The sequence below is a fragment of the Pelophylax lessonae genome (assembly GCF_965119305.1).
Source record: "Pelophylax lessonae genome assembly, chromosome: 1".
Classification (NCBI taxonomy): Eukaryota; Metazoa; Chordata; class Amphibia; order Anura; family Ranidae; genus Pelophylax; species Pelophylax lessonae.
Genome location: NC_138768.1, coordinates 740,923,379 through 742,015,515, shown reverse-complemented (window position 1 = coordinate 742,015,515; position 1,092,137 = coordinate 740,923,379). Strand labels below are relative to the sequence as shown.

General features: G+C 42.7%; 2 protein-coding genes across 2 annotated transcripts; one reads left to right on the top strand and one right to left on the bottom strand.

Moving 5' to 3' along the window:
- The first annotated feature begins 137,353 nt into the window (after positions 1-137,353).
- On the top strand, positions 137,354-141,458 carry RASL11B (RAS like family 11 member B). The gene is made up of 4 exons (XM_082272626.1): positions 137,354-137,624; positions 138,431-138,487; positions 138,635-138,711; positions 140,474-141,458. The coding sequence occupies exons 1-4, from the start codon at positions 137,489-137,491 to the stop codon at positions 140,939-140,941; spliced, it is 738 nt and encodes a 245-aa protein (XP_082128752.1). The 5' UTR covers positions 137,354-137,488; the 3' UTR covers positions 140,942-141,458.
- A 31,144-nt stretch (positions 141,459-172,602) lies between these two features.
- SCFD2 (sec1 family domain containing 2) lies at positions 172,603-1,048,860 on the bottom strand. The gene is made up of 10 exons (XM_082272617.1): positions 1,048,040-1,048,860; positions 1,025,637-1,025,805; positions 967,126-967,253; positions 902,935-903,110; positions 699,601-699,850; positions 324,295-324,440; positions 243,855-243,989; positions 197,323-197,442; positions 174,081-174,743; positions 172,603-172,657 (listed from the first exon to the last, which is right to left on the bottom strand). Exons 1-9 carry the CDS (start codon positions 1,048,824-1,048,826, stop codon positions 174,651-174,653), a joined length of 2,004 nt encoding a protein of 667 aa, XP_082128743.1. The 5' UTR covers positions 1,048,827-1,048,860; the 3' UTR covers positions 172,603-172,657; positions 174,081-174,650.
- Positions 1,048,861-1,092,137: the final 43,277 nt, after the last annotated feature.

The window sequence follows — 1,092,137 nt, the reverse complement described above, 5'->3', positions numbered from 1 at the left end:
AAGTGAAGGGAAATCTCCTGCAATGATATAACACTGTTACATGTTCTAGTTATGTAGCAAACTTAAGAATATACAAAGCAAACATCTTTTTTTTTCCATTTTGGCAAAATCATGGATTAATTAAAAAACTATCTTTGTTTGTCCCGTGGCTTGCAGGAAAAACATTTTGCCTTGATTCCACCATCCACACAGACAGGGGAAACCCTCCTGCGGAGCCATTGTGTTCACCCGGTGCTGCCCCTGCCAGGAAAACACAGTGATTATTGCTAGTGGCTACAAGAGATGCTAGCGATAAGTGTGTGTAAAATCTGACAGACTGGTTGTACGTTGTCCTCCAGGTGATCGACCAATCAACTTGGGTACCTTCAGCCTGGCCATACACAGTTTAAATCTGCATCTCAAATGAAGCAATCCCAGTTACATATAACACTCCATAAAGGAGAATTGAGGGGCTTATCAGGTCTGCGTCAAAAATTAACAGCCACACCCAATCAGACAGCTCGTGTTAAAAGGGACCTGAAAAGCAATCTGCATGGCTTGCTTTTCCAAGCATTGGCTAGTTTAGTGAGCCTGGACTAATAACAGTCACTGTAATGCTACCCATACTGCTGTCCTTTTAACATGGTGACAAAAGTTGATACCTATGCTACATGTGTGTAAAGTTACTTGCACCCTGCTAAATGGACAGCAATAAGGTTGTAAATACAGTGACTGCCTGTCCCCCCCTGATGGCGGCCCTGGGTGTGTCATGAAAGGCCAATTGAGAAAATGGCTATATCATGTAGAGGAAATCACCAGTGTGGGGCAACCTATGTCATGGAGGTAGATTTGGACATCGATGTATATGTATCACCAGAAATGGAATTCTTTGTTCTACAATATCTCAAAGACGACCTAGCATGTTATTTGAAGACTGTACTATTTTGGACATACTTGGACTCAAACATACACTGCTCTTTCCACAGCTCCTCCTCCTCTGGGGGTATGATAAAGTTTATACGCATCTTCACCAAAAGCACAAGATGATGTGTCGTCTCCGGATGAGGCTGCAGCGGAGATTCATGTTCCTGCCTGAGATAGTGGATCTGCAGCGGGCCTGGAGTGATGCCAAAAGGCGCTCACCCAGGCTCCTGCTAAAGGCTGTGGAGCAAATCTCCGGTAAGTAAAAATATACATTACATGTGACCAGATAGGTTACAATTTTTTGGGTAGGTGGACATGTGTTTAGCTATGCAACAACACTAATACCAACACCCCCCCCCCCTCCCTCTCGCTCCTACCTTTCCTACCTCCATCAAGTGTCTCTTCACAACCTTTAATACTACTATGTACATTCGTATTTTTTATGTTTCTTTTTTTTCTTCTGCTTCTAGCCAAAGCGGACGGCCGGCACCCTCTTGTGCTTTTGGTGAAGAAGGGGAGGAGGAGGACGGCCACACTCCAATATGCATTCAGAGGCAGCGAGCCATTTGAGCAACTGCAAATTGTGGATCGTAAGTAGAAAATAAAAATGTTAGAAATTTCTAATCTCTAATCACATTTTACAGAGCCCCCTTTACATCGGAGTCTCCAGACTTACTACACTGTAAGAGGGAAGTGTGAAGACTCTGATATAAGGAGAGTTTGGGAACCATTATTTGAGGGGGGAAGCTGGGGACTCTGGTGTAAAAGGGAACTCTGTGGTCCCCAAAGCTCCCCCATACATCTGAGCTTACAGAGACCCTCTTACACTTCCCTTCCTCAGTCCACCACAGTCAAGGGCACAACAAGTCCCACTGCAGAAGGCTACCTGCTTGGACTTGTAATCCTCTCTGTAGGGGAATGAGGAAATACTGCCTGCTATGCTAAGACTTGTAGTGCCCTCTGTTAGGGACTAAGGATTCCTCAGTCCTCAACATTAGTGTTGAGCGAACACGGACTGTATTATTCGTGTTCGTACCGAATAATTGGATTTTTTGTACCCGAACACGGACACGGACACTTTACTGTATGTTCGGGTAAAAATCCGTGTTCGGTCGTTTTATTTCCGGGTTTTGCATGCTTTGGCGCTCTTTTCATGGCGGGCTTTCAACAGCCAATCAACAATCGTTTAACTGGTGTGCCTTAAGCCATGCCTGCAAATGTCTCAGTAGCTGTGATTGGCCGTCTGAAGCATGTGACCAAGTCTTTATAAGTTCGAGGCAGCCGCAGCGGCGTCATTATGCTGCTTAGATTCAGGGACAGAGCACACATCAACGTGCTGGCTGCTGATTAGGGAAAGATAGGCAGGAAAAAACCATTTGTGTCCGGATAGAATTGAGGGACAGGTCGGAGTGTTTAGGCAGGGCGAGTTGTAGGCATTTTAGGGATAGAGTCTGCTGAATTATATAGGGTCAGTGTCTTCTACAAACTACAATCGATATTGCTGTGTGGGGGGTGGGGTCTGCACTCAATCCTGATCTACGATCTCTTCTCAATCCTGTTAGGGACAGAGTCTGCTGAATTTTAGGGAAACTGTGTTCTACAAACTACAATCGATATTGCTGTGTGGTGTGGGATTGGAGATAGGCAGGTGTCAGTGATCCACATCCATTTTTCTGTGTGTGAGCTGCAGTGAACACAATCTTTTTGGGCTGCAGTGAACACAATCTTTTTGGGCTGCAGTGAACACAATCTTTTTGGGCTGCAGTGAACACAATCTTTTTGGGCTGCAGTGAACACAATCTTTTTGGGCTGCAGTGAACACAATCTTTTTGGGGTGCAGTGAACAAAATCTTTTTGGGGTGCAGTGAACACAATCCTTTTTGGTGTGCAGTGAACACAATCTTTGTGGGGTGCAGTGAACAAAATCCTTTGTGGGGTGCAGTGAACACAATCTTTTTGGGGTGCAGTGAACAAAATCCTTTTTGGGGTGCAGTGAACAACATCCTTTTTGGGGTGCAGTGAACACAATCTTTTTGGGGTGCAGTGAACAAAATCCTTTGTGGGGTGCAGTGAACACAATCTTTTTGGGGTGCAGTGAACACAATCTTTTTGGGGTGGAGTGAACAACATCCTTTTTGGGGTGCAGTGAACAAAATCCTTTTTGGGGTGCAGTGAACAAAATCATTTTTGGGGTGCAGTGAACACAATCTTTTTGGGGTGCAGTGAACACAATCTTTGTGGGGTGCAGTGAACACAATCTTTTTGGGGTGGAGTGAACAACATCCTTTTTGGGGTGCAGTGAACAACATCCTTTTTGGGGTGCAGTGAACACAATCTTTTTGGGGTGCAGTGAACACAATCTTTGTGGGGTACAGTGAACAGAATCTTTGTGGGGTGCAGTGAACACAATCTTTGGGGGGTACAGTGAACACAATCTTTGTGAGGTGCAGTGAACACAATCTTTGTGGGGTGCAGTGAACACAATCATTGTGGGGTGCAGTGAACTCAATCTTTGTGGGGTACAGTGAACACAATCTCATACTGAAGGTTTGAGGGTGCTGCCTGTTCCATACTCCCCCTACTCCTCATCTAGCCTTTTAGGGGTACAAACAATAGTAATTGGGGTCTAGTGTGGTTGTGTACGTGTGATATACATACACTTTTTTGGGATCATATTTTCTATTCCGCTATTTAATCAAAAACCTTTGGGCATCAGTTAAATTGGGGGATAGTCTGTGTTGGTACGTGTGAGAGAGATCCACCTTTCCAAGTTGTTGGGGTTCATCTCATACTTCTGAAGGTTTGAGGGTGCTGCCTGTTCCATACTCCCCCTACTCCTAGCCTTTTAGGGGTACAAACAATAGTAATTGGGGCCTAGTGTGGTTGTGTACGTGTGATATACATACACTTTTTTGGGATCATATTTTCTATTCCGCTATTTAATCAAAAACCTTTGGGGATCAGTTAAATTGGGGGATAGTCTGTGTTGGTACGTGTGAGAGAGATCCACCTTTCCAAGTTGTTGGGGTTCATCTCATACTTCTGAAGGTTTGAGGGTGCTGCCTGTTCCATACCCCCCCCTACTCCTAGCCTTTTAGGGGTACAAACAATAGTAATTGGGGCCTAGTGTGGTTGTGTACGTGTGATATACATACACTTTTTTGGGATCATATTTTCTATTCCGCTATTTAATCAAAAACCTTTGGGGATCAGTTAAATTGGGGGATAGTCTGTGTTGGTACGTGTGAGAGAGATCCACCTTTCCAAGTTGTTGGGGTTCATCTCATACTTCTGAAGGTTTGAGGGTGCTGCCTGTTCCATACTCCCCCTACTCCTAGCCTTTTAGGGGTACAAACAATAGTAATTGGGGCCTAGTGTGGTTGTGTACGTGTGATATACATACACTTTTTTGGGATCATATTTTCTATTCCGCTATTTAATCAAAAACCTTTGGGGATCAGTTAAATTGGGGGATAGTCTGTGTTGGTACGTGTGAGAGAGATCCACCTTTCCAAGTTGTTGGGGTTCATCTCATACTTCTGAAGGTTTGAGGGTGCTGCCTGTTCCATACTCCCCCTACTCCTAGCCTTTTAGGGGTACAAACAATAGTAATTGGGGCCTAGTGTGGTTGTGTACGTGTGATATACATACACTTTTTTGGGATCATATTTTCTATTCCGCTATTTAATCAAAAACCTTTGGGGATCAGTTAAATTGGGGGATAGTCTGTGTTGGTACGTGTGAGAGAGATCCACCTTTCCAAGTTGTTGAGGTTCATCTCATACTTCTGAAGGTTTGAGGGTGCTGCCTGTTCCATACTCCCCCTACTCCTAGCCTTTTAGGGGTACAAACAATAGTAATTGGGGCCTAGTGTGGTTGTGTACGTGTGATATACATACACTTTTTTGGGATCATATTTTCTATTCCGCTATTTAATCAAAAACCTTTGGGGATCAGTTAAATTGGGGGATAGTCTGTGTTGGTACGTGTGAGAGAGATCCACCTTTCCAAGTTGTTGGGGTTCATCTCATACTTCTGAAGGTTTGAGGGTGCTGCCTGTTCCATACTCCCCCTACTCCTAGCCTTTTAGGGGTACAAACAATAGTAATTGGGGCCTAGTGTGGTTGTGTACGTGTGATATACATACACTTTTTTGGGATCATATTTTCTATTCCGCTATTTAATCAAAAACCTTTGGGGATCAGTTAAATTGGGGGATAGTCTGTGTTGGTACGTGTGAGAGAGATCCACCTTTCCAAGTTGTTGGGGTTCATCTCATACTTCTGAAGGTTTGAGGGTGCTGCCTGTTCCATACTCCCCCTACTCCTAGCCTTTTAGGGGTACAAACAATAGTAATTGGGGCCTAGTGTGGTTGTGTACGTGTGATATACATACACTTTTTTGGGATCATATTTTCTATTCCGCTATTTAATCAAAAACCTTTGGGGATCAGTTAAATTGGGGGATAGTCTGTGTTGGTACGTGTGAGAGAGATCCACCTTTCCAAGTTGTTGGGGTTCATCTCATACTTCTGAAGGTTTGAGGGTGCTGCCTGTTCCATACTCCCCCTACTCCTAGCCTTTTAGGGGTACAAACAATAGTAATTGGGGCCTAGTGTGGTTGTGTACGTGTGATATACATACACTTTTTTGGGATCATATTTTCTATTCCGCTATTTAATCAAAAACCTTTGGGGATCAGTTAAATTGGGGGATAGTCTGTGTTGGTACGTGTGAGAGAGATCCACCTTTCCAAGTTGTTGGGGTTCATCTCATACTTCTGAAGGTTTGAGGGTGCTGCCTGTTCCATACTCCCCCTACTCCTAGCCTTTTAGGGGTACAAACAATAGTAATTGGGGCCTAGTGTGGTTGTGTACGTGTGATATACATACACTTTTTTGGGATCATATTTTCTATTCCGCTATTTAATCAAAAACCTTTGGGGATCAGTTAAATTGGGGGATAGTCTGTGTTGGTACGTGTGAGAGAGATCCACCTTTCCAAGTTGTTGGGGTTCATCTCATACTTCTGAAGGTTTGAGGGTGCTGCCTGTTCCATACCCCCCCTACTCCTAGCCTTTTAGGGGTACAAACAATAGTAATTGGGGCCTAGTGTGGTTGTGTACGTGTGATATACATACACTTTTTTGGGATCATATTTTCTATTCCGCTATTTAATCAAAAACCTTTGGGGATCAGTTAAATTGGGGGATAGTCTGTGTTGGTACGTGTGAGAGAGATCCACCTTTCCAAGTTGTTGGGGTTCATCTCATACTTCTGAAGGTTTGAGGGTGCTGCCTGTTCCATACTCCCCCTACTCCTAGCCTTTTAGGGGTACAAACAATAGTAATTGGGGCCTAGTGTGGTTGTGTACGTGTGATATACATACACTTTTTTGGGATCATATTTTCTATTCCGCTATTTAATCAAAAACCTTTGGGGATCAGTTAAATTGGGGGATAGTCTGTGTTGGTACGTGTGAGAGAGATCCACCTTTCCAAGTTGTTGGGGTTCATCTCATACTTCTGAAGGTTTGAGGGTGCTGCCTGTTCCATACCCCCCCTACTCCTAGCCTTTTAGGGGTACAAACAATAGTAATTGGGGCCTAGTGTGGTTGTGTACGTGTGATATACATACACTTTTTTGGGATCATATTTTCTATTCCGCTATTTAATCAAAAACCTTTGGGGATCAGTTAAATTGGGGGATAGTCTGTGTTGGTACGTGTGAGAGAGATCCACCTTTCCAAGTTGTTGGGGTTCATCTCATACTTCTGAAGGTTTGAGGGTGCTGCCTGTTCCATACTCCCCCTACTCCTAGCCTTTTAGGGGTACAAACAATAGTAATTGGGGCCTAGTGTGGTTGTGTACGTGTGATATACATACACTTTTTTGGGATCATATTTTCTATTCCGCTATTTAATCAAAAACCTTTGGGGATCAGTTAAATTGGGGGATAGTCTGTGTTGGTACGTGTGAGAGAGATCCACCTTTCCAAGTTGTTGGGGTTCATCTCATACTTCTGAAGGTTTGAGGGTGCTGCCTGTTCCATACTCCCCCTACTCCTAGCCTTTTAGGGGTACAAACAATAGTAATTGGGGCCTAGTGTGGTTGTGTACGTGTGATATACATACACTTTTTTGGGATCATATTTTCTATTCCGCTATTTAATCAAAAACCTTTGGGGATCAGTTAAATTGGGGGATAGTCTGTGTTGGTACGTGTGAGAGAGATCCACCTTTCCAAGTTGTTGGGGTTCATCTCATACTTCTGAAGGTTTGAGGGTGCTGCCTGTTCCATACTCCCCCTACTCCTAGCCTTTTAGGGGTACAAACAATAGTAATTGGGGCCTAGTGTGGTTGTGTACGTGTGATATACATACACTTTTTTGGGATCATATTTTCTATTCCGCTATTTAATCAAAAACCTTTGGGGATCAGTTAAATTGGGGGATAGTCTGTGTTGGTACGTGTGAGAGAGATCCACCTTTCCAAGTTGTTGGGGTTCATCTCATACTTCTGAAGGTTTGAGGGTGCTGCCTGTTCCATACTCCCCCTACTCCTAGCCTTTTAGGGGTACAAACAATAGTAATTGGGGCCTAGTGTGGTTGTGTACGTGTGATATACATACACGATCATATTTTCTATTCCGCTATTTAATCAAAAACCTTTGGGGATCAGTTAAATTGGGGGATAGTCTGTGTTGGTACGTGTGAGAGAGATCCACCTTTCCAAGTTGTTGGGGTTCATCTCATACTTCTGAAGGTTTGAGGGTGCTGCCTGTTCCATACCCCCCCTACTCCTAGCCTTTTAGGGGTACAAACAATAGTAATTGGGGCCTAGTGTGGTTGTGTACGTGTGATATACATACACTTTTTTGGGATCATATTTTCTATTCCGCTATTTAATCAAAAACCTTTGGGGATCAGTTAAATTGGGGGATAGTCTGTGTTGGTACGTGTGAGAGAGATCCACCTTTCCAAGTTGTTGGGGTTCATCTCATACTTCTGAAGGTTTGAGGGTGCTGCCTGTTCCATACTCCCCCTACTCCTAGCCTTTTAGGGGTACAAACAATAGTAATTGGGGCCTAGTGTGGTTGTGTACGTGTGATATACATACACTTTTTTGCGTATCAGTGGATCATATTTTCTATTCCGCTATTTAATCAAAAACCTTTGGGGATCAGTTAAATTGGGGGATAGTCTGTGTTGGTACGTGTGAGAGAGATCCACCTTTCCAAGTTGTTGGGGTTCATCTCATACTTCTGAAGGTTTGAGGGTGCTGCCTGTTCCATACCCCCCCTACTCCTAGCCTTTTAGGGGTACAAACAATAGTAATTGGGGCCTAGTGTGGTTGTGTACGTGTGATATACATACACTTTTTTGGGATCATATTTTCTATTCCGCTATTTAATCAAAAACCTTTGGGGATCAGTTAAATTGGGGGATAGTCTGTGTTGGTACGTGTGAGAGAGATCCACCTTTCCAAGTTGTTGGGGTTCATCTCATACTTCTGAAGGTTTGAGGGTGCTGCCTGTTCCATACTCCCCCTACTCCTAGCCTTTTAGGGGTACAAACAATAGTAATTGGGGCCTAGTGTGGTTGTGTACGTGTGATATACATACACTTTTTTGGGATCATATTTTCTATTCCGCTATTTAATCAAAAACCTTTGGGGATCAGTTAAATTGGGGGATAGTCTGTGTTGGTACGTGTGAGAGAGATCCACCTTTCCAAGTTGTTGGGGTTCATCTCATACTTCTGAAGGTTTGAGGGTGCTGCCTGTTCCATACCCCCCCTACTCCTAGCCTTTTAGGGGTACAAACAATAGTAATTGGGGCCTAGTGTGGTTGTGTACGTGTGATATACATACACTTTTTTGGGATCATATTTTCTATTCCGCTATTTAATCAAAAACCTTTGGGGATCAGTTAAATTGGGGGATAGTCTGTGTTGGTACGTGTGAGAGAGATCCACCTTTCCAAGTTGTTGGGGTTCATCTCATACTTCTGAAGGTTTGAGGGTGCTGCCTGTTCCATACTCCCCCTACTCCTAGCCTTTTAGGGGTACAAACAATAGTAATTGGGGCCTAGTGTGGTTGTGTACGTGTGATATACATACACTTTTTTGGGATCATATTTTCTATTCCGCTATTTAATCAAAAACCTTTGGGGATCAGTTAAATTGGGGGATAGTCTGTGTTGGTACGTGTGAGAGAGATCCACCTTTCCAAGTTGTTGGGGTTCATCTCATACTTCTGAAGGTTTGAGGGTGCTGCCTGTTCCATACCCCCCCTACTCCTAGCCTTTTAGGGGTACAAACAATAGTAATTGGGGCCTAGTGTGGTTGTGTACGTGTGATATACATACACTTTTTTGGGATCATATTTTCTATTCCGCTATTTAATCAAAAACCTTTGGGGATCAGTTAAATTGGGGGATAGTCTGTGTTGGTACGTGTGAGAGAGATCCACCTTTCCAAGTTGTTGGGGTTCATCTCATACTTCTGAAGGTTTGAGGGTGCTGCCTGTTCCATACTCCCCCTACTCCTAGCCTTTTAGGGGTACAAACAATAGTAATTGGGGCCTAGTGTGGTTGTGTACGTGTGATATACATACACTTTTTTGGGATCATATTTTCTATTCCGCTATTTAATCAAAAACCTTTGGGGATCAGTTAAATTGGGGGATAGTCTGTGTTGGTACGTGTGAGAGAGATCCACCTTTCCAAGTTGTTGGGGTTCATCTCATACTTCTGAAGGTTTGAGGGTGCTGCCTGTTCCATACTCCCCCTACTCCTAGCCTTTTAGGGGTACAAACAATAGTAATTGGGGCCTAGTGTGGTTGTGTACGTGTGATATACATACACTTTTTTGGGATCATATTTTCTATTCCGCTATTTAATCAAAAACCTTTGGGGATCAGTTAAATTGGGGGATAGTCTGTGTTGGTACGTGTGAGAGAGATCCACCTTTCCAAGTTGTTGAGGTTCATCTCATACTTCTGAAGGTTTGAGGGTGCTGCCTGTTCCATACTCCCCCTACTCCTAGCCTTTTAGGGGTACAAACAATAGTAATTGGGGCCTAGTGTGGTTGTGTACGTGTGATATACATACACTTTTTTGGGATCATATTTTCTATTCCGCTATTTAATCAAAAACCTTTGGGGATCAGTTAAATTGGGGGATAGTCTGTGTTGGTACGTGTGAGAGAGATCCACCTTTCCAAGTTGTTGGGGTTCATCTCATACTTCTGAAGGTTTGAGGGTGCTGCCTGTTCCATACTCCCCCTACTCCTAGCCTTTTAGGGGTACAAACAATAGTAATTGGGGCCTAGTGTGGTTGTGTACGTGTGATATACATACACTTTTTTGGGATCATATTTTCTATTCCGCTATTTAATCAAAAACCTTTGGGGATCAGTTAAATTGGGGGATAGTCTGTGTTGGTACGTGTGAGAGAGATCCACCTTTCCAAGTTGTTGGGGTTCATCTCATACTTCTGAAGGTTTGAGGGTGCTGCCTGTTCCATACTCCCCCTACTCCTAGCCTTTTAGGGGTACAAACAATAGTAATTGGGGCCTAGTGTGGTTGTGTACGTGTGATATACATACACTTTTTTGGGATCATATTTTCTATTCCGCTATTTAATCAAAAACCTTTGGGGATCAGTTAAATTGGGGGATAGTCTGTGTTGGTACGTGTGAGAGAGATCCACCTTTCCAAGTTGTTGGGGTTCATCTCATACTTCTGAAGGTTTGAGGGTGCTGCCTGTTCCATACTCCCCCTACTCCTAGCCTTTTAGGGGTACAAACAATAGTAATTGGGGCCTAGTGTGGTTGTGTACGTGTGATATACATACACTTTTTTGGGATCATATTTTCTATTCCGCTATTTAATCAAAAACCTTTGGGGATCAGTTAAATTGGGGGATAGTCTGTGTTGGTACGTGTGAGAGAGATCCACCTTTCCAAGTTGTTGGGGTTCATCTCATACTTCTGAAGGTTTGAGGGTGCTGCCTGTTCCATACTCCCCCTACTCCTAGCCTTTTAGGGGTACAAACAATAGTAATTGGGGCCTAGTGTGGTTGTGTACGTGTGATATACATACACTTTTTTGGGATCATATTTTCTATTCCGCTATTTAATCAAAAACCTTTGGGGATCAGTTAAATTGGGGGATAGTCTGTGTTGGTACGTGTGAGAGAGATCCACCTTTCCAAGTTGTTGGGGTTCATCTCATACTTCTGAAGGTTTGAGGGTGCTGCCTGTTCCATACCCCCCCTACTCCTAGCCTTTTAGGGGTACAAACAATAGTAATTGGGGCCTAGTGTGGTTGTGTACGTGTGATATACATACACTTTTTTGGGATCATATTTTCTATTCCGCTATTTAATCAAAAACCTTTGGGGATCAGTTAAATTGGGGGATAGTCTGTGTTGGTACGTGTGAGAGAGATCCACCTTTCCAAGTTGTTGGGGTTCATCTCATACTTCTGAAGGTTTGAGGGTGCTGCCTGTTCCATACTCCCCCTACTCCTAGCCTTTTAGGGGTACAAACAATAGTAATTGGGGCCTAGTGTGGTTGTGTACGTGTGATATACATACACTTTTTTGGGATCATATTTTCTATTCCGCTATTTAATCAAAAACCTTTGGGGATCAGTTAAATTGGGGGATAGTCTGTGTTGGTACGTGTGAGAGAGATCCACCTTTCCAAGTTGTTGGGGTTCATCTCATACTTCTGAAGGTTTGAGGGTGCTGCCTGTTCCATACCCCCCCTACTCCTAGCCTTTTAGGGGTACAAACAATAGTAATTGGGGCCTAGTGTGGTTGTGTACGTGTGATATACATACACTTTTTTGGGATCATATTTTCTATTCCGCTATTTAATCAAAAACCTTTGGGGATCAGTTAAATTGGGGGATAGTCTGTGTTGGTACGTGTGAGAGAGATCCACCTTTCCAAGTTGTTGGGGTTCATCTCATACTTCTGAAGGTTTGAGGGTGCTGCCTGTTCCATACTCCCCCTACTCCTAGCCTTTTAGGGGTACAAACAATAGTAATTGGGGCCTAGTGTGGTTGTGTACGTGTGATATACATACACTTTTTTGGGATCATATTTTCTATTCCGCTATTTAATCAAAAACCTTTGGGGATCAGTTAAATTGGGGGATAGTCTGTGTTGGTACGTGTGAGAGAGATCCACCTTTCCAAGTTGTTGGGGTTCATCTCATACTTCTGAAGGTTTGAGGGTGCTGCCTGTTCCATACTCCCCCTACTCCTAGCCTTTTAGGGGTACAAACAATAGTAATTGGGGCCTAGTGTGGTTGTGTACGTGTGATATACATACACTTTTTTGGGATCATATTTTCTATTCCGCTATTTAATCAAAAACCTTTGGGGATCAGTTAAATTGGGGGATAGTCTGTGTTGGTACGTGTGAGAGAGATCCACCTTTCCAAGTTGTTGGGGTTCATCTCATACTTCTGAAGGTTTGAGGGTGCTGCCTGTTCCATACTCCCCCTACTCCTAGCCTTTTAGGGGTACAAACAATAGTAATTGGGGCCTAGTGTGGTTGTGTACGTGTGATATACATACACTTTTTTGGGATCATATTTTCTATTCCGCTATTTAATCAAAAACCTTTGGGGATCAGTTAAATTGGGGGATAGTCTGTGTTGGTACGTGTGAGAGAGATCCACCTTTCCAAGTTGTTGGGGTTCATCTCATACTTCTGAAGGTTTGAGGGTGCTGCCTGTTCCATACTCCCCCTACTCCTAGCCTTTTAGGGGTACAAACAATAGTAATTGGGGCCTAGTGTGGTTGTGTACGTGTGATATACATACACTTTTTTGGGATCATATTTTCTATTCCGCTATTTAATCAAAAACCTTTGGGGATCAGTTAAATTGGGGGATAGTCTGTGTTGGTACGTGTGAGAGAGATCCACCTTTCCAAGTTGTTGGGGTTCATCTCATACTTCTGAAGGTTTGAGGGTGCTGCCTGTTCCATACCCCCCCTACTCCTAGCCTTTTAGGGGTACAAACAATAGTAATTGGGGCCTAGTGTGGTTGTGTACGTGTGATATACATACACTTTTTTGGGATCATATTTTCTATTCCGCTATTTAATCAAAAACCTTTGGGGATCAGTTAAATTGGGGGATAGTCTGTGTTGGTACGTGTGAGAGAGATCCACCTTTCCAAGTTGTTGGGGTTCATCTCATACTTCTGAAGGTTTGAGGGTGCTGCCTGTTCCATACTCCCCCTACTCCTAGCCTTTTAGGGGTACAAACAATAGTAATTGGGGCCTAGTGTGGTTGTGTACGTGTGATATACATACACTTTTTTGGGATCATATTTTCTATTCCGCTATTTAATCAAAAACCTTTGGGGATCAGTTAAATTGGGGGATAGTCTGTGTTGGTACGTGTGAGAGAGATCCACCTTTCCAAGTTGTTGGGGTTCATCTCATACTTCTGAAGGTTTGAGGGTGCTGCCTGTTCCATACCCCCCCTACTCCTAGCCTTTTAGGGGTACAAACAATAGTAATTGGGGCCTAGTGTGGTTGTGTACGTGTGATATACATACACTTTTTTGGGATCATATTTTCTATTCCGCTATTTAATCAAAAACCTTTGGGGATCAGTTAAATTGGGGGATAGTCTGTGTTGGTACGTGTGAGAGAGATCCACCTTTCCAAGTTGTTGGGGTTCATCTCATACTTCTGAAGGTTTGAGGGTGCTGCCTGTTCCATACTCCCCCTACTCCTAGCCTTTTAGGGGTACAAACAATAGTAATTGGGGCCTAGTGTGGTTGTGTACGTGTGATATACATACACTTTTTTGGGATCATATTTTCTATTCCGCTATTTAATCAAAAACCTTTGGGGATCAGTTAAATTGGGGGATAGTCTGTGTTGGTACGTGTGAGAGAGATCCACCTTTCCAAGTTGTTGGGGTTCATCTCATACTTCTGAAGGTTTGAGGGTGCTGCCTGTTCCATACCCCCCCTACTCCTAGCCTTTTAGGGGTACAAACAATAGTAATTGGGGCCTAGTGTGGTTGTGTACGTGTGATATACATACACTTTTTTGGGATCATATTTTCTATTCCGCTATTTAATCAAAAACCTTTGGGGATCAGTTAAATTGGGGGATAGTCTGTGTTGGTACGTGTGAGAGAGATCCACCTTTCCAAGTTGTTGGGGTTCATCTCATACTTCTGAAGGTTTGAGGGTGCTGCCTGTTCCATACTCCCCCTACTCCTAGCCTTTTAGGGGTACAAACAATAGTAATTGGGGCCTAGTGTGGTTGTGTACGTGTGATATACATACACTTTTTTGGGATCATATTTTCTATTCCGCTATTTAATCAAAAACCTTTGGGGATCAGTTAAATTGGGGGATAGTCTGTGTTGGTACGTGTGAGAGAGATCCACCTTTCCAAGTTGTTGGGGTTCATCTCATACTTCTGAAGGTTTGAGGGTGCTGCCTGTTCCATACTCCCCCTACTCCTAGCCTTTTAGGGGTACAAACAATAGTAATTGGGGCCTAGTGTGGTTGTGTACGTGTGATATACATACACTTTTTTGGGATCATATTTTCTATTCCGCTATTTAATCAAAAACCTTTGGGGATCAGTTAAATTGGGGGATAGTCTGTGTTGGTACGTGTGAGAGAGATCCACCTTTCCAAGTTGTTGGGGTTCATCTCATACTTCTGAAGGTTTGAGGGTGCTGCCTGTTCCATACCCCCCCTACTCCTAGCCTTTTAGGGGTACAAACAATAGTAATTGGGGCCTAGTGTGGTTGTGTACGTGTGATATACATACACTTTTTTGGGATCATATTTTCTATTCCGCTATTTAATCAAAAACCTTTGGGGATCAGTTAAATTGGGGGATAGTCTGTGTTGGTACGTGTGAGAGAGATCCACCTTTCCAAGTTGTTGGGGTTCATCTCATACTTCTGAAGGTTTGAGGGTGCTGCCTGTTCCATACTCCCCCTACTCCTAGCCTTTTAGGGGTACAAACAATAGTAATTGGGGCCTAGTGTGGTTGTGTACGTGTGATATACATACACTTTTTTGGGATCATATTTTCTATTCCGCTATTTAATCAAAAACCTTTGGGGATCAGTTAAATTGGGGGATAGTCTGTGTTGGTACGTGTGAGAGAGATCCACCTTTCCAAGTTGTTGGGGTTCATCTCATACTTCTGAAGGTTTGAGGGTGCTGCCTGTTCCATACCCCCCCTACTCCTCATCTAGCCTTTTAGGGGTACAAACAATAGTAATTGGGGCCTAGTGTGGTTGTGTACGTGCGAGATACATACACTTTTTTTGATCATATTTCCTATTCCGCTATTCAATAAAAACCTTTGAGGATCAATTGAATTGCGGGATAGTCTGTGTCGTTACGTGTGAGAGAGATCCACCTTTCCAAGTTGTTGGGGTTCATCTCATACTTCTGAAGGTTTGAGGGTGCTGCCTGTTCCATACCCCCCCTACTCCTCATCTAGCCTTTTAGGGGTACAAACAATAGTAATTGGGGCCTAGTGTGGTTGTGTACGTGCGAGATACATACACTTTTTTTGATCATATTTCCTATTCCGCTATTCAATAAAAACCTTTGAGGATCAATTGAATTGCGGGATAGTCTGTGTCGGTACGTGTGAGAGAGATCCACCTTTCCAAGTTGTTGGGGTTCATCTCATACTTCTGAAGGTTTGAGGGTGCTGCCTGTTCCATACTCCCCCTACTCCTCATCTAGCCTTTTAGGGGTACAAACAATAGTAATTGGGGCCTAGTGTGGTTGTGTACGTGTGATATACATACACTTTTTTTGGATCATATTTTCTATTCCGCTATTCAATAAAAACCTTTCTAGGGCAAGATCTTAAATTACAGAAATATGAGGAGACCGTCAAATAAGGGCCGTGGCCTGGGTCGTGGTGCTGCTGGTAGAGCTCCTGTTGCAAGGAGAGGACATGGTCGATCTGTGCCAGCTACACGCACAAGTGAAACACCTTCCTCAAGTGTGAGTAGGCGACAGAACCTGCATCAGTATTTGGTAGGGCATCAAACGCCCCTAGAAGTGATGAGGCCAGAACAAGTTGAGGCGATAGTAGATTGGTTTGCTGCTGACAGTGCCTCCAGTTCCTTCACATTGTCTCCCACCCAGTCTACTGCAGAAAGGTCAGAGTTGGCACCTGCAGCCAATGTCCAACCGTCTTTCACCTCACCCCCTTGCAAATCAGGCCAGCAGTCTGAGCCCCAAGCCATACAGCAGTCTCTTATTCTTTTTGAGGACTCTGTCAGCAGGGTTTCCCAGGGCCATCCACCTAGCCCTGCCCCAGAAGTGGAAGAGATTGAGTGCAGCGATGCCCAACCACTTATTTCTCAAGATGAGTACATGCAAGGATCATCGCAGCACGTCTCCGATGATGACGAAACGCAGGTGCCAACTGCTGCGGCGTTCAGCATTGTGGAGACCGACAAGGAGGGCAGGGGTGAAGACTGGGTGGAAGATGATGTGGAGGACGATGAGGTCCTCGACCCCACATGGAATGAACGTCATGCAGGTGAACTGAGTAGTTTGGAGGAAGAGGCGGTGGTCGCACAGAGCCACCAGCACAGCAGAAGAGGGAGCAGGGTGCAGAAGCGGAGCGGCCGTGCCCTAGACACTACGCCCGCTACTGCCCAACGCAGCAAGGGAACGAGCGCACCAAAGTCAGCTCAAAGGAGTTCTCTAGCGTGGAAGTTCTTTAGAAAATGTGCTGATGACAGGACACGAGTGGTTTGCACCCTGTGCAATCAGAGCTTGAAGCGAGGCATGAACCTTCTCAACCTGAGCACAACCTGCATGATCAGGCATCTAAGTGCAAAGCACGAGCTGCAGTGGAGTACACACCTTCAAAACCAAGAAACGTCTCTGGCTCATCCTGCTTCCTCTTCTGCTGCAGTCTCGGCCGCTCCAGCCACATCTGTAGTGATACCGGCACCTGCCACCCCGCAAACAGACGATCTGTCAGCAACACCACCACCTGGGTCACCAACAACCATCTCCACAATGTCCCGTGGAAGCGTTCAGCTTTCCATCTCCCAAACACTTGAGAGGAAGAGGAAGTACCCCCCTACCCACCCGCGATCCCTGGCCCTGAATGCCAGCATTTCAAAATTATTGGCCTTTGAAATGCTGTCATTCCGTCTGGTGGAGACGCACAGTTTTAAAAACCTTATGTCGGTGGCTGTCCCACAGTACGTCGTGCCCAGCCGCCACTACTTTTCCAGGCAAGCCATCCCTTCCCTGCACAACCAAGTGGGGGAAAAAATCAGGTGTGCACTGCGCAACGCCATCTGTGCCAAGGTCCACCTAACTACGGATACGTGGACCAGTAAGCACGGTCAGGGGCGTTATATCTCCCTAACGGCACACTGGGTAAATGCAGTGGCGGATGGGCCTGAGGCGGATAGCAATTTGGCGCATGTCCTTCCACCACCGAGGATTGCAGGGCGCTTCAGTTTGCCTCCTGTTCCTAACTCCTCCTACTCCGCTTCCTCATCCTCTACCGCCTCCTCATCCGGACAGCGTAACACCTTCACCACCAACTTCAGCACGGCCAGGGGTAAACGACAGCAGGCAGTTTTACAACTTGCCTGTTTGGGGGACAAACCACACACCGCGCAGGAGTTGTGGAGGAGCATGGAACAGCAGACAAATGAGTGGTTGCTGCCAGCGAGCCTCAAGCCCGGCCTGGTGGTGTGCGATAACGGGCGAAATCTCATAGCAGCTCTGGGCCTAGCCGGTTTGACGCACATCCCTTGCCTGGCGCATGTGCTGAATTTGGTGGTGCAGAGGTTCCTTAAAAACTACCCCGATATGTCAGAGCTGCTGCAGAAAGTGCGGGCCGTTTGTGCGCACTTTCGGCGTTCTCACCCTGCTGCTGCTCGCCTGGCAGCGCTGCAGCGTAACTTCGGCCTTCCCGCTCACCGCCTCATATGTGACGTGCCCACAAGGTGGAACTCCACCTTGCACATGCTGGAAAGACTGTGCGAGCAGCAGCAGGCCATAGTGGAGTTTCAGCTGCAGCACGCACGCGTGAGTCGCTCTGCGGAACAGCACCACTTCACCACCAATAACTGGGCCTCCATGCGAGACCTGTGTGCCTTGTTGCGCTGTTTTGAGTACTCCACCAACATGGCCAGTGGCAATGACGCCGTTCTCAGCTTAACTATCCCACTTCTATGCCTCCTTGAAAAAACAATTCGGGCGATGATGGAAGAGGATGTGGCACAGGATGAGGAGGAGGAGGAGGATGAAGAGGTAACATTTCCAAGGCTTTCAGGGCAGTCATTCGCAAGGGGCTCCGAGGGTGGGTTCCTGCACACGCAAACGCCAGGGACGCAATTGTCCAGCAGGGGCACAGTTCTGGAGGATGAGGAGGATGAGGAGGAGGAGGAGCTGGAGGAGGAGATGGAACCATGTTCACAGCAGGGTGGCACCCAGGCCAGCTCATGGCCATCACTGGTGCGTGGCTGGGGGGATACAGAGGACACGGACCATACACCTCCCACAGAGGACAGCCTTTCGTTGCCTCTGGGCAGCCTGGCACACATGAGCGATTACATGCTGCAGTGTCTCCACAACGACCGCCGAGTTGCCCACATTCTAACTTGTGCTGATTACTGGGTGGCCACGCTGCTGGATCCCCGTTACAAGGACAACGTACCGTCCTTAATTCACTCACTGGAGCGCGATCGCAAGATGCGCGAGTACAAGCGCACGCTGGTAGACGCCATGCTGCTGGCATTCCCATCTGACAGCGGGGCCACAGTGGAAGCACAAGGCAGAGGAGGAGGAGGAGGAGGTCGCCAACGCAACCAGGGCACCGCCAGCACCTCAGAAGGCAGGGTTAGCATGGCCGAAATGTGGAAAAGCTTTGTCAGAACGCCACAACAAACAGCAGCACCAGCAGCTCAGATGGAACGTCTTAGCAGGAGGCAGCATTTTACCAACATGGTGGAGCAGTATGTGTGCACACGCCTACATGTAGTGAATGACGGGTCTGCCCCCTTCAACTTCTGGGTCTCCAAATTGGGCACATGGCCTGAGCTTGCCCTTTACGCCTTGGAGGTGCTGGCGTGCCCTGCAGCCAGTGTATTATCTGAACGGGTATTTAGCACGGCTGGGGGCGTTATAACAGACAAGCGCAGCCGCCTGTCCAGAGACAATGTGGACAAGCTCACGTTCATTAAAATGAACCAGGCATGGATCCCACGGGACTTTTCCGTACCTTGTGCAGAATAGCAATGGATACCGACCTTACCCACCCATTGTTCCATTTTTGCTCTTTCTCACTCTTTTGGGGTGTACCCTCATTTAAAATTTGTGAAAAGAAGCAGTGTTGGCTACCTCGTCCTCCTCCTCAGGGCCAGATTAATGTAGGGGCTATTGGAGCTGCAGCTCCAGGCCCCTACCTTTTATATAGGCCCCGGGTTGGCCATATTCACTGTTACCGCTCTTCTGTCACTTGTAAACACAGAAGTCTGGCTTCTATGCTCGCTTCCCCAGGCAGCACCCTCAGAACCTCCCCACACAGCGTGAAGGCCGGACAAGGAGGGACAGTTGGCGATGCATGGATGTGTTTATGGGCTTCAGAGACAGCATCCCATGTTGAATTAGGCATGCATGGCTGCACCCTTCCTCCTCTGGGTGCATGGCAAGGCACGGCCCTAAGGCCCTTCAAAATCCTCAGCACCAAGCCCATGATGCTGTTAATCCGGCCCTGGTCCTCCTCCACCGCCGCTTCCACCTACACCGCCCATAGGTGTGCGCAGCCTATTGCATTAAGGTGTGCACCCCAAAGTTGAAATACACATGCATGTGTTTGCCAGCAGGGAGAGTAATGTATCGGGGCCATGTACCTGTAGGCAAGGAGAAATAGAGCAGAGCAGGTCCCAGGGAGATCTTTCCCATCTCCTCACTGGCAATGCTATGTGCCCTAGGTGATTAGGGTGTGCCCAGGCACACCCAGCACACCCTGTGCGCACGCCTATGTCACCGCCACATCCACCACCACCTCAACCTCCCTCCTACTCCATATGGGCCTCGTCCTTCAGAGATGAAGAAGAACATTGTTTTATTTTTCTGTTTTTTTTTGTTGTTTTAAGTTATTTCCCTATCCACATTTGTTTGCAGAGCACTTGCCATGCTCTTAATTACGTTTTGCTGCCATTTGCAGCACTCTAGCCCTTTCCTTTGGTGTTTTAGAGCCATTTTAGTGCCTTAAAGTTCGGGTCCCCATTGACTTCAATGGGGTTCGGTGTCCGGGAAAAGTTCGGTAAAAGTCCGGGACACGGACCCGGACTTTTTTTTAAAGTTCGGCCGAACCCGTCGAACACGGACATCTAGGTGTCCGCTCAACCCTACTCAACATTCTAGGGCACTATAAGTCTCAGCATAGTGGGCTGTCATACCTCAGTCCCTCACAGCTCGGGGCAAAAACAACACAGTTAAACATCTAAAGGACAACTCCAAACAAAACTACCAATAATGGACAGAGTCCATATGCTCTATAATGTCAAAGACCCGCTACCACTCACCTTCCACCTCTGGTGCTGTCATTGTGTAGGGCAAAGGGCTCCATCTACACCATGTTTGGCTTTCAGGTCAGATAGGCAGGACTTGCTCAGCTCCACTCTCTTCCTTGGCAATTGACTCTGGCGTCATTGTGGATCTTTCCTCCTCTAGAAAACACCCAGGGGCCCTCTCCTTGTCCCCCAGCCACCCAGGGCCTTCTTCTCCTCCTCCTCCACCAACCATTTTCAGACTCTTCCAACTTCCCTTGGGCAACTCAACCCCTTTGCATAGTGGACACAACAAATCTATGACCAGCCTGCAAAATATCAAGTCTGGGCCTGGTTACCTGTATGTTCCGGGTCCAGGGCGGAGCTCTCCTCCCAGAGCAACAAATGATGATAGCAGAGTGAGTTGACCGGCCAGTCACTTCCTACTGGTGCAGGTACACACCTACCGATTCCTCCACATCTTAGGATAACATGATCAGACGGCCAATCCCCAGTCAGAGAAGGAGGAGTAAGTGTCAGCGGACAACAGACACCTGGCAGATGCAGTGAAGGGACTGCAGCACACTGCTGCAACTTTTTGATCCGAGGATTGAAAGCAATCTTTTACTTGGGAGATTTCCCTGACTGCGCCCTTCGAAATGTTGGTGCTCCGCCACTGGCCGCAAGGCCCCTGTAGGTGTGAGGCCTTAGGCGCCCGCTTAATTTGCATGGTGCCCTCCTGTTTTAAAACATGGTCAATGCATCTCATTGGTGTAAGTGCACTTCTATGTTCTGAATTGTAGGGGCATTGAGTATGGTGCTAGCATGATGAGAGGTTACTGCCTATTTGTGTCCATAAATAATATATAATGTTTTTCTTTTATTTTAGAAACCAGTGATCAGGATGTGGAGGCTCAGCCTTCTCAGGCCCCCTGTAAGTAATGTGGATGTGCTGGTGTGTTGTGTATTAGGTCGAACTTGGAGGAATGATTGTTTGTTTTGTTTTCTTTTGTGGTTGATGTAACTTCAGCAAGAGAGGAGCCTCAGGCAGGGCCAAGTCGCCTGGATCCGGGCCAGGAACACATTGGTGCCCAAGAAGAGGCCAATTGGTCTCAACCGGATGAGGACCTGGGCTCTCCTCAAATGGGAAGTAAGTATTCTACATGTGTTTGTGTGTTCAATGTGTCCTGGGAAATCTAAGGGCTGTAATATATATATTTTGCCATTGGGGTTATGTAGCAGATGACATTGAGGATGTTAGTTGTGGAGGACTGGGGAAGAGGGGCCGCTGCTTACCCAGTCCAAAGTAACTACTACCTTCAATGTTTCCCAACTACTTTCTGTGTGCCTTTATCAAATAGCTTTGGTTCAAGGATTGTATTTGTGTCTTTGTGTTTCTAGGAGATACGACGCCATCCCCCCATGAAGGGACACCATCCCCCCATGTAGGGTCTCCCCCATCCTCCCCCACTCCAGGCTCCCCTGAACTAGTCTGTAAGTACCTAAAATTAGATTCTCACATGAATTGTGTGTGCTAGGATGATGTGTATCTAGGATAATCTAAGTTGGAGTCTAAGCAAGTGTAGTTTTGCTATATGTGACAGGAAGGTTGGTCATGAAACACTCTTGCTTAACCTTCATGTTTGAAAGGTGGTTTTGGGCAGCTTTACAGGACATGTTATCTTTTGTAAGTTATCTCAAGCCACCCTATTCTAAATTGGTGTTAGTTTCTCTACATTGGAAATGGTGTGCTTTGTACTTGTAAATTTTTTGTGGACATTGTAATTTAATCATGTCCTGATTTAGTCAACACTGAAAATGTGTGTTTGTCAATCTTTCATAAATACTCTTCCTCGGTAATGTACCACATTCCAGTTCACAATTTGTGTTCTTTTTGTGCAGTTTCTCCCGAGCCAGCCACGCCATCAACTTCGGGGGCCCAAAAAAAAACTGATGATGGTAAGTTGTGTGCTTTTCCAGTAATGTGTCTACTTAGTAAGTGGAGAAATGCTAACTGTGTATGTCCCCGCTCAGGCTTCAAGTTGCTCTAAAGGCAGCAGGTTCTTTATGTGAATGCATTCTATGCATTAGTATTCCAAGTGATAGGTGTGCATATTCCCCCTAAGACTTACTGGGACCATTTTTTACTGTCCAAATTTTTGCACTAATACTTGTCTGGAACAGACTCCCCCTCCTCCTTAACTGAGGTGACAGCATGCCAATATTGCCTCCTGATGCTGTCACTCCTAATCATTGAGACCATCGGAAGGGAGGGGGGCAAGGCTGGCTCACAGCCTAGTGCCTGAACAGGCACAGGGTGCTTGGCTTCATCTCATGTGCCTCCATAGCAAGCTGCCTGCTGTGGGGTCAACCAACAGGAGGGAGGTGCCTAGAGGTGTGTACAGGGGCCATGTAAAAAGGAGGATTGTTATTTCTCTTGTCCCCAAAAACCTAGAGAGTGTAAGTCTAACCTGATTAGTTTTCCACAGCCCTCCCAAAATGATATGTTTCCAACACTTAGAACAGGCAGGGCTGAGGCACAAAAAACATCCGAAAAACACAATCAGCACAAAAGCAGGGAGTACGTATCCTTAACGCTACAAGCTTCACCCAGTAGAATGACGCTTACACTGTACAAATCTGCATCACCACCATATCAAAGTCTAAATAAAACTTTCAGGGAAATGTGGAGGGGTAATGAGTGGGTGTTAGAGCGTTTTCATGACTGCCTAACCTACAGTTAGCGTGAGTCCATTTGTTGATAAACTTTTTCTTCTCTCTTAACACAGCTGGGATGGCGGAAAGGAGATCAGGGGAGCAGACACATCTGCTCCGTCCAGAACTGGCCCTCCGAATTCCAAAGGGTAAGTCTCTACTATGTGTCAGGTTCAATCTATAGACAGTAAGAGGGAGAGAGAACGCTACACAAACTCCAATGGTGATAGAGATAAATGTGTGCACATGTATCGTGTTGACCAATTGAACCCAAAACACCTTACATTCTTCTAAATGATTGCTTGTGTTGACATGAAGAAAAGCCTTTTACTTAGCTTTGGTGGAACTGCTACTAACATTCCAAGCCATCTTATGTAACCTTTTGAACAATTTGCTGTGAAAGTTTGAGTTTAAGGTTTACACCAGCAATTTAGCATATTTGCTTCAGAGTGTTGATAAAAGCCAACCAATAGACTCCTAAGCATATTTGTTGAGGCACATTAATTACAATCGTTGTTTGGATCATTTTGCATAAAACTAATTGTCATGTCTTTTTCTACCCAGGACACACCCACCTCACCTATGAGGTCCTTTTGGAATATGTAACATGGTGCATAGACCGAATATTAGTTTTGGAAGACACTTATGGGGCGGATCCAGCCCCTCAGGAGCCATTTGTCAGGAATGTCTCACCCTTAAAAAGATTTTAGTTTTTATTTTTTAATTTGTTTGGTTAATTTTCCAATGTTTTTTAAATGGCACATTTCGACATTCTAAAAAAAAATATAAAAATTAAAAACCCTTTTTTTTGGGACCAAAAAAAATAAAAAAAACAAAAAAAACCCTCGTTTTTGGGACCAAAAAAAATAAAAACAAAAAAAACCCTCGTTTTTGGGACCAAAAAAAATAAAAACAAAAAAAACCCTCGTTTTTGGGACCAAAAAAAATATAAAAATTAAAAACCCTTTTTTTTGGGACCAAAAAAATTACAAAAAACAAAAAAAACCCTCGTTTTTGGGACCAAAAAAAATTACAAAAAACAAAAAAAACCCTCGTTTTTGGGACCAAAAAAAAAAAAAAAAACAAAAAAAACCCTTGTTTTTGGGACCAAAAAAAATAAAAAAAAACAAAAAAAACCAAAAAAAACCCTTGTTTTTGGGACCAAAAAAAATAAAAAAAACAAAAAAAACCCTCGTTTTTGGGACCAAAAAAAATAAAAAAATTAAAAAAGCCTTGTTTTTGGCAAACAAAAAAACCACAAATGTTTACAAAAAAGCCTTGTTGTTTTTATGGCAACCGACAAAACCACAAATGTTTACAAAAAAGCCTTGTTGTTTGTGGCAACCGAAAAAACCACAAATGTTTACAAAAAAGCCTTGTTGTTTTTATGGCAAACGACAAAACCACAAATGTTTACAAAAAAGAATTGTTTTTGTGAAAACCTTCAAAAAAATGATGTCAAAACATAAAAAATGTTTAAAATGTTTATCTAAATTAAATTTAAGTATGTTGCTCTTTGCAACACAAATGTTACATTGGCAATTTAGTTCATTCTATTATATATTGTAATATATTTTTTGTACGCTACAGTTGGTAGACACCCACATGTGTTATTAAAACATTTATTTTATTACCCAAGTTTTCTTTTTGGTGTACACATCGAATGTCTTTTGTGTTGTATTTGTTTAGTTGAGTGGTGTGGTCTGTAATTGTTAGTATGTTGGCTTTGGTTTATGTTAGCCTTGAGACTTGTTTTGAAGCTACATTTGAAGGGAGACCTTTTCTTGGGTCGTTATGTGAACATTGAGTTATCTAAATTTACATGAAATCATATGTTTGGAGATAGAGAAGCACGTGTGTATAAATGCCTACATTAACCAGGGCCATTACTTGGCCACCAACACTCCTAAAAAACCAAAGAGCAAACACAAACTAATCATTTTGCATAAAATTTTATTTCATCCCCAAAAGAAGCACTATAATAAATCATATTGTGCCACCCTCAAATTAAAAAAAAAAATGGCCCAACAAATTGGCCAATGTAACAATCATTAACAAAACTAAACCAAATTAAACAAAAAAACAAAAAATCAAGTTGGTGGTGGTGCCTGAAGCAGTGTGGTGAGCACTGTTAAGTTTCCTGCCATCAAATGGTGGGCCAATAGTTCCATCTGGTCTGGGGTTAGCTGTAGAGTTGTTAGCTGTAGAGATCTTGTGTCTGAGGCTGCTGATGATGCAGGGTGTTGAACCTTGGAAATGTCCCAGACAGAAGATGTTGTGCCAATAGTCTCATCTGCTCTGGGGTCAGCCTAAGAATTTGGGCAACGTGTGCCATTAACATGAGATGGGATCGTTGCTGCTCCAAGGCTATTTGATGCTGCTGGTGGTGCAAGGGTTGTGAAGATGTGTGGGGAGTGGTGGTTGATTGGTTGTTGTGGTCCACGGTGCGGGGGCAAACGACATGTCGCATTGGTGACAAAAAAGAAGAACGGCCTGGGGAGGAGTGAAGTGATAAAGGTGTGGAGGGAATGTAGTCAGGTGGAAGGGGTACTGTGGAACCAGTGCGCATTGAGGTTGTGCAGGAGGATTGCTCATTGAGGGGTGTGGGAGTCCGAACGGAGTGTGAAGTGCTAGGAGTGGCTACAGGAGGAATTGTCCCATCCCCAGCTGCCTGACAAGTGGCCAACACTGGCATTACCCTCCCACTACCACAACCTGCAGTGGCAGGTGAGTGAGATGTTTGGGAGGGCTCTGCCAATGGGGCATCTTCAGATCCAAACAGGCATTGGCGTGTGGCCAGCACCTGAGTGTCAACACTTTGCCGATCCCGTTGATGCTGGTCTGCTAAACTTACCAAGCTGTTACGCATATCCTGTTGAACCTGTAACATATCCTGGTGAACCTGTACCATTGTTGCTACAGATTCCTGTATGAGCCCGAGCAGACGTACTGCCTCAGTAGATTGCTGAGTACGCCTCCTTAACTCATTTTGGACCTGATACTCATCAAGCAGCCTCTCGGCTACATCCAGCATAGATGGACGAAGTTGGGTAGGTGACAATCCCTCTGCATCTAAGGCTACCTGAAAGCAGAAGAAATAGACCAAATCATTATCAAACATCAGGACTAAATATTTCAGATTAGTTTGACAACTTAACACCCCAAGCAGAACGTTGAAAAGTTTGATGTGCTTCTAATGAGTACTTGTTCATTGTAAGATTATCCAAGCTAGCAACACTTCTGATAATGGGTACATATTATATTGGTAGGACTAATATGACAAAGGCAAAAAAGATTCAACATGAAGGTGTTCCCAATTAACCCTGGTGTGGTAGGTTGTTTATGCTTTTGGTAAATCTGTTACTACACCAATGACTTTATACATCTACGTATGTTGTCTAAAATCTTGCCATCAATTGGCTAGAGGACAACCCAACCAAACGATACCCATGAATTTGGACCTGGAAAATCAAAGACGGGCCGGACTTTAAAGATCCTGGATGTTTTTGGAACATTAGTGGCACACCAAATTATAACATAATTCCCTGATGTTCAAGATAGAACTCTTGTTGTGCTGGTGCATCGTCAGAATGTCATAGCACTAATTTAACACACACAATGTAAGCCACATCTAGTCCAAAATCAATGCTACCATTGAAATGTTACATGTGCACCTTGTTCCCTTATATCACATACCACAGCACTGGATGCAGAATCGTCGCCAGCTCCTGATCCAACTCCAGCTGCAACGTCAAGAGGTGCCTGATGTTCTTTGAAAAAAAAAAAAAAATGTTTAGTACATAACCTTAGTCAGTAATGATTATGGCCAGATTGCCCTCCTAGCTTCATGAATGAAGCATTGAGGCCAAACATTCAAAAGTGCTTTCCTGGGCTCATAGGACACTTGCTAAACCCTCCCAAAGGTTAAGAAGGCTTGGTCTGCCTACTAATGACGGCACCCATTAATGCTGTCAACTGTGTTTTGCAGGGTAAACATCTAAAAGGCAACACTCTTTCATAAGAAAAAACATGTGTGTTAATGGGGTTAATAAGATTCCAAAAAACATTATTTGGCTAGACATACCAACACCTTCCTCCAGGCCTAGCTGCACTGGGTGTGTTCCCTGCTGCGGATCTTCTGTAAAGGACATAGCAATATGAGCTATCTTGGAAAAAAAAAAACATCTACATTGTTTGGCACAGTATGATATTGGACCTACCAGGAGGAGGGTCAGCACTGATGTCAACACCTGTGAGTCCGTCTGGTTCGCCAAGCTGCATGGGCTGTGGAGGGGCTGAGATCCGTGCTACAGATGAACAAATTGCAGGTTGGGGAAAACAAAAAAAGGACAATTGGAAGGGCAAGTATCACATTCTATTAATGTCACACATAGGATAGTAGTTAATCTTTTCCAAACAACTCACACAATTGACATCCAAGATAATATCCTACCTCGGTGCAAAGCATCCGAATCTAAGTCCTCTCTGGTAAAGATGGTATCAGGTCCTATGATGTTCAAGAAAGGTAATTGATAATCCCAGAGAGAACTTCGTGCACGTTCATCCAGCCGACCTTGTCGGTCATAAAGACCCTCCGCAGCCCATGCAATTAGCTTCTTCCGAACGGACCCACAGATGTCGTTGACCTTCTTCCGCACACTGTCACGGTGGCGAGGTGCTTCACCCAGTGCATTTACAGCATCCCGGATTTCATCCCACAATCTGTTCTTCTCTGTTACTGAGTAAGACGCGGCCCTGGTCCCATGTATCGCCTGATATCTGGCCATATAGGCGTGGACCAGGGCACAGCACTGATTGTGGGTGAAACGGGGAAGCCGGGGTAATGTGGACAAGCTGACTCTGGTGGACGGACCCGCTCCAGGACTACTGTCAGAAGAGCCAGCTTGTCCACTTGGTGTGTTACCACCTCCCCCGGCTTCCTCCTCCGGGATGGGGATGGTGGACTCCCTCATGGATACAGCTGGAGCCTCCCTCACACCAGAGCCAGACGATCTGCCCACCCTGCCCCCCCTGGCCACCCTGGCCACCCTGCCCCTTCTCATCCTTCCAGTGGGTGGGGCCATGGGAGCACGAGGTGGGCAGAGAATCTGGCTGTCCAGCAGCAGCAAAGAGCCCCAAACTCCTAAATCTGAAATGACAAAAGAGAAAACAGAAAAAACAGGATTTGCAGATTGCTCTTCATATACAGTATAATTAGTGAACAGTTACAGAACACACTTACCTAATGGCACAAACAGACTTGGTGGTGGTGGTGGTGGTGGTGGTAGTAGTGGGCAAAGAGCAGAAGAGGCTGCAAAGAAATGGAAAAAAAAAACACATAAGAAAACGCATATGGGTACAAATCACACGAGGCCCTCCAAACACTTACCTAATGGCACAAACACGGTGGTGGTGGTGGTGGCAAAAAAAGCAGAAGAGGTTGCAAAGAAATTTAAAAAATAAAATAAGAAAACGCATATGGGTACAAATCACACGAGGCCCTCCAAACACTTACCTAATGGCACAAACACGGTGGTGGTGGTGGTGGTGGTGGTGGTGGTGGTGGCAAAGAGCAGAAGAGGCTGCAAAGAAATGGAAAAAAAAAACACATAAGAAAACGCATATGGGTACAAATCACACGAGGCCCTCCAAACACTTACCTAATGGCACAAACACGGTGGTGGTGGTGGTGGCAAAAAAAGCAGAAGAGGTTGCAAAGAAATTTAAAAAATAAAATAAGAAAACGCATATGGGTACAAATCACACGAGGCCCTCCAAACACTTACCTAATGGCACAAACATGGTGGTGGTGGTGGTGGTGGCAAAGAGCAGAAGAGGCTGCAAAGAAATAGAAAAAAAAACACATAAGAAAACGCATATGGGTACAAATCACACGAGGCCCTCCAAACACTTACCTAATGGAACAAACACGGTGGTGGTGGTGGTGGTGGTGGTGGTGGTGGCAAAAAAAGCAGAAGAGGCTGCAAAGAAATAGAAAAAAAAAAACACATAAGAAAACGCATATGGGTACAAATCACACGAGGCCCTCCAAACACTTACCTAATGGCACAAACACGGTGGTGGTGGTGGTGGTGGTGGCAAAAAAAACAGAAGAGGCTGCAAAGAAATGGAAAAAAAAAAACACATAAGAAAACGCATATGGGTACAAATCACACGAGGCCCTCCAAACACTTACCTAATGGCACAAACACGGTGGTGGTGGTGGCAAAAAAAGCAGAAGAGGCTGCAAAGAAATGGAAAAAAAAACACATAAGAAAACGCATATGGGTACAAATCACACGAGGCCCTCCAAACACTTACCTAATGGCACAAACACGGTGGTGGTGGTGGTGGCAAAAAAAACAGAAGAGGCTGCAAAGAAATAGAAAAAAAAAACACATAAGAAAACGCATATGGGTACAAATCACACGAGGCCCTCCAAACACTTACCTAATGGCACAAACACGGTGGTGGTGGTGGTGGTGGTGGTGGCAAAAAAAGCAGAAGAGGTTGCAAAGAAATTTAAAAAATAAAATAAGAAAACGCATATGGGTACAAATCACACGAGGCCCTCCAAACACTTACCTAATGGCACAAACACGGTGGTGGTGGTGGCAAAAAAAGCAGAAGAGGCTGCAAAGAAATGGAAAAAAAAAACACATAAGAAAACGCATATGGGTACAAATCACACGAGGCCCTCCAAACACTTACCTAATGGCACAAACACGGTGGTGGTGGTGGCAAAAAAAAAGAAGAGGCTGCAAAGAAATAGAAAAAAAAAACACATAAGAAAACGCATATGGGTACAAATCACACGAGGCCCTCCAAACACTTACCTAATGGCACAAACACGGTGGTGGTGGCAAAAAAAGCAGAAGAGGCTGCAAAGAAATGGAAAAAAAAAACACATAAGAAAACGCATATGGGTACAAATCACACGAGGCCCTCCAAACACTTACCTAATGGCACAAACACGGTGGTGGTGGTGGCAAAAAAAGCAGAAGAGGCTGCAAAGAAATGGAAAAAAAAACACATAAGAAAACGCATATGGGTACAAATCACACGAGGCCCTCCAAACACTTACCTAATGGCACAAACACGGTGGTGGTGGTGGCAAAAAAAACAGAAGAGGCTGCAAAGAAATAGAAAAAAAAAACACATAAGAAAACGCATATGGGTACAAATCACACGAGGCCCTCCAAACACTTACCTAATGGCACAAACACGGTGGTGGTGGTGGTGGTGGTGGTGGCAAAAAAAGCAGAAGAGGTTGCAAAGAAATTTAAAAAATAAAATAAGAAAACGCATATGGGTACAAATCACACGAGGCCCTCCAAACACTTACCTAATGGCACAAACACGGTGGTGGTGGTGGCAAAAAAAGCAGAAGAGGCTGCAAAGAAATGGAAAAAAAAAACACATAAGAAAACGCATATGGGTACAAATCACACGAGGCCCTCCAAACACTTACCTAATGGCACAAACACGGTGGTGGTGGTGGCAAAAAAAACAGAAGAGGCTGCAAAGAAATAGAAAAAAAAAACACATAAGAAAACGCATATGGGTACAAATCACACGAGGCCCTCCAAACACTTACCTAATGGCACAAACACGGTGGTGGTGGCAAAAAAAGCAGAAGAGGCTGCAAAGAAATGGAAAAAAAAAACACATAAGAAAACGCATATGGGTACAAATCACACAAGGCCCTCCAAACACTTACCTAATGGCACAAACAGACTTGGTGGAGGGGGGGTGGTGTAATCCTTTATAGGCAAAAGGAGGCTGCAAACATTAAACATACATGAGAAATCGCATGACCTACATACGTGCACATAATAAATTACAGTTATCAGGAAAGCAAAAATGGTGTCTTTGGAAGCTGGGAAGGTAAGGGGGCAGGTTTAGATGCCAAATCTAGACTGCACACCTTTAACAAACATGAGAAAACACATGTCCAAACCACATGCACATGGGGCCAACTGCCAATGATTAAAAGACACTTGAGGGGTTCCCAAGCTATTGTGGGTTGGAGGGGATTCACCATAGACAACTTAAGCACACCCAAGATAAGTACAAATTCTCTCCTTCCTTTTTTTTGGGAGAGAGAGATACAATTGTCTTACCTCCAGATAATGTAGGTTGTGGGTCACAGGGTCTTGCTAGCACATAAGAAACATCGATCTATAACATCCAGCAGCCATATTGGCCATGTGCTCCTTTTATAGCTGGCTCACAGGTGTGATAATTAGCGGCCGTTTCTATATATATCTGCGCATTCGCGAATTTGCGCGTTCAAAATGGAGGACGATATCCCAGACGCATTAGATGGTGCAATGCTGGCATTTATCGGTGCCTTGTTTGAGGAGGCCCTGGCACAGGAGGCAGCAGAAGGTGGGGAAGCTGCAGCAGCAGCAGCAGCACCTCCAGCAGCAGCACCTCCAGTCCGTGTGCCCTTACCTCGCCAGCCACGCATTTTTGCTCCAAGGATCTATTTGGACAAGCTGCGGGATTCTGATGTCAGGAGGAAGTTCCGGCTCGAGCGAGGAACTATTCTACACCTCTACCAGCTCATAGCAGAGAAAATTGACCCGGACACACAGCGCGGCCATGCGGTGCCCGGCATGGCCAGATTGCTGGCCACTTTGTATATTTTAGGGCGTGGCAGCTTCCAAGCCACTTCGGGAAGTATCATGGGCATTAGCCAGCCCACAGTTTCAAGGGTGTTCATGTTGGTCATTAATGCCATAGTGGATATAGTGCCCAATTTTATCCACTGGCCACAGAATGAAAATGAGTGGAATGAAGTCAAGTTGGGTTTCTACCTGCGGGCACACATGCCGCAAATCCTAGGGGCAATCGATGGCACCCACATAGCCATTAGGCCCCCAAGGAGCCACGAAAGTGAGTACCGGAACCGCAAGCAGTACCACTCCGTGAACGTCCAATTAGTGTGTGACGCCAAACAGCGCATCATGAGTGTCAACACTGGTCACCCAGGGTCGTGCCATGATTCCAGTATGTTAAGAACAAGTACTCTGTACGAGGTGTTTGAAAGTGGACAAATGCCCGAAGGGTGGCTTATTGGTAAAGTATTTTGTTTTAACAACATAAACTGTAAGATTACATAGACATAGGAATAAGCTACATCGGTGTACACCCTGATTTAAGCAAAGCCTACCTAAAATGGATGTGTTAGGAGTTGTCAGGCTGTTCACACACAACCAGATCAGCAGCTTAGCAGCTCACAAAAGAAAGATTTGCAAAGTTGTCTTTGAGTCCAATGAAGGTGGTTAACCAATGTGTAAATGGTGTCCTCTAGCCACCCAAAGAAAACCTACAAATGATTCCAATGGTATTGCCATATCCCCAAAGTACTTTGCATAAGTGAGTCAATATTGGTTTCCTCACTCTAGTTGCAGATATATTCCAGAAGTAAGACCTAGGCTAATGTAATAGGAACAAAATAGGGGCCAAGTTGGAACTTGCAAGAGAAACCCACCACTTTGTGTGTCCTTTTTCCCATTTGTATTAGTGATTTAGGCAGTTAGACAGAGTTGAGATGTTTCATATGATTTTTTGCAAACAGACGAGCAGGTTGTTTAGTAAAATGCCTAATTGTCTCCCATTTTGAGGAGTCATCTAAAGTCACATGATAGGAAGAACTAATGTATATTTTTCTTATTTTTCAGGGGATGCTGGTTACCCGCAGCTGACGTGGCTGATGGCTCCAATCAGGTACCCCCAGGGCCCAGCAGAGAGGAATTACAACAGGGCCTTGCGGAGAAGCCGGAGTATCATTGAGTTGACCATAGGTCTTCTCAAGTCCCGGTTTCTCTGCTTGGCCCGGCCTGGGGGTGAACTCCTGTACTCTCCTACAAAGGCTTCCAAGATCATCCTGGCGTGCTGCGTGTTGCACAACATGTGCGTTGCCCGGGATGATTCTTGGGAGCTGACGGAGGAGAGGGAGCCAGAGGTCCGTCAGCCGGCGGCCCCCAGGCGGCGGAGCACCGCTGCCAGGTATGGCCACCCGGAATACCCTGGTTGCTAGCCACTTTACATGTAAGTACTGTAACCGGTCAAGATAGGGCATGTGTATTAATTAGCTAGTTAGCAGAGGTGCCACTCACAGGGAGACAGAGGGTGATTATCATCTGCCAATGACACTTGCCATTGTAGATAAAGTGTAGTCAACATTGGTAAAATTGTGTTACTTGAGCAAAAACATGCACCTCTAACCATAAACATGTTGGTATTGTGAATAGTGTAAAGGGCTGAGAAGAGCTGGCAGGTGTTTATTTGTGTCTATGCCACCTGTGTAGTTATTGATAACATGAACGGCTGCTTGGTATCTTATGGTGTTGTAATTTTCCAGAACATCAACATCTTGGAATCATGGCACGTACCATGGGAAGCCTGTGGTGATGGGCTGTCTGGCGTCACAGGTGTGTATTCAAATGTTTACATTAATGATTTCTGGTTTGTGTAAGTTGGCATAAAATGTGTTATTTCACTCGTGATGTCGAAATTAAATGAAGTTCAGAATGAAGCAAACAGGCATTAAGATGTGATTTTCATAATGAAATGTCTTATCCTTTGTTTTATTTTTCCAGGAGTGGTACTGCTTGCGGGTGTAGGTGGTAGAAACCCACCTTGATGGACTCCACTCATTTTCTTTTGTGGTCAGTGGATATTTGGTAAGGCACATGGCCAATGACCAACATGAACACCCTGGAACTTCGAAAGTGGCTTGGAAGCTGACCAGCAACCTTGCCATGCCTGTCCCCTATGAGCTGGTAGAGGTGCAGAATGGATTCTGAACTCTGCCTGAAGTTGTGGAAGACATCAGAATCCCGTAGCCATGGAGCAAAGATCGTGGTCTGGCGCTGTAAAGGCACACGGACTGGAGAGTGACAATATTATTTTGCTGCATCCCTCCTTCTGCTGTCATTCTCAAATAAATAAAGACTTTAGAATTGAACATGTGTTTTTTTTGTTTTGTGTGGGTGCCTACAGACAAAAGGGCCATCCACACTGTAAGATTTAGAGAAGACTTTATCCTTCAGATTGACATTTTCTATGTAGTGCAAGGGCCTGCCTGATTGCATCCAAATTGAAAGTGTTGAGGTTTGAGCTTATATTATATGGTTTGGTTAAGTCTACAGGAAAAAGTCTAGACAAATTGTTAGTGTATGGCCCATTAAGCTGCCAAGGCCGGAGTTTTGCACTTTGCATGCTGCTTGTACTGGTGATGTGAGGGGTTGTAATGTAGAGTAGGGATGTGACAGTGTTGTGTTGAGGTGTGAGGCAAATGTAGTGTTGGACTATGAGGGTCTGTGTTGTTGAAATATGGAGAGAGTCCAATATCAGACACCTATGTTTATTGGTCAAGAAATTGTAAGAACCATGGTAAATATGTAAAGAATTGCATCTCGATAAAACTAGGACCACACTCATAAAATCAAAATTGTGTTGTTTCCATTGATGTGCTTGAAATTTGGGTAGGACAACCCCCCCCCCCAAATTCAAGATAGTTAAAAAAAACTGTTAAAAAAAATGAGAGTGAAAAGAGATCCCAAGTGTAGTGATGTGATTTGAACCCATGACGTTGTTAACTGCAGTGAAGTTGCAAAGCACTTAGCTATTGTGCAGAATAAAGCTGTATGGTGGAAAAAAAGGAGTGTGTTAAGGCTAAAAAGCACATATAGCTAAAGAACTAAACATTGTATGGAATGTGGGAAGAAGACCATGGTAAAATTGTGAGGTTTCATCTTGCCCTGAAGTAGGGTAGGGGTTTGGTCACTTGCCTTTGGTACTTTCCATCATAAGATCGATTCGACACACAGACAAGATCAGAAAAACACTTAAAATGGTGTAAGCTTGCAAGCGCTTCTGAGTGTAACATTATTTAGCAATATATATGATGTAATCCGTTACATTTTAGCAATATAAACAAAAAAAGAAAATAAAAAAAGTAGGTGGAGATGGTAAGCCTCGAACCTACAGCAGAGGGAGATGAATTACAGACGTGTGATGTGTGCACTAATCCACTAGCCCACATCGCTATGTGAAACTGCTATAAGCACGAAGACATAAGTTTGCGAATTGGCGAAGCCGCGATCGTAAGTGAATCCCGCTGACGGCGGAATTCATTATTGCTGTTTCACTAGCCAATTCGCCGCAGCGCCAGTTAATTGATTTGAACGCGGCGAAACTGAAACACGTCATAGATGTTTGAAGCTGCAGTTTCTTTAAATCCGGCCCCCCGATCCCAAAAGGATTCCGTATACGGCTTTAAATCTTTTACTTTCTGTTGAGTTTTTGGGTTATAGAACTGTAGAAAACCAATACTTGGTTCCCAGAAATAAAATCAGGTCAATCACCCAGTTAAGGGGTAACCTCAGTTTCGGGGGAAAAAAATATATATATAGTTTATACAATTGCTACACAAGACATTATATAATTGAATGTTATTCAAAATTACCTTTCCTTTTCAATCCGCAATAACTCAAAAAATAATTTATTTCAGTAAAAATTCAATGCAGTATGGCCATTGATGTACAAAACACTTTCAAAAATGTAACTTCCTGCTTGTGTGATTGGCTCACTGATTTTTCCACATGTCTGCACCAAAAAATTCATTTTTGGTGAGATATGCCCCAAGGGTTATTCACTTCTAAATAGAATGCAAACTCTGCAACTTTTCGTATCAGGACTCTGAAAGTGCATCAGCACATGATAACAATCCCGTCACTCTTAATCCCGGTTCACACTGGTGCGATGCACGAAACCCTGAGATTCAGTGCCGGTTCCCACAGGGCACCAGAATTACACAGTGGTTCACACGGAGATCTCCGAATCACTGAGGGGGGTCAATGTAAAGTTAATGACACCCCCAGATTGGTTTGCAGATCGCAGTGCGAATTGTGAAATGGTGCAGAAATCAGATGTGAACACCCATGGGATCCGATTTCATTGTGAACCAAAAAAGGGTCCTGCACCATTTTGGTGCGAATGCGATGCGATTTCAGCCATACAGTTTGTATGGCTGAAATCTAATTGCACAGACATTGCTTGTGATCTGCACAACAATGTGGTGCGAATCACATGCGGTGTTTGGCATCGCTCTAGTGTAAACCGGAACTTATTAAAAAATCAGTATACAAAGGCATTGTTTCACAAAGAGTGATTGCTTCAGAGCAGAAACAGGTAGGAATCTGCAACAAAGTTTGTTTAAATCCTTGCATTACTCATTGATCACCCAGAGTGGATTTTTTTTTTTTTATCAACAGATGCAGACCTTCTCTTAAAAGAGGAAGTAAAGCCTGGGGAAAAAATTCTCTTTTTGGTTACCTACAAAGTAAATGTATAATGTGCTAGTATGCACTGCATTCTAGCACATTATGTGACACTTACCTGCAAACGAAGCCTGCGTTGTCCCCGCTTGAGGCCGCATCCATCTTCACCGTCTTCCTTCTGGGTCTGCAGACTCCGGCTGTGCTACTGGCCAGAGCCACTTGATGTCACTCCCGCGAATGTGCCGTGCCGTTTCTTCAGAGCGCATGTGCCAATGACGTCATCGGCTGCATGCAATGTAAATATCTCCTAAACGGTGCAAGTTTAGGAGATACAGTGCATTGCGAAAGTATTCGGCCCCCTTGAACTTTGCGACCTTTTGCCACATTTCAGGCTTTATACATAAAGATATAAAACTGTAATTTTTTGTGAAGAATCAACAACAAGTGGGACACAATCATGAAGTGGAACGAAATTTATTGGATATTTCAAACTTTGTTAACAAATAAAAAAACTGAAAAATTGGGCGTGCAAATTATTCAGCCCCTTTACTTTCAGTGCAGCAAACTCTCTCCAGAAGTTCAGTGAGGATCTCTGAATGATCCAATGTTGACCTAAATGACTAATGATGATAAATAGAATCCACCTGTGTGTAATCAAGTCTTCGTATAAATGCACCTGCACTGTGATAGTCTCAGAGGTCCGTTTAAAGCGCAGAGAGCATCATGAAGAACAAGGAACACACCAGGCAGGTCCGAGATACTGTTGTGGAAAAGTTAAAGCCGGATTTGGATGCAAAAAGATTTCCCAAGCTTTAAACATCCCAAGGAGCACTGTGCAAGTGATAATATTGAAATGGAAGGAGTATCAGACCACTGCAAATCTACGAAGACCTGGCCGTCCCTCTAAACTTTCAGCTCATACAAGGAGAAGACTGATCAGAGATGCAGCCAAGAGGCCCATGATCACTCTGGATGAACTGCAGAGATCTACAGCTGAGGTGGGAGACTCTGTCCATAGGACAACAATCAGTCGTATACTGCACAAATCTGGCCTTTATGGAAGAGTGACAAGAAGAAAGCCATTTCTTAAAGATATCCATAAAAAGTGTAGTTTAAAGTTTGCCACAAGCCACCTGGGAGACACACCAAACATGTGGAAGAAGGTGCTCTGGTCAGATGAAACCAAAATCGAACTTTTTGGTAACAATGCAAAACGTTATGTTTGGCGTAAAAGCAACACAGCTCATCACCCTGAACACACCATCCCCACTGTCAAACATGGTGGTGGCAGCATCATGGTTTGGGCCTGCTTTTCTTCAGCAGGGACAGGGAAGATGGTTAAAATTGATGGGAAGATGGATGGAGCCAAATACAGGACCATTCTGGAAGAAAACCTGATGGAGTCTGCAAAAGACCTGAGACTGGGACGGAGATTTGTCTTCCAACAAGACAATGATCCAAAACCTAAAGCAAAATCTACAATGGAATGGTTCACAAATAAACATACCCAGGTGTTAGAATGGCCAAGTCAAAGTCCAGACCTGAATCCAATCGAGAATCTGTGGAAAGAACTGAAAACTGCTGTTCACAAACGCTCTCCATCCAACCTCACTGAGCCCGAGCTGTTTTGCAAGGAGGAATGGGCAAAAATTTCAGTCTCTCGATGTGCAAAACCGATAGAGACATACCTCAAGCGACTTACAGCTGTAATCGCAGCAAAAGGTGGCGCTACAAAGTATTAACTTAAGGGGACTGAATAATTTTGCACGCCCAATTTTTCAGTTTTTTATTTGTTAAAAAAGTTTGAAATATCTAATAAATTTCGTTCCACTTCATGATTGTGTCCCACTTGTTGTTGATTCTTCACAAAAAATTACAGTTTTATATCTTTATGCTTGAAGCCTGAAATGTGGCAAAAGGTTGCAAAGTTCAAGGGGGCCGAATACTTTCACAATGCACTGTATTTACAGTACCTATAGGTAAGTCTTGTTATAGGCTTACCTATAGGTACAAACAGTACCCAGGGCCAGGGGTTTACAACCTCTTTAAATGTATATGTTGGATTAAACTGAAATTATATCAGAGAAAAAAAAAACACACGTGACTGCACCTACCTAACAGTCATGAGACGGTTACTCTGCTCTGTGCTATGGTCTGTCACTCAAGTCAGTGACAGAATAAAATTAATTACACTTATTATTTCTCATACACAAGTTGTGTTCTCTATAACGCACTCTTCCCTGGCAGTGATGTGACATGTCAATGTGAAGTATTGCTAAAAATTACCTTATTACATAACTAATTCAGCTAAATTTAATCATTCCACATATAAACTGTACAATGCACATGGATGTTACAGCTGATGATACCATTGATTGTTGAGGGTGTGATTCATCTTCATTAATGAAAACCATCAAGAATTGTAACAATCTGAATCCCTGCTCCTAAAACTAAACTCTGGGCAGAAATAAAACACAAATGAAAGCAGCTCATATAGACTATATTACCAAAAGTATTGGGACACCTGCCTTTACAAGCACATGAATTTTAATGGCATCCCAGTCTTAAGCCCCGTACACACGATCAGATTATCGAACGATCTATCGCCCGTTTTTTGTGGCATGCTAGTCTGATGTGGAAAGTTAAGAGGTTATTTTCATACGAATTTTCCCATACGACAGAATTCTACTTCAGAAGTGATGTCATGTGTTGTATGTGTTCTTTCGTCTCTGAGCATGCCTAGTCTTGCTCTTAAGATTTTTTTCCGTCGAAATCTGTACTAATGAGACAAAAATCGGACGTTGTTTTGACGGATGACAAAAATTTTATAGCCTGCACATCAGGATTTTGTCAGCCGAAAAGTCAGAGTTGGCTGTCGTAAGCACCATACTAACAATCCGAAAATCGACAGTTCGTTGTCGGACGAATTTTCCCTTCAGATTTTCTTATCGTGTGTACGGGCCTTTAGTCTGTAGGGTTCAATGTGAAGTTATGTTGGCCCACCCTTTACAGCTATAACAGCTTCAACTCTTCTGGGAAAGCTGTCCACAAGTTTTTATTTTTTATAAAAGTGCGACAGTTCTAAAAAAAATATATATATATATATATATTTTCTAAATTTCTGCTATAAAACACAGCCAATTAAACAAAAATACATTTTTTTCATCATTTTAGGTTAATATGTATGCTGCCACATATTTTTGGTTTAAAAATCCCAATAAGTGTATATTGATTGGTTTGCGCAAAAGTTATTGCTTCTACAAACTAGGGTATGATTTATGGCATTTTTATTTATTTATTTATTTATTTATTTTTTACTAGTAATGGCATCGATCAGCGATTTTTAGCAGAACTGCGACATTGCGGTGGACAGATCGGAAACCTAACTGACACTTTTGAGGGGACCAGTGACATCACTACAGTAATCAGTGCTAAAAATATACACTGGCAGGGAAGGGGTTAACACTAGGGGCGCTCAAAGGGTAACGTGTGTCCCTAGGGGTGCTTTCCAACTGTGTGGGGGATGGACTCATTAGATGAACACAGAGATCCGTGTTCCTAAATAGCAGGAGCAGCCCTGCTTCTAAATCTTTAAACCCTTAGTTTGGAGAGACAGTGCTCCAATCTGGACTACAAATAATAATAAGATCTGCCAGCACAGTACAGACAGTGTTAATCATGGTAACCATTAAGGCAGGCCATAGACTGTGCAAATGTTTTTCCTGCAACCATAGCACAATTCCCCCATCAACACAGACAGTGTTAATAGTGTACCCCCTCCTGCTGAGAAATGATCATTCTCCTGGTGGGGGGAGCCGTCCCCACCAGGAGAAGACAGTGATTATTGCTAGTGACTATAGGAGCCGTTAGTGAAAATCACAAGTAAATCCAGCAGGCGTTTGTACCCAAATTAATCGATCAACTTGGTACATTCAGCCTGCCCATACACGGTTCGAATCTTGGCCAGTTCATGCTGATTTGAGCCGTCTTGAGCCTAAAATTAGCAATGAGCCAGTAGAAATTAGTTCACAATTTTGAATAGAAATTCTGAAAAGTCATTCATTAGAGCATTTTATCTTGCCATCATTGAGTCAACTAGTTTTGTTTGAAAGCCCTTAAAATTTCCTCCAGACCTGCCACTTGAATGGGATCCCAGACATGGTAAACAGGTTTATTTTGTGCTTTTGTACACTTTTTTCAGGACAAAAACTACATTCACAGTTAGAATTTTCATTGTTCAAGAAAAATGTTTCAATCTGCTCCTTTGAATTTTCTTGGCACTTGAAAAATATAATCTATTTGACCCCACCATTAGAAAATTGAACAAATGTTCCCATAAGGAAAATTTTCCAACAAAATTCTACAGGTATAGCTGGCTTAACTTTCCAGCCCCCTCATAAGTATTACAGAGAAAGAAAAAGGTAAGCAGGAGTTTTCAGAAAGAGCCTTTTTTCAAAGGTAAGCAGCAATTTTTTTTCAAAAAAATTTGTTCTAAACCCAGGGCCGAGCATCACAGGCCTGATCTAGAGGATTTTGGTGGCGGGTTTGATTTTTCGGGGGGGGGGGGGGGGGTCCTGGATTATTAATCCACTTGTCCTGTATGCTACATTAAAATTTTCTCTACAGCCCCGACTGCTTTAACCACCACTTGTGCCTAGGCACTTCTTCCCTCACCATCCACGGTGCCTGGGAGCCTGTCCCTCACTAACTGCTGTGCCTGCAGCCCCCCCCCCTTACCACCCACCGCACCTTCAGCCCCCTTCCCTTACCACCCACCATGCCTGGGTCCCTTTCTCTTACCATCTTCTGTGCCTGTAGCTCTTCTAGCCTTACCACCCCCTGCACCTGCAGCCCTCTTCCCTCACCACCCACCATGCCTGGGTCCCCCATCCATTACCATCCACCACGCCTAGGCCCACTTTCCCTCACCACCCACCAAACCTGCAGCTCCTTTCCCTCACCATCCACCATCTATCTACCATGTCTGCACCTTTCTTCCATTACCAACCATCAAGACTGCAGCTCCCTTCAACACTGCACTGCACATACTCCCTCCTTTTTTACCACCACAGCTGGGCAACCACTTTACTACCATATCTGTACTAGTCACAAGGATGCATGTTGCATAGCAATGAATGGAACCCCTAGTCCCATTATTGGAGCAATAATTCCATTGCACAGAGCAGGTAAGTATAGACATGTTTGTTATGTATTTATTTATTGATTTTACCTTACAATGTCTTTAAGTTCTGCTATGTGAATTGAAACATTTAACAAATATAAAGTAGGTGTTATCCCAATTGGTTTCAAAAGTGGACATGCACTTAAAATATAGAGTTTATAACTGACACTCTGGCAGGTGATGCTGGAAACAGGTAAAACTGCCAACTAACAAAGCCTTTTGTGTAATTCTGACAGCAGCTTTGTCACTCAATAGATTTTTTATTATCTGTTATTAGCACTGAATTTAGGCAAGATAAAGGACCATCTTATATACTGACACTCAACTTGACTCTTCTAACAGGTAATGAGTGCAAATAAATAATATGAATATAAATGACCATTATTAGGTAACACTGCGCTAAAGTAATTGTAGCAGGTTTTCCAGGCATTGGGCCTGATGTGGGTCTGCCATTGTTACCGGTTACCTCTCCAGTCCATGTGAACTGCGACCCTAGGTGTGAGAACTGAGACATTGACACCTCCGGCATCTTTGTTTGGTTGTTTTATTGTATTTTTAGGGGATGGGAAAAGGGAATGAGTGGGATACTCCTTTGGCTGGACTATGTACAATTCTGGGACTTTATAGGAAAAATGCCCATCAGCGCTGTCTTGACGCCAGCCAACGCTTACTGGTGCTTTGAACACACTGTATCTCTGAAAGCTGTGCTTGAACTCTGACTTTAGTCCAAAAGGTCCAGGACTGTAGAATACTGTACTTCTAACAAGACTTGCACTCAAAATCCACTGACTACTCCCTCCTGCCTTGCACTGGCTTGAGGTAGCTTGTTGTGAATTCCTGTATGGCTGCAACTCTTAACTGATGCACTACACACTGTGCACTGACTCTTCAGGGCCCAAACTGCAGGTGCCCCCTTTAACTCTTCAGGGTCCCCTGACTAGGTACCCCCTCTGTCACTTCAGGGTCCTCAACCTAGGCACCTCCTTTACAGCTAGCTGACACTTGGATCCTAGAACCTTTTCCGGAGTGGTCCCCACTGACACTGTGCAGACCCCCAGGGGCAATCCTCAGTAATCACGACCTATGTAGGCTTTCCTGGGACTGGACCCCTCTTTCTCTCTGCTGGCTCTCAGCACACCGGATCCCCGCAGCTCAACTCAGCATCCTCTGGATTCTCAGACAGCACCCAGAGACATCCACTTCCTCTAACAGGAGGAGAGACAGATGTTCTCTCCCTCCTGGGACTCTGCTCCCACCAAAGATGCTCAGTCACACACTCCCCTCAGATTTATACCCACTCCCAGAATCCTTTGCAGCAGAATCTGCCTTCTGGGGTATTTACAAGCCTGAATGTGTCCCTGATTGGATTTCCTCCAATGCCCTATGAGAAGCCTCTCACAGAGCCAGTGGGGAGACTCCCCTCTCAGCAGGCACACCTGGAAGCCATGAAACCCTAACCAAAAAACAATCATGGCCCTGCTGTTAGACAGACAAGGCCCACTGTGCATTTACCTAGCACCTACTTTTAGGGTGCTACACCCACCCCACACCAAAATGAGTCAGGTCCCTCTGACTCTTAGGCAGCCGCCTCCTGTCAAAACTCCGCCAAAAAAACAGGAGTATCCCACAAACCTGGAAAGGGGGAAAAGGGAAAAACAAATTTACAAATAAATTACTGTAAAAAAATAGATCTTTACACTCTGCTGTACACATTTTTACAAACAATTTAAGGTGCATGAAAACTAATGCACCCCCACCAAATAAACTCACAGGGAGCAACAAAGAAAAATACAATGCAATCATCCTGACTGTCTATCTCTAAGGTGATCCCACCTGGAAAGAGAAAAGAAAGCAAAAGTTAGTCAACTGCATACACATAGGAAATGCAAGCCTAACTATCTAAACAGTTGAATGGAAAGATCCTCCTTCCTAGCTGCAAGGTAACCCTTTCCACTCCTTCCCTGACTGTCTCTGCCAACCAGTGTCTTGACACGCCAGGGTCCTCTCCCTTCTGGAAGAGCTTGTCCCCTAACACTAGCTGTCTAGACAGAGTCCCTCTGTTGAAGTGAGGCACAACGCCCTCTGCTGCTGTTCTTCCAAGCACTTCAATAAGGAAACAGGGCAGGTCACAGTCTTTTATGACCTACAGTCCTGCTGTGTCAGGGAAACCATCACAGGGGTCCTGCAGGGCACCCCCCCCCCACCAAAGTTCTTCGACACACTTGAACTTTGTAGCAACATCTTCATCTGTCAAGACTGTGGATGACGTCCCACACAGCCATTTGTAATCCACAAAAGATCCTGGCCCGATGGCCCAAGGGATCTGGCACAACAAACAATTTCCCAAAAGACCTGGGCCCAATGGTCCTAAAAGGTCTGCAACTGCAACACTTGATTTCCAAAAGACCCTGGCCCGATGGCCCAAGTGGTCTGGTTTTAAACTTTAAACACTTACAACTTTACTTCAGCATTGTATCATTTTAAAGTCTCCTTGGTCATTTGTGGTAGCCAGCCGGCCACACAGTTTGTTGGTTTGTCTTTTGTTCTGAAAGCTTCTTTGAAAAGGAATATCTGCAGTCCTCATATGTAATACTCAGGGTGAGGCACTTGAACATATTCCCCCTGCTCATTCTTGACCTGGATGGACCAAGCGTGTCTTGACCCATCAGGGCGGCGGACCTCCACTCTGTCTATATAGATGGACTGCCCATAATACCATTGAGTCTTGACTTTGTGGAATTTCTCCTTAAGCCCCTCTCCCAGAGAGTCTCTGTAGCGCTTTGGGACAAACAAGAAATCCCAAATAAGTTTGTCGCACCAGCAACCCCTTGACTTCTCCACCATTATCATGACCTCCCTTGGTGCGTAAGGGTAATCATAGCCATACTCCAGGGCAACCTTCTTCTGCATCCACCGTTGCATGCTGGACAACTGGGGAAGAGTTCTCCTGTTACCTCTCCCTGGTGGAGAAAGTGGAGTATATACCCTCTGTATCATTTCCTCAAAGGCCATATTTTGGTCTCTGACCTTAGCAATGTTCCCTGGAGGGGTGAGATCTGATACCCTGGTGACGTAGGCATCGCAGAATCCCAATTTTTAGGCAAGTTCCCCCCTTTCTATAGCTTCCTTGGCTTCCTGGTCTAAAGGCACAGTCACTTTAGGACCTGGGGAGCTGCTCCCAGCTTCTGACCCCATTCCCATTCAGTTTTATCGATTAGTCCATCATCCATTTTTTCGTCCAGTGGTCCATACCACATGTAAAAGGATGAGGAATCAACTCTTACTGGACATCTCTCACCTTCGCTGCTTGTGCTAGATGGTGACGCCTGGATAACTGCTAGCTTAACAGACTGCGGGACATTAATGGGAGCGGATCCAGCTATGGCTGTTGGGGTAGGTTTCTCTGGCCACTCTCCAACTGTCTGGGTAGACACGGATCCCCTCCCTATGGAGCTCTGCGACCGAGCCCCCTTCCCGCAGATTGCAGGCTCACCGACCGCTGGCAGGGCCTCCAGCTGCATCATGAGTCTGAACATGCCCCTCCCGGTTCCGTGGAGGAACTGTGACTAGTTCCCAGTCACCTCCTGAGTGAGGCCTGTCTCTCACATAACGGTGAGCTTCCTAGGGCGGCCCTCACTCTTCTCTGCCCTGAGCAGCAGATCACCGCATTGCCCACATTGAAACCACGCCTGCACCCACAAAGTAACAGTGGCACACTTAGGACATACCACTCCCATGAACTCTCGGTTGCCTCTGGTGCACAGCATGAGTCCGTGTCCGGTACCATCCAGATACCGGTATCCCAGATTAGAGGGGGATCGGGCTGGTGGATCTTCTCCTGGCTCAGCTTTGCTGGATCTTCGCCCATGGCGGCAGTAATAGCTGAAACACTCTTCGCTCCTCTCATGAGCTACATGTCTCTCTCTCCTACACCCGGAGGGGATATTAATAGGGTCCTCTGAGTCACTACTGATTGGCCGGATGTTGCCGCTGTCTCCACCCTTTCGCCATATTGGGCAATGACTGCTCCTGCTGGGTAGATCTGCATGTGGTGCGCTTTCCTGCGCAGTACTGTAACTCTTCCCCCGCCATGCTTCTTCACTGCAAGCCTCTGGGAAATAGCTGCTAAGCGGACCATGTCACTTGCTAGACATGCATCCACCCATCTCAATTGCACTAGGGCCACAACTGCGCCTTCCTCTACTGAAGGCAGCTGTCCCTCCTTGCTCGGCAAGAGTAGCATCCCGCTGTTTGTCACACGGCCGATACTTCTCTTCTTTGCCACCCACATGCAATCCTCATCTTCCATACTGGCTCCGGGATTAGCCCCACCACCCCTCTCGGCATGGCCGACTACGATCCCCACAGTATCGGTGCAGCAACTATAGAGAATAAATGTCCCACTGTCAAATGCACGGTCAACATCCTTCCATATGGCATGCACAACTACCAGGCCCCTGTCACCTCTTTCCCCATGCCCCCGGCCTCCATCTTCACTGTCCTCTCCAGGACCTCTGGCAGCCTCTTCTCTGTCCACCCCGGGACTCCTGATGCCATCTTCACTGCTCATGATTGGATGGCGACCATTCAGGGGTATTCCCTTTATCGCAGAGATAGAGAAGGTAAAAAAGGGGGAGGGGTATGTCTGTATATTAACAGTGTACAGGTAAATATGAGGAATGATATTAATTATGGAGCTAAGGACGAGGCAGAATCCCTATGGGTAGAGCTTCAAAGGGAAGGCACGGTGGGGAAGGTAATATTGGGCGTATGCTATAGGCCCCCCAACCAGAGGGAGGAGGGGGAGGCGGACCTCATTTTACAGATAGGATTGGCAGCAAGGATGGGAAATGTCATTATAATGGGAGACTTTAATTATCCTGATATAGACTGGGCAGAAGGAACCGCACACTCAGCCAAGGCTAGGCAGTTCCTAAATGTTTTTCAGGATAATTTAATGGGTCAGATGGTGAATGCACCGACGAGAAACAATGCGGTACTTGACCTACTGATTACCAACAATACAGACCTGCTCACGGATATAGAAATACGGGGCAACTTAGGAAACAGTGACCATAGGTCAATAAGTTTCAGTATTAATTACAGTTATAGGAAGCAGAGGGGTAATATAAGGACGCTGAATTTCAAAAGAGCCAATTTCCCAAAACTGCGCTCGCTGCTAGAAACTATCAATTGGGATAGAACCCTGGGAACAAAGAACACGGAGGAAAAATGGGAGTGCTTCAAGAGCATACTTAACAAGGGGATTGACCAGTGCATTCCAAAGGGAAATAAATGTAAAAGAGCAAAATTAAACCCTGGGTGGCTAAACTCCAACATAAAAATGCATATTAGTGCTAAAGAAAAGGCCTTCAAAAAATACAAGACTGAGGGGTCATTGGCAGCATTTAAGCATTACAAAGAGTGTAATAAGAAATGTAAAAACGAAATCAGGGCGGCTAAAATAGAACACGAGAGACATATAGCGGAGGAGAGTAAAAAGAACCCCAAGAAGTTCTTTAAGTATATAAACAGTGAGAAAGCGAGGCCAGAACACATTGGCCCCATAAAAGATGACAAAGGAAATATGGCCACTGAGGACAGAGTAAAGGCGGAAGTGTTAAATCATTTCTTCTCTTCAGTCTTCACAAAAGAATCGGGGGGGCTACACGAACCTAGCTTGTAAGGCCGAACTAAACAACACACCTCAGGAAGTGCCGCCATGGCTAACAGAAGATAGACTTAGAACTAAACTAGAGAAACTTAACATAAATAAATCACCGGGACCGGATGGCTTGCACCCGAGGGTTCTTAAAGAGCTCAGCCAGGTGATTGCCAGACCATTTTTCTTGATCTTTAAGGATAGTTTACAGACGGGTATGGTGCCAGCTGATTGGAAAAAAGCCAACATGGTACCAATATTTAAAAAGGGGCCGAGGTGTATCCCGGGTAACTATAGGCTGGTCAGCCTAACATCTGTAGTCTGCAAGATTTTGGAGGGAATGTTAAGGGACCACATACAAGACTTTAGTAATGAAAACTGTATTATTAGTAGTAATCAGCATGGATTTATGAAAAATCGTTCTTGCCAAACCAATCTATTAACCTTCTACAATGAAGTGAGCTGCCACCTAGATAAAGGAAAGCCTGTGGATGTGGTGTATCTGGACTTTGCAAAGGCCTTTGACACCGTTCCCCACAAACGCTTACTGTACAAACTAAGGAAGGTAGGTATGGACCATAAGGTGAGTACCTGGATAGAGAACTGGCTCCAGGGGAGAGTCAGGAGGGTGATGATTAATGGGGAGTACTCGGATTGGGCGGGTGTGGAAAGTGGGGTCCCCCAGGGTTCTGTCCTGGGACCAATCCTGTTTAATTTATTCATAAATGATCTAGAGGAGGGGATATCTAGTACAATCTCAGTATTTGCGGATGATACTAAACTAAGCTTGCCAATATCTTCTATGCGGGATGTGGAAACCTTGCAAGCGGACCTGAACAAAATAACGGGGTGGGCAACTACATGGCAGATGAGGTTTAATGTTGAAAAATGTAAAGTAATGCACTTGGGGGCCAGAAACCAGAAAGCAAGCTACTCACTAGGGGGGAACCTCTGGGTGAGTCTAGGATGGAAAAAGACTTGGGGGTACTGGTAGACAACAGGCTTGGCAGTGGCATGCAATTCCAAGCCACTGCAAGCAAAGCCAACAGAATACTGGGATATATAAAAAAGGGGATTCACTCCAGAAATAAAGAGATTATTCTCCCTCTCTACAAGACTCTGGTCCGGCCACATCTGGAGTATGCTATCCAGTTCTGGGCACCGGTCCTCAGGAAGGATGTGCTGGAATTGGAAAGAGTCCAGAGAAGGGCAACAAAAATAATTAGGGGAATGGAGAACATCAGCTATGAGGAAAGACTTCAAGCACTGAACCTATTCTCTCTGGAGAAGAGACGATTGAGGGGGGATATGATATCAATGTACAAATACTGTACTGGCGACCCTAGCATGAGGAACAAACTATTCAGAGTAAGGGAATACAATAAGACACGTGGCCACTCACTAAAACTAGAGGAAAGGCGCTTTAACCTTAAAATGCGTAAGGGGTTCTTCACTGTAAGAGCGGTAAGGATGTGGAATTCTCTTCCACAAGCAGTCGTATCAGCAGGAAGCATTGATAGTTTCAAAAAACTATTAGATGGGCACCTTAGAGACCACAACATACAGGGGTATACAATGTACGGTTAAAAGCAAACACACACACACATCATAGGTTGAACTGGATGGACTGATGTCTTTTTTCAACCTCACTAACTATGTAACTATATATGTAACTGCCCACCCTGGAACTTCCTACTGTTAAGCAGTTACAGCATTCATACACGTTGACACTTTTGCCTCCTGCTCTCCATTTTCTGATAGCAGAGTACATTCCATAGTCCATATGAAAAGTCTTCATTACATTACAATTTTTCTTAGAACATTTGCGTTGCCACAAGCACCCTTCCATGTGGGCTTCCAACTTCCTCCCACTCTCCCTGCCTCCAACAGCTGCAGTCTCACACCCGGCTTGGTGTTTGAATAACAGTTCTGGACACAAAAATTGATTTTTTGGACGTTTCTTTTTGCCGTTGCCAAGGGCAACTGGCCCAGTAACTAATGGCAAAATCCTGGACGAGCCCCCAAATGTAGCAGGTTTTCCAGATATTGGGCCTGATGTGGGTCTGCCATTGTTACCGGTTACCTCTCCAGCCCATGTGAGCTGCGACCCTGGGTGTGAGAACTGAGACATTGACAACTCCGGCATCTTTGTTTGGTTGTTTTATTGTATTTTTAGAGGATGGGAGAAGGGAATGTGTGCGATACTCCTTTGGCTGGACTATGTACAATTCTGGGACTTTATAGGAAAAATGCCCATCAGCGCTGTCTTGACCCAAGCCAATGCTAGCCATTGCTTACTGGCGCTTTGAACACACTGTATCTCTGAAAGCTGTGCTGGAACTCCGACTTTAGTCCAAAAGATCCAGGACTGTAGAATACTGGACTTCTAACAAGACTTGCACTCAAAAGTCACTGACTCCACCCCCCTGCCTTGTACTGGCTTGAGGTAGCTTGTTGTGAATTCCTGTATGGCTGCAACTCTTAACTGATGCACTACACACTGTGCACTGACTCTTCAGGGCCCAAACTTCAGGTGCCCCGTTTAACTCTTCAGGGTCCCCTGACTAGGTACCCCCTCTGTCACTTCAGGGTCCTCAACCCAGGCACCCCACTTTACAGCTAGCTGACACTTGGATCCTAGAACCTTCTCCGGAGTGGTCCCCACTGACACTAGGCAGACCCCCAGGGGCAATCCTCAGTACTCACAACCTGTGTAGGCTTTCCTGGGACTGGACCCCTCTTTCTCTCCGCTGGTTCTCGGCACACCGGATCCCCGCAGCTCAACTCAGCATCCTCTGGATTCTCAGACAGCACCCAGAGACATCCACGTCCTCTAACAGGAGGAGAGACAGCCATTCTCTCCCTCCTGGGACTCTGCTCCCACCAAAGACGCTCAGTCACGCACTCCCCTCAGAATTATACCCACTCCCAGAATCCTTTGCAGCAGAATCTGCCTTCTGGGGAAGTTACAAGCCTGAATGTGTCCCTAATTGGGTTTCCTCCAATGCCCTATGAGAAGCCTCTCACAGAGCCAGTGGGGAGACTCCCCTCTCAGCAGGCACACCTGGAAGCCATGAAACCCTAACCAAAAAACAATCATGGCCCTGCTGTTAGGCAGACAAGGCCCACTATGCATTTACCTAGCACCTACTTGTAGGGTGCTACATAATCATTCAAGAGTTGAGATTCACATCACTATAAGGGTTCATTTACACTGGCATCACCCTTTGAATAGTGAACCTGCACCACTGCGCCACAACTGCATGCATTTCATGTGGTTGCAGCCCTATTCATTTGAATAAGTAATGTTTTGGGGGGTACTGCCTTAAATAAGACTAGAGGATACACACCCCCATCTGATGCCTTTACAGCTTAAGGGGGAAGGATTGGTGATGTGGCAAAAAACGCAACTATTTAGGACATAGGAGATAGGCAAACCCGGAAGTGCTTTTTCTGTCTTTGGAGGATATACAATCGCTGCCATGCCCATTTTCATATATTGAAATGTGAGTTACTACATTTATTCATTAGAAAAACTTTTTACAATATTACACTATATGGAGCCTTCTGTCCCCACATATCGATCTTCCTGAACTGTAGACAACAGGATCTCCCTACCATATCCAGGAGTCCCCCCAGTATCACTAGTGGATTTATTACATACGGTTACCTTACAGCAGTAAGGTAAGGGTGTAGTGCACCCGGAAGAGTGATCCTATTCCTTGTTTAACTATCTGGTATTGGAGCCTATTTTTATACCATTGAGTGTTCACCACTATTTGTTTGGATTTTACTACACCAATCACAAAGGATGGACTTTCTCTGAAATGTTTTAAATTATTTATTTTTCAGCATTCACAGATTGTTTACTACTGTTTTATCACACATTCTTCATGCACATTAATTTATTCATATTTATTAATGAAAAGTATTTATTGACTTATTTAATTAATTTATTTATTTATATTAGGATTTTTTTCACAATTCTAGTGCACATTCCAATTTTTTGCACTGTCACGCACTGTCTATAGATATTGTTGTTTATTGAATTTATTACTGAAAGGAATCGATCACGGAAAGGAATTTAGTTCATTTAATGGATTTATTTATTTATATAAGTGTAGCACCCTACAAGGTAGGTGCTAGGTAAAAGCATAATGGGCTTTGGCTGCCTAACAGCAGGGCCATGATTTTCAACTGGGCTGTCATGTCTCCCAGGTGTGGTTGCTGAGAGGGGAGTCTACCCACTGGCTCCATGAGAGGATTCTCATTGGGCAGTGGAGTAAACCCAATCAGTGGCCCATTCAGGCTTGTATCTCACCCAGAAGGCAGATTCTGCCGCAGAGAATTCTGGGAGTGGGTATAAGTTTGAGGGGAACGCATGACGCAGCGTCCTTGGCAGGAAGGAAAATCCCAGGAGGGAGAGTACGGCTGTCTCTCCTCCTGTCAGAAGGATCGGGTGTCTCGGGTGGCTGCCTGAGAATCCAGGAGGGAGAGCTGAGCTGAACTGCAGAGAGGATCCGGTGTGCCAAGGACCAGCAGAGGAAGAGGGGTTCAGTTCCAGGAAAGCCTTCCAAGGTTGTGAGTACTGTGAACTGTCCCTGGGGGTCTGCCTAGTGTAGAGGGGACCACTTCGGTGAAGGTCCCAGGGATCCAGGAGCCTGCAAGTGTCTAGGGGGTTTCCTAGTGAGAGGACCCTGAAGTGTCAAGGGGGTTGCCTAGTGAGAGGACCCTGAAGTGTTAAGGGGGTTGCCTAGTGAGAGGACCCTGGAAGTGTAGAGGGGGCGCCAATGGTTGGGCCCTGAAGAGTCAAGTGTACAGTGTTAAGAGTTGCAGCAGCACAAGCAGTTACAAGGAGCTACCTCAGTCAGTGAAGGGCTGGAGGGAGTCATACGCAGGACTTTTGAGCTAGACAGAGTGTCAAGAGTCAAGGATTATTACAGTCCTGGATCTTCTGAGTTAACCAAGGAGTTAAAGTAAAATTTTCAGCACTTTCAGCAGAACAGTATTTCAGGTGCCAGGGAGCGTTGGTCGGCATTCAGCTGGCGTCAGGACAGCGCTAACAGGCATTTTTTTCTACAAAGTGTCCCAGTTAAACCTAGTTGAGCCAGAGGAGTATCCCACTCATTCCCTTCTCCCATCCCCATTATAAAATAAACAAAACAAACTAAAGATGCCAGAATGGTCAAAAATCTTAGCTCTCACACTTGGGTTTTCAACTTAAATGTGTTGGAAGTGTTTCCGGTAACAATGGCAGACCCACATCAGGCCCAGTGCCTGGAAATATTTCTACATAAGGAATTTATTTATTTTCATCACATCTTTAAAGCACATTTTAAACTTATCCTACACACCACTACGTTTTTAGAGTTATACACTGTTTTGTAAATATTCACAGTATATTTATGCTGTCCAATTGACCTAGAAATAATTTCTGATATTTCAGATTATTCAAAACACTGTCCTTGATCAGCGCAGCTTCACACTTCTATATTTTATTTCATTTCATTCAGCTTTTGTAAGGCTGATCAGATAGCTGCAGCTATCATTAGGTTCACATTATCTTATTGGATAACGCAGGGCTCTCCCACATTTTAAAAACACAATTCAGCCATGTGTTTTTACTGCACCCCCCTATCCCAACTGCAAGTGTAAGCAAGGACTAAAATGCCCATGAGTGGCTGATTTTTTTTTACTTGCTTGATAATCACATTTGTATTTGATGGTAAGGATGGAGATGCAAAATGAAAGTTTAGCTAAATCCTGGCAAAGCTGAAATTTATAGGTCACCAAAAATGCCTTAGTATTATACTTAAAGTGGTTATAAAAGTAAAGGGTTATTTTCCCTATTGCATTCTATCTGGCTTGAGCCCCAGGACTTGCATGTTATTCTTTGACAGTTCAGTAAGTCTCTAGTATCTGTGCCAGTCAGCATGTCCCTAATAACAAAAAGATACCTTAAGAAAGCTATGCATGGATTGAAATTTGGCTGGATCAGCAGGAGCTGCAACCATCTTGTGGCACATATTTTTGTATTTTTCTTTGCTCATAACAACTACATTGCCTCCTTTGTCAGATGGCTTGATGATAATTGTGTCGTTATTTTTGAGTTCTTGAAGAGGCCCAGGACCATCTACCTTCTTTTAAGCCAATCGGTCGGTCCTGCACCCTCCACTATCCCCCTTGGGATTTTTTGGCTTTCTTCCGTGTCGGCGGCCGCAGGGGCACGTCCGCACGGCTACAAGGGATGCCGCATCTGCCGCGTGCAGACGCATCTCACGTCAGACCACGGACACCGCCCATAGGCGTCACACAGCGCATCACTGCGCATGTGCGACAGCCTTTAAAAGGCCGGGGAACACCTCCAGATCCTCAGTCTCTCCCGGATCGCAGGAGGACAGGACCTGGAGGCAACATGCTGCAACACCATACCAATACCCTCTACAAAACGTAAGCATGGACTTGAAAAGATGTACCAACATCTCTCCATCAAGTCCTTACTTTTCAAACCTTCAGTACTGCATTCAAGGATGTTTATTTATTTTTACCTCAAACCATCCTTTACTTTACTATGCATCTTTCTTATATACCTTGCACCTCAGATGACTCCCATCAATGTGCAAACACCACAGATGATCTCCATCAATGTGGAAAGTTATACACTATAGCCACATTGAACTACATTGGACCAGAAAACACGTGGCCCAAGAAGTAATTATTATTATTATATTTTTATACTACTTTTCACCAACAACTCTTCAGGTTGTTTCACTTGTGGCTCCAACTACAACTATACCGCACTTTTCTCACCCAATACAGCATTGTTCCTGCAGCTCCTGGAAAAAGTCTGGGAAAGCAATACTCCAGAAAGTGGACAAAAAATATGTATGTTTATCTACTATTCTATATATAACTTAAACTTGAGCAAATATATGCTACTATTTCTGACAATTCATTGTACTTATTCCTAGAATCGGTAACATCCTTGATAAAGGCCGCTACTAGGCCGAAACATGTTGGAATACCGATCAGGCCCCTCTCTGCAACCATCTTCCCATTCTTTGATATGAGGAACAGCAGAGCAGGACCATCTACCTTTCTTGTCTAAGTCACTATTTTCACGTGTAACCACACCTACTACTCTTTTCTCTTCACTATCACAATGGGACTTTACCCATTAATTCACTCAAATCTCTGTATATAATTATACATGCGAATAAATTTTATACAAATTGTACTACTACTGTTTACTCGTTTTACTCCTGCCCTTAAAATCCCATACTTGACCTGAGGCACCACAAATCGACAAACTATACTCTCGGGATGGTGGCAGAAACTATTTCTTTCCCTTCCAGCTAAGATCCAAAAAAACATTTCTTCAACTAATACCCCGGATGGATAACACATCCACAGCCTCACGGATCTCTGGAAATACTTATTATCTTACAAACTCATTTTATGGTCGCTAAGCAGCAATAGCACCAAACCTACTATTCCCAGGCAAACATAGCTTGCGCTGTGGTACTATCCACAGTCTCAGCAAAGCCCTGTTGATTGCCTGTTTCTTAAAGCAACATCCTCCTTTTACTCAGCGAGGATGACCGAAGAAGAAGGAGAAAAAGATGTGGGGGACCTGGTTGGTGATGAATGGGAGACTCTTATGTCAGGCATCCACACCAGCTTCAAAGCCAAAGAACAAACAGAATCCGACATCTTGGCATTATTCCGAACATTACAAAAACACTTGGAGAGGAAGTCGGCACTACACTGGCACATTAAAACATTTGAACGCTATATTAGCGAGAAGATCAACCCGGTGGGATTAAGAATCCAAAATTTTTCCCACTATGGAAAATGTCACAACTCAACTTAAGAAAGAATGGGAAAACCAACTTAATGAGTGTTCTAGGAACTTAATGATTCTTCTACAAGAAGAATATCTGAGACAAATAAAAACCCTAGATCTTGACATCAAAAAAACCTATGAACAACTGGCCCCTCTCAAAAAAGCTCAACTATACAGTGAACAGGAAAACAAACTTAAATCACACCTGGAAGAATATGGAAAGGACATCCTACGGAAAAAAGAAAGAAAATACTGGCGGGACAAGAATGCTTTCGCCCAAAGCAGAGCTTACAAATGGACAAATCAACGAACCAACCGCAGAACCCAATATGGCAGACCTTCAGATAAAACAGGACAACATTATTATTCATCAGACTCATCCTCATACAATTCCGGCCCTGACTATCATAGAAATAGAAGAGGACCACCTCCCAAACAACAAGAACCGCAACGTAGAACAGATGAGGAAAACACTCAGGAAAATGAACCCCATTTTCAAGGCACCAATATGGCATATGAACAAGCCACACAATCAGGGAACACAGACCAACCTCCCAAAGCGTACAACATGTTTACACGATCAAAGGTCGACCAGAAACAACAGAGTGTTTTTTTAGGGAAAACGAACCCCAAACCCCCCAGGAAACACCAATCGGAGAAGAAACAGGAGGAAGAAAAACGGTAATAAACCTATCATCCCACATACTAACCAAGGAACAAAATGAAGTGCTATCTCTAGGCCTTTCCTTTTGTCCCAATACATGCCTAGATAAGTTTGAAACCATTAAAGATGTCAACTTATTTGCCAGAAACCTACTACTCAAAACTCTTTATCACAAACAACCCCAACCACAAGCCACACCTACACTCACAGCGGCTGAATTCAGAGCCATCCGGGACCTCAACCTACTACTCCAAGAAAGTGACCTAGATGACTGGGATGATCCCAGTGAACCAGACCAAGACTCTGACAATGAGGAACCAGAAGCAACTACAGATATACCTACTTTCAAAAAGAAATCAAATAAATTCCCTTCCTTTAACACCAACCCAGCAATCGCACTGTTTGTGCGACAAACCACAAAAGACATAGAAGCAATCAGAGAGAAAAAACATATGTCTAACCTGACCAACAAACAAAAACGAGCTCTTCAAGAACTCAAAAATAACGACACAATTATCATCAAGCCATCTGACAAAGGAGGCAATGTAGTTGTTATGAGCAAAGAAAAATACAAAAATATGTGCCACACAATACTCTCTAACACCAAATGTTACAAACAGATTGCCCCAATTATGATCAAATCATATGATCAAATCTTCTACACCAAAGTGGATAATGCATTCCGGGAAGGTACCATTTCCCAGAACCTATGGGAATATATAAGGACACCACACCCCAAAACTCCGACATTATATGCACTACCCAAACTGCATAAAAACATGGATGACCCACCTGGAAGACCAATTATATCCGGGAATGGAAGCATCTCAGAGTCCATGAGTAAAGTCATTGACCGATACTTACGTCCTCATGTCAAAGACCTGCCTTCTTATACTCAAGACACACTTCATCTTCTCAGGATACTTAATGACATCACCATACCAGAAGAAACCTACCTAATCACGATTGACGTGGAATCTCTATACAACAACATACCTCACACCAAAGGAATACAAATCATCGAAAAAACACTTCGCTGCCACAATCAACGTGATCAAAAATTCAACCTGTTCATTACAGACATGCTACAATACATACTCAATTACAATGTCTTCACATTTGGTGGCAATTACTACATCCAAACGTGCGGGGTTGCGATGGGAACCAGCTGCGCGCCCTCATACGCCAATATTTACTTAGGCTCATGGGAGCAAGATTTTCTATCAAGCGAAGTAAACACCATCTATACTGACAAGATTCTCATATGGCAAAGATATATTGACGATATATTGATTATTTGGAACGGACCAGAACACATGATACTTGAGTTATTAACCAAGATGAATCAAAACGATTATAATATGTTTTTCACAATGTCATACAACAAACACCAAATATCGTTTCTTGATACCCTAATATATAAAGACCCCACAGGAAAAATCTCCACCACCCTCTATAGAAAGGAGACAGCAGGCAATTCCATTCTTCATGCCTCAAGCTTTCATCCACAACCCCTCATTCACTCCATACCCTACAGCCAATACCTCAGAATCAAGAGAAATTGTAATGATCCAGCCAACTTCAAATTGGAAGCTGATGCACTCACTTCCCGATTCCTAGAAAGAGGCTACACCAAAACCTCTCTACGCAAGGCATACAATCGGGCCAACAACAAAGATAGAGAAATGCTTCTCTTCAAAAACAAGCAATCCAACAAAACTGGAATTGATACTCGCATCATCATCAGATTCACCAACGAACACCAGGAAATTAGAAACATCTTTACTAAGAATTGGCCTATCCTTATGGAAGAACCCAGCACCTCAAAGTTCTTACCACACCACCCACCTATTACCTTCAGGAAAGCAGGTTCCCTCCAACAACAACTGGTACGTAGTGAATTCCAGGAAGGATCAAAAAGAGACCCATGCAAAAACAAAGGCACCTTTCCATGCGGAGACTGCGCTCAATGCCCTGTCATCCGCCAAATAACCAATACTATCTTACCGAATGGAGAACCATTTCAACCCAAGCACTTTTGCAACTGCAAAACCAAAGGAATAATATACATGATGACTTGCGAATGCGGGTCCTTCTACATAGGAAAGACCCGACAGGAATTTGGGAAGAGGGTCAACCAACACCTCCAAACTATGCACATTGGCAATTTCTATGTGCCTTTAGGCAGACACGTAAGGGACAAGCACAACTACAAAATGCCCAAAATTAACTTCATGGCCCTGGACAGGATCCACATCCCACTACGTGGGGGGGACTGGAACAAAACGTTATTACAACTAGAAATGCGCTGGATTACTCTTCTCAAGGCCACCATCCCACCAGGGCTAAATGAAGCCCAAAGTTATCGTCCATTTCTCCCAGGCTTCTTTTCCGGCAAAAAAGACTAAATTCATACCAAATCCACCTCCATTTAGACCAACCTACAATTGGCCATTTTCTGGCCATCCTACTCCCCAATACATGCTGAAAACATGATACTGGGATACCTGACCATAGAATACCCTCCCTACTCGGACCCTATCCAGACCGTCTCACATCCCCTCTCCCTTCATGATTATTATTGCTGCAACTCTATATATATCAATATATATTATATCTTGTTTATTTAATTAATCCTCTTCATATGTACTTAATTGGTATTTACACGTCTGTACATATACTGCCATGACACTGTTCATCCACTTCCTTTGCTTATTTCCTGCACTCCAGGAACTCCCGGCACGGAAAGCCCCGATTCCCCTTTTGGATCGGGGCATTTTTAAGCCAATCGGTCTGTCCTGCACCCTCCACTATCCCCCTTGGGATTTTTTGGCTTTCTTCCGTGTCGGCGGCCGCAGGGGCACGTCCGCACGGCTACAAGGGATGCCGCATCTGCCGCGTGCAGACGCATCTCACGTCAGACCACGGACACCGCCCATAGGCGTCACACAGCGCATCACTGCGCATGTGCGACAGCCTTTAAAAGGCCGGGGAACACCTCCAGATCCTCAGTCTCTCCCGGATCGCAGGAGGACAGGACCTGGAGGCAACATGCTGCAACACCATACCAATACCTTCTACAAAACGTAAGCATGGACTTGAAAAGATGTACCAACATCTCTCCATCAAGTCCTTACTTTTCAGACCTTCAGTACTGCATTCAAGGATGTTTATTTATTTTTACCTCAAACCATCCTTTACTTTACTATGCATCTTTCTTATATACCTTGCACCTCAGATGACTCCCATCAATGTGCAAACACCACAGATGATCTCCATCAATGTGGAAAGTTATACACTATAGCCACATTGAACTACATTGGACCAGAAAACACGTGGCCCAAGAAGTAATTATTATTATTATATTTTTATACTACTTTTCACCAACAACTCTTCAGGTTGTTTCACTTGTGGCTCCAACTACAACTATACCGCACTTTTCTCACCCAATACAGCATTGTTCCTGCAGCTCCTGGAAAAAGTCTGGGAAAGCAATACTCCAGAAAGTGGACAAAAAATATGTATGTTTATCTACTATTCTATATATAACTTAAACTTGAGCAAATATATGCTACTATTTCTGACAATTCATTGTACTTATTCCTAGAATCGGTAACATCCTTGATAAAGGCCGCTACTAGGCCGAAACATGTTGGAATACCGATCAGGCCCCTCTCTGCAACCATCTTCCCATTCTTTGATATGAGGAACAGCAGAGCAGGACCATCTACCTTTCTTGTCTAAGTCACTATTTTCACGTGTAACCACACCTACTACTCTTTTCTCTTCACTATCACAATGGGACTTTACCCATTAATTCACTCAAATCTCTGTATATAATTATACATGCGAATAAATTTTATACAAATTGTACTACTACTGTTTACTCGTTTTACTCCTGCCCTTAAAATCCCATACTTGACCTGAGGCACCACAAATCGACAAACTATACTCTCGGGATGGTGGCAGAAACTATTTCTTTCCCTTCCAGCTAAGATCCAAAAAAACATTTCTTCAACTAAAGGAATATTTGTAAAATTTGTACTTACCCTTATGACCCATCCAATGTTTGTAGCCTGCCTTTCCAATCACTGTTGCCCTCCGTGCACCTGAGCCAAAAGTATATGACGGTAGCTTAGAAACTGTAGATTGTTACCTGATATGGCAAGAAACACCCAGATCAAGCAAACTGGTATCTAATCTTTATGGGCACCCGATCTGATAGCCAATCAAAATTCATTTTTCACTAATTGCAAGATGCAGAAACTTGGTTTGCTGTTATAAGATACTTCACATTAATAATGTCGTTAGTATTTTTTTCGGTTTTTATACATTTTACTGAAAATAATTTTTATAGACCATACACCGAGCAACAAAGTAACTTCAAACATATGGAAGTACATATATTATATTATACACAGGCAAAATCCAGGTGCAGGCACATTGCTGTTAGTATTTCATTGAGTAAAGCCATTATTTGTGATTAGTTTCATGAAGCATGTTACATACAGAACAGTTATGTACTGTTTTTAGCATACGCATTACAATGCACGTGCCAGCACTTGTGTACAACAACATTCAGGCATCAGGATCTCTAGGTAATTGGCATACACTGCAATCATAATGTGAAACCATTAAGGCCTGTCTTTTTCTAAGTTCGCCTGATGTTGTCAGGCGTTTGTGGATAACAGCTGGATGGTTTTTTCCTGTTTTCGGAACTGGTCAATTATCGATGTTCCTTTTGATTGAGTAAACTGATGAAACCATTTAGAGATTTAATTGCAAATTAGGCAATTTAATGGATGTTTTACCTTCTTATGTGCTCGACACAAGCACATTTTTATTTTGCATTTGTTTGTTTAAATAATGAAGGATTAAACATGGAACAAAAAGACAAGGTGGCATCACTATGAATCGAGGGGGCCCATAGCAAAATTTAAATGGGCCACTCAACTAACTCTCTGTACCAGTGTCAACAGTAGTGTCAATTGTGACAATGCATGTCATTAGGCTTAACACAATATATTCCTTAATTAAGGACAGGCAGCAGAAGAGCTGTCAGCATAGCCCATACTAGGAATGGGCTGCCGTTTTTTTTCTTGTATGCGTGTTTGACAAATGACCAAACTAAATAGATGCTTGGCCAGGCTGGAACTCTGGCTTCAGCAGGAAGTGAAATATTTAGAAGCGCTGTAACTACCACTGCTAAATTTGACAGCTTCCTCCCCAGGCTGATTGTTAGGGAGCCAGCAGCCACCGACATCATCACAACCAGGACTTATCCCTGCCCAACCCAATCAGCTGTTGGCTGGGGATTTGGGGATTCCTGGCTGATAGTTGGATGTAAACAAGTAGAACAGGATTTTGTAAAGAAAGATACTGTGTAGCCCCCCCCCCCCCCCCAAGATTCATACCAGACACTTCAGGTTTATTATAGATCTTAAAGGGGACCCCACACAAAAAGAAGCAAAAACTAGCTGTGGAGTCTCCTCCCGAATTCTTTAACAGACCATTACTTGATGACATGAGGGGACCAGTATTTGGGTCCCTCTTATTTCTAAAGGTGCTTACAAATTCTGATAAGCTTGCATATCCCCACAATCTCTGGGCCAGTGTTGTAGGGAAAAGGTCCTTGTTGTCATCAAAAGAGGGACAAGTTGCTTTGCCAAGGGGCTTCCCCCTGACAAAGTACCAATCACAGTATTCCCAATGCACATGTTCCTGAAGAAAGCAATTGGTGTGTTGGTGGGTGCTGCAGTGACCACTGTCTGGGAACCATAGACACTCAAAGGAATGTCAACAGCACACGAAGTTTTCCTTTAAATAGGTCAAAGCTTATTAAAGGGTCACATGGTACACTCAAAGGCAAAGGTTCAGAACAATGTACTGCCCTTTCATCAACCAAGTTCTGCCACAGTATCCTCCCTATCTTGAGAGCATGAGGCCTGGTATGGTTCAAAAAGGAGGGGGCTGTGCGCTTGTTTGCTTCCTTCCGTGACATACCAGGAATGATGGGCTTCTAAGTAAGGAGCAGTCTCTGTTATCATTAACTATGGGCAGTAAGGAGTTAAACTTGGTTGTTCTGCTTACAGTCCTGGTACACAAAAATCCAGTCCAGTATACCTGGTGGTCTGGTTTCCTCAGTTACCCAGGACCTGGTGACTCACTGGTTCACTTACGGCAACGGGCCCTTCCCACTCTAGTCCTAGCTCTGCAAACAACCACTCAGTGGCTCAATTTCACTGGTGCTATGCACAGGATCCAGCAACAGGTCCATGTCACTTAGCTTCCTCCTGCAAAAGACCCAGTTTTTTCTACCAAAGCCCGAGAAAAGTCCACTCTCTCCCCCTCTGTGTGCAGGGGTATTTGGGTATTGTAGTCCAAGTCCCATTGCCTCCATTGTGCAGTGCTCCTTGAAGAACTACTTATCCCATGATCCTCAGCAGCTGCACAGCAAGTCCCCACTGCCGCTGTTGATCAAACATTTTGCTTTGTCCCTGCTAAACCCGGAAGTCCAGAGTAAGACTGACCTCACCTCCACACTAACAATGGAACGCACGCCAGACCGCTGCCACGCTACAAGGGAAGCTTAAGTGAGCAACCGGAAACTGCAGATCCTGTACTCCCAACCCTAATAAGATCCGGTAGCAACCAATGTCCATTGCCCTGTGCCAGGCGGGCACAACAATATGTAAGCAGCCAATTTTTATCATTTATTTCATTTCATAATAAAAACAGTATTATACTATTTTTTGGCTTTATATGTGTCTCCCTGCATATGGGCTATATACTCATCTATATGAGAAAACAATTGGAGGAGTGAGGAGAAGGAGAATTTTATCTTTATATTATCCTTTGATACCAAACAAATAACTAATGAGGAATGAAGGTGTCCTAATGGTCTTATCCACCTGTATAATAGGATTAAAGGTGTTTGAGGTCTGTGTGACCTAGTGATTTCTGGTAAGAGGCATTGATTACCACCTTTTCTCACTGGAGCACCTGATCCATAGGAAATTAACCCCTGCACCATTTTTGCATGAACTTTTTGGATCACAGTTCACCATTATAACACCATTGAAGCATTATTTTATAATTTATTTATTTACCATTGGAGCATTATTTTATTATTTATTCATTTATTCATTCAAGGACCATTGTATTTCTATTTAATTTATTGAAAGTTTCAAATTTTTAAAGTGCCAAGAAGCACAGCGCTATTGAAAAATACTTGTATGAATTATATTTATTTTTTATATAGAATTTTTTGCACTCTTTAGCACTTTAAGCAATTATATTTAAATAATTATTATTTATTGATTGCACTGCTGTAATACTGAGAAAAGTATATATGTTTAATCAGCACCTATTTCATAGGTAACATTCTCAGCAATTTTGCACAGAAAAGCTAGCACTTTATTTTGAACAATCACAGTATCATTTGTACACTAGCACTAAGCACTCTAACCCCTAATCCAGTGTAAATAATATATCTATACCAGTGCCTTTTTTACTTTTCTATCTATCATATCCATTGTGCAGTGCTCCTTGAAGAACTACTTATCCCATGATCCTCAGCAGCTGCACAGCAAGTCCCCACTGCCGCTGTTGATCAAACATTTTGCTTTGGTTACACACAGCCGCTCCGATCCCCAGTCCAGTGGCTGTGGGGTGGAGGTAGAAACAGCCCACAGCCTACACAGTCACTCTGTAAACACAGAGTCCAGCGATTCTCCAGCCATCAACACGGCAACACGGTGGGGTGAAAGGACAATGGTGGGGGGGTGGGAGGAGCGGGCACAGGAGAGCAAGCCCGCTCCTTAGCCATATTCAACATTTTATATTAAAACAAAATGATTATTGCTCTTGCAAACAATTACTCTGTAACCCAGTTTTTTTATTGTAGAATTACAATCTGCAGCTGTTCTATAAGGTTTTATCAACGGAGAAATGCTAGAATTTCTGACTGCATTAAAGTGATTGTAAACAAGGACCCTGTAAAACAACCTATTCAGTTTAAAATAGAAATGAAAGGCAAAACATTTGTGTATAGATATAACACAAACATTAGAAATTCCTTTTTTCCCTTTTTTATAAGTGATCACATATTCTCTGTCCTCAGCTGCATAAGGCCCCTTTTACACGATCGGCCTGATGATGTCCACCTGTCTGTTTTTCAGGCGGACCTGATCTGGCCCCCCATTCTCCTCTATGGGGAGGCGGATGTCAGCGGACATGTGTTCGCTGAAACCCGTCTGGCATCCAACAAGATCCGCTGAAAACAGACAGATGGTGATACGTTTGCCATCCATCCAGCGGGTTAGATCAGATGGGATTGGATGAAAATGGACATGCTGTCCGCTTTCATCCGTTCTCCCCATAGAGTAGAGCAGGACTCTGACAGGTCCATCTCTGCACAGTGAGCAGAGACGGACCTGTGATCCGCCTGCTAAGTGGGGATCAATGTTGCAAACCCGGCTGAACTAGCAGAGTCTCCTAAGCAGATCCACCCCATGAGAAAGGGGCCTTAGAGCTGGGGGGGGGGGGAGGGGGAGAAGCAGCAGCACAATGAGCTTCCCAGTGAATGGCTGTGCGGAGGGGGCGTGTCAGGACAAGTCTGATCATTGGAGGAGAGCAGGCTGAGTTCCCAGCATAGCTGGAGAACTAACCACTGTGTGCTCTCCTGCTTAGTGTGGTCAGTTTTTAACAACAAAGCAAGGGGACTAGCAGGAACACCAGGGATTTTACACAAAGGGAGCAAAACAAAGAACAGGAGACTTTCTCATACAAGTACACGGTACAGCGGGCACATATCAGAAATATGAATTGTTGGGGTAACAATAACAAAGGCTTTAGGCACACAGGAATAATTCTGAAGCAGAAATTCTAAGGGCAAAGAATCTACACTGCTAGGACAGCTAAGCAGAGTGGGAGGGTTTGTGGTGCATAGGTTAGTGGGGGGGGGGGGGAGTGCAGCTGTGAGCAGAAAGGGGGTTGGGGTGCGCAACTTCTCCCAAAAAGCTCACCCCCAAAAGGACTACAGGAAGTAGGGCAGTGTATACATATAGGAAATAGTGTGCACACAGAGGGGTTGTAGCATAAAAAGGGAGTGGGAATAGTTACTAAGCCATGCCCAATATTTAGCATAATTTAACCAAACCCACTTATACCACAGCTCGCTATCCGTGTTTCGTGTTTGCTGTCTTCCTAATGTGTCCCTTATTCTCAAGTCCAAAAGTTGGGAGATATGCTGGCACACCAACATGCTGCTTAAACAAGAGTGAGCCTGGAAAGGATCACTTTGTTTGACAAGGGTGCCATAAAGTGCAGATATACTGTGCATACTTGCAAAAAGCATTTGATGAGCCAAAATGTGGCATTTTCTTTGGTGGTTTATTTCCGCTTTAACTTTTATTATAACTTGTTGAGGCAATGTCATTAAAGAATAATATGTCTAATACTTAAACCCACTCGCTAAAGTCTTATACAAGCATTCTTACTTTAATAAAATTTCAAAAGTAATTTTCAACATTTTAAATCTGTAGCTTTCAATATAATAATCCTTAAATTAAGGTCCTTTTTCAGGCATTTTCTGTTATATGGTGACAAGGCTCTGTAACTGTGTTGTCATCCTGTTATGCTGCCTTCTAAAGCAGTCTACAAATGGTAATTTCAACACATAGTGTTATGCTCAAGCATGGTCCACCACTGTGGTCGCCTTCGGGAAACTTGCTCTGAGGAAGCTTCAGTCCAAACATCAGCTAAACTTATCCATTCTAGTTTCCAAGCACTCTTCTACTGTTAGGAATGAAGAGCTCACAAATTTGAGGACAGATGAGTTACTACAGCCTAATCCTCTTTCAATCCACTTGCAGTTGATTCAACTATTACTTTCTCTGTCTTCATCAACCTCAGCAACACCCTCTTCCCTTGCTGTTGCTTCAAAACTGCTACCTGCTGGCATTAACTGGCATAGGACCTCTGCCTAGCCTGGCTTTACTTAATCTGGCACTCTGGCCTGAGTAATTACTTTGTATCTATCTATTACCAGAAGGATTTCTATAATAAAAAGAGTGTATATGTAGCATACATTAGGGGTCCTGTAAACCCTCATTATCTTATTCAATTAAAAGGTAGGGAAACCAAAAAATTGCTCTCTTTTTTGGTCTATTACAATTAAAAGCATTTTGTTATTTCTGTTAATAATAATCAAAAACTGTGAAAAAATACACATTGATCCTGCCAGAAATTTGGGCTGATAACTTTCTGTGCTTTTGCTGCATACAGTATTAGTTATATTGTTTCCAGCTACTTGGAGGGTTGGAGTTAGAGACACTTTAAAGTAGAACTACTGTATAGGAATTTTTTTTTTTTAATTTTAGATAGCGTAAGCGAGGGTTATAACCTTGATCAGATTTTTTTTTGCCATTTAAGTCCCATTGTGGAGATATCCATTCACTTCCTGTTCCATAGCCAAAAAGGAAGTGAGAGGAAATCCCTGCAAATTAGGGGAATTCCTTGGGGACCCCCAGGTCACCAGAACTAGTGTCCACATCAAAAGATTTCCCCTCCATTACTTTGCTGGGGACAACCAAATACTTGAGGATTTTCTTTTACTTTTACTTTCAATGATAATGGTAAAAAGGACAAATGGAGAATCTCTCTAATGGAGGCACAGACAGCAATACAAACTGACAGGTGTTCTTATCTTTCCTGACAGACTCCATGGCAGCATACGTTTCGGTAGGCCCCGCCTCCTCTCCTACCTCATAGGACCCCACTCCCATAAATCTTTGCTCCCTTTCAGCATCAGTGTTCTTTTTTCGTCCTCCTCATACATACGGTGTTATGTTCCTACTATTTTCAAGTCCTATACCTTGAAGCAGATTGGGTCGTGGAGACTCCGATAAGCCCTGGCTATTAGCAGGGTATGGAGGGGGCAATGGAAGAGACCCTCAGCAGGATCGTTGTGGTCTGGCCGAGAGAGCCCTGCTGCCGCGGGTGGCCTAATTTTGCCAGAAGACACAGTCCGGTGATGTGCCTCTGGGACCCTTCTCTGCTTGGGCAGGGTGGTAAGCCCTGTGATGGGACCTTTTTCTTTTATTTTCACTTTTCCTGTGTATGCTTGTATGCTAATCTTGTTATTTGGCTGTTTTTACTCACTATTTGCGGCTTCTCACTTGTTTCATTCCGCCTTATTGTCCGTTTTTGTGTCTGTCCGGTGGCTCCCGGTCCCGCCACAGCCGCGATTGCGGCCGCTGCTTCCGGGTTGCGCGGCTCTTCTGCGCATGCGCAGTTGCTGCCGGTCACTGGACTCGGTGCGCATGCGCGGGGGTGACGCGTGACGTCACTCGCGCATGCGCAGTAGCGATCGGCGGCCGCGAGGCGGCGTATTTAAACTCCTTAGTTTATCAGAGCTGGTGGGAAGGTCGGCACGTCATACAGCCTCCCCCAGCTCTGACTGGCATTTTTGAAGGTATGATTCTATCTTTTTAAGGGTGTTTTTGGCAATGTTTTATCTTGGGGTTAAAGACTAAGCTATATATGTATCCTTTTACTCAGCTGTGAAGAGTTTCTTCGCCCATCTGTTTTAGCGATTATGGACACATCTCCGCCCCCTAGTGGCCAGCCCGCTCATACCAGGTATGTGCTGGGCATTTAGGGGGGGGAGGGAAGCTTTGTGTGTTTCTCTCTGTTATATCGCTGCATGTGTCTGTCTCCAGCTCTTCCAGGTCTGACCACCAGCCTAGCGCACGCAGCGAAGACAGACATTCAAAGTCGCATCACCGGCACTCCTCGTCTAGGTCCAGGCGCAGTTCCCCCCATAATAGGGGACGTGATGGCAAATCTTCTGGTTCCACACATCATGGCCGTTCAGAACACCCGCATGGGAATAAATGCTGGGGTTGAAGTACCATAGTAACTGACGGCTCTTCTCTGTGTAAACCCTGTTATACCCAAGCCACGGGTGAAAGGGAGAAGTCGGATCATCATATTGAGGAGGTGGTGCGCAGAGTCCTCAAAGACTCTTTGGCTGAGTTACAAAAGCCAAGTACTTCTGCAGGACCATCCTGCTCTCCGGAAAGAGATCTTTTGGTTCAAGATCCTTTTGAATCCTCTCAACCCAGCCATCCTTCTATCCTTCCGTCAGAGTCCGAATCTGATACAGATGACTCCGGTTCAGGATTTGAGTTCGGCCTTGTCTCCCCTCTAGTGAAGGCGGTGAGAGAAGCCCTTGAATGGGAAGATCCGGCTGTCTCCTCCCCAAAACAACGAAAATATTTCAAGCAGCTATGTAAAGAGCGCTTGGACTTTCCATTTTTAGGGGAGTTAGGAGACATAATTACGGAAGAGTGGAGCAAAGTGGAAAGGAAGAATTCTCTGACCACAAAAATGGCGAAGTTGTATCCATTCAAACAAGAAAAGGTGAAGTACCTGGAATCTTCCCCAAGTGTGGATGCAGCTGTAATGCGTTTGGTCAAGCATGTCACCCTTCCAATGGAGGATACAGCCTCTTTTAGGGATCCGTTGGACAGGAAGATCGACGCTGATCTTAAACGAGCGTATCTTTCGGCCGGCATGGCCTGTAAGCCAGCTTTGGCTTTGGCTACAATTTCAAAGGCCATGGAAGTCTGGATTAATGCCCTTGAGGGCACGCTTGGAGGAGTTTCGGAAGAAGTGCTCCAGAGCTCCCCAATCCGGGAGCTGAAGATGGCTGCGGGTTTTCTGGGGGAGGCGTCTCTAGACACCATTCGCCTTTTGGCTCGAGTTATGCTGGCTTCGGTTACGGCTAAACGCGCCCTTTGGCTTAGGCCTTGGGTGGCTGATGCTGCTTCCAAACAGGTATGGTGCCGAATTCCCTTTGAGGGTTCTTCCCTCTTTGGGAACAAATTGGATGCAGCCATAACTCGGGCCACGGGTGGAAAGTCTGGGTTCCTCCCTCAGGATAAACGTCCAGGCGCTCAGAAGCGCTCTTTTCCGAGAAGACAAACTACCAATCGTGCCAGGGAAGCTCGCAGCTACAGACCAGGCAAGTCCTACGGAAGAGGTTGGAAGTCAAGGCAATCCACCTTCCAGAAAGGCTCTAAAGGCTCTTCGTCTGGTGACCGGGAGGCCACCAAATCCTTTTGAGGTTGGGCCCGTCAAGGCCTTCCCGGTAGGGGCCAGGTTGCTCCAATTTCGGGAGGTCTGGGCGGCCTCGATCCAGGATCCCTGGGTGTTAAACATCGTGTCTCAGGGACATTCGTGGGCGTTCGACAACGTTCCCAAACCCAGGTTTGTCGCAACCTCACTTCCTCCTTCGGCAGAAAAAAAGAAGATTCTTCTTGCCTACGTGGACTCCTTACTGATTCAGCGAGCTGTTGTGCCAGTTCCTGAGGCAGAACGAGGTTTGGGAATCTATTCACCTCTGTTTCTCGTCCAGAAGAAGAACGGCACCTGGCGTCCGGTAATAGACCTCACATATCTCAACAGGTCTATCCATCAAGAAAGGTTCAAAATGGAGTCCCTAGTCACCATACAACATTCGATTCTCCCAGGAGATTGGTTGGCATCGATCGACCTAAAAGACGCGTACTTCCACGTTCCTGTGGCAAAAGAGTACCATCAGTTCCTCCAGTTTGCTGTGGGTCATGCTCACATGCAATTTACGTGTCTTCCCTTCGGGCTCTCAACTTCGCCTCGCACGTTCTCGAAGACCTTGCTGGCAGTTGTGGCTCTCATCAGGACCAGAGGCATCAGATTGCATCATTATCTGGACGATCTCCTCCTTCTGTCCCAAGACAGGCGTCAGTTACTCTTACATCTGGAGCAAGTGACATCTACGCTTCAGGAATTCGGTTGGATTCTGAATCTAGAAAAGAGCCATCTGGTGCCTACACAGTCACTGGTGTTTCTTGGGGCACTGTTCAACACGGTGAAGTGCACCATTTCCCTGCCAGAAGAGAAAATTCCTGTTGTCCAGAGCAGGGTGTCTCACGCTCTCGCTGCCTCTCGTCTCACTGCTCGTCAGTGTCTGAAGGTAGTAGGGACGCTCGTAGCCACCTCGCCCATGGTGAAGTGGGCTATGTGAAAGCTGAGACCCTTCCAGAAGGGGTTTCTCCAACAGTGGACGTCGGAGAATTTGTCACAAGTAATTCACCTGACCCCATTCATGAGGGGATGCCTTCCCTGGTGGTTACGCCGTACAAATCTGACCAACTGCCACTCAATCGCTCCAATTTCCTGGATAACGATAACCTCCGATGCCAGCAGTACCGGTTGGGGAGCCCACTGTCTGACCGAAGTGGCACAAGGCAGATGGAACTTCCCAGGTCACGGAGTGGTGTCCAACATTCTAGAACTACGAGCTGCCCTCAAAGCACTCCAGGCCTTTCACCATCTAACACAGGGGGCTTCGGTGCTGTTAAGGATGGACAACACCACGGCAGTGGCTTATGTCAAGAGGCAGGGAGGAACACGCAGTATGTCTCTCCTCCAAGAAACAGAGCCGATCATGACATGGGCTCAGCATCACCTGGCCAATCTTTCAGCGGTCTTTGTCCCGGGAGTGTTGAATGTGGAGGCAGACTTCCTATCCCGTTTCCAACTAGACAACAACGAGTGGTCCCTCCATCAGGAGGTGTTCAATTGGGTGCTGTCCCTGGGGATTTCGCCGGAAGTGGATTTGTTCGCGAGTCCACGCAACAAGAAGCTTCGGAAGTACTACACGAGATTCAGAGATCCTCGAGCTTTCGGAGTGGATGCCCTCACGGACAGGTGGAACTTCCAGTCTGCTTATGCTTTTCCACCAGTACCAATAGTACTCCAATTCCTGCGGAGACTGAAGATGGAGGAAGTAGAGATCGTGGCAATAATTCCCTTCTGGACCAACAGGCCATGGTTTCCCCTGCTGTCCCTTCTCAGCTTCAGGGATCCAATCCCTCTACCTCTCAGGTCGGACCTTCTATCTCAGGGTCCTACTCTGCACCCATGCCCTGCACGGTTGCACCTCAGGGCTTGGTTTTTGAGAGGGGGAGGTTGGAAGCTCTCGGATGTCCAGAAGAGGTGATTCCGACTCTCATGAGTTCAAGAAGACCTAGCACCAACAGGGTATATGAAAGGATATGGACCAGGTTCATGAGTCATCAGGCCCAGAGGTCAGGTCCAGTAGGTACTCCTACTGTTCAGCAGATTTTAAGTTTTTTGCAATCTGGTCTGGATCTGTCCCTCTCGGTTAGTTCTCTCCGGGTGCAAGTATCCGCCATTTCAGCCTTCACCGGAATTCAGTGGGCAAGTCATCATCTGATTCAGCAATTTTTTAAGGGAGCAGTCAGGCTTAGGCCTCAGAGAAGGCCGAGATTTCCAAAATGGGATCTTCCATTAGTTTTGGACCTTTTTTCTTCGAAGGATGTTGCTCCCATGTCTATCAAGGAGCTTACGTTGAAGACAGCATTTTTGGTGGCCATTACCTCTGCTAAGAGGGTCTCCGAGATACACAATTTGGGTCACAAAGAGCCTTTTTTGACCTTTTTTCAAGACAGGGTGGTCCTTATCCCTATGCTGGGGTCAAATCCAAAAGTGACCTCTGTCTTCCACGAAAATGCTGAGATAGTTCTTCCCACCTTCAGAACTGATGAGAATTCTTCAGTCCATCCTCTAGACGTGGGCAACACTCTTAGTCAATATTTGGAGGCCACATCCTCCTTCCGCCAATCGGATTTCCTTTTCGTTCTGCTACGTGGCAAAAAGAAAGGAATGCGTGCATCTTCAAGAGCAGTGGCTGCGTGGATCGTTCAGGCTATCCAATGGGCGTATAGAGCGAAGGGCTTGGCTCCTCCAGAGGCGATTACAGCTCACTCTACAAGAAGCGTTGCTACGTCTTGGGCAGCTTCCAAGCACGTCGCACCTGACGTGATCTGCAAGGCAGCATCCTGGTCATCTGTTAATACTTTTCTTTCCCATTATTGTTTTGAGCCTGCTGCTTTATCTTCCGTTAATTTTGGCGTTCAAGTCTTGTCAGTTGACAGTGCCAATTAAAGTTTTCTTTGTTCAGCATCTTCCCACCCGGGAGTGTATAGCGAGTTATTTCCCAAACGTATGCTGCCATGGAGTCTGTCAGGAAAACGGAAAATTGATATCAAATACTTACCGTAATTTTCCTTTCCTGATGGACTCCATGGCAGCAGGAGTCCCCTCCCAATTCCTGAGTAGGCTAGTTACAGAACACTGATGCTGAAAGGGAGCAAAGATTTATGGGAGTGGGGTCCTATGAGGTAGGAGAGGAGACGGGGCCTACCCAAACGTATGCTGCCATGGAGTCCATCAGGAAAGGAAAATTACGGTAAGTATTTGATATCAATTTTCTGTTATCTCTACTCTATCCCAAAAAAAAAAAAACGTTTTGCCTTTAGTTATACTTTAAAGCCTAGTTAAAGTATCAGACCTATTTTCTGTTTGAAATCTTGCATCTTAAAACATGTGTGGATTTTTAAACAATTGTCACTGTCACACCTTCAAATATTTTCTGTCTTAGTGGAAATGCGCTTCCTACTCTTCCATTTCAGTACTCAGTGCTGGAATAGTCTAATAACTGCTACATCCCACGTTCAGAATTGTACCGCAGTAGAAGAGAGGTGACATGTCTAACCAGGTTTATTAGATTACAGTTTAATGGCTAGTGCCTATTGGACTGCGCAGTCATATTTAGAGTAAGGCATTATAAAGGAAAGGTGGTTATAAAACTATAAAAATAGAGGTTGCTAGTACTATGTCTATCTGTCTGGATATTTATATCTGTTAATTCAACTGGGTTTCAATATTGGACTATAGTGTGGGACAGTATGTTATGTTTTTTTTTTATAAATCTGTTGTGTGTAGCAAAACTTCTATAAAGGGAACCAGTTTAATATCCCCTATCACTGGTATCACACGCCTGCCTTTCTGCAGGGAGGTGCATGCAACACTCAGAGACAGTGGTCTCCATTCACAGAACTAGATCACATGCAATCCTGAAAATATCAGTTCAGTACTGCTTTGTGTGCTATTTACCACATTAAGCAAAAGCGCTCAGTAAATATAGCATAAAACAGAAGTAAAAGTAAATTCCCCAAAAAAAAAAAAAAAAAAATGCATTCGGTAAATAAGAATTAGTCCTGGCATGCAATATTTAAGGAACCGGCAGTCATCGGCATCCTTAACAACCAGTAAACAACCTGGTTGTTAAGGAGCGGGCGGCTGCCACGGGATACAGTCCGTTGTTTGGTTATTTATTTCATGTTTTGGCGCGGTTTTAATGGCGCGGTTTCAACAGCTGCAGGGCAGCCAATCAACAAGCGTTTAACTAGTGTGCCCTACTAATGGCATTGCTGTGATTGGCCAGTGCAGCATGTGACCCAGCCTCTATATAAGCTGGAGTCATGTAGCGCCGCAGGTTACTCTGCTCTAACTACTGTAGGGAGAGGTTCCTGATGCTGCTGAGGGAGAGATAGGAGATTATTGTAGAGGCAGGCTGGAGATTGCTTTCCGGGAAAGAATAGGAGAATCTTCTTTAATCAGACAGCGATCTACATCGATTTTATTGTGTAGGGGTGCAGTGCACGATCTTTTTGCCCTGACCTGAGCCCAGTGAGGAGGAGGGAGAAAAAAAAACTTTTATCAGTATGTTAGGTTGGCGGCATGCAGCGGCAATGTAATGCAAGCTCAGTGCATATGTGTCTGCTTAATCTGGATTTAAAAAACATTTTGTCCTTCATATTTTACTGTGACATACAGTGTTTAGACACTGCTGTTCTAATCTGCTATTCAAAAAGCGCCAATTTAAGGGGAAAATAATTATTTTTCAGTTTTTAGGGAAAAATAATTTTTCAGTTTTTCATTCAAATGGGTTTTTATTCAATAGAGGAATAGAACAACAACAGTATCCAACCTGTTAGGTGGGCGGCGTGCGGCGTGTAGCGGCCATGTAATATAAGCTCAGTGCATATGTATCTGCTTAATCTGGATTAAAAAAAAAAAAAAAATGTTTTTTTCCGTCATATTTTACTGTGACATACAGCGTTTAGATACTGCTGTTCTAATCTGCTATTCAAAAATCACCAATTTAAAGGGAAATTTTTTTTTCCATTTTTTCCTTTATACGTTACTGTGAGATAAAGCCTTTGGACACTGCTGTGTTCTAATCTGCTCTTCAAAAATCACCAATTAAAAAGGGAAAAATAACAATTTTTCATTCATACGTTACTGTGAGATACACCCTTTGGTTACCGTTGTTCTATTCCGCTATTCAATAAACATCCATTTAGGGGGAAAAAAAATTGCGGCCTAGTCTGCATATTTTACTGTGAGATACACCCGTTGGATATTGTTGTTCTATTCTGCTTTTCAATAAAAACCCATTTAGGGAAAAAAAATTAAATTGCGGCCTAGTCTGCATATGTTACTGTGAGATACACCCGTTGTATACTGTTGTTCTATTCCGCTATTCAATAAACTCCCATTTAGGGAAAAAAAATTAAATTGCGGCCTAGTCTGCATATGTTACTGTGAGATACACCCGTTGGATACTGTTGTTCTATTCCGCTTTTCAATAAAAACCCATTTAGGGAAAAAAAAATTAATTGCGGCCTAGTCTGCATATGTTACTGTGAGATACACCCGTTGTATACTGTTGTTCTATTCCGCTATTCAATAAACACCCATTTAGGGAAAAAATATTAAATTGCGGCCTAGTCTGTATCTGTACGTGTGAGATACACGCTTTTAGATACTGTTGTTCTATTCTGCTATTCAATAAACACCCATTTAGGGGAAAGAAAGATATTAAATTGGGGCTTAGTCTGTATCTGTACGTGTGAGATACACCCTTTTAGATACTGTTGTTCTATTCTGCTATTCAATAAACACCCATTTAGGGAAAAGAAAGACATTAACCACTTGCCGACTGCCGCAAGACTATTTACTGCGGCGGTCAGCCTCTACTGGGCAAAGCGACATAGGACTCCGTCGCTCGCCCACAAGCCTCTAGGGGGCGAGCACGCACCGCCGGAGGGGCGCGCTCCCGCCCCCGCTCATTTACTAACAATCCCGCGCGAGTGACCGGCGGCTCCGATGGCCACTCGCGATCTCCCGCTGAAGAGGGAGAAAGGCAGGCCGCTAATGTAAACAAAGCCGCCTGTCATTCTCCCTGGTGTAACTGCAGAGACTGTATGATCCTGCTATGTAGGATTGCATGTCTCTGTGGTTACATCACAAGCCACGCCCCCCCCACAGTTAGAATCACGCCCCTAGGGATACATTTAACCCACTGTTTACCAATAAAGTTAACCCCTTCCCTGCCAGTGTCATTTTTACAGTAACAGTGCATATTTATAGCACTGATTACTGTAGTAATGTCACTGGTACCCCCAATAGTGTCAAAAATGTCAGTCAAGGGTCTGATCTGTCCGCCGCAATGTCGCAGTCCTGAAAAAAAAAAAACGCAGATCGCCGCTATTACTAGTTTAAAAAAAAACAATAAAAATGACATAGTAGTTAGTAAACGCAATAACTTTTGCGCAAACCAATCAAAATACTCTTTTTGCAATTTTTTTTCACCAAAAATATGTAGCAGAAAACAAATTGGCCTAAAATGTTAAAAAAATTTGATTTTTACATTTTTTTGGGGGGGAATTTTTTATAAAAAAATGTGAAAAATATTGTTATTTTTTCAAAATTGTCGCTCTTTTTTTGTTTATAGCGCAAAAAGTAAAAATCGCACAGGTGATCAAATACCACCAAAAGAAAGCTCTGTTTGTGGGAAAAAAGGATGCCAATTTCATTTGGGTACAGCATCGCAGGACCGTGCAATTGTCTGTTAAAATCACGCAGTGCCGAATCGCAAAATAGGCCCTGGTCTTTGAGCAGCCAAATCCTCCGGGGCTTAAGTGGTTAAATTGTGGCTTAGTCTGTATCTATACGTATGAGATACACCATTTTAGATACTGTTGTTCTATTCTGCTATTCAATAAACACCCATTTAGTGGGAAATTAATAATTTTGCAGCGTTTGCTGATTATGTTACTGTGAGATACACCCTTTAAATTTGTTTGACGCATCTCCTTCCACCACCGAGGATTGCAGGGCGCTTCAGTTTGCCTCCTGTTGCTAGCTCCTCCTACTCCGCTTTCTCATCCTCTATGCCTCCGCATCCGGAGCAGTGATCATTTCCAAGGCTTTCAGGGCAATCATTCACAAGTGGCTCAGAGGGTGGGTTCCTGCACCCACAAACGCCAGGTACACAATTGTCTGCGAAGTACACAGTTCTGGAGGATGACGAGGTGGAGGATGAGGAGGAGGAGATGGAGGAGGAGGAACCATGTTCACAGCAGGGTGGCACCCAGATAACAGATAACAACAGAAACTACACTTGATCTTAGCCAAAAGGTCGAGGAGCGATGCTGGTGGAATTCCCACCTGACAGTGGGGGCACAGTGGAAGGCAAAGGCAGAGGAGGAGGAGGAGGTCGCCAACGCAGCTAGGGCACCTCCAGCACCTCAGAAGGCAGGGTTAGCATGTATGAAATGTGGAAAAGCTTTATCGGCACACCACAACAACCAGGACCGTGGTACCAGGACTCAGACTATCACCCGGTGGGTGCATAAAAAAGTGCACACCAAAAAAGTGAAACACAAAAAGTGCACAAAAGTGCACAGGGTGTACACATGGTCCCTGATCCTGATCCCCGGGGCGCAAGGCTCCTGACAGGGACTGGGGTACTTACACTGGCTAAACAGACCACCCCAAGTACTAGGTGGGGCTCTCCCAAAGAGAGACCACATGAGAGAGGGCGAACCAAGCCAGAAGGCCATATCCACCCCCTCCCGAGACTTTCAGGGACAGGCCCAAGGACCTACACCCTACTAATCACGATGTGCAAAATAGAGTGTACCGCCACAATACATACACACAACATATAAAAGTGGGGAAAGGGATAGTGGAGAAGTGCAAGGTTAGTGCCACGTTGCAATACTATGGCAGGCCCTTCGGCCAGGAATAAAAAATTCCTCTGGTCCTAACTCCTGACCAAAAGGCCTGGCCCAAGAGGCAGGTGTGAAAAACGTGTGTAGGAAGTGCAGTGTCCTTGGTGCCATACTCATAGTGTTGCCATCCACCGTGAATTATGGCACCCCTGGACTGCCACTCCAGGGGCACATACACCACAGGCTTTTCAGAATGCCGGTCCCTGGAAAGACCAGTGCAGTCCCGTCCCTACCAGAAGGCCTCAGAACTTAGACAGCTTTGGGAGAGCCCGGCCCACAACCAGGGACACATACCTTTTCCAAGGCCAGACTCAACCCAGAAGGGGGAAAAAAACCCTGCCGCCATCACCGTTCCTTGCCATATACCATATACAGTTCCTTACCGTTCCTTACGTACTATACGTACTATACACGTACTGAATGACTGGTCTGCCCCCTTCAACTTCTGGGTCTCCAAATTGGGCACATGGCCTGAGCTTGCCCTTTACGCCTTGGAGGTGCTGGCCTGCCCTGCAGCCAGTGTATTATCTGAACGTGTATTTAGCACGGCTGGGGGCGTTATCACAGACAAGCGCAGCCGCCTGTCCAGAGCCAATGTGGACAAGCTCCCGTTCATTAAAATGAACCAGGCATGGATTCCACAGGACTTGTCCGTACCTTGTGCAGAGCAGACATGTATACCGGCCTTACCCAGCCATTGTTGTATTTTTGATCTTTCTCACTCTTTTGGGGTGTACCCTAATTTAAAAAGAAATTTCAAATTAAAAACAAAAACCAGTGTTGGCTACCTCGTCCTCCTGCACCGCCGCTTCCACCTACACCGCCACATCCACCGCCACCTCAACCTCCTACTCGATATGGGCCTCGTCCTCCTAGATCAAGATGATTATTTTTTATTTTTATGTTTATGTTATTTTAAGTTATTTCCCTATCCACATTTGTTTGCAGAGCACTTGCCATGCTCTTAAGAAGATTTTGCTGCCATTTGCAGCCCTCTAGCCCTTTCTAAAAGAGCCATTTTAGTGCTCAAATGTTCGGGTCACCATTGACTTCAATGGGGTTCGGGATCAGGGTAAAGTTCGGGTTAAGTTCGGGTCACAAACCTGGACTTTTTCTTCAAGTTCGGCCGAACCTGCCGAACCCGGACATCCAGGTGTTCGCTCAACTCTACTTATAATGGCTAATGTGTCTAATGGCTTTTTTTACACTACACTTTTTATTTTTTGGTGAATGAGTAGGGGTACTATGTACCCTATACTCATTCACATAGGAGGGGGGGCAGGATCTGGGGGGCCCCCTTGTTAAAGGGGGCTTCCAGATTACCAATAAGCCGCCAGGCCGCAGACCCCCCAACCACTGGCCAGGGTTGTGGAGAAGAGGCCCTTGTCCCCTCCCTTTCCTGACCTGTCAGGCTGTATGCTCGGATAAGGGTCTGGTATAAACCTTGGGGGGACCCCACTCCTTTTTTCTTTTATTGCCGGCATTCTTTTTTTTACATTTAGCTGTCAGTGGGAAAACCCGCTGACAGCTAAAGGGTCAACGGTTGTTAAGGACGCGGTGGCCCGCTTCCCACCCCTGGGGACTGGGGCCTCTTCCCCGCAACTCTTGACGGTGGTTGTTTTGGACTGCGGGTGGGGGGGCTTATTGGAATTTGGAAGCCCCCAGCTCCCACCCCCATGTGAATGAGTGTGGGGTACCCCTACCCATCCACCAAAAAAAAGGTAAAAGTGAGTAAAGACAGTACACCAGTTTTTGACAATTCCTTTATTAAAAAATAAATGTCCCCCGCTGTAGATCTATCGTCAATCACGCCACCCACCGCACTGCTGACTCAAGAAAAGAAAAAAAAACCTCCAGCCCCGTCTAGGGCTCCCGCAATTTGTCTGCTCCGCCGTGTGACAGATCTTAAATAACTAAAGGGCGGGGCCACCAGGTGGCACCACCCCCCTGAGACATCATTGCCCGAGGGCATGCAGGGGTTGGTGATGTCACAAGGGGGGCGGTGCCACCCAGCAATGTCCCTGGGTTGCCTTGCCCCTCAAGTATTTAAGAGCTGTCACACAGTGGAGCAGACAGACAATGGGAGCGTTTTTCTGGGGCGGAGGTTTTTTCTTTTTTTGATGGGCGACACGATTGATGATGGCTCTACTTTGGGGGATATATATATATATATATATATATATATATATATATATTTTATAAATAAATAAATTGTCATAACTGGTCTACTGTCTTTATTCGCTTTTTACACTTTTTGGTGAATGGGTAGGGGTACTACCCCACACTCATTCACGTTGTGGGGGGGCAGGATCTGGGGGGCTTCCAGATTTCAATAACCCCCCTGTCCGCAGATCCCCACAACCATTATCCAGTATCCCTGTGTTCATCTGTGACAGAACGGCGGTTTGCCTTGTTTACTAGGGAGACCACCGTTCTGTCTCTATGGGGAGCGATCGCGGGTGGCTGGCGGACATCGCGTCCACCAAACATGCTGATTGGCTCCCCTCTGGCCCGAGCACCACCACTGACTATTGCACAGGTACGTCATTTTGCGCAATAGAGCCGACCTGCTGCAGTATATGTGTAGAGGCTGGTTTGCAAGTGGTTAAAGGCAGGTATTTTTTTTAAAATAACAAGCATGTCATACTTACTTGCTCTGTGAAGTGGTTTAGCACAGAGCAGCCCCGATCTTCCTGCTTGCTATGGGGGCACCCGAGCAGTCTCACTCCCAAGCCGCTACTCTGTGTGTCTATTCACACATAGAGCATGGCTCAGCCCCGCCCAGCCCCCGCTCCCTCCACATTGGCTCACTGGCTTTGATTGCCAGTAATGGGAGCCAATGGCTCCCGCTGCTGCCTCAGCCAATGAGGAGAAGGAGACCTGGGAGCAGCTGGTCTTTTGCACATTGTTGGATCGAGATGGGGCACAGATAAGTATTATGGGGGGGCTGTGGGCGCTGCTGCACACATATGGTTTTTTACCTTCATGCTTAGAATGCATGAAGGCATAAATCTGACCTTTACAACCACTTTAACTGCCCCCTGCTTCCCCTCTCTTTATCCCACCCTATTGTTTTATTGTGTTCTCCTAAAAAAAAGAATACTCACCTGCCCAACAGATTCCGCATAATCCTGCTGTGATCCACTGTTTAAGCGTCAGAGCATTCATCCCATGCTTCCATTCAGGTTCTCTTCAGCAGGCTGCATTTTCTGGGTTCAGGCAGCCAGGCCCCTGATAGCGTGGCAGCTCTGCCATCCTGGCTACTTTGTGAATTGGCTTCCACAGCCTCCTGGGATGTGTGATAGGGTTATCCCAGGGCTATTGGAGAAGGACAAGTCAGTCTAACCAAAGCCATAATGGGGGGGGGGGGCAGGGCCACCATACAAAAAAAAAAAAACAAGAACTGCCCACTTTCCCCCCAAAAAACAGCTATTATTGTGAAGGTGGGGAAGGAGGAAGAGACTGCCAGTTATTTTGAAGAGTAAAGTTCCACTTTAATACTTGCCATCATACCTGTTGTAACCTACATTTTAAAGTTGTCTATCAATCAAATATGTATTCAGTGATCTCGTGTATGAGAGCCAAATGACAGACACTTCACTGTATTGTACCCCTAAATGTGTTCCAATAAATCTAAACTTTTGTCATGTGCAACTCCCCTGCTTTGATCAATGCCATAGTTTGCTTTGTATTCATTTAATTTAGTTATTATTCCCTTTATTGCATTAGTTCACAGCACCTTTTGATGGAGGTCACATTATGTATCAGCCATTGCGTACCTATTTGAACTTCGCTTTACTCTGTCATTTGCCTTTTCATTGAGGAACCTAATGAGAGGTGTTTTTAGTTTTCTCTTTGGCAATGATTCTTATAATTTGCAGAAAATAACGATAATTTTAACGCTAATGGAATTATAAATGACTAAGCGAATCTGCCTTTCATTATCCTTGTTAAATGACTGCCCTTAAAGCCATTAGCAATGAAAAAATGCTGACTTGTATTTAGCATCTGCCAAGAACAACACTTTAATTTATTCATTAGATACCAGGTTTGAAAATTAACACTCCATTATTCTGTTTTATACTCAGAGAAGTAGCATACTTGGGGTTTCTGCTATTTGTTTATACATGTTTTTCTGAAATGTCAAGAAAGTGGTTCTTATTTAAATTTAAATTTTGCACATTTTGTCATGTTACAACCAAAAAGGTAAATGTATTTTATTGGGATTTTATGTGATATAGACTAACACAAAGTGGCACATAATTGTGAAGTGGAAGGAAAATTATAAATGGTTTCAAATTTTTTTTACAAATAAATATTTGCATTTATATTCAGCCCCCTTTTACTCTGATACCTCTAACTAAAATCTAGTGGAACCAATTGCCTTAAGAAGTCACCTAATTAGTAAAGTCTGTGTGTAATTTAAAGAGGAGCTCCAGCCACCTATCAAAAAAATAAAAGTCAGCAGCTACAAAAAGTGCAGCTGCTGACTTTTAAAAAACAGCCACTCAACTGTCCCAGGATCCAGCGGTGCACTCAGCCTAGCCGCCTTCGTCTTCTGTCCTCCCTTGGCGGCGCCTGCATTTTCACTAAGGGCACCCAGCTGTGACAGCTTGCGGCTTTACAGCCGGGTGCCCACTGCGCATGCTCGAGTCATGCTGCGCATTGTGAATGATGAATGCAGTCTTCTAGGACTTGTCAGTGTCCCAGAAGACTGCAGGGGGGAAGGAGGAAGGAGAACTTCTGTTGCCGAGCACCGCAGCGTTCGAAATGGAAGTGGGAAGCAGGTACCTGTCAAAATTGGGTACCTGCTCCCCGCTCCTCAAAAGTGCCAATTGTGCAAGAGTAGTAGGGGACGAGTCCTTAAAGCAGGACTTCCCCATTTGGGTGGAGTTCCGCTTTAATCTCAGTATACATACAGCTGTTCTGTGAAGCCCTCAGAGGCTTGTTAGAGAACCTTAGTGAACAAAAAGCATCATGAAGGCCAAGGAACACACCAGACAGGTCAGGGATAAAGTTATGAGGAAGTTCAAAGCAGGGTTAGGTTATAAAAAAATATCCCAAGCTCTGAACATCTCACGGAGCACTGTTCAAATTCATCATTGGAAAATAGAAAGAGTATGGCACAACTGCAAACTTAACAAGATATTGCCATTTACCTAAACTGACAGGCTGGGCAAGGAAAGCATTAATAAGAGAAGCAGCCAAGAGGCCCATGATAACTCTGGAGAAGCTGCAGAGATTCACAGCTCAGGTGGGAGCATCTGTCCACAGGAGTGGACTCCCCAAAATTGGCCTTTATGGAAGAGTAGCAAGAAGAAAGCCATTGTTAAAAGAAAGCCATAAGAAGTCCCATTTGCAGTTCGCAAGAAGCCAAGTGGGGGACATAGCAAACATCTGAAAGAAGGTGCTCTGGTCAGATGAGACCAAAATTTTACTTTTTGGCCTAAAAGCAAAATGCTATGTGTGGCGGAAAACTAACACTGCACATTGCCCTGAACACACCACCCCCCTGTGAAACATGGTGGTGGCAGCATTATCTTGTGGGGATGCTTTTCTTCAGGAGGGACAGGGAAGCTGGTCAGAGTTGATGAGAAGATGGATGAAGTCAAATACAGGGCAATCTTAGAAGAAAACCTGTAAGAGAGTCTGAAAAAGACTTGAGACTGGGGTGGAGGTTCATCTTCCAGCAGGACAACGATCCTAAACATACAGCCAGACATACAATAGAATAGTTTAGATCAAAGCATATTCATGTGCTAGAATGATCCATTCAAAGCTCAGACCTAAATCCAATTGAGAATCTCTGGCAAGACTTGAAAATTGCTGTTTACAGATGCTTTCCATCCAATCTGACAGAGCTTGAGCTATTTTGCAAAGCTGAATGGGCAAAACTTTAACTCTGTTGATTTGCAAAGCTGGTAAAGTTATACCGGAAAAGACTTGCAGCTTTAATTGCAGAGGAAGGTGGTTCTACAAAGAATGAACTCGGGGGGAGGGGGGGGGGGGGATGGTGAATACAAATTTTGATAACCATTTATCATTTTCCTGTAACAAATTTGGCCCACTTTGTGTTGGTCTATCACATAAAACCCCAATAAAATACATTTACATTTTTGGTTGTAACATGACAAAATCTGGAACGTTTCAAATGGTATGAATACTTTTTCAAGGCATTGTAAAGTCTTAGTCCAGCCAGGACTGTATTTACCACAATGGCACTTGTAGGCCAGTGCTTAGGAAGATGGGGTTGGAAGAAGCAGCTATAAGCATCAAACCTTACATACTGTTATGAGTTTTTTCCTTCAGGCTCATTCGCATGGGCACTTAGCACCATACAACGTGAAAAGCCCTTTGTTTACTTTTCTGTCCTAGCACTGTGCTGTGTGCAGGCAGCCCATTATAATGAATGAATATGCTTTGATGGACTCACCTGCACAGCTGAGTTTGACAGGTGCATTCAAGGCTGTGCACCCATCCTTGAGTACCTGTCGAAATTGGCTGTGCGTGAGTTTGCTGTGCATGAGTCTGTACAGCTAATGCATGTCCATTCACTAATTTAGGTAGCTCAACGCCAGGACAGTACAGTAAACAAAGGGCTCTTCATGATGTATGGGGCTGAGAATAAGCCCTTATTTTATTTTGTTTCTCTTCTGTACATCCTTGGACATTCATGGATCTAGCAAATTAACTGTAGGGGGAAATGTGTGCAGGAGATGTTGAGAAAAGTCAGCATTACTATGTCCACAATTCCCTCCATAGCTGGCGCTATCCTCTCAAGTGAGAAAAAATTCAGTTCCTCTAAACTTTCCTCATAGCTGAGCTCCTCCATGCCTGTTATCATTTTGACTGCCCTTCTCTGCACTTTCTCCAGTTTCCTGATATTCTTTTGGAGAATCGGTGCCCAAACCTGAACTGCATATTCCAGATGAGGTCTTACTAATGATTTGTACAGGGGCAAAATTATACCTCTCTCTCTGGAGTCCATGCCTCTCTTAATACAAGAAAGGACTTTGCTTGCTTTGGAAACCAAAGCTTGGCATTGCATGCTATTATTAAGGTTATGATTTACCAGAACACCCAGATCTTTCTCCACCATTGATTCCCCCACTTGTACTCCCCTTAGTATGTATGATGCATGCATATTCCTAGCCCCCAACATTTATAAACATTAAACGTCATTTGCCACAAAGTTGCCCAATTAAACATTGCATTGAGGTCGGCTTGTAAATTGGAGACATCCTGTAAGGAAGTTATTCCACTGCATAGCTTGGTGTCATCTGCAAAGACTGAAATGGTACTTTTAATCCCAGACCCAATATAATTTAAAAACATATTAAAAAGGGTAAGGGTCCCAAAACTGAACCTTGGGGTACACCACTGATAACCTTAGACCTTTCAGAGTAAAAATCATTAAAGAGGAAGTAAAGCCTGATAAAAATGTTTTCATTTTGGTTACCTACAAATTAAGTGCGTAATGTGCAAGTATGCAACGCATACTAGCACGTAATGTGACCTTTACCTGCGAATGAAGCCCGCATCGCCCCCGCTGGGCTTCGTCCATCTGCATTTCGGGTCTGCGGACTCCGGCTGTGCTACTGGCCGAAACCGCGTGATGTCACTCCCGCGCATGGCGCCAGTCATGGCACAGGGCTCTGAAGAAACGGCATGGGTGGCTGTTCCTTCAGAGCACATGCGCTGATGACGTCATCGGCTGCATGCAATTTAAATATCTCCTAAATGGTGCAAGTTTAGAAGATATTTCCAATATCTATAGGTAAGCCTTGTTATAGGCTTACCTATAGGTACAAACAGTACAGGGGGTATACAACCTCTTTAACAACTACTCTCTGAATTCTGTCTTTTAGTCAGTTTTCTATCCATTTACAAACTGTTCTTTCCAAGCCTGTAGACTCTTCCTTACACATTAGCCCTGTGTGGGGAAGTGTATCATGCGCTTTTGTAAAATCCAAGTATACTACATCCACTGCCACCCCTCTGTCCAAGGTTTTACTTACCGTCTCATATAAAGAAATCAGGTTTGTTTGACTTGTGTCTTTCATGAATCCATGCTTTCTGTTGCTTAAAATGTTTTTTCCAGCAACAACTCATCTATGTGGTCTTTTATTAAACTCTCCAGTATCTTCCCGACTATAGAAGTTAAACTAACAGGTCTATAGTTACTTGGTAAAGACTTTGATCCCTTTTTAAATATAGGCACCACATTGGCCCTACGTCAATCCAGTGGTGCTATTCCAGTCATTAAAGAATCCCTAAAAATTAGAAACAAAAGCTTTGAAATTACAAAGCTCAATTCTTTTAGAATTTGTGGGTGGATGCAATTTGGTCTAGGGGCTTTATTCCCATTTATTCTGTCTAAATATTTCTGGACCATATGACTTTTGAGCCATAGTGGATCACTTGGGGCTGTGCCAATACTATCCCCATTATGGACATGAGCTCCCCCATGCTCTTTCTATACACAGAGCTGAAGAAATATTTAATACATTTGCCTTCTCTTTGTCCCCAGTCACCCACTCTAGATTATTTTGTAAAGGGCCTACATGCTCAGACCTAACCTTTTTACTATTAATATATTGAAGAGTTTTTTGGGGTTTGTCCTACTATCTTTTTAAATCTGTCGTTCTTTTAAATTTTTGCATCCTTGATTTCCTATTTACATATTCTGTTATATTCTTTGTAACATTTAAACGATGATAGTTTTCCTTCATTTTTATACTTTTAAAAGCTCTTTTCTTATTATTTATAGCTTTTTTAACTTTTGCTGTGAGCCACATAGGTTTTATTTTTAGCCTTTTAAACGTATTGTCCATGAGAATATACTTCACAAACAGTCTTTTTGAAGAATTCCCATTTCTGTTCATCGATGCCAGAATTCCCTCCCAGCCTAGGTCTTGGAGAGCAGCCCTCAGCCTTGGAAAATTTGCTCTCTTAAAGTTAAGTGTATTAATATTACAAGTATGAGCTTGTTGCTTACAACTAACATTAAATTAAATCATATTATGGTCACTGCTACCCAGATGTTCTTTTATATAAATATTGGTATTAAGCTCTGCATAGTTTGAGATTACCAGGTCCAGTAGAGCATCATTCCTAGTCGGGCCTCAATAAAATGGACCATAAAATTGTCTTGTAATAGGTTTATAAATGTTTGCCCTTTAACTGTTCCAGCAGTGTCATTACTCCAGTTAATATCCGCGTAGTTAAAATCCCCCATTATTTTCACTGTCCCTGCCCTTGCAGCAGTGGCGGCCAGTCTATTGAGGGCGCAGGGGCGCCGGACGCATGGAGCTTAATGGGTTTTTTTTTTAAATCACCTGATTAGAGCCAGAGGCTCTAATAGGGTGATGCAAAGGGTGGAGCCGGGACGCAGAGCAGTGTGCCCCGAGTCCACTCATTGTGTGACAATAGCGAATGAAAATTCGCTATTGCCACACCGATCCTCCTCCTGGCCAATCAGGAAGCGCGTCCGATACACGCTTCCTGATTGGCCGCAAGGCAAACCCCATGCCATTGGCCGAGGAGGAGGCGGGAGCGGGAGGACCCAAGGAGACGCGCTGCCAGGACTGATGAGAAGCCGACACCGGGACACTGATGAGAAGCCGCCCGCCACCGCTGCTGCTCCAGCTAAGTAAGGGGGGCACGCACGCTGATCTCTGCATTGGGGGCATGTATGCTGGTCACTGCATTGGGGGCACTCACGCTGATCTCTGCATTGGGGGCATGTATGCGTGTGACTGCATTGAAGGGGGCACGCACGCTGATCTCTGCATTGGGGGCATGTATGCTGGTCACTGCATTGAAGGGGGCACGCACGCTGATCTCTGCATTGGGGGCATGTATGCTGGTCACTGCATTGGGGGCACGCATGCTGATCTCTGCATTGGGAGCATGTATGCTGGTCACTGCATTGAAGGGGGCACGCACGCTGATTTCTGCATTGGGGGCATGTATGCTGGTCACTGCATTGGGGGCACGCACGCTGATCTCTGCATTGGGGGAATGTATGCTGGTCACTGCATTGGGGGCACGCACGCTGATCTCTGCATTGGGGGAATGTATGCTGGTCACTGCATTGAAGGGGGGCACGCACGCTGATCTCTGCATTGGGGGCATGTATACTGGTCACTGCATTGGGGGCATGTACGCTGGTCACTGCATTGAAGGGGGCATGTACGCTGGTCACTGCATTGGGGGCATGTACACTGGTCACTGCATTGAAGGGGGCATGTACGCTGGTCTATGCATTGAAAGGGGGCATGTATGCTGGTCACTGCATTGAAAGGGGGCATGTATGCTGCTCACTGCATTGAAAGGGGGCATGCTGGTCACTGTGCATTGAAAGGGGGCACACTGGTCACTGTGCATTGAGAGGGGGCACGCTGGTCACTGTGCATTGAAAGGGGGCACGCTGGTCACTGTGCATTGAAAGGGGGCACGCTGGTCATTGTGCATTGAGAGGGGGCACGCTGGTCACTGTGCATTGAAAGGGGGCACGCTGGTCACTGTGCATTGAAAGGGGGCACACTGGTCACTCTGCATTGAAAGGGGGCACGTTGGTCTCTCTGCATTGAAAGGGGGCACACTATACCTTATTTACTGAAGGCCCCTTTCACACTTTTGCGACCTCAAAGTCACGCAATTTTTTACAGCGTTTTTTGCCGCAAAGCAATGCCTATTACATTTTTCTGTTTGGGCCCCCCCAAAAAATTTTGAGCACCAGCCGCCACTGCCATGCAGCCCTTTCTATCTTTGCAAGTAGCTGAGTCTCCACCTCCTCATTAACACTGGGAGATCCATAACAAACCCCAATGACAACCTTTGTAGTACGCACAACCATGTGCAGTTCCACCCATAATGCTTCAGACTCATCACACTCTCTATCAACTAGGTCCTTATTCACACTCACTTTCAGATCACTTCCCACATAGAGACAGACACCACCACCCCTCCAATTTACCCTGTCTTTACCGAAAGAGAACATAGCCCAGGATATAAATAGCCCAGTCATGTGAATAATGAAGCCAAGATTCAGCAAAACCAATTAAACCAAAGCTTCTAACTCACCTATTGTGCTTGGCAGACTTCTGGCATTGGTGAACAAACACTCTAATTCATTGTCACATTTTGCACACTTATTTTGCATATTTTTTATTTTAGTACACATAGTACCATTTCCAATGGTTGTTTAAAACTTCCAGGGAGGCAGGGAGAAGCATTTATGACAGAAAATACATATAGGGAGAGATTTACTAAAACTGGTGCACTCAGAATCTGGTGAAGCTCTGCATGGTAGCCAATCAGCTTCTTACTTCAGCTTGTTCAATTAAGCTTTGACTGGAAAACCTGGAAACTGATTGGTTTCTATGCAGAACTGCACCAGATTTTGCACGCTCCAATTTTAGTAACCCCCCCCCCCCCCCATAGTCTCAAATGTCAATAAAACCTACCTGTCTGCGTTTTTGTAAAAAAAAATTGCTTACTTTTGCCTTACAATTTAATCTTTTAAGTAATCCCTTGTATTGCACTACGTGGATTTTGCCTTTGGCTCACTGTTTTATGTAATAATAACTGTATTTGGTTAGTAAATGTATACCACGTATAATGATATATTAATGTATTTAATTAATCTTTTTTTCAATGTGTTAACCTAAAATGATAGCTCTCATTAATCATTAAATCCAAAATAAATGTGAAAAATTAAACACCCACTAGTAGCTTATGTATGTATACAATGTTCATCTAAAGATGGGTTTGCTGCTGTTACTAGGGCATAAACCTCAAACTACAGAAAGCACTACTCACAGCCTTACTTCTTTAACCGCTTGCCGACCGCCGCAAGTAGATATACTGCGGCGGTCAGCCCCTCACAGGCAAAGTGACATATATATACGTCACTAGCCTGTGAGGCTCTGGGGAGCGAGCGCGTGCCGCTGGCGGCGCGCTCCTGCTCCCGCGCAGTCACGGACCCCCCCGCACGTGTGACCGGTGGACCCGATGTCCGCCGGTCACTCTGCGATCGTCGGGGGAGAGGGAGAAAGGCAGGCAGCTTGTGTAAACAAGCTGCCTGTCATTCTCCCCTGTGTAGAAACACTGATTATACGGTTCTACTATGTAGGACCGTTGATCAGTGTTCCTACAGCTCAAGCCACAGCCAATCACAGCTAGAATCACGCCCCTAGGGACATACACAGCCCCTCCCTCTCAAATAAAGTTAACCCCTTCACTGCCAGTGTAATTTTACAGTAACAGTGCATATATATAGCACTGATTACTGTAGAAATGTCACTGGTAACCCCAAAAGTGTCAAAAATGTCAGTCAAGGGTCCGATCTGTCCGCCCCAATGTCGCAGTACCGCAAAAAAAAATCGCAGATCGCCGCCATTACGCGTTAAAAAAAAACAAAAAAAATGACAAAAATCTTTCCCTTTGTTAGTAAACGCGATAACTTTTGCGCAAACCAATCAAAATACGCTTTTTGCGATTTTTTTTTACCAAACATTTGTAGCATAAAACAAATTGGCCGAAAATGTTAAAAAATCTAGATTTTTACTTTTTTTTGGGGGGGAATTTCATATAAAAAAATGTGAAAAATATTGTTATTTTTGCAAAATTTACGCTATTTTTTTGTTTATAGCGCGTGATCAAAAAAATCGCACAGGTGATCAAATACCACCAAAAGAAAGCTCTGTTTGTGGGAAAAAAAGGACGTCAAATTCTTTTAGGTACAGCGTCACACGACCGCGCAATTGTCCGTTAAAGTCACGCAGTGCCGAATCGCAAAATACCCCCTGGTCTTTTAGCAGCCAAATCCTCCGGGGCTTAAGTGGTTAAGTTATTATGTCTAGCTTATATCAATTCATGTGTACTCACAAAACTACTTTAAATGCTTCATCCAATACTATTACTCCTTCAAACATGCATTTATCATATTGATGCAACATTTAAAGTAATGTTGTGGTAACACATGAATTGATATAAGACATAATAACTTAAAGGGGTAGCGCTGTAAGTAGTGTTTTCTATAAATTAACTCTGATTGCTGCAGTATATTGACCGATATAAAATAAACCCATACATTTCATAATAACACCAAGCAGGTAAACAAAGCATTCCCAACATTGACAAACAGATGGAATATGACACAGAGAACTGCAATCCTGCTCATATACTGGTTTTTTTTTTTTTTTCTTTTTCAGCAGACGCTGGCTACACCTGTCTGGAAAGTGTTGTAAAATTGCACACAAAGCCATAAATACTTGGTAATATATAGAAACACCCTGCCACCCAAACACACCCACAAGAGATGAGCATGTAAAACCAACACTAGAAGTCTATTCATTTGTAAAAATCAGTCCCAGCCTTCTGGATCCAGTAAACCTAGACATGTTAACACATGCACAGATGGAAGGGAAGATCTTGAGAAAAACATTCTATACATAAAAGACGCCTCTGTAAAATAGACTGAAGTGCTCTGTAAGCTGTCTCTGTGTGTTCAGCTGGTTTCATTGGCAGGCAGAGAAAGTAGAATATGTTTTGTTTTGTACAGTATACAGGTGATTGGTGTACACATTTACTACTTTTATTTATTAGTTCGTTTATTTAGTTTTATGTTACCCATACTCAGACTTTATCTTTGTTACCTGATGAATTTAATGTTTTAGAAATATCCCAGTGTAGCTGAGAATATCATGTGATTTCCAAACAGGATTTTACATTTTTTAATGATTGCTGGATCATGGCGACTCATTTGTAACTATTTCCTTATAGAACATGGTTCCTTAGCCACCGTTACATGTTCCCTAGCTTGTTCTTGGATCAGCTTCAAGGAATACCACTCTACATACTTTACATCAGCCTTTCTCAATATTTTTAACCTAGAGCAATGGTCTCCAAACTGTGGCCCACTGGCTAGATGTGGCCCTTTGCTTACCTTTATCTGACCCTTGGGGCATCATTCCTACCATTGATAGAAGGCACTATTTTTCCTACTCACACCAATGATAAGGCAACAAAACTTTCAATGACACCAACAGTGGTGCATAACTTCTTAAATTGACACCAATGATGAGGTACTATTCCTCTAATTGATACCAATGAAAGGGCACTATTCCTCCCACTGACACCAAAGATGGGGTACTGTTCCTCCCACTGACACCAATGGTGAGGCACTACTCCTTCCACTAATACTAATGACGGGGCACTATGTCTGTTCCTTCTGACCATAGACGTTATGTACTTTTTACTCCCACTGACCACCAAGCCTGAGGCATTGTTACTCTCACTGAAATAGAAGCATTTTCTACTCACACTGGTTACAGTCCCCCCCCCCCCCCTTAAATCTGAAGGACTATAAACTGGTCATTTGTGTAGAAATTGTGGAGACCCCTGCCCTAGAGAGGCCCTAGGAACAATTTTTAGGTCTTGGAGAATCCATGCTAAAACCAATTTGTTTGGGGGTCAGTGGGAAAAATACCCCTAGCATTGGTGGTCAAAAGAAAGTTCTACAGTAGTATTTAGATTGCCATTACTAAAGATCACTAGTGTCATGCCTCATTGTGACAAGTGGCGTTGGCCATGGAGGCTATGCAGGCATTATAGGAGAGGTCAATCAACCACAGCTCAAGGAACCCAAATCAATCTCTGGAGGAACCTTAGGGTTCCACAGAACTGGATTAGAATGGCTGGTCTGCATAGACTACAAGTTCATTGTTTTTGAAAACAATAATGCGTTAACTAAATACGCTCTAGAAAATATATTTTTAGCATCTAAAAAACATAAGGGATCTGTTAGAAACATCTACATGCATTTTGAGGGCAATGTCCGAAATGCATATACTGTATATACAGGGGTCCTCTATATTACCTAACATGCACTAGAACAATTTGGGATAACATCTGAAGCATATAATCTATTACTGTTGAGGACACTTTATTTCAAGAACCCAATCTGAACTTTATGAGCTTGGCCTATACACACACACCAAATCTAAGAGATGCAGACATTTTGCTGCTGCAGTTCATTTGTAAGTGTTCAGGGAATTTAAAAATTATTGGACATTGTAGCTTAACAAAGGGTTTGATAAGAGGGTAATTATCCATAGGGTAATTTTTGCATGTTAAGGAAAACCTATAATGAAATATGTAGAACATGTATAGAGATAAGAAAATATTACTTTTTTCTGTCTTTAGTTTTTGGTTTTCTTGTTCCAGGTCTGTAAAGCTGGATACACACTATACAACTTTTGTTGTTAGATTTCCTTTAGATTTACCTTCAACTATGTAGTGCAAGGGCCTGCCTAATTGCATACAAATTAAAAGTGTTTAGCTTTGACCTCATATTAGATGGTTTTGGAAAATCTAAAGGAAAAAAACTAAAGACAATTGTATAATGTGTATGGCCCATTACACAGAAATACTGAAGCCAGGCAGAACCCTGATTTTCAGAATGGGTTGAACAATGGCAGCTCAAATATTACTTTCACAATAGGTGTACATTAAAAAGGTAGCCCTTCCTAGAAAAAAAAATCTAATTCTGTAACAACATACAAAGATGCCTGCCTTCACATTACTTTATCTGTACACTTTCTTATATTTTGAACTGAGGCCCAGGTGTGTCACCTTACACTAGTACCTAAATAGTTAAAGCTTAACTCAGAGAATCATCTTTATTGCTTATTTAGGCTCCATGTCTACTATAAGCTAAAAAAAATGGTAGAAAAACGCTGGATGAAAAACACTCATAATAGCGGTTTTGTGCCAGCTTTAACCACTTACCCAGAAATTTTTGTCCTTTTTTCCACACAAATAGAGCTTTCCTTTGGTGGTATTTAATCACCACTGGGTTTTTTATTTTTTGCGCTATAAATGAAAAAAGACTGAAAATTTGGTAAAAATGCATTTTCTTTGTTTCAGTTATACAGTTTTGCAATTGAGTAATTTTTCCTCATAAATTTTGGCCAAAAGTTATACTGCTACATATCTTTGGTAAATATAACCCAAATAAGTATATATTATTTGATCTTTGTGACGGTTATAGAGTCTACAAGCTATAGTGCCAATCATTGAAAATTGATTACACCTGAAGTACTGATGGCCTATCTTATTTCATGAGACACTAATAAGCCAGGAAAGTACAAATACCCCCCAAATTACCCCTTTTTGGAAAGTAGACATTCTAATGTATTTATTAAGTGGCATGGTGAGTTTTTTTAAGTTGTAATTTATTCCCACAATTCTTCACAAAATTGTCATATTACCAAGTTATTTCTCACACACACTGTAAAGACATACTTGCAACTACACCCCAAAATACATTCTGTTACTCTCCTTCATATGGCGATACCAAGTGTGAGACTTTTACACAGCCTGGCCACATACAGAGGCCCAACATACAAGTAGCACCTCCAGGAGTTCTAAAAGCATAAATTATACATATGATGTGGCATGGATGAGTATTGATGAGACACGGATGAGCAATGATATGGCATGAATGAGGCACAGATGAGCACTGATGTGGCATAGATGTGGCACAGATAAGCACTGATGTGGCATGGATGAGCACTGATGTGGCACGGATGTGGCATGGATGAGCACTATTGTGGCATGGATGAGCACTGATGTGGCATGGATGAGCATTGATCTGGCATGAATGGGCACGGATGAGGCATGGATGTGGCATGGATGAGGCACAGATGGGCATAAATGAGACATGAATGAGCACAGATGGGCATGAATGAGGCACGGATAAGGCTCAGATGGGCATGAATGATGCATGGATAAGGTACAGGTGTGCATGAATGAGGCACAGATGGACATGAATGAGACACAGATGAGGCACAGATAGGCATGATTGAGGCACAGATAAGGCACAGATGGGCATGAATAAGGCACAGCTGGGCATGAATAAGGCACACATGGGACACAGATGGGCATGAATGAGGCACAGATGAGGCACAGATGTGCATGAATGAGACACGGATAGGCATGAATGAGGCACAGATGGGCGTGGATGTGGCTCAGATGGGCAAGAGTGAGGCATGGGTGGGGCATTGATAGGCATGAATGAGGCACGGATGGGCATGAATGAGGCACGGGTGGGAATGAATGAGAAATAAATGAGGCACGGATGAGGCATGGATGGGCACTGTTGCAGTCTCCCTCCTCTCCTCACACGCTGTACTGATCAGTGTGTACAGTGTGCGAGGAGAGGAGAGAGCTGAACCGGACATGCGCTGGTTTGTTGACAAATGACCACTCCATCATTGGACGTAGCGATAACGTGGTAAAGGGGCTGCTGTCACTGGCCCTTTACCACGATCCGTAATGCGCCGGGTCCGGTGAACCCGGCGAGCGCCGACACTTCTGTGTGCGCGCTCCTGGGGGCGCGTGGGAAACAAGATTCTGAACGGAGCCTTTGTACGTCCTCCCAGAATAAGCCAACCAAGCTGTAGCCGTCATTCAGCTATGGTCCGGTCGGCAAGTGGTTAAGCAGCCATTAGGAGCATTCAGCGTTTTTTTCTGCCAGCAAAACACTGCTCCCAGAAGATGAAACTTCAAAAATGCTTCTAGACTAAAATAGTGTGTATTGACACATGGAATGAAAAAGGGGTCTCAATATGAGCCCACTTGCTTGGGATTGTGGCCACCCCCATTATTGTATCAGTTATATAGTTAGGTTTAATGTTGTGAGTTAACAGGAAAAGAAAAAGGGTTACTGTGATTTTAAGTTAGGGAGCAGGGATTAGCCAATAGGAGAGTAGGGAATTATGCAGGAAGCCGGGGGAGGCTATATAAAGGCAGGGTGCTGTAGGATTTCCCCTTTTGCAGCCGAAGAGCTAGTTAGTGTGGAATAGGTTCTTGGGCACGTACAATGGTCAGTCTTTCTTTCAGATGGATTTCATTTTTTCTCTGGATTCTTACTTGTTTACAGATGCGGCGGGCTCAAAGGGCTTTGCGGTGATTTGGAAGACACATTGGTATTGCGCAGCTTGGCCGGAGACATGGAAGAGTGAAGGCGCGACAAGAAATGTGGTTCTGTTGGAGCTTTTCCCGATTCTGGTGGCTATTCAACTTTGGGGGGAGCATTTCACTAACAGACGAATTTTGGTAGAAAAAGACAACAAAGGAGTTCTCTTTGCGGTGAATTGCCTCTCTTCCAGATCTTTATTGGTGGCAGGTTGTTTTTCTATGTTTGAAATTTAATATCTGGCTCAAAGCTAAATACACTCCAGGGGCACTGAACAACTTAGCTGAAGCGTTATCTCGGTTTCACATGGACCGTTTTCGCCATCTGTTGCCGGAAGCAGACGAGAAGGGTATCGGATGTCCAGACCATTTGTGGGAAATAGTCGGAATCTAGTAGCGAAGGCGATCGAAAGATCAGTGGCCCCAAAAAACGTGGCCAAGTTATTCAGCTGCCTGGAGGAGTTGGTTGTCGTTTATGGACTCGAGAGGTCTTGATTGCGGCAGTTCGTCCGAGGCGACTATTTAGGAATTTCTAGCTTCTCTGATGCAGCTGCATTTTTCATATAGTCATTTGAGAAAAACGCTACCGGGTGTTTCTTTTTTCTGCCATTTGCAAGATTTGCCGGCATGCACACAATTTTTTTTCAGTCAAACAGGTGCTAAAAGGTTATATGAGGGAGGCTTTTGTTGCAGACGATAGGAGACCTATCTCTATCGAGCTGCTAATCAGTATTTGCGAGGCAACGTCAGAAGTGTGTTACTCGAGTTTTGAAGCCCTGCTCTTCAAGACGGCATTCGTGCTGGCTTTCTTAGGGGCTTTGCGCATTTCTGAACTTTTGCCGGCATCAAAGAAGGTTGGTGATGGTGTTTTATACGAACACATGGTGATGTGTCAAGAGGAGGTTCATATTTGGATCAGGCGTTTGAAAACGGACACTCTGGGAAGGGGTGTATGGATCATTTTGAAGGCTCAGGTTAATAAAATGGTGTGCCCATGAGTGGTAGTTCAGCAATTCTTGGAGGTTAGACCCACGGGAGGAGGCCATTTTCTGATTCACCAAGATTCAATCCCCCTTACAAAGTATCAGTATGATTACGTGCTACACTGGTTTCTTAAACGGCTAGGTTTACAGAAGCTTGTTTACTTCCCACTCCTTTAGTATAGGAGCAGCGTCAGAGGCGGCCAGGAGGGGTTTTTCAGAGTCGGCCATTAAAGATATGGGGAGGTGGAAGTCAAACTGTTTAGAATTGTATGTAAGGCCTAATCTGTTTGTTTAAATCCTTCAGGTTTCCAGCGTATAGTTTGGATTCTGGGACATTTGTTTATTTATTGGGCGCGTAAAAGAGCGGCTCAACGTTGGTATTCTACAAATTTATCTTTGCATCCGGAATCCTTTAAGGTGTATTGGAAAGGGGTTAGAGGCCTCCAATGGCATCAACTTTAATTTTATCTAGCTAGGTTATATCAGGTTTGGCCTCCTCCATCAATTTTGCTGGTTCATGTAGGAGGTAACGATTTAGGGAATGTTAGGACATTAGATTTATTATTCATGATCAAGAGAGATTTACATTTCTTCACTCTTACTTCCCCTGGTACACTTATAATTTTTTCGGAAATTATCCCTCGTCTTCTGAGGCTGTCCTTGTCTCAGAGGAAGGTTATGGAGAAGATGAGAAAAAGGATAAACAGGGCTATGGAAAAGTATATGCCTACGGTAGGTGCCTTGTCATACCGACACGTAGATTTGGAAGGTGGAATTCAGGGATTGTACAGGCAAGATGGCATTCACCTTTCAGATGTAGGTCTCGATATCTTCAATTTGGGACTGCAGTGTGGAACTGAAATGGCCGCGATGGTGGGGCAGGGCCGCTCTTGATGCTCTAGCCCGGCTGGTGGGGACGTTGTATTTTCTATGCTAATTGAGATTACTGAAAAAGGAGGCTTAATATGAGCCCACTTGCTTGGGATTGTGGCCATCCTCATTATTGTATCAGTTATATAGTTAGGTTTAATGTTAGAGTTGTGAGGTAACAGGAAAAGAAAAAGGGTTACTGTGGCTTTAAGTTAGGGAGCAGAGATTAGCCATATATAAGGGCAGGGTGGTCTAGGATTCCCCCTTTTGCAGCCGAAGAGAACCAGCTGAAGAGCTCCCCCCCCCCCCCGCCGAGCATTCTTAATGTGGTGGGTCACCCTGGATTTTTAGGGGGGACATTGTATTTTCTATGTTAATTAAGATTACTGTTGCTCGAGTTCTGAAAACTAAGCAATTACAACTGTTTTGCTTTTCATAAAAGTGGTTTTATATGATCAAATAAAAATGATTGTGATGTGTTTTCGTATATATTAAACCAATAAAGAGTGCCGCAGCCTTTCTTTGCCAAAAAACTGTGAGTCTATTTTGCATTATTCTATTGTTTAAGACTGGAGTGTTGGTTGGGCGGAGAGTGTGGCCTACAATCTCAAACTATTTGCTTCTAGAAGAAAAAAAAAAACGCTCAAGTGCTGTTTTTTAAGCTAGTGTGCATAGAGCCTAACAGTGGTCCAGCTTGGCACAAATATGCATATCTCATGTGAAGCTAAAAATCACTATAATAGTCAATACTACTACAGTGATAGCCACAATCTTCTAGATCCCTTGTGAGCAGCTTCCCTTCTGCATACTGAAAGCAGGGGCTGGCTCACTCAGCACTGCACCCTTCACAGAATGCCTTATATTTGTTTCAGTTATTACAAGGCATTCTCTGATTGAATGAGGTGGAGATCCTGGTGTCACCGTCCCTCATCCCCACCTTGTCCAATTAGAGAACGCCTTGGAGTTCAGCTTTAAATAGTACAGAGGTGATAACATTAGTTTAAAGTAGTTGCTGGGGCAATCACTACGGGCCTATATGATAAATCCATTGACATTCATCCCTGTTCCCTTAAGGAGTTCACAGTCTAATTTCCTAATGCTCTCATAAACACTAGGAGCAGTTATAAGAGTAAGCTAAATAACCTCCAGACATTACAAAACCAGGACATGCAAAAAGAAACTATCTTAACATGGAAAAACTGTAAGGACTTGTGTCTCTGGCACTCCTAGAAGGGTACACATATGCATGTGGCCACATGCAATCCATGCACTTGGTGTGGACACACACCAGTCCACTGTTGGACAGCAGACTAGAATCGTGAGCTCTCTGAACCTTTTTCACAGTTACATACCTGTTGTTACACTATTGCCTTGTCAGTGCTTAGTGTGGTTCTGACCTCACTCCTGCCCCTTGGCCTCGCAGCTATACCTATTGTTGGGTACCTCAGCTGGCCACAAGGAAGTTTATTCTATCCTTACCACCCCTGCTCTGCCTCCCCGAAGCCTGCCTGTTTGATTTAAGCAGACCAGTTTTGGTAAACTTTAACTACTTCTCCATACCTGAATTCCAATGTACTTGTAAACTGGGATCATTGTAAGTGAGTTTAGTATGTTTATGTATACAATTGGACAGAATGACATATTTAGATGGTCAAATTGTGCCAGCATTCCTGGCCATCTTCTAATGTCTATAGCCTACTTTCGCCTATAGAAAAACCTTGGACTTTCCATAGTATTTGCTATCAGAAGCATTAAACAGTTTCACTAAAATATGCAGTTGTACAAGCTAATCACAAATGTACTATTTTTGGGTGCCTATTGGGAAGATGAGGGTGTCTCACTCACTGTAGAACAGGCATGTCCAACCTGCGGCCAGGGGGCCACATGCGGCCTGGAACCGCAGGCAATGAGGCCCACTGCCCCCTGACAATTTTTTTTCTGCTGGGGAGGAAGGAAGTCGAGTCGGGGGCACGGCCACAGCGGCTTCCAACTAATGGTAGGCAGAGGCTGCCTCGGAGGGGGGGGGGGGAGAGGGGGGTGGACGAGCATGTGCAGTGTTTGACTCCTACCACCATGACCACTTCAAATCACTGAAGTGGTCATGGTGGTTAGAGTGTTCCTTTAATATCTTTTAGAAGAAGTAAACCTCTGTATACTGTTTCCATTTCATTTGATCATCCTCTAGTTGTGTTAAATTAGAGTGGGGGGCGCAGCGGCGCGGGAAGGGAGCAGCGGCATTTTATTACTTATATACCTTAACTATAGTATATATCTTATATGCGGCCCGAGAAAATTTCTCTACACTCAATGTGGCCCAGAGAAGCCAAAAGGTTGGACACCCATGCTGTAGAACATCCTCTATCCACATGAAAAGCTGGGTGCATCAGTCTGTGCAATCCCCACATGTATGACCGTAGTAAAACCTGAAACTACAGCAAGTCAAACAAAAAGCTGTATAGCAGTTAAAGCTTACAATAATGCTTACACATGCTTAGTTGAAAAATGAAGGCAGCTGTGTATGGCCACCCATAATTTTTATTAGGATTAACCAAACATCAATAATGTTTAAGAACATATCATCCCTCAGCGTCAAGACTTACAAATAACCAGATTTGTCAATCTTAACATTTATATCCATATTTATGAATTTTATTAAGAGCTATATTATACAAACCATGTTGTTATTCAGGTTTACTGGCCCCTGAACATTTCATGAGAAAGCCCGCAGTCTACATTCCTGTGCAGTGTGAGAAACTTTCCTTTCACACCTTTATCTCAGACAAATGTTATTTCCAGCGCTGGTGACTACATACGTAGGTGAGGAGTTTAAACACCTTACTACAGAAAGCAAGTTGTGAGGTGTGAGCAGCCATTAAATCCGCACAATGCTCTAGCAATGCAGTGCAGCGTACATGAACATTTTAAATTTATGCTGCCATTAAAAGGTGAGGCCTAGCACCACATCCGCCTTTGAAATGGTGAGCTTTCACAGAATTTCCATGCATAAGTCACCTATATAGTAACATTATTGTAATGTAGAAAGGATGTAATAAATAAATGTATATTAATCCCTCAGTGGCCTACAAGGAAAACAGTAAGACCTCTGACAAGTCTTTTTACTGAATGCATTCTTCTTACCAGAAACTGCAGTGAATGATTTCCCTTTACAGTAAAATTTCCTGTTCCTTCCTCATGATAAAAGAACATTGTAGAGGGAACAGAGGGTCAGGTTGGGGGATCTAGAGGGATTTTTTTGGTGAGTGATACTGCCCGCACACATGCACAATCTATTAGTATAAACCTTTACAATAGTCCTTATGACTATCTCTTTGTGTGTGTTCATGTGTAATGATATTCCTATATCTTAGAGATGTAGAAATCAGATATGCAATGCGGGAATTTTTAACCGATGATCAAGTCAAGGCATGCCTATGCCTATCTTGTATTTTAATGATAATTTTCATATGCCTGAACAATAGACATGCTTAAAGTACACAGACTCTGCCTTACAGAGCACATTTTAGCTACACCCTGCCAAAACTTTGGGATTACAAAAAGCATCTTGGCAGAAAATACTAGAAAATAAAATGTACAAAGCCATTTACAGTAAGCAGCTGCTAACTGGAGTAGTTAACCACTTGCCTACAGTGCACTTTCACCCCCTTCCTGCCCAGGCCAATTTTCAGCTTTCAGCGCTCTCACGCTTTGAATGACAATTGCGCGGTCATGCTACACTGCACCCATATGACATTTTTATCATTTTTTTCACACAAATAGAGCTTTCTTTTGGTGGTATTTAATCACCTCTGGGTTTTTTATTTCTTACAAAAAAAAAAGAAAAAAAAGACAGAAAATTTTGAAAAAAAAAGTTTTTCTTATTTTCTGTGAGTAAATTTTGAAAATAAATACATTTTTCTCCTTCACTGATGTGCGCTGATGAGGCGGGACTGATGGGCACTGATGAGGTGGAATTATGGGCAATGATGAGGTGGCACGTATGGGCACTAATGAGGTGGCACTAATGAGGAGGTACTAATATGCCGCACTGATGAGCACAGATAGGTGCCACTGATAGGCGGCACTGATGAGCACTGATAGGTGGCACTGATGAGCACTGATAGGTGGCAATAATTAAAACAAAGGTGACCAGCGCTATGGATTAATAAGGTGAATGCAGAAACAGACGGTGTGAGCTGCCAACAACCAAACCCAACAAGTTGGGTTGGAAATAAAATAGTGCAAGTGGGGTTGTGAACGGCGCTACCGTTTTTCAAGAAATAGCAATATTATATTTGCTTAGCGTGAATGGTGATACCACTTAATGTGTGCCGTGAATAAATAGATAAATAAATTTTAAAGTGCAATCTTATAAAATGCTGTATAAAAATATTGTGTAAAAATCAATAAAAATAGATTATATAAATGCCTTGTATCTTAAATTATTGGTGATAAAGTGCATAAGTGCGAGTGCAAAGAAAGGAGAGACACAAGGCTGAAATAAATTAGTGAATTTTATTTAAAAAAAGACCAGGTGGAACATATATCTATCCTCACTATGAACCAAAGGTGATGGTGTTTAGTGAAGAGAAAAGAAGTAAAAGCTGCTGTGAGCAAACGAAAAAAATGTATACTGAAATTAATAGGTGTAAGATGAATAGGATAAATGAATTAATGTGATGAATTTGGGTTGCAACAACCTGCGTGACCGCTAGGTGTCGCACCCTGCTATATGACCTGATATCAGTTGCAGGAGGGTACCGTATATCTGGGTTCCGCTGTCCCCTCTGACTTCCTGGTGGGTCTGCGTGATTCCTCAGAAAGAAGAAAGGAGACCCCTAGGTATCATATCCAAACAACATGATAAAAAAGTGTAGAGACTCACAGGGAGATTCGAGGCTGTCCGCGATCAGTGTAGTATGGCCGGGAAGCTTCCGCGTTCCACGGCTCTGGCTCCGGGTGCCGGAAATGACGTTAGACGTCGCTGACTCCGCCCTACCGGTTTCGTCACAAGACGTCTACTAGGAGCGGCGTCAACAACCTGGCTTCCCGGCTGTTAAATAGCGTTCCATCACCTAGCAACAACACGGCCTCCCCCGCCGCCATATTGGTGCTGACAAATGAGGCCGGACGGGGGCCATCTTTTGCCCCCATGCAATGCCTGCCTATTTGTCATTTAGGAGTGCTTACGCTATTCACTCATCATTTCGTAGACAGCCTGTATGGATCACGATATTCAACAAATAAAAAGCAGTGTTTAAACTTTATTGGTGATATATAAAATAGGTTAAAAATTCCTCAAAAAATTCCTTTGTTATATAAAAATCTAATTTATGAAAAAAATCTAATTTATGAAAAAAACCACGGTAGGTACTGGTTATGGAGAGCTTATAGTTTATTTGTGTGAATATATTAAAAACTACAGAATTTGGTTAAAAAATTAAAAAAAAATTTTTTAAAAAAAATTTTTGTTAAAAAATACCGGATACTTTACTTGTAAAAGGAAAAAAAGGAAAAAAGGAAAAAAAGGAAAAAGAAGGGGGTTCCCATTTTGTTGTAGGGAATAGATTGCAACAAGAGAAACAACAACCCCTGAGCAATTAGGTTGCTTCGTCCCAAATCTTATTCCCTATTCTCAACTGATGTTGGATGAGAAGGTTTGGGAAAAAATATGTGAAAAACATTTCGATGGGTATAACATAGATGAATATTTATCACACCGATATATAATTCTGTGGAAGGTAGCGTATGTGGATTACATACAAATGTGACGCACTCCCACATTATCCATGTACCCAATAACTTTTGAATGGAGAAAAAAACTTTGGGGAACCAAAGGGTTCACTATATCTGGAAGTTACTTTTCCGAGTATTAGCCAGTTAGATTGGCTATATGTGTCAAAATAAGGAAAGGATGTGGATGAGAAGGCTTATTATAAATTATCTAAAAAGGTGAAATTTATAAGCAGGGATTATTAATAAATAAAATATTATTGATATTTTAGTATCTGCACATGGGTTAATTAAATTTGCCTTAGAGTAGCTAGGACGATGATATTTTAAATAGGCCTTGTTATAGCACCGGATTTTTTGGTGCAGGAAGGGTTTTTTTGAATGTGGTTTGAAGCATATCAATGGAAAGACTAGTTAGTTTCAGAATTTTATATCTTTTAGTTAAAAAACACCAGAAAATAAAAATGGAAATAATTGTATTGGTCGATTTGAAAAAATAATTTAAAAAATGATTAAAAATTATATCAAAAAACTAGGATATTTGTGTAAAATTGGTGTATGTAAACCTATAAAATTCCATATGATTATTTTAAAATAAAGAAAGATAAGGAAAAAAAGAAAAAATGTTTGGAACTTTAAAAGAATGAATGTTTGGAACTTTAAAAGAATAAAAAACCTTATACGTCTGTTATAAAACAATTCAGATCTATATCAACATTCAGTCCGTCAGGGCGGAGGGATCTCATTAAAAAAATCCACTTGGTTTCGTTTCTGGATACCATTCTTCTCTTGTTTCCTCCTCTCCAGTCCCCTTTTATCTTATCTATACCATAGAACACCAATCCAGAAGGATCCTTAGAGTGTTTTTCCTTAAAGTGTCTGGATAAGTTGTGTTTCTCGAAACCCTTTTTTATGTTTTTTATGTGTTCCCTGATCCTGACAAACAGGGGTCGGGTGGTTCTTCCTATGTATTGCATGTGACATGGACATTCAATGACGTAGGTCACATGGGTGCTATTACAAGTAATGGTGTCTTTTATTTTGTATTCGACCCCCGTGGTGTGAGATCTGAAATTGTTGGTTCGCCTGGGCTGGGTTAGATTGTTTCTACAAGGTAAGCATGTTCTACACCTAAAAAAACCATTTATACTCGTGGGTAGAGAGATGGTTTTTGGTGGGTTAACCACATTATGTACTATCTTGTCCTTTAATGTGGGTGCCCTTCTATATACAAAGGAGGGTCTGTTTGGTAAAATCTTCTTAAGTTTTCGGTCCGCTGTAAGAATGGGCCAATACTTTTTGAAGATTTTTTCTACTTCCTTGTGTTGTCTATTAAAACCTGTAATAAATGCGAACTCCTGTTTGTTTTGTCTCTCTTTCTTAGGATTTTCTTTGATCAGATCTTTTCTGTCCATATTCCTTATTATTCTTTTCAGATGTTCCAAATTTTTCTTTTTGTATCCCTTTTCCATGAATCTTTGGATGAGCATGTCTGCTTGAATGTTAAAGTCTTGGACATTGCTACAATTTCTCCTTATCCGCAGTAATTGTCCCTTAGGGATGTTCCCTAGCCATTGTGGATGGTGACAGCTCCTAATAGGGATGTATCCATTTTTATCGGTTTTTTTAAAAAAGGTTTTGCTAGCCAGTCTTCCATCTTGTTTAAACAGTTCTAAGTCTAAAAATGAAATCTTTTGTTTTTCCCAATTGCCAGTAAAAGTAATCCCATAGGCATTGCTACTGATTTCATCAAAAAAACTTTGTAATGAGTCCAGACTCCCTCTCCAAATTAAAAAAATATCATCAATATATCTCTGATAGTATTTGAGGTTGGGTCGTTCTATACTAAAAACTTGCTCTTCTTCCCACTTTTGCATAAATATATTTGCAACGCTGGGGGCATACTTAGCCCCCATAGCTACTCCTTTCGTTTGTGCATAGAATCTTCCCTTGTGCCAAAAATAATTGGATTCCATGGCCATTTTTAGACCTTCTAAAATAAAGTGCACTTGTGCGTTTTTAAAATTAGTTTCTTTAAAAAGTGCCCATTCAACACTATCCAGGCCGTCTTGTTGTGCTATGTTGGTGTAAAGGGAGTTGACATCAATTGTTACTAAGAAATCTTCGTCCGTAATTTCTAAATTTTGGATGTCCGACAGTAATTGTTTGCTGTCCCTTAAATAGGACCTCCCTTTTGGCACCAGTGGTTGCAAAAACTTGTCAAGATATTCTCCCAGCCGGGAGTGGACTGAGTTTATGCCACTTACTATTGGGCGACCTGGTGGTTTCTCTTCGTTTTTATGTATCTTAGGTAAATAATATATTATGGGCGACCTTGCTGATTCTATTTGTAAATATTTGGCCTCTTTACCGTTCAATATTCCCAAATCCTTTCCTTTTTTAATGTACGTCCTCAAATCCTTTGCGAACTTGATTTTTGGGTCTTTGGAAAGTTTCTTGTAAGTATCCTCTGCGCTCAAGAGGTGTTCAAGTTCTTCCTCATAGTCTTTCAAATTCAATATAACTAGGCCACCCCCTTTGTCCGCGGGTCTTATAACTATTCCCTTTTTCTTCTCAAGTTTCCGGATTGTGTCCCATATATCTTTTTCTTTCTTATTTTTGATTTTTAGGGCTCTGATTTCTTCCTCCACCATTCTTTTAAAAACTTCCAGGTTTTCATTGTGTGGATTCTTAGGATTGAAAACTGATTTATTTTTGAGTGATGTGTGTGTAAACTCTCTATTGTTTGGAGGGGGCTCATTGCTTTTCTTGATTTCGAAGAATTTCTTAATGTTTAACTTCCTTATATATTTTTGGAGGTCTATGTATGCTTCGAATTTGTCCAAATTCTTATCTGGTGCATACTTTAGGCCCAAATCCAGAAGTTTTAATTCGTCTTTGTCAAAGATTGCATTGCTCAGATTGAAGATTCCTTTTCCTAGTATTGCCTTCTTCTTTTTCTTTGTCCCCCCTCGTTTGCCCCTTGGTTTCCGTTTCTTGTATCTTCGTAATGCCTGGGGGGTTCTTCTCTCCTGCGAGGGTCGAAGTACCCTGGTCCGGGAGGCCCTCTGTAGTTCTCCTGTTGTGGGCCTCTTTCCTCGGCTCTCCAATTTACGTGGTGATCCCCTTGTGGTCTGTGTGTTCCTCTGAAGCCTCCTTGTTGATTCTCTCATCTCCATGGTTGTTGCCAACCCTGGTTCCTCCAGTTGCCTTGTTGTCCTTGGGGTCCCCTGCCACCTCTCGGGGGTCTTCCCCTGTTCCCTCTGGGAAAAAAACCCCTTCTTTGTGGGGGACCTCTGTTATCATAATACTCATCCTGGTAGTGATATAGAGGAGAAAATCTGTTGTATGTATCTATTCTGTTGTAAGAGGAAATTGGTGTCCTGTCGGCTCCTGGGTTTCCCACGTGAGTGTTTTCCCTACGGTCATTATATGTTGGTCGTGGTTCAAAAAATCTTTCTCCATTGTTTCTTTCTCCATTGGCTGGTGTTATAGGAGTTCTGGGGGTCCTGGGTGTTCCGACCTCCATCCAAGAATCATCTTCATCTTCATCTCCCATTTCCGATGGTTCTCTGGAGTCTACACCCACAGGATCCACACTTGTACCTTGTCCATTGTATGTTTCATCCGATTGCCATTTATACACATCCCTATTCCTGTAGTCCAAAATGTCCCTTTTGTATTTCTTTAATTTTTTGGCTTGTATTGTCTTATCATATTTTTGTATGGCCTCCTGAAGTGCCTTCTCCTTATTTTTATATTCTAATGTGTCCGCATAGGGGACTAGTTGTTCTTTTAATGTTATAATGGCACTTTCTATCTTTTTAAGTTTAAATTGTCTCCTTTTTATAATCATGAGAAGCAGTTCCTTTTCACATTTATTGAAAAATGCATACCATTGATCCAGTAGGACTGGATCGGCAATGTGGTCATTGGGGGATATGTCCCACCTCAGCCTCCTTGGTGCTATATTTTCTTTGGTGTATTTTTCCAAGGATACTATGTCCCACCAGACCCGTAGTTGCTTCTCCATGTTATGCTTCAATTGTTTAAAGGAACCCTCCATATCCTGTCTCTGTATAATAATGTCCTGGTCAAAAATTTCTTCTACATTCACTGTTCTGGACGTCATATATTTAAAGATTTCCATTATGCAGCTAGGTCTAGGTGATACCACTAAGTGGTTACACAAGAGATAATTAAAACAAAGGTGACACTGATGAGCACTGATAGGTGGCACTGATGAGCACTGATAGGTGGCATTGCTGGGCACTGAGAGGTGGCACTGCTGGGCACTGAGAGGTGGCACTGATGGGTGGCACTGATGGGCACTGAGAGGCGGCACTGATGGACACTGATGGGTGGCACTGATGGGCACTGATGGGTGGCACTGATGAGCACTGATGGGCGGCACTGATGAGCACTGATGGGCAGCACCATCAGTGCCCACACTCAGTGCCCATAGTGCTGCTAGTCAGTGCCCATCAGTGCCTAGATGAGCAGGCACTGATGGGCACTGACTGGCAGCACTATGGACACTGATTGTGGGCACTGATGGGGGCACTGTGTGCACTGATGGTGGGCAGTTATGGCATTTTATTTCCCTCTTGTGTAATTAGGGCACTGGTGATCAGTGCCCTGATTACATTTCTCTGTGTCCCCTAACCGCTGATCGGCTCTCCTCTTCCTCACACGCAGTCTCTGTGTAAGAAAGAGAGTTGGCAATGAGAGATGATCTCATATGTTTACATTTGAGATCATCTCTCATTGGATTTTCCGATCGTGTGGCAAATGGCCGCTGTGATTGGCCATTCACCACGATCTGTGATTGGCTATGTCCAAGGGACACGGCCGACACAGATTTTCCCCGATGCGCGCGGGGAGCCTGTTACTGGTAGGCCGTTTAAAGACGGCCTCCCGGAAATTAGAGCCCGCGCTGTAGCCGTCTTTCGGCTATAGCGCGGGCGGGAACTGGTTAAAGTGTTACTAAACCCAGGACCCTGCATTCACTATATCTGGTCTCCCACAGTACACAGCACATGGAAATACAATTATTTTAGTAAATATAAACTGCTAAATACCTTTTGTCATCAGCAGTATACAGCAGTCTTGTGACTTCTATCAGTGTCAGGCCAAGAATAATTAAAGTTTGTAGGAGTAGTTTTCATTCTTCTCTGACTGTCCTATGAGGCTGCAGGACCCCTGACCCTCTGTCTGGACAGTGCTGATTGCTCCCATGCTGGTCACATGCACCACCCCCCCCCCAAAAAAAACACACCACACTGAGCATGTGCAGAGTTCCACCAAGGCTCTGTACTATCGGCAAATGGATTGGGGATAGTAAAAGAAGGGAAGGATCTTTTTATGCAGAAGATTAACCCCATAGGTTCCACAGTGAGTATAACACACATGCTTAACTGCATATAAATATATAAATAATAGTGTAGCGCAGTCCAGTATTACAATAAATTATGACAAATTAAAGTAAATCCTTAAAAAGCCACAAACATCATTATAAAATCATATGGTAGTAAAAAAGTTCATAGGTGAAGATATAGATGGTAAGAAAAACACACAGTCCACTGGTGATCCGGTGAAATAAATAATATGTGTGACTTGAGTGCTCATAAAATCCCATCACCCGGCATTCTCTGCCTCTCACCTCCAGAACTTGACCCCACAGGGTCTAAAAGCATGAATCAATCTCCACGATGATCAGCCAAAACGATATCAATAGGACCAGAAAAATACCTCCAGCATAACGATATCTCAAAGTCACAGAGGATACTCTTTCCCAATAAGCTCCAAAACATATGGATAAAAGAGGAAACAATCTAGTGCTCTCTGTTGCAGAAATAACATTTTATTGCTCAAAAAATGGTATTGCACTTACATTGTGTCCCGGTTCAATGGGCATGTAAATAGCAGAGCATGCAGCGTGCTGTGAGGTGTCTGGCTTCCGTGTTGTATGGCCGACGGACCGAGTGACCAATCCCCCGTACGCGTTACGTCTGGTGGGCGTAGACTTCTTCAGCGGGGAATGATGTTTGTGGCTTTTTAAGGATTTACTTTAATTTGTCATAATTTATTGTAATACTGGACTGCGCTACACTATTATTTATATATGTATTGAGGGTGTTGGATTACACTTGAGTGTTAGCTGCTGGTCTAAGTCTATATTCATTCAGCGCTGAATCTTCTATTATTTTTGTTTAACTGCATATAAAGACTGATTTTACTGTTGTGGGTTTAGTAACACTTTAAGTATAATTGCATCATTGGGTGTAAAGTCATAAAGGAAAAATAATTGCTACAGGCAAGGCCAGATTTCCAACTCTAAAGCCTGTAGACACACAGCCTTGGGTACCCAATGCTATATTTATCACTGTTTCTATTGTTAGTGTGGCAAAACTCCTGGCAGATAACTATGCATTCTACTAATACTGTTATATGCTGGAGTCTACTAGTAGCAGACTTGAAGAAATTGTAGAAAATCAGGGTTGTAAGCAATGGTATTCAGATAGGTCTACTGTCACATCTTCATTTGGTATTCACTAAGCATACTTACCAACTTTTTGAGATGGGAATGAGGGACACCCATTAGAGAAAGTATGTAGATATAGAATACACCCTTTGTCACACCCCCTTAAAAAAAAAAAAGATTGGTTAAAGTGCTTTTTTTACCACTACTATTCTTTTATACTGTCTTTTGACATTTACAAATGCAGCAATTTAGAAACTGGATGAAAGTTTTAGCACTGGGAAAAACTTTTTGAAGGATACATAGTGCATTTTATATAGAACTATTTAGATCAAACCAAAAGGAGGGACAAATGAGGAGGAAATAGGGACAGAGGGACTTTGTTCCAAATTAGGGACAGTCCCTCGAAATCAGGGACAGTTGGGAGCTATGACTAAGCACTTCTATTGGTAAGCTGTCAGTAACATGCTTGCTATTGGGCATATGCCTACCAGTAGTTGCATAGTGTTGGTGATCCTTTCATTCACAAATTAAAAAGGATCTGCTTTACTGACTATTCTGAATTCAGAATGACATTGAAGATGAAATTACTTTCAGGCTAAGTGTAGACTTGCATCTAAACTGTTGTGGTTCTGAAAAGCTAATCAGAGGCATTTGACAGGCAGTGAGGAGACAATATGGTGTCTCCTCACCACCTGTTGTTTTAACCTCAAAATTGCTTCAGAAATGCACTGCCATCTGAATTGCATGCAGTTAGTGTGCATCTGCCTCACTTCCCTATTCACTTGAATGGGTCATATTCGGGGACAGTACTAGCCACTGAACGTAATAGTTCTTGCCAGAGCATGAAGTATCACGACTGCGGCATATGCTGCCTGTGTAGCTAAGAGGGGGGGGGGGGTTGGGTAGTCATAAAAGCTAGTCATAAAACCCCCCCCCACACCTCTGGGCCCCTTTACATTACACAGCACCCCCCACACCTCTGGACTCCTTTTGCATTACACAGCCCCCCACACACACCTCTGGATCCCTTCACATTACACAGACACCCCCCCCCCACCTCTGGACCCCTTTTGCATTTCACACCCCCCCCCCCCCGGAGTTGTACAGAGTGCAAGGTTCAGGAATGCATTATGTACAGAGTGCAAGGTTCAGGAATGCGTTACATACAGAGTGCAAGGTTCAGGAATATATTACGTACAGAGTGCAAGGTTCAGGAGTGCTTGTATGGGATGCAAGGTTCAGGAGTGCGTTGTACAGCGTGCAAGGTTCAGGAGTACGATATACAGGGTGCAAGGTTCAGGAGTGCGTTGTACGGGATGCAAAGTTCAGGAGTGCGTTGTATGGGGTGCAAGGTTCAGGAGTGTGTTGCACTGGGTGCAAAGTTTAATAGTGCGTTGTACGGGGTGCAAGGTTCAGGAGTGCGTTGTATGGGATGCAAGGTTCCGGAGTGCATTGTATCGGGTGCAAGGTTCAGGAGTGCGTTGTACGGGGTGCAAGGTTCAGGAATGCATTGTACGGGGTGCAAGGTTCAGGAATTAGTTAAACTGCAAAGAAACCAATTAGTTAAACATCCCACACTTATCTTAAAATCTTGATTAGCAGCATACAGGAGCTGAGGGAAGAATGGAGGCATCAGATGGAGCATAAATGAGTGCAGCCGAGCAGGACATGCAGAAGTGTAACATCTATCCAAGACAGCCAGGGATTGATGGGCAAGCCGGGGGCAGCCGCAATGAGAGTGATTGGAACTGTCAAATTAAAGCAGTGATGCCGAGGCCGATATGCAGGGCTCTGCCCCTTTGTTCCTCACCGCATTTCCGGCGTGTATACATTGCTGGCTGGAGAGGAAGGTGGTAGGGCCGGGCCAGTTGTAACTACTGTATGAGCATCCACAGTGGTGTATAATTCAGGTTTATTATACACTGCTGTGGATGCACATACAGTAGTTACAATTGGTCCCACCCCCTGCCACCTTTCTCCCCGGCCAGCAGCTGATTGCCTATAAAGTAAATGGGACAAAGGGGTGGAGCCCCGCATATCAGCCCCACTCCCCCCCGACATCAGTGCTTCATTTTGACAGCTCCACTTACTCTAATTGCGGCTGCCCCCGGCTTGCCCACCAATCACTGATCGCTGAATAGATGTTACACTTCTGAGGTATTTAGCCCTGAGTTTCTGGCCAACCCCAGGCCTTGGGACTAATAATTTTAAATAAGCAATACAAGACCCGGGGCTTTTTGGGGGCCCATTCGGGGCTATAGCCCCGGTCAGCCCCTTCCTCCCGACGCCACTGCCAATGCTCTCTGCTTAGAGCGGATCCGATAACTGAGCAATCAGCAGTCTCTGATCGATTGGTTCTCGGTGTAGAGGGGGTGCAAGACAGATGCAGTATTGGATCGATGCTGCATCCACCTATGTGAGTATGTATATATACAAATCTCGCATTTCTGTTTAAAGACAATATTCTGCATTCTAATGAAGCTGTGGTAGATATGGCAACCCTACAAGGTTAGCTAAAATATAAATACTTCTTGTTATGACATATATTTTGGCAATTCATTTTGTGTTTGTGCGTGCATGTGTGCACATGTGTGCGTGCATGAACTATCTACAACAGGGCTCAAAATTTAAAGTCCTGAGCTACTAGCCAGGCCTTAAGAGTTACTCGCCACCAGTTGCCCCACCCAACCCTTACCCTGGCCCGCCTATAATTCCACCCCTAAACATGCCCTCTTAAATTATCTCATTAAATGACACTGTTGAATGAATGCAGAATGAAGTTCCAAAAATAAATATTAACAACAACTTTAACAATATTAACATAAAGCATATTTCATTGATCTGACTGTGATAAATAAAAAAGGATAAAATATGATTGGCTACTATAGGCACTGTTCACATCATTACAGCCTTGTTAAGTAAATATGCGTTACATACAGAGTGCAGGATTGAGAAGTGCGCTACATACAGACTTTAGGGTTGAGAGGTGTGCTACGCTAGGTGACTAGGAAGAAGTGACACCTTTTTCCTGGGTTTGCACCGATGCCCATCCTTAAGACTCCACTCAATCCCACTACAAAATATAGAATGAAATGTAAAAAATGGTTTAAAAAAGCACATAAAAAGGGAATACTAAATTAAAAATGAATTCAAATATCTTATCCCCAAGGTTACCAATTATATACCAGAATCCAAAAATAAATAAAAATCAGTCCTCCCCAACAGGTAGGCCTATTATAAGTGGAATTAATTCCATATTCTCTAGGCTGGGAGAGTATTTGGATAGTTATCTTCAACCATTGGCCCAATCCTACCCAGCATTCCTGCACGATAGTAAACAACTTATCAATATATTGGAAGAACTGACTTTGGAAGATGATATCCTACTTGCCACTGAGGATGTAGAGTCTCTCTACATGAACATTGACCAGGGCGATGCGTTCCAAGCAGTACAATGGACCCTTAAATAGAAATCCCCACTCAAGATGGAGCAGCAAAAGCTACTAGGGGAAATGCTGGATCTAGCCATGAGTAGCAATTACTCCTGGCATGATAGAACATACTTCTGGCAACATAAAGGAGTTGCAATGGGAGCTAAATATGCACCCAACGCGGCAAACATTTTCCTCAATAAGTGGGAATATGAAGAAATTTTTGGAAAAACCGAGAGGACCTACTACTCTACAAAAAATATATAGATGACATGTTCATCGTATGGAAAGGGACCGAAGGGGACCTCCAAAAATATTTGGAGGATATTAATGTTAATGCTTATAACATTATATTTTCAGGGACCTGGGATAAAAATGATGTTAATTTTTTGGACTTGACAGTATATAAGAAAGGAAATAAACTTTACAACAAAACATTTTTTAATCCAACCGACTGCAATGGGTATATCCCTACACATAGTTTCCACCACCCTAGGTGGATAAAGGGGATACCCAAAAGGCAACTAATGAGAATCTGGCGTAATTGTAAAGAAGCTACAGAATTTAATCATCAGGCTAATGTGCTTATCAATAGGTTTCTGGATAATTGATATAGGGAACAGGAATTAATGGATGTTAACAAGAAGTTGAAAATATGGATAGAACCCTACTATTGAAGGACAAGAATAAGGGAGAAGGAAATCATAATATGGCCTATTTTACCCATTATTAAAGAAACCACAAAGAGTTGGAAGGGATAATCAGTAAACATTGGCCTATTCTCTTACGTGAAAATGATTCAGTGAAGTTGCTGCCTCCTAAATCTCGCTTTGTGTACCGTAGGGCACCCAATTTGAGGGATAAATTGGTGAAAAATGTACCCGACCCCCCAAAGTCGTTGGGTATGTTTTTGGATCACCATGGTTTCTTTATGTGCGGGGGGTGTAAACCCTGCCATACGGTAAAGGATAGAATAAGAAAAAGTTTATCCTTTAAATCTAACACTACACAAAAAGAATATTCAATAAAAAAATGAATTGTCATAGTACACGTCACATACTTGCTAGCTTGTCTGTGTGGCCTACAGTATGTGGGCCGTACCACACGCAAGTTGATGGTAAGAAAAGGGAAACACCTTAATAATATTAAAAAGGGCTTTAGGAAGCACAGTGTCTCCGACCATTTTAGACTAAAGCACAATAGGAACCCCAGCCTTCACACTTTTTGAGCAATAGAAAAGATAGATAACAGTTGGAGAGGAAAGGATATGCGCAAGGCAGCCTCACAGAATGAGACATGGTGGATATATGAGCATGGTACACTCCAACCCCAGGGTATGAACATAGATATGGATATCAATTGTTTCATATCCAATTACTGATCATATCTATATATTCTTGTAACAGGCATATTTTTTCTGGACCTAGGGTGAGTTATGGCCCGTATGAGGGTAAAATGTTTGAGCACCTTAAATATATTGTATACTGTTTTATTTTCACCTTTTTGTAACAGGTCAACCTTTCTGGACCTATCAGTCATGACCCGTAGGAGGGTATAATTTTGGAATATTAAAATCCACTCCATGTATATTTATAAATTAAAGATTTTTTTACTAATATATATAAATATAACTTTTTATATAGTATAGAGATAGCACGTATACTTTTAATATATTTTCAACATTGATATTAATATATAATATATCTTTTAATTTTAATAATAATTTAATTTTTTATTAATAATGGCTGTAATTTTAATGAACCGATTAAATGTATAAAGAATAGGGAATGGGATATAGCATAAGGACTGTATATAGCAGTAATGTAACCAATTATTATGCATTTATACTAACCTATCAGTCCTTTTGGAAGAGATAACTCATTTTATAAAAGGTTCCCCGATGGGTGAATAAATGGTCAGGATGAGCCGATGAATATTGAGGGTTAATTACTGATAGGACACTATCAGAAAGGTTCATCTGATTTGATGTATGATTGTAAGAAGAAGGAGCGTTTTGGAGGCGGGCTTTGTCACCCTGCATATATGTTCCAGTGCTTAGGGACATACTTTCAGCTTCCGATGACGTCAGTTTTATGACAAAACGCGTCAAGCTGACACGTACGTTGCTATGTTTTGCGCCTCAGTCCGGAACGCATGCCGGAGTAGGCTCTTCCGGTGTGCCGCGACTCTCCTGTGTAGTGTGGGAAGCCGCTCAGGAGTTTGGTTTTTAACTTTGCGAGTTTATTTGCTGGATTGTATATATTTTTTATTTGCCCTATTGGGGTCAAATTTAATAAAACTGCCAAATTTATTAATACTACACCATGAGGAGAATATCTTTCTTTATGTCCATGGTTCCTGAGATCCATGTTTGAAAGCAGCCAGTGTATGGACAAGACCCTCTGGGAGGTTACATCAAGCATCTCATTGAGATCAAGGAGATCTTGCAGGCATATTTGGACCTCTACTTGCCACATGGTAAGAGGGGTCAACATCATTTGGTGAGTGTGCATTTCTGCCATTTTTCACAACACGGAAGGTGTCACCATCATTGCCAGTTAGAAGAATTTGCACTCTGCACTTTTGCACTTCATATCCTTTTTTGCAGGAGTGTTTTCAGAAGGTGGAAGAGTGAAAGGAATCTGCACAGTGTTTAATGTTGGACTTTTTTTAATGGGGACTGTTTTTGCAGAATTTTTTAAGATTTATTTATGTTCATACACATATTTTTGTATTTGCACTGAGCACTTTAAGAATATCATTACTATCATAAGTGGTAGTTTACACTGTATGACATTTGATGCAACATTTATGTTTTGAACAAGCGCTGTTGATCACATAATTTTGCAATAATTTTTTATCCACTCACACCTGCGTGTTTTGTAAACGCATACAAAATTGGGTATTTCTGCATGTATTTATAAAATATGCTAAAACCCATCACGTTTGCTGCGCCATTTGTTGTTAATGGCATCCCAAACACCACAAGCTGGCATGTTTTTCTGTGTGCAAAAATGTGAAAGCACTGTAAAATGAGTGGTGTAAAAAAAAAAAAAACTCAATGCAGAAAAAACTCAATGAGCTACTTTGCCCTATGTAGCTCATAAAATGAATAGGCTGCCCTATGCATGTTGTGCGTAAAATGCTAGGTGTAAATGGGGCCTAATAGCAACCATTCAGAAGCCAGTACAGTTGATATGGCTACTGCACTGAGTGGCTAGGCCCAACTGCCTGTACATCTTCACACTACAGAGACAAGAACATGAACACTCAGTGCAGTATTCCTAGTAACCAAACAGAGCCTGCCTTACATTGGTGTGGTCTCAGTGATCTGAGTTCTGATAGGCTGCTCTGAGTGGGCTGCACTGAGCTCCACTTCTTATTTGAATAAGGTAGGTAGGAGTGTGAGTCAGTAAGTTAGCAGCCTGCGCCCACTGTCCCTATACACTGCCTGCCTGTGCAAATTAAAACACTCGGACTTGTCTCTCTCACTCTGATGGTCTCCCCGACCTCTCATTTCAAACTTCTACACATTAGGCTGTTACTCGAAGTCTGCGCTCTCCCTGCCGACTCTTCTTCCTCGTCCTTGCTGCCCTGGGACACGCATCTTCTCTGACGCCTAAAATTCAGCATGTCAGTGAGAAGAGAATCCATGGGGCTGTGCTGGAAACCACACTTCTCAGTGTGCAGCGTGGCTTACAGAGCCCTCCATAGAGATGACTGGGGAGGCGGCTCGTGCGGCTTGTCTAAAGCCGAGCAGACCCGCCCCCCACCGTAGCCGAGCGGAGCGGATCCGCCACCACCTGAGCCAAGCTGGAACACTCACCCTCAATTAAATTCCACTCGCCAAATGCGAGCAAGCGAGTGAAAATTTAGAGGGCTGATCTACAATTTATTAAAACTGGAGTAGAAGGTTGGGATGATGCCCATTACAGCCAATCATGTGCAATCTTTTATTGGAGACATAAAGCAAGGAATCTGGCTGCTATGGGCATTGTTCACATTTTTGCTTCTGTTTCCTCTGATCCAGTTTTTGTAAATCCTCTCCAGAAGGTGCTTACACCTCCATGTATTCACGAAGAAGATGATTTATTCTGACAAAGAGGAAATTTCTTCTGTTCTGAGATGTTGAGTTGTCAGGGAATCACCTGTACGCTCTGTAGACAGTCAGCTGGGAGCCTGCTAGAAAACACCTCAGGTCAGGGCTTATACGGTAATTAATCACAGACAGGGGACCGTCATAGTGACAAGAGTGTGGGAAGATGAGGTAGCCTGTATAGACATGTCTGGGAGCTTACTGGCAGCAGACAAAACAGGGGGCGTAGATATTTCTACAGATCTGACAGCAGTAAGCTGTTTTCAAAGGGACTGAGATAGCCCATGTGTCTTTTATGTATTAGAAATGATCCTTCATGTCATCTGTCACTGGTGAATATATACTTCATTTTCATCTTGGGGTCAGGTAAATTTCTAAATTCAAATTTAAAGTATATAAGGATGTAGAATGAAAGGTGTAGCTAGAAATTACAGCGCCCCATGCCAAATTTTTGTGGGGCCCCTTAGAGTAGAGTTAAAGAAAGAAAGAAAGGTATAAGAGTGCACAATTATCAACTCCACAAAAAGTTGAATTGTTACATAGTTACATAGTTAGTGAGGCTGAAAAAAGACACAAGTCCATCCAGTTCAACCTATGTGTGTGTGTTTGCTTTTAACCGTACATTGTATACCCCTGTATGTTGTGGTCTTTAAGGTGTCCATCCAATAGTTTTTTGAAACTATCAATGCTCCCCGCTGATACGACTGCTTGCGGAAGAGAATTCCACATCCTTACCGCTCTTACAGTGAAGAACCCCTTACGCGCTTTAAGGTTAAACCGCCTTTCCTCTAGTTTTAGTGAGTGGCCACGTGTCTTATTGTATTCCCTTACTCTAAATAGTTTGTTCCTTATGCTAGGGTCGCCAGTACAGTATTTGTACATTGATATCATATCCCCCCTCAAGCGTCTCTTCTCCAGAGAGAATAGGTTCAGTGCTTGTAGTCTTTCCTCATAGCCGATGTCCTCCATTCCCCTAATTATTTTTGTTGCCCTTCTCTGGACTTTCTCCAGTTCCAGCACATCCTTCCTGAGGACCGGTGCCCAGAACTGGACAGCATACTCCAGATGTGGCCGGACCAGAGTCTTGTAGAGTGGAAGAATAATCTCTTTATTTCTGGAGTGAATCCCCTTTTTTATACAACCCAGTATTCTGTTGGCTTTGCTTGCAGCGGCTTGGCATTGCATGCCACTTCCAAGCCTGTTGTCTACCAGTACCCCCAGGTCCCTTTCCATCCTAGACTCACCCAGAGGTTCCCCCCCTAGTGAGTAGCTTGCTTTCTGGTTTCTGGCCCCCAAGTGCATTACTTTACATTTTTCTACATTAAATCTCATCTGCCATGTAGTTGCCCACCCCGTTATTTTGTTCAGGTCTGCTTGCAAGATTTCCACATCCTGCATAGAAGATATTGGCATGCCTAATTTAGTATCATCTGCAAATACTGAGATTGTACTAGATATCCCCTCCTCTAGATAATTTATGAATAAATTAAACAGGATTGGTCCCAGGACAGAACCCTGGGGGACCCCACTTTCCACACCCGCCCAATCCGAGTACTCCCCATTAATCACCACCCTCTGTACTCTCCCCTGGAGCCAGTTCTCTATCCAGGTACTCACCTTATGGTCCATACCTACCTTCCTTAGTTTGTACAGTAAGCGTTTGTGGGGAACGGTGTCAAAGGCCTTTGCAAAGTCCAGATACACCACATCCACAGGCTTACCTTTATCTAAGTGGCAGCTCACTTCATCGTAGAAGGTTAATAGATTGGTTTGGCATGAACGATTTTTCATGAATCCATGCTGATTACTACTTATAATACCGTTTTCATTACTAAAGTCTTGTATGTGGTCCCTTATCATCCCCTCCAAAATTTTGCAGACTACAGATGTTAGGCTGACCGGCCTATAGTTACCCGGGATATATCTCGGCCCCTTTTTAAATATTGGTACCACGTTGGCTTTTTTCCAATCAGCTGGCACCATACCTGTCTGTAAACTATCCTTAAAGATCAAGAATAATGGTCTGGCAATCACCTGACTGAGCTCATTTAGAACCCTTGGGTGCAAGCCATCCGGTCCCGGGGATTTATTTATGTTAAGTTTCTCTAGTTTAGCTCTAAGTCTATCCTCTGTTAGCCATGGCGGCACTTCCTGAGGTGTATTATTTAGTTCGGCCTTACAAGCGGGGTTCGTGTAGCCCCCCCGATTCCTTTGTGAAGACTGAAGAAAAGAAATTATTTAACACTTCCGCCTTTTCTCTGTCCTCAGTGGCCATTTTTCCTTTATCATCTTTTAAGGGGCCAATGTGTTCTGGCCTCGCTTTCTTACTGTTTATATACTTAAAGAATTTCTTGGGGTTCTTTTTACTCTCCTCCGCTATATGTCTCTCGTGTTCTATTTTAGCCGCCCTGATTTCATCTTTACATTTCTTATTACACTCTTTGTAATGCTTAAATGCTGCCAATGACCCCTCAGTCTTGTATTTTTTGAAGGCCTTTTCTTTAGCTCTAATATACATTTTTATGTTGGAGTTTAGCCACCCAGGGTTTAGTTTTGCTCTTTTAAATTTATTTCCCTGTGGAATGCACTGGCCCACCCCCTTGTTAAGTATGCTCTTGAAGCACTCCCATTTTTCCTCCGTGTTCTTTGTTCCCAGGGTTCTATCCCATTTGATATTTTCTAGCAGCGAGCACAGTTTAGGGAAATTGGCTCTTTTGAAATTCAGTGTCCTTATATTACCCTTGTGTTTCCTATTACTGTAATTAATACTGAAACCAATTGACCTATGGTCACTGTTCCCTAAGTTGTCCCGTATTTCTATATCCGTGAGCAGGTCTGTATTGTTGGTAATCAGTAGGTCAAGTACCGCATTGTTTCTTGTCGGTGCATTCACCATCTGACCCATGAAATTGTCCTGCAAAACATTTAGGAACTGCCGAGCCTTGGCTGAATGCGCGGTTCCTTCTGCCCAGTCTATATCAAGATAATTAAAGTCCCCCATTATAATGACATTTCACACCCTTGCTGCCAATCCTATCTGTAACATGAGGTCCACCTCACCCTCCTCCCTCTGGTTTGGGGGCCTATAGCATACGCCCAATATTACCTTCCCCACCGTGCCTTTCCTTTGAAGCTCTACCCATAGGGATTCTGCCTCGTCCATAGCTCCATTATTAATATCATCCCTCATATTTACCTGTATACTGTTCTTAATATACAAACATACCCCTCCCCCTTTTTTACCCTCTCTATCTCTGCGATAAAGGGAATACCCCTGAATGGTCGCCATCCAGTCATGAGAGCTGTCAAACCAAGTCTCAGTTATCCCCACAAAATCTAAGTCCTCCTCAAACATCAGCAGCTCCAGCTCTCCCATCTTGTTGGCCAGGCTTCTGGCATTGGTATATAAGCCTCGTAATTTTGATGTTTTTAGGCTGCTCTCTTGATTTTTCCCCGTACCCACCCTGGGTATAGGGGCTCCGAACACCCTACCGCTAATGCCCCCATTTCTGCCCTCTGAAACTTGCTTTCCACTGGCTAATTCTACATCTGTACCCTCCCCCCCATTCCCTAGTTTAAAAGCCCCTCTAACTTTTTGGCCATCCTCTCACCCAGTACGGCTGCACCCACCCCATTTTAGGTGCAATCCGTCCCTACCAAAGAGCCGGTGACCGACTGAGAAGTCGGCCCAGTTCTCCAGGAACCCGAAACCCTCCTTACTACACCAGCTCCTCAGCCACTCGTTAACTTCCCTAATCTCCCGCTGCCTCTCTGGTGTGGCTCGAGGTACCGGTAGTATTTCGGAAAATACTACCTTGGAGGTCCTAGTCCTCAACTTAGCGCCTAAGTCCCTGAAATCGTTTAGGACTCTCCGTCTTCCTCTGCCTATGTCATTGGTACCCACGTGTACCATGACAGCTGGGTCTTCCCCAGCCCCACCCAATAATCTGTTCACCCGATCCGCGATGTGCCGAACCCGAGCGCCCGGCAAACAACAGACTGTTCGGCGCACACGGTCTATGTCACAGATTACACTATCTGTCCTTCTAATAATTGAGTCCCCTACCACCAGCACCTGTCTTTCCTTTCCCTTTCTCCCGGCCTCACTGGAGGAGTTCGTCCCCTGGCAGCTAGGGGCGTCGCTCTGCTCCAGCAATGCTGGTCCCTGACTGGTTTCCCCAACATCACACAACGGGGCGTATCTATTGGGGTGCTCCAGCCCAGGATCAGCCTCCTTGACTGAATTGATGTCTGAGTGCACAATTAGAACCCCCAAAATAGGCTGCATTGGAACAACACAAAATTAGAAGAACCCCCTTTACCAAATAAGCCACAGTGGCAAGTCAATACTTACCTTTGTCCACATGCAGTATCTCCAATCTTCTCCCAATGTCAAAGCTGGATATTTAGAGTAGTCATTGGGAGATCGCTCTACCAAGGTCCTTCTAGAACACAGTAACAGGGGAGAAAGGGATGTTGGCAAGCACAAGGCAGCAGAATGAGATGAGCAGTGAAGCAGGCAAACCAACAATCCTGGACCCGGAAGGACAGTTCATCCTCATGCTCTGGACCAGACAACCTTCAGCTCTAGGCCCCATGGCACCGATATGGCCACCAACTGTATGGCTTTTAGTGATTTTTAGATAAAAATGTCCTTTTCACAGCAATTTTCGCGTATGTCCTCAGTACAGGAAAGACACTGGTAGAGGGAATCCGAGCCAATGGCAGTAGCTCATAGTGCTGCATTTCACTGTATCGTCTAAGAACTGTGTTGGGTAGGTACAGCATAGTGTGGCAAGCATAAAACACACAGAGTCCCGATTTGCAAAGAACATTGTGTTGTAACAGTCAAGTCGACAGTATAAACAGGCCCAGCAGGAAGCTCACCTGACCGAGGCCACTTATAACTGAGCATATAATCAGCAAACAGAAGACTCCTAGATACCAACAGCATCTGTCATGGGGAGTGAAGTGCAGCTTGGCCTGTCCGACTAAAAAGGGAGGCTTCCTGAAGAGGTAGATGTAGGTCCGGCTCTCTCCCTACTCCACTGGAGCCTTCTCTTTTCGCTTCCACTGTCCCTGGCAGGCGAGGTACCTGTCCCTATCCTGTTCACTCACCAAACGTGCGCCAAGCCCGGGAGCCAGGGTCTTAAATAGACTCTGGCGGACCCAAGATGGCCAACATAGTGACATGGGGTGCTGCCATCTAATGGGATAGCTGCCTCCCTGTGACCAAGGAAACCATAGAGGAACCAAGTTCCTTCCGGCTTATCCCCTATCTGCTTTGCCACTACAGTCGAGTTGCAGTGGAGAATAAAGACTGCACCTGCCTACAACTGTACATACTGCAAACTTGATCTCCCTACCCTGAATAAATGGTAACCTAAAAAACACATTTATCATGAATTTTAATGGAAATCTATAGACATTTTTTATATGAGACAGAAAAACACAGACAAAAAAATCACAATAAAACTAGCTTCAAATAATGTTTGAAATGAAAATCAGTCAGTCCTGAGTTTTATACTTAGGTTTTCTTAAAAATATGCAAATCTATTCGGGAGTTACAATCAATTATATCAATTCTCTGCTTTTTGTGATGCCCACCAGCACTTGTACACTATAGTATATACTTTAAAGTAATGTATTACGTAGAATGAGGAGCCAGCAGTTAAAATGTGGGCACTTAGCTTTTTTTCTCAAACACCTTTTTATAACTGAAAGGTTGTTATGATTAAAGCCAGCGAAGAGTGCCAAATCTTAAAATAGTAAGGATGAGGAGAGGAAAAAATACAAATCTTTAGCGTAATTTTGTAATAAAGAACAAAACTATTAAAATAGCAGAATTGAATCACTAGTTTGGAATTGTACTGAGGATGGGATGGGGGGGGGGGGCGGGGGAGATAACATAAGCTGTCCCAAGCGTGCCAGGAATAACAATCGTTATTAGGTACAATGCAGCACTGTTGTAGGTCTGCATATCATTTTTCTCAAAAAAGGTAGGCACCATTCATCTAGAGAAGTATAATCAGTCTGAGGGGTAAGCAAAAGAGATGGCCACCTTGAACACTTTAGAAGGGGGGGGGGGGCAAAAAAGAACAGGACCTGCAACCTATCCTGATGAAGTAGTTTAAAGCTCATGGGGGGTGTCTCCATGAGTTGTATAAATAGGGCAGCCACTTGTCTATCTCAAAAAGCACTCCCAATGATGGCATCTTTGAAAAGGTTGAAAAGGAATTATGTACATGGTCTGCAGAGCCCCACAGTCTCTTCACTGGGGTTGGGTAGCACAGTTAGCATACAGCGACCACCCTACGCTAGCTTTTTTTCCTTTCCTGACCTCCAACATGGGGCGTGTTTTGCTCTCCTTGACCATTCTTTTCTACCACTGACCAGGCAATTTTTTCTCTCATTGACCATGGACATTTGTCATCTTTTCTTCCTGCTGACCAATAATATATGGGGCACTATGACATGTACTACTGACCACTGCATTCTATACATATTGGGGTTGATTTTCTAAAACTAGAGAGTACAAAATCTGGTGCAGCTCTGCATGGTAGCCAATCAGCTTCTAACTTCAGCTTGTTCAATTAAGCTTTGATTAAGAAAAAAAAAACTGGAAGCGGATTGGTTTCTATGCAGAGCTCCGTCAGATTTTGCACTCTCCAGTTTTAGTAAATCAACCCCATAGTGTTCTAGATAACAGAGTGCTCAGCGCTATACAGTACATTAAATTAGCCAAAGTGCTTATTATATCAACAGTTGATTTTTGCAATGTAGTTTCAAACTATTTTATTCAAGGTCTCCTTTATTGCTCCCAGACCAATTGTTAGCCCTTTGTCCATGTTCTGTTTTATTTTTAAGATGATCCTTTATTCTTTATGTGTGTCTATAAAATGCTTACTTGTGGTACGGTGGTTCAGGAGTATTTTGTGGGTACAAGGACTGCGGAATGTGTGCAGTGTGGACTATGAGTAGGTTTAGGGCTCTTTCACACGGGCGGTCCGATCAGATCCGCCTGTCAGTTTTTTAGGCGGATCTGATCGGATCCTCCATGCAGCTCTATGGGGCAGCGGGTGTCAGCGGAGGTGACCTCCGCTGACACCCGCTGCCCTCCGCATCCGATCCTGTGCTGAAATCTGGACGGATGGAAACCCTATTTTTCCATCCGTTCAGTAATCGGAGCGGAGCGGATCTGATGAGAGCGGACAAGCGGTCCGCTCTCCTCCGATCCCCCATAGAGGGCAGCGGGTGCTGAGACACCTCCCTCTCCGCTCTGCAAGCGGAGACGGAGCTGTCATCCGCCCGGCTCAGCGGGGATCGCGGATCGATCCCCGCTGAGCAACACGGATCCGCCTGCGGAGGCGGACCGTGTGAAAGAGCCCTAAGACTAAATTTATTGTGTTCCTTTAAGCCTACCCTATATCTAGCGCAGTTTAGCCACACCCATTTTTCACAGCGGTGCTCTGCATGTGCCACGTTACCTTCTTTACAGGTTGTCATTCTTTCTCCACTTCAGATGTTAGGAGGTATGTTCAAGAATAATAACACTGCTATAGGTTTAAAAAGTACAGTATTTGCTTTAAGAACTAAAGTGTAACAGAAACATGGGAGGCCTTGCTTTATGACCTATAGGTGAATCAAGTCCTCAGTGTTGTATGTGTAAAGGTGTAAAGCGAGTTTATTTAGACTGACCCATATAGAACAAGAAGTGCCTAGCAGCAAAATAGCTGAAAGTAAGAAATCAAGAGGTCATCAGGGTGCACATAACATGTCACAAATGGTGATAAAGTAGTTAGTCAAACACAAGGATGATAGTCTCCCTACAGCTGATCTATAAACCCCAGATGACCACCATGCAAGTCTAACAGTTTACCACGAAATGCAATATTTCATAAAGAAATACACTAAGCGTTGTGCAATACGCAGTTATCTAAAGGAACCAAAAAACACACTGACTTGCTGAAGTCAAACCAGTGAAGGATAATGACAGATTGCATTTGGTGGATTACAGTACTTTGCATTGTGCTTTGATTTTTGACTATTTTTAACATTGCTTTCAGTATAAACAACAGGTCTCAGTGTCTAAAATAAGAACTGTAAGTATTACCCTATATCGTCCAACCAAAACAACTCAGGCACTATGCTCCCTTGGAGGAGATTAAAGTAGAAGGACTCAATGAGTTCTTGGTAAGGTAGAGGGAGAAGAGACAAGGTCATGTAGTTTGTTTGTGTGTGTCAGAATGATGGTTATTTATGTATATCAGGAGGCCAATATTTTGCGATAGTCCTAAGTACACTAGAGAACATTGTGTTGTCATATTTGTGTTTCTTTTTCCATGTGAACTCGGAAAAGACTCCATATAAGGTCTTGTGTTCCTTTTTCTCATTTGTTCCTCCATTTCAAGCTGCCCCATAGTTTCCCAACAGTTTGGGTATGCACTCCTGACTTGGGTTGATAAAGGGGTACTTAGGATTGACCCTGAAGTAGTTGAATCCTCTCTACATGTAGTTCCCTGGAGCAGTATGCAATCCATAAATCAGGACTGAGAGTGGATCCAACTTTAATGTTCTCAGTTATAAGATGTAGAAGAGTACTCAGGGACAGGGACCAGTTGTAGACTTAAAGGAAGAAGCATTCCTTAGCTCCCTGAAAATTATGTGAGTGTGGTTAAAGGGAATATTTAACAATACAGGTAAGAAATATCTTCTCACAGAAGGTTGAGGCTGACTCCAACATCGAAACATCTGATTTCTTGCCGGTTCTAGGGGCGGGGGCTCATCGTTGGCAGATTTCACGCCACCCAGTCAGAAAAGGGGAGCGGAAACCCATTACAAGACCATTCTAAATTGTACCTACCTGTCAGATAATACCAGCGGAGGCTCCTGGGTAGTAGAAAAGTACCCTTTATGAATTTGTTTCATGTTTCAGAACTATCTAAGGAACTATTGTAAATCTTTTATGAATTGGGTGTATTAATTCCATATATAGCCATGTGTAACAAAGCCTTTTATTTATTTACATTTTCATTTATTATCATTATTTTCCTTAGTTTACTTCTTCAGGTTTCATTGAAATAAATAAAAAACATTTTTATGCTCCTTTCACACAGGCTGATCCATCTGTCGGTTTTTCAGGCGGACCTAATCGGTTGCTCCATGCAGCCCTATGGAGCAGCGGATGTCAGCGGAGACATCTCCGCTGACACCCGCTGCTATCAGATCAAATCATCCTGTCCGTGAAATCCAGACGGATGGAAACTCTATTTTCGGATCGGATAGGATCGGATGAGAACAAACAGGCGTTCCTCCCATAGAGGAGAGCGGGGATCTGACAGCTCCGTCTCTGCACACAGAGCGGAGACAGAGCTGTCATCCCCCTGCTCAGCGGGGATCGGCGGATCAATCCCCCGCTGAGCAAAACGGACTCTGTCGGGCACACTGCCTGTGTGAAAGGAGCCTAATGTATACAGTATCTCAAAAAAAGTGAGTATACCCCTCACATTTTTGTAAATATTTTATTATATCTTTTCATGTGACAACACTGAAGAAATTACACATTCTACAATGTAAAGTAGTGACTGTACAACTTGTATAACTGTATATATTGTCTAAACAACAAAAGTGAGTACAAATTGCGTCCAAAGTGTCAATTTTTTGTGCGGCCACCATTATTTTCCAGCACTGCCTTAACCCTCTTGGTTGCCACTGGAGTCCTCTTCTACTCCTCCATGACAACATCACGGAGCTGGTGGATGTTAGAGCCCTTGCGCTCCTCCACCTTCCATTTGAGGATGGCCCACAGATGCTCAATAGGGTTTAGGTCTGGAGACTTGCTTGGCCAGTCCATCACCTTTACCCTCAGGCTACTTTAGCAAGGCAGTGGTTGTCTTGGAGGTGTGTTTGGGGTCGTTATCATGTTGGAATACTGCCCTGTGACCCAGTCTCCGAAGGGAGGGGATCATGCTCTGCTTCAGTATGTCACAGTACATGTTGGCATTCATGGGTCCCTCAATAAACTGCAGCACTCATGCAGCCCCAGACCATGGCACTCCCACCACCATGTTTGACTGTAGGCAAGACACACTTGTCTTTGTACTCCTCACCTGGTTGCCGCCACACATGCTTCATGAACAACATCTGAATCAAATAAGTTTATCTTGGTCTCATCAGATCACAGGACATGGTTCCGATAATCCATGTCCTTAGTCTGCTTGTCTTCAGCAAACCGTTTGCGGTCTTTCTTGTGCATCATCTTTAGAAGAGGCTTCCTTCTGGGATGACAGGCATGCAGACCAATTTGATGCAGTGTGCGGCATATGATCTGAACACTGACAGGCTGACCCCCCACCCCTTCAACCTCTGAAGCAATGCTGGCAGCACTTATACGTCTATTTCCCAAAGACAACCTCTGGATATGACACTGAGCACGTGCACTCAACTTCTTTGGTTGACCATGGCAAGGCCTGTTCTGAGTGGAAACTGTCCTGTTAAACCGCTGTATGGTCTTGGCAATCTTCTTATAGCCTAGGCCAGGGGTATTGAATTAAAATTCATGGAGGTCCGAATAGTAAAACATTTTTCCAGCAGAGATCCAATTCGCATTTTTTTGTGCTATGACTCAAATTATTTACATCACCGCCCAGGTTTGAAGGAACCACAGCCCATTCATTTGAATGGACTGCTGTGCCTGCGTTTTCATAGAAACTCCATAGTGCATTTGTACTATGCATTTTCCATGTGCGGGAAACCGCACCTTGTATTTCAGTGCGTTTAAGAGCCAATGGTACTGTTATACCTGAAGGGTTAGCTGCTTGTCCCACTTCACATCTTCCCCACCACAGCACTGCCCCCCTTCACATATCATCTCCACAGCATTACCCCTTTCACTTCCCCCACACAGCACTGTCCCCCTTTACATCACCACCCCCACACACAGTACTGTCTCCCTTCATATATCATCCCCACAGCACTGCCCCCTTCACATCCCCCCACAGCACTGCCCCCTTCACATCCCCCAAAGCACTGCCCCTTTCACATCCCCCCCCCCCACAGCACTGTCCCCTTCACATACCCCACACAACATTGTCCCCCTACACGTCACCCCTACAACACTGCCCCTTTAACATCCCCCTCATAGCACTGCCCCTTCACATATCCCCCACCACAAAATTGTCTCCCTTCACATGTCATCCCCACGGCACTTCCCCTTTCATATCCCCCCCCCCCCACAGCACTGCCCCTTCACATATCCCCCACAACATTGTCCCCCTTCACATGTCACCCCTACAACACTGCCCCTTTCACACCCCCCCACAGCAGTGCCCCCTTCACATCCCCCCCACAGAACTGCCCCCTTCACATCCCCTCCCCCACAGCACTGCCCCTTCACATACCCCCCCACAGCACTGCCCCTTTACTTACCCCCCCCATAGCAGTGCCCCCTTCACATCCCTCCCCCCCACAGCACTGCCCCCATCACACCCCCCCCCCCCCCTCCACAGCACTGCCCCTGTACATGACCCTGCTCCCCATCCTTCACAAGTTCACAGCCATGTCCTTTCCTCCCTTCACTCTCCTACCTTACACAGAGCGGAGAGGAGGAGGCTGGACAATCCTGAACTGAAGGCAGAGGCACAGCAGCACTAGATGGGGCGTGGGAGCTGCCGGATAAACCTTTCAGATTAGCAAGCTGGTGATTGGTTGCTAGGACCACCTCCTAGCAGCCAATCACCTCCTGGTTAATGTGAAAAGTTCATTCAGGCAGCTGCCTCTCTCCATGCAATGCTGGTCCCGCCCCCAGTCCAGAATTGTCCCACCTCCCACCGTCCGCTCTGCTCTGCTAAGGACAATGGCAGAGGCTTGGGGACAAAAGTGTCAGCTAAATGGTGCGGTCACGGCAGTCCAGATAGAGCAGTAGCTCGGGCCGGACACGGACAGTGGGCCACCATTTAGTGATGCCCGGCTTAGGCCATCTTTATGTAGAGCAACACTTCTTTTCTCAGAGAGAAAAGAAAAGATCCTCGGATAGTTCTTTGCCATAAGGTGCCATGTTAAACTTCCAGTGACCAGTATGAGAGAGTGAGAGCGATAACACCAAATTTAACACACCTGCTCCCCATTCACACCTGAGACCTTGTAACACTAACGAGTCACATGACACCGGGGAGGGAAAATGGCTAATTGGGCCCAATTTGGACAAGTCTTGGCAATCTTCTTATAGCCTAGGCCATCTTTATGTAGAGCAACAATTCTTTTTTTCAGATCCTCAGAGAGTTCTTTGCCATGAGGTGCCATGATGAACTTCCAGTGACCAGTATGAGAGAGTGAGAGCAACAACACCAAATTTAACACACCTGCTCCCCATTGACACCTGAGACCTTGTAACACTAACGAGCCACATGACACCGGAGAGGGAAAATGGCTAATTGGGCCCAATTTGGACGGGTCTTGGCAATCTTCTTATAGCCTAGGCCATCTTTATGTAGAGCAACAATTCTTTTTTCAGATCCTCAGAGAGTTCTGGGCCTAATTTGGGCATTTTCACTTAGGGGTGTACTCACTTTTGTTGCCAGCGGTTTAGACATTAATGGCTGTGTGTTGAGTTATTTTGAGGGGACAGCAAATTTACACTGTTATACAAGCTGTACACTCACTACTTTACATTGTAGCAAAGTGTCATTTCTTCAGTGTTGTTACATAAAAAGATATAATAAAATCTTTACAAAAATGTGAGGGGTGTACTCACTTTTGTGAGATACTGTATATAAAAGTACAGTGGGTATCAAAAAATGCAGATTCCTAAACTCACAAAAAAGCAGAACATTTAGATGTGGTGATGGAGGTACGACGGGGCAAGGAAGTTAGTTAGAAATGAGTCAAAGCAATAGAGCAGAGGTGAGAAATAAAGCCTCACAGAAAACAGCAGGCAATGGCCTCCCCCTATCACTTCACTTTAACCACTTGCCGTCTGCCGCATGACTATTTACGTCGGCAGTCAGCCCCTCACAGGCAGAGTAACGTAGATCTAGGTCGCTAGCCTGTGAGGGTTTTGGGAGCGAGCGTGCGCCGCCGGAGGCGCGCTCCCGCTCCTGAGCGGTCACTGACCCCCCCACGCGTGTACCCGGTGGACCCGATGTCCGCCGGGCACTCGCGATCATCCGTGACAGCGGGAGAAAGGCAGGCGGCTAGTGTAAACAAAGCCGCCTGTCAGTTCTCCCTGTGTAAGAATGATGATCAAACGGTTCTACTATGTAGGACCGTTGATCATTGTTCTTACACATCAAGCCACAGCCAATCACAGTTAGAAGCACGCCCCTAGGACACACTTAACCCCTCCCTCTCCAATACAGTTAACTCCTTCACTGCCAGTGTCATTTTTACAGTAACAGTGCATATATATAGCACTGATTACTGTAGTAATGTCACTGGTAACCCCAAAAGTGTCAAAAATGTCAGTCAAGTGTCCGATCTGTCCGCCGCAATCTAGCAGTCCCGCAAAAAAAAAAAAAAATCGCAGATCGCCGCCATTACGCGCTAAAAAAAAAACAACAAAAATGACAAAAATCTTTCCCTTTGTTAGTAAACGCAATAACTTTTGCGCAAACCAATCAAAATACGCTTTTTGCAATTTTTTTTTACCAAACGTTAAAAAATTTTGATTTTTACATTTTTTTGGGGGCGGGGAATTTCAAATAAAAAAATGTGAAAAATATTGTTATTTTTGCAAAATTGACGCTCTTTTTTTGTTTATAGCGCATGATCAAAAAAATCACACAGGTGATCAAATACCACCAAAAGAAAGCTCTGTTTGTGGGAAAAAAAGGACGCCAAATTCGTTTAGGTACAGCGTCGCACGACCGCGCAATTGTCCGTTAAAGTCACGCAGTGCCGAATTGCAAAATAGGCCCTGGTCAGGAAGGGGGTAAAATCTTCCGGGGCTTAAGTGGTTAACAGAGCACTGAGAAGGCTTCTCTCTGTCCCTCTGATGGAGCACATTTCATCCACAAGGTGGAACGTGCTGTTTTCCTGCCTGCAAAGCATGGCAGACTTGGAATCTGAAAAAGGAATTTCTGACTGATGAATGTGTACAGAGGGAAGCAGCTTGCCAAGTGAATTTCATGCAAACACATGGAGGCCTGCCAGCAATAAACAGCTAGGGCGGCACACAGCTGAGAGGAGAAGTGTCAGTGAAAAGTGAACATTTTATCCCTCTAGTGGCAGCGGGGGAGACTTCTCCTCACATCTCCTCACTTCTTTGCAGCTTGACAGGGAAACTTTGTGTGCAACATATGGGTTGTATTCGAATTGACATAAACAAGAGTACTGTGATGTCCTCTGGGCTGAAATAAGCAAGCATTGTATTACAATAAACATAAATGATTATTTATTATGCTTTAAAGGTGACTGAACTGAAAATATGTCACTTGGAAACCAGAACAAGCCTGTCACATTCAGGTGACCAAGGATCATGATAATCCACTTAGTATCCAGTCTGCACGTTCAACCAGATTCATGAAGGGAGATTTTGCAGCATTGCAACAGCAGTGTGAGAGATTTCCTTTTCTCCTGGCTCTCCTCATGGAAGGAAATACTAGATCTCTGACTGAAAACCATGGAGTTCGGTCTTCCCATCATTTTATCAGTCTAGTATTTGATAAATGACCATTCAATGATTCCCAGAGATTGTGGTTATTCTTTATATTTGCTATCTGTTCTAGCAGCCCAGGACACCATCGGCATGAAGTTTGCATGTTCTTCCTGTACATGTTGCACATATGCTAAAAGTATGATCAATAATTCCAATGTGCACAGGGAGAGGGTCGGGTGAAACCAGAAGTGTTTTTAATGAAAAGTTTTTGCAATGACATAAAGCATGACTTTCAGTCTGATAGACAGGATATAACTGCTATTCTGTCCCTACAGAATATATATATATATATATATATCATCCTCATATACAGGAATAACGTCCTTATAGAAAATAATAAATAATTTAACATGTGCTGATATGTAATTAATCATTCTACACCACCGTGGTCTAATAGTACAATCTAATATTATATATAAAAAAACACACTATGATAATCACATTCCCGGTATACTGGCCGCCATGAGACGCATCAGTGTGATCCACTAACGTTTGTGCAATGCGTTATTTAATCACACAGTAGCGACAGCAGCCTTTACTGATCACAGGGATATAAATTAAATCAATCTCATCCTGTTTATAGCCCTAAATATGCTCCCTCCTAAAACATAAAAGAAAGGAGGCGCAAGCACCTAGTGCATTACCCTTGGACACCGTCTAATGATTTATTGAATGCCAAAAACATACTTACAAACATGAAGATTAAAATCACATAAAACAAGTTCCTCATACCTTCAATGACATAAAGCATGACCTTCAGTCTGATAGACAGGAAAGCAACTGTTATTCTGTTCCCACCAGAAACAAAGGTCTGTCTTTTTGGTTCCCCCTACTATATTAGCAGTGTTCCATTAAAATGTATATACTCTGCCATTCAGGCTTTTAACTCAATGCTGCCCTCTACTGGTGCTTTAATAGAAATGCCATGAGTTTTACTTTCTCTATGAACAGAACTATAATCCTGGACTGCTGGAGCTGGAAATGTGATACTTATTAGTTTGCTTTTTATGGGGTACCTAATTTTTGGCATCCCTTACACATATGTGGGTCTCCTCTGGGTACTCTGGCTCCTTCCCACACTCCAAAGACATGTTGGCAGGGTAACTTGCTACTGTATAGATCGGAGTTTCTCAACTAGGGTTCCTCCAGAGATTGCTAGGGGTGCCTTAAGCAATGACCCATTTTTACCTCTCAGATAAGTTACAGTGTCTGGCCAGCTTTAGATTGTAATCTCCTTGGGAGCAGGGACTGATGTGAATGTACAGTATATAAAGTGCTGTGTAAATTGTTAGCACTAAATAAACACCTGTAATATTAATTATATATTCCAGGGAAGGTGTAAAGAGTATAGCTGTGCCGTAACCCATTGCAGCCAATAATAAATCACTTTGTTGGTGCTAATGCTGGACACAGATGAGTGTGGAATGTCAATAAATTTCTGTTCGTAACGTGTGATGTCACAACTCCTTTAGAAGAAATGGCGCACCCCACATTTTCTATGAAAGATTAGCGTCATGAGAATAAATTGGACATCTTTTGAATGAACAATGAATCTCCTCCTGCTATTCAGGTCTATGAGGAGAGGAGATTAATGGACAATACTTTCCATTATAGATTGTCAGCTCTCATGATCAGGATCCTCCTATCTTATTGAATCGTACTGTAACTGCTCTGTCTCCCTTTTTATCATAATTATAAATGATATAGGTTCTGGGATTAAAAGTACCATTTCAGTCTTTGCAGATGACACCAAGCTTTGCCGTGGAACAACTTTTTTACAGGATGTCTCCAATTTATAAGCTGATCTCAAGGCACTTTTTCATTGGGCAACTATGTGGCAAATGAGGTTTAATGTTGATAAATGTAAATTTATGCACTTGGGGGCTAATGCCCCGTACACACGTGCAGATTATCTGAAGACTTTTGTCTGCAGACTTACCAAAACTATATAATATGAGGTCAAACGTAAACACCTTCAATTTGTATGCAATCTGGCAGGCCCTTGCACTACATAGAAAAGGTAAATCTGAAGACAAAAGTCTTCAGATAATCTGCACGTGTGTACGGGGCATAAGAATATGCATGCATCATACATACTAGGTGGAGTGTAACTGGAGAAATCCATAGTGGAGAAGGATCTGGGTGTTCTGGTCGATCATAAGCTTAATAATAGCATGCAATGCCAAGCTGCGCTTTCAAAAACAAGAAAAGTCCTTTCTTGAATTAACAGAGGCATGGGCTCCAGAGAGAGAGATATCATTTTGCCCCTATACAAATCATTAGTAAGACCTCATCTGGAATATGCAGTTCAGTTTTGGGCACCAGTTCTCAAAAAGGATATCAGGGAACTCGAGAAAGTGCAGAGAAGAGCAACCAAACTGATAAGAGGCATGGAGGAGCTCAGCTATGAGAAAAGATTAGAGGAAATTAATTTATTCTCTCTTGAGAAGAGGAGATTAAAGGAGTTGTAAATTCAGAAGGTTTTTTATCTTAATGCATTCTATACATTAAGATAAAAAGCCTTCTGTGTGCAGCAGCCGCCCCAGCACCCCCTAATACTTACCTGAGCCCCCTCAGAATCCAGTGATGTCCTCAAATCCCTCGGCCGTCCTGAACTCTCAGCTCAGTAGATTGTTTTACAAAGAGTTGGATGTATTCCTAAATGCACAAAATGTAAATGGCATTAATATGTAGAGGTAATAATGACAGGTGTAGTTGATCCAGGGAATATTCGATTGCATCCTGGGGGATCAGGAACAATTTTTTCCCCCCACTGGAGCAAACTGGATCATGCATTACTGGAGTTTTTTTGTTGCCATCCCTGTATCAACTATGGTTATAGGATTGTGTATATTGAGGTTTTCTATTTGTGTGAGAGTGTTCTTTTTTATTTGGTTGAACTACTAGATGGACAACTAGTGTCTTTTTTCAACTATGTAACTTTTGTAAAGCACTGTGACATGACGACACACACAGGTTGGGCTGGATAGACCAGTGTCTTTATTAAATTTTACTGACTATATAACTATATGTAACAGCTATATAAATCCTGTATAATAAAAATAATGACTATAAGATAAATTACAGCAGGGGATCAAACAACACCCAATCACAGAACTGCAAATATATAGTGCAAAATGTTCAGTCACAAGATATTACCTGTGCAACAGTGTGATCACCTGTTCGATTGGTCACCCTTTCTTTATTGCCAACAATACACAGGACAAGAGGATTCCCAGTATTGTCTATGGGGCTCATTCATGTATACTGTATGTAACATGCTTCTGCATCACTTTTAAAAAGGCGCAGGTGCTTCTTTTGGTGGGATAAAGTGCATTTTTGGCCCTGAAGACTTTAAGGAAAGTGCCTGAAAATGCACAAAGAACACAAACAAACGTCGGAGGCACAAACTGATGTCCAGTGAAATGTGACTGGTTGGTTCATGACAGCAAGTGTCCAGTTTTTTGTATCCCACAATTCCCAGACTGTACATAATGGGGGGTGCAATCAGCTTACATACATCCCTGTCCTGTATTACCTCCACTCACATTAAACACAACATACATTTATGGTGTCACCCTCCTCCCCATAGCACAGATCACACTCATGGTGTCACCCTCCTCCCCAAAGTACAGATCACACTCATGGTGTCACCCTCCTCCCCATAGTACAGATCACACTCAAGGTGTCACCCTCCTCCCCATAGTACAGATCACACTCATGGTGTCACCCTCCTCCCCATAGTACAGATCACACTCATGGTGTCACCCTCCTTCCCATAGTACAGATCTCACTCATGGTGTCACCCTCCTCCCCATAGTACAGATCTCACTCATGGTGTCACCCTCCTCCCCATAGTACAGATCACACTCATGGTGTCACCCTCCTCCCCATAGTACAGATCACACTCATGGTGTCACCCTCCTCCCCATAGTACAGATCACACTCATGGTGTCACCCTCCTCCCCATAGTACAGATCTCACTCATGGTGTCACCCTCCTCCCCATAGTACAGATCTCACTCATGGTGTCACCCTCCTCTCCATAGTACAGATCACACTCATGGTGTCACCCTCCTCCCCATAGTACAGATCTCACTCATGGTGTCACCCTCCTCCCCATAGCACAGATCACACTCATGGTGTCACCCTCCTCCCCATAGCACAGATCACACTCATGGTGTCACCCTCCTCCCCATAGCACAGATCACACTCATGGTGTCACCCTCCTCCCCATAGTACAGATCTCACTCATGGTGTCACCCTCCTCCCCATAGTACAGATCTCACTCATGGTGTCACCCTCCTCCCCGTACTACAGATCTCACTCATGGTGTCACCCTCCTCCCCATAGCACAGATCACACTCATGGTGTCACCCTCCTCCCCATAGTACAGATCACACTCATGGTGTCACCCTCCTCCCCATAGTACAGATCACACTCATGGTGCCACCCTCCTCCCCATAGTACAGATCTCACTCATGGTGTCACCCTCCTCCCCATACTACAGATCTCACTCATGGTGTCACCCTCCTCCCCATAGTACAGATCACACTCATGGTGTCACCCTCCTCTCCATAGTACAGATCACACTCATGGTGTCACCCTCCTCCCCATAGTACAGATCTCACTCATGGTGTCACCCTCCTCCCCATACTACAGATCTCACTCATGGTGTCACCCTCCTCCCCATAGCACAGATCACACTCATGGTGTCACCCTCCTCCCCATAGTACAGATCACACTTATGGTGTCTCCCTCCTCCCCATAGTACAGATCACACTCATGGTGTCACCCTCCTCCCCATAGTACAGATCTCACTCATGGTGTCACCCTCCTCTCCATAGTACAGATCTCACTCATGGTGTCACCCTCCTCCCCATAGCACAGATCACACTCATGGTGTCACCCTCCTCTCCATAGCACAGATCACACTCATGGTGTCACCCTCCTCTCCATAGCACAGATCACACTCATGGTGTCACCCTCCTCTCCATAGTACAGATCACACTCATGGTGCCACCCTCCTCCCCATAGTACAGATCACACTCATGGTGTCACCCTCCTCCCCATAGTACAGATCACACTCATGGTGTCACCCTCCTCTCCATAGTACAGATCACACTCATGGTGTCACCCTCCTCCCCATAGTACAGATCTCACTCATGGTGTCACCCTCCTCCCCATACTACAGATCTCACTCATGGTGTCACCCTCCTCCCCATAGCACAGATCACACTCATGGTGTCACCCTCCTCCCCATAGTACAGATCACACTCATGGTGTCTCCCTCCTCCCCATAGTACAGATCACACTCATGGTGTCACCCTCCTCCCCATAGTACAGATCTCACTCATGGTGTCACCCTCCTCTCCATAGTACAGATCTCACTCATGGTGTCACCCTCCTCCCCATAGCACAGATCACACTCATGGTGTCACCCTCCTCTCCATAGCACAGATCACACTCATGGTGTCACCCTCCTCTCCATAGCACAGATCACACTCATGGTGTCACCCTCCTCTCCATAGTACAGATCTCACTCATGGTGTCACCCTCCTCCCCATAGCACAGATCACACTCATGGTGTCACCCTCCTCTCCATAGCACAGATCACACTCATGGTGTCACCCTCCTCTCCATAGCACAGATCACACTCATGGTGTCACCCTCCTCTCCATAGTACAGATCACACTCATGGTGCCACCCTCCTCCCCATAGTACAGATCACACTCATGGTGTCACCCTCCTCCCCATAGTACAGATCACACTCATGGTGTCACCCTCCTCCCCATAGTACAGATCACACTCATGGTGTCACCCTCCTCCCCATAGTACAGATCACACTCATGGTGTCACCCTCCTCCCCATAGTACAGATCACACTCATGGTGTCACCCTCCTCCCCATAGTACAGATCACACTCATGGTGTCACCCTCCTCCCCATAGTACAGATCTCACTCATGGATCTGGCAGCTGCATGGTGTGTGTAGATAATTGGTTACAGTGATTGAAGGACAATACCCGATGAAAGGCTGCTGGGTGTGTTGAGGGCAGTCATGCTGTGATCAGGAATACCAGCATTGTACACAGCCATGTCCCCCACACACTGTGCATGTCAATATTACACAACAACACACGCATACCCAGGAAAGGGGCGGGCCAGGCGAGCTGCGGGAGCCGGTGATTGGCTGTCAGGATAGAAGAGGAGCGGTCCTGCTGCTGCCTGCGCTGGAACAAAACAGCCGTGTGTGCGGTGTATAGATCAGATGAACCAGCAGCTGGGAGGAGGATTACAGGAGAGGAGAGGAGGGCTGGAAGGGATCATAGGGACACGGTCAGCACACACAACCATCCCATCCACATACAGCACCAGTCTGTACAAAGCTGCACCCTTCTTCCATCTCTGCAACATTCCACTACTAGAGACTGGCAGGATGCGTCTCATCCAGAACATGTGCACTATAAGCGAGTGCCCACCGGCTGCCAGCACCGACTCGGCGGGCACCAGCAATGGCAGCAGCAGAGTCATCAAGATCGCTGTGATTGGGGGCAGTGGAGTGGGCAAGACAGGTGAGTCACTGCCATCATTTCTATCTCCTTCTCTCCCCCTCTCCAATATAGATAGGAAATCAAATCCTCAGATATCTCTTACTGCTATAGATAAATAGTAAAACGAAATTGCATATATATATATATGTGTGTGTGTGTGTGTGTGTGTGTGTGTATATATATACATATGCATGTCCTTTTTTTAAAATAGTATTATTTTTATTAAAAACTATAATATATTAATATCATAATATAAATGTAAATATATTTAAAAATATATATATATATATATATATATATATATATATATATATAAACACACACATACAGTAATTATTATTATAGATTTTTTATTTATTTTTTTTCAATCTGACATCACCCCTTCTATGATTGTGTGCCAGCACATACTGTACATAACCTAGAAAACCATTTCATGAATGAAATAGCCATTTCAGCAGAATTGATCAATGACTCCTATTATTATTATAATACTGAGCACATTCAGAATGCATTCTTCAGCAATACTAAATATAAGATCACTCAGTTCTACCCAGCATGAAGGCGATTTGTCCGGTAATTGCCTAGATGATCACATAGGTTATACTCATTTCAGTATAATTGTTCGACGTTAATGGTCGTTTCTGTCCGAGTGCCCCGCTAATTGTGGCAGTGACTGCGCGGGGGTATTGTCATGTAAAACAATGGCTGTATGGAGAGACACCACCTGCAGCTCGCCCACTTATAAAAGGAATCTGTTGATGGGGGAGTGGGGGGTGAAAGCAGCGTTTTACAATCAGCTTACCATTCTCTTGTTTCTTTTCTTGCAGCTTTGGTGGTCAGATTTCTTACCAAGCGCTTTATTGGCGACTACGAAAGAAATGCAGGTAAGGACTGTGCATTTATGGATTGACTCGCTGTTGTTAGCATAATGATGAGAAGATAGAGTGCATGCGTACATATGTCTGACAGCTCTGTATTTCCCTCCCATCCATTGCGCCCTTTCCTAATGAACTGTGCCTTTGTTTTCTTAGGAAACCTGTACAGCCGACAAGTGCAGATCGATGGAATGAATCTCGCCATCCAGGTGCAGGACACACCAGGTGTTCAGGTAAATCCACTTTCTGATCTCCTATGTCACTGTCCCTGCTAATCCCTCAGCTGTTTATGGGGCAGAAACATGTAATTAGTTCCATCAGTCACTTAGGTGTTTATTTACTAAGGCTCTATGTACACGGGACGTTGTTAAAAGTCCCTTTGAATGCTGGAATTTTTAGGACGTTTGAAACGTCCGTTAGGTCGCGTTTAGCGGGCGTTTGCGTTTAGAACCGTTCCTAGTGGTCAAAAAAATTATTCCCCTTTAAAATGGAAAAATGCGAACGCTAAACGTGGGTCATCGCATTCGGACGCGTTTGTGCGTTTGAAACGCTGGGAAACACACGTTCGAACGCAAATAATTGCGTTCTAAAAAAAGTCCCTGAACGCAACTGCCTGCAAATGACTGTAAACGACCTGGTGTACATGGACAGATAAGATAACATGGAGCTGCGTTCAGGGGCTTCTGAAAAAAACGCCCAACTGCTCCTAAACGGCCATTTCCAACGTCCCGTGTACATGGAGCCTAAAACTGGAGAGGGAAAAATCTGGTGAAGCTCTGCATAGAAACCAGTCAGCTTCCATTTCTTTTTAATCAAAGCCGAAGTTAGAAGCTCATTAGGTATGGTGCAGAGCTGCACCGGATTTTACCATCAACCCTACAGTGTCAAAGTTTTGGTGGAATATGGTTGGCTTGGTTGCTATTCTATTGTTTTAGTAGAACAAATAAAAGAGAGCTTTATTAGCTTTAGGCTGCATTCACATGTCAGCGTATGGATCGCGGGCAGAATCGCCGCGATTCCACCCGCGATCCGGAGATTGTTGCAAATCGCGGGACGCCTGTGCGTTGCCCGTGATTTGCAATAGCACCCCAAACGCTTAGCGATGTTGCCGTGATTTCCACCTGCCGAATCGCGGTAACATCGCGCAAAAAAATCGCGGGACGCAATACGCTCCAAAGAAGCTCTTGTACTTTTTTGGGCGTAATGCGTCCCGCGATTTTTTTTGTGCGATGTTACCGCGATTCGGCAGGCGGAAATCGCGGCAACATCGCTCAGCGTTTGGGGTGCTATTGCAAATCACGGGCAACGCACAGGCGTCTCCAGCGATTTGCAATAATCTCCGGATCTCGGGCGGAATCGCGGCGATTCTGCCCGCGATCCATACGCTGACATGTGAATACAGCCTTAGTGCTACAGTGGATTGCTGAGCTGTGTGCTAGATGTCCTAAGAAAACAGTTCACGAGATCCAAGCCTCTGCGTGAGAGTACTATAGGTGACTCGGTGAACTCTTGAACTGAATCCAACTGATGTAAATGGTCTGGAACTGGGGACACGTATAGGCTGATTTCTTTGCCATTCTGTCTAGTCCTCCCAGGGTGGCTGTGTGCGCTTGCAGAAATTTGTCTAGTTCCAGCAGTTGAGAATGGGCAGCTGTCCAGATGTAACTGCTTCCAGCTTATATCTTCTTACTTTCCAGACTCACTGTCTAGCCAGCTCATTTCCCTTCCTGCCCCACTACAAAGTCTTTCTCTCTCTCTTTGCTGTACATTCCTCCTGAGAGTAGAAAACTGGGCTGTATCTGATTCCAGATTCTGCAGCTGCATCAACATACATTGGGTTAGGAGGGTGAAGGAGTAGACAGATTGATATTGCATACATCTTCTACAGAACTTAAGTACTTTTGGAAATGGTGTCTCCGTGGCACATAAGAAAAGCTGTTTTCTCTCAATTGTTTTACCAGGTCACCTTATTTTATCTTTTTTTTCCTTCTCCAGATACATGAGCAAAGCCTGGAGTGTAACGAGCAGCTTAACAGATCTATCAGATGGGCAGATGCTGTTGTCATTGTCTTCTCAATCACAGACTGTAAGAGCTATGAACTTATTAGCCACCTTCACCAGTTGGTGCGTCAGCTCCATCCTGACAACAGAGTCCCTGTTGTTATTGTGGCCAACAAAGCGGACTTGCTGCACCTCAAGCAGGTGGAACCACAGCACGGACTACAGCTAGCCAACATGCTGGGCTGCACATTTTACGAAGTCAGCGTCAGCGAGAACTATATTGACGTTTACAACGCCTTTCAGGTCCTCTGTAAAGAGATCAGCAAGCACCAGGCCACGAGTACACCGGAGAAAAGGAAAAACTCTCTCATCCCACGGCCAAAGTCTCCAAACATGCAGGACTTGAAAAGACGCTTTAAACAAGTCCTGTCTGCCAAAGTGAGGACTGCTACATCTGTCTGAAGAATGTCTGCGGCAGCTGTTGTTTTTGTTCTTCCAGAGAATAAAAGAGAGTTTGTGAAGGTGCTAACATGGATTAACTTTGACATTGCTGGCTGGGAGGCAGCACAGACATAAGGAGAGAGGGTGTTAAAGTGGCATGGATGAGCCAAGCTGAACAATGGATTAAGTGGCATATGGACATTATTGAAAACATTTCAGGAAGATGATTGGTGGATACCTGAAATGTGGGATGAAATGCAATGAACATTTTGTGGACTCATAAATGGGATTCACACTAAATACTTTTGGAGTGGGAAAACATCCCCCTTTTTTACTTTGAATTTTACCACAGTGTAAATGTCATACCTGTATTCGTATACAAATTGCTGTGTTCATTGGATGAATATAGCAATGTCCATGTCAATAGGAAGATATTCTGTCTGGCAGTGGCAATATGACAGTGGACAGATGTGGCTTTGACTCATAATATACCTCCTATAAGTAGGGTGTATTTATGTGGCACCACATGTAGAGTCTTCACAGCAGTCTGTCTGTATGGCATTGTGTAAATGTGCTTTGTATCTGCACTTTCCTTCCCTGTGGTAAAAGACATGTTCTGGGGGCTTACATCTTCAGACACTAGGGGGCACTATGATACATTTTACTACAGGAGATACATGGCTGATGAACCATCTGTGTCTCTGAGTTAGCCAATGAAGATCAAGGTTGAGGCTGACCGATTTATGAATTGCACTTTAAAAGCCATTTGTGCTTTTGCTTTGTAAATTGTAACTTATTTATTTTTGTGTACAATAAATGCCCACAGGGCTAACTTTTTAACCAATGTTTCCTTAATTTTTTTATTGTTAACTTTGAATGATTATTGATTAAGAGGTGAAACTGAAATTCATATTTACATATGATGCCAGCAACTTATTGCATATATAAAAAAGATACATAATATATTGAAAAAATCTACAAGATAGTGAATATAATGCCCTACTTAACAATATGATGAGTTAAAAATAACATGACTAGCACAGGATCTTCAGACGTTTTGTAACATTCTGGAATCCCAAATATTACTCAGCATATCTGAGCAAAGATTATAACCATCTGTCTAAAAGCTACCAGGGGTTTTATACAAGAACAATCAACAGCTGTCTGTTGAAGTAACACTAATAAAACGTCATTTCTGGTGAGTTTTTTACGGTTTACTGCAATTTATGCAATTTTTTTCCCTTTGTGAACAAAGTATCTTCAGGCACAGAATATAACTAACTAACTATATATATATATATATATATATATATATATATATAGGTATATAATATAACTAACATTATATACATACCAAAAGTGTAATTTGTGAATAACTGTTGATAGCTTTGACCTTCATATATGTTCTGCTATGGTTACTGGGTTTCCTCAGGACTGGAACATAGGATAGGCTCTATTACCAATGTCAGTAACCCAAGACATGATAAGCACATGGCCGAACTGAAACTTTTGCAGCATATGTAGCATTTTATATTTTGTCGTAAGTGGTGAGGAACAAATTTGTTTGAGGACTCTAGGCAATGCTCAGGTCAAGGGTCCCTTCTTTTTAAAATATATTTAGGCTTGGGTCTCAGATCAGATCACCCCTAGCATAATACACTATAAAGCCACCTATATACTGTATTTTCCAGCGTATAAGACGACCCCCCTAATTTTCAAGTTAAAACATAGGTTTTGGGCTATACTCGCCATATAAGACTACCCCCCTTCCGAAGCAAGGCAACACCATTGAAAAACATCAGATTTCTCATAGCTCTCCAAGGTACCCCAAGTACTGTAATACATGTAATCTCTCATAATATCTCCAAGGTACCCTAAATATAAATATTACCAGTAGATGTAATCTCAAGACGCTGGCTGTGTGGGAATCCTGTACCGGTATACCGTATGTAACGTAGCTTCGGCTACATACAGTATACCACGCTGAGCCAATCACAGTGAGCGATGTATTCTATTATTGAATGCAAAGCCTGCTCGGATTGTCGGAGTCAGAGAGGCGGGCTGATGTTACTCCGCCAATCCGAGCAGGCTTTGCATTCAATAATAGAATACATCGCTCTCCCTGATTGGCTCAGCGCGGTACACTGTATGTAGCCGAAGCTACGGTACATCCGGTGTACCGGTACAGTATTCCCGCACAGCCAGCGTCTTGAGAGATTACATCTACCGGTAATACTTATACTTAGGTTACCTTGGAGATATTATACTCGGCGTATAAGACGACCCCCCATTTTTGTCTTATACGCCAGAAAATACAGTACTTTAGAGGTGGTCTATCATCCATCAGAGTAAACTGTAGAATATTTCATAAGGCTGTACGCTTAAAGTCAGAAACAAATTTATGTTCATGGAGGTGGGAAGAGGTTGAAGTGTGAGTCGAGTCAGGGAATCAAGCCTTTAACGCATTTGACCATAGTCTGTGCTATCCAGTTATTTATCTATCCTGACAAATCTCACTGACAAATAAAGTTGCATAATGATCACACATTAAATAGACAACATTACACCAGATTTTCTGTCCTGCCTGAATGATAAGTCAGGACAGTGGTCCCAGATCATGTACTTTCAAAAACTGGTCAGGAATGGCAAAATCCTACTGACATGTTTTCTTTCTGGAACCATTTGTATTTTTGAGCTTGAGGTATCTAATCTTGCATAAAAGCACCTTTAGTATAGGTGAGGTAAGGTGATCAAGGCTCACTAGGGTACAGTTTCACATTAAATAACCCCTCACTTCAACAGAGTTTCTTTTTCTCTTATCAGTGATTCATTAAAAGTTTCCTAGTCTAGGACAGAAAGGATTGAAGCACATTCCAGAAGTCCATCCTCCAGTTACAGCGTAAAACCTGTCACAGGAAAGATAAATCTAGGGCACCACTGAGCATTCTTATTTGTCCATCAGGCTCGCCAGCTGTGTATCTGTTATCAAAAAGTCTACTAAGAAAATGAGACAGTGCATTCCCAACACTTCTTCATATATGGCTTCCATGTTGGTCCTATTTTTGTCTGGTGTGCACAAGGACCAAGGAATGTCAAATACCCGGTACACTACATATTTGTAAGTATATGTACATACAGTAAACTAAGCTCAGCCAATGTATGTCCTTTTTTTTCTTTGGGGGGGGGTAATACATTCAAGAAGAAGAAAAGACTTCTGTGAGCTTACAGTGTCTCTGTTGGGGAGATTTGATTTTTTTTTTTTTTTTTGTCCCTGTGACAAGTGACAACATAAATAATGTGGTTGCCACTGGAACAGTAAGGGCTCTTTCACACGGGCAGCCAGGGAACAGTAAAAACAGGTGGTTGAGCCATGGCTTTACTGTCCACCTAAATGTTATCAATACAGCTGTACACCCATTTAAGTCGATGGGAGTGTGCAGCTACTGCAAGCCAAATGCTTGGCTCTCAGTTGTGGTGTCGTATTTTAATAAAAAATCCTTCTTGGGGGTTAACAAAAAAAAAAAAAAACACAGACATTCAAGGAGGTGGCTGGATCACCTTCTGAACACCTGGAAGCTGCTGCTATGCCGTGGTCCACCATGGACCAGAGGGTGGTAGGCACTGCCAGCCATGTGAAAGACCCCTTAGATACAGATAGTAATAGCAAGCTGACAGTAGTTCTAACCCTTCCCATATTTCAATTATAAAGCCTATTATTGTAGTCTGCCTAGTGCTGGATTTTGGCCGAGGCCTAGGGCGGCACTTTGCAGGGGGGCAGCAAAAAAGCTGCCCCCCTCCACCTGAGACTCTTTTGGCCACTCGTTGCTAGAACCACCTCTCCCACCCCCTCTCCTCTCTCACTCACTCACCCCTCTCCTCTCTCTCTCACTCACTCACCCCCCTCTCTCTCTCTCACTCCCCCTCTCACTCACCCCCCTCTCTCTCTCTCACCCCTCCTTTCTCTCTCACCTCTTTCTCTCTCACCCACCTCTCTCTTTCTCTCTCACCCTCCTCTCTCTCAACCCCTCCTCTCTCATCCCCGTCTATCTCACCCCCTCCCTCTCTCTCTCTCTCACCCGCTCTCTTTCTCTCTCATCCCCCTCTCTTTTATCCCTCCCCCTCTCTCTCTCACTCTCCCTTTCACCCCCCCCCACTCTCTCTCTCTCTCATCCCCCCTCTCTCATTCCCCCTCTTTCTCCCTCTCTCTCTCTCACGCCCCCTCTCTTTCATCCCCCTCTCTCTCATCCCCCTCTCTCTCCCTCCCTCACCCACACCCCCTCTCTTTCATCCCCCTCTCTCTCATCCCCCTCTCTCTCCCACCCCCTCTCACCCCCCCTCTCGTGAGATCTCAGGGGTTCATGCTGAGACTTGGAGTCCTTCAATTTTGGAGGGAGTCACATCTGTTAAAAAGGAAGGAGTGGGGCAAATTTGCATAGGATGGGGAAGGGGGCGCCCAATTTTAGTCTTGCCTAGGGCAGCACAAAACCAAAATACACCACTGAGTCTGCCCCATTAGGAACATGTGCCTAAAAAAAAAACAAAAAACTGACGGAGGTACGATCTTACCTAACTATACAAAAAAAAAAGTCGGTCTTTAACAGAGCAGATGATCGTACCTTAAAACAAGCTTCATTTGCAGAAGAAAAGTGCACAGTCCATACTTTGTTAATGAATTAGTCAATATTTGGTGAGGCATGCTTTCTGTGTGCTCATTTGTACACGAGTAGGGAGAGCTGTATAGCTGCCTCTTTGTGGTGGGTGTGGAATGCAGACATATCATTTAGCCATTATACAGTACACTATGATTAATGGGAACATTAAATATCCAGTAATCAATACTGTGCAGAATGCACTTTAGGGCTTTCATGGTAACATCTGTGAAGCAGGTGATCTCCTCCATGTGGTTGTAGAAGGCCTGGCACATCTTCAGAGTTCATGCATGCAATAGAGTTTAGCTTTTCTTTCTCTTTGATCAACTCACACTAAAATGATCAAAATGTTGCTTTAAAAAGTTACACTTATCCACATCACATTGTCTGGCAGGTTTATAACACAAAGCACAAGGTATGGTAGAGACAGCTACACTTACAGACAATAGAGGCAGTGAAGCTAAATCTACAGACGGATTAACTAGAATACGGATTCTCGTTTCCTAGAGCACCAAACTACATTAACCAACTTATTTTGATCTATCTGTGACAATTTTACATTACTAATAAAATACCATTAAAACATTTAGTTTTACTTAAACACTGTATTATATACAATTAATTTTTTTCTTTTAGAAAATGCTGTTTTTCCCTTTTTTTAAACCTTTCACCCACTTCTTGTCTCCATGCACTAAATCCAGCGTAAACTGCACATCGTGACTCTTGACCATCTTCCTAAGAGTGATAACATTGGAGCACGCCGTCACAATGAGCGTAAACATGGCCGCATGTGACAGAGTATCAAAACAGAAGAGTAATTGGGAGACAGGGACAGTGTTGTCACCATATAACAGGAAGTGTTTGAACAAGGACCATTATGGCAGGATCTCCAGGTATCATTTTAATGAAAGCTGCAGATTTATACTTTTATTACAAGGCAAATAATATATGTAATTTAGTGTAGCTAGTGTTGTTTACATTTAATTGGTTTTGATTTATAATATTGAAGACATTTTGCAAATTATTCAAGCCACTGCTTCAATTCTAGTGACTGTCAGGAAGCTACCCCAGGATTTACATCCACACAGGAGGTATAGACACATTAATGGCCTATCGAGGATTCCAGTATAATCATTGGTAGGTTCGATTTCCAAAAAGCTTCTGGAAGAGATGGACCAATCAATTCGGCCAACCAAGATAGCCAAAGACCGGCGCCAAGAAGAAGCTGGGGACAAGGTGCAAACGCTGATGAGGCACCTTGCGTACATTGTCCGTTGGGACTAAAGCCTCGTACACATGCATCAATAGTTGGCCGACCGATCGGCCGTCTTTTGTCCAGTGTTGTTGTGTTGGTTGAAATGTGCTCTAGACTGCACACAAATTTTCTCGGCCAACAAAAACCAACTTCAGAAGTGATGTCATGTGCTGGTCAACTTTCCGTGTGTTTTTTCTTCTCTGAGCATGCCCAGTCTTGCTCATCTGATTTTTGTCTGCCGAAATCTGTACTGACTGACGGAAAATCGGCCGTTCTGTTGACGGCCAACAAAAATTTTATAGCCTGCACACCAGATTTTGTCGGTTGAGAAAAGTCGGAGTCGGTTGTCGGAAGCATCATACTAACAAGCCGAAAATCGGCCAATCGGACGTTGGCCGAAAATTCACTGCCAACTATCGATGCGTGTGTACGAGGCATTAGATAAGTATTGCAGACTTTAAATCCACTTTAATTGTCAGCACCACCAGATCCCACCCCATCTTTTTATCCCTGGTAGAGTTTTAAAGGAAGTGGCTCAGGTAAACTATTATAATAGCGGAAGAGCTTTAGAATGTGAGCATACATATACTGAAATGTCAATAACAGAATCCAGGCAATTTTTCCTGATCTAATCCCAATCAGATGAAAGATCAGCAATGCATCTATATGGGTTGAATGCTAGCCACTAGATGGAGCTGGCTTCAGATCAGGCAGACCTGTATTTCTACACAGAAGTCAAAGTGATAAGAAAGTGATAACTTTCCCTCAGCATGTATTTAAGCATAACATTTACGAGAAATAAAAAACAGAAAAGGTAAAAGAAAGTGCAAATTCATCCAAAGCTCATTCATAAAACATTCATTTTTGTGTCTGGCTCTTCTGCTTACTATCCTATACAGCTAGACCTAAAGTGGACCTTCACTCCTAAAATAAGTTTCTCTTGTTTGCTTTCTCCCCTCTCCCTGTTAGAGAATAAAAACAAGCATATTTTTTGTTAGTGGAGCAAGCACTATCTTCTCATTGAAACTTGCTCCCACTTCCTCTTCGTTCACCTTGGCGAGGATGATGCAGCCCCTGGTGCCTACAGTCTCCTGGGATACATGTCACACATCCTGGGATGCTACAGGACCAGCCTCTCGGCAGACCGCCATCTTGTGCATGTGCAACATTAGGGGCCAGTTGAGTAGGTAGTCACAGCCTGCTCCTGAATGAAAGATAGCAGTGCAGAAGAACAGAATCCCTGTGAAAAATCAGAATTATTTTGAAGTACGGAATTCTTAAAAGTCCACTAGTACAACATTTGTAGCTGATAACGTTTTTTTTCATAAAGGCCAGGTGAAGTTCCTTTTCAATTCTTTCCATTAAAACCTTTTGGGCTGATCATTTGCCCCACAGATATCCATTGAGCATGCAATCTTACCAAAGTGTCAAGTACAGGACATCAGGGGTCTAGTATACTGTATATGGATCTACATCATACTAGTCTTGGGGTTCAAGTGTAACAAAGAGGACTTAATGCTGAAAGCTGTGAAAGCTCAAAAAAGCCAAACAGAGGACTAGTCATTAGCATTATCTTTAGGCTTCCTGCAACTGATTTATTTCCCCTATTAACCACTTAAGCCCCGGAGGATTTGGCTGCTAAAGGACCAGGGGTTTTTTTGCGATTTTTTACTGCGTGACTTTAACGGACAATTGCGCGGTCGTGCGACGCTGTACCTAAACGAATTTGACGTCCTTTTTTTCCCACAAACAGAGCTTTCTTTTGGTGGTATTTGATCACCTGTGCAATTTTTTGATCACGCGCTATAAACAAAAAAAGAGCGTAAATTTTGCAAAAATAACAATATTTTTCACATTTTTTTATATGAAATTCCCCAAAAAAAAAAGTAAAAATCAAAATTTTTTAACATTTTTCGGCCAATTTGTTTTATGCTACCTATGTTTGGTAAAAAAAATCGCAAAAAGCGTATTTTGATTGGTTTGCGCAAAAGTTATCGCGTTTACTAACAAAGGGAAAGATTTCTGTCATTTTTGGTGTTTTTTTTTTAACGCGTAATGGCGGCGATCTGCGATTTTTTTTTCGGTACTGCGACATTGCGGCGGACAGATCGGACCCTTGACTGACATTTTTGACACTTTTGGGGTTACCAGTGACATTACTGCAGTAATCAGTGCTATACATATGCACTGTTACTGCAAAAATGACACTGGCAGGGAAGGGGTTAACTTTATTGGACAGGGAGGGGTTAAGTGTGTCCTAGGGGCGTGCTTCTAACTGTGTAGGGACATTCCTATTGGTGTAAAAGCAAAGATCCACCGTTCTACATAGTAGAACGGACAGATCTTCACTTTTACACAGGGAGAACTGACAGGCAGCTTGTTTACACAAGCTGCTCTGTCTTTCTCCCTCCACAGGAGCGATCGCAGTGTGACTGGCGGACATCGAGTCCGCCGGTCACACGCACTGACTTGCCTGTGAACGAGCCGCGGCGGGCGCGCGCCTTGGCGGGCGCGCGCCCGCCCGCGATAGGCTCGCAAGTCAGTGACAGGCGAGTGACGTACCGATACGTCACTCTGCCTGGCCGGGGCTGACCGCCGCAGTATATAGTCGTGCGGCGGTCGGCAACCGGTTAATGACTTACTATGTCGTTTTCTACACTGCATCTCTGGTTGGCAGTGTTAATTTATTTGATGAAAATATTTTCGTCAATGAAATAAACACTATTTTAGTCATCTAAAATACGACTAAAACTATAGCCCGTACACATGCGTCGAAAATTGGCAGGGAATTTTCGTCCAACGTCCGATCTGCCGATTTTCGGCTTGTTAGTATGATGCTTCCGACAACCGACTCCGACTTTTCGGCTGAAAAAAATCTGGCATGCAGGCTATAAAATTTTTGTCCGCTGTCAAAACACGGCCGATTTTCGTGCAGTCAGTACAGATTTTGACAAGGAAAAATCTTATGAGCAAGTCTAGGCATGCTCAGAGAAGAAAGAACACAAAGAAAGCAAACCAACACATGACATCACTTCTGAAGCAGATTTTTGTTGGGCGAGAAAATTCGTGTGCAGTCTAGGCACATTCCAACCAACAAAACACAACTCTGGACAAAAGACGGACGATCGGTCGGCCGATAATCGTTGCGTGTGTACGGGCTTAAAACAATTCAGATGGCTAAAATATGACTAAAACTAAAATGATATTTTATTCAAAAGACTGACTAAAACTTAATCAAAATTTGACATCTAAATTAACACTGGTTATATATCACAAAAGCTAAATCTGTGTCTGTAGTGCATGTTCAACCCTAATACTATAAATAATAACATGTTGTTAGATTTTTACTCCAGGAATATATAATGAGTTTGGAAATTCTAGAGAAATGCTTAAATAATATATTAAAATTTAACTAAACCTATTAGCTTTTAGCCGACTAAAATGTACTGGAGATTTTAGTCAACTAAAGTACGACTAAAACAACTCAGATGACTAAAATACGACAAACTAAAGTGACATTTTAGTCAAAAGACTAAAACTAAATTGAAATTTGATGTCAAAATTAACACTGCTGGTTGGGTAGAAAGTATTTAGATGCCTAACAAGTAGGGAATTTTTTGGGTCAAATTTGTACTAGAGTAAGGTTGGGAGGTTAAGGTTAGCACTAGGCATAAGAAATGTATTTGTGGTTTCTTCCGGATAAAAGTTAATTTTAGGAGAGAGAGAGATTAAGATTAAGTGTTGGGGTTTGAAATAGGATTAAGTTGCTGGGCTAGGGAGAACTCAAGCAGTAAAAGATAAATTTTACATAAGGCTAAGATGAGATATATATGTTGGGGCTGATACGTGTCAGAGCATATTGTGTTGCAGCACAGATTTGTGCCGCAGGAAGATTTACAATTGATTTACAAAAGTTTTTTTGTATTGCCTGGATTGAGAAAAAGCAAGAGTTGCCCTACATCATGTTGTAGTGTTTTAAGACATGGGGGTTTATTAACTAAAGGAGTAGAGGGTATTCACTTAGCAGCAATTCTATCCTAGTAAAAAAAAACAAAAACAAATTTTTATACATTTTGCTCACACAATTGGGTATTTAGGCCCAGTTCAAACTTGTGTGGGCTATGTTCTGTAGGTAGGGCCCTCATTAATATCAATGGGTTGCCCTACCCGCAGAAACATGGGGAAAGAAGTCCCGAATCCTGTTTAAAAATTGTGTTACACGGAATCTATGGGCGTTTTGTCGATGCATGACTCTCACACATCTGTTTACTGCTTCCCATCCGGCCAAGGTACATAAACAACCGAACAGAAGCAGAACCAATGCAGGTGAACATACCCGTACGTCCTCTCACATTGCACACTCTCTAGGGGTGGGATCGGTGACCCCCTGTGTCCATCAGAGCCGATCACTGATCGTTGTACTGGGCTGCAGTGAGCAGCCCTGGTACCATGTGATCGTTGTGACTAATCACAGTGATTTATTCTGGTCCTGAGCGGTTTCCACATGCAGCTGTGTCTGCCCCATATTGATACTACATGTCCACTTCCTCTTGTTCAAATTTTTTATTAAAGTTTATCAGAGAAAACAAAGGAATGAACAGAAACTGCCATACAATGGGATACAGTAAATAGTAACGCATGTAATGGTGCGTATGGTAGAACAATAATAGCAAGCAAGCGTAAATTATTTAAACGATTCCAGAAATAAAGAATATAAAGGTATAGAGTATTGTCTAGCATCCTCTGGCACCACATATGGGAACAAACTGTGCCATATGGGGAAGGCAATACAACCAACCTTAGGTTTGCTCATTCAAATATTTTTATTAAGTACATTTCCATGTACATAGCAATACATATGACAAGAGTCGTGTCAAATCAGGAAAATTTGGATAACCTATTATCAACTTATTTAGACATTAGTAACAGTCAAAAACAAAAATGAGGAAGCTAGTTCCAATTGGGTAGCACTTATGTGATCAAGAGGGTAAGCCCCTATAGTGGAAATTATATTGAAACTAGGCTGTTAAAGTAGTCTATAGAAAAAAGGGGTAGAGGGGAATCAAAACTATTTGGTATCTTGCCCGAGATACTGTACTGGTATATTGCTTAGCAGGATGGAGGAAGGGGAATGAAGGGGGGGGGAGGGGGGGTGTTGGAAACAGAGGTAGCTGAATAGACCTGGGAAGAGACAGAAAAGAAGGGGAAAAGAGCAGGGGGAGGAGGTCAAAAGAAATAGGCGAGACCCCAGAGAGGACCCTGACTTGTATGTCCTATAGAACCTATAGGTCATGGTAGGAGGAGTGAGTCATCGAAGTCAGGGGGTAAGAAGTGAGTAATCCATGGTCTCCATAGTTTTTCGAAGGAGTGAACTTTGTCCAGGATGACTGCCCTCTATCTTGGCATGAACTATTGCTTGAGTGATTCTGTTTTTCATCGCCAAGATACTAAAAGAGGGAGATTTCCAAGCTTTTGCTATGGTCTGCTTGGCTGCTGTGGTGATAAAAAAAAAAGGATTTTGAATTGGCGGTGGGTAACTGCCAAGGGTTTGTTGTTCAGGAGAGCTATTGCGGGGCCAGGGGTTAATGGCTTCTCAAATAATGTTGAGAGGATCTTGAACACTTCGGGCCAGAACGTTTGTACTGTGGGGCATTCCCACCAGATGTGCACATGTGCCTGGTGTATTACAGCCATGAAAACATAGTGGGGAATACTGGGAAAGAAATTTTGAATTCCTGGCGGGGACCAGATACCATCTGGTAAGCACTTTGTAGTTGGTTTCCAGAGCTATGATGTTAGGAGAGGCAGATTTAGTTGCCTACCATATATGTGCCCAGCTGGCTGGATCAAGGGTTAGGTTGAGGTCAGTTTCCCACTTGTTTATGTATGTTGGTGGTGGGGACGTTGAGTGTATAAAAGAGAAGGGGTTAGAGGTCTGAGATTAGACAACGTCTAGGGGGGTCCTTTTTGCAGGCTTGTTCAAAAGTGGTGAAGTGGGGAGCAGAAGAGTCGGGTGGCTTGTAGGTAGAAAACAAGTGCTTGATCTGCAAGTACCTAAAAATTTATGTTAAAGGTAGACCATGGGTTTCACGCAAAACTGGAAAAGGCATGACGGAGCCATTAGTGAAAGGTGATGAGCCCATAGTAACCCAGCCTGAGAGCAGACCGAGAAGGAAGATGGGAAAGACCAAGCTGATAGAAGGAGGGATTGTGGCTAAATGATAGAAGGGGGTTGTGGGGAGATTGTAAGTGGAATTGAAGCTTAAGTCTGTCCCAAATAGATAGGCTGTGTTTGGTGACAGGGTTAGAGATGTTGCGTCTTTGCGAGGGTGCTAGCCAGAGAAGGTTGGCCACAGAGAGGGGGGGGGGGGGGTCACAGGTTACAGATTTGATTGCCATCCATAGGGGTGTTTGTTAAGTGGTTTGGTACTTAGATAGTTGTGCAAGCTGCGCTGCATAATATTATTTAGCAAAGTTGGGTACAATGAGGCCTATTTTGGGGGGGTGGGGGGAATGGACATCTTGAGTACCGGTATAATGGCAGGAATGACCACTTGGACATAAGGGAGGAAAGGTGTGATAGAATAGGTGGGTAATTCGCTGAGAAGAGATCTAAAGGGTTAGATGTAAATTTGATGCCAAGGTATGTTATATGCAAGGTGGCCCAGGGGAATGGGTGAATTTCACTGAGCTGGGACTTCAGGGATTGTGGAAGGGAAATGTTCAGGGCTGTCAATTTTTGTGGGTTGATGTGTAGGCCAGATAGCTGTCCAAATCGAGAGAGTATGACAAGTAGGTTTGGGAAGGAGGTTGGGGAGGGGGGGGGGTAAGGAAGATTAGAACATCATCAGCGAAAAGCATGGTTTATGTTGGTGTCCCCCGAGTTCTAAGCCTCGGATGTTTGGGTTGGAGCAGTTTAGGAGAGCAAGAGGCTCCATTTCTAGGGTGAAGAGGAGGGGAGAAAGAGGAAAGCCATGCTGGGTGCCTCGTTCAATAGGGAAAGGGTTTGAAAGGAAGCCATAGTTGGAAATATAGGCTTTGGGGTTCTGGTATAGGGCCGATACCCACTGTAAAAAGTGGGCACCAAACCCCCATGTGAGAAATAACTTCGTAAAATTACAACTTTGTGAAAAAAATATTTTTTTTTAATTTTCCAAAAAATGATGACAACATATTACAACTTTAAAAACTCACATGCCTCTTACCAAATGCCTTGGATTGTCTACTTTCCAAAAATGGGTCATTTGGGGGTATTTGTACCGTCCTGGCATTTTAGGGCCTCAAGAAATGAGATAGACCATCAGTACATCAGGAGTAATCTATTTTCAAATATATATATATATATATATATATATACACACACCATAGTTTGTAGACTCTATAACTTTCTATAACAGACTAAAAAAATGTACACAGATTTAGGATATTTGTTTTACCAAAGAAATGTAGCAGAATACATTTTGATCTAAATTTATGAAGAAAGATTACTTATTTGTATAACTTTATAACAGAAATCAATAAAAAAAAAATGTATTTTTAAAATGTTTGGCCTTTATTAATTAAGATAGCAATAGATAAAGAAACCCAGTGGTGATTAAATACCACCAAAAGAATCTCTCTCAAAAAAAATGATATTTTAATTTGGGTACAGTGTTACATGTCTGAGTAATTGTCATTCAAAGTGTGACAGTGCTGAAAGTTGAAAAATGGCCTGGACTGGAAGGGGGTGAAGTGTCCGGACGGCTGTGCATTTCTCTTGCATGTCAGGAACGCACATGATTGTGTGTGCGTTTCCATCACAAAACAGTGTGCCTTAACGTGAACACAGATTTATATTATTACGAACATTCACCTATTGAAGTGCACAGTTGGTAAATCAAACGCTTTGTGTTTAAAGTCAAATGTGCTGTAGTCTACTTTTGGATTTTTTTCTTCTCTGCCACCCTGTGTTACAGTGTGTGTATATGTTTGTGTGTATATTTATACATAGAAAAGCACTTAATGCACACATAATTCATATTTATGAATACTTCTCTAACATTAATATTTATGTAACATTCATATAAAAAATACAGGTTCAAAACGTTTTGGCAACATTTTAGCTTTGACATGTACAGACAACATTGTGCTATCTCTTCTAGTTAAACTATGGTCGGGATATTAAACTGATTGTTTTTTGACATTTTTGGCAGACAGATATTGTTAAGATCCTCTGCAAATTTGTCTCTTGGGATCTTTGTGGCTCCTAGGTTAATTACTATTACAGAATCAGTGGATAGGCTTCTAAAAATGTAGCCAAACTTTCCAAAGCTGGCACACACGTGTGTCCTATGATGGATCAGAATGTATCTGCTGCTGCTTTCCAGCAGAACATATCTGGCAGTACCACGTATGAAAGTGTTCTGTACTCTGGAGGTTATGTCTCCTGGCAGAGGAACCCCTATGCAGAGCCCAGACTTAAACAAAATAGACCTGAAGTTTCTTTTCATCCCTTCAGTTTGTTAGGTTGAAGGATCCTTACAATGCCATTGAGTGATATTTAAGCTGTGTATTTAATGCACTCCACTGAACCAATGCAACTTATACCCAGTTAGGAACTAAAAATATTCCTAACACAATAATGAAGACTGTCATCGGGACACACTAGAAGAACTTAATGGAGCCTGCCACCCCTCAACATGCCACCTTTCCATTGAAATCTGTGGGGTCCTTTGCATTTCACGCCCATAACAGTATATTTTGCCAGTACTGGCCAGTGGCCTTATAAAATGATCGACCCCTCTAATAGAAGCACCTTACATTGGCGATTGATGTAAATTTTCCTGCTACAATGGTGGTCAGTGGAACAAAGACTCAGCTAATGCATAAGCCTTTTTATCAATGGTAATTTACCTAAGGGAGGGCTTGATATTTTTTAATGGTCCTATTGCTAGCTCTCACTCTGCTGAGTGATGTCAACTCATCTAGGGATTTTGTATACACAGAGATTAATTCACTCAGGAACAGCCTGTGTGTGGAATCCAACAGAGCCTCGGGGCAAGGAGCTAATTCAGCAGGTTCAGCTGAGCAGATACATAGAGCTATGCAGGGCTATTTTCCCATCCCCTCTGAGAAACTCCCCACCCCCAATTTTAGGTCCCATAGCAGCCATGTGGTCTGCTATAAACATTGCCCACCAGTGATGCCGTCCCTTACTGCCTCTTCAAAAAAATGCCATTTACCTGGCTTTCATGCTGCTTTATGTTGAAGATGAATTCAAGGTATGGATATTTTATAAAAACAAAACCAGAGAAATTCCCAGCTCAACTTACCGACCAGCCTGCAAACAACCAAATTGTCCTGTCTAACGGTATTTGTTAAAAACTTTTTGCAAACATTTGCAAATACATGCGTAAGCTACAGAGCCCCATCAAGGCACCCCAGTATTATCTTCAGTCCTAACTCTACATTTTGAGAGCCTCCACAGTGGAAGCACATGCATTATAATTGATAGGCAGAGGGCAGGTGAGCCTGGTGGGAGCCCACCCCTGCCTAAAGGCACAGGGGCGTAATAAACACCCAGCATAAAGGACCATGGCAGCAAAAGTGTCCAGTGTGTCCCCCCACCAATATTTCAACAGTACAAACAAATGGTCTATGCCCACACCTATTACTGGCCTTGTTTTTGCAAATGTGTGCAGATTAAAACCCTGCTTTTAACGTATACTGTTAGACAGGATAATTTGGTTGTTTGCAGGTTGGTCGGTAAGTTTCTCTGTTTTTGTTTTACATGCGTTGCCCTTCCATGCGCTCCTTGCTGCAAAGGCCAGTTATAGGTGAGGGCAGTGGCTATTTGTTTGTACTATGGAAGTTTTATACAAAACGACATTGGTACAGTTTGGACAAATGTAACTATGCATACATAATACCTGGCCAATGCCCCTGGAAGCTGGAAATCACTGAAGTAGACACCACTAATCCAGTGATCTCCACGTGCTTCTGAGTTCTGTGCTAAGCGGCTAGGCATTGTTAACACAGGAGTCTGGCTGCTCAGCTTGGGCACTATTCAGAGAATGCTTTGCTCTCTGGTTGGACAAGGTGGAGAGGCGGGGCGGGGATGTTACAAATCAGGTGCTCTGACTTTTCCCTGACCTCACTGGCTGCGTGCTTGTTCTAGGCTAAGTAGTAAAGCCAGGGGTATTAAGTTTATTAGTATATTTTCAAAGGAGGCTAGTATGGCAGCATGTGTATCTTTCATTATATAGGTCTCCTTCAAATCTGCACAGTTTAAAGGCATTTTTAATTATTTGTCAGGCAGGTGACCACATATGCACCGTGCCTGGTGTCTTTGGTTTTGTTGGAGCTGTTAAAATTTAAGCAGTGTGTGCATACTGGATTTGTATATACATCAGACAGTAATGGCATGGAATGGGAAATACTGGGGGCCCTCTATATATGAAGAGAATCCTTTCACTTCTAAGTAGCTTTAGTCTTGGGAACTATTATATGTCTGTAATACATAATAGACAAGAAATGTAAAAATTCGATCCAGATTATTGTAAGCATACTTGACAGACACATACAAAGAATATGACGATGTAGAAAAACATGGCCTGTGTGACATGTTAACACCTCCTTGTCACATGCTTGACGTTTGCAAAGGTGATACATTAATACAGCTGTCTGCATAAATTCTACCTGTGTTGACCTTTAGCAAGTAAATTCACGTCTGTCAGGCAATTATGCCCCAATGAAAACAAGAGCACAATGCTGTTCTTTTCTTCTTCTCACCCAGGGGGGTCAAAAAGGTCAAAAATCTGCTGTTTCAGCATATACACATCTTTTCATGTCAACTGAGTATTAAACCATGGCACACTCCTATGTCACCACCATAAAAGCCAAGCTGTAGGAACCTATAATAGGACTTTTGTGTCCTAACATCTTTTGGTGTGATGGTTCCCAATAAATCCGTCTGCCAGTACTGTTGCTTTCAGAACGCATGTTTGACTTGTCCCTTGTTTAGCTTTAAAGGATGCAGCTGGAAAATGTTTAACGTTTTTGATGGCAGGTATGAAAGAGTGTCAGAATTGTGGCAAATAACTTCAGTAATACCGTACAATAAAATTATCCTACCCAGTAATAAAGATGATTTAATTGTGTAAATATTTTGTTTGCAGGGATTTCAAATAAAGTGTTTTTTTCTTAAAACATATTATAGCTTAATTTTATGACATTTATATTAGAACACTTCAAGTTAATAAATTTAATTCAAGCATAAAAATACTACATTTAAAGGACAAGTGTACTTCTATCACACATTCTTTTTTAGGGTCAGAAACCCCCCTGCAAGCACCTTTTTCAAGTGCCATACCTACATGTCCTCATTTCACAGAGCTTTTGAATGCACTGAAAAGCTCTGCTCTTCCTCCACGAGTCCGCAATCTACATTTACAGTGGTGATGAAAAGTTTGGGCACCCCAGGTAAAGATTTGTATTAATGTGCATAAAGAAGCCAAGGAAAGATGGAAAAATCTCCAAAAGGCATCAACTTACAGATTAGACATTCTTATAATATGTCAACAAAAGTTAGATATTATTTCCATCATTGAAACTTTCAAAATTACAGAAAACAAAAAAATGGCGTCTGCAAAAGTTTGGGCACCCTGCAGAATTTATAGCATGCACTGCCCCCTTTGCAAGGCTGAGACCTGCCAGTGTCATGGATTGTTCTCAATCATCATCTGGGAAGACCAGGTGATGTCAATCTCAAAGGTTTTAAATGCCCAGACTCATCTGACCTTGCCCCAACAATCAGCACCATGGGATCTTCTAAGCAGTTGTCTAGAAAACTGAAACTGAAAATAGTTGACGCTCACAAAGCTGGAGAAAGCTATAAGAAGATAGAAAAGTAATCAGAAGAAAACCTCTTCTACGTCCTCACCACAAAAATCAGCATTTGAACTTTGCAAATGAACATATAGACAAGACTAATGCATTTTGGAAACAAGTTCTGTGGACCGATGAGGTTAAAATTGAACTTTTTGGCCGGAATGAGCAAAGGTACGTTTGGAGAAGAAGGGTCATAGAATTTAATGAAAAAAACCTCTGTCCAACTGTTAAGCATGGGGGTGGATCAATCATGCTTTGGGGTTGTATTGCAGCCAGTGGCACAGGGAACATCTTACGAGTAGAAGGAAAAATGGATTCAATAATATTTCAGCAAATTTTGGATGGTAACTTGATGCCATCTGTGAAAAAGCTGAAGTTAAAGAGAGGATGGCTTCTACAAATGGATAATGATCCTAAATACACCTCGAAATCCACGGGGGATTACATCAAGAGACGTAAACGGAAGGTTTTGCCATGGCCTTCACAATCTCCTGACCTCAACATAATTGAAAATCTATGGATAGACCTTAAAAGAGCAGTGCGTGACAGACAGCCCAGAAATCTCAAAGAACTGGAAGACTTTTGTAAGGAAGAATGGGCAAAGATACCTCAAACAAGAATTGAAAGACTCTTGGCTGGCTACAAAAAGCGTTTACAAGCTGTGATACTTGCCAAAGGGGGCAGTACAAGATATTAACTCTGCAGGGGGTCCAAACTTTTGCAGACGCCATTTTTTTTGTTTTCTGTTATTTTGAAAGTGTAATTGATGGAAATAAAATCTAACTTTTGTTGACATATTATAAGAATGTCTTATCTGAAATTTGATGCCTTTTGGATATTTTTCCATCTTTCCTTGGCTTCTTTATGCACAATACAAATTTTTACCTGGGGTTCCCAAACTTTCGATCACCACTGTATTCCTATAGAAAGCTGTAATTCGCCTGGATGGCCATGCAAGGCCAAACAACAGGTGCTCATATAGACTTCCCACTTGCTACCCGATCACGAGACGGCTGTGTTCAATCACATCTGTCAGTCCCCCATCACATCTGTACCAGTGCACAAAACATCTGTCAGCCCCCCATCACATCTGTACCAGTGTACAAAACATCTGTCAGTCCCCCATCACATCTGCCCCAGTGCACAAAACATCTGTCAGTCTCCCATCACATCTGTATCAGTGCACAAAACATCTGTCAGTCTCCCATCACATCTGTATCAGTGCACAAAACATCTGTCAGTCCCCCATCACATCTGTACCAGTGCACAAAACATCTGTCAGTCCCCATCACACCTGCACCAGTGCACAAAACATCTGTCAGTCTCCCATCACATCTGTACCAGTGCACAAAACATCTGTCAGTCCCCCATTACACCTGCACCAGTGCACAAAACATCTGTCATTCCCCCATCACATCTGTACCAGTGTACAAAAACATCTGTCAGTCTCCCATCACATCTGTACCAGTGTACAAAAACATCTGTCAGTCTCCCATCACATCTGTACCAGTGCAAAAAACATCTGTCAGTCCCCATCACATCTGCACCAATGCACAAAACATCTGTAAGTCTCCCATCACATCTGTACCAGTTAACAAAACATCTGTCAGTCCCCCATCACATCTGTACCAGTGCACAAAACATCTGTCTCCCATCACATCTGTACCAGTGCACAAAACATCTGTCTCCCATCACATCTGTACCAGTGCACAAAACATCTGTCAGTCCCCCATCACATCGGTACCAGCGCACAAAACATCTGCAATAGTGCACCATTGTGACATCAACATCTGTCAGTGTCTGCCGGTGGCTGATCAACATCTGTCAGTGTACCAGTGTCCCACCAATAAATAAATAAATCATTGAGTAACTTTAAACTGGTAACCAATAAAGGCTTATAAAGCCTCGCCTCTGGAGATTTCCAAATACTGAAGTTTGGCGCCATTTTTACTAGCATGCGCAATTTTAAAGTGTGATATGTGTGCTATCTATTTAGCCATATTTTATATTTTACCGAAAATGTGGGCATTATATTGTCTGTGTGCATTGAAATTTATTAAAATGTATTTATGCATTAGTGTGTAAAATTGCTTTCCAAAAAACTGCTGCGCAAAATACCGTGTGACAAACATTTTCAAAACCAACCATTTTATTCTCCAGGGCCTCTGCTACAAAATATGTCATTTTCTAGCAAAGATACAGATTTTTACTTGTAAACAAAAAGGGTCAGAAGGAGGACTGGTCTTAAAGTGGATTATGGCTGAAGGTGCTATTTGGATGTTGTGCTTATCTATGTGGCCAGGCTATGAAAAAGTCTCTTCAAGGTTCTTCAGATCCTTCTAGGCTCTGAAGAAGAGGCAAAGCCTCGAAACGCGTAAGAATTTATAGCTCCAGGGGACATTATACCCTTGGATCTCGATGCTGAGAACTGCGTACCTCGTTTGATATACTTTTATCAAGAACTCGTTTGTGAGTATTATAACCTTTCTTTTTAATAAACCTTCCAAAGGATAATGCACTAGGCCGGTGCGCCCCTTGTGTTTGCTTGTCATTTTCTATGAAAAAGTCTCACATGTGTGGTATCGCTATATTTAGGAGGAGTAGCAGAATGTGTTTTGGGGTGTAGTTGCAAGTATGGCAATGCCGCGTGTGAGAAATAAATTAATATGACATTTTTGTGAAAAAAATAAATAATTTCCTTATTATCCAAAGATCTTTGGGAAAAAAATTACAACTTTAAAAAACTCGCCATGCCTCCTACTATATACCCTGGACTATCCAAAAAAAGGGGTAACTTGGGGGGTATTTGTACTGTCTTGACATGTTAGGGCATCTAGAAATGAGATAGGCCATCAGTACATCAGGTGTGTTGAATTTCCAGTGATTGGTACCATAGATTCTAGACTCTATAACTTTCACACAGACCAAACTATATACACTGATTTGGGTTATTTTTTTACCAAAGAAATGTAGCCGCATACATTTTAGTCAACATTTTTGAAGAGAAATTACTTATTTGCAAAATTGTATAACAGAAACAAAGAAAAACGCATTTTATTTTCAAAAGTTTTGGTCTTTTATTATTTGTAGCGCAAAAAAAAAAAAAAAAAGCCCAGTGGTGAATAAATACCACCAAAAGAAAGCTCTATTTGTGTGAGAAAATTTAATTTGGGTATAGTATTACATGACCGCGTAATTGTCATTCAAATTGTAAGAGCGCTGAAAGTTGAAAATTGGCCTGGGAAGGAAGGGGGTCAAAGTGCCCAGTATTGAGGTGGTTAAGAATAGCCACCCCCCCTTTTTCAAGGGACCAAAAGTAATTGGACAATTGAATGAAAAGCTGTGGCCCGGTGTGGGCTACTCCTTTGTTATTTCTTCATCAATTAAGCAGGTAAAAGGTCCGGAGTTGATTCTAAGTGTGGTATTTGCATTTGGAATCTATTGCTGTGAACCTACATCATGCGTTCAAAGGAGCTGTCCATGCAAGTGAAACAAACCATTGTAAGGCTTCAAAAATGAAACAAATTTATCTGAGAAATAGCAGCAACATTAGGAGTGGCCAAATCAACAGTTTGGTACATCCTGAGGAAAGAACGTTCTGCTTTGCTCAACAACAAAAAAAGGCCTGGATGTCCACGGAAGACAACAGTGGTTGATGATCGCAGGATCCTCTCTATGGTAAAGAAAAACCCATTCACAACATCCAGACAAGTGAAGGGCACTCTCCAGGAGGTGGGCGTATCATTGTCAAAGTCTACAATCAAGAGAAGACTTCATGAGGGAAATCAACTGTGTTTACTCTTTTTAAATCATAATGACAACAGAAACTACCCAAATGACCCTGATCAAAAGTTTACATACCCCAGTTCTTACTACTGTGTACTGCCCCCTTTAACATCAATGACAGCTTGAAGTATTTTGTGGTATTTGTGGATGAGGCTCTTTATCTTCTCAGATGGTAATGCTGCCCATTCTTCCTGGCAAAAAGCCTCCAGTTCCTGTAAATTCTTGGGCTGTCTTGCATGGTCAACTTGGTGTTTAGGATCATCGTCATGTTGGAATGTCCAAGTACATCCCATGCTCAGCTTCCGGGCTGATGAATGCAAATTTTCCTCCAGTATTTTTTGATAACATACTGCATTCATCTTGCCATCAATTCTGACCAAATTTCCTGTGCCTTTGTAGCTCATACATTTCCAAAACATTAGCGATCCACCTCCGTATTTCACAGTTGGAATGGTGTACATTTCATCATAGGCCTTGTTGACTCCTCTCCAAATTCAACATTTATGTTTGTGGTCAAAAAGCTCAATTTTTAGGTCTCATTACTCCAAATGACTTTGTGTCAGGTTTGAGGCTTGTCTCTGTGCCGTTTGGCGTATTGTAAGCGGGATACTTTGTGGCATTTGCGTAGTAATGCTTTTCTTCTGGAGACTCGACCATGCAGCCCATCTTTCCTCAAGTGCTTCCTTATTGTGCATCTTGAAACAGCCACACCACATGATTTCAGGGAGTCCTGTATTTCACCTGAAGTTAGATGTGGGTTTTTCTTTGCATCCCAAACAATTTTCCTGGCAGTTGGGGCTGAAATTTTAGTTTGTCTAACTGACCGTGATTTGGTTTCAACAGAACCCCTCATTTTCCACTTCTTGATTAGAGTTTGAACTCTGCTGATTGTCATTCTAAATTCCTTGGATATCTTTTCATATCCCTTTCCTGTTTTATACAGTTCAACTACCCTTTTCCGCAGATCCTTGGACAATTATTTTGCTTTCCCCATGAATCAGAATCCAGTGCAGCACTGGATGAAAGATTCAAGGGTCTGTCAGGAGTCCAGAAACTCATTGACCTTTTATACACACACACTAATTACAAGCGAACAGATCACAGGTGAGGATGGTTACCTTTAATAGCCTTTCAAACCCCTTTGTGTCAACTTGTGTGCATGTTCTCAGGCCAAAATCACCAGGGTATGTAAACTTTTGATCAGGGTAATTTGGGTAGTTTCTGTTGTCATTATGATTTAAAAAGAGTAAACAAAGTTGATTGATAATAAATGGCTTCAGCCAAACACTAACTATGAGTGAAAGAAAAAATGTTTTTTCACATACCTCATGCACTCTGCGGTGTTATCATTCATATTCCCGAAAAAATCATTCATATTCCCGGAAAAATGGCCAAGAAATCAAATTCTGCCAAGGCATGTAAATCTATGAGCACAACTGTAACTTCTTAAGTTGAATTCTGTCGTACAAGAATTTTTCGTACGTTGAGTAACCTCTTCACTTTCTATATGAGACTAGCATGCAACAAAAAATGGACGAAAATTTGTCCGATAATCTGATCGTGTGTACAAGGCTTTACAGTAGGGAAGAGTTAGAAGAATGCTGAGTCAGTTGAAAATACTAGCTGCCTGACTGTTATGCCAATCCGGTGGTTTCAACTAATTCAGAATAAGTCTGCATATCAGAAGTTCCAGCTTCACTGTGAGGGTCTGGACCAGAAAGGACCCAGTGACAGCCTACATTATTGCTCAATACACATTTCCATTACCATGTATTGTTTCACATAAAATTCTCTACAAGGAACACAGGTGAAAGCTGTTATGCCGTACTAGCAAAATCGTGTCTGTTTGGTAAATGGGTTGAATACTGAAGGACATGTCACTGCAGTGGTGGAGAGCAGAGAAGTGGGCTTTAGAACAGTGGTGGCAAGCGCTGAGGTATGTGAAAAAACTGTTTTTCTGTGGCAGCAAGGGCAGAGGTGGGTGCTGGTAAAGTGGAGACTGAAGTGGGGCATGTGGAAAGGGTGGTGAGATCAGGGGTTTGGGTGGGGGGGGGGGTCACTGGTTGGAGTGGGTTTGGTGTACAGGTGTTTGTGTAGGTGGAAGAGCAAAGTAGTTTGGGGGTCAGCAAAGGTGCAGTGGAAGGGGGGGGGGGGTTCAGTCATAGTGGTAAAAGGCGGATGTAGGCACAGTGGTGAAAATGAGTGGGGGAATGCTAGCATGGTGATGAGTGGCACCTCTGCAAGTAGCTGTGAGCTTTAACTCCTGATGCAGTCCTCTGGACCAACAGCAGAGGTTGGGCAGGAGGTTGGCGGTGTGAGCTGACAGGGCCAGAAATTAGAAGGCCATGTGACATTGCAACACAGACCCACCTGCTGCTGGAGCCATTCTGGATAGGCTTCTCACTGAGTATGGCTGTTGTGGATGGTGCTGGTCTAAATGAATGGTTGATGCATGTGTAGTAGTAACACAATGTCACTACTATGCATGTCCCAGGCTCTACACTATGTTAAGAATAGTACTGGCATCTACTGGTAGTGCTGCTAATCATTAATCTGCAGGGTTCTTCTTCTGAACCAGCAATCAGCTCCCAGCATAGGAGGTCTACCATCACTAGTAACTAGTGTCATATGATCCAGTGAAGAGAGCCACAAAGAACTTATTAGTGATGTGCCTGAAGCGGATTGCTGATGTGTTGGGCCTGATAGAGGAGATCAGCAGCACCATAAATAAATACTGGGTCTGGGTTGGTTTCTGATCCATGTGCAGAAGATCCCCATAGAGATCTATTGGGTTCTACTGCACACCCACAGGCATCAGGACATGGAAGACGTGCCATGCAAAGGTAAGCATTACGGTAAAACATTGTGGACTACTTACAAGAACATTTCAAGTATATTTTTGAGAAAGGAAGGATGCACAGTTGGAGGGAGTGAGGGTTTTTTTTTTCAGAAAATGCTGTTTGAAAGTTTCCTGACTTTGTAAGTAATAATTAATCATAAGATAATTATATATGTTTTTTTCCAATGTATTGCAAGATGATACTTTTAATAGCAAAAGCATCTAACTTATTAAACTATAAACAGCTTTAAACATCTGCTAAGATCTCAAACATGTTTTAAGACAGCTGCGATTTAATAAACTGGACGTTTCTTAAAATATAAGCGCACATATTCCCTGTCATTTTGGGAAGCCCCTTTCTAAGTCCTCATTGTCCAAACATCACACGGCCAGCAATGTAAATCAAAATACCAAAAATCCTCCTTTACACTATGCTGTTCCATTGAGTGTTCTACTGCAACCTAGTTGACTTTGAACCTCCCAGTATATATATATATAATGTAGTCTTAACGTCTCTACCTTGGCATTCTGAAAACAATTCACACCTTCAATCATGTAAATCGAAGGACTAACACCTATGAAGTCTTTCTGACACGTAGGATAGGATTATGTATCTAGAACAAGGTGATTCCACAACTTTCACACTTCCTAAACTGCTTGTAACAATAACCTCTGCCTTTCCATAGTGATTGGATTAAGGTTTCTGTGCTACCTGTGTGACTGTAAATGATGTGGTGTTTTCCTTAAACTCATTAGAACTGAAGAAGTGGCTTGAAACAGCTACAAAATATCTTCAACATTACAGAGCAAGTCCAGTCGAATATAATTAACTATTTCTAGATATACCATGCCCTGGATAAATGAGAACCTTAACAGACACATTAACCACTTGCCGACCGGGCCATAACCAAATGACAGCTACAGCGCAGTTGACTTATTATGGGAGGGAGTACAAGGACGTCCTAACAGAATTGCCAGGGCGCCCCACACGGAAGTGTCCGACAAAGTAATCAGTTGTCAACAAACCGGCGCATGTCCTGTTCAGTTTTCTCCTCTCCTCGCACGCTGTACACACAGATCGGTACAGAGTGCGATGAGAGGTGGGAGACCGCAGCACTGCTCACCCATGCCTCATTTGTGCCTCAATCATGCCCATCTGTGCCTCAATCATGCCTCATTCGTGCTCATCCTTGTCACATCTATGCCTCATCTGTGCCCACCCATGCCACATCTGTGCCACATTAGTACTCATTCATGCCACATCTGTGCCACATTAGTGCTCATCCATGCCACATCAGTGCTCATCTGTGTCACATCTATGCCACATCAGTGCTCATCCGTGTCACATCTTTGCCACATCAGTGCTCATCCGTGTCACATCTATGCCACATCCATGCCACATTAGTGCTCATCCGTGCCTCATCAGTGCTCACCCATGCCACTACAGTGCCTATCAGTGCTTTACAGTGCCTCACAAAAGTGTAATGGGTAGTCAAGAAATTAGATTTGTAATTGTATGTCCCTAGAGCACCTGACGGTGCTCCCTCAATGTTGGGCCTCTGTATGTGGCTAGGCTGTGTAAAAGTCTCCCACGTGGTATCGCAATACTCATGAGAATAGCAGAATGTATTTTGGGGTGTAATTTTTGCTATGTACATGCTATGTGTTAGAAATATCTTATAAATGGACAACTTTGTGTAAAAAAAAATGTCTTTTCATTTTCTTTCCATATTTTGCATAAACTTGTGGAAAAAAATGACATGTTCAAAAGACTCATAATGCCTCCTGGATTATGTGTTAGGGTGTTTTTTTTTTTTTTTTTTTTCAAAATAGTCCTGGTGCTCCAGGGCCTTCAAAAGTGTGATAGGTAGTCAAGAAATGATATGTGTAATTTATGCTCCTAGAATGCCTGGAGGTGCTACTTGCATGTTGGGCCTCTGGTATGTGGCCAGACTGTGAAAAAGTCTCACACATGGTATCGCCATACTGGGGTGTAGTTGCAAGTATGCCTATACAGTGTTTGAGAAATAACTTGGTAATATGACAATTTTGTGAAAAAAAATCTTCATTTTGCAAAGAATTGTGGGAAAAAATATAAAACTTCAGAAAACTCGCCATGTCTCCTAATAAATACCTTGGAATTTAAACTTTCCCAAAAGAGGTAATTTGGGGGGGGGGGGATTTGTACTTTCCTGGCTTGTTAATGTCAGTACATCAGGTGTGATTTTCAACGATTGGCACCATAGCTTGTAGACTCTATAACCTTCACAAATACCAAATAATATATACTTATTTGGGTTATTTTTTTTTTTTTTTTACCAAAGATATGTAGCAGTATATCGTTTGGCCAAAATGTATTAAGAAAAATTTATAAATTTGCAAACTTTTATAACCAAAACTTTTACAAAATGTGTTCTATTTTCATTTATATCACAAAAAAACAAAAAACAAAAAGCCCAGTGGTGAATAAATACCACCAAAATAAAGCTTGATTTGTGTGAAAAAAGGGCAAAAATTCTATACGGGTACAGTGTTGCATGACTAAAGCCTCGTACACACGCAACGATTATCGGCCGACCGATCGTCCGACTTTTGTCCAAGTTGTGTTTTGTTGGTTGGAATGTGCCTAGACTGCACACGAATTTTCTCGGCCAACAGAATTATACTTCAGAAGTGATGTCATGTGTTGGTTTGTTTTCTTTGTGTTTTTTCTTCACTGAGCATGCCCAGACTTGCTCATCAGATTTTTCCCTGTCGAAATCTGTACTGACTGCACGAAAATCGGCCATTGTGTTGACGGCCAACAAAAATTTTATAGTCTGCACACCAGATTTTTTCAACCGAAAAGTCGGAGTTGGTTGTCGGAAGCATCATACTAACAAGCCGAAAATCGACAGATCGGATGTTGGCTGAAAATTAGCTGCCAATTTTAGACACGTGTGTACGGGGCTTTAGTATTTATCATTCAAAATGTGAGAGCACTAAAAGCTGAAAATTGGCCTGGATAGGAAGGGGGTATAAGTGCCCAATGAGTAAGTGGTTAATGTGTGTTGCAATAAGGCAGCAATTTCCTAAAATACAGAAATACGGCTGCCAATCCATGGTAATAGGAAAAAACAGACGTGTACCTTTTTAAAAAAAAATTTGTATGTAGTGCAGTGTTTCTCAACTCCGGTCCTCAGGGCACACTAACAGGCCAGGTTTGCAAGAAAACTGAAATACATCACAGGTGATATCATTTGCTACTCAGTGATTGCAGTATTCTAGTCTGCATCTCCCCAAGGTAATACTTAAATTCTGGACTGTTAGTGTGCCCTGAGGACCGGAGTTGAGAAACACTGAGGTAGTGCACCACAATGCACGGCACGCATGCATTGTGGTGCACTGGTATGAGTCTTTTGGCACCTGCTGCACTTGTACATTGGGGTGCCATTCTAAAGGAATGACACTACAATACAGGAATCTAAGACTCCATTTTTATTCTTCTTTTAACATAAATGATAGGATAGGCTGTCTTACAACAGTAGAGCAGCTCAGAAGCTAATAGTATTGTTTCCATTGATGATTCTTCACACAATGAAACACCACATTATTATGCCTGCATTGCAACTGAGCAATCACCTATCTCGTTATAGGCAGCTCTGCACCCCCCCTAAGTGTTACACGTACACATCAGCACCTATGTTTTTCCTCTTCCTCTCCATTATTTTTCATAGTTATTTTCCTCTTTCCACTGTCTTCCTAGAAAATGTGTTAAAACTATTTTATTCAACTCAGAATATTGGCAGTACAGCCTAACAACAAAGCTGCCTAATGAAATGCAGACAACACGCTACATGCCTTTCTTGTTATAAAATACTGTAACTATTGACTTGTGTCCCATTTGTAAACAAAGAAACAAGAATTTAAAAATTGCAATGAATTCCAAAGAAATATGCGTGATGTATTATTTCTCTTTAACGGATTAAGAAAACAAAGTTGATTATACAGTGATGATGTCACTAGTAAAAGAGAAGGAATGCAAATAATGACAACCAAGTGTAGATCAGGGACGACATTCAACACCAGCATCTTTACCTTCACACGAAAAGAAACAAAGTATTTCATGTATAAGAATGGAAGAAAGGAAAAGGGAAGGTATTACGTATTGTAAGAAACCACACCCTTGTATCAGTTTTTTTTTTTAAGCTCAAAAGTTGAAAGCTTCAGTCTGGTTGTCATAGAGGATGCCTTCACTTTTTTAACCACCAGTTTTATGAACGATTACCAATGGAAGTAAGAAAATGGAGATGACGTGGCTACCACCTTTTCTGGAACAGGGGAACTTCTCAATGAATCTCCATCTGTAAAATTTTTGTGGCTTTGAAAGAAGAAGCTGTATATGCACAATATACTGTGTGTGTATATATATATATATATATATATATATATACATATATATATATATATATATATATATATATATATATATATATATATATACATATATATATATATATATATATATATATATATATATATATGGGTTGATGAATTTATTGAATATTATGTTGAGGATCATTTTGTTATTAGAAAATCAACTCATATACAAAAAGTCAAAGTCTATGAAAATAGAGCTATGAAGGGGGTCTGAATCCAAGACCACAGTGTAACAAGGCTACGGTGCTCATCTCCAAGCCACCATACTACCAACTACTGTATGTCCTACTCTACATCACTGTGCACTATATACAGTATATGTAGGAAGGAAAGATAATGGATCTTGGTTGGAGAAAAGTTTACTAAAGTTGTATAAGTATATTTCCAAATATAATAATTACAACCATGGAAGTAATTACAGCCATAGGAACCTATGAGGTTTTCCCCTCCTAAGGAATAAAAATGAAAAACGTCTAGAGGTGCAATGATGTAGAATTCCATCTAAAGCCTATCTAGACTTAAATGCCTCCTCCCAACATCTATAGTAACCTGTGTAAAAAAAAAAGATGTATATATACACACCCATTCTCAGCATGTTTTACTCCAGTCTTGTGACCCCTGTTGTCAGCCAATAGCTGGGAAAGGTGGAAGCGGTGATGTCACCCATAGGCTCCTGTGGTGCAGTTGTTGTCGGCGATCCCTCCTCTCCCCTACAGCTGCTGCTGGCTGACACAGGAGAGCTGGATCATGTGACTGAACTATAAAAGTATGTGCATATATGCTATCTTACACAGGTTAGTTCGTTATTAGTCTTAGGAGAGGGGGTGCATTTTTAGGACTAGTTAGGCTCTCGCTGGAATTCAAATGCCAGCACCATCTGACAGTTTTAACAGATTATAGAAAGGAATGCATTTTAGGCCACCTACCACTAATAGGGTCTCCAGAAAGGTTGCTATGGGGTGCTGTGAATTTCTTGTTATACCTCTGATGGCAATGTTTAATGTTACCTCTGAACTGAGCTGCTCAAGGGTTGAGCTTAATTTGCCTACAAGATCAAACACAGCTGGAGAGAGTTGCAGTCTTCATCAGACCATGGTTAGAAAATCCTGTTCAGTGGTAGTTTTTTTTTCTCTTAAAGCGGAGTTCCGGCCACGAAAATGTTTTTTCAATAAAAATACCCCCCGTGACAGTCAGGGCTAGTACATTCCACAATGGATAGCCTCTGTACTGTCCCGGGTCACACTTACCTTTTAGAAGAAATACTTACCTTGAAAATTTCTTCTCCAGCGCTGCCATCTCGGATGTGGGCAGCTGAAGCCAGCGCGTCCTCTTCTGCGTCCTCTTCCATGTCCTCTTCTCCCAGAATGCGCCTGCACCGGTCCAGCTCGTCACTTCCGGTGCAGGCGTGTCATCCCTCCATAGCTTCTGGGCATGCCCAGAAGCTGTTTAGCAGGGAATGACGCGCCCGCACTGGAACTGACGAGCGGGGCCAGTGCAGACGCATTGATTCCTGGGAGCGATGACGTTCAGCTCCCAGGAATCAATGCAAAGAGGAAGTGACGGCGCGGGCCGCGGCCGCAGAGGGAGGAAGTGGAAGAAGGTGAGTATATTTTTCTTCAATAACAAGGTAAGTAAACAAAAAAAAAATCGTAACTATCCATTTATTTTTCAGGTGACCAAAAGCAAGCGGATGGGCCAAAATTGATTTTGTGGCCGGAACTCCGCTTTAAATGTAACAGGAACTTTCAGGATAAAGTGTTCCCAGCATTGGATCGTTGCTGTTATATATTTTTATATACTCCAGTGATTATTATTAGTCTGCAAGTAATAAAATTCAAAAAGCTATGAGCAATAGCTGTTCCTTTAAGCAGCTACAGATACAGACCATATTACTATGCAGAGGCATCAAACGCCAAGGTCTTACTGTACTTACCTTGCATCTACTAGAACAGCTTCTCATGTATTATTATTCCCTTCACATACATGCTTATTACCTAATGAAAGAGCCAACACATACAAGCCAAATGATTTTTATTATCAGAACTTGCTACCATCAGGGAAGAGAAAATAATGAGCAATGTGTTAAAGCGTAATTCAAGAAAAGGAGAGATAATGTACTGTATATTAACTGGCAGCTAAAGAATCTTAGTCATTACACCTACAGAAAATTAACTGATCCCCAGCTGAGGATCTACAAGTTTCAGTGTGCCACACCAGATGTAGCTTGGAGGGGTATAATGGGACTTGTAAGTCTTCAAGGGATGAAGCAATACCTGTTTGTAGGTGGCTACAAACTTTAGTCCATTGATAGTCATTAATCCTGACCACCAACTCAGTATAGCTTAATGAGAACTTGTACTGCATGCAAGAAATATGAACTAAAGCCTTGTGCACACGAGCCAAATGTCAAGTAACATTGGCCGGTTCAATAAAAACCAGCTGACATTCGGCACGTGTGTATGGCAGCCCGGCCAACAGAAGCCAGCCATTCGGCTGTCATCTGTCAGATGTGCATGCTGGAAAACCAGCAGCCGACGAGCTCCTGATCAGCACTCTCAGCCAATGGCTGGAGTGTTCTGGCGTAGGGCCATCCCCCTGTCAAAACACAACAGCTCAGCAGGGGGAGAGCACTGTACTAACATTGGATTGTGTGTACACTAGGCCAAACCAAACCATAAGGCGCCACAGCATACCTCTAGCCTGATAGTTCACCTCAATGAAAGTCACCAAAGCCCCCTGGAGAAAACAGGCACACCCAACTCAAAAAGCAGTGTTGAGTGCCTTTAAGCTAATTTCCAGGCAGATACAAAAGACACAAGTTAATGCAGCTTTGTATTTACTTGTTACATCATAATAGTATTTAAAAAAAATGTAACAGTGTAGGTACCTCAATATGACTCAATATCAGCCTCGTGCAGTCCCTGAACAGAAAAGCTCAGCCTGAGGGAATGAAAAATTGCACAAGAACCTGATCAGTTGTGCTGCAATGCAATGGGCATGCTGATGGGAGGAGACAGCAGAGTGGTAGATGATCTGATGCTTTTCCTCTCCATTCCCAGTAACAGGTTGAGGGTGGGTATGAGACCTTTAAGTGTTACTTAACTGCAGAAGATTAAAAATCGATTTTCTGCCCTTACAGACAAGGATATAATGTGTTGCAGGACTGTGTAAATCTCAGAAACGGATGGACATAAATACAATTCCTTTCATAAGTAAGGCATTGTATGTATTTCATTTGTGTCTTTAGCGGTTTGTCTGTAGTTTAGCTTTAACAGTATATAACCCCAGCCCCAGGAATTGCCATGCGGGAGGTGTCTAGAACTATGCACATATCAATTTACAGAAAGCCGGTGGTATTTTCTATGTGTATCCAATCCTAATTTATATTTCTTGCATGCAGTATTGAGTTAGACACAGACATTAGACCATAGCCAGTCATGTTGGCACAATTTAAAATGACACTAAGCTTTGGTTTGAAAAAGAAAACATTCTCAGGGCCCTTTCACACGGGCGTTCCGCATGTCCGTATATCATCCTATTTTTTTGCGGGTGATATACGGACATAATGTATGTCAATGGCATTGCGGATGTCAGTGGATGACCATCTGCTGACATCCGATTTTCTTCCTTTCAGTTCTGTTCCGTTTTTTGGAACGGAACAGAACCCTATTTTTGTTCCGTTTAAAAAACGGAACGGATGCAAAATCGACATACATTATGTCCGTATATCATCCGCAAACGGATGGGATGATATGCGGACATACGGAGTGGATGACACAAGTGTCATCCGTTCCGTGAAAAAAAAAAAAAAAGTGCCGGAGCGGATGGAAATGCGGTCCGCTCCGTGTGAAAGAACCCTAAGTATTTTGAACTCAAAAAAGTTCCCTCTATTGCTCTCAGCCTCCTCAAGGCCTCCAAGCCTCCTATTTTTGTTGTTCCTTTGATCCGGCTTCCTCTTAGAGGATGACTTTGTTCCTTCTATATGGTCCCACTGTATGTAGGAATGTAGCCATCCTCTCTTGCTCACTCCTGAGATGGACTATGTACTATGGGATTTGAGGAGCAGTTAACAAGGGCAACTAATGTGTGCCTGTTCCAAGCAAATGGAAGTCAGAGGGGAAAGGAGAGGTTCATGGAGGATGTTACATGGAGGCAGAAAAACACAGTAAGAAACAATTTCATGAAAAATACATTACAGTGCCATTAAGTAGTGGATGCATATGGATTAAGGATACAGATAAAGTTTAGTGTCACTTTAACCTAGGAAAACATTACACAATGATCTGCATAGACAGTACTGCCCCATCAGCTGAGCATACATGTTCATACATTAAGCAGTCACACCTACCCTTCCTTTCCCTCTGGCATAAGCTTATCACAGCCTAATCACATGGAAAAACAAACTGGTCATGAAAATGAATAACTTCCTGAGAATGTCTGTTCATGCGGCCACAGACATTACTATAGGCCCCAATGCTATGAAATCTGACAGTCACTTAATGTCTGTGGCTCGCTTTATGAATGACATTCTTGTCTCAGTGGAACAATAGACTATCAGGGTAAAGGATGTCTGGCTTCTGAGTTCTACTTAATCCGAAGCCAACCACAGAATATAGGTAGACAACGTACTGCACAACTGCAATAGGGTAGGTCAACCATCTTTTAATATCTACCATAAAACATGTGCAGAGATGACAGAGATAATAAGGAATGGGATACTAACAAGGCACATTTGCAGACCATTTTTTTCTCCCAGCAATTTCCTGAACAAATATACACGTTTAGGGAATACAAATAAACTGATTGAAAACTCTGGAGCTCTGGAACGTGTTTTAAACATTAGACAATCAGAGTAAAACTTGATGTGATTTTAACCCGGGATCATCACTCAACTGATGAAAGAAAAAAAGACAATCAGATGCCGGTATCTGGATGTAGACGATCTGCTGCAAACAGCAGTTCAAGAATGTCAGAAGGCTTCAGAAGTCTTGTGGACAGCACAACCACCTACAAAAAAATAAATAAAACATTGTAAGAGAAGAAAAAAGATTGGTTTCTTTCATCTGTCTGTGTAAGATGTGCTGCATCATAATGAAAACGTGTGGATTTGATTTATATTGAGCAAGCTGTCAAGCTTAACAGATTTAACCGTTAAAAAGTTTCACCAAGTTTCCCTGCACTGACAGAGCAGCTAATATGCAATTAAACAATTTAAAGAATTTATTTTTACATTGGTAATGGCTAACCTTCCTCAGGCTCTGGGGAAGAGGCTAAGCCTCAAAACGCGTTAGCCATTACAAATTCAAGGGACAACTTTCCCTCGGATCCAATTACCGAGGACTGCGTTCCTTATGTGATATGCTTTTAGCCAAGAACTCGTTTGTGAGTATTTTTAATCTTTTTACTTTTAAATAAACCAAAGGATAATGCACTAGGCCTGTGCGCCCCTGTGTTTGTTTGTTGGAGGACTCTTAACATCTGATGGTGGGGGGGGCTCTTGACATTTGATAAAAGGGGGGGTGCTTTGAACATATACTTTTACAGATACAGCTGGCCCTTTGAGGGCAACTAAATGTCAATGTGGCCCACGATTAAATTGAGTTTGACACCCCTTGTCTTTTAGGATTTTTTTTTTTATTGCTGATTAACTTGGGATGGGCTGTTGGGTAATATGGGATACTCCAGCTTCATCAAATATATGCAGGACAGTTCACTTCGCTAAATCTCTCTAAGCAGTCTCTAGGCCGGAACAATTACAGGTGGCAGAGACTGATTTCCCTTCTTAGAAGCTATCCCATGCAGGAATACTATTGACTTGTCCAACCAGGGGAATGCAGGACACAGTCACTAGAACCCTGAGTTCAGGTCAGTACTTGCAATGTCACAGGATCACTGGATGCCTCCTTTCAGTATCCACTAGACACTCTTTAGTGAGCCCTCTAGACCAGGTTCCCAAGTGAGGAATCCCTTGACTAAGACCAAAAAGGGATCCTAAGATCCCCACCCCCCCAGCTTTACCACAGCTGGGACCTTGATGAATCACTGCTGGAATCAAGATAGCTGCTGCAGGTGGAAGTAGCCACTCCCACTCAGATGGGGGGGGGGTTCCCTGTAGCAAGGAGGGAGCACCTTCTAGGCAAAACTCCCCAGGGATTGGCTGAAGCACAATACATATTCAGGCTGAGATTTGCCTTGCTCTATGTTACAGAAGCCTCTAGAAGACAGGGAAAAGCAATCAAACCTAGTCTGTGAGATCCAGAGCAGCCAGAAGCATTTAACAACTGCTCCACTGATTACAGAGGAGCCAAAAGAACTACATATTCCTATGTCCTAGCAACCTAACTAGAAGGCTGCTACACAAAATCAAATTTCCGCACAAGTACCAAGTTGTGAGGACAGCATAGAAGTATAGTCTATTGATCAATTTGTTGAACTGTATCTTTCTTGTTACTCTTGTAGAATATTTTTACTGATGGGTTTTTATTTCTTTTATACACTACTATTGCTGTATAGTTCATTATTAAACTTAAAGTGTGTGTATATATATTTGTTTAGTTTTGGATTGAGTATGGAGCAGGTAAATCCACTGTCAGTTTATTTTTTGTCGTCTGTGTCCTATTGGGGATATTTCCCTTTACTTCCTATCATGGGGACATTTAGAAATGTTATTCAAAGTGAGGGGAATTCTTTTCTTAGACAGATGTCTCCAGAACACATCTCCTTTCTACGATTTTGTCTCTATTCCTGTTAGAGGAACAACTGAAAAATGTTGCTTTTCCCATAATTTTCTATTTTATTGACAAATCGCCAACAGAACAAAGAGAGAGGCTGAATCTCCCCCAGCGGGACACAAATAGCAATAAAAACTTAACTGGGTTTCTAACCCATTCCGTAGTTATCCATAACCATAATCACCTAAGAAATAAACATTTATTCAATGAGAAGTATAGTGTCTCTAAAAGTTGAATGGGATCATATTACATGGAATATTCAATACAAACTTAGTTGAGTCCTCTAGTAAGTAAGCGAGTTGCCTAAATATGCAATATAGCTGCATAGATTACTGTTTGGCAGCACCCAGCATTCTGCCCAGACTCGGGGGAAATAGGAAATAAATCCTTTTATAAGCAGGAACATATTTTCTTTGCCATGTGTGCTAGTCTCTCTCCCCATTGTGATCCCCCCTCACAGTAATACTTTACACTGTCCAACAGTATCACCCCATACCTAAAACAGTTGGGTGGCAGCTTTAGACTTTAGCTCTTCTTCAATGGCACGGGTAGCAGAACTAATCAAAATGAATTGGCGCCCCAACACACACAAAAGGTGCCTGTGATTTCAGCCTACATTGTCCATTTTGGAAAAAGAAATGCAAGGTTTACTTCCAAACCAGCAGAATCACACACGAAGCTGATGTTGCAGCACTAGGGGGTAAGATTTGGAAATAAAGTGTTCACCGCTGTGGTGTCTGTGGATGATCATTTTAGGAAAACCTGCATGCCAATGAGACACAGTGCCTTTATTTGGGAATTAGGGTATCTATTAGTCCATTTCTATGGCGGAGCAGACCCTCGGTACTGAACTGCTAAGAGGTACAAATGACTCTTGTACCAGGTTATATACCCTTTTCCTATTTTGTGGCCACATACATTCATGGGCCTAATGACAAGCACAGCCCAGTTTATAGATGGCTTACACATTACAATACTCCGCTGCTATTGTATTTTATGTAATCACTACTTGGGTACCATCAAACTCAAGTGTATCATATATTGTATGTATTAAGGCAAGGTCTTTTCATCACTTCTCCGTTCTAATAATATTCTCACAGTTTTCATTGATTGCATTAAACATCAAAAAAGCTTCATACAAGAAAGCTTTATCTGCAATGCCATTCTCTTTGGAAATGCCATTTATCTGCAATGCCATTCGGCTTTGAAAGTGTACATAACAACTTGACAACAGACATTCGTGACTGAGTTGCTGTGTCTAACACATTGCCAGAAAATCTGGAAACTGCTGCACTTACCTGACTGTATTCTTTAGAGCTATGGGAATAGGAAGATGGAGGGTGATTTTGAACTCCACAAATATACTTATCTGGCAGCTGACAAAAGGACATTGGTAGCATTATACTTAGTGACAATTTATGCGGTTTCACGCAGAGCTGTCTATCCAACATTTCCTTATACATTTTTTACTAAATAAGTCTATTGTGACATCCATAAGGAGTGGTAAATACTATTACTATATCAAACAGGTTCATAAACATGTTACTTAAAAGACAAGTACACCTTATTAAAAACTGTAGCCCTACAAATCATTGTACGTGACACCAAAGGGACATATTTATACATGTGGTGGCTCATTTTTCAGAAGTATTCGACAGGCAGCTCAGAGGTTATATGTCACCTCCTCAATGCTTGTGTTAACCAATAAAAGCCCACTGCATTGCACTGCAGCTCTGTGCATTACATGCTGTTGCAGTGCTACCCTATTCATGTTCATATTTTTTTACTCTGCTAATGTAATTCATATACATTCGTTATGTTTTTTACCTGTATGTATGGACCAATAAATGGGATATCTCCCCCCCCCCCCCCCCATGCCTTGTCGTGTCTCTCATTCAAAGTCCCAACCTTCTTTTATGCTCATTGAACCAGGATGGAGGCGCACGACAGATCCCATCGTGCCTCTCATTTAAAGTCCCAAACTTCCCCCTCCTCTTTATGCTATTCACTTTTATACAGTAGGTCATGTTCGATGGTGGTACTGCCTGCCGAATGTGATTTGTTGATTCTCAAAGGAAGGCTTCTGGAGGACAGAAAGCACCAAATTGAGGTCCTACGGCAGCAACGGAGCCTGCACTGGGGGAACCAAATGTTGGACACCCTGAAGAAAGGTACGCACCAGGGAGTGTGTGGCCAAAGGTCGTTGGAAGAAGACCGCTAAAGCTGACACCTGGCCCTTGATATTACTCAAGGCCAATTTCTGTTCACATACATTTTGCCACAAAGTGACCATGTGCACTAACATTGTCATGGTAGTTGTGTCTCAGTGGTCCAAGTGGGGGGATATATGGTTCAGTTCTTGTTTGTTGCAGCTGTTAGTTTGCCAGGAGAAAGAATCACCTACACATGAAGGTAACTGGAAAGAACAGATTTGGGATAAATCATAGCAATCAAGAGTATTGACTATTATGCCCCATACAAGCCTTGCAGTGCGAGGCAGAATTTTCTTCAATGAAGCTACAAAGTTACATTTATTGTTTTTGTAGGATGTTCAATCACGTTTCTGCGATTTTCCATGAAACCATGATTACCCTCCTAAGTGGTCAAAGAAATAGCGCTCTGTGCCCCAGTGCCATCGGCAGCCTAGATGAATAAGCACCCCTAGTAGGGCCTGTCTCATCTCCATTGTACAGGAGTGGAGAAATCTTAGTACAGCCCCAAGGAGATATAGCATGGAACAAAACAAATGAATGAATTGACAGCAATCTAGAGATTCAGATTAAGGGTTAGATAGAACAGAATTACTTGAGAAGGACCATTGAGAGACCACACCTATTTCACAGCATGTCCTAGCTGAGCAAAGCTGAACCTGTAAAGAAAGGTTCATCTTTCAGGAAACAGGAGTTTACAGTAATCACCAAGTAGCTCTTCCTATTCCAGCAATTAAAATAAGGAGTAGATAACAAAAACCTGATAGCCACCTGTGAAGCGAGAACAATAGAGGGAGCCAGGGCACTATCAGAGGGGAAGTGCTCTGCTGTATCTAATTGGGAATTTTATGCCAAATGTAAATTTTTTTAATTGGCTGCTTTGTCACATTGTAAAATGATACGAGATCTTCCAGCTGAATGTTGCTAAATTTATTGCAACTCAAAGCACTTTTAAATAAATAATACTTTTGGATAGAGCGAGGGAGATTTTACTGCTGTCCCTGTCCCCACTGGAGAAATCTATTTTTCCATGTTTGTCCTGTGACCAATAAAACTAATTCCAAAATGACTGTAAATCCATAATGTTAAAGTTTTTACAAAAACTGGTGGGGAGAATACTGCTTCCAATTGAGACAACGGCTCCAGTGACTAAAATAGTATTTCCCTTCACTTTGGAGAGATTTCTTCTCAGTTTCTGTTCTGTCTCTGGAAAGTGAGTAAATTTGGGTGAGAAAATCTCATAAAAAAGACAGGATTTTACGCATTTCTTGCTCTATCTGAAATTTAAAAAAAACACTTAGAATGCTAGCATTTTCACAAGGACGTAACCAGGGATCCTCAAACTACGGCCCTCCAGTTGTTGTGGAACTACACATCCCATGATGCATTGTAAAACTCTGACATACACAGACATGACTAGGCATGATGGGAATTGTAGTTTCTGAACAACTGGAGGGCCATAGTTTGAAGACCCCTGACGTAAACAATGGCAAGGCAACATATTTGTGTCACAACAGGGAATTCCTTTAAAATCAACAGGGGAAGTAGGTGCCAAAAGTTAACCAGACCCTGTGTAAGGGGGGGGGGGGGGCAGCCTCTAATATAGTGGATAGTCATAAAGTAAAAAGTCCATATACATTTAAAGTCCATAGGACAAAAATGGGATAATCCAACAACAATAAGGAGGTCATAAGACATGATGTCCAAGCAGCGGGGCAGGCTTTATCATGGGAGCAGAAGCAGGCTCTAAATAGGCCAGGCAGAGAAGAAAAAGCACCTCTAAGTGCAGACAATTAACACATTTTATTAGTACAATAAGTAACAAGGGGCAACTCACATAGAGTGAAATAAAATAGGCTCATCAGGGATTTCATCGATTGATGTCCGTAATGTGGACCACTTCCGAGAGGGAGAAGCGGTGGTGCCTAGATGAATAAGGCGCTATACATTTGTGCCGAGTCAGGGCACAGTCAAACGTGACTGCAATATATATTTTTTTGCTATTTTAAAGTCTGTTGCAATAAAAATACTACACTATAGTACTCTCAATTTGATTTATTGTGGTTATATCCTTTGGAGAGAGGATGACATATATAGAAAAATACTGGAAGATATGAAGGTGAGGCTGTGATTGATTTGGAGGTGTTGCCAAATATCCCAAAGCGCTTACGGACCTTTATTAATTTAAAGGTCACTGGAGTGAAGGTGACAGTGAGTGCACACTGCTCACAGTGATGGTGGCATTTGGTGTTTGTTTCTGGATGATCACTCACCAGAATATAAGAACAGATTTGATGGTGTAGGTAGGACATACCACAATTATTTTTGGACTCTTTATCTTTGAACATTTTAGTTGAATACATCAAATGTATGTTAATTAGGGTATATTAGCCCCATTTCCTATTTTTGTTTAATGTTTTATAGTGTTTCGCTATAAGGAAGGCAGCTTTATTGTTTGTATCACAGGGAAGCAGGCGCCTTTGAATGTTTACTATAAGGTATAGGTGTTACACCAATACATAGCAGTCCAAAAGTGTTTATCTCAACATCAAAATAAAGAAAGCAAACCAACTGCTTTTGGGGGTTTCAAAATACCATTTCTTTCAGGCCTCAAAGTTCTGGTTAAAATGTGATTAAATTGGATAAAAATGGACTCAAATGGGTTAAAAAAAAGTTTAAAAGTAGAATTACAGGCCTCGACAGATGATTGCTACAGCCAGCCTTGTTTTAGGCTGCAGCAATAGGCTGCCAAACCTGTTTATACTGGTGTGGTGCTCTTCTGCACTTCCTGGATTTCAACTGAAGAGCACTGTAGAGGTTCCTACACATGTACGACCTGCCTATTCTGAAATACTGTACTGCACACAATAGACTCTGGATTCCACAACTTTTACCTATACCTTCCAGGTTTCTTGTTGATAACTGTCCCCTCCCTTCCTGTCCCCTGGGGAGATTCATCCTTTCTATTTTTCCTGGTGACCATTGTCCAAATACACAATTTTACCAGTGTTATTGGAAAAGGAGTACAGGGGAAATCTTCTGATGAGAATACCTTTTTCAGTGACAACTGTCTAAGGTAGCGCAGCGAAGACTTTTTATTTATTTATTTTTTTTGCTCAACCAGCGAGTTGAATGAAAAAAAAAGATTAAAAAATGACTCGATACCTCCATATACACATTTGAAGTGGATGGAGAGAGTCCTCCTACTGTGCCTTTGTATTGTGATGCAGGGGGGAGTCTTAGGACAGGGAATACACTGATCAGCACTGCCCACTATGAGTGGTTGAACAGAAGTTGATCATCAACCCTGCCCATAAATGGATCGAAATTTGCCCAGTTCAGCAGTGACTGGCTGAATTTCAATCAATGCATGGCAAGCTTAAAGCGGAGTTCCGGCCACAAAAAAAATTTCAATAAACATACCCCCGGGACAGTCAGGGCTAGTACATTCCACAATGGCTAGCCTCTGATCTGTCCTGGTTTGCACTTACCTGCAAGAATACTCACTTTTAAAATTTCTTTTCCAGCGTTGCCATCAATCAATTGTTACGGCACCGGCCCCGCTCGTCTCTTCCGATGCAGCGCCGCATTCCTCCACAGCTTCTGGGCATGTCCAGAAGCTGTTTAGCAGGGAATGCGGCATCGCACTGGAAGTGACGAGCGGGGCCGGTGCCGTCACATTGATTCCTGGGAGCGATGACGTTCAGCTCCCAGGAATCATTGCAAACCGGAAGTGATGGCGCAGGCCGCGGCCGCCGAGGGAGGAAGTGGAAGAAAGGTGAGTATTTCTTTCTACAATAACAAGGTAAGAAAAAAAAAATCATAACTATCCATTTTCAGGTGAAGAAAAGCAAGCGGATGGTCACAAAATCGATTTTCCCCACTTTGAACAGATTTCCTCTTAGGCCCCTTTCACACATGCTGTCCGTTTTTCATCCATCCGTTGACGGATGAAAAACGGACATCAATGCATCTCTATGTAAAAACGGATGACAACTGATGATCATCAGTTAACATCCGTTTTCATCCACTTCCGTCAATGTCCGTTTTTTTGAACGGATGAATGCCCTATTTTTCATCCGTCAAAAAAACGGATCGGACGAAAAACGGATGACAACGGATGAAAAACTGATGTCAACTGATGACAACGGATGAAAAACTGATGTCAACTGATGACAACGGATGAAAAACGGATGAAAAACGGATAACAACTGATGAAAAACGGATGAAAAACGGATAAGGCCCCTTTCACACATACAGTCCGTTCAGTTCATCAGTTCAGTCACGTCAAATGTATCAGTTTTTCATCCGTTTTTCATCAGTTTTTCATCCGTTTTTCGTCAGTTGTCATCAGTTTTTCATCCGTTTTTCGTCAGTTGTTATCCGTTTTTCATCCGTTTTTCATCAGTTGTTATCCGTTTTTCATCCGTTTTTCATCCGTTGTCATCAGTTGACATCAGTTTTTCATCCGTTGTCATCAGTTGACATCAGTTTTTCATCCGTTGTCATCCGTTTTTCGTCCGATCCGTTTTTTTGACGGATGAAAAATAGGGCATTCATCCGTTCAAAAAAACGGACATTGACGGAAGTGGATGAAAACGGATGTTAACTGATGATCATCAGTTGTCATCCGTTTTTACATAGAGATGCATTGATGTCCGTTTTTCATCCGTCAACGGATGGATGAAAAACGGACAAACGGACAGCATGTGTGAAAGGGGCCTAACAACTGACGAAAAACGGATGAAAAACTGATGACAACTGACGAAAAACGGATGAAAAACTGATGAAAAACGGATGAAAAACTGATACATTTGACGTGACTGAACTGATGAACTGAACGGACTGTATGTGTGAAAGGGGCCTAAGACTTGTGTCTCCAGGACAGAAAGTGAAGGGGAATCTGCCTAATGGGAAACAGCCAGCATAAAAAAAACCGGACAGGGTTTTAATCATCCCTTACTCCAACCCCAACCTAAAAAAGAATAAAATGTTTGGCTTTAAATACATTAACCCAGTTAAAAATGTAAGTAACAGAGTAAGTAAATTTTATCGTAATAAATTTAATAGTTCCATATACATACAATAGAACCACTGAGTTCAACAAATGTTTGCTATGCTGAACTGAACTATGGAACCTCAACCAACAAACTTAACTGGTTTACACTACGTCAGTGAAACTCCAATTACCTCCCCTAATTCAGCAATTATTAACCCCCCACTATGTTGCTCCTAAGTGAGGAATGCATGCAAACATCATTAAGATTTCCATTAACCCTGTAATTACCATATACATTTTTTTAAAAGAGCCATAGCAGTGCATGCTTTTCATGCGATGTTGTAGAGTTAATAGACCAGCATTCTTCATTAGAAAGTGACCTGTCACCTAGGTCAACCTGAAGCTGGTAATCTGCCAGGAGTGTCACTGCTGTCAAAATTTAATGCATTCTAGAAAGTCAGCCAACATTCCATACGAATAGTTTTAAAACATCCCTCTAACTAATGATGTTATTTTAGGGCATCATTAAAAAAATTTTTTTTTTTTAAGAAGCTGCACCAGTCCCATCTATCAATACGCAACAATTGAGCTGCCGATGAAAACAGCAAGAGCATTTTTGGTGTTCTATTTGAAAGCGATGAAAGAGATGAGAAATAGGTAAAAGGATCTGAAATCAGCAGAATGAAAAAGAAGTCTTTCACTTAGTGCAGCTATTGACAGAGCACAATGCTCAACTGAGCACTAAAGTGGGCAGAAAATAATTCTTAACACTTTCACCACTGACAAGCCTAAGCCTCTTAACAAACTGGTCAAAACAACAAGCTATTGTGATCAGCAGAGACAATGAGAATGGTCACTCCAAGCTTGATTTTGGTAGTATTACTGGGCAGGTCTAACAGAAGGATTTAAAATAGGCCACAGCTGCAAATTAACCATAGGCCTAAGGCAGAAAGTCTACTAAAAGCAGCAAACAGCTAAAATACACACTATATTACCAAAAGTATTGCCTTTCCACACACGTGAACTTTAATGGCATCCCAGTCTGAGTCCGTAGGGTTCAATATTGAGTGGGCCCACCCTCTGCAGCTATAACCGCTTCAACTCTTCTAGGAAGGATGTCTACAAGGTTTAGGAGTGTGTCTATAGGAATGTTTGACCATTCTTCCAGGAAGCACATTTGTGAGGTCAGGCACTGATGTTGTAGAGAAGGCCTGGCTCGCAGTCTCTGCTCTAATTCATCCCAAAGGTGTTCTATCGGGTTGAGGTCAGGACTCTGTGTACGGGCCAGTCAAGTTTCTCCACCCCAAACTCGCTCATCCATGTCTTTATGGACCTTGCTTTGTGCACTGGTGCACAGTCATGTTAGAACAGGAAAGGGCCATCCCCAAACTGTTCCCACAAAGTTGGGAGCATGAAATTGTCCAAGAAGAGGCCAAGCCCAATCCTTGAAAAACAACCCCACACCATAATCACCCCTCCACCAAATGATTTGGACCAGTGCACAAAGCAAGGTCCATAAAGACATAAATGAGCGAGTTTGGGGTGAAGGAACTTAAATGGCCTGCACAGAGTCCTGCCCTGAACTTGATAGAACACCTTTGGAATGAATTAGAGCTGAGACTGCAAGCCAGGCATTCTCTACAACATCAGTGCCTGAGCTCACAAATGCTTTCCTGGAAGAATGATCAAACATTCCCATAGATACACTCCTAAACCTTATAGACAGCCTTCCCAGACGAATTGAAGTAGTTATACCTGCAAAGGGTGGGCCAACTCACTGTTGAACCCTACAAACTAAGATTGGGACACCATTAAAGTTCATGTGCGTGTAAAAGCAGGTGTGCCAATACTTTTGGTAATATAGTGTATATAAGAACATGTTTTACCAGCCAAAAGGGTTGGTAATTAAAGCGGAGTTCCGGTCTCGGGGGTCAATTTGAGCTGAAAATACCCCCGGGACAGTCAGGGCTAGTACATTCCATAATGGAGAGCCTCTGAACTGTCCCGGGTCCCACTTACATGTAAGAAGAAATACTTACCTTGAAATTTTCTTCTCCAGCGCTGCCATCTCAGGTGTCGGCAGCTGAAGCCGCAGCGTCCCTCTTCATGTCCTCTTCCGTGACGTCGGAGTCCCACAATTCACTGCACCGGCCCCGCTCGTCACTTCTGGTGCAGGCATGGCATCCCTGCACAGCTTCTGGGCATGCCCAGAAGCTGTTTAGCAGTGAATGCTGCGCCTGCAGCAGAACTGACGAGCGGGGCCGGTGCCGGCGCATTGATTCCGCGGAGCGATGACGTTCAGCTCCCAGGAATCATCGCAAACCGGAAGTGACGGCGCGGGCCGCGCCCGCAGAGGGAGGAAGTGGAAGGAAGGTGAGTATATTTTCTTCTATAATAAGGTAAGTGACCAGAAAAAAAAAACACCAGTATCCATTTCTTTTTCAGGTTCCCCTTAGCAAGCGGATTTTATAAATTTTGTGGCCGTAACTCCGCTTTTAAGTGGTTGTAAAGCCTCCTCCACAATAAACTCCCATGATATGTTCTCTTATGGGGCAATAGTAATGGCAGTGTGTTTTTTTTTTTCAGCAATAAAATCTCTAAATACCTTTTCCCATCAGTGCTTCTGTGCAGTCACATGGTTTTCTCAGGTCTTACTCCCTTGCAGAGAATCCAGTGGGAGGGGCTTCCTCTGCTGTTTGTGTCAGTTTCAAGAGGGGAGGGAAGGGGAGGGGAGGGGCTCCACACAGACCATGGAAATGACAGGAAGGGAGGGGTAGAGAGGGAGATACAGATGCTGCAGAGAGCAGGATGATGGAAAGTCAGTTTACTGACAGGTACACTGGAACAGGCAGGATCAAACAGGTATTATACTATATGGCAAAGGATAAATAATATTGCAAAAAATTATTAGCACAAAAATAATGAAGGAAGGAAGGATTAAAGGAAGGGAGGATCGATCTAAACATGCAAGGGTCAAAGGAAGGAAGGATGGATCGAATGAAGGATCAATTGATCCAAGGAAGAACTGGTTGAAAGAAGGATCAGTTGATCAATCGCAGGAAGGATTGATCAATCACAGAAAGAGCAATTGCAGGAAGGATCTGCTGATCGATCGCAGAAAGGATCGGTCGGCCGATGGATCACAGAAAGGATCGGTCGGCTGATCGATCACAGAAAGGGTCGGTCGGCCGATCGATCACAGAAAGGATCAGTCGGCAGATCGATCACAGAAAGGATCAGTCGGCCGATCGCAGAAAGGATCGGTCGGCCGATCGCAGAAAGGATCGGTCGGCCGATCGCAGAAAGGATCGGTCGGCCGATCGCAGAAAGGATCGGTCGGCCGATCGATCTCAGAAAGCATTGAACAATCAATTGCAGGAAGGAGAGAGGGAGATACAGATGCTGTAGAGAGCAGGATGATAAAAAGTCAGTTTACTGACAGGTACACTGGAACAGGCAGGATCAACCGGGTATTATACTATATGGAAAAGGATAAATAACATTGCAAAAAATGATTAGCACAACAAAAATGAAGGAAGGAAGGATCGATCTAAATTTGCAAGGGTCGAAGGAAGGAAGGATGGTCGAAATGAAGTGTCAATTGATCCAAGGAAGAACTGTTCAAAAGAAGGATCATTTGTTTAATCGCAGGAAGGATCGATCAATCACAGAAAGACCAATTGCAGGAGAGATTGGCTGATTGATCGGAGAAAGGATCGGTCAGCCGATCGATCGCAGAAAGGATTGGTCAGCTGATCGATCGCAGAAAGCATAGAAAGATTGATCGCAGGAAGCTTCGGTCAATTGATCCCAGGAAGCATCTGTTGATTGATCGCAGGACGTATGGGGGTGACATCACTTCCGCCTTATACCCATGGGAGTTCCAGAACTTCTCCTTCATCCCCTATGAGCACCTCCAGCAGCCATGGTTTGCTATCATCTGCGGGACGGGGAGACTGCAGATATGGATTTGACTAGATATTTACTTTGTGAGTTGTTATAACATTTTAATAAACTGGAGCGGTGGGGGAAATCACATGCAATTCGGACAGGAATTGCACTGCATTCCTGTTCAAATCACATGCGATTCTTTGCAGTGCAGTGCGACAATACTTTTACATGGACGCAAATCGCACCCCAAAGTATCGGTACTCGGTATTGGCGAAAGCTTGGCCAAAAGTATCGGCACTCACCGTTAAAAAAAATGCTGCATTCCTAATGCAACCAATTTACCACTGACAGGGGTGCTTACAACGATCAACTTTTCCTCATTTATTGTCCAGTCAGCATGCTGTAGTGGGGAGGTGGTTCTGCTGTATACCTTAAAGCGGAGTTCCGGCCTATTTTGCAACTTTAGTGATTCCTGGAGTGCTCGCTATGCTGATCAACAATTGGGCATTTTCAATTTTTTTCGGGGTCCCTTACCTTATTTTCAGGGCATTTTTGATTGTACTTCCTCCTTTTCCCCCCTCTGTGGCCGCGGCCACCAAAATCACTTCCGCCTTTGCATTGCATCTGGGAGCTGTTTGTCATCACTCCCAGGAGGCTGGAATCAGGAAGAACTCCCAGAACACTCCCTGGAATCAGGAAGAAGGACACAGCAGATTACACTGCGGCTTCAGATGCCCACATCCAAGATGGCCGCGCTCAGACAGTGTTTTTAAAAGTAAGATTTTGACTAAAATCCAATACTGTACACCTTGGAAGTATGAGAATAGCGGTTCTGTAACGGGCGATGGATTAGTATTATAGGGGTATTTTTAGTTAAAAAAGGTATTTGAGGCTGGAACTCCGCTTTAAGTCTAGCAGGGGAATTGGTGTCACCTACTGAATTCTGGCAGAGTTGTACACAGTTCAAAAAAGTGGCCAGACAGAGTTACAAATACTTTGGCAGCTAAGGCAGTTCACTGGGAGTTTAATCAGCAGGACTGAAGGAATAATTATTTTATGTTAATATAAACATTCTCAGACTATACTGGGACTTTGTTGTCCTTTTATCTGGTTGAAAGGTAAAATAACCCATGGATAGCAGTCCTATACTTCTTATTGTAAACTTTTCTAATGAAGTGACAGCTAGAACTGAACTGGTTGCTAGCTAATTTGCCATTTTCACTTTCCATTTCTAATTTTGGGTTATAGAGATCATTGTTTATTGAATAATAATATTCTAAACTTAGCCCTAAAATCACAGTAATGGTGCCACACATTAGCAGTATTTTATGCACACCTCATTCCAGTGCATATGAAGCCACAGGACCTAAAAGTGCATAAATAATGCATTCATAAAAACGCTTCCCCAGACAGCACTGCATAACATCATGTTTCCTAAAATATAATAATGTTTCTTAAAAGGAAAAACACCAGTGGCATGCAGGAAAGTTAAAAATAGTACAAAAAGGAGAAAACAACTAGATGTACAGTATGCTTTTACAATTCAGGAATCGCTACATTTATTTCATGCCACTTCCTACATCATTTTGTCAGAACTATATTGGGAAAATATTGGCTTTAGTAGCTTTCTGCGCTATTTATAGGCTGTGGCAACCTGTGCCCAATGATGGACCCGCCAAAGAGATAGTTCAGGATTTGCTCATATTTATTAATTGCATTTTTTTTTTATACTGTTATTATAACTATGCAATCTCTCTCTATTGCATTCCCATAAACAGTATGGTTTATACTTATTAAAGCAGGCTTTGGAAATGAATAGGGACTGAAACATTTGAACTGTTTTGTAGTTTTGGATAGAACTTAGAAAGGTTTGAACTTCTGTCAGTTCTTTTTGTTCACTGCATCTGGTTAGCATTCCACCCTTCTCTTCATTAGTCCTGATGATCATTATCAATGAGACAGGAAGTTAGAGAAAATCCACAATTTTGGCTGGTCACTGAAACAGGAATAGAGGGGAAATCTGTTCTGGTGACACCTGTCTAAGAGGAGATTTACCTCACTTCCTCTCATTTACCTGATGTGTCTACAGTACAGGAAGATAAGGCAAATCTCCACAATGGGACTACATAACAAAGAAACCCTGACAGGGGTTCATCCATTCCCTATTCAATCCAAAACAACGAAAAAATATTTTTGGCTTAAGATACACTTTAAACTATAACTAAAGGTACAACAAATTTGTCCTATGCCCCATTATTGAGCCCCACAAATGCAAACATCTAGGTTTTTGGAGAAGCGTTGCTTGATGTGCATATATTTCTGTTATCCTTGGCCTTTTGGATCAGTAGACAGCATCAGCGATTTGGAGAGTACCACTGATGTTCCCTGCAGCCTGTACAGTCTCTGTACACTTTAGTAGAAACATATAAAGCCATTGTAAAAGTATTTTTTTTTTTTTTTTTAAATAACAAACATGTCTATAATTACCGGCTGTGTTTAATAGAATTGCAAAGAGTGATTGTGAACCTCCTCTTCTCGGGTTCCCCGCTGGCGCTCCTGGCCCCTCCTCTCTGTCCAGTGCCCCCTGAGCTCCTCAGCTGCGTCCATTGGCAAATACTCGGCCCCGAGTACTCGGCTCCGGTCACTGGTTTTGATTGACAGCAACTGGGAACCAATGGCTCCCGATGTCCCAGCAAAGCCAGTAAAGGGGAGTAAAGGGAGAGAAGCGCTTCAGATGTGCACAGTGCAGGATTCACTGAGGGGAAGTAAAAGGGGAAGCGAGGGGCTAAAATCAATGTCTAAACATTTTTTACCTTAATGCAAGCAATGCATTAAGGTAAAAAAAGTTTAGGCTTTAATAGAAGAAACACCAGCAGGGCACTCACTATATATATTTGGCATCATTGAAGGTGGAGAGCTTGGAGGATCTAAGGCTGGTCTGCATCTGAGCCCAGACCCCACAGATGCCCAGTACAGTTTAGCACTTGTGTGTATTAGGCTAGTTCTAATATAGAATATTCCCACAGATAAAACTAAGGACTACTCAAAGATTCAAACAAGAGACATCTAGAATTTCTCATGCGGTACTGGTGGCTTATAAATGAAATCTTCTTGGCATGACCAATTTTGCCAAGTAAAATAATAATAAAAAAAAAAACTTCTCTGAGTCTGAACATGATTTTTCTCTCACATATTTCTGCAATGTTATTAGACAATTTTAATCTGCTGGGCTGCATCACTACACCTTTTAGGGCTCGTTTACACTTGCTTCAAAATATGGAATTGGACACGCTATTCTAAAGCTATTCTAAAGCACTCTCAACGCCAATCAAAGCACCTGTCACTAAATAAAATGGTTATCTTACAGTTCTGTTAACACGTTTGCTTTGCTTCAAAAATGTGGTAGGCACTTTAATGTGTGTTAAAGTTAAAGCAAGTGTAAATAAGCCCTTACTCTATAAGGGCAAATTAACACTTGCTTCGAATTAAACACACATTATAAAGCCTACCGCTTCAACATGCTTTTGAGCTAGTTTACACTTGCCTCAAAACAAGGCTTCGTTAAAGCTCTCTGAACACAAATCAAAGCACCTGTCACTAAATAAAATGGTTAGATTACAGTCCTGTTTACACTTTGCTTTGGCTTTGCTTTAAAAAGTATATCCCATGTCGCTTTAGCGGTGCTTCAAATTGTGTTCAAAGCCTCCATAGATGAAAGATTATGGTCACCTTGGTTGGATACCCCTGGCCTCAGTCCACGGGAACTTGTACAGACGTGGCTTCTGCAGTGTCCTATCTTTATAAATTATATAGGGTCTGGGATTAAAAGTACCATTTCAGGCTTTGCAGATGACACCAACCTATGCAGTAGAATAACTTCTTTACAGGATGTCTCTAATTTACAAGCCGACCTCAAGGCACTGTTTCATTGGGCAACTATGTGGCAAATGAGGTTTAATGTTGATAAATGTAAAGTTATGCACTTGGGGGCTAAGACTATGCATGCATCATACACACTAGGGGGAGTAGAACTGGGGGAATCCATAGTGGAGAAGGATCTGGGTGTTCTGGTAGATCATAAGCTTAATAATAGCATGCAATGCCAAGCTGCGGTTTCCAAAGCAAGCAAAGTCCTTTTTTGTAAAAGCATAGACTCCAGATAGGGAGATATCATTTTGCCCCTGTACAAATAATTAGTAAAACCTCATCTGGAATATGCAGTTCAGTTTTGGGCACCAGTTCTCAAAAAGGATATCGGGGAACTGGAGAAAGTGCAGAGAAGAGCAACCAAACTAATAAGAGGCATGGAGGACCTCGGCTATGAGAAAAGATTAGAGGAACTGAATTTATTCTCCCTTGAGGAGATTAAGGGGAGAAATGATCAACATGTATAAATACATAAGGGGTTCATATAGTGACCTTGGTGTTGAGTTATTCACTTTAAGGCTATCACAGAGGACAAGGGGGCACTCTTTACATCTAGAAGAAAAGAGATTTTGTCTCCAAATATGGAAAGGTTTCTTCACTGTAAGAGCTGTGGAAATGTGGAATAGACTCCCTCCAGAGGTGCTTCTGTTCAGCTCAGTAGATTGCTTTAAAAAAGACCTAGATTCTTTCTTATGTGTACATAATATAACTGGGCACTAATATTTATAGGTAAAGTAGATGCAGGGAATATCTGATTGCCTCTCGGGGATCAGGAAGGATTTTTTTCCCCTGCTGTAACAAATTGGATCATGCATTGCTGGGGTTTTTCACCTTCCTCTGGATCAACTGTGGGTATAGGATTGTGTATATGGGATTGTATGGTTGTGTTTTCTTTTTTGTTTTTTATTGGTTGAGCTAGATGGACTTGTGTCTTTTTTCATTCTGACTTACTATGTAACTATGGTCACCCAACATGATCCCTATATGGTCTTAAACATGCCAAGTGGCTGGTTATTTCGGTCTGACTAAAAGGTTAGGCCCAGTTTACACTTAACTGCGGGATGTTATTATTGTACTCCTTGATGATATATTGTCTTTTTCTATATGTCAATACTCAGTGTAATACTGGGGTAGAAAGTATTGTGTTTTTCCCTTACAATTTTTTGTATTGTTCTGAAATGCTACTGGACTGTGTTTGTTTGCTCTTAACCTTGTCCTTTTTATATGCAATAAAGAACCTGTTTGATTAAAAAAAATAAAAAAGCCTCCACAGAAGTCTATGACAAAGCTTGCTTGACGCACCACAGAAGCATCATCGAAACACCGAAAAACATCAAAAACACATCAAAAAAGCTTCTTGAAGCGGTGGGCACTTTAATGTGTGTTGAAACCAAAATTAGCTCTTTTTGATGTGTTTTTGATGCCTCTGCAATGCTTCGGTGGTGCTTCAATGATGCTTTGGTGGTGCTTTTTTCAAGTTTTAATTAAGTTTGGCAGGTGCCTTGTGTGTGTGTTGATATATCATAACTTCAATTTCTCCAAAACAAAGCAAAGGTAAAGCTGCAGGTGCTTCAAGTGAGCTTTGCCATAGACTTCTATGGAGGCTTTGAAGACACTTTGAAGCACCACTAAAGCGACATGGGGTATAATTTTTTAAGCAAAGCAAACACAACGTGTAAAAAGGACTGTAAGCTAACCATTTTTTTAGCGTTAGGGGTTTTGACTGGTGTTCAGAGAGCTTTAACAAAGCGTGTCCGAAGCCATGTTTTGAAGCAAGTGTAAATGAGCCCTTAAAGTTACCTTTGGCATAGTTTTTTTAAGCACATAATACTTAAACTGTAGGTGCTTTAGAGGAGTTAGGGCCGCACATAATACCCTGAAAGGATAGTATGTGGATCACCATTCCTGAGGATCATCATTGTCAAAATTTGTAAGAATCATCTAAAACTGATGGACTTGTGTCTGTTTTTATATTTGCTAACTATGCAGCTATCTTCATTACTTCAAACTTCCTGCATTCATGATAAAGCTAATGGGGTTTCATATCTTAAACCAGACTTAACAGCATTAAAATATATCTAGTTCATTCCATTAGACATGATGATAGGAAATACAGACCCAGCTGACAGACAAAAATGGCTTTACTAAAGCTGATTTTTACTTCCAGAGTACATATCATGATACCGACTGGTAGATGTGTTAAAGTGTCATTTGCAAATGTGGATAAGCCACCATCTTTATAAACACCTTCCATCAGTAGGATTAAGGAAAAAGAGCTAACAGTTCTATTTTTATTCAACTCAGACAAGTTGATCTTTAAATTAGTAGTTTGAGAACTATATTTTGCTAGAAATTCTATGGAATAAAACAAAATCCAGCTTCTAATCCTATCAGAGGTCGGAGGATTTACACTCCCCCATCAGTAAATGTCCATTGCAGTGATTAACATAGTCGAGCGGATTATGGATGGTTTGCCAGGGAACGTGATCACATTTACAGCTCAATAAACTATTGCTCTTTACACTTTTGTATCTTAAAAACCAAACCTAATAATACTCCTACCTTACAGCTATCATTGTAATCTTATATTTCACAACCTTTTCCTTCAAAGACATCCTAGGAGGAGGATCATGAGTGACATTTTCAAATAAAGCAGACATATGTAAATAAAGCAAATCAAGATAATAGAGCTGATTTATGAAAGCAGAAGCAAATGCGGAGTTGTTTTCAACTTTCTTACAAGGAATTTTATTGGATGTTAAACGCAACAGTGCCACTTTGGTTTTATTTGATTATTTTGTGTCCTATTTCATAAATTATTGCCCCAATAAGTTCCTCAATAATCTGGTAGTTACATTTCAGGTTTATAAAGTATTTCAGATTCCCTATTTTTTAAAAGAAAAGTAAAAATATTGACTTGTTACTCTCAATCTTTGCATTTAAAAATGCACATATTATGTTTGGCTCCTCAGCATATACAGTATCTCACAAAAGTGAGTACAACCCTCACATTTTTGTAAATATTTTATTCTCTCTTAAATTTGGTGTTATCGCTCTCACTCCCTCATACTGGTCACTGGAAGTTCAACATGGCACCTCATGGCAAAGAACTCTCTGAGGATTTGAAAAAAAGAATGTTGCTCCACATAAAGATGGCCTAGGCTATAAGAAGATTGCCAAGACCCTGAAACTGAGATGCAGCACAGTGGCCAAGACCATAAAGCGGTTTAACAGGCAGGTTCCATTCAGAACAGGCCTCGCCAGGATGTTTGAGTGCACATGCTCAGCTTCAGATTCAGAGGTTGTCTTTGGGAAATAGACATATGAGTGCTGCCAGCATTACTGTAGAGGTTGAAGGGGTGGGAGGTCAGCCTGTCAGTGCTCAGACCATACGTCGCACACTGCAACAAATTTGTCTGCATGCCTTTCCCAGAAGGAAGCCTATTTAAAAGATGATGCATGAGAAAGCCCGCAGTTTGCTGAGGACAAGCAGACTAAGAACATGGATTAGTGGAACCATGTATTGTGGTCTGATAAGATCAAGATAAACCTATTTGGTACAGATGGTGTCAAGCGTTTGTGGAGGCAACCAGGTGAGGAGTACAAAGACAAGTGTGTCTTGCCTACAGTCAAACATGGTGGTGGGGGTGCCATGGTCTGGGGCTGCATGAGTGCTGCCAACACTGGGGAGCTACAGTTCATTAAGGGAACCATGAATGCCAATATGTACTGTGACATACTGAAGCAGAGCATGATCCCCTCCCTTTGGAGACTGGGCCGCAGGGCAGTATTCCAACATGATAACAACCCCAAACACACCTCAAAGAGGACCACTGCCTTGCTAAAGAAGCTGAAGGTAAACGTGAAGGACTGGCCAAGCATGTCTCCAGACCTAAACCCTATTGAGCATCTGTGGGGCATCCAGAAGGTGGAGGAGTGCAATGTCTGTAACATCCACCAGTTCCGCAATGTCGTCATGGAGGAGTGGAAGAGGACACCAGTGGCAACCTGTGAAGCTCTGGTGAACTCCATGTCCAAGAGGGAAAAATAATAGTGACCACACAAAATATTGACACTTTGGGCCCAATTTGAACATTTTCAATTAGGGGTGTACTCACTTTTGTTGCCAGCTGTTTAGACATTTATGGCTGTGTGTGGAGTTATTTTGAGGGGACAACAAAGTTCACTGTTATAAAACCTCTCCACTCTCTACTCTACATTGTAGCAAAGTTGTCACATGAAAAGATATAAATAAATAAATATTAAAAAAAATGTGAGGGTGTACTTACATTTGTGAGATACTGTATATTGGACTCAAATGTGCTTTTTCTTCTGAGTTATGTTGCACTGTGACTAATACAGTATTTGCTCTGGTACAAGGTTTTCAACCAGAAGTATGTTTATGGAGAGTGCACAGAACTGTGTGTCCTAATGCATCCCTGCAAGTGCTACACTATGTTAACAAAAGTATTGGGACACCTGCCTTTACAAGCACATGAACTTTAATGGCATCCCAGTCTTAGTACATAGGGTTTAATATTGAGTCTTCCCAGAAGCATTGAAGCTGTTAAAGCTGCAAAGGGTGGGCCAACCCAATATTGAACCGTACAGACTGGGATGCCATTAAAATGAATGTGCGTGTAAAGTCAAGCATCCCAATACTTTTGGTAATATAGTGTATGTTAAGCTGTGGCAAGTTAACATAAAAAAAAATGGGGTGTCTAAAAAGATCAGCAATAAGAAGAAAGATTTTTTTCTGGAGTTTATATAGACTTAAAAGAAGCACTAAAACTACACAGTAAGCATACTGGTGTGAGTGGTGACCAAAAAAGAAAGTTTTTTCTCCATTGGATTAAAGTTTGTGGTAAAAAGCTGTGAGTAAAATGATGCTCATCTTTGGAACTCCAATATTTGATGGTGCAGTGCACATTTTAGCTAGGGATCTCTTATCCCATTTCACCAGAGAACCTGTCACTAATCTAGGGAATTAAAGCAAAGCAAAGAAAAAGAATGTAGCTATAGATGTTATATGCGCTTTTACAATGAAAAGTTGAGACTGACCCTATCCCTTCCAACCCCTTTTATTAATATAATGGACAGCCTCAAAAATTAAGAAGTGACAGTGGACAGGGCCAACCTTCACTTTTATCAACAAATGCTAATTTTGATGTCCAGGATCAAGACAGGTGTGCTTAATGTAATATGGCTCTGTACACATTTTCTTTATTGAGCTCAGGACTGTAAAATCATTTTTAAATAATATTCAAAGTATTTTTTTTTTTTTTTTGGTCAGCTAGTTGGTTATTGCTAATATATTGTGTTCTTCTTTCAAAGCCAACAAATGACACTTTAGTTCCCTTTTGATAAGTCTGTCTGTTTTAGCTGTCAGCTTTTTGTTTAAGGAACTCAGTAGCTCTAGCTGAATGTGTCATCAGACTGAGTCATTCCTGATGATAAGAATGAAGCCTTCAGAGAGGAAGATTCTACTCTGCTGTCTCTTTGACTAACCTCTGAAAATCCTTTGTCATGTATTAAATGTGTATTGGTAAAATTCTATATGCTAGAGAAATGAAGCAAAACAAATGTACATCAGTTTACAAAACTTCAAAGGGAATACTTTGACATACAAAAATATTTCCAGAGGAACCTTGTGGTACTCATTATAAGTGTATATGTAAATGCAAGTATAGCTTTGCTAACATTATACCCCCATTAACCTTCAAATAAAAAATAAATACAGTAAATAAAAGTTCAAAGTGATCTGACACCATCTGTAGCAGCATTTGTGTTCAGTCAAGAGATTTTTGTGGAAATTGCTATATTAGTACCTGGACACCTGGCTTGAGAGTTGATACAAGATCTTTAACCATTCGGACTTCTGAGACAGTGACTCCACCAATAACAAACAGGATAAGAAGAGGGGAGTCCGCTGGATGTGGACGGCTCACCTGGAAATACAAAAATAAATATCGGTTTTGTATTTACGTCAATATTAGAAATTTCCTTTACTATTTTTGCCTTCACAAAAAATTTAACTATGCTGGATATGGTTAGGAAGAGTACATACATTAAGCAATGCATTGCTTACCAATCCATCCACTGGTGTACAGTGGAATACAAGTCTCTGCAAATAGTTACTTTTATTACATGAGGTAGACTGGCATATTTACAATGGACAGCTAAGGCCAGCCATACATGGTTCGAATCTCGGCCAGTTCCTGCTGAACCATCCGAGAGTCAAACCGTTAATGGACAGGCCGAATGTACCAAGTTAAAGGATGAAGATATGTTGTTGTCATAATGGTGGTGTGGAGAAGCCATAAGGAGGACACAAAAGGATGACACCAAATGCTGTAGGCAGGGTTGGATTAATAGTTCTATCTTCTATACCATTTGTCTTGTGCTAGCCTTCCTCCTGCCCCAAATGACTGGCTATCATCAGTATCACACTAGCCAGATCAGGCACCATCTCAATACAAGGCATAATGAGACTAGGGGCAGAGAGGCTGAAAGAGACAGTGGACCCACTCTACATCAGTACACCTAGTATAGTAGGCACAATGGACACCCTATTCCACTAGCAGTTGTGTTCTAGGTGTACTAACCCAGACAAGGTGAACTGAGAGTACAAAATACAACCAACAAAAATGTGCAAGCTATGCAGAGACATATATAATAGCATCCTATTTGGACTGCACCAGTAGTCTGAGCAGTAGTCTGAAACCTTTTATCACACATGGAAATAGGTCACCGAGAATCACCAAAATGGTGTGTGGGTGGCTGTGTGCCACTACTGTCAATAATCTTGTCCTAGGCCACAGCTAGTGTTAGCTATAGAGAAATCCAGTTAGGGAAAGGAATAAACCTGTGCTATGTATGTATGTCTTCACTATTGGATAGAAATAATATTAGTGAAAAAAATATTATAAAAAAATGATAATAGAAAATCTGCTGCCTCATAGTGAACAAATTTAACCACAGCACAAGCCCAATATCAATAACCCTCACCTCAATACCAACGTGCCTAAATAACACAATTGTACTTGTGTGCAACAATTAATAATGTGGCCAGTGAAAGTCCTCAGTACTGTTCAGAAAAAAGTGCTTCCGTGCCAAAGTGCTGAAAATATCTAAAATGACATGCAGTGCTCAGTGTTCCACTCTCCAACAGCGCTTGCACTTACCAGATAATGTGGACCCCTTAGCCATATAGCATGTAGCTTGTTCTGGTAAGTGTAAAATGGATCACTTCTTATACGTCCTTACAAGACTATGACTCATGGATGGGAAAAAGAAGGTCCAAAATAGTGTAAGATGTTCTTTTTGTTTTAAAACTCAACTTAACTATAACTTAGATCAAATTAGCATGCCTGTTGCATACTACCCACAGCGCTTGCAATACTAATAATCAGATCGATAAATTCCTTAAAAAGTGCTAGTGCAAAAAATATTAAGTACAACAAAAATTTTAAAAATTCCAAAAATTCTTAACATAGGTGTACAAAGTGCATAGACATATATGCTACTCTGTGAAGTCTGTAAACATATTAAAGTGCATGAACATATAAAGTGCTTTGTGAAACTCAGAAGATAGGGACAGCAAGCAGTCTGCCAGATTCCTTCCCAGTGGATGGAGGGTTAATAGATGGAAGAAATACCCCAAAGTGTCAATAGGTAGGTAGATTTCCAACTCACCAGAGGTAGTTGATCTTATTGCTGTACAGCATCTAAGATCAAAGTAAACTTATGTGGTCACCATGACCAAGAAGGCTTATCCACAAGGAAAAAACGATCCTGCCAGTTCCTTGTTCAATGGATCCAACCGGTAAATTTACCATAAAACAAAAAGAAAGGACTCCTCATAGTGAATTCCATAAGCTTTATTGCCCAGTAATTGGGCTATAAAATGTCTGGGTTCACAGGTAAAGATAAGATATAAAAAAAGACTCCTTTCCCTGTCCAGTTCCCCGTTCAGCTGCGGAAGCTAGAAGCTGGGGATGGAACGCAGCAAGTAAGCAGCGTGCGTTCCAGGCTACGTCAAATGAGGTCACCACATGCGTTCTAATCATGCGCGTTTCATCACCAACAATGATGTCTTCAGAGATTATATGTTCATGCACTTTAATACATTTTTGGACTTCACTGAGTAGCATATATGTCTATGCACTTTATGCACCTATGTTAAGAATTTTTGGAATTTATTCATTTTTTGGGACTTATTTATTTTTTGCACTAGCACTTTTTAAGGAATGTATTTATTGATCTGATTATTAGTATTGCAAGCGCTGTGGGTAGTATGCAATAGGCATGCTAATTTGATCTCATGCTAAACTTTTTTCCATAGCAGCTGCTCTTCATTATTTATTAATTTGCACGTAGCACAATTGTGCACTTTACTGGTGTGAGTAATATATTTTTTCTGCACTACCACTTTATATCATATTGATTTCATATTATAGTATTGCAAGCGCTGTGGATAGTGTACAATAGGCATGCTAACGGTACCAATAATACATTTACAGTATTGCAGAGATCAATAAACATTAATCCAAATGTATGTGAGGGCAGATATATCGTAAAGACTAGTCCGGAAATGGCACTGTGTCCTTACTCCGCGTGCGTTCAAACTTTCGTGCCACGGCCAGCTGGACGTGACGACACTGAGAGAACGGAATCTGCATCGACTCCTCCCACAGTACAGTCTCAAAGAATGTTAGCTATAGAGAAACCCAATCCCTGGCTGTAACAAAGTTGATCGACTTAGTTGGGAGTAGGGTTAGCCATTACTACTTTTTTCTTGTAATCTCTAGCTGCCTGTAAGATGTAAATGGTAGTTTAGTTGGCACTTTTGGCTGCTTGAGGAAAGACTTGTCCCATGGAAATGGCACAGGAATACACCTATATCCAAAATATGAAGACAGGTATGCATCGCCCAAAGCTAAGGAATTGGAAAACATTTTGCAAGGGTGGCACACTGTGCTGCTATAGTGAGCTGGTACACCAATGAAACTATGACAGTTGTGTGTAATGAAACAACAGCACATAACCTCACATCGGGGGTGACACAAGTTTAGCATTATATAGAATCTTTGCAACCACTACTCCCAGGCAGTTATTGTATGTATCATCTTATATAGTATGGTGTCATCTTATTGGCAAAAATACACTGCCATCTTTAAAAAAAAAAAAAAAAAGTCACAGCAGCTTACAGAACTGATGATCATTAAAAAAAAAAAAGAGCACCATGTGTTTCTCCTAACGTTGTTGAGAGTATGATCATTATAGTATTTTTTTATGATTTGGGAAAATACTGTAAAGCATAGCAAAGCAAAACTAGCAATTGTATTTAGGAGCCAATCCGTTTTCTGCTTTCATTTTCCAGCCCTCTAGAAAACAAAACAAGGAATCTTCTGATAATAAATTATTGTAAAGCTTGATTGTCCTTTATTAAAATAGTAAATATGTTATACTAAGTAGCTCCGTGCAATAGTTTTGCACAGAGCAGCCCCAAACCTCCTTTTCTGGGGTTCCCTGTTGGTGCTCTTGGCTCCTCCTCCTTCCGAGTGCCCCCATAGCAAGCCACTTGCTATAGGGGCACTCATGCAGACTCGATCTCAAGCTGAGATGTGCGTGTCTATTGAAACACACAGCGTGGCTCAGCCCTTCCCCCTGCCCACAGGATTTGATTGACAGCAACAGGTGCCAATAGCTTCCGCTGCAGTCTCTGAGAGAGGAGAGTGAGAAAGCAGTGCTACTGCTCTTGAGCACAGAGCTGGATCGAGAATGCATTAAGGTAAAAAACCTCCTGCCTTTACAACCACTTTAAAGGAAGCACAGCTTGACAGCAATAATTTCTTCACTGCGTTATTGGAACTGAAAGACCTAGAATGAAACCAGGTGTTTTTTAATGACCTTTCAGGCAGAAAGATTTTGATTTATGAGTAACTGTCAAGGGCCAGGTTTTCTTTATCCTATAGGTATAGTATAGAGAGCTGGTCTCTGTTGGCCTTTTCATAAATCATCTAGGAATTAGGTATTATCTATTCAGGCGAAGAAAATAACTTGTCCTACTGTTTTCACTAGTGATAAATGACAAGGGATAATTGTTACTTTGGAAAGCATGTGGGCGAGGTCAAGAAGTTGGTACCAGATGTGAAAGAACAGCACACAGAGACCCAAAAAAATACTCACACAATTATTATTTGGTTAAGGTAAATAAGTGGGGTACAGTGTCAAAGTACTTGACTTAACAGCTCCAAGAAATATGAAAAACCAGGAGCACAATATCACAAGAACACGGTTGCAAAAGCTCCAAGCAATGTTAGCATCACATCATCAAGACTCCAGCAGATAAGGAATTGTTACTTTGAAAGGCTTATGTGACTGGAGCAGCATCTGAGTAGAAAGGAGGCTACAGGCAAGTGGCAGAGTACTGACAATTAGCAGATTTGGGCTCTAAATCACAGCACAGGAGTCCGGATATTACCAGTGCTGGCAGCGATGTCCCTATTCTGTCCCTTCTGGTCAGAAACCTCTCCCTAGGCTAAATGAGGTGTCTTTATCCAGCATAGATCCTGTCTCTACACTATCCAATTTGCAACTGCGTGCCAACTTTAGTGGGGCACTGCGATTTATTAGCATTGCCTTCACTAAAGATGGCCGCTGGGGTCACCCAATGTTGCAGTAACAAATTGGACCAATGCTCTCCTGATGACACCTATGGAGACTGCAGAGGAACAATGTTCCTCTCATCTCCCATTCTCTCTGTACAGCGGTCAGCAAGACAGCACCACCTACAGAGGGGAGGGTAAACTGCACCTGCCTACAAGCAGACAAATAAAAAGCCAAGAATGAAAGGCCCACAACTGGAAATCATACATTGTCTTAAGCCCGTTTCATTTGTGATTTTTGTCATAGAAGTTTGGTTTTAGGACAAAAAAAAAAACCCTTGGTGAGGTGCTCTTGTCAATGTATTTTGTGCAAAGAAAGCTATTGATACACTTTTTAGTAGCTTTACTGCATTAATGCTGACATCTCCCTTTCAGATATTTCAGATGTTTTTAAAACTGAAGATTATAATGCCTTGATTTGCAAAGTGTGCACTGAGATGCATAATAGTTCCATTCAAAAAAAGAGGAACTATGGCCGCCTATTAGGAGAAATTACATATATTCACTGAAGACTTGTAAGTGGATGCTTCACTCACTGGGCTATTTAAATATCATTTGGCCTTTGCTGACTGAAAAAGCTCACATGCAATCAGCATGCTTTGGCATTGTGGGCCCCATTTACACAACGTGTAGCTGCTCAGAATGTAAAGCTCAACAAAACTGACTTACTGAAGTATGGAGAATGACTACAGAGGCTTACAGATCACTGGACATAACTACTGGTTCCATGGATGCCTCACAATTTTGTGAAAATTTTAGGAGAAATTAATTTCAGCATCAAGCTTAAAGTATATCTTCTGTGAATGTCAAAAAGATGGCTGTTAGGTTACTCAAAAATAGATCTTGTTTAACCAAGCCAATCAACGTCTAGATTAAAAGAAATTAGGATGTTCAATGAGACGATGTTTATGTTGTTTTCATAATGTTAGCGTGGCTTGCTTTGTTTTTCTCTTCCTGTAATCAGCAGGAAACTTCTGAGGTTATGTAGCTTAACACATCTACTTTAGATTCAACAGGAGCTCAAATGCATAATATGGGAGAAAGAAAATATTTATGATGATGATGGATTACAAACAGTTTGCAGCCTCTTGTGAAGTCTCTACAAGTCTGGACTAAGAGCCAAAGGGCAGAAAAATGGTCAAGGTAGTCCCCGGTAAGGGCTTACGGCACATTTGCAAAAATGTGAGAGCTGGCACAGGTCAAGGCAAGAAACTTAGTAGACCTAACATTTACAATACAGTTCTTAAATCCTCTTAAACTCATAAACCTCCCTACCAAACAAAATGACCGAATACACTTTCCAGTAAGCTTCAGTACAAAAACTTAAAATTTAAATTCCTCATTTCATTCACACAAACTAAAACAATCATTTTATGTTAGTATCAGTTATGTGAAATCATATAAGCTTGAAGAGCCACACATGGATTAAACAAGTATTGTTTGGGCACCTACAAGAATATACAGTGCTGTGAAAAAGTATTTGCCCCCTCCTGATTTTTTATTTTTTTGTAGATTTGTCACACTTAAAGCATTTAGATTCTTTAGAGGCAAAGTGAAGCACCCTAAATGATCTCAAAAAGCAACACACTGACATGTATTAGTCTGGAAAGGGCTCCAGACTGAGCTCTGTTGTCTCTGCATCCATTGGCAGCCACCCTGCAACTTCCATCTTGAGGCTCCCCCCCCCACCCCCCGCTTATATGGTTCAGTGATGTCCATTTCACCATCCATGCTGGCGTACCATCAATGTACAGAGGTAGGTTTTTAGCCAAATCTTTTAACTATAGTTTAATTGATGCAATAAATCTTTTGTTACCAACATTTTTGGAAGCAATTCTAATCCACCCCATTCACCCCTTTACCATCATTTACAATTGTGCTATTTTTGTCCATTATTGCATAGCACTACTAGTATTTTTTGTGTCCATTTCTCCAGTGGATTGTGTGCAGCATGGGACTGTGTTTTATGCTCTCTCCACATTCCCAGCACAAGTGATTCAGCGCCTTGATCTTATGTCTGTTTTTATATGTTAATTGATGTTACAATCACTTTATCTTGATGTATATTTGTGATGTATATGAGCTGGATTTTCACAGGTCAATTAAGCTCTAATGCCATTGGGGATCACAGGTCATACATTTAATTGAATTTAATACAGGTTTCATACCAATTTTATGGAAATTGTACTATGAATAAACTTTTGTACTTTTTTTAAACATTTTTAGTGCTTACTTTCTTTACCTAGGGTTATAGGTGGAAACCTTGAAATTCCTTTTTTTCTGCCATATTGTTTTGTACTCTGTTTTGGATGTTTTGCCACACTAGTAATTTGCACTTCACTATGGTCTATAAGCTGAAGTTAGAAGCTCATTGACTACCATGCACAGCTGCACCAAATTTTGCACTCTCCAGTATTAGTAAATCAACCCCAGAGTTTACTTAACCAGTGATTTCCTTTGACATACCCTTAAAACCTGTTAGACTGTGTCTGTCACTCATTCTGTGTCTCCACTCTATCCTTACCTAATCCTTGTTTGAGCAAAAATGTATAAGGATATCTGTCTGTTTTGGGGATATGCAGTGCCCACCAATATTTCCTATGAGCTCAAAGTATCCAATTTGGGATTCAACCTTTTGTTCCAGAATTCTGTGTTTGGGCTAAAGCATTTGGCTTCTATACAGTACCCTAAACACAATAGGCTAGGTGGAACTTTAAGTGAGACCCCAGCAGGTAGTGCCCGGCGTCTCCATCCCTATATCAAGAAAAAAATGAGTTTGAAGGATTATAAGAGGTGCATGAAAGTCAGCCAGCCCCCAGTCTGATGTACTCACCCTCCAGTCTGTCACCAACCAAGTAGACCTGTCTCTTGATACAAAGAACAGGGGTTTAGTTGACACACATTTGCAAACGCATGTGTAAGCTGCAGAGCCACTTCACGGCACCCTGTTTTATCTGCAGTCCTAACACTCCTAATTTAGTGTCTCCACACTGGAAGCACTGCTAATGGATGGATGAGGGAACAGGTGGGAGGGAGACAGCCCAACCTCCCCCAACCCACCCTCATCCATGACTGGTCTGTTGTCTAAAAACTCAAATAACTAAGTTGTAACGATGGTACAAACTGGAAAGGACCAGCTGAGAAGCATTACACCTCCTACTTGGTTGGTGACAGACTGGGGGCTGGCTGACTTTCATGCACCTCTTATAATCCTTCAACCTCATTTTTTTCTATACAGTACCCTTGATCCTGATTTTGTATTTTAGCTTGTCTTCTGAACATCAATTCTGTCTTGCCCTTCATTGTGCTTCTATGCTGTTGTCTTAATTTCTTCCTCTGCTTCGACTGCCACAGAACCATTACCTTGTTCACTTTCTCTGTTTGGACCTCCTTCTGAGTTTTCTAGCCTTGGGTCTATTAAACATTTTTTTTCCACCTACCTTCTGCCTCTGTCCAATGCCTGTTTGCATGAGTGAACCTATGGGGCTTCAGGGGCTACTACGGGTGGAAGAGCTCGCTTAGAACATGACATCCCTTCCTAGATACCAGGTAATCCTTGTGTATGTGTTATTGTGATTTCCTGTATTTGACCTTTGTCTCTGTTGACTACCTACTCAGATTCTTGGCCTGGTAAATGGCTTGTGAAAGCAGTCTCCCTACTCTAACTGCCCTCTTGGCTGTCCTGAAACTCACTACATGCATAGCTGAACTGAACAATGCCATCCACATTGCCATTGTTAATTTGTTTTCTTTGCAGTATTTTTGTATAACCAAAAAATTAATGTGAATTTTTTTTTATCAATCGGTAAACTATTTGGCACTTGCTATTTTCTCTAAGCCTATGCTCTTGTTCCATATAGCTTTTCAAATCCATTTAACAGTTTAGTCAACTAGAAATATATTTCTACATAGTAAACAGAAAAATTAAAAATACTCATTTCCATATCATGATGATAATATATTATCACACAACAAAAAAATAAGGTTAATTCTGAACTAAACACTGCACAATTATTTAAAATTCATGTGCAGATAGTTACTATTTTTCTGTCATCACTAACCATTGATCATTAGAATCTGATCGTGGCTATGTGGCAACTATCCCAGATACCAATCCTTTTTACTGAGAACACTGCCATCTGTAATAGTCAGGACTTTATAACTTAGAAATATTCCTGGGCAATGAATTTTAGTGTAATAATCTGAAATAAACTGCTATCTTGTTACAGTTGTGGCTCTTTCCTATTCTCCTTAGCTACGTAGCCAGGTCCATAAATATTGGGACATCGACTCAATTCTAATCTTTTTGGCTTTATACACCACCACTATGGATTTGAAATGAAACAAACAAGATGTGCTTTAACTGCAGAATTTCAGCTTTAATTTGAGGGTATTTACATCCAAATCAGGTGAAAGGTGTAGGAATTATAACAGTGTGTATATGTGCCTCCCACTTTTTAAGGGACCAAAAGTAATGGGACAATTGGCTGCTCAACTGTTCCATTGCCAGGCGTGTGTTATTCCCTCATTATCCCATTTACAAGGAGCAGATAAAAGGTTCAGAGTTCATTTCAAGTGTGCTATTTGCATTTGGAATCTGTTGCTGTCAACTCTCAATATGAGATCCAAAGAGCTGTCACTATCAGTGAAGCAAGCCATCATTAGGCTGAATAAACAAAAACTCATCAGGGAGATAGCAAAAATATTAGGTGTGGCCAAATCAACTGTTTGAAACATCCTTAAAAAGAAAAAACGCATCGGTGAGCTCATCAACACCAAAAGACCCGGAAGACCACGGAAAACAACTGTGGTGGATGACCGAAGAATTCTTTCCCTGGTGAAGAAAACACCCTTCACAACAGTTGGCCAGATCAAGAACACTCTCCAGGAGGTAGGTGTATGTGTGTCAAAGTCAAAAATCAAGAGAAGACTTCACCAGAGTGAATACAGAGGGTTCACCACAAGATGTAAACCATTGGTTAGCCTCAAAAACAGGAAGGCCAGATTAGAGTTTGCCAAACAACATAAAAAAAAGCCTTCACAGTTCTGGAACAACATCCTATGGACAGATGAGACCAAGATCAACTTGTACCAGAGTGATGGGAAGAGAAGAGTATGGAGAAGGATAGGAACTGCTCATGATCCAAAGTATACCACCTCATCAATGAAGCATGGTGGTGGTAGTGTCATGGCGTGGGCATGTATGGCTGCCAATGGAAATGGTTCTCTTGTATTTATTGATGATGTGACTGCTGACAAAAGCATCAGGATAAATTCTGAAGTGCTTCATGCAATATTATCTGTTCATATTCAGCCAAATGCTTCAGAACTCATTGGACGGCGCTTCACAGTTCAGATTGACAATGATCCAAAGCATACCGCGAAAGCAACCAAAGAGCTTTTTAAGGGAAAGAAGTGTAATGTCATGCAATGGCCAAGTCAATCACCTGACCTCAATCCGATTGAGCATGCATTTCACTTGCTGAAGACAAAACTGAAGGGAAAATGCCCCAAGAACAAGCAGGAACTGAAGACAGCTGCAGTAGGGGCCTGGCAGAGCATCACTAGGGATGAAACCCAGCGGCTGGTGATGTCGATGCGTTCCAGACTTCAGGCTGTAATTGACTGCAAAGAATTTGCAACCAAGTATTAACCACTTTAGGACCGGAGGATTTTCCTGCTTTACGTCCAGGCCACTTTTTGCAATTCGGCACTGTGCGACTTTAACTGACAATTGCGCGATCATGCAACGCCGTACCCAAACAAAATTTATGTTCTTTTTTTCCTACAAACAGAGCTTTCTTTTGGTGGTATTTGATCACCTCTGCGCTTTTCATTTTTTTTTTGCGATATTAATAAAAATGCGACAATTTTGAAAAAATAACAATAATTTTCTACTTTGACAGTTAAAAAATATCCAATATATTAAATTTTTGTCATATATTTAGGCCAAAATGTATTTAGCTACATGTCTTTGACAAAAAAATTCTCAATGAGTGTATTTTTAACCGCTTTAAGACCGGAAGATTTTACCCCATTCCTGACCAGGCCATATTTGAGCTTTCTTTTGGTGGTATTTGATCACCTGTGCGATTTTTACTTTTTGTGCCATAAACAAAAATAGCGACAATTTTGAAAATATAACAATATTTTTCAGATTTTTTATATGAAATTCCCTCCCAAAAAATTTAAAAATCAAACATTTTTATTGCCACACAAACTATCAACATTGTTCAAAATGTAACTGCTGGTGGATACCTCACATAAAAGAAACCTGCCTAGATGTTGTGAAATCAAATTCCCATTATATAAAGCCAAACATTTATGTATTAAAGGTGTTGTAAAGTCAGAAGGTTTTTTTATCTTAATGCATTCTATCCATTAAGATAAAAAGCCTTCTGTGTGCAGCAGCACCCCCTCAGCTCCCCAATACTTACCTGAGCCCCCTCTCCCCTCTGAGACACAGCAGCAGCGCCACTGACTCCCCCTGCTGTCAATCAAACTCAGCCAATCTGTAAAGAGAGGGGGCAGGGCCAAACAGCAGCTCTGTGTCTGAATGGATACACAGAGCTGTAGCTCAGCTCGGGTGCCCCCGTAGCAAGCTGCTTGCTGTGGGGGGCACTCAACAGGAGGGAGGGGCCAGGAGTTCCAGCAAGGGTCCCAAGAAGAGGAGGATCTGGGTAAGTAAGTATAACATGTTTGTTATTTTAATAGCAAAAAAAATGAAACATTACAATAACTTTAACAGCTGGTATTCCTGTATAACCACAATTAATAATGCTCAGAATCTACGTAAAGAAATAGTTGTGTTTTTTTGTGACTCTTTTTGTAGCTCTTGATATAGGGATTCCTTCAAACAAGTTTATGATCGTAACATGGTGCTGAGCGTGACGCAGGGTGCTGAGAGTGACTGTGTGTAAATTGGAGTAGCTATGGTGCCAGGAGAGCTTGAAGTAGTATAGAGTATCAACAGCAAGTCTTTCCTTATTATCTCCACTGGAGTAGTGGGCAACATGTCCAACAGGATTGGTGATGTCACCCAGTGCACTACCTGCTCCATGCATGAGTTGCTTGATGAGCCATTTGAGGGTGAATACTGCTGTGCGAGATGTGAGCGAGTTGTTTATCTGGAAGCCCAGATCCTGGATCTGGAAAATAAGGTGGCAACACTGAGAAGCATCACAACCTGGAAAGGATCTTGGACATTACCCAGCAGGTGCTGACGGGGGCCAGTGTAGAGGAGGGTGGGGATATGGAGGCACAGGAGCCAGAGGTAGGTAGCCTGGTGACAGGAGGAGGGGTAGAGGGAAGAGTGCTAGAGAGGCTATTCCTGAGTTGTTACACCCCAACAAAAATGCCAATTGCATGATGTTAGGGATATCAGCTCAGGGGCGGCAGTGCTAGAGCAGGCCCCCTCCCCTAGCTGCCAGGGGAATGACTGCTCCGGTAAGGAGGGGGCAGGGATAAAGGCATGGTTAGGCAGGTACTGGTAGTAGAGGACTCATTTATTAGGAGGACAGTAAGGGCAATCTGTCACAAAGACCGTGGTCACAGAATGGTATGATATTTACCAGATGTTTGGGTTCGGCACATTGCGAATCGGATAGACAGATTATTGGATGGGGCTGGGGAGGACCCAGCTGTCATGGTACACATTGGCACCAATGACAAAGTTAGAGGAAGGTGGAGAGTTAATAACAATTTTTTTCAGGAACCTAGGGATTAGATTGAAGAGAAGGACCTCTAAGGTGGTATTCCCAGAAATACTACCTGTGCCTCGAGCCAAACCAGAGAGGCAGAAGGAGCTTAGGGAACTGAACAAGTGGCTGAGGAACTGATGTAGTAAGTAGGGGTTTGGGTTCCTGGAGAACTGGGCTGATGTCTTAGTCAGTTACCGGCTCTTTAGTACGGATGGGCTTCACCTTAATAGGGAGGGTGTAGCTCTTTTGGGAAGAAAGATGGCCATGCAATTGGAGGGGCTTTTAAACTAATTGTTGGGGGGGGGGTTCAGAGGAAGCAATAGCTGGCAGTGATCAAAGGACAGAAGGTAATTTTGGAGTCAGTAGTGATAATTTAGCCTTAACACCTAATCACGGGGTGAATGAGTTGATAAATCAAAAAAGAGGCATGATAAAACATAAGGAGAAAATAAAATGCACCCATACAATACACAAATGCCAGGAGCCTAGCTAATGAAATGGAGGAACTGGAGCTGCTATTACAGGAGGAGGACTTAGACTTTGTGAGAATAACAATTACAATGCGATTAGAGGAGAAGCTTTTTAACCTCACGCAAAGCAGGGGGTTCTTTACTGTTAGGGCTAAAGGATTGTGGAATTCTCTACCACAAAAGGTAGTTTCTGCGGGAAGTATGGTTGCTTTCAAAAGACTCATGGACGTACATCTCAAGGATCAGAACATTCAGGGGTATGAGAGATGATTACGGCCAAACACACCTACACAGGTTGAACTGGATGGACTATTGTCTTTTTTCAACCTCAACTACTATGTAACTACTATGTAACTATGTAACAGAAACTTGGTTTGACAGCTCACACATGGCTGGCTAATATTGAGGGTTATTCCTTGTATCAGAAGGACAGGGAAGATAGAAGAGGGAGATGAGTGTGTCTATATATCAAAAATGATTTAAGGGTGGTAGAGAAGCGTGACAATTATAATTGGGACAAGGAGGGAGGTGGTCCGTATGTGGGTGGAACTTCAAAGAGAAGAAGTAGTAAGTGGGAAATTAATAGTGGGGGTATTTTACAGGCCCCCCAACCTGAAGGAGGGGAGGAGCTGGCCCTTCTATCACAGTTAGAAATGGCAGCGAGGCAGGAAAATGTCACCAAAATGGGGGACTTCAACTATCTCCATATTGACTAGACAAATGGGAAGCAGCACACTCATTAAAGGCCCGTCATTTCTTAAATGTGTTATAGGACAACTTTGTGTCCAAATTGGTTCCCCAACTAGAAAGTATGCATTGCTATTTGCTAGATCTATTATTTAAAAATGATCGAATCTGATCTCAGATGTAGAAATACGGAACAACTTGGGATCTAGCAATCACAGGATGATCACTTTTAGCATAAATCATAGGAAAAGGGGGCACAAGGGTAGCACAAGAGCACTACATTTCAAACGAGCATACTTTTCTGAACTGTGCTCAATGCTACACGACATCAATTGGGATCAAATCCTAGAAACATTGCACACGGAAGAAAAATGGGAATGCTTTAGGAACACATTAAACAAAGGTATCACACAGTCCATTCCAATGGGCAATAAATATAGACGACTGAAGGTTAAACCTGGGTGGCTAAACCAGAATGTAAAAAGTTTCATTAAAGAGAAAAACATTGCCTTTAAAAAATATAAAGGGGATGGGTCTTTGTTAGCATTCCAACACTACAGGGAATGCAATAAGAAGTGAAGGAATTAAATCAGGGCACCAAAAAAAGATTACGAGAGACACATAGTGGGGGAGAGTGAAAAAAATCCCAAGAAATTTTTGAGATATATTAACAGTAAAAAAGCAAGATCAGAGCACATTGCCCACCTAAAAGATGATGAAGGGAGGATGGTTACAGATGACACAGAGAAGGCAACTGTACTAAATGCTTTCTTCAGTTTTTACACAGGAAAAGGAGGGGTATACCGACCACGACTATTGCTAGTAACACATCACAGGACATACAATGGTGGCTAACAGAGTCCGGAGTCTAGAAAAGACTATAAAACTTACCACAAATAAATCGCCAGGACCAGATGGTTTAAACCCAAGAGTCCTCAAGGAACTCAAGTCAGGTTATAGCTAGACCATTAGTCCTAATCTTTGTGGACAGCATACTGACTGGAATTAAATCAGCTGATTGGAGAAAAGCCAATGTGGTACCAATATTTAAAAAAAGGACATATTCCTGGAAACTACAGGCCAGTCAGTCTAACATCAATAGTAGGTAAATCATTGGAGGGGATATAATAAGGAACTATATCCAAGAATTTGTTGAAGAAAACAGTATCATTAGTAGTATTCAGCATGGGTTTATGAAGGGTCGTTCCTGACCAATCTGTTAAAATTCTATGAGGAAGTGAGATGCCATCTAGATGGGGGAGGCCTTTGGATGTGGTATAACTGGATTTTGCAAAAGCATTTGATATGGTTCCCTATAAATGCTTGATCTACAAACTAAGGTCTGTAGGTATGGACCATAGTATTTGTTACAGGGGCGTGTCCAAAGGGTGGTGATAAATAATGTGTACTAAGACTGGTCTGGAGTGCTAAGTGGGGTTCCCCAAGGCTCAGTCTTGGCACAAAATGTGTTTAATTTATTTATAAAAGATATAGAGGTTTGGATAAATAGCTCAATCTCAGTTTTTGGATGACACAAAAATAAGCAGGGAAATAACTTCACATCAGGATATAGAAATTTTACAAAAAGACGTAAACAAAATAATGGGTTGGCAACTACATGGCAAATGAGGTTTAATGTGGAGAAATGTAAAGTATTGCACTTGGAGACTAAAAACAAACACAAATTACTCACTAGAGGGAGAATCAAGGATAAAGAAAGATCTGGGGGTCCTTGTAGAAGACAGACTGAACAATAGCATGCAATGACAAGCTGCAGCTACCAAATCTGGCAGAATATTAGCATGCATAAGTGCCGGGTCACACTTGTGCAAAGCGGGAAGGCTGCGAATTCGCAGCCTGTTCCCGCATCGCAAACGCACATCTGGCAGTTCACACTGCCATATGCGATACGCTGGGGGTGTCAATGAAATGTTAACGACACCCCCAGTTTGATCGCATATCGCAGTGCGATCTGACAGTTCGCACAGGATCGGATCGCACAAGTGTGAACTACTGTGCGATCCGATCCTGATGCGGCTAAAAAAATGCCTCATGTGCGACTATTGTGCGGGTGTAGTGCGAATTTAGCCATACAAAGTGTATGGCTGAATTCGCACTGCACATCCGATCGCATGTAATGAAGGAGCAGTGCGCTCCGATATTACATGCGATCACCGCACACGCGGAAGTGTGAACCGGCACTCAAAAAGCTAATATACTCCAGAGATAAAATTATAATCCTGCCACTTTATAAAACTCTGGCTAGGCCACACCTGGAGTATTCCGTCCAGTTCTGGTCACCAGTCCTCAGGCTATGTCGTGGCCAACCTAGTGCGTAGCTTCGGTCTGCACGTGCTCGATGGCTGAGCTGGGGGGACCACTGCATCTAGAATATCCAGCCCTTCACCCAGCCCGGCAGTTGATTATAGATTTCCCAAGAGAAAAAACTAAAAAATATGTAAGGAAGGAGAAAACATTGCTAGTACCAGAGATCCTAGCCGGGAGCCTATGTTCTTACTCCTGACTAGACAAATTAAAACTGATTACCTAGAGCAGGGAAGGGGTTATATACCAAGCTGAGGACGGCCCATGGGTGTTTTTGTTCTGTCTAGTCCTAGTCTTGGAGGAGGTAATATAACCCAATAGTTATGATTTATGGAGCGCTGTGTCCGTCCATGAACTAAAGAGAAATTTAAGTATTCAAAGTTATTATCTCTGAGTGGAAGGGTATGCCATTTCATTATTAACAAAAAAAAAATCATGCAGACATAGCAAATGGCATAAACCTAACTATAACAATGTAACCATTCATGAGTCTAATCTTTAAGTTATTTTTTGGTAAGCAATAATTTTCCATATGGCAATGCCAAGCAAACAAGGCAGATCTATCTCTAATCTAATCTCTCTCTATTACTAATTACTTTCTTCTCAAAAAACATAGAATGGACATATATTTAAGAAGGTTAAATTCAAATGCTCTCTTTGGTGCCTGCCACTGCCAGCCAACACTTCTGTGGCCATATTCTCCCAATGGGGAAATCCATATTACCTACACTGTGGACAAGTACCACCAGCAGCCCCACAGCTTGAGTAACAATACAATAATGTAGCATATGACCATCCACACAAGGCACAGTCCTCTCGCCTCACTTATATTTGCTCAATCATCACTGCTTTAACAACTTATGTAATGAACACACTCTGCTTCCCCATCCAAATGGAGTCTGTGGGCACCAGTGTACACTGCTAGTACAGTCAAACACGTTAATTTGGTAGATAAGTATTGCAAAACACATTTTGCAAAAAATAAAAAATCTGGAACATCCAGTGCTTATTAAACACAGACAAGTTGTAGGCCAAAGACAGAAAATAACAAAAGTATAGAAAGTAAAGTGGCGGAAATCCAAATCTGGTACATAGCTGCAGATGGGGGCATTTGAACCATATTCTTTTTAGCAGCTGGAATAATTATAACAGTGATTAGCATTAAGCTCCTCCCACTGATTAAACGTATGCTAATAAGGACCATGTGCTGACCTAGAGTGCCTTAGTCCTAGTACATTATGTACTAGCAGAATGGCTGAAATTTGGTGCTATTTCTTTTTTGAAAAGCAGCAAAAATGTTAAAAGTACAGACCATATAAACACACATTCCTTCCATAAAGTACTGAACGCAGAAATGATTCTGTTTTTTCATTTTTTTTTAAATTCTTTCTGCATTTCATTGCCAGAGGTCCAAATTGCCTTATAAAATGATACACGCATAACAATGAAAAAAGTGTTACATAACAATAAAAGAGGTGCATTGTGTCTTAGATACCAAGTTCACTCTAAGTTGATGTTTCATATATGGGAAAATGCTTGAGGTTTGAATAACACGCTTGCTTCTTCTACGTATCACAGCAGTTAGGTCAGTATATGCAGAGACTATGGAAGTGAGGTCTGCCTATCAGGGTCTATAGTAGGACTGAATTTACCATTATGGCATTCCAGGGCCAGTGACTATGGCAGCAAGGTCTATCAGGTACTATGGCAGTGAGGCATGTCTACCAAGGACCGTGGAAGTGAGGTCTATCTATCAGGGACTATATCAGTGAAGTCTATCTATGAAGGACTATGGCATTGAGGTCTATCTATCAGAGCTCTGGCAGTGATATCTGTCGATCAGGGACAATGACAGCAAGATCTGTCTATCAGGGATTATGGAACTGAGATCTGTCCATCAATGACCCTGGCAGTGAAATCTGTTTATCAGTGACTATAGCAATGAGCTCTACTTATCAGGAACAATAAGTGAGGTCTGTCTATCAGAGCTATGTAAGAACAATAACCCTATACTATAAGGGCACTAACAAAGAAGAAATATATGATGTAAAATCATTAAAAAGTTATACATTTATTGATACAAAATGTTTAAAAAGCATCCTGGAATTAAGGTCCCAGAATACTTATAATTTACAGCAATATAATATATATATATATATATATATATATATATATATATATATATATATATATATATATATATATAGAGTATCTCACAAAAGTGTGTACACCCCTCACATTTCTGTAAATATTTTACTATATCTTTTCATGGGACAACACTGAAGAAATGACACTTTGCTACAATGTAAAGTAGTGAGTGTACAGCTTGTATAACAGTGTAAATGTGCTGTTCCCTCAAAATAACTCAACACACAGCTGTTAATGTCTAAACTGCTGGTAACAAAAGTGAGTACACCTCTAAGTGAAAATGTCCAAATTGGGCCCAATTAGCCATTTTCCCTCCCTGGTGTTATGTGACTCGCTAACTTACAAGGTCTCAGGTGTGAATGGGGAGCAGGTGTGTTACATTTGGTGTTATCACTCTCACTCTCTCATACTGGTCACTGGAAGTTCAACATGGCACCTCATTGCAAAGAACTCTCTGAGGATCTGAGAAAAAAAGAACTGTTGCTCTTCATAAAGATGGCCTAGGCTATAAGAAGATTGTCAAGATCCTGAAACTGAGTTGCAGCACGGTGGCCAAGACCATACAACGGTTTAACAGGGCAGGTTCCGCTCAGAACAGGCCTCGCCGTGGTCGACCAAAGTGGTTGAGTGCACGTGCTCAACTTCATACCCAGAGGTTGTCTTTGGAAAATAGATGTATGAGTGCTGCCAGCATTGCTGCAGAGCTTGAAGGGGTGGGGGGGACAGCCTGTCAGTGCTCAGACCATACACCGCACACTGCATTAAATTGGTCTGCATGGCTGTCATCCCAGAAGGAAGCCTCTTCTAAAGATGATGCACAAGAAAGCCCACAAACAGTTTGCTGAAGACAAGCAGACTAGGGACATGGATTACTGGAACCATGTCCTGTGGTCTGATGAGACCAAGATAAACTTATTTGGTTCAGATGGTGTCAAACGTGTGTGGCGGCAACCAGGTGAGGAGTACGAAGACAAGGGAGTCTTGCCTGAAGTCAAGCATGGTGGTGGGAGTGTCATGGTCTGGGGCTGCATGAGTGCTGCCAGCACTGGGGAGCTACAGTTCATTGAGGGAACCATGAATGACAACATGTACTGTGACATACTGAAGCAGAGCATGATTCCCTCTCTTCGAAGACTGGGCCACAGGGCAGTATTCTAACATGATAATGACCCCGAACACACCTCCAAGACGACCACTGCCTTGCTAAAGAAGCTGAAGGTAAAGGTAGTGGACTGGCTAAGCATGTCTCCAGACCTAAACCCTAATGAGTTTCTGTGGGGTATCCTCAAACAGAAGGTGGAGGAGCACAAGGTCTCTAACATCCACCAGCTCTGTGATGTCATCATGGAGGAGTGGAAGAGGACTCCAGTGGCAACCTGTGAAGTTCTGGTTAACTCCATGCCCAAGAGGGTTAAGGCAGTGCTGGAAAATAATGGTGGGCACACAAAATATTGACACTTTGGGCCCGATTTGGACATTTTCACTTAGTGGTGTACTCACTTTTGTTGCCAGCGGTTTAGACATTAATAGCTGTGTGTTGAGTTATTTTGAGGGGACAGCAAATTTACACTGTTATACAAGCTATACCCATGGCAACAAGGTCTGTCTATCAGGGACTTTGGCAGTGAGCTTCATTAATCAATAAATATGATGGCAGTAAAATAGGATTTGTACTTAGCGTAAAATAACTCAATTCATTGATGGACACAATGCTTCATAAATCATAACTATGGGTTATAATATTGCCTCCTCCAGGAGTAGGACTAGGCAGAACAAACAAAAAACCTAGCTATGCCCATGGGCCATCCTCAGCTGGTATATAACCCCCCTCTCTGCTCTAGGTAATCAGTTTAGTAGCAAGCAGTATTAGAAGTATCAGAACTACATAGAGGGGTGGGTGCGGTGTCTGGCGATGAACTCAGAGAAATGGATTTTAGGGTAAGTACAAAAATCCCATTTTCTCTTACGCTCATCGACTGACACAGCGCTCCATAAATCATAACTATCAGGATGTCCAAAATCAGTGCCAAAAGAAAAAGGCTAAAGCTAAGAGCCCTTAACCAGGACACAGGAGCCTTAACCGGGTTACAGGAGCCCCATCTGAAAAATAAAAGTTTAAAGAAAAACACCCCTCAAGAGGGAACAGCCCCTCTTAAACAGCAGCCTACAAAATTTTGCGGCCAAAAGAAGCATTCGCAAATGCCAAAGTATCTACCTTATATAATTTTGTGAAGGTATGCACTGACAACCAAGTGGCTGCTTTGCAAACTTGCAATATTTGTGCCTGATGATGGAAGGACCAAGAAGTACTCACCGCCCGAGTAGAATGCACCATGAAAGGGAAAGGTGGAACCTGACCTTTAATGGAGAAGGCCTGAGACACTGTCTGCCTGATCTATCTGGAGATGGTAGCCAAAGAAGCGGCAGGCCCTTTCCTTGGTCCGTCCGTAACCACAATAAGTATTCAGTAGCTGCCAGATACACCCAAATCGCACAAGTCACATCGAAAGTGTGCAGAGCAAATTCCCTGGGATGAGCCAGCTTGGGACACAAGGAAGGCAACACAATGTTCTTATTTAAATGGAAGTCAGAGACAACTTTGGGCAGGAATGATGGACAGGGAAGAATAACCACTTTATCTCTATGGGCCACTAAATAGGGACTGTGACAGGATAATGCTGTCAATTCTGATACCCTGCATGGCGAGGTAATAGCCACCAAGAATGTCACCATCTGGGATAATTGTAGGCAAGGGAATCTCCCCAATATTCTCAAATGGAGGTTTCTGGAGGACTAAATTTAAACCCCATGGCGGCAAAAGAGACCGTACAGGTGGAGCCACATGTCGAACCCCCTGAATGAAGGTACGATCTAAAGAGTGCATGGCTAGGGGTCGCTGAAAGAAGATTTCCACGTATGATGGCATATCTTGCTGGAAGACGACTTCCTCGCCTTCACCATAGTAGGGATCACTGATCCAGACAGACCTCTATCCCTCAGTACCTGACTTTCAATAGCTAAGCCATTAAAACCAGAGACTGTAAAGCAGGAGGGTAGATTAGCCCTTGAGACAGCTGGTCTTCTCTGAGAGAAAGCCCCCAAGGGAGGTTTATGGCCACTAGACTGATTGAAAGATCCTCACCCATAAATCCTCTCAGGAATTGCGGAAGAAGCCTGAGCCGAGGATGATACTGGCCTTACTGTTGACCTTGGGCGGCTGCGATGTTGGCCAGAGGAACCCATGATCTCGCCACGAACCTCGGTATCCTCCTGTAGAGTCGAACCTGCTAAAGGAGCTGCATGTAGGACTGTGCAAAAAGAACTTGAAAGTCTTGAAAGTGGATACCACCAGACTCAGAACCTGTATGCAAAATGGGAGAGAAAACTATCTGTGTGACAGCAGCCGGTAAATCACAGCCTGTGGTTTCTGAAGTTTGTCCAGAGGAAGGACCACCCTGATCAGAATTAGATTCAGAATCAGACCTAGTTAAATTAATTCCCTGTACAGGGATAGGGGGAACCTTAGGTAGTTCGGACATTAGCTGAACCATCACCATTACCTGAAGGAGACTCAGTACCTAAAAAACCTGAAAGGACAAGCTTTGTCCGCCTTTCTGGGTACCCCTAAAAGAGTCATTTTGTGGATCCCCTTGATGCCCATGAAGGAGGTCCACGAGGCCAAAAACCAGCGAAGATGTACCCCCCACCCCAATATGGGGTGAGGGCAGATCTTCATGCTGAAGAGGGGTCTTGTCTGTGGGTCTGGAGAAGCTAACTCTAGTCTTACCAGACCAAGGATGCTTGGAGCCTCCTGGGGAAGATTTGAAAGATCTTTTTTCCCTTATTCTCTGTCCCCGAAGCACAAAATAATTTTCTATGGGTGAAGAAGAGGAGAGCCCTCATCTGCGACAGGGCTCATTCCCTTTCCTAGACTATGGCAGGAAGGTGCTCTTCCCCTTCCCCGTGATACCCTTAATGATGTCATCCAGGGTAGCCCCAAACAGACGATCGACTTGAAAGAGCAGATCAATGAGAACTTTCTTAGAGGCTTGGTCTGTGGACCAATTCTTAAGCCACAGCACGCGCCTAATCACCACCGCTGTAACAGAAAGTTTGGACAGCACAGGAGCTGTATCCAAAGCTGCATCACAAATAAACTGCAGCCCATGAAACAACTGGTCCCCTAAATCAACATAGGCAGCGGGAACCTGCTTACTCCCCAGGCCCTTGTGCAAAAGCTTCGCCCATTCAGTTATGGTCTAAGACACCAGGGCTGAGGCAAAGACTGGCCGCAATGTCGAACCAGCTAGAGTAAACATGCTGCATGCCACAGTCTCTGCTTTCCTGTCAGCCGGGTCCTTAAAGGACGGATATTCCTCTACTGGGATCATGGTAGCTTTTTTCAATCTGGAAACAGTAGGGTCCACCACTGGTGGACTAGTCCATTTTTTTAAAAGTGACTCCTCAAAAGCGTAACGTACCCACAAAGGGTAATTTTGGTTGTTCCCATAACTTACAGGAAAACCTGTCAAAAAAGGCAAACGAGGAAACACCTTTGGAGTGCGAGGTGACTTATGTGTACCAAACGACACAGCCATGTCCCTGGCTACATTAGCCGTATCCTTCATTTTAAAAGTGTCACGCACTGCAGTGATAAGTGCGTCTACCTGCGCTTTTTAATTCGCTGCTGCGACCATGGAAGAATCATCCTCACTATCGGATGGATCTGGGGGTGTGATATTAAGCCCCCCTGGACGGGCCGAGTCCACGGCGGCATCAGGCTCAGAATCAGATGAGATAGAACTGAGCAGGGAAAGGCGGGGGACGCTTCCTCCTGGGCCTTTGCCCACACGCCACTTCCACCTGGGAAATTAAGGACTGCAGGACCACCCTCCGTGCCACCATGGTAAGCAGGGGTTCCTAATTATCCGTCACCTCCATGAGGGGGTCAGTGGGGGAGATGTGGCTCTGAGGCTCCATAAGGAAAGGAAGACCTTGCAGTACAAAAACCTTTCCATTCAGGGAGGAGAGAAGCCCTATAATAGGGTTTGGAGAGGAGAGGAGAGGAGGAAATTTAACAATTTCCTTACAGCTGCCAGCATACCTATATTGAATCATTTTGAGGTTCAGGGTCTTACAGGACACCTGAAAAACATATACTTGGACAGGACTAATCGATATGGATCTAAATATGAGCACATTTATGTGGGCTAACCTTAGTTCCACATTTATATGATACCCAATATATGTTTCTATCTGGCTATAAACAACTAATTGTCCATCCTCCTTCTCTACCTGCTGCAAACCGCCCCTCCCATGTGAAATCAATACAGTTGATCATCTTTTCTTTTCTGGGGCATAACATTTATGCTAGTACCCTTAAAAAAATCTCTTTCTTTTTGAGACTCTTGTCACTTTGTCCATCTGTGGACTTGATTTGGGGTCCGATATATCAAGACGGTAATCTAGCCCACTATAGGGCTTTTTTTGTAGCCCAGTGGATTTTTTCTTTGTAATTATCTCTACTGAGTTATATGTGAGGCATACCTTGCTACTGCCAGATTTCCTCTGATAGGTATCTATTTTGAGCAAATTCTACATGATTCTACAAAAAATATATTTTCTTACCGTATCCTCTATGTCCGCCCGGGAGGCATTTGCTGCACTATTTGAGCAGATCTATTCTGATATAAACCGGTCCTGAAGAAGCACGCTACGAAATGCGTAGACCCATTGATCAGACTTACCTCTGTAATAGTCAAGTATCTTTCTACAGTCCAAACCATTTGTTCTTAGAACACAGTTTGGTCTAGGGACTGTTTGGGATATTGTTTTTAGTTGTTTGTCTTTTTTCTATATATATGTTTATTGAGTGAGGATTGTTTTTGCCTTTTTTCTGTCACTCTTTTTTTTAATTTTCATTCTGTCACTCTTTTAATATTATCTTCTATGTAATAAAATTATAATTTTTTATCAATTGTGAGTCGCTTTGGTTCATTCTACTATGTGCCTCCGAAAGTCCACGTTTTTTGTGAAATGATGGTTTGGTTTTTCCAACCATACACTTCCCAACTTTTTTCTCAATGTTATTATTTGGATGACGGCACTTGTTGGGTAGTTCATTTCTTTTCTATATGGCAGTGAGGTCTATTGAACAGGAACTATGGCAGTGAGGTCTATTTATCAGGAACTATGGAATTGAGGTCTATTTATCAGGAACTATGGCAGTGAAGTCTATTTATCAGAAATTATGGCAGTGAGAACCATATGTTATGGACTATGGCAATGAGATCTGTCTATCACAGAATATGGCAATATATCTTTCTATCAGTTATGGCCATGGGTGTAACAATAGGTATAGCAACCCACATACTGTAGCTGCTATGGAACTTAGGGGTGGAAGGAGCCCCATTTAGAGGGCTCTTGGGGTACATTTTAGCAATAAAAATCTTTGAGTACGTGAAGATAACACAAATCCAGTTCTGTAATAAGGATTGCAGAGGTTGCTGTTGACACTGACCCTGTACGTCTTGTGACATTTCCAACCAAAAACAGCTGTCAGATGCACACAGGAGATTTTATAATGGTTCTTGCTAGTCACAGATCTCCCTTTGCCGGCTTTGTAGTAAGGAGAATGTGTTAAGCCGTCTTAGAAGTGTACATTTATTACCCTCAAAGATTCTGGTCATCCCAGGCCAGCAATAAACTTATTCCTAACATACTCTTTCTGTAACAAATCCCAGAGTTTCTCCTTGGGAAAAAACTGACAAGACAGCTTTCTGTATTTATTAAAAAAAAGCTACAGTTTAAAAAGGTTTGTAGTAGGCCCCTTTCACACTTGTGCGACTTCAAAGTCGCACGATTTTGCCGCGACTTTTTGCCGCGATTTTGATGCGAGTTTGACTGGGCTTATAATGTCTCCTCCTCAAAACGCATCAAAATCGTGCCAAAAGTAGAGCAGGGACTACTTTGAAGTCGGTGCGACTTCAAGTCGCACAGATATGGATGTGGCTCATTGGAAATAATGGAGAACGACTTGTCATGCGATTTTGCAGTCCCAAATCGCATGACAAGTCGCACAAGTGTGAAAGGGGCCTAAGGCTACATTCACATTGGCAAAATGACTGCAGGCAATCGCTGGCTGTGCAGAAAGCTGCGAACAGATGCAACCCACGACCTGTCCTTATAGTGAACGGGGCAGAAGGAACGAGTAATCGCGTGCAGGAATACTAGCAATTATAACATAACATAAAATATTGTGACGGTCCAAATGTATTGCTCCTATGACTTCTTTTTTGTTTGTTTTTTCAGCGTTGGTAGTACTGATGGGCCCTGGCATCTGAGATACTGAAAAAGACTGGCTGGAATGTGAAGGGTAAAAGTTATAAGTTATGATGCACCCCCTGTTCTCTGACAACTTCTGTCCACAGCTATGGTCCCTAAGAATAAGAACACTAGGAAGGATGCCAGAGGTCCCAATAAAAAGTTTGCTATGGGCCCTATGATCTGTAACTACAACCCAGGTTATGGCAGTAAGGTCTATAAATCAGGGCAATGGCATTGAGAACTGCCTATGAAAGATTAGAGATGTGAGAATATGACACCGTCCTACTGCTAGAGGTATGGGTGCAAACAGAACCTAAAACTAGAAAATCTTTATCCCGGGCTAACATTTCTCCTCTACTGGACATCCAACTACACTTTTCCCATTTCTCTTTCCCATTTTAAAGACATCTTTGGTGTACAAGTACTGTTAGTAATATTTGCAAGAAGCATAGTTACAAGTTTCTTAAAAAAACAGCAATAACATGCAAAGTGCAATACCCAAAAAATCAATCAGAGCAATGCCAGAATGAACAAAATAAATAAAAAATGATGGAAATTGTAAGTATAACACCAAGTGGCCGCTGTCACTGGAACAATGTTTTCACTACACTTAATCCAATGCACAAAACTCAAATACAGCGCTGCACAATATCTTACGTTTCATACAGACATGTGGTTTATATGGTTTAATTACACAATATTTTTGTTTTGATTAGCACTGGATTATATAATATACTATTGTTGACATTTAGTTTTTATCACACCTATTGGCGCTGTATTTGAGTTTTATTGAAAGTGCAATAACCCCTAACAACCATTCAGAGTTTAGGCCGATACAGTCAGATGAGTAAAAGTTGCATTCTGTTACGGTGTTTTGCCTGAATATGGCTAATAATAATTGTGATTAGAAACAGAGTATGCTAATATGGAAATGTTTGTGAGACCAAGATGACTTGTAGATTCATTGCAGCTCAAGAGCCATACATTGACTGACTGTGTACGTGACAGAGATCCCGCGGCATACGTGTATGAGAGTAGCTAAGAATTTAGATGCATAGAACATATTTACTATTTCAGGAAAAGCTGACAGAATAATGTTATTATGGTTTCACATTACCCACTTATGGGATTTTATGTGTAAATGCATACCGTCATCAAAAACATAGTATGTTTGATGTTTAATTAAATGACTGCAAGCTGCTCAAGCAAAGTGAACTGCCAAATTATCTTCTCATCCGTGTAGTGCTACCTGTACCTGAGGAAAAATGCTTCTCTGTCAAACCGATATCACCAATGAAATTCTCATTACTGCCACTGAAAAACGTGGGTGGGTAAACATCTGACAAGCATATACAAGCTACAGGTTGCCTTAACTACTCAATAACTGGAGCCACTGATTACAATTTATATAATTATTATATATATATATATATATATATATATATATATATATATATATATATATATATATATATATATTGTTATATTATATTATATTTATATAATATTGTATATCCTTTTTCTGCGTATTGTTTTGGCAGCCATTTTGTGAGGTTATCTGATATTTACTGTGCAGCCAATCAGTACACTACAGAACAGTTATGTGCCTGCTTCCCTTTGAATGACAAGATTGTTTTTGTTAAATGGCTGCCCAATGTAAGCCAATAATTAGAATGCAGAAAAAGAAGAATGTTACAGCATAATCAGTCAATCTCATATTGCTTAAAGAGGTTGTAAACCCCAAGCACTGTTTGTACCTATAGGTAAGCCTATAACAAGGCTTACCTATAGGTTATGTAAATAGCTCCTAAACTTGCACAGTTGACTTGCACCGATGACGTCATTGACGCATGCGCTCTGAAGAAACGGCCGCCTGTGCCTTTTCTTCAGAGCCCTGAGCAGCAGCACGTGCGGTAGTGACGTCACGTGGCTCCGGCCAGTAGCACAGCCGGAGTCCACAGACCCGGAAGGAAGGCGGGTGAAGATGGATGCGGCCCCAAGCGAGGGTGACACAGGCTTAGTTTGCAGGTAAGTGTCACATAATGTGCTAGTATGCGTTTATGTGCTAGTATGCATTTAATTTGCAGGTAACCAAAAATAAAAAAAATTTCCCAGGCTTCACTTCCTCTTTAATTGTTTAGCTATGCTAAATATGTTTTATTTTGGTCCTATGTTTAGGTTCATCTAGTGACTTACCTTCAGGAACCTATGGTTTCTTGCCATTTGGCTCAGTTCATTAAGCTGTAATAATTATAATTTTCCTCAATGAGAGCTGAAATAATGGTTATCATGGCATATGTTGTTTGGTGAATTGAGCCAATAATCCAAAAAAATACTTGTAGGTCATTTTATTTACCATCTAAAGGTAGGGTCCCACTAGTGTTTTCTACCAAAGGTAGGTAATAAGATCTTCCCTTGATAGGTACATGTGTAAATGGTTCAGTATCCTAAATAGACAGTGAATATTTTATTCACCAGTCATATAACACCACAACTTCATGCCCTTCTCATTTATTTGTGCTGGTGCCTAAGATAGATACATTTTAGGGGTGAAATTGGTGGAATGACTCCAGAAATCTATACCCTGAGGCTGGGTTCACACACATGCGGAATTGGATGCGTTTTTAAGCGCATCCAATTTGCATACCATGTGAATGGGACTGCCTTTTAATGGACACATTAAAGTGGAGTTCCACCCATTTTAGTAACTTTAGATGTACGTAATCCCCTTTAAAACTACTTTTACCAGTGGAAACTTTTTTTTTTGCTAGGAAATACCTTATTTTCTTCTTTATTCATCCTCTCCTCACTTCCGGGTCCGGCCGCCGATCGGCGATGACGTCATTCGGCGATTCGCAAGGGCTGCTGGGATGTACAGGTCCCTCTCAAAAAATTTGCATATTGTGATAAAGTTCATTATTTTCTGTAATGTACTGATAAACATTAGACTTTCATATATTTTAGATTCATTACACACAACTGAAGTAGTGCAAGCCTTTTTTTGTTTTAATATTGATGATTTTGGCATACAGCTCTTGAAAAACCAAAATTCCTATCTCAAAAAATTAGCATATCATGAAAAGGTTCTCTAAACGAGCTATTAACCTAATCATCTGAATCAACTAATTAACTCTAAACACCTGCAAAAGATTCCTGAGGCTTTTAAAAACTCCCAGCCTGGTTCATTACTCAAAACCGCAATCATGGGTAAGACTGCCGACCAGAAGGCCATCATTGACACCCTCAAGCAAGAGGGTAAGACACAGAAAGAAATTTCTGAACGAATGGGCTGTTCCCAGAGTGCTGTATCAAGGCACCTCAGTGGGAAGTCTGTGGGAAGGAAAAAGTGTGGCAGAAAACACTGCACAACGAGAAAAGGTGACCAGACCCTGAGAAAGATTGTGGAGAAGGACCGATTCCAGACCTTGGGGGACCTGCGGAAGCAGTGGACTGAGTCTGGAGTAGAAACATCTAGAGCCACCGTGTACAGGAAATGGGCTACAGGTGCCGCATTCCCCAGGTCAAGCCACTTTTGAACCAGAAACAGCGGCAGAAGCGCCTGACCTAGGCTACAGAGAAGCAGCACTGGACTGTTGCTCAGTGGTCCAAAGTACTTTTTTCAGATGAAAGGAAATTTTGCATGTCATTCGGAAATCAAGGTGCCAGAGTCTGGAGGAAGACTGGGGAGAGGGAAATGCCAAAATGCCTGAAGTCCAGTGTCAAGTACCCACAGTCAGTGATGGTCTGGGGTGCCATGTCAGCTGCTGGTGTTGGTCCACTGTGTTTTATCAAGGGCAGGGTCAATACAGCTAGCTATCAGGAGATTTTGGAGCACTTCATGCTTCCATCTGCTGAAAAGCTTTATGGAGATGAAGATTTAATTTTTCAGCACGACCTGGCACCTGCTCACAGTGCCAAAACCACTGGTAAATGGTTTACTGACCATGGTATTACTGTGCTCAATTGGCCTGCCAACTCTCCTGACCTGAACCCCATAGAGAATCTGTGGGATGTTGTGAAGAGAAAGTTGAGAGACGCAAGACCCAACACTCTGGATGAGCTCAAGGCCGCTATCGAAGCATCCTGGGCCTCCATAACACCTCAGCAGTGCCACAGGCTGATTGTCTCCATGCCACGCCGCATTGACTTTTTTTGTATTAAAAACACTTTTTTTTTATTGGTCGGATGAAATATGCTGATTTTTTGAGATAGGAATTTTGGTTTTTCATGAGCTGTATGCCAAAATCATCAATATTAAAACAATAAAACGCTTGCACTACTTCAGTTGTGTGTAATGAATCTAAAATATATGAAAGTCTAATGTTTATCAGTACATTACAGAAAATAATGAACTTTATCACAATATGCAAATTTTTTGAGAGGGACCTGTATCTCATGGGATGAAATCTCGCATTATTACACAGGTGTCCTGAGCTGTACTGTATGTATTGGATTGAGGCCGTGCTCTGCCCCGCCTCCGCCCGCCTCCTCTCAGTGAGCTCAGTGAGGATATAATGCTTTCAGTCCTCGCTCACTGAGAGGAGGCGGGGTGGAGGCGGAGCAAAGGCGGGGCGAAGCACGGCCACAATCCAATACATACGAGTACAGCTCAGGACTCCTGTGTAATAATGCGAGATTTCATCCCATGAGATACATCCCAGCAGCCCTTGCAAATCGCCGAATGACGTAATCGCCGATTGGCGGCCGGACCCGGAAGTGAGGAGAGGATGAATAAAGAAGAAAATAAGGTATTTCCTAGCAAAAAAATAAAAAAAAAGTTTCTATTGGTAAAAGTAGTTTTAAAGGGGATTACATACATCTATGTAATCCAAGTTTTTAAAAATGGGTGGAACTTCACTTTAAGCAGGTGGCTGCTGTGTAGTTTTTAACCACTTTACCACCGGAGGATTTTGCTGTCTTCCGTCCAGGCCACTTTTTGCGATTTGGCACTGTGCGACTTCAACTAACAATTGCGCGGTCGTGCGACGCCGTACCCAAACAAAATTTACGTCCTTTTTTTCCCACAAACAGAGCTTTCTTTTGGTGGTATTTGATCACCTGTGCGATTTTTACTTTTTGCGCTATAAACAAAAAAAGAGCGTTTATTTTGAAAAAATAACAATATTTTTAACATTTTTTTATATGAAATTCCCCCCAAAAAAGATGTAAAAACCAATTTTTTAAAAATTTTTTGGCTAATTTGTTTTCTGCTACCTATGTTTGGTAAAAAAAATCGCAATAAGCGTATTTTGATTGGTTTGCGCAAAAGTTATTGCGTTTACTAACAAAGGGAAAGATTTCTGTCATTTTTGGTGGTTTTTTTTTAACGCGTAATGGCGGCGATCTGCGATTTTTTTTGTGGGACTGCGACATTGCGGCGGACAGATCGGACCCTTGACTGACATTTTTGACACTTTTGGGGGTACCAGTGACATTACTGCAGTAATCAGTGCTATATATATGCACTGTTACTGTAAAAATGACACTGGCAGGGAAGGGGTTAATTTTATTGGAGAGGGAGGGGTTAATGTATGCCTGGTGCTTACTGACGTGTAGGGGGGGAGGTGACTGAGTGAGTCATGGACAGATCGGATGTCCAGCTATGCTGAACAGTCCGATCTGTCACTCCCTGTCACTATGGAGATCCGTCCGCTTGTGTTTACACAGGCGGGCGGATCTCCACACTAGATCCCCGGCGATCGGGGCAGAGCAGCGGCGATCGCCGCTGCTCCTCCCCTGGCCCGACTCCCGCTGTGAATGAAAACAGCGGGAGCGAGCCTCCGGCGGCGCGCAAGCGCCGCCCAGAAGGGGGAGTGTCTGACGACGTTAATACTACGTCGTCAGACGATAACGAACCACTCTGCCGCAGTAGTATTACCGTGAGCAGACGTAAAGTGGTTAAAAAGGTCCTTTGCGTTTCTGGGTCTGGTTCAGGTGAGAATTCAGGTAAAAATTTGAACTTGTGTCCGATTAATCTGGGAGTAGTTGGAAAGCCTTTGCTTCTGTTCATGAGATATATTGTTTTGACTGGATAAATATGTGTCTAGAGTTGTGTTCAATGCATTTGCGTTTGACCTGGCATTGTGCAATTGAAGGATCGTCAGCTCCAGTGTTGATCTCCTTGGTGTGGTTTTTTAAAGAAAACCACTGGTGTCAGGATAAGAAATTACAGAGTATATTACTGTCATACGTACCTGTAAAAGATGGGAAAGATATATTGTTCCTTTACTCACATATAACCTCTGAGCTGTACTGTGTGCCTTTGTGCTGAAGCTTTGTTTGTTATATTAATAGTCGCCTGTCTGTCTGATTTTTGCCTTTGTACTGTTTATAAAACAAAAAAAATAATATTAAAAAAAAAAAATGTTGGCACCTGAAGCGGTGAACAGAAACGCACCAGACTCCGGACTGCAAACTGAAACCGCATATGTGTGAACCCAGCCTGAAAATAAAATCCACTCAAACCCATTGCATAGTTGTAGCTTAATTAGGTGAAGCCATTTGCAAAATTGACAGTAAAAAGTTTTTCTACATTTTCCTTACTTTCCTACATAGGGAACAATTAGTAGCCAGTAAAAGACATGACAAAATAATTAGAGCTCACTCCCTCCACTGCAAAAAACTTACTGGCAGTTCACTTATTCAGGATTAGCAGGGTAATCTCCCATTACATTGTGGTGCCGATATGTTATGGTATGGCATAATAGTAAGAAGTGGAGAAGATCTATCTATACTTGTGCAGCTGTACCTAGATGCTAGGAACGTGCATATGTGAATATAAACGTTTAACTGCTGCTATTTTAAATAATGCTTAAATTGTTTTTTTTTTTTTTAGTAATTTTTGGATTTACCATGTTTGCACAGAACATATGATTTTGGAACATAGAGGTCACACAGCTAGCTGTGTTTTTCTTCAGGAATCGTTTACGGTTAAAAAAAAAAAAAAAGTAGAAGCCCTAATTTTCCTTTCAGTCAAAACAAGTCTGTGTGGAAAACGGATTCTGCAAGACGTGTCTTCATCGGACACAGTTCAGATTCCAAACCACAAATTGCAATACCACTCATTCAGACTGTCACTTGTTATGTGAATGGATTTCCAATTAAATTATGCTTCCAGTGGAAATGTTTTGGAAACATGCAATTTGGTTATAGAATGAGGTTTTCAGAAAGCCAGTTCCTTTATACTAGTTCATTGGCCAAGTAAAGAATAATAGAGTCTGCCAGGAATATATTCACTGTTGCAATCATTACTGCTATTGATGGTATTTCAGCCCAAAACTCCTTGAAATAGTAGAAATTCATAATATTCTGGACAAGATGGCCTGTACACACACAACATTTATTTCTGAAAACTATTATTAGACTTGAAATGCCAGAATACTGTTTATGCACCGTTTATATGACAGTTAAAGTGCTTCTAAATCCATCTTTTTAGTTTAGGATATAGCAGGGAGGAACACTTCCAGAAGAGGTCAGATACCTCCCATTGACTACTAAGTGGTTCCTGCCATTGTTTCCTGTCTTGGCCTAGAAGCTGGAGGAAGGAAGCATAGTGTGCGGTGGGGAAAGACACCATGGGGGGGGAGCAGTCCCAGTAGACGACCCCTTGTGTGGAAACGCGTCGGAAGGAGCTGGTCGCGCTGTTATTTTGTCACGTTACCGTTCTGCAGGTGGTCGTGACATTCTTCAGCTTGTTGCATCTTTATAACTTGGATTGCTGTAAGTGTATTTGCCTTTATTAAATTTGGTTTTAAAGGATAATGCACTATTAGTCCCTTTCTTTCTTTTGGGAATGCATCTTTGGGCCATTTCATCTTGAGCCGCACCAAGTGTTTTTTTGGATGCTGTGGGTGGATGTGATCTGGAGGATCCTCAAGGAGAGTGTTCCACCTCTTCAGTCCTGCTGACACGGGATCATCTACCTACTTTGCTTGAAGTTTTTACCTCCATCATCTCTGGTATGAGTCCATCTTTATCACTGGGCGTTATTTTATTATCACATTGTCAAGTTTATTTGGAGGCTCTGTTTTGTTTAACACATGGTAAGAGGCCATTCACTATGTTGGAATTTGAACACAGTCACCATTTAAGTGTGGACTCACCACTGAACATATTATTTGCACATGTTTGATTATGGACTTTATTGATGAACTGTATTTTGTTTACACATTATTCTGAAGTCCTCCAATTTTGTGCACTATTTTTGCACCTACAAGATTTGATTGTTTTACACATCAATTTTGTTGGTTTACTATTGAAGCGCATTATCCACTTTCACTTCTTCTACATATTTCTCTAGTGCTGCTTCTACTTACTGATTTGCGCACCTTTTTTTTACTTTTCATCACTAAAATGTATATATTGCAACCTAAAATCCTGGTATCTGAAATAGTTTTATTTAGGCTTTTGCGCTCTTAATTTTCACCCGGTGATCCACCTAGCCTATGCTCATTCTGCCACTGAATCTATGAAGAAGCATTATAGCCACCCTTGATCAGCAATATTGTCAACCTGTGGATAGGGTAATGTTAGATGGACTAATAGCTGTAGATGGACTAAAAAAATAAACTAAAAAATAAATAAATAAATAAAATAAACCCAACTCCAACTAACTTTATTTAAGAACTTACAGAACAGGCTTTTTATTTTTCTAAAGGGTTTACATCAATGAATAAAGTGTTTATATATAAATAAAGGCTTTACATCAATGAATAAAAGCTAATCATTGTAAGCAAACCCATCAGTGTTAAATGGTTTGTCTCTTCATCTAACTGCTACTTTTGCTAGACAGATTAATCTGTTTAAGGAAGTTGAAAAATACCAAACACTGACAAAAACACCAAATAAAAATATAGGGAAAAAAGACTTAAAGTAGAACTATAGGCAAACTTTATTTTTTTCATTTTGGATAGAATAAGGGAGGGTAATAACCCCTGCCAGATTTTTTTTCCACCATCTGTGTCCCATTGCGGAGATTTGCCTTCACTTTCTGTCCCATAGCTATAGAGGAGGTGAGAGGAAATCTCCACAAATTAAGGGAATTCCTTTGGGACCCCCAGGTCACCAGAACTAGTGTCCCCATTGGAAGATTTCTCCTCTATTACTTTTTAGGGGACAACCCAAAATGTGGGTTTTTCTTTTACTTTCGCGTTCAATGATAACGGTAAACAAAACAAATAGTGAGGGTGAATCTTCTTAATGGGCCAGAGATAGCAATAAAAATTGGCAAGTGTTCTAATCCCTCTCCACTCTATACAAAACTAGAAGAAAAAAAAAACATTTGCCTTTAGTTATACTTTAACCAATTACGGACCGCCAACCGTTTATTTACGTCGGTAATTTGACGTTAAATGCCGGAGTTATGGCAGCAAATAGCAAAAAAGGGCAGGCAGTCCGCTTTAACATAAGGGTGGTCCCAGCCACAGATTTGCCCCGGGATCACCTTTATGGGCGGTGGGAGAGGTGCCCCCCCCCCCCCCACTGCTTTCCGGTCCTTTTCCCTGCTTACTGGAGCCGTTGGTAACAGGGAAATCAATTCAGTCTGCTGTCCTCTCAGGCAGGAAGTTGAGCGAGGGCAAGATGGCCCTCACTCGACTCTATGGCCTTGGAGGACGTCATACGTTGCTTCCAAGCAAAAGTTTTAAAGAGCTCATTTTTTTTCATTATGAAAAAAATTACTTTTTCTTTTTTAGTGCCCACATATGTAAACTGTGTTCAAACCACACATGTGAGGTATCCCCACGATCGTTAGAGCGAGAGCAATAATTTATAATTACTTAATTAAGTAATAATAGACCTCCTCTGTAACTCTAAACTGGTAACCTGTAAAACATTTTAAAGTGTCGCCTGTGGGGATTTTAAAGTACCAATGTTTGTCACCATTCCACGAGCGTGTGCAATTTTGAAGCATGACATGTTGGGTATCAATTTACTTGACGTAACATTATCTTTCATATTATAGAAAAAAATTGGGCTAACTTTACTGTTTTCTTATTTTTTTTATTAAAAAAAGTGTATTTTTTTCCAAAAAAACTGCATTTGTTAGACTGCTGCTCAAATACGGTGTGATAATAATATTGCAATGATCTCCATTTTATTCTCTAGGGTCTCTGCTAAAAAAAAAAATATATATATATATATATATATATATAATGTTTGGGGGTTCTAAGTAACTTTCTACCAAAAAAAAAAAAATGATTTTTACTTGTAAACAAGTGTCAAAAAAAGGCCCGGTCCAGAAACGGTAAGTAATAATAAAAAAATAATGCAGCTACCACATCTAGGGACTGGTGAGCTGCAATACACTGCATTTTTGTTTTCAGGTTTAGATACACTTTAAGCACTTCAAACTACTGCCTAGCTGTAAGGTACCTGAGCCGAGTCAGCAACAAATCCTAACAGCAAGTACAAAGTCAGAATCCAGTGTGGTCGGAGGCAGTCATACACAGACTGGTAGAGTAATGTAGAATTATCAGGCAAAGAGAGTAATCCAGGAAACAAGCAGAGGTCAGAGTCCAGAAGTTCAGTAAGTCAGTAGTATATCACACACCCAGGGAAACAGATTCAACAAATGGGCCCAGTACACAGGAAGTCCTGTAATTTAGGTTTGGTTAATTGTGGATTGAGTCAGCTGTAAGGCAGGTGACGCTAGAGAGTCCCAGGAGCAGATGTACTAAGCTGAGTGTAAGCTGCAGAGAGTCAGATTCTCCAGTGGCAGAGCGAACAGGACCACAACACAGAGCTGGAAGAACCCTGGTTCAAACCCAGCCACGTGCCACTAGCCATGGGTTACAATGGGCTCTAGTTCTTGTACATAAGACAGAAATGCCACAGGTCCAGAACTGATCACTACAAGTGTGAAAACAACCAGCTGCATATAAACTTAGTTTTTATATTCAAAGTCTGTTCTCAGGTAGACTTTGACCATCATGTAGCACTCCTGCTCAGATTCCTACCCTGGATGCATAAAAGGATAATTTAATATGGTAATGCAAGTGCAATGCCCATTAATACAATGTAATAATTAAAACTACCAATTACATTTCACTTTTTACTGGGCTGAATCCATTAAAGTGAAATTTGATTGGTTCCTTTGGGTAACTTAATCCTCAAATAGTCAGTCATAGTTTATGCTCTATTAGTTAATACTATCACTTAACTTAGTAAACTTTCTTAATAAAGGCAAAATATGTTCTTGCATGCATCTATCTGGCAGCAGTAAACTATAAGCTGAAACTTTGTAAATATTTTTTAATTATACGGAATCGATAGCATTACAGTGTTTTCCATGTGCAATCTTTTTTCCAGTAATCTGAACAAACAGATGGCCATTCTCCAAATTATTATAGATTAATAGATATATACAGAGGACGTTTTATTCCAAGTTGGCTGATTTTTGCATCATGTTTTCCCGGACAGATTTTAGATCTTTATCTACAATATTATTCTAAACATCTAGCAGACATCTACGAATTGTTTCCACTACATAGTCATTGAGAAATAGAATTTCATTCCCCTAGGCTCTAGAACAATGGAAACATCCCAATGGCAAATTTGTCAAAGCAGTCCAACATTTTGTTGTTGGAAAAAAGAAATATGGTTGGAAGTGTAGGAGACCAACAGGGCTAATGCTTGGGTAGTAGGACCAGGCGTAGTGTTCATTGGTGTGGGGCAGACTAAACCTGTATCTAGGTCACATTGCCACTAACAGCTTTGTACTGTTACGGCCTAACAGTCTGAAAATGATCTGCTACTAGGAAAGGTGGTAAAATGATAACCTTATGGCTGCTCATTTCCCAAAAAGCTCCAGGATTGCATTAGAACACCCACAACTGCGTTTAGCACAGAGGGGAAAATAGCAAGGGGCTGGATAGTATTTGGCAGGAACAGTGTGGTTGGCGCTAAAGATTTTGAATATCACCAGCTGCTATTTTCTCCACCGTGTTGAAAAGAGGCCGAGCATTCAGAGTGTTCTGGATGTCCCTTTCACCCCACTGCACTTCCTGGCACTGTTGCTTATTAAACTTACTTATTAAACTCTCCATGAGATGCCACTGCCTCCCCCTGTTTCTCATCCCCCCATAGGATGCTGTTGCCCCCCCCCCCACACTTCTCACTCCCCTCATCCCACCTGATGGTCCCTGACTCTTAATACCCTCATTTGGTGCTGTGATCCCCCACTTCTCACCCTACCAACCAACACTTCACACATTACACACAGGGGTTGGATGCATTTTCACATTCATTGCCCATTTTCACGTTCATTGTCTATTTCCTGACTATTAGGTTTAAGGAAGATGGGTGCACTGATGTGTGAATAGCTGCTACTGAATGATTGAATAAATAATGAAAAAAAGGTAGTGCGCTTATTCAATGGGTGAGTAGTAAACCACTAAAAAGTGATGTGATAAATCAACCTTTTCACAGGTAAAAATGTGTTCTCTAATATTATAACAGAGTTGCAACACTCTAGAGTATTAAGACAATTGACATATAACAGTGATGCGTGAAATTGGATATAATACAATATATTCCAGTGATTCTACGAATGAGGAAAAACTTCCAACAGTGTGTAAAAATTATAATAAATAAAAATGAGAAAAATGAAAAAAATAAATAATGTGAAAGTCCAAGCCAATAATATTCACAAAAGTGAATGGAATGTCCCTCCACCTGGTGAAATTCCTCCTTACCCGGCGGATAAAGGTAAGTGCAGTGAGTATATTCCCGCTGTTATAATAGGTATACCCTGATGTAATCCACCTCCAAACATGCACAGACACCGGTGCAAACAAGCAAAATGGGCCCCTTACCAGATGTGGGAAAGAAACAGGCTTGTCAATCCCTGATAAGAATCTGAACTGGAGCGTTGTTCCCCTCTCCCTTTAATCCTGGTGACTGGCTTAGGGTTCCCACGGTGTTTCTCCGATTTATATAAAATATATAAAGGAGACTTAGTGCCGGTTCACACTAGGGCGACCTGTGAGGCGACCTGGTCGCCTCACAGGTCGCCGCAGGTCGCCTCCCATAGGGAAGCTGCGGACCCGTTCTAATAGGAGCGACACAAGTCGCTCCGGCCTAGAAAAAGGGTCCGGAGCTTCTTTGGGGCGACCCGGAGGCGACCGCCATAGACTTCAATGTTATGAAGTCCGTGGCGGCCGCTCCGAGGTCGCGGCACGGTGCGAAGTAGCGTCGCTGCAGTGTGAACCGGCGCTAATAGTGCATTACCTTTTGGTGATGTTTATTAAATAAAGAATTGCACTTACATGTACAGGTTTAAACACAAACGGTAAATGAAGACTGGGAGCAGAGAGATTTCTGAAACAGCTCGCGTCCGGCTGCAGCGCGGACTGCGAGTGACGTCGTGACGGCACGCCTCCCCTGCTGACGCATTTCCTCCAATAGGGCTTCAACTGAGAGTGGGAGAGAAAGTATACTGCTGGTTGCAGACATTTTAGCTTGAGCCACTAAGCTTTGTAATAACAGGCTTTTCCAATATTATTATTTTTATACAGGATTTATATAGCGCCAACAGTTTACGCAGCACTTTAAACTGTAAAAGGAGTTGAGAGCTCTCTTGGAAGAGTCAATTGGCCAGTTTTGCATTTTTCTTAGGTGATCACTATTGTTTTTCACCCTGAAAGAGGCATCTGACCTTACCGCACACAATTATTTCTTTCTCACCCTGTTTGAGCTACGTGGGCTGCATATTGGGAAAGGCAGGTAGATATCACTGCTAGTTTCCAAACATATGTTAGAAGTGGTTCATTTTGGGTGGATTGTACTATTAACCACTTCTGGACCGGAAGATTTTCCCCCTTAATGACCAGGCCATATTTTGCGATTTGGCACTGCGTTAATTCACCAGACAATTGGACGGTCGTGCGACGCTGTACCCAAATAAAACTGATGTCCTTTTTTTTCCCACAAATAGAGTTTTCTTTTGGTGGTATTTGATCACCTATGCGATTTATATTTTTTTGCGCTATAAACCAAAAAAAAAAAAGAACGACAATTCTGAAAAAAAAAAAAAACAATATTTTTTCACTTTCAGCTATATAACATTCTCAAAAATAAAAAAAATATTTTTTTTTAACATTTCAGGCCAATTTGTTTTCTGCTACATATTTTTGGTAAAAAACAAAAAAATTGCAATACGAGTATTTTGATTGGTTTGCGCAAAATTTATCGCGTCTACTAACTACAGGAAAGATTTGTGTCATTTTTATAGATTTTTTTTTTTTTACTAGTAATGGATTTTTAGCGGGAGTGCGACATTTCGGCGTACAGATCTGACCTCTAACTGACATTTTTGACACTTTTGGGGGTACCAGTGACATTACTACAGTAATCAGTGCTAAAAATATGCACTGTTTCTGTAATAATGACACTGGCAGGGAAGGGGTTAACATTGTGGGTGATCAAGGAGTTAATTGTAAGCCTAGGGGAGTGATTCTAACTGTGGGGGGCATGGCTTGTGAAATGATCATAGAGACCTGTGATCCTATATAGAAGGATCGCAGGGGCTCTGTGATCATTCCAGGGAGAAGAATGGTCAGCTGTGTTTACAACAGCTGACCATTCTTCTCTCTCAGCAGGGAGCGATCGCGGGTGTCAGGCGGCAATCAGTTTCTGCGATGCCGAGTGGGGGCGGAAGTGCACCATCGGCAGCCCACGCTTGCCCCCTAGCTGCAGGCGCTCGACCGACGTAGGTCTACGTCGGTTTGCACAGGGGGCCGCACTGCTGCAGTAAAAAGGCAGCGGGCGGTCGGGAAGGGGTTAAATGTAATGTGTTTTTTTTTCTATATGTTTTCATAAGAGCAGCACTGAAAAATAAAAAAGTTCATTTTTTTTAAATCAGGTATTTATGAAATATAGGATACACATACCATGCAGTATCATACCTGGCCAGCATGTGGAGCTTAAAGTGGTTCTAAAGGCAGAAGGTTTTTACTTACTTCTGCTTACCTGAGCCCAATCTCAATCCAGTGCTGTGCTCTCTCCGCACTGGACAAGGAGGCAGCAGCGGGGACCAGTGGTTCCTACTGCTGTCAGTCACAGCCCGTGAGGAGAGAACGGGGTGCAGAGTCAAGCCATGCTCTGCGTGTCAAAAGACACACAGAACCTGGCTCAGGATCGAGTCCTCCCACAGCAAGCGGCTATTTAAAAAAAAAAAAAAAAATCCTTTACAATCACTTTAAAGCTCCTTTTTACATACTTATCTTTACTGCCTACTATAAAAAGCCTGGTATTAACAAACCTAAATGGGGTTGATTTACTAAAGACAATTAGACTGCACACTTTGCAGGTGCAGCTACACTCTGCAAGTGCAGTTGCTCCAGAGCTTGGGAATTGAGGTGACATTTTACTTTGCAAAGAATACCCAATGATGTGCAAGGAAAATGAAAAAAAAAAAAAAAAATAGCACTTTTGCTTGCACATGATTAGATGTTTGAAGTCAGCAGAGCTTAACCTCATTTACTAAGCTCTGGAGCAAGCACACTTGGAGAGTGCAATTGCAACTTCCAAAGTGCATAAGTCTTGTGTCCAATGTGTCAAAAAATGACTCATCTCTATCTCATCCCCACATCTGTGCAGCACTATCCAATGTTTCAGTAAAATGGAATTAGAGCCTAACTATTCTTAAAAATGTTCCATCCCCCTCCTCCTACCTATCTTGTCTATCCGCACCAATCTGGTCTGGTCACATGACCTTGCAGTTCCAGCTCACCTGTGTCATGGAACGTTCGACTGGGAATTCCGGGAGCCATGACATCACCCAAAGGCTCCCATACCCCAGCCTCTGTCAGCGCTTCCTCCTCTCCTAAGTGAACTTGGTGTGGAGTTGTTTACTTTAAGGGCCAACACAGAGGACAAGGGGGCACTCTTTACGTCTAGAGGAAAACAGATTTCATCTCCAAATACGGAAAGGTTTCTTCACCGTAAGAGCTGTAAAAATGGGGAATAGACTCCCTCCAGAGGTGGTTCTGGCCAGCTCACTAGATTGCTTTAAAAAAAAGTCTGGATTCTTTTCTGGGTGTACTTAATATACAGTAAGTGGGTACTAAATTTTTATTTTTTTTGTAGGTAAAGTTGATCCAGGGAATATCCAATTGCCTCTCGGGGGATCAGGAAGGATTTTTTTCCCTGCTGTAGTAAATTGGATCATGCTTTGCTGGGTTTTTTCGCCTTCCTCTGGATCAACTACGGGTATAGGGTTGTGTATATGGGATTGTATGGTTGGGTTTTTCAATACTGTTTTTTTTTTTTTGTTGGTTGAACCAGATGGATTTTTTTCAACCTGACTAACTATGTAACTTTGTAGCTATGTAACCACTGCTCACTGATACAGGGGAGCTAGAGCAGCAGGATCAGATAACCAGACTACAGCGGACTAAAAAAGTTCAGTATACAGATCATTTTTACACAATTTAGGCAGGATAGGTAGGAGGAGGGGAAAAGAACATTTTTAAAAATAGTGTTAGGCTTTAACTTTAACTTAAAGGCTTTGTGCCAGAAAGGAGACAACCACAGTCTCTTTACAAAACCCATTACAATCCTTTTTATGTTTTTGAGTGGCAGATTGATCTTCAGTTTGACGGTGTGTCCATATTTCCAGCAAAATCAGTGGCATGGGAGAAGTCTTCCTCATCTCTCTGGGAAGTAACCACAGACATAAATCTGTTTGGGTGTCTATAACAGGAAAATCGGGGATCAATGTAACAAGAAAGGAAGAAAGGGTGAGTATTGGAAAAAAAGCACTACTGACATTTTACTGTAATGGTTAATGGAATGTATTAAAGCGGTTTTTTACTGCCGGAAAAAATAAAAATAAATACTGTACTTACCTTAAAACGAAGCCCCGACACGGACCCCCAGACACCACTGTGGGAGCGATCATGCTCTCTCGGCGTCTCTTCTGGGTTCGGCGGCTCCGGCGCTGTGAGTGGCCAGAGCTGCGATGATGTCACTTTCCGGCAAGTGCCCAGCAAGGAACTCTGAAGGTCCCCTGGACCTTCAGAGCGCATGCGCCACTAGCGTCAGCGGCTGCATGCAGGGCAAATATCTCCTAAACCGTGCAGGTTTAGGAGATATTAATTGTACCTACAGGTAAGCCTTATTATAGGCTTACCTGTAGGTAAAAGTAAAAAAAAAATAGTATACTACCACTTTAAAACACAAAAACATGAAGCCGGAATTGGGCTTTAAATACATATATATATTCAAACTAAATAAATATGATACAATACCAGTGTTGCCTGCACATCAGGAAAAAAAGAAACTGCTGGATCTATTTCAAGCATAATAGAGTTTTAGAACAGACTGGACTTACATAACGCAGCTTCATATGTAAAAGATCAAAGACAGTGTTTAGTCACCTCCTTTGACAAGCCTGCCTTTTCAGAATTTACTACTCCGTAAGGTATCAAAAGATTAACAATAGCAAAGGGATTATTACTTTATCACTTGCAGACACACGAGGCTAGAGATACATGAACGAAGCACGTGTACAAATGCAAGACTTTTCTTATTTAGATGTTTCACAACCAAAAAGAACAAATAATTTACTCCTACAATGTTAAATGATAATAACCATGTAAGTCAACTAAATACAAGCCTTGAATTTCCTCAGCTGTTGTTGCTGTCACAGCACTGTCTTCTCCAACTCTGGGATTCTGATTTAAGAATGGTTATTGTTGGCCTTGTCTTGTTACAACACATGCAGACACATGTGCTCTTTGGACTACTGAAAGCTTTATTCACACAGAATACAGAGTAGATGAACAAAAGACAGGATAAAGCCAGAAGAAAAAACGAAAAATTGTATGATGATGTTCTATCTATACTGACCTACAATAGTACCGGATATAAAGTCCAAAAATTGCAGTGCAAGTTATTTTGGCAGATGAACTTTATGTTCGGCTAACATTAATTCAGTTTAGAAAAAAATGTAAAATTGTATATCAGCATAGTGAATGACAGGGGTATGCACTGCTATTTTGGTGATAAGACAACATAATAAACTCAAGTTTTTTTTTTCCACCATGGACAAATCTCTGAAATAGTTTTTAGGTCTCTGCAAATCGCCACTAAACATTATTATGGTGTGTATGATGTGTATTATGTAAAAAAGGGCCCTTAGAGTCTCTTAATTTAGATTTTTAGGAATTATTTACTTCACTATGCAAGCAGCTAGAGATGTCAAGGACGGTTCATTTTAAAGCTCTTTTTTTACTTGTTAGGAATATGCAATTACTTTACTGTCCACAGTCTAGACACAGATTCATGTTAGCTTCCCCTTTGGCCCCTTCCTTCTCCATAGTGCCAAAAAAAAATACAGTGAAAATTGTAGTGACGCCTTGGATTGGTGGCCGTTACAGATGTGCCTCCTTACAATAGTTGTCAGTGTGGGAAGTCTGACACTGCTCTCTCCTCAAGAAAACCCAACTAAAAAAGGATGACAGGTACAATAACTGAAAAGACAGCTTTAGGAAATTGTAGAGCAATACTTTGCGCAACACTTTACAAAATGAAGGGAGACAGTATAGTTGCAATACAATTCAATAGAAGAGGGATCAGAATGGTTGACGCTTATGAATAGGGATAATCCTGTCGTGAGCTGGGTGAGATAAAAGTTGCAGTTGACCTTCTCTTGAGGTGGTAAAGGTCAGTCGTCATCCTGTTTCATCAACTGCCTTATGCCGCTATGTGTATCTGGGAAACAACTTAGGGATACACTTAAAGTGGAGTTCCACCCAAAAGTGGAACTTCCACTTAAGTGCTCCTGACCCCCTGACATGCCACATTTGGGACATGTCACTGGTCCCAGAAGATTGCCCGGCCATTCATGACGCACAGCATGACTCGTGCATGCACAGTGCACACTCAGCTGTGAAGCCGCAAGCTGTCACAGCCGGGTGCCCACACTAGTGATGCCAGCGCCGCTGAGAGGGAGAGGAGCGAGGCTTTCGGGCAGTTGCATCGCTGGATCGTGGGACAGGTGAGTTGTGTGTTTTATACAAGTCTACAGCTACACTTTTGTAGCTGCTGACTTTTATTAAACACAAAATCGGCTGGAAATCCGCTTTAAAGTTATGTCCATAACATAAAGATAGCTAAAGAGTCACAGTGAGAGGCTAGCATTGTGTTGATGGTTTGAAGCGCCAGCTCAAGCACCATAATGGAGTGGAGTCTCTAATTTTGTGAATACATTGCATGCATACTAACATTTGGGCCTGAATTAACAAAGCGAAGAATAATGCTGAAAAAACTGTGTAGGTTTTTACACATATATACAAAAAAAAAAAAAAGAAATAAGTGTCACCTGCTGTACAGGCTGGTGTGACTGGGCAAAAAAAGATAACAACATATACAGTGTCTCACAAAAGTGAGTATACCCCCCACATTTTTGTAAATATTTTATTATATCTTTTCATCTGACAACACTGAATAAAATACACTTTGCTACAATGTAAGTAGTGAGTGTACAGGTTGTAGAACAGTGTAAATTTGCTGTCCCCTCAAAATAACTCAACACACAGCCATTAATGTCTCACAACAAAAGTGAGTACACCCCCAAGTGAAAATGTCCAAATTGAACCCAAAGTGTCAATATTTTGTGTGGCCACCAATTTTCCAGCACTGCCTTAACCCTCTTGGGCATGGAGTTCACCAGAGCTTCACAGGTTGCCACTGGAGTCCTCTTCCATTCCTCCATGAGGACATCACGGAGCTGGTGGATGTTTAAGACCTTTCGCTCCTCCACCTTCCGTTTGAGGATGCCCCACAGATGCTCAATAGGGTTTAGGTCTGGAGAAATGCTTGGCCAGTCCATCACCTTTACCCTCAGCTTCGTTAGCAAGGCAGTGGTCTTCTTGAAAGTGTGTTTGGGGTCATTATGATGTTGGAATACTGCCCTGCAGCCCAGTCTCTGAAGGGAGGGGTCCATGCTCTGCTTCAGTATGTCACAGTACATGTTGGCATTCATGGTTCCCTCAATAAACTGTAGCTCCCCAGTGCCAGCAGCACTCTTGCAGCCCATGACACTCCCACCACCATACTTGACTGGAGGCAAGACACACTTGTCTTTGTACTTCTCATCTGGTTGCTGCCATACATGCTTGACATCATCTGAACCAAATCAGTTTATCTTGGTCTCATCAGACCACAGGACATGGTTCCTGTATTCCATGTCCTTAGTCTTCTGTTTGCAAGCTTTCTTGTGCATCATCTTTAGAAGAGGCTTCCTTCTGGGACGACAGCCATGCAGACCAATTTGATGCAGTGTGCGGTGTATGGTCTGAGCACTGACAGGCTGACCCCCCACCCCTTCAACCTCTGCTGTAATGCTGGCAACACTCATACATCTATTCCCCAAAGACAACCTCTGAATATGACGCTGAGCATGTGCACTCAACTTCTTTTGTCGACCATGGCGAAGCTTATTCTGAGTGGAACCTGTCCTGTTAAACTGCTGTATGGTCTTGGCCACCGTGCTGCAGCTCAGTTTCAGGGTCTTGGCAATCTTCATCTATCACAGGTCATCTTTATGTAGAGCAACAATTATTTTTTTCAGATCCTCAGAGAGTTTTTTGCTATGAGGTGCCATGTTGAACGTCCAGTGACCAGTATGAGCGAGTGAGAGCGATAACACCACATTTAACACACCTGCTCCCCATTTACACCTGAGACTTTGTAACACCAATGAGTCATATGACACCGGGGAAGGAAAATTGCTAATTCTTGCCAGTGGTTTAGACATTAACTTGTGTGTTGAGTTATTTTGAGGGGACAGCAAATTTACACTGTTATACAAGCTGTACATTCACTACTTTACATTGTAGAAAAGTGTCATTTCTTCAGTGCTGTCACATTAGAAGATATAATAAAATATTTACAAAAATCTGAGGGGTGTACTCACTTTTGTGAGATACCCTATGCATTTGTATAGTGAATACAGCTGTTCTTCCAGGAGATACACTTTTAGTGTGTATGGGGCTTCTGCAAGCTTTACTCGCCCACTGGTCATACCTACCTTCATGAACATGCTAAATCCTGTCTTCAGCAGGTCGGTGAGGCCAGAAGACATGTGTTCAATGTCCATTGGCTCGGCACGATCAGGGTGGAAAATTTCTTCAATGATTTGTTTCAACAGTGGCTTGTAGGAGGCCTGGAAAAAAATGTATTCAAATATTATAACACTTTTCAGGATTATCCTCAGTTATTCATTTATTCTGTTACTTTTCCTCTCCTCTTCCTTTCACAGGTACTCATCAAGAGTGCCTGACTATGCCCACCTTTTCCCCCCAGCTCTTCCATGCATAGAAGCCGGTACTACAGCTTCTATGAGTGGAAGAACCAGGCCTTTTAATCATCCACCTATCTTCAAATCATGTATCTGGTTTCATTCACAGAAGCAGTGATACGGCTCTATAGTACCCATCTCTCTGAAGATCAAATTATATTTACATAAAGCAACCGCATATGGAGAATATAAGGAATAAACTAAAACACATTTATGTCTCAAGAACAAAAAGGCTATCTATAGATGTATCTGTCTATCTATCAATGGATCTATCTATCTAAAAATGTACCCATGTATTCCTTCATTTTGATTTGCGGGAATTCTTGTATTATTCATGACGAAAAGGAACAAATACCATATGGCCACATAATCTTTAGTAATGATCTGGTCCATAACCCACTTACTGCATCACATTACCACACCCTACCACAAAAAATACCATACCGTGGGCTGGAAAATTATACTTATTGTGATAACCACATGTCAAAATATGCATCATCATAACAAACAATACAGATGAGGCAAAGCACAAATCAACCACAACCATTTTATCTGTGGTTGGACATTTCTCTGGAGCAATACAGGTAGCTGCTTCAAAAATAGCCATGCCCTAGTTACCTGAATACATTGCTACTTGTTTTTATAGATGTATTAATAATTCATTTGTTGTTTTCATTGGTGCTTGCAGCTTCCTGAATTATTTCTATTTACGTACATCATACAAAATATAAGGACTGCATCCTACACATGAGATAGCAATGAGAACTGTAAAATGAAGGATCTCTACAGCAAAAAATATTGTATTTCAATAACTGTGTTTGGTTAATACATGTAATGATACCACTCAGTATACAGTTAGGTCCATATATATTTGGACACAGGCACAGTTTTCATACTTTTGGGTCTGTATGCCACCAGAATAAAATTAAAACAAAACAATCCAAATGAATTTGAAGTTCAGACTTTCACCTTTAATTCAAGGGGTTGAACATAAATATCAAGTACAATTTTTAGGAACTGCAACCATTCTTATACACATTCCCCCCTATTTTCACGGGCTCAAATGTAATTGGACAAATGAATAGAATCAAAAAAAAATGTTAATTTTTAATATTTTGTTGAGAATCCTTTACTGAATCTTTTAATGACTGCCTGAAGTCTGGAACTCATGCACATTACCAAAGACTGGGTTTCTTCCTTTCTGATGCTTTGCCAGCCTCTAACTGCAGCTGTCTTTAGTTGTTCTGTTATTTGGATCTTTCTGCCTTTAGTTTTGCCTTGAGCAAATGAAATGCATGCTAAATTGGGTTGAGGTCAGGTGATTGACTCGGTCACTGCAGAATAGTCCACTCGTTTTCATTCAAAATCTCCTGGGTTGCTTTTGCAGTGTGTTTTGGATCATTGTCCATCTATACTGTGAAGCGCCATCCAATCAACTTTGCTGCATTTGGCTGAATCTGGGTTGACAGTAAATCTCTGAAAAATGGCAGAATTCATCCAGCTGCTTCTGTCACATCATCAACAAACACCAATGACCCAGTGTCACTGGAAGCCATGCATGCCCATGCCATCGCACTGCCTCCACCATGTTTTACAGATGAAGCTGTGTGCTTTGGATCATGAGCTGTTCCAAGCCTTCTCCACACTTTTTTCTTCCCGTCTTTCTGCTAGAGATTAATCTTAGTTTCATCTGTCCAAAGAATGCTTTTCCAGAACTGGTCTGCCTCTTTTAGATGTTTTCTTGGCAAAGTCTAATCTGGCTTTTCTATTTTTCAGGCTTATGAATGGTTTTCACCTTGTAGTTAACCCTTTAGTGAACCCTCTGTATTTGCTCTCCTGTAGTCTTCTCTTGACTGTAGACTTTGACAATGATACGCCCACCTTCTGGAGTGTGTCCTTCACTTGTCTGGATGTTGTAAATGTTTTTTTTCTTTACCACAGAAAGGATCCCGCGATCATCCACCACTGTTGTCTTCAGTGGATGTCCAGGCCTTTTTATGTTGCTGAGCTCACCAGTGCGTTTTTCTTTCCTCAGAATGTACCAAACTGTTGATTTGGCCACTCCTAATGGTGCTGCTATTGGTTTTTTTTTTTCATTTTTGAAGCCTTACAAAGGCCTGTTTCACTTGCATAGACAGCTCCTTTGAACGCAGACCTTTTATCTGCTTAATTGATGAAGAAATATGAATGTGAGTAGTCCACACCTGGCCATGAAGCAGCTTTTGAGTCAATTGTCCAAATACTTTTGGTCCCTTGAAAAAGGGGGATGACTATTCTTAAGAGCTGTAATTCCTAAACCTTTCCTCTGATTTTGACGTACATAACATCAAATTAAACCTGAGAGTGTGTACTTTCAGCCCATATCCAATATATAACTATAGCTTGAATATGTATTGGTAAATAAGTGAAAAAAATAAAATTGTGTCTGTGTCTAAATATACAGTGCCTTGCGAAAGTATTCGGCCCCCTTGAATTTTGCAACCTTTTGCCACATTTCAGGCTTCAAACATAAAGATATAAAACTGTATTTTTTTGTGAAGAATCAACAACAAGTGGGACACAATCATGAAGTGGAACAAAATTTATTGGATATTTCAAACTTTTTTAACAAATAAAAAACTAAAAAATTGGGCGTGCAAAATTATTCAGCCCCCTTAAGTTAATACTTTGTAGCACCACCTTTTGCTGTGATTACAGCTGTAAGTCGCTTGGGGTATGTCTCTATCAGTTTTGCACATCGAGAGACTGAAATTTTTGCCCTTTCCTCCTTGCAAAACAGCTCGAGCTCAGTGAGGTTGGATGGAGAGTGTTTGTGAACAGCAGTTTTCAGTTCTTTCCACAGATTCTCGATTGGATTCAGGTCTGGACTTTGACTTGGCCATTCTAACACCTGGGTATGTTTATTTGTGAACCATTCCATTGTAGATTTTGCATTATGTTTCGGATCATTGTCTTGTTGGAAGACAAATCTCCGTCCCCGTCTCAGGTCTTTTGCAGACTCCATCAGGTTTTCTTCCAGAATGGTGCTGTATTTGGCTCCATCCATCTTCCCATCAATTTTAACCATCTTCCCTGTCTCTGCTGAAGAAAAGCAGGCCCAAACCATGATGCTGCCACCACCATGTATGACAGTGGGGATGGTGTGTTCAGGGTGATGAGCTGTGTTGCTTTTACGCCAAACATAACGTTTTGCATTGTTGCCAAAAAGTTCGATTTTTGTTTCATCTGACCAGAGCACCTTCTTCCACATGTTTGGTGTGTCTCCCAGGTGGCTTGTGGCAAACTTTAAACAACACTTTTTATGGATATCTTTAAGAAATGGCTTTCTTCTTGCCACTCTTCCATAAAGGCCAGATTTGTGCAGTATACAACTGATTGTTGTCCTATGGACAGAGTCTCCCACATCAGCTGTAGATCTCTGCAGTTCATCCAGAGTGATCATGGGACTCTTGGCTGCATCTCTGATCAGTCTTCCCCTTGGTATGAGCTGAAGGTTTAGAGGGACAGCCAGGTCTTCGTAGATTTGCAGTGGTCTGATACTCCTTCCATTTCAATATTATCGCTTCCACAGTGCTCCTTGGGATGTTTAAAGCTTGGGAAATCTTTTTGTTTCCAAATCCAGCTTTAAACTTCTCCACAACAGTATCTCGGACCTGCCTGGTGTGTTCCTTGTTCTTCATGATGCTCTCTGCGCTTTAAACGGACCTCTGAGACTATCACAGCGCAGGTGCATTTATACTGAGACTTGATTATACACAGGTGGATTCTATTTATCATCATTAGTCATTTAGGTCAACATTGGATCATTCAGAGATCCTCACTGAACTTCTGGAGAGAGTTTGCTGCACTGAAAGTAAAAGGGCTGAATCATTTTGCACGGCAATTTTTCAGTTTTTTTATTTGTTAACAAAGTTTGAAATACCCAATAAATTTCGTTCCACTTCATGATTGTGTCCCACTTGTTGTTGATTCTTCACAAAAAATTACAGTTTGATATCTTTATGTTTGACGCCTGAAATGTGGCAAAAGGTCGCAAAGTTCAAGGGGGCCGAATACTTTCGCAAGGCACTGTATATGGACCTAACTGTATGTATTCTATTTTGTTATTACAGTGCCATGGCTGCTTGCTACCTTCACCCTTATTCCCATTTTTCCCATTTTCTAAAACCCAAATAAAGATTCACACCTTTTTATCTCTGATGCTATTTCTAGCCCTTCATTCCAGTGCTCTGTATAGGTAAAGCTGAGTAGCAGCTATGCAGAAAAAAAGAGATGTGTGTCTAACCAGGTTTGTGTGAATTACGGAGAGAATTTGGTCTAACTCTTGTGCCTATTAGGCCTTTTTCACCTGGGCTTCAGCTTGCATAAGAGCAGTGTGAACAGTAAGCATTGGCAAAGCATTTGCAGAGCTTTCAGCAAGCTTTGTTTGAATTTTTTAAAATACTATTCAACTCCAGTTTGTAAATGTTGAACGCAGAACCTAAAGAGAGTGTTGATTTCCACTTTAAGCAAGCTGCTAGCCGGCTTTCAAAAACCTTCAAGAAGTTCTGCAGCCCGCTAGCAGTTTGTTTAAAGTGCAAATTGAACCATATAATAGCGCACACATACACAGAAAAAAATGGTTTTGAAATTTTGCAAGGCTATTTAAAAACACCTGCTCTTATATATTAAATATGGGGATTTAGTCACACCATATGGCCATACTGTGCTTAAGCCCACCACTACGTCAAAGTACCCCATTTTCAGTGGGTCCTACACTAATCATAGAGAAGATAATCCCACTTCTCAAAACCATAGGGCAATACTCACTCCTGTCATGGGAAAAGTTTGCAGGCTGCAGACTCCTCTGCTGAAACTGCAATGAAGGGACACCTCCTGGAACTACTCACAGGTGGACCATGCTGATGAGGTTTTGGTGTGGAAGAGTGGGGTGCTCCGCCCATAAGTCTGGTCAGGACTATACATGAAACAAAAATTATATTGGGGGGCACACTCTAAAAACGCACAATTCTCTGGTTGGTGCTGCTAAAAGACCAATATACAAATTGAACCATATAATAGCGCACACATACACAGAAAAAAATGGTTTTGAAATTTTGCAAGGCCCCCCAATATCATTTTTGTTTCATGTATAGTCCTGACCAGACTTATGGGCGGAGCACCCCACTCTCCCACACCAAAACCTCATCAGCATGGTCCACCTGTGAGTAGTTCCAGGAGGTGTCCCTTCATTGCAGTTTCAGCAGAGGAGTCTGCAGCCTGCAAACTTTTCCCATTAGAGGAGTGAGTATTGCCCTATGGTTTTGAGAAGTGGGATTATCTTCTCTATGATTAGTGTAGGACCCACTGAAAATGGGGTACTTTGACGTAGTGGTGGGCTTAAGCACAGTATGGCCATATGGTGTGACTAAATCCCCATATTTAATATATAAGAGCAGGTGTTTTTAAATAGCCTTGCAAAATTTCAAAACCATTTTTTTCTGTGTATGTGTGCGCTATTATATGGTTCAATTTGTATATTGGTCTTTTAGCAGCACCAACCAGAGAATTGTGCGTTTTTAGGGTGTGCCCCCCAATATCATTTTTGTTTAAAGTGCAACTCCACTTTTGTTGAGAAAACAGCATTCCCCTCTGGGTGATCTATGTATATTGCAAGGATTATAACAACCTTTGTTGCAGATTCCTACCTTTTGGTAATCTGAAGAAATCTCTGTTTGTTCCCCTGTGCCAAGTGGGTCTAATGGGAGTGGTTTCATATTTATCACATAGCTGTGCAGCTGCAGAGCACAAATAAGGAAATCTACTGGGCATGCATCCCTTTAGACATGTTCATATTGGAAGTATCTCACCAAAAATTACATTTTTGTTGCAGGGGATGCCTAAAATCTGACTTGTATCTTAGGCAGACTTCAGTGAGCCAATCACACAAAATCAGTGAGCCAATCACACAAGCAGGAAATTATGTTTCTGGGGGATGGAAAGTACACAATCTGTGTACAGTACACCTCCAGATAGTCATATTGCAATTGCATTTTCAGAAAATGACAGCGGCTGCAGATTGAAAAGAAAAGGAATTTTTAATAACATTGAATTACAATATGACTTGTGTCACAATGATAAACGCTGTATTGTTTTTTCTTTGTTTACTATTTTTTCCCCCACTAAAGTGGAGTTACCCTTTAAAGTGGCAATAAACAATCCCATTAGGATCTGTGTTCAGCATTTACAAACCGGAGCTGCGTGGTACTTTAAAAGATTTAACAAAGCTTGCTGAAAGCTCTGCTAATACTTTCTCACTGCCCTTATACAAGCCGAAGCCTGTGTGAAACAGGCCTTAGACTGCACAGTCATATTTAGGTACACTGCACAAATGACTATAGAAACACAGATTGTTATTACAACATCAATCTGACTGCATATCTATTTTTCTTTTAATTGGGCTTTATTTTAATTCAGTTTGGAGCTATCCCTCTCACTTTTGCTCTTTAACGTGGTCTGTGCACTTCCAGCTGACAAGTCTAAAAGAGTACATTGGCTCAGTAAATGTTTTCAAATTCATTGGGGATTGCTTTGCTGTGTCCCCAATGGAAGATCACTGTCCGCACATGCCACATGGTGCCGGTAAGACAAAGGTATCCAGTCTACAGGTGTCTTTAGCTTAATAACTATTTTGGTATATTGCTGAATATTTTTGTATGTTATTTGTGCGTTATTTAGCAATGACACCAAGCAAGAAAATGTGACTATTACAAGTCAGTGCTGAAAAGACATGGTTGGTAAATAATTTGTTACACTACCTTAACAAATAGAAAAATGCTATGTCCCAATGGGGCGATTACCGTGGACATGGGAAGGTGTCAGTGCCACGTCCTAATTCATGTATAGAAAGAGAGTTAATTGGCACGGACTTTACTGGCACATAATATCAAGTAGCAATAGATAAAATCAATCATTTGTTTAATAAAGTATTCACGTTAAAATCTACTTCATTCTTTGAACAACGCAATCATATAACATTTTTTTTTTACATGTGGACACAGAAATACGGTATGTCTATTACATATGTACATCGCTATGCCAATGGATGCCCATTTGTTCTGGAGCCTGAGCCAGAATACAGACGTTCAGTAGTGGAAGTGCCCTACCACCAGATTTTACACTCATACTTACTTGTCTGCTATGTTACCGACGCTCGTTGGTGAAATATATAAAGGGAAGTTATTCTATGTATCCACAGGTATTCGAGTGGTAATTGGGCATCCATTGGCACAGCGATGTACATATGTAATAAACATATTTCTGCGTACACATGTTGTTAAAATATGTAAAAAAAAATTTAATGTGATTGCGTTGTTCAAAGAATGAAATATATTTTAACATGAATACTTTATTAAACAAAAAATTGATTTTATGTATGGCTACTTGATATTATGCGCCAGTAAAGTCCGTGCCAATTAACTCTCTTTCTACCATAATAGATATGTATGTACTGTATAAAAAACATGTGCCTTATGGAGCTCTCACATGTGTCCTGTGTAGAACGAGTTCATTAGTCCTCAGAATGATTCACCTTCATTTAGATTTGCGATTTAGTCCAGCAAGGTAAAATGAATAGACTCCTGACTGAGTATTGCTAGCAAAGTCTGTTAACAATACATGGGCTAGATTACAGTATTTTTTCAAGCATTTATGAAGGCCAATAAGTGTCAACAACCATTTTTTCAAAACATATCAACGAATGTTCTTTATAAAAAGCATTTATATTCATCATGTCTCTGGTTAATAAAACATATGCTGAAATTATTATAAGAAAGATATAAAAATAGAGCAAGAATGTTTGCCATGGTTAAAGAATTATCCGCGTGAATCAGAACTTCTCTATTGCACAATTAGCATTTCCATCCGCACAAAGATAAGGCATCAGATTTAAATACCCCAGATTTGCTATGGTTGTACATGTTTTTGAGGCAAGATAGCATAACATTCCATTCTGCCCTGTAAGTCTAGCAGATCACACCTACACTACAAGGAAGCCTATATATGGCTGTACATGCTGATGAGGCTTTTAAGTGCAAGTCTGACAAAATAAAAACAACACACAAGCATGTTGCAGAATTGCACTGTCATGAATATCAAAGCAGTCTGTTATGTTAACGGTTATGTTAGCCTATTCCGGTACAGTTAATATGGCATGCACAGTTAGACACAATACCCCAGCCAGTGCCAACTCCATGGTCTAATCAAGGTAATGCCAGATATACACATAGCAATTTTCAATGATTTAATGCCACTTTCAACTAGCTTACAATTGTAAAAATGACCAAAAGTCAATTGGACACCTAAAGCTGTGTTAAATCCAAAAACAAAAATGTAATATATTGCAGACTACTTTAGTTTCCTTTTTAACGCTTTTATTTTTATTTTTGCCTGTTTTTACAGCCAGTAAGTGTGTTGTTTTTCAACATCCTTTAACAGACGAAGCTGTCCAGCAGTAATGGCAGTTAGAGGGTTGAGACAAACCATTTACACCCCATTCACACTTGTGCGATTATACTCCAATTTTTCCAATTATAGCCATTCATGTATGTACGACCTAAAGTATAACTAAAGGCAAAACGTTTTTTTTTTTTTTTTTGGATATTATGCAAAAGGGGGACAAAAAAAGGAAGTGGATCTGCCACTTAGCCCCGGTTCACACTTATGCGATGCGGGAAGGCTGCGAATTCGCAGCCTGTTCCCGCATCGCAAACGCACCCCTGGCAGTTCACTCTGCCATATGCGATACGCTGGGGGTGTCAATGTAATCTTAACGACACCCCCAGTTTGATCGCATATCGCAGTGCGATCTTGCAGTTCGCACAGTATCGGATCGCACAAGTGTGAACCGCTGTGCGATCTGATCCTGATGCGGCTGCAAAAAAGGGTCATGTGCATCTTTGCTGTGGGTGCGGTGCGAATTTAGCCATACAAAGTGTATGGCTAAACTCGCACCGCACAGCCAATCGCATGCAATGAAGGAGCAGTGCGCTCCGACATTACATGCGATCGCCGCAGCCGCATCAGTGTGAACCGGCTCTTATTGTTCTTAATGTCTAGCTATCTCCATCCCTAGTTAAATATGGCAAAGAGGGAAAAGAAATGTGGGACTTTAAATGAGTACAGCTAGACACGGGGGCTATCACTGTATATAAAGTATTGTAAATCATAAATAATCCGTGTATTACATATAAATACAAAAATAATAATAACTTTTCAAAATCCTTAATAATAAATAAACTATTTTATTGTGAAAACAAATTCTCCATAGGTACACAAATATATAATGTAAAAAACAAACTTTATATAAACCCAGATAATGGGGACCCATGGAGAGCTGGCACAAAATCGAGTATCTGATTAATCATTTGTAATATATAACATAATATGTCTGGATATTATTAAAAGGGATTAGAACACTTGGCAGTTTTTTTGCGGTCTGTGTTTCCGTTAAGGAGATTCACCCTCTCTGTTAGTTCTCTTTACCATTATCATTGAAAGTGAAAGTAAAAGAAAATCTCAAATTTTGGGTTGTCCCCAGAAAAGTAAAAGATAGGAAATCTTTCAATGGGAACACTAATTCTGGTGACCTGAAGGTTCCCAAGGAATTTTCTTAATTTGCAGGGATTGCCACAGACACAGATGGCGAATAAAAAAACCCTCCCTTACTCTTTCCAAAATAAGTATTGCCTATAATACTATGTTAACCAGTTCTGGACCGGAAGGATTTGCCCCCTTAATGACCAGGCCGTTTTTTGCGATTCGGCACTACGTTATGGAAAATTGCGCGGTCGTGTGACACTATACCAAAATAAAATTGATGTCCTTTTTATTACACAAATAGAGCTTTCTTTTGGTGGTATTTGATCACCTCTGCGATTTTTATTTTTTGCGCTATAAACAAATAAAAAGCGACAATTCTGAAAAAAAAAGAAAAACAATATTTCTCCATTTCTGCTATATAACATTCCCAAAGAAAACATTTTTCATCCTTTTAGGGCAATTTGTATTCTGCTACATATTTTTGGTAAACAAAATCGCAATAAGCATATTTTGATTGGTTTGCGCAAAAGACAGATCGGACCCCTAACTGACATTTTTGAAACTTTTGGGGGCACCGGTGACGTTACCACAGTAATCAGTGCTAAAAATATGCACTGTTACTGTAATAATGACACTGGCAGGGAAGGGGTTAACACAGTGGCGATCAAAAGGGTTAATTGTGAGCCTAGGGGAGTGTTTTCTAACTGTACGGGGGATGGGCCTGTGAAATGACCACAGAGACCTGTGATCCAATATAGAAGGATCACAGGCGCTCTGTGATCATTTCAGAGAGAAGAACGGTCTGCTGTGTACAACAGCTGACCTTTCTTCTCTTTCAGCGGGGAGCGATCGCAGGTGCCCGGCAGCAATCACGGTTGCTGGCCCCATGCATCTGCATCCCCGCTGCCTAGTGGCCCCATGCGAGCGAACAATGTAAAGCTACGTAGTTTTGCACAGCCGAGCCAGCCTGCCGCAGTAAATCTGCGGCGGGTGGTAAGCAAGTGGTTAAAGTCACGGTGACTTTAAAGTAGTTCATGCACTGCTTTGGTCCACCTTTCATGAAACCTGAGAGTCATAGACATCAATGTTAACTCTCACAAATTGCATGAAAGTCTTAAATGAATGTATTACATGCAATAGTGATGCAACAGTGGGTCTGCCTTTGCAGAGGGATAACAAGTCATATCCCAGTTGCACCCATCCAAAGTTGCATCAAAGTTTGCCCGACCTTGAAGTCGTAAAAGTGTGAACAGAGCCTTATGCCTGACAGGTGTGCTTCCAATGCTCAGCTTTTATTGATTAAGTAAAACCTTTATCCCAAAAAGAAAACAAAAGCTGTTGCTGTAACTGCTTTTCAAACCACAGCGTGTAATCTTCTGCAAAATGTAAAGCAATATGGCAACCTGGAGGCGTTCTGTACACAGCTGGTGTATGGAACGCCCCCCAGAAATGTAATTTCCTGCTTGTATGATTCACTGATTTTCCCAGAAGTCTGCAGTAAGATACAAATCTAATTTTGGGCATCCTCTGCAACAAAAAGTTCAGTTTTGGAGAGATACTCCCAAAGGGTTTATTACATCTAAAGGGATTCACACCCTGTCACTTTCCCCCATTAGAGCCCTGCAAGTGCAGCAGCTGATCACTTATGAAAAAGTCATTCCATTCACATTCAGTTTGCACATGAACGCAAACAGCCATTTCTTCAGGGGAAAAAAAGGACTCTGCAACAAAATGTGTTAAAATCCTTGCATTGTACTTTGATCACTCAGAAGGAAATATTTTTTTCTCAACAAAAGTGGAGTTACTCTTTAACCACTTCTAGACCAGAAGGTTTTACCCCCTTAATGACTAGGCCATTTTTGTGCGATATGGCACCGGGCTATTTTAAATGATAATTACGTGGGCGTGCAATGTCGTACCCAAAAAAAATTGATGTCCTTTTTTTTTAACCACAATTGGAGTTTTCTTTATATTATATTTTTACTTTCCACTATAAAACACAGCCAATTAAAACAATTACATTTTTTCATCATTTTAGGCCAATATGTATTCTGCTACATATTTTTGGTAAAACAAATCCCAGTAAGTGTATATTGATTGGTTTGTGCAAAAGTTATTACGTCTACAAACTAGGGGATAGATTTATGGCATTTTTATTTATTTTGAACTAGTAATGGTGGCAATCAGTGATTTTTAGTGGGACTGTGACATTGCGGCAGGCAGATTGGACACCTGACACTTTTGAGGGGACCAGTGACATTACTACAGTAATCAGTGCTAAAAATATTTACTGTACTAATGACACTGGCAGGGAAGGGGTTAACACCAGGGGCGATCAAAGGGTTAATTGTGTCCCTAGGGGGTGCTTTCTAAATGTGTGGGGGGATTGACTCACTGGATGAACATAGAGATCCGTGTTCCTAAATAGCAGGAACACAAGATCCCTATGTTCATCTCTGACAGAACAGTGGTCTGCCTTGTTCACATAGGCACACTGCCGTTCTGGCTCTCTGGGGAGCGATGGCACGCGCCCCCACTGGCTATTGCACGAAACGGCGTACAGGTACGTCGTTTCACGCAATAGAGCTGACCTCCCGCGGTATATGTACTGCTTGCGGTCAGCAAGTAGTTAAATTGTATCTAAAGCCAATTTTTTGTTTCATATTAGTTGAATAGTATGGGGAAGTGTTAGAACCTCCATCCGGTTTTTATTGCTGTCTGTGTGTACGTTGGAGAGATTCATCGTCTCTCTTTGTCCAGGTGACTGCTGTCAGTAAGAAAAATCTCAACTTAACTGTCACTAGGACAGGAGGGGAAATCTTCCAATGGGGTAATTTGTTCTGGCGATAACTGACTATGGGAGCATTCCTTTCACTTTGGAAAGACTCTCTCACTTCCTGTTTTGTCTAACACAAAGTGAAGGAAATCGCCACAGTAAGACTACAAAAAGCAACCTCATAACCTATTAAGATTCCCTATCCTATCCAAAATGTAAAAAAAAGTGAAAGGAACTCCCCCTTAGTCTATTGTTATCAGAACATATATCAGAACATGGGCGGCACAGTGGTGTAGTGGTTAGCACTTTCACCTAGCAGCAAGAGGGTCGCTGGTTCGAATCCCAACCACGACACTACCTGCCTGGAGTTTGCATGTTCTCCCTGTGCCTGCGTGGGTTTCCTCCGGGTACTCCAGTTTCCTCCCACACTCCAAAGACATGCTGGTAGGTTAATTGGATTCTGTATAAAATTGGCCCTACTATGTATGAATGTGAGTTAGGGACCTTAGATTGTAAGCTCCTTGAGAGCAGGGACTGATGTGAATGTGCAATGTATATGTAAAGCGCTGCATAAATTGACAGCGCTATATAAGTACCTGAAATAATAAATAATAATAATAACAATAATAATAACATATGACCCCATTGGAAGATTTTCCCCTCCTGTTCTGGTGTTCAAAATGTTGGCACATTGGGGAATTTCCACCTTAAACAACTGTTATGTGAACACCACTGGATGATTTAGCTTTGACTCTTCCTCTAGTGTCAATTAATAGTGTGTGTGTATATATATATATATCTCCCCTGCAGATTTTGTAAGTTTGCCCACTTATAAAGAAATGAAGGGTCAACAATTGATATCATAGGTGTATTTTAAATGATAGAGACAGAATATCAACCAGAAATCCAGAAAAAAACAAATGATGCAAATGTTATAAATTAATTTGCAGTTCTTTGGTCTTGCCCAAGATGGTGAGGTTTGACGACAGGTTCAAGCTGCTCAGGCGATCCGACTTTGCCTTACATTTATATGTCCATGTCCAACTTCTATGTGACTTCAAGGAATGGGATCCGACTTTGATCTGACAGTACCAGGCCCTTTGAGTCTAAAATTAATTAAAAAAAAAAATGTGTGCTCTCCCCCCGACGACCATAATAGATTCTTCAGTCTGGTATAGATTTTAAGGGAAACTCCAACACCAACATAAAAAAATGGGTATGGGGTCTCCCCCAAAATCCATACCAGGCCCTTATCCGAGCACGCAACCTGGCAGGACAGGAAAGGGAAGGGGGGGGGGACAAGCGAGCGCTCCCCCTCTCCTAGACAATACCAGGCCACATGCCCTCAATATGGGGGGGGGGTGGGTACTTTGGGGCAGGGGAGAGCCCCCCACACTGAAGCACCTTATCCCCGTGATGATGGGGACGAGGGCCTCTTCCTGACACCCCTGGGCAGTGGCTGTGGGGGTATGCGGGGCAGGGGGCTTATCGAAGTGATGTCATCTGGAGACCCTACCCCTTGTGATGTCACCGCCTGGGGCATAATGGGGCAGTGACGTAACAAGGGGTGAGTCTCTGGATGGCCACACCCCATGGCTACATAAGTATTGGCACACGCCAGAGCTAACACAACAGCAGGAGCTAGTGTCGGGAGAAGAACTGAAGGAAGAACCAGAGAAAGAAGACAGTGGAGAGAGAAGAACCAGAGGAAGAACCAGAAGAAGACGACATCACTGGACAGGGAAAAACCAGAGGGAGAAGACACGTTGGCGCTACTTTAATAGAGGACTTGTAAAAAACCTGTGCACCGATTTTATTTATTTTTGACTTTTTTCTTTTGGGTAAATGAGAAGGGGTACAATATACCACAAACTCATTCACATAAAGTGGGGGGGCCGGGATCTGGGGGCTCCCTTGTTAAATAGGGCTTCCAGATTCCGATTATCCCCCTGCCCGCAGACCCCCACAACCACCGCCCAGGGTTGTCAGGAAGAGGCCCTTGTCCCCATCAACATTGGGACAAGGAGCTTTGGGGTGGACGGTTGAGAGCCCCCTGCCCTAAAGCACCAACCCCCCCAAGTTGAGGGCATGTGGCCTGGCATGGTTCAGGGGGGGGGGGCGCTCGCTCATCCCCCCCTCTCATAATCTGCCAGGCTGCGTGCTCAGATAAAAGTCCCAAAGGGCCTGGTATACAATTGGGGGAAACCCCACGCCGTTTTTTTTTTTAAATGTTGGCGTGGTGTTTTCCTTAAGATCCTCAGAGCACAAGTCACATGCCAAAATCAGACCAGTTAAGAAGATAATCCGACTTTGATCTGACTTTAATGATTTTTAATGGGCTGAAGACGGACCAAAGTAGTGCAGGAATCTTTTTCAAAGTCGGATCGACTTGTGTAGAACCAGTTAAGATGGCTCTCATAGGGAACCATTGATTTATACACGTCATGCGACATGTGCACTCAAAGATGAAGCATAAGTCACACCAGTGTGAACAGGGCCAGAATTGAAGAAAGATTCTGTGGACAGGAGTCTTGATTTTACACATAACGAGCTGTCGTTAGGAGCACCTTCTTAAATTCACAGGACTAATCTGTGTACCACTTGAGCACATACTGTAGCCAGTCTGTGGGAGCCAGAATTATTGTTGATTGGTAGGGATCAAATACTTATTTTACTCACTGAACTGCAACTCCATTTATAACATTTGTATTGTGTGTTTTTTTCTGGATTTTTGGTTGATATTCTGTCTCTATCATTTAAAATACACCTATGATAACAATTATAGACCCTTAATTTCTCTGTAAGTGGGCAAACTTACAAAATTTGCAAGGGATCAAATAATTATTTTCCCCACTGTATATATCTATATATATATATATAGATATATATATATAGATATATATATATCTATACAGTATATATATATATATATATATATATATATATATATATATATATATATATATACACACAGTATATATGTTAGAAAGCCAGAAGACCTGGCCCAAGGTTTAGGCCCCTTTCACACTTGTGCGACTTGTCCTCCAACTTGGGACTGCAAAAACGCACGACAAGTTGTACTCCATGCTTTTCCGTTCATATCTGTGCCACTTCAAGTCGCAACGACTTCAAATTAGTTCCTGCACTACTTTGGTCCGACTTTGATGCATCCCTGGGTGGATGACGGATTCTAAGGTAGGCAGTAATCTGATCGATTAGATCCTCTAGGTCCAACTGGAGTTGCCCGATAGATTCAGATATTTTGGGTCCTCTATTTGTACCCTTTGTGGTTCTGAGGTATTGCAGAGCTGTGGGTTCTTTCCTCTGGGGTAGCCCCGCTTGGTGCAGGGTGTCGCCAATAACCAATACTACTGTTTTTAGCTATGCGGTCTCACCATTGTATACCCTTAACCGGTTAGTATAATATACACTATAGATAAATATTTGAATTGTCATGGACATGCAGTAGTGTCCGGCAGCTTACCTTCTCCTCCATGTCTCCATTAGAGGCCTGAGTCTCTTTCTGGCTGCCTTTTATCGTCTCTCCGCCCAGTATGGCTCCTCCCCAGGCCATTTCAGGAAGTCTATATTAACTAGTGCATTGCAGGTCTGCTTTGCTGTTCAACTTTGTTTGTTAGCTTGTGTTCCTGTCTGCCGTGTGCTACGTCTACCTTGCTGTGTACCGATTTTGGCTCATCTCTGACTACCCCTGTTTGCCTGTGACCCTGACCTTTGGCCTGTCTCTTAGTTACCCTCGTCTGCCTGTTTTCCCTGACCTCGGCTTACCCATCACTATCCCTTGTGTCCTGAGTGGCTGCTTCCCCTCTCTTCCTATGGAGCGTGACCTGGGGGACTCCAGGGGCCTCGACCTGGGTTCAGCTGCAGCGAAGGCCATCCTCACCATTCGAGGCTCTGGTGAACACCTGCTGGGCCTTAGACTCCGCTCCCTGGGGAATTTTGGGCTCACGTTTCCTGTCCATCCGCAGCAGTCAGCTATTGGGTTCACTACCTTGTGGTGCACCCCTATCCCCAACAGGGTGCAGTTGTCACCTGGCCACAGGTGACCTGACATGAATGTGATATACATTGTATAAATTTGGAATTTATGACTGAAATATGTTCCTTCTATACAACAGAATGACTGTAAACGTTATTTCAATACCCCCCGATGAAGAGATTAACCCTCATTTCTCGAAACGCGCTGGGTTTGTGTTTCTGTTATTCACAGTCACCACGGACTATGGTTGTACAACCAAGCTCTTTACCGCATAGTTTTTATGTTTGTATATTGTGATTTGTACCCAGTTACTTGTAATAAAATGTATACATTTTTAAACTGATTCTATGCCCTATAAAATCCCACCATGGGGGACTAACACAAAAGATTTTGAGTTTAGGGATGTGGGCATTATTTCCTCTTTCAGCGAGCATCTGGTAATTTTGATGCGTTTTGAGGTCCATAGACCTCAAGATTACACAGGCATTGCTTCAAGTCCAGTCAAAATTGTGGCAAAATCATGGTAAAATTGTGAGACTTTTAGGTTGCACAAGTGTGAAAGGGGCCTTATATATCACTAGATCCTCTACCTTCAAAAAAATATGTATGGCCCCAATTTAGCTTTAGGGCTTTCCATATACAAATCTTCCATCTTCAATGGTGTCACACTTCAGATGCTCAATGATGCTTTAGGATGATTACATACACATATACTGTATCTTTCAGCACCCCCCCCCCCCCAAAAAAAGAATCGAAACCCTCAGCCAACTTGTGCTCAGTCCTTACCCCTTAAGATCTATGTCAAAAATAGGAATGCTACAAATATAAGGCAGCGTAGGAGATCAGAAAAAAACTAACACTAACATTTTTCTAATCTCTTTGTCAGGCTAATTGGGAACAATTAATAAATTGTTGCATAGTGGACAGCAGTTCTCTAGGTTGTTTCACTCTGTCTTTCATCCAGGGGCACTCCCTGCAAAACTTAAAGGCTGCCCCCCCCTTCTAATTCTAAATGGTACCTCTAGTGCTAAGCCATCCACACACCAATGATCCCTGCTATTCTAGCTGCAGTGAGGACAAAGAAGTAGTGCAGGAATAAAACTGGCCCTACACGCATAGATTTCTTTCATTTAACCTGCACCTGGAGCCATTAGGGCCACCCATGGATCAAGTTTATGCCAACTCAGCAGGAAACTGCAAGAATTTGGTCTGTATATGGACAGATTAAAGGGATAATAAACCCTCAGTTTTATTAAGTACTTTCAGCAGCTGATTTAATCACTTGATAAAGAAATTAAATAAAAACGGCGCCTCCTATAGGTGAATGATAAAAATACAGCTGCCGCCAGATTTGGCGTGTGCCAAAAAATTGATGTGTGTAACTTTTGAGCCCCTCAAAAGTTACACATATTGATTTAATAACTTACCAAGTATGCAGCTTCTTTATCTTCTGCTTCAGGTTTCCTCCTTTCAGGGTGGCTCCTTTCCAGTCAGTGCCTTATGGAGCCACCATTGCATGCAGGGACTAGGACTGTGTCTCCCTATACCATGTGCATCACATAGTACCATAACCTAGGATGGCAAGGTGCCCTCCTGCTCCTCCCTCCTACTCTCCCTCCCTTCTCCAAGTTAACAGACTGATTGGATACTGTCCTGACTTTCCGTCAAGACTGGAAGTTCAGAGAAGCAGCACTGAGAGAGCAGAAGCCAACAGCTTTGAAAGTTGTAATCTGCAGGAGCCGGGGGTTTAATACCACTTTGAGTATTCTACATATCTGGTGTCTGGCTGCAGCAAAAAGCAGCTTAGCGGTGATAATGTAAGAGGAGAATCTCATTACATAACACTCCTAGAGAATGTCAAAGGTCAAAATCCTCCCTCTGAATTATGGTTCTTATAGTTCTGAATCAATCCATATTTGACAAAAACAGAGGGATGGACCAGAGGACAACCAAGTGAAAAAAGGTCTTATTTCACCAGACATGTTGTCAGGAGATGCAGAAAAGGGTCATAATTATTTATGTTTACAATCACTAGCTCAGTCTGGAAACCGTCTCAGAGTATTAAAAACATCACAGAACACATTAAACTTTGAATTCCAGAAAAATATGGAACTCTAACAAATCAGAAGAAGGTGTATTATGGCGTGTCACCTTTCTGTGGAGTTTTCTTGTGAAAATCTGACATTCGTATCCTGAAAGTAAACATGACACATAGCCTTAAAAAATGATTTAAAAATGGCTGCTAAAGCGAGCAATTGTTCCAGCTTTAGGCCTCTTTCACACGGCATTTCGTATGTCCGTATATCACCCCATCCGTTTGCGGGTGATATACAGACATAATGAATGTCAATGGGATTGCGGATGTCAGCGGATGACCATCCGCTGACATCCGATTTGCGTCCTTTCGGTTCTGTTCCGTTTTTTGGAACAGAACAGAACCCTATTTTTCTTCCGTTTAAAAACGGAAAGGACGCAAAATCGGATGTCAGCGGTGACATCCGCAATCCCCATAGACATACATGTCCGTATACATAAAGATAAAGTAAAGCCGTCTCTGATCTAATTAGGAATATTTACTATCACTTCTGCTTTCAAAAGTGATGACAAATCCCTTGAACAAGAACGCACAATACAGTTTTAGGATAGTGAGGAGAAGAGAAGGAAAATTGGCTGGTTTTAGGCTTTCCATGTACAGGTATCTCTAGGAAAACATTTTTTTTTTAGTTTTGGAAAGAACTGGGGAAAATTAGATCCTCAGCCAGGTTTTTATTGTTAAACCAAAATGGCAGCCACCCCAATTTATAACTAGCTTTTCAGGTAAGGTGCACATAGAAGGGCTTTGTAAAGAACAACTAAAAAAGTTTTCCCAGAACACTTACCAGCTAGCCAATAAAAAAAAAATAAAAAAAAACTTGAACTGTCCACCAATTTGCCTTTAGAACAGAAGTTTTAGTATACTTACCTGCCCTTTAAGTGATTGTAAGGTTTAATTTAAAATAAACATGTTATACTTACATGTTCTGTGCAATGGTGTTGCTTAGAGCGGACCTGAACCTCCTCTCTGGGCTCCTCCTATTCGCCCCTGCTTCTGAGCTAGGCTGTGTGCGTCTATGCCCCCAAATCAAAGGATTTGACTGACAGCAACAGGAGCCAATGGTCCCAGCTCTCTCTCTCTCTCTCCAAGAAAGAGAGGAGAGAGTTGCTGCAGATGGGCACAGCACTGGATCAAGATTGGGCTCAGTATACAGCAGGGTGAGGGGGCAATACAAATACAGGGACATTTTTTACCTTAATGCAGGGAATTATTTAACCACTTCTGGACTGGAAGGTTTTACCCCCTTAAGGACCAGGCCATTTTTTGCGAAACGGCACTGCGTTAGTTTAACAGACAATTGCGCGGGCGTGCGATGCTGTACCCAAATAAAATTAATGTCCTTTCTTTCCCACAAATAGAGCTTTCTTTTGTTGGTATTTGATCAACTTTGTGATTTTAATTTTTTAGCGCTATAAACAAAAAAAGTTTGAGAATTCTGAAAAAAAATAATAATTTTAGGCCAATATGTATTCTGCTACATATTTTTGGTAAAAAAATCCTAATAAGTGTATATTGATTGGTTTGCGCAAAAGTTATTGTGTCTAACAACTAGGGGAAAGATTTTTCATTTTTATTTATTTTTTTACTAGTAATGGCGACGATCAGCGATTTTTAGCAGGACTGCGACATTGCAGTGGACAGATCGGACCCCTAACTGACATATTTGACACTTTTGTGGGGACCAGTGACATTACTACAGTAATCAGTGCTAAAAATATGCACTGTTACTGTACTAATATTACTGGTAGGGAAGGAGGTTAACACCAGGGGTGATCAAAGGGTTAAATGTGTCCATAGGGGGGTGCTTTCTAACTGTGTGGGGGATGGACTTGCTGAATGAACACAGAGACCAGTGCTCCTACATAGGAGGAACCCAGGATCCCTGTGTTCATTACTGACAAAACAGAGGTCTGCCATGTTTACATTGGCAGACCGCCGTTCTGTCTCCGTGGGGAGCGATCCAGGGTGCCAGGTGGACATCGCGGCCGCCAGACCTGCTGATTGGCTCCCTCTGTGGCCAATCAGCACGTGCACACGTGAACCCACTAGTTGTCTCAGGAAGCGACGTACAGGTCCATCGTTTCGGGGGACAGGGCCAACCTGCCACAGTATAAGTACAGCGGCTGGTCAGGAAGTGGTTACGGTAAAAAATATCCAGCCATTAGAACCACTGCGATATATGCTCCAACGTGAAGACTCCTAATGATTAGAGTTAGGATGGCACTTTTTTTTTCTCACTGGTATGGCGAGACTACTTTTAGAACTTTATTGTTGTCTGTGTTCCCGTTGGGGGGGATTTATACTCTATATGTTCTGGTGACCATTGTCATAAAGAAAAAAAAAAAAAAAGGTGATGGGAAATCCAAAATATATAGTTCTGGTGACAACTGTCTAAGAGGGGAATTCCCTTTAGGGACATGAAGTGACATTTTCCCAATCCTGCACAGAGGATCAACAAAAAAAAAATAACCTGGCAGGGGTTTTAACTCTTTCCTACTAAACGCTTTCCAAAACTAAACAGGTCCAGCAACACATGCACCAAGTTCATAAGAGCTAAACATTTAGCACCCTTATCAAAATTCTAGATTCTCACCCTGTAGAATAGATTTTGGCTAGGGTCCTTCTCTGCTGCCTGTTGACATGGACACTTCCAATTGATTATTCAATTGGCAGGGCCCTCACAGGCCCTGGCTCCAGAGTCAGTATGGGGGCATCACTATGAGGAACAGCGATAAGATTATCATCCGGAAAAAAAATTAAATAAAAAAATAAATAAATAAAAAATAAAAATAAAATTTATGGAAAAAAAAAGACTTCCAATTGATTATTCAATTGGCAGGGCCCTCACAGGCCCTGGCTCCAGCGTCAGTATGGGGACATCACTATGTGGAACAGCGATAAGATTATCATCCAGGAAAAAAATAAAATAAATAAATAAATAAAAAATAAAAATAAAATTTATGGAAAAAAAAAAAAAAGATCATCATCCGGGGCCAGACCCCAGTGCTGGATCACTGTTCTCCACCAGCACAATATGGTCTTTGGAGGGTTTTAAAGAACAAAATGCTGAATGAGCAGGAGGGGGTTAGGCGAGAAAACAGGGTTTTATTTTTGCTTTAAATCTGATCAATGGCCAGTACACACCACTAAGCAGTTTACTAATAACTGAGAGAGGCCTATCCTATTGCATCACTTAGTAATAGGTATATGCTGCTAATCCAAAAGATCAAACAAATCTTACTGGTGTGTGGCAATCCATGTGTGTTACCATCTGAATGTACAATCTCTCTTAGAACTTTCCACAGCTATGCCGTGTGTGTCCACCTAAACAATGCTTTTAGCCTATATTTAGTCAGGTAAGCCCTCACAATACATAGCTGCAGTACATCTAAAGGAGATTGCACAATACTATTTTAATTACTGTGGCAGGCTTTGTCCAATCTAGTAGTCATATCCAATTTTCATTATTGCTGGCTAATCGCATCTTCTGGTGATCCAATATAAATAAGGAATCCTCCTGCAGGCAGTTCACGGTTATTGAGGGAAGTTCATTATTTCATTAAAATAAAGCTGACTTGGACTAAAGTGCCTATACTTGTCCAGAAACTCTCTGAAGCCTAAGAAACACCAAATATCACAGCTGTGAGATTGCCAGTCTGAGCCAATCCACCCCAATTCATCCCATATTTGAACATATTTAGTTAAGCCATGCCCACCATTATTAATCTTCTACTTTGTGGACCCAGATATCTGTAATAGTAAATAGTCATTTACATTTTTCTATGAACTTGACAGTTGTATGTTGAGTTTGCCATTTTGCTAACCAGTGACATACAATTTCAACCTGCATTGATATTGTAACAAAAACAAGAAGAAACTACATCTTATTAACTTAATTTATTTTTTTCTTAGTCAAAACTTTATAACATGTAAATTTACATTATATCTCCTCCTAAATATTAGTTTCAATGGTGTTTTTCTCAGGGAGTGATGCTAGTTTTCTGCATTGAAAACAGCAAAATATTAACATTTTTATTCTCATGTTAAGAGACCAATAAAGGCAAGAAATTATAATTGGCTTTTTGTTTAAACTGTGTGAATCTCTCATTAACAAAAGATTCAATAGTTGGCGAGAATTAACACAACAATGCACTGAGCCTCGCTCAGGCGCCTTTCGCAAAGTAACAAATTAACAATGGCTTCCAGGAACTTAGAAACATATTTATTTAAGAGATTCTGAATCTGAACCCACCTCCTCTTTAAATAGCTCAGAATGAATAATTCAAAACATACAAATGATATTCACGACAAAGTGGATAATGGCCCATGGATGTTTAGCAAACATTCAAAGAGTATCTAGGTTATAGAATATTCACAGCACTTCACTTTTTCCATATTTTGTTATGTTACAGCCTTATTTCAAAACGGAAATTCATTATTTCCCTCAAAATTCTACAAACAATACCCCAAAATGACAGCGTGAAAAAAGTTTGTTTGAAATCTTTGCAAATTTATTAAAAATAAAATGAAAAATCTCATGTACATAAGTATTCACAGCCTTTGCTTAATACTTTATGGAAGCACTTTTGGCACCAATTACAGTCTCGAGTCTTTATCAGTATGCTGCTACAAGCTTGGCACACCTATTTTTGGGCAGTTTCTCCCATTCTTCTTTGCAGAACCTCTCAAGCTCCATCAGGTTGAATGGGGAGCGTCGGTGCACAGCTATTTTCAGATCTCTCTAGAGATGTTCAATCGGGTTCAAGTCTGGGCTCTGGCTGGGCCACTCAAGGACATTCACAGAGTTGTCCCATAGCCACTCCTTTGTTATCTTGGCTGAGTACTTAGAGTCATTGTCCTGTTGGAAGATGAACCTTTGCCCCAGTCAGAGGTCCAGAGCACTCTGGAGAAGGTTTTCACCAAGGATCATTTTAAAGACTTATATGCAAGTTATTGCCATAAAAAGTATATAAGGACCTGGGTACTGCCCTGGAGGACATGTATCAATGCAAATTTTTTTTCTTTAAATTATCGTTTTTAAAGGAGCAGTGATTTTAATGATGATGGCTTAAAGAGAAACAATAAAAAAAAAAAAATTCCTTTAAATATCATGCCTGGGGGGGTCCCCTTAATGTGCCTGTAAAGTGGCGCATCCGTACGATGTATGGAGGCTGATGCAGCAATACTAAAGTTTCTAAAGAAAAAAAAATGGGATTTTTGTACTTACCGTAAAATCTATTTCTCTGAGTTCATCAATGGACACAGCGCTCCATAAAATCCATAAATACTACTGGGTTATATTGCCTCCTACAGGAGTAGGACTAGGGAGAACAAAATACACCTGGCTATACACATGGGCAGTCCTCAGCTTGGTATATAACGCCCCTCTCTGTCCTAGGTAATCAGTTTAGTAAGAAAGCAGTATTAGAAGTACCAGAACATAGAGGGGTGGGTGCTGTGTCCGCCAATGAACTCAGAGAAATGGATTTTACGGTAAATACAAAAATCCCATTTTCTCCTTTGTTCATCGATGGACACAGCTCTCTATAATTCATAAGTACTGGGACTTCCAAAAGCAGTGCCAAAAGGAAAATGAGGGGTGGGGAAAATAACCTAAGGCTACACATAACAGTCCTTAATCAGAACACAGGAGCCTTAACCAGGTCACAGGAGCCCCATCTGAAAAATAAAAGTTTAAAGAAAAACACCCTTCTTAAACAGCAGAATGCAAAACTTTGCGGCCAAAAGAAGCATCGGCAGATGCCAAAGTATCTACCTTATAGAATTTTGTGACGGTATGCACCAACGACCAAGTGGCCACCTTGCAAACTTGCAATTATGATGCCTGATGACACAAAAGGCCCAAGTAAAATGCGCCGTGACAGGGAAAGGTGGAACCTGACCTTTAATGGAATAGGCCTGAGTCACTGTCTATCTGATCCTTCTGGAGATGGTAGCCGAAGAAGTGGCCAGCCCTGTTCTTGGTCCGCCCATAACCACAAAAAGCGAGTTTGACCTCCGAAAGGACTCAGTAGCTGCCAAATACACCCGAATCGCATGAACCACATCCAAGGTAGGCAAAGCAAATTCCTTGGGATGAGCCGGCTTGGTATACAAGGCAACACAATGTCCTCATTCAAATGGAAGTCAGAGACAGTTTTGGGCAGGAATAATGGACAGGGACGAAGAACCACTTCATCCCTATGGACCAATAAATAGGGACTGCGACAGGAAAATGCCGCCAATTGCGATACCCTGCGGGCCGAGGTAATAGCCACCAAGAATGTCACCTTCTGGGATAACATAGGCAAGGGAATCTCCTGAATATTCTCAAATGATGGTTTCTGGGTAACCAAAAGTACTAAATTTATATCCCATGGTGGCAAAAGAGACCGTACAGGTGGAGCCACATGTCAAACCCCCTGAAAGAAGGAACAAACTAAAGGGTGCGTGGCAAGGGGTCGCTGAAAGAAGATTGCCAGGACAGACATCTGGCCCTTGATGGTACCCAAGGCCAATTTCTGATCAACGCCCTGTTGAAGAAAGGTTAAGATTCGAGTCACAGAAAAGGATCAAGGATGAGCGCCAATCGACTCACACCAAGAAATGTACGCTTTCCACGTACGATGGTATATTTTGCTGGAAGACGACTTCCTCGCCTTCACCACAGTAGGGATCACTGATCCAGACAGACCTCTATCCCTCAGTGCCTGGCTTTCAACAGCTAAGCCATTTAAAACCAGCGACTGTAAAGCAGGATGGTAGATGAACCCTTGGAACAACTGGTCATCTCTGAGAGGAAGGGACGTTTATGGCCACCAGATGGATTGTAAGACCCTTGCACTTGATTCCTCATAGGAATTGTAGGAGAAGCCTGAGCCGAGGATGATACTGGCCTTACCGTGGCCCTTGGATGCCTGCGTCTTCTGCAAGAGGAACTCATGATCTTGCTGAACCTAGGTATCCTCCTGTGGAGCTGAACCTGCTAAAGGAGCTGTATTTAGGACTGTGCAAACAGAATTGCCTTGACGGTGGATGCCACCAGACTCAGAGCATGTATGCAAAATGGGAAAGAGAACTATCTGAGTGATAGCAGCCGGTGGATCACGGCTTGTGGTTCCTGAAGTTTGTCCAAAGAAAGGACCACCCTGGTCAGAATTAGAATCAAACCTAGGTAAATCAATTCCCTGGCCAGGGATAGGTGGGGACCCTAGGTAGTTTGGACATCACTTGAACAGGTATTAAATCTGCACAAGGAGACTCAGGAGACAAGCTTTGTCCTCCTTTCTGGGTACCCCCAAAATAATAATTTCGTGGATCCCCTTGACGCTCATGAAGGAGGTCCCTGAGGCCTGAAACCAGCAAGGATGTCACCCCACCCCAATAATGGGTGAGGGCAGTCCTTTTATGCTGAAGGAGTCTTGTCTACGGGTCCGGAGAAGCTAGCTCCAGGCTTACCAGACCAAGGAAGCTTGGAACCTCCCGGGGAAGATTTGAAAGATTTATTTCCCTTATTCTCCGTCCCAGAAGCACAAAATAATTTTCTATGTGCTGAGAAGGAAGGGCCCCTGTCTGCGACGAGTCTCCTTCCCTTTCCTAGACTATGGCAGGAAGGTACTCTTCCCCCCTGGTGATGCCCTAATGAGGTCATCCAGGGTAGCCCCCAAACAGGCGATCGCCTTGAAAGGGCAGATCAATGATAGCTTTCTTAGAGGCTTGGTCTGCGGACCAATTCTTAAGCCACAGCACGCGCCTAATCACCCCCGCTGAAACAAAAAGTCTGGACAGCACAGGAGCTGTATCCAAAACTGCATCACAAATAAACTGCAACCCATAATTATTACATAAAAAAGCAGCGCTAAGGTGTGCTTAATAGGATCAATGCAACAACATATAAACAATGAATAACAAATTATGTTGAAAACAGTGTGAAATAAATAGTGCAAAGAAATTATGCAAAAAAGTCAAATATGGTGATAAATCAAATATTCAATAAGAACAGTGCAAAACGGAGACCAAAATAAGGATCACCAACGACACCCTTCAGCACACGCCTCTTACCAGATCAACAGGACCATAAGTTATAATGGTTAAATGAGCTCAAGCAGGCAAATGGATTTGGATGATCATCACAGGTAAAAGTGTTGACACCAGGCATCAGATCCCATGTGAACTCGAAATATTTATAAATAAAGTCCATCAAAATCAATATGATGTTTAAAACACAGTTCTCTCATTCGCAGCTCTGCATGCGTGATGATGTCACCTCAAAGTCACTCCTGGTGCGTTTTGTCATCAATGACGTCTACGGGGGACAACCCATGGACCAACTGGTCTGCTAAATCAACATAAGCAGCGGGAACCTGCTCACCCCCCATGCCCTGGTGCAAAAGCTTGGCCCATTCAGTTAGGGTCTGAGACACCAGGACTGAGGCAAAAACTGGCCACAATTTTGAACCAGCCATAGTAAACATGCTGCCTGCCACAGTCTCCGCTTTCCTGTCAGCTGGGTTGTTAAAGGACGGGGATTCCTCTACTGGGATCATGGTAGCTTTGTTCAACCTGGAAACAGGAGGGTCCACCACCACTGGTGGACTAGTCCACTTTTTTAAAAGTGACTCCTCAAAAGGGTAACGTACGACAAAACAAAGGGTTGTTTAGGTTGTTCCCATTCCACAATGTAAAAAAAAAAAAAAATTGGATGGGGACAAGGGCCTCTTCCTGACAACCCTGGGCTGTGGTTGTCGGGGTCTGAGGGTTGGGGGCTTATCGGAATCTGAAAGCCCCCTTTGAGAAGGGGGCCCCTAGATCCCGCCCCCCCATGTGAATGCTCGCTTCCCCCACCCCCTTTCTTTGCCTGCCAGGCTGGATGCTCAGGTGAGGGTCTGGTATGGATTTTGGGGGGACCCCATGCCGTTTTTTTTTTAATTTTGGCGTGGAGTTCCCCTTAAAATTTATACCAGATCTATACGTCTATACAAGGTTTTTTTTTTTTTTTCTATTCTATCATAGGGTTCCCTTTAACCATTTAAGTACAGGACACTATCACCCCCTTCCTGCCCACACCAATTTTCAGCTTTCAGTGCTCATTGGCGTCTATGGGAAATCTTGGTAAGCTTGATATGGCACTGCTTCCTGTCTTTAACATTGGCGCCAATGGGAAATCTTGGTCAACTTGACATGGCACTGCTCACGAACCATAAGTGACAGGGACACCAAACTTGGGGAGCACAAAGAGGGGATCCAGGACAACAACATATCCATACATTTTAAAAGTGGGGTATGCCTGTACACTAAACTGACTGAACACACTATCCACTAACTACCTGCCTAATCTCTATTGTCACATACTATACAAGGATGCCATGTAAGCAGCAGCAGCCTTATATATTGTGGGGCGTGGACTTAGCCCCTGAGCCATGATTGGCCAGGGCCCTCTGCCTTTGGCCAATCATGGCTCTCACAGTACATTGTGCTGTGATTGGCCAGAGCATACAAGTCAGGTACATACTTTGGCCAATCATCAGCAATCTATGCACTGCAAGAGTGCATTGCATTATGGGGCAATGCCAAAAGGGGGCAATCAGACTAAAAGTTGTCCACCTTGTGTCTGATTGCCCCATGTTGGCATGGTGTCACACCCCTTTAGCACCTGATAGTTTAAATAAATGTACAAGCTATTGGGATTTGAGCACAGGTATAGCTTGTCTCAGAAACCTCAAAACAGAAATGAATGGCAACCATATTTTATTGCTATTACAATGCTGATGTTATAAAATGAAAGTGTATGCTGTGACTACAGAACTTCTTTAACCACTTGCCGACCAGTCGCCGTAGATATATGGCAGCAGGTCTCCACGAAACGACATACCTGTATGTCGCTTCGTGGGAACGATCGTGGGGGCACCGCACACCCATTCGCCAGCGGGGAAGCTGATCTGCGGAACCAGGGGCTGTGATTGCTGTCGGTCACCCGCGATCGCTCCCTGTGGAGACAGAACAGCAGTCTGCCATTGTAAACACAGCAGACCGTTGTTATGTCAGCAATCAACACAGGTCTCCTGTGTTCCTCCTATTTAGGAACACAGGTCCCGGTGTTGATTCCATAAGCCCATGCCCCCCCAGTTATAAAACACCCACTAGGCATACATTTAACTCTTCTATCACCCCTGGTGTTAACCCCTTCCCTGCCAGTGTCAATAGTACAGTAACAGTGCATATTTTTTAGTAGGGATTACTGTAGTAATGTCACTGGTCCCCCCCAAAAGTGTCAAAAATGTCAGTTAAGTGTCCGATCTGTCTGCCGCAATGTCCCACCAAAAATCGCTGATTGCCGCCATAACTAGCAAGAAAAAATAAATAAAAATGACAAAAATCTTTCCCCTAGTTTGTAGACGTGATTTTTAATTTTTTTTTTTTATTGGGAATGTTATATAGCAGAAAGTGGAAAATATTTTTTTTTTTCAAAATTGTCGCACTTTTATGTTTTTAGCGCAAAAAATAAAAATCGCACAGGTGATTAAATACCACCAAAAGAAAGCTCTATTTGTGGGGAAAATAAAAAAAGGAAATCAATTTTAGTTAGGTACAGCGTTGCACGACCGCGCAATTGTCAGTTAACGCAGTGCTGAATCGCAAAAAATGGCCTGGTCATTAAGGGGGGAAATCTTCAGGTCCAGAAATGGCTAAACAGCCATAGTACTTTTCAACTCCCATGCTTTTTTATAGTCTATGCTTTTTTTATTATTAGAAGGTAAAAATAATACATTTTCTGCAGACGTGTGACAAATATGTAGCTGCTTTCTAAATAGGCTTAGAATGCCTTCAAAACATTCACAGCAACAACACGTTTGTTAATGCCACTTTAATCTCAACAAGCAATTCCCTGAATAGAATTAGTTCTCATTACTAAAACCACATATTTTCCTACAAATAACAAATCTGCTTATTTAGAGGCAGAAAGCTAAATAATACTTAGTGCACGTACACTAGAACATTTGACGTGACAACTGACAGTGTATAATCATACATTATGAAAATAACAACTTTGACTCGTATACCTCATTGTGCTTTATTCATTCTGCCGACAACAATAAGCAGGGGCCATTTTATTTCTGAATACAAACAATTATCATTTTTATCCTAACTTACTATAGATGAAAACATCTGAGCAGAGCCAAGCTGTACTCATTTGTGTTTTTATACTTTTGGAGACAACGCAGCTTTCCCATTAACCTTTCAACGTATTGTACATGGCTGAAAATGCCATCTTATGACATAATTACTGTATCTCGTTCATCCATTCATGCGTGTCACTAATTCTATGACGAGGCAAAAGATGACTACAGAATTCAAGAAAAGTAAATATCTACTGTATATGCAAAAATCAAAATGTAGTTATAAAAATAGTTACAGACTTTGACGTGCTTCGGAATTAAAGTGGTTGTAAACCTCAGACAAATTATGAACAAAGCATATCCCTTTATAGTGTGTACTTGTCTCAATTAAAAGCACAAAGTGTAATTCCTCGTTCCTCTACTATCAGCATGAATCATTTCTGACAATTTTCCCTGACTCCAAGAGAATAATGGTGACAGGGGAGGGGTCTCCAGCTGTTTGACAGCCTCAGCTCCCTTCCTGTGTGCTGTGTGAAGGGCTCTACTCAATGAGCTCAGCAGAGTGAGACATCAGTACTCCCCTTCCTTTTTTTGACAGCTCAGACAAGCTTTATAAATTTGAGAATTTCAACTAGAGCAAAGACAATTGAGTACTGTCCGTGATACTTTTTTTATTTGCACTAACATACAATTTTTCAGGACAAGCAGAGAAGACTGCAGATATACAGGCACAACTTATGTAGGAGTATTTGTTTAATCTCTGTGTATCACCTGCAGCCAATCACATCACCGGGTATATGTAAGCATTTATAACCACTTACAATTCCAAGGATCTACTGCAGACCGTGTAGTTTGATACCGGTCCCTAGTTGGCGTGTCCATTTTATTTTAACATTCAAGTCAAATTGGGACTTTTACAGGTATAAAAAGGGATGGTAGCGTGGCAGTACAACATGCAGTAGTAAGTTGCAAGTGTGTCCTATAACTGATAGGTGGCGCTCATGTCGTGGGCCAGTCATGAGACGGTTAATCAAGATGGCAGACAACAGTGTTAGTGCGTGCATGGAACAGCCTGTGGTGATGAAGTTTCTTGTGAACGAAGGTGTAAAACCCTCTGATATCTATAGAAGTCTTCAAGCACAGTACGGTGATAAGACACTCTCTTGCAGTAAGACATTTAAATGGTGTAAATGTTTTAAAGATGGCCGTACGTCTGTCAGTGACGATCCCGGCAGTGGTGATTTCCAGCCTACAGCAGTCAGTCCTGTGAACAGTCAGCGCGTGGAATGCCTGATCCTTGATAATCGATGCTTAACCTGTCATGAAATTGCACAAGAGACTAATCTTTGTGTGGGAATGATGAATACAATCATTCATGAACATTTGCATTTTCAAAAAGTTAGCGCACGCTGGGTACCAAGACAGCTTTCTGCTTTTGACTGGCATAGAAGAGTTGAAGTCTGCACTGTGTTGAAGGAGCGTTTTGACAGGGAAGGCCAGAATTTTGTTAATCGCATCATTACATGTGACGAAACCTGAGCACATAATTTCAATCCGGAACCAAAACGAATGTCAAAGCGGTGGAAGCATGTGGACTCACGACCACAAAAAAAATCTGGAACAATCACGTCTGCAGGGAAAGTGATGGCAAGTGTTTTCTGGGACAAACGTGGCTCTATTCATGTGCATTTTCTATTACATGGTGCTACTATCAACCATGAATATTACCGTCGTGTTCTGAGTGATGTGCATATGCGTCTGTGGAAAAATGGCCTGGTTTGATTGCTAAGGGTATCCTGTTTCTCCAGGACAATGGACGTGCTCATACTGCTCACCGCACTATATGCACATTACAGCAACTCGGCTGGGAGGTATTGCCACATCCCCCATATAGCCTCGCTCCAAGTGATTTCCACCTGTTTGGACCCCTAAAAGAGCTCCTCGGAGGTCAGTATTTCAGCACTGTTGACGAAGTGAAGCAGGCTGTCCTAGGATGGTTTCGGCGTACTGACAAACCTTTCTAAGAGAAGCTTTTCAGGCATTAGTTAAACGCTGGGATAAGTGTATACATGTAGCAGGGGAGTATGTAAAAAAATAAATGCAGTTCCACTCCTTAAAATTTGTTATTCTTTTATATAAACTCATAAGTCCCGGTTTGACTTGAACACCGTCGTATAAGAAGACAAGTTAGAAAGAATACCTATTATGTTTGCAAACCTGTGCCCTGTTTCCCAATTGGTTTAACTTGCCCCCAGGAAGGGTTTTGCTTTGGATTAACTTGTAGAGGTACAGTGCCTTGCGAAAGTATTCGGCCCCTTTGAACTTTGCAGCCTTTTGCCACATTTCAGGCTTCAAACATAAAGATATAAAACTGTAATTTTTTGTGAAGAATCAACAACAAGTGGGACACAATCATGAAGTGGAACGAAATGTATTGGATATTTCAAACTTTGTTAACAAATAAAAAACTGAAAAATTGGGCGTGCAAAATTATTCAGCCCCTTTACTTTCAGTGCAGCAAACTCTTTCCAGAAGTTCAGTGAGGATCTCTGAATGATCCAATGTTGACCTAAATGACTAATGATGATAAATAGAATCCACCTGTGTGTAATCAAGTATCCGTATAAATGCACCTGCAGTATGATAGTCTCAGAGGTCCGTTTAAAGCGCAGAGAGCATCACGAAGAACAAGGAACACACCAGGCAGGTCCGAGATACTGTTGTGGAGAAGTTTAAAGCCAGATTTGGATACAAAAAGATTTCCCAAGCTTTAAACATCCCAAGGAGCACTGTGCAAGCGATAATATTGAAATGGAAGGAGTATCAGACCACTGCAAATCTACGAAGACCTGGCCGTCACTCTAAACTTTCAGCTCATACAAGGAGAAGACTGATCAGAGATGCAGCCAAGAGGCCCATGATCACTCTGGATGAACTGCAGAGATCTACAGCTGAGGTGGGAGACTCTGTCTATAGGACAACAATCAGTCGTATACTGCACAAATCTGGCCTTTATGGAAGAGTGGCAAGAAGAAAGCCATTTCTTAAAGATATCCATAAAAAGTGTAGTTTAAAGTTTGCCACAAGCCACCTGGGAGACACACCAAACATGTGGAAGAAGGTGCTCTGGTCAGATGAAACCAAAATCAAACTTTTTGGCAACAATGCAAAACGTTATGTTTGGCGTAAAAGCAACACAGCTCATCACCCTGAACACACCATCCCCACTGTCAAAGGCAGCTTCTTTTGTCTCAAAAATTAAACGTAATGATGACTCCCTGGCGCACGACTCTACGTCAATTGCTGCTGAATTCTACAAGTTCTACACAAATCTCTATTCCGTTCCCAAATCTATCCGGGACTTTGAAATGCGTAGATTATTGATGTCGGAATATTTGGCAGGTGCCAACTTGCCCTCTATTCCCTCAGAGAAATTGTCTACGGGAAAGGCCCCTGGCCCTGATGGCTTCTCGGCTTACTATCTTAAACAGTACCCTGATATTCTCCTTCCCCATTTGGCCTCTTATGTTAACTCCATCTCGGAAGATTCACCTTTACGTTCGGAGACCTTACACGCATACATTACAGTGATTCCGAAAGAGGGTAAAGACCCTTCTTTATGCTCCAGTTACCGCCCCATTACTTTGTTAAACACCGATGCTAAACTCTATGCTAAGGTAATTGCTAATAGAATACTTCCTTTCCTTTCTGCCTGTATTGTCAACAGTCAAACAGGCTTTGTTCCTGGACGTGAGGTTAGGGATAATGTGTCACGCACCATTTCCCTTTTGTCCTTTGCCCGTCGGCACTCCCAGCCCACCCTGATGCTTTCCACGGATGCGGAGAAGGCATTTGACAGGGTGGACTGGGAGTTCCTGATGGCTACACTTCAGGAGTTCGGCCTGGGCCCTCGTTTGCTACAATTGATCAATGCCCTTTATAAATCCCCTACTGCCCAGATTAGAGTTAACGGTATTCTAAGCGAACCCTTTGCGCTCTCTAATGGGACTAGGCAAGGCTGTCCGCTCTCTCCGATACTCTTTGCTCTATCATTAGAACCCCTACTTGCCAGAATCCAAGCAAATCCCTCTATTCATGGCATCACAGTTGGACCAATGTCACATAAATACGCCGCTTATGCGGATGATGTTCTCTTTTATGTACAACAACCCCTGATTTCTCTTCCTAATCTTCTTTCGGAATTCGACAGATATAGTAATCTGTCTAGTTTTAAAATTAATCTTGCGAAGTCGGAAATCTTAAATGTTTCTATTCCCCTGGCTGAAGTTCCTAGTATCCGCCCATCTTTCCCTTTCATTTGGCAACCCCATTCCCTTAAATATTTAGGGGTTCACATCACTGCCCGTGTAGAAGACCTAGCTCGAGTTAATTATATTCCTTTACTTAATTCAATCAGAGTTAATTTTACAAACTGGCAATACCTTGCCACCTCTTGGATAGGTAGGGTAAATGTTGTCAAAATGAACGTGCTGCCCAGGGTGCTCTTTATGTTTCAGGTGCTCCCATTTAACGTGCCAGGGAATTTTGTTAAGACCTTAAACACCTTGGTAAGAACATATGTGTGGCGCCGCTCACAACCTCGGCTGGCGTTGTCGCTTTTGATGCGAGACAAAAACCGGGGTGGGTTGGCGGTGCCTGACTTTGGGAGATACCTGACTGCCGCCTCCCTGGTACGGATAGCCGACTGGAAATTTTCTCCTGGGGAAAAGCTTTGGGTTCAGTTGGAGGAGAAACTGGCGAATACCTCGCTGTATGCCCATATCTGGATACCTCCGGCCTTTAGAAGCTTAGCTGATACCGCTTCGCCCCTCTCCAGTTCGGTTTTCCGTGTTTTGGACGGGCTTCACAAACACCACAAGATACCATACAACTCACCGCTAATGCCAATTCTTGGCCATAGATACTTCCCGCTGGGTCATAAGGACCCTTTGTTTTCTCAATGGCTTCCAAAGGCTACAGCTACCCTTCTTCACCATATAACTGGGACGGAGGGAATATTCCCATTCTCTAAACTATGCTGCTCCGCATAAAAGAAATTCATGGATTTTTGGAAGTATCATCAATTACAGCAGTTTGTAAAAGCACTCCCTCATCCTTTACGCCATATGCATTCTTTTAACCCGATAGAACAAATTCTTTCACGTCCAGAACCAGGTAAAGGATTGTTATCTCAGTTTTATAAAGCTCTAGAAGCATTACTTCCTAGTTCTATTCCATCTTTCATCAAAAAGTGGGAGCTGGACCTCAATTGTACTCTCTCCTTGACACAGGTGGAGGTTATCTTACAAATGACCCATAGTTCAGCAATTTCCGCTAGAACGGCAGAAGCCAATTATAAACTTCTTACTAGATGGCACTATTCTCCTGCCAAGTTACAGAAGATGTTTCCATCTCTTTCGGACACCTGCTGGAGAGGATGCGGGCTCAGAGCCACACATGCGCATATATGGTGGTCCTGTCCTACGATCCGTCCATTTTGGAATACAGTATTATCCTTAGCTGAAATAATTCAGGGTTCACCGATTGCGAAAGATCCGTGGACTGTTCTGTTCCACAACACTAAAACTCAACTTACACAGTATCGTAAATCTATTATTCCCCACCTCTTAAACGCGGCCAAAGCTTTAATCCTGAAATACTGGAAGCAGCCCGCTGTTCCTTCGATATCTGAATGGCTACGTGCGGTTGACCGTATTTATTATTTGGAGGATATGACCATGGACCTCCGTGGCCAGGCATCCCTGGCCCGGAGGATCTGGTCTGGTTGGGTAACATTTACCCATTCTAGTACATATGCATCGCACCTGGCTAGTGCTTCCTTAGGATAGAAGGTTACGGCTGAAGCAACACCAAGGGATCCCCCTTCTCCCCCCTCCTCTTTTCCTAATCCGCCTTTTTCCTCTCCCTTTCCATTTTCTGTAAAGGCCTCCATTTAAACATATGATTTGATGGGTTCTAATAACCCGCTTGAATACTGAACACCTATGAATACTAAGATGTCTGCTCTTGCTATTTATGTATTTCATCACCAGGACATTTTATGGGAGTTACTCATATCTGTACTTTTGTGTAGGGACAGTTTACTTGTTTTTAATATGTTCCGTATATGGAGGCCTCTGCTTCCTTGCTTCCTTTTTCTTTCTTTTTTTCCTTTTTCCATATATGTTTGTAATAATATATATATATTTCTCAATAAAAGATACATTAAAAAAAAAAAAAATAGAATCCACCTGTGTGTAATCAAGTATCCGTATAAATGCACCTGCAGTATGATAGTCTCAGAGGTCCGTTTAAAGCGCAGAGAGCATCACGAAGAACAAGGAACACACCAGGCAGGTCCGAGATACTGTTGTGGAAAAGTTTAAAGCCAGATTTGGATACAAAAAGATTTCCCAAGCTTTAAACATCCCAAGGAGCACTGTGCAAGTGATATTGAAATGGAAGGAGTATCAGACCACTGCAAATCTACGAAGACCTGGCCGTCACTCTGTCTATAGGACAACAATCAGTCGTATACTGCACAAATCTGGCCTTTATGGAAGAGTGGCAAGAAGAAAGCCATTTTTTAAAGATATCCATAAAAAGTGTAATTTAAAGTTTGCCACAAGCCACCTGGGAGACACACCAAACATGTGAAAGAAGGTGCTCTGGTCAGATGAAACCAAAATCGAACTTTTTGGCAACAATGCAAAACGTTATGTTTGGCGTAAAAGCAACACAGCTCATCACCCTGAACACACCATCCCCACTGTCAAACATGGTGGTGGCAGCATCGTGGTTTGGGCCTGCTTTTCTCCAGCAGGGACAGGGAAAATGGTTAAAATTGATGGGAAGATGGATGGAGCCAAATACAGGACCATTCTGGAAGAAAACCTGATGGAGTCTGCAAAAGACCTGAGACTGGGATGGAGATTTGTCTTCCAACAAGACAATGATCCAAAACATAAAGCAAAATCTACAATGGAATGGTTCACAAATAAACATATCCAGGTGTTAGAATGGCCAAGTCAAAGTCCAGACCTGAATCCAATCGAGAATCTGTGGAAAGAACTGAAAACTGCTGTTCACAAACGCTCTCCATCCAACCTCACTGAGCTTGAGCTGTTTTGCAAGGAGGAATGGGCAAAAATTTCAGTCTCTCGATGTGCAAAACTGATAGAGACATACCCCAAGTGACTTACAGCTGTAATCGCAGAAAAAGGTGGCGCTACAAAGTATTAACTTAAGGGGGCTGAATAATTTTGCACGCCCAATTTTTCAGTTTTTTATTTGTTAAAAAAGCTTAAAATATCCAATAAATTTAGTTCCACTTCATGATTGTGTCCCAATTGTTGTTGATTCTTCACAAAAAATTACAGTTTTATATCTTTAGGTTTGAAGCCTGAAATGTGGCAAAAGGTTGAAAAGTTCAAGGGGGCCTAATACTTTCGCAAGGCACTGTAGATGCAAGAAAAGCACAGGTGGACTTTGCAGCAAACGGACACATGCTCTGAGCTCTATTTCCAGAGGAACCTATATATTGCCAGCATACCAGGAATCTTCAAGTAATGTCCAAATGTTTTTTGATCATATCACAGCGGAAGAGTGATGATCACATGTCTGCTGTGATATGATCACTTAGAATAAAAAAAAAAAGGTTTGTATGTTACTTGAAGATCCCTGATGTGCTGGCAATAATGAGATTTTTGTACATACCGTAAAATCAATTTCTCTGAGTTCATCGACTGACACAGCACTCCATGAATCAAAACTATTGGGTTATATTGCATCCTCCAGGAGTAGGACTAGGCAGAAAAAAAAAAACACCTGACTACGCCTATGGGCCATCCTCAGCGGATATATAACCCCCCTTTCTGCTCTAGGTAATCAGTTTAGTAGCAAGCAGTATTAGAAGTTTTAGAACTCCATATAGGGGTGGGTGCTGTGTCCGACGATGAACTCAAAGGAATGGATTTTACGGTAAGTACAAAAATAAAATAATACAAAGATAAAACATAAGAGCCCTTAACCAGGACACAGGAGCCTTAACAAGGTCAGAGGATCTCCCTTTGAAAAATAAAAGTTTAAAGAAAAACACCCCTCAAGAGGGAACAACCCCTCTTAAACATCAGCCTGCAAAACTTTGAGGCCAAAAGAAGCATCCGCAGATGCCAAAGTAATTTTGTAAAGGTATGCACTGACAACCAAGTGGCCGCCTTGCAAACTTGCGATATTTGTGCCTGATGACGGAAGACTCAAGAAGTACTCCCGAGTAGAATGTGCTGTGACAGGGAAAGGTGGAACCTGACCTTTAATGGAATAGGCCTGAGTCACCGTCTGCCTGATCCATCTGGAAATGGTAGCCGAAGAAGCTGCCAGCCCTTTCCTTGGTCCGTTTGTAACCACAAAAAGTGAGTCTGACCTCCCTAAGGACTATGTAGCTGCCAGATACACCCGAATCACATGAACCACATGCAAGGTATACAAACCAAATTCCCTGGGATGAGCCAGCTTGGGACACAAGGAAGGCAACACAATGTCCTCATTCAAATAGAAGACAGAGACAACTTTGGGCAGGAATGATGGACAGGGATAAAGAACCACTTTATCCCTATCGACCACTAAAACAGGGACTGTTACAGGATAATGCCGCCAATTCTGATACCCTGCAAGCTGACGTAATAGCCACCAAGAAGGTCACCTTCTGGGATATCTCCCAAATATTCTCAAATGGAGGTTTCTGGAGAAAATGCAAATCCCATGGAGGCAAAAGAGACCGTACAGGTGGAGCCACATGTCGAACCCCCTGAATGAAGGTACGAATTAAAGAGTGCGTGGCTAGGGGTCGCTGAAAGAAGAGTGCCAGGGCAGACATCTGGCACTTGATGGTACTCAAGGCCAACTTCTGTTCAACTCCCTGTTGAAGAAAGGTTAAGATCAGAGCCACAGAAAAGGATCGAGGAAACCAGTGAAGATGTCCCCCCACCCCAATAATGGGTGAGGGCAGACCTTCATGCTGAAGGGGTCTTGTCTGCAGGTCCGGAGAAGCTAGCTCTAGGCTAAAAAGACCAAGGATGCTCGGAACCTCCCGGGGAAGATTTGAAAGATCTATTTCCCTTATTCTCCATCCCAGAAGCACAAAATATTCTATGTGCTGAGAATTAGCGCCCCCTCTGCAACGAGGCTCCTTCTCTTTCCTAGACTATGGCAGGAAGGTACTCTTCCCCCCATGATACCCTTAATGATGTCATCCAGGGTAGTCCCAAACTGGCGATTGCCTTGAAAGGGCAGATCAATGAGAGCTTTTTTTAGAGGCTTGGTCTGTGGACCAATTCTTAAGCAACAGCACGTGCCTAATCACCACCGCTAAAACAGAAAGTTTGGACAGAACAGGAGCTGTATCAACAGCTGCATCACAAATAAACTGCAGCCCATGGACCAACTGGTCTGCTAAATCAACATAAGCAGTTGGGACCTGCTCACCCCCAAGCCCTGGAACAAAAGTTTGGCTTTTTCAGTTAGGGTCTGAAGCCTCGTACACACGATTAGATTATCGAACGATCTGTCGTCCTTTTTTTTGTGACATTCTAGTCTGATGTGGAAAGTGAAGAGGTTATTTTCATACGAATTTTCCCGTATGACAGAATTCTACTTCAGAAGTGATGTCATGTGTTGGATTGCTTTCTATGTGTTCTTTCATCTCTGAGCGTGCCTAGTCTTGCTCTTATGATTTTTTTCTGTCAAAATCTGTACTAATGAAACGAAAATCGGATGTTGTATTACAGACGACAAAAATTTTATAGCCTGCACATCAGGATTTTGTCAGCCGAAAAGTCAGAGTCGGCTGTCGAAAGCACCATACTAACAATCCGAAAATCGGCAGATCGGTCATCGGAGGAATTTTCCCTACAGATTTTCTTATCGTGTGTACGGGCCTTGAGACACGAGGGCTGAGGCAAAGACTGGCTGCAATGTCAAACCAGCCATAGAAAACATGCTACATGCCACAGCCTCTGCTTTCCTGTCAGCCAGGTCCTTAAAGGATGGGGTTTCCTCTACTGGGATCATGGTAGCTTTGTTCAACCTGGAAACATCAGGGTCAACCACTGGTGAACTAGTCCACTTTTTTAAAAATGACTCCATAAATGATCCCCCCAAGGCTCAGGGTACCTATCAGCAGAGAGAGAGATAACAGGGACCCCCAAGGACCCACCTTTCAGATCGGAGGAGAGCCGAGAATTTGCACTTGCTGGCTGGGCTGGGGGGACCGCTTGATCTAGTTTATCCAGCCCATCGTCCAGCCCATCGCCCAGCCCGGCAGCTGATTGTAGATCTCCCGAGAGAAAAAAACAAAAAAGATGTAAGGAAAGAGAAAAAAATTGCTAGGACCAGAGATCCCAGCCGGGAGCTTAGGTCCTTACGCCTGACTAGACAGATTAAAACGGTTTACCTAGAGCAGAGATAGGGGTTATATACCAGCTGAGGATGGCCCATGGGCGTAGCCAGGTGTTTTTTTGTTCTGCCTAGTACTACTCCTGAAGGAGGGAATATAACCCAGTAATTATGATTTATGGAGTGCTGTGTCTGTCGATGAACGAAAGAGAAATGTACATTTATCTGTGATGTTACCCGTGTGATATTTCAAACATTAGAGCCCTATAGTTATACTCTTCACTAGCAGTGCAAAAGGTCCCTGTTAACTTTATAATTTCATCAAATATTGTTTTCAGCAGCAATCAGCCTGAAACGCTGTGTGCTGCAGTATATCCTGTATCCATACTATTTTAACCTACACTGTAATAGCTACCTGCAGATAGTAACGAGAGGCTGTTACGACACCTATGAGTGAGTTTTAGGTCTTGGTTGTCATCAAGGTGGCAGAAACCTCAAAGCCATTTTGTTTTTTTTACAAACATATCCAGGAGCAGCAAATCAATTTAAATTTAAGAAACTGAAATTTTCTGGCTGGATCTTCTATCAATTTACTACGTATTGACACTTATCTCATTTGCAAGAACATGGAAAATAATGTACAGTTTTCCATCCAGTGGTTAAAACTGAACCGGGCAAAAAAAGATTTGTTCAAATACACTGCTCAAAAAAATTAAACAAACGCTTTGAAAACACAGATTTCAATGGGGAAAAATATCATGCTGGGTATCTATCCAAATATGGACTGGGTAATGTGTTAGGAATGAAAGGATGCCACAATGTTTGATGGAAATTAAAATTACCAACCTACAGAGGGCTGAATTTAAAGACACCTCAAAAATCTAAGTGAAAAATGATGCAACAGGCTAGTCCATTTTGCTGAAATTTCATTGCAGAAACTCAAAAAGGTACTCTGTTTTTTTTTTTAAGGCCCCCATGTGCTTGTATGCATGCCTAACAATGTCGGGGCATACTCTTAATGAGACGACGGATGGTGTCCTGGGGTATTTCCTCCCAGATCTCCCAGGAACTGGTGGCATACTCTCGCCTCATGAGGTCGGGCATTGTCGTGTATCAGGAGGGACGCAGGACTCACTGCACCAGCGTAGGGTCTGACAATGGCTCCAAGGATTTCATCCTGATACCTAATGGCAGTCAGGGTACCATTGTCTAGCCTGTAGAGGTATGTGCGTCCCTCCATGGATATGCCTCCCCAGACCATCACCGACCCACCACCAAACCAGTCATGCTGAACGATGTTACAGGCAGCATAATGTTCTCCACAGCTTCTCCAGACCCTTTCACAACTGTCACGTGCTCAGGGTAAACCTGCTCTCATCTGTGAAAAGCACAGCACGCCAGTGGCAGACCTGACAATTCTGATGTTCAATGGCAAATGCCAATCGAGCTCCAAAGTTTTGGGCAGAGAGTACAGAGCCCACTAAAGGACACTGAGCCCTCAGGCAACCCTCATGAAGTCAGTTTCTGATTGTTTGGTCAGAGACATTCACACCAGTGGCCTGCTGAAGGTCATTTTGTAGGGCTCTGGCAGTGCTCATCCTGTTCCTCCTTGAACAAAGGAGCAGATATTGGTCCTGCTGATGGGTTAAGGACCTTCCACGGCTCTGTCCAGCTCTCCTACAGTAACTGCCTGTCTCCTGGAATCTCCTTCATGCTCTTGAAACTGTGCTGGGAGATGGCAATGGCACGTATCGGTGTTCCATCCTGGAGGAGTTGGACTGCCTGTGCAACCTATATAGGGTCCAGGTATCGCTTCATGCTACCAGTAGTGAAAATGACCATAGCCAAATGCAAAACTAGTGAAAGACAGTCAGAAAAGATGAGTAGGGAAAAAAAAAGTCGATGACCTCCACCTGTAAAACCATTCTGTTTTGGAGGTTGTCTCATTGTTGCCCATCTAGTGCACCTGTTAATTTCATTAACACCAAAGCAGCTGAAATGGATTAACAACCCCCTCTGCTACTTTACTGACCAGATCAATATCCCAGGAGTTTAATTGACGTGATGCTATGCTCTGAATAAAAAGCGTTCCTTTATTTTTTTGAGCAGTGTATATGCTCAATAGCCACAAAGTATCTATATGCACTTTGTTTGCACCGAATGCTGTAGCAGTGACATCAGACTCCTCCCACTACAGGCTTCCTGCATAAAAATACAGGAGGAGGCGGATACAAGACCAGTCACGTTTTTTTGTTTATACAGCTTTTTCCTGTCAGGAGTTCTGGAGTTTCAAGGGGCCTAAGCAGACACCCTGCAATCAGGTCCGTGCCAGTCAGTTTTTCAGGCAGACCTGGTTTAAAGGTCCATTCATCCCTATGGACAGGCAGATGTAAACAATCTTGTGTCTGTCCCTACCTCCAGATCCAATTGGGTCCGCTAAAAATAAAACAGGAAGGGGATCTGTCCTCTTCCATTTAGGTGGAGCGGATCCAAGGGTAGTCAGGTGTAAACGGACAGCAGATTTTGTTTACACCCGGCCACGCATAGAGCAGAGAGAACTCTGTCTGTGTCTGCTTTACAGAAACAGAGGACTGATCCTCTGCTGATTGGAACAGAATCCGCCCTGTGTGAAAGGAGCCTAAAGGATCATAAGAAAAGGTGAGCTGACTCAGGCAATTGTGAATCGTTAGGGTGACATTAATCCTAATTATGCACTAAAGCTGGAGATTTTGTTGCCACCTCAAAATAAGAGGTGAAAGAGATAAGATAGCACTTGGGAAGAAAGTGACAACTTTTCTGCAGACTGCAACAAACTTCCTCAAACAACTTTAAAAAAACAAAAAACAAAAATAAACCATAAAAAAAGCTTAGAACATCTGTACAGGCTACAAACAGCAAGTAAAGTCTAAGTTTACCTAAAACAGTGATGGTGAACCTTGGCACCCCAGATGTTTTGGAACTACATTTCCCACGATGCTCATGCACTCTACAGTGTAGTTGAGCATCTTGGGAAATGTAGTTCCAAAACATCTGGGTTGCCAAGGTTCGCCATCACTGACCTAAAAGAAAACAAATAAAAATCAGCACATTCAGTTATATGTGTCATTTATACGGCTGTGTCCTTCTTGAGCTTAAATCGTCCACCCCTGATGAATCCCCCTGCCTTCGTAATCTTCCGGTGCAGTGGGGGGGGGGGGGGGTAATGGATCTTAGAACCTGTGACAGAAGCTCATCAAGAGTGCTCGCCCTTTCTGCCCAGCTCTTCCATTCATGGAAGCCATTACTACAGCATCCATGATTGAAACACGATCTATAAATGGAGGATGACTGCTAGGTACCCCCCCCCCCTCCATTCATAAATTGTGTTTCATTCAATGAAGCTGTAGTAACTGCCTCTGAACAGAGGAGTTGGGAAAGGCTGGGTATAATCCGGCACCCATGATGAGTGCCTGTCACAACCCCTTAGTTCTTTTAACCCTGCCGTAAAGGAACATTACAGCAGAAGAGATCGGTGGGGCATCAGAGGAGGAAGCAAAAGGAGCACACAGCAGCACTAGGGACACATCTCACAGAAGGTAAGTAACGTCCCTTGTACTGATTTATTTTTTATTTTAGGTAAACTTAGGCTTTTAAAAAAGCTAGGATGACACAACCATACATTTAAATTCCTATTCAGACTTTTGCATATCTTAGGTTAAGGCTGACCTGAGAAAGTTTTAGAAGTATTAGGTCTCGAAAATAAGATTTAAATAAAAAGTAAAAAACGAATGGAGTTCAGGGACAATCGAATCAACTGAAAAAAATGAAGATGGTCACATAAACATGCATGCATGGACTGACCAGGTGTGCATACCATATGGGAGTGGAAATGACACCAGACACATCGAGTGTTGGTTTATTCTGGGGAAAACACCTTCTTTAGCAGGCCATTTTTCAGTTTTCAGTGGAAATTAAAATATCAAACACAGCTTACTGGTATTTCAACAAGTCTGGGGAAATCTGGTCAGTCGGTCACATTTGGCAACAGTCACATCATGTTAATGTTCTAATTTCATTTTCTCCATTCCTGTTCTGGGTCACTGACTCAAAAAATATTTAATTCATAGACAATCTGGTAGCTATAATTTTCTAAAGAGGTAATAAAGAATTTGGCTTGAGTTTGCCGCTACCATGGGTTCAAGGCAAATGCTGTGGGTTTGAGATTCCACGTCCTGGCAAATTTATGTTCAAAGTCACCTGGGAATTTTTTTTTCTGCATTGCTTACTTTGGAACAATAGTAAGTAGGCTTAAAAGGGTCAATAACGGGGATTTGGAAAAGCCAGCCCCCTGATTACAAATAGGGGGAGGGGGACACAAAGCAGCCATAGTGCCAGTGCATTGGAAGCTGTTGTAGGGAAAGGTAGGGGACAAACTACATAAGAAGAGGTAAAGGCCAATTCAGAAACTGAACTTTATTCTGATGGCTAGCTATTTGGGATATCAGCCCATTTGCTGCCTTTATTATTATTATTTGGGATTATCTTACATTTTATTTTGTTGATTTGAGGTCAGTGGCTGCTTTAAGCTGCTTTCAAGAGTCCATAGCAATGTTTTACTAAAAGGTTTACCCAGGGCCGGTGCAAGGATTCTTGCCGCCCTAGGCAAAATAAAAATGACTGCCCCCCATATGCTCTCCCACTCCCCATCCCAAGAAGGGGTTAAAACCAGTGGCGGTTGATGCTTCATCGGTCGGGGGGGGGGGAGGGCACAGACAGACCTGAGTCCAGTCCACACCATATCCCCCACCGGGCGCCAGTTCACTTACCTTGTTCCCCTGGACGGCGACGGCTTCCCCATTCGTCTCCTCCATGTCCCCTATCGGTGGGTGTCTCCTCACCTCCTCCTCCGCCAATAGTATGCCTTCTCCTTTGGCCAATTGGGAAACAGGTCTCAGGACCCGCTTCCTGATTGGCCAGGAGGAGAATCAGTGCGGCAATAGCCAATATTAATTCGCTATTGTCACACAACTGGGTGGGCTCAGGGCGCAGTGCACTGCGCCCCGAGCCCACCCTTTTTTGAAGCCCATTAGAGCCTCTGGCTCCAACCACGTGCTTAAAAAACAAAAAAAAAAAACCTCTCATTGGAATCCATGCATCCAGTGCCCTGCATGTAGATTAGGATGCATAGATAGGGGGCGGCGCCCCTGTGCCCCTAATGGACGGGCCGGCCGCCACTGGTTAAAACCCCTTCAGTGACTTACTGTAAGTTCCTTACCTCGGGTCAGGCTCTGCCGGTGCCCCCTGATAAGTTGCGCCCTAGGCGGCTGCCTAGGTCGCCTTACTTGTAGCGCTGGCCCTGGGTTTACCTTTAAAAAAAAAAGGCTTTTGTTTCAGGGTTTTTTTTATTTTTTTTGATTCAAATAATCACAAATGTAAGCAGTACTACTGTTTACTTTTGAGAGTCTTCTCCTTCCTATCATTATGGAAGAAGGGGAGGAAGGAATATTTTAGGAATGGAGGGGCATTCTAGGGAGGTAGGCAGCAGCAGATTCAAAGTGTGAGAGTTTTTATATACTTTATACTATAGACTATATATTGTATTTTGACACCTTTTTTAACCCCCTCCTCCTCTCCTGTATATAGCATCTCTGTACTGTCTCTAAAGTGCCTGTATATTCACACTGTCACCTCCTTTATCCTGCATATTAACCCCCTCCTCTCCAGTCTCCCGCTGTATGTGACTTGTACTTGAACCCCTTCACCTCGTCCTCTATGTATGATCTGTACATTAATGATGCACTGTATCTAGTACACTGTTAGCTTGCTTCATGGTTTAACTACATCAACAGCAGCATGTTTCGTCAATTTAAAAAATCATATTATTTTGGGGCCTATTTTTACTATTTTTATGGGTTGTGGGGACTTTTCTGGTATTTTATTTACTATAGTTTATAGGAGAAAGTTAACAGTTTTCTCATATTTTTGTCCTTTGTTTTATATAGTATAATATATTTAAAGTATAGTATAGTATAGTTCTTACATTGTAAATAACAAAAGCACATTGGTTAATAAATACCACCAAAAGAAAACTTTGGCTCAAAAAATATTGACTTCATTTGGGTACAGTGTTGCATTACTGAGTAATTCTCAGGCAAATAAAACTCAGGCAGATTCACTCATCCCTGGCTCATGTCATCAATGGCAGCACATGTACTATATTTTTGCACACAAGAATATAAAGACATTAGGGATTCTAAAAAGTAGAATATACGTAAAAGTGTACTTGCATTATGTAAATAGGTACTCCTAAAGGACGTCAGGGTTTTGTATAGTGGTTAATCTGGCAAGGTTTTCACAGTATTGACTTTTCTGCTGTATCACACATATCAAATATTTAGATTTTGCTTACATTATTCTAAAGTGGGTATACCTAGATAAACTAATTTAAACAGCAATTCTATCCAAATGACAAATACTGATTTTACTGCTATGATAAAAACGGAGAAAAAATATCTGTGTGAAAACTAGTGCAAAGGTAATAGCATAAAAAGCTACAGCCAAGAGAATCCTAACTGGTTTCAGCTCATGGGCCACATTCAAATATAATAACTGGTGGTGTGCAACATTTACCCCAGATTCAATAATCCGCTTCAAAGTGTAAAAGCTTTGTGATTAGGATTAAGTGAGCACAAGAAACGTTTTTGAGGCCAGTTTAAATAATTATCTCCATTGCCCAGATACAGAGCAGTGTAGTTCTGACTCACTGCAGGGTTGAGATTAGCTTGAGTTAAGATTTACTGACCATTCACTGCTGCAAACCCAACATGAACAGTATGATTTGTAAAAACATTGTACCATTGCTTTATTCTCGTGGGCAATACTATATTCATATTGACATGTGACAGATTCACTTTATAATAAGCTTGTCTGATTCTCACCCTTTCATGCTAAATAAAATAAAGTTGCTTTTGCTCTCTCATTCTGAAAATGCTAGTTGTCTGGCTTTTTACTGACCCTCCTCAATACTTAGAGTCACTGACCTGAAAATGGACTTCTGATTGTTCTGACTTTACTGATATGCACACTTCTTCTGGTCTGTCATTGGACAGTACTAAAATCTAAGGATCAGCATGGCAGACAGGAATCTAGCATTTTCAGAAGGAGGTCAATACCAAACAGAAGGTTTTCCAGCACACTTACCAGCCAGCCTGCATAACAAGGGTTAAGGGCAGGCAGGTCAATAATATCAGCCTCCGTATTTCTCTCATGACAGCCTTATTCAAAACAGATCCAACGTCATTCAAACATGCATTACCTTACCCAACAATTACAATAATAACAACAATTGGAAAGATACACGTTAGCAGCGCTATAAATCGTCCTTATTGGCACAAAGGAGACTTTATTGCATACTAATAGTCCAGTACAGTTCTTTTCCTTCACCAGCGTACTGGTTGTTCACACCATGCGCCTTCACCACACCTCTCATGATTCCCCTTAGGCAATACACACTCACCGGAAAAAAACGGTACGCTGCGTCTTTAAATGTAGCGTCCAGGTATCAGCCTCCACTGCATCATACACCGCCAGAGAAAACTAAGAATCCTCAATTTCCTGTTTAATTGATTTGACCTTAGGGTGTAAACTCCAGAACTCCAGATATAAACTCCAGAACTCCAATGAAAAAGAAAGGGGACTCAGAGTAGTATTGCTAAAACACACTATTGTTTAAAATCGAAACCCCCCTCTCTCTTCATATATTGCCCTTACAAACACAAAAGATCTTTTAGGCATGTAGATCTAAACAACAAAACGTTACCAATCAGCCACACAAATGCACTGGTACAGGTGTACCGCTCTCATCGCCTGTTTCACTCTATAGACTGAATGGTGATTTCCGGGTGGCGTGAACGGCGTCCAGGTGTCTTGTTGCTTCGGTGACTGCGTACTAACGCACTGACGCGTTTTGTCATCACAACTTCGACTGAGGGTGTTTGTGTAGCTGATTGGCAACGTTTTGATATTTTGATCTACATGCCTAAAAGATCTTTGGTGTTTGTAAGCGCAATATATAAAGGGAGAGGGGGTTTGATTTTAAACAATAGAGTTTTAGCAATACTACTCTATGAGTCCCCCTTCTTTTTCATGATTCACTTTTATTGGAGTTCTGAAGTTTATATCTTTTGAATGACACCCTGAGGTCAAATTAATTAACCACTTCAGCCCCAGAAGGTTTTACCCCCTTAATGACCAGGCCATTTTTTCCAATTCAGCACTGCGTTGCTTTAACTGACAATTGTACGGTTGTGCAACGCCATACCCAAATACAATTGATGTCCTTTTTCCCCACAAATAGAGCTTTCTTTGGTGTTATTTGATCACCTCTGCGTTTTTTTTTCCGTTTTTGCGCTATAAACAAAAGAAGAGTGTCAATTTTGAAAACACACCAATATTTTCTACCTTCTGCTATAAAACATTCCCCCCAAAAAAATGTTAAAAAGCTATTTTTTTTATCATTATAGGCCAATTTGTTACATATTTTTGGTAAAAAAATCCCAAAAAGCGTATAATAATTGGTTTGCGCAGAAGGTATAGCGTTTACAACTACGGGATAGATTATTATTATACAGGGTTTACAGTGCCTTGCGAAAGTATTCGGCCCCCTTGAACTTTGCGATCTTTTGCCACATTTCAGACTTCAAACATAAAGATATAAAACTGTAATTTTATGTGAAGAATTAACAAGTGGGACACAATCATGAAGTGGAACGAAATTTATCGGATATTTCAAACTTTGTTAACAAATAAAAAACTGAAAAATTGGGCGTGCAAAATTATTCAGCCCCTTTATTTTAAGTGCAGCAAACTCTCTCCAGAAGTTCAGTGAGGATCTCTGAATGATCCAATGTTGACCTAAATGACTAATAATGATAAATAGAATCCACCTGTGTGTAATCAAGTCTCCATATAAATGCACCTGCACTGTGATAATCTCAGAGGTCCGTTTTAAAGCGCAGAGAGCATCATGAAGAACAAGGAACACACCAGGCTGGTCTGAGATACTGTTGTGGAGAAGTTTAAAGCCGGATTTGGATACAAAAAGATTTCCCAAGCTTTAACCATCCCAAAGGAGAACTGTGCAAGCGATAATATTGAAATGGAGGAGTATCAGACCACTGCAAATCTACGAAGACCTGGTCGTCCCTCTAAACTTTCAGCTCATACAAGGAGAAGACTGATCAGAGATGCAGCCAAGAGGCCCATGATCACTCTGGATGAACTGCAGAGATCTACAGCTGAGGTGGGAGACTCTGTCCGTAGGACAACAATCAGTCGTATACTGCACAAATCTGGCCTTTATGGAAGAGTGGCAAGAAGAAAGCCATTTCTTAAAGATATCCATAAAATGTGTCATTTAAAGTTTGCCACAAGCCACCTGGGAGACACACCAAACATGTGAAAGAAGGTGCTCTGGTCAGATGAAACCAAAATCGAACTTTTTGGCAACAATGCAAAACATTGTTTGGCGTAAAAGCAACACAGCTCATCACCCTGAACACACCATCCCCACTGTCAAACATGGTGGTGGCAGCATCATGGTTTGGGCCTGCTTTTCTTCAGCAGGGACAGAGAAGATGGTTAAAATTGATGGGAAGATGGATGGAGCCAAATACAGGACCAAATACAGTACATACAGGTAGTTGTAACAATACAATAAAGTACATGATGTAACAAAAAATTGCTTCATGGAAAGCTCCCTCAGCTCCCGTGTCAGGCACACCCCCCAGGGGCGCCCCTCCACATATCCTGTGACTCTTCCTGGAATCTACCTGTGAGTTTCAATGCTATAAGGGTTGGGTTTATAGAGCTGTTTATAGCCATATACATGATTATTTTACATATACATGTGTATATATATATACATATTATTATTTTTTCTAGATATATGAATTGTACCCGCTCCTGATGAAGTGTTTATTCACGAAACGCGTTGAGCTTTCCATGAAGCAATTTTATTGTATCATTTTGTTCCATCATGTACTTTATTGTATTGTTACAACTACCTGTATGTACTGTTTACATTCATGTTGGTATACAACATACATACATATATGGTATTATCCATTACCTATGTTGATATTTATACCACAGTACTCATGTATGATCCCTACCCTTTATGCTGTTCTCCATGTATATTGCCATTACCTTTTTACCCTCATTTTATGAGTCAAATAAAACGTGATCTACTTGATCTGTTTTGTTCATTTCTATGACATGTTTGCACAATTATCAGACACATAGGGCCACACACCTCATTTAATGTCCCAAACTACTGACATTTTATCATGTGGTAATAGGGATGGAGGCACATGTCTTTGTGTAGCCTCATTTAAAGTCCCAAAAACCTCTCCCTTTTTTTCTGAATATGTTTGAAGCCTGAAATGTGGCAAAAGGTCGAAAAGTTCAAGGGGGCCGAATACTTTCGCAAAACACTATATATAGCACCAACAGTTTGCGCAGAGCTTTACAATGTGAGGGAAGACAATACAGTTACAATACAATTCAATACAGGAGGAAATAGAGGGCCCTGCTCCTTAGAGCTTACAATCTAGAAGGGATGGTCAAGTGAAACAAAAGGCGGTAACCGCGGGGGATGGGCTGATGGAGAATATGGAAGTATAGTTGTTAGGTGTGGGTAGGATAGGCTTCTCTGAAGAGGACGTTTTTCAGGGATCGTCTAAAAGCTAATAGGGTAGGAGATAATCGGACAGATTGGGGTAAGGGGTTCCATAGGATTCCATAGGACTTGGAAAAGTCCTGGAGGCGAGCATCGGAGGTGGTGATAAGGGAGCTAGAGAGCAGGAGGTTTTGAGAGGAACGAACAGAACGATTAGGTTGGTATTTTGAGACTAGGCTAGTGATGTAGCTGGGGGGTAAGCTGTGGATGCCTTTGTAAGATGTTGTTAGTATTTTTAATTGAATTTGTTGGGTATTTTATGGACTTTTTATTTTTTTTATTAGTAATTGCGGCGATCAGCGATTTTTATCGAGACTGCGACATTGCGGCGGACAGATCTGAAACTAAGTGACACTTTTTGGGGACCAATGCCATTAATACAGTGATAAGTGCTAAATAATATGCACAGTTACTGTATAAATGACACTGGCAGGGAAGGGGTTAACACTGGGGGTGATCAAGGGGTTAAATGTCTTCCCTAGATGTGCTTACTAATTGTGGGGGGGGGGGGTTGGATTTAACAGAGGCAGAGAGAAATCTGTAATTCAGCTTAATCACATGATCTTTCCCTGCCTCTCTGACAGGAGAGCCGTCTTGCATTGTTTACATACCAGACGGCTCTCCTGTCAGTTTTGCCAAAAGATCGTGGGAGGCTGGCGGCGATCGAGCTCGCTCCTCCCGCAGTCTGTCTCCCGCTGAGTCTAATCATATCAGTGCCGCCAAAACCACGTGCACATAATCATGTAGATCTATGTGATCATGCACAGCCAAGCTGCCCTGCCGCAGTAAATCTGTGTGGTTAAACAGGAAATAGAGGATTCTCAGTTTTCTCTGGCGGTGTATGATGCTGTGGAGGCTGATACCTGGACACTACATTTAAAAGCGCAGGGTACCGTTTTTTTCCGGTGACTGTGTATTGCCTAAGGGGAATCATGAGAGGTGTGGTGAAGGCGCATGGTGTGAACAACTAATACACTGGTGAAGGAAAATAACTGTTTTGGAAAAGAACTGTATTGGACTATTAGTATACAAAAAAGTCTCCTTTGTGCCAATAAGGATGATTTATAGCGCTGCTAATGTATATCTTTCCAATTTTTATTATTATTGTAATTGGGTAAGGTAATGCATGTGTGATTTACTATCAATTTTGGTTTAATAGTAGCAGCTTTCCTAAAGGATAATTATCATTGAAAAGAGGAATAACATAGAACTTTTATTTTGAGCGCTGGGTGAGGGATTGGATGTGTTATCACGCTCTTTTTTGATCCAATGTCATTACTAGTATTTTTGTGAGCCCAGCAGATTTGTTCACACTTTCCCTTTTTACCTCTTTCTTTTATTACAGATCTTTTATTATTTTGCTTCTTCATTTAAAAATTACTACTGTGTCTATTCCATTTATAACTCTGCTTGAGTGTACTTATTGAAATGGCACATATCAGAATTCTTTTGCCTTTCTGACAGGACGTAGGAAGGCACAATTAGGCCCGATTCATGTATATGCAAAATCAAGCATCCTTGAAGCTTTGCATGAAAAAAACAATGTTATCCTTTTGAAAAACTAATTAGTGGTGTGTTAGCAAATGGCGTGCATAAAAAAAACCCAATAGTAAAACAGGTTCTGTTCCGTGTAACTTTCAGCTCAGTACAGTGAGTAATCTGGCACGTGTCTGAAGCCCAGGACTGTATTGGGTAGGCTTCAAGGCCAAACTGGTCACCGGCCACCATAACAGAGAGAAAACCCTGCAGCAGTGCAATAATAGCCAGCCTAGGCATTAAAGTGTATGTATAGCCAACATTTTTAGTTTTGGATATAGTAGGGTTAAATCCCCTGTCAAGTTTGTCTTTGTCCTGTTGTGGAAGTTCATGCCATGAACGGCACAACAGCAGGTTTTCCATGATCACGTCATCTCTAAAGCAGCATCTCAAGCCTGGTAGTAGATTCTGACCCTGGGTGTTACCAGACCACAGATGGCACTATCCTTCTGCAATCTCTAAGAAAGGCAACAAATACATACAGTATCTCACAAAAGCAAGTACAGCCCTCACATTTTTGTAAATATTTTATTATATCTTTTCATGTCAAAACACTGAAGAAATTACACTTTGCTACAACGTAAAGTGGTAAGTGTAAAGCTTGTATAACAGTGTAAATTTTCTGATCCCTCAAAATAACTCAGCACACAGCCATTAATGTCTAAACTGCTGGCAACAAATGTGAGTACACCTCTAAGTGAAAATTTCCAAATTGGGCCCAATTAGCCATTTACCCTCCCCAGTGTCATGTGACTCGCTAGTGTTACAAGGTTTCAGGTGTGAATGGGGAGCAGGTGTGTTAAATTTGGTGTTATCGCACTCACGCTCTCATACTGGTCACTGGAAGTTCAACATGGCACCTCATGGCAAAGTACTCTCTAAAGGATCTGCAAAAAAAGAATTGTTGCTCTACATAAAGATGGCCTAGGCTATAAGAAGATTGCCAAGACCCTGAAACTGAGTTGCAGCACAGTGGCCAACACTATACAGAGGTTTAACAGGACAGGTTCCACTCAGAACAGGCCTTGCTATGGTCGCCAAAGAAGTTGAGCGCACATACTCAGGGTCATATCCAGAGGTTGTCTTTGCGAAATAGACACATGCGTGCTACCAACATTGCTGCAGAGGTTGAAGGGGTGGGGGTTCAGCCTGTCAGTGCTCAGACCATACGCCGCACACTGTATCAAATTGGTCTGCATGACTGTCGCAGTGTCGCCCCAGAAGGAAGACAAAGATGATGCACAAGAAAGCCCGCAAACAGTTTGCTGAAGACAAGCAGACTAAGGACATGGATTACTGGAACCATGTCCTGTGATCTGAGGAGACCAAGATAAACGTATTTGGTTCAGATGCTGTCAAGCGTGTGTGGCAGCAACCAGGTGAGTACAAAGACAAGTGTGTCTTGCCTACAGTCAAACATGGTGGTGGGAATGTCATGGTCTGGGGCTGCACGAGTGCTGCCGGCACTGGGGAGCTACAGTTCATTGAGGGAACCATGAATGCCAACATGTATTGTGACATACTGAAGCAGAGCCTGATCCCACTCCCTTCGAAGACTGGGCCGCAGGGCAGTATTCCAACATGATCACGACCCCAAACACACCTCCAAGATGACCACTGCTTCGCTAAAGAAGCTGAGGGAAAAGGTGATGGATTGGCCAAGCATGTCTTCAGACCTAAACCCTATTGAGCATCTGTGGGGCATCCTCAAATGGAAGGTGGAGGAGCGCAAGGTCTCTAACATCCACCAGCTCCATGATGTCGTCATGAAGGAGTGGAAGACGACTCCAGTGGCAACCTGTGAAGCTCTGGTGAACTCAATGCCCAAGAGGGTTAAGTAAGTGCTGGAAAAAAAAAGGGTGGCCACACAAAATATTGACACTTTGGGCCCAATTTGGACATTTTAACTTAGGGGTGTACTCACTTTTGTTGCCAGTGGTTTAGACATTAATCGCTATGTGTTGAGTTATTTTGAAGGGACAGCAAATTTACACTGTTATACAAGCTGTACACTCACTACTTTACATTGTAGCAAAGTGTCATTTCTTCAGTCACATGAAAAGATATAATAAAATATTTACAAAAATGTGAGGGATGTATTAACTTTTGACACTGTATAAGCATGACATTTACACATTACTATCCAGTTCTAAATCATTTTAACCACTTGCCATCTGAGTACCGTAGTACTACTGCGGTAAAGTGGCTCGTTATCGTCTGACGACGTAGAACTACGTCGTCAGACACTCCCCCTTCTCAGCGGCACGCGCGCGCCGCCGGAGGCTCGCTCCAGCTGTATTCAGTCACAGCGGGAGTCGGGCCAGGGGAGGAGCAGCGGCGATCGCCGCCGCTATTCCCCGATCATCGGGGATCTAGTGTGGAGATCCGCCTGCTTGTGTAAACACAAGCGGGCGGATCTCCCAAGTGACAGGCAGGGTCAGATTGCAGGGTTCAGCATAGCTGAACCCTGGATCTGTCCTTGTGTCACACAGTCACCTCCCCCCACACACGTTAGTAAGCACCAGGCATACATTAACCCCTCCCTCTCCAATAAAATTAACCCCTTCCCTGCCAGTGTCATTTTTACAGTAACAGTGCATATTTATAGCACTGATTACTGCAGTAATGTCACTGGTACCCCCAAAAGTGTCAAAAATGTCAGTCAAGGGTCCGATCTGTCCGCCGCAATGTCGCAGTCCCGCAAAAAAAATCGCAGATCGCCGCCATTACACGTTAAAAAAAAAACACCAAAAATAACAGAAATCTTTCCCTTTGTTAGTAAACGCAATAACTTTTGCGCAAACCAATCAAAATACGCTTATTGTGAATTTTCTTTACCAAACATAGGTAGCAGAAAACAAATTGACCAAAAATGTAAAAAAAATTTGATTTTTACATTTTTTTGGGGGGAATTTCATATAAAAAAATGTGAAAAATATTGTTGTTTTTTCAAAATTTACGCTCTTTTTTTGTTTATAGCGCAAAAAGTAAAAATCACACAGGTGATCAAATACCACCAAAAGAAAGCTCTGTTTGTGGGGAAAAAAGGACATAAATTTCGTTTGGGTATGGCGTCGCACGATCGCGCAATTGTCAGTTAAAGTCGCACAGCGCCGAATCGCAAAAAGTGGCCCAGACGTAAGACAGCAAAATGCTCTAGTGGTAAAGTGGTTAATATGCCTTGTCTACATAAAAATCAAATCTCAAGCAATTTCAACCAGCTTTTGACTGTAAAACAGGTTGAATGGATGAAGACAACTTACCAACAACCTTGCCATAAAATGAATTTTGGATAGCGTAGGGGAAGATATAAACTTTCTGTTAAGTTTTTATTACGGATATTGTCCCCTGCTGGGGAGTTTTAATCTCTCTATTTGTCCTGATGACCATACCCGCCACAACAGAAAGTTGCGTGAAATCCAACATTTTATGCTTGTCACTGTAACATGAGGTAAAGGTAGATCTTATCGGGACAACTTTTTATTAGGGGAATTCCTTTTACCTCCTGTTGCGTCCACTGAGCAGGAAGTGAATGTAAATGTCCTCAAAGTGAAACTCATGAGTAAATAAAAATAAAAAGTTCTGGCTACACATATACTTTAATAAAGGCATTCGTTGCTCAGCTACCCCCTGAGTAATACAACTATTATTACTATATCAATAGTTTTTGTAAAGCCACTACAGTTGCTTTTCTAAAGTTACAAGAGAAGCACCAATACCACGTTTTAAGACCAAGTACGAATACGGATACTATTTCCTAAGTACACACAGATGCCGATTACCAATACCTGACAGTTTTTTTAGACTAATGAAAAAATATTACAATTTCTTTATAATTATGAAGAACTGTAAGCTCTAGTTCACAGGAGTGGGGCTTTGAAATTGTGCTATTTCAGTGCGATTTTAAAGCTACAGATCAGTGCGATTTGGACCTCCGATTTCCTTGCGGCTTTTAACAGAAGTCAATGCAAGTGGCAATGAAATCGCTAAAAAGTAGTGCATGAACCTTTTTCAAAGTCGCTGTGACTTAAAGGTATTGGTTTCAGTACTGGAGCATTTGCACGGGTACAAGTACTGCAAATGCTTAGAAACGGCACAGATTTTGGTATCGGTTCAATGCTAGTTACAATATTTCCGCAGCCTCTAGGTATATCAAGCTGACTATAGCCAAGAGTTCAACTTTATATTTTTTTCAGCTTGCCACATATTTGCTGTACTGTCAGATTTGTCTCTCACCCTCTATAACTCCATTAATATACAGGTAGCACAGTCCACCTTACAGACTTACAGTAGAGAAAAAGCCGTGTGTAAACATAGGTCCTTTAACAATAAATCTAAACTCCAGGCATCTGCTAAATACACAGATAAAATACTGCAGATATACTGTAAGGGAGCTGTTTTAGCTGCTAACTGATTTATATTTTCTGTCTATTCATTCTTTAGGTTTACAATACCCTGGCACACAACACAACCAAGTGGATGACACCACATACAGTTAAAGAGTTCCAGCCACCTGTGGTAAAAATACAAGTCAGCATCTACAAAAAGTAACTGCTGACTTTTAAAAAACAGCCACTCACCTATCCCAGGATCCAGTGGTGAGCTCACCCCAGTCGGTCTCACCCGCTGTCTTCGGTACCCGGCACAGACATCTTCACTATGGGCACCCGGCTGTGACAGCTTGCGGCTTCACATCGGGGTGCCCACTGCGTGAGTGGTGGATGCAGTCTTCTGGGATCTGTCTGTGTCCCAGAAGACTGCAGGGGGGAGGGGAGGGAGGAAGGAGAACTTCTGTTGCTCATCCCCGCAGCGTTCAAAACGAAAGTGCAAAGTGGGTACCTGTCAAAATCGTGTACCCGCTCCTCCTCCTCCTCAAAAGTGCCAATTGTTTAAGAGGAGCAGGGAACAAGTCCTTAAAGTTGAACTTCCCCTTTTGGGTGGCGTTCCACTTTAAGGAATACAGTGGTATCATCTCTCTTAGCACAGCCTGCAGACTAAACAATGAAGGATTAGCAGAAGACTTATGAGGTCATCTCACATTCTTTTAGCCATATAGTGTATTTGCTGCATTATTACTGTCTCCAGATGTCAAGCATGCAATCACAATATCATATTGCGAATACAATAGTTCAGTAATGCTATATTTAATTCAAAGAATTTTAAATAAAAATAGGTTTGATTTATAGAAAATGGAGAAAAAGTAAAGGAGTTTACTGGAGAAGTCAATCAGATTACATTTTATAATATGTTCTTCACCCTGGGAAAAAAGAAAAGTAGAATCATTGTTTCAGGCTGCTTAAGCTGGCCATACATGGATCAAAATTTGTCTAGTTCATCAGGGGCTGGACGAATTTTGATCCAGGTATGAGCAGGGTGGTTGTACATAAGACGAACTACTGATCAACTTATTTACAACTGCCCTTTTAGATAATTGCCGCTCGATCAGTGCCTCTGGCTATAGCAGGCAACGCTGATCAGTGTATTCTGATGGCAGGGAAGTCTCCCTGCTGTCAGAATACAATAGCTTAGCTGGGGGGGGGGTTCCCCAATCCACCTCAAATAAGTGGATGGGGGAATCAAGTATTTTTATTTTTCGTTCAACCCGCTGGTAGAACAAAAAAAAAAGACATCTATGGCCAATCTTAATTGTATACTGGGGAAACAAGCTGAACAGAGCAGCCCATACTTCCCTTTGCATGACCAATACCACTTTTCCTGGAAGGTTTTGAGGAGCTCCTAAGCCAAAAATAAACTCCCATCAGTGTGTCCTGGGTCTGTACTATAAGCATTCCTCAAAGTTTTACTTAAAGCAGATCTTTACTGCATCTGAGCACCATAAACGCGATTTAATTCATTTTTAGTATTCAAAGCAAACTCCCCCATTCATCCATGCCCCTCTGCTTTTTTTTTTTTGGGTGAGAAATCTCTTTGAAAAACACCCCCCTAGCATTTCTGGTTGTGGCCATCTGTAGTAAAGGCAAATGATTCATATAGCATTTACTTCCTATCCTGAGCTCAAGTATGCATGAAGGAGAGTGTGCTTAGTTGAGAAAACCCCTCCTCCTCTCCTCCCCTCCTTAAGACTTCCGGGAAGTCAGAGACAACTTTGGGCAGGAATGATGGACAGGGACAAAGAAAAACTTTTTCTCTATGGACCACTTAATAGGGAGTACGACAGGATAATGCTGCCAATTCCGATACCCTGCGGGCTGAGGTAAATGCCCCCTTCTGGGACAAAGTAGGCAAGGGAATCTCCCGAATATTTTTAAATGGAGGTTTCTGGAGCACTGAGAGCACCCTGTTTAAATTCAATGGCAGCAAAAGAGACCGTACAGGGGGGGCCACATGTCGAACCCCCTGAATGAAGGTACGAACTAAAGAGTGCGTGGCTAAAGGTCGCTGAAAGAAGATTGCCAAGGCAGACACCTGGCCCTTGATGGTACTCAAGGTGAACTTCTACTCAACACCCCATTGAAAAAAAGCCAAGATCTGAGCTTCAGAAAAGGAGCGAGGATGACGGCCAATGAAATTACACCAAGAAATGTAAGCTTTCCACATATGATGGTATATCTTGCTAGAAGTCAACTTCTTTGCCTTCAACATAGTAGGGATACCTGATCAAGACAAACCTATATCCCTCAGTACCTGGCTTTCAATAGCTAAGCCACTAAAACCAGCGACTGTAAAGCAGGATGGTTGTTCAGCCCTTGGGAAAACTGGTCTTCTCTGAGAGGTGCCTGCCAAGGGACGTTTACGCCCACCAGAATGATTGGAAGATCTTTGCAGGAACTTGAGCTGAGGATGATACTGTCCTTACAGTGCCCCCAGGACATCTGTAACACCTGCCAGAGGAATCCGTGACCTTTCCGCAAACCTTGGTATCCTAGTGTGGAGCCAAACCTGCTGAGGGAGCTGCAAACAGGATTGTGCAAACAGAATTGTCTTGAAGGTGGATACCACCAGACCCAGAAACTGTATGCAAGTCGGGAGAAAAAACGGTCTGTGTGACAGCAGCCGGTGAATAATGGCCTGTGGTTCCCGAAGTTTGTCCAGAGGAAAGACCACCCTTGTCAGAATTAAAACCACATCTAGGTAATTAAATTTCCTGGATAGGGGGGGGACATTAGGTAATTTGAAAGTCACCTAAAACCCTTGAAGGAGACAAACTCTGCCCCCCTACTTTGGTACCCCCAAAAAAGGATAATTTTGTGGATCCCCTTGACACTCACAAAGAAGGTTCATGGGGCTGGAAACCAGCGAAGATGTCCCCCCACCCCATATATGGGTGAGGGCAGACCTTCATGCTGAAGGGGTCTTGTCTGTGGGTCCAGAGAAGCCAGTCCTAGGCTTAACAGACCAAGGTTGCTTGGAACCTCCCGGGGAAGACTTGAAAAATCTATTTCCTTTATCTGCAGTCCCGGAAGCATGAGACTGAGAAGGAGGGCCCGGGTTTGCAACGAGGCTCCTTCCCTTTCATAGACTGTGGCTGGAAAGTACTCTTCCCCCCCACTGTGAGACCCTTAATGATGTCATCCAGACTAGCCCCAAACAGGCGATCGCCTTGAAAGGGTAGTTTAATAAGAGCTTTCTTGGAGGCTTGGTCTGCAGACCAATTCTTAAAGAGGAAGTAAACACTGCAAAAAAAAATTATAAAAAAAAAACCTGTAAGACAAAGGCATAATGAGCTAGCATGCATCGCATACTAGCTTATTATGAAATACTTACCTTAGAACGAAGCCCCCGCAGTGCCGCCCGCACAGCAACAGGACGGCCGACACGTTCGGCCATCCTGCTTCCTGGTTTGCGCCACAGGTGGCCGTTTCTTCAGAGCGCATGCACCGATGACGTAATCGGCTGCATTAAAAGTAAATATCTCCTAAACAGTGCAAGTTTAGGAGATATTTACAGTACCTATAGGTAAGTCTTATTAAAGGCTTATCTATAGGTACAACTTCCAAGAGAGGGTTTACAACCTCTTTAAGCCACAGCATGCACCTAATCTCCACCGCTGAAACAAAGAGCTTGAAGCACGGGAACTGCATCCAAAGCTGCATCACAAATAAACTGCAGCCCCTGGACCAACTGGTCTGCTAACTCAACATAAGCAGAGGGAACCTGCTCATTCCCCAGACCCTGGTGCAAAAGCTTGGCCCATTCATTTGGCATCTGAGACACCAGGGCGAGGGCCAAGACTGGTCGCAATGCCGAATCAGCCATAGTAAACATGCTGTGCGCCACAACCTCCACTTTCCTGTCAGCCCGGTCTTTAAAGGATGGGCATTTCTCTACTTGGATGATGGTTGCTTTATTTAACCTGGAAACAGGAGTGTTCACCATTGGTGGACTGGTCTACTTTTTTAAAATTGATTCCTCAAAGGGGTAATGTACTGAGAAAGGTTTGGGGACCACAAAGGGTTGCTTTGGTTGCCCCCACTCCTTACAGATAAGTCTGTCAAAATAAGGAGGATAAGGAAACACCTTAGCCGTACGAGGTGACTTGTGTGTACCGAAAGAGACAGCCATGTCCCTGACCTTGTGAGTCACATCCTCCATTTTTAAAGTCTCATGCACTGCAGTAATCTGCAGTGCGTCTACCAGCGTTTTCTCATTAGCTGCCGTGACAGTGGAGGAATCATCCTCACTATTGGACAGATCGGGGTGCGTGATATCAAGTCCCACTGGACGGGCCACGTCCATGGCGGCACCAGGCTCAGAATCAAATGAGACAGACTGAGCAGGAGAAGGAGGGGGACTCTTCCTCCTGGGCCTTTGCTCACACGCCACTTCCACCCGGGATACCAAGGACTGTAGGACCGCCGTCAGCGCAACAATGGGGAGCTAGGATTTCTGAGGGACCGGGCGCCTCCATGAGGGGGTCAGTGGGGTAGATGTGACCCTGAGGCTCCATAGGATAAGGGAGACCCTGCAGCACAAAAAAAAATTTTGTCACTACTATGGATCCCCCACACCTATTACCAGAGAGAGAGAGAGAGATAGGGACCCCCAAGGACTCACAACTACCAGCCGGAGGAGCGCCGCAATTCGGACCCAGCAACTGCCATAAGTGCCACCCAGTTCATATAATTCGAGTAGAGAGGAAGAGGAGGAGCCCAGGCATCACTACGCGGCTTCAACCGTCTCCAGCGTCACGCCAGACTAAGGGAAAATGGCCATCGTGATGTCACAGACTACACAAACATAGCTGCCGGCCAGAGACCAAGCCAAACCAAGGGGAAAAGGCAACCGTGACGTCATGGACTTCCCAAACATGGCCGCCGGGAGCGCCGAATGCTCAGTACAGGCTGTCAGGATCCACTGCTGCGCCCTCTGCAATGGGACCCCCAAGGTACTGTACACCACACTGCACAGGGCAGGACATACATCCAGGAGACTCTGCTGCACCCTTTGCACTGGGACCCCCAAGGTACTGTACTCCAGATTGCTCATGGAAGGACATACACCACCCCATGGACTTTACAGAGGGTGGATGGAGCGGAGACACCCAGGGGTCCCGCTACCTCCTCTGCACTGGGACTCCCAAGGTATTGCATCCCATACTGCTTAAGGCAGGACATACATCACCCCCAGAGCTCTACAGAGGGGGGATGGAGGGGAGACAGCCAGGCGTCTTCATCGCTCAGACCAGCGCCTGGTCGTATGCGACCCTGCAAGACATTTAATTAGTGGGCCAGCCTAGCGCATAGCTGTGGTCTGCACACACTTGCAGGCCGGACTGGGGGGGCCACTGGATCTAAATTATCCAGCCCATTGCCCAGCCCAGCAATTGATCGTAGATCTTCCAGGAGAAAAAGTATGGAAGGAGAAAAAATTGCTAGGACCAAAAGATCCCAGCAGGGAGCCTAGGTCTTTACTCCTGACTAGACAGAAGTAAACTGAATACCTATAGCAAAATGGGGGTTATATACCAGCTGAGGAGGGCCCATGGGCATACCAAAGTTTTTTGTTCTGTTTAGTACTACTCCTGCAGAAGGTGATATAACCTTGTAGTTCTGATTTATGGAGCACTGTGTTCGTCGATGAACGAAAGAGAAATTGAGTTGGCCCACCCTTTGCAGCTATAACAGCTTCAACTCTCCTAGGAGGGCTGTCCACAAAGTTTAGGTCTGTGTCTATGGAAGTGTTTGACTATTCTTCCAGAAGCATTTGTGAAGTCAGGCACTGTCGTGGAGAAGACGGCTTGGCTTGCAGTCGCCACTTCAAATCATCCGGAAGGTGTTCTATCGGGTTTGGGTCAGGACTCTGTGCAGACCAGTCAAGTTCCTCCACCCCAAACTTGCTCATGCATGTCTTTATGGACCTTGCTTTGTGCACTGGTCCAGATCATTTGGTGGAGGGGGGATTATGTTGCGGGGGTTGTTTTTCAGGGGTTGGGCTTGGCCCCTTAGTTCCAGTGTAGGGAAATCTTAAGGTGTCAGGATACCAAGACATTTTGGACAATTGCATGCTCCCAACTTTGTGGGAACAGTTTGGAGATGGCCCCTTCCTGTTCCAGCATGACTGTGCACCAGTGCACAAAGGTCCATAAAGACATGGATGAGTAAGTTTGGGGTGGAGGAACTTGACTGGCCTGACCTTAACCCGATAGAACACCTTTGAGATGTATTAGAGCAGAGATTGTGAGCCAGGCCTTGTTCACATCAGTGCCTGACCTCACAAATGTGCTTCTGGAAGAATAGTCAAACATTCCCATAGACACACTCCTTAACCTTGTAGACAGCCTTCCCAGATAAGTTAAAGCTGTTATAGCTGCAAAGGGTGGGCCAACTCAATATTGAACCCTACGGACAAAGACGAGAATGCCATTAAAGTTCATGTCTGTGTAAAGGCAGGCGTCTTAATACTCTTGGTAACAGTGTATTTCATGCAAGTGTAATATAGGCCAGGGGTCTCCAAACTTTCTAAACAAAGGGCCGGTTTACTGTCCTTCAGAGTTTAGGGGGGCCAGACTGTGGCCATCGGGAGTAGAAAATGTCCAAGCATCAGTTGGAGTAAACAATGCCCATCATTGGTGTCATTGGTAGGAATTGTGTCCCATCATTGCTGTCATTGGGCCCAATGGTTGGTGTCATTGCTATCAATTGTGCCACATCATTGGTGTCATTGGGAGGAATTGTGCCCTATCATTGGTGTCATTGGGAAGAATTGTGCCCTATTGCTGGTGTCATTAGGAGGAATTGTGCCCCATCGTTTGCTTAATTGGGAGGAATTTTGCCCAATCATTGGTGTCATTGGTAGGAATTGTGCCCCATCATAACTGTCATTAGGTTATATCGTTGGTGTCATTTGGAGGAACTGAGGCCCATCATTGGTGTCATTAGGAGGAAATGTGCCCCATTGTTGTTGACAATGAATGAAATAGTGCCGCAAGGGCCAGATAAAAGTAGGCAAAGGGCCGCATCCGGCCCCTGGGCCGCAGTTTGAAGATCACTGATATAGGCCATACCTGGCCCTTCTTCCTATAGGTTCAATAAGACAACATTTTGAAGTCTATACTGTGAAGACAATTTGGCACACATAAGGTAATGAATTGGGCTCAAATGAGGCAAACTTGGACAGTTTACTTCTTTTTGTAAAGCCTAGTCGGCAAAATGCCTAAAAGACATAACTTATTTACAGAATAAAATAAAATGATGTGATCATTTGTATAAGATTATAGCTAAAGTTGTAGTTATGATATCATATGTTAGTGGAAAAATAACAAGGCCAGTAAGAATGATTCAATCTATTGTATGAGCATATGGTGAAAGTGCTATTTACTAATTTCATTGTTCTGGAATTCTACTAGCATTCACTTGTGTATGTAAGGACGCATGTACATGTATACAAAACAGAAAGAAACTATAATGCAGCAAGGGGTACAAAGTGCCGTAACAGCCAAAATGGGTTAACATCTTTACCAAAACAAAGCATCCTTTGAAAAATGCAAACATTACAAGAAATATAAACGGGCAGAATAAAACTGTATTTTTGTGTACATTGGTGCGGGAAGCCGGTCTTTGAAGTTGATTGAAGGTCGTCCTAGCACATGTGCTTAGCATCCAGTGAACACAAGGAGACTGCCTGTGAGTTTGTGTAATAGAGAATTCCATGGCCTGTCTCAAATCCAGTCACGCAATATTTAAAAGCCTGAACTTTAGTTTGCATGCTTGCGATGCAGCCTTTAAGTCCCATCTGTTTAATATCCTCACCCTGCCAGGACCCAGCATAAATAAAACAATTTTAATTAAGGAAGCCATGAATAGGGGCATCATGAGAATGGATCAGCCCTCTCTAGCTGCAGATGTTGTATATAAAGAGAACAGAAATATATATATATTACTCCATCCATACAGATAATGAGAAAACATTTACACAATTCTTATGTGACACTGAATAGTAATCCTCCGGCACCAGCATCATGCCGCATATTTCTATGCATGATCACTCTCTGACAATACACTTGTATTCTGCTGTTTAGGAACTGAATGGAATATAGCATGGGCAGATCATCTAGATACGGGAGGTAGCAGTGAAACATCATCACTTGTCTGCCTTTCAACAAGCTGCAGGTGTTTCATGCAGTCCTCACTTGTAAATGGTTTACGAGACATTCCAAAATCAAGTGGATGAAGCTCATATCACTCGTCAATGTGTCTCTACCTTATTTGCCTACTGCTATTGAGAAGAATGATACCAGTTTATTACAGCCCAGGTGTATGGATTCTTCTGAAATGCAGTATTATAGAAATTTAAAAATAACATAATTGTTAAAATTAGATAATAATGCAGTTTATAAACTGACAGCAATGGTGCAAATTATAGTAAGCCTTACCAGCCAGTTTTCATTCACGTAGAACAGTAAAAAAAAAAAATGTTCAGTTAATTGCCATTGCTAACTGCAGTTGGCTCATTCCTCTTAAAGAGGAAGTAAACCCTCTGAAAAAAAAATGAGAAGAAAAAAAAACCTGTAAAGACAAAAGCATAATGAGCTAGTATGCATCGCATACTAGCTCATTATGAAGTACTTACCTTAAAACGAAGCCCCCGCAGGGCCGCCCGTTCAGCGACAGGACGGCTGACATGTTTGGCCGTCCTGCTTCCTGGTTCGCTTCCTCCAGCCATCTGATTGGCCAGAGGCGCGATTACATCACTTCCGTGCATGCGCAAGGGAGCCCCCGTTCACGGCACTGGGCTCTGAAGGAACGGCACGGGTGGCCGTTCCTTCAGAGCACATGCGCCGATGACGTCATCGGCTGCATGCGCTGTAAATATGGTGCAAGTTTAGGAGATATTTATAGCACCTATAGGTAAGCCTTAATGTAGGCTTACCTATAGGTAAAAGTCTTTAAAGTGGGTTTACAACCACTTTAAACAATAACTTTTTATAGCATCCAAATATAAATGTCCAAAAACAGATGTTCTGGAGTCATAAGATTCACAATATTACTAAGTTTGCCATGATTTTAAGACATCATAAAGATGTGGCTAATGAGAGAACAAATATAATACGTAGTAGCCTAAGAGACTTTTTTTTAACCTAGATGCCTTCAGATTTGCTCAGAGGTGCCTATCCAAAATGCCTAAAAATTGCCAAAACATTGGATACAATCCAGTAGATGGATGAAACCGGCCTTTTAATTACACAAAGCCACAGGTTTTCATTGTGCACCAATACAACCTTTTAGCCGCTGGCACCGTAATAGCCAATGACATCATCAGTTTATAAGGATGACGTCGGGTGCCTGTACAGCTTCCTTGTTTACCCCTCCCTGTCAGCACTGGGGTCACATTAGCTGAGTGAGGGAGAGAAACTGAGGGAGAAGAGAAACATTGGAATACTAGTCAATTCCAGTGTGTAAAGGTGTATTTGCTTTCAAAGACTTAATCACCTCTAATGTGGATGTCCTACCATGGGCGTCCGCAGAACTTTTTTCAAAGGGGGGCATCATTTAAAGGTCACCCATGCTCCGCCCCTTTTTACCAATGTCATGAAGGGGCTTAGTCATTATACCTATTTAGTGTATTTATTTTATAGGGCAAAAGGCAGCATTTATTTTTAAAGCATTTGTTAACCTAAAAAAAAAAAATGATCCTGTTCTCTTAAAGCATGTTATACAGCACAGTGCTTGTGTTGTGTAATTTTGCCCCTCCGTATCACCTAAAATACCTGGCTGATCCTGCCTGGCTATGTCCTCCCCCCTGTAAACTGACCACGGTACACCATGGCTGCTGAGCCCTAACACTGTGGTCAGTTTACGTGCCTCTGTCATCCGCAACTTCACCTGTCCTCCTCTGTCCTCTCTCCCTACCTGTCTGCTCCTGTGTCAGTGCCCCTCCTTCTGCTGTAGTTTCATTTAAAGTTTCATATCCTGTCTACAGGTTTAATAATCCTGTGTGCCCCTGTGTCTGTGTTTTATAAAAATAAGCCGTTCTTTACAAGTCTTCAGAGCGCCAATCACCGCTCATGTGACCCGCCGCCTCTCCCCTCCTCTCCCTCTCCCCCTCCTCTTCCCCTGCTGACTGACGACAGCGAGGAATCCTCGGCCCCACCAGGGGAGGACTGGGCCAGGGGGGCAATTTCCCCCTGGGCCGCTCTGATGCCCCGTAAAAAGGCTGCACCACTTCTGCCACAGACATGCCTTAAGAGATTCCGGGTGAAGAGAAGTAAAAAGTCCTTGCCACTGACCTATTAAGTGCGGGTTGAAGACAAGGACAGAGTGCAGTTTATGGTGTAAACTGTGTCTAAGCAGAGACCAGTTCCATGCCCCACTGGAGACTCTTCTCCCCGGCCAGCCCCAACCAAGCTGTCCCAGCTTCCCCCAACCGCCCCCTGCTGGTCAGGTTGGGAACCCCGATTTAGACGGTGAGTAGAAAGTACCTGGAGTGGAGCTTCAGCCTGGAATGGGGGTCAGGAGGAGGCCGGGAAGAGGTAGGGTGGGCCGAGTTTTATGCACCATGGGGCTCTGGTTTGTACTTGCCCCCTGGGCCGAAAGTTACCAGTCAGCCCCTGGGCCCCACCCACTGCAGGCAGAAGTCAGACAGGGGGAGGAGAGAGCCAACAGGTCAAGTGAGCGGTGCTCGGCCCTCTGAAAACTGGTAAAGAACACCTTATTTTTTTAAAATAAATACACAGACACAGGGGCACACAGGATTATTAAACAGACCAGACAGAATGGTATAAAGTGGCTTAACAACCACTTTAAAGGGGAAGTTGAGATTCCAGTGGGGGGGGGGCATATGCCCCCCCCTTGCCCCTACCTGTGGACGCCCATGTGTCCTACATGTGTGGGTGTTGCCCACACAAACTGTTAGTTCATTTTTGTTCAATTTTAAAATGGAGTGCCCAAAAGATTGTGCATAATTTTAAAAGGTGCCTTGACTGAAGAAAGGTTGAAAAGTACTGGTCTAAGACACTAAACAATACCCTATATACCGGATTGATCCATGCCAAAGTGATATATTTCATATAGGTGCAGGTGAGCGGAGTTGAGTTTCCTACATTTTCTGGGGACTTTCTAAACTTAGTTGTTGCTAAGAAATTCTGCACTTCTTCCATTCTTTGTGCTACATTCCCACAGTATAAAGTAAATAAAAAATCATATCAGGGAGTGGTGCAACCACTATTCCCCTGTAGTCACTCGGACACATAAGTCCACAGCATCTACTGAAAACCAATATTCATTTTAGCTGGACAGATCCTATAAAAGACAAGTATGTACTCACCAAGGTGGATGCAGCATCAGTCTGATGCTGCATCTGTCCTCCGCCAGCTCTGCAATGAGAGCGGAGCGATCAAAGACTGTTGATTGCTCAAATTTCAGCATTCCGTGAGCAGAGAGCCAGGAACTGTTAGTCTCCGGGGGAGGGATCTTTTCAGAGCCTGGAGCAGCTCTGTGATGTTAGCCGACGGCAGAAACGGATCACAGGAGTGCAGAAAGAACTGTATTCCTATGATCTAAAGGAGAAGCATTGCCAAACTAGCTTTGGCTATACTTCATTTTTAAAGATCAACTAGGATATGGGGAATGGTTTAAACTTCTGTCCTATTTCAGTTGCTGTCAAAGGAACAAAATGTTTTGGTAAGTATTCCCAATGGGGACACAGAAAGCAACAAAACCCCATTTAAAGTAACGCAGAGAATAGTCAGAACCTCTGTTTGATTGTCTTGGTGTCATCGAGCCTACAACTAATATGCCTTCCTGGGTTTGGAGTTTTAAAATGCAGGTTTTTTTAATGTATTTGTTTTTGTCTTCTGGTTGAACTCAATAGAAATATGCCTTTTTTCAAAGTAAATTTAAAGTTACAGACCCATATTCAACTCTATCCAAAACTAAAAAGTTTGGAGTCTGGCTTTTAGGCAAAAATATAAACACGTTTGAATTACTGTAAAGCATATGATATTTTTAGAATGTGATATTTCAGAACATGATGTGCCTTGTTCATGGCAATCTTCTTGCCTACATTCTGATGAAAAACATACCAATCACTACCTTGCTCCTTTACAACTCCATTCTTCACAAGATTGTGGGAGAGTGATTGAAGGGGGTCCTTTGAGAACTGAAATAGTTGTTACAGTTTTACAGTGCCTTGCAAAAGTATTCACACCCTTGGCATTTTTTTGTGTTTTGTTGCCTCACAACCTGGAATTAACATGGATTGTTTGAGGATTTGCATCATTAAGCCCCCGTTCACATTAGGTCGCTTCAAATTAGGGTCGACCTGTGAAGTCCCGTGCAGCGCGACTTCATAACATGAATGTCTATGCAAGTCGCCTCCAGGTCGCCCCGAAGTAGTACTTGTGTCACTCCTATTAAAACGGCTCCTGTACTACACAGTGGGAGCGTGAGGACCGCGACTTGTCAGGCTGACAAGTCGCCTGACAAGTCGGATCAATGTGAATGGACACTTAATTTACAGAACATTCCCACAACTTTGAAGGTGTTTTTTTTTTTTATTGTGAAGCAACAACAAATAGGACAAAATAACAGAAAAAGTCAATGTGCATAACTATTCCCTCCACTAAAGTCAATTCTTTGTAGAGCCACCTTTTGCGGCAATCACAGCTCCAAGTCGCTTTGGATAAGTCTCTATGAGCTTGCCACATCTTACCACTGGGATTTTTGCCCATTCCTCCTTGCATAACTGCTCCAGCTCCTTCAAGTTGGATGGTTTGCGCTTGTGACAGCAATCTTTAAGTCTGATCACAGATTTTCTATTGGATTGAGGTCTGGGCTTTGACTAGGCCATTCCAACACATTTACATGTTTCCCCTTAAACCACTCAAATGTTGCTTTAGCAGTGTGTTTGGGATCATTGTCCTTCTGGAAGGTGAACCTCCATCCTAGCCTCAAATCACGCAAAGAGTGGTACAGGTTTTGCTCAAGAATATCCCTGTATTTAGTACCATCAATATTTCCCTCAACTCTGACCAGTTTCCCAATCCCAGCTGCTGGATGGTGTTCTTTGGGTGATATGATGTGTTGGGTTTCCACCAGACATAGCGTTTTCTTTGATGGCCGAAAAGTTAAATTTTAGTCTTATTGGAGCAGAGCACCTTCCTCCATACATTTTGGGAGTCTCCCACGTGCCTTTTCGCAAACTCAAAACGTGCCATTTTGTTTTGTGCTGAAAGAATGGGTTTCTTCTGGCCACTCTGCCATAAAGCCCAACTCTATGGAGTGTACGGCTTATTGTCGTCCTATGTACAGATACTCCAGTCTCTGCTGTGGAACTCTGCAGCTCCTTCAGGGTTACCTTAGGTCTCTATGCTGCCTCTCTAATGCCCTCCTTGCCCGGTCCGTGAATTTTGGTGGGCGGCCGTCTCTCAGCAGGTTTGCTGTTGTGCCATGTTCTTTCCATTTGGTTATGATAGATTTGTTGGTGGTCCTGGTGTGTATATGTAATGACAGATCATGTGACTCTGAGATTGCAAACAGGTGGACATCATTTCACTAATTGTGGGAATTCAGAAGGTAATTGGTTGCCCCAGAGCTTTTTATGGGCTTCATAACAAAGAAGGTGAATACATATGCACATGCCAATTTTCTGTTTTCTATTTCTAAAATATAGTTTTATGTATATATTTTTCACATTTCACTTCACCAACTTAGACTATTGTGTTGTGATCCATCACATAAAATTCAGATTAACAAAACACTGAACTTAAGGCTGTAATGTAACAAAATAGGTAAAGAGTCAAGGGGGGTGAATACTTTTACAAGGCACTGTAGATGTGATTGTGATTTAAAATGTATAATTAAGGAACTAGTGATAACCAGAACTAAGGGCATACTTATACAAACAAGTCCTATGTACATGCCTTACATTACACCCTTTCAAGACAAATTCCTTCCCACTCAGAACAGGATCTTTTATGTGTATCTAAATATTCATATCAGCTGCACTGTATTTTCACACCTGTGTCTTTTGTTATACTGCACATTCACTTTGATTTTCTTTAACGTCTGATTTTCTAACAGAGAGGAACATGCTGGTCTCCATGAAGAGGAAGGATTATGTGGAAATAAAATAAGGGTCTCAAAGCAGATGGCTGTAGATGGTGGATTGAAATAGGCTCCACATGCATATAGCTGGGAGCCTCTATGCAAGGGACCCACAGACCTCCCAAACACAAGGAACGATTTTTACTTTCTGTTCCCCTAGCCCAGCTGTCTTGAGCAACTACGCCCCCCTTTCCATTTTCTCCTAAGTAAAAGAATGTCAACACCTTCTTCTCTTTCTGTGCAGCGATGGAGAATATTACTCAGTTTAGTGTATACTCAGGCTTTACTATTAACTGGACCAAATCCACCTTAATCTTGTTGGATGGAACACTGCGCACCAACACGAACACCTACACTGAGCCCTTCTAAACTGGATCCCACACTATCCATTATTTTATATATTACAGGGGTGGAGGCTGTGCCATCAGGCCTTGATGTGATAGCATTTACTAGATCCAATAAACTTTTCCCCACCTATATCCTAATTCAAAATTTTGGGATTTACTGTGTACAGTTCCAAATGTGGTAATAATGCATGTCCCGAGCTAGCTAAATTTTGGTATGGGCTTCGGTGGGACCCATTTACATCACATTTTTGGTAATAGGTCCCATAAGGCACAGGGCAGCAATAAAATATGGCAATAGTCTTCTACTCCTCTTTTCAACCTAATGCAGAATATTGCTATTGAAAAAGGGTTTATCTCTAGATGCTATGCTTAGTTACTTTTTAAAAGACTACCCCTTTAGGGCACTGAAACTGTGGGAAACGAATGTGGGACCCTTTGAGAAAGGGCAATGGGGGAGGCTCTTTAGGCAGTGCAAACATGCTCCCTTAATGTTACACAAAAGCTTATGCAAATGTATATTTTAATACAGGCTCATTATACCTCTAAAAACTTTTTAAAATTGAGTTATATGCTTTATGGCTTAATACCCCAGTCCCATTGATTTAGTTATTGACAAAATGTTATTATAAAGATGTCAGTATCTGGAACCTTTGATTTATATAAGTACTGCATCTGCTCTTGGGACAGTATGTTACTTTATATGAACATACAAATTGAGTAGCAATATGCTGCTCTTGTATGGATATCTACTTACATCAATTATTTTTACAGTCCATGTTGCAATGCATACTATCTGCTCTGGAATGTAATTTTGGAATTTCGTTCAATAAAATCTGCTGATCTCCAGTTGATCTCCAAGCCAGCATCCTGGATACAGGTCAATAGTCACAAAGTAGTGAAGCTAGGTTAAAGATTCCCCAAACCTTTTTAGGTCAGCAGTGCCAGCTCCCATATTTTTATATATTTTGTATTTCCTTCTTACAGAATCCTGGAAAGATCACAATTAAGCCATAATGTATTTCTATATTTTGCCTGAAGTGGAACAGGTTCATGTATGATAATCACTGACAAGTATTTGCTGTTGTCAAAACAGTGGTGCTTGGCCCCATAACACTGGTTCCATCTAGCTACCCATCTACTGTACATAGCTTTGAGTCCAATTCAGGATCTACTCTTCTGAGATCTGAGTGTATACTAGCCAGAATATACTTGGGTATATATCTAACTGTTCATTTCCAGACTATTAACATTTTATAAGGTCAAAGTTGCATAAACATGTCAAATTTGATGCTAAACTTGGATACGATTAGAAGAAAAGACCACAGACAGTCTAAAAACCTGAGGAAAAACATAAAAACATACTTAGAAGTTGTATGATACTATGACAGAGAATCCCTTGGGGTATCAGACACCATGTGCAAGATTTTCCTTTAGTCTCCCCAGGTCAATTTTGAAAACTATTCTGATCCATGTTGCATTAGGAAAAGTAGATTTGAAGCCTTAAACCCCTGCTTGATCTCTCATATCCTCATACATTTTATACTTGCTACCAAAAGATGCCATATCAAAATCATATCATAATAGCAGTGGAATGGCATCAGTAAATTTATGTTGCTAGACTGGTGTCATAATCAAAAGGAATGGTGCTTTCAGGCTTTGAAGGACCTTAGCCTATTCCCCTCACCTCTTTCTAATTCTTTCTTTATTTTTGTTAAACCCATGATCCCGGTCTTGAGACAAGTTAAAGCGGAGTTCCACCCAAAAGTGGAACTTCCGCTTTAGGGAGTCCTGACCCCCCGACATGCCACATTTGGCATGTCATTTTTTGGGGGGGGGGAGCGGGTACCTAGTTTTGACAGGTACCCGCTCCCACTTCCGCTCGGAGCGCCGCGGCGCCCTGAGCGGAAGTTCTCCTCTCCCCCTCCCTCCCTGCAATCTTCTGGGACACGTCAGAGGTCCCAGAAGATTGCCGGCCAATCACGGCGCGCAGCGCGACTCGCGCATGCGCAGTGGGCACCCGGCTGTGAAGCCGCAAACTGTAACAGCCGGGTGCCCACAGCAGTGATGCCGGCGCCGTGGGAGAGGATCGAGGCTTCCGGCGGCCGCATCGCTGGACCGTTGGACAGGTGAGTAAATGGCTGGAACTCCGCTTTAAGGAGAGGACCGAATAAAAATCTTCCTCCACTCTGGCATGGTGAAGCAATACTTAGAAGAAGCAATGTTAAAGTGGAAGTAAACCCATCGATTAACAGTTTCCAAAAAGTAGTTATATTCCCGGCATGCAGGAAATGCTAGCTGTCAAATTAGTTGTGCTCTCAACCAAACTGTCAAACCATTCAATGGCTGGTGTAATAACTGATCACATGTGCAGCATCATGGCAGTTGAAGATTAAACAGAGGCCAAGATGGCAGTTTCCTTGACTTAAAAAGACAGGAGGGTTTACTTCCACTTTAACTGTACTGCTATCAACTTGTGATTTGTCACTGATGGAAGTCAGGGAAAGGTTCTAGTGTTCAGTATATCTCGTGCAATAGAGGAGAAGCTTTGTCAGCCTGCCACACCACCTTCACTACCAAAAGCAGCGAGGATTAGGAGAGAAAACCGTTACAGAGGAAAGAGGGGCTACAGAAAACATGAACATTAAATAGTTCTCTTTAACAAATTGTTAACAATGTTAAAAACAGAGCTGTGGATTTCCCTCTCTTGAATGGCGCCCTTTGCACCGCACAGATTGAGCACAGCTAAGGGCAGCTTCACTTGGCAATAACAAGAAAAATATATAATTTCCCTGCTGACAATATAAAACAGGTTTTGATAGGTGCTGTTCTGTATAAATCTCCTGCTTTTGGGCTGATTTTCTGCATACATAATTTGATCCCATAAACATCTTTATCCAGGAAATCCAAATATTAGGATATTATGCTTATTTAATCACATGTGAAGACATCTCCGGTTACACATGTAAGACCCATTTATTTACAATGGATTTGATGGCAAAGAAGTTTCAGGAAATTGCAGTCTGACTGGGATAATGAAAATACTTGTAACCACCAGAGAGAAAGGCAAGACAGTACAGAGCCTTTAATGTTGGCCACATTACAAACAGCAAGCACTGTACAAAGTATGCACAATACCGAGAAACGTTTGGCAAAAAATGGCTGCCCATACCAGGAAGACTTTGAAGGCTTAGTATACATTGTATATGAAAAGCAGATCTTGTAACCTGCAATGAAGGTGTCCGTTCAAAAAACATATAAAAAAGGAAAAGTTACTGTTATTTTCATTAAAAGCTAATTTTGAGTGATTACAATATTTGATATGACTTTCACAATTTTGCAAGCTTATTGTGTACATTTGGGATGCACTGATACCAGTTTTTAAGATCGAGTACCGATACTTTTTCTCAAGTACTCCCCAATACCAATTATCGATACCTATTTTTAGTGTCATGTGAGAGTTATCGATACCAATTATCGATACCTATTTTTAGTGTCATGTGAGAGTTTTTTAGGGCTCGTTCACATCATAAATGCATGAAAACTTTTGGGAAAACTGCACACATTTCAATGGCAGAGACATCGCGCGCGTTTCAGTGAGTTTTACAGCCTGTTTACATACCGTATGTGCAAGCCGGCTGCAGTGTGATTTCAGTCAGGTTCAGGTGTGATTTCTAATCTCATATACACTACAATTTGCAATAGAATCGCACCTGCACCGCTGAAGGAAGTTGCATCGGAATGGACTTTGAAATTGCACTGCAAACTGGCCCACACATACAGTATGTGAACCAAGTCTGAAGGTATGAGTTTTAGTATCGGAGCATTTGCATGAGTACAAGTACTCATGCAAATGCTTAGTATCTGCCCAGATACAGATGCCGGTATCAGTGCAACGCTAGTATACATAATTGTTTTATTGTATTAAATATAGAGATTTATAGATTTTTCACTAGACAGAGGGATCACTGTCTTAGAGTAGTTACCTTTCTCAGTGGTAACAACTTTAAGCTTCAAGTACACATAGCCTACTTTGACCGCTGGCCGTTGGAAAACGTAAAACGCCGCAATTTTACTGCAATTTGCAGCTAATGCTCAAAACGTTCCTATCCTGAGTGCAATTCTCCTGCCTTCAGAAAAGTGAGGTTGAACCTCCCCTAACTTCAGCAGTTCCATGGACACATAAGCTTTAATGGAGTTGAGTTTAGGAGCTTTGGCAAAAAAAATGCAAAATGCTTCTAAACTCAAGTATAGAAGCCGCAGTGTACATGAAGCCTAAGGCCCCTTTCACCCATACAGACCATTCATTTCATCAGTTCAGTCATGTTTTTTGTCATCAGTTTTTTCAGTCAACATCTGTTTCACAGCCATTGTCATCTGTTTTTTCATACGATCCATTTTTTTAACAGATGAAAAATAGGGCTTTCATCGGTTCAAAAAATTGATGTTGATGGAAGCTGATCATCCATTTACATTCATTTTTCCATAGGAATGCATTGATGTCCGTTTTTTATCCGTCAATGGATGGATAGAAAAACGGACGAAAGGTCCGTATGTGTGAAAGATCAGTCACACAAAGGGGTTGATTTACTAAAACTGGAAAGTGCAAAATCTGGTGCAGCTCTGCATAGAAACCAATCAGCTTTCAGTTTTTTTGTCATAGCCTAATTGAACAAACAGAAGTTAGAAGCTGATTGGCTACCATACACAGTTGCACCAGATTTTGCACTCTCAAATTTTAGTAAATAAACCCCATGAAGTGATTATATTTAGCACATTGGCTAAATGACATGCTGCATTACGGGAAGGAGCAATAAGTGCAATCATCATGTAGCATTGCTAACCAGCAGAAGAGGCCACATGTGTAATGGTTGTTCCCATACACATAATATAGCCGCATGTTTAATGATTGTTCCCATATACATAATATATAATCATGAGTTATACAAAGTAACAAGATAAATACACACTGATAACATTATTTATATATTTTCTTTATATCTATATATCAGGGCTCAAAATTTCAATTCCTGAGCTACAGCCAGGTCTTAAAAGTTACTCGCCGCCAGTTGCCCCACCCAATCCCTACCCTGCCCCGTCCATAAACATGCAAGGGGGGGCGGGGTGTCACATCCTCAGCTCTGAGACTCATGCTGGGACCTGTAGTCCCTCACTTTTGGGGGGGGGGGTGACATCCTTAGATCTCACGGGTTCATGCTAAGACCTGTAGTCCTTCACTAGTTGGGGGGTTTCACATTCTCAGCTCTGAGGGGTTCATACTGGAACCTGTAGTCCTTTACATTTGGGGGGTGAGAAAAAAAGTGAAAGACTAAAAGTTCCAGCATGAACCCCTTGGATCTAAGGATGTGAATCCCTCTAAAATTAAAGGACTACGAACCCCAGCATGAACCCCTGAAATCTAAGGATGTAACCCCTTAGATCTCATGGATTCATGTTTGGACCTGTAGTCCTTCACTATTTGGGGGGGGGGTTTCATATCCTTAGCTCTGAGGGGATCATGCTGGGACCCTGTAGTCCTCCCTTTTGGAGGGTCACATCCTTAGATCGCACGGGTTCATGCTTGGACCTGTAGTTCTTCCCTAGTCGGGGGGGGGGGTGTCACATCCTCAGCATTTAGGGGCTCATGCTGGGATCTGTAGTCCTTCACTTTTGGGGGTCACATCCTCCTCTTTGTATGGGTCTCTGGCTCTGCAGTGACTGTGCTTGGCTCCCTCATGACACTGTGACTGAACACACTGTTCCAATCTGGCTGCGCCCCGCCTCACCTTTAGCCTTTAATTCCCTTCCTTGGGAGCATGCTGGATACCAGGAGAAGATCATAGAGGAGGTGGGTGGAACGTGGAGAGCACGAGGCGCAGTGGAGGAGGAAGTTAAATCCTCCTCCGATTTGAATGCTGGGGCCGCCTTGGCCTCCTTCTGCATTAGGACAAAGAGTCGGGACGTGACGCCACTGGTTGCTAGACACCAGATGGCCCTAGCAACCAGTGGCCAGTAAAGCCTCAGCCAGTGGTGGAGGTGGAGCCAGCGCTACGGGTTCCTAAATTGGCAGCCCAGTCTGTCCCTCTTCCCTGGATTCAAATGCCTTGTTTGCCTTGCAGCAGATACGCCCCTGGGGCGGAGGTTGGGAGCTCCACACTTGCCCTCAGTTTATTTCCACTCGCCTAATGCGAGCATGCAAGTGGAAATTTTGATGGCTGTATATATAATTGAAAAAAACTAAACATTCACTTTTAAGAGAATAATCATTTTATTAGAGTAACATGAACACAAATATCCCATGTCATCTAAAAATACTTACATTATGGTTACCTCTAATCCAACCTACTATTCATGAATCATCATCAATGCTGTCGTGGAGCCTAACAGGGCCATAATATGAACACCCAAAATGTAAAATGTTTGGTAAGCAATATGCATTTCTCTGAAATGTGCATCACGTTTCACAAAGGTGATAGAAGCCCACTACAGTGATTTTTGTCTTGGATCCATTTGTGTGATATTCAGACTGTAGACAGAGGGTTTAATGAGAATGACTGGTGGTGGGATGCATGCCCAACCCCAGAAGCATAATTTCTCGGTTAAGAAAACCTCCGGCCCCACCTCCCCTGACACATTCCTTCTCTCTAGCTCAACAAATAAATGCACTATGCAAACTTTAAGTAGTATTCTTTTATCGTCCCCAGATCTTTCAGATTGTTACCACCTCTAGGGAAATCCTAAATGGTCAAATTGTCACTTAAATGTAGAAGGCATATACCTACCATGTATGGTCACCTAAAAAGGCCCTGCTTCCACTAACCTGCATTAAATAATCCTGGCTTTCTCAAACTACAATCATTTGAAAAAAACCCCCATGGAAACTGTTGACTTTTTCAACATATTTGAACAGGCATTCATTATATTAGATCCTAACTAAAATAACTTAAACAAAAAAAGGTGATTATATGAACGAATGACACATAAAACTAACACGCTGTATTCACTTTCATGATCTAAATTAACAAACATGCAAATTTAGTATATGAAACACCCCTACATTTAACACACTTAAAATTCATGAAATTAAAAATAGGTGTTCCAGATTAGATGCCAATTATTAGAATCTCCTCAGGGAGTATGCTGGTGGAACATAGCCTGTTTAACTTCAGAAATCTAGGGTCTGGTATTCTCTTTGCTAGTGATGTGTGTGGTGTCATCATGCCAAGATTATTAGAGCTCTTTAAGGCCCTCGGAAAGAAAACTGGGGATGCCTATGAGCCTGGCAAGGAATAAAAAAGGGATATAAAAATATCATCAAATGCTTTGAAATCAATCATTCCACTGTAAGGAATATAATCTATAGGTGAAACAGATTTCAAATGACTGCTATTTCGTCTAGGTCAGGCTGGCCCAGAGATTTCAGCCCACGAGCTAACACCAGTCTCCCAGAATCACAAAATTTCATCACAGGATATTGGAAAAAATTTTCAACAGTTTGGATCAGATTGCATGCAAACCGAAGATGACATTTCAGAAGAAACTCATAACAGCTGTGAAGCATGGTGGGGAAATGTTTTTTTGCAGATTCTTTGCTGCTTCAGGGCCTGGGCAGCTTGCAGTCATCGAGTCAACTATACATTCTGCATCATATAAAAGTGTGCCTTATGAGAATGTGAAGCCATGGGTTCAAAAACTGAAGTTGAACCAAAACTGTCTTTCAACAAAGCCCTGATTAGACTCTTATTGAAAATGTGTATAGGGGTCTTTTGAAGCAGTAGTTCTTGCAAGCAAACCCACAAACATCTTACAACTAATCCAAGAAGTGTCCAAAAGTTTCAGTGTCAAAGACTCGAGGGAAGTTATACATAATGCATACAAGTAGTAATTTCTGTCAATATCAACCTCTGATGCCACAGGTCTACTTATGATTTTAACAGTACACCATTACAACTATAGATATTTTTAATAAAAAAATTATTGAAAAGGCCATTTTTTCTCAAGTTCCTATTTAAAGTGATTCTAAGCCCAAAATGGTTTTATTTAATTTTTTTACCTTAATGCATTGCCAACGTTAAGGGTAAAAAACCTTCAACTAGTTGTTTCACCCATCCCCCTTCCCAAATACTTACCTGAATTCTGTATTGATCCAGTGCTGTGTCAGTCTGCAGCAGCACTGGTTCTCTCTCCCTGCTCTCACAGGCAGAGCCATTGGCTATTGCTGCTGCCAATCAAATCCTTTGAGGAGGGATTCGGGGGCCGTGGCTAAGTCATGATGTGTGTCTATGGATGCACGTAACAGAGGAGCTTGCTCGCATGTGTGTCCTCATGGCAAGTGGCTTGCTATGGAGGCACACAGAACAGAGGAGGAGCAGAGAGCACTGGCGGGAGATCCCAGAAGAGGAGGTAAGTGGCCACTGCACAGAAAAGGGAGATATAAACCTCTTCTTTTTTTTTTTTTTAAGGTAAAAAAAATAAGTCTTTTGTATTACATTAGGCATATCATCAGATTTTAATTTTCATGGGGTGTGCTTACATTTTAAATTACTTTTTAGATTTCAATAGATTTTTATTTGGTTTTTAAGTGCAAGTTAAACATACATAATAAAAAATAGGAATAGCAGTAGTTATAAGACATAACAAGTCAGTATGAGAAAGAGATCAAGGGACGCAGCCCACAAGGGAACACAGAACATTAGCACATCCCGCTATGCAACATAAATTCTACCATGCCCCGAGCCTAGGCGGCCCGGGGGGGAGCGACTGCCCAGCCCCAACCCACCGCCACCCGACTTAAATGACTTTTAAATTAGATTTCTTACCCTTTTTATTATCAGATATATGCAAAGTACCCCTCAACCCCAAATTCTAAATGTAGATGGCTGTTTCCAGGAGATTTTGAATGTTTTCGAATAGGAAAAATGTGTAGTGAGGTGTTTTGTATGTGGGAGTTACTGCATGCAACAAATTTAAACTATTACTTAAAAAGATTTTAGGAAACAGAAACACCCGCTGAACCTTTCTAAGGTACCAATAAGGATACACATATCAATGGTTAGGAACGAGTGATGTTGTGCATATACATTTGGTTCTTTTGTCGGAGAAACATTTTCTCACCTGCTGGATATTGCTCCCAGGCACATAGACAGAATTGAACAATTTCAGGTGTGCTCGAACCTTTGTGAGATCCCGCAAGGAAGCAAAGATTTTATCCACTGCAGCTGTGGCCTTATCCAGTGTCAGCTCAGGGGGCGATTCACATCCTGTAACAAGACAACATTCAGCGTCACCTCAAGCCATTAGTCAAAAGTTATCTTATTACCTGCGAGTATATTTGAGGTGCAGTTGTAAAGAATAAAAAAGTTAGGAAAAAATGTTTTTTTTAATTTATTGTCATATATATTGTTTCTTTCTGAGCTGCAGCACGGCTCCTGAGTTCCAGCTGAGCGCTCGTTCCTTATAAACCACTTATATACCAGGCACTTCTACCCCCTCCCTGCCCGGGGCCAATTTTCAGCATTCAGAACTGTTGCTATTTAAATGACAATTGTGTAGTCATGCAACACTGTCCCCATATGACATTTTTATAATTTTTTTCACACAAATAGAGCTTTCTTTTGGTGGTATTTATTCACCACTGGGTTTTTTTTTTCCTGCTAAATAAAGGAAAAAAGGCCAATTTTGTTTTTTGAGTAATTTCTTTTATCTCTGTAAGAATATTTTGCAAATAAATAATCTTTCTTCATACATTTAGGCCAAAATGTATACTGGTAATTTCTTTGGTGAAAATAACCTAAATCAGTGTATATTTTCTAGTCTGTAGGAAAGTTATAGAGCCTATAAACTATGGTATATATATATAACAATATCTGAAAATCAATCCTGATGTACTAACGGCCTCCCGCAATCTAATTTCTTGAAGACCCAAAAACGCAAGGACAGTACAAATGCCCCCCAAATGACCTTTTTGAAAAGTAGACAGTCTGAGGTATTTAGTAAGAGGCATGGCGCTTTTTTTGAAGTTGTAATTTTTTGGGGAAATTAAGAAAAACTTTTTTTTTCTACATACTGTCACCAGTGCAGTACAGCGTCGTCATATAATTGGTGTGGAAGGGACCAGGGCACTGACTGGTTAAAGTATGTAAAAAAATAAATACATATTACTTTATCAATTTTTTAAAATATTTTTTTCTTTACATACTGTGATCAGAGCAATACAGTTATCATACACCTCTGTGCCACTCTGGGGAGTTAATCAGGATTTTTATCCTACAAACTATGCTTGCTTATAGCAGTAAAATTCATTGTTATAAGAAAATATTTTTAATGAATGACAGTGTGTAGACACTGTGTAGTGTTGTGATTACCTGTGATTGGCCACAGCTTTCCACATGGTGCAAATGGGCTGTGATTGGCCCTGTCTGTACCATGTGATCATTATGAACAATCACAGCCAGCAACACAATTGCATACAATAAATGGTATGAAAGGAAGCCATTCATTGTTTGCAACTGTCATGTGATCTGCTGTGATAGGTCACAGTGGTCACATGGTACCAGCAGTGGGCTGGTACCCTGATCAGTCATCCGCTGTGTCCATTCATATGACATCCTCCCAGAACAATAGGGTTCCCGCCCAACCATTATTTCACAATGGCGCAGGAAGGAAGCAGTTAAAGTGGTGAGTTGATGGGATAATGGAAGAAATGGGTTCAGTGATAAATAAGGCCCCGTTCACATTTCACGTTGCGGGAACATGCATTCCTGCTTGTGTTTTTTTTTTAATGATTAACGTGTGTTTCCGCATGTCGCACAATTTTAACTTGAATGGTTTGCCCTATGCATGTTTGTAGCAGAAAAGGAGCACATGGACCATATTTTGGCTCTGAGCCAGACACATTTTTATATGTGCACTTCATTGCAATTGTCACGTGTTTTGTTGTGCGACAATCGCAAAATCGTGTGCCATTAGGAATGAATGGAATCCAAATGCATGTTGCACATTTTGCCACGATTTTAGCACAATATGGAATTGCAGGCAGAATCACAACGATTCTGCCTGCTATTACAAATTGCTAAATGTGAACAGGGCCTCAAGCTGCATTGTAGTAATGCTTAGTTGGGATCATAGCCATCATGTGACCCCAGGCTCACATGTAATCTATGTACATTGCAGGGATTTTAACAAACTTTGTTGCAGATTCCCACCTTTTTGTTATTCTGAAGAAAGACAGTAGCTGTTTGTTTGTCTGTGTCCATGTGCTCAATGGTGGAATGGTAGTGATTTTGTAATTATCAGTCAGCTGCTGCACTTGCAGGGTTTTGAGGAAAGTGGCAGGGTCTGTGTCCCTTTAGACATGATTCCCTTTGGTAGTATCTTACCAAAAATTACATGTTTGTTGCAGAGGATGTCCAAAATCTGACTTGTATCTTAGTGCAAACTTCAGTAAAATCAGTGAACCAATCACACAAGCAGGAAATGACATTTCTGGGGGCGTTCCATACACCATCTGTGTACAGAACGCCTCCAGGTAGCCATATTGCATGTATTTTACAGAAAATTACAGTGCTGCTAATTGAAACTAAAGGGAATTTTGAATAACATTCAATTACAATATAACTTGTTCAACAATATACATTTTTTTTTTATATGCTATTTCTTTTACACAAAAGTGGAGTTGCCCTTTAAAGAGACTGTATTGCATTTTCTAAAACCTTCTGAAAAAAGTTCCTACAACTATTACCAGATAGTGTTACGAAGTGATGTGGTGTTCAAGCCATCGGGTACTTCTGACCAGTGGCGGCTGGTGCATATGAGGGACAAGGGTGCCACCCCCCCCCCATCCATGCGTCCGGCCCCCTAATCTACATGCGGGGCGCTGGACGCATTGACTTCAATGGGGCTTTTTTTTTTTTAGCCATTTTCAGCCATGTGATTAGAGCCAGAGGCTCTAATAGGCTAAAAAAAAAAGGGTGGGCTCGGGGCGCAGAGCACTGCTCCCCGAGCCCACCCAGTTATGTGACAATAGCGAATGAAAATTCACTATTGTCAGACGGATCCTCCTCCTGGCCAATCAGGAAGCGGGTTCTGATTCCGATTGGCCGAAAGGAGAAGCCATGTCATTGGGCATGGAGGAGGAGGGAGAAGGAGACGCAGAAGATGGGGAAGAAGCCGCCGTGCCGTACGCCTGCTGCAGATGGATGAGTGAGCCGGGGGGGTCCTGTACTGTACTGTCATGTCATGCTATGCTGTGGGTCCTGTATTGTAATGCTGTGTGTACTGTGTGCAGCCTGGTGTGGTCCGGGGAGGGTGTATGGTGCGGTCCGTCTGTAGCCCCCCCCCCGGCCCATGGAGCACCAGCCGCTTCTGACATATGTTACTAACAATTGTGCATCCACATCATAGAAATTATTTTTAATGTTACCTAAGTTAATGTGAGATTACATTGTGTTATTCTTGTCAATATAAAGCTGAACCGCAAGCAAATGTCCTTGGTATTGTGTTGGTCATCAATATAGGACAAATAGCATATGCACCAATCACAGTCCAGAAGCCAAATGCACGGAAAGCCAGAAGACTGACTTTTGTGGGATAATTAAATGCAGTGATGTATTTCAGCTTGTTTTAAAATCGCAATTTATTAAGTACATGTGCCAATTTCATACATTTTGTTTCAAACTAATTTAGAACAGGTTTGACCAATATAAACTTTTACATTTTTTTTATTCCTTAGCTCCAGTATAGTTTAGAACACCGAATTTCACGTGTCCACGTTTTGTTATACACTTGTCCATTATACAAGTGTTCTGCAATCTAGACATAGGAGTTCCGTCAGTGGACTGATCAAAGCAGAGTACACTATGTACAGTGCGGAGCCTGGACAGTGCACAATTGAAGAATTTAAATTAAAACCAACCCGTGGCGGCTAATGTAACAGTTAGGACAAAAGGATCAGCCTTTAGACCAGCTTGCCCAGTTCATGAAGAGCTCATAGTGTGAAAGGGAAGAGCAGAAAAAAAAGCTTTGCCCAGAAGATTTTCTTTTGCAGACATATTTGTAACTAATGGGCCTACAGCCCAAGCCTGGCTTAGAAAACACCAGTATAAATCCACAGCTGAATTCTGAACTTCTAAAGAAATCAAAAGCCTCCACTTAAATGCCACAAGGTGATGAAAGACAGCCACACCCTGTTATAAATGTCTCTCTTTCCAGACTATCTGGCACACATAGCAGAGAAACAGAAAATGTGCTACTATAAGCCAGTAAGAGCTATTAGAGGAGTCAAATTAAAACATACAACTCCCAAGACTGAAGGAGGAGGAAGAAAGTAGCGTGAGACTGACTAGGTCTGATTGAATCGATGCCAAAACACACACAGTCACAGCTCGGCCTGGTAGCGTGACCTACGAAGGAAGGAGCATTATGATTTGATTAGAGTGCAGCCTATGCATGTTGAGCCAGGTGTGTGTCTTAAACAATGAAACTGCATCTCAAGAATTCTCTCTAACAGCCCCCATTACGACACGCCGTTTTCTTGCACATTGTCAATAATCTTTGATAAAACTCTACCTGCGTACTCTATCAAGATGTGCTTCCTACATAATGTAGATGTTAGATGGTTCCTTCAAGGGGCAAGTCAACTCTTGTATTTGTTGTAGAAGTTGTTCCTATAAAAATAGTACAACATAGTGGAGTTTTGCAAGGACAAAATCATTAAACTATCCTGAAAGCACGACCAATACAAATATGATAAAGTGCATTATATAGGGGATTATTTGCTCCCTAGTTTTGAGGATATTAAAATCCACAAAGTTAAATGTACAGAGGAAAGCAAAGTGCTTTCATAAAGATGGAGAATTGAAATCCTAAAACTCCTAATCATTTATTTAAATGATTTGTTGCCTCCTATTACACACACACATAAACCACACGCTAATTACACATAGACTTTTTTCTTTAATTAAGAAGACTGTAATTTTGAGGACTCCCACTAATATATGTGTTGGGATCTGCTGCCCTCTACTGACAGCTGCTAGTATCACACTATAATGTAAAATTGTGTATGTCACTTCCTGACATACACATTCTGAGAAAAGATCCAGAGACAGAAATAGAGACACAGTCTGAGCCACATATCTTGTCCTTGCTGCCAATACTAGATCAGAAGAGACGATTAGACAAGTATTTCTATGTTCTCATAGTTTAAAGTAGAACTATAAACAAAACTTTTTTTTAAATTTTGGATAGAGCAAGGGAGGGTTATAACCCGCTAGATTTTGTTTCGACATCTGTGTCCCATTGGGGAGATTTACCTTCCCTTCCTGTCTCACAGCCAAACAGGAAATAAGAGGAAATCCCAGAATTTCTTTGAGACCCCAATGTCACCAGAACTAGTGTCCCCATCGGAAGATTTCCCCTATATTATTTTTTGGGGACAACTCAAAATTTGGGATTTTCTTATACTTTCACTTTCAATGATAATGGTAAACAGGACAAATAGAGAGGGTGAATCTCCCTAACGGGGGGCAGAGACAGCAATAAAAACTGCGATCTCTGTGTCTGTCACAGAACCCCCCCCCCCCCCCACGTCAGTAAGCATGAGGCATACATTTAACCCCTTGATCACCCACAGTATTAACCCCTTCCCTGCCAGTGTCATTATTACAGTAACAGTGCATATTTTTAGCACTGATTACTGTAGTAATGTCACTGGTCCCCCCAAAAAGTGTCAAAAATGTAAGTTAGGGGTCCGATCTGTCCACCACAATGTCGCAGTCCCACAAAAAAGCAGATCGCCGCCATTACAAGTAAAAAAAAATAAAAATTACATAAATCTTTCCCGTAGTTAGTAGACGCAATAACTTTTGCGCAAAGCATTCGCTTATTGTGATTTAAAAATATGTGGCAGAATACAAATTGGCCTAAAATGGTAAAAAATTTTGATTTTTAAATTTATTTTTGGGAATGTCATATATAGAATGTGAAAAATATTGTTTTTTTTTTTTCAAAATTGTCGCTGTTTTTTTATATATTTTTTGTTTATAGCGCATAAATTAAAAATCGCACAGGTGATCAAATACCACCAAAAGAAAGCTCTATTTGTGGGGAAAAAAGGATGTCAATTTTGTTTGGGTACAGCGTCGCACGACCGCGCAATTGTCCGTTAAATAACGCAGTGCCGAATCGCAAAATAGGGCCTGGTCAGAAAGAGGCAAATCCTTATGGGGCTGAAGTGGCTAAGGAACTGTGATAATTTATTAAATAATGATGGAGTACAATAAACCAAATAAGGGTACTCAATAGCTGCACCTAAAATGTAGTGAACATCCAACAAAAAATGAAAGACAAGGCAAAAATTGGTGAACAAACAGCCGGTGCCAGGTGCCTTTTGCAAAGAGACGAATTCCCATGGCATACACTATATAGAGACTACCAAATTGGGGTGCTAGGGGTCCCTCTCTATGCAAGCCCCTGGGTCCTGACGAAGCTACGCAATAGCTTTGCGAAACGTGCTGACGTAATTTCCGGCCGTGTAGCCGCCTACATCATCCCCGGAAGGTGGAGAGCTGTAGGAAACCGGAGAGAGGAGGACGCTTTGTTGGTGCACCTGACTCAGGACTAAGGATGATCAAACTTTTCAAAAGTTCGGTTCGACCAGAACTTCCAGAAAGTTCAGCCCGGATTTCAGAACCCCATTGAAATCAATGGGACCCGAACTTCAGTAATCAAAAAACCCCATTTTAAAGCCCTAAAACCCAATAAATGCCCCTAAAAATTGCCTAGGGTTCTGGGTCATGCCCCAGAGACTATTAATCACACAAAAAAGTTCTTAAAAATTGTCATTTTTGATAGAGAGCCAATTATTGAAAAAATTATTGAAAAAAAAAAAAAGAGATTTCTTTGGATTTAGTGTCTGGGGGGGGGGGGGGTCTAAAAAGTGTACCTGTAAAGTTTCAGCTCTGTAGCATGTCCAGAACCAGAAAAAAAAAAGATTGTTTGTATTAGAACACTTATAGAACAGGGATATGGCTCCGCTATTTTCACACCTTGCCTGTTTTGTAGCAAGTGTTTTCTGGGCATTTTTTGGGGGTTATTGGAGGCAGGCATAACATCAGAACTTCTGTGTAGGGATATCTATATACACACACACTTATATGTATATATACACATATATAGGTGTGAAAGTAGTAGAACACTATACTTGCGCTAATTAAATAATTAACACCCATATGGCTTCTCTCCTTTCACACCTATATGTGTGTATGTGTATAAATACATATAAGTGTGTGTGTATATATACCCCTATACAGAAGTTCAGATGTTTTGCCTGCCTCCAAAGACCCCAAAAAAATGCCCAAAAAAAAACGTCTGCTATAACACACCTGGGCGTTTTTTTTTTGGCGCAGGAGTTTTTTTGGGCATTTTTTGGGGGTCTTTGGAGGCAGGCAAAACATCTGAACTTCTGTATAGGGGTATATATACACACACACTTATATGTATTTATACACATACACACATATAGGTGTGATAGGAGCGGAGCCATATGCCTGTTAAAATATTTCATTAGCGCAAGCATAGTGTTCTGCTATTTTCACACCTATATATCTGTATGTGTATATATACAGACATGTGTGTGTATATATACCCCTACACAGAAGTTCAGATGTCATGCCTGACTCCAAACATGTCCTCAAAAAAGCCCTATAAAGGCCTGCAGCAAAAAGCAGGCTGATAGGCGAGAAGCCATATCGCTGTTCTATAAGTCACCTAAGAGAAACGATCTTTTCTCTATAGCGGTCACCCTGAAATGGAAGGGTTTGGTCACCCTGCCATAGCAGTCAGTGTCAGTTCACCCTACACTACGGTCACCCTGGCACTTAACACTTTCCCTACAGAAACTAGATTTTTGAATCTAACTAAAGTGGAAAATAGCACCCTAACTACACTAGATATCCCTTTCCTCACACTAATAATTGCTAAATGACACTTTTGAAGCAGAAGTAACAGAACTGCTTCCACTTTCTTCCTCATCCCTGTATTACAATGCTGGGAATTTGGTGGGGCTATCTTATATACTGGGGGGCGTATTCACTAATGATTGGCCTCTGGACCCCCTAGTCACTCCAATCACATTCCTAGCATTCTCCTGCCCCCTCAATTGGCTTTTACTGATGGTTCTGGTCCAATCACAGGCTTTTAAAGCCCAGTTCCTGTCTCATTGCATTTTGGTCGGTTCTGGTTGCCGAATTCTGAACTTTTTCAGCAAAAAGTTCTAAATTTGGCCGAACCTCGAACAGTCAATGTTCGGGTCGAACCGATGGTCGACCCAAACCGTTCGATCATCCCTACTCAGGACCAGAGACCCGCTGAATAGAAGAGGATTTTCACTAGCCTTTATTGGGATGACTTGCTTGGGGGGTTATAGAGAAGCAATTGCAGACAGTCGGAAGTGCGCAGCATTTACCCAGGTTCAAGATGTATATCATACCCAGCTCTGACTGGACTTTCATAAACCTGTTATTTTTCACTAGTCTTCTCTGCTCAAATACAAGATCAGCTCAATATACCATTGCACCAGTGTTCTCAAGCTCTCCCCCCTCCTCTTCAAGCTACGTACCCCGTATGCAATATTCTACATGGACCTTGTTAACATGCAGAGGATGACTCATTTACATAACAGGCTTCTCAAGTCATTTATTCTCCTCATTTTGACCATCCTCCAGAGCTATCCAGAGCCACAATTGCTTGAACCTAGATCGACTGTCAGTCATTCAGCAATCCTTGACCAGGTGGCAGTAGTACTTTCTTTGTAGAAGATAATCCTTCACACTGCCCGGCATTGTTCATTCATTCAGCCTATCAGCCCCCCCCCCCCCATGGTACCACCATCCCTCCCCTTTTTTCCTTTAGAGCTGGAGCTCCCAGGGGCTTGCATAGAGAGGGACCCTTAGTGTACCAATTTGGTAGTCTCTATACGGCGTATGTTGTGGGAGTCCATCTCTATGCAAGAGCCACCTGGCACCGGCCGTTTGTTCACCAATTTTTGAACTCTGTGTGTCTTGTCTTTCGTTTTTTGTTGGATGTTCACTACATTTTAGATGCAGCTATTGAGCACCCCTGTTTGGTTTATTGTACTCCACCCTTACTTAATAAAGTATCACAGTTCCTTAAAATACATCCCACTGCCTAATTTTTATTGCCAGCTTTATAGCTCTTTATACCCGTGTCTATGCGGGGCACTTTTTGTATGCAAGGTTTTGACTATTTTGGCATACACCTACTGGTGATGGCATTACAGGGATATTTTCTATATTGGTTAATTGTCACACCAATTTTTCTCATATATGATTGATTTCTATGCAGAGCTGCACCAGATTCTGCTCTCTCCAATTTTAGTAAATCAACCCCATAGTCACATTTTAATGATCCACTTTTTTATCCAATTTCCTGCTCTTCACAAATCATGTGGCTAAGAAACTCAACTATGAACAAAAACAGGAACTGGGGTGCAGAAAAAAGGTGCTCTGGACTGAAATATCAAAATTTGAAATATGTGGCTGTAGTAGGAGGTACTTTGTTTGCCAAAGGGCTTGAGAGCGGTACAATAATGAGTGTCTGAAGACAACAATGAAGCATGGTGGAGGTTCCTTGCATGTTTGGGGCTGCATTTATACAAATGGAGTTGGAAATTTGGCCAGGATCAATGGTGTCCTCAATGCTAGGAAACACAGGCAGATACTTATCCATCATGCCATACCATCAGGGAGCCCTGTGATTGGCCCCAAATGTATTCTGCAGCAGGACAATGATCCCAAACATACAGCCAATGACAGTAGGAACTGTCTTCAGCATAATAAAGAACAAGGAGTCCTGGAAGTGAATGGTTTGGCCCCCAGAGAGCCCTGACCTCAACATTATCGAGTCTGTCTGATATTACATGAAGATTTTACAGAAGGATTTGAGGCAGCCTACATCCACAGAAGACCGGTGGTTAGTTCTCCAAGATGTTTTGAACAACCTACCCGTCAAGTTCCTTCAAAAACTGTTTGCCAGTGTACCTAGAGAATTAATGCTGTTTTGAAGGCAAAGGATGAAAATGATTTCTGGTGCCTCAAACCAGGAGGAAGTTTTGGGACTTTTTAGGCAAAGGTAAGATAGTTTGTATAAGTAAAACAATTTATTTATACAGTTTAAAATAATACACACAAGTGTGTAGGGCTATAGGCCCTATAGTGTAGAGAAGTGGTAAAGAGTAGAAATTTTCAGTGAGAATAGTGACTTGTGTGAATGTCTTTCTCTGTTCACTGGACTTGATTACAAGTTATTGGGACAGAGAGTGCATCAGCAATATCCAACGCATTTCGGCTAGGCAGCCTTTGTCAAGGATATCACTGTATCTGTAGTGTTAACAGAAAAACATATATTTTAATACACCTACTCTTCCAAGGGAAAGTATCTCCGTTGGGGTGGTGTTTACATTGAAAGAACTTGCATTTTTTGTTTATTTGCCTTCCCTACATGAAGACCTTTTCCTCCTATCCTCTTTGCTGCGACAGGAACTAGAGTTCAGCCGCTCTAGTTCCTGTCGCAGCAAAGAGGATAGGAGCAAAAGGTCTTCATGCAGGGAAGGCAAATAAACAAAAATAAACTTGTACTGCATATATACACATACTTACACTATATATATATATATATATATATATATATATATATATATATAAAATATTATATTCATTTGCCAATGCTTTTTCTAAACTTTGGCAAAGTAGCAAGAGGATGTCAATTTCAAATCAATTTAGATTCTCAGGACAGCCATTACTCATCTGATCACACCATGCCGGTACGCTCAGACCACCCTGAGGCTCGTTTAAGGATCCAGGACCCCACAGTTTACCTACTTTACTCATTTAACAGGACCACAACATAAAAGAGGGAGCACCTCTAGTCTATAGAACATGTCAAACAGTGAGCTGATAACTGGGGAATATTTTCCAGACACTGGCAATTGTGTTCAAACTGTAGACAATGGAGTTCTGTTAAATGGCAGGGAATGACTGTAATTGAATGTATAAATGCATTTTCCTGACCAGACAATTTCAGTCTATTGTGTGTGACCTGCATACCATTCTGCTTCACTTCATACCAATGCTACGTTCTTCATACTCCCCATTTTGCCATAAACGTGGGAAGGTATTTCCCCATTTTTACAGTGAATGCTGTAGTGTATGTGGTAATAAGGTAAACATTTGTCTGTTAATATAAGAGATGCTCCAAGCTGGTTCTCACTTTGCTGGCTTTTTTACTGGCAATACAAACAGTGCATGATGGTAGCAGGGCAATCTAAACTCTGATGTATCTTTCTTATGGGCCGGTGTACACTGCAGACGGGATTTACTCAGGATTATTTGTTGTTTTTAGGATATCTGTCATGCTAAGGAGAACGAACTACAAATTTAATCTCTTTTTCACTTTGAAACCTTCGAGCAATACAACCTAAAATTTGGGAGCTACAGGTGCTGCGTACAGTCACCCATAGAAATCAGTGGCAGTATTTGTGTTTATGAAGGTATGTGCCTAAAGGTGAATGTGTACAGACGTATGACCCAGGACACAGACTGCGTGTGTTCGAGGGGTGCATGTCTAAATGCATGCCTGTGTTTACGTAATTACAAGATTATACCTGTGTTCAGCTTCTGATTTCTGTGAGCGGCTGCACACAGCACTTGTGGCTCCCAGGTGGGGAATTACACCCAAAGCTGACATTGTATGGCCCCAGGCGTCCGTGTGCATAAAGCCCAAAGTATCAAAAGATAAACTTTTTTGTTTAAGTGGATAGAGCCCAACGGAGTGGAGAAGGGCTTTCTTAACCACTTCAGCTCCAGATTTACCCCCCTTCAGGACTAGACCATTTTTTGCGAAACAGCACTGCGTTACTTAACTGACAATTGTGCGGTCCTGCGACACTGTACCCAAATATAATTGATGTCCTTTTTTTCCCACAGATAGTGCTTTCTTTTTGATCACCTCTGTGGTGTTTAGTTTTTGCGCTATAATTGAAAAAAGACAGACAATTTTGAAAAAAAAAAAAAAACAATATGTTTTACTTTCTGCTATGAAACCGGGGGCAGAGTGAAACGCGTTGGGGGCATGGCCTAGCGGTAGCCCAGACTGAGGTTGTCTCTCTCATACCACCATAGGACTCTGTGGATGTTCGACACCAGGGATGTCTCCGCTCTTCCTTCCAGGGTAGGGGTTAACATCAGGGGCAATTAACCACTTTAAGAACGGAAGGATTTGCCCCCTTCCCGACCAGGCCCTATTTTGCGATTCGGCAACTGCAATACTTCAACTTTTTTCCTCACAAATAGAACTTTCTTTTGGTGGTATTTGATCACATGTGTGATTTTTATTTTTTGTGCTATAAACAAAAATGTGCGATTTTGAAAAGAAAAAACAATATTTTTCACAATCTGCTTTATGACATTACCAAAAAAAATGCAAAAATTTTTTTACTTTAGGCCAATTTGTTTTTTGCTACATATTTTTGGTAAAAAAAATTTTGATTGGTTTGCGCAAAAGTTATTGCGTCTACTAACTACGGGAAAGATTTATGTTATTTATATTTTTTTTACCAGTAATGGCGGCAGTCTGCGATTTTTTTTGTGGGACTGCGACATTGCGGCAGACAGATCGGACCCCGAACTGACATTTTTTGACACTTTTGGGGGTATCAGTGACATTACTACAGTAATCAGTGCTACAAATATGCACTGTTGCTGTAATAATGCCTTTGGCAGGGAAGGAGTTAACCCTGTAGGTGATCAAGGGGTTAAATGTAAGCCTAAGGGAGTGATTCTAACTGTGGGGGGGGGCGTGGCTTCTGAGATGACCACAGAGACATGTGATCCTATATAGCAGGATCACATGAGCTCTGTGATCATCCCAGGGAGAAGGAGGGTTGGCTGTGTTTTCAATAGCTGCCCATCCTTCTCTCTCAGCAGGGAACGATCGAGAGTGTCAGGCGGCAATCGGAGCCTCCTGAAACACGCATCGGCTTCCCAGGTGAGGAGCGGGGGCCGGAGCATGTGGGCGGCAGCGCGCACTTGCCCCCTAGACTCCTGAGAGCGAGCGCCGTACATGTACGGCGATTTGCCTGGGAGCGGCTGCCTGCCGCAGTACATCTGCGGCGGGCGGCCATCAACTGGTTAAAGGGTTACATGTGTGCCTAAAATGTGCTTGCTTACTGTTTGGGGGCTGCTTGTACTATGGGAAGGCAGAGATCAACTTTCCTGCATTGCAGAAACACAGGACCACTACCTTCCCTACTGACCGAACAGCAGTCCGCCATTCTGCTTCTCTTCCAAACGATCAGCGGGTCACGACGGACATCATGTTTGGACACAGCAGGAGAGAGTCACCGGCAGCATGCATGCACGCCCCAGACCGGAAGTGCAGGATCACGTAGAGGTACGTGTTTCTGCGCAGAGCGGCCAACCTACCACAGTAAATGTAAGTGGGGCGGTTGTGAACTGGTTAAAGAAAGTAAGGCCTAATGAAGGAGGGCTAGGTTTTTATTATTATCTGTGTCACCAATGGGGAGATTCATACTCTCTATGGTCTATTTCTAATAGAACAGATGTTCTGACTGTCATCTTTCAGAGAAGGCGTGAGGAGGTGAGCTGTCCAAGCATGCTGCTCAGCAACCACCTCAAAGATTTGAATGGAACCAAGTGCTATGTGCATTGGGCCCCCTGTGGGATTAGGCAAGGGTTTTAACGTTCTGACAATATTTTTTCTTTAAATTGATAATGGGGAGCCAGAAGAGTATGTCTTTTTCTTTACTGAAATAAAAAAACTCTTTTGAAGCAGAACTCCAGCCAAATATGACAAGATAAGAATGAATAGCCCAAAAAAAGATAAAATTGAAACCATTGTTTTAGAGAGATTTCCCCACAGTCCTTTTCTCTGCTGCTAAATGTACTCAGTCTGATAGCTGGCATTGTTCAACCCACTTCCTCTGAGCCCAGGTCAATGAAAAGAAGTAGCTTGGTGATGAAGTCATCTCTCTCTTACTCTGCTTTCTCCTCCTATCAGCATGCTTCTGCTCAGCATGGGAACTGATTTGCTCTTTATTTTTTCCTATCACATTCCAATTCTATTATAGAGGAACTGCAAGAGGCTGATACTAGATAAAAATAAGGTACTTACACTGCTTACGTTTAAAAATACATTTCATTATTCATAGAACTGCATTAAGTTGTGTTTTTTATATCTTTTAAAGATTCAACTTTAAAGTACAATGTCATATACTGTATACAGTGCCTTGAAAAAGTATTCATACCCTTTAAAATTTTCCATATTTTGTCATGTTACAACCAAAAATGTAAATGTATTTTATTGGGATTTTATGTGATAGATCAACACAAAGTGGCACATAATTGTGAAATGAAAGGAAAATGATAAATTTTCAAATAAATACCTAAAAAGTGTGGTGTGCATTTGTATTCAGCCCCCATGAGCCAATACTTTGCAGAACCACCTTTTGCTGCAATTACAGCTGCAAGTCTTAATGGGTGTAACTCTTTTCTTCTTTGCAAGTCTTTTGCAGACTCTAACAGGTTTTCTTCTAAGATTGCCCTGAATTTGGCTCCATCCATCTTCCAATCAACTCTGACCAGCTTCCCTGTCCATGCTGAAAAAAAGCATCCCCACAACATGATGCTACCACCACCATGTTTCACAGTGGGGATAGTGTGTTCAGGGTGACATGCAGTGCTAGTTTTCTGCCACACATAGCATTTTGCTTTTAGGCCTAAAAGTTAAATTTTGGTCTCATCTGACCAGAGCACCTTCTTCCACGTTTTCTGTGCCCCCCACATGGCTTCTCGCAAACTGAAAACAGAACTTCTTGTGGTTTTCTTTCAACAATGACTTTCTTCTTGTCACTCTTCTATAAAGGCCCAAATTGTGGAGTGCACGACTAATAGTTGTCCTGTGGACAGATTCTCCCACCTGAGCTGTGGATCTTTGCAGCCTCTCCAGAGTTAATATGGGCCTCTTGGCTGTTTCTCTGACTAATGCTCTCCTTGTCTGGCCTGTTGGTTTAGATGGACGGCCATGTTTTGGTAGGTTTGCAGTTGTGCCATACTCTTTCTATTTTGGGATGATGGATTGAACACTGCTCTGTGATATATTCAGAGCTTGGGATATTTTTTTATAGGAAATTAGATATAGGAGATGGCGCTCAGTGTGCATATAGTAACAAACCCCAATGTGGACTTAGATGGATAGTCTCATAAACACTTTATTGTGATGATCCAAGGGTAAAGCATATTGTGAATAAAACAAGGTCAGTCCTACCGCCCCTTGTAGCCTCTGGACATTCACACCGATGGTAATGGAATCCTGTAGGAGACCGGTGGATAATGTTAGGAGCCGGTTGTCAGATGGTGTCACAGGCAGGAGAGCTCGGTTGGTCTGATGTGCGGCCGCTTCCTCAGACCTGAGCTTCTGTGTCACACTCCCTCGGCACCCGACAAGAGCCTCGGAAGTCGCGCTTTGATGACGTCACTGCACGGGACCGAAGATCCACAGCCAGCCGGCTTAGAGGGATACTAGGATGTCAGCACGGATGGGGGACTGGTTGAGTTTGTTTCTGAAGAGCCTCCCGATCGCTACAACGACATGTTTCGCTACAATAGTAGCTTTATCAAGTTGTGGCAAGAGGCGATCGGGGGCTCTATAAAGCCGAAAAATGGGCGGGGTTAGGCACAATGGCCAATAAACTGACCCCAAGCAGCTGAATCAGAAAAAGCATTAAAAGATCAATGAATAAATAAAAAAATGGAAAAAGGGGGGAGTAAAGGTGTAAAAAAATCGGGAAAAAGGTGAAAAAATTAAAAAAAATTAAAAAAAATAAATAATAATTGAAAAACAATGAGCATGTAATAAATAAAAAGTATATAGATGAAAGAGCATATATAACGGTATATTGAAGGTCCAGAATGCTACAGGGGGCTAACAAGAATTAGTATATCACAACTAAATGTATACGGTTATAATACCTTTGTTGATATACATGGAACGATCTAAAAATTGATAAGATAATAAATATGTGTAAATCAATAAAAATGTATATCTATATGATATTTATCTATAAAAATATATATATATATATATATAAAAAATATATATATATATATATATATATATATATATATATATATATTAAAATTAACCCGTAAGCACCTGAATCTCCATAGGTCGGCAGGCTTAAGATTAGGACATCATTATACCAGAATAAATATTACTTTAAAACATTTAAATTCTAAAATGCATCAGATAAGGCGATTTACTTCTAATTCCTTGTTGAGGCCTTGAGGCGCTAGACAATTAAATTTATAAATCCAGTATGTTTCTCTCTTGCATAGCAGAGAGAAACGTTCGTTCTCCGTTAGTGTTCCTTTCGGGATGCTTTCTATCGCCATAACTTCAAGTTTTTTGAAGTCTTTATTGTGATATTTTGAAAAGTGACGTGGGACGCTGTGCTTGTCACATCCCTTGTGGATGAACCGGCGGTGTTCCCCTATTCTTTTTCGTAATGTCCGCATGGTGCGTCCCACATAGATCAACTTGCATGGACATCTAAGCACATATATGACGAATTCAGTCGAACATGTGATAAATTGTTTTATGTGGAAAATATCGTCCCTATTTTGAATAACAGTACATGCTTGTACTACCATCTGGCATGTTAAGCAACCACGTTTTTTACATTGATAAGTGCCTATGCGGTTGTTAAAATAAAACCTAATATCGTTAGAGGCACGGGCCTGGACCTTTAATTTGCTGGGGGCTATAATATTCTTAATTGTGCGCGCTTTTTTAAAAGTGACTTGTGGTGCGGTAGGTAAGATAGGACCTAATCTACTATCAAGTTGAAGAATATTAAAGTGCCTCTTGATAATATGTGAGATCGCCCTGTATTGGTCATTGTAACCAGTAATGAACCTTATGCTATTCGTATTGCTAACTTGGTTCCTTTTGTGAGTTAGTTCAGGCTCCAAATGAGCTTTGAAAGCCTCCTCGACAAGAGGTAAGGGGAACCCCTTGTCCAGGAAGCACTCTTTCATTTTGGTTCCCTGGTCACAATAATCTGCCCTTTTCGAACAGTTACGGCGAAGTCTATGAAACTGACCACCTGGGATATTTCGTTTCCATGCAGGGTGATGGCAACTCGCATAGTGTAAATATGAATTCCCACTGGTAGGCTTAGAGTGCTTCCTACTAATGATGTTTGGGCCTTCATGGGAAAGTACAAGATCTAGGAACACCAAATCACTAGGGTCGATGACCGATGTAAAGGATAACCCCAGTGAGTTGGCATTACAATGTTCTACGAAGGCCCTAAAAGTCTCCATGCCACCACTCCAGATGAGAATGACATCATCAATATATCGTCCGTAGAAGACGACATATTGGGCATAAGGGTTATTTTTCCAAATGTAGTACTCTTCCCATAGGCCCATGGTTAGATTGGCATATACCGGAGCAAAATTGGCTCCCATGGCGGTACCCTTTAATTGTAGGTAAAATTGGTTCAGAAATGAAAAGTAATTATGCCGCAGGCAGAACTCGATACAGTCCACAATAAATATGGACTGTAGGGAGTTGAATGAGCCAGACTGACTTAGGAAGTGTGTGATGGCCTGAAGTCCCACTTTGTGTGGTATTGACGTATAGAGTGATGTGACGTCGAGAGAGGCCCACATATAGTTAGCCTCCCAAGTGTAGGACTTGAGGGCTTCCAGAACTTGTGAGGAATCTCTAATATAAGAGGGTAGTTCACACACTAAAGGTTGAAGAAAGAAGTCTAGGTATTTAGCAATACCACTCGTAAAGCTATTGGTACTCGCCACAATCGGTCTTCCTGGTGGCTGTGTCAAGGATTTATGTACCTTTGGTAGGTGGTAAAAATACGGAGTACTGACTTCTCTTGGGAGCAAAAATTGTTTCTCTTTATCATTAATGACTCCTTGGTGCCACGCTTTCTCGACCATGGATCTAAGCTCTAGTTGATATTTGGGAAGTGGGTCACAAGATAATTTAGTATAGGTCTCTGTGTCAGATAGTAAGCGATTGGCCTCACTGAGGTAGTCTGTTCTGTTCTGGACAACCAGACTACCTCCCTTATCTGCCTGTTTCACTATGATCTCATCATTGTTTGTTAAAGCGGAGTTCCACCCTGGATTTTTTTTTTTTTTTTTTTTAATACCCCCGGGACAGTCAGGGCTAGTGCATTCCACAATGGCTAGCCTCTGATCTGTCCCGGGTTGCACTTACCTGTTAGGACAAATACTTACCTTGCAAACGTCTTGTCCAGCGCTGCCATCTCAGATGTGGGCAGCTTGAAGCCAGCGCGTCCTCTTCGGCATCTTCTTCCGCCTTCTTTGGTCCCACGATGCTCTGCGCCGGCCCCGACGTCACTTCCGGGCATGCCCAGAAGCTGTTTAGAAGGGGATGACGCGCGCGACCCGGAACTGACGTCGGGGCCGGTGCAGGCGCAATGATTCCTGGGAGCTATGACGTCCAGCTCCCAGGAATCATTGCAGAGCCAGGAAGTGACGACGGGCCGCGGCCGAGGAAGGAGGAAGAAGGAAGTAAGGTAAGTATATTTTCTTCGCTACGAGGTAAGTAAAAAAAAAAAAATATGCGATTATCCATTTCTTTTTCAGGTGACCCGGAGCGAGAAGATGGAGGTAAGTATAAAAATAGGGTGGAACTCCACTTTAACACCTTTAGCGCAACCTTTTCTTCTTTACTCAGATTACTCCGGAAAGAGTCCCTCGGGGATTTACAGAGTTTAATAAAATCCCTGTAAACCGCCTGGTAATAAGTTTCAATGTAGGGACCCTTTGAATGCACTGGGTTAAAGGATGAGCTTGGCCTAAAGCTACTGTGACGTACCTCAGGGTCAGTCAATAAAAGTTCTGATATTTCTAAACCAGAGTTATCTATCCACAGATCTTCCAATATTTGTAGGGCTTCCTCATCTGATGTAATAGGATAGCCAGTTCCAATCAGCTGGGGTTCATCAACCCCAGCTTGATTGGAAGGTGGCTCATTCGTTTGGTTGGTGGCAAAATGTCTTTTTAATGTTAACTGGCGAATAAATCTGTTTAAGTCCTTAAACAAATGAAATTCGTTGGGACCTATCGATGGTGAGAAACCTAAACCTTTCTTAAGAAGAGACGTCTCTATTTCAGTCAGTACATGGGACGATAAGTTATAAATCTTGATAGTACCGTGATCTATATTGACTCTATTCTTTCTTTCTTGTTGTTCCCTAATTCGAGATCCTCCTCTTCTACCTCTTCTATTTTTCTTTTTTCTTTTGGGGCTCCCCTTGGAGCCCATACTTGAAAATCCGATCCCTCATTATTGCTCTCAGAGCTAGGTAAGGCATCCAAATGTTTTAAAGTAATATTTATTCTGGTATAATGATGTCCTAATCTTAAGCCTGCCGACCTATGGAGATTCAGGTGCTTACGGGTTAATTTTATATATATATATATATTTTTTTATAGATAAATATCATATAAATATACATTTTTATTGATTTACACATATTTATTATCTTATCAATTTTTAGATCGTTCCATGTATATCAACAAAGGTATTATAACCGTATACATTTAGTTGTGATATACTAATTCTTGTTAGCCCCCTGTAGCATTCTGGACCTTCAATATACCGTTATATATGCTCTTTCATCTATATACTTTTTATTTATTACATGCTCATTGTTTTTCAATTATTATTTATTTTTTTTAATTTTTTTTAATTTTTTCACCTTTTTCCCGATTTTTTTACACCTTTACTCCCCCCTTTTTCCATTTTTTTATTTATTCATTGATCTTTTAATGCTTTTTCTGATTCAGCTGCTTGGGGTCAGTTTATTGGCCATTGTGCCTAACCCCGCCCATTTTTCGGCTTTATAGAGCCCCCGATCGCCTCTTGCCACAACTTGATAAAGCTACTATTGTAGCGAAACATGTCGTTGTGGCGATCGGGAGGCTCTTCAGAAACAAACTCAACCAGTCCCCCATCCGTGCTGACATCCTAGTATCCCTCTAAGCCGGCTGGCTGTGGATCTTCGGTCCCGTGCAGTGACGTCATCAAAGCGCGACTTCCGAGGCTCTTGTCGGGTGCCGAGGGAGTGTGACACAGAAGCTCAGGTCTGAGGAAGCGGCCGCACATCAGACCAACCGAGCTCTCCTGCCTGTGACCCCATCTGACAACCGGCTCCTAACATTATCCACCGGTCTCCTACAGGATTCCATTACCATCGGTGTGAATGTCCAGAGGCTACAAGGGGCGGTAGGACTGACCTTGTTTTATTCACAATATGCTTTACCCTTGGATCATCACAATAAAGTGTTTATGAGACTATCCATCTAAGTCCACATTGGGGTTTGTTACTATATGCACACTGAGCGCCATCTCCTATATCTAATTTCCATTACATGTTCTATGCTGTCTTACATCAGGAATTGGGCGAACAGTGTTGCTATTCCCATACATCTTCAACACATGAACTTTACAGGTTTTTATGTATTCTCTGTGAAGGGACATTCCAGGACTCCATCATCTTGGAGTAGCGCCAGAACTTTTTTGGTAATAGTTACGGGTTTACAGTTTGGACATACGTTTTGTTCTTTGGCAGCTTTCTTTTGGATCTCCTGGTCCCCAGAGCACATTACCCCATGGACCTACTGCATGCCATTTTAGGGTATAGTCACATGCATCTTCAATGATCCATAAGGTCAATTTGGAGTCTCCCACAAGCAATTTGTAGTGCTATATTCAGATTATTATTATTATTTAATTTTTAATTTTGTATTTTTCTCCCCCCCCTTTTTTTTTTTTTTCATATAAATCATATCAGCAAGTAATATGGCGACCAATAGGTCAGTACGTTTGCAGGCTATTTTTGAACGGGTCATTTCTACCTCAAATGAAATCAGAGCCGGTGTGGTGGAGGATGGAACGGAGATATCCCAATCTACACACAAGTCACCCCCACATACCGAAGCATTTGAGGTCGAAATGCGACAAACTTTTTTCAAATTACAACAGGCGAGACAATATGAGAATACCCAATGGTGGGATTTATCATTCCTCACAAAATATATAGAATTAGGCATTACTCCGAGAGGATTGAGAATTAAAAAACAATGTAGTTTTTTAGATGAGGATTTGACCAAGGAATGGCGCTACTTAGCGGAGTTCTGTACCACAAAATGGATTAAATTAATAATCCAGCAAAGAGAGAGAAAATTGCAGTTGGCCCAACAAATAGTCCTAGACAGGACCACTGCAATGAAAAAGTTTGAATCCTCTTGCTTATACAATAAGTGGTTCAGTATATTGGAAGATAATATTAAGCGCCACGAGGACAATCTAGTATACGTCAAAACCAAGAAATTAGAACGTGACATATTAGATTACAAGACGAACCGAATTTTTGAGTGGAAGGAGCAAAAAGTAAAAAAGGCAAGGAATAAGAGTTTAGATACTCGTACTAATAATGATAAACCCCCTGCTTACAAATCTGAGAAGGGTAACAAATCAAACAAAAATAAAAATAAGAAAATACCTAATAAATATAAAAGGGATCCCCCCAAAGGTCCCTTATCATCTCAATATTCCTCCCATCTAGGGCAACAATTGGATCCTAAAATTACATCAGCGGCGTTGGAAACCCCTGAATCTAGGGGTTTAACTAATGAAGCTGGTAGTAATTTATCTTCCCAAGATCCTCCATCAGCAACTATAACCATCATTCCCGCTTCCCCCAAGAATAATAACATTAGCATTTCCATACCCATTCAAAACCGGTATAGCCCATTAGCCAGGGATCTAGACGGTTTTATTAAGGAAAGTGGGCGACCCAAATTTATAAGTAATATCATTATGGATGCCTTACCTAGCTCTGAGAGCAATAATGAGGGATCGGATTTTCAAGTATGGGCTCCAAGGGGAGCCCCAAAAGAAAAAAGAAAAATAGAAGAGGTAGAAGAGGAGGATCTCGAATTAGGGAACAACAAGAAAGAAAGAATAGAGTCAATATAGATCACGGTACTATCAAGATTTACAACTTATCGTCCCATGTACTGACTGAAATAGAGACGTCTCTTCTTAAGAAAGGTTTAGGTTTCTCACCATCGATAGGTCCCAACGAATTTCATTTGTTTAAGGACTTAAACAGATTTATTCGCCAGTTAACATTAAAAAGACATTTTGCCACCAACCAAACGAATGAGCCACCTTCCAATCAAGCTGGGGTTGATGAACCCCAGCTGATTGGAACTGGCTATCCTATTACATCAGATGAGGAAGCCCTACAAATATTGGAAGATCTGTAGATAGATAACTCTGGTTTAGAAATATCAGAACTTTTATTGACTGACCCTGAGGTACGTCACAGTAGCTTTAGGCCAAGCTCATCCTTTAACCCAGTCCATTCAAAGGGTCCCTACATTGAAACTTATTACCAGGCGGTTTACAGGGATTTTATTAAACTCTGTAAATCCCCGAGGGACTCTTTCCGGAGTAATCTGAGTAAAGAAGAAAAGGTTGCGCTAAAGGTGTTAAAGTGGAGTTCCACCCTATTTTTATACTTACCTCCATCTTCTCGCTCCGGGTCACCTGAAAAAGAAATGGATAATCGCATATTTTTTTTTTTTTTACTTACCTCGTAGCGAAGAAAATATACTTACCTTACTTCCTTCTTCCTCCTTCCTCGGCCGCGGCCCGTCGTCACTTCCTGGCTCTGCAATGATTCCTGGGAGCTGGACGTCATAGCTCCCAGGAATCATTGCGCCTGCACCGGCCCCGACGTCAGTTCCGGGTCGCGCGAGTCATCCCCTTCTAAACAGCTTCTGGGCATGCCCAGAAGCTGTGATGGGATAACGCGCGCGACCCGGAAGTGACGTCGGGGCCGGCGCAGAGCATCGTGGGACCAAAGAAGGCGGAAGAAGACGCCGAAGAGGACGCGCTGGCTTCAAGCTGCCCACATCTGAGATGGCAGCGCTGGACAAGACGTTTGCAAGGTAAGTATTTGTCCTAACAGGTAAGTGCAACCCGGGACAGATCAGAGGCTAGCCATTGTGGAATGCACTAGCCCTGACTGTCCCGGGGGTATTAAAAAAAAAAAAAAAAATCCAGGGTGGAACTCCGCTTTAACAAACAATGATGAGATCATAGTGAAACAGGCAGATAAGGGAGGTAGTCTGGTTGTCCAGAACAGAACAGACTACCTCAGTGAGGCCAATCGCTTACTATCTGACACAGAGACCTATACTAAATTATCTTGTGACCCACTTCCCAAATATCAACTAGAGCTTAGATCCATGGTCGAGAAAGCGTGGCACCAAGGAGTCATTAATGATAAAGAGAAACAATTTTTGCTCCCAAGAGAAGTCAGTACTCCGTATTTTTACCACCTACCAAAGGTACATAAATCCTTGACACAGCCACCAGGAAGACCGATTGTGGCGAGTACCAATAGCTTTACGAGTGGTATTGCTAAATACCTAGACTTCTTTCTTCAACCTTTAGTGTGTGAACTACCCTCTTATATTAGAGATTCCTCACAAGTTCTGGAAGCCCTCAAGTCCTACACTTGGGAGGCTAACTATATGTGGGCCTCTCTCGACGTCACATCACTCTATACGTCAATACCACACAAAGTGGGACTTCAGGCCATCACACACTTCCTAAGTCAGTCTGGCTCATTCAACTCCCTACAGTCCATATTTATTGTGGACTGTATCGAGTTCTGCCTGCGGCATAATTACTTTTCATTTCTGAACCAATTTTACCTACAATTAAAGGGTACCGCCATGGGAGCCAATTTTGCTCCGGTATATGCCAATCTAACCATGGGCCTATGGGAAGAGTACTACATTTGGAAAAATAACCCTTATGCCCAATATGTCGTCTTCTACGGACGATATATTGATGATGTCATTCTCATCTGGAGTGGTGGCATGGAGACTTTTAGGGCCTTCGTAGAACATTGTAATGCCAACTCACTGGGGTTATCCTTTACATCGGTCATCGACCCTAGTGATTTGGTGTTCCTAGATATTGTATTTTCCCATGAAGGCCCAAACATCATTAGTAGGAAGCACTCTAAGCCTACCAGTGGGAATTCATATTTACACTATGCGAGTTGCCATCACCCTGCATGGAAACGAAATATCCCAGGTGGTCAGTTTCATAGACTTCGCCGTAACTGTTCGAAAAGGGCAGATTATTGTGACCAGGGAACCAAAATGAAAGAGTGCTTCCTGGACAAGGGGTTCCCCTTACCTCTTGTCGAGGAGGCTTTCAAAGCTAATTTGGAGCCTGAACTCACTCACAAAAGGAACCAAGTTAGCAATACGAATAGCATAAGGTTCATTACTGGTTACAATGACCAATACAGGGCGATCTCACATATTATCAAGAGGCACTTTAATATTCTTCAACTTGATAGTAGATTAGGTCCTATCTTACCTACCGCACCACAAGTCACTTTTAAAAAAGCGCGCACAATTAAGAATATTATAGCCCCCAGCAAATTAAAGGTCCAGGCCCGTGCCTCTAACGATATTAGGTTTTATTTTGACAACCGCATAGGCACTTATCAATGTAAAAAACGTGGTTGCTTAACATGCCAGATGGTAGTACAAGCATGTACTGTTATTCAAAATAGGGACGATATTTTCCACATAAAACAATTTATCACATGTTCGACTGAATTCGTCATATATGTGCTTAGATGTCCATGCAAGTTGATCTATGTGGGACGCACCATGCGGACATTACGAAAAAGAATAGGGGAACACCGCCGGTTCATCCACAAGGGATGTGACAAGCACAGCGTCCCACGTCACTTTTCAAAATATCACAATAAAGACTTCAAAAAACTTGAAGTTATGGCGATAGAAAGCATCCCGAAAGGAACACTAACGGAGAACGAACGTTTCTCTCTGCTATGCAAGAGAGAAACATACTGGATTTATAAATGTAATTGTCTAGCGCCTCAAGGCCTCAACGAGGAATTAGAAGTAAATCGCCTTATCTGATGCATTTTAGAATTTAAATGTTTTAAAGTAATATTTATTCTGGTATAATGATGTCCTAATCTTAAGCCTGCCGACCTATGGAGATTCAGGTGCTTACGGGTTAATTTTAATATATATATATATATATATATATATATATTTTATATATATATATATATTTTTTTATAGATAAATATCATATAGATATACATTTTTATTGATTTACACATATTTATTATCTTATCAATTTTTAGATCGTTCCATGTATATCAACAAAGGTATTATAACCGTATACATTTAGTTGTGATATACTAATTCTTGTTAGCCCCCTGTAGCATTCTGGACCTTCAATATACCGTTATATATGCTCTTTCATCTATATACTTTTTATTTATTACATGCTCATTGTTTTTCAATTATTATTTATTTTTTTTAATTTTTTTTTAATTTTTTCACCTTTTTCCCGATTTTTTTACACCTTTACTCCCACTTTTTCCATTTTTTTATTTATTCATTGATCTTTTAATGCTTTTTCTGATTCAGCTGCTTGGGGTCAGTTTATTGGTCATTGTGCCTAACCCCGCCCATTTTTCGGCTTTATAGAGCCCCCGATCGCCTCTTGCCACAACTTGATAAAGTTACTATTGTAGCGAAACATGTCGTTGTGGCGATCGGGAGGCTCTTCAGAAACAAACTCAACCAGTCCCCCATCCGTGCTGACATCCTAGTATCCCTCTAAGCCGGCTGGCTGTGGATCTTCGGTCCCGTGCAGTGACGTCATCAAAGCGCGACTTCCGAGGCTCTTGTCGGGTGCCGAGGGAGTGTGACACAGAAGCTCAGGTCTGAGGAAGCGGCCGCACATCAGACCAACTGAGCTCTCCTGCCTGTGACCCCATCTGACAACCGGCTCCTAACATTATCCACCGGTCTCCTACAGGATTCCATTACCATCGGTGTGAATGTCCAGAGGCTACAAGGGGCGGTAGGACTGACCTTGTTTTATTCACAATATGCTTTACCCTTGGATCATCACAATAAAGTGTTTATGAGACTATCCATCTAAGTCCACATTAGGGTTTGTTACTATATGCACACTGAGCGCCATCTCCTATATCTAATTTCCATTACATGTTCTATGCTGTCTTACATCAGGAATTGGGCGAACAGTGTTGCTATTCCCATACATCTTCAACACATGAACTTTACAGGTTTTTATGTATTCTCTGTGAAGGGACATTCCAGGACTCCATCATCTTGGAGTAGCGCCAGAACTTTTTTGGTAATAGTTACGGATATTTTTTTATAACCTACCCTGCTTTAAACTTCTCCTCAACTTTATCCCTGACCTGTCTAGTGTGTTCCTTGGCTTTCATTATGCTATTTGTTCACTAAGGATCTCTAACAAACCTCTGAGGGCTTCTCAGAAATCTGTATTTATACTGAGATTAAATTACACACAGGTGGACTCCTTTTACTAATTAGGTGACTTCTGAAGGCAAAAGCAATTGGTTCCACTAGATTTTAGTGAGGGGTATCAGTGTAAAGGGGGCTGAATACAAATGCACGCCACAGTTTTCAGATATTTATGTTCAAAAAATTTTTAGAACCATTTGTCACTATCCTTCCAGTTCACAATTATTTGCCACTTTGTGTTGGACGATCACATAAAATCCCAATAAAATACATTTTTTTGGTTGTACCATGACAAAATGTGCAAATATTTCAAGAAAAATACTTTTTCAAGGCACTAAATGTCCATAAATGTTATATTTTAAGTAGAAAACTCATATTGATAAAAGGAATGCTTTACCCAGCCTGGTCCCTTTTGATGGTAAATGTCACAAAGCTATTTTAAGGCTACATTCATATCTTTTTTTTCTGCATTGCATTAGCATAGATGTGCATTTTAGGCACATTTTACAAACAATATCATTCATTTTTATGGAACATGCGCTTTGCAAGAAACCACGCCATAGATGCAGCAAGGAGGATTTTTCTAACGCACCATACTAAAACATTTAGGTGTAAATGTGGCCTTAGACAACAAGGTAGGCTTATAAGATCTAAATAAAGTTAATGATATTGTTCTTGGTCTTACATTACAAGTTTCATGAAAACAGTATAGATAATTTACATTTTCTACTGACATGATGCTTTCATGGCAAGCCAAAAAGTATCCTTTTTGCCTGCTTATACACAAGTCACATTGGAGTAGAGTTCTCTTTATTAGTAGGGAGTCTTTTGGGTATAGATTCAAAAATCACGAAATGATCACGCTGGGAATGGAGACCAGTGCCCAGTGGAGACTGCAGGAAAGGGAACAAGAGATTTCCTGCTGTCTTGTTGCCATACCATTTTTCAGTGGTGTTGACTAAGATCTATTTAATGACTATCATTTAAAGATGAACTTGATCTGCTTATATTTTGCCGTCCTTGGTTCCTCAACCCCCCCCCCCCCCCACTCAAAGCATGCTTATACAGTGCCTTGTGAAAGTATTCAGCCCCCTTGAACTTTGCGACCATTTACCACATTTCAGGCTTCAAACATAAAGATATAAAACTGTATTTTTTGTGAAGAATCAACAACAAGTGGGACACATTAATGAAGTGGAACGAAATTTATTGGATATTTCAAACTTTTTTAACAAATAAAAAACTGAAAAATTGGGCGTGCAAAATTATTCAGCCCCCTTAAATTAATACTTTGTAGCGCCACCTTTTGCTGTGATTACAGCTGTAAGTCGCTTGGGGTATGTCTCTATCAGTTTTGCACATCGAGAGACTGAAATTTTTGCCCATTCCTCCTTGCAAAACAGCTCGAGCTCAGTGAGGTTGGATGGAGAGCGTTTGTGAACAGCAGTTTTCAGTTGTTTCCACAGATTCTCGATTGGATTCAGGTCTGGACTTTGACTTGGCCATTCTAACACCTGGATATGTTTATTTGTGAACCATTCCATTGTAGATTTTGCTTTATGTTTTGGATCATTGTCTTGTTGGAAGACAAATCTCCCTCCCGGTCTCAGGTCTTTTGCAGACTCCATCGGGTTTTCTTCCAGAATGGTCCTGTATTTGGCTACATCCATCTTCCCATCAATTTTACCATCTTCCCTGTCCCTGCTGAAGAAAAGCAGGCCCAAACCATGATGCTGCCACCACCATGTTTGACAGTGGGGATGGTGTGTTCAGGGTGATGAGCTGTGTTGCTTTTACGCCAAACATAACCTTTTGCATTGTTGCCAAAAAGTTTGATTTTGGTTTCATCTGACCAGAGCACCTTCTTCCACATGTTTGGTGTGTCTCCCAGGTGGCTTGTGGCAAACTTTAAACGACACTTTTTTATGGATATCTTTAAGAAATGGCTTTCTTCATGCCACTCTTCCATAAAGGCCAGATTTGTGCAGTATACAACTGATTGTTGTCCTATGGACAGAGTCTCCCACCTCAGCTGTAGATCTCTGCAGTTCATCCAGAGTGATCATGGGCCTCTTGGCTGCATCTCTGATCAGTCTTCTATTCAATATTATCGCTTGCACAGTGCTCCTTGGGATGTTTAAAGCTTGGGAAATCTTTTTGTATCCAAATCTGGCTTTAAACTTCTCCACAACAGTATCTCGGACCTGCCTGGTGTGTTCCTTGTTCTTCATGATGCTCTCTGCGCTGTAAACGGACCTCTGAGACTATCACAGTGCAGGTGCATTTATATGGAGACTTGATTACACACAGGTGGATTCTATTTATCATCATTAGTCATTTAGGTCAACATTAGATCATTCAGAGATCCTCACTGAACTTCTGGAGAGAGTTTGCTGCACTGAAAATAAAGGAGCTGAATAATTTTGCACGCCCAATTTTTCAGTTTTTTATTTGTTAACAAAGTTTGAAGTATCCAATACATTTCGTTCCACTTCATGATTGTGTCCCACTTGTTGTTGATTCTTCACAAAAAATTACAGTTTTATATCTTTATGTTTGAAGCCTGAAATGTGGCAAAAGGTCGCAAAGTTCAAGGGGGCCGAATACTTTTGCAAGGCACTGTAAAATAATAATAAACAAAAATTTTGGTTTCCATATGTCCTTTACTTTAGACCCAGAGATGTCGTTGCTGGGTCTGTGTGCTTCTCTATACGATGCAGTCAGATCATGGCTGGTGGGAGCGGCCGGTGGGTGATGTACATAGTTTTTAGAAAACATCACAATACCCTGCCTCAGTACTTCTCCCAAGGGTTTTCAGCCCTGATGCAAGCAGTGGACTTTCTCTTGGGAAGATTTTTGCAAGGATAACAATGTCTTATTAGATTGATACCAGTGTGTAGTATGTAGACTGCAGTCTACTGAAATCTAATGAATAAAAGGGTCCGGCTAGGGACAGTAAGGAAAGAGATGGGGAAAAAAGAGGTTGATAATATGGGAGGCCCTCCAGGCAGTTATTGAGGCAGACTCTGACTTGCTGCAGCTTCTAATGAACACTGTGAGAATCAAAGTTTAGCACCCCCTATAATTGCTAGAGTGTTAGTGTTAGGATTTTTGTTAGAGGTAAATTGTTCAGGCTTGGCTGGCTGGCAGCCAAGCCTGTTTTTTTTTTTTTTTTAATCTGGGTCAGGTGAGTGACTCAGGGAGGCTGGTATGACTCACAGGCAGCATCTCTAAGACCTCCCCCTACTTCTAGAAACATGCAGAAGATTCTAGACGGATGGGAGTGGAGAGGACGAGGAGCTGCCTGGAGTGTTCGGAGGGCCCTGACCAATCCCCAACAGATGGGTTGGCAGGCCCCCTCAAATACTCAGGGTCAGCCCAGTTGGGGCAGTGTGGACTTTGGGTGAAAGATGGAGATGGAGTGTTAGGCTGTTGGAGGCCTCTGAAGGTAACCCCCTTTTCTGGGGGGGGGTTGAACTTAGGTCTGGGCTCAGATGCGGAAGGGACCCCTCTTCATGACACACAGGGGGATTCTGACCAGGAGGCAGGGGAGCAAGGAGAGGACAGCAGGAAAACACTGCCAGGCAAATCTCTAGGGAGGAAGACAGCCAAGAGGGCTGGTGAGTGTTACAGTCAGGAGACTGAGAGGCATACCTGAAGGGACTGGGTGCAAGCAGTCTGGGATGGATGCCTAGTCAGTCTGGGAGGACTGTGGAGAGGAGGGCTAGTGAAAAGGGCAGCTGCAGCCAGGCGGGCTGGCAGTGTCTGTAGAGGTGGCACTGGGAATAGGACAGCTAATCACCAAGTCTTGCAAAGGGTATTTGCTCTGGATCTGACTGAGTCTATGTTGGATCAATGTTTCAGTGCTAGCTGGTCCTGGGACATGTAGATCTACAAGAAAGTCTGTGCTGCAGGTAGAAGAGGAGAAGTGTATATATACTGGATGTATATAGTTGTGTCTGTGAAGAATTACTTGTTGATCAAGTGAGCATCCCATAATAACCTTCTCCCCATCCAAGTTCAATCCCCCTAATAAAATACAAAAAACCAAGCTGTAAGGACTGATCTCTGACTCCAGCATGTATGGGAACATTGTGTGCCTGGCTATCCAGGGTGGGAGATAGCCATATTTATTAGAAGCTGCAGGAAGTCAGAAAGAGTCAACCTCATTAATTGGCTGGAGGACCTCCCATATAATCTACCCCTTTTCTTTCCAGCAACTCCTATGGAGTAGCATTACAAAAGTAAATAATATCAGTAAAGGAGAGGGACTTGCATAAGGCTAGATTCACACTTGTGCAGCTCTGCGAACTGCGTATTGCGCCGGCATGGCAGCCTATTCATTTGAATGAGCTGCTGTGCCTCCTGAAAACGCAGGAAAAACTTCCCTGTTCCATCTTTGAAAATGCTGCCTGCATGAAACCACAAGTGCAGTGTGGTACCACTACCTAGTGCAGGAAGCTGCCCTGCAATTTCCAGTGGGTGGAGGCAGCCATTAGGATTAATGTGTGTGAGTGGTTGTGGCTGAGGGAACAGGTGCAATCGCCCACACAGGTGTAAACCCAGCCTAACTGTGCAAGACGGAAGGTAAGGCTGGAGTTCCGTTTTAATACTTGTGAAAATAAATAATATAATATGAACTGAATGTGTCAAAGGATAGCCAGAAAGATTCTCAGAGCTCATTATTGCTTTTTCCTCATTCACACCTATGCATGCTTTGAAGTGCGCATAGGATGAGAAAATCTTGCCGCATTAAAAATGACAGAGTTTACCATTCCAATAATAACTGAAAATATGCACTCACAAACAATTTACTACACAATAAACGGTCTATTTATAATGTATTTGCTTATGATGTTGGGAAAGGTACACATCAATTGTGAAGGATTTTCTATATATGTTTACCACAGTTTCTCCAGAAGATAAGCTATCAGCCAAAGAGTTTCAATGAATGGCAATCATAGTATTTATCTGATATCTCACTGCTGGCTTTGACTTGTGTATAATAGAAAGTATGAGGAAATGTAATCTCAGACGTTTGTAGAGAAAATTACACAGATTTTCTAGATGAGGTGTTGTTTGTGAATTCTGTGAATTATGTTCCTTTAAAAAGACCCTTTCACCAATTAAAAAAAATTACAGATGAATTACGAATTTTAAATGCTTACTTGCAGTAAATAATTTGTATTCACTGACAATGTGCAATTGAACTTACTAGAAAATGCGACAACTCCAGAAAGAGTTAATTCCCTCCATACATACTGTTGTGATCATAAGTTTACATACCCTGGCAGAATTTATGATTGCCATTTTTCAGAGAATATGAATGATAACACAAAAACTTTTCTTTCACTCATGGTTAGTATTTGGCTGAAGCCATTTATTATCAATCAACTGTGTTTACTCTTTTTACATCATAATGACAAAAGAAACTACCCAAATGACCCTGATCAAAAGTTTACATACCCCAGTTCTTAATACTGTGTATTGCCGCCTTTAACATCAATGACAGCTTGAAGTATTTTGTGGTATTTGTGGAGGAGGCTCTTTATCTTCTCAGATGGTAAATCTGCCCATTCTTCCTGGCAAAAAGCCTCCAGTTCCTGTAAATTCCTGGGCTGTCTTGCATGAACTGCACGTTTGAGATCTCCACAGAGTGGCTCAATGATATTGAGGTCAGGAGACTGAAATGGCCACTCCAGAACCTTCACTTTATTCTGCTGTAGCCAATGACACACAGGTCAACTTGGCCTTGTGTTTAGGATCATTGTCATGTTGGAATGTCCAAGTACGTCCCATGCGCAGCTTCTTGGCTGATGAATGCAAATTTTCCTCCAGTATTTTTTGATAACATACTGCATTCATCTTTCCATCAATTCTGACTATTCCCTGTGCCTTTGTAGCTCACACATCCCCAAAACATCAGCGATCCACCTCCGTGTTTCACAGTTGGAATGGTGCACGTTTCATCATGGGCCTTATTTACTCCTCTCCAAATGTAAAAGCTAAATTTTGGTCTCATCACTCCAAATGCCTTTGTGCCAGAAGGTTTGAGGCTTGTCTCTGTGCTGTTTGGAGTATTGTAAGCGGGATACTTTGTGGCATTTGCGTAGTAATGGCTTTCTTCTGGGGACTCGACCATGCAGCCCATCTTTCTTCAAGTGCCTCCTTATTGTGCATCTTGAAACAGCCACACCACATGTTTTCAGAGAGTCCTGTATTTCACCTGAAGTTATTTGTGGGTTTTTCTTTGCGTCCAGAACAATTTTCCTGGCAGTTGTGGCTGAAATTTTAGTTGGTCTACTGACCGTGGTTTGGTTTCAACAGAACCCCTCATTTTTCACTTCTTGATTAGAGTTTGAACACTGCTGATTGGCATTCTCAATTCCTTGGATATCTTTTTATATCCCTTTCCTGTTTTATTCAGTTTACCTACCTTTTCCCACAGATCCTTTGACAATTCTTTTGCTTTCCCCATGAATCAGAATCCAGAAACGTCAGTGCAGCACTGGATGAAAGATGCAAGGGCCTGTCAGGAGTCCAGAAACGCATTGACCTTTTATACACACACTCTAATTACAAGCAAACAGATCACAGGTGAGGATGGTTACCTTTAATAGCCATTCAAACCCCTTTGTGTCAACTTGTGTGCATGTTATCAGGCCAAAATCACCAGGGTATGTAAACTTTTGATCTGGGTCATTTGGGTAGTTTCTGTTGTCATTATGATTTAAAAAGAGCAAACAAAGTCGATTGATAAAAATGGCTTCAGCCAAACACTGACCACGAGTGAAAGAAAAGTGTTTGTGTTATCATTCATATTCTCTGAAAAATGGCCAAAAAATCATAAATTCTGCCAGGGTATGTAAACTCATGAGCACAACTGTAACCATAGCCCTTTCCTCTTTCTATATACTGTATGGGCTGACCCAGATCCTCCACCCTTCTCTTTACCTCACTACATAACCTTTTATGTAGCTGCTGGGTAAGGAGCATAAGGGAATGGTATAGAGCAGCCTTTTGCAACCTCTTTCATTTAATATATGTATTAATTGTATCATAGACAGGCGGGGCATGTAAAGATGTTCCATGAAACAAATTTATAAAAGGTGAACGGTTATTAACCACTTGCCGACCACCCGCCGCAGTTTTACAGTAGCAGGTTGGCTCGGCTATGCAAAATTACATAACCCTACATCAGTCACACGCGTGGTGCTGGGCAGCGAGAGCACACAGCCACCGGCGCGCTCTCGCCCCCACTAGGCAGCGGGGATGCCGATCCATGGGACCTGCGCCGCGATTGCTCCTGGGGCACCAGCGATCGCTCCCCACTGAGAGAGGAGGACGGTCAGCTGTTGTAAACACAGAGTATAAACACAGAGTGTAAACACAGGTATAGAGAGCCCTTCAGGGGCTGCTGACATAGATGGCAGTGTCCATCTTCTCGCAGCTTTTGGATGTCCACAAAAGGGAGGCTTTTACAAGTAAAACACATATATAAAATATGGTAAATTCACATTTAATATTAAAGGATGTTTTTTGTTGAAATAAATGGTCTTTTTAGGTAAGGCTATTACTACCACAAAGCTTTGCAACAATTGTAAAGTAAAACTAGCATTAGACAAGTACCATCACAAATTACAACTACAATAACCCATCACAAATTATTTCTGAACTCAGCTAAGTGGAGTCAGGGTTAACTGCCAAGACAGTCTATTTGTCTTCACAACCATGAGAACTTTATTGCACGTTCCTCCAAAGAGAACATGGTTGTATTATTGTAGCCGTCTGAAGAAGGTTTATATGACCTTAAACTCCCCCAGGTACTACATGTATTGTAGGGCTGGAATCAAGCCACAGCTTCTCACAAATCAGGCAATATATGGGTGCAATGAACAGATACAGCATCATGTGTTATGCAGGTTGCACATTAATGAGATTTTTCACACCAGCCATTGCATAATCAGATATAAATACTCAGCAGTACTTGGAAAATTCCAAAATCATATTTCCTAGCAAAGTGTGAGCTTTGCTTGTTGGAAGCAGTTTGTTTGGCAGTGAATAAATAATTCATTACCGGGCTCAGTCACATGTGAAAAGTTACATGCCATAACATTTCTTACTTTAAAGATTGCTGATATTAATGGGGAAATATATACAGTGGGGATCGAAAGTTTGGGCACCCCAGGTAAAAATTTGTATTAATGTGCATAAAGAAGCCAAGGAAAGATGGAAAAATCTCCAAAAGGCATCAAATTACAGATTAGACATTCTTATAATATATCAACAAAAGTTTGCTTTTTTTTTCCATCATTGACACTTTCAAAAATACAGAAAACAAAAAAATGGCGTCTGCAAAAGTTTGGGCACCCTGCAGAATTTATAGCATGTACTGCCCCCTTTGGCAAGTATCACAGCTTGTAAACGCTTTTTGTAGCCAGCCAAGAGTCTTTCAATTCTTGTTTGAGGTATCTTTGCCCATTCTTCCTTACAAAAGTCTTCCAGTTCTTTAAGATTTATGGGCTGTCTGTCACGCACTGCTCTTTTAAGGTCTATCCATAGATTTTCAATTATGTTGAGGTCAGGAGATTGTGAAGGCCATGGCAAAACCAATCCCCACTGTATGTGGCATTAACTATACAATAATTTCACAAGGATACATGTATAGACATACTCAATACATTAGCATTAAGTGCAAAGACAATAGTCTCTGGCAACCTTCCAAATAGTTTTTGCGCTTCCTTACTAATGGCACTTTTCCACTGCAAGTACCGGCTCGGCTCTACTTGACCCTGCTTGGCCCGGTTTGCTTTTTCCACTGCTGGTACCGCATGGTACGGTGTTGGAACGGTTCGGTATGGTACAGTATGGTTTGCTTTTCCACTAAAGTAGTACTAAAGTTAAGTGGGTGGGATAACAACGGGGTGGGTGGGATTCTCTGACCAATCAGTGGCTAGTAGTGACTGCATGCAAAGGATTGTGGGATATGGTACCGGGTATGGTACCTCTTGGAACCACAATCGAGTAGGTACTGTTTTTAAGAGCAGTACCGTTCGGTTCCATGCAGTGGAAAAGCGCCGCTGTACCGTACCAAACCGTTCCTACACCATACCATGCGGTACCAGCAGTGGAAAAGCACAAAAGCGAGCCGAACCGTTTGGTTCCATGCAGTGGAAAAGCGCCATAAATGAAACGGATTTCACTTTTTATTAAGCTTGGTATATCAGACATATAAGTTATACATGATAGTTTTGTTGTAAAGGGAGAACGATATCTCCCAATATACTAACATTCAAACTGTTAAAATTCAATTGAAAACTGAATTCCAAACTTATGATGAGAGTCATGAGCTAACATGTATGGCTTTTGTGTTTTAGACTGTGCTCAGCTTTCATATTTTAGGCAAAATATTTAGTCCTTTCTGTAAAATATCATTAAACCAGTTAGGGCACTTTAACCCCCTTCATGCAACACCATACCCATATGAAATATGTATAGATTTTTTTCACACAAATAGAGCTTTCTTTGGGTAGTATTTAAGCGGAAGGTTTTCCCCCTTAATGACCAGGCCATTTTTTGCGATACGGCAATGCGTTTTTTTAACTGACAATTGCGCGGTCATGCAACGCTGTACCCAAATAAAATTGATGTCCTTTTTTTCCCACAAATAGAGCTTTCTTTTGGTGGTATTTGATCACCTCGGCGGTTTATTTTTTGCACTATAAACAAAAAAAGAGCAACAATTCTGAAAAAAAAAAAACAATATTTTTTTACTTTCTGCTATAAAACATTCCCAATAAAAAAAAATAAAAATAAAAATTTTCATCAATTTAGGCCAATTTGTATTCTGCTTCATATTTTTGGTTAAAAAAAAATCCCAAAAAGTGTATATTGATTGGTTTGCGCAAAAGTTATCGCGTCTACAAACTAGGGGAAAGATTTACGTCATTTTTATTTTATTTTATTACTAGTAATGGCGATGATCAGCGATTTTTAGCAGGACTGCGACATTGCGGCAGACAGATCGGACACCTGACACTTTTGGGGGGGACCAGTGACATTATTACAGTAATCAGTACTAAAAATATGCACTGTTACTGTACTGACACTGGCAGGAAGGGGGTTAACACCAGGGGCAAGCAAAGGGTTAAATGTGTGCCTAGGGGATGCTCTGTAACTGTGGGGGGATGTACTTACTGGATTAACACAGAGACCTGTGTTGCTAAATAGGAGGAACACAGAATCCCTATGTTAATCACTGACAAAACAGCGGTGTGCCGTGTTTACTTCGGCAGATCGTTGTTCTGTCTCCATGGGCAGCGATCGTGGGTGCTGATTGGCTCCCCCTCTAGCCAATTGGTGCGTGTGCGCCCGTGCCCCCACTAACTGCTACACGAGACGAAGTACATGTACGTCATTTCGCGCAACAGAGCTGACCTGCCGCAGAATACCTACAGCGGCTGGTCGGCAAGTGGTTAATCACCGCTTGGTTATTTAATTTTTTGCTAAACAAACAATTTTGGAAAAAAAAAAATTTCTCTTAGTTTGTTTTAAAATGTTGCAAATAAGTCATTTTTCTTTCACTGATGAGGATGCACTAATGTATTGATACGTGGCAATAATGGGGCTGCACTGATAATTAGGGCACTGATGATCAGGGCACTAAAAACGATGTGCTGACAGGCTTGCTGGTTAACGGCTCTTCTTTCCTCCCACAGCGGCAGTATGAACTGGACATTTGTGTTTTAGGCGTCTTTTGGATATAGCATGGTCGGAAAGGTGTTAATGGTACATCTCCAATAAAAGAACTAAAATACTATTACTACTTTTATGTTGCAAGTTTAATATAAAGCAAAACTACAGGGAAAAACTTTTTTTTTAATTTCGGATAGAGTAAGGGAGGGCTGGGGTTGGAACTACCAGGTTTGCAAGGGTTGTAAAGGTCGCATTTGTGACCAGGCCCTGGTGCTCCGTCACTGTAAAGGGCCCCAAGAAGGCCAGATGGTGCTCGGGTTTGGGTAGGCTTGGGGTCGGGGTGGGCATGTGGTGACATCTGTAGAAAGGAGGAGCGTATGCCAGCTCATAGTCACACTCCATACATCAGCTGCTGAGATGACAATCTTCCACAGTGTTCACAGGGCCACACTCTGGACACCAGCCTTGACGAGACATCTCCCCTCAGATCTCCCTCACCAAGACCTCGGCCCCCTGCCAAGCCGATGTCTCCATTGCCGGCAACATATTGATAAAGTCTGCCCATATACACAGAGCGGAGTTGGTCTTCAACAATATGGTGCCAAAAGCTGCAAATATAGGACAAATGTTACTGGTTTTGCAATGTCTTTCCAAACAGGCACTAGAGATGATAAACTACACTGAATGGGCGGGACATATGAAGGGACTGCTGTGGACCATGATGTAAGGGGAAACCTGTGGACCGTGACGTAAGGGGGAACGCTGCGGAACATGATGTAATGGGGAACGCTGCAGAATATGATGTAAGGGGGAACGCTGTGGACTATATTATGTTTGCTGAGTAATTCTGTTATTGAGAATGGCACTCTCTCATCCTATTGTACAATGCGTTGCATATTTTTGGTTATGCAGTTATGGCAGCACATAAATCATTCCCAGTAATAAATTAGCTTTAATCCCTTTAAAACAAGGTTTACAACAATCTTTACTATGGTCGTTCACACAAATGTTCACAAGTAGGCTGGATGCAGCCCCAACATTTGTGCTTATAATATCTGGGCTGCTGATGGCATCCGAGGTTCAGCAAAGGGAAAGGTGGTCATTTCAGATTACAATACCGAAAAGCATCATATCTTTTGTCACACAGTAACCTTTCCTTACTATGTAATTACATACCTGTGGGCTGACCTGTATTTACAAAGCTGTTCCAGACTAAGCTAGGTCAGTTGGAGAAAAAATATTTACAGTTGAAAGGGCTGGCAACATGACCAGTCTCAAGTGATACCTTCTGCCGTCAACTGATACTAACTGAATTGGTTGTCTTCAAAACAAAAAGTCACTCAGTATATCTAGGTTCCTGTCCCATATTGTCCCCTGCTGCAATGAAACCCAGAAAGATTCCATTACAGCTCTGTCACCTTAGAAATAATAAGTAGTTGATCTCTCTCACAGCTGTAGTAAAGAAAGGAGCAACAACAGGTAGAAAGCCAAAGGAGCCAAGATGCTGCCAAAATGTTTTTCTTAGCTGTGGCTAGACTTGGCAAGAGTTAATATGCTTATTATGTTTTTATTGCTTTCTGTGCCTCAACTCCTGTTGTTGTGACAGCCTGTAATAACAGGACAAGAAAAATGGGAGTAGTTGTCACTGGGATAGGGAGAAATAGCCAAATGTAATAACCTAACAAAGGTTCTTGCCCTCCCCAATTTTACAGAAACAAAGGTTTATTTTGCAGTCTTTGTTCCCACTGGAGACATATTCTAATTCCACCAAGTGAAGGTATGTTACACCAGTAGGAACACTAACTGCAAACAGAATCTTGAAAGGTTCTTTCCCTACCCAGAAAAAAAGGTTTGGCTAGATTTGGGTTTAAGCCCCGGTTCACACTACTGCGTGTGCGGGGTTCGCATGTCATGTCATGCGATCAGCTGTGCGGTGCGAGTTTAGCCATACAGTTTGTATGGCTAAATTCGCATCGCACCCGCAGCAAACACGCACAGGAGGCATTTTTGCTGCCGCATCAGGATCGGATCGCACAGCGGTTCACACTTGTGCGATCCGATCCTGTGCGAACTGCACGATCGCACTGCGATATGCGATCAAACTGGGGGTGTCGTTAAGATTACATTGACACCCCCAGCGGATCGCATATGGCAGTGTGAACTGCCGGGGGTGCGTGTGCGATGCGGGAACAGGCTGCGAGTTCGCAGCCTTACCGCATCGCATCAGTGTGAACCGAGCCTAAGGGTCTGCACTCAATAAAAAGATATGAACATTGAACCATGGGCTGTTCCTTTAAAAACTCAGTTTTCAATAATGTAACGTTTACGTCATAGTGTCCACCATAAATGCTTCACTGCAGCAACTGCTTGGGTAATGTAATTTTATATATGTATATATATATATATATATATATTTATTTATATGTACCAAAATGCACTGACTTCAGAAAGGAACAAAGCACAATTTAATAAAAATCCTGCGTTTTTATTGTTTTTGTTGAAGCTCAGGGTGGGTGGGAAAAAATAAACAGTAAATGAACAAAATAAATTGCATGTAAACGCACAAACAAGGTCACTTGGGGTATGTCTCTGGCTCATCTCCTGAAAAAGTAGGACCCTGGGTAGTGGTAAAGGCACACTCAGGTCAACCTAGCCAAAAGGACATGCAGACCCCTCTCGTCATGATCAGCCGAACCCAACCATCGAGTACTAGGAAAATAGAGGTTCCCCAAAGCAGGGGAGGTAGGAACCTACTAGCCACAAATCCTCCTCCTAGACTTCAGGATAGGCCCAAGTACCCACACCCTCCATCCTAAGTGAACCAGAGCACTGCGCCCCAAGCCCACCCCATTGTGTGACAATAGCAAATGAAAATTCGCTATTGTCAGACGGAAGCCATGCCATTGGGCATGGAGGAGGAGGGAGGAGGAGACGCAGAAGACGGGGAAGAAGCTGCCCCCATCGCCGTTCTCCTGTAACAGATGGGTGAGCCGGAGGGGGGGTCCTGTACTGTACTGTCATGTCATGCTATGGTGTGGGTCCTGTAGTGTAATGCTGTGTGTACTGTGCGCGGCCTGGTGTGGTCCGGGGGAGGGGGGTGTATGGTGCGGTCCGTCTGCCGCCCCCCTCGGCCCATGGAGCACCAGCCGCCACTGTCTAACACATGATGATTTTACAGTGGATCCATTTAAATCAAACAGTAGTGCCAATGCTTAGGAGGCCTTCAAATAACCACTATTTTTTCTTAATAAACTTACATAGTCAGGTTGAAAAAAGACACAAGCCCATCTGGCTCAACCAATTAAAAAAAAAAAACAGCAAAGAAAACCCAACCATACAATCCCATATACACAATCCTATACCCACAGTTGATCAAGAGGAAGGTGAAAAAACCCCAGCAAAGCATGATCCAATTTGCTACAGCAGGGGAAAAAACTCCTTCCTGAGGCAATCGGATATTCCCTGGATCAATTTTACCTATAAATATTAGTACCCATTTATATTATGTACACCCAAGAATCCAGGCCTTTTTAAAAGCAATCTAGTGAGCTGGCCAGAACCACCTCTGGAGGAAATCTATTCCACATTTTCACAGCTCTTACGGTGAAGAAACCTTTCTGTATTTGAAAACAAAATCTGTTTTCCTCTAGACGTAAAGAGTACCCCCTAGTTCTCTGTGTTGACTTTAAAGTGAATAACTCAACAGCAAATTCACTATATGGACCCCTTATGTATTTATACATGTTGACCAGATCCCCCCTTAATCTCCTGTTCTCAAGAGAGAATGCATTCAGTTCCTCTAATCTTTTCTCATGGCTGAGGTCCTCCATGCCTTTTATCAGTTTGATTGCCCTTCTCTGCACTTTCTCCAGTTCCCCTGCTATTCTTTTTAAGAACTGGTGCCTAAAACTGAATTGCATATTCCAAATAATGTCTTACTAATGATTTGTACAGGGGCAAAATTATCTCTCTCTCTCTCTGGAGTCCATGCCTTTGTTAATACAAGAAAGGACTTTGCTTGCTTTGAAAACCGCAGCTTGGCATTGCATGCTATTATTAAGCCTAGGATCTACTAGAACACTCAAATCCTTCTTCGCTATGGATTCCCCCAGTTCTACTCCCCCCTAGTATGTATGATGCATGCATATTCTTAGCCCCCCAAGTGCAAAACGTTATCAACATTAATCCTTATTTGGCACATAGTTGCTCAATGAAACAGTGCATTGAGGTCAGCTTGTAAGTTGGAGACATCCTGTAAGGAAGTTATTTCACTGCAAAACTTGGTGTCATCTGCAAAGACTGAAATTGTACTTTTAATCCCAGACCCTATATCGTTTATAAAGATATTAATTGGTAAGTGTCCCAACACTGAACCTTGGGGTACACCACTGACCATTCAGAGTAAGAATCATTAACCACTACTCTCTGAATTCTATCTTTTAGAACATTTTCTATCTATTTACAAGCTGACCTTTCCAAGCCTGTAGACTTTACCTTACACATTAGCCGTTGGTAGGGAACTGTGTCAAATGTTTTTGCAAAATCCAAGTATACTACATCCACAGCCACCCCTCTGTCCAAGGATTTACTTACTCCTCATAAAAAGAAATCAGGTTTGTTTGGCAACTTCTGTCTTTCATGAACCCATGGTTTCTGTTGCTTAAAATATATTTTTCCAGCACGAACTCATCTATGTGGTCTTTTTTTTAACTCTCCAGTATCTTACTGACTATAGAAGTTAAACTAGCAGGTCTTTAGTTACTTGGTAAAGACTTTGATCCCTTTTTAAATATAGGCAACACACAACCAGTGGTACTATTCTAGTCCTTAAGGAGTCCCTAAGAATTAGAAACAAAGGCTTTGAAATTACAGCGCTCAATTCTTTTAGGATGCGTGGGTGGATGCCATCTGGTCCAGGCGCTTTATCCCCCCTTATTCTGTCGAAATATTTCTGGACCATATCACTTTTGAGCCATTGGGGATCATTTGGGGCTGTGTCAATACCATCCTCATTATGGTCTTGAGGTCCCCCATGCTCATTTGTATATACAGAGCTGAAGAAAGTGTTTAATAAATTTGCCTTTTCTTTGTCCCCAGTCACTCACTCCTGATTATTTTGTAAAGGGCCTACATGCTCAGACCTAACCTTTTTACTATTAATATATTTGAAGAATTTTTGGGGGTTTGTCCTACTATCTTTTGCAATCTGTTGTTCATTTTGAATTTTTGCGTCCTTGATTTCCTTTTTACATATTCTGTTATATTCTTTATAACAATCAAACAATGATAGTGTTCCTTCATTTTTATATTTTTTAAAAGCTCTTTTCCTATTATTTAAAGCTTTTTTGACTTTGACCGTTGGCCACATAGGTTTTATTTTTAGCCTTTTAAACTTATTGCCCATGGGAATATACTTTGCAATGAGTTTGCATACAGTCTTTTTTTTTAAATTTCCATTTCTGTTCTGTGCTCATTGATGGCAATATTCCCTCCCAGTCTAAATCCTGGAGAGCAGCCCTCATCCTTGGAAAATTTGCTCTCTTAAAGTTAAGTGTTTTTATATTTCCTGTATGCGTTTTTTGCTTACAGCGAACATTAAATGAAATGATATTATGGTCACTGCTACCCAGATGTTCTTTTATATGAACAGTATTAATAAGCTCTGCATGGTTTGCCCGATCCAACAGAACATCATTTCTAGTCGGGGCCTCAATTAACTGAACCATAAATTTGTCTTGGAATAGGTTTATACATTTTTGCCCTTTAACTGTTCAAGCAGTGCCATTACTCCAGTCAATGTCTGGGTAGTTAAAATCCCCCCATATTATCACTTTCCCAGCCCTTTCTATCTGTGCCAAGAGCTGAGTCTCCACCTCCTCATTAATACTGGGAGGTCTATAACAAACTCCAATGATAATCTTTGCATGTTGCACACCCATGTACATTTCCACCCATACTGCTACCGACTCATCACACTTTCCATCAAATGGGTCCTCTTTCACACTCGTTTTGAGATCACTTATCTCACTTCTCCAACCTCTATCGTATCTATTTAAGTCTTCCATCTTACACACAGAAAAATGTCCCTCTCCATTCTTAAGAAAATGGACTTGGACCTAAGAATAAAAATAAATATAAATCCAGCAGTGCCTGTGTTTCAGGCCAAGAAAGGAAGTGGGGTGTTTCATTTCTTCATGTGTTTGTGTTAAGCAGAGTTGAATTAGCTGCTGTATACGCATTAGCAGGACAGATATCCCCTTCTAGCTGTGAGCCGATGGCTTACTGTTTACATTATAGAATATATTTATATATTCTAAGAATATTTCGGAAGTGTATGCCACAGCGGAAGGAACACGGACTGGGAGTCTCTGAACTTGCTGCCAGTTCACTCTTGTATTTCTCTTACAGACATCGTAAAAAAGTAAAAATAAAAAAATACCAAGAACCAAAACAGTTCAACCATTAAGAAAGCTTGCCTGGTGAATTTCAGAACAAAATGACCTTTTATTCATTATATCTGGATGTGTTGTACATGGCACTAAATCATAAGAACCCACCCAAGTCAGTGTGCAGCTCCAGATCCTTTAAGGAAGCAAGGAAATGACTAAGCTACCACAAAACAACCTGAAAGTCTTCTCAACTAAAGTAAGCCTGACCTGGCTGTACCTATGATTGCATGTGCCACTTACAGACAGACGTTTGTTAGAAATTAGGTAATGAAAATATGTGAAATTGCACAACAATGATAAAGTAGTTTAGCAGAGTTCATAAATTCATATTCAGATAATATACACCATTCTATCAATCTTATAACTCTAAAATTCTCTTTATTAAAGAGGTGCTCCTTCTGGTCAGGAAAGTATTAAGTCGGCCATAGATAGATCAAATCTCAGTCGGTTCAGCAGGAACCGGCTAAGATTTGAACCATGTAAGGGCAGGCTGAATGTACCCAAGTTGATTGATCAAACAACTTAGGTACAACCAGCCTGCCAGATTTTACATGTAATTATTGCTAGAGGCTGATATAGCTGCTAGCAACAATAACTGTGTACCCCTGGTTCTCTTGCTCTACCCCCCCCCCCCAGGCAAAAGAACACAATAGCTCTGCGGGAGGGATTCCCCTGTCTACACTGTGTTGGTTGGGGAATCAAGTAATTTTCTTTCCTTTTTTTTTTCATGGTTGCAGGAAAGAAATTCACTCCATCTATGGCCTACCTTAGCCACAAGATGAATGAATGTGAGTAGCTATTGTAAAGTCTGTAAAGTCTGTGTTTCGGCAGCAGTAGCTCAGTCGTAGTCCAACATCCCCCCACTCGTCTCACAGCTAAAGCCGGTCATAGACTTGAATCTCTCAGTTGGTTCCTCTATTCCAACCATGTATGGGGAACCTGACTGTAACCAAGTTGATCGATCAAATAACTTGGGTGCAACCAGCCTATTGGATTTTACATACCATTATTGCTAACCACTAAGGATAATCACAGTGTTGTTTCCCCCCACGGGGAGAACACAGTGACTTTGCAGGAGTGGTTCTGTGGGAAAATTGCTCTGTCTATGGCAGGCCTAAAGCTAAGCAATCTGCAGGGAGCCTGAGCTTTGGGGATCGAGAAGTATTTTTTACCCCTTTTTAACACATTTATGAGAAATGTTCTTACTCCTCCCTCTCCATCTCTTAGCAATTTATTTTACTATTTGTATGTTCATTTATTTAGAACTGCAAAAAAAAGATACCCCAAGTTTTTGAAAACCCTTTATTTTCAATACGTTCACCACCCTTTGCACCAAAAATATAATTTAAGGACATATCACAGAATGTAAACAGGTGATGCAACTATTATTTCTGTCCCCCTGCACTGGCTTGGCCATTATACATGCAGATGGGCAAACATCATCCATCTCAGCTTGGGAAGGGGGGGGGGGGGGCTTCATTTTGAGTCCTGGATTCAAAAGGACGTTGTCTCAGTACTGGCAGGGGTGATCTAGTATGTAGGTTTGTGGACTGCGAGAGGAAATTGGAGCTCCCAGAAAAATGCCACATTCATATATGGGTTGATTTATTAAAGGCAAATAGGGTGTTTGCCTTGCAAAGAAAGTCGCACTTTGCAACTTGTTCCAGAGCTTAATGAATATGGTGAATTTCACTTTGCAAAGAATATCCAACCATGTTCAAGGGAAATTAAAAAAAAAAAAACATTTTTGGTTGCTTGCAAATTGCAACTTCCTTTGAAAAGTGAACAACCTATGTATCTTTAGTAAACCAGGGGTTGATTTCCTAACGGCAGATAGGCTTTTATGATGAAGGGAAGTTGCACTTTGCAAGGAGATTTGCTACAAATCTTAGTGAATGTGGTGAAATTCCACTTTGCAAAAACATGTGCAAGGAAAATAATTGCACAATATTGGTGAAAGAAGTCAGCAAATCTTCACCTCATTCACTAAGCTCTGTTGTAAATTCCCTTGCATAATGCAATTTTGACTCCAATTTGAACAGTCTATTTGCCTATAGCAAATCAACACCTACCGTATTTCCCCAAAAATAAGCCCGGGTCTTCTATTAATTTTGGCACCAAAAGACACAGTAGGGCTTATTTTCGGGGTAGGTCTTATAATGTTCTGTCCCTCTCTGCCCTCCCTGCCTGCCAGAAATCCTGTGTAAACCTAGTTTAGTGTATATAAAATCCTAGGATGCACTTTATTAGTGTTTTATATACTGTCCAGTGAGTGTTTTTGTAATACAATTGTGTGAAATACCTTCATTACGGTACATCGCTGCTCTATGCTCAGCTAATCTCTCCTGTCTTTCTCCTCTTATAGCTGTCAGAGGGGGATCTCAGCCCCTCCCCTCTGCAGTGTACACAGAAGAGCCGGTGTTCCGTGGTAGATTAGATTAGAATAGGTTTAGCTGATCTGCTGCTCTGCTGTCCTCTTTTCCCTGGCCGACAGCTGGGGGTTACGGAAGCGCCGATGTACTGAAGGTATTACCCACAATTCTAATCGAACCCCCGGCGCTTCTGTGTACACTGTAGAGGGGAGGGGCTGAGATCCCCCTCTGACAGCTACGGTATGAGAGGAGAAAGACAGCAGGTAATCAGCTGAGAGCAGAGCGGCGATGTAAGGAAGGTATTATATTACAAAAACACACTGGACATTATTTAAACCACTAATAAAGTGCATCCTAGGATTTTTCATACACTAAACTAGGGCTTATTTTCGGGGTAGGACTTATATTGCAGCCCGCCCCAATAATCGAGATAGGGCTTATTTTCGGGGTAGGGCTTACTTTCAGGGAAACACGGTATATACGGAGCCTATGGGGTTCATTTGCTAAAGACAAAAAGGCATTTCACTCTGCAAGGGAATTTCCCTTAGCTTAGTAAATTTAGTGAAAATTCACTTTGCAGATAATACCCAATCACATGAAAAGAAAGAAAAAAAACTGTAATTTGGCTTGTGCATGATTAGACGATGGAAATCAGCAAAGCTTTACATCATTCACTAAGCGAAGGAGAAATCCACTTACAAAGTGAAAATTAAATTGAAAAGTAAAAAATCAACCACTATGAGTTATGTGTTATCTGCTAGAGCTAGATTTTTCTACCGTACAGGAGTATGCAGTATCATAAGTTCTCAAGTGAAGCTATTGGGTGAAATCCAGCAGCCAACGATAATTTTAAGCTAATCAAAAAGTGGCAATTTAAAATACCTTTTAAGCCATCTTCTCGGCAATCCTATAATCCTGGTTTTACTTAGTTACCAAGAGATTAACTGCCCAGTTCTGGGGTTAAAGGGATATTAAAGTCTTGATAAAAAAAAAAAAGTAACAAACATGTTATATTTACCTGCTCTGTGTAGTGGTTTTGCACAAAGCAGCCAAGATCCTCCTCTTCTTAGGTCCCCTGCAAGTGCTCCTGGCCCCTCCCTCCTGCTAAGTGCCCCCAGAGCAAGCAGCTTGTTCTGGGGGAACCCAAGCAGGCTCGCTCCTGAGCTGTGACTCTGCGTGTCCATTCTCACACAGAGCCGTGGCTCTGCCCCGCCCCTCCTTCTTCTGATTGGCTCACTGTCAGTGGCTCCCACTGCTGCCTCAGCCAATGAGTGAGAGTCCCCAGAGAGCCGAGGCTCTCAAGCACATCGCTGGATCGAGATTGGGCTCAAGTAAGTATTATTAGGGCTGCTGCACACAAAAGATTTTTTTTTTATGTTTATGCATAGAATACATGAAGGTAAAATACCTTGAGCCTTTAGAACCACTTTCATGCATGACCACACGTCATGCCTCCTGGAGCTATACCACACCCATCCACAATTCTAAAGAACTAAGTGGCCAGTGAGGCTGCTCCTAATGAACATAGGGATGGTGGGAAGTAGGAGTTTACATTAAGAAGGATCAGTCTTATACTTCAAAATCAAGGAAATCTAGCTTGTAATAACAATGGAACCAGGACCGGAAGGGTGCACACAAGAATGCTTTTTTTGGTTAAATGTAAAAACTAAGTTCTAAGGCAGCAGTCCCCAACCTTTTTGACACCAGGGACAACTTTTGTGAAAATGGGATTTTTGACTTAACGTAAAATACATTTCTCTGATGTTCATTGACGGACACAGCTCCTGATCTTCATGACCAATAGGTTATACTGCCCACTACAGGAGTAGGACATTAGGCAGAAAAATAATCTGACTACGCCTATGAGCAGTCCCAGGGGGTATACTCCTTCTTTGTGCTATAGTTACTCAGTTTTGTTACAAGCAGTGTCAGAAGAATTACAACTCCACAGAGGGGTGGGTGCTGTGCCTGTCAATGAACATCAGAGAAATGTTTTTTACGGTAAGTCAAAAATCCCATTTTCTCTTTCGTTCTTTGAAGAACTCAGCTCCTGATCTTCATGACCATTGTGACATCCCAAAGCAGTGTTAAACATGAGGGGTGGGAACAGCAAAAAAAAAATCCCAAGGCTAAACAGTAGCCAACCAGGCAACAGCAGCTCAACCAAAAACAACTGGAGCCCACCTGAAAAAAAAATACACCTTCAAAGAGGATCAGCAGCCTGCAAAAATTTGCGGCCAAAAGAAGCACCTGCAGATACCAACGCATCCACTTTATAGAACTTTGTGAAAGTGTGCACCGACGACCAGGTGGTCACCTTGCAAACCTGCATCACTGACGCCTGATGACGGAAGGCCCAGGAGGCACTAATGGCGCTTTTCAAATGCAAGTACCGGCTCGGCTTTACTCGGCCCTGCTTGCTTTTCCACTGCTGGTACCGCATGGTGCGGTGTTGGAACGGTTCAGTACGGTACGGTATGGTTTGCTTTTCCACTAAAGTAGTACTAAAGTTAAGTGGGTGGGATAACAACGGGGTGGGTGGGATTCTCTGACCAATCAGTGGCTAGTAGTGACTGCATGCAAAGGATTGTGGGATATGGTACCGGTTATGGTACCTGTTAGAACCACAATCGAGTAGGTACTGTTTTTGAGAGCCGTACCGTTCGGTTCCATGCAGTGGAAAAGCGCAGCCGTACTGTACCGCACCGAACCGTTCCTACACTATACCATGCGGTACCAGCAGTGGAAAAGCACAAAAGCGAGCCGAACCGTTCGGTTCCATGCAGTGGAAAAGCGCCATTAGTACCTGAGTAGAGTGCGCGTTGACAGGGAAATGAGGAACCTGACCCCTGATGAAATAGCCTGAATATTGGTCTGTCTGATCCATCTGGAAATGGTCGCAGAGGAAGCGGACAGCCCTTTCCGAGGCCCATCTGTGAGCAAAAATAGAGAGTCTGACTTTCAAAAAGACTCTGTAGCTGCCAGGTACGCCCTAATTGCCCAGACCACATCCAAAGCATGCAAGGCAATTTTCTTCGGATGTTTTGGCTTGGGACACAGGGATGGCAACACCACGTCTTTATTCAAATAAAAATCAGAGACAACCTTTGGGAGGAACGACAGAGGGGCGAAGAACCACCTTATCTCTGTAAATCACCAAGTAAGGTGAACGACAGGATAATGCCGCCAGAAGATGGCTTTTTTTGGTGGCTATCACCTCTGCGTGTAGAGGCGATAGCCACAAAAAAAAGCCACCTTCTGAGACCGCGTAAGCAAGGGAATCTCCCGAAGATTCTCAAAGGGAGGCTTCTGGAGGACCGAAAGCACCAAATTGAGGTCCCAAGGGGGCAACGGAGATCGCACTGGAGGAACCAAATGTCAGACCCCCTGCAGAAAGGTATGCATCAGGGAGTGTGTGTGGCCAAGGGTAGTTGGTAGAAGACCGCCAAAGCTGACACCTGGCCCTTGATGGTACTCAAGGTCAATTTCTGTTCAACCCCTAGTTGAAGGAAGGTCAAGATCTAAGTTACCGAAAAAAAGCGAGGAAGTAGATTTCCTAGCTTTTAACAGCGTTGGAATCACCGGCTCAAATAAACCTCTATCCCTCAGCATCTGGTGTTCAACAGCAAAGCCGATAAAGCCAGCGAGTGTAAAGCAGAATGGAAGATTGGTCCTTGGGACAGCAGAACCTCCCTGAGAGGAAGCTTCCAAGGAAAGTCAGCGACCAGCCGCACCAGATTGGCCAGTCCAGAGCCACAAGGATGACCGGAATCCCTTCTGCCTTGAACCTGCGTAGAAATCTTGGCAGAAGCTTAAAAGGACAGAAAGGGGCCAGAATCTCCCAGACCTCGTATGGAACTGTGCAAATGGAAGATAGACACTATCAGACCTAGCCGAACTCCCTCAAAGTTCGTATGGTGATTTCTAGGTTTTCCACCAGAGCAGTAGGAGACTTTGCTCGAAGAAGCAGGTCGTCCAAGTATCATGATTCCCCCATTGGCGTAACAATGCTAACACCGGGGCTAACACTTTCGTGAAGACCCGAGGAGAAGAGGCGAGACCAAAGGGTAATGCCACAAACTGATAATACTCCTCTCCCACAGCAAAGCGGAGGAAGCGCTGGTGTTCAGCACATTTTCAAATGCAAAGGTAAGCATCTTTTTTTTCCATTAAAGATTTTTATTAAATATTGAGGCAATACAAGCATAATAACATCCAGCATTTAAAAGGGAAATACAAAGACTTCAGAGTAGCGTAACACGGACAATAATTGCATCATTATACACAGATGTACATTCACGACCTGATACGCTGCAAGCAGGAGAGGAGCCAATTGACACAATCATAGTCTTCAAGGAAGGGGGGGGGGAAGAAGGGGGGGGGGGCAGGGGAGGTGGGCAGAGGAGGAGGAAGAGGGGTGGGGGGGGGAAAGGGGGGGGGGAAGGAGATGGGTGGGGGGGGGAAGGAGGAGGTGAGGGGAAGGGGAGGGGGAGGAGGGAGGAGGTAGATAGGGGAGGTAGAAATGGGAGAGGGGGGGGGCTCAGAGGAGAGGGACGAGACAGGAGGAGGGTAGGGGGGGAAAGGAGCAGGGGAGGAAGAAGACATCAAAGGTAAGCATCTTTGATGTCGATAGAGGCAGGAAAATCCACTGATACAGGGATGCCACCACCATGCGAATAGACTCCATCCTGAACTTTTGCACCCGAACAAAGCAGTTCAGCACCTTGAGGTCCAGGATTGGATGCACCTTGCCTTCCTTCCTGGGAACTGTAAACCGGTTTGAGTAAAAACCCTGAAAACGTTTTGAAGTCGGAACCAGGATAGTTTCCCCTTGAAGTAACAGGTCTCGTAGCTGGACTGAATTACTTCGTACACCCACTTGTCTTGTACCAGGGAAGTCCATGGATCCGGAAACCAGTGAAGACATCCCCCCACCCCTGATACGGGTGAGGGTGCACCTTCATGCTGAAGGAGCCTTGTATGCGGGTCTGGAAAAGCCCGCTCACAGCTAGCCTGATTAAGTTAATTTGGATGCTCCAAAGGAGGCCCTGAAAGGCTTCGAGCCCTTGACAGTCGACCCTGAGGGACAACAAAAATTTCTTATGAGCCATAAAGGAGGGCCCGCGTTTACGACGAGGTTCCTTGCCCTTAGTAGCCTGCGGAAGAAAAATACTCTTTTACCCTGTGAGACCTTTAATGATGTCATCCAGGGTAGCCCCAAGCAGGCGAGGGGGGAGCTGTTCTTCCTCCAGGTCATGGCGTAAAAGCTTAGTCAGAGTTTGCGACACCAAACCAGTGCCGAACCAGCCAGAGTGTACATATTGTGAGCCCCAGCCTCCGCCTTCCTGTCAGCTGGATCCTTAAAGGAACTCCTCATAGGATTAACGCCTAGTAAATCACTTAGGGACCCCTAGAGGACGCTCTGGTCATCCCCACTCTTTAGCGACAATTCTGTCAAAATAGGTAGGCCTGCTTTAGATGGCTTGTGAGTGCCAAATGGAACCTGCGCCTCCTGCAGCTGTGCCCTCCATCTTCAAGGTCTCACACACAGATACAATCAGTGCTTCCACCAGCGCCTTTTCGTGTGCAGTTGACGTGTGGAAATCATCCTCACTATCTGAGTATTCTGGGCGCGTGGTCGCAGGCCATGCAGGGTGACCCTTGTCCGTGGCAGCTAAATCTGATTCAGGATCTGATGAGACAGAAGAGGTAGGGGAAGGCGAGGGGCGCTTTTTGCTAGCCAGTCGTCCAAAAGCCACCTCCACCCAGGACACAAAGGACTCCAGGACCACCTCAGAGAGGGGATCAGGTGGGAATATGTCCTCCAAAGTCTCCATGAGTCACTAGAGGGACCCACAAAAAGTGTAAAACACTGCAAAGGGTCAACTTCCACTGCGCTGACAGCATCACCTGGTCGCTAGGCACAAAGCACCAAGCGATCCTTAGCAGAGAGGGAGAGAACCCCACCAGACACAGTCACCTGCAGCCACCAGGATAATCTGCACTCCCTTTGCGATCAGGAAGTGAAAAAAATCCAGGAGTCAGCCCCAGGGGATGAGGAGGGGCTCCCACTGCTGAAATTGCTGCCCACAGGGCTACACTGTCATGGCCCTCGCTATTTTCAATGGCAAACAACCTCAAGATGGCAGCCGGACTACACAAAAATGCCCGCTGTGCATAGAAACACATAGGCTACAGCAAAATGGCAGCACCACGAGGCTCCCAGGGACCCAGGAGGGATGCCTAGGCCTCAAGGACAGGCCCAGCCAGAGGCCCCCACCAGGTACAACCACCCCGCACAGCTGATCATCTGGTCGCCGGTGGTGCACCCCCTGGCCCCCATTACCAGCATAGCACCCTGCCCCCACCCCAGGAGGACGACCAGACCACACACATAGCCCCAGCATTAATGGGGGGTAGGATGGGGGGTCAGATGAAGGGGGGTGCCTGTGCCCGGCCGTCCCAAGGAAGAGCCCACGTCCACAACTAAACCATCCAGGGGGAGAGGAGGAACAGCTACTCACCATACCAGGAACCAGACGGGCACCGCTCCAGACAGAACCTCCTCTCCATCAAAATGGGGGGGCTGTCGGCCAGGAGGAACACTGACTCAGGCCGAGACCCGGTCATATGCGACCTCACAAGGCGTTTAACTCGCAGGCCAGCCTCCGTCTGGTGGGGCTATGTCACGGTCGACCTAGCGCAAGGCTGAGGTTGGCCAGACTGGGGTGACCACTGGATCTAGATTATCCAGCCTGTTGCCCAGTCTGGCAGTTGATTGCAGACCTCAAAGGGAAAAAAACAGGAGAAAATGTTCTATCTAAAAAGAAAAAATTGCCAGGACCAGAGATCCCAGCAAGTAACTAGGTCCTTAGTCCTGACTAGGCAGAAAAAAACTATAGCAGAGAGAGTGAGTATACCCCCTGGGACTGCCCATGGGGGTAGCCAGATTATTTTTCTGCCTAGTGTCCTACTCCTGTAGGGGGCAGTATAACCCAATGGTCATGAAGATCAGGAGCTGTGTCCCTCAATGAACGAAAGAGAAAGGAAATTTTGCCAAGGACTGAGGGTGACTCTGTTGGGGGATGGCAGTTGGGGGCTGTTAGCTCTTCATAAATCCTAACACCATGGTTGATTGAAAGGCATTATTTCTATTATTACATTGTAATATATACTATTGCCTGCCACTACATGCAACTTGTCACTCTAGCCTGCTGCCGCAGCCACCAGATGCAGCATGTCACTGTAACCTACCACCAGATGCACCGTGTTACTGTAGCCTGCCACCGTAGCTACCAGATGCAGCATGTCACTGTAGCCTGCCATGGCAACCACCAGGCGCAGCATGTCACTGTAGCCTGCCACCGCAGCCACCAGATGCAGCCTGTCACTATAGCCTGCCACCACAGCCACCAGATGCAGCGTGTTACTGTAGCCTACCACCGCAGCCACCAGATGCAGCGTGTCATTGTTTCCTGCCACAGCAGCCACCAGATGCAGCGTGTTACTGTAGTCTACCCCCGCAGCCACCAGATGCAGCATGTCATTGTAGCCTGCCACTGCAGGCACCAGAATCAGCTTGTCACTGTAGCCTGCCACCACAGCCACCCACCAGATGCTGCTTGTCACTTTGTAAGGCCAATTTGTAAGTTTTTTTTTTGTGCAGTGAAATAGCTTACTACAAATAAAGCCTCTTGCAGCCTCTTGCCAGCCATTCGGCCTCAGCAAGGAATCTGGCGTTACAATTCAGGAGCCAGGGGAAAACTGGCACATGCACAGTTGATTACACAGGATTCCGCGGATCAAAAAGTGCTGACTCTGCTCACCTGCTGCTCAGCTCCTTCAGTGCAACCCAGCCACAAACAGGGCACGGACCGGCACAGGTCCATGGCCTGGGGGTTGGCGACCCTTGTTCTAAGGCACAAATGTATCTTTAAAAGTTTAAATGGCTGACAGGTTTGCTTTAGGAAACCAGGAAATCTGTTGGTCCCTTGACATAACAAGCTCAACCAGTTCAGGTACCTTTGTTAATGGGATTTGTTCAACTCTGCAGTAGCCCATTACCACCAGCAATGATGAAGGGATGAATATGATTGACTGTGCTGGATTTCCTTCATGACCTAAGCTCACAGCTATGCACTGAGATTTGCTGTGTGGGCTCACCTTTGAAAATGTCTCCAGTATATAACACAGTAGATCAAAAGGAGGAGACATCAATATTTATACCATTGTAAGATGTCTAATTCCTTTCTGGAGGACATGTTTATATAACGGTGATTCATATAGTGGGAATACATTAGAATTTCACACATGTCTTCCTCTCTGTTCTTTATTGTCTCCTCATAACCAGCAAGTTGTCAAAAGACAAATACAGACAGGATGCCTCTTAAGAAGTGAAAAACTTGAATATCAACAGTGAGGATACTGGTCTAAATGATTATGTATTGTAACAGGAACCCGTTTATCATTAATAGTATGCTATGAAAAAGCCACAGCAGACAAATAGTTTAAAAGGTTATATCCTAGCTGCTAGTAAATGAGGATATGCAAGCAGTTTCATTTCTTTGGACTCTTCCTAAGTTTATGTCTGTTCTTGCCGTGGTCAGGGATGGGAGTGGACATGCCAGAACCACTACACTAACAATATAAGTAGCAATATAAATATACACTATATTACCAAAAGTATTGAGACATCTGCCTTTACATACACATGAACTATAATGGCATCCAAGTCTCACGCTGGATACACGCTACACTACATTGTCTTTAGAATTTTTCCTTTAGATTTACCTAAACCATATAATATGAGGTCAAACCTAAACACTTTCAATTTCCATGCAACCATGCAAGCGCTTGCACTACATAGTTGAAGGTAAATGTAAAGGAAATCAAACAAAAGAGTGTATCCAGCTTTAGTCCATAGGGTTCAATATTGAGTTGGCCCACTCTTTGCCGCTATAACAGCTTTAACTCTTATGGGAAGGTTGTCCACAAGGTTTAGGAGTGTGTCTAAGGGAATGTTTGACCATTCCTCCAGAAGGGCATTCGTGAGGTCAGGCACTGATGTGGACAAGAAGGTATTGCTCTAATTCATCCCAAAGGTGTTCTATCAGGTTGAGGTCAAGACTCTGTGCAGGAAACAATCAAAGAGTAGTAACAATAGGATACATAGAAAACAACCACTGTATACCATCCTCCAGTGAAGGTAAGGCAAAATGTTGAGAAGGCAAAACCATCATAAAGATAAAGGCACAACTGAGACAGCTGGATGCAAAAGGAAGACATCGAAGATGGATCCCACCGAAGTGGGAAAGGATCGTAACCCTGGGTTAGAAAGCATATCCGAGGAAATCATACTCAAGAATAAAACAAGTTATAAACAAGTGGTATATTATGGGGAGGAGGACCTCCCTATTCGTTGCATACGTAGTGTTACTTGGTACCAGAAGAAACATAAAAGGACAGAGAGATAGGACAGTGCCAGAGCAAGAAAAGGAAAAGGGAGGGTGGGAGGAAAAGAGGAAAGGGAAAAGAGGGCGAGGGTGGGAAAAAGGGGGGGAGGGGGGGGCAGGGGCAGTGGGATGCCGCGCCGGGCCAGCACACTCGACCAAGTCAGATATACCAGCGGAGCTAAGGGCACATCAGGGCTTTCCCCTGTCAGAGACAAGAAACATATTCTAGTATCCCCATATCTTTTCGTATCTGTCTCGTTTGTGGAGTGCCGTGAGGTTCAGGTCCTCCATCTTGTTGAAATCCTCCAGTCTGCGCATGCAATCCCTGATGGAGGGTGTTTGGGTAGTCTTCCAATAGACCGGAATGCAAGACTTCGCTGCGGACAATACATGGGGTACAATTGATTTTTTTTATTTCCTCAGCGGTATGCTCGACAATTTCAAAAGAAAGAAGGCTGGGGTGTCTGGAATGGCGTGGTCCGCAAGGTCCCGTAACAGGGAACCTACCGCCGACCAGAAGCTCCGGAGTTTAGGACAGGACCAAAAGATGTGGAGGAGAGTGCCCCGTTCCTCCCGACACCTCCAGCATAGGTCAGACGTCCCCGGGAACATCCTACTCAGAAGGGACAGTACTCTATACCACCTCTTCAGCGTGGGGTTGTTTTTTAGGGGTTGGGCTTGGCCCCTTAGTTCCAGTGAAGGGAACTCTTAAGGTGTCAGCATACCAAGACATTTTGGAAACATTCGTGCTCCTAACTTTGTGAGAACAGTTTGGGGATGGCCCTTTCCTGTTCCAACATGACTGCGCACCAGTGCACAAACAGAGTACATAAAGAGATGGATGAGCAAGTTTGGAGTGGAGGAACTTCACTGGCCTGCATATACTGTATATAAAGATAGACCATGACAAGTCTGTTGCTAAAATTCTTTAAAATAAGTGCTGCGTGTGAAGTCCACATTTAAAAATGGCTCCGTCTCAATATGGCATGAAATATCGACCCTGATTCCGTAAACCACCATACCATTTCAACCTTTCACCACTGGGCCCTGTCTCCCATTTTGTACCTCAGATGGCTGGACAAATATTGAGCACATTACAGCCTTAAAAGTTTGTAAAAATCCCCACCCCTCCCAAAAAAACTACGGTATATACAAGCAAGACCTTTAGGATTAAAAAATGATATTATTGATTTCCAAGTGTTTATCAAAGATAATTATTAGTTCAAACATACTTGATAAATTATCAAAAATTCCAACCAATGCCAACAGTTAAACTGATAAAATAATATACATTAATACATTTAAAATTTTGCCTTTTTGTGAAATAGTGAAAACTGTAAATAAGTGACTTTTGCTAAAATTTTTTACTACTTCCCATTTTTAGCATTACTAAAATGGGGCCCCTACAATTTTTCCTATACCCCTGTTGTGCTGGGAAATATGGCATGTGTAGTGCAATAGGGGTCTATTGTATACCTGGGCATCATTATCTTGGCAGGTCACATCTTTGCCAGGGAGTCTGTCAGTGTTATATACTTTGACCTCCTGCTACCTTTGCTATTCACAGGCCACCTGCTGCTTAAAGGATGTAAATATGAAATATTCACATACAACAGCTTACATTTACTTGACTAAAATAAAAAAATATATATCTTAGTCGTGATTACTAACCATAATACATAAAATGTATACAGCACACTATATATTCATTTTAAGAGCTCTACAGATTACATGTCAGAGGAAAATAGACACTTCAATCTCTAATATAGCTAACAAAAGACCAAGCCTCTTGTCCAGAACAGTAATGCCTGCCAGCCCAAGCACAGCAGTAAGGATCACATTCACTAGCAGCATGATTAGAAAGCTGCTTTTCATCACTGCACAACCTCAGGCCGTCCATCCCAAATGCTCATTGTACCCATTCCAATTCTGCTTTGTTAACAGAGGCTTTGTGTGCAGGAGATCCTAACCTGACATGGAGAATATAGTGGTGAAATGCATTTATCTTCAAGCAATGGCTGAGCATTTAATTAAGAAAGGAGCCATTCTTTTAAAATCTGGCAGGGCTTTCTAGACTGGCTTCTGTGCAAATAAAGTTGCTGCCTGATTCCACAAGAAAGAAAATTAGTAACATTACCTGCTGTGCTATGTTTATGTTTGAGAAGAGCTTTCCATTATTTAAAGTGGAACTTTACCCATAACAACTTGATAAAAAGAATATTCTTTAGCAAGTAACATGCATTCTACATTAATAATTATGTTACCAAAATGAGTGTGTGCTGTAAATTGCCTCCAGCATTCATCCTGTTTGTTCTTGTCGGAGGCTGCCATTTTGCTGAAGCCCAGAGCCCCTGAGCAGCAGTAAATCAAACTATAAAATGAATCTTGCAAAATCTTTGGCGATGAATCTTACAATGCCAGAAGCTAGAGCCCCTGTTTTGGAATTAAGTTTCCTGTTTAAATGGGTAACCGAAGAACCTAAAGAGGAGCTCCAGGCACCTATCAAAAAAAAATTAAGGTCAGCAGGTACAAAAAGTGTAGCTGCTGACTTTTAAAAAACAGCCACTCACCTGTCCCACGGTCCAGTGGTGAGCTCACCCCAGCCATCTTCATCCTCCGTCAGCAGTGCTGGCATCTTCACTACGGGCTCCTGGCTGGGACAGCTTGTGGCTTCATAGCCGAGTGCCCACTGCGCATTAACGAGTCGCGCTGTGCATCCTGAATAATGGATGCAGTCTTATTCTGGGACCCGTCAGTGTCCCAGAAGACTGCACGGGGGAGGCAGTGCTCGGAACGGAAGTAGGAGCAGGTACCCCCCCCCCCCACTCCTCAAAAGTGCAAATTGTGCAAGAGGAGCGGGGGACGAGTCCTTAAAGCGGAACTTCCCCTTTTGGGTGGAGTTCTGCTTTAAGTACTTAGGAATATATCTCACACGCTCTTTAACTTATATGTTTCAGTATAATTTCCCACAACTGTTCGCTAACATCAAAAGTGACCTTTGGCACATCCGTGGTTTGGTAAAAATTGTATTTTAAAATGAATTACGGCATTAAATTTTGTCATTAGTTGATTCAAGGACAGCAGATATGCCTACTGCCTTTGAGCGACTATGCGCACCTGGTCAAACTATTCAACGGGGTTTCTCTAAGTCAGTAATGGCAAACCTTGGCACCCCAGATGTTTTGGAACTACATTTTCTATGATGCTCATGCACTCTGCAGAGTAGTTGAGCATCGTGGGAAATGTAGTTCTAAAACATCTGGGATGCCAAGGTTCGCCATCACTGCTCTAGTTCATAAGCAGAACTGATTGCACCCCTGGAACTCTATACCCCATCCTATATTGCTGCATGGGAAAGAGATTTGAATACAATGAGCAAAGAGATTTTATTTTTCATTTGATACATAAACTATCTATATTTTCCAGACTGCAGGAATCAGGATATAAGCTATTGAGCCGGTGGTACACATCACCAGAGAAATTGCATTGTATGTTTCCGACTGCAGATTCTACTTGTTGGCCCTGTAGAGAGGATAGGGTAACGCTTTTTCATATATTTTGGACATGTTCTCGAATATGTCCTTATTGGTAAAATGTATCCATTTTGATTAGGGACCTTACCGGTCTCTCTCTTGACCAGAACCCAGCAGCTTGTTTACTACAGCTTAGTCTTCTTTCTAAAAGTAAATATCCATAATCAGTGGTGAGGCATCTTTTAAATGCAGCCTAGGGCGTGTGTGCCATCCCCTTCTACCGTAGATCACTGGATTAGAGCAGCAAATTAAATAATGCGAATGGATGAACTCACAGTATCACTGAACAGACAAAGTAAAGGTATGGAGGGTGAATCGGCGCTAATTTCATAAAGTGCTCAAGTAATTAAATTAATAGAGACTAAAACCTGGTCGAATCAATATAATCAAATAACGTAGTAAAAAATGCATCAATTTCCAATGACCAAAAAAAGCATAAAGTGGCTCAAATGATTAACTATGCATGATGCCTCCACACAGCAAACAAGAATAATCACCAATGAGATAAAAGAAATTCCAATATAAGAAGCTGGCAACTTGTGAAGTGCAAAAAATATATCAGATCCCAATATTAAAGGGTAGAAAAACGCATCATGCGGCATAAAGTGGCAACTATGTAGAGAGCATCCATAAAATAAAGAAAATGTGTTGCAAGTAGAGATCAATAATTCCACAGTAAGGAAATGAGAATATAGTGATGGTAAGTGCAAGGTGTAGGAAACATACCACTAAGAAAAGTGAAAAAGTGGTGAAATATGAGTGTGTCCCAAAAAGATATAATCAAGTGCCAGATGAGGTCCAAAGTGACTAAATATATAAAATATATGAAACGATATATAAAAGCACAATGTGAAATAATCAATATGCCTAAAAAGAAAAATCCATAAAATGCAATTGATATAAATAAATAAAGACATAAATAAAGTCTTTGTGCAAAATAGGTGCTTCACACTATGTGAAAAAGTGGTATATCTTCACAATATATAAAATCCATGTGCAATAAAATGATGAAGTTGTTAATGAGAGGGTCGTGTAAGATTGCTCAAATCCAGTTCCATGTTAATACTGTATTAATATCCATGGAGAATCCTTATTTCAGTGGAGCCTCATTCACTCTAAGGGCAAATTGACTAATGAGAGTAGCTCTGGATATCCGTTTAAGGACCAGTTGTTGACCTTTATTAGTTAACTTTTGGTTTTTCTCGCTGCCACTAAAGTATACTGCGGTTCTTTTCATATAAACTCACACAACTGAGGCTTTATATTTTTGTTCATTAACAATTTTCGAATGGCCTTATGCGTTAGTCTCATGCTTGTACATGACGCACGCACTCAGCAGATTGGCAGACACCGGCCTCCTCAGTGGGATCCTACCCCCAAGGTTCTCTCTCCTGAGACTTGCGGGGATCCCTTTGGGCTGCTGGCTTTCGATCTGCTGTTTAGGAGGAATTTTCCTCCAGTTCAGGTTTTTAAGTTTCGGTATAGGTACGGCCTACCGACCCTGGTTTATTCTTTTTTGTTACATGTTTGAAATAACTTCTAATTATGATAAACTATATGCAAATGTCTTGAGATATATACACAAGATGCCTTGTATTCACCTTTGTAATGAGAATTTACGTCATGGCCATGCCCTGCTTAGCCTCAGCTGGGTATGGGTTCTGACAAAATGCACTACCACTTTTTTCAACCCCCATGATGTCACCCTCACATTTCGGGTTATTTTGGATGGATGGAACGCCTGGTCATTAAGTTTGCACCCCTCCTTTAACACTATGTCATTGCCAAAGGAACTTCAGCACACATTTAAATATGGCACTTAAAGTAATCTCCCACAATGTCCAGGGATTCAACTCCCCTAATAAACGCAATAAGGCGTTCCACCAATTCAAACGCCTTAATGCAAAAATCTTGTTACTACAAGAAACTCATTTTGCAGTTAATAATCACCCTAAATTTTTTAATAAATCATATAATCAATCCTTTTACACCACCTTCTCCTCTAAAAGCAGAGGTGTGGCTATCTTCATTCACAACTCCCTCCCACTTGAAATTCAGGAATGCTATAAGGACCCAGAGAGCCGTTTCATAATCATCAGAGGTCGCATCCTGGGTAAAGCGTTGACGATTGCAAACCTATATGCTCCTAATGGCGCTACGGTAAAATTCTTTCTTGATTTTTTCACTGAATTGGAGAAACTTCACTCTTCCCACATAATACTAGGGGGGGATTTCAATATGGTTGCCCATCCAACCCTAGATAGGAGCATCCCCTCTCCCTCCTCTAAGTCCTTCCCTAAAATTTTGGAACGAAAACTCAACACTCTTCAACTAGTTGACACCTGGAGATGTTTAAATATGGGTGCTAGGGAGTACACATTCTACTCTAGCCCCCACAACACCTCAGCCAGAATAGACTATGTGTATGCATCTCAGGTGGTACTGGCAAATTCTGTTTCTGCAGATATATTCCCGTGTGTATGGTCGGACCATCACATGGTAATATATAACACGAAGGGTATAGGCCTCTCCCCCACTCCATTTTCATGGAGACTAAACGACTCAATACTGGCGAATATTCAGGATTCCAAAGAGGTCTCGGATTCTCTTACAGAATTTTTCAGGCTCAATCCCATAGACGACACCTCTATACAGAATACATGGGTAGCACACAAAGCATTTATTAGAGGAAGACTAATTGAATTGGCGGCTAGGAAAAATCGTTTGCGTACCACCAAAATACAAACCCTGACCAAAGATCTTCAAACTCTTTATAAAAATTACAATACATTGCATGACATGAACACCAGAACCCGTATTGATCAGAAAAGGAAAGAATTGAATGACATACTCTCTGAAAATGCCGAGAAATCCCTTAAATACACTAGATCCAAATTCCTTTTGTATGGGAATTCTTCTTCCACAATGCTTGCCAGAAAATTAAATCAATCTGTCAGACCACCACATGTATATAAGCTAAACACGTCTTCAGGCTTGACTACCTCCCATCCCAAGGAAGTCAAGTCATGGAAATATTTGAAAAGTTTTATTCAAACCTCTTATCCCCTCCATCTTCATTAGCCCCGCTAGACTCCCAGAAATGGCTAGATGAAATCCCAATACCCTCTATATCGGAATCGGACTATGAACGGTTAAATGCTCTGATCACGGACACTGAAGTTGAACTGGTCATTAAATCTCTCCGCAATTCCTCAGCCCCGGGACCAGATGGATTTACTGCCATCTACTTTAAAACTTTCTCTCAAACTCTTGCCCCTAAACTTTCTCAATTATTCAATCACATATTAAAAGGCCACGAGTTCCCTGAAGAGATGTCTTTGGCTAATATGGTATTACTTCCAAAACCCAATAAAGACCTTTCCAGTCCCCAGAATTTCAGGCCAATCTCAATTATTAACAACGATCTAAAACTATTTAGTAAAATTCTTGCAGCCAGACTATCAACTATAATCCACAAGCTCATCTCCACCTTCCAATCAGGCTTTATTCCAAACCGCCAAATTACGGATAATATTAGATTGGCCTGTAATGTCATACAAGATGCTAACCTACACAAAAAACAATTATTACTATTGGGTCTTGACATTCACAAGGCCTTTGACAGTGTTTCCTGGGATTACCTTAAACATCTCCTCCCCAGATTTGGACTCACAGGCGAGTTTCTAAACGGTTTCACGGCCCTTTATAAAAACCCCAAAACCAGGATTAGAATGACAGGTTGTAATTCCAACTTCTTCCCTCTGGGCAGGGGCACTAGACAGGGATGTCCCCTATCCCCTCTGCTATTTGCCCTAGCTATTGAACCTCTCTCTATAGCTATCAGAAGACATGATGGGGTGGGGGGATATGAGAAGGGCGGAGAATCATATAAATTAAGCCTTTACGCAGACGATGCTATACTTTTTATTCCGGATCCTTTGCGCTCGCTACCAAATTTGTTGACAATATTGGAGAAGTTCGCAGGAATATCGGGTCTAACTATTAATATGTCGAAATCTATTGCGTTACCAATTAACTTCCCACCACAAGACATCCTAAACCTAAAAGATGTATTTCCCTTTGTGTGGGCTTCCGAATCCATCCCTTATCTTGGGATACAGCTATGCAAAGAATATAAATCCTTATTCCAATCCAACTTCCCTCCCTTAATGACCAAGATTCGTAGTCTACTACAAATATGGTCCTCTTATCATCTGTCCTTTTTGGGGAAGATAACAGCAGTTAAGATGACCATCCTTCCTAAAATGTTATATCTTTTTCGAGCTCTACCAATAAGTCTCACCAAACGGTTCATCTCCAAACTTCAATCACTTGTCAATAAATTTATTTGGGGTAACAAAAAATCCAGATATGCCGCTAACATTCTTTATCGACACCAACGATCGGGGGGTTTGGGTCTCCCTCAGATTTGGCCCTATTACATAAGTTGTAGGCTTTCCCAGCTAGGATACTGGCACACTCAACCTACGAACTCTCCATGGGTTTCGTTTGAGGCACAATCTATTGCTCCATTCCATCTAGCCGGTCTGCTATGGGACCCAACAATCCCTATACGTGGAATTTCTACCCGTAATTCCGTGGTTTCAGACTCCCTTAAAGTTTGGAGATCTGCAAATAAGCATAGTTCCTTAACATCCACTCCTCAATTGGGTGCTTCATTTTTGGGGGACCCCAGATTCAAGGAAGCATTTCATTCTCCTCACCAATTTACATGGTGGTCTAAAAACAAACTGACCACGTTGTTTGACCTTTTTGATGGAGGAATCATGTACTCATTTGAGCATTTGACAGAACACAAAAACATTCCTTCATCTGAAAAATTAAACTACGAATTAATCAAGAATTACTTCACCTCCTTTCATGCTCAGCCTTCTGGAACTCCCCTCAGTACCTTTGAGCGAATATGCCTGGAAAACCCCCTGGGGGGAGGCCACATCTCTACCTTATACTCCACCCTAAATCCGCATGATACCGAGATTAAACTGAAATACATGACGGATTGGGAATTGGAGTTGCGGGAAACCCTTACGGCTAGGGATTGGCAAAACATGTGGTTGAACCTACGCGGCTCGACAAGATCACTGGGAGTTAGGGAGACAGCCGTGAAACTCTTTACTAGATGGTATTATACACCTGAAAAACTGAACAAAATTTATCCAGATATCTCCTCGAACTGTTTTAGAGGATGCAATGATACAGGTTCGTTTAAACACATATTCTGGGACTGTCCTAAAATACAAGACACATGGTCGGAAATATTCCACGCATGCGCGAAAATTACAGGTAAAAACCTTACACTCACACCATCACAATGTCTATTGTTTCATGGTATCCCAGACGTTTCCACACCATTAACCCGTCTGATACATACGCTATGTGTCGCAATGCTATGGTCTATAACTAAACAATGGAAAGAACCCAATGTACCATATGCTCTGGTTAACCACAGAATAGAAGATATTAGATCTATGGAAGCATATCATCATTCTATTACGAATTCTAAAAACACATGGGATCAAAAATGGAACCCCTGGTTCATTTATAAATGCTCCTTACTCATTTAATATGTGATACGCTCCGGACTTCCCTATGTGTTGGAGGGATGGTCTCTTCTGCCACACTAAAGGTTGACCGGACAGGGCGTCCCCTCTTGCGGCAGACGGGAGGCCCAACATATGTCCTATTGATCCTGTGTCTATCTACATTATCCCATATGTAAAGTCGTTTTCTGTTACTTTTTCAGAAGAATTAGCTCTATCACACATGTTTTCACATGGCTTAACAGGTAAAATCCTACCTTATCTCTACCTGTCAGTCCTGAAATGCCTTTTCTATGACGATGTTAACATTTTCTTAACTTTATACTCTCCAGTTGGTTACTGTTTATATTTCTCATTATTATAGACATGAGATGTTCATACGGCTCTTGTAATACTGTTACTTTATCATTGACAATGCATATATATTTTTGTATTCATTTACATTCAATAAACGTTTATAATCAAAAAATAAAATGATGAAGTTACTGATGGTGATTTTTCATAAATGAATCAAAAGAAACTTTTGTGAAATCCAAGTGATGTTGTCCGGGTGAGCAAAAAATCCAAAATCTAAGTGCAATGGCCGCTCACCTCACATCACACCAATATAGGCGCTTAAGGTAGTATCCACTCAAGGATGGGGGCTTCTCTGTTGGGGGCTTCAAAAAGGGGCTCGCTCCACATCCACTGCTTATGTAAATAATCCCTATTGCGGTACACCCAATAGCTCCTCTGCTGCCAATTCCAGTAATCTCTCTACTTCCTATGAAATGGCCTGTCTGTCTGAACAGACAGGAAGCCCGCTTCCGTAAAACACAGTCACAATGGATCGATTTTACTTTATCAACAAGATGACTGTCTTATTTATGTCTGTGTAGGTAGCAACACTATGGAACATGACATTTTATCAAATGAATCCTAGAAAAAATTTTTTATATATTTTTTGGGTGAGTTCCCATATCGCACCCGACTCGCAGGCAGGTCCCACTGCCATATGCGCACTGCTGGGAGTGTCAATACAAAGTTAATGACACCCCCAGATTAGTTTGCAGATCGCAGTTCAAACTGTCAATTCATACAGGAATCGGATCGCATAAGTGTGAACACCCATGTGATCCGATTCTGGTGCAGACCAAAAAAAGGGTCCTGCACGACATTGGTCAGAATGCGATGTGAGTTCAGCCATACAATCACAGACATCACATATGATTTTCAGAGCAGTGCAGTGCAAATCACGTGCGATCTCTGACATCGCTATAGTGTGAAACGGCACTAATAGGGTTTAGGGAAATCGCAGAAGAGAAAAATTGAAAGGAAAAAGATGTATGAACTTTCATGCCTTTGGTCTTGTAGCTCTCCTAAAAAATTGAATTAAAGAAACCGTATTTCTCATGTATTATACTGAGCCTGGGTATGCCCAATAGGCTCTCTGCTGTATTATAATCTTTGAAACGTAATAAAATAATAAATGGGATTTTTGTAGTTACCGTAAAACCAATTTCTCTGAGTTCATCAACGGACACAGCTCTCCATAAATCATACCTACTGAGTTAACTGGGTCACAGGAGCCCATCTGGAAAAAGAAAAGTTTAAAAAAAAAAAAAACACCCCTCAAGAGGGAACAGCCCCTCTTAAACAGCAGGCTGCAAAACTTTGCAGCCAAAAGAAGCATCCCCAGATGCCAAAGTATCTGCCTTATAGAATTTTGTGAAGGCAAGTGGTCGCCTTGCAAACTTGCGATATTGATGCCTGATGACGGAAGGCCCAAGAAGCACCCAGCACCCGAGTAGAATGTCCCGTGACAGGGAAAGGTGGAACCTGACCTTTCATGGAATAGGCCTGAGTCACCGTCTGTCTGATCCATCTGCAGATGGAAGCCAAAGAAGCAGCCGGACTTTTTCTTGGTCTGTCCGTAACCACAAAAAGCGAGTCTGACCCCTGAAAGGACTCAGTAGCTGCCAAATACACCGAATCACATGAACCACATCCAAGGTATGCAAAGCAAATTCCTTGGGATGAGCCAGCTTGGGACACAGGGAAGGCAACACAGTGTCCTCATTCAAATGGAAGTCAGAGACAACTTTGGGCAGGAATGATTGACAGGGAAGAAGAACCACTTTATCCCTATGGACCACTAAATAGGGACTGCAACAGGATAATGCCGCCAATTCCGATGCCTTGCGGGCCGAGGTAATAGCCACCAAGAATGTAACCTTCTGAGATAAGGTAGGCAAGGGAATCTCCTGTATATTCTCAAATGGAGGTTTCTGGAGAACCAAAAGTACTCAATTTAAATCCCATGGCGGCAAAATAGACTGTACAGGTGGAGCCACATGTCAAACCCCATGAATGAAGCTATGAACTACAGAGTGCATGGCTAGGGGTCGCTGAAAGAAGATTGCCAGGGCAGACACCTGGCCCTTGATGGTACTCAAGGCCAACTTCTGATTAATGCCCTGTTGAAGAAAGGTTAAGATCAGAGCCACAGAAAAGAATCGAAGATGAGCGCCATTCGACTCACACCATGAAATGTACGCTTTTCATGTACAACGACTTCCTCGCCTTCACCATAGTAGGGATCACTGATCCAGACTGACCTCTATCCCTCAGTACCTGGCTTTCAATAGCTAAGCCATTAAAACCAGCGACTGTAAAGCAGGATGATAGATCAGCCCTTGGGACAACTTGTCTTACATAGTTACATAGTAGGTGAGGTTGAATAAAGACAATAGTCCATCCAGTTCAACCTGTGTAGGTGTGTGTGGCTGTAATCATCTCACATAGTCCTGAATGTCCTGATCCTTGAGATGTACGTCTAAGAGTCTTTTGAAAGCCACCATACTTCCCGCAGAAACCACCTCTTGTGGTAGAGAATTCCACAATCTTGTAGCCCTAACAGTTTTCTCTGAAAGGAAGCCCTCAAGGGACATATATGGCCACCAGACTTATTGGAAGATTCCTCGCAGGAATTGCGGAAGAAGCCTGAGCCGAGGATGATACAGGCCTTACCGTGGCCCTTGGCGACTGCCAGAGGAACCCGTAATCTCGCCAAGAACCTCTGTATCCTCCTATGGAGCCGAACCTGCTAAATGAGCTGCATGTAGGACTGTGCAAACAGAACTGTTGTGAAGGTGGATACCACCAGTCTCAGAACCTGTATGCAAAATGGGAGAAAGAACTATCTGTGTGACAGCAGCTGGTGAATCACAGCCTGTAGTTTCTGAAGTTTTTCCAAAGGAAGGAACACCCTGGTCAGAATTAGAATAAGACCTAGGTAAATCAATTTCCTGGACAGGAATAGGGGGGATCTTAGGAGGGTCCCCGTCTGTGAAGAGGCTCCTTCCCTTTCCTAGACTATGGCAGGAATGTACTCTCCCCCCCTCCCCGTGATACCCTTAATAATGTCATCCAGGGTAGCCCAATTCTTAAGCCACAGCACGTCACAACCGCTGAAACAGAAAGTTTGGACAACACAAGAGCTGTATCCAAAGCTGCATTACCAATAAACTGCAGCCCTTGGACCTACGGGTCCACTAAATCAACATAAGCAGCAGGGACCTGCTCACCCCCCAGGCCCTGGCACAAAAGCTTGGTCCATTCAGTTAGGGTCTGAGACACCAGGGCTGAGGCAAAGACTGTCTACAATGTCGAACCAGCCATAGTAGACATGCTGCGTGCCACATTCTCCACTTTCCTGTTAGCCGGGTCCTTAAAGGACGGGGATTCCTCTACTGGGACCACAAAGGGTAATTTTGGTTGTTCCCATTCCTTACAGGAAAACCTGTTAAAATAAGGCACATAAGGAAACACCTTTGGAGTGCGAGGTGACTTATGCGTATCAAACAACACAGCCACATCCTCCATTTTTAAAGTCTCTTACTGCAGTGATAAGTGCGTCTACCAGCGCTTTTTAATTGGCTGCTGTGACCATAGAGGAATCATCCTCACTATCAAATGGATCTGGGGTGTGATATTAAGCCCCCCTGGACGGACCGCGTCCTCAGCGGCATCAGGCTCAGAATTAGATGGGACAGACTGAGCAGGGAAAGGCAGGTGACGTTTACTCCTGGGTCTTTGCCCACACACCACTTCCACCTGGGACACTAAGGACTGCAGGACCACTGTCAGTGCCACCATGGGAAGCTGAGGTTCCGAAGGACCTGCCACCTCTATGAGGGGGTCAGTGGGGGAGATGTGACCCTAAAGGCTTCATTAAAAAAGAAAGACCTTTTAGTATAAAAACGATCTTTTGCCACCAAGGATCCCCCAAGGCTCAGGGTACCTATCAGCAGAGAGAGAGATAACAAGGACTCCCAAGGACTCACTCTACCGATCGGAGGTAATTATAATTCAGACCCAGTATCACCATGGACGCCATCACTCACTGTTCATATGTTCCAGGCACAGGAAACTGAGGAGGAAAAGGAAATTGAGGAGGAAGAGAAAGGAGGAGGAGCTTTGGCATCCCCATGAGGGTTTGGTCATCTCCAGCATCCTCCAGACTACGGGAAAATTGGCCCGTGACATAATTGGGCTACACAAACATGGCTCCCAACTGGAGACCAGTCAGTCTAAGGGGAAATGGCTGCCATAAGCTACAGCATGCTGCCAGGATCTTCCCTGTGCCCTATGCAATGCTGAACCCTCTGCAAGGGGATCCCCTCCTGAAAGTAGGACACACGTTAGGGGAGACTCCGCTGCACACTCTGCACCGGTCTCTGCACTGGGACCCTCCTACACTATACCCACACTTCAAACAATGGGGCATGCACCTAGGGGGTTTCCTACACTGGGACACCTCCAGAATACCAAGGCAGGACACACTATCCCAGAACCCTTCAGAGTGGGGATAGCGGGGGAGACTCCATGGGTCTCCGCTGCATCCTCTGCCCTGAGGCCCCCTCCAGACTCCAGCTCCAGACAGGGGGACCAGAGGGATTTTTAAGGATGGGAGGAGGGAACCTGCAAGCAGGTCCGACCGTCCCTAGAAGGTACCCGCGTCCACCCCAAAAAAAACGCCAAAAGGGGAGAGGGGGGGGGACAGTACTTACTCTTCCATGGTGCAGATAACGCTCCAGACAGAATCCTCACCACCGAAGTAGGGGAGCTATCAGCCAAGGGACCGCTGTGACTCAGACCCAAGCCTGGTCTTATGCGACCCTGCGAGATGTTTAACTCGAGGGTCAGCCTCTGTCCATGAGGCTATGTCGCAGGTGACCTAGTGTTTGTCTGCAGTCAGCATGCGCTCGCTGGCTTGCCTGGGAGGACCACTGGATCTAGATTATCCAACCTATCGCCCAGCCTGGCAGTTGATTGTAGATCTCCCGAGAGGGAAAAACAAAAAAGATGTAAGGGAGGAGAAAACTGCTAGGAGCAGAGATCCCAGCCAGGAGCCTAGGTCCTTACTCCTGACTAGACAGAATAAAACCCATTACCTAGAGCAGAGAGGGGGTTTATATCCCAAGCTGAGGACAGCCCATGTGTGTAGCCAGGTGTTCTTTGTTCTGCCTAATCCTACTCCTGGAGGAGGCAATATAACCCAGTAGATATGATTTATGGAGCGCTGTCTCCGTCAATGAACAAAGGAGAAAAATTATTTTTCTGTTCATCTTGCGGTGCTGCGTGTTCTTGTCCATCCTTGGGTGTTGCTTCCTTTCCATTTAAAGTGCATATTTAAAATGTTTGTTTTTTTTAAATTATTTTTTAATTTTGTATAGACAAGGAATGGATTAGAACCCTTGTCAATTTTGTTTTTTTCCCCCACTTTCTAGATTTACTCACTCTTTTTGTCCCGTTGACCACTGTCACTGATACAGAAAGTGATGGGGAGTACAAAATTTTAGAGTTGTCTCCAGAACAAAACATGAAACATGACTGGGAATCTTCGCGGAACATCTGTTCTAATGACAACTGTTTAACCACTTGAAGACCAGGCCTTTTTTTTGACATGTGTTGTTTACAAGTAAAAATCTGTATTTTTTGCTAGAAAATTACTTAGAACCCCAAACATTTTATATATCCTTCAACACTTTAATGAATAAAACAAAACAAAACAAAATAGTAAAGTCAGCCCAATATTTTTGCATAATGTGAAAGATGATGTTATGCTAAGTAAATAGATACCTAACATGCTTTAAAATTGCGCACGCTTGCAGAATGTGCGACAAACTACAGTACCTAAAAACCTCCATAGACGACGCTTTAACCACTTAAGCCCCGAAAGATTTTACCCCCTTCCTGACCAGGGGGTATTTTGCGATTCGGCACTGCGTGACTTTAACGGACAATTCCGCGGTCGTGCGACGCTGTACCTAAACTAATTTGACGTCCTTTTTTTCCCATAAACAGAGCTTTCTTTTGGTGGCATTTGATCACCTGTGCGATTTTTTGATCATGCGCTATAATCAAAAAAGAGCAACAATTTTGCAAAAATAATATTTTGCACATTTTTTTATATGAAATTCCCCAAAAAAATGTAAAAATCTAAATTTTTTAAAATTTTTGGCCAATTTGTTTTCTGCTACCTATGTTTGGTAAAAAAAAAAATCACAATAAGCGTATTTTGATTGGTTTGCGCAAAAGTTATTGCGTTTACTAACTAAGGGAAAGATTTTTGTCATTTTTGTTGTTTTTTTTTTTTAACGAGTAATGGCGGCGATCTGCAATTTTTTTTGCGGGACTTCAACATTGCGGCGGACAGATCGGACCCTTGACTGACATTTTTGACACTTTTGGGGGTACCAGTGACATTACTACAGTAATCAATGCTATACATATGCACTGTTACTGTAAAAATGACACTGGGAGGGAAGGGGTTAACTTTATTGGAGAGGGAGGGGTTAAGTGTGTCCCTAGTGGCGTGTTTCTTACTGGGATTGGATGTGGCTGTGTGTGTAACAGCACAGATCAACGGTCCTACATAGCAGGACCGAGTGATCTGTGCTTTTACACAGGGGAGAATGACAGGCGACTGTGTTTACATTAGCTGCCTGCCTTTCTCCCTCTCTACCCGACGATCGTGAGTGACCGGCGGACATCGGGTCCGCTGGTCACACGCGCCGGCTTCTTCGGGTACGAGCGGGGGCGGGGGCGCGCCTCCGGCGGCGCGCTCGCCCCCTATTCGCTCCCAGGCTAGTGACGTACCGGTACGTCACTTTGCCTGGGAGGGGCTGACCGCCGCCGCATATAGTCGGGCGGCAGTCGGCAAGTGGTTAAAAATGTTTACAGGTTACCCGTTTACCCTTTGCGTGGTCCACCTGTGAGCCCAAATAGAGAGTCTGACTTCCTGAAAGACTCGGTAGCTGCCAAGTACACCCTTATTGCCCGGACCTCATCCAAGGCATACAAGGCAATTTCCTTGGGATGTTTAGGCCTGGGACACAGGGAAGACAACACAATGTCCTTATCCTTGTGAATCACCATATAAGGTAAACGACAGGATAACACCGTCCGTTCCGACACCCTGCACACAGAGGTGAAAGCCACTAAAAAGGCCACCTTCTGGGAGAGCGTAAGCAGGGGAATCTCCTAAATATTTTCAAAAGGACGCTTCTATAGGGCTGAAAGCATCAAATTGAGATCCTTAGGCACAACGGAGCCCGCACTGGAGGGACCAAATGTAGGACACCCTTAAGAAAGGTACGAACCAGGGAGTGTGTGGCCAAAGGTCATTGGAAGAAGACCACTAAAGCCGACACCTGGCCCTTGATGGTACTCAAGGCCAACTTCAGTTCAACCCCCATTGAAGGAAAGTTAAGATCCGAGCCACTGAGAAGGAGCGAGCATGCACCCCAAAAGACTCACACCAGGGATTTTACGTCTTCCACGTACGATGGGAGATCTTCCTCAAAGTAGATTTCCTAGCATTTAACAAAGTAGGAATCACTGACTCAGACAAACCTCTACCTTTAGCACCTGATGTTCAACAGCCAAGCCAACAAAGCCAGCGACTGTAAAGCAGAATGGAAGATTGGTCCTTGGGACAGCAGATCCCCCCAAAGAGGAAGCTTCAAGGAATGTCGACAAGCAGCTGCACCAGATCGGCGTACCTCGTATGGAACTGTGCAAACGGAACCCCCCTAGATACCATAAGGCCCTGCACCCACATGCAAGTCCGGAGGGATGACCATCTGTTGGACAGCAGAAGACAAATTACAGCCTGGAGTTTCTCTGGAGTTTGTCCAGAGGAAGGAGCACTCTGGCTACAGCCGAGTCGAGAGTCAGGCCCAAATAGTTCAGCTTTGAGGACAGAACCAGGGCAGACTTTGGAAAATTCAGAATCCAGCTGAACTCCCGCAGAGTTCGTATTGTGATCTCCAGGTTCTCCACCAGAGCAGAAGGAACACTTTTGTGAAGACCCGAGGAGTGGAGGCAAGACCAAAGGGAAACCCCACAAACTGATAATGCTTCTCTCCCACAGCAAAGAGGAGAAAACGCTGTTGACTGGCACATATTGGTATATGAAGATAGGCATTCCAGCACCGTTCGAATGGACTCCATTCTGAACTTCTGTACCCGCACAAAGCAGTTTTTGCGCCTTGAGGTCCAGGATTGGATGCACTTTGCGTTCCTTCCTGGGGACTGTAAACAGGTTTGAGTAAAAACCCTGAATACATTCTGAAGTTGGAACCGGAACAATCACCCCTTGAAGGAAAAAGAGATGCTGTAACCGGTGTGGGGAGAGGCGCAGGTTGGAAGGAAAAAACCATGCCGGGGGACAAAAGTAAAACTGGATCTTGAAGCCGGACCACATGACTTAGTGGACCCACTTGTCTTGTACCAGAGAAGTCCACGGGTCCGGAAACCAGCCAAGACGTCCCCCCTGCAATGATGTCATCCAGGGTAGCTCCAAACAGGCAATCTCCTTGAAAGGGAAGATCAGTCGAGGGCTTTTTAAAAAAAAGATCTGCAGACCAGCATTTAAGCCAAGCAACACGCTGAAGGACCACCGCGAAAACAGAGAGGTGAGCCATCAAAGGAGCAACATCCAAAGAGGCATCACAGATAAACTGCAGCCCCTGGAGAAGCTGGTCCCCCAGCTCAGCAAAGACAGGGGGGGGGGTTGTTCTCCTTCCAGGTCACGATGTAGGAGCTTAGCCCACTTGGTCAGAGTTTGCAACACCAGGCCAATGGTAAATACCGCCCTCATTGCCGAACCAGCTAAGGTGTACATAGTGAGGGCAACAGCCTCCGCCTTCCGGTCAGCCGGGTCCTTAAAGGCCGGGGACTCTTCAACCAGAATCATGGGTTGCCTTTTTTAATCTGGAAACCGGAGGGTCCATCAACCGGTAGGACAGTCCATTTCTTAAGAAGGGACTCCGCATAGGGGTAATGCCTGGTAAAGCACTTAGGAATGCCACGGGAACGCTTTGGAACTCTTTTGCGAAGATTCTGTCAAAATAAGCAGGGAAAGGAAACGCCTTTGCTGCTCTGGATGGCTTGTGAGTGCCAAAGGGTACCTGTGCCTCTATTGCAGCTTCCACTGCATCCTCCACCTTCAGGGTCTCATGCACAGATGCAATCAATGCATTCATCTGCGCCTTTTTATGTGTGGTCGATCCAGAAGTGTGACCCACGTCTGCCACGGCTGAATCAGATTCAGGATCTGATGAGACAGATGAGGCAGGGGAAGGCGGGGAGCGCTTTTTGCTAGCCCGTCACCCCCAAGCTGCCTCCACCCGGGAAACAAGGGACTCCAGGACCTCTATCAGTGCATGGATGGTTGGTTGGGACCCGGAGGGCCCCGCAGCCTCAGAGAGGGGATCGGGTGGGGAAATGTGCTCCAAAGAGTCCACGAGTCACCAGGGGGACCCCACAAAAAGTGTAACACACTAAGGGACGACCCCCACCGTGCTGGCAGCACCACCAAGTCACCAAGCACAAGGCATAGAGCGATCCTCAGAGAGAGGGAGAAGACCCCACCAGACTCACCCACCATCGACACAGGCACTTGCAACCACCAGGAGAAGCCACACTACACGTGCAGCGATCAAGAAGCTAAATGATCCAGGAGTCAACACCAGGGGATAAGGAGGGGCTCCCACCACCTGAAAATCACCGCCCACAGGGCTCGGCTGTCATGGCCACCGCTATTTGCAATGCAAACCACAAGGAACTGGCTGTTGGACTACACAAACATGGCCGCCATGTAAAGGAATACACAGGCTACAAACAAAATTCCAGCTACTCAAAGTATACAGGAACTTCAGAAATGGGAGCCAGGCCTCAAGGACAGATCCAGGCAGGACAGGGGGCCTTGGCAGGGGCCCCCACTAGGTACAACCCCCCCGTACAGTCGATTGTCCGGTCACCATCGGCGGACCCCCTCCCCATCCCTATCACCAGATAGCACCATGCTCCCATCCCAGACCAGGACCAGACCACCCAAACAGTCCCAGTGTATGTGGAGGGGGAGGGCAGGCTGAGGGACTAAGCAAAAAACAGGGGGGTGCCTGCGGAAAGAAGGGGAAGCTGTGGACCTGACCGTCCCAAGGAGGGGCCCACGTCCACCCCAACACCCTCCAGAGGCAGAGGGGGGACAGCTCCTCACCATGCCAGGAACCCGGTGGGCACCACTCCAGACAGATCCTCCTCTCCATTGAAATGGGGGGCTGTCGGGCAGGAGGAACGCTGTGACTCAGGCCGAGGCCAGGTCGTATGAAACCTGGCGAGACGTTTAACTTGCAGGGCCAGCCCCTGTCCAATAGAGCTGTGTCGTGGCTGACCTAGCGCGGAGCTGAGGCCTGCGTGCGCTGGCTGGCCCGACTGGCCCGATCTAGATTATCCAGCACGTCGCCCAGTCCAGCAGTTGATAGTAGATCTCGCAGGAAAAATCCAGCAGGAAAAAATTTTCTATCTAAAATTTTTTTCTAGGACCACAGATCCCAGCAAAGCTTACTTCTGACTAGGCAGAAAAAAAACTGACTATAGCAGGGAGAGGGAGTATACCCCCTTGGACTGCCCATGGGTGTAGCCAGATGTTTTTTCTGCCTAGTGTCCTACTCCTGTAGGGGGAACCATAACCCAATGGTCAAGAATGACAGAAGCTGTTTCTATCAATAAACAAAAGAAAAAAGTCATTTTGACTTTAAGAAAAAAAAATCTCTTTAAGCCTGAGAGGTGGAAGTGACATCAGACATTGCTCCGGTCCTCCAAAGGCATGGATCCGAGTGGGGGCTATCTTACCCTCACTTACACTCACAACATCTTCCATAGTGACTTCATAATACATACATAAAACTCTGAGCAGAGAAACCCAGTAAGGAAAAAGATTGCTGACCTCATAGAATGCATGGTCTGCTTGCCAGTAAGGTTGCATGAGTATTCGTTTGGCAATGCCAATAAGAACCATATTATATAGTTTGTTCTCCGACTCATTTTATTTACTTTACACATGAGTGCCTGTTGCATATTATACACCTACAATGTCATATTTTTCTGCTTCAAGGTGGCCATAGTTAAACAACACTGCACATTGTGTTCCACCTGATTATCTTCTGGTTTGCAATAAAATGTAAAGAATGTGGCCATTATCAGAAAATCTCCCAATGGCTGACTTTCTCTCTGATACCATTCAGCTGGGGCATTCGTCTCAGATCCCAGCATGACAATCTTGGCTGAAAGCATGTGTGCAGCTATATTATCTACAATACAGGGACTTTCCTCCCATATAAGAAGATACATTATATTACTAGAACTGGTCATTTTAGTGACTAACTGTTCAGACCTGCCAAGCTGAATCTTAAAATGATAAATTCAGGAATGCAACAAGGAAAAAGGAAATTATTTTCAAGGTAACCAAAAACTTTCCCTGTATTTTCCCCTAATTGTCAATTCATATTTCAGAAACACTACAGATGTCATTTACACAGACACAGCATCAGTGTCCCATTGTAAGTAGAGTAAATAGATCATGAAGTTATAGTTTTATAAAAAGAAAATCCATTTTTTTTTTTATTTAAAAAATTATATTTCATGTAACCATAATATTAATAAAATGATCATGTCCCCAGCTTGAAAAAAAAAAAAAAACATTTTTAAAAAGCTTAACTGCAAAGAAAAGTGTTAAAATATAACTAAAGGATTTTTTTCCCGATTTGGATAGGGTGGATAGGGTCAGAAGTTTTTTCTTTCAAAGATTTTTATTAAGAGATAACAATACAGGTAACAACTGCAAAAAAAAAACATGTAATCTCAAATTTCTGGGAAGTATTCAAGAGACTACTAGCCAGTTTTTCTCGAGTCATGATCCAAGATATCTTTCTTTTCAGCAGAGTGAAGGAAACTGTGGGGGATTTCCATGCTTTAGCGATAGTCAACTTAGCTTAACTTAGTAACATAAAGTGAATCAATCGCTTTTGAGACTTAGAAGCCTCGGCTGGTAAAAAGTTCAAAAGAGCTATGTGAGGGGATTGTGCCGCCGGAACTCCAGTGACTTTGCGGATTAGATGGAAAACTTTGTTCCAGAAACCCCTGATTTTTGGACATTCCCACCAAATGTGTAAAAATTAGCCTCTATGGGAACAGTCCCTGAAACATTGTGGGGAGGTGGAAGGGCAACATTGGTGGAGCCTTTGTGGAACAAGGTACCATCTAGTAATAACTTTCAGACTGGTTTCAATTAATGTAGCGTTCAGGACCCCTTTGTATGCCCGCGTCATGGTGGAATACCACTGCTCCGGTTCCCATTCCTGGGATAGGTCCCTCTCCCAGGCCAGAGCTTATCCTGGTTTAGGGCCGTGTCCTGAGAGTGACTCATATATCACCGAGATACCCCCCCCCCCCCCTCTGCTCCATGGCGGATCCACACCACACTTCATATGTTTTAGCAGTAGGAGGTATTGGTTTTTTATTTTCCAAATAGAGTGTAAGAAATGTGAAATCTGGTAGAAACAGAAATATTCTGATTTGGGCATCTTAAGTTTATTTGTGCAATGGGTAATAGAGAGAGGTCCAGAGGGAGTGAAAAAGTGTCCTATTCTAAGGGTCAAAAGTTTTTTATTGCCATCTGTGCCCCGGTTAGGGGGAATTCCCCTCTCTATCTGTTCTGTTTATTGTTATCACCGAAAGTGAAAGAAACTCTCAAATTTTGCACCAGAACAGGGATTGAGGAAAAATCGACAATGGGGACACTAGTTCTGGTGACAACCAGGAATTCCCTCACTTTGGAGGGATTTCCTCTCGCTTCCTGTTTGGCTATGGGACAGGAAGTAAAGGGAAATCTCCACAAACTGGGAACACGTGGCAGAAAAAAAATGACATGGATTATAACCCTTCCTATCCAAAGAGAAAACAAAAATTACCTTTACTTTTACATTAATAATTTAATATTTACCCCTTACGTGCTCCGCTGTCGTCAATTGCTACACTGGCTAAAAAAAATTTCAGCCCCCTAAGTTTTAAAGAGTAATTTTAACAACTACAGAACAGAAGCAGGTAAGGAACTGTATTAAGGTTTTACTAAAACCCTTTCACTTTTACGCAGTTCACCTTGAAGTTTTTTTTTCTCAACAAAACCAGACATATGTTGTACCTTAAAAAAAAAAAGACACTAATCCTTGTCTACATCAATGTCCTCATGATATATGAAGAGATAGATTTTAACCGCTTGCCGACCGCCACAAGTACATATACTGTGGCGGTCAGCCCCTCACAGGCAGAGTGAAGTATCGGTACGTCACTAGCCTGTGAGGCTCTGGGGAGCGAGCGAGCGCCGCCGCCGGCGCAATCCTGCGCGCTCACGGACGCCCCCCGCGCGTGTGACCAGCAGACCCGATGTCCGCCAGTCACTCTGCGATCGTCGGGGGAGAGGGAGAAAGGCAGGCGGCTGATGTAAACAAGCCGCCTGTCATTCTCCCGTGTAGAAACACTGATCATACGGTTCTACTATGTAGGACCGTTGATCAGTGTTCCTACAGCTCAAGCCACAGCCAATCACAGTTAGAATCACGCCCCTAGGGACACACACAGCCCCTCCCTCTCAAATAAAGTTAACCCCTTCACTGCCAGTGTAATTTTACTGTAACAGTGCATATATATAGCACGGATTACTGTAGAAATGTCACTGGTAACCCCAAAAGTGTCAAAAATGTCAGTCAAGGGTCCGATCTGTCTGCCCCAATGTCGCAGTACCGCAAAAAAAAATCGCAGATCGCCGCCATTACGCGTTAAAAAAAAACAACAAAAATGACAAAAATCTTTCCCTATGTTAGTAAACGCGATAACATTTACGCAAACCAATCAAAATACGCTTTTTGCGATGTAGACATATGTAGCGTAAAACAAATTGGCCGAAAATGTTAAAAAATTTTGATTTTTACTTTTTTTTTGGGGGGGAATTTCATATAAAAAAAATGTGAAAAATATTGTTATTTTTGCAAAATTTACGCTGTTTTTATTTTTGTTTATAGCGCGTGATCAAAAAATCGCACAGGTGATCAAATACCACCAAAAGAAAGCTCTGTTTGTGGGGAAAAAAAGGACGTCAAATTCGTTTAGGTACAGCGTCGCACGACCGCGCAATTGTCAGTTAAAAGCACGCAGTGCCGAATCGCAAAATACCCCCTGGTCTTTTAGCAGCCAAATCCTCCGGGGCTTAAGTGGTTAAAGGTTTAGGATTATGTCTCTAAAGTCTGTCTCGCTATTCTGTACTGTGTCTCCAAACATTGTTTAAGTCAGAATCAAAATTGCCTTTTATTGTCTATAGCAGGGAATCGATAATAAATATTAATTATAAGTATTTGCACATGGTACAGTTTAAAAATTACTGTATTAATCAGTGTGGTCCTAAACCATCTCTAAACCACATGTCCCTCAGATCAGTTAAACCAGATGAAAATCATGATTACAGGATCTACAGTATGTCCCACATACACTATGGGGTTGATTTAAAACTAGAGAGTGCAACGTCTTGTGCAGGTTTGCATAGACATCAATCACCTTCCAGGTTTTTTTCCTCTTGTCAAAGCTTAATTGAAGCTGAAGTTAGAAGCTGATTGGCTACCATGTACAACAGCATTCGGTTTTGCACTCTCCAGTTTTAGTAAATCAACCCCTATATGTCTAGCTCTAGTGTAATAGCTGTGAGCAATCTACGTGTTTGCAGTTTAATGCTGATATACTTAAGAAATACCAGTACCGGCTCAAGCATAAAGGCAATTTTTAAAGCCACAGGTCGTACCAATGTATAAGCTATCAATAGGAACTGCCCCCCAAAAATTGAGAAAATCTAGTAACCATGGTTGGATTGTTAATTGTTTTCTCCCTATGGGGATGAATTTGCCTCTTCTTCTTTCTTATTTAGTGATTATTGAATGTATGTCCCCTACGTTCTTTAGGTATGATTCTGGTATATTCTAAATTGCTGGGATATCTCCATCATTTTATATGTGTAACCTTGAATGCCTAATGTTTATGTACCATCTATATTTTTAATAAAGAGCAATTCTGCTTTGTAAAAAATAAATTTTTAAAGTCACAACTGCATTTCTCCTCAAAAAAGTGAATGGGAGTGCAAAAGTAGTTTGATTAAGTGTAAAATGAGGTCAGAAAGAACTCAGATGACTCTCTGAAGTGCCTTAAAGTAAACCAATTTGCAAGCTAAACGCACCTGAAAACACACTGCATTTGGCTGTTAACTTAATCATTAATGGTGCTTACCCACCTGCTGGATAGAGGAAACAATGGCTTATAAACATCCGTTTCCTTAGTTACTCCTCCTTTCCCAGCCTGTTGGCAAGACAATTATGGCCTCATTCAGATGGGCAAATGAAAGCGGAAAGCCTGTTGTGTGCAAATGTGGCTAAATGATACATCTGGACGCAGCAGCACTCTGGATGATTAGATGTTGCCAGTTTGTTCGTGGCTAGAAACACCATTACTAGATGCAAACTATATTGGCTGGTCAGTCCGTGTTATCATGTAGTCGCTCAGACGAGCAGTTACATGTAAATAGAGGTGGCACTGGCAATTGATTTGTGTGGGGCAGACATCTGAAAGTGCTGCTTTCCATTACTGTTCACACACAAGTGGGCATTGGATTATCTTCTGGCAAGAATCATAGATTCTTGCTGGTAACCGCCTATGTGCATTGACATTAAGGATTAGCAGCACACTAATAAGGCCACCGTCATGTTCTATCCTGTAAGTATGGGCCAACGCTTGCTAAATTTCAGTGCTGTTGGAAAGGGGTTTATAGGAAGGTAATAAAAATATCAACTTCAGCAAATCTTTTTTTGCTTCAAATAGCAGATCCTCTCACTTCCTGTCCTGGTGACACCCTGTGTAACAGTGTGAATGTGTGTCACTGAACCCTGAGATGTCATGTAGATTTGAATTGCAATAACAGCAATGTCCGAAGAACACCAAATGGTAATATGCCACTGAGCAAACACCAGTAATCCCAGGACCACAGGAAGGGCTTTTATATGGGAGATTTTTTTTTTTTTAATACAGGTGTAGGACACGGAGAAGAAACATGAACATACATAATAATTCTACAGGTTATGCCAAACAAAACACGCCAATGGAATGCGAGCATTAAGGGAAAATCACTTAACAAGAATGAAGGTAGGGAGGAACCACAATATAACCTTTCAATTGCTTTAATGCATTTAACATGCATACCATTTCCAAAACCTTGTTTCCCAATGTGGCTACAGCATAAAAACTGTGTGGTATTAGAACTCTGACTGTAAAATCTGAATATCCAGAATTTGACCTTATTCCATCTTTCCAGAAACAAAAGTATTTCCTGAATATCTGTACATATATAGATATGGAGCCTTACCAGACATACAGTATTATGGTGCTGGCATAACTTTAAGCTTACTATTATGGAATAGCTATAGACGTCCAACAAAGATTTCCCTGTAAACCACATATCGGTGTGTCTTGGCCAGCAACCTCTGCTATGCATGCCTATGTTCAGTGGCTGAGTGTACAAAGTAAATGTTTCTATTAGAGAGATTTAATCTTTTTGGTGACAAGGAGGAAGAAGAGAAGAAAGCAGTCTGTAATCTCCCCAGCAGGGACATAAAAATTTGATAGAGGCTTCTTTAACACTTTGCAGTTCTAAAATACCTTTTTGCTGGAGTTTGCTAAAAATGCATTTTTCTTGCTCCTGCAATGCTCAGTTTAGCTGTGGGCCAGGGAAAAAGCCCCATATAAGCTTCAGCCTCAAACCAATTTACCTGAGCTCACAAAGGGGTTTAGACTCCTTTCCTGGCCCATCTGACAGCCCCAAGGTCAGTTACCAGCACATATCCCTGTCACATTGGGGAGGAGAAGTTCGCCATAACCAAAAGTGCCGACTGTGTCATTATGCTCCCGGCATCTGAACGGAGCTGCAGGGGAGCAAGGTAGGATGAGTATGTACTTCTGGCGGCGGGGGGTAAAGGGGTGGGTAATTATGTGATGCTTTTTTTTTTAAAGGGTTACTCTAAAGGCAAAATGTCTTCCTAGAGTGATATCTCATTTTCTACTGTGCGTGGACCTTGCCTGGCGGACAACCAAGTAAAATATGGTCAAAGGTTTGTTCCACAAGATTTTTAAGTGTGTCTGTGGGAATTAGATTCCAAGCTGTCAAAAAATCATCTGTGGAGTCTGGTATCAATGTTGGACGAGAAAAACTGGCTTGCAATCTGCGTTCCTGTTCATTCTAAAGGTGTTCGGTACAGCTCAAATCAGGACTCGTGGAGGCCATTCGAGCTCCCTTTTTACCATAGTCATCATGTATTCAAGAATCTTGCTTTGTGCACTTGGGTAGACTTGCTGTAACAATAAAAGGCTTTCCCCAAGACTGGAAGTCACATAGTGGCTGTGGTTGGGAAGTGGAACAATGATATCTACTGAGGACCTAAGCAAAGGAATCACTTGATTTTTAAGCCAGTGGATGATGCAAGTGTTAACAAAAATGTTAATTTTGTGTAGGTACAGGAGACAATTTTCGGGATTATTTAAAGAATATTTAATAAACACTCCTGTCAGGAAGGGCATGCCAGTAGACAACTTTGCTCCTCTAGAAAGACTTATGTGCCTACTCACAGGCTAATCCATGCTTCCTTTTTTAAACATAGGAATTAGACTCATTCGCATACGCGTGTGGACATTGGTGCACATACACGTGCTCACATGCACTTGTGACAGATTTTGGTGTCAATTGTGCTGCTTTGTTTTCAACCTTCCCTGCATCTTGTCATTCTGCATCCTGATTCTAGTTGCTGACCCAGCTTGTCTGACTACTCCTTGAACTTCACCTGCATTGACCCTGGCTTGTCCTCTGAGAACCGCTTCTGCCTGCTCCATTTGCTTCTGCTTCCCTGATCAGTTCCTGACCTAGCTTGTGCCCTGACCACGCTCTGGCCTGTGCTGCTGATTTGCTCTGCCAGTGAATAACCTGGTCTGTCAGACTCTGCTACTCTTCCTACGGTCACCAGTACCTGCCAGCTGTACCTGCTGTTCTACAGTCTGCTACCAATACACGCTTCACCCACCTGCTGTCGCAAGTACCGGTCTGCTTCAGTGTGCTGCCTACCAGCTGCCTGCCAGCCTTGCTAAAGACCCCTGACACTCCTGCCTGGCATGGACACCTGCTCTGCTACTAGTAAGAACTACAGGGAATGGTGTCACTCTGCTCTCCTGTGCCTCCTGTTCACACTGCCAGGGGCTCCAGGTCCAAAATGTAAGAGAGGCCTTCCTCATCATATCAGGCTCTGCTATCAGGTACATGAAACTCCTCATCAAACTGAAGAGATTGAATAATTATCATGATTACTGTAGTCTTACTAAAAGATTTTTCATACTTAAATATTATAAAATACTTTATAAAATACTACTTAAACCACATAACCAATGATGACTTACAATTAAATAAACAAGAAATAGCACATTGCGCTACCAAATATAAATGTAGGAAACTAAAGTACTTGCATGCTTGTCATAAATGCTGGTGTCCTAACACTGTATCAGCCACCACTAGAGATACTGCCTATGTTCTCCCTATATTCTGTGCATGTCTCCTTTGGGTGCACCAGGGCAATTTCAACTACAATGACCTTTGTGCTTTGAAATCAATAAATATTACAGTAGAAAATGTACTTTTAAAGCGCTCTTGAATTATTTATACACATATACATTTTACATTGTAAACTTTCAAAAATGCATTTTCTACTAGTATAAATCATTATGTTGTCATGGAGAGGGAGTATTGCACTCATAATTCTTTCTGTGTTTCTGGTCCTAAGGGGTTTTATCAGTAATACTGGCAAACATGTGTCTGTTCCTTGTTAACTGTGACCAGAAAGTAAACAGCAAAAATGGAATGGTTTTGTTATACAGTATGTACCTATCAAAATATATATATATATATATATATTTTTTTTTTTTTCTCTTTTTGTTTTTTTATGAAGGCAATATAATGATTAGATGTTATAATATAATAAAGAGAGTAGTTAAAAGCTGGAAGCTGCAAATCTCGTACATAATATCAATGCTGAAAAGAAAAACATTCCTTCAAAAAACGGTCACTTTATTTATTTGTTACGTTTCTGGTTTTGGTATAAACATTTTCTAAATTAAGAATAAAAAAAACAAAAACAAGATGGTTGTCAAAATGAATCACTGAGTTTATTGTGTGTCACAATACCCCCAAAAAAAAGAATGTAACATCTTGTACATTCAGTAGAGGCATAAACACTAGAACAGTTTTGGTGTCGGTGATAAAGACGGATGTGTCTCCAAATATGGCTTTGTAGGAAGAGGGGGGCGTAATGTTGTTACAGATAAGACTAACAAGGTGAGAGCAGTCAATGGAGTGTGTAGCAGAGAGAGTAAAATATACAAAACTCATCTCAAGCATTTTTATAGCATTTCTTCTGAAACTGAAATATTTTCTATAAAGGCTTGCTTCAGACAGTAGAACATAAATGTTTATTTGGATTTTTGGCAGAATGCTATGCTAAGTATTTTAAACAGAGTATTTAATGTGGTCATATTTATTGATAATCAGAGTATCAAAGGGCTGTGTTAAAAGTGTAGAAATGCACACAATCAGAATTCATATTTCGCTGCTATCATGATACTAGACAAAAGGATCTTAATTCTCATGCTGCATTCTCCTTAACCCCTTCTCGTCCTCCCCAGCATCCCTTTAAAAGGTTCTGAATGCCCAGGGGGAAAAAAGGATCTGTGATCACGTGACCACTGTGATTGGCTGTCACAGTGGTCAAATGTTTAGGAGTCAGTCCTGCCAGCTATGGATCGCTAGTGGGAATCAGGAGCTGTCTTAAGGTCTAGGGTGTGGTGGTAGGTTGCGGACAGAAGGATCCTGAGGAGTTGACCAGGGGTCTCTTTTAAAGCTCAGAGTGTTCATCGGAAAATAAAAGAGAGAGGGAGCCCTTATAGTGTAGTAGATTAATTCAGAAACAAGAAAAACACGCTTCCACAATAGAAGGAAAAAAGGTCAAAATGGACTTTAGCCTGCGGTCACCTAGCAAGGGGGAGAACATGCAGCTTTCCTTGTGCATGGATGGAGAAAACCTGTCTCCACACAGGGTCAGTGTGGTCGCTCTATGCCTCGGTTATTCCCATTCTGGACGCACTGTGGGGTTGTCAGGTAGGTGAACGAATTGGATAGAGGAGTCATCACAAAAATAGCCTGTCAGTAGTCCATTGGCAGAGGCACCCGAACTGGTTATTCAAATGATAGACATGAATTGTCTTCTTTAGTAAAACATCCAATTACTTTATTTCTCCAAATAAAATGCATTTCATGGCTTTAAACTGTCACTTCCTCAGTTTAAGGTGATAAAATTGGTGTGGAGTTTGTGGCAATAATGTCACCTAGGTGGATCACATGTAGCAGCTCGTTACTGGAGACCGACAGCTGTCTTCGACAGCTCATTCTCTGTGCTGGGAGCACGCAGTGAGTGTGCACTCAGCAGAGGAACATCAGCCGCCCAGTGACGCATATGTGTTGTGCGGGCAGCAACCGGCTATCTAGAGTTTGCCATTTTGTACTTAATAGAATTTCTTTAAAGTTAACCCTTTGACACATGTATTCTCACATTTCCCATACAATTCTGCTACTTCAATTCTCTATAGTCCTAAGCCTGTGTACGCTTTGTATCAGGTAGTGTTGGAGTTTACACGGGGTGGATGATGTCACCCCCTCCCTCACAAAACTATGTTCAGATCTGGTGATTGGTCATTTGGGCCAAAGCACAAAATTATGGGAGAAGATCACATGCTAGCAGTAGGGCCAAAAATGTTGTAGTAGCTGCAACCCAGCAACCAAGGAGAGGGGGAGAGAAGGAACAGTAAGTATAGGTGGCCCTGGGATAGGCTTTAAAGTATGTATAACCAAAACTTTTTTTTTACTGTCTGTGTAACACTGGGGAAATGTATCTTCACTCCTGTCCCAGATGCTTGGAACCCTAAAATCCTTACATTTTGTTCATGAGTTGATTCAACACCATTAAAATAGGTTTTGCCCAGAGATACACTTTAAAAGCAAGACAAAACAATTGTGACTAGGTTTAAAGGAAGCAGCCACCCTCTGACTTGTGTGCTGCATATTAGTTTATTGGGTGAAGAAAAATTCACTGAATAACTGTTTGGACTAAATATGGGTCATATGAGTCAGTGAATGGCTGTTTCCATTAAACTCAAATCCTCAAACATAATGATTGCTCTACTTTTTATACTAAAAGCCAAAATCCAACCTCCTAGGCTTCAGCACTGGAAAAGAATAGCTTAAATGATGTTATAACATAACTTTCCCAACATGGTCTGACCTGTTTGGTGCTGCTATAAAGCAAGAAAAAGTCCTGTGGGACAGAACTTACAGTATAAAAATGATTAGGCATATTGGACATAAAACATTTAATGATAGTGATGAGCAAACCGGCCCGAGTTTGATTTGCATGAGGTTTGTCAGATCCTGTTTGAAATCTGGAGAACCCAACCATAGAAGTGAATCCTGTACAGAATCTTGTTAGTTAATTCTTGCTATTTATAGGGCTAATTGCCAAGTTATTGTCAGAAAATGTTTGGAAAGCTTGCCAATGCCATAGGGAACATGTGGCAAAGCCAAAACAAATGTTTAAAATACTGTAGAGTGGGGAGAGGATTCCTTTCATGCAGTTTCAAGGGCGACATGGAAAAACAAATCCTTTAAATTATACGTTTGGGAATGCCTCTAAGCTGTATGTGATTTTTCTGGAACGATACAATTCTCACAGATAGCCATGGCACCAGCATACTTTGCATTGCATATTTGGTTGTGAAATTTAGTTTAAAAAAAAACTTAAAAATGCATTTTTCAAATAGGTTTAGTAGTGATACATGCTTTTTCATCAAATGACAATAAGTAAAATCAAGGCTGGGGCGAATTTGATCATCAACCCTAATCATAATGCTATAATAGGTGACATATCCAACTAACATGTGTATATTCCTTTCTGCTGGTTTAATCTTACCAATGGATATAAGAAATCATTTGGTGAATCTGCTTGCTAACTTGATTTAAACTGAATTATCAATTTTTGGCGCTTTAAAATGTTTACTTGAGACATTCTGTTTATAGAGAAAACACCAGTGCACATGGTACTATACAAAATATTTCCTTACATAAAATACCAAGACCACTAGTTAGAGGCACTAAAGTTAGGGCAATAAAACTAAAGCCCTGTACACACGTACCGATTGTCGGCCGTAAATATTCGGCCAGCGACCGATCGGCCGATTGTAGGCTTGTTAGTATGATGCTTCCGACAGCGCATTTTCGGCCGAACAGAATCTGTCGTGCAGGCATTAAAATTTTTGTTGGCCAACACTAGAACGGCCGATTGTTCGCCAGTCAGTACAGATTTCGGCCAACAGACAGCCGAATAGCAAGACTGGGCATGCTCAGAAAAGAAAAAAGACAAGGAAAGTTAACCATCACATGACATCACTTCTGCAGTCGGCTGTTGTTGGCCGACAAAAAATTCGTGCGCAGTCTTTTGCAGTTTTCAACAGACACGACAGCCCTGGACAAAAGACGGCTGATCATTCGGCCGACGATCGGTACGTGTGTACGGGGCTTTAGGCTATAATAAGCGGCAAGAAGAAAATGTAGTATCTACACTAAGTTTAATCAAATACCTAAATTGGTTCTCAGCAATCTAATAGGAAAACAGCTATCAATGTATAACATGATGCAGAATTCAAAATGTAAAGAAAGTCCTTACAATGACTACTCAATATTACCTTCACCTATCATACACATTTCACATAATGGGAAATCTGTGAGACAAAAACCTCTTCTAGTGAATTAGTATATCATGATGATATGTGATTGGTACAATAAAATAAAAAAAAAAGTAATTCTTGGAACTAAGCCAACACCACTGGTCTTGCTGAAAGACCACAGGCCAGTAGCAGTACAATACAAGAAAGGTTCAATATGAGCAAGTATTCAAACAAATCACTGACCCCAAACCTACCCCCTTCAGTTACATATTCGGCTATTGGGCCTGGTACCAGATTCTCAATTTTTTCTCCCTCTTCCTAGAATAAGATCAGTAGGTGATGTTGCTGCACTTTGTACTGCTTGCTTTACATGTATGGATACATAGGTGAAAGTGATCGTCTAATACTATAATCATGTCTTTATGTCATATATTCTGGTACAATAATTTTTATTGTAAAAAATAAATAAATAAAAAAAAGAATCGTAACAGTAAAACAACTGTTCACCCACGTAGGGGTACAAGATAGCAAACATAACATGGGCAATAAAAGATATGAGCAGTTAACTTTAGAGAAATGAATGTCCACTGAGCGACCTAGGGGTGCAACCAACAGGTCCACATGTGTCGCCTGGGTTCATGTCATATTTTAATCATGAAATCAAAATAAGTTACAGACACCTGATAAGTGGAAAATTAATGTAAGGTTTTCTGTCAATTCTTACATCTGTAAGAACTAAAAAAAAAACGCGCTCTATTGGATAGTTAAAACAAAGCAGCTAGCGCAATACCATAATACCTAGCATAATAACCATCACAAAATAATAGTTCAGTGCTAAGATAAATTATATAGTATGTGCAATACAATGCAAATATATCAAACTATTATGTGTCACCACAAATTGATAAAAAAATAAAACAAAGAAATGTGAAGCCAAAAACGGTAAATTCAGTGATTCTTCGATTTTGAGGGAAATGACAGATGTGTATACCAAACTCCACCAAACTTCTTAATGATAAACCACACATCACCTTGGTTAAAACACAGATTAAAAACACCAATTTAATGTGGTAAATCCACTTATAATGAAGAGATGACAACCAGGCCAGGCACTCCATATCATACAAATAGCTCATATTCCAGAATCCAAGATGACCGTGGAGGGATTGCATATGCGTAGTGGCGTGTGTTTTGTCTCTGCCCTACTAGTTTCGTCAAAGATGAAAGATCAGGAGCACCTGTTTTAATCAGGTTTACACTATGGAGAGAGTGTCTTTTACTTTTTGCATGATACTATGTCCAACTTAGTATTTATGCACAGTGATCTATTACAATGCAGCAGTACCATCGTTTGACATGTGGTTTTGGGGAAAGCTGGATATCTTGGATTGATACACAAGTACTGGTTGATCACTCTTAATTGGGGGTCATATGATTCTACTAATCCTCCCTCTGTTGCACACCGAGGTGCTGTGTGGTTTAACATTAAGAAGTCTGTTGGCATTAGGTACCCACATCTGTCATTTCCCTTGTAATTCTTACATATGTGTTTGATTGAACTATAATATATATAATTTAAAATATGGATTTTTTTTGAAGTTTCTCAGCTATTGGCGATTGAACTATAATATATATCATTTATGATCTGGATTTTTTTTAAGTTTCTCAGCTATTGGCTACTTAAACTGCAAGGTTGAGTTGCCAACATTGACCAATCAGGAGCCAGTCATGCACATTCCATATCCCTTACTAGAAGGGAAAGGAGCTAGGAGGCATCCATTATTCAGGGTATGGGAAAAAAGCAGGCACATATTTTATCAGGGCTCCACCACCGCTTTTATTATAGTTCCTGACAATCTGGTGTTCCATATGTTTCCCAACATTGAACTTTTTTGGTACAAAAGAATGTATCTATGAGCTGTTTGGAAAATGTGTAGAATCTTGGAAAATTCCATCCCTTTTAGTTTCAGTATTTTACAGGAAAAGGCTCAAAAGAAAAACAGTAGCTGTTCCTGTTGGAACCTCTGACACAAATGTTCACTCTGCTATATTTTTCCTCGAATATCTTTTATTTTTCTAACACTACCCAGGTACTGCTATTTATAAACCCATGTGAAGATTATCTTTTGTATGGATCCAAACAAATCTGAACAAGTCAGTGCAGAGCTTAGAGAATGCCTCCCACCACAACTTATACAGCACACGCCAGTCTTTCTGTTCAAACAAAGGCTCAGGCTTCGTTCTCTTTAGAGCACTAGTGGTATAATGGTTTTCTATTGATGAATCTATAGGTCCAAGGATAATTACAATAGGAATCTACATTCTCATAAACTTTCAGTCACGGCCTTGTTTGCAAATACATGATTCCACAAAATTATTGTACAGAATTAGCTATATGTAAAAGCACAGTAAACATGCATCAGTAGAATTTGTTTTAATGTAGGCCACTTTAACTGTCTGTCAGGGCAAAATTTTTTAAAAAAATCCTATGCAATGTTTCTATCATCTCTTAACATTGATATAATACCATTTTTAAAAGTGTTTATTACCTCAAATTCCTGCTCTCCCCTTTACTTTCACTTTTCTGGCCCTACAAGGCTATTCAGCCACTAATCAAATGGCTGATTTCCTGAGCGTTTTCAGGCCCCCTTGGATTTTCTCTATACTGTGTTGGTATCTTTCAAGAATGCTCAGTGATCACAGGCCTATTCTATTGTGTATGTGCCAGTATTCTATGCACTTTGAATGGTTGTAGAGGAGTGAGGACTGCAGATTAACAGGTACAACTTATGTAGGAGGATTTGTTTTATCTCTGTATATCATCCAAAGCTGGTCCCTTGTGGGTATATGCAAGGGTTTACAACCACTTTAACATAAAAAGCCAAGGGAGATGGTGATGGGGCAGAAGGAAAATAGCTTAAAGTGGTTGTAAAAGCAGAAGAATGCATGAAGATATAAAATCCTTCTGTGCAGCAGCTCTCCTCAGCCCCCCTAATACTTACCTGAGCCCCATCCCTATCCAGCAAAGTACATGATTTCCCCTGGCCATCGGGGACTCTCCCTCCTGATTGGTTGAGACATTGGCTCTCGCTGCTGTGAATCAAAGTCAGTTAGCCAATCAAAAGAGAGAGGGGGCAGACCTGAACCACATCTTCGTGTCTTAATGGACACAGGGAGCTGCGGCTCAGCTCGGGTGCCCCATAGCAACTTACTTGCTGTGGGGGCACTCAACAGGGGGGAGGGACCAGGAGCACCAAAGAGGAACGCGAGAAGTAGAGGATCCAGGCTGCTATGTGCAAAACAACTGCACAGAGGAGGTAAGTATAACATGTAAGTTCAAAAAAAAAAAAAAAGACTTTAGTATCACTTTAAGATTCAAATAAATACGCCAGTATTTTCTTTTCTTTTAGCTTTCTTAAGGCAGCATTCAAAGTGATCCAGTTCCTCTATAATTTCATGTTTCACATGGACTTGTATTCAAAACTAAAATGTTTTTTGTTCTTGATTACCGTAGGGAATCAATAAAACGTGTCAAGTATTTTCCCTTATTTTCCTGTCTTGCATCTTCTCTTAGACAAAGGTTATAGTTAAAAGAAAAAATGTTTTGGGCTTTAGATACACTTTAACCACTTGACCTCCATAAGAGTTACCCCCCCTTAATGACTAAGCCACTTTTTGCGATATGGCACTGCGTTGCTTTAATGAATAAAAATTGATGTAATTTTGTTCCCCACAAACAGAGATTTTTTTTGGTGGTATTTGATCACCGCTGCAGTTTGTTTTTGTTTTTTCGTGCCATAAACAAAAAAAGGCCGACAGTTTTGAAAAAAAAAAGAAAAATGAAAACAAATTGACTTTCTGCTATAAAACATATCCAAAAAACATTTAAAAAAAAAAAAAGCTAATTTCTATATACATTTAGGCCAATACGTATTCTGCTACATGTTTTTGGTAAAAAAAAAAAAAAATCCCAATGAGCGTGATTGATTGGTTTATGCAAATGTTATAGAGTCTACCAACCTTTGGAATATACAGTGCATCCAGAAAGTATTCACAGCGCTTCACTTTTTCCACATTTGTTACAACCTTATTCCAAAATGGATTAAATTCATTATTTTCCTCAAAGCTCTACAAACAATACCCCATAATGACAATATGAAAGAAGTTTTTTTGAAATCTTTGCAAATTTACTAAAAAATAAAAAAATCACATGTACATAAGTATTCACAGCTTTTACCATGACACTCAAAATTGAGCTCAGGTGCCTCCTATTACCACTGATCATCCTTGAGATGTTTCTACAACCTGATTGAAGTCCACCTGTGGTAAATTCAGTTGATTGGACATGATTTGGAAAGGCACACACCTTTCTATATAAGGTCTCACAGTTAACAGTGCATGTCAGAGCACAAAACAAGCAATGAAGTCCAAGGAATTGCCTGTAGACCTCAGAGACAGGAATATGACGAGGCATAGATCTGGGGAAAGCTACAGAACAATTTCTGCAGCATGGAAGGTCCCAATGAGCATAGTAGCCTCCATCACCTGCAAATGGAAAAGGTTTGAAACCACCAGAACTCTTGCTAGAGTGGGCTGCCTGGCAAAACTGAGCGATCGGGGGAAAAGGGCCTCAGCCAGGGAGGTGACCAAGAACCCGATGGTCACTTTGACAGAGCTCAACCATCTCTGCAGCACTCCACCAATGAGGTCTGTATGGTAGAGTGGCCAGTCGGGAGAGATTCCTAAGTAAAAGGCACATAACCGTCCACCTGGATTTAACCAAAAGGGACCTGAAGGACTCTTCGACCATGAGAAACAAAATTCTCTGTTCTAATGAAACAAAGATTGAACTCTTGGCCTTAATGGCATGTGTCATGTCTGGAGGAAAGCAGGCAATGCTCATCAACTGGCAAATACCACCCCTACAGTGAAGCATGGCAGTGGCAGCATCATGCTGTGGGGATTTTTTTCAGGGGCAGGAAATGGGAGACTAGTCAGGATCGAGGGAAAAATGAATGCAGCAATGTACAAAGACATCCTTGTTGAAAACCTGCTCCAGAGCGCTCTGGACCTCAGACTGGTGCGAAGGTTCATCTTCCAACAGGACAACGACCCTAAGCACACGATAACAAAGCAGTGGTTACAGGACAACTCTGTGAATGTCCTTGAGTGGCCCAGTCAAAGCCAAGACTTGAACCCATTTGAACATCTCAGGAGAGATCTGAAAATGGCTGTGCACCAACGCTCCCCATCCAACCTGATTGAGAGGACCTACAAAGAAAAAGAGGAGCAACTCCCCAAAAATAGGTGTGCAAAGCTTGTGGCATCACACTCAAAAAAAAAACTTGAGGCTGTAATTGGGGCCAAAGGTGCTTCAACGAAGTGTTGAGCAAAGGCTGTGAATACTTATGTACATGTGATTTTTTTTGTTTTTTTATTTTTAATAAATTTGCAAAGATTTCAAACAAACTTCTTTCACATTGTCATTATGGGGATTTTGGAATAAGGCTGTAACATAACAAAATGTTGGAAAAGTGAAGCACTGTAAATATCTTCGGGACGCACTGTATACTGGAAATGTATTTTTTATACTAGTAATGGCTGGCGATCAGCGACTTATAGCGGGGCTGTGATATTGTGGCTGACAATCGGACACCTAACTGACACTTAACAATTTGCGAGAGCCAGTGACACTAATAATACTATTATCAGTGCTAAAAATATGCACTGACACTGTACTGAGACTGGCTAGGGCAATCAAAGGGTTAAATGTGTGCCAAGCCAGTGTTTTTGTATACTATGTGTGCTGCTTTTACTAGGAGAAGAGACAGATTTGAGTCATTGTTTTGCAGTAACATACCAATCCATCCCTTCCCCCCTGTCAGAACGGAACTCTGCCTTGCTTACATAGGCAGAGCTCCGTTCTGAGTCTCTGCCCAATCATCGGCGATGCTGGCGGATATCGAGTGCCCGGCACCCCCAGATCAGCTTCTGCTGATGCAGCAGTGCACGGTTACGAATATATACGTGATCCTGCGCACAGCTGCCACCCTGTAGCAGTAAAATTGCTATATGGTGGTCAGCAAGTGGTTAAATATAATAAAACCTTTTTAACAAAAATAAACCAAAGCAACAAAATCTTCTTGTGTAAGAGACTGTAAAACAAACATACTTTGTTTCCTAGGAGCACCAGACAACATTACAACTTTGTCCTAAATAGACTGTGGGTTGATTTACTAAAACTGGAGACGGCACAAAAAAAAGTGCCAGAGTGTGTTATCAGCTGTGATGGAAAGGTAGCCGCTAAGTCAGTGCCAAGGGCAACAAAGCATTAAAGCAGACCCCCACCACACCATGTAAAATGCATAATTAAAAAAAAAATCTAATTAGAAGTAAGAAAAAAAAAAATCTCAGGATCCTCGGAGATCGGAGAACAGAAATCTCTGGAGAGGACTCTCCTGTGCAGTGCAGGAGGACATTCATATGATATCTGGGATCCTCAGATCTCCCAAGATCCCTTTTCAGCAGCTGAAACCTGTGTGTAAGTTAAATGTATTTTCTTTCTTAAAGCGGAGTTCGACCCTCAAAAACAACTTTTCCCCATCCGTTTGCTCTAAATTACCTGAAAAAGAATTGGATAATTAAATTTTTTTTTTTTTATTCACTTACCTTGTTTTTAAAGAAAATATACTTACCTTCCTTCCTCTTCCTCCCTCTGTGGACACGGCCGCCGACGTCACTTCCTGCTTGCATTGACTCCTGGCAGATGAGCGTCATCGATCCCAGGAGCCAATGCGCGCAGGGCATTCTGGGACTCCGACGTCACCAAAGTGGACACCGAAGAGGACGTTCTGGCTTCAGCTGCCCACACCTGAGATGGCAGCGCTGGACAAGACATTTTCAAGGTAAGGATTTCTTCTAAAAGGTAAGTGAAACAGGGGACAGAGCAGAGGCTATCGTTGCTTAAATGCACTAGCCCTGACTGTCCCGGGGGTATTTTTATCTAAAAAACAATTTTCAGGGGGGAACTCTGCTTTAATGTTTGATTTATTTCCTTTAAACACTTCTTTTTTAACATGGGTGGTGAGGTTCTACAAGATAAGCAGAACCTTTATTTTCATTTAAAGTCTGCCTTAATTAGGAATGTATTCAGTGAGGCAGTTGTGGGTGGTCAAGGGATCTGCATCAAAACACTAAGCAATATATTTTATTCCTGGTGTAAACCACAGACTTCAATATTTTTATAGCTAGCTCAAACAGCTCATGGCTGGGCTAAAAGGTAACATGGGAAACAACCTGGACCACCCATCCAGGTTGCAGACTTGCGGAAAGGCTAGGCTGTGGTCTATGGAGGTGTAATTTTAGGGGAAGTAGCAGTCTGTTACTTGATTTATTATTTTATCATATTTGTATCTTAGGTAATCCATAAGAAAAAACTTAAGAAATGAACCTGTTATTGGAGGAGGATCACAGAACTGCTAAACCAGGAGGATCTGGGATTTTATTAAAACAACCCCTGGCTGGCACAAAACTTGACCAGATGGAAGTGGGGGAGTTGTCATTGCAAACTTGTTGGTGAATCTACAGGGCTTTCATTTTTAAACAAGTCATCAAAGGCTGTTCCTGTATTTTCATCCTGAATTGCTTTAATTTTACATTTCACGATGCTCATCATGTTAAGTTGAAAAGTACTAAATGTGCTAAGAACAATTATCAATTTAGATCAGGGGTGGGGAATGTTTGGCCTGCAAAATCATTTGGTCCACCCCCCCATGGCACTGCAGGCAGCCGGGCAGCAGCACTATTTAAATATGTAGAGGAGGACCGTGGAGGCACGCAGTGTCACGTGTTCTGCCTTCACCAGACATCTCAAGCCTCTCGTGAGGTGCGGGAGTCTCCCGCACGCGGCCTGCGGCTCCCTGACACCCGCAAGTGCCGCACGACATCCCGGCCGTCAGCTGAGCTGTCAGAACGGAGCCCATGCTTCCTGTATAGTTCCGGCTCCGTCCTGACAGTCTGAGTCACAGGCGGAGTGATATAAAATGCACTCCGCCTGTGAGGAGATTCAGTCTCCAGCAGTACCAGTAGGCAGTACCCACCAGCAGTACCAGTAGGCAGTACCCACCAGCAGTACCAGCCAGCTGTGCCCACCAGCAGTACCATCCAGCAGTACCCACAAGCAGTACCAGCCAGCTGTACCCACCAGCATTTCCCACCAGCAGTACCAGCCAGCATTTCCCACTAGCAGCAGTACCCGCCAGCAATACCAGCCAGCATTTCCCACCAGCAGTACTAGCCAGCAGTACCCGAAAGCAATACCCACCAGGAGTACCAGCCAGCAGTACCCACCAGCAAACCAGCCAGCAGTACCCGCCAGCATTACCAGCCAGCAGTACCCACCAGCAGTACCCGCAGCAGTGCCAGTAAGCAGTACCAGCCAGCAATACCCACCAGCAGTATCAACCAGCAGTAGCCACCACCAGCAGTACCCGCCAACAGTACCCGCCAGCATTTCCCACCAGTCAGCAGTATCCACTAGCAGTACCAGCCAGCTGTACCCACCAGCAGTACCAGCCAGCAGTACCCAAAGCAGTACAAGCCATCAGTACCAGACAGCCAGCAAAGAGTCGGCTGTGCTCAAGACTGACCAACGCAAACCTGGAAAACCAGTTGCGAGTAGCAACATCATCAATACCAGCTAACATCACACACCTCACCAAAGAGAAGCAGTTCCAGTCATCACATTAGGGGTGAGTTTATTAAATGTTTCACCAAATATAGGTTTATCAATTTAGGTTGATAATTTTGTACGGCCCCCGAATGATGTTATAAACATCCAAATGGCAGCAGCAAAATGGCAGCAGAAAAAAGGTTCCCCACCTCTGCTTTAGATCATGCCAAGATTACACTAAAATACAGTATCGTGTTTTGGTAAACTAGTCTAGATCAATTGCTAAAGTTTCTAAATTATTCTCATGGCATAGTGACAACTGCCATAATCTAACTGGCACTGGTACCTGAATCCCACAAAATCCAACATAGCCCTCTCTCTGTTCCATAAGGATTCAGAAGAATGTTACTCAAAGATATTTAGAATAATCTGGTTCAGACCAGCTTGCGGCTGCTACAGAACAGCTTAAGTTCACAACATATTCTCTTAATAAATGGCTCTGAGAACAGGCGGGAGACACCAAAATTCTTACAACATTGCAGTCAGTCAATAAACTATGGGCAGGATTTGGAACCCTGCCTACAGCAGGGAATACTCCTTAACTACTTCTGTATGATGAGCACATTTTTTCTCTCACTGGGCCATCTGCCTGTTAACACTATGGTGTGGAAAATGTTAAAGCAATGGAAAGTGTGTTCTATTTTTGTTTCTGTGTTATCTATATGGACATGTTCTCATGTCAGAATTCAAAGATTTGAAGAGAACTGCTAGACCAATGATAAAGTAAAACTAATTTAATAAAGCATCTCAGGAAAGAACTGGTTCCGAGGAATGCAGATTTCCCTTTGGTGTTGGTTCAGATTTCCTTTTCATCTTTCCAGTGAAAAAATCAAGAAAGTAAGCTACAGTAGTATGTCTGGTTATTATAAACTACCTCTCTTTTCTTTTAGCAAACTAGTACAGATGGCTGACACCATGGGGTTTTGGACAAAGGTACACACATAAAGTAACCTCAGATGGTCAAGAAAAAATCATCTTATATTTAGGTGGAAGTTTCAAAATAGTTCAGAAGAGTCATAGTCAAGAAGCTTATGGTGCATGCCTTTAAAAAAAAAATAGTGAAGGTACCATAAAACAATTTTCAAAAGTTAGGTCACATGATCCTTTTGGTGTGCTTCCAATTTCAAAAGATACAGCCCTGGAGGAAGGATTGCTTCAAAGGCATTAGATGGGCATGTGATACAGTTGACTGAGGGAAGAGATGCTCAGAATGGGGATTGCACAAACAAGTATTATGCTGTCAATTGGTGTCTCAGGGTAAAGGGAGAAGCACTGATGTCACTGGAGGATTTAACCTTCAGTATAGCCGGCGCGATGGTGGCAACCAAAGTGGCAGATGTTTCATTTTTTTGTGTTATAGTGCCTAATATATCAAAAGTTCTTGCTGCAGCATAAAAATAATAAAGGTAAGGCACGTTGATTTGCTGTATGAATTGCTACTGATGAAACATCTCCTTGACTCCTGTTTAACTGATTGCAAAGCTAAAATTTGATTGGCACTGTTAGACCCATGTATTGAAAGACAAAAGGGAAGAACCCGTTGCTCATTGTTATCAGTCAAATTCCTGGTTTCATGTTTTTAAAGTATATGTAAAGCCATATTTTTTGTTTGATTTAGACAGTATAAAGTTAAGTTTTTTTCCTTTTTTTTGGCCGAGTACATAACGCATATGTACAGTGGCAGGTGAGGTCAGCCACTACACATTCATCTATGGCAATTTGATGGTGTCTACTTGATAGCATGGTCAATGAGTGCACCCAGAACATTGACCTGACATCGACAGCTCTTGGTCACAGCTTCTGATGGGGAGCCAGCGCAATGAACTTCCGATCATGTGACTGTTGTGACAGCGGTCATGTGATCGAGAAGCTGCATCATCTCCATGCATTAAAGTCCACTCAAAGGGGCCGCTGGGAGGCGGGGTTGAAGAAAGACTGACATTACTGTCCTTCTAGATACTTTGGATGCATGAAGCAAAGGGATATAAATATGCCTAAAAGTGATTGTAAAGGAAAAAATGGATTTTTGTAAAATCTTAACGTAAAATCCTTTTCTCTTAAGCTCATTGACAGACGTAGTCCTCCTTGATTAATATCAACTCGGGTTATACTGCCCTCTACAGGAGTAGGACTAGAGAGGAAAGAAAACGTTCTGGCCACACCCTAGGGGCAGTCCCAGAGGGTATATCTTCTCACTTCCTGTTACAGCAAATCAGTTATGTCACAAAGCAGTGTTTAGAGAATTTAACCCAACCCAACTCAAAAACAGAGGGGCGGGTACTACGTCTGTCAATGAGCTTAAGAGAAAAGGATTTTACGGTAAGATTTTACAAAAATCCATTTTTCTCTTAAGCTCATTGACAGACGTAGTCCTCCTTGATTAATATCAACTCGGGACGTCCCAAAGCAGTGCCACAAATGAGGGGTGGGAAAATGGAAATCAAAATCCAATCTAGAAGGCCCAACCGGTGCCAAATAGAAGTTTTAAAGGCTCATCAATCACACGATGAGACTCAACTGAAATTCCAACGGAAAAAAACCCTCGAGGTAGACCACCGGTCTCCTCAAATTGCGGCCTGCAAAACCTTGCGGCCAAATGAGGCATCCGCCGATGCCATCACATCAACTTTGTAAAATTTTGTAAAGGTATGCACCGACGACCAGGTAGCCGCCTTGCACACCTGGACCACTGACGCCTGATGGCGGTAGGCCCAGGAAGTACTGAGCGCTCGAGTGGAGGGCGCCTTAACAGGGAACGGAGGATTCCGACCCTTAATAGAATAAGCCTGTACCACCGTCTGTCTAATCCATTTGGAGATAGTCGCGGCAGATGCAGGCAACCCCTTTCTGGAGCCATCCGTGATCACAAAAAGTGAATCCGTCTTACGGAACGATTCCGTAGTCTTCAGGTATACCCTGATTGCCCGAACCACATCCAAGGAATGCAACGCATATTCCTGAGGATGATTGGGCTTAGGACACAAGGAAGGTAGCACAATATCTTCATTCAGATGAAAATCTGAAACCACCTTAGGAAGAAAGGATGGCTTCGGATGAAGAACTACCTTATCCCTATGAACCACTAGATATGGGGAATGGCATGATAATGCAGCCAGTTCTGACACCCTGCATGCAGAAGTGATAGCCACCAAGAAGGCCACCTTCTGGGATAATGTAAGCAAGGGAATCTCCCTGATATTTTCAAAGGGAGGTTTCTGAAGAACCGACAAACACCAAATTAAGATCCCAGGGCGATAAGGGCGCGCGCACTGGCGGAGCCAAGTGCCGCACCCCCTGGACACCAAGGAATGAGTAGCCCAAGGCTTCTGAAAGAAGATTGCTAATGCTGAAACCTGACCCTTGATAGTGCTCAAGTTTCTGCTCAACCCCCTTTTGCAGAAAAGCCAAGATTCGGGTCACCGAATAGGTACGTGGGGGAAATTATAAAGATTCACACCACGCGATATAAGTCTTCCATGTGCGATAATAGACTTTGCTGGAAGTCGCTTTCCTTGCTTTAATTCGAGTAGGGATAACTGAAGCTGACAACCCTCTGTCCTTCAGTACCTGGGTCTCAATAGCCAGGCCATTAAAACCAGCGACTGTAAAGCACGATGGAAGATCGGTCCTTGAGACCGCAGATCTTCCCTGAGAGGAAGTCTCCAAGGAGCGTCCGCGACTAGCCTGTCCAAGTCGGCGTACCCGGCTTGACGAGGCCAGCTCGGAATTTCCAGGATAACTGGAGTTCCCTCCACCTCTATCCTGCGGAGAAATCTCAGCAGCAATTTGAGAGGGGGGAAGACATATAGTAGCTGATACTGCCTTTACAGGCCGTTCAGCGCGTCTGCTGCGTCCGCTAGAGGATCGCGGGTGCGAGCCCTGTTGAGCCAACCTACCAACAGATCCATATCCAGGGTGCCCCAATGAAGGGACAGCTGGTGAAATACCTCTGGATGAAGAGACTATTCCTCTTGATCCAGAATCTGACGGCTGAAATAATCTGCCTGTCCACCCCCGTGATAAATATCGCAGAGAGAACTGAAACAACTGTTGCCCCAATAAGAATGTTGGCCACTTCTATGGCCGCCAGGGCACTCTTGGTGCCCCTTGGTGATCGACCTAAGTCATGACCGTGGCATAGTCCGATTGAATCCGAACCGGGCTGCCCTGGAGCTGCTCGGTCCAGTAAATCAGACAAAGTCTGATCGCTATCAGTTCCAACACATTTATCGGTAACCTGGAATTTATCAGAAGAAATTACTTCCCCTGGCTGAGCATCGGAGACCGAAGCCACCAGACCAGAGCCTCCCTGGTCCGCTCACTCAATCGGATCCGATTGTCCAGGGAATCGGGATTCCGATTCCATATGAGAAGAATCTCCTCTTTGGAGAATTCGGGTATGAGACTGGGCAAACGGTACTGCCTCTAAAGAGGCGACCATCAATCCCAGCCAGTTGACGGACAGCAACATCCGAATCATTGACTGAATCTTCTGGAGTTTCTCCGCATGGAGAAACACTCTTGTCAAGGATGTATCCAAAATTAGGCCCAGATAGTTCAGTCTCCTGGTGGGAACCAGGGATGATCTTTGGGAAAAGCAACGAAAACGCTGATGTCCTGCGAAGATGGGGGTATAAGGATAGGCATCCTAAATGTCTATGGACGCCAGGAAATCCCCCTGATGCAGGGAGGCCACCACTGTATGGATGGACTCCATCTCTTCCAAGACCAGAATTGGACGCACCTAGCCCTTTTTCCTGGGCATTGTGAACAAGTTTGACTAGAACTCCTCCAAGGAATGGGAACTACCACTGCTTGTTGTATCAAGCTGTCCCCCGCAAATCTTTTAAGCGACCCGGGGATGTCGACTATTGGAAGGGAAGAATCGCACCGGTGGAAGTGATCGAAACTCGATCTTGTATCCCGACCATATGACCTTGCAAACCCCTTTATCCGGGATTCTGGAAAGCCCTGGATCCGGAAACCGGTGAAGACGTCCCCCCACCCTAGAGATGGGTGGGGCCCATTCTGTCAATCCAATGGGATAACAGTGGCTTTATTTAGTCTGGAAATCGGTGAGTCCACTATTGGTGGTACCGTCCATCTTTGTAATGAGGGATTCCTCAAAATGATAGCGCCTAGCCATGCGTTTGGAAATAGCAGGGCTCATTTACGGACGACCCTATTTGGGCAAGGGAAACCCTTCACCATTTTGGTAGGCTTGCTAGTACCAAAAAAGGAATATGAGTCTCAGCTACCTCTGCCAATGTAACCTCAAGATTTAAGGTTTCCCGGACAGACACAACTAGTGCTTCCACCAACGCTTCTTGTGCTATGGCGGAGGCAGAAGCGTCTTCCTTACTGTCTGAGGAGACCGTACCTGAGACAACAACCCCAGAAAAGGGACTGCAATGACCAGCTCAGAATCCGTATCTGAGGTATCAGATGACATAGGGGTAGGCGAGGGTCACTCTTCTTGACCCCCGTCCTTGACAGGCTACCTCCACCCGGGATACCAAAGACTCCAAAACTGCTTATAATGCATTATCACAAGTGGGGTACTGGAGGGTCCTGCGGCCACCCTGAGGGGATCAGGTGGGGATACATGTGTGGCAGGGTTCATATAACAAGACACTTGCCAGCAAACACAAAAAAATTAATTGCAAGAAAAAAATCTTTTTTTTTTTTTTTAACTTAGTATCCCCAGCGCAGTAGTGCCCCTCAGTCTACCTGCTTGGACCCCTCAGAAAGAGAGAGAGAGAGACCCCAAGGCTCACCTGATGCACAGAAGTTTCTTATCAACCTGCTTCCAGCACTGTCTGTTACAGACAGGAAGTCTTTGGCTTGCTTTCCCTGGGCCAAGGAGGTGGCTCCGCCCCTTTACACGCCTTCCCGGGGCCTCCCAATTACTCCACAAGGTTTTTGGTCACCTCAAACATGGCCGCCCCCATGCTGGAGACACGAGGCTACGCCAATATGGCGGCCTCGTGCGATCTGCAGGAAAATGGTGGCGGCCTGTGTAGGATAGCGGCGGCTTGCAAGTTAGCAGCGGCCTGCGGGATGTGTGCATTCGGCCTGTGCGGCCTGCGGAAGTGCCTCGGCCTGCGGGAGGTGTCCTCGGCCTGCGGGAGGCTGTGCGGCCTGTGGAAGTGACCGGCTTTCTGGAGGGATGGCGATCTGTGGCTGCAGTAACTCAGGCATAGGCATCGGCCTGTGTACACACTAGACAGGTAGGATACCTCTATACCTCAATAGTAATGCCTTTTAGTAGTCTGCCACTGACTTCAGTCACCCTTACAGTCATATAGTGACTTTAGATAGTCAGCTCCCAAACCAAGCCTCCTAGTTTCTATTCACAAAAATCACACTCAAATTGGGGGATCTGTGACCTGTTATAGGATAGAGGGGAGACCCAGAAACTGAGTGTCCGACCATCCCAGAGAGGGGCCCGCGTCCACCAACAAACCCGACAGGGGGAGAGGGGGAACATTCTACTCACCATACCGGAACCAGGCGGGCGCCAACTCCTGACAGAACCCCTCTCCACCGGGGTGGGGGGGCTGTCGACCAATACGGGCGCCGTGACTCTGTTGGTCATTGGCGTCCAGGCGAGACGTTTAACTCGCAGGGTCAGTCCCCGTCCAGTGGGACTATGTCGCGGCCGACCCAGCGCGGAGCTATGGCCTGCAGGCGCTCGTAGGCTGAACTGGGGTGACCACTGGATCTTAACATCCAGCCCGTCGACCAGTTTCAGCGTACTTGCTTGAAGATCTCACAGGAACACTGGAGAAAAAAAGCTGTCTAAAAAAAGTATTTCTAAAAAAATCCTGCCAGGACCGAAGATCCTAGCAAGGAATCTAGGTCCTTACTCCTAACTAGACAGAAAAAAACTGATTTGCTGTAGCAGGAAGTGAGAGGATATACCCTCTGGGACTGCCCCTAGGGTGTGGCCAGAACGTTTTCTTTCCTGTCTAGTCCTACTCCTGTAGAGGGCAGTATAACCTGAGTTGATATTAATCGAGGAGGACTACGTCTGTCAATGAGCGACAGAGAAAGATATATTTTTTTAAATAACAAACAAGTTATACTTAACTGCTCTGTCCAATGATTTTGCACACAGCAGCCTTGATCCGCCTCATCTGGAGTCCCCTGCTGTTGCTCCTCCCTCCGTCAAAGTGCCCCCATAAAAAGTCGCTTGCTATAGGGGCACTTGTGCAGGCTTGATGTTGAGCTGGGCTCTATGTGTCCAGTGACACATACAGTGTGCTTTGCTTGGCTCCGTCCCCTCCTTACAGAACCTGATTGACAGAAGCAGGAGCCAATGGCTTCCCGCCCCTGCATCCATATCCAATGAGGAGGGAGAGGAGAGTGTCACGGCTCTTGATCAAGATCGGGCTCAGGTAAGTATAAGGGGGGGGGGTGGCTGAACACAGAAGGTTTTTTACCCTATTCATACAATGCATTAAAGTAAAAAATAAAACATCTTCCTTTAGAACCACTTGAATATAGCATCTAGAATAGTTCTAAAAAAAGATTTCTTAACATGGAAAGCAGTGTGTATTTCAGAGCTCTAACAGGTCTCATCACAACATGTTTTTTTCAGAGTTGCTGCCTCAATCCTTTCAAAAGCTAATGAGCCATTTTATTGAAACGACCTTCACTTTGCCTCTGACATCAATAGAACATCAATTGTTGAATTCTTTGTTACCTACACTGAAAGGATAAAAAAATGTTCAGAAGGATTATTGGAGATATATTTCTTATTTTTAGAAATGCTCGCCAACTGTGTTTATTAAAAAATCAACAGAAATTAATAGAAAATCTTGTAGATAACTTACACCTTGAACTTCAGCATACAGAATTCACCACAAGGTCATGCTATGCATGAAATATAGAAATTCTTTGCTAGTGGAGTAACCCTGACTCCTTCCCCATGCAGCTACTTAGAATCATCCATGATTTATAAATGTCAGCATTCTATGCAGTGCTGTACACCAAAAACATTTTAAGAAGTATATACAAATTATATAAAATAATGGCAAGCAGAAAGAGAGGTTATGGATGTCAGCTGTCCTTGATTAAGGAGGTTACCCAACCTTTCCTGTAGAATGTCTAACATATAACTTATATATGTTCCTCCTGGCTTACCCTTGACATGTTCTCCTTTTTATTTTAACTATTTTCATACATGCTTTCATCTCGTCTGCAGCCACCACATGCCACCTCCTGTTTGCTGCCATCATACAGCAACAATAATGACATTATTATAGTTCATCTCCAGGCAAAGTCAAACACCCCCATTAAATTCCTTTTAACACCCTTTTTTACTTACCTTAGTGTGCTATAGTGAAGAATGGTGATCTGTCAATGCAATACAGGTCCGTTGTCCAGTCCTATTGCCATCCCTCGCATTGTGATGTTATGTTAGGTGTAGTCCTGGACTCTGAACTCTCCTTCAAGCCCTACATCCAATCACTGTCCAAATCTTGCCGCCTCAACCTCCGCAACATCTCCAAAATACGCCCTTTTCTAACCAATGACACAACAAAGCTCCTAGTTCAATCCCTGATCATCTCACGCCTTGACTACTGCAATTCCCTTCTCATTGGCTTACCTCTACATAGGCTATCCCCCCTTCAATCCATCATGAACGCTGCTGCCAGACTCATTCACCTTGCCAATCGCTTAGTGTCTGCTACTCCTCTCTGTCGATCCCTCCACTGGCTTCCGTTCACCCAACAAATTAAATTCAAAATAAATGGATTTTTGTAAAATCTTACCGTAAAATCCTTTTCTCTTAAGCTCATTGACAGACGCAGTCCTCTTGATTAATATCACATTGGGTTATACTGCCCTCTACAGGAGTAGGACTAGGCAGAAAAGAAAAACGTTCTGGCCACACCTTAGGGGCAGTCCCAGAAGGTATAGCCTCCCTCTCTCTGCTACAGGAAGTCAGTTATGTCACAAAGCAGTGTTAGAGAATTTAACCCAACCCAACACAAAAACAGAGGGGCGGGTACTGCGTCTGTCAATGAGCTTAAGAGAAAAGGATTTTACTGTAAGATTTTACAAAAATCAATTTTTCTCTGTCGCTCATTGACAGACGCAGTCCTCTTGATTAATATCACATTGGGACGTCCCAAAGCAGTGCCACAAACGAGGGGTGGGATAACAGAAATCAAAATCCAGAAGGCCCAACCGGAGCCAACCAGAAGCATCAAGGACTCATCGAGCAAAAAGATGATACCTAAGTGAAAAACCCAACCAAACCTCGAGGTAGACCAACAGTCTCCTCACACAGCGGCCTGCAGGAACCTTGCGGCCAAAAAGAGGCATCCGCCGATGCCAGCACATCAGCCTTATACAATTTTGTAAAGGTATGAACCGACGACCAAGTAGTCGCCTTGAAAACCTGGACCACTGACGCCTGATGGCGGAAGGCCCAGGAAACACTAAGCGCCTGAGTAGAGTGCGCCTTACCAGGGAACGGGGGATCCCGCCCCTTAATAGAATAAGCCTGTACCACCGTCTGTCTGATCCATCTAGAGATGGTCGCGGCAGAAACAGGCAACCCCTTTCTAGGGCCATCCGTGATCACAAAAAGTGAATCCGTTTTACGAAACTAGTTCGTAGTAGTCAAGTGTACCCTGATTGTCCGAACCCCATCCAAGGAGTGTAATGCAAACTCCCAAGGATGGCTAGGCTTAGGACACAGGGAAGGTACACAATATTCTTTTTCAGATGAAACTCTGAAACCACCTTAGGAAGGAGGGATGGATTCGGACGAAGAACCACCAGATATGGGGAACGACAGGATAATGCGGCCAGTTCTGACACCCTGCGTGCAGAAGTGATGGCCACCAAGAAGGCCACCTTCTGGGATAACGTAAGCAAGGGAATCTCCCTGATATCTTCAAAGGGAGGTTTCTGAAGAACCGACAACACTAAATTAAGATTCCAGGGCGGTAAGGGCGCGCGCACTGGTGGAGCCAGGTGCCGCACCCCCTGGATGAAATTCCGCACCAAGGAATGAGTAGCCAAAGGTTTCTGAAAGAAGATTGTTAACGCTGAAACCTGACCCTTGATAGTGCTCAAGGACAGTTTCTGCTCAACCCCCTGTTGCAGAAAGCCAAGATTCGGGTCACCGAATAAATACGTGGAGGGAATCCAAGAGGTTCACCCCACGCAATATAAGACTTCTATGTGCGATGATAGACTTTGCAAGAAGTCGCTTTCCTTGCTTTAATTAGAGTAGGAATAACTGAAGCTGACAATCCCTTGTCCTTCAGTACCTGGGTCTCAATGGCCAGGCCATTAAGCCAGCGATTGTAAAGCAAGATGGAAGATCGGTCCCTAGGACCGCAGATCCTCCCTGAGAGGAAGTCTCCAAGGAGCATCCGCGACTAGCCTCTCCAAGTCGGCGTACCAGGCTTGATGAGGTCAGTCTGGAGTTACCAGGATAACTGGAATTCCCTCCACCTCTATCCTGCAAAGAAGTTCCCGCAGTAACTTGAGGGGATGGAAGGCATACCATAGCTGAAACTGCCCCCACAGGGCTATCAGCGCGTCTGCTGCGTCCGCTAGAGGATCGCGGGCGCGAGCTACAAACCTCCGCACTTTCCTGTTGAGCCGAGACGCCAACAGATCCACATCCGGGGTGCCCAATGAAGGGACAGCTGGTGAAATACCTCTGGATGAAGAGACTATTCCTCTTGATCCAGCATCTGACGGCTGAGATTCTCTGCCTGCCAATTTTTCCACCCCCGGAATGAATACCGCGGAGAGAGCCGGAACAACCGTTCCGCCCAAGGTGATTGACATAAGCCATGACCGTGGCATTGTCCGATTCCGAAGCCACCAGACCAGAGACTCCCTGGTCCGCTCGCTCAACCGGATCAGATTGTACAGGGAATCGGGATTCCGATTCTATTTGAGAAGAATCTCCTCTTGGAGAATTCAGGTATGAGGCTGGGCAAACGTTACTGCCTCTAAGGAGGCCACCATCAGTCCCAGCCAGTTGACGGACAGCAACATCCGAATCGTTGACTGAACCTTCTGGAGTTTCTCCGGAAGGAGAAACACTCTTGCCAAGGATCTATCCAAAATTAGGCCCAGATAGTTCACTCTCCTGGTGGGAACCAGGGATGATCTTTGGGAAAAGCGAAGAAAATGCTGATGTCCTACGAAGATGGGGATATGAAGATAGGCATCCTAAATGTCTATGGACGCCAGGAAATCCCCCTGATGCAGGGAGGCCACCACTGTTCAGATGGACTCCATCTTTCCTAAGTCCAGAATTTGGACGCACCTTGCCCTCTTTCCTGGGCATTGTGAACAGGTTCGAATAGAACCCCTGAAAACGTTCTGTCCAAGGAACAGGAACTACCGCTCCCTGTGGCATACGAATGTTGGAAGTGAAGAATCGCACCTGTAGAAGTGATCGAAACTCGATCTTGTATCCCGACCGTATGACCTCTTGAACAACTTTGTCCGGGATTCAGGAAAGCCATGGATCTGGAAACCGGTGAAAAACGTCCCCCCACCCCAGAGATGGGTGGAGGCGCATCAGGCTGTCTTATCTTCGGCTTGGCTGAGCCTGACTTTTGTTTAGCCGACCAGCGCCCTTTGAAACCCCCTGAAGGGGCTTTGGAGGGCTTTGCCTTATCGCCCGCCCTAGCGGAACGAAAAAACCTTCTATGAGCAGAAAAGGAAGGTCCTCGTCTGTTACGAGGTCCTTTACCCTTAGCAGTCTGTGACAAGAACGTGCTCTTGCCCCCAGTGAGAACCTTTATAATCTCACCCAAACAGGCGATCCCCTTGAAAGGGGAGGTTAGCCAATTCAGGGAAAAAATTAAGCGGGATTCCGCTTCCACTCTTCGATCCACCTTAAAGGACGGAGCGTCCTCCAACGGGATAACAGTGGCTTTATCTGGAAATCGGTGAGTCCACCACTGGTGGTACCGTCCATCTTTTAAGGAGGGATTCCTCAAACGGATAGCGCCTAGCCATGCGTTTGGAAATAGCAGGGGTACGTTTCAGACGACCCCATTTGGGCGAAGGAAAATCCTTCGCCATCCCAGAAGAGGGACCTGTAGCTGCAGTGACCAGCTCAGAATCCGCATCTGAAGTATCAGATGAAATAGGGGTAGGCGGAGGTCGCTTTTCTTGACCACCGTCCCTGACAGGCCACCTCCACCCGGGATACCAAAGACTCCAAAACTGCTGATAATGCATCAATCCAAGTGGGGTACTGGAGGGTCCTGCAGCCACCTCGAGGGGATCAGGTGGGGATACATGTGTGGCAGGGTCCATGATTATACAAGACACTTGCCAGTAAACAAAAAATAATAATTGCAAAGAAAAAAACTTTTTTTTTTGTTTGTTGTAAACCCCCAGCGTAACAGCGCCCCTCAGTGTTACCTGCTTTGGACCCCACAGAGAGAGAAACCCCAAGGCTCATCCACCTGATGCACAGAAGTTTCTATCAACCTGCTCTCAGCGCTGTCTTCTTACAGACAGGAAGTCTTTTGCACTTTTTCCCGGGGAAAGGAGGCGGCACCGCCCCTTTACACGCCTTCCGGCGCCTCCCATGCTACAACTCGAGGTAGCTGGTCATTTCCAAAATGGCCGCCCCCATGCTGGAGACACGAGGCTACGCCAAGATGGCGGCCCCGCGCGACCTGCGGGGGAATGGTGGCGGCCTATGGAAAGATGGCAGCGGCCTGCAGAAGTCAGTTATCGGCCTGTGCGGCCTGCGGGAGGTGAACAGCCTGTGGGAGGATGGCGATCTGCGGGAGGATGGCGGCCTGCGGATGGCGGTAGTTCAGGCACAGGCATCGGCCTGTATTGCAACCTTATGTCAGGTAGGACCTCATACATGCCATGTTAACATTAATGCCAGCCACTGTCTTCAGCCATTCCCTTAACAGTCTCGTACAGTGACTACAGATAGTAAGCATCCAAACCAAGCCTCCTGGTATTTATTCACTAAATCACCCTCAAATCAATAACACCTGTTAAAGGATAGAGGGGAGACCCAGGATTGAGCGTCCGACCATCCCAGAGAGGGGCCCGCGTCCACCAACAAACCCGACAGGGGGAGAGGGGGAACATTTTACTCACCATACCGGAACCAGGCGGGTGCCAACTCCTGACAGAACCCCTCTCCACCGGGGTGGGGGGGCTGTTGACCAATACGGACGCCGTGACTCAGTTTCCAACTGGTCGTTGGCGTCCAGGCGAGACGTTTAACTCGCAGGGTCAGTCCATGTCCAGTGGGACTATGTCGCGGCCGACCCAGCGCGGAGCTATGGCCTGCACGCGCTCGCAGGCTGACTGGGGTGACCACTGGATCTCAATATCAAGCCCGTCGCCCAGTTTCAGCGTACTTGCTTGAAGATCTCACAGGAACAACTGGAGAAAAAAGTCTAAAAAAAGTTTTTCTAAAAAATCTTGCCAGGACCAAAGATCCCAGCAAGGAACTTAGGTCCTTACTCCTAACTAGACAGAAAAAAACTGACTTCCTGTAGAAGAGAGGCACTTGAAGAAGGACTTTCCCACACAACAGTCCTGAATAAAGGAACTATGGACCCAGCCAGTCATATGACAGTGAATTCAGATGCGAATTTGGGGAACTTAAGTTTTTTTTCTAAAAGGTGTACATTAAAAAGCAGAGCGTGGGTGGGCTAGATTCCACTTCCATCTGGAGATCAGTATTAAAACTAAAGCTATTTTCAAGCCTACAGCCTTGTACACACTACACAGTGGGTTGAACAAAAAAAATGGATTTTTGTAAGATCTTACCGTAAAATCCTTTTCTCTTAAGCTCATTGACAGACGTAGTCCTCCTTGATTAATATCAACTCGGGTTATACTGCCCTCTACAGGAGCAGGACTAGACAGGAAAGAAAACGTTCTGGCCACACCCTAGGGGCAGTCCCAGAGGGTATATCCTCTCACTTCCTGCTACAGCAAATCAGTTATGTCACAAAGCAGTGTTTAGAGAATTTAACCCAACCCAACTCAAAAACAGAGGGGCGGGTACTACGTCTGTCAATGAGCTTAAGAGAAAAGGATTTTACGGTAAGATCTTACAAAAATCCATTTTTCTCTGTCGCTCATTGACAGACGTAGTCCTCCTTGATTAATATCAACTCGGGACGTCCCAAAGCAGTGCCACAAATGAGGGGTGGGAAAATGGAAATCAAAATCCAATCTAAAAGGTCCAACCGGTGCCAACTAGAAGTTTTAAAGGCTCATCAATCACACGATGAGACTCAACTGAAATTCCAACGGAAAAAAACCCTCGAGGTAGACCACCGGTCTCCTCAAATTGCGGCCTGCAAAACCTTGCGGCCAAATGAGGCATCCGCCGATGCCATCACATCAACTTTATATAATTTTGTAAAGGTATGCACCGACGACCAGGTAGCCGCCTTGCACACCTGGACCACTGACGCCTGATGGCGGTAGGCCCAGGAAGTACTAAGCGCTCGAGTGGAGTGCGCCTTAACAGGGAACGGAGGATTCCGACCCTTAATAGAATAAGCCTGTACCACCATCTGTCTAATCCATTTGGAGATAGTCGCGGCAGATGCAGGCAACCCCTTTCTGGGGCCATCCGTGATCACAAAAAGTGAATCCGTCTTACGGAACGATTCCGTAGTCTTCAGGTATACCCTGATTGCCCGAACCACCTCCAAGGAATGCAACGCATATTCCTGAGGATGATTGGGTTTAGGACACAAGGAAGGTAGCACAATATCTTCATTCAGATGAAAGTCTGAAAACCACCTTAGGAAAAAAAGATGGCTTCGGATGAAGAACTACCTTATCCCTATGAATCCCCAGATATGGGGAATGACACGATAATGCAGCCAGTTCTGACACCCTGCGTGCAGAAGTGATAGCCACCAAGAAGGCCACCTTCTGGGATAATGTAAGCAAGGGAATCTCCCTGATATTTTCAAAGGGAGGTTTCTGAAGAACCGACAACACCAAATTAAGATCCCAGGGTGGTAAGGGCGTGCGCACTGGCGAAGCCAAGTGCTGCACCCCCTGGATGAAATTCCGCACCAAGGAATGAGTAGCCAGAGGCTTCTGGAAGAAGATTGCTAACGCTGAAACCTGACCCTTGATAGTGCTCAAGGATAGTTTCTGCTCAACCCCCTTTTGCAGAAAAAAACAAGATTCGGGTCACCGAATAGGTACGTGGGGGAAAACTCCTACGATTCACACCACGCAATATAAGCCTTCCATGTGCGATAATAGACTTTGCTGGAAGTCGCTTTCCTTGCTTTAGAGTAGGAATAACTGAAGCTGACAATCCTCTGTCCTTCAGTACCTGGGTCTCAATGGCCAGGCCGTTAAAGCCAGCGACTGTAAAGCACGATGGAAGATCGGTCCTTGAGACCGCAGATCCTCCCTGAGAAGAAGGAGCGTCCGCGACTAGTCTTGCCCAAGTCGGCGTACCCGGCTTGACGAGGCTAGCCCGGAATTACCAGGATAACTGGAGTTCCCTCCACCTTTATCCTGCGGAGAAATCTCAGCAGTAACTTGAGAGGGGGGAAGACATACAGTAGCTGATACTTCCCCTACGGGGCGCTCAGCGCGTCTGCTGCGTCCACTAGAGAATCGCGGGCGCGAGCCCTGTTGAGCCAACCTGCCAACAGATCCATATCCGGGGTGCCCCAATGAAGGGACAGCTGGTGAAATAACTCTGGATGAAGAGACTATTCCTCTTGATCCAGAATCTGACGGCTGAAATAATCTGCCTGTCCACCCCCGTGATAAATATCGCGGAGAGAACTGGAACTGTTCCCCCAATAAGAATGTTGGCCACTTCTATGGCCGCCAGAGCACTCTTGGTGCCCCTTGGTGATCGACATAAGTCATGACCGTGGCATAGTCCGAACCGGACTGCCCTGGAGCTGCTCGGTCCAGTAAATCAGACAAAGTCTGATCGCTCTCAGTTCCAACACATTTATCGGTAACCTGGAATTTATCAGAAGAAATGACTTCCCCTGGCTGAGCATCGGAGACCGAAGCCACCAGACCAGAGCCTCCCTGGTCCGCTCGCTCAATCGGATCCGATTGTCCAGGGAATCGGGATTCCGATTTCATATGAGAAGAATCTCCTCTTTGGAGAATTTGGGTATGAGACTGGGCAAACGGTACTGCCTCTAAGGAGGCGACCATCAATCCCAGCCAGTTGACGGACAGCAACATCCGAATCATTGACTGAATCTTCTGGAGTTTCTCCGCATGGAGAAACACTCTTGCCAAGGATGTATCCAAAATTAGGCCCAGATAGTTCAGTCTCCTGGTGGGAACCAAGGATGATCTTTGGGAAAAGCAAAGAAAACGCTGATGTCCTGCGAAGATGGGGATATGAAGATAGGCATCCTAAATGTCTATGGACACCAGGAAATCCCCCTGATGCAGGGAGGCCACCACTGTATGGATGGACTCCATCTCTTCCTAGACCAGAATTGGACGCACCTAGCCCTTTTTCCTGGCATTGTGAACAGGTTCGACTAGAACTCCTCCAAGGAATGGGAACTACCACTGCTTGTTGCATCAAGCTGTCCCCCGCAAAGCTTTTTAAGCGACCCGGGGATGTCGAATATTGGAAGGGAAGAATTGCACCAGTGGAAGTGATCGAACTCGATCTTGTATCCCGACCATATGACCTTGCGAACCCCTTTATCCGGGATTCTGGAAAGCCCTGGATCCGGAAACCGGTGAAGACTCCCCCCACCCTAGAGATGGGTGGGGCCCATTCTGTCAATCCAGCGAGATAACAGTGGCTTTATTTGGTCTGGAAATCGGTGAGTCCACTATTGGTGGTACCGTCCATCTTTGTAATGAGGGATTCCTCAAAATGATAGCGCCTAGCAATGCGTTTGGAAATAGCAGGGGCTCTTTTACGGACGACCCCATTTGGGCAAGGGAAACCCTTCACCATTTTGGTAGGCTTGCTAGTACCAAAAAAGGAATATGATTCTCAGCTACCTCTGCCGGTGTAACCTCAAGATTTAAGGTTTCCCGGACAGACACAACTAGTGCTTCCACCAACGCTTCTTGTGCTATGGCGGAGGCAGAAGCGTCCTCCTCACTGTCTGAGGAGACCGTACCTGAGACATCAACCCCAGAAAAGGGACTGCAATGACCAGCTCAGAATCCGTATCTGAAGTATCAGATGACATAGGGGTAGGCGGGGGTCGCTCTTCTTGACCCCCGTCCCTGACAGGCTACCTCCACCCGGGATACCAAAGACTCCAAAACTGCTGATAATGCATCATCACAAGTGGGGTACTGGAGGGTCCTGCGGCCACCCCGAGGGGATCAGGTGGGGATACATGTGTGGCAGGGTTCATGTAACAAGACACTTGCCAGCAAACACAAAAAAATTAATTGCAAGAAAAAAACATTTTTTTTTTCTTTTTCTACTTAGACCCCCAGCGCAATAGCGCCCCTCAGTCTACCTGCTTGGACCCCTCAGAAAGAGAGAGAGAGAGACCTCAAGCTCACCTGATGCACAGAAGTTTCTTATCAACTTGCTTCCAGCACTGTCTGTTACAGACAGGACGTCTTTGGCTTGCTTTCCCGGGCCAAGGAGGCGGCTTCGCCCCTTTACACGCCTTCCGGCGCCTCCCAATTACTCCACGAGGTGTTTGGTCACCTCAAACATGGCCGCCCCCATGCTGGAGACACGAGGCTACGCCAATATGGCGGCCTCGTGCGATCTGCAGGAAAATGGCGGCGGCCTGTGGAGGATATCGGCGGCTTGAGCACAGTAGCAGCGGCCTGCGGGAGGTGTGCACTCGGCCTGTGCGGCCTGCGGGAGTGCGCGCTCGGCCTGTGCGGCCTGCGGGAGGTGTCCTCAGCCTGTGCGGCCTGCGGGAGTGTGCGCTCGGCCTGTGCGGCCTGCGGGAGGCTGTGTGGCCTGTGGAAGTGACCGGCTTTCTGGAGGGATGGCGACCTGCGGATGCAGTAACTCAGGCATAGGCATCGGCCTGTATACACACTATGACAGGTAGGATACCTCTATCCTCAATAGTAATGCCTTTTAGTAGTCTGCTACTGACTTCAGTCACCCTTACAGTCATATAGTGACTTTAGATAGTCAGCTCCCAAACCAAGCCTCCTGGTTTCTTATTCACAAAATCACACTCAAACTGGGGGATCTGTGTGTTATAGGATAGAGGGGGGATCCAGAAACTGAGTGTCCGACCATCCCAGAGAGGGGCCCGCGTCCACCAACAAACCCGACAGGGGGAGAGGGGGAACATTCTACTCACCATACCGGAACCAGGCGGGCGCCAACTCCTGACAGAACCCCTCTCCACCGGGGTGGGGGGGCTGTCGACCAATACGGGCGCCGTGACTCTGTTGGTCATTGGCGTCCAGGCGAGACGTTTAACTCGCAGGGTCAGTCCCCGTCCAGTGGGACTATGTCGCGGCCGACCCAGCGCGGAGCTATGGCCTGCACGCGCTCGTAGGCTGAACTGGGGTGACCACTGGATCTCAACATCCAGCCCGTCGCCCAGTTTTCAGCGTACTTGCTTGAAGATCTCACAGGAACACTGGAGAAGAAAAGCTGCCTAAAAAAAGTATTTCTAAAAAAATCTTGCCAGGACCGAAGATCGTAGCAAGGAATCTAGGTCCTTACTCCTAGCTAGACAGAAAAAAAACTGATTTGCTGTAGCAGGAAGTGAGAGGATATACCCTCTGGGACTGCCCCTAGGGTGTGGCCAGAACGTTTTCTTTCCTGTCTAGTCCTGCTCCTGTAGAGGGCAGTATAACCCGAGTTGATATTAATCAAGGAGGACTACGTCTGTCAATGAGCGACAGAGAAAAGTCTGACACCTCCGGCCGGAGCTGCTGTACTTACTTTGCAAAGTTTCCAGCATGCATGTCTGACAGACCAACATACACAAGGGCCGAATGTCAGCTGTTTTTTTCTCCCAACATGCAGCCGTATGTACCCGGCTTTAATCTAACAGTGATTGGTGTTATTTCTTTTCACTCATATCAATGTTTCCTCTGATTTCTCAGTTATTTCTTTTCTCTCTCCACCCCTTTTTTTTCCCTTCAATCCTTTACTCTCAATCACCCTTTTCATCTCATGCCTTGCTGCCAATATTGCCTTATCACTGACATTGTGAGGTGAGGAGCGCTGATAAACGGCACTTCCCCATTTACATGTGACCGGCTGTGAGTGGACACAGCCGATCACATGGGTAAAGAGCCACGTCATGGGCTCTTTACCAAGATTGGGGTCCCATGGTGTCCTAGGAACATGGTGCGGCCGCGATCGCCGCGCTGCATGTCCGTTTTGGGGCGCCATCATATGACGTCCTCCCAAAACGAGAGCCGCACTGCTCTGCCGTCATTTGACGATCGGCAGGAGGCAAGTAGTTAACCTCACTTAAACACGGCATCTCCATGGGTGTCCGGGATGACGACCTTTGCGGTCGTTGTCAAAGGGAGGTGGGTGACTTGATTCACCTGATGTGGCGTTGCCCAAAGTTACACAGGTACTGGACTGCGGTGCGCTCTGTTATTAATAGAACCCTGGGAGTGGATATCCCTGGGGACCCTAAACACTGCATTTTGGGGATCCTAGACCAACAAGTGGAAGACAGATTCACACGGGAGGCTGCCTCCCGTGCCCTGTTCCAAGCTCGCCTACTTATATTGCGACACTGGATTGCACCTGACCCTCCCACTTATAGGATGTGGCTGGAGCAGATGGGGAGCACTCTCAGAATGGAAAAGGTTATATACCAACATAGGGGATCTCCGCAAAAATTCTCTAAAATATGGGGTGCTTGGTTGAATTGCCTGGGAATGGCTCCTACTGACCTCATCCTGGACCGTTTGTTATCTTAAATGTATGTATATAAGTTGGGACTGCTGTGGAATGATTGCTTGATGCATTGGGGGCGGATTGGGGGGATTTATTACTGTGCTTGGCATTGTTGTTGATGGGCTGACTAATCTGAACGGGTCTGTGTCACATTTGTTATGTATACTGTTTTATGTGGGGATGGGGATTTCTTTCTGTGCTTTGATACCTGTACATTGTTTTGATGTTTATGGTGGTGATGTGAGTTTCTCTCAATAAAGCTTTTTTCTGATTAAAAAAACACGGCATCTCCTAAGTTCTGCTAAAAGCCTATGTGTACATGGACACGTAGGCTTTTATGGAGTTGAGTTTAGGAGCTTTGGCAAAAAATGCAGCTGCCAGTGTACATGAAGCCTTAAGCTGCATAGGGATGCAAATGATGAATTAAATATCAATATTTTATCTGCAGCCTTGGAACCACCCCTGGCTGCTGCTCCCCAGATATATTTAGTGTGAGAGTTGGCAGACCATTAAATATCACAAACAGTGTTATTTATTTCTGCTAGTAAGCATCTTTCCATTGGCAAACAAAAAGACTGGTTTCTTATGGGCAAGAATTTAACATTGATGTACCTGACTGTTTATCCACCACCAAGCAGGGAAACACAAAGAAAAGGAGGACCACTTAGCGCATATTTTTGCATTACTCTGCGGAAATAGGTGGGATAGAATAAATATACGAATAATTATTCATAAATGTAGGTCAAAATGTAGTCTGATACGTGTCTTTGGTAAAAATAACCCACATCATGTATATTATTTGGTCTGTGTGAAAGTTATAGAGTCTGCAAACTATGGCATACAGTGTATATATCTGAAAATTGATCAATTTATATGTACTGATGGCCTATCTAATTTCTTGAGGCCCTAAATTGCCAGGACAGTACAGATATCCCCTTTTTGGAAAGTAGACAGTACAATTTATTGGTTATAAGAGGCATGGAAAGTTTTTTGAAGTTGTAATTTTTTGTTACAAATTTCTGGAAAAAGAAGAAATTAAATAAAATTGTTACTTACTGTCACCAGAGTCATCATATGACTGGAGTGGCTGTGATCAGAGATACTGACTGGTGACAGGAAGTAAAGAAAAAAAAGATTGTATTCAACTTTTTAAACTTTTTTACATGTTTTTTTTTTTTTTTTTTTTTACATACTCTCATCAGAGTAGTTCAATGTCACCATATTGACACTGTACTACTCTGGGGGTGATCAGGGATTTTTTTTTTTAACTGTGATTGCTTGTTACAGTGATGATCACTGTAACAGCAATCCTTTGAGCTGTCATGAATGGCTTTCATTTATGTATCATTGTTTACTATTGTGATGCTGTGATTGTCTACAGCTAATCACATGTTACAGGGTGCTGGGATTGGCCCAGGTACCATGTGATAACTGTGGGCCAATCACAACATCACAATAGTAAGCAAACTGCCCTGAATGAAAGCCATTCATGACAGTTTTGCTTATATGTTATCATGTGATTGCTATGATTGGTCCACTGGACACAGCAGTCAAAGGAGCATGCTACTGCATGCCCCGGGGGGTACCCCAGTGCACATTGTTTAGGTATGTTTCATTGCCTAGGGAAGCTGCGTGCCAACAGTAAATGTACTGCTGGCATATAGCAAGTAGTTAAGCTATGACAATAAAACCTAGAAGCTGACTGGTTACTATGCACAGCTGCACCAGATTCTGTGTGCTCCAGTTTTGGTAAATCCCCCCCATATCTGAACGTTAACAGCCACAGCATATCACATACACCAAGGAAAATAACCAGCTGACTGATCCAGTAATCATTCAAGTAACAATACATTCTCTTGCTAGCTGCAAAGAATAGCTGCTTGTACAGCTCTGTAAAATCTCCTTCTATATATTTTATGTGTAAGCACTACTCATTCGCTAAATGACCTTTAAATGATCCTCTAAAGAGAGTCTCTATTCAACGTTTTTTTCTAATATGTAAGAAAAGAAAGGCCTGTTTTCATATGAACAATGCCAAGTATTTTAATTAATTTCTGTATCCAGGTTGTACATTTCCATTCAGTAGCCCAAGGGTCATTCCAAGGAAATACTGCCCACAACACGCTCACACTTCTCCGCGGAGATATGCACTGGTCATTCTAAATGAAAACTACATGCAGAGATCTCTTATCTGGAGATTGGTTATCCAGGATGTTTCACATTTAGGAAGACAATTATGTAAAACATTTCTTGTTCCATATTCTCTGAGAATGTTTACTACTCTCAGTTTAAAAGAAAACATCTAGGCTGCCATTGCTAAAGTCTTCTTCTGAAAATGCCACTTGTCTTGGCTTTTCTGCTATTTATTTTTTATTTAAGGTACTTATATAGCCACTTTATATAGCGCTGTCAATTTACGCAGCGCTTTACATATACATTGCACATTCACATCAGTCCCTGCCCTCTAGGAGCTTACAATCTAAGGTCCCTAACTCACATACATACACAGTAGGACCAATTTTTTTTTTTATACAGGATCCAATTAACCTACCAGCATGTCTTTGGAGTGTGGGAGGAAACCGGAGTACCCGGAGAAAACCCACGCAGGCACAGGGAGAACATGCAAACTCCAGGCAGGTAGTGTCGTGATTGGGATTCGAACCAGCGACCCTCTTGATGCTAGGTGAAAGTGCTAACCACTACACCACTGTGCCGCCCATTGTTTTGACTTCAATACTTCTGAATCACTTGACCTTGAACAAGAATAAAGGCAAGAAATTCCAACTATTTTTGCAGTTTTCATGTGCTGAATGCTTGCTCTTGGTCAGTGACTTGAAAGCCCTGAAGCCAAACAGCCAGGCAAATTACATTTTCAATAGTGTGTCAGCAAGGGCAGCCCTCCTATTTCTTTCATGACAGGTGTACCTTAACAGGACTTTTAAACAAAATTTTTTCCCTAAAACCTTCTCCAATATTTTTAATGCATGATCAGGACATCAAGACTTTGGGTGTAATTTATATCTACCCAATTCTGGGTGACTAGATTCCATTGGGCAGCACAGTGGTTACATGTATACAGTTCGGAGACCCAAAATTAAGTTAAGAAACCTTTAGGGCTCTTTCACACGGTGCGGACCGTTACGATCCGCTCCGGCACTTTTTTTTTTCATGGACACGGATGACACTTGTGTCGTCCGCTCCGTATGTCCGCATATCATCCCATCCGTTTGCGGATGATATACGGACATAATGTAAGTCTATGGGCATTGCGGATGTCAACGGATGACACCGCTGACATCCGATTTTGCATCCGTTTCGTTTTTTAAATGAAACAAAAATAGGGTTCTGTTCCGTTCCAAAAAACCGAACAGAACTTAAAGGACGAAAATCGTATGTCAGCGGATGGTCATCCGCTGACATCTGCAAACCCATAGACATTCATTATGTCCGTATATCACCCGCAAACGGATTGGGTGATTTACGGACATACGGAACGTCCGTGTGAAAGAGGCCATAGATTTTTTTTTTAAAAGTGAAACTAGAACCAAAACTTTTTTTTCTAGTTCCAGAGCAAAAAAAAAACCCACCTATGTCAGGAGTTTATTGCTGTCTCTGGGAAATCTAAAATTCTATACGTAAGAGGAACAGCCGGTGAGGGGAAATCATCCAATGTGGAAATCTGCTCCCATGCCACCTGTCAAAGGTAGGACTTCAAGTTGAGGAGATATATCCTCACTGCTTATTGTGTCTACAGGACAGGAATAAAATGGGAAGTTTTTCCAAAAGGGAACACACACAAGAATGAAAAAAAAATGCCCCTCTTACCCTTCCTTTCACTATCAAAATCCTATATTATATTTTTAGAGATGTACATGTAAAATTGATTTGCCTTATATAAATTATGATCTCAGATGTTTGTATTTAAAGCTGCCATATACACAGGTGCAAAGCATTGGTATTCTGTCCACCCAGATTTTCAAAGTTCAGCAACAGCACAGTCCTGCCTGGCAGGGAAGGTAACCTGAACTTATGCTTCGTACACACGCAACGATTATCGGCCGACCGATCGGCCGTCTTTTGTCCAGTGTTGTTGTGTTGGTTGAAATGTGCCCTAGACTGCACACGAATTTTCTCGGCCAACAAAAACCAACTTCAGAAGTGATGTCATGTGCTGGTTTACTTTCCGTGTGTTTTTTGTTCTCTGAGCATGCCCACCCACTTTGTTGTGTCCTCTTGCCCCCAGTCTCCACTGTACCAGTCCACTTTCCTCTGCCAGCATTTAAAATGCCAGCACAACCCCTTCTCTCAGCATCCACTGCAGCGGCAAAACATCCTTCTCTCAGCAGTCATTGCCCATCACACCTTCTCCCAGCACCCACCATGCCAGCACACCCCTTTTTCTCAGCACCAACAGACTCCCTTCTCCCAGCACCCATTGCATCATCACACATTCTCCCAGGACCCACTTTGCCAGCACATCCCCTTCTCTAAGCAGCCACCATGCCAGCAAACCTCCTTTCAAGAGCACCCACCTAATCAGCACAATCCCTTCCTCTAGCACCCAAGCATGTTGGCACACTCCCTATCTCTCAGCACCCACTGTGCTAGAACATTCCTTTTTCTTATCATCCCTCTAACCACCTTGCCTGAACTTTCTTCTCTCAACACCAAATGCACTTTCATACTCACCTGTAGCCCCTATTTTTTTTTTTTTTTTTGACCACTCCATCATGCCTGTATCTCCTCACCCACTGTGCATGCATCCCCTTTTCTAACTCATTGTGCTAACACACCTGCATCACCACTTACATCACCTCACCTGTATGCTGATCTCTCACCCCCATTCCTGCACACAGTGCTTCCACTTCTCAACACTGCATCTGCACATCTTCACCACCACACCTGTGCCTGCTGTCTCACTAACCCTGTCCATTCCCCCCCCCCCACTCTTACTCTATGCTTGTGTGCTGTCACCTCCAAGAAGGACCCCCCCCCCCCCGACACTCAATGCCCCTGGACCCTATCCCCTGCTTTCGTCACTGCACACTCTTTCCGCCATAACGTTGCCTTTCCTGGAATGGTCACAATTTTGCTACAAAAAAATTTACTTGAAAGTAAATTGGATTAAACATGGGATAATTATTTAGTTAAATTTGGACACTTCATAGGGAAAATAATTATCTACATAAATGAGTATCTGACTGGCAAAGTATGACCAAAATCCAAGCAATTCCAGCATTTTGTTCTGCCTAAAATGCCCTCCCACACCAAAGAAGGATAAAAGATGCAGACTATGAATAAGTATACCCAGGTGTGTAGTTTGCGCTCTTTTTATGTTGCAATTATTTTCAAGATGGGTTCTTTGTATTTCAGCCAAGTACCCATATTACAGTTTTATATAAGCAAACTTGTTTAACAGGATTACTGGCAGTACTACAATACGACTTTACAGGGATTGGACGGTGCATTGAAGCCCTTTTGTAACACTGTCTTTGAGAATAGCTCTCTATCAATCAAACACTCTAAAATCATGAATGAAATGAAGCTGTTACCCGCTGATCATTTATTAAAGCTAGCAAGAACCACAAATGATTCAGCTGACTATTCCAGCATTATGTAATGAAGCTGCTGTCTTTTAATGCTCTCAACACCTCCTGATCATTGAATAATGAGTTATAATAAAGACTAATCTCCTTGCTGCAAGAACAGCTAGTCGGAGCATCACTGCTGGGCAGATCAGTGGCCGTTCTATCTCAAGAACAGAAAGAATGTTCTGGAACATTTTATGTAAACAAGGAACATAAACTGGTAAGTAACTTTTTTAAGCGTTATTTCTGTTTCCAAGTTTTCTTAAAAGTAAATTTAGTGTGTGATGTACCAGAAGGAATTATGTATTCAAAACAGATATAAAGCTCAACTGTGCTGTAACACATAGCTGCATTTAGACTAAGCCCAAAAGCTAAAGTCTAAATCCTTCACTGACAGTATCATACAGTATATAAACTGTATAAGACATTAAAATGTAAAGTGCAATGCAGAGTGGTAATAACAAGTAAAACCTCCTTCCAATGGTTTAAGAGCTTAAATTGGACCTAAACTCAAAAAGAAGATTTGCTATGTTATAGAGAACATTAAAAATGGCTGTAAGTAGTACCTTGACAAATGTCTTCAATTTCTCATTGATAACAACAGTGCCCTTCTTGGAATGTGAGTGTGCTTATGCACCCCTGGGCCTATAGTCTTATAGCTGTATATTTGCAGTATTAGGTGTGATATGAAGAACTCAGCTCAGTGGTAAGTGAGAACCATGGCAGTCTGAACTTCGTTTTAGGGCTTGCCAGAGGATCTAATAGGCTTCAAAAAAGGGTGGGCTCGGGGTGCAGAGCACTGCGTCCTGAGCCCACCCAGTTGTATGGCAATAGCGAATAAATTAGAGATCGACCGATTATTGGCAACACTGATATATCGGGGGCCAATATGCACTTTCCCTGATATATCGGAATCAGCCCCTGAGGTTACCGATATTGCCGATATTTAGGGAAATTGCATGTACCGGGGTGATGCCTGCAGCTAGAGGCATCACCTCGGTACCAGTGTCCATAGCCGACGGTCGGCTATCTTGTAATAACAACCGATGCGGCTGAGAAGCCGCTCTGCTGTCATTACAATGAGCGGGAGGGGATGTCCACCCCTCCCACGGCTCACCCGGGTCTCCCATCCCACTGAGAGACCTGGGCATCCTACCTCCACCGCCACTGAAGAGAAGACCCGGTGTAGCATGAAGATATGTATCCCCATGAAAGCTGGTATCCCTGCCGCAAATGCACATGCGCCGGTCTCCATGTAAAAAACCCGGAAGTAATGCCATGACATCACTTCCTGGTACTCGGCGCCGAATTTAAAAAACTGACAGCATTCAAAACAGCCAAACTTGGCGTTTTGAATGCTTTTCAGTGGCGAGGAGGGGTTTGAGGTCTTTTAGACCCCCAGATCCCTCCACAAGGAGTACCTTTATAAAAAAAATAAAAAAAATAAAAAAAACATTTTCTTTTTACATGTCCGAAAATATCGGCCGATATTGGCCAATACCGCTATCCGATGACCAAAATATCGGTATTGGCATTAAAAAAACGATATCGGTCGATCACTAGAATAAGTATGCACTATTGTCATACTGACTCTACTCCCAGCCAATCAGGAAGAGGGTTGCGAGACCCTTTTCACGATTGGCCAAAAGGAGAGGCGAACTTACTGGCCAGTGGCCAGGAAGAGGCAGAATACATACGGCTGGAGGAGAAGCACAGCGGCCAACCAGCACTCCCCGGCTTGGACAGGAGATAGGAGGAGGTGGGGGGGGGATGTGTTGCCTGTGCATTTGTTCCCCCCCCCCCTCAATTACCGAGCATCAGCCACCACTGGTAAGTATATAGATCTTTCTTACACAGGTTAGTCAGCATAGGTGATAGGAGGGGGAGAGAGAACTTTTAAGATTAGTTAGGTATATCCCTGAATTCTACTTTGAAAAGTAACTCCACTTTTGTTGAAACAAAAAAAAAGCATTCTCCCTCTGGGTGATCTATATACATTGCAAGGATTTTAACAAACTTTTTTGTAGATTCTTGCCTTTTGTTATTCTGAAGGAATAGCTGTTTGTCTGTGTCCATGTGCAAACTGAATGTGAGTGGGAGTTACTTTATAATTGCCAATACCCTGCTGCACTTGCAGGATTCTAATTTATTCTACCAAATATCCAGCTTCACACAAAGACAAGGAGCAGAAGAAGGCATAGTATGTCAGTACTTGGAGATAGATCAGCAGCTAAGAGACCATGCACAATAATTGTGAGTATTCCTTTGCCTTCTGCCTGTCTTTTTTTTTTTGGCAATGTCATTCAGAGTTTAGTTCCCCTTTAAAGTAAATCTGTCAATCAGCAAAGTACACATGAGAGCTTTCATAGACACCCTTTTATTTTTTTTTTGTCCTAAATTTACGCTTTGTTGCATCTAAATCTGTAATGCCTAATATGCATATTTGAGCAAGTAGTGGTTTTTCTTACAACTCCCCTAGTATCCCACAATGCAATGCATAGTCCCAATTTCTACAGAAAGGCCCCCAGTGCATTGTGTTTGTTCTGGAATTATCAGTTTGTACAGTGAAGGCCCCGGTTCTGTAAAAGAAAAAAAAAGATGTACCGCTCTCATCCCTGGTGAAGTGAAGGAAAATAGGTTAGATATTTAGGATGCACCCCAATTTACCTAAATGGTGGGTCCCCAGGGGACACATTCAACTATAAATCACAATAAATCCCCTAATCAAACCCAGACTGCACATAAATTATACCTCAGAGTTGGCAGTCCTTGACCTCTAGAAGTCTGAAGCATTATCCTTAATAATAATGACTACAACCATGGCAGTCAAGAGACAACTGTCATAAAGACATACAGAAGACAGAAACCAGCCAATAAAAAGCAGGAAATTGATTATGAAATGTGAAGAAATAAACCTTTTTCCAATTAAAATTAGAAAACCAAAGCAAGCCTGGGGTTAATAAATGACGCATACCTCAAAAGAAAAACCAATATGGTTTTCATGTACCATTAATACTAATGTGATACTGGATCTTCCCAGGGCAAGAAAAGGACATCTGGTGACTCCTTTATCCACAAAGAGTAAGGATTCTTGCTTTCCAGATATTCATAAGTGATCACCAATCAACATACTGCCATGGAATGCAATTGAACATAAGACTGTGCCCATGTTAAATGGTTGAAAGAAATGGATAAAAGGAAGATGCAAAATGTGTGCTAATATTAAGAAAGATTCTTGTAATTTCAAGAAAATTAGGAAAGACAATACTATTTAACAAGTTAAGTATTTTTTTCTTTATGAGACAGATATAAACAGTAACATCTGTATCATAACAAATACAACTAACTCTTTCAGTCTGTTCAACAGGGACCCTGAAACTGTTAAAGGGGCAAACAGCTAAACACACTGATGAAATACATAGAAGGATGTTCTTGTACCTGCCTAAGGATTTTATTTCTGTTCAACCAGTTTTGAGATTTACACAGCTTTGACACACAGCACAGCCGTGTTTGGTAGGAAAAGAGGCGAGATTTTTTTTCTGCTGCAGTTATTAAATACTTACAGGTCTTGTCAACCCCCTGCCTCTGATTGCCAGTGAAAGGAAGAGCAGCAGATTGATGAGCTCATCTCCCTGCACCATAACTGAATGGCTTCTTGTGCTGCTCCTCCGGGTCCCAGCCCAAGCACTGCTGTACAGGGGACTACATGGGGTTGATACTAAAGGCCCGTACACACGCATCAAAAATTGGCAGGGAATTTTCGGCCAACGTCCGATCTGCCGATTTTTGGCTTGTTAGTATGATGCTTCCGACAACCAACTCCGACTTTTCGGCCGAAAAAAAATCTGGTGTGCAGACTATAAAATCTTTGTTGGCCGTCAACACAACGGTCGATTTTCGTGCAGTCAGTACAGATTTCGACAGGGAAAAATCTGATGAGCAAGTCTGGGCATGCTCAGTGAAGAAAAAACACAAAGAAAACAAACCAACACATGACATCACAAGTAGAATTTTGTTGGCTGAGAAAATTCGTGTGCAGTCTAGGCAAATTCCAACCAACAAAACACAACTTGGACAAAAGTTGGACGATCGGTCGGCCGATAATCGTTGCGTGTGTACGGGGCTTTAGTCATATTCAGCTACTTACAGAGTTTGTATTTAAATAAATATATTTAATGATGTATTAATAATACAGAGCTACATACATGTGTGTCTTTTATATCTGCCTGGAGTTTCGCTTTAGAATACACCCGTCATAAAAGAAATGTATAAACTACCATTTCTACCCCCTTTCCAACTTGCTAGTTTATATGCTGATCCACTGGCTAAATTACTTTGAATTACTGACCCAGAACAAAAAATGCAGATTAAGAGTGCTATACGTTCTGGAACATAGCCACGTATGGAGGCCACGTGCTCGGTATCAAAGTGTCCTTTATAAACCCCTTTCTGGACAACAGAACCCATGTAATCCGCAAGCTCAAATATCGTGGCCACTGTGCCCTGCTCTGTGCTTATGTGTTGTGGTACATAATCCATTCTGTCTCTGGCAGCCAGTGGTTACCCGATCTGTGTTGTGTGAAAACTGACCGCTGCCCCAATTCAGTTCCAGCTCTGTAAATTGTGCTGTATTTAGTTCAATATTCCCTACAGGGTTTGCAGTTCAAGTCACTGCAAAGGCACCAGTGCTTGAAGTGAAAGATTTTGAATGCCTTTTTCTATTGAGAGCTTTCAACATTGGTGAAAAGGAGGCACTAAAATAAAAGGAATAAAAAGCATACCACAGTTCATTTGGGTATACAAATTAGCCACAAAACATTTGGATTTTCACATATCTGCCAACTCCATATTTGGGTCATCGAGAAGTTTATACATCATGACAGTTACCTACATTAACCTGCCAATAAAGCCAGCTTCTTGGCAAATGTTAAATGCTAGCATTTATGCAACTATACTGTATAAACTATGCAACAATCCCACCATTCTTCAAAACACCATAAAAAACTTTAGGAAATCATATGAAGCCAGTTGCCCTGGCAGTGAGACTTATACTGGCACTGAGACCTGCTGTCCAGAATGCATGTGAGTAACGTATAGTGTAAACACACTGCCATACTCTACACAATGAGAGATTTGTAATATACCTGCATACACGTGCCTCTATATCTTCCCTTATTGATGGTTTAATTGCTGATCCTTTGTTTTCTTAGATGTGTTTTGGAGAGACAGGGAAATTAATCAGCATAAATATATTCATAGAAGAATACCTAGCTCAGATACCCTAAAGCTTTCTGCCTCGGATACCTTAAAGCGATAATAAAGCTTCTCTTTTTTTTAATCAAAGTAAAAGAGATTTATACTTACCTGCTCTGTGTATCGATATTGCACAGAGCAGCCCCTTACCTCTTCTTTAGTGGTCCCCTGTTGTCTGCATCTTCTTCCTTCGGGTGCCCCCTAGCAAGCCGTGTGCTATGGGGCACCCTCCTAAACCAGGCTGTGTGCGTCCATAGACACGCATAGCTCAGCCACGCCCTCCGCTCCCTCCTCTCAGGATTTGTCGGAAGCCACTGTGAGACTAGGAAGTGAAGAGAGAAGACCTGCAACCAGGACAGCACTGAACTGATTAGAGGAGACAGGTAAGGTTTAGGAGCAAGTGTTGTAGAAAAGGAAGCTAAACATTTTCTACCCTAACGCAGGGAATGCATTAGGGTTAAAAAATGTTTAGACTTTAGAACCACTTTAAAGCTGCGTCCCACATTTGATAGGCTATAGAATTTTGTACAAATCTTCACGCAGGGCTGCCCTGTTCTCTTCCTGCTGCTGAACTTTCGGTGCTGTGGGGATTAACTGTTTTGGCTGTCCATACTCAGCTGCACTAAAGATTATTTGATGAGGAAACACCCCTCTTTTATGAGGAAACACCCCTCCTTTATTGAAAAGAGTACTTTCACTGATTACACTGCCTATAACACGATCTGTGAATGGGGAGAGCCTGATCAGTCACAGGATTCTCTCCCCTATTCACAGATCCTATACAGGCAGTGTAATCAGTGAAAGTATATTTGTTAATGCATCCAATAATGAATAAATAAATTAGAAATCGACTGATTATCGGCAACACAGATATATTGGGGGGCCGATATGCACTTTCCCCGATATATCGGAATCGGCCCCTGAGGTTACCGATATTTAGGCAAACTGCATGTCCTGGGTTGATGCCTGCAGCTAGAGGCATCACCCCGGTACCGGCGTCCATAGGCGATGGTCAGCTGACTTGTAATGACAACTGATGCGGCTGAGAAGCCGCTCAGCTGTCATTACAAGGAGCGGGAGGGGATGTCCCCCCCTCCCGGCGCCTTCAACGGCTCGGAGGGATGGGAGACCCGGGCATCCTACCTCCACCGCCGAAGAGAAGATCCGGTGTAGCATGAAGATGTGTCCCCGTGAAAGCCGGTATCCCTGCTGCAAGTGCGCATGCGCCGGTCTCCATGTAAAAAACCCAGAAGTGATGTCATGACATCACTTCCGGGTACTGACAACATTAAAAACAGCCAAACTTGGCGTTTTGAATGCTTTTCAGTGCCGAGGAGGGGTTTGGGGTCTTTTAGACCTCCAGATCCCTCCACCACAAGGAGTACCTTTAAAAAGAAAAAAAAAACTTTTTTACATGTCCGAAAATATTGGTATCGGTATTAAAAAAACAATATCGGTCGATCACTAAAATAAATTTCCTTCATGATCATGTGTGTTCAACCAACACCTCTATGGAAAGGTATCATAAGTGAACTCACCAGACTTACAGATCTACAATGATCTCCAAAACTAATAACATAAAAAAAAAAGATCAGTGCAGGACAATATTACCAATAATAAAATAATTGAGAAACATCACAAAGTGTAGCACATGCTTATTACACTGTAAGTACAATCACATAAATACAAACATTGCCAACTCTTATTGCCAAATGCTTTGGAAAAAAAGTGACACTACCTCCACACTCAATGCAACACGTTTCATCCAAAAGTGGTTTTAATATTCATTACATTGTAAATGCACTTTTGTTTCTTTGTTTACATACTTTTTGTTTATAACTATGTTTATTTATAGGTAGTACTATATGTATAAGGTATATAAGCAACAGTATATACAGTTCAGATGAAGGGTGAGTGAGAAGTGATAGATCATTGACCCAAGGGAATATAGCAAGGTAAGGTAAATTCATGTTTCATTAGGTGAACAAGGCTGATGCTTGGTGCAGGTTTTATCTTATGAAATGCTAACAACAAAAAGAGGCGAGAAATAAGTAAACTTATCAGAAATCTGGGAAATTCCAAATGAGTGTATCTGGGAAAATGCATAAGCAGAGGTTACCTTCAGTGAAAACAAAATGACATTGGTCCCCCACTAGGAAAAATATCTTCCCCTGTTCCATATCCACTTGGTAAGCACATTGGAAGGTTTGCTCATTTTTTTATTTTTTTAAAAGTGACTACCTAGTGGGGACACAGACCTTAATAAAAATTGTAGCAGGGGAGCTAACCCTATTGTATTCTATCCTAAAAAAAAAGAAAAGTTTGATTTTAAATACAATACCTTTCCCAGAAGATGTCAAGTTTGACCCCAACCTATTTTACCCCCTGAGCCGCTTTACTTGCCCATGAGACAACCCATCATTTTAATAGACCAATAGGGGAGGAGGGGAGGGGAGAGTTGAAGCTTGACTTCAACAGGTAAAGTGGAGGTTTACATAAAAATTAAGCTGTCAATAGACCTAAGTCTACTAAATGTTTCAGCATGCAGTTTTTAATGAAGGTAACCTTTGCTTATGTGATTTTATGTCATATGCTCAGCTTGCATTACCCATGTCTGTGCCAGGTTTACTTTATACAGGACTTCAGTTATCTCAAAATAAAAGCAATGACATCATTACGCAATGTAAAAATGATATTTTACAGGCACATAATCATATTATTTCCTGAAAGTGTAGCTGCATATGTAGCAGAGGTGCATAGCTTTGCATTAATTATATGCTTACGTTGATTTGTATCCATTTTTTGATGTTACCAAAACTTCCCCTAAAAGAGAACGCACGTGTGTCTTTAAGCTGACCTAGGTTTTGTGCCAAATTTCTATATTTGTGTTTTTATGCTTTCTACTCAAATATTAATACAGCTATTTGTTATTCAAGGTATTAATTTCTAAGCTACATTCTAGGAAAGAATTTTTGAGATTATGTGTATAAACTTTTTATGGGAATGGACCACTTAAAGAGATGAGTCCCATTAAAACATTCCATGGTCTTATTAGGCACGAAAGAAAAACAAACAAAAAAAAATCTATTATGTTGCACTTACCTAATAATATTACAGTGCAGTCCAGAAAAAAACACAAAGGAATATACAGGAGGCTAAAATGTAAGAGTATAGGTGAACTCTGGGGAAATCTAAAAACTACCCTTACAGTGGGGCTGCCCCCACACTTCGAGACATAAATGCTCTTTTTTGCGTAGGGTACCATTAAAAGGCAGGTTAATCTACTTAATTCTTTGCAGGCTCCCTCCGCTCCATGTGACCAATCCCCCAAGACCACTTCTCTTTCATGCTCTGTCCACTGTTCACACTTTCATGTTCTCACATACAATGCAGGACCAGCATTATAAGTTAGCATGCCAAAAGATAGTCCTTAGCCTTGTGTGTCAAAGGGAAAAGGAGAGTGCCAGCTCCCAGGCGAGTGAGGAATATTGTAAGTACAACTGATTTTTAATGTTAATAAGGTAAAAAGCCAAAACATAGTATTTAAGCCTTGCAGTTACAAGGGTTAAACAGCGGGTAAAATAAGTAGTGAACACATCACCATTTTTCTAGGTAAATGTATTTCTAAAGGTTCTATTGACATGATATTTGCAATACATGTTCATAACAACCCATGCAATCCATACAAAGAAATTAAAAGAAAAAAAAAAAGAAGTTAAGAAATTAAGTTATGTGCAATAAAATAGAATGACACAGGGAAAAAATATTGACCACATGAAGAAACGGAGGTGCAAAAAGGCATGGAAAGCAAAGACACCAGCTGAAATCTATCACTAATTATAAAGCAATCCTGCCCCTTGTCAGTGCAAATTAGCAAATTAGCCTCAACTTATGGCCTATAAAAAGGTGTCTCATTACCAAAGTGTCACACAAGAAACGACTCATGATGGGTAAAAGCAAAGTGCTCTCTCAAGACCTTCGCAAACCTTATTGTTGCAAAACATACTGATGGCATTGGTTACAGAAGGATTTCTAAATGTTTGATTCTTGCAGTGACCACTGTTGCGGCCATAATCCAGAAGTGGGCAGAACATCATTTCACCAATAACCGGCCACGACCAGGTGCTCCTTGCAAGATTTCCGACAGAGGAGTGAAAAGAATTAGCAGAAGAGCAAAGGACCAGGTGTGGAGAGCTTCAGAAAGACCTGTATTTAGCAGGTAAAATTGCTTCAAAGAAAAAAATAAGTAATGCACTCAACCGCCATGGCCTGTATGCACGTTCACCATGCAAGACTCCATTGCTGAAGAAAAATTATGTTGAAGCTCGTTTAAAGTTTGCTGCACAACACTTGAACATTTCTGTGATATACTGGGAGACTAGTCTGGTCAGGTGAGATCAAAATTGAACTCTTTGGATACCATAATACACACCAAGTTTGGACGTCAAATGGCACTGCCCCAAAAACACCATACCAACAGTGACGTTTGGAGGTGGATACATCATGGTGTGGGGCTGTTTTTTAGCATACGGCAGTGGCAAACTTCATGTCATTAAAGGAAGGACTAATGGAAAAATGTACCAAGACATAAAAATCTGCTGCCATCTACCAGGATGATGAAGATGAAAAGAGGGTGAACATTTCACTGATTTCAGCAAGGCAATGATCCCAAACACAAAGCCAAACAAACTCTCAGTTGGTTTCAAAGAAAGAAAATACAGCTGCTAGAATAGTCCAACCCATCACCCGACTTAAATCCAATAGAAAATCTATGGAAAGAACTAAAGATCAGAGTTCATAAAAAAGGCCCACAGAACCTTCAAGATTTTAAAGTCGTGTCATGTCAATAGCACCTTTAGAAATATATTTACCTAGAAAAATGGTGACATGTTTAATACTTAAAGTGCCTTGCGAAAGTATTTGGCCCCCTTGAACGTTGCGACCTTTTGCCACATTTCAGGCTTCAAACATAAAGATATAAAACTGTAATTTGTAATTTTTTTGTGAAGAATCAACAAGTGGGACACAATCATGAAGTGGAACAAAATTTATTGGATATTTCAAACTTTGTTAACAAATAAAAAACTGAAAAATTGGGCGTGCAAAATTATTCAGCCCCTTTACTTTCAGTGCAGCAAACTCTCTCCAGAAGTTCAGTGAGGATCTCTGAATGGTCCAATGTTGACCTAAATCACTAATGATGATAAATAGAATCCACCTGTGTGTAATCAAGTCTCCGTATAAATGCACCTGCACTGTGATAGTATCAGAGGTCCGTTTAAAGCGCAGAGAGCATCATGAAGAACAAGGAACACACCAGGCAGGTCTGAGATACTGTTGTGGAGAAGTTTCAAGCCGGATTTGGATACAAAAAGATTTCCCAAGCTTTAAACATCCCAAGGAGCACTGTGCAAGCGATAATATTGAAATGGAAGGAGTATCAGACCACTGCAAATCTACGAAGACCTGGCCGTACCTCTAAACTTTCAGCTCATACAAGGAGAAGACTGATCAGAGATGCAGCCAAGAGGCCCATGATCACTCTGGATGAACTGCACAGATCTACAGCTGAGGTGGAAGACTCTGTCCATAGGACAACAATCAGTCGTATACTGCACAAATCTGGCCTTTATGGAAGAGTGGCAAGAAGAAAGCCATTTCTTAAAGATATCCATAAAAAGTGTCATTTAAAATTTGCCACGAGCCACCTGGGAGACACACCAAACATGTGGAAGAAGGTGCTCTGGTCAGATGAAACCAAAATCGAACTTTTTGGCAACAATGCAAAACGTTATGTTTGGTGTAAAAGCAACACAGCTCATCAACCTGAACACACCATCCCCACTGTCAAACATGGTGGTGGCAGCATCATGGTTTGGGCCTGCTTTTCTTCAGCAGGGACAGGGAAGATGGTTAAAATTAATGGGAAGATGGATGGAGCCAAACACAGGACCATTCTGGAAGAAAGCCTGATGGAGTCTGCAAAAGACCTGAGACTGGGACGGAGATTTGTCTTCCAACAAGACAATGATCCAAAACATAAAGCAAAATCTACAATGGAATGGTTCACAAATAAACATATCCAGGTGTTAGAATGGCCAAGTCAAAGTCCAGACCTGAATCCAATTGAGAATCTGTGGAAAGAACTGAAAACTGCTGTTCACAAACGCTCTCCATCCAACCTCATTGAGCTTGAGCTGTTTTGCAAGGAGGAATGGGCAAAAATTTCAGTCTCTCGATGTGCAAAACTGATAGAGACATACCCCAAGCGACTTACAGCTGTAATCGCTGCAAAAGGTGGAGCTACAAAGTATTAACATAAGGGTGCTGAATAATTTTGCACGCCCAATTTTTCAGTTTTTTATTTGTTAACAAAGTTTGAAATATCCAATACATTTCGTTCCACTTCATGATTGTGTCCCACTTGTTGTTGATTCTTCACAAAAAATTACAGTTTTATATCTTTATGTTTGAAGCCTGAAATGTGGCAAAAGATCGCAAAGTTCAAGGGGGCTGAATACTTTCGCAAGGCACTGTATTTTACCCACTGTATGTTGCTATAGAAGACAGGAGTGACATACAGTGCCTTGCAAAAGTATTCACCCCCCTTGGCATTTTTCCTGTTTTGTTGCCTCACAACCTGAAATCCTTAACATGGATTGTTTGAGGATTTGCATTATTTAATTTACAGAACATGGCCACAACATTGAAAATGTTTTTTTTTTTAAATAATAAAATATTTAAAATAAAATAAATAAATTAATAATAAAATAACAGAAAAAGTCAATGTGCATAACTATTCACCCCCCTAAAGTCAATACTTTGTAGAGCCGCCTTTTGCGGCAATCACAGCTCCAAGTTGCTTTGGATAAGTCTCTATGAGCTTGCCACATCTTACCACTGGGATTTTTGCCCATTCCTCCTTGCAAAACTGCTCCAGCTCCTTCAAGTTGGATGGTTTGCGCTTGTGAACAGCAATCTTGAAGTCTGACCACAGATTTTCTATTGGATTGAGGTCTGGGCTTTGACTAGGCCATTCCAACACATTTACATGTTCCCCCTTAAACCACTCAAGTGTTGCTTTAGCAGTGTGTTTGGGGTCATTGTCCTGCTGCAAGTTGAATCTCTGTCCTAGCCTCAAATCACGCACAGAGTGGTACAGGTTTTGCTTAAGAATATCCCTGTATTTAGCACCATCTTTCCCTCAACTCTGACCAGATTCCCAGTCCTGGCTGCTGAAAAACATCCCCACAGTGAAACATGGTGGTGGTAGTTTCATGCTGTGGGGATGTGTTCTTTGGGTGATGTGATGTGTTGGGTTTGTGCCAGACATAGCGTTTCCTTTGATGGCCAAAAAGTTCAATTTTAGTCTCATCAGAACAGAGCACCTTCCTCCATACATTTTGGGAGTCTCCCATGTGCCTTTTCGCAAACTCCATTTCGCCATTTTGTTTTTTGCTGAAAGTAATGCCTTTATTCTGGCCACCCTGCCATAAAGCCCAACTCTATGGAACGTACGGCTTATTGTCCTCCTATGTACATAAACTCCAGTCTCTGCTGTGGAACTCTGCAGCTCCTCCAGGGTTCTCTGCCTCTCTGATTAATGCCCTCCTTGCCCGGTCCGTGAGTTTTGGTGGGCGGCTCTCTCTTGGCAGGCTTGCGGTTGTGCCATGTTCTTTCCATTTGGTTATGATATATTTGATGGTGCTCCTGGGGATCATCAAAGATTTGGATATTTTTTTATAACCTAACCCTGACTTGTACTTCTCAACAACATTGTCTCTTACTTGTTTGGAAAGTTCCTTGGTCTTCATGTCAGTGTTTGGTTAGTGGTGCTTCTTGATTAGGTGTTGCAGCCTCTGGGGCCTTTCAAAAAAGGTGTCTAATGACAGTTCATGTGACACTTAGATTACACACAGGTGGACATCATTTCACCAATTATGTGACTTCTGAAGGTAATTGGTTGCACCAGAGCTTTTTATGGGCTTCACATCAAAGGGGGAGGGGGGGGGGGTGAATAAATGCGCACATGCCAATTTTCTGTTTTCTATTTCTAAAATATAGTTTTATGTATATATTTTTCTCATTTCACTTCACCAACCTAGACTATTATGTTCTGATCCAGCACATTAAATTCAGATTAACAAAACATTGAACTTAAGACTGTAATGTAACAAAATAGGTAAAAAGTCAAGGGGTAAATACTTTTGCAAGGCACTGTAGGTGCTGGTGGGTGAAGATTCCTATGAAAGGAGTGAAGTTTCTAACAACAGATGTCGCAACAGGTCAATTTGAAGCCTCTTCTTTTGCCATGTGTTTTTGTTTCCAATTTATATTTCAATGACGGAGTATTTTTAACATAACCCTAATGTAACTTTTATTTCAAGTCTTTCTGTGACAAAAATGAGTCACTGTTTATTGGATCTCTGTGCCTCCAATAATTACAAGCATACAGAAAATATCCAGAATCAGGACTTTTGTATGGCCACGTTTTCTTCTCAATGGTAGGGTTGAAACAGCTATATAGTGCTGACAAGAAAGTGTGGCAACACACAGATTCTGATTTTTGGAATTATCCATATGTGTTTGACTGTTAGGGGGTAGAAACCAACCAGTGATCATATGGTTTATAATTAAGCTAATTTGCAAATGAGTATGCTTCTGGCTTCAGAAATTAAAACCAAATAGGATAGTGTGCTAAACAGCTCTGTCACTAGAAGCTATAGGCAGGTTGGTGTCCAGAAAATAAATTTTTTTAGTGACTGTCAAATTAATATTTTTTAGGGTACCGATGGGGCAGGGGTTGTCAGGACAGATCTTTCCAAGGTGCATGTGGGCAATCCTGTCCTGGAAATTTTTTTAGCATTAATATTAACTTTACCTTATCGAACGTCCACAAAAGGAAACAATTTATGATCTCCATAAGGACCAGGTATACTTATTTGACTTTTATTAAGGCCAACGTGATTGTAGACACGTTTGGAATTTATTATGGCTACACCCCAAACCTCAGAATAGTAGAGTAATAACACCTGACTGTGTGGTGAGCATAAGTTTTCATTTATAATTCTATCTCCAATGTGACCTAGAACCTGTGCCAAACCACTTCATATAGCATTAATGTGGTCTATGAACAATAAAACAAGCCTTTATTGTTTGAGGCATTACTACGCAAACAAATGTTTGATGTGGGCAGCATATTTTTCAGCACTGTAATAAACCTGATCAGTAGTAACCTGCCAAATACATATCTTCACTATTACCCTATATTAAAAAAAATATAACGAATTCTGAGATACTAGACATACAAGAAATGAGTGTGACCAAATTCACTAATTGATCTACCAGAAAACAACTTTATTGTTCAAGTTGTCTATTTCCTCCTTCTAGAATGTGGTATGCATCCTCGATTTTTTGGACGTGTGTGGTGTTGAGAGCAAGTAGGACAAGCTTGGGAGCAGCCTGATGTCACTGGTACTAAAAAGGAGGAAAAGGCCTTAAAGTGTATGTCTAACTAAAACTTTTTGTTTTCACCTACTGCAATCTGGGGTCTTGTTAGAGACATTGCCCATTGCTGCCATTGGGGCAACCTTTCCTACAGACAGGTAGTGAGGGAAAATCTGCAACAGCAACACAGACAGACACATTATTTTTTTACATTTTTTATAAGAGTAGACTAGAACTTCTGTGTACATTTTCATGGTTAGTTTCAAGGGGGTTTGGCCTATGTTAATGATCTTGCTTTTGATATCAATTTGAGATGCTCCTGAGTTTATTTGGAATTAACTGAAAAGTGCATTTGACCTCCTTCTGACTTCTCTATTCGTATAGCCCTGCGTGGGGACAGATGTAGTTCTGATGTGAACAAAAGTCTGTGGAGATAATGTGTGAATAGCCAGCATATCGAGTATTCCCTAAAGGCAATTTATTAATCACGAGATATACAACATTTTAGAGCTCAAACCTACACTTTCCTTTGGCAAGCAATTTGCATTTGTCACTGTTTACAGCAGCCGTTCTCAACCAGGGTTCCTCCAGAGGTTGCTAAGGCTTCCTTAGGAACAGTACAGTGGTAGATTAATTTCCTGCCTACATTGACCACCAAGGTTCCTCCAGAGGTTGCTAAGGCTTCCTTAGGAAGAGTACAGTGGTAGATTAATCTCCTGCCTACATTGACCACCAAGGTTCCTCCAGAGGTTGCTAAGGCTTCCTTAAGAAGAGTACAGTGGTAGATTAATCTCTGGCCTACATTGACCACCAAGGTTCCTCCAGAGGTTGCTAAGGCTTCCTTAGGAAGAGTACAGTGGTAGATTAATCTCCTGCCTACATTGACCACCAAGGTTCCTCCAGAGGTTGCTAAGGCTTCCTTAAGAAGAGTACAGTGGTAGATTAATCTCCTGCCTACATTGACCACCAAGGTTCCTCCAGAGGTTGCTAAGGCTTCCTTAAGAAGAGTACAGTGGTAGATTAATCTCCTGCCTACATTGACCATCAATATAAGGGGTCACTTCTACACTGTCTTCCAATGTAAAGGGTCATTTCTTCACCGACCACCAATGTAGAATGTAGGGGGTCACTTCTACACTGACCAGTAATGTAAGAAGCAACTTCTACACCGGCCAACAATGCAAGGGGTTACCTCTACACTGACCACTAATGTCAGGGGTCACAGCTACACTGACCATCAATATAAGGGGTTACTATTTTTTCTGTCAATGTTTCTTTTCTGGCTCATATTATTCATCTAATATCATGATTATTCAGTAATTATTATTTTTTGTTTAAAAGTCTCTAAAACCTGATCATGCCAATAAACTATAAACTGCAGATCTAATAATTTTAGTGGGAGTTTTAAGAAACCTGAAAACTATTTCAAGAGTTTCTCCATGCTAAAAGGTTGAAAAAGAATGGTTTGGACTGGTAAGTTGAATAGGAAGCCAACATAGAAGACTTCCTCATAAAAACCTGCACATTTTATTTCTTATGATTAAAATCAAAAAGCGAATATATGGCAATAGAATCTCTGATAGTTCTACAAACTGCAAAGTTTGGAATTTCATTGAGGTGAGGAATTTTATAACCAATCCCTTGGGACTATTTTTAAATTGCAATGTGATCATTATGTGCACAATATGGCTGGCTCTGGGCTATGTGAAAGTTCACCAAACTAATGGTTCATCATTTGTCAGCTTGGAGTCTCCAACAGCATTTCTGCATCACTTTGTCAGAAAGCTGAGAATAATACAGAATATCATTCCCATGGAATATCTTTCTCTGGGGGGTCATGACTTGCCATACAGATTAATGGTTAAATCACAGCAGCGTTCTTATCCTTCATGAAAATCAATGTAAGCCAATGGACAGTGCTTCTAAGATGAGCCATCAATTAGGGAGCTGACATTTTAAAACTGTAAATTCCTTCAAGAATTTACTTATCTGTTGTGTGTGCTGATCTTAGGATTTTATTATCCTGGAAAGGCATGAAGGTGTTAAGGCTTGAGCAAACAGTATTTATGATTAAATAACACATTAGTGCTGCAGTGTTGCAGCCTCACAGTGACAGATTGCACTTTTGGCCACTACAGCTGAGACACGTTGTCAGTGTTATCTGCTATGTGCTGCTGTCTGGACATATTTGCTTGTATGTTTTAGCAGTCCAGGGAATGTATAAATTGCCTGCTATTTCCTCTAGGATGACTAATGGCCCATTGATTAAATGCATATTTCATTGTAAAGTAGAAATGATTTACTTGTGGTCATTTATTTCCCTTTGATTTCCACAAGTGCCATTTTAGATGGATTACGTCTTGAAGAATAATACCCCCTGCCACGGTATTATTTAATCTTGTGGGAACCTGATGATAGATAAGTGCTCTAATCTATTGGCCTGTACGTATCAGATTTTAGACATTTCAGCTAATGGAAAACTGAAATGTCTAAAGAGCAACTGAGTGGTTTGGGCAGATCTGACCACAAAACATTAAAAAGTATATTGAATTCAATGTAGAATGGCCTAACAGTGGAGTACTTTTCAAAAACTAGATTAGCATAATACATGACATTACTGTGATTATTAAGTAAGGTAATGAGAAGAAAAGAAAATGGTCCAGCAAACAAAACCATGAAATTTGTGCCTGCACCCATCCCTTTCACAACTTCGGGTTGATTGCAAACACAGCTTATACCGAAAGAGATTTGGGAAACTCATATTTATTCCTTAATGGTCTCTGAGTATTGCTTCTTAGCTAAGAATGACTTAAATTGGTTGTAAAAGTAGAAGATTTTTTATATTAATGCACTTTATGTATGAAGATAAAAAGCCTTCGGCGTGTGTTAGCCCCCCTAATACTTACCTGAGGTCCATCCAGATCAAGCGATGTTGCAAAGTGTCTCAGCTGCCCAGGACTCCCCTTCTCATTGGCTAAAACAGAAGAATGGTGCCATCAGCTCCTGCTGCTGTCAAAGTCAGTCAGCCAATAAGGAGAGAAAGGGGGCGACGCCTGGCCGCGGCTCCGTGTCTGAATGGACACAGGGAGCTGTGGCTCAGCTTGGGTGCCCCCATATCAAGATGCTTGCTGTGGAAACACTTAAAAGGAGGGAGGGGACAGGAGCACTGAAGAGGGATCCGAGAAGAGGAGGATCTGGGCTGCTCTGTGCAAAAGCACTGCACAGAGCAGGTAATTACTGTTGGAGATACAACAGCTTTTAGCTTATCCGATAAACTGCAGTTCATAAATAGAACAGTAGATGTCGCTAATGCTAAGTGATATGCTATGCATCCTCTATGATGTGTTGTCATTTCCTGTACACTGCACTGTACTTGTTGGTTATCTCTTCCTGTTCTGTGTTCTTATTACAAATGATGAGATGACATGTTTGATTCCTGTGTTATGTTCCAATAAAGAAGTCAGTTCCTGTTTACTCCACAATGTCTGATCTGAATGGACTCCGCTGCACCCAGTGATCGCACTCTGCAACAGGTTATGGGCCCAGGATCCGGATAAAGATCGACATAACGAAGCTTTCCAGTGACATCTCCTATAGACAAGTAAGACTGTTCATATATAAAGGAGGGGAAAATGGCCAGAAACTCAGAACTTAAACTCTCAGTGGCCAAGCTGAACAATGACAATTATCAGCTATGGAAGTTTAAAGTGGAAATGCTATTATCTAGAGATGACTTGTGGGAGGTTACTACCACAGAGAGGCCACAGGACAATAATCAGGACTGGGACAAGAAAAACAGACAGGCACGGGCCACCATAAGCTTACTAGTGGAGGATGATCAGCTCATACATATACGCCATGAGGACACAGCGAAAGGCATGTGGGACATACTAAGAAGACTGCATGAAAGATCCAGTTTAAACAGCAAGCTGTTTATACTGCGGAAGCTTTACAAAATGAGACTTAGCAGAGAACAGGACATGCAGGCGCATATAAACGCAATGCTGGAATTGATTGCGCAACTCAGATCAATCGGGGAGAATAAAACCGACAGCCACGCGGCAGCCATGTTGTTTTGCAGTTTGCCCGAAACATATACCGCACTGATCAATGCACTGGAGACACGACCTGAGACAGATCTGACGTTAACATTTGTAAAAATCAGGCTCATAGATGAGTATCAGAGAAGAAAGGAATTAGTGCATGACTCCACAGAAACCGACACCAGAACCGCTCTTAAAGCTACAGACGCAAGGTTACACAGGAAAGAGACCAGAGTGTGTTTCAGATGTCACAAACAGGGACACATAAAGAAAGACTGTACTATATGGAAAGCAGAGCAAATAAGACAGGTTCCCTCTTATGCTAAACAAAAGGTCAAAGCCATAATCAATGATCCATGGAAAGGAAACTGGAATGCCACATTTAAAGCGACAGGCAACCACAAATGTCAAGGTGCATCGATTCGGGGGGCAACCAGTCACATGACGAGTGATAGAAGTTTTTTCACAGAACTTGATCTGAACAACAAAGAAACTATTTATCTTGCAGATGGAAGCAAAATACATGCAGAAGGATATGGGCATGGAACCCTTGTATGCCCTGATGATGCGGGACACAACCTAGCCATATCAGTGAAAGATGTACTTTATGTTCCTAATCTAGAAGGAGGACTCTTATCTGTGAAGAGTCTTAACAGCCAGAGGACTCACTGTAAATTTCCAAGGTGACAAGTGTTCAATCCTAAACGGCAACCAGACAAAAGCAAGTGCCAAGCTGGATGATCATCTATATCACCTCGACACAGTGAAGGAAAAGGTGAGACTATGTACACACAAGCACAATGACTGTATACATATATGGCACAGACGTCTAGGTCACAGACACCCAGAATGCATACAGGAACTACAGAGGAGGAATCTGACAAGGGATCTAACAATATCCCCTTGTTCAGTTACTGTTAAGTGTGAATGTTGCATTAAATCCAAAGCTACAAGAGCAACACTTCCCAAAGTCAGTCAGAAGAGAGCTTCAAGACCACTTGACTTAGTTCACAGTGACGTGTGTGGTCCCCTAAACCCACCTACACCTGGAGGCAAAAGGTACATAGTGACTTTCATAGACGACTATTCAAGATACACAGTCACCTACCTAATGCAACACAAGAGTGAAGTTTTTGACAAATTACAAGACTATATAATAAAGACCAGTAACAAGTTTCAGAGGAAGCCTCTCATACTTCGGAGTGACAATGGAGGTGAATTCACAGGATATAAGATACAAGAGTACTTAAAACAGAATGGAATAGAACATCAAAAGACAGTCCCATATACACCAGAACAAAATGGAGTAGCTGAAAGAAAGAACACAACTCTGACTGAAATGATCAGATGTATGCTGACAGACTCTGGACTACCACAAAAATACTGGGGTGAAGCAGCTATGACAGCTACATATTTGCAGAACAGACTTCTTTCCAGAACAGTAGAGAAAACTCCATATGAACTTTGGCACAATGAGAAGTCAAATGTAAAACACCTAAGAGTTTTTGGATGCAAAGCATTTATCTACATACCTGAAGAAAAACGCACCAAACTCCAAAACCGAGCATTTGAAGGTATCTTTGTTGGATACAGTGACAATGTCAAAGGTTACAGAATCCTTAATCCCAAAACAGACAAGGTTACCATTAGCAACAGCATAACTTTTGTTGAAGATTTCAGAGACAATGTAATGACAACAGTAGAAGCAAGAATATAAGAGAAAACTGACATTGACCAGCCTATCTCTGCAACTTCTGAACAAACAGTTGAAGTGAGTGCAGTACCAGTACTGAAGAGCAGACACAAGAAGGCTCAGACACAAAGCCGAGACATTCAACAAGAGAAAACAAAGGTAAACCACCTGTACGTCTCTCATACAAAGCAAGTACTGCCAGTATCAACGAACCTGCAACCTGGGAAGACATATCTCAGCTTTCAGAACAAGAAGCAAGTAAATGGATAAAGGCTGCTGATGAAGAGATAAAATCCATGCATGACACTAAAACATGGACACTTACAGAGCTACCACCCGGAAGGAAAGCCATAGGCTGTAAATGGACTTTTAAAGTGAAATACAATGCAGATGGCACAATTGAACGATACAAAGCAAGACTAGTAGCCAAGGGCTATTCTCAAAAATACGGAGAGGACTATGATGAGACATTTGCACCAGTAGTCAAGCACACTACAATACGGACTTTACTGACAGTAGCCGTCACAAGGAAAATGCAAGTGAAACATTTTGATGTGAAAACCGCGTTTCTACATGGCGAGCTAACAGAAGAAATTTACATGGAACAGCCGCCAGGGTTCAAAGATGAACAAAGGCCAGACCTAGTTTGCAAACTTCGCAGAAGTATATATGGACTAAAGCAAGCAGCCAGAGCGTGGAATATAAAAATAAATGAAGTGCTTACACATCAAAACTTTCTGAGGAGTAAAGCAGACCCCTGCATATACACAAAGAAATTGGCAAACAGATGGGTCTATATGCTTATTTATGTGGATGATATCCTGATTTGCTTTGAGCAAGAAGGGGATGAAGTAGAAATACTAGAAAAACTAAATCAGAACTTCAACACCAAAGATCTTGGCAACATAAAGAATTACCTCGGCATCCAGATCGAGAGAGAGGAAGATGGCAGCTTTCTTCTGAACCAAAGACACAAAATACAAGAAATAATTGAAACATTTGGAATGGAAGACGCCAAACCAGTAAAGTCTCCTATGGAAACCAACTACCTAAAGGAGATGAATTGCCAAGATAACCCATTACCTACTAATACTCAATACAGGAAGGCAATAGGGAAATTGCTATATCTTACCACTGCTACAAGACCGGACATTGCAGCAACTGTTGGAATCCTATGCAGAAAGGTTTCAATGCCAAGTCAAAAGGACTGGAATGCTGTAAAGCGAATCATTCGCTATCTTAAAGGGACTTTGCATTACGAGTTAAAGTTACCAGCAAGTGATGAAAGCACCTTGACAGGATATGTGGATGCTGACTGGGCAGGAGACACCAGTGACAGGAAATCTACCAGTGGATACTTATTTTTTCTGTCAGGAGGTGCCATCAGTTGGACTAGTAAAAAGCAACTCTCTGTTTCACTGTCGTCTACTGAAGCAGAATACGTTGCTGCAGCGCAGGCAAGTCAAGAAGTTATATGGCTGAGACAGCTATTAACAGATTTGGGTCAACCACAGTTGGGACCAACAGAAATCTATGAGGACAATCAAGGATGCCTCGCACTTGCGCGCATGGAAGGAGTTAATTCAAGAACCAAGCACATTGATGTGAAGTTCCACTTTCTTAGGGATCTTCAAGAGCAAGGTCTTCTTGAGTTACTTTATTGCCCGACCGAGGATATGACAGCAGATATTCTTACAAAGCCTCTGACCGCTGAAAGACACTCAAGGCTTACAAAGAAGATGGGTTTAATAGACTAAGCCTTAGCTGTTGCGAAGGGGTGTTGGAGATACAACAGCTTTTAGCTTATCTGATAAACTGCAGTTCATAAATAGGACAGTAGATGTCGCTAATGCTAAGTGATATGCTATGCATCCTCTATGATGTGTTGTCATTTCCTGTACACTGCACTGTACTTGTTGGTTATCTCTTCCTGTTCTGTGTTCTTATTACAAATGATGAGATGACATGTTTGATTCCTGTGTTATGTTCCAATAAAGAAGCCAGTTCCTATTTACTCCACAATGTCTGATCTGAATGGACTCCGCTGCACCCAGTGATCGCACTCTGCAACAATTACAACATGTTTGTTATTTTTAATTAAAAAAACAAGACTTTAGTATCACTTTAAAGTAGAACTGAAGTCAAAACTTTTTTATTTTCCATTTTGGGTAGCTTATGACCCTTCTTAGGTTGCTTTTTTGCCATCTGTGTCCCATTGGGGGGGATTTCCCTTCACCTCATATCCTATAGCCAAAACAGGAAGTGAGAGGAAATCCCTGATTGTCACCAGAACTAGTGTCTCCAGTGGAAGCTTTCCTCCCTAATAGTGTTATGGGGACAACCGAAAACTGGGATTTTCTTTTACTTTCGATGGAGTACTATTAGTAACCATGACAAATAAATAGGGTGACTCTCCCTGACAGAAATACAAACCTGTCAGGAGTTCTAATCCTTCTCCACACAAAATTTAAAACAAAAGGTTTTGCCTTTAGCTATACTTTAGGTAAAAGTAGATTTTCTTTGTATATGATATAAATAAACTTTAATACAGTATACTACTAAGGTGAGCAACACTTTTTTAAATTCTTTGCTTAAAGGCATTGACCAACTTATAAAAAAAAAAAATACATCCAACGATAGACATGGATGGGGGGATTCCGGTGAGGAAAGGTAAAGGAAGGGGGGGCAAAAGAGTGGAATTACAAGAGTCCAATTGCCCCCCGAAACAATGCCAGAACAGGTCAGAAGCACAGAGGTTAAGAAATGATAAGCTCAGAGTCCTGTCTACAAATGCTCGCAGTTTAGGTAAAAAAATCAATGAACTTGGGTCAATTATGGCATCTGAGAATGTAGATTTAGTGGCTGTTACGGAGACATGGTTTAATGAAAGAAATGACTGGGACATAACCATACCAGGGTACTCTTTATACAGAAGAGACAGAGAAGGCAAGAAAGGAGGAGGAGTGGCCCTGTATGTGAAAGATAGCATTAAATCTAACCTAATACAAGTTGGTGAGGCCAACATAGAGTCAGTTTGGGTTACGTTGCAGTTTGCTAATCATGCAGTAACTCGTGTAGGTGTGATATATAGACCACCTGGTCAAGTCAAAGAACTAGATGATCTACTAGTTGAAGAAATAGCTAAAATGACAATGAAAGGAGAAGTTATCATTATGGGAGATTTCAATCTTCCAGATATAAACTGGAAAACCAAAATAGCAAGTTCTACCAGGAGTACAGATATTCTAAATTCCCTACTGGAGTTGTCTCTGCAACAAGTGGTTGAGGAGCCAACCCGGAGGGAGGCCATTTTGGATCTGGTATTCACAAATGGGGATTCGGTATATGATGTCATTGTAGGCGAAACCTTGGGATCCAGTGATCACCAGTCAGTGTGGTTTAATATAAGAACGGTGAAAGAGTCACACCACACAAAAACAAAAGTTTTAGGTTTTAGAAAAACAGACTTTTCAAAAATGAAATTAGTCATAAATGAGTCCTTATCAGACTGGTACGGATTACATGGAGTCCAGGAGAAATGGGACTACTTAAAAGGTGCATTATTGAAGGCAACAGAAAATTGCATTAGACTTGTCAGTAAAAGCAAAAAAAGGAAGAGACCACTGTGGTACTCAGCAGAAGTGGCCCAAATCATTAAAAATAAAAAGCTAGCATTTTGTAATTATAAAAAAACCCAGAGCAATGAAGATAAGGAAATCTACAAGATTAGGCAGAAAGAGGCCAAGCAAGTTATAAGAACTTCTAAAGTGCAGGCAGAAGAAAAACTAGCTCAGTCTATGAAAAAGGGGGATAAGACATTCTTCAGATATATAAATGAAAAAAGGAAATTAAAACAAGGAATAACTAAATTAAAAACAAAGGACGGAAGGTATGTAGAAGAGAATAAAGGGCTAGCCGACTGCCTTAATGAATACTTCTGTTCAGTTTTTACAGAAGAAAAAGAAAGAGAAGGACCTCCACTTGAAAGGATGATTAATGAATCGTTTGATGCATGTGTCTTTACAGAGGAAGACGTTCTAAGATTGCTGTCTAAAGTGAAGACAAATAAGTCACAGGGTTCTGATGAGATACACCCAAAATTATTAAAAGAGCTTAGTGGTGAGCTGGCAAAACCATTAACAGATTTATTTAACCAATCATTAGTAACAGGAGTCGTCCCGGAAGATTGGAAATTGGCAAATGTCGTGCCCATTCACAAGAAAGGTAGTAGGGAGGAATCGAGCAACTATAGACCAGTGAGTCTGACATCAATAGTAGGCAAATTAATGGAAACCCTATTAAAGGATAGGATTGTGGAACATCTTAAATCCCATGGATTGCAAGATGAAAAACAACATGGGTTTACTTCAGGGAGATCATGTCAAACAAATCTTATAGATTTTTTTGACTGGGTGACTAAAATAATAGACGGTGGAGGTGCAGTAGACATTGCATATCTAGATTTTAGTAAGGCTTTTGACACTGTCCCACATAGAAGACTTATCAATAAACTGCAGTCATTGAGCATGGACTCCCATATTGTTGAGTGGATTAGGCAGTGGCTGAGTGACAGACAACAGAGGGTTGTAGTCAATGGAGAACATTCAGAACAAGGTCATGTTACCAGTGGGGTACCTCAGGGATCTGTACTGGGACCAATTTTGTTTAATATCTTCATAAGTGATATTGCAAAAGGCCTCGATGGTAAGGTTTGTCTTTTTGCTGATGACACAAAGATATGTAACAGGGTTGATGTTCCTGGAGGGAAACACCAAATGGAAAAGGATTTAGAAAAACGAGAAGAATGGTCAGAACTCTGGCAACCAAAATTTAATGTGGATAAGTGCAAGATAATGCACCTGGGACGTAAAAACCCAAGGGCAGAATATAGAATATTTGACACAGTCCTGACCTCAGTATCTGAGGAAAGGGATTTAGGAGTAATTATTTCAGAAGACTTAAAGGTGGGAAGACAATGTAATTGAGCAGCACGAAATGCCAGCAGAATGCTTGGATGTATAGGGAGAGGTATAAGCAGTAGAAAGAGAGAAGTGCTTATGCCGCTGTACAGAACACTGGTGAGACCTCACTTGGAGTATTGTGCGCAGTACTGGAGGCCATATCTCCAGAAGGATATAGATACTCTAGAGAGAGTTCAGAGAAGAGCTACTAAACTAGTACATGGATTGCAGGAAAAAACTTACCAGGAAAGGTTAAAGGACCTTAACATGTATAGCTTGGAAGAAAGAAGACAGAGGGGATATGATAGAAACTTTTAAATACATAAAGAGAATCAACTCGGTAAAGGAGGAGAGCATATTTAAAAGAAGAAAAACAACCACAAGAGGACACAGTTTTAAATTAGAGGGGCAAAGGTTTAAAAGTAATATGAGGAAGTATTACTTTACTGAGAGAGTAGTGGATGCATGGAATAACCTTCCTGCAGAAGTGGTAGCTGCAAATACAGTGAAGGAGTTTAAGCATGCATGGGATAGGCATAAGGCTATCCTTCATATAAGATAGGGCCAGGGACTATTTATAGGATTCAGATATATTGGGCAGACTAGATGGGCCAAATGGTTCTTATCTGCCGACACATTCTATGTTTCTATGTAAAATTCACTACGTAAGGAAAGTTTAATAGCTGGCAGGATCATTTAGAGGGGGTGGGAGAAATGGGCAGCAAAAATATAGACTTTTTCCAGAGTGGGGCTTTAAATCTCTACATTCAAACATAAAAGTTTGAATTTACAGAAAGGGGTTTAGGTTTTTTATAAAGTAGGGTGTGTGCACAGCCATTATTGTAATCCACATAGCTTGGCATAGAGCTACGGCAGACCTATGACATGCTATTCACTGTGGCAGCTTTATAGCTTCCTGCGTAATCTGTCTGCTCATTGGACTATAAATGGTCACCATTACACTCCTGAGCTCCTTTCTATGCTCATCTCTTTCTTTAAGTGGCCTTAAAGTGGTTGTAAAGGCTGAAGGCTTTTTTACCTTCATGTATTTTATGCATGAAGGGATAAAACCTTTTGTGTGTTGCTCCCCCCACAGCCCCCCTAATACTCACTTTAGCCCCTCTTGATCCAGCGATGTGCACAAGAGCCTCGGCTGTCCCTGGACTTCCTCTCCTCTTTGGCTGAGATAGCAGCGGGAGCCATTAGGAGCCAATAAGGAGACAGCGGGGGGGGGGGGGGTGCCAAGCCACGGTTTTGTGTTTCCTATGGATGCATAGAGCAGGGTTCGAGAGCGAGCATGTACCAGTGCCCCCATAGCAAGAGGCTTGCTATTGAGGGCATTGTTCAAAGGGGAGGTGCTAGGAGCACTGGCAGGGGATGTGAGAGGAGGAGGATTAGGGCTGCTCTGCGCAAAACCATTGCAAAGAGCAGGTAAGTATGACGATTTTGGTATTTTCTTTTAAAAAACAGCCAAACCTTTAATACCACTTTAATGTATCACATTCCAGCATTCTGTACATGTTAGATTGGCAACTTTGTAAAATGCTACAAACTCTAAGGGCCGGTTCACACTTGTGCGATGCGGGAAGGCTGCGAATACACAGCCTGTCCCCGCATCGAATCCGCACATCTGACAGTTCACACTGCCATATGCGATACGCAGGGGGTGTCAATTAAATGGTAACGACACCCCCAGTTTGATCGCATATCGCAGTGCGATCTGACAGTTCGCACAGGATCGGATCGCACAAGTGTGAACCACTGTGCGATCCGATCCTAATGCGGCTGAAAAAATGCCTCCTGTGCGTCTTTGGTGCGGGTGCAGTGCAAATTTCAGCCATACAAAGTGTATGGCTGAATTCGCATCCGCACAGGAGATCGCATGTAATGAAGGAGAAGTGCGCTCCGAATTACATGCGATCTCCGCAGTCGCACATATGTGAACCGGCACTAAACCTTCTATACCACTTTAATCTTTACCTTGCAGCACTGTGAGAAGCTCATAAACACAACTGTCATTAATCCTGACAGTATTTAACCACTTAAGCCCCGGAAGATTTTACCCCCATTCCGACCAGGGGGTATTTTGCGATTCGGCACTGCGTGACTTTAACGTACAATTGCGCGGTCGTGCGATGCTGTACCTAAACAAATTTGGCGTCCTTTTTTTCCCACAAACAGAGCTTTCTTTTGGTGGTATTTGATCACCTGTGCGATTTTTTGATCACGCGCTATAAACAAAAAAAGAGCGTAAATTTTGCAAAAATAGCAATATTTTTCACATTTTTTTATATGAAATTCCCCCCCAAAAAAATGTAAAAATCAAAATTTTTTAACATTTTCGCCCAATTTGTTTTATGCTACCTATGTTTGGTAAAAAAAAATCGCAAAAAGTGTATTTTGATTGGTTTGCGCAAAAGTTATCGCGTTTACTAACAAAGGGAAAGATTTTTGTCATTTTTGTTGTTTTTTTTTTAACGCGTAATGGCGGCGATCTGCGATTTTTTTTGCGGTACTGCGACATTGGGGCGGACAGATCGGACCCTTGACTGACATTTTTGACACTTTTGGGGTTACCAGTGACATTTCTACAGTAATCAGTGCTATACATATGCACTGTTACTGTAAAAATACACTGGTAGTGAAGGGGTTAACTTTATTTGGGAGGGAGGGGCTGTGTGTGTCCCTAGGGGCGTGCTTTCTACTGTGATTGGCTGTGGCTTGAGCTGTAAGGACACTGATCAACGGATCTACATATTAGATATGTGTGATCAGTGTTTTTACACAAAGGAGAATGACAGGTGGCTTGTTTACACAAGCCGCCTGACTTTCTCCCTCTCCCCCGCCGATCGCCGAGTGACACGCGCGGGGGGGTCCGTGACCACGCAGGAGCGGGAGCGCGCCTCCGGAGGCGCGCGCTCGCTCCCTAGACCCTCACAAGCTAGTGACGTAGCCCTACGTCACTTTGCCTGTGAGGGGCTGACTGCCGACGTAGATCGGCGTTAGGCAGTCGGCAAGTGGTTAAAATACATTTACTGGACCAAAGGTTTTTTTTTTTTTTTGGAATTCAACTTTTAGTAAAGTTAGATATCTACAGTTGTGCTCATAAGTTTACAACAATAACGATAACACAAAAACCTTTCTTTCACTTATGGTTAGTGTTTGGTTGAAGCCATTTCTTATCAATCAACTGTGTTTACTCTTTGACCCCGATCAAAAGTTTACATACTTCAGTTCTTAATACCGGGTATTGCCCCCTTTAGCATCAATGACAGCTTAAAGTCTTTGTGGAATTTGTGGATGAGGCTCTTTATCTTCTGAGATGGTAATGCTGCCCATTCTTCCCGGCAAAACGCCACCAGTTCCTGTAAATTCTTGGGCTGCCTTGCATGAACTTCACGTTTGAGATCGCCGCAGAGTGGCTCAATGATATTGAGGTCAGGAGACTGAGATGGCCACTCCAGAACCTTCACTTTATTCTGCTGTAGCCAATGACAGGTCAACTTGACCTTGTGTTTAGGATCATTGTCATGTTGGCATGTCCAAGTACGTCCCATGCGCAGCTTTGTAACGCTCCTGCGTTTTTGTTATAGGCTGGATTTGCAGCTGCAAAATCTCCACTCAGTAGTCATGTAGAGATGTGTTGAATACCAGATCCAACTCTCCAGGACTCATCACCATGGGCCTGTCAGCTTCAACATACAGATATATACACACTCAATGAGATGTTCCTGGAGTGATAGGATGTATATGATAGTATGAAGGTGATGTGCTGAAGGGACAGGTGTGAACAGTGACAAGGATGGTAAGCACTTGATAGGTTTGTACACGAGAGTTCAAGATGGTATTTAGGAATGCAGATAGGTTAGTAGCGAGTATGCTAACAGGTGGTGAGGACAGCAGATGACAAATACAGGATAGACTAACCCAGTGCAAGGATAGATAGTAGTAGACAGGAGAGCTAGCAATCTATGCAGCAGTGCAGATGATAGATGGTAGTAGACAGGAGAGCTAGCAATCTATGCAGCAGTGCAGATGATAGATGGTAGTAGTCTCAAGAGCTAGCAATCTATGTAACAGTGCAGATGATAGGATAGTATGGATAGGTAGTAACAGTCCTTAATGCAATAGTAGTAGTGTAAGTTATGGAGGTTTCCCCTGCGGGGTACTTATCACTATAGTATAGTAGTAAAAGGGTCCGGTGATGAGGAAGTGATCCAGTAGCGAGATACAGGGATCAGTAGCGAGGTTCGGGTCTGAGGAAGTGATCCTGGTAGCGAGATACAGGGATCTGTAGCGAGGTTCCACAGCGAGACACGCTTGTAAGCATAGATGCAAGGCAGGTTGAATGAACATGTGAGTGAGAACGCCGGCGGTTGAAATAGCCGCTCTGCGGCGCTCAGTGATAACAGCATCGGTCTTAAAGGTGTATGCGCACCTACCAGAAGAGAATGGTGGGACGCATACATGGAATGGAAAGTGGAATAAGGGTACCAGAGGTACCAGAACATTACAGTACCCCCCCCCCCCTTAAGGCCGGCTCCGGAAGGCCTCTAGAACTGTTTTTTCCGGGTATTTTGAGTGAAAATTGCGAATCAGTCTAGGGGCATGTATATCAGAGGTATCCAGCCAGGTGTCGTCTTGGGGCCCATAGTTCTTCCATCGTACTAGATATTGGAGTCTTCTTCTGTGGATACGAGAATCCAGAATCTCCTTTATCTCATATTCTTCTCCGCCTTCAACTTGTACAGGAGGTGGAGGTGGGATGGTAGGCCTTATTCTTTGGTTAGGAACATGTGGCTTCAATAGCGACACATGGAAGATGGGATGGATCTTGAGATCTGCTGGTAAGGTGAGCTGTACTGCAGCTTTTCCAATTAGTTTCCTGATTGGGAAGGGTCCCAAGAATAAAGGCTCAAGCTTTTTGCTAGGGATCTTTAATCTTAAATTTTTTGTTGATAGCCAAACGAGGTCCCCAATAACATACTGAGGAGAAGGTCTTCTACGAAGGTCGTAGTACCTTTTTTGTTGACTATGTGCGTGTGATATGGTAGTATTGAGTAAACCCAAAGAGTCTTTTATTTGGGTAAGGTAATCCGAGGCTACTGGGTTACTCGATGGCAGGATGCGTGGTGGAAGAAGAGTGGGATGAAACCCATAGTTCAAGTAGAACGGACTTTGCTTCGTAGTACTGTGGGTTGCGTTGTTGTAAGCAAATTCCGCTAAAGGAAGGAGATCCACCCAATCATCCTGCAGGTATGATGTGTAGCAGCGTAGATATTGCTCAATGCACTGGTTGACTCTTTCAGTCTGTCCGTTGGTCTGAGGATGGTAGGGAGAAGTGAGCTTTCGCTCAATGCGTAAAATTTGACAAAGTGCTTGCCAAAATTTAGAGATAAATTGTGAACCACGGTCGGACAAAAGAGTCTTTGGAATTCCATGCAACTTGAACACATGTTTCATCAGTAGTTCCGCTGTTTGTTTGGATGAAGGTAGTCTACGGATAGCGATGAAATGTGCCATCTTTGTCAAGTGGTCCACTGACACTAGGATGGTATTAAATCCTTTGGAAGGTGGTAGTTCTACTATGAAATCTAAGGACACAACTTCCCATGGAACCTGGGGTATTGGTAGACTACAAAGTAGTCCAGATGGTTTTGTAGTGTCAATTTTGGACCTTGCACAGATGTCACATGAAGAAACAAATTTTTGTACAGACGTCTTCGTATCAGGCCACCAAAACTGCCTGGTGAGCAAATTAAAGGTTTTCGTCATACCCATATGTCCTGCCATGGGTACATCATGCGATAACTCCAAGATCTTGGTGCGCATAGTAGGGGGTATGTAAAGTTTGTCATTGTAATAGAGGAAGCGTTCTGCATCAGTACTTAGTTGTGGTGGAGGTGAATCCATTCCTATACTGTGCAAAATCTCTTCCTTCAAGGATCGGACAACACCAATAATGCGTTCATAGGGTATAATGGGAATGGAAGGGATTTCGGCGCAGTTATCTTCGGTTAGTCGTGATAGCGCATCCGCTTTTTTATTTTTGTCTGCAGGCGTATAGGTCACTAAGAAATTAAATCTTAAAAAGAATAATGACCATCGTACCTGCCGGTGGGAAAGAGTCTTGTTAGTCTGGAGGTATTGAAGGTTTTTATGATCTGTATATATGAGTATTGGTAACTGGGTACCTTCGAGCAGATGTCGCCAATTCTCCAGTGCCAATTTTATGGCAAGCAACTCCTTTTCACCCACTGGGTAATTCACCTCTGGGCTGCTTAGTGATTTTGAAAAGAAAGCAACTGGGTGGAGTGATGAAGTGTTTGTTGGTCGTTGGGAGAGAACTGCTCCTACTGCCATATTTGACTCATCTACCTCTAGAATATATTGGAGGGATGGGTCTGGATGGCGTAGTATGGGAGCAGAAGTGAAGCTTGATTTTAACAAGCAGAAAGCTTGATTTGCTTCTTCTGACCATTTGAATGTTTTTTTTATACTTGTCAGTTGTGTGAGAGGTCTCACAATGGCGGAAAAGTTCTTGATGAACTTCCTATAGAAGTTCGAGAATCCTAGGAATCGCTGTAGGGCCTTACGAGTTGTTGGTATAGGCCAGTCTAGAATACAGGATATCTTACTCATATCCATCTTAATTCCAGTTTTGGATATGAAGTATCCTAGAAATAATATTTCTTCTTTATGAAATAGGCATTTTTTTAATTTCACGTATAGACTGTGTGAGAGCAGTCTGGACAACACAAGTCTTACATGTTTTATGTGTTCAGGCATAGATCGTGAATAGATAAGTATATCGTCTAGGTATACTACAACACAGACATCAAGTAAGTCTCTAAAGATGTTGTTTATGAATCTTTGGAAAGCTGCGGGAGCATTACATAGCCCGAATGGCATCACAAGGTATTCGAATAGTCCGTATCTGGTTCTGAATGCTGTTTTCCACTCATCCCCGTCACGGATTCGGATTAGGTTGTATGCCCCTTTCAGGTCTAATTTGGTGAAATAAGTAGCCCCACGCACTTGTTCAATAAGTTCAGGGATAAGCGGCAAAGGATAGCGATCCTTTATCGTAATCGTGTTTAATTGCCTATAATCGATAATAGGCCTGAGACTGGAATCCTTATTGCGGACAAAGAAAAGTCCTGCAGCAGTGGAAGAAGTAGAGGGTCTAATGAACCCTTTTGTCAAATTCTCATCCAAGTATTCCTTGAGGTGAGAAAGTTCATCCTGTGAAAGGGGATAAACATGACCGAAAGGCAATTTGCTGTTAAGGAGTAGATCGATAGTGCAATCGTAATCCCTATGGGGAGGCAACACTTGAGCATTTTTCTCAAGGAACACTTCGGACAGATCCTGATAGCATAGTGGTGCAATTTCATCTGACACCACAGACAGAATCTTCCCATAAGATGGGAGGTTACACGTATTCTCACAATAGTGAGAAGGGAAAACCAAAGTCCGTTTTTTCCAATCTATTATTGGTTGGTGTGTGTGTAACCAGGGAAGTCCCAAAATAATAGGAAAATGGGGTGAGGATAGTATTTAAAAATTGATGGTCTCCACATGTGACTCGTTGGTAGTGGCAAGGAGTGCCTGTCATGGTCTTACCTTCTTGCTGTTCTCCTTCGTTTGACATGTGCTGGCGGCCATCTTGGTTTCTGGGTTTCTTGTAGCCTCCCACCCTGCGGCTCCTCCTTCCCACTGGGAGGAGCTGGATACCTAGCTCATATATATAGGAGGTCTGTGGCTTCAGTTCCCTGCTTGGTCCTCCTGTGTTCACATGCTACTAAGACTGCTGCTACTTCTGGTTCCTGTTCCTGGCTTCGTCTGACTACCCTGCTGGTTCCTGATCCTGGCTTCGTCTGACTACCCTGCTGGTTCCTGATCCTGGCTTCGTCTGACTACCCTGCTGGTTCCTGACCCCTGGCTTCGCAAAGACTCTGCATCGGTTTCGCCATCCGTTTGGACTTTTGCTTTATAGCTTGTTTTTCAATAAAGCTTTCTTATTTTCACTTATCTGTTGTTGTATGTCTGGTTCATGGTTCCGTGACATTAGGACCAAGCCATGAATTCTGACGGTACAGGGCCATCCTCGCTACCCACGCTGGTTGCCAGACTTGATCAGCAGGATCATCTGTTGGGTCGGTTCGCCGTGGCGTTGCAAACCCTGCTTGAACGCACGGTACCACAGGCCACAAATTCTGACGGTGCAGGGCCATCCTCACTACCCACGCTGGTTGCCAGACTTGATCAGCAGGATCACCTGTTGGGTCAGTTCGCCGTGGCGTTGCAAACCCTGCTTGAACGCACGGTTCATTTCGCTCCCGTTGCCGATGGGTCGGTTGTCGCTCCTGGGTCCGCTCCTACTGCCGCTCCGGTTGTTGCGCCAGAGTCTACCCCGACACCTGTTGTTGCGCCTGCGGTGTTTCGGGGTATGTCCGGTTCTGCCCCCCTTCCACAGCGCTTTGGGGGAGAGCCAACTCAGTGCCAAGGTTTCCTTAACCAGGTGGGCATTTATTTCGAGTTGCTGCCACATGCCTTTCCTACTGAGAGATCAAAGGTGGGCTTCTTAATCTCGCTGCTCTCGGACAAGGCCTTGGCCTGGGCCAGCCCTTTATGGGTGAACAACAATCCGGTGGTTGCCGAGTTTTCCGGTTTTGTTGCTTCTCTTCGGAAGGTATTCGATGTGCCGGCTCGTGCTGCCTCTGCTGCGAAGCTCCTTATGTCCATCAGACAGGGTTCACGATCCGTAGCTGAATACGCCATTGAGTTTCGTACCCTGGCAGCAGAGGTGGGCTGGAATAATGAGGCTCTGGTCGCTGCTTTCTCTCATGGTCTCTCGGATGCCTTGAAGGATGAGGTTGCAGCTAAGGACCTACCAGTGGAGCTCGAGTCTCTTATTTCTTTCCTGATTTTGATTGACACCAGACTCAGGGAGAGACCTTCCTTTAAGGAGAGTCTGCGGAGGCCTCCTAACAGATTGGCGCCTACCTTTGTTGTCCCACCCGTGCCTCCCTCTCCTCCCACGCCTCCTGGGGATGACTTGTCTGGGGGTGAACCCATGCAGCTGGGGTTTGCTCGCCTGTCCGAGGGGGAGAGGGTACTCCGGAGACGCGAGGGCCGATGCATGTACTGTGGTCTCGGTGGGCATTTTCGGTTGGCATGTCCGAACCGTCCAGGGAAACGCTCGCACCTGAGATCCTGTCGGGGGCAGATCTTGGGTGGAGTCTCCTCGTCCCCGGTTTCCCGTGTTGACAAACCACTGATCACTGTTGTCCTTTCCTGGGTCGGGGGCTCGGTGACGACCCAGGCGTTGGTGGACTCTGGTGCTGGTGGTTTGTTCATTGATAGTGTGTTCGCTGCCGCCAATTCCATTCCTCTGCAGGCTCGAGGTTCTCCTCTGGCTCTTGAGGCGATAGACGGCAGACCCCTTCTGCCGCCACACGTGACTCATGAGACCCTTCCAGTGGGGTTAGCCATTGGTGCCGTCCACAGAGAGTCGGTCTGCTTCCAGGTTATTTCGTCTCCACACTACTCGGTGGTCTTGGGGTACCCCTGGCTCCAGAAGCATAATCCGATTTTCGATTGGAGATCGGCCGAGATCCTCTCGTGGTCACCGCAGTGTGGGGCTAGTTGCATCCATGGGCCTGTCAAGTTGCTGTGTACTTCCTCGGACTCTCTGTTGCCCCCTGAATACGAGGAGTACCGGGATGTATTCGATAAGGTGCGCGCGGTTGCCCTACCTCCGCACCGCCCATACGATTGTGCCATCGAGTTACAATCTGGTGCCGTTCCTCCTCGTGGCAAAGTCTATCCACTGTCGGTAGCGGAGAATGAGGCCATGGAGGAGTACGTGAGGGAGGCGCTTTCACGTGGACACATTCGCAAATCCTCGTCCCCGGCAGGGGCTGGATTTTTCTTTGTGAAAAAGAAGGGTGGTGAGTTGAGGCCTTGCATCGATTACAGGGGTCTCAATCGCATCACGATCAAGAACGCTTACCCGATACCCTTGATTTCCGAGCTGTTCGATCGCCTTAAAGGGGCCACGGTCTTTACCAAACTCGACCTGAGGGCGGCATATAACCTCGTAAGGATCAAGGCGGGCGATGAGTGGAAGACCGCGTTTAACACCAGGACCGGTCATTATGAATCCTTGGTTATGCCCTTTGGGCTGTGCAATGCGCCCGCAGTCTTTCAGGAATTCATCAACGATGTTTTCCGTGACCTGTTGCAGCAGTGTGTGGTGGTCTACCTGGATGACATCTTGGTATATTCTGAGTCCATGGAGACCCACATTCTGGATGTCAAACGAGTGTTGCAACGGTTACGAGAGAACAAGCTGTTCGGTAAGCTTGAGAAATGCGAATTTCACCGATCCCAGGTAACCTTCTTAGGTTACATCATTTCCGCTGAGGGGTTCTCCATGGATCCTGAGAAGGTTTCGGCTGTCTTACAGTGGCCCCAGCCCAGTGGTCTTCGCTCCCTGCAGCGCTTTTTGGGCTTCGCCAATTATTATCGGAAGTTCATCAGGGACTTTTCCATGCTAGCCAAGCCTCTCACGGATCTGACCAGGAAGGGCAGTAATTCCCAGGTCTGGCCGCCCGAGGCCATCCGAGCTTTTGAGGCTCTAAAGTCCGCCTTTGTGTCGGCTCCGATTCTGTCGCATCCCAACCCTGGGTTGCCCTTTGTCCTCGAGGTGGACGCGTCTGAGACGGGAGTAGGCGCCCTTCTGTCTCAGCGTAGAACACCAGAGGGTCCTCTGCTTCCTTGTGGGTTTTACTCCCGGAAACTGTCTTCCGCGGAGTGCAACTACCAGATTGGTGACAGGGAGTTATTGGCCATCGTGCAGGCTCTTAAAGAATGGAGGCACTTGCTCGAGGGTTCGGTGGTTCCGGTCCTCATCCTGACGGACCACAAGAATCTGACCTACCTCTCTGAGGCCAAGAGATTGACACCACGTCAGGCCAGATGGGCTCTGTTCTTGTCACGTTTTAATTACGTGGTCTCCTACCTACCCGGTTCCAAGAACATCAGGGCTGATGCCTTATCACGGCAGTACTCCGACCTGTCCAGGGAGGAGTCGATTCCGACTTCGGTCATACCTCCGAATCAGATCCTGGCTGCCATTCGCACCAGCCTGACCTCTCCCCTGGGTGAGCAGATTTTGGCGGCTCAATCTGGTGCTCCCTCTGGGAGACCCAACGGCAGATGTTTTGTGCCTGAGGAGTTGCGCACTCGGTTGTTGCGAACCTACCATAACTCCAAGACCGCGGGGCATCCTGGAAAGAATCAGCTGTCCTGGGCTGTTTCACGTCTGTTCTGGTGGCCTTCCCTACGTTCCGACATCGCCGCATATGTAGCGGCATGCTCCGTTTGTGCCCAGAGTAAGTCCCCTCGGCACCTTCCGTTGGGCCTTCTGCAACCCTTAGCCACCGGGGAGCGCCCATGGTCACACCTGGGGATGGATTTCATTGTGGACCTCCCTGCATCCCGAGGCCATACGGTCATTCTCATGATTGTGGATCGGTTTTCCAAAATGTGTCACTGTGTTCCTCTCAAGAAGTTACCCTCTGCACAGGAGTTGGCCACGATTTTTGCCAGGGAGGTCTTCCGGTTGCACGGTTTGCCCAAGGAGATTGTGTCGGATCGGGGGAGTCAGTTTGTGTCCAGGTTCTGGCGCGCCTTTTGCTCCCAGTTGGGGATTCATCTCTCCTTCTCCTCGGCCTACCACCCTCAGTCCAATGGGGCCGCAGAACGTTCCAATCAGGCCTTGGAGCAATTCCTTCGTTGCTATGTCTCCGATCACCAAGACAATTGGGTTGACCTCCTGCCTTGGGCTGAGTTTGCCAGGAACACGGCGGTGAACTCTTCCTCTGGGACGTCTCCCTTCATGGCCAACTATGGGTTCCAACCTGCCGTGTTACCGGAGGTATTCTCTCCCCAGGATATTCCGGCTGTGGAGGATCACCTTTCCGTCCTACGTGCTTCTTGGGTACAGATCCAGAAGTCCCTTGAGGTCTCTGCGCAGCGCCAGAGACTCCAGGCTGATCGCAGACGAGCGCCTGCTCCTTCCTACCAGGCCGGAGACCGTGTATGGTTGTCCACCCGCAACCTCAACCTTCGAGTGCCCACTCCCAAGCTGGCGCCTCGCTTTGTTGGTCCCTTCCGAGTGCTTCGCAGGGTAAACCCGGTAGCCTATGCCCTTGCGCTTCCTCCTGGCATGTGGATCTCCAATGTGTTTCATGTCTCCCTGTTGAAGCCTCTGGTGTGTAATCGTTTGACTTCCTCGGTTCCTCGGCCTCGTCCGGTCCGAGTGGGCAATCGTGAGGAGTATGAGGTGAGCAATATCCTGGACTCACGCCTGGTCCGCGGTCGGGTGCAGTTTTTGGTTCATTGGCGTGGTTATGGTCCAGAGGAGCGTTCCTGGGTTCCCTCCGCAGATGTCCATGCTCCTGCCTTGCTCCGAGCCTTCCACGCATGCTTCCCTCAGAAACCGTTCTTTACTCCGCGGAGGAGGGGCCCTTGAGGGGGAGGTACTGTCATGGTCTTACCTTCTTGCTGTTCTCCTTCGTTTGACATGTGCTGGCGGCCATCTTGGTTTCTGGGTTTCTTGTAGCCTCCCACCCTGCGGCTCCTCCTTCCCACTGGGAGGAGCTGGATACCTAGCTCATATATATAGGAGGTCTGTGGCTTCAGTTCCCTGCTTGGTCCTCCTGTGTTCACATGCTACTAAGACTGCTGTTACTTCTGGTTCCTGTTCCTGGCTTCGTCTGACTACCCTGCTGGTTCCTGATCCTGGCTTCGTCTGACTACCCTGCTGGTTCCTGACCCCTGGCTTCGCAAAGACTCTGCATCGGTTTCGCCATCCGTTTGGACTTTTGCTTTATAGCTTGTTTTTCAATAAAGCTTTCTTATTTTCACTTATCTGTTGTTGTACGTTTGGTTCATGGTTCCGTGACAGTGCCTGTGTCTGGTTGGTGATTGGACCAGAAGACAGTGGAATACCATTAATGAAACTAACAGAAACAGGCTTAGATTTTGAAATAATAGGTATTTTATTTAAGGTAACAAAGCGTGTATCAATATAGTTTCCACAAGATCCAGTGTCGACCATAGCCTTGGTGTTGATCCTAGTTTGGTCCCACTGTAATATTAAATGAACAAAAAGATAGGGGTTAGAAAAGGAAGTCGTTAATCCTCCCAGCAAGACATGTGAACACTCACCCTCTTTTTTGTGAACAAGGGGACAGGTGCTTATCAAATGATCCGGGGATGCGCAATACATGCAGAGATTTCTGGATGTTCTTCTAGCTCGTTCAGTAGTCGTATGGTTCCTACATCCATGGGAGTAGGGTCAATGGCCGAAATCCGAGAAGGACTAGACAATGGCATTCCCATCTTTTCAGCCCTTCTTTCTCGCAGTCGTCTATCGATGTTGATACTAAGTTGTATCAAGGCCTCCAAGGTGCCAGGTAAATCCGCTCGGGCGAGCTCGTCTTTAACAGCTTCCGATAACCCGAGTCTGAATTGAGTTCGCAAAGATGTGTCATTCCACCCTGAATCAAGGGTCCATCTTTTGAACTCAGATACAAAGTCTTCTACAGGTCTCCTTCCTTGTTTGAAGGCCCTCAACTGCATATCAGCAGTACTCTGCCTATTGGGGTCATCGTATAAGCTGGTGAGTTCCGCTAGGAATAAAGAATAGGTGTTGAGAATCTGATCATTATTCTCAAAGAGAGAGTCTGCCCAGGCCCGTGGATCACCCGTCAAGTATGAAATAACGGTACAGACTTTTATTTGATCAGTGGGGTATGTACGAGGCTTTAACAAAAAAAGCAATTGACATGCGTTTTTGAATTCCCGAAATGTTTTCCGGTCGCCTGTAAACACTAGAGGGGGGTTTATTTTAGGTTCAGGAGGCTGAACAGCAGTAAGCCGTGAGAGCTGGGTTACCTGCTGTGTTAAAGTCTGATTCTTTTCTTGTACGTCAGTCAGAGCAAGTATTAACGCTTTTACTTGTTGTGTTAATTGTGTCACTTGAGTGGGTAATTCTGCTGAATCCATTTTTAAGGTTCGTTCAATCTGTAACGCTCCTGCGATTTTGTTATAGGCTGGATTTGAGGCTGCAAAATCTCCACTCAGTAGTCATGTAGAGATGTGTTGAATACCAGATCCAACTCTCCAGGACTCATCACCGTGGGCCTGTCAGCTTCAACATACAGATATATACACACTCAATGAGATGTTCCTGGAGTGATAGGATGTATATGATAGTATGAAGGTGATGTGCTGAAGGGACAGGTGTGAACAGTGACAAGGATGGTAAGCACTTGATAGGTTTGTACAGGAGAGTTCAAGATGGTATTTAGGAATGCAGATAGGTTAGTATCGAGTATGCTAACAGGTGGTGAGGACAGCAGATGACAAATACAGGATAGACTAACCCAGTGCAAGGATAGATAGTAGTAGACAGGAGAGCTAGCAATCTATGCAGCAGTGCAGATGATAGATGGTAGTAGACAGGAGAGCTAGCAATCTATGCAGCAGTGCAGATGATAGATGGTAGTAGTCTCATGAGCTAGCAATCTATGTAACAGTGCAGATGATAGGATAGTATGGATAGGTAGTAACAGTCCTTAATGCAATAGTAGTAGTGTAAGTTATGGAGGTTTCCCCTGCGGGGTATTTATCACTATAGTATAGTAGTAGAAGGGTCCGGTGATGAGGAAGTGATCCAGTAGCGAGATACAGGGATCAGTAGCGAGGTTCGGGTCTGAGGAAGTGATCCTGGTAGCGAGATACAGGGATCTGTAGCGAGGTTCCACAGCGAGACACGCTTGTAAGCATAGATGCAAGGCAGGTTGAACAAACATGTGAGTGAGAACACCGGCGGTTGAAATAGCCGCTCTGCGGCGCTCAGTGATGACAGCATCGGTCTTGTTTGTGGGGTTAGGTACCTCCGGCCTAAAGATTGGTGGGACTTTATGGGCAAGGTATAAATAGTAACAATGAATACAATAAATTTTGTTTACTGTATGTAAAATCATATATATACAGTGTACAATTTCAGGAATATAATGTGACTTACACCCTTGAAAAAGGCTCCAGGAGCGAGCCGAAACGCGTCGGGACGCAAAAAGAGGAAAACTCTCTTAAACGAAATAGAGAAACTTCCTATCTTACCAAGTCACTATTTACACATTGTCACCATTTCATTATCTTTTTCACCCTTCTCACTCAGGGGCCTACAACCCCTCACCATTACCATTGTACACTGTATATATATGATTTTACATACAGTAAACAAAATTTATTTTTACTAAGTATTGTATTCATTGTTACTATTTATACCTTGCCCATAAAGTCCCACCAATCTTTAGGCCGGAGGTACCTAACCCCACAAACATTACGACAGGGACGGTGGCAAACCATACACTATTCTATAGGTGGATAATGATCAGACAACCCCCAGACAGCATCGGTCTTAAAGGTGTATGCGCACCTACCAGAAGAGAATGGTGGGACGCATACACGGAATGGAAAGTGGAATAAGGGTACCAGAGGTACCAGAACATTACAAGCTTCCAGGCTGATGAATGCAAATTTTCCTCCATGCAGATTTTTTGATAACATACTGCATTCATCTTGCCATTAATTCTGACCAATGTTTCTGTGCCTTTGTAGCTCACACATCTCCAAAACATCAGTGATCCACCTCTGTGTTTCACAGTAGAAATGGTGTATCTTTCATTATAGGCCTTGTTGACTCCTCTCCAAATGTAGCGTTTATTGTTTTGGCCAAAAAGCTCAATTTTGGTCTCATCATTCCAAATGACTGTGCCAGAAGGTTTGAGACTTGTCTCTGTGATGTTTGGCGTATTGTAAGCGGGATACTTTGTGGCATTTGCGCAGTAATGGCTTTCTTCTGGCGACTCGACCATGCAGCCCATCTTTCTTCAAGTGCCTTCTTATTGTGCATCTTGAAACAACCACACCACATGTTTGCAGCGAGTCCTGTATTTCACCTGAAGTTATTTGTGGGTTTTTCCTTGTATCCCGAACAATTTTCCTGGCAATTGGGCCGACCGTGGTTTGGTTTCAACAGAACCCCTCATTTTCCACTTCTTGGTTAGAGTTTGAACACTGCTGATTGGCATTCTCAATTCCTTGGATATCTTTTTATATCCCTTTCCTGTTTTATACAGTTTACCTACCTTTTCCCGCAGATCCTGTGACAATTATTTTGCTTTCCCCATTACTCAGAATCCAGAAACGTCCGTGAAGCACTGGATGAAAGATGCAAGGGTCTGTCAGGAGTCCAGAAATCATTGACCTTTTATACACACACACTAATTACAAGCAAACAAATCACAGGTGAGGATGGTTACCTTTAATAGCCATTCAAATCCCTTTGTGTCAACTTGGGTGCATGTTATCAGGCCAAAATCACCAGGGTATGTAAACTTTTAATCAGGGTAATTTGGGTAGTTTGTTGTCATTATGATTTAAAAAGAGTAAACACAGTTGATTGATAATAAATGGCTTCAGCCAAACACTAACTTTGAGTGAAAGAAAAGTTTTTGTGTTATCATTCATATTCTCACAAAAATGGCCAAGAAATCATAAATTCTGCCAGGGTGAACACAACTGTATACAACTGTATATTAGAATATAATTACAAAACAATTAATATTTCCATATTAATGTAATTAATTAAATATCATTTTCTGGCCTCAACCATTGACGAGCCAACTGATGGCATACTAAAAAGCACCTGTACCATTACTCGTTTGTGGATGGGAAATTGTGCTGGTCATTATTGTTGGGCCATTCATTTTTTTACACTGACGTAAGCATGTTATATTGACATAATGTAAGTGGTACTTATATTTTATAGATACAGAATATCAGAACAGAACTGCAAATCCTTGCTTACATCCTCTTTGTGTTGACAGTACAATGTACAATGTGACCCTCATCTAAATTTAGCATCCACATCCTTCGTTCGTCAATGTTCACTCTTCCTTTCATTAAAATGAATAAAGCCTTCTCCATTTATTGAGTACCGCTCACATTTAGTTCAATTTATCAAGGAATTCATGCAAAGGTACCTGTGGTGTTTACATAAAGGAGTGGGGGCTTTTTTTTTTGCATTCGTTTCTGACTGTGCAGAACTCTATAAATTTGGATCTGTATGTTGTCCCTGCTTTCACATGTACACTTATTACAAGACACAGAGATGATATCAGTGCCCTAACTCATAGTACACATTCAGGTTCCAGGCAACTCATGTCACATCAGTGATAGTTTAGTTGTAATATATTGCCACAGGTTACTCAAATTTTCCCTTTTTCCTCATTAAAGTGATTCCAAGGGTTGAAAGTTTTTTTTTCTTTATGCATTCTATGCATGGAGGTAAAAAACCTTCAGTGTGCAGCTTCCCCCTCAGCCCCCCATTATATATACCTGAGCCCTCCCAATCCAGAGATGTGCACAAGAGCAGAAAGCTCTCACAGGTCTCTGCCTCCTCACTGGCTCCAGCTGCTGTCAATCACAGCCAGTGAGGAGAGATTGGGGTGGGGCCGAGCTGAGTGGCTGAGGAGCAAGCAGCATGAGTGCCCCCCAGAGCAAGCAGCTTGCTTTGGGGGCACTCAGCAAGAGGGAGGGTCCAGGAGCTCAGCAGTGGACCCGAGAAGAGGAGGATTGGGGCTGCTCTGTGCAAAACCACTGCACAGAGCAGGTAAGTATAACATATTTGTTATTTAATTTAAAAAAAAGCCAAACCTTTACAAACGCTTTACATAATCCCATTTTTTCTTTGTTTTCTCTCTTAATAAAGGGATAAGAATGAATCAGATACATGGCTGAAACACAGTAAGCCAGAAAAGACAGGTAATACATTTTCAATAGGGTTAATTTACTAAAGGTAAAATAGACTGTACACTTTGCAAGTCCAAATGGTTCAGAACTTAGCAAATGAGGTGAATCTTCACTTTGTAAAGAACACTCAATCAAATGCGAGTAAAATAAAAAAAAAAAACAGCATTTTTGCTTGCACATAATTAGATGATGGAAGTCAGCACAGCTTCTCCTCATTTACTAAGCTCTGGAGAAACTCTAGCTGCAGAGTGCAACTGAAAGTGCGCACTCTATTTGCCTTTAGTAAATCAACCCTAATTACTATCAAAAAAGGCAGCCCTTGTATTACATAGTCAGTAGCAGATCTAAAGGAAAGTGTACATTCAGAGTGTATAGTTATGGTCAACTTTAAAGCGAAGCTCCACACAAAATTAGAAGTTCTGCTTTCAGGCCTCTTACCCTGCTTCTGGTGAAGAAATGGCACTTTTTGGGAGCGGGGGGGGGGGGGGTTGCGGAGCAGAATTTTTCCTCCACAGAAGACTACGAGACCATTCACAAGGCGCAGCACTGCTCGCGCATGCGCCATGTGCACCCTGCTGTGATGTTGCAAGCTGTTCTGAGTCTACTCAAAGACTGATGGAATGCCCTGAATGGGCAAGGGGAAACAGTCTATTTAAAATATGCAAAAGAAACAGAAAGTTTATTTAAAGTACTATAGGTCCTGAACCAGGGGATACGCCTATGCTCCAATGGGGCCCATTAAAAGCCCTGTTTAGATTTAAGTTAGAGTCACTGTATCCTGGTAAAAAGAAAATTCACTATACATTCCTATGCTGAATCCAGAAGGTTGTACATGTTCCTGGGAACAAGGCAACAACCATGGTCTACAACCGTAAAATATTCCTCTTTAGGGTAGGTTCAGGTTTAGGTTTTCTTCCAGCTAGATTTTCCAAGGAACAAGTCACCCCCTTGACAATTGCCTCTATTGTCAATTGCTTTTGAAGATCAAATGAGACAGTCAGCCACATATTTTAGAGAAAACACATTTACTTTACAATTGCTACCTCCCTGCTACACTGGAGTCCTCACACCACTGCATAAAATGAAACATGGTATACAGCTATAGGGGAGCATGCGGCCTCCTCCATGTGGCGGTGCACGGTACTGAGCCGCCAATAGCCATGCCCAAAAAAAAGTAATGTGGTGAGGCGCAGTGAGGTCATCCACCCAGGTAAGATATGACACCGTCCAATACCAAAGGCTCAGTCAGTGGACTCCTTCTGTGGGAAGGTGGCTAGGAAGCATGGACCAGTGATTATACTTGAGTAATGGGCTCAGAAGACTGCCCTGAATGGGCAAAGTGTTGAGAGGTTGGGAGAGTCTTTAGGAGCCTGACATTGCGCAGACTATCTGCTGATCGTGGGTGCAATGCTGTGCAGGGCTCCTAAGAGAGAAAAAAATGATAGGTTGGCCTTTTTTACCTGCAAAATTGTGCATTTATTATGTGAACCTATCCTTTAAACCAGATAAAAAACACCTTTCTATTAAGCTGCCTCTGCTGCCTGTTCTCAGATGAAAAAAAATGTGTTCTCTTCCAGGAATTAGATGCAATATATAGAACAAGACATTTAACTCCAGCCAGCTGAATATTTGTTGATCACAAGCTGTAATTTTATGTAAATAAGGCCTCTAGTTGAATCTAAAATGTACTGCTATTTTATTGCATAACCTTTATAAATGCATTTGGAAGAAATAATTACTGAACTCATCTTCCCTTTATCATCTGCACTGTGGAAAATCATCAAAACCACCTTCGCCCCAGGCTGTCTCCTCTCCCTCGTCAATAAACAGCTAACACAGTGATCCTTGTGTCTATTCATTAGTAATGTGCTCTGCCCATTTTTACAGATGTTCCGATAAGGTTTTCCATAGTATCTGTATAATTTACAGATGAAATATTTGGGTTCCATGCTATATACATTTGTTATCTTCACAGAACTATGAACTGCACTTTAATACTTCACATTGATGTGGTGGTAAGGCTAACCTACATGTTTCATTGGCAAATCCAGTGACAATTTTCATCAACAAACAAATAATCTATACCAGAGTTCCCCAACCCCCGGGTCGTGGACCGGTACCAGTCCCTGCCGTGTTTGTTGAATGATATCATTGTTGCTTCCCGCCCGCCTCGCATCACCGCTGTTCTGCCTTCTGACTATCCTAGGATGGCAATATAGCAACTGCGCATGTGACGGTTTCCCTGTTCTTGAATGCGGGATGCTCCGGATGCCGTTCCGTACCGCTGGGGAGAGGCTGTAAGTGTTTTCACTGCAGAAAGCCTTTACAAATTGGCCTTAAAATGACAAGCTGTATCTGGTGTTTGTCCTGGCAGGCTACAGTGAAAAGCTGCATCTAGTGGCAGGATAGTGACGGGCAGTGACCGTGGCAAGTGACAAGCTGCATCTGGTGGCAAGCGTCGTGGCAAGTGACACACTGCATCTGGTGGCAGGTGACAGTGGCAAGTGATGCACTGCATCAGGTGGCAGTGGCAAGTGACACGCTGCATCTGGTGACAGATAACGGTGGCAAAAGATGCGATGCATCTGGTGGCAGGTGACGGTGGCAAGTGACATGCTGCACCTTGTGGTAGGCAACAGTAGCATGTGACGTGCTGCATCTTGTGGCAGGCGACAGTGGCAGGTGACAAGCAGCATCATGTGGCAGGTGACAATGGCAGGTGACAGGCAGAATCATGTGGCAGGTGACAGTGGCAGGTGACAGACAGCCTCATGTGGCAGGTGACAGGCAGAATCATGTGGCAGGTGACAGGGGCAGGTCACAGCCAGAATCATGTGGCAGGTAACAGTGGCAGGTGACAGGCAGTGTCATGTGGCAGGTAACAGTGGCAGGTGACAGGCAGTGTCATGTGGCAGGTGACAGGGGCAGGTCACAGCCAGCATCATGTGGCAGGTAACAGTGGCAGGTGACAGGCAGAATCATGTGGCAGGTGACAGTGGCAGGTGACAGGAAGAATCATGTGGCAGGTGACAGGGGCAGGTCACAGCCAGCATCATGTGGCAGGTAACAGTAGCAGGTGACAGGCAGTGTCATGTGGCAGGTAGCAGTGGCAGGTGACAGGCAGTGTCATGTGGCAGGCGACAGTGGCAAGTGACATGCTGCATCTGGTGGCAGGCGGCAGTGGCAGATGATATGTTGCATCTGGTGGCAGGTGACAGGGGCAAGTGACATGCTGCATCTTGTGGCAGGCAATGGTGGCAAGTGAAATGCTGCATTTAGTGGCAGGCAACGTTTACTGTGTTGTTCAGAATTTCAGATACTCACCCACTCAGAGGATCCAGTGCTGTCCCACTGAGATTATCTTGTCTTCTCTCACCGATCGGTTCTGTGCCACTGCTTGTGAGGCCCACCAGCTCTTCCGGTTTTAGCTGGCACTCCTCCCAATGATGCCGCCCTAGGCACATCCCCTCTTCCTTTCTGTATGAATGGCTATGTCTCCTGGGATATGTGACGTACATATCCCAGGAGGCACAGCAAGCACTGTGCATGTCATTCGCCTATACGAGAGATGTGCATGAAGGGGAGTGCTGCACTTTTTTTTTTTAATAAAAAATTTAAAATAAAAAAAACAACACAAAGTGTGCTATTGCTGATCTTAGGAGGGGTAAATTGGAGGGAAGTGTACTCCGGGGGTGAAGATCCCCATTAAGAATGACTTTCTGACTGCCATTGTATTGGGTTCATTCTTCTTACAGGTTGTCAATGCTAAGGGCATTTTCCCAATTGACCCCCGATAAATTGGTTTTAGTAAGGGTTCCCTGAGACCTGAAAATTATTTTAGGGGTTCCTAAACCACAATCAGTGTGCAGCACTACAAAGTAGAAAGCATTTTAGTGAGCAAATGAATCCATGTGCATTTGTAATTACAAACTATTCTTAAAAACCAAGTCCTATTTAATAAACAAATTACCAACAAATCTAGACGCAAATCAGACTGCTTTCCAATTCTAGTCTAAGCAACAGTTTTCTGCCCAGGCCTGCAACAGATTTGCCACTGGAGGTGAGACAGATAGTAACCTAAAGCTGAAGAGCCAAAGTGCGGTATTAGAAGCTGAATGAAGCTGTGTCAAATCAGCCTTACTACTACTACTATTTACAAGACAATAGGTAAGTGTGTCCCACATCAACCATTAACATGGATTGATAGTATTATTTACATGAAAGCGTATCTATGTTCAAAATGTAAATCATAAATTCATTTCCACAATTCCAAGAATTCTGTGACACATATTCACTATGCCCTGTAAGTAGGCAATGCTGTGGCACACATTTTACGGAGCCTGCCTTCGGAAATACAGAGGTGCTAAGAGGAGAAGGAATTTTAGGAGGTGGAGTACAAGAATCACAGCTTGTAGGCAGCAACTTACCATGGGATACAGTACTTTGAAAAAGTAGTCATACTCCTTGAAATTTTCCACATTTTGTCATGTTACAACCAAAAATGTAAATGGGATTTTATGTGATAGACCAACACAAAGGTTTACAACATTTTTTACAACCATTTTCAACATTTTATACAAATAAATATGTGAAAAGTGTGGTGTGCATTTGTATTCAGCCCCCCTGAGTCAATACTTTGTAGAACCCCCTTTCACTACTATTACAGATTCAAGTCTTTTTGGGGATGTCTATACCAGCTTTGCACATCTAGAGAGTGACATTTTTGCCCATTCTTCTTTGCAAAATAGCTCAAGCTCTGTCAGATTGGATGGAGAGCATCTGTGAACAGCAATTTTTTAAGTCTTGCCACAGATTCTCAATTGGACTTAGGTCTGGTATAACACATGAATGTGCTTTGATCTAAACCATTCCATTTTAGCTCTGGCTGTATGTTCAGGGTTGTAGTCCTGCTGAAGGGTGAACCTCCGCCTCAGTTCCAAGTCTTTTGCAACAGGTTTCTTCTAAGATTGCCCTGTATTTGGCTCCATCCATCTTCCCATCAACACTGACCAGCTTCCCTGCTGAAGAAAAGCATCCCTACAAAATAATGCTGCCACCACCATGTTTTACGGTGAGGATGGTGTGTTCAGGGTGATGTGCAGTGTTAGTTTTCCTTCACACATAGCGTTTTGCTTTTAGGCCAAAAAGTTCCATTTTGGTCTCATCTGACCAGAGCACCTTCTTCCACATGTTTGCTGTGCCCCCCACATGGCTTCTCGCAAACTGCAAACAGGACTTCTTGTGGCTTTCTTTCAACAATGACTTTCTTCTTGCCACTCTTCCATTAAGGCCAGATGTATGGAGTGCACGACTAATAGTTGTCCTGTGGACAGATTCTCCCACCGGAGCTGTGGATCTCTGCAACTCCTCCAGAGTTACCATGGGCCTCTTGGCTGCTTCTCTGATTAATGCTCTCCTTGCCTGGCCTGTCAGTTTGGACATCACAGTAGACAGCCACGTCTTGGTAGGTTTGCAGTTGGTGCCATACTCTATTCGGATGATGATTGAACAGTGCTCTGTGAGATGTTCAAAGCTTAGGATATTTTTTCTTTAACTTAACCCTGCTTTAAACTTCTCCACAACTTTATCCCTGACCTGTCTGGTGTGTTCCTTGGCTTTCATGATGCTGTTTGTTCACTAAGGTTCTTTAAAAAACCTCTGAGGGCTTCACAGAACAGCACAGTATTTATACAGAAATTAAATTACAAACAGGTGGACTCTATTTACCAATTAGGTGACTTCAAAAGGGAATTGGTTCCACTAGATTTTAGTTAGGGGTATCAAAGTAAAGGGGGATGAATAGAAATGTACACCACACTTATTAGATATTTATTTGTAAATGTTGAAAACCATTTATCATTTTCCCTTCAATTCACAAATATGTGCCACTTTGTGCTGGTTTATCACATAAAATCCTAATAAAATACATTTAAGTTTTTAAGTGTAAGATGACAAAGTGTGGAAAATTTCAAAGGGTAAGAATACTTTATCAAAGCACTATATGTAGTCCCTAGAAATTAAAGTAGACAGCGGAGGAGAAGCTGCAAATCCTGCAGGCAATCCAGGACGTTGTGGAGAGAGATGGCCAGCAGACAGGCAGAACTCACAACATGAAAGGAGATTTTCCAAATAAGCTTATTTTGGGTTGTCAAAAATAACTATTGTTTGTATAGCTATTACAAAGCTGATGTTTTAAAATGAAAGTGCATGTTATGACCATAGAACTGCTTTGAACTTTATTCTTTGCATTTATAGCTATAAAAACGTACTTACCTAGGTGGATTGATCCGATGCTGCATCTGTCCCCTGTCAGCTCTAAGACTGAGAACTGAGCAATCAAACACTGCTGATCGCTGAGTTCTCAGTGCTTGGTGAGCAGAGAGTCGGTGACTATCAGGCAGAAGCTCACTGCTCTGCCCCTCAATGCTCACTGAAGCAATGGGCTGTGGAAGAGGCTGGAGCTGCTGGCTCAGGCTCTCAGCGGCTCACTCCTGGGTGGATCCCGACCATATGGTCACGATCTTTCCTCAGCCTCAATCAGCTCTGTGACTTCAGCCGACAGCGGGTTACAGGCACTTTCTGCTGAAAACAGGTCACAGGAGTGCAAAAATTAACCAGAGGATCCATGTGATCCATAGGAAAAGTATAGCCTAATGAGCTTTGGCTGTACTTTTTTCATTTCAGGTCCTGTGCTAAGTGGCCAGCCCGATGCACTGCAAATATAGGAGGTCGGCTGCTCAGCACAGACTACATTCAAAGAATGCTTTGCATCTTTTGAAAAAATGCAAAACGTTCTCTGGTTGGAGGTGGAGAGCATGGATCCCATGTCTAGCAACTGACCTGACTTCAGTAGCAAAAGTGCAGTCACTCAGCACCGGACCCAGAAGCAAGCTGAGATCGTTGGAGCAGAAGTATCTACTTCAGCGATTTCAAGCTTCCAGGGGCATTTGCCAGGTATGATATATACATAGCTACACTATAATATAATAACTTCTAACCCTCCCATTCAGGTGCTGTGTGCTAGTATAGGTAAGTAGCAGCTACACCTGTAATCACAAGTCTTCTTAGGCCCCTTTCACACTTGTGCGACTTGTCCTGCAACTTGGGACTGCAAAGTCACATGACAAGTCATACTCCATGATTTCCAATGAGTACCATTTTTTATCTGTGCGACTTCAAGTCGCAAAAACTTCAAAGTAGTCCCTGCCCTACTTTAGTCTGACTTTGTTGCGTTTTGAGGTCCATAGACCTCAAGATTACACAGGCATTGCTTCAAGTGCAGTCAAAATCGTGGCACAAAATTGCGGCTAAATTGCACGACTTTTAGGTCACACAAGTGTGAAAGGGGTCTTATACAGACATGTCTTGCAAAGGGAGAGGGGCCTTGGTCTGGCAGCACCTTATAGAATATGAACTGCACTGGGTAGCATGGTCTCACTCTAATGCATATTAGACTGCAAAATCATATCTGCACAAGTGAAAGTAGGGTATGTAAGATATTGTAATTTTGGGTGTGCATCGGCCAGTTCTGTGATGTCACAGCTCCTTCATCTTCTGCTCTGGCAGCAGTCCTAGGCTGTTCTTACTGCCACACACAGAATGTCACTCACATAATGATGTGATCAGCTTTCTGTTCTGCAGTAAAGCAGGGGTGTGTCCATGACAGCCTGGGCACACAGGAAGTACGTATGATTACACTGCCTTTCATGATGATGTACCCAGTGAGTGTGTCCATGACAGCCAGGGATCACAAGCAGTGGGTATTATGCTGTTATCCTACCTGGAGGAGAAGCATCATCTGCAGGAGAAAAAGACTTTCTGCAGGGGGGGGGGGGGGATATTTGTATTTTAGATTGATGTTGACTATCGCAACAAGAGCTATATTTTTTCATTTTTAACCACTTGCCGACCAGCCGCCGCACATGTACGGCACCAGGTCGGCTCTCCCAGGCAAACTCGTCAGCGTGGAAGCCAGTGCATGTGACCGGCGGCTTCGATGGCCAATCTCCCCCGTTGACAGAGAAGGACGGGCGGTTGATGTAAACACAGCCATCTGTCATTCTCCCTGAGATGATCACAGAGACCATGCGATCCTGCTATATAGGATTGCATGTCTCTATAGTCATCTCAAAAGCCCAACCCCCCCACAGTTAGAATCACTCCCCTAGGCTTACATTTAACCCCTTGATCACCGATAGTATTAACCCCTTCCCTGCCAATGGCATTATTACAGTAACAGTGCATATTTTTAGCACTGATTACTGTAGTAATGTCACTGGTACCCCCAAAAGTGTCAAAAATGTCAGTTAGGGGTCCGATCTGTCCGACAAAATGTCGCAGTCCTGCAAAAAATCTCAGATCGCCGCCATTACTAGTAAAAAAAAAAACAATAAAAATGACATAAATCTTTCCTGTAGTTAGTAAACACAATAACTTTTGCGCAAACCAATCAAAAGATGCTTATTGCGATTTTTTTTACCAAAAATATGTAGCAGAAAACAAATTGGCCTAAAATGTTAAAAAATGTTGATTTTTAAATTTTCTTGGGGAATGTTATATAGCAGAATGTGAAAAATATTGTTTTTTTTTTCAGAATTGTCGCTCTTTTTTTGTTTATAGCGCAAAAAATAAAAATCGTACAGGTGATCAAATACCACCAAAAGAAAGCTCTGTTTCTGGGAAAAAAGGACAATTTTGTTTCAGTACAACCGTGCAATTGTCCATTAAAGTAACACAGTGCCGAATCGCAAAATAGGGCCTGGTCATTAAGCAGCAAAATCTTCCGGTCTTAAAGTGGTTAAATTATTATTTTTTTCCTGGAATTCTACTTTAAAAAGCCATCCACTAAGTAGGATCTCTGAAACTGACTTGAGGCTCCCAAATCTCACAAGAAAACCATTTTGTTATTTTTAATAAACTGAAGCATCTTCCCATGATACTTTGGATACTCAGCAGTCCCAGGATCTAGCTGGAAGGACTGTGACCTCACCCAGAAGTTGGGGACTGGGATAGAGACGTTCTCCCAGTATTTGTTTAGGTTTCTGCCATTGGCTTCTGAGTATAAATGTAGATGGTACTACATCTAAAGAGCATGTATGTGTCAGCTCTATATGAATGCAAGAAAAAAATAAAAATACATTGAAAATTGGGCCCCTCTTATGTCTCTTACCAGACATATGTAACGTGTATCAAAGGTCAAAAATAGCCAGTGACAGCATACCAATAATAATATTTTTAAAACAGATTCAGAGTAATATTCGATACCAACACTAATTCATTTTTTGCCTGTGCGGATAAGCTACAATTTTAATATAATGGACATACAGTGGCACCGTGTGGACAAATTATGAATTACACATGAGTACAAATCTGCTGCTGCCTGCTGGATAAATAAATTAGAACAATGACAAAAATATTAATGATACTTTTTAGAATGTTATCCATAAATAACTAATGTATAGTGAACTGCTTTATTTACATTTTAGAAGGCATAATCTTAGAAACAGAAAGTGTTCCATGAGAACAATAGAATATTTTACTTCCAGGTAGCTGCAAATGCTGTTTGGGGAAATGATCCCTACTAAGAATGAGTGACTGTTCCTAAAATATTGGTGCAGCCTCACCATTTTGGCAACATGTGTTGGAGTTAATGAAGAAGTGAAAATGATAGCATATCTAAACCCACAAATACAAAAAGACCCTGTGGTGGCTGCACTTGTTTTCTCTTTTTTCCCCTGGTAATCCTGGATATAACACTTTTCCTGTCCTGGGGTGGCTACACTTCACTGTATCTATAAAGGAAGTCTTGGTTGTCACCCTGGCTGATTAGGATAACAAACCCCTATCTCTCCTTATCTACATTACATGGAGGGAACAGGGGATTAGCACCTAAAAAAAAAAAAGAATAGCTTGGAATAGTATTAGACTGCTTGTTTTTTCTGTTCATCTCACAGGAAGGGACAAGGACCCTGCATTTTTGACAAAGTCAACAGCTTTTTTTTTGCAGTCACTGAAAAACGAAAATAAATGCAGGTCACAACAGCTAAGGACTTGTATGCTAAATTTCATTACACTTTTGATCATAGGTTTAGATAGGTGGTTTTTGTTGCTTTCTGGGAGTGCAATGGGCTTCAAATGGCTCATGAGGGTTACGGAAGCGCCTATTTTTTCCACAGAGGTAAAGAGTCCATAGTTAAAAAAAAAAAATATATATATATATATATATATATATATAATAATAAAAGAATCCAAATAATGACTACTTACACAACAAAAAGAAAAAAAAAAACACACACACATATAAAAGATCACTAAATAAGAAAGAAAAATGTGTTACATTTTAAAAAAAACATTTGACTATCCACACAACCACCAAATAATATTGGTAATTTCATGGCAGAATCAATTTAGCTGAAACCACCCTGCTCAGTCCCAAACCCGACAAAAAGTGTTTTGCCTAAGCGCCGGTTCACATATGAGCGACGCTACTTGCAGGGGCGACCTCCGAGATCGCGGTGCGAGCAGCGCGCCGCGACCTCGGAGCGGCCGCCACGGACTTCATAACATTGAAGTCTATGGTGGTCGCCTCCGGGTCGCCCCAAAGAAGCTCCGGACCCTTTTTCTAGGTCGGAGCGACTTGTGTCGCTCCTATTAGAACGGGTCCGCAGCTTTCCTATGGGAGGCGACCTGCGGCGACCTGTGAGGCGACCAGGTCGCCTCACAGGTCGCCCTAGTGTGAACCGGAGCTAATGCAGTGCAAAGCATCTCAGAAGGAATATTTCATATTGAAAAGCTTGCACTTGACAAAAGAGAGAGCACTGTTCATTGGGTTCAAGTGCCCTGATCATCAGTATATTGCTGTTCTTTTATAGCCTAAAGCAAATATATAAATGCACCCAGACTGCAGATGACATTTTACTAAATCTAGACAGAAACCAAAATAGATTGCTATGGAGAACATTGTCAGCTCCACCAGCATGTAGAAATCAACTCTTCTTTCTGGAGGAAGGGCGACCTCTGCTGTACACTTTTAACAATGGCAACAGACTTGTTTTAGCCCTTTATTTTTATTTAATGATGTTGCTAAAATAATATCAATACAAATACAGAAAGATATGGGTAAATTTTAGTAGTATTCTTGCCCAGTACATTGGATAATTTAAACACTATAATGCTACCATTTCTAAAACCATACATTACTAGTATATTACTAACCTAGAACTATAGCTAGGAATAATTGTTTCCAAGGGATGTGTTTTGTTTTTATGAGATTTTTATAAAAATATTTATGGATTAGCAACATCATTAGATATAAATAAAGGTCTAAAAAAAAGTTGTAGTAAACAACTTTAAATAGCACTCCCATGAAATCAAATCAATGTTAATAGATTCCAGAAGGCACTGGCATTATAAGAGACAGGTTATTTGTTTACAGCGCTGTGTTATTAGAGGTTTATTATAACTTTATATAGCACCAACAGTTTTATGCGGCACATATATTGTAAATCACATCAGTCCCTGTTCTCAAGGAGCTTACAATCTAAGGTTCCCAACTCACATTCATACATGCACATACTAGGGCCAATTTAGACAGGAGCCAATTAACCTACGAACATGTCTTTGGAGTGTGGGAGGAAACCGGAGTACATGGGAAAAAGCCGCACAGGGAAAACAAGCAAACTCCATGCATGTAGTGCAAGGTTTGCAAGGCTGGAGTGCTCACCACTTTGCTTTTCAAAATTCATTTATAAATGTAAGGTTTTAATCCATGTACTTGGTGTTTCTCTGCAAAACTATGACTTTATTCTGGTGCCTTGACTTATTTTTAAATTACTAACCTGTAAAAACAATAGTCATTAATGCTAACTACAACTGAACTATGCTAGTTATGTGGAGTGCACATTATGATTCATAGTATATTCCGGATTCCTTTTTCCCATTTCCCTCTTATGTGTCCCCTTTAGCATGCAGTGCCACAGTCTGTATGTTTGTATATCTTTATTGTGTCACCCAGCTCGAGTCATCTATCTTATGTACTGTACCCTCTCAATATCATATCTTCTTGCATTTCCTTCCTCTTAATCTCTTCTTATGCATCTACCTGTGCGGAGTTTCTCCACTGTTTTGAATCCTCTTTTATCCAACTGCATGGCATTGATTCAGGAAGCTGGCCCACCCACAGCACATATGCGTAGCTCACTGGATTCTGGCTGCACCAAACTGCATTACCCATTACTTGAAATTGTACACAACATTTTTGCACATTTTGGCAAACTTAGCCCCTAGTTTGGCCTCCAGCGATGCAAGGTCTGTGGTCCTGTTTTCTCTGTTGCTGCCATTCCCATATTCCCCTGATGTCGCTAAGGCCGGGCATCTTCTTTCTTTGGTTATTATCAAGAAACTGATAATGTTATTATCGTAAAAATACACAAAATTTTGTGCTCACCCTAAACCCCTCAACCCAAACTACCGTATAAATATCCCAATGATATTATATGCTACATACACCTCTACCCAAAAATGTAAAAATAAATAATTTATACCATAGCAAATATTCTACACAAATAGAAAGAAGTACATTAAATCAATAAATATAGAAAAAAAAATAATTCATGGAAAAATATGCTGTGTAAATCAATAAAGGTGCATCAAATCAATACATCAATAATCCATCCGGGAAATGATGCAGTAATAAAAAAAAATAGTGTGGAATTATTCCAACTGTCTATAATAAATCATTTAGAAGTCCATACACCATGCAGTATTTAAACATACATCTTCCACAAGGTGAGAAATCGTCAATGTGGTAAACTGCCTGTGCTTCACACTCTGCACATTGCACATTAGTGGTATAACCACCAGATTTGATTGACCACTTGTTACACAATGCTCAAATGCACAGGAATCCCATGGTTCCTACGATCTTCATAACACTCATATAAAGAAGGTCCCATTAAAAAAAAACACAAAAAGAGAAAGAGCTCATAGCGTAAAACAACTTCTTTAATAAAAGGTCACATTAAAAACAATCCGGTGGTACTCAGAGTACTAGGGATCAGAGATCTAAAGCTGCTCATAGATGGATCAAAATTTGTCTGGTTCAGCAGGGACCAGATGAATTTTGATCAATGTATGGGCACTGTGGTTGTACGGCAATCATTCTACCAATCAACCACCCTGCTGGAAACCTCTTCTGGAGAGAAGTCTCACCGCTGTCAGAATACAATGACACAATGGGTCCGATTTTTAACTCAACCTGACCCATCTATGCGGTCTGCTTTAGACATGAATTGAGCACCACACCAGTGCTTTTCCTAAATGTGCTTACATCAGTGTGCTCATGCCCAATGCAATTTGTCTATATGGACGTCATCAGGGACCGCTGTGCAGTGCCCTATGCTTCTACATAGACAGAAACTTCAGACACAGGAATGTGAAAATGTACTCTTCTCTAGGCTGTATGTACAGGACAACAAATGACACCATGAATAAATATAATACTGACCTACAGAAGACGCCCTATCACATGGCGACACGCCTCTAGGGGAGGAGCTGAGCTCTGTGACGTTTACCAGAGTCACGCTACTATAGGTGGTGAGCCGGATGATTCATGTTTGCTAAAGTGTTATTCTTTTTACCTTTTTGTAAATGCAACTTTTTAGGCAGGGTTTAAAAAAAAAAAAAAAGGTTATTATGGCAGTACACTATGTCTGTCCTTTCTGCCCTGTTATTTACAACCCGTACGGAGCTGTGAGGATGGAAGTTTATATTCCATCAAGAAGGAGAGGATCCATTCTCCTGGGATTAGGAAGACATGCTGTTTATTGGTATGGAAGTTAGCAGGCACTTTGCTTGGTGACGGATACTCACAGCCTATGAAGAGATTAGGCACGGGGTGCTTCGAAGTAGATGAACCAGGGGCGTAACTACAGGGGTTGCAGGGGTTGCAATCGCTACCGGGCCCCATGCTCCAGGGGGCCCGGTAGCAAACCAGTGGGTGAACTTCTAGGATCTCAAAGGTCACACTTGCGACCGGGCCCTGGCATTTCACCACTGTGGGGAGGCCCCAAGATTGCAGGAAGGGGGCCCATTGCAGAACTTGTGAAAGGATCCTGATGCGGGACCATAATAAAAGGCCATGCAATGAGATTAAAGAGCCCCAGGATTAGTGGGAAGAGCCCCGGGCTTGAAGGGAAGGGCCCCGGCCAGGGGTCTGGGGGGCCCTTCATGGTTTCTTGCATCGGGGCCCTGAAGGTTCTAGTTACGCCTCTGAGATGAACACATATCCGCAGAAGATTTTAACCTACATTGTTTTGTTTTATTTCACAATATATTTTACCAGATTGGAGGTGTATGTCACTAAATCTTTATGTGACTTTTTGGACTGTTTATTAATAATTTTTACTGATTTAAATTTTTGAAATGACACCAAGAATCTACATGATCAAACTACTACCTATACAGGTGAACAAAAACAAGGAGCAGGTAGGAAGGTTTATAATGTCTTTTAAGTTTATCTCTGCCTTACCAGTAAAGCAGAATCAACGGTCACGTTGTAATACAGCAAAAGTGCAGGAGCCCATCTCTGTTGAAATAGCCTTTATTGTCCTATTACTAGCCACTACTGTTTTCACAATGTTACTACATGGCAGCTGGCAACATTCTAAAATGTAAACTGGGATGGGCTTCTCTAGCACCAGACACTTAGGGCACACAATCTGCAACCTAACAACGTGACTGCCTGCACTTGTTAAAAAATGTAGAAGCTTCCTCAGTGGCCGGCTCCTGTTCCACCGACTTGCCAGTTAGAGTTGCAGCCCACAACTGAGGAAAGCACTCTAATATTTCTTTGAGTTTGGGATTTTTGCTTGGTGTTTTTGACAAGGGAGGATCTTGAATTATGAAGAATATTTTCTGGGGGTGTAATTTTTCCTTGGAGGGGAAGAAAAGAAGTGAGCTAGAGGATTTTGTAGGGGGTCAGAATTTTGCCAGGGGATTTTTTTTCTTGTAGGGGAAAGGGAGATTGGGATGAAAGGGGGAGATTTTTGTTAAGGAAAATGGTGCTCTATTGGGTATAATATTCGGCTTGGGGTAGGAGTACAGAAATTTTTTTTTGATTGTGGGATGGACGAATAGGTGCAGGGGGAGTACTTTTGAACTCTGCAATTAGTAAACAGGGTTGTAACTAAGAGACCACACACCGCTCCAGGTGGAAATGCCTTCAGGTGCAGGCTCAATATGCAAGCCATATAGAACAAAAAGTATGTCTGGACAGCCGCACTCCAATGCAAATATTTATTGAAAAGAGGATAAAAAAACCACAGCATATAGAGGTACGGAAAAGACAGCTGACACGTTTCACACTACTAACACTAGCGCGTGAAACGCGTCAAAGGCTTTTATCTGTACCTCTGTATGCTGTGGTATTTTTATCCTCTTTTCAATAAATATTTTCATTGGAGTGCGGCTGTCCAGACATTTTTTTGTTCTATAAGGGTTGTAAGTTACATAGATCTATACACTGTACTCTGTGGCATGTAGCTGCCCACTGCACCTATATGCTGGGAGTACAGTAATCAGAAGTATGCAATGCACTCCACTATATACAAATTGCAGCTACTCAGGAGTATGGAATATACAGCATATTATACAAAGTGCAGTAGTGAGGAATACGTAACGTATACACTGTACGTTACATACGTTTGTCTACCGCACTTTGTATAGTGTGCTGTACGTTACAGACCCCTGACTGACACTGTATTAGAAATGGGGAATGGTTCGGTCCGAGCAGGAGTTTGGGCCGAAGATTTGCCTGTTTGGCCGTTCACTAAACACCTGAATTTGCAGGGTATTTACCGGGTGCTTGCCCTGACAAACACCCTGCAATGCACTGAGCGCTACACAAAACTTTGCCCAATCAGGGCGCAGTGTAAGCTGGCTGTTAGGGATGAGTCATCAGTTGTCAAAGGGGTTTCCTTGCTGACAGCTGAATAAAAAAAAAAATTGCCGGTAAAAATAAAAAAAATGCATTGCCCCCCCCCCCCCATCCATAAAAGGCACTTTTGGTCTGATATAGATTTAATGCGGAACCCGACACCAAAAAAAAAAAACTGCGTAGGGTCCCCCCCAAATCCATACCAGACCCTTATCCAAGCATGCAGCCCGCCAGGTCAGGAAAGGGCCCCCCCCCCTTCTGAACCATACCAGGCCACATGCCTCCAACATGTGGGGGTGGGTGCTTTGGGCAAGGGGCGGCTCTGCCCCCCACCCAAAAGCACCGTGCCCCTATGTTGATGGGGACAAAGGCCTGGTCCGGACGACCCTGGGCTTTGATTCTTGGGGTCTGCGGGCAGTGGGCTTATCAGAATCTGGAAGCCCCCTCAATAAGGGGGACCCCCGGATCTCACCCCCCCCTATGTAAATGGGTATCGGGTACATTGTACCCCTACCAATTCACCAAAAAAGTGTCAAAAAGTAATACCCACAAGAGTTTTTGACAAGTCTTTTATTAAAAAAATAAAAAAATAGTGTCCCTCAATGTAAATCCATTGTCAATCACGACGCCTGCCGGACCCGAAAAATAAAATACATTTACAATACTGTCCCCTCCTGGGAGGCCTCCTGCCATCTGTGGTTTGACAGTTCTTAAATAGGCAAGGGGCGGGGGCCACCTGAATACGTCACCTGGTGGCACCACCCCCTTCTGACATCATGTGATGTTATTATATTATGCCATTTTTTCACTCGTTGACTATGTTGTATACATTCTCAGATTCATTTTTTAGAGATATGTATGTTTATTTATGTATTTTTATCTATAAATACATAAATATACACAGGGTGTAGCGTCATTATCGTTACACTATTTTTTTTATTCTAGAAGCTATGTATACCTGTAAGTTTCAGTTTTCCTCCCTCCACTGGACCCAAGGACTCCCACAAACTGCCACTGCACATACCTACTTTCTCTGATTCAGTATTTTCAGTGGCATGACCCTCACATATTCAGACCTGACAATAGCAAGCTTCTGAAAGGTTTGTGCAATGTATTTAGCTAATTTTGAATAAAGTATTAAAGGGTTAAAACCTCTATTGAGTTATTTTTTGCCATTTTTATCCTGCTATCAAGATGTCCCTTTACTTCCTGTACTAAAGATGCCACAGAAAGATGGCAGTCTTCATTAGCTGGAGCGGGGTGACGTCACTCCTGCACATGCGCAAGAGTCAGTGATCCCAGCCCACAGGGACTGTGCCAGTGATGTAACCATGCACAGCTCAGTTTACGTACCAGAGAATGCTATAGGGAGGCAGGTAGGTGTATTTTCTTGCAGAAGAGACATTTGCAATAAAGAGCTACCTGCTGGCAGTTTGTGACAGTGAAACTTTAGTTCCACTTCAAAGGAATTCCCATCAGTGTTGTCATAGGAACATTTTTCCCTCAGCTCTGACAATAACTCATAATAAAAGGGGTGAATCTCCTCAGTGGGGGGACACAGACAGAAACAAAAACCTGACAGAGTCTAACCCTTTTCTACTGTATGCAAAAACAAACATACCTATGTAATCATAGGTTTGCTTTGTACTAGAACACTATCCCCTTAAAACCTAATCCAAGCTTCCCAGTTTGGACAAAATCATTACCAGTAAATTACCGGTAAATACAAAACAAAATCATTTTTAGATATGTACTCTGAATTTAAATAGCAGCTTCATAATATCTTCCCTGCTAGATGCCTGCCATCGTATTCAGTAAGATGGTGTAAAGGGCAGGGTCTATTGCAACTACATTACATTTTAGTTTACTGCTTTACTGAAATAGCCTTGGGAGAAATGTAATGAAATGTACAGTATTGGATAATACCCTCATCCTAAATATTTTTTTTAAATTCTAATAAAATATGAATTGATGTATAGTGGAATTGCACAGATGTTCTGTATTGGATTTCCTTGAAATAAATCTAAAAATAATTTCCTGTGCTTTTATCCTAGTAATAAGCTCCAATGCAAAAGTATACAGGTTTTGTAAGCTCTGTAAGGTTACATGGATTATCATCTGTCATTGGAAAATTAGTTTAGGCGTATAGATACCACATAATACAAGGATAGATTGCAGTTCACATGCCAGAATGTGCTCTTTAAAGATTATTCATTGTAAAGTGAACCTGTCATGATAGAAATGCAGGCACTGCTGTGATTCAAAGTCAGTGTTATTCCCCAATTTCATTTTTTAGTCATCAACCGGAATAAGACCTGTATACTTCAGGATTTGTATCCTGAGATTTAGGACTTTATATAAAAAAATGGCAAAAGCAGCACCTGTATCATGGCAGGTTCACCTAAGTGGATATTGGGTTCTGATGATTGCTAGGAACAGCAGTACTGTAGCTAAATGTCAAGGTAGATCCACTTTAGGCATCTGTCATTGCACCAGTATATCCCCATTACAGGCTGTAGCAAAGTGGGCTACTAGCTTTAAATTTTCACCTTAGCATTTCAAAACCCAAATCATTCCATTCACATACTGACATTTGCTTTAATACTGGCCTGCTGTGTTAGGGCCCTTTTACACGGGTGTTCCGCATGTCCGTATATCATCTTATTTTTTGCGGGTGATATACGGACATAATGTATGTCAATGGCATTGCGGATGTCAGCGGATGACCATCCGCTGAAATCCGATTTTCGTCCTTTCAGTTCTGTTCCGTTTTTTGGAACGGAACACAACCCTATTTTTGTTCCGTTTAAAAAACGGAACGGATGCAAAATCGGATGTCAGCGGTGTCATCCGCTGACATCCGCAATGCCATTGACATACATTATGTCCGTATATCATCCGCAAACGGATGGGATGATATGCGGACATACGGAGCAGATGACACAAGTGTCATCCGCTCCGTGAAAAAAAAAAAAAAAAACACCGTAGCGGAACCAAAAAACTCAACGGCCGTGTGAAAGAGGTCTTAGGCCCCGTTCACACATACGGCCTGTTCAGTTCATCAGTTCAGTCACATCAAAATGTATCCGTTTTTCGTCAGTTGTTATCCATTTTTCATCCGTTTTTTGTCAGTTATCCGTTTTTCATCCGTTGTCATCCATTTTCATCCGTTGTCATCCATTTTCATCCGTTGTCATCCATTTTCATCCGTTGTCATCCGATCCGTTTTTTTTTTTGACGGATGAAAAATAGGGCATTCATCCGTTCAAAAAAACGGACATGGATGAAAACGGATGTTAACTGATGATCATCCGTTGTCATCCATTTTTACATAGAGATACATTGATGTCCGTTTTTCATCCGTCAACGGATGGATGAAAAACGGACAAACGGACAGCATGTGTGAAAGGGGCCTAAGATAGAAGGGGCTGTCATACAACTGAACTTTAGCTGCAGCTTGGACAGGAAATGCAAATATTTAGCCCTCAGCAGTAATTACAAATAAAAAAAGTACCTCTAGCTGTTATATTCACCTGATCTCTGGGGGTGCCCAGGGCATCAAGGACCAATCATGGCGTGTGATGCTTGCTGCTTTATGTAAATGTAGCCCTACTCCGAAGGGAGCGGCTGAGTGTGGGTCCCCCTGGGTTACCGCTAGCAACAACAGTACTTTCAGACATGTTTTCAAGTGTGAGCACCTTAGACAAGAACAAGTCCAGTTTCTTTGTTTTTAGGGTTTATTTGAGAACTTGGATGGGAGAAGGGAGAAGTGGTATACTCCAACAACTGAACTATGCACAGTTAGGCAGGGACACTGAATAATGATACTTGTTGTTCTTTTAGCACTCCTCTGACGCTGTTTAAGGCTGACTGATGCTGGTTAACGCTGACTGATGCTGGCCTCAGCAAGGCCAGATACTAGAAATTCCCCTCTGACTGTAGGAAAAGTCCCTTTATGCTCCCCAAGATACTCCTTCCTGAGGTAGCTGACTTTAGAGTAACTGTATTGCTGAACACTTCAGGGCCCTTCCTCACGCCCCCTTTTACTCCCCAACTTCAGGGTTTAACTACTTGGCACCCCCTTTACTGTGCACTCCTGGTTAGCTGGCTCCTGGATCCCCTTTGACCTCTCTGGAGTGGTCCTCTCTCTTAGGCTGACCCCTGGGCAGTTCTTGAGTACTCCCAATACTGTTTTTCCTGAAGATTTTCTGCCCAGCAGCTCCACTTGGTCAGCAACTCTGGATCCCTTGCAGCCCAGCTAAACCTCCGGTCCCTAGGCCGACTGCCTGGACCACCTTTACACTTTACAGAAGGAGAGACAGCCGTCACCTCCTCCTGGGACTGATGCTCCCACCAAAAGTCCCTCTGTCACATGCTCCCCACAGATTAATTTCCAATCCTAGGGTGCACTGCGGCAGAACCTGCCCACTGGGACAGTTATAAACCTTGGTGTGCTATTGGCTAGGTTTCCTCCACTGCCCAACAAGATCCCCCATTGGGTACAGTGGGGAGGCTCCCCAGTCTCAACAGATCCCACCTGGAGGCATGTGACAGATTAGCTAACAGATCAGGCCCTCCTGATAAGCAGACAGGGCCACAACTGTACTTTTCTTAGCACCTACTTAGGAGGGTGCTACATAAAAAAAGGGACACAATTATCAATATACGGTGTGCTGGTGAAGATTCTTGTTTTATGATTGTATGGTGGCACCATTCACCAATCTACTACAGCATCCTACATGAACTAATAAACTGTGGGAAAGCCTGTAACCTGTGCAACAGATACAATACATCTTCTTTGTTATGGATGAAGGAGAGGCAAGGTTTAGTTGTGGGCAGGTCTTAAAGATGAACTTTAGGCAGATATTAAAGAAAAAAATGCTCTGCAGTCATTAATACATCATTAATATATTTATTTAAATGCAAGCAGTGTAAGTCCCTTAGTGTGACTTGGTTTCAGCCTTTTGCAGTCCATGTACAGTAGGGCTTGGAAGTAAAAGGAAGAAGCTATTTGTTAATTTTGTCTGGAGATTTGCTTTAATGGCCTGGAATCAGGGTTTAGTTGGTAAAGATACGATCATTAAAATTTTGTTTTACAGATCTTTCCCCTATGAGACAAACTACATGTAGTATTCTGTCCCATGTCCCAAGTGCTTTCTAACCCTAATCACGAAGTCCAACTTGCCCCACTCCTTCCTGCCACGGACAATCTGACATTAGCTTTGAATGAGATGGTTGATTTATAGAGTGCTTTACCATGACAAACAATGGCAAGAGGAATGCAGAGAGAGGGGGACGCATCAGCCTTTGCATTCCTCTTTCCACTGCTATTGTTCAGGAAAATGCACCTATAAATCAACCGTCTCCCTCAAAGCGATTGTTGAATCTGCCATGTCAGGAGAAGAAGGGACGGCGCCGGTACTCATATATATAGGGCAAATTACTACATGTACTTTGTCTCATAGGGGACAAAATGTAAAATAACAATTATAATAATAGATCTTCTTTAGGTGCAGGGAATAATGGCATGAGAGGCAAGGGTTAATTGTTATGGGCAGGACTTAATCACATGGGATGCAGGAATTAGTTGTTATGAGCAATATTTAATGGTACAGGAGGAAAGGTCTAATAGTTATGGGCAGGCCTTGATGACATGGCAAGCAGGATTCACTTTATAGTTAATTGGAATTGGCGGAAAAAACCCACACTGCTATTTTGACTCTGTACAAATGAATCGGACTACTTGCTCACATACTGGAACATATGTTATTTAACAATGGAATCATTATATTTGTAACTTAATAAAATGTCTACAACATGAACCTCTTCTCAGGTCACACCATTTTTCTAAATCTATAAGCCTCAATGAAATACACAGTATGGTCCCTGTATACTCTGTCCACAGTATAACCTGTAATGAGCCATGATGGAACATTATAGTCTCTCATCGTGGACTAGGCTATTGCTGTTTCTTTTTTCTATAGGCCATTATTTCATATTATTTCCTCTGACAATTGAAATAATTTGATTCCTTTTTATAATACCGTATTGTTGTGGGTCACGCTGGCAATAAAACTGTCACAGTACGTTCCTGCTCACCTGATGAATTACACTATAGCGTTACAAGCAAAATGCACGCAAATGGTTCCAACTTTCCACAGCTGCAGAACTGTACCGTGCCTGGGGATTTCAGCTGAGCCGTTCTCTCATCCAATCCAAACAGTGATATAATGGACAAGAGACGCAGACCCACACAGTCATACTATGTAACTGAAGAAAAGCTCAGAAACGTAACCTGCTAAATGCTAAAAATAACAAAGTGAAAATGGCACAGAAGTCCATAGGAACAGCAAGCCATATATGAAGGGCTGCCAATGCATCGCACTCTAGACTTTTGGCCATAGATTCAGCCATTAGGCTATGAAGGGTGTCAAGAATAGACAGGTTTGTGAGAGTCTTTTTTCCCCTGTTAAACAGTCGCAGGTCTATGTGACAAAATACGGTTCTCCTCCAGATATAGCTCACCAATGACCAGTTAAATGGAGGTCAGAAATGGCTATTGGAAAATAGCTCTGCTTCATCAATGGAAATAATTATATGCAAGAGAAACAGGAGAACTTCGTTAACAGTGAAGGAACCTGTGCTTTTGGTTAACCCCTTCATGCCTAAGGGTAAAATAAATATTAATGCCTAAGCACACCTTTGCAACTTTGACATGTGTTAGTAAAACTGTACATATCATCACAACTACTTTGTACATCCAGGTGGATTATACTTTGTGTTTTTTCAGGACAAATTGGGCTTTCATTTGGTGATAATTGGTAATGGATTTCTCCTGTTTTTCTTTTTATTATCAAAGGAAAACTGGCCCAAAATAGTAAAAAAATGTAGCTGTATAATTCTTGCTACTACCATAACCTACCATCAAGGAACAACCCAAAATAAATCGTCCTGCTCCTGACAATCGCAGCAAATGATACATACTGTATGGGTAAGTTATTTGTTGGTTGTGCCCATAGTACAGCCCGGAAACAATAGTGTGCATTTTGCTTTTTATTTGTCCTACCTAAAACACACTGACACTAATACAACGCATCCAGAAAGTATTCACGGCGCTTTATTTTTTTCCACATTTTGGTATGTTACAGCCTTTTTCCAAAATAGATTAAATTCATTATTTGCCTCAACATTCTACAAACAATATCCCATAATGAAAACATGAAGGAAGTTTGTTGGACATCTTTGCAAAATTATACAAAATCCCATGTACATAAGTATTCACAGCCTTTGCTCAATACTTTGTTGAAGCACCTTTGGCACCAATTACAGTCTCAAGTTTTTTTTTTGTGTATAATGCTACAAGCTTGCCACAACTAGTTTTGGTGCAGTTTCTCCCATTCTTCTTTGATTAAACCATCAAGGACCTCTCAAGCTCCATCAGGTTGGATGGGGAGCGTCGGTGCACAGCCATTTTCAGATCTCTCCAGAGATGTTCAATTGGGTTCAAGTCTGGGCTCTGGCTGGGCCACTCAAGGATATTAACAGAGTTGTCCCATAGTCACTTCTTTGTTATCTTGGCTGTGTGCTTAGGGTCGTTGTCCTGTTGGAAGATTAACCTGCGCCCCAGTCTGAGGTCCAGAGCGCTCTGGAGCAGGTTTTCATCAAGGATGTCTCTGTACATTGCTGCATTCATATTTTCCTTGATCCTGACTGGTCTCCCTTTTCCTACTGCTGAAAAACATGGTATTGGCCAGGTGATGAGTGGTGCCTGGTTTCCTCCAGACATGACACTTGCCATTAAGGCCAAACAGTTCAATCTTTGTTTCATCAGACCAGAGAATTTTGTTTCTCATGGTCAGAGAGTCCTTCGGGTGCCTTTTGGGCAAACTCCAGGTGGGCTGTCATGTGCCTTTTACTGAGCGGCTTCCATCTGGCCACTCTACCATATAGGCCTGATTGGTGAAGTGCTACAGAGATGGTTGTTCTTCTGGAAGGTTCTCCTCTCTCAAAAGAGAAACGCTGGAGCTCTGTAATAGTGACCATCAGGTTCTTGGTCACCTCTCCGACTAATGCCCTTCTCCCCCGATGGCTCAGTTTGGCCGGGCGGCCCGCTCTAGGAAGAGTCCTGGTGGTTCCAAACTTCTTCCATTTATGGATGATGGAGGCCACTGTGCTCATTGGGACCTTCGATGCTGCAGAAGTTTTTCTGTTCCCTTCCCCAGATCTGTGTCTTGATGCAATCCTGTGTCGGAGGTCTACAGACAATTCCTTGGACTTCATGGCTTGGTTTGTGCTCTGACATGCACTAACTGTGGGAACTTACATAGATAGGTGTGTGATTCTCCAATTTTCCACAGGTGGACTCCAATAAAGTTGTAGAAACATCTCAAGGATAATCAGTGGAAACAGAATGCACCTGAGCTCAAAGTTTGAGTATCATGGCAAGGGCTGTGAATACTCAAGTACATGTGTTTTTTTTTTTTTTTTCTTTTTAATCAATTTGCAAAGATTTCAAACAAACTTCTTTCACATTGTCATTATGGGATATTGTTTGTAGAATTCTGAGAAGAAAAATGAATTTAATCCATTTTGGAATAAGGCCGTAAAATAACAAAATGTGGAAAATTGAAGCAATGTGAATACTTTCCAGGTACACTGTACGAATTAAAAAAACAAATCCTGCCCAAAATATATTGACCTTGATCCTGAACCAAATACTAACCCTGCCACTGACCTTGATCTAGGTATTATTTCTTTATTTTGTATTTTATTTTTTATTAATTTATTTTAAACACAGTTTTTGTTTCTCTCTGCAATGAGAGAGAAAGATACAATGTATCTATCCTCTCCATTCACAGAGAGAGAAACACAGGGGTGGGCTTCACAGTGACTGATCACTGTGGTAGCCAATCAAAGGCCACCTAAGCGATCTGGTGACCCAGAACTGGATGTTCCAGGTCCCAAATGTTAGTACGGGACCCGGGGCTCTCAGTGAGACCCCGGTCTCTGGGTTGGGAGTGCGCTGTGCGGCATGCTTTCAGCACAAAGACAAATAGGCATATATGCGGCCCCACGGAAAAGGCCCACTCTAGTGAGGCCACATATATGTTATGTCAGCGTCAAGGGGTTAAAGTCCAATTAAAGTCACAGAAGTTGATGTACAGTCAGGCACACATTGTACGAACGCCTCCATTTAAACACTACTAACACTTTTCTGTTACAATAGTTGATCAGGGTGTGTCTAAATAGGACTGTGCAGTCCAATAGGCACCAATTAGATCCAGTGCTCTCAGTAATCAGCACTCAGTAACAAAACTGGTTGGAAATGCCTCCCCTTCTTCCGCCGCAGATGGTTTCATGTTTCCTGAACTATAAACAACATTCTAACTCCTTTTAACATTCTCTGCACCCCCTGCAGTTATCTTACTGTGTGGACAAAAGTAGTAACATTTAAAAAAATGTGTCTATTTTGATTCCTGGTATTGCTTCTTCTTACCCTGCTTCCCAAAGCACTAACACACAATTGCCTGATGGTAACTGTAGCCCAGTTCCAGTCTAAAAAGAAGAATAAGTACAATAAAAGGAGTTGTAAAGTTTCATGGTTTTTCACTTTAATGCATTCTTTGCATTAAGGTGAAAAACCTTCTGTGCTTCAGCAGCCCCCCAGACCCCCCCCCTTTTTTTCTTACCTGAAACCAAGCATTCCAGTGACGAGCAGGAGCCCAGCGGCTTCGGCCACTGTCTCGGGTCCTCATTGGATAGATTGATAGCAGCAGGAGCCATTGGCCTGTGAGGGTCTAGGGAGCGAGCGCGCGCCCCCGGAGGCGCGCTCCCGTGCGGTCACGGACCCCCTTTGCTTGTGTGACCGGCGGACCCGATGTCCGCCGGTCACTCAGCGATCGTCGGTGCAGAGGGAGAAAGGCAGGCGGCTAATGTAAACAAGCCGCCTGTCATTCTCCCCTGTGTATGAATGGTGATCATACGGTTCTACTATGTAGGACCGTTGATCACTGTTCATACACCTCAAGCCACAGCCAATCACTGTTAGAATCACGCCCCTAGGGACACACATAACCCCTCCCTCTCAAAAAAAGTTAACCCCTTCACTGCCAGTGTAATTTTACAGTAACAGTGCATATGTATAGCACTGATTACTGTAGAAATGTCACTGGTAACCCCAAAAGTGTCAAAAATGTCAGTCAAGGGCCGATCTGTCCACCGCAATGTCGCAGTACCGCAAAAAAAAATGCAGATCGCCGCCATTACGTGTTTAAAAAAAACAACAAAAATGACAAAAATCTTTCCCTTTGTTAGTAAACGCGATAACTTTTGCGCAAACCAATCAAAATACGCTTTTTGCGATTTTTCTTACCAAACATATGTAGCATAAAACAAATTGGCCGAAAATGTTAAAAAATTTTGATTTTTACATTTTTTTGGGGGGAATTTCATATAAAAAAAATGTGAAAAATATTGTTATTTTTGCAAAATTGACGCTCTTTTTTTGTTTATAGCGCATGAGCAAAAAATCGCACAGGTGATCAAATACCACCAAAAGAAAGCTCTGTTTGTGGGAAAAAAAGGACGTCAACTTCGTTTGGGTACAGCGTCGTACAACCGCACAATTGTCCGTTAAAGTCACGCAGTGCCGAATCGCAAAATAGGCCCTGGTCAGGAAGGGGGTAAAATCTTCCGGGGCTTAAGTGGTTAACAAAAAAAAAAAAAAAACCTTTACAATTACTTTAATATAGAATCTGCATCAATGACATCTATTTTTTTAAGTACTTTTTTTCAGTAAAAAGATTTTTGTTACTTTTTTCATTTATGGTAAAAATCTCAGCACAGCTAATCTTCAGCCAGTTTGAGCTAGTTACTATCTACATACAATTGCTTCAGCTTCTGCTAAATATCATTGCCGGGGACTGGCTTCCTGCACACTGCAGGCAGTACTCGGGCCACCTGCTTAGGTTCAGCACTGACATCATTCAGCTGAGTCAGTGGCAAGAACAGCAGTGGGTCTCATCTCTTCTCCTCTTGGGTAAGTAACCACTGGAATCATATGGTGAAGCCTTCCTCTCACTGACCACCAATGTAATGAGGATTTTTTCTCCCACCAGTGCTAGGAGACTTCTACTCTGATCACCAATGGATTGATGCGTCTCCTCCACTGACCACTAATGTAATGTGATATTCTTCCTGTCGCTGACCACCAATGTAAGAGGGCATCCCGCTCTCTACCAATTAGCCAATTCCCGCTGACCACCAATGTGATGAAGCACTTCTCCACTAATCATTAAATCTAAGAGGACACTTATTTTCTACAGACCACCAGTATAAGGGACCACTACACTGTTCACCAATATAAGATGTTTTTCTTCCTATTATTCACCTAGGAAAGCAGTTTTTTTGTGAATATGTTTTATAACAGAAAGTAGAAAATATTTTTTTTTTTTTTTTTTTAACTTTTTGGTCTTTTTTTTATTGTATTGCAAAAAAAAAAAAATACAAAAAATACCCAGTGGTGATCAAATACCACCAATAGAAAGCTCTATTTGTTTAAAAAAAAATGATAAAATTATCATTTGCATACAGTTACCAGGTAAAACAGCGCAGTGCTGACTAGCAAAAAATTAGTAATTAGTAAAAGTATTAGATATACTGCAAGCAGAGGACACAGCCAGGCACCGTGACCCACCTGTAAGTTGAGGTTACTTCCTGGTTTGGCCCCCTGCTTACTTATGCTTACCTACCATAAAGAGGCCCATAATCAAGGAACACCGTCAGGCGTTCTAGGGACATAAATTACACATCTAATTTCTTGACTATCTATTACACTTTTGAAGGCCCTGGAGCACCAGAACAATGGAATTACCCACAAAATGACCCTATTTTAGATGCAAGCACCCCAATGTATATTCTATGAGGCATAATGTTTTTTTACATTATAGTTTTTGGAAAATGTGGAAAGAAAATATGAACGTATTGTTTTTTACACAAAGTTGTCCAATTTATAAGATATTTCTAGCACACAGCATGTACATATCAAAAATTACACCCCCAAAATACATTCTGCTACTCCTGCTGAGTATAGTGATACCACATGTGTGAGACTTTTCCACAGCCTGGCCATACAGTGAGTTAGAGATCGTTGTTTACATTTGTGATCGGCTGTGACTGGACACAGCCGATTGCGTGGTAAGGAGCAGCTGTCATTGGCTCTTTACCCCGATCAGTGATGCGCTTTATCTGCACCACCGATTGCCCAGACATTGCCCCAGAACCAGTGGGGTCTTCCCAGCCGTCATTTGACTATACAGCGGGTGGGAACCGGTAAAACAGCATTATGACTTTACTGACAATGCTAAACACTTTCCTGTGAGCTGACACGAGACTTTTTAATGCTTGTGGACAAATTTTTGTTAATGTCTGTTTTCCCTTCTGACAAAGCAGTGGCTGGAATGTGATCTTCATAACAGCTTCCCAAAAGACAGCCAGGATAAACAAATGAAATACTCCTGCAATGAGAAGTCGTGTTCTTGTTCTACAGTTTATAATAATAAATCATTAAACTTGGATCAAGATTAGCATTAGATAAAGCATTAGCTACCTAATGCTTTATGTGCCTCATTTTTTTTTTTTAGAAAAGCGTGCCAATACTAGACATTGTTAGGCAATCTACAATCCAATAACTTTCCTTGTGACATCACTCATTTATGTTAGCAATTCAGAGACCATGGGATCCACGCAAACCTAAGACAGTCATAATCTGGGCTTAGCAGGCTTAAATATTGTGCAGTCAGTGTATATCTATTTGATATTTTTTGAGTTACAGGAATATCAGAAAACAAAAAATTCCAGCAGTCTGTGAAATTTAAATTCCATAATTCTATTTAACCAATAATCTGTTCATCTGGCTTATATTGTTACTAAAATATTATCCTCTATGTACAAAAAATGGACAATATATACTTAAACTTAAAGTAAATGCAAACCCTAAGTAAATGACCTTTAGTTTGCTAAAGCATAGTCCATCAAATACAATTGCTAGTGCCATAAAATACTTTTTTCACCTTTTTTTCATCTTTTTTGCATCTCAGTGATCCTGAACTCATGTGGCCCATTTTCAGTCACTTCCTGTTTACATGCAAGCAGTTCAGTAATCATTGCATGGAGTTTCTCAGGGCAGATTTCTTGATGGTAACAACAGTAAACCATTGCTGCGTAAAGTACATCTGCATGGCTGCTTATTATCTCCATTGGGAGGGCTTGTCACAGGGTGAACGTAGGAGAACAAACATAGCTTGCCACACAAGCAGGAAATGCCTTAACAAGGACCTTAATGGGAGGCTTATTAGGTATTATTTAATGAAAACCACCAATCAAAATATATTGACCTTTCAAATTGAAATAACTTGTTAAACTTTATATAACTTTTTTGTCATTGGGTTTATGTATACATATACTGTATGACACCAAGTCAATAATATAGCTAACACTGTTATTAAATCATTTTAACATACTCCATCTTTCGGACCATGTTACAACCACCTTTTAAGACAGATTGGTGTAATACTGCTGGCTCTGCCAAGTAGCATTGGACCTGGAACTATGTAGGCATCATCAGATGGGAGGTAAATCAGCTACAGCTCAAGAAACCACTAGAAATCTCTTGTTAACCCTGGTTAACCATGGCTTTCCTAAGGTATATACAACAAATATTCTCTTAGTATCCACAGTGCTAAAAAAGTACATATGATGGATATGCTCATCACTCATCCTTTCCTGTTCTCAATGAGAGTGATGAGCATATCCATCAGACTGGGTGCATTAGCAGCACATTAAGATTGTATGTGCTTTTAATAAATATTAAATTATTACGGTTTTAAACTGTAGAGATGTTCCTGTTTTCCCTTTAGTAAATGCATTAATTTGACTTGTAACTTGTGAATCTGATGACGTCCAGATACAAGGAGTGTAATACTGCCCTGTTTGGGGAAGTGTTTTAAGGCCTTCGAAGGTCAGGCTTATGTGGTAAGTTAAAATGAAACGGGGACACAAGAGAGCATGCTACATACTGGTTGCTACTGGATTTTACAGATTTGGTTAGTACTTTTTTTTCCAGTCGATATGCTTCTTTATTTAACCACTACAATACTGACAATTACTCAGCCATGCAAGACTGTACCCAAATGAAATTTTTATCATTTTTTGAGACTGATCAAGCTTTCATTTGGTGGTATTTAATCACCACTGGGTTTATTTTTTGCTATATAAACAAAAAATACCAACAATTTTAAAAATAAATACATTTTTCTTAGTTTCTATTATAAAATGTTGTAAATAACATTTCTTATACATTTAGGCCAAGTGCATTCTTCTACCTTTCTTTGATAAAAAAAATAACCCAAATCAGTGTATACTATTTAGACTGTGTGAAAGTTATAGAGTCTACAAACAATGGTATATATATATATATATATATATATATATATATATACAGTACAGACCAAAAGTTTGGACACACCTTCTCATTCAAAGAGTTTTCTTTATTTTCATGACTATAAAAATTGTAGAGTCCCACTTCAAGAGGTAGTCACCTGAAATGGTTTTCACTTCACAGGTGTGCCCTGTCAGGTTTAATAAGTTTGATTTCTTGCTTTATAAATGGGGTTGGGACCATCAGTTGTGTTGTGCAGAAGTCAGGTGGATACACAGCTGATAGTCCTACTGAATAGACTGTTAGAATTTGTATTATGGCAAGAAAAAAGTAGCTAAGTACAAGTAAACGAGTGGCCATCATTACTTTAAGAAATTAAGGTCAGTTAGTCCGAAAAATTGGGAAAACTTTGAAAGTGTCCCCAAGTGCAGTCACAAAAACCATCAAGCGCTACAAAGAAACTGGTTTACATTCGGACCGCCCCAGGAAAGGAAGTCCAAGAGTCACCTCTGCTGCGGAGGATAAGTTCATCCGAGTCACCAGCCTCAGAAATCGCATGTTATCAGCAGCTCAGATTAGAGACCAGGTCAATGGCACACGGAGTTCTAGCAGCAGACACATCTCTAGAACAACTGTTAAGAGGAGACTGTGTGAATCAGGCCTTCATGGTAGAAAATCTGCTAGGAAACTACTGCTAAAGAAAGGCAACAAGCAGAAGAGACTTGTTTTGTCTAAAGAACACAAGGAATGGACATTAGACCAGTGGAAATCTGTGCTTTGGTCTGATGAGTCCAAATTTGAGATCTTTGGTTCCAACCACCGTGTCTTTGTGCGACGCAGAAAAGATGAACGGATGGACTCTACATGCCTGGTTCCCACCGTGAAGCATGGAGGAGGAGGTGTGATGGTGTGGGGGTGCTTTGCTGGTGACACTGTTGGGCATTTATTCAAAATTGAAGGCATACTGAGCCAGCATGGCTACCATAGCATCTTGCAGCGGCATGCTATTCCATCCGGTTTGCGTTTAGTTGGACCATCATTTATTTTTCAGCAGGACAATGACCCCAAACACACCTCCAGGCTGTATAAGGGCTATTTGACCAAGAAGAAGAGTGATGGGGTGCTGCGCCAGATGACCTGGCCTCCACAGTCACCGGACCTGAACCCAATCGAGATGGTTTGGGGTGAGCTGGACCGCAGAGCAGAGTGAAGGCAAAAGGGCCAACAAGTGCTAAGCATCTCTGGGAACTCCTTCAAGACTGTTGGAAGACCATTTCAGGTGACTACCTCTTGAAGTGTGACTCTACAATTTTCATAGTCATGAAAATAAAGAAAACTCTTGGAATGAGAAGGTGTGTCCAAAATTTTGGTCTGTACTATATATATATATATATATATATATATATATATATATATACACAGCTGCAAAAAAAAAAGTATGTGAAGCTTAGGAATGATATGGATTTCTGCACAAATTGGTCATAAAATGTGATCTGATCATCATCTAAAGCCCCGTACACACGTACGGATCGTCGTCATACAAATGTTCGTCTTTTCTCCCCGGGATGTCGGTGTCTGTTGAAAAGTGCAAAGACAGCACAAGGACAGCACAAGAATTTTGTCCGCAGACTTCAGCTGACTGCAGAAGTGATGTCATGTAATGGTTACCTTTCCCTGTGTTTTTTATTTTCTGAGCATGCCCAGTCTTGCAAATCTGCGGTCTGTCGGCTGATTTCTGTACTGACAGGCGAACAATCGTCCGTTCTGGTGTCCGCAGACAAAAATTTTCATGTTTGCAAGAAAGACTCTTGTCCGCGGATTGTGCGCAGACAGCTGTCGGAGGCACCATACTAACACGCGTACAATCGGCAGATCTTTCGTCCGCCGACGTTTGTATGACGACGATCCGTACGTGTGTACGGGGCTTTAGTCACAACAATAGACAATCACAGTCTGCTTAAACTAATAACACACAAAGAATGAAATGTTGCCATGTTTTTATTGAACACACCATGTAAACATTCACAGTGCAGGTGGAAAAAGTATGTGAACCCCTAGACCATTGATGGCGAACCTTGGAACCCCAGATGTTTTGGAACTACATTTCCCATGATGCACGTTTACAGTTTGCACAAGAGCACCTGGATGTTCCACAGCAGTACTAGCAAAATATTCTGTGGACAGATGAAACCAAAGTTGAGTTGTTTGGAAGAAACACAACACTATGTGTGGCGAAAAAGAGGCATAGCACACCAACATCAAAACCTCATCCCAACTGTGAAGTATGGTGGTGGGGGCATCATGGTTTGGGGCTGCTTTGCAGCGTCAGGGTTGGACGGATTGCTATCATCGAAGAAAAAAATAATTCCCAAGTTTATCAAGACATTTTGCAGGAGAACTTAAGGCCATCTGTCTACCAGCTGAAGCTCAACAGAAGATGGGTGTTGCAACAGGACAATGACCCAAAGCATAAAAGTAAATCAACAACAGAATGGCTTAAACAGAAGAAAATACTGAATGTGAATTTGGGTAATGGCGCTGCCTGTATACAAGTGATGATGTATAAATAAATAAATAAATAGATAAAAATGAGTGCACTAAATTTGTGATAAAAATGTAGTGTACAATGAATCAATGTGGCAAATCAATAAGCACAATAGAAATATAAAATAAACGTATCACATAAAATGTAATAAATAAACCGGTGGTAGAGTGCACATAGAGTGACAAAGTGAGTATAGATATATACACACACACACACACACACACACACACACACAAGTGATGAATAAATAAATAAATATAGTAGTGTAAATATCAAGGTAAAGTAGCAGTGACACAAAATGCTGGAAATATTGCACTATAAATAAAATGCAAATACTGATTGGAAAAATAGATATAAATATATAAAATGTGACCACCAATGATGCAATAAAGTGCACGGAAATTAATTAACGAATATATTATAGTGTCTGGTAGGGATAAAGTCCAAATAGCAATTATGGGTCCAGTACTATATGGATAAAGGAAGGAAAATAGTCCAAAACTTGATAAGTGCCCACGCAGATAATAACGAAAGAAGAAAATACGCCTTCTGAAGTGGCCCAGTCAGAGTCCTGACCTCAACCCGATTGAGATGCTGTGGCATGACCTCAAGAAAGTGATTTACACCAGACATCCCAAGAATATTGCTGAACTAAAACAGTTCTGTAAAGAGGAATGGTCAAGAATTACTCCTGACCATTGTGCACGTCTGATCTGCAACTACAGGAAACATTTGGCTGAAGTTATTGCTGCCAATAACCAGTTATTAAATCCAAGGGTTCACATACTTTTTCCACCTGCACTGTGAAAGTTTACATGGTGTGTTCAATAAAAACATGGCAACATTTCATTCTTTGTGTGTTATTAGTTTAAGCAGACTGTGATTGTCTATTGTTGTGACTTAGATGATGATGATCAGATCACATTTTATGACCAATTTGTGCAGAAATCCATATCATTCCAAAGGGTTCACATACTTTTTCTTGCAGCTGTATATTTGAAAATTGATCAACCCTGATGTACTGATTGCCTATCTCAATACCAGGAAATACCAGGACAGTACAAATACCCCACAACGACCCCTTTTTGGAAAGTAACAAGTCCAAGGTGTTTAGTAAGAGGCACAGTGAGTTTTTTATTTTTTTGTCAGATGTTTTGGTTGTCATTTAAACAAGTTATGCCTCACACTCAGTTATAGGCATACTTAGAATTACGTGTATTCCAAGGGGATGGGGGGGGAAAGGGATACCGGACCTTAGAAAGCCCACTCAACCCACAATGGGGTATGGGGGTGTGATGTATGTATATAAAATATATTACCTCAAACCCAACGGCATATAGCCTGTGTGCCAAGCAACTAAGAATTATAAGACAAAAAAGGGTAAAGAGAAGCAGTTGCAAAGTATGGCTACAACAAAGGTGAGGTAAATTAAATCACATAAAGCTTTATTGAATGAAAAAATATGGAATAAAAATTAAAACAACAGCATCAACATTGCACAGAATGTTATAAGAGAATAACCTATCGGCATAAAGATGAAACACTGCAAAAGGTCCTGTCTAGTGAAAAAATGGCACCACTACGCTACAGACTCCACCCACCACCCCAATAGCACATTTTGAGAAATCCAGCAATCACTTGAAAAATCAAAAAATATTCAAAAAATGTTCATGACAAGAATGAAATTAATTGTAGTGCTCTTGGAGTGTGAACATAATATGTATGGAGAGAGCCACCTCCAGTAGAAACATCCAGTTGGGGGTATTTGTACAAATTTTGATATAAGAGTTTTAGTTGGTGGTTATCAAAGGTCTCCGTATATGACCGTTAGATGCAGGATCCTCACACCCATATGGTATACAAGGGTAATTGATGGCTCTACCACAACTTCCTCTGGTAAATGGACATGTATTGAATGGCTGCACTTTCCAGGTGAATCTTTAAACACAGAACACAGCAGTAGACACCATGTAAAGCGGCACGGACATAAGACTAAAACGGACAGATAGGCAAGCGAAGCAGGCAGACAAACATATGGCTTTAAACATTGATTTGCATACCCGGTCTGATATTCAACCAGTGTATGTGTCTGAGCAGTCAGGGCGCTCTGTAGCTAAATGTCCTCTGGTCTGTGAATATTGCAGTCCGGTGTATAAGGTTATGCTTACTGATAGACACACTTTGTATGTCTCCGACCGTTCAGTCAGCCTTCCATCTCTATAGATTTCACCAGGACAGGCATGTAAGCAAATATGTAGACACAGGAACAGAGCCGTTTACTGACCGTGTGGATGGTCTGAGTCCGTGTGATGTCCGCTTAGTGCCGTCCGTCAGAAGTTAGTCCGATTGTGTGTCCGGCCATGGTGAGTCCGTTGGGGGGGCAAGCATTAGTGTCCGCCAGAGAGCGTGGGAGCTTATCCGTCTACCAATCAGGGCTTGGGCATCGAGCATCGAGCATTCGAGCTGTGTACGCGGTCAAAGTTTCCAATAGGGTGGAGGGTGGAGTCCGCAGGCGTAGTGGTGTATATATGTTATATTGGTGATCTATTAAATAAGAGAACATAGCAGGGTTGGTCCATATGTCCAAGTATAAATACTCCAGAATTGTTGTTACTGATTCAAAAATATTTTCAGACTACACTCGGTGTTAAGGCCTTTAGGTACAAGAGTTCCGAGACGAAAAATCCAGGCTTTCTCCCTTTGAAGGAGAATCCTGTCATAGTCACCTCGTCTGGGTGAGAGATCAAGAGAGAAAAAACCTTTTACTTTTAGGCCTTTAGGGTCACTATTATGTAGTTCTTTAAAATGAATGGCAAGGGGGGTGTCTTCATTGAGTCTAATGCTTTTGATGTGTTCGTTGATTCTTATGCGGAGCTGACGCTTTGTTTTCCCCACATAGAATTTATTGCATGGGCATTGAATAGAGTAGAGGACCTTGCTAGTTCCACAATTGATGAACCGCTGGATGAGGAAGGTTCTGGTACCTTCTGAGTTTGTGAAGACATTAGTTTTCTCCACAAACCTACAAATGCCGCAATGGCCACAGGGAAACATTCCCTTAAGAGGAGGAAGATCTGTAAGCCAGGAATGTTTAGTGTTTTTTTGGAATTCTGAGTGAACCAAATGGTCGCCTAGATTATTTGCTCGTTTTGCCACCAACAAGGGCCTGGGTCCTACTATCTCTCCTATTTTCCCCGCTCTTCTAAGAATGTGCCAATGATTTTCAAGAATGGTTTTTACTTCATTCCATTGCCCACCAAATTTGGTGATCAATCTAGGGCAATTATCCTGTTTTGGTTTTTGTTTCTTAATGGGGTTAAGGATTTCTTGGCGTGAACGTTTACCTGCCAGTTTTTTCGCACGTCTAAGGGTTCTGTGAGAGTATCCTCTTTCACGGAACCTGGAGTAGAGCTTTGCTGCTTCCCGGTGGTATTCAGCAGGGTCAGAGCAAATCCGTTTGACCCTGATGAATTGTCCTACCGGAATTCCGCGAATCAGGGATCCAGGATGGTAACTGTCTGCACGTAATAACGTGTTTGCAGCAGTTTCCTTTCGAAATGTGGAAGTAGAGAGACAACCTTGGTTTATCTTGATTTTGAGATCAAGGAAAGAAATTTCAAGGGGATCTGCTATATATGTAAGTTTTATATTCCTAGGGTTAGAGTTGAGCTCAATCATGAACTCATCCAATTCACCCCTAGAGCCAGTCCATAAAACCAATACATCATCAATGTACCTCAGCCATGTTTTTACATGGCTTAGGTACATCAAGGAAGTGTATATGGTTTCCTCCTCCCATAGGCCTAGGTGGAGGCATGCGTATGATGGGGCCCACGGGGCTCCCATCGCAGTCCCTTGTATTTGCTGGAAATTACTTCCGAGGAATTGAAAAAAGTTGTTAGTTAAAGCAAAGTCTAAGATTTCAATCAGGAATTCATTTTGGGCCCCAAATTTATAATGTTTTTGTTCAAGGAAGTGATAAACGGCTAATATTCCCCATTCATTGGGAATAGATGTATATAATGATTCAACATCTATTCCCACCAGTAGAGCTCCATTTGGGACCTCAATATCACTAATTTTCTGTAGAACATCACCAGTGTCCCTGACGTATGAGGGCAGATCCATCACCAAGTCTTTAATGAATGAATCAAGATATCTACCGAGTTTTTCAAGGGGTCCCCCGATTGCCGAAACAATAGGGCGGCCCGGGGGGTTCAAGAGATTTTTATGAAGTTTCGGAAGAATATAAAAAGTCGGTATATTGTAATTGGGAATTTCAAGATATTCCTTCTCGGACTTGGTGATTAGGTTGGCCTCATACGCCAGGGACAATTTGATGTGGATTTCAGCCGCCAATTGTGGGAAGGGGTTGAAAGTCAACTTCCTATAGGTACTGCTGTCCGAGAGCAGCCTGGAGACCTCGGCCTCATAGCTGGTCTCAGACATCAGCACCACATTGCCTCCTTTGTCACTCCTTTTTATGACAATGCCCTCTGCTTTCTTCAGCTCTTCCAGAGCTTGTCTCTCATCAGCAGTGAGATTATCAGAAACTGGGAGACTCCAATCAATCTTGGTTAAGTCCTCTTCCACAAGCATAAGAAAGGTGTTAAGCCATTTGTTGGTAGTGAATTTAGGCATAATAGTAGACCTGATTAGGAGCTTACATTTCCTCCGATATGCACCAGAAATCAATTCCTCATCCAGCGGTTCATCAATATTCTCATCAAGTAGGGACTCAAGAATCTCCAATGCTTCTTTGTCACTGGGATCACTCGACTCCTGGGCATCAGCCACTGTGTCTTTATCTTGGGAAAATAATGAGGAAAGATAGACTTTTCTTAAGAATAGACATATATCTTTATATACATCAAAATGGTCCATTTTTGCAGTTGGTGAAAACGATAAACCTTTCTGTAGGAGCAGGATGTGTGATTTATTTAGCGGAAAATTAGATAGATTAACCACTTTACAGTCATCATGAGTGGGAACTTCTATTTCTAGGGGCTGAACAGACACATGATTATTTACCTCTAGTTTCTTTTGGTCCGTGCCCTGGTTTCCCGTTGTGATCCTGCTTCTACGTTTCCTCCTCCTTTTACGCCTTTTTTTGGGGGGGGAGGGTTGTTTGTTTTCAATATCCCTCTTGATGGAGGGGGTGATTCGTCTTCTTCCAGGGTTCCCTGTCCTAAAAAACGGACCGATCTATCTTCTTCATCATCACTTCCCAGGGCTCCTGATCTATTATTGGACCTACTTCTATTGGTATTCCTTCTACGTCTTGAGCGACTTCTCCTGTTGTGTCCACTTAGGTCAAAAATTTCCCCCTTTGCCCAGTCTGATAAATCTCTTTGGAATTTGGATTGCTTTGTACTTTTAAGATTTTTTTGGGATTTTTCGATCTCTTTTTTAAGTTGGTCATTGAACTTATCAAACTCATCTAGGGATTTAAGGTGTTCCAGTTTTTCTTTTGTTTCACTAATTTCCTCCTCCAGGTTTTTAAGTTGGAGTTTTTCCTCTTCTACGATGAGTTTCATAACTTCAATGCCGTGTGAAATACATTGGATTTTCCACTTCTCTAAGAATCTATCGGTGTGCAGATGTATAGCAGGGATAACTCTCTCCCTAAGACCTCGTGGGATGATTCCCTGACTGATATATGATTCCAGGGATAATATATCCCACTTTCTGTTTAGTGAGCGTAAGATGAGTTTTTTATGTTCCCTAAATAGGGATTTTAATGTATCATCTGAACTTGCCTCTATGCTAGTATCTTTATTAAATACTGCCCTGATCTCCTCATCCAGAGAATCTCCTAATATAAATGCCATGATTAAGATCAAGTCTTAAAATCTGTTATCACCCAGGATGTTTTAAGAACGTTGCCCAGAGAGGCAAAATCCATATAAATATATCCCGATATACCACTTACAGATAAATCATCTCCATATCGGTGGAAAGCCACATATAATGGCAATTTTCTGTGCATATATACATAAGTATTTATATATACATGTATAATTATATTTTTAGAAATGAAGATGCTGTTGTTTGTGAAGTCAAATATGGTTTCAATAAAGCTGTATTACTCTATGGTCCAGTAAAGAAATGATTCCTATATGAATCAGTTATATAAACATGTATTCCAAGGGGATGGGGGGGGAAAGGGATACCGGACCTTAGAAAGCCCACTCAACCCACAATGGGGTATGGGGGTGTGATGTATGTATATAAAATATATTACCTCAAACCCAACGGCATATAGCCTGTGTGCCAAGCAACTAAGAATTATAAGACAAAAAAGGGTAAAGAGAAGCAGTTGCAAAGTATGGCTACAACAAAGGTGAGGTAAATTAAATCACATAAAGCTTTATTGAATGAAAAAATATGGAATAAAAATTAAAACAACAGCATCAACATTGCACAGAATGTTATAAGAGAATAACCTATCGGCATAAAGATGAAACACTGCAAAAGGTCCTGTCTAGTGAAAAAATGGCACCACTACGCTACAGACTCCACCCACCACCCCAATAGCACATTTTGAGAAATCCAGCAATCACTTGAAAAATCAAAAAATATTCAAAAAATGTTCATGACAAGAATGAAATTAATTGTAGTGCTCTTGGAGTGTGAACATAATATGTATGGAGAGAGCCACCTCCAGTAGAAACATCCAGTTGGGGGTATTTGTACAAATTTTGATATAAGAGTTTTAGTTGGTGGTTATCAAAGGTCTCCGTATATGACCGTTAGATGCAGGATCCTCACACCCATATGGTATACAAGGGTAATTGATGGCTCTACCACAACTTCCTCTGGTAAATGGACATGTATTGAATGGCTGCACTTTCCAGGTGAATCTTTAAACACAGAACACAGCAGTAGACACCATGTAAAGCGGCACGGACATAAGACTAAAACGGACAGATAGGCAAGCGAAGCAGGCAGACAAACATATGGCTTTAAACATTGATTTGCATACCCGGTCTGATATTCAACCAGTGTATGTGTCTGAGCAGTCAGGGCGCTCTGTAGCTAAATGTCCTCTGGTCTGTGAATATTGCAGTCCGGTGTATAAGGTTATGCTTACTGATAGACACACTTTGTATGTCTCCGACCGTTCAGTCAGCCTTCCATCTCTATAGATTTCACCAGGACAGGCATGTAAGCAAATATGTAGACACAGGAACAGAGCCGTTTACTGACCGTGTGGATGGTCTGAGTCCGTGTGATGTCCGCTTAGTGCCGTCCGTCAGAAGTTAGTCCGATTGTGTGTCCGGCCATGGTGAGTCCGTTGGGGGGGCAAGCCTTAGTGTCCGCCAGAGAGCGTGGGAGCTTATCCGTCTACCAATCAGGGCTTGGGCATCGAGCATCGAGCATTCGAGCTGTGTACGCGGTCAAAGTTTCCAATAGGGTGGAGGGTGGAGTCCGCAGGCGTAGTGGTGTATGACGTCGACGCGTTTCGCGTGACGCAGCACGCTTCTTCAGGACGTAATTAGCGTCCATTACGTCAGTCTTTAAATATTAGGAGCTCAGCGATCATTGGTTAAAGACAGTCAGGCTCCCTGCTGACGTATTATCACCTAAATAGTGACCCCTAGTGGACTCGGGAGAGATCAACACTAAAAAGAAGCACATAGATTGTTACAAGCAGAATATATGACAACGTAATCAATACTATCATATGTGATTGTAAATAAGCAACATTCAAGGTGATTAGGGGTTAATCTGTGGATGAAGGGAGCAGAGGAATCCAGTTATCATTTTTACAAATAGATAAAGAGGAGCATTTAAGAAACCAGGGATTCACATATGATCTAGGGAGGCATTTCTTATCACCTTTATTGCCTAAACAATAATCAAGGGATATTTACAGAGCCCTAATACTCTTATACCATATCCAAACCACCATACATGGAGTATATATAATATGGACATATACAACCCATATAGCAATATATGTTATATTGGTGATCTATTAAATAAGAGAACATAACAGGGTTGGTCCATATGTCCAAGTATAAATACTCCAGAATTGTTGTTACTGATTCAAAAATATTTTCTTATAATACTTAGAATTACACCCCAAAGCACATTATGCTATGCCTTCCCAGTGTGAGGATACCACATACGTGAGAACTTTTCACAGCCTCCATGCATAGAAGGGCCCAAATTTCAAGGAGCGCCTTTGGGCTTTTTTAAGAGGCATAGCGAGTCTTTTGAAAATGTAAGTTTTTGCCACAAGTTTTTAGAATATGCGGAATGAAAACGAAAATTTAATTTTTTACACGCAACATGGGCATACTTAGAATTACACCTTAAAACACATTCTGCTACTCCTGGCGAAACGACATGCATGAGACTTTTTCAATGTTTGGACTGATTATATAGCTGACATTGTATCTTGTGTATCACAAAAATTAACCAATTGTATCAAATGTGCAGATGGGTCAGTTTAAGTGCAGGCAGACATAGACAGTCAAAAAACAGGCAAAGGATTGGTCCAGGCATCGAGCAATGTGGTCAATATGGGTGTTTCCACTGTTCTGTGATTGGTCACAGCGATCACATGGTGCCTGGGATGATCACAAGGCATGCAGACTGGGAGGATGTCACCGATGAGTGCCTGAGCCAGTCACCCCTGTTCCCTCTCCAGCCCGGCACTTCAATGAGTGCTGGAGGGGCAGTGCAGAGAGCAGTGACTGACAGTCACCACGGACTGAGATTTATGTCAGGGATTCCCAAACTACGGCCCTGCAGCTGTTGCTGAACTACACATCCCATGAGGCATTGTAAAACTCTGACATTCACAGACATGACCAGACATGATGGGAATTGTAGTTCCTGAACAACTGGAGGGCCATAGTTTGGGAATCCCTGATTTATGTGATCAGCAGTCATCTAATTACTCAGTCCTTGGGCTTAAAGCCATTGGAGGACAGCTACAGCATCAGACCAATGCTGTAGAATGAAGGTGAGTATGTATGTTTATTTGCTTGTAACACAGTCATTTAGAGGTATAAGTATTTATAACTTATTTGGTAGGTACAAGAACTATGACAAATGTGTTAAATCGATACTGTGAGCAGGCTTAGACTCTATTTAAAAATGTCCCCATCTTTAACCACTCAAGGTCCGCAATATAGCAGTTTTACTGCTACAGGGCAGCACCTCTGCGCCGGCACCTGATGACTGTTCAGAACAGAGGCAGAATGGCGATCTGCCTATGTAAACAAGGTAGATCGTCGTTCTGACAGGAGGAAAGGCTCAGATCTTGTGTCTCTGCAAAGCAGGGACATGGATCTAGGCCTTCCCCTGTAAAAGCACCTCCCACACTACATAGAAACACAGGCTAGGCACACAGTTAATCTTTTGATCGCCCCTGATGTTAATTCCTTCCCAGCCAGTGTCATTAGTACAGTGACAGTGCATATTTTTAACACTGATCACTGTATTAGTGTCACTGGTCCCCAAAAAGTATCAAAGTGTCAGCTAGTGTCAGAATGTCCGCAGTAATATCACAGTCCCACTAGAAGTCGCTGATTGCCGCCATTACTAGTAAAAAATAAATGTAAATAAAAATGTCCCATAGTTTGTAGGCGCTATAACTTTTGCGCAAACCACACAATATACGCTCATTGTTTGTTTGTTTTTTTTTACCAAAAATATGAAGCAGAATACATATTGACCTAAATTGATGAAGAAATTGATTTTTTTTTTTCAATTTTTATATTGGATTTATAGCAGTAAGTAAAAAAACATTTTTTTTCAAAATTGTAGGTCTTTTTTTGTTTATAGCGCAAAAAATAAAAACCGCAGAGGTGATCAACCACTTCCAAAAGGAAGCTCTATTTGTGGGAAAAAAGGGCATACATTTTAGTTAAAGTAACGCACTGCCGTATTGCAAAAAATTGCCTGGCCAGAATGAGGGGTAAACCTTCCAGAGGTCAAGTGGTTAAGCCACACTTTAAATTCAGTGCAATTTAGCCACATTCATTCTTTGTAGTGCCAAGGTATCCCTCTTTATCATGTTCAAATTTGGGAAGTTTGGATATATGTAAAAAAAAAAAGGCAGCTTTTGCAAGCTAAGCCAACGTTTAAAACCACACATCCTCAGTCCATTGGGCACTGTGACATCATTGAAGAATGACACAGCTAAAGATAGCGAAATCTGGGTCTTCAATTCATAGGTGAGGACAACAAGTTGTTAGGAAAACACATCCATACAGAAGTGAAGGCACATGCTGATCAGTAAACACACTCAGCATGTGTGTGTTTTTCTTTCTAACTCCATTGCTCTCGTGGGACTGAGCTGTGGCTAGCATGTTCTGTTTTCTGTTATGTGCAGCGCTGGTCAGACACACGTTGTGAGACTTTTTGGGACATAAAGTTCAAAATTCAAATGCCTTTGCAGAGTTAACAGTCTGCTTAATAATTTAACTGTGACAGAGTCTGGAAAAAAATTTAATGAGAACCATGTTTATCTACTCAGAGGCACAGAGGAAATTCATTGCTCAGAGGAATAGTCCACTCCACAAGTGAAATGAAAGTAATCTTATTTATGGCAGGAAGGGGCCTTCTCGGCACAATACTCCGACACAGTCCGGCTGATAGAAACTAAACATGGAAGAGTTACCACTGACGCATTCTAGCCATCCCCATATACTTCACCTCTACAGCGTCTGAGGAAACATAACCATTGTTTCTGTGGAAATGAATTTATTTGGGTCATTTACTATGGTTTATCATCAAAATGAAATAAGATCAAGGCGTTCCATGATCTGGCCTCAGGGTAGCCATATTTTTTAAGCTTAGGACATTTTGCCTAATTCAGATGCTCTGATCCTTAAATGAACACTAAATTCAAGCTAAAAGTGGTTCTAAAGGCAGAAGGTTTTTTTATCTTAATGCACTCAAGTGATTGTAAAGTCTCATGGTTTTTCACCTTAATGCAGCTGCCCTCAGAGCCCCCCCCCCTTTTTCTTACCTGAGCCAATCTGTTCCAGTGATGTGCACAAGCCCAGCGACTCCAGCCGCTACTCTCACTGCTGTCAATCATAACCCAGTGACATGGGTAGCAGGGCCAAGTCCCACTGTCTGTGTTAATGGATGCAGAAGTGAGACTCTGGAGCACGCTTGCACGGGCGCCCCCAAGAAAAGCAACTCTGCGTGGGGGCACCCAATTAAGAGCAGGAGCCTGGAGCGCCGGCTGGGCACCCCAGAAGAGGAGGATCATTTAGTGGATCCCCTTGACGCTCATTAGGAAGGTCCAAGAGGCCGGAAACCAGCAAAGATGTCCCCCCACCCTAAAAGTGGGTGAGGGCAGAACTTCATGCTGAAGGGGGTCTTGTCTGCGGGTCCGGAGAATCTAGCTCCAGGCTTACCAGACCAATGTGGCTCCTTCCTATTCCTTGACTGTGGCAGGAAGGTACTCTTTCTACCCCCCCCCCCCGTAATACCCTTTAATGATGTTATCTAGAGTAGCCCCAAACAGGCGATTGCCTTGAAAGGACAGATCAATGAGAGCTTTCGTAGAGTTGTATCCAAAGCTGCATCACAAATAAACTGTAGCCCATGGACCAACTGGTTCGCTAAATCAACATAAGCAGCGGGGACCTGCTAACCCCCCTTGGCAAAAGCTTGGCCCATTCAGTTAGGGTCTGAGACACCAGGGCTGAGGCAAAGAATTGCCACAATGCTGAACCAGCCATAGTAAACACAGCTTTCGCTTTCCTGTCGGCCGGGTTCTAAAAAGGATGGGGATTCCTCTACTGGGATCATAGTTGCTTTGTTCAACCTGGAAACAGGAGGGTCCACCACTGGTGGATTAGTCCACTTTTTTAAAAGGGACTCCTCAAAAGCGTAACATACAGCAAAATGTTTGGGGACCACAAACGGTAATTTGGTTGTTCCCATTCCTTACAGGAAAACCTGTCAAAATAAGGCACATAAGGAAACACCTTTGGATTGTCCGGTGACTTATGCATACCAAACGACAGAGCCACGTTGATGGCTACATCAGCCGCATCCTCCATTTTTAAAGTCTCCCGCACTGCAGTGATAAGTGCATCTACCAGCGTTTTTTCATTCGATGCGACCATGGAGGAATCCTCCTCACTATCGAATGGATCTGGAGGTGTGATATTAACCACTTGCCTTCTGTGCACTTAAACACCCTTCCCATCCAGACCAATTTTCAGCTTTCAGTGCTCTCACACTTTGAATGACAATTGCGCGGTCATGCTACACTGTACCCATATGAAATTTTTATCATTTTTTTCACACAAACAGAGCTTTCTTTTGGTGGTATTTAATCATCTCTGGGTTTTTTATTTTTACAAAAAAAAAGAAAAAAGACAGAAAATTTTGAAAAAAAAAAAGTTTTTCTTATTTTCTGCGAGTAAATTTTGAAAATAAATTTTTCTCCTTCACTGAAGGGCGCTGATGAGGCGGCACTGATAGGCTGCACTGATGAGGTGGCACTTACGGGCACTGATGAGGTGGCACTTATGGGCACTGATGAGGAGGTACTAATATGCCGCACTGGTGAGCACTGATAGACGGCACTGATAGGCGGCACTGATGAGCACTGATAGGCGGCACTGATGAGCACTGATAGGCGGCACTGCTGGGCACTGAGAGGTGGCACTGCTGGGCACTGAGAGGTGGCACTGCTGGGCACTGAGAGGCGGCACTGATGGACACTGATAGGCGGCACTGATGGGCACTGGCGGATGGCACTGATGGACACTGACGGGTGGCACTGATGAGCATTGATGGGCAGCACCATCAGTGCCCACACTCAGTGCCCATAGTGCTGCCAGTCAGTGCTCATCAGTGCCCAGATGAGCAGGCACTGATGGGCACTGACTGACAGCACTATGGTCACTGATTGTGGGCATTGATGGGGGGCACTGATGGCGGGCACTGTGGGCACTGATGGGGGGCAATTTATGTATGCTTTTTACCTTTAGTAATCAGGGCACTGGTGATCAGTGCCCTGATTACATTCCTGTGTGTCCCCGGCGGCTGACGGCTCCCCCTCCTTCCTCACACTGCAGGCTCCGTGTGAGGAAGGAGCGCCGGCGATGAGAGATGATCTCATATGTTTACATATGAGATCATCTCTCATTGGACGGTCCGATCACGTGGTGAATGACCGCTGTGATTGGCCATTCACCACGATCTGTGATCGGCTGTGTCCAAGGGACACGGCCGACACAGATTTTCCCCGATGCGCGCTCGCGGGAGCGCGCGGGGAGACTCTTTCTGGGAGGCCATTTAAAAACGGCCTCCCGAAAATTCAAGTCCGCGCTGCAGCCGTATATAGGCTGTAGCGCGGATGGGAAAAAGTTAAGCCCCCCTGGATGGGCCACATCCACGGTGGCATCAGGCTCAGAATCAGATGAGACAGAATGAGCAGGGGAAGGCGGGGGGTGCTTCCTCCTGGGCCTTTGCTCACACGCCACTTCAACCCGGGACACTAAGGACTTCAGGACCACCGTCAGTGCTACTATGGGAAGCTGGGGTTCCAAGGGTCCTGCCACCTCCATGAGGGGGTTGGTGGCTAAGGATGCACCCTTCCGCCCAGAGGAGCGCCAAGAATTCGAACCCAGCATTATCATGGACGCCATCCCTGTTCATATGTTCTGGGCACAGGAAGAAGAAACTGAGGTGGAAGAGGAGGAACTTCGGCATCCCCACAAGGCTTTGGTCATCTCCAGCGTCTCTCTGGGATAAAGGGAAAATGGCCCCCGTGACATTTTTGGGCTACATAAACATGGCCGCCAGCTGGAGACTAGCCAGACTGCAACCAGTTAGGGCATGCATCTAGGGTTCTGCAACACTGGGACCCCTCCAGACTACCAGGGCAGGACACACACTATCCCAGAACCCTTACAGAGTGGGGATAGCGGGAAAGACCCCAGGGGTCTCCGCTGCATCCTCTGCCCTGGGACCCCCACCAGACTCCAGGTCCAGCCAGGGGGGAAAGGGAGTGGGGGAGCTCAGGTTACTGAGGGATTTAAGGAATGGGAGGAGGGAACCTGCAAGCAGGTCTGACCGTTCCTGGAGGTTACCCGCGTCCACCCCAAAAAATCCCCAAAAGGGGAGAGTGGGGACTGTACTTTCCCTTCCATGGTGCGTGTAATGTTCCAGACAGAATCCTTGCCACTGAAGAGGGGGAGCTGTCGACCAAGGGACTGCTGCGACTCTTAACTTGCGGGTCAGCCTCTGTTTGTGGGGCTATGGCGCTGCCGACCTAGCATATAGCTGCGGTCTGCACACGCTTGCTGGCTGGGCTGGGGGGACCACTGGATCTAGATTATCCAGCCCTTCATCCAGCCCGGCAGTTGAGGGGGGTTATATACCAGCTGAGGATGGCCCATGGACATAGCCAGGTGTTTTTTTGTTCTCCCTAGTCCTACTCCTGGAGGAGGCAATATAACCAAGTAGTTATGATTAATGGAATGCTGTGTTTCCGCTGATGAACGAAAGAGAAAAAAGATATTTGTTATATCTATATTTGAAAAATTGGTAAAGGTTGATATTCTTATATATCGCAGTGCTCTCTTAGCCTGTCAAAGACTAGACTATTTTCTTATTATATTTACTGAAGAGAAAAGAAACATTGTCATCAATTCATAAGAAAAAGAAGAATAATGCAAGGAGACAGCGTAGGTTTGCGAGAGAAGTCACACAGAACTCTGAAAGTAGGTGTAGACTGAAGTAGGCTTGGGCAGCATGCACCTTGTTTGTTCTGTGTCAGCCTTTTCCTAGACCTAAGGCCTGTACACACGATAAGAAAATCAGAAGTAAAATTTTGTCTGACGAACGATCTGCCGATTTTCGGATCGTTAGTATAGTGCTTTCCACAGCCGACTACGAATTTTCGTAATTTTTTTGACAAAAACTGAATGTACAGGCTATAAAAAGTTTTATCGTACATGAACACAACATCCGATTTTCGTTTAATTGGTACAAATTTCAAAATTATAAGAGCAAGACTACGCATGCTCGGAAAATAAAGAACACATACAAAACAATTCAACACATTACATCACTTCTGAAGTTGAATTCTGTCGTACGATAATTTTCGTATGAAAGTAACCTCTTCACTTTCGATACGAGACTAGCATGCAACAAAAAATGGATGGAAATTCGTCCAATAACCTGATCTGCTTAAGAGACCCTCTCATTATTTTAAAAACCAAAACTGTGTCTGTAAAGAGATAGGTTAGCTCTTACCTTCTCCTTACTGCTACTATCTATACAAACAATATCTGTCTTCAGGAGCTAAATTGAAATATCTTTAGTATCTGGTGTGTCCGATGCCTGGCTCCTCTGCACACTATGGTTTCTGATCCCCAAGGCCTCTTTTACACGGGCGATCCGATCCGATCCACTTGTCAGTTTTTCAGGCAGACCTGATCTAATGCTCCAGAGTGGAGATGGAGCTGTCATCCGCCTGCTCAGTGGGGATCGGCGGATCGATCCCCCGCTGAGCAGAACGGACGCCGTCGCCATGTGAAAGGGGCCTAATGCTCTACTGCATCCTGTAGCTTTCAGAAGGGAACCTGGCACCTGACACTCTCAGAAGATTCAGATACTGATTTCAGCCAGTGTAGCTCTGAAAGACAACAGATATTGGTGGTGCAAGAAGTGGGGGGGGGGTACTTTGTAAGCTTGGCTTTGGCTTGGGATTTGAAAATACTGGCAGGGCCTCTTGAAGCAAACTGCTTTATACAGCTGGAGAAGGCCAAAAATGTATAAATCTGTTTATTGGTACGATGCCCATACTTTCAGATTAAATCAGCTAAAATGATTTGTTCAGTATGTCATAACCCCTTTCAAGTTCAAACAAGCCAAAGTTGTCAGATACAGCTGTTAGAACCTCACACCAAAAGAAATATCAATATCAGGCAATCAATGTCGATGCAGTTTTTTTATATTACTATACAGACTTTTATTACCATTTGATATTTCTTCAGGTGAAAGTTTTGAAAGATCATAACAAAGTAAAAAAACAAGAATCTGCCACCTTCACGTATACAAGCAGTGAAGTTACATTGCAACCTTTTCAGAGATGTTACTACACACGTCAGCCATCAATTTACATTTTCTAATCTGATCTACAAACAGGACAAGATCTGTTCCTTCACATCTTTTCACATACTAAACAAAAGTAGAGCTACAGCTCTGAAACTGGACTGGATAATAGAAATGGATTGGGGAAAAGGACATAGAGACATCATTAAAAGACAATACAAATTGATAAGTAACTGTAGTCAGACATACAAAAAAGTCAATGCTGTAGCATTAAAACACAACTCCTGCCAACTTTCTTATGTTTTGGATAGAATTGGGAACATTTTTCCTTACTTACTGTCCCTATGATACCTAAAGGTGAAATATAGCTGTGGATGTCACCAGGACAGGAAGGCAGGAAGTGAGGCAAAATCTCCCCAAGAGGGACAAGGGTGGCTATAAAAACATGACAGAGGTTCTAAACCAGGGGTAGGCATTGTTAAAGAGGTGGAGATTTACCTGAACAACATGGGAGAAGTCAAGGATCACCGGGCACAGTGTTGCCTCCTCGCACCTGATTTAAACCTCTAATTGCGGTACTACTGTGTCACAATCACGTGCATTGAATGGTAATCATGGGTTTAAATCAGGTGGTGAGGTGAGCCTCTTTACCACCTGGCAAAACGCACTCAGATCGCTTTTCAGGGGAGCAGCAGTGCCTGCTGCACTTTTGAAAAAGCGCTTAAATGGATTCGACAGCTGCACCTTTAATGTTCGTTCACACGCACAGTTGGAGGGTTGTGGTGGTAAAACCCTGCAGTTAAGTCGTGGTTTTACTGCCCCTCCCCTCCCCCCCCCCCCCAATTCCTACCCCCTTTAGCTGTTGAGGCAACAGCCAAAGGTGTACACAGGCTGCAGCAGGATTTAATTTCTATGTTTCTTTTGGTGGGTGCCAATCACGATTCTGCAAGTGCCTCCCAACTTCATGCTTCTGCGGGGTCCAAGGGGTTAAAGCAGGAGGTGAGAAAGCAACACAACATTGCCTTGCTTGTTTTCTGTACTGCACAAGGTTGCAGGGTAATTGCAGTGGCCTCATTCACTTGAATGGGTCATGCTTGGTAGGGGCTACACCCACCAACCATGACAACCTCCTGCTGTAGACATGAGTACACCCCTGGCCACTGCAGATAAAGGGGGTGCGGGTTGGTCGGGAATGCACCAAACTGCAGAATATAATAAAAGTCTATGACTAAGTGCAGCAAACCCACACTGCACCAGTGGTGTGGGTAAACCGGAGCTCATCAGTGTGAAAGCAGCTCTATACTATAATGCCCAGTGTATTGCTTCACACTGATCTGAAGATCTCTTCTTACCTGCTACTGGCGCCACTCTGTAGACCGTTAGACAGGATAAGAGGTTGAGTGCAATTGGTGTGACTCCACATAGGACAGGAGCCAGCAATACAGAGGAGGCATCGGCTTATGAAGCTCTTCCTACCTACTACAGCTCCAACGTTACAAGTAGTAGTCCATTGCACTCTGTTTTATGGTCTGGAATGGTGGGTCAGCAAGCCCAGACCACAATCTACCGGTCATCTGTCCATCATCTACTGGTTGCTGACCCCTGTTCTAAACCTTCCCACTCTATCTCAAGCAAAAAACAAGGTATGGCTTCAAAGTGTAACGCTAGCAAAAATGTTTTAAAATTTAGTTTTTAATAGCATATGGAAGAGTTTGAATTAGAACCAAAGTCAGCTATATTTTCAGTTTCAGTAGAGGAGATTTCCCCTCTCTGTTTTTCATTATGACCACTGTCATTAAGGCAGAAAGTAATGAGATAGCCAACATTTTATGGCAAAAATAGGGCCACCTGTTCTGGGGAAAACTGTATCAGAAAGCACTTTATCTTTCTTTGAAGAGATTTCCTTCCAATTCCAGTTGTGTCTCTGGGAGGGAAAAAACCCCATTGGCCAAAAACGAAAAGAAAAAGCTAACAAGGGATTAAATTAAAGGGAAAGTCCACCCTAAGACTAAAAACTCTAAAGCTACAGGCATCTACAATCTAAGACTAAATCATCTAGGCCTGTAAAGAAGAAATCAGTATAAATACCTTTCTTGAAGCTGCTCTGGTCTGGCCCCACGTTGAGCTGCCAGCGGCGGCTTCACTGTGGAGGAGGGTGCAGAAGAGGCAGCCGACAACGGAAGCCCCATAGTAACTCTATTGGTGACGCCACTTCCCATTCATTTCACAGCCACTGTCGGCTGTGTCCTCTGCAGAGCTTCTCCAGTTGGAGACTGGACTGGAACGGCTTAAAAAAAAGGTATGTATAGCGATTTCTTCTTTTCAGGGCTAGATAGGTTAGCCTTAGATTGTGGATGCCTGTAGATTTAGAGATTTTAGTGTAGGGGTGGACTTCCATTTTATGTTTATTCTTTGTTTATTGCATTATGTTAGCAAACAAACACATATGAAAAAAAAAACAAAAACAAACAGAGGGATCATAGCCCCCGTTCACACTGGGGCGACCTGTGAGGCGACCTGGTCGCCTCACAGGTCGCCGCAGGTCGCCTCCCATAGGGAAGCTGCGGACCCGTTCTGATAGGAGCGACACAAGTCGCTCCGACTCAGAAAAAGGGTCCGGAGCTTCTTTGGGGCGACCAGGAGGCGACCGCCATAGACTTCAATGTTACGAAGTCCGTGGCGGCCGCTCCAAGGTAGCGGCGCGCTGCTCGCACCGCGACCTCGGAGGTCGCGGTGCGAAGTAGCGTCGCCCCAGTGTGAATGGGGGCTTAAAGTTCAGGATGAGATACGTATTCAGTACAACACATATAGTAGTAAAAGTAGGTTATATATACTAGTATATAAGGTAAGTGAAAGTACAGCATGGTGATTTCCTGAAAGGTAGATAACAAAGGAGCATATCCACCTTGGTATATGGGCCGTGAGTAATCATTCAACATTTGCATAAAATTTGATTTAAACAGTATGCCTGTACCATTATCATAGAAAACCTTGGATGATATTCATCAAAAGAGGGCCTTCAACAACAGAAACAAAAATTAAACCCTCCCAGTTATAACCAGACAAACATATAAAAGTCTGGATGGCATACTAATAACCAGGAAACGTTAGTAGACAAGCATAAATGAGGTTATAGAAAGAGGAGAACAGAAAAAAAAATGGAGGAGGGAGGAAAGAGAGGGTAAGGGGAGAGAAAAAGGGTGTAACCCAAGCACTGTGAAGGGAGACAAAATCAGGCATCCAGGAAAGATAACAAATATTATGCCAGGGAGATCAAAGTTAGGAGGCGAATTTAGAGGAATATCGAAAATGATTCCAGACCAACCAAATCAAAGTACAGTATAATCGTCAGTTTTATACCTTTCTAGATGGCAAATAGAATCCATTTCACAGGCCCAATCCACAAAGGACAGGGCTGTGGTTTTCGCCATGCCCTGGCGATAACAGTACGTGCAGATGTCAAGAAGTGTCGGGGAAGACTTTTTTTATTTTGTTTTTAGGATCCAGGCATCATCGAAAGCAAAGTAATGAGAGGAGAATTAGGTAGTAGGGCAACGATATCACCTGGCAAGGATCTTATATTTGCGCTCTTGTACTTTAGAAGATATAGAGGTCTTGTAAGTAAATGTCAGTATTTTGCCCCAGTCAAAGACACTACTTGGGATACTAAGTTCCTGTTCCCATTTAGCAATAAATGGAGGGTCCTGAGGCAGGGTGGTCTTCAGCAAAACTTGGTAAATGTGAGATAAGGGGTATATCTGCCTGTCAGACTGGGTCAGCAAGCTCTCGAAATCAATAAGTGGTCTAATTAGGGCAGTTGTAGGTATATTAGAGGCAAGATAATGGCGGAGCTGAGAATATTCCATCTGAGCCCCTAGCCTGGGTATGACAAGACCCTAGCAGTTTTTAGAATTGGTATCAATGTACCATTCAGCAGGGTGTGACAGAGTAGTGGTTTATCAGAATTATTCCAAATAAGGAAGTGAGATTGATAAAGAGTAGGAGGAAATGCAAGAGTCTCAAAAAGCGATGACAGTGTGCTAGCTCTCAATGTGAGTGAACCCCTCACTATATAAAAGGTCCCAAGTTTGTAGAGTAGAAGCCATCAGGAGGGGTAAGGCATCCGTATGTGGTCTGTCTTTTGGGGCAGTCCATAGTAAGGACGCGATGTCAGGGGCGAGAAGGTCATTTTCCAGGACTGTCCATAATTTAGAGTCTCGGCAATGGTACCAATCAAGGATTCTGAGAAAGCAGGATGCTTTAGGGTATAGGAGTATGTGAGGTAGAGCAACCCCACCTATAGATTAGGCAGAAAGAGCATGGAGCGATGAATCCTGGATTTTTTATGCTGCCTGATATAGTTCTGTATAAGTGTGTTAACATGAGCAAAGAATCCAGAGGGGGGAGCTATTGGAACCGTTTAAATAGTATAAAGTCATTTGGGCAGTATGTCCATTTTAATGATGTTCATACGGCCAAACCAAGAGATAGTAGGCTTATCGTATGATTTAAGACAAGTGCGAATAAGGGAGAGCAGAGGTTTGTAGTTTAGATCCGACAGTTTAGAGAGAGTAGCAGGGAAATGGACTCCTACATTTTTAATGGCTTGAGGTTGCCACTAAAAGGGAAGTTAGAACAAAGTCTAGAGCTCTCAAAAGAGAATAAAGAGATGTTAAGGGCCTCTGTCTTATCAAAGTTAACTTTAAAAATGACTCACAAATTTGCAAATTCCCTCATTAGCGAAGGGAGAGAAGTAAGAGGGGAAGAGATTCAAAGAAGATCATCTGCATAGAGAGACAGTTTGTTATGATGGGAAACAAACCTCAATCCCCTTTAATATTTGGGTTATTGCGGACGGCCATGGTAAGGTGTTCCATGGTCAAAACGTATAAGAGGGGAGAAAGGGGGCATCCCTGGCGGGTTCCGTTTCAAATGACTATTGGGTCTTAGAGGATTCCATAAGTGCATATTTTTGTGGAAGGATTACTATATAGAGCCAAGATTTTTTGGGGATTGTTAGGTCCCAGTCCTATTTGAAGGAAATCCCAGTGAACATGGTTGAATGCATTTTCAGCATCCACCGATACCAGGCAGGCCTGCTAACTATGCTTTTGAGCATATTCAATTAAAAAGATGGTTTTCAAGGTGTTATCACGTGCTTCCCAACCTCGTGTAAACCCGACCTGGTCAAGGTGTATAAGGTCTGGAAGAAGGGGTGGGAGGCAATTCGCAATCATTTTAGAATAAATTAGTATATCAATATTAGTAATGGAAATAGGGAGGTTGCTACCACATAATGATGAATCCTTGCCAGGTTTCGGTAAAACTGGGATGTGAGCTTCCAAGGCTCTGGCAGAGAAAGCCATATCACCAGAGATAGCCTTGTAGGTTTTAGTAAGGAAAGAAGAAAGAAGACACTAAAAAAAATGTATAGAACCAAGTGGTAAATCCACCCAGACCTGGACTTTTAGTGGGTTTGAACACGTAACAATTCCTGAGAGAACACGTAACAATTCCTTCTCGGAAAAAGGCCAATCCAGTTTGGCCACTACAGATGAGAGAGTGTAGGAAGAGCCATGTTAGAGACAGATTTTGAGATTTTGGATAGGAAAGTATCCCAAGAGACACGGGGGGGGGGGGAGTGGTGGGCAAGTTGTACAAGCACTCATAGAAGGCTTGAAAGATACCGGCTATCTCTTTAGGGTGATGAGTGAATCGGCCGCCAGGGCCTTTTTAGTTTTGCAATGGAGGTAGATCCACGTTTAGCGTGAAGAGTCCTTGCTAGCAATCTGCTAGGCTTGTCTCACTCTATATAGAATAGTTTGCAAGAATGATCCATAATGGACAGGGTTTTTAAATGGCAGAGTTGTAGCAACTGATTTGTGGCATTGGATAAGTCCAGTGTGTGTGGTGTGTGGGGACCCAGAACACTTATGAGAAGATTCTAAAAGGGCAATCCAGTTCAACAACTCCTGTATTTAAAATGAGCGAGATCTTTTAAGTCTGGTACCATGTTTGATGAAGACCCCTCTAAGAACACATTTGAAAGCTTCCCTTTGGGTATGCAAGGGGGTTTTGTCATGTTGGTGGTCAGAGACAAAGTGGGCTACGGTTTTGGTAATTGCAGTAGCGCATAAGGTATCTTGGAGTAGGGAGTCATTTAACTTCCATGTCAGTTCTTGATTGACAATATCAGGTAGAGACTGGAATTCCACTTTAAAACAAAAATGTCTGGCTATAGATACATTTTAACCACTTTACCACTGGAGGATTTTGCTGTCTTACGTCCAGGCCATTTTTTGCGATTCGGCACTGTGCGACTTTAACTGACAATTGCGCAGGCATGCAACGCCGTACCCAAACTAAATTTACGTCCTTTTTTCCCCACAAACAGAGCTTTCTTTTGGTGGTATTTGATCACCTCTGCGCTTTTTATTTTTTGCGATATTAATAAAAAAATTCAAAAATTTTGAAAAAATAATATTTTTCTACTTTGACAGTTAAAAAATATCCAATATATTCAATTTTTGTTATATATTTAGGCCAAAATGTATTTAGCTACATGTCTTTGACAAAAAAATTGTCAATGAGCGTATTTTTAACCGCTTTAAGACCGGAAGATTTTACCCCCTTCCTGACCAGGCCATATTTTGCGATTCGGCACTGCGTTACTTTAACAGACAATTGCGCGGTGGTGTGATGCCCAAAATATATTTATGTCCTTTTTTTCCCCACAAATAGAGCTTTCTTTTGGTGGTATTTGATCACCTGTGCGATTTTTACTTTTTGCGTTATATACAAAAAAAGAGCGCCAATTTTGAAAAAATAACAATATTTTTCACATTTTTTATATGAAATTCCACAAAAAAATGTAAAAATCAAAATTTTTTAACTTTTTTTGCCAATTTGTTTTCTGCTACATATTTTTGGTAAAAAAAAAATCGCAATAAGCGTATTTTGATTGGTTTGCGCAAAAGTTATCGCAGCTACTAGCTACGGGAAATTTATGTCATTTTTATTGGTTTTTTTTTTTAACTAGTAATGGCGGCGATCTGGCGGCGATCTGTGATTTTTTTTGCGGGACTGCGACATTGCGGCGGACAGATCGGACCCTTGACTGACATTTTTGACACTTTTGGGGGTACCAGTGACATTACTACAGTAATAAGCAGACTTGTATAAAGTACTCGAAATTTCTACTTGAGTAAAAGTACAAGTGCTCGATCAAAAAGTGACTTGAGTAGAAGTGGAAGTGCTCACAGAAAAAGTTACTTAAGTAGAAGTACTAAAGTATTCAACATTTTTTTTACTTAACCACTTTAATACAGGGCACTTCCCTCCCTTCCCGCCCAGGCCAATTTTCCCCTTTTAGCGCTGTTGCATTTTGAATGACAATTGCGCGGTCATGCAACACTGTACTTACACCAAATTTATATCATTTTCCCCCCACAAATAGAGCTTTCTTTTGGTGGTATTTGATCACCTGTGCGATTTTTACTTTTTGCTAAACAAATAAAAAAAGACAGAAAAGTTTGAAAAAAAAAAAAAGTTTTTTTGTTTATGTTATACAATTTTGTAAATAAATAAGTTTTTTCCTGCACTGATGAGCACTGATGAGACTGCACTGACAGGCACTGATGAGGAGGCAATGATGGGGTGGCACTGATGGGGTGGCACTGATAGGCGGCACTGATAGGCGGCACTGATAGGCGGCACTGATAGGCACTGATATGTGGCACTGATAGGTAGCACTGATATGCAGCATTGGTGGGCACTGATAGGCGGCACTGCTGGGCACTGATAGGCGGCATTGATGGGCACTGATAGGCGGCACTGACGGGCACTGATAGGTGGCACTGACGGGCACTAATGGGCACTGATAGGCAGCACTGGTGGGCACTGATGGGCACTGACGGGCGGCACTGATCGGCACTGACGGGCGGCACTGATGGGCACTAATGGGCACTGATAGGCGGCACTGGTGGGCAATAATGGGCACTGGTGGGCGACACTAAAGGATGGCAATGGTGGGCAGCACTGATAGGGAGGACACTGGTGGGCATCACTGATGGGGAGGGCAATGGGGGGCTCCCTGAGCCCTGATTGCCATCCCTGGTGGCCATAGTGGGCATCCCTGGGGTCATAGTGGGCATCCCTGGGGTCATAGTGGGCATCCCTGGGGTCATAGTGGGCATCCCTGGTGGATCTAGTGGCAGATCCCCCCCCTGAGGGTCTGCACTGGTAATCAATGATCTGATTACCAGTGCCGACCCCCCCCCTGTCAGGGGAGCCGCCGATCGGCGCTCCTTTACTCGTGCCTGTCAGGCACGAACTAAGGAAAGCCGATCAACGGCTGTTCCTGTTTTACTATGTGACCAGCCGTGATTGGACACGGCTGATCACATGGTAAAGAGCCTCCGTCAGAGGCTCTTTACCGAGATCGGAGATGCAGGGTGTCAGACTGACACCTTGCATCACCGATCGCCGCTCTGCGCGCCCCCGGGGGGCGCCCAGAGCGGTGTTATCCTGCCGCCGTCATATGACGTCCGGTCAGGATAACTCAACCACATTCCCGCCGTCATTTTGTAATAGGGCGGGCGGGAAGTGGTTAAGTATTGCAAGTAGTTTTTTCAAAAAATTTGCTACTTAAGTACTAAAAGTAAAAAGTACCAGTAGTTTTGAAAAAAAAATTTCTACTCAAGTACTGAAAGTAGAAGTACAAGTACTGTGTTATAAAGTTATTAAAGAAATAAGTCAAAAGTTTGAACATCATATTGTTTTTTATTATTTCAAATGATTAACCTGTGTTTGTTAGTAGTTTCTTGATGCACTTTAAGCGCTGTAGCACCATTTATTTGTTTGTTTCATATTTTCTTTTTATTGGAAAGATTTGGTATAGCAGCTTTTATTATACACAGCCTTTATTTTCGTATGCGCTGATTTACAAATGACATTATAAACATTTTTTTGAGCTTTATGTAACCTGCCATCTACTGTTCTGGCAGTGGTAATTTTTTTAAAAGTAACGAGTAACTATGCAGCACAAAAAAAAAATACTTGAGTAGAAGTATCGAAATCATCGAAAAAATGTAGTGAAGTAAAAGTAGAAGTAGGAGAAAAAAATTCTACTCTAGGAAAGTACAGATACCGCATTTCGGTACTTAAGTACAGTACTTAAGTAGTTCTACTTCGTTACTATACATCTCTGGTAATAAGTGCTATAAATATGCACTGTTACTGTAAAAATGACACTGGCAGGGAAGGGGTTAATTTTTATTGGTGATCAAGGGGTTAATGTATGCCTGGTGCTTACTGACGTGTGTGGGGGGAGGGGACTGTGTGACACAGGGACAGATCGCAGGTTCAGCTATGCTGAATCCTTCAATCTGACCCTGCCTGTCACTTAGGAGATCCGCCCGCTTTGTTTACACAAGCGGGCGGATCTCCACACTCGATCCCCGACGATCGGAGAAGAGCAGCGGGGATCACCGCCGCTCCTCCCCTGGCCCGAGTCTGGCCTGTAACTGAATACAGCGGGAGCGAGCCTCCGGCAGCGCGCGTGTGCCGTCCACAAGGGGAGGAGTCCAGCGACGTAGGTCTACGTCGATGGACGGAATCGATCCACTTTGCCGCAGTAGCACCAATGTGAGCGGTCGGCAAATGGTTAAAGTAAAACTCTTAATTTTTTTTAAGTTTTGGTCAGGTTTTTTTTCTGTCTGTGCCCCTGATATGGAGATTCATTCTTGTGATTAGTCCTGCTTATCCCCGAGAGTGAAAATGAAAGAAAATGCCAAATTTTTGAATGTCACACGAACAGTAAAAGAGGGATTCTTCAGGAGACACTTTTTTTCGGTGACCCTTATGACAATCAGGGATTTCCTCACTTCACTTTGGAGGGACTTTCTCTCACTTACTGTTGAGGCTATAGGACAGGAAGTGAAAGAAAATCTTCCCAATGGGACACATTTGGCAAAAAAAAAAATCTGACAGGGGTTATAATCCTCCCTTACGCTATCCAAAAAAAAAAAAATGTTGCCATTAGTTCTATTTTTTTTTCCAAGTCCAAGTCATACAAAACAAAGATCGGTTGTCAGAAAAAAACACTTTTCTTTAAAACCTTTTGTTGAAACTGGTACAGAAGCAATTATTTGATTTCTTGCCATAATAAATAATTGACATTCATTCCATTTACAGAACTCACAATGTAGTTCTGGACAAAAAGTAGAACATATAAAATAACACTAGATGGCAGCATGTACCTGTCCTATCAAACAAGCTTTGCTTTGCTCTAAAAGGCCCCATTCTATTCATAATGTACAAAGCGTACTTTTCTAAAAAATAAATAAAATAAGACAGCTGCTTTTGTTGGAATGTAGATGTTTGTCAGGTTAGCCGCTTGACCACAGCGAGGAGATAAGAGCTTGTAATGGAACACGAATTTACAGTAACGGTCTGCTTCAAGGTATTGGTTTACAGTGACAAGGTTTTCAATTAAATTAAAAGAAAACTTTTTTATTAAAATAAAAATAATCTTTTGCCGTACGTTGTTTCAGTTACAATAAGAAACACTTGAAAGACTGTAATTTAGTCTTGCAGCCCACAAAAAAAAACCTGATAATTACAAGCATTTAAAGGATGGAAAATTTGGGGAACTTTGCAGGATTTCTGGCCAAGGCTGAATTTTAAATTCATATAAAATTTGTATGAATATTGGCAAGCCAACTATGTGAATTGCTTGATACAGTGTGGGTTTATTCCATTTTTTATATGTGTACTAAACAAATTCTTCCATATGGTATCATCATCAGTTTTTATTACTATTCGTCCTGTTCAGTAGCGAACGCTTGCCTGGCTGTTTATAGAAGTAAACCTTCACTATATTGGTCCAGCAGTATTTTTGTGCACTGGTCCTGCAGTATTTTCTTTGGTAAAAGCCACCTCCACTTGTAGAATAAACATAAATCAAAGTCTAGCTTTGGTGCACATTGTCCATTGATGCGGAGGTTGTGTGATGAAAGATCTGTGTGTTTTTTTAAAGCTCTTCCAGTGCACATCTGGAATCCTGTGTCTTCTACCAGCAGAAAAGGACGGGAGGGCAGGCTAACACTACTCTTTCCAGACACTTTTCAGACATACTATTCAAGCTGTGATTTTTGTTAAAAACACTGTAAACCTAAGCATTTAAAGGGTTGTCTATTTGAAACAATGATGTAAGATGGAGGGTTTCCAAATCCAGTGCATCCTTTGTAAACAATGCGTTAATCTTGTCTCTTGAAAATTTATACAGTATATACTCAAGGGACTAAAAAATACCCAATCACAAATTGCAGACTAGAGGATTACAGAAGAGAATTTGTAATTACAAATTTCACCAGCAGGTGGCATGGCAGGCAAAATATGGATATGCCATTCTGGAGAACACAGGGATGTGCAGAAGACGGAAGACCTTTCTGTGCCACGTTATGGAGAGGTCAAAGCTATGGAGGGGGTCAAAAAAATTCTAAAAATAATTTCCTATTCAGTATTTGAACATTTCGACCACACTGATAATTCCAGGAAGCCACATGTGTAAGCAGAATCTGGGACGCAGAAACATCATGAGGACTGATTTGGGTTCTAATATATTTAGAACCCCTTATTACCCAAGATGGACTTCCCCTCGCTTCATGTGGCATCAATGTAAAAACTGTACATGTCCATATACATTATATTTTTTTCATGGTCAATAGTTTATTCTATAAATGGTGGACTGAATAAATAAAATAATTATTAAAAAATTCCCAGAAACGCCCTGTAAAGGCAAAATGCCCAGTTGTCTAGCATGAACCCCCAGCATTGTGAGTGATATACTATTCTCCAGATGTCTCTACAGCCAAAATTATTTTTAAAGTGTAACTCCGCTCACATTCCCAATTTTATCCCTTCCCCTCCTACCTGTTTAGCAGCTCTGTCTGTTCCCTACAAGTATACTCACAAGCCTAGCAATCCAGAGATGCTGCTTAGGGATTCACCTCTTCGCCACAACATACCTAGTCCCACGCTGCCATCTTCTTTTGACGTCACCAGTGGCTTCTTCCTGGCTGTACAGCAGTCCCTTGAAGATGCACCTGCACAGCATCATAAGGAGGGGGGGGGGGGGGGTTTCTCCAAAAACTATAAATCAACAGCCTGTCCCCTAACTATGCAGTGCATGTGCAGTAGTGTAACTGCGGCCTCCTGGGATTTGTGACGTGGGTATCTCAGGAGGCTGCAGGTATCTTGTTCATGCCATTTTTGCCTAGGCCAGAAATAAGTGTGGGGAGGGGTCCCCAAAAAGGAATTTTCAGATTTATAATTAGAAAAATGGATTGTCATTTTACAATAAAAATGCAGATGCAGCCCCCCCCCCCCCAATAAAAGACATCTCACACCCTACATAAAATTCTATCTTCCTAAAAACAACACATACATCACATAATACATATTGCACTTTTAATTTCTTCCACCCCTATCCCCGAAAAAATGACAATACTTTTAGCGGAGGGGGTGGTAGGATTATTATGTAACGTTGTTATGGAGGTTTAAAGTTTTAGCTGGTGTAGGGTCATTGAAGGGAGGGTTTTTTACTTTTTGCCCTAGAGACACCAAAGTGACAAAGATGAAATCTCTCTTAGACAGTTGTTACCAGAACAAGTTTCCACGTTACGAAATTCGTCATCACCACTTGTATTGTATTTTCCTAGTACTTACCACTGTCCCAGTGACAATGGTCATTAGGAAAATTAGTGAGGTGATTCACCCCAGTAGGGACACAGACAGGGGTTCTAATTCTTCCACGCTCTATCCAATAATATAATCAATAATTTTTTCTATAGATACAGTTTAAAGAACAGGCTGTGATGGCAAATGCTGTATCTTTTTCTCTCTTTTAAGTGGAACTATTGCATAGGTGAAAGACGGCAGGGCTTGTAATAATTTGAAAGTAGCCATGGCATATTTGCATCATCATTATTGGAGACTTACTTCTGACTCCCCCCCCCCCCCCCCCAATCCCTGCCACTCTTCCATTGTCACTGCTGCCATCTTTTCCAAAGGCACTTCCACAACCAACATCTTCTTACGTTGGCCATTGGGTGACCAATAATGATGTAACTCCTGTGCATGCACATAGAAGTTACATTCTCCTGCCACCTGACTCCATTCTCAGAGCCTATAGGAGTGGTGAGAAGTGTACAAAAAAAAATACTTGAGAAGGGAAAAGATATTTTTTTTGGAAGAAAATGAGAATATAAAGTATTAAATCATTCATTTTATGCTGTCAATATATAAAATGCATAAAAGAAAAAAAAAATACCCTTTTAGTTTAGGAAGCAACCGGAGTAAAGAAATAAAGTGCAGACAAGTTTTATTGCGCATAGGCCCTGCTTATTGCACTTTCAATAGTGTGAACCGGATTCTCTGGATGTATACACTTAAGAGAAAAACTTTGTTTTTGAACCATCTTCCAAGTGTTATAACAGTTCCTGAATAGTAAAGGATGTAGTTATTAAAAAAAATGTGCAGAGCAATTCATCCTGTGAAATTGCAGGTATTTTTGATTTGTGAGAATGGGGACAAAAATGTTTTCATTTATACAGAATAGAGTGATTATGAAAAAAAATGGCATTATGGCCACTAGACAGAGCTGATGATCAAAAGAAATATAACCTTTTTTTTTTTTACTATGATCATCAGCTCCATCTAGTGACCAGAAAGTCTTATTTTCCTGATTTATGCTATTGTTAAGAATAAAGAACATCTAAACTAGATAGAAAAAAGCCTAGTATCTTTCAATTTTGTTGGCATTCACACAGAACAAATGTACAGGGAATTTCACAGGACAAAGCTCTTTGAATATTTTATAAACACACCGTTATGCATCGAAGAAATCTTTGGAAAAATATATGCACTGGGATGTTATGCAGATTCCTATATCAACTGTATACAGATGGACATTATAAAGTTGTATATGCTTATCTCTACAACTAGAGCAGCTGGAGTGGAGCACACGTAGGCCCCTTTCACACATGGGAGTCCATCAGCGGACTCCGTTTTTCTCAGCGGGGGATCGGAGGATGGCAGCTCTGTCTCCGCGATGTGTGCGGAGATGGAGCTGTTAGGTCCCGCTGTTCTCTATGGGGGAATTGGATGGGAACGGACCATCTGTCCATTCTCATCCGATCCCATCTGATCCGATCCCTATTTTCCATCCGTCCAGATTTGACGGATCAGATGTCAGCGGACATATCTCCGCTGACATCCGATGCCCCATAGAGATGCATGGGGGGACCGTTCAGATCCGCCAAAAAAGACTGACAGGCGGATCTGAACGGTCCACCTGTGTGAAAGGGGCCTTACACAGATTTGCAGCCTCTTCTGATTGGCATCAGGCTGCACTGTGTCATCTAGAAAAGGCATACACAAGTTATGTATCAAGTAAATATTTAGGAGCACTAATGAAAAAAAAAAAAGTATAGGTTGCTGACAATGACTCTCCTTATGCATGTCCTGGAGGGATTTTTTGGGACATCCATGCAAATAGAGAGGACTTTGTGAACAAGCAAAGCATTGATTTTTATTCCTTTTTATGACAATATTGCTTATGATGTAGAAATATTTTTAATTCATGAATCATGATTTCTTCGGGAAGGCCTGGCAACCTTCAATAGCTGGATTTCATTTGGATCTTATGACATCATATTTTGATTGATAGGAATGTATACAAATAAAATAAGTTTTTTTCCTGGATTGACTAATAAAATTGATTATATTTGAATATATTTTTGGGTAAACCTAAATGAACCTTTTGCATATGTATTTTCAAATACAGTTCAGTACATCCATGGCATAATTCTTTATATTATTATTATACAGCATTTATATAGCGCCGACAGTTTGTGCAGCGCTTTACAATATAAGGGAAGACAATACAATTACAATACAATTCAATACAGGAGGATTTAGAGGGCCCTGCTCGTTAGAGCTTACAATCTAGAAGACAACTAGACAACTTATTTTTACAACTAGAGCAGCTAGAGTGGAGCACACTTAGGCCCCTTTCACACATGGGAGTCTGTCGGCGGACTCAGTTTTTATGAAAATGAATCTTTCACTCTGTTTATGTATGTGCCTATATAGTAATATAATACTGTTCTAAAATTAAAACACGGCTCTATATAATAGTTTTGTATGATAATTTAATCTACACCATTATTGTGATTTTAATAATTGGTATATAATGTTATTTATATAATGAAGTTATGACATATTTGGGTTGGCTTGCTTTATAAATAAAGCATGTTGAAATTACAAGAACGTTTTCTTATAACTTAGTGAATGTGGTGAAAATTCACCCTCCAAATAATACCCAATCACGTGCAGGGAAAAAAAAAAAAAAGAATTGCACGTGATTGGATGATTGAAGAAGTCAGCAGAGCTTCTCCTCATTTCATAAGCTAAGTGAAAAATCACTTTGCAAAGTCAATGGCCTATATTAAAGAATATGTTCACTTTTAGTAACCTGTTACATCCATATTTAGGGTTACGAAAGAGCACCTGTGCACATCTCTCAAACTCAAAATGATAGCGGGTGGAGGACCTTCTCCATGCATCAGCTGTCACAATTTAAAAAAAAAACAACGCAGCTGTGTGGTTTTCGCTCCTCAGTGAACTGCAAGGGCGCAGGAGTCTGCAGGGGCCTGACATTGCACTCATGATCTGCTGGTTGCGGGTGCAATGCTCTGCAGTCTCCTGAGAAAAAAAAGAAATGCTAATTTTTTTTACCTGCAAAACTATGTGCATTTATTAGTGACCTAAAATGTGAATTTAGCCTTTAAATCAACCCCATTGTTTAATTGCTACCTTTCAAATGACAAATTATATATACAGTATGTATGTATATGTTATCATGAGCTATATATATATATATATTTATATCAGCCACACATCATGCTACAAATAAACCTGATTTTTAATATCAATATTTAAGATAAAGCATTTACTTTCTTTAGCTGCTATTAAAAAAATTATACACAAATTACAGCAGCATTAGCCACAAAAGGCTGAAGAGAGGCTAAACATCAATGGTATAAAATAATCGGTTGTTATGTCAAAAAATAAAACATCTGCTTCAGAATTCTAGATGCTACAATGCATTAAACATTAGCAGCACTCCATAATATCTAGTGGGAGTTGGCTGCCTCTATCGAAATCTTCTGAGACTTTGTGATAAAGCTTCCTCTAAGCAGTAACCACAGTATCACGTTAGGACAACAGTCCTTTTTGTAGAATTAAAACACTTGGCAGGCGAATATGATTAGAAAAAAAGAAAAAAAAAAAAAACCATCTTATTTCTCTGCAGTTTTGTTCAATTAAAGCGGAGTTCCGGCCTATTTTGCAACTTTAGTGATTCCTGGAGTGCTCGCTATGCTGATCAACAATTGGGCATTTTCAATTTTTTTTAGGCAACCCTTACCTTATTTTCAGGGCATTTTTGATTGTACTTCCTCCTTCTCCCCCCTCTGTGGCCATGGCCACCGACATCACTTCCGCCTTTGCATTGCATCCTGGGAGCTGTTTGTTATCAATCCCAGGAGGCTGGAATCAGGAAGAACTCCCAGAACACTCCCTGGAATCAGGAAGAAGGACACAGCAGATTACACTGTGGCTTCAGATGCCCACGTCTAAGATGGCCGCACCCAGACAGCGTTTTTAAAAGTAAGATTTTGACTAAAATCGAATACTGTAAACCTTGTAAGTATGAGAATAGCGGTTCTGTAAAGGGCGATGGATTAGTATTATAGGGGTATTTTTAGTTAAAAAAGGTAATTGAGGCCGGAACTCCGCTTTAACCACAAAATTCAACTATTGCTCCCTATTATTTAGAAACCTTCAACACAGAAAATGTCATTGTCAAAGGTGATGTAAATGAATAGGGAAAAGCAGGCAAAATGGCACATTTCTAGATGGACCCCAGGTTCCCTCTACTGAAAATGGTAGATTATGCCAGGTTAAAGCTAAACACCGGGAACTGTGTTTAGATTTGGGGAACCGCAGAAAGCACTTTTACTTAACCGATCCTCTGATACCGCATGCTTCACTGAGTGGTAAGACAGGTCTCCCCAGGCTCCTTACCCTCTGGGGGTCACAGGTCCTCTGGCGTTATCAAGACTAATTCAGAGTCCAAAGCCCTGTATTGGACATGAGAATGCAGAGAAGCACTCCAGGGTGTAGAAGAGTAGAGGGGAGTGTGCTGGCTGCCAGGGAGTGGAGCTCTGGGTAAGAAAAACTGCTGATCCTGGTCCCCTAGACCTAAATGAGCATATAACACTTGCAATGTGGGGGAGCATTGCTGCAAGGAAGCATATTTGTTCTCCCTGCAGATGGGTTTAAGGTTGAATAATTGACAAAAAATAGTGGGAAAAATAATTTATTTTATATATACACAAATACAGTACATACATACATCAATACAAAAAAAATCTACAGATGTGAAATGAATAATGTTTTGTCTGCTCTGTCAGCCTCATAGCAGAATCCAGATGCATGATGCATACAAGATTGTATATATACTTTATGGTTGCAATGTGTCTTGCTATATTATTTTGGTATCTATTGTATATTAGGACGCAAAGTCATGCCAGCACATGATGCGCTCTGCTTATATTTCCTGTACATTCCTTGTAAGGTTTATTTATGATCTACATAACAGATTATTAAGATCGAAATTCACAGGAAATATCTGTAGAGCAGTTGAGGGAATATGCGGGATAGAAATGTTATTGACACAGGCTGGATTAAATCTTTTCTAGCAGTCTTGGATTGTTATTGGTAGGAAGCGCTGGAGTAATACTGAAATGTTACCCCAGCTGATCTATACATATTTTATAGGACTTTCTGTTTCATTGGTACTGTATGGGCTCTGGGAAGATTAGTTCACGGCCAAGAAACAAAAGGCTATTAAAAGGATTTTAAACATCATAATATGTAATTTAACCTACCTTCTTAGTTGTAAAATAAATATTATACACTGTAAAATGACAGATAGATATAGATAAATCAGCAATGTGAAAATGTATAGAGAAGGAACAGTTCTCCTATTTTGAGAAAGTGGTGTAAAGCTTTTTGAATCGCTACATTCAATAAAGTGCATCTGTACCTTTTAAAACCCCTCTATGTACCCCCACTGCCCTTGTGCCACTTTGATAGAGCTGGGCTCTCACATTCATCTCTATGGAAATTGGGAAATTGAAATTAAACACCACCCTAAGAAGGGCGTATATTGGGACTTTTATATCTAGGGGTGCTTAGTATAGATATGGTATTGGAAACAAAGAAGGTGTATAATAAAAATCAAAATTTTATTGTATAGAAGATATAAAATTGTATGCTGATATTTACAGGATACAAACAACAATATAATACAATATTGTAATTAAAAACATTTGCAGTAGACAATATTTTTGACAAAAATTGACAGTTTTCCAGTGTTTTAGCAATTCCTACATAGGGGTGATTATCAAATACCCAAAAGAACTCATCCAAGAGGGAGGTCTCTATGCAGGATAGCGGTGAAAACCCAGAGTGTCAACCCAACATGTTTCTCGGCCTTAAAGCCGCTTCCTCAGGGGTACTTTCTCTATGGGGTGTCACTTGGTGAATATGTCAACACTGAGAGTGAAGGAAAAAACAACAAGCAATGAGTGTATATATAACAATATATCGCATAACATATAGCCAATCATATGCAATTTTACACAGATCCGTATAAAGCTATACAATGTATTATATTTCTAGTAACAATAATTGTAAATATGTTGAAGTATCTATGTTCTCGCACCTGTCTGATAACTCAAAGGGTCAGCAATGGTGAAGGACCTGGACCACAAGGTAAGGGGGACGATTCCCCCGGGGGCGGGCACGGGAGCTCAAACCACTGAACCAAAAATTTCTGCTGCAATAAGCAAGTATCTTTATCTGAAAATTGGAAAAACAGACCACATATAAATATAACTTCAGCTGTCTTGCATGGGATGGTGTATCCACCCACCAGTGGTGGTCCATCCACAAATGCATATAAAAAAGACAGGCATATATGTACATATATATATATATATATGAGACAGCTTGACATGATCGGCAGAGAGAACCTCCTAAACATAACAAACAACCTCCAGTGTATAGCAATAGTAGAATATGGGGTATATAGATATATTCTTACCCCATAATATCCGGATAAAAACAAAAGGGCAGGGAACGGGTATATTGGTTGTAGTGAATCTCGGGTAGCAAACAATGTCCACCACAGGATCCTTAGCATACAACCTACAAAGGTACAAATGACTGGTTAGGAAGGATCGCGGTAAAAAAAAGGATCTTTCCATAGTTCAGATGAAGCAAAATAGGAGATATCTCCTATTTTGCTTCATCTGAACTATGGAAAGATCCTTTTTTTTACCGCGATCCTTCCTAACCAGTCATTTGTACCTTTGTAGGTTGTATGCTAAGGATCCTGTGGTGGACATTGTTTGCTACCCGAGATTCACTACAACCAATATACCCGTTCCCTGCCCTTTTGTTTTTATCCGGATATTATGGGGTAAGAATATATCTATATACCCCATATTCTACTATTGCTATACACTGGAGGTTGTTTGTTATGTTTAGGAGGTTCTCTCTGCCGATCATGTCAAGCTGTCTCATATATATATATATATATGTACATATATGCCTGTCTTTTTTATATGCATTTGTGGATGGACCACCACTGGTGGGTGGATACACCATCCCATGCAAGACAGCTGAAGTTATATTTATATGTGGTCTGTTTTTCCAATTTTCAGATAAAGATACTTGCTTATTGCAGCAGAAATTTTTGGTTCAGTGGTTTGAGCTCCCGTGCCCGCCCCCGGGGGAATCGTCCCCCTTACCTTGTGGTCCAGGTCCTTCACCATTGCTGACCCTTTGAGTTATCAGACAGGTGCGAGAACATAGATACTTCAACATATTTACAATTATTGTTACTAGAAATATAATACATTGTATAGCTTTATACGGATCTGTGTAAAATTGCATATGATTGGCTATATGTTATGCGATATATTGTTATATATACACTCATTGCTTGTTGTTTTTTCCTTCACTCTCAGTGTTGACATATTCACCAAGTGACACCCCATAGAGAAAGTACCCCTGAGGAAGCGGCTTTAAGGCCAAGAAACATGTTGGGTTGACACTCTGGGTTTTCACCGCTATCCTGCATAGAGACCTCCCTCTTGGATGAGTTCTTTTGGGTATTTGATAATCACCCCTATGTAGGAATTGCTAAAACACTGGAAAACTGTCAATTTTTGTCAAAAATATTGTCTACTGCAAATGTTTTTAATTACAATATTGTATTATATTGTTGTTTGTATCCTGTAAATATCAGCATACAATTTTATATCTTCTATACAATAAAATTTTGATTTTTATTATACACCTTCTTTGTTTCCAATACCATATCTATACTAAGCACCCCTAGATATAAAAGTCCCAATATACGCCCAAAAATATACCTTCCTCTTTATACATTCAGATGGGGACGTGGTGCTTTTACAATCAGTTACAGTTGATATGAGCTGGTCTACCCTTTATGATACCACCCTAAGAAGGGGGAACATAGGGGGAAGTGCACTACATCTGAAGCTTGAAATTTTTCATACCAAGTGGGGGTGAGGGTACAACAGAAGGATATTTATATAATGGTACAGCTGTCTTTTAAGGCTTTTCTACAGTATATCCCAAGTTGTTTTGGCTCCCTAAAAAGAGACATATTGGCAATATACACCCATACAAAAAAAGGCCAAAGCAACAGCCCCCAGCTTTACAAGGGATGAGCCAAGCATCCAATCAAACATACCTAGAACTCCCCTCAACCCTGGGATTCACCATCCCCACACAACCTGAATATACCTTTTATACTGCCCATGCCCTTCGATTCTCCACCCCCACAGAACCAGAATACACCCTCATCTGATTCAAGTTCTAATCAGGACACTATTTGCATGGAGTTGGCATGTTCTCATTGTGTTTGCATGGGTTTTCACTGTGTACTCCAGTTTCCTTCCGCACTCTAAAACATACTGGTAGGTTATGCAAATCCTTTCTAAGTTGGCTTTCGTACATGTTTATGTATGCAACAAAAGAGCCTTAGCCTGCATGCTCCTTGAGGGCAAGGACTGATGTGAATGTGCAGTATGTAAAGCGCAGCATAAATTGTCAGCATTTTAAAAATACCTGTGGTAAAAGAGTCCCTTGTCCTTGTATTATCCGATCGCCCAGCTAATTAAATTAAAAGTACTAACAACTTACAAACCCATCCACAACTCTGCCCCAAGCCCAAGCTACATCACCAATCTTGTCTCCAAATATCACCCAAACTCATCTCCAGGACTTCTCCAGAGCCTCTCCCATCCTCTCTACCACAATCTGTCCAGATATCTCCTACTCTGGCTGCCTTCAGGCAAACCTGAAAACTCATCTCTTCAGGAAAGACTATCATGCCTCCAACTAATCTTTTATTACTTCCATCAGCTTATCCTCCACAGTTAAACCTTTTGTACCACTTGCCAAACCCTATTAGATTGTAAGCTCTTATAAGCAGGGCCCTCTTAACCCCCTTGTATTTTGTTATATTGTAACGGTGCTGTCTCCCTTTTATATCATAAAGCGCTGTGTAAACTGTTGGCGCTATATAAATCCTGTATAATAATAATAATGATTTTGCAAGTAAACAAATGTGCATTTTTTTATTTTTTTACTATGGACTCTGCCAAGCATTGCACCCATGATCAGCAGATCTTGGATACAGTGTCAGGCTCCAGACAGCTGGCTGCCCATACCGCCAAAAAGACAGACAGTTACTCATCTGCAGGAAGTGCCAGTGAACTACGACAGTGCTGAGGAGTGCCCTGGTAGTTCATTGAGAACTACAAGCTGTGTGTCTCGGTGGAAGACTGGACTTGCAATTTATTCATTCACAGATCTCTGTGAATGAATGACGCGGCTCTGTGTGTGAGCCGAGCTGTTTTTAAATTGTAAAAGGGGTGTGGGGAGAGGGGATTTGCGAGGCTACTGCATTAGTAGCATGTCACATTTGGAATACGGGTGTAACATGTAACATGTTACTAAAGGTGAACTGTGGATTCTGTGCATATCCAGTACATATTATCCACTCTCATCATGTCAGAATCTTGCCATGTCAATCCTCTACATTTGTCTTACAGAATCTGTGCACATTCTTTATCCTGCCTTGACCCTGTAGAAGCTGAATTTCTTATGACAAAATTTGTGAACATCCTCTGCTCCACCCAAATTCCAGGAGGCCTGAGCACTCACCCCTGAAAAATTTGTGCTTGTCCTCTGCCACACACCTATTTGTTGCACCATAAATAACTGTAAAGTACCAGAATACATTATAAAGTCTCCATTCACACTGGTACGACTTGTCAGGCGACTTGGTCAGCCTGACAAGTCACGCACCGTCGCGTCCCATAGTGTAGTACAGGACGGGTTCTAATAGGAGCGACACAAGTCGCTCCGACTTAGAAAAAGGGTCCTGTACTACTTCGGGGCGGCCTGGAGCGACTTGCATAGACATTCATTTTATGAAGTCCGTGCAAGTTGCACCGAAGTCGCGCTGCACGCGACTTCACAGGTCGCCCCCGTCGGAGCGGCGTAGTGTGAACCGAGCCTTACACATTATGTCATATAGATGTTAAAAGCATTTGAAGTAAAAAAAAAAAAAAAAAAAACAGATTTGTAGCAGGCACCTTGAGGGGCCCACTCCTAATATACTGCATTTCCTCACCACTTTTTGTCCATCCCTGAGATTCAGCAAACTCTAAACTACCACCTCAGCTCACTCTGATTTACTTGTGAACATTGTCAGGCTGTTCACCATGGGCTCTCTTCCTACTGTAAGATTATACAATTATCTTGCCATTCTATCATTTGTAGGTATCATGAGTAGGTGCTCCCCTCTAGAAACCCAATTTCAGTTTAACTGAAAAACATATTCCAGATAGATGTACAAGCTGAACAATTATTTCTGGATTTTTTAGTATCTATTTGAGTAGCTTTAAATCTTTCCATGAGTTTGTCTTTACATATTTGACATTGCTGTAGGCAGCACTTGAACATTGGATTATCACGTGATTCAACAGAGTTGAGAGGCATTTTTCAGTATGTTTATCCAGCACTGTACAGCAAACCTTCCCTTCTAACATGTTGGTTATTTATATAGTCTGCCTTGGGATCACTGACATTTTAATACTTTCAAGCTTTGCTTACAGTGCCCCAGTAGTACAGTCCAGTCTAATAAGCATACCAAATAAAGCAGTGCAACCATCTTCCAGACACATTCAGTTTGCTGGAAGAGTTTGCCCTGTGGCACTTGCCCATATGTTTGATTTGGGCACTACAAAGCCAAGAGTTGGAGGCTCAATCTTCCATGCAAATTTTTCTGACACTTATTACAGTGAAAATGACTGAGCTTGACGAATCAAGGCACACTGCTCTACAATAGAGAAATCTCAGTTGAAGCCGTTTAACTAAATGCTAACCAGATGATAAATTACCTCGCTGCCCCACAATGTTAAATGATACCCAGTCTGCTGGAGTTGGCTGCAGATTGAAAGCCGACCTAAAGAGCTGCTGCCTGGTAAATTAGATGGAGAGATTTCAAATTATGATCCAGGCCTGCTCGTGTTACAGAGAAATACGTAAGGCACGGCAGGTCACTTGATCTGAAACAACATTGTTAAAGCAGAGAGAGCATAGCTGTCCTAAAGGCTGAGATCCACTTAAAAGCAGAGATAAATATGTTCAGATGTGATGAACACTGACTTACATGCGTTATCAGTGACCTTAAAAAATGTTTAAGACTCAAAAATAGAGCAGCTTTACCTTATATATATTTTGTGTTTTTTTTTTTTTTTTTTTCAGAATCTGTGCTATAGCTATAGGTTGTACAGTGACAATGCCCAGAAGATTATCTAAAAGTGACTTCAATGAAGAACTCTAAACAGAAGCTCTTCTACAGTTTCTTATGCAGAGCTTTTAAGATTTCAAAATTTGACTACTACTATTTTCTGAAGCTGTAAAGCAGCTATTAGTCATAAGTAATGCACCCCTTAGATGAAAAGGTTTCCCTTTGCATCAGTAAAAATAATAGAAAGGGTCACTTCTATGCAGTGAATCAAACAGTTTATACTGCATAGCATATCCAAAGTGGGCTGGCTCATTTCCTTCAGTAACGTTACATGTGCTAGCCTGAGAACAGAGATAAGTATTTCAAGAGGAAAGGAGAGCCGTGTGTACAGCCGAGGATATGTCCAGAATATGCACAGAATAAAATGTTAACTACTGATCTAGTGATTAATGTAGGAATGCTTATATCTTTGTGTACGAAAAGCTGTATATATGTGCAGTGAATCCATTATTTTTCGCTCCGATTACTACCTATTAGCTTCTCCCCTGTCAGAAGCCCAATTTGTGGGCATTTGTATTTTGCAGCTCCAGACAGGCTTTGTTGCTAACACACTGCTGTGACCAAGAATCTGTTGTGTTTGTTTAAATGGAAAGAGCTACATGTCAATTACACTAACTCAGCATCCATAGCACCTATTAACCACTTCCCGCCCGCCCTATTACAAATTGACGGCGGGAATGTGGTTGTGTTATCCTGACCGGACGTCATATGACGGCGGCAGGATAACACAGCTCTGGGCGCCCCCCGGGGGCGCGCAGAGCGGCGATCGGTGATGCGAGGTGTCAGTCTGACACCCTGCATCTCCGATCTCGGTAAAGAGCCTCTGACGGAGGCTCTTTACCATGTGATCAGCCGTGTCCAACCACGGCTGGTCACATAGTAAATAGGAACAGCCGTTGATCGGCTTTCCTTAGTTCGTGCCTGACAGGCACGAGTAAAGGAGCGCCGATCGGCGGCTCCCCTGACAGGGGGGGGGGGGTCGGCACTGGTAATCAGATTATTGATTACCAGTGCAGACCCTCGGGGGGGGATGCCACTAGATCCACCAGGGATGCCCACTATGACCCCAGGGATGCCCACTATGGCCACCAGGGATGGCAATCAGGGCTCAGGGAGCCCCCCATTGCCCTCCCCATCAGTGATGCCCACCAGTGTCCTCCCTATCAGTGCTGCCCACAAGTGCCCATCATTGCCATCCTTTAGTGTCGCCCACCAGTGCCCATTATTGCCCACCAGTGCCGCCTATCAGTGCCCATTAGTGCCCATCAGTGCCGCCCGTCAGTGCCGCCCGTCAGTGCCGCCCATCAGTGCCCATCAGTGCCACCGATCAGTGCCCATTAGTGCCCGTCAGTGCCACCTATCAGTGCCCGTCAGTGCCACCTATCAGTGTCCATCAATGCCGCCTATCAGTGCCCACCAATGCTGCATATCTGTGCTACCTATCAGTGCCACATATCAGTGCCACATATCAGTGCCGCCTATCAGTGCCGCCTATCAGTGCCGCCTATCAGTGCCGCCCCATCAGTGCCACCCCATCAGTGCCTCCTCATCAGTGCCTCCTCATCAGTGCCTCCTCATCAGTGCCTGTCAGTGCAGTCTCATCAGTGCTCATCAGTGCAGGAAAAAACGTATTTATTTACAAAATTGTATAACAAACAAAAAAACTTTTTTTTTTTTTTCAAACTTTTCGGTCTTTTTTTATTTGTTTAGCAAAAAGTAAAAATCGCACAGGTGATCAAATACCACCAAAAGAAAGCTCTATTTGTGGGGGGAAAATGACATAAATTTGGTGTAGGTACAGTGTTGCATGACCGCGCAATTGTCATTCAAAATGCAACAGCGCTAAAAGGGAAAAATTGGCCTGGGCAGGAAGGGAGGGAAGTGCCCTGTATTAAAGTGGTTAAAATGGGACAAAGTTTACATGCATGGCCCCTAGGTGACAGAAGAAAATTAAGAATTGTTTGATGAGACTTCTGCTTTAAAACCTTTTTTTAATTAATCCAAAAGAACCAAGCCTCAGTAAAATTGCTTGTTGACTTCTAAGGCCTCATTCACTTAAGCATACATTTGTGCAAAGGGCCATGTCTTCACGGAATGCACAGGCGTTCTGTGTTTCTGCATGCAGACTGTCCCATTTTTTTTGTTCTAGAGACGTAGTGGCTGCATTGACACAGACACTGACCCTAATTAGATGGCCATGCAAGTGCCTGTCTCCAAACTCACACTCTCTGTGTTAATGGCCCATCGTACAGACGTACTTCTGTGTGAAACAAGGCCTAATTTAGACTTTCAACACAAAACCATAGAAATGCCCAGCTCAACTCACCAACCAGTTTGCCAACCAAATGAACTTGTCTAACAGTATGCGTTAAAAACAGGGGTTTATTTCATGGCACCCTGTATTACCTGCGGTCCTAACTCCTGTAAATTTATGAGAGTCTCCACAGTGGAAGCACATGCATTCTAGAGGATAGATAGGAGGCAGGTGGGCCTGGAGGTAGTCCTATCCTCCATAAAGGTACAGGGGCACACTGAAAACCCAGCCCATAGCACAATGGTAGCAAAAAAGTCCAGTGTGTCCCCTCGCCAATAATATATCAGTAACAAACAAAATGGCCCCTGCCCCCACCAATAACTGGCCTTCACAGCAAGGAGAACATGGAAGAGAAATGCATGCAAGACAAAACCAGAGAAATTCCAAGCTCAATTCACCAACCAGGCTTTGGCGAGTTGAGCTGGGAATTTCATTGGTTTTGTTTTGCATGTGTTGCCCTTCCATGTGCTCCTTGCTGTGAAGGCCAGTTATACAGTTGTGCTCATAAGTTTACATACCCTGGCAGAATTTATAATTTCTTGGCTATTTTTCCGAGAATATGAATGATAACACAAAAACTTTTCTTTCACTCATGGTTAGTGTTTGGCTAAAGCCATTTACTGTATTATCAATCAACTGTGTTTACTCTTTTTAAATTGTAATGACAACTGAAACCACACAAATGACCCTGATCAAAAGTTTACATACCCCAGTTCTTAATACCGTGTATTGCCCCCTTTAACATCAATGACAGCTTGAAGTCAGATGGTAAAGCTGCCCATTCTTCCTGGCAAAAAGCCTCCAGTTTGGAACAGACAATTTTCCAGACCCTCACACATCACTATGTTACAAAGCTGCAAATCCAAAAACAAAATGCACAACTTTGTTTTGATATGCCATAGAAATCGTTTGAAATGGTAAGATATATAATTCAGACTGCTCCCCTCTTCCATAATCAAGAAATTATCCAATCCTAACTATTAAATGTACGACTGAGAGGAAAATATTTTGGAAAAGACTATGATCATACAGTTGTGCTCATAAGTTTACATACCCTGACAGAATTTATGAATTCTTGGCCATTTTTCAGAGAATTTAAATAGCAACACAAAATCGTTTCTTTCATTCATGGTTAGTGTTTGGCTGAAGCCATTTATTATCAATTAACTGTGCTTATTCTTTTCAAATCATAATGACAACAGAAACTATCCAAATGACCCTGATCAAAAGTTTACATACCCTGGTAATTTTGGCCTGATAACATGCACACAAGTTGACACAAAGAGGTTTGAATGGCTATTAAAGGTAACCATCCTCACCTGTGATCTGTTTGCTTGTAATTAGTGTGTGTGTATAAAAGGTCAATTTGTTTCTGGACTCCTGGACAAACCCTTGCATCTTTCATCCAGTGCTGCACTGACGTTTCTGGATTCTGAGTCATGGGGAAAGCAAAAGAATTGTCAAAGGATCTGCAGGAAAAGGTAGTTGAACAGTATAAAACAGGAAAGGGATAAAAAAGATACTAAAGGAATTGAGAATGCCAATCAGCAGTGCTTAAACTCTAATCAAGAAGTGGAAAATGAGGGGTTCTGTTTAAACCAAACCACGGTCAGGTAGACCAACTAAAATTTCAGCCACCACTGCCAGGAAAATTGTTCGGGATACAAAGAAAATTCCACAAATAACTTCAGGTGAAATACAGGACTCTCTGAAAACATGTGGTGTGGCTGTTTCAAGATGCACAATAAGGAGCCACTTGAAGAAAGATGGGCAGCATGGTCAAGTCGCCAGAAGGAAGCCATTACTACGCAAATGCCACAAAGTATTTTGCTTACAATATGCCAAACAGACAAGCCTCAAACCTTCTGGCACAAAGTCATTTAGAGTGATGAGACCAAAATTGAGCTTTTTGGCCACAACTACAAACACTACATTTGGAGAGGAGTCAATAAGGCCTATGATGAAAGGTACACCATTCCTACTGTGAAACACAGAGGTGAATTGCTGATGTTTTGGGGATGTGTGAGCTACAAAGGCACAGGAAATTTGATCAGAATTAATGGCAAGATGAATGCAGTATGTTATAAAAAAAAATACTAGAGGAAAATTTGCATTCATCAGCCGCGCATGGGACGTACTTGGACATTCCAACATGACAATGATCCTAAACACAAGGCCATGTCATTGGCTACAGCAGAATAAAGTGAAGGTTCTGGAGTGGCCATCTCAATCTCCTGACCTCAATATCATTGAGCCACTCTCGGGAGATCTTAAACGTGCATTTCTTGCAAGTCAGCCCAAGAATTTACAGGAACTGGAGGCTTTTTGCCAGGAATAGGCAGCTTTACCATCTGAGAAGATAAAGAGCCTCCTCCACAAATACCACAAAAGACTTCAAGCTGTCATTGATGTTAAAGGGGGCAATACACTGTACTACGAACTGGGGTATGTAAACTTTTGATCAGGGTCATTTGGGTAGTTTCTGTTGTCATTATGATTTAAAAAGAGTAAACACAGTTGATTGATAATAAATGGCTTCAGCCAAACACTAACCATGAGTGAAAGAAAAGTTTTTGTGTTATCGTTTATATTCTCTGAAAAATGGCCAAGAAATCATAAATTCTGCCAGGGTATGTAAACTTATGAGCACAACTGTAGGTGGGGGAAGGGGCCATTTTGTTTGTTACTAGTTTAGAATTTCCTTCTCCTGAACTCTGCAGGACTTGCTCACCTCTGTTTATGAGAAAGAACCCTATATTGGAATATAGAATGATTGTTACCACAAATCACTGTTATATAACTGACACAGTTTTATCTTGTCCCCACCCCTTTACAATATATACTAGAGAACATACATTGTAAATTAACACCTATTGGAAGATACATGTTTTGGCTGAGTGTGGTAAATGGCTATAGCACAACAGCTGGAAAACACTGGATAATGATCTTTCTTATTGAGTTTACATAGAAGTGTTGCCTTACTCTTTGGAATACATAATAAGTCTCCTGAACACACTTTCAGCTGCACATCCATTTGGGGATAAATTTAGGTGTGGTTTATTAACATCTGCTTTGGATTTTGGGAAACATTTGTGCTGTTGTGGTGGCTTGATGCCATTCTTTTCAAATGCATGAATAAGTACATGGATGTCATTTGTGTTGATGGAAATCAAGATTAATGCACTACTACAGATTCCTCCATCAATTATAATGTCATTAGTATCAGTTTCTTTAATGATTTTTCTTCACGTTATTGTACAATAAAATAGTCATTTTACCTAAGTCATTGGAAGGCTACATAACTATGAAGTTTCCAACTTACAATAATCCTTTAAAATTTTCAACTTACTAATACATAAACTGTGGAACAATATGTGTTTTCTTGTTAGATTGTAACATGAAATCTGACTATAATGTAAGCGCGCTGCCCACAGATAATGCAGTGTGACGTAATCAACAACATTTATGTCCTATTAAGCCAAATGTGGACGCCAAATTGTACAGATGTGTCTATTTAGCAGACTTACCATGGAGCCTAATGACAGGTTACTATATGGCTTACAGGTAAAATTAAACCTCACCTAACCGTACCCTTAAAATTTAGTCGTAACCAAAATCTAGCACTTAAAGCGGACCTGAACTCAAAAAGTGAAGAAGGAAAGTAAACATCAAAAAGTGTGAACTGCACATAAGTCCCACCCTAAAAATTGTACCCTTTGTCGTAAAATAGGACACTGAAGATATAGGACACTGCTGCCTCTGATCACTAGTATTAGAAGATGTAGATTGAGTTGTAGTGACATCACTACTGTGCCGTTCACTGTTCTCCCTGCTGGAGATTCTGATATGAGGAAATAATACCCTGCCTCTATCAAGATAGCTGCCTCCATTCAGATACACAGTACAGAACATGGCATGGTAAGTAAGTAAATGGGAAAGATCAGCTGCAGGTAGACCACATGTCTTCTGTTTTTTTTTTCTTCTGTGTTTGTTCAGGCCCCAAGGGGAGAGGCGCCTCTGACGCAGCAGCAGTTTAAAGTTTCCAGCAACGATAAAATCAGTGCATCCACCAGCGCCCTTGCATGCGCATGTGCAGTAAAAGAGGAATCATCCTCACCATCAGAGCACCCGAAGTGCATGGACGCAGACCCAGTAGAGTCTTTTTTTGCTAAGCTCACCCTGAGAACATAACAAGCAGGGGAGGTCACCGACCACAGTCCCGCAAGGAGTCGCCTGCTGAAGGTCCACAAAAGGACCACCTATCAGACCTAATGGTTGCCCTCCATAAAGGACATAATAGGACATAGCCCCCTAGAAAGGGGAAGAGGGGGCCCACCATGACGCAGACGCACAAGGCAGAGTACCCTCACACAATAATGACTGCTTCACTTCGCTAAAAATGCAGCGCCCCCCGGTTCAGGACCATATGTCCACCCCCCTGAGGACGGGGGGAGGCGGACACCTGTTGGCTGCTCTATCAACCTGGTCAGCAGCTCGGACAGCTTGGCTAGGAGCTCGGACAGCTTGATCAGTCGCTTGGACAGCCAGCTCCGTCAGCCTCAATTTTCGTCCCGATCCAGCTGTGTGAGGCGCGCATCCGTCGGGAGTTCTGTTCGCTATATCAGTAGCTCGGACAACTTAGTTAGTCACTCAGACAGCTTGGTCAGGCATGGTCAGGCACTCGGACAGCTTGGCCAGGCACCGGGACAGCCGTGAGTAGGCTGCAAAGCCACTGACTAAATATGCATTTATTATTTTGATTCTAAAAGGTGAACTTAGCCTTTTAAAGCCCGACTCGGGAAAAAGTATAAATCATTTATTTTAGTGGGGGTTGCCCCCGCATAGCAAGGGTTAACTGCTCATTCAGATCTAGGAGATGGGAAAAGCCGTACTTACCTGATTTTCCACTTCCCTAGCAGACAGTGCTCCCCTATGTTCTGGAAGTGAACTGTTCCTCTGCATCATCACCTCCAACAAAAGGCTGTGGTCCCTGCATCAGTTATGATGACATCAGAGGGCATCCAACTGCCAGATCATAGGGGAAAAGAGGCTGCATGAAGGGAGTCTGCAGGAGCAGAGGATCAGGTAAATAAAACTGCTTTTCCTGGGTTCCCTTGACATAAATTAGCACTTAGGCGTCATAAATGCCTTGGATCCAGGTGGCCACAGGTAGCCCCCACTTTCATAAGTGGGGGTGTTCCTTCATTGTAAGAATGATTTGTTCACAGTTTTGGAGGATTTGGGAGTATAAGACTTGTGGTGGAAATGAGTCTCAGGCTTGGACACTTGCGAAACAAAGGGAACTTTCTTTAGCCTCAAAGATAAAGGGTTTCCCAGACTGAAGCTTAGGGGCCCGTTAGGAAGAATAAAGTCTTGGGAAGGCCTTTATTTCTACTGGATCGTTAAACACCAGTATTTCTTGTTAAGGCAGGAAAAGGCCAGGTCAACTACAGGAATTATCTATTTCCTAAACAGCTCTTCCTTAAAAACATATTGTTGAGAAAAGCTTGGGAGGAGTAAATAACTGGTACGTTTGGAGATAGTAAACATAGGTTGCTCCAGGCCTAGGCATGTGCATACTGTGTCAATAAGGAGCAGACTGAACCTCCTGATATACAAACACATCCAAAAGGAATAGGGTGTTTAGGCACTGCCATATTGTGTTTAGAACAACTCCACTGACTCATGACAATTTTGTCACAGTAGGCGGGAAAAGGGAAATACCTTTGCGGCTTTAAGAGATCTGCAGGCCCCAAGGGGACGGGCGCCTCTGACACAGCAGCAGCATCCCCCATGTTTAAAGTTTCCAGCACCGATACAATCAGTGCATCCACCAGCGCCCTTGCATGCGCATGTGCAGTAAAAGAGGAATCATCCTCACCATCAGAGCACCCGAAGTGCATGGCCGCAGACCCAGTAGAGTCGCTTTATGCTAAGCTCACCCTGAGAACATAACAAGCAGGGGAGGTCACCAACCACAGTCCCGCAAGGAGTCGTCTGCTGAAGGTCCACAAAAGGACCACCTATTAGACCTAAGGGTTGCCCTCCATAAAGGACATAATAGGACATAGCCCCCTAGAAAGGGGAAGAGGGGGCCCACCGTGACGCAGACCCACAAGGCAGAGTACCCTCACACAATAATGACTGCTTCACTTTGCTAAAAAATGCAGCGCCCCCCGGTTCAGGACCATATGTCCACCCCCCTGAGGAGGGTGGGGGAGGCGGACACCTGCTGGCTGCTCTATCAACCTGGTCAGCAGCTCGGACAGCTTGGTTATGAGCTCGGACAGCTTGGTCAGTCACTCGGACAGCTTGATCATTTGATTGGACAGCCAGCTCCGTCAGCCTCAATTTTTGGCCCAATCCGGCTGTGTGAGGCGCGCATCCGTCGGGAGTACTGTTCGCTATATCAGTAGCTCGGACAACTTGGTTAGTCACTCAGACAGCTTGGTCAGGCATGGTCAGGCACTCAGACATCCGCGATTAGGCTGCAAAGCCACTCACTAAATATGCATTTATTATTTTGATTCTAAAAGGTGAACTTAGCCTTTTAAAGCCCGACTCGGGAAAAGGATAAATTATTTCTTTTAGTGGGGGTTGCCCCCACATAGCAAGGGTTAACTGCTCTATCAGGTCTAGGAGATGGAAAAGCCGTACTTACCTGATTTTCCATTTCCCTAGCAGACAGTGCTCCCCTACACTCTGGAAGGGAACTGTTCCTCTGCATCTTTACCTCCAACAAAAGGCTGTGGTCCCTTCATCAGTCTTGATGACATCAGAGGGCATCCAGCTGCCAGATCATAGGGGAAAAGAGGCTGCATTAAGGGAGTCTGCAGGAGCAGAGGATCAGGTAAATAAAACTGCTTTTCCTGGGTTCCCTTGACGTAAATTAGCACTTAGGCATCATAAATGCCTTGGATCCAGGTGGCCACAGGTAGCCCCCACTTTCATAAGTGGGGGTGTTCCTTCATTGTAAGAATGATTTGTTCACAGTTTTGGAGGATTTGGGAGTATAAGACTTGTGGTGGAAATGAGTCCCAGGCTTGGACACTTGGGAGAAAAAAAGAGAACTTTCTTTAGCCTCAAAGATAGAGGGTTTCCCAGACTGAAGCTTAGCAGTTCCCGTTAGGAAGAATAAAGTCTTGGGAAGGCCTTTTTTTCTACTGGATCGTTAAACACCAGTATTTCTTGTTAAGGCAGGAAATGGCCAGGTCAACTACAGGAATTATCTACTTCCTAAACAGCTCTTCCTTAAAAGCATGTTGTTGAGAAAAGCTTGGGAGGAGTAAATAACTTATCTGGATTCAGACAATCACTATACAAAATGGGGTGTATTATAGTGCGTATTGAGTTCACTGGAAACATTTTACCAGACTGGGAACCTTTAGGAGAACCCAAACTGGTACGTTTGGAGATAGTAAACATAGTGCATACTGTGTCAATAAGGATCAGACTGAACCTCCTGATATACAAACACATCCAAAAGGAATAGGGTGCATATCTCAACATCTTCAGCTCAGCTGAATGTGCAGAAGCAACGGCAGTCACAGAAAAATCATAGGTGGACTCTGGAGGAAAGGGCACAGGAGCATGCTTGCGTTGTGTTTTGAATTAGCTAAAATAAACTTTTTTCATAAAGTCAGACATACACTATACTACCAAAAGTATTGGGACACCTACCTTAACAAACACATGAACTTTAATGGCCCCCCAGTCTTAGTTCATAGGGTTCTATATTGGGTTGGCCCACACCTTGCAGCTGTAACAGCTTCAACTCTTCTGGGAAGGCTGTCCACAAGGTTTATGAGTGTGTTAATGGGAATATTTCACCATTCTTCCAGAAGTGCATTTGTGAGATCAGGCACAGCTGTGGACAAGAAGGCCTGGCTTGGAGACTGTACTCTAATTCATTCCAAAGGTGTTCTATCGGGTTGAGGTCAGGATTCTGGGCAGGCCAGTCAAGTTCCTCCACCCCAAACTCGCTCATCCATGTCTTTATAGGCCTTGTTTGTAAACTGGGGCGCAGTCATGTTGGAACAGGAAAAGGTCATCCCCAAACTGTTTCTACAAAGTTGGGAGCATGAAATTGTCTAAAATGTCTTGGTATGCTGACGCCTTAAGAGTTCCCTTCACTGGAAATAAGGGACCAAGCCCAACCCCAGGAAAACAACCCCACACCATAATCTCCCCTCCACCAAATGATTTGGACCAGTGCACAAAGCAAGGTTCATAAAGACATGGATGAGCGAGTTTGGGGTGGAGGAACTTGAATGGCCTGCACAGAGTTCCTGACCTCAACATTTTAGAACACCTTTGGGATGAATTAGAGCAGAGACTGTGAGCCAGTTTTATTTATGTAAAACCTTCATCCCAAAAGAAGAAAAAAAACTGTTGCAATAACACTTTTTAGTGTTATTTGGAGTTTAACCACTTGCCTACAGTGCACTTTCACCCCCTTCTTGCCCAGGCCAATTTTCAGCTTTCAGCGCTGTCACACTTTGAATGACAATTGTGCAGTCATGCTACACTGTAACCATATTACATTTTTATCATTTTTTTCACACAAATAGAGCTTTCTTTTGGTGGTATTTAATCACCTCTGGGTTTTTTATTTCTTTAAAAATAAAAAATAAAATAAAAAAGACAGAAAATTTTGAAAAAAAAAAAAAAAGTTTTTCTTATTTTCTGTGAGTAAATTTTGAAAATAAATAATTTTTCTCCTTCACTGATGTGCGCTGATTACTTGTACTTGTCTCCCCTATGAGGAGGAGCCGCTGATTGGATCTCCTCGCCTCACACTCTAACAGTGTGAGGCGAGGAGAGCCGAATAACGGGACTTCCTCATTTACATGTAACCGGCTGTGATTGGACACAGCCGATCACATGGGGAAAGAGTCACGATCGCCGCTCCGCACACCCCTGGGGGCGCGCGAGAGAGGCTGTTCTGGGGCGCCGTCATATGACAGCGTCCTAGAACATTAGCTGCACCACTCCGCCATCATAACTTCTTTTTCTTAGTCAAGTCCATCTAAATTTGCTAGTGCATCTAACACTACCCTCTCCACAGGTCAAATGCTGCTGTACAAGGGTAGTTCTTTGCTCTCCCATATAGTGGAGCTATCCTAAGACAAGACAGCCCAGGATGCTTATTAGTGGCCAGATCACCAAGTGAAAATTAAAATAAAAGCCTTAAAAAAAAATGAATACAGCTTTTACATTTAGGAATTGGTAAGTTGCAATATATTGCATTTTTTCTTTTGGGTTTAGATATGCTTTAAAGGATAAGTTCGCCTTTTTACAAAAAAATAATAAATGCACATTATTTTGTATGTAAAAAAATGTGCATTTACTATTTTTTTGCTGTTGGAGCCTGTAAAACATTGCACCAGCGATCAGCAGATTGCTAATGCCATACTGGACTCCTACAGACCTGTCAGTGTATCTGCCTGCTTGTACTTTGTACACTCTGACAGAAAGTGCCGTGGTAGTTCATTGAGAACTACAAGCTGACAGCTGCTAAGGCTGTCGGGACTTGTAGTTTTCAATTTACAGAACACTGAATGAGTGACGCCGCTGGGGGGAGAAGATCCCCTGCTAGCTGTCAAAGCAGGGGCCGGTCCTTTCATAACAGGTTACATGTTAAACCCTGATTAAGGGTGTAACATGTTATAAAAGATGAACTTTATACTTTAAAGCCTATTGCATCCTTAACAAAACACCTTAACTTTTCCCCACCGACATAATGCACTTTAACTAAATGCATTTCACTAAACATTTCCTGATTTTGCTGAAATTTTACGGAAATTAAAACTATGAATTTTGCTCATCCCTAATGTTATGCCTCTTTTTCTGTGCAACAGTCACTCAGAAATCAAGATCTTCACAAAACTTAAAAGAACAAATTCAACATGTGGAAGACATTTCCATCCAAACAAAGTGAGGCAAGTACAATAGTGTGAAAACACTGACAGATTAAGGTGAAATCATGATGGAATATGCTAGCAATCATCTTCCAGTTAAACTGGCAGGAGTAAGCTTCACCCAGTCAATGCATGAAAGTTTCACTAAGATTTGACAACTCACAGACTTTTCTACACGAGTCATGATACAAGTACATGTGTTTCTATTCAGTTGTCCTTTCACAATATTAATATGTTGTTAGTGTTTTTAGAATGGAGTGTAACATCGGACCTTTCTGTCTCCACATTTTTGCATGGAAAATGCCAAGGACCACGCAAGGCAACTCTGAAATTCCTTTTCCTACATGGGATAAATGCGTCCCTCTATTAGTTTGCGGTATGTAAAGGTGCATTAGTCATTTTACTCATATCCATATAACGCACATGTGTCAAACACAAGGCCTGCCAGGCCCCTTCAGCTGCAGCATACCGCTTGTGCAGCTGCGGAGAGGCTCATCTCTGCACCCCCCCCCCACCATTTCAGCAGAGAGGAGAACAGAACTCCTCCTATGATCCTGTGCCTCTCTGTGCAGCCACAACACCCCTCATTCTCACCTCTCCTGGTCTTAGAATTCAGCAGGTGACTCCAATCCCCCTCTGGTCCTCCTCAAACCCTGAACCCTTCACCTGAACCCTGCCCCCAGTTTCTTCCAAGTAGCAGTAAAAGGTAAGGGGGGTGTTCACTGTGATATATGGTTGGGTGGGGACTCTTGACTTCTGATGGTGGAGGGAGCTCTTGACATCCTATGTAAGGGGTGGGGGTGCTCTGGGACTCTAGTCCTACAGTTACAACTGGCCCTTTTGAGGACAACCATAATGCCGATACGACCCAAAATGAAATAGAGTTTGACACCCCTGATATAACGTAATGTCCAACACTACAAATCTAGAATAACCTAGCGATCTACTACTACACTTATTCACCACTGGCTTACTGTTTAGGAATGGTTAATGTTTGTTTCCAATTTAACAACTACAGCTGCAACTGTTACAGCATTTACAAACATTGCTTTATGTAAACTGTATATTTCTTCCTAGTGATTACTATGTGTGTTTGAACAAACTTGGACCAAGCTATAAAAGCAGAAGAATGAAAAGACAAAGCATGTAATCATTATCATTATGGGAAGACACATGTTTAAGACAAGTGTGGTAATCAAACAACCGCTAAACCAAAAGGCATCTTCCAGCTTCAAGTGCTTTCAGTATAAGTGACAGCAACTACATGAAACATGTCTGGACTCTTTATTTACCAGAAACAAACGCACAACACCAAAGACTCATAAAAATTCAGGACCACGTCCCATGGTGCTTCTAAATCTGCAGGCCTGGAGGTTTTATGGGTGAATTGTGTTTTTGTGTATCATAATTGCCTCCAACATGTGTTTATCTGACTAGGGAATACAAACTTGGAGCAGGTAGATCTGTAAGCTGCACTGATTACGTCCTTCTGGAATACTACTTATTTTTTTTAAGTTACATTCTAAAAAAGGAATAGTTTAGAGTTAGAGCCTAATCCTCTATCACAACTTTTGCTAGAAATGTCTATTGTTGGTGCTTGGAGGTTCCATGAGGTGACCACATATAGTCCAATATTTCTTAACTGAATTATTCATTATCTTATATTGTTAAAATGACTGATACTACAGAGAGCCCAACATACCAGTGATCTTTATTTTCAAAAAGTAATAGTTATTTCCAGCTGAGACTTGATAATTATAGTCAAATGAGTGAAATACAGATCCCTAGTCCCTACCCTATTAAAACTTAGTGAACTGAACTCAAAATGTAATCATGATGTTCAAATTATATAACTTTAAGTGTAACAGTTTGTCATTTCTGATCTGAATTGTTCCCGACATAAGCAGATCGGCAACAGACATTCTCCTTGCAACAGATATTAAACCAGAGCTCCATATATCTGGGTAGTAGGCCATTCTGACAGCCTTCTGGAGTAGATTTCTTTATTCATATTTTTTACTAGGATTGCTGTAACAAAAACCTCCCAGAGACAAGTACTGCTTGTTAATGAAAAAAATTGTATTAAAGTCTGAAGAAGGGATTTAAGGCATCCTGAAAACTTGCTAACTTATCGTGTCAGTACATACATCAAAATCTGTCCCGGTATATGAGCAGCGAAGAGAACTATGTAAGCAAGTATGTTTAGACTGCTGGATGAAAATATTTACATTAATAAAAAGTTATTTGGCACAATCACATGGTTCTGAAGACCTTGTTCCATATTGTACTTAGATATCAGTGGGTGGAGCTACAGAAATACTGTGACTATAGCTGTACATGCCCCTACAGAAGTGTCCTAGTTTTCCTAGGGCCACACAAAGCCGAATAGTGTTGTTGGGGTTATGCATTGTCAGAGAAAAGAAAATAAAACACCTTTTTATTTCCCAGAATAATAAAGCTTATGTAAACCTTAGGTTTCTTTCACATGGGCTTTCCACCTGGCGGACTCCGTTTTGCTCAGCGAGGATCGATCCGCCGATCCACGCTGAGCAGGCATATGACAGGTCCGTCTCTGCTTACTTTGCAGATCGACCTGTCAGATCCCCGCTCCCCTCTATGGGAAATCCGATGACCGCCTAGCCGTTTTTATCCGATACTATCCGATCCGATCCTCCAGACCGACGGAAAATAGGGTTTCCATCCGTCTGGATTTCACAGACAGGACCAGATCCCATAGTAGCGGATGTCAGCGGAGATGTCACCGCTGACATCCGCTGCCCCATAGGGATGCATGGAGCGTCTCATCAGGTCCTCCTGAAAAACTGACAGGCGGACCTGTTTGGAAAGCCCGTGTGAAAGGGGCCTTATTGTAATGAACATGAAAACATTTACATTATTAAATGTAAAATAACTAAACCCAAAATAAGATTCCTGCGTCTGCAAAATAAAATGTAAACCTGAAAGTGAAGATAAATGCAATAAAAACTCATTTAGATCAAATAGACAGCAGCATCTGAAACACCAATCCGAGTAAGGTGTGTAACAAGCACCAAACAATAAAAAGTGCGCTGTCCTTCTGCTAGGTATAAGTTGATAAACCACATAGGAGACACAATAAAAGGGCATTAAACATATTGTGAGTTCATCCTAAATTGACATATCTGTGCAAATAAAGTCCATATACAGTCAGGTCCATAAATATTAGGACATCGACACAATTCTAATCTTTTTGGGTCTATACACCACCACAATGGATTTGAAATGAAACAAACAAGGTGTGCTTTAACTGCAGACTTTCAGCTTTAATTTGAGGATATTTACATCCAAATCAGGTGAAAGGTGTAGGAATAACAACAGTTTGTATATGTGCCTCACACTTTTTAAGGGACCAAAAGTAATGGGACAATTGGCTGCTCAGCTGTTCCATGGCCAGGTGTGTTTTTTTTCCCCTCATTATCCCATTTACAAGGAGCAGATAAAAGGTCCAGAGTTAATTTCAAGTGTGCTTTTTGCATTTGGAATCTGTTGCTGTCAACTCTCAATATGAGATCCAAAGAGCTGTCACTATCAGTGAAGCAAGTCATCATTCGGCTGAAAAAACAAAACAAAACCATCAGAGAGATAGCAAAAACATTAGGTGTGGCCAAATCAACTATTTGGAACATCCTTAAAAAGAAAGAACACACCGGTGAGCTCAGCAACACCAAAAGACCAGGAAGACCACAGAAAACAACTGTGGTGGATGACCGAAGAATTCTTTCCCTGGTGAAGAAAACACCCTTCACAAAAGTTGGCCAGATCAAGAACACTCTCCAGGAGGTAGGTGTATGTGTATCAAAGTCAACAATCAAGAGAATACTTCACCAGAGTAAATACAGAGGGTTCACCACAAGATGTAAACCATTGGTGAGCCTCAAAAATAGGAAGGCCAGATTAGAGTTTGCCAAACAACATCTAAAAAAGCCTTCACAGTTCTGGAACAACATCCTATGGACAGATGAGACCAAGATCAACTTGTACCAGAGTGATGGGAAGAGAAGAGTATGGAGAAGGAAAGGAACTGCTTATGATCCAAAGCATACCACCTCATCAGTGAAGCATGGTGGTGGTAGTGTCACGGCGTGGGCATGTATGGCTGCCAATGAAAGTGGTTCTCTTGTATTTATTGATGATGTGACTGCTGACAAAAGCAGCGGGATGAATTCTGGAGTGTTTCAGGCAATATTATCTGCTCATATTCACCCAAATGCTTCAGAATTCATTGGATGGCACTTCACAGTGCAGATGGACAATGACCCAAAGCATACTGCGAAAGCAACCAAAGACTTTTTTAAGGGAAAGAAGTGGAATGTTATGCAATGGTCAAGTCAATCATCTGACCTGAATCCGATTGAGCATGCATTTCACTTGCTGAAGACAAAACTGAAGGGAAAAGCCCCAAGAACAAGCAGGAACTGAAGACAGTTGCAGTAGAGGCCTGGCAGAGCATCACCAGGGATGAATCCCAGCGTCTGGAGATGTTTATGCGTTCCAGACTTCAGGCTGTAATTGACTGCAAAGGATTTGCAACCAAGTATTAAAAAGTGAAAGTTTGATTTATGATTGTTAATCTGTCTCATTACTTTTGGTCCCTTAAAAAGTGGAAGGCACATATATACAAACTGTTGTAATTCCTACACCGTTCATCTGATTTGGATGTAAATACCCTCAAATTAAAGCTGAAAGTCTGCAATTAACGAACATCGTGTTTGTTTCATTTCAAATCAATTGTGGTGGTGTATAGTGCCAAAAAGATTAGAATTGTGTCGATGTCCCAATATTTATGGACCTGAATGTAAATGTGCAAAAAAATATATATATATATTGCAAAAAGATGCTCAGAATTTCTAAACTTCAATAGTCCATCTTTCTTTGCCGTGAAGGAATGATGACAACATGCACCACCGTAGAAAGAGTGCTCCCAAAAGGAATCACCACAAGCCATTAAATGAGCTCCTTACCAGCTGCTCTGATCCCACAAGGAGACCATCAGATGCCTTGCTTCATAGCAGCCATATACACTGCAATCTTGCATGCAAAGGTTTCACGATTTTCTAACCCAAGATAGACTCCATGGAGGAAGTTAAAGAACAGAGGAAAATCCACATAGTGTAGAATTTCACCAAAATTTTAATATAATTATGAAATCACACTTACAATTTTGAAGGAATTACACAGCATGTGTTACAAACAACCAGAAGGTCCAAGTGGTCAGTACGACGTGCGGAATAATGTCATGTGTGAGGCCTTTTTTTCTTTAACTAAATACCAATCACGTGCATGGGCATTTTTTTCTTTCATCTAGAAGAGGGGAGGAGGGTCTTTCTCAGCTAAGCACTCCCTCCCACCTGCATGCTTGAGCTTAGGGCAGATAGATTCCATGAAGTTAACGCTTCAGAAGTCATTTGCCCTTACTCAAGATAGCCACTGATTTAAATTCTAGGAGAGTGTTTTTCAAAGTGATTTCTCAACAAAATAAAACCTGGAGACATGGATGGATGGGTAAATTTGCTTTGAATAATACAAATGAATTAAATAGCATTTTTTGTTTGTGGTGCTCAGATGCAGTCAATTTAACCACTTACCGCATAGTAACGTACCGATACGTCGGTACACTTTGCGGGGTTATACCGGGATGATGCCTCTAGCTAGAGGCACCATCCCGGTACCGTGGTTTGAAGCCGACGGTCGGCTTTCCGTCGGTAACGACCAATGCGGCTCGGGAGCTGCTCGATCGTTACCCGGGGGGGGTGGGAGGGGACGTCCCCCCCCCTTCCCGCCGCCTTCCGTGGCTTTGCTCGGGGCTCCCGTCCCACCGGGAGCCCCGAGCACCCAGCCGGCACATCCGCCGGCTGGATGGAGTCCCGATGAATGCCGAAAACGGCATCGATCGGGTCTCCGATGACGTAACCCGGAGGCGGCGTCCATGACGTCACTTCCGGGTTACTGTGCTGCAAAAGGCGGCAGTTTTGAAAAACGGCTGTATGCAAAAATGCCGCTTTCGGCATTTTGCATACAGGGAAGTGTAGTGGAGGGGTCTAGGGTCTTTTAGACCCTCGATCCCTCCATAAAGTGTACCTGTCACTACATATTGGTGTCACAAGGGATGTTTACATTGCTTGTGACAGCAATAAAAGTGATCAGATTTTTTTTTTTTTAAAAAACTGTAACAAAGTTTAAAAAAAATAAAAAATAAATAGGAAAAAAAAAAAAAAATTTAGCCGCCCCCATCACCGTTAGCTCGCGTACAAAAAAAACCGTATACGCAAGTCGAGCCGCGAATGAAATCGCTGTTCAAACCCCACATGTGAGGTATCGCCGCGATCGCCAGAGCGTGGGCAATAGTTTAAAAAAAAGAGCTACACTCTACCTCTAAACTGGTAACCGTTAAATAAATTTAAAGCGTTGCAGATTGAGATCTCTATTGACCGTAGTTTGTCGCCATCCCACGGGGGGGCGCAATTTTAAACCGTAACATGTTGGGTATCTATTTACTCGGCGTGACATCATCTTTCACAATATACAAAAAAAATGGGCTAACTTTACGGTTTAGTATTTTTTAAATGCAGTGAAATGTGATTTTTCAATTTTTTTCCAAAAAAATGGCGTTTTAAAGACCGCTGCGCAAATACCGCATGACAAAAAATTTTGCAATGACCGACATTTTATTCTCCAGAGTCTTTGCTAAAAATATATATATAATGTTTGGGGGTTCTAAGTAGTTTTCTAGGAAAAAATACTGGTTTTAACTTGTAAACAAAAAGTGCCCGAAAGATTAGGACACATTTTTTGTATTTCTAATGACGTAATGTGGCGGCAACTGAAGTGGTTTTAATGCACAAAATGAGTGTTAATAAATAAAGGATAACAAGTTCCGCTGGAGTCTTGTTGATTGATTTACTGTGAGCACTGTATATAGTGCAAGTGATTTATCACTATGTTTCCTTCTCTTGAATATAATCATTATAAATGTTTTTAAGACTATGCATTAATTAAAGAATTGTGTTACGGACAATATGGTTGTATAAGCCATCAGGTATTTAAATGAGAATTTGAAAAGAAAATAAAAAGTGAAAAAAAGGAGAAGGGGAAAGAATGGGGCCACAATTATTTTCTTGGCACCGTCATAAGACCATACTATATGCTAAAAACACATTTCATGACATACATTTTATTGTGTTAACCGGTTGCCGACCGCCGCACGACTATATACTGCGGCGGTCAGCCCCGGCCAGGCAGAGTGACGTATCGGTACGTCACTCGCCTGTCACTGACTTGCGAGCCTATCGCTGGCGGGCGCGCGCCCGCCGCGGCTCGTTCACAGGCTAGTCAGTGCGTGTGACCGGCGGACTCGATGTCCGCCAGTCACACTGCGATCGCTCCTGTGAAGGGAGAAAGACAGAGCAGCTTGTGTAAACAAGCTGCCTGTCAGTTCTCCCTGTGTAAAAGTGAAGATCTGACCGTTCTACTATGTAGAACGGTTGATCTTTGCTTTTACACCAATAGAAATGTCCCTACACAGTTAGAATCACGCCCCTAGGACACACTTAACCCCTCCCTGTCCAATAAAGTTAACCCCTTCCCTGCCAGTGTCATTTTTGCAGTAACAGTGCATATGTATAGCACTGATTACTGCAGTAATGTCACTGGTAATCCCAAAAGTGTCAAAAATGTCAGTCAAGGGTCCGATCTGTCCGCCGCAATGTCGCAGTACCGAAAAAAAAATCGCAGATCGCCGCCATTAAAAAAAAAAACACCAAAAATGACAAAAATCTTTCCCTTTGTTAGTAAACGCGATAACTTTTGCACAAACCAATCTACCAAACATAGGTAGCAGAAAACAAATTGGCCAAAAAATGTTAAAAAATTTTGATTTTTACTTTTTTTTTTGGGGAATTTCATATAAAAAAATGTGAAAAATATTGTTATTTTTGCAAAATTTACGCTCTTTTTTTGTTTATCGCGCGTGATCAAAAAATCGCACAGGTGATCAAATACCACCAAAAGAAAGCTCTGTTTGTGGGAAAAAAAGGACTTCAAATTCGTTTAGGTACAGCGTCGCACGACCGCGCAATTGTCCGTTAAAGTCACGCAGTAAAAAATCGCAAAAAAAACCCTGGTCCTTTAGCAGCCAAATCCTCCGGGGCTTAAGTGGTTAATATATGTAATAAAATTATTTGATTTCAGCCTATGGTGTGATCTTATGACAGTACCAAGAAATTAATTTTGGCCCCATACTTTCCCCTTCTCCCTTTTTCCCCCTCTTTTTTTTTTAATTTGTGATTAATATAGGATATTACTAGTACCCTTGTACTCCCATTTCCTTTAACAATCAACATACCTACCAGAGCAATCGATTAAATCCTAATAGGTATTTAAATGAGACAACAAAGCCATCACCCACTGAGGGACTAGTGTGAACCATATCCAAAGAGCCCAAGAGTGGAAGTGGAAGAAGCAACAAGGCTAGCGAGCACAATACCAGTTTGCCGCTAAGGAAAACCTACATATTGTATGTCCTCAGCAAAAAGCAATCCAAGTAATACTCTTCGTATGGGCTTTCGACAGGCATTTCACAACCACTAATTCCACTATCAAAGGCAAGTGATCATCATTTTTTATAAAGCACATTTAACAAGTTATGTACACACATTGCCTTAACTAGCCAAGTGCACCATAGACTTATTTTTTTGTTAAATGAACCATTGTTCAATGCTAGCCTTTTCCCAGAAAAGGTATAGATAACTTCCAGATGTAGCTACAAAATCTCAGATGAGGAAAATTTGAAAAATCCTCTGAACTGAGTCACCATGGTTATATGAAAAATGCAAAAAAAGTAAAAAAAGAAAGTTCTTTAAACATTGCAAAGTGTTTCAGATTGTTGAGAAATACACGAAGGTCTCACATATGGTATTGAGCATATACTGTTTAATAGTAATGCATGAGTCATTGTGAGAGGATACACAAGATGTACGCCGTATTAACCACTTGCCTACTGTGCACTTAAACACCCTTCCCATCCAGGCCAATTTTCAGCTTTCAGCGCTCTCACACTTTGAATGACAATTGCGCGGTCATGCTACACTGTACCCATATGAAATTTTTATCATTTTTTTCACACAAACAGAGCTTTCTTTTGGTGGTATTTAATCATCTCTGGGTTTTTTATTTTTTACAAAAAAAAAGAAAAAAGACAGAAAATTTTGAAAAAAAAAAAAAAGTTTTTCTTATTTTCTGCGAGTAAATTTTGAAAATAAATTTTTCTCCCTCACTGATGTGCGCTGATGAGGCGGCACTGATGGGCACTGATAGGCTGCACTGATGGGCACTGATGAGGTGGCACTTATGGGCACTGATGAGGTGGTACTTATGGGCACTGATGAGGAGGTACTAATATGCCGCACTGATGAGCACTGATAGGCGGCACTGATAGGCGGCACTGATAGGCGGCACTGCTGGGCACTGAGAGGTGGCACTGCTGGGCACTGAGAGGTGGCACTGCTGGGCACTGAGAGATGGCACTGCTGGGCACTGAGAGGTGGCACTGCTGGGCACTGAGAGGTGGCACTGCTGGGCACTGAGAGGCGGCACTGACGGGCGGCACTGATAGGCGGCACTGATGGGCACTGGCGGATGGCAGTGATGGACACTGACGGGTGACAGTGATGAGCACTGACGGGCGGCACTGATGAGCACTGATGGGCAGCACCATCAGTGCCCACACTCAGTGCCCATAGTGCTGCCAGTCAGTGCTCATCAGTGCCTAGATGAGCAGGCACTGATGGGCACTGACTGGCAGCACTATGGGCACTGATTGTGGGCATTGATGGGGGCACTGATGGCGGGCACTGTGGGCACTGATGGTGGGGGCAGTGTGTGTGTTTTTTTACCTTCAGTAATCAGGGCACTGGTGATCAGTGCCCTGATTACATTTGTCTGTGTCCCCAGCGGCTGTCGGCTCCCCCTCCTTCCTCACACTGCAGTGTCTGTGTGAGGAAGGAGCGCCGGCGATGAGAGATGATCTCATATGTTTACATATGAGATCATCTCTCATTGGACGGCTTGATCACGTGGTGAATGGCCGCTGTGATTGGCCATTCACCACGATCTGTGATCGGCCGTGTCCAAGGGACACGGCCGACACAGATTCCCCCCGATGCGCGCTCGCAGGAGCGCGCGGGGGGGCGTGTCACTGGAGGCCGTTTAAAAACGGCCTCCCGAAAATTCGAGTCCGCGCTGCAGCCGTATATAGGCTGTAGCGCGGATGGGAAGGGGTTAAAGTGGAACTCCAGGAAAAGTTTTTCCTTGTAATTGTGCTCTATACAAACAAGTTACCTCTAATGATGGTAATCCTAAGTCTTGATCACTGCTGAGTAGTGTAAAAACCTTTAGCTTCACTGATGCCAGGAAATGCAGCAAGCATGTACTTTTAGTGTTGTGGGAAGGAGAGTTGAGCTGCTATAATATAGGGATTCAATGATTTACCCCCCTTTTGTCTCCCCTTGTCTATTCACAAAACCTCTGGTCTTCCCTTGAAAAAATACAAGGCATTCTTTGAATGGATAAGGGCAGATTCATCCCTCCTCTTGTTGAAGTAAAATACTTTGTGAATGAGCAAGGAGAGAGGCGGGGGTGGACAAATGACATTACGGCTTCCCTGTAGGAGAGTCACTGCACTCAGCCACAGTGCCAGAAGTATTGCACTGGCTCTACTTTCCACAATCACTAATTAAAGAATACCTTACAATTTCATATTCCTGATATGTGCCTGCTGTACCATGTATTTGTATGAAAAAATATCATGTTCTCTTTACATTGCTTCCTTTGTGTGAAATCCCTGGTGTTCTTGCCAGTCCCTCTGCTTTCTTATTAAAAACCGACCACACTATGCAGAAGAACACATCGTGGTCAGTTCTCCAGCCAAGCTTGGAACTTGTGTTCTCCTTCGATAATCAGACTTGTCCTGACACGCCCCTCTCCGCACAGCCTTTCACTGGGAAGATCAGTGTGTTGCTGTTTCTCCTCCCCCAGCTCTTATGCAGCTGAGAAAAGAGGAAATGCAATCACTTATAAAAAGGAGAAAAAAGGTATTTGTAATGTGTTTTATATCTATACACAAATGTTTTGCCTTTAATTTCTATTTTAAACTGAATGTGTTGTTTTACAAGGTGATCATTTACAATAACTTTAAGACCTTATCATTATTAAAGGTAACTTGCTTACCTCTTGGTACAGAGCACAAAAAAGGTGATTTTTTTTATCTGGGGCTATCCTTTAATAAAATGCCTTAAATATTTCAAAACAATTAATTAGAATTATGAACAGAACACCCCAGCCAAGGGCATAATGGTGATCTTGCAAAATCCCTCAAGAAGCTTTGGGGGCCCATTAACCAAATGTCAGGAAGAGCACTTGACTTTCACTGCAAGTCTGCCTCTTTACATTATTGCTAATGCTAAATTTCAGGCAGAGTTTTTTTTTTTTTTTAAGATCGCACCGATTAATTTAGGTATTCGTTAAAACTTAATACATCATTTGCAGTTTAGCAGTTTAGGTATCTGTATTTGACATAGTATCAGCCTCTTGAAGCCCCCTGCGTACAGAGCTCATACTGGAAGAGGGTTGGGGGATGCAGAACAATTAACCATGCGGGTGTGCAGCATGCAAATGTACTTAAATGTACTTAAAGAGAATATACTGAAATGAGAAAATAGCAAAAGGATGACTAATAGTAGCCCGCTACCTAGTTCTCTTGTCTGGTTTCTGTAAATCTCAGCACTGACTTAAGTGAACTACACATTTTTGGCAGTTAAAACAGCTCCCATATATGTATCTTAACAATACATTAAGCAGTTTTGCTTTAAGCAAGGTGGAAACAGAATGGACTTTAGTGAAGGAATAGGGGAAAACAGCATCCTGCAATATCCTGGGCAGGAGTCATTTACTTTAGCAACATTTTTTTAAAGTTCAAGTTTAATAAAGTATGACTACTTATGCATTAGTGAATGGTCAGACTTGCATATGTAGTTCAAGCGTGTTAAGATACCTTATTGCAGTTATATGAATAAATGGATTTTTGTAAGATCTTACCGTAAAATCCTTTTCTCTTAAGCTCATTGACAGACGTAGTCTTCTTGATTCTCAAGAGCTGGGTTATGTTGTCTCCGCAGGAGTAGGACTAGGCAGAAAGACAAAACGTTCTGGCTCCACCTTAGGGGCAGTCCCTGAGGGTATATCCTCCCTCTCTCTGCTACAGGGAATCAGTTCTGTTCTAAAGCAGTAACAGAGAATTTAACCCAACCCAACTCAATGATAGAGGGGCGGGTACTACGTCTGTCAACGAGCTTAAGAGAAAAGGATTTTACGGTAAGATCTTACAAAAATCCATTTTTCTCTATCGCTCATTGACAGACGTAGTCTTCTTGATTCTCAAGAGCTGGGACATCCAGAAGCAGTGCCACAAAATGAGGGGTGGGATTGACAGAATCAAAATCCAATCTAGAAGGCCCAACCGGAGCCAACCAGAAGTATCAAAGGACTCATCGAGTAAACAGATGAGACCTACCCCACAAATCCTCGAGGTAGACCAACAGTCTCCTCAAACAGTGGCCTGCAGGAACCTTGAAGCCAGAAGAGGCATCTGACGATGCCATCACATAAACCTTATACAATATTGTAAAGGTATGAACCGACTACTAAACAGTCGCCTTGAAAACCTGAACCACTGACGCCTGATGGCGGAAGGTCCAGGAAACTCTAAGCGCCCGAGTAGAATGCGCCTTAACAGGGAACGGGGGATCCCGACCCTTAGATAAAATAAGCCTATACCACCGTCTGTCTGATCCATCTAAAGATGGTCGCAGCAGAACAGGCAACCCCTTCTTAGGGCCATCCGTGATCACAAACAGTGAATCCGTCTTACAAATTGAATCCGTAGTATTCAAGTATATCCTGATCGCCCGAACTACATCCAAGGAATGCCATGCAAATTCTCGAGGATGATTGGGCTAAGGACATAGGAAGGACAATACACTGTCCTTATTCAATGAAACTTTGAAACCACCTTAGAAGGAAGGATGGATTCGGATGAAGAACAACCTTATCCCTATGAACCACCAGATCTGGGGAACAACAGGATAATGCAGCCAGTTCTGACACCCTGCGTGCAGAAGTGATAGCCACCAAGAAGACCACCTTCTGGGATAAAGTAAGCAAGGGAATCTCCCTGATATTTTCAAAGGGAGGTGTCTGAAGAACCGACAGCACCAAATTAAGATCCCAGGATGGTAACGGCGCGTGCACTGGCAGAGCCAGGTGTCGCACCCCCTGGATGAAATTCCGCACCAAGGAATGAGTAGACAAAAGCTTCTGAAAGAAGATAGCAAATGCTGAAACCAGACCCTTGATAACACTCAAGGCCAGCTTCTGCTCAACTCCCTGTTGCAGAAAGCCAATATTCGGACTACCGAATAAAGATGTAGATGGAACCCAAGGGATTCACACCACCCAATATAAGACTTCCATGTACGATGATAATCTTTCTGGAAGTCGCTTTCCTTGTTTTAACTAGAGTAGGAATAACTGAAGCTGACAATCCCTTGTCCTTCAGCACCTGGGTCTCAATAACCAGGCCGTTTAAAACCAGCGATCGTAAAGCAGGATGGAAGATCGGTCCCTGAGACAGTGAATCCTCCCTGAGAGGAAGTCTCCACGGGACGTCCGCCACCAGTCTGACCACGTCGGCGTAACAAGCTCGACGAGGCCAGTCCGGAGCTGCCAGGAATACTGGAATTCCTTCCTCCTCTATCCTGCGAAGAAGTCTTGGCAGTAACCCAAGAGGAGGGAAGGCATACATTAGCTGGTATTGCCCCCACGGGGCGATCAGTGCGTCTGCGGTTTCTGCTAGAGGATCGCGGGAGCGAGCCACGAATCTCTGAACTTTCCTGTTGAATCGAGATGCCAACAGATCCATATCCGGGGTGCCCCATCGTAGGCACAACTGGTGGAAAACGTCTGGATGGAGGGACCATTCCCCCTGATCCAGAGTCTGACGGCTGAGATAATCTGCCTGCCAATTCTCCACCCCCGGAATGAACACCGCAGAGATTGCTGGAACAAATCGTTCCGCCCAGCGAAGAATGCAAGCCACTTCTTTTGGCCGCTCGGACACTCTTGGTGCCCCCCTGGTGATTGACATAAGCCACGGCCGTGGCGTTGTCCGACTGGATCCGAACCGGGCTGCCCTGGAGCTGCTCGGTCCAGTGAATCAGACAAAGTCTGATCGCTCTCAGTTCCAATACATTTATCGGTAACCTGGATTCTTCCGGGGACCAAAGTCCCTGGACAGATAACTGACCGAGAATTCCTCCCCATCCGGATAGACTGGTATCCGTGGTCACTGTCGTCCAATATATTGGCAGAAATGACTTTCCCTGGCTGAGCATCGGAGACCGAAGCCACCAGACCAGAGACTCTCTGGTCTGTTTGCTCAATCGGATCTGATTGTCCAAGGATTCCGGATTCCGATTCCATCTGAGAAGAATCTCTTGCTGAAGAATTCGGGTATGGGACTGGGCAAATGGGACTGCTTCGAAGGAAGCCACCATCAACCCCAGAACCCTCATGCAAGTCCGAAGGGAAGACCAGCTGTTGGATAGTAACAACTGGACTGCTGATTGAATCTTTCGGAGTTTCCCTACCGGAAGAAAAAACTCTTCTCCTGACTGTGTCTAGAATTAGACCCAGATATTCGAGCCTCTGGGTGGGAACCAGAAATGACTTTTGCTGGTTCACCAGCCACCCGAATTCCTGTAAAGAAATCATAGTAATTTCTATGTTTTGTAGCAAGGTCTGAGGAGACTCTGCATGAAGCAGAAGATCGTCTAGGTAACCAAGGATCGATATGCCTCTTTGGCGCAGAAGTGCCAACATTGGGGCCAACACCTTCGTGAAGACCCGCGGAGCCGTGGCGAGACCGAAAGGTAACGCCACAAACTGATAGTGGTTCTCTTCTATGGAAAAGCGTAGAAACCGCTGATGTCCTGCGAAAATGGGAATGTGAAGATATGCGTCCTTGATGTCTATGGACGCTAGGACATCCCCTGGATGCAGAAAGGCTGCTACTGTGCGAATGGACTCCATTCTGAATCTTCTTATGTTGACAAAAGAATTGAGTGCCCTTAAGTCCAGAATTGGACGCACTTTGCCCTCTTTCCTGGGTATTGTAAATAGGTTTGAATAAAACCCTTGAAACCGTTCTGTCCAAGGAACATGGACTACCACTCCTTGTTGTAGTAAATCTGTGACTGCTCTCCGCAGATCGTCTAAACGATCCGGGGATAGTCGGCTATTGGAAGGGAAGAATCGCGTCGGTGGGAGAGATCGAAACTCGATCTTGTACCCTGACCTTATGACTTCGCAAACCCATCTGTCCGGGATTCTGGAAAGCCATGGATCCGGGAACCGGCGAAGACGTCCCCCCACCCCAGTTATGGGTGGGGGCGCACCTTCAGGCTTTGGACGGTTTATCTTCAGGTCTAGAGGGGGCGGGCTTTTGCTTGCCCAACCAACGACCCCTGACGCCTCCTGCAGGAGCTTTGGAGGACTTCATTTTTTCACCCGCGGGACGAAAAAACCTCTTGTGAGCAGAAAAAGAAGGCCCTCGTCTTTGACGAGTTCCTTTACCTTTAAAATTTTGCGGTAAAAAGGTGCTCTTTCCACCCGTGAGATCCTAATGATCTCATCTAAGTTGGCTCCAAATAGACGCTCTCCTAAAAAGGGGATATTAGCCAATGCTTTTTTGGAACCTTGGTCGGCTAACCAACCTTTTAGCCACAGTGTACTGAGACAGATGCTCGCGCCAATAATGAAGTGGCGTCTAACGCCGCATCACACACAAACTGTAACCCCTGTATCATTTGTTCCAACAAATCTGATACCGCCTGAGGGACCTCTTCTAGGTCCCGGCATAACCATTTGGTCCATACAGTTACAGCCTGCGGAACCAGACCAATAGCAATTATTGGTCTGAAAGCTGATCCAATCAAGGTAAACATGGTGCGAGACATAGCTTCTATCTTGCGATCCACTGGATCTCTAAAAAGACGGAGCGTCTTCTAGAGGAATAACCGTGGCTTTATTCAATCTAGCAATTGGTGAATCCACCACAGGTGGTTCTGTCCATTTCTTAATGAGGGTTTCCTCAAACGGATAACGCCTGTTAATGCGTTTAGAAATAGTAGAAATGCGTTTTGGCAGACTCCATTCTTCTTTGATTGGATTGCCAAAACATTTGGGCAATGGAAAAACCTTCGCCACTTTGATGCGTTTTTTAGTCCCAAAAGGGATTTCAGTTTCAGCTATTTCTGACGGAATACCCTGTAATCTTAAGGTTTCTTGAACAGATACAATGAGTGCGTTTACCAACGCTTCCTCTCTGGCTATGGCTGATGCCGAAACATCCTCCTCACTGTCTGAAAAGACAGTACACGAGACACCAATACCAGATGAAGTACCTGCAACTGCAGAAATAGGCTCAGAGTCTGAATCCGAGGTTACAGATAATAAGGGGTTAGGCGGGGGTCGCTTACTTGCGCCCTGTCCCTGACAAGCCACTTCCACCCGGGACACAAAAGTTTCCATAATAGCGGACAATGATTCAATCGTCAGTGGGGTGCTGGAGGATCCCGCAGACCCCTCGAGGGGATCCGGAGGAGATACATGAGTGGCAGGGTCCATGTTAATTCAGGACACCTTTGCCAGAAAACACAAAAAAACGTTTTTTTTTTTTTTAAATAAAAAATACCTCTTTTTTTTTTTTTAATTTTTTTTTTTTTTTTTTTATGTGTCTCCCCCTAGCGCAATAGCGCCCCTCAGAGTACCTGCTTCTCGATCCCACAGAGAGAGAGAGGGACCCCCAAGGCTCACCAACCGATGCAGTGAAGTTTCCAACCAACTGCAGTCAGCGTCTGTCTTTTACAGACTGGAAGGAGCTGTTGCTTTTTCCCGGGTAGAAGGACGTGGCTCCTCCCCCTGTGTACGCCTTTCGGCGTTCCCAGCTCTCCACGAGGTAGCTGGGCTCATGAAACATGGCCGCCCCCATACAGGAGACATTAGACTCCAAAAACATGGCGGCCGGCGTGACCTGAGGACATGCATGCACCTGGTCTACGGCAAAATGGCGGCGGACCGCCGAAATCGTTTTTCCCAGCACATCCACCTGCATCTCTGCTGAGTGGCGATTGATTGATCTACAGGAGATACACTACAAATAAGGTAGGATTATACCTTCTATGTCTGCTGTAATGCTACAGTCTGCTGGGTAGAGTGTTAGCTCTCAAACCAAGTCCACTTCCCACAAACACATACTGTATTTACAAGGGGGACTTTTAGTGTCAGATATATACTGACCATGTATGGAGGGGCCCATAATTCATACTGCCTCATAACGAGGAAAGAAAAAAGGGAATGTTTACTCACCATACCGAACCGACAGGCACCCTCTCTTCACAATACCCTCTCCACCGGGGTGGGGGTTTGTGGACCACTCCGGACGCCTCGACTCTCAGGTTCCTGGCGTCCAAGCGAGACTTTTAACTCGCAAGGTCAGTCCCTCCACTGGGACTCCGTCGCAGCTGACCCAGCGCGGAGCTCTGGTCTGCACGCGCTCGTAGGCAGAAACCGGGGTGACCACTGGATCTCAACATCCAGCCCGTCGCCCGGCCCCGCATACTTACTTGAATGTGTCGCGGCCGACCAAGCGCAATGCAATGGTCTGCGCGCGCTCGTAGGCCGGCTGGGGTGACCACTAGTGTCGCCCAGTCCGGCGTTTTTGCTTGAAGATCTCACAGGAAAAACACTGGAGAAAAAACTACCTAAAAAATATTTCTTCTAAAGAAAAAATCTTGCCAGGACCAAAAAGATCCCAGCAAGGAACTTAGGTCCTTACTCCTGACTAGACAGAAAAAAACTGATTCCCTGTAGCAGAGAGAGGGAGGATATACCCTCAGGGACTGCCCCTAAGGTGGAGCCAGAACGTTTTGTCTTTCTGCCTAGTCCTACTCCTGCGGAGACAACATAACCCAGCTCTTGAGAATCAAGAAGACTACGTCTGTCAATGAGCGATAGAGAAATTTTTGTTACGAGTATTGGAAGAGTGAGAGGAAGCTATATGGCAATGGGTTTTTTAAACTTGTACAATAGTTTGAATTCCAAGGAAGCTGGTTTAAGGCTCCTGAGCACTATCCCATAGATGTTGGATTGTTGTCTTATCCAGTCTATTACCAGTCTATTACCACCTTCAGTGTACTGCAACTGTTAAATTGATCTGTTAGGAAAATAATGCAGTGACAAGATATTTAAGACAGCAAGATTATTTGTTGCAATATTAAAGATGGCAGGAGCTGAATTCTGGATGTCTGGGCAAACCCTAAAGCATAAAGGATTATCAAAATGTGATCTTTTGCAGTTAAAAAAAAAAAAAGCTTTTCATGTACATGCCACAATAAAGGCACTTTTTATCATAACATAGAATTTAACACTAGCCTCTGTATTTTTTAAATTATTTTTCAACATTGTGAGATCCTTCTTATATATTTCTGTGTTCTTTATTGGTACGGCTATCTTTTACTTTAGCTATTTATTAAGCCTTGAGACAGCGAAAAAACTATTCACAGCTTGCCTAAAAACTTTGTGGCTTTTTAGTAAAAACTAGAGAAATTATGATTTTTTTTAACCCAGAAAAACCAATCATATTTCACCTTATATCTTTTACTTTCTATTAAAAACATGACAGATGGGCAACACGGATATATGCCCTTCCTTCAGTTGTTAGAAATGATAAATTCCCAACTCTCTTCCAAAAAGATCTATAGATACTGCAATCTAGTTGTCCATCTAGATGAAACAGTCAGTGTATATTAAATCCCAGTATTATGGGGCTGTTATGGCTAAACTCATTCTACAGTAGACAGGTCTACATGTGTCTTTAATGTTACTAAATCTTTTCAATATGCCCCCTTACCTCCTTTAGTTATAAAGCTTTGGCATGATACTCTGTATGATGAATTAATTTAGCCAATAAGGAACACTTGCTTACGCAAAGAGAATTTAGCCATGACTCACAGAGTGTTCACAGAACAACAAAATTTGCACATCCTAACTAACATAATTAGAAATAAAACTAGCACAAAAACATAAGTATTCACAGATGAGATGTTTCATTCTGGCAGAACTGGGTGATGACCCTCCTCTCTTTGAGTACCATCAGACCACATCAGTCATCTCTAGTAGACTGGCCTTGGGAAAAATTGTGATCAGTATATTTTCAGTGAATTATTGCTTTCTCTAAAATAAGTAGGCACCATAGGTGTCAGGACCAGCGTGCATTTATGTCAACCAGCTTTTCTCAACCTTTTTACCCTAGACAAACCCTTGAAGTAGTTTTCTGGTCATAGGGATACACAGATAAAACCAATTCAGGGGTCAGTGGGAAAATACACATTACATTGCTGGTCAGTGGGAGAATGTCTCTCTTACATCTCTCTTACAGTGATGGTCAGAATGCCACCAGTTCAAAGAACAATAGTGTCATGCTACTGGCTCTGCAAAGTGTAATTCGTCCAAGAAAAAAGCATCAAATAGGAGGTCAGTCAGCCATGGCACAAGGAACCCCTAGCAACCTCTGGAGGAACCCTAGGGTACCATAGAACCCTCATTGACTGATGTACACTAACAGGCTCAGGTGATCTAACCACGCAAGTTTCCGTAAAGATCTGACAAGGATTATGTCAATAGTCAGCTTAAGGAGAAAACAATACAAATATTTTCCTCTTTTTTTTAAAAAAATTAGAATAATATTAAATAGTGCATATAAGTATTTGATGTGTATCGGATGGCTTCATGATCAGCGTTTACCCGTGCATTCACATACGGGGTTTTTTTCTACTTTTGACATTGGTGTTTACATGATTACAACCTCATACAGTCATTCACTTGTATATATGGCTGTACGCGGCTCCCCGGACACTGGAAAGCACCGGGGATTTTACACTAGAAGACTTATTGTTGGCAGTGGTTCCGCGCTAGGATATGATGACATCATTCTGACAAACCGCGTAGAGCGTCATCGCGTCACTTCTGGCTTTGCGTTTCCGGTCCGTGGAATGCATCGTGTTTCGGACACAATGTACGGACTGACGGCTTTTTACTGATTGTTCCTTTGTAAGTGCATTTCTTTGCTTTTACCAATAAAATTTTATAGTACAGGCTTACACTATGAGATGCCTCTTATTTTTATACCCTATGATGGAAGTCCCCAGTGATCTGACCCATTGAGGTGGAGGAAGAAATATATATGATTGTCAGTCATCTATTTGTTGGTGCCTGCAGGGATTCAGTCCTATGGTGATTGCAGACATGAGAGGGGAGAGCACGAGTGAATTCACCTTTGTGTTTCACTTTTTGGACTATGAGATATGTTTATGTATTAATTTGGGATTTTATCTTCTGCACATTTCTTTGCACATTTTGCACTTTTATATTACTTATATGGTATAGTATGCTGGAGTTTCTTCATACTTTTGCCATTATTGGATTGCTTATTTTGTTTTTTATGTTGGTATTATCACTTATACACCAACATTAGAGTTGTGTAAAGGGATAGTATCCTTTATTATTATTTTTCAGATTTTTTAGTTTTTAGGCATTCGTTTGCCTGATGAGGATTGCACATATTATTTAGGCAGCGCCACCTACACCTTTTTTATTTTTAAACTAGAAAATTTGTCTGCATGTAAATGTCCATGGCCAAGAGGTTTTACTGTCTAATGAGCAAGCATCTAATGCAGAAAAGTACAAAGCCAAAACAGAATGTAGTCATGTCCCCATCCTACCTATACAATGTGTGGAAAATAACTGCCTGCAAAGAACTACAAATCCTTTGGCAAGTAAAACAGTAAACAATTGAACTGCGTATCCAGCTTTTTGCCAAGGGTTCCATTTCAGATCTTGTCTATGTTTACACTTTCAATTTATTTATGAATGCCTGAGTAGTGAAAGAACTGTTGTATGACTTAGCAAATTGCTATTTATAGGCACTATTTAATTTGGTTCTACATCTAAAGAAACAGAACAATTTCAATAGCCATGCATACATTGTTTTAAAAGGTTCACATAAAGGACATACTGTTTGTCCTATTTACTGTAACCAAAAGTGAAGAACTGGATTGTCAGGTGTCCATGGTATACCTGCTCATCACCTGGCATTCTTATTTAGCATTAGAATTAGAGAAGCAGTTGCTTTTAAACCCTCTTCCCTACAGCAGGAAACAGTTCCCATGCAATGAAAAGATTTTTTTCAAAGTACCTTTGCACCCAAAATCCAATAGTGTAATGATCCCAGTATATCTATAAACAATTTACCCTTTTTCAACATAAACTAAGATTTTGCCATGATTTGACATGATTTTGTCTCTACTGACCTTTAACAAAAAGGTACTTACCAGCCCATGGAGTCCAACGCTGTGCTTCCCTGGAGTTGATTCTTTGCTGGGCTTCCGATGCCCAGCTCTGCCATCTTGGATGTGGGAGTTCTCAGAGCCAGCTCCACACTGCACATGTGCGAGATATACTGGTTCTGCATCCTCCTTTGACACATCATTTCAAGCAGGCAGGGTGAAGGGAGGGCCAAACTGGCCTAATCCTTGCCTAGGCGAAGTGGAAGTGGATCTGTAATAAAAAAAAGTACTGGCTCCCCGAAAAAAAAAAAACTAAAAATTAGTTGGGAATAGTGAGTAGGTGGAGGATGTTTTGGGTGAAGGACTGCTTCATGTTTTGGGTGAAGGACTGCTTTAAAGCTGAATTCCAAGAAAATGCTTTTGGGCACACAACACCAGTCACACCAAGTTACCTCTAATATAGCCTATCACATGTTCTGTTTGCTACTGTAAAAGTGAAGGGAGGGCCAAACTGGCCTAATCCTTGCCTAGGCGAAGTGGAAGTGGATCTGTAAAAAAAAAACTGAAAATTAGTTGGGAATAGTGGGTAGGTGGAGGATGTTTAGGGAGGACTGCTTCATGTTTTGGGTGAAAGACTGCTTTAGAGCTAAACTCCAATAAAATGATTTTTTGGGCACACAACACCAGTCACACCAAGTTACCTCTAATAAAGCCTATCACATGTTCTGTTTGCTACTGTAAAAGTCCTCCCCTCCCCAATGCCACTGGATACTCCCCATATCACTGCAGGGGTAAACAGCAGCGACTGTGAAGGATCATGCCACTCACCCTTCCATTTCTGTCCCCTCGACCATTCACAAAACTCGTAAAATTCTTATTTCAGAAAGCAAGGCGTTCATTGAATAGAGGTGCAGACGGTATCTTCCCTGTCAGATTTTCACCCTGAACCCAATGCACAACTAAGAAATGTTCAGGGGCAGGTTTTGTTCTGTGCTACCTTACAGAAGGAAGGAATTTATGAATAAAGCGGTCACGTTATAGTAAATTTATCTCACTGCTCCTGTCATGTCTCCATCATTATATTGTCATGTTATTCTTATGAGAGTTTTCACAATGTGTAATTTACTGTGTAACCTACTGTTCATGTTGTACCAGCGCCATCTAGTGGCCATTCACATATTACATATTGGAACAATTTTTGTCCCAGCCCAGCTACCATAGCTTTCACCTATGAACTTTGGTGACATCATCTTCCCTCCATATCTTGTTTTCTACAGGAAATTCAGCTAGAGGAAACACAGCTAGTTGCATCCTCCCTCATCTTAGTTTATGGCGGCATCGCTGGTGTGTATACTCTTATGGATGCTTAACATTATCATCCTGTATCTATGTCTTGTGTAACTTACATCTTGTGCACATTTCTTGTATTTGCATTGCTATGTACAGTAATGTCTTATATGCATTGCCACATGTCAGTATACATTAGTAAGTGTATTCTCTTTTCTGTTCCACAGTTTTACCACTCTAATTTCACGTATTTCCTTGCAATAAAAGATGAAGTTGGACCTTGCTCCTTTGTCAATGCATTGAAGGAAATCAGGGTTATACTGCCTGTCAATCTATGTACCCTCACACATAGGGAGGACAGAACAGTAAAACAGCGACCTCCTAACAAGCTAGAGACACAGTAAAGCTGCAGATTCTGCACAAGCTGATGCAAGACGCTGTGACCTCTCACAAGCTGCAGTGAAACAGCAACCGAGTACAGGTTGGACCACGTGATACTGAACCCCACACAGTGCAAGTGTGCAAACCTGCTACCATGTCAACAAGCAAGTCTGATCCATTGGAGACAAGGTCCCACACCTCAGCCAGTTCCAGAAGCTCAAAGAGGTCAGTGAGCAGCTCCACTATTGCTATTGCCCGCGCAAAGGCTGAAGCCGCCAAAATGCGAGCAGCATTTGCTGAACAAGAGAGACAATTGAAAATAGAGAAAGCACGCATGGAAGCAGTCCTAGCTGAACAACAGGCAACATTGGAAAAGCTAGAAGTGGAGAAGGAAGCTGCAGCCGCTATCGCAGAAGCAGAAGCTTTAGAAGAAGCAGCAAACTCCACAAGTGATAGACTCAGCAACATGCTTGGGCCTGAACCTGGTCATCCTGATAACATGAAACGCACTACAGACTACATACTGCAGCACTCTAAGTCAGGTGACAGTCTGCATTTAGGACCAGGAGCAGAGTCAACCCCTGCTAAAGAGCAGCAGAATCCTGACACACGGCAAGCAACTTCTGCTGACCATTCTCCTCATGTTAAGCAAGAGAGCAATTTTGCATACCATCATCCCTCAGTGCAACCTGAAGTAGATGGTGACTATTACAGCAACAAGTTGACACCAAAAAGCTATACCAGCCCGCCGGGACCTTTACACCACAACTTATCTCCGGGTCCATCAAGCAGAAATGAAGGTATGTCAGACTTCCTTAAATTCTTTGCCCGACGTGAGCTAATAACCAAGGGGCTCTCCAAGTTTAATGACAGACCTGAAGGCTATAGATCATGGCGATCATCATTCAAGAATACGATCAGAGATCTAGATCTGTCTGCAAGTGAAGAAGTTGATCTTCTAGTCAAGTGGCTAGGAAATGAGTCAGCAGAACATGCAAAGCGGATTAGAGACATTAACATTAACTATCCATTTAGAGGGCTGAACGCCATATGGGAGAGACTTGAAGAGTGTTATGGCTCACCAGAAGTAATAGAGAACACACTATTCCAAAGAATTCAAGATTTTCCCAAAATTCATAACAAAGGTTATCAAAAGCTTAGAGAACTAAACGATCTGCTGATGGAACTCCAAGTTGCCAAGGACGAAGGAGACTTGCAAGGTCTAGCATACTTAGATACGGCGCGTGGTGTCAACCCCATTGTACAAAAACTACCTATTAGTCTACAAGAGAAGTGGATCGCTCAAGGCTCCAAGTACAAACAGCAGTACAATGTCCAATTTCCTCCATTTTCATTCTTTGTGGACTTTGTGCACAAACAAGCAAAGACCAGAAATGATCCTAGCTTTGACTTCTCAATGTTTGACACCGCATACCCCAAACTAGGTAAACCTGTCTCACCTCGCAACCTGAAAGGTACACCTGTTGCAGTACACAAAACCAGTGTATCTCTTAAAGACTCCTCAATCAAAACTTACAGTACTACAGAGACTGAGAAGGTCCCAACAAAAGACCTGCACAGAGAGTGCCCTCTACATAAGAAACCACACTCATTGCTGAAATGCAGAGGATTTAGAGGAAAACCTCTCAGGGAACGCAAAACCTTCCTCAAGGAAAACCATATTTGCTACAGGTGTTGCGCATCTACCTCTCATCTCGCAAAAGACTGTACAGAGAACATTAAATGCTCAGAATGTGACAGTGGAGAGCATATTACAGCTTTACACCCTGGGCCACCTCCATGGACTCTCACACCTTCAGACCAGGCTGCAGAGCACGGCGGGGAGGAGAGAGATACAAAACCTCCTGAAGTGACACCCCAGTGCACCCAAGTCTGTGGAGAAGGTCTTAGTAACAAATCATGCTCTAAGATTTGTCTGGTTACAGTGTACCCCATTGGTCACAAAGAGAAAGCCATAAGGTTGTATGCCATCCTTGATGATCAAAGCAATAGATCTCTTGCTAGCTCAGCTTTCTTTGATATCTTCAGTATTAAAGGACATAACTCTTCATACTCACTTAAAACTTGCACAGGTGTGAGTGAAGAAAAAGGCAGAAGAGCTACTGGTTACCAAATCGAATCCGTAAATGGGGAAGCATCCTTGCCTCTGCCTACCCTGATCGAATGTAACCAGATTCCAAACAATAGAGAAGAGATTCCTACACCTGAGGCTGCATCGCATCATTGGCATCTGAAACCCATAGCTCATCTCATTCCTGCACTTGATCCAGAGGCTCAAATAATACTCCTGCTGGGAAGAGACATCATAAGAGTCCACAAGGTGAGAGAACAGATAAACGGTCCTCACAATTCTCCATATGCTCAGAAGCTGGACCTAGGGTGGGTCATTATAGGTGATGTCTGCTTAGGAAATGTCCACAAGCCAACCACTGTGAATTCTTTTTACACGCATACATTGGAAAATGGACGTCCATCCCTCTTTCAGCCTTGCCCTAACAAATTCCTTGTAAGAGAGAAGCCTGCAGGTATGCTATATTCGGACTTTACTGAAATCCAGGACCCTTCTTGTGGTGAAGACCTAGACCACTTAGGATGCACAGTGTTCCAGAGGACAAAAGAAGATCACAAGATAGCTCCCTCCTTTGAAGATGAGACCTTTTTAAAAATAATGGAACAAGGAATTTTCAAGGATGAAACAAACACCTGGGTTGCACCACTTCCATTCAAAACTCGGAGACGCTGTCTCCCTAACAACAGGGATCAGGCCTTAAAACGCTTCTGTTCACTTAAACGCAATTTCCAGAAAAGACCAGAGATGATGGAACATTTCTTCTTATTTATGGGCAAGATATTTGAAAACAACCATGCAGAGGTAGCTCCACCTCTGAAAGGAAAAGAAGAATGCTGGTATCTGCCAATCTTCGGTGTTTATCACCCTAAGAAGCCAGGTCAAATCCGAGTGGTGTTTGACTCCAGCTCACAATATCAGGGAGTCTCCCTCAACAATGTTCTTTTGACAGGACCAGACCTCAATAACTCTCTTCTAGGTGTCCTCATCAGATTCCGTAAAGAATCCATCGCTATAGTTGCTGACATACAACAAATGTTCTATTGTTTCCAAGTTACAGAGGAGCACAGAAACTTCCTGAGATTCTTCTGGTTCAGAGACAATGACCCCACCAAGGACATCATAGAGTACCGTATGAAGGTACACGTTTTTGGGAACAGCCCATCTCCTGCAGTCGCAATATATGGTCTCAGACTCTCTGCCCGAGAAGGTGAAAAAGACTATGGACAGGATGTTAAGAAGTTTGTTGAAAGGGACTTTTATGTTGATGATGGTCTAAAGTCACTTCCCTCACCAGAAGCTGCAATCAGCCTACTCAAGAGGACTCAGACTATGCTTTCATGTTCAAACCTCAGATTGCATAAGATAGCTTCAAACAGTAAAGTTGTTATGGAAGCTTTTCCTACTCAAGATCACGCCAACGACTTGAAAGACCTAGACTTGGCTACAGACACAATACCCATGCAGCGCAGCCTGGGGCTCAGCTGGGATCTCAAGTCTGACACCTTTACCTTTCAGGTCAACCAAGAGGAAAGGCCCTTCTCACGACGTGGTGTCTTATCTACAATCAACAGTCTGTATGACCCACTTGGGTTTGCAGCACCCGTGATCATCCAAGGTAAGACTCTGCTCAGAGAGTTAACCACAGATACATGTGATTGGGATTCTCCACTTTCCTCAGAGAAAGAGGCACTATGGATAACATGGAGAGACTCTTTAAAGTCATTATCTAACCTACACATACCTAGGTCATATACCCACCTCTCTCCAGCAGAGGTTCAGTCTAGGCAACTGTTCATCTTTTGTGATGCTTCAGTAAAAGCAATTGCTGCTGTCGCTTACCTCAAAACAATAGTCAATAAAGGTCAAGTTCAAATTGGCTTTGTAATGGGCAAGGCGAAGCTGGCACCATGTCCTGAGCTCACCATACCAAGGTTGGAACTTTGTGCTGCTGTTCTGGCAGTAGAACTAGCAGAGCTTATTGTGTCAGAAATAGACATACAACTTGACAATACAGTGTTTCATACAGACAGCAAAGTAGTGTTGGGCTACATTTACAATGAGACTAGGAGATTCTACGTCTATGTACACAACAGAGTTCAAAGAATTAGGAGGTCAACACAGCCTACCCAGTGGCGCTATGTACCAACTGACCAAAACCCGGCAGATCATGCCACAAGAGCTGTTCCTGCAGCCCACCTCAAAGACTCTACCTGGCTCACAGGGCCAACATTCCTCTACAGACCAGTAGTGGACACTCTTGAGGAAGATACATTTGAGTTGTCAGAGCCGAATTCTGATGCAGAGATTCGTCCTCACGTTTCTGTACTCACCACAACAGTTTCTAACAGACATCTTGGATCTGAACGATTCAACAAGTTTTCCACATGGAAATCGTTAAACAGAGCATTAGCTGGTTTGATCCACATAGCCAGATCTTTTAGAGCCACATCTACAAGATCAGAACATTGTAAAGGTTGGCATTACTGTCATAAAGCCTATACATTGGATGAACTCACACAGTCTAGAGACGTTATCATCCGGTGTATCCAACAAGAAGTTTATGCTCAAGATCTTGAACACTTCCAAAAGCAAAAATGCGTTCCTAAAGACAGTTCCCTTAAGAGACTTGACCCATTTATAGATGATAATGGACTGTTGAGAGTTGGGGGACGTATTTCTAAGGCAAAACTTGAGAGTAAGGAATGTAACCCAATAATACTTCCAAACAGTCATATTGCATCGTTACTTGTGCAGCACTACCATGAAAAGACCAAGCACCAGGGACAATTGTTCACTGAAGGAGCTTTACGGACAGCTGGATTCTGGATAGTGGGAGCAAAAAGACTTGTGAGTAGTCTAATTTTCAAATGTATCACTTGCAAAAGACTACGTGGTATATTTCAGTCACAGAAAATGGCTAATCTTCCTGCCGACCGACTCAGTACAGACCCTCCCTTTACAAATGTTGGTCTTGATGTGTTTGGCCCTTGGTCTGTCACTACACGACACACCAGAGGAGGTCGTGCAAACAGCAAACGCTGGGCAGTCATATTCACCTGCATGAGTATTAGGGCTGTGCATATAGAAGTCATTGAGTCTTTGGACACATCCAGCTTCATAAATGCTCTCAGACGTTTCATTTCTATTCGAGGCCCGGTCAAACAAATCCGCTCTGACAGAGGCACTAATTTTGTGGGAGCCTGTAAGGAACTGCAGATCCCCTCAAACATCGACAGTGACCATGTAGAGAGATATCTTGCTGACCAAGACTGTAAATGGACATTCAATTCCCCACACTCCTCTCACATGGGAGGCTCTTGGGAGCGTATGATTGGTATAGCCCGCAGGATCCTTGATTCTATCTTTCTACAGCTGGGGACTTTGAAGCTTACCCATGAGTCTCTTACAACCTTTATGGCCGAAGTAGTGACGATCATGAATGCCAGACCTTTGACTTCAATATCCAGTGATCCAGAAGATCCTCTTTTACTCACTCCTTCTATTATCCTCACCCAAAAGGTTGGTACGGTTACAGCTCCCCCTGGTGAGTTTAGCACTAAAGATTTGTACAAGTGTCAGTGGAGACGAGTGCAAACTCTAGCGGATGCCTTCTGGGATAAATGGAGAAAACAATACATCCCTACTCTACAGTCCCGGAATAAATGGCAAACCAGTAAACCCAACATGAAGGTTGGTAATGTTGTTCTTGTAAAAGACTCTCAGTCAAAAAGAAATGACTGGCCTTTGGGACTGATAACCAAAGTATTTCCAAGTGAAGATGGAAGAGTCAGGAAGGTGGAAGTGAAAGTCTGCAGGCAAAATGAGCCTAAACTCTTCCAGAGACCTGTTACTGAACTGATTTTGTTACTCTCTCCAGAGAATAGTTAATGTGGTATCCTTGGGATACCAAGCGGGGAGTGTCATGTCTCCATCATTATATTGTCATGTTATTCTTATGAGAGTTTTCACAATGTGTAATTTACTGTGTAACCTACTGTTCATGTTGTACCAGCGCCATCTAGTGGCCATTCACATATTACATATTGGAACAATTTTTGTCCCAGCCCAGCTACCATAGCTTTCACCTATGAACTTTGGTGACATCATCTTCCCTCCATATCTTGTTTTCTACAGGAAATTCAGCTAGAGGAAACACAGCTAGTTGCATCCTCCCTCATCTTAGTTTATGGCGGCATCGCTGGTGTGTATACTCTTATGGATGCTTAACATTATCATCCTGTATCTATGTCTTGTGTAACTTACATCTTGTGCACATTTCTTGTATTTGCATTGCTATGTACAGTAATGTCTTATATGCATTGCCACATGTCAGTATACATTAGTAAGTGTATTCTCTTTTCTGTTCCACAGTTTTACCACTCTAATTTCACGTATTTCCTTGCAATAAAAGATGAAGTTGGACCTTGCTCCTTTGTCAATGCATTGAAGGAAATCAGGGTTATACTGCCTGTCAATCTATGTACCCTCACACATAGGGAGGACAGAACAGCTCCAGTTAAGCATTGCCATAGAACTGATAAATGTATAGCACACTCACCTCCTCCATATTAAAATTATCAGTTCTCATGGAGTTGCTTTTTTAGTATATTTTCTTAGGTTTTCAATTTTTTTTTTTATTGAAATTACCAAAATCATGACCTCCATATAATCTAAGAATCCACAAAACAATGTATCTATTGTGACACATGATAAAGTAAAACATTACATGCAGACATCTTTCCATGTCGGACTGTCAAACAATACTTCACAGAACACTTTGCAGGAAATCTTGGCCCTTTGGACAAGGGTGAAAAATGACTGCTGCACATATGACAGAAAAATAAATATCTCACAGAGAAATATGTTCTTCTCACTACATTGCAGAATATGCTTCGTAAATCAGACAGCCTAATGTCTGACCTTTGGCCTTCGCACATATTTGCCGCTGCAGTCCTGTTCCCAACTCCAGCATTTGTCAGCATCATGACAAGAGAGAGAGACATATTCCAGCTGCTACGTTTACCTAGAGGGACCTCCATGTCCCTTTTAGGACTAGGTTTTTACCGCTTAGTTTAGTTTTGACAAAGTGTGCAAAAGATAAATGCCTTTTTAAAGGTACGGCAGTTGTCAAATATAAACAGTTTTATATTGAAAACCACATGACAAGTCATTACTTGTTGAGTGTTTCTAATTTTCATCCTGGTATTCGCCTGCTTACTAGATTTCTATGGTTGTTGGTAATCTTATTTTCTGAATGGCCCTAAATATCTGCTTCCATCAATGTATGTCTTCACTTGTTCATGATGAATATCTTAACAAGCCCTTGTTTTCTTACTAAAAACACATGAAAGGCAAGTAGCAGAAGACCGAAAAAACTGGCTATACACTAGTAAATTTTCGAACAAATATTTGTACGAAAATTCTCAATACATTTAAAAGGTTGATGAATCTCACTTGAAAGGAGTTCAAAATTTAGTTTGATTTAAAGTTTGGTAAGATTCAATTTTGGAATGAGTAGGCTTTAGAAAGAATTTTCATCCTGCTGCAGTGAAAAGTGATATGACTCCACTAAGAATTAGAAAATCAAACACACATTCCTAAAATGTAATATTTTGAAAGAAAATCTAGTATTATATACCCAGCTTTATGTGAACAGAGATTGCTCTATCATGTATAAGAAATGTAAAAAGCTTCCTTTAAAGAACAAAAAAGTGCACTTGCACAAAGATGCCAAAAACAGCACATTTTTAGGGTGTTCGGGTATTTTTTTTCCACTGATCTGAATGCATTCCATTGAATTTCAATGAACCTATACACACATGCATATAAATATCAGTAAACTAGCACCTCATTCACAGTAGATCAATAAAAAAAAAAAAAAACACTGGTCAGCAGGGAGGAGTTTAGGCATATTCAGATCCTAGTCCCAACGCGCCTGAGCTATCCCTCCAGGAAGCAGTTACAAAAACTACCAATCAAAAATGGCTGAGGAATTCCCCACTACACAGCTGCACATATACACTCCCCTTGTATATGTGTTGCTATGAGATGGGGAATGTCTCGGCTACTTACTATGGGCGGTTTGCAGTGATAGCTTCCTAGCAGGATAGTTCAGGTGGGCTTAGACTAGGACCTGAACACGACTGCCCTCATCCCTACTGGTCAGTATTTTATGCACATTTATCAAACCTCCTTCTAGATAATGAATTCAATTACAACTAGAAGAATTTTTACACGTGTAAACATTCACACTATGCAGACCATACTCACCATATTTGCACAGAAACTTTCTGCTTGCAAGATGGGGAATTCTTACATCAGCACCTTGTGCAAAGAGCCTAAGTCAAATCCTGCAGGAAACTGTCAGGAGTGGCATGCATAACAATAACAAATGCAGAGACCTAATTCAAGGCAGTCTTTTGGGGAGAAGGGGGCAAGGCGCAGGAATTTACACATCTAGAAGTGTCACATACCTGCAGGGGCCAGATAACATCAAAATGATGGAGTCTGAAGACACGAGGTGCTGAAACGGTAACTACAGGTGCTCTTCTGTTATAGGGTGCGCTAATTTACAAGTGCCACATTACCATGTAGTATATGAGAAAATGTCACTCCCAGGGTGTAACACACACATTACCCCCTTACCCCCTCCCCCCCCCACTCAATAAAGCGCTGCACCCATTTAAAGTGGCTCTCTCTTCTCTCCCTGCATTCACAGAACAGAGACCGCAGTGTGAGCCATTGGTTCCTGCTGCTGTCAATCAAAATCTGTAAAGAGGAGAGAGGGGGCGAGTCGTGCTGTGTGTGTCTATGAACACACACAGTCCAGCTCAAGAGCAAGCCCACAGGTGTGTCCCCATAGGAAGTGGCTTCCTTTGGTGGCACACAGATAGAGGAGGAGCAATGAGCGCCAGCGGTAGACCCCATAAGAGAAGGTTTGGGGCTGCCCTGTGCAATACCATTACACAGAGCAGGTATGCATACTATGTTTGCTATTTTAAAAAAAAAGTTAACCTTTACAACCACATTATTTGTTAGTCAAGTCTATCTAAATCTACATCTAACACTACATTTTCCACAGATTGACAATGTGGCTGTCCAAAGTTGTCTCATTGCTTCTCCAGTGGAGTGGAGCTACCTTAAGACTGTAAGTGTGTCATTGACCGGGTCACTAGGCGAAAATTAAGGGAAAAAAGCTGTCAAATATTACATACTTTAAGACACCAATGATGCAGTCTTACGAACATGCCTATTTTGCCCATATGGCACTCTTGCCAGCAATAGTTATAGCAAAAATGTGACTCTGAATCAGCTAAAATTCACTACAGCATGCCTCTTTAAAAGTAAAAAGTTCACAAACACACTTCTTAGAAATTCATTTAACCTTCAGTAAAGTTTTGTCTGGAAAGAACTAAAGAAAACTATGCTTCTTTAGAATTCTAAAACTGTGCAATAGAAAAAAGTCAAGTTTCCACAATTAATTATAAAAACAATCGCCCACATATGCTTTGTTTCCTTAAAAAAAGGTTACATGCCCTTTACTGCCCACACATTTACAACTTTTAATAGAACACAGCAAAAAAGAACCATATGAAGGTTCTACCATAACCACAGAAGGCTTAAAGCTGAACTCTAGGTATGATGTTATCACACGGTTATACTAGTCCAGCTTAATCTTTAGCAGTGATGGTGCCCCCTGTAACCCCAGTTTTTTTTTTAATTACATTTCCCATGATGCTCAACTACACTGTTGAGTGCATGAACATCATCGGAAATATAGTTCCAAAACATTTGGGGTGCCAAGGTTCACCATCACTGGACTATAGTAAGTAGGTACTGTATATCATATACCTGAGTCATCAGCCTGCCAACCACTGTAGTAGCGGGCACTACTGCAGAACTAGCAGTGATCTTCCAGGTCCTGTGCTGGGCGGCGTCCCTTCTGCATAGCAAGCAAACCGAGTGGTCGGTCACTTGGTAGTGCTGTCATTCACAAAACGCCTTGAATTTTTTTTCTGCTTGGATAAGGTGGAGACTGTGACATCAGAGACTCTCCTCTCTGATTCATGGACACCTTGTATTCATTTAAAAAGAAATATGGGCTTTGGTAAAAAAAAAAATTAAAAAATGATACTCACTAGGTGGATGCAGCATCAGTCCGATGCTGCATATGTCCCCCATTAGCTCTAAGACCAAGAAATTAGCAATAAAACACCACTAGTCATCTAGCTCTTAGTCTTCAGGCTGCAGGGAGCTGGTGACTGTCAGTCAGGGGCTCACTGCTCTGCCCCTCCAAGGAGTGGCTGTCTCAGGCTCTCAGCAGCCCCAAGAGGCTGAGCAAGCTGCCGGTCAAGGAATTTGGGTGGTTTCTAACCATATGGTCGGGATCTTTGCACACTTACATTTGTCCAAACTGGACCAGTTTAACAATACAATAAATATCATGCATCAAGTTCAATTTTAGATATTATGCTGCCTATAATAACACATGTGAATGCAGCCTAAGGCTTGTTATCTGTAAGCTGTAATTCTACTTTAAAGCTAAACTCCAGACACAAAAACGCTCATTTAATTATAATTCTCAAAAGCCACAAAGGATACATGAAAAAATGCTCTTGCAAACCCAGATCTTAGCTTGTGACAACATTACTATGCAAAGAGCAGAGGTGTGGTGGGACCTAGCTGGTCCTTCTACTACAGGCTGCCTTGAGGAGGTGGGCACAAGACCTGTCATCCTGCACAAAAAGAAAAAGCAGCAGTGGCTGGTCTTTATTCCAAGAAACCCCTGCCTATAGGCAAAGTACCGGAGTTGGATTATTTCACAGATCGGAAAGAAATACACAAAGAGCACCAGGATTCAAGGAGAAATACAAAAAGCTCTCGTACTTAGACAATATTTTTTAGCCTGGATATCAGCTTTAAAGAGATTTTCCTCCAGAACACTGTACTAAATTACCAATAAATAATAAAGTCAGTTAAACTGAACCTGAGAGAACATAAATATGGAAGCTGCCATTGCTGACTTATTTTTAAAGGTGCAGTCTCTAGGGCTGTCAACCTGATCATCATTTTACAATCATACAAGTCCACCCAACGTCCCTAAGGACAACTTGTCAGTACAGAATAGATGGGGCTGCAACGTATGAAGAAACTGAACTCACCTTCTGTGTTCTTGTTTAAGGTCAATGACTTACTACCACTACTGAAGCTGGGTCAAGATGACAGCTTTAGAGCCTGAGGACAAAGTAGGCTGCAACAGCTTCCTTATTTCTAGCCTATCAAATTCCTTTAAATTTACTAGCTGCTTTGTGGAACTAAACTGATCAATTTAACGGTTTCCTATAACAGTTACATTTTATGCATGCCGTGACTGTTAACTATCACTGCTGCTTCTGCTCTTAAAGCAGAACTTTACCAAAAAAAATCATTTCATGTGACAAAACTGAAGAAATTACATTTTGCTATAATGTAAAGTAGTGAGTGTACAGCTTGTATAACAGTGTAAATTTGCTGTCCCCTCAAAAAAACTCAACACATGGCCATTAATGTCTAAACCGCTGGCAACAAAAGTGAGTACACCCCTAAGAGAAATTGTCCAAATTGGGCCCAATTAGCCATTTTCCCTCCCTGGTGTCATGTGATTTATTAGTGTTACAAGGTCTCGGGGTGTGAATGGGGAGCAAGTATGTTAAAATTGGTGTTATCGCTTTCACTTTCTCATACTGATCACTGGAAGTTCAACATGGCACAACATGGCAAAGAACTCTCTGATGATCTGGAAAAAATAGTTTTTGCTCTACATAAAGATGGCCTAGGCTATAAGAAGATTGCCAAGACCCTGAAACTGAGCTGCAGCATGGTGGCCAAGACCATACAGCAGTTTAACAGGACAGGTTCCACTCAGAACAGGCCTCTTCTTGGTCGACCAAAGAAGTTGAGTGCACGTGCTCAGCATCATATCCAGAGGCTGTCTTTGGGAAATAGATGTATGAGTGCTGCCAGCATTGCTGCAGAGGTTTAGGGGGTGGGGGGTCAGCCTGTCAGTGCACAGACCATATGCCGCACACTGCATCAAATTGGTCTGCATGGCAGAAGGAAGCCTCTTCTAAAGATGATGCACAAGAAAGCCTACAAACAGTTTGCTGAAGACAAGCAGACTAAGGACATGGATTACTGGAACCATGTCCTGTGGTCTGATGAAACCAAGATACACTTATTTGGTTCAGATGGTGTCAAGCGTGTGTGGTGGCAACCAGATGAGGAGTACAAAGACAAGTGTGTTCTTGCCTACAATCAAGCATGGTGGAGGGAGTGTCATGGTCTGGGGCTACATGAGTGCTGCCGGCACTGGGAAGATATAGTTCATTGAGGGAAACATGAATGCCAACATGTACTGTGACATACTGAAGCAGAGCATCATCCCCTCCCTTCAGAGACTGGGCCGCAGGGCAGTATTCCAACATGATAATGACCCCAAATACACCTCCAAGATGACCACTGCCTTGCTAAAGAAGCTGAGGGTAAAGGTGATGGACTGGCCAAGAATGTCTCCAGACCTAAACTCTATTGAGCATCTGTGGAGCATCCTCAAACAAAAGGTGGAGGAGCTCAAGGTCTCTAACATCCACCAGCTCCGTGATATTGTCATGGAGGAGTGGAAGAGGACGCTAATGGCAACCTGGGAAGCTCTGGTGAACTCCATGCCCAAGAGGGTTAAGACAGTGCTGGAAAATAATGGTGGCCACACAAAATATTGATACTTTGGGCCCAATTTTGACATTTTCACTTAGGGGTGTACTCACTTTTGTTGCCAGCGGTTTAGACATTAACAGCTGTGTGTTGAGTTATTTTGAGGGGACAGCAAATTTACACTTTTATACAAGCTGAACACTCACTACTTTACATTGTAGCAAAGTTTAATTTCTTCAGTGTTGTCACATGAAAAGATATAATAAAATATTTCCAAAAATGTGAGGGGTGTATTCACTTTTGTGAGATACTGTAAGTATGCTACCAAAATGTGTGCTGTAAATTGGCTTCAGTATTTCTCCTATTTCTTCTTGCTGGAGGTTGCAATTTTGATGAAGCCCAGAGCCCCTGAACAGCAGTAAACCACAAAGCAGAATTAAACCCATTGCCAACTGTCACATTTGCTTGTCCATCAAATGGCTGGAGTCATAACTGATCATATGTGCAGCACCATGGCAGTTGCAGATCAAGCAGAAGCGGCTTCCTTGGCTGTAAAGGATAGAAGGGTTTAATTCGGCTTTAAGGCTGTCAGCAGATCTACAAATTCGGCAGTGCCTAAAACTAGAGACCAACTGAGCAGGATATTACTGGATTTTAAACAGTATAGGCACTTCTTTTTAATGCTTTACATAGCTAAGCCTGCAAAAGGGGCCAGCCTGAAGTGATCTAGCAGGACTTTTCTGACTAAAGTTCCACTTTAAGAAAACTGTCAATAATTGAAAGACTGGTATAACTAATCACATGTGCAGCACCATGGCAACTGCAGATCAAACAGAGAATAAGATGAGAGCTTCATTGACTGTAAAAGGATAAAAAGGGTTTAGTTCCACTTTAAATTAACCCTTTGTTGGTTCAAAATATTGCTGCTTAATTTAACCGCTTGCCGAACACATCACGAGGATGTACGGTGGCAAAACTGCGCTGGATCACGTATCTGATACCTAATCCAGCACTTCTGGGTAGGGGCGTGTGCGCCCTCAGCCCTGGCTGTGCTGTGATTAGTTACAGCACAAGCCAGTCAGTGGGTCCTGGCCAATGATTGATGGCCGGGACCCGCCGATTGGCAAAGCAGATGACAGCACAGAGCTCCGTAAATGTATACAAACACAATGCTCTGTCCTGTCAGCAAGGATGGCATAGCAGGGAATAAAAATTGTCACATTCTTTAGTAAAAGCAGCTTACAGTACAGACCAAGCACTGTTAGGGCTCACATTTAACCTTTTGATTGCCCCTAGATGTTAATCCCCAGCCACTGTCACTAGTACAGTGTCAGTGTATATTATTGGCACTGATCACTGTATTAGTGTCACTGGAGATGTCAGTGGCAGTTAGTCAGTTCTCACAAAGTGTCAGTTAGTGTCAGATTTCCTGCTGTACTATCACAGTCCTAACGGAAGTTGCTGATCGCCGCCATTACTAGTTAAAAAAAAAAGAAATAAAGAACAATTCCAGTATATAAAGCATAGTTTGTAGACGCTATAACTTTCACGCAAACCAACTAATATACACTTACTGGTATTTTTTCCAAAAATATGTAGCAGAATACATTGTGGCCCACATTTATGACAGAATTTGATTTTTTTTTTTTTTTATTGAATATACTTTATTGCAGAAAGCTAAAAAATATTGTGTTTTCAAACTTTTTGGTCTTTTCTCATTTATATAATACAAAACCCAGTGGTGATCATATACCATCAAAAGAAAGCTCTATTTGTGTGAAACAAACTTATATAAATTATATTTGCATAACCATGTAGTCGCCAGTTAAAGTAGCGCAGTGTCGAATAGCAAAAAATGGCCTGATTATGAAGGGGCAAAATCTTCCAGAGGTGAAGTGGTTAAATGTGCCCCTGGTCAGGTCTAAAGTTAGCCATACAGTAGTACATTTTGGAAAAAAAACTATTTAGGTGCACATTCATATAAACATTTATACCAAAATTCAGATTAGTACATTAGAAAACCATATACATTGTTAAAGAACATTTCTAGCCTGCTTCTTCACTGCAGTCAAAAACAAACATTTTTACCCCACAATTAGAAAGTGTTCAAATGAAATTCTACTAGTCTATAGCCAGCTTAAGATGTACTCATGTTTAAAATGGAAAAATTCCTGTAGATCAGACAAAAAAATTTGGAACAGACAATTTTCCAGACCCTCACACATCACTATGTTACAAAGCTGCAAATCCAAAAACAAAATGCACAACTTTGTTTTGATATGCCATAGAAATCGTTTGAACTGGTAAGATATATCATTAAGACTGCTCCCCTCTTCCATAATCAAGAAATTATCCAATCCTAACTATTAAATGTACGACTGAGAGGAAAATATTTTGGAAACAATAAGACTATGCTCATACAGTTGTGCTCATAAGTTTACATACCCTGGCAGAATTTATGATTTCTTGGCCATTTTTCAGAGAATATAAATAGCAACACAAAAACGTTTCTTTCATTCATGGTTAGTGTTTGGCTGAAGCCATTTATTATCAATCAACTGTGCTTATACTTTTCAAATCATAATGACAACAAAAACTATCCAAATGACCCTGATCAAAAGTTTACATACCCTGGTGATTTTGGCCTGATAACATGCACACAAGTTGACACAAAGGGGTTTGAATGGCTATTAAAGGTAACCATCCTCACCTGTGATCGGTTTGCTTGTAATAAGCGTGTGTGTGTGTATAAAAGGTCAATTTGTTTCTGGACTCCTGACAGACCCTTGCATCTTTCATCCAGTGCTTCACTGAAGTTTCTGGATTCTGAATCATGGGGAAAGCAAAATAATTTTTAAAGGATCTGCGGAAGTTGAACTGTATAAAACAGGAAAGGGATATAAAAAGATATCCAAGGAATTGAGAATGCCGATCAGCAGAGTTCAAACTCTAAACAAGAAGTGGAAAATGAGGGGTTCTGTTAAAACCAAACCACGGTTAGGTAGACCAACTAAAATTTCAGCCACAACTGCCAGGAAAATTGTTCGGGATGCAAAGAAAAACCCACAAATAACTTCAGGTGAAATACAGAACTCTATGAAAACATGTGCTGTGGCTGTTTCAAGATGCACAATAAGGAGGCACTTGAAGAAAGATGGGCTGCATGATCGAGTCGCCAGAAGAAAGCCATTACTACGCAAATGCCACAAAGTATCCCGCTTACAATATGACAAAGCACAGAGACAAGCCTCAAACCTTCTGGCACAAAGTCATTTAGAGTGATGAGACCAAAATTGAGCTTTTTAGCCACAACCATAAACGCTACATTTGGAGAGGAGGCAACAAGGCCTATGATGAAGGGTACACCATTCCTACTGTGAAACACGGAGGTGGATCACTGATGTTTTGGGGATGTGTGAGCTACAAAGGCACAGGAAATTGGGTTAGAATTGATGAAAAGATGAATGCAGTATGTTATCAAAAAATACTGGAGGAAAATTTGCATTCATCAGCCCGGAAGCTGCACATGGGACGTACTTGGACATTCCAACATGACAATGATCCTAAACACAAGGCCAGGTCGACCTGTCATTGGCTACAGCAGAATAAAGTGAAGGTTCTGGAGTGGCCATCTCAGTCTCCTGACCTCAATATCATTGAGCCACTCTGGGGAGATCTCAAACGTGCAGTTCTTGCAAGACAGCCCAAGAATTTACAGGAACTGGAGGCTTTTTGCCAGGAAGAATGGGCAGCTTTACCATCTGAGAAGATAAAGGGAAATACCACAAAAGAGTTCAAGCTGTCATTGATGTTAAAGGGGGCAATACACAGTATTAGTAACTGGGGTATGTAAACTTTTGATCAGGGTCATTTTAGTAGTTTCTGGTGTCATTATGATTTAAAAAGAGTAAACACAGTTGATAATAAATGGCTTCAGCTAAACACTAACCATGAGTGAAAGAAAAGTTTTTGTGATATCACATTCATATTCTTGGAAAATGGCCAAGAAATCATAAATTCTGCCAGGGTATGTAAACTTATGAGCACAACTGTAAGTCTGATAACAGTACAATACATTCACAGCTATACAAAAAGTAGCTTTTTTCATAGGCAGATAGATTCATCCTGGCAGATCTGTTTAGCAATGAGAAGGCAAATGCTTGTGCTGAAATAAATGGTTTATTCACTGGATCATAGTGGACAAAGATGTACTGATTCATTGCTGCAGTTCCTGATTAGCTGACCTCACAGATTTCAACGGGCATATGCAAATGAATATTCTGATTAACAGGAGCGACTCATAAACAGATCTTTTCTGTAATGTGTTGTGTGAAAACATTGCCCTTCTCAATGTGCAAATTCTTTTAAACCAACATAAGTATTTTCATAGCAAATGAAAAACAGCATTATTTTATGAGGAGCGGGCAAAACCGCAATGCCAGCAATGCAATTCATTCACATGGCTGCGAGATGGAGAAAAACGAAATATCCAATGTGATAAAAATTACATTTTTTGTTCTTCAGCTAAAAAGTAATTTTAAAAATATAAAATATACTGCATAGTAAAAAAAATGAAAATTTAGATTATAATAAATATAATGACAGATCGTATAAAATAAAAAGTATATAAAAAAATTAAACTGCGCCTATTCTTCCTAAATAAAAAGATTTAGGGGTAACAGATATTTCGACTTTAGTTTAAGTTTTGATACTTTTAGGCAGAAATAAACAAAAGATAGCTTTGGTTCCTTGCAATAATTATGATTTTAAGTGTTGTAGGGTTTGGAATGTGGAATTCTTTAGGTAGTCCAACACAGCCAGAGAAAATTATCTTTCATTTACATTTAAAAAGGCTCTGGCTACTTGGCTATTCGGATATAGACTAGTCATTAGTATTTATTAAAATAAACATCCTCCTATGTAGAGGCACAGGACATCTGAACTTGATTTGTGTTCCCTCAGCTGCCACTAAAGGGATACTTAAGAAAATGTGTCACTTTCCCAACTGTAGAAAATGACCACATTGGGACTGAGCTAATCTTCACCACTTTTCAGGACTTTTGGTGTAAGATCTCTCCAAACCCTGGTACTGTAAAGTTAAATTAATTAAATTTAAATTGCATGTATATGCTAACAATTTACTTTATTTTTTTTTGGTCTGTTAAATACACTTTTTAAAATGTATAGCTATATCTGTTCAACAAGTGCAACAATTTCACATAAATGTCAGCCAATAACTTCCTATGCACAAGCAGGGGTTATGGAGATGAGATGGGGAGGAGAGGGATATTTTTTTCAGACCTTGTGAAATGGAAGTCTAGGCCAGAAAAGAATGGAAGCGTTCTCACTCACAAGAATCAAAAAGTCTCCAGCTACCTGACCATTGGGAGTCATTAATACTTATACAGGTCTGTACAATACTGATCCTCATATGTGTTCTCTCAACTGCCACTTAAGGGGTATTTTTATAATTTGAGAAGCTTTGTCCCAGGTAGGGAGGAGAGGAGAAGAGGGCTGTGTTCTATGTAATCCATAACAAATGAAATAGACAGGGCTGACACCACGTGCTTAGGAATTCATGTCAAAGAGGAATGTAAGAGCGTACTATATTTTAGGAAATTCAACTTATTTTTCTGTGCCAAAAATTGGGAAATATGCATGTGTAAAAACACTCCCCTCAGGCGATAATTGCAAGGATTTTACCAAACTTTGTTGCAGATTCGTAACTTTTGGTATTTTGAAGAAATAGGTGTTTGTTTGTCTGTCTGTGTCCATAAGAAAAGTTAATGTGAATGGGATTGACTTAATTAACAATCAGCTGCTGCACCTGCAGGTTTCTTTTTTTATATAATCACATGTTATTAGGGTTTCCACAACATATGTTCTATGGTCCAAAGACATCAAGCAGTTTACAATTGTACAACGTCTGTGTTGGGCACACAAGCAAATTGGTTCTATGGATACAACCTGGAAATTGAGCGGAGTCAAACAATATATCCAGACTACGTACTCCAAGTTAACCAAAAACTCTCACCCCAATCCAGGGTTCTAGAATTGTATAAACCAGGTTGATGACATCAGAATAAATATAAACAGCATCGCACAAAAATAAGAATGGAAACATACATAAAAGAAGGGGGAAAAAATGAACAGTACTTTCAAATAAGAAATCCTGGAGTTTTAATACTCAAATGTGCCTGAATACTAACTGGAACTTTTTCCCAATGTATGGGCCTGAGGGGAGAGAGAAAGTGATCAGCCCCCCACATCACCAGGTTCCTACCTATCTGTTAAACCATATAAGTAATATATCCACCCTGCCCATATATCTTTAAACCCTTCCAGTGTATCACATGCAATATGAACCCATCGTTCAGCTCCATTAATTGGTCCACTTCCTTCTTCCAGTCAGCAAGAGTGGAACAGGTAGATTTTTTCCAAAATTGTGGAATCACTTAGCCACGTTAAGTAAGTGTGGGGTCACACTAAACTTGTATGCTTTAAAAGAGGAAGGATCATCATGGAAGCGATAGTGGAGGGGTATAGACCTAATGGGTTTGGGGGTTGTCTTCTGAATCAGAGGGGAGATAGAATCCCAAAAGTTTTAATTTTGGGGCATGACCACCATATATACCATATATACAAGAAAGTAGTTCTTGGGTTACATCCTAACCAACGTCTCAAATCTGTACCAGGAAATATTTGTGCAAGGCGAGCAGGGGTTTTGAGCCACCTAGTTAGAAATTTATAACAAGACTCCTGCACTCTAGACCTTGTAGAGGAGGCACGAGTGAGCTTTATAATCTTTTGAAGCTGGGGTGAGGTAAACTCTACTTCAAGTTCATTTAACCATTCTCTAATAAAGGAGGGAGGTTGTGTAACAGTAGTTCTCAACAATTTATGCAAGCGTGAGAGGAGATGTGTCAAGTAGAGCATAAGGACAGTGGCGGAGCCAGAGGGCTAGCTGGGGTGGCAATTGACACCCCAGACAACATCCTTGCCACCCCGCTCGCGCTCGCTTATGCCCATAACATTAGCTGAACGAGCTGTGCAGCAAGTTCTCTGTGACTGTGTGCAGGGGCAGACTGACCATTCGTGCGGCGTCAGAGGGGGGGCCCCATGAGAGGCTCAGCAGTCTGTCCCTGGAGGTGCCCACACAGCTCGCACTGCAGAATGGAGGACATCTGTGCTCCAATAATGCAGTGAAGAATGGATCCTTGCCGGCGGTGAATGCGGCTATAGGAGAGGAGTTAGGAGCTGGCCGGGATCATGGTGCTTTAATGGAGTTGTGGGGATGATGATAGTGACAGGCGCTCCGGCCACCTCTCCTCCCTGAAGAATTTAGCTGAGGGGCGGGGCCACACATCCATGCCGTGGGGGGACAGCCAGGAGATCGTCGGATGCTGCAGACAGAGAGAGTGCAGAGTGAAGAGAGTGGAAGAGGTCTCGGAGGAGCTAGCCAGCCAGCCAGCCACCCACCCATCCCCCAACCACCCTGACCTGTGTGCAGAGCCAGAGCAGCAGCAGCAGGTCAGACAGTGTAAAACACATTTTTGTCACTGGCAGGAATTGTGGTGTTCAAAGTTGATTTCTTGACTGAAAACAGAGATGTAAATACATGTCTAATGCTTCCAGGACTTCAACTTTTTTTTTTACACACACTTAGATTTACACTGGTGCAATGGAAGACATTGCATGTGATTCGCACCACACTGCTGTGCAAATCACATGCGATGTCTTTGCAATGCGAATTCAGCCATACAGATTGTACAGATTGCATGGCTGAATTTGCATTGCATTTGGATCATGCAAGACCCTTTTTTGGTCTGCCCCAGAATCAGATCGCGTGGGTGTTCACACCTATGCGATTCCATTCCTGCCTGAACTGACAGTTTGCACTGCAATATGTGAATTAATCTGGGGGTATCGTTACCTTTTGTATTGACACTCCCAGAGATTCGCATATGGCAGTGTGAACTGCCTGCGAGTCGGGTGCAATGCGGGAACCCGCAGTGGATTTGCAGGGTTACCGCATCACACCAATGTGCAATGTGAACCGACACTTGGAAAGGAAACCATAACTCCTGAAAATCCACTGCGGGTTCCCGCATTGCACCCGACTCGCAGACAGTTCACACTGCCATATGCGAATCGCTGGGAGTGTCAATACAAACGTAACGATACCCCCAGATTAGTTTGCATATCGCAGTGTGAACTGTCAATTCTGACAGGAATCGGATCGCATTAGGTGTGAACACCCATGCAATCTGATGTTGGTGCAGACCAAAAAAAGGGTCCTGCGTGACTTTGGTCCAAATGCGATGCGAATTCAGCCATACAATCTGTATGGCTGAATTTGCATCGCAAAGACATTGCATGTGATTTGCATAGCAGTGCGCCCCGAATCACATGCAATGTCTTCCATCGCACCAGTGTGAATCAGCACTAAATGTTTCATTAGCATGTACATAGCTGAGGTAATAAAGTCATTTTGTACAAAGTGCACTTACCCCCCTACAAAAACATAATCAATTAGTCTCGGTCCACACATATGCGATGCGGGAACCCTGCAAATCCACTGCGGGTTCCCACATCACATTCAACTCTAAGACAGTTCACACTGCCATATGCGAAACACTGGGGCTGTCAATACAAAGTTAATGACCCCCCCAGATCAGTTGGCATATTGCAGTGCGAACTGTCAGTTTGGACATGAATCGGATCGCATAGGTGTGAACACCCATGAGATCTGATTCTGCTGCGGACCCAAAAAAGGTTCCTGTGTGAGTTGTGTCCGAATGCGATGCGAATTCACTACATTGATGGGTTGGGATGCTGGTTACTACATCGTCAATTGATGGGGGGGGGGGCATGCTGGTCCCTACATTGATGGGGGGCAATATTGTGCAGCCCTACTCATAGGCGTGCGCACGGGGTGTGCCTAGGCACACCCTAATCACCCTCATGCAGTGCTTCTGCCATGGCCGCCGCCGCTGTGTCTGCTGCTTTCTGCCCCTGGCTGCTCAGCTCCCGAACCCAATCCTGTCGGTGCGGAGACTGAGAGGGACTGTCTGGGGGAGGACCCTGGCCTGCTGTTAGTGGGGATCTATATAGGGGACCTCACCTCACCCTGGCCTGCTGTAAAGGAGGATCTATGGGTGACCTGCCCTAGCCTGCTGTAAAGGGGGATGTATGCCATAGATCCCCCTTTAGAGCAGAGCCCTGTGATCGGTGTGCGGCCTTAAAAGAATAATGTTTACTTTGATAATTGTTTATTTAATTAAAAATGTTTTAATACCGCTTAGAATGTTTGTTTACATTTATTTATAAAAGTGTGTGTATATGTATATGTGTGTGTGTGTATATGTATATGTGTGTGTGTGTATATGTATATGTGTATATATATATATATATATATATATATATATATATATATATATACACACATACATATACACACACGCATGTATATTGACCCCCCAAAATAATACCTTGCCACCCCTTTTTTAAAAGTCTAGTTCCGCCACTGCATAAGGATTCAAATCACTTGCAGGCTTATGAAAGTGGCAGGGTCTGCATTCCTTTAGACATGAATTCCCAACAACAGGCATCAGAGTTTGCTAAAGGAAGCCTAGCTTGAAAGAAATACAGAGGCTGCCATTGGTATCTCGCTTCCAAGAAAACAAGTTGTCTATCTTTCTCAGGATTTATTATATTCCAATTCACTGACCCAGAGCAAAGGTGTATATTAGAAAGCCGGAGTTATGTCAGATATCCTGATCTATATACGTATTCTTGGTCAGTGGCTGAAATACTCCATGTATTCTTATGTTATGGTCTTACGTTACCTTGACAAGTTTAGAGAAGTTATCTGGGAAGTTTACAGGACTTCTGCTTGCATTTAGGTGTTCCTGCTTTAAAGCAGGTTTAGCTGTATTAAAGCACATTTACATGTGTTTAGCTGCATCTATAGTGTCTCTAATTGGATACTGGATGCACAGAATTCTTCTTACTCCAATTGCTTCTAAATGTAGTTAAACACACAGTGGCACTATTGAAAAATTACTTAAAATAAACCACATCACCTTATCCTAATTATTTACCTCACTGAATTTAAAAGTCAAACTACATTTAATACTCTGCAAACAATTAATAAACAGAATATAGGTGGGAAGCAAAAAAGGTCAGCATTGGAAAATAAACAAAATGCTCCACAATTTATACATCCTTGTTCACAAATTATTTGGTACAAGACAATTGTTGTACTAGGTTTCGAATATTGTGTTTGCAAGTATTTTACTCATATGCATACTGTATATATAAAAATATTTAAGTATGTTTGTGTTATTTTCGCAAGCATATCATTTTTCATTTCAGGTGCTTATATAGCGCTGTCAATTTACGCAGCGCTCTGCATATACATTGAATATTCACATCAGTCAATTCCCTCAAGGAGCATACAATCTAAGGTCCCTAACTTACATTCATACACATACTAGGGCAAATTTAGACAGGATCCAATTAACCTACCAGCATGTAGCGTGGGAGGAAACCGGAGTACCTGAAGGAAACCCATGGAGGCACGGGGAGAACATGCAAACTCAAGGCAGGTAGTGTTATAGTTGGGATTTGAACCAGCAACCCTTTTGCTGCTAGGCAAAAGTGCTAACCACTACACCACTGTGCCACCCCATTATGTTTCTATGTTTACACCTCTAGGCCTGGTTACATAAATTAAACATTTGAACAGTAGAAGGACGAATAAAACTGCAAAACCATGCTTCCAAAGGTTCATCAAACTGGCATTTCAGTTGTTCATCCAGCCCACTCTGCTCAATACTTACTGCCTCTCACATCCAAAGTCTGATATATAAAAAATGGTCAAAAAGTCAGTGAAAAATTTCTCTCGGCAACCAGACAGATTCATACTTGCCTTGTAGGTTTGAATGTAATGTGGAGGGCAGAGTCTGTATGTCTGCAGTGGATTAAAGAGAATTTAGATTAAGATGAAATTCCTTTTATGATTTTGTGCTGTTTGCTTGACTTTATTAACTACTTTCAATCATTGCCTGGAACAGCTCTTTAGAGAAACCTTTCAATATAGAAATATGAAAGTTACCACTGCCTACTTTTTTTCAATGTTAATGTTCCAGGGCTTTCATCCTCATGCAAGCTTTACTACTTAGTTACTTATACAGTACACCAAAAAAGTTGTAACTCCTGACCTGCATTCTTATTCTAAATGGATCCATACTTGAACTAATCATAATAAACTTAATACCGATAGCTTTATATACACCCTCCTAGTATACCTCCACATCACTGATTTAGAAGAGGGAGGGTCTTGGACCAATAGACTCTAACAGGGAGGCATCTATAGGTGATTTACATATTATATATGATGTGACATACTGTTTTTGGTATAGGCTCGTGATTCCTGCCTTCCCTGTTGTCCTTTCCCCCTGTTTTCCTTTTATTCCTTTCCTTTCATCTGAATACCATATGTTGATTGAACCTGATCACCACATTTCTCTGTCATAGGTTTTTATCACTGGAGTCACTGCTCTGTTTGCTGGTTGACATGGTAACTGGGCTGGTGGGCCTGCCGTGGGCTTGTACGGCCCCCACCTGGCACGCAGGGGGCTCCTACGTGGGTAATACCTGCGTGGGGACTATTCTGCAGTGGCTCCACCCTCATCGATCCTCCCCCGCATCCCAGGCAGGATGGTTTTGGAGGTGGAGGAGCCTCAATCAAACGCCGGTGTCCATGGAGGCATGGCGCCACCCCTCTGCAAGTGGGGGCAGCGCTGTGTGCTCCAGGGACAGTCGGTTCCATTGGTCACATTCTGCACATACATAGTGACATTGTCACTAGGTGCATGCGCGGGCGTTCGGCGCCATATTTAGACTTTAGGGCCAGGCTGCATTATATGTGACGCCTCGAAGGGCATTGCTCAGAGCATACATACTTGAAGGTAATGTTATCCTAAACCCCAGAACCCCTTGGCCCCCTATTTGTATGGTACGTTGCCTGTGTCTATACCTTTTTAGGGTGGCCAAGTGATCTCTTATTCGCCCTCCCCCCCCCCCTGCTGTGGTTGCTGGGAATCTCCAATAGTGACATATCTGTGAAAGTACCTAATAAGGTGTTATTCATAGAACAGAACCATATAGGAAAATGAAAAATCCTTTAAATATAATAATTATTGTTTAGATATGGGATTAACTGGGAACTGCTAAGGGCTCCTATATAAGAATTTGTTTTCCAAATCACAGGATATGCTTTTTGTAAAAAGGATTTCACATTTTATTATTTCATAGCATTGATCCAAGTGGGGTGTTTGGACATCAGCGACCCTGTTTTGTGAGGACCTCTGTGGGGGCATCCTATCAGCCCAGGGGCGATGGAGCCTTCTTGGCTCTGTCATCCAAGCAGGGACAGTGACTCCTTTTAAGCACCTACATGGCCATACATTATTGTTACCATCTTGGTGGTAGGTACACTATGAATGGTAATGAGGGTCAAAACCTTACTCTGTCTGTATCTGTCTTTTTACTTAAAAGAATGCTGTTGAACAGATACATCTCCTGTAAAAGACCCCTGAAGAAAGGCGTTGACCTGAAACTCGTCGGGTTTATTGGAGACAATTTCTATATCGTTTGAAACATATCTATACACACAATGTTTGTAGATGGCTGTGTAACTTTTATATCATTTTTGTATTTTTAATTTTTAAAATCTTTTAAATTGTAACAATAAATTAATGTTTTATACTGATTTCTGATGTATGGGTTGCCTTTTAAAATCCCAATTCCTCAGGGGATCTCTCCTTTTTTCTATACGTACCATGATATTGGCATCTGACACCAAGTCTTGCAATAGTGAAAACACTTTTTTGCATTCTTATTCTAGGCCAAAGACTTGCTCTATAATAATGACATAGTCAAGATGAGAGCCCATGAGCTTGAGCCTACAAAATTAAAAAAAGGGCAATGGCAGCTACAAACCGAAAAGTTCCTCTTAGGACTGTGTTGGTGTTGCTCTCGGAAAAAAATGAGGGTGAAAAAAACAAGGAAGCCAGGAAAAGTGAGAAGGAAGAAAAAGCCCTACATAGTGTAGTTTCCTTGATTTTCATAGCCATAGACAGGAAAAGATAGTGAAAAAATATTACTTACATCTGCGTAGGTTGCAGTAAACCATCTAAATCATGGGTACTCAACCTGTGGCCCTCCAGCTTTTGCAGAACTAAAAGTCCCATAATGCCTCTGCCTTTGGCAGTCATGCTTCTACCTGTCAGCCTTGCAATGCCTCATGGGACTTGTAGTTCCGCAACAGCTGGAGGGCCCCAGGTTCAGCACCCATAATCTAAATGGTACAACAACCTGTCAACAGGCATGTGTATGGTCATCGAACAACAAAGGGACTTCCAGCGCTAACTGTGATATCTCTCACTCTCAGGAATGAATAAAGTCAAATTACCGTGTGGTGCTGCCGCTAATTAATGCTGATTCAGCATAAGTCAGTGAATGGGGGGGAGGGGCAGCAGCACTATCCCACGGTACATAGTTTACAATGTAACTCAGGCAGGCTTGATGGAAAACCTTGAAAATTTTATTTATAAAAAATATATATAGTGATGATTAAAACATGATAGAATGTATTCCAAACCAGATCTGTGGCGTTGCTGGGGGTCACAGGATGACCGAGCCGCTGGGTGAGCCGGAACTGTGTAGATGATCACAACAGGGAACCAGGCATAAGGGAGAAGGATCTTATGTGCCAAAAGCAGACCGGACCAGCCGGTAAGGTGGCGTGGCTTCCTCCCACCCGATAGTATGGCTGCTCGCACTGAAGCAGTGTAGACGTGCCGCGGAGCCGCCAACCAGAGGTATCCACAGCGGAGGCCGCTACTCGGAATCGGCGTCAGGCAACCCTGATGCTTTCCAGGCCGGGTCCCGACGCTTGCTGATGCCGATTCCGAGTAGTGGCCTCCGCTGTGGATACCTCTGGTTGGAGGCTTCGCGGCACGTCTACACTATGTCAGGAGTGCATACGAAGTTTGGTTGCTGCAAGTCCTCTGAGACACTAGGAGGAGCTGGTGAGCCACAACAGAAGGGGGTTCCTTCTCCTGGTCCGCTGTGCAGTGAGAGCAGAGGTAGTGCTGGCTGCAGATGTAAAGCTTAGAATGACAGACAATGATTTTAAGCTCCTCTTAAAAAGGTTTTATGAATTACAAGCTGAACGTGTGGAGACATACCATCTTTTTGACGAGAGTGGGAGCCTTTTTGGTGTGACGGTTTATCTGCTTTAACATCTTCACCTCAACATCCGTGGTTTGCCTACCTGTTTCGGATCATCTATCCATTGTTTAGCAAGCTGGTTTGACCAAGGTGCTATATGGCACTCTGAGTCCTATGGTTCTGGTGAGCTTAATATATCTCCATATCTTGTTGGTGTTGGGACCCAGTGAGCACTTGATTATCAATGCAGGGGACAGTCAAGTCACTTTACACTTGGGATTGTTGATTTCACATTCACCTCAACTCCTTTTGGATTTATTATTTCGGGACTCATATTAATTATTTATCTAATTTTTATTCATATCTATATGTATACATGTTTTGATTATTCACTTTCACATGTTATTTATCATTTCAACATATTGTTCACTAGCGCTGCACTTCTTTAGATTATCTTGTTATCACTATTTTTTTGTCAGTTGTTTCGTGCAGCAGCTTCCGGCTGGTTAGCGCAATAATTTTTCTCTTTTTCATTTACTATGTCAGGAGTGGTTTGTAGAATAAGAGATGTGCTTAAAAACGTCCAAAAATATTTGTGCTGCAGAGGCGCCCGGTATTGGTGGATTTTGCATGTGAATCAGACAATTAAAGAGATCCTTTTAGTATGGTAAAATTAACACACCTGTTCTGAATAAATGAAGGTTGCTTGGACCCTCCCGAAGAAGCATTGAAAGGCTTTAAACCCTTGTCAGCTGACCCTGAGGGTAAACACTTCTTGTGAGCTGAGAAGGATGGGTACTCTTCCCCCTTGTGAGATTCTTAATGATGTCATCCAGGGTAGCTCCAAACCGGTGAACTCCCTGAAAAGGAAGACCAGTTAAGGCTTTTTTAGAGGTCTGGTCCGAAGACCAACACTTGAGCCACAAAACATGCCTAAGGACGAAAAAGGCAGTTTAGAAATCAGGGGAGCCGCATCCAAAGAGGCATCACAGATAAACTGCAGTCCCTGGACCAACTGGTGCACCAGCTCAGCAAAGGCGGGGGGGGGGGGTGAATTTTTCACATTTTTTTATATGAAATTCCCCCCAAAAAAATGTAAAAATCAAAATTTTTTAACATTTTAGGCCAATTTGTTTTCTGCTACATATGTTTGGTAAAAAAAATTGCAATAAGCGTATTTTGATTGGTTTGCGCAGAAGTTATTGCATTACTAACTAAGGGAAAGATTTTTGTCATTTTGTTGTTTTTTTTTTTTTTTAACGAGTAATGGCGGTGATCTGCGTTTTTTTTTTGCGGGACTGCGACATTGCGGCGGACAGATCAGACCCTTGACTGACATTTTAGACACTTTTGCGGGTACCAGTGACATTACTACAGTAATCAGTGCTATACATATGCACTGTTACTGTAAAAATGACACTGGCAGGGAAGGGGTTAACTTTATTGGTGATGCAGGGGTAAAGTGTGTCCCTAGGGGCGTGCTTCTAACTGTAAAGGGGCGTGGCTAGTGGTGTAACAACAGAGACATACGATCCTACATAGCAGGACCGTATGATCTCTGTTCTTACACAGGGGAGAATGACAGGCGGCTTTGTTTACATTACCCGTCTGCCTTTCTCCCTCTTCACAGGACAATCGCGAGTGACCGGCGGACATCGGGTCCACCGGTCACACGCGTGGGGATGTGCAGGAGCGAGCAGGGGCGGGAGCGTGCCTCCAGCGGCGCGCGCTTGCCCCCTAGAGCCTCACAGGCTAGCGACGTAGTCCTACGTCACTTTGCCTGTGAGGGGCTGGCCGCCGCAGTAAATAGTCGTGCGGCGGTCGGCAAGTGGTTAAAAGCCGGCAATTCCTCAACTGGGATCATGGTTGCCTTATTTAATAGGGGATCCACTACTAGTGGAACAGTCCACTTTTTAAGAAGAACTCTTTAAAGGGGTACCTCATTGCTAATCACTTAGGAACCACAAAGGAATGCTTTGGACGTTCCCTCTCTTTAGCGACAAACCTGTCAAAATAGGAGGGGAAAGGAAACACCTTTGTTGCTCTAGATCAGTGGTCCTCAACCCTTGTCCTCAGGGCCCACTAACAGGCCAGGTTTGCAAGATAATTGAAATACATCCCAGGTGATATAATTTGCTGCTCAGTGATTTCACTACTCTGGTCTGCATCTCCCCAATGTAATACTTAAAATCTGGCCTGTTAGTGGGCCCTGAGGACAGGAGTTGAGGACCACTGCTCTAGATGGCTTGAGAGTGCCAAAGGGAACTGGTGCCTCCACCGCAGCTTGAGCTGAATCCTCCATTTTTAAAGTCTCACAGACAGACACAATCAGTGCGTCCACCAGCGCCTTTTCGTGCGTGGCTACAGGTGCGGAGGAATCATCCTCACTATCTGAAAAATCCGGGCGAATGGCTGCAGATCCCTCAGGGTGGGTCAGGCCCGCGGTGGCTGAATCCGATTCAGGATCTGAGTAGACAGATGAGACAGGGGAAGGCGGGGTCGCTTTTTACTAGCCCGCCACCCAAAAGCCCCCTCCACCCGGGACACAAAGGACTCCAGGACCGCCGTCAGTGTATCAATGGATGGTTGGGACCCGGAGTGTCCCGCAGCCTCTGAGAGGGGGTCAGGTGGGGAAATGTGCTCCAAAGACTCCATAAGAAATAGGGGGACCCCCACAAAACGTGCAAAAAAAACACTAAGGGACAACCCCACAGCGCTTGTAACACCACCCAGTCGCCAGCAGCAGAGCACCCCTCGATCCTGCAGCAGAGAGAGGGAGGACCTCTCCAGACTCACAAGCCCACCAGTCACCCACAGCACCAGGATAAAAAGTACTCCATGTGTGGCATCCAGGAAGAGAAGAGACCAAGGAGTCAGCACCAGTGGACAAGGAGGGGCTCCCACAGCCAAATCGCTGCCCAGAAAGCTCCACTGTAATGGCTGCCGCTGATTTCAATGCTAGACTAACGCAAAATAGCCGCTGGACTACACAAACATGGCCTATACACAATACAGGCTACAACAAAATGGTGGCCCCACACGGCTCCGTGAGGCTCCCAGGGACCCTGGAGGGATCCCTGGGGCCCAGGCAAGGCACAGAACAGAAGGGGGGAACTGGGCAGGGACCCCCATTAGGTACAGCCCCCCCCCCCAGCCAATCACTCAGTTGCCAGTGTCACACCCCACCTTTACCAGTACAGCAACCTGCCCCAGGAAGGAGCCCAGACCGCCATACTATCCCATGATATGAGGGGAGGGGGTTGGAGGGGTGGATGGGGGACTAGGTGACCCACAGGGACTTCCAAGGCACATATGAGGGGTGCCTAACGGGAAGGAGGGGAAGGAGGGGAAGGAGGAGGTCTGACTGTCCCAGGGAGGGGCCCGCATCCACCCTAAAACCCTCCAGGGGAAGAGGGAGGAAAGCTCCTCACCATACCATGAACCAGGCAGGCACCGCTCCAGCCCTTCGCCCAGTCCGGCAGTCGATTGTAGATCTCAGCAACGAACAAGGTCCTTATTCCTGACTAGGCAGAAAAAGTACCTATAGCAGAGAGGGGGAGTATACCGCCTGGGACTGCCCATAGACGTAGTCAAGTCTTTTTTCTGCCTAGTGTCCAATTCCTGTAGGGGGCAGTATAACTGGTCAAGATTCTTAGAAGCTATGTCCATCAATGAATAAAAGAGAAAAGTTAATTTATTTCAGTAATTCAATTCAAAAAATGAAACTCATATTTTATTTTTAAGTGATATATTTCAAGCATTTTCTTCTTTTAATTTTGAGGATTATGGTTTACAGCTAGAAAAAAAACAGAATTCAGTATCTCAGACAATACTTGGCGGGGCCTCCTTTGGCATGAATTACTGAATCAATGCAGCGTGGCAAGGGGCGATCATCCTGTGGCACTGCTGAGGTGTTATGGAAGCCCAGGTTTCTTTGGATAGTGGCCTTCAGCTCCTCTGCATTGTTGGGTCTGGTGTCTCCCACCTTCCTCTTGACAATACCCTACAGATTCTCTATGGGCTTTAGGTCAGGCAGGCGAGTTAGCTGGCCAATCAAGCACAGTGATACCATGATCATTAAACCAGGTATTGGTATTTTTTGCAGTGTGGGCAGGTCTCAAGTCCTGCTGGAAAATGAAATAAAACAACAAAGGAACTTCCAGCACTAACCGTGATGTCTCTCACTCCGAGAGATAAAATTACCGTATGGTGCTGCCGCTAAATGATGCTGAACCAGCATAAGTCAGTGCAAAACAGAAGGGACAGCTGCGCTCCCAACGGTATGTAGTCTACAATTGAACCCAGTCAGGCTTAGTAAAAAACCTTTAGAACGTTTATTGAGAATGCATACTTATGAATAAAACATGTATAAAAGTGTTCCAAACCAGATCAGTCAGCATCGCTGAGGGGTCACAAGATGACAGAGCCACTGGGTATGCCGCTGTGCTGCTCAGCTGTAAGATGATGATAACGGGGCCAGGCAGGAGATGGATGGAAAATGATATGCCAGAAGCAACCGGACCAGCCGGTGGAGGTGACGTGGCTGTCTCCTATCAGATGAGCTGCTGCTCACACCGGAGCAGTGTAATCCATGACACGGAGCGGTCAGCCGGAAGTGCCGGCAGCAGTGTAATCCATGACACAGAGCCATCAGCCGGAAGTGCCTGCAGCATCTGAAGCGGAAGCCGCTACCCAGAAGTGACATCAGCAAGCGTCAGGACCCGACTGGAAAACATCAAAACATCAAGGTTGCCGTGACGATATGTTTCGCACTACAGTGCTTTGTCAAAATGTCACTTCCGGACCTCATGCAACTTGGATTCTGTGCCTCTCCACACCCTCACCCCTACTATCACTGTCAGAATCTGGTGTGGGGGGCTACTTATGTCAATTAGAAATCCTCCAATACTAGGGTATTTTCATGGTTGCTTTTGCTGCCATTTACATAAGGTAAAAAAGTAAAAGCCAAAATCTTATATTGGCTTCTACAAAAAGTTTTGGGTGGAAACGCTCCTTTTTTAGGCTGGTGAACGGGTGAAATCATAAGAATCTAAATGTATTTTTATACTTCGAAATTACTATCCTCACTTAAAATATGTAATGTAAATTTGTACAAAGTAATTCAATTTGTGTGTGGTCTTTGAAGTCTCCGGCATAACAAAAAACTTAACCCAAGGCAACAACCTAATTTCACTACTATGGTTTATGATTAAAATACAGAATACTTTTAAATCATTCAGAATGATACAATAAGCATCCAGTTCTAAGAAGCTGGAATTCTGTGGCATTGTGACCTCCAGCAACATAAAACAAAAAATAAACTTTTTTATATACTGTACTGTTTATAGGTTTTATGAGTTTACCCAGTAAGGACAAACTTGGAGCATTAATGCCATCCTATAACTGGAATTGGAGCTTGCTTGTGCTAACTGAAATATATTTCAAGTTAGATCAACCTACAGCAAGCAGAGCACTTAAGCATTTATAAAGCCAGCCATCACCCACCAGTTGGAGCATTGGAGCACCACAAGGTCAAACACAAGGCTAGTATAACTGAAAAGCAGAGATTTCTACAAATGGAGAGAGAAAAGCCAGGTAACGTCCTGGGGGAGATTTACTAAAACCAAATCGGCCAATTGGCTTCTAACTAAACAGCTTGTTCAGTTAAGCTTTGACAATAAAAACCTGAAGCTGATTGGTTTCTATGCATTACTGCCCAGCTATTACAGCTGCAGTTTTAGTAAATACAACCCCCCCATGTGTTATTTAAGGTGTATGTGTAACCAATATTATTTTTATACAGAGTTTATATAGCGCCAACAGTTTGCGCACCCCTTTAAAAAATAAAAGCAGACATTACAGTTACAATGCAATTTGGTACAAGAGGTATCAGAGGGGCCTGCTTGTCAAAGATTACTCACTTTTTTTTTAGGTTGTATAAAGAAAGGGTTAAATCTGTCCGGTTATTGTTTGCGGTCTGTGTACCACTGGGGAAAGTTCCCTTCTGCTCCAGAAATGCAACAAGAAGTTAGGGAAAATCTCCCCTCTTAAAGAGCAGTCCCCCTTCTTAAAGATTTACCCTTACCTCTTGTTTTGGGGCCAGCATTAACATTTTGGATTTCCCCTCATTATCTTTCTCAGTGACAATGGTCAGCAGGACCAAGAGTGGTTACTTTCCCCAGTTCACACAGCAAGAAAAAGTTGACAAAGTATCTAACCCTTCCCTAATCTATCCAAAAAAGCAAATACAATTATAAAAGGTTTTGCTTAGAGATACACTTCAAACTTTTATTTCTTCCTCATCAAGAGAGGAAAAAAACAAGTTACCATTTATAATTAATACTTAATTAAGAGGGCCGTACAGCATACAGTATATGTAACCATAATACTCTGCCCAGGAATCACAGGTGCATTGTACAGCCTGCTGACAACAAAGTCAATGACAGGCTGAAATAAACAGAAGCTGTAGGCAGATATATGCATGTTTGAGTGGTACTTACATACAGAGACATATGCTCTGACACAAACGCAGGCAACCACTGTATGGTTCAGCCAGTCATTGATTTTCTCAGACTGCTGGCAGAGGACTGCATGCTACACCTTGTGACCACTGGGCAGAGAATTGCGACCTAATGTATGCTATATGGTCCTCTTGTAAATTAGACTACTAGATAGAGTGTATCTAAACCCAAAAACTAAAATGTAATATATTGCGGCTTTGAAATTCTTAGATCTAGTGGCTGCATTTGTTTTCCTTTTATTTTCACCGTCCTGTTCTAAGGTAGCAATGCTCACTCCCCATATGCAGACACAATGTTGTCACCCTAGCTCACTCCTGATATAGACTATCATCTAGCCTCCTAATACACACATAAAGAAGCCATCATGTATCAAGCGGCTTCCAGCATTCTCTGCATTAAGCTACATTCGCACTGGCGAGGAGGGCCAGTTCAAACTTCATTGGCAGGAATCCGAGATTGCTGCTACGGCCCTGAGCGGTTACGTGTGGCCACTGGCCCCATTCACTAAAAAGATGAGTCTCCGGTGGCTGCAGCTGTCCGCACTGCCAGTGATTGCCTGCTGTAACCGCTGCTTAACGCAATACTCCAGGGTAATCGCTGGCTTTGCTGAGAGCAGCAAAAAGCTGAGGCTGCCGGCAACTTGTCATTATAATAAAATCCGATTCCTGCTGCAACAATTTGCACTGGTCTAAATCGCCAGTGTGAATGTAGCCTTAGATTAAAAAAAACCTTATGTGGTCAGCCCCACCAGTCCATGCTATATCTGAGCCCCGTCTCAATCCAGTGCTGTGCCTGAGAGCTGTGGTTCTGCTCTCTCTCTCTCCTCAAGACATGGAGGCAGGAGCGGGAGCTATTGTCTCCTACTGCTGTCAATCAAATCCTGTGAGGAGGGAGTGGGGGGCAGGACTTAGCAGCACCATGAGTGTGTTAATAAAGGTCAATCCCAGATCACGCCTCCTATGGGGAAATGGTTGTGTGGAGCTAGTGGTGTGACATTAGTGTGTACGGACAGGGTGAGAGCCATCGTGGCTGTGCTTATTGGAGTTGTTTGGTCAAACATTTTCTTTACTTTGTGAATGCCAGAGTCTGTTGGCAAAGTACAGACCAATTACTACTTTCTCATGGTGAGGATACCATGGCAAGTGGTGATTTATGTGGTTGCTAAGGCAAAGCAGTGAAAGTGCAGGTTCTCTAAAGTGGAATCACTAAATCGCTGATGTTCGCCACGTGTGAGATCATATCCATCTGGTAAGTAGCCTCTTTTGCCTTAAGGAGCACACCTGTGACATCGAAGCACTGAAGCACTTTTTATGGTTCAGAGCACAGAGCACTTATTTTGTTTTAAGCACCTGGATGGATTTTTTTTAAAACATGAACCTATTTTTATTCACTTATTTATGAATGTTTCTTTGCACTTTCACCTTGATTTGGTATATTTGATATTCGATCTTTTGGGTACATGAATGTTAGTTGATCTCTATTGCATATTTTTATTTTGCACATGATATGAGATAATTTGGACACTGTGTGTTATCTGAACATTAATTACTTATAAGCTGTAATACGTGATAGTTAAAGAGACATCACACTCTTTTTTAAGCTATGTTTATGTAGGTCCTGTATTCAGGAATTGGTTTAGTGGAGCAGTCTCACTTCAAAAGTGGCTGAACATGAGTTCCAAATCATTAGATGCACACAGCCTGGCTCGAGATCAAGCCCACACGAGTGCCTCTATAGAAAGCAGCTTGCTATGGGGGCACTCGGAAGAAAGAAGAATCGGAGAGTGCCGGCGGGGGATACAAGAGGGGGTTCAAAATGCTAAGGTGAGTGCCTAATGCAAGATCTAGTGCCCAAAGCATACATTACAGACCAGCCCCAATATAGTGGGGTCAGGTATGTCCCCAATTAAACATAGAGGGATACAGGAAACTGCTCGATAGCCTAGGACAAAAAAAACAGTCCAATCTTGGTTGAACAGTCTGGAAAAAAGTGAAAGGTTTAAAAAGGAAAACAACTTCTGCAAAGAAGAAGAGGTTGATCCTAAGGACACTAGCAGAAAAAAAACCTGGATTCTCACAGAGTACATGGGGTTTTATTAGCGTGCACTAGGGGTGACCCTAGCAAAGTTTTTGGCCAATGTCCAAAGACACGAATTTAGCCTGTAAATAACTAGTTTATGAAACTAGGCCAACATGGGTAGCACAATATTTACGGGTCTTCCACAACACAATCTGTTAAACCAGAATCTTGTGGAATTCAAAGTGATGGTACGAGGACACTATTACCACTTTTACAAGTTAACTTAGGCCCCAATCACAGCTAAAATGCATGTAAAATGCACCTAAAAGGCACTGTACACATGTGTGCTGGCCCTAGTGGGGATGCAGCCTAACAGAATTCTAAAGCTACATATGCAACTCTTCCCAAAGTACACATTTCGACAGTTTTAATATAATTAAAAAATGTTTGTACTAGCAACTATTTTCTGGATCAAAACTGGTTAAATATTTAAGAGCTGACTTAGTATGTGTCACATTAAAATATGTATTAGAAGAATGATTCCGGATGCAGAGCCTACGCCTGCTCCATGACCATGAAATAACTGTTTCCTTACCCATGGGGGCTCATCAAGGGGATCATGGTTACTGCTAAAGGGTCACTAGGGGGGCATTTGCTGATCCAGTTGTCTTAGCTAACAGTACATAGTTTTTCTATACATTACTGATCATCTTTTGTTAAAGCACAAAAAAGGAGTTGGGAAGCTCAATTTTGGATTAAACGTTCATAAACATAATACCTCTAATAAATCTACAGAAAAACAATACTCAGTTCTACTCCCTGCATCTCAGCAAAAGGCCAACAAAGCAGATTTTAATATTCTTCATCTTATGCAGCTGCAGTACCATTATCTATATGGAAAAAATGACTAATACAGTGCAAGTTATTTTATCTGCTGTAAGGGTATGCCTAGGTTTTTAACAGATTTATATGATTAAATAGTAATCCATGCAAAACCTTGCATTGCCGTAAGGGATGGGGGTAGAGGGTAAGAGCCTAAATCTGAGGTGTGAATATTCAATACATGCAAATATCTAAAGGATATTGTATCAACCCATTTCAGCATTCCGTTAATGGTGGGGAAGGGGGATTAAATACGTCTATGGGCTAATGTCTCGACGGCATTAAATTGTTTGAATACTTGCAGGAATATTAGCAACTTTCATCCATCAAGATTTTCCGTTTTACCCAAATGCGCCACTAAGTCTGCAACATCCATAAATGCTAATCGGACTGTCTCAAACACGTAACATCATTTGAAAACTGCTGCTGCAAGGAGCCTTTCCTAAAAGTATTTCTTAGTGTCTGATCTATACATAGCCTTACCGGACACCATAGGCCCTTGGATGCTTCCCTGCATCTCTAAATGGAAAGCAAACCTGGGCAAGACCTTAGACCAACCTGCCTGGAACCAAATCTGGCTTGACTCTTCTAAATGCTCTTGCAACATATTTGCCCAGGAGAACGCTTACAAACTGCTCTCATTCCTGATGCATGACCCTGAAACGGGTAGCCAAATTTGCCCCCTCTGCATTTCCTCTGTGTTTTCGGGGATGCAGGGAACCAGGCACCCTTCTCTATATTTGGTGGACATGCCCCAAGGCCCTACGATTTAGGTACCGAGTCTATACATTGATCTGAACGGTCCTAAACATCATCACTCGCACTCAACCCCTGGGAAGCATTGCTGCATAAGTCTATCCTGTCTTTGACTAAAGCCCAGAGGAAACTGGTGGGGTTTGTACACCTGGCAAGACCTTGGCCAGAGCCTGGCGCCAACTATTCCTTCATTTCGCTGAGGTTAGGCAGCGGCTCATGGGAACCATGGTCCATAAGAAGCTCACATCTATGCTTGCTGACACTCACGCCAAATTTTTGAAGATTTAGAATCCATGGATATACTATAATGACCATTTAAACATGGACCGTTCTTTATTCTTCTCTAATGATTGTCTGTATGGACATTTTCTTTTTGTGTTGTCTAACAGGCTAACCTGCACGGGAACTTCAGGCAAATAACTAAATTTACATATACATATATGAGAGCTGTTTAACCTGCAAAGCTAAAGTATTTTTGTCCATCCAGTCCTAAAATGCACAAAGCCATTGCAACACAGTGCAGCCCTGTCTCAGCAGAGGAGGGGATCTGATATTTCTTCACTGCAGCTTCACATTCAATTAGAGGTCTTCTCCCCTACCTCAGCTTGTAACTGGAAAGGATAAGCTGCAGCTGGTGAGCTTTTTCTCTGTGTTACTTTGCTCCTTCCTTCTATAAGCAAGCTCCTTGCACTGCAACACAACTAGCTGGCTCCTTTTTCCTCTCACAGTCTGAGCTCTGCTGTACACGGAAAGCAAGAGGCTGATGCCAAGTCAAATTTGGGTACTTACACTGCTTAGGTTTAGTTGCTTTAATTCTGTATTGATGATTACAGGGTTGCATTATTGTGTGCCTTTTTTATCTGCATTGAGTTCAGCACTTCCTGATGCCTGTGCTGTAACTTCATTGCACTCTTGCTTCCAGTATCTCCAATCATATTAAAATTTCCAAGGCAGGTTTACATCTGAATGGATGTTCTAAGAAACATATTAGCACTTGTTTAAAATCAGGCTTTTAGTATGTGAGAGACAGCATGCGGAAATGTGTTCAGGACAAGTTTTGCTGTATCATCAGCAGGGAGTATTGAGTTCATTGTACTGTACGAGTCTCAGTTCCTAATTCTCAGTTTTGGTTGGAGCATACCAAAACATAGGTAATAACCGTTTAAGTCCCAACTTCTTGAGATGGGAAAAAGCAACGCCTATTAACATAAAGTATATAGGAAAAGGACACAACCTTGCCACACCCCTGTTATATGAAGAATTAATATACCAAAATGATTACTTAAAGCCACAAATGATGAGAGAAGAGGAAAAAACACTCGCGCCAGGAAAGAAAATGTGTGTGTGTGACTTAAATGAATATAATAATGGACTGTTGCTGCTACAACCCACAGTGGTTTGAAAGTGAAAAAAACTGTAATATAGGATATATTAAGGCTATATTACTTGCAGTGCAATACCTTAAATGAAAATAATACCTCTGAAACCAACAATGGTGAGGTAATGCGTAGTATGACAAATATACGTACCACATGACTCAACTGTGAGTGAACAACCCAAAAAAAACTCTCAAATGTAAACTAAAGATGTATCCATGGTAACCATATTAATCAAAAAAAATATCATCATGTGTGTTGCATGTGCCCAAAAACAAATAAATCAATATACTTAAATACAAATGACAGCTAAAGTGCAAAAAGTGCCAATAAAAGTGCATATAGTGACCTTATGCAGTATAGGCTTACAAAAAGCAAATATAACAATATACTTAGATAGAAATGTCAATTTAAAAATGCGAAATGTGCCAAAAAATGTGCATATGCACATATGCATATCCTTATGCTGTATAGTCTTTCAGAAAGTTCTATTTCCAAAAAAGAGGTGAAAATGAATATGCTGCTACTGATGTAGCACAGAGAAAATCTCTTCAGAACAATCCCTCTGGAGTGCAATGTAAAGCAATGGTGGTGTCACCCTCCGTGCTCATGGGATATATAAAAAGTGCACACTCACCGGAAGGTGTTGACCCCAATACCATACGGCAAGGGGAGTCAAAAAGGCTTTAGGATGAAAATATCCAGATAGATGTCCCCTCCATCCGTGCCCGGATGGTCCTGGATGGTCCTAATGGTGGATGTGTGGGGGTACAAAAATAGGATTCTCATAGTGTAATAGGTTAAAATAGCCAAAATGTATTAAAAATTATAATTTTTAATACTTGCTTCCAAAAAAATTAAAAAAATCCAAAAGTGTAAGCAGAGGACATAAAGCAGAACTTCCTTTTTAGGGTGAATTCTGCTTTAGACACCCAAAATGCTGATATCAGTCCATGGTAGTCATAAGACCATATGGTCTTGCTAGGTCACATAAAAAGGGTCAGTTTTTGCCAGTTTTATACCTAAAAATAATGCAGTTACATAGTAGTTGAGGTTAAATAAAGACAACAGTCCATCCAGTTCAGCCTGTGTAAGTGTGTGTGTGTGAATGAGGTACTCATTTCCCATAACCCTGAATGTTGTGATCTTTGAGATGCACGTCCAAGAGTCTTTTAAAAGTATCTATACTCCCCGCAGTTACCACCAATTGTGGAAGAGAGTTCCACAATCATATCACCCTTACAATGAAAAACCCCTTATGTAACTTAACCACTTGCCGACTGCTCACGTTGCTGCTACTGCAGCAGAGCGGCTCGGCTGGGCCTGGCAACGTAGACCTACGTCGCCAGATACCTCCCTCTCTCGGTGGCGCGAGCGTTTAGATCACCGCCTCTCTTCCCCGATCGTCGGGGAAAGACTGCGGAAATCTCCTCTGTGACAGGCAGGGACAGATCACAGGATTCAGCATAGCTGAACCTGCGATCTGTGTCTGTGTCACACAACCCCTCCCCCACACACGTCAGTAAGCATGAGGCACACATTTAACCCCTTGTCCACCAACAGTGTTAACCCCTTCCCTGCCAGTGTCATTATTACAGTAACAGTGCATATTTATAGCACTGATTACTGTAGTAATGTCACTGGTCCCCCCAAAAGTGTCAAAAATGTGAGTCAGGGGTCCAATCTGTCTGCCGCAATGTCGCAGTCCCGCAAAAAAAAAAAAAATCGCAGATCGCCGCCATTACTAGTAAAAAAAAATGACAAATCTTTCCCGTACTAACTTTTGCACAAACCAATCAAAATACCCTTATTGTGATTTTTTTTTACCAAAAATCTGTAGCAGAAAACAAATTGGCCTAAAATGTTAAAAAATTTTGATTTGTAATTTTTTTTGGGGCAATGTTAATTATATATCAGAATGTGAAAAATATATATTTTTTTTTTCAAAATTGTCGCTCTTTTTTTCAAAAATTAAAAATCGCACAGGTGATTAAATACCACCAAAAGAAAGCTCTATTTGTGAGGAAAAAAGTACATAAATTTAATTTGGGTACAGCGTTGCACGACCACGCAATTGTCCGTTAAATTAACGCAGTGCCGAATCGCAAAATATGGCCTGGTCAGGAATGGGGTAAAATCTTCCGGTCTTAAAGTGGTTAAAAATACACTCATTGAGAATTGTTTTGTCAAAGACATGTAGCTTAATACATTTTGGCCTAAATATATGACAAAAATTGAATATATTGGATATTTTTTAACTGTCAAAGTAGAAAATGTTAATTTTTCGCAAACTTTTTGCTATTTTATATTAATATCGCAAAAAAAGAAAAGCACAGAGGTGATCAAATATCACCAAAAGAAAGCTCTGTTTGTTGGAAAAAAAGGACGTAAATTTTGTTTGGATACAGCATTGCATGACTGCGCAATTGTCAGTTAAAGTCACGCAGTGCCAAGTTGAAAAAAGTGGCCTGGACGTTAAGCAGGAAAATCCTCTGGTCTTAAAGTGGTTAAGGTTAAACCGTCTCTCCTCTAATCTCATTTTGTGGCCACGTGTCCTCTTACACACCTTGCGACTAAATCTTTTTTTTCTATGCTGAGATCACCATTGAGGTATTTGTAAATCGCTTTCATGTCCCCTCTCAGGCATCTCTTCTCCTTAATCATAATTAAAATCTTCCAATCCCTTAATTAGTTTAGTTGCCCTTCTTTGGACTCTCTCCAGTTCCAGCACATTCTTTCTGAGGATTGGCGACCAGAACTGGACAGAGTACTCCAGATGTGGTTGGATCATGTTTTTTTAAAGTGGTAGGATTATAGCTTTATCTCTGGAATATATACCTTCCTTAAGCATGCTAATATTCTGCTGGCTTTGGCAGCTGCAGCTTGACATTGCATGCTATTGCTAAGTCTATCTTCATCCCTGCACAGCTTCTGGGCATGCCCAGAAGCTGTTTAGCAGGGAATGACGCGCCTGCACCGGAAGTGACGAGCAGGGAGGTGCAAGCGCATTGACTCCTGGGAGCGATGACATTCGGTTCCCAGGAGTCAATGCAAGCAGGAAGTCACGGCGCGGGCCACGGCCGCAGAGGGAGGAAGTGGAAGGAAGGTGAGTATATTTTCTTCAAAAACAAGGTAAGTAAAGCAAAAAAAAAAAAATTGTGATTATCCAATTCTTTTTCAGGTTACTTAGAGCAAGCGGATGTCAAATTTTCGTTTTGAGACTGGAACTCCATTTTAATGAGTGGTGTTAAGAGAGTCACTTGCAGACATCTGTAACCTGTGACAGTTGAATCAGTCCCACTCAACACTCCTATAATCTAAACTCCCAAAATAACCATGGGGTCCAGAAGGAGCCTAAAACAGGGGGCTTAAAAAATACACCAAACTTTTCACCCTTTCTACCACCCTTTCCTTCTCCTTTAAAGCATCATGTTTATGACCAAATAAAAAATTAAGATATAAAATCTATTCCACAAATTCCACAAAGACAGCTGAGGGCTAAATCCTAGGCATTGATGTTGTTGAGGTAGTAATTAATGTTGGTTGGTCTCAGTGAAATCTCCAGTTTCTGTAAAAGGATAAACTTTCAGAACGGCTATCACCAGCTGTGTTTTGAAGGCACCATTTGACCCAATTGACAGTGTTGGAATGGAATAAATATTGAATCCAATTTTTGGATCAGCTTAACATACCCTTTTCAAGTGCAGTGGTGGAAAGGGACTTAAAGGCGCTGAGAAGTCATGCTAAGTGCCCATTTTGGAATCCATATGAAAAAAGCTTAAAGTATATCTATTATTGTGTATCTATGGTCAAAATTTTAAATCATATATTCATTTTTACATTGAATTTCAATTATTTCTACCCTAATCCTATTAATCTTAACAATCGTTCTCTACTTACTTTGAAAACAGCAGCGGGGAAACAAAGGGAAGGTAAGTATCAGCAGTCAGGGTCTGGATAGAAAGTAAGTAGACCTAGGCAGAGTACATGTCCACTCTATTTTTCTAAATTTGCAGACCTTCACAGTTCAATATAAAGGGGACTCTTTACACCAGCACCTGGTGTTATTTGTCAGCTCTGTCTTCCCTCAGCAATCTGCATTAGTAACTTCTGACAGGTAATGCTGAAACCATAGAATTCTGGAGAAAGGTCATGCCCCCCTCCAGCACACATCAGGTGATTGACAGCTTCAGTTGTGCATGTTTCCCTATGAGATTTCTCTCCAATCAGGTCTGATTATACTCAGCTGCCTGCTCTATGCTGTGCAGTTCATGATGTCAGATCTCCATCTCCTTTTTCCCAAAGCTCAGAAATAGCCAATGACCTGTGTGCTTTCTTTCTTTGGTTCTAGAAAAGACTGGGCTGCAGATAAACCAGATACAAGTTAGGTAGGAGGATTTGTTTGATATCTGTGTATCACCTAAGGCTAGTTATTTTTTTCTGTGTACACCCAAGGGTTTACAACAATTTAAATGTATTTTATATTATCAAGCATGCAAACATAGGAGTGTGAACTCCTGGGTGGAACCAGTCTAAGGTGATCAGAAAAGGAGTTAGGCTTTATGTTGGCAGATTTTCTTGTGTGTTTTCTGTGGGATAAAATAACTCAATGGGTAACTAACTCAGACTTCACCTGTTGCTTTAGATAACCTGACAGCCAAAGTCAGACTAGATATACATACCCAATTTCAAAAAAATTGGGGCGCTGTGTAAAATCTACATAAAAATAGAATGCAGTGATCTGCAAGTCTTATAAACCCATATGTTATTCACAATAGAAAATAGAAAACATATAAAATATTTAAACTGAAAAAGTATACAATTTTAAGAAAAAAATCTGATGATTTTGAAATTGATGGCAGCAACACGTCTCAAAATAGTTGGGACAAGGCAACAAAAAGCTGGCAGAGTAAATGGTACGAACAAGGAAGAGCTGGAAGAACATTAGGTTCATTGGTAACAGGTTAGGACCATGACTGGATATAAAAAGATCATCTTAGAAAGCCAGATTGTCTCAGAAGTAAACATGGTTCACCAATCTGTGGAAAGCTGTATTTAACCACTTTACCCCCAGCCCTATTTCGGACACTTTTTGTTCAAAGTTAAAACCAGTATTTTTTCCTAGAAAACTACTTAGAACCCCCAAACATTATATATATTTTTTTAGCAAAGACTCTGGAGAATAAAATGTCGGTCATTGCAAAATTTTTTGTCACGCGGTATTTGCGCAGCGGTCTTTAAAACGCCATTTTTTTGGAAAAAATTTGAAAAATCACATTTCACTAATTTAAAAAAATACTAAACAGTAAAGTTAGCCCATTTTTTTTGTATATTGTGAAAGAACATGTCACGCCGAGTAAATAGATACCAAACATGTTACGGTTTAAAATTGCGCCCCCCCATGGGATGGCGACAAACTACGGTCAATAGAGATCTCAATCTGCGACGCTTTCAATTTATTTAACGGTTACCAGTTTTGAGTTAGAGTGTAGCTCTTTTTTTTAAATTATTGCCCACGCTCTGGCGATCACGGAGATACCTCACATGTGTGGTTTGAACAGCGATTTCATTTGCGGCTCGACTTGCATATACGTTTTTTTTTGTGCGCGAGCTAACGGTGACGGGGGCGGCTAAATTTTTTTTTTTTCCTATTTATTTTTTCTTTTTTTTTAACTTTATTACAGGTTTTTTTTAAAAAAAAAAAAATCTGATCACTTTTATTGCTGTCACAAGCAATGTAAACATCCCTTGTGACAGCAATATGTGTGACAGGTACACTTTATGGAGGGATCGGGGGTCTAAAAGACCCTAGACCCCTCCACTACACTTCCCTGTATGCAAAACGCCAAAAACGGCATTTTTGCATACAGCCGTTTTTTAAATCTGCCGCCTTTTGCGGCACAGTAACCCGGATGTGACGTCATGGACGCCGCCTCCGGGTTACGTCATCGGAGACCCGATCGATGCCGTTTCCGGCATTCATCGGGACTCCATCCAGCCGGCGGACGTGTCGGCTGGGTGCTCGGGGCTCCCGGTGGGACGGGAGCCCCGAGCAAAGCCGCGGAAGGCGGCGGGAGGGGGGGGGACGTCCCCTCCCGCCCCCCCGGGTAACGATCGAGCGGCTCCCGAGCCGCATCGATCATTACCGACGGAAAGCCGACCGCCGGCTTCAAACAACGGTACCGGGATGATGCCTCTAGCTAGAGGCATCATCCCGGTATAACCACTCAAAGTCAGCCGACGTAGATCTACGTGGCTGGTCGTTAAGTGGTTAAATATTGTCAAAAATTTCAGAATAATGTTCCTCAATGTAACATTGGAAAGACGTTAAATATATCATCTACAATACAGATCATCAAGGATTCGGAGAATCTGCAGAAATCTCTGTACTCAAGGGACAAGGCTGAAACACAATACTAAATACTTGTGATCTATGTGCCCTCAGGTGGCTCTGTACTAAAAACAGGCATGATTTTGTGATGGATGTCACTGCATGGACTCAAGAATACCAAAAACGCAAGGTAAAGCTCTATCATACAAAGAAGTTGTCATATCTGACCATGATCCCAAAATGTCGCCATTTTTTTGGGGGCAAAGCTCATTTAAAATGGTCTGTTGCACAGTAAAAAACTGTTTCGCGGTCAGACGAATTGAAATTTGATATCCTTTTTGGCAACCACTGGTGCCACGTCCTCCAGAATATAGAGTAGAGGGACTTTCTGGCTTTTATCAGTGCTCAGTTTAAAAGCCTCTCTGATGGTATAGGTGTGCATTAGTATATCCGGAATGGGCAGCTTGCACACCTGGAAAGGCACCATCAAAGCTTTTTTTTGTCAAAAAAGGCCTCGAACGTAATATTAAATAGGAACTCATTTTACACAATCTTGGTTTCAAATATAAAATATGTGCAGTCTGCTAGCTAAATTAAATAATTTTAGGAAATATGTATACCCAACTTTATACTATGCACAATTCATTTAAAGCAGAACTCCAGCCAACATTAGCCATAGTATACATCCAACATCTGTCTCCTAAGAATGAACAATCTCTCCTCTACAACTAAGCCGAATTATGGGCAAAATATATCAGGGCAGAGCCTGGAGACTCTGGGAGACAGCTCCATTTTTAAAAAAAACTACTAACACTTTGGGTTGGGTTCAGGGGTAGTGCAGTTCTATATTCATAATTAATTAATCATTTAGCCCATTTTCTTTGAGTTTATACTGTCCTAGACCTGTGACTGGACAGTAAAAGCAAAGGGAGCACACTGATGAGCTCATCTGTGTGATTCTGCTTTCTCCTTCTATGAGTACGTTTGTAGTCAGCACATGAAATGAGTGGCTCCTTCTGCTGCTTCTTTACCACACACCAGCCCTGCTATACAGAGACTGTAAGAGGCAGATACCATGTCAAATTCAGGTACTTACACTGCTTGCATGTAAAGAAATGCATTAATTATGTAAATGAATTGCAGTAATTTGTATTATATCTGCCTCTTTATTTTATTTACCCACTTTAAGACTTTAAGACCGGAAGGATTTGCCCCCTTAACGACCAGGCCCTATTTCGGCACTGCGTTAATTTAGCGGACAATTGCGCGGTTGTGGGACACTGTACCCAAATAAAATTGATGTCCTTTTTTTTCCCATAAAGCTTTCTTTTGGTGGTATTTGATCACCTGTGCGATTTTTATTTTTTGCGCTATAAACAAAAAAAGAGCGACAATTTTGAAAAAAAAAACAATATTTTTCACATTCTGCTATATGACATTCTCAAAAAAAAATAAATAAAAAAATCAAAATGTTTTAACATTTTAGACCAATTTTTTTTCTGATACATATTTTTGGTAGAAAAAAAAATTCAATAAGCGTATTGTGATTGGTTTGCGCAAAAGTTATTGCGTCTACTAACTACGGGAAAGATTTGTCATTTTTATTGTTTTTTTTTTTTTTTTTTACTAGTAATGGTGGCGATCTGCGATTTTTTTGCAGGACTGCGACATTGCGGCGGACAGATCAGACCCCTGACATTTTTTACACTTTTGGTGGTACCAGTGACATTACTACGGTAATCAATGCTAACAATATGCAATGTTACTGTAATAATGCCATTGGCAGGGAAGGGGTTAACCCTGTGGGTGATCAAGGGGTTAAATGTGAGCCTAGGGGAATGATTGTAACTGTGGGGGGGCGTGGCTTCTGAAATGACCATAGAGACATGTGATCCTATATAGAAGGATCACATGGGCTCTATGATCCTCCCAGGGAGAAGAACGGTCAGCTGTGTTTACAACAGCTGACCGTTCTCTCTCAGTGGGGAACGATCGCGGGAGTCAGGCAGCAATCGGAGCCACCTGCCAGCTGCATCGGCTTCCCTGCTAAAGAGCCTCCCGAGAGCGAGCGCCATACATGTACAGCGATTTGCCTGGGAGCGGCTGCCTGCCGCAGTATAACTGCGGCGGACGGTCGTTAACCGGTTAAAGAATGAGTGCATTGTAAATCAGAGTTACACTATGTATCTCCTTCCCTGACTTATACTAGCCTACCTTCCCTACTCCCAGATGCACATTTGACCCAGTGGCCAAGCACTTGTTTACATCCGAATCCAACTTTCTATGCTCTGGCTGTGCCTGCACAACAGTGTTCCATGGACTTCTATAGGACTGTACCTCAAGCACCTCTGACCTTAAGACAAGAAGTCTAAGGAGAGCTTAAACAGGTGCAGCCAGCTCACAGAAGATATTTGGCTCAGGATGTAAAATGTTGGTGGCCACAGCCAGATAATGATAAATATGTATCTGGGGATGGGGAGAGTGGGGTAGTTCAGGTTAAGAAAGGAGGAAAAGAGGAGAAAGGCAACTTTATTTTAAAGTGCACTTATCCCCACCCCCACTCTATGTCTTTTGAAACAAAAGTAAAAACTTTTACCTGAAAGAGTATTTGACAAAAAATAAATTCAACATATTCTGCGCATAAAAAATCTAGAGTGATAGTTCTGAAGCCAATAATTAATGATGACAGGAGTCAGTAAAATATTAATTGTGAAAAAAAAAAAATTAGGACTGAGAATCAATCACTTAATGAACTATTTCAGAACATTTTTGTTTTGAATTGTAATGTGCAGTCCTACAGGGGCTTGTGTGGGCCAGCTTTCACTGGGGATTTAGAAAATGTGAATTTAAACATTTGTGAAGAGGCGAGAAACATGGCTGAGCTCTTGTACAACAAAGAATGCTAGTCATGTCTTTAATAATTAGAGCTCTGTGTTAACGCCAAAAAGAGAACGGGAAGGAAACCAGTCATACACAACTCAAAACCTTCCTTGTGGCCCAGAAAACACATTCCTGTCACTCAAGAAAAAATACTTGTAAGAACATCATGTTTGTGGTAATCTCCTAATCACTGCCGAGCGAGTTAACTGTTGCACGGTAGTGACACTTTGAAAGTCGTACTTGAAAACGTTAATGAATAGAGAAATTCAGATAACATATGCAGTAACAGAGTATAAATGTACCAATAACACATAGACACATGTTCCTTTGTGTACACATATCCGCTATTTTCTCTTTTTTATAAAACATTTTTTTCTGCTCTATGTATTTTCTAGTTTGCCATATTACTTCTCTTTTTATTCTGGTCAGAATTAAAAAATAAATATCATTGCCGCAAATATTTTGTATTTTCATATGCTGGCTGCATGTGGAAGTCTCTTCAGCTTTTCACATGCTCACCTGTCCACCCTTTTCGGTTTTGCTAAAAGAGACCCATTGTTTACAGAGCTTAATAGCTCAATCTAGTCACAGCACTGATTAATACCACTACCTCCAGGTCCCTGGTGCTGTTTTTGGCCAGCTCCGTTCAGCAATTCAATCAAATATAGCAAAACAAATTGCTACTGCTGTGTTCTCGCTTTAGAAAAAATTAGAGTCCTGCTTTGTCACCTATATTAAACATTTACTTGCAAAACAGAGATTTTATGCAAGTAAAAAAAAAAATTATATTAAAATGACCTATACGTGTTATAGGTTCCCTTAACTGTAGCAAATAGATGACAGTAGTGGCTGTATTTATTATGTGGAATGGGCTAATGCCTAGACAAAGGGTAACATGAGCAATGTAAAGCTATAGAAGTAACAAATGAAAAATGTTTTTGCATTTTAAATCTGTATTCCTTATCTGAGTTGTGAGCTATCAATTAGATGAAATGATATTTATGCCTAAGGAAGCAACCGTGACTGAAAGCCCGGCTCAGTGTTTGTCAATAAATTTAATTCCAGCCTTAAAGCATCAAATTAATTTAAAATATAGGGTGATTTGTTTAAAGTAACTATGTATTACATATACAAATGGTTCTAATTGTGACTGCAGACCTTTATCATATGAGTCTCTATTCTGAATTCATTAATAGAAAAAAAAACTGGATTTTTGTCTTACCGTAAAATCCTTTTCTTTGAGGTTCACTGACGGACACAGTTCCATGTCTCCTTAGACCCTTGGAGTCCAGTCTGCCGATCAACATCCTGGAGATTCGGGCGATCAGACTTTGTCTCAGTCTGCAGGGATGCCCGGCAAGGATACAATCGGACAATGCTACGGCAACAGCATATGTCAACCACCAAGGGGGCAGCACAAGGACTAGCCTTGCAGCCCGGGAAGTAGCCGGCATCCTGAGGTGGGCAGAACTATATGTTTCGGCCCTCTCTGCTATGCACATTTCGGTGGGTAGAGAATTAGCAAGTGGACTATCTCAGTCGGCAGACGTTGGATCAGGGAGAATGGTCTCTTCACCCGGAGGTGTTTCATCAGCTGTGTCTCCGGTAGGGGACCCCAGATGTGCACCTGTTGGCCTCCTGTCTCAACAGGAAGGCACAGAGGTTCATGTCAAGGTCTTGGGAACCTCTGGCCGATGCCATAGATGCCCTGATTTACGCTTTTCCTCCAATACAACTTCTGTCAAGACTGCTACGCAGAATTGAGGTAGAAAGGATTCTGGGCATTTTGGTGGCACCAGACTGGCCTCGCTGGTCTTGGTATGCAGGCCTGGTAAGGCTGGTAGGAGATGTCCCTTGGAAACTTCCTCTCAGGGAAGATCTTCTGTCTCAGCAACTAATTTTCCATCCTGCTTTACAGTTGCTGGCTTTAACGGCCTGGCTATTGAAAGCCAGGTGCTGAAGGACAGAGGGCTGTCGGAGTCGGTGATTCATATGCTGTTAAAAGCTAGGAAATCTACTTCCAGGAAGGTTTATCATGGAGTTTGGAAGGCGTACATTACTCGGTGTGAGTCTCGGGCGTTTCTCCCCGTTCCTTTTCTGTGTCTCACCTGTTGGAGTTTCTACAACTAGCTGTAGATCATCGTTTGGCTCTGGGGACCATCAAGGGCCAGATTTCCACTTTGGCCATATTTTTTCAGAGGCCCTTGTTCACACTTTTGTGCAGGGAGTTTGCCATCTGGCTCCTCCCATGCGATCCCTGGCACCTCCGTGGGATCTCAATTTGGTACTGTACATTCGTGAAATTGGAAAAACCGCTTTAGAAGTACTACTGCCCATAAATCTTACTACAGATAGGCTAATTTCAATACCCCAGTTGGTTGGCCTGACATCTTTAATAGGAAATTGAGTAGACGTTTGGCAATAAGGCAAGGAGGACTAAAAAAAGTAATAAAGTACAGTATGGTAATAAGGGGACAGATAGTATGAAGAATATGGTTGGCAGATTTCAGAGATAAAGCAAGGACTAGTAAGAACAGGCTAGTCAGTGTGTAATATTCTTGTGAGCAGGAAATGTAATGCAGCTCCAAGACTGCCTTTTTGCCACTGTCCAATTAGCAAGCTGGGGGCATATCTTATTTAGAGCTCCTGACCTAACTCGACTGCAGTAAAGGTTAAGACTGTGAAGACGAGACAGCACTAAAGACAATAACTGTATGTTAAAGAAGACTCCTTACCGCCAAAAAACCAAAGCAGTGACTTGCTTTCTGAGATGATGTTTGACAATATCCAATGGCGTTCCTGTGCATGTTTGACTTTAGAAAGGGGTTCTCACAGAAATTATGTTGGTTTCCTCCATCTTGATGTCCGCATACCAGTGAGCTACTTTATCTCTGGTACCTTTCTGCTACTATCTTTATGCACATTTGTGGATACACAGAATCTCAACATCCTGACACTGGATATTAAACTGTTGTACTATTTGTCAGGATTTGCTTATGTCTAGCTTCATGGTCTTGATGGTGATTTTTAATTTGTGTACGTTGTCAACTGTATTATATATTGTGATAGTGCTAGGCCCTGCCACAGTGGGAGCTTAGGAAAAGCTCCAACGTGTTTATTGTGAGTGGAGAAAGCTGTGTTTTAAGCTTTCTTTAGGTTTTTAATCCAGATTTGGAGCCTGGAGCTTGAAGACTCCAACCTGCCTTGGGTGGGATGGAACCTTCAATCCTGTGTCCGGATTTTGCTGTTTCGCTGTACTGTACATGTCAGATGCAAAGTCAAAGAACTACATACTGTTACATCAACAAAAATGAAAATGTTTTGCAGTGATACTGGAGGAGAACACAGTAAGCAGGACGATAATCCATTAGTATGCAGCCCCCCTATTACCATCCAGGTTGCAAGCTAGGGTGTGTCTTATTCAGTGCTCCTGACCAAACTCGGCTGCAGTAAAAGTTGAGGATCAGACTTTGAAGAATTGCAGGCTTGGCTAGATCACAACACTGTTTGCACAGATTTACAAATTATTAGCTAAGAAAATAGTTCCCACATACATATTTCAACCACTGATAAGCTATAAGCATTAAGAGCATCCCTTCCACCAGACACTTTAATATAATACATTAGACTCAACTCATTGTGACTTTTTTTGAGTGAAAATACACAAGTTCATTAAAGGAAATAGAACAGATTATTAGTACATTTTTTAGTTACAAAAGATGAAAACTCTTTCATTTTACTTTGTGAAGGTGTGGGTAAAACAGGACAGACAAAGGAACAAAAGTCTTCTACATTCTGTGACACTGAAGGAATATAAATGTATTTTTTTGTAGTGGTTATTCCCACAGGGATGCCTAAACAATATTCTGAGACTGTATAATGGAGCACCTGAAGGTGAAAAGTCTTTAGTATAAATCCCTCTCCCAGAATTGGAAGCATGAAACAGCATACCTGTGTAGAACATTTTCCAGATTTGGTTTCTACACATCATACATTATGTGAGTCACTCTCTAGAAACAACTAAAGTCTAAGTATAGACCCGCTAACTTTCAGACTCTGGAGACCTGCATTTCCACAAGGTAATTCTTCATACTATAATATCCTTGCCATGTTTGTATAATATTAATCAGCAATGCTTACTACAAGACAGACATTAAATCAGTCAACATAATCTTAATGTGGGAGAATATTATATGAAAGAACTTTACTAAGGGCAAATTGTTTTATGAGGAGGAAAGCATGAGATGAGCAATATGAATGTAGTACGGCCTAAAGGAACTAATTAACTTGGTACCTATAAGCCGTACTAGCAATTGAAATTATTGGAGTATAAATTATGTTTATAATAATTGGTACTCCCATTAGCAATTGAAATAAGCAGTGCTTTTATATATGTATATACATACATACATACATAAAGTGGATAAAAAAGGTCTACACACCCCTGTTAAAATGTCAGGGTTATGTGATGTAAAAAAATGAGACAAAGATAAATCATTTCAGAATTTTTTCCACTTTTGTTGTGACCTATAATCTGTACAACTCAGTTAAAAAAACAGCTCTCTGTGGACCATGGCTTTTGCTGTAGGATGCAACTAAGAAAATGTCAGGAAAGACCTACTAGAACAGCTGAACTTTATTTGGGGTTAATCAGAGGAACTTTAAATGATGGCAGGTGTGTACTGACTCCTATTTAACATGAGTTTGAATGTGATTGCCTAATTCTGAAAACAGCTACATCCCCAGTTATAAAAGGGTGTGCACACTTATGCAACCACATTATTTTAGTTTTTTACTTTTACTCCCCCCCCCCCCCCCTAAAAGATTTCAGTTTGTTTTTCAATTGAGTTGTACAGTTTATAGATCCCATTAAGGTGGAAAAAATTCTGAAATGATTTATCCTTGTCTCAATATTTTTTTTCACAGAAACTTGACATTTTAACAGGGGTGTGTAGACATTATATACATTGTATATACAGTATCTCACAAAAGTGAGTACACCCCTCACATTTTTGTAAATATTTTATTATATCTTTTCATGTGCCAACACTGAAGAAAACACTTTGCTACAATGTAAAATAGCGAGTGTACAGCTTGTATAACAGTGTCAATTTGCCGTCCCCTCAAAATAACAACACACAGCGTGTGTGGCGGAAGCCAGGTGAGGAGCACAAAGAGAAGTGTGTCTTGCCTACAGTCAAGCATGGTGGTGGGAGTGTCATGGGCTGGGGCTACATGAGTGCTGCCGGCACTGGGGCGCTACAGTTCATTGAGGGAACCATGAATGCCAACATGTACTGTGACATACTGAAGCCGAGCATGATCCCCTCCCTTCGGAGACTGGGCAACAGGGCAGTATTCCAACATGAGAACGACCTCAAACACACATCCAAGATGACCACTGCCTTGCTAAAGAAGCAAAGGGTAAAGGTAATGGACTGGCCAAGCATGTCTCCAGACCTAAACCCTATTCAGCATCTACGGGGCATCCTCAAAAGGAAGATGGAGGAGCGAAAGTTCTCGAACATTCACCAGCTCTGTGATGTCGTCATGGAAGAGTGGAAGAGGACTCCAGTGGCAACCTGTGACACTCTGGTGAACTTCATGCCCAAGAGGGTTAAGGCAGTGCTGGAAACTAATGGTGGCACACATAATATTAACACTTTGGGCCCAATTTGGACATTTTCACTTAGGGATGTACTCACTTTTGTTGCCAGCGGAGTAGACATTAATGGCTGTAATGGCTGTGTGTCACTACTTTACATTGTAGCAAAGTATAATTTCTTCAGTGTTGTCACATGAAAAGATATAATAAAATATTTACAAAAATGTGAGGGGTGTACTCACTTTCATGAGATACTGTATATATTTGTACATGTCAATGGTTTCAACTCATAATGAAGATAGACAATTTTCTAAAAGTATACCAGTCACTAGGCTTGACCATTCAGACTAAGGGTATGATGAAAAAGTAAGTAGAGGTTTTTAAATTGGTGGGTCTCTGACAGGTTTACTTTTACCTACAAGTATGAATGGTTGACACTGATTCACACTGTCCATGCAGTGATAAATAAGATATGAGATATCATTTTGAGTGATTAATAAGGTCAATTTTTTCTCAACATGGTATCTTTTCTAAAAAAAATGAACAATTATTTCAGTGCTAACTTCAGATTACTGAGTCCCAATCATACTGAAAGTCTTATTGCCAAATTTTCTTCTACATCATTAAAATGTATAAGGTAATTGATATGTTTTCCTGCTCTAGCCCAACATCCTACAACATTCTTTCTGCTTTTGGTAGCTCCCTGAAGTTGGCTAACTATTTCTGTATACTGTCATAGTCATGTATTTACTTTTGCAATCTGCAGGATCCTAGACGGACTGAGTATCACCTACGGCCTCCCCCATATGCTCCAAAAGGCTCAGAGTCAAGCAGTACTTGAACCAGACACATTGATCTGTATTCATATTAGCTCAGATTTAGGGAGATTCTGAAAATTTAAATATGGCAAAGGTGGAGATTCAGCAAGCAAGATGAAAATTAGCGATTTTGACCTTCTTCTAGCTAATAGGTGATGTACTTCTGATGAGTGTGCATTTTTTAGCACAGGGTGGTCACATCCGCATGTTTTTTGAAGAAGGATAGAAGTTTTTATTCACCTTAATAGTACTTATTTTGGTGTGGAGAATCACAAAAGTCTTACTACATATAGACGTTTTGATATATCTGAACTTTTATGATCAAGAATTTATTTCACAAAATAGGTTTTTGGATTATTTATATTGGTTTATATGGTGCCACTATTTTTATAGGTGTGATTTATTGCATTTTAAAGGGGCAGCTACACAAGATTAGTGCCCACCATTTTTTAATCTTGTATTTATACTTGTTTATGTGCTTATGGGAGAAATTAAGCAACATCTTTATTTCTTATCCAAGATGAAAATTAGGGCCATTCTGTCATTAGATCTAGTCTTCAGTGAGTTTATGTTTAACTGGAATGTATCTTCAATGTTTTATTCTCAACTATGCTATTTGAAATAGTTATGAATAATACATTTATGGACATTAGTTAGTGCTTTCACATAATGCACCTTGAATTTTGTTTCCACGGTATATTTTATTGTCGCAGAAGATTAGACATGGAAGCTATGTATTTACAATATCTTTTGGGTTAGTGGCATTTCTACTTTCTCAACAGAACATCTTTCTCTGAGAATAATGAGAAATGGTACCCACAGAGGGTGTATTTAGGAACACACGAGTGAATTGCCCTTATTATGTATATAAGTTGACCAGTCAGGTCAAGCCCTGCACAGCTGTGGTGACTGGCTGTCACCATGGACCTGCACGTGAATCTTGGTCCTCTGTCTTTCTAGCCTCTGTGTGTATCTGTCTCGATCACCTTTTCTCTTCCCACACATTAGCATCTCCTGCGCCTCATCCATTAATTCACATGGCTAAAGACATGTTTTATTCCAGCCCTATTAATTAGCAGCTTTCACAATGGGTGTTCACAAAGCATCTGTTTCCTCAGGAAGACCCATCTCCCACATACAAATGGCACATACAAAGTGCAGCATTGATCCGCCCGAGTGAAAGGAGCGCACACAGCTGCAGCCCCTGCCACAACAGTCTTCTTGTTAGACCAGATAACACTGCACTAATGTTATTCTGTCTGCTCTGTTAACTGGAGGGGCGGCCCAATGACAGAGAAAACAGTCTCACTAAATTAATGGGGCTTCTGAGGAGGTTAGTCATGTTCTTTATCATATCTGTGGGGATGTGTAGGCTTGAACAAGCATAAAAGCTGCATTTGTATATATTATTTTTAAGTGATATCGTCTAATGGTTTCCTGTTAACTCAATGACTTCTGCAGTGACTTTTTGAAAGAGGAATCTTAGTTTCAGGTATGCTGGTTCAATACTTTTTTAACCACACGAGCCCTCAGCTGGCCAAAGCGAATATAAAAAAAAAAGGCAATGTGACGTCACTTTCAGGTACATTTTGCAGAAAATGTATTGGGTAGAATGGAAAATCCAGGTGCATTTAACCAAATCTGTCTCTTTCTTTGTAGTGATTAACAGTTTAAGCTTTGTTTTGGTATTTAAAAGAGAAGTATAGGGTTTTCTTTTTTCCCATTTATACTTAGGTGGATGCTGCATCTGTACCCCAGCGCCTCTGCACTGAGAACCAAGCGATCTCACACCTCCCCGAGCAGAGAGCTGCTGACTTTCAGTCAGCAGTTCTTTGCTCTGCCCTCTCCTCGCTCATTGGAGCGCTGAGTTGAGGGGTGGGGAGCAGCCAGCTCAGGCCCTCAGTGGCTCGCTGAGAGGCTGGACCAGGTGTCGGTCCAGGCAACTGGCAGATCCCGACTTTGTGGTTGTAATGCCGTGGTGCCTGTACCGACATCTGTGATGTCAGCAGAGAGCAGACTTCAGCTCACTCTCTGCTGAAAAAATGGGTCACAGGAGTGCAGAACAAACTGCACTCCTGTGATTCATAGGAGATGTACAGCCAAACAAGCTTTGGCAGTACATCTCCTTTAACCTATTCAAGAAAGGACAGGTCTGAGCAGGAACCGGGTGAGGGGTCCAGCACCAAAAAACCGTGCTTCCAAATATAGAAGGGGGAGAAAGAAAAGAAAACGAAAGGAGAGGAGGGAGAAAGAAAGGAAGAAGGAGGAGAGGGGGCAAGGTAGAAGGGGAGAGGAAAAAAGAGGGGGGGGAGAGGGCCCAGGAGGGAAGGGGGGAAAAAAGGGAAAGAAGGAAAAAACAAAGGCAGAGGGACAAGGGGAAGAAGGGCAGGACAGAGGCCCGCAAGAGGGGAATGGAGGTGAAAAAATCAGGGTAGGTAAGGAAAGGGAATTTAGAAAAGAAAGGGAAAAGAAAAGAAAATGACGAAAAAGGGAAGAGAGGAAAGAAATGAGGGCTAGTGGGATTTTTGAGGTACTGTATTTAAAGATGAATTGACATCATATATATAAAAAATATAGAAATTTATTCTTTAGATTAAAAACATGACAAGAATAAGACAACACATGGACATAAATAGGAAAAACATATATAGAGCAGTATATCAGGAATATACAATTAGGTTTCTAGTAGGCAATATCAAAGTGTAAACCGGTGATTTGCACCAAAAGCACCGGGTAATGACCCGACATGTTTCGCGGTATTCAGGTGTCCGCTTCTTCAGGGGTATGTTGGTTTTACAGTAGATAAATTAGCCTTAGAAATCCTATGAAAAGAGGGGAGGTAATACATTAGAACAAAACAACATTATTGTATAAGGAAGTTTGAGAACATTCACCGAAAGTGTCTCAGATCTCCATCACCTTAAGACATGCAAGAGTGGTCACCCAGTGAACGCCTCCCCCACGAATGTTGAGGGGGTGGAAAAGAGGGCAAAAACCATATGTGAATATCACACATTGGCAAATACCTGGATATAGCGTACTGGCTGCTCAAAAGTTGCCTAGAGGCTGTTGGTTGGTCTGTAAAGCATTTTATCTCTGAGAGACATAAAGGGGTGACATTAGATTGTTATATAAAGCAAAGAGATCATCTGAAAAATGATAGTGGGTGCCGCACTTAAATGAATCTTACCAATACTGGGCAACAAAAATTAATAGTGTAGGTGCGCTGGGGTAGGTTACAGGCATAGCATCCTCTCCAGCTATGAGAGGTGTCTAAACACCCTAGAATTCAAGGCGCACCAGCGCTGGTATATCTGTCAGCTAAATGGCAGGAAGGGTAGCGTACTGAAGGGTGATTCCCCCTGTTCGTCCTTCCCCGGTGGCTCACTGAGGAGCGTCTAGATGGAATGGAAAGAGCTGAGTATAAGCAAGGGGAAAAACTTAACATAGTGCAGCATTTGAAAGATCTCTTCCCCGAATGGGGCTCTGTAGTGCTTACCGTGTGTAGTATTGAGTGGCGTCAACCCCGGCAACTGCGGAGGTAGCACCGTCTCGCCGCTCTTAAAACACCCACTCAACCCGGCGTGCATACGCACTTCCGGGCGGAAGTGACGTAGGCTCGCAGGGTCAGGTCCCTAACGGAGCATCCCAAGAAGCTGGGCATGCGCCGTGTTGCACAAAAGGTCAGCCACAAACGCGGCTGTTATGCAACCACATGACCAGGCACGAATGGGGTTACCCATCGTGTCAGTCAGTCCAGGGACCACACATCCGTGGGGAATGCCGGGCAATGACACCCCCTGCCGTCAGGATGGAGAATTGTGAGACCGGTGAATGTGCAAAAGACCTCCCTAGGTGCAAATGCAGAGAAACTTGTTACATATCATATGGGTACTGCAACCCATAAACAATAAGCATGTAAATAAGCAATTACATCCTTTATTGAAACACCCATAACAATACTTCATTTAAGTTGTAATCATGGTATGTTGTGTAGCCCCGTAGATCATTGGGAGTTCCTGGGTGGGTCCAATAGGCCGGCTGTCATGCTGACTCAGCGCACAGATGTCTGGATCTTTTCTGAGTTTTTGTGAGTTTCCCACACCCCCATTGTTCTTGGAGGGTGAATATGTCATCATTGGTTGATTTATTTTTATTTTGTTAATAAAATTTTTCTTTATTTTTTCCCCCCAGGATTGCCATCTACAGGTCATTATCCTATACCAGCAAGCAGATTTTGTGACATTATTTATGTCTGTAATATATTACACAGTTTTTTCTGTGCTGTCTAATTTTGGTTGTTGTTTATGCTCCAAGTGATGTAGGTTATCTACGGGGCTACACAACATACCATGATTACAACTTAAATGAAGTATTGTTATGGGTGTTTCAATAAAGGATGTAATTGCTTATTTACATGCTTATTGTTTATGGGTTGCAGTACCCATATGATATGTAACAAGTTTCTCTGCATTTGCACCTAGGGAGGTCTTTTGCACATTCACCGGTCTCACAATTCTCCATCCTGACGGCAGGGGGTGTCATTGCCCGGCATTCCCCACGGATGTGTGGTCCCTGGACTGACTGACACGATGGGTAACCCCATTCGTGCCTGGTCATGTGGTTGCATAACAGCCGCGTTTGTGGCTGACCTTTTGTGCAACACGGCGCATGCCCAGCTTCTTGGGATGCTCCGTTAGGGACCTGACCCTGCGAGCCTACGTCACTTCCGCCCGGAAGTGCGTATGCACGCCGGGTTGAGTGGGTGTTTTAAGAGCGGCGAGACGGTGCTACCTCCGCAGTTGCCGGGGTTGACGCCACTCAATACTACACACGGTAAGCACTACAGAGCCCCATTCGGGGAAGAGATCTTTCAAATGCTGCACTATGTTAAGTTTTTCCCCTTGCTTATACTCAGCTCTTTCCATTCCATCTAGACGCTCCTCAGTGAGCCACCGGGGAAGGACGAACAGGGGGAATCACCCTTCAGTACGCTACCCTTCCTGCCATTTAGCTGACAGATATACCAGCGCTGGTGCGCCTTGAATTCTAGGGTGTTTAGACACCTCTCATAGCTGGAGAGGATGCTATGCCTGTAACCTACCCCAGCGCACCTACACTATTAATTTTTGTTGCCCAGTATTGGTAAGATTCATTTAAGTGCGGCACCCACTATCATTTTTCAGATGATCTCTTTGCTTTATATAACAATCTAATGTCACCCCTTTATGTCTCTCAGAGATAAAATGCTTTACAGACCAACCAACAGCCTCTAGGCAACTTTTGAGCAGCCAGTACGCTATATCCAGGTATTTGCCAATGTGTGATATTCACATATGGTTTTTGCCCTCTTTTCCACCCCCTCAACATTCGTGGGGGAGGCGTTCACTGGGTGACCACTCTTGCATGTCTTAAGGTGATGGAGATCTGAGACACTTTCGGTGAATGTTCTCAAACTTCCTTATACAATAATGTTGTTTTGTTCTAATGTATTACCTCCCCTCTTTTCATAGGATTTCTAAGGCTAATTTATCTACTGTAAAACCAACATACCCCTGAAGAAGCGGACACCTGAATACCGCGAAACATGTCGGGTCATTACCCGGTGCTTTTGGTGCAAATCACCGGTTTACACTTTGATATTGCCTACTAGAAACCTAATTGTATATTCCTGATATACTGCTCTATATATGTTTTTCCTATTTATGTCCATGTGTTGTCTTATTCTTGTCATGTTTTTAATCTAAAGAATAAATTTCTACATTTTTTATATATATGATGTCAATTCATCTTTAAATACAGTACCTCAAAAATCCCACTAGCCCTCATTTCTTTCCTCTCTTCCCTTTTTCGTCATTTTCTTTTCTTTTCCCTTTCTTTTCTAAATTCCCTTTCCTTACCTACCCTGATTTTTTCACCTCCATTCCCCTCTTGCGGGCCTCTGTCCTGCCCTTCTTCCCCTTGTCCCTCTGCCTTTGTTTTTTCCTTCTTTCCCTTTTTTCCCCCCTTCCCTCCTGGGCCCTCTCCCCCCCCTCTTTTTTCCTCTCCCCTTCTACCTTGCCCCCTCTCCTCCTTCTTCCTTTCTTTCTCCCTCCTCTCCTTTCGTTTTCTTTTCTTTCTCCCCCTTCTATATTTGGAAGCACGGTTTTTTTGGTGCTGGACCCCTCACCCGGTTCCTGCTCAGACCTGTCCTTTCTTGAATAGTTCAATAGGGATGTTGGTACACTGATCAATTTTTTCAACAAACACCCCCTTATGCATCTCCTTTAACCTGTTCCGGACCGGCCACAGCATATATACTGCGGCAGGGTGGCCCAGCTCCGCAAAATCACATACAGATGCTTGATGCCTGCTTGATGGTAGGGGGCGCGCGTGCCCGCCATCTCTGATCATTCATCAGGTACAGGCCAACTATTTATGGCCTGGACCTGGTAATCAATCATTTCTGACCAATGGCAGAACCTCCTCTGCCTGTGTAATGTAAAGACAGGCACAGGAAATAATGCTATCCTTTCCGGTTCCAGCTCAAGAGGAGAGAGCATTTACCGTGAGTAGACAGGCACTACACTGACAACAGTACACATAGGCATATTTTTGACCCCCTGATGACCCCACCAGTTAACCATTTCACTTCCTGTCACAGTGTCACTACATTTTTTTTTTTTTTTAATACATTTTTATTGATTTTCCATCATTATACAATATAAACCAAGAGAACACCGAACGAGAAATAAAAACAAAAACAGGTATATAAACAATATACCTACAAAAAATGTAAACAAATACATACACTAACTTATATAAAAAAGAAAAAAGAAGAGAAAGGAAAAAAAAAAAGGGGGGGGGGGGAGGGTGGGAAGAAATTCCAGTGTATCTTGTTATGAGTAATTAAACCTTTCAAACTTACCCTAACCCTTAAATATATCTGACATTGGCGATGAGGAGGTACTAACATGCAATCTTACCATATATATTTTCCAATACTATCTAAGGCAGATTTTCGTCCATACTATGGGGTAGTCATTAACTTTGATTGCGAATTAATTTTATATTCTCTCCATTTAGCCCAGATTTTTTTACCTCCATCTACCCATCCCCTTGAAATATGTGTGAGGTCCTCCATCAAAGCCACTTGCTCAACCTTTCAACACCACTGGCGGAATGTAGGTGGTTCCGGGTTTCCCCAACTGGCTGGTATCAAGGCCTTCGCTGCGTTGAGTAAATGGGGTAGAATAGAGTGTTTGTATGATTTTAGTGGTTTTGCTGTACAATGAAAAAGAACCGTCCATGGGTCTCTCGGTAGAGGGGTCACTACATACAGTGTACAGATAATTTACTGATCACTGAATTAGTGTCACTGTTGACGCCAGTTATCACTAGCCGAAGTTAGTGGTGGTTATCGTCACTCCCAGTTAGGTTTAGGGTACCTGCCATACATTCCCTAATAAAGGTTTAACCCCTTGATCACCCCAGTTAACCCTTTCACTCCCTGTCACAGTGTCAATATATACAGTGTACAGATAATTTACTGATCACTGTATTAGTGTCACAGGTGACGCTAGTTAGCTAGATAGCATCAGTCGTAGTAGTGGCAGGGTCCCGTCACATATATTCTAATAAAGTTTTAACCCCCTGATCTCCCCCCAGTTAACCCTTTCACTCCCTGTCACAGTGTCACTAGTAAAGTGTACAGATCTTTTTTCTGATCATTTTATTAGTGTCACGGGTGACACTAGTTAGCGTCAGCGTCAACATCAGTGTCAGTTAGGGTCAATCCCAGACAGCATCTGTTTTTAACCCCTTTATTGTTAATAACACTAACACACACACAAACACACTATATATACCTCCATTACTGGTATAGTGTCTGAGCAAATCAATATCTTTGATCTGATCAGAACTATACTAGGGTCCCCAATGGTTTAGTGTTCCCAAAAAGCGGCGTTAGTAGGATCAACCCTGACACCTGCCAGCACCTGCGTTTAGCCCCTCCGCCCAGCCCACCCAAACAAGTGCAGTATAAATAGATCACTGTCACTTCCAATACACCGCACACAAACCCGCAGCATTAGCAGAGACAGGCCCAATCTCTGCTAGCACTAGCAGTTCATTTTTTTATAGCAGTTCAAACAGTCAGGTATAGCCGACCACATTCTTCTGTTGCTGAGGTGCATCAACCACATGATTCTCGTATGCAGCAGAGTGCCGGTACTAGTGCCGCTCAACCTTGTGAACTGGCGAGCACCAGCGGCCTAATACACCCTGGTCATAGACAAAACAGCACTGCAGTATCACTTGGTGACATGGCGAGTCCCATAAGTGCAGTTCAAGCTGGTGCAGTGTCTAGCACAAAGAGTGGCCCGCAGCCATCAAGAATTTGAACGAAGGCCCGTAGAGCCCATAGTGCCCTTCCTGATGTGCTTGCAAATTCTGATTGGCAGCCCACAGATTCTGCAGCCCCCGTACTTCCCCCATTCACTGACCAACCCAGAATTCAGGTGGAAACAGCCAATTTTACTCTCCTTGATTCTTTTGAGTGTTTTTTTCATGGAAGATATGTACAGATCTATTGTGGACCAAACCGATTTGTATGCTAATCAATTTATCGCCGCAAACCCAAATTCGACCCTTGCAGACAATTTCGCTGGAAACCTATAATGATTCCTGATATTAAGACCTTTCTGGGCCTATCCCTCAACATGGGCATTACTAAAAAGAGTGAGTTGCGGTCATATTGGTCCACTGATCCAAATCATCATCTGCCCATGTTCTCTGCTGCCATGGCCTGGGCTAGAAACTAGCAAATATTGCAGTTCATGCACTTCAACAACAATGAACTCTGTCATCCTCAAGGTGATCCTGAATAAAACCGACTGCACAAAATTTGGCCCCTCATAAACCACTTCAACCAAAAAATGTCAGCCTTGTTTATCCCCCAACAAGATGTTTGCGTTGACGAGTCCCCGATTAAGCTTTCTGGCCAACTTGCTTTCAAACAGTTTCTGCCCAGCAAGCGTGCCAGATATGGGGTCAAGATGTATAAGCTCTGTGACAAAGCAACAGGCTATACATGTAGTTTCCTGGTTTACAAGGGAAAAGATAGCAGCGTGGACCCCCCCCCCCAATTGCCCAGACTACATAGGGAGCAGCGGCAAGATTGTTTGAGACTTGGTGTCATCCTTATTTGGAAAGGGGTACCATTTATATGTGGACAACTTCTATACAAGCGTGCCACTTTTTAGACACCTTTTTCAATTCGGAATTGGCGCATGTGGCATCCTGCCATCTAACCAATGGGGCTACCCACAGGGGCTTGGAAATGCCCCACTTAGTCAGGGGGAGAGGGCTTGCTTGAGGCGCAATGAATTGCTTGCAGTAAGGTGAAAGGACATACGGAACGTTTTCGTTCTGTCTTCCATTCACGCAGATATGGCAGTCCAAATTACAACGGGGAATGGTGTTGTTGAAAAGTCCCTCTGTGTCCACGACTACAACTGTAAAATGGGAGGGGTAGACAACGACTAGATGAAGGGGCCATACCCAAACGTCTAGAAGAAGTGGATCCTTCCTAAAATTCCAGGAAGAGATCATCACAGCCCTTCTGTATGCAGAAGATGCTGTGGCCCAATTTCCCAATCAAGATGCAGTGAGCCGGCTGCATGAGAGGCATTTTCTGGATGTCCTCCCTGGTACCCCTACCCAAAGAGCACCCCAAAAAAGATGCTGTGTCTGTAGCAAGCGCGGATATAGGGGTGACACCCACTATTTTTGTCCCTCCTGTCCTGGTGAACCTGGTCTCTGCATTGGTGTCTCTGCATCGGTGACTATTTCCATTGCTACCACACACTAGTGGAGTATTAGTATAGGGAACAGCACGACACAGTCTAGGGCACACTTTCACACAGGATCTCGAAAGATGTTAGATGGCTATCACATTTTCAGAGACCCTAACCTAGAAGGTTTATAGTTCCAATAAAAGTGTAAAAAAAACTTTTTAAAATAAAAAAAATAAAAAAGCCAAAAATAGTTGTCATTTTATTGTTTAGTGTTTTACTGTATTTTATGCTGTGCTGTAATGTTTTATTGTTACCCATTGTTTGCTTTGCAGGTACGCCATACAGCTACAGCACTGATTTGCTTATTTTGACAGCAACAGTGTTTGCTCTCACAATATGTAAAATCAGCGACTCCAGCACTGTAGGAGGTCATTTCACAACCACCATTAAAACAAAAGAGCATATATGGCAGCGCATAGGCGCTGGGGTGGACATAGGGGCACATTGCCCCTATGCTTTGCCATATGTTGTTAACTCTTTTTTGGCACAATGCAATAAAAAAGTTGTTTTATTGAGTTAATGTTTTATTGATACTGTGTTTTATCATTAACCGTTGTTTGCTTTGCAGGTACGCCATTCAGCTGCAGCACTGATTTGTTTATTTTGACAGCAACAGGGTTTGCCTCACGATACTTAGATCAGTGACTCCAGCACTGTAGGAAGTGATTTCACCACCCCAGTTTAAAAAAAAAAAAAAGTATATATGCCGAAGCATAGGGGATGAGGTGGACACAGAGGGTGGATTTCCCCTATGCTTCGGCACATATTTTTTTCACTTTTCTTGGCAGAGTTTTTTTCATCCACATGGATCGATGTGAATAGAGGAATCTGTTTGGTTCTTTTTTTTTCGTTCGGCCTAAAAAAGAGCAGTGCATGTATGCCTATCATTAGAAATAGATGGGGATGCAGGGCGGTATTCTAATGGTGGGCATACCACCGATTGATCAATGTGAATGGAGGAATGTTAGGTTCTCTTTTTTTTTTGTTTAGCCCAAAGGCTGCATAAAAAAAAAAGAACATAATATATGCCCAACAAGAACCAGAAACGTACTGGTATGTTGCTAGACTTTCACTGGTTATAACGGAATGATGCCTGCAGGTTAAGACATCATCTTGGTATCTTTTTTTCCGCCGGTGGTCGGCTTTCATGTAAAAGCAATCCTAGCAGCTATTTAGCCACTAGACTGCCTTTACAAGCAGTGGGAGGGGACGTCCCCCCTCTCCCACCTTCCATGGTTTTCTCGTGCTCTCCTATCCCACCAGAGAACCCGAGAATGCAGTCGGTGGTTCCCCCAGCTGACCATAGAGCTAATTGGAGACCAGAATGGCTCCAATCATCTCTATGGCCTAAGAAACGGAAAGCTGGGTGCATTTCATGACTTAGCTTTCGCTGGATATAAACAGCGCCATTAGTAAATTGGGAAAGCATCTTATCACACCGATCTTAATGTGGTCAGATGCTTTAAGGGCAGAGGAGAGATCTAGAGTCTAATAGACCCCAAATTTTTCAAAAAAGAGTACCTGTCACTACCTATTGCTATCATAGGGGATGATTACATTCCTTGTGATAACAATAAAAATTATTAAAAAGGGACAGTGTAAAAATAAAATAAAAAGGCAAAATAAATGATTAAAAAAAATAATAATAATTTAAAGAACTCCTGTCCCCCCCCCGTGCTCACACGCAAAGGCAAAAGCAAGCATCGGTCTTGTGTCATATGTAAACAGCAATTGTACCATGCATGTGAGGTATCACCACGAATGTCAGATCGGGGGCAGTAATTCTAGCAGTAGACCTCCTCTGTAAATCTAAAGTGTTGAGTCCATGGAATATTTTATACATTTTATTTTTATTTACACAAAGTTGACACTTACATTATACATTGCTCAAACATGCTATGGGTATATGTGAAAATTCACCCCAAAATGCATTTTGCTGCTTCTCCTGAGTACAGGGATACCACATGTGAGACGTTTTGGCAGTCTAGCCGCGTACAGGACCCCGACAACCAATCACCGCCTTCAGGCTTTATAAGGGGGTAAATTGTTGATTTCACCCCTCACTACCTATCATAATTTTGGAGGACATGAAATGCCAAGCTAGCACAAAACCCAGCAAATGTCCCCTTTTTAGAAAGTAGACACCCAAGGTATTTGCTGAGAGGCATTAAGGCAGTGATTGGTTTTCAGGGTTCTGTACGCGGCTAGACTGCCAAAAAGTCTCACACGTGGTATCCCTGTACTCGGGAGAAACAGCAGAATGTAATTTGGGGTGCAATTTCACATATACCCATGGCATGTGTGAGCAATATATCATTTATATTTTTCCTGAAACTAGTGGCAAAATAGAAAATATTCCATGGACTCAACATGCCTCTCAGCAAATAGCTTGAAGTGTCTACTTTCCTTAAAAGGGGTCATTTGGGGGATAGGCATTTCATGGCTTCCTAAACTGTGATATGTAGTGGTGAGTGAAATCAACAATTTATGCCCTTAGAAAGCCAAAAGGCAGTGACTGGATTTCAGGGTCCTGTACGCGGATAGATTGCAAAAAAGTCTCACACATGTGATTTTGGGGTGTAATTTCACATATACCCATGGCATGAGTGAGCAATATATAATTTAAGTAACAACTTTGTGGGGGGAAAAAATTAAATTTTCACGGAAAAAATTAAATTTTCATGGCAAAATATCAAATATTCCATGGACTCAACATGCCTCGCAGCAAACAGCTTGGAGAGTCTACTTTCCAAAATGTTTTTTTTTTTTTTTGGGGGGGGGGGTTGTGCTATCTTGACATTTCAGGGCCTCCAAAACTGTGATAGGTGGTGAGGAAGTGAAATTAGCAATTTAAGTCCTTTGAAAGTCTGAAAGTGGTGATAGGTTTTCGGGGTCCTGTACACGGCTAGGCTCCTAAAAAGCCTCACATGTGGTATCCCCGTACTCAGGTGAAGTTTTTTTTGTAATATTTCAATCACTTGTAGCAAAAAAATGAAATATTCAATGGGTTTAACATGCCTCTTAGCAAATTCCTTGGGGTGTCTACTTTCCAAAAAGGGGTAATTTGGGGGGGTGGGGGTTGTACTCACCCGACATTTTAGCACCTCAAGAAATGAGATAAGCAGTCAAACTAAAAGCTGCGTAAATTCAAGTAACTGTACCATAGTTTGTAGATGCTATAACTTTTGCGCAAACCAATAAATATATGCTTTTTGACGTTTTTTTTTTTTACTCAAGACATGTGGCTGTATACATTTTGGCCTAAATGTACGACAAAAAGTCTGTTCCAGTTAGGTTACTGGATTTTTTTATAACAAAAAGTAGAAAATATATATATTTTTTCATTTTCGGTCTTTTTTTCGTTTATATTGCAAAAAAGAAAAATCCCAGTGGTGATCAAATACCACCAAAAGAAAGCTCTATTTGTTGGGAAAAAAGGTTCACATTTTGTTTGGGTACATTGTTGCATGACCGCGCAATTACCAGTTAAAGCAGCGCAGTGCGAAATTACAAAAAGTGCTCTGGTCAGGAAGGGGGTAAAACCTTTCGGAGCTGAAGTGGTTAAAGAGTGAGCATTAAACTGGTCAATGAGGGGTATTTACTAAAGGCGAATAGGCTGTTTTGAGTGATCTTGGTCAATATTCACATTGAGTTTTCTTTGCAATCACATACAAGGAAAAAAAGTAAAAATAAATAAACTTTTTGCTCACTCATGACTGGATGATGAAAGTAAACAGAGCTTTGCCTCATTCATTAAACTAAGGGAAATTTTCTTGCAAATCAAACAGCCTATTTATCTTTAGTAAATCACCCGGAATGAGTTAACCCCAAGGGCAGGGTTTTTAAATGATAATTTTGACAGTTATTTCCACACCTGGACAGTAATATGGATGTTCTGGTTAATTCCCTATTAAGGATCTCATTATAAAGACAGTTAATATAAAACTGATATATCAGTATATCAGGTGGTTGTTAGGATGAATAATTGTTGGGCTTTGGGAACTCCCTAACACATTTTCCAGAAGGTTACTTTATCCTGTCAAGGATTCATGCTACTCTTGCAACTTTCTTAATAATGAAAAGTAAATGAAACCACCATTAGCAGCAGGGGCAATACTTCATGATAACTCTGAAAAGTAGGTCGAGTGGGGAATTTAAAGTGTATTTACAGCCCAAACTTGAATGAAGTAGGGGCAACTATGAACCCCTGTCAATTTTTATCACTGCCCGTGCCCACCCCAATTTATCCTGGTAACTATTCCAACTTAGAGAAAATCAGCAAGAAATCCAAATGTTATAGCTGTTACCAGAACAGGAAGTAAATCCAAATTTTACAGTTGTTACCAGAAAAGGAATGGAAGTAAAGGTAAATCTTCTAATGAGCACACCTGTTTAAGTGACAACTAACAGGGAAACTGCCCTTAATTTTATCAATTTCCCCTTAAATCCAGTTGTGTCTCTGAAACAGCAAGTAGAGGTGAGGAACACGACATTCAGAATAATCTCCCCAAAGAGACACAGACAGCTAAAATGAAATGGCAGTGTTTAAATCCTTTTCTAATCAATTCAAAATTACCTTTAAAAATCATCACTGGAGGACTTGATAAAAATAAAATGTCAGTAAGTCTTTTAACGTATCCCCCCATTTACTAATAACTTTAATACCAGTTCTAGTTAAACTGGCCCATTCAGTGTCAAATTATAATTATCAAGTCATTGGCCAATACTCAATACAGAACATGTGTCTAATTAATCACAGAAACATGACATCATTTATTGTTTAATGTAAACCAATGAAGATTGCAGTTTTACAGAAAAGTATTTAAAGCTTTTATCAGAAATGAAAATAATAAATTGTGTTCTACATCCAACATAGACATCACCAACAAAACACTGACTTCTGATTAAAAAGCTACTTGAAGAACAGGAACTGTCTTGCATTCATCCTTTAGTCTAAATAGCTGAAAACATAGCTTAAAACAAGGAAACATATAAGATCTGCACATATGTGAGTAATTCTACAAATATTATTTGTGACAAATGCGAATAGCTCTAAATGTATGTATAGTGAAATGTATTTATTATCTAAAGGTTAAGGGAGGAGATAATTTTTAAACAATGGTTCTGTTTATTTTTTCAGTGGAAGATCTTGGCTACAGAAATATTTGCTATATTTATAATGCAACAAATTTTACAGCTGCCACCCTCAAATGGTGTTACAAATTTGCAGCTTTGAAATGGCCAACTGACCTCTTGTTATTATGGATGTCTTGCATTCTTGATCACACCCACTTAAAGTCACATGAATCCGTTGCAATTTAAACGTCCTGCACATCATTATTTTAACCTGGAATCTGCACTCTCTTCATCCACCGATGGTAAACTTTAATTGTGGCCAAAAAGTGCAACCAAATTTACATTTAGGCACTTGGTTTAGTACACTAATACTATACAAACAACAGCACTTTGGTTTGACTATAATATCATGAATGAAAAGGTCTCAATAATGCCATCTATTTTTTAATGTTAACCACAAGCCTGTGGTCAAACGAAGGATGTATCCATTATGTCTATTCCCTTTACAATGCTTTTTTTTTTTTTTTAAAGCTGTAATACATCTGTTGCTATTGCTGGAAATGTCTTTGAACAGCAGGCTGTAAGTCTGGATTGCTGTAGTGTTGTGTTGTTGACAAGAGAAGATACATCATCCTTACTTGTTTGGATGCTCACAAATAAATAGTATTTATGTCGCACTTCAGAGAGCTGACAGAGGATGATGTGTTCTTTAATGTTCAGTCATTCGCTTTGCACTGACAATGAACACTCTGAAATCTAGCTGTCAACAACAGTCCGCAATGGCACTTGTGGGTGTCACTGGAGGACATGCTGCACTCACATCTGTCTCACAGATGCACCTTCTAAAGCATCTGAGGGCACAGGGAGTCACTGAAAATAGATTACAATGTGTGTGTCCTCTCAACATACAGTAACAACAAACTCTAACTTAAATTCCAATTTAACCTTCAGATTACTTTAACCAAATACATTTTGGGTGCATCAAAACAAAGGGTGTTCAATGCCTTACTGTTTTCTGAGCAGCTACAGACTAAGAAGAAAAGCAAGTGTACTGCTAACATGCTGCAAAGTAAGATTGTTGCTCTCCGTGGGGAAGCAGTGGTCTCATTGCAGAGGTCTGACAGGCCCCCTGCTGAGTCAGAGCCAGAGCTCTCTGAACAGTGAGGAGCAGACGTTTTGCTGATTGCAGAGTTTTGCTTCTACCCAGAGGATCCCACAGGCTTTTCTACTCTGTTGCTGCTTTAATAAGAAATGAAAACTGTAAGGCATTAAACCACTGTAATTTTGATGCACCTGGAATGAACCTTTGGCAAATTTAACCTAAAATTTCAATTGGGTTTTAAAGGGTAAGTTTACTTTAACCTCAAAATATCCTGGACACTTCCCAGACTTTGCTCAACAGAAGGTAGTAAAAGGTAGTAGGGCTGACCAATGAGCGCATGCCATTGTGAGCATTACAGTGGATACTTGCTCTGACGCCATGTATTGCAGTGCACAGTGTACAGACCGCTCCTCCGGCAGCACACGGCGGCTATGTGCACAGGGGTCTGGAGGTGTGGTCAGGATATTTGGAGTTGGTTCACCTTTTTATTATGGCACTATCTATGTCATGGAATTGTAGACCCACTATAAGGAACTACAGAACACACGCAAAGTGAAATACATTGCCAATGCTGACCTCCATCAGCCACAACTATAATTTAGCAGTGCATAAATGCGTGTTACGTTGCATGTCAATGTGAATTATGTTAAGGTCGCCCAATTATTTAAAATGGGCAGCCTCTTAACTTGTTTTGGATCAGTGACTCCTAAAGTATTTCAACCACTCAATCAGGGAAGTAGCCAGGCAACTATTATGTTCAAAAAGGAGAGGACAAGCTATTGAATTCTACAAGAGGAGAAACAGAAGTGTAATCATTAATTTTTATGGACACTGTAAATTGCTGGCACAGGTTTTAGGAAGGTATTTTGTTTTTTTGGTTGCATTTGTTTTTTTTTTAAAGCAATAGACAAAATGCACCATGCTAGTAGTTATATATATACAGTAAATCTGACATATCAAATAACTTACCATCAAACTCATCTGATGAGATAACAAATGAAAAATGTAGACCACACTTGTATGCCAGGTAATAAAACATTAGCAGATGTGTAGATAGTCTACTGACTGCCATAGGTTTCCTGACTCAACTGAGAATTACAATTTTAGGCAAGTCAACTTACGTTTATCATGTAATGAATCATAGTAAAAAGCTTTCATGAGCCACAAAAAGTAATCCTCCGTCACTCCATTACATGTTAATATAATCTACATATAGTGTGCTTGGCTCCAAGACATTTAAGTCCCCCCCCCCCCCCCAAAGACTGCAAGTTACATTTTCATTGTATTTAATGTGATGTAACAGGAGGGGACTAGAGGCTAGCCTCCTGCCCACTGATTATGGCCCATGGAGGAGACAGGGATTTTGTCTGCTTCTCCTGGTAAAAGCATGGAAAATAGCCAAGTCCAGCCTCTGTTCTCATGGAGAGAGCAGATCATTCTCTAATGATGAACAGCAATAGGATGAATGCTGAAGGTGAGGCTTGGATTAACTGAATAAAGACAATAAAGCTTCCCTTCTGGAGTGGATGGAAAGGTGTAATATTAATCTTGTACAGGTTAATGGTAAGAGGAAATATGATGGCCCCCCTGCAGGCTGAGTTAGAGAAGCTCCTCTGGAAATATTTATTACCAATCCACCTCAAGAAATCTATGAAGATAATTTAATTCCACTTTTTCAGACTGCTGGAACATTGTATGAGTTTTGTCTTATGATGATGGATAGATTAAACAAGTGAAAGCTAAACACCTGAAAGACCGCATGTGTATGGTACTTCCTGACCAATTTAAGGCTTGTTCAGGTGCCTGGCTTTTGATTAGCTTATGGTTAAATAGATCACTGTTTAATTAGGGTACTTTTAGGTGCTAGCTGTTCATTAGATGTACTGTTAGATGTACTGATTATATTTATGTTTACAGTTTGCATTGTTTAGGATAATGTGATCATGCTCTTATCTGATTTTGTGGGGTATAAATTCTGTGTGAACTTACAATAAAAAGAGTTCCAGTTTGCACCTAAGCTAGTGTCGTCTAGTTCTTGGGTGCAATTCTAAGCTATAATACCTGGTTCCAGAGTGGAGGAAGCTGTATCTTGAAGGAGGTACCCAGGCAGGGTGCCAGGCAGTTCGTCATAGTATCCTGTGCATGTTAATTCCTATTTGCATAACTGGCAAATTACTATTACCTTTAAATATAAAATATATACACATATATTGGGAGGAACAGCATCTAAATGGTAACGACATTTGTATAAGTAAGATGAAATAGATGCAGTAGAAGGGACTGGTTTACCTGTCAAAAGATTTGTATTTCTGTCCATTGAGTTCTGAGGTTTACACAGCTCTGTCACAAAGTTTGGCAGGGCAGAAGACCTGATGTTTTTCTGTTGTAGTTCAGTAACACTTACAGGTTTCACCCCCCCCCCCCCCCCCCCGTGACTGTGTGATTTGAGAAACAGCAGATTGATGAGCTCATCCCTGCCACACTCTGCTCTCTTCCCATTTTAACGGGTTCCTTGCACTGCTCCACAAATGATTGTTCTTCTTTGTGCTCCATTCCTAGAGCTACTAAGCAAGAAGCTGATATCCACCTAGATTAATCTAGCAGAGAATCAGAACCCTGCTGTTATTATTGGGGTAGAATGTCTGCTGTAGTTTCTGCAGATGCATTTAGATGTCAATATTCATTCTGATTTTTTCCTTGTACTGTTATGGGTAATCCTGAAGGACTATGGCAAAATGTGAGTTGTGAAAAAGCCCAAGAGACCACTACTTCAGAACTGCACCCCATTACATCAAGACCTTTTCTAGTGGGGTCGGGTGGGCAGGATCAGTACTACTTAAGAGATGTCAAGTAGGCTTCCACCCTGGGAGAGAAAGAAATTTCCCAAGTTACTGGTCAGGGTGGACTAAGTCTTGGGTGGAAGAAGTGATGTATAGAGACATGTGCATGCTTTTCCGCTTTGAGGACAAGCAGATAGCCCTCAAGTCTGCAGTCTAAGGGGACACCAAAAGTAGATTGCAGCAATGTATTTTACACAGCAATATGAGCACTGCAGCATCCCACCTTTGACACCCTACAAATAGAAAATGTACATGAAGTTGTTTTTAGCATAAATCATTTTTGCATTTGCAGTTTATAACGTTTCAATGCTGCTGGCTCCTTCTATATCAGTGCTGCTTCCCTAAGTTCTGTTCTTCACAGGAAAGAATTAACAGCGGACAGCACGGTATCTGTTAGCTTTGAGAACGATGAGGGAGGAGAAGAAAGGACCCGAGGTGTGCAATGTCATTCTGAGCTTTGTGTTTCTATTGATGTATACAGTGTAAAAAAACAACAAATAAAGGAGGTACACTATCCCCTTCTCCACTCTACTAATAAAAGTGTTTTTACATCAAGGATATTAAGGCTAAGTTCACATGTAGGCGTTTAGGGGCGTTTTTGGGAACTTTTTCTGCTCTGCTCTAGGATCAGCTCAAAAAACGCCCAATAAAACAAATCCTATTCATTGCAATGGCCCCTGTTCACATCTGAGCGTTTGGACGTTTTAAGCAAAACGCCCAACGCTCACAAAAGTACATGAGCTTCTTTTTGGGCAGATTACAGGCGTTTTTATTTTTTTCCATTGGTCACTAGTCAACCTAAAAATGCCTCCACAAAAACACCTGTAATAAAGGCTTTAAAACGCCTGGAAAAACGCCTGTAAATAGCAACGCCAAGATGGGAATGTAGCCTAAATAATCAGAATAGAAGATTTTAAGAATCAGATCAGCGCTCTAGTACACTAATTACCATGGCCCCCCCAACAATATCGATGGATTGCACATTCCCAGATTACCTACATCAGCTCAGTTTACAGACTGGACAAATCAGACTGGTATAGGCAGCCTAATCACTTGCCTACTGGGCACTTTCAGCCCCTTCCTGTACCCAAACTAAATCTTTATCATTTTTTTTTAGATAGATAGAGCTTTCTTTTGGTGGTATTTAATCACCACTGAGTTTTTTATTTTTTGCTAAACAAAAAAAAAAACGAAGATTTTGAAAAAAAATAAGTTTTTATTAATTTATGTTATAACATGTTGTAAAAAAGTAATTTTTCTCCTTCACTGATATGCGCTATTAAGGCTGCACTGATAGGCTGCACTGGTAGGCCGCACTGATAGGCGGCATTGATAGGCAGCACAAATGGCGATGATAGGCAGCAATGATGGGCAGTACTAATGGAAGGGATATGTGGCACTGATGGGCACTGATAAGAGGCAATGATGGTCACTGACAGGCATCACTGATGCGCACTGATTGGCAGCACTGGTGGGCACTATTGGGGCTGCTCTGATCATCAATACACCGATCATCAGTGCCTTGATTGTCAGTGCAGCTGTGCCCTGTATGGATTTGCAGGTTTTAGGATAGGCTCCCCTCTCCTCACGAGCTGTCAGCATGAAGGGAGGATTGCCGATAACCAGCGAATCCTGTTTACATCCGTGATCAGCTGTGACTGGCCAAAGGTGGTAAAGAGCCGCTGTGATTGGCTCTTTACCCTGTTCACAGATCTTTGTTGATGCGTGGGAGGATGTAATATGACAGCCTTCCGGAATAGCGCGGCTGGGCTAATATCCCAAAACTGATTTTGGGCACCCAACAGTGTTGTGACCTATCATGCAATCACTGATGGTTTTGCCAATTTGTGGGCATTGTTTGCCGGTTATTGTTATGTATGTTGGGAAATACAATGGAAAACAGGTGAACTGTGTTGTGCAACAGGTTTACCCAAGTTCAAGACCAAACATAATTTCCCATAATCTTTTTTTGTATTGCAAGTCATTAATGTTCTGGAAAAAAATCCACTGGACGTTTGCATGTTTAAGAAAAAAATAAATAAATAATAATAATGTCAGACTAATGAATGTAGCAGTATATTGATTTCCTGCTCTAGTTGGCTGAATTGAAAAGTTGGCAGAAGTACAGGGGGCCTGCACAGCTCCAGGCATATGTCTCATGTTAAGAAAGACTGCATGTTATAAACACTTCAATGAAAATTACTATTCAGTTTAAGGCCAATTCAGACCAGGTGCTGAATGAAGAATAAATAGGTAACATATGAACTCAGAAAGAAGAGGGTGGGGGGAAAAAAGAGAATGGAGATTATATAGATATTATTCCTAGCATTGGATCAAGAACTCATTTGGAAAGCTGTACTGTGCAGGGCAGTCTAGTAAACTGGTGTTGGAAAGCGTCCAGGGTATGAACACACAAAGCAGAATAAATCCATCAAGCCTGTTAAAGCCACATGAGTCTGCAATTTATTTCTTGGCTGTTTCAAAAAACAAAAACAAAAAAACACGCAGCAAAAAAGCGCAAACTACGCAATCCTACTTAAATTTTTTTTTTTTTATCAAGAAGAGACCTATCAACTTCAAAGTTTACCAAGTACACCAGCAGCTGCGAGTTACAAATGGGGACATTTTATTTATTTTTTTTTTGTTTATGCTACTGCTCTTTCGAACAGCCCAAAGTGCTCTTGTAACCTACTGTCATGTATGAAATATTTGCTTGCAAAACAAATATTAGATAGATGAAAAATATATATAGAAAACATCAGTTTTAAAAGGTATAAACTTAAAGAACTTTTTTATTTTTATTTTAGGTAGAGTAAGGGAGGGTTAATCTGTCATTTTTCTGCCATTTGTGTCCCATTAGGGAGATTGCCCTTCACTTCCTGTCCCATTAACAAAACAGGAAATGAGAGGAAATCCCTCCAAAGTTAGGGAATTCCTGGTTGTTACCAAGGTTATCAGAACTTCTGTTCTTTTTGTAAAATTTCATCTTCATTCCTGTTCTGGCGACAACCTGTAATTTGGGATTTATCTTTCACTTTCACTCTCAGTGATAACAGTAAACAGGACAAGTAGAGAGGGTAAATCTCCCTAACATTGGCACAGACAGCAGTAAAAACCCAACATGTTCTCTTATCCCTTCCCAATCTATCCAAAACTAAAACAAACGTTTTAACTTTAGTTGTACTTTAAAATATATAAATATAACATTCACCCACAACCATTATAGTGTACTGTGCAGAACGGTCTAGAAAACTGGTGTTGGAAAGTGTCCAGGGTGTGAACACACAAAACAGAAAAAATCCATCAAGCCTATTAAAGCCACATGAGTCTGATACTATTTTCTTTGTTGTTCCCAAAAAAAAAAAATGCAGCAAAAAAGCGCAAACTACGCAATCCTACTTTTTACCAAGAAAGAGACCTACTGTCATGCATGAAATATTTATTTGCAAAACAGATATTAGATAGTTAAAAAAATATATATGTATATATATAAAACATTTTTAAAAATTGTATAAACCTAAAGAACTTTTTTTTTTTTTCATTTTGGATAGAGTAAGGGAGGGTTAACCTGTCATTTTTTTGCCATTTGTTTCCCATTAGGGAGATTTCCATTCACTTCCTTTCCCATAGCCAAAGCAGGAAATCAGAGGAAATCCCGCCAAAGTTAGGAAATCCCTGGTTGTTACCAAGGTTATGAGAACTTGTGTTCTTTTATTAAGATTTTATCTTCGTTCCTGTTCTGGCGATGACCCGTAATTTTGGATTTTCTTTCACTTTCACTCTTAGTGAGAACAGTAAAATAGGACAAGTAGAGAGGGTAAATCTCCCTAACATGGGCACAGACAGTAGTAAAAACCCAACAGTTTCTCTAATCCCTTCCCAATCTATCCTAAACTAAAACAAACATTTTACCTTTAGTTGTACTTTAAAATATACAGTGCATGCGGAAAGTATTCACAGCGCTTCCCTTTTTCCACATTTTGTAATGTTATAGTCTTATTCCAAAATGAATTAACTTCATTATTTTCCTCAAAATTCTACCCCATAATGACAACCTGAAAGAAGTTTGTTTGAAATGCAAATTTATTAAAAAACAAACAAAAAAAAAATCACATGTACATAAATATTCACAGCCTTTGATGACACTCATCATTGAGCTCAAGTGCATCCAGTTTCCACTGATCATCCTTGAGATATTTCTACAACTTGATTAGAGACCACCTGTAGTAAATTCAGTTGATTGGACATGATTTGGAAAGGCACACACCTTTCTTTATAAGGTCCCACAGTTACCCTGTACATGTCAGAGCACAAACCAAGCCATGAAGTCCAAGGAATTGTCTGTAGACCTCCGAGGCAGGATAGTATCGAGGCACAGATCTGGGGAAGGGTACAGAAACATTTCTGCAGCTTTGAAGATCCCAATGAGCACAGTGGCCTCCATCATCCGTAAATGGAAGAAGTTTGGAACCACAGGACTCTTCCTGGAGCAGGCCACCCTGCCAAACTGAGCGATCAGGGGAGAAGGGCCTTAGTCAGGGAGGTAACAAAGAACCCGATGGTCCCTCTGACAGAGCTCAAGCATTTCTCTATGGAAGGAGGAGAACCTTCCAGAAGAGCAACCATCTCTGCAGCACTCCACCAATCAGACCTGTTAAGTTAGAGTGGCCAGACGGAAGCAACTCCTCAGTAAAAGGCACATGACAGCACACCTGAAGTTTGCCAAAAGGCACCTGAAGGACTCTCAGACCATGAGAAACAAAATTCTCTGGTCTGATGAAACAAAGATTGAACTCTTTGGTCTGAACGGCAAACATCACGTCTGGGGGAAACCAGGCACCGCTCATCACCTGGCCAATACCATCCCTACAGTGAAGCATTGGGGTGGCAGCATCATGCTATGGGGATGTTTTTCAGCGGCAGGAACTAGGAAACTAATCAGGATCAAGAGAAAGATGAATGCAGCAATATACAAAGACAGCCTTGATGAAAACCTGCTCCAGAGCACTCTGGACCTCAGACTGGAGCGAAGGTTCATCTTCCAACAGGAAGATGACCCTAAGCACACAGCCAAGATAACAAATGAGTGGCTACGGGTCAACCCTGCAAATATCCTTGAGTGGCCCAGCCAGAACCCAGACTTGAACCTGACTGCACATCTCTGGAGAGATCAGAAATAGGATGTGCACAGACGCTCCCCATCCAACCTGATAGAGCTTGAGAGGTCCTGCAAAGAAGAATGGGAGAAACTACCCAAAACTACCCAAAAATAGGTGTGCCAAAGCTTGTCGCATCATATTCAAAAAGACTTGAGGCTGTCATTTTTGCCAAAGGTGCTTCAACATAGTATTGAGCAAAGGCTGTGAATACTTATGTACAGGTGATTTTTTTTTTTTGTTATTTATTTCTAATAAATTTGTAAAGATTTCAAACAAACATTTTTCATACTGTCATTATGGGGTATTGATGTGACTTAACAATCAGTGCAGCAAATTAATATATATACACATATGACGTAAAACATAAATATGACAATAGATATAATCCAATATTACTGCAAGATAAAAAATTGTGAAAATATCATAATAAAATCTTGGGTTCAAAAATGTGCAAACTATGCAAAGTAAGAAAAGTACAAAAGTTATGAGGTGCAAAAAGTGATGTCCATATAGTCCAAATTAATTGTGATGATTATCCCAACTGGATATGCTAGCTTCATTGACGGTATTCCAAAATAACACTTTGTGCAATAGTGGTGTCACCCTCCATGCTCCTGTGTTGGTATGATAAGCAATGCAAACTCACCAGATGGTGTTGACCCCCAATACCTTACGGTAAGTGGGTCAATAAAGCTTGTAGGTAGATGTCCAGCGGGGGTCCCAGCCGTCCGTGCCCGGGTGGTCCTGGATCTTCCTACAGGTGAGTATTTTAAAACACAAATATCGCACTCCTCATGGTGTAGTAAGGTTGGGCGCACGTCTCCTCGTATTCTTCCAAAGACGTCAATTTTTGATGACGAAACGCGTCAAGTTGAGCCGCATGTAGCCTCGTTCTCGGCTGGTACGTGGAACGCATACCGCGTCATACCAGGAAGAACCGTGAAGCAAGCGGGAGACAGCGGAATTGCGTCCCGCAGGGATTCCCAATCTGTTTTTCTATTATACCCGTACCACCAACGATTTTATATATACTTGCATTTTAAACAATTGTCGCATCTCTGTTCATTTACATTTTTTTAAATAAATATGGATTTTTACCTTACTACACCATGAGGAGTGCGATATTTGTGTTTTAAAATACTCACCTGTAGGAGGATCCAGGACCACCCGGGCATGGACGTCTGGGACCCCCGCTGGACATCTACCTACAAGCTTTATTGACCCACTTACCGTAAGGTATTGGGGGTCAACACCATCTGGTGAGTTTGCATTGCTTATCATACCAACACAGGAGCATGGAGGGTGACACCACTATTGCACAAAGTGTTATTTTGGAATACCGTCTTTGAAGCTAGCATATCCAGTTGGGATAATCATCACAATTCATTTGGACTATATGGGCATCACTTTTTGCACCTCATAACTTTTGAACTTTTCTCACTTTGCATAGTTTGCACATTTTTGCACCCAAGATTTTATTATGATATTTTCGCAATTTTTTATCTTGCAGTAATATTGGATTATATCTATTGTGTCATATTTATGATTTACGTCATATGTGTATATATATTAATTTGCTGCACTGATTGTTATTCACATCAATACAGCACTTGCACTTTAATTTAGTCCACAGATAAGCAAAAGTGTACAATATTTAACAGAGGTACTAGGAAACCACATATTGTCTCACCATATTATTTATTTAAACCGGATATGCGCTGTGGGTAATATTTTATATATTACCAATACTCCACATTATACCTTCAGGTTGTCCACAGCAGCAATCCAATAACGTACAGTGGATGCACCAACATATTATATATAATATATATTTTAGCACAGTGTATTTTTAATAGGGATATGCGCAGTGAATAATAACATTTATTACAACATTGTTGCATCTTCACCCCAAGGGGTTATCCACAGCAGCAATCCCACCATACACTAACATTTGGCGTGAGTGTTCTTCCCACACATACAATTATGGGGTATTGTTTGTAGAACTTAGAGGAAAATAATGAATTTAATCCATTTCGGAATAAGGCTGTAACATAACAAAATGTGGAAAAAGTGAAGTGTTGTGAATACTTTCTGGATGGTGTGTGTAATATATATATATATATATATATATATATAAACATTCACCCACAACTATTAAAGTTCTCCTTTAATATTTTTTGACTTGTATGGCTAAGGTTAATTATTTACAAACATCTTCATGATCTCAGTAAGGAGATAGATTACCCAAACATCACTGGTATAGCACTGTCAATGGCAGAATGATTTAACAAGAAAGAAAATAATCTCAATATATTTAAATAAATGATTTATCCAGAGCTGAGCTTTTCATATCACGGCACTGGTAGGAATAAACAGAGCATGAAATATATAGTCTATAGTCTAATAAGTAACATCTAACAGATAATAGTTGTTAATAAGAATGAACAATTATTAGTACATTTGATGCCTTAATTTCCGGCATCAAAATTTACATTTGACAACGTTTCTTTTTTAAACTAAATCAGGCACTGGAAAGATCTGGAAGGGGAGTCCAGAAAAAATTTTAATTAAAAAAAATAATAATTAAAACAGAAATCTTAGAAAATTTGCAAAAAAAAAAAGTAGAGTTTAAAGAGGCAGACATAGGTCAGGAAAAGTGTGCGTGTGTGGTGGGGGTAGTAGGAGGAAAAGGAGCAAATGGGAAGATCAATGTTGAAAGTCCAGAACAAAAGGATAGACCAAATAATTTCCCCAGATAGGAGTAACATAACCATAGGGTCTAGATTCTCAAATGTTTTCGCATTTTAAAAGAGTCTTCTGTGATAAAATGGTAAATTCTAGAGACATTGCACCTCTTGGGTAGGTCTACCATATGTGCATCATTGTACTCTTGTCTGTACAGGCCTTACATTGGGTGATCGTAATGTACAAGGCTGGAAAGCTCTGCCTGACTGCTACAGAGATTCAGTAGTGATAACCCAAAGGTCCCCATTGGAACTACAGTGAGGTCATTCGAAATGTAGTGAACTAATGAAGTGCATGTTACATAGAAAAAAAAAAGTTCTCCCAATAATTTGGTAGTTCAGAATCATATCCCCAATCCAGCATGGCCACCTCCTGACCCATGCTTTGGATGGTAAAGGCGTCTATATGCATACTGTTTCTAACAGCACTTGACATGACTCACAAGTACCTCATAAAAAATACTTTATGCTAAATCTCATGAATGACAGATGGGAGAAGTGTCTACTGCAAAGGATAATGTTACCGTGAGCTATTAGTATAGTTAATAGGGGGGCAGATGTCGGCACAAGGCCAAAAAAGTCAGCAAGAGATTCAAAGTCAAGTCTCCAGTCTTTAATGAAAATGAGATTTACAAGGTCACAATGTACTATATCATGCTTAGTTTAATAGAAAGTTATGTGAAAACATTTTTTAAAACCACAAACTGCAGTGCACATACTGTCTATCCAATGTATGTGTAGTTAGGACTGGATAAAAAAAAAGGCTGAGTTCTCTACAGGGAAATTAGGTTCTCCCTTTCAGTGCCTCGGAGATTAAAACTTAACAAGCAATGTGCTAGATAGCTGATTTTATATTTAAAAAAAGAAGGGGAATGAGGTATTGCTGTCTCACATAAATATGTGGTTTCATGCAGTTTCCTTGTACTTTGACTTGTCCTCAAAATCCACAAAACACATTTACTTTGGAATGAAAACAGGGAATAGCAAAAAGTTAAAAAAAAAACAAAAAAAAAACAAAAAAAAAAACAAAACCTTTTTCTGACTATTCAAAATGCAAACTGTGAACTCATCAAACACTGAACAACTTCTTAAGACATGCACACTTCAACTCTTGAAAAGAGCTTAAGGCCCCTTCAGGGTTCGTACACATTTTTACCAACAAAATTCCATGACTTTTCCATGACATTTCCATGACTTCAAGTAAATATTCATGACCTAATTTTCATGAAATGTCTATGTATACATGTTAAATAAGAAGAAAACCCATGTTACACCCAGCATATTTTTACTAAAATAAATGACAAGCTTTGTAGTGTACAGTCATGATGGATAACGTGCAGCCGGACTGGTATGGATGGCACAGATGCATGTTAGGCTGAAGCAACAGTCCCACGAACAGGCAGAAAAGAGAGAAAGGCGCCACTCAGTGTAGCAGATGTAAATAATTTTATTGACATATTAAAAACTTACATGGAGGGAAGCGTCTATCTTCATAGCTCGGCGTCCTTCCGGGTCTGCGGTGTTTCTGTTCCTGAGGCTGGCCAGCGCATACCTTACTGGAGGGCCACACAAACGTGATGACGGGGGGGGGGGGGGGGGCGTTAACCAGTATCGGAGCATGTGTTAAGGAGCGGTTCACGCATGCTCCGAAACCGGTTAACGCCCCTTCCCCCCTGCGTCATCACATTCGTGCGGCCTTCCAGAGAGGTATGCGCTTCACCGCTTCCTCGATCTGACTGAGTCCCATGATTGGTTCTCCCCTAGTGTCATCTCCCGGCCGCTGGCCAGCCTCAGGGAAGGAAACACGGTGGACCCAGGAGGACGCCGAGCTATGAAGATAAGCGCTTACCTCCATGTACGTTTTTAATATGCGTTAATAAAATTATTTACATCTGCTACACTGAGTGGCGCCTTTCTCTCTTTTCTGCATATTCGAATATGCAGTGATTGTGAAACAAATTTCCATGACTTTTCCAAAACTTTGTGGGTTAAATTATTTTCCAAAACTTTTCCAGACCGGGAAATAGCCATTTTAAAATTCCATGACTTTTCCAGGTTTTTCATGACCGTACGAACCCTGCCCCTTACATACTTGTGCAACATAAAAGTGGTGCAATTTTACAGTGATTTTGCTGCAATTTTGGTGCGATTTTGCAGCGATTTTGACTGGACTTGAAGCAATGCCTGTGTAATCTTGACGTCTATAGACCACAAAATGCATCAAAGTCAGACCAAAGTAGTTCAGGGATTACTTTGAATTTGTTGCGACTTGAAGTCATATAGATATGAACACTACTCATCGTAAATCCTAGAGTACGACTTGTCATGCGACTTTGCAGTTCCAAGTCGCAGGACAAGCAGCACAAGTGTGAAAGGGGACTAAAGGATTTTTAGGTAAAACCTGGTGTGTTGCTGGTTACACTGCCATGTCATTGGCCCCAACCTCTGTCACTGCCATTACACTACTATTACGACATAAGCAGGACAAAGTAGGAAGTATTCTACAACTGTTAAAGTCCAACAAACAAAGAATTTTAAGGGCTGGAGGCAGACTACTGCATTTATTCTGTGACAATAAACAGTAATATCTGGAACAGCAGGGAAGACAACCAACATGTCTCAATGCTGAAACCATCAGTGGTAAACTAATTGTTGTGCTTATCAGTACATTCTATTATTCAATACAGTGAACTCTTGAAGGGCCCTGTTAATATTAAAGCATCTTTATACATGCAATGACAATATCGCTACTTATCGTGGGATAAAAGGTCAATGGCTAGTAAAACAAAAAGCGTTGTTCAGTATAAAGTTGGACTGCTATTAGCCCTGATATTAGCTGCCACACATCATTGCAGTGATTCCATAGTTTTGTAGCATCCTCCAGTAACGGTAACCTTGCAGACATCAATGTTTCACCTTATAGCCTAAGAATGATGGGTAGATATTCCAAGATATACAGTAAATTCTCAGTTTGAGTTCATTCCATTAACTTATCCCGGGACAATGATTTAGGCATTCGGAACAGAAGAACTAGATATTTCTGTTGTCTACCATCCTGTGTTCTGACTTATTAATATGTAGGCATACAATGAGTGTCCAAAACGTTTGCTGAATGGTCCAATATCTCAACAGAAACATGGGCCAGGTGCACGTGCATGCACACGGCCATCCAGAGACATGTCGTGAAGCGCCACCTAGCGTGTAGTACATGTGACCGTCAGGGTGAACCCACTGCGGCAGTCCAACATAGTGTGAGAGGTAAGATCACAGTGTAATGGAGCAATGAGTGAACATCAAGTTATGCTATAAATTGGGGAAAATTGCGACGGAGAGGCATGAAATGTTGGTGCAAATGTACGGGACGGAAGCCATGAGCAGAAAATGTGTTTCCGACTGGTTCAAAAACGTTCCCGACGGGAATGAAACTACTGAAGATGAGTCACGTTCAGGTGGGCCATCAACATGCAGAACCCCAGACATTATTGAGCGAGTGTGACAAATGCTGGCACGAGATTGGCGACTGACTCTACAATTGATGGCGGAGGATATGGGCATTAGCAAGCCCGCAAAGATTTGAGTAAGCGGAAGATCTGTTCCCGGTTTGTGCCGTTCAAGCTGACAGACGAACATAAAGGAAAGTGGATGGAAACCTCCAGAGATTTCATTACCATGTATGACCAGGATCCATCCTTTCTGCGAACCATCGTCACTGTGGATGAGATCTGGTGCTACCAAATCGATGTGGAATGCAATTGGCAATCGAAGGAACGCTGTTCCCCATCTTCCTCGCAACCCAAAAATTCCATGTCTGAAGAGCCCCATGAAATACGCACGTTTTGCAGATGTGGCGGCAATCCAAGATGGTGTGACAGTGATTCTGTGATAGATTCCTAAAGAAGCCTTAGCTGACAGTTTTCAGAAGCTTTATGAACATTGCCAAAAGTGTGTTGTGAAGGATGGTGATTATTTTGAAGGCCAGCAAAGGTAATTTGTTTGTTTTCCGATACCATTTACCAAACTTTTTAGACACACCTCCTATTACTAATACATTTTATCCTAAAGTGAAAGTGTGGGGAAAACAGCTAAGCCCTCGTTCACACTGAAATTGTGCCAATGTTAACAGGGCTAAATGTTTACCAATAATTATTATATCCACCTGCGCTTGGGCACAAAGATTACAGTAAGCAGCAGACACAATTTGCAGACAACAAAAATCAAGATACTTATATAGAAGTGCAGCGCTACACATTATTACAAAAAATAAAAAAATGTATCAACAGATAACTATAAAGTCCTCCAAAGTAGTCTTTGGAAAATATCCAGTGGATAGCCAGTTATGACCACCTTGAGTGTGCTCAAAACCAAACAGTGGTGCCAAGGACTTTCTAGTTATCTGTTTTTTTTTTTTTTTTTTGTAATAATGGAAAGTGCTACACTTTATATATTTATGTAGCTAAATGTTCAAACCTGACAGATGTTGGCGTAAAATGTCTTGCCTGCCAACAAATCTGTAAGTTTTGTTTTAGCTAGTTTCCTCATATAGAATTTCATGCAAGACAGCACTGCTAGGAACTGACCCCACTTTTCTTTATTGCAGATAAAGCAATACAACTTGGTAAAGGACAGTTCCAACCTGTGAATGGCTAGTGAAGAAACAGAAACACACTGATTAGGTCAACCATGTGCTCTCCCCTCCTTTTAGCCATGCAAGGCAGTAAATCCTTATTGGCTTACAGTGCTGCCTCTTACTATAAGGCACTACTATGAAGCCAGACCGGAGTACTATTAAAATATATTGAGGGATACTAATAGTTATATACAGTAACTGGCTCGAATATTGGCATTTCTTGAACAAATGATGGAAGCTCTAATGACAGGTGGAAAATACACTCCCTGGCCACTTTATTAGGTACACCCTTTTAGTAACGGGTTGGACCCCCTTTCACCATCAGAACTGCCTCAATTCTTTGTGGCATAGATCCAACAAGGTGTTGGAAACATTCTTTAGAGATTTTGGTCCATATTGACATAATAGCATCATGCAGTTACTGCACATTGGTTGGCTGCACACCCATGATGCGAATCTCCTATTTCAGAACATCCCAAAGGTGGTCTATTGGATTGAGATCTGGTGAGTGTGGAGGACATTTGAGTACAGTGACCTCATTGTTATGTTCAAGAAGCCAGTGGTGAGATGATTTGAGCTTTGTGACATGGTGCATTATCCTGCTGGAAGTAGCTATTCGAAGATGGGTACACTGTAGTCATAAAGGGATGGACATGATCAGCAACAATACTCAGGTAGGCCGTGGTGTTTAAACAATGCTCAACTGGTACTAAGGGGCCCAAAGTGTGCCAAGAAAATATCCCCTACACCATTACACCACCAGCCTGAACCATTGATACAAGCAGGCCCAGGACTGGGAAAAAAAATAGGCTCAGGCATTTTGGACTGAGCAGCCAATTTTTCCAGGGCCCAGGGGGGGAGGGGTGGGGTTTAGTTTGGTCGGGCGTTTCCTGGGTGGTTGGTGACAGGATAGTGCAGATTCAGTCCTCCGCACTGTAATATAAAGGGGGCATTGTGATAAAAAGGTGATTACAGTGCCCCTTTACAATGCAGTCCCCTTTACTTTACAGTGCCCCTAGAATTCACAGCCCCCCTTGCAGTCATGCCCCTCCCCTTTTCCCTCTAATCACAGTGCCCTCTTTTATTCTCTGCTTCCCCTGCACAGTCTTATCTTCTGGAGGGCAGAGGCAGGATTCAGCCTGTGTGTCCTCTCCTGTATCTCACGCCCCTTGACAATGTCATTCTATTTGCAGGGCAGTGCAGATCTCTAGCCCCTAGCACTGCTTTCAGATCTGAAAAAAATTCCATGCATGCTCCTGAATACTCATACACATGTGTACAAACAAACCACATCCCTTGAAAAATAAAAATCCAAGAAAAGTCACCAAGATTAGAATATTATTTGGAGATTTTCATGCAAAAGAGCCACATGGGAGGTGGAAGAATTGGACACACTTATATTCACATGGATGTCTACAGATCTATAAAGAGTAGATTCATGCACTAGACGGATCGTTTTAAAGACATTTTTCTTCCAGAAAGATGATTTGCTGTAAAAACATCAGTCCTGTGTGCAGGGAACCTTAGGCCTTGCTCACAGGGGCATACTAAAGTCTATGCCCATGGAGGGCTGTGGTTACCTGCACAGGGGACACACAGGTGTGCCATGCATCCATGTGCAGTCAGTCCTAGTGCTGTAAAATGACTGTCAAGACTGAACACCCCTCACCCCCATTTACCCCAGACTGACCCCCCCCACACCCCCATCTACCCCAGACTGACCTCTCTCACCCCCATCTACTCGAGATGGACCCCCCATATCCATCTACTTGAGACTGACCCTCATCTACTCTGGACTGACCACCCCCATCTACCCCAGAATAACCCCCCTCCACCCCAGACTGACCCCCCCACTCCCATCTACTTAAGACTGATCACCCCCACCATCCCCAGACTGACACCCCTCCCCCTCATCTACTCGAGACTGAGCACCCCCATCTACCCCAGACTGACCCCCTATCCACTTGTAACTGACCCCCCCCACCTACCCCAGACTGACCACCCCCAATCTAGTCGAGACTGAACACCCCCACCCAAACCCCAATCTACCCCAGACTGACCTTCCCCACCTCCATCTACTTCAGACAGACCGCCCCCTATCTACCCCAGACTGACTCCCCTTACCACAAACTACTGACATCCCCAAACCCCAGACTTAAAGACACACACTCCCTGAGACACTAACATCTCCTACACCCAACTTCTGACCCCCCAGACTGACTCAGACCCTGTTCAGCTCCCACACATGAAATCACATTCCCTGTGCCTCTAATGTATGGCATAGGGCTAGTAAACTAGTGTATATCACATTGGGATCCAACTCGGCACTCCGCCACTCCATTCAATCACAGTTTGTAAGGGCTAGAGGAGCCTGCAGTGATTAGACACAGGGCGTGGGGCTTATTACTGCTCCAATCACGTACATGGGGTGGGGCTTGTGGCTCACCAGACATCTACCGCTCCTCAGTGTTCTGTCAGCGGGGGGGATCAGTGACCAGGCTGAAAGAAAATTGCACAAAGCCAGCAAGATGATTGGATGACCCTGTGTGTCTCCTCCCCCTCCTCTCTGTACATTTTAACACTGACATCGCCGCCGGTCCGGTAGCCTCCGTCATCTCATCTCTGTCATCACCGACTGAGTATGACATCGTGGAAGGGAGAGGTGGCACAGGCATGGTTGCATAGCGGGAGGCAAGTGGCTTACCTCCTGCTGTGTGGCCCAGTCATCAACAGGCCCTCCTGTTAGGGAATGCGGCCCCAGCCCTATGGCCAGTCTGGGCCTGGATATAAGACAGGATGGATCCATGCTTTCATGTTGATGTTTCACATCAAATTCTGACCCAACCATCTGAATGTCGCAGATGAAATCGAGACTCATCAGACCAGGCAACATTTTTCCAATCTTCTATTGTCCAATTTTGGTGAGCCTGTGCAAATTGTAGCCTCAGTTTCCTGTTCTTAGATGACAGGAGTGACAACAGCTGTGGGCTTCTGCTGCTGTAGTCCATCTGCTTCAAAGTTTGATGTATTGTGCGTTCAGAGATAATATTCTGCATAACTTGGTTGTAACGAGTGGTTATTTGAGTTACTGTTGCCTTTGTATTATCTCAAACCAGTCTACCCATTGTTTTCTGACATCAAAAAGGCATTTTGGTCCACACAACTGCCGCTCACTGGATATTTTTTCTTTTTCGGACCATTCTCAGTAAACTATAGAGATGGTTGTGCGTGAAAATCCCAGTGGATTAGAAGTTTTTGAAATACTCAGACCAGCCTGTCTGGCACCAACAACCATGCCACATTCAAAGTCACTTAAATCCTCGATTCTGATGCTCAGTTTAAACTTAAGCAAGTCGTCTTCACAACATGTAGATACCTAAATGCATTGAGTTGCTGCCATGTGATTGGCTGAATAGCAATTTGTGTTACCAAGCAATTGAACAGGTTTTCCCTAATAAAGTGTCTGTGTATTTGATGTCTATAACATAACTCAGCCTGGTATTAGAGAGCTATTGAAAAGGGAACAATGCCTGTTTGTGGAGCTAATGGCCTCTTAAGGGCACAAGGCAATTAATAACATATATAACAGGCTTGGTGGCCATTCTGTGTAAATCTCTTGTCAGGCAGGTCATGCTAAACAGCATTGCTAGTGTTGTTCTTTTGATAATTGCTCGAGAAGTCAAGGGTCTATTTTTGTGGGCATATTAAATAGACTATATAGCCAACTACAAAAGAAAAAAAAAACGGGTTTGTTTTATTCATTAGTGCTCCCTTTATTAATATTTACAAAGTTCTTCATCCTATCAGTCACTGTGATCACACTATTGACAATGTTACTCAATTAAAGCCGGTTCACACTGAGGCGACACGACTTCAGGGGGCGACCTGTAAAGTCGCGTGCACCGCGACTTCGGCGCGACTTGCAGGGACTTCACATAATGGAAGTCTATGCAAGTCGCTCTGAGGTCGCCCCAAAGTAGTACAGGACCCTTTTTCTAAGTCGGAGCGATTTGTGTCGCTCTAATTAGAACGGGTCCTGTACTACTCAATGGACCGCGACCGACCGCGACTTGTCAGGCTGACAAGTCGCGGCAGTGTGAATGGGCTCTTATGAGGGCAGAAGGAAAAGACAATGCAGTCTATGGGAAAACCAAGGCTTGGTTTAAACAAGCATATGTCTCCATGAGGACCACAGGCAGGGAGATATCTGCCCATCCTCTATAGTAGTGTTTCTCAACCACCGGGCCGCAGCCTCCTGCCTGCCAGAGTCTTTGCAGAGCCGGTGTAATTTTGTTTGTGTGTGCCTGCACTGACTGGTTTCCCCTTGCTGGACCGCAGCTTGACAGCTACCGACGTATACCGGCTCTCTGCAAAGTCTCTCTGTTTGGTGCGGTTTAAATTCTGTGATGCCTGATAGGTAGGGGGTACCTACAATACAGACTACAGAGCAGGATGCAGAATGCAACAAGAGAAGGGCTGCAGTGCTATGTAAATGGCCCTCTCTCATAGCAGCAAGATGTAGCTGCAGCTAGCAAGTTATATATTAGCTGAACCACTGAAGAGGGGGGGGGGGGTTGCTGTTAATTACAATTTGCTGGGATTAAACCCATGCTACAGGTGCAAAGGTTTGAGTTTTTACTGGTGAAAGGTAATGTATGGTGCTACTCAGCAGTGATCATGGAATGGAAGAAGTGAGGTTTCTGATGTCAATTACAAATTGCTGAGTTGCTAGGGTTTAAAATTATAGTACTCTTGTATGGATTGGAAATTGTTGAAGAATGGCATTGAAGGGGTTGGATGCTATTGGGTGATAGTTTGATTACCTAATTTAAAAATATTTTTACCTGTAAAATATGCTGTTGTTTTACTTAAAATGCAGCTGTGGTGTCATTTTAGGCCCATGTCACACTTACAATTATGTTGCTGGTAGCAAATGACCAGTGATAGGTTCACTAACTAGATCAAAAAACAAATGAAGCCATACATTATATACACATACAAATGAAAAAGAATACATATTTTGCAATTCCATATTATTATTCTATGGGTATAAACTTTTTTTATGTACTTTGGGGCATGAAAGCTTCTTGAAAATGGTATTGTTGGGGCATGGGAGCTTTTTGTACTTTGGGGCATGAAAGCTTCTTGAAAATGGTATTGTTGGGGCATGGGAGCTTTTTAAAATATTTACTGGGCCCTGGTCATATAAAGGTTGAGAACCAATGTTCTATAGTTCTACAGCCCATCTCTGTTTCATTAGTGACTTTACCAAAAACAGAGGTGGCACATGCGCATAGACAACCCTTCTCTTGTGCTGTCACTGAGCAGAACGAAAGATGGGCCCCTTTAAGCTCTGTAAAATTTCCAGCTGAAATAGCAAGCTCGGCACTAGTAACTGTCTTCTAGAATATTCCAAAACAGCCAATTTTTCACCCAAACAACAAAATTGGCAGGATCGGGTTAATTATAGCCATGCCAAGTCATACAAAGAACAGCAAGTAAGCAGCTCTAGAATTACAATGTATAAATCCTTTCATTCTCATTTTATAACTTGACCACAGAACTTTATAGAACTGCACTCTTTGTCCATTAAAGGTTAAAACTAGTTTGTCACTGGCCCTTTAAATTTGCATGCAGGAAATGTAGAGGTTACGATTACAGGTAAAGAATTGTTTTACAATGTATTTTTTGAAGAAAGAGAAACAAAAGAAATAAATCCACAGCTTGAGCCTAAACTCTACCCTTGAGGATCACCAGGCAAGAGAGATTGTATTAATTTTAAGAAGGTCTAAGTAAAATTCCAGATGCGTCAAAAAGACATGTATCAGCTTAAGCAAGGACCGTTGTGTTTAAAACCCATCAAACACATCAGTGAGTGGTTGACGTAATGCATCAACGTTCTGGAAGAAATAAAACTTTCACAATATATTATAGAGAAAAAAATTTACATAGCATGAATCTCCATTCACTAAAAAAATAATAAGGATGAAATGATGTTTAAGAAAGGTAAAGCAGGCAACTTATAATAAATGATGTGTCAGGAAACAATGTTTGCAAACTCTCTTGAGTATTGTAAGAGAGCAGTGAACCGATATAGTCAGGAGCATGACAACGATGGGCAATATTCTATTGGCTCCCTGCAATAAGCTGACAGTTACTAATCACTAATTTAGGAGCGGCAAACTGGCTCAGGGGGAAAAAAAGAGAGAAAGCAGAACACAGAAATAGGAAAAACTTGTTTAGAAATAACAACCCAAAGAATTAAATAAACTCTACAAAAAGTGCCCTGGAAGAGACCTAATTAAAAGTGAATATATAAAACTCTACTGGGGGCGTGTCCGGCTGGCAGGAGGGATTGCTTCTTTCTAGATGAGTTCAGTCACTAAAGGCCATTTAGGGGCCAAATCCAGCGACAGAGTTGCCCCTTGTCACTCACTACCCTCATACCTCAGACAGCACTGCATTTAGCGAGATGCGCAAATAAGGCTCCCTGCGTTCTGCACGGCAGAAACTGAAAGATTTTTTTTATGCCAGCTGGGGAATGGGTTTACCAAGATGGCGCAGGCCATGGCTGCAGAGGAGACCTCTTTATAATCCAGCACATCGGCCTCCACGGCATGTACAGCTGTGGGCTGCTCTCCCTCTGGAGACTTTGAACTTTCTCCCCTAATTGTCCTTCCACACGGAGCCCTGATAAGTTTAAGAAGGCAGAGCAGAGAGACTCACACAGGGATAACTCTGACATGGAGGATAGTGCTGCAGAGCATTCCACCCGGCCTGCTCTTGAGAAACTTCCTTTCTCATCTCAGCCTTTGTCAGTGGTCAATATGAAGATATTATGATTCCACTAAGAGATTTCATGCAAATTGATATGACGAAAATGCTATGCCCTATTAATGCTACTGTAAAGGATATGCAACAAAGAATGTCCCATGTGGCGCATGAAATGGACTATGCCTTTTGTGCCCGTAATAACCTTGTGGATGCATATCAAGAACAACAAAAAGATTTACAAAGAATGGCGGTGAAATAGGCAGATATGGAAGACCGATCCAGCAGAAATAATATCAATTTCCCCGGTATCTCTGAGTCATTTTCTGCAAATTACCTGAATGGTTTCCTGCGCCAACTGCTCTGCAAGCTTGAGCCTGGGACTATTGATATAGAATTGATCATAGATAGAGCACAAAGACTGCCAAAACCACCCTTTCTTCCTGACATGGTGCCACTAGAATACACTACTATCACATCAAAGAAGAAGCCATGCGTGCCATGAGGAAAAATCCCCAACTGGATGGGCAATTTACAGGCATCGTGTTATATACAGATCTATCTCAAGCCACCATTTAGCACAGAAAAGCTCCTTAAGGTCACCAAGGCTTTAAGAAATCACAAAATTGTATACCGATGGGGGACCCCATCAAAATTGACCGTACACATCAAGACAAAACAGTTTACTCAGTTATTCTCACTGGAAGCCAGCCTACGCTATCTCAAATAATGGGGAATTCTTAATGTTGATGTTCCAGCGGACGAGAGGCATGGACCGTTCAAACTTAGACATGAATGGTTGTGATTTTTCTGGGAGGTCTGCTGGTTAGGCTCCCCGCACATCTCTATTACATGCTATCCTTTCAGAGAATTTTTTTGCAACCAAACTCCCTAAGTGTTCCCACAAACTACATACAGATATTTGTTTTGCCAATGCGAGTACTAAACACAGTGGAGTCCTTATTGCGATCAACTGTGGGTATAGGAATGTATATATGGGATTGTGTGCTTATTTATTTATTCCCTTTTATTGGTTGAACCGGATGGACTTGATGAAGCTGTGTCAGACTCCTCCAGCCTGTGTCTTAGAACAAAAGGGAGACGAAGTCCACATCAATAAAGATGTAATATCCCTCCTCCATTGTGTTTAACTGGTTAGTTGGCATGGAGGAGGAAGGAGGGAATGGGCTGTCATTTACCACTGTGCATATGCCCACATGTGTGACTGTGTATAGTCACATGGGCTGCTCAGACGTGATAGGGAGGAAATACTCAGCATAAAAACTCATTGAGAACTGAGCATGTGCAGTAGCTGCCAACACTGCTCAGCAAAATCCCAAACTGCATTGGGGACATGGACAGAAGTAAGAGATAGAGAAACCTCCAATCTCAGAAAACGCCATTTTTTTGGGGAAACGCGTTGGGTGGGGACTATGTGTGACATCATCAAAGCCGTATTAAACAGATAATATCGCGGCTGGTTCATTTACACTGCACGCTTATCTTTGCCTTAACATAAGTGTATCTCTGTGATGTTACAATAAATAATTTAAACTACTAGTCTTCTCCCTACTTTATATATGTCATCCTGATGAGTGGATTCCATTCGATTCACGACATGGGGACATACTGTTTGTGAAGATATAGTCTGGGAGAGAACTCTGATTCTGATCTCTGCAATCAAGATCTATTTGTTTTATTTGGGTAAGAGGCCATCCGCTTTTATTCAGGATAACTTTTTCCACTGGAGCACTTTTGGAATATTTCTGTTGTGAAGCAGGCAGCACTTTATTCTGTTGATAATTTTTTAATGGACTTTATTTACTGATTGTTTTTCACTTTTGATGTTCACTGCACTTTGCACAGCATTTTCAGCACTTGCACTTTATACATGTACATGTATCTGTATCAGGTTATAACTAGTCTAGGTTGAGTGTCACGGGTGTTCTGCTTAAAGAAACAGTGCATGTTTTTTACATCAATTTATTGTTTTTCATATGTAAACATCTTATTGCTTTTCAATATACTGTTTTTTCATATATCATTATATTGATGGGATCAAGTCCCAGGCGATTGCTATTTTTAAAGGAACAGCATACCATTTGTATATGTGTATTGTTTAGTTTCATATCCAGGATTTGGATTGCAACAGTTTCACAGTGGCCTAGCGCAAATTATTTTTTGATTTGGAGCTAGAGAACAGCAGGATCAGCCAGGTTTTTTTGCAGAATACAGAAAACAACTCCCATAGTGATGGAATGAACAGTGTGTAATACTTATAGTTTTTACTTATATCGATTTTTTATGGTGTGTCTGAAGAAAAGTGTCAGTATGCGGCTGGACATATTTTTTTCTCTTTTAAAAGTAATTTTAATTTTGAATACATCTACTACACAAGGTATCTCCTTTTGTCAATTTGTTTGACCTAATGACTTCTGTGGAAATTACATTCCACCTGCATAAACGTATAGTCCACCGGCCTATTAAGTTTGTGGAAGTAAAATAATGGAGCCCTGGGAGTGTGGAGGTGCTCCTTGTTGAAAGCTGGAGGTAAGTGCAGTGACTGCTGGGATTTTAAGGAGGTAGAGAGCCATATCTCCCTTCTAGATTGTACGCTCTAACGAGCAGGGCCCTCTAGTTCCTCCTGTTTTGAATTGTATTTTAACTGTATTGTCTTCCCTCACATTGTAAAGCGCTGCGCAAACTGTTGGCGCTATATAAATCCTGTATAATAATAATAATAACAATAATATCTGGAGCATATGACAGATATCCCCAGGTCCAGAGGCTAGTCTACAAATGCTGTAAGACCAACCGAAATCTTGAATTTCTGAATAAAAGAGTATAACAAATGCATGGCTGTAGTACATATTGAATTCCTGATGAGAGGTCAAAAATGGGGTGTGTTTTCAGTAAATTATTGGTAGGGTGCACAGAAATCTTGAATTAAAGAGTATAACAACATCATAGCCATGTTGTATATTGGCTTCACTTTTTAAGCCAACCATTGGTAGCTTGCACACATTGAGAAATTTTTTTTAGCAGTTTTTCAAATATTGATATGCATGTTTTGAATTAGCACAAAAAATGTACATATAATAATTTGGAAAAGCTTTGCTAACAGTTTATTCGCAAGGTGATAGAATTGTGGTGCTGCATTTTACAGTTATTATTTAAGCAATGAATTACACTGATTTTGAACCACGTGTAGCTGCCTTACTTTAATTAGCTTCAAAATTATAGATGTTTATTAAGTTTGTAAGGGATTTTAGGCAATATCATCAGTTCCCTTTAATGTTAAAGTGTATGTAAACCCTAAAAATTCATTTTTTATGTATGCTCTCATCTGGTCTGCTAAATACATACAAAGAGTTTTGTTATACATGTCCAATAAGTTCAAAAAATACCCATCAATTTTGACAGAAAATGTGTGATCTAATAACTTCCTGTGCTCTCTGTTTGTGTGTAAGGATGGGTTCCTGAGATAAAACTGGGGGGGTAAGGAGAGGGCCTTGTCATTTGCGATTTATTTTATTTATAAATTACAGGTACTTATATAGCGCCATCCATTTACAGTATGCAGCACTTTACATATATATATATATATATTGTACATTCACATGTGTATTTTGTGTAACTAAAAGGCAGGATTTATCCACTCATCGGCTTGTATACAATTTTAGGGTAATTTTTAGGTATTTTGCCAAGGCATCCTGGTTAAAAAAGGCTGTTCTAGACTATCAATATTAAGGTCAGAATACTTTTAACGTGACAAACATCCTAAATCTTACCATTGTTCTAAACATGGTTACTGAAATATCCAACCATTGGTAAAGACATTATGAATATATTATTCTTATATTTATTAAGGTCAAAATACTTTTAATGTGACGAACATCCTAAATCTTACCATTGTTCTAAACATGGTTACTGAACTATACAACCATTGGTAAAGACGTTATGAATATATTATTCTTATATTTACTATGTGCAACAGGAATAAACTCCCTGAAGAACTTAAAAACTTAGACTTATCTTTGAAAAAAATACAATGAACTGGATATTTTCTGTCTCCTATTTTAACTATCTTTTTTTTATCCAGTGACAAAATTCCACACAGAGTTTCTAGTAAAATTTACATACTATAATGCAAGAAATAGGCCACAAGACAAGAGGGAGATGGTAAAAAAACAAACAAAAAAACAGGAAACTATCAGAGAGAAGCGATGAAGATAAAAATGGATTTTTGTAAAATCTTACCGTAAAATCCTTTTCTCTTAGCTCATCGACAGACGTAGTCCTCGGTGATACACCACCTTCGGGTTATGTTACCTCCGCAGGAGCAGGACTAGACAGGAAATTAAAAAGCTCTGGCCACACCCTAGGGGCAGTCCCAGAGGGTATATCCTCTCTGTCTCTGCCTCAGCAAATCAGTTATGTGAAAAAGCAGTGCTTAGAGAATTTAACCCAACCCAACTCCAAAACAGAGGGGCGGGGACTACGTCTGTCGATGAGCTAAGAGAAAAGGATTTTACGGTAAGATTTTACAAAAATCCATTTTTCTCTAGCGCTCATCGACAGACGTAGTCCTCGGTGATACACCACCTTCGGGACGTCCCAGAGCAGTATCACAACTGAGGGGTGGGAAAATGGAAATCAATCCCAATCTAGAAGGCCCAACCGGTGCCAACTAGAAGTTTACAATGCTCATCCTTAATGATGAGACTCAACCAAAAAAAGAGAAAACAATTTTTTTTTTTTTTCAACAGAAAAAAACCCTCGAGGTAGACCACCGGTCTCCTCAAATTGCGGCCTGCAAAACCTTGCGGCCAAATGAGGCATCCGCCGATGCCGTCACATCAATTTTATAGAATTTTGTAAAGGTATGTACCGACGACCAGGTGGCCGCCTTACATACCTGGACCACTGACGCCTGATGGCGAAAGGCCCAGGAAGTACTGAGCGCTCGAGTGGAGTGCGCCCTAACAGGGAACGGAGGACTCTGACCCTTAATAGAATAAGCCTGTACCACCGTTTGTCTAATCCATTTGGCAATGGTCGCGGCAGATGCAGGCAAACCCTTTCTGGGGCCATCCGTGATCACAAAAAGTGAATCCGTCTTACGGAATGATTCCGTAGCTTTCAGGTATACCCTGATTGCCCGAACCACATCTAAGGAATGCAACGCATGTTCCCAATGATGCTTGGGCTGAGGACACAAGGAAGGTAGTACAATATCTTCATTCAGATGAAAATCTGAAACCACCTTGGGAAGAAAAGATGGCTTAGGATGAAGTACTACCTTATCCCTATGAATCACTAGGTATGGTGACTGGCATGATAATGCAGCCAGTTCTGACACCCTGCGAGCAGAAGTGATAGCCACCAAGAAGGCCACCTTCTGGGATAATGTAAGCAAGGGAATCTCCCTGATGTTTTCAAAGGGAGGTTTCTGTAGAACCGACAAAACCAAATTAAGATCCCAGGGCGGTAAGGGCGCGCGGACTGGAGGAGCCAGGTGCCGCACCCCCTGGATGAAATTCCGCACCAAGGATTTGGTAGCTAAAGGCTTCTGAAAGAAGATTGCTAATGCTGAAACTTGACCCTTGATGGTGCTCAAGGCTAGCTTCTGCTCAACCCCTTGTTGCAAAAAGGCCAATATTCGAGTCACCGAATAGGTACGTGGAGGAAATCCTAAAGATTCGCACCACGCAATATAAGTCTTCCATGTGTGATAATAGACCTTGCTGGAAGTCGCTTTCCTTGCTTTAATAAGGGTAGGAATGACTGAAGTAGACAAACCTCTGTCCTTCAGTACTTGGGTCTCAATGGCCAGGCCATTAAAACCAGCGACTGTAAAGCACGAAGGTAAATTGGTCCTTGAGACCACAGACACTCCCTGAGACGAAGTTCCCACGGAACGTCTGCGACTAACATGTCCAAGTCGGCCAGGCCGGCTTGAGGAGGCCAGCCTAGAATTTCTAGGACCACTGGCGCTGATTGGATCTGAACCAGGCGTCCCTAGAGGTATCTGGCCCCGACCATCCGAGAAAGTCTGGTCGTTTTCTGTTCCCACACATTTATCAGATACCTGATAGTTATCAGGAAAGGTGATCTTTTCTGGTTGAACCTCAGGGACCGAAGTCACCCGACTAGAGGCTACTTGGCCTATCTGGTCAACCAGATCCGATTCCTGTGAGGTATCGGGACTAACTTAGGAAAAGGTAAAGGAAAAGATCTTTTCAGGGAACGGTAACTACCGCTTCCTGTGGTACTTAAATGTTGGAAGGGAAGAATCGCACCGGTAGTAGTGGTTGATGCTCGATCTAATGTCCTGAATACCGGTGAAAACGTCCCCCCACCCTGAAACCGGGTGGGGGCGCACCTTCAGGCTGTGTACTCCTTTGCTTCGGGTTTGGCTGGGTTGGTCCCCTTCTTGAACCCTCCTGGAGGAGTCTTGCCTTTCCCGCTAGTACCAGCCGGGCGCCCTTTATGGGCGGTAAAGAAAGGTCCTCGCTTGTTGCGAGGTCCCTTAGCTTTTGCAGCCTGTGGCAAAAAAGTGCTCTTGCCCCCAGTGGCATCCTTAATGATTTCATCTAGGTTGGCCCCAAATAGACGATTCCCCTGAAAAGGGAGATTGGTCAAGGTCTTTTTGGAACCTAGGTCAGCTGACCAGCATTTTAACCACAGCACACGTCTGAGGATCACTGCTAACTTAGATGCATGCCCTAATAGGGGAGTAGTGTCCAAGGCTGCGTCACAGATAAACTGTAGCCCTTGTATGATCTGTTCCATCAAATCAGATGTCTCCTGGGGAATATCTTTTCCCCTAAGATCTTGGCGTACCATTTTCGCCCATTCCGTAAGTGTCTGGGAAACTAGACCAATAACCATTACTGGTCTAAATGCTGACCCTATCAGAGAGAAGATGGTGCGGGACTCTGCTTCCATCTTTCGATCCACCGGATCCTTAAAGGACGAAGTGTCCTCCACTGGAATAACCGTGGCTTTATTCAGCCTGGAAATAGGCGGATCCACGACTGGTGGTACCGTCCATTTCTTAATGATGGATTCCTCAAACGGATAGCGTCTAGCAATACGCTTGGAAATAGTAAAGGTACGTTTAGAATGCTCCCATTCTCCTTTAATCTGATTACCAAAACATTTAGGTACAGGAAAAGCCTTCGCCGTCTTGATGGGCTTATTAGTCCCAAAAGGCCTCTCTGTTTCAGTTGCCTCTGCCGGTAAAGCCTCAAGTTTTAAGGTTTCTTGCACTGCCACAACTAGTGCGTCCACCAATGCTTCTTCCTGAATTATAGCGGGAGAAGAAGCGTCCTCCTCACTGTCTGAGGGGGCTTTACCTGGGATAACAGCCCTTGCAGAGGAACCTGCAACTGCCGTGACCATCTATGAATCTGAGTCAGAGGTGTCAGATGGTATAGGGGTAGGCGGGGGTCGCTTCCTTGACCCCCGTCCCTGACAGGCCGCCTCCACCCGAGCCACCATAGACTCCAAAATTGCTGTAAATGACTCTATACTCTGTGCACCGGCGGGTCCCGAGGCCCCCTCGAGGGAAACAGGTGGGGGAATATGTGTGGCAGGGTCCATGATAACTCCAGTCACTTCCTGGATAATATAATTCAAAAATAAAACTTTTCTTTTTTTTTTTTTTTTTTTCCGACCCCCAGCGCCACAAAAGCCCCTTAGTGTTACCTGCTAGGGATCCCTATCGATCGAGAGAGAGAGAGATAGACCCCCAGGCTCACCACTTGATGCTCAGAGTTAAACTGCAACAGCTTACAGCGCTGTCTTGACAAACAGGAAGTCTTTTGGCTGGCTGCCCAGGAAGAAAGGAGGCGGCTCCGCCCCTCTGCACGCCTTCCGGCGCCTCCCCCAAGCTCCACGAGGTGTAGAATCACCTCAAACATGGCCGCCCCCATGCTGGAGACACGAGGCTACGCCAAAATGGCGGCTCGTGCGATCCAGCAAAAAAAAAATGGCGGCGGCCTAAACTGAATAGCGGTGTGCTGCAGGGCACACAACACTCTCTCTGCATGGGGATATGGCGTGGTTGGCGGTACCGGCCCTGGCGGACCGCGTGGCCGTTCGGGAGGCCTGCTAATAGCTGGAGATCTGATTTGGAAGGCAGTCTACATGTCCGTGGCTTCTGACTGGTAGGTAGCTTATACTTAACCCATAAGATTCCCAGAATGCCACAGATTACATCTTTAAAACATGTATACAATAGATTGTTAGCTCCCAAGCCAAGCCTCCTGGCTTTTGCACACATAAATCACACTCAAAGTAGGAGGATTTGTGACATGTTATAGGATAGAAAGGACTCTTTCTTACCATACAGAGAGGGGCCCGCGTTCACCACAAAACCCGTCAGGGAAAAAGGGGGAACATACTACTCACCATACCGGAACCAGGCGGGCACCAACTCCTGACAGTACTCCTCTCCACCGGGGCGGGAGGGCTGTCGACCAATACGGACGCCGTGACTCATGGTCTTTGGCGTTTCAGCGAGACGTTTAACTCGCGGGGTCAGTCCCTTAATGGGACTTTGTCGCGGCCGACCCAGCGCGGAGCTATGGCCTGCACGCGCTCGTAGGCTGAACTGGGGTGACCACCGGATCTCAACATCCAGCCCGTCGCCCAGTTCAGCTTTCTTGCTTGAAGATCTCACAGGAACACTGGAGAAAAAGCTGTCTAAAAAATCTTTTTAAGAAAAAAATCTTGCCAGGACCGAAGATCCCAGCAAGGTATCTAGGTCCTTACTCCTAACTAGACAGAAAATAACTGATTTGCTGAGGCAGAGACAGAGAGGATATACCCTCTGGGACTGCCCCTAGGGTGTGGCCAGAGCTTTTTAATTTCCTGTCTAGTCCTGCTCCTGCGGAGGTAACATAACCCGAAGGTGGTGTATCACCAAGGACTACGTCTGTCGATGAGCGCTAGAGAAAATTATTTTTGTATAAGCGCTCTGCTCGGTATTGACTTCGTATAGACTTGAATAAATCCTGACTCCAAGTGTATAGTTTCATTTGAACCAACATAAATGTAGAAGGGCAGGCAGCATAGAAAAAAAATTCTACAGCAAGGCTGTAAACAACATGAGAGACTGCAGCTGTAGCAAAAGGGTAGATAGGTACCTGGATAAGAAGGATTAGGCTTAGAATAGGTTGGGGAGCTTGGAAGTTTTTATGTTAACGTGAACCTGTTCTTTACTATGACCCTCTTTACACACATAGTATACTGTATAACATATTCATCTGTAATAGAAGGTCCATTATAAAATGTTATTTTTTTTCAAAAAAGTGTTTATATAAGGGACTAACCTGTTATATTCTGTAGCAGAGGGCTCAGCTTGGGCTCATCACATAAACTCTGGATGAGAACTTTCTTTACTTCCCTTTCCATGACTTCCAACTCATTATTTTGCTGGATCTCACCAGTCACAGAGTAGATATAGACCAAAAGGACAAGAATGTCCTCTATATCATACTCATCATCATTTCTTTCATTATAAGACTTAATCATAGGGTATAACTGATTGAGGACTGCTGGTAGTTCTGATTTCCCAGTACTCTGCAAAAAAAAGCAGAAAAACAAATGGTAAAACAACGCATTTCAAATGCCGTGACAGCATAAGCCATAAAAAAACAAACAGGATGCAGCAGAGTGAACTGATGAAATTATATGTACAAATATTTAACGATGCTAAGAAATATCTGGGCTTATGACTGCCAAAAGAAGATTGGAATTTCCATTTCTATGTGCCAGTACAAGCTTGATTCTATTATTGCTAGCAAGCATCCCTGGATTCCTTTAGTTTCAGATATATAAACAGATTAATACCACAACTTTTAATCATGACACCGAGGAGGGAAAATGGCTAATTGGGCCCAATTAGGACATTTTCACTTAGGGGTGTACTCACTTTTGTTGCCAGCGGTTTAGACATTAATGGCTGTGTGTGGAGTTATTTTGAGAGGACTGGAAATTTACACTGTTATACAAGCTGTACACTCACTACTTTACAGTGTGATTTAGACAGCTCTTTTAAACTCTGCACAGACAAGATCAATCTATTACTTTCCAGTTCACCTGCTTCCTGGATAGTTTGACATAGGTAATGATGCGAACTAGTTGGTAACCATGCTTCAGGCTGTTCATTTGGGCCAAGGAATCTTCTGTTTGGCAGGGTTGTCAACTGTCTTTTAATGTACAAATCATTTTTAAAAATCCCTGTTTTTTTTTTTTTTGTTCCCTTCAGTGAATATGCAAGAAGGGAACAAGTTTTAAAAAGGTTACAGAGACTGTCAGTATCCGCAGCCAGTAGATGCAGAAGCAAAGAGCCTTACGCCACATATATAGCACCACCCAGCATTAACATGAGAGAAGGACTCATGGGAGAACTATAGCTACAGCTGCTCCACATCCCACTGCCTTCTTAGCCAATGGCTGCTATAACTTGTCCCTTTCTCCAGCACACCACATTTGACTAAAAACAGAAGATGCCAAAATAGAATGGGAAAAGACACAACACAGATGTGGTATGGGCCCAGGAGACAATAGGCTGGAGTATGGCCGCAGGCAGCCTAGTTGTTTGCTTATTGGTCCTTTGTTGTTGGAGTGATGAGCTTGTGTAGTGTAAAAAGTTTCAGGGGTAAAGTTCCCTGTTCGCCTCCATACTAAATGCCCCTTAGCAGGGAAAGTGAATGGCTAGTGAGCAGGTCTCCACCCAAGAACCCAGAAGGCATCTTCAGACTTCAACTCCAAGTCTTCTTGTAGGTGAGCCTGCTCCCCCCAAAACCCCCACCCACCCCATACACACACACACTTTTGAATTGTAAAGCCAGGTAAAATTACATGTTATGGGTATTGTGGTATTAATGTTTGCTAAATATGTATAGTCCAGCTAGTCCAGCTCTCTTACAGGTTTCATAAGTTGCCTGGCATTGCTCTAAATCAAATAAAAAAACAAAATATGAAACCGATATATATATATATATACAGTATATATATATATGAACAAGGCTATTTTTAGAAATTGAGTTCCATTGGAGAAATGTAAGCAACAGCAAAAATCCATACAGATATGACTGCATTCTGCCGGGGATAGAATGAGGTCTGCTTTACATACAGAGCTGCAAATGAAGTGACTCAACTATCTAACAAGAGCTACATGTTAAATAAATGACAGCATCTTGTAATTCCTCCCAGCAGCCTTTTACCCCTGCAGATTAATTACAGTTGTTCAGAGGTTGCCAGCAAAGAAAAGGTGTACGCATTAAATACCTTACGTCTTTGCAGTTCTATGTTACTTTGCTGCCCTAGTCAACTGCTTCACAAATCCCCAATGCCAATTACTGCCCTGAATGTTACAAAAAAATAAGAGTAACTGTAAAACAAGATACATCTTTCTCCAAGGATAATACTTAAAGGATAGGTTCACCTTTGGGAACATGCAACGTGCCCACACGGCAGAATCATTTAGGCACACAGCTCTATGTATGTGAATGAACTACAAGCCCCGACATCCTTAACGGATGTCAGCTTGTAGTTCTCAATAAATTACCACAGGGCTGTGGATATACAGGTAAGCCGATACACTGACAGTGTGCAGAAGACCTGCATGGCATTCAGCGATCTGCTGATCACAGGTGCAATGCTTTCCAGGCTCCTGCAACAAAAAATAATAAATGCACATTTATTACCTGCAAAAAAAAAATGTGCATTTTTTTTTTTTTAAAGTGAACTTATTCTTTAACCGGTTGCCGACCGCCGCAAGCACATATACTGTGGCGGTCAGCCCCGGCCAGGCAAAGTGACATATGGGTACGTCACTAGCCTGTAAGCCAATAGGGGGCGAGCGCGCACCCCCGGAGGCGCGCTCCCGCCTGGCTCGTTCACGGACACCTCCGTGCGTGTGCCCAGCGGACCCGATGTCCGCCGGTCACTTGCAATCGTCCGCTGTGAAGGGAGAAAGGCAGGCGGCTAATGTAAACAAAGCCGCCTGTCATTCTTCCTTGTGTAACAACACAGATCATAAGGTCCTGCTATGTAGGACCGCTGATCTGTGCTGTTACATGTAAAGCCACATCCAATCACAGTTAGAAACACGCTTAACCCCTCCTTCCCCAATAAAGTTAACCCCTTCCCTGCCAGTGTAATTTTTACAGTAACAGTGCATATGTATAGCACTGATTACTGTAGTAATGTCACTGATAACCCCAAAAGTGTCAAAAATGTCAGTCAAGGATCCGATCTGTCCGCCGCAATGTCGCAGTCCCGCAAAAAAAAAATCGCAGATCGCCGCCATTACTCGTTTAAAAAAAAAATGACAAAAATCTTTCCCTTAGTTAGGCCAAAAATGTTAAAACATTTTGATTTTTACATTTTTTGGGGGGAATTTCATATAAAAAAATGTGAAAAATATTGTTATTTTTACAAAATTGTCGCTCTTTTTTGTTTATAGCGCATGATCAAAAAATCGCACAGGTGATCAAATACCACCAAAAGAAAGCTCTGTTTGTGGGAAAAAAAGGACGTCAAATTCGTTTAGGTACAGCGTCGCACGACCGCGCAATTGTCCAAAAATGTTAAAACATTTTGATTTTTACATTTTTTGGGGGGAATTTCATATAAAAAAATGTGAAAAATATTGTTATTTTTACAAAATTGTCGCTCTTTTTTGTTTATAGCGCATGATCAAAAAATCGCACAGGTGATCAAATACCACCAAAAGAAAGCTCTGTTTGTGGGAAAAAAAGGACGTCAAATTCGTTTAGGTACAGCGTCGCACGACCGCGCAATTGTCCATTAAAGTCACGCAGTGCCGAATCGCAAAATAGGCCCTGGTCAGGAAGTGGGTAAAATCTTCCAGGGCTTAAGTGGTTAAAATGTCAGGAATACCAATGATAAATGTGTGTGCATGGAGCTGGAGGTAATGCTTCAAATACACTAAATCCTGCAAGCGAGTCTAACAACTAAAATCAGCTCTGCAGCCAGGAACTGGGATGACAAGTAGTTGAGAGTAACCAAACAGTGCTCAGCTTGTGTTTTTGGTAGCATTCTGAATGAAATCATGCCATTAGAACTAAGCCATTTGTTAAAGTTATTCTAGTACAAGTACCATGTGAAACGATATGATAAAGTATAGTAGAGTCAGCGAGAGCCCTGTATGCGCACACTTTGACATTCTGAGGGCAAGAGTGACCAAAATAAGTTTTTTTTTATTTTTTGCTTCTGTCTGACTGTAGAGACAAGGAAAGTGTGTGTTAAATAACCCCTAAAAAATAGCAGTCTACTTCCTTTGCCCTCAGCCTCATAATATATCTACAGGGTAAGACCATCTAAGGCACTGTGCCTCTGATTACTAGTCTCATGAGATTTGGAGTAAGAGTTTGTGATGTCACTTTTGAGCTGCTCACTGCTTTCCATGCTTGGGAGGGAGCTGTGTCCTAGAAGTAGTGGTGCATGCATTCTCCTGCTTCTACTTCATCCATTCTGTGGATCTGTTCTTTTTGCAACCCTCTTGCAAATTTTTGAATATTCTACCACCAGTCATCATTTTGACAATTCTGACATAAGTCCTGCTCCTCCAATAAAATGGTCACCTCCACAAGTCAGTAATAGAGAAATAGTATGCTGCAGTGAGCCCACAGGCAATACTGGTGGCCTTATTTTGGGCACATCCCCCACAGTTCACACCCTCAATTTTATTTTGGCCCTCCAAATTCCAAGTCCTCTAGCTTAGACATATACACAAACCCTATAATAGATAAACTCGTCAAGGCAGACAAATACTAAAGGTCTAATTTTTTTTATACTCTCACCTCTTTACTATCAAATTCAATTTTCTTTGCAGTGTAAGTGCAGATTGTAGACGGATCTGCATGATACATTTTGGAAGATCTCCAAACAACAAACAGGTTGACACAACTTTTCTTTCTTCATAGATTATACTGTATACCAAAACTCCTATGCAGCGTCAGTCTATGAGAGGACTCTTGCCATACCAAATGTTAACATAATGAGGAAGATTTACTAAAACTGGTGCACACAGAATCTGGTGCAGCTGTGCAGAGTATCCAATTAGTGTCTAGGTTTAAGGGTACGTTCACACTAAGGGCTCTTTCACACGGTCCGCCTCCGTAGGCGGATCCGTGCTGCTCAGCGGGGATCGATCCGCGATCCCCGCTGAGCCGGCGGATGACAGCTCCGTCTCCGGTTGCAGTGCGGAGAGGGAGGTATCACAGCCCCCACTGCTCTCTCTGGGGAATCGGATGAGAGCGGACCGCCTGTCCGCTCTCATCCGATCCCATCCGATCCGATCCCCAGGGCGGATGGAAAATAGGGTTTCCAGCCATCTGGATTTCACGGACAGGATCGGATGCGGATGGCAGCGGGTGTCAGCGGACATGTCACCGCTGACATCCGCTGCTCCATAGGGCTGAATGGGGCATCCGATCAGATCCGCCTAAAAAACTGACAGGCAGATCTGATCGGACCGCCCGTGTGAAAGAGCCCTAAATGCGGATTTGAAATCGAACAAGTTCAGCTGAACTTGCACGATTTCAAACCCACATTTAAGTGCGAGTTCAGGGTTGATTAGAATGACATCTGTATGGATTCATGCACATATGTCTATTGAAATTGCCCCCGAAGTCACCAAAAGTAATACAAAGTCAGCGTTGCACCTATTGGGACAGTGCCGGCAATAGGCTGCAATTTGGCATGCAATTTGACATGTTAAATTGCATGTCAGATCGCACCGATGTGAATGGGGGATTATTGTCAAAGCTTGATTGAACAAGCTGAAGTTAGAAGCTGATTGGTCCTTATTTACAGCTACACAAGAGTCTGTGTGCACCAGTTTTAGTAAATCTCCCCCATTGCTTTTTCTTTGGAGAGGACTCAAATTTGTGAGGTACTTGGACAAAGTCATACAAATTGTTTAACACATTGCTTCATGTCAATTTGTGCTGACCCTCTTATTTGTATCCTGTGATATCTACAAACCCCTGTCCTGGAAAACCACACTTTAACTGCAGTGGTTAGAATTCTTTTGCGGTGAATTTATAGATAACCAGAAAATGGATCCCTCAATCTTCAATCGGAGAATGGCTAAAAGAGATAAAGATGAATACATTCCTTTATCAAAATGACCCACAATTCAGGAGAACAGATTTCCAAATATTTGGTCTCCACATAAAGCATGACCTTTTGTCTGTATAAATGTGGGAACTTAAACTTAGCTATCCCCTAGAATTGGGGAAGTATTATAAATGTTGCTCATGGGTTTGGACCCTCTGGAAATGGTGGTATCTTTCTCCTAAGATAAAGATATGTTCACACCTTGGTATGTGAGTTTATCAGAAATTTGATTACAGCTTCTAAGTTACTGCTTTAACTTTGATAATTACATTGTAGCTGATGTGACAAACACAAAAAGCCCCTACATTTTTTGAGATGTACCGTTCTTTTACTGCCTGGAAAATCTGTGCTTGATGGCTACTGTCAATGTGACCTTTAAAATTGAATTTTTTTGGAATTTTGTATATTTGCCGGCTGGTTTGGTGGCTACAAGGTTTTATTTTTTTTTACTACAAAGTTTTATTTCGCACACCAGCAAAACAATACAATTCCAGTATGGATTGAGGGTATAATATTTAAAACGGTCACACAAACATATAGTAAAATAAAGCCATAAGCATAGTTCAAAACATGAGGGTAATGACTGAGCAGAAACTGAGATTTTCAGTACTCTGTAAAGAAGTGTAACAGTATGTAACAATAGGCTCACCCAGAGGCCGGTGTACGAGTAATAAAAGGAAAACTAGGAAAAAGCATAACATCACGGAGGTTAGATGGCAAGCAAGCAAGAGTGAGGAGAAGAGAATGAACAGACTCTATAGGAAATGGAAGATAAAGAACAGAAAACTTTGGAGAGAAAAAAAAGGTGGTGGGGGAGGGAGGAGGGGTTGTTTAGGCATGCACAATCACAGTTGCTCATCCAAGGAGGCCAGAAAGGTGTTGTAGGCTTGCAAGTACCAGAAATCGTGCCAATGAAACCAGGTTTTATTGAATTGTTCCTCCTTTTGTTTTAACACAGCTGTTAATTGTTCCATTAGGTTGATTTCGTTCACCACAGTTATCTGATGGCCATGTTTTTTCTTTTAATTTCTTTTAAAAAGTTTGAAAGAGACCAGCTACTTTCCCCTCCTAGTCCTCCCAAGGGCTGTCTGATATTTTATTCCATTATACGCACTTCAAAATCATATGTTTTTTTTTTTTTTTTTAACTAAATACCCTTAACAAATCCAGGCACACATATTTTTGTATGTGTATATAAATTTACTGCACAATTCTAAGTGGAACTCTGTAAGTTCAAATTACTATTTCTATAAAAAACATTTAAAGTGAAAGTCCTGGCTATTCCTAACTATGCTTAAAGTGTTACGAAACCCAGAACCTGCTTTCACTATATCTGGTCTCCCACAGTACACAGAACATGGAAATGCAATAGTTTTAGTAAATATCAACTGATAATACCTCTATCAGCAGTATATAGCAGTCTTGTAAATTGTATCAGTGTCTGCTTAAGCTTGTAGGAGGAATTTTTATTCTCCCCTGACCCTCTGTCTGTACAGTGCTGATTGGCCCTGTGCTGACCAAATGCACTCTAACAAGAAGAAAAACAAAAAACTCTCTCTGCAAATACGCATCAAACTGAGCATGTGCAGCCTGACCCCTTAATGCTTCATTCTATCAGGAGATGGGCTGGAGGCAGTTAAAGAAGAGGAAGATCAGAGAGACAGGATCACACAGCCTTAATACACAATGCAGATGATTAACCCCTTAGGTTCCACAGTGAGTATAACAAGCATGGTTTACTGCAGATATGTCCAAACTATGGCCCTCCAGCTGTTCAGGAACTACAATTCCCATCATGACTAGTTATCTCTGTGAATGTCAGAGATTTACAATGCCTCATGGGAATTGTAGTTCCTGAACAGCTGGAGGGTCGTAGTTTGGACACCCCTGGTTTACTGCATATACAGACTGCTTCTACGGTTGTGGGTTTAGTAACACTTTAAACCCGCACCCCCCCCCCCCGCATCCAAACTCTTATTTTTACTACCCTGTGAAAGTAAGATGGGTATACCTACCTATTCTTAAGGCGCTCCAGTCCAATCACATCATCTTGCAAGTGGCTGGCTCCAGAAAAGTGGAGAGGTCGCCGACAATGGTTGAAATGCCTGTGTGGGTACGTCACCCATAGGCTTGCTATGTGCTATGGGGCATCCATTATTGGCTGTCCCTTCTCTTTTTTCTTTTTTTCTTTTACATCACGTGGAAGGCTGGGTGTGTGTGCTTTGGGGAATTGATGGCACCAGAATGCAGTATGGGAAGGAGGCAAGCTGCTGGAGGAGGCAATGTGATGCTTTGGGCAATATTCTGTTGAGAAACCTTCGGTTCTGCCATTCATGTGGATGTTACTTGACATGTACCACCAACCTAAACATTGCTGTTGACCAACTACACCCCTTCACGGAAACAGCATTCCCTGATGACAGTGGCACCTTCAGCAAAATAATGCATCTGTCACACGTCAAAAATGCTTTCAGGAACACCGCAATGAGTTTGAGGTGTTGACATGGACTCCAAATTCTCCAGATCTGAATCCAATCAAGCATCTATGGAATGTGCTGGAAAAACAAGTCCAATCCAATGTTATGGCTGATTGGTGTATATTTTCATGGCTGCAAGGAAGATGGCTGCCAAATCCTGTAAAAGTTTAGATCCAAGTTGGCTAGCCATACATTATGCAATTTTCTTTCCTTAAACCATGTGATGAAGCAAATAAAATTGCTCCAATTGCTTCTGTGCTAAATTCTGGAGTCCAGTGCCTGAACAATTTGCGGCACTAAGCTCCAGTAACTTGCTCAGCAGGGGCACGCTAGCGTGGTCATTGGGGACACCTGCCTCAAATCTCTTGCGGAGTGCCCGGCGTCCTATACGCCCACTTTTGTGGCAGCAAGCATCTCTCTCCACTGACTGCCTGCACATCTCACAGAAGAACCCACCTCCTCCTCGGCTCCGATGTTCTTATGTACACAGGAGGAGGAGCCAGGGAGGAGAGACATTGAACTGCAAGACCCATGCTGATCTGAGGTCTGTGTTTACAGATGTATAAAGAGGGAGAGGACAGCATAACCAAAGAGAGGGACACAGTAACCGAGGAGGGCAACAGCATAACCAAAGAGGAGGACAGTATAACCAAAGAGGGGGACATAGTAACCAAAGAGGAAGACAGTAACCGAGGAGGGGGCCAGTATAACCAAAGAGAGGGACACAGTAACCGAGGAATGGGGCATCGTAACCAAGGTGGGGGACACAGTTATCAAGGAGGGGGACACAGTGGGCAAGGAGGGGACACAGTAAGCAAGGAGGAGACACAGTAACCGGGAAGGAGATCAGAATAAGTAAAGAGAGGGACTCATTAACCGAGGAGGGGGATACAGTAACCGAGGAGGGAGCACAGTACCTGCAATTGAAGTGTCTGGGACTCCCGGCAACCCTAAGAGCTGCTGGGCAAGTGCCCAGGCTGGCCACTGTGATGTGACCCTGTCAGGCAAGGATTTTGATAACATTTTGGAATGGTCCAGCCAAAACTGATATAGTTAGGAGATATGGATTTGTACTAGAAGGGGGGGGGGGGGGAGGAATTATGTTTGGGGGGGGGGATACTTTGTACAGGGAGGGAGGATTTTGGATAGATATATGTAGAGGACTTGTGCTGGTGGGGGGTATTTGGGGAAAGGAGGGTTTGTGTTGGAGGCAATTCAAGAGAGAGGGGGAATTGTGTCGGGATGGGGGCGTTGTGCTGGGAAGGGTGATTTGAGAGGTAAAAGAATTTGTGCTGGAGAGGATTAGGGGAGTGGAAAGGATTTGTTCCAGGATAGAGGGGAGGTAGTGTTGGAAGGGAGAATTTGGTGGAGAGAATTTGTGCTAGAAAAGGGGAGAGGAGTTGTGCTGAGAGGGGGATTTTGGTAAGGAGGATTTGTGCTGAGGGTGATTTGGAATGGGGAGTTGGGTGGGGGGGGGGATTTGGAATGGGGAGTTGGGTGGGGGGGGATTTGGAATGGGGAATTGGGTGGGGCCTTGTCCTGGACTAAGGGATTGTGCTGGGAGGGAGGATTTGGGAGGTGGAAGAGGATTTTTTTCTGGGAAGAGAGATGGGGGGGGGGGGGGGATTTGTGATGGAGGGGGGGGGAATGAGGGTGGTCGAGATAAGTACTGGGATGGGGAAGAAGGGGGGATTTAAAGAGAATGGATAAATATTTGTCCTAAAGGAATAAAGGGCCGCCCTGATCTGAGTAAAGAGCCCCAGAATCAATGGAAAGGGTCCTAGCCGAGGGGCAGTTTCTTGCACCGGGGCCCTGAAAGTTCTATTTACGCCTCTGGGTAGATGAATGAGGTGCTCCCTCTGTGTGATCAGTTCCCTGCTGCCTTTACTCTAAGACGTTCAGGCCAGTGATCATCGAATACAATCCAGGACCTATAAGTTAACCAAGGTTTCCAAAACAATGGTGTTCTAGAAAATTCTTTGGACAGTACATCATTTTAAAGTCTGCAAAAAGTAACAAAGCAATGTGGAAAGTATAATCCTTTGATTGTCACAATTTCAATTCAACCACTGTGCTTTGCTGGAATTCTCCTTTAATTAACCTATACTGTTTTTTTAATATAGACCCTGAAAGTGCTGGCAGCATAACAGTCATAAGGTTCCACCGCTATTAATAAAAAGTGGTAAAACAGACAAAAGCCTGGACTACAGCCAGTGTCAGGCCTCTGCTCACAGCTGGATCCTAACACCTTTAAAAGAAATTAAACATATGGAATATCTACAGGCAGACCTATAAATTAGGCAACATTATTACTATTCCCAGAATAGCAAAAATCAGGCATTTGCTGTATGTGCAGTTTTCTGCTCATATAAGACAATGCAATATTCTCAAAGAAAACAATTATTTTTTTTTACAAAAACAAAAAAAACACAAACTGTACATCTATACAGAATGTATGTACTGTATGCAAGCCATACTTCTAAAATAGAAAAAGGTAGTGTTTCTCAACAGTATTTTTATTATGTACCCCATTATAATATTACAAGTTTACAAAGCAGACCGCTTCACTTTGCAGTATTAATAAAAAGTCTGCAGATTTTAACCCAAATAGAATTGACTACTGCCTTCATAGACAAATTAATGGCACTTTATACCTCCCAGTACCAGGATTAGGTTCAGTGGGCTTTTCTCTGATTCAATACCCATATCCAATGGGACATGGACATATCAAGGCTTCCCCCATGCCTGTACATCTTAGCAATGGAACATCTGGCCAATGCTGTAAAGCAGTATTAAACCCAAAACCAAAAAGGTAATATATTGCAGCTTATCAGTCGTTAGATGTGGTGGCTGCATTCGTTTTTTTTTTTTTTTTAATTTTTTACGTTTTTCCCTTTGTTTTAGAGTGTTAGATGCACTAGCAGATTTGAGTACAGTAAAACATTTAAGCCAAACTCCAGCTAACACTTTTTAGGCAGCTGGTTGCAAACAGTTTTATTCCTTTTGGGATAAAGGTTTTACATAAATAAATAAAAGCTTATCATTGCAGCACCCCTGTCAGTGTTGAATGTTTTTTTTCTCAACCCTCCAACTGGTACATTTGCAGGACAGCTTGTTTGGTTGAAATGAAACAAGACTTTCTGGCTTAATCACCAGGTGGAAATAAAAGACAAAATCCTAAAAAAGAAAACGAATTGTAGCCATAACATTTAAGACTTGGTGAGCTGCAATATAATAAAGGTTTGATTTTGGGTTTTTTTACCACTTTAAAAGCTCAATTCATGAAATAATGTTTGGGAACACCACTAACAAACCAAGTCTCTTGAATGATTTACTTCTATATGTTTCTAACCCAAGAATTGTTTACCCTTTCCTATTCAGGAAATAGAGCACTTTAGTGATCTTTGTACATTTCATTTTAAGGCAAAAAATCTGAATGCCTAGACATCTTCTCTGCATCTTCATTAATTATCCCTCCTATATGACACATATCCCTTCCGCTTGGTGCCCCACTCTCACATCAGATAACTTGATATTCATATTCTGGCAAACAAAGACAATGCTTTTTAACCTTAATTATATACAGTGCCTTGCGAAAGTATTCGGCCCCCTTGAACTTTGCGACCTTTTGCCACATTTCAGGCTTCAAACATAAAGATATAAAACTGTAATTTTTTGTGAAGAATCAACAAGTGGGACACAATCATGAAGTGGAACAAAATTTATTGGATATTTCAAACTTTGTTAACAAATAAAAAACTGAAAAATTTGGCGTGCAAAATTATTCAGCCCCTTTACTTTCAGTGCAGCAAACTCTCTACAGAAGTTCAGTGAGGATCTCTGAATGATCCAATGTTGACCTAAATGACTAATGATGATAAATAGAATCCACCTGTGTGTAATCAAGTCTCCGTATAAATGCACCTGCACTGTGATAGTCCCAGAGGTACGTTTAAAGTGCAGAGAGAATCATGAAGAACAAGGAACACACCAGGCAGGTCCGAGATAATGTTGTGGAGAAGTTTAAAGCCGGATTTGGATACAAAAAGATTTTCCAAGCTTTAAACATCCCAAGAAGCACTGTGCAAGCGATAATATTGAAATGGAAGGAGTATCAGACCATTGCAAATCTACAAAGACCTGGCCGTCCCTCTAAACTTTCAGCTCATACAAGGAGAAGACTGATCAGAGATGCAGCCAAGAGGCCCATGATCACTCTGGATGAACTGCAGAGATCTACAGCTGAGGTGGGAGACTCTGTCCATATGACAACAATCAGTCGTATACTGCACAAATCTGGCCTTTATGGAAGAGTGGCAAGAAGGAAGCCATTTCTTAAAGATATCCATAAAAAGTGTAGTTTAAAGTTTGCCACAAGCCACCTGGGAGACACAAACATGTGGAAGAAGGTGCTCTGGTCAGATGAAACCAAAATCAAACTTTTTGGCAACAATGCAAAACGTTATGTTTGGCGTAAAAGCAACACAGCTCAGGTGGCAGCATCATGGTTTGGGTCTGCTTTTCTTCAGCAGGGACAGGGAAGATGGTTAAAATTGATGGGAAGATGGATGGAGCCAAATACAGGACCATTCTGGGAGAAAACCTGATGGGAGTCTGCAAAAGACCTGAGACTGGGACGGAGATTTGTCTTCCAACAAGACAATGATCCAAAACATAAAGCAAAATCTACAATGGAATGGTTCACAAATAAATATATCCAGGTGTTAGAATGGCCAAGTCAAAGTCCAGACCTGAATCCAATCGAGAATCTGTGGAAAGAACTGAAAACTGCTGTTCACAAACGCTCTCCATCCAACCTCACTGAGCTCGAGCTGTTTTGCAAGGAGGAATGGACAAAAATTTCAGTCTCTCGATGTGCAAAACTGATAGAGACATACCCCAAGCGACTTACAGCTGTAATCGCAGCAAAAGGTGGCGCTACAAAGTATTAACTGCACTGAAAGTAAAGGGGCTGAATAATTTTGCAAGCCCAATTTTTCAGTTTTTTATTTTTTAACAAAGTTTGAAATATCCAATAAATTTTGTTCCATTTCATGATTGTGTCCCACTTGTTGTTGATTCTTCACAAAAAATTACAGTTTTATATCATAAGACTTGAAGCCTGAAATGTGGCAAAAGGTCGCAAAGTTCAAGGGGGCCGAATACTTTCGCAAGGCACTGTACCTTTACAGACATCAATACAATGTCAGATGACCTCTGTGCAGTTGAAATAATTGCTACATATTAGGATCCCTCAACCTTTCTTTCACACTCTGCGCAGGCACCTACTTTGTTACCTCTGGGCACCATCCTTAAAGGGGTTGTAAAGTCAGAAGCATTCAGATAAAAAGCCTTCTGTGTGCAGCAGCTCCCCTCAGCCCTCCCCTCTCTATCCAGCGATGTCCACGAGTGTCTCAGCTGCCTGGGACTCGCTCTCCTGATTGGCTGAGACACAGCAGCAGAGCAATTGGCTCCTGCTGCTGTCAATCAAACTCAGGATCAAAATCAAGCCAATCAGGAAAGGGAGGGGGTGGGGCCAAATGGAAGCTCCATGTCTGAATAGATACACAGTGCTGCAGGTCAGCTCGAGTGCCCCCATAGCAAGCTGCTTGCTGTGTGGGCACTCAACAGGAGGAAGGGCCAGGAGCTCCAGCCAGGGAACCGAGAAGAGGAGGATCTGGACTGCCCTGTGAAAAATCAACTGCACAGAGCAGGTAAGTATAACATGTTTGTTATTTTATGTTTCAATAATATTTATTGGTTTTCAAAAGAATAGAGATTGTAACGAACACAGGCAGGTGGTACACTTGCCCATGCGTAGAACAGATACTAACAGGTACTAAGAACATAACAATGCACAATGGCAACAAAATTAAGTTAACATTAGTCATGAAGGAGGCATTGACTCCACAGTAGACGTAACACGTACACGTTTTCAAAGAGGAGATAAGAAGAAAGATAAATGGCATCATAATACAGGAGGTAGGAAATCTATAATGCAGACCTTGCTGTATGGTTGCACCAATTAAACCAAGTGGACCAATCCTTTCCCGCCTTGAGCAATTGACCTTCGGCCGAAGATAACATTCGTTCATAGCCAATGTGGGTGTGGGTTAAAGTTATCACTTCACTAAGGAAAGGTGGGGAAGTCTCTTTCTAACGTCTAACTATAGCTAATCTAGCTGCCAGTAAGACATGTGTGAGTGTCTTAAGTAGATGATGTGGATATTTCTCAATGCCCAAGTTTAAAAGTGCTAGTTGGGGAGTTAGAGAGCAAGGGAAAGTAGCAATTTTGTCAATAAGTTGGGAAAGGTCAAACTAAAAAGAGGTAAGTTGGGGGCAACCCCAAACCAAGTGAAAGAGGTTCCTTGGATGCCTGCATGCCCTTCAGCAATTAGGAGAGGAAGAGGGATTCCATGTTTCCATGTATGCGTCAGAGTTATATACCATCTAAGGCTAATTTTATGGGAGAGTTCCCACAGATTGGTAGAGCAAGTAGCTTTAAAGGTGGCTCGAACCGCTGCTAGCCACTGGGATTTCCTCAAATGTTCGATCTAGGTCCTTTTCCCATTTTACCATGGGAGGAAGTTTTCGATAGGCTGATTTATATTGAAGGATATCATAGAACAAGGTGATGCCCTTCCGAGCTGGGTTGCTGTTGGTTAAGTGTTGATATACTAAACCTAGTATTGGTTTAAATATATGGGTATTACGTAGCAGGCAGTGTGTTATTTTCAAGTATTTAAAATGCTCTGAGGAAAGTAACAAGTATTCAATTTGGAGGGTGGTAAAAGGTTTGAGGAGGTTGTGAATATTCAAATCTGAAAGTTTGGAGCTTCCCATTAGCTGAGGGAGAGATTAGGTATGAGTTGGCATAGTATTCCCAGGGGGATTGTTGGTTTAACAGGAGATGGTCCTGGTGGGACAAATATGGCATAAGTGATAAAAAGCTGAGGCTGGTGCTACAATCATTGGAGACATGTGGGCATTGTGTGGTTTGGGAGAGGATTGGCTATGGAGCCGAGAGAGGAAATCTGTTCTGGTACTTGGGAAGATTCAATATCCTTCCACAAACATAGGAGGTTAGGTGAAAACCAAGCTGTAATTTGTGCCAGGATAGTCGCCAGGTAATAATCTTTAATGTCCACATGTCCTGTTCCTCCTACTTTCTTATTTTTGACTAACTTGTCATGGGAGCATATTGTTTTTTTTGTGTTGCCAAACATATTGATTGACCTATGATGGATTGGATAGTGCTAAAAAAGTTTGTAGGTAGGCAAATTGGTAGGGTGCGGAAAACATAGTAATTGGGGCATTTTTAACATTTTAAATGCTCCTGTTCTTGGAAGGATTCAATATTCCTCCACGAACATAGGCGGTTAGGCGAAAACCAAGCTATAAGTTGTGCCAGGATAGTCGCTAGTTAATAATTGGTATATATGTATTATAGATGAGTGTACCAAATAAAGTTAAATGCACCACACCCAGAAATAATTGCAAGAATTGTTTAAAAAAGGGTTTAGGGCTTTTAAGGTGCCAGTATATAAAAAAGAACACATATTATTAAAATAATTAATTTTTATTATGAAAGATTAAAAAACATTAATAAAAACAGTTATCAGTCTTATTGGAAAAATACCACAAGCAATTCCTCACAATACCACAAACAATTCCTCGACATGTTTTGCTGTGTATGTATAGCTTCTTCAGGAGGATATTAGTTTGGATAATGTTCGTGTATGCTAATAAAAAAACATAACCTACAGAGAATAAATTAATTACTACATGAATAAATGAAAAATCAACAAATTACAATATTGTTGTTTTCATGGTTAGCCAGAACTACGCTTTCCTGGTCAGGCCGTGTAGGACTTTGAGGATTGCGTTGAGGTTGTGGAAAGCCATTTGTTGACAAGAATGGTGCAGGAATGGAGCAGTCTGCATTGGGAGGGTTTTGAATAATACCCTGCATATGTAATTGTTGTAGGCCAGCCTGGAGGGAAGATGTGACATGCTTGGAGCCTTGAAAGGTTGACATAGGTTTGGCTGGATTGGCCCACTGATATGAAATTTTGTGGTTGCGTAAGGCTTTAGTAATGGTATTCAGTTGTCTGCTCTTTTGCAGAGTATGTTGGGAGAGGTCTGTGTATAGTTGAAACTGAGCATATTGGTCAGGTAAGGTGGCAATAGATCCTGCTTTTTGCATGAGTTGAGCTTTAACATGATAGAAGTGGATGCCAGGCCTGGCTGTTGAGTCTGGCAGGTGTCCAGGCCTGGGGAGTCTGTGTATGCATATGAATAGCTTGATGTTTTTGAGCTTAGGTATAAGTGTTTTGAATAGGCCTTTCATATATGCGGGCAGATCTTGCACTTCTTCAGAGATTCTTCTGATCTTCACGTTATTACGGCGAGATCTGTCTATGTCAGCTAGTTTATCTTTAATCCAGGCCTGTTTCTCAGATTGGGTTTTTATGGGCATATATTAAGCTATTGATGGTGGTAACATGATCCCCCCATTCTAGCCTCCATGTGCTCCACTCTATTTCCTAGGGAGCAAACATCTTGCTTGAACTGCTGCATAAGAGAAATCATGTGTAACTGAATTGTGCTCCTAAGAGAGAGCAACATCTCCTTTAATGTGGTATCCAGGACTGGCTTATTGTTAATTGGGAATAAGGAGATGATAGCATTATCTGGGCTGGTTGATACACAGAAGATATGGAGTATTTGCTCACCTCATGTATGTATGGCAGGGGAGTCAATCTTCATTCTAGCCTTTGCCAGGCTTCCTGTGGGTGGTATGCCAGAAGGAGAGTTGGCTTCGCTGGAAACATGGAGCTGAAGCTCCATGTTGTCAGCAGGTAAAGCTGCAGTAGCCTCTGAGTGAGGAGCTGACAGGGCTGAGGAGAGTTTTGCGGAGGGCGCGGGATCGGCGCCATCTTGCTGGCGCCACTCCGCCGGCTTTTATATGTAAGCTGTGAGCTTCTGCAATCACTGCTGCTCTTCCTTTCTTTAAGCTGCCATGTCGCTGGGTAATAAGGAGAGAGAGGAGCACAGACATTAGGGGAGATTGAGCCACGGATTACTGCTGAGTTCTGCTGGTGCCTGTCCAGATTCACTGAGCCTTAGAGCCGCGTCCATCTTGGGCTCTGTCCAGCCATGCCCTCCCCCCATGTTTGTTATTTTAATAGAAAAAAACAAGACTTTACAATCACTTTAACCTGTCTAAGGCATGATATCTCACCAAAACTCAAAAAGGAGGGTAGGATTGGGCTGCCTCATTTTGCAATGTACTGTATAGCAGCTGTCAAACTATATCACAGACTGGTATTTATGGAGCATCATTCTACACCAGGCATCACTAAATAGCGGACCGCGGGCTAAGTCCGGACCCAATAAATGTTCCGTCCGGCCCCGCCGCAGTCGCGCCATTTAGTATCTGTTTTTATTCCCTCCGCCGCAGACGCTGCAGCTCTATCTTTACAGAGCTGACATCGAAGGAGCAGCGCAGTGATGCACGGAGGACGGGGGCTGGTACAGTTAACTGATTGGTTGCTAGAACTGCCCTGTATTCTAGCAACCAATCAGTTAACTGGGGCAGGCCCCGCCCTCCGTCCATCCCTTTGCTGCACTTCCGATGTCAGCTGCTGTGCCCTGTGTAAGATAGGAAAGGGAAGAGGGCACTGCTGACGTAAAGGGGGAAAGAGGGGTGATATCAAAGAGGCAGTGCAGAAATATAAAGGGAGTGATATGAAGGGGGATGGGGTTCTACAAAGGGGGTGAGGACTGAAATGTGACGGGGGGGCTGGAGACTGCAGTGTGAAGGGTGGTTTTTAAAAAAGGGGATGAGCACAGGAATGTCAAGGGGTGCTATAAAGGGGGGTGAGGACAGGAATGTTAAGGGGGGGTTGGGGACTGCAGTGTGAAGGGGGTGCGATAAAATGGGGGAGGACAGGTATGTGAAGGGGGTGCTATAAAGGGGGTGGGAACAGTTATTTGGAAGGGGGTGTTGTAAAGAGGGTAAGGACAGTTATGTGAAGGGGGGTGCTATAAAGGGGGGAGGACAGTTATGTGAAGGGGGTGCTATAAAAAGGGTGAGGACAGGAATGTGAAGGAGGGTGCTGTACAGGGGGTGAGGACAGGAATGTTAAGGGGGCTGGGGACTGCAATGTGAAGGAGGAGTACTATAAAGGGGACAAGGACAGGAATGTGAAGGGTGGGTGATATGAAAGGGGCTGGGAATTTCATTTTAAAGTAGGGGGTGCTATAAAGGGGGGCCGCAGACAGAAATGTGAAGGGGGGCTGAGGACTGTAATGTGAAGGGGGGATGATGTGCAGGGGGACTGAGTACACTAATGTAATAAAAAGCATTGTGATGTGAAGGATCTGAGGCTAGGTTCATATTATTGCGTAACGCGTGTAGGCGGCCCATTTATTTCAATGGGCTGCGTTATAAGCAGAAAAATAAGTCCCTGGCCTTTTTTTTTTTCTTTTTAATTGCACCGTACCAAGCTGCATGGTACTGTGTAGGCATGTGACTGTATCAGATTTCCATGCTGCGATTAATTGATTAAGGTTTTGCCATGGTATATGATTTCAAGGGGCCTTGATCTGATGGCCTGGTCATTAAGGGGGCAAATCCTTGCGTTCCTGAAGTGGTTAAACCTGCAGGAGGCCCAGTTTTTTTGTTTTTTTTTTAATTACTTTACTATTGCTTTAGGCCTGGTTCACATGTATGCGGGTTGGTGGCCCACATTTGTACAGGTATAGCAGCCCCTTGATTTAAATGGGCTGCTATGCCCTCGTTTTCCACAGAAAAAAGGTGCATGCAGCATTTAAAAGAATGCATTGGCCGTGAAATCTATTCTGCTTTTGCACCATGCGACTTACCTGCAGTTCCTGCACTGCCAAGTTTTCTGCACTTTTATATACGTGGGCCCGACATTTAAAAACACAGTTTGTGTGTGCAGGAACTGCAGGTAAGTCACATGGTGCAAAAGCAGGATGGATTTTACGGTCACTGCATTTTTTTTTTAATTCTGCATGCACTTTTTTCCAGCCGAAAACGCAGGCATAGCAGCCCAAGCCCATTCGAATCAATGGGCTGCTATGCCTGTGCAAATGTTGGCCGCCAACCCGCATACATGTGAACCAGGCTTAAAGCAATAGTAAAGTAATTTATAAATAAAAACACTGGTCCTCCTGCAGGTTTAACCACTTCTGGATCGCAAGGATTTGCCCCCTTAATGACTAGGCCTTTGGATTGGAGCTGAGCGCCAGGACCAGTCATCACCAGGTAGGCCAGACACTGCTTGATGACTATATAATAATTTAATGTGGGCTGCTATGCCTGTACATATAACATATATATATATATATATATATATATATATATATATATATATATATATACAGCCCTCAAATTTTCCACTCGCCTACTCGCATTTTGCGAGTGGAAAATTATGTAGGGCGAGCTCTGGTCAGGGGAAGAGAGGAGAGGAAAGCCGGCCGAAGGATTGGATAATGTCAGCGGCGGATCATCCCGCTGTACCAGCTTTAATTGTAATTGCCGGGCGCTCGCCGACATACACATCCTGCCTCCTAGCCCGGCTTCTTTGATAGACAGAACACCTGGCCAACCAGGACGTGTTCTGTCTATCAAAGAAGCCGGGCTAGGAGGCATGATGTGTATGTCGGCGAGCGCCCGGCAATTACAATTTAAGCTGGTACAGCGGGATGATCCGCCGCTGACATTATCCGGCCAGCAGTACTGATGGAGGAGCCGAGGAGGTAAGCCGATCATCTCTTTTTTAGGCGAGCCGGTACAAGGGAGGGTGGATGGATGGCTGCCCTGGGCGTCTGTGTCATGGGAGGTGGAGGGGGCGCTGCCAGGAGTGTTTCTGTGACAGGAGAGAGCGGGATGTGCTCTCTCTCTGTCTTCTCGCCGGGCTTCACACTGCTGTCAGTATAGCGGCTGCAGAAGGGGAAGAAGATTGTGGCTCAGGAAGGACACTGAATGTCAGATCCGGACTATACAGAGTTTGTTACCCGCCCCCTTTCCACATTGCTTGCTTTGACTCGGAGGACAGGGGATAACAAACTCTGTATAGTTCGGATCTGACATCCAGTGTCCTGCAGCCGCATCTCTCCCGCCAGCTGTCCGTGCAAAGGTTTAGAAATTAATTGTCTTCTCCTCCGCTCCACCTCCACTCTGACTCTTTAAGGGGAGAAGAAGTCCCGATCTGATGTCTGCTATACTGACAGCAGGAATAGGCTTCTCTTATTCTCCTCCTCTGCTCCTCCTCCGTTCTGGCATATGAAGAGGAGGATCACAGAGCGATGTGCCGCGCTGTATCTGAGGTCTGCATGCTGGAGGAAAGGAAGAACTACACTGGGGTACAAATCTTATCCTGTCACCTCCCAAATTCCCATCTCAGCACAATTCCCCCCCCCTCCTAGCACAACCCCCCCACCTCAGCACAATCCCCCCCTCCTAGCACAACCCCCCATCTCAGCACAATCCCCCCCCCTCCTAGCACAATCCCCCCCCTCCTAGCACAACCCCCCCATCTCAGCACAACCCCCCCATCTCAGCACAATCCCCCCCCTCCTAGCACAACCCCCCCATCCCAGCACAACCCCCCCATCTCAGCACATTCCCCCCCTCCTAGCACAACCCCCCATCTCAGCACAATCCCCCCTCCTAGCACAACCCCCCATCTCAGCACAACCCCCCATCTCAGCACAACCCCCCCCTCCTAGCACAACCCCCCATCTCAGCACAATCCCCCCCTCCTAGCACAACCCCCCCATCTCAGCACAGTCCCCCCCCTTCTAGCACAACCCCCCATCTCAGCACAATCCCCCCTCCCTACTAGCACAACCCCCCCATCTCAGCACAATCCCCCCTCCCTCCTAGCACAACCCCCCATCTCAGCACAATCCCCCCTCCCTCCTAGCACAACCCCCCCTTCTCAGCACAACCCCCCCATCTCAGCACAGTCCCCCCCTCCTAGCACAACCCCCCCATCTCAGCACAGTCCCCCCCCCTCCTAGCACAACCCCCATCTCAGCACAATCCCCCCCTCCCATATTGATCCCACCTAGAAGTAATCATCTTCTCCCCACCCCTCCTGCTACAAATTCTCTTAATCCCCCCCCCCCAAGGACAATCCCCAAAAAAGTATTTGTACTAGGAGGGGTGGGGGAGAAGATGATTACTTCTAGGTGGGATCGATATGGGGGGGGGAGGGGGGTTGTGCTGGGATGGGGAATTTGAGAGGTGACAATATAAGATTTCTTCTAGCAGGGGAATTGGGGGGGAGGGTGCTAGGAGGAGTGATTCGTGCTGGGGGGGGTGAGGATTTGTGCCAGGAGTGGGGATTTGGGGATCGTCCTTGTAGAGATTATTGGAATGGGGTGGGGGGATGGATTTGTGCCAGAACAGGAAGTCTTGGGGCTGTTAAAAAGGGGTATTTGGGGGGGAGGGGTTGTGCCAGTAGGAATAATGGGGTTTTTTTGTGCTAGGGGGAAAATTTTGATGGGGGGAGGATTTGACGGGTAGGATTTGTTCTAGGAGGTGAAATTTGGGGGGGGGGGGGTACTAGGAGGGTGATTTGGGGGTTCCAGACCCTTGATGGGCACTGATTAGGCTGCACTGATGGGCACTGAAAACGTTATTAATATTTATTCTTGTAACTTCTGCATTAATGCAAAAACATTTAACAGTGTCATTTTATGAGATAATTTATGAGGGCGTGTTTAGGGGCGGGGCAGGGTAGGAGTTGGGTGGGGCAACTGGTGGCGAGTAACCCTTAAGGCCTGGCTAGTAGCTCAGGACTTTAAATTTTGAGCCCTGTTATATATATATACACACACACACACACACACAGTGACAGTATATGGTAATAGTAGAGGGTAGGTAGTGGAACTTGCAGAGATTTACTTGTAGTGTCTATCTGTGGCTGAGCCCAGGAGGAAGCATGCGGCTGCAGTATAGAGCAAAGCCGCTGCTTCCTGTGTATGGCTCCTCCTGTCACAGGCGGAGTGCATCTGATATCACTCCGCCTGTGAGCCGGACCTATACAGGAAGTAGCGGTTCCGTTCTAGTAAAGGACAGCTGTACACCACGGGGAGACGCGGGGGCAGTCCGACAGTGTATGGAGACTTGGAGAGCAGAAAAATACGGTATTTTAAAAATTACCACGATAACAATACCGTGTATATGCGATACTGCGATATATCGCATTACTGAAAACCGGCAAATCTCTAGTACTGTGGCACCATGTGATGTGGCACTCGTAAAGACGCGCCACGTTTACCCATTCTGCAGAGGTGCCATTGAGAGCCAAACATATGATTCAGACCTCGGCTGGAAGAAAATTTTACCGACTGGACCTTCATGAATTTTAATTCAATACCCCGGTTCTACACTTATACCGTCCCTTCCTTGGGGCTGACTGATACATCGACCGCCTCCTCCTCATTCACTTCCCTCAGTGTAGTTTCTCTGCTAAAAAACTGGGACCAAGAATTCTGCACATACATTTCATCTCATGTAGGTCCACTGATTCCTTTCCCTGACAAATCAGAATCCTCCTTGGCCTTCTTTGCCCATGCAAGCTTTAATTGTTGTTAGCCTTAAACTGATGGTGGAATTGAGCATTTCAGATTGCCATGCTCTGGCAGGTGGCTCAACTATTTACAACTCAGACACTTCTACACACATCTCAACTCCAAGGGATAACTTCCACAGGACCTGAAACTCTTTGATTACCTATGCATAAATATTATGGAGTGTACGCATACTATCTCTCAACTCTACAACATCTTGTTCTCTCACGTATTCCCACAATGTAGAATATGTTTTGCAGTTATCAGACACTTATAGCGAAAGGCTTACTATGATACATGTAAATTGCAGAAGGCGACCATTTAAAGGCATGGTGTTTACAGACACTTTACTTAAGGGCCACAATAAAGGGTAAAAAAGGACTCCTTACAAGTTTTGAAGCATCAGTTTAACATGCTTTGACTTTATTTTTATCATTGCTACATTTATGAGATTAAACTTGGTTGGTCACATATTCTGGTTTATCCCCAAATCCAAAAAGTTTCAAATCTCCCTTTCTTTACTAGAACCATTTCTACATTAGAATAATATTTGTGACAAAGTACACAATTCTAAATCAGTTCCATTTGGAGTTCAACCTAAGCATATGGACCTCTGGATTTCAGGTGTACTTGCAGATACCCATAGACACAGTGACATGGGCACCCTGCAAATTCTGCTTCCAATATCAAGGCATTTTAAAAGCTTTAGGTGGACAACAACTATGATTTGGACAAACTGAAACACATCCTTCAAGTTAAGTGGTTTGTCGTCCTTTAATTATCTCTGTCAGTTAATCTTTCTTAGCCTTAATATTGTCAATTACCATTTCTATATTTGTGTCTTTGGTTCTAAGTAGTTCATTTAGACCATGTTTCCTGCCAAGTGTATCATCTGCTAGTTATACTATTGTTTATCTACTGTCAAAGGGACCTATAAACCAAAAAATGAACTGGAAAGCTTTAAAAGAACTAAACTACACACTATTCAAACCCGTGCCAGCTAAAAGCTTAGTTACCCAGCTGTTCTCTGTTTTATTGCTGTTGTGTTTATACATGATCTTCAGTGAAGAACAATTAACAGTCCCTAATGGGAAAAATAAAACAAACAATAGTACAATCTGCTTCTGCACAAATAGTTTCCAAAAATACATTAATGCAATAAAACAGTGTTTCGCCTAAAATAAAACCCAATGGTCAAACCACAACACAGCGTAAATGCGCACACTTTGTATTCTTACTAAAAGGAGATCTAAAGTCACAGCATACACTTTCATTTCATAACATCAGAATTGTAACAGCAATATAAACAATAGTTATTTTTAACAATACACTATAAGCTTACTTGAAAAATCTCCTTTCATGTTGTGAGAGCTGCCTGTCTGCTGACCATCTTTTCCATGCCCTCCTGGAATCCCTGTATGCTTCACCCCTTGCGGCTTACATTCAGCTTTTAACCACTTCCACACTGCTCACTAGAGCTGTACTGCAGCAAAGTGGCTCGATAACGTCTGGCGACGTAGACCTACGTCACCAGACATTCCCCCTTCTCGGCAGCGCACGCGCGCCGCCGGAGTCGGGCCAGGGGAGGAGCGGCGGCGACCGCCGCCGCTATTCCCCGATCGTCGGGGAATGGAGTGTGGAGATCTGCCTGCTTGTGTAAACACAAGCGGGCGGATCTCCTAAGTGACAGGCAGGGTCAGATTGCAGGGTTCAGCATAGCTGAACCTGCGATCTGTCCTTCTGTCACTCAGTCACCTCCCCCCACACACATCAGTAAGCACCAGGCATACATTAACCCCTTGATCTCCAATAAACATTAACCCCTTCCCTGCCAGTGTCTTTTTTACAGTAACAGTGCATATTTATAGCACTGATTACTGTAGTAATGTCACTGGTACCCCCAAAAGTGTCAAAAATATCAGTCAAGGGTCTGATCTGTCCGCCACAATGTCGCAGTCCCGCAAAAAAAATCGCAGATCGCCGCCATTACTCGTTAAAAAAAAACCCACCAAAAATGACAGAAATCTTTCCCTTAGTTAGTAAACGCAATAACTTTTGCGCAAACCAATCAAAATACGCTTATTGCGATTTTTTTTACCAAACATAGGTAGCAGAAAACAAATTGGCCAAAAATTTAAAAAAATTTTGTTTTTAAATTTTTTTTTGGGGGGGGGGGGAATTTCATATAAAAAAATTTGAGAAATATTGTTATTTTTTCAAAATTTACGCTCTTTTTTTGTTTATAGCGCAAAAAGTAAAAATCGCACAGGTGATCAAATACCACCAAAAGAAAGCTCTGTTTGTGGGGAAAAAAGGACATAAATTTAGTTTGGGTATGGCATCGCACGTCCGCGCAATTGTCAGTTAAAGTCGCACAGTGGCCCAGACGTAAGACAGCAAAATCCTCCGGTGGTAAAGTGGTTAAAAACCACATATCCCCTGGTACTTTGACAATTGCAAGCTGTGATTCTTGTACTGACTCCGCCTCCTGAAACCCCTCCTCCCAGCACCTCTGTAGTTCAGAAGGCAGGCTCTGTGAAATGCGGTGCCTACTCACAGGGTATAGTAAATATGTCACTGCATTCAGAGAAGTAAATGTGTGGGGTTCCTCAAAAAATATGATTTTAAATTCTGACCATTGATACACTTTAAAGCGGAGTTTTTTTTTTTTTTTTTATAAATACCCCTGTGATATTTGCACCTAATGCTATACCAAAACGGTCATAGTAGTTAATGTAGGTTTTCTAAAACGTTTTTTTTATTTTTAAAAACTAACTTTGCTGCGCCCTCCGAGCACCCTCCTATCTTCAGTGTGGGCATCTAAAGCCCACTGGTATCTCCTTCCAGGATACGGCGCTGCTGGCTACCCAGCATGCACCTCCTGATCTCGTGCATGTGCATAAACTACAAAGCACTCATTGTGCATTGACTCCTGGGATTGATGACACTCATATCCCAGGAGCCAATGGGTGGGCGGAGGACATACCTCGCCGCAGGGTGCTCAGACTAAAATGCACATCAGACATAAGGAAATATTGTGAGTCAGAGATATAGTCAGTCAGTGAAATTTAAAATTTTGCTTCATGACAATTCAAACCCAAAACAGTTCTGCTAAGAACATTTGGTTACATTATATGTTCTATGAAAAAGCAGAGGAAAAAAACTCCTATTGTGAAATCCCACTCACATGGCCTGAACACACTGCCTATAGAAACCAACAAATAAAAACATATTGGAGGTCTGTTGCATTTGTGATAATAGTGAGGCTGCAGGATAAATGCTGCATCAACAATGGAGTGGCCACTGGAAGAAATGCTAAACACTGCATTTTTCTGTTTAATTTCAATTTTTTTTTTATTGGTCGTGTCCTCTCAAAACTAACAATGCTTAGTATGCAAATATTTTTATTTTAAGGGACAGCGTGCCTGGGAGACTGACATTTTCACTAAGATTTACTGTATTTCTGTCACTGCATTCTTAAAGTGTTCGTTACCCCAAGACTTCACATTCCTGATATGTGGCAGCTGTATCATGTACTTGTATGAGAAAGCATCCTGTTCTTTTTGCATTGCTTCCTTTATGTCAGTCCCTCTGCTTTCCTAATAAAAACTGACCACACTAAGCAGGAGAGAACACCATGGTCAGTTCGCTAGCTATGCTGGGAACTCAGCCTGCTCTCCTCCAATGATCAGACTTCTCCTCACACAAGCCCCCCTCCGCTGCACAGCCATTCACTGGGAAACTCAGTATGCTGCTGCTTCTCCTCCTCCCCCCAACTCTTTTGCAGCAGAGAACATAGGGAACATGATCATTTATAAAAAAAAAAAAAAGTTATTTATAATGTACTTTTATATCTAAACAAAAATGTTTTACCCTTCATTTCTATTTTAAACGTATTGGGTTGTTTTACAAGGTGATCGTTTACAATCACTTTAAAGTTACAAAAATGGACATCATGTGTGGAACATGACGCTTTACTTTAGGAAATAGAGTCACAGTATTATTGCATCTCCTCAGCCAATAACAATAAAACTTACCATATATGTTTTTTCACTTTTTATTGTTAAATGCATAAGAGATTGAGTGCTTTACTAAGACACTACAGTACAAAGTTGCCAACTTGAGATATTAAAAAAATAATAATTTTAAAATTAAATAACACAATATTTGATGGTCAATGGACGACTGGCTGCTGACTTTTCTAGACAATCTAGATTGTTCGTGTTCTACTACATGCAGGAAAAAGAGAAAACTAGTTCTAAATCTTTTGTTTTTTTTTCTGCCTCTGCAGCTCAGTCACTACAGGTCCTGCCTGGCTTTGCCACCAACCTGAGTGTATGACCAGGGGGGCTTTCTGACTGCAGCGGGCTTGTGTGCAAGATCACAAATGGGGTCGCCTTCCTTAACTACTTCCCACCCATAGGACGTCCATGGCTGTCCTCAATTTGCAGCGGGTATACCGAGATGATGCCTGCACCTACAGGCCAGCCTCTTCCTGCAGCACATCTGCTTGGCTGAGGAGAGAGCAGTGAGGAACACTTCTCAAATCCAATCCCCAATGCGTGCAATGAAGGTACAATGAAGCCCATGTGCACTGAACACATTAGGGATACACCAGTGTGTGTGATATGTATTGGCAAGTAGTAACAGCTACATGTCTTTCTAATATACTTTTAGCATACTGTATATGAGGAAAAAACAATTACTGACAGATTTACATGAATCAGCACATGGCTATTGCCACCTCCGCCTGATCAGGAAAGTGACTGGAACAGAATAGTAAAAGCTGGAAATTATCAGCTTCATTGCACCCTACGCCATAAAGCACATTCAACACTAAGCTGAATGTCACTGACTTTAACCACTTGCCGACCACCCACAGTATATTTACTGCGGCGGTCAGCCCGTACAGGCAAAGTGACGTAGTACTACGTCGCTAGCCTGAGAGCCTCTAGGGGGCGAGCGCGCGCCGACGGAAGGCGCGCTCCCGCTCGTTCCCTAATATGTCCGTGCGTGTGACCGGCGTACCTGACGTCCGCCGGTCACTCGCGATCTCACGGTGGAGAGGGAGAAAGGCAGGCGGCTGATGTAAACAAAGCCGCCTGTCATTCTCCCTGATCTAACTGCAGAGATCATACGATCCTGCTATGTAGGGGATCGTATGTCTCTGTGGTTACATCACTAGCCACACCCCTTTACAGTTAGAAGCACGCCCGTAGGGACACACTTAACCCCTGCATCACCAATAAAGTTAATCCCTTCCCTGTCAGTGTCATTTTTACATTAACAGTGCATATGTATATAAGCAGAAAATCAGCTCTCAACTCTAAATGAGGTGGACCACTCTATCTGCCTCCACAGATAAATATTGATCTTAACTCAAAAGCTGTAGACTACATAAAGATCCGATAATAAATAAATCTATAAATGTGTTTGTGAGCTTCTAAAAATAATAAGATGCAGTGATAGCATAATCAGAAAAGTAAAAACATAGGTGATAACAAAACGATGAAAAGGATAAATCAAGTAATAATCCCAAAACGGATTTTTTGATCAATCCAACCTCTGTGGTTCTTAAAAGATAAAGTGATTGACAGTGAAGAACAAATTATGTGCAAATAGTATCTTAATAAATATGATGGCAGCAAATAAGAAAAAATTATATAAGAATAGCAACAATCAATAATAATATCAATTCAGGCATAAATGAGTGCCAACCAAATGGACTAAATGTCAAGAGTGCAGCAGTGCTAAACTTAAGGTGCATAAATGTCCAAAAAATAACTTTAAAAGTTCAATAAGGTGATTAAGGTGCAAAGTGCCAGAAAATTCAGTGGTAAATTCAGGTGAAATCAACAGGTGAGATCACACTTCCAATCACAGCAAAGTGGATGTGTCCCGGTGAGCTCGCAATCCAACACCAAGTGCAGTGGCCGCTCACCTCCACAACACTCAAACAGAGCGTTAAACACTGTGGTCCAAGCTCCTCTCAATCTTCGGAAATACACTTGTTTCCCTTCAGCCGTTTTGGCTTAGTGATTCAGGATAAAAACTCGTCACAATATGGGTCCATGCAGATCTCCCTCAATCCATCTATCTAGCACTCAGACAAGAGAGGCTCTCATGGTGCAGTACATCAGGGTATATACAGGGAGTGCAGAATTATTAGGCAAATGAGTATTTTGACCACATCATCCTCTTTATGCATGTTGTCTTACTCCAAGCTGTATAGGCTCGAAAGCCTACTACCAATTAAGCATATTAGGTGATGTGCATCTCTGTAATGAGAAGGGGTGTGGTCTAATGACATCAACACCCTATATCAGGTGTGCATAATTATTAGGCAACTTCCTTTCCTTGGGCAAAATGGGTCAAAAGAAGGACTTGACAGGCTCAGAAAAGTCAAAAATAGTGAGATATCTTGCAGAGGGATGCAGCACTCTTAAAATTGCAAAGCTTCTGAAGCGTGATCATCGAACAATCAAGCATTTCATTCAAAATAGTCAAAAGGGTCGCAAGAAGCGTGTGGAAAAACCAAGGCGCAAAATAACAGCCCATGAACTGAGAAAAGTCAAGCGTGCAGCTGCCAAGATGCCACTTGCCACCAGTTTGGCCATATTTCAGAGCTGCAACATCACTGGAGTGCCCAAAAGCACAAGGTGTGCAATACTCAGAGACATGGCCAAGGTAAGAAAGGCTGAAAGACGACCACCACTGAACAAGTCACACAAGCTGAAACGTCAAGACTGGGCCAAGAAATATCTCAAGACTGATTTTTCAAAGGTTTTATGGACTGATGAAATGAGAGTGAGTCTTGATGGGCCAGATGGATGGGCCCGTGGCTGGATTGGTAAAGGGCAGAGAGCTCCAGTCCGAGTCAGACGCCAGCAAGGTGGAGGTGGAGTACTGGTTTGGGCTGGTATCATCAAAGATGAGCTTGTGGGGCCTTTTCGGGTTGAGGATGGAGTCAAGCTCAACTCCCAGTCCTACTGCCAGTTTCTGGAAGACACCTTCTTCAAGCAGTGGTACAGGAAGAAGTCTGCATCCTTCAAGAAAAACATGATTTTCATGCAGGACAATGCTCCATCACACGCGTCCAAGTACTCCACAGCGTGGCTGGCAAGAAAGGGTATGAAAGAAGAAAAGCTAATGACATGGCCTCCTTGTTCACCTGATCTGAACCCCATTGAGAACCTGTGGTCCATCATCAAATGTGAGATTTACAAGGAGGGAAAACAGTACACCTCTCTGAACAGTGTCTGGGAGGCTGTGGTTGCTGCTGCACGCAATGTTGATGGTGAACAGATCAAAACACTGACAGAATCCATGGATGGCAGGCTTTTGAGTGTCCTTGCAAAGAAGGTGGCTATATTGGTCACTGATTTGTTTTTGTTTTGTTTTTGAATGTCAGAAAAATGGATTTTTGTAAAATCTTACCGTAAAATCCTTTTCTCTTAAGCTCATTGACAGACGTAGTCCTCCTTGATTAATATCAACTCGGGTTATACTGCCCTCTACAGGAGTAGGACTAGACAGGAAAGAAAACGTTCTGGCCACACCATAGGGGCAGTCCCAGAGGGTATATCCTCTCTCTCTCTGCTACCGCAAATCAGTTATGTCACAAAGCAAGTGTTTAGAGAATTTAACCCAACCCAACTCAAAAACAGAGGGGCGGGTACTACGTCTGTCAATGAGCTTAAGAGAAAAGGATTTTACGGTAAGATTTTACAAAAATCCATTTTTCTCTGTCGCTCATTGACAGACGTAGTCCTCCTTGATTAATATCAACTCGGGACGTCCCAAAGCAGTACCACAAATGAGGGGTGGGAAAATGGAAATCACAATCCAATCTAGAAGGCCCAACCGGTGCCAACTAGAAGTTTTAAAGGCTCATCAATCAAAGGATGAGACTCAACTGAAATTCCAACGGAAAAAAAACCCTTGAGGTAGACCACCGGTCTCCTCAAATTGCGGCCTGCAAAACCTTGCGGCCAAATGAGGCATCCGCCGATGCCATCACATCAACTTTATAAAATTTTGTAAAGGTATGCACCGACTACCAGGTAGCCGCCTTGCACACCTGGACCACTGACGCCTGATGGCGGTAGGCCCAGGATGTACTGAGCGCTCGAGTGGAGTGCGCCTTAACAGGGAACGGAGGATTCCGACCCCTAATCGAATAAGCCTGTGCCTGGACAGCAGAATTTTTTGGGGCCCATACCATCCAGCCAGAAATACCCCCTGTATAGCAGCAATTTATACACCATCCCAATTCCTTTACTAGGACTGGAACCGATTCAAGTGGAATTTCTGCTTTATCTGCTTCATCTACTTCCTGCAGGTTGTTTCTACACTTATTACGCTATACAACCATCCTGTCATTTAGGATCATCTGTGGTGTACATGTAGGAACACTGCAGGCAGTGCACGTCTTAGTATATGGACTGGGCCCAGCATCTCTGTTCCAACCTTTTGAAACTCCTATTCCTAATACTAATTTCCCCAATTGTGGTCGGGTGTTGATGCAATCCACTGCATGTACATGTTTTTAATGGTTTTATCATGTATTGTGTCTATATGTGTTCACAGTTCATCCACCAGGCATAAGTGCCTTAATAAATTGTTTACATTTTTTCACAATCACTCAGTCATCATAGTGTATTTTTGGTGCCTATATCTGATCTTTCTTGTTTTGTGAAGAGTTTTGGAAGCAACTCTTGTTTTCATCACATTCACAGACTTTCTTTATTCAAGCCTGTACCACCGTCTGTCTGATCCATTTGGAGATAGTCGCGGCAGATGCAGGCAACCCCTTTCTGGGGCCATCCGTGATCACAAAAAGTGAATCCGTCTCACGGAATGATTCCGTAGCCTTCAGGTATACCCTGATTGCCCGAACCACATCCAAGGAATGCAACGCATATTCCCGAGGATGATTGGGCTGAGGACACAAGGAAGGTAGCACAATATCTTCATTCAGATGAAAGTCTGAAACCACCTTAGGAAGAAAGGATGGCTTCGGATGAAGAACTACCTTATCCCTATGAACCACTAGATCTGGGGAATGGCATGATAATGCAGCCAGTTCTGACACCCTGCGTGCAGAAGTAATGGCCACCAAGAAGGCCACCTTCTGGGATAATGTAAGCAAGGGAATCTCCCTGATATTTTCAAAGGGAGGTTTCTGCAGAACCGACAAAACCAAATTAAGATCCCAGGGCGGTAAGCGGAGCCAAGTGCCGCACCCCCTGGATGAAATTCCGCACCAAGGAATGAGTAGCCAAAGGCTTCTGAAAGAAGATTGCTAATGCTGAAACCTGACCCTTGATAGTGCTCAAGGATAGTTTCTGCTCAACCCCCTTTTGCAGAAAAGCCAAGATTCGGGTCACCGAATAGGTACGTGGGGGAAATCCCAAAGATTCACACCACGCAATATAAGTCTTCCATGTGCGATAATAGACTTCGCTGGAAGTCGCTTTCCTTGCTTTAATTAGAGTAGGAATAACTGAAGCTGACAACCCTCTGTCCTTCAGTACCTGGGTCTCAATGGCCAGGCCATTAAAACCAGCGACTGTAAAGCACAATGGAAGATCGGTCCTTGAGACCGCAGATCCTCCCTGAGAGGAAGTCTCCAAGGAGCGTCCGCGACTAGCCTGTCCAAGTCGACATGACCGGCTTGACGAGGCTAGCCTAGAATTTTCAGGATAACTGGAGTTCCCTCCATCTCTATCCTGAGGAGAAATCTCAGCAGCAATCTGAGAGGAGGGAAGACATATAGTAGCTGACACTGCCTTTACAGGCCGTTCAGCGCGTCTGCTGCGTCCGCTAGAGGATCGCGGGCGCGCGTTACCAACCTCCGCGCCTTTCTGTTGAGACGATATGCCAACAGATCCACCTCCGGGATGCTCTGATGAAGACACAGATGGTGAAATCCTTGGTGATCGACCTAAGTCATCACCATGATATTGTCTGACTGGATCCGAACCGGGCTGCCCTAGAGCTGCTTGGTCCAGGCAATCCGACAAAGTCTGATCGTTCTCTGTTCCCACACATTTATCAGAAACTTGATTCCTATCAGGAGTGATGATTTCTCCTGGTTGAGCATTAGAGACCGAAGTCACCAGACTAGAGGCTCCTTGGTCCGCTTGCTCAACCGGATCCGATTCCTGGAGGGAACTGAGAATGATCTTTGGAAAAGATAAAGAAAATGATCTGCTCAGGGAACGGGAACTACCGTTCCCTGTAGCACCTAAATGTTGGAAGGGAAGAATCGCACCGGTAGCAGTGATCGACACTCGATCTTGTATCCTGATCGTATGATCTCCTGAACCCCTTAGTCCGGGATTCAGGAAAGCCCTGGATCTGAACACCGGTGAAGATGTCCCCCCACCCCTAAGCCGGGTGGGGGCGCACCTTCAGGCTGTATTAGCCTTATCTTCAGGTTTGGCTGAGTCGGCCTTTTGTTTGCCCGACCAGCGCCTCTTGAACCCTCCTAGAGGGGCTTTGCCTTTCCCGCTCGCCCCAGCGGAGCGAACGAACCCTTTATGAGCGGCAAAGAAAGGTCCACGCTTGTTACGAGGTCCTTTAGCTTTAGCAGCCTGTGGCAAAAAAGTGCTCTTGCCCCCAGTGACATCCTTAATGATCTCATCTAGGGTGGCCCCAAATAGGCGATTCCCCTTAAAGGGGAGATTCGCCAAAGCTTTTTTGGAACCTAGATCCGCCGACCAGCATTTTAACCACAGCACACGTCTGAGGACTACCGCTGACATCGATGCATGCCCTAACAAGGGAGTGGCATCCAGGGCTGCGTCACAGACGAACTGCAGTCCTTGTATAATTTGTTCCATCAAATCAGATGCTGCCTGGTGGATACCTCTCCCCTTTAGGTCATGGCGTAACATTTTTGCTCATTCCGTTAATGTTTGTGAAACTAAACTAATGACAATGACTGGTCTAAAGGCTGACCCTATCAGGGAAAAAATAGTGCGGGACTCCGCTTCCATTTTCCGATCCACTGGATCCTTAAAGGACGGAGCGTCCTCCAATGGGATAACAGTGGCTTTATTCAGTCTGGAAATAGGTGGATCCACCACTGGTGGTACCGTCCATTTCTTAATGAGGGATTCCTCAAACGGATAGCGTCTAGCAATGTGTTTGGAAACAGTAAGGGTTCGTTTTGGATGATCCCATTCCTCTTTAATTTTATTACCAAAACATTTGGGTAAGGGAAAAACCTTCGCCGTCTTGGTAGGTTTACTAGTACCAAAGGGAATTTCCATCTCGGTTACCTCTGCCGGTAAAACCTCAAGTCTTAAGGTTTCCCGGACCGACAACTAGTGCGTCCACCAATGCTTCTTCTTGTGCTATGGCGGAGGTAGAACCGTCCCCCTCACTATCTGAGGGAACTTTACCTGAGACAACAGCCCCTGCAGAGGGACCTGCAGCTGCAATGACCATCTCAGAATCTGAATCTGAAGTATCAGATGAAATAGGGGTAGGCGGGGGTCGCTTTCTTGACCCCCGTCCCTGACAGGCCATCTCCACCCGGGATACCAAAGACTCCAAAACTGCTGTAAATGCATCAATATTCTGTGAACTGGAGGGTCCTGCGGCCACCTCGAGGGGATCAAGTTGGGGTACCTGTGTGGCAGGGTCCATGATTATTCCAGACACTTGCCGGAAAAAAATAATTTGCGAAAAAAATTAAAACTTTTTTTTTTCTTTAGACCCCCAGCGCCACAGCGTCCCTCAGTGTTACCTGCTTTTGGACCCCTACAGAGAGAGAGAGAGACCCCAAGGCTCACCACTTGATGCTCAGAAGTTTCAATACAACCTGTTCCAGCACTGTCTATTACAGACAGGAAGTCTTTGGCTTGCTTTCCCGGGTAAAAGGAGGCGGCTCCGCCCCTTTACACGCCTTCCAGCGCCTCCCCATAGCTCCTCGAGGTGTTTGGTCACCTCAAACATGGCCGTCCCCATGCTGGAGACACGAGGCTATGCCAATATGGCGACCTCGTGCGATCTGCAGGAAAATGGCGGCGGCCTGTGTAGGATAGCGGCGGCTAGCAGCGGCCTGCGGGATGTATGTATTCGGCCTGGCGGCCTGCGGGAGTGCCTCGGCCTGCGGGAGGCTGTGCGGCCTGTGGAAGTGACCGGTTACTGGAGGAATGGCGATCTGGACTGCAGTAACTCAGGCATAGGCATCGGCCTGTGTACACACTCTGACAGGTAGGATACCTTTTACTTCAATAGTAATGCCTCTTAGTACTGCCACTGACTTCAGTCACCCTTACAGTCCTACAATGACTTTAGATAGTCAGCTCCCAAACCAAGCCTCCTGGTTTCTATTCACAAAAAAATCACACTCAAATTGGGGGATCTGTGACCTGTTATAGGATAGAGGGGAGACCCAGAACTGAGTGTCCTACCATCCCAGAGAGGGGCCCACGTCCACCACAAACCCGACAGGGGGAGAGGGGGAACATACAACTCACCATACCGGAACCAGGCGGGCGCCAACTCCTGACAGAACCCCTCTCCACCGGGGTGGGGAGGCTGTCGACCAATACGGACGCCGTGACTCTGTTGGTCATTGGCGTCCAGGCGAGATGTTTAACTCGCAGGGTCAGTCCCCGTCCAGTGGGACTATGTCGCGACCGACCCAGCGCGGAGCTATGGCCTGCACGCGCTCGTAGGCTGAACTGGGGTGACCACTGGATCTCAACATCCAGCCCGTCGCCCAGTTCCAGCGTGCTTGCTTGAAGATCTCACAGGAACACTGGAGAAAAAAAGCTGTCTAAAAAAGTCTTTCTAAAAAAAAAAGATCCTGCTAGGACCGAAGATCCCAGCAAGGCATCTAGGTCCTTACTCCTAACTAGACAGAAAAAAACTGATTTGCTGTAGCAGAGAGAGAGAGAGGATATAGCCTCTGGGACTGCCCCTAAGGTGTGGCCAAAATGTTTTCTTTCCTGTCTAGTCCTACTCCTGTAGAGGAGTATAACCCGAGTTGATATTAATCAAGGAGGACTACGTCTGTCAATGAGCGACAGAGAAATGTATATTTGTGAATGTTGAGATGTTATATTGGTTTCACTGGTAAAAATAAATAATTGAAATGGGTATACTGTATATTTGATTTTTGTTAAGTTGCCTAATAATTATGCACAGTAATAGTCACCTGCACACACAGATATCCCCCTAAAATAGCTAAAACTAAAAACAAACAACTAAAAACTACTTCCAAAAATAGTCAGCTTTGATATTAATGAGTTTTTTGGGTTCATTGAGAACATGGTTGTTGTTCAATAATAAAATTAATCCTCAAAAATACTCATTTGCCTAATAATTCTGCACTCCCTGTATTTATTAGGTATAAGATGCAAACTACTTACTACAACGAAGATAATACAGTGCAGTTCAGTCTCCAATACAGCCGCCGATGCGGTGAGCTCCGAGGCTTCCGGTCTCGGCCGAAGACCGGAAGTGACGTCAATACGGCTTGTCCCTGATGCGTTGCGCTACGAACACACGTCGCTTTTTAACTTACCCCTTTGAAAAAGCTACGTGTGTTCGTAGCGCAACGCGTCAGAAACAAGCCGTATTGACGTCACTTCCGGTCTTCGGCCGAGACTGGAAGCCTCGGAGCTCACCGCATCGGCGGCTGTATTGGAGACTGAACTGCACTGTATTATCTTTGTTGTAGTAAGTAGTTTGCCTCTTATACCTAATAAATATATACCCCGAAGTACTGCACCATGAGAGCCTCTCTTGTCTGAGTGCTAGATACATGGATTGAGGGAGATCTGCACGGACCCATATTGTGATGAGTTTTTATCCTGAATCACTAAGCCAAAAAAGCTGAAGGGAAACAAGTGTATTTCCGAAGATTGAGAGGAGCTTGGACCACAGTGTTTAACGCTCTGTTTGAGTGTTGTGGAGGTGAGCGGCCACTGCACTTGGTGTTGGATTGCGAGCTCACCGGGACACATCCACTTTGCTGTGATTGGAAGTGTGATCTCACCTGTTGATTTCACCTGAATTTACCACTGAATTTCCTGGCACTTTGCACCTTAATCACCTTATTGAACTTTTAAAGTTATTTTTTGGACATTTATGCACCTTAAGTTTAGCACTGCTGCACTTTTGACATTTAGTCCATTTGGTTGGCACTCATTTATGCCTGAATTGATATTATTATTGATTGTTGCTATTCTTATATAATTTTTTCTTATTTGCTGCCATCATATTTATTAAAATACTATTTGCACATAATTTGTTCTTCACTGTCAATCGCTTTATCTTTTAAGAACCACAGAGGTTGGATTGATCAGATCATCCGTTTTGGGATCATTACTTGATTTATCCTTTTCATCGTTTTGTTATCACCTATGTTTTTACTTTTCTGATTATGCTATCACTGCATCTTATTTTTAGAAGCTCACGAACACATTTATAGATTTATTTATTATCGGATCTTTATGTAGTCTACAGCTTTTGAGTTAAGATCAATATTTATCTGTGGAGGCAGATAGAGTGGTCCACCTCATTTAGAGTTGAGCGCTGATTTTCTGCTTATACAATTATTGTGATACGTGGGGACACTATCAAATTAGCTGCTTGCTCGGAGGAGTTCCACATCTTATTTTAGTTTTCTTCTAGAGTTTCCAGAGTGTCGCTTACCTCATTCTAGCGCATAAGTTTACTATTTCATAGTGCAAAAGTGTCAAAAATGTCAGTCAAGGGTCCAAACTGTCAGGCGCAATATCGCAGTCCCGCAAAAAAAATCGCAGATCACCACCATTACTCGTTAAAAAAAAAAAAATTACAAAAATCTTTCCCTTAGTAAACGCAATAACTTTTGCGCAAACCAATCAAAATACGCTTATTGCGTTTTTTTTTACCAAACATATGTAGCAGAAAACAAACTGGTCTAAAATGTTAAAAAATTTAGATTTTTACATTTTTTTGGGGGGAATTTCATATAAAAAAATTTGAAAAATATTGTTATTTTTTCAAAATTGATGCTCTTTTTTTGTTTATAGCGCAAAAAGTAAAAATCGCACAGGTGATCAAATACCACCAAAAGAAAGCTCTGTTTGTGGGGAAAAAGGACATCAATTTCATTTGGGTACAGCGTAGCACGACCGCGCAATTGTCCGTTAAATTCACGCAGTGCCGAAACGCAAAATAGGGCCTGGTCTTTGAGCAGCCAAATCCTCCGGAGCTTAAGTGGTTAATATTGCAGAAAGATTTTCTAAGCCACCTTTAGGCTACGTTCACATCTAGGCGTTGCTATTTTATAGGCGTTTTTCAGGCGGTTTCCAGGCGCTTTTTATAGGCGTTTTTACAAGCATTTTACATGCTTTTTTTAGGCATTTTTTGCAGATGTTTAGAGGAAGGCATTGACATCTAACAAAAACGCCTGTTATGTGCACAAAAAGAAGCTCATGTACTTTTTGGAGCGTCGGGCGTTTTGCTCAAGGCGTCGGAACGCTCAGATGTGAACAGGGGCTATTGAAATTAATAGGATTGGTCTTGTTGGGCGTTGTTTGAGCTGATCCTTAGGGCTGAAAAACGCCCCAAAACGCCTACATGTGAACGTAGCCTTAAGGCAGATGAATTCTCAGAAAACCTGTGCTTTGTTTAATTAGACAATCTGAGAAATCTAGTGTGAATACTGAGGAGCTATAGTAATGACAAAGCTCCTTTATGTTCAACTACTGTAGTCACCTTACCATTCTGCCATACTGGTATCGCTGCAAACACACACCATACTTGGTGGAGATGTCAACTGAAAAACAAAGCACTTCTTTAACTGTTCCCATTGAAAAAGCTTAGTGATTGCCTACATAAGTTCTTGATATTATGTTCTGCCCAAATTACAGTTCGGTCCTATAGCCATGGACATAATTGCTTTGCTTTATACAAAATAAAAGTTCTACAACAAAGATCTCTAATTTCTATTTCTGCAAACAATAAGATTAATTTCAAAACTGCAGATCTTGTGCTAAAGATAAGCACGTTAAACGAAACATGGCATTTATATGAATTACTCGTTTAGCCAGTTATCAGTGCTTGCGGTTGAACATTCCAAGGAATTTTATCCCCCATGGTCACAAAAGTAAAATAAACATAGGAGGAGAGTGACGGGATTGATCACACTCTGCTTGGAAGCACCAGGGAGAATAGGGCCTGATCAGGATGAGGAAAAGTTTATGCCAATGAAACCTGATGCATATGTTATATGATATAGAGCAATTTCTGGCTTGCTGGCTGTAATTTATCTATACTTTTTATTAGCCATTTAGGTAACATAAATCTAGCATGCGGGCTGTTTTAAAGCTTACAGTGGTTGCTTTCAGGTTAGAGTAATGTAGCAATTGTGTCAAATGAAGAAAGGCAGTTATGCTAAACTCTATGTAGCACTGATTTACCAAATATTTTAAAAAGAAAAACAGGGCAAATAAATATATAAATGCTCTATGTGACTAAGGAGCAGATACCGGCCCTGCTTATGGGTTAAGGACCTTCTATGGCCCTGTCCAGCTCTCCTAGAGTAACTGCCTATCTCCTGGAATCTCCTCCATGCTCTTTAGACCATGCTGGGAGACACAGCAAACCTTCTGGTAATGGCACGTATTGATGTGCCATCCTGGAGGAGTTGAACTGCCTGTGCAACCTCTATAGGGTCCAGGTATCCCCACATTCTACCAGTAGTGACACTGACCCTAGCCAAATACAAAACTAGTGAAAAACAGTCAGAAAAGCTTAGTAGGGAAAAAATGTCAGTGGCCTCCACCTGTAAAACCATTCCTCTTTTGAAGGTCATCTCATTGTTGCCCGTCTAGTGAACCTGTTAATTTTATTAACACCAAAGCAGCTGAAACTGTTTAACAACCCCCTCTGCTACTTACCTGACCATATCAATATCCCAGGAGTTTATTTGACTTAATGCTATACTCTTGATTAAAAAGTGTTTAATTTTTTTGAGCAGTGTGTATATATATATGTATATATATATATATATATATATATATATATATTTCCACATTGATACTATTGCACTGATTTTGTGAACTGTTTACATTACTATTTTATGTATTATTTGCACTTAGGATTTTGTAAAGGTTTTTTTTTTTATTTGAGGCAGAGGTTTGATTAATCTTTTAAGTGCGGCACATTGATTCGATTCTTTTAGGACAAAAACAATGACTGTCTAGACTGGCAGCCAAAAAGGTAAAGGGCCTTTAATGGTGCAACACCCCTCAAGAAAATGTACACATATACATCAATGAAATCCAAAGTTCTATTTAGATCAAGTCAACTTGATCAACAAATCAACATAGAATAGGTTGATTAAGTTTAAAAGAAATAAATTATTTTGAAATATGGTGCTAGAATACTTATGTTTGGAAGTTTTGCATTATTTTGGTACTATGGATAAGGTAAGAGTTTTAATATTCCCTTGTCTGCTTACACATTGAAGAATCAAGCAATCAGATGGGTGGTATTTATCCACCAATCCCTTTTTGTTTCCCCCCAATAAAGCCTGCTCCAGATGTACATTGGAGACCTTCTCCCCAATCTATAGGCATAACCATGTACACGTGGGAGCTGTGTGAGTTTACCAAAATGTCTTGTATAATGTGTAAGTATGAGCAAATATCTCCCCTGCTGGACTACAGAACACCTCACCTCTCCTCATCTACATAATATATGGGGGAGGTATTTTTCAGTACGGCAATGCCAGTGTTGTCAACTCACTACAGGAAGTTAGAAGCCCATTGGATTTCTGGCAAGATCAACCAGTATTTTACTATACTTACACAAGCTTTAAAAGAAAAAACATTAGGAAATGCGCACATATTGCAGAGAAGTAATAAATGTGTGTGTGTTTTTTTTTTTCTTTTTGTTATTATTCTGCCCAGACATACACTTTAAGCCAGATGGTCTTCAATGTTTAATATTTCATATGTGACATCCATGAAACCTGAGAAACAGAAAGGGACTGCTAGACTTTTTGTACCTCTGTTCTTTTAATAATACTTTAGGAGAAAAAACATAGGAATTATTGGCAGTATAATCTTGTTACAAGTAAATTATCAAAGAATGTGTTCAATGCACATACAAGAGGATTACACTGTATGTGACCAGATAATTGATTCCAGACCATACTGCACAATAAAGGAGAAAGCTGTCGCACATGTAAGACATGATGTGCTAGCGTGATACATATATAAAGCCATGCAATCAGCTAAAGTGTGCTATGAAGTTTTATTTATTTTGTTAATGTCCTTTATAATCGTGCCTGCTGTGATTCTTCTAAGAATAACATTGAAATAAGATAATGGTTTCAGGCTGGCTATTATTTGTGAGCAGATGAAATTATGAAAATGTTCTATGGTAAAGAATACAATAATTTATATGAAACGTATTCTAACCAAGCAGTGGCTAAACTACATCTCTCATAATCATATACCTGCACACTGAGAATGATTACATTTGTTTTCTATCAATGTTTAAAAAAGTAAATGCTTGCACATATATTTCTAAACCCAAAATAAAGTTCACAATAGAATATTTAGGTTTAAACGTAAAATTATAGAACTAAAGAATGTGCAAAACACAAATCATACAGGGTATCATTTTTAAAAGGCACTCAGATAAGAGTTTTCTCCATCAATAAAAGTCATCACATTCAGATACAAGCCGCTTTTACATGAGTGGTCCGATCGGTCTGCCTGTCTCCTTTAAGGTGGACCAGATCACACCCTCCATTCTCCTTTATGGAGCGGAAGATGTAAATGGCCTTGTATCCACTTACTTCAATATGATTAAAGCCGGCGACATGTATAAAAGCATTATACAAAAGATGCGTCTGCTTACTCCTCTCTACCTTCAAACTGATGCCATCTGGCCGAATCAGACTAGAGGGCAGCCAGGTGTAAACAGACAGCCAGCCGTTTACATCTGACTGACCATGGAGCAGAGCAGACTGTGTCCTTGTCCACTCTACATAAGCAGAGCAGACAAGGACCTGTCATTCACCCACTCAGCTCAGTAGGGGGATCAACGCACAGATTTCCTGCTGTAAAAACAGATATAGCCCATGTGAAAGGGGCCTTAGCTGTCAAACTCAAACTATAACCTTGACTAGGAACGGTGAGCAGATCACAAATTAATCCTCTACTCCAGAGCATGGTGGTCCCCAGTAGGATTCCACATACACCACAAGTGAACCCCACATTTTGTATGATTTCTTATCATGATTTATCATGATTTGCCATATATCTTATATGAGCTGCCTTAATCATTAGAGGCATCGGGGCTCTAGTGGTTAATTAACTCTGTCTTATGACTTATGTGCATGAATTTATCATGTTTTATCAAATACATGTTTATTGTTATATTTTGTACGCATATGTGAAATAAATGATATATTTTTTTAGATAATTGTTGTATTTATTTCCACCAAGATCAGCACCTACTACTAGCCTCTAAAGTCCCAATTTTTTCGAGAGGTTGAGAGACCCCATTGATTTGTGGGACTCTCTCATTCCCCTCCTCTTCCTTCTCTAGGGTTAGAAAAGCAAAGAGGAGTGGGCTACTGAACACTTGGCTCCCTGTTTTCGATCAGAAGGGAAGGTACAGGTGCGGGGTGAGTAACTGTGGCACTTGTGCTTTCATGTGTCACCGTACAGAGGAAGTGATTGCCACAGAATGTAGAGTGCATAAGATCCAACAAATTCATCAATTGTGGCACAACCCATGTGATCTATGGCCTACTGTGCCCTTGTGGGCTATTGTACGTGGGCCGCACCACACGTCCCTTAAGGGTCAGAATAAGGGAACACAAAAGTAGTATCACCAACCAAAAAGAGAACTGTTCAGTCCCCCGACACTTTTTGAATGTACATAAGCAATAGCAGTATAGAAGGTCTGAGCGTCTTTGGGATAGAAGCTATTAGTAATGATATGGATAGTGGTAAAAAATATCAAAGGCTTTGTACAAGAGATGCATATTGGATTTTTACCCCGGGGGCCATAAACCCCAAGGACTTAAATGTGGAGATTGAGCTCCACTCTGATATGAATAAGTTACATCAGGGATATGGGACTTTATCCCATACTGTCCTGCTCGGTCCTGCCCATAGTGGTGGCATGATATATTGCATGTGACTAGTATATTGCCTAATATATTGGCATCATCTACTAGTCTATTGCTCTTGTGCCCACACACAATTCCTTTGGCTGTGTCTATATTCAATACGGATTTATTACAGAATTTCAGTTTAAAAGTGACTTTTGGTCGGAAGGTGCAGTATAGGTTAGTATTGGGCCAATGTAAGAAGGAATGTGTACAGCCTTTAATGATACATCTATAACATCTATATCATATGACACTTCACAGTTCTTTATTACACCATGGTTTTTGTCCTTCCCTTCATCTTTTGTTCTGTTAGGGTGTTTTCGGGACTGCAGCACATTGCATGGCACACAGTCTTCTTTTTGTTTGGAACCGTGAGGTACTCGGTGAGCCATGTCATTTTTCCTCTCTGTGTGTATGTCAAGCAGGGGTGGACTCGGGCAGTCTTCTGAGCCACGCTCCCCATTGGTCTCCAGGGCTGCTATTCATGGAGTGAGGCAGCCTCAGACGAAACCAGAAATGATGCCGTGATGCAACCGGAAGTGACAAGCTGGGCAATGAATTTCAAGAGCCAATTTACCAAAACTGCGCTCGCTGCTAGAAAATATCAAATGGGATAGAACCCTGGGAACAAAGAACACGGAGGAAAAATGGGAGTGCTTCAAGAGCATACTTAACAAAGGGATTGGCCAGTGCATTCCAAAGGGAAATAAATTTAAAAGAGCTAAACTAAACCCTGGGTGGCTAAACTCCGCCATAAAAATGCATATTAGTGCTAAAGAAAAGGCCTTCAAAAAATACAAGACTGAGGGGTCATTGGCAGCATTCAAGCATTACAAAGAGTGTAATAAGAAATGTAAAGACGAAATCAGGGCGGCTAAAATAGAACACGAGAGACATATAGCGGAGGAGAGTAAAAAGAACCCCAAGAAATTCTTTAAGTATATAAACAGTAAGAAAGCGAGGCCAGAATACATTGGCCAAATAAAAGATGACAAAGGAAATATGGCCACAGAGGACAGAGAAAAGGCGGAAGTGTTAAATAATTTCTTCTCTTCAGTCTTCACAAAAGAATCGGGGGGCTACACTAACCCAGCTTGTAAGGCCAAACTAAATAATACACCTCAGGAAGTACCGCCATGGCCAACAGAAGATAAACTTAGAACCATACTAGAGAGACTTAACATAAATAAATCACCGGGACCAGATGGCTTGCACCCGAGGGTTCTTAAAGAGCTCAGCCAGGTGATTGCCAGACCATTATTCTTGATCTTTAAGGATAGTTTACAGATGGGTATGGTGCCAGCTGATTGGAAAAAAGCCAACGTGGTACCAATATTTAAAAAAGGGCCGAGATATATCCCGGGTAACTATAGGCCGGTCAGCCTAACATCTGTAGTCTGCAAGATTTTGGAGGGGATGTTAAGGGACCACATACAAGACTTTAGTAACGAAAATGGTATTATTAGTAGTAATCAGCATGGATTCATGAAAAATCGTTCTTGCCAAACCAATCTATTAACCTTCTATGATGAAGTGAGCTGCCACCAAGATAAAGGAAAGCCTGTGGATGTGGTGTATCTGGACTTTGACACCGTTCCCCACAAACACTTACTGTTCAAACTAAGGAAGGTAGGTATAGACCATAAGATGAGTACCTGGATAGAGAACTGGCTCCAGGGGAGAGTGCAAAGGGTGGTGATTAATGGGGAGTACTCGGATTGGGCGGGTGTGGAAAGTGGGGTCCCCCAGGGTTCTGTCCTGGGACCAATCCTGTTTAATTTATTCATAAATGATCTAGAGGAGGGGATATTTAGCACAATCTCAGTATTTGCAGATGATACTAAACTAAGCATGCCAATATCTTCTATGCAGGATGTGGAAACCTTACAAGTGGACCTGAACAAAATAACGGGGTGGGCAACTACATGGCAAATGAGGTTTAATGTTGAAAAATGTAAAGTAATGCACTTGGGTGCCAGAAACCAGAAAGCAAGCTACTCACTAGGGGGGGTCTAGGAAGGAAAAGGACCTGGGAGTCCTGGTAGACAACAGGCTTGGCACTGGCATGCAATGCCAAGCCACTGCAAGCAAAGCCAACAGAATACTGGGATGCATAAAAAAGGGGATTCACTCCAGAAATAAAGAGATTATTCTCTCTCTCTACAAGACTCTGGTCCGGCCACATCTGGAATATGCTGTCCAGTTCTGGGCACCGGTCCTCAGAAAGGATGTGCTGGAACTGGAAAGAGTCCAGAGAAGGGCAACAAAAATAATTAGGAGAATGGAGGACATAAGCTATGAGGAAAGACTACAAGCACTGGACTTATTCTCTCTGGAGAAGAGACGATCAGTAAACAAACCCCACCCCAGACACTCACAGCCCTTACCTTTGCTTCCTGTGGGGCGGGGCTAACTATCAAGGGTGGTACAGATTCGCTATATAGTTACATAGTTAGGTTGAAAAAAGTCCATCTGGCTCAACCAACAAAAAACAGTAAAGAAAACCCAACCATACAATCCCATATACACAACCCTATACCCGCAGTTGATCCAGAGGAAGGCGAAAAAAAACCCGAGAGGCAATCGGATATTCCCTGGATCAACTTTACCTATAAATATTAGTACCCATTTATATTATGTACACCTAGGAAAGAATCCAGGCCTTTTTTAAAGCAATCTAATGAGCTGGCCAGAACCACCTCTGGAGAGAGTCTATTCCACATATTCACAGCTCTTACGGTGTAGAAACCTTTCCGTATTTGGAGACGAAATCGGTTTTCCTCTAGAGGCAAAGATTGCCCTATTGTCCTTTGTGTAGACCTTAAAGTGAATAACTCAACACCAAGTTCACTATATGGACCCCTTATATGTATCTATACATGTTGATCATATCTCCCCCCTTAATCTCCTCTTCTCAAGAGAGAATTAATTCAGTTCCTCTAACCTTTCCTCATAGCTGAGCTCCTCCATGCCTCTTATCAATTTGGTTGCCCTTCTCTGCACTTTCTCCAGTTCCCCAATATCCGTTTTGAGAACGGATGCCCAAAACTGGACTGCATATTCCAGATGAGGTCTTACTAATGATTTGTACAAAATGGCAAAATTATATCTCTCTCTATCTCTCTCTCTCTGAAGTCTAATACAAGAAAGGACTTTACTTGCTTTGGAACCAGCAGCTTGGCATTGCATGCTATTATTAAGCTTAGGATATACCATAACACCCAGATCCTTTCTCGCTATGGATTCCCCCAGTTCTACTCCCCCTAGTATGTATGATGCATGCAATTCTTAGACCCCAAGTGCAAAACTTTAAATTTATCAACATTAAACCTCATTTGCCACATAGTTCCCCAATGAAACAGTGCATTGAGGTCAGCTTGTAAGTTGGTGACATCCTGTAAGGAAGTTATTCTACTGCATAGCTTGGTGTCATCTGCAAAGACTGAAATGGTACTTTTAATCCCAGACCCTATATCATTAACCACTTAAGCCCCGGAGGATTTGGCTGCTAAAAGACCAGGGTTTTTTTTGCGATTTTTTACTACGTGACTTTAACGGACAATTGCGCGGTCGTGCGACGCTGTACCTAAACAAATTTGACGTCCTTTTTTTCCCACAAACAGAGCTTTCTTTTGGTGGTATTTGATCACCTGTGCGATTTTTTGATCATGCGCTATAAACAAAAAACAGCGTCACTTTTGCAAAAATAACAATATTTTTCACATTTTTTTATATGAAATTCCCCAAAAAAAAAAATGTAAAAATCAAAATTTTTTAACATTTTCGGCCAATTTGTTTTATGCTACATATGTTTGGTAAAAAAAAAAATCGCAAAAAGCGTATTTTGATTGGTTTGCGCAAAATTTATTGCGTTTACTGACAAAGGGAAAGATTTTTGTCATTTTTGGTGTTTTTTTTTTTTACCGCGTAATGGCGGCGATCTGCGATTTTTTTTTCGGTACTGCGACATTGCGGCGGACAGATCGGACCCTTGACTGACATTTTTGACACTTTTGGGGTTACTAGTGACATTACTGCAGTAATCAGTGCTATACATATGCACTGTTACTGCAAAAATGACACTGGCAGGGAAGGGGTTAACTTTATTGGACAGGGAGGGGTTAAGTGTGTCCTAGGGGCGTGATTCTAACTGTATAGGGACATTGCTATTGGTGTAAAAACAAAGATCAACGGTCCTACATAGTAGTAACCGTCTGATCTTCATTTTTACACCAGGGAGAATGACGGGCGGCTTGTTTACATAAGCCGCTCCGCCTTTCTCCCTTCACCGGAGAGATCATAGTGTGGCCGGCGGACATCGGGTCCGCCGGTCACACGCACTGACCTGTCAGTGAACGAGCCGCGGCAGGCGCGCGCCTCAGCGGGCGTGCGCCCGCCCGCAATTGGCTCCCAAGTCAGTGACAGGCGAGTGACGTATCCATACGTCACTCTGCCTGGCCGGGGCTGACCGCCGCATTATATAGTCGTGTGGCGGTCGGCAACCGGTTAATAAAGATATTAAAAAGTAAGGGTCCTAACACTGAACCTTGGGGTACACCACTGATAACCTTAGACCATTCAGAGTAAGAATTATTAACCACTACTCTCTGAATTCTATTTTTTAGTCAATTTTCTATCCATTTACAAACTGATCTTTCCAAGCCTGTAGACTTTACCTCCACACTAGTCGTGTTTGGGGAACTGTGTCAAATTCTTTTGCAAAATCCAGATATACTACATCCACAGCCCCCCCTCTGAACAAGGGTTTACTTACCCCCTCATAAAAAGGAATCAGGTTTGTTTCACAACTTCAGTCTTTCATGAATGCATGCTGTCTGTTGCTTAAAATATTTTCTTCCAGCAAGAACTCATCTATGTGGTCTTTTATTAAACTCTCCAGTATCTTCCTGACTATAGAATTTAGATTTCAATATGTTTATTGATTTTATAAAAACGAGAAACACACATGGTGTATACAGGTAACAACCACCGTGGGTAATAACATACAGTTTGCAAAATTTAACATGGTCAACAGAGAAATGTAGGATTATGGCAATCACAACAAAAGGTAACAGGTCAGTGGCTCTCGTCGTGGGCCGGAGCCATACCAGCCGGACTGGGCCCCACCCCACCCCCTCCAGCGCCCCCAGGGGAACACACTGCGCTTCGAGGGAGGAAGCGGTCAGCCTGTCCCAAGTCCACTAGACAATTAATTATACAGGAGGACCTGACTATAGAATTTAAACTAACAGGTCTATAGTTACTTGATGGAGACTTTGATCCCTTTTTACATATAGGCACCACATTGGCCCTACGCCAATCCAGTGGTACTATTCCAGTCCTTAACGAGTCCCTAAAAATTAGAAACAAAGGCTTTGATATTACAGCACTCAATTCCTTTAGGATGTGTGGGTGGATGCCATCTGGGGCAGACGCTTTATCCACCCTTATTCTGTCTAAATATTTCTGGACCATATCACTTTTGAGCCATTGTGGATCATTTGGAGCTGTGTCAATACCATCCTCATTATGGTCATGAGCTCCCCCATGCTTCTTTGTATACACAGAGCTGAAGAAATATTTAATAAGTTTGCCTTCTCTTTATCCCCGTCACCCACTCTAGATTATTTTATAAAGGGCCTACATGCTCAGACCTAACCTTTTTACTATTAATATATTTGAAGAATTTTTGGGGGTTTGTTCTATTATATTTTGCAACCTGTCGTTCATTTAGAATTTTTGCATCCTTGATTTCCTTTTTACATATTCTGTTATACAGTAATACCTTGGTTTGCGAGTATAATTCATTCCAGCAGCTTGCATTTAATCCAAAACACTCGTATATCAAAGCAAGTTTTCCCATAGGAAAGCATTGAAACTCAGATGATTCGTTCCACAAGCATTTATAGTAAGATAAAGATATGCTGTTATTATATATAAAGTACATTACTGTACAGTATAAGTATGCCATCTTCTCTGTTAAACATTATGTGTCCCTGTGTCCGTGCTGTACATAACAGTTGCCGATTATACTGTATTAGAGCTTGTCTGGCTGTTCACTGCAGCCCTCTGCTTCTCTCCTCCCCTCCTCCTTAGATGACGTCAGAAGGAGTGATCGGCCCCTCCCGCCGGGTAGAGCAGAGAGACGAGGTGAGAGAGAGACAGAGAAACGAGGAGAAATATACAGTAAGTGCAGGGACACTTTGAAACAATATAAATCGGCATGTTTATATACAGTACAAGCACTGGGGACACATAATGGTATGTAACAGAGTGCATTAACAGAGGGGATGGCATGCTTTTATTGTATAAGACAGTGCTCGTATATCAAGACAGTTTTTTAAAAAAAAAATGTTGCTCGTCTTTGAAAACGCTTGTAAACAAAGGTACTCGTAAACCAAGGTTCAACTGTATTTTTTATAAAAATTAAACAAAGATAGTGTTCCTTCATTTTTATATATTTTTAAAAGCTCTTTTCTTATTATTAATAGCTTTATTTTAACTTTGGCCGTGAGCCACATAGGTTTTATTTTTAGCCTTTTAAACTTATTACCCATGGGAATATACTTTGCAGTGAGTTTACATACAGTCTTTTTGAAAATGTCCCATTTCTGTTCTGTGCATATCAATGCCAATATTCCCTCCCAGGTTATATGATGTGGATGTTGGTTTATGGCGCTACCAGATAAGAGGGAGTGTGTAATTAAAATCTGAAAAAATGTTTACAATGTTCCAATAAAGGTCAAAAAATTGTTGCCCATGTAGTGTGGTGATAGGTCAAAACTGTGCATACAAATATATTCACTTCAATATTCACGAATATATATCACTATTAAAACAGTTAAGTGCACTGTGCTTCACAAAAGTGCTGTGTGCTATGAAAAAACAAAAACTTGCTGTGAATTATACAATGGTTACCCATACACTGATATTTACCATTTAAAGTGATGAAGTGCTGAATAAACAGTGCTGCTTGAATGTTTGCGCTGCAGATGGGTGAGACCCCAAATGACTGTTTTGTGTGCGTACTAAGTAGTGCTTGCATAAAGGTGCTTTTTTCAGATTATACTTACACACTCCCTCTTATCTGGTAGTGCCATAAACTAACACCCACATCCTACACCCTGAATTTGTACCCCAAACACTAGGGGAGTAAGTTGGTGGCAGCTTACACCTCTAAAAAATCAATATAGGTTCTCTGTAGCACTGGTTTCATTCGTCTTTTGCAATATTCCCTCCCCGGTTTCATCCGTCTTTTGCAATATTCCCTCCTGGAGAACAGCCCTCATCCTTAGAAAATTTGCTCTCTTAAAGGTAAGTGTTTTTATATTTCCTGTATGCGTTTTTTGCTTACAGCTAACATTAAATGAAATCATATTATGGTCACTGCTACCCAGATGTTCGTTTATATGAACATTATTAATAAGCTCTGCATGGTTTGAGATTACCAGGTCCAACAGAGCATCATTTCTAGTCGGGGCCTCGATAAACTGTACCATAAAATTGTCTTGTAATAGATTTATACATGTTTGCCCTTTAACTGTTCCAGCAGTGCCATTACTCCAATCTATGTCTGGGTCATTAAAATCCCCCATTATTATCACTGTCCCAGCCCTTGCAGCCCTTTCTATCTGTGCCAGTAGCGGAGTCTCCACTTCCTCATTAATACTGGGAGGTCTATAAAACTCCAATGATAATCTTTGTATTACACACACCCATGTACATTTCCACCCATACTGCTTCAGACTCTCTATCAACTAGGTCATCTATCACACTCACTTTGAGATCACTTCTCACATAGAGACAGACACCCCCACCCCTCCGTTTTACCCTGTTTTTCCGAAAGAGAGCATAGCCAGGAATATTAATAGCCCAGTCATGTGAAGAATGAAGCCAAGATTCAGCAATACCAATAAATCCTATTTCTCTTCGTGCACCAGAGCTTCCAACTCACCTATTTTGCTTGCCAGACTTCTGGCATTGGCGAACAAACACTACAATTCTTTGTCACATTTTGCAAATAGTACCCTATCCAATTTTAACACGGGAATCTTCTTATCCTCTGCCATAACTCTCCCCCCATCTTTTCCCATTCCACCTACCAATAGGGGCTGACCCCTGTCTGACCCATTATAATCTAATTCACCCTCCCCCCTCAAGCCTAGTTTTAAAAACTCTTCCAGCCTTCACATGAACCTCTCCCCTAGCACAAAAGACCCCCTTCCATTTAGGTGCAAGCCACCTTTAGCGTATATAGGTTGCACCTCAATGAAAAGTGAGCCCAGTGCTCTAAAAACCCAAATCCCTCCTTTTTACACCAGGTCTTTAGCCATGCATTCAGCTCTCTAATCTCCCCGTCTTTCCTGTGTTGCGCATTGCACAGGCAATATTTCAGAGAATATCACCTTGGCGGTCCTTCCCTTCAACTTGCAGCCTAGTTCATTAAATTGGTTCTTAAGGAGCCTCCGCCTTCCATATATTCTGTCATTGGTTCCAATGTGGACCAAGACAGCTCGGTCATGCCCAGCCCCTCCCAGTGATTTATCAACCCGGTCCACCACATGCAAAACCCTGGCACCAGGGAGAGAGCAAACCATTCTGTTGAGGTGATCCCGGCGACATATTATTCTATCAGTCCTTTGAATGATAGAATCCCCAATTACCACCAACTGACTAGGCCTACCTTCAGTCCCCTCACCACTTCTACTAGACGGACTGCTCTCCTGGCTGTTAGGGATAGAAGTGACATCTAGGGCTGCCACCTCTGAGCTTGCCACCCCCACATCTTCATCCAACATGGCAAATCTGTTAGGGTGCTCAAAACCAGGGCTGGCCTTCCTTTTCTGTGAGCCACTACCACTACCTCTGACTGTATTAACCCATCTTCCTACCTGATAATCCTAACTTAACCCTCCACCCTCCCCATTAACCCCACTAGCCACCCCTTTCAAGGTTGTCAGTTCTGCCCAGTGTTGCAATTTGCTCCTCCAGATCTCTAATGTGAGCTTCCAGAAGGGCAACTCGCTCACATCTGTCGCAGCAATATCCCTCATGGAGCGGTTGCTCCGTTATTGTACACATGCGCGACACTATGCACTGCACAAAACCTTCAATCTTGCTAGCACACATATTCCCCAATAATACAACTAATAAACTTCAGATGTTACTTACTGGTCAGAAGACTCCATTTCAAATCTCCTGTTTTCAACTCTGGTTTTTAACTCACCACTTAGTCAAGGTCCACTTGGTCAGAGATCCAGCAAGCAAAAAGGTGGCAAGCTCAAGAAAGAGCAAGCTCAGAAATTAGTCCTGCAGACATTTATATAGGACCTGAAACACCTGTGACCAATTAACTACTCCCCTTTATTAGTAGTCTGAAGGAAAGAACGAAAAAAAAAAGCTTTTTAAAAAGTGACAGAAAAGGAGGAAAAAAAAGGAAAAAAAAACCTGCAAGGAAAGCCCCCCAAAAAATGCAATCACCAAACTGTTTATCACTCTCCAGCCTCCAAATAGCAGATCTGGCAAGCCCACCTTGTGAATTTATGTTGAGCCAGTAGTACTTTTGGCTCTGAAGAAGAGGGTTATCCCTCGAAACGCATTAGCGAGGCATATACGGATGCTATCACATCTCTCAGCACCATTGGTTTATCCTGGCAGTCCTGGAGGCGATTGGTTCCACTTCTTTTACATGCGTGTAATTATTATGTATTTGTGAGTACAACGTATGCTGCTTTTTTCGATTTTAAATAAACTCCTTTAGTGGTAATGCACAAGCTTGGTGCCCTCTTCTCTTGTTGTTGCTTCCGTTTACAAAGCCCGACTGAGCTGGGTGTATTAAAGTGGGGATGATATTGGCAAGTCTAGTGGCAACAATTTGAGAGAATTTTTACATCAAGATTTAGTAGGGAAAAGGCCCTAAATGAACCCAGTTCAAGGGGGTCTTTTCCTTTTTTCGATAAAAGTTTTATGATGACCTGATTGCTAGCTGGTAGGAAGGGGCCTCCTGTCCAGATGTTATTGCAGATGCTAAGGAGAGTAGGCTCAACTATCTCTTGAAGGGTCTTGTAAAATTCCCCGTTGAATCATTCAGGGCCAGGGGCTTTGCTAGGGGCTAGTTGGCGGATTGTCGTGGAGATTTCTGAGCTAGATATGGGTGCATTTAGAGTTTTAAGCTGAGCGGAGGTTACAGTTTGTAGGTGCAATTTATCAAGAAATTTTTGAGCTATATATACAGTATGTTGACGGGCTTAGGAGTGTATAAGGAAGAGTAAAATTTTAGCATAATCTTATTGATATCCTGTTGGGTTGTGCTGACAGTGCCCGAGGAGTCTCTCAGGGCACTGTCTGAGTGCTTGGTCAGTTCTAATGTTTGTGACCATGAGTCAAAGTCGTATTTACCAGTCTTCTTTGTTTTCAGGAGAGTCTCTGGGGGAAAGGGAGCGTTGGGCTAACCTAAGGCGGGAGCTTGCTTTCTTAGAACTGGAAAGGGTATTTTTCTTATAAGAAGCAGTGTATTAAATGACCCTACCTCGAAGATAGGCTTTTGCTGTTTCTCAGTAAAGATTTGGGTTATTAGTATATGTTGCATTGGTGACTGTAAACTCATTCCAAGCCTGGAAGTTGGCATTGTTAAGTAAGACGGGAAGCACCATAGGCAGGGATTCGATTTGGAGACTGAAAAGTCAAGGGGTATGGAAACTGGGGCATGGTCCGATGTGGCTATACCATGGATTTCTGACTGTTACCATGGGAATAACATTTTTGGTGCAAAAAGATGTAATCAGTTCTAGTGAAAACCTGGTGAGGATTAGAGTAAAAAGTGAATTCCCTATCTGCTGGATGAGAGAGGCACCATATATCAGTAAGACGTAGGGATTCCATAGTGGATGCCAGACATGATTGACCCGAGTTGTCTTAGGCAGGGGTTGGTTGTTTAGCTGTAGATCTGTCATCTGTTAAGTGCAATGTGGAGTTGAAACCACCACGAGGGAGATGTGGTTGTTTCAAGAGTCTAGTGGTTAGGTCCCTAAAGAATTGTTTACCAGGGTTTTTGGAGCATAGACGTTTGAGATCATAAGATCTCTATTGCCCAGCCTAATGTGAACTGTGAGGAGATGACCCTAATTGAATTTGTCTACTGCAACTATCTCATAGGGAAGGATTTTGTGTATAGAAAGGAGTACACAGGCTTTACGGCCAACTGCGTCAGAGCCTAACACATTGCCCACCCACAGTTTGTTCATACGATAAAAGCCAGGTTATGTCAGGAGATGTCAGGTGAGATTCCTGTAGAAGGGCGATGTTGGATTTCAGTCTTTTAACCACTTAAGCCCCGGAAGATTTTACCCCCATTCCGACCAGGGGGTATTTTGCGATTCGGCACTGCGTGAATTTAACGCACAATTGCGCGGTCGTGCGACGCTGTACCTAAACGAATTTGACGTCCTTTTTTTCCCACAAACAGAGCTTTCTTTTGGTGGTATTTGATCACCTGTGCGATTTTTTGATCACGCGCTATAAACAAAAAAAGAGCGTCAATTTTGCAAAAATAGCAATATTTTTCACATTTTTTTATATGAAATTCCCCCAAAAAAAAATGTAAAAATCAAAATTTTTAAAAATTTTCGGCCAATTTATTTTATGCTACCTATGTTTGGTAAAAAAAATCGCAAAAAGCGTATTTTGATTGGTTTGCGCAAAAGTTATCGCGTTTACTAACAAAGGGAAAGATTTTTGTCATTTTTGTTGTTTTTTTTTTTAACGCGTAATGGCGGCGATCTGCGATTTTTTTTGCGGTACTGCGACATTGCGGCGGACAGATCGGACCCTTGACTGACATTTTTGACACTTTTGGGGTTACCAGTGACATTTCTACAGTAATCAGTGCTATATATATGCACTGTTACTGTAAAAATACACTGGTAGTGAAGGGGTTAACTTTATTTGGAAGGGAGGGGCTGTGTGTGTCCCTAGGGGCGTGGTTTCTACTGTGATTGGCTGTGGCTCTAGCTGTAAAGACACTGATCAACGGATCTACATACCAGATCCGTTTTATCAGTGTCTTTGCAGCGAAGAGAATGACAGGCAGTTTGTTTACACAAGCTGCCTGACATTCTCCCTCTCCCCCGCCGATCGCCGAGTGACCGGCGGACATCGGGTCCGCTGGTCACACGCGCGGGGGGGTCCGTGACCACGCGGGAGCGCGCCCCGGGGGGCACGCGCTCGCTCCCTAGACCCTCACAAGCAAGCAACGTAGCCCTACGTTAGTTTGCCTGTGAGGGGCTGACCGCCGACGTAGATAGTCGTGCGGCGGTCGGCAAGTGGTTAAGCTAGCGTAGTATCTTGAGTCTCTTAATGGGGGATCTAAGTCCCTTTACATTCCAAGAGATGATTCTCATGTGAGGGTATCTAAAAAGTGGAGTTGTGCTGGTGTTATATCAGTAGAAGTAGATATCAGGGGTATAGTAGCTGTAACGCCAGGCATCAAGGATGTAGGATCTGTAGGAGAGTTCTGTTTTGTCTGGAGAATACGCAAGCAGAGAGGAATGAGAGGGAAGGGGAAACAGAGAAGGGGAGGACAGGATGTGGGTTAACACAACTTTGGTAAATCAATTCCCAATGACTGACCTGCAGTAGATGAGAAAATGTAACCCATTGGGTATCAGGAAAAATTAGAATAATTGACAAACCCGGGATATTAGGGCGGCCAATGCGGAAGTAGCATTCAGTGAGCCCAAGAGGAAAAAGGCTTTAAGTGAATGTCAGTTGGGCTGCATAGGCCAATCGGCTAAAACATGAACGTAGAGATGTATAAAGGTACAAGTAACAAACAATAACTTTACCATAATGTGTAGAAAAGAAATCAGGTGCGCTAAAATTCACTGGTGTCACAAATCAGGAAAAGGTGTGACACTATAATGAGTGTCCCCCATATACCTGTGATGTGCTTCCAAAATTGATGTGCACTTAAACGGGTGTACAGTAAATACTATACACCCTGGTGCATATACTTGGGTGTGTTATGGTGAATAGGTGATGATAAATGGATAATGTGATACCAACATAAACCAACAAAGTGCACAAGTAATTCAAAGAAAAAGTGTCCAATATTTCAATGGTTGCCACCTCAGTGTATAGTCCATATACATATAAAAGTGCATAAAGTCCCAATTGTCCCCTCACAGGCTAAAGTAAAGTCCACTCTGTGGGTTCCTCTAGATCCGTGGGGTGCAGATGGGTTCCACCACCTTTGTGGGGATTAGCCCCTTACCATAGAGAAAAGAGGTTAAGGACGGATAATCAGCCCAGTAGTGTCTTGGGAATTCAGGGAGGTCACCGTGAAATAATCAGATAGTAAGTGTGGCTTCTTACCAGATCGCTCAAACCAAAAGGCGACTGTCTCACTGATCTTTCGGTGTCTCAAGCCAATCCCGGTCCACTCTTGTTCTGGGTGTTACTCTCTGCACAGGTGAGGGCTTCCACGTGTATCTCACAGAAACAGAATCAGACCATAGCGCAGTACCTTTGACAATTTATTAAAACAAAAGTATCCAGTGCACTTACAGTTAGATGTTAACTAATGGACATAGGAAACCGATACCGATATTGGAGAGGCCGTGGCCGCCTGCAGTGCGGTCCTCGGCAACTTGCGATGACGATGCGGCGCTCCTCTGTGACGTGTTTCCACTAAACAGTCGTCTACGGAAATAGGAGTAAGCCAGCACCGCCATCATCCGCCCTTAAATATCCTGATGTGTGCCGAACTTCCGGTGTCTGCAATGTATGTCTTCCCCAGTGCAAACAGGAAGTGACTTCACACTCGGGTCTGCCTAGGAGACTTCCTGTCTTTGAAGAAGGTAAACATCCGGGTTAAAGGCCGGGGATGTCACCATTCTACTGAGCCTATCAACAGCTGAATTTTAGGCTAAATAGGACTTGCAGCGACCGGAAGCTGGGTCTTGAAGAACTGAATGTATACATAAAAAAGGTAATCCAAAGCACGATATTCCATTCCGTGTTTTGCAATACAGCGGTGGAACATACTCTGCTAATTAGGTAACATACACCAATTAAAATCATAAAACAATAAAACAATATAAAAATTGCCTTATATTGTATCTTAAGCTTAATAGGCAATGGGTAAAAGCTCTAAGAAAATGTGAAAGCCAATTGGGACTAATTCATCCGACTAATCGAATAGAATGTCCCAATGTAGGGTGGGGAAGATGTTATGAGCGACTATTCTAATGGATCTGGTACGTGTTCAGCTATTGTTGATGAATGCATTAATATCCAGATCTACATTATGTCCTAAGGGGCGGGAGCTCTTTAGCTGATATATCCAGAAGGTTTCCCTTCTGGATATGGTCCTCTTCAAATTGCTTCCTCGCCAGTGGGGGGTGTATTTTTCTATTACTATCACCTCCAAATCTTGATGGTTTTTGTGGTGATGTGTGGTACAATGTTTAGATAAGCTATGACCTGGGAAGCCTTTCCGGATGTTTGCCAGATGTTCACAAACACGGATATTGGCTGTCCTAATGGTCCTGCCTACATACTGTTTCTTACAACTGCATGTCACGAGGTATATGACCCCTTTGGTGTGGCAGGTGATAAAAGTCTTTTATGGGGAAACTTTCTCCAGTGCCGGTTGACACGAAGGAATTGGTTCTCTTGGTTTTGGCACTTCTACAGAGATTGCAGCTCCTGCAGGGAAAATATCCCTTCAGGTTGGGGAAGAACTTAGGAATCGGAGGTGGTTGTACAGGTGTCCGGGCTATTGTTTCTTTCAGGTTTTTAGCTCTTCTGAAGATCATCTGTGGTCCTGTCGGAAGGACTGGGCCCAGGATCTTGTCCTGCCTTAGTATGTTCCAATGTTTACGAAAAACATGGTTCATCCACCTATAGTTGCTCGAGAACTGTGTAACGAAGGCGAAGTCGAAACTTTTCTTGACTACTTCTTCGCTACGTTGAATAACCAGTTCTTCTTGTTTGCAATCTTCCAAATCCTTCATCTCACTCTCTAGGGTTTTCCGATCGTATCCCTTCTCTATAAAGCGCTATAAAGGTTATTTAACGTAGCGAAGAAGTAGTCAAGAAAAGTTTCGACTTCGCCTTCGTTACACAGTTCTCGAGCAACTATAGGTGGATGAACCATGTTTTTCGTAAACATTGGAACATACTAAGGCAGGACAAGATCCTGGGCCCAGTCCTTCCGACAGGACCACAGATGATCTTCAGAAGAGCTAAAAACCTGAAAGAAACAATAGCCCTCCGATTCCTAAGTTCTTCCCCAACCTGAAGGGATATTTTCCCTGCAGGAGCTGCAATCTCTGTAGAAGTGCCAAAACCAAGAGAACCAATTCCTTTGTGTCAACCGTCACTGGAGAAAGTTTCCCCATAAAAGACTTTATCACCTGCCACACCAAAGGGGTCATATACCTCGTGACATGCAGTTGTAAGAAACAGTATGTAGGCAGGACCATTAGGACAGCCAATATCCGTGTCTGTGAACATCTGGCAAACATCCGGAAAGGCTTCCTAGGTCATAGCTTATCTAAACATTGTACCACACATCACCACAAAAACCATCAAGATTTGGAGGTGATAGTAATAGAAAAATACACACCCCACTGGCGAGGAAGCAATTTGAAGAGGACCATATCCAGAAGGAAAACCTTCTGGATATATCAGCTAAAGTGCTCCCGCCCCTTAGGACATAATGTAGATCTGGATATTAATGCATTCATCAACAATAGCTGAACACGTACCAGATCCATTAGAATAGTCGCTCATAACATCTTCCCCACCCTACATTGGGACATTCTATTTGATTAGTGGGATGAATTAGTCCCAATTGGCTTTCACATTTTCTTAGAGCTTTTACCCATTGCCTATTAAGCTTAAGATACAATATAAGGCAATTTTTATATTGTTTTATTGTTTTATGATTTTAATTGGTGTATGTTACCTAATTAGCAGAGTATGTTCCACCGCTGTATTGCAAAACAGCGGAATGGAATATCGTGCTTTGGATTACCTTTTTTATGTATACATTCAGTTCTTCAAGACCCAGCTTCCGGTCGCTGCAAGTCCTATTTAGCCTAAAATTCAGCTGTTGATAGGCTCAGTAGAATGGTGACATCCCCGGCCTTTAACCCGGATGTTTACCTTCTTCAAAGACAGGAAGTCTCCTAGGCAGACTCGAGTGTGAAGTCACTTCCTGTATGCACTGGGGAAGACTGACATCCCCGGCCTTTAACCCGGATGTTTACCTTCTTCAAAGACAGGAAGTCTCCTAGGCAGACCCGAGTGTGAAGTCACTTCCTGTTTGCACTGGGGAAGACATACATTGCAGACACCGGAAGTTCGGCACACATCAGGATATTTAAGGGCGGATGATGGCGGTGCTGGCTTACTCCTATTTCCGTAGACGACTGTTTAGTGGAAACGCGTCACAGAGGAGCGCCGCATCGTCATCGCAAGTTGCCGAGGACCGCACTGCAGGCGGCCACGGCCTCTCCAATATCGGTATCGGTTTCCTGTGTCCATTAGTTAACATCTAACTGTAAGTGCACTGGATGCTTTTGTTTTAATAAATTGTCAAAGGTACTGCGCTATGGTCTGATTCTGTTTCTGTGAGATACACGTGGAAGCCCTCACCTGTGCGGAGAGTAACACCCAGAACAAGAGTGGACCGGGATTGGCTTGAGACACCGAAAGATCAGTGAGACAGTCGCCTTTTGGTTTGAGCGATCTGGTAAGAGGCCACACTTACTATCTGATTATTTCACGGTGACCTCCCTGAATTCCCAAGACACTACTGGGCTGATTATCCGTCCTTAACCTCTTTTCTCTATGGTAAGGGGCTAATCCCCACAAAGGTGGTGGAACCCATCTGCACCCCACGGATCTAGAGGAACCCACAGAGTGGACTTTACTTTAGCCTGTGAGGGGACGATTGGGACTCTATGCACTTTTATATGTATATGGACTATACACTGAGGTGGCAACCATTGAAATATTGGACACTTTTTCTTTGAATTACTTGTGCACTTTGTTGGTTTATGTTGGTATCACATTATCCATTTATCATCACCTATTCACCATAACACACCCAAGTATATGCACCAGGGTGTATAGTATTTACTGTACACCCGTTTAAGTGCACATCAATTTTGGAAACACATCACAGGTATATGGGGGACACTCATTATAGTGTCATACCTTTTCCTGATTTGTGACACCAGTGAATTTTAGCGCACCTGATTTCTTTTCTACACATTTTCATCCCCATTTGGTTTGAAGGTTTCAGCTATTCACATTACTGATTCTGCGCACTTATTTAATTTTATAAACTTTACCATAATAGCATCAATGCAGTCCTGCAATTTACCCATGTGCACACAAGGGAGAGTTCCTTGAAGCTTGAGTCAGCGAGGCTTGGAGCGATTATTGGAGCCAGAGAATTTTAGGCGTTTGGGAGAGTCCTTGAGCGGGCTGCATTGATTCAGAGGTCGAGTGATCGGTGATAAACAAAAGAGAAAACAGGCGCCTCTGAGTTAAGACTGCGATTTAATATGGCAAACAAGTAATAAAAACTTACATCAAGGTAAGTATAAGCAGACAAGATGGGTCCTTCCGGTGTCCATGTGGAGGCTGGGGCTTGAAGTCATCACTGTGTCACAGTGATGACTCCAAGCCCCAGCCTCCACATGGACACCGGAAGGACCCATCTTGTCTGCTTATACTTACCTTGATGTAAGTTTTTATTACTTGTTTGCCATATTAAATCGCAGTCTTAACTCAGAGGCGCCTGTTTTCTCTTTTGTTTGTTGCATGTTTGGAGATCGCTTCTGCTCCCCAACAGGCTGGCCCTGAGCATCCAGACTATTTCCTCATCTCACCTTAAGACTTTATCATAGCCTTGATGTGCTACTATATGGACTATCGTTTTTATGTAGTGCTAACAGCTTGCGCCACTTGTTCTATTTCTTGAGTGATCAGTGATGACCGGGATGGAGGGTTTGCTAGCTGAACAGAGTTGAGGGAGCGCAAAAAAGCCTCTGCTTCCATTGGGTCTCTGAAGGTAAGTTGATTCCCACTGGGAGCTTTAAGGCTAAGGATTGCAGGGAAGGCCAAGGTGAATTTTATTTGTTGCTTGTGGAGACCCATGCAGATGTGTTGGAAGGCTTTTCTCTTTTTTGAGACTTCAATTGAGTAATCGGCGAATATCAGGATTTTGATACTGTCGATTTGAAGAGATCGTGATAGCCTGTGTTTTTGTAAGATGGTGGCTTTGTCTATATAGCTGAGGTACTTGGCATTTATTGGATGTGGAGATGTATGCCCAGTGGAGAGAGTCCCCATGCGGTGGGCACATTCCACTGTGTAGGGGCCAATCAGGCCTAGAGCTTCTGGTATGCGCTTGGAGCAGAATTATGCAATGGCTGAAGGTTGCAGTGATTTGGGGACCCCTACAAAGCGCAGGTTGCTGCGTCTTGATCTGTTTTCCAGATCTTCTAGCTTCTGAATTCTATATTGATTTGTATTTTCTTGTTTTTGCTTCGTGGCCTGAGCCTGATATAACTTTTCCTCTATATTAGAAATTCTGGTTTCAGGCACATTAGGACGAGAGGCATGTTCCCCCAGCTCTTTTTTGAGGAGTAGCATGCCTGCATTCACAGGCTTTTCCACTGTGCCTGATATGGTGTGGGCGAGGATTGCGGCAACAGCCTGGGCTATATGTTGAGTTTGTATATTCCACTGGTTCTGGGAGGGAAAGGTGGGACTGCTACTCACCAAAATGGCAGGTGCCTCCGCCATTGCTGGAGACAAAGCCGCATACCCAAGCTCAAATTGGTGTTGGGCTGGCTGCTTTTTTCAAGAAAATGGTCCATGAATGCGGGAGGAGGTGTCCCTGTGGGTCTGGGGCAGCAGCGAGGAGATGGACTGTTTTTTTTTGCAGATTTTTTGGCTGTGCTGCGGGAGCTGAAGCAGAGTACAGCTACTTCATGTGGCGCTGGAACCTGAAGTTAATCAGGAACACTTTTTAATCAGAGTATAGCATCAAGTCAATTAAACTCCTGGGATATTGATCTGGTCAGTTAAGTAGCAGAGGGGGTTGTTAATCAGTTTCAGCTGCTTTGGTGTTAATCAAATTAACAGGTGCACTAGATGGGCAACAATGAGATAGTCTCCAAAACAGGAATGGTTTTACAGGGCAGTAGAAAGTCCCTTACCCATCAACAGGACCAGTATCTGCTCCTTTGTGTAAGAAGGAACAGAATGAGCACTGCCAGATTCATACAAAATGACCTCCAGCAGGCCACAGGTGTGAATGTCTCTGATCATACAATCATGTACAAACTTCATGAGGGTGGCATAAGGGTCTGACGTCCTCTAGTGGGCCCTGTGCTTACTGCCTGGCACCATGGAGCTCGATTAGTATTTGCCATTAAACAGTAGAATTGGCAGGTCCGCCACTGGCACCCTGTGCTTTTCACAGATGAGAGCAGGTTCACCCTGAGCACATGTGACAGACGTGAAAGCATCTGTAGAAGCCATGGAGAATGTTATGCTGCTCTTAACATTGTTCAGCATGACCGGTTTGGTGGTGGGTTAGCGATGGTCTGGAGAGGCATATCCATGGAGGGACGCACAAACCTCTACAGGCTAGATAATGGCACCCTGACTGCTATTAGGTATCGGGATGAAATCTTTGGACCCATTGTCAGGCCCTACATTGGTGCAGTGGGTCCTGGGTTCCTCCTGTTGCACGACAATGCCCGGCCTCATGTGGCGAAAGCATGCAGCCAGTTCCTGGAGGATGAAGGAATGGATACCATTGAATGTGGCCCCCATGCTCGCCTGACCTAAATCTAATAGAACACCTTTTATAAACATTATGTTTCAGCACATCTGACGACGCCAGGTTTCATTTCAGTCTGTTCAGGAGTGATGCCCTGGTCCAGATCTGGGAGGAAATATCTCGGGACACCATCCATTGTCTCATTAGGAGCAAGCCCCCCGCTTTGTCAGGCATGCAAACAAGCACATGGGAGCCATACAAACTATTGAGTACCACTTTGAGTTGCTGCATTGAAATTTTAACAAAATGGAGTAGCCTGCTGCATCATTTTTTCACTTTGATCTTTGTTTCTTTGAAGTCAGCCCTCTGTAGGTTGATAATTTTCATTTCCATCAAGTGATGTGGCATCCTTCCATTCCTAACACATTATCCAGTCCATATCAGTATAGATATCCAGCATGGTATTTTTTCCCCATTGAGATCTGATGTGATTTCAAAGTGTTCCTTTAATTTTTTTGAGCAGTGTATATATATATATATATATATATATATATATATATATATATATATATATATATATGTATTTACACACACCAGTTTGTGGACTCTATAACTTTCCTACAGACTAAATAATAAACACTGATTTGGGGATTTGGGTTATTTTCACCAAAGAAATGTAGCAGAATACATTTTGACTTAAATTTATAAAGAAAGATTATTTATCTGCTAAATTTTTAACAGAAACAAAGAAAACGTTTCCATTTTTTTCATTTATTTAATATTTAAAGAATTATAAAAGTTTATGGGTGCAGTGTTGCGTGACCGCACAATTGTCACTGAAAATGTGACAGTGCTGAAAGCTGAAAATTGGCCTCGGCAGGAGGGGGATAAAAGTGCCTGGTATTGAAGTGATTAAAGGAGAAGTATGGCCAAAGTTTTTTTGGCCATTTTTCTTCTCTGCACTCCTATGACTCATTTTCAGCTGGCTAAAGCCTGACGTCACTGAGCTGGTCCAGGCAGAAACTGCACCATTGAGTTAATTTACCACTAAACCATCTTGTGTCTATTTACTGGTACTAATTCAAGTTAAAGCTGAATTCCTGGAAGTTAAGTCCAATTAGGTGCATATCACCTCAGGGACTTATCTCTATTACTTATATGTGATAAGTTTATTGCGCTCCTGGAGGACACAATTCGGGATCTGAGATGAGAGAAGCATACACAGCAGCTATGCCCACCCCTCCCCTCTGCTGCCCATTCACAGATGCCATTTTTGTTTGTGAATAAGTAAACGTAATACAAAGGCTTCTGTGAATGGGCAGAAGGGGGGGGTGGGCAAAGCATATCCAGCAACACTGCTCTTTAAGGAACTGAGACCATAGTGAGCAGAGTCGGAGCTGTGAAAGTTATCTTCTTGGATCACAATAAACCTGTTAGATGTGAATAATAAAGATAACACCAACAAAAAATTCATAGCCCATGGGACTTTTGAGGAGACACAACCCACAGATTAAAAACACAAAAATGTATTATTTGAAATCACATATGACATCACATACGTTTTAAAACCATATCATGATAAATGGTTGCCAAAAGGATGCAAAAGTAGAAAATAAATAAATGGAATACGTATCAATGTATAAACATTCCAAAAATCCTAGTCAGTCTGTGCCGTTTGTTTCTCTATGCGTTTCATGAGGTACAAAACTCGCTTCCTCAGGAGAAGCACAGATAAGAATCCAAAAACACAAACAAATTGATTAATAAAAAAAAAAATATATCCCACCTCATAACCGGACTTACAATTAATATATTTGTCTAAACCTTCACATATAACCAATGGATAACGGATAGCCTATTACACTTGGTCAGTTGTCCAAGTGGCTCACAGTGTCCCTCAGACGAGGAAACCCCTGGTCCACAAATTTTCTCCCTGGGAGTTGAGGATGGGAGGAAATCAAGCCAAAAGCAGGCAGCTGGTGCCCTCGGACAACCCCACAGACCAATGGGCTGTCTCTATAGGATCCTGGAACTAAAATAGGCCTGATGCAATCAAGGGGAAAAAGAAGTAGAGAAAAAAGGAAAAGAAAAGTGCACAATGAAGTTAGGACGTAAGTCACTTTGGTTGGGGGGCTTGTGGAACCCCAATTGCTTTAGGGAGGTTGGGAGACTCCTTGTCCCGCATCCCCAGTCCCTCTTATGTGTAAATCACCCTGTGTCTATAAGGGGCACAGGGTGATCAAAAACCCCAGTCAGGCCAGCTCTGCACTAATCAGACTCTTGCTAGTGGGGGTGGGGGCTTGTTGTTGTTGAATACCTGTATTCCATTGTTATATTGTTATTATGGGATGGGTATGTTGAGTGGATTGACTAAGGGGGAGGGGTTGTCCCAGAAGTATTCATCTCCATGTGTTTTGTGTTTGAATAAACAGTTTTATTCTGGATGACTCTAAAGCTTGTACTGTCGAGTTCTTGGGTTAACTATAGCCAGAATCACGGATCCCGTGTTCCAGAGCTTAGGAAGCAGGTTACTGGTGGAGATACCCAGTCGGTGGTGTCCGGATTCCGCCACATTGGTGGCAAGTGGTGGGATGCTTCCTGCAGTCTGGGACATCCAAACCTCCACCGGAATCCAAGATCGGGATAGCAGACTTTGGTCGACCCAACAGAAATATGGACCTGGCATCAGAGTTTGAGGGGGTGCTGCGGATCGCCCTTTCAGCATACCCCAGGACGGTGTCTGCGGATCAATACCTGGAGCTCTGACAGCAGATTCGGGTGGGGCTCTGGAGTGGCACCCTCCAGCTTGCTGGTATATACCAGGGCAAGTGCTTTCCAACCCCAGGGGAATGGGCCAGTGTTCAACGGAAGTTGCGGATGGCATTCCTGGGAGAGCGGCCCCAGGAGCAATGGGTATCTGAGTTGGCAAGCTGGTCCAGCAGGAGATAGAGCTGGGCAATCAATATCGGGCTCTGCAATGGCACGCAGAGCAGAAATATTTAGGAGAGACTTCAGAATGCTCTCCAGAGGGATATGACTTTGGTGGTCCTGGATTGCTGTGGGAGAGCCTTACAGATGCTTTTGTGTTTGGTGACGAAGGGGAACCTACCCTTGAGGACCTGCGAGAATACAGAGAGGCTATGCTCCGTCTCACAGGGGTCTCAGAGCTTGAACCTGATCTAGAACACTTGCTAAGGAAAGAACAGCATCTGGAAAGGCATACAGGAAACTGCTAGGACACGTTCAGCAGCATGCCTATGAGTCGGCAGTGGAAACTCCGGAGATTGCTGTTCCCAAAGCTGAAGTGCTGACAACAGGGCAGAACTCTGCTAGCCTCTGCCCGGCACCAGTAACATCTTCTGGATTCCACAGACAGGAGATGGTGAATCCTGATCCCCAGACACCACCAGAGACTGGGGATTTAATAGACTTTTCTATTGAGGAGGAACATCCCAGTGAGCCTCCTGCAGAAGAGCTGACTTCAGAGCATGGTGCTGTGGACCCTTGCATACAACAATCGGTGGCCCTGAAAGATTTGTGCAAGGTCACCAATGTTTCACTTTACTTCCCAGTGGAACAGCTGGAAGCTGGGAAGAACGCTACTGGCCTCTACCCACAACAATCACCTTTGCAGGAGATCCAGGGTGAGAATGTAATCGGCACCTCACAACTGCAGCTTGAGCTGATATCAGTGGATGGGACTTCAGTATTCACTGACAGCAATCCAGCAGAAGAGCTGGCAACAGGGCAGAGTGCTGCTGGCCTCTGCCCCCAACTAATAGGAAATGGATTCCCTGTGGTAGTGGATGGGACTTCGGTTTCCACTTACACAACCCCAGAAAAAGGTCTGGCATTGGGACAGGAAGATGTCAGCCTTGTTGTACATGCACTGGGGGATTTTCATACAGAAAAAGTATATGAGACTACTGTCTCCACCTGGATACCCCAGGGATGCTGGGTAGTCGGCCCAGATCCCCAACAGCATGATGGAGTGATCCCAGTCGCCCTGTCTTCTCTCCAGCGGCTAAATGGACTCCAGGGAGAAGGACCAGTCCACACTTCTCCCCAGCAGGGGTTGTGTTCTACAAGAGAGGCAGAGGTTGGCTGGGTGAGTAACGATCTGTTCTGGACAATTTGTTTGGGGTACTGTGTGGGTGCAGACATTGGGGGACTGGAACTACGGACTAACTTCAAAGTCAACCTGTTTGGGGTCTCCTTCTGTGTTAGTCTCCTGCCGAAAGGGGAGATATGTGACGTGAGTCACTTTGGTTGGGGGGCTTGTGGAACCTCAATTGCTTTAGGGAGGTTGGGAGACTCCTTGTCCCGCATCCCCAGTCCCTCTTATGTGTAAATCACCCTGTGTCTATAAGGGGCACAGGGTGACTAAAAACCCCAGTCAGGCCAGCTCTGCACTAATCAGACTCTTGCTAGTGGGGGTGGGGGCTTGTTGTTGAATACCTGCATTCCATTGTTATATTGTTATTATAGGATGGGTATGTTGAGTGGATTGACTAAGGGGGAGGGGTTGCCCCAGAAGTGTTCATCTCCATGTGCTTTGTGTTTGAATAAACAGTTTGATTCTGGATGACTCCAAAGCTTGTACTGTCGAGTTATTGGGGTAACTATAGCCAGAATCACGGATCCCGTGTTCCAGAGCTTAGGAAGCAGGTTACTGGCGGAAATACCCAGTCGGTGGTGTCCGGATTCTGTCACAGAAGTCATATAAAGATAAATAAGGGAGGATAAGGTGTACAAAAGTGCACTGACTATAGCGTCTGGTCATTACAGAGATTGAGATAAACGATGAAGATATGTGTCAGGAAACTCCAAATACGTGCTCACAATAAAGTATTCACCTGTTCCAATTAGCTAGGATTAGGTGCATAAGATGAAAATAGCTGAAAAAGCCATTCTGGTGAAGTTTATAGACATAGTGCATTACAAAAAAGAGGTGAATGCAGTAAGTGACTAAAACCAAAAAGAACTACTGTGAACGAAAGGTACACATGATACGTTTCAAAAAAAGGTGCAAAGGTGCAATTAAAAAATATATATAAACCTAAATATAATACCATAGTTGGTTGTGTAGAAACAATTCTGGAGGTAATAGGATCCTGCCTCAGCAGATACCAATGTCTTTGTAAAATAAATTTTTAACTGTGTATGTTGGGCATTAAACCGAGTAATGAACCTCACAGTTGGCATTTATTGTGCGATTGACCTACCAGTGGGCACCACCCCCTATTCACATTTGTTTGGTTAGCATCTCCTATCTCCATCTTGGTGGCCCTTGCTATGCGCAATGTTTCGCGCATGCGCGGTTCACCTGGAGACTTTTTAGACTGGTGAGGCTGCAGCCTAATCAGTTTCCGGCTTTGTTTTGCCTCATGTCTTTTTCAACCTATGGTGGCTCCGGCTCCTGATCTCCGCTGTTGACAAGCGGCTCCAAATGCGCAATATTGCGCATGCGCAGGAGCTTCTCACCCGTGGTCCCGGCAGACGCAGCTTGATTACTCATCAGCTGCGTGCCACCCTGGAAGCCATTTGCGTTCCAGCAGACATGGCTCCTTTTGGAAGGCATTATTCTTGCTCTTCCCAATTTGCCATGAGCCTTATGGCGGTTCCTGCTATTGTGATGCTGGAGGGGAGGATCTTGCTGATTGCAAGGGCTACTTAGTCGCCTGTCTGCCTCCAGTCTTTAACCATCTCCCTTCTAGAATTCTGTGGTATGCTGCCTGTGTTACCCACGATTCCAGGATTCTATGGTAGTATTATAGTTGTGTGTGACAAATTAGATTAGGTTCACATGAACCATGTATATATTTGGAATTTACTTACATATGCACTGTTTATATATATTTAATTGTACCTTTTCTTGAAATGTATCATGTGCACCTTTCGTTCATAGTAGTTCTTTTTGGTTTTGGTCACTTTCTGCATGAACCTCTTTTTTGTAATGCACTTTGTCTATAGACTTCACCAGAATGGCTTTTTCAGCTATTTTTATTTTATGCACCTAATTCCAGCTAATTGGGCCAGGTGAATTCTTTATTGTGAGCACGTATTTGGAGTTTCCTGACACATATGTTCATCGCTCACCTCAATCTCTGTAATGACCAGACGCTATAGTCAGTGCACTTTTGTATACCTCATTCTTCCTTATTTATCTTTATAGGACTTCATTGTGTACTTTTCTTTCCTTTTTTTTTCTCTTCTTCTTTTGCCCCTTGATTGCTTCAGGGCTAATTAGGCTCTATTTTAGTTCCAGGATCCTATACAGATAGCCCATTGGTCTGTGGGCTTGTCTGGGGGCACCAGCTGCTTGCTTTTGGCTTGATCTCCTCCCCTCAACTCCCGGGGAGAAAATTTGTGGACCAGGGGTTTTTCTCGTCTGGGGGTGACACTGTGAGCCATTTGAACCATTTTTCCAAGTGTACTAGGCTATCCATTATCCATTGGTTATATGTGAAGGTTCAGAAAACTATACTATTTGTAAGTCAGGCTATGAGGTGGGATTATTTTTTTAAATTAATCAATTAGTTTGTGTTTTTAGTTTCTTATCTGTGCTTCTCCTGGGGAAGTGAGTTTTGTACCTCGCGAAATGTGAAAGGAAAGAAACGGCACAGACTGTTTAGAATTTTTGAAATGTTTATACATTGATAGGTATTCCATTTATGTATTTTCTACTGTTGGATCCTTTTGGCAACCGATATGGTTTTAAAATGTATGTGATGTCATATGTGATTTCAAATAATACATTTTTATGTTTATAATCTGTGGGTTGTGTCTTTTCAAAAGTCCCATGGGCTATGAATTTTTTTGGTGTTTGCACTATTCGGGACTGAGACACACCTCGAACCTATATACACCAGCTCTCCTTGTGTATTTCTAATAATAGAGATAAGTCTATGAGGCCGCAGGTACCTTGTTAGACTTAACTCATGGTATGCCTGCACTTTACAAAGTAGCTAGATTCCTTGAAGTCAGCTTTAAAGGTATCTATACTTGTGTTATTCAAAGTGCTTGCAATGACTTTCATTCAACCAGGTGTCTCAAAGGGGCTGAGGTGGTTCTTAGAGTAGAGGCGCAGAACAGAGTACCAACTTTACTAAGCGGCTCCTTCGAGTTTTGCACTACACATTATATATGCAAGTGAACTACTGGATAAAAAAAAATAGATTATTTGCCTATCTTAGGTAAAATGGGATAAGCATATATCATCAATATTTGACACAAAACACAATACAGTGCTAAGCAGGGAACATATTTCATGAATTGAGGTAACAATCAACTTCTTGTGTGCATGAACAACATGTTGTCGCTGTAAATGTTCCAGGGTCTCCCTAATGGTGTGAAGCTACTTTAGGACACAGGGAAAATCAAACAGAGACAAAAAAAGTTTGCTCTGTGTAGCCTGTATTCAATTGAGTCAAGTAAAACCAGACATAGAAAAACATCAAGATGGTTTCATGGCATACAAATATCAAACAGATTTTCTTCAAAACAAAAGAGAGAAGTGGATCCCCGAAGAGCAACATTGCATTTATCTAGTGGTTACATTTACAAGACCTTCAAGGAGATGCGTATTCAACTGATCTCTACAGCAGCATCCTTGCAAATGAGCATTAGCATGCAGGAAAGCTTAATCGAAGCCCAGCATTGGGTAAACTGCCACAGCAGGAACAGGGTCTGTGGACACACATCATTTGGCTAGAATTATAGAAAAAAAAGTATGAACAGATTTATGAATTTAAAAGAATTTGAAAAAGTACAAAATTCAAAACTGTCTAAGCTACAATGAGGTTGCTCAGCTAGTTTGCTTTAAAATGACAATGTTATCCAGTGTATGGCCCCATTATGAATGCAAATGTTCAGTCAGGGAACATTCAGACATAGAAGATAATAATTTGTGTGTTTTTCTGGTGTTTTTGACCCATATTTTGGCACAATTAAAGTCCCATAATATGCTGTTCCTCCCCCATTAAGGGATTTAAAAGGAAAAACATTTTCTTGCTTTCTGGTGAACATCTTGTTAGTCCATAAGGTTGCATCACATGCTTTCACACTTTTCTCTGCTGATGGTTTTTCTATCATCTCTGCGGCCTACTTGGAGTTTTGTGCTTTGAATTGGAATATGTGACAAGAGGCTGAGGTTGTGCGGTGTGAAACACACGAAAACATCCTTGTACTTAAATGAAGCTTCATTACTATAACAGACAGCACTCATATTGGGGAGATGAAAACAATCTTAAGTACAAGCCAAATTAAATTCATGCCAAACCTCAACATCTACTGGGAGACGAAAATCTCCATATCTGCGGTTTTCTATATTATTATAAGGGACAGTCTCAGGTCTATAAAAAAAAATGTTTGTGAACCCTTGGGAAATTTTAGAATCTCTGAATTAATTGTTTTCGTCTAAAATTATAATGTATGATTTAGCTGATAAAAAATATTAGAACATAATACTTTGTATGGTGTCAAGTTTCCTCTCCTCAATGTCTCCCAGTGTGCAGAAATCCCCCCCCCCCCAACAGGCTCTTGTAGAAGAACCTGTTGGGGGGATTCCTGAAACTGTAAATCCCTTCACTTTGTACTACTGTAGTAGTAAGGACTTATAATAATCTTGAATCTCTAGAATTATGACAACATAAATTAGGGTAATTAGAGGCAGGTATTACAGTTATAGAGACAAGTGTTCTGGTTGGTTTGATTGGGGTATAAACCTGCCCATCCAGAGTTAACTAAATGGAAAAAAAAAATTGGTAAAATTCTGTTTCAGTGCAATGGGGTCCAAGCAAAAGAGATTTCAGAAAGTCACAGAAGAACAAAAGAAACAGAGTTACAGAGTTTTATCCTTTCCAGATTACAAAAGGTTTTCTAAAGGTCTAAAACTACATTAGTCTACAATCACAGTTTACAAATGAATAAAATTCAGTACCACTAGTATTCTAGGAATGAAATTTCTCAAGCAAATTAGGGTCAACATTAGACACAAATTCGGTTGCTTCTCATTTAGAAATGTCTATGTGACAGTTTTTATGTGAATTTAGAACTCCTGCACCTGGAATCCTGAGCAGCACACAGAGGCAGTGTTTTACAAACATCTATGGCAGACTAAAGCCGGACATACATGGGTCGAATGCCGAAAGAATTTTCTTTCGAAAGTCCCAAATAAGAATTTTTGTTTAGAATTTCAGACCGTTAGTGGGCCACAGCAATGGTTGATTTTTGTGTGGCCATCGAATTTAAGTAATCGGTCATGTTGGAATTTTTTTGAGAAATAAAAGATTTTATAATCAATGATGGTAGAATCGTGCGAGAAATGTAATCCAAAAATAAATGTGCTTGAGCATAGGAAGAGAAAATTCACGAAAAGAAAAGAAGATTCCCGGCAAAGAAAATTATTTTCTGTACCAACATGAGGTGAAATTGAAGGCTTGGTTGGTTGAATTTCGAAATCAATGATGGCACCATCGGATCACAAAACGCACATCATTTCTGATTTTCGAAAGAAAATTCAACCCATGTATGGCCTGCATAAAGCTGGTAATACACTAGTAGATTTTTGAACAAATGTTTGTACTAAGCTTTTGCTTAAAAACTGCTTGGTACAATTGATGACTTAAAGATTGTGTGAAACGAAAACCACACAAAACCACAAATTCTTTAAAAAATGTTCAACCCTGGTCCTTCAAATGTTCTCATCACTCTGGTAAAAAAAATGAACGTCAATTAGAAAATAAAATTAACATTCTTAACATGACAAATTTCAAACAAAAACCTACTAGTTTTAGTTTTCTGCCAATTTTAGCACTAAAGATGAGAAAGATTTTCAACCTACACAGAATCACAATTAAGAATATGGGGACAGGATTTATTTGGTTACTTTGGTGAAACTGTGGGAGGAATTTATTAATGAAGCTGAACTCAGAGTAAATTGGTCTCATAATTTGCTCCTCTTTAGGACTGTTTACTGTGCAAGGGGACTGATGATTGCCCATCTTTGTCGTACAAAGATCAGTACAAGGACACCCTCTGCAATCCATAAAAATTTGACAGCTAAGATTCTGTAGAAATGATTTGCTTTAGATAAAAACTTCAGGAGTTTTCTATAAAAAAAAATGTCAATGTGTTTTTGTGATGTTAAGGCTTATCTAAAGCAAACAAAATGTGTTGTATGAATTACAGCTTACCAGTCCTTAGATGTGATGGCTGCATTAGGTTTCTTTTATTCAACTGTTTTCCTTGATTTTGACCTGGTGATACTGCCATTAACACACTTACTGGCCTAGGATGACAGCACTCACTTGCTGTACTATATCTAAGGAGCAGAAGCATTGTCAACTACTGTACAACTACAACCCCCACACTCTTATTTCCTTTACACAGGGGAAAGTTGTTTTGTAATTCAGCTTCCACTTGCCTGTGCCCAAACTATAGACATTAACGTATTTAAATATTTTTAAAAAGCAATTCAAGTTTTAAAACAAGTTCCTCACTTATCTTTCTAGCTGCTTCTTCTGTGAAGTAGTTAACCACTTCAGCCCCAGAAGGTTTCAGCCCCTTAATGACCAGGCCATTTTTTGCAATATGGTACTGCGTTACTTTAAGTGACAATTGTGCGGTCATGTAATGCTGTACCCAAATAAAATGGACCTCCTTTTTTTCCCACAAATAGAGCTTTCTTTTGGTGGTATTTGATCTCCTCTGCGGTTTTTATTTTTTGAGCTATAAACAAAAGAAGAGCAACAATTTTGAAAAATATTTTTTTTTTTACTTTCTGCTATAAGACATAAAAATAAAAAATGTAAAAAAAAAATCAAAATTCTTCAAAAATGTAGGCCAATTTGTATTCTGCAACATATTTTTGGTAAAAAAAAAATCCCAATAAGCGTATATTGATTGGTTTGCGCATAAGTTATAGAGTCTAAAAGACGATGGGATATTTTTATGGAATTTTTTTTTTTTTTACTAGTAATGGCGGCGATCAGTGACTTATAGTGGGACTGCGACATTGTGGCAGACAAATCGGACACCTGGCACTTTTTTGGGGACCAGTGACATTATTACAGTGATCAGTGCTAAAAAATATGCATGGTTACTGTACTAAGGACACTGGAAGGGAAGGGGTTAACATCAGGGGTGATCAAAGGGTTAAATGTGTTCCCTGGGAGTGGTTGCTAACTGTGGAGGGGTTGCTCTGACGGGGGGAGGACAGATATCGGTGTTCCTGCTTAGCAGGAATACAAGATCTTTGTCTTCCTTTCTGTCAGAATGGCGATCTGCCTTGTTTACATAGGCAGACCGCTGTTCTGTGTCTCTCAGGAACGATCACGGAATGGCCGGTGGACATCGGGTTCGCCGGACCCACTGACTGGCTCCAATCAGCACACAATTGCACCCCCTGAAGCCCCTGCACGAAAAGACGTACAGGTACGCGATTTTGTTCAGGGGAGCTGCAGTAAAAGTATGTTAGGTGGTCGGCAAGTGGTTTATTCTCAGGGATCTTCAAAGATCAAAAAAAACAAAAACTTTTTTCACAATACGTAATTACTTTAATATGCACAGTCTGGGTACAAGTTCACCTAGGGTCTCATTTACAATTGCAAATGGGGCTGTTCGTAATTAGATGTAAGAGACCTTGGGATTAGCTTAAGGAAGCCCTATCGCCCACATGTAAATAGTACCTTAACCAAGAAAACACTCAGTTATGCAAATATTAGTAATACACAGACAGGAGTAAATAAATTATAAAATGGCTGAAACAAAGCCACATTTTAAAAATCTATGCAGACAAAGCTTCAAGTAGCAATAACAGGTAAAAAAAAAAAAAAAAAGATAAATAAGAAAAAAAAGTTACTCACTCTCCAATGCCTACACATGCTATTTTTGAAAGGGCCTATAATCACAAGCAATGTTAAAGGTGTATGGGCTTTTTTTTTTTAAGAATCATACTTAGGTAGGTGGATGCAGCATCAATCTGATGCTAAATCTGTTCCCCGGCGCTTCAAACACTCTTACACTGAGAACTGAGCGATCGAACATGCCTCTCTCTGCTTTGCCCCATACCAAACCGCCCCACCCCACTTGCTGGAATGCTGGGGCGGGAGCAGCTCGCTGAGGGGCTGAGCAGGGCACCGGTACAGGCATGTGGGCAGATCCCAACTTCATTATTGTAATCTTGCCTGACCCTGGACCAGCTCTGTGACATCAGCAGACAGCGGGCTTCAGCCCGCTGTCTGCTGAAAAGGGGTCACAGGAGTGCAGAACGAACTGTACTCCTGATATGCACAGGAGAAGTACAGCCAAACAAACTTTGGCTGTACCTCTCCTTTAGGAGTCTCACATAGATTAACAGTAAAAGTATTAGAAGGATTACACTTTGGAATCCTTTGGAGAAAATACTGCTCCAGGCTTACATGACCAAGGGCATAGGCATTTTTCTGGTCTTCTTTGCTAAAGGGGAGGGTCAGGGTTTAGAAATGCCTGATACTTTTATTCTGCAGAGATCAGGTGATCAAATGACCAAGCTTTTGTTTATTGGAAGAGCCTAATGCAACATTTCCCCCAGGAAAGGTGTTTCTGTCCTTTAACTCTCTAGTTCACCCAATCAAAACTGTTAACAACACCGTAATTTAAGCATAGACCTTTATTAAAAAGCTTATAAAGGTACATTTTTTAAATTAAAATAATAATCATGTTATACTTACCTGCTCTGTGCAATAGTTTTGTGCGGTCCCCCGTCGACGCTGTTCAATCGCTCTTTTCTTTATGTGCCCCCCTAGCGAGCAGTTTGCTATTGTTGCACACCTGAAAGCTCAATTCTGAGCTGGGCTGTGTCTATTGACAGTCCCTTCCCATACTCTCCTCACACAGGATTTAATTGACAGCAGCAGGAGACAAGGACTCCCGCTGCTGCCCCTGTGAGCCGAGAGAGAGGAGAGGGAGCCACTGCAGATCCGCATAGCACTGAATCAAGATAGGACTCAGGTGAGTATACAAGAGAGTGAGGGGGCGATACAAACGCTAGGACATTTTTACCCTATTGCAGGGAATGCATTAGGGTAAAACATATCCAGGCTTTAGAACCACTTTAATGCTTGTCATACATTATACAATTTTCTTGAACAATTTTCCTTAACTATATAATATGAGGTCAAATCTAAAAATTTTCAGTTTGTATGCAATCAGGCAGGCTCTTGCACTACATAGTTAAGGGTAAATCCAAAGGAAATTTATTAAAGAGGTTGTAAAAGCATTAAAAAAAAAAAAAAAAAAAAAAGAAAAACCTGAAAGACAAAAGGCATAATGAGCTAGTATGCATCGCATACTAACTCATTATAAAATACTTACCTTAGAACGAAGCCCACGCAGTGCCGCCCGCTCACCATAACATGGCAGACATTTTCAGCCATCCTTCTTCCAGGTTCACATCCTCTGGCCATCTGATTGGGAGCAAGTTTAGAAGATATTTACAGTATCTATAGGTAAGTCTTATTATAGGCTTACCTATAGGCAAAAGTCATTAAGGGGGGTTTACAACCTATTTAAGAGAATTGTAAATTGTAAATTAATTTGCTAGAGAAATGTCATACCTTTGTACATAATGGGCCTAATCAGCTGCTTACCCAAAGTATGTTTTAAACTCTTGTTCAGGTGTCATTTTAAAGTCATGACCAGGGCATCCTGATAAAATTATTTTTTATTATAAAAATAGAACCCCACCCTTACAGCTGGAATAAAAAGTAAAAGGAAGTAAGGAAGGTTATCCAGACAAAAGAAAAGCAAGTAACAGTCAACAGAAGCATGAATTTGGTCTCCACCCTGTTCTCGCTCTCTTCATATCCATGACAGAGACATGTGGGACCTGTAAAAATTAATTGGTAATCATTTTATGCGGAACAAGTATTTGCACTTTTTTTTGGCCACAAATACATAATTATTTCCGTAAAGTAAAAATCCAAATTGAAAAAATACATTTGGGGGAATTCAATAACGCCCTAACACCACTTTCTGACAGTATGGCCTTTTACAGTGGCCTGCACCAGATTCAAAACTCCTGCCGCCCATTTCAGAAGCTTTACCAACACATTCTGCATGTATCAGGTAGACTGTACAAATATTATTAAAGGAGAAGTCCAGGCAAAACCTAACTAACGCTAAACCTGCTCTGTGCCACATTCCAACCCTAATCGATCTAACCCTGTGAAGCAAAAATCACTGTGCTTACCTTTTCTACACCCAATCCGGTCCAGTCCCACGCTGAGCTGTCAGCAGCGGCTTCAGCGAAGGAGGAAGGTGCAGGAGAGGCACCAGACAATGGAAGCCCCATAGTAAGTCTATGGGTGAAGTCACTTCCCATTTGTTGTCGGTCCTCCTCCTCACAGAGCTTCCATCACTGGAGACCTGACTGGATCGGCTGTAGAAAAGGTAAGTACAACAATTTTTTCTTTACAGGGTTAGATAGATTTGGTGTAGAATGTGGCAAAGAGCAGGTTTAGCCTTAGTTAGGTTTCCCCTGGACTTATTCCTTAATATTAAGCTATTGTAAATATCCTTGTCAGCTTTAAATGGTTTGTCTCAACCCTCTGCCAACTTTGCTGGAGAGCTTGGACTGTAAGGCTCGGTTCACACTGACGCGACTTGGGATCCGAGTTGTGAGACCCCCAAGTCACGTGACAAGTGAGATCCCATGTTAGACAATGAGAGCTAATAGTGAAAAAACTTTCTGTGCTATCCCTGTGTATAAACCACCTATTACTCAACTATACATACTACATGAAGCAGCTAGAACCACTATGCATCCAACCACCTGTACAAAATGCCAAAAATATAAATAGTCACAAAAAAGTGCAGCGCTCTCCTTCAATAAAGCGCATTCAAATTATAGTGCATGAATAAATATCTGAAAACAGAGTAAAAATCATCTATTTATAATAAATTTACGTGTGTCCATGTTTTCCTTTAAATATATATACAGTCCATCAATCAATGATTCAATGTCCATGAAAAAAAAGTGCAGGCCCATAGAACAGAAACTCTTCAGTTATTGCCTCTGATCACCACAGTGCCCTTCACCCCCACCCCACCTATGGGTGTCTTCTCACCTGCTTGAATGGACCTCACTAAAAAAAAAAAAAAAAAAAAGAGGTCTATATATGCTTTGCAGTGTTATAAGTGGCACCGCTCCCACTGGCTGTACACTCTAAATCTGCAGTTCTCAGCATGGTGTCAATCATATAGAAGGCAAGAGAAAAGAACCATAGTGCAAATCTCTAATAAAAAGTATTTTTTTTCCATATAAAAATCCACTCACATTTTAGAAGTAAAAAAAACAAGCATTTCACAATACGATCCCCCATACACAGCTCCAATTAGTCCCAGCGTGATTACTTCACCGCCACTCTCACGCGTAGCACCCAATGGGCTTTCTCAGAGGTTCAGGCTCAACCTGAAAAACTGTCCAATCAACTTAATTTACCAAAGGTGGACTCCAATCAAGTTGTAGAAACACCTCAAAGATAATCAGTGTAAACAGGATGCACATGAGCTCAATTTTGAGTGTCGTGGCAAAGGCTGTGAATACTTGGGTAAATGTCATTTTTTCGTTTTTTATTTTTAATAAATTTGCAAAGATTTAAAAAAAAGTTCTTTCACATTGTCATTATGGGGTTGTGGAATTTGGAGTAAAATAATGAATTTAATCAATTTTGGAATAAGGCTATAACATAAAAAAATGTGGAAAAGTGAAGCACTGTGAATACTTTCCAGATGCACTGTGGCAATTAAATTGATTTCTATATGCAAATATAAGGGGAAAAAAAACACTTATCACTTCCCCAGAGTAGTACAATGTTATATTGATCTGCTCAATTAGTGTTAAAAAATATGTATAATAAAAAAAAAAAATAAAAAAATAGAAAAAAATGTATGATTTTTTTTTTTTTTTAATTCTGTCACCAGTTAGTGTCCCTGATTATTGCCACACCTGTTATATGATGATGCTGTACTGCAATGGTAAAAGTATTTAAAAAAAATGTATTTCTTAATTTTTCAAAAAATGATGACAAAAAATGACAGCTTTAAAAAAAATGGCCATGTCTCCTACTAAATACCTTGAATTGTCTACATTCCAAAAAAGGGTCATTTGGGGGATATTTGTACGCCTCAAGAAATTAAATAGTTCGAAAGTACATCAGGATTGATCAATTTTCAAATATATACCATAGTTTGTGGACCGTATACGGTAACTTTCCTACAGACTAAATGATACATGCTGATTTGTGTTATTTTCAGCAAAGAAATATAGCAGAATATGTTTTGGCCTAAATTCATGAAGAATAAATATTTTTTTGTAAAGTTTGACAGAAACACAGAAAAATGTGTTTTATTTGTCAACATTTTTGGTCTTTTTTCATTTATTTACAAAAAATAAAAGCCCAGTTGTGATTATATGCCACTAAAAGAAATCTATATTTGTGTAAACAAACTGATAAAAATTTAGTTTGGAAACAGTGTTGGGATGATCACGCAATTGTCTTTCAAATTGCGACAGCACTGAAAGCTGAATACTGGCCTGGGCAGGAAGGGGGTAAAAGACCCCAGTATTGAGGTGGTTAACAGACCAAGTTGTCTAGCAAAAGTGGCAGTGAGAGGGTGTGAGACAAACCATTTAACACTGAAAGGGGTGCTTACAATGGTCAGCTGATATTCATTTACATAAAACTTTTATCCCAAAAGAAATGTTGCTGTAACTGTTCATATGTGGACTTCAGCTTTCGTTTGTTAGTCAAGTCTATTTAAATTTGCTAGTACATCCAACAATATCCTCTCCACAAGTGGACATTGCTGGCATCCAAGCTTGGCTCTACTGCTCCTCCATAGAGTGGAGCCACTGTAACTCACTGTGGCTCAACTGTCAATTTTTACCTCCCCCCGGCCCAAGTGTAAACAAGTCCTTAAAGCAGTATTAAACCCAAAAATGTATTATATTGCAGCTTACATATTGTTAGAAATGGTGGCTGCATCAGTTTTCTTTTCTTGGGCTTTTTTCCCCCTCTGTTTTCACCTGGCATTCTGGCCAATAATATACCTTCTGTGTTAGTTGGACACAACTCCAGATGAATGAGTATATGAGGCACAGCAGACATCAGCACGGTTAGAAAGCACTCCCTAGGAGCACAATTACCCTTTTTATCACCCCTGATGTTGAACCTTTCCCTGCCAGTGTCATTAGTAGAGTGAGTGTTAATTTTTTTTTAGCACTGATCACTATATTAGTGTCACTGGTCCCCAAAAGTGTCGGGTGTCCAATTTGTCTGCCGCAATGTCACAGTCCCACTAAAAATTGCTGATCGAGGCCATTACTAGTAAAAAAAAATCAAATAAATAACAACTTCATAAAAATTATCCCATAATATATACGCTATAACTTTTGCGCAAATCAATCAATATACGCTTATTGGAATTTTTTTTACAAAAATATGTAGCAGAATACAAATTGGTCTACATTGATGAATAAATTAGATTTTTTAACATTTTTTTGGGGTATGTTTTATAGCATAAAATAAAAAGATAATGGGTTTTATTTTTCCATTTTTTTGGGGTATGTTTTATAGCATAAAGTAAAGACATTTTTTTTCAAAATAGTCGGTCTTTTTGTTTATAGCGCAAAAAATAAAAAACTGCAGAGGTGAACAAATACCACAAAAAGAAAGCTCTATTTGTGGGGGGGGGGGGGGGGGGGAAGGACATCAATTGTATTTGGGTACAACGTCAGCGCACTTGTCAGTAAAAATAACGCAGTGCCATATCGCAAAAATGGCCTGATCATGAAGGGGGGGGGTAAACCTTCTGGAACTTGAGTGGTTAATAATGCTTTCAGGATTGGTAAACTGCAAAATATTTTTGTGTTTTTGCGTTTAGATACATTTTAAATGTAACATTTTCATATATAACTAAAGTGCACCTCTGTAAGAAATGAAAAAACATTTGTGGTTACTAGTGACCAGTTATCACACCTTTTAAACAGACACACATGCTGTAATCTGTATAGTGATATAAAGCAGAAATACAGATGGGTTCTGCATGATTTATAAACTTCAAAGTCCACTGCTACATTTTATCATGGGGACAGTGCAAGTTTACAGCTGTACAGCAACTCATCTAATGGATTTTAAGGCAGCAATAGTAAGAGGACGTGTTAAAGTATATATCAAAATCCAGGACAATTCCAAAAAAAATCGAAACCTGTGTGAACATAGGAAGTGAATCAGCCTTTAAAGTAATTGAGAGCCAAATTGTGTTTTCTCGTAAACTTTGAGTCCACAGGTTGTATGTGGTTATGAACAACCTTGAACCCTTATTGTCAACAGCTCTACAGTAATGAGCAACACAGTTAGATCATGATGGAGCTCATCTGACACGTTTCTACAAACAAAGCCCTTCCACCATATTAAGCAATCAAATCTAGGAAACTTTTTTTTCCCTCTTGCTGGGATTTCAGTTACTCCAGACTTTACTAAACACAGATGTGATATTATAAAACCAACAGCATGGGTATATTGACCAATTCATGTGTTTTGATACTTAAAAGTTTGAACACAATTATTTTAAGGAAAGAAATTCTGGCACTGCTTTGGACTATAACACTTTAGCTTACTGTCGTAAAAAGCAATCTTGCAAACTAAGCATCAACACATGTACAGGGAAACTAGTTGGTGAATTGCACTTGTGCAGGAACATATGTGCTTGGCCATGTGTTGCATAAACATTGACGTATTTATGTACCGTCAACCAAGCACCAGTCATTGGAATGATGTGCTCATTGCCTCTAAAGGCCCGTATACACTTGATGAAAATCGGACGAAATATCCTCCGATTTTTTTCTCTCTTGCTCAGCGGTCATAACCGTTTTTAGTTGACAGAGTAAAAATGATCACGAAATTTCTCGTCCGATTTTTTATTTTTTTTTGGCACATTTGTTCCTAGACTTCTGGGTTGTCAGCAACTTCAGATCATGCGCAGTCTTTCGTATCCTATTTTTCACAGACGTACTGCATGCACATTAAATGAAAATTGATCGTCTGGGGACGGACGATAAAAATTTTGGTGTTTGTCCCTCCGTTTTTTTTCATTGAAAATGTCGGCATCGGCTGCTGAAAGTTGTGTACACACTAGCTGAAAATCGTACGATTTTACCTCGGACGGGAATTTTCGGCAGATTTTCTACTAGTGTGTACCCCACTTTACTCTGACCACTCTTGTGGTTCTAATTATCATAATGCTATTGTTTACCTGGACACAACATGGCTCAGTCACTAATCACTGAGCTGAGATTCTGCATGACAATGCTGAACTTTGCCCAGTTTTAGGCCACAAATTGCGGTTTGCTCTGGCACCATGTCTATTTGTGTTCCCTCCTTTGTGACCACATACCGTTTCCCGATTACAAGCGGACTTCTGTTTTGTCACTACTTCTGTCTGGCGGTTTGTTTGTTGCTGACCCTGGTCAGGCTGTTGACTACTATTTGCCTCTTGTCTTGATGCTATGTTTGGAATATTATGTGCCTGTTGTCACTATCAGCCTGTCTTATTACTCTTCAAAATCTGCACCCACCTACTGGCTATTTGCCTCAGCAAGAGGAGCTATTGAGTCCATATAAGGAAGATATCTGGCAGCCATGTTTAAAACAAACTTTCAGTAGTTCTGGTGAAGGGCTTCATAGACTCAGGTGCTTCTGATGAAGTCAGGTCTACTGCTGATAGAGTCCAGGAATGTTCCTCCTCTGACAGCCAATTTTCTCCAGAACTTCAGGAGAGGCTCAGATTCTCCAACTGCTAGTAATTACTTGAGTTATGCCTCGTACACAGGCAACAATTATCGGCCGACCGATTGGCCGTATTTTGTCCAGAGTTGTGTTTTGTTGGTTGGAATGTGCCTAGACTGCACACAAATTTTTTCGGCCAACAAAAATCAACTTCAGAAGTGATGTCATGTGCTGGTTTACTTTCCGTGTGTTTTTTCTTCTCTGAGCATGCCCAGTCTTGCTTATCAGATTTTTGTCTGCCGAAATCTGCACTGACTGATGGAAAATCGGCCGTTGTGTTGACGGCCAACAAAAATTTTATAGCCTGCACACCAGATTTTTTTCGGCCGAAAAGTCGGAGTCGGTTGTCGAAAGCATCATACGAACAAGCCGAAAATCGACCGATCGGACGTTGGCCGAAAATTCACCGGCAACTATCAACGCGTGTGTACGAGGCATTACAATCATGATTCCTACAGGTTAGGTTCTTCAAATCTCTAAGTAAATTTTTGATTCAGTGAAACAATAGAAAAGAAGATGTATCACTGTTAAAGTTGTTGTACCGGTAGGAAAAATACTAAAGCAAGTGCCCCAGCCACCTGTTTTATTTGCTTTTAGTTTACTGGAAAGGCTGCCAGTTACCTGTTGTAGCGGCAGCATTTCCTTGTGAGGAGACTGCTCATCCCAGCTGGTTAGCTGTGTGCTGGGTGGCTGGACTCTTCAACTAACCCCCCCAGGCACCCCCCTAGTGCCAATGAAATGGAAATGTTTTCAAGCCAGGTTTCTTAACTACTTGCTCACTTAGTTACTACGCTATCTTCTGCATTGGTTGGTACACAAACAAACCTTTAGTTAACAGTCACTTAGTTAATTCTGGTGTACAACATTTTCCAGTCAAATAAGATGAAATGGTGGCCTTCAAACACACAGCACATCTGAAAAGTACAAATCCAATGCAGTTTAATGCAGGATTTGTTAAGGCATGTGTTCTTACAGGAGTCCTAACAACGTTCAAACTCTTAAGACACCAAGGGATCTATTTATTTTTCCATACAAGATTCACACAATTTTCACTCAGGATTAACACATTTTTCTAATTAAATCTAATTAGGAAAATGCGTGATTTTTGTGTGGAAGAATGTATAAATAGACCCCAAGGGGTTGATTTACTAAAATTTGAGAGTGCAAAATCTGGTGCAGCTCTGCATAGAAACCAATCAGTAAACCAAGCATAGAAACCAATAAGCTGCCAAAGCCTAATTGAACAAGCTGAAGTTAGAAGCTGATTGGCTACTATGCAGAGCTGCAACAGATTTTGCACTCTCCAATTTCAGTAAATCCATCCCAAAGTGTCTAACACCAATTATATCAATTAGCCAGTGAAAGAAAATTGTTTTTAGAATGGGGCCTAATAGTTAAATAGTTTGGTATATTTCTTTCTCAGTCTCATGTAATATGTTTCTAGTCAATGACAACCTCCTGAAGCATGTCCTTATTATCTTGAGGCAGCACTTGAGACCCCCCACATCAAGAAAGTTGACCCTTTACTAGTTTAAACTTAGAAAAACCCAATAAATAATGACTGTTACAGGTTTTTTTATTTGTATCTAAACAACAGCATGGCCGTTTTGCCTCAAAGTGTGGCTGTGACCTATGGGTCCACTGTTTTTACTTTATTTTGAAATTATATGGTTTGAAACCTCTACCCAGTTTTGTACTGTTCTTCAGTTCCAGTGGAGAGATGAATGTATTATTGCTGACATATGTGTATGTGGGTTTTAAATTCAGTAACAAATTGCAATGCACCCTGTATATGCTCTCATAATATACTGAAGATTGTCCAAAGACTGTACACATCATTAACCCCTTAGCTTCCATCATTTAGAGTAGAAAAATACTTTGTGATGAGCATAAATAGAAAAAGCTCTGAACCATTTCAAATGTTTAAAACACAAAGTGAGTCAGCTCAGAGAAAAATTCCATTATGTCGTCGTGAAGAAATGAGTAACAAGTTGTACGTTTTCCTGCACCATATCCTTAATGACTCATTTACCCCTCAGCTCTGCATGGGTAGATTAAAACCAGCGATGGTTAAGATCAACACGATACAACAATTCCTGACAACCACAATAAATACTTTACTTTTTTTTTTTTAGTAAGCATGGCTTAGAAGCACAGTTCCTGCATATAAATGCAAGGATAGGAGTGCTTCATTCTATTTAAAAGTAACCTATAATAGTTCTAGGTAAATTAATTGCAGAGTCCCATTCTATTTTGCTTTTAGCTGTCCACATATACTGTAGGTCCCCCACACTCCAGTTTAAACCTTTCCAAGGAGGAGCAGCCCCCAGAAACAAAGGGAAATTTTATCAGTTAAAGGGGACCTTTACCTGTCCCATCCAATTCCTGCCTTCTCATCCTTGCCATCGCCTTTTCTCTAAATCACAATCTGCTTTTTTTTTTTTTTTTATCTTACCGTCTTCAGGCAAGAATGAGGTTTTACTTCCAGCAGCCTCCTGGGATACCAATGTTGTACAATAGGAAATCCCATTGCCTCCTGGGATGCATATGTGCTGTGGCATGTTATGAGTGGGGGGGGGGGGGTGGCAGTTATCTCTTCCCCTGAAGCTGGCAGCCTGATGATGCGCTACTGTAAGAACCCGGAAGACACAACCAGCCTCCTGATGAGGTCACAGATAAAGATGGCGGTGCAAGAACCAGTACACATTTGCACCATATCAACAGCACTGGATACAGGCTCCTGAGTCATGTCAACTAAGATAGTTAACTCTTATGTATCAAAAAGATACTGTGATTTGTGAGTTTGGCATTTCCTAGTAGTGTCAAAGGCAGGAATGGCAGAAGCCGGTGGTTCCTGCTGCTGCCTGAGCCTGTGTGTGAAGAGATGCAGCCATGCACAGCGCTGGATCGATTCATAAAGTGTGGGAGGACAGCAATAGCAATCTGTAAAAGTTTTTTTTTTTACTCGAATGCAAGGAATGCATTAACAATTTGCTTGTCCTTCCGGTCGTCAACCATCTCTATGGTCAGAAGTTGAAACCGCTGGCAGAAATCCTGGGTTCTTTGGTGGAACAGGAGAGTCTGCAAAGGCAGCCCTCCCATCGACTGCATAAGCGATCCAGCGGCTAATTAGCTGCTAGGATCACTTTTACAAAAAAAGATAAACACTGGCTGAAAACAAAAATACCAGGATGATGCCTGTAGCTGCAGGCATCATACTGGTATAACCACTGCAACTCAAGCATGTAAATGGACGTTCTTGGGTGGCAAATGGTTAAGGTTAAAAAAAAGTTTTGGGCTTTAAAACCACTTTCCTTTCATTTCATATTAATTAATTGTTTTCATTTTTCATAACTAGAAGCAGGAAATTTCTCACCTATACTCCTAAGGTCAAAACTATTAAAGTGATTCTTAAGGTTATAATTTTTTCTTTTAAAAATAACAAACATGTTATACCCTCCTGCTCTTTGAAATTGTTTTGCCCAGAGCAGCCCCAATTCTCTTCTCATGGAGTCCCCTGCCGGAGGTCCTGGCTCCTCCCCCCTGCCAAATGCCCCCAATAGCAAGCCTCTATGGGGGCACTCAAGCAGGCTTGCTCCTGAACCATGCTCCTGTGCATGGACACTGTCCATTCACACACAGAGCGTAGTTCAGCCCCACCCCCACTCTCTCCTCATTGGCTCACTGTGATCAACAGCAGCCGGAGCCAATGGCTCCCGTCGCTGTGTAAGCCAATGAGGAGAGAGACCCGCGAGAGCCGTTGCTCTCATGCACATCGCTGGATCTAGATGAGGCTTAGGTAGGTATAAGAGAAAGCTGTGGGGGGGAGGGGCTGCACCCAGATGGTTTTTTACCTTAATGCATAGAATACATTTACGCAAAAAATCTTCTGCCTTTAAAACCGCTTTATGACTGTTTCAGTATTCAGAACTATGCATTTGTTTTGGAGGTCCCTTAACCGCTAGAGTAAAATATGATTTATGAAATATTTGCTCAAAGTTCTGTTGACCGCTGTTCCAATTATAAACAAGTATCAAGTTGGCTGACCCTGCACCATCCATCATAAGCAGGAAACAAGTCTCACATTGCAACTGGAAATGTACAGCTATTCGCCTGCTGTTTATGTGTTATAATGACAACTTTCAGCTTTTACTGGAGAAAGAACAATAAGCTGATCCTCATGAAAAAAGACGCATTCCTCTTATGACCATAAAACAAGCTGCCAGCCAATGAAAGATCATATAATATACCGAGCAAGTCAAGCATGTGACTTTCATTTTGCTTGGAGACTCTTTTTTTTTTTAAAAGCAGATAATGAAGTATATGAACAACAGAACTACAGCCTAATAGGAATTTTGCATATATCCCATTCTGTGAATCACACTCCTGTTTACCATAAGAGACCAAGAAAAAAAAAATTATATATATATATATATATATATATATATATATATATATATATATATATATATATATATATATATATATATATATATACACACACACACACACACACACACAGTATCTTACAAAAGTGAGTACACTCCTCACAGTTTTGTAAATCTTTTATTATATCTTTTCATGTGACAACACTGAAGAAATTACACTTTGCTACAATATAAAGTAGTGAGTGTACAGCTTGTATAACAAATTTGCTGTCCCCTAAAAATAACGCACACAGCCATTAATGTCTAAATATCTGGCAACAAAAGTGAGTACACCCCTGTGAAAATGTCCAAATTGGGCCAAAAGTGTCAATATTTTGTGTGGCCACCATTATTATCCAGCACTGCCTTAACCCTCTTGGGCATGGAGTTTACCAGAGCTTCATAGGTCACCATTGAAGTCCTCTTCCGCTCCTCCATGATGACATCACGGAGCTGGTGGATGTTAGATACCTTGCACTCCTCCACCTTCCCTTTGAGGATGGCCCACAGATGCTCAATAGGGTTTAGGCCTGGAGACATGCTTGGCCAGTCCATCACCTTTACCCTCAGCTTATTTAGCAAGGCAGTGGTCATCTTGGAGGGAGGGGAGGGGATCATACTCTGCTTCAGTATGTCACAGTACATGTTGGCATTCATGGTTCCCTCAATGAGCTGTAGCTCCCCAGTGCCGGCAGCACTCATGCAGCCCCAGACCATGATACTCCCACCACCATGCTTGACTGTAGGCAAAACACACTTGTCTTTGTACTCTTCATCTGGTTGCCGCAAAAGGTGCTTGACACCATCTGAACCAAACAAGTTTATCTTGGTCTCATCAGACCGCAGGACATGGTAATCCACGTCCTAAGTCTGCTTGTCTTCAGCAAACTGTTTGCATGCTTTCTTGTGCATCATACTTGGAAGAGGCTTTCTTCTGGGACGACGGCCATGCAGACCAATTTGATGCAGTGTGCGGCGTATGGTCTGAGCACTGACAGGCTGACAACCCACCCCTTCAACCTCTGCAGCAATGCTGGCAGCACTCATAAGTCACTCATTTCCCAAAAACAACTTCTGGATTAAGTGCACGTGCTGTTTAGAGTTATAGAGGAGATCTTGTGCTAGAATTATTGCTTTTGCTCCAACGATCGTGGTGATACCTCATGTGTGGTTTGAACACCGTTTACATATGCAGACGCCACTTGCGTATGCGTTCGCTTCTGCGTGCAAGGGAGGGACGGGGCACTTTACATTTTTTTCCCTAATAATTTTATTTTTTTTTATTTTTACACTATCCATTTAAATTTTCTTTTTTTTATCACTTTTATTGCTGTCATAAGTAATGTAAACATCTCTTGTGACAGAAATAGGCAGTGACAGATGCACTTTATGGAGGGATCTGGTGTCTAAAAGACCCCAAATCTCTAAAGGAAGTAAGTTGAATATGCTTGCTATCATTTGACTCTGAATACTAAGGACAATCCACTGGCAAAAACAGTACTATGGAAGCCAACTCTGGATTGAAGGTGAGTATTTCAACAAAAGATGTTTATTTTCTCTTTTGTCTTTCAATGGCCTATTTTTTTTTGTATTCTGCTTTAAAGAAATAATGTTTATCAGACTGCTCATCACCTGCAAACTGACTGATTGGCTACTTCTGCCTCTCCCACACAGAGCTTTGCTATAAAGTGGGTTACAAGAGGCTGATTCAGGGTCAAATTAAGGAACTTAAAGCGGAACTTAACTATCTCAATCAACATTCACTATTTTAAATCCTTTGCTGCTAGCCTTAGTAAATGCATAGGAAAAAGTGTATTTACTTGATTTAAACTGTTTTCTCATTTCTGCAGTTGCTACCTGGTTTCTGGCCTAGACCAAAACAATGTCATACATTCCAGAAGTCTTCATGGGCATTTTTTTCTTTCATCTGGAGGAGGGGCTTTCTCAGCTAAGTACACCCTCCTGGTCGAATGCCTCATCTGCCCTTACTTAAAGCAGAATTCCACTCAAGTGGAACTTCCGCTTTAAGGCCTCCAGACCTCCTGACATGCCACATTTGGCCTGTATTTAATTTTTGGCGGGGGGAGAGAGTACCCGCTCCCACTTCCACTCAGGTCGCCTAAGCGGCTCGAGTGTAAGTTCTCCTCTCCCCCTCCCTCCCTGCAGTCTTCTGGGACACGTCACAGGTCCCAGAAATTTGTCCGTCCACTCGTGCACACCCGGCTGTGAAGCCGCAAGCTGTCACAGCCGGGTGCCCACAGTAGAGATGCCATCGCTCTGGGGAGAAGAGGGAGAGAACCGAGGCTCCCGCCGGCTGCACAGTTGGATCCTGGGACAGGTGAGTGTGTGTTCAATAAAAGTCAGCAGCTACACTTTTTGTAGCTGCTGACTTTTAATAAACACAAAAAACAGTGAAACTCCACTTTAAGGTGGCTGCAGCTAGAAATGTTTTTGAAAGGGATTCCGCCACCAAAATAAAGCATGGAGACATGGATGAATGGGCAAGTTTGCATTGAATATTAAGAATTAATTAGTGTTTTCTGTTTGTGATGCTTAGGTGACGTTTAGTTCTGCTTTAACACTGCTTGCATTTAAAAAAAAAAAATAAAAATATGTAAAAGTAATGATGTATTAAAAAAAACTGTATTATTTGTTTTACCAGACTTCCCTGAAACACTGAAGACTTCCGAATTCATTATGCACTCAAACTATTTGTCAAGCCAGGTTTTAGTTATACCCACAATGTAATAATCCTTGCCAATCATCTGCAATTCCAGGGTGCGGAGTTTGGAATATATGTTATATATATTCCAATTTATATACTGTAGTTTGTGCCATAAATGTCCAATGAAAGAAAATTATACTAGACCAGTAAATGAAAAAAATATTTTTTGTGGTATATAAAATACTCTGTATACTTACATCTATTTTTTGCATGTGAAAATGAACATTTTACAAAAAGCTGCTTAGTAGGAAGGATGTGGATTCAGGCCACTGTGATAAAGATCATTTATAAAACAAAATTGTATATTGGAAAAAAAATGAATGAACGACCAAACTTTATCCCCTATGTGCATTATGTATTTATTTTTGTTGGACTGCTACCAGAAACGAGCAGCATCCACAACATCCGTTCTTACAACTTGTGGTTAGTTAAAAACATCAAGCAGCGTGTTTATCACTAGGAAATATCTGACTGATTACTGACTGGAGTACAAAGAGTCCATAATGAGTGTTCGCCAAATGTTAATTCCTGATTTTATCGATGGGTATGGAAAGATTCATTCTAACTGGCGTATTAAGATCTGACAACAAGGGAAAACAAGAAATAAGATAGCTATTTTGGCTTCCTTCACTTCATTTCAAACTATTGAATTGGAGTCCACCTGTTCCGGAACAAACCAAACCATACACCTTTTTTTTTTCAAATTCCACATTTTCTAAGGCAACAACTGCAAGCAAATGGATAAAAGGTTCCGGTTTGTTTATATGTTATTTATATATTCACTTGCAACATGATTAGGTAGACCTCCACCACAGTCAAGGTAGTGAATCCTGTTCACAGATCAGTTCTACAGGCAGTTAAGGGCAGTTCTGGCAATGCTATCTGGTAACCAGCAATACTATCTGGTAAACACTAAGGGCTCTTTCATACACTCCGCTCCGTCGGCGGTCTCCGTTTATCTCAGCGGGGGATCGATCCGCCGATCCCCCGCTGAGCAGTAGAATGACAGCTGTTCTCCGCACTGTGTGTGGAGACACAGCTGTCAGAGCCCCATACATCTCTATGGGGGAATCGGATGGGAACGGACCGTCGGTCCATTTTCATCTGATCCCATCCGATCTGATCCGCTGGACGGATGGAAAATAGGGTTTCCATCCGTCCAGATTTGACGGATCGGATGTCAGTGGACATGTCTCCGCTGACATCCGATGCCCCATAGAGATGCATGGGGGGACCGTTCAGATCCGCCAAAAAAACTGACAGGCAGATCTGAACGTTCCGCCTGTGTGAAAGGGACCTTAAACTGTGCTGAGGTTAATTTATCATTGTAGGATGCTATAAATTGAATAAATTCACAGCTCCTAACATGTTCAGTGAGAAAACTCTTAGAATCTTCCCCTCTCTTCGAGCTCTGTTTCACCAACTTAACAAACCTAATTCAAATTTCTATAACAGGTTTGAATCTGTTGGCTGTTGGAATTATTAGGCATTCTGTTGTTTAGAAACAGCCTCCATTGGGAGGGTCCCTCCTTGTAAACAGAAAAGCAAAATAGGTTTCCAGGTCACCAAATTACCAACAAAGTGAAGGGAGATGGAATAGCAACTATATACTGCATAAGCCTGGATTATTGGCTGAACTACTGAGCAGACCAGAAGGCCAAATTAGATGGCCAGACTGCCTATCAGAGGAGCCTGACAGGGGCCTCCATGTGGTCCAGGTGAAACCTGTCCCCAACAAAAAAAAACGAATTTACAAAAAACAAAAACCTGGTGGTATCGAATCCTTCAGGGAATAGATCTACCTGGTTTCCTGTTGGAGCACCCTGCCTGTGGAAATCCCCTCCTCTAGGATCTTCCATTACCAAACATTTATTCACCAAAACATCATAATCATGTACTAGACGGTCTAGACCCATGACATCCAATGATAATTTTGGATGTGAACTTTTAAAACTACATCTATATTTTAGGGAAGAGGGGAGGGGGTGGGGTGGGATTGAGGGGTCCAGGTGCTAGGGGTACCCACTTCTTCCCCCCCCCCCCTTTTCGGTGCACTCTCGGTCTTCCATCTAATTTATATATTTGTTCAGCGGGATGCTAAATGTTATATTATACTGTACTGTAATGATGATGGATATTATTTTATCTAGATTATGTGGTACATATATTTTGATGGCTCCTGAAGAAGTGGACTAAGTCCAGGAAATGCATCGGGCCACAAAAGATCACCATCTTTGGATATGATGAGCTGTGTTGTTAGAATGTTTTTATGGTTTTGTATTGGGGTGTTATAATATTTTTATGTTTTTATAGAAACATACATTATACTAGGGATGCACCAAAATTAAAATTCTAGGCTGAAACAGAAACCGAAAATTCAGGATGCCCTTGGCCGAAAAACCAGAAACCGAAAATGACTTTTTTAAAATAGTTTTTTCTATCATTTTATTAATATTAGATTAATAATAATATAATGTAAGTCGAAGGACACCGACTGTGGCGGCCATTAATTCGGAAAGAGACATGAAAAAACAGATACATATAAAGGCTAAAGTCCATCCAGCATAAAAAATGACTGAATGCTAGAAGAAGGAGGGAAAAAGGGGGGGGGGTGGAAAAGGGAAGGGGAGGCAAAAACAATCTAAAATAAATTGGTAAATAAGTATGGAATGTCCATAAAAAAAGTCAATTGAATAAGATATCCAACTGCACCAAGAAGTTAGGAAAACTCTGGAACAAATACAAAAAGCACAGAACAACACTCTAAGTGGTAGTCCGGGTCCCAAGCGGAGCTGTGATGCGGAAGTGAAGATGAAATAATATGGTAGCGTCACCCAGAAGCCAAGAAAAGAGCGCGCATGTACGTTTGGAACTTGGCGCATGCTCAGAAACTCGTTGTGCGCCCAAAAGCTTCCGGGTGACGCTGCCGTATTGTTTCATCTTCCCTTCCGCATCACAGCTCCGGTTGGGACCCAGACTATCACAGGAGACAGCCGACACCTCTCCTCCTGTGATGGATGGCTTACTTTGGTTTTGTCCTTACATGTGAATGGACTGCACCACCTAGAGGAGTCTTGCTCAATCATTGATAAGACAGCCTTTTCATGCCGTGGCTTCTTGTGAGTTGCTACATTTGTTTTAACACACTTCAATAAAATCTGTCTGCACTTAGAGTGATGTTCTGTGCTTTGTGTATTAATGTTCGGCATATTTGACCCGTTTTCTGCCGAAATGGGATAGGCCATTTCCGGGCGAAAATTTTGGTTGTCGGTTATAAGTGATGATGATGCTTTTGTAAGATTTTATAAGCATGAATTAAATGAAAAATAGTTATGTAAAATTGTGTGCCTCAAAAGTCCTATTCTACCATATCTTTTTTGTATGATGCACTGCTCTTAGGCATGAGTGGCAGGATTAAATACAGGAGTTGAGGTGTGGCATGATTCCTGATGTTAAAGGAGTCCATTCTCTTGTCCCAGAAACAGCCACCATTTCTGGACTGTGTGTGTTACAGAATGATTTACTAAAGATTCAGCAAAACATTTGCTTTACTGCATTCCTGTGGTTAAATGAAACTCATAATTTCAAAAGGTCGAATGAGAACAACTGTATAGTCTAACAGGAATATAAACAATCACAAACTACTACAGGGATGCACAAAAAACAAACATATCACATTGCACCCTGCATGCTGCCCTATGTCATAGCTAGCCCAAAGAACCTGAGCACATTAATCCCCTTTAGGGCCTGTTGACACCAAAATACAGTGTGGCACAACACACATTTTTGTGTGCACATTGAGGTGGCTGCATTAGACAGCTATCTGGGCTGTTAACACACGTCATGTGCTCAGGTATGTATGGCTGTATTTTATGCAGCGCACCATAATGCACATTGTGCGTTGTGGTGTGCTCCATTGCAGTTGCGTTGTAAAGATGTGTTGGAGCGCTAAACAAAATAAACGGCACTGGAAAGGGTTGCATGATGCACTATTGTATATTATGCTACTCTGTATGCAGAATTCAGTTCGGACAGCCTGAACTAGACAAGCAGTACTTTTTTTTTTTTAGTTCACCAGTGAAGGAAAAAAGTTGGCATGTACTTAGATTCTTTTGCCAGGGTGGAAAAGCTCATTAAATAGGATAATGTGGTGGTGTTGAGCTAAAAGGAATATTTGACGTGATTTCTATGTAAACAAAGTTCGTATTTCCAATAAAAATTATATATTTAACCAGTTCACATGCCTAGTGTAGACAAAGAAATTGCCGAGATTGCTTATTGCATAAACAGGTAATAACAGAAACAGGAGTTTTAGCCATGAATAAGCATTACTGTCTTAACCACTTGAGCTCCAGAAGATTTTACCCCCTTTGTGGCCATTTTTTTGCTATTTGGCACTGCATTACTGTAACTAGTAATTGCGCAGTCATGCAACACTGTACCCAAACCGAATTTATATAATTTTTTTTTACACAAATAGTTTTCTTTTGGTGGTATTTGATTACCACTGGGCATTTTATTTTTGCAATAAAAACAAAAAAATTGAATTTTTATAAGAACTTACCGTAAAATTATTTTCTCTGAGTCCTCTGACAGTCGCCACCCAATGGTATTAGCCTTCACTAATGGGTAATGGCACACTCTGTAGGAGCAGGCTAGGCAGATAATTATCAGGTTAATACAAAAAAACTTTTGTACCTCAGCACGCCACCAGGGGGCCATCCCACAGCCATTACCAGCAACCCAATCTGATATTACTTCAGTTTCGTAGCAAGCAGTACCGGAAGGCAAAAACCCCCAGATCAAAAAACCAGAGGGGTGGGGGCGGCGACTGTCAGAGGACTCAGAGAAAATAATTTTACGGTAAGTTCTTACAAAAATTCTATTTTCTCTTACGTCCTCTGACAGTCGCCGCCCGATGGTATTAGCCTTCACTAATGGGACGTCCCAAAGCAGTGCAGGTATGAGGGGTGTGAAAGCAACGCAACCAGATAAGAAGGTAATGCAAATAACCGGGCCAGTAACAACCTGAGCCCACAGAAAAAACTGGAACAAACCCAGAAAAAACACCCCAACAAGGAAAGACATTAAAATTAATGTCCCCTCAAACAACTGCCGCACTCAAAACTTTGCGGCCAAAGGAAGCATCCGAAGATGCTAAAACGTCAAGTTTGTAGAACTTTGTGAAAGTGTGCATGGACGACCATGTCGCCGCCTTGTACACCTGAGCCACAGATGCCTGATGGCGAAAAACCCAAGAGGCACTAACAGCTCTCATAGAATGAGCCTTTTACCGGGAAAGGAGGAACCTGACCCTTGATAGAATAGGCCTGAACAATCGTGTCTGATTCATTTAGAAATGGTCGCCGCGGAGGCGGCCGATCCCTTCCGAGATCCCTCAGGAAGAACAAAGAGAATCAGACTGCCGAATCGACTCCATGGTGGACAGGTAGACCTTGACCGCCTGGACCACATCCAGAGAATGCAAGACAAACTCCTTAGGATGCTTGGGTCGTGAGCACAGTGAATGCAACACGTTAGCCTCATTAAGGTGGAATGAAGAAAACCACCTTGGGAAGAAAAGATTGACTCAGTCGCAGAACCACCTTATCTCTATAAAGTACCAGATAAGGAGAACGGCAGGACAAGGCCGCCAATTCAGACACTCTGCGAGCCGACGAGATGGCCACCAGAAAGGCCACATTTTGTGACAACACAGACAGAGGAATCTCTCTGATGTTCACGAAAGGAGATGTTTGTAACACCGACAAAACCAGAGTTAGATCCCAGGGAGGCAAAGGAGCCCTCCTTGGGGAAGCCAAGTGCCGCACCCCTTGAGGAAAGGTGCAGATCAAAGAATGCAACGCCAATGGTCGCTGAAAAAAAGATGGCCAAGGCCGACAACTGACCCTTGATCGTAGTCAGCGCCAGACGCTGATCAACTCCTTACTGTAGGAAGGCCAAGACCTTCGCCACCGAGAAGGAACGAGGAAGAAGACCATTTTCTTCACATCAATCGATATACGCTTTCAAGGTGCGGTGATAAATCTTCCTGGAAGCGGCTTAGCGAGCCTTTAACAAGGTAGGGATGACCGCCTGCGGAAGCCCTTTATCCCTCAGGACCTGGCTTTCAACAGCCATGCCGTTAAAGCCAGTGACTGTAAAGCAGGATTAAAGATCGGTTCCCGAGACAGAAGATCATCTCGCAGCGGAAGCCACCAGGGAGCATCGACGACCATCTGGACGATGTCCGCGTACCAAGACCGTCGAAGCCAGTCTGGGGCTACTAGAAATACTGACAACCGTTCCGACGCCACCCTGCAAAGGAACCTGGACAGCAGTTGAATCTGAGGAAAGGCACAGACCAGCCGGTAGCAGTGCCAAGGCCCCACCAACGCGTCCGCGGCCCCTGCCAGAGGATCCCGAGTTCTGGCCACAAACCTTTCCACCTTTTGGTGAGACGGGACGCAAACAGATCTACGTCCGGGGTCGCCCACCGGGCGCACAGAAGATGAAACGCCTCCGGATGCAGGGACCATTCCCCCTGATCCAAGGTCTGGCTCAGATAGTCCACCTGCCAGTTTTCCAGACCCAAAATGTGAACAGCCGATATTGACGTTACATGCGATTCGGCCCAAGACAGGATCTCGGCCACTTCCATGGCCGTCCGGGCACTCTTCGTGCCCCCCTGGTGATTTATGTATGCCACGGCTGTGGCATTGTCCGTCTGTACCCGTCCGGACACCCCTGAAGCTGAGATGACCACCGGAATAGGCAAAGCTTTATCGCCCTGAGCACCAGGACATTGATCGGCAGCAAGGTCTCCCCTTCCGACCAGGTCCCCTGGGCACAGAGCGTCCCCAGAACTCCTCCCCAGCTCGACAGGCTGGCATCTGTGGTGAGAATCGTCCACAACAGAGGCCGGAAAGACTGGCCCTGTGTCACAGACGGCGACTGGAGCCACCACAAGAGATCCGAGTCCGACCTCACCAGGCAACTTCAAGGAAATTCTCCTTTCCAAGAACTGACGTGTCCTGTCCCACCAATCCAGGATCTCTGCTTGCAGAGTCCTGGTATAAAATTGAGCAAATGGAACTGCTTCGAAGGCCGAGACCATCAGGCACAGAACTCGCATGCAGGTCCGCAAAGAGGAGAGATCGCTGAGTTTGTCCTCCGGAAGGCAGACCCAAGATTGAGCAGAATCCAGGACCATCCCCAGATGCTGAAGACTATTTGAGGCAGTCAGTGCTGACTTCTGAAAATTGATGGTCCACCCGAATTCCTGGAGTGTCTGAATCGTCACTGCCAGATCACTCGACAAGGTCACCTATGAGTTTGACCTGAACAAGAGGTCGTCTAGGTAACCGAGGACCACAATGCCCCGCAAAAATGCAGTAAAGCTAGAACCGGAGCCAACACCTTGGTGAAGACCCTGGGAGCCGAAGCAAGGCCGAAAGGCAACGCCACAAACTGATAGTGCTGCCCAGCCACCGCAAAGCGTAAATAACTCTGATGACACTTGAAAATCTGGATTTGTAGATACGCATCCTGCAAGTCTATTGAAGGCAGGAAGTCCCTGGATCTCAACGATGCTACCACCGGCCAGATGGATTCCATCCTGAACTTCTGCACCCGCACACAGCGGTTCAGAGATTTTAAGTCCAGAATCGCACGTACCTTGCCCTACTTCCCGGGCACTGTGAATAGGCTGGAGTAAAAACCGCGAAAAAGTTCCCTTGAGGGAACGGGTACAATAACTCCTTGGGCAAGCTGATCGTGCACTGCCCCCATGAGATCTCTGAGACTATCGGGAGACAGCTGGAGATTGGACGGGAAGAACCTGTCTGCGGGGCGAGATCGGAATTCGATCTTGTACGCTGAACGAATCAGTTCCGGAACCCACCTGTCCTGAATGCCGGACAACCAGGGTTCCTGAAAACAACACAGACGCCCCCCCCACCGTCCATGGTTTCTTATGGCCACCCGGGGGTTGGAAGGGTTTACCCTTCTCTTGCGTCCCGAAGGCACGAAAGGAAGTACGTTGGGTCTTGAAGGAGTGTCCCTGCCACACGCGGGGGGACTTACCCTTGGTGATCTGGGGCAACAGAGTACTCTTACCTTCTGTAAGCCCCTTAATCAACTCGTCCAGAGTTTCCCCAAAAAGACGACCCCCCTCATAGGGAATCTCAGACACCGTCTTTTTGGGCGCGTGGTCAGCCGACCAGCTCTTCAACCAGATAATCCCCCCCCGACAACCGTGCGACCAAGGGAGCTTCGTCCAAAGCCGCATTGCACAGATACATCCCAGTTTGGATGAGCTGATCAACCATTGCAAGGACAGTCGGCGAAGCCGACTTTGCCACCAGGGTGCTGCGAAGCCCCTTGCCCCAATTTTAATACATTTTTTTTTAAACTTTCTGCTATAAGACATATCCAATTAGAAAAAAATCGAATTTCTTCATAAATTTTGGCCAAAATATATTCGGTTACATGCTAATAAGTATAAATAGATTGATTGGTGTATATATATATATATATATATATATATGTATATTACAAATGTTTGTTTTTTTTCTAAATGTATTTATACTACTAATGGCGGCGATCAGCAACTTATAATGGGATAGTGCTGTGAGAAATCTGACACTAACTGATGCAGGAGGAACAAACTGCCTATTACATCACCAGTGACATTAATACAGTGATAATACTATAGATTGTCACTGTACTAATGACACTGACTGGGTAGGGGTTAGTCTCTAGGGTGATCAAGAGGTTAAATGTGTCTAAAATGTGCTGCCTTTACTAACTGATCTCTCAGTTTCTCATCCCTGCTTTGCATATGTAAACGGAGTTCAAACCACACATGTAATATTACTGCGATGGTTAGAGGGAGAGCAATAATTCTAGTACTAGACCTCCTCTGTAACTCTAAACTGGTAGCCCGTAAAAGTTTTTTAAAGTGTCGCCTATGGAGATTTTTTAGTACCAAGGTTTGTCGCCATTCTACGAGCGTGCGCAAATTTAAAGCATGATGTGTTAGGTATCAGTTTACTCAGGTTAACATTATCTTTCACATTATAGAAAAAAATTGGGGTAACTCTAAGGTTTTCCTATTTTTAAATTCAAAAAAGAGTATTTTTCTAAAAAAAAAATGTGCTTGTAAGACCGCTACGCAAATACGGTGTGACAAAATATTGCAACAATTTCCATTTTATTCTCTAGGGTCCCTGCAAAAAAAAAAAAAAAAAATATGTAAAATTGTTTGGGGGTTCTAAGTATCTTTCTAGCAAAAAATACAGATTCTAACTTGTAAACAACAAGAGTCAGAAATGGGCCTTGTCCTTGAATTGGAACTTCATTGCTTATTTTTAATCCTCTCGCTGCTAGCTGCCAGCCTGTCCAACTCGGATACCCATTGCTCCTAGGGTCGCTCTCCCAGGAATGCTATCCGCAACTTCCGTTGATCACTGGCCTGTTCCCCTGGGGTTGGAAAGCACTTTCCCTGGTATATACCAGTAAGCTGGAGGGCTCCAAGCCAGAGCCCCACCCGAATCTGCTGCTTGAGCTCCAGGTATTGATCCGCAGATACTGTCCTGGGGTATACAGAAAGGGCGATCCGCAGCACCCCCTCAAACTCTGATGCCAGGTCCATATCTCTGTTGTAGCCACCAAAGTCTGCTATCCCGATCTTGGATCCTGGTGGAGGTTTGGATGTCCCAGACTGCAGGAAGCATCCCACCGCTTGCCACCAATGTGACGGAATCCAGACACCACCGATTGGGTATCTCCGCCAGTAACCTGCTTCCTAAGCTCTGGAACACGGGATCCGTGATTCTGGCTATATTTACCCCAAGAACTCGACAGTACAAGCTTTGGAGTCATCCAGAATCAAACTGTTTATTCAAACACAAAGCATGGAGATGAACACTTCTGGGACAACCCCTCCCCTTAGTCAATCCACTCAACATACCCATCCCATAATAACAATATAACAATGGAATGCAGGTATTCAACAACAACAAGCCCCCACCCCCACTAGCAAGAGTCTGATTAGTGCAGAGCCGACCTGACTGGGGTTTTTGGTCACCCTGTGCCCCTTATAGACACAGGGTGATTTACACATAAGAGGGACTGGGGATGCGGGACAAGGAGTCTCCCTACCTCCCTAAAGCAATTGGCGTTCCACAAGCCCCCCAACCAAAGTGACTCACATGGGTTTTCACAGCTCAGCACACTCTCCTGCATGCATACTTGAGCTAAGGGCAGAAAGGAAATGCTACATTAATCATTTGCCCTTACTCAAGATGGCCTCGGCCAGAAATGCTAGGGGGTGTTTTTCAATGTGATTTCTCACCAAAATAAAGCATGGAGACACGAATGTATGGGGAGTTTGCTTTGACCAATAAATATTGAATTAAATAGTGTTTATGGTTTGTGGTGTTCAGATGCAGTGAAAATCCACTTTAAGTGGTAATTGAAGCTAATTTTATGGTGCAAAAAACATGGATTTTTGTAAAATCTTACCGTAAAATCCTTTTCTCTTAGCTCATTGACAGACGTAGTCCTCGGTGATACAGCACCTTCGGGTTATGTTGCCTCCACAGGAGTAGGACTAGACAGGAAATAAAATGCTCTGGCCACACCCTAGGGGCAGTCCCCGAGGGTATATCCTCTCTCTCTCTGCCACAGCAAATCAGTTATGTCACAAAAGCAGTGTTTAGAGAATTTAACCCAACCCAACTCCAAAACAGAGGGGCGGGTACTACGTCTGTCAATGAGCTAAGAGAAAAGGATTTTACGGTAAGATTTTACAAAAATCCATTTTTCTCTATCGCTCATTGACAGACGTAGTCCTCGGTGATACAGCACCTTCGGGACGTCCCAGAGCAGTATCACAAATGAGGGGTGGGAAAATGGAAATCAAATCCAAATCTAGAAGGCCCAACCGGTGCCAACTAGAAGTTTACAATGCTCATCCTTAATGATGAGATTCAACAAAAAAAATTTTCAAACAGAAAAAAACCCTCGAGGTAGACCACCAGTCTCCTCAAATTGCGGCCTGCAAAACCTTGCGGCCAAATGAGGCATCCGCCGATGCCATCACATCAATCTTATAAAATTTTGTAAAGGTATGTACCGACGACCAGGTGGCCGCCTTACATACCTGGACCACTGACGCCTGATGGCGAAAGGCCCAGGAAGTACTGAGCGCTCGAGTGGAGTGCGCCCTAACAGGGAACGGAGGACTCTGACCCTTAATAGAATAAGCCTGTACCACCGTCTGTCTAATCCATTTGGCAATAGTCGAGGCAGATGCAGGCAACCCCTTTCTGGGGCCATCCGTGATCACAAAAAGTGAATCTGTCTTACGGAACGATTCCGTAGCCTTCAGGTATACCCTGATTGCCCGAACCACATCCAAGGAATGCAACGCATGTTCCCGATGATGATTGGGCTGAGGACACAAGGAAGGTAGTACAATATCTTCATTCAGATGAAAATCTGAAACCACCTTAGGAAGAAAGGATGGCTTAGGATGGAGTACTACCTTATCCCTATGAATCACCAAGTATGGGGACTGGCATGATAAAGCAGCCAGTTCTGACACCCTGCGTGCAGAAGTGATAGCCACCAAGAAGGCCACCTTCTGGGATAAAGTAAGCAAGGGAATCTCCCTGATGTTTTCAAAAGGAGGTTTCTGTAGAACCGACAAAACCAAATTAAGATCCCAGGGCGGTAAGGGCGCGCGGACTGATGGAGCCAGGTGCCGCACCCCCTGGATGAAATTCCGCACCAAGGACTTGGTAGCTAAAGGTTTCTGAAAAAAGATTGCTAATGCTGAAACTTGACCCTTGATGGTGCTCAAGGCTAGCTTCTGCTCAACCCCTTTTTGCAAAAAGGCCAATATTCGAGTCACCGAATAGGTACGTGGAGGAAATCCTAAAGATTCGCACCACGCGATATGAGTCTTCCATGCGTGATAATAGACCTTGCTGGAAGTCGCTTTCCTTGCTTTAATAAGGGTAGGAATGACTGAAGCTGACAACCCTCTGTCCTTCAGTACTTGGGTCTCAATGGCCAGGCCATTAAAACCAGCGACTGTAAAGCACAATGGTAGATTGGTCCTTGAGACCGCAGATACTCCCTGAGACGCAGTTCCCACGGAACGTCCGCGACTAGCAAGTCCAAGTCGGCCAGGCCGGCTTGACGAGGCCAGCCTAGAATTTCTAGGACCACTGGCACTGACAGGATTTGAACCAGGCGTCCCTAGAGCTATCTGGCCCCGACCATCCGACAAAGTCTGGTCGTTTTCTGTTCCCACACATTTATCCGACACCTGATTCCTATCAGGAACGGTGATCTCTCCTGGTTGAATCTCAGGGACCGAAGTCACCCGGCTAGAGGCTTCTTGGTCTGTCTGGTCAACCAGATCCGTTTCCTGTGGGGAATTGAGACTAATCTTAGGAAAAGGTAAAGGAAAAGATCTGTTCAGGGAACGGTGAATACCGCTCCCTGTAGTACTTAAATGTTGGAAGGGAAGAATCGCACCGGTAGTAGTAGTCGATGCTCGATCTAATGTCCTGAATACCAGTGAAAACGTCCCCCCACCCTCAACCCGGGTGGGGGCGCACCTTCAGGCTGTGTAATCCTTTGCTTCGGGTTTGGCTGAGTCGGTCCTCTGTTTGTCCGACCAGCCTTTCTTGAACCCTCCTGGAGGAGTCTTGACTTTCCCGCTTGTTCCAGCCGGGCGTGCGAACCCATTATGGGCGGTAAAGAAAGGTCCTCGCTTGTTGCGAGGTCCCTTAGCTTTAGCAGCCTGTGGCAAGAAAGTGCTCTTGTCCCCAGTGGCATCCTTAATAATTTCATCTAGGGTGGCCTCAAATAGGCGATTCCCCTGAAAGGGGAGATTCGTCAAGGTCTTTTTGGAACCTAGGTCAGCTGACCAGCATTTTAACCACAGCACACGTCTGAGGATTACCGCTGACATAGATGCATGCCCTAATAGGGGGGTAGCATCCAAGGCTGCGTCACAGACAAACTGTAGCCCTTGTATAATCTGTTCCATCAAATCAGATGTTCCCTGGGGGATATCTTTTCCCCTTAGGTCTTGGCGTACCAATCTCGCCCATTCCGTTAGTGTCTGGGAAACTAGACCAATAACAATTACTGGTCTAAATGCTGACCCTATCAGGGAGAAGATAGTGCGGGACTCCGCTTCCATCTTTCGATCCACCGGATCCTTAAAGGACGAAGTGTCCTCCACTGGAATAACCGTGGCTTTATTCAGTCTGGAAATAGGTGGATCCACCACTGGTGGTACCGTCCATTTCTTAATGAGGGATTCCTCAAACGGATAGCGTCTAGCAATACGCTTGGAAATAGTAAAGGTACGCTTAGAATGCTCCCATTCTCCTTTAATTTTATTACCAAAACACTTGGGTACAGGAAAAACCTTCACCGTTTTGATGGGCTTGTTAGTACCAAAGGGAATCTCTGTTTCAGTTGCCTCTGCCGGTAAAACCTCAAGTCTTAAGGTTTCCCGCACCGCCACAACTAGTGCGTCCACCAATGCTTCTTCCTGAATTATGGCGGAAGAATGAACGTCCTCCTCACTGTCTGAGGGAGCTTTACCTGAGATAACAGCCCTTGCAGAGGGACCTGCAGCTGCAGTGACCGTCTCTGAATCTGAGTCAGAGGTGTCAGATAATATAGGGGTAGGCGGGGGTCGCTTTCTTGACCCCCGTTCCCGACAGGCCGCCTCCACCCGAGCCACCATAGACTCCAAAACTGCTGTAAATGCATCCATACTCTGTGCACCGGCGGGTCCCGTGGCCCCCTCGAGGGAAACTGGTGGGGGTACTTGTGTGGCAGGGTCCATGATTATTCCAGTAACTACCCGGAAAATACAATCCAAACTTAAATAAAAAACTTTTTTTTTTTTTTTTTCAGACCCCCAGCGCCACAAAAGCCCCTCAGTGTTACCTGCTAGGGATCCCTATCGATCGAGAGAGAGAGAGATAGACCCCCAGGCTCACCACTTGATGCTCAGAGTTCACTGCAACAGGTTATAGAGCTGTCTTCACAAACAGGAAGTCTTTTGGCTGGCTGCCCAGGAAGAAAGGAGGCGGCTCCGCCCCTCTGCACGCCTTCCGGCACCTCCCCTAGCTCCACGAGGTGTTTGGGTCACCTCAAACATGGCCGCCCCCATGCTGGAGACACGAGGCTACGCCAAAATGGCGGCCTCGTGCGATCTAGCAAACAATGACGGCGGTTGTACCGAATAGCGGCGTGACTGCAGAGCATCACAACACCTTCTCTACATGGGGATTTAGCCTGGTCGGCGGTACCGGACCCTGGCGGACCGCATGGCCGTCGGAAGGCCTGCTATTGCTGGAGACTTGACTTGGAAAGCAGTCTACATGTCCGTGGCTTCTGACTGGTAGGATACTTATATTATCACAGTAAGATTCCCATACTGCCACTGATTACAATCTTTTAACATATTTACAATTAGATTGTCAGCTCCCAAACTAAGCCTCCTGGCTTTTTGCACATAAAAATCACACTCAAAGTAGGGGGATCTGTGCCATGTTATAGGATAGAGGGGAACTCATCCTTACCATACAGAGAGGGGCCCGCGTTCACCACAAGACCCGTCAGGGGAAAGGGGGAACATACTACTCACCATACCGGAACCAGGCGGGCACCAACTCCTGACAGTACCCCTCTCCACCGGGGCGGGAGGGCTGTCGACCAATACGGACGCCGTGACTCATGGTCCTTGGCGTTTCAGCGAGACGTTTAACTCGCAGGGTCAGTCCCTCCAGTGGGACTATGTCGCGGCCGACCCAGCGCGGAGCTATGGCCTGCACGCGCTCGTAGGCTGAACTGGGGTGACCACCAGATCTCAACATCCAGCCCGTCGCCCAGTTCAGCTTTCTTGCTTGAAGATCTCACAGGAACACTGGAGAAAAAAAGCTGTCTAAAAATCTTTTTAAGAAAAAAATCCTGCCAGGACCGAAGATCCCAGCAAGGTATCTAGGTCCTTACTCCTGACTAGACAGAAAAAAACGGATTTGCTGTGGCAGAGAGAGAGAGGATATACCCTCGGGGACTGCCCCTAGGGTGTGGCCAGAGCATTTTATTTCCTGTCTAGTCCTACTCCTGTGGAGGCAACATAACCCGAAGGTGCTGTATCACCGAGGACTACGTCTGTCAATGAGCGATAGAGAAATCTATTTTTATTATGGCTCATTAAGGGACACAGGATCAGCGAAAATTCAAAAAGAAGTCCAACTGTGAAACAACTGGGCAACAGCAACAAAACCCTAACAGGCCCACATAACAAAATAACTAAAAAAAAACCTTGAAGAAGGATACCCTGCAGCGCAAACAGCTGCCTAAAGGACCTCTGTGTCCATGTGGAAAGTGAACCTGTATAGGAGTGGTTTTGTAATTATCAACTAACTGCTGCATGTGCAGGACTCTACTGAAGAAAACGGCAGGGTCTGCACTCCTTTAGGCGCAACTTTCCTTTGGGAGAAGCTTAACAAGAACTACATTTTTTACAGGGGTTCCCCCAAAATCAAATTTGTATTTTAAGCCTCCTGACTGCAGACCCCAACAACCACAGCTCAGGGTTGTTGGGAAAAGGCCCTTGTCTCCATCGACATGAGGAAAAGGTGTTTTTGGGGTGGGGGAGGGCTTGTGTAAAATTTCAGTAATCAAATTATAATATTAAAGGGACTTCAGAAAGGTTTTGGAGCAGTGAAAAGGTTGGTATAAAAACCGTAACAATCAAGTTCTGTCTTTGATATTTTATTTGCACTAACAATTACATTTTCAGGACAAGCTTTCAAGGTATACTCATTTCTTTAAGGTTTCTGCAGTGGGAAAAATGGCAATGACTCATTCATTCGAAAGAGCTGCTTAAAGTTGCCTAAAGATTCCTCAAAGAGACAATCTCCATCAAAGGTCATGCACAGTAAGCATTTTTTTGAATTCCTGTTCCGCAGACCAGCAATTTAGCTCGTCTCATGTTGAAGGACAACAGACTCACTCAGAAATTAAAATAGACAGTATCCACCTACACAAATGTGTAATGCTGAAAAAAAAAAAGTTGCCGCCTCAACCTCCCCAACATCTCCAAGATGTCACCACAAAGTTTCTAATCCACTCCCTGGTCATCTCTCGCCTCGACTACTGCAACTCCCCCCTCATTGGCTTACCTCTAAATAGGCTGCCCCCTTCAGTCCATAATGAACATTGCTGCCAGGCCCACCTTACAAACAGAAAAAGAGGAACACGGCGCTCAGTAAAGTCCAAAATATATGGATGCCTGTGTTAGCACCTCAGCTGCTCCTTGGAAGACTCCTGGGGTCAGAGTAAGATCAATAAAGCAAGTGGGGGAAAAGAAGTGCTTCTGGTTAAGGCTATCATGTAAAATGATATGGAAGGAAAAGCAGATAGTAATCCAAAATGCAAATAATGATATCCTGAGTTTAAAAATGCTCCACATAAGGAAAGTCCAAGTTAAAATAGTTTATTGAATAAAACAATGAACATCAAATAGTAGATGTGACACTAGATGACAGTATTTGGAGTGTCAAGCTGAGCCTGTATACTTGCCCCACAGCTGCCAGATCTCCCAGAGCCGTAAAAAGCCATGGAGGACAGGCGCCAACACCTCAGCTGTGATAATAGCCCGAACGGCGTGTGATCCGGGAGATGGAACGATGCAACAGCCTGTATCAGCGTTAGGCTCGGTCGATACAGAAGAGGCACAGGTGATAACGTCAATCACCCGCGCACGGAGGACAGGCACAGGTCGACAACCCCTTCAGTGTGGAAAAGAACGGTCCCCTCACCATGACGACATGTTTCGCACTCCACGCTTTGTCAAAGTCAGGTCTGACTTTGACAAAGCGCGGAGCCCGAAACATGTCTGACTTTGTCTTACCTCTATAGGTGCCAGCAAGAAATAATTGGGGTGAAAACCATGTGTCCCTTGTAATTAGAGCTATGCTGAGAAGAATTTGCCTCATGCTGAAAAAAAAAATGGGAGCACAATAAGTACAGCATGTGCATGACATTGTAGTTAGTGATGCAGCACAAAATTCTGAAGCACATAAACCCTTATCACTGGACGAAACCAGGGATAATGGTGGCACCTAACAGAAGGGACGATAATATATGCCAAAGCTGAGACACAGAAGAGGGGAGTCCTTAGAGATCTACCATGGTCTGGAACTTGAAGAGTGCTCTGTGGCTACCTAAAACAGTACATAAGGGTCTGGGAAGCACTGTCTGTCTTTTGACGTAGTACAAGGGAATCTTCAGAGAAGCAAGCCACGGCTCTGGACCTGTAAAATACTCGGTGGCAAGCTAGAGTACAGTTCCTTTAGATTAAATATGTCCTTCACTCACATGACACTATTATTTACAGTGTACTCCTTCTACTAGTGGAGGATAATGTTGAAAAATGTAAACACACAGTTGAAGCTGAAATTTAGATATGTATATTTTGCATATTTACTTTAGTCCAGCTTGGGCCAATGTAAGTATCTATGTGCCATACCTGGTCTGATCCCTGTGGAAGCTGGAAATCACTGTGATAAACACAGCTCCTACACTGATCGCCACTAGTTTTCAGGTTTCCTGTCATGAGACTGACCTTTTACACAGTAAACACAGAGGGTTGCTTGCAGTGGTCAGCATAGGAGCTGCCCTTACTACAGTGATTTCCAGCTTACACAAGTATTGGCCAGGTATGGTATATGTATATGTATATTGGTTGAAGATAGACCAAGGTAACTATGCAAAAATATCCATACCTAGGCTTATGGCACAGGGTTAAAAAAAAGAAAAATGCAGATAGCTGTCTTTTCATTTTGAGATTTGCGTTGCTCTATTTTTTATAACATGAATATATGGAGTAATACATTTTACTTTACATTTGGCAGAAACTGGGCTCCCTCTATTCAATTTTAACTTATTTGACTGGTTCATGGAGGCTAGTTAAACAGAAGTTATGTTGGCAGGAAATAGGGAACAAAGGACTTGAACACAGACATGTATTTAAACACAAAGGAAGAACTCGTTTTTAGGACTCTGAGAAGCAAAGAGGAGTTTGAAAAAGGTCCTGGGTAGAAGGAAGCCTACTCCATACCACCAGGAAGAACAAAGAAGAAGGATGACTCCATAAGAACAAGAAAAGTCTGTGCAAGGAGGGAACTTCACCTGGGAATGACACTAAATATACACTATAACCCAAGTAAAGTAACCTTTAGTGTATCCCTATCGCATGCATTGTCAGTGCTCATTTGCTAGGAAGAATAGATAGCTTGTGCATGTGTGTATATTATGCATATTTGTAATAGTCAGTATACTGTGTATTGTTTTCTTAAAATTTCAAGTAGTTTGTATGAAAAGCACAATAATATACTAAAGAGGTTTGTCTTTCTTGCATTACTGCAAAGTGATCTAAAAGTTGCAACGCAAAACAGGATTATAAAATTCAGTACAGCCATATTTAATGAGTTTTCATAGGTCTCATGTCAAAGTCTATGCAAATTTCTTTTAATGCCCAACATGTTTGAGTGAGTCTACAGTGGGCTCCAAAGTGGGGAAGGTGCTTGAACCAATGAACACGCTTTAGGCCTAAAGTGAGGATAAATGCTCTTTTTTTTTGGGGGGGGGGGGGTTGAATTAAAATAACAAATATGTTATACTTACCTGCTCTGTACAAAGGCTTTGCACACAGCAGCCCTAATTTTCCTCTTCTCGAGTCCCACGCCAAAGCTTCTGGCTCCCCCCCCCTACCGAGTACCCCCACAGCAAGCCGCTTACTCTGGGGGCACTCATGCATGCTCGTTCCCACTGACACACAGATAAAAGACAGAGGTGCATAGGCGCTTAAGGATATAGGCAATGATATAGCAGCAATAATAATAATAAAACAGCAATAATGGTAATGCAAATGCTGAGGACAGGGGGGTTGGGATGCACAGGGGGGATTAATAGTCCATGTGCATATCACTGGATTAGGGGAATAATGAAAGTTCTTAAAAGAACTTGAAGAAGTCCGTAAGCGGGGTCCAGACCAGTACCTAGGATGGATGGCAGCAACTCAGGGCCGGCTCTCAAGAAGAGTGAAGTCAACTCTGGGTAACAAGTAAAGGAAGAGGGAATAGCGCCTCAGCCCTGCCCCCCACTCCTTTCTCACTGGCTGTGAATAACAGCAACAGAAGCCCCTGATTCTAGCTGCTGTCTCTGAGCCAATGAGGATAGAGAGAGCCAAGAGAGCCTTTGCTCTCGTGCACATCGCTGGATCGAGATCAGGCTCAGGTAAGTATAGGGGGAAGCTGCCTGCAAAAGGTTTTTTTTTTTAACTTAATGTAGTAAATGCATTAATGTAACAAAAAAAAACTTCTGCCTTTGGAACTACATTAAATGATTGAATTGGGAGCAACTACAGGGATTTAGCTAGCAGGTCAGCCACTAACAACATAGCTATTTTGATGTAGTATAACAAAGAAAATTGATACAGTGATCTATGTGTATGAGATGATTTTCACCCCCAGGTCATCTCTCAACTGCTTCTATAGTTTTGCAATCACCACTCGTTCTTCTATGCTTTTTCCCCTTTTTTCTACCATTTTATGTCATTCTCAATAACCCAAAAAGCATATGATTGTATAAACACATCTCTGTATTATCTTGTCTAATTTATTACAAACTTCAGGTAAAACAAAAGGTTTTAAAATGTTAGCACATTAAAGCCAAATCCAAACTTTAAAAGTATGCTAATTACAATGGCTGTGGTGTGCTCTACAGCAATGTACAAGCATGTCCCGATCTATCTACAGATTAGACCAGCAGATAGTAAAATAAAGTTCCAAGAGACGCAGCCCACATACACAGAATTTACATACTCTGAACACAATACTGACTTTTCCAACTATTCTGAGGATAATAAATAACCTGTTTCCTTTTCTGTCTGCTGTATAAGCCAGGCTGGAACTAATTTTAAATCTGGGTTTGACGTCCTGTCCTCTCCTTGGTTTTTACGAGCAAGTTTAATACTCCAGATCACTGCCGACCCAATCAATGATTCATGTGTTAAGTGGATTTTGATTTGTTTTCCCAGGCAGGAATGTAAGAACTGCCAACCCCTGTACCACCTCATTATAAAGACTCTGTATTATAGACACAGCCACAGAGGGATGCCGGAACAAGTGTTTAGTGGGAAGAGAATTCTGTTTAAGGGGCCTCCAAAATGGTCAAAATGTATGTATTTAACCATTTTCATGGGAAAAATATTTACTTACATTTTTACCCATTTACACAGCAGCTTCACAACTAATTATATCAATCCAGCAAAAACTATTTTGACAGTAAACTGACATTCTACAAATTTTGCCTGATTTCATGTTAACATTTTTTTGTTCAGCAAATTGTTTTTTTCTCATTTTTTTATGATATATAGTAGCTCTGTATGGATATCTTCTACTGTGTCCCAGAGGTGGGGGACTTGACTCACATGACTTAGACTTAAGTCAGACTTAAGTCACCAGTTTGAGGACTTGAGACTTGCTTGACTAAAATTAATAAAAGACTCAACTTGACATTGACTTGGTATTCATGACTTGAGACTTGACTTTGACTTGAGACATATGACTCGAAATAACTTTACTTTAAGTTATTAAATATTTGCATTTTCTCAAGATGTGTTAAAGCAAAATGAATGTAACTGTTATGTTTCTGACACCACAGTCACTTAAAACACCTCAGTGTGTTCTGATTTTTAGGACACTGGCTGTTTAACAATGGAAATACTTAAAATGTTTTTAGTGACTGTGGTGTTGAAACATGACCGGACGAAGGATTTTGAGCGGTTTGGGCATTCAAAGTGTTTCTTTAATATGCCAAGAAAAAAACACTAAGCAGTTTTGTTAATGTTGAAAACAAAACCTTTCCTGACCATTGACTTTTTTACCGGATTTAAAGGTGAAAATTGGGGTGGATCAGTATTTTGACTTGATTTGTGACTTGACCAAAATAAATGACTTGACTTGACTTGCTTGACTTCTAGCAGGGACTCGACTTGACTTGCTTGCTTTTCGCCACAGTAACTGGGGACTTGCTTGAGACTTGAAGGTTAAGAATTGAGACTTGCACATGTGTGACTTACTCCCATGTCTGCTGTGTCCCCCTTTAAGCGATCCCTGAAAACTCATCTTTTGATGGAAGACTATCCGGCCTCTGCCTAACCACTGCATTTCACATTCTCAAACAACTCAATCTCCCACAGTTAATACCTTTTATATTATTTGCTCTTCCCTTTAGATCATGAGAGCTCAACCTGTGGCCCTCCATCTGTTGTGGAACTACAAGTCCCATGAGGCATTTAAAGGCTGACAGTACAAGCATGAATCCCAAAGGCAGAGGCTTGATGGTACTTGTAGTTCCTCAACAGTTTTAGAGTCACAGGTTGAGCACCCATGCTTGTATAAGCTTTCATGAGCAGCCCCCTCTGATCCCTCTTGTCATGAACTATATCGTAACTGTTCTGTCTTCCATTATTTTGTAAAGAACTGCAGAACATATTGGTGTTTATAAATGTTCTATTAAAAATGATTTTAAAGATGCCAATGAATGTTAATTAAAGGTTTTCAGTGGTTAAAGTGACTGTATAATGTCTGTGATGAGAGCGGCTAGCTGGAAGTGCAGAAAGTTTAAAGCAACTGTATTTGATATGGCCAAATGCTGGCCATTTTGAACAGGATTTTTTATTGAGAGCGGTTACCTGCCCCATTCCTTTTGACACACATTTCTATTGGACAAGAGTACAGCCAACCAAAAGTGACTGCATTTCTCTTCTGCTGTCAGTTTTAAAACATTTTTAATATAGGTACACCTTTGATGATAGAGTGTGCCTAGACTCTAAAAAAACAAGTTTGTCATACCTACCCCATCAAGCTACTTATTACTCACACTTAAAAAACTATGTTCCTAATAATCTGAGTGAGGTCTTAATGGCACAATTATTCTGTCTTTGCACCTGATCTATTTAAGCCAATCAGTGCTTCTAAAGTCCCGTACACATGGGCTGAACATGCAGTGTACATTTGGCCCGTGTGTACTGCAGCCGGTCTTAGAGAACCTGGCCTTTCAGCTGGCATCTGTCAAAGGTACATGACCGAAAAAGGTCTGCCGGCTGGCTCGTGTTCGGGAGCGCTCACTGGAGTGTTCTGGTGGGGGACTGTCCCCCTGTCAGAACACAATAGAACAGCAGGAAAGAACGCTGTACTAACATTGGATTGTTAGTACAGCGGCTCCAACCTGAGCGGTCAGTTTTCTTTTAGTCTGAGCCTAGTGTGTACTAGGCTTAAGGCTCTCCTTCACACAGATCCCATCACACACAGAAGAATCCCAGAATCAGCATTCCATTAAGACTCGGTGGAAATCCTCTACCATTGGATAGAACAGGTATTGCTAACCATTTTTTCCAGGGTAAATAATATGAATATGGTATAGTGGCTTATCGTTAGTACTCCTGTCTTGCAGCACCAGGGTCCTTGGGTTGAGTCCCAGCCAGCAGTCCACCTACATGGAGTGTGTATGTTCTCCCTGTGCATGGGTTTCCTCCTCCCACATTACAATGACATGCAGGTAGGGTAACTGGCTCCTGTCTATATTGGTATGCACAAACTAGACACCTTAGGCCCCTTTCACTTAGGCTTTCTGATACAATCCGCCTGTCAATTTTTCAGGCGGACTGGATCGGATGCTCCATGCAGCCCTATGGAGCGGCGGATGTCAGCAGAGACATCTCCGCCGACACCCGCTGCCATCCAATCCGATCCTGTCTGTGAAATCCGGACGGATGGAAACCCTATTTTCCATCCGTCTGGAGGATCGGATCGGATGAGAACGGACAGGCGGCCTGTACTCACCCGATCTCCCCATATAGGAGAGTGGGGATCTGACAGCTCCGTCTCTGCACACAGAGTGGAGACAGAGCTGTCATCCACCTGCTCAGCGGGGATTGGCGGATCGATCCCCAGATGAGTAGAATGGACTCCGTCGGGCACACTGCCCGTGTGAAAGGAGCCTTAGACTGCAAGCTCCTTGAGGGCAGGGACTGAGGTGAATGTACAAACTTACAAGTAAATTGTTGGCGCAATATAAATATCTGTAATAAATAAATACCTACAACAATCGAAAACGCATTTGAATCGACAACAGGCACCATGCAAGCTACAGCTGGCTTCTATTGGACCTAAATTTGCAGCAAGCATAGCCTCATGTCAGTAGCTAGAAAGGTGCAGACAACCTATTCCAAAGCAACATCTATGATCTTGCAGGTTTGTTGTTAGAAGCAGGAAGTAGCCAATTACAGGACACTGAGTCACGTTTAGAGGCTAATTGCTTTTCTACCCCCAACTATTTAATCTGCTTTATTCCTGAATTAATAGCAGTATGCATTATTATTGCTGCCAGAGTCAATGGGACATAGGGTTTAATTGTTAGTGAGAATAACTACAGAAGTAGTCACTCAGGTCTAATTAGCCACATCCTGTAAACCACAATTAGGAGCCATGGCTCAGATGCCCATCATAAAAGCTAAACTAACATCCACTCATGCACTGGAAAGGATGATAGATGTATTTTATGCCTGCATGCACCATAATGCGTGCTCCACAGAAATACTAAGTGCTTGTTTGTAAGTTTTTAAAGAGCCAAAGTCAGTTCCAAAAGGGCACAGGAAGAAAAGAAAATACAAAGACGGAAGCATGGAAGCAGGTACAAGAAGAATTAATGACCATTGCATTGAAAATTATCACTTTAAAATTTTCTCATTAGTAATTTTTAAACTTTAAATTACAACTGCTCTTGGTAGCAACACTCTTAACTGCACCAGTCGTGTTATACGTAAAGGTTTTACTATTAATGTAGTATAAGAGTTGAGATGGCATGCAAAGTGCAGTAAGCCATAGCAACCAAATTTAACTTGTATTTTATTTACAGCATTGAACGACAACTGCGGATTGGTGTCTAAAACACTGCTCTTTTCCTTATGTATCCATCTGTAAGAATACATTAAATAATTAAAATTACTTTTGAGACAGCAGATTTATACTAGAAATTGAAGCATTGTCTAATTTTGCTACCAGTGATTCGGAAGGCATGTGAAGGCATATCACTTTTCACTAAAAGTAGTTTACAACTTTCCATGTAAATCACTACCATGATTTCACTCTCACTACTGGCTGGAGTGGATATATTTTGTTTTTACCGCTTGTGATATGGAACATGAATTCTGAAAAGGGCGTAGGGCCACTGGAGCTTTTTAAAAATGTATAGACAGTTACAGCTCCCTGCTCAGAGGGGAGGGGAGAACGGAGTGATCAGCAGTGTTTAATCGTTCAGTTCTCAGCACACAGGCAGTAGAGGACAGATGCAGCATTGGATCAATGCTGCATCCACCTAGGTGCATATATTTTTTTTTATCTTTTGTAACCCCAAACTTCTCTTATAAAACAAAACCAATTCTCCTAAATTAAAGTGATTCTAAGGTTCACTTTTTTTAAACAAAACAAACAAGTCAAACTTACCTGCTCTGTGCAATGGTTCTGCACAGAGCAGCCCTGATCTTCTCAGGTCCCCCATTGGCGTTCCTGGTTCCTCCCCCTTGACAAGTGCCCCCAAAAGCAAGGTGCTTGCTATGGGAGTACTGGAGCCTGCAAGCTCCAGAGCCTCGCTCTATGCAGATGTTGCACCCTACAAGGTAGGTGCTAAGCAAAGTATGCCAAAAAAGAAAATGAGTGCTATTCAGCACCTCACTCCTGCGCTCAGAACCCGGTCCTCAGGCTGCCTCAATCCCGGAACTCGTACTTACACTTGGCATCCAATATGGCTAGGCTTTGCTGCCTCTTACGACCAGGGCGGTCGACCAGACACTGTAGATATAAAACAAAGAAAAGGGCGCACCAGCCTAGCGCATTATCCTCAGCGAGTTTATTTAAAATATCAAGATAAAATTATACATTGAATCACAACTACTTCACTTACTTGGATGAGTACTACAGGCAGACCAGAGGCACTGCCATGGGTGCCCGGTTCGCTCCCAGTTACGCCAATCTATTCATGGGGTACTGGGAGGACCAATATATCTGGAATAATAACCCATACAGAGCCCATTTGGCTTTGTATTCCAGATATATTGATGATATATTGATCATCTGGGACGGTACTAGTGAAGAGCTGGATGGGTTCATCTCACATTGCAGCAGCAATCCCTTTGAGATATCCTTTACCCATGTTGTAAATGACAACTTATTGGTGTTCTTAGATCTCGAATTACGAGCTACTCAGGATGGGGGCATAATTTCTAAGACACACTTCAAGCCGAGTGGGGGGAACTCTTACCTCCACGCGGAGAGTAATCACCATCCGAGGTGGATTAGAAATGTCCCCTTTGGCCAATTCTGCAGACTACAGAGGACCTGCACTCTGGTTGCAGATTATGAAGAACAGGGCCAGGTCCTGAGAAATAGATTCTTAGAAAAGGGTTACCAAGTCAATCTCATTGATGAGGCCTACAATAAATATCTGCAGCAATATGGGAGGGAGGGTGTCTGTGATGGAGGTCTCCGAGTCAAGAATTTAAGCTTAGGTGCTAGACCTAAGAAACAGCCTACTGTGCCATCTGGAACAAGGATTACTAGGTTCAGTACAATATATAACAACAAAGCTTTCAGTATACAGCGCACTCTGAAGCGCAACTGGAACATTCTGAAACAAGATCCAGTTCTGGGATCTCTCCTCCCCCCGGTTCCAGAGGTGGTTTTTAGAAAACCTAGAGACCTTAGGAGTCAGATTGCCCCTAGTAGGGTTAGGAAGAACAAGGTCCGTAGTGCCGCCACCTTGAGCAATCCGTGGTTCACTGTGTTTGATCAAAAGGGCAGTTTTAGGTGTGGAGTAAGGAATTGCGGAACCTGCTCATATATGTGGCACAGAAAGAGCGAAGTCTCTGGGTTGGATGGCCGGAGTACGAAAATTAAACAATTTATAAATTGTGGTACCAATTACGTGGTCTATGGTATCGTCTGCCCGTGCAACCTACTCTATGTGGGCCGAACTATACGGCCCCTTAGAGTAAGGTTTGGTGAACACAAGTGCAGTATCCTGAATAGGAAAACGAAGGCAGGAATAAAAGACCGCAACAGTTACTCCATACCTCGCCACTTTGAGCAGCACCACGAAGGGGACCCGACGGGCCTACGGGTCTTCGGTATTGAGTCAATAGCCAAGGACCCCGATGAGGGAGCCAGGTTTCAGAAGTTGTGTAGGCGAGAGTCGTACTGGATCTTCACCCTAGGGTCCATGTCCCCGGGAGGATTGAACGAAGATCTCGAGATCCAGAGCGTGCTGTAGTGCCATTCAGCGCGTTCTTCCTCTCCACCCTCTTTTTCCAGGTGTGCTCTTGCTCCCTTGGTCCCCGTGCAGCTAATTTCTGCCTCTCCCCTGTGGCTCCGCCCTAAGGTTGTCCATCACCTATTTTCTGTTTTCTTTTGAGGGGCTCACACGTGTATGCTTGTATGCACGTGTGTATATGTATATGTGTGTGGTCTTACATTAGACCTTACTCTTACATTAGACCCAACTATCCTTGTTCCTCCCATTGGCTCTCTGTATGAGTAATAACGTAGGTTCCCCCCCCCCCCTCTTTTCTTATATAGGGTCTCTCGATAGATTATTGAGTTAATTTCTCCAATTTCTCCGATTTTTCAAGGTTTGTTTTTAGAGGAGGTACAGTACGCCTATATTTGCGTCAAAGGTTTTACATACCACATTTAATAAGTGATTTTTATATACATTTTAAACATATATATATATATATATATATATATATATATATATATATATATATATATATATATATATATATATATATATGTATACACATTTTTATCAATTGTTTTATTACATTATATATACATCCATCACTGTATTTATTATAATTGTACAATATGTGTGTTGTCATATGGCATTTTTACATATGTGATTTTATGCTGGCTTACTAAGCAATATTATCAGCTTATTGTCTTTTATTAATTCCACTATTTTAGTCTATTATATTGGATTGCTTATACAGCAATATTATCTTTGACTCTGGTCCATCTCATGCTGGTGTGCTTCCCATACAACTCCCATCTTGACAGATTTTCATTTGAGTCCGAAAGGATTGAGTAGGGACTACAGTATATTGTCATTTGATTACACATCCCGGCTTAAAATGCTTGATTTTAAATTAATATATTTTTTTGGCTTAATCAGGGCGGAGCATCCACCCTTCCTTCCTTCTCTCATTGTTACTGTGTGTGCGCCGTGGAGATGGGACGTGGTGAGCACTGGGACTGTCGTCAGATTGTTCCACCCTCTGTTCGCACAGTTTCCCTCCCTTCTGGATCCGGTTGTTGCGTCTCACCGCCCGGATATGCAGAAGGGTGGAAGTCGTCACCATTCTTACGGGCGGAAGTGATGTCACACGGTGGAACGCATGGCAGTTCCGGTATCGGAACGCATGGCAGTTCCCACCATCGGCTGGGCCACGATCGGAGCAATCCAGTAGTGATGCTTCACCTTTGATGGGCATCGAGACATCCCCAGGTAAAGTGTATAGCATCACATCTCTTACACACAATAATGAGGGGTTCATCAGATTACCCCAGATAATAATAATAATCTTTTAACCTGGTATATTGGCCCTATGCATTACTCCCCTGCAGGTACGAATCCTTGATACTCACAGGCGGCAGCGTGAGTAATACCACTAAGATAAGTGAACCATTATGCGCCTGACTGATTGTCCAGCTCCTGGTGTCACGCATGTACCGTGAGAGAAGGAGGGGTTGTTCCGTGCAGCACTGACAGAGCAGTGTATTGTCCTGACTTATTGCAATATTCAGATTGCGCTATTCTTAATGTACTATTATGCAAAACTCCAGATGAGTTGGGAAGATGCTGTTGATTGGGTAGCATACCAGTAGAGTCATTGGATGTTTAGGGTTCGCCAATCAACATCTGTTATGCTTTTGGCAACTAGCTATGTAGCCACGCCCATTTGGGCGATATCTCCTCCCACATCCCTAAGGGTCATGTGGAGGCCTGGTTTACCACACTATATTTAAGCCATAGATTTGGTCATGGCCTCCAGGCTCTGAGAAAGAGGCACAGCCTCGAAACGCGTCAGCCCTCTGCTTCTATGAGATATTGGACTCCTATAATGAGGCGGCTTTATGGAACTGATATGCTTGTTTTCTACGTATGTTTGTGAGTAGCCGATTTTTATCTTGATATTTTAAATAAACTCGCTGAGGATAATGCGCTAGGCTGGTGCGCCCTTTTCTTTGTTTTATATCTACAGTGCTAAGCAAAGTATAGTGGGCCTTGGCTGCCTAACAGCAGGGCCATGATTTTCAGCTGGGCTGTCATGTCTCCCAGGTGTTGCTTTTGAGACCGGGGAGTCTCCCCACTGGCTCCATGAGAAGGGTTCTTATTGGGCAGTGGAGGAAACCCAATCAGTGGCACATTCAGGCCTGTATCTACCCCAGAAAGGCAGATTCTGTCGCACAGGATTCTGGGAGTGGATATATGTTTGAGGGGAGAGCATGACGTAGCGTATTTGGTGGGAAGCCAAAGAGTCCCAGGAGGGAGAGTACGGCTGTCTTTCCTCCTGTCAGAAGGATCAGGTGTCCCGGGTGGCTTGCCTGAGGGGACAGAGTGAGCTGAGCGGCAGAGAGGATCCGGTGTGCCGAGGACCAGGGGTGCAGAGGGGGTCCAGTTCCAGGAAAGCATTCCCAGTTCATGAGTACTATAAACTGCCCCTAGGGGGGGTCTGCCTAGCAGAGGGGACCACTCCGGTGAAGGTCCAAGGGATCCAGGAGCCAGCTAGCATTAAAGGGGGTGCCAGTGTTGACCCTGAAGTGTAGAGGGGGTGCCTAGTGAGATGACCCTGAAGATCAGAGGTGGTGCCTAGTGAGAGGACCCTGAAGTGTAGAGGGGGTGCCTAGTGAGAGGACCCTGAAGTGAAAAGGGGGCGCCAGCAGTTGGGCCCTGAAGAGTTAAAGTATACAGTGTTGAGAGTTGCAGCAGCACAAGCAGTTACAAAGAGCTACCTCAGTCAGTGAAGGGCTGAAGGGGGCTGTTCACCGGACTTTTGAGCTAACCAGAGTGTCAAGAGTCAAGTCTCAGTCTAGTCCAGGACGTTTGAGCTAACCAGAGTGTCAAGAGTTAAGTTCAAGTACAAATTCAGCAAGTCAGTATTTTTCAAGCGCCAGCAAGCGTTGGTCTGCATTCAGCTGGCGTCAAGACAGCGCTAACAGGCATTTATCTGCAAAGTGCCCCAGTTGTACCTAGTTGAGCCAGAGGAGTATCCCATTCATTCCCTTCTCCCATCCCCAATATCAAATAAATAAAACAAACCAAAGATGCCGGAATGGTTATTGTCTCCACTCTCACATTTAGATATTCAGCTTAAAAGGGCTGAAAGTGTCACCGGTAACAATGAAAGGCCCAATGCCTGGAAAACCTGCTACACAAGCATAAGACACAGCCTCCCGCTTTCCCCTCTTTGGCTCACTGGCTGTGCTTGACAGCACTGGAAGCGAATGGGGAGAGAAAGACCTAGGACAGCTGGGGCTCCTGTGCACATCGCTGGATCAAGAGGGGACTCCTGATGAGAGCAATACACAGTAGAGATGCACAATTAATCATTAAAAACTTGCAATCTAGATTCAACCCCCCTCACGATCTTTAAACAGCATGTCCTCGATTCTTACAGAGTCGTTCTCTGCTCACTCACAGCTGTCAAAAAAAAAAAAAAAATGCCCCGAAAATGTTTATGAACTTTGTTAAGATTGCTAGATAACTTTAAACACAGTGTTTTACAATGTATCTTTTCTTTTAGAGCAAAGGAATGAACTTCCATCTGTAAAGGAGGACAGTTTAACCTCTTAAAGACCAGGTCTTTTTTCTGACACTTGTTGCTTACAGGTTAAAATCAGTATTATTTGCTAGAAAATTACTTAGAACCCCAAAACATTACATATATTTTTTTTTAGCAGAGACCCTAGAGAATAAATGGCGATTGCTGTAATTCTCTATGTCATACTGTATTTGCGCAGAAGACTTTCAAACGCAGTTTTTTTGGAGAAAAAAATACACTTTAATGAATTTTAAAAAAGATAAACAGTAAACTTAGCTCAATTTTTTTTGTATAATGTAAAAGATGATGTTACGTCGAGAATCGTGATCTTTATTCTAAGCAAAAAATTGTTGTTCTCAATTTATCCAGAATCATGCAGCTCTAATACACAGGTTTGTTTTTTACCTTCATGCATAGAATGCATGAAGGTAAAAAACCTTCAGCCTTTGCAACCACTTTAATCCTATTTTAGCATAGAAAGCCAAGTTCATCACAAAATGTAGCAACTGATGAAGAGGTAGCCACCTTGAAACGCATACTGTGAATGCACTGAGGAGTGACGTCATACAGGAGGCCAGGCTCTTGAATGTGATTGATTCCAACAAGGTTTCTGCATCTCTAAGCACAGCCTGTCTGTACGGGCTTCCAGGAAAATGCTTTCCCAGTTTATATGCATGCCCCTAGCCAGGGCTTGCGGCTGGTATATGGTCCTTCTATACCCTCTTTGGCAATGATGTGTGCTATGTCACATACCCTGTGAGTCAAAACTTGTCTTTTAATAAATAACTTTTATTAATGATATTACGCTAGGGTGGTTTATCACTTTCATAATTGTTTTCATCAGAAAAAGTTCATTACACTAGCAGTCTAACCACTGCTGAAAAAATGACACCCCTGCTTGGAGATCATTGGAAACATTTCAGCAACAGCAATTCGAGCCTTGGATCAGTATCTCCAGAAAAGGGATCTATAATAGTGTTTTTAGTCCTTAAAAAAAATCTTAGCATCAGTGACTTTTTAAACAAAGTTTTGCTGTAAAATTATAAAAAAAAAAAAAAAGCTAGGGCCCCTTTCACAGTGCCCTGCTATGGTTTCCCTGTACCTGTAATTTTCATGGGGGTTACCTACATTTTCCCACATACTTATATTAGATCAGGCATTTTTGGTGCATTTTCTGAAATCGCCCAAAAGATGCAGCATGAAGGACTTGCTGCATCTTTGGTGCAGTTTCAGAAAATGCACCAAAACTCCTGATCTACTAGAAGCTTATGGATGGAAAGTTTAGATAACCCGTATGAAAATTGCACGTACACTTGTGCTACGGCAAAACTGCTGCAGGACAGTGTTAAAGTGCCTAAAGCTATATGTTCATTTTGCTATAAGAAATCCATGAACAGTTGAATGGATAGGTTAGTAATTTGTTGACATTGATAAAAAAGGGAAGCATCCATGTTTCATGTATGTTTTAAATTTTTATTTTATTTTGTAAGGACCCTTAACCAAAAATCAAATCAAATAATAGTTTACAAGCCTAGTCTAATCATTGCTGCATTTGTCATTTTTTACTCTCTGCAAAGCTGTTTTCTCAGCCTGGAGACGAGGTGAAATGATTCAGTTTAGCCTTGTGGTCCAGGATTTGCCAAGTACAACATTGCAGGCGAATTAAGTTTCTCGGAATCAAGCTGAAAATCATGAAAGATGCAGCTACGTCAACACAAAAGCTGTGTCTGTTCAAATCGGAGATCTTCCCAGGGAAGAAACATATAGAGACGGAAGAGATTGCTGTAGGCTTCTAATGCTTTTCCTTTCAAACTCCTTCATTTGTCACTGAATCACTAATTTGCTGCCTCTCTCTGCTCAGCAGAGCAGCAATTTTGAACTAGTTAGCTAGGCTACCTGAGGACACTCCGGCAGCCCTGTTGATCTCTAGGGACTCCATAGCTTTGCCTCAAGCAAGAAACACAAAGAACTATTTTGATATATTCTACATACTGTACATTCAATTACACATACTTTTTTTCTATAAAAAAGATCTATAAAATAAAGAGCATCATTTTATTGCATTTAAATAAACTATTTAAATGCACCCCTGCTAAATTGATATACATTTGGTAACATATTCTGTTTGAGTAAGATGAACTTAAAGGGAAACAATACTTTAAAAAAATGTTTTAATGGCAATAGACAATTAATGCCAGCAAGACAGTGTTGGTATGCAAACACGGTTTTCTGCCAAGTGCCCAGGAAATCTTGAAGTGTTACTAAACCTGCAACAGTAAAATCAGTCTGTATATGCAGTAAAGCATGCTTGTTATACTCACTGTGGAACTTAAGGGGTTAATCTTTTGCATTGTGTATAAAGGCTGTTTGATCCTGTCTTCTCTGATCCTCCTCTTCTTTCACTGTCTCCAAAAAATAACCGGATATTTACAGAGGTGGGGGATGGGCTGCACATGCTCAGTTTGGTGTGTATTGCTAGAGAGTTGTATTTTTTTGGGGAGAGTGCATGTGATCAGCACCGAGCCAATCAGCATTGTCCAGACATGTTCAGACAGAGGATCAGGGGAGAATGAAAACACCTCTTACAAGCTTTACTAGGAACTGATACAAGTCACAAGACTGCTATATATACTGCTGATGAGAAAACGTATTTATCTATTTATATTTACTAAAATAATTGTATTCCCATGTACTGTGGGAGACCAGATATAGTGAATGCAAATTCTGGGTTTAATAACACTTTAAAATCACCAGTGTGGTATAAGAGGAAAAGCCACCAACTCTCTTACGCTTGCTGCATTACCCTCCCTGCCCACCTCTCTGTTGACCACTGAAAATGTTCATCTTACTTTGTAGCCAATATGGAGGTGAGCAGATCAGAAAGGCCAGGAATATAGAACAGCAAAATCTTCTTTTACACAGGGGGAAGAAGATTGTTTTCATGTAGTAATTACTCCTAACCATACCTCTTTTGGATCCAAATTCTTCCACCTTTGGGATCATATAAATAAATGTCCAATTTAAATATGCATTGAGATGCAACTGTACTGTATTGTGTCTTTTGGTGGGGACATGCATCAGTGGATGTTTGAAGATCCTTAGGTCCAGGGGTTCCTGGAATGCCATGAAGCAGCAGCCTGGTATTTAGCAGTGTCTGACTTTAAGTTGAAAGGTTAGTTTGGCAAGCTTATCATGATGACAGGTATAATTTAAAAGGTAATTGTAGCATTAACAGGACACTCAGAACAGGCCTCTCCATGGTAGACCAAAGAAGCTGAGTGAATGTGCTTAGCCTCATATCCAGAGGTTGTCTTTGGAAAATAGACGTATGAGTGTGGCCAGCATTGCTGTAGAGATTGAAGGGATGGGTGGTCAGCCTGTCAGTGCTCAGACCATACGCCGCACACTGCATCAAATTGATCTGCATGGTTGTCGTCCCAGAGGGAAGCCTCTTCTGAAGATAATGCACAAGAAAGCCCGCAAACAGTTTTCTGAAGACAAGCAGACTAAGGACATGGATTACTGAAACCATGTACTGTGGTCTGTTGAGACCATGATAAACTTATTTGGTCCAGATGGTGTCAAGCGTGTGTGGCGGCAACCAGGTGAGGAGTACAAAGACAAGTGTGTCTTGCCTACAGTCAAGCATGGTGGTGGAAGCGTTATGGTCTGGGGCTGCATGAGTGCTGCCGTCACTGGGGAGCTACAGTTCATTAAGGGAATTATGAATGGCAACATGTACTGTGACATACTGAAGCAGAGCATGATCCCCTCCCTTAGGAGACTGGGCCGCAGGGCAGTATTCCAACATGATAACGACCCCAAACACACCTCCAAGATGACCACTGCCTTGCTAAAGAAGCTGAAGGTAAAGGTGATGGGCTAGCTAAGCTTGTCTCCAGACCTAAACCCTATTGAGCATCTATGGGGCAGCCTCAAATGGAAGGAGGAGCGCAAGTTCTCTAACATCCACCAGCTCCGTGATGTCATCATGGAGGAATGGAAGAGGACTCCAGTGGCAACCTGTGAAGCTCTGGTGAACTCCATGCCCAAGAGGGTTAAGGCAGTGCTGGAAAATAATGGTTGCCACACAAAATATTGAAATTTTGGGCCCAATTTGGACAATTTCACTTAGAGGTGTACTCACTTTTGTTGCCAGCGGTTTAGAAATTAATGGCTATGTGTTGAGTTATTTTGAGGGGACAGTATTGTCACATGAAAATATATAATAAAATATTTACAAAAATGTGAGGGGTGTACTCACTTATGTGAGATACTGTATGAAACGATACAGATCCAGAGTCTTTGATCACATAACATAACAAGAATGCCCATAGTAGTGATAGAACATGCAAGGCTTTAGGGTCACATGAGGAAGTGTATTCATGGAAGGAAAGAGGTTGTTTTTTTATTTTCAAATTAATAACATGATTTGGCAATGTTGACTTTGGCACCAGAATTGATAGACCTCTCCCTCCCGTAATAGTGTCTGGTCTGGTGACTGGCTGCTTGGGCACAGAGCAGCACAATGTTTGAGAGAAAGTAAACTATTATGAACATGTGACCCATACCCATAAGTACAATTATTTATGGGGCTCCAGTAGCAGACTGGGGGAGCAATGGCATTGAAAATGATAGCAGCAAGCTATTTTAGTGAAAGATCTATTTTGAGATCAATTGCCAGTGGGAGGCATTCTGTATCTGTGTCAACAATAAAGCAGTTAAACATAAAACATACAGAAAGTAAAAATTCTGATGGATCTCCCAACGTAGCTCTGATCAGATATGCTGCATCCACATGGTTTCTGTTATTTTTATATTTGTTCATATGTGTATGGACGTCCCTAAAAACAGTTCACTTTTTCTTTTTTTTGAAAGAGCGATTGTTCTGAAAATACATCAGGGTTATATGGTAGCGAGATTTGTCATTTGGCTAATGTGTAGGGTATAAATGATCAGGCAAACCAATAGATGTCACTGTTGCACTAGTATTGTCTCCGATCTTCAAGCCCAGAAAATAACGGTCTCTTAGAAAGAATCCCTCCCTACAATATTTCAGGACTCTTTATGCTCACAAGAAACGTGGCATGATTTTTTGGAAAACACATTGTAAGCAATAAAGATAACTGAGAAGTCATTCACCAGGGAAGCTACACTTCTAAACCATGCCAATTCCAAATACACAACTGAGCCAGATTCCCTCTCACAATAATATACAGTATGTACTTGGATTCTTGCGAAAAGCAAACATCGGCTCTTTTTCTGTTAAGTGAGATTAGTAAACATTAATGTCATTTCTGGCAATCATAAGAACTGTACTCTGCTGGTTTACAGCCTGTTTTGCCTAATTATAGTGAAATCAATCAAAGATGGACATTGACTCTGTGCAGAAAAACAGATGGGATCCTTATTGCAGGTCACTACTATTTCTCTATTATCATGTACTCACTTCTTAAAGTGCTGTATGCCACAGTCCTAGCTTCTGATTCATCATTTCCAGAGCCAAGAGAGGAGCTTATGAACCATTAGTAAAGAAAGGTAACAAATTACGTCTGATCAATCTACAATACACAATTTACTCTTCTAATGCCAAGGCTGCTCCTGCAATGCTCTGGTGCACACTGTTTTTTTTTTTATTCCTGACCCAGTATTATTATTATACAGGATTTATATAGCGCCGACAGTTTGCACAGCGTTTTACAATATGAGGAAAGACAATACAGTTACAATACAATTCAATACAGGAGGAATTAGAGGGCCCTACTCGTTTGAGCTTACAATATAGAAAGGGGGGTCAAGTGAAACAAAAGGCAATAACTCTGGGGGATGAGCTGATGGAGAAAATGGAGGTATAGTTGTTAGGTGTTGGTAGGATAGGCTGCTCTCAAGAGGAGGGTTTTCAGGGATCGTCTAAAAGCTAATAGAGTAGGAGATAATGTGACAGATAAGGGTAAGGAGTTCCATAGGATTGGGGAGGCTCTGGTAAAGTCCTGGAGGTGAGCATGGGAGGAGGTGACGAGGGAGCTAGAGAGCAGGAGGTTTTGAGAGGACCGAAGAGAGCGATTAGGTTGGTATTTAGAGACTAGGCTAGTGATGTAGCTGGGGGCTAAGCTGTGGATGGCTTTGTATGATGTTGTTAGTATTTTGAATTTAATTTGTTGGGTGAGCGGAAGCCAGTGGAGGGATTGACAGAGAGGAGCAGCAAATACTACATCTGAATAGTTCATCTCAGACTATTCCTATCAGCCAAAATGTGAGCACTGGACAATCTGGTTCACTCCATATTATTTTATGGCTGGAACCATTTTGGTATTTTCTATGCATAAGCGTGTTAGCAATATTCTAAGTGCCAGACTACTGAAAGCAGAAGGACCACATCCAACATATGGGGTTGGGTTCAACTGCATTCACTACCACCCTCTAGTTCAGGGGTCTTCAAACTATGGCCCTCCAGTTATTCAGGGACTACAATCCCCATCATGCTTGGTCATGTCTGTGAATGTCAGAGTTTTACAATGCCTCATGGGAAGTGTAGTTCCGCAACAGCTGGAGGGCCGTAGTTTGAGGATCCCTACTCTAGTTCCTCTACTGGATTTTTAGGGAAATAGACTTAGCAGACTCGGCTGTACCATACAAGTGGAAACTATTGAAGCCTAAATACAGTTTAGACCTTATTACAATTTTGAATGATCTAATTTAACAAGATGATACATTACAAAGCAGAAGAAATGAACCACTGAAAAAAAGGAAGTATGAATATAATGTTACAACTTACTGGCCTTAAAATGAAAGATTTATTATGCTTCCAAAGACACAAAGGACATGTCGTATAGGCATTTGGATTTCTATCTAGCGGACTTCTTGGCTTTGGAGGAGTTTGCTACAGGATTATCATGTTCTGCTCAAGCCTGGTTGGGACACTCAACAAGAATTTAGTCTCAATCATGCCATTCACCTTCCCATGTAACACCTTGCCCGGTGAAACTTAAAATTACTAACTGCTTCTTATCATCTACATTAAGCAGCTCACCACATTTAGATACCATGGACAATATTTTGGGTAGGCTTCTGTAAAAAAAAAAATATAAAAATTGTAGCAATTTGCGTAGGACTATTCAGCCTGTATTTCTGGCTGGCAGGAGCCGTAGCATGTCTATGAAAATGATCCAAAAACAAAATATTATATGAAAGTCAACAAGTGAGTCAAGATTTTTTCCTGGATGCAGTTTTGGATTCAGCTAAAAGTTGTAGGGTGTGGACCTAGATAGATTCTGAGAATCTCTGAACGAGTTTCTCCCTACACAGCCATTTTGATTAGTAGTTCATAAATTTCATCCCTTGATGCTTGTCTTGTTTTCATTCATTGCACGAAGAGGAAAACCTAAGGCAAAAATAACTGAAATGGCATGGCATGAGAGAAAATAAAATGTACTTATATAAGTAAAAGAATATTTAGGTCGAGAAGAGTTGAAAAGGGAATAGTAGGAGGGAAATCTATTCAAATCAGTCAGCCAACAGAACTAGACTTGCAGAGTAAGAATGTTGGGGATTTAAAACTAGAATACTAAGGACATTTAGGAGGAGAAATTATACTCAATGGATTTAGTTTTTTCCACCATACACAACTGTTTTATTTCTCAGTGTTTTATTGTGTTTTTCTAAATATAAATCCAAATAAAAAATGATCAAAGGTAAAGATTTAAACTACAACTCCAATGCCGCCAACCATCCCTTTCCCTCTGAATGTATTTGTTATACATTTTAGAATAAATATCTTTCTTTCATTAGTCCAGTCATGATATCTAATGCACTTTATCTGGCTGACAGTGGGTCCTTAAAGTCTAACTCCATGCTTACTATCACTTTAACCACTTAGGACCGGAAGGTTATAACACCTTAATGATCAGGCCATTTTTTGCGATTCAGCACTGCGTTATTTTACCTGACAATTGCGCGGTTGTGCGATGCTGTACCCAAATTAAATTAATATGCTTTTTTTCCCACAAATAGAGCTTTCTTTTGGTGGTATTTTATCACCTCTGCGATTTTTATTTTTTTTGTATAAACAAAAAAATAGAAACAATTTTGGAAAAAAAAAAAAAAAAAAAAAAAACTATTTTTTACTTTCTGCTATACAAAATTTCCAATAAAAAAAAAAATCAAATTTTTTCATCATTTTAGGCCAATTTGTATTCTGCCACATATTTTTGGTAAAGAAAAATCCCAATAAATGTTTATTGATTGGTATGCGTAAAAGTTATCGCATCTACAAACTAGGGGAAAGATTTGTGTCATTTTTGTTTATTCTTTTTACTAGTAATTGAGGCGATCAGCAATTTTCAGCGTGACTGCGACATTGCGGCAGACAGATCGGACACCCAACTGACATTTTTGACAGTTTTGGGGGGACCAGTGACATTACTACAGTAATTATTGCTAAAAATATACACTGTTACTGTACTGACACTGACAGGGAAGGGGTTAACACCAGGGGTGATCAAAGGGTTAAATGTATACCTAGGGGGTGTTTTATAACTGTGAGGGGGATGGGCTTATGGAATCAACACAGGGACCTATGTTCCTAAATAGTCCTGTGTTGACTGCTGACAGAACAAGTATGCCGTGTTTATAAAGGCAAACCGCCGTTCTGTCTCCGCGGGGACCAATCGCGGGTGCCCGACGGCAATCGCGGCCCCTGACCCCGCAGATCAGCTTCCCATCTCGCGAATCGCCCACCATGCTCGCTCCCAAGAGGGACGTATTGGTACGCCGATTCGCGCAGCCGAGCCCCCTTGCCGCAGTATATCTGCAGCGGGTGGTCAGCAAGAGGTTAAATAGTTTGTTTGGGCCAAGGTGGCCCATATAAGCTACTTCCTTCACTAACAGATGTGCCTGCTCAGTGCTCTGTATAAATTGTATATCGAATCAGCACATACAATATATAGAGCTGTGTTCTGCCAGTGGAATGGGAACTTCCTGTTGCACTACCAGAACAAAAACAGGCAAGACTGAGTGCTGCTCAGCCATTCACAGGAAGCTTTGTACACTGATGAAAAAAATTAAAGGAACACTTTTTAACCACTTGCCGACCGCCGCAAGTACATATACTGCGGTGGTCAGCCCCTCCTGGGCAAAGTGATGTATATATACGCCACTCGCCCGCGAGCCAATAGGGGGCGGGCGCGCACTGCTGGAGGTGTGCTCCCGCCCCCGCTCATTTACTGTCATCCCCGCACAAGTGACCGGTGACTCGAATGTCCGCCGGCCACCCGTGATCGTCCGCTGTAGAGGGAGAAAGGCAGGCGGCTGATGTAAACAAAGCCGCCTGTCATTCTCCCTGGTGTAACTGCAGGATCATAGGATCCTGCTATGTAGGATCGTTTGTCTCTGTGGTTACATGAAAAGCCACACCCCTTTACAGTTAGAAGCACGCCCCTAGGGACACATTTAACCCCTGCATCTCCAATAAAGTTAACCCCTTCCCTGCCAGTGTAATTTTTACAGTAACAGTGCATATGTATAACACTGATTACTGTAGTAATGTCACTGGTACCCCCAAAAGTGTCAAAAATGTCAGTCAAGGATCCGATCTGTCCGCTGCAATGTTGCAGTCCCGCAAAAAAAAAATCGTTGATCGCAGCCATTACTCTTAAAAAAAAAAAAGACAAAAATGTTTCCCTTAGTTAGTAAACGCAAAAACTTTTGCGCAAACCAATCAAAATAAGCTTATTGCGATTTTGTTTACCAGACATATGTAGCAGAAAACAAATTGGCCTAAAATGTTAAAAAATTTAGATTTTTACATTTTTTGGGGGGAATTTCATATAAAAAAATGTGAAAAATATTGTTATTTTTTCAAAATTGTCACTCTTTTTTTGTTCTTTAGCGCAAAAAGTAAAAATCGCACAGGTGATAAAATATCACCAAAAGAAAGCTCTGTTTGTGGGAAAAAAAGGACGTCAATTTCATTTGGGTACAGCGTCGCACGACCGCGCAATTGTCCGTTAAAGTCACGCAGTGCCGAATCGCAAAATAGCCCCTGGTCTTTGAGCAGCCAAATCCTCCGGGGCTTAAGTGGTTAATCAGAGTAAAGCATCAAGTCAAACTCCTGGGATACTGATCTGGTCAGTTAAGTAGAGGAGGGAGTTGTTAATCGGTTTCAGCTGTTTTGGTGTTTGCCACTGACATTTTTTTCCCTACTCATCTTTTCTGACTGTTTTTCACTAGTTTTGCATTTGGCTAGGGCAAGTGTCACTACTGGTAACATGAGGTAATACCTGGATCCTATATAGATTGCACAGGCAGTCCAACTCCTCCAGGATGGCACATCAATACGTGCCATTGCCAGAAGGTTTTCTGTGTCTCAAGAGCTTTGAGGATATTACAGAAGACAGGCAGTTACTCTAGGAGAGCTGGACAGGGCCATAGAAGGTCCTTAACCCCTCAACAGAACCAGTATCTGCTTATTGGTGCAAGGAGGAACAGGATGAGCACTGCCAGAGCCCTACAAAATGACCTCCAGCAGGCAACTTATGTGAAGGTCTCTGACCAAACAATCAGAAACAGACTTTAAGAGGTTGGGCTGAGGACTCAACGTCCTCTAGTGGGCCCTGTGCTCACTGCCCGACACAGTGGAGCTCGATTGGCATTTGCCACTGAACACCAGAAATGGCAGGTCTGCCACTGGCGCCCTGTGCTTTTCACAGATGAGAGCAGGTTTACCCTGAGCACATGTGACAGACATGCAAGGGTCTGCAGAAGCCATGGAGAATGTTATGCTGCCTGTAACATCATTCAGCATGACAGGTTTGGTGGTGGGTCAGGGATAGTCTGGGGAGGCATATCCATGGACGGACACAGAGATCTCTACAGACTAGAAAATTGCACCGAATGCCATTAGGTATCAGGATGAAATCTTTAGACCCATTGTCAGACCCTACACTGGTCCTGGGTTCCTCCTGGTACACGACATCGCCCAGTCTCATGTGGCAAGAGTATGCAGCCAGTTCTTGGAGGATGAACGAATACCACTGAATGGCCCCCACTTTCGCCTGGCCTAAATCCAATAGAACACTCTGGGACATTATGTTAGGTTTCTGTCCATCCGATGCTGCGAGGTGGCACCTCAGTCTGTTCAGAAGCACAGTGATGCCCTGGTCCCGATCTGAGAGGAAATACCCCAGGACACTATCCGTCGTCTAATTAGGCGCTTGTCCCGATGTTTTCAGGCATGCATACAAGCACGTGGGTGCCATACAAACTACTGAGCACCATTTTGAGTTGCTGCAATGAAATTTCAGCAAAATGGACTAGCCTGCTGCATAATGTTTTCACTTTTATTTTTGGGGTGTCTTTGAATTTAGCCCTCTTCAGGTTGATACTTTTCATTTCCATCATACAATGTGGCATCCATTTGTTCCTAACACATTACCTAGTTAATGTCTGCATAGGTATCCAGCATGATATTTTTCCCAGTTGAGATCTGATTTGTTTTCAAAGTGTTCCTTTAATTTTTTTGAGCAGTGTATTTTATGAAAGAATACAAAGCTTCCTCTGATTGGCTGAGGTGGACATGACATCATCCACCCACCTCTCTGCCTCAGCCCATTACAGAAAACTTTGCATTTATTTGGAAAGTACAATGCTTCCTGTAAATGGCTGAGAAGCTGACTGGGAGTAGGAAGGGAAATTCCTGTCCTGTCAAAACACAGCGCTTTATACTGTATGTAGCTGATTTTGCATATAGTTTTTTACAGCAGTCCAAGCAGACACACCTGCTATTAAGGGAAATAGTTTGTTTGGGCCAGCTTAGCCCAAATGAACTATTTAAGGCCACAGTCAACATGAAGTTGGGCTTTATCGCTGCACAAAACAGTAATGTGATGCTGTTCTCTGCAGCTTTCTCCTGTAAGACTAGGGTGACTTCATGATGTACCCCTGGGTAGAGGGTGTCTTTGATGATCTGAGCTGAAAGGATATGCTGGGCATCATTCAACCTTTAAGAGGAACTGGGCTGGACCATGGAGAAGGACTTGTGAGGCAGTGTGGCAGCATAGAGAGGATAGGCTCTAAGGACTGTGATACATTCTTTGATTTGGGGGACTTCCTTTCAGAGAACCAAATACAACATGCAACAACAGGAAATTAAATGTCACTGTACAGTATATAAACATAAAAGTATAAAAGTAGAAATTCTTAGGCATTAGCCTCTAATTTCAACATGCAATACTGCTGGATCTAATTAGCTAGAAAACAGTTTCCCTTAAAGCTATGAGCCACTTTGTTTATTAATAAAGCTATGTCTTGAAGGTACAAAGTCATTTGATCACTATTTCGGCACTGACACAGTGATTATTGGCTTTGATAATGCCTAAAGCTATTTATCACCAGTTCTGAGAGGAAAATAGCTTCTCTAACGTTCAAGAGTCAAAACTCGTTGCACCCATTAAAGCCATCCAAAACCTAGGGATGCACCGAATAATCGGCAGCCGAACATTATTCGGCCGAAAATAGAAAAAATAGCACTTTCGGTGTTCGGCCGAATAAGTCAAAAGGCCGAATAATTTTGTGCCGAATAATAGGGCTGAACGATAGTCGATATGATATTGACTATCGTTCTGTGGCCGTAGGCGATATTTACAGGGGGAAGGGACTCGGAGGAGGACAGGAGGACTCACAGACTTCCGTGTTAGGCAGGGGAAGCCGGGACACTTCAGCGGTGAGCATACATACATTACTCATTCGTGCACTGCAGCCCGCCCCACACATTCAGTGAGTCTTACTCTCCTCCCTAGTTTTTTCAATGGCACATTCAGGAAGCCAATCATGCCGTGATTAGCTGCACAGCGAACCAATCACGCGTGCCTGCACACCTGATTGGTTCCGCTGTGCCGCTACTCACGGCGTGATTGGCTTCCTGAATGTGCCATTGAAAAAACTAGGGAGGAGAGTAAGACTCACTGAATGTGTGGGGCGGGCTGCAGTGCACGAGTGAGTAATGTATGTATGCGGCTGTGCTCCTTTCCAGGCTCCTACTAGTCCACCTCCAGCCTCCTACTACTACCACTATGAGAGACTGTCTGTCACTGTATAATCTGATCGAGTCCACACTGACACTGACTGACTGTCACTGAGTAATTGATGTTACCACATTAACCCTGACCTGCCCAGTGCCCTGTATCTGCAATTAAAATTTACAAGGCTGCCTGCATGCTTCCTGATTTCCATTCCCAGCATCCTTCCCAATCCCTACAGTGTCACTAACATTAACCCTATGGTACAAGGCTGCAGTGTGCACTGAATCCCATTCCCTACAGTAACATTTAGGGAGAGAGAGAGACATGAGAGGACAAGAGAGAGAGAGAGAGAGAGAGACATGAGAGGACAAGAGAGAGAGAGAGTGAGAGGATAAGAGAGAGAGAGAGAGAGAGATACACGAGAGGACAAGAGAGAGGACAAAAAATTGGCAAAATAAATGGAAAAAATGCAAAACACCGCGTTCGGTATTCGGCCTTCGGCCAAACATTTTATTATTATTCGGCTTCGGCCAAGAATTTCATTTCGGTGCATCCCTACCAAAACCATCTCATATTTTACTTCCACCTTGACTTCAATTAGCAAAACTTTGTTTAAAATCTTGATTTTCTCCAAAGTTCTGGCAAAATAAAAAAATGCTGCTTTTGCTAACCCCTGGTGGTAAATTATATACAAAAAAAAAAAAAAAAAATTTCTCTAGTTTAGATAATACACATAGCTAAAATATGATAGGTATTTTGGTCTTCTGCAAATTAAACCAAGGTCCAAAATGGCAATGCAAGTATTTTTCTCATTAGAGATCCCCGTTAACCTAATAGTAAAAAAGACAATTCACATGCCTAGATTGGTAATAAAATCAAAGAAAAAATATTATTATTAGACATACTATTGTATATGTACTGTCTCCCTCTAATATTTTAAAGCGCTGTGTAAATTGCTGGCGCTATAGAAATCCTTAATAATAATAACTGAGAGGAAGCAAACTGTACATTGAGACAACATACAACAAGCCAAAATACAGGTGTTTTGATAAAAATATAAATAATGAATACACTTTTTTTGGTTTTAGGGCCATATTCACATATTGATGTTAAACCCCTGTTTATCCAATCCTTGCATTCTTGGTGTGCCTGGGAGGCATAGCTGCAGTGTGCAGACTCACTACTTGCAGCCTGTCAAAGTCTATCACAGGCTGAAAAACACTGCGGCTGGATGCTGTACAGAGTGGTACTTATGTTCAGGGCATGATGCTCCATTAGCATATGCTCAAAATGCAAAAATCTGGACATACACTATATTGTAAAAAGTATTGGGACGCCTGTCTTTACACCCACATGAAATTTAATGGCATCCCAGTCTTAGTCTGTAGAGTTCAATATTGAGTTGACCCACCCATTGCAGCTAGAACAGCTTCATCTCTTCTGGGGAGGCTGTCCACAAGGTTTAGGAGTGTGTCTATGGGAATGTTTAACCATTCTTCCAGAAGGGCATTTATGTAAGTTAGGCTCTGATGTTGGTCGAGAAGGCCTGGCTCGCAGCCTCCGCTCGTATTCAACCCAAAGGTGTTCTATTGGGTTGAGGTCAGCCAGTCAAGTTCCTCCACCACAAACTCGCTCAACCATGTCTTTTTGGACCTTACCTCTCAGGTGCATGAAAACACAGGTATTGGGGACACACAGGCTAAATGCCCAGTGTACATGTGACCTAAAAAGAATCACATTATGGATTCCAAAAACAAACATTTGAAGATTCTAAGATTCTTTAAAAATCATGTAGCACCAAAATAAAGGTTTTGGAATACAGGAGAATAAATTTAAAAAATAAACACATCAATAATAATAATAGGGATGCACCGATCCGACTTTTTTGGCCCCGATCCCGATCTTTTGCTTTGTGAAATTGCCGATCCCGATCCGGAAGTACTGTTTTGTGAGCTTATAACAAAATAATACTTCCGGATCGTTATCGGGATCGGCAGATACCTAGGAAATGTCCACATCACACAGCCAGTGATGTGGATACCGAAAGAAAGACGACCCCCCCACCTATGAACAGAAGAATGCCTGCAAGTGTAGCATTAGATGAGTAAAAGCTTTTTTTCTCACATTGAAGTGATTGAGGGAGGGTCAGAAGCCTGGAGAGTAGCGACGCCCCAGATCGGCCCGTGGGTCTGCTAAATTTTACCGATCCCCAATCCAGCTATTTGCCAGTATCGGGGCTGATATCCGATCCGAATATCAGATCGGTGCATCCCTAAACAATAATATACTAAATCTGTAGAGCATGTTCATTTTCACTATTAATATTGAAAGTTTACTTTTGAAGTGAATTTTCACAGATATTAGTGAAAAGGGGTAAAACAAAGTAAAAATGTACTCTGCAAAAACTACCAAATCATGTGCAAGGTATATTAATAAAAAAACATTAAAAACATGCTTCTGTGGGGATCTGCTGCCCCCTACCATCTGTATTTGTGAATGCCTGTGCTCATAATATTACACAGTTAATTATGTATGCAATTACTCTCGGGGGAGGGGGCGGGATTAAAAAACCCCCGTTGAAGGAAGTAGATAGAGAAGTTTTTGGAGATCACATGTCTACATACAGGAACTGCTGCTGTATTTTATCCAGACGAGAAGCAGACACTATTAGGCAATTGTTCCTGTGTTTATGCTATTTAGCTGTAGATGCCCATAACTTCTTCTGAATCCTAGGGACAGGCAAGTATCTCTCCTATTGTTATTATCTCACATGCACAGTGCCAGATACAGAAGCTGGGTCTGTGCCACTGTATAAGTTGGGAGCAAACTGTGCAAACAAAAAAGACAAAATAAAGCACACCAATCTTGTGCAATACTGTCAATTTATGAAGGATAAAAGTAGTATACATATTTGCCCTCACAATAAGGATGGACTAAACATCCTCTGGCCATTGATGAGCACAACATTATCTTCAATATTGTGAGCGAAACTGATTTTATTTCTTTTATCTTTATTAAATTGACAGTACTGCACAAGTTTGGTGTGCTTTGTTTTGTTCTTCTTTCTCTAAGGGCTCATTCACAACACATTCATTCACCTGCAGACTCCTCAATGAAAGGATACGTAGAACAAATGTTTTCTAAGTGCCCTGTTTACATCATAATGCTGTGTTAAGGTGCAATCTCTTCAGATTCAAGTTATTTTTGCTGCCATAATTGTTTTTTTTATCAATGAAGAGGACACCAATATGGTGGAGATTACAGACGCTCTGAATAAAAAAGGAAAGGGACAGAGTTTTCATTTTTTTATACTTTAATATACATAGGATAAACAAATAAGAAATTTGAAGGACCTATTCACCATTATACTAGTATTCAAGGGTGAGGGTAAGAACTTACCTGCCTTTACTATGGGCTGGCTTTTTAATTGAAATATTCCCTTCTAACTGAAACCAAGGTAATGCTACCCAAATTACCATGACCCCTGTGAAATTGTCATTATGGAGTCAAGCTTGGGGGTCATGGACTGTATACAACGTAAAAGCAATATATAAAGAGTTAATTTTAGACGCTGTCTAATTGCATTCACAATAATTCCAACTCAAGGATATTGCATTATATAGTCACAGGTTTAAAATACATAGTTGAATGCAAAGGTTGCATTACCTTTACCAAAAGATAAAGTCAACTGGGGAGGTGTCAGCTCTGCATGTTGCTCCACCCATCTACCCCGCAATTTGTCGCATTTCCAGAAGGGCAAGCACTTTTCTTTTATAAGTTATTAAAGTTAACAAATTTTACTAATACAACTGGGACCTTGACTTTTTGTTCTATATATTCCATATGGAGAACCCACTAAAGCAGTGTCTCTCAACTCCTACAGGTCATAGCATTTGCTGCTCAGTGATTGCAGTACTCCAGTCTGCATCTCCCAATGGTAATATTTAAAATCTGGCCTGTTAGTGGGTCCTGAGGACAGGAGTTGAGAACCACTGCACTAAAAGGTCCACAAGACAAACAAAGACAAAGCCTGGCTCCAGGGAATGGTCTGCCCTTGCTGTGTTGGGGATACCAAATGCTCACTCCCTGATGGGGTTATACACAGCAGTGAGGACATGGCAGTGGATTGGATGGAGTTGCTCTTGCATGTAAAATGATTTGCAAATCGCTGTAATGCTTGTGCAACAAAATAAGCATAAATTATTGCTGACTGAAAAATAAACAGCCCTATAAAATACTGGTTACGGTAAATATAATTAAGTTGTATAAAGAGTGGTTTATATGCTCAGCATTTCTGTTCATCTCAACAAGAGCAAACAGAAAAAGAAATCAGTGTGCAATAAATGCCTAGATTTTATAGACAACCATTCTCAAGGGTATGTACTATGCCAGAACATGACAGTGGGAACTATTGCTTTCCAGAATAATTTTTATTAAATAAAGACCACATGCTCAAATGAGAGTATCACCAAATATTTCATTATATAATACACTTGCTTTATAATAAACTGCTTGCAACTTTAAGCAAAGTATTAATATACTGGAACAAAAGTTTATGGGTTTAACAGCCAGGGGCACCAGACTTTTAACTCCAAAAAGCAAACAACTGCTGAATGGTAACTCGATTTCAGTTTGCAACTCTATGCTCCAACTCACAAGAAACCCATAAAGCTATTAGCATACTATAAATGTATAGGCTCTGATGCTGTAGTCCCTATTTTATGTACTGTATCAACAGGTGCCCTCTATTCACACACATTCTACAATGTCTAATTAAATAAGTCAGGTCTTTGAAAAAGATGTAACTAGTAAAAAAAGATTAGAGATTCACATTCCTGGGTTGAAGTAACACACAAAATGTATTGCAGTGTCTTTCAATTTAAATGACACTTCAAGCACTAAGGCAAGGCATCTGTGTTGTAGTGTTCCACTTCACATTGCAAGGAGTTCTCGTGCATTACATTAGATAAAAAAAGGGGTGTGCAATTTTAAGTAAGTTGGTGTTTGTTGGCAGCATATTAATTTGGAACAGGCTGTCTTGACCTAATGCGCATTAACGCACCCCCAAAAATGTAAATGGTCCCTCATGCTTATTCAAGAAAATGTGCACCCAACCAGAATTAAATTTACAGAAACTAGACTATTGCCAAATCGTATTGTTAGGTACCGCTTTGTGCTTTTTGGCCACTGAACATAAAAAAGGTATGTTTTTATATCCTTTCGTTTTTTTGTTTTAAAGCAGATCAGTTAATGAGCAAGGTGGAAAATTGTTTACCATTTTAACCTTCTGGTCATCCACGTGTGCAAACACTGATGTAATTACTGATAATTACACATGTGAAATGTTATAGCTTGAACAAATAAAGCATTAAACAAGCTGCCAGTTCAACACTGGTGGGTATGATTGAGTGTGGGTGCAAGGGGTTAATAACAACCTGATCACAGTGGCTTATCACCCAACTACAGGATAAACTGCTGAACAAACCTTGTATGAGTGCTTACAGAAAACCTGTTCCTGGTGGACAGTTGTTTACAGGGCTTTGATGCCCTAGCTAAAAATCTACATGGTCTTCCATACATATCCATTCTCTTGGACTTTTTAACATTTTATACAGTTACAAGTAAAATTTATTTTAAATTACTTTTTACCTTTAACATTTGGCACTAAATATTTTTTTATTACATCTAAAAAAATGAATTTTATAAAAAAAGACAGACATTTGTTGGTTGCACAAGTATTTTTACCCCTCCCAACAGAGTCCATGGTAGAACTACCTTTGGCTATAACTACAGCGGCTTTATTTTGGGGTTCGTTTCTATCATGTCGGCACATCTAAGTGCCGGTTCACACTACCGTGACCAGAAAGTCGCCCCATGAAGGAGCGACTTTTAAGCGCGACTTGTGCATTACTTTGAAGAGACTTAAATGATAGACGACTTTGTCTGTGGGGAATGCCTGGGTAATCTTTTTCTTCTTCCTGGAAAGTCTGATCACAGTCGCTTGAAAAGAGATAGGGATCCCACTTAGAGGTGATTCCCATTGAAGTCTATGTGCACAAGTCGGATAGATGTCGCCTTGAAGTAGTACAGGAACCTTTTCTGAAGTCGGAGCGACTTCAGCAGTGCATATTAAGACAGCTCTCATTCATTTACATTGAATTTGTAATGACAAGCGACTTGGGGCGACTTGAGATCGCACAAGTCACGTCCCAAGTCGGAGTAGTGTGAACCGGGTCTAGATCTTGGAATTTTGTTCATGTTGAAAAAAAATTGCTCTAGGCTAAATAAAGATCATTGGTGTACAGCAATTTTTAATTCTGGTTACAAATTATTTGGATTAAAGTCTCTGCCTTGGATCATTTTAAAACATGTACGATGTTGGTTAAGGTAAGCCCCTTCACACTATACTGACCGAAATACCAACACGCTGCAATAGATGAGAAAACATGGCCATTTTGTTTTTTTCCTCACTTTAGAGTACATGCACTGAGCACTTTTATTTTGATTTACCCCGATGACGATGCGAAATGGGCAGTAAAACATTGTGGAGTTCTAGATGTTCTAGTCTAGATGTTGCCCTCCTAGAGTTAGTCGATCCCTCTCTCAGCTTGCGTTCTTAATCTAAGAAGCCATAGACTTGCCCTTTTCTCTGGTTTTGAACAACCACCTAATTTTTCCCAGCAGCCTATATATGCATGGGCAATCACGGTCACAGTGAAAATTCAGGTACACGCTCAGTTCACAGCGCAGAACTCAAAACTCCGTGATTAGTTCTGACCAAGCTGTTTACAGCGCATGTTGATTCTTTCTCCAGGTGCTCAAAGGACATGTGGGTTTCATTACTCAGTTTGATAAAAGGAGAGAGTTTAACTTTCAATATCTCAGATGGAGGATTCTGTTTTAAGAATAGATATAACAGGAAAGCACATGTGCCGCCTCCTCTAATTCTATCTTCTGGAGAGTTTTGCAGCGCAATACTGATAAGTTCTAGGCACATTGTTCACTCAGTAAAACCCACTGATACAGTCGTCGTTCTATTGTCAGTGTCTATATGCACACCACACGTCTTTCCCTCACTAGTGTCCACAACACTAAACATAATGCAAACCGTGTTGCAACGCTTTCCCTAGTGTCTGCATACGCTTCTGTAGCAGCTCTTCCCGCTTTTAAACGTGAAGCATAGCTTGACACAAGTGTCTTGCAGCGATCTACGGGTATTTTCGCCCATTCGTCATGGGCAAAAGCCTTGAGTTCAGTCACATTCTTAGGCTTGTGCACTGCAACTGCTTTCTTTAAGTCCCACCAGAGGTTCTCAATTGGATTTAAGTCTGGTGACTGTGATGGCCACTCCAAAATGTTCCAGCCTTTAATCTGCTACCATGCTCTAGTGGACTTGGAGGTATGCTTGGGATTATTGTCCTGTTGAAAGGTCCAACATCTCCCAAGCCTCAGGTTTGTGACAGACTGCATCACATTGTCATCCAATATCTCCTGGTACTGAAGAGAATTCATGGTACCTTGCACAAGCTGAAGCTTCCCTGTACCTGCAGAAGCAAAACAGTCCCAAAGCATGATTGACCCCCCCGCCATGCTTCACAGTAGGCAAGGTGTTCTTTTCTTCATAGGCCTTGTTCTTCCTCCTCCAAACATATCGTTGATCCATGGGCCCAAACAGTTCTAATTTTGATTTATCAGTCCACAGAACACTATCCCAAAACGTCTGTGGTTTGTCCACATGACTTTTGGCATACTGCAGTCGACTCTTCTTATTCTTTGGAGACAGCAAGGGGGTGCGCCTGGGAGTTCTGGCATGGAGGCCTTCATTACGCAGTGTGCGCCGTATTGTCTGAGCAGAAACTTCAGTACCCACATCTGACAAATCTTTTCTCAGTTCCTCAGCAGTCACACGGGGACTTTTCTCCACTCTACGCTTCAGGTAGCGCACAGCAGTCGAAGTCAGCATCTTCTTTCTGCCACGACCAGGTAGCGTTTCAACAGTGCCCTTTGTCTTGAATTTGCGAATGATGCTTCCTATGGTGTCTCTTGGTATGTTTAACATCTTTGCAATCTTCTTATAGCCATTGCCCTTCCTGTGAAGAGTAATCACCTCTTCTCTTGTCTTCCTGGACCATTCTCTTGACTTCACCATGTTTGTAAACACACCAGTAAATGTCTATAAGGAGCCGAGTATCACAGTCATTTTAAAGCTGCCTAATTGGTGCTTATTAGGCTTTATTGCTGCTCCCTGACATCCACAGGTGTTTTCAATACCTGATTGAAAACACTTCAATGAACCTCTGTTCTTCAGAGTGGTAGTCTTTAAGGGGTTAAATAATTGTGTCAATGAAGAATTCACAAAAGAAACATTTACTACTGTATTACAAAACCAATTGATGTCATTTTAGTTGCATATGGTTCTTTAAGAAGTCCTTGTAGGATTTCATTCTGAATACAATTACAAATGTACACTAAATTCCCTAAACCCTTTACAGCATTGGGGGTTGAATAATTTTGAACACAACTGTACATATACTACTTTTCACATCAGTCCATAATAGTCTCTCTATCAACTTCCTTTCTTTTCAACCTCTGGTACACAATTAGTGTCTGATCTGCATCCTCTCTCAGTAGAAGACAATCAGCTACTAGTCCTCCTTTTACTTTAACATAACAATCAGCCTTCTGTGTCTCCTCTGTTCACTATCGGCTCCAACTTTGCACCTCGCTTGTCTGACAGACAAAATCATATTCCCCTTTGCTTTCTAATTTGACTCCATTTCACCTATTCTTTCATTGGTGCATGATCATATTACTCATCTCTTATCCACAATTAGATCACACTGCCACCTCTCTCTTCCCCCTCTCCATGAACATCTACTGCCTTCTCTCTTTGCATTACTTGATTTCCCATTCTACCTCCCATCTCTTCTCTCCCATGCATCATCTACCTACTATCTTGTTTACTGACTCTCTAAAAAATTATTCAACTCATGTACCACCTCGTCTCTTTCTGCCCCAGTCAGCTTGTATCCTGCCTTTTCTGCCTCAAATAAGGTTTCTTTCAAGCCCCCTCCCCATACTTTTTCATCAGGATTAAAAGAACAGCCATCCTTCCGTCCCCTTATGTCAGGGTATGAGGTATAATCGTAGACTCATCTCTCCGTTAGGCTCCTTTCACATGGTCCGCTCTGTCGGCAGACTCCGTGCTGCTCATCGGGAAATCGATACACTGATCCCCGCTGAGCAGGCAGGTGACAACTCCCCCTCCGCTCTGAGTACGGAGAGGGAGGTGTCAGAGCCCCGCTGGACTCTATGGGGGATCAGATGAGAACGGACCGCCTGTCGGCTCTCATCCGATCCCATTCCCTGGATGGATGGAAAATAGGGTTTCCATCCGTTCGGGTTTCACGGACAGGATCAGATGCGGAGGGCAGCGGGTGTCTGCGGACAGGTCTCCGCTGACATCCGCTGCCCCATAGGGATGCATGGAGGATCCGATCAGATCCGCCTAAAAAACTGACTGGCGGATCTGATCGGATCGTTTGTGTGAAAGGACCCTAATGCCAAAACCTGATCACTATTCACATCTTACCACTTTCACCTTTGTAACATTTCCAAAACACACCTCTTAACCAATAACATAACCAAACTACTAATTCACTTGTTATCTATCTCCTTGCTTATCACAACGCCATTGTCATTGGCTTATGTGTACATAGACCACTCCCATTTCATAAATTTTGTTGCCAGATTTATTCACCCTACCAACTGCTCAGTTTCCACCACCCCTCTCTGACAATCCCTTAACTGTATTATGATCATCCAACCAATAGAATTTGCAATACTAAGATCATATACAAAGCTTTCCATAACTCTTCCTCCAGCTACATCACCAATCTTTTCTCAAAATATCACCCAAATCATCTCCTTCATTACTTCCAATTCTAGCTACCTCATCCTCTCTTTACATTCTGCCCTCCAGGATTTCTTCAGAGCCTCTCCTATCCTCTGGAGCTCAGTACCACAATGGGTATGACTATCTCCTACTCTGTCAGCCCTAAATTCCATGTCATCCTGGCAATCCCTGAAAACTCACCTCACTAGGAAAGCTTGTCCCGCCTTTCCAACAAACAGAATTTTACTTTCTCCAACTGCTCATCCCTCACAGTTATTACCTTTTGTAAAACACACTCTTACTTTTAGATTGTAAGCTCTTAAGAGCAGGGTCCTCCTTACCCACTTATCTTGAACTATATTGTAACTGTATTGTTTCCCCATATTTTGTAAAGGGCTCTGCAAACATTTGGCACCATATACATTTTGAAAAATAAGTATAATAAGTGTCAGCTGTCACCCCCCTTTACTCTGTTATGAACAACTTTCACTATACCTCTATGTCTCCCACCCACAAGTTTTCCCGTAGCACTTAAGTTCCATGTTCAGTTGCTATTATGCCTTGTCTTTCTTCCCTCAGTCTATGATCATTGTCCTAAAACCTCCTCCCCAAACACATTTAGCTTACACTCTGTCACCCCCAAGGATTAATTTAGTAGATGAAACTGTTGACCAAATAATCTGATTTCAGCAAAATATTTTCTGATTTGGCACTGATGTAAACCAGTGCAATATGAATCATTTAATGGGAAAAACCATTCAGCCTACATTAACTGATACATGAACAAATGTTCGTACCTTAATAAAGTCTAGAAAGTCTGCAGTACATTATATGCTACAGCAATTAAATATTAGGAGAAAAAAAAAACATTATATGTTTGGTGTATGGTGTATTTTCTTTTTCTTCCTTCCTCAGTCATTATGTACAATTTATTTTCTCGAATAATAAAATATTATGCAAATTAAAATAAGTGGGAAAATCAATGCCCACTCCCTTTGTATCCTACAATATCATCTAACCTCATTTCCCTCCTCAAAATAAACATTCCTGATCCACAAATGATCATGGACAGAATATCTTTTTGTTTACTTAAATTTACTGGCTAATATGTATCTATAAGTTATACTTTTTAAACACTATTCATGGAAATCAAAGAAAATCATTAGGATTCCCTACAGAGTTATGTATAAACCAATTCTCCAGGTTTACCCAGTGTTATAAAGTCAGCTCCCAGCGGTGCACGCCAGCAGAAGAAACTAAATTATTAAAAAGCAGATGTCATTTTAAAAAAATATTTTCCTATTTAGTTTGAAAATTCCTTAATTGACACTGTTATTTTTCCTATTCCCAGTCATACAGTGACAAGACTAAATACAAGAGTAATCTCTCTGGCTGCTATTTAACCACAGGAAGTGTTGCAATCCCCCTTTGCTCATTTTCTGCAACAGACCTTCTCGCTACAAGTTTTTAGAAGGTTAGAGGGGAATCATTTTCTTATTCTACTTTTTTTTTTTTTTTTTTTTTTAACAATTACAACTTTATAAAGTGGTATTTTCATATATTTTAGGTATTTGTATTTATTTTACAAATATTATTTCTATTAGTGCCGGTTCACATTACTCCGATTTGTCAGGAGACTTGGTCCCCTGACAAGTAGCTCCCAATGCTGTGCAATGGAACTGTTCTAATCAGAGCGACTCAAGTCTCTCCAACTTAGAAAAAGGTTCCTGCACTATTTTTTGTCGAAGTCGGAGTGACTTGCATTGACTTCTATTATGAGAAGTTGTTTGTAAGTCGCGCTGCACAGGCGACTTCAAAGTCGCCCGAAGTCGGGGCGACTTTGAGTCGGATTAGTGTGAACCGGCTCTCAATCTGAACAATCTGGAAGTTTGTAAACTTTGTGAAGATCCCACACATTAGATGTCTTGAACGCTTTGACATAGACTATGCTCTTTGAGAAGGAAATGCTGTGTCACACATTTTACAGAACCTGCCTTTTGAACTCCAGAGGTGATGAGAGGAGTCATCCCAGGAGGTGGAGTCAGAACAGGAATCACTGCTTGCAGACAGCAAGGTACCATTGGATACGTAGTCCCAAGAAATTAAAAGTAAACAGCAGAGAGGCTGCAAAGCATGCAGGGAGTCCAGGGAGCGGTGGAAAGAGATAACCAGCAGACAGGCAGCCCTCATGACATGAAAGGAAAATTTTCAAGTAAGCTTATACTGGATTGTCAAAAACAATGCTGATGGTAAAAAATTAAAGTGAAAACCGTAACTATTAGAAAAAAAAAAAAAAAGAACGTTTGTTAGTATTTCTAATCATTAGTGGGGGTCAAATGGACATTCATTTTCAATCGCAGTGACAAGCAAATTTGAAGGAGCAGGATGGTAATTTTTTCTTTAATGAATGAATTTCTAACAGTGTATGTTGTTTTCATTTAATAAAGTCCATTCATTCCAAAATCAAGTGTTAAAAGCAAACAATATTTCAAACAACAAGAGACTGTTCTGAGTTTTTTCAAATACATTTTTCTAAGACTTCGCCTAAGAAATTTTGTTCAAATTGTTATCCATCTATGATCAGCTTAAAGTGGTTGTTAAGGCTCAAGGTTTTTCACCTTCATGCCTTCTATGCACTGAAGAAACCTTCAGTGTACAGCTCGCCACTAAGCCCCCCCCCCCAATACTTACCTAAGCCCGATCTCCATCCAGCGATGTGCACGAGACCCGAGGCTCTCCTGGGTCTCTCCATCCTGACTGGCTGAGATGCAGGAGCCATTGGCTCCCCCTGTCAATCACAGCCGGGGGGGCGGAGCTGAGATGCCCTCTCTGTGTCTTCAGAGAGCTCTTTGCTTTTACCCATCATGAGATGTTTCTTGTGTGTTAATTGACACCTTTTTATAGGCCATCAGTTAAGACTGAACTTGATGATATTAATTTGCACTGACAAGGGGCAGGATTGCTTTCTAATTACTAATAGATTTCAGTGGGTGTCTTGGCTTTCCATACCTTTCCAAATCATTTGGTGGAGGGGGGATTATTTTTCAGGGGTTTAGCTTGGCCCCTTAATTCCAGTGAAGGTAACTCTTAAGATGACAGTATACCAAGACATTTTGGACAATTTCATGCTCCCAACTTTGTGGGAACAGTTTGGGGATGGCCCCTTCCTGTTCTAACATGACTGCGCACCAATGCACAAAGCAAGATCTATAAAGACATGGATAAGTGAGTTTGGAGTAGAGAAGTCCTGACCTCAACCCGATAGAACACCCTTGGGATAAATTAGAGTGCAGACTACAAGCCAGGCCTTCTCATCCAACATCAGTGCCTGGCATCTATAATGCCCCTCTGGAAGAATGGTCAAACCTTCCCATAGACACACTCCTAAAGCTTGTGGACAGCCTTCCCAGAAGAGTTGAAGCTGTTATAACTGCAAACGGTAGGCCAACTCAATTTTGAACCCTACAGACTAAGACTGGGATGCCATTAAAGTTTATGTGCGTGTAAAGGGAGGCATCTAATACTTTTGGTAATATAGTGTGTGTGTGTGTGTGTGTGTGTATATTTATAAAAATATACACACAGGTGCATCTTATAAAATTAGAATATCATAAAAAAGTAAATTTATTTCAGTAGTTCAATTCAAAAAGTGAAACTCATATTTTATATAGATGTGTTACACGCAGAGTGATAGATTTCAACATTTCTTTATTTTAAAAGAATATGACCTACAGCTAGTGAAAACCCAAAATTCCATATCTCGAACAAGCTTAAAGCTACTATCAATAAAACCTGGCTTCCATAACACATCAGAAGTGCCACAGGCTGATCGCCTCCATGCCACTCCTCATTGATGCAGTAATTCATGCAAAAGGAGCAAGTATTAAGTGCATACTATACTGTACATGGGCATACTTTTCAGTAAGCCAACATTTCTGTATTTAAAAAATCATTTTTTTATTGGTCTTAAGTAATATTCAAATTTTCTGAGATACTGAATATACTGAATTTTGGGTTTTCACTAGCCGTGAGCCATACTGAAAAAAACAAAAAAGAAAGAGAAACAGAAAAAGAGAGAGAGTGAGAGAGAGAGAGAGACTTAACTGGTATGATTTCTTACAGAAAATATAATAAATAAGACTAATTAAGTAATTTTTAACTACAGTAGGACTTGCAGGCTGGTAGTGTAAGGCCGAAATAAAATTATTTTTTGCATACCAAGTTTATGTAAAAAGACGTGTTCTATTTGAAACCTAAATACTGAAAACGGTTTATCCATTTTTCCTTGTGCTTGTTGTTCCTATTAATGACATCACATAGACAGCACAATTTACCAAAAAGCAAATCAATAAATGCTTGTAATGCATGTTGGCAAACAATTATTTTTTTCTACTAGTAATTTCAGCCATATGTAGTTGTGACATAGTAAGAGGTAAAAGTAGCAACCTACAAGAAATAAGTTAAATTCCCTCACATATATTGATCAAACCGGTTTTATTCCGGAGAAATCGACGGATATAAAACTTTGTAGGGTTTTCACACATATACAAATGCCTGCTGCTGAAACATCCACTAGGGTGTTGGGGGCATTGGACATTGAAAAGGCATTCGATTCGGTGGCCTGGCCTTACATGTCCTCGGTTCTTGAAGTCATGGGATTTGGTGCCCAATTCCATAGTTGGCTAGACACTCTATATAAATGCCCAACTGCCCAGATTAAATTAGGTGGTGCCCTGTCACCACCCTTCCCTATTAAGAGGGCTACAAGAGAGGGCTGCCCGCTATCACCGGCTCTATTTGCCTTGGTAATGGAACCGCTTGCCATGGTCCTTAGGAGAGCAGATGGAATTAAGGGTATTAGAGTGGGATCCGTTGATGAAAAACTGGCCCTATACGCAGACGACCTTATCCTTTTCCTAAAAGACCCAGGCCCCTCCATTAGGGAGACTCTAGCCATTCTTTCTGGGTTCACCGCATGCTCAGGACTTAATGTAAACTGGGATAAGTCCCAAATTTTACCAATCGATAATGCAGTAAAAACCCTTATGGATCCAGACCTCCAGCTACAGTGGACTAACAAAATAAAATACCTCAGAATACATACATCTCCGTCCACTTTGGACTATTACAACCTGAATTTGGAGCCCCTGAAACAAACAATAAAGACCAGGTTAACGGTGTGGGGGCACCTACCCCTTTCCCTCATTGGGCAAATTAATTTATTTAAAATGAAAATACTCCCAGCATTCCTTTATGTTCTCAGACATTCCCCAATCTGGATAACCAAAAAGATCTTTCGTTTGATTAATACCACTTTACTTACATTTCTTTGGGGCTCGGGTCAACCTAGATTTAAATTGACAGTACTGCAAAGACCATTGGGGGAGGGTGGCCTCCCCTGCCCTGACTTATACAAATATTATTTGGCAGCTTTATTGTCTCATGCACATAATTGGCTGGTTTCGGGTGAGTCCAATGCAGTGGCGGTGCTAGAGGCAGCTTCCCTGGGCTCCTATGAGGCATTGAGAAATCTCCTTTATAGAGGCTCGGATGCCCCATTCCCTCTGACGGAGGCCATGAGGGCCATTTTGAGTGCATGGTCTGTAGCTAGTTCATTGCGTCCTACCCCCCAGGTCAGGTCTCCCCACACAATCCTCTTTGGTTTAACCCAAATCTTAAGGAATTCATGTCAATACCTGACCCTGGTGGTTGGGCATCCAAGGGCATTAAATTCTTGGAGCAGATATGCACCGGGGGCCAGTTACGGACGTTTGACAAACTAAAGGAGTTATATAATGTTCCTAACCAGCACTTCTTTCGATATTTACAACTCAGGCATGCCTTTGACTCCCAGTTTAAAAACTCTCGGGTGGCCTTTTACACATCTTCTCTTAAAGGACCTACTCTTGGTCAGAGAATCTCTGACCAAGCCTTTATCGAATATATATAAAAATGTACTAGCCAATCTACAAGTGGGGTTGGAAACTCTCAGGACCAGGTGGACGGAGGACTACCCAACACTTGAGGGGGAGGATTGGGAGGATATTTGGGAATACCCCTTCTCCTGCTTGGTCTCCTCTAGAGACAAATTAATTCAATTTAACCACTTCCATACCGAGTCATGTAAAATGACGTTGGCAAAGTGGTTGTCTAGATCCGGGCCGCCGTCATATGACGTCGGCCCGTTCTAGCTGCTACTGCGCGCCCCCGGCGGCGCGCAGCGGCGCGATCAGGGATGAGGCTCGTCCCTCGGACATAGCCCATCCCTGATCAAGGTAAACAGCCAATAGAAATTGGCTGTTTACCACGTGATCGGCTGTGTCAATCACAGCCGATCACATGAGCGGCTCCAGCACGAGCCGCTCGTTCTCTCTGCAATGCGCGCCCCCGGGGGCGCGCAGAGCAGCGATCGGGGACGAGGCTCGTCCCTCGGACAGAGTCGATCCCCGATCTAGGTAAAGAGCCAATGAAATTGGCTCTTTACCACGTGAGCGGCTGTGTCCAATCACAGCCGGTCACAAATGTCAACAGAGAACACGGTAACAAGCTGTCACCGTGTTCTCCTCCTCACACACTGATCCTGTGTGAGGAAGAGAGTGTGGTAACAGCTAGTTACCAATCATAGTGCACCCCAAACACACTGATTGCCCCCCCCCCCAATAAAGAGCACCTGTCACTAGCCCATCAAAGTACCCGAGTACCTGTCACCAGCCCATCAGGTACTCAGATGACAGGTACTTGGGTACTCTGATGGGCTGGTGACAGGTACTCAGGTACTCTGATGACAGATACTCTGATGACAGGTACTCGGGTACTCTGATGACAGGTACTTGGGTACTCTGATGGGTACTCGGGTACTCTGATGACAGGTACTCGGGTACTCTGATGACGGGTACTCTGATGACGGGTACTCGGGTACTCTGATGACAGGTACTCGGGTACTCTGATGACGGGTACTCGGGTACTCTGATGACAGGTACTCGGGTACTCTGATGACAGGTACTCGGGTACTCTGATGACAGGTACTCGGGTACTCTGATGACGGGTACTCGGGTACTCTGATGACGGGTACTCAGGTACTCTGATGACGGGTACTCGGGTACTCTGATGACGGGTACTCGGGTACTCTGACAGGTACTCGGGTACTCTGATGACAGGTACTCGGGTACTCTGATGACGGGTACTCGGGTACTCTGATGACAGGTACTCTGATGACAGGTACTCGGGTACTTTGAGTACCTGTCAACGGAGTACCCATCATCAGAGTACCTGAGTACCTGTCACCTACCCATCAGAGTACCCGAGTACCTTCCACCTGCTCATCAGAGTACCTGACGCCTGAAGTACCCGAGTACTTGCCGCCTGCTCATCAGTACCCATCACTACTCATCAGTACTCATCAGTACCTATCACGTATCAGTACTGATCATCAGTACCCATCAGTACAGTATCACCTATCACCTATCAGTCAGTGAGTACTACTCATCAGTACCTATCACCTGCCTGTCACCTGCCCATCAGAGTACCCGAGTACCTGTCACCTGCCTATCGGAGTACCCGAGTACCTGCCACCTGCTCATCAGTACCCGAGTACCAGTCACCCTTCATACAGCCACCATGTCCAAGTCCAAAAAAGTTTATATACGTCCTCCGTTTAAACCTAAATACCGGTGTTATGGCAGCAGATAGCTGCCATAACCCTGGTATTTTTTTAAACGGTGGACGGTTGGCTTTCCGATAAGGGTGGTCCCAGCGGCGGATTCGCCGTGGGAATCATCCTTCCGGGATGGGGGAAGAGGCGCCCCCCCCTCCCGACGCGTTCCGGTCCTTTTCCCCGCTTACCGGACCCGCCGGCAGCGGGGAAAACGATCCGGTCCCGAATCCTCACAGACAGGATGTCGAGTGAGGGCAAGCTTGCCCTCACTTGACTCTATGGTCTTGGAGGACCGGAGCTACCGAAAATGATGTTGCATAGCAACCGGTTTAAAGGTCCTTTTTTTTTTTTTTTTTCATTTTATATTATAATTATTTTTTTTTTTTTTTCTATCTTTTAGTGTACTTGTGAGATCTGAGGACTTTTTGACCCCAGATCTCACAAAAAAGAGGTCCTGTCGTGCCTATTTCTATTACGAGGAATATTTACATTTCTTTTAATAGAAATAAAAATGATCCATTTTTTTTTTTTTTTTAAACGGTGTAAAAATAAAAAAATAATAAATAAAATAAATAGTAAAAAAAAAAAAATTTAAGCGCCCTGTCCCCGTTGGCTCGCGCGCAGAAGCGAATGCATACAGAAACCCCGCCCACATATGTAAACGGTGTTCAAACCACACATGTGAGGTATCGCCGCGATCGTTAGAGCAAGGGGAATAATTTGAGCCCTAGACCTCCTCTGTAACTCAAAGATGGCAACCTGTAGAAATTTTTAAATTGTCGCCTATGGGGATTTTTAAGTACCAAAGTTTGTCACCATTCCGTGAGCGTGCGCAATTTTGAAACATGACATGTTGGGTATCTCTTTACTTGGCGTAACATTATCTTTCACATTATGGAAAAAAATTGGGCTAACTTTACTGGTTTCTTATTTTTTAATTAAAAAAAGTGAATTTTTTCCAAAAAAATTGCGTTTGGAAGACCGCTACGCAAATACGGTGTGATAAAAAATATTGCAATAATCTCCATTTTATTCTCTAGGGTCTCTGCTAAAAAAAATATATAATGTTTGGGGGTTCTAAGCAGTTTTCTAGCAAAACAACTGATTTTAGCTTGTAAACACCAAATGTCAAAAATAGGCCTAGGCAAGTGGCTAGGATGCATGATGGTGCGCCTTGGATGTTGGGCCCCTCTATATGGCTAGGCTGTGAAAAAGTCTCACACATGTGGTATTGCCATACTCAGGAGGAGTGGCAGAATGTATTTTGGGGTGTCATTTTTGCTGTGTACATGCTATGTGTTAGGAATATCCTATAAATTGACAACTTTATGTAAAAAAAAAAAGTTTTCATTTTTTTCCCACATTTTCCAAAAACCTGTGGAAAAAAATGATATGTTCAAACGACCCATAATGCCTCATAGAATATACGTTGGAGTGTTTGCTTTCCAAAATGGGGTCATTTTGTGGACTTTTCCATTGTATTGGTGCTCTAGGGCCTTGAAAAGTGTGATAGGTAGTAAGAAAGTTTTATGTGTATTTATGCTCCTAGAACGCCTGAATGTGCTTCTTGGACGTGGAGTCTCTTTTTGTGGCCAGGCTGTGTAAAAGTCTCACACATGTGGTATCGCCATACTCGGAAGGAGTAGCAGAATGTATTTTTGGGTGTAATTTTTGCTTTGTACATGCTATGTGTTAGAAATAGCTTATAAATTGACAACTTTGTGGGAAAAAAAAGAAAAAAAAAATTTTTCTTCATTTTCCCAAGAATTGTGGGAAAAAATTACAACTTCAAAAAACTCACCATGCCTCTTACTAAATACCTTGGACTGTCTACTTTACAAAAAGGGGTCATTTGGTCGGTATTTGTACTGTCCTGACATTTCAGGGCCTCAAGAAAGGAGATAGGCAGTCAGTACATCTGGTGTGATCAATTTTCAGTAATTGGTACCATAGCTTCTAGACTCAATAACTTTCACACAGACTAAATAATATACACTAATTTGGGTTAATTTTACCAGAGACATGTAGCAGTATACATTTTGGCCCAAATGTATGAAGAAAAATTTATTTTTTGGAAAATTTCATAATTTTTGCTCTTTTTTTGCATATATCACGAAAAAAAAAACCCCAGTTGTGATCAAATACCACCAAAAGAAAGCTCTATTTGTGTGAAAAAAATGATAAAAATTTTGTTTGGTTACAGTGTAGCATGACTGAGCAATTGTCATTCAAAGTGTGAGAGTGCTGAAAGCTGAAAATTGGTCTGGGCAGGAAGGGTGTCTAACTGCTCTGTATGGAAGTGGTTAAATTCCTGCACAGGGTCTACTTCACACCCTCACGACTACATAAAATATTTCCTTCACTACCTGACTCCTGCTGGAGATGTTCTTCCCAGCCAGCAGATTTTATACATCTCTTTTTGGTCCTGTCCGCACATTGGACAGTACTGGTCTGCAGTCACAGCATTCATATTATCAGTCACCACCATTCCTGTGCCACTTACAGTGGAAGTGTGTTTGCTGCGACTTGTGGACCCCTTGGCTTCTGGTTGCGCAGTTAAAACACTTCTGGGCCTGCTACTATATTATGCACGCAAGGCTATTGTTTTGCGTTGAAAATCCTCTAATGCACTATCACCAAATTCCTGGAAACAATTGGTAAACGCGGCACTCCCACTTTACAAAATGACTTACCTTTCTCGAGGTTGTACCAAAAAGTTCCATAAAGTATGGGATATCTGGGTTGAAGCCTCCTCTAGTAACGCAGACTCAATAGATGAATAACTAGAATATAATCCCTTATTTAACGATGACTATTGAGATCCCATGGATATGCTCTGGATGATAGCAAACCACCTAGATATTAAGATTCTGAATTAATGTCTAGTCCCTTAGGTTTAGTTGTATTTACCTTGAACGCATACAATTCTATGCATTATACAATGTACTGACCTCAATACAATTCTAAATGTACCGACACATAGAAAGGGGTTTAATTTTTTCACTTTTGCCATTTTTTTTAATTGTTTTTTTTTTTTTACGGTTGTTTTTCTTGAGCCTGGGAATGCCCGATAGGCTCTGTTTTGTACGATTTTATAAAACATGAAATAAAAATTAAAAAAATAAATAAATAATTTCCTCACAGGCAGAGGTATAAAAACTTCACATTCATGTACTCTCCGGGATGCGCTAGGGGCTCCTCCCTGGTACTGACATTCAGACATTTGGATGGTTACATGAGGGTTACCTCTGTTTGGCCGATAAGCACAATCTTCATGTTGTTAAGACTGTCCAATATGTACATGACTTTGACCTTGTGTATATTGCCATTATTGATCTGGATCTATTCTGTTAATTCCCTTCTTTCTGTGTTATTCATTATTTTTCTGTTAACGTGTTGAAATTGCTTAAATAAAGATTATTAAAAAAAAAAAAACTTCACATGATGCTGGGCGCCCACTGTATATAAAGTAGCGGTTCAAAATTCAACCCACAAAAAAAAAAAAAAAAGGTATATCAACTTTCACAATCTAACAATCAATCCCACTAAGGTCATCACTCATTGACAACATTAATTTCCCTTTGTTATGTATACATTAGTAATGGGGACTGGATGATTAACGAAGTCTCTACCAAAGGTAAGCAATACTTGTAATTACAAATATCACAAATAACCCTTCAAAATACCCGGAATGAGGCCAGGAATGGGTATCATACTTTCAAAATTCAACAAGTAAATTTGTGTATTTAAAATGACAATGGTGTAATAATCGGGAAATATATGCTTAACATTGAGATACATGAAATAGGGTTAATTTTTTTCTCAGAATACTTTTTTTAGTCCCATCTGTTGAGACTGTCAACAGTCTGATGATTAAATAATTCAACACAAAAAACGTTCATGACCCACCAGAAAGAAACTACCTTGGTGAAAACTTTTTTACACTATATTTATGACTTGTTTATGATATATATTTATGATTGAGCTTCAACAAAGAAATCACCCAGTGATTTATGATTTTAATATTGTTTTCTAATCTATGTCATACATATTTTAGTGCCAGAAGTATTTCAGACTATACCTATGTATTATTTTTTTATACAAATCTAGCTGCTTGACTAGTTAGTGCTGCATTGTATTTGCAGTAATTACAACACGTTGCTGTTGAAGAAGTTCTATTCAAACCATAAAGAAAACGCTTGCAATCTGATTTTTTTATATTCCAGCAGAGTCCTATAAAACAAACAGCCCCAGGCTGGCTCATAGAAAGTCGTAGACTTAACTTAACACAAATGTGCTTGTGTTTTAACTTTGACAAATAGCTTAGTAATGACTTCTTATGTGCTAAAGGAGAAGTAAGGCCGTGGCCCATTTTCAGCTGACGTCACTCAACCATATGGTTGGTATCCGCTCAGAAGCCTGGACCAGCAACTGGCTCAGCCTCCCTGTGATCTGCTGAGAGCCTGAGCCAGCCCTTCCCGCCCCTCCACAGTCCACCACTCCAGTAAGTGCTGGAGGGGAGAGCAGAGAAAGGCTGACTGACAGTCACGGCTCTCTGCTCAGAAAGGAGGGGGGGGGGCTGAGCGTTCAGCAGTGTTTGATCACTCAGTTCTCGGGGTAGAGGCAGCAGGGGACAGATGCAGCATTGGATCGATGTTGCATCCACCTAGGTGAGTATAAAGGTTTTTTTTTTTTTTAATCCCAAACTTTTATTGGAGATGGAAAGGTTATTGCTCAGTTTTTTTTTTTTCTTGATTCTATCATGTTTTTAATTGTATTAAGCCTTTATTTCAGCAAGTGACACTCACGACCCTTTGTTTAAAAAGCATCCTGGGTTTCTAAAAGAAAGCCCAGTACTATTTTCATACTTTCAGAGGGAGTGTATCCCCCATGTTGTTGGTTTTTGTATGACTCATTCGTGTCAATTTCTAGCCAAAACTTTTTTTCATTTCTGTTTGTGACTTTACTGGAGAAATTCCCTCTGGCTTCCAGTGTGGTCACCGAGGCAAGACGTTAATTGCAGTTTTGGTCTTTCTTTGGTTAGATTCTGCCTCTTTGTGTGACTTTATAAAGTAAATTCAAAAATATGAAAAAGTCAACACAAGGACAGCACAAGCACAAACAATCTATGAATGGAGAATGGACAGATGAATGAAAGGGCCACCTCTTCTATTCATAGATCACTTTTCATTCAAATAAGTTATAGTACAGTTTCTATGAATGGAAGAGGTAGGCAGAAAGGGCAAGCATAGTCAGTACTCTTGATGAGTGCCTGTGACAGGGTCAGTGCTTGAGTTAACCCCCACACCAATGAAAGATGATGACTGCAGGGGTATTTGGGGGAGGGGCTGTCAGAGGACTTCAGATTAAATGCAAGTACTGTCTCTTTGTGCTGATTTGTTTTTTAAGTAATCTCTACCAAAACGTAGGCTTTATGTGTTGTCTGATCACCACAACAACAACTGATGAAATTGTGAACCTTGACCATTTCACAAAAGCTATGTCAACACTGAGTTTAACAAAGCACATTTTAGATCGGTTTTGACTCAATGGACTATAGCAGGCAGGACTTCTTTTAGGGGATCTCTTTGTAGTGCAATGGTGTGGACGAGACCAACTCGGAACAAGGACAAACAAACTTTTCACAAAATCTGTGTGTGTGTAGCCTCAGTACAAACACTTTTTGTTATACTTCTTTATGGTCACAAGCTAAAATATGATCATGACCAGAAGGTCTCATCAATTTGTCAGCCTAAAATTCTAGGCAGTATTTTCAGAGAGTAAAGCAAATAAACAATGAATATCTTTTTACTTGAGTATAAAAATGTATTGAGAAAAGAAAACACTTGTGTTTACAAACTAAAAAAAATAGATGAAGGACAGAGAAATATTGTGAACAGTTATTTACCACCACCCTTCCTGTGGTCTACTTAAACAATTTATATGGACACCATATGTTTCAATTGGTAATGCTTCAATGATTAATAGAACAAATATAGAGGATATATTGGATTTGACGACATTATAATCATTAACAGAAAGATGTAAAGCTTGTATAACAAAATAATGTCTATCTCTGATTAGGCCCCGCAGTCAAAGTCAACTCATAGAACAATTAGTGGTAGTCATACACTCATCCTTAGTTCAAAAGCCCGTAAACTCAATGAGGGTCCCACACCAAAGCTAAAAGTAATTTATTTCTATGTGTATCGCACACTTTCAGTCAAAGCATAACAGATGTATTCCATACTTTCACATAGACTTTTCCTAATGCCATCTTCACATTCATAACACATTCAAAGTGATCACAGTGCACCGATGAAGTACAGTTGTAATATTCCAAACAAGCACATGCAGTTATTTTCTGATTTACTTTTAAATGCCTATGGTGCTGAACCAGGGAAAGAATGGTTCAGGCTTACTAAATAAGGTAAAGAGCAATGTCTACAGGGAAAAGTCCTTTGACCAGGTCTGGTATTTCTGCCCTTAGCACCCTACAAGCAGGGCCCCAGTGATAGCTGCAACTCATGCAACCCTGGTGCCTAGAACCGATTTTCACAATTTTTTGAAAAAGGTAAATTACAGGAAATACAGTACAAACCCAAGCTGAAATATAAGAATTGCATGGGATTAGGATTGGGTATAGTCTGTGACATTAGGTCTTGGACTGGGAAAGTCTGAATATCACAGAAAAGGCCAATATAGGCCAAGTTCAGGCGGGAAAACCCCTTTACTATTTTAAACTGTATGCCCAGTTTTTACTGTTACTGGTGCTCTGTTTTTCTGAAATTTACCCTCACTTCCTGTCCTGCTGGCAGCTTTTTAACAGACAGAAGACAGGATGACTCTTTAGAAGAGTAAGGCAAGGCTAGAACACCCTCTAATGGATTTATATTTCTGTGCCTGTTGCAGATTTTCTCTCACTTCCTGTCCAGTGAATTATTTGTCAGCAGGAAGGAAGCGAGGGAAAACCTCTGTAACAGAACCATAGATAAGGCATCATTCAAATGGGCATACTATAGCGTAGACCTGTGCAAGGGCCATATTTGCCCGCGTGGATATGCCAAGGTGTTTCGTGCATTCCTGCACAGGCATTTTAATTGGACATAGCCGCTGCTCCCAATTTGACAGCTGTACGTGTGGGTGCACAGTCCCGAATGCAGGCAATGCTCCCGCAAAAATGTACGTTATACTACACCCATGTGAACAAGGTCTAACTGTAAAAACCAGCGAGGAGCGTAAATCTTATCCCAAACTTTTCAAAACTAGAATATACGTTTTTGGCTTGACACAAACTTTAAAGTAAATCTATCACATAACAAATGCAGTGGCTTCTGAACATACTTGTCTGTTAGCCTCCACTTCCTTATTTTTTCACTGACTAATTGAGGACAACAAATTCATATCAATAAAAAGTTGGAAGCTAAAGCTAGAATGACTTTATGACAGCCAAGCAACTAACAATTTGCGATTGATATCAGGTATAAACAGTTTTTCAAACAAATGTGACAAAGCACACCTGAAACTAGGGCTGAACGATAGTCGATATGATATCGACTATCATTCTGTGGCCGTAGGCGATATTCATATCGCCGAGGTCACGATATTTGCATAGGCAGGGGGAGGGACTCGGAGGAGGACAGGAGGACTCGCAGAGTCGCAGACTTCCGTGTTAGGCGTGTTAGGTCGGAGGAGAACTCACACATCCAATCCACTGCAGGCTGCAGCCCGCCCCACACGTTCAGTGAGTCTCACTCTCCGCCCTAGTTTTTTCAATGGCACATTCAGGCAACCAATCACGCCGTGAGCAGCTGCACAGCTAACCAATCACGCGTGCCTGTACACCTGATTGGTTCGCTGTGCCGCTACTCACGGCGTGATTGGCTCCCTGACTGTGCCATTGAGAAAACTAGGGCGGAGAGTGAGACTCACTGAACGTGTGGGGCGGGCTGCAGCCTGCACGAGACGAGTGAGTAATGTAATGTATGGCATGCGGCTGTGCTCCTTTCTAATCCACCGCTCCAGCCTCCTACCACCACTGCCAGTAGCAGTATATATGTGAAATACAATAAATAATCTATATTGACATGGTGTGTATACAAAAAGGGAAAAGTAGATGTATGTATATGTAGAGGAAAAAAAATTATTAATAATTCAGAGGTGATTTATATATTTATATATTAATAATTTATTTTCCTCTACATATACATACATACATCTACTTTTCCCTTTTTGTATACACACCATGTCAATATAGATTATTTATTGTATTTCACATATATACTGGCAGCACCAATCACTTCCTCTTCCTTTTTATAATCTATTATATAACCCCTTCCAGGGTTATATTCTGAAGTGGGCTGCAGCCAACCTCCTTTATATTTCTCCATATAAAGGACGGGTCCCACAATATCGCAATATATATCGTTGTAAAAAAAATATCGCAATATATTTTTTTCCCAATATCGTGCAGGCCTACCTGAAACACCTGTAGCACGCGGTAAAGCATTAGTGTGAACATCCTCTTATGCTCATCTAAGGACAAGGATTAGCTACAATGTATTGTATTCTATTTTCATTATCAGTCCTTTCTTGTAAACCCAGGGTTTTGTACAGTAGGTCATTTTCAGACTTACAAGTTTTGTAACATGGAATTCTTTACTATAGATAGGATCATTTCACCTAAAATAAAGTTGCAGGTGAACAAACACTGTTTGTTTATATGTAATAAATCATAAATGTGTTGCACATTAGAGAAGAATAAATACAAGCATCTTCTCATACAATCAGCTTTGTGGCCTTTTTTTCACACTATTTTTGGGGAACAGCAACATCTGCAATACACCCTACAACAATACAATTGTGTACGGAACACAGAAAGATGATAAAGAATGTTAAGACACATGTTATATAGATGAAGGATATGTATGTGTGTACACAAACCACAACAATTTAAAGTATCTCCTAAAGAGGAACTATTGTCTTTTTCATATTTAATATACAGTCGGTATATATTGCTTTACAGCCTGAAATGAAGCCAGACACAGGTTTTGTTTTATCCAGCTGTATTTACTAGTGCAACTTATAACATCCAAGCAAAAGATAGAACACCAACATGTCAGAAAAAAATAAAAAAACATTAAAAAAAACAATCACTGAGTTGCAAAAACGAGTCAGTATTTTCTTGAACTACATTTTGCTTTAAATACAGCCTTTAGTCTGTTGGGATATGTCTCTACTAACTTTGCAAATGTAGACTTTGCAATATTTGTCCACTCTTCTTTGAGAACTGCTTAAGTTTAGTTAAATGTCATGGTGACCATCTGTGGACTGCAGTCCTCAAGTCATTCCACAGATTTTTAATTGAGTTTAAGTCTGGGCTCTAACCAGGCCATGCAAAAACATTCACCTTTTTCTCCTTCCACCACTGTGTGTTCATTTTTGCTGTGTGCTTTGGGTCACTGTCATATTGGAAGGTAAACCTTCTTCCCATTGACAACTTTCTGGCAGAGGGCAGCAGATTTTCCTCAAAAATTTGATGGTTTTTTACCCCATCCATTTTTCCTCTATCCTGGCGAGTGCTCCAGTCCCTGCTGCAGAAAAACAAGCTACTATCTCCTCCATGCTTTACTGTAGGAATGGTGTTATTTGGATGGTGAGCTATATTGGATTTCCACCAGAAGTATCGTTAGGTGTTTAGGCCAAAAAATCAAATTTTAGTCTTATCTGACCACCTAAATGTACCTTGAAGATTCTGAGGCCACAAGCAAAAAGGTTATCATCAGATGAGACTAAAAGTGAATTATTTGGCCTCAACCCCAAACAATATGTCTGGCAAAAATCCATTACAGCTCACCATTCAAACAACACCATTCCTATATTAAAGTATTGAGGTGGTAATATCCTGTTATGGGGGTATTTCTCTGCAGCAGGGACTGGAGCACTTGCCTGGACAAAAGAAAATGGATGGGGCAAAATACCACCAAATTCTTGAGGAAAATCCGCTGCTTTCAGCCACAGCAACTTGCATATTTGTACAGTACCCAACAATTAGTTAAGGTGCCTACTATGCAATGTCAATTTATTATTATTTATTTGAGGTACTTATATAGCGCCATCAATTATGTGGCTCTTTCATATACAGTTAGGTCCAAATATATTATTTGGACACAGGCACAATTTTCATAATTTGGCTCTTGCTCTTGGCATCAGAATAAAATTAAAACAAAACAATCCAAAATTAATTTGAAGTGCAGACTTTCAGCTTTAATTCAAGGGGTTGAACATAAATATCAAGTACAAATTTTAGGAACTGCAACCATTTTTATACACAGTCCCCCCATTTTCAGGGGCTCAAATGTAATTGGACAAATGAATACAATCATAAATAAAATGTTCATTTTTAATATTTTGTTGAGAATCCTTTAGTGGGAATGAATGCCTGAAGTCTGGAACCAATGGGCATTACCAAAGACTGGTTTTCCTCCTTTCTGATTCTTTGTCAGGCTCTAACTGCAGCTGTCCTCAGTTGTTCTTTGTGGGTCCATCACACTGCCTCCACCATGTTTTACAGATAACGTTGTGTGCTTTGGATCGAGCTGTTCCAAGCGCTCTCCGCGCTTTTTTCCTCCCGTCATTCTGGTACAGATTAATCTTAGTTTCATCCGTCCAAAGAATGCTTTTCCGGAACTGGTCTGGCTTTTTAGATGTTTTTTGGCAAAGTCTAATCTGGATTTTCTATTCTTCAGGCTTATGAATGTTTGCAGCTTGTGGTGAACCCCCTGTATTTGCTCTCGTGAAGTCTTCTCTTGTAGACTTTGACAATGATAGCCCCCAGCTCCTGGAGAGTGTCCTTCACTTGTCTGGATGTTGTTAATGGGTTTTTCTTTACCACAGAGAGGATCTTGCGATCGTCTTGCATGGTCGTCCAGGCCTTTTTATGTTGCTGAGCTCCCCAGTGCGTTCTTTCCTCACAATGTACCAAACTTGATTTGGCCACTCCTAATGTTGTCGCTATCTCTCTGCTGGATTTGTTTTGTTTTGAAGCCTTACAATGGCCTGTTTCACTTGCATGGACAGCTCCTTTGAGCACATAATGTAGGTTCACAGCAATAGATTCCAAATGAAAATACCACACTTAGAATCAACTCCAGACCTTTTACCTGCTTAACTAATAAAGAAATAATGGTGTAGCCCACACCTGGCCACGAAACAGCTTTTGATTCAATTGTCCAATTACTTTTGGTTCTTTGAAAAAGGGGGATGGCTATTCTTAAGGGCTGCAATTCCTAAACCCTTCCTCCGATTTGGATGTACATACCCTGAAATTAATCCCAAGAGAGTGCACTTTCAGCCCATATCCATTATGTAAAGTAACTATACCTTAAAGTATAAAATGCTGCGCTCACCTACTAGTGCACTTAATTTGTGACGTATATTTACTGAGTACAAACAATACATAAAACAAAATGACTAATTACAATGTGCAAACACAATGGTGATAAAAAATTAGCAATGAGTGAAGTCCCATATATCAACAATCTAAAAAATTGCTCAAAAAAAGAAAAAAAAATTGCTCAAAAAATTATTGGTAATGCAGTCTCTATAGGGTGACTTTCCACATGTGATATTCCTTCAGTCCCTTCACCAAATGGACACCCGGTGTATAGGAGCGCTTACCAGAAAGCACCGACCCCTTATTACAGGGGGTCAGTATAAGCAGGGTTGTATACAAAGTAGAGATCCAGATCCCAGAGTATAGCTGCGCCCGACAGAAGGATCCACCTTACAGCCACCTGATATGTGTTTAAGCTCCGTACTCCTCAGCCAACCCAACGCTCCTCAAAGTTGGAATACATGAAAAGGGGGCCAAAATAGTGAAGCACGTTCAGGCAGTTTTATTAGAAGATAGGTAGATACACTTACATTATGTCAAACATCAACGGGCATTCAGTATAGTATGTTCCGTGGATACCGCAGGCAGACGCCGCTTCCGCGTTCCAAATTGCGTGCCGCCTGGTCCCGGAAGTGGCGTAATAGCGTGATTGCGATCAAAACGTCCCGACCGGTTTCGTCAGCACGTAGGCTGTCGTCATCAAGGGTCATATGGTCGCAGTCACTCCATTAACAATTTATATAGTTTAACCTCCTCGCTCATCCAATCAGCCAAAGCCAAACCAGACCTTTACATAACCCCCACCGGAAGTAAAGCGCCAATGGATGACAACACTATACTGAAGGAGGAGCGTTGGGTTGGCTGAGGAGTACGGAGCTTAAAAACATATCAGGTGGCTGTAAGGTGGATCCTTCTGTCTGTCGGGCTTTGTCTTTGTATACAACCCTGCTTATACTGACCCCCTGTAATAAAGGGTCGGTGCTTTCTGGTAAGCGCTCCTATACACCGGGTGTCCATTTGGTGAAGGGACTGAAGGAATATCACATGTGGAAAGTCACCCTATAGAGACTGCATTGCCAATAATTTTTTGAGCAATTTTTTGAGTAATTTTTTAGATTGTTGATATATGGGACTTCACCCATTGCTAATTTTTTATCACCATTGTGTTTGCACATTGTAATTAGTCATTTTGTAATATACGTCACAAATTAAGTGCACTAGTAGGTGAGCGCAGCATTTTATACTTTAAGGTATAGTTACTTTTCATTTGCACGTTTTTACGGTTTTGTTGCAGCTCCCAAATTTGGTTGGTATATACCACCTTATAATTGTGTTGCACATACACTCATATTTTACACTGTACGGATATATTAATAATTTCTGAGTGTTTAATCACATTCACATAGTATTTACCTATTTTATTCCATTGCGCAGATACTATTGGCGATTAACGCCAATATTTTCCATACATATCCATTATGTAACTATAGAACATTGAATATGTTTTGATAAATACCTGAAAACTAGAATTTTGCCTGTGTCCAAATATTTATGGACCTAACTGTATATTTTGCAAATTCACATCAGTCCCTGCCCTTAAAGAGAGTATAATCAAAAGTCCCTAACTCATACATACACATACTAGGGCCATTTTAGACAGGATCCAATTAACCTACCAGCGTATCTTTGGAGTGTGGGAGAAAGCTGAAGTACCCGGAGGGAACCCACGCAGGCACAGGGAGAATATGCAAACTCCAGACAGGTAGTGTCATAATTGGGAAACAAACCAACAAACCTAGTGCTGCTTGACAGAAGTGCCAACCACTATCATTAAACATAATATACGGTACAGTATATATTATATATACTGCATGCATTAACATCTAAATCAGTGTGCTGTCTGATTCCTGCCATTGTTCCCAAAGTGTTAACCTTGTTATACTGTTACAAATTAAAGTTTTAATCAAAGTCAGAAAAATATTATTTACAATTCGCGTCTAAGGGTCTGAGGCCAGCAGACAAAATTAACTTGCAGTGTCATGTGAGTAATGACAGTGACAGTGAAATGCTGACATATTATGTTTAACACATTCAACTCTATCAACAGTGCCTAGACTGCCCAGTAATACTGGTGCTACATCCCGGGACAAAACGAAAAGAACAGGACTATGAAAGAGATTTTTGGTAGGCACCAATAAGAACCAATGACATGGTAAAATACAAAAAAATTTATTATATGATAGTTTAAAAACCAGTTTATGGATATAAGATGTATGCAAACAACAGATACATATTCTGTAAGGAGAGCAAGAACAGAGAGATCCATTGCATAATTATAAGGAACCCCCTGAAAAAGACTCAGCGAGTTGAAACTCGTAAGAGAGACTCCCTCTTGGATCTCATTGCTTTCGTAATGGATGGAGATCTCTCTGTTCTTGCTATCCTTACAGAATATGTATATGTTGTTTGCATACATTTGTATCCATAAACTGGTCTTAAACCTATCATATAATAAACTTTTTGTATTTTATGATAACATTGGTTCTTATTGGTGCCTATCAAAAATCCCTCCATAGCTTTGTTCTTTTCGTTATGTTTAACACATAATAGTGTTTATTATTAGTAAATTAAACGCCAGGCAGGTTTGCAATTCCTATTTAATACCAGTATGAACTTGGCCATCAGCCTCTTGTCATCCTTCCTCCTTTGCCTTTCGTTATAATTAACGGAGCCCTTGCTCTTTGACTTTCAAAACAGTTTATTGAGAAATAACAGACAAAACTACATGGTAAACCATTATGCAAAACAGTATACAGCATTGCGTACAGAAAAATAGGATTAAAATTGTGAACATTCAGGCAACTGAGCATCTAACAGCAATAGTATACAACAGGGACAAATACAGGCATACAAAGAATATAAAAAGAGAAGAGGCATAAGCACAACCCCAAATCCAGAAGGATAATGTGGGGGGTTTCTTCAAGGGGAGGATACACAGCAAATACCATCAACCCATGTCGAGGAAACCAAAGGAAGGAGGGTCCACTCACACCTAGCCAGTGCACGTGCGGGAGTCCTCCAGCCACCGACCCCAAACCCGGTCATATTTTTGGGGCAACCCCTGTGAAGATAGATCAAGCGTTTATATGGGAGAGTGAAATTAATCTCGGCCATCCACATCAGAAGGGTAGGGGGGTGTGCGCGCATCCACAATTTCGCAATAAGCTTACGGGCGTGGAAGAGCGTCTCATGTAGGAAAATAGTCCAAAATTTATCAGCTATATCGTCTGGGAAGAGGCCAAGAATGCAAGGTTTGATGTCCAACTGGAGCGGGGAGCCCATGTGATTGTGTAGGAAGGTGATGATCTGTAACCAGGTCTGTACGTCAGGGCAGGACCAGAGGATATGTAAAAAGGTGCCTGGGTGTGTGTGGCATCTGGGACAGTTAGCATCCACATCCACCCGATATCTGGACAGACGGAGGGGGGTGAGATAGGATCTATGCAGGATATATAGTTGATTCAAACGGTCCGAAAGTTTAGGGGAAGATCATTTAGGGCTGTCAAGAATGGCGTACCAGTCTGAGTCATCCAGTTGGGTTGTTCTGTAGCCCCTCCACCACTCGCTCAACGGTCCGAGAACGCAGCTCCAGGTACATAGCAGAAATCAGTTTGCTTGGGTCGTCCCCCATAAGAATAGTAAGGGTAGGGATAAGCGGTGTGTCTGGAACCCGATCCAGGAACTGAGCCAGGAGCGCATGCCTTAGCTGGAGATAACTATAGTGCATTTGGGGCGGCAGGTCAAACTGTTCCGACAGGGATTGAAAGGAACGTACCCCAGACCCACTCAGGACCTGGTAGAGAAAGAGCACGCCCCTTGTTGCCCATAACTCAGCCCCCGGAAGGGAACACAATTAAGGCAAATGGGAGTTATGCCACAGGGGAGTGTAGGCATGTATACATGTCAAACCTAGTTGTCTAAGTGACAGTTCCCAAATCCGTCTATGTAGGGTCATCGGGGGAAGGGAGATAATCACTGGAGACGCCAATCCACGACCCCGCAGTATCATTTGCATCGGGGTGTGAGTGGCCCGGCCTGACACAAAGTAGCGCACAGTACCGGTCGGCCTCCGAGTTATGGAAGTGATAGAAATGGGATAGTTGCGCCGCCAAGTAATAAGTGTGGAAATCAGGTACCGCTACGCCGCCTCTCGCAGTTGGGGAGCACTTGCTCTTTAATATCTTTTTGGATGTTGTTTAATCTTCCCCAAGGCCCACTATTTCTCTCAGTTTATGCAAAGTCTCTAGTCAAACTGATCTCTTCCTTTGGCCTCCAATACCACCTGACTGCAGATGAAACCAAGCTATTCCTATGCACTCCTGACTTGTCTCAGTTTGTACTAACATTTCAAGCTGCCTGTAAATTTCAGTCATGTTAAAAAATTAAGGAAACACTGCAAGGAAATTGTTCACTTTTTTTACATATTTTTATATTTCAACAGGCAAACATTAGATCATCATTCAAACAATGCCTACAGTGTATCTAAAAAGTCTACAAACCCCTGTTAAAATGTCTGGTCTCCATGATGTAAAAAAATGAGACAAAGAAAAATCATTTCAGATCGTTTTCCACCTTTAATGTGACCTATAAACTGTACAACTCAGTTGAACAACAAACTGAAATCTTTTAGGTGGAGGGAAGTAAAAATGAAAAACTAAAATAATATGGTTGCACAAGTGTGCATCCCCCTTGAACTAATACTTTGTTGAAGCACCCTTTGATTTTATTACAGCACTCAGTATTTTGGGGTATGAGTCTATCAGCATGGCACATCTTGACTTGGCAATATTTGCCCACTCTTCTTTGCAAAAACACTCCAAATCTGTCATACTGCAAGAGCATCTCCTGTGTATAGGCGTCTTCAGATCACCCCACAGATTTTCAATCAGATTCAGGTCTGGGTTCTGGCTGGGCAATTCCAAAACTGTAATATTTCTCTGGTGAAGCCATTCCTTTGTTGATTTGGATGTATGCTTTGGGTTGTTGTCATGCTGAAAAATGAAGGTCTTCTTCAGGTTCAGCTTTCTAGCAGAAGCCTGAAGGTTTTATACCCATATTGACTGGTATATGGAACTGTTCCTAGCCTAAGAAAAACAGCCCCAAAGCATGATGCTGCCACCACCATGCTTCACTGTGGGTATGGTGTTCTTTTGGTGATGTGCAGTGTTGTTTTTGTGCCAAGAATATCTTTTGGAATTATGGCCAAAAAGTTCAACCCCGGTTTCATCAGACCAGAACACATCTTCCCACATTCTTTTGGGAGACTTCAGATGTGTTTTTGCAAAATTTAGCCGGGCTTGGATGTTTTTCTTCGTAAGAAAAGGCTTTCGTCTTGCCACTCTACCCCATAGCCCAGACATATGAAGAATACCTGAGATTGTTGTCACATGTATCACGCAGCCAGTACTTGCCAGATATTTTATATATACCTGCGGCTCCTTTAATGTTGCTGTAAGCCTCTTGGCAGCCTCCATGACCAGTTTTCTTCTCGTCTTTTCAGCAATTATGGAGGGAAGTCAAGTTCTTGGTAATGTAACTGTTGTGCCATATTTTCTCCACTTGATGATGATTGTCTTCACTGTGTTCCATGGTATATCTATCTAATGCCTTGGAAATTTATTTTATACCCTTCTCCTGACTGATACCTTTTAACAATGAGATCCTTATGATGCTTTGGAATCTCTCTGCAGACCATGTCTTTTGCTATACGATAGGAAAGACCTACTAGAACAGCTAAACTTATTTTGGGCTTAATCAGAGGCACTTTAAAATGATAGCAGGTGTGTACTGACTCCTACTTAACATGAGTTTGAATGTGATTGCTTAATTCTGACCATGGCTACATCCCCAGTTCTAAGAAGGTGTGCACACTTATGCAACCATATTATTTTATTTTTTTATTTTTACTACCCCCCCCCCCCCCCAAAAAAAAAGTTTATAGGTCACATAGGTTCCACAAAAGGTGGAAAAAGTTCTGAAATGATTTATCTTTTGTCTAATTTTTTTACTTCACAGAATCCTAATTATTTTTTAATTCCCAGCCAGACTTATTAGCTTCCACAACTTTCTTTCTAAGGGCCTTAGAGAGCTCTTTTGTTCTTGGCATGATGACACCACACATGTCAATAACAAAGAGAACATCGGAACCTAGATATCTGATGTAAAAATAAGACAGGTTCCATCTGCATACTCATTAGGGAGGTTCTAATCATTGGCAACTGAGCTGGACAACTTGATTATTCTTTTCATAGATTCGAAATGGAGGCAAATGTAAGAATGTATTTACTTACATGTGACAAACCTGCATTTTTGTTCATTTAGATTATGACAATGAATACACCATGTTAATTTTATGTGTCATTTGTATATCACACCTGTATCTGTAGGCACCATTTGAATGAAGATCTACTGTTTGCCTGTTCAAACATGTTTAAAAAAAAGTCAACAATTCCTATGTATTGTACTTAGTTTTTCACATTACTGTATATCAATATGGACATTTGACTTAATCTAGTAAAAATTTAATCATCTTTTATTTTCACTTTCCAAACAATTTTCTAAAATCTCTCCTACTGTAAAAGGCATTTTCATCATATGCATTTGTGGCCCCAATGGACTTCAATGGGAGAGCCTGAAAAAAACAGTTTTACTACTAAGAACCATCTCCTACTCTGAGTAACTGGCTTTTCATTGGTTTAAACAAAACACTCAAGCCTGAAAATGTGCGGAAAAAAAAACGGAAAAAAAAAAAAACACGTACAAACATACAAAAAATGGGATTTTGACTCACCGTAAAATCCATTTCTCTGATGTACATTGATGGACACAGCTCCTGATCTTCTTGACCATTGGGTTATACTGAGTAGGACAGAAAAAGAAAACTTGACTACGCCTATGGGCAGTCCCAGGAGGTATACCCCCCTTCTCTGCTATAGGTACTCAATTTTGTTACAAGCAGTGTCAGAAGTAATACAACTCCATAGAGGGGTGGGTGCTGTGACCGTCAATGAACATCAGAGAAATGGATTTTACGATAAATCAAAAATCCCATTTTCTCTTTTGGTCATTGAAGGACAACTCCTAATCTTCTTGACCATTGGGACATCCCAAAGCAGTGTCAAACATGAGGGGTGGGAATAGCAAGAAAAAAATCCCAAGGCTAAACCGTAGCCAACCAGGTAACAGGAGATCAACCAAAACAAGCTTAGCCCACTCGGTCAGAGTTTGTGACACCAGGACAATGGTGAAGTCCGGTCTGGGTGCCGAGCGGGCTGCAGTGAACATACTGCGGGCCACAGCCTCCGCCTTTCTGTGAGTTCGGATCCTTAACAGCCGGCGATTCTTCTACCAGAATCATGGTTGCCTTATTCAACCTGGAAACTGGGGAATCCACCCGGTGGAAAAGTCCATTTCCAAAGGAGGGACTCCTCAAATGGGTACCTCACTGTGAATTGCTTAGGGACCACAAAGGAACATTTTGGACTTTCTCAGTCTTTTGCGACAAATCTGTCAAAATAGGAAGGAAACCCCTTCGCCACTCTAGATGGCTTGTGAGTGCCAAAAGGAACCGGTGCCCCTGTTGCAGCTTCAGCTGCGTCCTCCATTTTTAAACTTTCACGCACAGACACAATCAGTGGATCCACCAGCGCCTTTTCGTGCGCAGCTACAGGAATGGAGGAATCATCCTCACTATCTGAAAACACAAGTCGCGAGACCGCAGACCTCTCAGGGTGGGCCCTGTCCATGGCAGCCAGATCAGATTCAGAATCTGAGGAGACAGATGAAGCAGGGGAAGGTGAGGGGCGCTTTTTACTACCCTGCCGCCAAAAAAACACCTCCACCCGGGAAATAAATAACTCTAAGACCGCCATCAGTGCATCAATAGATGGTTGGTACCTGCAGGGCCCTGCAGGCTCTGAGAGAGGGTCAGGTGGGAAATGTGCTCCAAGGACTCCATGAGGAATAAGGGTACCCCACAAAAGTGGAAAAAAACACTAAGGGGCACCCCCACCGCGCTGGTAACACCACCCAGTCACAAGTCACAGAGCACCCCCCAATCCATGCGCGGCGTCCAGGAAGGAAAGGGACCCAGGAGACAGCACCAGGGGATAAGGAGGGGCTTCTACAATTCAAATGGACACCCAGAAGGTTCCACAGTAATGGCTTCCATTCAATTCAAGGCCAGACTAACGCAAAATGGCTGATGCTACACAAACATGGGTGCCAGCCTATACAGAAAATAGGCTACAATAAAATGGTGGCTCAACAAGTCTCCCAGGAGGGATGCCTAGGCCCAGGCAAAACACAGAGCAAGAAGGGGGGCCATGGCAGGAGCCCCCCACCGGGTAAAGCCCCCCACAGCCAATCGCCCGGTCGCTGGCGGCATACCCCCCTCCCCCATCGCCAGTACAGCACCCTGCCCTAGCCCCAGGAGGTAGCCAGACCACCGTACAACCCCAGTATATGGTGGGGGGGTAGATGAGCCACAGGGAGGGGCCTGCGTCCACACCAAAGCCCTGGGGACAAGGGGGATAGCTACTCACCATACCAGGAACCAGGGTGGGCACCTCTCCAGGCAGAACCTCCTCTCCATCTAAATGGGGGGCTGTCGGCCAGGGGGAACACTGCGACGCAGGCCGAGACCCGGCCGTATGCAATCTCGAAAGGTGTTTAACTCGCAGGCTAGCCCCCGTCTGGTGGGGCTTTGTCGCAGCCGACCTAGCATGGAGTTTAGGTCTGCGCACGCTTGCTGGTCAGACTGGGGTGACCACTGGATCTAGATTATCCAGCCTGTGCCCAGTCCGGCAGTTGATTGTAGATCTCACAGGAAAAAACAGGGAGAGAATAAAAAAAATATCTCTAAAGAAAAAATTGCTGGGGCCAGAGATACCAGCAGGGAACTAGGTCCTTACTCCTGACTAGGCAGAAAAAAACTGAGTATCTATAGCAGAGAGGGGGACTGCCTAGTGTCCTACTCCTGTAGGGGGCAGTATACGCAATGGTCAAGAGGATCAGGAGCTGAGTCCGTCAATGAACGAAAGGGAAAATAATGAAAGTTCTCATGAAAAGTGTCTTAAGACTTATCTATCCTTTCCAATAATTCTGTCATTTTGACTTCTAATCAACATGAGAATAAAAGTCTATGTTAATATAATTTACCTGCAAAGCAGTGCTTTAGATATATTGTATAATTGCATCAGCCCCTTCCCTATTGAAGCTTACAATCTAAGGTCCCTACCTCACATGGATACATGCACATACTAGGGCCAATTTAAACAGCATGTCTTTTGGACCATGGGAGAAAACTGGAGCACCCGAAGGAAACCCATGCAAGCACAGGGAGAACATGCAAACTCTAGGCAGGTGGTGTTTTGGTTGGGATTCAAACTGATGACCCGAATGAAAAGGCAGCAGTACCACTAAGTCACAGCAATTCCTGTATTTCTAACCTCCCTCTAAGCTGCTTGTAGGCAGGTTGCCTACTGTGTGTATTCAGTTAGCACCCGGCTGCGCAGGTCAGGGGGAAAGGGTTATTGTTTTGCCTTTTCCACTATGTGTTTGCGGGCTTTCGCTGGGGTTCAGCCTCCCTCCCATGTTCTATAAAAGGGAAGCAGTCCAGATCCAGGGGGCTGGGGAGTCCTGGGGGGCTGTGGGGAACACTTGGGGAAACACATGGGGAACCTAAGCTGAAGAGTCACTGGAACCTATGTTCCCCTTGGGAACACTGATTCACCAGAAGGGACATGGACTTCTCTGTTAGAGCACCTCCAAGAGACTTCACCTGTACAGGTAGCCTGGGGTAGCCACAGTTAGGTTTAGTTAGGGAAAGGACATTACCACATGCTATGCACGTTCTGCCAAAAACTCAGTAAAGTTGTCTCCACTGCTCAAAGCCTGGTATAAAGTTGCTCAAGGAGTGCATGTGGGATCCTGGCGCATCTATAAAGAACAATGGTCCGTAATAGCAATACCGGGTACGTGTAACATCACTACAGCAAAAGGTTAACCTGCAAGGCTAAGAAAAGAAGAAAGTTGCTATGGGTACCAAGAAGAACTGCAACCAGTTGTTGGCATGGTACCTGGTTAGGTCACAAGTCCTCCAGTAGTGAGGGGGTTCGTGTCCAGCTGTCTCCCTAGCTGTCCGTCTCTATCAGTCACCCATTCGTCCAGTGGACTAGTGTTGTTGAGGTCTATGCCTGGTCACTTGGTACGGAAAAAGAAGGGTTAAGTGAGACCACACATGAGATTCATGCTATGTGCACAGCAGGACTCCCTTCTGTAACTGGGAGTGAAGTAACAGAGGTATGCTGACTGGTGGAGTGGGCATAGGCGCTGCATGTACCACCTAATGCAACACATACACCTGTGTAGGACAAGGGACATCTTCTGGAGGAACTCCGCATACAACACTACACACAAGTGGCTCATCACTGAGTAGGGGGGACTTCCTTAATCTTTGATTCTTCACATGACTATGACCCCCACCTGGCCCCTGGCATTAGTGAGCATGCCTTCGGGCAAGGTATTACCCCTGTGCTAGGATGAGTAACCCCAGTTCATCATTTAGCGTAGTCCAAAAGAAACCACCCCGGGGTAGGCCTCCTATGTGACCCAAATAGATGCCCAATGAGGAAGGGAACATATGGAGGAGGTGTCATCCACCTACTGCAACACACCCTACCCTATTCTTACACACTTTTTCAACTCCTTCTCTGACAGACTAGTGGCCTCCTCACATACATTTTTCTATGCAAGACGTCTTTAGAGCAGGTCTCATTCTCTAGAATATTCAGCTCCATATTATTCACAAAGCTTGTGCTTGGTGATACGCCTGAGGTCCAGCCGCCAATCTAAATTTGGAGTGTTGGCACCAGATGCAAGTTGATTCTTTACCAAATGCCATTGGACCTTTATGTACTGTTGTCAACTTACTGTTTTTGGCAATTTGATGTTTTGTTTTATAAGTTTTAAATAAATACTACACTATGAGATTTTCTTTACTATGGGTACTTCATCTGACATGATTGGCTTATATGCTGCGGTCTGTCCTATTGGACGTTTGAAAGATCTGACTTAACCTGGGATGCAAGCGAACACGATATGAGAAATTTGGGATGTGACAATTGGTATCGGCGCTACCTTAATGTGATTAAACAATAAAGTGCCACAAACTGGCGTGAATGAAGTTTTCAGTGAGAAAATAATAATATAAAATAAATCTCAAAGTGTCACCAACTGACGTGGGTAAAAAACTCAGTGAGAAATTAGTACGTGGTGAATAAATAAAGGTGTTTATTCAAGCAATATGAAAATATCCAAACTCACAACCAAAAGAAATCTGGTGGTGTATAAAAACCAAAAAGCATAAATACTGTGAAAAGATGTGAGATTATTGTCCTTCCCACTACCAAAGGGATATTGAAATTAGTAACCAGGACACAGATGCCTGATATGTGTGCCACAAGTTATGTGATTTAACAGGTAGTGGACATCATTAAGTGAAAGTGAAATTACTGCTGTGTAAATTCCAAACTCGCCACTGGGTGGCGTATCAATCATACGACCTGTTCACTATCCACAATCACTGTGTGGTTTGAGGGGATCCTTCTTCCGTTCCGGGGGGAGCAGCGAGCCGGTGATCTTGCTCTAGATGCTCCAACAGAGAAAAGACCCCATAGTGAATAAACAGTAAATGCAGAGGTGGAAATATAATGTGCACTCACTCGTTTAAGATGATCAGGATCAGATAGAGTGTTCGCGCCGGGATGCTTCCGCATTCCACGGCCGTTAACCGGAAGTGACGTTGTGACGTACGAGACTCCGCCCTACGCATTTCGTCAGAGGGACGTCAACTGGAGCGGCGTCAACTAGGCGTACTCCCGGTCATTTTATAGCCGCCCGTATCCAAGCAACAGAGGGGATAGTCTAACACCGCCATCTTTCTACTCCCTCTCCGGAAGCCATATTGCTCCTCTATCGGCTTCAGCTATGGATGTGTAAGTGAACGGCCTTCATCATCATGTCCAATCACTTTATGTAAACGAGTGTTGCATGATCCTTTCATTATGGATTTTTTTTAAAAAACATATTTTATTAGTGAAAACAGGAACACGATATGAGACATAATTGCTGTCCTATAAAATAGACAGCTACTATCTCTGGTGAGTTTGCATTGTAGCCACTTGGTGGAAGCCTGTTGTGCATGAACTATTCTCTACAGAGCACCACTTTCCAAAGCTTTATGTTTTGATTGGACACATTGTTTATTATGGACACTTCATGAGAACTTGTGATCTTTAGAAATCCAGCTACATTTTATTTTTCACAATATGAACACCTGATGGTTTGGGACTTTTTAATTGTTTTGCATATTTATATGTCTGTTAATTTTCACATTGATTTCTCGGATGTTATGCTGATAATATGAATATAGCGCCGCAATCTTTATTTTATTTCATGTTTATCAGTGTTGGTATATTGACACTTATTGCATGCCGCTGTCACCTATACTGGGAGCGGACATCATCTCATTATATATAGCAAAACTTTTTTGTGAAAACCCCCAAAACATGTTTGTTTATATTTACTTTATCATCCAAAAGAAGCCTTGGAATCATGCATCTCTGTCCCCCAATGTGTCGAAATATATACAGTAGGTTGGAAAGCTCCAAATTCCCAGTTCTCCCCATCCGCAAGCACAGTCCCAACATAAATACCAATATGCACGCCCATTCTTTTTATAAACGCACCAGAATTTGTTTTGCACAGCTCTAATCATTTAGAGAAGAATTACTCATTCATAAAGGCAGCACAGCACAAAACTTGCCATGAGGTTCTGGTCCCACTTTGAAATGTTTATTCTGGTAATGGTAAAATAAAATTCAAATTTAAAAAAACTGAAAAAGTGAAAGCATAAATGCTTAAGATATATCCCCTTCAGCCTATACTTGTTGTGATTCGGTTTGCACATGGTGTTAGGAAGATATGTTACACTTTTAACACCAATGGATAATTCCAGATTATTGTTCTCTCAAAATGTTTCTGGTCACTTCTGATTGGGAAGGCGTGTCATTCATTAATAAACATATTCAGCGTATAAAATGGCATGCCATATACCAAAAGGTCAAACAAAAATCATAAGGTGAAGGAAAGATAAATGTCAAATGTTGTTCTGTACAACATGAAACACAACAAGCATATTTTTTCATTTTGTATTATGTTAAGAGAAAACTTTCTAGATACATGGGAATAAAATATATTGGTCATAACTTCAAAGCATAGAAATGAATCAGGATTCTAAGTAAAAACCAAAATGTCGTCAAACACTAGATATTCCTGAACACATGTATGGAAAGAGCGCTGAAGTTCACAACATAATTTAAAATGAAATGTTTGTGTATGTGGCTCGGAAATATTCCAAAGTGCTGTTGATACCCAATACTCCTTTAAGTCCATGACTTTGCTTTGACTCACATTCATTTAAACACTGATGCTTAGAACAGTGATTAAAAATACTGGTCACATTATTTATTTACTTTATGCCTTGAGAGGCCAGGTAATTATCAACTTGAATTTCACAATGACTTTTTCTAATTATTGTTGTTCCAAATATTTTTCAATCTGCCATATTTGATACACATGAGAATAAGCTAAATTTTCAAGCGAGCCAGCTTGGGAAACTTTGACCAAACCACAAGAATTGTCCTTGGTGCCGAATAAAAATGATCTATGCCAAAGATGATAAAGTTGAATGTAATCTGTTCCATTTTGCCCCCTGCTAGACAGCAGGAAATACTAGCAAATGTCATCATGACATATGAAGTCACATGTCAGTGAAACGATCAATGATTATTTGTAAAGCATAGTAACCCATTTTCTGTTTATATTTATTGTATTCTGATTAGTGATATACAGCACTTTATCAAACTAAATGTCAGTTAGGGTGTACATCTACATTAACAGAAGTGGCTGTCATTTCAAGTGCAGCTAAATTCAAAAGCAAAAAATGTATTATGTTGCAGCTTATAAAATCCTAAAATGTAGTGTCTGCATTTTTTTTAGGTTTTTTTTTTTTGCCTTTATTTTCACCTGTTGATCCTGCCTGTAAGTCTGTTATTTTTTTTTTTATTTTTTTTTAATAAGCTGTCCAGCAAAAGTAGCAGTTAGGCCCCTTTCACATTTGCGCGACCTAAAAGTCGCACAATTTTATCGCAATTTTGCAGTGTTTTTTTGCAGTCGGACAAAAGGAGGGCAGGGACTACTTTTAAGTCATTGTGACTTGAAGTCGCACAGAAACGAAAGGTACTCATTGGAAATCATGGAGTATGACTTGTCATGCGACTTTGCAGTCCCAAGTCGCACAAGCGTGAAAGGGGCCTTAGAGGGTCGAGACAAACCATTAAACACTGACAGGAGTGCTAACAATGGTCAGCTTTTTTTAATTTATGTAAAACCCTTATTTCAAAAAGGAAAAACTGTTGCTGCAACTGGTTAATGGATTTTGTTTATAATTTGTTAGTCAAGTCCATCTCAATTTGCTAGTGCATATATCGACTGAGAATCTGGTGCAGCTGTGAATGGTAGCCAATCAGCTTTTAACTTCAGCTTGTTCAATTAATCTTTAACAAGAAATCTTGGAAGCTGATTGGTTTCCATGCAGAGCTGCACCAGATTTTGCACGCTCCAGTTTTAGTAAATCAACCACACTATTCTCTCCCTAGATCAACTATGCTGTTGTCCAGAGGTGTTTACGTTGCTCCTCCATGCAGAATGAAAGCACCCTAAAGGCTTGTACACACGATAAAAAAATCTGAAGGGAAATTTCGTCCGACGACCGATCTGCTGATTTTTGGATTGTTAATATGGTGTTTTCAACAGCCGACTCCGACTTTCCGGCTGAAAAAATCCTGAATTGCAGGCTATAAAGTTTTTATCGTCCGTCAACACAACGTCCGATTTTCGTCTCATTAGTATAGTTTGACGGAAAAAAATCTTAAGAGCAAGACTAGGCATGCTCAGAGACGAAAGAACACATACAAAGCAATCCAACACATGACATCACTTCTGAAGTAGAATTCTGTTGTACGGGAAAATTCGTATGAAAATAACCTCTTCACTTTCCACATCAGACTAGCATGCCACAAAAAACAGACGACAGATCGTTCGATAATCTGATCGTGTGTACGGGGCTTAAAACAGAAAGTGTGTTACTAGTCAGATCAGCAGGTGAAAATAAAGGAATAGACTAAAAAAAAAAAAAAAACACCACAGCTAAGGATTGGTAAACTACAGATTATAAAGTTTATCACATTTTTGTTTTTGGGTTCAATACCAAAAGAAAAGCGGTTTTAAGGAAACCCATTGTTTTCTTTTTTTATTTAAAGAAATCAATTAGAATATAAATCATCTCTTCAATTTGGCATTTTTATATAACTAACCTAAAACTAGCATTTTTTTCTGTTTAGGTACTTTTTTGGAAATCTGTTGTATACTGGCTGTCACCATATCTCAAAACTGCAGGACTGAAATCTCTCCTGTCCGTTGTTTCCTTTGTATCCTTAAGGCCCGTTCACAGTAAAATTTCATACGACGAACGATCTCCCGATTTTCAGATCGTTAGTATGCTGCTTTCAACAGCCGATTCCCAATTTTCGAACGACAAAAACGAAATGTGGCGTCTATAAAATTTTTATTGTACGTGAACACAACGTCCGACTTTCGTTTATTCGGTACAGTTTTCATCCAAAAAAAAAAAATCGTAAGAGCAAGACTATGCATGCTCAGAAACTAAAGAATACATACAAAACAATTCAACACAAAAACTCACTTTTGAAGTTAAATTCTGTGATACAAGAATTTTCATATGTGGAGTATCCTTTTCACTTTCGATATGAGATAAGCATACAACAAAAAATTGACAAAAATTAGTCCGATAATCTGATTGTGTGTACGAGGCTTAACTTTACATTGCACGGCCAAGGACCAGCAGAGCAGCTTTTATAGTGTGAGAAGTGCACTGATGTATTGTGTCGTATTTTTAAGCCCAGCCTGAACAGGACTTCTATGTAACACCAACTGATATAAATGTACATATTTCACTCATTTGACAGAGCTGAGAGTTTCATTTAACATTAGCGACTTTCAAAACAATGGAAGAAGTAATTTTCTATGTCCCCCATGTACTTCTAGACACGTGCCTATGTCACCAGCAGCTTTCACACAAATCTGCTAGTACTTCAGCGGTTAGCCTTGAAGTAGTCTGTGACTTACTAACTGTCCTGTTTGACATCCACATTTTTTCCTATGTGTCTCAGGAAGCTTTTTATGTCTGTACATAAAACCACATTGGCCACACAAAGTCATTTTCCACTTGTAGATGAATAGTAGCCGCTTGCACATAAAAGTGTTGAATATATGTAAGCCAGAAAGGAGACATTACCTATTACTATGGCAAGTGCTGAGAAATTCCTCACTTGCACAATTACCAGAAACTCCAAAAAAATATCATTTTGGGATCGTGTTTTGGACACTGTATAAAATGCGACTGCTCTTGTAAGTATCTCTTCACATCCTGGACTGTTTGCATCCAGTTCAGCCTCCATAAGGAGTTTGGAGTTGTTATTTTAAATGAGGAACCGCACCCAGTTGTTTCCAATCTCTCCCATATGAGGTCATTATGTGCTGTTTTGTTTCATTCACTAACTGAAAAGTTAAGTGTAATAAATGAGATACATTCAATAACAACGGAGTTCACAAGGGCAAATGAGCACTGCCCCACCAAAACTAACAAAGCTGCGGGGTCTGCTTAGGTTTCACGTTAACTTGCATTCTGACAGCATGGTACAAATTAACAGAAACAAATAAATAAAAGATTAGTCCTGCCAAAAAGTGCTATTCAAAATCTAGGAATACACTGGTTTGTTAAACAACAACCCATTTAGGTTCTGCTTGCCTATGCCGAACGTTCTCCTCTATTTGCCCCAGCAGACACGCACTAGGCTTAAACTAGAAGAAAAGCTTAACACTAACTATTCTTAAAAACCTTCCTTCCTCCCTCCTTCTACCTATTCTGCATACCCTGTATAAACAAAGATCAGTGTGCTTACCTCTTTTTAATATTCTTTGGTCTGGTCAATTGATCCTGCAGCTTCAGCTCCTGGGTCAGTGAGCAGCTGCTGCAAGAAAGAGAAGGGAGCGCCAACAAAGGCTGGGCCATGGAAGCCTTTGGGTGACATCATGGTTCCTGGAATTCACAGTCATTGTGGAGAGTTCCCCCTGGGTCAGGGTTGAGTGACTCAGGGAAGCTGGATGACTCAGCAGGCAGCATCTCTAGCAACTCCCCTGCTCTCCCAAACCTTGGAGAAGCTTCCAGAAGTAGAGGGTGGCGTTTCGGAGGAGCTGGCTGGAGTATTAAGGAAGGCCCCAGCCAAAATCCATAAATAGGCTGGCAGGGGGCGGGTACCTCATAAATACTGTGGGAGGCAGCCAGGAGGGCTAGTGGAAGAGGCAGCTGCAGCCAGGATGGCTGGCAGAGCCTGAAAAGTTGGTGCTGGGATCAGTAGCCACAAGGATGCAGTTAGACACTGGACTTTTTTCTACACAACAAAAGGGGCCCGGAGTCCTTGCCTGTAAAGGGCTTTTGCTAATCTAGTTGAGTGTTTTTTGCAAGATTCACTAAAGTGTCCCAGCTGAGTCTGTGTCGGCAAGCAAGTGCATGCTGGAGGAAGAGGGGTGCATATAGCTGTCCCTGAAGTTTTCTGAAGTGAAGTGGGCATCCCATAATCTTCCTAATCTCTATCCAAGTTTTATCACCTCAATAAATACAAAAAACAAAGTGCTGGACTGTTCACTGACTCAAGGATTCCTGTGAAAATTCGGGGGGGCCTGGCTGTGCAGGGTGGGGGATTCCAATTCACCAGCGGCTCCTAAGTGGGGTGTGCTACACAAGGTATGTAGAAGAAGGGGTCAGGGAATGTTTTTAGTTATAGTTAGTGTTAGCCTTTTCTTCCACTTTAACCCATTTGCAGCTAAGGGTAAAACAAATGTTAATGTCTAAGCACAATATTGCAACTTTGACATCATGTGTTAGTAAAAACTGTACATAATCACCACAACTACCTATAATACTGCACTACTAGTGCATAGAGTCAGAATCCGGCCACATGCCTGGACTGGCACCCCACTCAGCCTCTCAGTGAGCCACTGAGAGCCTGAGCTGTCCGCTCCCCCCTCCTCCACAGTCCAGCGTTCCAGTGAGCAAGGAGGGGGCAGAGCAGAGAGCTGCTGATTGAAAGTCATCAGCTCTCTGCTCATGGAGCTGTTAGAACCGAACGATTGGAGGTGTTCGATCGTTCGGTTCTCAGTTTTAGAGGCGTCGGGCGACCAATGCTGCATCCACCTAGGTAAGTATGAATCTAGAAAAAATATATATATACATATCTTTTAAAACACACTGACACTAACTGGCATTGATACTAATTTTTTTTTTTTCTTTTCAAATCCTACCTAAAATATACTGACCATAACATTTCACCCTAACACTAACTCTGGCACTGACCTAGATCAAACCTTGATCTAGCTATTTTTTCTTTATCTTTTATTATGTTTTTTTTTTTTTTTTTACAGTTTTGTTTATTTATTTCACCCTGCAAGGAGAGAGAGATACAATGTATCTCTCCCCTCCATTCAAAGAGAAATAAAACTCAGAGGCGGGCTTCAAAAGGGATAGCCAATTGGCTATCATAGCAAATTAGGTGACCTGGAACAGGGAGTTTCGGGGTCCTGATCGCTAGTACGGGGCCCAGAGCTCCCGGTGAGACCCAGGGTCTCTGTGCACCCAGCACAAAGACAGATACACATATATGTGGGCCCACAGAAAAAAAAACCCAGTCCAGTAAGGCTGCATATATGCGTACTGTTGGCAGTAGTTTAATATACATAGACAAGCCCTGCTAAAACAGGTGGGAGGAAGAACGCAATGCGCATGCGCAGGTTTGTGAAAAAAGGAGAATGTTTAATCCTGGGATGCTGGAGGCGCTCTCAACAGCCAATGTGTCCCCGCTTCTAGACAGGGTGGGGTGTATCGATCAAGACTGTAGTTTCATGGATGGGCTTTGGGGAAGCTGTGCTTGGCCAACGAGTATGAGATATATGTATAGAAACCTAGAGGTGCCTGGATAGACCTGCAGCAGCCTCTAAAACTATAATTTTACAGTCAAATACTGGGTAGTTCTAAGGAGTATAGCTCTGACGTTTCTGGGTAGTATCAGAGCTTGCCACTACTATCAGCTGATACTAGGTCAAATTAAGGCACTAATAACACTGCCTGCATTTAAACACTACATTTACTAACCACTTGACCTCGGGAAGATTTAACCCCCCCCTCATGAACAGGCCATTTTTTTGAGCTATGGCACTGCGTTACTTTACCTGAAAATTGTGTGGTCGCGCGACACTGTACCCAAATAAAATGTCATTTTTTTTTCCCACATATAGAGCTTTCTTTTGGTGGTAATTGATCACCTCTGCACTTTTTTATTTTTGCACTAAAAACAAAAAAACAACAATTTATATTAATATAATATTAAAAATATATTTTTTTTTACTTTCTGCTATAATACACATCCAATGTAAAAACTTCAAAAAATCAAATTTCTTCATAAATGTAGGCTAATATGTAGTCTGCTACATGTTTTTGATGACAAAATTATTAATAAGCTTATATTGATTGGTTTATGCAAATGTTATAGCGTCTACAAACTATGGGATATATTTATGGAATTTTTATTTATTTATTTTTTCTACTAGTAATGGCGGTGATCAGTGACTTATAGCTGGACTGAGATATTGCAGCTGTACACTTTGCGGGAACCAGTGACACTAATATAGTGATCAGTGCTAAAAAAAATATGCACTGTCACTGTACTAATGACACTGGCTGGGAAGTTGTTAACATCAAGGGCGATCAAGGGGGTAACTGTATGCCTAACCCCTAAACAGTGTTTACTATGAGTACTGCTTTTACTAGGGGAAGAGATGGATTCTAGTCCCTGCTTTGCAAGAACACAGAATCCATCTCTCCCCCTGTCAGAGCAGGGATCTGCCTTGTTTACCTAGGCAGATCCCTGTTCTGTGTAGTTTACCAATGATCACCAGGTGCCGGAGGACATCGAATGACCGGCACCCGCAGAACTGCTTCTGTGTGAATTAGCACAGCAGAAGCGGCCTGCCGGCAGGGCATGCTTGTGCCCCCTGCAGGTGGATTTGTGGGATCACGTATATATACGTGATTTAGAGCACAGCTGCTGCCTGGTAGCAGTAAAACGGTTATGGGGCGGACGGCAAGTGTTTAATGTATTAGTAATTACAGAGCTTCATTAATCTGTCTTTAATCTGCCTAGAATCCAGCTTCAAAAGGAAAAGAGTGCACATTTGAGTTTTCATTATAATGCTTATTATTGTTTGACGTGATTCTGGTCCCATCACCACTCTGTAGCATGCTAGGAAATATACATGCATTTCTATGCAGAAAAATGTACAAGTGTGAATAGGCTCTTAAATTTAAGCTAGGTTCACACTGGTGTGCAAGAAAACATTGCATGTGATTCACACAGGAATCGCACCACATTCCTGTGCACATCACATGCTATGTCTTTTCAGTGTGATTTCAGCCATACATTTTGTATGGCTGAAATCGCAACGCATCTGCACCAAAATGGTACAGGACCCTTTTTTTTCTCCAGCACCTTAATTGCCATGCATAGGTGTTCACACCCACGCATTGTGATTTTGCCATCTGTTTCGGAGTGTTGTTAAGATAACATTGACACCCGCAGCAGATCACATGGACGCTGTGCGATTGCTTAGAGTGCGATGCGATTCAGAGAAACACAGCGAATCTTGTGTGTTTCCCCGCATCACATTAGTGTAAACCGAGACTTAGTGATCAGATTATTTACATAAAGCTACTAACATTATTATAAGACTAAACACTGTAAAATACAAAAGCTCACCATTAAAACTGATTTTTAGTCATTGTAAAATAGCAAAAAGCAACAGGGTAACATCTATACGTAGGGCATGATCTGCAAACTAAGCAATTACTATACTCCCAAAACCAATTACACTTAAGCTTAGGAAGCATGTACAACAATGTGTGAAGTATCTTCCGACAGTCTTATATCATTCCTTTAATGCTGCCCTTGAAATAGTTTCTTAATGTTCTTCCCTGATTAGGACTGTGGTAGCTTTGAAGTTATTTGATTAAGTATGAACAAAGAAATTGACTGATTACATTAACATTACCTTGTCAGAGGTTCAAAGATCTGTAGTGAAAAATTGTTTTCAGATGTAAAAGTAATTTGTGTATACCACCTACATTTACCTGGATAAAAGTAGAGTACATGCTGGTACACATTAGCCTAAGTACACAGTACATATGTGTATCCTAAATGATATAAGTACAGTGGTGATCGAAAGTTTGGGCACCCCAGGTAAAAATTTGTATTAATGTGCATATAGAAGCCAAGGAAAGATGGAAAAATCTCCAAAAGGCATCAAATTACAGATAAGACATTCTTATATGTCAACAAAAGTTAAATTTTATATCCATCATTGACACTTTCAAAATTACAGAAAACAAAAAAATGGCGTCTGCAAAAGTTTGGGCACCCTGCAGAATTTATAGCATGCACTGCCCCCTTTGCAAGACTGAGACCTGCCAGTGTCATGGATTGTTCTCAATCATCGTCTGGGAAGACCAGGTGATGTCAATCTCAAAGGTTTTAAATGCCAAGACTCATCCGACCTTGCCTCAACAATCAGCACCATGGGATCTTCTAAGCAGTTGTCTAGAAAACTGAAATTGAAAATAGTTGACGCTCACAAAGCTGGAGAATGCTATAAAAAGATAGCAAAGCGTTTTCAGATGTCAATATCCTCTGTTCGGAATGTAATTAAGAAATGGCAGTCATCAGGAACAGTGGAAGTTAAAGCAAGATCTGGAAGACCAAGAAAAATATCAGACAGAACAGCTCGCAGGCTTGTGAGAAAAACAATTCAAAACCCACGTTTGACTGCACAATCCCTCCAGAAAGATCTGGCAGACACTGGAGTTGTGGTACACTATTCCACTATAAAGAGATACTTGTACAAATATAGTCTTAATGGAAGAGTCATCAGAAGAAAACCTCTTCTACGTCCTCACCACAAAAATCAGCATTTGAACTTTGCAAATGAACATATAGACAAGCCTGATGCATTTTGGAAACAAGTTCTGTGGACCGATGAGGTTAAAATTTAACTTTTTGGCCGTAATGAGCAAAGGTGCGTTTGGAGAAGAAGGGGCACAGAATTTAATGAAAAGAACCTCTGTCCAACTGTAAAGCATGGGGGAGGATCAATCATGCTTTGGGGTTGTATTGCAGCCAGTGGCACAGGGAACATCTCACGAGTAGAAGGAAAAATGGATTCAATAAAATTTCAGCAAATTTTGGATGGTAACTTGATGCCATCTGTGAAAAAGCTGAAGTTAAAGAGAGGATGGCTTCTACAAATGGATAATGATCCTAAACACACCTCGAAATCCAAGGGGGATTACATCAAGAGGCGTTAACTGAAGGTTTTGCCATGGCCTTCACAATCTCCTGACCGCAACATAATTGAAAATCTATGGATAGACCTTAAAAGAGCAGTGCGTTACAGACAGCCCAGAAATCTCAAAGAACTGGAAGACTTTTGTAAGGAAGAATGGGCAAAGATACCTCAAACAAGAATTGAAAGACTCTTGGCTGGCTACAAAAAGCGTTTACAAGCTGTGATACTTGCCAAAGGGGGCAGTACAAGATATTAACTCTGCAGGGTGCCCAAACTTTTGCAGACGCCATTTTTTTTTCTTTTCGGTTATTTTGAAAGTGTAAATGATGGAAATAAAATCTAACTTTTGTTGACATATTATACGAATGTCTAATCTGTAATTTGATGCCTTTTGGAGATTTTCCCATCTGTCCTTGGCTTCTTTATGCACATTAATACAAATTTTTACCTGGGGTGCCCGAACTTTCGATCACCACTGTATACCTGCTTTAGACAGCTTATATAATTATATAAAAGGGCTAAGATATAAACCCCTTTTTAAAGTGATACAAAAGGCTTTTTTTTTTTTATTTAAAAGAAACCAAAAACGTCATACTTACCTGCTCTGTGCAGTGGTTTTGCACAGAGCAGCCCGGATCCTCCTCTTATCCGGTCCCTGGCTGGAACTTCTGGCCCCTCCCTCCTGCCCCCATAGCAAGCAGCTTGCTATGGGGGCAACCAAGCTGAGCAGGGCTGGCCTTAGATGTTCAGGCACCCTGTGCGAGCTAATCCTGTGGCGCCCCCACCCTCGCCCCTCTAAACATGGCTGTATCTACTGAAAAACTATTTAAGAGTATAATTGCTGCTAATTGACTGCAAGTGGGTGCAGTAGCAAGATAAAAACAGGGAAAAAATCAGCGCAAAAATACTCTAAATATTTACCCTGTTGCCCATGGCACACACCCCAAAGGCTGGCCCTGAAGCCAAGCCACCGCTCCGAGTGTCCATTCAGACACAGAGCCATGGCTCTGCTTGGCCCTGCCCCCTCTCTCCTCATTGGCTCACTGACTTTAATTGACAGCAGCGGGAGCCAATTGCACCCTCTGTGTATCTCAGCCAATCCAGAGGGAGAGTCCCGAACAGCCAAGTCTCTCGTGCACAACGCTGGATTGAAATTGGGGCTCAGGTAAGTATAAGTGGGGCTGGTGCACACCTTTTGTTTTTTTATCTTAACACATAGAATGCATTAAGAAAAAAAACCTTCCGCCTTTAGAACCACTTTAAACATAAGATATTTATTATGTTCTGTTATCTGGAAGATATGAGATTTAATTTACCTCAGACAATATTCGAGTTAAATGAGTTCTTTGACCATGAGTAAAAGCTTCAAAACAGCAATAGGAATTTATTGATAAGTAGCCTTGAAGCCTATATTATTTCACAACAATTTTATCTCTAGTACATACAAAAATGGAAAATATTCAAAGTTTAACTGAACAGATATAGCGCATGGGATTCAAATTATTATGATATGCACCGCAAGACAGACAACAAATACTACAAACATGTATACATTTAAGTGCTAGGAGGTGCCCTGATATTTACCAGTGGTTTAATATGATATGGGGTCCCCTTCTCAGGTCCATGGCTTCCCCTTCCTCCCTGCTCACCTTGGAATAATATACCCCTCTATCCCATAGACTTGTATAGGGCTATTCTGATTGGTTCAGCTATCCTGCCCTGTTCCTCCCTCTGGGCGCATCTCGTTCAGGATTGGACAACTTCCTCCTCGCCTAGCTTAGCATAATTCAGCCCCTTGCTAACCCCTCCTCTCTGTTGGAGGGAGAATTTAATTATACATGTTGATTTGCTCTGAAATTGAAATTTAAGATATGCAAGGTCATATCCGGGGCACATTGTCCAACCCTCAACAGATGGTCCATCTTCATTTCATATCTTAATGAGAGTTCTTTGATATGGAGGCTGAATTTAAGGGCGGACATGACATGGTCTATTCACCCTATTGCATTGGCCCCAGGATGTCTGGCTCACAGGAACTTAATTACAAGGTGATACTATTTTGCAAATCAGTATGTGTAAATAGCAGGCCACCTCCCAGGTAGCAAACAGCCCGCCCTTCAACAGACTTATCCTTTTATGTGTTTAAGTGTAAATAGCAGGCTGGCATTTCAAACAGACTTGTTAAATTGGATTAATACTACTGCCGGTACGTCTGGGTTACACAACTTACAAATCTACCATCATATATCAAATATGAGTTTGAAATCAAAAATTTGTACATTTATATTTACATTTATCTATTTACAATTACTAATGGAGATTTATTCATAACTCATCAGGCCACACTCTAATGGAGATTACACAAACTCCTCATAAGGCAACATGTTCAAAGTGGAATCCCTGCGCAGAATTTGGCCTAATGTGGCGGGATAGCCAGTAGTGGCACTTACCAATCCTACATTGGGTTGCTGTCAGTAACACAATTGGGAAGATTTACTAAAACTGGAGAGTGCAAAATCCAGGGCACAGAAACCAATCAGTTTCCAGGTTTTATTGTCAAAGATTAAGTAAACAAACTGACGTTAAAAGCTGATTGGCTACCATGCACAACTGCACCAGATCCTGCCTGCTCCAGTTTTAGTAAATCTCCCCAATGTTATATATCATTGGCTGCCCAAGCCTGTGTTTGCTGATGGAAGAGTGCACTCAATGCTTACAGTTTGGGCACTCTGGATCTCTGGCAACAATTTGTACTTCTGTCCTGGAAGATGTACAAGAATAGAGAGGGGTTTGAACTACAGGTAAAACAAGTTTTAAAGAACATTTCACAGGTTTAGTTTTGTCAACAGCAGGTGAGGCTCCATCCTTTATTTAAATTATTGTAAAATAGCTAAAGCTAGAAAAAGTGTGCTCAGGGGGAAGACACACATGCACAGAAAAACAATTGGATGTTGGCATACAATGATCCTACAGGTTGCCTCTGTGCTGTTTTTTATTTCTTATTTTGTTTCATACTCCAAAGAATATAAAACCAAAAATCATAGATCACTTTTATGATGGTATATTTTTAATTGTTTCAGTGTACATAAAGTAAATATTCACCTATCTAATCATGCTTTCCATGTTCTAGATGTACGATCATATGGGGTAAACAGTATTTCAACCTCTCTGCCTCCGATATCTGGGTTAGTATGTGGGGTGGGTCTCCAGTCTCCACTGACTAAATCTGATGTAGCACTACTCCCATGGGAGCTGCTGTGTGTGGGTTCCCCTGGATTACCATTAGCAACAGTAGAACATTCTGACATGTTTCAAAGTGTTTTTAACTCAGACAAGGACCAGTCCAGTTTCTTTGGTTTTTATGTTTTATTAGGAACTTGGATAAGAGAAGGGATGAGTGGGATACTCCAATTAAACTGAACTATACACAATATTCTGGGACGATATAGAAAATGCTAATTGATGCTGGTTAACGCTGACTGACGCTGTTTAATGCTGTTTGAGCTAGTCCCAGCTAGGCCGCTTACTTTACTTTGCCTTTGACTGTGATAGAGTCCTTTTAGCTTCCTAAGGCACTCCTTTCCTGAGGTAGCTGTCCTTTATAGTAGACTGCACTGCTGAGCAACTTCAGGGCCCTTTCTGGCGCCCGCTTTACCCCCTAATCTTTAGGGCTTAACAACTTGGCAACCCTTTTACTGTATCACTCTGGGTTAGCTGACTTCTGGATTCCCTTGACCCCTCTGAAGTGGTCCCCTCTCTTAGGCAGACCCCTGGTCAGATTCTTGAGTATTCATTATACTGTTTTTCCTGAAGTAGTCTGCACAGCAGCTCTACTTGGTCAGCACACTGGATCCTTCTGCAGCACAGCTCAACCCCTGGTCCCTAGGCCGATTGCCTGGGCCACATTCCTCATTTCAGCAGGAGGAGAGACAGCCGTCCATCTCTTGCTTAGACTGCTCCCACCAAAAGACACCCTGTCACATGCCCCCTCCGGATTTATTTCCAATCCCAGGATGCATTGCAGCAATGCCCACCCACTGGGACAGTCATAAAACCTATTGGTATTGGCTAGGTTTCCTCCACTGTACAACAAGGTCCCTCATTGGATACAGTGGGGAGACTCCCCATACTCAACAGATCACACCTGGAAGCATGCGACAGGCTAACTAACAGATCAGACCCTCCTAATAAGCAGAACAGGATCACATATATGCTTTGCCTAGCACCTGTCTGGGAGGGTGCTACATCGAGAAGCACACTAATTTGGATGCATGCTGTAATGTTTAAGGTGCATTATCTACCAGCCTCCTGGGATTCATCCAGTGCTAAAGTAGAATAATAGGGGTATGTGCTATTTTTGGAGACAGAACATAATTTGGAAACACAGGAAATATGTGTTTATTCTATATGAGCTGCTTGTGCCAGCTTGTTCTGTGTTCATTTATAAATTTCTCCAGTGGAAATCCATCACTAATAAATCAGTTTTAGGTGCTTCTAAGCAAGCCAAACCACAGTCAATGATCTTTTGTTTCTTCTGAGAACTAAGGTATCACCATTGATAGAAATATCTCCAGTAAATCCAAGCTCCACCTAATGTTGTGCTTAATGTAAAACTAAATGATAGTCCAGAGGGACAAAAATAAGAAAATAAAGTCAAAATAGGAGAAAGTGACAACTTAGAGTCGTTGTAAAGCCTAAACATTTTTTACCTTAATGCATTCCTTTAATTAAGGTAAAAAAGTTTTAGGTGTCAGCATGCCCCCTCACCCCTACCCCCTTTTACTTACCTGAGCCCTCATTCGATCCAGCACCATGCACATCTGCAGCTCTTCTCTCCCCTTACTTCCTGGTCTCGCTGGCTCTGCTGTGGCTCTGGGAGCCACTGGCTCCCAGTGCTGTCAATCAACGCCAGTGACGAGGGAGTGGGGCGCGGAGCCGAGTCCCGCTGTCTTTGTCAATGGATGCAGCAGCGGGGCTCGGGTGCGAGCACGCACAAGTGCCACTATGGGAAGCGACTTACCATGGGAGCACTGGACAGAGGGGAGGGGCCAGGAGCGTCGGCAGGGAACCTGAAAAGAAGAGGTTTGTGGCTGCTCTGTGCAATTCCATAGCACAGAGCAAGTAAGTATAGAAATGTTATTTTAGGGGAAAAAATTACCTTTACAATCACTTTAATTACATCAATATAGACTGTAAAAGACATAAAAATGCAGCTATTCAACCCAACACTGGCCTCTTGGAAGGCATTGAATTTTAAAGGTTTATTATATTGCATTCAAAAGACATCACAATTATCTATGTAATGCTACCAAGTTGTATTTTCTGCATTTTTCGTGTATTTTTAGATGCTTACAGTATAGAGTGGCTCAGCTCTGGTTATGCTTACCCTTCCAAACTGAACAGCTTAGATGTTACCCTACAGAATTGCTTAGTTCATGGCCCCAACATCCTGATCTTTCACATCACACACATATATAAAAAAAACGAATGATTAAAAGAATTAATGAGATGTCCTTAATGGTTATTTCTGGGAAGTGGTCCAATTGTGTGGAACACATCTGCATGATAAATCCCAGTGTTCTTTGTCATTTTTATATAAAATAATCCTTGAAAGATGATGTGCCCCATACTGTGCTCACCTTTTAATAAAACCAGAAAAAGAAGCAGGAACAAAAAGTCTGCCCCAAAACAGGAAATGTAGGAGTCATGTATGAGCAATGACCCTAAATGTTAGATAAACACAGCTCTTGTCCTAAAGTATTGTTAGAAAAATATAGACTTTTTAATATGCTATTAGATACTGATAGAGGGAAACAAAGTAGTCAGGCAACATAATTAGTTTGAAAGTGATTCCCATTACAAAACATAACTGGAGAAACAGAAATGTATCACACAACCAGTCATTCTATAATGGTATATATGGTACAAGAGCATTACAATTGTTTTACATTTGCCATCATTTTGTTTGGGATTATTACATTAAGTGTTTTGATGAGCTTATCAAAATCTTTTTTTTTTTTCATAGCTCATACATCATCTCATCAACAGACTCCCATTCGGAAAAAAAAAAAAGTAGGCAATTTGCAATATAGGTAAAAGGTAAAATTAGATACATATTAAGATTCAATAATCTATGGATTAAGGTTGCACCGATTATGTTTTTTATGGGCGAGTGCGAGTACTGATACTGGTGCTCAAGTACTCCGCGATGCTGATTACCGATACCTTTGTGGTTCGATCTGAGCCCATACAAAATGAATGGGCTCAAATCGCGCTGCAAAGAATAACATGCGATTTGAACAGAAATGTAGTGTGATTCCTGTCCGAATCTAATGCGGTTTTCTGCACCAAACCTGTGAACCCATGCTGAAGTCTCTAGGACAAGCCTGGGTTCACTTAGAAGCGGTGGGGAACCCGAATGCAATTTGATCACGAATCGCACCGCATTCCTGTTCAAATCACGTGATTCTTTGCAGTGCGATTTGAGACCATTCATTTTGTATGGGCAAACATATCGGTTTCAGGCATCGGAGTACTCGTGCAAATGCTTAGTATCGCCACCGATACCAATATCAGTGCAGCCCTAGTATGGCTTATCTTAGAACTCAGGGACTGATTTATGAAAATATGCAAAAAAAAAAAAAAAAGTATTTAGAAAAAGACAATTCAAAGACTAAAGTATAAAACTTGATTAATCTGAACCTGTACTTTTCCCCGCTGAAGGGAAGTAACATTTAATTAGTGGAGACAAATATACAACTTTTACCCAAGATTCAGAAACAATTAAGTAATGTCCGTGATACTTTTTTTATTTATTTGCACGAACATACAATTTTTTCAGGACAAGCTTTCGAGGTATGTCCCCATCTTCACTGTCCCAGTAGTACTAATTCACAAAAGTATGGAAAGGGGGGGAAAAAAAAGAAACACGCAAACAAATGTACATGGCAGTGGTAATAAAACTAACAGTTAGTGAGATAAGACAGAGGGATAGTTAAGGCCCGTACACACTTGACGGAAATTGGACGAAATATCCTCCGATTTTTCTTTCTCTTGCTCTTGCATTTTTAGTTGACAGTGCATAAATGTTCACGAAATTTCTCGTCCGATTTTTTTTTTTTTTTTGGGACGTTTGTTCCTAGACTACCGGGTCGTCAGCAACTTCAGATCATGCGTGGTCTTTCACGCATGATCTCCGAAAGGTCTCCGATTTTTCACGGACGTACACATTAAACGAAAATTGGTCGTCTGGCCAATGCCCCCATCCAATATATGGAAATACTCAGGACTAGTGGCTGGCGTTTCACAAACTGAGCAATATATTGTGGGATTCCAGCATTACTGACGCATATTCCTTCATGCCTGGAAATATCAAACATTTTTTCTAGGCTATGGTGGTAAATCAGACAGCAGGGTCAATGGAAAGGTAAATAAAGGTTTAGTTACTTGTCAGCTGTTAGGTGAACCTGATACTTTGCTGGCACGTTCAATTACCAACCTAATAAGTGGTGTAGGTTTTTATATCTAAATATGGTTACATACACTACAGTTCGACTGCAATCTTTTAGCTTTGCCAACAACAATGTGGTGCAAGAATTTATTGAAACAAATCTATCATTTTTTATTATTCAATACATTATGTTGTTAAACTCTTGCAGTACATAAGATGTTTGCATTTACCGTAAAATCCCTAATCCATCAAGGGACACGGGAAATCATAAACTGTTAAGTTATGCTGCCACCCATAGGACAACTGGACACTGGCAAAAAAAAAAAATGTAAGCAAGCACAGGATAACCCCTCCCACAAACACAGAGAGGGGTGAGACTGGTGTCCCTCTATTGGCTCCAAGAATATGATTTTACAGTGAGTACAAAAATTCTATTTTCTTTTCCATCCTTTTAGGGACCCATCAAACTGTCAGGATGCCCAAAAGCAAACAATTGCTAACAAGCAAAACATGAGCAAGAACTGGGGGCAGCCTGCAGCTCAAAAGCTCCCTGAAGGACCAATGCCCAAATCTGGCTAAGGATGAGGTCAAACCCCCTATCTGGTATGGAAAATTTGTTATGATTAACAGAAAATCAGGAACTATGCTTGAGGACCAAGGACAATGCTCACATAATCAGTGAGAGCTCTTTTAGAGAAACACTGAATCAAACACCATAAGCACGAATTTGGTGAATTCAAACACAAAAGTGAAACGAACAACAACTTCCCTACAAGGAAAAGACTTATGAACTTAATGTGGCCAAAAAAGGAGAGTGAGAGCAGTCTTGTAAGAACTGATATCAGACACATGAAACTAAGAACTATGTCCTAGTAGTAGGAAGACCATAGCTGGTCTAAAAAGAAAAAGGCCCTACGCCTCAACTCACTTGATTCCATAAGGACCAAAGAAACAAGAACTCTTCCTAGGACTGGCAGAACAGACCCTGATAATTACTAAGTTGGAAGAACATCCAAAGAGTGAACCACTGGCTCCTGAATTTACCAGGGGAACCAAGAGTTCGATCCCACAAAGTCAGCATGCCCAACTGGCAAGGGTACATGTGAAGTAACTATTTAAGGGTAAGCAGGGGATGTAAGGTGGGTTTTCTCACCATAAGAGTGTAGGGAAGACTACATCCTGAGGGAGCTGAAGATCAAACTCAACACACTCCCATCAGCAAGGGGGAGACACTCATGAGATGAAGCCCTAAAATGATAAATTAGCTGAATATCCTGCCCATCCTGAAACCTCACAGAGATACAAGGCAAGAGATGCTCCTGACTGCCCAATTCAACAATGCATCAGGAGTGTGAGTCAGGGTCACCCATGGCAGTGGGCCCCCGCCCCCCCCCCCCCTGTGTCTAGATACAGACATGATGTGACCAGTGGGGGTAAGGGAACTAAGCTCAGGGTACAAAGCAAGGCAGAAGGGACTCAAAAAAAAACATACAGCTTGGATGGCCCAAGGTGACCAAAGTTCCATGTGGCTCTTTGCAAAGCAGGAGCTGCTTCCTCAATGCTAATTACTGGGAAAGATAATACACAGCTCACTCTCCACAAAACAAATTACCAAGAGCATTGGTAAATGAATGGAAAAGAAAAGTACCTAAAAGAGTAAATCTTTGCACCAGAGAAAATGCTTGAAACAGGATTTGGATAGTACACTCTGGTAAAATATAAGTTTTACCAGTCTGTCAATATACCAATATGGATTATTATGAGGAAAGGATGGGTGGTTATTTAAAGCATTAGTAAACTCAGCTGCCCAGATCATCAATAACCATAAGGCTAATATGCTAAACCTTTTTAGAACGCATCAAAATAATAATTCTCCCCCTAGCTTGTAGCTTATGTTTTTTCTTTTTTTTCTTTTTGTTTTCATGTCTCCTGGCCGAAGCCTATGCCATATTAGCTGTCGTCTTCCACTTTCAATGCGCAGTATACTTTTCTTTTCCGCCTGTGTCATGGCTGAAATCTTGTGCATGCGCAGTAAACATTAGCCAAGTGCTCTGTGTGTCAATGCTGAGTGCTGATTTTGACCCCCCCCTGTGATGTTGCAAGTCTCACAGGGTGTTTCAGGAAATTTTCAACGGGCCCGCACTCTAACCGGATGGCAGTGCCATGGAGTGCTGATGGAGGCATGGCACCTGTACAAATGGACTGATAGCACGAGCATGTCATCAATCGAGGACAGAATGCGCATGCGCCGGTGATGTCATTGCATCAAAGTGTCTTTATTCAACCTTACCAACTATATAACTATGAACATCAGGCGATTTCTTCTAAATGGCGCAGGTTAGGATAATTTGAAAGACACCTATATGTAAGTTGTTTCAAAATTCTTTACATGGGAAAAAGTAGTAAAGGGGATTTTCCTACCGCTTCAGGTGAATGCTATATATTGATTACCAAGATACTAATGGTGCATGAGAAATGTGATCACACAAATGTGGCTAGAGATGGAAAAAATGACTGATTTACATTAATACCACCTACGTGTTAAATGTGATCTGTGAAGCATCTAAGCAGGCTGTGTAAAAGCTGGGTTATATCACATTTATGCTGATTCTATATCTTTGGAGATTCAATTCGCAAAGGAATACTTAAAGGAACTGTTCAATTTGCAAAGGAAGTTGAACTTTGTGAAGGAATTTTCCCTTAGTGACGGGGGTAAAGCTCTGCTAAATGCGATCATTCAACCAATTAACCACTTCAGCACCAGAAGGTTTTACCCCTTTCCTGACCAGGCCATTTTTGCGTTGCTTTAACAATTGCGTGGTCGCTCGACACTGTACCCAAATAAAATTGATGCCCTTTTTTTCCCCACAAATAGAGCTTTTTTTTGGTGGTATTTGATCACCTCTGCGGTTTTTATTTTTTCTGCTTTAAACAAAAAAAGACTGACAATTTTGAAAAAAAAAAAACTTTTTAGCTTCATATTTAATTTACAAAGTCTGAAATGTTCAAAGATATCATTCCAATAGCATTTTATTCCCCAAGATGTAAACCCGATACAAAAGTAACAAGCAAACATGACATTTTTTGTACATTAATTTCTTTACATCCTTATTTGTTTATTAACACTAGCATTTCTACTTCTATAAGAGATTACATCTAATAGACATCATTTAGGAGCACTAAATGGCTATCATTATTAGTTTTCTCGTTATGCAAAGGCAGGTACTCTCTTTGGTACTGCAATCCTCAGCTTGTCACTGTAATAACATTCCAATGCCAAAATAGCTTTTTACTGTATAATTTACTAAGTCCTGCATACTCAGGCATATCAGTCTAATCCCTTGAGGTTCTTTTATTAAAGCCAAAAAGGCTCTTTGCAAGGGAGGTTGCACTTTTCAAGAGAATTTTCCCTAGAGCTTAGTGAATGTGGTGACATTTATTTGCAAAGATTACCAAGGAAAGGGGAAAAAAAATAGCATTTTTTTTTCTTGTTAACCACTTAAGGACTGCCCCACATACATTTACTGCGGCAGTGCAACCCTTTAGCGCAAAATCACGTACCTGTATGTGATTTCTTCCATCGGCTCTGGAGCGCGAGGCAATCAGTGGGTCCAGCGGCCGCAATGGCAACCAGCCACCCGCGATCGTTCAGAGAAATGACGGCCTGCTTATGTAAACAAGGCAGACCATCTTTCTGTCAGACAGGAAGAGAGAGATCTTGTGTTCCTACTAATCAAGAACACAGATGTCTCACTTCCTGCAGTCAGTCCACCCTCCACACAGTTAGAAAGTACTCCTTAGGAGCACACTTAACCCTTTGATCCCCCTGATGTTAACCCCTTTCTTGCAAGTGTCATTTATACATGCATTTTTTTATAGCACTGATCACTGTATTAGTGTCACTGGTCCCCAAAAAGCGTAAGAGAGACAGATTTGTCAGTCACAATGTTGCAGTCCCGCTAAAAGTCGCCGATCACCGCCATTACTAATAAAAACAGTAAAAAAATAAAAAGTTCTTAAATCTATCCCATAGTTTGTAGATGCTATAACTTTTGCGCAAACCAATTTATATACGCTTTTTGGGAATTTTTTTAACAAAAATATGTAGCAGAATACAAATTGGCCTAAACTGATGAAATTTGATTTTTTACATTTTTTTTATTGGATAGGTTTTATAGCAGAAAGTAAAAAATATTGTTTTATTTTTGTACTGAAACAAGTTGGGGATTGCAACAGAAAAAGGAGTACCTACTTTTGTTTAAAGCGGAGTTCCGGCCACAAAATCGACATTGATTTTAGGCCATCCACTTGCTTTTGGTCACCTGAAAAAGAAATGGAGAGTTACGATTTTTTTTTTTTGTTTACTTACCTTGTTATTGAAGAAAAATATACTCACCTTTCTTCCACTTCCTCCCCCTGCGCACCGTCACTTCCTCTTTGCATTTATTCCTGGGAGCTGAACGTCATCGCTCCCAAGAATCAATGCGCCTGCACCCGCCCCACTCGTCACTTCCGGTGCGGCGCCTCATTCCTTGCTAAACACCTTCTGTGCATGCCCAGAAGCTGTGGAGGGATGACACGCCTGCACCGGAAGTGACGAGCGGGGCCCGTGCAGGCGCATTCTGGGAGAAGAGGACACGGAAGAGGACGCAGAAGAGGACGCGCTGGCTTCAGCTGCCCACATCCGAGATGGCAGCGCTGGAGAATAAATTTTCAAGGTAAGTATTTCTTCTAAAAGGTAAGTGCGACCCAGGACAGATCAGAGGCTATCCATTGTGGAATGTACTAGCCCTGACTGTCCCGGGGGTATTTTTATTGAAAAAAAAATTTTGTGGCCGGAACTCCGCTTTAAATAATAGTAATGAGAGCTATTTAGTGCTGCTAACTGATGTCTAGAGGAAGTGCAAATCCAGATGTACATAAAGACTCGGTTCACACCTATATAGCTTGCATTTTTGCTTGATTGTTTCTGCAGTGCTCTTTGCTGTGCATTTTTGCATGGGCTATTATACCGCAATTTGCGTTTTGCATTTTTTATTCTTTTTTTGGCCAATTTGTTGTTGGGCAGATTAAAAAACGCAAAACACAAATCAGGTAAAATCAGGGCAAAAATGTACTACGTGCTTTGTACAGATTCTCCAATGAAGTCTATTGAACCAAAAAAGCAAAAAAAAAAAAAAAAAAAAGCAGTTTTGCATTTAAAAAAGTCTCTTTCCAAAAACGCAGTGGCTGAAAAAAGCATAATTGTGAATGTGTCCTATAGGAAACCACATTAAATGAACTGTAGTAGGTTTCTGCAAAAAGCACCAAAAAACGCATAGATGTGATTGGAGCCAAAGGAAAGACTATGAATTGCCACATCACCTGAAGAATTTTCAGGGAAAATGTTCATGGGTTAACATCATTCATGAGGAATAGATCTCACTGCTGAGAAGATTATTGGGCAATTTATAACCCATTTTTGAATATTGGCATGACTGTAATAGATATGGTTTACTCTTAATGGACTATGATAAGGAAAAATTGATTAAGGTTATATGGGATTTTTCCATAAATGAAAGTGCAATAGATGTTTCAGACAGTCATGTGGTTTTATGTTTTTTGACCAGCTTTTCTCAACCTTTTCAACATGGAGGAACCCTTGAAATAATTGTTTGACCTCAAAGATAATTAATAATAATATTAATAATTCATATATCTACAACTCAGGGGACATTGGTGTGAACCTGAGATAGAAGAATAATAAACAATAAGGAATGTGGCATACTTGATGCATTTAAAATCCAAGAGCTGCTCTATATAATACAATTATTTTCAATAATAATAATAATAAACAGAGGCAAATAATAATAATGGCCTGAAAATGTTCATGTTCCCTTCTGCCTCATTTATACTTGCAGTTGGGGGGTGGTAAATACCCATGGTTGAAAAGGGTTTTACCTCCCCCAACTGTTCCCCCTTAAGCTGCAAAAGTTGTGCATATGTGTGGCAAAACGTATCCCCTCTGTTGCGCTTAGTGGGCAGTACTACCCACCAATTGCGACCCATTCAGCTAAATAAGGCTGTGCAGTAAACGCCCCACAGCCACATGCAATGCATATGGTTGTGACATGATGGTGCAGGTTTTTAGGGTTTAAAACAAACAGTGAGGAGGTGACATATTGCTTCCTAACCACCTATCAAACACCCTCTTCAGAGGGCACCACAAAGGTAAATGAGCCCTTATATTGATGGTCTGTGAAAAAATGCCCCAATACAGACCGGTCCTTTTCGATTAGTGGTTGGTGAGATGGGCCCATTTAGATTGGTGTTCACTGGGAGAGGGACCCCTTACGCTGGTGGTCAATAGGAGAAAAGCCCCTGTGAAAATTATGCTGCTTACATTGGTGGCCAGTGGGAAGCATATTTCCCCCCATGGTTAAAAAGTTAATTGGTGTCAGTGGTTACTGATTTCAGAGAAGAAATTGTTAAATTTCTCAAGGAACCTCTAGTAACTTCTGGAGGAACCATATTTGAAGAAGGCTGTGTAGGACACAATGGTATTTGGTATTATTATTGTACACGTTAGTATTAAGTGGTTCTGTGGATTTGTATATTTATTGGTAAACAATATAGTACATTTGTATTTTTTACTGCCCAGTTGAGAGCAATGCACGCGACTACCTACCAAATTTTTTCCTCCTTTTTTTTTAGCGAAGTTAATAGGTAAGTAAATACAGGAGAAATGAGACTCTCACTGAGTTAGCTAATTTATGATTTACATAGGTCTACAATCTTTGTATACTAAAACATACAAGTGCCATGAAAACAGTGTCCTTTATTGCAACTAAACCCGAGACCCAAAGTCTGCAAGGCAAATGTGCTTAATACTTAACACCATGCTGCTTTAATAATAAAGTGTGTTCCATACAAAAAAAGCATCTGTATACCAAATTCAATCAACTCTATCTCTACAACAATTAATATAGTGTAAACAAATGGGATGCTCTAGGACAAAAACTGCCATCCGTTTATTGCCTGTGAAACTAAAAATAAGAAACATATATTACGCAACCTTCCAGACCATAGACTGTGGTAACACAAACCGGTCATGGTGTAAAATGTTAAATATTTGTTTGCGAACAGTCTAATTTGTGGTTTGCTCTGGTTACAAAACAACATCACAACATATTATTTTATAACAAGCATCAGTGTCTAGAAGGTCTAAAGTCAAAACACTATGAAGCAATACTTTGTGGTACAAATATTACAAAAGATTATGTCTAACAATAAACTGGTCAGACATTTAACATAATAAATCCACCCAAAATGGGTATTTCAGTTCTGGGTAGATGCTGACTAAATTTCCTGCTAGTTTTGGTAAACTCTATGAGACGTCTGCAGTTAGAGCTCTACACCACCTCTTCCTAATTGATGAGTCCATCAAAAATTAAGGTGCAAAAAGCCGCCAGGCAGTGAGAGTATAAATGAGAGACCATAGGGCGGCTTGGCTGCCGTAGGATACCCGTGACATACAGGCACTGGACCAGCCAGATGGTAAGTTTGTTGACTCAAACTTTGCCTCATGTCTCGATGGTTGTTATACTGGGTTCTCCCTTTGTCAGATATTGGCTGATAGTAAGCATCTTGTGTGTGTTTCTCCTGCTAGGACTTTATATGCATCTGCATTAAGTGCTGGTAGCCCATAAGTGCTGTTGGTAGATTTGGCCGAATATAATTTGTGCTCTGACAGTAAGTATTGGGCCTTTCATTCAGCTGTGTTATTTAGCCACACATATGCAGATTTTATGCAGTGATACTGGCCTGGTTTTCAGGTTAGTCTATTTATATCTTTTACTCTGTTGCAATATATTTGCCATAAGGGTTCCTATTTTTTGCCACCCTATGATTGTTCTAGAACAGCCTTTCTCAACCTTTTCAACACAGAGAAACCCTTGAAATAGGTTTCTGATCTCGGGGGAACCCCTGCTAAAAATTAAAAATCTACAACTCATGACACATTAGTGTGACAGTCAGTGGGAAGAATGCTCCTTACTCTTGTCACAATTGGAAGGAATTACCCCCTTAAAATAATCTGAAAGGAACAATAGTGCCATTGGAAACTTATCTGAGAGGCAGAAATTGCCCATTGTTCAAGTAACCCCTGGAAACCTCAGGAGGAACCCTAGGGTTACACAAAACCCTGGTTGAGAAACCCTGTTCTAGAACATTATTCAAAGAGCCCAGCAACCCCGTTAGGACTGTTTGGAGCAGTTGGGGTAATATAACTGCTCCTCAGCAGGTACTATTGGCAATATCACAGAGTTTATATATTTTATTTACAGCTTTGAGATCTTTTTTTATTTTTTTTTATTTTAGACTCAGCATTTGTTTGAGGTTCTCATGACATGTCCATGTTGGCTTGTTGGCATAAACCAGTGAACATACTTGGAACATTGGGTCAAAGGGTTTATTTTGTCGTATTATCCCCTGTAGACAATAGTAACCATGTCGTTTTTTATATATAGGTGCACAATATCCATCTTTTTTTCTGGCTTCTCATTGTACTCTGGTGCCCGCCCAGAGGATTATCTTTGCGTTGCTGTTCCTCTGGCACTGAGGTGCATGATTTCTCACAGATGGTATAGAACAATACTTGAGCATTTATTTGTATGCATTTCCTAATGTTATTTTTCTTTATAGGCAGCTGCTATACAATTTTCATGTATCCTGATGAAGTTATCTCTAGCAAAACGCGTTGACTTATCAAGACATATCTGTACTTGTTACTATGAAATTTCATGATTTATTGAATGCTATTTACTTTACAACTATATGCAGTTAACTCATTATAGGAGTAAAATATATTTGTATATAAGATACAGTCCTACATACACATTGTATGATTTTTTAATAATTTTGTAAAAAATATATATTTTTTACCATTATTGGTGTGTATGCCTTATCTGGTCAATATAGTCCGATCTAGATCTTTCTTTTTTTAAATACATACAACAGATGATGGCAGTAAATGTCTTTTCTATTTTATATTGAAGGTGCACAAGTCCAATGAAAGCACCAAACAGAAGGTCAAAGAGTCCAAAAGCGTTTAATGTCGATATTTGCTCACAAGGAGTCAACACAACACCAAATGCATTTTGGGGGACTCAAAAGATCTCCCTCTTCTCCAGGGTTTGGGTTCGATTGAGGAATTGGAGGACTCTAAAATGGCATGATCACCAAGGTTTAAAAGTTTCCTGCCTAAAGATGTAGACTTGTAGAGGTACCAAATATCAATGGATCAGCATAGATTATACCATTCTGAATGCAAGGGCTCAATTACACTTGCAGCAGCCCTTGCTGTAGCTCTAAAAAAGCAATCCACAGTGGAATTTTTTTAAGAGGGCATTTGACAGGTGGCTGAGAGGTGATGTGTCAACTTCTCACTCCTGGTTTCAACCTTGTAAATCCTGCAGCGCTTCAATGGGTCTAGTTAAGTGACGGGGGTATAATTTATGCTGTGGCATGTGCACAACCCCTTTAAAGTTCAGATTTTTCAACTTTTTTTTAACTATGGGATTCATATTGGATCTACAGTGTATAGTTTTAAACAGCAACCTTAGACCTTGGGGTGATTGCACCACTTTAGAGTCATCTAATCTCTCCATCAAACTCAAGAAGGGGAGATCGTATGACCTTCTAATAATTGAATTGTAGTGTACAATTCTCCTTTAATAGAGACCACCTCTATAGTTTAACTATGAATCTCTTTTAAACTATTTTTATCATTTTCTTTTTATTTTATTTTTTCTTTCATCTTTTTTTATTCATTTTTTATATTACCTTTATAGTATCAATTTCTTCCATTAATATATTTTATGATTTTTTTGTTCATCTAGTATAAAATTGTAGTGTGGAGTTCTACTTTAATGCCGATCTTCGTTGTCACTTAACCACTCCCCTTTCTTTCCATTTGCACTCCATAAATCAAGCTCTGATTCACTCGCTCTTCCTATCAGTTTGACGAAGGAGGGAGACTGCTCAGAATCATGTTGCCGCCCACTTTGTGACGTCATCACATCCTGACGTCTTCCGGCCCAAGTCTCCTTGTCGGCTTGCGTTCCAGCCTGGCTCACTCCCTGGCTACATGAATATTTCTCAAATCTTGTAAGTGCAGTCTTTTATTCATATATTTGCTTTTAACAATTAAATAGATACACTTAGATGGCTGCGCCTTCTTTTTTATTTTGCATTGGAAGTCTTCAACCCCCTGAAACATGTTGGCTGTTTTGTGATTTCTCCTTGCAATCAAATATCGATATTACAAGTTTGGACTCTCAGACCACTGGCTGCTGCACTATTCTTCTTTCAATAAATGTGTCAGTCATTGAGGTTGATTTTCTAAACCTGGAAAGTGTAAAATCTGGTGCAGCTCTGCAGAGAAACCAATCAAATTGAACAAGCTGAAGTTAGAAGCTGATTTATGGCTATCATGCAGAGCTGCACCAGATTTTGCACTCTCCAGTTTTAGGCTCCGTTCACACTTGAGCGGTTTGGAAACAAAATGCATGATAATCGCGGCAAAAATTGCAATGCCAAACATGCCTAGCTCAGTGCAAAAATTTGGTACATGAGCTTCTTTGGCGCATTTTTGTAGCGTCGCTCTGGTGTAAATGAGGCCTTAGTAAATCAATCCCATTGTATCTGTTTAAGAAAACTTTGATGTATATATAGTACATGGCCTTTCAACACCACAAAGATTTAAAGAATAACTCCACTTTTGTTGAGACAAAAACATTCCCCTCTGGGTCATCAATGTACATTGCAGGGAGTTTAACAAACTTGTTGCAGACTCCTACATTTTGTTACTCTGAAGGAATAGCTGTTTGTCTGTGTTCATGTGCAAAGTAAATGAGAAGGATTTCATAATTATCAATCAGCTGCTGTACTTGCAGGGTTCTAATGAGAAAAGTTGCAGGGTCTTCATCCCCTTATTTGGGATTTCCCTTTGTGAGCCTCTCATCAAAAAGTACATTTTTGTTGCAGGGGGTGCCCAAAGTCTGATTTGCATCCTAGTGCAGACAAAAATCAGCAAACCAATCACATAAGCAGAAAATGACATTTCTGGAGGACGTTTTGTACATCATCTGTGTACAGAATACCGCCAGGTTGCTATACTGCATTGCATTTTGCAGGAAATACCAGCGCTGCAGATTGAAAAGGAAAGGTTATTTTTAATAACATTCAATTACAATATTACTTGTGTCACAATTGTATATGCTATATTATAAATGTTTTTTTCCCCATTAAAGTGGAGTTACTCTTTAATGAAAAAATGTCATACTGATGTGGGGGGAGAAGGAACCAGAGAAGGAAAAATAAAAGCAGATTAAACTTCAGCCTTAATTATATTTTATTTGAAAAACAAAGGCCTTACCTGTAGGATCGCTCTTTCAAATGCAAGGAAATTGTCCCACTTGGCACACTGTGAATTTTTCAGTGTCTGGACTGTGGCGCAGGCTAACTGGAGTAGGCCGCAGTGGTTTTCTAGAGCTTCTTGGTTTTCTTTAAACAGCATGATGTAGGATCTAAGCTGCTCAGGTGTGACTCTACCTGTAAAATGATAAACATTAACCCTTATTATATGAGACCAAAGAATATGTTGCATGGAAAATTGGTGCAAAAAGGGCTTTTAAATTATTCTTTGAAGGCACATTTCCCCAAGTGACAATGATTGATGCTTTAGCCATCCACTGCCAAGCACAATCTCTTACATGAGAGGTAAGGGGGGCATGCCTAAATGGATTCAGATACAGTCTTTGAGAAAGCCAGCATTTGTATATGAGTTTCTGCAGTAAAGGGTATCATTAGTCAGCTTAGAATGCCCTCAATGTAAAATAAAATAATATAAGGGTAGTCTTCTTTAAAGGGTAACTAAGAGCACATCTGTGAAATGAAACACAAATAACCTTTGTTTATAGCCAGCATAGCGAGGCATTTAGACTTGCCATTAGTACTCCTGTCCACCACCCCTTTGCAGTTCCTGGTCTGCAGCATGGATAGGAACAGCAGGCAGAAATGTAATAAAAAGCAATAACATTTTAATTTAATTTAAAGTAAATATACACTGGGGTGGGGATTTCAGAGGATTACCTAGAATACCCAGAGGGAAGATGGCTGCCCGGAGGTGAAACCCTTACTCTCTGTGTTGCTGCAGATGTTCTTGAAGGAGGCAGAGCTCTAATTTCATAAAGAGGCAGAGCTGGAAGATGGATCAACCCTGACTGGATATGTACCTGGCGTTTGGAGTTCTCCTATTCAAAGGGATTTAACATTCGCATTTGACCATACTATATGATGGGCCACAGGATCCAGTAAGAGGCTTGTGTATTTGCTGTCACCCTGTGGTGGAAGCACTGAAAATTGGGAACGTGGGGACACTTATGGAACGATTGGATTGCGAATTGGTTGTTCCTTTTTGAACTTTGTTTTTTTTATAATTTTTTTTTATTTGCCCTTGCTGATGGGCTTTTATGAACTGATTATTTGTGTCACAAAATAGTTTGGTGTCACTTTTATACTTTGTGTTTGTCACAAAAAAAAGTTTGAGGTCACCATATTAAAACACACAATATTTTTGTTTTAACAAATATTTAGGATGCAATCACTTGTTTATTTGATTTAGTGCTACTTTCATACATTATCTTCTATAACAAAGTACAAGTGTCTCTGCGTCCAGTCCCTGTGTCCATGGGATTGCGCTACTGCGCATGTACCCCACGGAAAGCCGTTGGGACTTGGAGTGCAGAGGCTTCGGGCGGCCGGGCAAAAATGCAGCCGCCTCAGGTATCCGCCCCCTTCAATACCGCCCACAGTAATGTCATGCGCCAGTAGATGGACGACGTGACACAACATCACTCCTTCTGTTGTGGCCGCGTGGCGCGCCCTCGGCCCAGGGGGGTGTCTCTCAGCCCTCCTCCCAGTCTCATCGCCATTGGCTGCTACTATAAGGTGTTCCCTTTTGAACACTGATTGGCTCATACTCGATCTTTGGTGGTCCATATAACTGCTGAAACCTTGCTTGGCTTCAGTGTTACCTAGACAGCACTTGCTGCACATGTATATATGGCTGTAATCCTGGTAGGTTGTTTTACTATTTATGGGAGCTGCATCCAACCATGATCATTATAACTTGATGATATGCCTATTTAGCTACACTTTGGTATGTTTTGATTTACCTTATTCTCTGCCTCAGCCTTTCTCTGCTTGGACATATTTGATCAATTTTTGACCGAACGCCAATTTGACCATCATCGGCACATTTTTATGCATAAATGGTTGGACCCACTTAATCATTGTCCCAGATGTAAGTGTACCTAAACATGTGATTTTTCCATATGGTGACCCTTTACTCTGATAAGCAGTATGCATTACATATACCCTCCATTTATACATATCTTACTATATAAAGTACAAGTGTCTCTGCGTCCAGTCCCTGTGTCCGTGGAATTGCGCTGCTGCGCATGAGCCCCACGGACAGCCGTTGGGACTTGGAGCGCAGAGACTTCGGCCGGCCGGGCGAAAATATTGAAGCGGCGGGTGTGCGCTGGCATGCGGCGGGTGCGCGCTCGCACGCGAGAACCGCTCGGTCAGCTCTGCGCGTGTCCCTGATGTTGCAAGGGCAACAGGGACGCTATGCGCAAACAAGTCTGTTTTTACAAATGTTTGACCACATATGTTCTAGCGCCCGTTAATTTAACGGGCTTAATGTCTAGTTATATATAATTAACATCTGTCAAAATCTTTAAAAATCTACAACAGGCAAAAGATAAAAAAGTACACAAGCAAAAGCAGAGCTCAACAAACCCCAGGTGCCAGGTTGCAATGGCGACAAGAAACTTTGTCCTGGCGCCTTGGCTGCCACCCGACGGCTGCACACACCCCACATGAGCTTTGTATCCTGGGCTCTGCTTGCCTATTTGTGGGTCCCAGGACCGGCATAGCAGGTGCCGCTGGGTAGAGGGGAGGGAGGAGAGCAGACACACATGTAATGTCACTTCTGGGCCCCCGTTGAGAGTTTCCCCAGCCATCAAGGCTGGGAAAGAATGTAATGCAGTGCGATGTTCATTGCATTATAGTTAGTGGAGGACAGGGCCTAGATGTCTCATGAACGAGAACCTGTTGCTAAAACAATCATCACAGAAGACTTTTTGTCCCTTATGTGATGGAGAAAAAAAAGATGAGTAAAAAAAAAAATTGTTTTTTAAATTGTAAAAAAGTGAAAGTTACACCCAAGCACATAAAATCTTCCCACCCCCACATATATGCACATACAGACGTGAACTCACACGACCCCTACGCCTAAAAATGTAGATTGCAAAATAGGTTTTATATGGCCGCGCACACCAGAATGAGAGCAATAATTATAGCACCAGACCTCCTTCGTAACGCTAAACTGATACCTATAGGGGGCTTTTAAAGCATCGCCTATGGAAAATGTAGAGTAACGAAGTTTGTCCCCATTTCACGGGCTTGTGCAAATTCAAGGTTTAACATGTTGAGTATCTATTTACTTAGTGCAACCTCAGCTTTAATATTTTACCAAAGATTGTGTAATTTATTGCATCTTTGTGTCCCCTAAAATTAATCTTAATGTGTTTTGTGAAATTATGTGACATTAAAAATTGGATCTACAGCTGTCTTATTCTCTAGGGTGTCTGCTTTCAGAAAATATATAATGTTTGGGGGGTTGATGTAATCTTCAGGCCTAAAATGATTTTTTAAACGTGTGCAAAAAACTGCTCTGGCTGTGAAAGGGTAAAGGATAAGTTCAACTTCGGGATCATGTTACATGTTCTACTCGTAAGCTTTGTTGGTTAAAAAAAAAAAAAAAACTGCCTCCTAGATTAAAAGCAAATTGTCAAGCCCTGAGCAAAGGTTTTCCTTGCAAAAATTGCAAATCTTCAACCCACAGATTTAGGCAGACAAAATATATATGCAAATCTTGTAATTTTCTTCAAAAGACAAATGGGGTCCTCCCAGTTACAATCCTGGTCTATGAGACTGCCCACAATATAAAATGACCAATATGGAAGCTCAGGAGGTGGGAGGGATTATCTTTCATAGGAGATTAGTATATGACTTAGTGTGTACACACAGTATATCTGGAACTACTCATCATGTTTGACATATGTTTCTCACTGAAGGTAGCCTCTTCTGATGAATTTTTTCATCAAGTGCTTAGTTTGAACTGCCCAGGTTTGTGAACAATTTACTTTAGGCTAGGTTCACAATGCTGCAATCATATTTTGATCCAACATTCCATGTGATTATGTAAGTAATGCAACATCGATGTAACTTGGGTCCTACTTTGAAGTGGTTTGCATATTCTACGGGGCCAATATTGTGCTGGAATCACACCAAAGTAGTACAGGAACCTTTTCCAAAACCTCCCTGTGCTGAGTTGTATTGATGTGAATGGGCACAAAACAATGTGATTTCCAATTGTTTCCAATTCTGTGCGACTCAAGCCACATCTGAATTTGCACTAGTGTGAAGGGAGACTCAATGTAATTAATGTGAGTTTTTAGAAATTAAGCCAAACTTGCTCAGTATAAACAAATACATTTTCTTTTTTACTCAAAGAAATTTGAAAAAAGGGAGAGAAAGGAGAGGTATTCCTGGGCACTTTCACAGAATAATATACATGAGTAACGAAATAATAAACAAGAGTTTTTACCTTACGAGAGGTACCCACCAGGGTTGCCCCTTGTCCCCACTCCTATTTATCTTAGCCCTGGAACCATTAACCATCAAAATCCTAAAAAAACACAAATAGCTGGGGCATCCTTTGCGGGAACAGGGAGCATAAATACACTCTATTTGCTGATTATATCCTAATGTATATCTTGACCCCACTGATCTCCATTCCGAATCTCCACAGGGAGTTGGAAACATTCGCTGCACTCTGTGGATTAAGGGTGAACCACTCCAAATCTCAGGCAGTCAATCTAACGCTAGATGATGATATGGTAAATGCTCTTAAAAGTGATTTTCCCTTTAAATGGTAGGTGAAGTTGATACCTTATTTAGGCATTCACCGCACCTTATCAGTGGATACCCTCTATACTTGCAATTATCTGCCCTTATACAAGACTATGCAGGAGGATCTCAATAAATGGGTTGTTAACCCACCGTCGTGGTTAAGTAGGTTGAATTCTGTGAAGATGAACATCTTGCCTAGGTTACTGTATCTGTTCCGCACCTTACAGATAATGGTTAATATGACAGACCTGCAAGCTTTTCAATGGAAAGTCATACAATTTATATGGGGGGATAAGATACCTAGAGTGAACAAACGCACTCTCTTCGTCCCAAAACTAAAGGGGGGGTCTGGGTGTTTTAGACCTAGTGAAATATTATTATGCCGCCCAACTTACCCATTTAATTTGATTTCATTCAAAAAGACCCTACCCAATATGCAGCTGGAATCTTCTCACCTACCCAACACCCAGGTTGGCTATCTCATGTGGCTAAAAGATAAAGACAGACCGGGTATCTTATGCCCAACCTTGTCCCTGTCCTTGGGAATATGAGATAGACTGTCAAAAAGACAATTTCAAGTCTTCCCATTCACCACTAGCACCTCTCTTGGGCACTGTTCCCTCCGGGCCTCTGTCCCACTGCATTTGAAAACAAAGGGCAGACCTGTGCAACCAGAGGCGATTGATCTCCAGAAATAAGTTGCAAGAAAAATATTCACTCCCCCGGGGGAATAATATAGGTACTATCAGATATCTCACTTTAAGAATACCCTCAAGCATGCTAGCGACATAACTACATCAACTTCCATGGAATAATTATGCAATTCAGTGGAAAAACAAACTGGTTATATTTCTACAATATATAATTTACTAAGAGCAGAGAAAACTCAACTGCCATATATGGTACGATGGGAGGAGGACTTGGGAGAGGAATTAGATAGGGCAGAATGGGGTAAATTAGCCCAGCTAAACTCCAAATCCTTCATTAATACGTCTTTGATAGAAGCCAATTCTAAAGATTTTTTTTGCGATGGTACATGGTCCCTGTTAGATTGGCAGATACCGTTTGGGGAAGCTTCCTCTAGCTGCTTTAGAGGATGTGGACAAGTGGGGACAGTCTTACATACTTGGTGGACTTGCACAAAAAAGTTGGGCGGTTTTGGATCTGCACGTATAAAATGTATTCCTTCCCTCAAATTAATTAAAGTGAAATCTCCTCAACAGGCTCTCCTGGGAAGACCAGTCGAGGGGATTCCTAGACATACTAAAAGCTTAATAGCATTCATATTCACAGCAGCCAAAATAGCTATAGCCCGCTCCTGGCAATCACCGGTGGTGCTGATTGAGTTGTTGAAGGCTAAGCTGACCTGGATCATGATTAATGAAAGGATGGTGGCCATACTTCAAGATAAAATGACCCTTTTCGAGAAAGTAAGGAACCCCTGGATGAGGTACTTGTCTGGACCTCCTTGATCGGAGGGAGTACTTCTGTCTCCTGAGATTGATTTGTTGGACTTCTACCCTGAAATCTAGGTTTTATCGATCTAGTCTTCGACACCTTTCTATTTTTTCTACTTTTTCTATACCTCTTTTCTATCTCTTCTTTTATCTTGCACCTTTTCATATTGAATCTGATGATAATGGACCAATACTGGTCCTTAGCTGCTAAATTTTGATGTCATCGCTTTATAGCTTACAACCTAGCAGTATTCCTGCTTAGAATGGAGAATGTGGGCATCGCCACAGATTGCTATGGAAATAAAGACTGGGAGTCGGGCAGGTTGCTCTTTTCCTCGTGACGCAGGCCGGCCAGCACAGTTACAGTCAAAACAGAGGAGCCCTGCCATTTGCAGCTGTTAATGTTGAAGTTTTATGAATATATGTACCATGATACAGGTTTTAAAAAGGATTTTGACTTTCTTTACAGTCATGGTTTGTACCTTTGAATACCCTTTTTCTGAAACAAATAAAAACATTGAAACATAACAAACAAGAGTTTGCTGTGCAAATATGAGGAAAGACAGTCCGCAACTCCTTGCTTGCTCTTTAAAATCTTCAAAATGTATTGATTATCCATAAGACACGGTAACAGACAGCAAATGTAAACACATTTCAGCCTTGTGGGCCTTGTTCAAACAAGGCCCACAAGGCTAAAACGCATTTACATCTGCTGTCTGTTACCGTGTCTTATGGATCAATACATTTTGAAGAGCAAGCAAGGAGTTGAAGACTATCTTTCCTCATGATTGCCATTGCAGCTGGGCGACTGCCTTTGCGCACCCTGGTAGCTCTGAAAACAATTTCTAATCTTATTGGATAGTAGCACCCTACCTCACACGAACTGAGGGCCTCAACTGGTGGGCAGTTTTTAACCTCTCTGTGCTTGGGTATCCTGTAGAAGGAGTCTATCTCTTATGTGACCTACCTGGGAAGATGACTTGGGAGAGAAATCTTTTGGGACATTAAGAATTTCCTGGGTAACCTTCATTCATAAATGAGAGTAACAATCCATTGTTCATAATATTCTTTAAGATTTATGCATGCTTAATAAGTAAGTCTGAGACCTTTTCTAGGACAAATGACCCCCCTTATGACCTCCTTCCTATTAAGCCTAGTTGAACCCTCCTAATCTATTACTGTAAAGCAGTAAGGCTGCATATACAGAACTACATATCTCTACCTTTCATTTTGAAAAGCTACTGTGTTGCAGCAAGGGTTAAAAAAAGCTCTCATGATGCATTCAAAAATTAAATATAGGTAGATATACCTTCTATTTGCTCTGAAAATTTTCTAGCATAAAAATACATTTTCTTTGTCTGTTCTCTCCCCTTTGCTCCTCCCTATACAGCAGCCAGATTTGTGTGCTACTCCTATTGTTAATGGTAGACAAAGGTAGCTCTCACAGCCTCCTTGTATAATATTGAAAGGCTATTCACAGAAAAAAAATGTACTAATGCCACAATCTGTGCATGTAGCACATTAGTATGTGGAGCAACACAGACAGAGCTCTGGTGTGAGTGCACCTGTGTTGTCCTCCCCACCCACTGTGCTCCGGTAACAGCACCCCCCTTCTCTTGAATTATTGTGACCACACTTTTCTCAGGAAAACGCAGGGAAAGGGAGAAAAGAGCCATCCATTAAAGCTTCTGTCTCCTTTACATAGAATTGACAGAAATTGGGAGGGAAGGGAGAAGCTCACGGTCAGCCACTGGATTTCAGCCTGTGTTACGCCTAAAAGCATTGGACTAAGTGCTATATGCACTTTGGGATTTAGGTGAGTGAAGAAAACGTATAAGAGTTGGACTGTGGCTTGCACACACTTGCCTCTACCATGGTGCAACACATTCCACTGAACACTGCTCTAATCAAGATGGCTCTCACTCCCCTAAAGCCTGCCATACATGGCTTTATGGCACCACCTGGCTCGCCATACTTCAAATGCAAAATTGAAGCAGCTGGGTCATAAAATGTCAGCTGAAGATTAACACTATCCAATCAGATTCAGTCACTAGTTGGGTATTCAGACAGCCACTGCTGTGAGCTGTCAGAATGCCACCAGATGAAAGTATCTATTAGATTTCTCACTTTCAGCCTGCTGACCAACAGAAATCAATACCTTTGCTGCAGCACTTAAAAAGACAATCAGAAGGTATACTCATTACTGTATATGCAGCCTGACTGCATTACAGTAATAAATTAAGAGGGTTTAATTAGGCTTTAAATACAATGATTTGCTGGTAGTGTTTTTTTACTATTGCTGGTGCTTTCCTGAGTAACAAAGGGGAAGGACATTTCAATGTTAAAAGTCTCAGTTATTGTGGTATACAGGGTGACCAAGACACTATGGCCCTAGATGGCCACAGTTAAACATATACCCTGAACAAGAGCAATGGGGTGAAATAAATGCATGCGATTTTGAACAGGAATCACTTCGCATTCCTGTCCAAATCACATGCAATTCTTCAGCAGTGCGATTTGAGCAATCATTCTATATGGCTAAAATGGCACAGAATCCACAAAAAAAAAAATCGCACAGGACCTTTTTATTGGCCGCACCAGAATAAGATCGTATGAGTGTTCACACCTATGTGATCTAATTCTGAAAATTGCACTGCGTTTTGCAAACAAATTTCAGGGTTTAGCTAATTTAACATACACATCTGCAGCAGTTAGTATGAACGGGGTGTGATTTCAATGTGGTGCAAAATCTGCACAGAATTCGGAGCGCACAGGTGTGAACTGGCACTAAATGTAAATGGTAGAAGTCTCCATAATATGTAGCTGCATCAACATGTTGGTTCTGAGGAGTTGGGGAGAACTTTATAAGTCTCAAAAAAACAAAACAAATCTACACATTCTTTAAAGAAAACTTGAATAGCAATGGAAATTCTGCTGATTTAATTTATTGTTATAGTGAAGAAGTAAACAGGAATCTCCTGGACAGACATTACTAATTTGCAAAAGCCATGTCTTAAAATTATATCGACCACAAATAACTATGCATTTTTCTGGTCTCTAAGACAAATTGGTATAAAACAAAAACACATATTTTAAAGCAAATTGCGGTCTAACAAATACCATTCTTCAAAAGCGTTCAACATTAATCAGTCAAACTATAGCGCAAAAAAAAAAAAAAAAATTTTAAAGCAAACACGAATCAACACTTGAAATAACACACTTGATGCTACATTAGTGTGACCAAGTCTGAGGCTACATCCAGCCAAAACACTCAGACCTCAGTAAGAAGAACTCAGAGCTGGGGGGTTAATAAAGCAAAGGCCACAGACTGAAGGAGGAGGGGGGTTCTAACCAGTGGGTTCTAGGTTTTATGCCACTTACAAACAAAACCCCCCCCCCCAAAAAACACTCTGGGAAATACATAGTGCGGTTCAACCTTTAATGGTTGACAGAAATCATTTACAACAAGGCTGTCTTATAATTATAACAGAAAAACGACATGGATAAACAAGGGTAGGACAATTAGTTGGGAGAGAACGTAACCGATATGTTACAAGGCAGCAGCCTTAGACCCATGAAAAAAAACCTGAATGAAATCCTTAGGCATTTTCAGCATATGCTTTTCATTTCCTTTATGAAACATAAGCAAACATGTCACTTGTAAAATGTATCTAGCTAGGCTGATAAAAACCCTAGAGGGCGCTGCCTGCAAAAAATTGCTGGAACTTTATACACACGCAAGTGTTTTTTTTTTTTTTTAAGGCACATTCAGTTATAAAAACAAAACAGAGTGTAGTGTTTCAGAGTAATTTTACGATTAAAACTGAAATCTAGTGAATATATACAGTATAAATACCCACACACACATGCAGTACTGTACAAAAGTTTAAGGCAAGTGTGAAGAAATGTTGTAAAGAATGCTTTCAAAAAAATATATATTTTAATTTCTTATTTTTTTATCCATTTACAAAATGCAAAGCGAGCGAACAGAAGAAAAATCAAAATAAAATCAATATTTGGTGGGCCTTCCCCTTGGCATTAAGCCCAAATCAATTCTTCTAGGTACACTTGCACATGGTTTTTGAAGGAACTCGACAGGTAGGTTGTTCCAAACATCTTGGAAAATTAACCACCGACCTTCCGTGGATGTAATCCCAGACAGACTCGATGACATTGAGATCAGGGCTATGTGGGGGCCAAACAATCACTTCCAAGACTCCTAGTTCTTTAGGGCACTTTCACACGGACGTTCCGTATGTCCGTAAATCACCCCATCCGTTTGCGGGTGATATACGGTCATAATGAATATCTATGGGATTGCGGATGTCAGCGGATGACCATCCGCTGACATCCGATTTTCGTCCTTTCAGTTCTGTTCCGTTTTTTGGAACGGAACAGAACCCTATTTTTGTTCCATTTAAAAAACGGAACGGACGCAAAATCGGATGTCAGCGGTGTCATCCGCAATGCCCATAGACATACATTATGTCCGTATATCATCCGCAAACGGATGGGATGATATGCGGACATACGGACCGGATGACACAAGTGTCATCCGTGTCCGTGAAAAAAAAAAAAAGTGCCGGAGCGGATCGCAATACGGTCCGCTCCGTGTGAAAGAGCCCTTACGCTGAAGATAGTAATTAATGATATTGGCTGCATGTTTGGGATTGTTGTCCTGCTGAACAATAAATTTGGGGCAATCACACGCCTTTCTGATGAATAAGTATCAGCCACAGCCCATGGCTCCCGTTGCTGTGTCTGAACCAATGAGGAGGGAAAGAGCCAGAAAACAGCTGCTCTTGTGCACATCACTGGATCAAGATTGTGCTCAGATAAGTATAATGGAGTGTGTGTGTGTGGGGGGGGGGGGGAGAGATAAGGCCATTAGAGGTAGTTTTTTTTACTCTATGCATGAAGGTAATAAATCTACATCCTTTAGAACCACTTAAATGTGGTCTGGAGCAGAAAGCTTTAATAATGCCCCAGAGAACATCTGACATCTAACATCTAGGCATCTAAAAGTAAAATTGAAATCCAATAAAATCCTGCAGCACGACTCTTGAAAATTGTATGTTTACTTTCTTCTGCATCTTGCAAATCTGCTTGTTTTAGATGCCAGGATTAGATCAGTTCCCACTCAGATGTGAGCATTGTAGGTCTCAGTCTTCAGTGCTGTGGTGATGTATTCTTCCCATCCTCTCCAGACAATTCACAAAACACAAAGTCCCTGACTTCATTTTGTGAATAGCCAGCAGGAGATGGGGCAAGGAGTAATTACCAATATTGCCTATGGTCCCCCTACACCTAATCTTTTTCTAATTCAGTAAACAGGGTGCAGCACCAATAAAAATACTGTTCAGTCCTATAAAGGAATGTCTATAAGTAATTGAAACAGAAAAGGCAATCCCCACACCAAATGTCGTGAATCCTGAAAGCACATTTACCACTGTGTCAGGAGAGAAGATCGTGCTTACCAGAAAGTAATGACCCTCAAGTTATAGAGTGGTTAAAACAAGTGTGTGGAAAGCCAATAAACTCGATCTGCAATTGGAGCAGATTTGCCCTTTACCAGAACGCCAGCAATTGGCTTACCTCTTCTCCGAAACTAGGCTGATCCCAAACCAACATGCTATCAAACCCACCTCAGAATCAAAAAGTGCTCACATAGTGTAATAATCCTTAGGCAAATTTATTGGAAAAAAAAAAAACAACCAGATGCACTCACATGTAAATGGATGATAAAAGACATTTAAAACAAAGATTGCCTGGGCGTATCATGCTTGGGTCATGTCGTGTGCACCTTAGGCGTTTCATCAAACAGACATCATCGGAGGCGTCGACCACGCATTAAAGCACGCATTAAATAAAAACCAGAAGGGACCAGCTAGTTTGCGCTTCACGATGTGTATATTAAGTGTATATTACTCTTTGTATGTTGTTCCTGTTTCATCATGTATATGAACAGGAGGTTTTTGTTCAGTTTCCTTGATTGTGGAACACATAAAGGCAATCATTGAGTAATAAATGTCTGTTTCCTGGAGTTGGGATGCATCGTGAAGCACAAGCTAGCTGGTCTCCTTCTGGATTCCAGTCATTTCCGGTTTAGTGTTATTTAATTTGAGCTTTGATAGGTCGACACGCTTCCGATGATGTTGATTTGATGGCGAAACATGTACGGCGCACACGACATGACGCAAGCCCGCTACGCTGCAGCCATCTTTGAATATTGTTTTACACTTCTTCTCATTCATTTACACTGCTCTCTGCTGACGTTACAGATCATCATTCCAGGCACCGCATCATCACGGCAATGGAAGTCAGGATCCGCCAGGTGCCTGGACACCCTGCTCAGCCTTTCAGTGACCTGCCCCTCCACAGCTCAGCGCTCAGTGGATCGGTAAGGTACCTAGGTAAGTACAATTCCCCCAAAGTCATACTTCTCTTCTAAGCTGGCTATACTCAGCAAATTTCAGTGGGTTGCTATTCCTGTTAAACAGCGGCTGCATCCAAATCAGATGTAACCACTCTTAGGGTATTCTAACAGCTACCACATGCCCCTCAGAATATAATGGCAGGGAGGATTTGCCATCTGCGCTGTATAACAGAGATGGAGAAATCGGTTACTTTTTTCCTTCAACCTGCAGGCTAATAAAAAAAAATAAAAATCTATCAGTGTATTGCAAGCATCCCAAAGTCTTGTTCTGCACTGTATATCTGTGTGGAGGGGAATATTTTAATAGTTGAGCTTTGATCAGGTCAGAGCTGCACCTGATCACTGGTGGTGAAAAAAATAAAAAGGAAGCAGGAGCTGCAGAGAAATGCAGAAAAAAAAAAAGTAGGAGCAGGGAGATGCTTGTCTGCATGTCCTCTGGTACAATTACCTGTCCAACAAGAACATCAAGCAACACAGTGGATATACCACCAAATTCCACTCCAAATCTTGTAAGGCTAGCAGTTAGAGACACCAATGCAATAAATCTCATACTATAGATCTACAGCTATGAAGCTGAAGGCAAGTGAGTTTATAGGCACAAGAAGTGCAAGGCTATTTTTAAGTAATATAAGGCAAAAAGTTTATTTTATTACCCAACCACTTCCGGCAAACTGACGTACCTTTACATCAGCTTGAAGAAGTGCTTGTACCAGGGGTGAAGAGCAGGATGCTGCAAAAAGAGAAAAATGGCAAAAAAAGACAACGGACAGAAGAGAAACTTCATCGTGATTCGAATAGATGCCATGTTCAGTGTTTTATTGGGGCCTCATGCAGAGGATTCTTCTAAATCTGCAACAATGACCCTGGATGATAAACTTCATCTCTATTTGAAGGAACCAGTAATTGACAGAAGAAGTGGTGATCTTCTTCAGTGGTGGAAAGAAAATGAGGCATGCTACAAAAGACTTGCTTCTAATGCTAGAAGATACCTTTCTGTTTCTCCTTCCTCGGTACCAAGTGAGCGTGATTTTAGTGAAGTGGCAGCAATATATGAAAAAAACAGAAGCCGTTTAACTTGTGAACATGCTGAAATGCTATGCTTTCTGCACTATAATATTTTTCTACTTAACTGGGAGTATTGAAAGTGAGTAGTACTAGTGTCCAGTCCACTGTCTGTTGCACTGCAGCTACTAGATTTAATCATTGCAGGCAGTGAGTGCACTACTGCAGAAGTTTATGTAAATTTTGTTTTGGGAAGCCTTTAGTTTTTATTTTACCAGCACTTTATTTGTTTACAGTTGTCTACTCTTCTGGGACTTGTTCGCTCACATAATGTGACAATGATGTACCTGCAAATGATGTACCTGCGCAAATACCACATGAAAAAAATATTTATTTAAACGACCAACATTTTATTCTCCGTCTTTGCTAAAAAAAAAAAAAAATATATATATATATATATATATATATATATATATAACGTTTGGGGGTTCCAAGTAATTTTCTAGCATAAAATACTGATTTTAGCTTGTAAAGAACATGCGTCAAAAATGGGCTTGGTCCTTAAAGGGGAGTTCCACCTAAAAGTGGAACTTACGCTCATCTGCTTCCTCCCCCCCTCCGGTGCCACATTTGGCACCCTTTAGGGGGGAGGGGGGAACGGGTACCCCTTTTTGACAGGCACCCCTCCCCACTTCCGAGAGACAGCGCCGCGGCTCTGAAGTTCCGTCCTCTTTCTCCTTCCCCCGCCGCCGAGCCAATGAGAATGCACAGCGCGCTTCGCGCATGCGCAGTAGGGAACAGGCTGTGAAGCCGAAAGGCTTCACTGCCAGTTTCCCTTAGAGTGAATGGCAGTGGCAGCACCCGGCAGCCGATCCAAAAATCGGCTGGGGGGCTGACATTGCGGACTCCTTGGACAGGTAAGTGTCTATATATTAAAAGTCAGCAGCTACAGTATTTGTAGCTGCTGACTTTTATTTTTTTTTCCACAGCTGGAACACTGCTTTAAGTGGTTAAGCCCAACTAACATTTCTAGATGTATCCTATAAGATATAAATTTTCACTCATTGAGTTCAGGCTCATAAAAAGTACATAGTCATCTGCATTAAAGTATAACTGAAGGCAAAACTTTTTTTTTTTTTTTTTTTTTTAGTTTTGGATAGAGTGAAGAGGGATTAGAACCCCTGTCAGGTTTTATTGCTGTTTGTGCCAACGTGAGGGAGATTCTTCCTCTGTTTGTCTTGTTTACCTTATTCATTGAAAGTGAAAGTAAAAGAAAATCCCACATTTTGGGTTGTCCCCAGAAAATTAATAGAGGGGAAATCATCTAATGGGGACACTAGTTCTGGTGACCTTGGGGTCCCCAAGGAATTCCCTTAATTTGCAGGAATTTGGTCTCACTTCCTGTTCTGCTTTAGGACAGAAAGTGAAGGGAAATCTCGACAGTGGGAGAAAATTGAGAAAAACATTTTTGACAGGGGTTATAACCCTCACTTACTCTATCCAAAATAGAAAAAAAAGTTTTGCCTAAAGTTACAGTGATTAGATCAATTATTTAATTCCCTACCTGCAGCCAGCAAACAAAACATTAACATATGGTACAAGAATGCTTTCAAATGTAAGTTCTGTAATATCTCTTTTACAAACATAAGAAAAGGCAAAAAAAGCAGTTTTGTTTAAAGTAAGCAGAATTTATCTAGAAAAAATCATGGTGTAACATAAAAAGTCTTAAATTCTGCTGAGGTGCAATGTAAAATACCACATCTGAGTTCTGAGCCTTATGTAACATGATAACTGTGCTGTTACCAAAAAGTATGGCTTTTATTTCTGGGTGGCTGTTACGCAACTTAGCTGCTTAAGAAGAAAACAAAAAATGAAGAATTATATTTTCAGTCCAACACCTTCTCCTTAAAAGGTCAGTCTACCTAAAACGGATAGTTCATTTTTGGGTGTTACTAGCAGACTGAATTACTTACTGGCTTTGCATATTTTTGGAAAGCATTTGCAAGGAAGTCTCTGAGTTCCCAGGTCAGCCAGCAGCCATGGAAATGAAAGCAGTAGTAAAGTTGGAGTTTTCACTGGAACCTACAGCTAAGCCTACAATAAGGCTTACCTGTAGGTACAGTGAATATTTCTGAAACTTGCTCCGTTTAGAAGATATTTACATCGGCAGGAGCCAATTATGTCACTGCGTGCGCTGCATTCAGAGCACATTGAGTGTGCTGTTCATGCAGAGAACACTGTGTCATGATTGTGAGGTCATCATAGCCTAGCCATTTAAACATCTGGATGGCGCAAACCAGGAAGGAAGACCGGGTAAAGATGGAAGCACTTGGAGCAGAGGCATGCTAGCACATTATGGAATACCACTGAAGTGGGCCAGTTAATGAAATTATGTTAGTGGAGCTTACTATCGCTTTAAGAGCCTGCTGCCCCCTACATTGTACTTTTATTTCCCCCCCGGAGATATTAATCATTTAAAGAAACCTTATTAGCAGAAGGGACGGATCACATTGCGATGACAAAGACAGAAAATTTAGCAAAAAGTTCTTGCTGCTGCACAGGAATATTAAAAGCTAATGGACTAATGAGTACGTAAGCATTCACCCATAATTGAAGCATATCTTTTGGGCGAAATACCCATTTAAAACAAATGTTTTCGCCATGGGAAAGAGGAGAGTCACTTTTATAGAAAAATGGGAAGGAGAAATTGGAATTAGTATAGAGGATCACCAGGAGAAAACTGTGTTGAGAGCCGTCCACTACACCACTAGAGATATGAACACCATCGAAGTGAACTAGTAGTGCTTCTCAAGATGTTATATTACACCTGTCATAGCTCACCGATGCCAACCAGAGAGGTCAAATTTGTGCTGGAGGGGATGTCAGGTAGAGGGCTCAATGATCCATATATGGTGGGAATGCCCTAGAGCAGGGATGTCAAACTCAATTTCATCGCGGGCCGCATCAGCTTTATGGTCGCCCTCAGAGGGCAAGTTCTATCTGTAGCCCACCACTATCAGAAGTCAAGAGCCCCCACCCTCCCATTACATCCCCTTTACCATGTGCAGCTGCTGTGAAAAACTGGAGGCAGAGCTGGGAAGCAGCAACTGCCGGGTCTGGAGGAGGGCTGGAGTCAGCTGAATGCCGAGACCAGTGGAGGCGGAAAGGAGGGGGTGCTGCAGCTGCACAGAGAGATGCATGATCTATAGAAGTTGTGTCCTCCTCTCTGCTGCCAACTGCTGAGTTGGGGGGGTGGGTCCTCTGCAGCTGCAGGGGGAAGCACAGGTTCTGGCAGAGGAGTTCTGTCCTCTCTGCTGCCATCTGCTGAGACAAGGTGGGGGCAGAAATGAGAGGTGCAAGGGCCCGCGGGCCTTGTGTTTGACACCTGTGCTCTAGAGTATTGGTTGAAGATACAACATATTAACCAAATCACAGACGAGAACATCCTTGGTTAGGTCTCTTTCACAAAACAAATAGACCTTTAAAACATTATAGAAACGTATAAGTTCCAAATTTGCTTAATGCTGCGAAGGGGACGATCCCAAAAAAATGGTTTGAAAAAGAAGCCCCTACGGTTATGGAATGGTGTGGGAGGGTTGAATATAAATATAATATGGAATATATGTGTAGTAGAGATGAAGAACGAGTTGACAGCTTTTCAAAAAAATTGAGAAAGTGGTTGGACTTTAAAAAACTAGAGAGTATATACAAATATGGGAGAACCAGAGAAATTAGCAGGATCATGATGTATTAAAGAAATGATGAAAAGACGGACAGGGTTAAATTGGAGGAACGGGGTAACTTGTAAAGGGATCGGAAGGGAGAGGAGAAGGTGAAGGGGTGGGGAAAACAGATTGTGTAATATGTATTATTGAAAGAACATGGTTTCGTTTTAAAGGTTTTGTAGAATTGATTGAAATAATAAAAATTATAATTAAAAAAAATGGTTTTCTCCATTCAGAATAACCTTTTTTGTGTCCAGTGCTTCCACTTAGATGCAGAGGATTCAAACTCTCAACGTCGCTTGGCGCATGACCTCCACACAAATCCTGGCCACAAGGCCCCATTCACACATGAGCAAAATGTCGCCTGTAGCTTGCAAAAGTACATGAGCTCATTCTGAGCTACAAGCTGCATGCTTCAAGCATTTTGAGCTCAATAGACTTCAATGTTAGCATTTACAAAGAGGCACAAAACTGTCTGTACAAACGCTCAAAAAACAAAGCCTAAAAAACAACTCAAGGATGCTCAGCTTAAAGTGGTTGTAAACCCTTTCATATACCCAGTGAAGTGAATAGCCTCAGATGATACGCAGAGATGACACAAATCCTCCTACATAAGTTTTACTTGTTTATCCGCAGTCTTCTCTTTTTTACATCCATTGAAAGGTGCTGAATTTAGATTTTTATAATTTAGGTGCAGAATTTAGATAAAATTCTTCATCTGTCAGGAGCACAGAGGAAGGGGTGGAGAGCTGCAGTTCGAGCTCACGTACAGCTGATTGGAGGAAAGAGACACACCCTTCTTCACACATGGCACAGGAATGAAGGAACCATTTTATCTCTGGTGTCTGGACAACTTGTCAGAAGTGACACATGCTGATAACAAAGGAATGAAGCATCAGAGAGAAATGACAATTGGAGCTCTGGAGAGAGATAAGCAAACACTACAGATATACAGTATGTGCTTTGTTCAGATTTCATGACTGAGGTTTACAACCCTTTAACCACTTAAGCCCCGGAGGATTTTCCTGCTCAAAGACCAGGGCCTATTTTGCGATTCGGCACTGCGTGACTTTAACAGACAATTGCGCGGTCGTGCGGCGCTGTACCCAAATTAAATTGACGTCCTTTTTTTCCCACAAACAGAGCTTGACATGACCTTCCCCCGTAGATGGCCGTGGATCACATGACCTTCCCCCGTAGATTCCCGTGGATCACATGACCTTCCCCCGTAGATGGCCGTGGATCACATGACCTTCCCAACGGCCATCTCTAGTAAACCAGGAAGAAACACAGCACAGCACTCTGCACGCTTTGCAAACTATCAAGTCTTTTTACAAAGGATACAATGTAAGTGCATTTCTTTTTGGCTAAATAAATTAGCATATAAACAGAGAGCACTAGATTCCTTTGGTTTTTCTTTCATAACTCATGGGAGATACCCTGGATTCGTCGCATTATAGCAGTCTATCTTGCTGTGAAGATTGGTTTGCATCATCTGATGTTTGAGTGTTTGGAGCTGTGTTCTCTGTGAATTTTGATTCGATAAGCGTGTTGACCCTGCAGGGTCTTGTTATTAAGGTGAGAGGCAGATATTGCTTGGTGATGGGAAGCTGCGAGCACTGAAGTCACACATATTGCTTTGTTCACCAGACCACGTGTGGACTCTTCTCTCCTGCAATATTTCAAGCTATGGACTGTCTCTTTTTCTTATATATTTATTTGTTTGACTCTGTCATTGGGTCAATTTACAGTTATCAATTTGATTATCTGTTCCATCTTTAGAGAATTATATAAGACTGTGCTGCACTGTTTTAATATATAGGTTAAAGGTGATCAGATTGCCCTTGAGTGTCAGCTGCTGGTCTACACATTGTTTTACGCATTCAGCGCTGAGTCTTTTTTATAATTGTAATACGATCCTACATAGCAGGATCGTATGATCTCTGCAGTTACATCAGGGAGACTGAAAAGCGGGTTTGTTTACATTAGCCGCCTGCCTTTCTCCCTCTCCAGCGGGAGATCGCGAGTGACCGGCGGACATCGAAGCCGTCGGTCACTCGCGCGGGGATGTTAGTGAACGAGCGGGGACGGGCGCTCGCCCCCTAGATGCTCCTAGGGGAGCAACGTAGCCCTACGTCGGTTTGCCTGTACGGGGCTGACTGCTGCAGTAAATAGTCGTGCAGCGGTCGGCAAGTGGTTAAGGGTAAATGCAGCCTTGACCACTCTGAGCACAGGGTTCTAATGGATAGGCAGGACTTAGCACCACATGTGGGCAGACCTTATACTTCAGATCCAGAAGTTGAGGTATCCCAAGGGAACATTAAATCATTTAGGGCAGAGGATGCTCTTAGGCCGATGTCAGACAGGCAACTATGCCGATAGTAATCCACCAATTGCCAGCACTAGGATTGCTAAGAAGCTGCCTGTTTGTCCTTAAGTCACTCTGTCTGTAGCAGAGGCAGAGACATGTCACTCCCTTCAATAGTGATTGAAATTCAATAGTGTTTGGGTCAGTGACAGACCAACATCTCACTGCATTTGGTTACAGTTGGAACTATTCCACAGCGACAGAAAGGCAGTATTCTCACTACATTTGCTGCCAATTTGTCTCTAGCAGCAAAATCATCTGTCTGATATCTGCATGTTTAGCATTGAAAAAAGATCAATTAAAAAAGAAAAATAAATATATATATACACACACACACATACAGTGCCTTGCAAAAGTATTCACCCCCCCCACTTGACTTTTTACCTATTTTGTTAAATTACAGCCTTAAGTTCAAGGTTTTGTTAATCTGAATTTTATGTGATGGATCAGAACACAATAGTTTAAGTTGGTGAAGTGAAATGAGAAAAATATATATATAAAACTATTGTTTTGAAATAGAAAACAGAAAGATGGCATGTGCGCATGTATTCACCCCCTTTGTTATGAAGCCCATAAAAAGCTCTGGTGCAAACAATTACCTATAGAAGGCATATAATTAGTGAAATGATGTCCACCTGTGTGCAATCTAAGTGTCACATGATCTGTCATTACATATACACACCTTTTTTGAAAGGCCCCAGAGACTGCAACACCGTAGCAAGAGGCAACACTAACCAAACACTGCTATGAAGACCAGGGAACTCTCCAAACAAGTAAGGGACAATGTTGTTGAGAAGTCAGGGTTAGGTTTTTAAAAAAATATCCAAATCTTTGATGATCCCCAGGAGCACCATCAAATCTATCATAACCAAATGGAAAGAACATGGCACAACAGCAAACATGCCAAGAGACGGCCGCCCACCAAAACTCACGGACCGGGCAATGAGGGCATTAATCGGAGAGGCAGCACAGAGACCTAAGGTAATCCTGGAGGAGCTGCAGAGTTCCACAGCAGAGACTGGAGTACATAGGAGGAAAATAAGCCGTACGCTCCATAGAGTTGGGCTTTATGGCAGAGTGGCCAGAAGAAAGCCATTACTTTCAGCAAAAAACAAAATGGCATGTTTTGAGTTTGCGAAAAAGGCATGTGGGAGACTCTTAAAATGCATGGAGGAAGGTGCTCTGGTCTGATGAGACAAAAATTGAACTTTTCGGCCATCAAAGAAAACGCTATGTCTGGCGGAAACCCAACACATCACATCACCCAAAGAACACCATCCCCACAGTGAAACACGATGGTAGCAGCATCATGCTGTGGGGATGTTTTTCAGCAGCCGGGACTGGGAAACTGGTTAGAGTTGAGGGAAAGATGCTAAATACAGGGATATTCTTGAGCAAAACCCATACCAACTCTGTGCATGATTTGAGGCTAGGATGGAGGTTCACCTTTCAGCAGGACAATGATCACAAACACACTGCTAAAGCAGCACTTGAGTGCTTTAAGGGGACACATGTAAATGTGTTGGAATGGCCTTGTCAAAGCCCAGACATCAATCCAATAGAAAATCTGTGGTCAGACTTAAAGATTGCTGTTCACAAGCTCAAACCATCCAACTTGAAGGAGCTGGAGCAGTTTTGCAAGGAGGAATGAGCAAAAATCCCAGTGGTAAGATGTGTCGAGCTCATAGAGACTTATTCAAAGCAACTTGGAGCTGTGATTGCCGCAAAAGGTGGCTCTACAAAGTATTGACTTTAGGGCGGTGAAAAGTTATACACACTGGCCTTTTCTGTTTTTTTTGTCCTATTTGTTACTTGCTTCACAATAAAAAAAAAAAAAAAAATCTTCAAAGTTGTGGGCATGTTCTGTAAATTAAATGATGCAAATCCTCAAACAATCCATGTTAATTCCAGGTTGTGAGGCAACAAAACACGAAAAATGCCAAGAGGGGTGAATACTTTTGCAAGGCACTGTATATACACACACACACAGCTCAAAAAATTAAAGAAACACTATGAAAACACATCAGATCTCAGAAGGGAAAAATATCATGGTGGATATCCATACAGATATGGACTGGGTAATGTGTTAGAAACGAAAGGATGACACATAAAAATTATCAACCTACAGAGGGCTGAATTCAAAGCCACCCTGAAAATCGAACTGAAAAAGGATGCAGTAGGCTAGTCTCTTTTGCTAAATTTTCATTGCAGCAACTTAAAATGCTTCATGAGATGACAGATATTGTCCTGGGGTATTTCCTCCCAGATCTGGACCAGGGCATCACTGGGCTCCTGAACAGAATGAGGTGCAACCTGGCAGTGTCAGACGGACTGAAACATAATGCCCCACAGGTGTTCTATTGGATTTGGATCAGGTGAGTGTGGGGCCATTCAATGGTATCAATTCCTTCATCCTCCGGGAACTGGCTGCATACTCTCGCCACATGAGGTCCGGCATTGTCGAGCACCAGGAGGAACCCAGGACCCACTGCGCCAGCGAGGGTCTTACAATGGGTCTAAGGATTTCACCCCGCTACCTAATGGCAGTCACAGTTCCATTTTCTAGCCTGTATATCTGTGTGTCCCTCCATGGATTTGCCTCCCCAGACTATCACTGACCCACCACCAAACTTGTCATACTGAACGATGTTAAAGGCAGCATAATGTTGTCCACGGCTTCCCCAGGCCCTTTCATGTCTTCCACATGTGCTCAGCGTGAACTTGCTCTCATCTGTGAAAAGCACAGGGTGCCATTGGCAGACCTGCCAATTCTGGTGTTCAGTGGCCAAATGCTAATCAAGCTCCATGGTGCCGGGCAGTGAGCACAGGGCCCACTAGAGGAGATCAGGCCACCCTAATGAAGTGGGTTTCTGATTGTTTGGTCAGAGACATTTACATCAGTGGTTAGCTGGAGGTCATTTTGTAGGGCTCTGGCAGAACTCATCCTGTTCCCCCTTGCACAAAGGAGCAGATACCGGTCTTGCTGATGGGTTAAGGACCTTCTATAGCCCTGTCCAGCTCTCATAGAGTAACTACCTGTCTCCTGGAATCTCCTCCATGCTCTTGAGACTGTGCTGGAAAACACGGCAAACCTTCTGCCAATGGCACGTATTGATGTGCCATCCTGGAGAACTTGGACTGCCTGTGCAACCTCTATAGGGTCCAGGTATCGCCTCATGCTACCATGAATAGGAAAATGTCAGTGCCCTCCACCTGTAAAATCATTCCTGTTTAGGAGGTTGTCCTATTAGTGCACCTGTTGTTCATTTGATTAACACCAAAGCAGCTGGAACTGATCAACAACCCCCTCTGCTACTTAACTGACCAGATCAATATCCCAGGAGTTTGACTTGATGCTATACTCTGTTTAAAAAGTGTTTCTTTATTTTTTTGAGCAGTGTATAAATAAATATAGAAAGGTCCAACATGAACATACAGACTACTAAAGTTTAGAAAATGGAGAAAAGACAAAAGATGAATGAAATGCTGTAAAATAAAAGTTGTAAAAAATTGCGCTACCCTGAGAAAACTTTGTATTCCGGTTTCCTTCCTTTGAAAATAAAATGTTATATATGTTTAACCACTTAACGTCTAGCCACGTAGACCTACGTCGGCTGATTTTAAAGGGTTATAGCGGGATGATGCCTCTAGCTAGAGACACCATCCCGGTACCGTTGTTTGAAGCCGACGGTCAGCTTTCCATCGGCACGTCCGCTGGCTGGATGGAGTCCCGATGAATGCCGGAAACGGCATCGATCGGGTCTCCGATGACGTAACCCGGAGGCGGCGTCCATGACGTCACTTCCGGGTTACTGTGCTGCAAAAGGCGGCACATTTGAAAAACGGCTGTATGCAAAAATGCCATTTTCGGCGTTTTGCATACAGGGAAGTGTAGTGGAGGGGTCTAGGGTCTTTAAGACCCTCGATCCCTGCATAAAGAGTACCTGTCACTACATATTGGTGTCACAAGGGATGTGTACATTGCTTGTGACAGCAATAAAAGTGATCAGATTTTTTATTTTTTAAAACCTGTAATAAAAGTAAAAAAAAAAAGAAAAAATAAATAGGAAAAAAAAAAAAAAAGTTTAGCCGCCCCCGTCACCGTTAGCTCGCGCACAAAAAAAACGTATACGCAAGTCGAGCCGCGAATGAAATCGCTGTTCAAACCACACATGTGAGGTATCGCCGCGATCGCCAGAGCGTGGGCAATAATTTAAAAAAAAGAGCTACACTTTAACTCTAAACTGGTAACCGTTAAATAAATTTTAATCGTCGCAGATTGAGATCTCTATTGACCGTAGTTTGTCGCCATCCCACGGGGGGGGCGCAATTTTAAACCGTAACATGTTGGGTATCGATTTACTTGGCGTGACATCATCTTTCACAATATACAAAAAAAATGGGCTAACTTTACTGTTTAGTATTTTTTAAATGCAGTGAAATGTGATTTTTCAATTTTTTTCCAAAAAAATGGCGTTTTAAAGACCGCTGCGCAAATACCACGTGACAAAAAATTTTGCAATGACCGACATTTTATTCTCCAGAGTCTTTGCTAAAAAAATATATATAATGTTTGGGGGTTTTAAGTAGTTTTCTAGCAAAAAATACAGTTTTTAACTTGTGAACAAAAAATGTCAAAAATACGCTTAGTGGTAAAGTGGTTAAAGTAGTGTAAAATAAATCAATACATCTACGAAAAGCATAAAAATAGGAATCCTAATGAGGCAAACAAGGCAAGGTTTTGGAGTTCGCTACCTGCCTGAAAAAGGCAGCAACAAAAAGAGATGAAAAGGGGTGGTAAGAAATAGGAAAAATCCTAGGACATATTTTACATTTTCTATGTACACATCACTGCAAATTCCCACATTAAGATGGCTTGCTTTCCTTAGGGCCTTCTGTTGAATGACAAAAACAGAATTTATATTTAGCCTCAGATGCAATTAAGACATAAAATGTAGCCCTCAAAGTACCACTTTTCATTGCCCACTTGAATCCATTAAAGTAGCCTGATGACAGTGTGAGATTAGAGGAAAGACTCTTTACAAGCATAATGCTAGATTCCACAGTGGCTGGAAGTAATTCCAGCTGTTTTGGTCACATTGCTATATATACAGTGAGATTATAGGTTGTTTGTAATATGGCAGGCACATCTGAACTAAGTAGTCTCTGAAAGGTTGGTGGGTATACATTTACAGACACACACATATACAGACAAGATTTGTGCACAACATCTGAGAACATTTGGGCATTTCCCAATATTATAGACTTGTGGCTTAATGGTAAAGCTTAACCACTTGACCTCCCGAAGATTTGCCCCCCTTCATGACCAAGCAGTACAGCACTGCATTACTTTAACTGACAATTGCATGGTCGCGCAAAACTGTACACAAATAAAGTTTATATAATTGTTTTCCCCACTAATAGAGCTTTCTTTTGGTGGTTTTTGATCACCACTTTGTTTTTTATTTTTTTGCGCTATAAACAAAAAAAGACCAACAATTTTGAAAGGAAAAAAAAAAAAGAATAATATTTTTTACTTTCTGCTATAAAACACATCCAATAAAAAAAAAAAAATCCAACTTCATAAATTTAGGCCAATGTATTCTGCTTCATCTATTTGGTAACAAAAAATCCCAATAAGCGTACATTAATTGGTTTACGCCAACATTATAGAGTCTACAAACTATGGAACTATTTATGGATTTTTTATTTATTTATTGTTTGTATACTAGTTAAGGTGGTGATCAGCGACTTATAGAAGGACTGCGATATTGTGGCGGAAGAATCGGGCACTAACTGACACTTTTCACACTTTGCTGGAACTTGTGACACTAATACCGTAATCAGTGCTAAAAATATGCACCGTCACTGTACTCATGACACTGACAGGGAAGGGGTTAAGCATCTAGGGTGATCAATGGATTGACTGTGCCTTGCCTTGGTTACATAGGCAGATCCCCATTCTGTTTACTGATGATCGGCGGGTGCCGAAGGACACCGAATGCCGGCACAGGCAAAACAGCTTCACAGCAGAAGCCGCGCGCCCCCTGCAGGTAGAAGGGCAGGATCCCGTATATATACACATGATCTGCACAGAGCTGCTGCCCTGTAGCAGTAAAACTGCTAAAGGTTGGTGAGCAAGTGGTTAAGTTCCTAAAAATATATATAAAAAAAAAAAAAACACACTTTTCAACCCCCCCATAGTTTGTTTTTTAAGTTGTCCTAATTTTCCTTATACATACATAACACTGAGCTGTATTTTGGCCATTGACATGATGTTCTTCCTGCATTTGTGGTGGGTGGTTTTCAATACTGCAGAAAGCTGCATTTTCTATGCATTATTGTTCTGTGAACCCACGCCATAGTGATAATGTACAATCAGGGGGTGTGTCTTTCACAGACTTGGCTAAAGGAAAGAGTATTTAATAAAGATGGCCATGGTTCAGCCAGAAAAAGAACAGGCAATGGGGCATTGATTCTACATGGACATTGATGTATATATATGCAGCTGCTTTTTTAAGTTTTCTAATAGGTTTGGCTGTTTTACAAAAAATAAATAATGTATTAACCACTTACCCACACCCTTCCTGCCCAGGCCAATTTTCAGCTTTCAGCGCTGTCATACTTTGAATAAAAATTGTGCGGTCATGCAACCCTTATTACATTTTTATCACACAAATTATAGATTTCTTTCGGTGGTATTTATTCACTGCTGTTTTTATTTTAATTTTTGCAAAAGAAAAAAAAACGACAATTTTGAAAAAAAAAAAAAAAAACATTTTCTTTGTTTCTGGTAAAATTTAGGCCAAAGTGTACACTGCTACATTTCTTTTGTGGAAAATAAACCAAATCAGTGAATATTATTTAGTCTGCAGGAAAGTTATAGAGTCCACAAACTATGGTGTATATACTGTACAGTATATCTGAAAAGCGATTAATCCTGATTTATTTAGTTTCTTTAGGCACATAAATGTCAGGACAGAATATCCCCCAAATTACCCCTTTTTGGAAAGTAGGCAGCCCAGGGTATTTAGTAAGAGGCATGGCGAGTTTTTTGAAGTTGTAATTTTTTGTCACGATGTAGCCGGGACCGGACTACCATTATCAGAAAGTGCAGACTCGCCTTCTGTTCCTTCGGATTGTCATTTTGTCCCTTTAGTGTTGGTTTCAGGATTAAATCATCATATTGTAGAGACTGGGAGAGCGGCATTGTGGGAACTGTAGTCTTCTGTAAAGCTATGACTGCGCAGATGGATTATTTAGGAACTACCTTTCCCAGCAAGCTTTGGATTACAGAGGGGCATTTTGGGAGAGGCTATAAAGTTATCGGCTGAACAGATTTGGGGCCTCTTGATTCCTGGAACCCATTGTGTGCACATCAGTCTGCTGTACTGAGAGCAGGATTATGGACTGCGGCCTACTGCACAACGCATCATCTACCGGCAGACTCAGCCCCAGCAGAACAGATGTTCATCGTGACATTGCAGACATCCTAGCAGCATCGCTGATCGGGTGGAGTCGGTGAGACACCGCGAGAAAGCAGAGCCAGCCATCTTGAAGCCACAGAGCGTGGGGGAATGCCATTGCCTATTTCCCTAGGACCCTCATTGATGGACATCAGGATTTGGTGAGAGGGCACTGAAACTAATACAGTTCTAGTTACAATGAACACAGACACTCTGCAATTGAGTCAGTCATCAGATCACTTAGGGTTATAATCAACTACTCTGCATTATTTGCTATACACTGAGTTGTATTGGAAACTGTTCATTTCATGAGCTCCAACTTCCGGTGAAGACATTATACTATTGCTTCTTAAAGGGAACATGTCCCATGTATCTAGATTACCCTATCTCTCATTAGGATACATGGGTTCCCTTTAGCCTGAGTGATAATATACAGCTATTTGAGAGATTTACATGCATATTTGATGCAGTTCAGCTGAACCCTGGAGGTTTATCCAGGGTCTAGTTGACTAAAACAATTTTACAAGTTTATCTTTTAACCGCTTCCATACAGAGCAGTTAGACCCCCTTCCTGCCCAGACCAATTTTCAGCTTTCAGCACTCTCACACTTTGAATGACAATTGCTCAGTCATGCTACACTGTAACCAAACAAAATTTTTATCATTTTTTTCACACAAATAGAGCTTTCTTTTGGTGGTATTTGATCACAACTGGGGTTTTTTTTTCCGTGATATAAGCAAAAAAAGAGCAAAAATTTTGCAAAAAAAACAATTTTTTTAGTTTCTATTATAAAATTTTGCAAAAAATTAATTTTTCTTCATACATTTGGGCCAAAATTTATACTGCTACATATCTCTGGTAAAATTAACCCAAATTAGTGTATATTATTTAGTCTGTGTGAAAGTTATTGAGTCTAGAAGCTATGGTACCAATTACTGAAAATTGATCACACCAGATGTACTGATGGCCTATCTCCTTTCTTGAGGCCCTGAAATGTCAGGATAGTACAAATACCCCCCAAATGACCCCTTTTTGTAAAGTAGACAGTCCAAGGTATTTAGTAAGAGGCATGGTGAGTTTTTTGAAGTTATAATTTTTTCCCACAATTCTTGGGAAAATGAAGAAAACATTTTTTTTTCTTTTTTTTTCCCAAAACGTTGTCAATTTATAAGCTATTTCTAACACATAGCATGTACACAGCAAAAATGACACCCCAAAATTCATTCTGCTACTCCTTCTGAGTATGGCGATACCACATGTGTGAGACTTTTACACAGCCTGGCCACAAAAAGAGACTCCACGTCCAAGTAGCACCATAAGGCGTTTTAGGAGCATAAATACACATAAAACTTTCTTACTACCTATCACACTTTTCAAGGCCCTAGAGCACCAATACAATGGAAAAGTCCACAAAATGACCCCATTTTGGAAAGCAAACACTCCAACGTATATTCTATGAGGCATTATGGGTCCTTTGAACATGTCATTTTTTTCCACAAGTTACGCCGCCATTACGCGTTAAAAAAAAAAACACCAAAAATGACAGAAATCTTTCCCTTTGTTAGTAAACGCGATAACTTTTGCGCAAACCAATCAAAATACGCTTTTTGCAATTTTTTTTACCAAACATATGTAGCGTAAAACAAATTGGCCGAAAAATGTTAAAAAATTTTGATTTTTACTTTTTTTTTTGGGGAATTTCATATAAAAAAATGTGAAAAATATTGTTATTTTTGCAAAATTTACGCTCTTTTTTTGTTTATAGCGCGTGATCAAAAAATCGCACAGGTGATCAAATACCACCAAAAGAAAGCTCTGTTTGTGGGAAAAAAAGGACGTCAAATTCGTTTAGGTACAGCGTCGCACGACCGCGCAATTGTCCGTTAAAGTGACGCAGTAAAAAATCGCAAAAAAACCCCTGGTCCTTTAGCAGCCAAATCCTCCGGGGCTTAAGTGGTTAAACTGGTTGCTAGGCAATGACGTTTGCCGTAGCTCCGGTCCTCCAAGACCATAGAGTCAAGTGAGGGCAAGCTTGCCCTCACTCGACATCCTGTCTGTGAGGATCTGGGACCGGATCGTTTTCCCCGCTGCCGGCGGGTCCGGTAAACGGGGAAAAGGACCAGAATGCAGCAGGAGGGGGGGGCGCACCTCTTCCGCCACCCCGGAAGGGTGATCCCGCGGCGAATCCGCCGCTGGGACCACCCTTATCGGAAAGCCAACCGTCCACCGTTTAAAAAAATACCAGGGTTATGGCAGCTATCTGCTGCCATAACACCGGTATTTAGGTTTAAACGGACGACGTATATAAACCTTTTTGGACTTGGACATGGTGGCTGTATGAAGGGTGACAGGTACTCGGGTACTTTGCTGGGCAGGTGACAGGTACTCTGGTACTGATGAGCAAGTGGCAGGTACTCGAGTACTCCGATAGGCAGGTGACAGGTACTCGGGTACTCTTATGGGCAGGTGACAGGCAGGTGATAGGTACTGATGAGTAGTACTGATACTGATAGGTGATACTGATACTGTACTGATGATGGGTACGGATGATCAGTACTGATACTAATAGGTGATAGGTACTGATGAGTACTGATGAGTAGTGATGGGTAATGATGAGCAGGTGGCAAGTACTCGGGTACTTCAGGTGTCAGGTACTCTGATGAGCAGGTGGAAGGTACTCGGGTACTCTGTTGGGTAGGTGACAGGTAGTTGGGTACTCTGATGGGTAGGTGACAGGTACTCGGGTACTCCGATGACGGGTACTCAAAGTACCAGAGTACCTGTCGTCAGAGTACCCGAGTACCTGTCATCAGAGTACCCGAGTACCCGTCATCAGAGTATCCGAGTACCCGTCATCAGCGTACCCGAGTATCTGTCATCAGAGTACCCGAGTACCTGTCATCAGAGTACCCGAGTACCCATCATCAGAGTACCCGAGTACCTGTCACCAGCCCATCAGAGTACCTGTCATCAGAGTACCTGAGTACCTGTCACCAGCCCATCAGAGTACCTGTCATCAGAGTACCCGAGTACCTGTCATCAGAGTACCCGAGTACCTGTCATCAGAGTACCCGAGTACCTGTCATCAGAGTACCCGAGTACCTGTCATCAGAGTACCCGAGTACCTGTCATCAGAGTACCCGAGTACCTGTCATCAGCCCATCAGAGTACCTTATGGGCTGGTGACAGGTACTCGGGTACTTTGATGGGCTAGTGACAGGTGCTCTTTATTGGGGGGGGGGGCAATCAGTGTGTTTGGGGTGCACTGTACTTGGTAACTAGCTGTTACCACAATCTCCTCCTCACACAGGATCAGTGTGTGAGGAGGAGAACACGGTGACAGCTAGTTACCGTGTTCTCTGATGACATTTGTGACCGGCTGTGATTGGACACAGCCGGTCACGTGGTAAAGAGCCAATTTCATTGGCTTTTTACCTAGATCGGGGATCGACTCTGTCCGAGGGACGAGCCTCGTCCCCGATCGCCGCGCTGCGCGCCCCCGGGGGCGCGCATTAAGGAAGGAACGAGCGGCTCGCGCTGGAGCCGCTCATGTGATCGGCTGTGATTGACACAGCCGATCACGTGGTAAACAGCCAATTTCATTGGCTGTTTACCTTGATCGGGGTTGGGCTCAGTCCGGGGGGCGCGCAGTAGCGGGGAGATCCGGGCGCCGTCATATGACGTCCGCCCGGATCGAGAAAGGATTTGTGCCGACGTCATTTGACATGACGCGGTACGGAAGGGGTTAAGTAAAGTTAAATCTCATTTATACTGTGTCAGTGTATTACTTAAAAGGAATATATACAACATGTCTGAACCTAGAGTGTCAGGAGGGCTGGACAGTTTACAGGGTCAAAGCAGTGCAGAAGAACATACACTTACCAGCAACCCCCAAGGGGGTAGAGCTACAACAAGATTTTGGAAAATAAATAAAAAAAAAAAAAAGATGTTTTTAAATGATTTACATAATATCACCAGTGCAGTACAGCGTCATCATAACTGGTGTGGCGGTGATCAGAGACACTGACTGGTGACAGTATGTGGGGCAAAAAAAAAAAATTTTTTTTTAATTTTTCTTTTTTAACCACTTGCCGACTGCCACACGACTATTTACGTCGGCAGTCAGCCACTCACAGGGAGAGCGACGTAGGGCTACGTCGCTAGCCTGTGAGGGTCTAGGGAGCGAGCGCGCAACGCCGGAGGCGCGCTCCCGCTCGGTCATGGACCCCCCCCGCGCATGTGACCTGATGTCCGCCGGTCACTCGCGATCCTCCGTTAGAGCGGGAGAAAGGCAGGCGGCTAATGTAAACAAGCCGCCTGTCATTCTCCTCTGTGCATGAATGATGATCATACGGTTCTACTATGTAGGACCGTTGATCACTGTTCCTACACCTCAAGCCACAGCCACAGTTAGAATCACGCCCCTAGGGACACACATAACCCCTCCCTCTCAAAAAAAAGTTAACCCCTTCACTGCCAGTGTCATTTTACAGTAACAGTGCATATGTATAGCACTAATTACTGCAGTAATGTCACTGGTAACCCCAAAAGTGTCAAAAATGTCAGTCAAGGGTTCGATCTGTCCGCAATGTCGCAGTACCGCAAAAAAACGCAGATCGCCGCCATTATGCGTTAAAAAAAACAACAAAAATCTTTCCCTTAGTAAGTAAACGCAATAAATTTTGCGCAAACCAATCAAAATACGCTTTTTGCGATTTATTTTTTTTACCAAACATATGTAGCAGAAAACAAATTGGCCTAAAATGTTAAAAAATTTTGATTTTTACATTTTTTGGGGGGAATTTCATATTAAAAAAAAATGTGAAAAATATTGTTGTTATTTTTGCAAAATTGACGCTCTTTTTTTGTTTATAGCACAAAAAGTAAAAATCGCACAGGTGATCAAATACCACCAAAAAAAAGCTCTGTTTGTGGGGAAAAAAAGGACGTCAAATTCGTTACAGCGTCGCACGACCGCGCAATTGTCCGTTAAAGTCACGCAGTGCCGAATCGCAAAATAGGCCCTGGTCAGGAAGGGGGTAAAATCTTCCGGGACTTAAGTGGTTAATGTAGCACTACTCCCTTGGGAGCTGCGGATTATGGGTTCCCATTAGCAACAACATGACAGATTGACATTTTCCCAAGTGTGTTAGCTCAGTTAGGAAACAGTCCAGTATCTTTGGGTTTTGTGTTTTTATTTGGAACTTGGATGGGAGAAGGGATGAGTGGGATACTCCAACTTTATACACTATGCACAATAGGCTGGGACAACTTGAAAATGCTGAGTAACGCTAGTCACGGCTAGGCCGCTGCTTCAGTCTGTCACAAGCTGTGACTCAGGACTGAATGAACTTCCTGAGGTAAACTGTATCCTGAGGTAAACTGTACTTTACTGCAGAACAACTTCAGGGCCCTTCCTTTGTTCCTAATCTTCAGGGTCAACTACACGGCACCCCCTTTCACTGATACACTCCCCGTGTGAGCTGGCTCCTTGATCCCCTGACTTCTCTGGAGTGGTCCCCTCTCCTAGGCAGACCCTTAGGCAGATCTCCTGGTACTCACGATACTGTGCTTCCCGCCAAAGACGCCCTGTCACATGCTCTCTTCGGATTTATAGCCAATCCCAGGATGCATTGCAGCAATGCCCACCCACTGATACAGCCATAAACCCTGGTGTGCTACTGGTTAGGTTTCCTCCACTGTCCAACAAGCTCCCTTATTGGATACAGTGGGGAGACTCTCTTAGAGTCAATAAATCACACCTGGAAACATGTGACAGGCTAAACTAAAAGATCAGGCTCTCCTGATAAGCAGAACAGAGCCACCAAATGCGTTTTCCTAGCACCTACCTAGAAAGGTTGCTACATTAGAATTCTTTATTTTTTATTATCATTTTTTTTTCCTTTTTTACATACAGTAACTAGAGCAATACAGTGTTTCCATAGTAACACTGTACTACTCTGGGGAGGTGATCAGGATTTTTTTTTCCTATTTACACACTATCGTTGCTTATAACTGTGAATTTTACAGTTATAAACAACCATATTTTCTAAATGAAAACTACTCATTCAGTATTTACTATTGTGATTAGCTGTGATTGACCACAGTTAATCACATGGTACAGATGGGCTGTGATTGGCATGGTCTGTACCATGTGATGACTCTGACCAATCACAGAGCTCATCACAATAGTACACATGTAACAAAGCCTTTAACCACTTAAGCCTCGGAAGATTTTACCCCCTTCCTGACCAGGGGGTATTTTGAGATTCGGCACTGCGTGATTTTAACGGACAATTGCGCGGTCGTGCGACGCTGTACCTAAACGAATTTGACGTCCTTTTTTTCCCACAAACAGAGCTTTCTTTTGGTGGTATTTGATCACCTGTGCAATATTTTGATCATGCGCTATAAACAAAAAAAGAGCGTCAATTTTGCAAAAATAACAATATTTTTCTATCGCTCATTGACAGACGTAGTCCTCGGTGATTCAACACCCTCGGGTTATGCTGCCCTCTACAGGAGTAGGACTAGACAGGAAAGAAAACGTTCTGGCCACACCCTAGGGGCAGTCCCAGAGGGTATATCCTCTCACTTTCTGCTCTAGCAAATCAGTTTTTTTCTGTCTAGTTAGGAGTAAGGACCTAGATACCTTGCTGGGATCTTCGGTCCTGGCAGGATTTTTTTCTTCGAAAAGATTTTTTAGACCGCTTTTTTTCTCCAGTGTTCCTGTGAGATCTTCAAGCAAGAAAGCTGAACTGGGCGACGGGCTGGATGTTGAGATCCAGTGGTCACCCCAGTTCAGCCTACGAGCGCGTGCAGGCCATAGCTCCGCGCAGGGTCGGCCGCGACATAGTCCCACTCGACGGGGACTGACCCTGCGAGTTAAACGTCTCGCTGAAACGCCAAAGACCATGAGTCACGGCGTCCGTATTGGTCGACCGCCCTCCTACCTCGGTGGAGAGGGGTACTGTCAGGAGTTGGCGCCCGCCTGGTTCCGGTATGGTGAGTAGTATGTTCCCCCTTTCCCCCTGACGGGTCTTGTGGTGAACGCGGGCCCCTCTCTGTAATGGTAAGGATGGGTTCCCCTCTATCCTATAACATGTCACAGATCCCCCTAATTGAGTGTGATTTTTGTGTACAAGAAGCCAGGAGGCTTGGTTTGGGAGCTGACAATCTAATTGTAAAAATGTGAAAATTATTGTAGTCAGTGGCAGTACTAGAATTTTACTGTGATAGTATAAGGTATCCTACCTGTCAGAAGCCACAGGGCGATGTCTATACATGTATACTGCATTCCAGATCATTTCTCCAGCTAAGCAGAAGCCTCCCGACGGCCACGGACCGCATACGGCCCGCCAGGGTCCGGTACCGCCGACCACGCTGACCACCATGAGGGTGAAGGGTTGTGAGGCCGAGATCCTTCTGCAGACATGCCGCTATCTGTGCAGGCCGCCGCCATTGTCTGGTAGATCCTTCAGGGGCTGCTGTCTCAGGTAATATCTCCTCAGCAGTGAGGAGCACGTTTCTGCCTCCGCCATAGCACAAGAGTGGTGGATGCACTAGTTGTGTCCGTCCGGGAAACCTTTAGTCTTGAGGTTACACCGGCAGAGGTAGCTGAGACTGAGATTCCTTTTTGGTACTTGTTAGCCTACCAAAAGGGCGAAGGATTTTCCTTTACCCAAATGGGGTCGTTTTGAAACGAACCCCTGTTATTTCCAAACGCATGGCTAGGTGCTATCCGTTTGAGGAATTCCTCTTTATAGGATAGACGGTACCACCTGCTGTCTTGCCACAGACTGTTAGGATAAAAGGACCTCATAACTAATGAGGACCTTCCTTTTCTGCTCATAAAGAGTTGTTCGTTCTGCGAGGGCGGGCGATAAGGCGAAACCCTCCAAAGCCCCTTTAGAGGGGTTTCAAAGGGCGCTGGTCGGCTAAACAAAAAGTCCGGCTCAGCCAAGCCTGAAGATACAGCCTGATGCGCCCCTACCCATCTATGGGGTGGGGGGGATGTCTTCACTGGTTTCTGGAGGACACAGGATCGAGTTTCGATCACTTCCACCAGTGCGATTCTTCCCTTCTAACATTGAACGGTTTCAGGGGTTCTATTCGAACCTATTCACAATGCCCAGGAAAGAGGGCAAGGTGCGTCCAAATCTGGACTTGGGAAGAAATAGAGTCCATCGGTACAGTGGTGGCCTCCCTGCATCAGGGGTTTTCCTGGCGTCCATAGACATTTAGGAGGCCTATCTTTATATCCCCATCATCGCAGGACATCAGCGTTTTTTCGCTTTCCCAAAGATCATCCCTGGTTCCCACCAGGAGACTGAACTATCTGGGCCTAAGGTTGGATAATTCCTGGGCAAGAGAGTTTCTCCTTGCGGAGAAACTCCAGAAGGTTCAGTCAACGATTCGGATGTTGCTGTCCGTCAATTGGCTGGGACTGATGGTGGCCTTCTTAGAGGCAGTACCGTATACCCAGTCTCATACCCGAATTCTCCTGAAGGAGATTCTTTTTTAATGGAATCAGAATTCCGATTCCCTGGACAATCGGATCCGGTTGAGCGAGCGGACCAGGAAGTCTCCGATGCTCAACCAGGGGAAGTCATTTCTTCCGATAGTATCCAGATTACCAATAAGGGTATCGGAACTGAGAGCGATCAGATTTTGTCTGATTTACTGGATCGAGCAGCTCTAGAGCAGCCCGATTCGGATCCAATCGCATATGGCCTCTTCATCCAGAGGTTTTTCACTAGCTGTCCCTTCACTGGGACATCCCGGATGTGGATCTGTTGGCACCTTGGCTCAACAGGAAGGTGCGGAGGTTTGTAGCTCGCGCCGCGATCCTCTAGCGGACGCAGCAGAAAAGCTGATCGCCACGTGGGGGCAGTATCAGCTACGGCATGCCTTCCATCCTCTCAAGTTGCTGCGGGAACTTCTTCGCAGGATAGAGGTGGAGGGAATTCCAGTTATTCTGCAAATTCCGGACTGACCTCGTCGAGCCTGGTACGCCGACTTGGTGAGGCTAGTCGCGGACGCTCCTTGGAGACTTCCTCTCAGGGAGGATTTGCGGTCTCAGGGACCGATCTTCCATCTTGCTTTACAGTCGCTGGCTTAATGGCCTGGCCATTGAGACCCAGGTACTGAAGGACAAGGGAGTGTCAGCTTCAGTTATTCCTACCTCCAGTTAAAGCAAGGAAAGCGACTTCCAGCACATGGAAGTCTTATATTGCATGGTGTGAATCTATTGGATTTCCCCCACATACCTATTCGGTGACCCGAATTTTGGTCTGTCTGCAACAAGGGGTTGAGCAGAAACTATCCTTGAGCACGATCAAGGGTCAGGTTTTCGGCTTTAGCAATCTTCTTTCAAGAAACCTTTGGCTAATCATTCCTTGGTGCAGAATTTCATCCAGGGGGTGCGACATCTGGCTCCGCCAGTGCGCGCACCCTTACCGCCTGGGATCTTAATTTAGTGTGGTCAGTTCTTCAGAAACTTCTCTTTGAAGATATTAGGGAGATTCCCTTGCTTACATTATCCCAGAAGGTGGCCTTCTTGGTGGCCATTACTTCTGCACGCAGGGTGTCAGAACTGGCCGCATTATCTTGTCGTTCCCCATATCTGGTGGTTCATAGGGATAAGGTGGTTCTTCTTCCGAATCCATCCTTCCTTCCTAAAGTGGTTTTCAGAGTTTTTCATCTGAATAAAAGTATTGTGTTACCTAAGACTAGCCATCCTTGGGAGTTTGCATTACACTCCTTGGATGGGGTTCAGAAGGATACACTTGACTACTACGAACTTGTTTTCGTAAGACGGACTCACTTTTTGTGATCACGGATAGCCCTTGAAGGGGGTTGCCTGTGTCTGCCGCGACCATATCTACATGGATCAGTCAGACGGTGGTACAGGCTTATTCTATTAAGGGTCGGAATCCTCTGTTCCCTGTTAGGGCGCACTTCACTCGAGCGCTCAGTACTTCCTGGGCCTATCGCCATCAGGCGTCAGTGGTCCAGGTATGTAAGGCGGCCACCTGGTCGTCGGTACATACCTTTACAAAATTTTATAAGATTGATGTGATGGCATCGGCGGATGCCTCATTTGGCCGCAAGGTTTTGCAGGCCGCAATTTGAGGAGACCGGTGGGCTACCTCGGGGGTTTTTTTCTGTTGAAAAATTTCTGTTGAGTCTCATCATTGAGGATGAGAATTGTAAACTTCTAGTTGGCACCGGTTGGGCCTTCTAGATTGGATTTGATTTCCATTTTCCCACCCCTCATTTGTGGTACTGCTTTGGGACGTCCCGAGGGTGTTGAATCACCGAGGACTACGTCTGTCAATGAGCGATAGAGAAAAATGGATTTTTGTAAAATCTTACCGTAAAATCCTTTTCTCTTAGCTCATTGACAGACGTAGTACCCGCCCCTCTGTTTTTGAGTTGGGTTGGGTTAAATTCTCTAAACACTGCTTTGTGACATAACTGATTTGCTAGAGCAGGAAGTGAGAGGATATACCCTCTGGGACTGCCCCTAGGGTGTGGCCAGAACATTTTCTTTCCTGTCTAGTCCTACTCCTGTAGAGGGCAGCATAACCCGAGGGTGTTGAATCACCGAGGACTACGTCTGTCAATGAGCTAAGAGAAAAGGATTTTACGGAAAGATTTTAAAAAAATCCATTTTTTTCACATTTTTTTTATATAAAATTCCCCCCCAAAAAAAAGTAAAAATCAAAATTTTTTAACATTTTCGGCCAATTTGTTTTATGCTACCTATGTTTGGTAAAAAAAAAAAAAAAATCGCAAAAAGCGTATTTTGATTGGTTTGTGCAAAAGTTATTGCGTTTACTAACAAAGGGAAAGATTTTTGTCATTTTTTTTGTTTTTTTTTAACGCGTAATGGCGGCGATCTGCGATTTTTTTTGCGGTACTGCGACATTGCGGCAGACAGATCTGACCCTTAACTGACATTTTTGATACTTTTGGGGTTACCAGTGAAGGGGTTAACTTTATTTGAGAGGGAGGGGCTGTGTGTGTCCCTAGGGGCGTGATTCTAACTGTGATTGGCTGTCTGTTGAGCTGTAGTTACACTGATCAACGGTCCTACATAGTAGAACCGTATGATCGGTGTCTCTACACAGGGGAGAATGACAGGCAGCTTGTTTACACAAGCTGCCTGACTTTCTCCCTCTCCCCCGCCGATCGCAGAGTGAGCGGCGGACATCGGGTCCGACCGTCACACGCGCGGGAGCGTGCCGGCGCGCGCTCGCTCCCCAGAGCCTCACAGGCTAGTGACGTATATTTACGTCACTTTGCCTGTGAGGGGCTGACCGCCGCAGTAAATCTACTTGCGGCGGTCGGCAAGTGGTTAATTGCATACAACTGTCATGTGATCTGCTATGATTGGCCACAGCAGGCACAGGGCCATTACAGAGATCGGTCATGGGCTGTGTCAGGTGGACAGGGCAGGTTAGAGATCACGCCAGAGCGCTGCCCATAGGGGGTGCGCATGAGGCACGATTCTGGGAGGACGTCATATGACGTCCTCCAGAACAACAGTGCTCCCGCCTGGCTGTCATATTACAATAGGTGGGGCAGGAAGGTGTTAACACTCCATATAGGTGCAAGAAACAATTGACATAGGTGACACTATGAAGTATTCCAAAACTCATAAAGCAATTTTATTTTAAATCATCATTGGAGTGGTCCAACTTGTACCTTTAGGGCCTCCATGCCCCCCAAACTCTATGTTTTTGTATTTTAGTATAGTCTGTATATCACGGAGGGCACTTGCCCAAATTACGATGCATATTATCTAACCTTAATCAGTGGCTCCTGAATCCATGTACTTTATAGTTATAATACACTCACCTCTGCAAACTACCTGTTGGGTATTTGAAAGGGTACTTAATTACACTGAATAACCACTGACATTAACAGACAGACCACTGAATGATCATATTTACCCCTCATTCATTCAGCAGGCATAAGAATGGGCTAAGTTCACCTGTTCGTAAATAAAATAATATATGCACATATTTTTGCAGGAAAAAAATGTGCATTTATTTTTCCCACAGGAGCCTGTACACACTACCTCCAGCTTTATGCCTGTTCCTTTGTATGGACTTTCAGTTGGAAAGCTGGAAGAAGAAAGAATGGACTACAAGGGACTCATCAGCGCCCTCACAGTCCATTGAGAACTATAAGCCCCTCTGCTGCAGTAGAAGACAGGACATGTAGTTTTCTCATTCACAGATCTCTGTAAATGTATGATGCAGTTGTGCGGGCGGAGTCCTGCACAGCCGCACTGTTTTCAAAATGTGACGGTGGGTGCAGAAAGCTGATCGCCTGCCCACTATCAAAGTGAAGTGGGATCAGGTGGTGAGTGGGGCACCAGCTAGAACATGTTACACCCTAAATACAGATGTAAAATACAGATGTAAAATTTTAATTTTCCTTAAATTATCCTTTAAAACAGACAGTCCCACGGTGTTCGGCGATTGCTTTCTAACAGTGTGCTAACCAGATTTCTGAAAGGTGTTTCTGGAAGTATTTCTTAAAGGGGCCAATTGTTTAACCTATATAGACCAGAGTCTATACCAGGGTATTAGGTACCCACAGAATTCCAAGTAATAAGACCCTGTGTATCTGATCATGTTTCCCACTATGGGGATGATAAAGTATTCACCAAAAATAATGGAAATGTAATTGCCAGAGGTTATGCAAAATATACATCGTTTTAACCTCACAGTCCTCTGTTTCTGCCCGGATCTTAAAAACTGGTAGAAGTTGTGAAATTGACTGACCTTTGGCCAGCCATCTGAGATATGCACTACTATAATGCAGCAAGATTTTTCGAGCAATGGGTTTTAACTGACCCATCTCTCACTACTAAATGACATGTCTACATCAAAAAGTTATATCTGGATACAAGTATACAAGTAATGTCTAGTTAAAAAAGATACTTGGGAAGGGGAATAAATAATCTCAAGAAATGCGATCAATGCATTTTCAGAGCCCTCTCATATCATGAGGACATTATCAATATATATTTTCGTCAGGCAAGAAAAAAGTGCAGAGGAAAAAATGGATTTTTGTAAGATCTTACCGTAAAATCCTTTTCTCTTAGCTCATTGACAGACGTAGTCCTCTTGATTAATATCAAATTGGGTTATGCTGCCCTCTACAGGAGTAGGACTAGGCAGAAGGAAAACGTTCTGGCCACACCTTAGGGGCAGTCCCAGAGGGTATATCCTCTTCCTGTTTGCTGCAGGAAATCAGTTCTGTCACAAAGCAGTGTCAGAGAATTTAACCCAACCCAACTCAATGATAGAGGGGCGGGTACTACGTCTGTCAATGAGCTAAGAGAAAAGGATTTTACGGTAAGATCTTACAAAAATCAATTTTTCTCTGTCGCTCATTGACAGACGTAGTCCTCTTGATTAATATCAAATTGGGACGTCCCAAAGCAGTGCCACAAATGAGGGGTGGGAACAGAAATCAAAATCCAGAAGGCCCAACCGGAGCCAACCAGAAGTATCAAGGGACTCATCGAGCAAACAGATGAGACCTACCCAACAAACCCTCGAGGTAGACCAACAGTCTCCTCAAACAGCGGCCTGCAGGAACCTTGCGGCCAAAAGAGGCATCTGACGATGCCCACATAAACCTTATACAATCTTGTAAAGGTATGAACCGACGACTAAGTAGTCGCCTTGAAAACCTGAACCACTGACGCCTGATGGCGGAAGGTCCAGGAAACACTAAGCGCCCGCGTAGAGTGCGCCTTAACAGGGAACGGGGGATCCCGACCCTTAAATGTAATAAGCCTATACCACCGTCTGTCTGATCCATCTAGAGATGGTCGCGGCAGAAAACAGGCAACCCCTTCTTAGGGCCATCCGTGATCACAAACAGTGACTCCGTATTACGAAATGAATCCGTAGTATTCAAGTATACCCTGATCGCCCGAACTACATCCAAGGAATGCAACGCAAATTCTCGAGGATGACTGGGTTTAGGACACAGGGAAGACAATACCATGTCCTTATTCAAATGAAACTTTGAAACCACCTTAGGAAGGAAGGATGGATTCGGACGAAGAACAACCTTATCCCTATGAACCACCAGATATGGGGAACAACAGGATAATGCGGCCAGTTCTGACACCCTGCGTGCAGAAGTGATAGCCACCAAGAAGGCCACCTTCTGGGAAAAAGTAAGCAAGGGAATCTCCCTGATATTTTAAAAGGGAGGTTTCTGAAGAACCGACAACACCAGATTAAGATCCCAGGGCGGTAAAGTCGCGCGCACTGGCGGAGCCAGGTGTCGCACCCCCTGGATGAAATTCAGCACCAAGGAATGAGTAGCCAAAAGCTTCTGAAAGAAGATTGCTAATGCTGAAACCTGACCCTTGATAGCACTCAAGGCCAGCTTCTGCTCAACCCCCTGTTGCAGAAAGGCCAATATTCGGCCCACCGAATAACAACATGGAGGGAACCCAAGGGATTCACACCACGCAATCTAAGACTTCCATGTGCGATGATAAATCTTTCTGGAAGTCGCTTTTCTTGCTTTAACTAGAGTAGGATAACTGAAGCTGACAATCCCTTGTCCTTCAGCACCTGGGTTTCAATAGCCAGGCCGTTAAAGCCAGCGATCGTAAAGCAGGATGGAAGATCGGTCCCTGCGACAGCAGATCCTCCCTAAGAGGAAGTCGCCAAGGAACGTCTGCGACCAGCCTGACCAGGTCGGCGCACCAGGACTGACTAGGCCAGTCCTGAGCTACCAGGATAACTGGGCCTAAAAAAAGAAAAAAATTTCTAAAAAATCTTGCCAGGACCAACGATCCCAGCAAGGAACTTAGGTCCTTACTCCTAACTAGACAGAAAAAAACTGATTTCCTGCAGCAGACAGGAAGAGGATATACCCTCTGGGACTGCCCCTAAGGTGTGGCCAGAACGTTTTCCTTCTGCCTAGTCCTACTCCTGTAGAGGGCAGCATAACCCAATTTGATATTAATCAAGAGGACTACATCTGTCAATGAGCGACAGAGAAAGATATATTCTTCGTAAAGGCTTGTCATAAATATATTGGCAAATGCTGTATATTGATACCTCTTATGTTGTCCATGCTCTTTGCTTTACATAGATAATTGTTCCCATTCCCATTAAGAAAAGTTTTCAGAAAAACTGTTCAGATGCCTGGTTAGTTCTAGAGGCAAATTATAAGAATAAGGATCTGAACATTAACATACTGATTTACAAACATACACTTTGTGAGTAAGGACCAGCAGGCTCATTAACTTAGGGGACAAATTTAACATGTAAAAAATTCTATTAAGTATGGCGCCAACCTAAAATCATATAAACGTGTGCAGCTGCCCCTTTAGGTGGACACCCACTTCCAAAAATAAGTAATTAAAGTCAGACATTAGCACTCCCCCACCAACTCTCAAAACAATCTGAGACCTGGCGACAAATAAAGAATTCCGATAAGCACTTTTCCAAAAAAAAAATCTACTAAAAAGGTCACATAAACACCATATAAACTAGGCATAAATCCACAAAAATCAAATAAATAAATGATGAATCATAAAAGCCCATATGAAGATGGGAGTATACACTCTTCAAATCCTCCAACCTTGTCTTCAAATTATGAGGTGCTTAGAATTCCTTCAATTAGTGTGTACAAAATACACACCAACCATACAAGTTGTATACGCCTTGGATTATTTAGGTCTATATTTCTCATTAAATCAGTTGTGGTGACCCTTTTTTTTTTTTTAAAGACAAATTGAACATATTTTAAGATCTCATAGAGGGGGCACAAGAGGCCTGTTGGACCAGCTGGTTTGAAATGCCCATTTTCCTTTTTTGGATAAGATGTAAATATGATCATTCAGTGGTCTGACAGTGTGATTAAGCACACTTTCTAATGTTCAAAAGGTAGTATGTGGAGTTGGCAGCGTATCTTTTTGATATATTTAAGTCAATTCAGTTTGCTATGACATTGGTATGGCTTTTAACAGACTTGCCCCATAAAGACTGTTATTGCACTATTATGTATTTTTCTTTTTGAAAATGCTGTTTTTATTGTCACTAGAAAGTTCTCCTTGTTGGAGCGCCTTTCCTTTTGATTACAGTTTCTTCATTTGTTTTAGTTTTATTTTTATGTGTGCTTTTGTGACTTTGTTCTGGGCACAGTGTCCTTGGCATCGTTGTTATAACCTTCTAGGCATACTGTTTCCAGGATACTCATCTGCAGGTGTGGCTGATCCATGGTCTCTTTGCAACCATGGACTCTGCTCACCTGCTCATATTGGTCTGGCAATGGTGGACACAGGGCTGTTACTATAACAGCTTACTATGATCAGCCTAAATAGGTTTTGGATCTAGCCATGTGGTTTGTGACTCTAAATATGTCTGGTTTCCCGGGAGGGAGGAGGCATCATGGTGCTCACACACTTGGTGAGATGTTTACTGTTTATATGGGAGTGGTTATGCCTTATGGAAGGGGATTTCTGTGGGCTTAGGCAGAATGTGCACAGTGATCTGCGAGTAGAAATCTGAGAGAACCTAGGACTATATGATCTCCTATCCAAAGGGAGGATGTGCTATATTGCACAATACTCTCTATAGTGAATAAATACCAGGAATTGGGCTATAAGGTCTTGACTAGATGGTATAAGATTTAAACTGTCTTTGCTAAAATGTTTCTCCATATGGCAGAAGTCTGTTGGAGATGTAAAAAGGAAGCAGGTACGCTGCTTCTTTTTTCACCAAAAGAAAAATGTGCAAAGTATAAAATTACAGAATACTTGAAAAAAAAAAATCACATAAAGACCAATTTCAGGTCATAAAAACAATGACTGTACATAATAATAAAAAAGGCAAATACCAACTGCCACATATCAACCATAGTAACAAACTTCTTAAGCTCAATAATATTTATGATAGCATTTATAATCTGTGGAGACAAGTCCTTGTGGGTCAACGCGTTTCTCAATTTGCTTCTTCTTGGAAGGAGAAATGCTGTCAACCGACTTACTTGCTGTCATGGAACATTTGCTGGGTCACGTTTCTGGAATGTTCCATTTACCTTGTACTATTTAAATATATTTGACTTATTGCTTATATCTATGCAATATGTTGGTGGGTTTGTGCTCACTTTTCTGTCATTTTCAAAACTTCATAAACAAAGAATTGAAAAAAACGAAAATAAAAAAAAAGAAAATACAGCTGTACATGTAAACAATGTATCAAAACCAGATGGGATAGTAGAGTCCTATAGGGTAACGTTTTGGACCTATAAACACTTAAAAATTTTGGTGGAACAGTAGAATCCTATAGGTAACACACCGGACATATAAACATATAAAAACTAGGTGGGACAATAGAGTACAAAAAGGTAACATTGTGAACCTAAGTAATTCTGCTGAATGATCCCTAGAAAAACATACCTTTAACAAAAAACGAATGCTAAAATTCTGACGATTTCCAGACATGTTTAGTTAATAAAGCTGCCTTTGTTTTTCCATGGTTTTCTGTGACCAAGGGGGGAAATATTTGAAATAAGATTAAAAGAAGGACTTTGCCACATGAAAGGTACTCCTCGCTGTGCTGTGCAAGCATCAGTTTCTTCATGAAGAACGGAGACCTAATGCTGACACAATCAGACATTGAAAACCAAGACAGCCTAGAAAGACCATAAGTTACGATTTAGAATGGGAGCATATTAAGCAGTTAAGATCATCATAATAGTTACTAACAAGCAAAGCCAATGGCAGTTTTGCTTTAATTATTTGGAGGGAAGTAGAATAATTTGATATCATTTTACACTGCATGTTTTGGCAAACAAATTTAGGCACTGATAATCTGGTTGAAATATGTGAAAAAAGTGCGCTGATTCAAATATGGGTATGCTGCTACCTTAGAGTGAATGAATAAGATGTGCAAGTAGAAATCAGGTGCGCTAACCCAAAAACATGTACATAACACAACATATAAACATATACATGTAGGTGATAAAAACAAAGAATATCAGAATAAATTTGACAAGTGTAAATCAAAAAGTGAGTCAGGTGAATCACCAGTGTATCTCAAACAATAGTGTCCAAAAAATGTGATAAACAGTCCAATTGATAATAAATCCAGAAATTCGTGCTGTAAACACAATTTAACTCAGGAAGGTGCAAGCCACGTGATAGAAAGGTTCAGCGTCCCACCACCAGCTTAGCTCTTACCAGACGATGGAAATATAAGGGCATATAAGGATATCCCTGCTCCAGAGATCATGCAGCTACAAGAGGATTCCAAGTCACCCAGGTGACACTGTTACACACAGGTAGTATCTAGACTCTTACCAGACAGAACATAGATGCAAGCCTGGAACTATCCTGTAATGTGGTCCTGCTTGGAATCACTGTACGGTGGATGGCTGTTAGGATCTCGGGTGTCTTTTACCTCAACAGTAAGGGGACACAATAGAGGGGACCGCCATGGTGCATTATCCAACAGTAATTTATTAAATCAGAAGGAAAAGCACTTACAATATCGTAGACAATATTCAAGAGAGGAGGTGCCGCGTCATCACGAATAGACCGATACGGCGGTCCGCACTGCAGGCGGCCACCGTTACCTGCTTCATCTCTAAGGGAACCCTATGAATATTGTCTACAATATTGTAAGTGCTTTTCCTTCGGCACAATCGATAGTCTGGTCGCCAGCGGTGCACTCCCTGGCCCCCATCGCCAGTTAGCGCCCTGCCCTCATCCCAGGAAAGTGGCCAGACCACCCAAATAGCCCCAGCATGGAGGGGGGCAGGATGAGGAACTTGGCAAGGGGGGACTGCCTGCGGGAAGGTGGGGAACCCAGGTGTCCGACGGTCCCAAGGAGGGACCCACGTCCACCCCAAAACCCTTCAGGGGTAGAGAGGGGGGCAGCTACTCACCATACCAGGAACCAGACGGGCACCGCTCAAGACAGAACCCCTCTCCATCGAAATGGACTCATCCAAAGTATGCAAAGCAAAAAATCTTGGGATGAGCCGGCTTGGGACACAAGGAAGGCAACACAATGTCCTTATTCAAATGGAAGTCAGAGACAACTTTGGGCAGGAATGATGTACAGGGATGAAGAACCACTTTATTCCTATGGACCACTAAATAGGGACTGTGGCAGTATTATCCTGCCAACTCCGATACCCTGCGGGCCGAGGTAATAGCCACCAAGAATGTCACCTTTTAGGATAACGTAGGCAAGGGAATCTCCTGAATATTCTCAAATGGAGGTTTCTGGAGAACCGAAGCACTACATTTAAATCCCATGGCGGCAAAAGAGACCACACAGGTGGAGCCACATGTTGAACCACCTGAATGAAGGGACAAACTAAAGAGTTTGTCTTTAGAGGTCGCTGAAAGAAGATTGCCAAGGCAGACACATGGCCCTTGATGGTACTCAGGGCCAACTTCTGATCAACACCCCGTTGAGGAAAGGTTAAGATCCGAGCCACAGAAAAGGATCGAGGATGAGCGCCAAGCGCCAATCGACCCACATCAAGAAGTGTACGCTTACCATAGTATATCTTCCTGGAAGACATCTTCCTCACCTTCATTATAGTAGGGGACACTGATCCAGACAAACCTCTATCCCTCAGTACCTGGCTTTCAATAGCTATGCCATTAAAACCAGCGACTGTAAAGCAGGATGGCTATAAGATCCTCGCTCTTGATTCCTCATAGGAACTGAAGAATAAGCCTAAGCTGAGGATAACGTTGGCCTTATCCTGGCCCTTAGACACTTGTGGTGTCTGTCAGAGGACCCCGTGATCACGCCATGAACTTCGGTATCTTCCTGTGGGGCCATACCTGCTAAATGAGCTGCATGTAGGACTGTGAAAACAGAACTGTCGAGAAGGTGGATACCACCAGACTGAGAACCTGTATGCAAATCAGGAGAGAGAACTGTGTGCGACAAGCAGCCGGTTAATCACGGCCTGTGGTTCCTGAAGTTTGTCCAGAGGAAGGACTACCCTGGTCAGAATTAAAATCAGACCTAGGTAAATAAATTTAATGGACAGGGATAGGGGAGACCTTAGGTAGTTCAGACGTCACCTAACCTTTGCAGGAATTTAATCCGCACAAGGAGACTTCGGACCTAAAAAACCCTGAAAAGGACAAGCTTTGTCCCCCTTTCTGGGTACCCCCATGGGAATAATTTCATTCATCTCCTTGGCACTCACCAAAGAAGTCCATGGGGCCAGAAACCAGCGAAGATGTCCCCCCACCCCAATAATGGGTGAGGGCAGACCATGCTGAAAGGGTCTTGTCTGCGGGTCTGGAGAAGCTAGCTCTAGGCTTACCAGACCAAGGCTGCTTGGAACCTCCCAGGGAAGCATTAAAAGATTAATTTCCCTATTTCTCTGTCCCAGAAGCACAAAATAATTTTCTATGGGGTGAGGAGGAGGGCCCCCTGTCTGCAACGAGGCTCCTTCCCATTCCTGGATTGTGGAAGGAAGGTAGTCTTCCCCCCATGTGATACCCTTAATGATGTCATCCAGGGTAGCCCCAAACAGGCAATCACCTTGAAAGGGCAGATCAATGAGAGCTTTCTTGGAGACTTGGTCTGTGGACCAATTCTTAAACAGCAGCACGCGCCTAAACACCACCGCTGAAGCAAAGTTTGGACAGCACAGGAGCTGTATCTAAACCTGCATTACAAATAAACTGCAGCCCATGGACCAACTGGTCCACTAAATCAACATAAGCAGCAGGGACCTGCTCACACCCTAGGCCTTGGCGCAAAAGCTTGGCCCATTCAGTTAGGGCTGAGGCAAAGACTGGCCACAAAACCGAACCAGCCATAGTAAACATGCTGCGTGCCACATCCTCCGCTTTCCTGGGTCCTTAAAGGACGGGCATTCCTCTACTGGGATCATGGTTGCTTTATTCAACCTGAAAACAGGAGGGTCCACCACTGGTGAACTAGTCCACTTTTTTAAAAGTGACTCCTCAAAAGGATAACGTGCAGCAAAACGTTTGGGGACCACAAACGGTAATTTTGGTTGTTACCATTCCTTACAGGAAAACCTGTCAAAATAAGGCACATAAGGAAACACCTTTGGAGTGCGAGGATGATTTATGCGTACCAAACGACACAGCCACATCTGTGGCTACATCAGCCGCATCCTCCATTTTTAAAGTCTCACGCACTGCAGTAATAAGTGTGTCTACCAGCGACTTTTCATTAGCTGCTGCGACCATGGAGGAATAATCCTCACTATAGGATGGATGTGGGGGTATGATATTAAGCCCCCCTGGAAGGGTCGCTACCAAGGCAGCATCAGCTTGAGATCAGATGAGAAAGACTGAGCAAGGGAAGCGGGGGATGCTTCCTCCTGTGTCTTCGCCCACACGCCACTTCCACCCGGGACACTTAAGGACTGCAGTATCGCCGTCCACATAACCTTGGGAAGCTGGGTTTCCGAGGGACCTGCCACCTCCATGAGGGGGTCAGTGGGGGAGATGTGACCCTGAGGTTCCATAAGGAAAGGAAGACCTTGCAGTACAAAAACAAGCTTTTTGACACCACTAGAGGTCCCCCCCAACGCTCAGGGTGCCTATCAGCAGAGAGAGAGAGAGAGAGATAACAGGGGCCCCCAAAGACTCAGACTACCGACCGGAGGAGTGCCCAAAATTCGAACCCAGCATAATCATGGATGCTATCCCTGTTCACATGTCCCAGGCACAGGAAGAGGAAACTAAGGAGGAAGGAGGAGGAGCTTCGGCATCTCCACAAGGCATCGGTCCTCCAGCATCACTGTGACATCATCCGCTACACAACATGGCCGCCAACCAGAGACAAGCTAGACTAAGGGGAATGGCCCCCCATCAGCTACACTTAAGCATGCTGCCAGGATCTTTCCTGCACCCTCTGCAAAGGGACCCCCTCCCCCGAAGGTAGAACACATGTTTAGGGGAGACTCTGCTGTGCCCTCTGCACTGGGACCCCCCTGCACTATACCCACACTGCAAACAGCAGGGCATGCATCTGGGGTCTCCTACACTGGGACCCCTCCAGACTATCCCAGGACCCTCACAGAGTGGGAATAGCAGGGGAAACCCCAGGGGTCTCTGCTGCATTCTCTGCCCTGGGGCCCCCCACCAGACTCCAGGTCAAGACAGGGGGGAAAGGGAGTGGGGGAAGCCCAGCTCAGTGAGGGATTTAAGGATGGGAGGAGGTAACCTGCAGGCAGGTCCCATCGTCCCTGGGGGTTACCCACATCCCCCCCAAAGAAAAAGGGGAGAAGGGGGACTGTACTTACCCTTCCATGGTGCGGATAGCGCTTCAGACAGAACTCCTCGCCACCAAAGTAGGGGAGCTGTCAACCAAGGGACCGCTGCGAGTCAGACTTAAGACTGGTCGTATGCGACCCTGCGAGAAGTTTAACTTGTGAGCCAGCCTCTGTCTGTGAGGCTTTGTCGCGGGTGACCTAGCGCGTAGCTGCGGTCTGCACACGCTCGCTGGGCTAGGGGGACCACTGAATCTAGATTATCCAGCCCGGCAGTTAATTGTAGACCTCCCGAGAGAAAAAAACAAAGAAGAAGATTTTTTTCTGCCTAGTCCTACTCATGGAGGAGGCCATATAACCCATGTAATGATTTATGGAGCTCTGTGTCTGTCGATGAACGAAAGAGAAATAATTTTTTTGTCATTTAAAAAAAAAAAAAAAAAATGATATATATATATATATATATATATATATATATATATATATTCCATGGGCTCAACATGGCTCACGGGAAATTCCTTGGGGTGTCTACTTTCCAAAAAGGGGTAATTTGCGGGGGGGGGGTGGTTGTACTGCCCTGCCATTTTAGCACTTCAAGAAATGAGATAGGCAGTTAGAAAGTAAAAGCTGCATAAATTCCAGTATACACACCATAGTTTGTAGACGCTATAACTTTTGCGCAAATCAATAAATATACGCTTATTGAGATTTTTTTTATTAAAGACATGTAGCTAAATACATTTTGGCCTAAATGTAAGACAACAATTTCATTTATTGGATATTTTTTTAGAAGAAAAAGTAGAAAATTGAATTTTTTCTCTAAATTTTTGTTTATATCGCAAAAAATAAAAACCAGAGAGCAAATCAAATACCACCAAAAGAAATCTCTATTCGTGGGCAAAAAAGCACATAAATTTTGTTTGGGTACAGCATTAAATGACAGCGCAATTACCAGTTAAAGTCATGCAGTACCAAATTGCAAAAAATGGCCTGGTCATTAAGGGGGTAAAACCTTCCGGTCCTTAAGTGGTTAATCGTTCAGGACAGGTTATCAAATGTTTGTAATTCTTCGTGTTTTCTTAAAACAATAAAAAAAAAACTATTGAAAGAAAATGCCAGGTACAGGTTACAGGTTAGATTTAAAGGGATTGTAAGGGCAGAAGGTTTTCTTTATTAATTTCAAAATATAACAGTCTGCATTGACTCAGGCGTTCAAAATTCTGTTCATCAATATTTATAGTAGATTGCTTTTCCCAGCTCCATAATAATGAATGATCCAAAGTGATATGCTACCTTTTCTTAGTTGTGGACAGGATGGCAGAGTAAAGTCAATTCTTCCAGCTATCACGGTGGTCCACCCACACTTCATTTTGACATCTGACAGTTGGCAGTTCTAACCATGACACAAGCTGTGACTTGGCAGGTGTACCGGCTTTCCAAAACACATAAAAAACAGTGCCCTGGCATCAGCTCCCTTCCCATATGCTTTTTAAATGAAGAAGTAGCCTTTCATCTGGTTTTACTTAATAAAAATTACTTTATTAATTACTTTATTAAGGAGCTTTATTTTTCAGTTAATACATATATATGGAAAAACTGCTGCTTTATGATACATAAAGTATATATAGTGTAGCGGGGTGCCGGTAAAACAGGTCCAAATGGCAGGGAAAGTGGTTGATGGGATCTATGTTCCTCCATGGATTTTTAGGTTTGCAACCTGAGGTAAAACCAGCAAGGATGTTGGGGTAAAGAGAAATTGTTCTTTACCCATTAGTAAAGTCCGTTCCGGGGCTGATTTTACTGGGAATCGGATAGAGCTCTGTGTGGGAAAGATTCCCAATTCCGTTGCCCACAGTTTGATGGTCTCTGGCTAGGCCTTGATTAAGGCAGCTGGTCCTGATCTCAGCAAGAGTGTGGACGTCTCCAAGTGAGGAAGCAAATGGGAGCATGGCTGCTTATCTCTGAACCAGGATACAAATGTTTTCTCTGCAAAGAACACTTACCTTGGGACAGGCCTAGACTGGGACAAAAAAATAGGCCCAGGCATTTTGGACAGAGCAGCCAGCGACATGGTAACCTTCCCCTTCCCCACTCTCCATCCTGACTGATCCCCCAGGAGAAGGGAGGGGGGAACGGAAAAGAGCATGGGGCAGTGAAGAGCACAGGGAGGAACCCGGAGAACCGGGGGTGGGATGAGAGCACAGGAAGAGCCAGGAGGCACTGTGGGGGGGGGGGGGGCTGGAGAGCACTGGGGTGTGGGGGTTGGAGAGCACAGGGGGAAGAAAAAAAAAAAAAACAGGGTGGGGCGGAGAGCACAGGAGGGGGGGCAAGAGAGCACAGGGGTGGAGAGCACAAGGGGGGGCAGAGAGTACTGGGAGGGCTGAGGAGCACTGGGAGGGCTGAAGAGCACTGAGGGACAAGCAAAGGACACAGGGGGAGGTGGAGAGCACTGGGCAGAGGCGAAGAGCACTGGGGGGGGGGCTGAAGAGCACTTGGGGAGAGGCAGAGAGCAAAGGGGGAGGCAAAGCGCACAGGGGGGTAGGTGGAGAGCATGGGAGGTGATGGAGAGCACGGGGGGGGGACCGAGAGCAGGGGGGAAGGCCAAGAGCACGGGGGGGGGGAGACCGAGAGCACAAGGGGGGGAGGCCGAGAGCACAAGGGGGGGAGGCCGAGAGCACAAGGGGGGGAGGCCGAGAGCACAAGGGTGGGGGGAGGCCGAGAGCACAGGGGAGGAGGCCGAGAGCACAGGGGAGGAGGCCGAGAGCACTGGGGGGGAAGACCGAGAGCACTGGGGGGGAAGACCGAGAGCACTGGGGGGAGGCAGAGGGGCTGAGAGCACTGGGGGGAGGCTGCCTCGGGCCCCACAAGGACTTGCGGCCCCGGCCCACTGGGCAAATTCCCTGTGTGCCCCACAGCCAGTCCGGGCCTGCCTTGGGACAAGGACTGTTTCAAGCTATGGACACAGTAAGGCTTAACAGAGCAATAGTTTTATGGCAAGGAGCCTATTTTTCGGATTATGAATTTTCCTATGGATTAAACATGAAATTTTTCTAAAGAAACTGTGACCATGTCCGTGCTTAGAGACTGATCCCTCACACTAAGCAAAGTAAGCTGTATGGGAATATAAGATGGTTTATACACCAAATAATCTTCATAAACTGCCAGCCATTAACAAATCAGCAATATGGCCTGCTTCTGATGTGTGAGAAACAACATTGTGATCACCGAGGTGCTTCTGTACCTAAACTCTTGAGAATGAAGGCAGAAGAGATACTACTCTGGTTAAGCTATCTGACCACCAACTCTGGGAAAATGTAAACCTGAAGAGGGCTCAGTTAAAAAAAAAAAAAAAAAAAAGATACATTGATACCCTATGAGAAAGAGCTACACTCAAAAAAACTTCTTCTAAAAACCTTGGACACCCAGGATCCCCCCACCCCCTTTGTCAACTGCTAGTACCTGTCGGTTTTACTTTTTTCAGGCATCATGACAGCAGCCTACTGTGTTACTAAGGTTTGCAAACAGTGGTTGAAAATGATTCCTAAATATCTTGTAACAATATGACTTGAGAGCATTTTAGATTGTGTTTATGTGCTATTTTGTGTCGACACTTCCATTTGTAGTGTCCACCAAGGGCCCCCCTGACACCATGACAATGCAGGGGCACAGCTGGGAGACAGATTTCACCCCATACCAGGAATTGTGTATTATTTTATGTAAAGCTGCAAACTGAAAGTCCTGAAACAAGTTTTAAAATCATATTGCCATGTTGAAGCTTATATGATAATTTGTGATAGGTTTCACATTTAAATTTATGTTTGGCCTGGTGTGCGATGAGGTTTGAGTCACTAACCTTTCATCCAATTTTGCCAGACATACAGGAAACAATGATTTTCAAATTTTCTTGGGACAGTATTTCATAAAATTATTTACATATGCAAACTCTTTTACTGTAGATGCTAGTATTTAATAGTTGAGTTTATCAACCACTCTCCAGCACCCCCTGGCATAGGTATATTCAATAACAAAATTGCTAAGCTTTGCAAAAACACAATAAAAATAATAATCATCAGTACAGCGTTTGACTTCTATTGTAATTGTACTCATCTTCCACAAATTGATTGAGCTGGATAAAGGGTGGAATAACTTAGAATGTATAGTATTTTATGTCGCAAACAACAAGATTTCACAAAAAAATATCCACTGATGGTTCTCTGAATTATACATGTTAATTACTCACAGAATTTCTATCACAAAATATTTAAATCATTCTTTTGATGTATTGGAAACTGGCTTCCCAATGTATCAATTCTTTAACAGAATCTCCTGACTCCTTTAATCCAGGAGGTACTATAAATATGCAGTTCTCTTTTCCGGAATGTGGAGTGGACACCATGCAGACACACCAGAAAGGAAGCAGGAGACAAATTCTCCCTAGAGTCAAGCATGCCCACCAAAATGTTTCCTGCACAAACCTCCTATGTCCACAAATACTGAGAACTACATTTTTATGAGAAGGTATTGCTTGCACATTCCCTGAATAGGGATGCATATTTACGATATGTTCTGCCTGTTCTTCCACTGGACTTTTCTTTAAAAAGAAGACGACAAAGCAGCTAGGATACATTTTAAAAAGGCACAAAAAGTGGATCCAGGTGAGTATACAAAAAGTACAGAGAGATTTTGCATATATCAGATAGAGTTCTGCACTATAAAAGGTTAAGTACACTGGAATAGGTAAAATTAAACCTCCAGCTATTTTTCATTTGGGATAGTGTGGCCTGACCCTATATCACAATTTTTATTGATATCTGTGCCACTTCTGGTAAAATGGTTATTCTCAAATAAGGTAAGGATGCACATTTCCTTTGTTTTGCTGTGTCAATGCTTTTAACTTTGGAAGCTTCATTTTCAAGTTTTAGCAGGTTTGATCTTCATGTTCTCCACGAAATGGGAAAAAGCGGGTAAGAGAAAAAAGAGGGTAACAAATCCTCAATATTGGAATATTTTTCTACAATGCCTCCACAGATTCAGTGGGGATCAGCCTAACCACACAAAGCGTAATGCCCAGTACACACGATCCGAAAATCGGACGACTCTCCGTCCATTTTTGTTTGGTTGCTAGGAACTCTCAATTATATTCGCAAATGGGAGAGGTTACTTACCATACCAATTTTCTCGGACGATGATTCAAAAGCTTCCGGTATGCGTAACCACGCTGTAGCGTGTGAGGGGAAAATTATGTCTACTGCTCATGCGCTGTCTACTGCTCACCATTTTTTTCGGACGAACAACATACTGATAATACGATTAACGTACGATGTGTTCTAATACGATCAAAATTTTTATGCTTGCACGACCGGATAATATCGGGCGAACTGTCGTGATCGCCTCTCGTAAGCTGTGTACTAACTATCAGATTATCGTCCGATCCTTTCACAAGCGTTATTTTTCGTCCGAGCTAGGGCTAGGAAAGAAAGAAAGGTTTTGGGCTAGATCCTGAATTAGGCAGAGAGACAATAATGAATGATTCCAAATATTTAATTATGTACTGAAAAAATTCATATCATTACATGAATGTGCGGGCATGAATAGGATGATAGTAAAGGAACAGTGACAAAGTGAAACATAAAGAAACGAGACAAGACAACATGTATACATATAATAACTACAACCGGCCGGTGTGTATAAATTCCAGTGACAGGGGTAATGCAGTGTATCCACAGCCAATGCTGTATAATTCAGTAATTGTACAGTATTCCCCTGTCAAAGAAAGTCCCCTAGGAAGCTCGGACTATGAAAGGAAGTCCATATATTGCATACATATGCATAAAAATTCCAAAAAGAAACATGTATTGGAAAAAATAGCCTGAAGAAAGAAATCATGTGTCCACCTAAAGTACTGTTCCTGGCAAATAAACCTTGGATTAAAGTCCCATGTTGAATTTCTTGTATTGTCTGGTACAAATAAGGGAGCTCAATTATGATGCAGATAACGGGATTTAAACAGTGGTTATAGAAGTAATGGAGGTCTCTGTACATCCTATGCACTCCATTACATCTATAACCACCGTTTAAATCCCGTTATCTGCATCATAATTGAGCTCACTTATTTGTACCAGACAATACAAGAAATTCAACATGGAACTTTAATCCAAGGTTTATTTGCCAGGAACAGTACTTTAGGTGGACACATGATTTCTTTCTTAAGGCTATTTTTTCCAATACATTTTTCTTTTTGGAATTTTTATGCATATGTATGCAATATATGGACTTCCTATCATAGTCCGAGCTTCCTAGGGGACTTTCTTTGCCAAGAAAATATTCTACAATTACTGAATTATACAGCATTGGCTGTGGATACACTGCATTACCCCTGTCACTGGAATTTATACACACCGGCCGGTTGTAGTTATTATATGTATACATGTTGTCTTGTCTCGTTTCTTTATGTTTCACTTTGTCACTGTTCCTTTACTGTCATCCTATTCATGCCCGCACATTCATGTAATGATATGAGTTTTTTCACAACATAATTAAATATTTGGAATTATTAATTATTGTCTCTCTGCCTAATTCAGGATCTAGCCCAAAACATCTTTCCTTCTTTCCTAGCCCTAGTTGGGAAATATTTTTTGCTTGATCTTCATGTTTCTTAATAAATAGGGCACCAACCAAATGCTGCCCGCCCAATCCATACATTTTCCATTCCTTATGTTTACAAGTACAATCATAATAATGATAATGATTTTCTGCAATATTCTTCCACTTATCAGTTGAAAGATGGCACGAAATACTCAAGTCAATCAGAATAATGAGTCATTCAGATGACAACCCAATGATTATATGGGGTGTGCAGGTTTGGTAAAGATAAAATCTTTGCGGTATGATAATATACTTTGGGGGCTAATATTTTATTATTAACATTACACGATTTGTGAACCTTTAGCTTGTAAAACAACCTATTCACAGTTTAACATAAAAATGAAAGGCAAAACATTTGTGCATATACATAAAACACATTATAGATTCTTTTTCCAGCTTGGAGAAGTGGGGGCGAAAAAGCTGCAGCACACTGATCTTTCCAGTGAATGACTGTGCAGGGGGTATGTCAGCAGAAGTATTGGCCATTGGTGGATAGGCAGGCTGTTCTCCCAACACAGCCATAAAATGGATCACACTGGATTGGATGTGCTCTCATTACTTGCGTGGTCAGCTTGAAATAGGAAAGCAGGGGGAATGGCAGAATCACCAGGTATTTCACACAAAGGGAGAAATAAAAACCAAACTTTTAATACAAGTACATGGTACAACAGACATATCAGGAATATGAAACGTTGGGGTATTCTTTAAGAATATTACACCAATTGTCACTTTCAGATAGCCTTTTTTGTGGTTGGTGGATGGCAATCCATTCTCTACATTTCTTTAAAAAATGTTTACAATAGTTTTAATACTGGAATTAGGAAGGTGGTGTGGGAGCTTGGTTAGATGAAATACTGTCAGGTTCAGCAATTCATTTTACTAGCTTTAACTGCATGTTTATCTTCCATGAAGCAGGATTTATTTGTCGCTAATAAATGGTTTTAGGTTCTGGTCTATGTGGATGCCCTCTTCTTGGGGGATCAGTGCAGAAAAGGTTATTTTTTCTCGTAAGCTGAACTACTGTGCTGCATCAATCGTGACCCTATCTTTATTTTATTGGGTTTTTTTAAACAGAATAGCTTCCTTTGTTTTGTGTGTTGACAAGGCATTTTGATATTTTAAAAAAAATTGGCTGTGTTTGAATATAAAAAATGGAAACTGATATGTTTGGGCAAGCTCTTCCGCCCATGAACATTTATCATGCCTGGTACTGCAATAAACAAGTTTCATTTTTATATTCTGTTTGATGTCCAACGTAATTGTTGTCCTGAAATGTTTTTGTACTTGCATATTTTTTTCTTCACTTAAGCCGTTTTATACCAGGTCTCTTCAAATACCCATGGCCTTGTAATTGTTTTTTTTAGGTAAGTTTCAGCCTGAGATCAGAATGTCTCAGTCCTGTTATTTTCTGGTTTAATTTGTCCTTTCTACCTGTGTTTGATCATAAAGACTCAATTCAACTAATATGCAAAGATGTGGGTCTGCTAATTTTTCCTCATTAGATCTAGGGCATTTACTGCCTTGTTGTTGCAAATTAGTAATTTTAAACTGAGCAAAAAAGCAGTTGGTGGTCATTGCATACATCTACTCAACTAAGGTATAAATGCTGAACTTTTTTTTACAAGTTGGGGGCGAGAGAAAAGGGGCCCATGGATAACAGGATGGCTAAAAGCTAGAGCAAAGATTTGAACAAAAAAAATTGTATTTTTGACTTAAAATCCATTTCCCTGATGTTCATTGAGGGACACCGCTCTTGATTCTTCTTAACTATTGGGTTATACTGTCCCCTACAGGAGTAGAACACTAGGCAGGAAAAAGCTTGACTACACCTATGGGCAGTCCCAGTGTGTATACGCCCACTCTCAGCTATAGGCACTCAGTTTTATTACAGGCAGTGTCATTAGAAAGCCAACGCCACAGAGGGATGGGTGCTGTGTCCGTCAATGAACATCAGAGAAATGGATTTTATGGTAAGTCAAAAATCCCATTTTCACTTTCGTTCACTGACGGACACTTCTTAACCATTGGGACGTTCCAAAGCAGTGTTAAACATGAGGGGTGGGAAAACACCAGAAAAAAATTCCCAAGGCTAACCATAGCCAAACAGGTAACATAGAGCTCAACAATAAACAACTGGAGCTCACCTGAAAAACAATACACCCTCAAAGAGGAGCAGGTCCTCCAAAAAGCAGCCAGCAAAACCTTGCGGCCAAAAGAAGCATCCGCAGATGCCAACACAAGAACTTTACAAAAAAAAACGTTGTAAAAGTGTGCCCCGACGACCAGGCGGCCGCCTTGCAAACCTGCGCCACTGACGCTTGAAGATGGAACCCCAGGAGACACTAAGCGCCCTAGTAGAGTGTGCCTAAACAGGGAAAGGAGGTACCTGACCCCTGACGCAATAGGCCTGAACCACCGTCTGATCCATCTGGAATCAGCTTCTTCTGAGACCAGCAACCCTATGTGAGGTCCGTCCGTGAGCACAAATAGAGAGTCTGACTTCCTAAAAGACTCCTTTGCTGCCAGGTACACCCTAATTGCCTGGACCACATCCAAGACATGCAAGACAGTTTCATTCAGATGTTTAGGCCAGGGACACAGGGAAGGCAACACAATATCTGTATTCAAATGACAGTCAGAGACCACCATAGGAAGGAATGACGGACAGACACAAAGTACCAACTTATCCTTGTGAATCACCATAAGGTGAACGACAGGATAACGCTATCAGTTCCGACACCCTGCATGCAGAGGTGATAGCCACCAAAGGCGGCCACCTTCTGGGGTAGCGTAAGCAGGGAACCTCCCGAATATTTTCAAAGAGAAGCTTCAGTGGAGGTGAAAGCACCACCATTAAGATTCCAGGGCGGCAACAGAGCACGCACTGAAGGAACCAAATATCGAACACCCTGAAGAAAAGGTATGCACCAGGGACCGCGTAGGGATGTAACGATATCGAAGATATCGCAATATCGTATCGTCATGGTCGTCTCGATATCGTCGTGGTCGTGTCTCGATATCGTCGTGGTTGGGTTACAATATTAAAAGGACAGGTGTCTGTCAAAAAGCAAGAGGAATAAACAGTCCCGCGGAACAAATCATTGTTAACTACATAGACCAGAGTTTAAGGATTTTTTTTACTGTTTTTTTTTTTCTTGCAATGTAGATATTTTGATCTTTCTGATGAAAAACGTGAACATAAGCTAAATGATAGGTCAGTGTTTTTTTTAAAGGCTTTTTGACTGACTATTTTATTTAAGTTTAAGTTATGTTCCTAAATACCAGTTTTAAAAGGCTGCCTTTATTTGCCTTGCACATTTAAACCTGACTTAACTTGATCTTTGTTTGCACTTAAAGGGAATTGCCTATTGTTTGTTTACAATTGTTCTAGCTGCTTCTTAACTTGAACATTGCACAGAAGAATCAGTTATGCAACCAAATATTACTATACAGAATATTGATGTTCCTGACTACAACTTGCACTTTAAAAGCACTATGTGATCAGTGTTTTATGTTGTCATGGATCCATAAATACAACAATAAATTGCCTGTTGACTGGCAAAAGCAGAATAAATGTCGGTATTTTTTCGCTATTATCATCACAAACACTATCATGAGCTATTTAACAATACCATGAGCTTTTCCACAATATCGCAATAAATATCGTACCATGAGGTCAATATCGAAATTGTATCGTACCGTGAGATTTTGATATCGTTACATCCCTAGGACCGTGTAGCCAAAAGTCGTTGGAAAAAGACCGCCAAAACTCGATACCTGGCCCCTGATGGTACTCAAGGCCAATTTCTGTTCAACCCCCCGTTGAAGGAAGGTTAAGATCCAATTCCAAGAAGGAGCGAGGATGAACCCCAAGAGCCTCATACTATGCAATGTATGTCTTCCATGTACGATGGTAGATCTTCCTAGAGGCAGATTTCCTAGCTTTTAACAGCGTAGGCATCACCGATTCAAACTTCCATCGTTCAGCACCTGGCGTTCAACAGCCAAGCTGTCAAAGCCAGCAACTGTAAAGGAGGATGGAAGATGGGTCCTTGGAACAGCAGATCCTCCCTGAGAGGAAGTCCCCAAGGAGCATCAGTGACCAGCCGTACTAGATCGACATCCCAAGACTGGCAACGCCAGTCTGGAGCCAGTAGAATGACTGGAATTCCTTCTGCCTGAATCCTGCAAAGGAGTCGAGGCAGAAGTTTGAGAGGGCTGGAACGAAATCAGTCAGCCCACCTTAGAATGCTGGCTACTTACCAAGCCGCCATGATACTTCTTGTGCCCCCTTGGTGGTTGACATAGACCACGGCCATGGCATTGTCTGAAAAAGTTCATCCTGGACACCCCTGAAGACGAATGTCCAATGAGCCAGACAAAGTCTGATCGCTCGTAGTTCCAGCACACTAATTGGCAGTCTGGGCTCTGTCAGAGTCCAGACCCCTTGAGCACGTCTGTGCTGAAGAAGCCTCCCCACCCGGACAGGCTGGCATCCGTGGAGACAACGTCAAGTACAGGGAGAGAAGGATTTCCCTGTCAAAGTGCCAGAGAGCGAAAAGCAACCACTAGAGACCATTGATCCTTGACCCATTCACCAGAATCTCTTTAGCAGAGATCTTGTGTGGAACTGTGCAAACAGACCAGGCCCAGCACGCGCATGCAAGCCCGGAGGGATGACCGTCTGCTGAATAACAGAAGCTGAATTGCCTCTTGCAATGTCTGACCTTTTTCCAGAGGAAGAAACTCTGGCTGAGGCCGAGTCCAGAGCCAGACCCAGATAGTCCAGTTTTTGTGGACAGAACAAAAAGCAGACTCCTGAATTTTTAGGATCCAACTGAACTCCCTCAGAGTTCACAGAGCAATCTCCAGTAGTCCATCAAAGCAGCCGGAGACTCCGCTCGCAGAAGAAGTTCGTTCAGGTACCCCAGTACCACGATCCCCTGCTGACTCAAACAAGGTTAGCACCGGGTCAACACTGCTGGGAAGGCCTCCTGCGGAGGGGAGACCAAAGGTCAGCGCCACAAACTGATAATGATCCTTGTCCACGTCAAAACAGAGGAAGCGCTGGCGAACAGCACATATTAGAATATGCAGGTAGGCATCCTTGATGTCGATAGAAGCGAGAAGAAATCTCCCTGAAGTAGGGATGCCACTACCATGTGAATTGACTCCATGCAAAACTTCTGTACTCGCACAAAGCAGCTTAGCGCCTTGTGGTCCAGAATTGGACATACCTTACAGTCTCCATGAAGGAAGGCAAAGAGGTTTGAGGAAAAACCCCTAAAAATGTTACGAAGTCAGAACCAGAACAATTACCCCTTGAAGTAACAAGTCTTGCACTGCCCCAAAGAGACCCCAGAAGCGATCTGGGGACAAGTGCAAGTTGGAAGGGAAAAAACCTTTCTGGAGGACAAGAGGACAAGACAATTTCTGAGTAGTAGGCCGCAAAGCCGCGGCCTAAATTTTTGGCTGCATTCGGCTGTGTGGGGCCTGCGAATGCTAAACGATCTGCTCCTCCAGCCCAACAACCGCTGCAGAGAGCCCAGATGACATCCCTGCCCTAGTCACCAACCCCCAGGATGACAGGGAACCCTGCTCAACTCCCCTATGCGCACCAAGAAAACCCGGTCAACTACAACCAGCCCCCTTAAGAGCAAATGGCAACAGCCAGCTCATAACCTCACCCAGGGAGGAGGGACAGGCCGAAAGACCCAAAGTGACCGAAAATTTAGAGGGGCTGGGGGGGAAGGGAGGGGAACCCGGGGGTCTGACCATTCCAGGAAGGGGTCCACGTCCACCCCAAAACCCTCCAGGGGTAGTGGGGGGACAGCTACTTGCCAGACCAGCAACAGGGTGGGCACTGCTCTGGATAGGACACCGATCCATCGTAATGTGGGTGCTGTCGGCCAGAAGGAAATGCTGGGACTCAGGCCGAAGCCAGTTCGTATGCATCCTCGCAAGACGTTTAACTCACAGGCCAGCCCCCGTCCAGTGGGGCTATGTTGCGGCCGACATAGCACGGAGCTGCGGTCTGCACGTGCTCGCTGGCCAGACTGGGGGGACCCTAAGGATCTATATTATCCACTTATCCACATCGCCCAGTCCGGCACTTGATTGTAGTTATCACAGGAGCAAAATAATAAAAAGAGGAAAAAAAATTCCATTTAAAATGAAAAAATTGCCAGGACCAGAGATCCCAGCAAGGGACTAGGTCTTTACTCCTGACTAGGGAGAAAAAAACCTAAAAAAGTGCCTATAGCTGAGAGTGGGTGTATACCCCCTGGGGCTGCCCATAGGCGTAGTCAAGCTTTTTCCTGCCTAGTGTCCTACTCCTGTAGGGGGCAGTATAACCCAATGGTTAAGAAGAATCAAGAGCTGTGTCCGTCAATGAAAGAAAGAGAAATGTATTTCTATGCAGGAATAAGGTACACCAAAGGAAACACCCCCCACAAAAGTATTTGTGTTTATGGTACATAAATGTCCAGATCAGTCATGTAACATCTACACTACCGTATATTGTCAAAAGTATTGGGACGCCTGCCTTTACACGCACATGAACTTTAATGGCATTCCAGTCTTAGACTGTAGAGTTCAATATTGAGTTGGCTCACCCTTTGCAACTACAACAGCTTCAACTCTTATGGGAAGGCTGTCCACAAGGTTAAGGAGTTTGTCTATGGGAATGCTTGACCATTCTTCAAGAAGCGCATTCATGAAGTCAGGCTCTCATGTTGGATGAGAAGGCCTTGCTCGCAGTCTCTGCTCTAATCAATCCCAAAGGTGTTCTATGGGGTTGAGGTCAGGTCGGGTTGGGAGCATGAAATAGTCCAAAATATCTTGGTATGCTAACGCCTTAAAAGTTCCCTTTACTGGAACTAATGGGCCAAGCCCAACCCCTGAGAAACAACCCCACACCATATTCCCCCCCCCCCTCAAAATTATTTGGATCAGTGCACAAAGCAAGGTCCATAAATACATGGATGAGCGAGTTTGGGGTGGAGGAACTTGACTGGCCTGCAGAGTCCTGACTTCAACCCGATAGAACTCCTTCAGTGCCTGACCTCAAAAAAACACTTTTGGAAGAATGGTCAAACATTCCCATAGACACACTCCTAAACCTTGTGGACAGCCTTCCCAGAAGAGTTGAAGCTGTTAAAGCAACAAAGGGTTGGCCAACTCAATATTCAATCCTACGGACTAATACTAGGATGTCACTAAAGTTCATGTGTGTGTAAGGGCAGGCATTCAAATACATTTGAAAATATAGTGTATGTCCAGAAAATCACTAATTCAAATCAGCAAGCCTTGTCTGAGAATTCAAAAGCAGCACCACCTATGGGATGGTAAATCTTAAAGAGATCGTAAAGGCAGAAGGTTTTATTTTTATCCTAATGCATTCTATGCATTAAGGAAAAAAAACTGTGTACAGCAGCCCCGCTCAGCCCTCCTAATACTTACCTGAGCCTATCTTTATCCAGCAATGTTGTAGGAGTGTCTTGGCTGCCCATGGCTCCTCTCCCTATTGGCTGAGACAGCAGCTAAGTGATTGGCTCCTGCTGCTGTCAATCTGTCATTCGGCCAATCAGGAGAGAGAGGGAGTGGGGTGGAGCTGGGACTCAATTCTGTGTCTGAAGGGACACAGGGAGCTATGATTCAGCTCGGGTGCTCCTATAGCAAGCTGATTGCGGTGTCGGCACTTAACAGGAGGGAGGGGCCAACAGTACAGAAGAGGGCCCCGAGAAGAGGAGGATCTGGGCCACTCTGTGCAAAATCATTGCACAAAGCAGGTCATTTTTTTTTTTTTTCAAATAACAAGAGACTTTACAATCACGTTAAGCTGTCTATAGATTTCTAGAAATGTGTTTGAAATTTTTCATTTTAAGAGCGTTTGTTCGATTTTGTAAACATTGGGTCAAATCTGGAGTTTGTTTTCAACTGCTGGGATGAAAAAATTTAAAGAAGCAGGATGGGAATTATATCTCTGAAAAAAATTATTTTCTAACAGTATATGTGGTTTTCATTTGGTAAAGTCCATTTGTTCTAAAATCGAATGGTAAAAGCAACTGAAGTACTTTAAAACAACATTCGCCCAAGTCATCGAATACGCTGACCACTTTTGTACAAATGTTCGTATAAACATTTTTTTGAAACAGTACTAGTGTAAGAGCAGCTATACTGTAACAGTCACTCTACTCACCCATGCTCATCTTAATTGGCAGTTTCTCTCTGCTAGCTGTGTCTACAAGATACCTTCTTACTTCCATCACTGCTTCCTTCTGTTTCATATTCATCATGGACTCCCACAATGCCTTGGCAGCAGGCTCACTACAAATAAAGGGAATAAATATAATAAAACAATACCAACAATAACAAAAAACAACTGTTGCGCAAAATGAGTTGTTTTTATCTGAATGTTTTCTAGCGGCACGCAACAGACTTCTGAATATTCTCATTCTAAATGAAATATTAAACTCCTTTACATACATACTCATCTGGGCCACAGCTGCAGAATAAACCACACAATTTCATTAAAAGCTCTTAGAAATAAATAACTCATCCTAAACCCACATGGTTAGATATTTACATACACTTTACATTATTTTGGCAGTTTTGAATATTACTCTAAACAAAAGAGATTGTACAAATGATATAAAAGAAAAAAGTTGTGCAGATGTATATGACAAAAACAAAAATATATTCTAGTGTTCAAATACCATATACAGGGCTTTTTTTCAGCTGGAACGCGGGGGAACGCAGTTCCGGCACCTCCAGTCTGAATGTATGCAATGGCAAAGGGGTGCTGGGGTCAGTAGAGTGAGCTGAATGGCCTATTGATGCTGGCTGCTGGGGGATCTATTGTTGCTGGGGTGGATCTATTGTTGCTGGAGGGCATTTTATTGTGTGGGGGGGGGGCTATTGTTGCAGTGAGGGATTTATTGTTGCTTGGGGGAACTATTGTTGGGGGAGGATCTATTGTTGCTGATTCCAGGCGATCTATTTTACTGCTTTTCTAGTTATTAACAAATTCTATACAAATTACCTAGAACCCCAACATGATACTTGGTTTTGTATTCTCTAAAAGGGGGGGTACTGAGGTGGGTAGGGGGTGAAACCAAAGGACAGCGCTCGGAGGTGGGTAGGGGGTGGAGACAAAGAGTGACTCGGAAGAGGGCAGTACCTGCACCTATTCACGGGGGAAAAAAAAGCCCTGACCACATAATTATATATATATATATATATTACAATAGTCTAGTCACGATCTGTAGCTTTCGTATTTATAAAATATATATATATATATACAGACCCTGAAATTCTGCATAATGTGTAAACAAAAAAGAAAAATAAAAAGCATTGGATGTAGACAGTGTAATTTAACAGCTTGCCGGCCTGCCGCAGAACATTTACATGTACTGCGGCAGGTCGGCTCCTACAGGCACAATCGTGTACCTTTACATTGCAGAAGACTGTGCTGTCATTGGCTGTAGCACAAGCTGATCAGCGAGTACCGGCGAAAATGTTATATCCGGGACCCACTGATCAGCTGAGTGAATGACAGAAGAGAGCCCTATGTTGGTATACATAGCAGGGAGTAAAAACTGGCACATTGCTTAGTAAAACATCACCTATTACACACACTAAACATTGTAAAGCACACATTTAACCCCTTGATTGCCCCAGATGTTAACCCCTTGCCAGCCAGTGTCATTAGTACAGTGACAATGTATATTTTTAGCACTGATTGCTGTATTAGTGTTAATGGAGATGTCAGTGTTAGGTCAGTTCCCCCCAGCGTCAGTGTCATTACTGGTATTAGAAAAAAAAAAAAAAATCCTGCAGCTTTAAGAGATGGATTCAATGTATGTGAATGCATGGAGGGCTGCATTCACCTGCTAATAAATAAAGATAACACTACACAGCCCTCTGCATCTCTGGCCCCCTTTACGTTACACAGCCCCTGCACCTCTGGCCCCCTTTACATTACACAGCCCTCTGGTCCCCATTTACATTGCAGAGCCCTCGGACATCTGGCCCCCCTTTACATTACACAGCCCTCTGGACCCCTCTATATTACAAAGCCGCTTGCACCTCTGGCCGCTTTACATTACACAGCCCCCAAAACTCTGGACCCCTTTTACAATGCACAGCCCCTTGCACCTCTGGCTCCCTTTACATTAGACAGCCCCCACAACTCTGGACCCCTTTACATTACACAGCCCCCTCAACTCTGGACCCCTTTACATTACACTGCCCCCGCAACTCTGGACCCCCTTACATTACACTGCCCCCGCAACTCTGGACCCCCTTACATTACAGTGCCCCCGCAACTCTGGACCCCTTTACATTACACAGCCCCCTGCATATTACACAGCCCCCCACAGCTACTTTGGCTACTACTTAAGCCCCTTTGTTATGTTTACTCAAACGTCCCTGTTTGCTAATGACAAGTGTTCCAGTGCCTGTGCTTTATTAAAAAAATTACGTTATACAACTGATTTCTGAGTGTCACTCAGCGCTCATGTGACTGGCTGGCTCTCTCCATCTCTCCTCCCTCCCCTCTCTGCTGTCAGCAGGGGACTCTCAGTCCCTCCTGCTCTTGCTGTCAGATTGTATAGATCCTCCTCTTCCTGCATTGTCCCCATTAACGTCCGGATAAGACAGTTGCTGGAGTAAGGCTGCACATTCTCAGTTTGAGGTGTATTGCTAGAAAGCTTTTTTTTCTTGGCAGAGTGCATGTAATCAGCACAGGACCAATCAGTACTGTCCAACAGAGGGTATGGGGTCCTGCTTCCTGATAGGATAGCTAGAGCTAGTACAAGCTTTACCCGACACTCATAGAAGTCACAAGACTGCTCTATACTGCTAATGAGAAAAGGTAATTAGCAGTTTATATTTACTAAAATTATTGCAGTTCCATGTTCTGTGTACTGTGGGAGACCAGATATAGGGAATGCAAGGTCCTGGGTTTAGTAACACTACGTTGAAGGATAAAGTAATAAGGGGTAATAAGTATCTTATTTCTTGCTCTAGCAGACTCCCTCCATCTGTGTGACTGGCCCCCTGTAGTCTGATCTCTAAGACACCTCAACCTGCATGTTTACAACGCAGAACTGATATTCCTGAACTGAACTTGATGCGCCAGAACATGCCAGGGAAAAAAATAACAATACAGCCTGTTCTGTCATCCCTAGATTAAGCACTTAACATCATTGGAGCTTCTACGGACCAAAACCAATTAAAAAAATAAAAAAGAATCAAAGATATAAACATGAAGAAAAAACAGACTGGAACTTCATCCCATTAAAAAAAAATGTTATATTGGGGTGTGGCTTGCATGCGCTCATGACAGCAGAGATGTTCTCATGAGGGTTTACTTCTACCCAGTAAAAGAGAAAATATTAGCTAAAGCAAGAGCCCTATGCACTCTCCCTGCACCATATGCAGAAATTCAAATCTATGCAGATTTATCTCAACAACCCCTCCAACTACGGAGACAACTAAATACGGTAACCAAAGCTCTTAACAAGCACAGGTTACCATACAAATGGTGCCACTCTGCTACAATACTGCTAACTAGGAATGGATCCTCCCACGCAATTTCCTCTATTAACTAATGCATCCAACTCCCGCAGTCATGGGGTATAATTCTAGAGCTTCCCAATGATAACAGGTCTAGCCTCCAAAACGGACCCCATCTCAATTTGAGTAGCGACAACAAGGAAACCACAGAGGCAAATATAAATGAACATGCCTGTTCTCCATTTATACAGCATCAACCTCTTATCCGGTCAGGCACTACGCTTGAATACTCTTACTGTTGAACTTTACTCCTAAATTAATCAGCAACACAATTTTTCGGTTTGCTGATACTTGTGTTTCCTTTCAATTCCTTGTTTTACTTATCCCTATACAGATCATTTAACCTACAATACTCAACTGAACCATGGTCTTCATCTACGCCTCTTCCTACTTCTTCATCTTTTGCTATAAACCTACAGGTAACCGCATTTTCTTCTTTGTCTTCCCCTTGGATCACCTGGCAAGAATAGTGTGCCTACTAAACCCTCTAGTACCCTGCTAGAACCACTACACCCTGTTCCAAATTATTATGCAAATGATATTTTTCTCATTTATCAATTGATGTAAATAACAGTCAGCATCATTCACTTGTTATCAACTATTAAGAGTAAAATTCAAATTTTATTGAACAAACCTCCTAATGATAACAGTATTTTTTAAACATAAAAAAAAACTTACAATGCACTGTTCCAAATTAGTAAGTTTCAAAAGATTTTATAGGTTGTAAAGAACTGAAAATTGTCATTTGTTGTGTTTGCAGCATATTTACTGAAATCAAAACTTATTTCAATAAAACTTATAACAACATTTTAACTTTTTAAACATTTTAAATGGTCACGTTACATTTTAACATAGGACCCCTTATTTGATAGCAGCTTCACAAGTCTTGCATATATTGAACTTGTACATTTTGGACAGTTTCTGCTTGAATTTTTTTTGCAAGATGTTAGAATAGCCTCCCAGAGCGGCTGTTTGGATGTAAATTGCTTCCCAACCTCATAGATCTTTTGCTTGAGGATGCTCCAAAGATTCTCAATAGGATTGAGGTCAGGGGAGGATGGAGGCCACACTATGACTTTCTCTCCTTATACCCATAGCAGCCATTGATGAAGAGGTATTCTTTGCAGCATAAGATGGTGCATTGTCATGCATGAAGAGGATTTTATTACGGAAAGCATAGTTTTTCCTTCTGTATCAGGGAAGAAAGTGGTCAGTCAGAAATTCCGCATACTTTGCAGAGGTCATCGTTATACCTTTGGGGACCTTAACCACTTAAGCCCCGGAAGATTTTACCCCCTTCCTGACCAGGGCCTATTTTGCGATTCGGCACTGCGTGACTTTAACGGACAATTTCGTGGTCGTGCAACGCTGTACCTAAACGAATTTTACGTCCCTTTTTTCCCCACATACAGAGCTTTCTTTTGGTGGCATTTTATCACCTGTGCGATTTTTACTTTTTGCGCTATAAACAAAAAAAAGAGCGTCAATTTTGCAAAAATAATATTTTTCACATTTTTTTATATGAAATTCCCCAAAAAAAAAACATTTTAGGCCAATTTGTTTTATGCTACATGTTTGGTGTAAAAAAAAAAAAAAAACGCAAAAAGCGTATTTTGATTGGTTTGCACAAAAGTTATCGCGTTTACTAAGGGAAAGATTTTTGTCATTTTTGTTTTTTTTTTTTTAACGCGTAATGGCGGCGATCTGCGATTTTTTTTGCGGTACTGCGACATTGCGGCGGACAGATCGGACCCTTGACTGACATTTTTTACACTTTTGGGGTTACCAGTGACATTACTACAGTAATCAGTGCTATACATATGCACTGTTACTGTAAAATGACACTGGCAGTGAAGGGGTTAACTTTTTTTTTGAGAGGGAGGGGTTGTGTGTGTCCCTAGGGGCGTGATTCTAACTGTGATTGGCTGTGGCTTGAGGTGTAGGAACAGTGATCAACGGTCCTACATAGTAGAACCGTATGATCACTATTCCTACACAGGGGAGAATGACAGTCGGCTTGTTTACATTAGCCGCCTGCCTTTCTCCCGCTGTCACGGACGATCGCGAGTGACCGGCGGACATTGGGTCCGCCGGGCACACGGGCGGGGTCCATGACCGGGCGGGAGCGCGCCTCCGGCGGCGCGCGCTCGCTCCCTAGACCTTCACAGGCTAGCGACGTAGCCCTATGTCGCTTTGCCTGTGAGGGGCTGACTGCCGCAGTAAATGTACTGACGGCAGTCAGCAAGTGGTTAAAGGGGCCGACCAGCTCTCTTCCCATGATCCTGGCCCCCAAAACATGACTCCACCACAGCCTTGCTGACATTGCATCCTTGTTGGAACAGGGTGGCCGTCCACCAACCATCCACTACTCCATTTATCTGGACCATCCAGGGTTGCATGGCACTCAACAGTGAACAGGACTGTTTGAAAATTAGTCATGTATTTTTCTGCCCAATGCAGCCGTTTCTGCTTGTGAGCATGGGTTAGTGGTGGCAGAATAGAAGGTTTATGCACAGTTGCAAGACTCTGGAGGACTCTCACTCTACACCTTAATGACCAGCAGCTTCAAATATCTGTTTGCTGCTATGTAATGGTATTTTAGCAGCTGCTCTCTTGATCCGATGCATGGATCTGGCAGAAATCTTCCTCAATGTGCCTTTATCTGCACGAACCAGTCTGTGCTCTGAATCAGCCACAAATCTCTTAATAGCGTGATGATAACGCTTACGTTTTCGCGAAATATCTAATGTTTTCCTACCTCGTCCATGGCATTGAACTATTTCACTCTTTGCGGCAGCAGAGAGATCCTTTTTCTTCCCCATATTGCATGAAAATTGTGATCTGCTTAATAATGTGGAACACCCTCCTTTAGTAGTTTTCCCTTAAATTGGGCTCACTTGGTAATCTAATTATCACAGGTGTCCGAGATTGTTTTCAGTGATCAAAAGAGCCCTGAGACACAATGCCATCCATGAGTTAAACTGAAAAACAAAGTATTTAATCTTTGTGACACTTAAATAGAATTTGCATAATAATTTGGAACAGGGTGTACATATATGGACCTCAACAACTTATTCCCACACAGTAAACTCACATCTCTCTTGAAACCGTTCTCCGGAAGATCATCTGCAGACCAATACCTCACCTTTCAGCAACCCAGAATGCAAAACTAGCCGACTGTATGTTGCTTCTTCATTACACACTAGATACAGAATCATGACTTTTAACATTCTTTCCCTGAATGCAAAAAGGCCTCAATCACCTGGCCAAAAAGGCCGGAAATCTTCTCTGTCAGTTAATTGCAATGTTCTCTTATTCAAGAGACTCATTTTGACCATGCTGCCTCACCTCCTTCCTCACATAAGAACTTCCCCCATATATTCAAAGCCTCTTATATGAAAAAAAACAAAGAGGTGTGCTTATAGCTATCCGAGATAATGTCATATTTCAAATGCATAACAGATCCAGAGGGTCGTTTCATTATTTTGCTGTGTAGTATAGACAACATGCAATAAACGGTGGTTTCCCGCTACGCTCCAAATCATCGCCAAATTACTTTCCTAAAAAAAAGTAATCAAAGAAGCAAAAGAACTGCAAAAAGACCAATGATTTATAGGACGTGTGGACGTCTGTGAGGTGCTGTCATGCTGACGATTGTGACTACACGTACCTGTCTCCGTGTCACAACACCTACTCATGTATTTCTTTTTTTAACTGATAAATGCCTACTACAAAAAGTATCAGCCTCAACAATCAGCACTGTTACTTGGTCAGATCACACCCTATTAGCTTCACCATATCAAATAAACCATCCCATCCTCACACATATATCTGGCGAACTAACAATTCCCTCTTGCAGGATCCTATTAATGCCGCTTCCCTTTCACAACAACTGGAGAACTTTTTCATACCTTTTGGAGTAGGGATGTAACGATATCAAAATCTCACGGTACGATACAATTTCGATATTGACCTCACGGTACGATATTTATTGCGATATTGTGGAAAAGCTCATGGTATTGTTAAATAGCTCATGATAGTGTTTGTGATGATAATAGCGAAAAAATACCGACATTTATTCTGCTTTTGCCAGTCAACAGGCAATTTATTGTTGTATTTATGGATCCATGACAACATAAAACACTGATCACATAGTGCTTTTAAAGTGCAAGTTGTAGTCAGGAACATCAATATTCTGTATAGTAATATTTGGTTGCATAACTGATTCTTCTGTGCAATGTTCAAGTTAAGAAGCAGCTAGAACAATTGTAAACAAACAATAGGCAATTCCCTTTAAGTGCAAACAAAGATCAAGTTAAGTCAGGTTTAAATGTGCAAGGCAAATAAAGGCAGCCTTTTAAAACTGGTATTTAGGAACATAACTTAAACTTAAATAAAATAGTCAGTCAAAAAGCCTTTAAAAAAAAACACTGACCTATCATTTAGCTTATGTTCACGTTTTTCATCAGAAAGATCAAAATATCTACATTGCAAGAAAAAAAAAAAAAAAACAGTAAAAAAAATCCTTCTGGTCTATGTAGTTAACAATGATTTGTTCCGCGGGACTGTGTTTATTCCTCTTGCTTTTTGACGGACACCTGTCCTTTTAATATTGTAACGCCAACCACGACGATATCGAGACATGACCATGACGATATCGAGACGACCACGACGATACGATATCGCGATATCTTTACATCCCTATTTTGGAGTGGCCCCAAACTGTTAACATACTGGACATCTACCTTCAGAACCAAAACCAAATTAACTCAATCAACCATCCCTCTCCCAGCCTGGCACTCTTATCATTAGAAATAAAAACACTCCTACCAGCATCACAACTTATTACCACTCACATTCTTTTAGCAGCCAAACTCAGTATCACTAGAAGATGGAAAAACCCAGACACTCCGACACTTCAGGAAGTGATAGATTTAACCCATTTTCATTACTCACATGAAAAAATTATCGCACTCCACTAAGATAAAGCTGAACGCTTCGCTCGTATATGGCATCCGTGGATTAAATGGAGAATGTATAATCTATGAAATCTTACTTGTTCTTCCTCTGCTCAGCACCACCCTAACCATACCCTACTGCAAACACGAATGGAACATGGCCGTCATCTGTCCGATGCCGGCAATCTCCCAATCGATAAGATCACTCAAAGTCATCACTCCTTATCTGTACCCCTGTAAGGTAATACCATTTTTATCTGCAAAGTATCTAGGTTATCTGATATGTTCCAACCTGATTATTCCTTTTCTTTGTTTGAATACTACATATTGAGATACTTGTAACGTACATTTGAACTTTCTGTACAACTGTTCATTTTGTTATTCTTTGAAAAATAAAATTCTAATAAAAATCTCTTAGAAAAAAAAAAATGTTTTATTCATACGCAACGTATTAGGTTAAATTAAACTGTGCCAGGCAGATGGGTATGCTGAGACATGGTATTTTCACCATTCAATATTGTTAAAGTTCATGTATTTGCCTAAGTAATTTTTCCATAATATTGATAAAGATGCGCTAGCCTTTCCTCTAATCCCCTGGTGCCCAAACTGTGGCTCTTTGGCACTATTTATGCAGCCTTTGGACCCCCTGCAGACACTAATCTGTGATTCCCATTTTCCCTGTTATAGTCATCTTTAGAAGCCTCATGTAATATGTCTCCAGTCTATGACTGTCTCCTGAAGCATGCCCTCAGTCTCCTGTAACACCTACAGCATGTTCACAGTCTGACCATTTCATGCAGCATGTCTGCAGTCTTGGGCCATTTCTGGTATCATGTCTGCAGTCTCCTGTATTGTGTCCACAGTCTCTGACCATCTCTTATATCATGTCCGCAGTCTCTGACCATTTCTTGTATTATGTTCTCATTCTTTCACCATATCTTGTAACAGGACTATATCCTGTTGTGTGTCTGCAGTCTTGGATAATAAATATTCACTAAATTTTATATGCGGCCCTTTGGTGATGTAGGTGGTCCGCACAGGAGGCCCCTCATATCAAGAAAGTTAACCACCACTGCTGTAACCATTAAAGGGGGCTATTGAGCTCAGTGTTTCACTTAAACAAACCTAGGGGCAGGGGGAGAACATACTCTTCTATCCTACCAAAACTGAATGCAGTTGTAATGGTCAATATTAACTATTCAAATTCACCATAAATTACAAAACCATTATTAGGCTTTAGATTGGTTCTAAATTTGTTTCTGTTTTTTTTTTTAAAAAATAGACTGCTTAGCTTCCTCCTCTCTGCAGCACAAACACTTATACTTAGACACTAAATACCCATGTTATTCCTACTATTAAAGAGTGGGTACTTGAACTAAACCATCTAAGGAGAATGGAAGAATTAAAGGCAAGTATACAAGAATATTATCCCATGTACATGACCGTGTGGTCTCCTTGGATTGACTTCTTGAGCTCCGACACCCTGGGATCCTTCCTAGAAAAAGCTTCTATTTTACACCTTGGCCCTGACTAAAAACGGCTGCATGGACAGAATTTCTTTGGTCGGGAAAGAGCTCCTCAGACAGACTGACAAATATGTGTTTGGAATTCTTTTTTTTTCTTCTTTCTTTTTTTTTTTCTAGGGCAGATTCTTGCCCATGGTAAATACTGGTTACCTCAGTATAGATGCTCCTAAAACAGGTGGTAGGGCATATTCATATTGATCTTATTTTTAGTTCCTAAGAAGTATTATGACGGATTGCCATATCCCTGTTCTACTAATAAGCTATATGGGGTCATGGTGTCCCAGACCACAAGCTGAATGTAACTTTTCAAAATATTTAATAAAACATTAAAAAACTGCCTGCTTTGTCATCTCTAAACACTTACCTGGCTCCTCTCAGCGATCCAGCACTGTCCCTGCTGCAGCACTGTGCCTCCACTTTATCGTTTCACAGGAAACAGCAAGAGCAGCAGGAGTAAAGCACCTGTGAGGAGAAAGTAGGGGTGGTGCTCACAGGCACTGCGCGTGTACTGACACACACAGCCAACTCCAAAAAAGAAGGTAAAGGACCTCTCTGTGTAAAATCATCGCACAGAGCAGAGGAGTATAACAATTTTTTCAAAGCAAAAAAAACCAAACTATCCTTTACAATCACTACAATACACTACAATAGGGGTTGACCTTACATACAGTGGGTACGGAAAGTATTCAGACCCCCTTAAATGTTTCACTCTTTGTTATATTGCAGCCATTTGCTAAAATCATTTAGGTTCATTCTTCTTCCTCATGAAGGTACACATAGCACCCCATACTGACAGAAAAACACAGAATTGTTGACATTGTTGCAGATTTATTAAAAAAGAAATACTGAAATATCACATGGTCCTAAGTATTCAGACCCTTTGCTCAGTATTTAGTAGAAGCCCCCTTTTCATCTAATACAGCCAGGAGTCTTTTTGGGAAAGATGCAACAAGTCTTTCACACCTGGATTTGGGGATCCTCTGCCATTCCTCCTTTCAGATCCTCTCCAGTTCTGTCAGGTTGGATGGTAAACGTTGGTGGACAGCCATTTTTAGGTCTCTCCAGAGATGCTCAATTGGGTTTAAGTCAGGGCTCTGGCTGGGCCATTCAAGAACAGTCACGGAGTTGTTGTGAAGCCACTCCTTCGTTATTTTAGCTGTGTGCTTAGGGTCATTGTCTTGTTGGAAGGTAAACCTTCGGCCCAGTCTGAGGTCCAGAGCACTCTGGAGAAGGTTTTTGTCCAGGATATCCCTGTACTTGGCCGCATTCATCTTTCCCTCGATTGCAACCAGTTGTCCTGTCCCTGCAGCTGAAAAACACCCCCACAGCATGATGCTGCCACCACCATGCTTCACTGTTGGGACTGTATTGGACAGGTGATGAGCAGTGCCTGGTTTTCTCCACACATACCGCTTAGAATTAAGGCCAAAAAGTTCTATTTTGGTCTCATCAGAACAGAGAATCTTATTTCTCACCATCTTGGAGTCCTTCAGGTGTTTTTTAGCAAACTCCATGCGGGCTTTCATGTGTCTTACACTGAGGAGAGGCTTCCGTCGGGCCACTCTGCCATAAAGCCCCGACTGGTGGAGGGCTGCAGTGATGGTTGACTTTCTACAACTTTCTCCCATCTCCTGACTGCATCTCTGGAGCTCAGCCACAGTGATCTTTGGGTTCTTCTTTACCTCTCTCACCAAGGCTCTTCTCCCCCGATAGCTCAGTTTGGCCGGATGGCCAGCTCTAGGAAGAGTTCTGGTCGTCCCAAACGTCTTCCATTTGAGGATTATGGAGGCCACTGTGCTCTTAGGAACCTTAAGTGCAGCAGAAATCTTTTTGTAACCTTGGCCAGATCTGTGCCTTGCCACAATTCTGTCTCTGAGCACTTCAGGCAGTTCCTTTGACCTCATGATTCTCATTTGCTCTGACATGCATTGTGATCTGGAAGGTCTTATATAGACAGGTGTGTGGCTTTCCTAATCAAGTCCAATCAGTATAATCAAACACAGCTGGACTCAAATGAAGGTGTAGAACCATCTCAAGGATGATCAGAAGAAATGGAAAGCACCTGAGTTAAATATATGAGTGTCACAGCAAAGGGTCTGAATACTTAGGACCATGTGATATTTCAGTTTTTCTTTTTTAATAAATCTGCAACAATGTCAACAATTCTGTGTTTTTCTGTCAGTATGGGGTGCTATGTGTACATTCATGAGGAAGAAGAATGAATTTAAATGATTTTAGCAAATGGCTGCAATATAACAAAGAGTGAAAAATTTAAGGGGGTCTGAATACTTTCCGTACCCACTGTATATTAGGCCAGCAATAGGCAAATAGTTGGCAGACTAGATAAAAAAAAAAAAAAACGTGAAGCATATACCACCCTTAGATGCACAATTTTGATAGACTGTTAGATCAATAACAGCAATCACTGCCAAGCTCAAGGAACAGCCATGGGCACAAAATCTGCCCCAACATATGCAAACCTTTGTGTGAAAAGAAACGCCAGGTTTTCAGGGAAAAGGGGGGTGTATCTGTTTAAAATGTTAGCTTGGTAAAGATATGTCAATGATGTTCTCATCCTATGTATGGGAAATAAGGAGAAGGTGGCATACTTTTTGGGAAGAAATTGGGACTAACTCTTTAAATAGGAAATTCACAAGCAGTGTAGTATTTAGTAAAATTTCAATTACATTTTTTGGACCTCACAACAAAATTTGAATAGGGTGGGGTAATCAATACTAGATTGTTTAGGACAACCACAGCTTCAAACTTCTACAGGCTGACCGTTTTCACCAGAACCCCTAATTAGCGCATACCAGTGTGACAGTACCCGCAGGCTCACAGGAACTGTACCCAATTTTAGTGATTTCAAAAAGCAAGTATATAAACTGAAATCAAAATTCTGTGGATAAGGCTACAAAGAAAAATGGCCTACAAAAACATATTGCAGAGCAAGAGAAAAGCATACAAATACAAATTTCTCTGACTAGCATTGTGACATCATTTCACTTCCACCTCAGCCAGAGGAAGCTTTTCATTTATCTATAGAACATAAACCTTCTCATAATTCGCTGAGTGGCACTGAGCCCGACCCTATTTTGTCCTGGGAGTGGGACAGTAAAGTTCCAGTTCCATTGAAAAAACACAGGTCTGTATACTGTATGTAGCCAAGTCTACATTCAATTAACACAGCAGACCCAGCAAGCATACCTGTTGGTGTAGTAAATAGTTTGTTTGGGGCAGCTTGGACCAAATTAACTATATAAAAAGGTACATTAAACATGGAGTTACTGTAAGATTTAAAGCTCCACTAACGGTTTTGTTATATATAGTGAACTAGAATAATTAAGTATTTGAGCATTACAACTGGCTTTTGATGAGGACAGAAGAGAATGCCCCCCTTCTAAGGGATTAGGAGATGCATTGAAGCTCAAGGGTCTCCCCTTTATGGCTATAGGAACAGATAAAGCAAATGTATAGCAGCACTGTGGAAAAGACACTTTGGCAGGTAAAAACAATATTTATTTACACTATTGAATGGTGTGAATATCATGTCTCAGCAAGACTGGCACATCTGCCTGGAATATTTTAATTTACCATGGCACATGTTTAAAGTTTTATATAGAACATTTTTTGATTATTTTTATTGCGTTTGGTTTGTAAGTCCAAATGTCTGGGATTTATTGAATATTCTACAATACCCTGTAGAGTTAACAAGCATATAACCCTTGCACTGTCAAGAGGCACTGCAAGGGGTTTTACCTTCATCCTAGAGTTGGATTTATGGCATTTCCAAGCAAAAATCAGACATAAATCATAACATGTGAGCTGAAGGATAATAAAGAGATAAAAATGTGTGAGGCTACAACTGGGTTCCAAGGGTTGATATTAAAGACGTGCTTTAATGCATCACTGTATTCATTGGTATGTATTTTTTGATGTATTATTACGATAACTACTTGAACTTGACTCAAGGTCAGCCTATTTTAATCCCCAGCAGTGCAACAATCAACACTAGGAGACAGAGGGGCAACACTGGGAGCCAATCAGGTGAACTACATGCAAACCTGCTAAAAATGAATGAGTTGACAGGAGAGAGCAGAGATGACCTAATCAGTCTGTTATTTCTCCTTCACTATCCTATCACAGGCCGTTTATTAGGTAGTTTATTCCTCTACTGAAACAGAGAAAGCGGTGTTAATCCTGGCAGACAATATTGCCCATTGGATGTGTAAATCTTGGGTATAAATCAGGCATGTCCTGCGGCCCAGAACTGCAGGCAATGCGGCCCACTGCCCCCTGACAATTTTTTTTTTGCTGGGGAGGAAGGAAGTCGAGTCGAGGGCATGGCCGCAGAGGCTTCCAACTAACTGTAGGCAGAGGCTGCCTCGGAGGGGGGGGGGGGGTGAGCGGGGGATCTCCTGCTTACCTGGCGGCCGCTGTCATATGAAGCCCTACCTCCTGGACCGGCTCCTAAGATAGACAGCACATTGGTGACGTCTATCATAGGAGCCGGTCCAGGAGGCAGGACTTCATATGACAGCGGTCGCCGGGTAAGTGGGAGATCCCTGCTCTGTGTAATCCAGCGGCTCTCTTCTCTCTTCATTGCAGACTGCATTGGATGGGCATGCACTGGTGAGGCTGCATTGGATGGGCACGCACTGGTAAGGCTGCATTGGATGGGCACTGGTGAGGCTACACTGATCAGGCTGCATTGGATAGGCACGCACTGGTGAGGCTGCATTGGATGGGCACTGATAAGGCTGCATTGGATAGGCACGCACTGGTGAGGCTACATTGGATGGGCACTGATAAGGCTGCATTGGATAAGCATGCACTGGTGAGGCTGCATTGGATGGGCATGCACTTGTGAGGCTGCATTGAATAGGCACTGATCAGGCTGCATTGAATGGGCACGCACTAGTGAAGCTGCATTGGATGGGCATGCACTAGTGAGGCTGCATTGGATAGGCACACACTGGTGAGGTTGCATTGGAAGAGCACTGGTGAGGCTGCATTGGATGGGCATGCACTGGTGAAGCTGCATTGGATGGCACGCACTAGTGAGGCTGCATTAGATAGGCACGCACTGGTGATGCTGCATTGGATGGGCACTGATCAGGCTGCATTGGATGGGCATGCACTGGTGAGGCTGCATTGGATGCGCATGTACTGGTGAGGCTGCCTTGGATGGGCACTGATCAGGCTGCATTGGATGGGCACGCACTGGTGAAGCTGCATTGGATGGGCACTGTTTAGGCTGCATTGGATGGGCACACACTAGGCTGCAAGTGCCGTGCGATCTCCCAGCTGCCGCGGGAGACTTAGGATGTCTGCAGTCAGTGACAGAGCTGCTGCTTCCTGTATAGTTCCGGCTCTGTCACAGGCGGAGTGATATGAAATGCACCCCTACTCCGCCTGTGACAGGAGCCATACAGGAAGCAGCGGCTCTGCTCTCTACTGCAGCCGCTGCTTCCTCCGGCAGTACCCGATGTCATGACCAGCAATACCCGCATGACCAGCATTACCCACCAGCAGTACCCGCCAGCAGTATGCAAAATAAGTAGAAAAGGTATGTGCATTAGCATGTGTAAATTGTTGCAATATGTTTTTCAATAACTAGTTGTGTTTTGTCATAATATGTCATGTCCTTGAACATACATGTATGAATAAGGACATGACATTTTCTCGCTGCCTTAGTCACATGTGCTAGGGGTACAACTATCCCCCAGCACATAACTGTAAATATCCCAGCATGTATGCAAGTATATCACTCGCGCCAATGGGGTGAAGTTCTTGGTTTGGTAAGCCACAAGTTCAAATTAACTATATGTGAATAGTTAAGTATGCACAAAATGAGTAACAAAAGTAACTGCGCTAACCTTTGGAAGAGGGTGGTGATGCCCCCTACCTACATTAGATGTGGTAGTAGTATATAACCATAAAAAAGTTATCAACAAAATAATAATATGTGTACCCCTCAATACAAATATAGGCTGGGTACGTGAATATAATCCATAAGGTGCATATATTAGTACCAAATAAATAAATAACAAATATAAATAATAAATTTAGCATAAATTCCAATATGAAAACTGTGACAATCAGGTGCTCCAATAACAATTAGTCCATAATAGTGCTGACAAGAAGGAAAAGTGCAATAGTGCTGTATAGTCCTTTAGGTGCAGATAATAACAGTGTGGTGATGGTATGACCCTCCACTTCACCGCTGAATGGTAAGGTAGCTCACTTACCAGATTTCATGGATTCCTGTTGGCGTACGCCAGCAAGAATCAGTCTGCGCTTGTACACTGCACCGGATTTCTGCTCGTAGATGAGTTTGGATCCTTAGGAGGTGGATGGTGCTCAAAATATAAAGGAAAAAAGGCTCCTCATCGTGTAGAAGGTTAAAACTCCTTTATTAAAACTCTTCACACGAACATCAAAATAAAAAACTTTTTCACTCCAAATCACTTCAAGAAATGTTCAAATCGTATACTAAAACTGACAAAAGTAAAACTATCTCCGCTCTGGCCCCTTCTGAACTCCTTCCAGCCTCCCGGCTGTTGTTCGGAGATCTGCAATGTGAACAGTCGTGTATTGGCGCCGTACCCGGAAGTGGGGACTCGGCGTGCGGTTCAACAGTAGGCTCAGAGCGAGGCAGCGTGCGTACCAACTTGACGCGTTTCGTCAGATATGACGTCTTTGGAAGTTGTACGTACGCTGCGTGTATGAGTTTATATAGGGAGTGCGGAAACCATGTCCGCTATTCAGTCCACCCCCTGTTTTTCAATTCTTGGTCAAACCGGATACACCTCACGATGTCTGTCGTCCCAAGTTATTATAATTAAACAATTTATGTAACCATAAAAGTGTATTCCAATCGGTCCATATGTATTTGTACAGAAAATTAATTAGATGTCATAAATTATTTCATATTTTGATTTCAGTTAGATCCAAATATCGCTATTAGGACCACTATAGACACCAATAAAGGGACCTTATTATTATTTTGGATATTTCTGTTTACTATAATTTAGGTCCACATATATCTCATATATAAAGTGCAAACGTGCTAATTTACCCCTGTGGAAATAAATATTAAAACTTAAATGCCACAGTAATCATCTGTAAGAGAGTCCTCGGTGGCTCGTCACAACGCTGCAGTCTGGGTGGCCGCGCGCTCACTCCCTGACATGTTTAGTCACCAAACTGACTTCTACCGAGGGTGTGGGCACCTCCACCTCCTTTTATCTCCCTCCTCTTCAGTTGCTTACATCTTACCATAAAATAATGGAATTATGATAAAAGGATAAAACCAAAATATAGTTCTAAATGAATGGTGGGTACAGCACCATACATCGGCAAAGGTGCAGACAATAATTTTGTAAGGTAAAAATTATATAGTAAAATTGGTAAAAAAATTTTATTAATAAAAAAATTTATAAAAATTAAATAAAAAATATGGGGTAAAACAACATCAGTAATCGCTCAAAAAACAATTAATGTCCAATTCAACGTTCAAACCTTTAGGCATTAAAGAGCCAGTTAGGTAGATCCATTGAGTCTCCCGCTTGGAGAGTTCTCTAACCATGTTAGAACCTCTCCAAACTGGGTCCATCTTGTCTATGCCCCAGAATTTGAGGCCGGATCGATCTCTCTTGTGTTTCTGTCGAAAATGTAACAAAACGCTATGATGTTTAAAGCCTTTTCTAATATTCGCCAAGTGCTCTGACACTCTTTTGGACAGTGTCCTTTTTGTGCGGCCTATATAAATCAGGCCACATGGGCACTCTAGACAGTAAACCACATGGGTTGATTGGCATGCGATGAATTTCCTGATTTCAAAGCTTTTACCATTGGCGACAAAGGCGGTCTTAGCTCTTAGCGTTTCTTTTACTTACCTGCAAGAAACATCTACGGCATGAAAAGAAACCTACCCTATCCAAAAAAAAGCCTGGGTCTGGTGGGAGGGTCTAAAACTTTTTTGATGACCTGATCACCAAACGAGGGAGATTTCCTGTATATGAACACGGGTTCTGTAGGGATCACTGGACCCAAAAATGTGTCCATGCAGAGGACCTTCCAATGCTTGCGGAAAATGTCCTCCACCTCCCTATATTGTTCATTATACTGGGTAATAAACCCCCATTCGTGTTTGGTGTTGGCAACCACATCCCTATCACTCAAACAAGCTTCCTGGGACATCCTGCCAACCTCAGAATGGTTTTATCCAGCCTAGAGCCATCATATCCCTTCTCCACAAATCGATTTTTTATAATCTGAGCTTGCATCAGAAAGTCAGAATCTAAGGTGCAGTTCCTTCTAATTCTGAGGAACTGTCCCTTAGGGATATTTCTTAACCATAACTATATATCGGTTTTATCCTTTTATCATAATTCCATTATTTTATGGTAAGATGTAACGGTTTATAGTAGGGCTGAACGATAGTCGATGTGCTATCGACTATCGGGCAGCAGGGGTGGGCGATTTTTGCATCGCCGAGGATGCGATACTAATTAGGCAGGGAGAAGTCGGCGGAGGGAGGACTCACAGTTCTCACAGTTCAGCGGCAGGGAGAGTCGGTCGGGACTCGGACTCACAGTTCAGCGCCAGTGGTGAGCAGCGCGTCGTGAGTAGCTGCACAACTAACCAATCACGCGTGCCTGCACACATGATTGGTTCGCTCTGTGCCACTACTCACTGCGTGATTGGTTCGCTGTGCCGCCGGTCAAGAGAACTAGCTGCAGGGCGGCAGACTCCACTGAACGTGTGGGCTGGAGTCTGGACGGATGATTGTCGAGTCAGGCTAAGGCTGTGTTCTTCTACCGGCTCCTCTCCTACCACCACTGTGATTCCCAACTGAGAGTGACTGTGCCTAATCCAGATTGTCATCCACAGTACACTGACTGTCACTGAGTGTCAATAGTGCTGCCTGATAAATATATACCATTATTAACCCTGGCCAGCCCTGGCTGTATCTGACTGCAATTATAATAAGAAGAAGGCTGTGCTGCTGCCTGCATTGCAATACTCCATGTCCATGATTTCCATCCCAGCATCCCTACAGTAACATTAACCCTGGCTGTCCCAGTGCAGTATAACACAATCAGAAGAAGGCTGCTGCAATACTCATCCCATCCCTACAGTAACATTAACCCTGGCTGTCCCAGCTGGTAATTGTTGACTTTAGCCTGGATTGACGGCTCTCTCAATATCGCAATATATATCGTGGAAAAAAAAATATCGCAGTGTACTTTTTTTCCAATATCGTGCAGCCCTAGTTTATAGTGTATTTTATCTCTCTATCAAAGGAGAGATTCTATTTATGATGATTTTTAATTGTGTTGATTATACACACTCTGTATATGTTTAAATGATCATGGTATAATTTTTATCTTAGATTCGAATTCTTGTTATATAATACTCGTATTATGTAATTTCTATTTAAGCACAGTGCTCTGAACATACATTTCCTTCCTTTGTGTTTATTTGGTCTTTTTATATCCCAATTACTTTATCTGATTAGCAGGGGTCGGACTTTAGCGATTTAGACTGGCCATTAATACCGCTATTGCGGTGGGATGAAAAGAAATATTATGCTTTAATGCTATGGTACTATGTCCAATTATGTCGATAGATTCTCCCCGATGTGTGCAGCGGACTTAGCTTGAGTAGAGGTTTTGTTATTTATTGTACCTCACTTCATTGCTATATGTACCTTGCATTTATTTATATGTTCACGGCTGTTGCTGCCTGATCAGTGATCTCCAATGATTTGTTGCGGTCCCAAGCTGCAGATCGTTGCACCCGATATATGTTGCCGGCTGGGGAAGGGGTTAAACAACTGAAGAGGAGGGAGATAAAAGGAGGTGAGGTGCCGCGCGCCCACACCCTCAGTAGAAGTCAGTTTGGTGACGAAACATGTCAGGGAGTGAGCGCGCGCCCCACCCAGACTGCAGCGTTGTGACGAGCCGCCGAGGAGTTCCTCTTACATCCTCCCTGGGCTGACGAGCTGAAGAGGAGCGGTGAGCTTCCCGGCAGCGCCACGGCTGCTACTATTGGATACTTTGTCTTATGCCTTTTTACAGTTTGATACATGTGAGTGCATAGAGTGGGGGATTTTGTGGGTGATTAGTAATAAAATTGTTTTGAACTACTACCCTATGAGCCCTTTATGTTTTATATCACGCTCTGCACACATTCATTGGACGAGCTGGGATATGGAACAAGTGCATTTCTCTGATCTGTCAATGGGGAGATATCTGGTTTGGATACTGGAGATTCAGCAGTTTGGATTTGCCCTTACCTGGCCTGGTCTGACGTTTCAATGGCTGTTTAATCATTTATGTCTGGTGAGTGAGCATTGCCTTAGGGGTCACGAGGTGTGGTGGAAGCCTTCTTCTGTACTCACAGACTTGACACTCAAATTGAAGGACTTTGCTTATTCACAGACCATTTTTTCTAAAGGGGGTTACACTCTTTAACAGCGCTGCTCATGTGTTGGACTTTCCAGGATTTATTTTGAAGAGTTTGATACATTGTTTTACATTGGTTTTATTTATTGAGTAGCTGCTATATGTGATATAATTTCAGTGACTATCTCCTAAGTGTGGGGTGATTGAGATATCAATTAGTGTTTTAGGATCATTTATTATCTCAGTCCTTTGATTTTTATATATAGTATATATTTTATTTGCGGCCCGAGAAAATGTCTCTACACTCAATGTGGCCCAGAGAAGCCAAAAGGTTGGACACCGATGCTATAAATGAACAAAATTAAAATCCTTTGGCAGGTAAAACAGTTTTCTAATGTATAGTTATCTGCATATTTAGATATTCAGCTTTAAAGTATATATGCACTCAAAAAAACTCATAGGCCTCATTGCTTACATTCTTCTGAAAATGTGCTAGCTGCTGCTTCCTCCGCTGCTGACGCTGGCTCCATGCGCTCTGATGCTCTGGGATGGTGGATCGGCAAACTATTGATCACGATCTGGGCTTGCCGACACGCCATCCCAGAACATAGGCATGCGCTTCCCTGGTCTTAAGTCATAGGCCACAGGCTGTGCACCCCCGCCCTTGGTAAAACCCATTGTATTGCTGAGCCTCCATAATTGAAAGAACTAAAGTGCAATGTATACAAGTGGTGGGTCAGGGAAAGTCAGGCTGAGCAGGAGAGGACTAGATTATGCTGGATATCCTACAGTCAGGAAATGAGGCAGGGCAGGCTCTGTGTGACTTCCTGGAGATTCTAATGAACATAGGGAGAAGCTCACAGTGTGCAGTAAAACCAGAATAAGCAATATCAGGCTCCTCCATTAATATTAGCCTTTTCAACTGTGCAAAACTGAAGGTAAGGCTGGAGTTCAGCTTTAAATCGGAGCCTTAGGGAAAAAAAATAGGATATGTTTTCTTCTGGGCCCCCAGGCATTACCCTCTGTAGTTCTGAGAGTAACGCAACACAGACACACACAATACTTGCACAACACAGAATTATGGGATAAGAGAATGCAATGCTAATTGGAAGCTGCTGACTATAATGGCTCAACAAAAACTGGACTACAGATACATTTATTGGAGTTTTGACATGTATCCCACAAGCCACCTGCATAGGACTTTGGCTATTATATTAATTTTACTGATCATTTCCAGGGAAAAATAAATCTAGAACACACACACAGTTTCAAATCGAATACATCAACCATCAGACACATAGCCTTGGTGCATTCACAAAATACATTTTTATAACCACGAGTTTCAAATCTAGTTTTATTGGTTCTGAAATTTTCATAACTTTAGACACTATATTATATTTGCAGTTGTTAAAATCCCAGCAATGGCTCAGAAGTCACACAATATGTATGTGATTATCAGCCAACAGGAAATGCTAATTGCATAAATGTGTTTGGAAATAGCAGAGTTTCTCAAATATTAGGCCAGCTATGAATGAATCAGTCAAATTTAGAACAGAACACATTTCTAACACTATGTTTATTTGTTGGAATTTTTTCAACTGCTGGAAAATCAACAAGAGGAAAAGACAGAACTTCCCAACACTGTGCGGGCCCCAAAGTGAATCAAAAGGTAAATACATCTGATCATCTTACGCCCAACTGCAGATGGAAAACATTTTAAAACCAATGAATGGTTCATTAAAAAAAAAAAACACTGCATTGCTGTAAGTAAATGCAAGTGTACATTCCCATTCAAGGGGGGTCAGACGCATGCTTTCAGCACCAGATTAGAGAATTATAATGAGTTGTTGAAACTTTTCAATAGCACATTGTAAGTCAGAGCTTCATGGTCCTGCTGTACTGTCTGTTTCGTCTGCCAATACTATTTGCTAGGTGTTTGTTGCTACCCTGCAACTGCCACAATCTTCCTACTCTTAAAGTTCCAATTTCTAAGTATAGTGACACAAAGAGCAGAATAGTCTAATAGCCGAGAACTACCTGTAGCTCACAAGCTCCAGAAAGGTCCATCTGAAACTGGCCCAAGTGGTTGGACAGCATTATTGACATTACACATCTTTGTGTGACTTTGGAGTTGATGTCAATGGTTTGGAAGGCACATCAATCACAGGTCAGCAAAAACTCATTGCCTTTCATTGAGCAGTACACGTGGCAGTTTAAAGGCTGTGCTTAAAGAAGAGCTCCAGTCTCCCCCCAAATATTGTAGCTGCTGACTATTAATAGGACAGTCACCTGTCCCTGGATCCAGCACGATCCTTGCCTAAACTGATTCTTTAAGCTGGAATCTTCACTAATGGAAACCGGCAATAAAGCCTTGCAGTTTCACAGCCAGATTGCAACTGCGCATGAGCGAGCCATATTGGTAATGGTCCCACAGCCTTCTGGGACCTGTGATTTGTTTCGGAAGGCTGCGGGAAAAGGAGGGAGGCGGAAAGCTTCATCTGAGATTTCCGCAGCGATATGACCAGAAATGAGGGGGTAGGGTACCTGCTAAAATCAGATGCCGCCTCCCCCCCCCCCCCCCCCAACAAAGTGCCAAACGTAAAGGAGGAGGGGAGAGGACGAGAAAAGGCAGAACTTCCCCTTTTTGGGTGAATTTCAGCTTTAACCTGCTCTGTGTTAGGTTGTGTTGTAGATGCAGCATGTCCTATTAAGGTGCATTTGAACTGAAAGAAAAGGAGGATCAACCATAGTGAAAGTTTTCTTACTCTTTAAAACCCAACAAAACATGTAACTGAACATCTGCAAAGGCGCGCGCCCGCCGCGGCCCGTTCACGGAGGAGTCCGCGCGTGTGACCGGCGGACCCGATGTCCGCCGGTCACACTACGATCGTCGGTAGAGCAGGAGAAAGGCGGGCGGCTTATGTAAACAAGCCACCTGTCATTCTCCCCTGTGTAAAAATGGAGATCAGACGGTTCTACTATGTAGAACCGTTGATCTCTGTTTTTACAATAGGAGACATGTCCAATCACATTTAGAAACACGCCCCTAGGACACACTTAACCCCTCCCTCTCCAATACAGTTAACCCCTTCCCTGCCAGTGTCATTTTTACAGTAACATTGCTTATTTATAGCATTGATTACTGCAGTAATGTCACTGGTAACCCTAAAAGTGTCAAAAATGGCAGTCAAGGGTCCGATATGTCCGCCGCAATGTCGCAGTCCCGCAAAAAAAAAAAAAAAATCGCAGATCGCCGCCATTACTCGTTGAAAAAAAAAAAAATACCAAAAATGACAAAAATCTTTCCCTTTGTTAGTAAACGCGATAACTTTTGCGTAAACCAATCAAAATATGCTTTTTGCGATTTTTTTTTTACCAAACATATGTAGCATAAAACAAATTGGCCGAAAATGTTAAAAAAATTTGATTTTTACATTTTTTTTGGGGGGAATTTCCTATAAAAAAAATGTGAAAAATATTGTTATTTTTGCAAAATTTACGCTCTTATTTTGTTTATAGCGCATAATCAAAAAAAAAAAAAAATAGCACAGGTGATCAAATACCACCAAAAGAAAGCTCTGTTTGTGGGAAAAAAAAGGACGTGAAATTTGTTTAGGTACAGCATTGCACGACCATGCAATTGTCCGTTAAAGTCACGCAGTAAAAAAATCGCAAAAAACCCCCTGGTCGGAATGGGGGTAAAATCTTCCGGGGCTTAAGTGGTTAAATCTGCACATGCACTTTTCAATGTGCACAAATGCTAACAGGAAGGCAGTAGGATTTATGACAGAAAGGCTAAAGGCTGGCCTTAGATAATTTTTAAATGATCAGCCAGAGGGCTAAACAAAAAAAAAAAAATTAATTGATTCCCCCCATCCACACAAGTAAGGTGGATGGAGGAATCTTCCCCAATGTGCTATTATATTCTGACAGCGGGAACTCTGCTTTTAGAACACATTGATCAGAGCCGCAGCCGCTGAGTGCGTACAGGTGTGTGTGGAGGGGGGGGGGGCAGAGTGCGTACTGGTGTGTGGAGGGGGGGCAGAGTGCGTACAGGTGTGTGTGGAGGGGGGGAGGGCAGAGTGCGTACAGGTGTGTGTGTGGAGTGGGGGCAGAGTGCGTACAGGTGTGTGTGTGGAGGGGGGGCAGAGTGCGTACAGGTGTGTGTGGAGGGGGGGGCAGAGTGCGTACAGGTGTGTGTGGAGGGGGGGGCAGAGTGCGTACAGGTGTGTGTGGAGGGGGGGGCAGAGTGCATACAGGTGTGTGTGGAGGGGGGGGGCAGAGTGCGTACAGGTGTGTGTGGAGGGGGGGCAGAGTGAGTACAGGTGTGTGTGGAGGGGGCAGAGTGCGTACAGGTGTGTGTGTGGAGTGGGGGCAAAGTGCGTACAGGTGTGTGTGTGGAGGGGGGCAGAGTGCGTACAGGTGTGTGTGTGTGTGGAGTGGGGGCAGAGTGCGTACAGGTGTGTGTGTGTGGAGGGGGGCAGAGTGCGTACAGGTGTGTGTGTGGAGGGGGGCAGAGTGCGTACAGGTGTGTGTGTGTGTGTGTGGAGGGGGGCAGAGTGCGTACAGGTGTGTGTGTGGAGGGGGGCAGAGTGCGTACAGGTGTGTGTGTAGAGGGGGGCAGAGTGCGTACAGGTGTGTGTGTGGAGGGGGGCAGAGTGCGTACTGGTGTGTGGAGGGGGGGGCAGAGTGCGTACAGGTGTGTGTGGAGGGGGGGCAGAGTGCGTACAGGTGTGTGTGGAGGGGGGGCAGAGTGCGTACAGGTGTGTGTGGAGGGGGAGCAGAGTGCGTACAGGTGTGTGTGGAGGGGGGGAGGGCAGAGTGCGTACAGGTGTGTGTGTGGAGTGGGGGCAGAGTGCGTACAGGTGTGTGTGTGGAGGGGGGGCAGAGTGCGTACAGGTGTGTGTGTGGAGGGGGGGCAGAGTGCGTACAGGTGTGTGTGGAGGGGGGGCAGAGTGCGTACAGGTGTGTGTGGAGGGGGGGGCAGAGTGCGTACAGGTGTGTGTGGAGGGGGGGCAGAGTGAGTACAGGTGTGTGTGGAGGGGGGGGGGCAGAGTGCGTACAGGTGTGTGTGTGGAGTGGGGGCAAAGTGCGTACAGGTGTGTGTGTGGAGGGGGGCAGAGTGCGTACAGGTGTGTGTGGAGTGGGGGCAGAGTGCGTACAGGTGTGTGTGTGTGGAGGGGGGCAGAGTGCGTACAGGTGTGTGTGTGGAGGGGGGCAGAGTGCGTACAGGTGTGTGTGTGTGTGGAGGGGGGCAGAGTGCGTACAGGTGTGTGTGTGTGTGTGGAGGGGGGCAGAGTGCGTACAGGTGTGTGTGTGGAGTGGGGGCAGAGTGCGTACAGGTGTGTGTGTGGAGGGGGGCAGAGTGCGTACAGGTGTGTGTGTGGAGGGGGGCAGAGTGCGTACAGGTGTGTGTGTAGAGGGGGGCAGAGTGCGTACAGGTGTGTGTGTGGAGGGGGGCAGAGTGCGTACAGGTGTGTGTGTGGAGGGGGGCAGAGTGCGTACAGGTGTGTGTGTGGAGGGGGGCAGAGTGCGTACAGGTGTGTGTGTGTGTGGAGGGGGGCAGAGTGCGTACAGGTGTGTGTGTGTGGAGGGGGGCAGAGTGCTTACAGGTGTGTGTGCGGAGTGGGGGCAGAGTGCGTACAGGTGTGTGTGTGGAGTGGGGGCAGAGTGCGTACAGGTGTGTGTGTGTGGAGGGGGGCAGAGTGCGTACAGGTGTGTGTGTGGAGTGGGGGCAGAGTGCGTACAGGTGTGTGTGTGTGGAGTGGGGGCAGAGTGCGTACAGGTGTGTGTGTGGAGGGGGGCAGAGTGCGTACAGGTGTGTGTGTGTGGAGGGGGGCAGAGTGCGTACAGGTGTGTGTGTGGAGTGGGGGCAGAGTGCGTACAGGTGTGTGTGTGGAGGGGGGCAGAGTGCGTACAGGTGTGTGTGTGGAGGGGGGCAGAGTGCGTACAGGTGTGTGTGTGGAGGGGGGCAGAGTGCGTACAGGTGTGTGTGTGTGTGGAGGGGGGCAGAGTGCGTACAGGTGTATGTGCGGAGTGGGGGCAGAGTGCGTACAGGTGTGTGTGCGGAGTGGGGGCAGAGTGCGTACAGGTGTGTGTGTGGAGGGGGGCAGAGTGCGTACAGGTGTGTGTGTGGAGGGGGGCAGAGTGCGTACAGGTGTGTGTGTGGAGTGGGGGCAGAGTGCGTACAGGTGTGTGTGTGGAGTGGGGGCAGAGTGCGTACAGGTGTGTGTGTGTGTGGAGTGGGGGCAGAGTGCGTACAGGTGTGTGTGTGTGGAGGGGGGCAGAGTGCGTACAGGTGTGTGTGTGTGGAGGGGGGCAGAGTGCGTACAGGTGTGTGTGGAGGGGGGAAGAGTGCGTACAGGTGTGTGTGGAGGGGGGAAGAGTGCGTACAGGTGTGTGTGGAGGGGGGGCAGAGTGCGTACAGGTGTGTGTGGAGGGGGGGGGCAGAGTGCGTACAGGTGTGTGTGTGGAGGGGGGGAGCAGAGTGCGTACAGGTGTGTGTGTGTGGAGGGGGGGGCAGAGTGCGTACAGGTGTGTGCGTGGAGGGGGCAGAGTGCGTACAGGTGTGTGTGTGTGTGTGGAGGGGGGCAGAGTGCGTACAGGTGTGTGTGGAGGGGGGAAGAGTGCGTACAGGTGTGTGTGGAGGGGGGGGAAGAGTGCGTACAGGTGTGTGTGGAGGGGGGGAAGAGTGCGTACAGGTGTGTGTGGAGGGGGGGAAGAGTGCGTACAGGTGTAAAGGGGACTGAGTGCGATTGGAATCTCTCTTTGCTGAATTTATTTGTTTTTTGTTTTAAATGTTTTTTGTTTTGTTTTCTTATATCTGCTAGGAGAGGATAGATTGAGTTGGCATTGAAAAGGCGGTGCAGTGTAGGGTCCTGCTCAAAAGAGTCTAGCTTGTCATGGTGGCAGGCTTAAAATTTTTTGGCCAAACTATAATTCCTTACTGTTAAATCTTGAAAGCACTGATGACTTGGAATACATTTTTTCATTTTCATATATTAAGATCTAAGAGTGTTAAAATAAAAATGTGTGCACTTAAGGACTTAGTGGGATGGCTAGTGGGCTGATTTGGTGAGAAGGACAGTGGGTGGGCCCTTGGGATTGTTGGCGGCTGCCCTGCTGGCAAGTGAGCGGTTTGCTGGAGAGCTGGCCTTTATGCTGGTAGGGACACTGGGGGAGTGAGCTGTGTGTACTAGGGAGCTGACCTTTTTGCTGGCATGGACACTGAGGAGTGAGCTGTGTGTACTTGGAATCCAGCCTCTCAGCTGGCAGGGTTACTTGGGAATAAGCTGTGTGTGCTGGAGTGTGGAATGACACAGTGTGACAGTCAGTGGGAAGAATGCGCCTTTCTCTTGTCACCATTGTGAAGAATTACCACCTTACAGATCGCTAAAAGGAAAAATGGTGTCATTGGAAACTTATCTGAGAGGCAGAAATTGCCCATTGCTCAAGGAATCCCTGGCAACCCTGACTGAGAAACCCTGTACTAGGGAGTGAACTGAGTGTACTAGGGAGGTGGGGGATGAGAATTAACACTGGTCTCTACATCTGCCCCTCACTTTCTGTATGTACAGGAAATTACTTCTGACAACATTAAAGTGGTTGTAAAGTCTCCACAATAAACTCTCATGATAGGCTCTCTTATGGGGCAATAGTAATGGCAGTGTGTGTGTTTTTCAGCAATTTAATCTCTAAATACCTTTTCCCAGCAGTGCTTCTGTGCAGTCACATGGTTTTCTCTGGTCTTTCTCCCTAGCAGAGACACTCAGGTGGGAGGGGCTCACATTCCTCTGCTGGTTTGAGTTGAAGGAGGGGAGGGGAGGGGCGGGGAGAGGATTAATTTCACACAGACCATGGAAAGGACAGGAAGGGAGAGAGAGATGCAGATGCTGCAGAGAGAGCAGGATGATGGAAATTCAGTTTACTGACAGGAACAGGCAGGATCAAACCAGGTATTATACTATATAGAAAAGGATAAATAACATTGCAAAAAATTATTATAACTAAAATAATGCCGGGATCGGCCGGCCAATCGCAGGAAGGATCGGCCGGCCAATCGCAGGAAGGATCGGCCGGCCAATCGCAGCAAGGATCGGTCGGCCAATCGCAGCAAGGATCGGTCGGCCAATCGCAGCAAGGATCGGTCGGCCAGTCGCAGCAAGGAACGGTCGGCCAATCTCAGCAAGGATCGGTCGGCCAATCGCAGCAAGGATCGGTTGGCCAAACGCAGCAAGGATCGGTCGGCCAATCGCAGGAAGGATCGGTCGGCCAATCGCAGGAAGGATCGGTCGGCCAATCGCAGGAAGGATCGGTCGGCCAATCGCAGGAAGGATCGGTTGATTGTTTATTCCTTGTAAAAGCAATAAAACTGATAAAGTTAGAGACAGTTTAGAAAAAAGTTTTCAATAAAATAAAATAAAAAGTAAAAAATGTAACGCGCCCCCTCTTACGCGTAAACGTGAATGCATACGCATGTCGCGCATGCATATGTAAATGGTGATTGCACCATACATGTGAGGTATCGCTCCAAACGTCACAGTGACCAGGGCTGTGGAGTCGGAGTCGAGGAGTCGGAGGAAATTTTGGGTACCTGGAGTCAGAGTCAGCAAACAATGCACCAACTCCTACTCCTACTAAATTTAGATTGGAATTAAAAAAAAAGCAAGTTTAAATGTCCCAATTCACAAAAAGTTATAATTAATGACTTAGTATAAGGAAATGTATAATTGAGGAGGCCAAATGTAAAAAGGAAGAACTACAGAAAGTTCTGAAAGGACGTTTTGTCTTCCTTATAATGGATGCATGCACACGTCAGAGTCAATTATTTTGCTATTAAATGTTAGATTTGTGGATGAAAATAACAAAACAATAACACGGACCCTCGGATTAATGGATACTCAGGCACATCACACCAGTGATTACCTTCAGAAGTTAGTGGAGGGTGTTATAGAAGATTTTGAAATTACAAAGGAACAGATTTTGTGTGTTGTGACAGATAACGCTTCTAACATGTTGAGCACAATTGAGAAGATGAACGCAGATGAAGAAGGTAACAAACAGATATTAGAGTTAGAGGAAGTTTTTAACAACCCCCTATTTCCCCCTGGACTAAATATCAAAGCCTTCCATTGGTGGCTTAACAAGGGCCTATTTTGCATCGGACAATTCTTTAACTCCATGGGGCCCCTTTCTTTCCCACACTGTGTCAAATTCCTCAAAATGCCCCTCACTGAGAGATATCGCCACTCCCAGATATCACATTTCTTCCACTCCTTATGGGACGATAAACCTGACCCTCCACAAATCACTCTTTATGAACGCTGGTGCTTGGAAGCCAGGGACCCAAGGGGAGGGATTTCCCTCATCTATTCAATACTATCCAACATCGATGTCAAACCTGCATATGCGCTAGCCTGGGAGAGGGACCTGGAAATTAAGTAGGACCTGGACGCCTTCAACGCTCCTTCACAGGTATACTGAATGTTTCTCTCATCGAAGCTAATGTTAAATTGCTCACCAGATGGTACCTGGTCCCTACCCGCATTGCGGCCATGTTTCCAAACGCCTCTCCACAGTGCTTTAGGGGCTGCGGTTCATCTGGTGACCACTTGTACACTTGGTGGGCCTGCCCCAAGATTAGGCTATTCTGGAATAAATTATTCCAGATCATTCATAAAGTACTTGATTACCCCATCGCTCAGTCCCCACAAATTGCACTTCTCAATATCAAGGTCCCTAAACTCTCTAAACCTGCTCAGAAACTCCTCCATTTTATGCTCCTGGGAGCCAAACTCACCATAGCCAGAGCATGGAAAACACCCAGGGTGTCCATCAGGGAAACCATACTTAAGATCTCCTGGATCATGTCACAGGAAGAAATCTCTGGTATTATCAATAATAATGTGGTTAAATTTGAGACCATCTGGGAACCCTGGGCTAAATACGTACAGGTTTCCATTTGATCTGGCCGCCAGACCCTCTTTCTTTTTCCTCTTTTCTCTCCTTATTTCAGCTAACATCTTGAGCCTCCTATGCTCTTATTCCCTTCTACTCCCTTCCAGTCTATCCTACCTTACTCCCCCCCCCCCACCCTTCTTTGCCGCCCTACTACCACTCTTGGGAGCTTTCTCTGGAAGGGGAATGTGCTGGACCCATATGTCTCGCCACCCATTGGGGGCATGGTGTCCCCTCATACTTCCCCTCCTGGAGATACCCTCCGCCTTACCTCGTTGTATATTGAAAAATGAAATCTTATCCATTTTCCCAGCCTAACATCTTTTATATTTTACCAAAAAATTGGGTATTATATAGTGTTTGCAAAAAAATGTAATAAAGTGTATTTTTACCAAAAAATGCATTTGTGCAAATACCGTGACACATAAAAAATTGCAACACCCACCATTTTATTTTCTAGGGTCTATGCTAAAAAAATATATATTTATATATATATATATTATATATAAAAATATAATGTTTAGGGGTTCCAAGTAATAATATAGCAAAAAAGATTTTTATATGTAGCAGAGAAATTTCTGGTTGGGAACTGGTTAACACAGGAGGGGAGGAGTAGCTTCAGGGGAATAGCATTGCTCTCTCTCGCAGGAAGAGAGGGGAGGGGCAGGGAGGAGATTGTGCTCTCACACAGACTCCAGACTACGGAACTGACAGGGAGAGGAGATGCAGAGATGCACAGGAGAGAGCTGGGATGATGGAAGCACGTAAACTAACCACACTTTCATGGCTCAGTAGCCATGATAACCGTGGTCAGCTCATGGGGGGCAGGATGAAACCAGGTACTGTAGAAGATAGAAAGGGACAATTGACATGGCAAAAGCACTATGCTATAACTCGTGCCTTAAAAGGACAGGAGAATTACCTTTTTTTTCTTTTATATATATACGGATTGCAAGTGGTAACAGCAATAAAGTCGGTACCTTTTTTTTTTTCTTAGCAGGTGGCCAGCATTCTCATGAAACCGGTCCGAGCAGCTCATAAACCACTGGAACGGTTTCTGAAGCTCAACGGTGTTTCTCAGACTTACCGCTTCATCTAAAACGATCAGATGGTGCGGTTGGCTGCTCCTATAGGCGATCAAAGAGAGTTAAAACTTTTTAAATTACTCTATGGCCTTGGAGGATCGGAGTAATGTCATAACGTCACTTCCAGTCCAGGCTGGAAGAAATAAAAAAAAAAATATATATATATATATATTTTTTTTTTTTTTTTTTTAATCTCTTGCTTTTAATAGGTAAAGAAGAGATTTTTGAACCCAGACCTCTCCATAAAGAGGACCCGTCGTCCTTTTTTTCCTCTTTTCTATGTATTGTATGTATTAAAGGATGTTTACATTCCTTATAAAGGAATCAGGCTCCATGCACACAGGGCGTCATAAAAACGTGCTCCAAAGCTGTTTACATAACGCCGGGAAACAGCAGCTGTAAAAACGTGCTTTCAGTAGCTTTTTCTACTAGCGTTATTGCACGTTTGACCACAGTAGCTGTTAGCAGCGTTTTTTCTGCCTCCATTCAAAATCAATGGTTCCCTATGGGAGCCTATTGATTTGAATGGAAGTCACACCGCAGGTCGGATCAGGGTGATCCGACTTGCCGTGCGACCTGTACTGTGAGAATCTTGAGGGGGAACTCCACGCCAAAATGGGGAAAAAAACGGCGTGGGGTTCCCCCCCAGGTTCCAAACCAGGCCCTTCGGGTCTGGTATGGAATTTGAGGGTAGCCCCACGCCGAAAAAACGGCGTGGGGTCCCCCCCAAAATCCATACCAGACCCTTATCCGAGCATGCAGTCCGGCATGCCAGGAAAGGGGAGGGGACGAGCGAGCGGCCCCACCCCCCCTGGATCATACCAGGCCACACGCCCTCAACATGGGGGGGGTGTGGGTGCTTTGGGGCAGGGGGGGCTCTGCACCCCGCACCTCAAAGCACCTTGCCCCCATGTTGATGAGGACAAGGGCCTCATCCCCACAACCCTGGCCGGTGGTTGTGGAGGTCTGCGGGCAGGGGGCTCATCGGAATCTGGAAGCCCCCTTTAACAAGGGGGCCCCCCCAGATCCCGGACCCCCTCCCTATGTGAATGGGTATGAGGTACACTGTACCTCTACTCATTCACCCCATAAAATGCAGTGTATGGGAATAACGACAGGAGACGTTTTGGAAAATTTATTAAAAATCTTCATCCGGCTCTTCTCCTCTCCGGGGGTCTTCTGCTGTCTTCTCCTCTCCGAGGGTCTTCTGCTCTTTTGCTGTCCGCCCTTCTTGTCTTCTCCTCTCCGGGGGTCTTCTGCTGTCTTCTCCTCTCCGAGGGTCTTCTGCTGTCCGCCCTTCTGCTGTCCAATCTTCTTGTCTTCTCCTCTCCGGTCTTCTGCTCTTTTGCTGTCGGCTGTCGGCTGTCCTTCTTCCTCCGGTCCTCCTCCGACGACGTCTCCAGCGATTATGCCGGCCTCTGGTCTCTGCAGCTTATTATATAGCCATTAGGGGCGTGGCCGCCAGATGACGTCATCGGGAGACCACGCCCCCTTGTGTCACAGATGACGTCATCTGTGACACAAGGGGGCGTGGTCTCCCGATGACATCATCTGGCGGCCACGCCCCTAATGGCTATATAATAAGCTGCAGAGACCAGAGGCCGGCATAATCGCTGGAGACGTCGTCGGAGGAGGACCGGAGGAAGAAGGACAGCCGACAGCAAAAGAGCAGAAGACCGGAGAGGAGAAGACAAGAAGATTGGACAGCAGAAGGGCGGACAGCAGAAGACCCTCGGAGAGGAGAAGACAGCAGAAGACCCCCGGAGAGGAGAAGACAAGAAGGGCGGACAGCAAAAGAGCAAAAGACCCTCGGAGAGGAGAAGACAAGAAGATTGGACAGCAGAAGACCCTCGGAGAGGAGAAGACAGCAGAAGACCCCCGGAGAGGAGAAGACAAGAAGGGCGGACAGCAAAAGAGCAGAAGACCCTCAGAGAGGAGAAGACAGCAGAAGACCCCCGGAGAGGAGAAGAGCCGGATGAAGATTTTTAATAAATTTTCCAAAACGTCTCCTGTCGTTATTCCCATACACTGCATTTTATGGGGTGAATGAGTAGGGGTACAGTGTACCCCATACCCATTCACATAGGGAGGGGGTCCGGGATCTGGGGGGGGCCCCCTTGTTAAAGGGGGCTTCCAGATTCCGATGAGCCCCCTGCCCGCAGACCCCCACAACCACCGGCCAGGGTTGTGGGGATGAGGCCCTTGTCCTCATCAACATGGGGCCCCCCCTGCCCCAAAGCACCCACCCCCCCCATGTTGAGGGTGTGTGGCCTGGTATGATCCAGGGGGGGTGGGGCCGCTCGCTCGTCCCCTCCCCTTTCCTGGCATGCCGGACTGCATGCTCGGATAAGGGTCTGGTATGGATTTTGGGGGGGACCCCACGCCGTTTTTTCGGCGTGGGGCTTCCCCTTAAATTCCATACCAGACCCGAAGGGCCTGGTTTGGAACCTGGGGGGGAACCCCACGCCGTTTTTTTCCCCATTTTGGCGTGGAGTTCCCCCTCAAGATTCTCACAGTGCAGGTCGCACCGCAAGTCGGATCACCCTGGTCTGACCTGCGGTGTGACTTCCATTCAAATCAATAGGCTCCCATAGGGAGCCATTGATTTTGAATGGATGGAAGAAAAAAAACGTATAACGTGGCTTAACGCACGTTAAGCAACGTTATGGAGCCTTTAGCAGCGTCAGACGTTTTTTGCAGCTTGACGCTGGAGCTCCTGAACCCACAGTTCCTGGGTTTTTTTTAGAGCTGTAAAACGCCTATGCCACTTGGAGCTCCTAAAAGCTCTATGTGTGCATGAGGCCATAGAATAACATGGATGGGCGTTCTGCAGCTGCAAAAAAAAACGTCTGACGCTGCTAACAGCAGCTGTAAAAACGTCCAGTGTGCATGAGACCTAAAAGTGATAAAAATAAATAAATAAATAAATAAAGGGACAGTGTGAAAATAAAAAGTAAAAAATAGTAAAACAAAAAAACTATTTTTAAAAGCGTCCCGTCAAATATTTTAGCTCTCGTAGATTTTTTGGAACAACAGTATTGTGATCCCCATGGTTCCCAAACATAAAATATTGTACAATAATGTCGTCTTGATTAATGATCACAAAATGTACACAGAGTTTCACAAGTATTATCAGATCATCCCAACTTGGTTCCAAAACCTCAAGTTTTTTGGAGAGATTCTTCTTGCACACTCAGTTCCCCAAATGTACTTTGGCACAGACAAAAAATGTAGAGGTTATTGCATAACACATATTCCAGAATTCCCAGAGAATAACCAGAGAGAAGAAAAAAACGAGCCACTCTAAAGATCCTCACAGAGAATTACAACTCCAATTCTCAAGACTAAAAGCTATATTCTATGAAAAAAAACAATCTGTTACATCATAAAATGAAAAAAAGTATTCAAATAAATGTACCACAAATGACTGCAAAGCATGTTAATGCACGATCCATGGCACACCGTAGTACCATTCATGCACATCATTCAGAATACCACCCCAAATACAATAGCAAACAAGGCATCCGCACTTCAAAGCACAACCGCACTATGAGGTTGATTTACTAAAACTGGGGAGAGCAAAATCTGGTGTGGCTCTGCATATAAACCAATTGGCCTCCAGGTTTTTTTTGTTGTCAAGGTTTACTTGAACGAGCTGAAGTTGATTGGCTACCTTGCTACCATACACAGCTGCACCAGACTTGGCACTCTTCAGTTTTAGTGAATCAACCCCATAGTGTGAATTGGCTCTAAGGTTCCATTCACACCTGAGCGTATCTTTTTTCAGGCGTTTTTTGGAGGCAGGCATTGACATCTAACAAAAACGCTTGTAATCTGCAAAAAAAAGAAGCTGATGAACTTTGAGCTTCATGCGTTTTGCTTCAGGAGACAATACGTTCAGATGTAAACAGGAGCCATTGAAATGAATGGGATTTTGCGTGTTGGGCATTTTGAGACTTCAGGCCCCTTTCACACATGCTGTCCGTTTGTCCGTTTTTCATCCATCCGTTGACGGATGAAAAACGGACATCAATGCATCTCTATGTAAAAACGGATGACAACAGATGATCATCAGTTAACATCCGTTTTCATCCACTTCCGTCAATGTCCGTTTTTTTGAACGGATGAATGCCCTATTTTTCATCCGTCAAAAAAACGGATCGGACGAAAAACGGATGACAACGGATGAAAAACGGATGTTAACTGATGACAACGGATGAAAAACTGATGACAACTGATGACAACGGATGACAACGGATGAAAAACGGACGACAATGGATGAAAAACGGATGAAAAACGGATAACAACTGATGAAAAACGGATGAAAAACAGATAACAACTGACGAAAAACGGATGACAACTGACGAAAAAAACGGATGAAAAACGGATGAAAAACTGATACATTTGACGTGGCTGAACTGATGAACTGAACGGACTGTATGTGTGAACGGGGCCTCAGAGATGAGCGTTTTACGAGCTGAAATGCGCTCAGGTGTGAACAGGGCCTAAGGGTTCAGGGTAAAGTGGAAATAAAACAATTGATTTAACTGTATCTCATAACCGTTCACGTCAATGTATACCTTGAAGGATAAATGGTCACAGTTACTAGTGTGCTTATTATGTCAGCTGTCAACCAAACTGTCAAGCCATTAAAAGGTTGGTGTCACAGGTGATCACATGTGCAGCACCACTTTAACTGCAGATCAAAAGGAGGCCAAGATGGCATCTTCCTTGTTTGTGAAGGGTAGGGGGTTAAGTCCTGCTTTAAGGGAATAGAGTTTGCTAACAATTCCTGTCCACAAAGGAAAGCAATCAGTGTGTTTCTACTGCTATCCAGCATATAGAGTAGCCGTTTAGAAGTCAGAATGTTAAAGGGGAGGTCCAGTCACATCTGCAAAAATTCCAGCTGCTGACTTAATAAACAGATACTCACCTTTCCCAGGATCCAGCGATGTGCTCACCTGGGCCATTCTTTCCACCAGCCTTCGGTCCCTGGCACCCGCATCTCCACTGTGGGCTACAGGCTGTGACAGCTTGCGGCTTCACAGCCAGATGCCCACTGATTTTTGAATGGTCCTGCAGTCTTCTAGGTCCTGTGGCGTGTTCCAGAAGACTGCAAGGAGGAAGGGTGGGGGGAGAAGAACCAGGTTCCCGCTACCCCCCACCCCCCAAAAAAGTGCTATTTATTAAAGCGGAGAGGGGGAAGAAGCCTTAAAGAGGAACTTCCCCCTTTTGGGTGAAGCTCCGCTTTAACTAGATTATTGTTCTCAGTAATGCTCAAATTTCACAAGCATACCTTGCTCTACAAAGGGGCAGTTGGAGTGTATTTCCTAAAGCCTGTGCAGTGTTAACGCCTCTATTTCTTGCATCATCCTTTTCATTAGAACAGCCGAAGCCAGTTTAAATCCAGTTGTGACTGCATAAATATATATATATATATATATATATATATATATATATATATATATATATATATATATATATACATATATATATATATATATCTATATCTCTTTGTGAGAGTTGGCAAGTAGCCTGCATTGAATAATTCACTGTGGCAAGCCAGCAAGCCTGTTCCAGGATCACCAAAATACAGAGAAAAGGGATGTGGAGTTGCTTAGTGCAGAACAGCAATGCCTGGATGAAAAAATGAAGTGCTGAGAATGTAGGGTATTCTCCCAGGTTGAATCTCAAGTTTTAAATATTTCAAATTTGACAGTTGTTAAAGAAAAGCACGGATTAGCTTTAGGTGTTGATCTAACTAACTGATCATATTAAAAGGTACATTCATTTCAAAAGGTATAGTGAGGCTCTGAGATGCACATAGGCAGCATAGGCGAACTGCTTAGTGCGTCATTTCACACATTGCTGTAGTACACCACCCAGCCACTTGGGTACTACCCAACAGTGACACTTAAGGCTGGCCATACATGTTAAACCTTTGTTGTACAATTTTCTGTTAGATCTACCACAAACCACTTAATGTGAGGTCAAAGCTAAACAACACATTCACTTGTATCTAATTAGGCAGGCCTTCGTACTACATACTTGAAGGTAAATTTCAAGAAAATTGGACAGAAAATTGTAAGAAAATTGGATCATGTATAGCCAGCCTAAGGTTCACGCTAGTGCAATTTCAGATGCAACTTGAGAATTGCATGACAACAGAAATCACATTGAATTTCAATGGTGGCCATTTACATCTCAGCACTGAGTGATTTTGGAAATGGGGATGCTCGGCAGTGGGAGGGGCCAGAAGCACCAGCGGGGGACCCAAGAAGAGGAGGATTGGGGCTGCTCTCTGCAAAGCCACTACTCAGAGCAGGTAAGTATGACAAGTTTGTTAGTTAAAAGAAGAAAAAAAAAAAACCTAAACCTTTAGAATCACTTTAAATTTTTCATGGACAGGATCAGATTGGAAAGCAGTCTCCGCTGACATCCGCCGCTCCATAGAGCTGCATGGAGCATTCGATAAGGTCCGCCTGAAAAACTGACAGGCGGATCGGAAAGCCCGTGTAAAAAAGGGCATATTCACATTGCATTGGATACAGCACAGCAATCTCTCCTTGCCGACAAAGAATAGTTTCATCTAAGAAAAAAAAAAAAATGAAAGCTTGCTATAAATGTAAAGTCCCCATCTGCAAAGGACCTGGGCTACTTGGCTCAGTATACACATTTGGACTCTCTTGGAATTTTAGGGGTGCAAGATGAGATCGCATCTTCCTGCTAAGCATCAGCAAAATCCCAACACAAATCATAGTAAGTAATGCATCAGCCCAAAAGTAAAACAGCAGTATTGGGTAGAGTATGCTTTCAAGATGGTGAATAAAATATCAAAGGACAAATCAAGTCTGTTGACATGGGTCCCTTTGTTTTTTTTTTGGCAACCACAAGCTACGCTATCTTAATCGCTAAAGAATTAAAGTAATTTTATAACATGTACAAGGATTCCAGAAGCCTAGACTACTTTGTTTATACCATATAAGGGAAATGCCTATCGGGAACATTTGGACACACATATATATCTCGGCTCAGAAATATCCATATGTAATTTTGGAAGGATTCCATGAGTCTTTAGATAAAAAGCATGTGACAGTGAACCTTTATCTGTGTGTGAACAGAAGATAAATTGCAACTGCCATAAAAAGAGTGCTCAAGCTTTGATACTGGTAGAAAATATAAATCATCATAAACATTAAGAAAATATAATATAAACCACTCTCACTTAAAACTTTACTTAATCAGTGACTATACATATAAAAGAAAGAACAATCACTAAAAAGTTTGTATGGAAATAAATCAGATCATTTCGTCACACTACCAAAATATTACAGCAGCAGCGAATGGTACAGATACTTCTTCCACACTGTACTAGATATCAAAGTAGGGATCGACCGATTTTTGGCAACACCGATATATATCGGGGGCTGATATGCACTTTCCTTGGAATCGGCCACTGAGGTTACCGATATTTAGGGAAAGTGAATGTACCTGAGTAATGCTTGCAGCTAGAGGCATCACCCCGGTACCGGTGTCCATGCCGACGGTCGGCTGTCTTGTAATGACAACGGATGCGGCTGAGAAGCCGCTCAGCTGTCATTACAAGGAGTGGGAGGGGACGTCCCCCCTCCCACTGCATTCCGCGGCTTGCCCAGATCTCCCATCCCACAGGGAGACCCGGGCATCCTACCTCAACTGCCACCGAAGAGAAGACCTGATCAAAGCCGCATTCGGCTCTGATCGGGTCTCCGTGTAAAAAAATCCAGAAGTGATGTCATGACATCACTCCTGGGTACTCTGCGCCGAATTAAAAAAACTGACAGCATTTAAAACAGCCAAACTTGACGTTTTGAATGCTTTTCAGTACCGAGGAGGGGTTTGGGGTCTTTTAGACCCCCCCAGATCCCTCCACAAGGAGTACTTTTGGAAAAAAAAATATATATATATTTTTACATGTCCAAAAATATCGTCTGATACCGATATCCTAATACCAAAATATAGGTATTGGCGTTAAAAAAACGATATTGGTCAAGTCACTATCTTTAGGTACAAAATTGCAATCAGAGAAAAAAAATATCAAGAAAAGATGTATCTGCAAATTAGAAACTAAAATACTTACCAACTGTTATCACTTACTTGTATAATGTAGATTTCCCTATATGTTACACTGTGTATATACACTCACCAGCCACTTTATTAGGTACACTTTGCTAGGACAAGGTTGGACCCCCTTTTGCCTTCAGAACTGCCTTCATTCTTCTAGGCAAAGATTCACAAAGGTGTTGGAAACATTCACCAGAGATTTTTGTCCATATTGACATGATAGCATCACGCAGTTGCTGCAGATTTGTCGTCTGCATATCCGTGATCCAACTCCAACTCCAAGCCCGTTGCACCAATCCCAAAGGTGCTCTATTGGATTGAGATCTGGTGATTGTGGAGGCCATTGGAGTACAGTGACCTCACTGTCATGTTCAAGAAACCAGCGGTGAGATGATTTGAGCTTTGTGACATGGTGCATTATCTGGCTGGAAGCAGCCATCAGAAGATGGGTACACTGTAGTCATAAAGGGATGAACATGAACAGAAACAATACTCGCGTAGGCCGTGGTGTTTAAACAATGCTCAATTGGTACTAAGGGGCCAAAAGTGTGCCAAGAAAACATCCCCTACACCATTACACCACCAACAACCTGACCACTGAAACAAGGCAGGGTTGGATCCATGCTTTCATCTCGTTTACGCCAAAGTCTGTCCCTATCATCTGAATGTTGCAGCTGAAATCGAAACCCATCAGACCAGGCAACATTTTTCCAATATTCTATTGTCCAATTTTGGTGAGCCTGTGCGAATTGTAGCCTCAGTTTCCTGTTCTTAGCTGATAGCAGTGGCGCCCGGTGTTGTCTTCTGCAGCCCATCAGCTTCAAGGTTCGATTAGTTGTGTGTTCAGAGATGGTATTCTGCATACCTTGGTTGTAACAAGTGGCAATTTGAGTTTCAGTTACCTTTCTATCACCTCGAACCAGACTGCCCATTCTCCTCAGCCTTCTAACAAGGCATTTTCATCCGCACAACTGCCGCTCACTGGATATTTTCTCTTTTTGAGACCATTCTCTGTAGACCTTAGAGATGGTTGTGCTTGAAAATCCTAGGAGATCAGGAGTTTTTGAAATCCTCAGACCAGCCCTTCTGGCACCAACAACCACGCCACGTTCAAAGTCACTTAAATCCCCTATATATACACACACACCGTATCTCACAAAAGTGAGTACACCCCTCACATTTTTGTAACTATTTTGTTAAATCTTTTCATGTGACATAACTGAAGAAATTACACTTTGCTACAATGTAAAGTAGTGAGTGTACAGCTTTATAACATTGTAAATTTGCTGTCCCCTCAACACACAGCCATTAATGTATAAACCGCTGGCAACAAAAGTGAGCATACCCCTCAGTGAAAATGTCCAAATTGGGCCCAATTAGCCATTTTCCCTCCCCGGTGTCATGTGACTTGTTAGTGTTACAAGGTCTCCGATGTGAATGGGGAGCATGTGTGTTAAATTTGGTGTTAAAGCTCTCACTCTCTCATACTGGTCACTGGAAGTTCAACATGGCCTCTCATGGCAAAGAACTCTGAGGAACTGAAAAAAAGAAGAATTGTTGCTCTACATAAAGATGGTCTAGGCTATAAGAAAATTGCCAAGACCCTAAAACTGAGCTGCAGCACGGTGGCCAAGATCATACAGTGGTTTAACAGGACAGGTTCCACTCAGAACAGGCCTTGCCATGGTCGCCCAAAGAAGTTGAGTGCACGTGCTCAGCGTCATATCCAGAGGTTGTCTTGGGTAAATAGACATACGAGTGCTTCCAGCATTGCTGTAGAGGTTGAAGGGGTGGGGGTCAGCCTGTCAGCGCTCAGACCATACGCTGCATCAAATTGGTCTGCATGGCTGTCTTACCAGAAGGAAGCCTCTTCTAAAGATGATGCACAAAAAAGCCTGCAAACAGTTTGCTGAAAATAAGCAGACCAAGGATATGGATTACTGGAACCATGTCTTGTGGTCTGATGAGACCAAGATAAATGTATTTGGTTCAGATGGTGTCAAGTGTGTGTGGCGGCAACCAGGTGAGGAGTACAAAGACAAGTGTGTCTTGCCTACAGTCAAGCATGGTGGTGGGAGTGTCATGATCTGGGGCTGCATGAGTGCTGCCGACACTGGGGAGCTACAGTTCATTGAGGGAACCATGAATGCCAACATGTACTGTGACATACTGAAGCAGAGCATGATCCCCTCCCTTCAGTGACTGGGCCTGCAGGGCAGTATTCCAACATGATAACGACCCCAAACATAGCTCCAAGATGACCACTGCCTTGCTAAGGGTAAAGGTGATGGACTGGCCAAGCATGTCTCCAGACCTAAACCCTATTGAGCATCTGTGGGGCATCCTCAAACATAATGTGGAAGAGCACAAGGTCTCCAACATCCACCAGCTCCGTGATGTCGTCATGGAGGAGTGGAAGAGGACTCCAGTGGCAAGCTGTGAAGCTCTGGTGAACTCCATGCCCAAGAGAATTAAGGCAGTGCTGGAAAATAATGGTGGCCACACAAAATATTGACACTTTGAGCCCTATTTGGACTGGGGTTTATTTATTTTTGTTGCCAGCGGTTTATACAGTAATGGCTGTGTCAAGTTATTTTGAGGGGACAGCAATTAATTTGTTATTCAAGCTGTACACTCACTACTTTACATTGTAGCAAAGTGTCATTTCTTCAGTGTTGTCACATGAAAAGATATAATAAAATATTCACAAAAATGTGACGGGTGTACTCGCTTTTGTGAGATATTGTGTATATATATATATATATATATACATATACACACACACATACATATACACACACACACACACACACACACACACACACAGAGTGGGAGAGAGCAGAGAGGTGGGGAGTGACAGTCCCCGGCTCTCTGCTCACACAATGCTGAGAACTGAGCAATCAGTGGCATTTGATCGCTCAGTTCTCAGTGCAAAGCCAGTGGGGAACTACTGCTGCATCCACCTAGGTGAGTATAAACGTATTTTTTTTTTTTCTTGAAAAGTCCATACCTCTTTTTTATGATCATCTACACAAGTACCAAATACAGTTACTATGTGATGCACAAGTCACACAAAGTAAAAAAAATCACACACTTCCCTTTCCTTCTCTGACTGAGCCAAATCATTGTTTATTTTACTTGATTTCAGTTTTTTTTAGGCCATACAGGCTATACAAGCATTTGGACTGGAAAGTCCATGGAAATCATACAAACATTACCATCATTATTACACACATTAGGAAAAAAAAAAACACCCATCAAAAAGCAATGAACAAAACAACTGAACAATGACGGCACATACTATTGAGGCGTAATACCTTTATTTTAAGATTGTTCATGAATCATAAACCCTAACTAGAACCTACCTAGTACCGATCAGGTGTGTCAGAGATGACTAGCAAATCCTCCTTTACTTCTATCTCACTTGTATCCTTCCCAGACACTGCAGCTCACAGTGGGAGGGGTTTTAGCAGCACAGGGAGTGCTGTCAAAGCAGGGGGCAGTACTTAGTGTGGCCAGCTACTGACTGACAAGCTACAGGCTTGTGAAATAGCAGTGATGATTGCTGCCCCCTCTTCTCCTGTCCCCTCCCCACAGCACTTTCATTCCACTGTAGTAAAAGCAGACATAGCCTAGTCTGCTGAAAAAGTAGGAGCAGTGCAGCATCATTGCCACTCCATCATCAGAAGTTGCATTAGGTGGATTTCACAGTCAGGATTAATCGATATTAAAAAAAGTGTTTTTTTTTTTAAAGCCCGTGGTGTGTGAAACACACTCAAAAGACTTACACCAGGTGCATAAAAAAGTGCACACACGCAAAACGTGAGACACACAAAAAGTGCACAAGGCGTACACATAGCCCTCCTCCGAAGAGGAAGGGCCCTAACCCTGATCCCCCGGGGCGCAAGGCTCCTGACGGGGACTGAGGTACTCACTTTGGCCTGCCCAGCCGAAGCCAGGCAGACCCCATTCTCCAGGGTGACTGCCAAAACAGCCCACCCCAAGTACTTGACAGTACTTGTTTGATCCTGTCTTCTCTAATCTTCCTCTTCTTCCACTGTCCCCATGTGACATGTTTTTACAAGTTAAAATCAGTATTTTTTTGCTAGAAAATTACTTAGAACCCCCAAACATTCTACACTGCTCCAAAAAATTCACGGACCACTTTGAAAACACATCAGATCTCAATGAGGAAAAAAATCATGCTGGATATCTATACTGATATGGACTGGGTAATGTGTTAGGAATGAAAGGATGCCACATCATTAAATGGAAATGAAAACCATCAACATTCAGGACTGAATTCCAAGACAGCCCAAAAATCAAAGTGAAAAAATTATGCAGCAGGCTAAGCCAATTTTGCTGAAATTTCATTGCAGGTTGTATGGGCCCCACATACTTGTATACATGCCTGAAAACGTCAGGACATGCTTCCCATGAGATGATAGATGGTGTCCTAGGGTATTTCCTCCCAGATCTAGACCCATCACTGAGCCTCTGAACAGACTGAGGTGCAACCTGGTGGCATTGGATGGACCAAAACAATGTTCCAGAGGGGTTCTATTGGATTTAGGTTAGGTGAGCACGGGGGCCATTCAATGATATCAATTCCTTCATCCTCCAGGAACAGGCTGCATACTCTCACCACATGAGGCTGGCAATTGTCGTGCACCAGGAGGAACCCAGGACCCACTGCACCAGCGTAGGGTCTGACAATGGGTCAGAGGATTTCATCTCAATACCCAATGGAAGTCAGGGTGCCATTGTCTAGCCTGTAGAGATCTGTGTGTCCCTCCATGGATTTGCCTCCCCAGACCATCACTGACCTACCACCAAACCGGTCAATGCTTAATGTTAAAGGCAGCATAACATTTTCCATGGCTTCTCCAGACCCTTTCACATCCATTATATGTGCTCAGGGTGAACCTGCTCTCATCTGTGAAAAGCACAGGGAGCCAGTGGCAACCCTGCCAACTCTGGTGTTCAATGGCAAATGCCAATCGAGCTCCAACATGCCTGGGCAATGAGCAGAGTGCCCACTAGAGGACATTCGGCCCTCAGACCACCCTCAAAGTCGGTTTCTGATTGTTTGGTCAGAGACATTCACACCAGTGGCCTGCTAGAGGTCATTTTGTAGGGCTCTGGCAGTGCTCATCCTGTTCTTCCTTTCACAAAGGAGCGGATAATGGTCCTGCTGATGGGTTAGAGATCTTCTACAGCTCTGTCCAGCTTTCCTAGAGTAACTGCCTGTCTCCTGGAATCTCCTCCATGCTCTTGAGACTGTAGTGGGAGACACAGAAAACTTTCTGACAATAGTACATATTGATGTACCCTCCTGGAGGAGTTAGAATGCCTGTGCAACCTCCATAGCGTCCAGGTATCGCCTCATGCTACCAGTAGTGACACGGGCTGTAGCCAAATGCAAAACTAGTGAAAAACAGTCAGGTGAATAGGGAAAAAAAATATCAGTGGCCTCCACCTGTAAAACTATTTTGTTTTGGAGGTTGTCTCATTGTTGCCCATCTAGTGCCCCTGTTAATTTCATTATCACCAACGCAGCTGAAACTGATTAACAACCCCCTCTGCAACTTTACTGACCAGATCAATATTCCAGGAGTTTATTTGGCTTGATGCTATACTCTGATTAAAAAGTGTTCCTTAAATTTTTAATGAGCAGTATATATGCAAACAGGCAGTTCTGGCAGCATGGATCAGGTTTACAACCCGGATACAACCCCAGTGTTGTCGCGTGACTCCCATAAAAGGTACAAATCCCACCTGGTCTCAGTGAATTATGCAAGGGATCTGGTGGAGCATCCTGTTTGCTAGAACTTTGGCAAACTGCTTTAAGCCTGTGTTTAACCACTTGCCGACCGTCTGCCGCATATATAGCAGTAGAGCTCCAGGGGGCAAAAATACACAAACGCCCCGCACCCTATGGACGTGGTCCAGTTCCAGTTCAGCTGTAGGTGGTTTCCCCAGCAATTGGTTGAGAATTGCCACCACTGTGGTGCGCAGGTCTGGGCCCATGGTGGCCTCAGGAATCCCTCTAAGGCGCAAATTGTTCCGCCAATTACGGTTTTTCCCATCGTCCAGCCGCAACTGAACATCAATAAAATAGCGGCAGGGTACCTGTTGGTCAGCCTTTAGGGCAGTGAGCCGAGCATCTGTGGAAGTGGAAGCTGCCTCAAAGTCTGTCACTCTCTCCTCAACTGTGTCTACTTGCTTGCGGACGTCCTGTAGTTCCCTGGAGAGTGCATTAACAATAGAAGCGGGCAAGTTCTGCAGGTCCTGTTTCTTGGGGAAATCTGCCATGATCTCTCAAATGGCACCCTCAGTGTGGCTGTCAAGACCCTGTGTCTAAACTGACCGGGTCAAGGAGTCCGGCCGTGGGATTTTTGGCGATAGGATTGGCAAATCCGGCTGAGGTAGAGCTGCTGCGGTGTCCACCTGATCAGAGGTCTGAGTCAATGGAGCCTTCTTTGAGAACGTCTGGCCAGCGGAGCTGGTGCGTGACGGCGCCACCTAGGAAGATGCCGTGGGAGAATAGCCAGGTGCTGGCAGAGGAAGTAGTGGGTCATTTGGCATCCCCTAGTCTCCCCAGCTGTCAGTGGCAGTCTCCAGTCCCCATGAATGGTAGGCAGAGTGGTGTGATTCTACAGGCTGTTCCTGGTCCAGGTCCCTGCAGAGCTTTGGAATCAGCATCCTCACTCTGCCATTGCTAGGACACGCCCCCCAAACCCTCCGTTTAAGCACTTTCAGCCGTTGATTTAATCACTTACCAAGTATGCAGTGTCTTTATCTTTTAATCCTTGTGTATGTTCCTGCTTAAAACTTGTAATGTTCCGGTACCTTTGGTACCCTAAATTACACTTTCCACAAGTGTATGCGCCCCACCATTTACTTTTGGAAAGGTGCGCATACACCTTTAAGACTGGAGCTGTCATCACCCAGCGCCGGACTAGATGGCTATTTAAAGCGCCGGTTCTCACTCACATGTGTTCGTTCAAACACCCTTACCTGGATGCTAACCTTGCTTGAAGCTTCCATGCTTGCAAGCTTACTTCGCTGACGGAACCTCGCTGCGCTGATCCCTGTATCCCGCTACTGGATCATCCGCCTCTCCTGAACCACCTTTCGGCTGTATCGCTAATAGTGCTAAGTACCCCGCAGGGGAATTCTCTATAAACTTATACTAAGCTTACACTATCTAGCTCTGCATAGTAAAGACTGTTTATCACATCTGCATAACTAGATTGCTAGCTCTTGAGACTACTGCTACTTTTCTGCACTGGGTTGATCTCTTTTGTATGTCCACCTGCTATTCTATCATCTGCTATCATACAACATTGCTAAACCTTCCTGCATCCATCTGCTACTGTCTCACCTTCAAGTGTCTATCACCTACCACCTCCACTCAACCTATCCCTCAACCTTCATCATTGTGTTACCACATACATAAAGTCACTCTAGGAACCAGTTTGCTAATTGTGTATATTTACTGGCTGAAATAAGACCTTCCACACATGATGAGTCATTGAGGTTGGGAATGGTATCTCAGCATATCTCTTACATGACTACTGACGTGGAACTATTTCTGCAGCTGAAAATCCACACCATATAAAAAACACAGGAGCATTACAGATTGAACGAACCAAAAAATGGATTCAGCAGAAATAACCACTCAGGTGACACAATTAAAACAGCAAGTATCTGCGTTAATACACGCACTTGCTGAATTAAAAGAAGACAATCAGGCTCTGTCGCAGCAGGTAATTAGACTGACACAACTTACCTCTGCTCAGTCCCCTGAACCCAAGATAAATCCCCCTTTGGTATTTACAGGCGATCGCAAAAAATTTCGCGAATTTAAAAACGCATGTGAGTTACTTTTTTTGCTAAAACCTCGTACCTACCTTACTGATCACATTAAGGTTTGTACTATTATTTCTTACCTATCAAACGATCCTCGAGCCTGGGCAGATTCTCTTTTTGAGAAAAACGACCCGCTTCTCAACTCCTATGCCTTGTTCCTGGCAGAGCTCACTAGCCTATATGATGACCCCAATAGGCAGAGTACTGCTGATCTTCAGTTAAGATCCTTGAAACAAGGAAGGAGGCCTGTAGAAGACTTTGTCGCAGAGTTCAAGAGATGGACCTTTGATTCAGAATGGAATGATGCATCTCTGAAAACCCAATTTAGGCTTGGCCTATCAGAAGCCGTTAAGGACGAGCTCGCCCGAGCGGATCTGCCAAAAACCCTGGATGCACTAATACAACTCAGTATTACCATAGATAGAAGACTACGAGAAAGAAAGGCTGAAAAGATGGGAATGCCATTATCCGTTTCCTCTCGGAGTCTGGCCGTTGACCCCGTTCCTATGGAGATAGGAACCATACGCCCACCGCTATCAACTATGGAAAAAGCCAAAAGACGAAATGAAAATCTCTGCTTGTACTGTGCATCCCCGGATCACAAGATAAACGTCTGTCCCCTAGTCAATAAAAAGAAGGGTGAGTGTTCACATGTCTCCCTAGGAGGATTGACAACTTCATTCACTAACCCCTACATTTCTGTTTTTTTGACATTACAGTGGGACCAGAACAGGATTACTACTAAGGCCATGATTGACACAGGATCTTGTGGAAATTATATGGATATATGTTTTGCTGCTTTAAATAAAATTCCTATTATTTCTAAACTCAAACCTGTCTCAGTAAGTCTTATTACCGGTGTTCCGTTATCCTCTGGTCCGATCACCGATCAGACACAAGCACTTCTAGTCACTATTAACGAGTCTCATAGGGAGACTTCTACCTTCGATTTAATACCATCACCCCACTTTCCCATTGTGTTGGGACTTCCCTGGTTGCACACACACCAACCAACCATAGATTGGAAGAAACGGTCCTTGACCTTCCCTTCTTGTTATTGCGAGGAAACGTGTAACCTCCCGTTTTCCGGGAAGATTCTGTCTGTGGTGACAGATGAGATTGCACCACTATGTTATCAGGATCTTTCTGAGGTTTTTCTTGAGAAAAATGCTCAAGCATTACCTCCTCATCGAGACTATGATTGTAGCATTGATCTACTCCCAAATAGCAAATTGCCGTTCGGTCATGTTTATCCTCTTTCACAGGATGAACTTGCCCATCTCAAAACCTATTTGGATGAGAACTTGGAAAAAGGTTTTATTAGACCTTCCACTTCTTCCACAGCAGCAGGACTCTTTTTTGTTCGCAATAAAGATTCAAGTCTCAGACCTATCATCGACTACAGGAAATTGAATGCTATCACAATAAAAGATCGCTATCCTCTACCGCTTATCCCTGAGCTCATTGAGCAGGTGCGTGGAGCTACCTATTTTTCAAAATTAGACCTGAAAGGAGCATACAATCTCATTCGAATCCGTGATGGACACGAGTGGAAGACTGCATTCAGAACTAGATACGGATTGTTCGAATATCTTGTGATGCCATTCGGCCTATGCAATGCCCCTGCAGTTTTCCAACGATTTATAAACGATATTTTTAAAGACTTACTAGATGTCTGTGTTGTAGTATATCTGGACGATATACTTATATATTCACGGACCCTGTCTGAACACATAAGACATGTAAGACTTGTATTATCGAGATTGCTTGCACATAATCTTTATGTGAAGCTGAAGAAATGCTTGTTCCATAAAGATGAGGTACTCTTTCTAGGCTACATCATATCCAAAACAGGAATCGAGATGGACATGAGTAAAATATCCTGCATTCAGGATTGGCCTACACCAACTACACGCAAGGCGCTACAGCGATTCCTGGGATTTTCAAATTTCTACAGGAAGTTCATAAAAAACTTTTCTGCTATTGTGAGACCCCTCACACAGCTCACTAGCATAAAAATACCATTTAAATGGTCAGAAGAAGCAAATAAGGCTTTCCACTTGTTAAAGACAAGGTTTACTTCCGCTCCCATATTACGCCATCCAGACCCATCCCTCCAATACATTCTGGAGGTAGATGCGTCAAACATGGCAGTAGGAGCAATACTCTCCCAACGACCTACCCACACTTCACCACTTCATCCAGTCGCTTTTTTTTCTAAATCCCTGAGCAGTCCCGAGATAAATTACCCCGTGGGTGAAAAGGAACTGCTTGCTATAAAATTGGCTCTGGAGAATTGGCGACATTTACTCGAAGGCACCCAACTACCAATAATTATATACACGGACCATAAAAACCTCCAATATCTTCAGACTAGCAAAACTCTCTCGCATCGACAGGTACGATGGTCACTATTCTTTCTAAGGTTTAACTTCCTAGTGACCTACACACCTGCAGATAAGAACAAAAAGGCGGATGCACTATCACGACTAACTGAAGAAAACTACTTTGAAATCCCTTCTGTTCCTATAATACCTCACAAACGCATTATTGGAGTTGTCCGTTCCTTAAAGGAAGAGGTTCTGCATGGTATAAGTTTGGATTCACCCCCACCACAACTAAATACTGATGCAGAAGGCTTCCTCTACTACAACGAAAAAACTTTACATACCACCTACCCTACGCACCAAGATCTTGGAATTATCGCATGATGTGCCTATGGCAGGACATATGGGTATGACAAAGACTTTCAATTTGATTTCTCGACAATTCTGGTGGCCTGACATGAAAACATCTATACAAAAATTCGTCTCTTCATGCAATGTCTGTGCCAGGTCCAAAATTGACACTACGAGACCATCCGGTCTACTATGCAGTCTACCAATACCCCAAACTCCATGGGAGGTTTTGTCATTGGACTTCATCGTAGAATTGCCTCCTTCCAAAGGATTTAATACCATCTTGGTGTCAGTGGACCATCTGACAAAGATGGCACATTTCATTGCTATTCGCAGACTACCTTCGTCCAAACAAACGGCAGAACTCCTGATGAAACATGTCTTCAGATTACATGGTATCCCAAAAACTCTTCTGTCTGACCGTGGATCCCAATTTATTTCTAAATTCTGGCAAGAACTATGTCACATACTACGGATTGAGCGGAAGCTCACTTCTCCTTACCATCCGCAGACCAACGGACAGACTCAAAGAGTCAACCAATGCATCGAGCAGTATTTACGTTGTTACACTTCTTACCAACAGGATGATTGGTTGGATCTTCTCCCCCTGGCAGAATTTGCCTACAACAACGCAACTCACAGTACAACCAAGCAGAGTCCGTTCTACTTGAACTATGGGTTCCATCCCTCTATTCTCCCTCCACGCATCCTTCCTTCAAATAACCCAGTAGCCTCAGACTATCTTACCCAAATAAAGGATTCTCTGGGTTTACTAAATACTACCATTGCACACGCTCACAGTCAACAAAAGAAGTACTATGATCTTCGTAGAAGACCTTCTCCACAGTATACTATCGGGGACCTCGTTTGGCTCTCAACAAAAAACTTGAGACTGAAGATCCCTAGCAAAAAGCTTGGACCTCTGTTCTTGGGACCTTTCCCAATCAAGAAACTTATTGGAAAAGCTGCAGTGCAGCTTACATTGCCAATGGACCTAAAAATCCATCCCATTTTCCATGTGTCGCTACTAAAACCCCATGTTCCGGACCAAGGAATAAGGCCTAATATTCCACCTCCCCCTCCTGTACAAGTTGAAGGTGGAGAAGAATACGAGATAAAAGAGATTCTGGATTCTCGTATCTACAGAAGAAGACTTCAGTACTTGGTTAGATGGAAGAACTATGGGCCCCAAGACGACACCTGGCTAAACACCTCTGACATACATGCCCCTAGATTAATCCGCAATTTTCATGCGAGATACCCAGACAAACCAGCTCCAGAGGCCTTCAGGAGCAGGCCTTAAGGGGGGGTTATTGTAATGTTCCGGTACCTTTGGTACCCTAAATTACACTTTCCACAAGTGTATGCGCCCCACCATTTACTTTTGGAAAGGTGCGCATACACCTTTAAGACTGGAGCTGTCATCACCCAGCGCCGGACTAGATGGCTATTTAAGGCGCCGGTTCTCACTCACATGTGTTCGTTCAAACACCCTTACCTGGATGCTAACCTTGCTTGAAGCTTCCATGCTTGCAAGCTTACTTCGCTGACGGATCCTCGCTGCGCTGATCCCTGTATCCCGCTACTGGATCATCCGCCTCTCCTGAACCACCCTTCGGCTGTATCGCTAATAGTGCTAAGTACCCCGCAGGGGAATTCTCTATAAACTTATACTAAGCTTACACTATCTGCCCTGGCCATTGAGCCCTTGGCTGCGCAGATCCGCCTTTGTGAGGGTATTGCGGGCTTTGTGATCAATGGCTTGGAAGAAAAGGTCTCCCTGTACGCGGACGATATGTTGATATATCTGGCGGATCCCTACCAATCCCTCCCTATTCTGTTGAATGTTATCGAACGCTTTGGTCACTTCTCTGGTTTCAGGGTGAATTGGAGTAAGTCCACGCTGTTCCCCCTGGATCCCCAGGCTCTGCCCCCTTCCCTTGCCTCTTGTCCCCTCCAGGTTGTGGATCGGTTTCGATATTTGGGGATTGAGATTCAGCTCCCCTTGTCTCGATTCTTTTCCAACAACCTGGATCCCCTGGTTGCCCGTCTTAGGTCCTCGCTGCGGCTTTGGTCTACGCTTCCCCTCACGGTGTTAGGCCGGATTAATATTTTTAAAATGATTTTTCTCCCCCGTTTTTTGTATGTGCTCAGCCATTCCCCGGTATATGTCCCTAAGCGCCGCTTTCAGGCCATTGACTCGCTCCTGACCTCCTTTATTTGGGGGGGGTCGGGCGGCGCGTGTGGCCAGGGATGCTCTGCAGCTGCCGGTTCTCGCGGGCGGGCTGGCTGCGCCTAACTTGCGTCTATACTACTTCGCGTCTCAATTGGCCCATGCTCATTGGTGGTTCCACCCGGAGGATGCTAATGCTGCGGCTTCATTGGAAGCGGCTATTTTCACCTCCTATGAATCACTGCAAAACTTGGTACATCGAAGGTCCGTTATGGGCAGACCGAACACTGCTCTTGTTTCTGTCACCCTGCGGATTTTCGCGGCTGCGGCCTTGGATGGTTCCGACCCTCCGGAGCTGCATTCCCCCAATGCCCCCCTTTGGAGCAATCCGCGGCTGAAGGAGTTCTTTAGTCGGGATGATGGCCTTTTCTGGTCCCGCCTAGGGGTGAAATCTATTTCTCATTTGTATGTCCGGGGAACCTTCAGGTCCTTTGCGGACATGCAATCTACCTTTGGTCTGCCCCCCACGGCTTACTACCGATACTTGCAATTGAGACACACGGCGGCCGCACAGTTTGGCCTCCGTGATGTCTCGCTTGAACCGACCCCCTTGGAAAACCTTCTTTCTGACTCTTCACATGAGAAGCTGGTCTCTACATATTATACTCGACTTTTACATTCTCACTCCAAACGGCTCGCGGTGGTTGAGTCTCAGTGGCGGGAGGATATTCCGGAATTGTCGGATGAGGTGTGGCAAGACGTCCTTCCGGAACAAATACCTGTTGTTATCTCCTCTAGGGATAGGGTTATCCAATTGAAGCTTCTTTACAGGGCGTACTATACCCCAGTACTCCTGCACAAAATGGGTACATTGCCTTCTCCGCTATGCTCCAAGTGTAATGCTGCTGATGGTTCATTTTTTCATATGTTCTGGGAATGTCCACCTGTCCGGGCCTTTTGGTCGGAAGTCACAGCTTTTATTGCAGATATCTCTCAGTTATCCAATATTTGTAGCCCCCTTCGTTGTCTGCTGGGTTATGTGGATGACGAGGACGTCCCTGCTCGTACTAAATTGTTTCTCCGCTTGACATTCTTTTATGCTAGGAAGACTATAGCTACTAGATGGAAGTCTACTGCTCCCCCTGACGTTCCATTATGGATTGCTCTCATTAATCAGGCATTGCCTCTGTATAAAATGACGTATGAGGCCAGAGGCTGCCCCAAGAAGTTCCGGAAAATTTGGTCTTTTTGGGTGGACTCTGACCGGACCACTTCTTCAGTTTCTAACTCTGCATAGACAATGGTCTTACAGCCTCTGGAAGATTTTTTTTTTTTTTTTTTATTATTTCGGCTGGGAGGGTTCTATACTAATGGTACGGCTGACAGTTATGTATGTTATTTTTGTCATGGCTTTTGTTGTGAAATGGAGTCTTGTGTGTGTCTCTTTTGGCTCCTCAATTGACATGGTTCCGGTTATTTCTCTGTTATGTATTGTTTTGTTTGTTCAATAAAATACCTTTAAAAAAAAAAGCTTACACTATCTAGCTCTGCATAGTAAAGACTGTTTATCACATCTGCATAACTAGATTGCTAGCTCTTGAGACTACTGCTACTTTTCTGCACTGGGTTGATCTCTTTTGTATGTCCACCTGCTATTCTATCATCTGCTATCATACAACATTGCTAAACCTTCCTGCATCCATCTGCTACTGTCTCACCTTCAAGTGTCTATCACCTACCACCTCCACTCAACCTATCCCTCAACCTTCATCATTGTGTTACCACATACATAAAGTCACTCTAGGAACCAGTTTGCTAATTGTGTATATTTACTGGCTGAAATAAGACCTTCCACACATGATGAGTCATTGAGGTTGGGAATGGTATCTCAGCATATCTCTTACATGACTACTGACGTGGAACTATTTCTGCAGCTGAAAATCCACACCATATAAAAAACGCAGGAGCGTTACAAAACTGAACTATACTTACCTTTAACTCAGCGATGCTCTGTTCTGGAACCCATACCGCCATCCACCCCCCCACCCCTCCCCCTCCTAGGGGCGGACAGGCAGGTATCTAATGTAGAAGAGACAAAGTATGTCTCTTCTGTATTAAAAATCTTGCCTGTTTGCCTATTTTCATTATCTAGCATAAAGTTCCACTTTGTTATTTCTCACACACAGCACGGGCATACTTACAATTACACCCCAAAACACCCTATTTTTCCTCCCGAGTATATGGATCCAACATGAGACTTTTTTCACACCCTAGATGCATAGAGGAGTCCAAAATCCGAACAGCACCTTCAGGCTAAGAGCATAAATTAAGTATTTAATTTCCTGACTACTTATAACATTTACGGAGGCCCTAGAGTACTAGGACAGTGAAAAACACCACAAAATTACCAAATTTTCAAGAGCAAACACCCCATGGTATTTTCTAAGTGGCATAGTGAGTCTTTTGAATATGTCATTTTTTTGCCACAAGTTTTTGAAAAATGCAGAAGAAAATGAAAATTTATTATTTTTTTTACAAAAAGTTGTCGAATAACAGCTTGCCGACTGCTTAACAAGCATCTATGACGGCAGGAGAGCAGAGTGACTCTCCTGTGCTGGATAAAGTATCTAGTATGTGATCCAGCACTTTCAGATAGAGGGCACGTGTGATTAATCACAGCACAAACCGATCAGTGGGTGCCGGCCAATGATTTACCACTGGCATTCTTGACTAGCTGTCACATTTTTTGAAGCCCTGGAGAACTAGAACAGTGGAAACACCCACAAAATGACAACATTTTGGAAAGCAAACACCCAAAAGGTATTTCCTAAGAGGAGAGTCCTTGGAAGAACAAATTTTTTTGCCACAAGTTTTGGGGAAATGCGGAATACAAAATGTGTTTTTACAAAGTTGTCAATTAATTTTTCTAAGACACAGCCATAGGCATAAGTAGAGTAACATCTGAAAACACATTCTGTTACTCTTTCCACATAGAGAACCAAAATCCAAAGAGCCCCTTCAGGTTTTATAGGGGCATAAATTACACATCTAATTTCCTGACCACCTATCATATTTTTGGAGGCCCTGGAGCACCAGGACAATGTAAATAAACACAAAGTTACCTTATTTTTGGACAGTAAACACCTAAAATTTATTTTTTAGAAGGCATGGTGAATCTTCTGAAGACTTAATTTTTTTGCCATGTTTTTGGAAAATGCGGAAAGAAAATATAAAATTATTATTATTATTTTTTTTTCTACAGGTGTCAGTGTTTTACAATATCGCTAATGCACAGCATAGACATACTTAGAATTATAATCCAAAACACATTCATAACGATTATGTGCATCATACAATTCAACCAAATTGTGTCAAAACCACCAATGTACCATAATGGTCACCTCTGTATGAGTGCTCAGGGAATATAGCTTAGTATAGTGTCACCTGTAGCAGTCCATGTTCCTATAAACCAAGCAAGCCTAGCCTACTAGTAAGTGGCTGGCTCCAGGAATACCATGTTCACTGGTGAGGAAGTACAGGAGGCTGAAGAAAGGAAGAATAAAAGAGTTCCTGTGGTTCCAGAAGTGTAGTTGCACACAAGGGATGGTTGGGACTAGTGTCTCGCAGGAACATAGTCAGACGGACATGCAGAGGGATGAGTTCAGGTGGCAGGCAGAGACATGGTTAGCAACAGGCAAAGTACCGGTCTAGGCAGCAACATGGTCAATACACAGGGTTAGTACAGGCGGCAGGCAGAGGCAATAGTGCACTGTTGTGGTGGTGATCAGGAACAATGTAGCTAACTGCACTGGTCTGCAGACAGTGGAGACTAGTGTGGCAGTAATTAGGAACATTGTGTCAGGAAACAACAAAAACGCACGCACAGCATGAGGAAGTGAGAGCAGGAACAAGCCGGGGTCAAGTCCAGAAGCGGGTAGTCTGCCGATGCCGGGTTGTCTGCCAGGAGAGTTGTCAGCCAAGCCAGGTAAATACACGGAGGAACACAGAGAACAGAAGACTGCTAGCAGAGATGCACCTTGGAGCACAAACACAAGGGCAAGGACTGCAACCCATCAGGTGATCGATATAGTCAGGTGTGCAGCATCATTACTACGCAATGCCCAGGCAGCAGGCAAGCGATGATGCAATCAGAGTCTGTAAGAGGCAGCAGTCTGCACATGTCCAAGATGGTTGCCAACAGGACGGCAAGGTAAAACCTTGACACCATTGCTGGTTCACACTGGTGTCATGACACTGCTACGGGTGTGGCGGTGGTCAGGAAAACTGTTGCTTGCAGCACTGGTCTGACAAATCTTTGGCTGGTGTGGTGGTGACTGGAGAATTGTAACTGGCTGCACTATAAGAGCACATATGAGGTTGGGGGGTGGTAAAACCTCAGGGTTGAGCCATGATTTTATCGACCATCAACTACTACCCCCTTTAGCTGCAGAGGTAGCGGCCAGAGGTGTACACATGCAGTGGCTGTGATGCTTTGCCAATCACAACCCATTCAAGTGAATGGGGGTGCTTTTGCAGGGTCAAATGGGTTAAAGCAGGTGGTGAGGAGGCTATACAATGCAACACACACGTGAACAAGTCTTTATGGGGACACACCGACTGGTGCGGCGCAGATCAGGGACACACCGACTGGTGCGGCGCAGATCAGGGACACACCGACTGGTGCGGCGCAGATCAGGGACACACCGACTGGTGCGGCGCAGATCAGGGACACACCGACTGGTGTGGCGATGATCAGGGACACACCGACTGGTGCGGCGATGATCAGGGACACACCGACTGGTGCGGCGATGATCAGGGACAGACACACCGACTGGTGCGGTGATGATCAGGGACAGACACACTGACTGGTGCGGTGATGATCAGGGACAGACACACTGACTGGTGCGGCGATGAACAGGGACAGACACACTGACTGGTGCGGTGGTGGACGTGTGGAGTGTGTCTATGGGAAGGTTTGACATGTTTGTGAGGCCAGGCACTGATATGGACGAGAAGGCCTGGCTCGCAGTCTTCTCTCTAACTCATCCCTTTTTTGGGAACTGTTTGGGGATGGCCCCTTCCTGTTCCAACATGACTGTGCACCAGTGTACAAAAAAAGGTCCATAAAGACATGGATGAGCGAGTTTGGGATGGAGAAACTTGACTGGCCCGCACAGAGTCCTGACCTCAACCCTACTGAACACCTTTGGGATGAATTAGAACGGAGATTGCGAGCCAGGCCTTCTCTCCAACATGAGTGCCTGACCTCACAAAAGCACAGGTGTCCCAATAATTTTGGTAATGTAGTGTTCTATATATACACACACATGCATACAGTATATATATTTTTTAGAATTTTTTTTTTTTTTTTTTACATATTGTCATCAGAGAAGTGCAGTGTCTCCACGGTGACACTGTAGTGCATTGAGAGATGATCAGGATTTCTTTTTCCCGTGACATTGGTCAGGGATCACACCACTGCACAGCCCTGGGGCCACAAAGCCGTGGCTGGGTGGGAAGTGGATAATACTGAACTCTGGCTGAAAATGACCTTTGGACATTTTTTACACTGTAAAAATAAACTACCACTAATGAAGTGTGTGACATGTGTGGCTGCTTCGGTTTCAGGTAAAATTTTGCTTTCATCTAGTTCATACAGTACACTACCTTCCACTGCTAAGAACTTAAAGTGGAGCTCCAGTCACCTGTGGTAAAAAAAAAATGTCAGCAGCTACAAAAAAAAGTGTAGCTGCTGACTTTTAAAAAAACAGCCACTCACCTGTCCCAGGATCCAGCGGTGAGCTCACCCCAGGCGGTCTCACCCGCTGTCTTCTTCACTATGGGCACCTGGCTTTGACAGCTTGCAGCTTCAAAGCCGGATGCCCACTGCGCATGCACGAGTCACGCTGCGCATTTTGAGTGGTGGATGCCATCTTCTGGGACCTGCTAGTGTCCCAGAAGACTGCAGGGGGGAGGGAGGAAGGAAAACTTCCATTGCCAAGTGACGTGGCGCTCGGAATGGAAGTGGGTACCTGCTCCCCCCCCCCCCCCCCCACCACCGCTCCTCAAAAGTGCCAATAGTGCAAGCGTGGGGGGGGGGGGGACGAGTCCTTAAATCTGAACTTCCCCTTTTGGTGGAGTTCCACTTTAAAAATCCAGCTTTAGTACACAAAAAACACAAATAGTAGGTAGCACACCCAGCATCTCTTTTCAATAAAGAAAACATCTTGCATTCTTAGCAGGAACGCAAGGTGTGCTGTGAATGGAGGCGGTGGGGATGAACATCGCACCCCCAATGCTTTCAACTCCAAAAATCCTCAAATGTAACCATTATCAAAAGTGTATAAATGTGTGTGCTTACTGTGGCTGTGACAAGCATCCAGGGGCAATTATCCCCTCGTTTTCACCATCGATTCGCAGGTCTGTGAGCTCATCCATGTTAATCATCACATCACTTGTTTGTCCAGGAATATGGGGAAGAACGGACAAGATCTTCTCCACTAGACTGTCTCCATGGTGCCCAACAGCCCCTAAAACAAAAGAGATACATTTTTATTCAAGTGTATAACAACATTTCTTGGTGTGCAGTTTAGAATATATCAGATCTGTTGTAAAATAATGTCTATATCCGCCTTTCTCAACACAGAGGAACCTTTGAAATAAGTTCCCGATCTCAGGGAACCCTTGATAAAAATGACTAGGTCTACAATAATACATTAGTGGGATGGTCAGAGGGAGGAATGCTCCTTATATTTGTTGTCATTGGGAAGAATTCCCCATTACAGAAAGGAAAAAAGATTAACCTCTTGCAGACCACCAGCCGCAGATAGACTGCAGCAAGGTGCTAGGCTCTGCGAACCGCCGTACCCATACCCTGCTCCTCAGGAGCGATCGTGAGAGTGCGTGCAGCAATTCGCGAGAAGGGAAGCTGATCCGCGGGGCTGGTGGCCACGATTGCCCCCAGGCACTTGCGATCCCTTCCCGGGGAGGCAAAAACGCGGTCTGCCATTATAAACACCGCAGACCATTGTTCTGTCAGCAATCGACAAAAGGTTCCTATGTTCCTCCTATTTAGGAACACAGGTCCCTGCCTGTGTTGATTCCATAAGCCCAGCCCCATCACTCTTAGAAAACACCTCCTAGGCATACATTTAATCCTTTGATAGCCCCTGGTGTAAACCCCTTCCCTGCCAGTGTCATTAGTACAGTCACAGTGCATATTTTTAGCACTGGATTACTGTAGTAATGTCACTGGTCCCCCCAAAACTGTCAAAAATGTCAGTTAGGTGTCCGATCTGTCCGCCGCAATGTCACTGTCCCGCTAAAAATCACTGCTAGTTAAAAAACATGTAGCAGAAACCAAATTGGCCTAAAATTATGAAAAAAAATAGATTTTTATTTTTTTTTTATTTGGAATGCTAGCATAATAAAGTAAAAAATAGTTTTTTGGGGTTTTTTTTTTCAAAATTGTTGCTTTGTTTACAGTGCAAAAAATAAAAAAAAAAAAAAAAAAAAAAAAAAATCGCAGAGGTGATCAAATACCACCAAAAGAAAGCTCTATTTGTGGGAAAAAAGGGACATCAATTTTGTGTACTGTGTCGCACTACCGCGCAATTGTCACTTAAAATAATACAGTGCCGAATCGCAAAAAATGGCCTGGTCATTAACGGGGGTAAAGCCTTCCGGTCCTTAAATGGTTAATGGTGTCAGTGGGAACTTATCAGAGAGGCAAAAATTGTTCATTGCTCAAGGAACCCCTAGCAACCTCTGGAGGAACCTGTCTCTATATCAGGCATGTCCAACCTGCGGCCCAGAACCACAGGCAATGCGGCCCACTGCCCCCTGACAATTTTTTTTTTTTGCTGGGGAGGAAGGAAGTCGAGTCGGGGGCAAGGCCACAGAGGCTGCCTCGGAGGGGATCATCCACTAGTTGTGTTAAATTAGTACTGGGGGGGGGGGGGGCGCGGCGGCGTTTTATTACTTATATACCGTAACTATAGTATATATTTTATATGCGGCCCGAGAAAATTTCTCTACACTCAATGTGGCCCAGAGAAGCCAAAAGGTTGGACACCCATGGTCTATATATTAATTTTAAATACTAACAAAACCCACATTTATTTCTATATGAAGGGGCAGGCATATAAAAAAAAAAAAAATATTAGCACTTGTGATATTGTACATGGTGAAGTGTAAATTGGCCTGTTATTACCTCTCAAACTGGAATCAGAGTTAAGAAGCTAGGTTTGTGAAGTTGCTTGTTGTTCTTGGATGTATTGAAAGAGCTAATGTGTTTTAAACGCCCAGACAGATGTCATAAGGTTACTGTTACACAGCATGAACTAATTTGCAAGAAATTTAGCAAAAGAAAGCAAATTCTAACCGGGTAAACAGTTGCCGGCTTTTATTTTGCAACCAGTGCTATAAGGAAGGCATCTGAAATCTGAATGACAATTTGTAGTCAGCATAAACAGACACTCAGACTAATGAGTATATATCCAGACTAAACAGATGCCTGCTGCCAGGATTACATAATGAATAAGAAATGCACCCAGGTAGCTGGGAAACATGTTCTACTCCACCTCTGTAGCCGCTGTTGCAGTGCCTTGAAAAAGTATTCACACCCCTTGAAAATTTTCAACATTTTGTCATGTTACAACCAAAAACGTAAATTATTTTATTGTGATTTTATGTGATAGACCAACACAAAGTGGCAAGAAAATTATAAATGGTTTTCAAAGTTTTTTACAAATAACTGAAAAGTGTGGTGCACATTTGTATTCAGCCCCCCTGAGCCAATACTTTGTAGAACCACCTTTCACTGCTTTTACAGCTGCAAGTCTTTTTGGGTATGTCCCTACCAGCTTTGCACATCTAAAGAGTGACATTTTTGCCCATTCTTCTTTGCAAAATAGCTCAAGCTCTGTCAGACTGGATGGAGAGCGTCTGAACAGCAATTTTCTAGTCTTGCCACAGATTCTCAATTGGACTTTGGTTAAGGCTCCATGTACACGGGACGTTGTAAATGGCCGTTTAGGAGCAGTTGGGCGTTTTTTCAGAAGCCCCTGAACCCATCTACATTTTATCTTATCTGTCCATGTACACAGGGTCGTTTACAGTAATTTGCAGGCAGTTGAGTTCAGGGACGTTTTTTGGAACGCAATTATTAGCGATCGAATGTGTGTTTCCCGGCGTTTCAAAACGCAGAAACACGGCCGAACGTGACCAAATGTGCCCGAACATGATGAACGTACGTTCAGCCACGTTATAAGTTTTTTTTCTTCCATTCAAAATCAATGGTTCCCTATGGGAGCCTATTGATTTGAATGGAAGTCGCACCACAAGTCGGATCAGGATGATCCGACTTGCGGCGCGACTTGCACTGTGAGAATCTTGAGGGGGAACTCCACGCCAAAAATGGGAAAAAAACTGCATGAGGGTCCCCCCCAGGTTCCAAACCAGGCCCTTCGGGTCTGGTATGGAATTTGAGGGTAGCCCCATGGCGAAAAAACAGCGTGGGGTCCCCCCCAAAATCCATACCAGCCCCCTATCCGAGCATGCAGCCCGGTACAGCAGGAAGGGGGAGGGGACGAACGAGCAGCCCCACCCCCCCCCGGACCATACCAGGCCACGTGCCCTCAACATGGGGGGGTGTTGGTGCTTTGGGGCAGGGGGAACTCTGCACCCCCCACCCCAAAGCACCTTGCCCCCATGTTGATGAGGAAAAGGGCCTCATCCCCACAACCCTGGTCGGTGGTTGTGGGGGTCTGCGGGCAGGGGGCTCATCGGAATCTGGAAGCCCCCTTTAACAAGGGGGCCCCCAGATCCCGGACCCCCTCATTATTTGAATGGGTATGGGGTACACTACCCCTACCCATTCACCCCATAAAAGGCAGTGTATGTAAATAACGACAGGAGATGTTTTGGAAAGTTTATTAAAAATCTTCATCTGTTCTTCTCTGCTCTGGTCTTCTGCTCTTTTCCTGTCCGCTCTTCTGCTCTTGGCTCTTCTCTTCTTCTTCCTCCGGTCCTCCTCCGACGATATCTCCGGTGATTATGCCGGTCTCCGGTCTCTGCAGCTTGTTATATAGCCATTGTGGGTGTGGCCCCCCGATGACGTCATCGGAGGCCCCGCCCCCTCATGTCACAGATGACGTCATCTGTGACATGAGGGGGCGGGGCCACGCCCACAATGGCTATATAACAAGCTGCAGAGACCGGCATAATCACCGGAGATATCGTCGGAGGAGGACCGGAGGAAGAAGAAGAAGAGAAGAGCCGAGGGCAAAAGAGCAGAAGAGCGGACAGCAAAAGAGCATTAGACCAGGAGAGGGAGAAGACCAGAGCAGAGAAGAACAGATGAAGATTTTTAATAAACTTTCCAAAACGTCTCCTGTCGTTATTTACATACACTGCCTTTTATGGGGTGAATGGGTAGGGGTACATTCACATAGGGAGGGGGTCCGGGATCTGGGGGGCCCCCTTGTTAAAGAGGGCTTCCAGATTCCGATGAGCCCCCTGCCCGCAGACCCCCACAACCACCGACCAGGGTTATGGGGATGAGGCCCTTGTCATCAACATGGGGGCAAGGTGCTTTGGGGTGGGGGGTGCAGAGCTCCCCCTGCCCCAAAGCACCAACACCCCCCCATGTTGAGGGCATGTGGCCTAGTATGGTCCGGGGGGGGGGGCGCTCGCTCGTCCCCTCCCCCTTCCTGCCCTACCGCATGCTCGGATAAGGGTCTGGTATGGATTTTGGGGGGGGCCCCACGCTGTTTTTTCGGCGTGGGGCTACCCTCAAATTCCATACCAGACCCGAAGGGCCTGGTTTGGAACCTGAACGACCCCCACGCAGTTTTTTTTCCCCATTTTTGGTGTGGAGTTCCCCCTCAAGATTCTCACAGTGCAAGTCGCACCGCAAGTCGGATCATCCTGATCAGACTTGCGGTGCGACTTCCATTCAAATCAATAGGCTCCCATAGGGAACCATTGATTTTGAATGGAGGCAGAAAAAACGCTGCTAAAAGCAACGTGGCCAAACGTGCAATAACGCAAATGGAAAAAGCTACTGAGAGCGCGCTTAACAGCTGCTTTTTCCCGGCGTCAGAACTAGCTTTGCAGCACGTTTTTTCTAACGTCCCGTGTACATGGAGCCTTAGACTGACTGGGCCATTCTAACACATGACTATGCTTTGATCTAAACCATTCCATTGTAGCTCTGGCTGTATGTTTAAGGTAGTTGTCCTACTTTAAGGTGAACCTCCGCCCCAGTCTCAGGTCTTTTGCAAACTAACACGTTTTCTTCTAAGATTGCCCTGTATTTGGCTCCGTCCATCTTCCCTCTCCATGCTGAAGAAAAGCATCCACATAACATGATGCTGCCATCACCATGGTTCACAATGGGGATGGTGTGTTCAGGGTGATGTGCAGTGTTAGTTTTCCATCACACATAGCATTTTGCTTTTAGGCAAAAAAGTTAAATTTTGGTCTCATCTGACCAGAGCACCTTCTTCCACATGTTTGCTATGTCCCCCACATTGCTTCTCACAAACAGGACTTCTTATGGCTTTCTTTTCAGCAGTGGCTTTCTTCTTGCCACTCTTCCATAAAGACCTCCTTTGTGGAATGCACAACTAGTGGACAGAATCTCCCACCTGAGCTGTGGATCTCTTCATCTCCTCCAGAGTTACCTCTTGGCTGCTTCTCTGATTAATACCCTCCTTGCCCAGCCTGTCAGTTTAGGGGGTTGGTCATGTCTTGGTAGATTTGCCATTGTGCTATGTTCTTTCCATTTTTGGATCATGGATTGAACAGTGCTCTGTGGGATGTACAACGCTTGGGATATTGATATTTCTATTTTTTTTTTTTTTTTATAACCTAACCCTGCTCTAAAATTTTCCACAACTTTTTCCCTGACCTGTCTTACGTTTTCTTTGGCCCTTATGATGCAGTTTGTTCACTAAGGTTCTCTAACAAACCTCTGAGGGCTTCACGGAACAGCTATATTTATACTGAGATTGAATTACACACAGGTGGACTCTATTTACTACTTAAGTGACTTCTGAAGGCAACTGGATCCACTAGATTTTAGTTAGGGTTATCAGTGTAAAGGAGGCTGAAAACAAAAGCAAACCACACTTTTCAGATATTTGTAAAGAATTTTTAAAACCATTTACCCATTGAAACCATTTATCATGTTCTGTCCACTTCACAATTCATGTCCCACTCTGTGTTAGTCTACCACATAAAATACATGCAAGTTTTTTGCCGTAACATGGCAAAACATGGAAAATGTCAAGGGGGTATGTATACTTTTTCAAGGCACTGTATCCATAACGTTCTGTTATGCTTAAGGCCCGTACACACGTACCGATCGTCGGCATACAAACGTCGGTGGACGAAGGATCTGCCGATTGTACGCGTGTTAGTATGGTGCCTCCGACAGATGTCTGCGCACAATCCGCGGACAAAAGTCTTTCGTGCAAACATGAAAATATTTGTATGCCGACACCAGAACGGACGATTGTTCGCCTGTCAGTACACAATTCGGCCGACAGACCGCAGATTTGCAAGACTGGGCATGCTCAGAAAATAGAAAACACAGGGAAAGTTAACCATTACATGACATCACTTCTGCAGTCGGCGGACAAAATTCTTGTGCTGTCCTTGTGCTGTCTTTGCACTTTTCAGCAGACACCGACATCCCGGGGAGAAAAGAGGAACATTTGTAAGCCGACCATCGGTACGTGTGTACGGGGCTTTAGCTTTAGGTTTTCTCCAACACATTACACTGCACAGTAGAGATATCAGAGGCCTGAACGAACTGTATGACAATTCTAGGTTTACTAGGAAAGATGCCTGGTCGATGAAATGCATCTTGGTGGGTCTCTTTACACTGTACTCACAACATGCTAGGAAGCTGATTATGCGGCATTCTCCCTGCACAAATATAGATGTGGTGTCATGGAATGGTAGAGAGCAGAAACACTTAAGCCACTTTCACACAGGGCAGACTCCATCAAGCGGATCCACCTGCTCAGTGGCGATCTGTCCGCTGATCCCCGCTGAGCAGGCGGATGACAGGTCCAGGTCAACTCCATTAGGCAGTGCAGACACGGACACAGCCTATTTTTTCTTCTATGGGGTGGTCGGATGGAGATGCATCGTGTGTCCATTTCAATTGAATTGTCATCCAAACCGCTAGACCAGCCTTTTTCAACCAGGGTGTTGTGGCAGCCTGGGGTGCCTTCTGGGCTCTTTAGGGGTGCCTTGACAAAATGTCAAAAAGGTTTCCAAAAATTGTCAAACCACAGGGTGTATCAAGCCTGCCTTTTTTGTTACACAAAGCCACAGGATTTTAATGTGCAGCACTACATTGTGCATTGAGCATTGGGTTGGGCAGCTGCTGGTGTCCAATCAACTGATGATGGCATAGGTTGAGAAGAAGGATGTCAGGCGCCTGAGGACATCTGGCTCCTTACCTGGCCCTATATGTCAACACTGGGGGTCACGTTAGCTTATGGAGGGAGAGAAACTAGGGCAGAAGAGACAAGCTGGAATGCTAGTCAGTACCAGTGTGGAAAGGTACATCGCCTTTCTAAGAATAAAAAATCTCTAATGTTAGGTGTCCTACTTGTGCAGATGTCACTGCATACTGTTTAATGTAAAACTATCAGTTTTTTTTTCTATTTTAGAATGGGGTACCATCTGTTTTTGTCGAACTGGATTGGATGCAGGCAGGTGTAAAAACAGGCACAGGTCTAGTTACATCCACCTCCTCACAGAAAACAATTGATGGTCCGATTGGGTCCACCCAAAAAACAGACAAGCGGGCCCGATCGATCTGCTGGGGACGTGATTTCTTAACCACTTGCCGCCCGCCGCGGTCAGCCCCTCACAGTCAAAGTGACGTAGTATTATGTCGCTAGCCTGTGAGGCTCTAGGGAGCGAGCACGCGCCGTTGGAGGCACGCCCCCGCTCGCTCACGAACCCCCCCCCCCGTCTTTCTCCCCTGTGAAACAGCAGAGATCGTACAGTCCTGCTATGTAGGACCGTAGATCTCTGCTGTTACATGAAAAGCCACATCCAATCACAGTTAGAAGCACGCCCCTAGGGACACACTTAACCCCTCCTTCTCCAATAAAGTTAACCCCTTCCCTGCCAGTGTCATTTTTACAGTAACAGTGCATATGTATAGCACTGATTACTGTAGTAATGTCACTGGTAACCTCAAAAGTGTCAAAAATGTCAGTCAAGGGTCCGATCTGCCCGCCGCAATGTCGCAGTCCCGGAAAAAAAAAAAAAAGAAAAAAAAAATAAAAATGACAAAAATCTTTCCCTTCGTTAGTAAACGCAATAACTTTTGCGCAAACCAATCAAAATACTCTTATTGTGATTTTTTTTACCAAACATATGTAGCAGAAAACAAATTGGCCTAAAATGTTAAATTTTGATTTTTACTTTTTTTTGGGGGGAATTTCATATAAAAAAAAATGTGAAAAATATTATTTTTGCAAAATTGTCGCTGGTCAGGAAGGGGGTAAAATCTTCCGGGGCTTAAGTGGTTAAAAACCATAGCTCTGTTGGGTTTTCAGTTCTCGTGTCTTTACTGTGGAAATTCACCCTTTCCATTTGTCCTGGTGACCACTGTCAAGAGAGAGAAAACACAATATTTTACAGATGTCACCAGAACAGAAGTTACACGGAAATCTTCCAATGGGGACACCTGTTTGATGACAGCCAAAAAAGGAGCATTATTCTGACCTGTAAAATCATTTTCTTAAAAATACATAGAATAACTTAAGGAAAAAAACTTTCTCTTTTGTTTTGGATAGAGGGGAGAGGGATTAGAACACTCAGTTTCTATTGCTGTGTGCCTTCCTTTTTGTCCCGTTTACCAACTTCATTTAACGTGAAAGTAAAAGAAAACCCCAAATTTTGGGTTGTCCCCAGAAAAGTTAGAGAAAGGAAATCTTCCAATGGAATATTCCTCTTAATTTGCAGGGATTTCCCATTTTGGGACAAGAAATGAAGACAAATCTCCCCACTGGGGCAAAGATGGCAAAAATAAACCTTACAGGGGTTATAAACCCTCTCTTACTCTAACCCAAATTTTAAAAAAAAGTTTTATCTAGTTCTGCTTTAAAGTACACAGGATCTTGTGTTATGCAAGCTGCCTTCAAGTGATTGAATACTGGCAAACAAGCTGTAGGGACCGCTCTATATTCCCCTTCTAGCCCCACAACTCCCAGCAAGCCTTAATGTAAGCAAAAATAGGAGTGGATCATATGAAACAAAAGGTGAGGGGGGCTCAGTAGTCCTTTTAAGCGAAAGAAAATTTACAGGTAAGACAAAAATCCAATTTTCTTGATCATACATTACAGGACTTGGGCTCATTAAGTCTTAGACCATTGATACGTCCAACTGAGGGGTGGGCAACACAGCAAACAGGCGCCAACAGGCCCATCCCACAAATTTATCAATGAAAGGCAAAAGGGCATTTAGCAAGTGGCTTGGAGCACCTTATGACCAAAACTGGCCTAAGAAGAGGCCTGAAGATCTTCTTGGTAAAACATAACAAGCGTGTGAACATAAAACCAGGTGGCCAACTTGCAAATGTTGGAAGCAGATGCCTGATGCGGAAAAGCCTATAAAGCACCAACAGATCTAGTGAAATGCACTTTGTCAGGAAAGGTGAAAGCTTATCCGTTAAACCACGGGCTTGAATGATGAGACATCTAGGAAATCATGGAGCAAGGAAATAGTGGAGCAAGAGGCAGGGTGTTCCATGCAGGGACCTTCATAAATGTGCATCCTGTATTTTTGGTACCAAAATTTCCATTCGGTGCATCTCTAAACATGCACCTTTTAGGAGATATTTACTAAAGTAGCAGCCAGCGACGTCACCAGCACATGCGCACTGCCGAAACTCTCATGTGCATTGAGGGAAGAGACGTCATTGCGGCTCCGCCAGTCAAAGAGCCAAAGCCTGCAAACCTGGAAGGAAGGCCGGGTGAAGATGGAAGCGTCGGGAAGCCGTGACAGCGCACTTTCAGAGGGCTTCTTTCTAAGATAAGTCTTTCATATTGTGCCAGTTGGTGTATAAAAATGCCCCTCAGAAATTTCATTTTCTGCTTGCGTGACTGGATAACTGATTTTCCAAGAAGTCTGCAGTAAGATACAAGTCAGATTTTAAGCATGTATTTAATTAGATGTGAAACACTCCCAAAGAATTAATCTCGTCTTGAGTGGTTGAGACCGTGCAAGTTTCCTCAGAACTCTGTGCAAGAGCATCAGCTGATTAATCATGAAAAAGTCACTCGCATTCACTTTGCACATTGACACAAACAGCCAGCTTTTTCTTCAGACCAACAAAGGGTAAGAATCTGCAACAAAGTTTACTAAAATCGTTGCAATGTACAAGGGAATTGTTTTTTCTCAACAAAAGTGGAGTTACTATAAGTTTTGGGGGAAAAGCAGCAGATTGTACTTCCTCCTGCGTCAAATCCTCAGAATTATATGAGGAACAGCTTCATCCTCCACTTCAACAAGTATAGAAGCAGTCAGGAGATTCATGTATTGATTATGGGGGGAGAAGATGATGGGGTCCACTTGAGGCCCCTATAGACTAAGGTTTCCAAGAGGGCTAAAAGCCTACTCGTAAATTTAGACATCCTGGCTGTAAAAATCTCTATGGACAAACAGGAGGGGGACCGCCCAGAAGGCGCAAGACAGGAAACCGTGGTCTCAGTTATCAGAATTGGGAAAAGGTCACAGGACCCCTCTAAATCATTTGCGGAGCATCAACTGGCATGGATTTCTAACTCACTCGTGTCTGTGAGCTGCCATTTATAGCGAGTGATTATCTCATTACAGGTACTCACAAAAATCGACACTGCAGAGCAAGAAGGGTTTTTTTTTTTTTAAACCTGGTTATCTGGTCAGTAACACACTTCCATCTCTTAATTTGTTCCTACACAGTGGGGACAGCCTAAGAGTTTTTTTTTTTTTTTTAAGTTATAGCAACAGTCCCCCCCAATATTAAGGATAAAGGTTGTACATAAATAAAATAAACACCCACCGGCATTAAATGTTTGGTCTCCACTGAGGATTAGGCCTGGCCATCTGGTAATTAAAATTGGATCCATGTGTGGGCACCCTGATCACTATTCTGACAGCGAGAAAGGATTCCCACTGTCAGAATACAATACCACAGCAGGAGTGATTTCCCCACCAACCTCAAACATGTGGATGGGGAATCAAGGCAATTTTCTTTCAATCAACCCGCCGGATAATATATGGGCTGCCCTACTGGAGTCAACATCCAAGGGGAATAAAGGGATTCTATCATGTTAGTTACAATTGAATGAACACAATGCTTGAAATTGAGCCTTGAATATAATGAGTATTTGTGTCCCTTGCTCATATTCTCTGAATAACTGTAAAAACTGAAAACAAAGAATCCGTCTCAATCCTCTTGCTGCTAATTTTGCGGGAAAGCTTGGTCTGTTAAAGGAAGTTGATAAAATCGAATTCCTAATCAGATCACCAAATAAAAAGCCTAAAAGACAACCACCATATCTAAGGATTGGTAAGCAGAAATATATACAAATTTAGCTTTTGGGTTTAAATAAGCTTTAATGTCTTATGTGAGCAGTTGCTGTAGGCAGTGGATGCCCTAGCACATTGTGCTATATGCAGATAGATCAACGGGGACAGAAAAACACACCCGATGGGAAAGAGGATGCATTGAATCCTGGCAGCTTGAGGATAAGTGTGTGCCAAAATATTGAAAAGTGGCACAACTAATTTTGCTGCTTTGGCTGAATGGGTCTCAGGCCAGTGCCAGCAACAGCATGCTAAATTCCAAATAGGGTAGAGCCCAGAGTTAAAACTGATGGCTGCAGGTTTTCCCAGTCGGCAAAGCAGAATTTGTAAGACCAAGCCCACCTAGATCTAGGGCCTCTCAATAAGACATAGTCCCCAAGAAGTCTTCAGGGACAGATCCTGGCCCAGTACCTGTATAGCACCCTGCAGCTAACTCATCACATTGCATGCCTAACAAAAAAAAAAAAAAAAAAAACAGTATAAAAGTGCCCTAACATTACAGTCCAGCCCCACATCTTCCAAGCAGGGTCTGGGTACAGTCTAGCAGGACTGATCCAAAAATGTTGTGAAAAAGCCACTGCAGCAAAAAGAAATCTTGCTAAAAGAAAATCTTGAGAAAAAAAAAGAAAAAAAAGCCACAGTATCAAAATAAAAAAGGCGTCTGCTTCTTTTACCAGAAATTAGAGTTCTATTCACTTAAAGGACCCTAAAACTTAGAAACTGAGGTTTTCTGGCAGTGGGAGGGGTTATATAGAGCCATCAATACATCATTGTTTGCCAGTGCCCAGTCACCTAAAAGCTGCTGCATAACCTAGCGGTCTAAAACGTAAAGCTTAACTAAACCACTAACCCCCCCCCCAAAAAAAATATATCGTTTTGCAGCCCTATTGGTCCTAAAATGTAGCCGCTGACACACAGCTGCAGACGCTCGCTGGAGTCCCCGTGTGACGTCTCAAAAAATTTTACAATATGGGCAATGCCATAGAAGGCGATGCGCCATATCCATTTCTATATTATATACACACACACACACACACTTGAGATTTTTATGAATTTTTATTCTGATTATATTAGTCACTTGTAATGGTTTTATATATGTGTGATAAGCTAATATCCCTGTGTATATACAGATAATGATGGGTTAATAAACTATCTAGGTTCGCAATTTGCTCTGCCCACTCGCCGCCCCCATCTCTTTGGGCTTTAAATACTGTTGTTGCGGTAAATCCCGTGACTTGACAAAGCCCATGCATGTGAAACACGTCGTCACTGCAACAGTTTCCAGGCTGGTTCGATTGGCAATCCTCTTCGGTCCTGAACTTCCACCTCTGTGTCGCGGTGAAGTCACACAGGAGTGTCAGCGGACTCTGGCCCGGCTCCAGAGCATCTTCGGCTGTGTGTCAGTGGCCGGTTGCTATATACTACAGGGGACTCATTCCATCTCCCTGCTCACTGTACCCAGTGGATATTGGCTCTTCTACATCCGTCTATACTGGCTTGGTATCATATCACTCCTTATGGTTTTATAAACTTACTTGTGAACAATAAATTACTATTTAGAGTTACAATCAGCTCCTTATATACTCTGAGGATTCTATGTCAACCACCCATATTCAGATAGCGCTAACTTTTTGTCAACCATCCCAAGCAGCAGTCTCACCCCAGAACAGGGAGTGTTAGAACTACATAACACCTCCCGCTCTTCTCCATTACATGTGTAATTTGTAGTGCACATAGCTTCCTATCTAGCTCTGGACGGTTATCAGCCCACAAGATTTTTTTTTTTTTTTTACAATAAAATACATTCAATAGTATATTCAACAATTTAGCAGACAAAAAAGGAGAATATAAATATTTTTTAGTGGTGCACCGAAATGAAAATGTTGGTGCCAAAACTTCAGTATGCACTAAGCCGAAAAGGACAGTTTTTTTTTTTTTTTTTTTAAAGGCAAAGACTACAATACTTGCATAAGAGCTTTCAAAAGCTCCCTAGTGCATTGGCAAGGATTGCAGTAAAGCTGCGGGTAATATCTTTCACTTCGATACAGATATGTATTGTATGTTTAGGGACAGCATTGCTTTCAGAACAAATTTTATATGGGTGTCAAATGTAGCTGAGCCTAAATTGCAGAATCTAAAAAGCCTTAAATAGTTTTCTAATCTTAAAAAGGAAAAGTTCAGGAAACTTTTAAGAAAAGTTTAAGAAATAAATGCACATCTATTTGCAGGTATACCACTTAAGCCCCGGAAGATTTTACCCCCATTCCGACCAGGGGGTTTTTTGCGATTCGGCACTGCGTGACTTTAGCGGACAATTGCGCGGTCGTGCGACACTGTACCTAAACTAATTTGACGTCCTTTTTTTCCAACAGAGCTTTCTTTTGGTGGCATTTGATCACCTGTGCGATTTTTTGATCATGCACTATAAACAAAAAAAGCGTCAATTTTGCAAAAATAATATTTTTCACATTTTTTTATATGAAATTCCCCCAAAAAAATGTAAAAATCAAAATTTTTTTATCATTTTCGGCCAATTTGTTTTATGCTACATATGTTTGGGGGGGGGAAGTTAAAAAAAAAATAAAAAAAAAAATCGCAAAAAGCGTATTTTGATTGGTTTGCACAAAAGTTATCGCGTTTACTAACAAAGGGAAAGATTTTTGACATTTTTGTTTTTTTTTTTTTAACGCGCGATGGCGGCAATCTGCGATTTTTTTGCGGTACTGCAACATTGCGGCGGACAGATCGGACCCTTGACTGACATTTTTGGGGTTACCAGTGACATTTCTACAGTAATCAGTGCTAAAAATATGCACGGTTACTGTAAAATTACACTGGCAGTGAAGGGGTTAACTTTTGAGAGGGAGGGGTTGTGTGTCCCTAGGGGCGTGATTCTAATTGTGATTGGCTGTGACTTGAGGTGTAGGAACAGTGATCAATGGTCCTACATAGTAGAACCGTATAATCACTATTCCTACACAGGGGAGAATGACAGGCGGCTTGTTTACATCAGCCGCCTGCCTTTCTCCCTCTCTACCGACGATTGGCGAGTCGGTCTCTAGATCCTCTAGTTCTACATCGCTCTGCCTGTAAAGGGCTGACTGCCGACGTAAATAGTCGTGCGGCAGTCGGCAAGTGGTTAAGAAATAAATAAATGCACATCAATTTGCAGGTTAAAGAAAAAAAAAAGTACTATGCAGGAATCTTGCAGACTGTCAGTGTAAGCTGTCTGCTCATCCCTTGTACAGGGAGGAAGTTTCAGACTGACAGGAAGCATCAATGAACTATCTAGAGTGCCCAACAGCACCCTGTTAGTTGGCTAAGGACTACAAGCCCACAGCCACAAAGGTTGTCGGTACTTGTAGTTTCTCATTCACAGAACTTTGTGAATAAATGACCCGGCCAGGTGGGTGAAGCCCCACACAGGAATGTATTTTAAAAACAGACAGCGAGTAGGGGGAGAAGATCCCCGACTTGCTGTCACAACGGGGACTTGGGGGGTGGGGGAATGTGTCGGTTCAGCTGCAACTAAACTAACATGTTACGTCCATTATCAGGTTGTAAATAGGTTATAAAAGGTGAATTTATCCCGTAAATCAGTGTTAAACCCCCCCAAAAAAAAAATGTATATATTGCAGCTTACTAATCACTGGTGGCTGCATTCTTTTTTAGGCTTTAAGATTTTTAGGAATTACTAAGCTGCAATAATAAAAGGTTTGCTTTTGGGTTTAATACTGCTTAGAATAGCACACACAAAATATATACAACTATTTGAGCTCTATATAAGGGTGTTTTCTTTTTTACTGACAGATAAAAAGACAATGCCAAAACGCATGTAAAATATGAATATATTTATTAAATTACATAAACATTCTAGTGTCACATAGTGACCACAAAATACACCTAAGAGGTACAGATATTTTTTTCCCCTGCACAGCAAGGTCAAAACATATTTACTTCGCAATCTGCAAGCTAGTTATTAAACAAATCCTCCTTTAAAATGTATTTTGCATCTTCTGTAAAATGTATATCTTGCTCTTTGACAACATTTTTTACAGAGCAGTTTGCAAACACTTCCCTCATTGTGCCTGGGCTTGAAAGCCAGAGCCGTAGTGTATGGGGAAAAGAAGCAGTTTGCTTACTCAAGCCAAAATGTGCTGAAGTAGCTGAAAAATCTATACTTCTGGGTATAGGGGCATACCACAATCTATTGCCAAGTCCAAGGGCAGGGGGGTAATAGCAGGTACACTAGGGAAGGTGGGTAGCTTGGTTATGTGGTCCTTTACGATACCTGCCACCCAAACTGGCCATTGCTTTGTAAGAGATCATTAAAGGTTTACACTAAGGGTCTATTCATACCTGTGCATTGTTGTTCTCAGATGGAAATTACATCAAGTAAAAATACAAGGATGCAATTCACTCCTAACTTGGAAATTACAATGGGTCTTAAAATAGTACTGCAACCCTAATCCAAAGACATGCTGGTAGGTTAATTGGATTCTGTATAAAATTGGCCCTACTATGCATGTATGAATGTGAATTAAGGACCTTAGATTGTAAGCTCCTTGAGGGCAGGGACTGATGTGAATGTGCAATGTATATGTAAAGCGCTGCGTAAATTTACAGCACTATACAAGAACCTGAAATAATAAATAATAATTTCGAAAAAAGCTTGGATGCTGTGTAAAATCTACACAAACAGAATCTGCCAATTTCATAAACCCATATTTTAGTCACCATAAAAAAAAAAAATAGAAAAACAAAAAAGTTTCGCATTCCCATTGATCCGACTTGTCAGCCTGACAAGTCGCGGTCCATCACGCTCCCATTGTGTAGTACAGGAGCCGTTCTAATAGGAGCGACACAAGTCGCTCCGACTTAGAAAAAGGGTCCTGTACTACTTCGGGGCGACCTCGGAGCGACTTGCATAGACATTCATTTTATGAAGTCCGTGCAAGTCGCGCTGCACGCGACTTCACAGGTCGTCCCCCTCTGAGTGACCTATTGTGAACTGAGCCTAAACTGAGAATGTACCATTTTAAGAAAACAAATTAAATAATTTTTAAATTTGATGGCAGCAACTTGTCTCAAAATTGGGACAGAGCAACTAAAAGTGGTACTAACAAGGTAAAGCTGGAAGAACATTTTGCAACTGATCAGGTATTTTGCAGCAGGTCAGTAACGTGACTGGGTATAAAAAAGGAGCATCCTAGACTCAAAAAGTGACTCAGAAGTAAAGATGGGTAGTGGTTCACCACTCTTTGAAAATCTGCATCTAAAAATCGTTGAACAATTTCAGAATTATGTGCCTTAACAAAAAGTTGCCAAGACTTTAAATTTATCATCGTTTACAGTACATATCAAAAAATTCCAAGAATCTGGAGAAATCTATGTACGCAAGGGACAGTGCTGAATTGCAATATTGGATGTCCACGCTCTTCAAGCCCCCAGGCGGCATGGAATTAAAAGTCGGGCATGATTCTGTGAGACATTACTGCATGTGCTCAGGAATACTTCCAAAGATCACTGTCTGAACACAGTTCACCGTGCCATCCAAAAATGCATGGTAAAGCTTTTTCATACAAAGAAGCAGCCATACAGTGCCTTGAAAAAGTATTCATACCCCTTAAAATACGTGCTGGTCTAACACAGTGTTTCAACTTCGGTCCTCAGGGCAAACTAAAAGGCCAGATTTTAAGTATTACCTTGGGGAGATGCAGACTAGAATACTGCAATCACTGAGCAGCAAATGATATCACCTGTGACGTATTTCAGTTTTCTTGCAAACCTGGCCTGTTAGTGTGCCCTGAGGACTAGAGTTGAGAAACACTGCTCTATCACATAAAATTTATTTTATTGGGATTTTTACGTTTTTGGTTGCAACATGACAATGTGGAAAATTTCAAGGGGTAGAAACGCCATCATATTCTCTGGGCCAAAGCTCATTAACCACCTCCTGCCCATGCTTTATCCAAAAGACGGCTACAGCGCGGGCTCACATTGCCAGTAAAGCTTCTTTGGAGGTCCACCCGTGATCACGCTTCCCGAGCGCCCCCTGCGGTGTGCATCAGCATGGATCTGAGATCACTGTGTCCTTCAGACACAGCTGATCACTGATCGTGGTAGAGCCAATCACACCTTCTATACCACGTGACCAGCTGTGCCTAATCACAGCACAAGCAGAATTTGCTGGTTATCGGCAGTCATCTCCTCACGCTGACAGCGCGAGAAGAGCCGATAACTTGCAAATAAACAAAAGGGGCCTCCACACTGATATTCAGTGTCCGGATTATCAGTGCCGCCTGTCAGTGGCCATCACAGCAGCCTTATCAGTGCCCATCAGTGAAAAAGAAAAATGAGTTATTTAGAAAAAAATGTAAACAAAAACTAAGAAAAACTCAACATTTCCAAAATAAAAAATCCAGTGGTGACTAAATACCATCAAAAAGAAAGCTCCAACTGTATCAAGAAATGATACAAAATTTGCTTGGATACAGTGTTGCATGACCAGGCAAATTCTCATTCAAAGTATGATAGCACTGAAACTTGAAAATTGGCCTGAGCAGGAGGGGGGTGAAAGTGTCCAGTAGGCAAGTGGTTAAATGGTCTGTTCCAAAATGGAAAACTGTTCTGTGGTCAGATGAATTGAAAATTTGGATTATTTTTGGCAACATATGCTCCCATCAAGGTGACGTCTTCCAGGGAAGGCCTTGCATATTTCAGCAGGACGATGTTAAACCGCATACTACATCTATGATAACAACATGTGCTTAACTGGCCTTTCTGCAGTCCAGACCTTTTACGAAAAGAAAATATTTGGAGCATCTTAACATGAAAAATACAACAAAGATGACCCAGGACTGTTGAGTAGTTAGAATCATATCAGGTAAGAACATGACAACATTACTCTCCCGAAACTCCAGCAACTGTTCTCCTCGGTTTCCAGATGTTTAGAGAGTGGTGTTAAAAGAAGAGGAGATGCTACACCATGCTAAACATTGCCCTGTCCCAACATTGAGATGTGTTGCTGCCATCAATTTCAAAGTGACCTTATTCCCTTACTTTATTCTTAAAATGGTTTAAATTTGTTATATTTTCTAGTGTGAATAAAATGTGTTTTTTTTTTTTTAAGATTTGCAAACTCTCATGTAGATTTTACACAGTGCTCACCAATCATTAGATGTGGTGGCTGTATTTTTTTTTTTTTTTTCTTTAAGGCTTCCCCCCCCCCCTGTTTTCACCTGGAGACCTGGCTTGTAACACTTCCTGTAATAGCCCTTGTTCACACCGCCGCGACTTGTCCACAAAGGAACTGTTCAATCCGGTGTGACGCCGACTTTGCAGTGCAAAGATTTGAAGAAAAAAAAAAGGTTCCTGCACAATATTTTTTTTAGCTGCGCCTCGCATAGACATCTGTGCATAAATTCGCACAGATACCAGTCAAGTCCCACTTCAAGCGCAGTTACACAATTTCAAAGTCTGATTCAGTGTCAACAGGGGTTTAGAGTGCCTCCATTGTGGGTGGAGGGGCACAGCCAACAGCATAATTGTCAGTCTGGGGGGAGGGGAGTGTTAAATGCATTAGCAGATTTAGATATACTAACAAACTGAAGCCAAACTTCAGCTCACACTTTATAAGCAGTTACAAACAGTTTTGTTCCTTTTGGGATAAAGGTTTTAAATGAATAAATGAAAGCTGGCTGTTAAACAGGTGCATCTCATAAAATTAGAATATCAAAAAGTTAATTTATTTCAATAAATTCAAAAAGTGAAACTCATATTTTATATTGATGCGTTACACACAGAATGATATTTCAAGCATATCTTTACTTTAATTTTTAGGATTATGGCTTACAGCTAGTGAAAACCCAAAATTCTGAATCTCAGAAAATTAGAATATTACATAAGACCAATAAAAAGAAAAAAAAGGATTAATACAGAAATGTTGGCTTACTTAAAAGTATGTCCATGTACAGTATAGTATGCACTCAAGACTTGGTTACATGAATTACTGCATCAATGTGGTGTGGCATGGAGGCAATCAGCCTGTGGCACTGAGGTGTTATGGAAGCCTAGGTTTCTTTGATAGCGGCCTTCAGCTCCTCTTCATTGTTGGGTCTGGTGTCTCAACTACCTCTGACAAAACCCCACAGATTCTCTATGGGGTTTAGGTCAGGCAAGTTTGCTGGTCAATCAAGCACAGTGATACCATGATCATTAAACCATGTATTGGTACTTTTGGCAGTGTGGGTAGGTGCCAAGTCCTGCTGAAAAATGAAAACAGCATCTCCATAAATCTGGTCAGCAGAGGGAAGTATGAAGGGCTCTAGAATTTCCTGGTAGAGGGCAGCGCTGACTTTGGACTTGATTAAACAAGGGGGACCAATACCAGCAGATGACATGGCTCCCCAAATCATCACTGACTGTGGAAACTTCACACTGGACCTCGTGCAACTTGGATTCTGTGCCTCTCCACTCTTCCTCCAGACTGTGGGACCTTGATTTCCAAAAAAAATGCAAACTTTTCCACAGTCTGATGATTTGGGAGACATGTCATCTGCTGGTGTTGGTACACAGTGTTTTATACAAGTCCAACGTCAGCGCAGCCCTCTACCAGGAACTTCTAGAGCACTTCATGCCGATTTCATTCTCCAGCAGGACTTGGAAACCATCTGCACTGCCAAAATACAATTACCTGGTTTAATGATCATGGTAATACTGTGCTTGATTGACCAGCAAACCCACCTAACCTAAACCCCATAGAGAATCTGCAGGGTATTGTCAAGAGAAAGATGAGACACCAGACCCAACAATACAGAGGAGCTGAAGGCCGCTATCAAAGCAACCTGGGCTTCCATAAAACCTCAGCAGTGCCACAGGCTGATCACCTCCATGCCACGTTGCATTGATGCAAAAGAAGCCCTGACCAAGTATTGAATGCATACTATACTGTACATGGACATACTTTTCAGTAAGCCACCATTTCTGTATTAAAAGTATTTTTATTTGTCTTATGTAATATTCTACTTTTCTGAGATACTGAATTTTGGATATTCACTAGCTGTAAGCCATGGGCATCAATATGAAAAGAAATGCTTAAAATATATCACTATGTGAGTAACGCATCTATATAAAATATTGAGTTTCACTTTTTGGATTGAATTACTGAAATAAAATGACCTTTTTGATTATATTCTAATTTTTTGAGATGCACCTGTAATCAACCTGCCAGTGTTAAATGGTTTGTCTCATCCATATAAACTAATGCATTCTGCTGTGGCGTTTGTGCTTTTGAAAAACAACAAACTTGCTGGCTTGATCATCAGATGAAAATTGAAGAAAGCAAAACAAAAATCCCAAAACCAATACAGCCATCACATCTACTTGGTAAGCTGCAAAATAAAAAAGGTTTGCTTTTTGGGTTTCATACCGTGTTAATAAAACATGAGATTTGTTGCGGATATATCTCAGAGGAAGTTACATACAAAGTAATTTTGTGGAGGTTTGTGCCATCCTATCAGGACACCCGTGGTAACCTGGTTTCCTTTGGGGCTCGTTCACACATCATGCAGTGGCAGGTGTTTTTCTGCACTGGATAAACACACATATAGCGCACATAGATAATTCATTTCTATTTATTCACACTGCAGAACAGCTGGGAGGTGCGGTAAGATTAAAAGTATGAGGTTACGTTTTTTTTTCCAGAATCATACTTACCTAGCTGGATGCAGCGTCGAATCAATGCAGCATCTGTCCCACGGCGCCTCTAAGACCAAGAGTGTAGCGATCTAACACCGCAGATGGTTTGGTTCTCATAGCTTCCCAAGCAGAAAGCTGCTGTCAGTCTGTGTGCTGTCTGATGAAAACGGGTCACAGGAGTGCAGAACAAACTGCACTTCTGTGATTCACAGAAGCAAAGCAAAATAAGCTTTGGGCGTACTTCTCATTGAAGACATGTGGCATTTATGTACAGTGCACAGGAAGCTACCACACATACCCAGGCTGCTGCTTGGAGACATGAATGAAGTGTCACTTTGAGACATTTCAAATAAAGTTTTAAAAAAAGAGAAAAGTAAATAGCGTGGTGCAGTAAAATGGGCTTCACACCATAGGGCAAAATTGACTGCTACCTGCACAGTGAAAGGGAGCATTTAGCATGCAGGCAGTGTGAGCAAGCCCCTGGAGCTCTTCATCAGACAGATATGATATCTGGAAAAAATAACAAAAGAGGGGCGCACCAACCTAGTGCATTACCACTAAAACCATTTATTAAAATAGTAAAAAGTATAAAATATACTCACAAAACAAGTGTGAATGATACACACAGACATAATCAATATAAAGTCTCCAAGGTAGCCTTGGCTCTGAGGAAGGCAGTTCGCCCTCGAAACACATCAGCCTAGCCACAGCTGCTCCATGCGTTTCACTGCATGCCATCCAGCATCACACAGTGCCTGGCTACCTTGGAGACTTTATATTGATTATGTCAATGTGTGTATCATTGACACTTTTTTTATATGATACACACCGACATAATCAATATAAAGTCTCCAAGGTAGCCAGGCACTGTGTGATGCTGGATGGCATGCAGTGAAACGCATGGAGCAGCTGTGGCTAGGCTGATGTGTTTCGAGGGCGAACTGCCTTCCTCAGAGCCAAGGCTACCTTGGAGACTTTATATTGATTATGTCTGTGTGTATCATTCACACTTGTTTTGTGAGTATATTTTATACGTTTTACTATTTTAATAAATGGTTTTAGTTGTAATGCACTAGGTCGGTGCGCCCCTCTTTTTGTTATTTTTTTCCAGTTTGTATCGGATACCCTTGGCCCTGAGGTGGCAGCAAGACCTTAAGCCATACCCATCCAAGCCCGTTGGAAACTTTCTTTTCTCTTCCCACATACTGCACTTGAAAACAGGAGAATTGAACTACATTTGAGATATGATATCTAACCAACACTGATAGTATCCAGTGACAAGGTTATTGGCGACATCGGTCATAAGTTGACCCCAAGAATCCGCTGTCATAGTCCATCTCTGGGGACCACATTTTTGCTAGTTCTGATGACATCATCCACAGGAAACCAGACTACCGAGGGCGCCTGTGTCTGGCACTTCCTCCACACAATGCTAACCAGTCTAGAAGGTATTCCTCATACCCGTCACATCCAGACTCCGGTCTATGAAGACCAGTGAGGCCTTGTTCTGTGCCAGCTTCCGTCGGTTCTTGGCCTGAGGGTAGTTGGCCAGTTCTCCAGCAATGATCCTGCTGAGATGGCCCACAGAGAAGCATTCCTCCCGGACCCCAATGCCCTCCATGATCATGTTGAGCTCACACACCAGGCTGCGGATACGAGTCTGAAGCTCGGGGGGTAGCGATGGGAAGTCCACGTCCGCCAGGGTTGGGAACCTCTTCTTGTCGGGCCGGCTGCGGTTCAGGGCGTGCAGGTCCTGGTTCGGTAGGAGAGGGAAAAGATCACGGAAGGCCGGTGTGAGGAGTAGATGAGGGCTGAGCGGGGCCAGCAGCAGAGGGGCCCACAGGACCTCAGCGGTGTAGCCCATGTTCCCCATCCACTGACACAGCTTCTCCTCCAACTGTTCCTGGGCCGGCCGGGCCTCGGCCTCCCCGGGGCTCACCGCACTCACCACAATACAGTACTGGAAGGAGCTCTGGCTCACCACATCCTGGATGACCTCCAGGGCCCGGCCCCTCACAGCCCCGCTCACCACAAACACGGCTTTGGGCTGGTTGGAGGCGCCAGACTCAAAGCTGGAGAACTCCTTGACGTTCAAAGCACCGGCCGCCAGGAAGAGCTCAGGGCCGCCACACCAATGCAGAACCTCTGCGCATGGATCGTCCATAAACACCACTGCCCGCCGGGACTTGGCCACCACCGGCTCCCACACCTTCACACTGAACGCCGCCAGCCCTGTACCGCTCGCCATAGTGAGAACCGGGAATGACAACACCTGACGTGTCACCACGTGGACGGCGCGCACATTATACGTCATCACAAACACAGGCGGCGCGTGTTGCTGGGCTGCCTGTCACTAAGGTCCTGGAGCCTGATAGGGCGCGCGCTGCGGGGTTGTATGGAGGCCACTGTGACCCTGTCACAGCTTTCTTATTCTTTTTGCAAATACACGCAATTTCCAAATGTAGTTACAGCACTGAAATTAAAAATAAGAATAAAAATGATACTGTGAATAATAACATCTTACCTATACCGGGCACTATCACTCCCTTCCTACCCAGGTTCAGATTTTAGCGCTGTTGCACTTAAAAATGACAATTGCACGGTCATGCAACACTACCCAAACAGCCCTGTTATCATTTATCTGAGACAGTTTATTTTGGTGGTATTTATTCACCACTGGGTTTTTTATTTTTGGTTAAACAAACGAAAAAATACCAAAAACTTTAAAGAAAAAAAAAGTTTTCCTAGTTTCTGTTATAAATTTTTTTAAATAAGTAATTTTTCTTCTTCACTGATGTGCGCTGATGGAGCTGCACTTGGGCACTGATAGTCTGCACTTATGGGTACTGATGGTGATGGGTGGCAGAGATAGTCTGCACCAGTGGCGGCCCATCCGGGAAGGAGGAGGTAAGAACACTGGCTGACCGGCCGTCCCGTACGCGGGGGGGGGGGGGGGGATGTATGTTTTGCCGCCCCCCCCCCCCCCAAAAAATTATCATGCACCAGCCGCCACTGGTCTGCACTGATAACATACCTCCCAACTGTCCCTGATTTGAAACAAAGTCCCTCTTTCCTCCTCATTGTCCCTCATTTTGGTCTGATCTATATGATTGTATACAAAATGCACTACTTATCTTTCAAAAAGAGTTTCACACAATGCTAAACCTTTCATCCAATTCTCTTAATGTTTTCATTTGAAAACTTCAAAAGCCAATATAAAAGGAAAATTAAAAAAAAACTATAAAAAAAAATATTTTTTCTTTGTATAGTTCTCCTTTAAAGAGGAAGTAAAGTCTTCATTTTGATTTGTACCTACGAGTAAGCCTATAATATGGTAGGTGAATATCTCCTAAACTTGCACAGTTCCCCGCTGACAGCTGAATAATAAGAAATAAAAAATTGCCAGTAACAAAAAAGAAAAAACAGCGTGGGGTCCTTTCCCAAAATCCATACCATACCCTTATGCGAGCATACAGCCTGGCAGGTCAGGAAAGGGGGGGGGCGAGCAAGGATCCCCCCCCCTCCTGAACCATACCAGGCCACATGCCCTCAACATGGGGGGGTGGTGCTTTGGGGCAGGAGGGGCTCTGCTCCCCTAAAGCACTTTGTCTACATGTTGATGGGGGCAAGGGCCTCATCCCCACAACCCTAGCCGGTGATTGTGAGGGTATGCGGGCAGGTGGCTTATAGGAATCTGGAAGTCCCCTTTAACAAGGGGGCCCCCAAATCCTGCCTGCCCCACATTTGAATTAGTACCCCTACCTATTCACAAAAAAAGTAATAAAAACACAGAGACAGTTTATAACAATTCCTTAAAAAAAAAAAAAATATTCTCTGATGTGGATTCAACATCAATCACGCCGCCCACCGCCACCGGACCAGAACAAGAAAAAAAAAACTGCTCCCGCCGTCCATGATGGCTGGCTTCTTACTGCAGGCTGAGCTATTTCACAGTTCTTATATAGGTAAGGGGTGAGGCCACCTGGTGGCACCGCCCCTTGTGACATCACCGACCCAGCATGCACTGGTCCGTGATGTCACAAGGGGGGCGGTGCCACCAGGTAATGTCGCCAGGTGGCCCCGCCCTTACCTATATAAGATTTGTCAAACGGTGGAGCCTGCAGTAGATGGCCAGCCTTCATGGACGGCAGGAGCTTTTTCTTTTCTTTTGGGTGACACTGTTTTCTTATTATATAATAAAGGAATTGTCAAAAACTGTCTCTGTGTTTTTATTACTTATTTACACTTTTTTTGCTGAATGGGTAGGGGTACTATGCACCCCATACTCATTCACATATTCACATGGGGGGTGGGATCTGGGGGCCCCCTGCCTGCATACCCCCACAACCATCGGCCAGGGTTGTGTGGAGGAGACCCCCCCAGCACCAAAGCACCCCCCCCCCCATGTTGAGGACATGTGGCCTGGTATGGTTTTCCTGACCTTCCTGGCTGCTTGCTCAGATAAGGGTCTCGTATAGATTTTGGGAGGGACCCCACATCGCATTTTTGTTTTTTATTTTAGGTAATCCTAGAAGAGAGGACTGCAGATAATCAGCAAATACTGTTTACGCTGTAATAAGCTGGTCACATGATAAAGAGCCGCTGTGATTGGCTCTTTACCCCAATCTGTGATCAGCTGTGCCTGAAAGGAAAGAACAATCACAGATCCATGCCAATTCTCGCCACAGGGGGCATGCGGGAAGCACGATCACGGGAGGATGTCCATAGACCCCTCTGCCCCCCCCCCCCCCCCCCCCAGCAACGTGAGCCTGTGCTGTAGCCACCTTTCAGCTATGTTGCGGGCCGGAGTTGTTTAAAGTAAAACTAAATGCCAAACATTTTTTGTATTTATTTTTGAGAGAGCAAGGGAGGATTATATTCCCTGCAAGTTTTATATTTGCCCTCTGTGTCAAATTGGGGAGTTTTCCTTTCACCCATGTCTCATAGGCAAAACAGGAAGGAAGTGAGGGGAAATCCCTCCAAAGGGAGGGAATCCATACTGTCCCCATTGGAAGATTTCCCCTCTATTCCTTTTCTGGGGACAACCATAAATGCAGGTTTTTTGTCTATATTCACTATCGGTGATAACAGTAAACAGGACAAAGGGTGAATCTCCCTAAGGCCTTGTGTACTCTTCAGTAGTGTTGAGCGAACACGGACTGTATTATTCGTGTTCGTACCGAATAATTGGATTTTTGTTACCCGAACACGGACCCGAAAACTTTACTGTATGTTCGGGTTTAAAATCCGTGTTCGGTCATTTTATTTCGGGGTTTGTATGTAATGGCGCGCTTTTAATGGTGGGCTTTCAACAGCCAATCAACAAGCGTTTAACTGGTGTGCCTTAAGCCATCCCAGCCATGCCTACTAATGTATTAGTAGCTGTGATTGGCCATCTGAAGCATGTGACCATGTTTTTATAAGTTCGAGAGCCCCAGCGCGCCGCGTCATTTTGCTGTAGATTAGGGACAGAGCACACATCATACGTGCTGGCTGCTGATTAGGGACAGACAGTGAAAAATTGTATTGTGTCCGAAAAGAATGCAGGGTCAGGTCGGAGTGCAGGCAGGGCGAGTTATTAGGGCATTTTAGGGCGAGGCTGAAGAATAGAGAGGGTCAGTGTTCTACATCGATTTTGCTGTGTGGGGGGTTGGTTGTGCAGTGCCAGTGAACGATCTTATCGACAATATTAGGGCGAGGCTGGAGAATAGGCAGGGTCAGTGTTCTACATCGATTTTGCTGTGTGTGGGGTGGTGCAGTGAACACAATCTTTTTGCCCGCTGAGGAGGAGGGAGAAAAAAATCTATTTTTATCAGTCAGTTGTGTGCAGTGTTTTTGCTTCAGTGCTGACTGTGATAAGACACTGCTGTGTTCACATGTGCTATTATTGACTGATTTAAAATTTTATACACTTTTTTCTATTCCACTATTCAATATACACCCTTTTGGTTTAAAAAAAAATAAATTGTGGCATAGTCTGTACTAATCTATTTAAAAATTACAAACTTAAAGGGGAATTTTCTTTTTTTTTTCCCTTCATAGCCTGCAGCTGAGCTGACTGACATAAGACACTGCTGTGTTCACATGTGCTAGTGATTTTCAATATTATACACTTTTTTCTATTCCACTATTCAATATACACCCTTTTGGGTTAAAAAAATTAAATTGTAGCATAGTCTGTACTAATCTATTTAAAAATTACAAACTTAAAGGTGAATTTTCTTTTTTTTTTTCCCTTCATAGCCTGCAGCAGAGCTGACTGACATAAGACACTGCTGTGTTCACATGTGCTAGTGATTTTCAATATTATACACTTTTTTCTATTCCACTATTCAATATACACCCTTTTGGGTTAAAAAAATTAAATTGTGGCATAGTCTGTACTGATCTATTTAAAAATTACAAACTTAAAGGGGAATTTTCTTTTTTTTTCTCTTCATAGCCTGCATCAGAGCTGACTGACAAAAGACACTGCTGTGTTCACATGTGCTATTGAGTGATTTTCAATTTTTACACTTTTTTCTATTCCACTATTCAATATACACCCTTTTGGGTTAAAAAAAATAAATTGTGGCATAGTCTGTACTAAGCTATTTAAAAATTACAATACTTAAAGGGGAATTTTCTTTTTTTTTTCCCTTCATAGCCTGCAGCAGAGCTGACTGACATAAGACACTGCTGTGTTCACATGTGCTATTGAAAAATCACCAATTTTATATCATATTTTCTATTCCGCTATTCAATCTACACCCTTTGGGATAAAAATAATTAAATTGCGGGATAGTCTGTATCGGTACATGTGAGATACACCTTTCCAATTTTTGGGGCGCATCTTATACCGCCGAGGATTGCAGGGTGCTTCAGTTTGCCTCCTGCCTTTTCCGAACTCCTCCTACTCATCCTGCCTTTAGGGTACAAAAAATAGTAATCAGGGCCTAGTCTGGGTCTGTACGTGTGAGATAGATACACCTTTTGATATCATATTTTCTATTCCGCTATTCAATCTACATCCTTGGGGTAAAAAGAATTAAATTGCGGGATAGTCTGTATCGGTACGTGTGAGATACACCTTTCCAATTTTTGGGGCGCATCTTATACCGCTGAGGATTGCAGGGTGCTTCAGTTTGCCTCCTGCCTGTTCTGAACTCCTCCTACTCCTCATTCTGCCTTTAGGGTACAAAAAATAGTAATCAGGGCCTAGTCTGGGTCTGTACGTGTGAGATAGATACACCTTTTGATATCATATTTTCTATTCCGCTATTCAATCTACACCCTTGGGGTGAAAAGAATTCAATTGCGGGATAGTCTGTATCGGTACGTGTGAGATACACCTTTCAATTTTTGGGGCGCATCTTATACCGCCGAGGATTGCAGGTTGCTTCAGTTTGCCTCCTGCCTGTTCCGAACTCCTCCTACTCCTCATCCTGCTTTTGGGGTACAAAAAATAGTAATCAGGGTCTAGTCTGTGTTTGTACGTGTGAGATAGATACACCTTTTGATATCATATTTTCTATTCTGCTATTCAATCTACACCCTTGGGGTAAAAATAATTAAATTGCGGCATAGTCTGTATCGGTACGTGTGAGATACACCTTTCCAATTTTTGGGGCTCATCTTACACCGCCGAGGATTGCAGGGTGCTTCAGTTTGCCTCCTGCCTGTTCCGAACTCCTCCTACTCCTCATCCTGCCTTTAGGGTACAAAAAATAGTAATCAGGGCCAGTGGCGTAACTAGAACCTTCAGGGCCCCGATGCAAGAAACCATAAAGGGCCCCCCCGACGGGGCCATTCCCTCCCAGCCTGGTGGCGGAACGCCAGGGCCGGTCGCAAGTGCAATGTTTGTGTGGTAGTTCTGCCATTGGTGTCAGTAGTTTTTTATTTTAATTAAATTTTTATAGAATTTGCTTAAGGGCTCTTTCACACGGTCCGCCTCCGTAGGAGGATCCGTGCTGCTCAGCAGGGATTGATCCGCCGATCCCCGCTGAGCCGGCGGATGACAGCTCCGTCTCCGCTTGCAGTGCGGAGAGGGAGGTGTCACAGCTCCTGCTGCTCTCTATGGGGGATCGGATGAGAGCGCACCGCCTGTCCGCTCTCATCCGATCCGATCCCTGAACGGATGGAAAAATAGGGTTTCCATCCGTCCGGATTTCACAGACAGGATCGGATACGGATGGCAGCGGGTGTCAGCGGAGGTGTCTTCGCTGACACCCGCTGCCCCATAGAGCTGCATGGAGGATCCGATCAGATCCGCCTGAAAAACTGACAGGCGGATCTGATCGGATCGCCCGTGTGAAAGAGCCCTTATTCATTTTTTTTTTTTACAATATGGATGGTAGGAAGATGACAGTGGGGATGAAGATGACAGGGGGTGGGATGGTGGGAAGATGACAGGGGGATGAAGATGACAGGGGGGATGGTAGGAAGATGACAATGGGTGGGATGGTAGGAAGATGACAGTGGGGATGAAGATGACAGGGGGGATGGTAGGAAGATGACAGTGGGGATGAAGATGACAGTGGGTGGGATGGTAGGAAGATGACAGGGGGGATGAAGATGACGGGTGGGATGGTAGGAAGATGACAGTGGGGATGAAGATGACAGGGGGTGGGATGGTAGGAAGATGACAGTGGGATGAAGATGACGGGGTGAGATGGTGGGAAGATGACAGGTGGATGAAGATGACGGGTGGGATGGTGGGAAGATGACAGGGGGATGAAGATGACGGGTGGGATGGTGGGAAGATGACAGTGGGTGGGGTGGTAGGAAGATGACAGGGGGGATGAAGATGACGGGTGGGATGGTAGGAAGATGACAGTGGGGATGAAGATGACAGGAGTGGGATGGTAGGAAGATGACAGTGGGATGAAGATGACGGGGTGGGATGGTGGGAAGATGACAGGGGGATGAAGATGACGGGGTGGGATGGTGGGAAGATGACAGGGGGATGAAGATGACGGGGTGGGATGGTAGGAAGATGACAGTGGGGATGAAGATGACAGGGGGTGGGATGGTGGGAAGATGACAGGGGGGATGAAGATGACGGGGTGGGATGGTGGGAAGATGACAGGTGGATGAAGATGACGGGTGGGATGGTGGGAAGATGACAGGGGGATGAAGATGACGGGTGGGATGGTGGGAAGATGACAGTGGGTGGGGTGGTAGGAAGATGACAGGGGGGATGAAGATGACGGGTGGGATGGTAGGAAGATGACAGTGGGGATGAAGATGACAGGAGTGGGATGGTAGGAAGATGACAGTGGGATGAAGATGACGGGGTGGGATGGTGGGAAGATGACAGGGGGATGAAGATGACGGGGTGGGATGGTAGGAAGATGACAGTGGGGATGAAGATGACAGGGGGTGGGGTGGTGGGAAGATGACAGGGGGGATGAAGATGACGGGTGGGATGGTAGGAAGATGACAGTGGGGATGAAGATGACAGGGGGGATGGTAGGAAGATGACAGGTGGGATGGTAGGAAGATGACAGGGGGGATGAAGATGACAGGGGGGATGGTGGGAAGATGACAGGTGGGATGGTAGGAAGATGACAGTGGGATGAAGAAGACAGGAGGTGGGATGGTGGGAAGATGACAGGGGGATTAAGATGTCGGGGTAGGATGGTAGGAAGATGACAGTGGGGATGAAGATGATGGGTGGGATGGTAGGAAGATGACAGTGGGATGAAGATGACGGGTGGGATGGTGGGAAGATGACAGTGGGGATGAAGATGACGGGTGGAATGGTAGGAAGATGACAGTGGGATGAAGATGACAGGGGGTGGGATGGTGGGAAGATGACAGGGGGATGAAGATGACGGGTGGGATGGTAGGAAGATGACAGTGGGTGGGATGGTAGGAAGATGACAGGGGGATGAAGATGACGGGGTGGGATGGTAGGAAGATGACAGTGGGGATGAAGATGACGGGTGGGATGGTAGGAAGATGACAGTGGGATGAAGATGACAGGGGGTGGGATGGTGGGAAGATGACAGTGGGGATGAAGATGACAGGGGGTGGGATGGAGGGAAGATGACAGGGGGATGAAGATGACGGGTGGGATGGTAGGAGGATGACAGTGGGTGGGATGGTAGGAAGATGACAGTGGGTGGGATGGTGGGAAGATGACAGGGGGTGGGGTGGTAGGAATTTTACATACACCCCCCCAGCTTTACACACCCCTCCATCTCCATACACCCCCCCAGCTTTACACACCCCTCCATCTCCATACACACACCACCTCCCCAGCTTCACACACACCCCCCTAGCACCATACACCCCCCCCCTTGCAAGTTAGTACAGTATTATATTGGTTATAATCATCACAGACCTCAGATCAGAGCGATGTTGCAGAGTCAGTGGAGAGAGCTGGTCCCGCCTCCTCTCCTCCGTGTACTGTACAGTCAGGAAACACACAGGAAGGGGGAGGGGCGGGTTTAGTGCTCGTCTCTGCTCTCTGCACTCACACACAGGCAGCTGGGGAGAGAGAGATCAGCTGACTGTGTGTTCGTGTAACTCGCTGAGGATCGGGGAGCTCCGGTCTCCGCTGCGCTTGTCGCTCTCCTCTCTATACATACAGGGGGCCCTCTCGGGCCCCCTGCAGCACGGGGCCCGGTCGCCATGGCGACCCCTGCGACCCCTGTACGTCCGCCCCTGATCAGGGCCTAGTCTGGGTCTGTACGTGTGAGATAGATACACCTTTTGATATCATATTTTCTATTCCGCTATTCAATCTACACCCTTGGGGTAAAAAGAATTAAATTGCGGGATAGTCTGTATCGGTACGTGTGAGATACACCTTTCCAATTTTTGGGGCGCATCTTATACCCCCGAGGATTGCAGGGTGCTTCAGTTTGCCTCCTGCCTGTTCCGAACTCCTCCTACTCCTCATCCTGCCTTTAGGGTACAAAAAATAGTAATCAGGGCCTAGTCTGGGTCTGTACGTGTGAGATAGATACACCTTTTGATATCATATTTTCTATTCCGCTATTCAATCTACACCCTTGGGGTAAAAATAATTAAATTGCGGGATAGTCTGTATCGGTACGTGTGAGATACACCTTTCCAATTTTTGGGGCGCATCTTATACCGCCGAGGATTGCAGGGTGCTTCAGTTTGCCTCCTGCCTGTTCTGAACTCCTCCTACTCCTCATCCTGCCTTTGGGGTACAAAAAATAGTAATCAGGGCCTAGTCTGTGTTTGTACGTGTGAGATAGATACACCTTTTGATATCATATTTTCTATTCCGCTATTCAATCTACACCCTTGGGGTAAAAATAATTAAATTGCGGGATAGTCTGTATCGGTACGTGTGAGATACACCTTTCCAATTTTTGGGGCGCATCTTATACCGCCGAGGATTGCAGGGTGCTTCAGTTTGCCTCCTGCCTTTTCCGAACTCCTCCTACTCCTCATCCTGCCTTTAGGGTACAAAAAATAGTAATCAGGGCCTTGTCTGGGTTTGTACGTGTGAGATAGATACACCTTTTGATATCATATTTTCTATTCCGCTATTCAATCTACACCCTTGGGGTAAAAATAATTAAATTGCGGGATAGTCTGTATCGGTACGTGTGAGATACACCTTTCCAATTTTTGGGGCGCATCTTATACCGCCAAGGATTGCAGGGTGCTTCAGTTTGCCTCCTGCCTGTTCCGAACTCCTCCTACTCCTCATCCTGCCTTTAGGGTACAAAAAATAGTAATCAGGGCCTAGTCTGGGTCTGTACGTGTGAGATAGATACACCTTTTGATATCATATTTTCTATTCCGCTATTCAATCTACACCCTTTGGGGTAAAAAGAATTAAATTGTGGCATAGTCTGTATCGGTACGTGTGAGATACACCTTCCAATCTTTTGGGGCGCATCTTCCACCGCCGAGGATTGCAGGGTGCTTCAGTTTGCCTCCTGTTCCGAACTCCTCCTACTCCTCATCCTGCCTTTAGGGTACAAAAAATAGTAATCAGGGCCTAGTCTGGGTCTGTACGTGTGAGATAGATACACCTTTTGATATCATATTTTCTATTCCGCTATTCAATCTACACCCTTTGGTGTAAAAATAATTAAATTGCGGCATAGTTTGTATCGATACGTGTGAGATACACCTTCCAATCTTTTGGGGCGCATCTTCCATCGCCGAGGATTGCAGGGTGCTTCAGTTTGCCTCCTGTTCCGAACTCCTCCTACTCCTCATCCTCATCCTGCCTTTAGGGTACAAAAAGTTGTAATCGGGGCCTAGTCTGTGTTTGTACGTGTGAGATACACCGTTTTATAAAATTTTTTCTATTCCGCTATTCAATCTACACCCTTTGGGGTAAATAGAATTAAATTGCGGCATAGTCTGTATCGGTACGTGTGAGATACACCTTCCAATCTTTTGGGGCGCATCTTCCACCGCCGAGGATTGCAGGGTGCTTCAGTTTGCCTCCTGTTCCGAACTCCTCCTACTCCTCATCCTCATCCTGCCTTTAGGGTACAAAAAATTGTAATCGGTCCTAGTCTGTGTTTGTACGTGTGAGTCAGTGGAGCTCTCTCCTCTCGGGCCCCCTGCAGCACGGGGCCCGGTCGCCATGGCGACCCCTGCGACCCCTGTACGTCCGCCCCTGATCAGGGCCTAGTCTGGGTCTGTACGTGTGAGATGGATACACCTTTTGATATCATATTTTCTATTCCGCTATTCAATCTACACCCTTGGGGTAAAAATAATTAAATTGCGGGATAGTCTGTATCGGTACGTGTGAGATACACCTTTCCAATTTTTGGGGCGCATCTTATACCCCCGAGGATTGCAGGGTGCTTCAGCTTGCCTCCTGCCTGTTCTGAACTCCTCCTACTCCTCATCCTGCCTTTAGGGTACAAAAAATAGTAATCAGGGCCTAGTCTGGGTCTGTACGTGTGAGATAGATACACCTTTTGATATCATATTTTCTATTCCGCTATTCAATCTACACCCTTTGGGGTAAAAAGAATTAAATTGCGGGATAGTCTGTATCGGTACATGTGAGATACACCTTTCGAATTTTTGGGGCGCATCTTATACCGCCGAGGATTGCAGGGTGCTTCAGTTTGCCTCCTGCCTGTTCCGAACTCCTCCTACTCCTCATCCTGCCTTTAGGGTACAAAGAATAGTAATCAGGGCCTAGTCTGGGTCTGTACGTGTGAGATAGATACACCTTTTGATATCATATTTTCTATTCCGCTATTCAATCTACACCCTTTGGGGTAAAAAGAATTAAATTGTGGCATAGTCTGTATCGGTACGTGTGAGATACACCTTCCAATCTTTTGGGGCGCATCTTCCACCGCCGAGGATTGCAGGGTGCTTCAGTTTGCCTCCTGTTCCGAACTCCTCCTACTCCTCATCCTGCCTTTAGGGTACAAAAAATAGTAATCAGGGCCTAGTCTGGGTCTGTACGTGTGAGATAGATACACCTTTTGATATCATATTTTCTATTCCGCTATTCAATCTACACCCTTTGGGGTAAAAAGAATTAAATTGTGGCATAGTCTGTATCGGTACGTGTGAGATACACCTTCCAATCTTTTGGGGCGCATCTTCCACCGCCGAGGATTGCAGGGTGCTTCAGTTTGCCTCCTGTTCCGAACTCCTCCTACTCCTCATCCTCATCCTGCCTTTAGGGTACAAAAAGTTGTAATCGGGGCCTAGTCTGTGTTTGTACGTGTGAGATACACCGTTTTATAAAATTTTTTCTATTCCGCTATTCAATCTACACCCTTTGGGGTAAATAGAATTAAATTGCGGCATAGTCTGTATCGGTACGTGTGAGATACACCTTCCAATCTTTTGGGGCGCATCTTCCACCGCCGAGGATTGCAGGGTGCTTCAGTTTGCCTCCTGTTCCGAACTCCTCCTACTCCTCATCCTCATCCTGCCTTTAGGGTACAAAAAATTGTAATCAGTCCTAGTCTGTGTTTGTACGTGTGAGATACACCGTTTTATAAATTTTTTTCTATTCCGCTATTCAATCTACACCCTTTGGGGTAAAAAGAATTAAATTGCGGCATAGTCTGTAGCAGTACGTGTGAGATACACCTTCCAATCTTTTGGAGCGCATCTTCCAACGCCGAGGATTGCAGGGTGCTTCAGTTTGCCTCCTGTTCCGAACTCCTCCTACTCCTCATCCTCATCCTGCCTTTAGGGTACAAAAAGTTGTAATCGGGGCCTAGTCTGTGTTTGTACGTGTGAGATACACCGTTTTATAACATTTTTTCTATTCCGCTATTCAATATACACCCTTTTTGAGTGTAAAAAATTGAATTACGGCATAGTCTGTATCGGTACATGTGAGATACACCTTTTTAAATTTGTTTGGCGCATCTCCTTCCACTATTTTATTTTTTTTGTTGTTTTAAGTTATTTCCCTATCCACATTTGTTTGCAGAGCACTTGCCATGCTCTTAACTACGTTTTGCTGCCATTTGCAGCACTCTAGCCCTTTCCATTGGTGTTTTAGAGCCATTTTAGTGCCTGAAAGTTCGGGTCCCCATTGACTTCAATGGGGTTCGGTGTCCGGGTAAAGTTCGGAAAAAGTCCGGGACACGGACCCGGACTTTTTTTTCAAGTTTGGCCGAACCCGCCAAACACGGACATCCAGGTGTCGCTCAACTCCACTCTTCAGCTGCTAAACAGACGTCAAGGATTAGTGAAAGCAGTATGGACCTTGAGCCATAGCTCAGACATTTTGTGTAAAAATCATTCTATAAGATTATTAATTTATGTATTTATGTATTATGCATTAGATCTTTGCCCACGCAGTCCTTTATAAATACATTGTTATGGGTTATAGACTTTGTGGTTTTCACAGAAATATTATTTTTGAATGTTCCAGACAAGTTTTGATCTAAGTGAGATCTAAGTGAGACTTAAATGTCTAGTTTTTCTGTTAACCGCCAAAAGTCCTATGACATGTCATGTATAATCGAAATACGTAGTCTGAGGGACACTGGGCGTGTTTTGTCTTTCAATGTCTTCCTATGACAATACTTTAGTATATAAGTTTGTACAAAATAAACGGATATTAGGTCATTCTGAACGAACCTATGCTGCCTGTGTATTGAGTTTTATCAGAGTGGCCTCCAGGCCTGCAGAGTCCAGAGCCCAACCTGGTCGAGTCCACAAGTCTACCGCTTGTAGTTGGGTGGTTTTTCTCCTCTATGTTATCTTATAGGTACATGTACACTCAGTCGTTTATAATTGATTAGAGGCAGTTGAGGTTACAGGCATTTTTTTTAAAGCAGAAAAATCGCATTCAGGACTGTAGTTTACCAGCATTTCAAATGCCAATGCTTGTAAACGCATGTTTATAAGTATTTTTAAAGGGGAAAACATAAAAATGTTGAAAAAACACAAATTTCACCACATGCTGTTGCCTTCATCAATGGAAGAGTCCAGTAGCGATGAACTATGGTCCTCTCACACAATTTTCTATGTCTTCTAAGCCTCAGCAACATCAGGAGCCTTTCCTCACACATGGTCATGATGGGATCCATAGTGAAAACACAAATAATAAGACAGCTATCTACAAGCACACTACTCTTTCTGTTGCTGCTCTGTCTTCTCTCACAGAATGGCTGAAATAGTTAATAACTTACTTGATTTTCATGCATTATGGGCATTTGGGAGGGTCTCCTGAGGTCTTTCAAAGCGCTTCCAACCTCTGTAACATGGGGGACCATTAGCTCAGTGGCAGATGCGTTTTTCCAGTGATTCACTGTAGTCAGGTATTATATTTTAGGGCATGGCAGCCCATTTTTATTAAAGGAATAAGAAAAGTCCATAACATATAGTTTCCCACGCAGGGCTTTTCTTTTCTAGTCAATAAATAAAACCGAAAATGCTAGCCCACCTGGCTCTCGCGCTTTCACTCAGTTTTTCAATAGCAGTACCTCTGCTTTTTTCGCTGGTCCCCAGACCGTGAACTCACTGAAATTGACAGCTTCACTGTGGCCTCCTCAGGCCGTCTGTCTCTTCAGACACACACATGTGCTCTGGCTGCCACCTGCAGCCTCTGACTCCTAGAGAGGATTGGAGTCCTCCTGACTCCCCATGAACAGGCCTCCTGTTTGTTGGACAAAGCAGTCTCCAACTGGGAGCCCTGAGGTATTCCTAAACCTTCATTATAAGGGCTGTGTGCACCTGAGCACACACCCTGCTGGTCAGTGGTGTATTTTGGTTTTGTTCTGCCCTAGGCCTGAGTAAACTTGTGCACCCCCTAATTTAAATAACATACTGGCAGGTAGCAATGTGACCGCTTTATGGGGGTGCAAGACTGATTTGCCTCCTGGATCCTGCCCTCCGGCCCAATTCGTCCCATAAAACTGGCACTATACTAAAAGTGTAGCACTGTTTTTTTTCAGTGAGGGTGCAGTTTTTTTTTGCTATCCCCCTGCAAAGTGCCACCCTAGGCCTGGACTTTGTCGGCCTAGGCCAAGATACAGCACTGTTGCTGGTCCTCCACAAAACCCCGACACAGGGTTGGAGATTCCATCCCATCCAAGACACTAGCAGTGATGGTGAACCTTGGCACCCCAGATGTTTTGGTACTACATTTACCAAGATGCTCATGCACTATGCAGTGTAGTTGAGTATCATGGGAAATGTAGTTCCAAAACATCTGGGGTGCCAAGGTTCGCCATCAGTGCACTATGGAATCTCCCAACTACGGAGCCCCATTCAGATATATCAAAACATGGAGAAAGCTGCATAAAACGTTTTCTCAACTCCACAGCTACACTCTGTAGTCCTGCATGGACCCAATGTACACACTCTGTGTCCTTTAACCACTTGACCACCGGAGGATTTTGCTGTCTTCCGTCCAGGCCACTTTTTGCGATTCGGCGCTGTGCGACTTTAACTGACAATTGCGCGGTCGTGCAATGCCGTACCCAAACGAAATTTACGTCCTTTTTTTCCCACAAACAGAGCTTTCTTTTGGTGGTATTTGATCACCTGTGCGATTTTTACTTTTTGCGCTATAAACAAAAAAAGAGCGTTTATTTTGAAAAAATAACAATATTTTTAACATTTTTTTATATGAAATTCCCCCCCAAAAAAATGTAAAAATCTATTTTTTTTTTAAATTTTTGGCCAATTTGTTTTCTGCTACCTATGTTTGGTAAAAAAAATCGCAATAAGCGTATTTTGATTGGTTTGCGCAAAAGTTATTGCGTTTACTAACAAAGGGAAAGATTTCTGTCATTTTTGGTGTTTTTTTTTTAACGCGTAATGGCGGTGATCTGCGATTTTTTTGCGGGACTGCGACATTGCGGCGGACAGATCGGACCCTTGACTGACATTTTTGACACTTTTGGGGGTACCAGTGACATTACTACAGTAATCAGTGCTATAAATATGCACTGTTACTGTAAAAATGACACTGGCATTGAAGGGGTTAATTTTATTGGAGAGGGAGGGGTTAATGTATGCCTGGTGCTTACTGACGTGTTGGGGGGGGAGGTGACTGAGTGACAGAAGGACAGATCGGATGTTCAGCTATGCTGAACACTCCGATCTGTCAGTCCCTGTCACTATGGAGATCCGCCCGCTCTGTTTACACAGGCGGGCCGATCTCCTCACTCGATTCCCCAACAATCGAGGCAGAGCAGCGGCGATCGCCGCTGCTCCTCCCCTGGCCCGACTCCCGCTGTGAATGAAATAAGCGAGCGCCGCCTACAGGGGGAGGAGTCCAGCAACGTAGGTCTACGTCGCTGGACGGGAACGAGCCACTTTGCCGCAGTACGCTCCATGTGAGCGGTCGGCAAGTGGTTAAATTACTGATTTACAGTGATAGCATCTCATCCTGTCACACCTCATATACTCATAACTGTTGCTAAACTTGCATAAACTCGGTATGTAAAATAAGGTGACCAGATTTTATTTATTTATTTATTTATTTTTATTATATTTTTATTTATTTATTTTTTAGCAATAAAATTTTTTATTGAGCAAAATATTTAACAGTTTACATTGTATATGGTGTGTCATAGCGTAATGAGGTGCGGAACGCACCCAATACGCCGGCACACACGTTGTATCTCCCAATGCTGGTAACAGTAGTGAGGAATTGAATTGCAATTCAATTGATCTACCTATATATAAGCGCAATATGCAGACAAAAGCTCAACCCCAGATGAAGTCCAGGTGGATGAAAGGTACATCAGGTTGGACTGAGCTCATCTCTAAATATTGTGCCCATTTGAGATTACTTGTGATCACAATTTGAATGCCTGTTATTTACATGGAAAATGTAAGTTTTCTAATTTATTTAATAAAGTTATAATTTCGGATGGTATTACACTATGTGGAGCTTTTCTGTTTTTTGGAGCACCTGAGAGATCGGAGGAGAGACAGGATACCAAGGGTCATGTTAACAAGGCTTAATAACCTAATGCTCATGCGACTCTTTGCCATCGGCACTAGTCCACTTTATCTGGTAAGCGCTCCCGATTTTTCTCTTTCGGTGATTGATGCACTGGCGGTGATCTCTCCTTTTCTCATTTTGGAACGCAGAATACCTTTCTTATAAACCTGGATTTCACTCTCTGATTATTTTGGACACTTTATATTCTAATCCTTGTGGACTTTTTTGCACTGTTATACATTCCTTTGAAAGGTGGAAGTAGACATACATTGTGGGACTTTGCACAGTTTTGCACAACACACTTTAGCTATTTTTTTTATTATATTTTATGATTTAAATGTCAATATACGATACCATACATGGTTTTATAAAATTTTTATGATTTAAATGCAATTATGTGATACCATACCTGTTAGATCTATCTGACTTGTTTTCATGTTTTTAGCGCGGCACTGTTTATATGTTTTTAGTTGCTTTTAACAATATTGTTGTATTAGAGTCCATTCACACTAATCCGACTTGGACCGCGACTTGTCAGCGTGACAAGTCGCGGTCCGTCACGCTCCCATTGTGCGGTACAGGAGCCGTTCTAATAGGAGCGACACAAGTCACTCCGACTTAGAAAAAGGGTCCTGTACTACTTCGGGGCAACCTGGAGCGACTTGCATAGACATTCATTTTATGAAGTCCGTGCAAGTCGCGCTGCACGCGACTTCACAGGTCGCCCCGAAGTCGGATCCGCCGTAGTGTGAACGGGGTCTTAGAGTGCCAGCAGCTGGTTTATTTTCTTCAGTAAGCGCAGTAGGGCCTCTTTCACACGGCCGCTCAGTTTTTTTCTTCTGCTCCGGTGCTTTTTTTTTTTCTTTGCACGGACACGGATGACACTTGTGTCATCCGCTCCTTATGTCCGCATATCATCCCATCCGTTTGCGGATGATATACGGACATAATGTATGTCTATGGGCATTGCGGATGTCAGGGGATGACACCGCTGACATCCGATTTTGCATCCGTTCTGTTTTTTAAACGGAACAAAAATAGGGTTCTGTTCCGTTCCAAAAAACGGAACAGAACTAAAAGGACGAAAATCGGATGTCAGCAGATGATCATCCGCTGACATCCGCAATGCCATTGACATACATTATGTCCGTATATCATCCGCAAAAAAATAGGATGATATACGGACACACCGAACGTCCGTGTGAAAGAGCCCTAGTTCTTTATATTTATATTTGTGTCATAGCGTTTACAAATTTTTGTGTAAACTTCAGTCCTAAGCATTTTATCATAAATTCCTTAAGAAGCTTCAATATATTCTTGTAATTTCTTCATCAAATAAAAACATAAAGAATTATAATAGCAGGGTTAGTTCTTTTAAATATCAGCATATAGCTTTTATATCTATATTGGTCCTTGCATAAGTTTTCATAAACTAACAAAAGTCGGTTAAAAAAAGAAAAAGGGGGTGGGGGGGGGGTCAAGTGGCATGCGGGGAAGATCTTCTACTTGTTACTCAGCACTATGGTAAATATTCAATTCTTCATCAGAGTATCATACGCTGATGAGTATTTGAATGCAACCCAGACATTCCAAGTTTTATTGAATTTTTCGGTAGTGTCATGAGCAATTGCCCTAAGTTCTTCCATGTTATAAAGATCTGCTACACATTGGAGCCACTCCTTAACCATAGGGACATGTGTGCTTTTTTAGTGTCTTGGGATTGAGACTTTCGCTGTGGTGAGCAGGTGTCTTGGTCAAAGAGCATTTATATTTTCTCATGGAGCATCTGGAAATATGTAACAAGCAACAAGCAGTTGTCAATTGTTTGGTGGTTTTAGTGATAAGCTTAATAACAGTGCAGACTTGCTGCCAAAAAGGCTGTAGTAAAGCACAGTCCCACCAGATGTGCATTAAAGAACCTTTCTCCTGGCTGCAATGCCAACAGAGGTCTGAGACCGAGGGGAACCATTTGTGCAATTTGTCTGTTGTATTATACCAGTGTGTTAGATGTTTATAGGATGATTCTTAAAATCGGGTACTAATAGAACATTTATGGGCAAACACACATGCATGTGACCATTGGTCAGTAAATGTGGTCTTTAGGTCTGTTTCCCATAATGCCCTATACCTGTCAAGTTCCCGGAGTATGTCAAAGATACAGTTTTTTCAATCTTGGTGGCTTGCAAGCATGAAGAATCAAAGGGAGTCAGGAATCTTTTAAAATCCTCAGCTCTCTTATGGATACCACGGTAAGTCCAACTTGTCATGGTTGTGGTGCCCCACTCTGTCTGTAAGTCAGAGTATGATTTTAGTTTACCCTTTTTTATGCAGTGTGAGACTAACAAATGTTTATTATTAGTTGAGGACAGTCACAATGTCTTACACATGCCTGGTGTAAAGTCTGGATTCAAGCTCAATGGAGTCAGTGGTCCTGAAGATGTAGTTAAATCAGATTCCTTAGCTATTTTCTGAAAAATTTTAAGAGTTGCACCTACTATTGAATGTTGTTTCAAATCACTGGGGCATGATTCCCAGGGGATCCAGGGAGCATGTGTCACTGGAATACAGCTTATTTCATTGCCCAAGCCCACCCAATCCTTATTCTCAGTGTGACAATTCCAATCAATTATGCGGGCAAGGTGAGTAGCATAATAGTAATTCTTAAAGTTTGGGAAACCCATGCCCCCATCTTGTTTGACTTGACTAAGCAGCTAAAGCTTGATACAAGGCTTTTTACATGCCCAGAGAAATTTCCGGAGCATAGATTGTAAAGCAGGGGTCCTTAAACTACGACCTGCGGCCTGCATGCGGCCCGCCAGGGTCCTGAACCCAGCCCGCCGGCCAGGATGTATCATTCATGTTGTTTTTTTTTTTCTGAAACACCTATATTAGAGCCAGAGGCTCTCATAGGCTTCAGAAAAGGGTGGACCCGGGGCGCAGAGCAGTGCGCCCTAGCCCACCCATTTGTGTGACAATAGCGAATGAAAATTCACTATTGTCACACGGATCCTCCTCCTGGCCAATCAGGAAGCGGGTCCGAGACACGCTTCCTGATTGGCCAAAAAGGCGAACCCATGCCATTGGCCGAGGAGGAGGCGGGAGGACTCGAGGAGACGTGGGGGACTGAGGAGAAGCCGCCGCTGCAGGTAAGTGCACTGACTGGTCTCTCTGCATTGAAGGGGGCACGGCACGCTGGTCTCTCTGCATTGAATGGGGGCACGCTGGTCTCTCTGCATTGAATGGGGGCACGCTGGTCTCTCTGCATTGAATGGGGGCACGCTGGTCACTCTGCATTGAATGGGGGCACGCTGGTCACTCTGCATTGAAGGGGGCACGCTGGTCTCTCTGCATTGAAAGGGGGCACGCTGGTCTCTCTGCATTGAAAGGGGGCACGCTGGTCTCTCTGCATTGAAAGGGGGCACGCTGGTCACTCTGCATTGAATGGGGGCACGCTGGTCTCTCTGCATTGAAAGGGGGCACGCTGGTCTCTCTGCATTGAAGGGGGGCACCCTGGTCACTCTGCATTGAATAGGGGAAACATTGGTCTCTCTGAATAGAAAGGGGGCACACTGGTCTCTCTGCATTGAAAGGGGGCACGCTGGTCTCTCTGCATTGAAGGGGGCACCCTGGTCTCTCTGCATTGAAGGGGGAACGCTGGTCTCTCTGCATTGAAAGGGGGCAAGCTGGTCTCTCTGCATTGAAGGGGGGGCACGCTGGTCTCTCTGCATTGAAAGGGGGCACACTGTTCACTCTGCATTGAATGGGGGCACGCTGGTCTCTCTGCATTGAATATGGGCACGCTGGTCTCTCTGCATTGAAAGGGGGCACACTGGTCTCTCTGCATTGAAAGGGGGCACGCTGGTCTCTCTGCATTGAAAGGGGGCACGCTGGTCTCTCTGCATTGAAGGGGTCACGCTGGTCACTCTGCATTGAAAGGGGGCATGCTAGTCTCTCTGCATTGAAAGGGGCACGGCACACTTGTCTCTCTGCATTGAAAGGGGGCAAGCTGGTCACTCTGCATTGAAAGGGGGCACGCTGGTTACTCTGCATTGAAAAGGGGCACGCTGGTCACTCTGCATTGAAAGGGGGCACGCCGGTCACTTTGCATTGAAGGGGGCACACTATACCTTGATTACTGAAGGCCCCTTTCACACTTTTGTGACCTCAAAGTCACGCAATTTTTTACAGCGTTTTTTGCCGCAAAGCAATGCCTATAACATTTTTCTGTTTGCGACCCCCCCCCCCCCCAAAAAAAAAATTTTTGAGTACCAGCCGCCACTATATAAATAAAACAATAAAAAATATTGGAATTCATTCATATTTTTTTTCAAACTATAGTCCGGGCCCCCAAAAGTGTCTGAGGGACCATGAACTGGTCCCCTGATAAAAAAGTTTGAGGACCCCTGTTGTAAAGCATGAAAAAAGTATAATGGGACCAGGATTGGGAGGGTCTGGAAAAAATACAGTATTCTGGGCAAGATGGTCATTTTTATTATGGCAGCCCTACCAAAGCAAAAAAAAAGGTCCGTTTATCTAGGTCTTTTTTAATACTTTGTAGTAGAGGTTTGAGGCATACAGTGAGTTTAGTTTAGGAGTCAGAGCTAATATTTGAGCACCATCTCCTCCCATTTAAATGAACAATTTTTCTGTGTTTGAATTAGGGTGGGAGGATTAAGGGATATATTTAGAGCTTCCGATTTTTTAAAGTTTATTTTGAAATGGGACACATCCATAATGTGAAAAAGCATTGCAGAGATTGGGCATAGAGATATGGGGTTGGGTAATGAAGAAAAGCAGGTCATCTGCGTATTCTGCTGTTTTATAAGTTGGATCTCCCACTATGAATCCATGTATGGACGGGTATGCATTAATTAGGGGAATCAGCGGTTCCAAGGTGAGAATAAAGAGCAACAATAGCTTCTGATAAAGTGCCATCGATTTTTTATTTTGCTTTTGGGTTTCGGTAGAGGGTGGATATCCACGTAAGCATATGAGGCTGTAAGCCTATATGCGAGCAAGTGGCAAGTAAAAAATTAATGAGACACGGTCAAAAGCTTTTTCTGCATCTGTGGAAAGCAGCATACCTTCCAGGTCATTAGATTGTGCTTTATAGATTAAAGCCCCGTACACACGTACCGATCGTCGGCCGACAGAACGTCCTACAAATGTTCGCGGCTGGTGTGTTTGTTGTTTGTCTGTTGAAAAGTGCTCAAAACTTGCCCAGGACATTTGTCTTCCGACAGAAAATGACGTCACTACGTTCCACGCACGTTCGCCGCTACAAAAGAGGAAGTGAGTGTTTGGCCGTGACCCTTCTGGGCATCTCGCGCTGATTTCGGTAGCATTTGTTTGGTTGACGACATTTTGCTATTTTCCGAGACATCGTTCGAGAATTTATTATGGCGACCGTGAATTCGTCCGTTGCTGTCGTTAGTGTTGGAGTTTTGGCTCTGAGACGACGTACGAGCAATAGGAAGAAGAAGCGGACCTCCTGGACGAAAAATTGGTTGCTTAACCGTGATCAATTTTCTCATATGTCCTTGCTGAGGGAGCTCCAGGAAAATAATCCTGATGACTTCAGGAATTATTTGAGGATGACGGATCCCATCTTTTACCGTCTTCTTGCCCTGGTGTCCCCCTATATTCTGAAGCAGGATACTTGTATGCGGCTTGTAATTACTCCTGAGCAAAGGTTAATTGCGACGTTGAGGTATCTTGCAACAGGGAGAAGCCTGCAGGATCTGAAGTTCACCACAGGCATCTCCCCCCAAGCTCTTGGTATCATCATCCCTGAGACCTGCTCTGCCATCATCAAGGTCTTGCAGAAGGACTATATCAAGGTATGTTTGATTTTTTACATTACATTACATGTATTACTAGTTTCACCCGAATTATGATGTTTTTGGATGTACAGCAATTGACACAGGCCATTATTTGTAAACTACCCTCTGTCCGCATGCACATAGTAGTAAAGATGTAGATTATCTTTAACCATTTGTAAAATTACCCACTAACCACCCCACCATTCTCTCCTATGTGTCCCTAAACACATTGCCTGTTAACAGTATGTCGAATTTTTCAAATTTTATTGCTTTCCCTCAAACAATTATTCCTTGGCCAATGTTTTAGTACCTAGTTAATGATTTATCTAAAATACATCAGTCCATCCATTCCCACCTATGATTCTGTATGTTTATGTAATGATGTTAAAACCTTCACTGACCACAAGCCCTTATTGATGTATAAATGCCCAGTTTTACTTACCCATCCCCCACCCACATGCTAAATCTCAAAGTCAGCATATACCAAAGCTCAAGTTCAGAGGTCTTCAAACTATGGCCCTCCAGTTGTTCACGAACTTCAATTTCCATCATGCCTAGTCATGTCTGTGAATGTCAGAGAATTACAAGGCCTCATGGGATGTGTAGTTCTGCAACAGCTGGAGGGCCGTAGTTTGTAAATCTCAGCTCTAGCTGGTGAGTATAATGGGCCATACACACTAGAAGATTGTCAGAACAATTTATCCTTCCGATTTACCAAAACCAAATAATATGAGGTCCAACAAACACTTTCAAATCCTATGCAATCTGGTAGGCCCTTGCACTACATAGAAAAGGTAAATCTGCACGAAAAAGTCTTCAGAGAATCTTCTAGTGTGTATGGCCCTTTACAATATAAGAACAATAGGAGGTTGAAAATAAATGTATGTAGATGTTACATCCCCATATCCAAACCTTTGCCTTCCTGTTGTTTATTTTTTTAGCAAGTTGCATAAGCATTTAACAGACAACTGTGTGTGTAATTAATAATGTGATGTGCTCAAGCACTAATTTTTTTTTTTTTATTTTTTCCCCACAGTTTCCTTCAAACGCAGAGCAATGGCTGGAGATTTCTGATCAATTTCTGGAGAAGTGGAATTTTCCCAATTGTGGGGGTGCTATTGATGGGAAGCACGTCCGCATTGTCCCCCCTCCGAATTCCGGCACATTTTATTATAATTATAAAGGTTTTTTTAGTATAGTCATGCTAGCCATAGTTAATGCAAACTATGAGTTTATTTTTTTGGATATTGGCAAAAATGGCCGCAATTCGGATGGGGGAGTTATTGATCAGACGGAGTTCGCTCGTCGTCTAAAGAACGGCACTCTGAACCTGCCATCCAGGGAGCAAACTGTTGAGGGTATGAGCTTTGTGTTTATCGCAGATGAGGCTTTTGCGCTTGGGGAGCATCTCATGAAGCCCTACCCTCAGAGGAACCTCACCCCAGACCAAAGGATTTACAACTACCGGTTGTCCAGAGCTCGCAGAGTTGTGGAGAATGCCTTCGGGATAATGGCCAACCGGTTCCGGATATTCCTGACGTCCATAAACCTGGCACTGTACAAAGTGGATAATGTGGTCTTGTGTTGCTGCATTTTGCACAACTTCCTACGCAGGAATGCACAAAATTATGTATTGCAGCAACTGGATACTGACCCTGCTATGCCAGGTACAAGTGGAGAGGCCCAACCTTCTAACCAAGTGGAGTCCATGACGTCAATGGAAGTTGGACGGTCAGCATTGGCATCACACAGGGCCCGTCAGATCCGCCAGGAATATCTGGACTATTTCGTGGGGAGAGGAGCTGTGTCCTGGCAGCAATCACTGTCACACACCCATTAATCTTGTTAAAGATTGGACAAACAAGATAAATGTCAGAGATATATTATTTTTCAACACATTAAAAAAAAATTGCAATGATTCAGTATTGTGGATTCTAATCATTTGGGCACATATGCCAAACACAATTATTTGGGTTAATCATGTGTTATATATGTGTGACTTTGGAAGGGTTAATACATTCATCAGTGTGTTTCTTTACTGTAGTCTCTCACCAGCTGATCCAAAGTGATGATGGCCATGTGTTATTTTTGAGCCAGTGGTGTAAATACAAGGGCCTTCTGCACCCCACAAAATTTACACAAACCCTGTCACATTGAGAACTAGGTCACACCCAAGGTTCATCTAATGTCACCTTACATTGGTGGTTCTTGTCCAGAAGTTGCCCATAGTATATATTTAATATAATACATTAGGGTATTAACAACGTACCTACACCTGTTATGTTGTGTTTATTTATGACATCCTTCTCACTGCCCACCAATGTTAGGATATGTCAGTGTTATGTGAAACTTGATCATTGTTCATCTCAAAGTGTTATATATATAAGTAATGGAAAGTGAACTAGAGCAACGAACAAGCAATACACTATAGATTACACTGATCTCCCTACACTGCCAATATCAATGCCATATTGAATCCTAGGACTGCTAGTACCTTGAGTGTTGAGTCACACTTATGCAATGTGGGAAGTCTGCGACTTTGCATCCTTCCTGCATCGCATAAGGGTGACCCACCACTTACTTTTTCCACAGGATTGTATTACACAAGTCTGAAGAACTGTGCCATCCAATCCTGATACATCAGAAATAAAGGGTCATGTGCGACTTGTGTGCGTGTTCAGTGTGAATGTAGCCATACAAAGTGTATGTCTCAATTCGCACTACACTCGCACAAAAGTCGCACATGATGCATTTATTCAGCTGCATCAGGATAGGATTGCACAGTCGTTCACACTTGTATGATCCAATCCTGTATGAAATGTCAGATCGCACTGTGATATGCGTATAAACGGTTGGGATCTTTAACATTTCATTGACACCTCCAGCAACTCGCATATGGCAGTGTCCAAAATGCTTTCATTAACATGTAAATGTGGGAATAGGACAGCCATCATACATGTAATGCTTCTTTACACAGCTTTAGGCCCCATGCACACGGGACGTTTTTAACGCCGCTGTAAGCAGCGTCAGGCGTTTTCTTTTTGCAGCCTAAAAACGCCCCTCCATGTTATTCTATGGCCTCATGCACACTCAGACGTTTTTGAGCTGTAAGTGGCTTAGACGTTTTTAGGCTGCAACAAGAACCCACCACCTGCGCGTTCTGAGGACCAGCGTTACAGCGTTAAAAACGCCTGACGCTGCTAAAAGCTGAATAACTTTGCTATAACGTTGCTTAACGTGCGTTAAGCCACGTTATAAGTTTTTTTTTCTTCCATTCAAAATCAATGGTTCCCTATGGGATCCTATTGATTTGAATGGAGGTCGCACCGCAACACCGCAAGTCGGATCCGACTTGCGGGGTGACTTGCGCTGTGGGAATCTTGAGGGAGAACGCCACGCCAAAATGGGAAAAAAACGGCGTGGGGTCCCCCCCAGGGTTCCAAACCAGGCCCTTCGGGTCTGTTATGGAATTTGAGGGTAGCCCCATGCCGAAAAAACGGCATGGGGTCCCCCCCAAAATCCATACCAAACCCTTATCCGAGCATGCAGCCCGGCAGGCCAGGAAAGGGGAGGGGACGAGCGAGCGGCCCCACCCCCCTGGACCACACCAGGCCACATGCCCTCAACATGGGGGGGTGTTGGTGCTTTGGGGCAGGGGGAGCTCTGCACCCCCCACCTCAAAGCACCTTGCCCCCATGTTGATGAGGACAAGGGCCTCATCCCCACAACCCTGGCCGGTGGTTGTGGGGGTCTGCGGGCAGGGGGCTCATCGGAATCTGGAAGCCCCCTTTAACAAGGGGGCACCCCAGATCCCGGACCCCCTCCCTATGTGAATGGGTATGGGGTACACTGTACCCCTACCCATTCACCCCATAAAAGGCAGTGTATGGAAATAACGACAAGAGACGTTTTGGAAAGTTTATTAAAAATCTTCATCCGACTCTTCTTGTCTTCTCCTCTCCGGGGTCTTCTCCTCTTTTGCTGTCCGCCCTTCTTGTCTTCTCCTCTCCTGGGTCTTCTGCTCTTTTGCTGTCCCCCTCTTCTTGTGTTCTTGTCTCCGGGGTCTTCTGCTGTCCCCTCTTCTGCTGTCCTCTCTTCTTTTCTTCTCCTCTCCGGTCTTCTGCTCTTTTGCTGTCGGCTGCCGGCTGTCTTCTTCCTCCGGTCCTCCTCCGACGACGTCTCAGCTGATTATGCCTATCTCCGGTCTCTTCAGCTTATTATATAGCCATTAGGGGCGTGGCCCCGATGACGTCATCTGGAGACCCCGCCCCCTCATGTCACAGATGACGTCATATGTGACATGAGGGGGCGGGGCCTCCAGATGACGTCATCGGGGCCACGCCCCTAATGGCTATATAATAAGCTGAAGAGACCGGAGATAGGCATAATCAGCGGAGACGTCGTCGGAGGAGGACCGGAGGAAGAAGACAGCCGGCAGCCGACAGCAAAAGAGCAGAAGACCGGAGAGGAGAAGAAAAGAAGAGAGGACAGCAGAAGAGGGGACAGCAGAAGACCCCGGAGACAAGAACACAAGAAGAGGGGGACAGCAAAAGAGCAGAAGACCCCGGAGAGGAGAAGACAAGAAGGGCGGACAGCAAAAGAGGAGAAGACCCCGGAGAGGAGAAGACAAGAAGGGCGGACAGCAAAAGAGCAGAAGACCCCGGAGAAGACCCCGGAGAGGAGAAGACAAGAAGAGTCGGATGAAGATTTTTAATAAACTTTCCAAAACGTCTCTTGTCGTTATTTCCATACACTGCCTTTTATGGGGTGAATGGGTAGGGGTACAGTGTACCCCATACCCATTCACATAGGGAGGGGGTCCGGGATCTGGGGTGCCCCCTTGTTAAAGGGGGCTTCCAGATTCCGATGAGCCCCCTGCCCGCAGACCCCCACAACCACCGGCCAGGGTTGTGGGGATGAGGCCCTTGTCCTCATCAACATGGGGGCAAGGTGCTTTGAGGTGGGGGGTGCAGAGCTCCCCCTGCCCCAAAGCACCAACACCCCCCCATGTTGAGGGCATGTGGCCTGGTGTGGTCCAGGGGGGGTGGGGCCGCTCGCTCGTCCCCTCCCCTTTCCTGGCCTGCCGGGCTGCATGCTCGGATAAGGGTTTGGTATGGATTTTGGGGGGGACCCCATGCCGTTTTTTCGGCATGGGGCTACCCTCAAATTCCATAACAGACCCGAAGGGCCTGGTTTGGAACCCTGGGGGGACCCCCACGCCGTTTTTTTCCCATTTTGGCGTGGAGTTCCCCCTCAAGATTCTCACAGCGCAAGTCGCCCCGCAAGTCGGATCCGACTTGCGGTGTTGCGGTGCGACCTCCATTCAAATCAATAGGCTCCCATAGGGAACCATTGATTTTGAATGGAAGAAAAAAAAACGCTGCTAAAAGCAACGTGGCAAAACGTGCAATAACGCCAATGGAAAAAGCTACTGAAAGCACGTTTTTACAGCTGCTTTTTCCGGCGTCAGAACTAACTTTGACGTACGTTTTTTCTAACGCCCCGTGTGCATGGGGCCTTAGATCTCGACCCCCCCAACGAAAGTCAAATAAAGAATGGAACACACATTGTTGAATGTACAAAAATTTTTTTTCAAAACATTCACAGGGTTAGGGTTAGGGTTAGGGTTAGGGTTAGGGTTAGGGTTAGGGTTAGGGTTAGGGTGTTTTCAAGTTTTTTTCCCAAACGTGGGTACACTCTTAACAACTGAGTGCCATCAAGATATCATAAAATATTAAAAAACTTTTGTAAGAAAAGGAACCAATAAAAACATAAAAAATGTCTTTAAAACTTTTTAAAATTTGGCAATCATGTCGACAAAATCTCGCATTTTTGATTGCAATGCCGTTGCTGTTTCCTTGATTTGCTCGAGGTCTAAGCAACATTGGAGTGCCTCACGGGTTAGTTTTGCTAAAGTGCAAGTAGGTAAATCATGATCTGTAAAAAAATATACAACTGAGTCAATGTGAATCACCTACATGAGGTCATAATAGAGAAACATTTGGTGTCCAGGTTATTTTTAATTACTCTCGAGTTAATACCTACCCTGTTCTTATGCTCTTTTGCCCTAGGCTCTTCTTCTTCCTCCTGTCCTCCTCTGATCCTGTTGCTGATGATTCTGCCGGTCTCCTGAGCTTACTATATATTCATTAGGGGTGTGAACGCATGATGACGTCATTGTGAGGGCATGGTCGTAATGTATATATATTAAGCTGCAGAGACCAGAGACGGGCAGAATGCACGGCAACAGCATCAGATGAGGACAGGAGGAAGAAGCAGAACCTAGGGCAAAAGAGCAGACAACATAAGAGCAGAAGATTGCACAGCAGAAGAGTGGAGAGGAGAAGATCCAAAGAGCAGAGTGGAGAAGACCGGATGAAGATATTTAAGAACATTTCATAAACGTCTCCTGTCGTTATTCACATACACTTCCATTTATGTGGTTAATGTGTAGGGGTACTATGTACCCCATACCCATTCACACAGTGATTGGTGTCCGGGATCTGGGGGCCACCCTTTGTTGAAGGTTGCTTCCAAAGTCCTAGGAACCCCCTGGCCGCATGACCCCCCAAAACCACCAGACAGGGTTGTGGGGATGAGGCTCTTGTCCTCCTCTACATGGGAGTAAGGTGCTTTTGGGTGTGCGGTGCAGAGGCCCCTTGGCCCAAAGCAACAAAACCCCCCCATGTTGAGGGCATGTGTCCTGCTGTGGTCCAGGGGGTGTTTGTTCCGCTTGCTCGTTCTCTTTCCTGGCCTGACAAGCTGCATGCTTGTATAAGGGTCTGGTAGGGGTTTTGGGGGTAACCCACGCTGTTTTTTTGTTGTGGGCATACCCTCAAACTCAATACCACACACAAAATGCCTGGTTGTGAACTTGGGGGGACACCCACGGTGGGTTCTTCAATTTTTTGGTGTAGTTCCCCCTCAAAAATCTTCACAACGCAAGTGGCCCCGCAAGTCAGAGCATCCTGATCCGACTTACGGTGCGACTTCCATTCAAATAAAGAGGCTCCCATAGGGAACTAGTGTTGTAAATTGGAGGCTAAAAATAACACTGATAAAAATCATTCTGAAAATACCTACGTGGGCACACAATTGGCTCTTGGACACTTGGTCCGGGATCCTCAAGATTTTGGGAAGTGGCTTCCACGCTGCTTGGCAAGTTGCCAGGAGATCTGGGTTCTGAGCTGGCTGGAGATGCCACATCCTGGCATGATGCAACATCTGCAATGTAAATTTGTAAGGGAATATAGGAATATAAGGTTAAACAATCATTGCAAATACACATATTTCTATGATCCCACTACACAAAAATCTGTGACTACCAACCTTCTTGTTGCTCTGGTGTCTGGTCACTTGTTGGCTCCACCAGAATAACCTCAGGCATAATGTCTTCATCTACATAATACAAAACATTGGCCATATCATAAAAGTCACAAGAGGTACATTTGTTAGGACATGGTGCCCTGCTTGATAGCTCTTTCAGTAACAAATATGAAGACATGTACATGGTTATCTACGAAAAATATGGTACATTAATGTTTGACAGTGCATAGGAACCAATTACCTTTAGTCGAATCTGTGCCACCATCTGGGCCCATGTCCTCCTCTTCTTCCACAACTGCCGATGGAGCTGCCAAACCTCTTCTCCTCCTTTCCCATTGTTTGGCACGGAGTTTACGTTTTTCTCCTATTTAAAGGTTTGAATAATAATCTGTGATTAATAGGAATGTTTGCTGAGAAGATTCGTGCAGGAAAGAACGTTCGTTGCAACACAATACATATATTTTTAACTATGGCTTCCTGACTTTTAATGTCATATACTAAAACATCAACAATAGATCGATCTAATCACGACATGACAACTAAAATGAGTAATCTAACTTTTTACATAGACATTATAATCTAGACATGTTAATACAACATACACCAAATTATAAAAAACATATTGCATGATTAAAAAAAAAATAAATAAATAAAACTTATTTTTTTTCAAAATCCGATGGATTTGGGAAAGCTGATCCTGCTCACGGTGTTTCAGGTCAGACCACCGTTTACGAATCTGATCTTTCGATCGCTCCACACCGAATTTTTTTACCAAACAGGCCACCACCTTATCCATGATGCCATCTTTCCTGGCATTGGGCCGATCGTAATTTGCCAACTTGCCATCATAGTCCATTTTTTCTAAAATGGAGACCATCTCCACCATTTCTGGCTTTGACATGGGTGTAGCCCTTGATTTTCTGGTGGCCCAATCACTTCGGCCCACACTAATTGAGCTCCCAGATTGTTGAGACATTATTCTTGATTACAAGATTTTTCCACTGCTTCAGGTGTGAGTGTCGCATGTAGGCCTGATCTTCGGCACGTACACACCCCTGCACAAGCCCGCCACTGGAGGAGGAGTTGACGCCTGCGCTGTATTTAAAGGACGCAAGTTCGTTCGGCCGACGATTCGCTAGCGGACATATCGAGGGTTGGAGCACGATCGAGCGGCGAATCACGACTTTTCCCCACAAACAAAGGTACGACTCTTTTAATAGAAAGTGTGTGTTTTGGGCCCTATACAGCTTTTATTAGGAATATCTTTATTATGTGCCAAAATACATGCTATTTTAATATGTTTTGTGTTGTGTTGTGTCTTGCAGGCATATACTGTCCTGCAATATGGTGGACAATTACACCACCCACAACTTTCTCATCAGTTTCATTGATGAGTACAGGCAACTGCCGTGTTTGTGGCAAGTGAAGTCGGCAGAATATAAAAATAAGAAACTAAAAAAACAGGCCATGGAACATTTGGTGGCCTTCTACAAGCCCGTCTGTCCTGGGGCAAATTTTAATTATATACGCAAAAAAATAAACAGCATTCGCACTGCCTACAGGCGGGAGGTAAAGAAAATAGAAGATTCCACCCAGTCTGGAGCAGGTGCACGGAATGTACATGTACCACGGCTGTGGTACTTTGATAACCTGCGGTTCCTGGCAGACACCTTGGAATCCAGGCCGTCAATTTCTACGCTGCCTTCGACTTCGGCAGAGGGCTCAGTGTCAGTTGATCCAAGCCAGGATGAGGATTTCCTGGAAGAGAGTTTTACTCAGGTATGGCATTTCACAATATATTGTCTGCTAAAATGTAATCATGTAACAAAATTATAAGCTAAACCATAATTGACCCTTTATGTAAACGGGCATAGCAAGGGGTTGGCATGACAGGCAACCGCCAGGGGCGCAGGCCAAGGGGGGTGGGTCACAAAAACATTGGCATTGTTTTAGTGTTTATTTTAACAATCCACTCAGCCTGCACACCCCAGAACCCCCAGTTTGCAGGCAGATTCATGCAGGTGTAAAACATTGAGAGCAGCTTCATGCAGGTGTAAAACATTGAGAGCTGCTTCATGCAGGTGTAAAACATTGAGAGCAGCTGAGCCAAAAGACCAGGAGACTGAGACTGCCTCTCACTGCATCCCCAGCACACCTCTGGTCTTACAAACACTGCTGCATCCCCAGCACACCTCTGGTCCTAACAAACACTGCTGTAGCCTCAGCATTCCTCTGGCTCAACCTTTTTTAATACAAAACTAACAGCTCCTGCAAATGATCCATCCATCCTTGCTTCCATGTCTCTGGTCTCTCACTCTGGGTCAGCAAGGCAGGTGGCTTCCTTATTCCTGTTTCCCTGCACTGCTTCACCCTCAATGCCCTACATCAAGCCCTCTGCTAGTTCAGGCCCCTCTCTCTCTGCAACCCCCTCCTCTCTCTCTCACACCCCCTCTTTCTCTCCCTCTCTCTAGCTCTCAACCCTCTCTTTCTTTTTCACACCTGAGACAATGATTGCCCACTAGAGAGCTCTACACTGGGCAAACAAGGGGCAAATTAGAAACTTTTAATGCCCTTTAATTTTTTTTTGGGGGGGTGGGTTACAGTTTTACATTGATCTTGGGGGGGGGGGGGGTTGTTGCCAAATACAGCTCCTCAACAAGGGCACTGGAGACCCTAGATACGCCACTGTATGTAAAGTCTGCTATTTGTTCACAGTAATATAACAAACATGACTTTTTATATACACTATAACATTCTAATCAATTGTTCATTTCATCAACAGGGAAGTGTCACTGAGGAGGAGCCAGGTTGCAGCCAGGAGCCTGGGGAGCCTGCGGAGCCTGAGGAGCCTGTGGAACTATTTCCACCACCACCTCCTCCTGCCAAACGGAGGCAAAAGAGGAAGCACGTGGATGATATCACAGACGAATTTATCCAGGAGGCCACCATAGCCCTACGTCGGAAACCGGAGGCCAATAAGTCCTTCGGCAACATGACGGCAAAAATTTTGGATAAGGTGGACCTCAGGCAGTGTCAGTATGCCAGAAAAATTATCCTCGATGTGCTGCAAAAGGCTGAAAACGGGATCCTTAATGAGCACAGCCATGCATGCCAGGAGCACCCGTGCCCTCCACCTCCACCTCCACAACACCCACCACCTCGCCAAATGCCACATGGCCAGTGGCAATATGGCCAGCATGATCCAAACCTGCCCTCATGGCAACCTGATTTCAGTTACTAGCAACTTTAATTTTTGTAACCCCCTATTATTTATTTTACCCCTGTTTGCCAGTTTCTAGTTTAATTTTGTCCAAATGGACCTTTTTTATGTTTAGTTATACGGAAAGTATTAATGTTTTCTTAGTTTTTTTTTGCTGAGATACAAAAAATAAAGAAAATGAAAATAAAAAATGGCCTATCTGAATTTGTTAACATGTTTAATATTGTGCATAACCTGAAAAATATGTTTTAGACATTAATTCAGACAAGAATAAGTGTCATATCAATAGTTAGATCTTTGCTGTTTACAAAATAATAATGGTGAAGAGTTCAAATTATTTAATTATAAAATTTGATAGAACAGATAGAATAGACAAACATTATCTTCATCATAACAGAACACATGCCTTTTGATTAGAAAAGTATGGCATTATGAGCAGCATCTTCCTTCTTCTCACATTTATCAAGATGAGCATGTGCTCCGCATTTCACCTATTTCTTGGACTGCCGCGAGCCGAAAGTTCTTTCTGAATAAAATGATGAGTTTACTAGAGAAAATTCTTCTGGGAACTCATTTGGTTTGATCATGCGTGTTGGGATTTGTAGCTGTGTGTCGGCCGAATTGTGTACTGACAGGCGAACAATCGTCCGTTCTGGTGTCCGCAGACAAAAATTTTCATGTTTGCAAGAAAGACTTTTGTCCGCGGATTGTGCGCAGACAGCTGTCGGAGGCACCATACTAACACGCGTACAATCGGCAGATCTTTCGTCCGCCGACGTTTGTATGACGACGATCGGTACGTGTGTACGGGCCTTAAGTTCAAAACTTTAGTTACATTGTCTCTGGCTTCTCTAACTGGCATAAAGCCAACTTGTTCCGGCCCAATCAGTTTATGTAAGAAGGGGCATAATCTATTCGCCAAGATCTTAGCGAAAAGCTTCAGATCTAAATTGAGCAAGGAAATGGGTCTGTAATTGGAACATTCTGATACATCCTTTTTTGGCTTTAGTATGACTGTGACATGTGCCATCAAGAATTATTCTGGGATTTCCTGTGGCTCTTTTAAATGATTAAGAGTTTTTAAAAGATGTGGAATCAGGAGGTTGGAAAAAGTATTGTAATAATGGGGGGGTGAAGCCGTCTGGGCCAAGACTTTTCCCTGATTTAAGTGTCTTAAAGGGCTAAAGCCAATTAAGTTTCTGTGATATGTGTTTCTAGGTCTTGGGCCTCTGTATCGTCTAGCCTAGGTAAGCCACTGCGTTTAAGATAATCCTGTATGATGTCGGCATGTGATCCATACAAGTCAGTGGGTTTATGTGGCTTTGGAAAGTGATATTGATCTGTGTAATATTTATGGAAAATCTGAGTAATTTTTTCTGTTTCATGTATTGGATGCCCCTCTTTATTTTTAATGGCATTAATGTTATCAGCTAATTGTGTTTCCTTTAGTTAGCCTTCGCTAAGTATTTTACAGTTTTATTGCCATGTTCAAAGTAAAACCCCTTCCTCAAAAATATAATTATTTTATCTTTATTATTCAATAGGGATTCCTCAATTCAAGTAGTTCTATAGCTACCTGTTCCACCAGTGTCTGTGTTGAGCACAGTGTCAAATGATACATACCAATTTCCGAATTTCTTTCTCTGCCTCCTTCTTCTTTTTCACACCCATTTTAATAAGTTCTACCCTTACCGCACATTTATGTGCTGCCCAGATCGTCAAGGGGGGAAGGTCATCAGTGTCATTGTCAGAAAAGTAGTTCTTTATCCTCTCCGCAATTTTTGGTTGGGCTGCTGGGTCGGTGAGTAGAAAAGGGTTTAATCGCCAAGTGTTGCTTTTAGTTTGTTTAATTGGAGAGTGGATTGATAATGAGATTGGGGCATGATCAGAAGTCGTGACACAGCCTATTCTGGCGTCAGCCAGAAGAGGTAGATCTCTCTGGGATATGAAAATATAGTCTATACGAGTACATTTTTTATGAAGATGGGAGAAATATATGAAATCTCTGTCAGAAGGATTAACTGTATGCCAAGTATCCACTAGACTAGAGTAAGGGAGGATAATAGGGTGTGAGTTTTTTATATGGTAGACTAGATTTTCCATTGATCGTGTCGTTTAAAGTGTTTAGTGGTATATTAAAGTATCCTCCTAGTAGTATACAACCGGAGGCAAAGTCCTTCAGTTCATCAATAACATGCTGGCAAAATTTGGATCCGTGTGTTGTTGGTGTAGCAGATTTTCCAGGCATTGGGCCTGATGTGGGTCTGCCATGTTTACCGGTGACACCTTCAGCCCATTTAGGCTGAATACCCAAGTGTGAGATTGGAGACAATGACCATTCCGACATCTTTGGTTTGTTTTGTTTATTTGATATTGGAGATGGGAGAAGGGAATGAGTGGGATACTCCTCTGGCTCAACTAGGTACAAATGGGACACTGGGTGCCGACCAACGCTTGCTGGCGCTTGAAAAAACACTGACTTGCTGAACTGTACTTGAACTTGACTTTTGACACTCTGATCAGCTCAAAAGTCCTGGACTGTGCTTAGACTTGACCCTTGATGCTCTGGTTAGCTCAAAAGTCCTGCATCCAGCTCCCTCCAGTGCTTCCTGACTGGGGTAGCTCCTGTAACTGCTTGTGCTGCTGCAACTCTCAACACTGTACACTGCACACTGAACGCTGTACACTTTAACACCTTAGGGAACAAGCGCTGGCGCCCCCCTTTGCACTTTAGGGTCCTCTCACTAGGCACCCCCTCTGCACTTCAGGGTCCTCTCACTAGGCACCCCCTCTACACTTCAGGGTCCTCTAACTAGGCACCCCCTCTACACTTCAGGGTCCTCTCACTGGGCACCCCCTCTACACTTCAGGGTCCTCTCACTAGGCACCCTCTCTACTTTTCTTCTGGGTCAACACTGGCACCCCCTTAACTTTTACTCCTGCACTGGCTAGCTAGCTCCTGGATCCCCACGACCTTCACCGGAGTGGTCCACTCTCTTTCTAGGCAGACCCAGTAGTTTGCAGTACTCAGAAACTGGGAATGCTTTCCTGAAACTGGACCCCTCTCAACTCCGCTGGTCCTTGACACACGGGATCCTCTCTGCTGCTCAGCTCAGCCCTCTGTCACCTCATTCAAGCCGCCTGGGACACCCGATCCTGCTGACAGGAGGAGAGACAGCCGTACTCTCCCTCCTGGGACTCTGCTTCCTGCCAAAGACACTGCGTCATGCCCTCCCCTCAAACTTATACCCACTCCCAGAGTGATGTGCAGCACAATCTGCCTTTCTGGGGTAGATACAGGCCTGAGTGCACCATTGGCTGGGTTTCCTCCACCGTCCAATGAGAATCCTCTCATGGAGCACAGTGGGGAGACTCCCCAGTCTCAACAGCCACACCTGGGAGACATGACAGTCCAGCTGAAAATCATGGCCCTGCTGTTAGGCAGCCAGGGCCCACTATACTTCACCTAGCACCTACTTGTTGGGTGCTACATCGGGTAATTTCAAACCTTTCATTTCTGTGGAGTAAAGTTGTTACCCCTTTGTATTTAGAAGTTGCATTGGCAGAGTGGAATGCTTGTGGGTAGTGTTTACTGTAGAGGCGGGATATAGCTCTGGTTTTAAAATGTGTTACTTGGAGGAATACTATCACGGGTTTTACCTTCTGTAGTTCCCTCAACTAAGCTATTAATTTTTCGGGGATGTTTAGGAGCCTCACATTATGTGAGTAATAAGAATGTGATCTGAATCCACCATAAGAGTGGTGTGCCTCCATCCCAGTTTATATATACAATATAGCTACATTTGCCCTGGGGGACTTTAATTGAGGCACATCACTCAAAACATCATAGTACAAATATTTTACACATAAATGAAAAAACATTTTTTTTGTTCACTTTCATCAAGTGGAGTCTTGTTGTTTTTCACTTTGCTCACGGTCCCTATCCCTTTATTATTTTTACTATTTTTATATATTTTTCATTCAATTTTTCAGCTGCCACCGCAGATTTTTTGTTATCTAGTACCACCACTAATGATCATTTATACATGCTGTAGAGAGGCGACCCCGGGTCACTGTGTGTGTTAGCAATCTACGCCTGGTTTTGATTAAGACAGGCCTGCTGATTGCACACCTGTGGGCTGGGTTCATATTAATCCCAGGGTTAGCACTCAGGGCTCCCAGTTGGAGACAGCTGCACCCCAGTCGACAGGAGGTCTGGCCCAGAAGTCTGGAGGACTCCAACTTCCCAGAGAGAGAGAGAGGCTGCAGTTGGCAGCCAGAGCTTACAGGTCTGCAGGAGGCAGATGTATTCCGCAACAGCGCAGTATGAAGCTGATCCCAAGGAAGCTACAAGGGAGCTTGACCAAAGGACACTTGTGTTGGTCTGAGGAGCAGACCTAAGGCCTAGGCGTGAGGCCTGAAGCAGCCATATGGCACGTGAGTAAGCCAGGAGGCTGAATTTAACATATATACAGTAATGGTGGGACCCCTGCGAGGGAAAATTGCTGTTTTGTGAGTTTTTTTTATGCCTTTAAATAAAAGTGGGTTGCCGTGCCCTTAAAAATGCAGTCTGGACTGGCACTACTTCTTCAAATTGCATGCACCACTTGAGTTGAATTGCACTGAAACGTTACAATGCATATATACTTATTTTTACAGTTAGTGGTTGGCATTCTTGGTGGTTTTCAACTTGAATTCAGGCAAATGGACACATAACTTGGTAGCACTAGACCTGCCCTTCATCTGACCCTATGGCCCAATGGTGTTCTGCCACGGCTCCCAGGATAGACTCCCCAGAGGACTACTTTTCCTAATTCTGCAATGTCTAGATTGATTTAGTAAGTATAGAGCAGTGTTTCTCAACTCCGGTCCTCAGGGCACACTAACGGTCCAGATTTTAAGTATAACCCTGGGGAGATGCAGAATAGAATACTGCAATCACTGAGCAACAAATGATATCACCTGTGATGTATTTCAGTCTTCTTGAAAACCTGGCCTGTTAGTGTGCCCTGAGGACCGGAGTTGAGAAACACTGGTATAGAGTATAGACGGCCACTCCATCTAATATTTTGCTTGATCATTCTGATACCAATATTTAGTTTAGATCTTCATATATATTTCTTATACTGTCATTTTACCTTATAGATATATGTTACAGATGTACTCTTGAGGAAGCAAACTTTGATTTGTGAAACGCGTTGAGTTTATCGGATGCAGTATTATCGGATGCAGTATTCAATCATGCTTTTTATTTATGCCAATGTTGTTATTTTATATGTATTTGTTATCATAAATCAGTCTATTATGATTTCACTGATTTTTACCTTTATGTAATCTGCCCAATAATTTTTTCATTTATGTGTAACATTTTTGTACTATGATGTTTTGAGTGATGTGCCTCAATTTAAGTCGCAAAGGGCAAATGTAGCTATATCTAACATTATGTGATATCAGAAAAGGCTGCTTTCCAAGTGACGAGAATGTCATGTTTAGAATTCAGGTAGTACAATAGGCTGATCCCACAGATGTCGGAAAAAAAAAAAAAGGAGGGGCAAGAGAAGGGTTGAGATTTGTAGTGATCTGAGCCCTAACGCAAGTCTCACAAAGTAAAGGCAAACTTGTTCAGATACACTTCAGTTAGTTACCTAAAATCAAAATAATGGTATCTAAACAGGTCAACGTCTCCAAACAGTGTGACCAGATTTTTTAATGAACAAATTAACAGGGACATAGTTTTTTTTTTTTATTGGAAAATGGCATAATACACAGAGCGCTGGGCACAGGACTGCATTAAACACAGAGCGCTGGGCACAGGACTGCATAATACACAGAGCGCTGGGCACAGGACAACATAATACACAGAGCGCTGGGCACAGGACTCTATAATACACAGAGCGCTGGGCACAGGACTACATAATACACAGAGCGCTGGGCACAGGACTGCATTAAACACAGAGCTCTGGGCATAGGACTACATAATACACAGAGTGCTGGGCACAGGACTGCATAATACACAGAGCGCTGGGCACAGGACAGCATAATACACAGAGCGCTGGACACAGGACTCTATAATACACAGAGCACTGGGCACAGGACTAGATAATACACAGTGTGCTGGGTATAGGACTGCATAATACACAGAGCGCTGGGCAGAGGACTGCATAATACACAGAGCACTGGACTGCATAATACACAGAGTGCTGGGCAAAGGACTACATAATACACAGAGTGCTGGGTATAGGACTGCAAAAATACACAGCGCGCTAGGCCCAGGACTGCATAATACACAGAGTACTGGACTGCATAAGACACAGAGCGCTGGGTTCAGGACTACATAACACACAGTGCGCTGGGTACAGGACTGCATAAGACACAGAGCACTGGACTGCATAATACACAGAGCGCTGCTTCAGGACTACATAACACACAGAGCGCTGGGTACAGGACTGCATAATACACAGGGTGCTGGGCACAGGACTACATAATACACAGAGTGCTAGGCACAGGACTGCATAATACACAGAGCGCTGGGCACAGGACTACATAATACACAGAGCTCTGGGTACAGGACTGCATAATACACAAAGTGCTGGGTACAGGACTGCATAATACACAGAGCGCTGGGCACAGGACTACATAATACACAGAGCGCTGGGCACAAGACTACATAATATACAGGAGGGTGTTAGGCATAGAGTGCAGGGTTCAGAGGTTTGTTATGCACAGAGGACACTTCTGCCCCCACATCCATAGCTGATCTCTGCACCCTTCTCTCACAGATTATCTCTGCAGCCACCTCTTAGCCCTTTCCCCACAACAGCTAAACTCTCCATCTCTGCATGCAGCTGCATCAGCTCTGACCCCTGCTCCCCCACTGCCCTTACCTGTATACAAAACCGGAAACCTGGGACATCTGGTCACCCTAATGTAAAAGCTGTAAAACAGATGTTTTCACCGTCGGTTTCCAACTGTCAGTTTCCGGCTGTCAGTGTCTAGCGTTCAGAAACAATTTTTAACTGTCCTGTGTACATGAGCTCTAAGAAGGGCACAAACGGCAATAAAAAACTGACAGGGGTTCTAATCGCTTTCCATTCTAATCAAAAATAAAAAAACAACTTACCTTTAGTTATACATAAGGCCTAGATCACACAGGGTCATGGCATGCGTGCCCCGTGTAGGGCCGTGTTTTACCAGCATAGAGATGAACAGGTGTTGTGTGCATCCCCGTGCTGACAGAACCATTGTTGTCTATTTGGATGCAGGAGCTCAATGGACACTGCTACTGCTCCTAATATGACATGTATACAGGTACACAACTCAGGTACCCCAACAACCAGCCACCACGTTCGCCGGCTGGCCCAAGACCCGAACAACGCCGGAATCAGCTTTGATCGGGTCTCCGATGTAGTAACCCGGAAGCAACGTTACGACGACACTTCTGGTTTACTCGGCAGCCAATGACGCTGATTTTAACAAACCAAAGTATTTAACCACTTGCCGACTGCCTAACGCCGATCTACGTCGGCAGTCAGCCCCTCACAGGCAAAGTGACGTAGGGCTACGTCACTAGCTTGTGAGGGTCTAGGGAGCGAGCGCGCGCCCCTGGAGGCACGCTCCCGCTCCCGCGTGGTCACGGACCCCCCCGCGCGTGTGACCAGCGGACCCGATGTCCGCCGGTCACTCGGCGATCGGCGGGGGAGAGGGAGAATGTCAGGCAGCTTGTGTAAACAAGCCACCTGTCATTCTCCTTGCTGTTAAGTCACTGATCACTCGGATCTAGTATGTAGATCCGTTGATCAGTGTCCTTACAGCTGAAGCGACAGCCAATCACAGTAGAAAGCACGCCCCTAGGGATACACACAGCCCCTCCCTCCCAAATAAAGTTAACCCCTTCACTACCAGTGTATTTTTACAGTAACAGTGCATATATATAGCACTGATTACTGTAGAAATGTCACTGGTAACCCCAAAAGTGTCAAAAATGTCAGTCAAGGGTCCGATCTGTCCGCCCCAATGTCGCAGTACCGCAAAAAAAATCGCAGATCGCCGCCATTACACGTTAAAAAAAAAAACAACAAAAATGACAAAAATCTTTCCCTTTGTTAGTAAACGCGATAACTTTTGCGCAAACCAATCAAAATACGCTTTTTGCGATTTTTTTTACCAAACATAGGTAGCATAAAACAAATTGGCCGAAAAAGTTAAAAAATTTTGATTTTTACATTTTTTTTTTGGGGAATTTCATATAAAAAAATTTGAAAAATATTGCTATTTTTGCAAAATTGACGCTCTTTTTTTGTTTATAGCGCGTGATCAAAAAATCGCACAGGTGATCAAATACCACCAAAAGAAAGCTCTGTTTGTGGGAAAAAAAGGACGCCAAATTCGTTTAGGTACAGCGTCGCACGACCGCGCAATTGTCCGTTAAAGTCACGCAGTGCCGAATCGCAAAATACCCCCTGGTCGGAATGGGGGTAAAATCTTCCGGGGCTTAAGTGGTTAAAACCGCCGATCTTGGTGTTTTGAATACTTTTAGACCCGAGACATCTCCATAAAGAGTACATGTTACTGCCTAATACTGTCACAAGAGATGTTTACATTCCTTGTGACAGCAATAAAAGTGATCAGATTTTTGTTTTAAGGGACAGTGTAAAAAAAAAAAAAATAAATAAATAAAATAAGTAAGAAATTTTTTTTTTTTTAAAGCGTCCCGTCCCTGCTTTCTCATGCGCCAAAGAAAACGCATATGTAAGTCGTGCCCGCAAATGTAAACAGTGTTCAAATCACACATGTGAGGTATCGCCACAATCTCGTTAGAGCGAGTGCAATAATTCTAGCAATAGACCGTTAAAAAAAATTTTAAGCGTCATCTATGGAGATTTCTAAGTACCATAGTTTGTCACCATTCCACGAGTGCGTGCAATTTAAAAGTGTAACATGTTTTGTATCTATTTACTCAGCATAACATCATCTTTTACAATATACAACAAAAATTGGGCTAATTTTACTGTTTTTTTTTTTTTATTCAGTTTTTTTTTTTTTTTCTAAAAAAATGTGTTTGAAAGACCACTGCGCAAATACTGTGTGACATAAAATAAATATGCAGGGTTGGGAGGTGTGTTATGTACTGATTGCAGGGTTGAGATGTGTGCTACATACAGAGTACAGGGTTGAGAGGTGTGCTACGTACTGATTGCAGGGTTGAGAGGTGTGCTACGTACTGAGTGCAGGGTTGAGAGGTGCGCTATGTACAGACTGCAGGGTTGAGAGGTGTGCTACGTACTGAGTGCAGGGTTGAGAGGTGCGCTATGTACAGACTGCAGGGTTAAGAGGTGCATTACATACTGAGTGCAGGGTTCAGAGGTGCGCTATTTACACAGTGCAGGGTTGAGGGGTGCGCTACGTACTGATTGCGGGGCTGAGGGATGTGCTGTGTACTCCCAAGGTCTCCCCCAGTACAGAGCTCACCCCCGTACCCCCATTCCAGTACAGAGCTCTCTTTTTGGCAACACCAACACCACCCGATCTTTAAAGATGTGCAGCCTCACATTTAAAGGGGTTGTAAAGTGAGAATACTTACCTGAGCCCCCTCCCAATCCAGCAATGTCCACGACTGTCTCAGCCGTCTGGGAATCCCCTTCTCATTGGCTAAGACAGAGCAGCAATGCCATTGGCTCCCACTGCTGTCAATCAAAGTCTATTAGCCAATCAGGAGAGAGAATGGGCGGAGCTGAACCACAGCTCCGTGTCTGAGTGGATACGCGAAGCTGTGACTCGGCTAGAGTGTCCCCATGGCAAGCTGCTTGCTGTGGGGGTACTCAAAGAGAGGGAGGAGCCAGGGGAGCCGTAAAGGGACCTGAGAAGAGGAGGATCCAGGCTACTCCGTGCAAAGCCAACAGCACAGAGCAGGTAGATATAACATGTTTATTATTATTTTTTTTTTAAAAAGGAGAATTTACAAACACTTTAAATATTTGTAACACCTCTTAAACTTCTGGTAGGCGTTATTAGTAGTTCTATGTTTTATGTAAAAGCTGGGGAATGCCCAAAGGCTATGTTTTGTACCTATACATCTCAATTTTTCACTAAAAATAAATTAAAAAAAAAAACTTCTGGTAGGCTGGGTTCACTTCCCTGGTGACATGGAACAGCCGTGGCAACTGCAGGAAGTCCCAAACAAACTTATTGTACAGTTCTGTAGGTTCTTGATCGATAAAGTCAAACATTTCCTCTGACAAATAAGGGAACTCCATAGCATGCTCCAACACTCAAGACAGGGCGGTCCGCTTTGACAGCCTAGCCATATAGAGGGGCCCAAAATCCAAGGAGAACTTTCAGGCATTTTAGAGGCTTAAATTACACATTTAACTTCCTCTATCTCATTTTTGGAGGCCCTGGAGCACCAGGACAGTGGAAATACCTGCAAATACCTACAAAATGAACACAATTTAAAAAGCTTTGTTTGCAAAGCTGTGCTTTGTGAATGGTCCAACAGTCCTCTGGGAATTGTGACGTGTCTCAGAGGACTGCAGGGAGGGGGAGAGGAAAGGAGAACTTCAGAAGTGGGAGTGGGTACCTGTCAAACCCAAGTACCTAGTTTCTCCCCTGCATAAATGACATGCCAAATTAGGTAGAGGATTGGGGGAGGAGGACATAAAGCAGAACGTCCCAAATTTACAGGGGGAAGCCACTTAAAGCCAGGAGAAGGTGCGCTGTGTTGCGCTCTCCCCTCCTATCAGAAGAGCGCTGGTCTATACAGCACATGAGACCGGATTGCTCTTACTGTAGATTGCATTGTATTCACACACACTG

Bases quoted from the DNA above. Each gene is read 5' to 3' on its own strand.
- SCFD2 (XM_082272617.1), bottom strand. From the start codon at position 1,048,826: ATGGCGAGCGGTACAGGGCTGGCGGCGTTCAGTGTGAAGGTGTGGGAG. The intron at 967,254-1,025,636 runs GTAAGCACACAC...CTTTATTTGTAG, and splicing joins GGATGCTTGTCACAGCCACA to TGAGCCTGCTGCCAAGGCAT. The intron at 243,990-324,294 runs GTGAGAAAATGT...ATTTTTTTCCAG, and splicing joins CTGGGAGCAATATCCAGCAG to GCCTCCTACAAGCCACTGTT.
- RASL11B (XM_082272626.1), top strand. From the start codon at position 137,489: ATGCGTCTCATCCAGAACATGTGCACTATAAGCGAGTGCCCACCGGCT. The intron at 138,488-138,634 runs GTAAGGACTGTG...TTGTTTTCTTAG, and splicing joins CGACTACGAAAGAAATGCAG to GAAACCTGTACAGCCGACAA. The intron at 138,712-140,473 runs GTAAATCCACTT...TTCCTTCTCCAG, and splicing joins AGGACACACCAGGTGTTCAG to ATACATGAGCAAAGCCTGGA.